General features: G+C 43.4%; 3 protein-coding genes, 6 long non-coding RNA genes and 1 pseudogene across 49 annotated transcripts; 8 read left to right on the top strand and 2 right to left on the bottom strand.

Moving 5' to 3' along the window:
- Positions 1–27,546: 27,546 nt before the first annotated feature.
- On the top strand, positions 27,547–35,287 carry LOC118354106 (uncharacterized). 2 transcript variants are annotated; one of them, XR_007405698.1, is made up of 3 exons: positions 27,547–27,984; positions 31,173–31,339; positions 35,087–35,287. It is a non-coding gene; the product is annotated as an uncharacterized LOC118354106 (long non-coding RNA). The 2 variants fall into 2 exon arrangements; XR_004814076.2 differs by lacking the exon at positions 27,547–27,984 and having other exon boundaries at positions 28,609–31,339.
- A 33,626-nt stretch (positions 35,288–68,913) lies between these two features.
- LOC125753570 (uncharacterized) lies at positions 68,914–71,595 on the top strand. The gene is made up of 2 exons (XR_007405696.1): positions 68,914–69,183; positions 71,285–71,595. It is a non-coding gene; the product is annotated as an uncharacterized LOC125753570 (long non-coding RNA).
- Positions 71,596–87,922: 16,327 nt separating this feature from the next.
- On the bottom strand, positions 87,923–169,164 carry BEND7 (BEN domain containing 7). Of its 18 annotated transcripts, none has more exons than XM_049100565.1 (10): positions 169,032–169,164; positions 165,379–165,462; positions 141,845–142,147; positions 138,902–139,024; positions 135,349–135,614; positions 123,441–123,666; positions 116,168–116,302; positions 102,391–102,510; positions 93,863–93,916; positions 87,923–90,147 (listed from the first exon to the last, which is right to left on the bottom strand). In XM_049100565.1, exons 3-10 carry the CDS (start codon positions 142,134–142,136, stop codon positions 90,086–90,088), a joined length of 1,278 nt encoding a protein of 425 aa, XP_048956522.1. In that variant the 5' UTR covers positions 142,137–142,147; positions 165,379–165,462; positions 169,032–169,164; the 3' UTR covers positions 87,923–90,085. The 18 variants fall into 18 exon arrangements, with proteins under 18 accessions (XP_048956522.1, XP_048956497.1, XP_048956500.1 ...); XM_049100540.1 differs by lacking the exon at positions 169,032–169,164 and adding an exon at positions 167,889–168,202 and having other exon boundaries at positions 87,923–92,173; XM_049100543.1 differs by lacking the exon at positions 169,032–169,164 and adding an exon at positions 167,889–168,202 and having other exon boundaries at positions 87,923–92,173; positions 93,863–93,913.
- LOC112659013 (uncharacterized) lies at positions 167,998–219,901 on the top strand. 2 transcript variants are annotated; one of them, XR_003136106.3, is made up of 5 exons: positions 167,998–168,122; positions 174,666–174,786; positions 191,063–191,387; positions 209,713–209,830; positions 216,248–219,901. It is a non-coding gene; the product is annotated as an uncharacterized LOC112659013 (long non-coding RNA). The 2 variants fall into 2 exon arrangements; XR_004813965.2 differs by lacking the exon at positions 216,248–219,901 and adding an exon at positions 215,186–215,829.
- A 2,353-nt stretch (positions 219,902–222,254) lies between these two features.
- On the top strand, positions 222,255–276,835 carry PRPF18 (pre-mRNA processing factor 18). Of its 4 annotated transcripts, XR_007405675.1 has the most exons (12): positions 222,255–222,432; positions 240,290–240,367; positions 240,480–240,506; positions 243,551–243,655; positions 245,703–245,816; positions 250,408–250,554; positions 252,148–252,216; positions 254,548–254,688; positions 254,814–254,885; positions 257,467–257,622; positions 274,299–275,383; positions 276,419–276,835. XR_007405675.1 is itself a non-coding variant. In XM_025445439.3 (11 exons), exons 1-11 carry the CDS (start codon positions 222,367–222,369, stop codon positions 274,377–274,379), a joined length of 1,056 nt encoding a protein of 351 aa, XP_025301224.1. In that variant the 5' UTR covers positions 222,255–222,366; the 3' UTR covers positions 274,380–275,624. The 4 variants fall into 4 exon arrangements, 3 of the variants coding, with proteins under 3 accessions (XP_025301224.1, XP_025301225.1, XP_048956591.1); XM_025445439.3 differs by lacking the exon at positions 276,419–276,835 and having other exon boundaries at positions 274,299–275,624; XM_025445440.3 differs by lacking the exons at positions 240,480–240,506; positions 276,419–276,835 and having other exon boundaries at positions 274,299–275,624.
- An 8,224-nt stretch (positions 276,836–285,059) lies between these two features.
- FRMD4A (FERM domain containing 4A) lies at positions 285,060–1,036,546 on the bottom strand. 17 transcript variants are annotated; one of them, XM_035713659.2, is made up of 26 exons: positions 1,033,269–1,033,424; positions 1,015,157–1,015,242; positions 944,258–944,419; positions 906,142–906,253; positions 478,765–478,830; positions 437,914–438,008; positions 425,132–425,224; positions 413,102–413,186; positions 397,878–397,934; positions 396,913–396,935; positions 384,381–384,464; positions 379,049–379,114; positions 378,727–378,784; positions 374,850–374,936; positions 351,639–351,715; positions 345,385–345,523; positions 339,325–339,466; positions 322,933–323,066; positions 318,787–318,909; positions 316,380–316,608; positions 313,748–313,804; positions 310,995–311,232; positions 310,200–310,367; positions 306,784–307,637; positions 304,556–304,652; positions 285,060–288,282 (listed from the first exon to the last, which is right to left on the bottom strand). In XM_035713659.2, the coding sequence occupies exons 3-26, from the start codon at positions 944,299–944,301 to the stop codon at positions 288,180–288,182; spliced, it is 3,231 nt and encodes a 1,076-aa protein (XP_035569552.1). In that variant the 5' UTR covers positions 944,302–944,419; positions 1,015,157–1,015,242; positions 1,033,269–1,033,424; the 3' UTR covers positions 285,060–288,179. The 17 variants fall into 17 exon arrangements, with proteins under 17 accessions (XP_035569552.1, XP_035569556.1, XP_048956444.1 ...); XM_035713663.2 differs by lacking the exon at positions 944,258–944,419; XM_049100487.1 differs by lacking the exons at positions 944,258–944,419; positions 1,015,157–1,015,242; positions 1,033,269–1,033,424 and adding an exon at positions 1,036,498–1,036,546.
- Positions 355,848–357,524, top strand: LOC112658801 (uncharacterized). Its single transcript, XR_003135975.3, has 3 exons — positions 355,848–356,033; positions 356,962–357,122; positions 357,365–357,524. It is a non-coding gene; the product is annotated as an uncharacterized LOC112658801 (long non-coding RNA).
- LOC112658800 (uncharacterized) lies at positions 359,604–370,701 on the top strand. 3 transcript variants are annotated; one of them, XR_007405690.1, is made up of 4 exons: positions 359,604–359,767; positions 360,683–360,797; positions 361,792–365,367; positions 365,579–366,017. It is a non-coding gene; the product is annotated as an uncharacterized LOC112658800 (long non-coding RNA). The 3 variants fall into 3 exon arrangements; XR_003135974.3 differs by lacking the exon at positions 365,579–366,017 and having other exon boundaries at positions 361,792–362,460; positions 363,350–364,148; XR_007405687.1 differs by having other exon boundaries at positions 359,606–359,767; positions 361,792–370,701.
- LOC118354049 (uncharacterized) lies at positions 758,931–772,304 on the top strand. Its single transcript, XR_007405685.1, has 2 exons — positions 758,931–759,084; positions 767,083–772,304. It is a non-coding gene; the product is annotated as an uncharacterized LOC118354049 (long non-coding RNA).
- LOC112658796 (calcium uptake protein 1, mitochondrial-like) lies at positions 799,334–801,057 on the top strand (annotated as a pseudogene).
- Positions 1,036,547–1,055,475: the final 18,929 nt, after the last annotated feature.

The raw sequence follows: 1,055,475 nt of genomic DNA, 5'->3' as shown, positions 1-1,055,475 counted from the left end.
AAAAAAAAAAAAAAAAAAAAAGGATTGATTTCAAAAGTTGCGACTTGCATTGGCAGCAGCCTTTGGCGCCCGGGCCACCTACTTTCCCTGGACCCGCCGGAAGGGGCCGGGAATGCTTTTCCCCCAAAAGCTGGCCGGGCTCCACCGCGCTTGCACCCTGCGGGACGTTGTACCTGCTCCCCGGGCGCCGCCGTCGTGTCGCACTGGGAGACAATGACCGTGCAGACGGTTAGAGGAGGGGCAGGAGCAGAGCCAGAGCCGCCTCTGCTAGAGGAGAGATTTAAAAAAAAAAAAAAAAAAAAAAAAAAAAAAGCACACGACCTACACGGCGCGTGGGGCTCATAGGGACTCCGGTCGGCTCTCTATTGTCTGGGCCGGCCCGGGAGCTAACGTGAGCCCCGGTGGGCCCGCAGACGTCCTCCTCCTGCAAAGTTTGCTGAACGCTCAGCGAGCCTGGCGGGGAGGGCGAGCTCAGGGGGTCCTCGGTTACACGGTTTGCGCCTCGCAAGTCCCAGTGAGCAGGGCGGCCCGAGAGCGCGCGTTTGAATGAACGCTGCTCCGGGAGCTTCCGCCGGTCAAAGTGCTTTCTCCGGGTTTTCCACTCCCCGAAGCGTCGCTGATGAAGGTACAGACAGACGCTTCCCAACACCGAGTCCTGGAGGGCTTCCCGCAAAAGCAAGGGGCGTGCGGGAATGCCGACCAAACTTTTCTGGGGTGGTTGGGCATTTTCTCAATGGATCGGGGTGGGGGGCAGGAGCGACTTTGGTGTCCCCGTCCCCCCCCACCCCCAAAGGTGCTTCTGCTGCGCATCAGCGTGGCAGGCTGGGCAGATGCCCGCTCCTCGCTCTTACAAATTCCTGCTGCACGATTCCTCAGGGTTTTCATCTCGGTGAGGCTGCAGAAGTGATGTCACCTCGCAGGCTGGCTGATGCAGGCTTTTCCGCCCTTGTCTTGGCGTGTGTGTGTGTGTGTGTGTGTGTGTGTGTGTGTTTTCTTTTCTAGCTACCTCTACAGTGCATTAGGAAAACAACATAGTAGCCTGGATTCTGTAACGTGAGTTGTTGGACTTTTGTAAGGATGGCACAAACGTGGGGTTTGGCAAACCTGGATCTGCCCCTGAATCACCTGGGAAGATGCCTGTACACACGGTCCCCAGGCAACCCTCCAGACCTCCGGAATCCGGGAAAGAGGACGCAGCATCTTTATTCCTCGTGCCCTCTCTCTTTTGAGATTCGCTTTGTAAGTTGTTGTGGGGTTTTGGTTTTGTTTGCGAGGGTTTTTTTTTTTTGGTTTGGTTTGGTTTGGTTTAGCAAAAAAAAAAAAAAAAAAAAAGTCACAACTAGAAAAAAAAAAAGAGTTTGGGGTTTCCAGGCTAGGTAAGCAGGGCCCTCCTGAAGATGATGTGTCACGCTGGGGAGTTTGGTATTGCTGCCGTCGTCTGCAGAGTTTTGTCAGATTTGTTTTTCACAAGGTGAGCTTGTAAGAAAGGCTGTACCACATCTGGGAGGATGCCCTCTCCCGGAGGGGAAAAAGAGGCCGAATCTCTAATTAGGAGGTCAAGCACGCAGTTGAGGGCATTTAGTGTGTGGTTGGAGGAAGAAGCATGAAGACGACCCCCAGATTTCTAGTTTTGGGGGGCTGGGTGGGTAGTAATGCTAACTGAATTAGAGACTATGGGAGGTCGGGGATCCCTGGGTGGCGCAGCGGATTAGCGCCTGCCTTTGGCCCAGGGCGGGATCCTGGAGACCCGGGATTGAATCCCTCCCGGTGCATGGAGCCTGCTTCTCCCTCTGCCTGTGTCTCTGCCTCTCTCTCTCTCTCTCTGTGTGACTATCATAATTAATTAATTAATTAAAAAAAAAGAAACTATGGGAGGTCAAACAAGTTTAAGAAACTATGGGAGGTCAAACAAGTTTAGGGGTAAGTTCAGCTTTGGAGATGTTAAATTTCAGGCACCTGCCTGATGGTCGAGCCAGATTGCAATTGGTCAAACAGGAGCTGGCACCGAGGAGGGGGGAGGTGGTGGGGTCTGAGTTTGAGATGCAAATGTGGGGCCATCAGCATGTAAATGGAATTTAAAGCCTCGGAAAGTGGTGGGATTAACCGGAAAGGAGAGTTCTGGATGAAAGTGAAGGAGACCTTGGACAGAGGCTGGCGAGGCTTTGCCAGTGGAATGGCAGGGCTAGCGGGAGGCTGCTCCCTGCAGAGTCTGTGGGAGGCCAGCATCCTCAAAACCTGCTCCTTCCTCCCCCAGCACCCCCCAGGCGCCCCACCCCCGGGCAGCTCCACAACAGCTAGAGCCAAATTCTTCTGGGCAGAGGCTGTAGACTCTTGGCTAAGCCGGGGATGCCTTCATTCATACGGACTCCGGCTCCAACCTTGGGGCCAGAGGATCCACTGGATCTCTCCACCCCCGTTCTTTGCCCTAAATGCATGCCTCTCCGTGCTTCCCCCAGTCAGCTTTTCTCCCACCAGCCTTCTTCTGAAGTCTTTGGCAGTGGAGCCGTCTTCCGTCTTCCCGGAGTTTTCAGGTCCTACGGGCTCCAACTAAAAAATGGTTCTTCCGGCTTACTTTACCTCGTGGACCCTTGTTTAAAAATACGTATTTTCCAGCCCTGCTCCAAAGATTGTATTTAGCTGGCATAATGGGTTGAATTGTGAGAAAGATCCGTTGCTTGACCAAACTTTAGTCAGGTTCTGGAAACTTCTAGGCCCATCTACATGCTTCCTTGTAAAATCCAGTTTTAAGCGAAATCCCACTCCCCCCAATATATCTGATCAGGTTCCCCACCCCTCACCATCCCCCAGGTGATGTCTGAACACCCTGGCCTGCCTTTTTAGCAAGAATCCTGTTAGGTCAGTTTAGCCAGAATCGCCCCCACCCCTGTTATTTCCTCTTAGTAAATTCCACCCGGGGATCCCCACCCCTGCTCCTTGGCTATAAATTCCCTCTTGCCCATGCTCTAATCAGAGTTGAGCCCAAGCTCTCTCACCCCTCACTGCAAAATTCTCTTGCAATGGTCCTGAACATAGTCTACCCTCACCTGTTCAACGCGTGTCATAAACTGTTTTTTTCTAGAATAATTGTGTCCCCAGCCAGGGATGTGTTCAAGTCCTAGCCCTCCGCACCTGTGAACATGGCCATATTTGGAAGAGTCTTTGCGAGTGTCATCAAGTTAAGAGGAGGTCATGGTAGATGAGGCTGAGCCCTAAATCCAATAATTTATGAGAACTGGGAGATTCAGGGACTGAGACACAGGATTCCCAAGGATTGCTTCTGACCCCCAGAAGCAGGGAAGACCCTTCACAAGAGTCATCAGAGAGAGCATGGCCCTGCCAACACCTTGACCTGGACTTCTGGTCTCCAGAACTGGGAGAGGACACATTTCTGTATTCTGCATCACGCCGCCCAGCTTTGTGGTATTTGTCACCACAGCTGCAGGAAACTAACAGAACCGGTTGGAGGTATATGTTGGGAGGAGTACTAAGAATCCATGCTTTTATTTATTTTTTTAATATTTTATTTATTTATTCATGAGAGACACCAAGAGAGAGGCAGAGACACAGGCAGCGGGAGAAGCAGGCCCCATGCAGGGAGCCCGATGTGGAACTTGATCCCAGGACCCTGGGATCATGCCCTGGGCCGAAGGCAGACACCACACTGCTGAACCACCCAGGGATCCCCAGAATCCATGCTTTTAACTGGGCTCCTCTGGTGATGCTGATGCTGGGCGCGGGGGAGACGCTGTCCTCAAGAATTCTGCTTTCTCAGACACCCAGAGGGACAGGAGGCAGCCTGTTCCACCTCCCACATTCTGCGAGCTCGAAAGCAGCCTCGGTGACATTACTTGCCTTCTGTCCTGACTCTCACTCAGGGTTTTCGCCTTCCAGCATCACCACCACTGGGGTAGTCACTCCCCTATGTTGCCTGAGTCCTGCCCAAGTCATGCCCGTTCAGAAGCAGTCCCTGATTTGTCATCATGGCAGGTGGGAGGACTGTCTGGTCACGGCTAAGACCTGGTAGGTGATGGACACCTCAAGTCTAATAGACCCCTCAAAGCTAAACCACTCCAGCCACCTGTTCTCGTGTCTGCACTATAAACTGTCCCTTCCCTGGGAATATTAAGCACCAACATCCTACCTCTGATCCCGTAGTCCCCTCATTGCTGTACACCTGGCCACCTGCCCTTCCACTATATGGGGGTCACCAATCTCTCACAATGGCCCCTTCCCCTTCCATCTAGCCTGGAGCCTTCAGTACACCCCACAGCCTGGCCTCCCGCACTGCCCTTTGACCACATCCACCCTGAGATGTCCAGCCTTCTGTCCCTTCCCCCCACCATCTTCCCTATGCAGAGCTCAGAGATTGTGCCTTGACGAGTATATGGTCTCCAATGCCCACTGGGCTTTCCCAACAGCTCAGAAGTCCTTAATTATGCTCTTGGGAATGTTCATTATTGTCCCCAAAAGTCTGTACCACACTGTACTGCCCTCAGAAGCAGAGGCAGCTCAGAAGCAAAGGGATGCCCTCAGAGGAAACCCTCCAGCTTTCCCACCCTGCCCCCACCCTACCCCACCCCACCCCTCTGACCATCAGGGTCTCCGAGGGAGAACTATCTCTGTCCAAGGCTGGCCCCTCCCTGTGCACCAGCACCTCCCCTCCAACAGTAGCTAACTAACTGTGCACCCTGCCACATAGACCCTTTTATGAACACAGACCCCTAGAATTCCCCCAGCAGCCTCGTGAGCTGGGTACTATGATAGATTTTGCTTTCATGGGAGGAAGCTAGTGCTCAGATTGATTAACTTGCCCAAGATCACGACCTTACTTTAGGTTCCTCTGAGGCATCAGATCTCAAGATGAGGATCTGGGGGAGGGGAGTTTATTTGGGAGGTGCTCTCAGGAAGCACAAGGCAAGACGCGGGCAAAATGAGTCGGAAGGGAGAGCCCAAGAGAAGTGAGTGGGTCACCACCGTGGCCTCTGCCCTGTTGGCATCTAGCTGGGAAACTGTCAGGAACCCCTTTCTGGAAGGCAGACTAATGCCCCTGACCCCACAGCTGCCTGCGTCCCCATCCCTAGGACGTGTGAACATGTTTTGTTAAGGGTAAAGAGGAATTCGGGCAGCCCTGGTGGCTCAGGGTTTAGCATTGCCTTCGGTGCAGGGTGTGATCCTGGGGTCCTAGGATTGAGTCCCACATCGGGCTCCCTGCATGGAGCCTGCTTCCCCCTCTGCCTGTGCCTCTGCCTCTCTTTGTCTGTGTCTCTCCTGAATAGATAAATAAAAAATCTTTTTTTAAAAAAGGGTAAAGAGGAATTCAGGTGGTAGAGGGAACTATGTTTGACCTTAAGGAGGTTATCCTGGATTACCTGGGTGGCACAGTGTCATTACAGGGTGCTTAAACGTGGGAGAGAGAACCAAAAGAGGGACCTAGAGGCAAGGCAGTGTGACAAGGGTTCAGCCCAGTGTTGTCAGCTATGAGGGAGGAAGAAGCCACAAAACAGGGGAATCAGGAGCCTCCGGCATCTAGCAAGGGCAAGGACACAGTGTGTCCTCTAGAGCCTCCAGAAAGGAATGCCCCCTGCAGGTAGATCCTTTGCCCTTTGCCCAGTGAGGTCCCTGTCAAACTCCCTCTCTTCCACACTGTTGGTGATCTGTGTTTGCTGGAGGCTCATCACCTGCTGGTAGGAGCAGGACCGTTCATGGAGTTCCTCTGAGGCCCCATCTCCCTGCTGGACTCACTGCTCCCTGTAAGGGGAGACCCTTTAAAAGTCTGCTTTCATTATGCCCCGGGTCCTGCCCCTCAGAAGCATGGGCCTTTGAACATACTTCTTAAACAAAATCTGTAACTTGGTGCTTGTTGATGAATTGCAAGCTGGCCTTGCAGATGGAGATATCTTTCAGTTTATTTGAAAGAGGTCTGGTTTAACAACAACAACAACAACAACAACAAAAAACCCCACAGAACTGTCCGATCACAAAAGTGTCTGTGCTCACAAAGTAGTAATAGGTCCTGGGTCAGGGCAATGATAGAAAACAAATACACCATCGAAATCACACCGCCTGCAGACTGGGAGGCTGAGACGTTTCTCCAGAGACTCTCATCCCTCACTGGCTAAGACTTGTCCCTGGGGGCAGGGAACCCCCTGTGCCTCCCCCACCCTGGACAGGAGGAGACGCAGAATTTCCTCCTGGAAAAAGCAGCCCTGCTGTCAGGCGTGGGCTGGTGACCGAGGGGGCATGCTGTGCATGGCAGGATGCTGTCCTTGAAACTACAGGGGACCTCCAAGGTGGGCTGGCATCTACAGCCCCTGTCACAGCACCCAGCAGTAAGCAGTCGAGCCAGGATTCAAAGTGGGGCTAAGTCTGGAGTCCATGGGCCTGGTCCTGAGGACCTCCCTGCAGCATCTGAGGCCATGAAGCCCATATTCCTTCTCTTCTTAAAATTCTCTGGGTGGGTTCATGTTAGCTCTTCCCTCATTCTCCTCCTAACCTCTTTGGCTACTTCATCATCTTTTTTTTTTTTTTTTTTTTTAGTTTAGTTTTTTTTTTTTTTTAATTTGTTTAAGTAATCTCTCCACCCAACGTGGGGCTCGAACTCACAACCCCGAGAGCAAGACTTGCATGCACTTTTGACTGAGCCAGCCAGTCATATTATTCTTTTTTGATGCCTCCCCTCCACCATCCTTCACTCCCATTCACACCCCATGCGATGTTCATCAGGTTTGTCCTGATGTCCTTCTTGTGCCATCTGTCCCCTACTGCAGCCACCTGTCGTGGTGGAATACTGAGCGCTTGGCATGTCTGGATTGAGAGGGCCTCTCGGTGTGTAAAAAAAAAAAAAAAAAAAAAAAAACAGAATTCGAAGACCTAAAACAGGAAAAAGAGTGTAAAATATCTCAATGGTTTTTATATCAGTCCATTTTGAAATCTAATAATTCAGATATGCTGGATTATATAAAATATTAATTTCATATGTTACTTTCTACTTGTTTTAACTTGGCCACTTGGCCACTGAAAGTGGTGTGGGGGGGCTGACCAGGTGTTTCTTTTTTTTTTAAAGATTTTATTTAAAAAAAAAATTTTATTTATTTATTTGTGTGAGAGAGAGGTAGAGACAGAGGCAGAGGCAGAGGCAGAGGGAGAAGTAGGCTCCCTACAAGGAGCCCAGCGTGGGACTCGATCCCAGGACCCCAGGATCATGCCCTGAGCTGAAGGCAGATGTTCAACCACTGAGCTACCCAGGCGTCCCTGACCAGGTGTTTCTCCTGGACAGAACAGGTCTGGACTGAAGTAATCATTCCCTTCCAACCCCGACCCCCACCCCCACTCCCTTCACTATGTTATCGACTCTCCTCCTTATTTACAATCTTGGTGAATGGACAGCTATCCATGGCCGTTACCCCAGTGGCTCTCCTCAATCCCCCCTTCCTTTTCCAGTCTTCACTGTCTTCACTATCATCCAGCATTTTCACCTCCTTGGTGCTATATGCACCCAGCCCTCCCCTCCCTTCTGCTCCCATGGTCCTGTCTTGATTCATTTTCTCATCTCTCACTTTGACTATTACAGAAGTGTGCTAACTTATGGCCTCTTTGTTACAATTTTCACTTGTTTCCATTCAGTAAGTGTGTAGTAGTAGTATTTAATGTTTTTAAATGTCATGAATACGTCACACAATGCATTTCATGGTGCACTTACTGTTCATTATGGGGGGTTTTATTGTGGTAAGATATATGTATAATATAAAATTTACTACTTAAACCATTTTTAAGTGTACAGTTCAACGACATTAACTACAGTCCTTCATGTTTTTCCAGTCAGAATTGTTTTCAGCATTTTAGCCGCTATATAATATTCCACGATCCAATATGCAACATTTATTTTCTACCACTGGAGTGGTATTTATCAAAGGCAATCCTGACCATGTTCTTTCCCTGCCTAAAACCTCTAGGTGGTTTACACTACTTCTGGCTCTGTTTCTCCAAGGACGGTGCCCATTTAGGGGTGTGTGTGCATGATTTTAGGTGGTACATGCAAGAAACATTTTATTTTCATAATTATGTGTTTGTTTTAAGACACATTGGAAAGATATAACTAACATAAAACCTGTCATTTCGTGGGCATGATTCTTTAGGACAAAAAAATGAGTCAAGGAAATTTTAGTTTTTATATTTGTGTTTGTTACTTTAAATTTTATTTATTTGAGAGGGAGAGAGAGAGAGACTCTCAAGCAGTCCCCGTGGTGATTGTGGAATTCAACATGGGCTCGATCTCATGACCCTGAGATCATGACCTAAGCTGTAACCAAGAGTTGGATGCTCAACTGACTGAGCCACCCAGGCCCCCCTTTATTTATTTTAGAGAGAGAGAGAGCACAGAAAGGAAGGGTGGAGAGAGAATCTGACTCTGCTCTGAGCACAGAGCCCAACACGGGGCTCCATCCCATGGCCCTGAGATCCTGACCCCAGCCGAATTCTGACTCAGCCAACTGTGCCACTCAGGCACCTGAATCAAGAAAATTTTAAAGCCAACAGTGGCCCCTTTAAAGTGATAGCATTGTTCAAGGAAATGTCAGATACTTTTCAGACTCTTTTTTTTTTTTTAAAGATTTTGTTTATTTATTAGAGACACAGAGAGAGAGACAGACAGACAGACAGACACAGGCAGAGGGAGAAGCAGGCTCCATGCAGGGAGCCTGACATGGGACACATTCCGGGTCTCCAGGGTCAGGCCCTGGGCTGAAGGTGGCGCTAAACCACTAAACTGCTGGGCCACCGGGTCTCGGCGCTCAGCGGGAATCCGCATGTCCCTCTCCCTCTGCTCCTCCCCCTACTCATGCTTGTGCTCTCCCTCTTTCTCAAATGAATGAACGAACGAATGAATGAATGAATGAATGAAAAATAAATAAATAAATAAATAAATAAATAAATAAATAAATAAATAAATAAAATCTTTAAAACAACCTGGGTCAGATAAGCGTCTTCTTCGGTCACGATCCTGGGGGCCTGGGATCCAACCCTGCATGAGGATCCCTGCTCTACAGGGAGTCTGCCTCTCTGTTTCTCTCTCTCCCTCTTTCCTTCAGCCCTTCTCCGCTGCATATTCTCTCTCTCAAATAAATACATAAAATCTTTAATCAATCAAACAGAAGCCGTGTGCCGCCAGCCTTCTTCTTAGAGCTCTGCATGTATTTATTCATTCAGTCCTGTAACAACCCAATGAAGTAGGTACCATTTTTTAAAGATTTTATTTATTTATTCATGAGAGACACACACACAGAGAGGCAGTTTTCAAAATTCTGCCTCTACACCCCCCAAAATGTAGCCACATTCCCTAAGATCCCACTAGGCCATGGTTGTTTCCCTGGCAAATACTGTTTCTCTCAAGCACAGAGGACTAATTCGGTGCTGTAAAGTGAAGATTTCATTGTTTGCACCCTGAGATTATCTAAGGCTACAAAATTATTGAGTTTTCCCTTTTTCTTATGCATGAATGACAACACTGGGGTGGGGTGGGGAACGGCTTATTTTCTTTTATTGCATGGTCCACCCTTCTCTTTTCCTGTCTCCACTGCTTAAAATGAGTGAAGTTTTGCATCTAGTTTCAAAAAATGCGTAGACCACCCCCCTCCTAAATCTTGAGTCCCAGATGTACCCTCTTGATTGTTTATCCAGTTCTTTCCTCAAACATTCAATTCTCTCTTTTCAAAAATTTTATAAAGATTTCATTTATTTATTTGACAGAGAGAGAGCGAGCCAGAGAGCACAAGCAGGAGGAGCAGCAGAGGGAGAAGCAGGCTTCCCCACTGAGCAGGGAGTCCCATGTGAGGTTCGATCCCCGGACCCTGAGATCATGACCCGAGCCAAAGGCAGATGCTTAACCCACTGAGCCACCCAGGCTCCCTCAATTCTCTCTTTTAAGAAAAGCTGCTCTGGGGACGCCTGGCTGGCTCAGTTGGTGAAGCATGCCACTCTTGTTCTTGGGGTCATGAGTTCAAGCCCCGTGTTGGGTGTAGAGATCTTTTAAGGAAAAAAAAAAAAAAAAAAAAAAAGACCCTGCTCCTGCTTTCTTATCAGGTAACCTATCCCAACCACTTCTATCACATCCAGCCTCCTGTCCGGCAGGGATTCCGCAACATAAGGAAAGAAGAATCTTGATTACCTGGGTTTGGGCACATCTCTTCCCATTTTTCTGCATCACATGTCACTGGCTCTCTTCTCTCCTCCGCTCAGGATCGTATTGTAATGAGTGATGGTTGTCAGAAGCCAGATTCTCCTTCATATGTGCTGGGCGCAGGAGAGGAAGGGAGAGAGAGGAAGAGCGAGGTGGAGAAGGCCCGAGTGTGTGGATACACGTCCCAGGCTTCCTGTCTGTCTCCTATTCTCGGAATTGGTTCAATTCAAGTGGGGCCCAGAGCTAACACCTAAATTAACCAGAAGTCACTGTTCCTCAAGCAGGAGAGCAGGCTATTCATTCACAGTCTTTGTTCACAATGCTCCATCCAAGGTAGACTTTTACCCTTTGTCCCCAAATGCACCATCTTCCCTAATTATCTCCTCTGGCCAAAGGTCACTTGGGAAAATACTTACAAACTGAGTTCCTCCTACCCCGACGGTGACTGTCCTTACCGGGCACTCTGTGTTAGCGACGTGCTGGGCATGTGCTCAGGAATGGACGTGGCCTTGGGGCCTCCAGACTTGAACTTAGGATCCAAGATGAAAAATAGTAAAAAAATTGGACAGCCCGGGTGGCTCAGTGGTTTAGTGCCGCCTTCAGCCCAGGGCATGATCCTGGGGTCCCGGGATCGAGTCCCACGTTGGGCTCCCTGCGTGGAGCCTGCTTCTCCCTCTGCCTGTGTCTCTGCCTCTCATAAATAAATAAATAAAGTCTTTTAAAAAAATAGTAAAGAAATAATGGCAGAGGCAACTGTTGTTTTTATTTTAACTCCCTTCAGAGCACCCACATCTGGAATATAGGGAGCGTGTCTGGTTTTGGATGGTGTTCAGGTTTGGCCCTCCTCCGCTCAAATTTCCTTCGTGGTATCCTGCTCTTTCACCAGAGGGAGTGGGAATGTTTCCATTTTGATGCTTGGCAAGCGTCTGCCACACGTGGGTGGTTGTACTAGAAAAGCACTGAGGACCTTTTTGGCCTGGAGATTCTGTGATTCATTTGATGGGGAGGTGCACCCATGAGGTTTTGTTGGTGGTGATTTCCTCTGCTCAGTCTGGCTTCCCCTGGATCCGTACTTCTCGGAATATTGTTCGAATCCATTCACTTTTGTCCTTCTCCACTGATTCTTCGTAAATTCATGTTTCATTTGCCTAAATGGCTTGCAGTGGTCTCTGGACTGGATCTTTGTTACCTTCCAAGATGCTCCCTCCTGTGGTGGTGGGAAGTGGGGCCTTTGGGAGGGCTTCAATTTGGTTGAGATGAGGTCATGAAGGTGGGGCCCCATGATGTGATCAGTGCCCTTAGAAGAAGCAGAAGAGACCAGGGCCCTGGGAGGCTCAGCTGATTAGGCTTCTGGTCATGATCCCTGGGTCCTGGGATCGAGCCCCACATCGGACTCCCTACTGAGCCTGCTCCCTCTGTCTCTGCTGCTCCTCCTACTTGTGCTTTCAGACTCTATCTCTGTTAAATAAATAAATAAACAAACAAATAAATACATTCTTAAAAAAACAACTAAACTAACTAAAAATAAAAGAAGGGAAAGAGACCAGAGCCCTCTTACTCTCTCTGCCTCGGAAAGACACAGCAAATGTCTACACCTGACAAGGGTGGCTTCTATCTGCTGGCATCTTGATGTTGGACTTCCCAGCCTCTAGAACTGGGAGAAAATGTTTGCTTGTTTCAGCCCACAGTCTATGGTATTTTGTGAGAGCCGCTAAGTCTCTAGCCGCTTCCATTCTCTTGTCCCAACCCTGTAACACATCTCCCCAGTTCCATCCTATAGCACAGGTAATGCCATCCCCCAGCCTGAAAACCTAGAGGGCCCCCCCACTGCCTGGGGAGGCAGGCCTACATCTTTTAATGCAAGTAGCCCTGCTTGGCCAGTGGTGACGTCCTCATCAGCCCCACTGTTACCCTCAGTGTCAAGATGCTGAGACCCCGCTCAGCTAAGGAAGCCCTGTCTTTTGCAGCGCCTCGCTTTCCAAACTTCCTGGACATGTCCAAGGTGCTTATATGTCCCACAAAGCAAGCCCAGTTATTATGACTCGTTGCTCAGTGCCAGATACTCCTCCTCACTCTTGAAATGGGGCAGGTGAATACCAGAGGCCTGCAGAAGTCGAGAGCATAGAGGCCAGGGTGTCTTCCGTTGCTTGAGCTTTAACTTGAAAGCTTAAAAATGCCAAAAATTCTAAGTAGGAGTGGTATAATGGAAATGTATGTATTTATCAAATTAATGCTTTTCACATACACAAAACCAATGCAATATAATGGTGCAAGTTGCAAGGTAATTACAAGATTTATTGAGGAAAAGTGAATCTTTTTAAAAAAATATTTTATTTATTTATTCATGAGAGACACAGAGAGAGAGGTAGAGACATAGGCAGAGGGAAAAGCAGGCTCCATGCATGAAGCCTGATGTGGGACTCGATCTCGGGACCCTGGGATCATGACCTGAGCCAAAGGCAGACGCTTGACTGCTGAGCCACCCAGGCATCCCAGAAAAGTAAATCTTTTCACTTATAAAAGGAAATATCAGAGTTTATGTTTTCTGAGCAAGAAGGATTTCTGTCTTTTTTTATTTTATTTTATTTTTAAGTAATCTCTATGCCCAGTGTGGATCTTGAACTCACAACCCAGAGATCAAGAGTTTCATGCTCTACCGACTGAGCCAGCCCAGGCACCCCAAGAAGGAGTTTTTTTATTTTTTTAATTTTTTTAATTTTTTTTTTTTTTTTTATGATAGTTACAGAGAGAGAGAGAGGGAGGCAGAGGGAGAAGGGAGAAGCAGGCTCCATGCACCGGGAGCCCGATGTGGGATTCGATCCCGGGTCTCCGGGATCACACCCTGGGCCAAAGGCAGGCGCCAAACCGCTGCGCCACCCAGGGATCCCTTTTAAATGAGACAAAAAGCACATATAATAAAGAAAAATATCAGTAAGTTTGGCTATCTTAATATTTAAAACATCTGTATAATAAAGAAAAAATACTTAAACCAAGTGAAAGACTAGTCACAGACTGGAAATAAATATTTGTAACTCGTAATCAACGAAGGAACACCTTCCAGAATATGTGAAGAACTCACACAAATCAATAAGGAAAAAAATCTGACAGAAGAGAAATGATAAAGATCTGAATGCGGAATTCACAAAAGAGGACATCTAAGTTGCTAATACACGAGAAGATGCGCAACTTCACCAAGTAATCAGCAGAATGCAAATTAAAACAAGATACCCTTGTATAGCTACTAGATTGGCAAAAATTAGCAAGATCACGTGAGGTCAGGAATGTGGGGGACTTGGTGCTGTCTGATGCTGATGGCAGGAACAGAAATTAGTGAAGCCATTTTGGAGAGAATTGGATGCTCTGTAGTAAAGTCGGAAGGTGCATGTATCTTCTGACTCATTAAATCCTCTAGCGAGTGGGTATATGCACAAAGAGACCTATACAAGGGTATTTATAAGAACCAAAAATTGGGAATAATTTAAATTTCTATCTAAAGGGGGGGTGCCTGACGGCCCAGTCGGTGGTTGAGCTGCTGACTCTTGGTTTCGACTTCGGTCGTGATCTCAGGTCATGAGATCGAGCCCCACCTCGGGCTCCTCACTCAGCACAGAGTCTGCCTGAGTTTCTCGGTCCTTCTCCCTCTGCCCCTCTCCTCGTACACTCTCTCTGTCTCTCTGTGTCTCTCTAAAATAAAAAATATAAATCTTTTTAAAAACTTCTGTCAAAATGGGGGTGGAAAAATAGATGTTGCATATTATAGCAGTTTAAATTATTAAAACAAAAAAAATAAATTATTAAGACAATTCTAATGGGATCAATATAAATGAGTAGTTAAAGCCATTGAACTGTATGCTTAAAAATAGTTTAAGAAGTAAATTTTATGTTATGTATATTTTACCACAATAAAAAAAAACATAATGAACAGAACAAGTGCACCATGAAATGCATTGTGGGATGCATTCATGACATTTAAAAAGATCAACTACTACTACATGCTTACCGAATATGTGTATGCATCACAAACACTTGAAGAAAGGATCATATCAGATCTAAGACGGGCTGGCTTCTGGGAGGGAGAGAGGAGGAGAAAGCCTGAGTTGGTGACTACGCTTGGACTCTATACGTGACATTTTATTTCATTAAACAAATCTAAGGAAAGTCATGAAAATGTGTATACAAAATGAAGGTCTATTGCACTAGTCTCTGTATTGTTCTGTCTGAAGATAGAAGCAAATCCTTCCTCCCATGAACGCACATAAAATGGGGCTCTATCTATCCTGCTATCCTCCGGGGCAGTTGTTTATTAACAGATCTTATCTCTGTATTTCTGAAAGGCCTTTTATGTCTCAGGCACTTTGCTGCGAGCTGGGTACTTCGTTTTGAAGGGCATCGGGTTCTACACTTAGCATTTTCCTCCGAGAGATGTTCTTGGACAATGGCTTTCAAAGGCTGGTCTCACCTGGAAAGTTATTGGAAATGCAAATTTGGGGGCTGCCCCCCAACTCAGGTGCTTCGGAGGTGGGACCCAATAGTCTGTGCTTCAGTGAGCCCTCCAGGTGATTGTGGCGCTTGGGCACACTTGGAGAACCCTTGTTCTTCTAGAATGAAGAGGTTGCTGCCTGCTTCCACCATCTCTGAGGCGAGGAGAACACCCAGGAGTTTCCCAGAAGTGCTATAGCTCCCATGGAAAAGTAGAATGCTGCTGGACACCTGGGTCCAGGGGCTTCTGTGCTCCACCAGCCCACAGACCCTCTCTGAACACCACCCCCAGCACCAGTCCCTGCCTGGCCAAAATATCCTACTAGCCTCCTTAGCTTGGCTTTTAAGACCCTCAGGAACCTGGCCCCATCTGCCCTTCTGTCTCCCCCAAAATCTCCTTTGTCTCTGGAAAGACAGCAGTCCTTCCTCATAGAAGATACTCGCGCTTTCCTGTCCCAGAGGCTTGTATTTTATTTTATTTGTATTTCTTCTTTCTGGAAGAGTTTCCACATGTGACAACTCCATCCCCACCCCCACCCCATCCCCACAGACATAGCTTATCATTTCAGATCAGTCTCAAATGCCATTTCCTCCTTCCCTAGCTGGAGGCAATTGCTTCTTCCTTTGTGTTCGCCTAGTAGAGGGTTTGATCAGCTTCTGTAACTGTCATTTATCTTTCACATTCTATCTGGTATTCCAGTTTAGGAATATGTCTTATTAGGTCAGAAAACCTTTGATTCAAACATCTTAGTCAAGTTGAAGCCTTTAATAATGCTGAGCATATTTTTAAATTCCAGTGATATAAATATGTGTATCATTCAGAAATACCTAAGACATGGTCTGTCCTCAAATTGCTTGAGGTCTAGAGGGTGAGAGAGGCAACCTACAAATAAGGCGACAGAGCTAAGGACAGGTGGTGGGGTCGCCGGGAGGACAGAGAGGCTGAGTCAGCTTGGGAAGAGGTGCAGGGGTGGAGGTGGGCAGAGTCTGGGGAGGAGGGGATACCGGATGCTGTGAATGTGGACACGCTGAGACCAGGCACAGACCTCCTCCCCTAACCTGGGGTTGGGGGTGCCAGAAAGGCTTAGGGGCAAAGAAGAGAAATAAGTTCCATTTCACAGAGCCAGGGCAAGAGTATGTTTCTGTAAGAACAGAGCAATAAACAGCACCAAAATTAAGTACAGAGACGCCGTGACAAAAGGTCATCATTACTGCAAGACTTACCGTGGGAAGCATGCAAGGTGCACGATCCTGAGCTCTGCCTTGCAGAGTCTCCCACGGAAACTGAAGGCACCTTCTAGAATTTAAGTCTCGGTTGCTGTTTGAGCTTCTTCATCTGCATGAGTTATAATTGTGCTTTTCAGTCTGGGGACTGCAGATATATTTAAAAGATATTTTTTCCCCCTTTAGAGGGAGTCTATTAACGAAGCACTGAATTTCAGTTTTCCTACCTGTGGGTTTGTGCAGTGTCCCACTATGGCCAGCAGGAGGCAGCACAACCTCATGTTCTGTGTCAGGATGCTCCTTGCTGGAGTGAGGTCGGCCCCTTGGGGGGAGGAGGAGCTGCCTGTGTTCCCTTCTCTGTATCCTGAAAACGATAGGAATTAGTCGTGGCCAGACATCCTCAAACATTCAGGGATGTGGGGGGTGCCGGGCCTTGGCCCTGCAATCTGAAAATCTCAAAGCTTTTTGCAAAGGAGCCTTGTTCTCATTTCTGCAAATGGAAACCGGTCTGTACTTCACAGTGGGCCTACAATGTAAAGTTAAGGGAAGGGGCCTGGTGGGTCCCTCGCATGCAGATGTAACCAAACTAAACTAAGCATCTCAGCAAACTTCCACCTATTAGGAATGAAAAAGTGGAAAAGCACAAAAGAGAATAAATATATAACAAGAACAAGATGTTACGTGGGGAACGGTTTTGCGCTCGCCTATGGTTTGGAGACCCTGCTTGCTACGGTCTCTTACAGATTCGTAATGCTCTTCAGTGTGCTCATAGCTCATAGTAGCTGTGTCCCGCAGAAACAGAATACGAGCCACAGATGCAGTTTTAGATTTTCTAGCAAGCCACGTTATAAAAGTAAAAAGAGGGGCGCCTGGGTGGCTCAGTCGATTGAGCATCCAACTCTTGATTTCAGCTCAGGTCATGATCTCTGGGTCCTGGGATCAAGCCCCACATCGGGCTTCATGCCTAGCATGGGGCCTGCTTGAGATTCTCTTTCTCTCTCTCTCTGCCTCTGCATCTTCCCCCCATGCTCTCTCTCTCTCTCTCTAAAATCAATCAATCTTAATAAAAATAAAAGAGGAAAAAGGAACAGATTAAATTAACTTTAATAATATATTTTATCAAACCCAATATACTCAAAATAGTATCATTTCAAAGCGTCACCAATATCTTAAAAATATAAGTGTCAGGCAGCCCAGGTGGCTCAGCGGTTTAGCACCGCCTTCAGCCCAGGGCCTGATCCTGGAGACCCAGGATTGAGTCCCACGTAGGGCTCCCTGCATGGGGCCTGCTTCTCCCTCTGCCTGTGTCTCTGCCTCTCTCTCTGTTTCTCGAATAAATAAAATCTTAAAAAAAATCTATCATCTATCTCTCTATCTATCTATCTATCTATCTATCTATCTATCATCTATCTATCATCTTCATCTTTGACACGGGGGGTGTATTTCACACCGAGAGCACACCTCCCTGTGGATTAGCTACGTCTTAGTCCCGGAGGCTTGGTGGCTGTGCGTGGCCCGGGGCTGCCGTGCTGGACATCTGGGGCTCAGAGGACCCAGGCCTGGAGGGAACCCCACGGAAAGCAGACACACCACCAGGAGGTTACAGGGAAAGGTGATGGAAAAAGAATTGAAGACACATTCAGGTTAACTGAAAGGCCAAGATCTTGGAAGAGAGCCTGGGGGGGAGGGGGGAGTGCTAAATGACAATGACTTAAACTAAGATGAGAGACCCTTGCCACTGCCCTTCTCATGATGCCCCAGGTGGAGACGGGCCGAGGCGCTCCTGTTGGAGGCCAGGAGGCAGGATAGTCTCCTATGTGTTTGCTGCTTTGGCTTCTAGCCCCTTCCTTCCTTCCTTCCTTTTCTTCCTTTTCTTCCTTTCTTTCTTTCCTTCTTTCTTTCTTTCTTTCTTTCTTTCTTTCTTTCTTTCTTTCTTTCTTTCTTTCTTTCTTTCTTTCTTTCTTAGATTTTATTTATTCATTAAAGGGGGGACACACAGAGAGGCAGAGACACAGGCAGAGGGAGAAGCAGGATCCCTGCGGGGACTCGATCCCGGGACTGCCCTGAGCCCGGGGCAGCCTCCCAGCCGCTGAGCCACCCAGGAGCCCCTGGCTTCTAGTTTCAGCTCCTGCCTCGCTGCTTCTGGGTGTCTACAGGTTGAGGCCGTGAGGCGTTGGGCGATTTTTTTTCCTTTAAATCTGCAAATCCTGTAGAGTATCAGCAACTACTCGTCAAGCTCTTCAGCACCAGATCATCGTGGCTCCCCGTCTCATCCCAATTTTCTGGTTCCCAAACTTTTTGCTGTGTCCGTGTGCAGACACTCTTCACTCCCTGCCCCGACCGGCCTCCACCTTTGTCTCACCTTTGGGCCGGATTCCCAGAGACAGAAAAAGTGACAGACCTGAAGTATTCGGTGTCCCCTCCCCCTCCACGACCTGCTCTGCTACTTGCTCTCAGGAGCCTCTGGAGAAACGCTTTAGGATCCCCCCTACTGATGGGTGTGGTTCTTCAGCAGGTGCCACATAATTGCATCATGAACTCAAGTCAGCAGGGCTTCTCTAGAACTTTCTGTGCTGGCTCTGGTGGCTGTCGGGAGGATAATGGCCGTGGAACGAGCAGCCCAGGCCTTTTGCAGAATGCCCACACCTACCTCGGAGCCCAGCCAGAGGCTGTTTGCTTTTCCCCTCAAGTACTTCGCAGGTTCCACGGTCTGTTAACAATCTAAGAGCCGAGGCCTCCTCTAGGGTTACTAAAGGGGCATCTCCTTTTGTTAGGAAAGAAGGTGTGTCATTATTTTGCTCAGGTTCAGACACCTGATCCAAGCCAGCAAATCTCCCGAGGATGCTCCTTTTTTATTTTTATTATTTAAAAAAAATTTTTAGGATGCTCTTTTTTTAAAAAAGAATTTTTATTTATTTAATTTATTATTATTATTTTTTACATTTTACTTATTTATCCATGAGAGACACACAGAGAGAGGCAGAGACACAGACAGAGGGAGAAGCAGGCTCCCTGCGGGGTCACTACCTGAGCCAAAGGCAGGTGCTCGACCAGCCACCCAGGTGACCCCCCCCCAGGATGCTCCTTAAGTAACTTGCTGAGTTACTTCCTCGAGTGGGCAGCGCCCCGAAACCAAACCTGCTCTCCGATTGCCCCTCTTGGAAGGCAGCAAACATCTGCCAGGCTCGGAGGAACCTGTTTCATGTAAACACGCACAGCTTCGCTCTGTCGTCTTGTGACTTGTGCGTAGATCCAGGGAACTGAGCGGGGACCACATGCTTTCGATAATTCTTTTGGCAAGTAAGCACTTCCTGAAGCCAGGATTTCTCATTATCCTTTCCCTTCCTTTGCTGTGGAGAAAAATACATACATATTTTGTTGATTGCACTTTCTGAAAGTCACTTGTGTGTTTTTTGGTGTCTGAAACAACTTCCACAGCCAAGAGTGTTGGTGGGGTTACTTTCCCTCCTGCGGGTGAAGTTACTTTCTTTCTACTGTGGGAGCTGAAAAAATGACCTGCAGAGAAAGAGGGAGGGTAGGTAGGTCAGGGTGGGTGCCCCCCATGCTCCTGGGGCCGCCTGCCCGGGACTCCCGGGGCCTGCTGTTCCAGCCTCACCCCTTCCTTCTCAGCTAGCTTTGCTCTCAGAAGCTGAGAAGGGTCATTTATGCCTTAGGTTTGGGGGTTGTTGTTTTTAGATATCATACATGTATCCTAAAAATTCAATTCTTTAAAGTGCTTTTTTTTATAAACAAGATTTTATTAATTTATTTGAGAGAGGGACGCCCAGGTGGCTCAGTGGTTGAGCATCTGCCTTCTGCCCAGGGCGTGATCCTGGAGACCGGGGATCGAGTCCCACATCGGGCTCCTGCATGGGGCCTGCTTCTCCCTCTGCCTGTGTCTCTGCCCCCCTCTCTCTCTGTGTCTCTCATGAATAAATAAATGAAATCTTTTAAAAAAAATTTATTTGAGAGGGGGCAGGAGAGAGAGCATGAGCAGAGGGAGGGGCAGAGGGAGAAGGAGCCTGATGGGGGGCTGGATCCCAGGGCCCCCAGATCATGACCTGAGACACCCGGGCGCCCCTAAAGTGCTTTTTTAGTATATTGCAAGATCGTACCACCATCACCCCTATGTAGTTCCAGAATATTTTTGTTACCCCAGAAAGAAACCTCGTACCCATTAACTGTCACCCTCCTTGCTGCTGTGAGCATGTCTTTCTGTACACGTTGCTGCGTGGACCTACTTTTTCATCTCTCTTGGTTATACGGTTTGGGATGGAATTTCTGGGTCCTATGGTAACACCACGTTTAACTTTTTGAGGAATCTTTCTCCGAAGGGCCCACTGCATTTTACATTTCCCCCAACAACGGAGGAGCAGGCTCCATTCTCTGCATCCTCACTCCCCACCCACACTGGTTATCATCTTTGGGCTGCTGGTGTCCTCAGGAGCAGGCAGTGGGCTCTCCGGGTTGTTATTTGCATTTCCATAGTAACTGATGATGTTGAATGTCTTTTTATGTGTTTATTGCATTGCCTATCTTCTTGGGAGAAACATCTCTTCAAACCCCTTTGCTCAGTTCTCAGCTGGGTTATTTGCCTTCTCGGTGTTCAGAGTGATTTGTGTATTCTGAATATTAGACCCATATCAGGTACAAGATTTGCAAATACTTTTTCCCATCCCGTGAATTTTCTTTTTGCTTCCCCGATGGCTCCTTTGAAGCACAGGAGTTTTAAATTTTGAGGAAGCCTGAATTATCTATTTTACTTGGTTGCTTATGTTTAGGATTATTTTTAAGCTACGTCACCTCTTTCAGTGTACTTACCTTTTAGATCTTAGCTTTTTTTTTTTTTTTTTTTTTTTTTTAGATTTTGTTTATTTATCATGAGAGACATACAGAGAAAGGCAGAAACATAGGCAGAGGGAGAAGCAGGCTCCCTGTGGGGGAACCAAGTCCCAGGACCCCAGGGTCACACCTTGGGCCAAAAGCAGACGCTCAACCACTGAGTCACCCAGACGTCCCATGACTCCCTCAAAACTTAACTACTAACAGTCTACGGTTCATCGGAAGCCTTACCAATATCATACACAGTTGATCAATATGTATTTTGTATCCTATATGTGTTATATGCTATATTCTTACAATAAAGCAAGCTAGAGAACAGAAAGTGATATTAAGAAAATTGTAAGGGAGAAAAAATTTATATACTGCACTGTATGTACATATGTATGTATGTATTTATTTTTAAAATATTTTATTTATTTATTCTTGAGAGACACAGAGAGAGACAGAGACACAAGCAGAGAGAGAAGCAGGCTCCATGCAGGGAGCCCCAAGTGGGACTCGATCCCGGGATTCCAAGATCACGCCCTGAGCCAAAGACAGACCCTCAACCCCTGTGCCACCCAGGAGTCCCCATAAGTATTTTTTTAAAAGATTTTATTTATTTATTTATTTGAGAGAGAGAGAAAGAGCATGAGTGGGGTGGGGGGAAGGGTAGATGGAGAGGCTGAGGAAGCCGATGTGGGGCTCAATTCCAGGACCCTGAGATCATGACCTGAGCCCAAGGCAGATGCGTATCTATCTGATTGGGCCACTCAGGTGCCCCAAATATGTATTTACTCTCAGTAGTCTTCTGATTATTTTAAAAACACACACACATAAAACACTTTTAAATGATACAGCAACACTTTCAAATTCTAAGCCACTTGGACCTATTAGAGAACTAACACAAAATTACAGATCAAAATTAGAACTGGTTGTTAGCAGGGGACCAACGAGATAACTCTACGCCGGGGAGACAAGGGCTGGTTAAGCTACCTGTGATCTCAAGTGAACTGAGTTGCAGTGTCTGGCATGTAGTAGGCGCTCAGTAAGTGGTTACTGAAGCCATGATCTCAAGGACTGAAACAATTATTCTCTCTCTCTCTTTTTTTTAAAGACTCCATTCATTTATTCACAAGAGACCTAGAGAGAGGCAGAGACACAGGCAGAGGGAGAAGCAGGCTCCATGCAGGGAGCCCGACGTGGGACCCCAGGATCGTGCCCTGGGCCGAAGGTAGGCTCTAAACCGCTGAGCCACCTAGGGATCCCCTGAAATAGTTATTCTCTTGGTAAAAGTAGTGGAAAGGGAAAGCCCTGACATGGGGAAGCCAGGGTTCTAAGCTCAACTGTATGACCCTGACAGATATACACTCTCTGCTGCTCATCCCCCTCATCAATAAGGTGTACAGGTATGGGTGTAGACCTCTAACTTTGGGCATGTGGATTGCTGGCCAAATGTGATCCATGCAACCTGGAGATTGGCTCTTGCTCCTTCTCTCTGGGCCTGTGTGTGTGTGTCTCTCTCTTTTTTAATATTTTATTTTTAAGTAATCTCTACACCCAATGTGGGGCTCACATTCAAGACCAAGATCCAGAGTTGCATGCTCCACCGACTGAACCAGCCAGGGACCCCTCTCTCTGTGTGTTTTAATCCAAGTAAAATTCATGTAACATACAGCTAACCATTTTATTTTATTTTTAAAGATTTTATTTATTTACTCATGAGAGACACAGAGAGAGGGGCACAGACACAGGCAGAGGGAGAAGCAGGCTCCATGCAGGGAGCCCGCCGTGGGACTCGATCCCGGGTCTCCAGGATCACGCCCTGGGGGCGCTAAACCACTGAGCCACCGGGCTGCCCCAGCTAACCATTTTAAAGTAAACAATTCAGTAGCATTCAGGACATTCTCAGTGCTGTGCATACACTACCTCTGTCTAATTCCAAAACATTTTTATCACCCTCAAAAGAAATTCTACCACTTAAATAAGCAGTCACTCCCCATTCCCCCCTCCTCCCAGCCCCTGGGAACCATCCATCTGCTGACCCTCTCTGTGGAGTCCCCTATTCTGAGCGTTTCCTATAAGTGGAGTCATACAGTATGGGACCTTTTGTATCTGACTTCTTTTCACTTGGCATAATGTTTTGAGGGTCATCCATGTGGTGGGATGTTCTTCATTCCTTTTCATGGCTGAACTCAACTCTGTTGAGTTGCCCTGCTAATACATATATATTTTTAAGCAAAATTAAAATTCATTACTTACTTTTCCAGAAACAGAGAGACCAACCGTCTCTACCAGCCCTTCGCCATGTTATGTAACCACAGCCCGTTGGGCAGAATGTTGCACTAACAGGATTGGACCTATTAGTCACTGTAGTCGAAGCCGACTCTAATTAATCAGATAATGGAAGCCGGTCCAGTTTAGTTCCACTCAAATAACATCATGACATCTGGGCACTATCAGGGATTATTGGCAGAAGAGAATAGACAAATATGATTAAAGCCTCTGAATGGATTTGATTCCTGTCTGCGGCATGCCATGGACCACTGTCGTGAAGGGCCAACCTCCCTGCTGCCCTCACCAGTAGAACCCCCCCACGGCCGGCGTCACAGTGGGGAAAAATGCTCTGCTCTGGGGCCTTTCCAACTCCAAAAATATGTGATTCCATGGGTCCTTAGTTTACTTCTGCCCAGAAGTGCTCAGATTTCTGCATCTAGAGACATTTGGGGAAAACCTCCAGTGTATGTGACAAGTCAGCTGAACCGTCATCAGGAGCGCCCCCCCAGGCAGTGAGGACGGGGGTTTAGATTCAGAGGGACCCTTGAGACCTCACACAGGAAGTAGTCACAAAAGCTAGCTTGTGATTGAACCCCCAGACATGGGCATCTGGAGAGCCAAGGTTACAGGTTCTGGACGCCGGGGGCAAGAGTTGAGCTACCTTTGGGTCTCTTCTTTCATTTCTTTTCTTTTTAAGATTTAATTTATTTATTTGGGGTGGCTGGGTGGCTCAATGGTTGAGTGTCTGCCTTGGGTTCAGGTTGTGATCCTGGGGTCCTGGGATCAAGTCCTGCATTGGGCTCCCCACAGGGAGTCTGTTTCTCCCTCTGCCTGTATGTCTGCCTCTCTCTGTGTGTCTCTCATGAAAAAAATGAGAGACAGAGAGAGTGAGCATGAACAGTGAGCAGAGAGAGGGATAAACAGACTCCCTGCTGAGCAGGGAGCCCAACTCGGGGTTCCATCCCAGGACCCTAGGATCATGGCCTGAGGCCAAGGCAGACGCTTCACCAACTGAGCCACCCAGGTGCCCTCTTCTTCGGTTTCTTTTACTCTTTCTCAGGGGTAATGGGAGAAACCAAGGGACCCTCAGTAGGAAGGGAAGGAGCAGAGTAGATTTTTTTAAAGCAGTGGCAGCTACGTGAATGAAGTGCGAAGGGAAGAAAGTGGAGATGTAGAACTACACAAGGTAGTCGAATGGAGTCCTTTGGAGGTCAGGTCAGAGAAACAAAGGGATGAACTCTCAAAGCCATGGTTTACTCAACTGAAAAATATGACTAATAATCAAAAAGCACTTCTCCCTTATAAGTGAAATCAAAGACTATTTGTCTTTCCTAATCTGGCTTATTTCACCTAGCATAATACCCCGTAAGTCTGTCCAGGTTGTCGCAAATGACAAGATTTTATTCTTTTTAGTGGCTGAGTGATACTCCATTATATATTTAGATATATGTATATATATGTCGCATCTTTATCCATTCATCTATCGATGAAAACTTGGTTTGATTTCATATCTTGGGTATTGTAAATAAAGCTGCAGTAAACCAAAGAGAACCTATATCTTTCTGAATTAGTGTTTTCATTTTCTTGAGGTGGGCACCCAGTAGTAAAATTACTGGGTAGGATGGTACTTCTATCTTTAGGGTTTTCTTTTTTTTTTTTTTTTAAGATTTTATTTATTTAAAAATAAATAAATAAATAAAATGTGTCTCTCATGTGACACATGTGAGACACACACACAGAGAGGCAGAGATATAGGCAGAGGGAGAAACAGACTCCCTTTGGGGAGCCCGATGTGGGACTCGATCCCAGATACCCCAGGATCACGACCTGAGCCAAAGGCAGATGCTCAACCACTGAGCCACCCAGGTATCTTCAAGGTTTTGTTTTGTTTCTTTTTTTTTCCCTTATGCTCCGTTTATTTATTTATTTATTTATTTAGTAAACTCTACCCCTATTGTGGGGCTTGAACTCCCAACCCCAAGATTGAGAGTCCTACACACTACCGAGTGAGCCAGACCAGCACCTGAGCTATCTTTAGTTTTTTGAGGAAACTTCACATTGTTGATCCTGGTGGTCACCCCTATTTACATTCCCACCAAGAGTGTACGGTGGTTTCCTTTTCCCAACATCCTCTCCAACACTTGTTATTTCTTTTCTTTTTGATACTAGCTGTTGTGATGGCATGATACACTATTGTGGTGAGCATTCTATAATGTATATAATTGTTGAACCACTCTATTGTACACTTGAAACTAATTTAATATTACATGTTAATTATACTTCAATTAAAAAAAAAAAACAGGGGATCCCTGGGTGGCTCAGTGGTTTAGTGCCTGCCTTTGGCCCAGGGCACGGTCCTAGAGTCCTGGGATCGAGTCCCGCATCGGGCTCCCGGCATGGGGCCTGCTTCTCCCTCTGCCTGTGTCTCTGCCTCTCTCTCTCTCTCTCTCTCTCTCTCTCTCTCTGTGTGTCTATCATGAATGAATAAATAAAATCTTAAAAAAAAGAACAACACTTCCCACTATAAGGTGCCAACAGAAAAATGTCAGCATTGGTTGCACATACTGGTGATGCCATTGAAGAATCAGGATATCCCACTCCAAAATATGCTACTTTGGAATAAGGACTATTTTGGACTGATGGCAATTGTGGATCAACAGATGCAGGAAGGGTTCTCTGGCCTCCCCTTATCTGCCTAAAAGCAGAGCATAAATTTCCTCTTGTACCAGGAAGAGGAGAGCAACTTACCACTGGAGACAGAGAGTCAGCACTGAGATGAGTCTGTATAATCAGATGTTACTAAAGTAACACTTATCTTCCATCTGTTCCCCCATATATATCCTAGTCACTTCCCTATAATTTATCATCCTTTGAAGCCCAAACCCCCTTTCCTTTGTTAAAATGGTATATACGCCTCCAAGTCTAACCACCTCTTTGAGTTTTGCTTCTTTCTGTGAATTCCCATGAAAGAATATTAATAAATATTGTGTGCCTTTTCTCCTGTTAATATGTCTTTTGGTGGTTTAATTTGCAGGCCCTCATGAACGAACTTCAGAGTGTAGAAGAAGTTTTTCCTCCCTTATACCATGTACCTTACAACATGGATGGACAACCCTGAGGGGTGCTCTGCATTTTGCCACTGTGCCTCCTCACAGCTTGATTCAATGCCTCGGTATTGTAAGAATTTGCCAAAGCTATTTTTCTGATGGCTGTCCACTAGAGTTGTTTAGTAAATACCTGTTGACTCATTGGCTGAGGACATGTTAACAGGAATTAGCAGGGAACAGCTTTTTTCTAAGGAGTTTTAGTCACAGACTCAGATTGCAAAAGGGAGTAGAAACAGGCAGATGGTGAGGTGGGGCTTGGAAGAAGAACCGAAAACGTGTTTGCTGAGAAGTTTCCTGAAAATCATCAGAAGCACAAAGTGGTAACTTTGTTAGTTTCTTTCATTTTCCGTAAGACGCAAGGAAGCTCACCAATGTAAAAGAATCTTAATGCAAACTATTGACTGATTTGAAAAGAGTGGACTATCTGGTCCTTCAGAAAGGATGTATCTCATCAGAAAAATATTCCAAGGCAGGAATTTTGTTTAGTGAATGTAGATGACAAAGTCTCTTGACTGTAATCCCCAAAGACATGTGGGTGAAATTTTAGTTTCCCAGAGTAAGTGTGTTATTAAGCCTCGGGAGAAGGACAGTACATGACACATCTTAAAAAATATCTGGGCATCGTATAGAGAAGATGAATCACTGCCTTGTTCACCTGAAACGAATGCAACACTGTGTGTCAACTCAACTCGAATAAGAAAACTTTGTTTATTTTAAAAGATTTTATTTATTTATTCATGAGAGACACACAGAGAGAGAGAGGCAGAGACACAGGAAGGTGGAGAAGCAGGCTCCATGCAGGGAGCCCCATGTGGGACTCAATCCCGGGACTCCAGGACCACGCCCTGGGCCGAAGGCAGGCGCTCAACCACGGAGGCACCCAGGTGCCCCAAATAAGAAAAGCTTAAAGAGATATTTAGGGATCTTAGTGGGGGCCTCTGATTTAATATCTCAATTGCGCAGTAGCAGGCAGGACAAGAAACAAATTGTGTTTTACGTCTTAAATGAGAAATAAGGGTAGCCCTGGTGGCCCAGCGGTTTAGTGCCGTCTTTGGCCCAGGGTGTGATCCTGGAGAGCCAGGATTGAGTCCCGCATCGGGCTCCCTGCATGGAGCCTGCTTTTCCCTCTGCCTGTGTCTCTGCCTCTCTCTGTCATGAACTAATAAATAAAATCTTAAAAAAAAAAAAAAAAGATTAAATGAGAAATAACATGGTTACCAAAGGTTGCTATTTTAGTGTGGCTCCGAGGCCACTGCGATGCCAGCAGGGAGATGCTGGGACCATCCTTCCCAGGGCAGAGCAGAGCGAGGTTACCCGTCGCTGCAGAGCCTGAAGCTGACCAGGCCGGCCGTGCAGGCTGCGGGAGGTCCGCGGCCCCGGCCCGGTGCTGAGATGCTGAGATGCTGAGATGCCACCTCTGACCACCTCTGACCACCTCTGACCACCTCTGACCATCTCGGAGATGGGCCCGTTTGCTCCGGGGTCAGCCCGTAGGGGTCGTGTTCCCCCACCTCCCCGGCCTCCCCACCTCCCGAGGTGGCTCACACCACGGAGGACACAGTGCAGAAAGGAAAAAAAAAAAAGAGCACTGGTTCAGGAATAACACACACACACACACACACACACACGAATAGGAAAAGTTTGGTCAGCTGGAAAGGAAGGAGCAAAAGGGGGAGGGAAAAAAGAAAAATGCAGCGTGGCGCGTCCTTGTGGTCAGCGGCGAGAATCGGGGCAAACTGGCTGTTCTCACGCGCCGCGCGCAGAAGTCGCGGCCAGGCCAAGGGCAGATAAAGGAATCCAAGGCCGGCGGCCAAAGCCCGGAGGTCAGACTCCGGAGGAGTTCAGAAGTTCAGGAAAATAGAAGAGGATTATCGCTCAACGGTTCTGTGAACCCGAGAGAAGGTGGGACGACAGGAAGCCCTGGGCGTGGCCGGGGCGAGGGGGCGGGGCGGGGCGGGAGGGGGGGAGGTGGGCGGGGCGAGCGGGAGGGGGCGGGGCAGAGGGGTGATTGGAGGGGCGGGTGGGGGAGGGGAGGTGGGCGGGACAGAGAGGTTGATGGGCGGGGCGAGCGGGAGGGGGCGGGGCAGAGGGGAGATTCGAAGGGCGGGTGGGTGAGGGGAGGTGGGCGGGAGAGGGGGAGATGGGCGGGGCGAGCGGGTGGGGGCGGGGCAGAGGGGAGATTGGAGGGGCGGGTGGGTGAGGGGAGGTGGGCGGGGCGGGACACAGGGGAAATGGGCGGGGCGGGTGAGGAGGGGCGGGGCAGAGGGGGAGATGGGCGGGGCGGGGAAGAGGGATGATGGGCAAGGCAGGGGCGGAGCAGAGAGGGGAGATTGGAGGGGCGGGTGGGGGAGGGGAGGTGGGCGGGGCGGGGCACAGGGGAGGTGGGCGGGGCGGGGCAGAGGGGGAGATGGGCGGGGCGGGGGCGGGGAAGAGGGATGATGGGCAAGGCAGGGGCGGGGCAGAGAGGGGAGATGGGCGGGGCGGGGGGGGCGATGGGCTGGCTCACAGCGGGTCCGGGCTGCAGGGTGCTGGGAGCGAGGCAACCTCGGGTCCGCGGGTGGAGGTGGGCCGGCCTTGCTTCTCCCAAAGCGCTTCCTCAACCAAATTAGTTCCTTAAAAAAAAAAAAAAAAAAAAAAAAAAAAAAGACGACGAGGTTGGAGAGGACGGTGGAGGACGATTTCCAGGCAGGCTCCATTTTCCTACTCTGGGAGAGCAAATTCTCTCTGCCATGGCCTTCCCGTGTGTGTTCCAAGTGTGTCAGTGCTCTATGTGTACGTGCATGCATGTGCACACGGTATGTATATGCAAGTGCACGTGCACAGAAGTGTGTGTACACACACGCACACACACACTTCCGTTTTACATAAAACCGTGGCTGATGAGAGAAGGCGCTCAGAGCCGCATGGAACAAAGGAAGCCGCAGAGGTAGCTCTGCGCTCCTGGCAGCCCCCACCCTGCAGGACCCCCTCCCCCCCCCACGGAGTCTAGACGACTAGGAGATAGTGAAAAAGATGGAGAGGTAGTAAGTGGGGTGTGGGCAGGGCAAATCAGAGAGCCGAATTACTGCCCAGAACAGGAGACACAAATCAGCAGGAAAATATTGACGGCGAGGAAGAAAAAGGGAAATTTGTGTAAATGTTGAATGTGAAAGATCAAATGGAGACAAACACACAAGTTCAAGAATAAAATCTAAAGCAGAAGGCCAGGCAGGTCCTAATCAAAGCCTGAAGCAGGAAGGCCCGTGGAGGGAAGGGCAGAGAGTCACAATGCAGATAAAAATTAGGATAAATAAAAACGGATGAAAAGAATTTTGTAAAGATACAATTTTTAGTATGCTCAAGTTTCAAGGCTTTCTTAAGATGAAGCAGACGGGACACAATATTTAGACTTTATTTTATTTTTTTAAAGATTTTATTTATTTATTCATGAGAGACACAGAGAGAGAGGCAGAGACACAGGCAGAGGGAGAAGCAGGCTCCGTGCAGGGAGCCCGATGTGGGACTCGATCCGGGGACTCTGGGATGGTGCCCTGGGCCAAAGGCTGAGCCACCCTGGCTGCCCCAATATTTAGACTTTAAAGGCCGAGATTAGAGCTTGAAAGGTAAGAAGGAAGATGAAGAATGTGTTTTTTGTTCAGCTAGACTTACTGTTGATTTAAAAAAATAATAATTTTCAATATTTGGTCATAAGGTTTTGAGGCATTCTTAGAAATTTGAAATGATAGCCAAAAGGGAATTCAGAGATAATTTTTAAAATATATATTTATTTATCCAAGAGGGAGAGAGAGCAAGCAAGAGAGCAGGGCGGAAGAGGGAGAGGGGCACAGGGAGAGGAAGAAGCAGGCTCCCCACTGAGCAGGGAGCCGGATGTGGGCGGGCGGCAGGCTCCATCCCAGGACCTGTTGTGCCCAAGATTGCGAATCTGAGAAACCACCAAGGAGCCGACACCGATGCAAGCACACGAGGGTTTATTAGCAAGCTCGAGCCTGGGTCCAAGTATACCCGACACAGCGGAGCAGGGACTTGGACCCCGAAGTGGGTTACAGCTGGGTTTTTTATAGGCTGGTCTAGGGGATTTTCAGAAGGGGTGGAGGAATTTCTCAAGTTCTGTTTACATTCTGATATGGGGCTTTCAAGGGCATTGAGCTCTGTTCTCATTCTAATATGGGACTTTCTACCACGGGGGTGGGCTCTGTTGTCTTTCTGATATGGGATTCCCTGCCAAGGACATTCTGCAGTTTTTCCTGTAAAGTTCAGCTCTTATTCACAGGGGCCGAAGATGGCTGTACTTGTGCTAATGCTAAACTTGAGGTGGAATGGCCTTAATTTTTCTTGGCCTCCACAGACCCCAGGATCATGACCTGAGCTGAAGGCAGATGCTTAACCGAGTGAGCCACCCAGGTGCCCCTGGGTGGTTTTTTAAAAAAAAAACAAAAAAAACAGTCTATATACTCTCTTTCCCTCAATCTCTCTTTCACATACACTCAGATATTCTTTCTCTGAAACATGTGCAGACATCATGATGCTTCGGTATGTTTTTCCGCAGAGTAAGGACATTCCCCTCCATGCCCACCAAACCACCATCCCCTAAGAAAACTGGTAATAATTCCATAGTAGCTAATGAGCCATCATATCAGCAATGCCAAGAATAGTTTCAGTTGTTTTTCCTTTTTTTTTTTTTTTTTGATAAGAATCCAACCAAGGTCAGCCATCACATGTGCTTGCTTTGTCTCTTGGGAGTCTGTAGACCTTCTAGCCCAACCTTGTCATTTTGGGCATGAGAAACATTCTGTTGGGATAAGGTGATTTGGGCTCAAGGCCATTGCACAGCATGCACTCCATTTTACGTAAGCAAGATTTCATGGTCAAGAGAGCTTTAAGTTTTAAAATCCTTTTAAAATGATGAGTATCAAAAGTGGCATCACAGCACAGGAATGACTACTCCTCCCAGCAGGACTGAGCCCTCTCACGTGTCACATAGTATAGGGACACTTGCATTCCGTAGCTCAGTGAATGCTTCTGCAAACCCCCGGGGTGACGGCGTGGAGAGCTGTGGTCCCCGTTGGTCTCTGTCTGTCCCTGTCACATAGGAGAGGCTCAGTGCTCTTTTCCAGTCTGCCCGAGGCCTGGTGGCTGGTGGACAACCCGGGTGGCACCTCGCTGAGCTTCTCTCCCACTTTTCTGCCTGGACCCTCGGAGCGTCCATCCATGCTGCTGCTTCTGAGTCTCTCAAGACCTTATCTGCGAACAACACGAGGTAAAACCTTCAGCCTTTGCCACTTAGGCCAATGCAGGTTAACGGGAATCGGAGGCCACATTTTTACAATAAAGGGAGACTCTGGGACATTTTGTAACACTAAGAGGAGGGACAGATTATGCAAATGAGAAATGCTGTTTGTGTTGCCAAGTGAACCTACATTCAGAGTTGGACGAATAGAAGTGGATCTCCTTCTTCTTCTTCTTCTTCTTCTTCTTCTTCTTCTTCTTCTTCTTCTTCTTCTTCTTCTCTCTCTCTCTCTTTTTTTTTTTTTTGTAAATTATATGAAGATGCCAGGAAGTTTAGGATCGATATTATGCTTTATTTACCTTTCCATTCCCAGGATTAGTGCATCATTCAGAATATACGTAGATATTCAGATAATACTTTGTTTCAGCACATATTTCCTGAAGGCAGTCTGTGTGCCAGGTACTCTGCTGGCCTCTGTCCCCAGTAAGAAGCAGACACACAGGCTACTTCCGCTCTGATACACAGGATAGACGATAGGGTAAGTACCTGGTGTCCTGGGCATGAAAGGGGATCACCCGATACAGGCTAGATAGAACAGGAAAGGCTTCCAGAAGGACATGTCATTTCGGTGGAGGTGGAAGGTTGAATAGCAATTCAAGTGTGCTGAGCTGAATGTTTGGATTTTCTTGTAAGTAGCTTAAAACGACAGGGTAAAGTAAACCACTCACACAGACCTTTCTTGTTTGAATTGGCAAATGATATCCACAGTCCCTGAGCTGCAAGAAACCGGTGACAGTGGTAGCCTGTGTGTAGGAGACTGAGTGACCAGGGCAGGCAGGTTCACCCTTTGCACCCCTTGAATTGTTTACTAATTTGTAAAAAAATATTTAGTTATTTGGGAGAGAGAGAGTGAGCAGTGGGGCTGCAGAGGGAGAGGGAGAAGCAGACTGCCCGCTGAGCAGGGAGCCGGACACAGGACTCGATCCCAGGACCCCGAGATCATGACCTGAGCCAAAGGCAGACACTTAACTGATTGAGCCACCACAGTGCCCACTAATTTTTTTGAGTAATTAAAGGTGAATGTATGTTCTCCATGTAAGGTCATGGCAGAGAAGAGCTAGGGAAGGACATAAACGTATCATCCTTTAGGAAAATTTGAGGATGCTGTGGTCTAAGGGAAGGAGCAGTACTTCCCAATCTGCCATCACTCTGTGGGCTTCTTCAGAGTCCAAAGATGGAAGACTGTGCCAGGGAAGCTGTTGGAGGGAACGAACAAAAGTGAATGGATCCCCTCAAAGTCTTGGCAGCGTTTAAAAGAAAACCTTTAGAAACAGAAATGGGGAGAAAGTCTGGGAACAGAAGAGGAGAAAAGAAGACTCTTGGGAGTATGATGGCAAATGCATCCTGAAGCAATTAATGAATGTTTTTCCATCCTTAGATTTGTGTGTGTGTGTGTTTTTTTAAGATTTATTTATTCATTTAAGAGAGAGAGAGTATGCTCCTGGGTGAGGGGAGGGGCATAGTGAGAGGGGAAGAGAGAGAGAGAAAGAGACCCTCAAGCAGACTCCTGGCTGAGCTCCAAGCCGACATGGGGCTCGATCTAACAACTCTGAGATCATGACCTGAGCCAAAACCAAGAGTTGGACATTCAACCAACTGAGCCCCCAGGCTCCCCTCCATCCTTAGTTTTATATGGCAGTGGTGGTTCACAATGTGAATCAGAGAAAGAGGAGTTTTGATGAGGAAGTTTTGTAAAGGCGACATGTCTCATCTGTGTGCAAGAGGGTTTGCATTCCTGTCTCAGGGTGTCCAAATGTGAATTTTTTAATGGAGTTTTTAAAAAAAGATTTTATTTATTTATTCATGAGAGACAGAGAGAGAGAGGCAGAGACACAGGCAAAGGGAGAAGCAGGCTCCATGCAGGGAGCCCAACACCAGACTCGATCCCCAGTCCCCAGGATCATGCCCTGTGCCGAAGGCAGGCGTTAAATCGCTGAGCCACCCAGGGATCCCTTAATGGAGTGATTTTTTTAAAAAAGAAATTTGAATAAGGGCAGTGCTTTAAAGAAAACATAAGACTTCTGTTAGTTTCAGTGCAAAATAAGAAGATGCTCTGTAGTGTCTGCAGGAAGGGCGTCCGGGCCAAGTCAGAAGGGCTGGAATTTGAATCCTGGCTCCACACTCAGTGGTGTTGGGACCTTGGGGATATTATTCAATTTCCTTACACTGCTGTGTGTTTATCAACAGCACAGGGGCATAGCCCACGTGACAGGATGGTTGTGCAGGCAACAGTGAAGTGGGAGCTTGCAGGCTGTCGCCCGTGTTACTTCCACACGGCGGTGTGGCCAGAGTCCTAGGAGCAGGCTGGGGCAGCAGGCTGCTGCTGGTTCCAGAAAGGAGATGTGAGAAGTGCAGTCGAGGGGCACCTGGGTGGCTCAGTGGTTGAGTGTCTACCTGCAGCTCAGGGTATGGTCCCCGGGTCCTGGGATCAAGTCCTGCATCAGGCTCCCTGTGGGAGCCTGCTTCTCCTGCCTGAGTCGCTCTCTCTCTCTTGCTCTCATAAATAAAATCGTTTTTTAATTTAAAAAAGTTTTTTAAAAAATATTTTCTTTATTTATTCCTGAGAGACACACAGAGAGAAGCAGAGACACAGGCAGAGGGAGAAGCAGGCTCCATGCAGGGAGCCCGATGTGGGACTCGATCCCAGGACCCTGGGATGACGACCTGAGCCGAAGGCAGGCGCTCAACCTCTGAGCAGCCCCAGGCATCCCAATTAATAAAATCTTAAAAAAAAAATCCATCAGTGTACCTCTTTTTTTTTTTTTTTAAGATTTATTTATTCATAGTGGGGAGGGACGAGGGAGAGGGAGAGGGAAAGAGAAACCTGAGCAGACTCTGCGGTGAGCAGCGTCATTAACCGGAATATAATACTGATTTCAACTCCTACGCCATTCCCACACACACTCCTGCTAAGCTGCAACCTTTTGCACTCTCTACTGGCTCTTGGGCCCTGCACAAAAACTCAGGTTGCTTTATGATGATTAAGTTTCCTCTTATTGTTTGGGATGATCGTGAAAGGTCATGAAATGGTCAAAATGATCACCGAGTCTCTTTCGGTGGATTGCTGGGTATCAGCAGGTTCCTCTGGGTTGCCTGATTTTACTGAGGTCTGTATCTCCCACTGTGTGTGTGTGTGTGTGTGTGTGTGTGTGTGTGTGTGTGTGTTTTAAAGATTTTATTTATTTCTTTGAGAAAGTGAGAATGAGAGAGAACACGAGTGGGGGGAGGGGCCGAGGAGGAGGGACAAATGACTCCCCACTGAGCAGGGAGCCCAAGACCCTGGGATCCCCACCTGAGCCAAAGGCAGATGCTTAACTGACTCAGCCAATCAGGTGCCCCAGAGCCCTGATTCTTCTTCTTCTTTTTTTTTTAAGATCCTGAATAGCCAAAGCAATCTTTTTTTTTTTTAAGATTTTATTTATTTATTCATAAGAGACATAGAGGGAGGGGTAGACACACAGGCAGAGGGAGAAGCAGGTTCCCCACAAGGAAACCGATGTGGGACTCCATCCTGGGATCCCAGGATCACAACCTGAGTCTAAGGTAGATGCTCAACCACTGAGCCACCCAGTGTCACCAAAACCCCGATTCTTAAACACAATCTTTAACCCTGATTTTCTCATCCCTTCACAATTGGAGAGGCTCGAACAGGGTAGAAGTGGAGACTAATCAAACACTAAAGACCCTGTTTTATTTTAAATTTTATTTATTTATCAGAGAGAGAGGCAAAGACACAGCAGAGGGAGAAGCAGGCTCCATGCGGGGAGCCCGACGCGGGACTGGATCCCGGGTTTCCAGCATCACGCCATGGGCCGAAGGCAGTGCTAAACCGCTGAGCCACCCCGGCTGCCCAAGACCCTGTTTTAGATTGACGTGGGACTACCAGCCCATATCTCTAAGTAAAGTTGTTCAACCTGTTACTGATCCACTTAATCCTACCGACACGCCTCTACTTACAAACAAGCTGCCCATGATCCGTTTGTTCGTAAGTTCAAAGTGATCAAGAGGGGTTAAAACTCCCTGTCCCCACATGCATTCCCACCAATGATGAACAGAGGTCAGACGTTTATAACTTTCAAATAAGTCATAGATTTCTCCTTGCTCATTTACATCTTAATGGGTACCCTTTGCCAAGATAGATGAGTGTTACCTACACTGAAAATCCTTAATTATCTCGTTGGATAGGACCGAGTGGGAGAAATGTGTTGCTCTGGAGAAGGGGAACCGGGGGGTTGGTTAGTAGAAACAGAATGTGGCAGGTGAGTCAAGTTAAGATCTGTAACAGGCCAGGAAGTTGTAGTGGAGCGGGAAGGGGGGCTGCGGTGACTGCATTTGTGGCCACATGACAGTGAGACACTAGGAATGCCATTGGACTGGAGGTAGGAGAGGGTATGATGGACCCTGAGTGGTGGGTGCCCTTCTCCCTGGAAACCAGGCCCTTCCCACAAGATATTCAGACGAAGCACAGGAATCCTGTCCTACGAGACCTTATGCCTAGTGACTGCACTCCAGCAGAAGAAGAGGGGTTGGAGGGGGGCTTTGCAGCACTCAGAGGATGAGGTGCTGCACAGGAAAGATTGAGTTAGGAGAACAAGAGCCGACAAGGGAGGTCCTGGGCACTGGAGACCTTCGTGGGTCCTTGCAGATGGGTGTCTTCTCCCAGGTGCGGTTTGGGGCTGAGTACATGATAAACCAGAAGGAAGCCCCCCCACCCATGCCTTACCATGGCCCCCGCTGCACTAGAGGCACATTGAGAAGGCACAGGAGAGGAGAGGCAACAAGTTTGGTAGGTGTGCAGGACATTCCTTAGCACTTGGTGTGTTCAGATCCACAGAAACTAATGACAGTGGCAGTGCGGTGGCCGCTTTACTGCAGTTCTGGGGGGTGAAGCCAGTGAGCCACCACTCTGGACCTGCTTTCTCTGCATCTGTGAAAGGTCTTCTGCTGAAAAGCTCCCATGAGATGTTTTAGCCCGCGCTTCTCAACCTCCTCTCCAAGGATGAGAGACTATTTCATGTCTTGCTAAAGACTTGACCCGGTATGCTCAACACTTTTTTTCTAATTTCCTGGGGTCACCGTAGAAAGGAATTAAATTAATCTTGCCTAACACAGTTGTACCTTGGAAAGACTAAGTTGTCATTGGTGTGTGGGATGTCTGGGGTGACGGGACAGAGAGGGGAGGAAGGAGCGTCAGGGAGATGGTGTTTGCGGTCGTTGTACCATGGACAATGGCAGTTGACTGTGTAGGAGGTTAGGGAGATGGAGAGGTTGGGAAGGATGAGCTGAGTGAAGGCTTTCAGACAGCAACTAAAAGGTCATTGGAGACCTTGGGGTTGAGGGGGAAACTAGGTTACAGGAGGTTAAGGAAGGAGTGGGTGGGTAGGAAATGGAGAAAACAGGTGTAAACTACTCTTTCAATCAGATCAGTGTGAAGAGAAGGCAAGAGGTAGGATGGGTAGGGGAGTGGGAAGGAGGGTCATTTTTAGGATTGGGTAGTTTCGGGACAATCATAAAAAGAGGGGAAGCAATTAATGTGTTTGGAAAGACTGAAGATATGAGCAGAGAGAAGACAAATGGTGGAGTGGAACCCTGAGGATGATGGAAGGGGCACCATTAAGAGCATGAGCACCTGGATGAAGGTGCCCTGGGAAGACAGGAGGATGCTGGTTTCTGAGAATAAAGGTGACAGTTTGGATGGACAGTCAGGAAAATGTTGATGTAAAATGAAGGCGTGTTGGAATAGGTCACTTCAGATGCTGATGCTGTCAAACAAATTTTAAAAATTTATTTATTTATTTATTTATTTATTTATTTATTTATTTATTTGAGAGAGGTGGGTAGAGAGAGCCCTCAAGCAGAGGGAGGAGCAGAGGGGGAGGGAGAGAGACAAGGATACTTCACGCTGAGGATGGAGCCCAATGTGGGGCCATCCCAGGACTCCAAGATCATAACCTGAGTTGAAATCAAGAGTCAGACACTCAACCAACTGAGCTATCCAGTTGCCCCGATGCTGGCAAATTTTTTAGGGCAAGGCAAACTTAAGGATGAGGAATGGAGCGAGCTGGAGACTCAACCACTCACTCAGATGCCTTGATTTTGCACATAACTCCTTAATGCCTTCATGCCCTTGACCTATTGTGTCCAGTCTGCTCAACCCTACCTCGGAGAGACAAATGCCCTGTCTTCGTGGACTCTACATTCAATTGACGTAGCCGGAGAATAAGCAGTGGTGTAGTAGTAATAATAATAATATTACAGGATGGTGAACTATACAGGGTAATAGAGTATAGAGGGTGCTAGAGAAGGGAGGGTGGTTATCTCAAAATGGCCAGATTACAGATGATTTGTGGGGTTTTTTTGTATTTTTCTCCATTTTCCAAATTATTTGCAGTAAACATGCACCCCACCCATTTAATTAGAAAAAAATGAAAGTGATGGGGAAGTGTTCTGTTAAGTTGCAATGACAGGTTTTAGACTCCTGTTCACTTTCTACCTAGTTCTTTTTTTGGCAAAAGTCTCTTTGGTTTGTTGTTTGCTGGTCCTCTGACTGCGAAGAGTGAACTTCATGGGAAAAGCAGGAGAGAAAGGGCGGGTGGATCTATGCCTTTCTCTTTCTTTACCTTCACCTGTAGGCAGAGTGCAAGAAACCCAAGGCTGATCTTGGTAGTTCTTGGGATTGTGATTTGGCAGAGTGGGAAATCATGCCTTGGGAAGCTGGGGTCCCACCTGGTTTACACTCTTCCTCGGTTATTATGTGTCTATCCTCACCATAAAGAAAGAGCACCTCTGGGATCATCCGAATCCACAGCCTCCACCACGGACCACTGTGGCCCAGCCTCAAGGCTCGGTGAGCATTGTGGTTGACAGTCCCCGCCAGCAGAACCCTTGTACCCACCCAGTGCCACCACCGGAGGGACATAGGCAGCCCCTGGCTCGGAGCTCAGGGAACTGAGCCCGGGGCACCTGTCTGTAACCTGCTTAGCAGTTAAGGAGTTCACAGAGCCAAGTCATGTGAAGATGGCAAGTGGATAAGAGGCCACGTTGGAATTCAGCATGGAGAATCTGAGGAATTGAAACCAGCTGTAGGCTGGTGTTTTTTATTTTTTTTTTAATTTATTTTTATTTTTATTTATTTATTTATTTTTTAGGCTGGTGTTTTAAGAGAAATACCATAATATGAGACGTCGGAGAGAGATGCTGGGGCCAGAGAGTTGTAAAGTTCTGTGGGTTCTTGGAAGTTAATGCTATTAGATCTCAACGTGTCACTTGTTGGGATGTAGACGTCCTCTGGGCATCCTGGTTCTTCCGATCTTTCAAGATACCCTTCAGCACATTATCTCCCCACCTGGTAGATTATCAAATAGAAAGCCTTTCATTCCCTGATTGGATATAAGGATGAAAATGTAAATTCTGTGCTGCGGATGCCGAGCTTACTGAGGCCTGGTTCTGGCCCTCTGGGGAACAGTGTGGTAGGAGGCAGGGTCCTGTGCCAGGAGAAGGGCAAGATGCGGGAGGCAGTGGACACAGGAATGTGGGCCCTAAATGCAGGTATAATTTCCACAAATTATACACTTCAAACATGAATGAATTTTTCTTTGGGATATCATTAACTGAATCCACTCCACAACCTACCTTTTTCATACGAGGACTCACTCCACTGACCGATCCCATGCCGATCAAGCACGCAGTGGCCCCTCCTGCCGGCTATCGGTGCTAGACCCAAACTCTAGTGTTCTTTGCTGAGGAACTTTAAAAGTCATGTGGATCAGGGCACCAAGGCGGCTCAGTTGGTGAAGCATCTGCCTTCAGCTCAGGTCAGGATCTCAGGGTCTTGGGATCAAGCTCCTTATCAGACTCCCTGCTCAGCATGGAGTCTGCTTGTCCTTCCCTCTCTGTTCCTCCCCTGCTCATGCTCTCTCTCTCTCTTAAATAAATAAAATCTTTTAAAAAAGTCACATGGATCAACTACAAAGTGAATTAGTGTATCATGATTCGTGAACTATAATATAGGAATAAGGTCTTACGTCCCTGTATTTGTTTCCTGTTGCTGCTGTAACAAATAGCTCAAACTGCCACAAACCTGGTGGCTTAAAACAACACAGATTTGATCTCTTAGAGCGCTGGAGGTCAAAAGTTTGAAAGGAGTCTTAGGGGGCTGAAATCTAGATGTCTAGGCATGGCTGCTTTCCTTCCAGAAGCTGCAGAGGAGAATCTGTTTCTCCAGGCTGCCTGCATTCCTTGGCTACTGGCCCCTTCCTCCACCACAGAACCTCTGTCCTCGCATCCCTTTTTTTTCTGATTTTGACTCTCTTGTCTCCTTTATCTCCATTGTCATTTAATATATGTAACATAAAATTGGTCATTTAGCCATTTTTTGAAGTGTATGATGCCGTGGCATGAAGTACATTCACAGGGTAGTATGGCCACCACCATGATTTGTGAACCCTTCATCACACAAGTAGAATAACCCCCGTCCTTTCCTCCCCTCGGCAGATGGGGACTCCAAATCTACTTGCTGCCTCTATGAATTTGCCATTCTACACATTCCATGTAGATGGAGTCCTGCGGTATTTGTCTTTTGTGTTTGGTTATTTCACCTAGTGTAAGTTCTTCAAGAGTCATCCAAGTTGTAGTGTGTTCTAGAATGTCATTCCCTTTATAGCTGAATGATATTCCCTTATATATGCATATATACATATGTATACATACGACATTTGTTTATCTGCTCATCTATTTTTTTTTTATCTGCTCATCTATTGATGGACCCTGGGTTATTTCCATGTTTTAGCTCTTATGATTAATGCCGCTATGAATATTGGAGTAGAAGTATCTGTTTGAGTTCCTGCTTTTCATTCATTTGGGTACATACCTAGGAGTGGAATTCTGGGATTATGTGAAAATTCTATGTTTAGGTGTTTTTTTTTTTTTTTTTTTTTAAGTAGGCTCCACATCCAACATGGGGCTTGAATTCAGGATGCTGAGGTCAAGAGCTGCGTGCTCCACAGACTGAACTAGTCGGGTGCTCCCATGCTTAGAGTTTTGAGGAGCTGCCCAACTGTTTTCCCTAGTAACTACGTCATTTAACATTCCCGCCAGCAATGTGCAGGGTTCTAATTCTTCCAATCCTTGCTTAACACTTGGTATTGTCTGCCTTTTTGATTCCAGTTACCCTAGTGGGCGTGAAGTGATATCTCCTTATGGTTGTGTATTTCCCTAATAACTAGTGATTAGATGCATCCTTTCATGTGCTTGTTGGACATCTGTATATCTTTTTTTTTATAATAAATTTATTTTTTATTGGTGTTCAATTTGCCGACACATCTGTATATCTTCTTTGGAGAAATGTCTATTCGAGTCTTTTGGCCCTGTGCTAATTGAGTTGTTCGTCTTTTTGTTGTTGAGTTGTAAGAGTCCTTTACATATTCTGGATATTAATCCCTTATCACACATTTGATTTGCACATCGTTTCTCTCATTCTTGGGTTGTCTTTTCACTCTCTTGATGGTACCTTTGATGCATAGAAGTTTTGCTTCCCTCTTATAGGGATCCTTTTGATGGTAGATCTTGACGATAGGATGTGAACATCTTTGGGGGAGCCATTACTCTATCACAATTTCTTTCAAAAAATGTCTACAAGGTCAGAAGTTGTGAATGTATTTTTGCAAGAAGGTGAGAGCAAGCAGCTTTGAAAGACAGCAACCTGTCTGGTGTGCAGCTTTCACTTAGGGCTTCTGCCCTGAATTCTCCACTTTGGCAAAATGCCCTGTGCTGGGTTACTTAGCTTCTCTGTTCGTCCTTAAAATGGCACTAAATGTCCTTCCTTCCTCCATCCCAAGAGTTTTAAGGGTAAGAGATAAATAGACTCAGTTTGGGAGTGTCCGTCCTGTGCATGAATCAGATGTCCCAAATATAAAAGCCATTTTAGGGAATATCAAAAACCAGGAGCACGGGGATGCACAAATATGCACCGACAAATACAGTTTCTGTTTGGGTCTGTATCAGAAAGAGAAATCACAGAGCTGTGAAGATTAATGAGACCATATCTCTGAAAACCTTTAAGTCCTTTGGAGGAAAAGTGCTTCGTAAATGCCAGCATTTCTGTGCCTCTCCTCACCTTTTCCCTACTAGCAGCTGTTTTGCCTCTTGATGCCCTGTATCTATCACAACACCCTGTAATTATGGGAAGTCCTAATTGTGCTTGGGTGGAAAGGTGGGCAGAGGATGAAGATAGCTCTGGTAAGAATGTAGGCCCAAGTGTTGGATTAGCATCAGGGGAGGGTCCAACAAATTTTACCCTGACCCACGAAGTCACAGACTTGGAAAGATGGCTGTTTCCCTGTGTTCCAAAAGCCTTAAAAGCAAATGTGTGCATGTTTGGACACAGTAATTCCACTTATAGGAATGTAGCCGAGGGAAATGATCAGAAATGCAGGCAAGGGTGTATGCCAAAGATGAAAGGTGTTTGTCAGCATTATTTGTAATTGTTAAAAACTGGAAACATAAAAAAAAAAAAAAAACCAAACTGGAAACAATCTAAATGTCCAATGACTGGAAATGTTTGAGTCAATTGTGGCATGAAACACCATGCAATATTATGCAACCATTCCGCATGTTAACAGATCCTTTTTAATTATTATTAAAAAAAATTTTTTTAAAGTAGACTCTGCACCCATCATGGAGCCCAACAAGGGGCTTGAACTCACATCCTGAGATCAAGAGTCGGGCATCTCACTGACTGAGCCACCCAGGTGCCCCATCAATGGATCCCTTTTAATGGTGTTTGGAAAAGGGTATGATAAAACCTAACAGAAAAAAGCAAGACTTTGATTTCAATGTAAAGGATACTCTCACCAATATGAAATATTGATGGATGGAATAATAACAGGAAGGGAATACAGCATGCTACCACGAGCCTTTTCTGCGTGGTGGGATTATGGGTGACGGCCATCAACAATGCCCATGGAGGCTGGATTCCCTTGCTCACCGTCTTGCTCATTACTACAGGTGACAGTAACATGTGGGGTTGTTTTCTGATATCTGCTTTGCTTGGGGATGGATCATAGAGCCAAAGTATTTTATTTTATTTTTTTTAAGATTTATTTATTTATGATAGACATAGAGAGAGGGGCAGAGACAGGAGGAGGGAGAAGCAGGCTCCATGCTGGGAGCCTGACGAGGGACTCGATCCCGGGTCTCCAGGATTGCGCCCTGGGCCAAAGGCAGGCGCTAAACCACTGAGCCACCCAGGGATCCCTGAGCGAAAGTATTTTTAAAAATTAGGAGAAAACCATAACTAACAAATACTGAGATTTGAACTACTGTAGGTGTCATTTTTGACATCTCATTTACAAGCAGTGGAAGAAGAAATGAAAATAATAAGACAATAGTTTCTCTACCTTCCTTGCTAAAAATTAAACTATTTCCAATAAGTTAAACAAAGTGTTATTTTTTTTAAAGATTTTATTTATTTTTTCATGAGAGACGGAGAGGCAGAGACACAGGCAGAGGGAGAAGCAGGCTCCATGCAGGGAGCCCGAAGCAGGACTCGATCCCGGGATCCCGGGATCATGATCTGAGGTAAAGGCAGATGCTCAACCTCTGAGCCACCCAGGCGCCCCAAACAAAGTGTTATTGATCAGACTTGTGCTAATGCTGCGGGCTGCAGAGCCTCCAAGGTCATTACCCACCGTTATGGGCTGGATTGTGTCACCCCAGATTCATATGTTGATATTCTAACCCCCAATTCCTTAGAGTATGACTGTCTTTGGAGATAGGCCTTCATAGAGGTGACTTAGGGGCACGGGTGAAGTTGAAGTCAGTTAAGCCTTCAACTCTTGATTTCAGCTCAGGTCACGAACCTGGGGGTCCTGGAATCAAGCCCTGCACCCGGCTCCACACTCAGCAGGGAGTCTGCTTGAGATTCCCTCTCTCCCGGGGCACCTGGGTGGCTCAGCGGTTGAGCATCTGCCTTTAGCTCAGATCATGATCCCGGGGTCCTGGGATCGTCGCACATCAGGCTCCTTGCATGGAGCCTGCTTCTCCCTCTGCCTGTGTCTCTGCCTCTCTCGCTGTGTCAGACATGAATAAATAAAATGTTTTTTAAAAATTAAAAAAAAGAGATTCTCTTTCTCTCTCTCCTTCTGCCTGTCTGTACATGTGCTCTCTCTCGCTCTCTCTCTCTCAAGTGAATAAGTCTTAAAAAAAAAAAATGAGGTGATTTAGGTAAAATCAGGTCATTTGTGTGGATCTGGTGTCCTTATAGGAAGAAATGAGGACACAGACACTGCTATGGATCTAAAGTTTGTGTCCTCTGAAAATACGTTAAATCCTAACCTCCAAAATATTGCAATTAGGAGGTGGCACCAAGAATGCCTGGGTGGCTCAGCAGTTGAGTGTCTGCCTTCGGCCCAGGGCATCATCCTGGAGTCCAGGGATCCAGTCCCACATCAGGCTCCCTGCATGGAGCCTGCTTCTCCCTCTGCCTGTGTCTCTGCCTCTCTCTCTCTCTCTGTGTCTCTCATGAATAAATAAATAAAACCTTAAAAAAAAATCTTAAAAAAAAAAAAAGGAGGTGGTGTTGTGCCCAAGATTGTGAATCCGAGAAACCACCAAGGAGCTGGCACCGATGCAAGTGCACGACGGTTTAGTAGCAAGCTCGAGCTTGGGTCCAAGTATACTCGACACAGCGGAGCAGGGACTTGGACCCTGAGGTGGGTTCCAGCTTAGTTTTATGGGCTGGTCTAGGGGACCTTCAGAAGGGGTGGAGGAATTTCTCAAGTTCTGTTTACATTCTGATATGGGGCCTTCAAGAGCATTGAGCTCTGTTCGGGACTTTCTACCATGGGCGTGGGCTCTGTTGTCTTTCTGATATGGGATTCCCGGCCAAGGACATTCTGCAGTTTTTCCTGTAAAGTTCAGCTCTTATTCACAGGGGCTGAAGATGGCTGTACTTGTGCTAATGCTAAACCTGAGGTGGAATGGCCTTGATTTTTCTCGGCCTCCACAGTGGCACCTTTGGGAGGTGAGTAGGTCATGGTGCTGTCACACATGGGATTGGAGCCCTTGTAGGAGAGACCCCAGAGAGCTCCGTTGCCACAGCCACCGTGTGAGGAGCCAGAGAGCCAGGAGGTGGGCCCTCACCAGTCACCAAATCTGCCGGTGTCTCGATCTGGGACTTCCAGCCTCTCCGGAACTGTGAGAAGACCATTTCTGTGGTGTAGGCTCTCCAGTCCGTGCTATGCTGTTATGGAAGCTCTAGCAAACCATGTAATACACACATTGAAATGTGTGCGTGTCCATTTTTGCGGATCCCGAACACCTCAGGGCAGAGGTCGTTATGGGGTAGTTCGAGGTAGGAAGAAGGGTGCGGCCGGGGTGCGGGGTGCGCGGTGGGTGAAGGTGTGCGCCTAAAGCTCCTTGCTTAGGGACAGTGAAGCAAGAAGGTGCGGCCTGGTTTTGAAACTAGAACTTGGGCTGCCCTCCTTGGATTTCCTCCTTCGGGGCTCCGGTTCCCGTTCCCCTGACCAGGGTCACCCACCTCACTCACCGGGAGAGGCCTCGCACTCGCCCACCCAGAACATCCGCCCCGGCTTCCGTAACCGGGGCCACAGGCCTTCCCACCACAGAAGGGAAGGGGGCCCCAAAGGTAAGGTCAATGGCAATGTCCAAGGCAGTGGTGATTGATCCAGTTGGATTCGGACTTGGGGACAAGGCGGGTGGGGCTCATCCCCAACAGGGGTTCAGGAAAGAGTATGGCTTCTCGGTGCTGGGGCGGGCCTGACCCTGGCTGGGCCTCCCCCCTACTCCCAGGTCATTCACAATGAGAGGTTCTGCTGCCTTCTGCCCTCCCGACACCCCTCAGGCCTCTTGGCCCTTTCCTTGAGCGAGGGAAGGGTTTTGCATCCTTGTCGCCAGGCCGTGATTCTCATCCACTCAGCCTGCCCCGAGCCAGAGGTGGCCTGTGGATCCCTCACGGCTTGGGATGTGTTTCTGAGCGAGGGAATTCTGGTCTCTAAATGGGATCCACATGAGTGCTTTGCACCTTCCCATCTGCCAGCCGGGCTCTCGCTTTGCTTCGTAAATAAGAACTTCTGGCCTCCTTGGTCCCCCCACAGCATTGCCCCAGCTGCGGGCCTGGAGTTTCGATGGCTTTGGCATGACTTCGGGCTGAGAAGTTTAATTGATAACACAGCAGAGCGACCCCAAAATAGCACAGTAACCACTTCTCTTGAATGCCAAGGAACGGCGAGCCTCCCCCTGCCCACCCCGCCCCGGTCCACCTGTCCTGGGGTTGGGGCGCTGCCTGTCCCGGCCCCGTGGGCCGGCGGTGGGCCATCCTGACTTCTCACACCCAGCAGGACGCCCCCTTGGCAGTACTTCCAGGGGATGTCTCTGATCATAGAGCAATTTTTGCAAAGGTGACGAAATTATTTGTCACCCATAATTGTACCCTCCCTGCCTTCGGTGGTGGACTTCTCATGTCTCTGCAGCCCAGCCCTGTGCTGGGAAGTCACGTCTAAATACAGTGGAAGGCCAGGACCTGGCTGCTTGTGAGCTATCAATTCAGCCTTCAATTTACAATTTTTCTTTTTGTTTCTTTTTATTGTGAAATGTGTTCTTCTAGTGCATGACGTAATCTCTGTTGATAGGTAGTACAGTAGGTTTAAAAGAATGTTCGCGGCAGGAGTGGTGGTGGTGCACCTGGGTGGCTCAGTCGGTTAAGCGGCCAACTCTTGATTCCAACACAGGTCGCAGTCTTGGGGTCCTGGGATCGAGCCTCGCATCGGGCTCCTTGCTCAGTGGGGAGTCAGCTTGAGGATTCTCTCTCCCTTTCCCCCGCCCCCTTCCCCAACTCACACACACACACACACACACTCGGGCTCTCTTTCTCTAAAATAAATAAAGAAGTCTTTAAAAAAAAAGAAAAGAAAAGAAATGTTTGAGCTCTGGTACCAGACTCCCTGCATCCAAATCTGAGCCCGGCCAGTTGGCAGCTGTGTGAGCGTAGGCCTGTTACTTAATGACTCTGGTCATTGGTTTTCTTGGTTGTAAAATGAGGTTGATAATATTGTACCTACTTTCTTTTCTTTTTCTTTTTTTTTATTGTTCTCTGTATTTATGAGTCTTTATGAGTCTGCCTGTTGTCGTTTTTGTTTTTAAATTCCACATAAGGGGATCCCTGGGTGGCGCAGCGGTTTAGCGCCTGCCTTTGGCCCAGGGCGCGATCCTGGAGACCCGGAATCGAATCCCATGTCGGGCTCCCGGTGCATGGAACCTGCTTCTCCCCCTGCCTGTGTCTCTGCCTCTCTCTCTCTCTCTGTGACTATCATAAATAAATAAAAAATAAAAAAAAAAGATTAAAAAAAATTCCACATAAAAGTGAAATCAAATAGTATTTGTTTTTCTTTGACATATTTCACTCAGCATAGTACCCTCTAGGTCCAGCCATTTTGTCACAAATGGCAAGATTGTTTTTTTGTTTTGTTTTAAGATTTTATTTATTTATTCATGAGAGACACAGAAAGAGAGGCAGAGACACAGGCAGAGGGAGAAGCAGGCTCCATGTAGGGAGCCTGATGTGGGACTCGATCCCAGGACCCCAGGATCACGCCCTGAGCCAAAGGCAGATGCACTTAACCAGTGAGCCACCCAGGCGTCCCGGCAGGGTTCTTTCTATGGCTGAGTAATATCCCATTGTGTATACACACGTCTTTATCCATTTATCTGTCGATGGGCACTTGGGTTGCTTCCGTATCTTGGCTGCTGTAGATAATACTGCAACAATCACACGCTCACCAACAGTGTACGAGGGTTCCCTTTTCTCACCAACACTTGTTATTTCTTGTCTTTTTGGTACTACTCATTCTGACAGGTGTGAAGTGATACCTCGTTGTGGTTTTGATTTGCATTTCCCTCATGATGGGTGATGTTCAGCATCTTTTCATGTGTCTGCTGGCCAGCTGGATATCTTTTTCTTTTAAGACTTTATTTATTTATTCAAGACAGAGAGAGAGAGGCAGAGACACAGGCAGAGGGAGAAGCAGGCTCCATGCAGGGAGCCCGACGTGGGACTCGATCCCGGGTCTCCAGGATCATGCCCTGGGCCGAAGGCGGAGCCAAACTGCTGGGCCATCAGCGCTGCCCCCATCTGGATATCTTACTTGGAAAAATGTCTATTCAAATCCACAGCACATTTTCAATTTTGATTTTTAAATGTATTTATTTTTAAACATATGTTTATTTATTTTAGAGAGAAAGGGGGGGGAAGGGTAGAGGGAGAAAATCTCAAGCAGACTCTGTGCTGAGTGTGGAGCCTGCCACAGGGCTCAATCTCATGACCTCGAGATCATGACCTGAGCTGAAACCAAGAGTTGGACGCTTAATGACTGAGGCACCCAGGTGCCCCCACTGCCCATTTTTAAATCAGTTGTTTGATTTTTGGTGTTGAATTGTGTTAGTTCTTTATATTTTGAATGCTAACCTCTTACCGGCTATATCATTTGCAAATATCTTTGCCCATTCACTAGGTTGCTTTTTGGTTTTGTTAATGATTTCCTTTGCTGTTGCAAAAGCTTTTTATTTCAGTGTAGTCCCAGTGGTATATTTTTTGCTTTTGTTTCTCTTGCCTGAGGAGACAGATCCATAAATATGTTGCTAAGGCTGATGTCCAAGAGATGACTGCCTATATGTAGTGTCTACTTTTAAGATTATTATGGGCATTGGGGCGCCTGGGTGGCTCCGCTGGTTGAGTGTCTGACTTTGGCTCTGGTCATGATCTCAGGGTCCTGTGGTAGAGCACCTTGTTGGGCTTGGAGCTCTGGGCTCAGTGGGGAGCCTGCTTCTCCCCACTGCCCCTACTCCCCTTACCCCGCCAGCTCAAGCTCTCTCTCTCTCTCAAATAAATGAATAAAATCATTTTATTTTACTTATTTTTAAAAAAGAATTTATTTACTTATTAATGAGAGACAGAGAGGCAGAGACACAGGCAGAGGGAGAAGCAGGCTCCTTGCAGGGAGCCCGACGTGGGACTCGATCCAGGACCCAGGATCATGCCCCGAGCAGATGCTCAAGCACTGAGTCATCCAGGCACCCCGAATAAAATCATTTTTAAAAAGATTGTTATGAGGGTTATATGAGTTTTAAACAATGAAAGGACTTAGAATAGTGCTGGGCATATAGGAAACACTCAATAAATAATAATACATAAATTCTTTTTTATTGTGATGAAATACACAGAATATAAAATTTACCATTTTAAACATTTGTAAGTGTACAGTTCAGTGGCATTATGTGCATTCACACTGTCATACAGCCACCACCACCATCCATCTCCTGAACTTTTTCATCTTCCCAAATGGAATCTCTGTCCCATTAAATACTAACTTCCCATTCCTCCTTCTCTCCAGCCTCTGGTAACTACCATCCTATGAATTCGACTATTGTAGGTTCCTCACATAAGTGGAATCATACAATACTTGTCCTGTTGTGACTGGCTCATTTTGCTTAGCCTAATGTCTTCAAAGTTCACTCATGTTGTAGCAAGTGACAGAATTTCCTTCCTTTTTTTTTTTTTTAAAAAAAAAAGATTTTATTTATTTATTTGAGAGAGAGAGCGAGAGAGTGAGCTCATGAGAGACCATGTGCATGGCAAGGGGATGGACAGAAGGAAAGGAGAGGTGGGCAGATTCCCAACCCAGGGCTCGATCCCAGGACCCTGCAGCTGCTTAACTGACTGAGCCACCCAGGTGCCCCAATTTCTTTCCTTTTTAAGGCCAAATGAGATCCCATTGTATACATATAGACCACATTTTGTTTATCCATTCAGCTATTGATGGACACTTGGGTTGTTTCCACCTTTTGGCTGCTGTGAGCAATGCTGCTGTATACACAGGTGTACAAACATCTGTTTGAGTTCCTACTTTGACTTCCCTTGGGTGTATACCCAGAAACGGAATCATTGAGTCATGTGGTAGTTCTGGGTTTAATTTTTATGAGGGCCCACCATGCTGTTTTTCATAGCAGTTGCACCATCATTCTCGTGTCTTATATACCACGGGCTGACAAATTCCAGCTTTATGCCTACAGCTTTATGACTTTCCTGAGCTGTAGAAAGATACACACAATCACCTACTTGATCTTGTCAGTGAGATGTCTCACAGGCGTCTTGAGATTCAGCAAGTCCCAGGTGGAACCTTTGACCCCACCCCCTCCTCTTCCCTATTTTGGTAGTAATGAAGCCTCTAGTTGCACAAGCTGGAAACCCTCAAGCAGGGCCAGCTTCATGATTTGCCAGACCCAGGGCAAAATGAAGACATGGAGCTCCAGCGAAGCAGGAAGCCTATTCCCTCTTCCCACAGGTCTGTTGCCCCCTCCCACAGTGGGTGGGCCGCCTGGCCGGGCTAGCAGCCTCCGGTCTGGGTTGTGCTCAGTATCTGGATCCAGGGTGGCAGAGAGCCCTCCACCGAGGTCACTGCCAGCCCAAGGTTGGGATGGCTCTTGCGCTGGTCAAGTGCCCGTGTAGCTGGCTCCTCCTTCAGTGAATCCTTGATTCCTGTTGCCCTCACCCTCCACATTCACTGTGTCACCAGGACCTGTAAGTTCTACCTCTAAAATAAATCTTAGCCCTCTGCTTCTCTGTCTCTGCTGCCATGATCCACATCCAAGCCACTACTTCTTCTATCAACCCCCCCAGCTGGTCTCCTTTACTCACATTGGCCCCTGCCACCACATTCCACATAAGAGCCTGAGTAATTACTTCCACAAATAAATTGGTCCATGTTTACTGTCCAGTTTTAGAACATCCATGGGCTCCTCCCCATACTTAGAACAAGATGGCAACTCCTTGTCATGGCATACAAGGGCTCATACTGCCTGCTTCTACCTACTTCCTTGGCTTACTTCATAGCTCTGTTCTCTCTTTTGTTCTTCTCCAGGCGTGGTGTCCTGCTTTCTACACCTTGAAGATGCCAAGCCTGTGACGGCCTCAGGCCAGGGTTTCTCAACCTTGGCACCCTTGACAATTTGGAAAATTCTTTGCATGAGGGTTTGTCCTATGCAAACTGTAGGATGTTTACTTGCATCCCTGGCCTCTAACTACTAGAGGTAGTAGCTTTGCTCCCTACCACTGTGTTGTGACTACCCAAAAGTCTTGACATGGCCAAATGTTCCCTGGAGGTGGGGGTCGGGGGACAAACTCCATATTCTTGAGAATACTTCCTTGTAGCCTTGGGACCCTAGTTTGTCTCTCTTTGTAGATCGTTGCCCCTGGTGCTTTCTTGCCCTTCAGGTATCAATTTAATGTCACCTTCTTAAAGAGGCCTACTTTGATCAACCAATGTACAACAGCCACTCAGTCACTCTCTCTCTGGTTTAAGTTGCTTTGTAAACACCCACCAGGCTCTGATAGCTCTTTGGGGCAGTCGTTTCCATGGTTTTGTTGGGTGCTATATCCCTAACACCTAGAATGGAACCCACCACAGAGTGGGTGCTCAGTACATACTTGCCAAATGAATGAATGAATTCACTTCACTTTAAATCTGCTCTCTTACTTGTGCCTGTGTACTTATTAGGTCATTTTCATGTTTTTCTAGTTCTTCCTCTGCTTTCCCTTTTTAAAATTAGAATATAGTCAACAGCCAGTGTAATATTAGGTTCAGGTGTGCAGGATAGTGATTTGACGCTTCCATGCGACACCCGGGGCTCATGATGGTGAGCATACGCTGCATCCCCATCACCTGTTTCGCCCATCCCTCCCTTCTGGTAACACTGGTTTGTCTCTGTTGTCCTTTGTTTGTCTTGTTTCTTAAATCCCACTTGAGAGTGAAATCATATAGTATTTGTCTTTCTCTGTCTGACTTATTTTGCTTACCATAATACTCTAGCTCCATCCATGTCATTGCAAATGGCAAGATTTCCTTCCTTTTTTTTTTTTTTTTAAGATTTTTAAGACTTATTTCTTCATGAGAGACACAAAGAGAGAGGCAGAGACACAGGCAGAGGGAGAAGCAGGCTCCTCATGGGGGAGCCTGATGCAGGACTTGATCCCAGGATCACCACCTGAGCCCAAGGCAAATGCTCAACCACTGAGCCACCCAAGCATCCCTGGGGAAATTTTTTTTAATGTGAATTAAATTACCTTTATTTTTTAAGAACAGTTTTAGATTTATAGAGAAATTATCAAGACAGTACAGAGAGTCCCAGATATTTCATATCCAGTTCCCCCTATAATTTACATCACCAATGACTGTGGTACATTTGTCACATGTAGTGAACCAATATTGATATATTATTATTAACTAAAGTACATACTTAATTCATATTTCCTTAGTTTGTACCTAATGTTCTTTTTCTCTCTCAGGAGCCCATCCAGGATATCACATTTATTTTTATTTACTTATTTAACTTTTTGGTAACTATTTATTTTGGAGAGAGAGAGAGAATGATTAGGGGGACGGGCAGAGGGAGAAGGAGAAGCAGATTCCCTGCTGAGCAGGGAGCCTGACGTGGGGCTCTGTCCCAGGACCCCACGATCATGAGCCGAAGGCAGATGCTCAACTGACTGAACCATCCAGGCTTCCCTCACATCACATTTAGTTGTCGTATCTCCTTTAGGCTCCTCTTGGTTGTGAATATTTATTGGATTTTTCTTTGTTTTTGATAACCTTGACAGTATTGAGGACTACTGGCCAGTTATATTGTAGGATGCATCTCTACTAGAATTTTTCTCATGGTTAGACTGCAGTTTATGGTGTCTGGGAGGAAGACCACAGGGGTAAAGGGCCACATTCACCACATTGCATCAAGGGTACATACTTTCAACATGACTTATCATCGCCAATATTGACCTTGGTTACTTGGCGGGTGTAGTTCTTGTCAGGTTTCTCTCGTGTGGTGATACTTCCTTCCTTCTTTCCGTTTCCATACTCTAGTCTTTGGAACAAAGTCACTATGTGCACATTAAAGTGGGGGGAGGGCGCTTTGCCTCCTTGACAGTGTTGTTGCATTTTCTAAAATTTATTTGTTGTATTGTTATTGTTGTTGCCTTTTTAAAAATAGCTTTAGTGAGGTATAATTTACATACCAGAAAATTCACCTGTTTTAAGTGAACCGTTTGATGAGTTTTAGGAAATTTAGACAATTGTGCCTGAGGGGACTGGTCTTTGAGCTGGCATCCAACAGATGAGGAGAAGCTACGTAGGCAAAAGAAGGGAGAGATGATTCCAGGCAGAGGTAATAGCATGTTCAAGTCCCCCAAGGGAGCATGGAGCATTCAAGAAACTTGGGTCCACCCCAAATCACCCAGAGAGGGGACAACATGTCTCCAACCTTCATTTAATATGCTTCATAAATATTTTCCTCAAACATTTAAAAGTCAACAGCCTTTTATTGCCTAAATATATAAACTTTAGTTCTTTGAAACACTTGTCTGTCTGGAATAGCTCAGCCCCTGACGGTTTATCTAAGGCTTTACTACAACAATAAGTAAATATTAGAGTAGTAAAATGCAGAATGGTCCCTGAGGAGAAGAAACTGTCATAAAATTTCCTTCCCTTTCAGGCCTTATTTAAACAAGAATGTAAAGTGCAGGTACTATTTCCTTTCTGATAAGGCCTTGATTTATTTCCCTTTGGAACAAACCCACCACAACAAAATGAGAATGGGGAAGGCGATTCAGAGGGAGAGGAAGGGATAGGAGCTATACCCTGCAATATGTCCCCATACACCCTTAGGATGGAAAAACCCAGTTAGCAAAAACACTGCAAGGTTTTTTTCGTGTGTGAAGTAGCCAAGAGGCTCTCTCAGAACTTTATTTTATTTTATTTTCATTTATTCATGAGAGACACAGAGAGAGAGGCAGAGACACAGGCAGAGGGAGAAGCAGGCTCCATGCAGGGAGCCCAATGTGGGACTCAATCCTGGGTCTCCAGGATCACACCCTGGGCTGAAGGCAGGTGCTAAACCACTGAGCCACCCAGGGATCCCCTCTCTCAGAACTTCTGAGGGTCACTGAAAAGTCCTGGTGTGTACGGGCCACCTAGTAGTCAGGATAGGCAGGGAGCGCTGCAGAAACAAAAGGACCGTGTCCTTAGTGGCTTGTAGCTTAGGTCCCTGTTTGTTGGAGGCCCAGTGGCTCTCCTGCAATAACTGCTTCAGGAGTCTAGGCTCCGTTTGTCTTGACATAGTGTCATCTTAATCCTGTCCTCAATGTTTGCCATGAAAGAGGAAGAGTGAGTGTGGATGATGTCACAGGAGATATTATGGTGTGGAAATGGCATATATCACTCCTGCCCACAGCCCTTCGGTGAGAACCCGGTGACATAAGCACGTTGGGAAGTGTAGTTATCTTGTGTACGCAGGAGGGGGAAAATAAACTGGGGTTTGATGAATGCATAGTATTTGCTGCAAGCTCTTAGACTTTCTTTTTTTTTCTTTTTCTTTTTTTTAAGATTTTATTTATTTATTCATGAGAGACACAGAGATCCTGGACCCCAGGATCATGCCCTGAGCGGAAGGCGGATGCTGAACCACTGAACCACCCAGGCGGCCTGCTCTTAAACTTTTTTTTATTTGATGTTTCTCAAATGGCAAAACAATATATGCTTGTTATAACAAGTAAAACACAAGTGTATAGAAGTGAAACTAAAAAAAAAAAAGTGAAACTAATTGTCTCCTTACCTCCTGTCAACCCTCCCTTCTTTTTGTCTGTGCATCCTGCCCCGTTTTCCTTGTTCCTATGACTGTATCCCACCTATGTGTGGGACTCGGGAGAAAGGAACTCTGGAAGACACTTCCGAACTGGAGTTTTCATGGTAATGCTTCTAGTTGCTAAGAAACACTCGAATGAATTCTTCATCCCAGAGGTACCTCATGCTGACAGAGTAGAGATAGACTTTTGCTGGAATTCAAAAGAGTGCTTTTGTTTATGTTTGTCTTGGCTTTTCTACAGTTTGTTGGCATTCACTCCTCCTCTGGGAAGGCTTTCCGGGTTCCACCTCTGAATGATGCCAGCAGCTGTGGCATCAGAGAGATCTGGGTTCAAATCCCAGCTCTGCCTCCTATAATCTCTGTGATTCTGGACAAGTAATACACTCCTTCAAGAATTATGGAAGCATTCTCATTCATTTGGGGAATATAAATAATAGTGAAAGGGAATATAAGGGAAGGGAGAAGAAATGTGTGGGAAATATCAGAAAAGGAGACAGATCATAAAGACTCCTAACTCTGGGAAACGAACTAGGGGTGGTGGAAGGGGAGGTGGGCGGGGGGTGGGGGTGAATGGGTAACAGGTACTGAGGGGGGCACTTGATGGGATGAACACTGGGTGTTATTCTGTATGTTGGCAAATTGAACACCAATAAAAAATAAATTTATTATAAAAAAAAAGAATTATGGAAGCAAAAAAAAAAAGAATTACGGAAGCATAACTACCTTATATTGGAAACAAATTTAGTACCTGTCACTTGGGGGTACTTTCACTACTACAAAGTATAAAGTCTACTTGTAAATCGTCCAGGTTACTGGACATCTGTGACATCTTAAGGCCCATAACTAGAGACCAAGGCAACTGGTATTTACAATGTGTGCAGGGGCGCCTGGGTGGCTCAGTGGGTTAAGCATCTGCCTTTGTCTTAGGTCATGATCTCAGGATCCTTGGATTGAGTCCCATGTTGGGCTCCCTGCTCAGCGGAGAGTCTGCTTCTCCCCTCCCTCTCCCTGTGCCCCTCCCCTGCTCATGCTCTCTTTCTCAAATAAAATCTTTAAAAATATATTTTTAAAATGTGTACAGTGTGACTGAGAAGCTGAAGTAATCCTCTAACAAAAATAAAGTACCATAAAATGGGGAAGAAAGGGAGAAAAAATATAGACTGGAAAATGTTAGTGGGCTGAAGAGGATTTGGAGTATTCATTTAGGAAGGAAAGAAGATATGCAGGGAAATGAAGATCGGAAGATGTAGAAGTTATTAGAAACATGTTGAGACTGATCAGGCCATTTCGCTCCCAATTTTCCTCTTCATTAGTTATGCATAGCTCCCAACAACAGGGGCAGAGTCCTGCTGGGGCAGACCTTTTTTGTTAATGACCCAGTGGAACAAAAGGTTCCCTGGAACCTGGAGATGTTCCCAGAGGAAGGGGCTGGGTCTGCTCCGTGCTTTAAACATCATCGTCATTTTGCAGTTGAATGTAACAGGGAGCTCGATTAGGGGCAAGCATCCAATTTTGCCCATGTTGAGAGGGTGGTAGGAAGAAACACTGGCAACCGCAGAATTAAAAACAGGAAGATCTTGTCAAAGAACTCCAAGGACAAAGGACAGGGAGCCAAACGTGAAAACTTGGGTATCAACACAAATATCCAGAAGGAAAGATGTACAAAAGAAAAAAAAACCCCAAAGGTTCATCAGTAGGTGCCTGGAAAACCAGAAATCACTTTAGGTATTTCAAGGAAAGAGGGATTCATTAATTTTTTTTTAAAGATTTTGTTTATTTATTTGAGAGAGAGAGAGAGAGAACAGGTGGGTGTAGGGGCAGAGGGAGAGACAGACACTTCACTGATTAGGGAGTCATGGGGTTCCCTGGGATCATGACCTGAGCCCAAGGCAGCTGCTTAACTGACTGAGCCACTCAGGTGCCCCCAAAGAGGGATTTGATGCAGAGAATTAAGTCTTAAAGCTGTTGGGTGGGCTGGGAGAGCAAAAAGGGAGAAGGTATTGCTTCCCAGACTTCAGAAATTCAGGCAGCTGGGACCTATCCCAAGCACTTCAATTCTGGACATTGAACACCCTTTATCACCCAGTGTTTTGAAAACAGCTCTGTAGGGCCACCTGCATGGCTCAGCGGTTGAGCATCTGCTTTCTGCCCAGGGCATGATCCTGGGGTCCCGGGATGGAGTCCTATGTCGGGCTCCCCGCAGGGAGCCTGCGTCTCCCTCTGCCTGTGTCTTTACCTTTCTCTCTGCGTCTCCCATGAATAAATAAATACAATCTTTAAAAAAAAAAAAAAAGAAGAGCTCTATTGCTGTGTAGTATGGGTTAATTTATAATCCCAAGCCTTAATTTTGTGCAGTTCCCTGTGGGTGCTCAAGGCTACGACAATGATCATGCAGTAACAGACGGGCTATGAAAACTGGTCCAGGGTGTTTAAAAACTTTGGCCTGCTAGCAGCCATTCGCACAGATGGGCCGGTAAGATTCGCTCACTTGGTTTTGCCTTAATCTGATTCGGGTCAGGGGTGTGTTCATTCTGTGATTGGCTGACATTTGTGTAAATGAAGAGATTGTGTGGACTGCCTTTTCCTCTTAGGTGCCTTTCAGAACAAGAGTTCTGAAAAGTTCCAGGACCTGAGTCTAACGTACTTCATGGCCAGGCTGACAGCTGGGTGGGCAAACATTTTCATGGACTACTTGGGTTCCTGAGTGTTCGAAGGGAAGCAATTTGTGAGGAGCACTATGGAGACTTTTTGGCAAGGTATGGTGTGGGGAGGCCTTTGGTTCTAGGTGGTTCCTACGTAGGCATCTTTGTTGCATGCAGTTTTGCTGTGTAACTAATTGACCATAAGGCAATTTTCTTGAGATAGAAAAATAGCTGTTTGACTATTTGGTTTGACAATTTGTTGTTGTTGTTGTTTTTTAATATTTTATTTATTTATTCATGAGAGACAGAAAGAGGCGGAGACACAGGCAGAGGGAGAAGCAGGCTCCTCGATGCAGGACTCGATCCCTGGACCTCGGGATCACACCCTGAGCTAAAAGCAGACACTCAACCACTGAGCCACCCAGGCATCCCAATTTATTGGTTTCATCAACTGGTTTTATTTCTTCATTGACACAGTACTCCCATTTTTATTGTATATAAATCTTAGCCCTCATAATGCTCGATACAGTGCTGCAAAGTTTTGAACCCACATTTCCCAAAGAACTTTGGACCATTTACCAATGGACATGTGACAATATGCCAAGAACAAACAACAGTGTAGAGGCTTTCAAAATGCAGAGGCTTAAAAAAATAAAAATAAAAATAAATTTTAAAAAATGCAGAGGCTTTCACAACGCAATACAAAACTCAGGTGCAAATCATGCATCGTAGTATTTGGAAACCCAGACCTCTCTTAACAGAGAAAGACATTTTAGCAAAACAAGAAAAAGTATCTGCCAAACCAGGAAATGAATTGACAAACAGAAGAGAGAGAGAGAGAGAGAATAATACTGTGAAGGAAAGATTTTGAAGACAAGTGCTTAATACAAACCACAAAATCAAATCACTTATTTGTGCAGGGTGGGCATGAATCTACACACATGTGAAATGTATTAAAAGATTTTTGTATTTTGTAATATAGTCTTTTTAATTTTGTTGTATGTTGTTCATGTTTCATTATGTGCTTTTTTAATGAAGGTCCCTCTTTGATTTTTTTGCTAGTTTGTCTTTTACGGCCGAGCAGGTGGCAAAGATGCTTGTGGGGAAGATGCTGGCAGTGACACCAGGGGACACTGCAGCCACCTGGAGCGCCGCAGCCTCGTCTCGCCCCCCCGGGTCGTCCTCGGGCACCAGGGGACCCTCGGGCCTGTCCTGCCAGCACCATCCCTCCCATACAGGCTGGAAGAGAGCAGCCCCTGCGGCCCACTCTTCTGTACCTGCCCACTGTCGCGTACACGGGCGCTGTTACGGGGGACCCCAAACATCCCAGCTGATTTGCCATCTGTGGTGGCTCTGTTGGCAGAGCCTCTGGTGCCCATGGGGAAGTGCTAAGTGATCTGTTTTTCTGCTCTTCAGCCCTGCCTGTTGCTCTGGAGCAGGCTTATTGGGGGCATTTTGAGAGCAATGTGTGTCCCTTTTTTGGCCTTCACCCTTCACCGAAGTTGGGGGATTATGCATCAAGCAATGAATGTTGCCACTGATCCTCTCCCAAAGAACTCTCCAGTCTCCCTAAAGTAGGGTCAGGTTCCCCAGCCTGAGAAGTGTGTTTCAGACTTGGTGTGGTACCCAGCTTGGCCTGGAATCCGCCCCCACCCGGTGTAGCGGGCTGTTGGATTCTCCCCCCCAGCCTCTTCCTCTCCCATCCCACATTTAGTTCCCTCCTTTACATGGCACCGCTACTAAAAGCTTGTTCAGCAGGGAGCATCTTAGAGCAAGCAGTCTCCCAACACCTCCCCCCAACCCCAGCCCGCCCAAGGAGGGCCGAATTCTAGGCAGTGTCTTAGGGAGGATGTTCTGGAAGCCTACAATTACCTCTCCTGAGCGTGATGGCTGGGAGCACCGAGACCCAAGAGTTCCTGCCAGCTGACGAAAGGCACGCGGCCTCCCCCTTGCGCTGTGATCTACAGTCTGCAATGCATCTCACATCTTAACACACATTCATTTGTTCCTCGTGTTCTTGATGTTTCACAGATGACAAAATTGGAGCTCAGGGATTAGCGAATTTAGGCCTGGTCACATAGTAGGAAGTTGGGCAAGAAATCCACTCCAGTATCTTTAGACTTTGACTTCTAGACCCTTCTCCCTATGAAGCCACCATGAGTGTGAGTCTTTAGAGCGAATTTGTCCTTCCAAGGTCAAAAAGATGAATTTGGGGCATGTGGGTGGCTCAGTTGGCTGAGCATTGGACTCTTGATTTTGGCTCAGGTGGCGATCCAGTCATGAGTTCAAGCCCAGCGTTGACTTCACACTCAGTGCAGTCTGATTGAAATTCTCTCTCCTCTGCCCCTCCCCCCATTTGCATGCCCTTTCTAAATCAATGAAATCTTAAAAAAAAAAAAAAAAAAAAGATGAATTTACCTTTCAGAGCCTGATGAGGAAGGGAAGGAAAAAATGGAGAAGAAAAAGGAAAAAAAAAGTGTAAATATACATCATACTCACCATGAGCCTTGCTTTTCTTGGGCCTTCATTTCATTGGCTTCACTTCCCTGAGAATATTCAGGGAGAGCTGTCAAACAGATGAGTTTGAACCGTTGTTCTCTTCCTTTACCTAAGCATTTTGCATCATTGCAGTAAAAGAAACTTGTTTATTTTAATGTGTAATGTATTCTTACCTCTCAGTGAAGATTGGGAGATGGAGCAGTCTGGTGGGGAAAAAAAATTACTCCAAGCCTGGGTCTTGGAGTAATAATTGTAGCTTGCCTTTACTGACTTTGACTTTGTTGTAGACGGTGTCAAGCACTGACATGTGGTGACCTGTAGTAATCCTATGAGATAAGTGCTATCACTGTTTTATTGTACAGATGGGGAAATGAGGGTTTAGAGAGATTAAGTAACTTTCCTGAGGTCACACAGCACGTCATTAGGGGAGTTAAGATTTGAACCCAGGCCATGGGACTCCTGAGCCCAAATTGTCAATGACTCCCCCATAGGGTCAGGATATTGCTCAGTCTCTGAGCCTCAGGATTCTCATTTGTAAAATGGGGATAAAGGCATCTTGCACCAAGTGGTCAAATGAAAGAAGAGACCTAAAGCATCTGGCATGCAGTAGGTACTTATTAGATATTGGTTCTTATTATTACTGTGTTTGAAGCCTGCCCAGTGGTTCTTCTGAATTAAAACCGTGCTGTGGGACCCTGACAGCTTATAGGGAAATAAGTGATATTTGGGAAGTTGTTTAATTTCCCTGAACATGTGCCTCATTTGTAAAGTAGAGAGTATAATAATAACACTTCTCTATTAGGGTTGTTGTGAGGATCAAATGAGAGCGTGTGAGCATGCCTGGCACATGGAACATGTTCAGTGAATGCTAGCTCTTATTATTTATTAAGGGTACATATTTGAGGGACACCTTGAGTGTCTGCCTTCGGCTCAGGGCATGATCCCGGGGCCTGGGACCGAATCCCACATTGGGCTCCCCACAGGGAGCCTGCTTTTTCCCCCTGCCTATGTCTCTTCCTCTTTCCTTTTCTGTGTGTGTGTGTGATGAATAAATAAATCTTTTCTTTAAAGAAAGAAAGGGTACATTTTTGTAAAGGTGTGGAGGCCGAGAAAAATTAAGGCCATTCTACCTAAAGTTTAGCATTAGCACAAGTACAGCCATCTTAGGCTCTTGTGAATAAGAGCTGAACTTTACAGGAAAAACTGCAGAGTGTGGAGATCCCTGGGTGGCTCAGCGGTTTAGTGCCTGCCTTTGGCCCAGGGAGCGATCCTGAAGTCCCGGGATCGAGTCCCGTGTCAGGCTCAGGCATGGAGCCTGCTTCTCCCTCTGCCTGGGTCTCTGCCCCTCTCTCTTTGTCTATTGTGAATAAATAAATAAAATCTTAAAAAAAAACAAAACTGCAGAATGTCCTCAGCAGGGAATCCCATATCAGAAAGACAACAGAGCCCACCTCCGTGATAGAAAGTCCCCTATTAGAATGAGAACAGAGCTCAATGCCCTTGAAAGCCCCATATCAGAATGTAAACAGAACTTGAGAAATTCCTCCACCCCTTCTGAAAATCCCCTAGACCAGTCTATAAAAAACCCAGCTGTAACCCACTTCGGGGTCCAAGTCCCTGCTCCGCTGTGTCCAGTATACTTGGACCCAGGCTCAAGCTTGCAAATAAACCCTCGTGTGCTTGCATCGGGGTTGGCTCCTTGGTGGTTTCTCGGATTTGCAATCTTGGGCACAACAAAGGAAGGCTCTTGTGATGGTGGGTGAGAAAGTGAAAGCGTGGTATGGCAGTGAAGGACCTCCTCCATGGGGGTGCTCTTTCAGAATGTTTTCCAAAGGTAGTGTATTTTGATTATTAAAAATATATACACACACACACACACACACACACACACACACACACACACACTTCTATGCAAAATATGGTTGAGAGATGAGAGGTTTGACTCTAAAATCCCCAGTGAAGGTAATGAAACATGGTATAGTTTTATGCTCCAGTCTCCCAAACCAGCTTCATCCCTCTGATGCTAAAACTTAGGTATTTTCTCAGAGGAAGAGGAGAAGGACTTAAAACATATAGGTTTTTTCCCTGTTGTGACATCCTGGGGCCCTACACCTCTAGTAGGTCGAGAATTGCCAGCCAAACTTTAAATCTCCAGGATTCAGGCCTCATCTGGGTTTGCCTGCGGGGCTGGTGGGGCAGATCCTAGTCCCAGCCCCAACCCTGAAGGGCAGTAGGTATGTCTGTATGTATTTTGAAGATTTTCTTTATTCCTTTTTAGAGAGGGGGTGGGGAGAGGCACTGAGTGCAGAGCCTGATGACGGGACCCATCTCATGACCCTGAGTTCATGACCTGAGCCAGAATCAAGAGTCAGATGCAAGGGATCCCTGGGTGGCTCAGCAGTTAAGTGTTAGCCCAGGGCCTGATCCTGGAGACCCAGGATTGAGTCCACGTCGGGCTCCCTGCATGGAGCCTGTTTCTTCCTCTGCCGGTGTCTCTCCCTCTCTCTCTCTGTGTCTCTCATGAATGAATGAATGAATAAATAAATAAATAAATTCTTAAAAAAAAAAAAAAAGAAGAGTCAGATGCTCCACACCTGAGCCCCCCAGGTACTTCTAAAGTGCAGTTGTTAGCACAGCAAGGGCACACATCATCCTCCTGGACAATCCCCAAGGAATTTAGGGTGCCCGGACAGCCACACAGCGGCCCAACATTGGAGGGAGGAGGTGCTGATGCCTCAGGGCCCTCCTTCCCTGAGGGAGAGAGGGTATAAGCAGGTGGTGGCACTGCCGTGCTGGGCATTGGCAGGCAGCCCCTGCTCGACTGTAGCCACCTGAACGGGGTCTGGGGTGGCACCTCTGCTCCCAGGGAAGCAGAGCTGGAGAAAGTCCTGTGTGCCGCCCGGCTGTGAGAGGACACACAGATACCCATGGGAAGTCCCAGAAAGGACGAGAGGCCCTGTGGCGGCTGGGTCACCCTACGGTGGTAGGCAGGGTCGGAGCCAGAGAACTCTTCGTGACCTCGATGTGAAATGTCTTGTGTAAGGCCTGTCCACTGCCAGGGAGCAGAGTCCTCACCCTCCTGTCGAGTGGCCGCTCGGAGGCAGGGGAGCTTAAGGCCACCACGGAGCAGGTGTTAGAAGAGATGCTCCAGGGCTCCGAAGGCTCACCTCGTTGGTGCTCATCGTGTTTGGTTTGGCTCAAAAGAAGGGCATTCTTTCCACCCAGTAAACCCCAGATCAAGGGCTTATAATCTAAGGTATGTGTGGCAAAGGTGGCGAGCCATCTGTCTTTCATTAGGTTTCTTGGGGCAGAGCCATGCCTGGCTCACCTTTTTCTCACCCCCCAACCTCTCATCAGCCCCTAACATATGCTGTTTGTGGACTCTGATTGGACTGGGCGACAGGGCCAGCAATCCTCCTTGGCTGGTCGTCCGCCCCATCTCTGTCCCCTCCACGCCCTGCGTGAGGACTGCGCTAGGCCCCACCTAGCAGCCACCCAAGCATGCCAGGGAGGGGACGGAGGGCCCGGAGAAGAAAGGGAGACAAGTTTGCAGCAAGGGGGGAAACAGAAGAAAGGGGAGGGGGTGTGCTCAGTGAATGCCAGGCGAGGAAGTGTGGTGGGTGACTGCTCGCCTCGTCCTAGCCAGGGACGCGAGGTAGATCACTGCTCCCTCTGCTCCCCTGGCCACGTAAGTCTGCCCTGTGAACAATGGCAGGGGGCCAACGTAACATAACTGGTGGGGAGGAAAACACCCCGGAGACACTGTCACCTCCAGGGCTGATGCCGCAAAATCTCCTGAGCTTTGACACTGGATCTTGGACTTGATCTTTAGAAGGTCAGGGGGAGCAGGGGCGGCAGTGGGAAGGTGACGGCTCCTGACTTTTGCCATCCTTGTTGAGCACGGAGTGGATTCTGGATGCTGGGTAGTATCAGCAGGTCTGCAGTGGCCCAGATGGAACACCCTTAGTCTCTAGGACGTGACATGCCACCTAAATCTGAGGGGCTCTGTCTTCTTAGGGAGGGCTGGCTTCACCTAGAACCCCAGGCACAGAAGGGCCCTGCCTTGATTAATGCTCTGTTGCTGCCATATTGAAATTCTTAATTTTCTTATTTAATATACATATATATTTTATAAGATTTTATTTTCATCTCTATCCCCAGTGTGAGGCTCAAACTCATGACCCCAAAATAAGGAGTCACAGGCTCCTCCAACTGAACCAGCCAGATGTCCCAATAATTTTCTATTGTAGGGGTACAGGGGGTGCTCAGTTGGTTAAGCGTCTGCCTTCAGCTCAGGTCATGATCTCAGGGTCCTGGGATTGAGCCCCACGTTGGGCTCCCTGCTCAGCGGGAAGCCTGCTTCTCCTTCTTCCTCTGTCCCTTCCCCTGATCATGCTCTCTCTGTGTCTCTCTCAAAAAAAATTAATCTTAAAAAAATGTTTTTTTTTCTATTGTGGCCAAATATGTATAACATAGTATTGTACCATAATTAAAAGTAAAACATATCATAAAATTTGACATTTTAAAAAAATTCCAGTATAATTAACATCCAGTGTTATGTCAGGTTCAGGTATTCAATACAGTGATTCAACACTTCCATACATCACTCGCTACTCATCACAAGTGCCTTTCTTCATCTCCATCATCTGTTTCTTTTTTTTTTTTTTTAAGATTTTATTTGTTTATTCATGAGAGACAGAGAGAGAGAGGCAGAGACACAGGCAGAAGGAGAAGCAGGCTCCCTGCTGGGAGCCCCACGCGGGACTCAATCCTGGGTCTCCAGGATCACGCCCTGGGCTGAAGGCGGTGCTAAACCGCTGAGCCACCCTGGCTGCCCATCATCTGTTTCATCCATTGTCCCCTTCCACCTGTCCTCTGGCAACTACCAATTTGTTCTCTGTAGTTAAGGGTCTCGTTTTTTGTTTGTCTTTTTTTTCTTTGCTCATTTATTCTGGTTTTAAAATTCCATATATGAGTGAAATCATATGGTCCTTGTCTTTCTCTGACTTATTTCACTTAGCATCATACTCTCTAGTTCCATCCATGCTGTTACAAAGGGCGAGATTGCATTCTTTTTCATGGCTGAGTAATAGTCCATGAGGTATGATAGATCCATCTTACTTGTTTATCCATTTATCTAATGATGCACACTTGAGTAGTAAAATTTGCCATTTTATTAACTAATTAATTATGTATTTATTTTTAAGATTTTATTTATTCATTCATGAGAGACACAGAGAGAGAGAGGCACAGACACAGGCAGAGGGAGAAGCAGGCTCCATGCGGGGAGCCTGACGTGGGACTTGATCTGGGGTCTCCAGGATCATGCCCTGGGCCAAAGGTGGTGCTAAATCGCTGAGCCACCCAGGGTGCCCAGCCATTTTATATTTAATTTAATTTAATTTAATTTAATTTAATTTAATTTAATTTAATTTAAGAGAGACCCAGAGAGAGAGAGAGGCAGAGACACAGGCAGAGGGCGAAGCAGGCTCCACGCAGGGAGCCCGATGTAGGACTTGATCCTGGGACTCCAGGATCACGACCTGGGCTGAAGGCAGGCCCTAAACTGCTGAGCCACCCGGGTGCCCCATCTCAGGGCTATTTTCAGAGGTTATCAAAATTGAATCACCCAAATTACCTCTCCTTTGGATGGCTCAGCATGTTACCAGCCCTCTCTAGCCAGAAATGAGCCACCACGCCTATCCCAGAGCCTGTGGACAAACGTGGTCTACTTGTCTGTTTATGTCACACTCTGGAAGGAGAATGGTTCATGTCAGGTCTTTAGCTTGAGGACTGAAGCCACCAGCTCCCGCTTCGCTTACTTACATCTGCAGCAATGTGGCTGCTACCAAGCAGTCGTCCCTAAACATGATTTAATTCCACTGTCTTTACCAATACGACTTTCCTATGACAGAAACACTTGCTGAAGATAAAAGTTGCAAATAACTATTGTTTTAAGAACTTACCAAAGCCCACTTAAAACTGCCCCACTTTGGGGCACCTGGGTGGCTCAGTGATTGAGCATCTGTCTTTGACTCAGGTCGTGATCCCGGGGTCCTGGGATCGAGTCCCTCAGACTCCCAACAGGGAACCTGCTTCTCCCTCTGCCTATGTCTCTGCTTCTCTGTGTGTCTCTCATGAATAAATAAATAAAATCTTAAAAAAAACCAAGTGCATCACCTCAAAAAATAGCGTTAAATGACTATTAACCCACCTTGCTGTGCCCACAATCCTGAGCTTTTATATCATGAAACTTCATCAATCCTAACCCACTCCACACTGAAACACTCACCATAAATGATGAATAACCTGACCTCACCAGCCCCACTTGGAGGCACTGTTAAAACTCCCATCAAGAGGGCACCTGCCTGGCTCAGTCGATGGAGCATACCGCTCTTGATCTTGGGGTTGTACGTTTGAGCCCTACTTTGCGTGTAGAGATTACTTAAAAATAAAATCTTTAGGGCAGCCTGGGTGGCTCAGCGGTTTAGCGCCGCCTTCAGCACAGGGCCTGATCCTGGAGACCCGGGATCGAGTCCCACGTCAGGCTTGCTGCATGGAGCCTGCTTCTCCTTCTGCCCGTGTCTCTGCCTCTCTCTCTCTCTCATGAATAAATAAAATCTTAAAAAAAAATAAAATCTTAAAAAAACCCATCAAGAAGTGACCTCTCTTAATGCCAAGAGCTTTGCCTTATCAGCAGATTATCTTGGTATTATTTTATGAGAGACTGTTTGATAAAGTTCGGTTTTATCTTCACACTATGCATTTGCTCCAATCCTATTTTGGATATTTGATCCAATATCCATTCATCCATTGATGCGTTGAGTGCTTGCCATGTGTTAGGCACCATTGGATACTAGTTCCATGATGACTGGGACAGATACAGCTTTCATTTTTATAGAGCTCACTCTTTCCTTCACCCTCATGTCACATTCCTGCTGCTAGGGAGAGTGGAGACCAAGGACCATTTTCGACTTGAATTTATTTGAAAATGGAGCTTCTCCAGCAAAAAAAGCTAGATTCTTGATGCTTTTTAAAATCTGGATGTCTTGATATCATTAAGGAAGAAAAGCTTTTCTTCTGTCCTCTTAGGTTCAGTGCCTGGGGGCCTGCAAATTTAACCAACAAAAAAAGACAGACAAATAGGAGAAATGGCATACAAATTTTATTAATATCTTTCTTGCACAGGAGTTCACTGAAAAGAGGTGGTTAGATTTGACCTTGGGGCTTCTGTGTCATTTTTATCAAAGGAAAGGAGGTTTGGGCTTTAAGGAGGTGATGAAGATATGGATGGGAAAATTAAGGTTTTTTTTTTTTTTTTAAGTAAAATCTATTAATGCAGCCTCATCTCCATGATAAGAGTCCCTCTCTTCCTTTTTTTTAAATTTTAACTTTAAATTTTTTTTGAGTCCCTCTCTTTCTAGTGTGGGAGACAGGGACACCTTCACAAAGGGAAATTTATGTTCTGCTTTTAGGCAGAAAAGAGGAGGGAAGAGAACTCTTCCTGCATTTTGTTGATTCTCAGATGCCTTCAGCTTAAAATAATCCTCACGACAAGGTAGCATATCTTGGAATGGAATATCTTGATCCCCTTCAACTTGATCTTTATTTATTATTATTTTTTTTAAGATATATTTATTTGGGATGCCTGGGCGGCTCAGTGGTTGAGCATCTGCCTTCGGCTCAGGTCGTGATCCTGGGGTCCTGGGATCGAGTCCTGTATCGGGCTCCCTGGATGGAGCCTGCTTCTCCCTCTGCCTATGTTTCTGACTCTCTCTCTGTGTCTCTCTTGAATAAATAAATAAAATCTTAAAAAAAAAGAGAGATTTATTTATTTATTTGAGAGAGAGAGCAGGCTTGTGAGTAGGGGGAGAAATAGAAGGAGAGAATCTTCAAGCACTTCCCCCACTGAGTGCGGAACCCAGTGTGGGGCTCGATTCCACCACCTGTGAGATCAGGACCTGAGCCCAAACCACGAGTCTGACACTCAACCGACTGAGCCACCCAGGCACCCCCAACTAGATCTTTAGATGGCCAGGCAGCAAGATGTACTTAGAATGAGTTGGTCACTCGTAATGATTACTGATCACTGCTGTGCTTCCTCACCTCCCAGGCACTTCTTGCCCTCCGATGTTGCCCCATGCCACTGCTGCAGGGACAGAGCCCAGGTCTTGGCAGCCACAAGGTGGCCCAAGCCTCCCTAACATATTTGCTTTGAAGCCCAGTGTCCATTTGGTGAAATGACCCCCAGGAGGCACAGAGGAGCCCCCAGAGGGATATTTCCAGGATATGTGATCGGTCTGGTAAGTAAGGGACCCTATCAGAGGGCTTGGCCAAGAGATATGACCTGCCAAACCGGTTTGTCAACCAGCTCCAGCCACTTTGGGGTGACCGTTGTGCTTTTGGATGAACGCAAATCTGAATGCTCAATTATCTCAATGTTTGGTTTTCCTTTAACTTAAGAAGGGTTTGCACTTTTCTTCCCGTTTTATCTATTTTGCAGCTGGTTCTTAGATACGCTGTAGCCCACTCTGTTTATTTTGTGAGCTTCTGAAGCCCCCCCTCCCCCATGGCTCCTTCCCCATGTGATTACATCTTTCCTTGGTTAATGGGGTTTTGACTGGCCTTTTGTATCATGCTAAGCCACAATGGGACAAGAATATTCTCCCCTTATTTTTATCAGGCGCTTTCATTTCCTGAGCTGTTTTTGTCAGTGCTTGTTTCTGGTTTTGCTCCTCATCTGGAAAGGGGCCCGGGATTCAGGGATAAGATTAGATGCCCTGGTGTGTCAATGGGTCTTTAAAAGAAAGAAGCAAAAGTTGATCACATGCTGCAGCTCAGGGCCAATGCAGAGCTACCTCCCAAGAGGCCAATCAATTTCAATTAAGGAGATTAAAAGCCTCGAGCGCAGAGAGGCCTGGTCACGGGTTTCTGAATGCCTTGCTCCTCCGCAGCCTAAAAGCAGGCAAGGGACCCCAGAAGCCCTGGATGTTGTCCTCTGGGCCAATGTCAAGACAGCAGCGAGGGAGCGAATGCAAAAGCAGCAGCTAGCTGAGGGTGGCTCAGTGATCCTTCCCTGGGCCCTGCTGGCATCTGGGGCAGACTGGTCACTGTCCTCACCCCAAGTATCCAGACCCAAATCCCTGGGCCAACCTGGCCCCGTCCAGGCTAACACCCGACACACTTTCCACAGGCAGAAGGACCCCGGGTTCTCATGGTCTGTCCCCTCCGCATCCACTGGGCGTGGCAGAGGCTCTGGGCCTACTGCTTTCCTCCTCCCATTCCAGGTCCCCACTTCCCTAAGTGCCAGGGCATCCTAGAGCCCTCGCCACAGAGGGGGAAGGGCGGGGGCCAGAGCGGGGTGCCTGGTGGGGGAGAGGGGCTGCAGCACCACACAGGAGCGGGATCGGGGCTGAGCCCGCCTCTGCCTCTCTCCAGCTCTGCACTGGCTCTGAGTTGGCCCACCGCCGGGTCTCTTAAGACCAGCTGCCCCCAGGTTTCCACTTTGCTCCAGGTATCTGAGTGTGCCTCACTTCCCATGTTTGTTTGTTTATAGATTTTATTTATTTCTTCATGAGAGACCCAGAGAGAGAGGCAGACACAGGCGGAGGGAGAAGCAGGCTCCATGCAGGGAGCCCGATCCAGGACTCGATCCCGGGACTCCAGGATCACAACCTGAGCTGAAGGCAGATGCTCAACCGCTGAGCCACCCGGTGCCCCACTTCCCATGTTTATGAAGATAAAAACTCCCATCAGCCTCGCAGGGCTTGCCAGGCTCACGGGAGGTGAAGTACGCGCACCACGCACCTGCACTAGCCACCCCCTGCAGGCCACTTTTCTGATGACAAGGGCCCTGGGCAGATACGGGAGGTGGGGGAAAATTATATTGAGCTCCGCAGATCTGCTGATTTTTGTTCAGAAGCCGATGAATCAACAGTGCTGTGGGTGCTGGACGAATGTGCTCACTGTGTAAGTCCGAGGCCGGGCACAGGGGTGGGGTGGGGGGACAGGAGAGCCAGGAGGGGCTGCGGGCTGCCACGGGCGGGAGGGAAGGGGGCTGACGGAGGAGCAGGGCTGCTGGCGGGCAGGAAAGAGAAGCCAAGCGCAGCTCGGTCCCCGGGAGTAGCTGCACGGACAAGGTCTAGCAAACTCCAGGAGGCCGAACCCACCGCTTACCCCGACTCCCGCTGCTGCTGCTCAGCTTCTGGCTCTTTGCTGTGACCGGGCAGCCTGCAGAGGGCCGCAGTGGAGGAGGGCGCCCTCCAGGCCTCGGGGCGGCTCCCCCGGTTCTTCTCTAAAGGACGGAGAGGCCCCGTGGATGGCAACTGCACCAAGAAGTCAGGGGTCAGGGGCGCCTGGGGGCTCAGCGGTTGAGCGTCTGCCTTTGGCTCAGGTTGTGATCCTGGGGTCCTGGGATCGAGTCCTGCATCGGGCTCCCTGCGTGGAGCCTGCTTCTCCCTCTGTGTATGTCTCTGCCTCTTTCTCTGTGTCTCTCATGAATAAATAAAATCCTAAAAAAAAAGAAGTATGAGGTCACAGCACCCCAAACCCTGTGGGGGGCCTGGTGCAGGGGGCTTCATGCCCAAGGTCACTTGGGTTCAGGGCAGGGCCATTTCCTGTTGTCCTACTACACCTCCCGGCCTCCTGGGCCTGCTTTCATCCCTGACCTACTTCTCCCAAGATAATTGAGAAATGAATGACTGAGGCTACAGGCTTAGGCTTGTTGTGAAGGCTTGGGATGGCCATTCATCAACTGAGGCATCTGGGTCTTTTTTTCCAAAACAACAAGAAAAGTAAGTCATGTGCAGATTGATTGCATTATCTAAAAAATGGCATCTTTCTTGGTGTAAATTTATTTTATTAACGTAGAAAGTTGGAATTTACCATTCATATCAGAGAGGAGGAAACTCTTGCTGTATGGAGTTTTAAGGAAGCTTTATTTTTTTAAGATTTTATTTATTTATTCATGACACAGAGAGAGAGAGAGAGAGAGAGAGAGAGAGAGAGAGAGACAGAGAGAGAGAGAAGCAGGCTCCATGCAGGGAGCCCGACTCGGGACTCGATCCCGGGTCTCCAGGATCAGGCCCTGGGCCGAAGGTGGCGCTAAACCGCTGAGCCACCCGGGCTGCCCAAGGAAGCTTTAAATTGCTAAGGAAGGAGTAGGTGAGCCTTGCCTCGAGGTGAGACCAGCTTTGCAGGAGGGAAGGGACTGAGAACCACCAGCTTTTCCTTCTTGAGGGAGAAACCTGTGGGGTGGCACACACAAGGGGCATGAGGGTGTGGCGTGGCTGCCCCATCAGGCAACAGGAAAGAACTGGGGTATGATGTGTCCTGGAATTTGCTTCATTTTTTTTTTTAAGATTTTATTTATTTATTGGACAGAGAGAGAGAGAGAGCAGAGAGCATAAGCAGGGGGAGCAGCAGAGGGAGAGGGAGCCCAATGTGGGGCTTGATTCCAGGACCCTGGGATCCTGACCTGAGCTGAAGGCAGGTGCTTAATTGACTGAGCCACCCAGGCACCCCCGGGACCTGCCTTCTAACACAGTACAGGCAGGTCTGTGTCCCAGGGGTTGGCTTTGTCATGCCAGGGGATGGGAACCCAGGCCAATTTTGATAAAGACCCGGGGGGAAGACAGGCCCCCAGTGGAGGGAGAGCAGACAGCAGGAGGCGGCCTGGGCCACAGCTCCTTGGGCTGTCAGGAGGGGAGCCTGGTCTCTGTTCAGGCCGTCACAACAGACACCGCAGACAGGGGTCCAACAACAGACATTGGCTGCTCAAGGCTCTGGAGGCTGCAAGCGTCAGGCGGATCTGAGTGCTGGCTGATGCGGTTCCTGGCGAGGGTCTCCCCGGCTTGCAGGCCACCTTCTTCCTGCAAGACCAAGAGCTCTGGTCTCTTCCTTTTTTAGGGACACGAATCCCATCTTGGGAACCCCCGACCTCCTGACTTTATCCAAAGCTAATTTGCTCCCAGGGGCCCTGCCTCCAAGTACCATCAAGATGAAGGTTGGGGCTTTGGGCTTTAAGGCTCAGTCTCTGCGCTTCTCTATTATTATCTTTGTGTCTCCTCAGGTGGTCATGCTGAGCTGCTCAAACGGTCCGTGGCAAAGCCGTGTGATGTGTGATGAGAAAGATGAAATTATTGTATAAAAAAGACATGAAGGGCATCCCTGGGTGGCTCAGCAGTTTAGTACCTGCCTTCGGCCCAGGGCGTGATCCTGGAGTCCCGGGATCGAGTCCCACAGCGGGCTCCCTGCATGGAGCCTGCTTCTCCCTCTGCCTCTCTCTCTCTCTCTCTGTGTCTCTCATGAATGAATAAATAAAATCTTTATTTTAAAATCTTTAAAAAAATAAAAAATAAATAAAAACGACATGAAATACAAGCTCACATCTTTTTTTATTATGAGATCCCACTGACATAGCATTGCTGTTAAACTGGTATGGATGCTACCGAAGGCTCACTGTCAACCTCTGTGTCTGCCTCCCGGTGGAGCGGTCACCAAGCCACTTAGGAACCAGGCCCCCTGTGCAGGCCCCCCTGTGAGTGGTGCTGCCTAGAGCCCCACGGAAATCACTCCGACAGCCCCACATCAGTGGGACTGTACCAATGACAGAGACAAAGACTCAAGCTGGGGTCCCAGTGAAGAAGCAGAACTCCTCCCCAGGGGACAGAGCAGCCTGCTTTGCAAGAACAGAGGGGATCCTTTTTCCCCAAAGCCCTGGATGTCAGAACAGAGGTGGCTTGGGTGGGCGAAACCTCTGGAAATCGCAACATGAGTGAGGATTTCTCAGGGGCAACTCTCCTGGCAAGAGGACTGGGGAGAGAGAGGTAGGATGTCAACTCAACCTCCAACAAGTTGACCACATTTCAAATATTTCATTAAGATTTGCTGACCAGGGGCGCCTGGGTGGTTCAGTTGGTGGAGCATGCGACTCTTGATCTGGGGGCTGTGAACTTGAGCTCTGAATTGGGTGTAGAGATTACTTAAAAATAAAATCTTAAAAAAAAAAATGCTGGGCACCTAGGTGGATCAGTGGTTGCGCATCTGCCTTTGGCTTAGGGTGTGATCCTGGGGTTCCTGGATCGAATCCTGCATCGGGCTCCCCACAGGGGGCTTGCTTCTCCCTCTGCCTGTGTCTCTGCCTCTCTCTCTGTGTCTCTCATGAATAAACATATAAAACCTTTCTTTAAAAAATTGCTGACCAAAGAGGAGAGTGAAGCTGTGGGTTGAAACAGTCCCTCCCTGGTGTCTAAGCTAATCTGGGACTTGTAAGCACCCAACAGCGGGCATGTCTGTGCTTTCTGGGCTCTGGCACAGTAAACCCCACAGGCATGATCCTGGGATACTGGGCTGTCTGTCAGGAGACCAGGGGTCTCTAATTCATCAACAGTAAAGTGGCAGCAACAGCCCTGGTATTAGTTGGCTCAGGATGCTCTAACCAAGTCCCGCAGGACGGGTGGTCAAAACAACAGAAATTTATTTTCTCACAGACCCTCCCCTCATGGCATCAGCAGGAACCAACCCTTGCCCATACCTTGATGTCAGATTTCTAACCACCAGAGCCATGAGAAAATAAATCCCTCCAAATGTGAAATAAGGGGCGAACCTGCGATCCCCCCCAGTCCAGCCTGATTGTAAGCAGATTGCGTCCCACGCCGCTGACTGTGTGACTTAGGTCATGTAATCTTTCCAGGTTAAAATTTATTTATAAAGCACAGATAATAAAAATAACATCTACTTATCTCCCTAGGTGTTCCGAGGCTTCGGTTATGGTTGCAGGAATGATGCATCACAAAACCAAACAAGGCAGTCCTTGGGACAGACGACCCAGGGGCAAATCACCCACCACAACAAAAAAAGACAAGCTCTCAAAGCAACAAGAGAAGACAAGACTCTAATGCCTTCCTAACAACGTTGCTTTATTGATGCGATGCAAGGAAAACTACATTAGATTCTATTGATTCTCTTTGAGATCTAATAATATGCTTTATTCAGATCTTATTCACATACCACTTCCTCCACAGTCTTTCTCAGGAGCTGAAATTGGCCAGTTACAAACAGAATTCGTTCTCCTGTCCTCTGAAATCACAGAAGTGGACGAGTTTTAGAACCCAAAGATAGCAAGCTTTCGCTGGGAAACAAAGCAGAGCTGGGGGGAAAAAATCTGCCCTCTAAACAAAATTGAAAGTACGCCTTACTTTGGATTTATTTGATTACAAAAGTCTTTCTCAAGGCTAATCAGTTTTGGAACCCGTTCCTATTGGCACCAATGAGCCAATAAAAAATCCAGAAGGAGAGAAGACGTATCACAACAACTCAGGGAAACAAGGTTGTTCATTTTTTTAAAAAAGCATTGAATTAATGTTTACGCCGCTGAGTCAAATTATTTATACATATGCCATAGGTTTTGTAGCCCTAGAATTTGTTAGCATTCAGAGTATGATGAATTGTACTTGACTGACTTGTGAAAAATCATCTTGAGAGGTTTTCTTTCTTTTTTTTTTTTTTTTCTCCAGTGGAAAAATATGTAGATGACACAAGGTGGCTTATTGAAACTGTTCTTCAGGTGTCTAGTCTGAAGGGAGAGGCAGGGTTTTAGATGTCACAGTGAATGGTTAAGGATTTCAGCTGTGGGGCAGCGTTAGAATGTTCATCAAGCCACTTCACTTCTGTGCCTCACGTTCTTCATCTCTCCAGTAGGTTCCAAACTCAGGGTTTTCTGTAAATATTCAAAAGGATAATACATGCAGGCGGTTCTACATGAGCCCTCCCAGGATTAGGAATCTAATAAATGCCAGCCCCTGTATCATTATTATTATAGAGAATCTTTTCTTGTTGATATTTCATCCGCAGAAAAATTACAGAAAGGATTAAATTTGTTGGGAAAAACAAAAAGAAAGTAGGTCTCGGGTCTCCTTCGCACATGTGCGCTGTCAGTTCTAAGAAGGGATGTTAGCGAGTGTTAGCAAGCCCGAGGAGACACCAGAACCCTCACGTGGTGCTGGTGGGGTGTTAAATGGTCAGAGCCTTTGGAAAACTGGGGGTTCTTTGCATTAAGCACAGAGTGGCTAAATGGCTCAGCAGCTGCACTCCTGGCTGTATATATACCCAAGGGAATCGCCAATATGGGTCTATGCAAAAAGTGTTTACAAATGTTCATTGCAGCATTATTCACGGTAGCCAAAAGGTGGAAACAGCTCAGGTATCTATCAGCTAATGAGTGGATAAAGAAAATGTGGTGGGGTATTATTTGGCAAAAAGGAGCAATGCTACACTGCAATGTGCTACAACAGGGGGATAGACCATAAGTACATTGTGCTAAGTCAAGGAAGCCAGGTGTCACAAAAGACACCCTTTGTATGATTCCATTTTTTAAAAAATGTTGACTTAGAAGCTTATTTTTACCACTTGCAAATTGTATTTTCTCTTCTGCTTTTTAAAGACAATTATGGGGGCAGCCGGGGTGGCTCGGCGGTTCAGCGCTGCCTTAGGCCCAGGGCGTGATCCTGGAGTCCCGGGATCGAGTCCCACGTTGGGCTCCCTGCATGGAGCCTGCTTCTCCCTCTGCCTATGTCTCTGCCTCTCTCTGTGTGTCTCTCATGAATAAATAAATAAAATCTTTAAAAAAAAGATAATTATTTATTTTTAAAGCAATCTCTATGCCCTGTGTGGGGCTTGAACACACAACCCCAAGATGAAGCATTGCATACTCTTTTTTTTTTAATTTTATATATTTATTCATGAGAGACGGAGGCAGAGGGAGAAGCCCTCTACCCACATTGCATGCTCTTAACGACTGAGCCTGCCAGGAGCCCCTCTTCTGATTATTTTAATATAATATTGTTAGTGTTGGGGTATAACATAGGAACTCACCCTCTGCATGCATTCTGGAATGACCACTTTGATAAGGCTAGTCCCTGTGGATGATTCCATTTCTGTGAACCACCCAGAATGGGCAAATCCAGAGAGACCAGAAAGTAATCAGTGGTTGCCCAGGTTGGGTCACAGAGCAGTAACGGGTATGACCGCTAATGGGTGCAGGGTTTCTGGAATTAGGTAGTGACGACGGTTGTTCAACTTTGTGAATATACTAAAAACTACTGAATTGTATACTTTGATATGGTTAGTTTTAGGGTCTATGAATTATTTCCGGGGGAAAAAAAATCGATGAATGTTTGATGTGCAAAGTAAGAAAAAAATTGCGGCATCCAGAGATAATCACTGCAAACGTTTTGATGTAGATCCTTCAGACTCCCGCAGATACTTAAAAAATATTTAAAAAATAAAATAAAATGGGGTCATACAGCATGTACTGCCGACAGTTTTATTTTTATATTACTGTTCTATATTAGGAAATCGCCTCTGCATATCGGTGACTTCTACCCCTGGATGTCCCCAAATATCTGGCCTTTCCACGTTTCTTGCTGTGTTCTTCTCTTCCCAAAGCTCTTCTTCAGGAGGACTTTTCAAACTATGCTGCACTCCTTGGGTCATCTGCTGCTTGCTGCCACAGCTTGCCCTGTGTTAGAAGGTATTTCATGAACACCTATGATTTCAACGGAATGGATTCCTAAATCCATATTTCTACCCTGACTTTTTATCCCCTATACCAGTCCTGCATCTCCAAATGCCTACTGGAAATTCCCACTCGGGTATTCATCACTGACATTATTGTAGGACAAAAATCGAACTCATTATACTTCTCAGTGCCACGGTCTGGCACGGTGCAAGATGAGCTGAATGCTGAAGCTTGAGAGTGGAGTTCATGCCCACACTTAACCTTTCTCATTCCAATCAGGCTTCTTGGAAGTTATGGAGACCTGCCCTGGCTAATTTAGACAGAATAAGGAATGCAGGGAGGGAGGGACGCGTGGTGAACCAGATGGGGAAGGGGGGCAGGACGCAGGGCATCCCAGCGTGGCCAGGCCTCTGCTGTGGCCTGGTGCAGATTTTTGCTCCTTTGCCTCAGGGGAGGTCGGACAAGGCCCCTTAGTGTTTCTCAAGAGTGAAAACAGGGGCTGGATATGGGATGGGACAGGGCAACGAAAAACACCCAAACACCTGTCCACTTTGCCTAGCCTGAAACCAGAGAAAGCCGGAGATCATCTCACCCCCTGCCCGGTGGGATTATAAGGACAACGGGGCTGGTATTTTGGAAGATGCCTCCTGCACCAGGAGCCCCTGCAGGGCTGTGAGGTTGGTCAGACCATAAAGGGAGGGTTTCCTTCCCACCCCTGTTCTGTTCCTGACCCTGTGTACCTCCGTGCCCCCTCAGTGTCCCCACATACCCATCAGCACCCCCTCCTCGCCTCGGTGACCCCTCCCCCTCAGCACCTCCATATCCAAGACATGGGGTTTTGTTCCTTATCCCTTCACCTTCCCCCCACCTCTCTCCCTCCATCACCACTGGCACCTTATTCAGCTGCAACAGTGGAAGCCCAAGCTTGATTGCCCAAGCTTGATTGTACATTGTACTCACCTGGGGCGGTGATTCTGCATCAGAGGGCCTCCACAGGTGGCATCTGAGACCAATTCTTTTTTTTAAAGATTTATTTGAGAGAGAGTACGCATGAGCAGCAGGTGGGGAGGGACAGAGGGAGAGAGAAACTTAAGCAGACTGTGCTGAGTGCAGAGCCTGATGCGGGGCTTAATCCCAGGACCCTGAGATCAGGACCTGACCTGAGCTGAAACCAAGACTTGGCCTCTTTACCGACTGAGCCACTCAGGTGCCCCCGAGGCCGTATTCTTAAACAAGCTCCTAAGGAGAGCACGGCAGGAACAGGCCTATGTCCAGGAATCTACAAACTGAGTTTCTCACGTGGAGTACTTGTCCCCAAAAAGGGGTTCCATATGGAAGTAAGCCTGGGAAACGCTGCCTCCAACTCTCTCTTAAAGATTCAGAATTCAAGAGGTCCTGCAGGTAAGATACCTCCTGTGAGACTGTGCAAATGTGTAAGGCCGAGGCAATTGCAAAACCGTTTGATCCGGCGATGCTGTGCTTTATGATAAGAGATACCTATTTGGTTTTGTTTCTGGTGCAAAATTCCCCAAACCCTTGGAATTTCTTAAATGATGAGAGCAGTGAAGGTGTTGTTTGTGATGTTAAGGAGGTGACTTGTGAACCTCACCCTAAAGTTAGGGCTGGTTGGCAGGAGAACCAGTCCTGTGCCTCCCCCACCCCCACTTTCGGTGAAGGGAGAGGAGCTGGTGATTGAGTTCAGTGGCCAGTGATTTAAGCAGTCAAACCTGTGCAATGAAGCCTCCGTGAAAACCCAAAAGGAGATAATTCAGAGAACTTTCAGGTTGAAAGTCTCAGGGAAGCTCCGCATGCTTTCCCCACACCTGGCCGTTCCTGAAATGGATCCTTTTATATAATAGATCGGTCATCTCGTAAGTAAAATGATTCTGAGTTCTGTGAGCCACTCAAGCAAATTAATCGAATGTGAGGAGGGAGTCATGGGACCCTCTGATTTATAGCCGGGTCGTCAGAAGGACAGAGAACGAACGACCTGTGTTTGTGACTGGCGTCTGAAGTGGGGGTGAGTGGGGAGGGGCAAGGAGCAGTCCGTAGGGCTGAGCTCTTGCTCTGTGGAATCTGATGTTACGTCCGGATAGATGGTGTCAGGACTGATGAATTGTAGGACATGCAGCTGGTGTCCTGAGAACTGCTTGTTGAAGCACCTCATTGGAATTGGCACCAGAACCCGTTGGGTCCCCTTACATCTATTAAAATTCTACAGCGAGAATGTTCTGAGAAACACACACATTGGGAAAGCATGGCCTATACCAGAGATGTTGATTCCAAGGATTTGGCTCTAGGCTTCCTCCCCCACGTGTCTACATGTACTTCCAATGTTTGCCAGACTTGCGTTCTCCCACAAAACAGATTTGTGAGCTCCACGAATGCTGCCTTTTTTCACACCGGAGCCTTCTGGTGCTGGCCCCTTGGCTGGCATGACTGCCACCCCTCCTCTGGCCCTGCACACATTCTCTTCCCCCTGAGACTCAGCTCGGGCCCCTCTTCCTTCACAAAGATTTCGAACAGCATCCCTACCCTTGGAATTCCTAATTTTGTGGATTGGAACCTCCTTTTGGCCAAAGACCGTGTGGTGCCTTGTGAAATCTGTTTCTACAGTTGGGAGCTCGTATTGTCTCCATAACCATGGTGGGTTTACATTTTGTCTCCTCACTGACACTTTGAAAGTGGTGACTGTATATAGGTTTTTACTTTTATTATTTCTTAAAAGATTTTATTAATTTATTTTAGAGGGAGAGAGAGAACACAAGCATGGGCAGAGGGAGAAACAGACTCCCCGCAAAGCAGGGAGCCTGATGCGGGGCTTGATCCCAGGACCCCGGGATCATGACCTGAGCCGGAGGCAGATGCTTAATTAACTGAGCCACCCAGGCGCCCCCATATAGGTTCTTTTCATCTCTTTTCCTGGTGGAGCTACAGTAGATGTACAGTCAACAGTTGTTGGTTTGCTTACTGTCTTTTGGGACTTGGTGGTTTTGATACCTTCTCAAGCTGGTGTTGCCGGACGTCCTGGCCCATGATGCTGGTGGCATCAGGTCATTCTGGAAGGCAGAGTGCTTGGGGGAACCAAGCACAGGGAGGGAAGGGAGGCCCATGGAGGTGAGTTTGGTGTTGGCCTCTGCTCTGTTCCCTGCCCTCTGGAGTTTTCAGTGTTTTCAGTGCCAGCAGCCCAAATGTGAGGGGCTGAGCTTCAACTTTTCCCCACAGCACTCTGACTCCATGGGGTGGGGGTCCCTGGAGATTATGGCATTTCCAGTTGCTTCTCTAATGCCACCCACTTCTCTCCAGTCAGGATGTAAAGGGCAGGGATGCTATCACAGGGAAAGCTTTGAATCTGCTCTATTCCATTAAGGTAGTGAATTCACACCTTGTTCTCACTGGTCACAAGTTACAGGTGATCCCCTCCACGGCTCCGGGGGGGTGGGGGGCTGCTATACCTCCCAAGTGTTCTGGGCCCCTGGCTCCCAAACTTCAGTGTGTGTCAGGAGGACCTACAGGGTGTGAAAACACACCGGGCCCCACCCCAGGCTCCTGGGTCAGCTCTGGGAGATTCTTCAGCTCCACCAAGTTCCAGGTGACACTGGTGACTTCTCGGTCTGTTTCTAGCAGTATGTGGGGGATATTTCAAACAAAAATGCTTCAAGCAGAACACTTTATTTTTTTAAAAAAGATTTTATTAAAAAAAGATTTTATTTTTGTTCATTCATGAGAGACCCAGAGAGAGGCAGAGACACAGGCAGAGGGAGAAGCAGGCTCCATGCAGGGAGCCCGATGCGGAACTCGATCCCGGGACCCTGGGATGGCACCCTGAGCTGAAGGCAGATGCTCAACCGCTGAGCCCCCCAGGTGCTCCCACACGGTGCCACAGAAGTGCATCCTAAAGCGTAGGGGGTAGAAGCCCGGCCTCCAGAGAAGGCCTGCGCCTGAATCCTCGCTTGGTCACGTTCCAGCTGTGTGACGACAAGGGATTTCAGCTCTTTGCAACTCCTCCTCCTCAGCTGTGGGCATGCGACTGGGGACATGACCCCAGACCCCCCACTGGAGACGAACTGCATTCCTATGGGTAAGACAGGTAAGATGTGGAGGCTCACAGGAGGCCTCGTGAAGAGGGCTCTGGGCCGGCTCAGTGCTCTCCTGCAAACTGAGGTGTGCAGGGCCTGGGAAGGCACCTCCTACAAGCCCATCTCACCGGGGTTCTTCTCTCACCAGAATGTGGGGAGTCGAGGCACACCCTTGGTTTCACATCTTGACTTAGGCCAGTCCTCTCGGTCCTGGGAGCTGAGACAGAGTACCTCATTTGTCCCCGCCCGTTAAATGGGGACCACAGTCCCATCTCCTGCATTTGCACTACACGTGAGCCACACATCTGTAGGTGTGCAACGTTGCACAGACGAGTGAAGGTGTGCAACGTTGCACAGACGAGTGAAGGTGTACAACATTGCACAGACGAGTGTAGGTGCAACATTGCACAGATGAGTAAGAGGCCAGTGAGCGAACAGACCCTCATGGCCCGAACTGTCTAGATTTTTGGCCTCATTTGCTGCAGCAACCCCAGTCTGTGTTTTCTTTTTCTGAGGTAGTCACTCTGCAGATCCCAAAGGCCCTGACGGACGGTATTGTTTTTTGAACCGATGTGTCAAATGCACGTCTACCTCAGATGGGCTGCTGCTTGTCTTGCAGCTAATACATTTTTTATAAAGCATCATCTCCAGTTTCCCTTCAAGCTATGGAGAGGATATCCTCTTCCTGTTAGGCTGCGTAACGTTTTTTTTTTTTTTTTTTTGCCCTTTCAAAGTAAAAGGAGTCTTGTAAGTAGGTGCAATGTACATATTATTGGAGTAGCAAGGTGGTGTTTTCACTGGAGCTGAAATGTGACATTTCAGTGTCACTGAAATGTGACATTTCAGAAGTCTGTATTACAAGAGGTTACACTGATATTTTCAGGTATTTCTAACAGTATCCAAGCAGCAGGTGTTACATAGTCACAGATATGCAGACCACTGAGCCCTTTCTTCCTAGACCTATCTCTTTCACAAAATGCACTAGGTTGGCAGTAAAACATCATCTTTATCTTTTTAAAGCCGTAGGTGGCTGTTGGTATGTTTTTGGACATGCTGCAGTTTGTGCGTGTAGTCACAAGTACCATGAGTTCTAACTTTACGAAAAGAAATGTGTTTTGGAAATTAGAAGTACAATCAGGCCTAACATACTATCTAACAGTAAATATATCACGAATGTTTCTTCACACCTAAATTTTCTTTATTATTATTATTTTTTAAGACTTTATTTTTTCATTCATTCACACATTCATTCATTCATTCATGATAAACACACAAAGAGAGGTAGAGAGATAGACAGAGGGAGAGGGGAGAAACAGGCTCCTTGCAGGGAGCCTGATGCAGGACTCGATCTCTGGACCAGGATCATGCCCTCAGCTGAAGGCAGGTGCTCAACCACTGAGCCACTCACGTGTCCTGAAATTTTCTACATTACTGGAAAAATCTTTGGTTGCCCTTCTTTTTTTTAAAACAAATTTTATTTATTTCTGAGAGACACAGGCAGAGAAAGAAGCAGGCTGCCCTGATTGCCCTTCTCATTGCAAAAGCAGCATGTCCTCTACAGAAATACTAATTTAGGTAAACAACAGGAAGAAACTTTTGAAGTACTTATAATCTCACCGTCCAGAGATAACTGTCATCAACGGCTTGGTGTATGTTTTCTGAGACTATTTTCTATGATTTTTGTGCATTTAAAAAAAAATAAATCCTGCAGTATCTATTGTTCTGTGACCTGTTTTTTCTTTTTTCTTTTTCTTTTCAATTAATTGATTGTGGATCTCTGTGTATGCCACTAAAAATGGATGCCTAGTATCCCATCTTGAGGTATTGGAATTTTTTTTTCTTTCTTTTGGAATTTGAAGTGTTGTTGGATATTGTACATTGTTTGCTGGTTGGTTTTATTATTTTAACTATGTGTGATATACACCCTGTGACTTTGTGGCTTGATCTTTGGGTAAATCTTTACTGCTTTCAGAAAAATTCCTGAATTTTTAGAATTGCTGGGTCAAAGGTTTAAAGCAAATTTGATTTACATTGCCTAACCGCCCCCAGAAACACTAATTGACATGCCTATCAGTGCTAAGTTTCTTTCATTGCAAGAAACACTAGTGTTACTTTTCAATTTCTGCCAGTTGAAGGAATAACCAAGATATTTCATACTACTATTTTAATTTGTATTTCTTGGTTGGATTTTAGCACTTTAGTATTTGTTGGCCATTTGATTTATGAATTGGGCTTGTACTAATAATTTTTTTATTGTTTTAAATAAGTATACTCTCAAAGACCATTTATTCTGCAAACATTTTTCTCATTTCGTCATTTGCTATTAAATTTCATAAAATTTTGGGGCACCGGACTGGCTCAGTCAGTGGGGCATGAGACTCTTGATCTTGGGGTTGTAAGTTCGATCCCCATGTTGTGTGTAGAGATTACTTAAAATCTTTAAGGGGCGCCTGGGTGGTTTAGTGGGTTCCCCCCTGATGTTCACTAGGGTAGTGATCTCCTCTGGCTCTGCGCTCAGTGGGAAATTTGCTTCTCTTTTCCTCTGACCCTCCCTGTGTTTGTGCTCTCCCTCTCTTTTTCTTTCTCTCTCAAATGGATGAATAAAATCTTAAAAAAAAAAAATCTTAAATTTTTTTGGTAAAATTTTGAAAGTATGTAAAATTTGTTAATGAATTCATTTTTACTTGATAATTTCTTCATGTTTGGAAAATTCTTTCCTCAAGCTTCTGTAAATATGAATTTAAAATTTCCTAGTGTTTTTATTTGTTTTGCTTAAATCCTTGAAATACCTGGAATCAACTAGCACATATAGAGTAAGGTAGGAGGGTCTAACTTTATTTGTAGTTTTCATGACTTCTCAATTGAGATAGAATTCACATCCATAAAAGTCACATACTATGTACTGAATGTTCATGGATAAGTCTTCATGTACACGTTTTTGGTTCTCTTGGGTCTATTCCTAGGAGTGTAACTGTTAGGTCTTATGGTAAGTCTACGTTTAACTTGTTCAGGAGCTGCCAATCTGTTTTCCAAAGAGCCTGCACCATTTTACATTTCCACCAGCAACGTGTAAGGTTCCAATTTCTCCACATTCCTAGGCGACTCTGTTGTCATTTGATTCCAGCCTTTGTGGGTGTGAAGCGGTATCTCGTGGTTTTGATTTGCATTTCCCTAATGACTGTGGTGTTGAGCATCTTTTCATATGCTTATCAGCTTATTGGCCATTTATATATCTTTGAAGAAAAAGTCTGTTGGAATCTCTTGCCCATTTTTAAATTGGGTTATCTTTTTATTTTTGAGTTGTAAAAGTTCTTTATATAGCCTAGATACAAATTCTTTATCAGATAGACGCTTTGCAAATCTGTTCATCCCTTCTGTGAGTTGTCTTTTGACTTTCTTTGAAGCACGAAAGTGTTTCATTTCTAGGATGTCCCGTTTATCTCTCTTTCTTCTGTCACTTGTGCTTTTGGCGTCCTTATCTAGGAAACCATCGCCTGACCCAAGAGTGTGAAGATCTACCTCTCTGTTTCCTTCTACGAGTTTTATAGTTAACACTTTTACATTTAGGTCTGTGATCCATTTTGAGTGAATTTTGTTCTTACAAATGGCTAGCCAGTTGTCCTCAGTGCTGTTTCCCGAATCATTTTTCCTTTCCTGGCAATTAAAATGGCACTTGCCGGACTGACGAGTTGTCCCCAGTATCCATTCTCCCACCCCTGGTAGTAAAAGAATACAAATTTTAGCTAGGCACATAGCCATGCAGCTGGAGATATATTTCCCAGCCCCTCCTTTGCTGTAGCAGAAGTGATATATGCAACCCCAAGATCATGTTTTCTTTTCTTTTCTTTTAAGATTTTATTTATTTATTCATGAGAATACACATAGAGAGGAGAGAGAGAGAGAGAGAGGCAGAGACACAGGCAGAGGGAGAAGCAGGCTCCATGCAGGGAGCCCGACGTGGGACTCGATCCCTGGACTCCAGGATCAGGCCCTGGGCCAAAGGTGGCACTAAACCGCTGAGCCACCCAGGCTGCCCAAGATCATGTTTTCATAAGGATATTGTTCCCTCCACTAAATTTTTCCTACCTTCCCAGAGGCTCAAATGTAGACTTAGGCTTGTGAGACAGCTTTGGCCACATGGATGTGGACATCCTCCTGGGGGTCGCAGAACAATAAGCTATGACTAGGTTTCTGGATGACCTCATGGAACAGAGCTACCTACCAACACTATATGGACCACCCATTCATACCCGGGCTATTAGGAGTTAGAAGGAAAAAAAAAATCTGTATCCATTTGAACCACTTTATATTTAGGTCTCTTGTTATGGCAATACCTTTATGTCTATATGTCTATATAGACAACCTATATAGACAAGGTTTTCCTTAAATTCTCAGTCTATTTTATTGATCTATTCTTATACCCAAACCACAGCTTCGATTTCTGTAGTTTTATAATATGTTTAAATGAGGGTATGAGGGGAGAAGAGTAAGTCTCACTCACAGTTTCTAAAGCATTTCTTGGCTCTTCTCCTGCATTCAATCTGCCCAATGAATTCAGACTAATTTTGTCAACTTACACCACCTCCTCCTCCCCACCTCCAAAGCCACTGGGTGCTTTCCAATCAGAAGTCGTTTCTTGGTCGTTGAGAGTTTGTTCAGTCTTCTAAAGTTATATGTTCTAATGCTAGCTTAGGCACGATCAAGGTGCATTTGGGCTCCTATTGCTTAATATGGGCAGGAGCCGGTGTCCAGAAGTCAGCCCGATGTTGAAATACGCCCCCTCCACCATGACTGGTGAGCCAGTCCTATGAACATTAAGTAAGGGAAAGGTGAGCTGTGGTTATTGCTCCCAAGGAGCCCCGACATGATGGAGTGAGTAGGGCAGATGTACTTGAACAGCGCGTAGCACAAACCAGAGAAGCAAAGTCTTCATGATGGGAGTCAAGGCTGCCCACAGCTGTAGGTCTGTGTCACAGGGAGAATCGGGAAGAGGAGCAGAAGGAGGTGGCATTGCTTCACACTGTGAACTATTTCCCCTGACCATGCGGTGTTACACACAAGGGGGCATGGGGTTAGCACGGGGACTGTTAACTGAGTCGCTTCATATTTCCAGTGGTTAGAAATACATCACTTTTGGAGGATCCTTAATTCTGTAATATATAGAGTAAGTGCCATCTATTATAATGTATTCTTTTTCTCCCCGTTGCTAGAGTCGAGCAGAAAGTTTTTCTACCAGAATATGCAATTGGCCTACCACTTCATTGAACCAATTTAGGACGCTCAATTTCCTTTGGTAAAATTGATTTTCACTCCATATTCACATCAAGGGCCCTCCACTTTTTGAATCTGTGATGGCAGCGTGGTGGAGAGTATGAACAACTAGAAGTCAAGAGAGCCAGTTGCTGACCAGCTCCTCCATTTCACATGCTCACATCAGCTTCATTTTTGGAAAGTATTTTAAAGGAATTATCTAAAGTAGCTTAGTTTTATAACTTTAGGTTTAAAATGTCCCTCAATTTCTCAGCATTAACAGATAAAAATGACAAAAAACCCACCCCAACCCCACGCAATTAAAAGGCCCTTAAGTATCAAGTCTCTTTGGACTATCTGTATGTGTAAAGCACAGCATCCTGCAGATTATCCCACCTGGGCTTCATTTTCAGACTGTTCTTTGGCTTTTTTTCAAAATGGCTCCTTCATATTCTTTTAATTTCACTGATAATAGAAATAAAAACACATATATATTTGTATAGAGATACATATACATTTGTATATGTATATGAAACGTATCTTTTATATATATGCATATACATATATATATTTTAGGAGGATGATCAGTTGTATACTGTTGAGGTTACAAAGTACAGATGGAGTTGATTTGTGTAAATTCAAAGTGTTGCTCTGAATCATCTGAGTTACCAAATTCTCATGGGCCACACCCAGCACGTCTCATGTGGATCTACTGACACAATTTCTCCCTTGTTGATGAAGAGTGTCCATGCAGGGACAAAAGGAAGGGCACATGATCTAAGACTATGGGACAGAAGGAAGGAGAATGCGGTACCGACCCCTCATCTGTCACTGTCCACTCTGTCTCAGGGAGAGGATATTCTGAAAATGTCTTCACCAGGGCCTGGAACCCTAAAGGCTTACTGAGAAGGTCCCTGACCTCATGAGGCTTAGATGCCAGTGCAAAGTAGACAGTAAACCCACCACGTCGTTTGGCAAGACAGTGTCAGAGGGTGGTGGGTGACAAGAAGGGACTCAGCCCGTGACCCGATGGGGACTGGTGGCTGCTTGTGAGCCACCGGTGAGGGCTCGCTCTCTGCTGAGTTTTCGTGGAGACTTGAATTGTGCTGCATGAATGGTGCTTCAGGACTTGGTCGCCTCCAGTCTGGGGGCAGAGCTCACCTCTTCTCCAGCTCAGGAACACACAGTGTCTTACGTGCTGGTGTTTCCTCACACTTTGTGACTGATGGGCTGGGTGGGCCCCATGCCACGCAGGGGGACTTTGGCTCACTGCTCTACTGGCCGCTAGAGCAGCACCGGGCACGCCCAAGTGTTCAGCACACGTGTGTTGAATGAATGGATGAATGAATGGGGTAACATCAGCACCTGAACCTGTCCATCATTCTTTTCCCAATGGCTCCTCCCCAGGGAGCATAATGGCAAGGAGGTTCCCCCGCCAGAGCCAGTCTCCTTCCTAGGGCTGCTCTTCCCTCTCGCCCCCAGCTAGGGAGACACGGAGTCCCGCTCCTTCTCTTTCTTATACTTGAGCACATGGGGTTGTGTGCTCAAGGCAGCTCGATGTATCTCTCGCTATTCCAACAGCTTTTTTTTCTTTTTCTTTTTTTTTTTTTTTTTAAAGATTTTATTTATTTATTCAGGAGAGACAGAGGCAAAGACACAGGCAGAGGGAGAAGCAGGCTCCCTGTGGAGGGCCTGATACGGGCCTCGATTCCAGGACCCCAGGACTACACCCTGAGCCTAATGCAGGTACTCAGCCACTGAGCCACCCAGGCGTCCCTCCAACAGCTTAATTTTATTTTTTTAAAGATTTTATTTATTTACGAGAGACGCAGAGAGAGGCAGGCTCCCTACAAGAAGCCCAATGTGGGACTCCGGGATCACGACCTGAGCCAAAGGCAGATGCTCAACCACTGAGACATCCAAGTGCCCCCCTCCAACAGCTTCTCAACAGGACTTCCTGCTTTAGGCCAGTGACTCGTAAACGTGCAGGGGGGAGGGCATCCTAGGGTCTTGGGCCAAATAACATGATGTGGGCCCCCTTCCAGATAGTTCCATGGCCCAAGAGCTGCATGAAGCTCTAGGGGCATTGTGGCAGTTGGGGCAGGCTGGTGTCAGGCTTCCAGGAGGTGCGGGTACGCGAGGGGCTCCAGCTGGGTGTTCTTATTTTTGCAAGCACCTCACCCTGCACTTTCGCACCAGCAATCCAGCTGCTGGCTTCTGTGGCAGCTGCTCCCCACCCACCACCTCACGCCCACCGCTGCTGGCAGCTGCAGAGTAGCTCAGGGCCCTGTGAAGCGAGGACCCACAATCAGACCTCGAAGAGGCCAGGAGAGAATGGACAGACCGGCCTGGGGGTACTCCAGGCTGGGGGGGCTGGGGGGTTGGGAGGGCCGGGGAGGGGGGAGGGGGCGGGGCCCAGTGAGGAGTGGCGCCCTCCTACGTTCAGAGAGGAGAATAAAGCAATTATGTCTTACCAGCCACTTTGCATTAAAGAAGATTGATTTGTCCTTCTGATGTGTTGTTTCCATAGAAGCAGGGCTTAACCTTTTAAGTGAAGATTATAAAGCTACCTAATTCATTTAAAATTAGGCTTCAAGCCTATCAGTACTTAATGCTCAAGTGTTACAGTGGTACCGGCTCCTGCCATTCGTCTGACTGCCATGCAGAGCCTACTTGTATTTGAAGACGCTCTTTCGGGTGGCAATCTAGTTTGTTTATTTTTTAAAATTAGCTTCCTAAGGAGATAGGGCTTTCTGTGTAAGATCACCCGAGTATTAATAAATACCTTTTAATTAATGATTAGCACTGACTCCTCTTCATAAACACGGGAGGACTGGCACACAGGCACAGAACAGGCACGTTCAATTAAAGTAATTTATTGTGTTCTTCTGGAACGGACATAAAGAGCATCTTGGGAATTGACAGCACAACACAATGTTATACACCATTTCACAACTAGCCTTGTGTTGAAAGTGTTTTAAAGAACATAGTCATTTTAAAAAATCTAAATATTTACATATTAATAAAACATATATACAGAAGATTGAGACATTATCCATAGATATGGAATACTTTTTTTTTTTTTTACTAAGAAAGCCTATAAAAAGGATTTCTGAATAAAGTCTGAACAGTAGTCACAGTAAGTAAACACAAATACAATTTTAATGTACAAAATATGATTTCACTGTTGCAGTTCTGTGATATGTATTTCCAATTTGTGGATGCATTGCACGTACTCGTGAGTTGAGCAATCCCCACCCTTCCTCAAGTATTGAAAAATCCAAGCTGTCACCCAGTCTTGGAAGGAAGTGCTTTCGAAGGTTCGTGATGCATATTTAACAGATCCCGCAGTTGTAAGGTAAATATTTCTACCTTTTAGTAGCAACATACCCATCTTACTGTAATAGAGTTGAAAGGTCACTAATTAATCTTTTCCCTTCCCTTGAGAAATATTTCCTTCTGAGGGGCAGAAGACAAATTTTAAAACATACGTTGCAGAACAACAAAAGCCCTGGTTTGTAGGACTTCATCAGGCCACCGGATGATGACCAATGGGACCAGTTTCAGGGAAGGGATTACTAACTGGCCTAAAAATGTAAAAGGCCAGTAACTATAGGATGTGATGGGAACACTTTCTCTGAACCTTCCTTGTAGCTTCAGAAATAAGACAAATAAAAGATGCACAGATATGAGATGTAGCTGTCTAGCAGTTAGATTGATTCCACAAGCCACACCTAGAACCGGCTTTGTCACATTTCAGGGATGCCTATGTACTGTCTTCGGTTGATGAGCTGGTCTTCAGTGGAACACAGGATTGCCCCGGAGCTCCCCTCCCAGCTCAGGCTGAGCCGTTCAGTGCGAGATGGCACAGGTACCTTGGACAGGGTGCCTCTACAAGAACTTTGAGCTCTAATCCTCCATGACTTAGTTAAAGCAAGTGCTAGGGAAGGGTGTGTAATGGTCAGCACAACAATATTTTCCCCCTCTGGTTTGGTATTTCTACGGTCCCAATTTCTTTCCAGCCAATTTTTGGCTTTGGGTCAAGTGCCCGAGATTTCATGGTAATTTGCTTTCTACAGTGAATGAGGGCTACGTGCAATGTTTCTAAGTAAAATGGTATTTTTAAGTTCACCATCTTTTTGGAGAAGGGAATCTGGAGGTAAAGATTTCTGTAAAACAATACCCACATGGCAAGCTATCTCTTTAGTATAATCCCATATTTTCATATGTCGGTTTCATAGGAAGTGGAGGGCGAGTGTACTAGGAACCAAATAAAGTATATAATATTATGTACGTTTGTGGCTGGTTGCCACACCATGCCAAAACCCTGGACCCCACAGTTTAAAACCATCTGTGGAAACAGTTGTTAGGTATCATATGGGTCACCGGTTACTTTGAGTTTCTCACTTTTTAATTAGTTATTTTGTCACTGGGTTGACACAATCTTTGTGAAAAGTTTTTCTTTCTCAAGAATTCGTAGATCCTTCGCACTTATTCAGTTACAAATGGCTATCTTTGGAGGAACTGATGTCACAAATGATTTCGTCTAATAGGTCAGAGCTATCCTGTCTCCCACAACAACTTTTTCGTCTTCTAAGCTGCTGAAGGCCTAATTAATGCTGGCCTTCCCAACTGCTCCCTCAGCGCTGGAAAGAGCTATCCTCCTTTATACAGCATCTAAGCAGTGCACATTAAAATAAAAATGCTTCTAATCTCTGTAATGTTCACATTGAGCTTATGAAGAAAAAAAGAACTGCTTTTTAATGAACAATGAACGCAATGGTCATACGCTGGACTTTTAGAAGGTAATGAATGAGTCAACTCTAAAAACGATTTCTAAAGACCTCAAACTGGAGGCTTGATGATCACATGTGACAAAGTCTATGAAAACTATTCAGATATGACAGGAAAGCTTCACAGAACACCCACACTTTGCAGTAACCTGAAACGCTACGTGGATCTCTGAGGGAATTCAAACGGCAGAGTTACATGTACTAATGAACAATGTCACTACAAGGGGAGTCTAGGCAGTGAAATCTGGCTCTGTGTCTTCCGTGTTTCCTCTCCTGGTGTCAAATATATTACCTACAACAGAGACAAGACAATGAAGAGGGGGCCACTTCTCTAGAAGAGAACTGCACACTTTTCTGGGACGGGGTTAGAAGCCAAGTATGCTGGGTCGGTGGAGAACCTCGCTGATGAAGTATCTGTTTCGCATTTAAATCACTAATTTTTTGGCCAAGGCTTTAGTTGTGCTGAGTGAGCAATTTTGGCCACTGGAAATCTGTAATGATTATTTTTACAGGAAAGTCCATGACTGTGTGTTACTATTGGAGTTAGGTCCACATATTGTCCAGGAATAGAATATGGCTAAATAAAATACGGTTTACCTGTAAAAGAGAACATGATGCAGCTATTAAAATAATGTGTATGAAGACTTGTGGAAAGTGGAAAATGCTGGTTAGGTCAAAAAAAAGAAAAAGAAAAAAAACCCCTTAGGAAACAAAATATTATGTATTTGACCTTCACTGTGTAAGTAAATAAAATAAATAGAAAAATCGGGAGGGGGGAATATTCAATAATAGTTGTCTCTGAGTGGTAACATTAATTTATAGTTTCTTCCTTTACTTTTGTTAATTGTTTAGAAGTATGTAAAAGATTGCTGATGTATGACAAAAATGGCTAGGCCCCGGTGAGCTCTGTGCTACCTCCTTTCTAAATTTTAGAAAGCACTGTTTTGATTTTACTTTCTCTGTCCTTTTTTTTTTTTTTTTTTTCTACCTGGCACAGAGTGTTCCCCAGTCCTGGGTGGTTTCTCGGGGTTATCACAGTGCGTTGTCTGCACCCGCAGCCGCCTCACACGGGACCGGGGCTCCCCGAGGGTGGGCGTTTGTTCACAAAACCTGACAGTGCTGAATCCTGGGAGCTGCTCCAGCACGCTTATGGCTTACTGACAGGGTGGTGAGGGAAAAGAAATGAGGAAAATGTGTTCTTCCACTATAAAAGCGGCACACGTTGTGGTTAAAACCAGACAAGCAGAAGGTTGCTTCCATGTAGTGGACTGAGACACATACATATCCTTGGGCTGCCTGCCTGTAACCCTGACTTGGTTGATTCTGGTTCATGGACACACTTAAAGGATTTACACCCTCTTCCTGCCCCTCCCGGCATAGCAGAATTTGGAAGAAGGATAAAGACCTTCAAACGGTAATAAAAGGTGTTGCTTAATCTCTCAAAAGGAGCCACACGGTTGCCAGCTGAGATAAAAGAGATAAGGAAGGTCTGATGAGGGAGTCTTAAAGGCAGGGGTGAAGCGAGGTGTGCAGGAAAGGCACACTTCCCCTCTGGGGCAGTGTCCTGGGGCCCACGCGGGGAGGGAGGGTTGGTGTAGTGCTGTCTTCACAGATGCCGCCCCGACCCCAGATTTTACTTTAGAGGCGATTGAGACTCGCTAGTCTCACCAAGACAATCTCATTTCAACACTGTGAAATAAATTTAAGCACCAATCTGCCAACTTCTTTCCCCCTTTGCTACAGGATCAACAGTATTATTGGTCGTGCTCTTTAGTCATTTGTATCAAGTGTGGGTAGTCTAGTGAAGACACCTGCAGGGTGGCCTACCACTACTGTCTCTGGCAGGACCTTGCGGCCTTGGGCAAGGTTTGAGGACTCCCAATGAGTGAGTTTCAACTGCAGAGGACTTCAGGCAGACTTACGACAGGCATTCTAATTGTGAAGACACACAGTGGAATGGAATCCTAAAGGGATTAGTACATCCATCGACTCTTAGGGTCTTTTAAGAAACATGCAGAGGAAAGCTGGCTTTGGCTTAGATGTGAGAAAGCTATGCGGTATAATGGCTGGAAGTCGAGAGGCCGGGGCTCGGGCCGGGCCACCAACCAGCTGTGAGACCTTGAGAAAGTCATTTAGTGTTTCTGGGCCTCAGGCTTTTTTACCTGTAAAATAAAAGGACTGGATAAAAAGAAGGGAAGGGACTAGATGATCTCTAACGTTTCTTCTTTTCTCAGATTCCTTGAAATTCTTTAGTTCCACGAGATGGTTCTATCAGCCTGTGTTCAACTCCCTCATCTGAAGCATCTCTCTGCCTCCATCTTCAGACGGAAAATGCAAAGGTATCATTTCAAGGGGAATGGTTTTCAAATAAGGATAGCAGTACTGCTAATAATTATGAAGCCCAAAGTGTGTGGATGACCGTGAGGAAGGGGGCAGCTCATGGACCTCAGGGCAGCATAGGTGGGGAAGAAAGCTGGAAGGCACAACCAAACAGCTGGGATTCTTCCAAACTGCCTCCTGAAATGCGCCATTTCATTACTGGTAGTAATATTTCATGCGTCTACTGGGAGTGGGCCAGGTGTGATAAGAACAAGGCTAATAGGAGTCGTCATGATGGACAAGGACAAGATGGGAAGGAACAGTAGAGATCATGCATTTCAATTATCTTAATTCATAAATGTGGAAACATAGCCAAACAAGCAGAGAACTCCCTCTCCTATAATGGCTGTATGCAGGAAGAACTTGATGTAAGCGGGCTGTTTTCACGCTATGCGCCTCAGTTCATTTATTTGACCATCGATCTGTTGCCTAGCTACGTGGTGACCGGGAAAGCCCGTGCATCACTTACATGGGTGAGCTTTCTTGCGGTCCTGACCTGCGTCTATCCTACACCTGCAAACTCTGCTTTCCTTGCCATCCCCGGACAGGCGCTACCAGTGAACACCTGACCTGGAGGAGCTCCTACAAAGATTAGCTCCTCCTCTTCTATTTGCCAGGGTTTTTTTTTTTTTTTTAAAGATTTTATTTATTTATTCATGAGAAACGAGACAGAGAGAGGGAGGCAGACACACAGGCAGAGGGAGAAGCAGGCTCCATGCAACGAGCCCGACGTGGGACTTGATACCAGGTTTCCAGGATCACGCCCTGGGCTGAAAGCGGTGCTAAACCACTGAGCCACCCGGGCTGCCCTATTTGCGAGATTTTATGGAAAAACTTATCATCCCTACATCTGGAGTTGAGCTTTTTTCACTTAGAGGTTTTTTTTGCGGGGGAGGTGTCTGAGGTTTGTGGGCAGAGAAGTCTCCAGGTAGTCTTTTGAGGGTGGTCGTTAAAGAGTCCTGATCATCACATGGCTCAGGGATCGGACCCTGTCCCTGGGGCTCTCGGGTAGGAAATGACACAGAGGCAGGAGGCCAAGGTCAGAGTCAAATACTACGAAGTCGGATGGTGGTCTGTGGCTTCGCACTGCAGCAGATGTTGCAGTGAAACGCTCTACTCAGCTGATCTGTTTCTAGGACGGGGAATGTGCACCCAGGCTAGAGGGACAGGCTTACTCTATCACTCCGTTTTCACTGGGTGCCTGTTAAAGGAGGAGCAGTGACCTCCTGCCTCTCAAAACCCTTTCGGGAGAGATGGATGAGGACAGAATGTATGTCAATTTTATCAAAAACCTGGTGGTCCTTTTTCTAGGAAGAAATAGCATTTCATGTTAAAGTACTTTTAAGGTCTACGGGTTTTGGGAAGCATGATGTTGTGACACTAAGTTCTTAGGACTTGTTGCTCTGAGGTTCTTGAGGATATGAGACCATGTGAGAAAAATGGAGCTTTTCATACTCCATGTAAAAATATCTCTGAACACAGGGCCCTGAGAACCTCTGATTACAAGGGTCTGGGCCAGAAGCCATTTGCTCAAGTGTCTGCGTCTCTGACGTTTCAAACATTTTCAATGCAAATATTTTCATGCGCTGTATTTTCCAGCGGGTGATGAAAAGGTAAATGTGTTTTACCTGTTGGTGGTAGAGAAATGCTGTCCAGTCTTTCATCACCGTCAGCTACCTCTGCTGGTTACAAACATAAAACACAAATCTCATTAGTTTCAGGGAGCACATTCATTTCCCTGAATACAGTAATGCAATTTAAAAACTCCAGTAATGCATAATAGTCTCAACTTTCTTCCTCGTTGGTTCACGGTACAGATTTTAGTACCATTAGTTAAAGTATTTTTTTAAGATAATGATATAAAATCTTTTTTCCTGCATTAAGTTTTTTGGAAGTCTCTTATGAACCTTATTCTATCAATCGTTGATGATCTTAGTTCATTTTCCCTTGTTTGCATAGGCTTAAATATCCATCAAGAATCTGGGGGGTATTGTTTGAATATGATCATCGAAGGACAGACGTCAGTGAATCCCTGTGGTAGAATTTTCCCTTGTCCTCCCCAGAACCGTCCCCGTGGGGGAGGCTTAGGAAATCCCAAGAACCAGCCTTTCTTTGGAGATGACTGAAATTCAGATCCTAGAGCTGCCTGTCTGAAATCGGCATCAATTCAGTCATAAAGGAAATCAGAAGGAGTAAGTGTATCTTCAAAAGATTCGTCACGTCTCTGTTTCAAAGTGCAAACCTTTGCTCACGCCTGATATGTTTTATTTTATTTTATTTTTTTTTTGCCTGATATGTTTTAATCTCCTTAAGGGTTTTGCAAAGGTAGGTCCTTCAGTCACAGAAAACCCTCCATTAAATACAAAAAAAGAAAGTGCTCGCATGTCTCCCGATAACTGATGGGCTTGCCACTCTCCCCAGCATGCTGGGAACAGGTCACCACGTTTCATCACGGCCACTTGGATAATTTCGCCCGTTGCTCCCTGGGCCCCGGGGCTAGTTCCCTCTCCCAGCCACCCTCCTGCTGCCTGCATCCGGGTGCGTGGGGCTGGTCCCACGGGGGCTGCCACGTGCCATCATCACGTTGTAATGCTGAGCCGGTGGGAAGCAAAAGTAATGCTGCACTCCTGTGTTTATTGCTGAGGCTTTCAACACAATCGGGGGCCAATACGGCTAGAAACATTCAAAGACTTTCACTCTGGCTCATCCCCTAACACCTTGTCCTCAGATCGCTACACACTGGCGCTGGTGAAAGACCCATTGTCTACTGACCTGCTGAATCCACCAGAGAGAAAACGCTGAGAGGAGACACGGTAGTTAAGACCAGTTTGGGGCAGAGAAGAGTTTCTGCTCCTCTTCTCTAAAATGATGTTATAGGTGAATATTTAATAACGAAACATTTGATTCAAGTGATAGGAAAAATGGTAAGATTAAAAATGTTAACATAGGCTTATAGACAAAATACAGGACATACTAAAATGCGAAGTGTTCCTCTCCGGATGAAAGGCTTGTAGGCATTTAAACTTTTGTTCTTTGGGTTTTTTTTTTTTTTTTTTTAAGATTTTATTTATTCGTGAGAGACACAGAGAGAAGCAGACACACAGGCAGAGGGAGAAGCAGGCTCCCCGCAGGGAGCCTGATGTAGGACTGGATCCCAGGACCCGAGGATCATGCCCTGGGCCAAAGGTGGACGCTCAACCACTGAGCCACCCAGGTGTCCTTGTTCTTTGGGTTTTAAAAATTATTCTATATACTTAGAAAATAATGGGGGGGGGGCGCGTGGGTGGCTCATTTGGTGAAGTGTCTGCCTTCTGCTCAGGTCGTGATCTCAGGGTCCTGGGATCAAGTTCTGCAGCAGGCACCCTGCCCAGCGGGGAGTCTGCTTCTCTCTCACTCTCTGCTCCTCCCTCCCAGCTCGTGCTTGCTCTCTCTCAAATAAATAAAAATCTTCAACTAATGAACAAATGTTATTTTTATGAGAGAAGACACTATTTTCTTCTAAATGGTCTGAGTGAATTTGAGGAGGGTGATGAATTACGTGGTAGTCCTTTCATTGTCTAGGATTTAAAAAAATTTTTTTTTAAATTTTCAACATTATTAGTATTGAAAGCCACCACCATTTATTAACTGTTTACCATTTACTGAGCACTTTACATACATCATCTAACTCTTAGAAAACCCTACAAGGTAGGGCTATTATTCTGCTCATTTTAACAAATGAAACCACCAAGACAGAGGTTAAGAGACTGAGGGAATATGGGGTGCCTGGCTGGCTCAGGAAGAGTGTATGGCTCTTGATCTTGGGGTTGTGGGTTCGAGCCCCATGCTGGGTGTAGAGATTGCTAGATAATAATAATAACAAAACTTAAAAAAAAAAAAGATTAAGGGAATGTAGCTAGTAAGTGACACTGTAAAGGCTGTGAGTCAGGTGCAAACCTGGGCTCTTAATCTCTTTGCTATGAATAGTCCAGATGTATTTCGCATGGTATCACTGTGAGCTAATTTTTAAAATCTTCTAGTTCATTGTATACTTCAGTCACTTTCCCTACATATATACTTTCTCTTTAGTTATATAACAAAACCCTTCCCTTTTTAATTTAGCCATTCTCACTTTTAAAAACCAGGCCTATACAATCCTGTGCTATAGTAAAAACAAAATGTTCACATCTGAAAAATATACAAATTATTGCATGCAAATTCGTGTGTGCTGGCTGCAGGAGCAGGACCAAGTGTCACAGGTGAAGAACACGGCTGTGCTCCTTAAATTTAATTATAACATCTATCTGTAACAACGAGCTCCTAGTCCTTCTCCTCAGGTGACAGTCAAGTTGTGAAATTTAGAAAAGATTGAGCAAGTCCAATAAAAATTTAATAGCAGTGACAGCTTTGCTCTTGGATCTCCCACAAATAAAAAACTGTGGTTTCAGCTCTGAGGAAATAGCCTAATGAAAATGATTAAAAATCCACACTAGCAAAGGAATCATTCCAGTTATAGGAGAAAATTATTACATGTGACGAGAGTCCCCAGATGAATTTCTATGTGGATTCGCATAACTACCTTTCAGGTCTGTGTGGGGCACTTCTCTTTCCTAGAGGCAGGGTGGGCTTCCATAAGCAGCGAGCTGACTGGCTTGCACAGTGGGGTCTGTACCTAATTCCAGGAATTGCACCAAATATGATAAATAAGGTTGAAGTTATAGAATGTCTACGAGACACTGTTCGTATTATTGTCTGGACTGGGAATACTCAAGATGAAAAAACGTGAGTGGGAGCAACGTTATTGACCCAGGCCACTCAGTTCCTATCAGCCTCAGGAAGGAAAGGCAAGTGGCTCTAATGTCTATCTGCTAGGGTCCCACTTTGGTGCTGCTTAAGGAGAATGCGGCGAAAAGAGCATTTGACAAAACTGGAAGATAAAACCTTTCTGGCAGGTCACCGCTGATGCGCTGTCCTTTGGTCTAGTTTGGTTTGCAGGTCAGGGCTAGTTTTGTCCTCAAGCCATCTTCCCCCTTTCAGATGCAGGAACGAACCTGCCAGGAAGGCAGAGAAGTGCCCAAGGCGCCAATCACAAATATCTAGGTGGACCATCTAAGCCCAGTGGTTAGATGTGAAAACACCCTAAATCAAATATGATGATGACTCTGGAACCAGGCAGCCAACATCCTGAGCTCGTGAGAGGCTCCCACAGGAGGGGAAGGGTAAGGGAGTGGCCTACAGTTTGGATCCCACACTGCAGAAGTGGGCAGGTGGGTGTGAACCAGGTGTGTCAAATGAATTACACAAATGCTGAGAGGTTAAGAAGGGGTTCACTGGCCAGTCTGCGGGAAATCCAACCAGTAATGTGGAGGGAAGTCCCCACTGTGTGCATGTGTGTTCTTTGGGGGGAAGCAGGGAAGGGATTGGAGACCAGAACTCATAGTAATTGGTCTCAGCATCTGGCACTAGGGAAAAAAAAAGACGTGTGCTTATGTATAAAAGATATGGTATGAGAAAATAAAATTTATCTTTTATTTATCAAACATAAATTTATATGAAGATCAACTTTTCCAACCAGCTTACAAATGGATTTCCCATCTTCCTCGTTAAAAAATGAATGGTATGGAAACCATACACTGAAGATGTTTCCACACTACCTTACAACGAAGAGACACAACTTAAACCAAATTTCCTATTTTAGTCATGCAACCTGCTTTCAGTGTTGGAAACACAATTCAACTGAGTAAATGCGAAGATCTAGTTGGCTTTGAAGTGATTCAGGAACCAGGCAGTGTCCCATCCAGCAAATAGAGGGGAGCTCCAAAGGGCTCCAGCAAAGTGTTACGGTTTTAAGAGGACGGGGAAGTCATAAACAGAAAAAAGGATAATTGTGGGAAAGGCCACCTTCCTCTGGGGACAAGAGGGTCTTATTAGGTGGACTGCCTCCTCTTGCTCTGGGAGATGGAGAGGGTCCCGGCCAGAAAACTGCTGACTGATCAGTTAAGACTACGTTCCCAGGGGAGGCTGAAAGTACCATCAGGTGAAGTACTGAGCCTGCTTGGTGATATGGCCCGAGCACGAGAGACTCCACTTTGGGCCTGTGGTTCTCCTTTTAACACCAGCAAGGCTGTTTCTGTCTCTCTGAAAATAGCCTTCCACAACACACTTGATATATACTCAATACTCTACTTTTCATGTCTTCTACCTTCAAGGGTTTCTCCTCAAACTTAAACTTTTCAAGTCCCCCTGGGACTTGTAATCATTCTCAAGCCAGAGGTGCATGTTCTGTAGCATGAAGCTGTCGTCTTCCTTCCACTGAGTTGTCTCTGCAGCTCCTGGATAAGTAGCGTCGGTACTCTGGATTTATACAGCTCTTGCCCCTCAAATTCCCAAGTTGCTTGGAGTAGTTCCCACATTTTCCCTTTCTGCCCCCACCCCTCAGGAAGCAGGCAGCTTCTGTGGATTGTAGGTAGAAGGAGTGAAGTGCTAACCAACCTCCGGCCTAGAAGCTGGGGGCATCCTCGGGACCAAAGGGAAGCCAAGTTGCCGGTTCTTGGGGTACTCTGGCCTTTTGTTCTCTTCTGGGCTTACAGAGCATTAAAGTCAGGTCTCTGCTGCGGCAGATGTCAGCGTTCTCTCAGGCCTGACTATTCTACTTAGTGTCTTTGATCTGGGCGGGGGCTTCAACAATTTCCCCAATAGGTAAATAGAGTCCTGACATACCCAAACAGGTCAGACCACCAAGGCAGGGCCAACCTAATACTTACTAACAAAAACACCATTCAGGCTTTAATAAGTGAAATCTGCTCTGGGAAATGAAACTGAGGAGACACGGCGCCCCACGTGGCATCAGTGCTCAGTAAGGGGTTATTTGCTGTGGACTCTATTGGGCAGTTGTCTTTTGATAACACCCGTCATTCAATTGTAAAAAAAAAAAAAACAAAACTTTCCGTCCTCAGCTCTTTCCTGGAGCCTGACATCTAAGGAGGCTGAGGTAATGAAAGGCGGCCTTTGTGAGGCCAGTCAGGCTGAGGCAGGAGAGACCTGTAGCCTAAGGAGGGGTGAGACACCCACCAGCCAGGAGTTAATCTTCCTCAGTGTTACTCAGTTAATCTACCTGAAGAGGGTGAGGCCACTGGGACTCCAGACTCACAGCCTATGTGGGAGGAAGGGAGACGAGGGGAAACAGAGGGGACTAAGGATGTAGGGGGCCGAGAAGGAAATGAGAGTCCCTCATTCCCAGGGACAGAGCTCAGGGATGCTGCCCCCTGGGTTCTGGGGGTCATGAAATAAGTACTTGAATGCTAAGTAAGGAACTGGTGGGAGAGTCTCATGTGACCAGGATCAGCTAAACAGTAAGACCTCTTCACTGTGGGTTATTGTCTCCTTTCCAATGACTGATCTGCTGGCTCACTCAATGAATATTCTCGCATGTCCACCATGTGCCACATACTTGGGATCGAAACACGCTGCAGATGCAGACTCTGCTCCTGAGGATCTCATGGTCAGTGGGGGAGACACAGGAGTGCCATTATTCTGGGGGCAGAAGACCAAAGGGCCAGGGCTACCTCTGAAGGCTCCAGGAGGAAGTAACCTTTAAGATCTGTGACGAGAGGAGGTGCCGCCTCCCAGGCAGAGGGAAAGCATGTGTGTGAGAGCCCAGCACGTTTCAGGACAGGAGGGTATCTGATGAGGCTCGATGCACAGGCCTAAGACTGGAGTAGGTGACTAGGATGGGCCATCTGTCAAGGGCCCTGGGTCCATGCTGAACGGGCCTGTAGAAGGGATGGTATTTGGGGAAGACAGGAAGCTGGCGAAGTCTCTCATCAGGAGTGGGACATGATCAGATCTAATTCTCAGAGAATGAAGTCTAGGGTCTCAGGTACGGCCACATCTGGAGCTGCACACTGATGGGCCATCGATGGTCGGACAGTTCAGGTCCTGGGTGAGGCTGGAGAATAACAACAGCACCAAGAATGGAAAGCCAGCCACTGGGTTTCAGAGGCGGGCCCAGGAGGCAGAGGCCGTGGACTTGATCGGAGGCAGCAGGAGACTTGGGAGGACAATCAGTCTGGGAAGCCCCAGAGCCCAAGGGAGGAGATCCCATGGAGTCAAAATCCACAAGCAGGTCAAGTAGAGTGTTAACGTCAACAGGAATCTGATCATCCGGGGGATACAGCAGGAGCTCCTGCCCTGGTGTGGGGCCACAGGGCAAAAGGCAACGGGTTCTGAAGTGGACAGGACGGGAAGCCGACCAAGGCAACGCAACCCCTTTGGGAGGAAGTCCGACCAACACTGTCCAGGAGAAAGAGCCAGCAGTGGTTTTAAGAACCAGCACGGATGGAGGAATAGCTGTGCTTTGTTCAGGGCTGGCAGAGAGAAGGAAGATAAGGGCATGATGTGTCGGCTCTGTGAGTGGCAATACTGACACGGGCTGATTCTAACACTGAAAACAGCCCCGAGGCAGGTATTAGCCTTGCTCTATAAATGGAGAGACCGAGGCTCCTCGAAGGTCCCAGGAATTTGTAATGGGCAGATGGGAGCCGGAAGGTGAGGCCCATTCTTCCCAGTGCACCCCACTGTGTTCACGTGCAGTCACGGTCATTGGTAGATGGAGAGAAAGGAGGCAGAGAGATTGGAGAGACCCGGGGGCCGGGCAAGCAAATGATCTATTTATTATCCAAGCCTGAAAACCCTTCACAGGCGAAGAGGTGAGAGTTGTGCTAGGACAACAGGAGCAGAGGGCCCACGGGGCACGGTGGGCTGTGTGGGCCCTGACCCAGCACACAGGCTATGCTTCCTCGGCTGCACAGACGTTTTCACAAGGCACACCAGGTTCATTTATGAAGACACCTACGTATGACATAGGTCTGGAACCTCACAACAACCAGGACGCAGGCTTTATCTTCCTAACCGCTTTGTGACACAGACACTGGGGACTGACTGGCCCAAGGGCCAGCTGGGGAAGAGCAGAGGAGAGACCCGAAGGCCAGGCCTTCTGGGCTCCACAACAACTTACTGCCCAAAGCAACAATACATTTCTACCAACGACAGATGGCCAGACAGCCGTGGCCCACTGCTTTTTATAAAGAGTATCAATTAGTATTAAAGGAAGCAAATGGAAAAAAAAAATCATCTAGCGCTAAATATTTTAGAGTCCTGATAGCTGCTTTACAGAAGAGGACTGGAGATGCACTGGGTCCCTTGCTCCCTGGTCTCGGGCATGGAGGCACTCCCCAGCCCGTGTGGGGAGCTCTCCTCACTGGGGGCAGGGGTCCGCCAGCTGATTCAGGCTCCTCACTGTGCCCAGGACACTGAGTTCACACAAGGGATGAGTCAGAGACCCAGGCCCGCGCGTGTGAGCTGCTGTCCTCCAGGCCTCCACACCACCCCGCTGTGCCACGGTCAAGTCAGCGTCTGGAGCCCGTCTCTGAAACCTACGCTCTGCAGCTATGGAAGCATGTAGGCTCTTGGCAGACCAGGCATCCTGAGGTTTGACTGGAATTGTTTGTTTGCTTAAAAAAAAGTCTGCAGATTTGTGGCCTCCTAGAGATGATTATTCTTACATGGTGACAGAAAACTGACTTCAGAGGAATTCCTTACTGGTAAATAGACCAACTGTCATTGAGACCCCAAATGACCAAATCTAAATAGTCCTAATTCAACTGGCATTCACTTACCTTGGTAACATCATCTCAGAACCACCAGAGCCAGATTTGAATAATATCTATGTGACTTCAAATCCCTTTGTCTATTCTATGCAGTTTTTCTGGTGGGAGGATTATTATTATTTATCTTTTTTACCTCAAGCCACTGGTACTTTTTATAAAGTCATGCTGATCCAAACACACAAAAACCATTAGCAAATAGAAGCAGATCACAAAAGAGAGGTCCAGCTTTGCAGGTAAGATGCACAAGGCCACAAATGAGATTAGCAATCTTCTTTGTTTGTACTAGTAAGAATAAATGACTTGATGTAATTTTTACTACTTAATCTTCAGGTGAATTTCAAAATTCACTTGAGTAAGACTTTAAAATGCAAAACCGCCGCACATTCTATAGAGCTTTTCCTTCAAAAGACAAAACAGTGAAGTGCCGTAGAGCAGAGAACTGTACTTTGTGACGTCTAAGAACTCAGTAAAGGGCTTCTCGCGATTCTTTTCCTGCAGCTTATTCATACCTGAGCCTCTTTTTAACCTTCTTCTGGCCAGTTTGATCTGATCCTGTAGAATCTGTACCCAGTCTCTTGGGCCAGGAAGTTTATCCACATGGTTAGCAGTACAGTATTTTTCTGTGAAGACTGAAAGAGAATGTTAAATATTGTTAAGTACTTTAACAAATAAAGCATGCAGATCTGAAATAGGAATCTATCCTAAGAAGAAAAAAAAAAAGTGTATTTCTAAAAGGCCTTAAGTTCCGCAGTGGGAACTTCAGTGTCTTCAGTGTCTATACTACGTTCCTTGGGTAAAGATGGAGATTGGCAGGACCCAATCTCCCAGCTTACATACAGCGTATGGTGCTTCAAAATGCAACTGGCTATACAAAATAAGTAGTTCTGATGTAACCACTCTATTTGTTCTACATCCATGTATACATGTCTTATATGAGCAGAGGAGAATATGTTACTTATGGGACTACTGGCACCATGACAAAATTCAGCAAATGGATCATTACTGTTGTTAAATCTGATCTCAGGCAAGATCACACAAAATGTAATGCAAGATTACACAAAAGGATGGCATTCTCATGGTGTTTCCCACTAACTCAATCAGCACTCAAATAATAATGCAGCTGTATCTTAATGCAAGTCCTGGTTGTACTTTGTTAGCCTCTCGTGTGCTGGGCTAGCACCTAGGAGAGCACCCAGCGAACTGTGGGGAGCGTTGTGGCAGGACAAGAGGGAGACAAGACGGTGGCCTTCTGAAAGCCACACAGCCATCCACACGCTGCTGCGGACATTTGGGCTTCCCTCCACTTTGGAGCACTTTCACACCCCATCTGTGCAACCTGCTCTCCGTAAGGACAAGGCGTAGCATGCGGTCACCTCACGCTGCCTTCTTGGTATTTAAAATACTGGCAGTTTTAATGTTTTAAAGGTTTCTGTTAAAAAGAAATGACAAGGGAAAATGTTGACAGATTCAGCCGTACAAAACTGTAAAATTTCTATTGAATGAAAAAGGAACATCTCATCAGAATAAGAAAAGCTGGCTGTGCTCAATATGACTGAAATGGTTCAATAACTACCACCAAAAAAAAAAAAAAAAAGTTCAAATACAAGTGAAACTTCAAAAGTCTCCATAGATAAATAGACAAAGCGTATGTAGGAAAACCGGTCAGCTAATATATAAACCAAAGAATTGCAAAACACACTCTATGGCTACTAAATTAGAAAAACAATGTTAGAAACTAATCCTTAATATTGATAAGCTCGTGGGGACCTGGCACATTCAAACACTACCGTTGGCATAAATGGCAAAACCCTTTTGGGAAATAAGGTGGTAAAATATGATGAGAGGCTTTTAAAACCTTATACCTGTGGCCTGAGCCTCTCACTCCCCGAAACTTATCCTAGGGAAATGATCTGAAAGGAGGAGGAAGGCCACATACAGAGGCAGTGGATCCAGTTGTGCAGGAAGCGATGGCCAGAAGCAGTGGGGAGGCTGGTTGTGAAGGGAGTGGGAGCTGGGGTGTCCCTGGAGGAAGCCACTGAGATCCTCTGAGTCAGGGCAGCACGAGTGAAGGGGGCAGGGGTGACCAGACCACCAGACCGGTATCTAGAACTGGTATTTTTGGTGAATCCTATGACCTGGTAAACATGGGAGAAAGGGAACATTTGAGGGGAAAGGTGGGCTGTACTGGGTTTAGTTGGGGACATGCTGATCTGGGGTGTTTGTAAAAGCACCCCTGTGGGGACCGCTGGCAGATATTTTGGCACAGAAGCCTGTAGTTCAGGGAAGGGATCCAGGGAGAAGATCTGGGCCTGAGAGGTGCATACCTATACGGTAGTCAGAACAGCAAGAAAAAAATGTTGGGCAAGGAGAACATACGGGATGAACAGAGCACTGGGCCAGGCATGGAGCCGGAGGGAGCCCCAGCCAAAAGGAAAGGGGGGCACAGGATAGATGAAATCAGGAGACCTGGGAAGTGTGGTCTTGTAAAGACCAGTGAGTGGCACTAATGAAGAGAAAGGACAACAGTCTACTATGTGCAGAAGAGAGTGTCAGGCACACGGTTTGCAAAGTGTCACCCGGAGGTCCTCAAGGGAGTGGTGGGGCGGCCACAGAGGACATTCCCCAAAAACCGCATTCAGTGGGGGAAGGAAGAAAAGAGGGGTAAGATGGCAAGCTAGGGAGACATGAGCATGGTTTACAGGCTGAGGGAAGCAGCCAGCATTCTGAGGCAGGCAGGATCCAGGAGAAGGAAGGAAACAGTTACAGGAACCTCACCAGAGGAAGGGAGGTGGTGGGGTCTGGAAATGGGGGCTGCCCTTGAACAGGAGCAAGACTTCCCCCTCTGAGCCCTGACAGAATGGGAGACAGGGTGGGTTTAGAAGGGGTCTATGTTGGAGCAATTGCCCCTAAGATCTCGCTGACCCAGTGGCCAGGGGTAGGAGAGCATGGAAAAGATCTGGAATTGCTTCTAAGAAGAGGAATAGGAAAGCAGCAGACGTCGGATGTGAGGCTGCTGAGCAGAAGAGACGCCTACATGCTTGTGGTGGCAACAGTCCTGCGGCACCCTGCGGCTCTGAGCTGGGAGTGGCGCCACTGGATGGTAGGCCTGGTCCAGGTTAGGATTCTGCTGGACGGTTCTGGCAGAAGGTCAGGGACATAAAGCACTTGCAGATGCCAGCTGGACTTAATTACCTCTGCTTTCTTCACTCCCCTTCTCCCTACCCACATATGGAAGGAAAGCAAAAGGCTCCTGTGCTTGAAAAAAAAAAAATCCATGGGGATCAGGGAATGGAGTATCAGTGGGGTTGGCAAGGAGGTGCCATAGAGTAAGGGCAATTGAGAATATCACCCTGGAGTATAAAGCATCAGCGGTGGAGCCGTTCCATATGAGCATGCTAAGGCATGGTCACTGCGGATGAGGTCTGGACACGATGTGGGTAGGGGGTCAGGTGGATTTTTTGTGAGGACAGTGAAGTCACTCAAGGGGCCAGCAGAGGGAGAGGAAGGCGTGTAGCTGTGATAAGAGCCTTGATGGAAAGGGTCCACCCCAGGACCAGCGGAGCAGAGGAAGGGGGAGGACTAGGAAGCATAAGTAAGGAATGGGGAGAACTCAACCAGGCTGCCCAGTATGTGGCCTGTGGGCTGGGCAAGTAGGTGGTCTCTATGTGGAAGGGATGCAGACGGAGTGATATTCCTGGGCGTAGGTGTGCTCTTGAGTCTCCTACGTCAGATCACAGACCTCTTCAAGGGTCTTCATTTATCTTGTCTCCCTCAAAGCACCAACCACAGTGCCCTGTACTGAACAAGAAGTCAAAAATATTTAACAGACACGGGTTTGTTTCTAATGGCAGCAGGTATAATAGCTCATGAATTTAGGAAGTTTTAATTCATGGAATATAAAGAAACAAGTCTGTATTACATCCAAATGCCCACAGTAACATTTCCTAAGCAGAGAATTGCCAAAAGGTTCTCGAAGACCCATTTTTAACGAAGAGAAGAAAATAACTATATTTAGCGCAGTTTATAAGAAAATGTGTACCACAAAAATGACGGAATGTATCATCTTACCAGGTAAACATCTCCCTCCCTGTAATATTATTTGTATAATTAATTTCCACAGCAACCCCTCTTAAGATTGTGAAATGCGTGTGTCCAAATTAGCACACACTAGAAAGTGGTGGTTCCGAATTACAAAGTCGATGTGGGTTATGCCAACATCAAAAGGACTCCCGGCAACCAAGCATGTCAATGACCAAGTGTAGGAGAGCCAGAGGGAAGGCTCTGGAATGTCTTCTCCCAGTCGGTGAAGGACTTCCAAGCAGATCCTTCTAATCTAACCTTGGGCTTAAATATTTTCTCACCCACTAAAAAGGTGATGGTTTCTGGTTATTTATTTTCTCCTTTCAGTTACGATTTATCCGTTTACAATTAAGAAGAAGCCGGGGAAATCTCTGTCTTCTGGGTCTGTATCTGAGACCTTTGAAGGAACAGCATTAGGCTTCTCGAAAAATACCTATACCACCAAATATTTCCACTGGGTGTATTACTGAAGTTCTATTTCATGGATTACATTCTAACTTAAAAGAGACTTTTAACTTGGATCTATCTACTGAAGAGGAAATCCTCTTCTCTGTGACACGCGCAGATGAGGCCTTAGAACAAGGCCAAAAGATTGTCATTGTATTGATCCGAAAATGCTCAATATGCTATGTGAATAGAGGTATTGAGTAAGCAGAATATATTTTGCTGTCTGAATCTATAGCTAAAGGTCAAGCTATTATCCTGGTAACAGTTCCATTAGGAGTAATGATGTGAAAAGAGGCATTGCATTAATGCACTGGGTTTCCTACTATGTTAATGGTGGGTCATTAAGAATCATAGAACAATTTGCATTCATCCTTTGAAAGCAATAGGTACTAAAAAGAAATTTCCCTCTTTTTTTCTATTTTCGTATATTAAGGAGAAGCAAGGACTAATTTTAAACAAGTCCAAATAATCTGAGCCAGCAGATTAAAGGCAACAATTAAGCTATATAAAAGAGTTAAGGCATCTCTTGTGCTTAATATAATTTGAGGTCCCAAGGTACAAAGAGTATGTTAAGTCACCAGGGAAATGACAAATGTTCAATTTGATCTGTACATGAATAATGACTTTTCTCATATGCTTGTGTTCATTTGAACCATGCCCTTTAATTGTATATAAATAATGAATAAGCTGGTGGTGGCTGAGCAGAGCCTTCCCTGGGAAACGCAGCATCTAATGTAATCATCAATGAGCAGGGGGCGTATAGTGTGTCTGAATGTGACACGCTGAGAACACAGGGACTGGCCGTGCTCTCCAAACGGCTATCTGTTCACAGTGGTTTCTAGAGGGCCCTTCATTTGGATTTTTTTCTGGCTCCCTATGCTGGGAAAGGCAAAATATGGGGTGGATTGTTAGAGGAAGCCACTGGATCGCATAGACACTTTGAGAATCAGGGGGAGATCTGCAGAGCTTTGGTTTTTCCATGGCACCTGCAGAGAAGGCTACGGCTGACCGTGGAGAGCTCCACTTCTGATCTCGTGGAGCCCCACTTCTGATCTCGTGGTGCCATTTTAAGTTAGGGTCAAACAGACACGTAGAAATCAAGGTGGACGGCAAGCAGAACTGCAGCCGGTCCTCCTGGGACTGGCCCCTCTCCCAAAGCATGAGAGGGGCCAGGGATGCGGGTGGGAAAAAGGGCTCTCTCTGGGGTAGGTCAGTAAGTAGGTTGGTGGGGTGTTGGGGCTGTGCCAAGGAGAGGGAACCCCGGGGGGCCAAGCCTGCAGTGGGAGTAGAGGGAAGTTTCCCTGTGGGCTGCTCCTGGGAGCAACCAGAAGACCACCAGCATCCTCCCCTGGCTCCCTCCTCCCTTTACTCTTTTAGAAACTATTATGTAGAACTTCCCGTGTGCTAAATATGTATCTATCTCATTTAATGGTTGCTGTAACCTGATGGTGCGGGATCCTGCATTACAGACAAAATCAAAAGACAGGCAGGTTAAATAACCAGGCCCCGACCACATGGCTAATAGGGATTATTTTCCACGTAAGTTATATAATTTTTAATTTAAGGTTACATATGAGCATATAGACTTTATAAAAGAATAATGATTGAATTCTAAATATAAGCAAATCGATAGTTAAATTAATGTTGTGAATGTTGTGAACACTGAGCTTACTTTCATCTACACAAAAGAGAAGCACAGGCAGGGGACGTGAGGAAGGACGAATCAGATGAGTTGGGTGTATGAGATCACCTGCCCTTCTAGATCATGTGGGGATGGTTGGCCTGCAGGAAGGGAGGGTGAAGGAAACTAGGTGTTGGGGAGGATGGGTGGATAGGCATTTTCAACTCTGAGACTGAGGGCTCTGGTCCACATCTGACATGGCTCTAGTAAAGAATATATTTTTCTTGAGGATAATAAAACTTCATTTCCCAAGTTCATGGGGACAACCGAAATCCATAAATTGTAGGCTTGATACCCATTCCAATAGTTTCTTAAGGTCACGAGAGATATGGAAGTTAAGGTACCAGAAGAGAAAGGGAAAGAGCTAGAAGGGCTGGTGGATGCTGCAGGGTGTTCTGGTGCTCTAGATCTTGAGGCAGGTGCTACTGCTCTATGGATTGGATCTCAGCTGTGCAGCAAAACTGGTTTTATCAGATCACCCAGGGGTTCATGCCTGAGAAACTAGCTCACAATAACTAAACCTACAAGGGACTGATCAATAAATCACGATGCAATTAATTAACGTGTGTGGGAGGGATTATCTTTCTAGTATCTGAAACCTTTGATGTCATAACCCAGTACTCTCACTTCTTGGAACCAAGGTGCTGGAGTGAAAACTAAACCGAAGGTTTGAGTTGAAGCAAAGGCAGTTGGATGGTGTGGGCTCAACACACCTAGCCAGGCTCAACAAGGATGCCTCTGGGAAATCGACCCTCACTGCCCCCTTAGCCCCTGCTGCCAAAGTGCCGTCAGCTTGGCCACGGCAGTGATGGGCACTTGACCTAAGGGAAGCCAAGCCCCAGATAGCACAAAAGGATGAGCTTTTCAGAATAGCAAGCAATGAGAGAATGAGGGCTTGAGCAGTAGCTACAAAACTGAGACCTCAGGGTGTGAGTAGCCCTGATACACCTTGCAAACCAGAATTGTGGAGGGCAGGGGGCAGAAACGAAGTGGAGGAAGCCAGCTGGTGAGGAAGATGAAGGTGATGTGTGGAGAGAAGAGGGGAGCCAGAGAGTATGACAAGTGTCTCGGGAGGAAGGCAGGCCAAATGCAGACTCCGTTCCCACAAGATCTATTGTGCAGCCCCACAAAACAGCTTCCTCCTAAGGGAGTGTTAGGGACACTGTGCTTTGAGACCAAAAGAGCCTTCTTGAGAACATTTTATACACACTGGAGTAAAGCTGCCTCCTCCTCCTCCCCCCGCCTTTTTTTAAAAGTGAGCTCCATGCCTAGCGTGGAGCCCAATACAGAACTTGAACCCATGACCCTGAGATCAAGACCTGAGCTGAAATCAAGAGTCAGACGCCCAGCCCAGGGGCCCCAAGTAAAGGCTGATTCTTAATCCACCATCGGTTACACACAAATGACCACCAAACCCTATGATTACAATTACAAATTAGTTCACCAAGCAAATTCATAAGAATCTATACCTAGACTTATAATAAAGGAAACAGAGAATACCAAAGGCAAAGTGATCTTAAAAGCAGCCAGACGGAAAAGACAGATTAACTACAGAACAGACTGATGGCAAACCCACAACAGCAACCAAACTGCAAAGCCAGTGGGAGGTTTTCACATCGCTCTGCAAACACAATCCCCCAGTCTAGAGCAAAGTACTCCACTGGACTCCATGCCAGTCGATCGTGAGGGTGAAGTAAAGAAATGATCAAAACAGAGACTGAAATAACTCACCCCACGAACCCTCAGTCTTTACTGAGAATTACTACAGGTCACAGCTGAGGAAGAAGAGCAATGAAAGCAGAAGGGAAGTCTGGAGGGGGGAGGGAGAGGGGGAAGGAGAGCACAAGCCGTAAGATACTAAAAACTCCGGCAAAGCCAACCTGATAAAAACTGTAGCACTGGCTCAGAGGCAGACAAAAGACCAAGTGTAAACAGGTAAAGTGCGACCTCAGTATAGGACCAAGGGGGAATGACGATTCATGTTAAAAAAAAAAAAAAAAAAAGGATGGTGCGAAAATGATTGATTGCTCAGAGAGAAAAACAAATTAAATTCTTCCCTCACATTTTAGGCAAAAGTAAATTCCAAGTGGATGAAAGATCTGAATATAAAAGGTAAAACTTTAAATCTTTGTTGGGGAAAAAATCAGGAATACCGTTATATAAGGGTGCCTGGGTGGCTCAGTGGTTGAGTGTCTTACTTAGGCTCAAGTTGTATCCCAGAGTCCTGGGATCAAGTCCCACATCAGGCTCCCCTTGGGGAGCCTGCTTCTCCCTCTGCCTATGTCTCTGCCTCTCTCTCTCTCTCTGTCTCTCACAGAGAATAAATAAAAAAAATAAATAAAATCTTAAAGGAGGGATCCCTGGGTGGCGCAGCGGTTTAGCGCCTGCCTTTGGCCCAGGGCGCGATCCTGGAGACCCGGAATCGAATCCCACGTCGGGCTCCTGGTGCATGGAGCCTGCTTCTCCCTCTGCCTATGTCTCTGCCTCTCTCTCTCTCTCTCTCTGTGACTATCATAAATTTAAAAAAAAATAAAAAAAATCTTAAAGGAATACCATTATATAATATAGTAGGGAGAATTTCTTGAAATGGGCAACCCCCCCCCACCCCGCCCCGTCAACCTCAAAACCAACCACAAAGCATAAAGTAGTCTGTCTGGCTGTTAAATCTAAACTTTGGTGTGATAAAAGAGATCACATGCAAGGTTTTCACAGGCTAGAAAATAAGAGAAAACATTTGTAGCACATGCAACTGACAAAAGAATTCATCTAAGTCAACAATAATACAATGGCCTATTGGAGAGAGAGAAAGGATAGAAATTCACAGAGGAAAAGAACCAAATAGTTGTCAATATGGAACGATGGCCAACCGTAACAATCAGGGAATCCACCACTGAGGTGTCACTAGAGACCAATCAGACTGGAAAAATTAAAGTCTGTTAAAACCACGTGTTGGCAAAAATGAGGAAAAATAGGATTTCTTATTCGCCGCTGGTGGATATGTAAGTGATATGTCACATCAGAGAGCCATTCGGCAAGGCTTAATGAAGCTGAAGATGCTCACACCCTGTGGCTCGGTTCCGTGGTGTGTCCCCTGGAGAAACTCATATATGAGCCCCAGGAAACACAAAGGTGACTGTTGCCACCAGTAATCGTGCACAAGAACCACTCTAACTGTCCCTTAATAGCAGACTGTGGAAAAATTGCTTTATTCATATGGTGGTTAGCAGTTAAAATAAACAAACAGGATTTATAATGTAAAAATATGGATAAATCTGGGGGGGGAAACGGATGGAAAGTTGCAGAAGTACAGGAAGAGGCTCTGTATGTGGATTCATAAGTTTACAAGACAGGACAGGTGATTTACGGACACACGCTTAAGCAATAATGTAGGAAAACGTGAGAAAGAGTCACAACAGCTTCAGGTTACTCTGGAGTGGGCGGGAGAAAGAGAAAGGAGATGGGAGAAGGACATTTCAATTCTTTTTTTTTTTTTTTTTTTTTTTAAGGAGGAGGAGGGGCAGAGGGAGAGGAAGTCTTAGGCAGGCTCCATACCCAGCGCAGAGCCCCATGCAGGGCTCATTCTCACCACCTGAGCTGAAATCATGACCTGAGCTGAGATCAAGAGCAGGTGCTTAACCGACTGAGCCCCCCAGGGCACCCTGAACATTCTGATTCTTAAAAAAAAAAAAAAAAAAAAAAAAAGACGATGGGCATGAAGTCAATATAACACCTGTTTTAAACCTCCATGGTAAGGTGGGGAGAAAACGAATCCATGCCATGCTCTCATCAGCCTACGAATCAATCAGAGTTTCTCCTACGATGTTGCTGGGATGACATCACTTCTGACTGGACCTCAAGTCCGCTCCTTACGCCCACTCTCTCTGGAGGGGGGGGGGTGCGGGTGAAGACTCAGTACTCTGTCTGCTGGGAGTAGCAGGGAGAAGGTGTCATCCACCACCACCCCCCCAGCTGAAATGTGACCGTCTCAGGCAAGGCACCCACCGCCTCCCCGAGTTCATCATCCAGTGGTTTTCAAAATAACAACATGTAGTGATGAGATTCTGCACTTGACAAGGGCAGGGGCCGTGGCTCCCTGGTGCACAGTGGCTGGCACGTGTCAGGCAGCAATTCATGAAAGAATAACCCGAGAAACGTTTTTTTCTCTGGTCTGTGACTTAACCTGAAAGAACTAGAGAATTTCTTCAGTAAAGAGCTACAGGTCTTGAGGTCACACTAAGCCCTGAAGATCATTTAACTGTAAGGTTTAGCAAAGTTCATTGACTAATGCACCTAAAAATGAAATCTTTAAGTTATGAGTTAAGAAAATACAGTAAAGCAAACAAGAATGCATCCATTGATGAAATGAGAATATCCTCCTGGATTATCTATGCAGGAGACTGTGGGGCAGGCCCTCTGGTCAAGTAGGGTGAAAGATGACCATAAGGACCATCAGGGCTGGAACTTTCAGCTCATGGCTGCAATGAAAGGGGCCCTTGGTATCTGTAAGATTGATTCACAGTCATATTTCTTTAATTCTCTAGGTTTACTTCTGAGAATCTGGACTAAAGTTACCAAACCATAGAATTTCTGAACTGGGAGAGACTTCTAAAAATTAGCCAACACCCCCCCACCCCCCCCAAGAGAAGGTCGTCTTTCAAGACCTTAGTGGCAGAGGCAGAAGTTAAGTCTATACCCACAATGCTCCTTTCACTATCCCCAAACTGGTGGGACTTTGAGGTCTCAGCAATCTTGTTTAATCACAGCAATTCTCAAAGATTTGAGGCCAGAGCAGTCTGGTAGAAAAGAACAATATCCCTTGTCTTGCTTTTGCCACAATGGCATCTCTGTCTAAAAGAAAGTGCCTTTAGTGGTTTCTCAAATTAAGCAAAGTTAATTTTAAATTTACTTCGATTTAAGAGAGCCCTCAGCAGAGCTCATTTATGATACAACTTAGTGGGAGATATGATTAACACTTTTCTTTGGCTCGCTGCTACAACACATGTTTGTTTAACATGTTTGGTATATTTCAAGGGAATAAATTATATCTGTGAAATATTAAGGTCTGGATAATAACCAGTTTTGCTGTAATGGTGTTTTGCTATTTACTCCCTTTTCTGGGCAAAGAAAAATGTTTCAGAATCACAGATTTATGGAAATTCTACTTGGAAGGCATCTTGGAAATAGTGTAACTCACTTATCTTCTAGAGCAGAGCTGAGAGAATCATCAGTTCAAGAAGTCGGGCAAGTGGCATAAAGACCGCTCGCACACCAACGCTCCCTCTACTCAAGCTCTGCTGCACGGGGCGCTTCTAGATTTGTCTGCTCTGCATATAAATGATGAGAAAGTACTGATTTTTTTCTCTCCTTTTTAAAGCCCAGGTTTTGTGCAATATGAACTTTCGAAGTCATTCCCATGAGGTCCTGGGTTCATGCCCTGGCCAGTAAATTTGGAAGCTTTGTCCACGGTAGCAGAGTAAGTTAGGGCATGTTCTATTAGTTCAGGTACTGTCCTGTCCCTCACAGCCACCTATACTCAGAGATGGCAAAGGTATTTAGGATGAGAGTGATGAGCTAGGAGGGCAGTGGTAGCAATAGAGCCTCACCTATGAGGATCAGTACATTTGCCACCATGCCTGCCACTGCTGGCCTATGGGTGCTGTGTGGTGGTGTGACATCAGGGTGATGACACTGGGTGTCAGGACAGGCTGATACCTCAGAGTTAGGCTTTTGTTTCCCGTTCTTTTTTAATGGTGACAGCCCCCCTCTAATTGAGATCGGCTTTAGGAGAATTTGGAGGCTCACATTTTGAGGCTGACAATATAGAAGTTCTCTTTGATACCGTCGAGGCACCATGTTGCCATGATGATGAGTACAAGGATGGATAAGCAAACTGAGGTATCCAGAAGTCCTGAGATGGCAAAAACCGGAACACTGGCACACTGAGCCTGCTTATGGGTTGCATTATGGGGTTTATTTAAATCACAGTCCTGCAGCACCATTATTAACATCTTAAAGATGATTACTCTCTGGTATGAATGAAAGCACGACATGCTACTCCTTCCATGATGCATACGGGGGACACTGCTGTGACACTGAACAGAAGTCAGAGCTCTCAGGGCCTCCATCATACAGGGCAGGTTTGATATTCGGGATCACCTTGATGCTTCTCACTCACAGGATTTCTACCAGCCCCGATTGCTGTGCACCACTTGATTTGTTTGTTGGCATTGTTTCTTCTCATCTTCAGACTTACATTCTGCCTCCACTGAGTTGTCACAGGGAAGCTGTGTAGTTATCCTGTTATTCATGCCCTGTGTGCATCCAATGTAGTGGGGCTGTGTTTGCATTTTTAAGAAACCACCTTTTTCAGTGAAGATACACTGACCACATCGTTCCTTCCATCCTTCTTTCCTCCCTTCCTGTATTTATTCATCATTGATTATGTGAGTGGCACCGTGTCACATGCTGAGGAACAGGCAAAGCAAATCTAGGAGTGATCTCTGGCCCACAGGGGCTTGTGGTCTTGCTGAGAAGACAAGATGTCCAAATGTAAATAGGATGGTCACATACCCTGATTTATCCGGGACGGTTCAAAGTGCCTGTTTTCCCGGTGAAATGGTTAAGACCACTATCTTCACTCTACTAAGTGTCATGGTTTGGGAAATAACTGATATTGTCATCTTCCACATAAACCATGAGTAGCAAAGCAAAGGGTTAAGGTAAACTACACAAAGGTAATGTGTGCTACAGGAATGCAGAGAAAGGAGAAATCCGTGTAGGCTGGGACATGGAAAGGAGAAATCCGTGTAGGCTGGGACACTGGGGAAAGTCCCCTTGTAGAGGCCATGAGACATGGGCTCAGCCATGAAGGGTTAGATTTGTTTAGAGAGAGAGGGAAGAGCATTGTAGCCCTGGGATATAGCGTGACTCAAAGTCCACAATGAGAATGTGATGCCCGAGGAATAGTGTCCACAGTGGGCTGGTTCACCTGGAAGGAACACTGGGACAGGTAGTTGCAAGGAGAGAGATTCCAGTAAGGTAGAGTCTGGAAGAGCCAGAGTTTGGACTTGATGTAACGGGCAGAGACCAGTTAGGTAGGGGAAATGTCAGGAAGTTTTATAAGGAAGTGTTATTTGGCCACATGCTAATACAGCAGGAACTCGAGTGGGAAATGCAGGGGAGGGAGGATATTTAGAGATTTTCCAGACCAGCAAGGACAAAGTGATGCCCAGCTGGATTAGGATGCTGTCACAGAAGCTAGAGACCAGTGACGAGGGAGCAGGGACCAAAGAACTGACAAGGCTGGGTTAGCAGGCAGGATTAGGGGCAAAGGCAAAAAGGCGCTAATGAAAATTCTGAGCTTTCAAACGTAAGAAACAGAATGTTGATGCCTCTACCAACAGTGTGGTTGTGAGGGGGTGTTATGTCCGAAGCCCCAGGCCACCATTCAGGGTGTGTACTGTGGGTGTAAGAAGGACACACTTGACTCTTTCAAAAGAGGCCAGGCCCAGGCCCTGCAATGAAGCTGGAATGTTCTGCATATCTTAGCTCTCACTGTCAATGATCTCATTTGCTCCTGGCTTCTGTGCACATTTCTCATTAGGGTTGGCCCCCACTTAGTTGCACATGGCTAAGCTGATGGTACGGGTGGTGATGAAGAAGAGGTGTGGGAGGGGTCTGCTTAAAATAACGACCACTGGATTTGTTCTATGATCAAAGGTACATGGTTGATGAGAGGAGGCGAAGGTTCAGAGAAACACCAGGAGCTGACCATGGAGAGGCATCAAAACCTAAGAGCCAGATGCGAGAAAGAAGAACACGGAAACAGTCAGTATAACGGGAGACGTGAGCATCAGGAGCAGCCTGTGGGAAGACAGGACTAGTTTCCAGAGGCAGCCTCTCTTCTAAGAGTGCTTTTAACAGGATAGATGCATGCTTGCTTTTAGACAAAGATGTCTTGAAGGCAGCCAAAATCGATGACCGCTTTCAGTTCAATTTTAAATGAAGGTCTATGGATTTTCAAGGGGTTTCCTTAATGGAAGCTGACATACACTCTTAGTTTTTTTGTGTGGGCTTACCATCAGTCCATAGTACTACAGGGACGAGAAGTATTCCATGATCATCTGCATGCGCGCCTTTAGGGCAGAAATTCAAGCGAGCATCAATTCCTGAGTCTCTCAGATTTTTGGGGCATAGCTTGTATGCAATAGTAACTGTTGATGGAACGGAATCAGAACATTTGTCAGATTACTGGTGCCCACGATAGGCCCAGGAGAAAAGGTACAAGGAATGTATTTGACCAACTGTTTACTTCTTATACAATTCTGCTCCCCTACAATGGGAAAGAACAGGGGTGGGGCATTATTGCCTTATGATGCTGGTGAGCACCTTGGATCAGCCACATTACTGGGGGAGCCACACAAGAAAGGTGATGGGTAATGCAGAAGACACCGCTATTTCCAGGGCCATGGCTGGCCTGTACGGTGCCATGGTGCAAACCAGGAAGGCACCCCTTCCTCAGGACAATTTCCTTGCGTCTGCCAGAACACTGTCATAATAAATATACAAGTTGACAACATCAACAACGGGAAGGGTGCCCGTAACATTGTGCAATGCACAGTCACGCTGGAGTGGCCTGTTTGTGCTACAGAAACTTCTCTCTTTTGACAGGAGGCTGTTTTTTTCAACTCTAGCAGTGGTATTAAAATGCAGGCTTTGTAAGAATTCAGTGACTGGGAGTTAGAGTTGAATCCTCGAGAGTTAGCCCACAACCGGCTCCTGCCCATTATGTGAGAGGCTGAATTAAAGAGCCATGAGAAGCCACAACCTTCTTAACAAATCTCCCCACACTTCCACTTGCTCCTTATGTAGCAGGCAGATGGATCTTTAATTTGGAGGAAGGCGAGATTCCTTTTCTGAGCTTATGGAAGACCAGTGACAAAGCAGAGACAGGCTTCTGACTTGCTGTGGCCCAAACACCCCAAATTCTGATTCATCAGGTCTGGGATGAGGCCTTCGGAGGCTCAGGAAGAAAATTCAAGCAGCACAGCTCTGGCCAAAAACCCCTGGGGTATATTTCCCGGCACCTATATTCACAGGAATTTAAATAGTTTAAGGTAAACAGGTTGGTGAGGACTCAAGGCCCATCAACTTAGAGCAGACTTAAAACAGCTCTGGGGGCAAAAGGCTTTCACCCAATGTTTTGTTTAATGTAAGCTGCATTAAACTTATCCTGTGGTTAACCTTTTCCACCATTTTTCTTTGATATACTTCTCATTCTTCAAAGTCTAGTTCAGAGTCAGGGCTGTACATCCTCTGTGCTTTCTCCCTCTATTCACAAGTGGGTGCTTTGACATGTGTTTTGTCCTGTCCTGGAGTATGGTTCTGTGCTATGGCTCATTGTTTCCATGTCTGAAGCTCCACTGCACTGTACGTTCCTTAAGGTCAGAGGCCTTGCCTTCCTCCTCTGTAAGTCACTGGTTCCTGGCTCCCAGTGGGTGGGCACTAACATTGGTGGTATTCACAGAAATGTCATGCCTGTTGATGACTTCTGTGTTTGTGAGGACAATGGTAGTGTGAAGGTTTTGGGGTTCTCATGATTTCTTCAGTACTGGAGAAGCAGCATGGACCATGTCTTTGGTGTCAAAGTTGGCTACAAGTGTTCCAAACCTGCAATTGAGGAGACTGGCTGCCAGCTTGCCAAGAATGGGGACCATGCTTTCTTCAAGCCTTTAGTGAGAAGGCCATATGGAAAACTCTACAGCATTTGTTTAGTGATCCAGATGTGAGAGTCGTGCTGAGGTCTGGAAGAGCCTTTCTGCCACTTTGGTAAACTAGGCAGTTATTTCAGGGATGTCTTGGGGAGGCATGGCAGGCTTGTATAAAACCAGGAACCTTGCATAATACAACAGATACAAGTAACTTTAAGTTCAAGAGGTGCAAAGGAGAGAGCCTTCGACACATGCTATCTTCTCATTTGTTGCAGGAGAGAAGTAGGGCAGCCTTCAGAGAAAGGGCTGTTCTTAAGGAACAGAGGAATGAGAGTTTCACAGGAGGGCTGTTGTATGTTAGAATCAGCCATCAGCAGCAGGAACTTGATGGCATGCATGGTTTCTCCAAAGGTGGTGTGAAACCACCTGTGTCAGGGTCCAAAATCAGATTTCTGGGACTACCCTATGCCTACTGAATCAGCTTCTGAGGATGGGACCCGGATATCTGAATTTTGAACCAATATCCCAGGTAATCCTGACATGAAACTGAAATATGGGACTCACTATGGAAAGGGTTGAACATACCAGGTTTTACACATAGACTGGCCAAGTTTCAGTATCACTTATCTGTCACTGGGCCTTCATAAAAAGTGAGAAAATACAAACAACACAACTACATGAGAGTTCCCGAGCCGAGAGACAGCTATGTATGTGAAGTAATTATAGAGTTGTTACATATTATTTTGCTGTTATATATTATGCAGTTTATCCTGTTTTAAGCTGATCTGTTATGTAAAAATATGAACAGAAAAATTAACAAATGATTATGCATCTTCCAAAAGGATTCTTGAATTAAAGCATTCATCAATTGGTTTCAATTGCCAAACAGTTCAGCTAGAATTTAATTTACAGACAGTTTCGTAAAATTACTTACATGCAGTGTGACTTCCAAGCTCTGTGTACTGGAGAGTCTCAGAAGTGTCTCTTTTCCTTAGGGAAGGGATGGCACTTCAGTTCTCCTCCCTAGCATGATGGGACCAATTATCACTAGCTTTAAGGGAAGACCTGCCCTTGAAGCTGCTGAGTAAACTGAGGTATAGCTGCTGCCTTTTATCCAGAAATTCTCTTTGAATATGCTTTGCATACACAGTAACCAACTGGTCGTTTTAAGTAATTTGTATAGCCACCTTCCTACTGGAATTCATAAAAAATCCAAAAATGCTAAATTTTAAGATTGAAATTTAAGGTTGGGTTATCTCTCTTCTTTCCTTTCAGATATCCCTCTCAGAAGGAAAGAATTGTGCTAGATAGTGGCTTGGGAGCCATACAGACCTGGAACCAAATCCTGGCTCTACCAGCTACTACATATTTATCCTTAAGTTACTTAATTTCTCAGAGCTTCGGTTTTTTCTCCTGTAAATGAAGGTATCACCGACTCTGTGAGGGTGTTCAAACCCAAGCTCCTGGTCCGTCCTTGATCTTACGGAGAGTTCTTAGGATCCACAAAAGTGGCCATCAAAAAATAAATACTAAATTGGAGGTATATCCCATCCCAACCATACTAATTTATGTCTCTGTGAGATCAAATAAAAAATAGTCTGATGTGCAATAAAAATGCAAAATAAAGGTATTCTGAAAGAACTCGTATAGACCCTACAAGTCCCCAGAGTTGTCGGGATAAAATGCAAGGTTTTTGGTGGCCAGCTCGGCAGAGCCTCTGAGATGGTGATGCTGACCATAGGTGGGCTTTCTAGTCTTGTGAGAGGCATATTAAGTTTCTGGAGGACCACCAACCAAGGAGTGTTCCCTCACGGGGAGGCTGTGATCCCCTGCAGGTGGGAACTGCTCTCCAGGGGAGTCACAGTTTGGGTTTATGTGTGTGTTTGTGTGTTGCACAGAGTCTACTGAGAGCAGTTGACTGGTCTTTCATTTGACAGGTGTACGCAATTTCCTTTGAAAGCAAGAAGACTTGAGAATCTAGTACAGTTTGATAGTAATAAAACTTTCTCAATTAATCATCATGAAGCTGAATTTAAAGCCATAATCCAGGTTCTAAAAATTGTTTTATAGCAACTATATTTCCTGAAGAGCATCACTGGAGATCCGAGGAGTACAACAATATTTAGACAACTCTCACTGAGGCAAACTGTACTGTCTCCTGGCATATGATATCTAGATTTAGCTGGTCTCCAGCAGGTATAGCATGAAGCGAGGAGAGTGTACCTGGGTACTGACCTCCATTCTATGTTCTGGCCATGAAATCAATTCTGAATTAAATCCAAGATACTAAACTATCCTCAGCACTGGAATCTAAGGCTCTACTTAATAAGATTATAAGTTGCTTCTTTCCAGCATTAAACTAAAGTGCTCAGGTGACTGTTTCTAATTAAAGATCCTTTCATCATCAATACTTTGTCCTATTTATAAATGAATTTTTAATGAATTACCACTAAGTGTTAACCACCATAAAACAGAAGAAAATATGTGAAAAGTGTGATCTTTACAAAGAGACTTATGTTTTAGTTTCAAGATACTGTCATGGGGAATATTAATTATCACTACAAAGAACCTTGTTAATAATCCCCCAATAAACTCCTCTTCAGCCCACCTCTGTTCTTACTTATAAGCATTTTTTAGATTTTTGTTCATCTTTTCCCGCCACTGCTGTTTTACCCAACCTAATCACTTCACTTGAAACAGAATGCAAAAAAAAAAAAAAAAAAAAAAAGGAACAGAACGCAGCCCTTAGTGTTATTTTTAGTTCTAATGTTTTATAAAATCGACCAGTCTTTGTATATTCCTAGGTTGTAGAACTTTTGAAATGAATACGGTACTGATGCATTAAAGGATAGAGAAGAAAGACAGTATTTAAGATTTGTGAAATCTTGTCAAAATATGTGGCAGATACCAATAGTGACATGAGTAGCTCTGCCTCCATTATGTACAAAGAAACCATTTTATTTTTTCCCAGATCACTCCAATTCAAAAGACTTGGGTTAGGGAAGCAAACTTCCCTTTCTATCTCTACCAATAAATAGCAAGAAAAACTGGGGAGAGTTATATTATAAGACCTTCAATTACGAACTACTTTCAAGAACCACTTTCTATTATAATACGTGGGTTAATGAAAGTATGGTTATATATGTAAAGGAAAAAAGTATTAGGAAATTGAGAGAGTTGTAACCAAATTTATACTGAATTTTGGTCCCCCCCCTCTTTTTTTTCTCTCATTGATATTTTATTAACTGGTAAATATTTACAACATTTTGATGTCAATTATTTCAAACTGGTTGGGAGAAGATATAAGGGTGGGTATTTAGTTCTTGTCAACTACTAAAGGCCAAAGTCAAGATAAAAAAGAAAAACCCATGTCTGTTCACTCACCCAACATGTATTGATGGAAACTCTACTATATGTAAAGCTCTTAGTGAAGCACAAAAAGAAGTAAAAAAATATTTAACACAGAGCTTGTCTTCGGGGTGCTTATGAGAAATTATCAGAATAAATCAGGTAAAAATATTGGCTGACCATTACAAACAGCATATCCTTCTAAGAATGATAAATCTGATATCATTGTCATACTTTGAATAAAGATTTTAGGGGGAAAATATTGTAGGAATTATGGAGGCCTTTCAGCTTTCTATATATTCCTACGGTCTGGATTTTTTATAAGCGTATACTATTTTTATAATTAGGGGAAAAAATCTAGACCAAAGTATAAACATTTATGAGTAAATACTACAAGGAAATAAGTGAATATATGATATTTGTTGACTTAAGTTGGTGCTTATGGTTGGGTTTCTATCTGTTTTAAAGTGTTTTGTTGTTTTAATAGAATTTCAATGCCAGACATAATTCAACAATAAAGGAAGTGTATGGAAAATTTAAGTTCTTTGATTTGAATAATCTGTATTGTGTATTAGGAGTGGAAGCCTCGTTAACCATTTTTATTTCTAGCTAAAGAGTAGGGCTGTGAAGAAAATAAAGGCATATTCTCTAATTCTCTGTGTAATATACTTTTTCAAACTATCGTAGGATGTCCAGTCTCAACTGAAAATGGAAGAATAAACTCCTATCACTCTACTTGTAATGATATATTTCATTATCATCTATTATTAGGGTAACTCCTCTCCTATCATTAAAATGGAACATGGTCATTTACGGTTCCCTGATTTCCAAATACTTTCATACTGTTAATACATTGTCCTGGAAAAAAAAAAGGAAATTAAAATAATTTCTGACTACATTTCAATGTGTCTAAGAGCCTCATCATGAAAAGCATCATCAGCTTTGACCTTCATGTTTCCAGAAGGCTCCAGCTACATCAAATTGCAATGGGACCCTTCTTGACTTCACTTGGTCTCACTTACATCACTGACCATTTTTCAAATTCAGTAATCTTGTTTTTACTGTCACTTCAGGCTGAATCATTCTTTTCAGAAATGACACAGATTGTGGTATCTCTGCAGCTTTTCTTATTTAATACAACTCAACTGTCACCTTAAGTGAAAAAATTCTGTTGGAGAATGAAAAATCTTCTGTTAGTGAAGGCTTAGATCCTTCTGGCCACGAACAAAGGGTGTTTGGTACTTGCTAACGTCATTTAAAAATCACGTTATTTTGTAAAGTTAATCGCGGGTTTTTCCAAGTATTCTTTAAGCACTATTAAATTCATTTATGCATTTTGCAAGCTAATGGGGAGCAGGAGTGGGGAGGGAAGGCTCTCCATGTCTAGTCCCAGGCCACAACCCCAGCCAGGCAGGAACGAGGCAGTGAAGAACATTCTTATCGGCAATTTTAGTGTAAATTAAGGCCTGATCTCAAATTCCATTTTCATGGTAGTTGTGTTTACATTGGAGAATTCATTTACGTTCTTTTTGAAAATAACATTTAAGTACTTCTATTACCCGAAATTACATTTGTCAGAGTCCTACGTAGGGACGTTTTAAAGTTAACAAATAGGTCTAGGATGTGTAACTGGATATAAATGAACTCATATATGCATATGTGGCTTTTTTAATGGAGCTCAGGTATGTGTTCACAGTGCTAAGTGGGAGAGACTCACGGTTTTCTTTCCAGGTGACTGGCGTGACTCCATACACAAAACCAGAGGGAGCAGAGTAGGCCCGGAATAGGTGGACATGCGCAGGGCGTGGCTTCACAGTGGGCTCATTGACAATTAAAATGTCTTTAGAAGCCAGGACCTAGGTAAAGCAGCTTCCGAACTTTGGAGAGGACTGTTTTCTTTTATTTTCCAAAAAGTATCCTAGCTTTATTCTTATTTATAACTAAAAACTGAAGTCAAAGTTGTTTTGATGAAGTTCTTAGAAATTACTGAGAGAGAAGGATACTTTCATCTTAAGAGACAATTAAGAAAAAACTTTTTGGTTCTGCAGCAAGACAAACTGGCTCTGAAATCATGATTTTAACAAGTCAACATCACCTTAAAATACCAAATCCTAGTGATATTTGGGGTGCTGAGTCGCAGAGCTCATATACCCCAAAGCCACACCAGTTGGGTAAACTGCCAGGGGCAAATTAAATTAGCCTCTGGTTAGCTGACTGCAGTTTCAGCTGTATCTTTACAAAATGAAGGCAAAGCTCAACAAAGAACCCATAAAATGAAATGATGCAGACCAACCTTTTATTGCACCCACAATATTTTGGTCTAGTCCTTTCCGGTTGTCATTGAGTCCTCTTTTCCTCTTCCCATTGGGTAAGGAGTTAGCCAAAGTCTTGTCATCAAAAAATGCACACACCAGCTTTCTAAACAGAAGGCTTCCTGAGCGAGTGTAGTTTGACAATATAGAGTCCAGCTGTGATTTAGGCATGAACACATCAAAGCCTTCAGCAAGTTGCACTTCTGGCTACCAAAAGAACATAAATATTTCATTAAAAGCAACATTTGAAGCATTTGACTTTGGGCATATGCACAACAAAAAAACCATCACTAGCTACTGAAGTGTCTATATACTACGAACAATGTGGTTTTGGTTCTGTGTGCTAGTATATGCAATTTATAAAACCAGTGACTAGTTGTTACTCACAAAATAAGATGCTCTAATTCTAGCATTAAGTCTCTTTGAAAGCAACAGAGAAGAGTACCCTGAAAATACATTCTTGTCTTCAGAAACAGTCAAGAGAAGACAGATCATCACAAACTCATATAACTGTAGAGCTACAGGGGACTTGAGAGATTTCTGGGTGAAATACCCTTATTTTTTTAAATGAAGGAACTAAGGTCCAAAGAGATCATAACAAGATGACAAAAATAATCTGAATGTACTCAGTGCATTACGCTTTACTTTCTCCTACATTAAATAATTTCATTTCATTTGCCTAAGCACGCAAATATGGGGCTACCCAGAGGCCTATGCTCTTTTTTTTTTTTAAAGTCTTTTTTTTTTTTAATTTTTTTTTTCATTTATTTATGATAGTCATACAGAGAGAGAGAGAGAGAGAGGCAGAGACATAGGCAGAGGGAGAAGCAGGCTCCATGCACCGGGAGCCTGACGTGGGATTCGATCCCAGGTCTCCAGGATCGCGCCCTGGGCCAAAGGCAGGCGCTAAACCGCTGCGCCACCCAGGGATCCCGCCTATGCTCTTTTTACTCTGCCAGTGTTTTTCAGTGGTGGGACTATATTTTTCTCCAGTGAAAACTTATGTAAACAAATACATAAAGTAAACAACAACGATGAGCAGGTGCCCCTGGCAGTTTCATTCTGCCTCTCACCCCTACTACTTTTGGAAGAAGAATCTGAAGCCATGTCCCAGACCACCACTGAAAAATCTACATACCAGTCACGCTGCTTCCCTGTCACGGATTTTCTGACTAGGATGCTGGAACAGAAGACCTATTAGGTGTCTTTCAATTCAGACTCTTAGTAGTAGGATATAAACTCAGATGGTAATAATTACTCTGTCAGCACTCCATGGATGCTTACAGCTTGTCTTTTCATCTGGCAACCTAATGAATACTTGGATTTTCAAAACTTTTGCAAACGCCTTCCTTCCCATGGAGGTGGCCACACACCCTGTCACTGGTATTTATGTGACATCCTTATATGGCTGCATTTATTATACTGTGTAATTATGTATTAGATTGTGGCCCTTCCTGACACCCACAACTCAGACTTTGTGTCTCTTGGGCCTGGCACATAGTAAGTACTCAATAAATTCTTGAGTAGCTAAAAGTTCATTAGTCATAATCTAAACTACTAAGTCATTTACTGTTGATTATAACATGATAACTCTGCAGGAGTATTTTTTTTAAATTTTTATTTAGTTTTTTAAAAAGATTTTATTTATTCATGAGAGACACACAGAATACAGAGAGAGTAAGGGACATAGGCAGAGGGAGAAGCAGACTCCCCACAGGGAGCCTGATGCAGGACTCAATCCCAGAACCCCAGGATCACAACCTGAGACACAGGCAGATGCTCAACCACTGAGCAACCCAGGTGCCCCTAAAAGAGTAACTTTAATGAAGAAATGCAATTGGTAAACTTTTTTTTTATTGGTAAACTTTCATAAGGAAAAAAGAAGAAAATCTCACATAAGTAAGATGTCTTATAACAGCTTATTCTTAGATAATCATACTTATCACTTTGCAAACCTGGTACGACTTTAGATTTTTAGAACCCTATTAGAAACAAGAGGATGTGCGATTAGGTTTTCTTCTGGAGAAGAGGAATTACTACTTTTGTTTGTCCTGGTGTTTCTCAAAATGCCTAGCACACTATGGTCAGAGGAAAGAGGGCATAAATGATTCAGATGATGTGGGCAGTTTGGGAGCTGCACTTCCCAAAAGCAATTCTCAACTGGATTATCCACAAAGTCATCTCATGTCTCTGCTTCACTTTTCCTTTCAGCTTTTGGTCCCTGGATACTTGGCAAGTATCACTACACTAACAGAGTGCTGTCAGACTCGTTGCTGAGTTTTGGGTCCTGCTGCTGGTAAAGGGTGTGTAGGGGCATTGCTGGGAGCTGGGGACTGTACCCCCGACTCCTGGAACAGAAGCTGGCTCACACTGAGTGCTCAGTGCATGTTTGCTGAATGAGTTAATGTGGAAATATTAGACTGAGTGAATTTTATCAACATCATCTAAGATGAAGTTTTATTCATAACCAGAATTTTGCTGTGCCTATCTATGGCTGCATTTAGACCTTATTCTAAATGAACTGATCCCAGATTTTAGCTTAGTGTTCCTATACCATTTTTAATTTTTATTTCACTATTTATTTATTATTTAAATGCAATTTGCTAACACATAGTGTAGCACCCAGTACTCATCATGTTCTTATATCATTTGAAAGCCATTAAAAAAGGATTCCCAATTTACAGAAGCAGCTGCTTGTAGGTCTATGAAGGGCTCAGATGATATAGAAGCCCTTCAATTTTCAGGAGTCAAGAGGGGAAGACACCGACTGATCTCATTCATAGATCTCTGTTGAATTCTGATACCATCAAACAGGTGCTTAAGACTCAGCCACCTGACCTGAGATTCCCAGAACTTGCCTTTGGACTTACCCTACAGGGCTTGACCCTGGTTTGAGGAATACTGACCTCCTCTAGGTACTAGGCAAAAATGAGCCACCCCTTTCTTCACATACTCAGTCTTTTCTATGAACTGTGTTTCTAGCACTTTCCATGCTGCATTTATTTGGTTGAGAGTTTGTGTTTCTCATGAGAACATGCGCTCTTTTGTATTCAGAGTGCCAAATGCCCCATCATTGCCCAATAGATATTTGTCAGAATAAACAAAACACTATGTAAGAATTCATTTAAAATTCATTCATTCAAAAATAATATTGATTTAGAGACCTTTTAGCCCAATATGAAGGAAGTGTGCTTGAAAGCCTGCCAGGCCATGGTTCAGCGTACCAGACTTTTTGGGGCAGCACTTGTGCTAACTCAAGGAGCAGACTGCTTGGAGAACCTGACTTGGTCAAGACATATTTATTGTGTGTGTAACTCCACGTGCAAGGAGTTTTAAGTCAGGCTCACTAGATGAGATACATACACAAATATTACATAAAGTACAAAGTGATAAATGAGATGTGCTGGACGCAGAGCAGCATCTGGTGGGTGAGGGGGTGAGTGGGGCCGGGGAGGGGCAGGATAGTATTTTAGGAGGGCTGTCTGGCAGGGCTGAGGACACAGAGGCAGTTGCTGCTTCTAGAGCTTGCTGCCATTTCTGAAACTAAATATCTGGAGTTTTCCATGGAGCAAGGAGACTCCCCCTGGGATCATATGGTCTCTTGATTTCTGAGACACTATCCTACTGCAGAAGCTGTCAGTGTTTCCCAGTCCACTACCTGCTGATGGACAGATCTTGTTATTTGGAAGTGTTCTTACCAGATCAAGGAACGTGAACTCACTCAGTTATGAGCCTGAAGTCAGTTTTATTACTTGAGGTAGTAGCGGCAGCCAGGAGAGCAAGGGTGACTCATCTTTGCCTCCTTCCTGATCTTGAGGTCCTGTTAGGCAGATTTCTCAGCTCTTGTAAAGGGGCACTAATGCTGTGTCTACAAGGGACCCCAAAGCAACAAACCAATTCCTTAAAAAAATGGTGTTGCTTTATTTTCTGAGACATGAAGAAAACTAATCTCAAATTTTTATTATGAAACCTTCTGATATCCTCTATTTTAGAGAGAAAATTGCAGTGTACTGTTATGTAGTGAGCACATATATTTAAAAATAGGTTAAAACTTCAATTGTACCATTGAATCTCTTCCTTCTGTTTACTGGTGCTGGTTTATTTTTTATTTTATTTTATTTTATTTTATTTTATTATTTATTTTATTTATTTTATTTTATTTTATTTTATTTTATTTTATTTTATTTTATTTATTTTTTCTGGTGCTGGTTTAAATGAGATCTCTGCTTACTAAGGATGCCTGTGACAGAAACAACACTATTTCAAATGAGTATCATTTTACAAACAAGACTTTCTTTGACGGCATCACTGTCTGATATTTAAGCAAAGACAGATCGCTAATACACTGACAGGTTCTATTGTTTACTGAGGGGTTACGATCTTTAAAGGATGACAAAATGTGGGGCGGAATTTACGACACTTAGAGTCATCATCTTAAGAGTTAAGAGTCTGAATTAGCTTTACAAATTTGGATTTTCATGATGTCTTGCCCATTTTTTTAAAAAGATTTATTTATTTATTTATCAGAGAGAGAGAGAGAGAGAGAGAGAGAGGCAGAGACACAGGAGGAGGGAGAAGCAGGCTCCATGCCAGGAGCCTGACGTGGGACTTGATCCCGGGACTCCAGGATTGCATCCTGGGCCAAAGGCAGGCGCTAAACCGCTGAGCCACCCAGGGATCCCTCTGTCTTGCCCATTTTTGGTACTGCAGCTACTCAGCACCAGTGTGTATCAAATGTTGAATTTTCCTTATCCAGGGGTGTCACGTCTCACACCCAGTGAAGTTCTGGAGGCAAAAATCACGTGTAGTCATAATGACCCTTGAAAGTGTTTACGGACCCAGCCCTATGGACAGTAACTCTCCTGCTTCTCTTTGCACTTCAGCTGAGGCCTTCCTTTGCTTAAGGTCAAGATCTAGTTCGCGTGGGGGAATCCTTTAACCAGGTAAATTAAAAGATTTCCCCTTCAGTCCCTATGAGTGAGCGTATCATTTGATTCCCCTGTATGAAGTAAAATATGTAAAGCAATTTTATTTTATTTTATTTTATTTTATTTTATTTTATTTTATTTTATTTATTTATTTATTTATTTTTTGTAAAGCAATTTTAAAGAGATCATATCAAACACAGAGGAAACAATTCTGATAGAGGCTATTTTCCATAAGGTGTTAATCAATGCCAAATTATAGTAAAACATGCAAATAGCTAAATGTGGTCACTGGTTAAAAGAGTAAAAAGAATTGCATGAATATTCATATTGGACATTAACCTCAGATTTTCAATCACAAATTAATAAATTACACACAATAGTTGGTATACTCCAGTGGCTAGCTAGTTAAGTTTCAGACTGGCTCAAGAAAAAAAAAAAAAACAAAAAACCCATGGATGAAGAGGCAGGATTCTGTGGCCTAAAACTCCCTGATGTGGGACTGAAAACACATAACAGAATTTTTATTTTATTTTATTTTATTTTATTTTATTTTATTTATTATTTTTAATTTTTTTTCACATAACGGAATTTATAAGACTGTTTAAAGACTGTGAATTTAGTCTTTCTGGTCCTAATACTTCCATATATGATGATCCTTTATTCTCATTTAGTATTTATTTTGCAGTATGTTAGAGGTATTTCTAGGTAAATGGGCTTTATGAAAAGAAATTAAAAAAAAAAACCCTCATAACTGACTTTATTTGGCTCACATATGTGATCTGAATTCACTTTATTTTGCTCACAAATGTGATCTGCTTTTGTTTGGGAAACACTGAAATCATTTCCTATAACTCAGGTCTGCTCCAGGTAGATTTAGCAGGAACTCCTATTACTATTTACTAAATGCAATGCCACAATCGCAGCCAGTGAGCTGGGTGCCCATGAGAATACACCACAACTGCAAGGCAGGCTTGCTTTAGTAGGTCTAGCTGAGCACAGAGAATCTCAGCGTTGATGGGGCAGAGGCTCCACCTTGGAGGTATCACATCAAGAGTCCATTATAAGGTGGATGCTCTGTAGTAAGTAAAAATGCTCGGGCAAAAGTTCTATCACAGTCTATACACCAGCACATATTTCAGGCTGAATTGGATAAAAACGATAAGAAGTTATTAAAGGGCCAATATGGATCTTTTATTTGGCAAAATATTGGTAGAACTAAGCATTTAACTTTAGAAAATACAATACGACTTGGCCCCTTGAACTTTCTCCATGCACTTGGATAACGAGGCACTCCAAAGTCTTCTGGAGATGTTTCTAGCTTTTTCCTTCCTCAAGTGGTAAATTAATGACTCTAAGCACTATGGCTTGATTGATGCTAAAGACATTTGAGCCCAAGTGTTTAAGATGTAAGATTTTAGCCACTGCCATTTAGCTTCTTCCAACCCTAACTCCAGTGAAACTGCTCCTCTGAGGTCCTGTCATTGACCCTCCAGGCCAAGGGCAAGTCCTGTTCTTTCAGGCTCCTCTGCGTTCTTCTGACTGTCATGACCAGGACTAGAGCTTAAGTCCTATCATATTGTTACGACTGCTTACATGTTTTCCTCCTCTGCTCCTTGCGGGTTAAGGACTATTTCATTCATTTAGGTACACCCTGGAAAATGGTGATGTAATTAATAGTTATTCACTATAGACCATATTCTAGGCCCTAGGCTAACACACATGAAGCAGATTTTCTAACTTCATCCTCACCCTGCCAAGGGAATATTTTATTATCCCCAGTTTGCAGATGCAGAAACTAAGGCTTGGAGAGGTCAGGTAACTTGTTTAAGATTATCCAGCTACTTAGTGACAAAGCAAGGATTTGAATCCAAGCAGTCTGCACTGAAATCTACACTCTCAAGCATATCTGCTTTAAGTTCAGTGTGTCAATGAATAAACAGTCGCTTGCTTGACTGATGTGCTTTACTGGTTCCCAGTGGATTGTGTATTTATTGGGTTAAGAAAGTGTTAAGGAAACAGGTTCTGATTTTTGAAGCTACTTCTATTGAAAGCAGCAATATATTTTAAATTATTTTTTAGAAAAATGACTTAGTATATATAAACATCAATGAAAGTATCCAGAATCCAATGAATTACCAGTTGATGGTAGATTTATCTTCTGATAACTTTTAAATCTATATAATCTAGGATTATTGGAAAATGTTCACAATAATTCCAATAAAGAGAAAAAAGTTTTCTACTATTAAAAATTATATATACATATGTGTATGTATATATATATATATATGTAAATATATATATGTATTTTGTTTTGTTTTTAAAAGTAGGCTCCATGTCCAGCATGGAGCCCAATGTGGGGCTCAAACTCATGACCCTGAGAAGCAAGACCTGAGTGGAGATCAGAGTTGGACACTCAGCCGACTGAGCCACCCAGGTGGCCCTCATAAATATATTTTTAAAAATTGATCTGAGTGTTTCACCAAAGGCAAAAAACAAGCCAAACAAAAAGCAACAGTGATGAAACAAGCTTGGGCCACATATATCTACCCTGGAAGACACAACTTACTATATCCAACTAAATAGGAAAAAACAATGACTGCAAAAAATTCACGGCTGCCTTGTCTGAGTACTGGCAGAGCATGGAGTTGTAAAAGAAAGAAGGAAATACTGTATTTAAATTTGAAATTTGGTTTTGGGTTTTGGGCTCCTGCTTTGGCTTCTGTGTAAATTAGGCTTGAATTGTATTTAATGTGCTAATTTAAAATGAGTCAAATAGTCCTGCCTCAAAGTAGAAACATTTTGGCCACTCTCTTTTTATAAACACTATTTCTTCAAGTGTATTTGTTCATGCATATGTACACTTCAGTTATTTAACAAACATTTATATTTGTCCTTATAAGGTACTTAGCTAGGACTGCTAAAGTTTAAAAAAGAACCAACATTTATTGAGTGTTTAAAATGTACCAGGAACTGCTCTAAGGGCTTCACATAGACTACCTCATTTAACTCTTCCAGTAGGCCAGTTCTAGAAGGTCAGCATTACTACTGTTCCCAATTTAAGGAGGGAAAACTGAGGTGAGGGGTTACCCAGCCGAGCTTCTTGCCCAGGCAGCCTGATTTCAGAGTCTGTGCCTTTTACCATGTACTTTTCTTTTAGAAACTTCCAAGTAAATGGAGTAAACTACCTTAGTCCAACCTTTCAGTTTTCCTCACATATCGATCATCCTGTGACTGGTTACTGAGTGTGGGTCGTGTTCAGGAACAGAGCTAGAAGGGGTACCCGAGTGTGGCACTCAGTGGGTAAGGACAACTACGGACCTGGCTGTGTACTTAAGCCCTTTATGCCACAGTGTCCTCATCTACGAGGACAGGAATGACACCTCTAAGAGTAGGGATGAAAGAGAAAAATTATTTTAGCGCAGGGTGGCACACAGATACTACAATTATCATATAGCCCCTGCCCTGGGAGAAACTGGCATTCCTTGCTGGAAGGAGGGGAAATCTTCTAAAAAATTATGGACCAGAATAGAAAGTTCTATGAGAGTGAATTATGTTGGGAGCACCTGGGTGGCTCAGTTGAGCACCCAACTCCTGGTCTTGGCTCAGGTCGTGATCTCGGGGTCCTGCGATCGAGCCCTACGTTAGGCTCCTTGCTCAGTGGGGAGTCTACTCAAGATTCTTTCTCCCTCTCTCTCTGCCCCTCCCCCAGTCTTGTACATGCACCTGTGTGCACGCACCTGTGTGCACTCACTCTCTGATAAATAAATCTTAAAAAAATTATGTCAGAGCCCGGGTGGTGGGAGTATTGAGACAGGTAACGAGGAGAGAATGAGGAAATGGAGTTAAGCTGAAGAGAGGGTTCTAATTAAAGCTGAGCCCTAGTCCTAAAGTTTCAAATGTTTATTTTGTGTATTTTGTCACTTGCAGACTAAACCACATTTATTGAGTACCTGTTATGTGCCAGGCACTGTAGGAGGACAGTCTCACATATTCTCTACCATTTAGCATTTACAACACTGAGGGACAGTGCAGGTGGTTTTGAGGAGATCACGGTGTTTTTCCACATCTGAGTAGGGGTAACCATTATCGCTCAGATGACAGGGGTCTCCCTGAATGGCCCTGCGTGGGGCCTATCTGTATTGGGGTGACACTAAAAGTCATGGTGCAAAACAGAGGACTTCATACACTGTGAATTAGAAAAAGTTAATGGGAATTTTTACACCTACCACAGCAATGAAAGTATAGGTTTTACATGTCTTTTTCTCATTGCTTCTAGCTCTTTCTCCTCCCCTCCAAACATCTAAGGACCATTTTGCGATACTAAATGTACTTGTGCTTCCCATCTGGACCTAAGGGCCTGCTTCTGCCCTTGTGTCCCCTACCTCAGTACTGAGGACCGAACCTGGTTTTTTAAGAGAGAAATGTGGGGGTTGCTTTCTACTGAGCCACCAAGTCCTCTGTGTGGGTACTTCCTAAATGCCTCCTTTCTCCTTCTGCAGGCTCACTGCTCAAGTAGACTGTGACGTTCTTCTTCCTGGTCTCTTTGTCTCTACTCTCTTCTCTCCAACTTTCATTATCCATAAGGCAGTTCCACTTTTAAGACATAGGTATGATTATTCCTCTATTTGAGAGTTACAATGGCTCCCTAGTGCCCACAAGATGATGGTCAAGGGCATCAGCATGGCATATTAGGGCTCTTACTACTTGGCCCCATTCTACCTTTACATCATCGTCCACTACCAGAGCCAGCCAGATAGCTGTTCAGGCAGCATTGGACCACTTGCCCAACCCTGCAACTTTGGACCTGATCCTCCCAATGCTGGGTACTTCCCAGGGCCCATCTTCAAATACAGAAATACAGAATTCTCATCCATTTATATATATCCAATTATATTACATTCTCTCAGATCCATTTTAGAGAACAATTTCTACAAGATTATTATATATTTTCTGTTTTCTCCTCTGGACTTCCACCAAATTTTAAGAGGACTATGGCTAAGAAATAATAAAGAATAGAAGAGTACCTAAATTTGGATGCCTTTGAACTGCTGGTTCCATCAGGTAAGGGAGTCAATCCACACATTCTTACCCCAACCCCTGCCCTGCCAGGGACCCTGAAAGCTGGTCTCATTATTTCCAACGAACACTATCTGTGGACAAAATTGCCTCATCTAACAATGGGATTCATTGCACAGACCTCTAGGTGCAGTTGTTTCTGTTGAACAGATGAATCAAACGGCTTATCAGCTGGATAATGTAAAGATAATTATCTCCATATACTTTCTGCTTTTAGAAGCATGTTATTCCTCAAAGATAATCAGCACCTAACTGAGTTTTCATGGACAATTGTGAATGTGCTGTGTTAAATTTAACAGCTCTTGTTAGCAAAAGTAATCATGAATAAAAAGAAATTTATTTTTATTTGGTATATGAACAAAATTAAAATGGTGATATTGGTAAAGATAAGAAAAATTCTATTATTAATGTACATAAGGCCTTTATCAGATCTTCCTCAATTTATCTCTGAAGTATATTTGGAGCTTAAAAATAAAGAAAGGAGAAAGTTCAGTTATCAGCATTAGAGCGACCCATTTAGGAGATGATTTACACAATGGAAATGATTGCTCCTCATATATTAATGTCCATCAGAAATGAACTCTTAGAAAATTCAAGAAAAACATAAAAGTGTTCATGAAAACTGCTTAAGATGGAATGTACTTTGTGTTGTGGAATAATTCACCTCTGTTTCCAAATAGGTGATTGACTTGGGTTTTGAAACCAGGGCCTTAGTTCCAATAAGCATATGATATAATCAAATCAGCTGATTGGCCTGGGGTGGAACATTACATCATTAATGATTTTTTTAAAGTTAAGTTTTGAGTCTAGAAGGACTGCTTAATTTTAGCATGCGTTCAAAGATAAAAAACCAAAACAATAAAAACCTTTCATGTTGAGGGTTGGATAAAAGTTCAAATGACTTTCTAGTCTAAAAAAGTCACCTCTCTTTATTAAAGACCCAATGTGGATACAAGCTAGCAAACTGCCTTTCTGCAATCTGAAAGGAGACACTCTTTTTTTTAAAATAGCAATTATTTTTTATTTAAAGTTTAAAAGGTAGGGCCAAACTCCAATCCCATATAGGCCCGTGGGTGTTCTCAGCAGGATTCTCATCCTATGCAAACTGATAATAATAGATCACTCACTCTTGTTTATTTTAAGAACTCTCCCAACCAGACGGGGTTCACATTAATGTACTTAGATAAAGATATTGTAAACAGAGTATGCAGTTGCAAAAATAGCACATTCTTAAGGACTTCAGTTTATGGTCATACAGCTATAAGATGGCAAGTCGGATGGATCTCTTAGATGTCATCCAACATCCAGGACTGCAACAACTTTCTAGCTATGATATTGAAATAGAAAAACCTTTGCAGAGCATTAACCAACCTATCATTATAAAGAGTAAATGGCATGCACTGCAACCTAATTAGCAGTGTGGCTTGCATCTATAAAATAGAATTAGCACTACTGCTCTTTTTTTATTATTAGTTTGTGTTTCTAGAAAGGTGTGACCTTATCTGTAAGGTTCTGTTCATTTATGCCCATTTACAAAGGATTTAATTATGTTCTTTTAGCTCTCTACGCTGAGGAAATTGAAAACGGCCACTTCAGAATTAAAACTGTTAAAGAAATTAGTGAGCAGATTATTTACTCCATCACCCTTCTTCGTGCAGGGATAAAGAATGGAAACACGTTCAAATAAATGAGGTTGAAGATTTTTGGAAGAGAACATTCTAGGTAAGGAAATTATTAATAGTCTTCCTTTCCTCTTTCCCATGGGTCTTTTGCAGTTTCTCTAGTTTTCTTGGGCAGAACCAGTTAAGGGGAATGTGTATTAATACTATAAGATTCCTGAAAATTCCATCACCTTAGTGTGAGCAGCCAGAGAACATGGACTTACATCTGAGGCAGGCGACTCTAGGACGATGCCGAATCCCAGCACACGGCTCTCCCCAGAAGAGGGGTGCTCGGCCGTTGGGGGGCCAGGCTGCTCGGAGGCCCCTGCTGTCTTCTTCTCAGTTTCAAATGCGCCAGACTTTTGCTTCACAGTTAGAGGTTCAATGGTCTTTGGGGGCACTTTTTTCTTTTTATTTCTCTTGCGTGAGACAGCAGTTCGCTGGGAGCATATAAGGGAAATCGGGGGTTGTTGTCTGTTTTGGGTTCCAACTGTGAAGAGTGAACAAAAATAGGGTACAGGCACCTGAGTCTAACTTAGGAGAAACCATCGTCCGTCTATCTACGTGTTCTACTAACTGAGACCGAAGCACGGTTCAGTCAAAGAAGCAGACCAGAGTCAATCTCTTGTGGGACCTGCAGATCATCAAATGACGTCTTTGAAGCACTTTAGAGTTCTACACACAAGAAAAGCACTGTCCTCGATGCTGCTAAATAATTACACTCACTGCTGCTGCTGGGTTCCGTGGAAGGCATTCTGAGCTGTAGGAAAACATCTGAGTGTGATTTTATAAGTCGCAGGACATTTTTATATAAATGGGAACTCAGAATTTAAGTTCAGGTGTAGATGTCCAAGCTTTCTGGTAAGCCAAACTTAGGAATATCCTTGTTTGGATATTCCAAACATGGAATATCCATGATGATGGATGATGATCCATGATTCTAATCATCCTTGGAGGGTAAGTTGATCAGCTGCTAGCAATCTACAGGCACTAATATTGACTAAGAGTGAGCAATGATGATCATTTATTAAAGAATGAGTCTGGCATGACTCGTACGTTATGTAGGCAAAGCCGGCTAGTCCTTTATCAGGGCCAGTTCCTCCTTCCTTACAAACCACGTTATCCACACACAACCATCTCCACAGAACTACACTACTGGGTTCTGACCAGGCTGCCCTCCATACCTTGGTTTTAGGTAGTGGAAAAATAGGAATGATATAGTTCTTCGCAAGTCAGGAAGACCCGTAAAATCCAGAAACAGGTGGAATTCCAAAGATGAAAAGCACTGAACAAACACCAAGTACTAGTATTAAATATATACTTAAGGAAGCCAAAGATGGTAAGTATAGTTTTCACAGATGTACTCTGGCAAGTCATGTTTGTTAACCATTTAGAAATATTCTGATGGAAAGTGTAATAGAAAAACACGGCATCATTATTTAAATCTTCATGTAGCAATATGGCTTACTAAAAATGATCATGGGATATGCCTGCTTTTTTACAGAAATAAGCCAAATGAAAACTAAAGATCTTTAAATGCACATAAATATGGATCATTTCCCATCAGTTTGCAAATAAAGGATATTTATACTTTGAGCTTGGTATTTGCATCTTTAGACTGGCGAGAAATTTACAAGTAAGTATTAGAAACCCAACTACTTGGGGTGCCTGGCTGGCTATGTTGGAGGAGGAGCATGCAACTTTTGATCTTGGCATTGCACCCATGTTGGGTGCAGAGATTACTTAAAAAAATAAAAAAGGAAACAAACCACTTGTACTGCATAGGAGCACTGAAAAGGTTTTTAACCACTTGTGTAGTTATTAGTTGAGTTCACTGGTGCTTGACCTTGGCTGCATGTTAGAATCACCCGGGAGCTTAAAAAAAAAAAAAAAAAAAGTCCATGCCTCAGCCTTACCCCAGACTAACTGAATTGGAATTTGCAGGGGTGGCGTCCGGGGAACTGAGACTTTTTTTTTCTTTTTAAAGCTCAAGTGATTCCAGTGTGCAAGCTCAAGTGGAGAACTTTCCTCTGTTCTCTGGATTTTTACCCTAGGTTAGGTCTCCATGCCCAAAGTCAAATGGACAAGGAAAGCAATTATCAATGGTCTAGGACTCATGCCTCTCCAAGCCTTGCTATTCTAAATTAAAGGGAGAATGCATTTGGTTTAAAGAACACAGGCACTTTCAGAGTTTTTCTCCTGAGTTTGCAAGTCTAGACACAGCCATAGTCTCTGGCACCCAGATCTTATCGCTTCATTGTATTCCTTGTCTTCTCCCTAAGTAGAGGCGAAACTTTCTAAATATAAATCTACAGGTGTTATAGACAATAAGCCTTAAGTAAATCTACCCACACAATACAGATTCTTAAGTTTAAGGAAATTAAAGAAGAGTAATTTCTTCAGTTTATCCTTCCTGCTATCCTACCAGCTCTGGAATCATTTACTGCCCTAATCTGCAAAAGGTTCAGAAAAGAAAACACGGTGACAAAGTGGCATTTACTTAATAGATTCCAAAAGGGCTTCAGTCAAGGATTTAAATGGTTGCAATTTGTAGTTTGCCATTTCGGTAGTAAGGAGCTTAAGTAACAAAATAAATCATTACCATTTCATATGCATATTTTCTTAAGTGCTAACAAATTCTTCCTCTGAGAAAAGAACCAGTAAGTCATGAAGTAACCTTTCTTTCTCTGCTCCTTATTTAAGAGACAGTAACTTTTTCTAGGTCAATAAGAACATGGATTGTTGTTGTAGAACAAGATGAGTTAAACGCTTACTGGCCTGACCAAAATGCTTATCCTTTCCTTGGGCTTAGACCAAATTCAGCACATACAATTGGATGTTGCTTTTCAGAGGTTCTTTGGCTCACCTCACTTTCATGTGCTCTTGGGTGATGGGGGTGTCTAAGTAGTAAGCTTTTTTATATCAAGCCACATCACTAAATATTACAATTTTATCAGAATTCACTAAATGGCACCAAGTACGATTTCTGAATGATGACCTTCCCAAATCTCTCTACAGCGCAAGGGTGGGGATGCTGACCGTCTATGACCGGGCTGTTTCTTACTCCAGGAGGAGGCTTCTCTCACCGGAGGAGGCTTTAATGAAATGCTTTCTTATTTTCTATACCTTGGGACCAAAAAGTTGCATTTCCCCTGCACTGGTGGAGATTAGGAACCACAGTCATTATCGTGGTGACCCAGACGTCTATGAACCGCTCCTGGCCTTAGAACAACACTAATGAAGTAGTTTCTGCCTGCCTCATGCTTTACAAGTTCAATTATGTTTACTAACTCCTGCTATTTTGAAAAGCAGCCTGTGAGTTAGATATTAATGCTCCAGCTACAGATGAGACATCTGAGAGCAGAGAAGTCACACTACCTCATGAGGAGAACAGGGACTCTGACCCCAACCTGCAGACTCACTGCTCGTCCACCCCACGACTTGACTGACATGAGCAAGAACAGAAGAGGTGTCGTGCAACTAAAGAGGACAAGACACGAGGCGTCTTCAAGCTTCTAGATCCTGAATATGAGGGAGACAAGCCCCAAGCAGGGCCTCAGAGGCAACACCTCTGTACCATGCTCTTGTACACATGGTACACCTCATGTACCTATGCTCTTGAATGTCTTCACCAGGCCTGTCCATGTTCCCAAGAGGGCCTCCCGGCACCTCTATGACACTGCATGGCTTCCCCACTGTCACGCTGCACCCCAGAATGGACAGGGACGGATAGGCATTAGAAATCAGGGGACTGTACCCCCCACCTGGTCTCGGTACCTGCTTGAATTTGCATTAATTTCCGCATGGTCCTGAGTTCCTGGAGGATGGCCTGCAACGTTGACTGGCAGTTGCAAGTACAACAGTTTGATCCAACTGACGAATTCACCGTGGGAAGGTCTCCTAAGCATCAAAGAAAAGAATGGCACACTCCAAACGTCAACAAAATTACAAAGAGGAAAAAGAAAAAAAAAAAAGGAAGGTATCTTGACAGCCTTTTTCTTTTTCTTTTTTTTTTAGATTTTATTTATTAATGAGACACCCACAGAAAGAGAGAGGCAGAGACACAGGCAGAGGGAGAAGCAGGCTCCATGCAGGGAGCCCGATGTGGGACTCGATCCCAGGCCTCTAGGTTTGCGCTGGGCTGAAGGCGGCACTAAACTGCTGAGCCACCTGGGCCACCCTCTTGACAGCCTTTTGAAACATGTGCAGTTATTATGCAACAGGGCCTAAGGAAAAGGTGCCCAATAACTGTTACCACCTGAATGTCAGGAGCTGACTTGGGCTAAGCATCCAGGCTTCTGCACAGCCCGGTGCACAGCAGCTCACCCACCATGCGCCACCACGGCAGGCCTCCCCAGTGTCACACCAGTGCATCTCAGATGACGGCGCCATACAAATCCACTAGAGACATGTGCTATGTTGCACAAAAACACGAGCTCTGAGAACAGTCTTATAGAAAAACCTGGTAGCTGCATATTATAAAGTTTCACATTGAAAATCAAATGTGTCTGGATGCCTGGGTGGTTCAGTGGTTGAGTGTCTGCCTTTGGCTCAGGTCGTGATCCCAGGGCCTGGGATCGAGTCCAGCTTTGGGCTCCCTGCAGGGAGCCTGCTTCTCCATCTCTCCCTGCCTCTCTCTTTGTGTCTCTCATGAATAAATAAATAAACTCTTTAAAAAAAATCAAATGTGTCTATTAAAAATTACTTTTTTTAGTATTAGGCATGTTTCTCCAAATTAAGAAGTGTCAACACATTAAAACATTTAGATCACTCTCTGGGGGCGGTATGTCTGTGGGGCAGGGAAGAACTGGGGGAGCAGGGAGTATATATGGGAGGAGATACTCGAACCTGTCACTTGGTGTTGGTGTCCTGGCTTTTCTTCAACTTTGCAAAGGAGATCCTCATATAGCTTTCTTCCATTCCCACAGCTTACCTTTCCCTCACTTTAATCTCTTTATCTCTGTTTAAATTCAGTATCTTTTTCTTAATAAAACTATCCTACTAAAGTAAACACAGATTGTCCCCTTGTCCTTGGAATACTGTGGAACATTTGGAAGATCGCTCTTTCTGCAGCCTTCCCTCCAGCATCTGTGTCCAGCCTGGCAACTGTGAACTGGATTGCGCTGCTGTCACTTGGCATTTCTCACAGATCCAAGGGGAAATGCAAGTTCTAAGGCATTCGCCCAATTCTGTCTTTTATTATAGATTAAATGTAATTTTAATTTCACAGTATGCATTATTTGTGGATACTGTAAAAAAAAAATTCACCACGCAAAATCACGAATGCTTCGAGTGGTGTATTTATCTACATTCAAAGTTGTAGCAAACTGATATAATGAATTTCTACCAAAAATATGCAAATAATAAGTGCAAAAATCTGTTTTCAAACCAATATGGGGGAATTTATGTTTCTAACTTTTAACATTAATAACATTTCCCAAGTAAATCCACCATCCTTGTTGTTACTGGAAAACAGAATGCTGTTTGCCCAAAACTTCTTGATGTGGGGTGAACTAACTTCATACACATCTAAGGGTGTCCTATTTCTCTTGCCATTTCTTCCACGGCAGGTGAATTAGGAGGGCCTATATAGAATATTCCTAGTTACTATTCTGAGTACTGTCTTTATCATTTTTAGAGGACAAAACCAACCCTTTCAGCTTGTTATAAATCATTTTCTAATGTTAAGGAGAACTTTTTTTATTTTTATGGGGAGTCTTTAAAGAGCCACCTCCCCCTAATCTGGAAGCGTGCCAGCACGTGAATGTGATCCTGGCTTATGCAATATTGAGAGAAACGGAAGACTCCTGTACATCTCTTGGGGTCCCTCCTGTCTCATCAGCAGCATCTCAGGATGGTTTTTCATGCCTCTGAATTGGTTCCTGCAAATTGTGTTAAAAAAAAAAAATCTAAACAGTTCTCTCCTTCTTGAAGGAATAATGAATGGGAAAAGAAAATCCTTAACTTTCAAGGAAACCGAAAATGCAGTCTTACTTTCTCTTGTTCTCTTCCTGAAAAATATAGATCTGCACATCCATATACAATTTATGGAGCAACATCCAATGTTACTGGATGGTAAGTTAACACATCCAGAAAAAAATTATCATTTTTTTACCTTAAGCTTAGAAGAAAATAATTTCCATTTGATCTTTTTTTTTCTGAACAACTAGGAATTTAAATTAAGGAAATTTTACTCTAAAGGAATAATTTTCAGCTCTAATGAAGCAAGTCCTACAACTAGGATCATCTGGTGCAGTTGCTGGAATGTGAGGTAAAAGCAAAGGTGTCACCAGGATGCTGGGATGTGTGTCCCTCCCTTTAACCACAACTTGTGTGATAACGAAGAAAAGCAAAAAAATAAGAGGATGTATTGATGATACACAGAAAACCAGAAGCTCCTTTGTGACAAAGGGGAATTCCTTCTGCCCCAAAGTTCAGTCTCTTGTGACAAAAATATCTGTATGTTGGCATATGATAGCTTTCACTTTTTAAAGGGTTAAAATCTCTACTAAGAAATCATTACTTCTAATACAGAGCCTCAGTTTTGCTTCCCAATTCTGTTTTGTTTTGTTTTTTTAATACTCTGCATTTCTCAGCCGAGGCAGGTGACTAGGGGAGAGTTTAATGTATTGAACTCAAAAACCATGCTGGACATTTAGAAATACAACACATTCGGACACTCTCCCACCTATGAGCATTTTGTCTGATAACCGTACGTACCGTTGGAGCTGCCAGCAGTGTGGGGCTGACTCTGGAAGGTTCTAGAGCGGGTGCCATACTGCCCTGAGAACTGCCCACTGGGCAGTGGTAACTCATTCCACGCACCACGTGAAGGTGGGTGGAGGCTCTGTGGTGCCTCAGCAGAGGAGTTCATACGCGGGGGCCAGACTGAATCCAAATCCTGGGGTTCTTCTTTTAATTTTTCTCCCTCTTTGCCCACACGCTGGTAGATCCTGCCAGTGCTGTCATTCAGTAATCTTCTCATTCCTGTGATTTGTTTTTTAATTTCCATGCTTTCATCTCCTAATGGAAACAGGGCCAAAGAGATGTGCATGGGCAGAACAAAACATAACCCGCCACCAAAAAACACACTCCTTCTTTGTGTGGAAAAGATCCCTGAGTCCAGAATACAAGCTTTTGGAAAGTTAAGGAATCTTTAAAAATTAAAGGAAGAAAACTGGCTATGGTCTGAAGAAACCAATCATTTCCTTGTGCATCTCATTTTAACTTTCTTTCTGGCTACATTCTCTTAGGATAAATGAACTTTCCTGAGTGGCTTTTATCAGGAACACACTTCAAATTCCCTCTTTGGAAGCATTTTCTGAGTGAGGGCATTGTAAGAAAATGAGCTGAGACAGAAGACCCAGGATGGGACTACACGAAATCCTGTGCTTGGATCTGCTGTGGAGATTCACTTGGGATGGACGTGGAGGCCAGCTGGCCAGCTCACCAACCTGGCAGTAGGTGTGAGTACCAAGGGGGATGTGTGGCATTAGTTGGGACCTAGAGCTTTCTGAGGATGGGTGGTTGGCACAGCAGCAGCACCATTAGCATGGGATGCACCCCAGTATGATGCCATGGGTGTCAGAAGTGACAGTGTAAGAGCAGAGAGACAGCCAAGGCAAGGGAGGAGAGGGCTTTGTCCTTCTCTGGCCTCAACTCACTGAGGGAGATGTCCCTGCAATGACACTTCCCTGGACCTGCACTGGGGGTACTTAATAAATATCTTAAAGGTAGTTCTAAAATTATATAGATATAAAATATTTTCCGTAAATAATAACATTAGAGGATGCTATTTGGAGCTATTTTCAACATTCTATCTTTTTACACTACATCAAGCTGGTGTCTTCCTAAAGATTGGGAGAGGTGGATATTTCCCCTCCTCTAACCAATCACTCCATTAAATGCTTAAAATATAAACAATGATAAAAAGAAAAAGCCTATGGAAAGTATCAGAAAAAAAAAAAAAGCTCCTGCAAATAAATACAGCACATTTAATATGATGATGTTTTAATGCACTTAGCATTGTATAAGCTAAATTTCTCTGTGGAATTGGTAACTGTATAATGAATCTAGGTATTTTGTGTTACCAAACGAGGTACTTAATTAATATATGGATACATTATTGTATATAAGAAAATTTTTATATACTATTTTGAAATAAGTATCTCCAATTTTTTAAAAAAGGTAAAAACATATTAATTCTGCCTTTAATATCTAATATGGGTAAACACAGATGACACACATTTCCAAATTTACAATATTGTTGTGTGCTGGTATCTGCTTGAGAGGAGATGTATTTTCATTTGTGATGGAACTAGTTTTGTACTAAACACTTGTGAAAATGACAGCACAGAGACAGTAAGTGATATTCCAGATTTTCTGTGAATGAATGACTAAGCACAATTTAAATAATGCAGAGCCAGCAAAATTTATGACCTCCTCAGGATGTCTCCGGAACAGGGTGTGTCTGGAAGAGCTCCCGGAGGAATTCCGAAGGAAAGCTATGGGCAGATGCTGAGTTGGCTTCTGCACCCAGACACACACTTCCCCGGCTAGTGAATAGCACGGCCTGGGCAAGAAGCTGCTTTCCTGTGGGGTTTTTAATCGTCCATTTTCTAGATCAGGGAAGTACATCCAGGGCTGAAGCACACTGGTCTGGGCTGGCACTGCTGGCACCGCTGGCACTGCTGGTGACCGCCACTCCCCGCCCTCCCGGCGCCCTGGCAGGAGCTGCACCAGCCCAGCCGCTTTCTGCCTGCCTCTCGAGCCAGTGCCAGCTTGCTCCTCCACGCGGACCCTGATGCATCGAGCAGAAGGGATGTTCTCTTTTCCGAGGTTCCACCTCTGCTCTGGAGGTTCCACTGTGATACAGTGCTGTCTACTAGGGTGGGGGGATGGGGGGAAGAAAGCAAATCCCTCGATTCTGCTAAAAGCAAGTCTGCTTTGTCACGCACGACCTTTGTTCCTTAGTTCAGAGAACTACCAGAAAGATCGTACCACTTGAATTCCCCGTACTTTGTCTGCGTGGAGGACCAGAAGCCTGTGCTGCAGGTCTGAGTCCACAGGAGGAGAGGAAAGTATAAGGGGGCTTCTGGTTCCAGGCTGTCCCAACAACGCTGACAGACATTGCTTCCAAAGGCAAAACAAAACTCAATCAATGACATGATCAGGAGCCGCTGGGGCCTGAGGAGGAAGGTACTGGCGGCAAAGGAGGATGCCAGGTGCCAAGGCACCCTGACGGGTATCACTTGGGAGACAGTGCACCGTCTACCTGCCTGCGAGAGATTTCCAAGGACAGGATAGAGAGAAGCTGCAGAAGTCAGTGAGAGGAAAGTCAAGGGGAAGGTTGAGGAGGGGCTGATCTCAGAAAGCTGCTCAGAGACAGGCTGGGCGTCCCCTGAGGACCAGCAGATGCAGGTCCGCAAATGGTTTCGGGGCAACTGAATTGTCCTTCCTTTGGCCAAAGAAGCAGGGAGGGGCCCTGAAAATACCAGCCAGGGAAGAGGTCCCAGAGCTCTGCTACACCTGCAGGTGACGATGGTCTTCAGCAGGGAGAGGGGAAATGTGGCTTTGTGTGTTGGGGGCAGATGGAGGAGAGGGTCAGAAACGAAACCTGGAGACCAAAAGCCAGGATGACAAAAGCAGCTGAGTGAACTGACATATACTGGGATGGACTGGGTGCTGAATCCAGGCAAGCAGGGTGAGCCAGTGAAGGTCCGGCCAGCAGATGCTGGTGTGGTCCAGCGACAGGCCTGTGGCGGACTCCCTTCCCAAGTGTGCTAACCTACTTCTCCCAGACTTCAGCTCCCTGAAGCATAAAATGAAGATCTGAACCAGGGGCACACAGAGCAGCTGAAGGGGGATGTGGGTTTTTCATAGTTACAAGATGTTAACAGAGTACTTGATGCCTCTGAAAGTCACAGGTATCTTTCTCAGAAAAAAAGTGGCTTATTCTGTCCACACAGTGGAACCCATTGTTTTTTGTTCTTTTTTTTTTTTTTTTTTTTTTTTTTAAGGGCACAAGTTCTTTGACTTAAAAAGAAATGGTGAAAAGTATGTTAAGAGATTGAAATTGGAAGTATTAGTTGACTTCTATTTGTCTTTCCACTTGGGATCAGTCAACGTCTTTGTCATGTTTAATGCCAGCAGAAGGGAGCTCTCAGAGACCATGGGCTAGCTCCAGAAGTATGATTCTATAAGGAAACGTGTGCACGTTCCTGATTTCTTTCCAAAACTATCTATGTCTTTACTTACACTGAACTCCAAGAGGCTGACTCTTTTTTAGGAAAGACAAACAAAAAGAAATCTTACTAAAAGGTGAAACAACCTTAATGGAAATCCTCTTGAGAGTCTGGACAAGGTCTAAAAAATTGCGAGTTAAACCGTATCTTTGGCTAAATTTCCAGACTCTATCAGATCACTTTTCTTTACATAAGCAATATACATAAATATATAATAATTATACATATGATGATTATGCATAGTAATACAAACAAAGTCTTGCATCACAGAAGTAAGTGATCTTACTGATCTCTCTTAACTTGGCCAGGAGAGAAGAAAATGCTACATATGGTCTGGGATGATAAAAGAAAAAGATGGTAATGTACAAACATACAGGGAGAGATTGTGCATAAACATCTTAATGTCTATCTCTGTCTTACTATGAAGATTCATGAAGAACAGTCATCATATCTTTGCCCTACAAATGTACTAATGTAGATATATGGTAGGTATTCCATAAACCCTTCTTAAGTGAATGAAAGAAATGGCTTATCAAAATCAGAATGAATCTAATAGAATTAAATGCAATATAAAGTTGTAAGCAAACAATATATTAACAGAGTGGAGTGAAAAAGTAGCAAAAAGAAATAGTTCAACAAACATTTATCAAGCACTTTCTGAGCCTCAGATATATAAAGATCATCTGGTACAAATAAAAAGATAGCTCCTCTCCAAATCTCTCAACATTTTTTACCCACATCACTTTATATTGATTAGTTGTTCTGAAAAATGGTCCTGATTCTTCCAGGCCTGTTGACCCCTAACTCTATGAACTGTGTGCTCCAGGAATTCAGTGAGCAAACTGCTCTATTTGCAGACCTATCCTGATGATCCTGCTTTGCCTAAAGCCCCAGCACAAAAGCTGATCACCTCCAATTGGGGCTGGGGATGGTGGCTCCCTAAGACACCATGCTTCTGGCCCCAGGAGAAAGCTCCCTGTTCTCTGAGTTGATGCCTCAGAGCTCTACCCTTTCCCCCCTTCTTCCTGAACAGCAGTTCTGTGTGCCAGGAGTTCAAGCTCTCTAAGGGGAAGGACAGGTGATGAAGTTGAAACATATAGCGAGGTCATCCCATTAAGAGCCATACACGCCAAGCGAAAGAAGAATAATTTTACACTGGAGATACTGGGTTATTACTCTGGGTAATTTTAGATGATCTCTTTCAATAGAAAGATAGTAAATAATCAGGTCTATCCTTTAGAGAAATAATTTTGGCAAAACTATGGTGAACGTGGCATGGGGCGAGAAAACCAGTTACAGTGTCATTGCTGAAGGCTGGCCGAAGGGCCATGACAGTCTGTGCCAGGACTGGGAAGAGGGAGGTGCAGGAGGTGTGGCTAGAGAGAGACACTTGAGAAGCTTCATCAAACAGACCTGGTGATGGGCTGGACGTGAGGATGGTGCGGGTGGTGAAGGAGGAGAACCAGTGAAAGATAATGCCAAGGTTTCTAATACCAGTCAGGGAATTTGGAGGAAAAAGGTTGCTGTGGAGTGAGGTTATAATGAGCCTAGTTCTGACAAAGAAAATTCAGATAATAAGCAGGCAACTGGGAATGTAGCCATGTGCATGGCTGGTACATGAGGCTGACTCCAGAGCCATTCTGTTAGGAGTAGCTACCACCACTACCAATAGTAGCCGGCCCTCTGGACCAAGTAAGCCCCTGGGGTTCGCTAACAGTTCAGGCGATGGAGGGCACTGTGTACGGAGATGCCAGACTTCCATCAATCTAGAGTGCAGAGAGGGCAAAAGCCCCCATCTCAATATGAAAAGCGCCATGAGCTCATCTGTCTCCAAGCTGGGAAAGTGGGTCACCCATTCCTCCTGGGCTCCCTACCCCTAGGGCGAGCAGCAGTCACCCCAGTCAGAAATGAGTCATTTCCAACGCCTGGCTCCCCGTGCCACCGACATCAAGTCCACTGCAGGACTGCCACACTTGGCAACATGCCTCAATGGGAGGACAGACAATCTTATTAAAGGACCAAGGGACGCTTCTGCCATATTCAGTACGGGCTGTCATTATACTATCATGTCCAGTTTTGTACAATTTTAAAGAGGCTGTTGAGGGTCTATAGGAGGTCATGAAAAGTCAACAGGATAGATTAAAGGGACGAGGACAGGCCACAGGAGTTGGGTGTTTCACTGAGAAAGAAATGGTTATTGAGTGACTTGTCTTCAACTATACTGTGGGTTGTTACGGGTACGATATTCTTAATCAGCCAAGGAGAAAAGGACTGAACTGTAGCTTCCAGGCAGGAGACTGGGCAACATATGGTCTTCAAAAGCTGACCCTTGCAACTCATAAACACCAACAACACAGCAGAGACACATCTGAGAACGTGCAGGAGGGACGAGAATGCTTTTCTGTTTGGCATGATGAAAAAGTTCTGGAACCGGATAGTAGTGGTGGTTGCCCAACATTGTATATACTTAAGAAAGAGAAAGCTTTAAAACCCTTTGCATTTTTTAGGTAATAACATGTTAAGTGAGAAAACAGTTGAGTGCATCAGTATGATATACTAAGATGACCCAGATTTATACTGAACAGTCCAACTATCTCCCCTCAAATACTAGTAGCAGCAGCATGGAGCCATGCTGAAGAAAAGACCCGCAGTCAGTCAAATGACAGCAGTGAGAAAGAGAACAGGGAGAGAGGACAGGGTCCTTCATGCCAATGCTACAGCCTTTCTTCCGCACACATTGCAACGGATGGGTCTCAGAGCACAGGAATGTGAAGCAGACTCTGTGCTGGGAAAGGCCTGATGTTGACACCCTGATTCCAAGCCCATACTGATATGCAGATGCTACCAAGGTCCCACCTAGCCACCCTCAGGGCTGAGAGCCATATTTACAAGAGACATGCAAGACTGGGATTCTAGACCATTCTGCAAAAATGGTCTGCAAAGCATTAGAGAGCCATGGTTTCCAAGTGACCCTTTTTCTTCAATGCAGCCTTAGGCGGAACCCTAATAAATAAAGCAGAGTAAAGTAAAGCCTGTTGGAGAAAGCATGCCAGAACCCGCATTCCCTGGGGTGCATTCAGAAACTCTGAGGGCACCACACAGCATCATCTAAATGCCACTGAGATGGGAGGAGGTAAAGAGTATCTACAGAATCACTTAATTGGTTGAATTGAATACTATGATTAGGAATATCTAAACTGCTTGTGTGCTGGCACATGTGTGAGGAATCCTGTTATACTGAAAGTTATAGATGAAAAATAATTAAGCAGCTCAGGATATACATGGCATTCTCATTGAAAGGGCAACTACATTCCTTTCAAATCTACTTAGTGAATATCAGGTTCATTCATCCGTTCAATAAATATTTATTGTACTACTACTAAATATGAGATACTGTGTGACTAAAAAAAAAGGAAAGGAAAAGAGATATAAGCTCTAGTGGCTCCCATTCAGGAGAGTGTGGTCCAGCAGGGGAGATGTGTGAATGTATAATTTTAAAAATATGATGCTCTTCTACTGAATGGCAGGCTTGCCCAGTATAAGCCACCTGAAGCCAGAGCGGGGAGGCTGGAGCTCTTTTTTATCTAAGGCTGAGCATGTGAAGCCAGGATGGGTACCCGGAGAGAATGCCATGGATCCTAGCTGGAAAATAGGCCTTCAGAGCAAAAAGAGCTTGAGATGGCTATCAAGGGCCAAAGAGCAAAGACATATCAGGAAATGAAGCAAGGACTAGTGATTCAAAGTGGGCCATCACCATTAGTACTCAGCTGTAAAAAAGGAAGAGATCTTGCCATTTGCAACAACATGGATGCACCCAGAGAGCATCATGTTACATGAAATAAATCAGACGGAGAACGATGGATACCATAGGCTTTCACTTATATGTGGAATCTAAAAAACAAAACGCACAAACAAAACTGAAACACACTCTTAAACACAGAGGGCTGGTGGTTGCCAGAGAGGAGGCAAGTAGGAGGATGAGCAAAATAAAGGAGATTAAGAGGACAAATGTCCAGTTGTAAAATAAGCCAAGGGGGTGAAAAGCATAACACAGGGAATCTAGGGAATCTAGTCAATAATATTGTAATAATGTTGTATGGAGACTACACTTACAATGGGGAGCATCGTGTAATGTATAGAATTGTCTGTCTGCTATGCTGTACACCTGAAACTACCATAATGTTGTATGTTGACTATTTCAAAAAAAATAAAACCAACTGGACAGCTATAAAAAATGGGACTGTCATGCTGTTTCTCAAATGTGTCCCTCAAAAAAACACCTACAAAGAAGACTAAACACCACCAAAAGAAGTTTGGGGGTCGGGGGTGCCTGGGTGGCTCAGTCGGGTAAGCGTCTGTCTGCCTTCTCAGGTCATGAGCTCAGGGTCCTGGATCCAGCCCCATGTTGGGCTCCCTGCTCAGCAGGGAATCTGTTGCTCTCTTTCCCTCTGTTGCTCCCCTTGCTCATGCTCGCTCATGCTCTCAAATAAAATCTTTAAAAAGTTTGGGGGGCAAAGTCCTAAAAGGAGAAAAAGGAACTATTTTTTTTCATGTCTTCATATTTTACCTTAAAAAATAAATGTCAATATTATACTTTGCTCTCCACCAACTGAGATGTGTAGATTCCTGTAATCCGTGGAACAACACTGGGCGCCAGTTACAAGTCTGCAGTTTAAATTGGACTGGCCAGTGAGAGGAGGAGCTGAGCTGTTACAGAAGGCAAACAGCTTAGCTTTTTTTTTTTTTTTTAATTTATTTTTTATTGGTGTTCAATTTACTAACATACAGAATAACCCCCAGTGCCCGTCACCCATTCACTCCCACCCCCCGCCCTCCTCCCCTTCTACCACCCCTAGTTCGTTTCCCAGAGTTAGCAGTCTTTACGTTCTGTCTCCCTTTCTGATATTTCCCACACTTTCCCCCTTCCCTTATATACAGCTTAGCTTTTTAAGTCAGGCTTTTGAATGCCCCCAGCTACTTTCTAGGAGTACATCTCTAGCGTCCACAACCGAACAGACAAAACAAACCAAGATATTGTATAATAAATGCCTTGGACATGGCATAAATTACAAGTGTTCAGGAACTGATAAGGAAGAGATCATTTTAAACTGGGAGGATTATGGCCAGTGTCATGAAGGTGGTGAGATGTGAGTTGGTCAACATAGATGGCTAGCATTTCCACAGGCCCTTCTGGGAAGAGAAAGAAGGGAACGGTATTGAATAAAGACTGAACGCAGAGAAAAACAAAATGGGTAATGGTGAATAAGCTAACTTAGCTGGAGTTGAGGTACTGAGTGGGCAAAGTGAACAAAGGACCTTGGTGCTTTTACTTTATCCTGCGAATGACCGGAAGTCAACAAAGTTTTTTCCATGAGACAGCAAAAGATAAAAAGCAGCTGGAACTCCCCAACCAGTTCAAAGAGTAGGTCTGCTTATCTATCCCTCAAATGTTCTTCTATCATAGAAAACAAAGTTTTATTTTATACTAAATATAACATGGCTTCCCAACTGAATGCTCCTTGGATGTGTAAATACAGCCATCATTAAATGAGTAGGTCAGAAGCCACCACTTTAAGTAATGTTCAAGAATAACTGAGCCAGAGTTAAAATCCCAAATACAAGGGAGAGGTCTTCAATGAGGAAGATAAATACGAACAATAAAAAACTGGGTAAAAGGCACAGACAAGTAATTTACAAGGGAAATAGCTTAAATCCCTTAATCTTCAAAATTATTAATGTAATGAAAAATAATGTTAAACTCTATTAATTTGACAGAGATTGTAGACTCATGAAACCCATTTCTAGTGAGGGTGTAGGGCTACAGTCACTCTCATGCTGTTGGGAGGGAACCTTTCTGGAAGGAAATTCAGCAATTCCACTTCCAGGAATTTATCCTATAGAAACATCTCAACAAGTACCCATAACTCATATACAAGGATATTCACACTATGGCATCATTGTACTGTGAAACACTGGGAACGATCCAAACATTTATCAATGGAGCATTAGATATGTCAATCGTGGCATGTTGGTGTAATGAAATTACCAGTATATGTTTATATACCTGTAAAGAATGAAATAGTATTTTTATAGTCATTTGGAGGTATGAACAAGACAAATTGTAAACTCATGACAGTTGACATCACAGTGACTTCATTTGCTATTTTATTCACTTATTTATTATTAAAGATTTTATTTATTTATTTGAGAGGGCACAAGCAAGGGTGAGGGAAGAGGCAGAGGGAGAAAGGAGCTGAGCAGGGAGCCTAATGATGCAGGGCGTGATCCCAGGACCCTGGGATCATGACCTGAGCCAAAGGCAGATGTCCAACCAACTGAGCCATCCAGGTGCCCCGCTCATTCACTACTTTATAACCAGGGCCGACTGCCTGCCTCAAACTAGCTACTCAATTCTTGTGAAATCAACAGAGACTTGGTTAAGCAAAAAAGTTAGAAAACATTATACAGTCTGATCCCATTTTCCTTTCGTAGTAACACACACAAAAACAACTCTATGGTTAATGGTGGTTGTTACTGGAGAGTGTGACGGGGACAAGATGTTTTCCTTTTTCCTTTATACATTTTTTTCACCTTATCACTTTTAACTTTAAAAATGGTTTTGAAATGAATATGTATTATTTTTTCCTAAGAAAATAAAATGACCTAGAAGAGTTATGTATGATCTTCTCCCTGTGGTATCCTGATGCTGAGTAGAGTGGCAGCTTTGGACATGAAAACATTTCATATCACGTCACCCAGGAAAGATAAACTTGGACAGGAACAAGTAACAGGTAGCTGGGGAGAGCACTGCAAAGCAAGTCAAGGAAGGAGGGTGCTGGGGTGGGGTCTACCTTGTATTTCTAGGTGTAAAGGCCTGAGATTACTTTCCTTTTTAATTTTTCTTAAGTGTGTGTGTGTGCGCATGTGTGTACGTATGTAAGCAATCTCTACCTAGCCCCACCTAGCGTGGGGCTTCAACTCAAGACCCTGAGATCAAGAGTCACATGCTCCTCCAACTGAGCTAGCCAGGCGCCCCAACCCATGTTTTTTTTTTTTTTTTAAAGTAATTTAGCAGTATGTAGGGGGGGAAGTGTTATAGTCACCATTTATACCAGGCACTCTAGCAAACTCTCTGCCAACTTTTAATCCTGATGACAAGCTAAGAGAATGTTCATGAATACATTTTACCCAGGAGATAACAGAGACTTTGAGATTGGAGATTTAAACCAGGTGGGTCAGGCTCTAAGGTCCATGAGCTACTCTACTGAGGTGCTCAAGGAATTGGGTGACTGGCAGAAAGGAGGCCATTCACAAAATAATCCAGCTATGTGGTATCCAGGAAGCAGTCAGGACACACACTGGGTGGTGTCTGAACCAGTTAGCACCTTAATCACCCAGTTATGTTAACATATATGGTGGAAACAAATCATTGTACCAAACCATCTATGGATTCCAACTTAGTTGTACTGTTTCTAACTTAAGAGTAATAAGGCTCAGATATTTCTTTTAAAATTGGCAGCACGGTTCACATGAATCCTGTTAGTTCTACAAAAGCCAAATATTAACACTTAGAAGACGTGCAACAAGAATTTATTTATGTTCATGATTCTGTGAAACATAGCAAAAGTCTTCGAATGCTGGCAATACACATAGGTTAAATATAACAAACTGTAGACTAAAAGCTGCTTCCATCTTCCTATAGTAGCATAACCAAAATCTTGCCTTCATTCAATAAGAGATAAAATGTTCATAATTTACTGTCTGGAAAGAGACGATCCTTTTTTGTTATAATTTGAAATGCTGATCCTCTGCTATGCTGTACAGAACACTTCCAAAAGAATGCTAATACAGAGGTGCAAATCTCCCTAACTGAGCTGTTAATTTCCACATCTACATCATGGATCAGTTAAGTATGAATGTGATTAAGCAGTGGCTATAAGTGGCTATACTGCATTTCTTGAGCCATTTAAAATTTTAAAATATTCTAAGTGGTGTTGTACAGTTTCAACTTTAAGGTAAATAGTGCTACTGATGATGAGAAATGGATCGTATTCACAGCACCTTTTTCTTCCAAGGATTTCAGGGAATTCCGCTAAGTCTGAGTCCAAAAGTACCTGGAGAGCTGTAATCTTTCCTGAGTGAGACTAATGACAAATCTCCAGGGGGACGGCAATCACAGCTTAGGTCAGTGGGTTCCCAGCTTTTGAGACCATACTTCACAGGAAGAAATACATTTTTCATGAAGATTTCACACACTTTCTCTCTCACACATACACAATGCTCATAACTAAAAAAAGATTCCTGAGTTTATCCTTCCTGCTTGCAATGCACTCTGACATTTTCTATTCTACTCTATCTTTGTTGTTATTAGTACTGTTATTGTTGTTAGCTCATGTGGGTGACCATCTGCCAAGCTGATTTCATGACCCATTTACAGGTCATAACAACTGGTGTGAAAAGCATTACCTTAAATGTTGAAGTTTTTCAGGATGCTGCCTGAGCAGCCTTCTCACTCGCCACACACTTTCTGGACCCCACCAATCCTCTCTTTGGCTCCAGGGACCATCTGTATATGAGGACTCCTGCCCCGATCCCACTTCCAGGCTCCAGTCCCACATATTCCAACTGCTCACTGGACAGCTCTATTTGCATATTTCAAAAGCAACTTTAAATCCATGTCCAAAACCGTATTTAATGCTGACTCTTCCTGAGCTTTACTAAATAGCACCAACCCAGCCATCCAAGCTAGAAACCTGGGACCTCTCTCTTGCCCCACCCTCCCACAGCCAATTAATCATAGAGTTTTACTTGTTGTAGCTTCCAAATTACTTTTGAATCCTTCCATTTCTTTCCACCCCAGGTTCCCATTATCTCTTGACGGGGCCATTGCCAAAGCCTCCAGTGTAGCGCCCCTCCCTCCAATCCCTCTTCTACCCCGAAGCCAGTGTGATCTCCCAAACATGCAAACCTCATTACATGACACACCTCAGTGGAATGCCAACCACCTCATGATGGAGCTGGCTCTGTATCTGGCCTTCCTGGCCTATTTCTCCAATCTTGGCTCTTGCCACGTTCCCTCCCCTTCCCCCAGCCCCCCAGATTCTAAACTGGTGGCTCTCAGGTCTGGCTGCACTTGAGGATCACCTGGACTACTTTTAAAAAATACCATGCCCAGGCCTCACTTCAGGACAATTACATACCAATCCAATTAGTGGCCATCCTGGATAGCTGGAGGGCCCTCTGCCTTCGCTAGAAGGAAGTGCTGTCATTCCCTGGCCTTCACACAGCCCCACTTCTCCTTCATGTCTCAGCTGAAATGGCACCTCTTCAATGGTCATATCCCCTAATCCCCCAGGCCTGCTGAGGCACCCCCATTCTACGCTCCCAAAGAATCCTTCATCTCCCTATTGCAACCTAGTGAACTTTGAAATCTCTTAGCCTGGCACTGGTGGCTACTCCACAAATACCTACAAAATGAATACAAGAATAAGTGAATTCTAGTATCAGGTATGCTGAGAAGCTGCAGTTGACTAAAGCTGAGAAAGAGAATGCTACTGACCAGTCAAGACATAAACCAACATCTGTGCTGTCCTAAAAAAGAGATTCTCATCTCCACAGAGTATGTAGGGTTGGCAAGCAGAGGCCATTTGGTGCTTCGATTTAATTCAATCAAGCTTTCTTATGAAAGCTTTTCCAAAAGAACATACTTTATCCTCATTGTGTTCCTAGTTCATCAGAGGTGATAAATAGCGACTCATTTGTCCCATTTAACAAAGGGTAAGACAAAGTTACTTGCCCAGAATGACCAAAGCGGACCAGAGGAAGGCAAATCAGATCTGGGCTGCACATGGCGTGTGTTGCTCAAGGCAGCTGGTGCTGGCTTCCAGAGCAGAGCTAAACAGCAGAACAACGAACGTACGGACAAAGCTCAGGCTAACATTCCTGCAGCAGCTCCTTTTCAACTGTATTTCACACAATGCTTATTAAGGTGCCCATTAAAGTCTTGCTAGTAATTGAAAAAATTATATATGTGCAATGAGCATGAGTTAATGTTAGCAAAAGAACCTTAACTTTTGCATCTCCTGACTTTTCACTTTTAGCTTGTTACCTTAACCTTGCATTTTTGTGGGGTTCTTTACATTTTATACGGAGGTGTAAAGTCACATTTGAGATATAATTCCATTAGCCACACAAGCAACTTCATAAGGCTATTATGTTGCATCAACTTTTTCTGTAAAAATAAATTGTTAAGGATATTATTCCTGGAACAGAATAAATTCTTGGAATTACTGAGTAACTTATGTACCGTACCACTGTTCCAAGAACACATTACTTATTTTATCATGACAAAGTAAAGTTATTAATCTTCTGGCTTCCATTTCTACAATGAGAAATGCCTGTGAGATGCACAGACACCTGCACTACATTTCAGTTCAACTTTATATCATCCATAAACATCTCTGTTTTGGACACCTCATCCAAACAAAGGCTCACAGAATACTCTATGTAGCATTCGATTTTATGAAACTATAAAAGTTCCTTGCTGTTAATTATAGAGACAAATGTCTCATCACACATTTGGTTACCAGATAGCATAATTAGTTTTCTCCATTAACCTTTCAGATATAAAATTTGATTTCTAAGTAAAAAAACATTGTAAAACCCTTGCAATTCAAATGATACAGTATATTTGTATATGTTTGGGGGAAAATGCAATAGTAAGAAAACAATTTTATGGATTCTTATTTGCAAAGATACTGATTGTCTGGAATACTGAAAGGAAATCTGTCTAAACTTCTTAATGATTTTAAAATATATGATCGAATATGCATATAATAAGTTGTCCTTTGTACAGAAAGGAGGCTCAGTAACCTGACCATGAATGGAATGTGCCCTTTGAGCTCGCTCTGGGTACGGTGATGTGGCTGAGTAGGTCCACCCCGGCCCCTCATTTCTGCCCCCTTTACACGGGCAGCTGGGAGCCAGCCAGCAAGGAAGGGTGTGTAGTCTATAGCAATGCAATAGTGTTTCTCTGCTCAAAGCTAACTGACCCCACAACCTTGGCCTGCAGAGGACCACATGCCAGCTGACATGTGTAGGGGACATTTCTGATCATCACAATGATTCAGGGAAGGGGGTGCCCCTGACGTTTATCTACACTTATGCTGCCAACATTCAGTCCTCTTATAACACACGGGACAGTCCTGCACAAGAAAATCGTTCCATAGCAACAGACTGACCCACTCAGATCAGCTGAGAACGGCAGCAAATTGCATTTTTAACATGTTTTAAATATGGTACTCATTTGTTTATTCAAAAATAGTTATTGAGAAGCTACTCTATGTCAAGTATTGTGTCCTAGGAACACAGTCAACAGAGTCTTGCCCTGCAGGATTTCAAACTGAGATTGGAGCAATGAAGGCTTAGATAGACAAGGTGGCAGAGGCTGCTCTAGGTAGAGCCCAGCAGAGCAGACGCCAGGCCCACTGGACTGCAGCACCCTGAGGGCCCTGCACAGCACGGTGTATGGGCAGGGTGCTGGGGGCCAGGGCCAGTACCCACACACAGGTATGGCAGTGCGTCCTCTTCCGGGGTTAAAATCTAAGAGAGGGCACTGCCATTAACCTAATCAAAAAGAAAAAAGAAACATGAGATGAAAAATAAAGCTTCTGGGGTCATTGTTGACAAATTTTACTACTGGTACATGACGTCCAGTTAGCTACTAAGAAGGAAGTGTAAATTTTCACCCCTTGAAGCCAGGATGGAACTTAGAAGTAAGAGTTGACTAATAATGTTTCAAAGTGGCTGATTCCCCCACTTTATTTTGAATTTAAAAGTGGATGTCTCACTGATTCTCTGAGCCTGTACTGATGCTTATTACGTGACCTGCATGCTGGGCAATGGGGATGCAGAGACGATCCTCAGGGAGTTTACACTCCAGTGGGGAAGAGAGAGAGAGAAAAAAAAAAGAGTAAATTGGCAACACCTTTGCTGTGATAGCACCATGCCACTGTGGAAGAAGAGGTGAGGGCAATCAGAGAAGACTGCCTGGAGGAAGTTACATCAATTTGGCATCTCTAGGGAAAAGAGAGAGCCAAGCAAAGAAGAGGGAGGATGGTCCAAGTGTGAAATTCCAAGCAGAAGAGGTGGCTGGTGCAGCCACCAGGGTGAGAAAGTGCCTAGCCTCAAAGGTGAGGACGGATTCCTCTGGCAGGAACGAAAGCCCTCTGGTATGGCTGACACCTGGGAGGTGGACGGACAGTGTCAGCAATAAGCTCCAATGAGACAGGTGGCAGTTCATGTAGTGTCTTATTGGTCAGGCTTAGGAGTCTCAATGCTAACCTGAAAGTCGAGGCAGGGAGCAACCCACGTGGTGCAGCCCTGGATAAACCCCTGCAGGTTTGGGCATCTGGTCCTTGCTGTGTGGGGCTGTGTGGGCCACCCCCTGCTACTGCGCACACACACATTTGGGTGCATGTGATTCCAGGTAAGGTAACATTCTCTCCAGTTATCTGTGACTTATAAGAATAACAGAGTTGCTTTGTAAATGTCCTAGATCTATTTTTAACTTGGAGATGCAAAACACACTGTTCCAAAATCTTTATCTTATAGATGGCCATGTTATTTTTTTCTTCCCAAAGTGAAAATCCATATTCCCATGGGAACCAGAGAGGCTAAATTGTTAATACATCTCTTTAAAGTCTGTCCTTCTTGGAGGTGTGTTTTTTTTCTCTTTTCTTTTTAAATGATTTGGTCATCATCAGGGTAGGGACAGCAAACAATCACAATGCAACACACATTTTACTCCCAGGGCAGTTCCTGAACTACACCAAGTCTGAATGAGAAACAGAAAGAGGCAACTTTTTCTCAGGACACAGGAGGGCTGCGGTGAGCTGGCACAGCATGTGCGCTCCCTCGCAGTGTGACATGCACCAAGGCCTGTTGTTGAATGCCTGGCTTTCAATTTTCCTGAAATTTAGGTATGAAAACTTGCTTCATGTGGAATCTGAGAACTAAACAATGCCAAGATCAGTTGATAAACAGGTCAATCCTCTCTTAAGCACCCCTACCAGGCTGTACCTATGTTATAGCACAATACAGAGCCAGTGGAACAAATACTATTTTTTCAGTTTTGGGTTTTCAACATGTCGCTGGCTTTCAAATGTGAGGTCCTCCCCTTTTTGGTCTTCTCTAGATTTGAGGGCAAAAAAAAAAAAAAAAAAAAGATTTCAAGTTGTAGCTCACAAATTGACATCAGAAATCCCAAATTTCTGTGCTAGTTTATTATTTTTTAAAGATTTTATTTATTTATTCATAGACACAGAGAGAGAGGCAGAGACACAGGCAGAGGGAGAAGCAGGCTCCATGCAGGGAGCCCGATGTGGGACTCCAGGATCCCGGGTCTCCAGGATCACACCCCAGGCTGCAGGCGGCACCAAACCGCTGCGCCACCAGGGCTGCCCCTCTGTGCTAGTTTAATATAACAGATTCTTCCAGTTAAATGTGGCTTATTTTAGTTTGGCTCACTAAATGTCTCCAAAATCTCAACAGAGTGGTATATTTTAAAAGCAACTCTTCAGGGGCGCCTGGGTGGCTTTGGTTAAGTGTCTGCCTTTGGCTCAGGTCATGATCCTGGGGTCCTAGGATGGAGCCCCATGTCGGGCTCCCCACTCAGTGGGATGTCTGCTTCTCTCCCACTTGTGCTCTCTATCTCTCTTTCTCTCGAATAAATAAAATATTTTAAAAATATTAAAAAAAAATAAAGCAACTCTTCAGAGGTCTATATGATAGTGTCCAACATATTCACGTACTTAGATATTTGAGTACCTATCATCTGGGTACCTGTTATGAATAAAACACTGTGCTGGGTGCTCCAAAGGATACGAAAAAGAATCCAGGTCATACTCGCTCTGTGATCTTAACAATTTATATGTTATATATGATATATATATATATAACAATATATATAATCTCAATATATATGAGAGATGGTGCAAATAAACCACCACAATTCAGTGCAGTAATTGTTCAGGTTTGGGGGCTGTGGGGGTGCCTGCAAGGGTAACTTGGAGTGCAATAAGCCATGCACAAAATAAGCAGATACTAGGTAGTGCATGGTAAGTGCCATAAAAGAGTGATGTTGTTATTTAGTCTAAAATATTCAGAAGAACATTTAAATCCTATTTCAGAAGAAGGGACACGGGGATAATAGTAAGAAAAATATGGTATTTCTTACTTTAAAAAAGTGTTTTGTCATATAGGATTTCCTTTATGTTGTAGGGGAACCTGCTGCAGAGGTTAGGGCCAACATCACTATTATATTATGAGAGAGAGAGAAAATCCCTTAAGAATGTTGTGCAAGGCGTTATTTACTGTTAACCTGAGATTCAAACTGAGGTCATCTGACTTTAAACTTGACTTCTCTCTACTGTGCTATACAAACTGAGGAGGCCTCCAGGCCTCGGTAATGTTTGAGTTGGGCTTTAGAAACCAATAGGAGACAGGATTGTAATAGAAGGAGTCTGGAAATGGGGTGAGACATGGCAGTGCCTGGAGAGTACAGGCTGGCGAGATACACACACACACACACACAAACACACACACACACACACACACACACACACACACACACACACACGGGCAGGGAAAGGTGCTCCAGAAAGGAATGCTAAGAGGCCAGGCTGACACAAGCAAATGTTTTTAGTAGGAAGAGGAGAGAGATAAGACTAAAAAGGTGAGCTAGAAGCAGACAAGGAATAGCAAAGGGAGGAGGAGAGGGGGCCTGGCTTTCCCAGAGGCCGCAGGCACAGCAGAAGCAACGTGGCAGCCACGTCCACGGCCAGCCTCTCATCTGCAAGCTCTCTGACCTTGGGCAAACAGACATTTCCAAAGACCCACGTTTTTCATTTAAAAATGGAAATAACAATACTTCTCCAGTACAGGAAGTGCCGAGCGTACAGCAGATGTTCAACCAACTTTACTTCCTTTCTTCCCAGGTGGGTCCTAGGCTCTGCCCAGCCAAAGCTTCTGGCCACCCACCCCTCCCTTCTACCGCCAGTAGGCCCCCCTCATACCTGGAGCCCTGCTCTGGCTCTGTGGGGAGAGGATGCGGAGTTACACGGCCTGCTCAGCCCATGTGGGCAGACCGGCAGGGGCAGGACAGCAGGCGGCCCTGACACGGTGAAAGAGTGCACAAGTGGACATCAAAAGACCTGATTTTAAAGCATGCTCAACGACTAATTACCGTGTGACCTTGTGCAAATCACTTTCACCTCCGAGCTAAGCTTCCTTCCTGTCTGTATAACAGATATAACACCCTGCCTCACGGCGTAGTTGTGATATTAGCTAAATGATTAATCCGAGTATGTGAGTATGCGACAGGTCTAACTGCCAAGAGCTCCCGAACTTTAGGCAGAGTGTGGTATCTGAGGATGTCTGAGTCTACATCTACGGTTACAGAAGCAATTTACACATGCGCTTATGTTCAAGGAAGCCATCAGCGTTCAACAGCCTCAGGAGGCTCTCTCAACTTTGACTTTGCTTGCAATTTTTTTTGAAGCCATTTGTGGACCTACAGGACAAGCAGGTCTACTTTCAGTGCTGTAGGAAACCTCAGAAACCATTCAGACCAGAAGTTTTTACGTGGTGATGAGGGCACCCTAAAAGCCATGCAGAGGTGGAGTGTGCTGCACGGTGCCCTGGGGTAACGTGCAAAGTTCTTAGCACAGTGCCTGCCATGCAGCAAGCTCTCCCCAAATGACACCTACCATTACTGGCTGTGTTTCTAACCTCAAGAAACACTGAGGACCAGCTTGGACCTTTAATTTATTTGAGGTTGCTTCTCACTCATGGAACTTCAGCCACAGGTGAGGTGGAACATCGGGGTACCCTCTCCCTCTTGGGAAGAAACAGGAGCCAGGTGGGACCCAGGCCACCTGACTCCAGGGGAAGAGGACCCCCATTTAAACACGCACCTGCCCATTTCTCCAGGAAGGAGACCTACATTGTCGTGAAAGGCTAACTCCCTAGCCTGGAAAAGTGGGTAGGGATTACTGGAGTGTGTCATCTTTGAGGAGACTCTGGGGGCCACGGTGGTGGCAGCTGGCATCAATAAAGCCACTGAGAAAGATTTAGAGATTCAGACGCCTCAACCTTGCTCAACTGGCATGGTTACTATACCCTGTGCTTTGCCTGTTGAAAACTGTATAACTGAACTGAGCATGTCAGAAGGAACTAGAACAGGGCCAGGGCCTGGCATGTAATTGGAGCTCAATAAATATTTATCGAATGAATAAATGAATGAGACTGAACACCTGAAAAAGACATGTTTCAAATTTATATATTGACAATCTAAAAACCCAACTTATAAAAAGAGATTTTATCAAATGCCTGTGTTACTGCTACAAGTAATGGATTCACCATCTCACTAAAATACTTTCCAAAAGTGCCTTGCCACCAGATAAGGTCTCTTGGTGGTCCTTGAATTATCTGGCCCGACGTGGTAGATTGGGAAAGGTCCTTGGACAGGAGCCGTGGGTTTACTCAGGGTTCCACTATTTATGAGCAAAGTGCTTTACTCTGAGCCTCAGTCCTGTCCTCTAGGTAATGGGAATAAGAACATCTGCCCTAGTGACCTTATGGGAATACCCCCAAAACCACAGGATGACAGACATGAAAGCACTTCTTACACGGGCGACCATCATTTAACATCTGATTCTCATGACACTATGTCTCTGCTGTAGCTTATGGCCCCCTCCCACCTGGAATCTTCTCCAATTCCCCTCGGCCTATCCAAATCCTCCCCAAGCTCGAGGTCTAGCCTTTCCAGAGCCCTCCACTTGACCCTGCATTCGGCCTTCCCTTCCAACACTGCTTTTGCTCGTTGCCCTAATGGTTCCTATTTGTCAATGAGTTATCGTTCACACAGAGGCGTGCGGCAGGGTGTTTCCAGCACAGGCGGAGGTGCCCTGGGATCCCAGTTATGGCACTTGCTACTTGAGAGGCCTCTGGCAGGCTACCAAACATCTAAGTCCCACATACAAAATGGGGATGATAATGACTTACAAATTTGCCACGAGAAGCAAATGAGATGATTCATGTGAGGTCCTCAAGTCAATACTGTGCACACAGTGAGTGCCCAACAACCGAAGCTGTTCTGATTATTGAATGCTGTTCAGAACTGTGTTCTGAACTTGTCCTATGTCCCCAAGTAGATTTAATCATTGAGAACAAGGTCTCTGTCCTTTCCATTTCTTTGGTTACCTCCAACCCCACTCTCATTCCAGAGAAGTGCCGAGTGCATAGTATTTTCCAAAAAAAAAATTGCGTTGATTACAACAAATTGTTGTTTTTTTTCCAAACAGTGCTCAAATTTTTATTGTTGCCCACTACAGCCATCCTGACAATGTCAATGTCCACAGGGCAAGGTAACCTCCTCTGGCCCTATTATCACATTTAAAAATGTGTGAGTAACTCCCAAAGCACTCAGCCAAGCCATTCACACGATTGAGCTATCCTACCATGTTGGATGTGCTACATTAGTCAACAGCCTAAAAATATTCCAGAGAAATAGATTTCATGCGGGAACTCTGCCAAAACGCGGAGCACTCACTCGCTTTTCCGGAGACGTGAACTTTAATCTTATAGGTAGAGACAGCATTAAAGATAATACATATGTCTGAACACAGAAAATCCTATACAACATCTATGTTTTAGGACCACATTATAGTTGAAACAGTTCTCGCATTTTGCTAAGAAACTCCCTTCGATGTCATAAGCCTCACAAAATTCTTCATCCTAGCAAGTTCCATTATGGATAGATTCTAGCAATTCATGAAACAACCACGGTTTAAATCTATGTTTTGAGAAGAGTACGTATAAAGTAAAAATGCCTGTTTTTAACATCATCAACAACCAAATTCTTAACTTCACATGTAACTATTCCCCATTGCTTTAGAAATTACGTTAGTGTGATCATTTGCTCCTCCAGTTTTGTTTTGTTTTTTTTTTTATTGACCTGGAGATAAAATAAAAATGTGCTTTGGGAACCACATCCCACTGTCCCCAGAATAAGCAAGATTGACAGGCACATGTCTGCACTGTTTGATCTTTTGTCTCTTGATGTCTGAGGCCTTCTTGTCTAGTAACTTGGAAAGCTTATTCTGACCTGGTCTTTTGGTGATGTTTTCTTACCTTCCTGGACTCGAGCTGGGGAAAATGAAAGGAGCAATGTGTGCCCCCTTCAAGAGTTTGCCTTTTACTGAATTCTGAGCACTAACACCCTCCTGTTCTCTACCCCTCACCCCTGTCATACCCAGAATTACTCACTGTATAGCATCCTTACTGTTTTCCAAATACACAGGGGAACTGGCTGGAGGTGGGGGGGGGGGGAGTGCGGGGAAGCTCGCTTTGTGGAGGAATAACCCAACCAAGGACACGATGTTCCATTTTTATGATAAATGTAAATTTTCTACTAATAGGCAAATTCCTCATTTCCAGTGACTAAGTTGAGTGGGACTTAGATACAGAATTCCAACCAATCAAATTCAGGGAAATGAAAATACAGAATTCTAAGCGATTAAGGAACTGAAGAGAGTACAATCCAAGAATATCTTCCTTCTGGGTTGTAGCATTTCACTTGCCTATTAACTTCTCAGTGTTTAGCTCTCTTAGCTATGAACAGGTGCGAGGCATAGTTGCCAGTGCTGGTGACAGTCTGCGCTTAGATGGAAAGATCTATGTGCCTTCATTGGTGGCTCATGTAAGAAATGTTGATCCTTCCCTCCTATTTTACCTCAATCAAGTATCCATGTGATTTCTCAGTCCTTTGCAACCCACCCGTTCTCTGCCTCAAAGCCAAAGGGAGAGAGACCCTAGAGACAGATTACTTCGCTATCTGGCTTTCATGTTGTTTGGAGCTGCGGTACTACACGCACACTGGGTCTGAGCAGCAATCTTACTTCCTTCGGCCCTCGATTCTCCCCAGAGAGCCAGCAGATACGGCCCCTGCTTTTTATCACTCTTGGCCTCGAATGTCTCGCACTTTCTGCTCCCTTCTCGGCGCTCAGCCTCCTACCCCGGGGTGGTGGAGGCGGTCAGGATGGGCAAGGTTGAAGCCACACACCACCATTCACTCTCTACTCCTACTTCTCCTGCTTTATGGGTACTTCCCTCTTGGTGGCAAAATCGATAAGTTGTTTACTTTTTGGTTCATGGTCTGGAAGTAACACACTGCACGTGCACGTGCAAGGTCCTTCATGATTGGCATCTGTACCAAGAACTGTGCTTGGAAAGAGTGGCAAACGCTTCTGACTACTCACTTACTCAGCATGCAGCTACCCAAGTGGGATGGTCTCACAGACACTGCTTTTAGTCAGCTCGTCCCTGATGTGAGCTTGGAAGAAGGATGGCAAGAGCAAAGCATGGCTCATCTCTCTGACCAAAAATACCGGGGTGAAGTGCACACAAGTCGAGTGTAGATTTAATTTAATTTTGTCATGGCAGGATTAGCAACCAGGCCACAGAGGTGAAGGGACATTATAATAAGACAGCATATTAATCCTCTATCCCACCCAAGGCAGAAGCAAAACCAAACAAATAGCAGCTTCCTGGAAATTGAATTTCTGTTATCCAGATGTCAAAGATGTAATACCCCAATTACACAAACTATTGCCAGTGAAGCATGCCAGCGAATATGCAATGTAAATGGGGTGAGCACAGAGCGACAAACCTGCACAGTCAGCATCTGGCTCTGGGAGTGAGTGATAATTAGCACTGTGTGTAGACACTAATAAACATTTATGTCTGAAATTACAACTTTTAGCAATGTTAATAAGGGATATATTGGCAATCTGTAAAATAAAAGGTCTTGAAAAGAATGTCATATATTAAGCAATGGCAGACATTTCCCGTTCTGGCACAATCTTTTTTTTTTTTTTTTCTCTTTCCCTTCCCCCTAATTGCAAACGGCCACGCTGTTTTGCTAAGAAATTAATTGACATAGGAACCTACCTAAGTAAATAGGTTGTGTCTCTTCGGCCTCCCCATTAACATTGTTGCTGAATTCTGAGATCTTATATACCTCATGGTGATAATCTGGGATGAGAAAACAACCAAAAATTAAAATTCTAATGAGCTGCAAGATACGAAAAAACAAGACTAGACTCTCATTACATATAAGATGTATAATCTATACTTTAAACTATAAATTTCCAAGAACTCGGTTAATCACTGAATTTGTAGTCACTAATAATCTCTAAAACTTTGCTTACTCTGAGGAAGTATACAAACTTGAAATATTACTTTGACTTTAGAAAACAGCCTTGCTGATCACATGGGTTTTCACAGTAAATTTGGCCCAGAGATGCCAATTACTAGGCCTCTTTGCTTTCAAATGACAAGTATGTTTATAAGGGAAAGAAAAACCTTGCCCAATCATAGGCCAGGGGACGATTCCAAAATTATCTCCACAACCCACTTCCATGAGTACAGTCTATCAATAGCATGCTTTCGGGTAACCTGATGCTCAGTTTTCTCAGTTTATCCAGAAAAATTCCAGCCTTTAAGCAGCTTACAGGAAAGCACACATGAAAATTACTGATTTGTTATTTCAAATATAGTATAGTCTAGATAAGAAAGCAAGATTCTCGTCATTCACACAGTCTTTTTGCATTCAGCTACAGCACTTTAATATGCAATAGTTTATTTGCTAAAAATGCACCTGCAGAGCAGAGAGAAGAATCAGACCCATAATTCAAAGAAAAAAAAAAAAGAGGAAAATGAAAAACTTGCTATGTCAGTCAAACTTTAAAATGCAGTACTTTACAAGCGTTTTTCTTCTCTACGGAGGCTACTGGGCTTGCCAATGATCTATTTCTAAAAGGTAGGATCGTCTAGGAAGAAAATAGAGGTTCCTTCTTAACAGCTATTCCCCTTTTTGTGGCTTGAGACCTAACAGGTCAAGGTCTACAAAACTTCTCACTTTTCAGATAAAGTAGTAAGTTGTCTGAGAGGTCATAAATAAGAAAGCAGCCTACATTCCTGAATGAATCAATAGACCCACCGGCCAGTCACATACGGAGAGATTTTTAAAAGTACAAATGACTGAGCAATCCACACACAGAGAGAAGGAAGAGCCAAATATTTTGAATTTGTAGAGACTATTTCAGGCCTCTTTCATTAAACAGTATCCAAACTAAAACAGGGGAAACAGATCTGAGCCGATCTTGGAAATAAATGTCTATACAACCACCTTCAGACCAGCGGAGAGCAGACTTTACTGAATCTACATCACAGTTAGCTCAGCTTAGCTTGAAAAGCCCTATTACTTGGAAATCACCCTCTAATTTTCATCAGCTCACACGGGGCTTCTCCAGGTTCCTGCTCTCCCTCTACTCTGAGGCCAGTGCTAGATAGAAGCACAGAGGGAAAGGGGACAAATTCTGGGGTTTGGTTCTGACCTCAAGTTGATTCAAAGAAGATATTTAAACGAGGCGGTTCCAAAACTCGGTATCAGGACTTGTGACATGAGGATGGGGGGGGGGTGGGGGTAGAAAGTCACCTGCCTGTAATTTAAGGTAACACAAAGCCATTTTAATAGCCCTATTTTAATGTCTGCTCTTATGTCAAGTTCTCATCATCTTTGACAAAGTCCAATCAGGAAAAGAGAGACCTGACAAGTAACTGAACACAGGACAGGGCGAGATTCAACTTTCCCCGGCCCTCCCTGTGAGAGACCCAAGCCCGAAGACGGCGAGCGGCATACACCTGTTAAATCGTCAGGAACCGGCTGGAATCTTTTTTTTTTTTTTTTTTTTTTTTAATCGGGATACTTTTGTGACCGACAAGCGATCCCTTCCGATACACCTTCCCACCGCCCCTCCCCCCCCAACCCCCGGAACGTATCTATAGCGAAGATGCCAGAGGTCAACCGCTCTCGTCTGGGCTCCTACACCTTCACCTAATGAGCTGCTTTCTGGTGCTTGAAAGAACCACCACCTTTTTCTTTTTTTTTTTTTTTTTGCTTTTGCTTCTGTTTTCGTGAGGGGGGTGTGTGCATGTGTGAGGAGGGCGGGGGGGAGGCCAGCCCCCAAGCCGGGGTCGGGATCCGAGCGTGCACGGCCTGCGGGGGAGAGGCAGCGCGCGCCCCCCGCCCCCACCGCACCCCCACCCCCGGCCGCGGAGTGCAATACCACAGAAGGCTCTCGGCTCCCCAAGTGTCATTGTTCGCTAATTTCCTGAGGTGCCCTCCGACTTGTTTACGCTGAATAACATCCTGCCTCCCCCCGCCCCCTGCACAACTTTCCCCGCCGCGCGGCGTGTGCGCCCCCCGCGCCGCCCCCGCGCCGCCCCCGCGGGAGGGGACCCGGGGGTCCCGGAAGCGCCCCCGTCGCCCCCACACCGCGGCCCCCCCGCGGGGCGCGGGGCGCGGGCCGCGGGCCGCGGGGGTGTTTCCGCGGCGCCGAGTCCTCCCCGCGCGCCGCCCGCACGCCCCCCGCCCGGCCCGGCGGCCCGCCGCTTACCTCGGCTCACCAGTTTGAAGCTCTGCGATTTCCTGCTCCTCTTCCTCTCGGAGAACTCCATGGTGCTGGCGGGAGGCGGGAGGCGGGAGGCGGGAGGCGGGAGGCAGGGGCTGCGGCCGGGGGGCGGTGAGGCGGCTGAGGCGGCTGAGGCGGCTGAGGCGGCGGCGGCGGCTGAGGCGGCTGAGGCGGCGGCGGCGGCTCTTGTCACCCGGCAGCGGGAGCGCCAGGACCAAGGTCCGTGCCCTGGATCCGCAGGGGGAGGCGAGGGCGAGGGCAGAACCACCTCGAGCGCGCCCGGGGGCTGCGGCTCGCGGGGCCGGCGGCAGAAGTTGCCCCCGCCGCGCCGCCGCCGCCGCCGCCGCCGCCGCCGCCGCCCGGTCCCGTCAGCACGGCCCCCGGCCCCTTCGCTTGCCGGGTCCCCGGGCCGCCGCCGCCCGAGCCGAACTTTCCGCGGGGGAGCGAGTTGGGGGCGGGGAGGGCGCGGCGCGGCGGGCCGGGTGCTGCGGGCGGGCGGGCCGGCCTGGGCGCTGCTCCGGACGCGGCGGCGGCGGCGGCGGCGGCGGCGGCGGCGGCGGCGAGCGCGGCCCCGGGGACGCGGCGGGCGGGCCGAGGGCGGCGGCGGCGGGGTGCGAGCCGGGTCGGGGCGCTGACCGCCCCCGCGGGAGGAGGGGCGCCGGGGAGGAGGCGGCGCCGCCGGGACCCCGGGGCCACCTGCTGGCGGAGCGCGGCCGCCGCCATCCCCGGGGGCCCGGGCCGCCGCCACCCACCGGCCTGGCCGCGCGGCGCCCCGCGGAGGAGCCGGAGGCCGCGGCGCAGCGCCCTCGGCCGGGCCGGCCTCCCGGCGGGGACTGCGGGGGTCGGGCCGGGGGCCGCGGGCGGTGGGGGTGACCCGGGCGCCTCCGCCGCCGCTGCTGCCGCCGGGGAGGGGGGGGGGGCGGCTCCCGACCCCGAGCTCGCCTGCCTCTCGCCGCCGCTCCCCGGGGCCGGGCTCAGGGAGGCGTCGTGCCGGGTGTCGGGGGACCCAGGCCAGCCCACTCCTTGCCTGGAGATCCGGGATGTCGGAGGGGCCGCGCTCAGCGGGCTTTACGCAAGTTTTTAGGAAACACACACAGGCACACACGCGCACACACGCACACAACTTACCCCTCTCCGCGCTCTGCCAGGAAACGGAGAGATTGGAGAATTTACTGGTGAGGAGAGTGAGCTTCGAGGCTTCTTTACCTCAATACAAAAGGGGTTGTCGAAAGATCTGGAGTTCTCTTCAAGGAGACAACTTGGAACGCGGGGCGGGGGGGCGGGGGGCGTGGAGAGGGTGGAAGGAGTGAGGGCCGCGACGTCAGTCAGTGGGTGCTCGGGGGCTCTGCTGCTGACTCTTGGGGAAGAAATGGCCCAGGCAGGTGCACGGGGGGACTCCGCCACTGGTGTGCGAGAGCCAAAATAATGGACAGCGACAGAATGCTTTTATTACTTTTATATGATATTCTGCTCTGGGGAGCTGGGAGCACGCCATGCCCGACTCGCAACATCTTCAGGGTGGGAAGGGAAGAGCATTTTTACGCCGCCTGGGAATGGCAGCGCAGGACTGTAATCTGATAGGTTTCAAAGTACCTCACCGAACCCCACCGTCCCTAGACCTAAATACAAAGAGAGTAAAAGAGGTGGGACAACCCATTCCACACGGTGGCAAACTCGGGTTGGCCCCAGAAGAGTAGCCAGGAAGGAGGGAGAGGGGTATGTTGATAAATGGGATGCATTTCACCCTGGATCTCACTCAGAGGAGGAGACAGCCCCTCTCTCTAATGGGGGGTACACAGAACAGGACAACTCTGGGGAAGAGGGAAGTTGGAAGCAGCTAGGGTACACACACCCAGGAAACAAAAGCAAGGAACAAGCAAGTAATCCAATCACTGAAGCAGGGCCTGGCATATATATATATGTATATACACACACACACACACACACACACACACACACACACACACATACTGAGGTCTTAGGTGGTGTGCGGCGAATGAGGAAGCTGGCCCTACCTGGCCAGGTGCAAGGACAAATGTCCATTCACTTTACTTAAGCAAATCCTTAACCAAAAGATTCTTAACTTTTTTTGGTCATTGCCTCCTTGGAGATTATGTTCAAAGTTCAGGGTCCTTTTCCCCGAAAATATGTGAAGGACAAAAAAATTTTGTATGGTTTTGTTTTTGTTTTTTGTTTTGTTTTGTTTGTTTTGTTTGGAGTAACTTAGACCCTTTGGAGCTCTAAAAGGTGGCAAAAAAAAAAAAAGATTAAAGTGATAAAAAGGGATTGAATCTTCTGTTACTACTATTAAATCTACTCTATTGGCCCCTCTTTCTCTTTCTTTCTTTAAAACCAAGCAGTAAACATCTGATGATGTTTTGAAGTTTCTAAAGAAACAAGCATACTATTTCGTTCCCTAGGCTGGGACCCTTTCTTCTTTGGGATGTCTATTTAAATGTTGTTCCAAAAGCCACAGGGTTGTGTACTATACTGGTTGAGCATTTAGGATCGTTCCTGCCTTGGAGCATAAAATGAGATTTTATTATGCCTAAACTATGGTGAAATCATTGAAAGTGCCACACCAGTAAGCAAATCCCTAGGGGAGAGATGAACAACTTTGCATTTTCAGTTAGGATAGAAATATGAATTCTATGTGCTGAAGAAAATATTTTTTATATAATTAAGAATGAAATATTTTGAAGTAACAATGTTTTTAAATAATATTCATCTTCCTTGATCCTTTTTTTCTGGCTCAACAAAGATGATCCACGAGTGAGTTGGTCTACAGAAGCTGTAGGTCAGACCTGTCCTATTAACACATAGAGAAAGTCAACAAATATTTATTTTTAAATTCTTCACATTGTGCAAATCATCATGTCTTTATTTATTTATTTTTATCATCATGTCTTTATATAACAAAATGTACCTATTCATAAATAGCCTTAAGTGAAGATTATCATGTTTAATAAAAGAGAGATTGCTTTAAGCAGTAGATCTCTGTGTTAGTTACTTGAGCTGCCGTAACTAAATACAGTAAAGTAGACTGGGTGGTTTAAATAATCAAAATTTATTTTCTCACAGTTGTGAATTCAAAAAATCCCAGATGAAGGTCTGGCAGGGTCAGTTCTCTTTCTGGCTTGTAGATGGCTGCCTTCTCACAGTGTCCTCACATCAGGGAGAGAAAGAGTTTTGATCTTTTCTTCTTATGAGGACACTAATCCCATCAATCAGCACCCCATCCTCATGACCTCATCTAAACCTAATTACCTCCCAAATCCCCCACCTCCACATATCATACTGGGGGCTAGGGCTTGAACATATGAATTTGGGAGAACAACAATTCAATTCATAGCAGTATCATTTTTGGTTAATTGAATGTAGCTTTTGTGTTGGGGCATCCTGGAAAGTCATGTTGGAGATCTATTAAGTTCATTTCTCTGCCTCAACAGTACAAAGCCCTGAAAAGTTTTAGAACTACAGGTTTACATATTATTAAAGCTCAGGGAAAACCAGTTAAATATTCTGTGACTTCGTGGGGGCCAAACATCATATGACCACTCTAAAACTCCGTTGATTGTAAAGATTCAATGTAGATTTTAATTGTTAACAAAGACAGGTAATTTGGCCAGAAAACATTTAAGCAGTCTTCACCCTAATTCTTAAAACTCTTTTGAAAACTCTGAGAAAAATAGCATTATAAAAAGGTCTATCTTTATTTAGATCCCTGCTGTCTAGTAGAAATACAATGCAAGCCATATGTAAAATTTATTTATTTAGTTAGTTAGTTAAAGATTTTATTTATTCATGGGAGAGACAGAGGGAGAGAGAGGCAGAGACACAGGCAGAGGGAGAAGCAGGCTCCATGCAGGGAGCCTGACGTGGGACTCGATCCCGGGACTCCAGGATCAGGCCCTGGGCTGGAGGCAGTGCTAAACTGCTGAGCCACCCAGCTGCCCAAAATTTAAAGTTTTCTATTAGCACATTTAGAAAACCTAAAAATAAACAGATTAAATTCATTGTAGTATACCTTATCTAGGCATACTTAGGTATATATTAGGTATATTTAGTTATTTAACCCAGTGTATTAAAAATATTATCATTTTGACATATAATCAATATAAAATATTGAGATATTTTGCATTCTTTTTTTGTATGAAATTTTGAAAATTGTGTGTGTGTTACACTTAGAGGGCAGATCAGTTCAGATTAGCCAAATTTCAAGTGTTCAGTAGCCACGTGTGGCTGGTGCTACCACATTGGACCGGTCTGATTTAGAGGAACTGTACGATTTGAACCATGTTGTTATATGAGTTGTTAGAGCTGGTTGCAATCTTGTTTGTTTGTTTTTAATATTTTATTTATTTACTCATGAGAGAGACAGAGAGAGAGAGAGGCAGCGACACAGGCAGAGGGAGAAGCAGGCTCCAGGCAGGTGCCAAACCGCTGAGCCACCCAGGGATCCCCAATCTTGTTTGTTTTATTAATAACTCAAAAAAGGGGGTAAGCAGGATTGTATTATTGGGCTTGAAATTTAATAAATCTTTGGTGGTAGTCTCTGGAATTGAGTATCCTGTTCTAGGCAGATTCTGGAATCTTTCAGGAAGATTTAACATTAGGAGAAACAATATTTTGATTTAATGACAATTGCCCATCAGAGGGGTCCTGGAAAGAATGGGCAGCTCTACTTTAGGACCAATTATCAATTTATCGATTTGTTGCTGGCCTAACTCAGAGTTCCTCTTTGTTTACTTTATGGGTTTTAGTTACTGTATTTTAAAAGAACGGAAGAAGAATTTCTAAGATATTACTTAAGTGAAAATGATATATTTGGAATGCTCTACAAATATTACCTTCTATCGACAGAGGACTTCTCTTATTAGAGTACAAAGATATTTATATTTATATATTATCTGATTCTCTTAATTGCTATATGAAGTTGATAGATACTATTACTCCTATCTGGCAAATGAGGAAAACCCTAAAACTATTTTTTAGTGAAACTTGGGAATGGTATACTGTTTTTCTATCTTAAACGTGATGCATTATCCTTGCTACATTTCTGTCCTTTCTTTAAAATAAATAAATACCTATTTATTTAAAGATTTATTTTTATTTATTTATGATAGAGAGAGAGAGAGAGGCAGAGACACAGGCAGAGGGAGAAACAGGCTCCATGCCGGGAGCCCGACGCGGGACTCGATCCTGGGACTCCAGGATGATGCCCTGGGCCAAAGGCAGGCACGAAACCGCTGAGCCACCCAGGGATCCCCTGAAATAAATAGGGGCACCTGGGTGGCTCAGTGGTTGAGCGTCTGCCTTTGGCTCAGGTCGTGATCCTGGGGTCCTGGGTTGGAGTCCTGCCTCTGGCTCCCTATAGGGAGCCTGCTTCTCCCTCTGGGTATGTCTCTGCCTCTCTCTCTGAGTCTCTTATGAATTAATAAATAAAATCTTTAAAAAATAAAATAAATATTTAATGTTCTTTTTTATTAAGACCCAACATATAGGACATCCCTAGGTGGCTCAGCGGTTTGGCGCCTGCCTTTGGCCCAGGGTGCGATCCTGGAGTCCCGGGATCGAGTCCCGCGTCAGGGTCCTGGCATGGAGCCCGCTTCTCCCTCTGCCTGTATCTCTCCCTTTCTCTCTTTCTATGTCTATCGTGACTAAATAAATAAAATCTTTAAAGAAAAAAAAAAGATCCAACATATATGATAAAGACTATAAATCTTAGGTATATACTTGCAGTCGATTTCTTTTACTTAGGTATCATCCATGTATACTCCTTCCCCCTAGATTAAGATATAGAACATTTCTGGCCCGCCAGCAGGCTCCCCTGTGGTCCCTCCACCCAGATAACCCCCAAGGGAAACCACAGTTCTAACTTCTATGACCTTACCTCAATATGTGCCTGCTCTTGAACTTTATATGAATGGAATCATAGTGTATGCTGTTTTGTGTCAGACTTCTTTTGGCCAGCGTTCTATACGTGAGATTCATTCATGTTGGGTATAGTGGCAGTTCACTCTTTTCCACAGTTTTTCATACATTCTATTGATGATGGATATTCTTGTACATTTTCTTTTTCTTAATTGAAGTATATTAATGTACTGTGACATTAGTTTTAGGCATATGGTATAATGATTTAACAGTTCTATATATTACTCAGAGCTCATCCAGATAAGTGTGCCCTCATCCTTTTCATTTGTTTCACCCATTCCACCACCCTCACCTCTCCTCTGGCAACCACCAGTTTGTTCTCTGTTTTTAAGAGTCTGTTCTTTTGTCTTTTATTTTTCTGATTGTTTGGTTTTTTAAAGTTCACATATGAATGAAATTGTGCAATACTTATCTGACCGACTTATTTCACTTAGCATTATATCCTCTAGATCCATGCATGCTGTTGTACATGGCAAGGTATCTCTTTTTTATAGCTGGGTAATATTCCACGGTATATTTGTACAACATCTTTATCGTTTCATCTATGGATAGACATTTGGGTTGCTTCCATATCTTGGCTATTGTAAGTAATGTGGCAATAAACATTGGAGTGCACATGTCTTTTCAAATTAGAATTTTCATTTTCTTTGGATGAGTACATGGTAGTGGAATTATTGAATCATATGTTAATTCTCTTTTCAATTTTTTGAGCAACCTCCGTACAGTTTTCCATACCGCGCTAATTTGCATTTACACCAACAGTTCACAAGGGTTCCTTTTTTATACATCCTCACCAACACTTGTTGTTTCTCTGTTTTTTTATTTCAGCCTTCCTGACAAGTGCGCGGATATCTCATTGTGGTTTCGATTCGTATTTCCCTGATGATGAATGATGATGAACATCTATTCATGTGTCTGTTGGCCATCTGGATGTCTTCTTTGCAAAAATGTTAAGTTCCTTTGCCCATTTTTAAATTAGATTATTATTATTTTTTTTTTTTTTTGGTGCTGAGTTTAAAAATTCCTTATGTATTCTGAGTATTAACCCCTTACTGGATATATCACTTGCAGATATTTTCTTCTGTTCAGGAGGTTGCCTTTGCCCTTTGTAGGTGATTTCCTTTGCTGTGTAAAAGCTTTTTATTTTGGTATAGTACCAATAGTTTAATTTTATTTTTGTTTTCCTTGCCTGAGGAGATATATCTAGAAAAATGTTGCTAAGCCAATGCCAGAAAGATTACTGCTTATGTTTTTTTCTAGGTTTATGGTCTCAGGTCTCACATTTAGATCTTTAATCCATGTAGAGTTTAGTGTGTGTGTGTGTGTGTGTGTGTGTGTGTGTGTGTGTGTGGAAGTGGTCCAGTTTCATTCTTTTGTATGTAGCTGTCCAGTTTTCCCAGCACAATCTGTTGAAGAAACTGTCTTTTACTTAGTCTATATTGTTGCTTCCTTTGTCATAGATTAATTGGCCATGTAATGGTGGGTTTATTTTTGGGCTTTTTTAATCTGTTCTGTTGATCTATGTGTCTATTTTTAGGCTAGTACCATACTCTTCCTATTATTGTAGCTTTGTAGTAGATCTTGAAGTCTGGGATTGTAATCTTTCCAGTTTTGCCCTTCTTAAAATTGGCTTAGGCTATTTGAAATCTTTTGTGGTTCTGTGCAAGTTTTAGTATTATCTGTTCTAGATCTGTGAAAAATGCTATTTGTATTTTGATAGGGATTGCACTGAATCTGTAGATTGCTTTGGGTAATATGGACTTTTTAACAATATTAATTCTTCCAATCCATGAGCATGGAATATCTTTGGATTTATTTGTGTTGTCTTTAGTTTCTTTCATCAGTGTTCTGTAGTTTTCAGAGTACAGGTCTTCCCCCTCCTTGGTTAAGTTTATTCCTAGGTATTTTTTTCCTTTTGATGTAATTGTAAATGGAATTATTTTCTTAATTTATCTTTCTGCTACTGTATTATTAGTGAATAGAAACACAACGTATTTTTGTATATTGGTTTTGTATCCTGCAACTTTACAGAATTCTTAATGAATTATGTAAGTTCCGTAACTATTTCTAATAGTTTTTTGTGGGTTGCTCAGGGTTTTATATTATCATGTCATCTGCAAACAGTGACAATTTAACTTCTTCCTTATCAATTCAGATGCCTTTTTATTTCTTTTTCCTGTCTGATTGCTGTGGTTAGGACTCCCAGGACTATGTTGAATAAAAGTGAAGGGAATGGACATTCTTGTCTTGTTCTTGATCTTAAAGGAAAAGCTTTCAGCTGTTAACATTGCATATGATTTTAGCTGTGGATTTTCCACATATGGCCTTTATTACGTTGAGGTAGGTTCCCTTGAAACCCACCTTTTAGAGAGTTTTTATCGTAAATGGATGTTGAAATTTGTCAAATGTTTTTTCCACATCTATTATGATGATCATATGATTTTTATCCTTCATTTTCTTAATGTGGTATGTCACGTTGATTGACTTGCAGATATTGAACCATCCCCAGGATAAATTCCACTCAAACATGGTGAATGATCCTTTTATTGTACTGTTGAATGTGGCTTGCTAATACTTTTTGTGGATTTTCGCATCTATGTTCATCAGGGATATTGATCTATAGTTTTCTTTTCTTTTTCTTTTTTTGTAATGTCTTTGTCTGGGTTTTGGTATCAGGGTAATACAGGCCTTGTAGAATGTATTTGGACTTTCTTCCTCCTCCTTTTTTTTGGAATAGTTTGAAAAGAATAGATATTAACTCTTCTTTATTTGTTTATTTTTAGAAGATTTTATTTATTCACGAGAGACACAGAGAGAGAGGCAGAGACGTAGGCAGAGGGAGAAGCAGGCTCCCTGCATGGAGCCCGATGAGGGACTTGATTCCAGGACTGTGGGCTCATGCCCTGAGCTAAAGGCAGATGCTCAATCGCTGAGCCACCCAGCAGTCTCAGAAGGTTTTATTTTCTGTAACTTGTGTTTTCATTCTCAATATTCTTAACATCCTTCATTTAATTTACTTCTTTTTAGAGAGAGCGAGCATGCACATATACGCAGGGTAAGGGAGGGACAGAGAGAATCTCAAGCAGCCTCTATGCTCAGGACAAGTCCATCACAGGGCCTGGTCCCACGCCTTTGAGATCCTGACCTGAGCCAAAATCAAGAGTTAGATGCTTAACTGACTGAGCCACCCCAGTGCCTAGCATCTTTCATTTGAAAGAAATTAATTTTATGGAACTACTTATGTCATGCTTAGAAATATTTTCTTTTTTTTTTTTTTTTTTTTTAGAAATTATTTTCTATGTGTATAAACTTTTCTTTGAAACTTGAATTTGTCAGTGTATCAATTTACTGAGGCTGTTGTAAGACATTACCACAAACTTGACGACTTAATAGAAATGTGGTCTCTCACAGTTCTGGAGGCCAGAAGTTGGAAATTAGTATGCTGGGCTGTTGTCAAGGTGTCAGCAGGGCTGTGTTCCCTACAGAGGCTCTAGATGAGAATCTTCCTTTTCTCTTTCTGTATCTTTTTCTCTTCCAGCTTCTGGAGGCTACTTGTATTCCTTGGCTTGTAGCCACACATTCCCATCTTTGCCTCTGTCTTCACATCTTTTCCTCTGTGTGTGAAGTCTCTCTCTGCCTCTGTCTTCTGAGGACTCTTATGATGGCATTTAGGGGTCACCCTGATTATCCAGGATAACTCCCTCTCTCCCTGTAATTTAATCACATCTGTGAAGTTCCCTTTATAAGGGTTATAGTCAGGCTTCAAGGATTAGGACATGGATCTTTTGGAGATCCACTATTCACAATCTCACAGTCCACTTGACTCCAGAGTAACTAAATCTCAAGGCAAGATAGTGATATTGTAAATAAAATTCTGGTTGGGAGTTGGAAGACTCGAGTCTAACTCTTTGTGTAAAATTTCAGTATCTGTGGGCCTCAGTTTATCTATGGGAATAATAACATATGCCTTATCAACTCTACAGGGTTGTTTGGTGGTGAAATTCTGCATATAAAAGGGATTTGAAATATTAAGATTTAGGGTTGTATAGTATTAAGCCATGTCATACCTGAGGAGATGCAATTCAGCACTTCACTCCCGTATTGCAGTTTTCATCTCTGCAGCCTCAGAGGTTCCAGGCTGTTGGGGGAGTTATCCTGGATTCTATCCCAAACATTGGAGACAGTGTAGCATCATGGTTTGGAGTGTCCCTCTGGTATCAGACATTTTGGGTTTGAAGTCCAGCTTGATTGCTTCTTAGTGGTACAGTCTTGGACTGTTTGGGGTCTGAAATTATAGAGTACCCTTCAAATACTATATCCAGGGACAATTATAAAGAATTGTTAACTAGGAGAAGGAGGCTACCTACTTACAGAGTAAAAGGTGGGTGCCAATCACTACCTCCTGGCTGAGCAGACGGGATAAATAAAGGAATTAAGGGGAGTCAGTCTTCTTGATAGAAGCTGTGGGTACCTCGGGAACATGCAGCCTGCTGGTGGGAAAAGACTTTCCGGAAGGTAGAGCCAGCGCTGTGCTGCAGAAGCACAGTGTGGCCAAGGTGGAGCTGGGACTCCTCCAAGCTGCCTTCTGGTTTCTCACACTGAAGAACAAACATCGAGGTCTAGGGCCTGTAAGGGAGGGTCTTCCTGGGGCTGCAGCCTTGCAGTGTCCCTCTGGTGCCCTCTGTTGATACAATATTTGGCCAGTCCCAGCTCACAAACCCAGGCAAAGGAGGGTGAGTTTGGAGCTGAGAAACGAAACATTGATAACTGGCAGTTACTTATTCTCTGAGGCTTTATGATCTTCGTCTGGAAGCTGGGGATAAAAATCGTGCCCCCAAGTAGAACGATTATAAAAAGTCAATGAATTAATGTGCATAAGTGTTTAGAGCAGTGGCCAGCACAGCCTAGGTCAGCCATTCCAGCTGGATGTCATTTATGCCTCATTCCAGGTCTGTGTCCTGAACTGATACGGAGAGAAAAATACGACACTGCCTCTGCCCTCAGGGAGCCTCATCTTTAGCACCTTTAATTAGATGGTCAGATTTAAGATACTTCCTAGTTTATACTATAAGGAATAATACTATTTTGAAGCCTACCTTCAAGAATTTAAAAAACTTCTTGTAGTAGAACAATTTTTTTTTCTTTTTGGATCTAGTTCTTTTTAGCAAAGACATATGCATGCTATTTTTCTGTCTCTGTAAATGGAGAAATCGGTGCCAAATAAGTGATTTCCTTTAACCAACACTTGACTGCCTGCTGTGGGTCAGGCCATATTCTAGGCACCAGGCATACAGAAGTAAACAAGACAAAACACAAAATTTCTGTCCTCACGGAGCTTAGATTCTAGGTCAGGGCTGGAAGAGACAGGCAATCAGCAAAATTAAAACGTAAACGTGGTACGTACTATGGTGAAAATTGAAACTGGGAACAAGGGTAATAAACTTGACTCATCTCAAGACTCACTACTTAAAAGGAATTGTGAGCATATGTTTTTTGGTGCTAGATCCCTGTCCATTCCGCAATGCTGCATCGGTCGTGGAAACCAGAAACCCCAGGATCCCCAGAGAGCCTGTGCTGGAAAAGTGTTCCTTTTCGCACAGAGGAATTTTGGTTAAATATGAGTTAGGTTCTTTTTTTTTTATTTTTAATCTTCTCTTCATACTATAAACATGTGCGCTTCTTCAGTCAATTCAGATTCATTGTACCAAATTTCACATATACTTTGTGGGCAATAAAATCTCCCTTAATTCTCTCTTGGCTGCCAGATTGTTGGTGGTGATGTCTGGTGAATTGCTAAGCCTAATCTTATTCACCTGTATGTCTGAATGGCAACATCTCCTTAAATCCGAGTAGGACCTCTGTGTTAAATTCTTTAAAAAAAAAAGATTCTTTCTCTTTTAAATATTCATGGAAATGGCTGATCTCCAACCTATGAAATGAAAGTAGAAGTTTTAGACTAATCTCTTCCATTTAATTCCCCCACTGCAGAGACTTTAGAAACAGGTCTGAAAATTATAGGAACCACAAATTTAAAAAGTGTTAGTTTGATATGTCTGAAATTAATGCTTTAATTTATTCACCACAGAATGTCTTCACACATCGCTGTTTTGTGTAATTTATACCATATACTGTCTACTCAAGTTAATGTGTGAAGCATGGTTAAATTATGCCTAAAAAGGAATATGAAAACTATCTACAATATGGTGACAGGAAAAGGGTCTAAGTAGGAGTAATGGGGCAAAATTTAAATAAGACAAATTGAAATAGAAGCTTCAGAAAAACTGTCAGGTGTCTACGATGTGCCTAACTGGAACACGCTCCCCAGAAAAGACTTTAAAACATTCAGAGAGGTCTACTGGGAAAGGGGCAGACAAAGTTCTAGAAAATATTTCTATAGGGAACACGTAATTGTACATGTGGCCTAAAAAATGGACTAGATAATCTAATAGGCTTTTGTGTGTCTCATATCTTCAGCTTCCAGTCTTTGGTTAATCATGTCAAAGAAGCTTTGGGATAAAGATCAAATGAACAATTGTAGGGAAAAAGGAGACATATCCTGCCAATATGATTTCATCCGTTCCTTTCCCCAAAGTGTATAGCATGCTGACAGGACTGTCATTCATTTTCTTATGGCTAACTTAGTGCTGGTAAAGGGTGCCAAGCCTGTAGCTCGGGAGACTGCAGTCTGCCCTCCAGTCTCCTGACCTTGTGCTCAGTCTCGTTCTCAAGGCGTCCTAGAGAGAACCGTAAAGGCAAGATGCTCTCTTTGTGATCTGGTTTTGTTTTGTTTTGTTTTTTGAGATTAATAACACTAGTTAGTGTTTTTAGATGTTGGCAGTTTGGAGATTGTATTTGTCAACTCCTTGAAACTCCTACTTATGTGCAAAGCACTTGCTTCTAGGTTTTGGGCCATGTAGGAAATAAGAGTGTCTGGGAGGCTGCTCCTGCCTTCGGTGAGTGTACAGTTTGGCAAGCTGCTAAATAGCCAGAGACAGCACGGGTAGCAGGGAGGAGCAGAGAGAGAGGAAGAGGCAGGCTTCCTGCTGAGCAGGGAGTCTGATGTGGGGTGGGATCCCAAGATCCTAGGATCGTGACCTGAGCCAAAGGCAGACACCGCATGGACTGAGTCACCCTGGCTCCCCTAGGCTATCACTTCTAAAACACTGAATGCACAATGGGAAATGGAATTCAGGTAGGTGAGTGATTAGGTAGGGTCTGGGGAGAGGGAATGTGCAGGAAGAGGTAGCTAGGTTGGGTGAGTATAAGTTTATTTCCCTCCACGATGTTTTATGGCCTCATTTTTACTTTTCTATTAATCAGGGTTCTCCAGAGAAACAGAATAAGTAGGAAATAAAGATATAGATAGAGGTACAGATACAGAGATTCCTTTGAGGAATTGGCTTATTTGATTACAGGGGCTAAGGAGTCCCAGGATCTGACTGCGGAGATCTGGGAGGCAGTGATGTAGTTCAGTCTGAGTCTGAAGGCCAGAGAAGCAGAGGAGCTGACGCTGTAATGGTCAGTCCAAGGGCAGGAGAGGATGGATGTCCCAGCCCAAGCAGGCAGGGAGGAAGCAAAAGGAGTGAATTCCTCTTTCCTCTGCCTTTTCGTTTTTGTCAGACTGCCAACAGTTTGGTAATGCCCACCGCCTTGGGGAAGGCAACCTATGTTACCGGCCCCCCCGAGTCAACTGCTAACCTCATTTGGAAACACCTTCAAAGGCACATGCAGAAATAACAATGGATTTGAGTGCCCATGTCCCCATCAGGTTGACACATAAAGTTAACCATCACAACTCCTAAGTTGTATTTCAGCAAAATCGCGTAAGTTTTGGACCTCATTAGAGGAGACAGAGCAGGACATCTCTTACCTGTTACCATCCATGCCTTCACTTAATGGTCATCTTGTTTTCACTCATATCCTGAGTGCCTCTCCTTGTTTTCCTGCTGCGTTCTCAGGGAAGGTCTGCTTTCCTGTCTGGATCTCCTCATTGACCCCGAGCCCCTGCAAGTCCCCTGTTGCCCAGGCCACAGGGAGGAGTTGCAGGCTTGGGAAGCCGGTCTACACTCACGACCACCACCACCCTGCCCCCCGCTCCCAGCCGCTTCAGCCCCCAGAACCAGCACAGCTCCAGTCCACTCTGAAGACCAACCAGGGGCTTCTCATTGCCTCTAGAGCATCCTGGGACACTGAATCTTTTTGCTTAAGAATGCTTGAAGGAGACCTATTTCTTTTGGGAGAAATGTTTTTAAAAAAGCAAAGCAGAACAAGTAAACTGGATGTTTGCTATAAAACTTAAGTGACCTAGTACATCTCCTGGTTTCATAAATTGATTATTAGTAATTAATAATCCATGTAAACATGTACATTTCTAGTAATGTTTGCTAATTTCATTGAAGTAGTTTATCATTACGTTTTAAATAAGATGTAAATAAGATTCCGTATTTGCTTTGAAAGTAATGATTAACCACTGTGAAGCTACGAGGCAATAGTTTCAATCTCTGAAGAATTAGGCTCAGACTGCTTTTTTCTTTCCCTAAAGATTTTATTTATTTATTTAACAGAGAAAGAGAGAGCACAAGCAGGGGGAGCGGCAGGCAGAGGAAGTGGGAGAAGCAGACTCCCCGCTAAGCAGGGAGCCCTACACGGGGCTCCATCCCAGGACCCCGGAATCATGACCTGAGCTGAAGGCAGATGCTTAACTGACTGAGCCACCCAGGCACCCCCTCCTTTTTCTTTTCTTATGAGGATGAGCAGGATCAGAGATAAGCAAGTGAGAATAAACCAGATTAGATTATGTTTGAGAATCTTCACTGTATTAGCATTTTTTTAAGACAAAAACATCATGAGCTGTTGAGCACTTTGGCCAGTGCATCCCCTTCACACCCAAAGTTTTCTAGGTCAGCATGGTTACATTTTACTGTAGTGCCTTTGATCTAGTTGTCTTCTCTGTTGGGCGATGCAGATTTCCTCCAGATTTTTATATGTTCCTACCAACAGTTTGCTTTGCAATTCCCATCTCCGTTTCCAGAAACTGAGAAGAGACTTTGAGCTCATCTGGACAGGTCGTGCTGACAAGTAAATTATCACATGACTACCACATCATATATGCTTTAAGGACAAGCTGACTTAGTCTCTATCTCTAGTACACCAATAAAACATTTCCAGCTACTTAAGCGTCTTATTACTACAGACTATCTCAGTCTGATCCTGCTGTTTTCAGAGACTGCTTCTTTCTTTCTCTCTCTCTCTTTCTTTCTTTCTTTCTTTCTTTCTTTCTTTCTTTCTTTCTTTCTTTCTTATATTCTGATGTTTTGGGTACATTTTTAGTGGGCAACTCAAGTGACAGTACATACCTAAGAATTCCCATTTTTAAGCCTAACATTCATTCTCGGTTGATATTCTCACTGATTGTCCTAAATTAGGGTTACCAGATTTCTGGGGAAAATTCTAATAGGAATATCTAGTTAAATTTGAACTTCATTCACATAAAGAATGAATGCTTTTTTTTTTTTAAGTATAAGTATACCTCATGCAATATTTAGGAGATACTCTTACTAAGAAGTTATTTGTTCTCTATGTGAAATTCAGACTTAATTCAGTATACTTGTATTTTATGTCACAGCCTTATCATAAATGTGAATTTCTGCATTGCAGCTTCTACACCCTCCAATCCCTAGAACTTCTGGGGTTCAGAGTCCAAAGAGAGGGAAGGGGGGATGGGGACATAGGAGTGGATACTTGGCTTTCATTATCAGGTCTTTGGCAATTTCCAGGGCTTTAAACTCCTTAAAAAAGTGGTACTGAGGTGTCAGGTAAAAGGAGAGGGACCCCAGGAATATGGTAGCCCCAGGGATGAAGTAGCTCCTCATGACACTGTTTACGAATCCATTTAAATCAATATCAATTTGTCCAGACCCCAGCAGGCCTGCAGCAATATATACCAGTGAATATGTGGTCCTTGAACTGTTCATTTTAGAGTCTATAGGCAGGTCATGTTGTACTTTACAGTGTCCTGGCAGTATATCTGGTCAAGGTTACTCATCATTTTATTGCTGTTTAGTGAAATGGAATACTACTTAGAAGATGTTGGTATGACAAGGGAAAAAAATCATATTTCAGGATTCACAGCCTCTCCTTCTCACCTTGAAAAAGAGAACTTCTTTTCATCGCACTGTGTCCCTGGTTCCAGGATTGCAGGGGACCAGGTTAATGCATAAGGAAGGGAATTAATACAACCAAGGCCAGTTTGATTGATCTCAGGAACAGCTCGATGAGGAAAGAACACATTGAGAAGATGAGAGTGGTAGGCAGTAAAGGAGCAGGGTGGTATGTGCGTGGAAGTGGGCATGAGAGAGAGAGGGAGGAAGGGGGATTTTGGAGGAATATGAAGGGTAAGAAGGAGGTCTGGAGGAAGTATTTCTGCCGGACTCCATGAAACATCAGAGAGGAGAAAGGATTGGAAGTTGTGCTTCGGGTGGAAAGACTCTTCCCCTCTTGGCATTTTTTGAGAAACTGTGGTTAATATTCTTTTTATCTAAAGACTCTTACTTTCACAGAGATTTCCTCTGAATGTGAATTAGCCTGAAATACACCTACATATAACCCAGTTTATGTCATTTACATGACATGGAGAGGGAAGAAAAAGCAAGGCAGTAAGGATCCATTAAATTCTGAGGAAATAGTTGTTGGGCAACAGAACTGTAAAACTAGTACCTTGTTATTACATCATTATAACATTCCTTGGGAGGAGCTAAAACCTTTATTCCCAATAGGAACATTAAAAAATAGATCAATGTTGTCTATTCATGTCTTTATGACATTATGGATTTTCTCTCTACCTTCATCCCCTTTCCTCATGTGCTTAAGTACATGTGTGACATGACATATGTGTCACATATGACCATGAGAAAAATAAACTTATATTTTTGTCATGCAAGGTAGAACTTAACTCCAAAGTAGTTTCTTTTCTTCCATAGTTGTCAGCATGGATGCTGCAATCTTTGCATCCATGCATCATTTCCACACATTGCATTGTATTTGAACACTACGTTGTTCAAAAACATTGGGCTCTCCCTGTTTTGCATAACCTGCAGAGTCTGTGTCAGATTACTTTGATTCTCTTCAGTAATGGAAAATCTTCATCCTTAAGGATGCATTTGACTTTTGGAAATAGCCAAGAATACTTTGGAACACACTTGGATGGGTAAGGTACATGATCATAATAGATAACATTTCTGGGGGTGCCTGGGTGACTCAGTGGGTTAAGCATCTGACTCTTGGTTTTGGCTCAAGTCATGATCTCAGGTCGTGGGATCAAGACTTGTGTCGGGCTCCTTGTTCAGTGGGGAGTCTGCTTGAGATTCTCTCTTTCCTTCTGCCTGGCCCCTTCTGTGTTCATGCACGCACCCTCTCTCTCTCTCACTCCATAAACTAAATCTTTATTTTTTATTATTTTTTTAAGATTTTATTTATTCATGGGAGGCAGAGAGAGAGAGAGAGAGAGAGAGAGAGAGAGTGAGAGAGGGGCAGAGACACAGGAAGAGGGAGAAGCAGGCTCCATGCAGGGAGCCTGACATGGGACTTGATCCCGGGTCTCCAGGATCATGCTCCGGGCTGAAGGTAGTGCTAAACCACTGGGCCACCAGGGCTGCCCTAAAATAAATCTTTAAAAAAAGAACTTAAGAAAAAAGATGACACTTCTGGATAAAAACAACGCAAAAATTGATGAAACTTTTTATATAGTTCATAAAGTAAAAGTAATTATAAAAATAAGATGTTCTAAGTTATTTTTGAGCAATGGATTGGATTGAATGAAAGTATATAGTCTACTGAAAAACTATTTCAAAAGAACCATTTGTTTGGAACCCTGCGTTTATTCACTCATCTATACATTCAACATGAATTCAATAGACATGCCTTGAGGACCTACCCAATCTTTTTTTTCTAAGATTTTATTTATTCATTCATGAGAGACAGAGAGAGAGAGAGAGAGAGAGGCAGAGACACAGGCAGAGGGAGAAGCAGCCTCCATGAAGGGAGCCCGATGTGGGACTCAATCCTAGGACTCCAGGACCATGCCCTGAGCCAAAGGCAGATGTTCAACTGCTGGGCCACCCAGGCATCCCAAGGACCTACCCAATCTTAAACAGTAGCTCTGAGAATACCAAGATTAAAAAAAAAAAAAAAAAAAAAAAAAAAGGAAAACTTAGTTCTTGTCTTCAAAGAACTTCTAATTCTATAGAAAAATAGATATACAAACATAATTTTAGTATGCAGATCTTATCTGAAACCTTTGATGTGTATTAAAATTAAGACTATTTCACATTTTTACAAGGTAATAGAATGAGATTCCATCACTTTGGCTACAGAACATTACCTAAAATTGTGTGCCTTAAAACAACAAAAACATTTGTCTTTCTCATGAATCTGCATTTGGGGCAAGGCTTGGCATCAGCTTGTCTTTGGTCCACTCAGCCAAACAGCTGGGGGCACTTGAGTGCTCAGGAGAGGCATCATCTGAAGGTATCACTCATTCTCATGTCTGGTAGTTGATGCTGGTTGGTGGTTGTTGGTGGGTGGTGGTTGAGACCTTGGCTGGGGTTGTGGGGTAGAACAGCTACAGGTGGCCTTACTATATAGCTGAGCTTCCTCACAACATGGTGGCTGAGTTCTAAAGGCAAGCATTTTAAAAGAGAAAGGAAAAGAGATAGAAGCCATGTCACCTTTCATGACCTAGCTGGGGAAGTCAAGCAATAAGTGATAGAAGTTCTAGAATTTGTGGGATGAGACATGCTGCAGTAGCCATTTTGGGAATAGTACATATACCAGCGGTGCATATACTGTGTGTTATGTACCATTACCAGTGAGGTCTGAGGCTTCACTATGCAATGAAACCCATTAATACTTCTGCGGCAAAATTAATGAATATTAATACAAAGTGGAATAAACTGAGATTATAAATATAAGTAGTTCAATTCATTTACCAAATGGGTTACCAAAAGATATTTCAGTTTTAACAGATTTTCTGGATTTCAGACTTTCTAGTAAGTAGTTTTTGAGCTGTAATAAGATTTATGTTGATGGAGGCTATAGGTATCCCTAAGATAAGAACTCTTCTGGAAGGAGAGACTATAGAACTGGAGGAGTAAGAAATCTTCACAGAACAGGTAGCTGAAAGTGGATTATTTAAGAAAGATGTTCCAAACCAACGAAATTCTCAAGAGAATGGATGGACGTCTGAGTGTGGAGAAAAGCAAGATTTAAAAAATACCTATAATATATACATGAGAGGGCAGTCCCGGTGGCGCAGCAGTTTAGCGCCGCCTGCAGCCCAGGGCCTGATCTTGGAGACCTAGGATGGAGTCCCACGTCAGGCTCCTGCATGGAGCCTGCTTCTCCTCTGCCTGTGTCTCTGCCTCTCTCTCTCTCTATCATAAATAAATAAATAAAATCTTAAAAAAATATATATGTATATATATGTGTGCATATATACACACACATATATATACACATGAGAAAGTATTAGGGGCCAGATCATGAAGAGTCTTGGATCCCATATTACGAAATTTGGATTTTATCCTATGGAGACAATATGAAGCCAATTAGGAATTTTAAGGAGGAGAGGGATGTGATCATATTTGTCCTTTGGAATGATAATTTTGCTGACAAAGAGTAGATTGAGGGAGATGAGGATGGGGTTCACTCAGGAAGCTGTTCAGTAGGCAGCTAGAACTGATGATTGCCTGAAGTAAGAGCAGGCAAAAATTGTTGTGTTTAGCTGCTGTTTCCTTTTGTGCTAAGATCAGAGTTTTAGAAGTAGACTCCTCTCCAATATCTACCCTTTAGTCTCTGTCAAATCTCTTCAGATAGTTGGTTTTTAATATTCCCATCCAGAGTATATCATTGTTATCTGTGGAAAGATTAGCCTGACAGAGCTACGCTACGGTTACTTGAAGTCAAATTTCCCCATATTACTTTTGTGCTCCATACCGGAATCCCACCTAAATCCTGATCTATGTCAGTGTTATAATTCATTTCCTTTGCATCATTGCTATGTTTAGAAAAGGATCTCACATTTTATCCAAGTATTTCATATATCTTCTTTACAATGTACAATAGCACAAGACATAGAATAAAAGCCAATGCACACTGTACCACATCTCATTACCCCCAGTCTTACTCTTTTAAGGCTACTACTTTCACCACTTCAAATGGTTTGTTCTGGGATTTACCTCTATAATCTAAATAAGGTGCCATATCTACTGCAAGTAACAAAATAAGCCAATTGAAAATATCTTAAATAATGACACTTACTCTAGCAATAGGAAGTCCAGACTAGACAGGCTTCAGACACCATATTTGCTTCCATCTCAGCTGGTACCTTGTCATGATCATGAGATCACTGTTTGTTCTAAGAATCACATGAAAAAAATCCCTTGTAAGAAGAGGGGCCATTCTTCTTGTGGATCTTTGTTTTGTTTTGTTTATCAGCAAATAATTTTTTTCTGGAAGATCTGTACCTCCTTTTCCCTCCTGTGCCTTTGGCTAATTTGGGATATATGCTCTGTTTGGATTATCTGTCATCAACTTGGCATCACCACCACCCCCCTCCCTTCTAAGGTCTCCTTTGCTTTGAAGAGAAGCCAGGTGCTACATTCTCCAGATTCCCCTTTGTTGTGTGGTCCCAGGCTAGAGTGTATTGATGAGAGGCATCCTTGAGCCAAAGTGATGGAGAGATTATTATTCTCCAGTCAGTTGCATCCAGAATTGTGAGCAGATGTGATATTTTTAGAAACTTCAAGGTGAATTTTCAAAATCACCTGCTTGAGTGGTTCAAGTTGAGAAGGTCAGTGGTGGTTTCTCTAGTCATTGCTCCCTTAAGGCTTTTTTGGGGGGATAAGCCACCAATTCCCTATATTAAAACCCTTTATAGCTAGACTGCGAAGAGTAGCTTCTGGTTTCCAGACTGATCTATGACCTTTCCTAAACATAGCAGTGATGCAAAGGAAATGAATTACAACACTGACATAGATCAGGATTTAGGTGGGATTCCGGTATGGGGAAATTTGACTTCAAGTAATGGTAGCGTAGCTCAGTCAAGCTAATCTTTCCACAGATAACAATGATATAGTCTGGATGGGAATATTAAAAACCAACTATTTGAAGACATTTGACAGAGACTAAAAGGTAGATATTGGAGAGGAGTCTACTTTTTAAAAGATTGTAACTATGCCAATGTGATTTTCGAGTTTGTAGTTTTTGCTCAAAGTTGTTCACCAATTCATTTAGGAGTCTTAGAATGAAGCATTTGCTGAACACTGGTGTCAGAGTATAGAATTTAGGCCTGGAAGGACCTAGAGGAGGGAGCATCCTAGGCGGGAGGGGGTCATAGAGGTGGTGAACCACAAATCTGCATATAAACTGTCCTCAAATTCTTGTCCAGCTGCTCAAATGTACATCAATAGGAGAGACCACAGAGAGTATAGAGAAAAAATGTCCACTAGAAACTGAAGGAATTGAGTGGAGATTTCAGCTATCACCCAAAACAGAGGAGACAGACTTAGGAGTTTGAGTCCGGCCAATTTAATTCCCTGCTAGAACAAAAATCACACTCTTCTGAGCAATATAATAGAATACAGAATTTTTACAATGTATAATTCCTAATGTCTAGTATACAATGAAAACACCAAATGTGTAAAAAAACAGGAAAATATGACCTATATACAAGAGAGAAAAACCAAACCAAACCTTAGGTGGTACTTATTAGACAGAGACTTTAAAGCAGCTATTATAGGCACACCTGGGTGGCTCAGTGATTGAGCACCTGCCTTTGGCCCAGGGTGTGATCCTGGAGTCCCAGGATCGAGTCCCACATCGGGCTTCCTGCATGGAGCCTGTTCTCTTTCTGCCTCTAAAATCTTAAATAAATAAATAAATAAATAAATAAATAAATAAAGCAGCTATTATAAATATGCTCAAGGGATTATAGGAAAATATAGTCTTAATGAATGAACAGATGGAGAAATAGCATCCAAATAGAATGAAAAGATTCTGTTTTAGTCTGTTTGGGCTGCTCTAACAAAAACACCCTGAGTGGCTTAAATAACAAACATTTATTTCTCACAGTTCTGGAAGCTGGGCAGCCCAAGATCAAGGCACCAATAGATTTGGTCTCTGGTGACATTCATGGTTCATAGATGGCTATCTTCTCACTGTGTTCTTACATGGCAGAAGGAATAAGGGAGCTCTGTGGGGCTTCTTTTTACAAGGGCACTAATACTATTCATGAAGTGGAGTCTTCATTACCTTCAGAGGCTCCACCTCCTAATACCATCACATTGGGGTTAGGATTTTAACATGTGAATGGTGGCGGGAGAGACACAAACATTCAGTCTATAGCAGACTCAAAATTCTGGGTGAAAAGTATAGCAACTAAAATGAAAATTTTACTAGGTATGCTTAATGGCAGACTAGAGATTGCACTAGAATCAATGAATTTGAAAGCAGATAAATGGAAATTGTCCAAATTTGGAAAAGGGAAAAAAGATAGAAGAAATATAAATAACTTTTCAGAGAGCTATAGTTTCTGAAATACAAGCAGTTTAATACATGTGATTGGAAAACTAGAAGGAACCAAGAGAAAGAATAGGGAAGAAAAAATATTTGCAGAAATAATAGCAGAAAACTTAGCAATTTAATAAAAACACTAACGGATCCAAGGTCAGTGAGGAACAAGGAGAATAAATACGAAGAAAACCACACCAGGCATGTGACAGACTGTTGGAATCTAAAGATAAAGGAGCTGGGAGAAAATAAAGCCTGTATGTTACTTAGAGAGAAACAGTAATGTAAAGAAGGCAGACTTCTCATGAGAAATGGGGGAGACCAGAAGTCTGTGCTACACACCCAGCTCACATCAGTGGAAAAACCCATTCCCCCAGTTGGGAGGAGTGCTACCAACAACCTTCCATTTTCAGCCTCTTTCAGGGGGATTGTTTCAGCTGTAGAGCACTGACTTACTTAAGATCAAGCCTCTTCATGGGATACCTATAGCCAGTGGTTGATCAGTGCAGGACCTGACCATCTTGGCCCAATGCAAGACAAATCTAAAGGGCCATTCTTGCTCCAAATCTCCCCCGGGCATCGGCTGAGGTTGCTGTAGGACATGCATCACAGCTCAATTTTTCCTTCTGACTACTCTTGCTTCCTTCTCCTTTCCACAGGTTTTGATACCAAGGAGACTCCTTAGTAAACATTCTGCTGGCTAAATTCCACCTCAGAGTCTACCTCCTAGGAAACCCAACCCATGACGATGATTGAATAACATTTTTAAGTACTGAAATAATGAAAGCTGTCAACCCAGCATTCTATATGCTGCAAAATTATCTTTCAAAAATGAAGAAAAATAAAGATGTTTTCATATGGATAAAAGCTAAGAATTTGTGTGTTGTGCTATAAGAAATGCTAAAGGGAATTCTTCAAGTGGAAGAGGAATGGCACCAGGTGATAACTTGGATTCAGTGGAAGGAATAAAGAACACAGGAAATGGTAAATATTTGGGTTCACATGAGAAAACATACACCTTTTCTTTTTTTTTAAGATTTTCTTTTTAAGTGATCTCTATACCCCAAGTGGGACTTGAACTCATAACCCGAGATCAAGAGTTGCATGCTCCACCAACTGAGCCAGCAAGGCACCCCATGTACATATTTTCTTAATTTCTTGAAAAAGCATTTGATTGCATGATGCAGCTTATAATATAGCATTGTGGGGGTTATAAGTAGTTATGACAGATATGACAAAAATCTCACCAACTTGGGAGAGTGGTAAATAACACTATGATATTAGAGGTTGCTAGCTTTTATGTGAAGTAGTACCGTAAACTCTTAAGTAGCTTGTGGTAATTTGTGCTCACTTCAGCAGCACATAAACTAAGATCATGGTAATTTAAAGATGTATATTGAAATCCTTGAAGTGACTACTAAAAATAATGCAAGATATACAGCTAAAAAGCCAATGGAGAAATCAAAATCAAAATGGAATGCTAAAAGGATTCAAATAACCCAAAAAAGAAGAAAGGAAGAGAGGAAAAAAGAATGAAATGGACAGACACAAATAGACTGTATTATTAATGTATATTAATGATAATGGGAGCTAAGTTTCTTATTGTTAGAGAAGGGGATTACAGATGTAGAAACTAGAATGAACAAGTGGTATTGGAATTTACTTATATAAGTACATAAATATGGATATATTATTGTAGGTATACAAATATATACCTGTGTTTATGTCCACGAATATGCATGTGGATGTGGATATGCATAGATACCCATAGATACACACAACCATATCCTTTCTAGCTGTGACCACAGGCAAGTTTTGAAAGCATCAACTATGAGCATCTGTAGAGGCCCAATCTTGATTTCTGAGAACACTTCTCAGTGTAAAAGAACCAAGGCTTTTTGTTGAGTAACGACTGATTTGAGGACTGGGGGAGGAAATGTACAAAAATGAACCTGGAACATTTTGTGCCCAAAAGTAAGGAAGTCCCTGAGGAATGACGGGGATCTGTCCAAATCCATAGAATCCAACTTGACTGGGCTTCCCACTGGTGAAATCTGGAAGGATATGACTTCAAAACAAATAATAGTAACAAAGTGTAAGCTGTTGAATAAAACAGGAATCCATGAGTCCACATTTGCTCTGAATAAAGATGTGAATAAATTGAAAGTTAGGTGAAGGAACAGATATCTACATAGTCTTAAATTACCCCCTCATCAAGCACTTACTGATTACAAAGGGAAAAAGTAACTTGATAGTGGGAGAGGCTTGGCAGACACTATCTTAATCAAATGAGCCAAGGCAACATCCCTAGTAACTGGGACAAATTGAAATCAGAACCACCTGCTAGTACGCAATGAGAACTACGATAACGCCTGTCGAAGATTCATAAGCTGAGTCTAATCGTGAGGAAACAGCAGACGAACCCAAATTGAAGGACATTATACAAAATAACTGTTCTGTAATCTTCAGAATTGTCAAGGTCATGAAAATCATAAAAAGACCAAGGAACTATTCTAGATAGAAGGAAACAAAAGAAACGTGACAAGTAAATGCAGCATATTATCCTGGGCTGGCTCCCTTCGCTATTAAGATTGTTACGGAACAATTGATGAAACTTAAATGGGTAGAAGAATTAAGTAGTAGTAATGTATTAATGTTAACTTCCTCACTTTGATGATGGTGTTGCGATTATGCAGGAGAATATCCTTCTTTAGGAAATATACACCCAAGTATTTGAAAGTAAGGGCCATGATATTAGCAATTTCTCTCAAATGGTTTGGAAGGAAAAGTATCACACTGTACCTGCAGCTTTTCTAGGAGTTTGAGATTGTTTCAAAAATGAATATCCACGGAGATCCCTGAGTGGCTCAGCTGTTTAGCGCTTGCCTTCAGCCAAAGGCGTGATCCTGGGGTCCTGGGATCGAGTCCCATGTCAGGCTCCCTGCATGGAGCCTGCTCCTCCCTCTGCCTGTGCCTGTGCCTCTGTCTATCTGTCTGTCTGTCTGTCTCTCTCTCATGAATAAATAAATAAAAATCTTAAAAAAAGGAATATCCACTTAGGAACAAAACCCACAAGATACTGTCAGAATGGTTAAATTAAAAAAGATGATGGAAGTCTTGACAGTTCAAAGCAACCAGAACTCTTGTAAATTTCTGGTGTAATGTAAAATTACAAAATCACTTTGGAATAGATTTGGTAGTTTCTTATAAAGTTATCCCTTCTTTTGAGCCAGCAATCCCACTCCTAGGTATTTACCCAAGAGCAATGAAAATGTATGCCCACACAGATACTTGGGCAGGAATACTTATGGGAGCTCTTTTCCTAATAACCAAGGTCCGGAACAAAATACCCATCAGTAGGAAAATGGATTTTAAAATTTTGATATAATCATACAATATAATATTATTCAGTAATCAAGATGTTCTATTTATAGATGTAAGAGTATGGGTAAATTTCATAGACATTATGCTGAGTGAACAAAGCTAGAGTACATATTGTTTGATTCCATTTATATGAAGTTTTAGAGGAGGCAGAGTTACTTTATGATGGAAGAAACACAACAGTTAATGCTTCTAGTGGTGGTGGAATTGACTGGGAAGGGACACTAGGGATATTTTAGATGTTCTACATCTTGATGGAGTGTGGGTTATGCAATGTATCAATCTAAATTGTAGATTGTTGACATAGGCATCTACAAAAAAAGGCATCTACAAAAAAAAGATGAGAATTTAGCAAGGTTGCAATATACAAATTTACTATACAAAAATTTTAATTTTATATACTAGCAGCAAAGAGTTGGAAATGAAAAAATATCTCTTTTGAGACAGTACACACACAGACAGTAGGGGAGGGGCGAGAATCTTAAACAGATTCCAAGCTGAGCAAGGAGCTGATGTAGGACTTGATCCCATGACCCTGAGATCATGACCTGAGTTGAAATCAAGAGTCAGATGCTTAACTGACTGAGCCACCCACGCACCCTGGAAATGAAAATTTTAAATTCCAATTACGGTAATGTGAGAATTTACAACATTTAGGAAGAATGTAGCAAAAGATACATAAGACTCCTATCCTGGAAACTACAAAATACCTTTGAGAAAAAAATAAAAAATGTCTCAAGAAATGGAGAGGGATACTGTGATGAATTGGAAGACCCAATATTGCCAGTATGTCACTTCTCCCCATATCAATTTCAGTCCCATCAGGCTTTTTTTGTAGAAATTAAGTAGCCAATTGTTTTTAGGTAGTATTGCAAAGGATCTAAAATATTCAAAGCATTCTTGAAAAAGAGCAATATTAGAGGTGTTCCTCAATTGCTTAGTGATCATGGGCTGTCCTTTTACCTATTGAAATAAGATATTAAAAAAACAATAATTAGAAGTTTAATGTGTAAGAATAAGGCTTGTTGTCTTGTGGGCTTCACTGTAAGGTAATTGGCAGACACATAGTTGTTTTATTGGTTTTCCAATAAAATGCAAATGTCTCTGCACATTTTCTCCAGGAGGATGGAGTAGGTGAGGGGTGGTGATTGGTGGCATAAGGTTAGGAGATGACAGTGGGAAAGGGACCTTGGATGATATCATTCACTATGCAGACTTTTCATGGAAAAATTTAAGTTTAACCCTACACTCTGGCCATGGACATTAAACATTATAGAGGAAGGCAGTGAAGAAATGTCCCTGAAATGAGAGTAGGGTTAAACTCCAAAAAGTGTAGTAAACCTCTCTCACTCTTTCTGTGGGCTGGTAAAGGAGTTTATGGAGTATGGGAGAGATTTTTTTTTTATAGACATTTCTATAATGTCTATAGAATCCAATTCTCACACCGACATTCTCTTATTTGGTGCTTCTAATGTCCAGGCCTTCTCAGGGTTCCTTTAGGTGAATTGGATTGCTTCTTGTTGGCATGCTATTGCCAACAAGTCTGGTTGGGGTTTTTTGGTTTTGGTTTGTTTTGTTTTTTGTTTTTTAGCTTTCTCCTGTCTTGCTAAGAAAATTTCCAGATGGTGGACATCTGTTTTCCATTTTCCAAAATTTCATTGATAATACTGTTGTTTCCTTCCTTTTCCTTCTTTTTTGTGGTTTTGCATTTTTAAATTCTTTACTATCATTTTTGTTTGGTTTCAGGAGTGAGCAGGTGAAAGTTCTTCTTTAATTTAATCTTTAGCTTAATCTACCATGAAAAACTGGAAATCCTTCTGAGCTTTCCTAAAAGGTAGTGTGATTTGGAGCAATAGAGTGAAGGGGTGGGGTTGGAGGTATCACAATTGAAGAGAGATGCCACAGATGGAGAAAGGGGACAAATACAAAAGATATCTAGATATCATTTTTAACCCAATCCTACTACTTTATATTATTGAATATATATAGCCCCAATTAACAGGAGTATCTAATCATTCTGCAATACAAAGAATGTAAACAAAATTTTTCTGCACAAACACATGTGGATTATTATAAAATAATATATGTTTTAGTGCTGCTCAAAAATCAATTCTTCCTCAACAAAATATTAGCAAATCAAATCAAACAATGCATAAAAAAATTATACACCACAACCAAGTGGGATTTATTCCAGTTACACAAGACTAGTTCAACATTTGGAATCAATTAATGTAATCCATCACATCAACAGGCTAAAGAAGAATCATTTGCATATTGATAGATGCAGAAAAGTTGACACTTATTCAAGGTAAAAACTCTCAAAAACTAGGAATGTAAGGAAACTTCCTTAACTTGATAAAGAATACTAAAAAAACCTATTTAGCGGGGCACCTGAGTAGCTCAGTCGGTTAAGTGTCTGCCTTCGGCTCAGGTCACGATCCCAGGGTCCTGGAATCGAGTCCTGCATCAGGCTCCCTGCTCAGTGAGGAGTCTGCTTCTCCCTCTCCCTCTGCCCCTCATGCTGGCTTTCTCGCCTTTTCTCCCATAAAAAAAAAAAAATCTTAAAAAAAAAAACCCTACTTAACATCATACTTAATGATGAGAAACTAGGTACTTTCCCACTTGATTAGGAACATGACAAGAATGTACTTTCTTGCCACTCCTTTTTTTAAAGATTATTTATTTATTCATAGGGACAGAGAGAGAGAGAGAGAGAGAGAGAGAGAGAGGCAGAGACACACAGGCAGAGGGAGAAGCAGGCTCCATGAAGGGAGCCCGACGTGGGACTCGATCCAAGGTCTCCAGGATCCCGCCCTAGGCTGCAGGTGGCGCTAAACCTCTGCACCCCTGGGGCTGCTCCTCCTTTTTTTTTTTTTTTTTTTTTTTTTTGAGGTCTTATTTACTCATGAGAGACACAGAGAGAAAGAGAGAGGCAGAGACACAGGCAGAGAAAAAAGCAGGCTTCCCACAGGGAGCCCGATGTGGGACTTGATCCTGGGACTCTGGGATCATGCCCTGAGCCAAAGGCAGGTGCTAAACCGCAGAGCCGCCCAGGTGTCCCCTCTCTTGCCACTCCTATTCAACATCATACTTGAAGTCATATATGATGGAATAAGACAAGAAAAGGGGGTAAAGATGAACAGGTTGAGAAAGAAGATATAATGCAGTCTTTGTTGCAGATGACATGACTGTCTATGTAGAAAATCCCAATGAATCAATAACAACAACAACAACAACAACAAAAAACACCTGAAAGTAAGTGGTTATAGCAAGTTTGCAGCATATAAGGTTAACATATAAAAGTCAATTGTCTTTTGTGTACCAGCAACAATCAAATGGAATTTGAAATTAAAAACAATACCATATGCATTAGCACCAAAATTGAAATAGAGATCAAAGATTCAAGTTAATTGAGAGATGTCTATGCATATGGGTAGGAATACTCATTATGTCAAGATGTCAGTTCTTTCCAACTTGATCTATAGATTTAATGCAATCTTAATCCAAGAATAGAGAGCCCAGAAATAGATCCACACAAAGGTAGTCAAGTCATATTAGACAAAGGAGCAAAAGGTAACTTAATAGAGAAACAATAGTCTTTTCACTAAATGGTACTTGAACAATTGGATACCCACATGCAAAAAATGAATCTATACACTTTCCACAAAAAAGTAACTCAGAATGAATTATAAACCTAAATATACAGAACTCCTAGAAGATAAAATAGAAAATCTAACTGACTTTGGTTTTGGTGATGACTTTTTATATAAAGCACCAAAATCATGATCTGTGAAAGAAAAATGAAGTTAGACTTCATTAAAATTAAAATGTCTTCTGCTCTGCAGTGGACACTGTTGAGAGAATGAAGTAAACCAAAAATTGAGAGGAAAATCTTTGCAAAATATGTCTGATAAAGGAAGGACTGGTATCCAAATATATAAAGAACTCTTAAAACTCAATGGGAAAGCAACTCAATTTTTAAAAAGATATTTATTCATGAGCAACACAGAGAGAGAGGCAGAAACACAGGCAGAGGGAGAAGCAGGCTCCCCATGGAGAGCCCAATGCAGGACTCAATCCCAGGACCCCAGGATCATGCCCTGAGCCGAAGGCAGACTCTCAACCACTGAGCAAGCCAGGCGTCCCCAACTCAATGTTTTTTTTTTTTTTTTTAAGATTTTATTTATTCATGAGAGACAGAGAGAGAGAGAGGCAGAGACACAGGCAGAGGGAGAAGCAGGCACCATGCAGGGAGCCCGATGTGGGACTCGATCCAGGGACTCCAGGATCACACCCTGGGCCAAAGGCAGGAGCTAAACTGCTGAGCCACCCAGGGATCCCCTCAATGTTTTTTAATGGACAAAAGAGCTGAACAGGCACATCACCAAAGAAGATATACAAATAATTATATAAAGAGGTATTCAACATTATATATCAAAAAGGAATGGAAAACTAAGACAACAAGAAGATACCACTCACTATACATTGCTAAACATCTGTAGGAATTGTCAAAGTCCAAAACACTAATAACACCAAATGCTATTGAGTATGTGGGGCAATAGGAACTTGTTCATTGTTGGTGGGAATACAAAATAATACAGTGAGTTTGGAAGACCATTTAGCAGTTTTTTTGCTTTTTGTTTTTGTTTGGTTTATTATTATTATTATTTATTTTTTATAAAACCTAAACATGCTCTTACCATATGATCCAGGAATCATGTTCCTTGGTATTTACTCAAATGATCTGAAAATTTAACATTCACATGAAAATCTGCACACTAATGTTTATAATAGCTTTATTCATAATTACCAAAACTTGGAAGCAAACAGGATGTCTTTCAGTAAGTGAATGGATAAATAGACTGTGGTACATCCAGACAGTGGAATGTTATTCAATGATGAAAGAGTAATGAGCTATTAAGCCACGAAAAGACATGAAGGACACTTAACTGTATATTGCAAAGTGAAAGAAGCCAATCTGAAAAAGCCACATAGTGCAGGATTCTAACTATGTGACGTTCTTAGAAAGACAAAACTATGGAGAAAATAGCATCCGTTGTTTCTGGGGATCAGAAGGTGGAAGGGAAGAATGACTTAGGTAGAGCACAGGGATTCTTAGGACAGTGAAACTATGATACTGTAATGGTGTATACATGTCATTATACATTTGTCAAAACCCATAGAATGTACAACACAAAGTGTAAACCCTACTGTAAATTTGACTATAGACAATCATATCAATATTGGCTCATCAGTTCTGACAAATGCACTATACTAATGCAAGATGTTAATAATGGGGGAAATAGGGTAGAGGGTTATCTGGGAACTCTGTACTTTCTGCTCATTTTTCTATAGATCTAAAACTACTCTAAAAAGAAAACCTATTATTTTGTACACACACACGTATTTTTTTTAAGATTTTATTTATTCATGAAAGACACAGAGAGAGAGAGAGAGAGAGAGAGAGGTGCAAAGACACAGGCAGAGGGAGAAGCAGGCTCCATGCAGGGAGCCCGATGCGGGACTTAATCTCGGGATTCCAGGATCACGCCCTGGGCTGAAGACAGGTGCTAAATCGCTGAGCCACCCAGGGATCACATACATACATATTTTTTTAAGTAAACTACAGCCAACATGAGGCTTGAATTCATGACCCCGATCAAGCCTTGTGTGTTCTATGGACTGAGCCAGCCTGGTGCTCCAGTCTATTGTTTTAAAAAAATAAAGAGAGGAGAGGCTATTTAAAAAGCCGTGCATGAGGAGAGAGTTGGAGTGATGGAAGTGATGTTTACACATGTGTATATGTTAATCAAAACTTACTTAATCACATTTAAGATCTGTAACATTTAACTGCATGTAAATTTTCTCTCAATAAAAATCAACTGTATATTATTATCTGTGCTTAATTTGGCTGTAGTCAACTAAATATATGATGCAACACTGAAAAACTTAAAGGAAGCAGGACTCAGCTATAAATAAATGTTCTTGACCTTGAAGAGATACTGCGGTGTTCTTGAGCATCATGAATAGGTAGAGAATGGCTCTCTCAAATGTATTTCCTTGCACAGCTAGTCTTTCAGGTTAGCTAATTTGTAGAGGAAAAAATTCTAGCTCCAGGTTTCATTCCTCTGTGGATTTTTTTGCTGCCTCATTATATCTTTTATTCCGGATTTAGTCAGAAGGGAAATGCCACCTCAGGTTTGAGCCCACATATGACAGAAATCTTGGTAGAGAAGCATTCTTGTGAACTTGTTCTTGAAGGTAGTAGAAGTCTGTGTAAGCAAAGAAATTGGGATTCACAGCAGCAGGAGTGGCCATGATCTATTGGTGAATGATAGAGGCAAAGCTGACCTGACTCAGCAGGAGAAGAGTTGTATTCAGGATCCATGAGAAATGAGTACTTACATGTAAGGATGAGAACCTTGTGTTTGGTCCCATAATCTTGGAATAATTGGGAAAAGATACAGTTATCTTTCTCTTCCATACTCAGGATTTGAGTGATGTGAACTCATTTCAGTGGCTGCCATGGTTAATTTTATATTGGCCAGGCTATGGCACCCAGTTGTTTGGTCAAACACCATTGTAGAGGTTGTTTGTTCAATGACACTAGTGTTCAAATTAGTAGAATTTTGAGTAAAACAGTTACCCTCTATAATGTTGTGGGCGTCGTCCAATCAGATGAGAGTCTTAAGAGAAAATGGCTGAGATTCCCCAAAGAGGAAGAAATCCTACCTCCAAGCTGCCTTTGCATTAAGACTGCAACATCAGGGCACCTGGGTGGCTCAGTCAGTGGAGTGTCTAACTCTTGATTTTGGCTCAGATCATGATCATACAGTTGTGGGATTGAGCACTGCTTGCTGCTTACAGGCGCAGACTTCGTGCTGTCCCTTACGTGGACCTAGTTTATACAACTGGGCTTCTCCCCTGGTTCCTTATTTGCACTCTAGTAACCTGGTAGTTCTGGAACCATGCCATAAACCAAGACCAACTTTTTTTTATTTTTTATTTTTTATGATAGTCACACACAGAGAGAGAGAGAGAGAGGCAGAGACATAGGCAGAGGGAGAAGCAGGCTCCATGCACCGGGAGCCCGACGTGGGACTCGATCCCTGGTCTCCAGGATCACGCCCTGGGCCAAAGGCAGGCACCAAACCGCTGCGCCACCCAGGGATCCCAACCAAGACCAATTTGACTGGGCTCTGATCCCATCTAGTTTATGTTGGCTCCTGTGCCCCTGGGTATCTAACACTGCTCACCCTACTGTAAGTCTCGTTCAACCTGGATAAATTTATCTTGAACTTTAATTTTTGGTTCCGCTTGACTGTGTGTGTTACCACCCCTCAGTGACCATCAGTGCCATGTCTTTGATGGATAAGACCTCTTGGGTGGATCCAACTTGAACCGAACCCAAGTTTTTCTTGCTCTAGTGGAACTGACATGCATTTAGGAACCCACTCTCGTTCCTGGGTTGGTGAATCTAGTTCCACTGGCTCTAGTTTATTTCCTGGTTCCTGCTGGTTAGCCTTTGGGGGCCCAACACGCTTCACATTTTGGTCTGTAAGGGTTCTAATAGAGTAGTCTAGTCATACCACATATAATACAGGCAAATAAGAATATCTTAAGTAGGAAAATGACATGATAAAAGTGGTATTTTAGGATAACAATCTCTTAGTGTTATACAGGACAGATTGGAAGAAAGGGACTGGCTAGCATGTTAACCTATTAATTTGGAGATGTGATGCTTAAGATCAAGCCTAGAGTAATAGTGAATATAACAAGAAAATCTTAACATTTTATGCCAGTAAAATACATTTGCATAAAGATGTTCGCTGCAGAATAATTTATAACAGCAAAAACTTGCAATGACCTAAATATCCAACAGCATAGGAATGATTTAAGTAAATTTTAGTTGTAGCCCACTTCATGAAATGCTGTATAACCAACTAAATAAACTGTTAAGAAGGCCATTAATCAAAATGGAAAAGTGCCTATGATGTATATTAAAGGGGAAAAAAGCAGGATAGTAAAAATGCACACTGATGCAGCTGCTATGGGAAACAGTATGGAGGTTCCTCAAAAAATTAAGAATAGAATTACCATATGATCCAGTATTCCACTACTAGGAGTTTACTCAAAGAATACCAAAACACCAGTTTGAAAAGATATTTGTACCCTGTGTTTATTGCAGCATTATTAACAATAGCCAAATTGCAGAAGCAGCCCAAGTGTCCATTGATAGATGAACAGATAAAGAACATGTGGTGTATATACACAATGGAATATTACTCAGCTCTAAAAAAGAATGAGATCTTGCCATTTCCAACAACATGGATGTATCTAGAGAGCATAATGCTAAATGAAATAAGCGAGAGACAAATACCATATAATTTCACTCATGTGTGGAATTTAAGAAACAAACCAACAAAAGAGACAAACCAAAAAACAGACTCTTAAATGTAGTAGAACAAACTGATGGTTACCAGAGGGGAGGTGGGTGGGGGCATGAGGGAAATAGGTGAAAGGGATTAAAGAATACCCTTATCTTAATGAGCATTGAGTAATGTGCAGAATTGTTGAATCACTATATTGTATACCTGAAACTAAAAAACACTGTATGTTAATTATACTGTAATTAAAATTTTTAAACGGTATAAAATATGTACATAATTATTACAAAGTCAGTAAATATGCATATAAAATATGTATATAAATTATATGAAATGGTAACGATGGTGGTAGAGCTGGAATTATGTATGTTTTTTCTCTATTTTTCAAATTTCTATAACATGATCATATTAGTTTTAAAGATTCTATAATCCAGATTCCTATTGAGACTAATTCTTTCTCTCATTTAAATGATAATTTTAACAAATTTATTGGTGTTGTCATATCTCCTATGTCCTGGAATGAGTTTTGAGTGAGTATAAATATAGCTATTTTGAGAAAGTCATCATTTCATTAGCAAAAGCAGATTTGGCCATTGATGAAAAATACAAAGAAGCAACAACAATAGAAACATCTTTTTCCAGGCACTCCAAGGAAGACCTACTTACTGAAAATCTCTGCATTGGATTTATATTGATTTCTAGCATAGCTGGGCTCTGGTGCTCCTCTGCACAACCAGGTGGCCATAATTTATACTCACTTTCTGTTCCCTTTTGGCTGTGATGGGAATTAGTGTTGAAATCAATAAGCCCTAACCATTGTCTCACTGACACAGTGTTCAGCTGTGATTTTTTGTCCTCCAATACTGTTCCTCATCTCTACTTTGAGGCAGTACTAACTTATTTGGTAAGATTATAGACTTTGAACTAAGACAAATATGGGCTCATATTCTAGGACTTTTGCTCATAGCTGTATGACTGTGGGCAAGTTACATAATCCTTCCATGTCTTGTTTGCTCTGGGGATGATATTACTTACCTTTGGGGATTGGAGGGTAGTTGAAGTAAGGCAAAGGAAGAACTATTGATAGAGCTGTCATTCAGCTTTACCAAGTTGCTGCTGAGGGAGAAGGGCCCTGGGCCCTCAGTGGACCCTATAAATAACCTCTACTTGCCCCTGTTAGAGGAGATCAGGGCAGAGCTGTTCTCAAAGACCTTAAGTCATTTGACTCAATGGGCTCTGAAATATCATCTACATTAATGACTCTCCTGGGACATTTGGAAGCTGCCAGAATTTAGGGTCCAGATAATTTTATGCAGCTACAGGATTTATTAAGGACAGTAATTTCCAGAGGAGGTTGGAAAGTTGGCAGTCTTTGTATACCTTCATGGTGGCAAAGATGAACAGATAAGTGAGTAGTCCAGAAATAACCTCTGAATTTATATGTAATAGCTCTTTTAACTCCTCCCCCCTGAATGCCCTTTTGTGGTATTTCTTGTTTTACCACCATTTCTTCCTGCTATTATCCTGAGCCTCTGTGAGCCCAGCTCCTGGTCACATCAATGTAGGAGCTCAGGCCACTCAGAAACACCTACAGGACACCCTCTAGCATCACAGGAGACGTTATAATACAAGGCCAGAGTCAGTAAGTACCAAATAGTAAGGGAAATGAGTCAGATGGGAGATGTCCTGGCCATCCTTCTACCACTCTCTTCATCTGTCCTTGTCTGAGAATCTGGGCCTCTTTGTAATGACAAAATCCATAACTCTGGTTGCCTCCCATGTTCAATTCCTCACTTCGTATGTTTCTACCTTAAATTTTAGCACACCCCAAAGACTATTACACACCCCAAAGACGCACCCCAGCAATCTTATATGAGGCCCCAAACAAGTGATTGGTGAGGTTGATGTACCCACAACCTCCAAGAATAGTTTTAACTCTGGCCTGATGACAGGGACCGAGACTGAAGGATGCTCAAGGGGTACTCATACACAGCCCAGAGAGCAACTCCATTTCTGTGAAGAATACCCAGATGGGAAGCTCCAGGTCTATCCTGTCTGATGGGAGGGACCTCTTGGAAGAGATTAACTTGTCTTTGTATCTTTAAACTGGTCAGCTACCCCTAGCACATGAGTCTGATTCTCAAGGTAAATGAATTTCTGCTCTGATATATTGTGCACAGTTTAGAATGCCAAATATTTATTTCAGGATTACACTCTGCTTCAGGAAGATATTTCTAATGCCTTTGGCTCTTGATCTCTTGCCTCACCTCCTGTTTATGGGCATATACTTGTCCCTCTGATCTCATACTTGGTGCTGTCCTTTGAGCATGGACTTGTATTTCTCTTTACAATGATTTTCATTTACCCTCAGGACTACCTTTGCTTCTACCTCTTTGAGTCAACAAGTATGCCTGGTTCAGCCTTGCCCTCATAGCAGCTGACATTACCTCCTTATGGCAAATATTTTCCCCCTAACCCTGCTAATAAGAACCACATATAAGAAACTAACATACCGGGATCCCTGGGTGGCACAGCGGTTTAGCGCCTGCCTTTGGCCCAGGGCGCGATCCTGGAGACCCGGGATCGAATCCCACATCGGGCTCCCAGTGCATGGAGCTTGCTTCTCCCTCTGCCTATGTCTCTGCCTCTCTCTCTCTCTCCGTGTGTGTGTGACTATCATAAAAAAAAAAAAAGAAACTAACATACCAGTCTACCATCTACCATAAGGACTACATAGCTCTAGAGAAATTTTCACCTCTTTTACCCCACAAAATTCCAGTCTACTACCACCAGTAGTAAACCAGTCTATGGTTTATAGAAAGCAGAGTCAGAAACCATTCAAGTATGAACACTTTAAGACTGACAGGGTACAGCAGAAAGAGGTGTGGAGTGCAATTAGGAAGCTGTAAATAATATTCATCTAACAGTCTTGCTCATGGACTCTGATCTCTGCACTTTGTTACCTGTGTTTCTTCTCTGTTTCTATCTCTAACCTGTTTCCTCTTGGCTGGATCCATGAACTTGCTGGCTCTTCTTTTTGACTTACCTCTTCCACATAGCATTTTGACAACACTCCTATTCTCTGTCCCCTGTCTTGTCCTCCATCATGCCTGTTGGGTGTGGAATGACCAGGTCCCCCTCCACCAACTGCTACCCTTTTCCTTATATTAAGGTCTAGCTCTAATTAACACCTCATCAAAACTGACCAAAGCATCCCACTCCTGAGCACCCCAGCTCCATACCCCTGGCAACAGATACCTTTGAATGGGACTAATGCCTCCTATGGGGAATTTAGAAAGAAGGGTGGTTAAGTGATGGGGGAAGGGATTGAGCAAAGAGATAGTAGGAAGTGGGAAAGAGTGAAGCCAGGGAAGAGCCATGGCCGGAGAGGAAGAACTGTAAGGTCATTTAGGTAATATTTGGGAGATAAAACATTTGAAAGAATGAAGACAAATAATCAATGAAATTCTCTGAGAACAAAATTAAATTATGTGGAGGTGAGAGGTGCACATAAGAAAAGAAAATGGGCATAATCAAAGGGAGATATGTGGTTGGATTGAGCACTGGGAAGGTGAAATACAGGTTCTAAGGTGTTCCAAGGTGAGATGAAAAGAGTGGGCAACTAAAACATTAAGCAGAGAATTCCCATGAAAGGGCACTGTCACGGTTCCTGTCCTCAAGAAAGGGATATTCTAAAAATTATTTATTTTTTAGTAATCTGTATACCCAAGGTGGGGCTCGAACTCACAACCCTGAGATCAAAAGTCATATGCTCTTCCAACTGACCAGGCAGGTGCCCCCAAGAGATGGATATTATAAAAGATGGCTTGAATAAGTACAAAAATAACTATACAACAAGGCAGACTATGAACCACACTCAAAAAAGTACAAATAAAGGGGAATGGCATGCAGAAAAAAGGATGCCATGGTAGTCAGCACCCAGTGCTGTGCCTTATATGAAGTCTATACTCAACAAAACCATTTCAGGAGAAAAGCTGACATTGGAAAGGGTACGTGCATGCTTTTGAAATTGCGTAGCTGATGTTGAATTCTCCACTCGTGATTTTTGACAATGGATGCACATAAGGATCCCCTGGGAAACTTTTTGAATGACCAATATTCAGACTCCACATTCAGAGATTCTGAATGCAGGGCTAGGGCTAGGCATTAGTATTTTTCTAAAGTTCCCAGATGATTCTAAAGGCCAGCCAGGATGAGAAGTGTTGGGTCTTTGTGTATATATTTTTTTCTTTTGAAAGACTTAAGGGGCTTAAAATACAAGGAGAGAAACACAAAGTTGAGAAATAAGAGATATAGAGTCTAGATTTAGCACTAGTGCCCATTAATACATCTTGGATAATTTCTTTTCAGGGCTGCCTGGGTGGCTTAGTCAGTTGAGCATCCGCCTCTTGATTTCAGCTCAGGTCATGATCTCAGGATCATGAAATTGAGAAAGCCCAGTAGGGGGTTTGGGCACTGCTCAGCACCAAGTCTGCTTGTCACTTTCCTTCCCCCTTTGTGCCCCTCTTTGGGCTTACTCCTGCACTTTCTCTCTCTGTCTCTCTAAAATAAATAAATAAGTCTTAAAAAATTCTTTTCATCAGTACAGTAAAAAATGTTACATACACTCAGGGTCATATTTCATTTCTGTCCCTTGGCTCTCTCAGGAGTTTGGAGAATTAAACTTGGGGATTTTTTTCAGTAGGAAGTTACTGTGTAAATACATTTAACTACTATAATCAGTCAAAGGAAAATCATTTTTTTAATTTTTAAAAATTGAGGTATAATTGACATACAACATTAGTTTCTGGCATATCATGTTATTTTTGTTAACAAAAATCTATTATGATTAAGAGTCCATCATAATAAATTTATGCCTTTTGACATCTATCATCTCATTTGTTTCTGTCAAAATCTTTGCCAGTTAAGTATTATCTTTATTTTGCAAATGCCTGGCCTACAATCACACCTCCTTATGTGACAAAGACACTCTCTACTCTTTATTTTTCTTTCTTCAGTCTTAGTCATCTTTCTAAGTCTTTGTTGATAGGGTATATTTTACAAAGAGTCAGTAGTATCATTTTTAATGTAAAGAGTAAAAACTATGGCCCTGTATGTTCAACCAGTTGCCTAAGTAGCAGGATGATGGAACAGAAATAAAATATATTAAGAAGGATTAGTAAATCAGGAGAAATTGGCATTTGCCACTGGCCATTGCTAAGGAGATTAAAAAGACACAAAGAACAGTAACAAACTACAATAAACTATTCAGGTTTTAGCATCATAACTGCTAAGTAAATGTTAAAAGGTTGAATAAATGAATGGATGAATTTTAAAATATTTATGGAAGTGACTATAATGATACATAAATCATTGAATACTTATATATGCCGGACAGTATTTTTAGCCCTTTACTTGTATTATCTCTCCCTTTTTTAAAGATTTTAAATAATCTCTATGCTCAGTGTGGGGCTCAAACTCATAACCCCAAGATCCAGAATCACATACTCCATTGACTGAGCCAGCGAGACGCTCCAGTGTTATCTCTTTTTAATCAACATCTAATTCTTTTAGGTTGGTATTATTATTATTCCTCATTTTAGAGATGAAGAAACTGAAGTCCAGAAAGATTAATTATAGTACGGAGGCTCTGTTGTCTAGTCCACTAGTAGCACAGTGGCAAGGTCGTTAGTTACCAAATTTCATAATGCAATCAGCCGACTGTACTCTTCCTTGAGCAAGCTAGGCCCAAGTGCCTCCATTTATCTTTTCTCTTTGTGGTGCCACCTGCTGGAGATGGGACCTGCTCATTACCACCTTTCCCTACTACTGTCTCTTCTAGCCATTCAGTAGTGACTTCCTGTTCCAAAGTCTATCTGCACCACTTGCCAAGGTACCTCTTCAGCCTTAACTGGGGACAGGAATAGGTGGCAACAGGGCTGATAATTTTATACATAACATGGAGACTCTGTCCCAGGGCATGGATTCCAGTCCTCTGGACTCTGGAATCATCTCTCATCTTTGATGTCTTACCCTTGTCAGCCACAGCAAAAACCAGTCCATCCTCTGTCCAGCTGTTCTGCAGTTTATTGACTCTGTCGAAGTCATCAATTCTAAGGTGCTCCGTTAGGAAAAATTTACTACTAAGAAAAATAGACACACCCAATTGTTATTTTTATTTTTATTATTTTAGGGAGGGGGGCAGAGGGAGAGAGAGAATCTTAAGCAGGCTCCATACCCAGGGCAGAGCCGGTTGCAGGGCTCGATCTCACAATGCTGAGATCATGACCTAAGCCAAAATCAAGAGTCAGACACTTAACTGACTAAGCCACCCAGGCGCCCCATAAACACATTCAATTATAATGGCATGATGTCACCAATTGAAAGATGCATCCCTGTTTCAAGAAGTTAAAATGTGTTAAAAAAAAAAAGCATCTTAAAATTGATGAAATATGGCATATAAATGTGTTTTGATAGATTTTTCTAACACTTACGGGCTGTTTATAGCCAGCTTTTTTCATGACCACTGCTTCTATCAACTTGCAATGTTTATCCCTCCCTTTTGGATGCTCTCAACTGTAGCAGCTTTTGTCACAAATAGGCCTTCTCAAAAAACTGGTGAAGTGTGTATATTTTGGGGTGTGGTGGTTCATACAGGAGAAGAGAATGATAGAGCATGCTAAGGAATGGATCCCGTCACAGTGTGGAATGTATCAGATGATAGGGAGTTTAGGGAGGTTCTAGAAATGTTTCTTTTACCACTTTATGATATGTAATATTTCCATCCCCCCCAAAAAACGTTCCTCCTGCCCCTTTATATTCAATTGCCAGCCCAAATCCCAGCTCCTGCTATCACTAATTGCTTTGTATCACTATAGTTTTAACTTTTTAAGGATTCATGTGCATGGAAGGGCGCCTGGGTGGCTCAGTTGGTTAAGCATCTGACTCTTGATCTCAGCTTGGGTCTTGATCTCAGGGTCATGAGTTCAAGCCCCTTGGTGTCCATGCTGGGTGTGGGGCCTACTTAAAAAAAAAAAAGAATTGGGTGGGGGGTGGGGGTGAATGGGTGACAGGCACTGAGGGGGGCACTTGACGGGATGAGCACTGGGTGTTATTCTGTATGTTGGCAAATTGAAAACCAATAAAAAATAAATTTATTGTTAAAAAAAAGAATTCATGTGCATGGAATCAGCAAGACATGGTATTTTATGTCTGAGATATTTCCCTTAGCATCATGTTTTGAAACCTTTTCATGTTGCTGCCTGTCTTAGCTGTTAATTCCCTTTTATTGTAGGGTAGAACTCCTCTGGATGGATTGTACAACAATTTATTTATCCATTTATCAGTTGGCATACATTCAGGTTGTACCTCAACCCAACGGTGACACAATTTAGTCCTTCACCATCTAATATGGTATTAGCTGTGGGGTTTTTGTAAATGCCCTTTTTCCAAGTTTGCTTTCTTTTGCTGTGGGTGTTGGATTTTGTAAAATGCTTTTTTTCTTTGTCAATTAATATAGTCACATGCTTTTTCTTCTTTAGCCTATTGATACAGTGGATGACATTGGTTTCTGGATGTTGAACCACACCCTTGCATAGCACTTCGTTAAAGGATATAATTCTTTTCATACATGGCTGGATTCAACTTGCTAATGTTTTGGTAAGGAATTTTGTGTCTAAAGTTTTTGAAAGATGTGGGTTTGTTGTTCTGTACTATCTTTGTCTGGTTTTGGTATCGGGGAAGGCTGGCCTCGCTAAATGAGTTGAGAGGCATCCCCTGCTTTTCCCTTCTCTGAAAGTAACTGCCTAAAATTTGTGTTAATTCTCTTTTATATATTTGGTAACTTCTCCAGTGAATCTATTAGGGTCTGCAGATTTCTGTTAATATCCCACAGATTTTGATACCCTGTGCTCTAATTTTCATTCAGTTCAAAATACTTTCTAATTTCCCTTGTGATGTCTTCTTTGATTCTAGGGGTTATTTATAAGGGTGTTTATTTTGCAGGATTTGGGGATTTTTCTAGATATCTTTCTGTTATGGATTACTAATTTAGTATGTTATCAGAAAACATACTGTGTATGGTTTTAATAACTTTAAATTTTAAAAATTTAAATTTATTGAGTCTTGTTTAATGTCCCAGAATATAGTCTGTCTTACTGCATATTCCAATGAACTTGAAAAGAGCATGTGTAGGGGATTCCTGGGTGGCTCAGTGGTTTAGCGCCTGCCTTTGGCCAGGGGCGTGATCCTGGGGTCCTGGGATCGAGTCCCACATCAGGCTTCCTGCATGGAGCCTGCTTCTCCCTCTGCCTGTGTCTCTGCCTCTTTCTTTCTTTCTCTCTGTCTTTCAGTGTGTTTTATGAATAGATAAATAAAATATTTAAAATAAAATAAAATAGTGTGAGTATAGTGGCACCTGGCTGTTTCACTAGAGCATGTGACTCTAGATCTTGGGGTTATGAATTCAAGCCCCATGTTGGGTGTAGAGCTCACTCATTTTTTATTTAAAAAAATAAAAGAGCATGTATGCATTCTGAAATTCAGGGTAGAATGTTCTGTAAATTGTAATTAGCTCATGTGAGATGGATGGTGTTCAAGACTACTGTATTCTTACTGGTTTTCTGTACACTTATTCTATCGATTACTGATAGTACTGTATCGAAATCTCTACCTTTAATTGTGGACTTGTTTACTTCTCCTTTCAACTCTAACAATTTTTTCTTCATGTATTTTGATACTATGTTATTAAGTACCTACACATTTAGGATTGCATGTCCTCTTGTTACTTCAACACCTTAATACCCCTCTTTCTCCTTAATAATATTATTATTCTAAAGTTTACTTTGTCTGATATTAATATAGCCACACTCAATTTCTTTTTACTTATGGTGGCATGCATATCTTCTTTCCCATCCTTTTACCTTTAACTTATTTGTGTTTTTTTATTTAAATTAGGATTCTTGTGAGCATCATATTGTTAGGTATTATTTGTTTTTTTTTTAAGTCCACCTGATAATCTCTGCTTTTCAATTATACCGTTTAAGCAATTTATATTTAATGCAATTATTGATTTAAAGAGTTTGTTACCTTTCTTTGGAAGAGATTAAACAATTAGGAAAATTCTTTTATACTTTATCCACATGTGTAGCATTTCTGTACTATTCTTAGTCCTTTTGCATAACTTTTCTTCCATATGAAAAACTTCAACATTTCCTTCTTTTTTAAAGATTTATTTATTTATTGTAGAGAGGGAAGGAGTAGAGGGGGAGGGAGAGGGGCAAACAGAGTTGGCACTGAGCACAGAACCTCATGAGGGGCTTGATCTCAGGACCCTGAGATTGTGACCTGAGCTGAAACCAAGAGCCAGATAGCTAATTGACTGTGCCACCCAGGTGCCCCAAGAACTACATTTCTTGTAGCACAGACTCGTTGATGAATTCTCTAAACATTTTTTGTCTGAAAAAAAATATCTTTAGTTTATTTCAATTTTTAATAGATATTTTTGCTGAGTGTAGAATTCTAGATTGATAGTTTTTTCCTGTGACATTAAAAATATCAGTCCTATGTCTTCTAGCTTGTGTCATTTCTAATAGGAACTTTATAGTCATTCCTTCCTTTGCTCCCCTTTACATAATGACTTTTGGGGGGCAGCTTTAAACATATTCCTTTATCATCGTGATATTCTTAGTCCTTTTTTTTTTTTTTTTTTTTTTTTTTTTCTTCTTTTTTTTTTTTCTTCTTAGTCCTTTTGACTATGGACTCACAAATATGGTTATGATGTGCTTTGGTGTAGTTTTCTGCTGGGTTCATGAGCTTTTTGGATCTGTGTGTTTTCTAGTTTAATCAAATTTGGAAAAAATTTGGCCATTGTTTCTTGAAATATCCTTCTCCTACCCTTCCTCTGACTTCCTGGGGCTCCAAATACAGGTACCTTAGACTGCTTGGTATTGTTTCACTGGTCACTCATGCTATATTATTATTATTTCATTTCGTTTCAGATACTATGTTTTTCATCTCTAGAAGTTTCTTTTCTTTTTTTTTCCATCTCTAGAAGTTTCTTTTTTTTTTTTTTAAAGATTTTATTTATTTATTCATAGAGACAGAGAGGCGCAGAGATACAGGCAGAGGCAGAAGCAGGCTCCATGCAGGGAGCCCGATGGGGGAGTCGATCCAAGGTCGCCAGGATCACGCCCTGGGCTGCAGGCGGCGCTAAACCGCTGCACCACTGGGGCTGTCCCATCTCTAGAAGTTTCATTTGGGTCTTGTTTTCTTCTCGTTCTCTCTTCATTATATTTGTGTTTTCCTCTGCATTCCTGAGTAACTGGAGCATATTTATAATAGCTGGTATACAAGCTTTCCTATTTCATCATCTCTGTCATTTCTAGGCTTTTTTATATCGATTGACTTTTCTCCTGGTTATGGGTTATATTTTCTCCATGTCTGATAATTTTATTTGGATTTCAGGACACTGAATTTTTATGTTTTTTGGTGCTGGATTTTGTTATATTCCTTCAAAAAATATTGGCCTTTTATCCAACAGGAAGTTAAGTTAGTTGGAATCATTTGATCCTTTTGAGGCTTGCTTTTCTGCTTTGTTAGGGTGAATCAAAGCAGTCTTCAGTAGCCCCACTCCTTGGGCGATTCCCTTCTGAAGAGTTCATCCTATGTTGGGAAAATGCCCATCTCTGTGTGAGCTCTGGGCTTTGCACGTCCCACTGTTTATGGCGGTTCTTTACTCAGTCTTGGGAATTTCATCCAAATATATGCAGATTAGGATTTGACCAGTGATTTGAAAGGTCTCCTCTGTAGGTCTCTTGAGCTCTCCCCTGAACACCTTTTTTCTTTCTAGTATCCTGCCCCTATAAATGTAGCTTCTTCAATCTGCCAACACTTTTCCCTCAACTCAGTGAGACATTGGGTGCTGTTTAGATTTTCTATACTGATGCTGTCTCCTGGAAGCTGCCTCTGGGAGTAATCCTGGGCTAGGACTCACCTCATTGGTTTTCCTTCTCTTAGGAATCATAACCCTGTGTGGCATGTTGTCCAATGTCTGAAAAATAGTTGTTTCATATATCTTGCCTGTTTTTCTAGTTGTTTATGGTGGGACAGTAGTTCTTGGCAGTTAGACCTTCAGGCCAAAAGCAACAATCCTCTATATTTTTTCACTATTTTTATGACTATTTTTGGAAATGTATACTTCCATATGATCTTCAAGATAATTACCTCCTATTACAAAACCCTGTGCCATAAAAATTACAAGTGAAACATGAAATATATATATTACCTTTTGAAAGTTGACATTTGTGCTGAATGTACAAAAGCAATAGCAAGTTTGCTGATGTGTTGTCAGGAATCAAAGCAGTGTCACTGAATTGCACAAGGAGTCATATTCTTCACCCCCTTGCAGTCACAAACACAAAAGCCAGTTTCATTTTAAAGTGTTCTTAATAAAAAAGTAAAATTTAACTTTACCAAATCTTGACACGAGTAGACACCTTTTTAATAATCTGCATGATAAAATGGGAAGTACACATAAGCACTTCTGCTGTGTACTGAAGTATGATGGTTGGCTTCAGGAAAAGCACTGTAATTGTAATTGTTTGAATTGCAAGCTGAACTAGCTCTTTTTTCATGAGGCACTACTTTTATTTAAAATAATAACCAGCGGACAAATATGATTATTCAGATTTGGGTATTTGGCAGATGTTTTCTTGCAAATAAACAAAATAAGCCTGTCTCTTAGAGAAAACAACTGACAATATTTGTTGCTAGTGATAAAATATGCGCTTTCAGTGACAATTAGCATTTTACAATTAGTAAATTGTGTTTGCCACTATGAGCTTAATAGCTTCCCAATAATTAAAAGGCTTTTCTGATGAGATTCAGGGGGTGATACTAATGGAAGTGATTTTTAAAATATTGTGTAATAAAGTGTGTCAACATTTGGAAGATTCACATGGATCAGTGAACTAATATTTTCCAAATGATCAATGCATGATGTTACAACATGATGCACAAGTAAAAGATCCATTCAAAGTTCAAGATAGGCCAATGGATTTTAATGTAATGGAGTATGAAAAGTTTATCAATATATTGGACACTTGGGTGGCTCAGTCAGTTAAGTGTGTGACCCTTGATTTCAGCTCAGGTCATGATCTCAGGGTCATGAGACTGAGCCCCAGCCAGCTCCACATTGAGTATGGAGCCTGCTTAAGATTCTCTCTTTCCCTCTGCCTCTGCCTCTGCCCCACACTAATGTGCTCCCACTCTCACATTCTCATTCTCTATCTTTAAAAAAATAATTAATTAATTAAAAATTTATCAATGTGGTTTCAGATTGCAGCTTTTAGGAAACGACCACTTGTCATGTTTGGGTAGAGTATCAAAGAAGAATGTCCACAGTTATCTGATAAAGATATTCTTCTCGGGAGGCCTGACTGGCTGCAACTCTTAAACTGGGGTGTCGTGAGTTCAAGCTCCACGTTGGGTGTAGAGTCTACTTAAAAATATTCTCTTCTCTTTTCCAACTGCATAACTGTATGAGGCTAGACTTTCTTCATGTAGTTCAGACAAAATAACATATTACAACAGATTGAATGCAGAAGCAGATATGAGAATCTGTATTTTTTTCTTTTTTTTTACTTAGGCCTGACATTAAAGAGGTTTACAATAATGTAAAGAATGCCACTCTTCTTCCTAACTTCTTTGAAAATATTTTTTGCCAAATATATTATTTATATGGATGTATAATATATTGTTATTTTTAAATATATTTTTAAAGATTTTATTTATTTATTCATGAGAGACAGAGAGAGAGAGAGAGAGGCAGATACAGGCAGAGGGAGAAGCAGGCTCCATGCAGGGAGCCTGATGTGGGACTCCGTCCTGGGACTCCAGGATCACTCCCTGGGCCGAAAGCAGGCACTAAACTGATGAGCCACTCAGGGATCCCTAATTTATTGTTATTTTAAAATGAATTAATAATTTGACATTTTTTCCTGTTTTAACTTCTAGGATGGTAAGTATTGATAGTTCTAACCCATATAAACAAAGCCTTTGTGAAAAATTTTAAGAATTTTTAAGAATGGAAAGGATCTCTGAGCCAGAAAGTTTGAATTATCTGTTCTTATCAAAACATTGGGACCTGGTGCTTTTTAATCACCTTTTCTTTCTCTCTGCTGTAATTGCTTATTTCAGTTTTAAACTTTTAATTGAACAACTTTGGTAAGTTTTTGTTAGGAAATCATATCTTTTGGATCTAAATTTTAATTTATTGCCATTGCGTTGCAGGTAGTATCTTTCACATTTCCTTTAATGCTTTTTGTACCCAAGGTTATCTCTCCTTTCTTATTCCTAATCTTAGATTTTTTTTTCTCCCACTCTTTATTTCATTCAGTGCCCACAACACACTAATAAAACAGTACAAAAGCTTTGGGATGAAGGGAATACAAGGGGAGATGACAGCAGGCAAGAACTGTCCAGGAAGAAGGAAAGGGACTGATAGAGTGTGTGGGCTGTCCCTCCCTCTAGTTTGATCACTGCAAAAGTTCTAGACAAAGAGTGAGGATTGCTAGCCAATCTCTCTGCCTGGTCATCACAGGGCTCTTGACATTTGTAGATCCGCTAGGATGCGAGCCCTTCTCAAATTTTAGTGTCCTTAAATTCAATTTTGCTTGTGTTACCAAATTTGTTTTGTTTTGTTTTTTATATAATTTTATTTTATTATTTTTTTAAGATTTCATTTATTTATTCATGAGAGGCCCAGAGAGAGAGAGGCAGAGACGCAGGCAGAGGGAGAAGCAGGCTCCACGCAGGAAGCCCAATGTGGGACCCGAGCCGGGGTCCCCAGGATCACACCCCAGGCTGCAGGCGGCACTAAACCACTGCGCCACCGGGGCTGCCCTGTTACCAGATTGGATCAGGCTCTGGAGTAGCTGGCTAACTCTATTCAAAGAAAGGACTGATGCAAAAGCTAGAATGCCAATTTAATAGTTTCCTAACAAATGAACCAGATTACCTATGTCTACTGATCAATGCATTGCTTTTTTTTGCATGCAAATGTTTATTGTTTCCTAGAGACTGCTTTTGGAGATGCATCTGTGAGGGAATGAGGAAGGCAGAGTTTGGCAGAGGGAGTTGCAACTGAGATCTCCTGTGACCCTATGGAGAGCTCTGTGGTGAGAATGACCCTTTGAGATGCTCTAAGTTGAAGCAATGAGCTGGGCCTCGGAATCTCCACATCAGTCGATCATTGGTTATGGACACCCTCTGAGAGGGCCTGTAACTGTGGCTGAGGCAGGTCCCTGCAGCCTGAGGCTTTGCCTAGTGAGGGATGTGGTTGTGCACCCCCTATTCCCAGAAGATGGGGGATGGGTCTTTTGGCTCTAAAGAGAGGTTCTGGGCAGAACCCCACAGCATTCACTACAAACACATTTGTTGTAAGATACATCTTGAACTTAGAAACATTAGAAGTGAAGAAAGTGCACCTTAAGATAAGAGTAGGATAAAAAAAAAGATAAGAGTAGAAATATGGTCTAAGGATTCAGTAGTGTTTTTTGGTATAGAGATGCAAGCTGAACTCCAAGGATGAATCCAAATAGAGAATTAAAAATCCAAAGGGTCTCAGGAATTTTCTCCATTGTCTCTCATTTTTGACTCTTTTTTGCAAATCTGCTTTACTCTTCTTTCTTGATATTCCAACTCTCTTTGCTGAAGAGTTTAGCAAAGCCCGCATGGGTAGTGGATGATTACCAGTACTGTGCTGGTGAATATGTAAAATTGGCTCTCTGGCAGAAAAGAGGTGTGCACCTATATTCATGTAATTTTTACTGATATAAAGGATATGGAGGACACAATTGTAGGTAATAATGGACTATACCATACTCTTTATTGTAATTCCATATAGCTAGTTGATTCTCACAGGATTCTTTAATTGATTTTTGCAGAACTCTATGTCCTCAGCCAACCTGTAGTTATAAAGGATGAATGAGCCCCGCTCTGACATGAATGCTGGTTGATATCTCTGCTTAAATTAATGAATAAGACAAAAGTGAAATAACAAAGGTGCATGTTAGAACTTAATTTGTTTGCCATGTAGATGACTTCTTTATTCAATCAGATAATAGTTTCTCAAGTCCTGGAAGAATATCTCCTCAAGTCTTTTTCTTCTTTACTTACTGTGCAACAGTTGTTTTTGATAGGAGAGAGATTTTGCTCCTCAGGGGACCTTTGGCAATGTCCAGAGACATTTTTGGTTGTCACAATTATAGAAGGGGAGGGTGTTACTGGCATCTAACAGGTAAATAGATGCCAAACATCCCTCTCCCTAAAACAAATTATCTGGTCCAAGGTTGAGAAACTCTGATCTGTATTATTAACATTGTCTCCATAACACTTTAAAGTTTAGAAAATCAACAAGATAATAAATCAAGTCCAGATTTGTAGCATTTGCCAATTTCAGTGGTGTGAACATTCCCACTGTGGCTGATCTAAGGTACCAATATCACATCTTTAAGTGTGGAGTCATTGAAAAATATGTAGTAGCACATGTTATATGGAATTTCCACCACAAAGATACAGTAGTTATAACTAAATCCAAGAGCATAAATTATAGTAAAATATAGTAATATAATTAGTAATACATAATAGGTTCTGTGTATTTATTACCTGTATTTATAATGTACTTATGTAAATAAACATTTAATTTTTAACAATGGCTATGCTTAACAGCTGACTCATAAAATTCTTAAAAGATTTAGCAGTTTGCTCTTGCAGGTCAGTATAGACTGGTCTGGCTCCAGCTTGGCACCAAATGGCTACCCACCACTCTTGAATTCACATTTTATATTACCTGCATCTTAGAAAGATTGACCCAGTTCCAATGCCAGTTTTCTAAGGAATGGACTCTGGTTGGTCCAGATTGGGTCAGGTACCTGCAGGTTTGTGAATGTAGCTGGATCCAAAGGAAGTCTATTCCCATCCATTAGGAAACTTCTGGAAGCATCTCTGTGAGTGGGAGTGCACCCTCAGAGGAGTCTGTAACAGCACTACAGACACTGGCACATGCTTCCTCCTCCATTCCTGTTTATCAAGACTCCATGCAGAAAAAGTTTCTGACTCATCCACTGTTTCCTTCCCACAGAGATTTCAAAATAATGTATTAGATCAGTGGTTCTCAAAGTGTGGTCCTTGGATCAAAAGCAGCTGCTTCACTTGGGGTCTTGTTCAAAAAGCAAATTATTGGGCATGATTCCAAGCCTCCTCACTGAGCTATTCTGGGGATGGAGGCCAGAAGTCAGGTTTCAAAAGGTCTTCCAGGTTATTCTGAGGCAAACTGAAGATTGAGGCCACTGTACTGGATTATCTAATTTAAACAAAGTTACATTCTGTTCTTTAGGACAGCAACAAAACAAACCCAGATCATCCTGATTAAATTAGGTATTTCTTCCAGTCTTCAGAAATGACAAATAATCTCCCTTTGGATGAGTTACTCTGGCGAGCAATAATCTCATCAATCTTATATTGATTTTTACTATTTCTTCTCTAGAAAATGACTGGTCTTTTATTTCTGTGAATACTTTATTGTAACCCCATATACGCTATTAAGTCATATTTATCCGACATAATTTAACTTTTCAGGATCTGTTTCTTGATTCTCAAGAGTAGGGACTTCATTTTGTATTTGGTTTAGGTCACAGAACCTAATGTAGGACAGAGCTCACAGAAGATACTTAAATGTTGGATGAATAATCATGAAGATTTACACAAATATTTTATGTCCAATCTTTGCTTTCTTTTATTGTCATTATTCAAGTGTTATCATACATAATTTCTAAAGTAGTTACTCTGGGAAAATGTATAAGGAATTGCAGTAATTAAAACAGAAAATGACAGCTTTCTGGATATTTTCTCCAAATTATAGAATTTGTATCAAGTTATGGTGTGAAGAAGAAAAGAAGAATCGCCAGCAGTTACTCTTGAAAAGCCAATATTTTGATATGTTTCCTTCCATTTTTTCTAAGTTTATATGCTTTTCTAACCAAAAAGAGACCATATGCTGTTGTGCCCAAGATTGCGAATCCGAGAAACCACCATGAAGCCTACACGGATGCAAGCGCACGAAGGTTTATTAGCAAGCTCGAGCTTGGATCCAAGTATACCCAACACAGAGGGGCAGGGACTTGGACCCCGAAGTGGGTTACAGCTGGGTTTTTTATAGGCTGGTCTAGGGGATTTTCAGAAGGGGTGGAGGAATTTCTCAAGTTCTGTTTATACTCTGATATGGGGCTTTCAGGGCATTGAGCTCTGTTCTCATTCTAATATGGGACTTTCTACCATGGGCGTGAGCTCTGTTGTCTTTCTGATATGGGATTGCCTGACAAGGACATTCTGCAGTTTTTCCTATAAAGTTCAGCTCTTATTCACAGGGGCCTAAGATGGCTGTACTTGTGCTAATGCTAAACTTGAGGTGGAATGACCTTGATTTTTCTCGGCCTCCCCAATGCTATATTTCTAGTTTCATTAGTTTGCTTTTTTACTAAGCACTATATCATGAGCATTCTCATATAATTGAATGTTTTCTGAAACAGTGGTTTTTAATGTTCCAGATTATTCTATCATATGTATGAACTATAAGTTGTTTAACCATACACCTATTTAAGATATTTGGGTCGGTAACAATATTTCACTTTTTAAATAACTACTGTGATGGAATGGCATGCATTTAAAGAAAACCACTTATTTATTTATTTATTTATTATTTATTTATTATTTATTTATTTAGAATGCATGAGCTGGGGGAGGGGTGGAGGGAGAAGTAGAGAGAGAATCTGAAGCAGACTCTCCTTTGAGTCTGGAATGGGGTGGATGGTGGCACTTGATCTCATGCTCTGAGATCATGACCTGAGCTGAAATCAAGAGCAAGATGCTCAGATGACGGAGCCATCCAGGCGCTCCAGGTTGCATATTTTGAAAATGAACACATTCTCTCTTAGAGTTAGGATGACTTGGTTCTCTCCTCATCGTCTTTTTTCCCTTCTGTATTGAAAAACTTGCTCATCAGTTTGCTTGTTCAAGTACACATCTCTCACTGTTCCACCTCAAGCCTTTATCAGGATTTAAAGCACATGTTTACATAAACATCAAAATCACTGAGAATCTGAAATTTAAAAGGAGCCTGTTTAAGGTAGCTAGTTTTTTTGTCTGGTTTACACTTACTGTAATCTCCCATTGGCCAGCTGTTCTTTGCTGTAAACTTCCATCATCCCTTGTCAGTCCTTCATTGAGGTTTGTATGTAATAATCTCTTATTTCTAAAACAGGAAGATCCTGGGGCACCTGGTGGCTCAGTGGGTTAAGGGCCCACCTTCGGCTCAGGTCATGATCTCAGGATCCTGGGATCGAGCCCTATGTTGGGCTTCCTGCTCAGTGGGGAGTCTTCCCTTCCCTCTGTCTGTGCTCTCTTTCTCTCAATTAAAATAAATTAAATCTTGGGACTCTTGGGTGGCTCAGCGGTTGAGCACCTGCGTTCGGCCCAGTGTGTGATCCTGGAGTCCCAGGAGCGAGTCCCACATTGGGCTCCCTGCATGGAGCCCTCTCTGCCTGTCTCTGCCTCTCTCTCTATGGCTCTCATGAATAAATAAATAAAATCTTAAAAAAAAAATCTTAAAAAACCCAGGAAGATGCTAATTAATTATTTGCTTAGTGAATAGTAAGTGACTCAGGAGATGGATAGCCATATAAGAGTGTTGCCATGTTTATTATTAGTTCAAGGACCTTTTCTTCATAAAATATTTTAAGCTTTCAAAAGCCCTAAAAATTAGCACAGCATTTTAGGTTAGAGGGCGAGTTAATTTCCTATGTTGACTTATTTTTGGTAAAAGTCAGATATCTTTTAGATGAAATGTAACCAACACACAAGCACACAGGTGTGTACAAAACTTTGTAGATTGGGATCCCTGGGTGGCGCAGCGGTTTGGCGCCTACCTTTGGCCCAGGGCGCGATCCTGGAGACCCGGGATCGAATCCCACGTCAGGCTCCCGGTGCATGGAGCCTGCTTCTCCCTCTGCCTGTGTCTCTGCCTCTCTCTCTCTCTCTCTCTCTGTGTGACTGTCATAAATAAATAAAAAAAATATTAAAAAAAAAACTTTGTAGATTGATCAAACAGTTCTCTGCCATCTTTTATTTTGATAAATCATCTTACCCAGTATCAATCGACTGAACTAAATGATACTTCTTCCCTTTTTGAGGGGGGAAAACTAACATGTCAAATATTGTTCAGTTATGACTTATCTGGGATTTCAAAACCAGCTTCAATGGCATAGAACCCAAGATAAAAGCTCTGTAAACAGTTCTCAGAGTCTTCTTAAAATTAAAATCTTAGATCTAATTTTTCTCCACAATTTAATTTTTTTTCCATGTGCCAGACTTACACACACACACACACACACACACACACAATTTTTGATTACATCTCCAATCATGTCATCAGAAATCTTGATTGCTGAATGTATGACCATAAAAATTATCTCAATTAGTGTGGGATAAGTGTTCAATTATCACCAAGACCTGTTAGCAGCAGTTTAGAACTGAGGAAGAGAGACATTTACTTCTGAAACGAATTAAGTGGATGTAGTTGCTTAGCTTTACAGGAAATTTAACGGGCTGGCAGTGAACACTGCCCCTTTGTTCTGTACTTAGGAGCTAATAGTACCGTTCAGGGTTTTCCCACTTCAGTGACCTCATTTTGGCAACCAGGTAAACTTCGGGAACTCTGATGTGAAACGGTTTAATGAGAGAGGATCGGGCCCTAATTAACATAATTGAAGCGTTCTTATGCGGAGGCTTCTGCTCCTGAACTAGCAGGTACAAGCAGGTGTAATAACTGCTCATGAAAAAATACAGCACGTCGACCTGCAGGGGCTTCAGGAGGCGCTCCTGTTCCAGCCTCCTGTGAGGGGCAGCTCTACTAGCGTGAAGCAGGCGCGCTGCCGGAGGATGCCGCCAGGGGGCGCGCGTCCACAGCCGCTTCGCCAGCCGCAGGGGCCCCGGGGCGCTCCCTCCGCTCCTCTCGCTCACGTCGGCTTCCGCCGGAAGCGGCTGCCGTCAGGCGTCGTCGGGGGTGCGAGCTTGGCGGGGGTGGGTCGGCGGCTCCGGGGGCCCGAGGGCGAAGCTCGGGCGTAAGCCGGGCCGGCGACATGGACGTTCTGAAGTCGGAGATCCTCCGGAAGCGGCAGCTGGTGGAGGACAGGAACCTGTTGGTGGTGAGGATCCTTGGGGGTCGTGAGGCCGTGGGGGCCGACCTGTGTGTGGGTGTAGGGGCGGGGGGGGGGGTGACGGGCTCCGCGCGGGGATGGGGCTTGGTGGGAGCGGCCCCCGGACCCGCCTTGGACGCCTCCCTGGCGAGTCTCAGGGAGGCGCGGGATTGCAGCGAGCCCCGGGGTTCTGGCGGATGCCCCCCAGCTGCCCCTTGCGCCCGCTCCCATCTGTCCGTATTCCGCGGACGGGCCCCGGTTCTGGTGGCTCACGTCTGTCGTTTTACTGAGGGTTTGTGCCCGGCTGGAAAAAAAGTATCTGAAATCTGGGACTGCGTCCTGCTCTCGAAACCTGAGCTTTTATTATGTCGTCGTCTTTGCCCCCCTCCCCCTCCGCCTCCGCCCCATCGCGTACGAAAGCCCGTCGGCCGGCCGGCCCTTCGCTGATGGGGCGGCCGGACACCGTTCTGGACAAACAGCGGAGTGAGAGGAGAGCGAGAATTGCGAGATACAGAGGCTTCCGTAAACTGATATTCAGGACTGCGTTGCATGACAGCCCTAGACCAGCGGTTCTCAAGGCCCTGGGCCCCTGCGGCCCTGGACACTTTTCCCGATCATTGGGGATCCCAGAGAGCTTTTCTCGATGTGTTTACGGATACTTGCCACGGTAGAAGTCAAAGCTGGGAAGTCTGTCTTACGGAAGCTTAGCCGACGTTCAGGGTTGTGTTGGTTGCGGGGGTATCGCGGAGGGATCCGACGATTACGGACGTCAGGAAATGCTGACCGCCCTGTAGGTTAACATGTGTCGCCGACAAAGGTATTGACCTGTTACTGTGTTCCCAAGGCTGTGCTTTTCCATGCCCTGGACTTGATCTTGTCACAGGAACTTTGTACCTTTTAGCCTCCTTCACCTGTTTCGCTCCCCCAACACTCTGTCTCTGTATTTATTAGCTTCTGCTTTGTTTTTTGCCTTTTTTGGATTCCATAGAGAAGTGAGATCATATGGTATCTCTTTCTCTGACATTTTTTTTTTTAAAGATTTTATTTACTTATCTCACACACACACACACACACACACAGAGGCAGAGGGAGAAGCAGGCTCCATGCAGGGAGCCCGACGTGGGACCCCAGGATCGTGCCCTGGGCCGAAGGCAGGCCCTAAACCGCTGAGCCCCCCGGCTGCCCTCTCTTTCTCTGACCTAATGTCACTTTGTGTGGTGCACTCTAGCGCCATCCATGTCCCAAATGGCGAGATTTCATTTCTTGATAATGTAACTGTATAATTTTATGTAGAATCTGATGATTTAACCATCGGTGGTTTTCAGATTTCTCACCGCCCCAGTCACCATGAGAAATGTTTAGTTTGCTCTGGTGGGTATAATGGAAAAAAGTTTCATGAAACTGTTCTTAGCTTAACTACGTGTGATTCTATCATATGTTTTAATCCGTTCTGTTTGATTTTTAAAAATCCTGGTTGGGGGTCACTGTGTTGTTTTCATTACCTTGTCTGTAGTTGGAAAACACCTGTCTGTGCTACAGTGTTCCTCAGAAGAGCTGCCTCAGCTTAGTCCTTTCAAGTGAGGTTGCAGCTTTTTGTTTTTCTGGGAGTTGAAATAGTACTTAATGTGAGTGCCTCCTTGTTAAATTGGGGAAGCTCCTAAAATAGCCTCCTGTCACCTGTCCTAAATGATCTGCCTGGTGTAACTACTTAGAAGTGTAGTCTCTTGCTTCATAACAATGCTTTGGAGTCCTGGTGTTGGTGAATCATGAGCTAACATGGAGCGTCATTATATGGAAAACCCAGTGCTTCAGAAACAGTGGAGCACAATTAGCGGTTTTCATTTCTGTTGTACTCATGAGTATGGTCTTTGTGTAGAATTTTACCTTTTGTTTTTTCCCCCAATAATATTTACTGAATGTTTTCTATATGTTTCCATGTACACTACACTGTGCCACAGAGGATTAAAAAAAAAAAAAGTCATGCTTGATCCTTTAAGGACTATGCATCCAGTTTCACAGAAAATAGAGAAGCCAACAGGCAAGATATTCCTCACCCTTTGTCCTGTTGAAATGGGACATGAGGTATCATTTAAGCTTGGGTCAAACCTTCCACTTGCTCACTGGATCTCAGCTTATCTCTTTTAGGATCATCAGGAACCTTATGTCCCGTATCTCCTCTCTTCCTGTGCCTTCTGTCTACTGGCTTTTCTGGCTTTTCCCCTTCAGTCCTAGAACATACTGATGTCCCCTGTCTTTAACAAGTTTTTTTTTTTAAGATTTTATTTATTTATTCATGAGAGCCACAGAGGCAGAGACACAGGCAGAGGAAGAAGCAGGCTTCCTCTGGGGAGCCTGATGTAGGACTCAATCACAGGAACCCACAGAACCCAGGATCACGACCTGAGCCAAAGGCAGACAATCAATCAACCACTGAGCCACCCAAGTGCCCCAGGTTTTTGTTTTGTTTTGTTTTGTTTTGTTTTTATAACCAGGATTCTTAAAGTAAGTCTTAATTCCTCCACACTCCTTAACATGATGCACAAAGGTTCCTGCTCCTGCAACTGTACTGAATTGATTCTGATTAGGGATATCAGTGACCTCCAGACTGACCTCAACAGCATTTGACAGTCTTGACGAGTCTTCTTTCTACATGTGCCCCTCTAATCTCCTCCTTTTTATGATATTGCTAAAAGGATCTTGGACTTTTTTTTTTTTTTTTTTTTTTTTTCTTTTTAGGATCTTGGACTTGAAAAGGTCAAGGGTTAGTAATTTCTGTGCTGGTGAAAGACTGTGCCCATTATACTGTAGCACCAGAGTTGTTCTGGCTCTATTAAACCTTTTTCATTTTTTCAATTCTTTGGACTTGGCTTTCTTCAGTCTTTCTCATCCTTTTTTTAAAATTTAATTTAATTTAATTTATTTATTCAGGAGAGACACAGAGAAAGAGGCAGAGACACAGGCAGAGGGAGAAGCAGGCTCCATCCAGGAAGCCCGATGTGGGACTCAATCCCGGGACTCCAGGATCACGCTCTGGGCCGAAGGCAGGCGCTAAACCGCTGAGCCATCCGGGCTGCCCTCTCATCCTTTTCTTTGTAATAGTCTGTAATTTTCTTGAGCTTCTGTATTTCATGTTCAATGGGTAGCCTCTGAAAGTTTTCCTTTAGTGCAGTCAAAAAACAGTGTGGTAGAGACTTTGCTTTCCTGTTGATAGTGTATTTTGATATCTGCAGAGTAGAATTTTTGTCCTTTGTTTTACTTGGAAATTTTTCAACTGAAGAAAACTCAAAAAATTGTAGTTAGAAACTCACATGCCTACCATGTCGATTCTGTGTTAACATTTAACTATTTGCTTTATCATGATTTTTCTATCTGCCCATTCATTACTTTGTCTAACAATGCAGAAACTACTTCAGAGTAGTTTGAGCAGTCAGAACTTATTTGGGATTGGGGATAGTCTGTTTCAGTAGCTTCTCTACAGTTTGGTGAAGGGGCACTAACAAGGTAAGTATTATTTCAACTCTCACAGATTAACAATAAAAAGCTGTGGGATCCCTGCGTGGCTCAGCGGTTTGGCGTCTGCCTTCGGCCCAGGGCATGATCCTGGAGTCCCGGATCGGGCTCCCTGCATGGAGCCTGCTTCTCCTTCTGCCTCTGTGTGTGTGTGTGTGTGTGTGTGTGTGTGTGTGTGTGTGATGAATAAATAAATAAAATCTTTAAAAAAAAAACCAAAAACAATAAAAAGCTGGGACACTCCCTGGAAATGACCAAAGGTGAGGCAGCTCCTCCAGAACCAAACATAATTTTTTTGGCTGCAGATGGGGTAATGAAAACAATTTAACAATCTTAATTTATTTCAAGTTGCAGACATTGGTACACTTTACCCCTAAACAACTTGCTGTGCATCATTAGTCACACTTCAGTGTTTGCTTATACTTCTTTTTATGTGTAAGCACAAATTTATATAGTAAGAAATAACACAGATCAGTGAATTTTGACAAATACATATACCTGTGTAGGCCCATTCGTATCAGAATACAGAATGTTCCCTCGTTCCATTTCTCAGGCATTCCCTCTGCCTCCCACCCCCAGAAGCCACTACTGCTGGTTGGTTGGTTTTTCCTGCTGTAGAACTTCACAGAAGTGGAGTCCTACTGGGCACTCTGCTGTGTTCCACTTTGTTTAGTCATAATGTTTTGAGTTGTATTCATGTTGCATGTATCAGTTGCTCCCCCCCCCCCCCGCCCACACACACAGTATTCCATTAAATAAATAGACCCAGTTTGGGAAATCATTCTTTTGAGTTTGGACACCATGGCTCTTCCCAGGATTTGACTCTTAAGATCAGAGCTGCCAGGAACTTCTCTAGAAGTGTCATGTTTTCATTTCTCTTCGGGAAATGCTGGGGAGTAGAACTGCTAGGTCATAGAGTACATACATGCTTTTATAAAAAGCCACCAGATGCTTCTCCAAAGTGCTTGGACCCTGTTACACCTCCAGCAGCAGAGTTCGTTCAGATGTCCTCCATTCCTGAGAGCAGTTGTGTTGTCAGTCTTTTTAATTTCAGCCATTTGGAGGATGTGTAGTGATACCGTGTTGTAGTTTTATTTATTTATTTTTAAAGGTTTTATTTAATTATTTATGAGAGAGAGAGGCAGAGACACAGGCAGAGGAAGAAGCAGGCTCCATGCAGGGAACCTGACATGGGACTGGATCCCGGGACTCCAGGATCACACCCTGGGCTGAAGGCAGGCGCTAAACCGGTGAGCCACTCAGGGATCCCCCGCGTTGTGGTTTTAATTCTCATCTGCCTAATAATGATGATAGTGCTTTTCATGGTTTGTTTGTTTGTTTTACCATTTGTATCTCTCTTGGGTTTTGGGTTTTTTTTTTGTTGTTGTTGTTGTTGGGTTTTTTGTATCTCCTTTGTAAAGTGTTAAAATTGCTTGCATATGGGGATCCCTGGGTGGCGCAGCGGTTTGGCGCCTGCCTTTGGCCCAGGGCGCGATCCTGGAGACCTGGGATCGAGTCCCACGTCGGGCTCCTGGTGTATGGAGCCTGCTTCTCCCTCTGCCTATGTCTCTGCCTCTCTCTCTCTCTCTGCGTGACTATCATAAATAAATTAAAAAAAAAATTGCTTGCATATTTTTTAATTGGGTTGGGGTTTTTTCCTTGTGTTGAAAGAATTTTTCATAATAACATGGATGCTAGGCTTTGTCAGATATGTTTTGTGAATATTTTCTCCCAGACTATAGGTCTTCTACTCATTTTCTTTCTTTTTCTCTTCTCTTTTCCCTTTCCTTCTCTTTTTTTAAGATGTATTTATTTGAGAGAGAAAGAGCTAAGGGAGCAGAGGGAGAGAAGCAAACTGCCAAGTGGGGAACCTGACATGGGGCTGCCCCTCACGACCTGAGCTGAAAACAAGAGTTGGACACTTAACCAACTGAGCTACCCAGGCTCCCCTCTGTTCATTTTCTTAATAGTGTTTATTGAAGAGCAAATCTTTGAATTTTGATAAAGCCCAACTTATCAGTTTGTTATGGTTATTGTTTTGTGTGTCCTGTCTGGGAATATAAGAGAGTATAACTAGCTTGAGAAAAGGTTGGCAGTTCTTAAAAGTTAAACATACTCCTATATATAATCCAGTCACTCTGTTCCTAGGTGTTAATTCAAGAGGCTAAAGTATTCTTATATCCTAAAAGCTTTATGTTTTTATTTAATAGAGAGTTCTGAACAATTTTGAATCCATATTTTGGTATGATGTGAGGTAGTGATGTGGCTTATTGCATTCCATGTGGATATGCAATTGTTCCAGCACCATTTACTGAACATAATTTTCCCTTTGGGTTGTTTTGGTGTCTTTAGAAATAAAATAATTGTGTATGGTTCCATTCTGGGTGCTCACTCGTATTCTTGTAAGCTATTTAGTGATCTTTATGCCACTGCTGGACCGTCTTTTGATTTCTGTAGCATTATGTTGAGTCTCAAGGTCAGGGGAGGTAAATCCTGTCACCACTACTGCTAGTTTTTTCTTATTTCTTTTTTTGTCCTCCTCTTCCCCTTTGTCCTCTTTATTCTCTTGCTGTGATATTTTATTTTTAAACAGCCTAATTTATTGAGGTATAATTGACATACAGTAAACTACACATTTAAAATGTTCAGTCGGTGCATTTAGACATACATGTACACCTGTGCAACTTTCACCACAATGAAGAGAATGAACATCTCTTCCCAAAGTTGCCTTTTACCCTTTTGTAATCCCACCTTCCTGCTGCTGCCTGCATCCCACATCCACCCTGTCCGTGGGCAACCACTGATTGGCTTTCATTTGCACTTTCTGGAGTTATTTGAGTTACTTAGCGTGATGCCCTCAAGGTCCATCCGTTTGTTGTAAATAGCAAGATTTCATATTTTATGGCTGAATAATACTTGGTTTTCTGTGTGTGAGAGAGATCTCGAGAGAGAGAGAGAGAGATGCATCTTTTAATCTATTCATTCATCGATGGACAAGTTGTTTCCATATCTTTGCTATTGAAAATAATGCTGCTATGAACACGAGGGTGTAGACATCTTTTTGGTGTTTTCATTTTCCTTAGATAAATACACAGAAGTGCAATTGCTGAACATATTGTTAAGTTTTTGAGGAACCTCCGCATTATTTTCCAAGGTGGCTGCACCAATTTACATTCCCACCAAGAGTGCACAAGGGTTCCCTTTTCTCCACATCTTTGCCAGTGCTTGTTATTTGTTGTCTTTTGATAATAGTATTCGGACAGGTGTGAGATGATATCTCCTGGTTTTGGTTTGCATTTCCCTAATGATTAGTAATGTTGATAAGCATTTTTTCATGTGTCTGTTGGCTGTCTGTAATCTTCAGAAAAATATCCGTTCAGACCTTCTGCTTATTTTTAAATTGGATTATTTGTTTTTATGCTATTGAGTTGTAGGAGTTCTTTATATATTTTGGATCTTACCCCTTATCAGATATGCAGTTCACAATATCTTTTATTCAGTAGGTTGCCTTTTCATTTTGTTGATGATTTTGTTTGCTTTGGAGAAACTTTCTAGTTGATGTAGTTTCACTTATTTTTTCTTTTGTTGCCTTTGCTTTTGGAGTTAGATTCAAAAACTTGTCAAGACAGATGTCAAAGAGCTTACTGCCTATGTCTTCTAGGAATTTCATGGTTTCAGGTCTTATATTCAAATCTTTAATCAATTTTGAGTTAATTTCTGTGTATGGCTTAACATAGTAGTATAGTTAGTTCTTTTGCTTGTGGTAATCCAGCTCCATTTTTTTAAGAGACTACCTTTTCCTTGCCTATTCTTGACTCCTTTTTTGTAAATTAATGGATTATATGTGCATGGGTTTATTTCTGGATGCCCTATTCTTTTTTTTTTTTTTTTTTTAGATGTATTTATTTAGAGAACAAGCAAGTGGGGGAGAGGGAGAGAAACTTAAGCAGAGTCACTGCTGTGTGCAGAGTCTGAAGCAGGGCTTGCTCTCACAACCAAGAGATGATGACCTGAGCTGAAATCAAGAGTCAGACACTTAACTGACTGAGCCACCTAGGCACCCCTCTGGGCTCTCTATTCTGTTGCATTCATCCGTTTTTATGCCATTACCTTACTGCTTGGATTACTATAGCTTTATATCATAGTATGAGATGAGGGAGAGTGATACTTCCAGCTTTGTTTTTCTCTTTCAAAATTACTTTGTTATTGGGATCTTTGGTGGTTCCACATAAAACTTTGGATTGTTTTCTATTTTTGTAAAAACTACTAGTATAATTTTGATAGGGATTGGATTAAATTTATAGATTGCTTTGAGTGGTATGGACCTTTGCACAGTACAGGCATACCTTGGAGATACTGTGGTTTTGGTTCCAGATCACTGCAATAAAGTGAATCAGATGAGTTTTTTGGTTTCCCAATGCATATCGAAGTTAAGTTTACACTATACTGTTTATTAAGTTTGCAGTACCATTATGTCTATAAAAATATAGCTTAATTTAGAAATACTGCTAAAATATGCTAACTAAAAAAATAAAATAAAATATGCTAACCATCATTTATGCTTCTAGTGAGTTGTAATCACTGATCAGATACCGTAGCAAAAATAATAAAAGTGAAAAAGTTTGAAATAATTGCTAGAATTATCAAAATAGGGCACAGGCACCAAGTAGGGCACAGACACAAATGCTGTTGGAAAAACGGCACCAACAGACTTGCTCAAGGAGGGTTGCCACAAATCTTCATATTGTAAAAGTCGTAATTTCTGTGAATAAAACAACATAAGCCTGTACTAAATCTTCCAATCCATGAGCACAGAATATCTTTGTTTCTTTCTTCCTTTCTTTCTTCCTTTCTTCTTCCTTTCTTTTTTTTCTTTTTTTTTTCTTTTTTCTTTTCTTTTCTTCTTTCTTTCTTTTCTTTCTATTTTATTTATTCATGAGAGACACAGAGAAAGAGGCAGAGATGCAGGCAAGGGAGAAGCAGGCTCCATGCAGGGAGCCCGTTTTGGGACTCGATCCCTGGTCTCCAGGATCATACCCTGAGCTGAAGGCAGATGCTCAACCACTGAGCCATCCAGGTGTCCCTCCATTTCTTTGTGTCTTCAGTTTCTTTCATCACTGTCTTAGAGTTTTCAGGGTATAGGTCTTTTACCTCCTTGGTTAAATTTATTCTTAATACTTTATTCATTTTTATGCAATTGTAAATGGAATTATTTTCTTAATTTCTGTTTCTGATACTTTATTAGTACATAGAAACAAATTGTGTATGTTGATTTTTGTATCCTGGGGTTTTATTGAATTCATTTACTCTAAGAGTTTTATATGAGAGTCTTTAGGACTTTATACATATAATTCTGCAAATAATGACAGTTTTACCTTTTAATAAATTTGGATTTTTCTTGTGTATTTGCTGTGGCTAGGACTTCCAATACTATGTTGAATAAAAGTCATGAGAATTGAGGGGTATCCCTGGGTGGCTCAGCGGTTTAGCGCCTGCCTGTGGCCCAGGGTGTGATCCTGGAGTCCCAGGGATCAAGTCCCACATCAGGCTCCCTGCATGGAGCCTGCTTCTCCCTCTGCCTGTGTCTCTGCCTCTCTCTCTCTGTGTCTCTCATGAATAAATAAATAAAATCTTTAAAAAAAAAAAGTCATGAGAATTGATATCTTTGATTTATTCCTGATCTTAGAGGAATAGCTTTCAACTTTTCACCATTTATATTATCTGTGGACTTTTCATATTTGGCCTTTTTTATGTTGGTATGTCCCTCTCTACTACTTTTTTGAGAGGTTTTATCATAAATGGATGTTGAATTTTGTCAGATACTTTTTCTGCATCTATTGAGATCATAAGATATTTTTTCTTTCTCCATTTTGTTAATGTGGTGTATGTATCACATTTATTTGCAGGTGTTGAATGATCTTTGCATCCCTGAATAAATTCCATTTGGTCGTGGTGTATGGTTCTCTTAATATATTGTTGAATTTGGTTTGTTAATACTTTGTTGAGGATTTTTGCATCTGTATTTATCAGGAATATTGGCCAGTAATTTTCTTTCTTTGTGGGATCCTTGTGTGGTTTTGGTATTTTGGTAATGCTGGCCTAATAAGATGAGTTTGAAGGGTTCCTTTCTCTATTTTTTTTTTTTTTTTGAAACTTTTGTGAAGGATTAGTATCACTTGTTTGAATGGTTAGTAGAATTAATTGGTGGGTCCATCTGGTCCTGGACTTGTGATTTTTGGGGAAGGTCTCTAATTACTGATTCAATCTCCTTACTAGTAATCAGTCAATTCAGATATTGTAGTTTTTGATGATTCAGAAGTTTCCAAGTTTCTAGAAATTTATCCTTTTCTTCTAGGTTGTCCGGTTTGTTGGCATATGATTGTTCATAATAGTTTCTTAGGATCTTTTGTATTTCTGTGGTATCAGTTGTAGCATCTTTCATAATTTTTTTCCAGCACTGTCTTTTATTTGATAAAACTAGCTGAAGATTTGTTGATTTATCTTCTCAAAAAAACCAACTCTTAGTTTCTTTGGTCTCTTTTTAGTATCAGTTTCATTTATTTTTGCACTAATATTTGTTAATTCCTTCTCTCTACAAACTTTGGGATACATTTGTCCTTTTCCTAGTTCCTTGTGGTGTAAAGTTAGGTGGTTTGAGATTTTTTTTTGTTTCCCGAGGTAAGCATGTATTGATATGAGCTTTCCCCGTAGAACTGCTTTTGCCACATGCCATAAATTTTAGTAAGTTGTACTTCCGTTTTCATTTGTTTGAGTGTAATTTTTTTCTCCTTTGATTTCACTGACTCACTGGTTCAGTAACATGTTGTTTAATCTCTGCATATTTGTGAAATTTCCAATTTGCTTCTTGTAATTGATGTCTGGCTTCATACCATTATGACTGGAAAAGATGATTGGTGTGATTGCATCCTTTTTAAATTTATTAAAACTTGCTTTGTGGCCTAATACATGATCTCTCCTGGAGAATGTTCCATGTGTATTTGAGAAGAATGTCTGTTTTGCTTTTGGATGGAATGTTCTTTATGTATCTGTTACATCCAGCTGGTCTAACGTGTCATTTAAGGCATCATTTCTTTTTTTTTTTTTTTTTCATTTCTTTATATTTTTTAAAGAGAGGACATGCTCGAGAGAGTGTGTGAGCAGGGAAGGGGTGGAGGGGGAGAGAGAGAGAATCTTAAGCAGGCTCCACACTCAGCGAGTGGGGCTTGATCACAAGACACTGAGACCGTGGCCTGAGCCGAAATCGCAAGTTAGATGCTTAATCAACTGATCCACCCAGACACCTCAAAAAGTGTCTTGCATTGCATATTCAGGCTGTATGTTGGCTTTCCAGCGTGTTTTTGTAGAGCTCTTGATGATGTTTGTATCCAATTTATATAAACACTAAAAACCTTAACATGATTGAGGAAGGCTGATTGTAAATTAGTGAAATATTGATAGTCACGGTTGAATGTTTTAAATTTTGATTTTCCTTTATTAGTGTGGGCAGACATTTTAGGTGACGTGGTAGATAGGTTTCTGTACTTTAGACCTATGACTCTGTTTGATAATCTACAAAGTATAATTTGGATAGAGTCTAAGAATAACATTTGTGAAGCAGCATGTAGGAATTAGGTTCTGTCTTAAAAAGGAGAAGCACTTTTATGTATGCTCTTTGCATGTTGTTCTTAAAATCTGTCAGGGTAAAAGGGCCAATAAAATGTTAGGTGTTTTAGGAGAGAATCCAAAGAGATTTAAAGCATTCGTTCATATGCTGTCTTAAAATGTATGCCAACCACTTTTAGACTTTTGTGTATGTAAGTCTTTATTATGCATTCATTCCATAGTTAATTCAACAAACTGAAAATTTTGAATATAGTTAGGAAATTTGTAAAATAAACAAGTTGTAAAATCTAATTGTGGCTGCATTCCTAGATAGCTCTTTAAATGTGGACAAGTTATCTAACCTGAGTTATTACCTATAAAGGGGCTGTATCACTGACATTTAAGTGTTAATATTCTACAATTTTAATTATATAATAAATGGGGACACCTGAGTGGCTCAGCAGTTGAACATCTGCCTTCGGCTCAGGGTGTGATCCAGAGTCGCAGGATCGAGTCCCACATCAGGCTCCTTGTGTGGAGGCTGCTTCTCCTTCTGCCTATGTCTCCGCCTCTCTCTCTCTGTCTCTCTGTCTCTCATGAATAAATAAGTAAAATCTTTTAAAAAAATTATACCATAAATGTGTCCTCAGCACTTTATATTTCAAAGTGTATTTTCGGTGTACTTTATAAAATAATGTTTTATAGTTAGAGAAGTTTTATTTGCTCTTTTAAACTGCTTTTTTTCTAAATAGAAGGTATATAAAGAGTGAAACATGGTGGATAACCTTTTGTTTTAGGCATCCTTTAATGTCATGAAATAAATGGTCATGTAGTACAAAGCAAAATATTTCTCATTATAATTCCAAAATGAAAAATTTGAAAATGTCATTGTTAATAATTCATTCAGGGGCACCTGGGTGGCTCAGTTGGTTAAGTGTCTGCCTTCGGCTCAGGTCATGATCTTAGGGTTCTGGGATCAGCCCTGTTTTGGGTTCCCTGCTTAGCGAGGAGTCTCCTGTTCTCTCTCTCCCTCTGCCCCTCACTCCTGTTAGTGCGTGAGCCCGAGCCCGTGCATGTGCGCTCAAATAAATAAATAAAATCTTTAAAAAATTAAATAATTCAAATGATTCAAAATTCCAAATCTACTGAAGGAGGATACAATAAAGTTTCCTTCTAACACTTGTCTCCGGACTTCTGGATTCACCTCCACAGCAGCTAACATCTATGTGAAATCAATGTGGAAAAGAAGCAAGTAGGTGGATATTCTTTCTTTTTTAAATACATATAGTAGCATACTAGATCCACTCTTCTGCACTTGCCTTTTTAAATTTATCAAAATATAAAAGCAGCTTAATTTTAAAGAACTTAAACAGAACTGGACAAAATTTTGAATTGAAACAATAAAGGGAGGAACTGTAGTTACCAATATGGAAGATACTGGAAAATAAAATCATTAGGGAGAATAATGTCTTCTGTTCTAGTAAATTGAAAAATCGAAGTGAAGTAAATGATTAAAAGGATCTAAAAAAATACAAGAAATAGGAAATCTGAACAAACCAGTAAGTGAGGAAGAAAGAAGAAAAGTTGCCTGACAGCCAATAGTGTAGCTATTGCAGGAGGGAGTTAGCCTGGGAACCAAAGACTGCCTGAGGTCTGTCAGAAAGACTCTACATTTGCACCTTAGACATTGTTGATGGCCTCAGAGGAATAATAAGAGGGGCCAAGTTGTTGAGTGGCTGCAAAGAGAATTGGAAGTGAGGAAATGGAGACAAAACAGTTCGTTCTGCTGTAAATGGCACTCAGCTCTGTACCTAGTGCAGAGGGAAGAATAATTAAGGTTGGAGAGTCTTAAGCATAGCATACTTAAGTGGTGATGGCCAGGAGCCAGTAGAGAGGGAGAAGGTGCCCATGCAAGAGAGCAGATGTATAATTGAGAAGTTCCTGAGGAAGGCAGGGTTGGGGGAGGGGACTTGAGATCTGGGGTGCAGCTGGAAGAGATTGGCATTAGGCAGGATGAGGATTTCCTTTTCCATTTTGAAATGAAGAGAGGATTGGTACAGAGCCAGGGAAGGACTGGTGCTGGGACGACTTGGCATTCAGTGGCTTTCCTTTTCTCTGTAACAGAGTGGTTTAGTCAGTTGCTGAGAGTGAGGGGGGGAAATGAAGGGATAAGAGAGTAGAGATTGTGTACTGGTCATTGTAGAGAATAGGAGAGCATATTGAGTGGATAAATACACCGGGATCAGTAGGCAATGTTGAGGCCCAAGCGGTTTCCCAACATTATGTAGCGCATGGGGTACCAGCATGGGGAGAGCCAACAAAGGGATTCTCCTAGGACCTTGGTTCTTACTTCTTGATTTCGAAACCCCTTTACATACTTAATTGATGGCTTCAGAGAGCTTTTGTTTCTGTATGATGTGTTTATTGATAATTACTCTATGTTAGAAATTAAAAGTGGGAAATTTAGGGGCACCTGGGTGGCTAACAGGTCAGTTAAGGTTCACAGTTAGTTAAGTGACTCTTGATTTTGGCTTAGGTCATGAGATCATGACTTGGATGTGAAGCCTGCTTGAAATTCTTTCTCTCCTTCCCCCTCCCCAACCGCCCCCCTCCCACATGTGTGTGTTCTTCCTCTCAAAAAATAAATAATAAGGAATTTAAAAATTAAAACTGGGAAGTTTAAAAATGCTTATATTCCATGTTGACTTCTGTTTCATACCACAATAAACCCATGTGTGCTAACATAAATGATGTTCTAATGAAAACTGTATTTTCTAAAAGAAAATTGCAATAAGAATGACGTTTTACATTTTTGCAAATCTCTTTTTAATCCCTGGCATGTCAGAAGACAGTTGGATTCTCCTGTTTCTCCTTTCAGCCTGTTGCAATATGTTGTTTTTGTTCAAGTATATGAAGAAACATCATCTTCACACAGCTAGGTAGTTGGAAACGGTAGTATTTTAATAATAGCCTTTTTGGGGGATCCCTGGGTGGTGCAGCGGTTTGGCGCCTGCCTTTGGCCCAGGGCGCGATCCTGGAGACCCGGGATCGAATCCCACGTCGGGCTCCCGGTGCATGGAGCCTGCTTCTCCCTCTGCCTATGTCTCTGCCTCTCTCTCTCTCTCTGTGACTATCATAAATAAATAAAAAATTAAAAAAAATAATAGCCTTTTTGGATAATTGTGGCTATTCTTTTTTGATTGATACTATACCAAAACACAAATGGTAAATTTCTTAAAGATGAGAATATGGATTCTTACCGTTATCAATGAACTTCTTTTTCCTCAGGATTTTATTTTTAAGTAATCTCTACACACAGTGCGGGCCTTGAACTTAAAACCCCTTGATCAAGTCCCATGCTTCATCACCTGAGCCAGCCATTGGTCTTCCCTACCCCCTTCATCACTGAACTTTTTGTATGTTACAGTCTATTGATCTATTATGCTCCAGATTATTCTGATTTATTCTGCTCATAAATCTTTTGCCTATGCATAATTTTGGAACTTGTTGACTCTGTACTGTCATAGTTTGTTGAGTCATGTAGATCTTCTGCATGCTGCTATGTTGCATTAGATGATATAAAAAAGTGACATTCCTTAATATCACCACTGATTCATCAGAAAAGCTTTTAAGTATTGGGAAGCCATCAAGTTCACAGTGATGGCTGCAAGTTTACCCCATTCTCATTTTTACTTGAAAGATGGAATTTTATCATTGGCAACAAATCCTATCATTGTCCTTTTAGTGACAGACTTGCTTTGTTCAGTTTTGAGAAAAAGTCTGCCAAACAGGAGACAACTATCCTACTTTATTATGTAGCAGAACTACTTTATATGTTTTTGTGTTTTTTTTTATTTTATATGTTTGATTTCATCATACCAAATATTAAAAGATGAAGCATACAATGAACTCTGAGACCTAAATAAATACTTACCTTTCCTTATGCTGAGGTTCCAGTGGTTTTCCTCACCATTGCTTTTGTATTGTCAGTGCCAGTGTGAACACAGTGAAAAGGGCAGCCAGCACATGATCTCTTAGTATTATTATGATAATATGTCTGGCCCTGTAGAGCCTCTGAAAAGGTCTCAGGGACCCCCCAAAGGTCCATGAACCACATTTTGAGAAGCCATGTTGTAGACTAAGATTTTCTTAGGTGTATTCCATAGAATTGGGGCATGGTAGTAAAAGATGCCAGCACAGACTCTGGCCTGGAGAGTCCTTTACTTTCTTCATGTATATCTGCTCTTTCTGAGAGGATACCAGTATGCTTGTCAGCTTATTTATATGAAATATGACTGCTACATGCTGTGTAGTCAAAAGAAACAATTGGTGATGCTGGGATAGGATTTTGGGAATGAAGATCTGTAGCTTGCAATACTGGACAGTTTAAGGGATTTCACCAGAGTTCTAGTTGTGTGTGAAGCTCAGTAAGTTGTGAGAATGTCCCCTGCCCTTTCTAACTCTCAAGTCTCTACATCTAAACTGGGATTAATATTATTTGCTCCCAACTTTCTCAGGGTAGCTTTGATGTTGGGATGGTGCTGTCAGTTCCTTACTCCAGGGAATACTTCAACTTTATATCTGTAAAGCTGTGCTGAGTGTGTGATAGAGGAGTCAGTAAATGTTCATTGAATTAATGAACTAAAACAAAACTCTTTATTATGAGAATTTTAAACATATACAAAAAGAGAATTCTATAATGAACCCTCGTCTCTTCCTGTCTTAACACTTGTAACTCTAGAAAGAACATGTTCTTTTATAAACCAGATGTGATCACACCCAGCAAAATTATTTATCTCTAATACCATTAAATAGTCCTCTCATGTTCGTGTCCTCAGTTGAATTAAAATATATACATACGTGTTTTTACAGTTGGTTTGTTCAAATCCAATCCACACAGTCCACTCATTGCATTTATTTACTATGACTCTTGGTTTCTTTTAATCAAGAACATCTCCCCCCCCCCCCTTTTTTATGCCATTAACTTTTTGGAAAAACTGGCTAGTTGGTAATGTGCCAGTGTTTAATTGCTTATTTAGTGATGGTGTTTAGCTTATTTCCCTATTCCTTACATTTCTTATAAACTAGAAATGAGACCTACTATCAACAGATGAATGGATAAAGAAGATGTGTATACAGGCACATACATGCACACTGGAATATTACTGAGCCATTAAAAATAAGGAAATCTTGCCATTTGCAATAAAGTGGATGGAACTAGAGGGCATTATGCTAAGCGGCGAAATAAGTCCGTCAGAGAAAGACAAATACCATACAATTTGCTCGTGGAATTTAAGAAACAAAACATGAACATAGGGGAAGTGAAGGAAAAATAAAAACAGGGAGGCAAACCATAAGACTTGGCTATAGGGAAGAAACTGAGGGTTGCTGGAGGGGGAGGTGAGTGAGGAGATGGGGTAACCAAGTGATGAGAATTAAGGAGGGCATTTCATGTAATGAGCACTGGGTGTTATATATGCAAATCACTAGTCACTAAATTCTCCTGAAACTAGTGATGTGCTGTATGTTAAATAAATAGAATTTAAATAAAAAATTTAAAAAACGTAATGAGACCTCGCAGCTCTTTGGCAAGAATACTTTGTAGATGCGCTGTATACTTCCTGTGTGTATCATGTAGGAGACACATAATGTTTTCCTGATGCCAGACTTGACTGCTGCCTTCAAGTGTGGCAGCATGAGTTGTCCATTGTTCATCATCAACCGTTCTTGTCATGATCTTATTAGCATCCATGATTATTGTCAGAGTGAATGAGCTTGGGAACTGTGAAGTGCTAAATATGTATGGAGGTATCTTGAGGTACAATTATAATTACTAATGAAGGAGAGCAGGAGCTTTATTTGAGCTGAATCATTAGTGGAATAATATCCAAGAGGCATAGCTGTAGACAGTAACGATGTCCAAATTAGGGACTAGATTTAACAATGAGAATAATGTATGTGGTACAGAAAGAACGAACATTTGTTCCTCCTACAGATTTAGAGCTTGTCTCATAACATTGAATCCTATAAAACAAATAGCTTTAAACGATTTTTTTTTAGTAAAGATTCTCAAACCATTTTGTGTCTAGATTAGGAATTAATGTGATTTTGAGACCTCATTAATACAAATACAATTGATACAAAAAGATTCCAAATGACAAAAAAAATTTGGATACATCTTTGGAGCTCTCTGGGTAAATGGAAGTTAAATGTCAGATACAGTTAACCATAATTTTTGTTTAGTTGTTTCTGTTGGGAGAAAATAGTGTTCTATTTTATGTGATTCATAATGAATCCACTTGTAGAAATTATCATTGAACCCAAACATTGGGAAATAAAATCAAAACAATGTGAACATTTGGAAAATATTGTTGGTTTCTTCTTGTTATGCCTGTTAAAAAGATACTGTAAGAAAAATACTTAATATTTATTTAACTTATTTTATTTAAATTCAGTTAGTTAACATATAGTTTATCATTAGTTCCCGATGTAGAATTCAGTAGTTCATTCGTTGCATATAACAACCCCTGCTGATAACGTCATGTGCCCTCCTTAATGTCCATCACCCAGTTACTGCCACCCAATACTTCATATTTAGAGCAGGCTAGAGGACAGGTGCCATGTTTGTGAAATCAGTATGATCTCTACAGAATCAAACTTGATCATGATTTTGAAAAACTGGAGTGTTTTTAGGTGGACTATGGAACATGACATATTACCTGGGGACCTACTAATGTACTTTTTTCTTCAATAGGAAAATAAAAAGTATTTCAAGCGTAGTGAACTTGCGAAAAAAGAAGAGGAAGCCTATTTTGAAAGATGTGGCTACAAGGTATGAGTGCTTGCTTTTCTGTTTCATTGTACATTTCTGAGTTTACATTTTTACTGCTGTTAAAGTGACAAAATTATTGATCTCTGTTCAATTTATCAATATTATACATTAGCCTATAAATGAGAAGCCATCTGGAGAGGTATGAGCTTTTTTTCTTTTTTCTTTTTTTAAATCTTGAATTCAGGAAAATCCATGCATGACTTTTGGCTTGGAATGGTTTGGCTTTTGTGGACAGCATGAAGTGGCTTGAGATTAAAGCTTGATTTTTTTTTTTTTTTTAAATTTAATTCCTGGATCTGATACTGCCTCATCTTCATCACCACCACCACTCCTCTCCCTACCTCTCCCAATAAAAGTCTGTTTTAAGAGGTTTCAGTTATTTTATTCATTCAGCCACAGTGGTATTACTAGTGGTATTTCCCCTCTTCCACTTGAATATTTTAAACCATTATTTTTATTTGGCATTGCTAATAAATTCCTTTTGGTCCCAAGTACCTCTGCCTGAGATAGAATGCGATACAGCATTTATATGCTTTTGTGTAATAAGGTACCACATATCAGATGCTGCTTTGTCTACTGTTAGAAAATGTATAGAAATATTTGTTAGAAACAAATGAGTTGTCTGGAAGACTGTATATTTTAGAACCATGACTAAAAGTATCCTTGGGGTTACCCTGTTATTATTTTACTCAACTATTATCATGGTTGAACAATATATGGGGTTTTTATTGGGAGGGATTAAATGTTATGAGGTGAAGTTGAAATTATTTTCAAAGAAGACTATATCTAGTTTGATAATTTTTGAAACAAAATTCAGAGGTTCTGTTGAATACTTTTTTGCCAGATTGTAAATTTGACATCAACTTTTTGCTTGTGAAACATGTATAATATGATAATCTTGTGCATGTTATGGGAGAATTCTAGAAATTATCTGGCATAGCATTTCTAGAAGCATGAGGAATGTATGTGCATTTGGTTTGGTTTTGTAGTGTTGGCAGAGGGCAAGTATTGGAAATGGAGTTTTACGTTTCTGATTTCTAAAATACAAAAGTTTGCATTTGTATTTTGATATTTTTTCATAAATATATTGATTTCATTTGCTTCCAGTTTAGGAAATTAAAACACAATATATGTAAATAGCCGTCGAATAGCTACTCAGAAGAATTTTCATCTTTTGCTTGCCCATCGTTGTCTAACTTACACTTGATCTGGAATGAGAATCATTGACTATGGGCTTAGTCTGCTGACTTGTTGCTTTCCCAGATCTCTAAATTTGAACCTTTTCAACTTTATGGTAAGGTAGGAAAATAACTTAAAACAGGGGCAGCTTTGCTTTGTTTAGATTGCTTCAGTGATATGTCAGTACTTTCTTGCTTAGATAGAAGCACTGAAGCAGAATAACTACAGTTAAAGATACTGCTTGTAACATTGAGTCCTGCTGACAAAATGTCTTAGATCTTTTCCTAAAAGTGATTAACTGGCATTCTATAATTAAAAATGCTTTTCATCCTGAGATTTTTGGGGGAAATACCCGTTTTTATGCTTAAAAACGAAGGTTAAGGGTTTTCTTTCTAAAATGTGTTTAATATTTCCTTCTTGGTAATAATGAAAATACAGCATTTATTACTTTTATTCCTTTATGAAATATAGTTACCATTTATGAGGATTGATGCTGATTTGGTTTGTGAACAGACAGTTTAGTTGTTTTTTGTTTGTTTTTAAGATTTTATTTGTTTATTCATGAGAGACACAGAGAGAGAGGCAGAGACACAGGCAGAAGGAGAAGCAGGCCCCATTGAAGGGAGCCTGATGTGGGATTCCATCCCTGGACTCCAGGATCAGGCCCTGGGCCAAAGGCAGGCGCTAAACCACTGAGCCACCCAGGAATCCCCAGTTTTTTACTTCAATTTTCTGTCAGCACTGGTAACACTGGTTAACATAACCTTTAGCCATTAACTACAGAATCAGAAATAATAGCATTTTAACCATGTAGCCTTTCTTTTTTCTTTCTTTCTTTGTTTCTTTCTTTTTTTTTTTTTTTAAGATTTATGTATTTATTCATGAGAGACACAGAAAGAGAGGCAAAGACATAGGCAGAGGGAGAAGCAGGCTCCCTGCGGGGAACGCAATGCAGGACTTGATCCCAGGACCCCGGGATCAGGACCTGAGCCAAAGGCAGACACTCAACCTCTGAGCCACCCAGGTGCCCCAACCATGTCGCCTTTCTTAATGGAATGTTTTTTCCTTCATGTTGGCCTTTTATGTGTTTTTTTTTTTTTTTAATCTTTTTTTGGCATTTTAGATAAGTCTCATGATCAGATGGGAAACCATGTTTCAGTATGTTTTTCCAGACCACGCACACCTTATACATTGCTGAACTTAATTTTCCTAAACTGTGAGCTGGGCAGCAGACTCAAGAAAACACATGGAGAGATTTTAATTTTCCCCCTGCAGGTCCTTTTGTATAGAAATGTGTACTCTGTGTCGCATGAGTAGAAAGGTTGCCATTGTCAGGTTGTGTGTGGTGCTGTTATTCCCCCCCCCGGGGTCCATAGCTCGGTCTGGGGGCAAATTCTCCATACCTTTGGAGCGTTTCTACATGTCCAGCAGTGATTTTGGTGCACTTGGAATCCTACCTTTCAAAAAGGAGGGCAGGATAAAGCAGGAGCCTGAGGCTTTACAGGTTTCTTGGAGAGCAGTTGTTTTTTTTTTTTGTTTTTTTGTTTTTTTGTTTTTGTCTTTGTTTATAACCCAAGGCTTATCGGATCATTTAAAACAGGATCAGAGAAGCCCGTAAGATGATTTTTTCAAAGAGAAGCAAGTTGATTGTTTTTAAGAAAATAAAATTCTTTATACTCTAGGGAGAAAGGAGTCTGCGTTTCAGCCCTTTTAAAAGTTTTTGATTTTGTAAACCATTATATTTCTGTCATTTTTTTAATAGCAAGAATGTGGTCTCCTGTGTGCATGTTTGCTCCTGTGTCCCTGAAATGGAGAATTTTGATGAGCTTTCAAAAGCATGTACATTTATTGGGACCTTTTTCCTTGGTGGTACATTTAGAAAACCTTCAATATTTAAAACATGTTTAATTTCCAAGACCAGTTAATGCACAGAATGATAAATATTAGCTTTATTATTATGTTTTAAAAGCTGAATAATAGGATTTCTTTTGCCTATTAATACAGATACAGCCAAAAGAAGAGGACCAGAAACCATTAACTTCTTCGAATCCAGTGCTAGAACTTGAACTGGCAGAGGAAAAGTTACCCATGACTCTTTCCAGGCAAGAGGTAAGTTTGTCTTTATGAAAAAACCATCTCAAGAGCATTTATCTCCAGTTCTTTCCAGGAAGTTTTATGTCATTATTGCCTCTATAATATGTCTGGTTGAACTGAAATATTGAGCAGCTAGCCAGTTTTCTTCATGAGGTTCTGAATTAATCTCTGCTTTTCTTGATACCCTTAAACTTTTAAAAGAATATATTTTTCTAAAAAAAAAAAAAATATATATATATATATTTTTTTTTTTTTTTTTAGGGATGCCTGGGTAGCTCAGCAATTGAGTGTCTGCCTTTGGCCTACGCCATGATCCCCGCGTCCTGGGATTGAGTCCTGTGTTAGGCTCTCCGCAGGGAGCCTGCTTCTCCCTTGGCCTATGGTCTCTACCTCTCTCTGTGTTGTCCCTCATGAATAAGTAAAATCTTTTAGAAGTGTGTGTGTGTGTGTGTGTGTGTGTATACACACACACACACATTTCTAAACCTTAAAAAGTAAACACATTGTTCTAAAATACATATTTGAAATCATACTTATTTTTCAAAATTATTTTAAATATACATTTTGTAACTTTTAATATCTCTTTCTAGGTCAAAACAGAGATCTGTATAATTTTTATGACTATGTAATTTCCTGTAATATTTTAAAAACATTATTTTAAAAACCAGAGAGTAGTGATCGTTTTGATTGCTTCAGCATTTCCCTAATATAAATAAATCGTAGGTAAGATAAACATCTTTATACAGATGTCATTGCGTGCATACTAATGTATGATTGTTCCTTTTGGACAAGTTGTGGGAACCATGATTCTGGAGTCTGGTGACTAAAGACTGTACATTTCTGTGGCTTGGGATACATATCATCACAGGGCTCTGTAGACCTATTGTACCAGTTTGTACTACAGTGCTTGTCTATACTCTGGTCAGTATCAACTGTTACTTTTCTTAAAAAGCCAAAACAAAAATTTAAAGATACTCATGTGACATAGAGAATGCAAACTATACAGAGGGTCACAAAACAAAAATGAACTTTGAACAAAGGAAAGGACAGAGGACTCTTAAGTGCTGCCCTGTGAAAATTAGAGGAAGGAATCTGAAATACCTAGCTTGAAGAGAAGAATATTAGACCTAAAAAAAAAAAAAATCCATTGACAATAGCTGTAATCTTGAACAAGAATTTCGTATTCTGAATACCAAGCTTTGGGTAACTCAGTAGGTGTTCTACCAGTGGTTACTGTGCTACTGTTTATGTTTCCAGAAAAAGTTTTTGGTACTTCCAAAAAATTTTTTTGAATCAACTTGATTTTTTGCTGTTACAATTTTTTTCTTTCTTTCTTTTTTTTTTTTTTTTAATTTTTATTTATTTATGATAGTTACAGAGAGAGAGAGAGGCAGAGACACAGAGGGAGAAGCAGGCTCCATGCACCGGGAGCCCGATGTGGGATTCGATCCCAGGTCTCCAGGATCACGCCCTGGGCCAAAGGCAGGCGCCAAACCGCTGGGCCACCCAGGGATCCCACAATTTTTTTCTTTTTATGAAATGGATACATGTATAAGAAGAATGTACAAAACATGCATGTGCAATATAATGGATGATTATTTAAAAACACCCATATAACCAATACCCAAGTCAAGAAACGGTATTATCAGCCCCTCAAAAGCCTGACATGTGCCCTGTCCTGATCACTTCTCTTCTGAGGGATGTTTGGTTTTAATGTAGTATTGCAGTGCTGACTCTAGGCTATGGTTAGTGAGTTATCAGCTGACTCCAGACTTTATTTTCCTTCTGTATATAAAAGTTTTCCCTCCCTTCCATCTTAATGTTTCTCTTAGGTATTCTGTTATTCAGATGGAGCCTTTGATGAAACAGCCAAAGAAACTGGACATGTTAGGGTTTTTTAAGGTGTGATAATAACTCACTATATCCATTTTTGGAAAATTAAAAAACAAACCCAACTGACTTTTTCTGTCTACATTTCAAAATAAGTATTTGGTCACCTAAAAGAGGAATTATTATTACTAAAAACAGGAGTTACTGTTATAATTGTTATTTCTTCTTACAGGTTATCAGAAGATTGAGAGAAAGAGGAGAACCCATCAGACTATTTGGAGAAACTGATTATGATGCTTTTCAACGTTTAAGAAAAATCGAGATCCTCACACCAGAAGTTAACAAGGTAAGAAGTCAGAACAAAACTTGAGAAATACCACTGTACCCATAAACTAGAAGAGTATGGAGTTGGAGTAATTGCATTATTATAGGCAAAGATGGAAAAATAAAGTTTGCCAGATTACCACTGCTGAATGTAAGTTTTCTTTAATTTTTTTTAGAAGGCACCTATTTTGGGGCACTTGGGTGGCTCAGTCAGTTAAGGGTCTGCCTTTGGCTCAGGTCATGATCCTGGGATTGAGCCCTGCATGGGCTCCCTGCTCCACAGGGAATCTGCTTCTCCCTCCCCCTGCTCTTGTGCTCTCTGTTTCACCCTTCCCCCACCCCCCCTCTCTCCCCTACCTCTCAAATAAATAAATAACGTCTTAAAAAATAATAATAAAAAGCGCCTATGTTAAGCATACATATATATATAGTTCAGCGCATTTTGACAAATCCACTGAGTATGTAACCACCACCCTTGGTAAGATAAAGAATATTTTCATCACACAAGAAGGTGCCCAGTGCCCCTTCTTAGCTAGTCCTTTTCCTTTTGAATGCATGTGCAAACACATTTCAAAATTCTTATCACTGTAGATTAATTTTGCTTGTTCTGCATTTCATATAGATGGAGTCATGAGAGTCTGGCTTCTTCTGCTGAGCTTATTTTCAAAATGCATTGTTTCTGCAGAAATCAGTAGTTCCTTTTTGCTGCTGCTGATAGTTGAATATACTACCATTTGTTTTCAACTTTGGGCTGTTATGAATAACACTGCTATGAACATTTGTAAATGTGTTCTATCTCTTGGTAAAAACCTAGAAATAGAATTGCTGAATAGTAAGAGTAAATGTATGCTTTAGTTTTTAAGAAATGCTGAATATTTCCAAATGTTATCAGCATTTGTTATTTTAAGTCTTTTAAATTGTAACCATTCTTTTGTATGTGTAGTAGTACTTCATTGTGGTTCTTTTTACAGCTCTCTGTTCACTAAAGGTAATGAGCATCTTTTCGTAGACTTTATTGCCCATATATTTCTCTGGGCAGTGTGTGTTAAAATCTTTTGTTCATGTTTTAATTGGGTTGTTTGCCCTTTTACTTTTGAACTGTAGGAGTTCTTTCTATATTCTGAATACAAGTCCTTTGTCAGATATATGGCTATATTGTTTGTGACGATTTTCTGATAGTCTTTGGCTTACCTGTTCTTTTCATGGTGTCTTCTGGTTGGGCAGACATTTTAAATTTTGATGAAGTCTATTTCTTTTTTATGGTTATTGCTTTTGGTGTTTTTTGTAAGAATTATTTCCCTATCCTAAGGTTTTGAAGAGATACTCTATTTTCTCTAAAAGCTTAAGAGTTCTAGTTTTTTAGGACTCTGATCTGGTCTTACGTAGCTCAGCAGATGGTCTGGCTTGGTGAATATTCCATGGGCTCCTGAAAAGAAAGTCTTTTATATGTTGGGTAAATGTCAGCTATGGTAGTGTTCAGATCTTCTGTGGGCTTAGTAAGAGGCCTGAGAGACAGGTGTGGTGATCTATGGCTATGTAACAAACCACCCCAAAACTGAGTAGCTTCACACAATTTATAAAATATTTTTTGGTCCTCAGAGTTTGTAACAAACCACCCTGAAACTTAGTAACTTAAGATAATTTATTGTCTGTTACTGTTCTGTAGTTTGGGGGTAAACTGGGAAGTTTTTTTGCTTGGAGTCTTGCATGTGATTGCAGTTAGATATGGACTGTGGCCAAGGTCCACTGAATGCTCCCTTGGACTGGCCTTCCAACTGCATAGTATCTTAGAGGTTTATCAATGTAACAGTGTATGTCAGAATCTCCTTTTTATTTTTTATTTATTTATTTTTAAAGTTTCCTTCCTTTTTAAAGCTGAAAAATACTCTCTTGTATATATGGATCCCATTTTGTTGATCTATTTAGCTTCGATGGACATTTGAGTTGTTTCTGCCTTTCAGCTATTGTGAATAATGCTGCTTTGAACACAGGTTTACAAATACTTGTTGGAGTCCCGCTTTCACTTCTTTGATGTATACCCAGATGTAGAATTGGTGGATCATATAGTCATTCTCTGTTTAACTTTTTCTTTTAAGCATAAATGAATTTCAAAAATGTTCTTCCATTGTAATGTTTACAGCAATTTTAAAAAATTTTTTCAGTCCTGTTTAAAACCATAACTTAAATTCTTAGTGGTTTTTGTAATGCTTCATTGTATCAACATTTACTTCTTTTCTATATCATAGTTCCTTTTTTTATCAAGAGATAGTAATAAAATACTAATGTGAACTGTTAATATGTGATTCAGTGTTTCTACTAGTTATGTTTTATTCCTTGAAAAATTTTCTAGCTATTAATTTATTACAACCTGCTGCATTTTAATCTTGCTCAAGCTTGTCCCAGATACCAAAGAGTTTCTTATTGGTAAATTTTTTAAAAATTGAGGTGTAATTAACATACTGCTTTAGTGATTTGATATTTGTGTATATTGTGAAATGCTTACCACAATAAGTGTAGTTAATATCTGTCACTATACATGGTTACAGTTTTTTTTTCTTGTGATCTTACCAACTTTTAAGTAGGCCATACACTATTAACTGTAGTCACCATGCTGTGAATCCCTGTGACTTCCTGTGACTTATTTTATAATTGGAACAGACTATTTTAAGATAACTTAAGTGTGAATGCATTCTAAGCTCTACATATTTACTACTTTTGCACATCTTATGTTTTTGATGTCACATTTTACATATTTTTCTTGTGCATCCTTTAATTATTGTAATCATAGTTATTTTTACTACATTTGTCTTTCTAAGTGATTAATCTACTACCTTTACTATATATTTACCTATTTATTCCAGTGAGATTTATACTTTCATATGTTGTTATTAATTAGCACCCTTTTCAGCTTAAAAAAGGTCCCTTAACATTCTTTGTAAGGCTGGTTTAGTGGTGATGAAGTCGCTTAGTTTTGCTTGTCTGAGAGACTCTAATCTCTCCTCCAATTCTGAATGATGACTTTGTGACGTAGAGTATTCTTGGCTGGAAGATTTTTCTTGCGGCACTTTGAATATACTATGCACTACCCTCTTTTATCCTGCAAGATTTCTGCTGAAAAATCTGCTGATAGTCTTATGGGAGTGCCCTTGTATACAAGTGGCTTCTATTTTGTTACTTTTAATATTCTCTCCTTGTCTTTACCTTTTGATATTTTAATTAGAATGTGTCTTGATGTGTACACATGTAACTTTTTGTTGTGATTGCCATACATTTTCACAGCAACTGCACTATTTTGTATTTCTAGCACTGAAGGAGTCCATTTCTCCATATCCTGGCTAGCACTGCTTATTTTGATCGTAGCCATCCTTGATGGGTTTGAAATGGTCTCTTACTGCGTGCGTGCGTGCGTGCGTGTGTGTGTGTGTGTGTGTGTGTGTTTTAAGATTTCCTTCATTTGAGAGGGAGAAGGAGGAGCCAGGGGGGAGGGACAGAGGGAGGAGAAGCAGACCCCCTGCTGAGCAGAGAGCTCAGTGATGCAGGGCCCAATCTCAGGACCCCAGGATCATGACCTGAGCCACCCAGGTGCCCCCTTATTGTGGTTTTGATTTGCATTTCCCTAATAACTGGTGATGTTAAGCATCTTTTCATTTCATTTTCAAATGGCCTTTTACACGTGGTCCTCTATTCAAGACCTATGCCCATTTTTAGTGAAGTTTGTTGTTATAACAGTTCTTTATACTGTATATCAGTCGTTATCATATTAGTGAATTAGTGACTTTTAAGTATTTTTCCCATTCCACAGGTTATCTTTTCACTCTTGGGTAGTATCTTTGCAGAAAAGTTCTTAATTTTGACGAAGCCCAACTTATCTATTTTTTGTTTTGTTTTGGGTTTTTTTTTTTTTTTTTTTTTTGCCTGTGCCTTGGTGTTGTGTCCAAGAAATGATGGCCAGATCCAGTATCATGAAGCTTTTCCCATGTGTAGTCTTCTGAGGGTTTTATTGTTTTAGCTCTTAAATGTACATCTTTGAACCTTTTTGAGTTAGTTTTGTACGTGGTGTAAAGTATGGGTCCAGCTTTAAGGCTGCTTCTCTTTTTATCAAATGGTCACAAACTGGATTTGAATAGAAAGTAGAATTTGCTGGTTTATTAGAAATCTAGTGAAAGCCTAGGATGTAGATGAGACACCAGTTTCTTACTATTGATTTTGTGTAATGTTAAAGGAATTCAGAGTAGTTGTGGTGAGGTTAGACATTTTAAGTAAACTGGGAAAATGAGTTGAGGGCTCTGGTGGATCCCTGGTCACTTGCACTAGACCAAATTAGAAAATTCTAGCATTTAGGAATATTCTCATTTGGATCACACACATGCTTTGGTTTTCTGAACAGAGTAGCTATTGTGTATACATTTTTTCAAATCTATTCATTATAATTTTGACTGGACAGTGATGATAGCTGCATAATAAATTGAAATCTTACTGGAGTCTCTAGTTTTTCTAAGCACTTAATTCCTTTATAGAAGAAAAAAATGAATTGTACTTATTAGTAGTGAAAAATCTTAAAGGGGAACATCAGTGAAATTTCATAGTAGTTGTATTTTTTTCTCCTTTCTCAGGGGTTGAGGAATGATCTGAAAGCAGCTCTGGATAAGATTGACCAGCAGTACCTCAATGAGCTTGTGGGGGGTCAGGAACCCGGAGAGGAAGACACACAGAATGATTTGAAAGTTCATGAAGAAAACACCACAATCGAAGAGTTAGAGGTAATCTCTATACCCACCTAATCTCTTTACCCCATCACATCTTTCATTTCCTGGGGCAGATGCTTGAGTTCACCAGATGGTTCAGTTTAGAGCACACTACTGTGATCTGTGGGCATTACCAAGGCCTTTTTTTTAATTTCATGCTTTTACTTATTCACTCCCTTTTTCCTCATTCTTCACTCTTACTACCTTCCATCCTTCCCTCAAAAGTAATTATTTTGGTATGTTTGTGCGTCCTTTTATTTTTTGGTGGTCTTGTAAAACCAGTAGTATTTTGTATGCTTGTGTTGTTAATAGACATAAATGATATTATGAAATTCTTCTTTCTTTTGTTGTTTTTAATTTTATGTTTCTTTTTTCTGCTTGGCACTGTATCTAAGATTCATCCTTGATGCTTTTTGTATATCTGAACATGCGGTCTTAACTGGTACATAGCATTTCATACTTTGTGGCACGCACTGCCTTTTACTCTCTATTCCCTTGTAGTGAGAGCTGGGCTGCTCCCAGCTCCTTATTGCCACACACAACTTCGTTATGAACAATCTTGTACGTAACCCCTGCGGACTCAGAAGCCAGATGGCTGATTTATATGTATGTGACTTGTCCAAGTACTGTTATGTTGCTCTCTAGACTGGCTGTACCAGTCTACATCCCTGTCAGCCGTGCATGTGTGCCTTTTATTCCCACATCACTGCCAACAGTTGGCAGTATCTTGCTTTCTCATTTTTGCCAGTGTGTTGAACATGGAGTGATACATGTAATCAAAATTAAAAAACAGTGTTGTACTGTCTAAGTATCTACCTCAAGCACAAATTAATGGCTTAGTTGAAAGCTTCTTCTTCTTAAGAAAACCTAAACTGTTATTTTTCTGTTTCTTTTCATTCCTGGCTGCACTGTCCATGAGATCACAATTGTTTTAATTGTGCTCCTCCTCCCACCCCACCAGCACCTTTATCTGGACCCTAAATTTGACAAAAATAGTGTGAGCAACCACTTCAGGGCTTTTATTTTTCCTTTTTTTTTTTTTTTTTTTTAAGGATTTTATTTACTTATTCATGAAAGATACAGAGAGAGTCAGAGACAGGAGAAGCAGGCTCCATGCAAGGAGCCCGATAAGGGACTCGATCCTGTAACCCCAGGATCATGCCCTGAGTCGAAGGCAGATGCTCAACTGCTGAGCCACCCAGGCATCCCATGGGCTTTCGTTTTTCTTAAATAGCCTTATTGAGATACTCACTTATTTGACAACTTACCCATTTAAAATATACAATTCACTGGTTTTTAGTATATTTGCAGGTTGATGCCTATCATCATGACCTAATTCTAGGACAGTTTTTTTCTCTTGAAAAGAAATCTATCCATTAGTTCCCTAAGCCTCTTTTTTTTGTCTTTTGATTCATAGAAGATAATTTCTCTAAATCTTGATGACCAATTGGTGTTTTCTTATTTTTTTTAACTTCTCTGGAAATTCTTTCGGGTTTTTTAAAAACAGAAACTAGTATATGTAATAAATATTCGTGTTCAGAATAGTGTTGAGAATATCTATTCAGCTGTTGCTCTTTACTAATGAACGGAAGCATTGTTTTTCTGCAGGCATTGGGTGAGTCTTTAGGAAAAGGCGATGATCATAAAGACATGGACATCATTACGAAGTTCCTTAAGGTATGTGATCTCAGAGTGGGAAAGGAGGAAGACATTTGAGTTGGTTCAAAACTGGTCTTTAATTTTTGGATGATGTAAGGATTAAGGACAGGACAGGGAATCCCTCAATAAGCATGCTTTGTGCATATACATGGTTCATGGTATTGCTGTGCACTGGTATATAGAGGTTACTCAAAGGAAACATATTTACTTCACTGTAGCACTTTAAAACTGACTTGTTAATGTAAACACACAGAGAAGAATCACAGCAGTGGAATGAACAAGGAGTGTGGGGAGTTGAAAAAATTTTTTAAAAAACCCTCCAGGAGGGAGTGCAGTGAGAGGAGAGTGTTGCAGAAGCTTTTATGAACGGTGATGACAGCGAGGAGAGGAAGGAGGTAGGGAGACCTTGGCAGTGGAAAAATGCAAACACATCAGCAACCTTTCAGAGACTGTTCATTTTCAGTTCTACAGATAGCTGCAGGTTCCTGCTCTGGTGAGCTCAGTCCATCTTTCTCAGCATTTCTTGCTTTACTTGGTTAGGTAGAGTGTGTGCAAATGCCAGATTCATTTTAGCATTTACTCACAAACCATGTGTGTTCAGGCCAAGAGATTTAAATGTAAGAAGTGCTTTCTACTTATTAACAGTTTGAATACAGCATATTAGTCATCAGGATCCTCAGTCTCTTTAGGATATGGCATGGAATTAGATAGGCTTAGGAACTAATGTGAACTAGAATTTCCTCTCGGAGTGACAGCCGGTCCTTTATAGAGGCTACTTGTAGGTAATGCCACTAGGGGGGTATATGCTCTGCCAACTTCCCTGTTTACCTACTGATAGAATCCGTGCTCTTGATGCCTTTAAACCCTAGGGGCACCAGGGTAGTTTTCCAGGGCAGGGCGGAGGGGTTATAGTTTCTTTTTCTTTTTCTTTTTTTTTTTTTTTTTTTAAGATTTTATTTATTTATTCATGATAGAGAGAGAGAGAGAGAGAGAGAGAGAGAGGCAGAGACACAGGCAGAGGGAGAAGCAGGCTCCATGCACCGGGAGCCCGATGTGGGACTCGATCCTGGGTCTCCAGGATCGCACCCTGGGCCAAAGGCAGGCGCCAAACTGCTGCGCCACCCAGGGATCCCTATAGTTTTTTTATTTGTGTTCTTTGTTTTCCTTCTTTCTCCTTTAGTCTGGTGCTTTAATGGGAGTATTTAATTGAATTATCATCTCTACCACAAAAATTGAAAGTCCAAATAGAGGCATACCCCATTTTATAGTGCTTGGTTTTATTGTGCTTTGCAGATAATGAAGTTTTCTTTGGTGTTGTTTTTGTTGTTATGGGTTTTTTGTTTTGTTGTTGTTTTTCAAATTGATAGTTTGTGGCCATCACCTGTTGAACAGGTGTATCGGCACTTTTTTCAATAGCATTTGTTCACTTTGTGTCTCTCTGTTAAGTTTTTGTGATTCTTGCAATATTTCAAACCTTTTCATTATTACTGTGTTTGTGATGGTGAATTGTGATCAGTGATTAGGACATGAAAACTCAGATGATGATGAACATATTTTAGCAATCAAGTATTTTTTTAAGGGGAGGGAAGGGGAAGAGGGAGAGGAGGAGAGAGAATCTCAAGCAGGGGTTCCATGCCCAGCGCAGAGCTTGACACAGGGGCCTTCTCTCGTGACCTGAGCTGAAATCCAGAGTCAGATGCTTAACTGACTGAGCTACCTGGGCAGGTGTTCCAACATTAAAGTATTTTTCAATTAAGGTACATACATTGGTTTTTTGTTATTGTTTTTTGTTTTTAGACATAAAGCTATCATATACTTAATAGACTATATTATAGTATAAACATAACTTTAAATGCATTAGTAAACTAGAAAATTCATTTGATTCACTTTATTGTGATACTTCATTAACACAGTGGTCTAGAACCAATCCTGTGGTATCTATGGGGTATGCCCCATATGTATTATAACAACACATATGGTATTACAGTGAATAAATGTAGGTGGGTTGAATTTTAGTAGAAATACGAGTAAAAGTTTATTTCTGTTGAAAAATTACCTTTGGAATTTGATAGTTTTTGTTAGGGGGAAATTGATTATCTTTGAGCTAGGAATATGTGTATATTCTACATATCTATGTAGAATAGGGAAGTTTGTGACTTGCCAAAGGCACTAAAAAACATACATGACAAAATAAGCAGAAATAGCTCATTAATTAAATATTGATATTTTAATTAGAAAAAGAAATTTATTCTGAAGATGATAATATATTGTTCAGTATGTTAGAGAACTTTTAAACTTTTTGAACCACTGGGGGGCACTGTCGTCTAAATTTACCCATTCTTTCAACAGTTCCTCCTGGGTGTTTGGGCTAAAGAGTTGAATGCCAGAGAAGATTATGTGAAGCGCAGTGTACAGGGCAAACTGAACAGTGCTACTCAAAAACAGACTGAATCCTATCTCAGACCTCTTTTCAGAAAGCTACGGAAAAGGGTAAGTTTCCTTGAAAAATGCTTTTATTTAACTGAGTTTTTAAAAAACAGAGTATAAAAAATTAGAATAAATGCAGTCTGTAACCATACACAGCTTTCAAAAATATTCTTTTTTTTATTTTCCAGAATCTTCCTGCTGATATTAAAGAATCCATAACAGATATTATTAAATTCATGTTGCAGAGAGAATATGTGAAGGTACATTACCATGCTGTCCATCAGTATCACGATTATGAACTTATCTAGGTTGTTGTATATAATATATTCATTTGATGTGGAAGTATTTTACACAGGAGCTTTAAGAATAAATGTGAAATGAGTTAGTAAAAAAACAAACAAAAAAACACAAAAAAACCTCAAACCTTTTATTTTCTAAATCATTGACAGCTTGATTATTAAGGCATTGAGAATAAACTTTTCTGACCACATTGGTTTTTTTAGTCATTTTTAAGGTAGGTGTAAAGTTCTTCAGAGCATGAACTGGATATTGGCAATGTTCATTTCATGAATGGGATTGGATTTCAAAGATTGTTCAAGATTATGGCTTGGAACAAATTTTCCCATAGAAACAATGTTATGTAGATTAGTTTCCCAGGCCAGTTATAAAAGCCTACTTAATCCGTAATATAGCTAAACTATTGTACTAACGATACAATGGAATTTCACCACCCTTTATGCTTGTATGAGAAAATGTTCCAAGTAAGGTTGCCAGAATTTATCTCTCCTATTTCAGAACAGCAACAACAGCAGACCCCCTTGTTAGGGAAGACTTTTCCCTTTGCCTTTGGTGTCTTTAGTCCTGAATGGGCTCTAGGAGGTTGCAGCAGTGGGACGAGCTCCCGTGTCCCAGCACTCCTGGGTGGAGTTCAGAAAGGGGAGTGGAAGGCTGTCAGTTTGGTGCAGGGGAATGTAAAGAGAATGGCCTGCTGTACCAGTAGTGGGGCTTGGAAATGTGCCTGTGCGTCTGGCCCGTAAGCAGAGTCTGAAGAGGGAAGCTTCTAGTAGTAGTGGCTCTCAAGAGTGTAGGACTAAGGAGCTGCAGTGCAGCTGTTCCACTGACCCTTCCAGAACAGTATATGGGGCTCTGCCAGAAAAGCAGGAGTGCCAGTGCTTATCCCTGTGCTCCTTTGAGTATCTGTACTTAAACAGAGGGTTAGCTGACATTCCTGGGTTGACAGGAGCCTTGTGCTAATGAGGCTCAAGTAGTGATTTTATTCCCTCTGAGATCTAGTTAGCTTTGTTAGAGGAAATGTTTTTGTTTTACGCCCATAAATTTTATTCTTGGGTAGTTTCTATTAGTTGCATGGTAACTTAGGAAAGACAGTTGCCTTGGAATAGGTAGATATGATCACCATCACTGCAGAAAGATCAAGTCACTTGTCTACTAGCCAGCATGCCTTCCCTGTTGTTACTCTTTGCATTTTCATATTTGAGAAGCAAGTGAGTTTTTTTTTATAATTTTTTTTAACTTTATTTATGATAGTCGCAGAGAGAGAGAGAGAGAGAGAGAGAGAGAGAGAGGCAGACACACAGGCAGAGGGAGAAGCAGGCTTCATGCACCGGGAGCCTGACGTGGGATTCGATCCCGGGTCTCCAGGATCGCGCCCTGGGCCAAAGGCAGGCGCTAAACCGCTGCGCCACCCAGGGATCCCGCAAGTGAGTTTATTTTGTGTAAACTGCAGAAGAACCAAGAGACTTTAATAACCTATTTGGATAGCTTTCTCAAAAGATGTTTGAGGAAACTAAATATTGGAAATTTTATCAGTTAATATCCAGTGTTAAAATTGACACAAATCAGAATCTGTGATAAAAGTGTGTAATGTGCTCTTTTAAAATTAAGCTTTATAAAACTGAAGAGAGCAAATTCAAATTTGTCTTCAGGGTAGAAAATGATCTTCCAGGTAGCCTATTTGTAGCCCCTGATTTTTAAAATCAACTCTACATATCAATCACATAGGAATTTGATTTTTGAAATTAAAATCTCAAGACCTGATTGTATGAGCCTCTCCAAAGCTCTAGGGGTCTTTCAGAATTTACTTGAGTTCTCTTTTATTCTCCTTTTTTTCCCCTCATAGGTAGCCAGGGTTGGTTTAGAAAGAGAGCCATTTGTCTTGATTGGTTTCTATTTTTTACGTTTTGCAGCTTTTATTTTAAGGTTCTTGGCAGGTGGGAGGGGTAGAGGGGCCAAAGTGAAACGATCTCATCCTGTAACTATTCGACTTGAGGGTTAGTATTTAATCTCTGTTTACACATCTGCTGTGGACCCGGTGTGATAGTCCCAGCTCACAGAGCCCCCACTGCTTTCAGAGGCCTTCACTGCCGTGCGGGCAGTGGGTTTAGTTGGCAGTGGGTTTAGTCACAGGTTGGATCGTGAAAAACCAGTTGGCCTCCATCTTGTACTTGTGACCACCTGTGGAGAAGACTGGGTCTAAAGGACACTGAACTAGAGTTTTTGTCAGTGCATCAAATTACCTACCTGGTAATTCCAGATCTGAAATGCATTAATATCCAGCGCACAAAGGCTGCAAAGGAATGTTTGTCTTTTTACTCACAGGATTAGCTTTGGTTTCTGGTTTTCCACGGACATTTGTGGTCTGGGCAGGGCAGTCTATCACCTCGTTATTTTAATTTCTTTTGTTTGAATAATGGGAATGGTAATACTTTCAACATGCTCAAGAGATGGATGAAAATTATGTCGCAAGGGCTGTGAAATATTTTACAAATTGGGACCAACCCAGTATTTTTTGCTTTTCTGATCTCCTGAACTTTCTTTTTTTAGGCTAATGATGCTTATCTTCAGATGGCCATTGGAAATGCCCCTTGGCCCATAGGTGTCACCATGGTTGGTATCCATGCCAGAACTGGTAGAGAAAAGATTTTTTCTAAGCATGTTGCACATGTTTTAAATGATGAAACACAGCGGAAATATATTCAGGTAAGCAACTGGGAGGGAAAGAAATTGCTCTGGAGGTTAACATTATACAAATCCCAAAGTGTCAATTTTGAGAGCAGAATTAGAGCAAATTGGATATAGTATGCTAGGACACAAGTCCACTTTTTTGTAAGCATGACTTCACGGAATTAAATAGAAACCTTGTAGTTTCATACATGTCACCAGACGGGGTGAGGTGTTGTGCTTTAATTACTTTAGCATTGCAATAATGCTATTTCAGTTGGCTTTGGGAGTTTAGTGAAGAAGGACAAATTTAGACCATTGAGTAGTAAGTCTCATTTTGTTACTTTCCAGATAGATTTATTTAACATCTACTGGGCTAAAAAGAAGGTATGAATAATAAAAACCTGGCTTTAATCAACTGTTAATTAAACACTGTTAATTGTTTTTCAGTAACATTTAATGACCCTTCTCGACATAATAGGTCCAAAGATTTGGTTAATAGTTTATTTTCTTACTGTCCATTGTGCCTCGCATAAACTCATTTGCATTGTTGTTGGGTAAAACTTTTCTCCTTAGTGGGGGGAAAAAAGTCAACTGTTATCCCACTCTTGCCAAATTGTCAAAAATCCCAGACTGTGTCTGTATAATGACTTGTGCCGGATGTTAATTCTAAAGTTTGAAGATGATACTCAGGAAGTTTACTTAAAATGTAAAATTTGCTTAAAATGCATAACATGCTTTCAGATTTTGTGCCAGAGAACAATTATTACCATATTCATGAATTATCTTGTTACGCGATTTCAATTCCAAGTGCTGAAGATTAACTTGTGTGTCATGCTTTATGCCTTATTCATATATATTAACATTTTCAAATAGGAGTTCAACTTGACTCCCTAATATGAATTGTAGAACTTACAGAGTTCAAATATACTTGTTGAGATTCAAAGGCCTTTCCATTTTTTAATAACCACCAGTGACTGTATTGGAGGCAAAAAGCTTTTATTTCGGTGGGGGGAGGGGAAAGTCGTTTGGTGTTAACAATAGAAAACGGTTTCCGGTGATTAAATTTGCTAATTGTGTTCAACTGTACCATGGCCAAAGCTATAGTGTCAAAGTTCATCTAGCTATATAAATTGTTTATATATATATATATATATATATAAATTGTTTTAAAGACAGCTTTTTGTTTTGCAACAATGGCATGATTCCCACTTCCCCACAAACTTATTTTCTTCTCAAAAATATATCTAGCATTTTTAAAGATTTCTGGTTTACTTTTGGAAGCTTTATAATAACCTGCTCTTTTTCCATTGGTCTTCCTTTTTAACTGTTACCTTCCCATTAAAAAAAATAAGTAAATCCTCCTTTTTTCCCTAAGATGATTAGGGAAAATTGGTAAATATACTGTACTTTAGAAGGATGTTTGACTTAAGCCCAATAATTTTCTTGTGGACAGATGTTCATATGATAATACAGTCAGGTGGATTCATAGCTGGTTGAGTGCGGAATGCCACAGAGTACTGAATAATGGATCCATGTCTATCTGGGTGGATGCTAGTGAGATGTCATGGGGTTCTTAGTCACCTCAATGCTGTCCTGTTAAACATTTTAATGACTAATTTGGTTGACTGTATGGAGAGGTTATCACATTCACAGACAACAAGGGTAGGGTGTGTGTTAAGGTAGAAAAGACATTGGCATTCTGGAAGTTCTTGGCTGAAAGAAAAAAGATTCTAAAAAAAATAGCAAGGATGAAAGGAAAAATTGAATCCAGTGGCCCTGTTGCTTGAGCAATGCATATATGAGGAAGGATTAGGGAATTGAGTGGGCTATATGTGCAATAAAATTAATAGTATAATATGGCCGCTACAGGGTCTAATGAAAGCTTATGCTACATTATTAGACATCATAAATTTAGTGTAGGTTCCACAAGGTATAAGTACATAGTTCAGTGTTAGATACTCAGAATCTAGAACAATACCTTAGTTAGTGGTGGGTGCTCAATAAATATTTGCTGATTGAATATTGTATAGGACAAGAAATGTGAAAATCTTATTCTTTCTGTCATCCTTGAAAGGATACTTTTGGTGGGGATCTGAGCAAGAGAGCTGTGGATAAGGGTGGAACTTTCTGGCAGAAAAGGGAGTAAACTTGTCCTATAGTTAAGAACCAACTAAGGTATAGAAAGGCAGACGCTTTTTTTTTTTTTTTTTTAAGATTTTATTTATCCATGAGACACACACACACACACACACACACACACACACACACACGCAGAGACACAGGCAGAGGGAGAAGCAGGCTCCATGCAGGGAGCCCGATGGGGGACTTGATTCCAGGTTTCCAGGATCAGGCCTTGGGCCAGAGGCGGCACTAAACCACTGAGCCACCTGTGCTGCCCAGGAAGACACATTTTTAATCAGTGTAAGGAAACAATAGTTTTCTTTTTATTAAATGTTTATTTTTGGAATACAGATAGACTTACGAGAGGTTGCAAAAATAGGACAAAGAAGCTTTTTAACAGAAGTGCCCTGAGACCGGAGTAGGGGCGCTGGGAAGATATGAGGGAGCTCCCCAGCACTTGATATTTGCAAGCATCAGCTTAACTGTTGCCCTTTTTGGTCCTTGGATAGCTTTCATTCTGCTCTGCTGTTTTCCCTTGCAGCCATTGATTAAACTTAAGGTTGTAAACTCACATGCCCATGACTATCAGTAGTGAGTGAGTTGAGCGTTAAGGAAACCTGACCCTCTGTTTTATTTTCCTGATTTTCATATTAGCCAAATTGAAGCAGTATTTCATTTTGTCTCAACTCTGTCATAATGGGACAGTGCAGGCTAGTGTGAAATGTCAGCTGATGTTTACCCTCAGTGGTGCCGGAGTCACTTCAGCTCGTTGTTCCCTTGGAGGAATATCTATCAGTGTTGCTCGATTTTCACTTTTGTAATACACCAAAAATTTTAGTTTTTTCTAAAAAATTGTATGCTTCTATTTTTAAAATAAGAGACACCAAATTAAATTAGCATTGTGTAAGAACAAATAAAATGCTGATTTTTTTATGTTTTAAAATAAACCTATGGCTCTCAGCAGCTCAAGGCCAAAGAACACTGCCACTTCCATGTGAGAGTTTTATGAAATTCTTGGTGGCGGCAGATGGAGTAATTTGCCTTAGCAGTTTTGTCTTTTGAGTCTCCCTCCTGTTACTTCGGTGTTTAGGTGAGGTGGATTTGGACTGATCTTTATTTTATTTACTTATTTATTTAAAAGATTTTATTTATGTGACAGTGTGCACATACACAGGTAGGCAAGAGCAGTAGACAGAGAGAAAGGGAGGAGACTCCTTGCTGAGCAAGGAGCCTGATGTGGGGCTTCGTCCCAGCATCCCAGGATCGTGACCTGAGCCGAAGGCAGACAATTGACCTACTGAGCCACCCAGGCTGCCTCTGGACTACTCATTAAAAAGAAACACTTTAAATATATTATTTGAAGTTGGAGTCAGGGGTTGACAAACTTTGTCTTAAAGGATCACGTAGAAAATACTGAGGCTTTGCGTTTCCCGGTGTCTGTTGCACGTCCTAGGCCCTGCAGCTATAGTGTCGGAGCAGCTGGTGGCTGCGATCCAGGCAAACTCCACTTAGGCAGGAGGCCGGTGCCCATGGACCCGTTTGCTGACCTCTAGTAACCGCCTACCCCACACATCTACCTCAAGATACTTGCTGAATAGGTAATTGTGGAAGTCCTTCAGTAGGGTAACTATTTCTTTTTAAATGGAGATACCATAAACCTCAACAGTGTGCAAGGTGTACTAATCTTAATTGTACAACTCATTGATTCTCCATATGCATCAGAATTTATCAAGATGGAAAACAACATCTAGATACAGAACATTTCTGGTGGCACCTCACAAGTTTGTTCATGCCTCTTCTTGGCCCAAGTCCTCTTGCCATTAAAAGTAACCACTCTTCTGACTTGTATAACTATAGGTTAATTTTGCCTATTTTTGGACATCATTTAATGGAATCTTGGATGTATGGAATAATTCTTTATTTAGAAATCCTGAAAAAAAAAATCCTGGTGAGGGGATGCCTGGGTGGTTCAGAGGTTGAGCATTTGCCTTTGGCTCAGGGTGTGATCCCGCAGTCCTGAGATCCAGTCCCACATAGGGCTCCTTGCATGGAGCTTGCTTCTCTCTCTGCCTCTACCTCTCTCTCTGTCTCTCATGAATAAACACATAAAGTCTTTAAAAAAAAAAAAAAAAATCTAAAAAAAAAAAAAAAAAACCTAGTGAGAAATATCTGTGTTAGGAAATATGGTCAAAAACAATTCAAGGGGCTTTTTTTTTTAAATTGTACCATGATTTCATCTTGGGGTTTTATGCAAACCTCTGTAGAATTTAAACTGAGAAAGTTGTTTGAACTGTTCTCTTGCTCACAAAAATTAAACACACCACAGGGAGAGTTTTTGTACCATGCAGATCTAAGGAGAGTTGTATAGTTTATTAGCTAGCCTCAAATCTGGGGTCAGATTTAAATTGGTATTAGTAACTTGAAGAACTTTGTTCTGCCAAATGCAGATGTAACCTTTGGCCCAGATTTGGGTAAAGCTGCTTCTATACAGATTATAGGAAGCTCTTGGTTATTGAGAGACTTTATAATTCAGTCATTTAAAGACATGTACTGAAAAGGTTCACCTCTTGGGCATTCTTTACTTGTCCTTAAAGATGAGAAGGAGGGATCCCTGTGTGGCGCAGCGGTTTAGCGCCTGCCTTTGGCCCAGGGCGCGATCCTGGAGACCCAGGATCAAATCCCACGTCAGGCTCCCGGTGTATGGAGCCTGCTTCTCCCTCTGCCTGTGTCTCTGCCTCTCTCTCTCTCACTGTGTGCCTATCATAAATTAAAAAAAAAAAAAAAAAAATTTAAAAAAAAAAAAAAAAAAAAAGATGAGAAGGAATAAAAGCTGAAATGGACATCAAGTGGCTGTTTGCTCTGCAGGTCTCCTTCTGCACCTTGTTCTCTGGCTTTTATGCACAACTTTGACAGACTTCCTTGCTTTTTGGCTTTGGATTGGAGTAGGCAGTTTGAAGGACAGGAAGACGTTTTGTAGGTGGGAGAAAAACAGATTTGGGGTGTTTATTTCCCTGGCCTCCTCCCTATGGAGTCCCTAGGGGTTGAGGGCACCTTCTACCTGAGTCCTGTAGCTTCTCTCAGGGGGCATTTGCATACAGTTACCTTTTCTGGGCACCTGGAACCACTCCCCCTTCCTTGCCTGCTTCAGAGCAGGCTGGTTACGACTTCCCAGTAATGCAAGCCCTGGGGTACTGTACTGTCTCTTCTTGGTCCCGAGTCTTGCCCATGCCCTTGTAAAGTTCTTGGAATTGCTACCATCAAGTTTGTGTGTGTTGTTTCCTGCTGATAACATTCCTGATACATCTAGATTAATTAATATGTGTTCTGTGTTACAATACAGGTTTCTTTGGGGATTAGATGATTAAGGAGTATACTCATTTGTAATAATTTTTCTTAAAGTTGTAACATTCTAAAAGGCAAATGTTGTTTTCAATAATATATGTTAGTAAATTCCCTAGTAAAGACATCATCCCAGCATTTTCTGTCAGTTATTTCAATCCGTATTTCAGGGTTTGGCATATATACTAGTATTTGCCAAACTTATTTATTCATGGAACATTTATAAATGTATAATATACCAATGTATTGCCCCAGATGGTAAAACAGACACTTTAATCACTGCACTGAGTGGTCACAACTTGATCCATACGTTGAGTATACAATCATGGTTAGCTGGTAAACATTCTCTAAGCACCAAATTATATGTCACACATGTGGGTCATGTGGCTTCATGCTGCCTCCTGGTATTCTTGGCTATGATCGACCAGTTCTTAAAGGCAGGTTATTGCGTGGTAGCATACTGTTTGCCTATTTAATACATTCTACCGTATTAAACGTTTAGAGAAAAATACCGCTAGCATTTATCTATCACATACATCACCTTTTAATACCCTAGAAATCCAGTGTTCAGTGGAAACACATTTTGGGGCATGCTGGTGTAAGCAGTGCATGCTTCTTTCTCAGCTGGCATCGTAACTGATAACAGACATTTAACTTGGGTACTCAGTCTTCTGTTTTTCAACTATATGCTTGAAAAAAACAGATCACCCTACACTGGGAAAGCCTGCTAATCAAATAAAGGGACTCTTCCCCCAAATTGGTCATTTAGTATAAATTTTTACTAACTTAGCAAGCAGGCAAATGCTGTTTTCAAAGTGGAATTCTCACTTGTGATTGTACTTTATTTGCTGTGAAACGATGAGCCTGTGAGCTAGAAATATGTTCTCTTAAAGAAGCATTCAGACAAGTGAAAAATGAGTGCAGCTCTGCTTCTTGCTGTAAACCATAAAGGCAGACTGAGTTAGTCCCAAGTTATCAGTTTTGTTTAAGTTTCCATTAAGTTTTGCAGATACTGAGAATTTTTATACTTTTGATACTTGCAGTGGGACTTTTCATCATCCCAGTAGTGAGATCTAGATGAGTTATTTAAAAGGTAGAATGAGTTATTTAGATGAATGCAATTTTAATGATCTTGTGTGAAAAGAATTCCTTTAGACAGTTTTTGAAGCATTGGCCTTTTTCTGCCTAACTGTGTGTTAGTTGAAATTGTAGAAATTAACTTTTCACTCTTAAATGTGTGTTTTTTGAATGTCCTGTTTCAGGTCAAATGAGTATTCCTTCAGTCCGAAGTCAGGGTTAAATTTTAACTTATGTGTCTCATGTTAATTCATTCCTTTTCTAGACCTTTGGCAGCTCATGGACAGAATTTTAAATGGCTAGGTAGAAAATGGCACTTAGCTAATCTCTTACTCTTCACACTCTTGGACTGTGTCACTAGATGGATCTGTTCCATTTTCAAGACTTTGTTCTTACAGTGTAGACTAGTGACAGGTACAGAAATAATTAATGTGATGCAATGTCTTTATACCTCAGTACAGAGATTACTTACGCACAACAAAATCATCCTCAAGTCCTGGTAACTAATGTGAGTTTATAAAAGAAAAGGCAAGTCTAGCTAAAGAATTGTGATTGTGGTTTGGTTTGGTTTTAAAAAGTTACTGTTTTCTGCAATAATAAATAAAATGCTAATTTTTAAATAAATACTGCTTTTTTAAAAAAATTATGTATTCATGAGAGACAGAAAGAGAGAGAGGGATCCCTGGGTGGCGCAGCGGTTTGGCGCCTGCCTTTGGCCCAGGGCGCGATCCTGGAGACCCGGGATCGAATCCCACGCCGGGCTCCCCGTGCATGGAGCCTGCTTCTCCCTCTGCCTGTGTCTCTGCGCCTCTCTCTCTCTCTGTGACTATCATAAATAAATAAAAATTAAAAAAAAATAAAAATAAAAATAAACATTTAAAAAAAAAAAAAAAAAGAAAGAGAGAGAGGCAGAGACATAGGCAGAGGGAGAAGCAGGCTCCTCGCAGGAGCCCAATGTGGACTCGATCCTGGGATCTGAGACCTGAGCTGAAGGCAGCTGCCCAACCACTGAGCCACCCAGGTGTCCTAAAAATGCTAATTTTTTAGTGGATGCAGGTTGATGTAGTTGTTCATTGATTTATCTGGGTATAAGCAACTTTCATTATGCTGAATTTGTATCCTGTATCATGTGCTATAATATACCAAACTATCTGTATTTGATATTTTGATACTCTTATCTAGCATATTCTGTAATGCTTTCAATTAAATTTTTGGAAAATTATGGTGAAATACACATAAAATTTACCTTGTTCATCATTTTTAAGTGTACCGTTCATCAGTGGACCTTTTACTTAAGTGCAGATATTTTCCTTGAAACATACTCATTAAAAATAATCAGTTTATGGGACGCCTGGGTGGCTCAACGGTTGAGCATCTGCCTTGGCTCAGGGCGTGATCCTGGAGTTCCAGGACCGAGTCCCACATCGGGCTCCCTGCATAGAGCCTGCTTCTCCCTCTGCCTGTGTCTCTGCCTCTCTCTCTGTGTCTCTCATGAATAAATAAATAAATCTTTAAAAAAAAATCAGTTTGGTTAACTTTGTGTGGAGAGGAGTCATTAAGGAGCCATTAATATAAACTGTGTAGAATTTGGAAGAATCTAGATGTGGGGCTCCTGGGCACTTCTAAAAGGCCAGACTGGGGCTGATAACAAGGGAGTGGTTAAGAATTAGGATAAGTAGGCCAGGAGTTCCTTCTCCCTTTCCCAAGTGGGCCCTCTTGTCCTTCTACTCTAGCAGAAAGCTGACTTCCTTTTTTTTTTTTTTTTTTTTAAGATTTTATTTATTTTTATTTATTAGAGACGGAGGGAGAGAGAGGCAGAGAGAGAAACAGGCTCCATGCATGGAGCCCAGCATGGGACTTGATCCCAGTTCTCCAGGATCATGCCCTGGGCTGAAGGCAGCGCTAAACTGCTAAGTCACTGGGGCTGCCTCATTCACTTGCTTCTTTTTTTTTTTTTTTAATTTATTTTTTATTGGTGTTCAATTTACTAACATACAGAATAACCCCCAGTGCCCGTCACCCATTCACTCCCACCCCCCGCCCTTCTCCCCTTCCACCACCCCTAGTTCGTTTCCCAGAGTTAGCAGTCTTTACGTTCTGTCTCCCTTTCTGATATTTCCCACACATTTCTTCTCCCTTCCCTTATATTCCCTTTCACTATTATTTATATTCCCCAAATGAATGAGAACATATAATGTTTGTCCTTCCCCGACTGACTTACTTCACTCAGCATAATACCCTCCAGTTCCATCCACGTTGAAGCAAATGGTGGGTATTTGTCATTTCTAATAGCTGAGTAATATTCCATTGTATACATAAACCACATCTTCTTTATCCATTCATCTTTCGTTGGACACCAAGGCTCCTTCCACAGTTTGGCTATCGTGGCCATTGCTGCTATAAACATCGGGGGGCAGGTGTCCCGGCGTTTCATTGCATTTGTATCTTTGGGGTAAATCCCCAGCAGTGCAATTGCTGGGTCGTAGGGCAGGTCTATTTTGAACTCTTTGAGGAACCTCCACACAGTTTTCCAGAGTGGCTGCACCAGTTCACATTCCCACCAACAGTGTAAGAGGGTTCCCTTTTCTCCGCATCCTCTCCAACATTTGTTGTTTCCTGCCTTGTTAATTTTCCCCATTCTCACTGGTGTGAGGTGGGATCTCATTGTGGTTTTGATTTGTATTTCCCTGATGGCAAGTGATGCAGAGCATTTTCTCATATGCATGTTGGCCATGTCTGTGTCTTCCTCTGTGAGATTTCTGTTCATGTCTTTTGCCCATTTCATGATTGGATTGTTTGTTTCTTTGGTGTTGAGTTTAATAAGTTCTTTATAGATCTTGGAAACTAGCCCTTTATCTGATATGTCATTTGCAAATATCTTCTCCCATTCTGTAGGTTGTCTTTGAGTTTTGTTGACTGTATCCTTTGCTGTGCAAAAGCTTCTTATCTTGATGAAGTCCCAATAGTTCATTTTTGCTTTTGTTTCTTTTGCCTTCGTGGATGTATCTTGCAAGAAGTTACTATGGCCGAGTTCAAAAAGGGTGTTGCCTGTGTTCTTCTCTAGGATTTTGATGGAATCTTGTCTCACATTTAGATCTTTCATCCATTTTGAGTTTATCTTTGTGTATGGTGAAAGAGAGTGGTCTAGTTTCATTCTTCTGCATGTGGATGTCCAATTTTCCCAGCACCATTTATTGAAGAGACTGTCTTTCTTCCAATGGATAGTCTTTCCTCCTTTATCGAATATTAGTTGACCATAAAGTTCAGGGTCCACTTCTGGGTTCTCTATTCTGTTCCACTGATCTATGCGTCTGTTTTTGTGCCAGTACCACACTGTCTTGATGACCACAGCTTTGTAGTACAACCTGAAATCTGGCATTGTGATGCCCCCAGATATGGTTTTCTTTTTTAAAATTCCCCTGGCTATTCGGGGTCTTTTCTGATTCCACACAAATCTTAAAATAATTTGTTCTAACTCTCTGAAGAAAGTCCATGGTATTTTGATAGGGATTGCATTAAACGAGTATATTGCCCTGGGTAACATTGACATTTTCACAATATTAATTCTGCCAATCCATGAGCATGGAATATTTTTCCATCTCTTTGTGTCTTCCTCAATTTCTTTCAGAAGTGTTCTATAGTTTTTAGGGTATAGATCCTTTACATCTTTGGTTAGGTTTATTCCTAGGTATCTTATGCTTTTGGGTGCAATTGTAAATGGGATTGACTCCTTAATTTCTCTTTCTTCAGTCTCATTGTTAGTGTATAGAAATGCCATTGATTTCTGGGCATTGATTTTGTATCCTGCCACGCTACCGAATTGCTATATGAGTTCTAGCAATCTTGGGGTGGAGTCTTTTGGGTTTTCTATCTAGAGTATCATGTCATCGGCGAAGAGGGAGAGTTTGATTTCTGGGGGAGGGGCAAGATGGCGGAAGAGTAGGGTCTCCAAATCACCTGTCTCCACCAAATTACCTAGAAAACCTTCAAATTATCCTGAAAATCTATGAATTCGGCCTGAGAATTAAAGAGAGAACACCTGGAATGCAACAGTGAGAAGAAAGCTGACTTCCTAAGGGATTTGTCCTGTTCAGGAAGGGTGACCTGCCCTAGTAAAACAGGATATTTAATTGAGAGTCTGTGTATTGACAAGTGAGACCTGTAGTTCCTGTTCTCCCCTGGTTCCTCTGATGTTGGAAGCTGGGCTTTTACCTTTCCACTCAAGAATTCAGAGGATTCAGGGACGCCTGGGTCAGTGGTTGAGTGCCTGCTTTCAGCCCAGGATCAATTCCCACATCCGGCTGTCTGCCTGGTGCCTGCTTCTCTCTCTGCTTGTGTCTCTGCTTCTCTCTCTCTCCTCTCTCTCTCTCTCTTTCTCATGAATAAATAAAATCTTTAAAAAAACAAAACAAAACAGGATTCTTCTCTGTGAACTGACTCCAGAGAGAAGATCCACAGTTACTAACATTCAGAATTCCTCTAATGAAAAAACTAGCTTGCCTGCCGTATTGTCTCCAGATGAAGTTCCACTGACAAGCCCTGCCCGTTTAGGGAGTTTCCCTCAGCCCTTCAGTGCCTTGCTCGTAAATATGAACCTTCACCCAGTATCATCAGACCTTTACAGAAAATTTATAATGTGAAAGAGACCAAAATAAACACATAGAGAAAAAGGAATTCAAAGAGTTGTCGTAGAAGGAATAGAAAGAAAAAAAAAAACCTTCAATTAAGGGACTAATTAATATCCTTAGGTAAGGCTGCAGCCATGAAATAAGGACAGTATGCCAAAAAGAAAAGTCAAAATTTGCTCTTAGAAATTAAATATTATAGCAGAAATCCAAAAGTTAAAAGATACATCGGACTCCCTACATGGAGCCTGCTTCTCCCTCGGCCTATGTCTCTGCCTATCTCTCTCTCTGTGTCTCATGAATAAATAAAAGTTAAAAGAGAGGGATAAGAGAATGAGGGAATCATTCTAGAAGACTGCACTATTCAGATACTCGGAAAAAGTGAACGGAGTGATTGGTGGGTAGAAAATAAGGAATTAATGCAGAAAAACTTCCCAGAGCTGAAGGATAGGAATGTTCTAGAATGAAAAGAGCTCAGTAAATATATAGTAAATGAACAGGAAAGCTCTCACATCAAGACCTAATATAATGAAATATTGGAAGGCCAAAGATAAAAGACTTTAAATGATTCTGGAGAAAAGAAAAAACAGATCATTTACAGAAACTCCGGAATTCAGATGCCATCGTACTTCTCATTAACAGTTCTGGAAGCTGGGAGACAGTGGATCAGTACCTGTGTCATAGCAAGGAAAAAAATTTCAACTCAATTACATTCTTCTCTGAACTGTCAGTTAAGTGTGAATATAGGCTAAAGATATTTTCAGACAAGTCTCAAAATGTCTTAAAAATGTGACCTCTCACATCTTCTTTGGAATCATTACAGCTAACATTTCTTTTGTGCTCTCTGTGTGCTTCCCTTTAGCACTTTAGAGGAACAATATGAGGTTGATGGTATAATTTCTTTGTCTTATAAGTGGAGAAACTGAGCCATGGAGAAGTTAGTTCCCAAGGTTACACCTCTAGGAAGTGGTAGAATTAGGATTTGAACCCGAGTAATCCTAACTCCACTATATTGTATTGCCTGTACTTGAGGATGTGCTCTGCCACAGTGAGTGAGGGAAACCAAAAAGGTCCAGCAAACAAGATCCAGCACAGGAGTGGATCAAAAGGAGGTGCCAGGTTGGAGGGGAAGGGGAGGCTCTAGAATAGTAGCAGTACAGAGAGATCTGTCCTGGAATTCATTTGTTCTAGGTCAGAACATGTAGAGGGCTCCAGGAGAAAAATGGAACAGATCTATGACCTGTTATGTTCAGTCATATTGAGAGGAGTCTACTGGTGGAGAGTAAATTGGTAGTATCTACATAAGCAAAAAGATGGGGAAAAATACGAAAGGAAATATCATCATAATATACCGTGTGGCTCTGCTACGAGTAATTGTGTAGACAGTATACAGTAAATCCTGCGTGTTGCATTCACTAGGAATTGTGATTGGGGAGGATAAGGAAGAAAAAAGTGTTTAGGTGTGTGTGCGCCTGTGAGGGGCCAGCGGGTGTGGTGTAAGAGGATTAAGCCTCCGTTTTCACAGTAGGAAGTCAGTACAGACTATTTTGAGACAAAAATAATCAAGCTCTGTCAATATTTAGAAAGATGGCAGTAAATAGAAGAAACAGATTTAAAGTGGTTGCCTCTGGGGGTAGTGGAATTTAGGGATTGGAAAGGGTGAGGCAGAAGAATATTATTTAAGTAATAGGTGACTTTAAAAAACATGTATACACGAAACATGGCATTATTTTTCTATGTCAGCCCATAACCTGTGTGTCGGCAATCTTTGATGGTTCTACATTCAGAGTAAATCTGTGATCTGGTCCCTTCTCACCACTATTGCTGGTGCCATGTGAGCTCAGCCACCAGCCTCTCTTACCTGGATTACTGCAGGTCTCCTGCCTGGACTCTGAGCTCTTATTCTTGCTCTTTACTTAAAAATAAAGGGATCCCTGGGTGGCGCAGCGGTTTAGCGCCTGCCTTTGGCCCGGGGCGCGATCCTGGAGACCCAGGATCAAATCCCACGTCGGGCTCCCGGTGCATGGAGCCTGCTCCTCCCTCTGCCTGTGTCTCTGCCTCTCTCTCTCTCTCTCTCTCTGTGTGACTATCATAAATAAATAAAAATTTAAAAAAATAAAATAAAAAATAAATAAAATTTTGGGCAGCCCGGGTGGCTCAGTGGTTTAGCGCCACCTTCAGCCCAGGGCGTGATCCTGGAGACCCGGGATCGAGTCCCACATCGGGCTTCCTGTATGGAGCCTGCTTCTCCCTCTGCCTGTGTCTCTGCCTCTCTGTCTCTCATTAAAAAAAAAAAAATAATAATAATAATAATAAATAAATAAATAATCAATCAATCTTTTAAAAAGTAATAAAAAAAATCTTAAAAAAAAAAATCTCTACACCCAACATGGGGCTTGAATCTACAACCCAGGATGAAGAGTTGAATGCTCTTCTGACTGGGCCAGCCAGGTGGCCCATATCCTTGCCCTCTTCAGTATCTTCACAGTATCAGAGCAATGCAGTTAAAATATGAATCAGATTATGATGCTCTCTTGCTTAGAGGTCTGCAGTGGTTTCCTGGTTTACTTGGAGTAAAAGCCAAAATGCCCTTCTGGCCACTCCCCATATCCACACACCCCTTCCCTGCTGTATTTTTCTCCATAGCATTTATCATCTAACATTAGGTGTTAAAGATACTCATTTTTCTTGTCTGTGTTCCCTCAGAATATAATCTCAATGAGTGTGGGAATTTTTTCTTTGTATTTCCTGTATTTTCTGCCCAGAACAGTACTTGGCACACTGTAGCCTCTGAATAAAGACTTCTTAAATAAATGTATTGCTTTCATGGAAATAAAAATTATGTTGAAAGGTAGCACCAGTTTTTAAGAAGCTATTTGCAATAAGCTAAGCTAAGCAAGTTCATTGTTTTACTGGTTTAAGCATCCTCAAGCAGTTTAAAACTGAAATCCCGAGGGATCTAATTGAAAAGATTGGTATCCATTTGGAAAATAACCATATGCTGTCCTGACATTTCACCCCTTGAAAAATTGGTGCTGTGTACTATCAATCCTTTCTGCTAAAATGTATCGTAATGTTTTATGGTAACTATTTATGACTCAGACTTGAATTTCACAACCTTTTGGCAGCTAAGATTTCAGACAGGATACTGGTATTTATTTTTAAATCCTAGAATCTGCTTAGTGAGGTTAAGTAAGCATCACAGATATCTCCTATAAGGAGCCGATAGCCAGGATTCCATTTCTTACAGGAAAAACTACGTCCAGCAGTCTGGACACTGGCTTGCCTTGTATGCGCTCGGGATCTTCTTGCCCTGTGTCGGTGGCTAAGGCTGCCTGCGTTTCCTTGGGGTGCTCGCTCTTAGCCCTCTCCCTTCTCACCTGTTGATTTGGAAAATTTAAGGTGCCAGACTCGTGCTATCACGTATATTTCCAGGGCTACAGATTACAGTCCTGTGTATAGATGATTAGAATTCACACCGGGAGAAGCTGGACTGTGAGAGGGAAGGGTCTTCATTCTGAACCAAGGACCTGATCAGCACAGGGGACGCCACATGAATGAAGAGCAAGGCAGGCAAATGATCTTTCTTGGCACTGCGTGCAGAGGTCATCTTGGAAGTCAGTTGAAACGTAACCTTCCTCCACATACCTAGTTCTTAAGTAGCATGATGTGGATGCTCTTTGAATCTTTGAAAAACTTGAAGTAAAATGTTTGAAAATCATGATTCTCAAGATGTTGAATATGTTAGATTCTAGTTCAGTATATATTTGAAGGGATTTCTATTTGTGTTGTCTAGTTACTACTGTGGCACCAAAGAGATTTTGCAGGGACTTTTTGTTGTCGTCGTTCTTGTTTTAAGAGCAGATGATATTTCATTGTATCATTTTGAGGAAAGATAATGAATCCTGGGAGAATCTTAATTAAGCAGGCAGTGTGCTGTATACATGTTCATATTCAGTATCCGATACAGCTCTGACCATAGTCAGCCTTTGGCTTGTGATAGGATTTCATTCTTCTTGTTACTGTGATAATTAGCTGGGTGACTTCAGTTTTTCTGTATCCAAGGTGAGAAACCTTAAAATAGTTTGTGCCAAATACTGCCTTGTGGGTCATTAAAATTAAGTGCTGCTATTCTTGGTGATGGTGATTTATATATAGATTGCAGTAAAGCATTGGGTAGAGCGTCGTCTTGTTTTGTTTACTGGTAGAAAAAAAAAAGAGTTAATAGGCACAGCTCTTCCTGGAATTGTTCTGAAGAGATCTGTAGTGACGTGTTGCAGGTTTCTAGTCATGTCCCTCTCCTGTTGGTGAATTTGGATAATGACTTAGGGGTATGTTTGCTCAGTGGTGGATGAGAAAGCGCAGAGAGATAACTAAAAACTAAATGCCAACTAAGGATGTTGGAAGCTCACAGACTCCGAAGGATGAGCTGAAAGAGACCGAGTGAATTCTAATAGTGACAGTTCTTGTCAGCAGTTTAAAAAGTCACTACAAAGTTATAGATGGGTCAAGAACTGGCCGAACTGCAGAAGAGATAAAAAGCACTTGAAATTTGTGAGACCCGAATACATGTGTGATGTAGTTGCCTGAAAAAAACCAGAGTGTGGTAACGGATGCCAGAGGTACAGGACAGAGACAGCACAGGAGTCTGTCCACTGAGCTCTGAAGGATTAGCCGGGTGAGGTTTGCGATGCTGGATTATGTCCTTATGATTATATTAGAATGTTTTTATCATGTATTATTTTGTAATACAAAAGAATACATGTAATATGTAAGTTATGAGATAAAAAAAAAAAAATCTATCTAAAGGCCTTACTCCCAGCTTAAGAACTAGGACATGCTGAAGATCACTGACAGTTTTCCTCCTCTACCCCAGAAAGTCTGAATTTGTCATTTGCTTTTTCAAAAGTAATTTTACCATGCTAGGTTATTTATAAGCCATATATTTTGTTTTAAATTGTTTTTCAGTTTTATTAAAATGACATACTTACGTAGCCCTTGCCACTTTATTTTTTTACATTCAACATTGTTTCTGAGATTTATGTACATCATTTATTCTCATCCAGAGTCTCTCATCAACAGAATTCCCCCATAGAACAGGGCGGATGATTTGCGTGGTTCTTAATTCTTGAGAGGATGGTACATACGTAGCACTTGCTAGATACATAGCTGCTGTCTGGGTACCTAGTGTGGGTGTGTTAGCTGGGCCGTTTGGGCTCAACTCTACTGGAACCTGCTGGAGTTCTAGTTAATTCATTTTTACTGCTGTAAAACTTTCCATTTGTGAGCATACTAAAGCTTATTCATATATTCCCTCAGAACATTTGGGTTGTTGCCAGAACTTTTGTTATTGTTGGGGACGGTTTTGCTCTGTGTTCAGTGTATCCTGGGTGCACGTGAACAGACCCTTCTCTCCATGTGCGTCTATCTGAGTGGTGTCACTGGGGCTGCTGCATTTCAGGGGGGACATGGGCAAACCAGCATAGAGATGGGCACTTCAGGACAGTGCAGCCATATCATAACCAGTCTTTGCTTTTCTTGTTTTCTTAGGGATTGAAGAGGTTAATGACCATTTGCCAGAAGCACTTTCCTACAGATCCATCAAAATGTGTGGAGTACAATGCACTGTGATATCTGTGTGGTGTCTAAGTAACAAGAAACTGCAGTGGACGTGGTACCGACTTCAGGAATCACCAGCAAGAGCGAGGGAAGAACAGTGCAGCCTCCTGTGGTTCCGTTCTCCCCATGCTACTCTCTCGGTTATAAGAAATGGTGTTGGCTCTCCTGTCACCTCTGGCTGCAAACTGATTTTTGTGTCATTTACTATAAATAGGCAAGAAATTAAATTCTGAAGACTTCTCCTCGAATTTAAATGTGTAGACAACTGTCACAGAAGGGGGTCTAACGTGACCTCTTCCCTCTAGACCTGAGAGTTGGCAGTTAGATGATTAAAAAGGAACATTTAAGGATGGACTTAATTTTTTCTGTAAAATATGATAATTTTCACATTGTCTTTTATGTAGCATTTATAAAAAGTATTTTTATATATTTCAACAAAAATATGGAACCATTTAATGAAACTTTATAGTCCTTAAACGTTGCTGAACTTTTGCCATCTTGCAATAGAATTGGAATGTAAATGTTATTACTGTTAACTCAAGTGTTGTTTTTCTTGCATTTCAAGGCTTGCTTTTACCTTCTAAGGAGTGTAAATATTAGTATCTGTCACCTCTCGGGACAGAAAGAATTAACAGGAAATTGAAGTTCAAAAAAGATGGTATGTTATATCAATAGAAGTTTAAGTTAAGGAACCCCAATGCATCGAGGTTCAAGGTGAGATAGTGGATTGTCAAGCTAGCCAAGGACAGGGACGTTGTGATGCCACTGGTTCTTCCCCGACCAGGACTGCCTGCGAGTCTCCCCGTTGGCCTGGCCTGTGCTGACTGCTCCTCCAGACTCCACGCCGCTGGGCAGAGGAGCAAGGTGCCAGGACTCTGGTCACTGCCCGAGACAGTAGGTCATGGGTCTGAGTTGGCACAGACAAGGACTTCTGAATTGCACACAGTGTCCTACCCAGATACTGGTGATGAATTGCTGCGCTCTGCAAGCTGAGAGGACTCAGTTAATAGAGGAAGGTGGGTGAATGGAGTGGACCTGCCCAGGTGAAGTGGGGTGTCGGACAGCAGTAAGGGGGGACTCCTGAGTCAGCACTGCCGAGCTGGAGATTCCCACTCTCCCCCCATGAGTGCATGACCCTGGGTGTCACCTACCCCATCTCCGCCTCATTTGCCCCATCTCCAAGTGGTCTTGAGGAATCGGACTGTACCTCAGCGTGCTGTTGTGGTGTTCAAGTCAAATAAAATGCTTACCACACCGCCTGGCAGTTAAGAGCTCAGTGAATATTGGTCCTTGTGTCCTTGTTGCTAGAGTGTTGTCACAGTAGTATTCCTGAACCCCGTGCTGAGGGGCAGTGTGTGTTCATGTCAGGGTAACACCAACAACAGGGTGCTGGCAGCAACAGCCGTTACTAAGCAGGGACTGTTTTGTGCTCTGACTGCCCCACTTGCAGCCAGTTTAGAGTTGAAAAGGTGAGAGGACGTGGTAGGAGCTAGAGTCAGCTGGGTCATAGGTGGGGGTAGCTACACACAGATTCACCATCCCCTACTGTGGCCCCTTTGGGGAGGGCTGGAAAGCCTCTTGCAGTTGGCTGTGCCGATCGGATCATTTCTGCTGGGTGTTTGCACAGGGTGGCCGAAGCCCGCCCTCCTGAACTGAATCAGGCTCACTCCCTACCCCCCTTCACACTTTGGAAACCATTTCTTTTTTTCTTTTTCTTTTTTAATTTATTCACAAGAGACACAGAGAGAGGCAGAGACACAGGCAGAGTGAGAAGCAGGCTCCATGCAGGGAGCCCGATGTGGAACACGATCCTGGGACTCCGGGATCACGCCCTGGGCCAAAGGCAGTCACTCAACCATTGAGCCACCCAGGCGCCCCTGGAAACCATTTTTTATGATTAAATTAGGGCTTAGGAGAGCTTACTCCAGGGCAAATGAGAGATAGACTTTCATAAGACAGGACGATAATCTAGACTCGAGTTATGTATTCTTGTGTCGGACTGGTTGATACATAGTGTTGAATGAATACTCCCCAAATTGCTTTGTTCACAGACCGCAGCATGGCAGTCCATTGATTTCGTGTCATCTTCCATTTGCTGTTAAATAACGCTCCACATAAAGAAGAAACGATCATGTGACACCTGTGCCTTCCAGAATTGATCTGTATGGATAGAACGTTTGGCGGGGTGGGTGGGGTGGGACGGTAACATTCCACAGTCTGTCAATGTCAACCATTTGGGGCTTGGGTAAATGGGAGCAGGTTCTTAGAAAAGTTTTCCGTTTCCCTGAAATTAAAGGTCTTCTGGTAACTGTGAGTATGCATGTGGCTAAATTGAAGAGTGACCTCTCGTGTTCTCCAAATCATGAAAATTTTAGTTCAGCAGATACTGCATGCTTGTGTTTTTTAGTTTTAGTTCTATTAATGGTTTTAGCTATTTTTAAAATAATAAAAGCATCCTTTAAAAATCACTCAGAGCCCTAAAGTAAACATTCTTCCCTTTCTGCTTTACTGCCAGCTGAGACTCCTGTCCAAGGGAGTTCTTTCTGGATTCAAATTTAATGCAGTGCTGGTTTTCTCTTAGAGGTGATGCTGCATTTCCTGGGAGTGCTCTTGCCAACTGCAGAGACCAAGCAGCATATTTTAGCATTACAGCACAGAGTCTGTAACGACCTGGAAGCCATGGCTGTGCTTTCAATCTTTGGGGGAAATTAGGAAAATGAAGTTGAGGCCAAAGATAATTGAGGGAGAGAGAACGAGGATGGTTTAGGTCTCCTGAGGAGGGTGGGGATGGTCTGGAGAGACGCGAGCTGGGAAGGCAGCTGTCCCGAGTCACAGAACTTGGGATTTGCTCTGAGCTCAGTGAGAACTGGGAGGAATAGGAAATAGGATTGATAGCACCAGGGCTTCTTGGGGGGTAAGTTCTTCCATCTGGTGATTTCCTGACCTGCCCTCACACTTCAGATTGCCCTGGGTTTTGACCTCAGTAAATACTTGAGAACTACAGCTGTCTTTTTTTATTGGAAAGAAAGCAATTCTGAAAGTGAACAGTTTAGAAAAGACCACGGTACAGGGTTTCAGAGTCTTTGGTAGGTTTGAATTTGGGGATTCCTATCACTGGCCCCTTTTCAGCCACACCATCTCCCCCTTTTAATGCTGTAACACAGAAGGTGGTAGAGCTTAGAGGGGCGGCTTCAGTGAAAGGGGGCATTAAGTAGCAGTATGGCGATTTCCTTTGTCTGAGGGTCTGGGAGATGGGCCTCCCCCAGTGCACTCCCGTGGAGCCCCTCGCAGCCCAACTTTATCCGGTAGAAATGTATGGTATGGGATCATATTGGGAGTCCAGAGCTGCAAGCACTTTCTCACGGCCTAGTTGTGTAAGAGTTTCCAGCTGTCCGGAGTGTGAAGAGCCAGCGCCAGTCCCCCGAGGGGTCATTGTGGGAACACTGTTATGGCAACTGGTTTTCATCACAGACCCCGTAGCTCCATTGGCTGAATTATGACCACACGCTAGTACTTTAATGGTTAACAGTATATCCTAAAAATCTTTTGAAATTTAAAAATATGTTCTGGTGGTGTGGAATAGCTAGGGGGGGAAGCAGTGTGGATGGCGGCGGCGGCCGCGGTGTGAGCTGACCCCATTCAAGATTTTGGAGCCATGATCATTTTAAAAAATGAGTTGCTTTTTTTGTTTTTAAACTTGCCAGAACAGTGTCTTCTGAAAGCTTTGATTACCTACTTACTCTTCCCCCGTTGTAAACTCCAAGATCCTTGGTGCGACTTGCTGGAACTACTAGGCCTTGCGTTGCCCGTGGACATTGCTTTGTTGAACCAGGCGGCTCCATCCCGCAAGTCTCCTCCCCACCTTGAAGCACCAGCTCTGAAATCGTCCTCGGCCTGGCCTCAAAGCATTCAGGCCGGACACCTGCTTTCACCGTGGAGAGCAGCTAAGAAGTTTCGAGCTGCTTGTCGAGTTTAGCGGTAGCCTTGGAAGTGTTCACTGAGCTTCCGCCCATGACGAACAAGAGTCCTTTGCGCAGTCTGCTCTGCATGCCTCTTGGGACTCCCGGTTTGACAGCTTGCCGAAGCCAAACTGCCTTTCCCATCAGACTGCTCTTTAAGGCTTAGGAGCAGTTGCAGACTCGGTGTCGCCATCTGAGCCTGGGCTACAGGTTCTGCCCTCTGGTGAAGCAGGAGTGTTAGAGCTGTTGCTTTTGAAACTTTGGGACCACAGCTCCAAGTAAGCAGTAACAAACACGTAATACATCCAATAACCACTGCAGCAGAAGCATTCCCAGCCTCTTCTCTTGTATCCCTTTAAAACATATGCTGGCTGTGACTGCAGGCTGGTGTACAACGCATTAGTGGGCTGTGACTAGTAGTTTGAAAACCATGGATTGAAACTATCAATGATCAGTAGAGGTAAGGATGGAAATGGCCTGGAAGATGATTTCAGGGCAAAAGGACTCTACTTTTATTTTTTAAGTTTTTATTTAAAGATTTTATTTATTAATGAGAGACAGAGAGAGGGAGAGAGGGAGAGTGGCAGAGGGAGAAGCAGGCTCCATGCAGGGAGCCCGACGTGGGACTCGATCCTGGGTCTCCAGGATCAGGCCCTGGGCTGAAGGCGGTGCTAAACCCCTCAGCCACCCAGGCTGCCCAAAAGGACTCTACTTTTAAAAAGCTCTTTAGATACAGAGGTGCAGAGAGAACACTTGCGTGTTCAAGGTTAGTGTGGAGTTTAGCAGATGATACAACCTTTCAAATGCTAAATACTTCCGAAGCAGTAATTCTTCTGTCCACCAAGAGGAGAATAACCACAACCGCAGCATGTAGTTGGCAGTGTGGATAGGTGACCGCCTTATGCCGGCTGTCCTGTATAAAGCAAGATGAAATGCGGTATAAAATAAATGAGAGGTGGAGAGGTCGGGTTGAGGCAGAGAGGGATACGTAGAGACCAGTAACATGCGTCAAATATCCAGGGTTTGCTCAGGCCTTTAGAGATTACTTCCCAAGGCTCAGGGAGAGCTTGGATTATGGTTCTCTTCATGTAAAACTTTAAGCAATAGTGTTAATAGCAAAATGGACAAATCAGAAGATACAGGTTTTTCAAAGTAACTAGCACCCAAGTCGGGAAAGATAGTGTTATTGACACCCCAGAAATCTCATACCCCCTTCTGGTCACAACCAGGGTCCCAATGTCTAATAGCACTAAAGAACAAAAAAACAAACAAAAAAACTTTACTGCTATGAAATGTAGTAAATGTCGTACAGTTCATCCATTTAAACTGTGTAGTGAAGTTAGGGTGTTCATAGTTGTGCCACCACACCACGATCTCAGTTCAGAACATTGCCTCAGCCCCAAAAGAAATCAGTTCCCATTAGCAGTCACTAGTAGGCTCGCTTTGGCTGGTTTGTAATCTCACTTGTAAGCGGACTCTGATAATGTGCCTGACTTTTATGTTTGGTTTCTTCTGGTTTCTGATCCTCATGACGTGTGTATAGTTGTGGTCACTCATTCTCATCACTACATCCCACGATTTATGTTTCATCATCGATAGACCTCTGAGTTGGTTCCAGTGATTGTATGAACGTTGTGTACACGTTCTTGGGTGAATATGAATCTCCGTAGGGCACACACCATGGGGCGAAATGTCTGGGACATTGGGCTATACACAGACTCTGCTGTATTCGATTCTGTCCAGGAACTTTCCAAAGGGCTCGTATAGTTGACACTCCCACAGGCAGGATTCGAGATTTCCACGTTCTGGCCACACAGGACATACCCTCTGTCATTTTTATTTTAGCCCTTGTGGTGGGTAAATGGTATTATGCTGTGGCTTTAATTTGCATTTCCCTTCATGTGCTTGCTGTCCGTTTGGATGTTCTCTTGTGGCTCGCCTCTGTGCTACATTCCTTTTTATGCAAAGGGGAGAGAACCTTATTAACTAGCTCAGATATCAACATAATCCTTGTTACCTGTGCCAGGTCGCATAAACATCAGATCATGTGTCAGTCTTAAGGTAACTCCTCGTGCTGGTGTGGCTCAAGGACGTAGGATCTGAAAGAGGAAGTCCTGAGAGTTTTTGCATTTTCGCTACACTTTAGTTTTAATAGATTATTCTCGTATTGAAGACTTGGCAGTTTTCTCTTTGGTGTGCGAGTCTGTATGCCGTGTGTATGTCTGGTGTAGACACTGCTAGTGGCTCGCCCTGTTTTCATTCTCTTCCTCTGCTCACAGAAGTTTAATAGTTCAGAGTTGCAGCGTGCAGTTAAAACTCCCTGGTCTCCTAGGACGCTTTGAAGTTAGGGTTGGTTATGTGACATGTTCTGCCAATAACCTGTGGAGAGAAGTCTGTTGGGTGGGACTTCTGAAAGCTCCTGCTGTTCTAAGAGCAAGAAATAGACTTCGCTGACGGACGGCTTCTGCCCTTTGTTCTTTTCTGGAAAGTGATTCTGAACTTCAGATGCTTTGCAGCCATCCTGCAGCCCTGACGGTGAGAGACACATGGTAAAGGTGGCAGGGCTGTTCTTGGGTGGTCTCGTGGAGTCACTGTATAAAGCTCGAGCTGCTTTGGTAGGGTCCTCCGGAGAAAGACCAATGGGAGCTGTATGTATGTACGTGTGTCTCTATAATATGAATGATGTAAATATATCAATATATGTTGAAATGTAGCGATTACATATGATTACATGAATATATGTGTATTATAAGGAATTGGGTCCTGTGATTACAGAGGCTGAGAAGGCCCGTGATATGCTTGCTGTCTCTAAGCTAGAGACCCCAGAGAACTGATGGTAGAAATTCCAGTTGGAGTCCAAATGCTCGAGACCCAGGAAAGCCAATGGTCTAAATCCTACTCTGAAGGGAAGAAGAAGATCAATAGCCTGGTTCAGCAGTCAGGCAGAGAGCAAGGGAGCGAGGGAGAGAGTGTGCACGCACATCTGGCACCCTGTGTTCCAGTCATGTCGACACAACAAAATTAACCGTCGCAGCTGCCTTTCTCTGGGCCTCCTGTTTTAGGAGAGTACTACGGGGTCATTTCCCAGGTGTTCCCATATATGCCGCTGGATTCAGTCCCTAAGCAATATGTTCGTTACTCTGATTTCTTGGCTTTCAAAGTCCTTGAGACTTGCGGTGGGTGTGGGATGGTGCTCTGTGGGTGCAGCTGCCTGATCCTGGGTAGGATGGGACCTGGCCTCGTCCTGCTGGGGTGTAAGTGCACGTAACTGCGTCTGAGGGAGGTCAGCGGATGCTGGCAGCAGGTCACTTCAGCTGCAGAAAAGCCCTCCCTCAGGCTGATGGTTAAGGCAGTCGAAGACAACCAGGTACTGGAGACCCAGAGGAGTGCCTCTGGCCAGCCGCAAAGATTCTGTCCTCCGTCTATTAGACGGAAGTGTCTAGCTCTGGGCCTTCCCTGGGGTTTTCCCCTGATCTTCGTTAGAACAAGAAACGACTTTGGGAGGAAAAACTCCTAAATACCTGTTAGGGATGTGAGATGTACTTGAGAAGAGAGACGATCGTGACTTTGTCATTTTGGGGGAGGTAGGCTCTGACTTGCTATTCCTTCTGGGCCTGTGACTCCCCTTACACCCACGTGGGCCAACAAGATCCCCGTGTCTTTTTGTCCTTTATGACATTTTTTTAATCTAAAAACTTTAGATGGGCTTGCTCGATGTAGCGGTAGCTCTGCCGGGCCCCTCTGACCTTAGAGCCTCGGGCGGGCCCTTCCATGGACGGCCGTCTCTGGTAAAATCACGCATGTGGCCTTGGACTCTGGATCCTAAACACAGCCGGATGGGTGGCGCCTACACGAAGGGGAGGGGGACCCAGGTCGTCCTGCACCCCCAGGCTCGCATGCATCCCCGTGACATTGAGATGTTTTCCCTGATGACCAGAGTCCCCCCGCCCTGGGGCTGACAGGTCGTGGGGAAACCTGCCTTTGACCCGCTGCCTGGTCCCCAGGGCCTGGCCCTGCTGGCTCCCTCCTCGCTGCCTGCTCTGTCTGTCCATCTCTGGAGGACCTCCTGTCTGTCCCTGCAGTGGCTGCTACATCACTGCCTCCTCTGCTTTGCTTTTCCCCATAGATCCCGTTTTCACATCACCATCACTCTTCCCCAAGACCTCCTTCTGCGGTAGTCACCCTCCTCTCCTGCCCCACCGAGCTACAAAACCAAGCTGCGCCGTCTGTCAGTGTCCTCCAGGCCTGCCAGAGGGGCCTGATGGCAGCGAGCGCCCGGCTGCCCTCAGGACACCCTCCCGACCCGGCCCTGCTGCCTCTCCTCACCTGGCTGCAGCCGTCCGTGTGGGCTGGTGCCAGTCTGCGCAGCCGATCAGCAATCCACTGCCCTGGAGGCGAGCAAAGCACAGCCTCCCCCGGGCCAACTCTGCTCCTTAGCACCGTGTCACGTGCTCTGTGACTGGCGTCCCCTCCCTGTACCCCCGATAGAAGTCTCTTCAGGACCAGGGAACTGCATCTCTTCAGTTTGCTGCAGATAGGAGGTAAGCGAGGAGAGGACTGGGTGATCGTCCAGTGGTGTTGGCAAGATGGCTGGATGATGGGGGATCTTTAGCCTGAGCCTGGCCATTGCAGTCGCCTGTAGCTGAGCTGAGGGAAGGTGGTGGGAGCAGATTCGGAAGGGAGGGAGGGAGTGTCAGACGGGGGCTCTGGCCTGTCAGCGTGTTGGCCTCCAGTGGATGGACCCGTTCAGCGATGCAGGCTGAGGACAGGCGTCAGGGCCCCGAGATGACCCTTCACACCATGAGGCCAGGGGTGGGCTACTGGAGTGTGGTGGACGGTGGAGGGGAGGAGCCCAAGGGCAGAGCTGGGACACACCGAGAGGGGTGAGAACAGCCGGGGAGGCTGGAAACAGGAGCCCGACGGCCATGAGCAGGAAAACCAGGCGCTCCAGTGAAGGCCGCGAGGTGATCCGCTGTGTTGCGTTGCTGGTGAGTCTCACGAGCTGAGCACAGAGTTAACCATCATACCTGGGCATCCCCTTGACCTTGACAGCAGTGGTTTTGAAAAGCGTGGGAACGAAAGGGTGGCTGGAGTTTGCTAGAAAACGCATGACTGAATGAAAAACAAAAGGAACCTACTTGTGTGTAGGGATAGTTTCTGGAGAGAAATTTTTTTTTATATTTTATTCATAAGAAACAGAGGGAGAGAGGTAGGCTCCCCTCAGAGCAGGGATAAGGGACTCGATCCCAGGACCCCAGGATCACAACCGGGGCAGACACTCACACTGAGCCACCCGGGTGTCCCCAGAAATGGGCTTCTGATAAAAATCTTGATGCAGCTGTAAACACACAGGCTCTGTCGGCCTGGCACTGTGTGGACTCCTGCTCTTTGGAGGGACGGCGGCTGTGGGGGTCGGGGGGGTACTGTGCAAGGGGAAGAGGGCGTAGCAGGTTCTTTCCCTCTTCACGGCCACGTCTGCCACCAGCCGGCTCCTGGACGCGGGTGGCAGTGACACGCCGTCGACATGCGGTGGTCTCTTCCCCTTTGGACGCACCTGAATCGTCTCCTTGCCTTGAACGTTGGCAGCTTTGTTTCCCCTCGCGTGGTAGTTGTGTGCCTGGGTCTCCCCTGTGTGAGCGTGAGCTCTCGAAGACCCCGGACTCCTCCCCAGACTCGCAGTGGGTGACGCTCCTCAGCCCCGCCAGTGGTCCCCGCCGCGCCGCGGAGAGGAGTTTGCGTGCGAGCTCTCGGCTCTGGCATCCTGGGATCCTGGGAGGACGCGGCAGGAGGCGAGGGCTATTTTTAATGCTTCGTGGAACCGCTCTGTCAGCACTGAGTAAGGGCGGCGCGCGGCGTCCAGGTGGGGACAAGGGAAAGAAAGGTCTTCGTGTGCCAGCCCTGGACAGTCAGAGCTTCAGGAGGAGACGCCGGATTTATTTCCGGAGCTGTGACACATTTAGACGTAAAAGCTTACGGAAGATCTCCGCCTGACGTGAGCGCTGATTACCTTGCGGTACCAAGCCACGGCTTGCTTTCCCGAAAGGCTTCGGAAGCGCAGTGTCCTACGGGCTCGCTCCTGGCCTGCTCTGTGCTCTCTGGACTGTCTCATCCTTGGCAGCGGTTAGGCTCGCTCAGCACGGCCGGTGCTTTGGCTCGGGCTCTCCGTGCAGGGGGTGCTCTTGGCCTCCAGACCTCGGGAGCTGTCTGTGCCCGCGGGCCCCGCAGGCTGTTGCGCTGGCGATGCCACGCAGATGGTGGGTGCCTGGGTCCGAGCGCAGGCCAAGGAGCGGCGCTGGTGAAGAGCATCCTCTTCCTGCCGTGTCCCTGCCGGGTGCAGAGCCCACGGATGGCCTCCAAAGCCCACGATCCCTCAGGGTTTCTTCCACCACGTACTGTTCCGTGGGCACAGGACCCACGCCTGACATGAACCGCATACGGCGAACTACTGGGAATGGACAGAGACTGACCTCTAACCTCAGATCCCTTTTTGTGGCAGGAATACGTGATTGAGGATGTATTATCTCGTATCATTAGCAAGGCCATCAGAGTAAGGGAGAAGTAGCCTCGACCACAGACAGCTCGTCTGTATCTCGCAAGCCAATAGGGACACCAGCTTACGACTGAGTGAGAAAAAAAAAAAAAAAAAAAAAGAGTTCCACAAAGCCACAGGCACCCGAATTAGAGTCCCAGAGCATTATCACTTAGAAACAAAATCTCCGAGAGGCAGCTGAGATCTTTTCATTTTGAAAATGCTTTAATAAGTGTTGACAACACTGTTTTGCAAAATGTAAAGGTACTATACAAATTCTTAATACAAAAAGAATAAATTAAAAGCAGACTTCTTTTTAATTCTGCAACTTTGTCTACAACATACATCCTTGTCATTGATTACAGTTGAACAGAATCCAGTAAAATCATTGTACATGCTCTACAGTCAGTTTCAGGAGCAACCTAATCCTTTCTCCCCGTTATTAAACTAGAGTCCATTTTACACAACGTGTAATAAACTATTGACATTAATGTATATGTCAGACTTTACACCTAGTTAACTAAGCAGTAACTGGTCATCTGATAGCACCTGGAGGGGGTTTGCTATGTTTAGAACTAACACTGAATGAAAACAAATTGGAATTTTAACAGTTTCAACACTCACCTGCATATAATAAAATAAAAAATCCACCTGTCTCACAACAAGGTCTGATGTAGGTGTTCCCACCAGTCTTTAGACTACACAGGCAACTTCCTACATGCATCCAAAGAATCCAGTGGGGCTTTCTATCAGACCAGGGGCTTCATATTCCCTCTCATTTTGTTTTAAAGAAGTACGGATCTGTGCAGAGCTCGCAAGTGCTTGTTTGCGGCAGCCCCCGTTCCCCACCACACTGATCAGGAGTCACGTTGGCCTCCAAGGACTAACATCTGTACGTGCTGTAGAGACTGAACGCAGCTCAACAGTAAAACCTGTTGTACTTCATTTCTTTGCTACCAGACTATCGTGGTGTTGGCCTGAACTCTAATTCCCCCTCCCACTCCATTCCCTTCTGCCTCCTGAATCCAAAACCCAAGTGCTGAGGAAGTGTTCTCCTCTCCCATTCCCTGTAACCTGCCTGCGCCCAAAGCGTGATCCGATGGACTGCAGACCAGATTGGGAACTAAGGTGCGGGCTGGGTCCTGCAGCCACGTGACCTTGCCGCCTCCTGTTTCTCTGGACTTTTCCTATTGCACACAGTTCAGTCTGATGACCCGTGTGTCTTGGCCTGAAGTATAATGTTGTGAATGGGCAAGTTGGGAAAAAACCTGTTGCTGTTGCTCTACCCACTCCCTCCATCCCCAGAATCAGTTAATAACAGAACCAGTTGTGTTTATCCTACAGGGTTAACCCAAGTGTTCTGTGAATACCCATCCCTTCCTCAAGGTGTGTCACCAATGCAGTGCACACAGGGCTGGGGGAACCAGGCCCTGAATTGTCCAGAGCGGTCCCAGGGTGCCGTGAGCCCTCAGCATGAGCCCACAGAGCTTTCCAAGCTGCAAGAGAAGGAGCATGGTTAAACTTTAGTGTCCATCTTACCTCCTGGTCTGGTAAAGTCTCATTGTCCTTGGATTACACATACATTAAAAACAAACAAAAACAACAACAACAAAAAAAAAAACAAGGATTTTTCTTTTTATGCTAAAGCTAACTGCAGTTCTGCTTTCCCACAAAACTACCCACCCCAGCTCCTGTCCCTGGCTGTCAAATGCCTTTCCAATAGGAAGTCATTACAAGTGAGAAAAAAGATCCCTCCCCCCCGCCCCCCCACTTGCGCCAATAAGCACAGCGTACCACCTCCATGGAGACCGTGTTTGTGCCATTTTGAATAACCCAACTAAGAGTGTGCGCTTGTTACGATTATAAAAGTATTTTTGAGGCCTTTGAAGATTGATGGCTTTCCAGTTGTGTCCTAAGCATAGCTCAAAACACATGTAAACGTGCAGCTCCCATACACCTCTTCCTTGCTCTCTGGGTTCTGTGGACGACTGCGGTACGTCCAGGTGGCTGCCGACGCCGGTGGCAGGTGGGCCCTCTGGGAGCTGGCGTGATCTTCAGCCCCGCTCCGCCTGCTTGCTAGTAGACACATGAGTAAACTCTTTCTACCTAAGGGCATAGTTGGGTTCTTGGAATAAGTGACACATTGGTAACCGGGTGCCGAGAGAAGTCGGGTCTGAGCTCTTTGTCACACAAGTGCTAACGAATAGAAAATGAGCCACGACAGTTAAACACTCGAATGGATCGCGATGTGCTTTTTCCCTTGGTTTCCCATAAAAAATAAAATCAAACACCTTGTGCAAAACAATAGGACACGCTTTTACTGCTTGTTTTAATGAGAGAGAAGCGCTTTTGGCAATCCCCACCTTCCGTTTCCTACGGATCCCACAGGGCAAGCAGCTGAGTGCGGTGGGCATGGACGCGGCCCCCGCGGACCGGGTGGCCGGCTCCTCCCGCAGGCCTGTCCTCCACGTCCGCACCTGGGGCCCCGCGTCAGCCACGCCCGTGGACTCCCTCGACTGGACCATCATACTGGGTTAGTTTTCCAGGCTCTGGCCTGAGAGAGAAGGTGGACCGTTAAGGGAGAGGGAGGAGGAGGGGAAACAATTTACAAATGGTTGACTTTCACTTGTGATGAGTAGTAGCGGTTGAGACTTTAAAAGATTTCATTGCAGAACGAATGTCTTCCTCTTGGCCCCTCGTATTTTTTTGTTTATTTTTAATTTTTTTTTTTTTAATCTTTGGCAGCATAGAACTGATTGTGATCCTCGGATGCATCTCTGACACGGTAAGCTTCCTTTCTCCTTCTCCCCCTCCCCCGACAGCCACTCCCTCAGGGAATATTTCAAGTGTCAACTGCATGTTCCCCGCGCGGCACATGCGCGAGGCGTCCTCTTCACCAGGTGCCTGGTGGGCCTGCGGGTGGCAGGCTGACCACCGCTTCGTCATACTTCTGGATCACCCTGTACGGAAGTCCCCTTTCCTGTTCTCATGCCACTTGTCCGTGGGAATTGGACGGCAGCTCCCTTCCCTGATGGTTCCCGGCCTGGGGGCAGTCACGGCAGGGGGAGGCCACCAAGGTGCCGTTGAGGATTGGTGCCTGGCTCTCCGTGGGCGGGAGCGCCAGGGGACACACAGTGGGACCGGAACCCTCCAGAATGTCTCCTCAGTCAGGTTTTTGAGGGTGAAGGGGACGCGGAGACGGGAGAAAGAAAGTGCTGAGGGCCAAAGCTGGTGCAGGGTGACAGTGCGTCTGGGTAAGGCAAATGAGAGGCAGTGAGGTGATCTCTGAATGGCGTTGAGGCGGTCAGGTCGAGGCCGGCTGGCTCACACGAGGGTCCCGGGCTTGGCTTTCTCCTGCCCGTACCACTGGACGTCGGCTAGTTCTGGATAGAGGGAGGCATCCAGGAAACAGCTGTCAGTGCAGCTCCTGCAGGGAACCAAGGGAAGGAGCTGGTTAGTGGAGGGGAGGCCGGGCGTCGGCCGAGGGCGGGACGGGCGCCTTTGCTGCCCAGGCCCGGGGCCGGGTGGTTGTCCTGTCCACGGGGAGGCCGGCCCGCGCCCGGGAAACCTAGGCCCCGGGAGGGCCCCATACTCTGGGCCCCGGGGAGGAGGGTGGCGGCGGCCCGGGAGCTTCCACGGCTGCTCTTTACAGAGACAGCGGCCCGGTCGGCCTCCGGGAGACCCCAGGCATCGCCCCCTTCCCCTGCGTGTTCTCTCCTAGAAGCACGTTCCAAATGTCACTTGAAACAGAGATGGTACTTTGAGGGGCGTTTAAAATTTGAGTCAGTGCTATTTATTTTAAATAACATGCGTTGTTTTCTGATCATAAAAGTGTATAGCGGGGTGCCAGCCCGGTGGTCAGTCGGTGGAGCGTCCGCCTACGGCCCAGGGCGGGATCCCGGGCCCTGGGGTCAGCCCCACATCAGGCTCCCTGCTCGGCGGGGAGCCTGCCTCTCCTCGGCCTGCCGCTTGTGCCCGTGCTCTCTGGGGGCTCTCCCCAAATCTTTACATTTTTGAACTAGAATGAAAACAAGAGACTTCTGAACATCCCTCAGGCACGCCTCACCACGAAGGCTGGGGAGAGGGAAAGCGGTGAGGACACAGACGTGCTGAAACCAATAAGCACTACTAGGAACAGCAGCCCCTTTCTGAGCCCCGCCTGGCTGTTCCAGGCTAAAAGCGAAGGTGAGACTTCAACCCCACGGCCACAGGAAGGGGGTGGCGTTTGCCCGGCAGGTGTCAGGAGGCGGGCTGAGGAGATGAAGGCGCCCCCCGCTCCCTGCGCGCGCCTGGTGGCTGCCCTGGTGCTGGCTGGCTCCTCTCTGGGCTCTGGGCCCAAGCAGCAGGTGCAGCCTGGAGCACCTGTGTCCCTAGCGTAACTCCTCATACCCTCTGCGTGCTGATCTGGCCTGATTCCTACCGGGATGAAACCGGGGGCCCTGAGCCTCCTGGGGTTGAAGTGACACCGCCCTGAATGACAGGACCTGTGCCTCGGGGTTGGCAGGTCTGTGTGTCTTTAATGCCCCAGAGCCGATGCCGCCTCGGGGTAGAGACGCCGACCCACCGGGACATATGCTGTATTTTGAGGGACAGTCCTGCCCTAACTCCCCGGGGTCCTGGTGGTGCCCTCTGCCCCCCCAGGTGAACAGGTGACCCAGGGGGCCACTTAGGATCCTCAGGTCACAGTCCCTGGTTCACCCAACAGCAGAGGCCCAAGCAGCCTTCCCCCAAGGAGGAGGTGTTACTTCCTGAGACTGTAGTTAGCAGGAGCAGGAAGCAGGGACAGACGAGAGACAACTAGCAAGCTCTGGCTGCACTTCTGCCCCAACCACGAGACCGGCTCCATGCAGCAAAACTCATTCGTTTCTAAAAGAACAGCTGGATCCAAACTGTGTTTCTGGAAGTCGGAATAAATTAGGGTTACCTGCTCAGATGGCTAGCACAGCTGTGGAGAGGATATTTAAGATTGTCATTCACCCAAGTTCCAAATAGCCTTCCCCCTCTTTTTTTCCTCCTGGTAGGAATGACTTCCTTGACATTCACACTTTAAAGAAATGGCTCACAGGATAGTTCCTGGAGGAGACCCACGGAGCATTTCTGTCTCAGACACATGGAAAGAAGGCAAGTTTCTCCAGGAAGGATTTGGTTTCCTAAATCCAGAGTTTAAAAAAATACAAAGCCTTTTGAGGTAAATAGGGGAGGTTTGGGCATTGGAACCCTGTTAGTGTTCCGTAAAGATGGTGTTTGCAAGACAGGGTCACTTGTTTTGAGTTCCTCAAGGAATTGGGATTGCAACTGGATTGAGTAAAAGCCAGTAAGATCTTTAAGAAACAAAATTCAGCTGAGTAAATTTTAAACAGTTTGGTGGCAGTGGTGGGGACCCTTGGGGCTCCCAAGGAGACTTCAGACAGCTTCAGGAACACAGGCAGTGGTGCCTGAGTACCCCTTGCCGTCTCGTGGTCACCCCTTCTGAGTTAAGCTTCCTGGTGCAGCGTTAACAAGGCCTCAGTCCTTGCTCGTCTGCAGTCCAGGGCCAGGGCTGGGAGGGCCAGCTGCAGCCCCAGTCCCAGCCCTTGGCTGGACCCCAGCACCCATTCGTTGGGGCGTGCTGGCTGTGTCCAGAGTGCCAGGGTGGGAACTGCTGGCTGGTGCACACTTCAGGCCTTCTCTGGGCCAGTCCAAGTATCGTGTCTCAGGTCACTGCGGGTGAGGTGAGGGAGTGACAGATGTGTTGGTACTAGAATCTCTGGAGCCAATGCTGCACAACTGGGGGACAGAGGTCAAGCACTTAAAAAAGCCACTAGAGCCCCGGTCACCTAACCCAACCCCCGAGCTGGGGCAGGTGGCTGACGGAATGGGTCAGACGGACAGCAGGTCACCCGTCAACCTCAAGGACACTTCCACGCCACGAGGCGCACACGTGAACCACCCCAAGGTCCCCTGCCTGGTGGCACGGCCCCTGAGGACCTGCATGTGCCACCTTCTGGCACAGCTGCTTCTTTGCCCGTAGGAGCTGCGGCCCGGGAGTGGTAGGTCCCTGCCAAGACTGCAGGATCTCGGTAAACCAAGCTGGGATCACAGCAGCCGCCGGGAAGCAAAACCCGAGCATGCGAAGTGGAGGCTGGCGCGCACGCGGCCTCGGAAGAGGAACACAGTGCCCTCAAGCTGGGCACTGGGGCCGTGGGCATTTTGTGCTGAATAGTTCTGGTCTCTCAGGCACACGGACCAGCACTACTGAAGACAACCTAGGATTCCAGCAGTCATTACGAGGAATGTTCCAGTTAGACAAGTTCATTCAAGTGCACGTGGATGCAAGGGCTCCCAGATGAATGGGGTGCCCATTGTAATCAGCATGCAGAAACCTCTGGAAGCCTCCGAAATTCTGAAACTGCTTCATGTAAAGACTCATTGTAAAAAAGGTAATGAAAAGTGAAAGAAGCCGTACGTAAAACAGAAGACCGTCCGCCTGCTGCTCCCCTTTAACCTCCTTTACTCGGCTGTTAATCCTCCATCTGCGCGGTCTTTCCGCTCGCAAGAGACCCTACAACCACACAGCATATCCATCAGAGGAGGGTCCCCACATGGGGCCCTTGTGGGGCCGACAGGACGCTGAGGGAGTCTCTTCTGCTACTAGTTATTCCTGAAAAAAGGGGCACCTGTCAGACTCCGGCAGCACATGGGTTATACCGTGTACTTTAAACCTGACCCGCTCCGGAGCCCACGGGCGGCAATCCTGGAAAAACCGGGAGAAGCCAGCAAAGGGCGAGGATCCTTACCAGTGTCCCTCTCCCGAATCTCTGCAGCCCACCCGAGAGGAAGGTAACATCGCACATCCCTTCCTTTCCACCTCCAGATCCACGGGTTTGATCCTCTCTCTCCCGGGGACCGCCGCTGGCCTCGTCTACTGTGTCCCGAGAGCCTGGTGACCGTGACGCTGGGGACCCCGGTGTATGGCCAGGCAGAAATGTGGCTTGAACTCCATGTGTGCCTGGGCTCCCACGGCTTATTGCCAATCCTCAGCCTTTGCTGTTGGTCCTCCCTGGGAGTGGCTCTGGTCTTGGGAGAGTGGCATTCCTTATACCCCCTCTGAGGGCACCTCTGGAGTCCGTGACGATGTTCAACACTAGCGGGAATATTTACTATTGGAGCTCAAACCTGACAAGATAGCTGAAAGGATTAAGTAGCTCTATGATCAGAAGTTGGCCACCCTGGAAACACACAGTCATCTTCAGTGCCTGACAGCAACTCTTTGGGGGGCTCTCTCCCCCAAGCTGAAATGAAACCGTGGACCCAGAGGGAATGAAAAACATTCTGAAGCCATTTGTGGAAGGATTTACCAGAATAAGCCAGAGACTAAGCTCTAGATCTAGAACACAGGATTCTTGATTTCCATCCTAGCTGAGGATCTCTCAGATAGAAACTGAAGATAATGGAGTGGGCTGCAGGGTCAGCCTGTGTGGTCACTCCGGTTGGAACCCAACTGAAGAATTAACAGTGGGGGACCCTGTCTGAGAACAAATCAAGTCTCTATCAGAACAAACGTAGCTCTAGTACCAAGTCAGAGCCACCTGTCAATCTTACCACACCCCAAACCTTCCCTAACCATCTCAGAAGGCCTGCAGGTATTTTCAAAGATCTGGATTTAAGAAACAAAGCTCTTCTATGAGATGGATGATGGAAAATTTGTACTTGCAGGAATTTCCCTTAGAAGTCATCTTCAGGGAGGTAATTCTGCCAGAAGGAAAAAAAAAAAAGAGGGAAGGCTATTTGGAACTTAGGTGCATGAAAAATCTTAAATGTCTTCTCCACAACTGTGTTAGCCACCTAAGCAGGTAACTTTAATTTTTTCCAGTTTCCAGAAATGCAATTTGGATCCAGCTGTTCTTTTGTAAACTAGTCCGTTTTGCACGATCATACTGGTCTCATGACTAAAACTTAAAATGAAAGCTGTGAGATCTCTATGTCTAGGCATGCATGTTGTAAATGGTGACATTTTTCTATCTCTGGATGGTGCTGCCAAAGTTAATTTGTAAAAGTTTTAATTAATTGGCTTATTAAGTTGACTTATTAAACTGTCACAAATACAGAAGCCACATATTTGTCAAATTCATATGATCTAGGATAATCCTAAGTAAAAGCCAGTTCAAGTTTGTAGGTTTAAAGTAGGAATGCCTTTGTTATCAGCATTAAATGTAACATAGAGATACAGCTTTTAGTGATTTGAATTCATGTTATCTCTGTTACCAAACTTGTTAGCAAGGAAGGTACTTTAATGTCTTGAGAAGTTTCATGAATAGCGTAAACGTAATTAAGTGAACAAATACGTATCGGTCATGGTCTCTGGTTCTCACTGGGTAGCAGCTTTCCTTGTCAACAAACCACTGCCAGTTTTGTAGTGAAAAAATTATTTGAGAACACCATCAGGGTGACCCCCCCAGTTTTGTGCGGTCACCTTCCTGGCCCAGTAATCCCAGAGCGCGTACAGTCCTTCCTCTGCGGCGATATGCCTTATCATCTTCACTCCCCAGGACGAGAAGAAAGGACTAATGGTGTCATTAAAATTCCATTAGGAAACTTCTGGAATTTCTCTGGACCAAGATGCTGTGACTGGTCCTTTTGCATCTAGCATCCTATCCTTTTGAAAAGTTTGCTCCCTACAGAATGGTAACTGGCAGATCCACGCATCTGCCTCCTTCCCTGTACTCTGACCCTCCGATTGTCCAATAAGACCTATTAAAATATTGCCACTTACTCTGTTGCCAGAAACATCTGACACAAGTTCAAGAAGCTTATGCTGAACAAGAATACACCTTGGGGGGATCCTTGGGTGGCTCAGCGGTTTAGCGCCTGCCTTCAGCCCAGGGTGTGATCCTGGAGTTCCAGGATCGAGTCCCACATTGGCTCCCTGCATGGAGCCTGCTTCTCCCTCTGCCTCTCTCTCATTCCCGCTCTCTCATGAATAAATAAATAAATAAATAACAAAACAACACACCCTGACCTCCAAGTCCCTTCATGAGTCACGTCCTGGAGAATACTCACACTGCAGGAGATATCAGGTAAAGGACTCCCTCTCCCCTAGGTTGAAAGGAGCTTGCTGCTCACCAATTCCTGCATCTGCCCCTGGATTCATCTGTCCCGATTACAGACTCGGGACCTGAAGGGAGCTGCGAAATCACTGGTGCTCTCAAACTTAAGATCTCTGGTGCCAGCAGCCAATGCATCGGATGGAGCCTGCTCTCCCAAGATGTCGGACCAGGCCTGTATCACTGGTTCTCCTTTACCATGAAATGATGGGCAAAAATTCATCAGACTCCTCCACTTCTGTGTTTTTCTTCCTCTTGTTTGCTCTTTCCTGTTGCTCCTTGACTTGGAAAGACTGTACCCTCCTCTGTACCTCCCAGGCAATTGGCAAGGGAGATAACCTCTCAGACTGCTGGATTTGCCTTTGAAAACTGATCTGTCCATGATGATGGAGGCCCCCCCACCCCCCGCCCCACGACAGTTTATATAAACTTCTTTAAAGTCAGGCTTCCCAGCACCTTGTTTTTATCTTTCTCTGATGATACCTGTATCTGGCATTAGATACAGATACCTCTGCTCACCACAGTACATTGGCATCACCACGTTCTTATGATTATCTAAATCAGATCTACCCCTGATCACAAAGAATTTTCACCAGAAGCAGCACCTGCTTTTGCAAGGAATTTAGAGCCACTCTTTATTTCAAGGTTAGGAGATTGGCTTCCTGAATGTGCCTAAAACCTAACTGACTCTGGGCTTGAACAAGCAAATGTGACATCTATACAAACGAGTCACTGTATTAACAGTGCTGAAGGGACTGTTAGGAATGCCTGGGTGGCTAAATCAGTTAAGCATGTCCTTTGGCTCAGGTCATGATGTCCAGGTCCTGGGATGAGCCCCACGATGGGCTCCCTGCTCAGTAGGGAGTCCACTTCTCCTTCTCCCTCTGCCCCTCCTCCCTGCTCATGCACTCTCTCTCTCTCAAATGAATACAATCTTTAAAACCAACAAAACAATGCTATTTTAGCAGGAGTGGTCTGTGCCCCGACAGGATTCCTCTTTGTCCGGGGTGGTCATCATTCTCCTGGACCTACGAGTGCCCAGACTGGCATATACACAGGCAATATCTCTTTGGTTCTCTCACTGTACCCCTAACTGTCCACAGCCAAACTGAGCCACCTCATTGCTCAACTCTCCTGAATTTACACTGTCAAGTTAGAGGAAACCAGGAAGCATTCACGATCCCTATTTCCCTAGTTTGGAGTGGGTGCAAATGAGGACAGGACCCCAAACTTCGCTTTAATCCATCGAGCCACTGCCAACTCTAATGCTCAGGCCAAAGCCGCCCAGCATAACTCCCTAGATTCTCTACCTAAAATTGTCTTTGATTGTCAGCCAGCCCTTCAGCCTTAGCTGAACAGGACGTATGCGTCATAATCAATCAACACTCAGACTTGGATTAACACTTCTGGGGACGTCGAGGTTCCCATTGGTTACAACAGTTGGACACTGAAAGTCCAATCTGACTCATCTTGACATTTTGATTCATTAAGCTGATTCCCAACAAGATTAGGCTTATGGCTTAAATCTATGCTACAATTGGGTCTTTCTGTCCTGTCATTTTGTGTTGTGATTTTTTTTAACTTACTATGTTATCCTGGTTTTGTAAAAATAACAAACTTGAGAGCATTTCAAAGCCTTGGGGAAGCAAATGTCTCACATGTATACCCTTGACAAAGTCTCCTTGCCTTGACCTGCTGCTTTGACCTAGTGTAAGAAGTTGCTCAAGTGTGGCCTTTTGCTTGCTGCTCTTCCTGAAGCAGCTCTCACCCTGAAAAAGGGGTCCATTCAAGGCATGGTGAAGAAAAAGAAACAATGTGAAGAACCTTCATCAAAAGGCGAAGTCCATCCAAAAAACACTTGGCAACGTGTACTGGGTGACTGCTAGATCAAAAAGGGGAAATATAGACCCAAACTAAGATGGAGTCACTTATGTCAAGGACAAAACGGAGACCATCAATGCAGGTTCTTATAGGAAACATAAGCTATCCTTACACAAATGACGCTCTTCCCATAAATCAGCAAAGGAAAGCCAATTCTGTCCACGCCCTTCTGAACTTCCCTGACCCCTGCCAATATGCATAGTCTGGTTTTTGACGTTCCTGCTTGTTCAAATGGGGCCAATGAAATCCACTTTCCAGTTCCCTCCTCTGGGGCACAAGACACCCGAGGATGGTTTTCCTCGGCTCCAAGGGACTTGGACTCAAGGAAAAAAAAAAAAAGGGAAAATAATGCCTAAACAACATGGTTGATCAGTAATGCTTTCTGCAAAAGATCCTGAGCAAGAGTGGGGAATGTGAAAGGATTTCAATCTAAAATGAAACCAGAGGATAGGAAATTAAAGAGTCTCATGCATGTGCCCTCAGAACTCAGAGACTGATTTTCCATAAATGCCCGACTTAACAGAAGACTGAGACTTACTGCCTAACCAGCGAACATATGCTTAGGATCTCCTCCTGTCCTCCAGCCCATGAATGTGTTTACACTCTGGCTAGACTTCTCCCTCTTTGCACTCTTTGCAAATCCAGGTGGCCCCAAGCCCTCAGCGCCCACCTGTAGCTTGCTACAGCCTGCATTTCCCAAACTGAATTTTTCTGCCATTCCCAAATAAACTCAATTTCCGGTAATTTGAGCTTGCCTCAGTGGGCCTCCTTATTGAGGTTGTTAGACATTATTGGGAACATTCCAGTTAGACAAGATCATTCATTTAAGTGAACCTGAAAGCAAGGTTTGCCAAATGAAACTGGATGAATTACTTTTTTTCACTGGCATGTGGAAGGCTCCAGAAGACTTCATGATTCCAAAATAGCTTCATTAAAAGAGTCACTCCAAGAGGATAATGAAAAATGAAAGAAGAGGAAGCTAAAACCAAAGACGGTCTAAGTAAGACATGGTCTTACTACTTCCCTTTAACCTCTTTTTACTTCTGAGTACTCATGATCTAACTAATCCTCTGAAGTGCCTTTCCACTCTGGAGAGACCACATGGTCGTAAGCAAAAGTCTGCCCTGTTACTGACCCCAAAGGTGGGCCTGCACAGGAGTCCTACTCATAGTTGACGGGACTCTGAGGGGTTTTCTGGTCACCTGCTACTGGTTACTCCATGAAACAGCCAACAGAAAACTACAACTGAAATTCATGGAAAGCCTTGTCCAATTCTGGAAGATACCAGGGCTATACGCTCTACTTCAAGTCCCACTTGCTTAGGAGCCTACCGGAGAGGGCCCAGAAAAAGTGGCAGAAGCTGGCAAAGGAGAGTCGGCTTCCCTGATTTCTTAGGAATTGAGTCTTTTATAAGAACAGAAGTGCAGCGATTCGAGTGGAAGCAATTCAGAGCCGGCCTAGCATTTTTACCAAGCCCCAAACAAACTCTCCCATCTATCTCAATAGGCTCAGAGTTACCGTGAAATTCTGGCCTCAGGACAATAAAACTCCGTCTTGGAGGAACTTGTGCTTCCTCTGTGCCGTCGCGATGTAAGTGTTCTGTATGGTCTTCTCTAGGAACCCAGGTTATTCTTATCAAAAGGGAAAAGGGGGAAAAAAAAAAGGGAAAAGGAGCCCGGGGAGTGGGGCTGGAAAGGTTATTTTGAAACTAAGCAAATGAAAAATCTTGTCTTCACAAACATGTGAAAAGTTTAAGCCATGTCAGCCTGTCATCTTAACCTTTTGCCAAAAGCACAATTTGGATCCAACCGTTCTTTTTTAAACTGGTGGGTTTTGCATTATTTCCCGGTCTCATAGCTAAAAAATTTAAAACAAAAGCTGTAAGATCTTTGTTTCTATGATTTTGTACATCTGTCCATGCAAGTTACACAGGTGTGAGCTTCTCTCCTCTGGAGGTATTACCAAAATTAATTTGTCAAGAGCTCCATTTAATTGGCTTAAAGACAAACAAGGGCTATACAAATTATGTGTACTCTCAGAATAATAAAAACCCAAATTTCTTTCAAGTTCATGGGATCTAATGTAATCTTAATAAAAGCTAGTTTAAGTTGGTTAGTTTAAATAAAATAGGCATGTCTTTGGAGTTAACAGCATGAAATAGAATACTTCTTTCCTTCCTAGGTTAACTAAAAGTCATATAAGCTCATGTTCTGTTACAGAATTTGTCACCACAAAGATAATCTGATAGCTAATGCTCACGAGACTGAGTAATCTAAAAATTGTTAACAGGATAATTAAATAGATAAAAGTGATAAAGGTTTATAAATGAACTTTTCAATAATTGTTATGCTTATGTTAGGTCTACGTAGAAAATAGTTTCCAAAATCTTTTTGGTAAGTTGAAACCTTAAAGCTACAGTTAAAGGATGGACTTTCCAATGGTATCTAGACAATTTCCAAATAAAATAATGAATTGTTAATTACTGAACACAGATTCATCCACTTCTCACTTCCTTTTACAGAGGGCCTAAAGATATTTGGGTCTCTTAGTAAATAAGTTCTGTGCCATGAGGAAGAATATACTTCTAGAAATCATGAAGTGTCTACATAAGTTTGTCAATCCACAGAAAGTTGGTGTAAACAGTTCACAGTTGCTTTTTAGTTTTTACTAGGAATGAGGAATTCTCATCCCTATGTGTAACTAAAATTAGAAATAATAAAAGGAAACAACTGTGGATGAAGAGTAGGCAAGGGAAATAAAATGACTGGTTCTTCCAGAATGAGGGAAAATAAATAAGGAATAAAATCTGAATGGATCTAAAAAAATTTAAGCGGTTTGTGGGAAAGGGATCTTGGGAAGGGAATGTGATGTGTGGTCAAGCTGGCTAAGATGGGAATGGACTTATTTAAGTTTTTAAATGAGTTTTAATATCAAAAGTACACGGGTGCAAAAACAGAATTTGGTTTTCTGTTAAAAGGACAAAGTTTTCTTGGACTTTTGGTCTGCTTTTGATAAGCAATTATGAAGGATTCTTCACCTTTTAAGGTGAAGAATCCTGCCTGGACAGCAAAGATTTTGTGTCTTAGCAAAATAATTTACCATGCTTCCTGTGGTCTTTATCAAGAAAACTTGGTCTTCTCAATATTAATAGACCCAACTATTTGTTCACGACTACTATTCGCCTTTGTCACTCTGGTTAGGTAGATAATTCTTTCATAAGGATCCGTGATCCTGTCTTCAAACCTGTTGATGTTTTGACAACTTCCCATAACCAACAATGGTGTCTTTCTGACCTGAAAGTAACTTTGAGATTTCCCTAGACTGTCCCTGGAAAATCTCCAAGGATTTGTCTTTCACCTTATAAAAGATGTTACACTAATTAGGTTTACTTGCTATGTTCAATTACATGGGAAGCTTTGTCAAATAAGTGATAAAACGTTCTTAGAGTATTTGTATAGATGTTATTAATATAAATGGTCTTGAAACTGTATGAAGTTTCTAGAAATCTGGTATGTCCTGGTATAATGTTATTCCTAATTCTAGTTATTATCTTTAAATATTGCGTATCATAGAAGTAACCAAATCTCCTTATCAATTCCATTATAATGAATGAACTCAGACCTGAACACTTTTATGTGTTTAGTCATTTACAGCCACTTGTTTGTTTTACTCTGAAGATTTTGCAAAACAGACTCATGGAAAACAACCCTACCAAGAATGCTCGACCTCTGACACTACTGCCAAATCATAAGGGGTTGAGCCCTGGCTGCACATTTTATGACCGAGGAAGGCTCCATCTGACTTCTGGTCCAGTGCAAAAGCAGGAGACCTCAAAATCAAATTGCCTAGGAAGAGACACGGGGGACATCCAGGTTGACAGCTTTTTCCCAAGGTGTGGGGTTTCCATTCCTCCTTCCCTCTCTGACCATCCTTCCCAAAGTCTTACTCTGTGAAGGTCTTTGATTCTTTTGTCCACCTCTTTCCTGGCCCGAGAAGACAATGCTCCTGTAGCTCTGCCTGTCTCAGGCTTCTGCCTGACTGCCAATGCTTCAGCTTCTCTGGGCCAAACCCGGCCCCTCTCTCTCAGAGGGGTGAAGAGACCCCAGTCTCTTCCCTGGTGAAGAACCCCAGTCCCAGGCAACTTTGCATCCAAGGTCTGGCCAAAGAAAGGGACACAAGGCAAGGGTAACCATATAAAACCTCCTGTGGGATCTACAGACTGAGTTTTACTGGCCTCCAAGGCTGCCCTCCTCTGAGCCCTAAGCCCATTCAGTTGGGAATGAGAAGGAAGCATTCATAATTCAAAGTTCACTTCCCTTGCCAGATCCTACGCGCACCCCAGATAGAAGTGCAAGCGAGGCTGCACTTGGGGAACTCTCCTTCACCCTTGCAGCTGGTGCAGAATCGACTGCTAGAGCAAGAGCTGCGCCTCACAAGTTCCTAGGCTCCCTGCCAAAGTCGTTCTGATGATCGGAGAGCCCTCGGTTATCTTTGAGCGCAGGCTGTGCCGCGGCCAACAGCACTTGCTGCTCTTGGACAGATGCTTCTGGGGAAGCCGAGACTCCCCTACACACGATCAGTATGCAAGCCAGCTGGCTAAGAAAGGGACTCCTTCAGTGGGGTCTTGGACATATGTCTGGGTCCTGGGGACCATGGCTCTGAAGTACCCTCTAGACAGTGGGTGTTATTCTGCTCTAATAATGACTCAGTGATGCACGTTTTCCTCTCAAAAGCTTTAAACCACCCAGCAAAGCCTCTCTCTAAGAACAGAATTTGAGAAAAGGAACAAAGAGAAAGACCAACATGAAGAATGAACCTGTGAATACCAGGCAGAGATTCAGCAAAAAAACAAAAACAACAAAAACAAAACCATAGGAACTGTTAAAAACCAGAAAATAGGCCTGAAATGGAGTCATTGATGCTAAGACCCATTTCACCAAACTGAGATCTGACTTAATGAGTATCAGATCTTCCAGAAATGGAGTCTTAAACCCGTCAGTCACCTGGTCAGCCCGAGTTAGGTCATGGGCCTGATAGACCCCTGTCATGCCCTAAAGAAAAGTGACTTTGTGCCTTGTTCCTGCTCCCTTCTGCCTGTAAAAGTCTCATTAGCTCCTCTGAGCTTCCTTTGACCTGCCGGATTAGATGCTGCCCAATTCATGAATTGGTGAATAAAGCCAATAGTGTCTTTCAGATTTATTTCCTCAGTTGAATTTTGTTTTTTGAACACCATCTTCCTCTGGAAGGCTAAGCCCCTGTTTTCCTAATCCTTCATCAGCCAACTCGGGGGACTTTCAACAAAAACTGTTCCAGGTCTCTCACCTAATTTGTTCAGGATCTTGGCATACCCTACTTTTTAAGGGAGAAATCTGGCTCTTTCTCTATAACAAAGTGAAGCTTTTTGCTGTTTACTGAACACCTCTGCCTGTTGCTGAATCTTTTTGCCCCTGGAATGGCCTCTCCACACCCCTACCTGCCTCCTCAACCCCACGCCAGGCTGTGGAAGCCAGGTTCTAGAGGTGTCTCCCTGAAGCCAGAGTCCTCCTACTCCTCTTGGGATGCTGTAAAGTTTCAGAGTAGTTAATACAGAAGTCCTGCACTTCTTTACTCTCCTTGTATGGCTCCTGTTCAATTTTTCAAGTTGCAGATTTGAACTTGAACTCTGGTCTCAAGCATGGTTCGGGTAACATAGTCAGGGTTCCATTTTTTGGCTGAGTAAGCTTACAACTTGTTTCCACTTCTGAATGGTATCCTTATCTTTTTAGCTGACTCTTGAAATGCTATTTAAATTTCATCTGCCAGTTAGATCCTGGTCCCCAGGAGCCACAACCAGACCAGGTGTTAAGCCCACTATAGCAGTCCTTCGCAAATTTGAAGGTGCATTTGATTCACCCAGGGATCTCATTAAAATGCAGATTCAAATTCAGGAGGCCCAGGAGTCTGGCCTTCCAACAAGCTCCCAGGCGATGATGATTGCAAAGCTCCTGCATGGACCACACTTTGAAAAGCAGGGCATTTGGCAGAGTATACGTCTGTCCCTGCTGGATAAAATCATGGTTGATCTTCAGGGGACTAGGTCAACTCGGTGTGCTTTAGGTGCTTTGAAATGTAAACTGCAGGATGCTCTTCTTTCCATGGACTAAACCATGGTCACTAAGCCAGTGTGTACGCAGAATCTGGAAAAGGCTAAAACATACTCTGAGGTCCTTTCTGCGGAGCAGCATTGGGAATATCTACCATCTGATGTAAAGACATACATATAAACAGAGCTCCACACGTATCTAGAAATAAGACATAAAAGTAACAGCTCCCACACCATTCAGAAGTTTCCTTCTGGAAATTACGAAATGGGCAGGGGGCACACATGCAGCACGTCTGAGATCACACAAACTCATGAGCAGTGAAGGGGGGAGGGCTAGGAGAACCAAACATTCCCTTACGGTACCTCTATTCATCAGTGCTTTGGTGAGTTGGAGACTCAGACCCATCCATAATGGGTGAGTTTTCTGTTGCTTCTCTGAACAAAGGAAAGCAGAAGAAGGAAGAGAAGAGAGGTCATGTTAAAGAGAGGAACTGACACAGACATGATTAGTAGCTTATTAATAACGCTGGAGAGATCAGCTGACTCTACACCCAGGCGTTAGTGACAGAGCGTATCAGCATGCAGAACTTTCACCCCCACGAGTGACTCAAAGGCCTCCTCAGTTCTGTGAGGCAGGCAGGCTTTGGCACTTTTTACCCATTTCTCACTTCCTAATCTCAGAGAAGAGTTACTGGTTGTTAATGATCATTCACCTCCACCTGATAAAGGTTCGCTTCGAGGACCAAAATTGTCTCCAGTTTGTTCCCAATCCTGTCCTGAGTCCTGACTAGCTCTGTGGTCAAATGCAGGCTTTGAGGTCAGCTCAAGGGTGTGGGCGTTTGAGGCGTGTTCACCAGTTTCAGGCCTGCTGTCAGGTGGTCGAATCAGGGGAGACCGGGCATAGTCCAGAAAATGTGGACGATCCAGACAGCCTGCCACCTGAAGTTCCTTCTTTGGGTGGAATGGTTTGTCCCCTGGGGGGTGCCATCTATACAGCCGACCAGGCCTTTTCTGAGTTCTTCTCAGTGAAACTCTGGGGCCCAAGGCCTGAAGTAGCTGCCGGACCACACAATATGGAGCTGGTGTGTGGCTGCTACGTAAGGAAGGGTTAGGATGGTCTAGAATAAGGACAGGGGTGGGTAGCTGCTGCCCAAAAGACAGAGCAAGGAGTGGGAGTGGACAGGAGATCCCTGCACTTGGGACTGTGGGTTCTCCTGATTCAAAGGGAGTAGGAGGCAGCTGGGGGTATTGCTCCGGCCAGTCAGACTGGGGCAGGCTTCAGAATCCCCGGAGACCTTGTTCAAACCCACCTGCCCAGCCCCACCCCCGCGTTTCTCGTGCAGTAGGTCATGGCTGGGCCCCAGAGTCTGCATTTCTAACAAGATGCTCCTCCTGGGAGCAGGGCACAGATGCTCCTGCTGCTGGTCTGGGGACAGCACTCAAAGGATCACTTGCCTGGTGGAAAAAGACAAGACTCTGGACGATCAGAGAACGCAGCTTCTTCCAGCTGGATTTTCTGAGCCTCCTCTACAAAACCAAAGGGTCTGTGTATTGCCCCTGCGAGGCTGCAGTGAGGAGTACGTGAACTCATCCACGTTAGAAAAAGCTCCCAGCCTCTGGGTACACAGCAAGCAGTCAATAACCATTAGCACCCCTTCACTTCTGTCAAACACTAAGGCTCCGTTAAAGCCTGGCTTAAAATCACCACAAATGAACAAAAACCAAAAGCTCTGTCAAGCACGGGAGCCTGAAATGTCAGTGGAGCCAATCCGGGTCCTGTTGTTTGGCGATGGTCCCACTCACACAGAGCTGTCCCATTTCCCAGACATCCCCACTGGTGCTCCAGCAAACTGGGAAGTGAGTAAAGCTGGAATAAGGGACCCCTCGATCCTTCACCCAATGGCCACTGACGGAACGTAACATCCAGTTGGAGGTGACGTCCGAGAGCAGAGGCAGGGATCGTGAGGACAGCAGCTGTCTCTGCTGGACTCCAGGAGCCAGAACATCCTAACTGTCCACGAGATCAGAATGCTCTAGGCCTGCCGCGAAAGCTATAAAAGGACCCGAATTTTGGTCTCGTCCTTCTGCTGTGGACCACTTCCTATGGTTCTCAGAGGACCTGCACCCAATCCCCTTTGTTTGGTGAGAACAAGCAGGTGGCCAGGACAGAGACGGGCTCTGAGCCTCCTGTCCTCTTCCCTCAGAAACATCCTGACTGCAGGACGGGACACGCCGAGGCACTTGATGCTCGGATCCTCTCTCCCCTCTCCCTTCTCGCCTGGCCCTTTGAGGCGGTCTGATGGAATCTGAATCCACTCAAATGCTGCCTGGAACTGTGACTACGGAAGTGCAGTCTGACTTCGGGCACCCACCTGCCCCCACGTTCCTGGGACCGCCGCCAGCGCTGAGCGAGAGCCAAGAGAACCGCCCGTCTAAAGGGACAGCGAGGGAAAGCAACCACGTGGGTGGGAACCGTGTGCACACAGCTTCTTCGGGAAGGAGGCAGCTTCCCAAGAACACACACTCATGATGCTTCTGCTGATAAACCCTCCTGTCACTAGGATCTTATCCTTATTACATCCTTCCTAACAAGTAATGCTAAGGATCATTCTAGAGCCGGTAAGGAGGATGGAAGGCCTGAAAAGGGGACTCACCCAGTCTGCCAGGTTAGGATGTGGTGGGGACTGCTCGGGGGCGTCGCTCCAATTTCACTTGACGGTGTTGAGCTTCTCTGGCTTTGAGGTAAGGCAGCTGCAGAGAGGTGACGCAGAAAAGACAGGGGTCAGACGCAGGGCAGGTGAAGGAGCTGAGCTTCCTTCCAGAAATGCCGGTAGGACGCCGCAGCAGGGCCACAGCGGGGAGATACCCGTCCCTCCCCACCGCGTTTGGCCATTTCCATTTTCTCTCCCCAAAGCATGCAGCTCCACTCTGAGTCAAGCTGACCTGGGGATCCTCGGTCCCTGCTCTGCACTAGCAGGTGGCCAGAGGGGTGGCGACAGCCGCCACTGCGGCAGAGACTCTGAAGGCCCCTGAGCTCTGCGGGAGACCTGGGCGGGGCTGAGCCAGAGAGCCCCTTTCTCTGGCCACCAGGGAGAGAGGCCTCCAGGCATCTTCAGATGTGGCCCTGGTGTCAAAAATCGTGCTATGAACAGAGAACTTCCAGAAAGTACTTGGTCAGTACTTGGTCTCTTTGTCATTTTAGGCTTATGATCGACCACCTGGGGACACTTCCAAAGGTGCAGGGCTTTTATGGAACAGCTCATCCAAAGCCGACTACTAGGGGTTTAACAATGTGGGTAGGATTTTTCTAGCTGGGAAAATTCAGTAGCAAGTAAAGCTGCTTGAATGCGTCCTCTGCTTTCCCGGGAAGGATCAGTAAACCTGAGAAACAGCTTCTTAAAATCTGTCCTCTCACGTGTTCCTAGAGAGTTGCTGAGTCTGTCGGTGAGGCCAATCTGTAGGCAGGGCTGCAACGGCGACAGAACAGAAGCACCCCTGCGCCCGCCGGCCAGCTGCGGCTCCTGACGCCGTGAGGGAGGCTCCTGCTCTTTGGTTCGGGTGATGCGTTCATCCGTTCCTTTCAAGGTCCCCCTGGGAAGTCCAGGGCACAATTCTCTGGGCTTATGAGACCGAGGAGGGACACGGAGAAGGCTCTAGGACCTCAAGTCCATGGTTGTCTCATGGTTGCCCAAATCACTTTTAGTCTCATACCTGGAACCTGTCATTTGGCCAGTGGGCCACAGTAAGGGAGTCGACGGGGACGAAAGGCAGGGGCCCAGAGGTCTGGTGCACCCGGGCAGCCAGCCCGTCCTGCCTCTTTGTCCCATTCATTTCAGGTCCCTCCAGTTCCTCAGAGGGTGAACCCCCTTTTCTGCCCTCCCCCCAGTCTTGACCTTCACCTAACTTTCTCCCGTCTCAGGTAAGGCCCTGACTCAGAGTTCCTTCTGTTTGCTACTCATGTTATTCTTCTATTCTTAAAAAGCATTTTACTGGGGGATCCCTGGGTGGCTCAGCGGTTTAGCGCCTGTCTTTGGCCCTGGGTGTGAACCTGGAGTCCCGGGATCGAGTCCCATGTCGGGCTCCCTGCATGGAGCCTGCTTCTCCCTCTGCCTGGGTCTCTGCCTCTCTGTGTGTGTGTCTCATGAGTAAATAAATTAAAAAAAAAAAAAATCTTTAAAAAAAAGATCATTTTACTGGGGTGCCTGAGTGGCTCGGTCAGTTAAGTATCTGCCTTTGGTGCAGGTCATGGTCTCAGGGTCCTGGGATGGAGCCCCACATCCGGCTCCCTGCTTCTCCCTCTCCCTCTGGCCCCTCCTCCCACTTATGCTCTCTTTCTCCCACATAAACAAAATCTTTAAAAGTAAAAAATAAATAAATAAATAAAAATAAAACGATAAAAATCCTTTTATTACGTCTGAACATCCTCCCCTTCCTTTCCTACGGTCACGTCTGAGCTCCTGGCCGCTGGTTCCCTCTCCGTGCGCCTGCTGAGAGCCCTGCGGGTCACCTCTGTCACCACTGCTGTTTCCCAGAGAGGGACTGGAAAGGGGAAGTGGCTCCGGAGCAAAGGGCGGTGGTGTGCATTTTCACTCTTACATCCTGGCGCCCGCTCACTACTCTAGCACGCGGCGAAAAGGTGGCCCCCTTAATTAGGTGAGCAAAGTGTGAAGAGGCGGCGGTGTCAGGGACCCGAAAGCACCCCCAGCACCCTGCACAGATTGCTCCCGGCCCCTCCCAACGCCACCGCGATGGGACCTGGGCGCAGCTGGGGCCCCGCGGCCCCGAGGTCCCGAGGTCCCCGCCGGGCGCCCCGACCTCGCGGGCCGAGCCGAGGGGGGCGCCGTGGCCCGCGCTGCCCCGCCCGGGGGCTCCCGGCGCTCACCTGACGTGGCCTTGCACATCTGGGGCATGCGGGTGACCCTGCTGTGCGCCACGAAGGTGCTCTGGGAGGAGGTGCTGTACTGGGAGCCGCTGTCCGAGGACGTGGAGCTGGTGTGCGACAGGCGGCTGTGCTCGCGGTGCGCGGCGGCCGAGCGCTGGTACCACTGGCGCAGCTCGTCCGACACGGCGGCGCGGCCCTTGTCGTGCGCGGCCTCGCGGCCCAGCGACGGAGTCCGCAGGATCTGCGAGCGCGACGGCGTCAGGCGGCCCGGGTCGCCCTCGTCGCCGCCGCGCCAGCTCTCCCTGAACAGGCCGCCCGCCGTGTAGGAGCTGGACGTCTTGAACTGCGCCTTGACGCTGTAGTGGCCCTCCTGGTCGCTCTCCAGGCTGCGCACCACCACGGGCGTGGCGCCGCCCTCCACGTACAGCGGGTACTCCTTGATGCGGTACTGCGAGCTGGGCTGGCTCTGGCTGTGCAGGTACACGCCGCCGCCCGCGCCGCGCGCCGCCAGGTTGGGCATGCTGCCCGAGTTCGCCGCCCCCAGCGCGCCCGCCGCCCGCTGCCGCTGCCGCTGCCGCGCGCGCGCCTTGGACGGCGAGTCCTCGGCCAGCGTGGAGTAGTTGGCGTTCATCTGCGCCGGGTAGTAGTGCTCGGAGCTCGAGTGGCTGGTGCAGGACGAGCAGTCGTCCATGGGGTCCGAGCCGTTGCTGCTGCGAGTCCGTGGGGTGTAGAAGTCGGGGCTCCCCGTGTCGTTCTCCGAGCCCAGGAGCTTGCCCTGGGACTCCAAGCTGGAGCTCCGGTGCCTAAAGTGCAGGGCGAGGCTGTGCAGCCGCGTGGGGCTGAGGTCCACCGACCTGCGGGGAGACGGCGCGGCGCGGCGCGTGGGTGGGGGGGCCCCGGGGGCCCCGAGACCCGGAGACCCGGAGACCCGGAGACCCGGAGGGGCGGCGCTGCCCGGGAGCCCGCGTGCGGCCTGCTGTCGCCACCAGAACACGGGGGGCGGGGGGGCGGGGGGGTCCGCCTGGCCGCGACCGGGGGCCCGACACAACACCGCACCCACCGAAGGGTGTCCCCGAAAACGCGCGCCAGTAGGGCCCCGGGGGGCTCGGCGATGGCGCATCCGCCTTGGGCTCAGGCTGTGATCCCGGGGTCCTGGGATCCCCGCGGGGAGCCCGCTTCTCCCTCTGCCTGGGTCTCTGCCTCTCTGGGTCTCTCATGAATTGATAAAAATCTTCAAAAAAAGGGATCCCTGGGTGGCGCAGCGGTTTGGCGCCTGCCTTTGGCCCAGGGCGCGATCCTGGAGACCCGGGATCGAGTCCCACGTCAGGCTCCCGGTGCATGGAGCCTGCTTCTCCCTCTGCCCGTGTCTCTGCCTCTCTGTGTGTGTGTGTGTGTGAGTATCATAAATAAAAAAAAAAAAAAAAAAAAATAAAAAAAAAAAAAACCAGACACCAGTAGCCTGGCCTGTTTTTTAATGCTGGAAAGGGATTCTGGAGAACCACAAGAATCCTACTCTGGTATTGTCTCAAATCAGGTGAAATGCCGCCCCCCCCCTTTTTTTTGTAGATCATAAAAAACAGTCCCGCAGAGGGCACTTCACAGCATTCACCAAATACTATTATGAAACTCACATAAAATGGATTTCCATTCCCCTGAAACTCTAAAAAGGAAGGCGGCTAGAACACGAGTACTTCACAATGACTGATGCAACTACTTAACAGCCCCCTGCTTCTCTATAATCCCCCCCACCAGTCCCCACTCCAAACATCCACCTGGGTCATGGTGGGGGGTGGGGACAGTGCTTAGACACCCGTGAAAGTCAGGGCAGCCCCCCTGGCCAAGGCCCGGAGGAGGGGAGTTCCTGCTGTCACTCATGGTAGAACAGAGTCCACAGACAGGGGCACCCCAGGACTCGGGCCTCAGTTTCCTCCCTGGTCCTACCTCCTCCTGGCCTCCTGGGAATAGGCCAAGTGCACGCCTGCCTCTGACGCTCTCTGATCCTGCTGTTGCCTGATAACAGCCTCCGAACTTGCCACCCCATCCATTCTGGTCTCTGCTCAAATGTCCCTGATGCTTCCACCTAACAGAGTCTGTCTTTCCACAGTGTGGCCCCTGCCCTGTTCATTTTTATTTTTTTTCCTCTGTACTTATTATCACTTGACATATATTGTTCTTTCTCATGACTCCCTCCACCAAAACACTCGGCTGACAGCTTTGTCCACTGCTCTAGCCTCGCCGGTGGTACCTGGCACCTCAGAGCACTTGATAAGTATGTGTTGCATGAAAGGGTGAAGGGGACAGCCTTGCCTGCAGAACCCAATCTTATCCTATATAAATCCATGCTTTGAGCCAGTCCTGTGCAATCACAGTTTTTGATAAAACAGAATGACAGCTTTGGTGTGGGCTCTTTTCAGAAAATGAAGGTGTGATTCACAGCCTCACTTTTGCCTGTTCCTTTTGCCCTTCAATGGTTTCACACCTTGAGGCATTAAAAAATCCAGGATAGGGATCCCTGGGTGGCGCAGCGGTTTAGCGCCTGCCTTTGGCCCAGGGCGCGATCCTGGAGACCCAGGATCGAATCCCACATCGGGCTCCTGGTGCATGGAGCCTGCTTCTCCCTCTGCCTGTGTCTCTGCCTCTCTCTCTCTCTGTGTGACTATCATAAATAAATAAAAATTAAAAAAAAAAAATCCAGGATAAACTGAGGCACCGGTGGGAAGATACATGAGGACGACAGAGTGAAGATCTCCTGGTTCCAGAGGCCTCCCTGCTACCTGGCTGGCCCGGCCTGCCTTCGCCTTGGTTAGGAAAGCTCCCTCTGTGGGGGGCGCCTGGCTGGCTCTGTGAGTTCAAGCCCCACATTTGGTGTAGAGATTGCTTAAATACACAAACTTCCAACAAATCTTTAAAATTTAAAAAAAAAGGGTGGCCCCTGTGGCGCAGTGGCTTAGCGCCGCCTGCAGCCTGAGGTGTGATCCTGGAGACCCGGGATCGAGTCCCACATGGGGCTCCCTGCATGGAGCCTGCTTCTCCCTCTGCCTGTGTCTCTGCCTCTCTTTCTCTCTGTGTCTCTCATGAATAAATAAATAAAATCTTAAAAAAAAACATAAAAATTATTAAAAAAATAAATAAATAAAATTCTAAAAAAAAAGGAGGGGGGGAAGCTCACTCCGTGCCCGCTGCCTCCAGAAGCCTGGGGGTTCTCCAGGCGTTTCTTGGTGCTCACCGGACACGGACACCAGGATAAGAACAGGTCTCACCTAACGTGGGCTTCCGCTGCTGGCTGGGGTTTCCATCCTGCTTCGATTTAACGGGAACCCACCCCACTAGCTCCCCAGTCCTTTGGGCCAGTCGGGGGCCTGGACGTCCGGTCCAGGGAGGGAGGTGGCCCAACGGCCTGGTGTGGGGGGACTCACCTCGTGGAATGAACGTAGTGGGGACTCCGGACCCGCAGGTCTGGTGTGGACGGCATGCTGGACTGGGAGTTCCAGTGCGGGAGGCTGCGGATGGGGCTGTTCTGCAGGGAGCTGCTGCCCCCTCCGGCTTCGGCGCAGCTCCCCGTGCTGGGAAAGCGTTTGTGGCTGCTGCAAACCAGAGGACACCGGGCTGGTCACCGCCGGACGAAACCGGCCCTCTTCCCCGGGGACAGCCCGCCTCTCCCTCGGGTTCCTGCGGGGCTACTCAGCGTCACCCCCGGAGCCGGGCGCGGGGCATGCCCGATCCCAGGGTGGCGGGAGACCACAGCCTCATCAGCCTGTCCCCAGCAGGCAGTGGGACCGTCCTGTGAAGCCCCTGCCCTTGACCACGGTTGGTTTCCGTTTTGCAGCCAACAAATATTTACGTGCCCCGCCAGCCACTGGGAGCTTGACAGGGCGTAGCGAAAGGGAAGGAGAAAAACAGAGAAATGGGCAGAAACCCGCCGCCCTCTCAGCCAGGCCCGAACCTGGGGGGGGGGGGGGGGTGCAGGGTCCCGAGCCACGTCGGGGCTCCTACGAGGGGTCTGTCCCTTGCCATTTGGGGTGGCGCTGCCCAGGCTTCCTCCTTAACTCCCGCGTCATCGCACAGCAGCTCCCGGGGGGGCCCCCACGCCCCATCTGCGGCTGGGGGGCCGCGCCCTCGGGGTGGCCGTGAGCGGGGCCCGGGCGCCCTCCCGTGGGCCACCCCTGCTTGCTTGTCCTGTGACCTCGGGGGCCCTCGCCGACCCGGCTCACCTGGAATGGCCGTGGGAGGAACGTTTCTTGACCTTCTCGTAAGGCTCATCCAAGGAGGACTCGCTCCACATTTTGGGCTTTATGGGGGACTTGTCATAGTCGTTGCGGGGATAGTGCATCTGCCGGAGCCCCTCCAGGGACTGCGGAGGGGGGGGCCTGTTGTGTGACGGTGGCCGAGGAGGGAGTCCCTTGTGAGGAGACTGTAAGGGGGACAGTGTGCTGGTGACCTGAGAGTCTTCTGCACAGAGATGGAGAGAGACGAACTGAGCGAGGGTCCCCCCCACCGACGCAGACAGCCCTGCCCGTCCCCCCACCCCTCACCCCTGCAGTCCGGCAGGTGCCCCCTCGCCCCCGGCCTGGGCCAGAGCAAGCCACGGCTTCCCCGCTTGCCACGACAGGTGGAACCAGAACCAAACCCCCGCCTCGAGCGGCCCTCGCTGGGGAGAGAAGGTTCCCTTCTGAGGAGCTACAGCTGGAGCCAAGAGCAGAACGTGGTCCCTGTAACACTGTCACGGCGTCTCTCCGGAGACAGGAGCGCCTAAGGTGCTCTGGGGACCTGCAGCTCCCGAGGACTGTTTCCTTCATTTCCTAGGAGGCCGGCCGGCCCCCAGCAGGTGCTCAACAAACACTCGTTAGAACAGGGGAAGCCAAGTGGACGTGCGAGCGGAAGTATCTGTGGGGGGCCCGGGTATGGCTCTTTCCTCGCGCCTGTATTGGGTCGTGCTCCCGAGATTCCCCCTGGACCAGCCCTAGGTCCTGCAGGAAGGAGCCAGGCTACACATACTGAGTGGAAGGAGCTTGTTCCCTGCGGGACCCACAGTCCAGCCCGCCGGGTGCCGAGGGGAGTTCAGCGGTGGGGGGCGCGGAGGGGACGCGGGGGAGAGCCCAGGCCAGCTGGGGCAGTGGCTGGGGAGGAGGAACAGAGTCGGGGTGCTGGGGCTGACCTGCTGCGCCCCCCAAGATGAGCTGGGCAGCCCAGCTGATGGGGGGCGCTTCATGCTGAGGAATGGGGCTTTGGTCTGAAGGGCCTAAGAAGACATTGAAACTTCGGAAGCCCAGACGTGTCAGGATGAAAATCCTTTCCGAGGCCCAGCCACCTGGCAGGGGCTAGGGGAAGGTCCACAGTGTGGAGAACCCGGTGGTGGGCAGGCGGGGAGTGAGGGAGCAGGAGAGGGCAGGGGGAGGGAGGGAGGAACAATTCAGGGTTCCTTGTGAAGGCGGACGGGGGAGCGTGAAGTATTTCCTTGTGAAATACTTCACAGAAGCAAACCGCAAAACCTCCAACCACCTTCCACTTGGCCCCCGATCCGTTTCCCACCAGGATTCTTCTCTCGGCCTAATTCTCCATTCCAACCCCCCACCTCCCCACGGTAATCAGTGAAGGAAAGAGCCCCCCCCCCCCCAACAAGGGGCAAGCCTGCAGGGGGCGTGGGGGTCTGGGGACTCAAGGCCAAGGAGGACTCCTCTCCGCTGCCAACAATATACACCTCCCCCAACTCTCCTCTTGGTCTTCTCTTCTCACTAAATCATTCTAGTTCCTGCCTTTGGAGAAACCGCCATCCCCAGAGCCCCAAACTGGGGCTGGATCTCCCATAGTCAAAATTCCTGGGGATGGCTGGATGGCTCAGTGGTTGAGCATCTGCTTTCAGCTCAGGTCGTGATCCTGGGGTCCTGGGATCGAGTCCCGCATCGGGCTCCCCGCGGGGAGCCTGCTTCTCCCTCTGCCTGTGTCTCTGCCTCTCTCTGTATCTCTCATGAATAAACAAAATCTTAAAAAAAAAAAAAAAAAAAACCACCTCTCCCTATTCTGCAGCCATGCTCCCTCCCCTCCCCACCCATGTAACGAAGCTAACAATGGTTATGACCTGATTGCTAAGAGCAAGGCCAAGGCCGCTGGGTAAATACCCTGCCAGCCTCTCCCCACATCAATAGCCCCTATTATTAGCTTTGCCACGATCATCCAGACTCTGGGTTGGGTAGACTGGTTTATGTTTTCTGTCTGAACAGCCACTTAGCACTGCCCACACGAGGGTTCCCCAAAGGGCAAAAAAATTAACTGCCACTTAATATATTTCCATGTGATTAATGTCCTGGCCTCCCAAGTTTTGGCTTAAACCCACAGGAATGTTCTCAGAGATGGTCCTGTGTCTGGAATCCTTTCTACCCCCGTGTGAGGTGGTGGTGGCCTGGGGGCGGGTGCAGAGGTGTGGGGGATCGATTCTATTTTTCTCAGAATTTCCCAAGAAAATATCCCAATAACTGCTGGGTTTTCAGAGGTCAATGGAAAATAGACAATTTCAAGGCCTGACCAGCAATCTAGAAGGACACCCTTCCCTTTGGTCTTTGCTATTTCTCAGGAAGATGGGGAGGCCCGGTGTTCCTCCGGCCACCCCCAGGCTTTCCTAGGAGGCTTCAATCTCTGACTTGTGATCCAACCAGAGTCCACGTCTTTCCTCCAGAAACGACGGAGACTCTAAAGGAAACCGTGTGTGGTGTTTAGTCACAGACGTGGTTGTGGCAACCACACCACACACCAGCGCTCACGGACGGTCACCTCAGCCCCTCCCCGTGGGCCACTGGAAACACTCAGGTTCGGACAGACAGAAGCTGACGTCTGGGGCAAGGGGCTCGCGGGGCACCCGGCCCCCACCTCGGCCTGCTCTTGCCTTGCCACCAGGCCAGGCCCGACTGCGCACACCTTAATCCCTGTTCGGCCTGGGCCCGAGTTCTGAGTCAGGAAACGGACAACCTACCATCCTCTAGCACGAGTGCATCTGAGAGGGAACTGTCTTCACTGGCAATGTTTCCATCTGAGGAGGCAAAACGCAAAAGCCTATGAGTTTATTAGCACATCCCCCAGACACCGTCCAGCCTGTGACGATCATGCGTTTGGGACCATCCCACGTCTTCCTCTTTCTGAGATGAAAGAACGCATGAAATACAGTCAACAAGCCGCTTGGCATTTCTCTGGGGTCCCTGGGGTGGGGCGCTGGTCATCCCCGAGGCCTGATGCTGCGCTGTGGCCCAGCGTCTGCGTCGACACCCTTGTCTTACAGGGCCCCACAGTGCTGAGGGGCTAGAAAGCCAGGATAAAGGCCGCCTGGCCCGGTTCAGCCCATCAGCGTCCTGGCCCAGTCTCAGGGCACGTTCCCACTGAACCAAAGGAACTACTGAACTGCTCTTTCTCTACATGCGAAACTAGGTGAGGAACTTGGCTTTGCTCTTATGGCAATAAACGTCCTCTCCATAAACTTCTTCAGTCATTCGTCGTGAAAACAACCTGCTAAGTACAGCCTCTCTCTCTGCAAAGCTGATTTTTATAGATACTGGTGAACCATGGGGACACACCCAAGAGGGAGTCAGTAAAATAATCCTCCCCCTTTAATATCTGGGGAAACTGAGGCCCAGCTAGGGTGGCGTGGTTTGTCTGCAGTTGCTCTGCTCTCCCGGTAAAATGAGCAAAAGGTGCCAGGCGTGAAGTTCCAAGTTTTATCTCAAGAGATAAGACGCCAAGGAACTAAGGAACTAAGAAGAACTGGGGTTATTCCTCTAATTCAAGTGCGGCAGAGACATTTTAGGGACGCCTGGGTGGCTCAGTCGTTGAGTATCTGCCTTTGGCTCAGGTCGTGATCCTGGGGTCCTGGGATCGAGTTCTATGTTGGGCTCCCTATAGGTAGCCTGCCTCTCTCTGTGTCTCTCATGAATAAGTAAATAAAATCTTTAAAAAAATTCTTTCAAAAAAATAAATAATAAAAAATAAAAAAATCTTTCAAGGAGGGAGCAGAATAAAGAAGGTATATTCTTGAGTAGTTAAAAAAAAAAAAGGCTGCAAATCTGGATGGGACCACAGACTCTGGTGGCAGGGTTCACAGGACAGCTCTCACTGGGCGGGCTGGGGAGGCGGGCTCTTCTGTGGCTGACCAGGGACGAGGGACCAGGGACAGGTGTGGCCCTGAGGGGCCCCTCTCCCAAACTTGGCTCTGGTGACCCTGTTGGAATGCTCTCGCAGAGCCAGGACGCCCCAACGGCCTTCGAGGGGCCACAGGGAGGTCCCAAAGGAGCAGCATGCAGACAGGAGTTGGCTGGCCGCAGTTCTGTTAGGAAGTGGGCGACAGAGTGACAAAGTCTTGGCCAAGGACAAAAGAGCAGGATGGGGAAAGACAGTTATTCCAAATTTCCTAGAGGGAAAGGATTTTTTAATGGTCTCTCTGGTTTGGTGGACTGTGAGCATGTAGGGGATAGAGAGCCTTAACTTTAGCATCTTGGAGTTTCCACTACAGCATGGCTTCTAGTATAGCGTGCCCACGTTTTAAGGTGGCACAATTATATTTTATGTATTATATGTATTTTGTATTTATTATATGTATTATATTTTTTGTATATGTATTTATGTATTATATAATTATATAGATTATCGAGGTAATGTATACACAACATAAATTTACCATTTTAGCCACTGTCAGCCGTACTGGGCGTACTGACAGCCGTTCAGTGGCATTAAGGATTATTTGCAATGTTGCACAGCCATCACCGCCATCTGTCTCTGCAACTTTTCCATTTTTCCAATCAGAACCTGTACCCCTCAAATACTAACTTCCCACTCCGCCTCTCCTAACCCCTGGTAACTTCTATTCCACTTTTGACCTTCTTAGAGCAAAAGCGTTTTAAATGTATAAACTACGAAAGAATACTTGACATACATTCTAAGGAGTTTGCTAAACAGGAAAAAAGGATTGTAACCGTTTGGGGAACTTGATGCTGTTGGAGGATTCGGGGCTATTTCCTTTTAGAGGTGTTTACTAAATACAATCGCCCAAATTCCTAACCCCTGCTGACCTGGCTCAGGGGTCTAGACAGAGTGGGGCGGCCCAGTCCTCCCTGGCTTCAGATTTGGGACAGGTACCCTGGGAACTGGTGTGTCTGAGGACAGAGGCTCAGTGGGAGTGCCGGCTTGCCGTGGACCCCAGCCATCCAGATGCTGGGTGATCAGGTCCCTGGGGAGGTCAGAGCCTGGACAACTCCAGCTTGGCTGAGCTGGCACCTTAGCTCAGCCCAAGTGCTGCTGAGGGTGGAGAAGCAGCCTAGAGCTCAGGGCTGCAGGCTCTCCCAGGGGGCAGTAAGTAGGGATCAGGACAGTTCCACCTGTAAAACCCCCCTTTGTGGACCTGTGCACCCCTTACTGCTCTCATTTGGTATCAGGCCTTATTAGCTTCACTTTACGGACTAAAAAATAAATAAAAAGCAGGCCCAGGGTAGCTAAGCAGCTTGCTCAGGTCCGCAGGGCACCAGCTTTGGACTCGCTCCCGGGGCCGGTGCTGGCCCCCAAGGCCCCTTGTGTGTGGGGGGGGTACTGTCCCTGGGAGGGGGGGCGGGCTTAGCACTGACCAGCGATGATCAGGGAAGCCCTCTGCGTGGGTTTCTTCCCAGACTTGATGCGGTTCTCGTTGATGGCATTTTCAATCTCCTGCAGCTTCTTCAGTGCATTCAGATAAGAGGTTTTCCTTTGTTTCTTCAGTTTTTTGCTGACGTTGGGGTCACTGGCCAGGCGGCGGGCAGCCTCTGTAATCTGGGATTGAATGGCAAACTCTCTTTCCAGGCGTTCCAACTCGGCTTCCTGTGGGACGGGGAGATGGGACTTACATTTAGGGGGATGCTAAGGGAGGCACCGTCCTCTCCATCTCTGTCCCTGACCCCAGGCGAGCACGCCCTGCTCTTTGGGAGACACACATACTAGGAACCCAGCACTCCCAGTACCTAGCCCCGACCCTGCCTGACCCTGCAATGGCCCTTTCCCTCAAATCTCTGGTGGCCAGGCCCTGGGCACTCCCACTTTCAAGGCCCTTGGCCCGTTATGTTCAGGAGACAAGTGCTGGTCACTGTATGAGCAGCATCACGGAGAAACAGAGCTCCCTGCTGCGGGCCGGAGGCAGGGTCACTTGGCTTCATCTCCTTGGTCTCCACAGCAAGGTTCATGAAGACCAAACCCCCGTGGAAATCAGAGCCCCTCTGGTTGGTGTCTCCTTGCCATCTTGGGCAGAAGATGCACCATCACTTCCAGAGCAGGCTTCTGTGGGTTTGGCAGCAGGCAGCTCCCACGTGCGTGACACCCCACCCTCCCACACGTGCCCTCTGTCTCTTGTATTTTGAGCCCTTTGTGGTGGGACGTACCCCACTCACCAGGATCTCTTCTGGAAGCCTCTCTGCAAGCTCCCACCATCCTCATCCTGCCGTTCCCAGCAGCACTGGGCTGCGAGGCATGGATGGGGGGGTTGGAGGCGCCTGGCCCCCATTCCTGGATCTGCTTCACGGCATCTCTGTCCTCCCCTTGGCACCTCCCTGCAGCCCTGACCCTTACTTCGGCCCAAAGGAGCAGATGGGTAACATGCCCTCGCACAGTTTTGGTCCTGGGAGAAATGAGGCTGTAGAGGAACCGGACGGGCAGAGGAACCGGGGTGGGCCGCAGGCTGCCCCTCTCTGCAGCTCCATCAGAGGCTCCGTTCCAGCACCAGCCCAGAGGCTAGCAAGGCCCGCAGGGGAGGCCACACCTACCCTCACCCTAGGGGACCCAGAGCCATGCAAAACCTGACAGGAATGGACCTAACCACGTGGGAGCCCATCACCAAGTCGGTGGGAAGGGACAGATCTTCCCAGCTCACGGCCCGAAGAAAAGGCTTGCCTCGGGGCAGCACGTCCCAGGTCGGGAGCCTCCACCGAGCAGTACTCTTGGCCGGATTCATTTCTGTTTGAGCATCTCAGGCCTGAGGGGAACAGGGGCCCAGGAGGAGGGGCAGCGTGGAGATTACACAGAACTGCTTAGGAGATGATAAACTCCTTCCAGGTCCTTCGATCGCTGGCTGCACTCGTTCTCCAGAGGGAGAAGGACACGGAGATGGATTCCCGCCCGGGGTCGGGAAACAAACAAGCCACCAAGGACAAAGGCTGGTCTGTGAGGCCTAACTGCCACGAGCAGCTGTTCCCGGCGCTTAGAGAGCCCTGGCCCGCGACCTGACCTGGCGTGGGAGCCCAGGACCATGGCTCGCTCCCTAGCCAGACAGGCACCAGGCCGCCGGAGGGCCTGGCTGTCCAGATGGCCGCCTGCTGTGTGGACAGGGAAGCCAAGTGCGTTCCCAGGAGAAACAGAGGCAGTGAGGGGGCTGGGGGTGGGGAGCCTGTCTCCACCCCATCCCCCACCAACATTTAGTGTCAAAGAGGATAAATGAGCAAGGCTTCAGGGGCTCCTCCAAATGCAGACAGATGACCTCAGGAAGGCCCAGCAGCTCGCTCTTCCTCTGGCAGCAATTTTAGCAGCAAGGTGAAGGGAAGGCCACTGAGGGCAGGCCCTGCTGTCTTTCCCCCAGCCTGCGGCATCCCTGCACCTGCTGGCATGGCCTGAGTTTTCTTTCTCCTTTGTCTGTTTTCTTCCACGTCATGCTGGGCTCTAAGTAACAGAGAGCTGGGAAGCCATTAAAAAGATAGGTACACAGGAGTGTCGTTGGGATGTTCTCCCAAGCTTAACGCAGCCCCTTGTGACAGGCCAATCGTGTTAGACAAGCAACTTCCATGGAAATCCAGATGCTTACGAACTCGAGCTAATGCATCCTACCAAGGGGAGCCCCATGCTGGCTGACCAGCCAACTTAAAAGGTAGAAGGGAGGATCCTGGGGAGGAAAGGGAAATGGTGTTTGGCATCGAGTAGAATGAAGACAACTGTTACAGAAAACCCTGGAAGCCCCAACATATGGGAGAAATATGGCTAATGTGAGAGAATCCAACAACAGCACACAGGACACACCTCTCCTTTGGGCAGGATTTTCTGTTCATCCAGCTTGAAGGCTGTCCCAATTCTTCTTCGAACAATGGGTGGTTCCTCCCCTGGATCCAAGGGATATTCAACGGGCAGTTTGCCTGTCAGCTCCTGCATGTGTGCAACAGCATGAGGACAGAGATCAGGTTTCTGGGACGCATGCGTGCCCATGCAGGCGCTTCAAAGCACAGATGCAATGCACAGGTTTGAAATCATCACCTTTAGCAACACACCTCAGTGTTCCTGAAATGCAATTTCACTTCTCTCTTTTTTAAAGATCTTATTTATTTATTCATGAGAGATGGAGGAAGAGGCAGAGGCAGAGGGAGAAGCAGGCTCTCTACAGAGCAAGGAGCCTAATGTACATTTCCCAGGACCCTGGAATCATAACCTGAGCCAAAGGTAGACACTTAACTGACTGAGCCACCCAGGCGCCCCACATTTCTCTAAAACAGTATGAGAGCAGTCCTTTCTTTACGGGAACAGATATGCTTCGAAATTTCTCCCAAAGTGAATTTCTTTTGGGTGAATAAAATTATTGGCTTTCATCATAGAACCCAAGTCTCACTCATTGGTTAACATCCCCAGTGATCCCCTGTGCCTGCTATGTGCCAGGTGGGGCCACACAGCCAGGAAGGGGCAGAGCCAACATGACATCTCTGGTCTTCACAGTTTCTGTGCTCTTTTCACTGCATCAGGTAGTCCCTCGCAAATATCTCAGTTTAAAATGCCCTTCAAGTGAGTGTTCTTAGGAGGAATGGTATCTAAACAGCAAAGCCAAGAAAGGTGCAAATTATATAAATTAGAAATTGAATATAAATAATTCGTCCGCTCAGACTAGGGGCAGGCTGAGCTTAAAAAATATTACATGTATACAAATCACACAGTTTCAGTAGAAACTGAAAATATAATCCATTTTATTGACAGGGCCATTAAAAAATGTTGCGTATTTTCAGCTCTCCGAAATCTAATTGTGTGAATATAATGACAGTGAATTTTGTTGATGGATCACTGCAGTGACTCCGATCCTGGCAGACACTGAAGTCTGGTCAGAACGCAGCCCAGTACGAGTGTCTGGTGGGTGAGAAAGCCCAGACGTAGACTCCTAATGTTCACTCCCCTTCTAATAGGAGGAAGGATCTGAGGACGCCTGGGTAGCTCAGAGGTTGAGCACCTCCCTTTGGCCCAGGGTGTGATCCTGGAGTCCCAGGATTGAGTCCCACATTGAGCCCCCTGCATGGAGCCTGCTTCTCCTTCTGCCTGTCTCTGTCTCTCTCTCTGTCTCTGTCTCTCATGAATAAATAAATACAATCTTTAAAAAAAAAAACAACAAAAAATGAGGAAGGATCTGGCCTTTCCCCATGCTATGTGTGCACAATGGAGTGTGTGTGCACTAAGATGGATGCATGCATTGAGTATGTAACGTGTATGCACTGGTGTGTGTGCATGCACGCATTGGGTATGGATATATGCACATGTGTGGTGTGTGTGTGAGAGAGAGCGCGTGTGCACAAGTGCAACTGGCACGCGCAAGCACACCCACGCCTCATTCTCCTGGGCCTCTTTCCTTCTGTGTTCAGGCCACCAGGAAATGAACTCTTGGGCTTGTTTTCCTCCCTAGTGTACGCATTTCAGGACCTAACGGCCAACTCTGGAGGATGAAACACTCTGCAATTTTCTTCCCGGTTTTTAATAAAACCTGGTTCAAATGTCTCCAAAGTAGTTACGTGCTTATTCTGTAAGACTTTTATCCACGCCCCTAAAAGCTGGTCTATCAGTAACACTGCACACTGAGGATTTTATATTGTCAGGCCTCTCCTGTCTGCTCCGAACCTATAGGAGGGCGCCGCACGTCCGTCCACACGTCCGTCCACACGACCACTGACTTGTAACTCTAAAGTGTCTGTGGTTTTGAAACAAACTACATTTTAAAAAAATGAGCCTACGGATTTTTCATCATCGGCTTGAAGGTATTTGAGTCCAGCCTGGATTCCCCATATTTCATCTGATTTCACAGGTAACCAGAGCTCTCAGGTGCCTGCCGCCTTCTGCTCCCACCTTGCTCACACTCTGCTGCGGCTCAGCTCCCTCTGCTGCAGTTGGGCCGCCCCATTCCGCCCCATTCCCCCCCATTCCCGCCCACAAACAGCACTTCTTGATACTGAGCAGAGGGTGCACGGCATGGGTGCCCCAGAGAAAGAGCAGAACAGTCACCGAGAAAGTTCTCTTGCGCCTGGCTGAGCAAGCACAGAAGCAATCCGCAGCCCCCCGGGCCCACTTCCCTGAGAGAGGCTACTTCTTCCACTCAAGCTCGGTTTTCTGGTGCCGACACTCCAAGAAGTGGGAGCTTTGTTTTCCTTATTTTGCTTTTATTTTGAGAGAGACGGGGAGACCTTGATAATGCATGCTAACCTTGCCCTGACATGTTTCTCCAATTTTCTGATGCTGAGTCCCTGCTGGGTTTAGGGATGTTTCCTTTGTGAACAACAAAACCAGGCTTTACAAATTATTAAATGCAGACACCCAAGCCCATATTTTTTCAATGCTTTCAGCATATTCTTCACGAAAAGGCTGCTAATGGTAGGAGTACCACAGAGCACATCCCCTGGCCAGGCCAGCTGCTTTCCCAAGCTTTGCAGCGGATTTGTGCCCATGTGGGTCTGCTTTGCGGCAGGCTCCGGTTTAAATCAACCCAGAGCCTAATTAAGCCGAGTTGAAATGTAATGCGATCTCATTCTATAGCCCCTTGTTTCATTCTTCCTGGGGCAAGCCCTGGGGGCATGGGGGGGGAGGGAGAAGGGAGGGGTGGGGGATAGGGTAATCCACTCCTCAACTCGGCCCCAGAACCTCTTTTGCTTCCCATTCTGAACTGTTTACCAACAGAGCTCTCGGTAATGCAGGGCACAGAGGGCTCCCAGCCCACCGCATCCATGTGCGTACACCACCCACGCAGGTCATGTGTGTTGCGTTAAGAAAATCAACTGTTCGAACATGCTAACAGTCACCGGATGAACAGGAGAAAGTAAGAAGTGACGTTCCAGCAACTGCAGACAGTGATGGGCCACAGCATCTGAATCCCAAGGAAACATGAGACTAGCCTATACAGAGGCTTGAGGAAGACTTGCTTTACATAAAATTTAAAAGACCAGTAGGCTGTGACTTCATTTTAAAAAGTGGGGGGGGGATGGGCAGCCCCCGTGGCTCAGCGGTTTAGTGCCCCCTTCAGCCCAGGGTGTGTCCTGGAAACCCGGGATAGGGTCCCACATCGGGCTCCCTGCATGGAGCCTGCTTCTCCCTCTGTCTGTGTCTCTGCCTCTCTCTCTCTCTCTGTGTCTGTCATGAATAAATAAATAAAAATCTTTAAAAAAATAAAAACTAAAAAGGGGGAAGACACACCAGATTATGAGTTGTGAAGGGGATTAAATATCAAGCAAAACCTTGGTTTCCTTGAAGATCCCCACTGAAGCTTCCACATAGGATGCCCCAAGACCAACGGGAAATATCCTCAAGAGAAACAAAAGCCACCATGATAATAAAATCAGGCTCCAATTTTAGGAAGATGGTGGCAAGCCAGTATATCCAAGGAGGTAATCCTACAGGGAGAGACACTTTATCACCTATGGTGCATGACGCACACAGAAGGGACTGCCATTACTACTTGTCATTTGGTCTCCAGTGGGGTCCCTTTGAGGATTTGGGTGGAGCCACTCTAACTGCTGTCCTTATGTTTCATTATGGTTCACTGCTGTTAACGACAAGGCACGCCAGAGGGGTTGGAGTCTCCCCCATCTGCGCTTCAGGAGAGGTCCTGTCTCTTGCTTATGCTCTCTGTGTAAGCCCACCTTTGCTTTTCATAAATATGTGGTGACAGAGGGCAAAGGGCACCTGGGTGGCTCAGTGATTGAGCATCTGCCTTTGGCTCAGGGCATGAACCCAGGGTCCTGGGATGGAGTCCTGCATCAGGCTCTGTGCAGGGAGTCTGCTTCTCCCTCTCCCTAGGTCTCTGCCTCTCTCTCCGTGTCTCTCATGAATAAATAAATAAAATCTTAAAAAAAAAAAAAGAGACAGAGAACCACACATACACACACACACACACATACACGCGCGTGCGTAAGTGAAATGTGAACTGCTTACAGCTTCTCGAAGACAGAGTTTCTTCAGTTCTTCCAGTCGCTGGCGGAGCGTTTCCTCCAGAGCTTCCTGCCTGGATTTCAAGGCAGCCAGCATATCTTTCTTGGCCGATTGAGAGCTATCAGATTCCTGAGAACCTGTCAATAAACAGTGGGGTTACTGGAGAAACAGATGGGAGACATATATCTGGGCCTCTGACAGCCTCACTGGAGCCCACACTTGGAGGTGGGACCTACCCAGGAATCCGGGGAGGGAGACACAAAGCAGGTGCTGCAGGGGCCCAGGCGCAAGGAGCGAATTCTTGGCACCTAGTGGAATTTATAGCTACTTGGAGGACTGGCAGGAAAATTTACATGCCCAAAAAAGAAGTTTCTCTTTCTTGATTATCTGAAGTTATGTGGCATACCTGTTTTGATTTCACTAGGGCATTGAAATAGGCTTTACACAATGAAGGGGAAAGTAAAATTCAAGTCAGTCATTTGAATACATAGTTTTAACTTTCTTTTTTCCACTTAAGAATGCTCATTTTTGGCTTACTTCAAAGATGATGCAGGCTTGTCATAAAAATTTTGAAAATGGAGACATGTAGAAAAATAGTCCACACATAAGTCCCCTAGAGATAACCATTGCTATGTATTTTCTCTTGACCTTTTTATCTAAGCACATATATTTTAAAAATAAAATTTGATTTTCATTATATATATTTTTAACTTCATATTGTATCATGAGCAAATATCCTCCTGATGAAAGTTATACATATTTTACCAGTCAGGGTGGAAATATCTGCATGATGATTCAAGCAGCAGACTGCTAGATATGAACTCTTGGTGGAAGGCAAGCTGTGAACCAAATACAAAAGGAAAATAAGCTAGAATGCCAACTGGAGGAATTTAGATTGGACTAAAAGAACACTTTCCGGGCTGCAGTGTTTGGATCCTGAAGTGGGTTTCCAGCAGTGAAGCTATTACACATTTTTATCTTGATAGGTTCTGACAAGGCCACTGATGCCATAGGAAAGGAGAAGCTGATTATTACTTTGCTTCTCATGCCCATGGACATGGATGGGTATTACCGGGTGTGCATTCAAGGGGTTCAGATGATGATGCCACTTACAACAGCAACAACCACCATCAAATACCTGGGGATTTTGCTAGTGAAAGATGTGTAAGATCTCTACAGTGAAAACTCTAATATCCTACTGAGAAACATTAAAACCCTAAAAAAAAAATAGAGAGGTATACCATGGTCATGGATTGGAAGCCTGACATTGTACAGATGTCCATTCTCCAGGAATTAAACAAGAGAATTGTTGCAATCTCAGGAAAAATTCCAGTGGGAACTGTATTTCTGTATGAAACATCTTGGGACAATTCAGTGATCACATGCCAGATGAGAACAATGCAATCAGAACTGCCAGACCCAGGGTGGGTGAGTGGTTGAGCAACTGCCTTTAGCTCAGGTTGTGATTCCAGAGTCCTGGGATGGAGTCCTGCATCAGGCTCACCTCAGGGAGCCTGCTTCTCCCTCTGCCTAGGTCTCTGCCTCTCTCTCTGTGTCTCTAATGAATAAATAATCTTTTTTAAAAAAAAAAAAAGAACTGCCAGCCTCAAGTATTTTGTCTCTTCTGATGATAATGAAGCCATCCCAGAATCCTAAGGCTAGAAAGTCTTCTGTGCTTTTGCATCAAAAACCTCTGTTATACTCAAACCATCCCCCTAAATACACTATTCTTCTCCTTCAGTCTTTGAACAGTCTCTTGCCATGCAATTAGGCTTCTAGAACCCTAATACTCAATAAAGTCTCAATGGGTAAGCACATTTTGACTCCAACGTGGGCTTTTTACTTTTTCTCCCCCAGCCCATCTTAGCTTGAAATAGAGAGTATGTACCACTGCAGGAACATACCATCTTCATGCCTCTGCAATAGCTAATAAATATTACCTTGAACAAACACATAAAATGTCATCACTCATACACTTGGATGCTACAGTTAAGCCATAGCTCATCTTGGTAAAGAAATCTAGTACCCATGAGTACCTATGTGTTATAAAACCTGCCTTCCAAACTTTTACTAATTTTTGTAGCTCTTCCCCAGATTTTGTCAAGCTCAGTTGCAGGATTCCAAATTCAATAGCAAACTCAAATAAAAGCTTGACTCTTACTAAGGCTCCCGTGACCTCATGGTTGTCAGACATTAAGCCCGGATGGTGTTATAGTCATGCAACACATCACTGGCTCCCCTTCCCATGTGGCTCAGATTTCCTACTTCTGTAGGTCAGTTACCCTGTGCCTATCACCCCTCAACTATCTCTAGTTTACACCCATCTGAGGTCCCACGGCTCAATCACTTTGCATCAGGTTCTCTTAGCCACAGTCATCCATCAAAATGGAAGACACAGGAACACATAATGGGGTTCTCTCTGTCCTAATCTAAAGCATTAATAATGATGTAACATAATGTGGGGAAGAAGTCAGACTTTAGATCTAAAAAACAGGCCTGGAGAAAACTGGACCTGAGAAGGAAGATTAAAGGATTTGTAGCTCAAGTGAAAAATCTATTGCTCTCCCTTTCATCCCTGCCTAACCTCTCAATAGAAAATGATGATTTATTGAGCCTAAGGATTCACTATGTTCCAGAATGGCAGATATCACAAGAACATTCAAGTCTGGGAGGCAAAGCACAAAGGTTTAGTGCTGAATTATAAGGTTCATTAGTGCTACTTAAATTATTATTATTTATAATAATTAGTCTAACTACCAAACCCACATAAGACAGAGTGGGATGGCTTAAGAGGCCCTTTCTGCATCTGAAACCACGAATACTGGCTGGCTCCAGTTCATACCTTTATTCTGGAAATTGCCTCATGAGGAATGTAGTGCCGGGTACCAAGTTAAATTTTTACAAAGTACCTGAGTTGGCCTGGCCATGCAGATTTTTTGTTTTTGTTTTTGTTTTTTTTTGTTTTTGTTTTTAGCAGTAACTGGATGGTGAGTAGAGGCAAAACAGTCTGGTTTTGATGAACTCTACACCACCCACTAGTTAGTTGTGTGACTTTGGGCACATGATCTGTCCTCCTTAAAATGCTGTGAAGGCTAAATGAGATACAACACTTATCACTGTGCCTGGAATAGGTAAATGGTCAAGATCCACTGTAGATTTAATAGGAGTGAAACACACACACACAGCAGAATTGGAAAGAAAGAGACCATTGATACTACCTCCTCCTTGCTGCTCAAGAAAAGACCTCACTCTGCAATTCAGTGTACAAAGGCAGTATTTTCAAACTGTTTCTTGAATGCCTGAGTTTGCAATTATTCTTTTGGAGCTGCTGTGCATGAGGGTTGGATCAAGGTCACAGAGATTCAGGGGTTCTGGCTGCCCCCCCCCCCCCTTCCTCAAGCTTAGGGCGGCTCTGCATTCACCTGTTTATCCATTTGAAAAGAGGTTCCCCAGTGCTTTTGATTTCCTTTCCTTTGGAAAGGAAATCCAGGGCACTGGGGGAAGGGTTCTGAGGCTGGGGGGCCATTACTTGCAATCAGGCAAACATGGTGGCCACAGAAGAGGTGACCGAGTGCCCAGCAGCAGTGCTCTGCTACCAGTTCCACAGAGAGAAGCTCAGGGGCATCAGGAGAATGAGCCCCAGGGGTATCATGAGAATGTCAAGGTGGCTTCCTACAGCCCCTGCAGGTGTGCTTGGGATCCCTGGACCATCGTGGCAGACACATACAAGGGAGGTCAGCAAGAGGGCCTAGAATCAGGAGACACTGTTTCACGGTTACCCTGAAGTGACAAAGAATGACTCCAGGAAGAAACTCAATCAGGGAAGGGCCTCAAGTTAACAGGAGTCTTACGAACTAAAGATCCGTGAATAAGAAATGATTCGGGATGGAGAAATCATTTCACATCAGTACGTGGACTTGGTGAAAGGTATAGAAGTTCACCGTTGCTCTGGTTTATCCATTTCTGGTTACTTGAACACATGCATGCCTTGGCATGTGCAAGACCACTGTGGGGTTGTAAGTTCAGTCTCTTGGAAATCGAAAAAGTTGTAAATCTGCTACCTCTGAGAGGAACAGTGATGGACAGGGAAGGGACCTGACTTTCTGTGATATATGTGCTATTGATCAGTATAAGACCTTGGGTCACAACTCTTGGAGCCATGATGTCCCTATATGGAAAAAGACCAATTAACCAACCTCCAAGATGCTCCCAAATCTGGAGGATGTATTAATTAATAAACAGCTTACTTAGGTAGCTCCTTCTTGCCTCTGGCAACCCTTGCTGTTAACGTTACAAGTGTTACATACAGTGTAAGTTTCCCTCCTCTGTACCATCCCCACTTCCAGAAAAGACAAGCACCCTACTAACTCTGGTCCTACCCCCAGTTACTGGGGTAGTTTGCCTCAAGCTGGAAGGAAATGTCTAATTATCAACCAGGGCTGAAAAGATTTAACCTCTCCACCTTATCAACAGACCAAAGCACGTGTGTGTAAGTTTGGATGCTAAAAAAAAGAGGTTCAAAAATTTTTTTAAAAAGAGGTTCATCTGGGCTGTCTTTGGGATTAATGAAGCAGGAAGATGGATGGAACCTCTCTGCTGGATCAGAGGAGCAAGACTTCAAAATTTATACTTGACAAAACAGTAGCCAAGTGCTGTTTGGAAAGGACTGTCTACACATGATGAATCCGAGCAGGAGCCAAAGGGAAAACAGGGCTGATGTGAGCATTTTGGAAAGATATAAGTAATTCATTAATACTCAGTTGTCTTTCAAAGTTTTACGCAGCACCATGTTTACAGGAGGAGTGGGGTGAATGTTCTTGGGAAAACATGCTGGCTCACAGCCTCCTGAGGCAGAAGTCTACAAACCAGTGGTTTAGAGTCAGCAGGTCTGGGCTTGTGTCCCGGCTCTGGGACGCACTAGCTGCAGGGATTTGGCAACAGGACACCACCTCTCCTGGCCTCTGATCCCTCCCCTCAAGTACAGGAATGAAAACAGGACTTCCTCAGAAGCTGGGGGAACTCATGACGTCACGCCTCAGAGATGCCCAAAGAGAGTCAGAACCTGGTGAATGCTACATGCATGGGAAGCCGAAGTTTTTTGTACTCAACAGTGTGCCTGGCCTTTATGGGGGGTTGGCACCCCAATTTCAGGGAACCCATGAAGTAAAAGAGGAAGACTAGTGAGTGGGCAAGCAAGACACAAGGAAGCAGGTGGAAGGCTCACATGGCCACAGCCCTGTGCCCTCAGGATGCTTGGGAGGAAACAGGGGAAGTGAGTTTTCCTAGACTCCTGATAGGAGCTGCCCACGTCCCAGTTCACGTAGCCTTCACGAAAACATTACCCTCGTTTTCACAGAAGAGGTCACTGGGACTCAGGGAGGCAGAGCTGGGATTCCAGTGGGGCGGCTCTGTGTGGTCTGTCCCGCACCCAGAACGGAAAGGGCACGACGGGAGCAGGAACTTTGTCTTGTCTGGGTCGCCGGTGGGTTGCCAGAGTGAAAAACCACGCGGTGTGCGATCGTGTCTGCCTTTCATGCCTCGACTCTCTGTCCACGGCCTGCGTGGATTATGATGCAGGGGGAAGGAAGGAGGAGGAGGAGCCGAGGGGTCCTTCAGATGAGCCAACAGAGCCTCTGTGAGCCAGGTGGGGTGGAACAGACAGGTGACCAGACCTGGGCCTCGCCCTCAGAGAGCCTGGGGGGGTGGGGTGGGTGCAAAGCTGCCTACCAGGAAGAGGCAGGAGATGAGCAGTGTTACCTGCACAAAGAGGGAGCAGCATACAAGAGGGAGCCCCCACCTGAGGGTCACCTTGATGGTCACCTCTCCTCTGATGAGTGGAGGTGCTCTGGGCGTTTTACCGCCAGGAAGCAGAGCGTGGTCAGATTCACGCTCTAGGAAACCCTCCTGCTGCTTGCTTAGGAACCATCTGTTTGCCTGATGCCAGGTTTGAAAATAAAATCTTTCGTCTTGGGCGATTTTATTATTATGTGTCAATCTGGAATCTGAAGGGTTTTCTAGAAATAGGTCACTGATAATTTTGCGATTAATTTAGGTGGGGGAAGAGGAGAAAAAAAACCTGACCTCAGAGCAGACCTTTCCTGACCCATTAGGCCACAAGCCAGAGTTTCTGACCAATGTGCTCAAGGTCAGAAAGTCCCTTTCAGCACGCATCTGGACATCTTTTGAAAGAACTACGGATCCTACGGTACCGGAGCTGTAGGTGTTACTGGTAGAGATGTACTGAAAACCTGCTGGGCTGCCTCTGGGGAAAAAGCCTCTTATTTCCAGGCTGGGAAACTCCAGACTTTACCCCGTGGGCAGCCGGGTGCCTGGGGCAGGATGTGGGTGGGCGAGGTGGCGGGGGGACACCAGGGCCCCTCCAGCCGGCAAACACATGGGAAGAGCTCCTCATTCAGCTGTGATGGAGAATTTGTGCCAATTTTTCCAAAGACCCTCGGCAGCACCGGATATGAGTACGCATCCTATGAAGAGAATGTTGTCAGGAACTGTGGCTCATCTGTTTTTACACAGATGGAACACTGGTGACTAGCCCACTGATCTCAGAAGACAGAAGGGGTGCTTTCCTCTTTGAAAAGAGGGGAAATTTGAAACAAACAGTATCCCCAAAGAAGAAAGAAATCTGTTGTCCTAAAAGTAAGGGAAGGAAATGACAATCTGTTTCAGCCTTCAGGGAAAAACAACAACAAAAAAAACCCAAAAAAGCCCACCAGCAGCAGCATATTCCCAGCAGATCTGCAAAAGCTGTAAGGAAAAGTTCTGGCAGACGCCTCAGGAGTAAACAGGAGGGAAAAGTTTGAACTCTTTGTTATGATGAAGAGACATTTATTTCCCTTACAAATCCTCAATTATAAGTTCCTTACATAAAAGATGTCCTAAGAGACCCTGCGAAATAATGTCACATTGTAGATTTTGAGATAAACGTGTGATCTCGGGAGACCGTCTCCGAGAATTAAATGCGATTCTTAACATGAAAAATGCATGCCTGGACGACTTCTCATCAGGCTCAGAAATTATAAAAATTAGATGGTTCACTTGAAAGAGTGGTGAAGTGGAGGCTCTGTGCAAAAGCAGCACCCCCGAGAGTGGGGAGGGGTCTCTGCAGGAGCTCTCCAGTGTGGCTGCTTCATTGCTCAGTTGGCGCTTTTGCCAATGGATGAAGAGGACAAATATCACTGGGGGCAGAGGATGAACAGTCGGTTACAAAAATTAGCAGCAGCGTCTAGTAAAAATACAAAGTACAATCTCTAGTTGAAACTACCATTTTTGAGCAACTCATATGGATTCCCTTTCATTTACTGTGGAATGAGGAGGCTTTATCCTTCTAGCTCCCAGACTCTTAATTCCATTGTAGTATCAAGAGGGTTAGCTAAGGGGTGTCTGGATGGCTCACTGGTTGACTGTCTGCCTTTGGCTCAGGTCGTGATGGCAGGGTCCTGGGATCAAGCCCTGTATTAGGCTTCCCTGAGGGAGCTGGCTTCTCTCTCTGCCTATGTCTCTGCCTCCCTCTCTGTGTCTCTCGTGAATAAAGAGGGTTAGCTGATGGGATCCCTGGGTGGCTCAGCAGTTGAGCATCTGCCTTCCGCTCAGGTCGTGATCTTGGGATCCGGGATCGAGTCCCACATCAGGCTCCCTGCAAGGAGCCTGCTTCTCCCTCTGCCTGTGTCTCTGCCTCTCTGTGTCTCTCATGAATAAATAAATAAATCTTAAAAAAAGAAACAAAAAACAAGAGGGCTAGCCGAGATGGGAAGAGAGCGATGCCTACAAGAATTCAACAGTGGTATTTATTTATTTTTCAATGTTTAAAATTTCATCATTGGAGAGGAGGTCACTTAGGTTGTACATGGTTACTCTGTTCTGGTTCTCTTTACTAGGTAGAGCTATTCCTTTTTTTTTTTTTTAAGATTTTATTTATTTATTCATTAGAGAGAGGCAGAGACATAGGCAGAGGGAGAAGCAGGCTCCATGCAGGGAGCCCGATGTGGGACTTGATCCCAAGACTCCAGGATCATGCCCTGAGCCAAAGGCAGGTGCCCAACCGCTGAGCCACCCAGGCGTCCCGGTAGAGCTATCCCTTTAGCAGAAACAGATCACTGTAAATGACTTAATTGGGCTCCCCCCCAAATGAGATCAGAGAGGGGCAACTGTTCCCCCTGTTCTTAGTTTTGACTCCGGCACAACCCACTCAAGCAAGCCCAGAAATAGCCATTCCACAGAAGGAGATTTCTCAGCCCTCACTGGTTACACAGTCCAGTATGAACACTGCCCGGAGGAGGCCCTGTCCCCTGGTTGAGCCTGCAGGGCTGTGCCCGCCTGCAAAGCACTGAGCTTATGACCAAGATTAAAGCCCCTGGAATCCTGCTCATCCCTAGACCCAAAAGGAGAGGGGGTGGGGCTGGTAACAGGGATCTCTAAGAGGCTAGAGAGAGACACACCAGGGAGGAGATGGAGTGAGAGCAAGAAAGAAAGGAGAAAGACTGAAGTCTGGGCTTACATTTTTAAAGCCCAAACAACCCCCAAAACAATGCGATCGCTCCCAGCGCGAGGCAGCGTGTTTTGAGCCAAACACAGCCACGGCCATAATACAGCTGGCTGCGGCCGATCAGATCACCCCTCCGTGGGGAGAGGTCAGAGAGCTGGCATCCTCATTGTTATATCGGTTATTAATAAACTTCCGAACAATGGAAGGAAGTGCCAGCGCTCAGAGAATGAGAATGTGTGAAAGGGTGAGTAATGGATGCGGACAGATCCAGGCGGAGCGCGGGCCCAGGCTCAGCACATGTTTCCCCCCACAACGGAAAGTGTCAGAGCCGGGGCACGACTGCAGACCGCAGGGTTTGGGGGGTTTTTGTGTTTTAAACCAAAGATCCCTGGCCACATTCTTCGCAGTCCTGCTGATCACAGTGATGACTCAATTGCTATCTCATTAATCACCCCGCCTCACTCTTATTTATAGGCACAACGTGGCCCTTTGTTTTGTAGCCAATGGGTGGCTCACGGCCCTGCACTCCCAGTCAAGAAGCCAGCCTCAGTCCCCTGGTTTTGTCTCCGTAAGACAGGACACACAGTACATTTTTTTTTTTTTTTTTTTGGTCTTGTTGGTTCATGCGACAAGCCACAGGGGCTTCGGAAGAGTAGGTTGTTTTCTAAGTTTACACTGTTTTCTTTAAATAGGCTGAGAGCAAAAGCAGGTCTCCCTTGGGCCCTACACTCCCACTGGCGTCAGAACGGTTACACGAGGGATCCCTGGGTGGCTTAGCAGTTTAGAGCCTGCCTTCGCCCAGGGCGTCCTGGGACGAGTCTCGCATCGGGCTCCCTGCATGGAGCCTGCTTCTCCCTCTGCCTGTGTCTCTGCTCCTCTCTCTTGCTCTGTGTCTCTCATGAATAAATAAAATCTTAAAAAAAAAAAAAAAAAAAAGAATGGTTACACGATGGCAAAGCCTCCAGACAATGTTCGAGACAGTCCTACACTCCCTCCCACTTTCAGAGGAGCCAAGGAAAGGCCCTGTGGGCTCAGCTACTGGGACAAGGGCACTTGTTGTTTTGGGTTTTGTTTGGCTACTGCATTTTTTTTTCTCCTCTCCAATTTTTTTTAGATTTCAAGAAATGGAGAAAGGGAAGGGAGGAACCAACCCTGTGAAGTCCCACAGAAAAAGATTTCAGATGCTTTTGTTTGTTTAAACTCTGAAAACATCTTGAGTGGTTTATTTATTTATTTATTTATTTATTTTTTCTTGAGTGGTTTAAATTCAGAGCTGTCCTCTCTGACTCTGTGTGGGCCCCTGCAAATTTGTCACCTGAAACACAGATCAGCAAGAGCAATGGAGAGAGGTATAGACAAATTGGGAGGAAACGTGCAGGTTCTCCCAGGGCGTAGTGAAGAGAGGACCCTGCTTCCCACCCCTGCGGTGGGCAATCAGGGTGTTGAGGGCGCACCCGGCCATGCAAAGCTCTGAGGGGGCCGAGGCAGTGGCAGGCTTGTGGAGGGCAGGGCAGGTGGCTCCATCAGCCTGCCTTGGCACCCGAGCTGCCTTGATGTCCCTTCTCCCAGGGAATTCTGGGAAAACCGTGCCATCTCTCCGCTGATGTGTTCTGGGGACAAGGTTTCTCACGTCCTTTCAAGTCTGGCCACCAGGGCCTCTCCACAAATAGATTTGGGATGCAGATAGATTTCCTGCAGTCTGAATCACATTCAGTGCTGGAGGGGGTGGATTCCTTTTAGTCCAACACAGGCCTTACATCTTGGGCTCAGACAGTTCACCGGCTCTAAGGGAGTCTACTAGGACAGGGGCCTACAGGTCTGACACAGGAGGGTCCCCGGGATCACCACTGAAGAATTTAGGGAGCCTAGCTGTAAGTCTCAATAAATCGTTTCAACTATGTGGATTGTTTCTTTTTGAAACAGAAGCCCCTGGCACAGGGCGTTAGTAAGTATAGACTTCCGACTTCTTTCATACATAGCAATGACACTGCTTTGTTTCTCTAGCAACTCATACCTCACATGCCAAGTACTGGGCGTCAGTAGTTTTAAAGGTATTTACATGCCTTTAGTTAAATAGGAAAACTGCCTTCAGAGTTACTAAGAGCCTGGAAATATTTTCTCTGTTGACATCAATAAACAGTATGAAACACGTTGAAGAAAGAGACTCTAACTTTTTAAAATGTTGTGTATACTACACCAAGCAAGGTTTGGGAACTAGGAAAAGTGTTCACACCATAGCAATAATCTTACATTGTCATATGGCTCAGCTACACCAAATCTAGGTATACACCAAGGTAAAAAAGTGGATGGAAGGCAGCAAGGGTGCACATTCTTTGCAAGAGGAGCCTGATTTGACAAGATTAGCCTTTCAAGGTCTGACGCCAGCGTACAGAGTGACACAGTACAACCCAAGGGAGACTACTGGTGATGGGTATGCGTGAGTTGGGCAACGCCCAACACAGCATATGCCTCAGGAACACAGAAGAAGGTCCTTAGGATGTGGCATATGCAGGATTCTTAGTACTCATCTTCCAATTTTGATTTCAATAATCCTATGACACTGACTTTGGTTTTGGCAGTGATTTTCTGGATTTGACACCAAAATCAAAAGTACCCAAAGCAAAAATGAACAAGTGGAACTACATTAAACTAAGAAGCTTCTGCACAGTCAAGGAAACCATCAACAAAGCAAAAAAGGCAACCTACTGAATGGGGGAAGATACTTACAAATCATCTATCTGATTAAGGAGTTAATATAAAAAACAAAACAAAACAAAACAAAACAAAAAACCAAACAAAAACAACCTCATACAACTCAATAGCAAAAAACTCAAACAATCCAATGAACAACTGGGCATAGGACCTTATTAGACATTTTCCCAAAGACATTCAAATGGCCAACAAACATGTGAAAAGGTGTTCAGCATCACTTATCATCAGGGAAATGCCAATCAAAACTACAATGAGATACAGTACCTGTCAAGATGGCTAGAATCAAAAACAGAAGAAATAACAAATATTGGTGAGGATGTAGAGAGAAAGGAACCCTTGTGAGCTGTTGGTGGGAATGCAAACTGGTACAGCTACTCTGGAAAACAGTAGGAGGGTCCTCAAAAAAATTAAGAATAAAACTACCATATGATCTAGCAATTCCACTTCTGGATACTTCCCTGGAGAGAATGAAAACGCTAATTCACAAAGATACACGTACCCCTCCATTCACTGCAGCATTACTTAAAACAGCCAAGGTATGAAAACCACCCACCAATGAATGGATAATGAAAATGTGGCATATACATAAATGGAATATTGTTCAGCCATAAAAATGAATGAAATCTTGCTGTTTGGGAAAACAGATGGAACCTGACAGCATTATGTTAAGTGAAATAAGTCAGATAAAGAGAAACAAATACCATATGTATGATCTCACTTATATGTGGAACTTAATACAAACCCCAAAACTGAAGCTCATAGATGCACAGAAGAGACTGGTGGTTGCCAGAGATGGGGGTGGGGGAAATTGATGAAGAGGTTCAAAATGTACTTATTTCCAGTTAAAAATAAGTCATACAAATGTAATGTTAAACATTTAAAAAATCATGTTTGGAGTATCTACTGGGTGCCAGACACTGGGCTAGAAGTAGAAAGAAGGATTTTCTTTTTTTTTAAGTAGGCTCTATGCCCAAAGCAGGACTCAAACTCATGACCCTGAGATCAGGACCTGAGCTCAGTCCAATAGTCAGATGCTCAACTGACTGAGGCGCCCAGGCAACCATGGCAAAAAAGGACTTTAAAATAAAGATTCATTTCTCAAAATGTTTTTAAAGAATATATATTAGACACCTTTTTCTCTTTTCCTTTCTTTTTTTTTTTTTTTTTTTTTAAGCATGAGGCAGTCGGTGAAGGAGAGAAACGAATTGACCAAATAGGATACTAAATCAGATGCATCATATTTTCAAATGAAAAGTAGAACATGGGAGTCTGGCAAGTGTACTAAAAAAAAGTGTTTAAAATCAGGGCTTTCCTGGAAAAGCAATACATCTGTGGGAGTGTATGACTAAGGAACTCTCAAGAAATGGTTAGGTAAGAGGACACCAAGGTACAAAAAGAACGCAGTGGGATATCAGCCAGCTATGGAGACATGTAAGCCAGCTAGATGTCCACATCTATGGACACTAGAAATTCCCTTTGTGAACTGATGGCCTATATTCTTTCCTTTTGGGGATCTCTCCCTCCATGGTCTTCCTAAATCATGGGATGGAGGCCTCCCCAATGAACTCAGCCTCAGCATGGCTTCAGGCTCCAGCTTGCAGGGCTAGGCAGGGTTTGAGATGCTGCTGGGTCTGGTCATGGGGTGTGGCTCCTACTTCCCAGGCTCCTCCTCTCGCACAGTGGTACAGCAGACAGCAGGCAGGGAAAGAGCCCAGGGGGCCAGGGCCCACCACTGTTGCCCCTCTAAAAGCAGGGACAGCTAAGGCTTTAGCTGCCTCCAGCCACTCCCAAACAGCTTAGCCTGGGGCCCTTGACATGAAGTCACCACACATTTGAAAATTACTTTAATATCTCAGTATAAAGCTGCTTCATTTGATATTATAACATTATATTACTCTGTCTACCAGGCTGGTGGCAGTCACACAGACGAACTGTTTCCTAATCTTAAAGATGCCTGGATCTCATTTGCTGATGACTGAGTGGTGCCCGTTCAAGGTCAGGAGGTGTGCGTGCACAATCCAGTGCACAATCTGGTCTGTGACTCTGTTAGGTTACTGGCGTGGTGCTCCAGAGGCTGACAGATATGAGGGGCCAGAGGAGATGGCCCAAAACACAGGTCTGGAAATAGGGATACCTGTATTCTGTGTCCCTGAGCAATACCATCACTTCAGGCTTCTAGCTCTTTCTTAGCAGGAAGAGTGTGGCTCAAGGTGCTGTCCTCAGACTGGCTGCATCAGCATCTCTCAGGGACTTGTGTATGCCAATTCTCAGGCTCACCCCAGAACCTGCAGTCAGACCCCCTGGGGCTGGAGCTCAACTATCTGTGTTTTGAGCTGCCCTCTGAATGGCTCTGATGCACCTGTAAGTTTAAGAACCCTCAAGTTACAAGAATTCACTGTCCTTTTGGATATAACCAGGCCATACTCAGAAAGTACCCGGACTTCCAAATGGATATGAAACCACAGCAGGGATGCACATCTCACTGAGCCTGAAGGATGAGCCGGGCTCATTTGTGGCTGGATGAGGAGGACTGTCAGCAGATAAATCCAAGCTTGAATAGGAGACTATGGGTTTTAACAAGAGTTGGAAGTGTCTAGAGTATAAACACAGGGTTTGGTTCTGGCTCTGCCCTCTGCCACTCAGCAGGGGATTGAGAGTGGCTATTAATTTGAGGCAGGGGTCTGGAGCTTTGTACAACATTCTCTTCGATACACAACAGCCCCATTCTTTACAGCTTTTACCGTAAACCTCAGGGCCTCAGAAATTATGATCATGCGGCTCTCTGTGCTGATGAAAAAAATTTGGAGAATCGAGGTGGCAAGGGGTTTATGGTAAATGCTATGGTGATCTAGGAGAGGTAGATCCAGATTTTGTGGGGCATGAAGCTTATATTGGCGGCTTTATTTAAGGAAAAGAATGAAATTATTGCAATAGCCATGACACAGAAGCAATTTAAGTGCCCACTGACAGATGAATGGATAAAGTTAACGTGGCATATATACACAATGGAGTATTACTCAGCCATAGAAAGGAATGAGATCTTACCATTTATGACAACATGGACTTGGCAGGTACTACGCTAAGTAAAATAAGTCAGACAGAGAAACAAATACCATATGATTTCACTCAGATGTGGAATCTAAAAAAGAAACGAATAAACAAGCAAAAAGCAGAAACAGATCCATAAATATAGAGAACTGGTAGTTGACAGAGGGAGAGGGATGGAGCGACCAGTAAAACAGGTAAAGGTGAGTGGGAAGTCCAGGCTTCCAGAGATGGAACGAGTAAGTCATAGGGATGAAACGTACAGCACAGAGAATATAGTCAATGAGATTTTAACAGGGAGAGATGGGCATGGCAGGGAGAGATTTGCAGTGAGCACAGGAGACCAGAGGTGATGGATCACTACCTTGTACACCTGAAACTAATGTAACACTGTGTGTCAACTGCATTTCTAGGTAAAAAAGAAAAGAACGCAAAACATAGAACTTCCACAAAAACACATGGCATGTGAACACGTGCAGTCACTAGACGGTTGTAGAAAGACCCCCATGCCCGGGATCCCTGGGTGGCTCAGCAGTTTAGCGCCGCCTTCCGCCCAGAGTGCGATCCTGGAGACCCGGGATCGAGTCCCACATCGGGCTCCCTGCATGGAGCCTGCTTCTCCCTCTGCCTGTGTCTCTGCTTCTCTCTCTCTCTCTCTGTGTGTGTCTCTCATGAATAAATAAATAAATAATCTTAAAAAAAAAAAGGCCCCAGTAAGCAATAGGATTTTGTTCTTATGACATCACTCTTCACTGCTAATTCTTGCTTATTTGTTTCTCTTTGGTAATGTTTTCGCTTCCATTCTTTTACAACCCCCAGAAGCACCAGGTGAAAAGAAAAACAATGAGAAGCTAGAAGAGAAACACAATAGGGAAGGTGCAACAAAGAGGAAGTGCAGTGAGGAATGGAAGAATCTAGACAAAGCTGATGGAGGCAGGAGGCAAGATCCTCTGCATGGGCAGGATGCCTCTGTGAGTGAAGGAGCTCCTGTCCCCATCACCAGGGGTGGAAGCAGGAGGAGCACAGAAGGAAAGGCTGCATATGAAGGGCGGGGCCTTATAAACCTTAGGGGGCGTGGCCTCGGTAGGCCACAGGGGGCGGGGCCTCAGGAAACCCTATGGGGCGGAGCCTTAGCAAAACACACAGGGCCGGGCCGCCAAAGATAGAGGGATGCTCCAACCCGTGCAGAACAAAGATGATGCTAGGGATTTAATATTCAGAGACAGCTTCCAGAATGCTAGAGCAGGAAAGAATTAAAAAAAAAAAAGGAAGAAAGAGAAGATGACGTAGGGCAAATAAAGACTTCTTGCTTCCCTTTCAGGGCTCAGAGGCAAAGGTACGCTGCGCCCAAGAACAATCAGCCTTCGAAGGTGTGGCCGGAGGAGTAATCTGCATCAGTTATACTTTCTAGCATTTCCAAACAATGATCCTCTCCCTCCCTCTTCCTGCGCTCCTCAAACCTCCGCCTCTTCCTGTCACTGCATCCCTACTCTGGACACCAGTCAGCCCAATGGGAGCCGCCAGGGCCTCTCTCCTGCATCCAGGGACAAAATGACTTGCCCAGGGCTCGGAGAAACAAACTTGGAATCAGACCCGTGGACGCTCAGATGTGAAGGGCTCAACTCCTACACCGCGTTCCGCGACACAAGACTCTCCTTGCCAAAGGCCAAGAGTGTCTGTACCTTCTAAGGTCCTGAGGAGATACCTGGGAATAGGATGCAGTTCTGCCCTGCACCACGCACCTGCCTTCAGCCCCTCCTTAGTGGAATTTTCCTTTAAGGACACACTGAGTGAACCAACCACACCTTGTCCTTGGACTTGACATTCCAGACAGTGGCCATCGGCACTCAGCAGGCTCTGGAGGGTGCCTGAGGGGACGCATGCGGCCAACAGTCCTTCCCACACTAGCGGCTCTGCTGTGGCTTCTCCGCCCCCCACCCTTTGGCACTTCTGGCAGTTTTCTCAGATTCCTATTTGGCTCAAAACCTGGGTCTCACAAGCGGAGCCAGTTCCTGGCGAGCCTGCCAAGCTGCCTCCTCAGCAGCTGCCACTCTGTGACCTTCCCCGGAGCCACTCTGGGGTGGAAGCCATGCTCGAGCGACAGCCTCCCCCACTTTCTCCACAAAAGCCCTGCTCACCTGATGACAGGAGGCTCCCGCTGCTGCCACTGATGATCTTCCCTTTGCTCCCCATGTTGGCCAGCTTTGAGGTCTTCAGCGTGCCAGTCTCGGTTAGGTCAATGGCGATCTCACTCAGGCTTCGCGCGGCATGGATCTTAGACTAGAGTGGAAAAGATGACTAGGTTATGAAGAGGCGTTCACCTCTGAGAGTGAAGGGTCATCACCTGTGCACTCATGGTCCTGAAACTTAGCAAATGGACTCATTTCTGGCTTGCAGCACTTTTCGATTTGTGGTTCCTTGGCCTCGTGCCTCATCACTGAAAATCCCTGCAGGAGGTATGGCTCTAGAGCTGACACCAGTGATGCGTTTTCAAGCGACTCTACAGGCTGAGCCGTCTAGTGCCTAGAGTAGCGGTTCTAGTGTCAGACAGACCTGGTTGGAGTCCTGGTTTGGGGAAAGTCACTTGATCTCACTGAGACTCATTATTCCCAACTACAAAATGGGAAAAACACTGACGGGTCTGTGAGGGTGGAAGGAAGTAAGGTGAAGGGCTCCCCTCTGCCGCTCCCTGGTACACAGCTCCCAATAAATAGTGGTGATTATATTTTCTGTTGAAAGGAGGAGGGAAAAAAATAATTTTCAGCTCTGTGAATGACATAAGAGGTACATGAAACAGATTTATGAGGTTCCTATAGATTCTGAGGTGACTTAAACCCCTTAGGTCATTAGGCCATGGGATGTTTAGAAGACTGGCAAGTGACCGTGCTCTATACATATAAGCAGCATCTCTACATGTGTAGACACCCCTAGACAACTGCTCATTTGGACACGTGGGCCTCACCAACAAATGCCCAACACGGTGTTGCTGCTTCTATTTCGATACCTAACTATATACTCCAAAGTCTTCAGAATATAGTTAGCGCTCCACTCCGTTTATTCTCCATATTAATTGGCCTGCCTTGGCTCCTAGTAACATCAGGCTAGATTAATTGGAAAAGTACTCAGTTATCACAGTTATACTCCTAAAAGTGGTTTCTTTAAAAAAAAAAAAAAAGATTTTATTTATCTATTAGAGAGCATAAGCAGGGGGAACAGCAGGCAGAGGGGAGAAGCAGACTCCCTGCTGAGCAGAGAGCCCAATGTAGGGCTTGATCCAGGACGCTGGGATCCTGACCTGAGCTGAAGGCAGAGGCTAAACCAATGGAGCCACCCAGGTGCCCCAAGTTGTTTGTTTTTCATAAGGCTAACCTTTGTTAGTTACTGCCCTTGGTAAATGAAAATGGGTTTGCATTTCCTACATGTGTTTGAGGTTTGCTTTTTTTTTTTTTTGCCCCCTTCAGAAAATCCATTTTTGTGATCGCACTCAAGGCAACAGGCTTTACCCATAGTGCAAACTTAATGAAACAACTATAAATGCTAGTAGGACCCATCCATTTGCTGAAGTTTCTTTCGGTGGCCATCAGCTATAGCCCGTACACCAATGGAACGGGGTAATGTCCCAAACCGAGGTTTTCAGGCACTTAAAGTGTGTTCATCCAACCATCCCCCACCCCCAGCCCTCTGTGTGAGACCAGGGCTGTCTGCCACACGGGAGAAGCTGGCAGAGGGCAAATAAGGGGGCCACGGCAGGGTGGCTAGACGGTGCCCCCGCCCCCCTTATTTGACATGCTCTGCCCGGGTGCCCTGAGCTGTCCAGCAAAGGCTCTCTGAATCCCCATGGCCTCCCTTCTTCTGACCCCTACACTGATGAAGGACCATGTCTTTCGACAGATGAGTACTTTCCCCTTGTTATAAGAGAGTCTGAGGACTGAGGAAATGCAGAGTCTTGTCGCTTGTTTTGTTCTCCGGGTACCAACATCATCCCATTGGTCCTTTCTTGACCCATGTCTCCGTTCTGACCTCAACTCTGAATGTCCCTGCACTGAGATCCAGGTCACCTTCCTCGGGTCAGGGCCTCTTTGCTCAGGACATAACCCCGGCCACCCCCCCAGAAACATCAGGCTCAGGGTGGGGATTGGGGGGTGGGCAGAAGCAAAAAGTGCCCTTCATTTCACATCCACAGCGCATATCCACGGGGCACATCTGGTTGAGCTTTACCCTCTGAGCAAGCAGAGCACACTCATTACTTTCTGCAGCACTCCTCTTCACCAACGCCCACGTCTTAATAAAAGGAGCTGTCGCTTGCAGCTACTTAATGACTCATGGACACAGAACAAGTCAGCAATGGTGGGGAGGTACCCAGGCTTTGAAGTCAGAAAGATCTGGACTGGAATCTTGGCTTTCGCCAATTCACCACTGTTTGGCCATGATCTTCAACCTGTCGGATACTCAGATCCCTGTCTACAAAATGGAGCTCTTAAAACTACCACATGGTGAGGTTGGAATAAATTAGGTAATATATGTGAGGGCCACTGGAATTAAAATAGGAACAGGATTCAAATCAGGGCCTGGAAGTCAATGAGGTGAGACTGATGGCTCAACCTGGTATCTGGGGGATCTCATTAATCACACGGAAGACCTGTCCCCACCCCACCTTCATTCCTGCCACACATCCGTCTGAGAGGGACACTAGATTCTTAGAAGCTTTAGGAAATTACTAGCTTCTCTCCAAATGGAAATATGACAATGATCAAAAAGACCCAGCAGAGAGTGCAGTGCTAAGAGGAATGAGTACAGATGGGGGGATTCTTTTCTCACAAAGTCAAGTCTTTGGAACAACCCCAAAATGGTTCCAACATTCTGAACATTGTGCTTTGAGGGTCTTGCCCTATGAAGTTTCATTACTGTTATATCTCATGGGCAAGGCTGCATCATTCCCTACCATGCTTTCGCTTTTCATCTAGATGGAATGAAGAACAGAAGACGGATCGGGGGGAAAAAAAAGACTAAGAAAAAGGAAGATATCTGGACTGGAGGCCAACTCCAGAAGTCCCCACTCTGAGTTTAGAGGACAAGTGTCTAATGTTTACTCTCATCATTTGGTGCTTTCAAGTATTTTCCTCCCAAGTCTAGAAGACATGTCTTGGCTCTGGGCTTCAGAGGTTGCTGGGATCCAGCTGACATTTCTGATCGTTGGGGTCAACAGATATAAGCTACCAGCTGTAGTTGGTGCCTGAACAGCCTCTCATTCTGTAGGAGTCACAGGAAACCAACTGATATGGGCTCTTTCTGTTCTGTCTTTGGTGATGGAAGGGGTGTGTGTGTGTGTGTGTGTGTGTGTGTGTGAATGAGAGAGACAGAGAGAGACAGAGAGAGAGAGAGAGGATGAATGTTCTTATGTGATTTGCAGAAGGATCCTGAGCGCCAAGGAAGAACGTGAGACTTCTCGGCCACCCACCCCTGCTGACTCAAACCACTAGACTGCACTTGTCTCTGGGACTGATAAGCATCACTTGGGAGGCCTGGGCTTTGCCGAAGCACTTCAGAGAAAGGAATGGTTGGCATGGGCCAACGCGGTAGGATGTGAAGCAACAGCTGGTATGCCAGCCAACACTGGTTGCTCAGAAATATTTTGCAGCTCGTCCCGGGCCTGTCTGCCATCACTCACCAGAGGTCATTCTGCCCACCAGCGACGGATCACCTCACCCTTGTACAAAGAACGACATTCCAGCAATGAAAGGTGTCGTAACATAATTCCTAAGGGGAATTTTATCATCTCTGATTTAATTTGGGAAACTTTGAGAGAATTTAACCTTTACACAAGTGTTGGCCAGTGAACGGTATGTTGGATTAATGATGATAATAAAAGATAGCACATTATCTCCTGAAGCAATTTCACACACATTGTGTCACTGGGCCAATCAATACTTTCTGAATTTCCTTCCTCGTTCTCTAATCAGGGAAGCAAACCAGGAGCAACAGAAAACTTAACCAGGAGCAACAGAAAACTTGCCCAGGGTCACAGAACTAGAAAGAGAGTCCCTGGATTTCAAGGTGGGAGACTTGCTCCTCGCCTGCCTCTGTGGGTTGAGGAATTGGTTCCTGCGAGAAATGGAAGGGCTCTTGAGCCTCTGTGAGCATTCAAAGTATACTGGGGGAAGGTTCTCCCGCTCCTGGGCTCCTGGGTGGATGTGTATCTCCTCCCATCCCCCAGTGCTCACTGAGAAGGACAGCTGAAACTTCCCTACCTGGTTTGGCCTTTTAAAAGACATGTCCTAAAAAATAAACAAACAAACAAACAAATAAATAAATAAAAGACATGTCCTGTTAATAAATGATCTTTGATCATTAGTTTTTGAAGTTTACTTGTTGCATCAGAGGGCTGATCTGTAAGCCTGGAGAATAAGGCTTCTCCAGCTACACAGTAAGACTATTTTCAAGAACGGGGGAGAAGAGTCCCGATAACTGGCCTCTTGAGTTACCCAGGAGACCCTCAATGCAAAGAATGAGCATGGGATCTGGGGTGGGAGGGTTTGCCAGACCTCAAACAGCTAATGTACTAATCTCAGGGTGAAAGATACTTTGTTTTTTCTCCTTTCAAAACTGTGCTGTCAGGGTGTGAGGGGTCTGCCCACAAGAGGAATTGGCAGTGGGGTTCAGGAGGGCTGCCAAGGTCTCTACCCCTTACCATCCCTTCCCAAACAATGCAGAGGATGGAATCGATGTTTTAAGGTTTGGGCTTCCAACTCCTGCAACCGGAGGGCAAAATGCTGACACCCACCCACGGTCTCAATCTAAAGCATGAGTCAAAAGGCTTTGGCCCTGTTTCTTTTGATGTAATCGGGCTTCAAATCCCTGTGCCAATGTCCATCATCACGAGGAAAGCCGTGGAATGCTCCCATTATGCCTAACAACAACACAAAAACCTCCACTCTGTGCCCACTCACCCCAGAAAATGACCAAAAAAGGGGGTCAGGAAGAAGATTTAACAGAGGAGAAAAACGTGTTACAAAGAAGAAAGTGACAGCTACACGGGCAGGGGCTCAGATTTGAAACTGAGTTATGAGTTGAGAGATTGTTTCCTCTTCTCCTGTTTTCTTAACTGTCTCTCTCCTTCCTCCCACTCCCCTTCCCAAGCCAGGGAGAGAGCGACTCATCCAGGCAGAAGAAGTGGCCAGGATCCAAGAGGGCACCGATCTGACGAATCTTGGCCCAGGAAAGCCGGGGTCTGGCCACCTCCTTGCCCCCTGAGAACTCATAGGATGGGACAGAAAGTCCCTATGGGCCACGGCCAGTCTCCCTCCACAGCTCTGTATCCCCTCCTGCCCGGAGCCAGCAGGATCCTTGGGAAGGTGCTGGACCCACCCTGATGGGGCTCCTCACCGGAGAACTAATGAATGACACAGGCTCGTGGCGGGAAGGCAGGCAGCGGCTGCAGGAAGAGGGGGCTGAGTGTTGACATAAGCCGTGTGTGAACCAAGGAGACGTCATTCTCCCACCCGCCAGAAAATGCACCTGTGTGTCTGCACTTGGGCTGGGTCAAATCTCCCTTGGAGGATGACTGTTTACTAAGGCCCGAGGCTCCAGGTCTACTTTAGGGAAACAGGGTTGGGTGCCTGTGTGTGTGGGTTTTTTTTTTTTTTTTTTTAATGTTTCCAGTTCTGACTGTTTTAAAAAAATGGAGCTGGCAGTTGGAAAAGCCTGGAGCGCTTTCACAGCAATTATCCTAAACAGTTAGATGGTGTCTATTAATTGCAAACGGTTGCTTTTTCCTTTTTTTTTTCCCCCTCAAAAAGAAAACAATATGCCACTGTTTAAACCGTAAAGGGCTTGACAGCCTGTTCCCAGGAGAGGTTCCTGAGGTTTGGAAGCATGCTCCAAATTCCTCAAAAGGGCCCTACCTGGCTAGGGTAAGTGGTTTGCGAGGCTGCATCCGTTGGGATGGGGCCCCTTGACCAAGTTGCGTGGAACGTGCCTTCTGGAAGGGCCTGTCTCCTTCCTCCCTCCTAGCATTCTGAAAGGCCAGTCTGTACCTGCGCACATCCCAGGGCGAGGGCCGCGGCACCCCTCCCCCCCAATTCAATCCCCAATCCCTCAGCTAGGACACGTGGGCTCTGGCGTGCCCTCGGGCAAGCCTGCGGCTTGGTGAAAGGTCTGCTCATTGCACAGTCCCTCCCAGTCCCCAGAAAAGGACTTACCTTACTCTGCTTTCTGTCCAGGTAGAATTGGTGTTGGCTAATGGCCATAGCCCAAATGGACTTGATCAAAGCTGGACATGCGTACCACGTATGCACTGCGATGCCACTGTGCCCAAACGTCCTCCTTGTCACTGAAGCCCTGTGACAGCAAGAATCACAAGGTTCAACTAGGTTTATGATGCGGGACTCCAGTGACTGGGTGACAGCTTTTGCTGAAAACGTCGTGGGATCTAAAATCCCTGGCATAAAGGGGACAGATGAACATGCATGCACTCATACGCATGCATACACATACACACACTCTTAAGGAAACTAGCCAGCATAAGTCATCTTTTTAATTGTTTAGTAAAGATTGTATATATTTTCTTTATCCATTCATCAGTCAATGGACATTTGGGCTTTTTCCACAATTTAGCTATTGTTGATAATGCTGCTATAAACATTGGGGTACATGGGCCCCTTCCAAATAGCATTTTTGTATCCTTTGGATAAATACCTAGTAGTGCAATTGCTGGGTCTATTTCTGACTTTTTGAGGAACCTCCACACTGCTTTCCACAGTGGCTGCACCAGTTTGCATTCCCCCAACAGCCCATGAGGGTTCCCCTTTCTCTACATCCTCACCAACACCTGTTGTTTCCTGAGTTGTTAATTTTAGCCATTCTGACAGGTGTGAGGTAGTATCTCATTGTGGTTTTGATTTGCATTTTCCTGATGATGAGTGATATTGAACCCCTTTTCATGTGTCTGTTGGCCATCTGGATGTCTGCTTTGGAAAAGTGCCTATTCACGTCTTCCGCCCATTTTTAAACTGGATTATTTGTTTATATTTCTTTATATATTTTGGATACTAACCCTTTAACTGACATGTCAGTTGCAAATATCTTCTCCCATTCCTTCAGTTGCCTTTTACTTTTGGTGATTATTTCCTTCACTGGGCAGAAGCTTTTTATTTTGAAGAGGTCCCAACAGTTCATTTTTACTTTTGTTTCCCCTGCCTCCTTGTACAATGGAATACTACTTGGTGACCAAAAAGAATGAAATCTTGCCATTTTGCAACAACGTGGATGGAACCAGAGTGTATTATGCTAAGTGAAGTCAGAGAAAGACAAATACATGATTTCACTCATATGTGGAATTTAAGAAACAAAACAGGAGCAGAGGGGGAGGGAAGGAAAAAGAAGATAAAAACAGAGAGGGAAGCAAAGCATACAAAACTCTTAAAATAGAGAACAAACTGAGGGTTGCTGGAGGAGAGGAGGGGGAGGAGCTAAATAGGTGATGGGCCTTAAGGAGGGCACTTGGTGGGATGAGCACTGGGTTGTATGTGGGTGATGAATCACTGGATTCTGCTCCTGAAACCATGCTGCACTCAATATTAACTAATTTGAATTTAAATTAAGAAGTTATATATATTTAAGGTGTACAAGAGGAGTTGATATATACCCAGTGAAATGATTATTACTGTCAAGCTAATGAATGTATGTCATGTCTTCACATATCTGTGTCATGAGAGCACCTGAGATCTACCCTCTTAGCCCATTTCCATTATTCAGAACAGGGTCATTAACTACAGTCCCCATAGCTCTGTAGGCTTATTCTACATAACTGGAACTTTGTACCTCTGACCAACATCCCCCCGCCCCATTCCCGCTCTTCCCGGGCCCATATAACCACCTTTCTACCCTCTGCTTCTATATATTTGACTTTTTAGATTCCACATATGCATGAGATTATGCAGCTTCCCCCCACCCCCACCCCGCCCGTGTCTGGCTTATTTCTCTTAACATAATGTCCTCCACGTTCATCCACATTGTTGTAAGTGGCAGGATCACCTTCTTTCTTACGGCCGAGTAATATTCCCTTGTATATATACACACCACAATTTCTTCATCTATTCATACCTCAATGAACACTTAGATCATTCCCATAACCTGGCTATCATGAATAATGCTATTCTTTGGATTTTCTGTCTCCTTGGGGTTCAGAATTGGTCCAAGCCTCTGCCTCGTCTGGGATAAGATGGGTCATTCTAGGTCACTGGACGGTCCTTTCTGAGCTTCAGATCCTGGCGTTGGGCCAAAACAAACTTGAGAAACAGGAAAAGCCTTTGACAAAGTCCTTTATTAAGCAGGCGATGCTGCCTATGGTGAAGGATAAGTAAATTCTGTTCTAATCACCACCACAGGCTGCAGCCTGCAGGAAACCTCGAGGGAGCCCAGACTTCTTAAACTGCTCTAACTCACTGTTCCTTGAAAGAGTTGGTTATCAATTTCAAATTTGGTCGAAGGGCAGGTAGGGTATAAAGAATCCAGAGAGAGGCGGCAGAAAGGAGTCCAGCCAATCTTCCGCACCAACCCCACCTCCACACACACGTTTACAGAGTAGATAGGGTGTGGATCTGCCTGGGGTGCAGAGAGGCAATCAGACTGTAAAAATGAAAACTGGAAAGTGTGGGTCCCAGCATAATTTGCCATATCCATGGTGTCAGGGGGGGAAAAAGTGACATGATCATGCTTTCAGTGATGTGCATTCCATGGGATAGGCAGGTAATTTTGCAAGTGAAATCTGAGGATGCGTGTTTGCACTGCATGTCTATGTGTGCGGGGCAAGGTGCTGGGGTGGGGCCTGGGGTATCTGATGCGAACATCAGGAGAAAAAAGTGTTCTCTCAGGTTAAGATACCTAATTTGGAAGAAACCTGGGGTAGGCAGGCCTCCTGAATAACTTTTTTTATGCCATTTTTCCCTGGAAGAAAATCCAGAGCTGCTCCCATCATTTTACTTGGGGGCTAAAGACTGAACAGACGGTCTTCTTCAGACCCACATTCAGGGAGAAATTCATATCTGGTGGTTCATTAATGCTACTAATTCCAGGCAAGGTAGTCCTCACTTGGGTTAAAAGTTGGGAGGAAATGCCAGCTCATGAGACAGGAGAGTGCACAGTTGAAAATATTGGGAAGGAAGCCGACAAGAGTTAGGAGGAGCACCCCTGTAGCTCTGTAGAAGTGAAAAGAAAATGATCAGAACGCCCACATTGGCTTCTATACCAATGGCTGTTCCTGGGAATAAGCGTGATCCTTTCTCCCAGAAAAGCTGAATTAGAGAGGAAAAGTCACTGGAAGCGTGTTGGAGTAAAGCCTGAGAGTGGTAGGGGCCACATGCTCATGCTTTTCAGGGAAGGCAAGGGAGGAAGGGTTCAGGATGCCAGCCAGGTCTGGAAGGTTCTGCAGGAGCAGCACATCAGACACCCATGAGAGTCTTCTCCTGTGCCGTTATTCATTTCTCTCTTCTCTGCATCTTTCCCTTTAGGCTCTTCCCAGCTCACCAACTTCTCTGTTTTGCAAAACCTTAGAAATAGAGTATTTGCCAAGCCCAGAGAATCACAGAACCAACGTGGGTATTGAGCTGGAAGTGTGTGTAGAGGAGCACAGACCCGATGTCATCTTCTCTGTCCGTGCCATGTCCCACCCATGGCCTCTTCAGGGCATGACCCTCTTCCTCACTTGCCATCCCATCACTTCGGTTCTGACTCCATTTCCTGCTGGGACCCCCCCCCCCCAATGGGGAGTCAACCAGACTCATCTTCCCTGCTCCAAATAAACCTGGGGAGGTGGTTAGTGTAAGGAGTGCCCTACGACCCTGGGGAGAGCGCACTTACCTGGGTAGGAGGGTTGGGGGCAGAGCAAAGGCACCAGGCCAAGTAGCTAACCTGCAGCCATCCCCTCTGCTTGCCTGGGTGCACGTTTGGAAAAGGTGTCTTTAAAGCTACAGCTGACTTGGGTTTCTGCCTCTGACATCTGGGCAGACACTTCCTGGGCCTCCCTCCTCACCTCCCTGCCCACCTGCCTCTAGGCTGGCAGAGGGCTGATTTCTGTGCTTGGCCTGCCTCGGGGGCCTCCCTTCCGGCTTCTCTCTTACACACCCGGACAAAGCCTTCATCCCCCCAAGGGCCTACCTTCAGCTTTAAATCCTAGTCAGGCTTTGAAATTCAGTTCAGAATCCCTCCCTCCCAGAAACTTCTCCTGACCAGCCTGGCTTCTGGCACCTTTGGTATTTATGGCCTGTGCCATCTGGCACTCAGTTCCCCGTGTTTTGTGTGTAGCCTGGGGTAATGCCTCTGAGCTCTGGAGCCAGACTCCCTGGGTTCAAATCCTGCTTGTACTGCTTGCCAGCTTTTTGAAACCCAGAGCAGGTGACTTTGTTTCTTTCATGCCTCAGTTTCCTGCTTGTAGGACAGGAACCTAGCAGCACCTGTTTCCTGGGGTTCCAGTGAGGACCCTATGAAATAATGTATCCCAAGTGTTTACAACAGTGCCTGCCCAGAGCAAATGCTCAATAAATAGCAAGTTCTTTCTGCTTTTCTCCTCAACTGTGCTAGAAGGCCAAAGGACCCAGTCTTCTCAGGACAAAGGACCTCTTTCTGTACCCAGAACACCTAAAATGAGCTAAAAACCCATGTAATAGTCATGTGTGGAGTTTGGACTCTTTCCTCTGTCTTGGGTCTTGGGAAAGTGAAGGGAAGTTAGTATTACATCACGGATACGGTGACAGACCCAAGAACACACACGCACACGCGCGCGCGCACACACACACACACACACCATTCAAGGATGTATCCAAGGTGTTTCCTGGAGTTAGCACAATTCCCAACCGAGGATTGTCTGTCTGGTCCTTACGCACAGCTCCTTAGATGATCCAACTCCCCGTTTCATTGCCAGGCAGCCCCTTTCTGCATCTGACTCACTGTGGCAATATTCGTTTCGCTCTTTTCAAGCATAGGTTTTGCCTCCCCTCAAATTTCTAAGTCTGATTCCATTCACCTGGAAAAGCGTGGCCGGAGCAGTACTCTCAGCATCTGCCTCTCCCCAGCTTGGCCTGCACAAATGGATCCCTGCTCTGCAGAGGCAGAGTCTCTAGACCGAGAGGCCCTTTGCAGGACCCTGAGAAATGTTGGGCAAGCCTGACTCTGCTAATGTCACCGCCTTCATCTGATTGTGCAGACTGGATCTCTACAATGTTCTCCACCTGCTGGTGGTGCGGTGACTGTGGGGTGTGGGCCGAGCACTCTTCCCCTCCGCGGGAGTGGCTGTTTCACACAGATTACATGGTGGGGCAAAGTGGCATGTCACCTCTGCTGGGTTATCGCTGGTGGCAGGAGCAGAGACACTGCACAAGCTCAACCCTCTGACTGGGGGGCCAGCGTCTTGTTCTCTCTGAGCTCTCTGGGAGGCAAAGATGTTTGTTTCGGGTGCTTGGAAGCCATGCGTGAGCGGAGTGGGGCCATGTCTCTTTGGCAGGCCAAGGCTGGGGTCTCAATGGTGCCTAAACATCTACAGAGTCTGACCTTCTCATGGTCTTCCTAGGGCCACCTTCTTGTAAATTCATTTTGGACTTCTTGAAAGCAATTTATCCTTAGGTGTCAGGCCTGTTTTCAGGGAGTTTTGGTCCTGTTTCTGGGCTGCCTCTAAGTCTAAGACTGCTAGCAGACAAAGAGAGGAAAAGCAGCCGGTATGTGCCGCCCGAGAACCTTCCACGCAGGGCTCGCTGCATTCCAAACCGGGACCCTATTGTTTGGCATGTGACTTAGAGAACACTGGTTTTCACACTGGTGCTCCCTAGGACACAGCCTTACGTGGGCAGAAAACGAAGTCTATTTCTTTCACATCCACCCACAACACTAACACCCTAAAATTACAGCTCATGGAATCAAACAGTTCAACACAACTTCTTTAGGTATAGATTCCTTTTGATGCTGACTGTCCTCCCCGAAATATTCTCAGAAGCTCTGACAGGCCATCCTTCAGACTCTTCACTGGCAAAAGCTCCACTAAAAGGACTCAGACTACCACCAGGTTTCATTGGTGTTTGTCACCAAGTGCCATCCATCTTCCCTAGAAATGGCCCGGCATACAAAGACAACTCCACACATGGACACTGAACACGTGTAGCCAGATGAGATGATCACGGAATTGCCAATCCCTCTCATGCGTGCACACACACACACACACACACACACTCATGCACATATACCAGCAAAGCACACTTGAACCCACCACATCTATCAACATACTTAGTTACAAAACAAAGCTTTGCCATCAGATTTGAATAGACTCCCCAAGGGCAACCAGCCTCTACCCCTCCTCTCCCTGCACCCCCCCTCTCCAAAATGGACAATGACAGCCAGAAAATAGTAATATAAATAATATGCCGGGTGGGCCAGACACTCCCAGAAGAAAAGGACTTTTCCAGCTTACCTGCGGGGGTCATGAACTTCCACGGAAAACTTCTTCTCTCTGAAATACAGGTTTTCCAACTGCCTCCATTGGAATATCTGGACAGAAAACAATGCGGTTCACGTTCAAAAGTGGTTGGCTCGCGGCTCTCTAGTCCTCTCTTTGCCGCTTAACTTCTCTAGCTGGCAGCTTCCTTATCAAAACAGACACCGCACAGTTGTTTGCAAGTCGTCCGCCTCTTGCTTGAGACACACACACACACACACACACACACACACATGCACACAGGCGCGCGCGCGCGCACACGCCGCTCTCCAATTCAAAGCCGGCAACGTGGGTGTGGATTTTCCTGCAGGTTTCTTAACGGGAACAAAAAAACAAGTTCTTCTGGAGTCGGTCCCCTCCGCTCTGCCTTTGTTGCGTGCCCCACGAGGCTGCCCTCGGAGGCGCGGGGCGGGCGGGGTGCAGGGCAGCTCCCGGAGGGGCGCGGGAGCCGTGGGCGCCGAGCGGCGCTCAGCTTCCTCCCTCCAGTGCTGAAATGGGAAGGCGGTCAAATTCCCAGCCTCCCATCGGGACTCCACTTCCTGCCTACTAATGTGCAAGAGCTCGGGACTCGCCCCGGTGATTGGGCTCGGGAAGCTTCCCCGAGAAGGGCGGGGGCCGCTGGAACCCTATTTCAGGGTAGGCAACTCCGGATAACAGCCGGCCGAGCCCCTGCCTCCTGCAGCACAAAGCACAGCCGGAGTCCGGCTGCAGGCGGGAGCTGCAGCCAGGGGCCTGCTGCCCTGGTGGGGAGGGATGGGGGGTGGGGAGTGGGGGGGGGGAGTAGAAATGAGGCCGCTTTGCAAAGTGGGAGGGAGAGAGTTCCTGCCACTGCCCCTTGAGTGCCCTCGGGCCTGGTGGGCACTCCTCCTCCCACCAGGGAGCCGGTTACCGAAGAAGCTGACTGCAAGGTCTGGGAGTGATTAGGGCAGCAGCTCTCTGGGAGGGGGTTCCTTTCATCGGAAGGGGGAAGAAAAGTTACTTAACCTTCTGGAAAATGTCAAAAGAGGTTAAAGTTACGTGCACACACGTTCGTATTTCTATTATTTATGCTTACATTCGATGCAGAGCGCAGCCCCTTCTAGCCACCTAGAATCTGGGTCGATTTTGACCCAAGTAGGGTAAAACAGGAATCCTGTGCTTCTTCGGCCTGGGAGCCGCGGATTCTTTGCTCATGTGCTTTGTAGGGTCTCATCCTGGCCCCCGGGGTTCTCGCAGCTGGGGCTCCTGGCGCTCCCTGACCTACTCACATGTTCTCTTTAAAGAGGTGACAGCAACATCCCGGTGCCCCATCAGCCCTGCCCTCCCAGACCGAGACACGCCAGCTAGTCAGGGCTCGGCCAAAAGGACTCCACCCCTTTGTCAAACTGGACTAGAAGAAAAACTGTTTCCAGAATGGCTGCATTCTTTTCTTTTCACGACCTGCTCTGCAGAATGTTACAATTATTTTGTCTGCCTAATAGGGAGGAGGACATTTACTACTTTCTACTCTTTGGTCCACAGCTCAGAGAACATTTTGCTCTGAAGCCCAAGGGAAGCTGTGCTTCTCTTTTTTGCCTTTAGCGTCGGTTCCAAGCGGGTAGAGAGACATTCCAAGGAAGGTGAGTGACCCGAAGCCCTCCCTTGGCTCCCACTGCTTTGTGTGAGGTCACGGATGAAATGCCACCGGAGTAGAGCCCATCACTCAAGTCGCAGATCTGAGTCTCACGCTCCTATTGGATGCTCTGCTAAGCTGAATCCCTCAGTGAAACACCTTCAGCTCCTCTCTGACCACTCTTCTCCCCCGTTGTTAGATATTTATAGACATTCCACCTGAACTTAGCCACAAACACAAAAGCGCCACAACTAACCACCGATCTCCTAAACTGGAGGTAGTATACAGGCCACAGTGCCCAGGCACAGCTGCCCTGGAGCTTGACCGCATCTGCGGGAGTACCGGGTGCCCTACATCCAAGTCCTCTCACCTGAGGCAAGTGACAGCATTTCCTTGAGCTTTCTAACATCTCACCTGGGCACTCTGTTTGAAGCCCCCTCCCACTGGGTGGAGAATCCCAGAGCCCATGCTCAGAAGGGTCGGTTCCCTGGCCACCTCCTCCCTCCCACTCCTTGGAAAGCAGAAGGCAAGGGCAACCTCCCTCAAGGTGCTGCGGAGAGCCGCACCTCTGCCCACTCCCGGCTCCGCTGTGGTCCCTTTGTCCTCCCGCTCCTGGCACTGACCCTGGTGGCGGGTTCCTAGTGTCTCTAGCATGCTACATGCTTGTAGACATTTTCCAACAAAGGGCAGAGCAGGGGCTTTACCTCAGATCTAGTATAAGCAGGGAGTTTGTTTGCAAATCAAACATTAGGAAGGGAGGGTGGGAATGAGGTCAATGAACGGATAGGCTTTTAGGACAGAATTGCATTTGGGCATTAGCAGGGTCCTGGGACCCCAAGAGGTGGTGTTCATGCAGGAACACTAGCCTGGTCTTTTTCACCTCGTATAGGGGGAAATGGGAAGGGCTGGGGTCAGGGTACGAAGGCAGTTAAACATCGCTCCACCTCCCCTGACCTCTCTGTGCATCCAGGCAGCTGTTGGCCACGAGGACCTTTACCCCTTGTGGTAACTGCACTGTCTCTTCATGGAGAGCTAGGTATTTCTGCCCCCAGGCCCTGTACCCCACAGTTTAGAGGCCCAGCCTGCCAACCCCTCTACTCTGAGGCTGACAGAGTACAAGCAGAGTACAAGCTGACATCTTCCAAACGGATGATGCTCGACCTTGTATGCTCTTTGTAAACCGGGTGCACTGGGCTCTGATGTGCTGGTTTTGGAGGCGGTCCCAGCTCACCCAGCTGTCTTAACCCAGCTCCCAGCTAGCTAAATCTGTCAATGTGCTTTGTGAATCCACATAAAGACACATCACTCACACAGACACACACAACCATCATTATAGTTCAGCTAGTTCTCTTATGATTTTGCATGACTTCTATGGCCAATGAGGCCCATGGAGCTAATTAAAAGCTAACATACCGGTTTATCAATAATCAAAGGATTTATTAATTAATACCTAGCAAATCAAGGCCTTTCTAATGCACCTGGGCATCTTTAAAGCTCTGCAAACATCTCTTCTTTGATCTCTTACCATCTCCCAAGAAGAATGAGTGGGAAATTGTCTTCTTGGGGAAAATGAGGCCCAGAGAAATTAGGGGAAACTGCCTTAGGCCACACAGCATGTTGGTGAAGGAACCAGAAACGGGAGTCAAGGGCACTTGGCCCATTACTCTGTGCTCCTTTCCACCTGGGCCCACCAATTAGTGGGAACAGCTCTCACTCACTAATGGCTGGTTAACTTTATGAGTGGAATGATTTTTACAAATGAGCAACAACGTGACTGTAAGTAGGAAGCAAAGAATCAAGTCTTTCTAGCCCCACACAGAGGCTTTTCATTCTTGTACTACTACCTCCTTCACCTCTTAGAGACCTGGGCTTCCCTGGCTTCCTCTAGAGCAAGGTCTCTGCGTGTTGCGGCTGTCAGTCAGGGACTCACAACCACCAAGAACCAGGAGTGAGGACAGCCTTAATAGTTTGGGCTTGCCCCAAAAACAAATAGTTAGAGAATCACCACTGTGGGGACCGCGCCTGGTACTTGACTCGGATTTGCAGTTTTGACCAAGATGTGGGATTCCCAAGAGATCATGGGTTCTCTACTCCACTTTCCAATGTAGAAAGCAGGAGATGGAAGAGGTTTCTCCATGGAAAGCCAACAAGAGTGGCTCATAAATACTGCCTTTGAGCCCTCAGTGCAATGGGGTTCACTATAAACAATGAGCAGACCTGGCTACTGGATCCTATTAGCAAGTCTGCTGGATTCCCACATCCTGTGTATCGCAGAGGGTCAGGGCAGAAAACAGCTAATGTCACCGCCTCCAACCCCCCAAGCCCTGCTCTTTCTGAGTGGGGGAAGGCATGGCGGGGCCAAGTGTTTACAGAGTGCTGGAACAGCACACGGGCTAGTGGGCAAGCTCTCAAAATGATGCGGACATAAAGGCCTGACAGGAAGCTTGCTTTCGTGGCTCTGATTCTTGACCAGGACTTCAGGGAGCCGGTCTTCCTCCTGTCCCTGAGGCTGAGTCACCAAGCCTCTTAATGACCTCTGAGTAACTTCCTGCTTCTAGTGGGGGGGGGGGTGCCACTATTCAGAATCCCAGCAGCCATCTGCTCCAGCATCCCCCTTCCGCAGACACAGCAAGCTCAGTGGAGAGAGGTTAGGGGGCTGGCAGAGGTTGAATAAGTAACTGATGTCAGGACTCATCCTGTGACTGGGTTGTCCTGGGCTCTTCCTAACACACCAAGGAGACCTGATGATGAGTGAGAACGAAGTCGCCGCAAGCCGATGGGTAAGGACATGATCAGAAATGATCCCTTCTTCAAAGGCAGTGTCAAGATCCTGCATGCTTTCCAAACATTAGCAAAGAGTTCTCTTATAAAAGGAATCAGACTCACAGCCAGGAATAATCCCCCAGCTCAGAACGAAACACACAAACTACAAAACTCACTTCCTTGTTTCATTTCTGCTCTGTTCACCTTCTAGAAGCAGGGCTTGTCACTCACAACACTTGGTGGGCTGACACATATGACAGGTTTCCTGTCTTTTTTATTTTATTTTTTTCAACAGCAGTTGCATAAGTATTCAATAGATGTTCCTCTATGCTAAAGAAGAAAGCCGAGGCCCTGGGATTTTAGGCCACGTCGAATCCCTACCCCCTTTCCAATCTTTCAAGAACTGAGTGTCTACTCTGTGCCAACCCACGCTAATAGGAAAGGGGAAGGACAGGATGCCTAACGCATGTTTATATTCGTCAGCAGCTCACAATCTAGCTAGAAAGACAAGCCAGACAAAAAATAGACTGTACAGCAATGATACGGCAACGAACTTCGTGATGGAGCTCAAAATCCTCAGGAGGGAATACAGGGGAAAGGAGAAAAAAGGAGTGGGAAATATCAGAAAGGGAGACAGAACACGGAAGACTCCTAACTCTGGGAAACAAACTAGGGGTGGTGGAAGGGGAGGTGGGCGGGGGGTGGGGGTGACTGGGTGACAGGCACTGAGGGGGGCACTTGATGGGATGAGCACTGGGTGTTATTCTATATGTTGGCAAACTGAACACCAATAAAAAATAAATTTACAAAAAAAAATCCTCAGGAGTTTGAATGTTAGACTCTTAAAACTCTACAGAGGCACCACGTTACCTTATTAAGGTAGTCTCATGCTTCTGCCTCAGATCATCAATATTCATGACCATCGCTTATTCTCTACTGTTTCAGTGTATCGCTTTTAGGAGCAAGAACTCTGGCTTGGAAAGTCAAGAGGCCTCATGACAGTCCTGACTCTATGTCCCTCTACAGCTCAGCTGCCTTTACCGTAAAAGGAAGAGTGCATGTGTGCACACGTGTGGGCATTCCCACACACTATGCATGGGGTAAAGGTCAGTACAGTAAATCCAGGGTGTCATACTGCTACTCCTTGGAATTTAAAAATAAAGTTGCTTGTCTTCACCACCTCCTAGTTCTGGGAGACCGTACAGAATAGCACTGAATAAAAGCATGGTTTTCACAACCATACTGTCTACCGCTTCCTGGCTGTGTTCTGGCAATGTCATTTCTTTGGGTCTTATTTTTCTCATCTTTGAAATTCTATGACTAATAACCAGTTCTTTTCTTTTCACAGAGCTGTTGTATCAATTACTGGATATAAAATGCTTAAAACAGTGCCCAGGACACAGCACTCAAAAAATATTAGTGATCATCATGTTCTCTCCATTCCATCGTGGACACACCAGGATTATTTCTCATGTCAAAATAAAGCTCTGGATACCTATTAGCCTAAAGTACAGGTTATGTAATTTTTTTTTTTTAAAGAGATGGTGAAAATGGTGCCATGGGCATTTTTTTTTTTTAAGGATTTTATTAGAGACAAAGAGTAAAGAGCATGAGCAGGGGGCAGATGGAGAGGGAGAAGCAAACTCCCCACTGAGCAGGGAGCTGGACACGGGGCTCCATCCCACGACCCCAGGATCACGTTCTGAGCTGAAGGCAGATGCTTAACCCACTGAGCCACCCAGGTGCCCCTGCCATGGGTATTCTAAAAACATGTTTTGAGTTCCTTGGAGTTTTCACAATTCAAGCATAAGCCTAAGTGGGCTCTTGTTCCCTGCCCTTCAGCTGGTGTTTGCTATATTCCCTTTGGGCTCCTTGGTTCTAATTATTTTCCAGACGATTCCCAGGTTCACTGCAGTTTTGACCAGAGCCTATTTTGACCATTTACCTACTAAACTTATTATCTCAAAACATTCACCCTGGGAAGAAAGCACCCTGCCATAATCCAGCTCAAAATTACATGGAACAGGGCAGCCTGGGTGGCTCAGCAGTTTAGTGATCGGCCCAGAGCGTAATCCTGGAGACCTGGGATCGATTCCCACATCGTGCTCCCTGCATGGAACCTACTTCTCCCTCTGCCTGTGTCTCTGCCTCTCTCTCTCTCTCTGTGTCACTCATGAATAAATAAAATCTTTAAAAAAAATTACATGGAATGGGCTACACTGGGGAGCAAGTCAGGCCCCCCAAAACAGGGAAGCCGTGTTCACAGACCAGGAGCTTCCAAAGTGAACAGGAGGATGGCACTGAAGGAGGGCTCCCTGACCTCTATCTTCTTCTGAGAGGGCCACATACCCAGCAAGGAAAACAATGGCTAATTTTTCTCAGCAGCCAGACGTAATGGAATCAAGATGTCCCTCCGGCTGGCTGCCTACTCCTGTCAGACTCCACAAGCTCTACACTGATTTGGTTAATTCAGTGACAGATGCCCAGAGCACCAGGCCTTGACCCTTTAATGGATGACCTCTTTTTAACCCATCAGGAACCTCTTAGCTTCCTTTGGCTTAAGAGTCATTACTTGGGGCAGAGAAAGAAGGTCAACAAGTACTTAACAGGCCCAGAGAAACAGGGCACTTCATTTTTCCCCATCGGACTATACTGCCTTTTATTTTTCTCTTTGGGTGGGGTGGGGGGAGCTCTATTACATTCTTGTGCGTACTCTGGTCTTTCCGTATAGAAAGATCTTACCATAAGCTTTGGCAAATGTAAAAAACCTTCAAGAGAAGCTGAACGGGTTTTTCCCTTATCCTTGGTCTCCTGTTGGAATTTCTTCCCCTTAGAGTGTGCCCCTGGGGGATGCATCAGGGTTAGTGTTGAATGGAGAAGCTGGCCAGTGATTCATGATAACTGGGTCTAGCTTTTTAAAACTTATTTTTGAGAGAGAGAGAGAGAGAGAGAAAACAAGTGCACAGGAGGCTGAGCTCGAAAATGAGTTGGGGGAGGCGGAGGCAGAGGGAGAAGCAGACTCCTCACTGAGCAGGGAGCTCAGATGTGGGGCTCCATCCCAGGGCCCTGCGATCATGACCTGAGCTGAAGGCAGATGCTTAACCAACTCAGCCACCCAGTCGCCCTAGCTTTGTTTTTGTTTTTAAAGCAATGAGCTCTGTGGCCCAGTTTCGTGTAGCTCAACCTCTTTGAGTGCCAGGCTTCTTTTGGAAAATCTTCAAAGCTTGGCAGGGTGGTTGGGTTAAATAGGCGGTGGAGACCGAGGGGTGCACTTGGGACAATGAGCACCAAGTGATGTATGGAAGTGTTAAATCACTGTATTGTACACCTGAAACTACTATTACACTTTATGTTAACTAAAATGAAAATAAAACTTTTTAAAAAAAAAAAGCCCTTCAAGGCTAATCACACCTGCCCTGACTTACGTCAATGGGATGCTTTCACACAGGGATTTAATGAGACATCTGGCACATCTGGAGGGAAAAGGAGGAGCATTTTCACCTGCAATGGCAAAGACCTCTTTCTGGATTGCTGTGAAGGTTTTTGTTTTGATTGCTTTGGGGAAAATCTGTATTTTATTTTGGAGGGGGAGAGGCTGGTAGTCATCAGTCCTCTTATGCCTGGTACTCTGTCCCAAGGTATGGCATCACAGTGACCCTGGATTCCACTGGTGAAGGCCATCGGAGTCCATGGAAGATGGGGACAGGATGGGAAAGAACGGGTTGGCAAGTGGCTCTCCATGGAAAGAAAGGTATACTCCCATAACTAAGCCCGTTTAAGCAAGCTAAAAAAAAAAAAAAAAAAAAAAAAAAAGCCGAAATGACAGTCCTCTACCTTAAAAAAATTTAGTAAGGCAGCAAAGGCTCTTTGGGAATAATTAAGAGCAGCTTGTGTGCATTTTAAAGCACCTAGTCCCTCAAGAGTTGGCTGATCCCACTGGGAAGGGTAAGGTCTTGCAGACCAGGGTTTTTGCAGGTTCCAGGAGGGAGGCCACCCGCCTGCCGCTGGGACCTCAGGTGTGAGCTCCAGGCTTTCCTGGCTGGAAGGGTCTCAGAGTGATGTGGCCAGGCGGGCACTGGACCAGGGGTGGGCAGGCTGCTTTTCAAGTCAGGCTGCAGCTGAGGACACTTGTGCTCCTATGGACAGGACCGCAGCCAGGGGAGGCCGGAGACTGCCCCACTTCAGCCAGACTGTCTGCTGGAGGGGTTGGGGCTGGGCGGCCATCCCCACAGCTGGGGCCCTGCTGGACTTCGGGGAGTTCTCCCTCCGGCTCTTGCTGGAGCAGTTTTGTTGCTACACCAATGTTCCTTCCCAGAAAGGGGGAGGAGCGGATGTTTCCTAGAGGTGAGGACTTCAACTCTAGGATTTCTGTCCTTCCAAAAGGACTGGTCCTATTTAAAACTTTTTTTTTTTTTAATCTCCTCTTCCTTAGATTCTGAAGTGGGCAGATCAGTTTGGGGAGCTGTGAGTTTAGAAGAGGTAGGGGGAGCCAAGGGAAAAAAAAAAAAAATCACACTTGGCCTCAGCAGCCTGCTCTAATCCAAGCTTTCTTACCGGACTCTTCCCACCCCCAGCAGGGCTAGTTCTCCCATATATTCACGTGCGTACTTCTGCCCAGTCACCATCCTGTATCACAATGGTCTTTTATACCCTCCCCCCCCCGAAGGTCTTCTCTACCTGACTACAAGCCTCCTGAAGGTACTTTCTTGCACCCAGCACCACGCCCAAGACATGTCAGGCACTCAACAATGGTCTGTTGAGAGAGTGAAGAGCTTTATGAGGTAAGTACTATGGCAACTGAAGCTCAGAGAGGCTAAGTCACTTTCTAAAAGTCACACAGGTGATAAATGATGGGAACTGGGATCTGAATCCTTATCTGTCTGCTCAAAATCCAGGCAAGGCCCACACAATGTTCTTCACAATGTGAAGAACCCCAGGGCTTGGACCTAGACATGTGATTGCAAGTAGATCTCTCAACTGTAAGGGATATGGCAACAGGGAAGTGGCAGTGAGGGCCACCCCGAGAGCCACAACCTAGGAACCGCAGCCCTTCCCCCTCTGGCAGCCCTGTCTGAGCTAAACTGTAGTCCACAGTCAACAGGCCCAAGCTGGAATTTGCCAGACTGGAGTGATTCCCACAACTCTTTCTGCCCACACGCTGCCTAAAATCTGCTTGAGCCTCGCTGTGAGGCTCAGCATGGGACCGGTTGCCCCCTCCCACAGGCACCCACATGGAGCCCCAAGGAGCCTGAGGGCCTCATGACACTGTTCTGGCTGTGCCAGCATTTGGTGTTCAACAGGCTCACACTTTCAGGAAGGTGAGGTTAGCCTGGGTTTCCCCTTAGAATCATGCTCATTAAAAAAAAACCCAAATCTTACAGAGCTCCTTAAGTATCGCATGGCTCAGCAAAACAAGCTGTTAAGTTCTCTCCAAGAAAAGAAGGTTACAGGAGTCAACAAACAGGGTTTCCCAGCATAATGCTTCCTGCCCATGAAAGAAAAGGCATCCAGACTTGCCATCACTGCTCCACGGCCCACAGGATTCCTGCTATGCACTCCTGATGGCCAATTACTGTTAGCTTTTTGGGTCCTTTTGGTCCAAGAGACAAAAAAATAAAATTAAGGGATGGCTCAGATGGAAGGAATTTCTTATGCTTTTCTTCTTTCCATCAACAAACACAAGCTGTGAAAAGCTCTGGTGCCTCCCCCTCCTCCCTTCCTCTTGCTTATAAAGGGCTCAGGCTCAGTGTGGAATCTTCAAACCCTTCCTTACAGGAACTACATACATATCCTGATGTCGATGAGGCCACTGCACACAAGCACATGAAGACATCCCCACAACTGGCAGTGGGCACAACAAGCTAATACTTGGCTCTGCTTTTATTTATTGAGCAGCTATTTATGAAGCATCTACCATATATCAGGCGTGGTGCTAGGCAGCACACATATGGTACTGGGAAGAAAAAAAAAAGAAAGATCTCTACATTATTCTGAGGGGGGAGGTGGACAAATCAATAAAACTATGCAGTAAGGAAGTCAGAAAAAAACAGGTTCCAAGGACAAAGGCAATAGGACAGGGGTTGCCACTGTTAATAAGGTGGTTGGGGAATGCTCACTGGAGCCACAATGAAATCTTTTCAGAAGGAAACAGAGGGCAGAGATAAACCTTATGAGAAAGTGTGACAAATGCAAAGGCCCAAGACACCACTTGTGCGTGTGTGTGTGTGTGTTTGCTACATTAATGCAGAAGACAGGGAAGGAAACGTTAGAAGACAATGGAATATTCTTCAGCCATCAAGAGGAATGCAGTCCTAATTCATGCTAAAACATGGATGACCCTTGAAAACACTCTTCTAAGTGGAAGAAGCCAGACTCAAAGGATACAGATTCTAGGATTCTACTCACATGAAGTGTCTAGGAGAGGTGAATCCACATAGACAGAAGGTAGGTTCAGAGTGCCTCGCTCGGGCTTAGGGATGAAAGGGGAGTGACCAAGAGCTCCCTGTGGCTTTTCTACACTTTGGGCTGGTAAATCCTAGATTGAGTCAATCACGAATCACAAGATGCTCTTTGGTTAAAACTTCCTAAAGTTAAACTACCTAAAAGGAGCCAGCAGTTTAAGATAAAGGCTCGCTGATCCCTGAAGGCATCCCCTCTCCCCATAAGAGGCACCCCCAAGCCCTGTCGGAGGGTTCTCCGACCAGGGCCCTCCTCTTGGACCTGCTGGTGGCCTCTGCGGATGACACCTGATCTCTCCCTGCCTGGCAGCTCTGGGCTGTCAGGGGGAAGGCATCTCGGAGCAGTGTTCTCTTCCCCTGTTGCATGACCTGTAGCCTTCACGGATTGGCTGGTGAGAAATCTGCTCAGTGAGCTGCATTTTATGGTTTTCCAAGCCGCACAGCTGCAAGCATAAAGTCAATGATGTACTTAAACATATACATGTGTGCAGGCACGCAGGGGCAATTCCTTCAGATGGGGCTCCTAACACCTCCCACAGCCAGGACTCGGTTTTGGTTTCCAGTGTAACAAGAGGCCTGGAGAGATGGGCATCCAGAGCCCCTCTGGCTCTTTGCCCTCCCGATAAAAGGCAGGAATAGAACATTCGGCACAAGGAGGCTGAATCTGTTCTGGTCAGGGGGAGTCCACGGGCCACATCTGATGCTAGCATATACTTTCTAGAATGATGATAGGGACCCCTGAGGAGACTTGTAAAGCCCCATGGAGCCATCAAGAACACCTGCTGGCAATGCTAGAAAGGCCTGGGTGGTCGAATACTCCAAGATTTCACCGGCTGGGGCTCTCTGGAGTCACCCCACTTTTTGGGTCAACACAGGTTTGTGATGAGCTGTGTGCTCTCTGGGGGTGACAAGACCACAGCAGAACCATGGCTCAGGATATGGAAGTGGAAGAAGCACTGGCTGAAGCTTTGAAACGATCTTTCTCATGAGGAGGACTGGTAAACAGACCACCCAGTGGTGGAAGCTAAGAGAAGGGTCAAGAGCAGTCTCAATAGGCTAGCCCGAGTCCCGGTCTGCTGTGATAACCCTGGTTGGTCTGATGTCACGATGCGATTGCTCACCAGTGTCCTCATTCATCATCTGAAGTTCCTGGTCTTGATATTAAAATCCTATGGTCACCAAAATACAAATACTCTGTGATCCCACTTAGATGAAGTTCCCAGAGTGGTCAAACTCATTGAAATGCAAAGTAGAAGAGGGGGTCCCAGGTGTTGGAGGGTGGGTTGTTGTCAAAGGGGACAGACTTTCAGTCTTGCACGGCATGGAAGTTCTGGAGATTGGTTGACGATGTGGATATACTTAATACAATGAACTGGAGAAGTAGAAAGTTTCCATTGATAAAGTCTATGTGTATTTTTATTACAATTAACAAATTTAAAAAAGTTTTAAAGCCTTATAGCTTAAATGACTCTGGTATTCCTCATCTTCAATTGAGGCATAAAATATTTAGGGACACCTGGGTGGCTCAATGGGTTAAGCATCTGCCTTCGGCTCAGGTTGGGATCCCAGAGTCCTAGGATCAAACCCCAAGCGGGCTCCCTGCTCAGCGGGGTGTCTGTGTCTCCCTCTGCCCCTGCTGTACTTGCATGTGTGCTCTCTCTCTCTCTCTCTCAAATAAATAAATAAAATCTAAAAAAAAAAAAAAAAAAAAAAGCCAAAACACCAAACAGAAAGGTGGAAACTGGGGGAGATGTCAGGGGGAGAGAGACGTGCTGTGAGCTTCCCCTACCTGGGAAGTGAAGTGGAGGGTCCCTTCTGCAAGCCTACTGAAAGAGAGCTCACTAGGGTCAGCAGGAGAGCTTGATGGGTGCTTCCTGAAGTTTGGGCAACCAAAACCTCCTGCCCAGCTCCTACCTGCTCAAGAAATCAAAACAATGAGAAGCACGCTGGCCAGGTGAGGGGGGGAAGGGAGGAGATGTCACTTTAAGCCAAGCTTGGAGCTTTGGTGGTTGTTAGAAACGATTAGACGCTCTAATTACTTAATGAAGTTAATTCTGCTACTCAAAGTGACCATGAGACTTTGTATTTATTACTTGGAAGTGATCAGACAAGTCCCAGGCCTGCCCCTGTTTTTATCTAGGGAAGAGCACATTTTTAACAAACAGTGTGAGATAAAAGATATTTGCCTTTTGAGAGTCCCAGGTGATCAGTGTTCTTGTTAGACTAGCAAAGCCTTGGGTTTTAAGCTGGAGAAACCAAGTCTGTTGGTAAGTCACTATTGGCTCATGGTTCCTTTTGAAGTGGCTGGGGCTACTGGACACTCCTCTGTGGAGGTCTGGGATCCAACCACAGCGTTTGGTTTTGACTTGCTTCTTCAAACTGCATCCAAGGTCAGTGGGGCTCCCCGAGTAGTGGGAATCTGTTTCTGTGACTTATTTAAAGATGGTCAGTCTCCAGGGGGCTGCTGGCCTGTCTGGTTGGGTGTTTGTGTGTTATAAATAGCCAGGGTTGTGTTGGACTCCTACTCTCCACACCATCAATGTGGGTGTTTATATGGCCTCCCTCGTGCTGTCACATGTGCCCGTCTGCGTCAGGAGGACAAGAAGCCTGAGACCAGGCACTACTGTGGGAAGTGGCTGAGCCCTGGGAGACCTCACGCTTCCCAAAAGGGACAGGTCCTTTCTAGCTTTATGATGAGCTTGCCCCTTGTTTCATTCTCTTTAACTGTCTCTAGTCTCTTAATTCTCCTCACCTCAAGAGTCCCGATTGTCTATATTAGCTGCTTCGCCGATGAGGAATCAGTGGCCCAGAGAAGTGACTCGTCTTGCAGCACTGGAGCTATGACTCAGGTGTCTTGACCATCAGGCCAGCTATCTTCCTGCTACAAATAATGGTAGGGGGTGGGAGCAAAAGCATGGCACACCCAAAGGATTATGCCAGGCCTGGAGGTTAACCTCCCAAAACCAGTCCCCCTGGGACCATTTGGGTGGGATCTTTAGGACAGAGTGCACCCATGTCCAAGGGGTACCTCCAAACAGATCACCCCAGGAGAGATTTGGATCTGTCTCTCCTAAAGGAATCATCACATTCTCCTCCTTCTGTAGCCCTGCAGAGAAACTGCTCTCTTGTGACAGCTTCTTTTAAAGGACAATCCACCTGGATGGGGTGATGCTTTCATTTTCTGCTTATGGACATCATCTTCTTCAAGAGTGACAGTCTGACACCGGCATGAGTGTTGTGGGACAGTTTCCATGAGAACGCAACAAGAGACAAGCTGGTGTCCTTGAAGCTTTGGATAAGTCAGGACTAGGCTCCCACATGGCCTTCACAGGGACTTGTGGGAACAGAGGGACCATGGGTTCCCAGATCCAATAACCAAAAAAAAAAAAAAAAAATTAGTCCTCTTAACAAAGAGGTATTATTTGCTCTTCGTGGCAGTTCTGTCTCTCAAGCTCAGTGTAAAAGAAACTAACAATATTTGCTATGTCAAGGGCAACATCATTTTGAGAGCGAAAATAAAACTCGGAGATGTAAACATTCAAGATGGGGAAAATCAGACTGTGTCTCGTGGTGTAGAGTCTCCATTTCACAGACATAAAAAGAGAGGCACACAGGGTAAATAGGTCATCATGACTTTTCTGAATATGTTGGAAATTGAGTTAACAGCACCAAAATTCCTCTTTGGTTGAGATTCTGAGATTTTCTTTGGGCTGATGGCTTACAAACTCTTTTTTTTTTTTTTTCTTTAAAGCATAACTGCCCAAGGAGGGAGTTTGACTTTAACTTAGACTAGACTATCTTCACAATACCCGTCTGTGGAGCAGTTGTCCTCATGCTGTACGGTGTATCCGAATCCCCTTGAGGGCTTGTGGAAACAGAATGCCCAGGCCCACCTTCTTAGTATCTGAATCTGCATGGCTCAGGTGGGGACGTGGGGTGTGCACTTCTCACGTGTTCCTGGGTGGATGCTGCAGGCCCGCGGCCACACTCTGAGAACCACGGCTGTGAAAGCTACAGCACCCTACTGATGCCTCTGCCTTTGGGACTGGAGGACTCATCCCCTCTTTGGGAATCGTCCTCCACGGTAGGGAGCCACCTTGCCCAAGGTCATGACCCCCTCCCTGTGGGTCACCTGCATTAGCGGTGGGTTGCCCCGAGGGATTAGGCTCAGCCCTTGGTCTCACGGTGATGGCTCCGATGGCCCTTGTGAGCTATAGAGCTTGGTCCAAGATTGCATCATAGCTCAGCCTCCCTCTCTGCATGTTCCTGCTTCCTTCCCCTTCCCCTTTGGCCTTAATCCCAGGGTACTTTCTGCCTGTCAATCCGGTTCTGACGCTCCTCTCAGGGAGCCCAGGGATGTGCCACGTCTTGTAGGGAGGGTCACTTAAATGTCACCTCCTTAGACCACTCCTGACCATCCACCCTCTCCTTTACTCTTCCTTACCGACTTGCTGTCTTCCTAGAATTGCATACTCTTGACACCGTATGCTGTAGGCTGACTTCATGTTATCATCTGACTGTCTTCCCTACCGGGTTGTATGCTCTGTGAGAGCAGGGTCCTCTCTTGTTCCCTAGAGCAATGCCTGGCCCACGACGGGCAGTTCTCAAGTGGGGACTATTTTACTGGAAGGGATTTCAAAGTCAACACCCTCTGCTGAAGTTCTAAAGCCCCAGCACAGTGCCTTCTGGTGACTGGTGTTCGTGTACAGGAGGAGAGATTGGGATTCCCAACCCAGAGAGAGTTCAGCTATGCCTAGCATTGGTGCTCTGGGAACAGGACATCTCGTATTGATGTTTTGGGAAGGGTGCCTCTACTTCCTTAGAAGACAACTGCTTTTTCTCCCCTTTCTCTTGGGGAGTTCAGATGGCAGACTCTGGTAACTCTGTATGGCTCTCACTCCCACCCCCACCCCCCATTACCCCTCCGGCAGGCCCCTCTCAGTGACCTGTGGCCAGAGTCTGTCACCTGCAGTCCCCTGCTCCCTTCTGGGTCTGCTCCACACGGAGGGAGATCTGTGAACCGGTGGCAACCGGAGGAGGTCCTCTGATCCAACACTGTGAAGGTACAAAGGCTGCAAAATGCTAAGAATGCTAAATGCATGAAGTGGGGTGTGGTGTCCAAGAGGGGACACAGTGGGATGAGGGAGGCACCCACCCAGGGCCTGCTGAGGCACAGGGCTCAGCAACCCGAAAATGAGTCAAGTGCATCCAAACAGAAGTTGAAACACAAGATCGGCAGTGCACTTAATGGATGCTTAATGCTGAATAATTGAAGCAGGCTAGCTCCCCTGGGAGTCAGTTCACAGTTAATGGAATATTTCCTGTAAATATTATTTTCTCTTCCTGTCTCATCATCAAAAATCTTTACTAATCTGAGGAGGTGACAGTAATGCATCAATTCCCTGAGCTAATGCCCCTGCTTCTGAAATACTCTCAGGAACTGTAGGAAGCTACACTGGCTGCTCAGGGACAGGGGCAGACCATTTACTCTGGTTCTTTCTCCTAATGTCTCAGAGGAGACCCCACAGTGCTCCTAATTGTGCATCTAAGTATACATAAAAGTGCCCCTAATTGCATATCAAATAAATAAGTAAATGCTGTCTGCTGAATGCGTAACAAGGAGCCCATTGCCATTGCTCCCCAGTGGGCGGATTTCATCAGATGCGGGCTGGCCGGTGGACTGCAGCCATAAGTGATGATGAGCAGATATTGAACATCCCTTGCGGAGTGGGCTCTGGAGCCATGTGTCTCGTGCTGTTTGTCCTCTAATGCTAACAGTCCCAGATACAGCCCGCAGGATGGATTACTCACACCTTCCTGGCGCCCCATTCAGAAAGACTTTTCTCTTGTAATTTATGATGGTCTCTGATGGTTCCATGGCTGGGGTGCCCGTGGGTCTGAAGAGCACAAACTACAGCAGCATGCAGAGAAGCAGCTCTGCGTGGCACCAGGGCAGGGTGGGGAGCGGAGTCCTGAGTGTGGGACAGCCTGGTGTCCCACCACCTCTGGTCCTCATGCTTCTAGGAAGGGACAGATTGTCCCACACATGTGGCTTTCAGACTCTCTCAGCTTTGCTCTCAGGGATGCAAAGTCCTCCTCAAAAATAGAGAACCCTTCCTATGTGACGGATTTCACCCGGCCTATTCATCTCTGCCCCGTGTGACCCCAGTTCTGAGAGAGGTAATAACCAATGCCTCCTCAAGATCATTTAATTTTCATTCAGATGTTCTCAAGGAAGAAAGAGGAAAAACACTTGCTCGTAGCAGCACAACTGCCTGACACCCATGGGACAGTGGATCCGCGGCACATTACCAATAACCCCTTTACACAGGGTTTACAGGCTGGCATCTAGCCTGTTTTTGGTGGCTTAGGTCTCTTTGCTTGGCTGTAAATGCAAACTAAGATGAAGCTTGACATTGAGTGCAAGTGCCTAAATGCCAATATGACCATGTTTCCTTATTCCCTGAGGTCAAGAGGACAGTAACTTCTGAAATCAAGAACCTCTTACTCAGGCAGGCCCCTTGCTATGCGTGCACACGCACATGTGCTAAAATGGACATGGCAGAGAGGAGAAGATGGGTAAGATCATCTCTGCAGCTGCAAGACTTTCTGACCACGGTAACCCTCCTTCCCCTCCTCTCACCAGCCCCAAAGCTATATAGTCAGATGCACGGACCCTGCTGTTCCTGTATGTGCATGCCAGGTTCTCGACTGTGCCCACAAACTGTCAAACCAACATGTGGGAAGAGAGGCGAGCTGAGATGGCCAGAGGGATATTTCCAAGGGTCACACTGTAATTTAGTTTGGACATCCTGGAGTTCAGGAGTGGGGAGGCAGGCATAGGGTGGGAGGGAACACACCCCTGGGGAAGAGGGAGAAGCAGAAGGGTCTATGGAGAGGTGGTGGTGGGATATTTAGGAGCTTGTAGCAAATTTGGATACCTAGCCTTGGATACTGTTTGGGGTGCTCCCTGATTTTTTCAAAATCGCTCATAAATATAAGCAAGGGCCCATGTTCTGGGATACATGAATGTATTGTAGATTTCTATTTTTTAAAAAAGATTTTATTTATTTGAGAGAGAAAGGGTGAGCGCAAGAGAGTACAAGTCAGGGGAGGAGCAGAAGGAAAGGGAGAAGACTCCCTGCTGAGCAGGGAGCCCGATGTGGGGCTTCATCCCAGGACCCTGGGATCATGACCTGAGCTGAAGTCAGATGCTTAACTACTGGGACACCTGGGAGCCCCTGTAGATTTCTATTTTGATTTAATTTGATGTGTGGATTTTTAAGTTTTTGGTGGGCTATTCTTCTGCACATGCAGTTCTAAAATACTTCTGGGGGCACCTGGGTGGCACAGGTGGTTGAGCCTCCAACCCTTGGCTTTGACTCAGGCGGTGATTTCGGGGTCCTGGGATCAAGCCCCGAGCTGAGTCGGGGGGCGGGGTCTGAGCTCAGCAGGGAGTCTGCTGTAGGTTCTCCCCCTCTGCCCCTCCCCGCTGCTCACGTGTGCATTCTCTCAAAATAAATAACATCTTAAAAACAATTTTTAAAAATACCTCTGAAGTTGGCCTTGAGCTTCTGAACATACACAAAAGCCAAAACACCGTTCTCAGGTGTCCTCACGTGTCTCGCTGCTCCTGACACGTGTGCCCTGAGGACCTGGACACGGCTCTTCTTCTGGCAAACAGCGGCACCTTGTATTTGGGGTTGTGCTTCTATAAGCTGGAGCCCATTTGTTTAGAAGGTTCAGGCAGCAGGGAGGAGCGTGTGAGCAGGAGGGGAGGTCAATGTTCTCTCTCCACTCCACCTGTCACGTCCTCCGTGTTTTACTCCATGTCTCCAAAGCCACCAGGCCTTCAGAGTGATGATTAAGCAATTTAGGGTAGACTCTGTGACCAGAATGGCGAAGTACACCCAACCGTGAGCTAGGGGTCCTGCCCATTTCTGGACAGCGATCAGCTATCCATACCCCCACCCCCTCTTTTGGGGGGCTCATATGGAAACACTTGAGTGGATTCTCACAGGTGGCTTCTGAGTTCCCCTGGCTGTGCTGCTGGTTTGCTGCTGCATAGCAGAGGATGCCCGCAGGCCCCCGGAAGGAAAGGCAGCAGGCTCACCCTGTCACTGCCTCTACTTGGACGCTGGCTCTCAGGATCGTGCGCCAGGGACGGCTGCTGTAACTGGGGCAGAGTGTCAGGCAGGGCCTCTGCTGGGGCTGGAGGTACAGCTGCTGCTGCAGAAGCGCGTCCAGGTGCGCAGAGCTGGGCGCCACTCCCGGTTCCCGAGCCCCGGTGGGGCCCGTGGGTGGAGCCCCGAGCGAGTAGCAGCAGAGTGGCCCCCCACCCCTGCGCCCCACGAGCTGGCCCAGCCTCGGGGCACTGCGGCTCCCCCCTCCGCAGATGCAGATGCACTTGCGGAGCCTGGCTGGCCCTGCCGGGTTCGGAAAGGGAGCACAGATGGCCCCGCCGGTCCTAACTCCAGCTGCACGTGGGAAGTGACCGGCCCGAGACGGGGGTGAGCTGGAGCCGGGTGGCTGTGGCACCTACACGTTCCAACAGTTTCATGCGAGTTTCCAATATTCAACGCAGACTAAGAAGCGGCGGCCCGGGGCACGGGCGAGGGGCTTCGGGCACTTTATGCACAGTGATCTGCGGGCATTAGCGTGCGCCTCCTTGCACACACAGCTCGGGAGCCAGGAGTGCACCCTGCATTCCCAGCGACTCACAAAACAGATGGCTCCTTCCCGAAGGTCCTGATTTTGGGGGAGGGAAGAAGGAACAGGCTCCCTGCCGTGTTCCCACCACTGGGCCTGCACCCTGGCTTGGGTTCGTGTCTGGTTTTCCTGAAGGTCCCACCCCATGACGTCTCTGCAGGCGCAGACAACCCTCAGGCTAATGAAACTCAGGCACCTCTCCCTCAGACCTGTTTTTGTTTTTTAAGATTTTATTTATTTATTCATGAGAGACAGAGAGAGAGGGGAGGGGGCAGAGACACAGGCAGAGGGAGAAGCAGGCTCCATGCAGGGAGCCCGACGTGGGACTCGATCCTGGGACTCCAGGATCACGCCCTGGGCTGAAGGCAGGTTCTAAACCGCTGAGCCACCCAGGCATCCCACAAAGGCCTGTTCTTATTTCACCTTCAGAATGTACATTAATCATTAATTTCTTTTCTTTTTTTTTTTTTGTACATTAATTTCTTAAAGAGGGCTCCCCAAATTACATCAGGGTCAGGGCCGTGCCACCGGGTCCCCCTCTGTCCCACAGTCAATGTCATGGTGGGGAACCCAGATGAAGTCTGCTCACAGCTACTGGAAATTCCTCTGGTGTGCCAAGTGTCTCTCCCTCCCCGCTGTCTGTTCAGCTCTGGTTCAGTTATGCTTTGGAAATTCTTCACACCCTGGAGCTCCAACTGAATGCCCAGCTGCTTACCTGTCACAGCAACCCCGGTGTCCCATTACTCCTCAAACTGCTGGTTCTAAACTTCCCTGCTTTGCCTTCTCCCGTGTCCCACGCTGGGAGCCATTCCAGATTCCCCTGCTCCGACTGCCACCCTGTCGCCCCACACAACCGATCAACCTCACCTACCTTCTAAACATCACTCCTGTGTCCCCTCTCCACCCCTACTACTGACACCCTGCATCCCCGCCAGTTCTGGCCTATGACACTACTGTAATTATGTCCCGGTATGCAAGTTCTGTCCTCTATTTCTCCGGCTCATCCTCCACATGCTGCCAGAGGGATGCTTCCAGAACAGTGAGGCTCTGATGCAGCCCCTGCTTCATGGTGGCTCTCGCTGCCTCAAAGCTGAAACCCCCCTTCACAGAGCCTTGAGGCCCCAGCCTCGTCAGCCTCCTCTGGCAGGCCTCTCCGCCCCTGGGTGTCAGCCTGGGGGCTGTGTGCTTCTGCACCCGGCATGCTGCTCTCCTTCACAGGGCTTCCATGCATGCCCACACGCCCGCCCACCCTGTTCCTCTGCCTGCAAAATTTCATTCCTCCTCAGGCCTAGTTGTGGATTCTCCCTTAATTCTCTACCGACCCTCACACAGACCTCTCTTAGAGCCCTTGGGGACACTGATGCAATTATCATACACTTCACTCCTTGAGGGCCTGGCTGGGTCTTGGGGACATGACGTAGCTTATGTACTTTCTCACCCTCCGCTCTGCTTGGCACATAACAAATATGCAATAAATATTTTCCTGAATGCGCGACTGCACGGTCATTTTGGTGGCTTGGTTGCCCCTCGATTAGTAACAGGCTCAGGAATCTCAACTACTGGGGTGCCTGGGTGGCACAGTTGGTTAAGTGTCTGCCTTCAGCTCAGGTCATGATCTCAGGGTCCTGGGATCTAGCCCTACATCCGGCTCCTGGCTCAGCGGGGAGTCTGCTTCTCCCTCTGCTCACACTGCCCCCCACCCAACCCAGTAACTACTTCCTTAGAGTCCACAGAAACATCAGTTATTTTACATAACAACACGGTCTGAGTACAGCCAATGCCCTGAATAAATATCCTGACCTTTTAACATTTTTATTTTGCTGACCTGGATGAGCTCAACAAATGAGAGTAAATCCCCTCAGTCAATGGCCAATTATCCACACCTTTGGCTTCGTGCTGTTCTGGATCCTGACGCCTGTCACAGAGTCCTGCAGGAACAGTGACAGCTTACAGAGCCCCTGCGATGGGATGGGTCGCACCCTGCAGTTTTCTGTCTATGGGGTGCTATCTCATTAATTCATTCTGCAATCTTCCTTAGTACCTCAATTAGAGAAGTGAAGCCAGCTTAAACTTATTAATAAATGAAACTGAACGCTGATGAATACTGTTAGCATGTCTTTCTGACATCCAGAGGGAGAGCAGAATTCTACTGCTGCATTTTAACAAACTGTCCAGTGGCGACTATGCACGTCTGCCTTGGTCTTCCACCAATGTGGGCAGTCAGGCACTGGAGGGATTAGAACCAGGATTTTGTGAGAGGATCTAAGAGGGTTCTTGGGTCTTGTCAGCTGGAAAAAAGGCCAGGCAGGTTGCAAAGAGAGGAGACTGGATGTCAAAAGAAGGAGAGAGGGAAGGGATCATGCAAGAAAAAAAAAAAAAAAAAAAGCACAGAAACAAAGGTCATGTGGGCACATGGCAGAGGGAAAACTGGAAGAAAGAGTACGGAGGAAGCACAGACCCTGGGACTGAGAAAAACACAGAGGAGACAATGCAGGGTCTGATGAAGGTCTTGCAGCGTGTAAGTGGAACCTGGAGAGGATATAGCCACCGAACAATGTGCCCCTGGACAGCCAGGTCCCTGCTGAATTGTTCCCAAGGGAGAATGCCCCCCTCACTTGCTCAGGATCTTTTCTTTGTACCAAACTGACTTACTGATCAATGGGAGTGCAAATCCTCCCCAGCAAAGGGCCATTTCTCCCCTTATCATTTTAAAAAAGAAGCTGGCTTTAGGGCTGATGTGAAGCCAAGGAGAGCCTTTGATCAGCTCAGATCTGTAGCCTGGATTTCCATCCTGTTCATGGACAGAGAAGCTTGGAAAGCCATCCAGAATGACATAATGGGCCAATATTGCTTTCTCTCTCCTAAAGCAACTGTGGTTTTGATAGACTTTTAATATGTATTTCAGGGCTCGAACTCCATTATTCTCTGCCAGAGGATCTGAATGACAGCTCTAGCCCAGAGATATTTTTCCATTATAATTTTTCAATTTGTTCTGGTCTGAAAAATGTGTGTAAATGAAAACAGAATTCGAGCACTGTGCTCCCCTTCAAACATTCTGTTTTGTGTTTGCGATGACACTGCAGACCCTGCTCTGCTTCCCTTTCTTTTTGGCAAATGACCTTATTTTTTCCAGATTTCTGACCACTTCTAATATGCCATAAAATATTTACCTGATTTGCAGGAATGCCTTGTATTCTTCTTTATTTTTCACCCTGTTTTGACCTACAATTTCTTCTTTTAGCTCCCCACCACCAAAACCAAAACCAAAACCCCCCCAAAAACTAAAGAAGCACACCAGAATGCTCTGGGAAAGCTCAGATTGGCCTCAGAGCTGAAGAGAGACATTCTCTCCCTTTTGCAAGTGGATGGAGCCCCCACCCTCCCCAGCCAGGAAATCGAGGAACAGGACAGTCTCTCAAAGCCCTTTTGCCCATCTGCTTTGGGAGAGCTGGGCCAGTCTCCTTATCTTAAATAATTATAACAGCTCAGATCTCCCGAGTGACCAGGAGAAAAAATATTTACCTGGGAACTCAGACTGGATTACCATGGAGTAATTTGTATACATTCAAATTAGCAGGTGACGGCTGAGCCCGGAGGCTGCACAATGTAACATTTCTACTCACTTCTCTCTGACAGCCAGACGCCCACAAAGGAGAGCCTGCTTACCTTCCTCGGCTTCACTTTATCGTGGTAGTCATACTGGAAGATTCCTTTGTAGCTCAGTCCCAGCCACCATGGTATCCCCTGCTTGTCCTAGGGCATGGAAAGGAGTATGGGTAAATACAGAGCCAGAGAACACATACAGGAACCTAGGGAAGGCCTCCTGGCTCTCGTGATGACAGAGGAAAATGCAAATCCCTTGAAATGGATGGAGTCCACCTCTCTACTTTCCACCTTAATGGATGTGCCCTATCAGCAGATGATGCTCAGTTATGTGAACAGGTGCCATGGAACATGCCCTGGGATGGGGACCCAGCTCTGCTCCCAACCAGCAGCACACTGTGGTCCTTCCCCCTCTTTGAGTAAGTAGAGAATTCTTTGTCTCCTTCTAAGATTTCAGGTTTCACCACAACAGAAAAATCTGAGAGCATTCTAATGAAATGACCTTCTGAGCAGAGAAGGTATCATCGACTATCACAGCTTAGAAGGGACCATGGAGAAGGTGACTCCTCTAAAAATCTTTTTTTTAAGTTGGTGGTTTTTCAAAGAGAAGTCTGAGGTTCACAACAAAATGGAGAAGGAAGTACAGAGATTTCCCACACACTCCTGCCTCCATACCTGCAGAGTCTCCCCCACTATCAACATCCCCACCAGAGGGGAACATTTGTTATAACTTGATGAACCTACATTGATCCATCATGATCACCCACAGTCCAGAGGTTACATTAGGGTTCATTCTTGGTGTGGAATACTCCATGAGAATGGACAAATGTACAATGATATGTATCCACCATTATAACATCAAACAGAGTAGTTTACTGTCCTGAAAATACTGTGTTCCACCTATTTACCCCTTCTTCTCCCTGTCCTAAGTTCTGGCCCATAGTTTTACCTCTTCCAGAATGTCATATAGTTGGAATCATATAGTATGTAGACTTTTCAGCTTGGCTTCTTTCACTCAGTAACATGCATTTAAGATTCCTCCGATTTCAAAGACAAAGAAATCAAAGCAAAGGGTTGGTTCTGTTATACTCAGGGCCTACCCCATCCCTCCAGCAGGTCAATGGCAGTGCAGGGTGGGCAGATGCCACCATGTGGTCCTGCTCATTTTAAGAGATCCGTTGGACTGTGTGACTCCCAGCTGTCAGACAAAAGTAGCAAAATCGAAGCCTAGACCTTCTGAGATCTGAATTAGAAGAAACACCAAGTCCCTCTCTTTATTCCTTCAACAGAGACCTCTTGCCACCAGATTGTAAACTGTGATCCGACATTCAGGTAGGAGGACTCTGAGCTGTTCTAAAGCTCCTGGATGCTAGGAGCCAAGTGGGCATATGAAGCAGCCATTCCCTAGATTTGTCCTAGTTGCCACACCTATGAATAACCCAGTATAACCCATGGTAGATTCTTAACAACTCAAAACAGGCTTCATGCTTTTCAAATACTCGTATGAGTTATTTCAATGTAAACACAATGATAAAGAAGACTGGCAAGAAAATACACTTTGAATTTTTAGAAAAGTTTCAGGGTATGTGATTTCCTACACATTTTTTTAAAGGTATAAATCCTCTGTCTCTGGAAAGCGCCTGTGTGTCCTGCAACAGTTTCAGAGAACAGCACAGGGGATTCAATACCACCGCAGCTTCGGGTTGCCCAGGTAAGGGTGGTCGCCACCCCACAGAACATGGCATCTGTGAAATCACGAGGCCACTGACTGGTGAGGCTGGATCTGGTTGGTTTGGGCTGGCTTGGCTTCCTGTGCTCTTTCTCCAAATAAGTAGGAGAGCAACTGCTTAAGCCTGGAGATTCCAAGAGCCAAACATGCACTTACTTCTGACACTCTGAAAATCACAGGGTATGCTTCTGCTCTCATGAATGGCAGAAGAGCATGTTTCTCAAGTTGCACTGGAGGGCAGAAAGCATATTCATCAGAGGCCACCCTTTTGTCAAGCTCTGGGGCTGACAAAGAGATGGGACGACACAGGTTTATACAAGTAAAAGGCTGGATGAAGTCTCCGGCCAAAAATTTCCACTTTGTCTATATAGTCTGATATCTACCTTGATGGTCTTCCAACACCTAGGAGACTTTTGTGGGGGTAGCAAATTTCGTAAGCTCTATTTTAAGTATGAGCAATGGAGGTGAGATCAAATTATGAACAAACAGTGAATGAAAGCACCTAGTCCAGGCAAGTCCTTGTTCACTTTCTAGAATGCAGACCCCTTTGCCATATGGCCCCACAGAATATTTCCACAACGGAGCAACAGACTCACTGGCTGATTTCTATGAAATGCCTCTTGTAACAATGTCAGGAACTACTGTTGGATCCTTACGTTTCTTTATGGTAACAAGACGGTGAAGTGGAAATGGACTCTAGGAAATGGACTCAGCTATGTGTGGAACCCTGGCAGCCAGTGCTGTGGATGTTCAACCCCATGTCACAGACTGTCCAATTTCCTCTTGGGGGTTGACTGCCCAATGAATTCACTGGGCACATGACAGCGTGTGGCCTCTTAGGTTGGGGTTCTCCTTCATGGATTCATCTCCCTCATGGGGATGGGAGGGGGCTCAAAAGGAAAGGTGACACTCCTGATAAGACCTCCAGCTTAAGCCTGAGAACTTCTGGGCAGGAATGGTGGTGACAGTTCTGTGAGTTTCATGAATGATGGTGAAGAGGGATTATGGCCTCCCTTGGTTGGAAGAGCTTTGGTAGGACATCAGGAAGGATTTAACAGTTTCAGGCTTTATGAGAGATCCTGAGCTGAGCTGCTGGGTCGGACTGGCGTCCCTGCATATGCCTCATATCTGGGCTCCATGAATAGAGTTCTGACATTTGTTCCTATCATGGAAGTATACCTCAATGACCCAGTTCAATGCTCAGTAACATTTATTTAGTAAATATCTACTGAGCATCTTCAATGTGTCAGGTGCCACACTGGGTTTCAGGAATAAGTAACAGGATGCAACACACAGTCTTGGCCATCCGAAGGCTGCAGGTTAGTGGAAGACAGAGGCAACTGAACATGTACCAAGGACATGCAAAGTGTTGTGTAGGCTGCCACGAGCGACACAAAGATAAATGAAACATGGAGCATGTTCTAGCCCAAAGGAATTAAAAATACAGCTGGATGGAACCTTGTGGAAAGAAACTGGCCAAAGAGCAAGAGAACCTCAGGTTGGCTGGTGGAACCATCTTGCATTCAAGAGGGTTTTCTGCACTTTTTGGCTGGACTTTAGGCAATGACTTAAACTCTGCATGTTGTGGTAAACTAAGGGAGGAAAAGTATCCTTTCTCATCACAGATAAGGGCACACCAGCACATCCTTGTCTATTATTTCAAGGAAGGGATCCCAGACATGGGCATTACGGATAAAATTAAAGAGAGTTTGGAATAGAGTCTGTGTTCCATAGGACTGAACATCACAATATTTAAAAAGACAAGATCTGTCTCCTTAAACAGCCATGTACTTAATCTGTCAGCCGCTAATGCCAGTCCTTCTCCAAAACTGCCTATGTGGCATCTGACCACCAAGAAAAACATTGCTGATTCTGCTTAAAGTTTTTGTTCTCTGCAATTCATTGCATTTAGATGGAATCTGCGGTCCCGACCTCCCAAGATTCTTCTGAGTATAAAAGGAAGTAGTGATTTATTGTACCCACTTTACATGAGGAAACGTGAGTTTTGAAGAGAAACTGCATCAAGTCCTCCCACAAGGGGGAAGCTCCAGAACTTCAACTTCCCCTAGGACACAGTCATCCTGACCAAGTCCTCCACCCTGCCCACTGCCAGTCCGCCCACCAGATCTTCAGTAAGACTGAAAAGGAAAAAAGTGAGAGGTGCTTGTGGGTTGTTTTGGGTTTTGTTTTTAGGGCAGGCTTGGCACTTACCTTCACCGCATAATAGTGAACTCCGTAGGTCGGAAGAGACTCCACAATGCTCATGTAGCTGGGAAGACAGCACAGGTGCACGCACACACAGACACACACACACACAAGGGTGGTTATTCGGCAGAACTGGAATCATATACATATTTGTGTGTGCATGTGCATGACAAAGCTCTTGGGGGGATTACTGACTTGAAAATGAAACGGAACCATCCCCCCGTGGAGATATGTCCATCCAGCTGTTCAGAACTGAACAGCCCTGACACATGCTACATGCACACACACACACACACAGCCTCATGGGAGCTGGGAGGGGACCACTTACTTTACAATTGCTTGACCTCTGGTCTGGCCATTCAGTTTCTTATAGTGCTCAATTACTCGATCCTCGCTAGAATTATAAGACAAAGATTCTGTTACATATAGTCCCTGGGTCACCACCCAGCACCCTGCTAATGGAGATACTTCCTCTGAGCCTGAGCAATCTTAAGAGAAGCTCCAAGGAGCTGATAGCTCTCTTAGAAATGATTTGCCCTGAGTGGTACTTCTGAACTCAGCCTAAGTGATGTGCCTCGGGCTACAGATTTCCTTGGGGTCCGCTCCTTGCAGGAAATGCTATGAGGGGAGGGGAGGAAGCAGCAGTGAGCATGTGTCTCACTGGAGAGGGACACAGAATGAAGGGGGAGGAAAACCGCTGGCTGAACATCGGGGTGATGCTTTGGCTGGAACGCCCACATGTCTTCCTCACCCTCCTCATCTCCTGAACCCTGTGCGCACAGGACCTCACACAGGAGGGCAGGCGTTGACCTCAACAGAATGCCCAGGGCTTCCCTAGTGTGAATTAGTGGTCAGGGTTGAGGGCTTCCAGTGAGGTTGGGAAAGTTCTGGAATTTGGGCCTGGCTAATCCAAACCACGAGATAATCAGAGGCCCAGAGAAGCACTGGGAAACACCATGCCAGCTACTAGAAGTGAGATGAGAACTCCTTGATGTCTTGAAATCTTACTCCTAAAACAAGAGACTAGCTTGCGCCTTGGGGGACACTGGCCAGCCAGCCAGACCCCGCTTTGACAGAGCAGGGGGCATGAAGGGACTCTGAGAAGTGACTCTGGTGCCCAGGGAGCTATGGCTGCTACCTTTGGAAGCACAGAAGTAACAAGGAGAGCCAGAGGGGAAGCACATCCCACCTGCTGAGAAGTCAAGTCCGAAAGACTTGGACTCTGTGATCTGGTCATTATGTATTTATTTGGTATCTGAGGTGATCTAAAGCCTATTCTTGCCTTTTTTTTTTTTCCAAAGGAAAAAAAGGGGGCAGCCTGGGTAGCTCAGCGGTCTAGCGCCACCTTTGGCCCAGGACGTGATCCTGGAGACCCAGGATCGAGTCCCATGTTGGGCTCCCTACATGGAGCCTGCTTCTCCCTCTGCCTGTGTCTCTGTCTCTCTGTTTCTCATGAATGAATAAATAAAATCTTAAAAAAAAGAAAGGCCATTTCTAGAGATAATGTCTCCTGTATGTTCACTAACTACTACTTGGGGGTAATTTATTGATTTTCCCAATTATTATCTTACTATTGAATGGCTCCCTCTTCATTTTAGTATTCTGAAATCTGGGGTATGTACAATCATCTGACTCTTCCCAAGCGAGCATCTTTACGCTCAGAACGGAAACTGGCTAGCCCCAAGGAGCCCTTCTCTGGTTGGAGAGTCATTTGGGTGGGGTCTGAACACTTTGTGTTCAGAAAGGGGCAGATGCAGATCTATTTCTCCTCGGCTCCCAGGCAACCTGGGACGCTCTGCACAGAGTGTGAGAAAGCCCTCTCCCGAGAGCATTCTCCAGGAGCATGCTGCCTGGGGAGAGCACCACCTCACCAGACCTTTGGAGATCTGTTGGGACATTTGCAGGGTTCCTCTTCTAGCTTGCACGTCTCCCACTCACATGCTTTGGCATGTTTCCTACCACAGGATCTAGCATTTTGTGAGGTCAACTCTTGGATCCAGGGGCAAGCAGCTCAGTGTGGATGTGAGCCGATGGGAGGGAGGATCCCTGGGCTGGGCTGGGGAGATAAAAATCAATGTTGTGCCGTAGCTGCGAACACACTGGAGGCTCAGACCAACACCCTGCGTAAATCAGAAGCACCACAGGCAGCTGTTTCTCAGTGCCCGACAGCTGCAGGGCTCTGCTACCACCACGGCTCCCAGGATCTCCTGCTGCCCGGGGCCAACGGTGAGGCTACAATATCTAGCTTCTCCTTCTTCAGCTTTTCTCTCTCTCTTTCTTTTTTTTTTTTTTTTTAAGACTATTTATTTATTTATTTATTTATTTATTTATTTATTTATGATAGACACACAGACAGAGAGAGAGAGAGGCAGAGACACAGGAGGAGGGAGAAGCAGGCTCCATGCTGGGAGCCCGACGTGGGACTCGATCCCAGGACTCCAGGATTGCACCCTGGGCCAAAGGCAGGCGCTAAACCGCTGAGCCACCCAGGGATCCCCTCTCCTTCTTCAGCTTCTCCCAAATCTTTGGGCCCAATTGAAACACCGTGGGCCCATCCTATGATCACCTGCCATACTCACCGAGAAGCCATTCTGCCCCCATCTCTCCCCCCACTTCCTCTGGAATTTACAGATGTGCTCAAGTGCACTGAGCTTTGCAGAGTTTCCCAGCGACCCCAGATCTGTGGCAGGAACTCAATGGAATAACTATAAAAAATGCACCAGCCAGAGCAAATAGAACTCTAAAACACTAACTGGAAGACACCGCGTCACACGAAGGGAAAAGACAGCGGTTAAGGCTGACTAGGCTTCGCTAGTCTTTCAGTGAGATCATCTCTCTGCAGGCCAGGGGCCCAGGAAATGCATGGGGGATCAAGAGGAAACATGGGGATGGTGACATGGTTTCCTGTCTTAGAGGAGCCATCACCAGCCGGGGGCAGTGATTCTGGAGTAAAGGTAGATGTCCCTGCATAGCTGGCGTGGGTGCTGTGAGGGTGGGGGGTGTCCAGCATTTGCAAGGTAGGCCCTCGGGAGAATCCAGGTCAGGGCCCTCATATGGCTCTGTTCTGTGGCCCTGAACACATAATTCTAACCTCTGCCTCAGATGCCTGCCAATTGGGAAACCCCGAGGAGTAAGTCCAAGCTTGTTACACGCTGAGGGAAAAGCAGCAGAAAGGATTACTGCATGATTACTCAGCATTCCTATGCACCTTTCACTACTTGCTAATTGCATTATGTGACTTCTTCCGCTCTTAATTAGAGTCTGGATTCGGTTGGTATGGTTAATTCCATTTTATAGATGGGAAATTGAGGCAGCAGAGAAGTAAGTCAAGTAAGTCAAGCTTCCTGAGCTGTCATTACCCCATGTTCAGAAACGTGGCTGGGATTCTAAAACCCACTGCTTTGCTCTCTAGGCTGTAATGCCTTTCCTGACTAGTGTGGATGGGCTGCCTATGGCCTTTTCTGGCCTGAAGGCCATCTGCCTCGTCTGTGAAGGCCAGCGCGAGCAGGAGAGCCTCGAAGAACTGCAAATATGTGTCCTCCATTCAGGGATAATCAGGGCTGTGGGCAGCTCGATAGAGATTGTGAGGTCAGGGCCAGTGAAGATCTCCTCCACCAACAAGGGGTGATGGTAAATCGCAGAGATGTGTGATGATACCAAGGCCAACAGAAGTCCATGAACATGCTTGGTCTGCCAGCTTTGTCTCCAGTCTCTGAAGCATGAGCAGCATTTATTCCTTCCTGAAATCTTTGCTTTTTTTTTTTTTAAAGAAAACCAAATAAGTAGATTAGGAGAGGAGGGTCAACTACAGCTAGCCAAGCACAGTGGAATAAGGTGATTTTTAGCAATAAGTCAACAGGATGGTCCATGCTACTGGCTTGTCTGGGCTGTGGAGCTGGAAGGCACCCACTTCAGAAATAGCCCTCAGTTCTGCATCCTCTCTGTGAGTGCGCACAGTGGCATGGGTGTCTCTGGGTCTAAAGGAGGCCCAGGGAAAGTGCTGGCCAGGTCACAGACACAGAGGGACACTCCGGCAAGATTACAGATGCAGATGAAGATGAAGATGTTCATATTGACACAAGAGAAGATACAGCATTTCTGTATTAGTAATAACATGGGAGCATGGAACAGACTGTGGAGAAAATGAAAGAGAAATAGAGACAGAGAGACAGAGACAGAGAGAAGGAAGGAGAGAGGGAAAGTTACAGAGGAATTGGTAAGCACGAGGTGTAGGAAGTGTCTGGAAACAACTGAATGAGATCACAGAGGGATGGTTTAGGCTAAAATAGCAACTTTGACCCCAGACAACCCAGCAACATCACAGCCTCTACCTGGCAAACACACCGCTTTATGTAGAAACTACTGGCTTCCAGAGTTATATTCTTGTATCTCTAGCTCTTTCACCACTGGTTTCCTAAGAATGAGCAGCTGGGGGGATGGTAGGAGGACACAGAAGATGAGGCCCAGGGAGCACAGGGGATTGGGGAGAGGCCAACAGGACCCCAGGAACACATGTTGGTGTTCACACATGCAGACAGGGTAGTTAGTCCCTGCAGGCTAAACAGATTCTGTTCCTGGGGGCTAGATTGTAATTACACAAAGCCACTGTGGAGCGCCATCTATGTTAGCAAAGGATGAATGGAAAAAAAAAAAAAAAAAAGAAAAAGCTCAGTGAGAAGAGATTGGGTGGGGAGAGCATGTCAGCACCCTGGAGGGAGCTCTCTGCCCCAGGGTCTAGCTTCTCATTTCTGCTCCCGCTGCCCCATCTCATGGTCTCTTGAGGAGAAACTTCTTCTGGACTAGAGTTTAATCTGGCTCATGCCCTTCCGCATCACAACATGCCTAATCCCAGCCAAAGGGGTCTCCCAGAGCCACCTGAATGGTTGAGACCCTAGCGTGCTGACTGCAGACGTGTCCCGATGAGATGAAATGCTTGCCATCCATACGTTTCATAAAGCATAACAAAGATGTGCTTAGAAGAGTCACATGCTACAATTTAATGATTATTTATTATAAAAGCGGCCAATGCTTGCCATAAAGAAGTCAGAAGGGACGCGGCACTGTCGCTTGTCAGGGGACAGTGGCCAGGGCCTGTGTGCACAGTGTTTGCACATATCACCCAGGAATGCAGGCCGTGCTCGACTGTGACCAGAACCACACTCCGGGACCCTTTCACATGCCCTTGCTATTCAGAATCAGTAATTTAGGGCCTGACAGATGAACAAGGGCACAATGTTACATGGCAGCTAAATGAGAAGATATGAAACATTGTGGGAAAATCAAAGAATCAATCTCTCTCTTCAGTGAAGAAGAAGAAAAAAAAAACCCTGTAGTCCTCCCACATCTCAAAACCTCACACATCCTGTCATCAAATGACAAGGATTCCAGAACGAAACTTGAGCAGCACATGAAAGGGTCTCCAAGGAGGCAAAGCATCCAAAGTGAAATTTTAGAAGGTTTTCTTTTTTCTTTTTAAAGAAAGAAAATAGAAAAAGGAGGTCTCACGCAAACCGTGGCATCTATATACACGCGGGAAGTGGTCTGACACAGGCCCAAGTCACTCCGACACGTTGGTCTAGCCTGCCCCCTCGGCAGCCCCTAGCCCCCTGCACCCCAGGAGGGCTCGCTCCTGAGGGGTGTGCAGAGGGGGTGCAACTTACCAGTAGGCCAGGGAAGGGTGCTCCTTCAGGGCTTGAGTGGGAAGTGCTGGCAGCTTCTTCAAGTCACTCCTCACCACCTCATTGCTGGAAGAGAGGAATGGGACAGAGATAATGCCCAGGAATGGCTCACCCTCTGTCCTAGACACCCGCACTACAGGATCCAACCCTACCCAGCAGCCTCAGCTGAGACCCCACATTTGTTCCCTTTTAATGAAAAGTGGGGGGAGGAGGAAGGGGTGCTCCCTTTAAATTTATGTATTTAATATAGAGAGAAGAGAACACACAAGGTGCAGAGCCCAGTGGCCCTCTCCCCGGGGGCACAGAATAGGGCAGAGCAGAGTGCTCACAGATAGCCTGAAAGCAGAGAGAGCCAGAGACCAAGTGTCCCTGAGCAGCATGAATCTGGGAGGAAAAGAGTCACCCGTATCCCTATGGGAGAAGCTCCCAGGGATTGGTCATGGGCTCAAAGGCCTGCAAGAAGGGGCAGCCCAGGGGATGCCTGGGTGGCTCAGCAGTTGAACATCTGCCTTCGGCCCAGGGCGTGATCCTGGGGTCCCGGGATTGAGTCCCACGTCGGGCTCCCTGCATGGAGCCTGCTTCTCCCTCTGCCTGTGTCTCTGCCTCTCTCTCTCTCTGTCTCTCATGAATAAATAAATAAAATCTTAAAAAAAAAAAAAGAATGGGCAGCCTGACTGCTGCTCCTTGAGAGCTGTTTCCCTTGCTGACACACAAGTCTGGTTTTCTTCGCTTGGATTGACCACATGCTGGAAACTGTTGTCTAAAATATGACAAATAAATAACCTTTGCTTTTGACAAGGCCTGGAAATGACTCTGAGAGTGGGAAGTGGATTATCTGGTACTAGTAGGAGGTCCTGGCACCAGAAATCCCTTTTTCCACAGACTCCCATGTTCTCAGGTTTGAAGGATACTTAAATACTCTCCTGGTTTTAGCCAGTGTTTTTCAGAGGCTTGATTCCTCTCTGCACACTCAATAGACCTGCATCCCCACTGGGCCAGTGTATTTGGTGTTTGCATCCACTCTTTACCTCCAGAGGCAATTACTGGCCTCCACCTTGGGATGGAGGTTTTGCTATTTAGAGGGTATTTCCCTCTCCTGGTCCAGCAAGTGTCTCATGGCTCCTATTGGGCTGGCAGAGGCTCACCCCATGGAGCCTGCCTTGGTCCTCGGTTCTTTTTTTATTTTACTTTTTTTTTAAGGATTTATTTATTTATTCATAAGAGACATGACTGAGAGAGAGAGACAGAGACACAGGCAGAGGGATAAGCAGGCTCCATGCAGGGAACGTGATGCGGGGCTTGATCCCAGATCCCGGGATCACGACCTGAGCCAAAGGCAAGCACCCAACTGCTGAGCCACCCAGGCATCCCTATTTTACTTTTTAAAAAGATTTTATTTACTTATTCATGAGACACACAGAGAGAGAGGCAGAGACACAGGCAGGGGGAAAAGCAGGCTCCCTACAAGGAGTCCAATGCGGGACTCAATTCAGGACCCCGGGATCATGCCTTGAGCCAAAGGCAGATGCTCAACCCCTGAGCCCTCCAGGCCCCCCTGGTCCTCAGCTCTAACCAAGGCTATGGGAGCAGCTTCTGTGCTGCTCACACAGAACAAGGCAGATACTGGTCACTGGGATGCTGGGCAGTGACGTCAAAAGAGCAATGCGGTATGAGCTCAGTAGTAGTGGGGTGCAGGGGAGGTAAGAGGAAATAAGGCCAAATGAAAGGCAGATTAGGCACAGAATGTTGAGAACCTTCACTCGCAGGCACAGAGTTCAAACTCTTCCAGATGCAGTGGTCAGCCCCTGGAGGTCTTCACACAGGTAAGCCACTCGCGTTCAGGACAGTTCAATTCCCAAGGAGGGTTTGAAGTTCTTACTCACATGCCATTAAGGCATAGTTTAAGCAAATACTCAGTTCACCAAACACTGGAGAGCCCACAGTGATGGATTTCTGGGTCTTGCCTCTTCCCTGTTTAACTACAAGCACCCCGAGAACAGGGATCTGATTCACTGCAAATATCGAAAGGCACTCTTAAGGGACGGGCTTTGACTGGCTGACGCTGTGGGAGAGGCAATTAAGCTGGAGTCTAGGTTTACCCACACTCATCATGTTCAAAGTATATTTGGGGAAGGAAGGAGCTAAAGGAGGAAGGGATTGTCTTACCCATGAAACACTAGTTTGTTGGCAAACAAGATTCCCCGATGACAATCCCAGGCTTGACTTCCCTGCTAGAGCCTGTAGTGGTTCCTCTCGCTCTCCCCCCAGGGCAGGGTTACATAGACACATATAACAAGAAATCACTAAGGCGTGAAGCCCGTCCAAATCCATTACATTCTGGAAGGGATCCATGGCTCTTAATCCTTCCCAAAGGACAACTATGTAGAAATGTTCTATTTGCCTTTCTGCTGTCTGTAAACATCTGCACTAACTTATAGGTGGTCAGCCCTGTGGAATGATCTGGCCTCGCGCCGTGGTTGCGTATCACAAAGTTGCCCTGATGGGAGACCTGGTCACTCCATCTCCGGAGGTGTGAGAAGCTAATACCTAATGAATATGCTGGAAGTTCCCAGCTTCCTCTCCCGGGGTCTTCCACTTTCTCGGACATCTCCCCCAGAGTTCAGTGCACCTGATAAAGGTCAACTTAGAAGACACGCTAAAACAGTTCATGTTTCATTTTTAGAAAAAGAAAAATGGTCTCGGGATCCCTGGGTGGCGCAGCGGTTTGGCGCCTGCCTTTGGCCCAGGGCGTGATCCTGGAGACCCGGGATCGAATCCCACGTCAGGCTCCCGGTGCATGGAGCCTGCTTCTCCCTCTGCCTGTGTCTCTGCCTCATTCTCTCTCTCTCTCTGTGACTATCACAAATAAATAAAAATTAAAAAAAAAATTAAAAAAAAAAAGAAAAAAAAAGAAAAACGGTCTCTTGGAGAGTCATTTGCTGAACTGAGACTAAAACCAAAGTTTTCTTATTTTTAACATTAACCAGATTCTATGAAAAATAGAATCTTTTAGGTAGTTATTAACGTTACCAGCAAAAACATAGATTCCCAGTGCTACCCTGGTCCTTTGATTTAGGGTTTTTTGTTTTGTTTTGTTTTTTGTTTGTTGCCATGATGTGTCTCTCATCTACTGCCCATACCACTCATCAAGCCTAGGAACTTTGAATGATCCACTAAGAAGATTTTCTGAGATTTCTAGCAATACATCAAACAGGGAATTTGCCGCAAATAACAGCAACAGCAAATTTAACCAAGACACCATGAGGCAAAGGAAGCAAAAATCCTATTTGATAGGAGGATTAGCAAAATCCACATGGGTTTGTCTTCCTTTAGGAAAAACGAGGAGGGCAGCCTGGGTGGCTCAGTGGTTTGGCGCTGCCTTCAGCCCAGGGTGTGATCCTGGAGTCCTGGGATCGAGTCCCACGTTGGGCTCCCTGCATGGAGCCTGCTTCTCCCCTGCCTGTGTCTCTGCCTCTCTCTCTCTGTGTCTCTCATGAGTAAATAATAATTTTAAAAAATCTTAAAAAAAATAAAAATAAAAAATCTGTGCAGGAAACAATTTTCCTTTCCTTTTCCTTTCTTCCTCTTTACTTTGTGAACCAAATTCAAGTTCAGGTTTAACAAAGAAGTTACTATTTGAGTGTATTTCTATACACTTGCGTATCTCCTCCGATCACCTATGATTTTTAGGTGTGTAAGGAGGGCTCGCTCGCAAAGCTGGTAGCTAGGATCTTCTCTGTAAAGCTTCTCCTGGCATCGTGTGACCATTTTCAGACAAAGGGAAACATCTGGGGGACCCCCTGAGACTTCTCCAGCATGAGATTCTAGATTCTGGGCATGGATCACAAAGAAATAGGTCACACTGTACAGAGGGGCAAAATTACATTTACGAATTATGTGCCTTTATTTCTGATGTTTAGTACCAATTTATCTAAATACAAATTTTTTTTTCCTGATTAGTGAGTTTGGTTTCCTAGGGTAATGCAAAACATTTTGTGAGTTTCTTTTTCTTTTCTTTTTTTTTTTTTTTCATTTTGTGAGTTTCTAACAGTTGTAAATTTATAACGTTCAAAACCAGTCTTGAGGAATTTTTAGAAGTCTACAATTGAAGATAGTAATTTTACTCAACTAGCACAAAGAAGCAACTGATGAGTTTGCTACATCACCCTTTACAGTGAGAATCTTAATTTTGAAAGACTGACATAGTGTTAAAGCCGTGAGCTGTTCTGCTATTCACAAGGTCAAGAAATACGATATTGACATTACATAAAGGCGGCATAAAAGAGGCAGCTGTCATAATACAAAATCTCCTCCTTACTTTATAGCTAAATGATTCCCATAGGATTTGAAGACTATCATCCTGCAAAATACCCTATCTGAATACTTTTCTATGCCCAGAAAAATGAATTACACACTTGAAAAACTCAGTCAAATGGATTTTTGTGCATAAAACAAAGATTTCTGTAACAATTTATAACTTTTCCACTTGAACATTTTGTTTCAAATTTTCACAGATTCTGTTCCTTTCAAAAGGTCCTGCTGGTGTGAAAGATTCCAGCTGCTTCTCACTCAAAAGTCCTTTCTTAAATCACGGGGAAAACATCATACCCCTCCCCTCTCTCCCTTTTTGTGAATATATGAGAATTATATAAGTTTATAAATTCTTCCCACAGAAACTCATCTTTGGGCTGACAGATGTGTTTCAAACTTAACAGATGACTTTTCTAGTAAGTTTCCAATAGGGACATTTGCAAATTGGGGGGTATTAAAGATACTATGAGGTTCTATCAGTTATATTCCAAATGTTGACTGTTCCAAACACCACTGTCTGAGTATTTCTTACTAATTATCTAAGGGTCTCAGCAAATCTATTTGACTTACTATATGATTACTGCCAGCTGTTTTCTTTCAAGAGGCCAATTAAAAAATTGCAGGAAAACATATGCCAAATGATCAAATGCTCTAATAATGATTTAAAGCCGAGCTTGCTTTGAGTTGTAGTAGTAAAACCACTTATGTAAATGCAAAGTAATGATATCAGTGGACTAGGAATGGTGATTTATAGACTGCTGCCTGAGATTAATCAACTTTCAACACCAGGCAAGAAAATAACATTGTCATCTTTTTAAAGATAGCAATCTACAGTAATGTTTATGTTACTAAAAAAGTCTTTCAGAAGAAAACCAGCTCTTTGTCTTCTTTTCCTGTTGATCTTCTAAAATTCTGCCTTCAACTTAGTACTGCCTAAAAGGCCTCCTCTAGACTGACAAAAAAGGCCCACAAACCTGGAATTTTCAGGCACCAGAAAGCCGAGCTTCATTTCCATTAATTCACAAATGCTCTTTGAAAAGGCAGAAAAGCTTTCAAACAAAGAACCAAAAAAAATTCAAGAGGGTAATTTTTTTTTTTTTTGGTCCCAGAAATTGCATTTTGTCTTTCCAGACTAGTAAACACAGGATTCCATGGTTTATGGAAGATAAAATATTAAAAAGTGTTAACTTTTTTTTTTTTTTTTTGCTTCTAACTGTTCCCCCAGAGCCCTAAGAACATGCAGTCTGTGAAAGTTAAAGGGAATCTTCCAGCACAAATAAATACTCCAAGACCTCTCCTGAAAGGGAGGGAAAGATCAATATCCTCTGTGGCCAAGGACTGCTCTTCAGTAGTATGCACTGAGTAATGCACTGCTCCATTTCAGAAAACATTATTATTTCTATTATTAGTATCTTATTATTTTAAGAAGTGGAATTAGACACCTGCAGGCTGATGATGGGAACATGGTACAATTTCATACCTACCACTGAACTCTGCTGGACCTGCATTTCACTTTGCACAGATGTCACATAAACTGACCCCTAAGTACTCAATTACAGCTTCACTTCTTTGCCTATGGCTGCTGTGTTTATTTTGGAACAGAGAGAGCCTGCAGATGGAGGTTCCCCTTCCACGGCCTCTTATGCACATGACGGGCTCTGCCGAACAGGTAAGCCAAATGTGGCTCATGGCCCTCTACCTGAAATGTTCTTAATACCTGTCTCTTCCAGGTGCTGTTTGCTTACTGGTTCTGATAAATCTTATGCTAGTAGAACCCTGTTTTAATGATTAGCATCAGTATATCTCCAGTCCGCTATAACAAAGGTATTTCCAGGTCCCAATAGACCTCCCAGTGTAACAGAGCTTTACTGATCTGGTTCCAATAAATCTTGTTAACAAAAAATTGTATATAACAGATGTTTTTTACTAATCAATCCCTGCTAATGTTTGGATGGTTCTTTATATCAAAGGTAGCGGTGATCTGTGCATTTATTTGTGCTGTTTGGCATAAACCATTTTTTAATTAATTCACTGATTTGCCAAAATGTTTAAAATGATTTTTCTTTTCTTGTCTCATGGCACCCTTCTGGAAGTATCAAAGGGCTGGTGGAAAGTAAAATATGAGGTGATTCTGCAAATCAAGCTAGAGAGGCCAGGGTGCCTGGATGGCTCAGTCGGTTAAGCGTCATGATCTTGGGGTCCTGGGATCGAGCCCCATGTCAGGCTCCCTGCTCAGTGAGGAGTCTGCTTCTTCTTTGCCCTCTGTCCCTCCTCCCTGCTTGTGCTCTCACTCTCTCTCAAATAAATAATTTTTTTTAAAATTTATTTATTTATTTATTCATGAGAGACAGAGAGAGAGAGAGAGAGAGGCAGGCAGAGACACAGGTAGAGGGAGAAGCAGGCTCCATGCAGGGAGCCTGACATGGGACTCGATCCCAGGTCTCCAGGATCATGCCCTGGGCCAAAGGCAGTGCTAAACCACTGAGCCACCCAGGCTGCCCTTTTTTTTTTTTTTAAAGAGAGACTGGCTGCTAGGGTTTTCAATGAAGTCCCCCTAAAGTCCCCCTAGAGAAGAAAAGAAAAAAAAATCAAGTTTTTGCATACAATGTAGCAAGAAGTCTTCTGTTAAATTACATTAGAATGTAACTATGCAATCTGGACGTCCTATTCAGCTGATTCCACTGACCTTTTTAAGAAAGAGAATATTATTTTCCTATCATAACCAAGATTTTTTCTTTAATTTTTTTATATAGGAAATGTCAGTATTTAGCACTCAAATCACTACACCATTTGTGATGCATAAAATATGTATACATTATGGAAAATGTGTGTTAGCTGATGAATGTTCAGGAGCAATTATCAAATAAGAACTTTCTGTTTTTAAACTGTGTTGATCTGGGGTGCCTGGGTGGTTCAGTGGTTGAGCAGAGTCTGCCTTTGGCTTAGGTCGGGATCCCGGGATCCTGGGATCAAGTCCCATATCAGGTTCCCCAGAGGGAGCCTGCTTCTTCCTCTGCCTATGTCTCTGCCTCTCTCTGTGTATTTCTCATGAATAAATAAATCTTAAAAAACAAAACAAAACAAAACAAACTATGTTGATCCTTCTCAACCTTATATTTGCCTACAGAGCTGTCATGGTTGGCAGTTCTTGGGCTTTCAATTGTTTTTAAACAGAAATGCCAACTCTAGATTTCCTGATTGTGGATGGACACTCATTTTTGTGCACACAAAGACACCAGGAAGCGAAATACGATTATCATGCTGTGCTGAAGAAAATAATACAAGTGAGAAAATATTGTTTTTAGATAAGACTACTTCCTAAACCTTTTTTTTTTTTTTTAAAGATTTTATTTACTTATTTGACAGAAAGAGAAAGAGTGTGTGCACATAAGCAGGAGGAGCAGCAGAGGGAGAAACAGGTTTCCCACTGAGCAAGGAGCCTGACATAGGGCTTGATCCCGGGACCCTGAGACAGTGACCTGAGCCAAAGGTAGATGCTTAACTGACTGAGCCACCTGGGCACCCCCTTCCAAAACCTTTAACGATACCTCACAAATCTGTCCACAATATGTTAGAATATGAACATTTATGACCATGGACAATGGTCTCTTCCTACCATGGACAATGCCTTGTATCTATCTAGACCCTGATCATTTTCTTTCAGCAACACTCAGCCCGACATCTCATGGCCAAGTCCAAGGAAACAGGAAGGTGAGCATTTCCATTCATTGGAAAGAAAAGGGAGTTATGTAAGAATAAGCCCTCAGGGGTCTGCTGGGCAAAATGAGTCCAAAATAAGAAACAGAACAGCCTGTAAGGACCCTGAGAAAGAATAGCTTTGATTCCGGGTTGTCTGCATACAGTTCTCCTTCTACTCAAGTCTATCAGCACTTTTGACTTCTCCCTTTTGTAAAAATAACCTTTTTCTTTTCGTAGTTCAAGGAAACTGCTCCTATAATTTGTAGACTTTTAATCCTCGTTCCCCTTAAATATAATTCACATATATTCACTGACATGTAAATATATAAAATAATAGTACCTCCAGGCAAAATAGCCTTTTAGAGAGTTAGATTCAGGACCTTTCAGCTATGAAAGTGTTACTTCGTCTTTTGTGTGTGACAATTATTTAAAAAGGTTCTCTAAGCCTCTAGATTCTAGAACATTCTAGACTTAAGCCCTGGACCATGCCTTATTTAAAAGGCTTCTGCAGGGGTGCCTGTGTGGCTCAGTCCACTCTTGATTAGGCATTCAACTCTTGATTTTGGCTCAGGTCAGGATTTCAGGGTTCTGGGATTGAGCTCTTGTGTGGGGCTCCACGCTCATTGGGGAGTCTGCTTGGGATTCCTTCTCTCTCTCCCTCTGCCCCCCACCCCCTTGCTCATGCTCTTTCTCTCTAATAAATAAATAAATCTTAAAAAATATATATAAAAGTCTCCTGCAGGGCAGCCCAGGTGGCTCAGTGGTTTAGCTCCACCTTGGGCCCAGGGCATGATCATGGAGACCCCAGATCGAGACCCACGTCGGGCTCCCTACATGGAGCCTGCTTCTCCCTCTGCCTGTGCCTCTGCCTGTGCCTCTTTCTCTTTCCTCTCTGTGTATTCTCATGAATAACTAAAAAAAAAAAAAAAAAAAAAAAAAAAAAGTCTCCTGCAGTGTTTTCTGTATTCTACACTGACATCTCATTTTATTGATGCTATACAGAAAAGCATATTATATTTAAAGGGTATGTATACAAGTCAAGGCCTTCTAATTATTATTTTTTAAAATATTTATTTATTTATGAGAGAGAGAGGGCAAAGAAAGAAACAGGCTCCATGCTAGGAACCCGACGTAGGACTCAATGTGGGGTCTCCAGGATCACGCCCTGGGCTGAAGGCGGCGCTAAACTGCTGAGCACCCGGGCTGCCCTAGGCCTTCTAGTGAAATACAACACAGGTTGTACAGTCCTGCATTAATTATTAATAGAGCAAAGATAACCCTAAAATACTAGATTATGAGAGTGGGACATCTAATAGGTCTAATGATCAGCCACCAAACCAAATATACTCAGTTTCACCGTTCTGGGGATTTCCCTAGGTATAGATGGGGAGAGGCAAAAACAAGGGACTTGGAACCTCTTCTCTGATTCCCAGACTCCAGGCTGCTGCTGCACACGAACCTTGGGCCTGCTTCAGATGGGTGTTTTTCAGGGCGCTGCACTAATAGATCACCACCAACTTCACGATGGGAGTGCTAGGCTGGCAGATACACTGACCTTCTGGATAAGGTGCCTGACCCCTCCCTCCCCTGACAGCTATTTCTCTCCCCAGACAGCTGGAGACAAACAAACCAAGAGGCAGCACTTTGACAAATGAAGCTAAACCAGGATCCTTTGTTTCTTGGAAGCCCACAAGCTGGCATTCCACAAGCTCATGAGGGGGCTGTGAATTAGTGAGGCCAGGCCTGCACTTCCTCCTCCTTGGCAATCCCTGTGGCCATACATTCCCAGGATCCGTGGGGCCAGGCGACGCTGGTCCCAGTTCACATTCCATGCTGTCAGGGTGCTCTCAAAAATAAAAAAATATATATTTACAACAGAATTCAGGGCTGGTGAAAGAAAAGGAGGGAAGAGTACCTTCAGAGAAAAATAGTGATTGTTCAACTATTTTTCATGAGACCAGAAACATTTGGTAAGTATATGAACCGGAGCTTATCAAAACCCCCAGATTCAAATACCAAATGAAGGGCAGAAAAAAGTAATGATTATAAAAAAACCAACAAAATGAATATGGTTTCTACATCCTGAAAATGTTTCATTAGAGAAATTCAGTGGATGGTCATTGACCACCTACAATGCTTGAGGTCTCCAGCTAAGGCTGTAAGACAGCCTTAGTTAAAAAAAAAAAAAAAAAAAAAAAAAAAAAAAAAGACTACCTCTGTTTTATAGCAAGAACTTGGGAAGTCTAAATAAAAGGGGCCTGGAGGTCTCCTTATGCAAATATTCAAACGGAGCTGAAGGGACTAATTTTAGCATCAGGGGAAAGCATGCTGCAAGTCACCAGCTAGCTCTAGCCCTCTACTTGTTTTTATATGGCCTGTGAGCTGAGAATGCCTTTTACATTTGTAAATGGTTCAGGAGGGGGAAAAAATATCAAAAGAATAGTATTTTGTGATACAGGAAAATGTATACAGAATTCAAATTTCTAAGTCTATAAATAAAGTTTTATTGGCACACTGCTGCCTTCATTTATTTACCTACTGTGGCTGCTTTTGCATTTACAAAGAGAGAGCTGAGTAATGACTGTACGGCTTGCAAAACCCAAGATATTTACATTACAGATCAAATCCACCAAAAGCAAGAGAAAACACACAAGTTCCTTCAAAGAGTAAAGGCAGGATTTGTGTCTCTTTCTTTCTTTTTTAGAGATTTATTTGAGAGAGAGAGAGAACGGGAGAGAGCGGGAGTGAGCATGAGGGGGAAGAGGGTCAGAGGGAGAAGCAGACTTCCTGCTGAGTGGGAAGCCCCAAGGACTTGGGGACAACAGAGGATGGAGCTCTACCCCAGGACCCTGATGGTGGGGAACAGAGAGTTAACTAAGGACAAAGTAGAAGCTGATATCCCACAAAGGACACCCCCTGCCCCCCAGGGAGGGATATGTATGACACTCCTCAGGAAGTTCCCAACTTTCTTAATGTTAATACCTTGTTAGAGGGAAAACAGTACGTTGACAAAGTCCTTGAAACAGGCAAAGCGACCTTCCTCTATGGACTCAACTGCCTCGATGTTAACACTTTGCTAAGGGCAAAAGGGGATCTTAGCCCAACACCCAGGATCCTGTAAGTCTACTTTAACATATAAAAATTCCTTTAGAAATTTCCTTTCTCTCTAAACCCCCCAAGATACATGTTGGCAATCATCCCCCTAGTGTATAGCCTACTGATGCACATCTGAAGGGTCTCTTGACGCAGGTTTTATTAGATGGTAATAAGTGACCTTTACCCAACAATAGCTAGTGCCCTCAAGGTCCTGGAAACCTTGCTTCCAAAATTCCTTAGAGAGTATACAATCCCCAACCCCTCCCAACTTGAAAGTATAAATAATCAGCCATTCCTCACAAACCGCCCCCTTCCGGCAGCAGCTCTTCCTGCCCACAGGTAATGTCCCCCTGTTTTAATAAAACCACCATTTTGCACCAAAGATGTCTCAAGAATTCTTTCTTGATATTTGGCTCTGGACCTCACCTAATATTCCAAAACTTCATCACTGAGATCATGACCTGAGCCCAAGGCAAATGCTTAATCTACTGAGCCATGCAGGTGTCCCCGTGTTTCCTTGTATTTTATTTATTTATTTATTTTCCCGTGTTTCCTTTTAATACCAATTTTGCCAATTCCCTATTGAGGAGCCAGAATGCGATGCCCTGACACTGTTTTCTTGTACATTTAGACCTTGATTCTACAACACAGGTTATCCCACATGTTTCTTGCAATAAAACAGAATGCCAGGAGTAATATCTGTCTTTGAGCCTCCCTACTTGGTAAGGGCTCGAGGAATGATCGTGAGAAAATGAGAGGCAATCCAACCACACTGGCTAGTGGGTGATGCCTCAGGAAATGAATGACAAGATTGAAGCTGGCAGTTCCACAGGCTTAATAGGCAGCACGCAGTGTCCCCAGTGGTTAAGCATTTACATTCTATCCAACGTAGTATCTAGAGAAGGAAGAAACGTAGAAGTGGGGGACTGTAATAGTTTGATGAAGAAAAGCTAAAATGGGATAGCATTTTGTCCTCTGGAGGGGCAGGGGGCTGAAACAGAGACAACGAAAAAGATATGCACACCCCAGGGTTATCCGAAGCCCTATTCACACCAGAGTGGTGAGTTCTGGCTCCATGGACACACCTGGACAATCTAACAAACCTCCATACAGCTGCCAAGTGTGACACTGGGTACTACTCTCAGCTTTTTAGCGACCTGTAGGCTTCCCATTTAGTACACAATATCCTACTTGCTATTACTAGGTTTCCTCTGCCTGACATTATCTGTTTCAATTGACAAGTTGAGAGCTGGATCTCATCATTAATATAATTAAAGCACTGCCCTCCTATAAAGGATATGAAGAATAATTTCTTTTAACAGAGATGTGATAGAGCACATTGAGCAAAAATTAACAAAAAACAAAAACAGAAAAACCACAATGACCCCAAAACCTTTTGGAAACTCACCTAGAAAAATCTCCCTTTGCTTCCTGTAGAAGAAAAAAGCCAACATCAGTGAAAGGCTCCAGTCCAGTGTGCCAGACTTTCCAGTACATTCTACCTACGGTCACAACAACTCCTCTACTGAGTCAGCTCAGCTTACTACTACTGTTGTCCTACCTGCTACAGGAAGACAATGAGGAAAGGACCAGGCATTTGCCCCTGAATATGAGACACTAAATTTTAAATTAAACTTTGGAAAGTCGTATACAAAAAAAGTGATTCATAATAACAAAACACAAGTTTCTCCCTCTAGACCCGGGTTTGCCTTTTTCTAGTTTAAAGATTCTGAATCTGAAAGTGGGTCTGCCTCTGTGTTGCATTATTTGTTTTGTCTTATACTGTGGGCTCTTTCCCGGTTATACTACAGAGGGACCATGAAGAGCTTTAATGACTCTAGCATGATGCCTTGAATATAGTAGTTGTTCAATAAATCTTTGTTGAAGAAATAAATGAATGACCTTCTTTCAGTTCATCTTGTCAGTGTTACTAGTATGGTCACTGTTGCTAATTTTCATTAATAAGTCTTTCACACATAAGCTAAAGGTCTTCTCATTATCTTTCCATGGGGTGTGAAATGATTCTCTTGCAATTAATTCTTCTATGGACTTGGCTTTCTCCAGAGTGAGGGGGGCACCAAAATGGAAGGAAATAGGGCCACTGAATATCAGTTTTCTTTTTCTTTTTTTTTTATCTTAGTTTTCCAACTCAAACGATATATACATAATTTTCCTTTGCAGAGAGACACTGTCATATAATTTGGAAATATCAGAAGCTCCTATTTACAGCCATGATGTACTCCTTCCTGTTAGCTCTATAAATAAGATGACCAACAGGTAGTGCATAGGGCAGCTGGCTGTGCATGGTAAGACTTACTGCTGTCTCTTCTGTGTCTGGCTCTGGGATCCACAGATGAGGGCAGAACAACCTACCTGTAAAATATAGGAGGCTAATTCAAACACCACTTCGCTGTCCACATCAATCAGCTCCTGAAAGGAAAAACCCACAAGGAAGGTAAGTTTGGTACTTAACAATGACTTCTTTATGACAACTCCTAAATAAAGGCCCGGTCTTCCTTTTCTGAGGTGACCCTCAGAATCTCAAATGCTCACAGGATATCTGTGGTCTGGATTACTCGGCCCCAAGTGCTCCCTGACATCCTGTTCTTGGCTTTTAGCCAGAAGGGACCCCAGCGGTCCTGGGCCTTCTCAGTCACCTCATCTCAAAGGCCTCATCTTTAAATCTTGTGACAGTAGGTGGCAGACCAGTCTTGGGCTTTTTACAAATTTATTAATCTGATTCATCAATGGAGTCAGGTTACTTGGTAACCAATTATGTTTTCTTCATAAACTACTTTAGAACCAGGAGTAAGGCTTTATTGGGAAAAAAAAGTCATAATGGGATTGTGACCCTTTAAATTAATATTAAATTTAATAAAAAATAGTTTGTAAAAAAGATTGTATTTATTTATTCATGAGAAAGAGAGAGAGAGAGAGAGAGAGAGGCAGAGACACAAGCAGAGGTGGAAGTAGGCTCCACATCGGAGAGCCTGATGTGGGACTTGATCCCGGGTCTGCAGGATCACGCCCTGGGCTGAAGGCAGCACTAAACCGCTGGGCCACCAGGGCTACCCCAAAAATACAGTTTCTCACTGCAATGGTCTCATGGCTTTCAAGCGCTTGACAGTTTGATGTAGCTATTAGCTACCATAGGGTCAGAGCAAATACAGGGCACTTCCGTCATTGCAGAAAGTTCTACAGACTAGCACTGCCACAGAGCCTAAGTTTAAAAATGCTTTCCATGAATGTTCTCGTGTCCCTTTGTGTGTGTGCATGTTTGATATATGGTACAAAACACTTAACACAACAACCACCTTCTTCACATATTTTAAGTGCATGACGTTGTATTGTCATATATTGTTCAGATCTTAAAAACAGAGGGAACTCTGGAGTCCATCAGCCCAGAAAAATAATAAACAAATTAACTAATGTTATACTTGTGTTGTGAAACTTAAGTAGAAATGTCTGTTTTATTCTTTCTTTCTCTCTCCTTCATATCACTAGATGCTATAGTGAGTGATGGGACCACAGAACATTAGAGCTAAGCCAGGCTTCAACACCGGCTAGCCCAGCCCTCTGCTTTTATTGAGATCAGAAATCCAAAAATGTCAAGGGACTCTCCCCAAACCACAAGGCCTTAGTGGCAGTGAGGAGGCTGGAAACAATTGCCTCACCTCTTGTCCGGCAAGTGACCTCCCTGAGTGCATCTACTCCCCTAAGTCAGTAAGGACTTGGGGCTATCACTTGACACTTGTTAGAATGGCTATTATCAAAAAGACAAGAAATTGCAAGTGTTGGAGAGCATGTGGAGAAAAGGGAACCCTTGTGCATGTTGGGGGGGGCGGTGTAAATTGGGGCAGCCTCTATGGAAAACAGAACAGAGGTTCCTCAAAAAATTAAAAATAGAACTAGCCTATGACCAGCAATTCTACTTCTGCGTATTTGCCCAAAGGAAATGAAAGTACCAGCTTGAAAAGATATCTTTACCCCCATGTTCACTGCAGCAGTATTTATGATGGCCAAATTTTTGTAAACATGGGAACAACCTAAGTGTCCATCAATTGATGAATGGAGAAGGAAAATATGGTGTCTGTGTATATATATATATATATATATATATATATATATATATATATATAATATTCCACACAATGGAATATTATCCAGTCATAAAAAAGAACAAGATCTTGCCATTGGAAAAACATGAATAGATCTGGAAGGCATCATGCTAAATGAAACAAGACAGAGAAAGTATTACATGATATCACTTGCACGTGGAGTCTGAAAGGAAGAAAATTCAAATACATAGATACAGAGAACAGACTGATGGTTGCCAGAGGCAGGGGGTGGGGGAAATGGGTGAAGGGGGTCAAATGTAAAAACGTCAGTTTATAAAACAAGTCCTGAGGATGTAATGTACAGCACAGTGACTATAGTTGTTATTATACTGTCTATCTGAAGGCTGCTAAGAGAGCTAGATCTCCGAAGTTCTCATCCCAAGACAAAAAATATATATGTGGGGTGATGGATACTAATGAGACCTATGGTGGGGATCATTTCACAAGATACACAACTATTGGGTCACTATGTTATATACCTGAAACTGATATAATGTTATATGTCAATTATTTTTCGATTAAAAAAAATAAGGATTTGGTTTCAGCCAACCTGTTCTCAGAGCCATAACTATCACTGAAGTTAGCTAAAACCAGAGTTACTTTTCACTTGAATTATAAACCGAACTCTGATTCACGGATTTTCTAATTAAATTTTTTTTTTTTTTTTTGTGGTCCTCAACGGGACCCTGGAATTCAAAACAACACACTCTAGCAAGCCTGTATCTTTTGAAAGAGGGATATCATTTGGGCCCTTTCAGGCCCAGTAATTTCAAAGGTGGATAATAATATTTGCTACTGAACCACCTCAGGAGTGTGGGCTAAGGGAACCAGGGAGAGCATATGGAAGAATCGGGCACAATAATTCTTTATGTGTAACCAGCTGAGAGAGCTTTATGGCCGCTGAAATTGATATAGACTGTCAGGGTTGGGATACAGAGGAATGCGTGGAATTGGCCTTTTGGGATTACCAGATCCCATCAGAATGTAAATCATTTAACAGTGTACAAATGATTTAACAGAAACACTGTCCAGGGTTCCCACAATGGACCATGAGGTTCCTTTCTATTCCCACCAACACCTTCCTGAGCGCTCCCCCCGTCCTGGGATGTGTGTTCTCCTGTCAAACATTTACGCCTGTGTTGAGGCTAATGGTTGATGGTGGGCTAATCTTTAGATGGTGGGCTAATCTTTAACATCCATGCAGAGGCTGATGTCGCGACCAACTCAAAACCAGCCATTGGGAACAACCCTTTTAAGTGCAAACATAGCTTTTAGTTCATTATTTGACCCATTCGCTAAATGAAAATGTACCTCTTGGGGGGAAGCAGGGTAGGAAAGGCAGAGGAAGGCCTTTTACAATTTCATTTTACTTTATAAAGTTCCAGGAGAGACTGTCAGAAATGAATCTGGTGGTGAATGTCAACTGCAATGTGCCATTATTCAGAGTAAAGCTACTGAAAATGCACAATTAAATGCCTGACCTGATTTACCCCAGTTCTCCCTCACGGCACTCGTCCTCGGAGTGATTGGGCGCCCTCGCCCTTGAACTGGGGTGAGTTTTCACCTTCTCTGACCTTGACTGTCTCCCAGATATTAAAAAACAAGGTGGTGTCAAAACGTGGCAGGAAAGAGGGAAAAGGCTTAAAGACTGAAGTGGCTGAGACAGCGCACGTGCTTGCACAATGTGATGGAAGATGCTGCATTATCACCCCTTACCACCTCTGCTCAGTACTGATTGAGTTCAAGGATCACCGTGTTGTCGGTCCACAGAGGACGCAGCACACACATCTAAATGGTGTGTGGAGGGATCCCTGGGTGGCTCAGCGGTTTGGCGCCTGCCTTTGTCCCAGGGCGCGATCCTGCAGTCCTGGGATCGAGTCCCACATTGGGCTCCCTGCATGGAGCCTGCTTCTCCCTCTGCCTGGGTCTCTGCCTCTCTCTCTCTATGTCTATCATAAATAAATAAATAAATCTTTAAAAAAACAAATCAATAAATGGTGTGTGGAAGAACCAATGCACGAACGTGGGAAGACACGGTCCTAACTGTGAAGAAGATGCGTTCCTACCTTTTTCAGTGTCTGCCCCGTTCCCCAACGTCTTCTGTTCCTAATGCGCTCCCGCTTGCTCCTGCTTTCACACTTAGCCCTCCCGGGGATTTAATCTTTAAAATCCACTGCAAGAGGGATCCCTGGGTGGCTCAGTGGTTTAGCACCTGCCTTCAGCCCAGGGCATGATCCCAGAGTCCCAGGATCGAGTCCCACGTCGGGCTCCCTGCACGGAGCCTGCTTCTCCCTCTGCCTGTGTCTCTGCCTCTCTCTCTGTGTCTCTCATGAACAAATAAATAAAATCTTAAAAAAAGAAAATCCACTGCGAGGGAACAGTGGTTGAGACTTTCTGCCCACACCACACGTTTCCTCTTGTGCCTTGAACCTACAAGCTGAGTTCCCCGAGTTAGGAGGGTGGGGGATAGATGTTTCCAGGGACCCTCCTGTCAGACACATGCCACCATCTAACATCAAAAAGCCTACTCTCGGGGCAGCCCTGGTGGCGCAGCGGTTTGGCGCCGCCTGCAGTCTGGGGTGTGATCCTGGAGACCTGGGATTGAGTCCCACATCGGGCCCCCTGCATGGAGCCTGCTTCTCCCTCTGCCTGTGTCTCTGCCTCTCTCTCTCTCTGTGTTTATGAATAAATAAATAAAATCTTAAAAAAAAATAAAATAAAACCTTAAAAAAAAAGCCTACTCTCCCTTAACCTTATGTGACTGCTCCGGCAATCCAGAGGCGGTATCGTTCACGTGTCTCTGCTCAAGCAGAGAAAATGAGCTGAGTGAGACCACAAAGGGGGCATGCAAAGATCGAGCACTTTCCTGGGTTTTCCCTAGCTGAGGCCAACAGGGGACGGGGGAGCGGGAGAGGACCTGTCAGGGAAGAGCGGTTGGAGCTGCCCAGCTGGCATGACCCGGAGGCTGGGGTATGACATGCCTCGGTGGCCCTGATGCTCTCAGAGCCACTTGAGAGTCGAGCCTTTGGGGTGTTTTCTGAGCTCCAATCAATCCTGCTTGGGAATCCAGGGCGGTCTCCTGGGCATGCAGATGCCCTGGTACGAGGAAGGTGCTGGTAGAAGGGAATGTGAGGCCTTACGGTTATTATGGCCGTTTGGTGTGTACTCTGGGGCATCTGTTTTACTTACTACTGAACAGCGTGTTCGGCTTTCTCTGATCTTTTGAAAAGTGCCAGGGAAGGACAAAAACGTGACTGCCTGCAGGTGTGCGCCGGGTGCTCAGAGCCGGGGTGGGGAGGATGGCCCCACTTCCTCCCCCTCAGCACGGTTTTATCCCAGGTGATTAACTAGCTGAAGGAAGAGGCCTGAGGTCATTTATCAGCAGTGTAACCGTTAATAATGTTCTTGGAAAGATTTCCGTCTGTGGGTCTCCAAGAGTTCCAAATGGCCCCACGAGGACCCGAGGCGGCAGGTGTCATGGACATGCTCCAAAGGAACCGAGAACTGGAGGACCTCTTCAGGATCCCCTCGCTCGAGGGACTCGGTGGTGGTCCTCACACAACCCAGGATCTTTTTTTTTTTTTTTTTAAGATTTTATTTATTTATTTATTCATGAGAGACACTGAGAGAGGCAGAGACACAGGCAGAGAGAGAAGCAGGCTCCATGCAGACAGCCCGATGTGGGACTTGATCCTGGGACTCCAGGATCACACCCTGGGCCAAAGGCAGGCATTAAACCACTGAGCCACCCAGGGATCCCCCACAACCCAGGATCTTAATGAAAAACATTCCACCGAGGTCGGGAATGACAGAAATTCCAGCTTTCCACGGAAGATTAATAAGATAATTATAAGAGAAAACGTGATTAACAACCACATGGTAGGTTGATAAAGTTTCGGGGAGCATGATCTATACCAAGTCCGTCCAGAACAATCTGCAGGGCCGGCCTAAAGGTTTCCTCAATCAGCCCTCGCCAACCGCCGCCACCTCTCTTCTTATCACAAAATGTCTAAAGACCATGGTTTCTTGCCCTCCTCCCTAAGATCATTTCTACTCTCGCTGGAGTGTTCCAGGTTCTCGTTCCCATCCCCCAACAGCTCCGGGGCACTGAATAAATCCCTGGATCTTCTCAAGTTTCATTTTCTTCATCAGGAGAAGGGGGATAATGATTTCTTTTCCAATTATTTTACCGTTGGTGAGGACACAGAGGGGTGATCTGGAAACCCCAGGACATACTACAAGCGTCCTGTCTGTAGCATTTATTTGGGCTCATGGGTGTTTATAATCTGACCTCCCCAGTGTTGTCTGTTCTTCAGCACTGTTGAGCATTTATAGGAATCGTCAGTAAGACATTTTTTTTAAAAAGGAGGGCAGCATTGTGTGCATGTGTGTGTCTACAAGTCTGTATCACCCCAGTGGTCCTGATGCCCACAACTGGCCTCACTCTGCCTGTGTAGGAGCCCCGGCTCATTGCACAACTCCGAATGGCTACATGAAGAGGCCCCGAGGCAAAGAGGGGCCACGGGGTGGGACAGGACCAACATAGTCTGGCACAACCGTCTTCCTTTGGCCTTGGCCAGTTTTTCATCAGTCTAGTTACTTCACATTTGGCTGATGATCCACTGGGGTACGTGCCACTCCTGCTGGGCCATCATGCTCCCTCTGTGGCACAGCAATTCCTCCTGCTGCCTCTTGTTTACAGCCTGTATCATGACCCTGGGGAGTCTCTCTTTTAGAGGTCCGGGGCACCACTAAGATGATGAGCCCAAGTGAATTTCTTTCTAGAACTGAAAACGAAAGTCCCTCTCTGTCCGTGTTTTGTTCCACCCCCTGTCATATGAGCACACATGCTAGCCCTGTAATAATCAAACTAAGAGATAAAGACTAGGATTCTGTAAGTCTGAGATTAATATTTATTTTGGTTCCTTTGTCCTGTGGGGCCTGGTTGCAGGCTTTGTTTCTCTCATCTTCAGACAGACGATATGATCTGCTCATTAACAAAGCTCTTTGAAGCTCTTGGACAAAGACCATGGACTTCAATTTCAGTAAGAACTGATGGTGTTTAGCCCTACACAGCAAATGTGGCCCAAGGATGCTTATTTACATTTCAATAATATCTGAAGCTCCCAGATCAATGTGGACATCTCAGAAAGGAAGGTGAGGCAAGACCCCCCAGCCCACATAAAGCAGGAATTTTAAGCTTTTTCTTTTCTGACATGATCTGCTCTCACTGGGTACATGTAGGCACCAGGCTTGGTAATTTCATAGGAAATATGCAAACCTTTGGTCCCTGGGATTGGAAAGCAAGCAATTAAAAACAATTTCCTGGGCAGCCCTGGTGCCTTAGCAGTTTAGCGCCACCTGCAGCCCAGGTGTGATCCTGGAGATCCGGGATCGAGTTCCACGTCGGGCTCCCTGCATGGAGCCTGCTTCTCCCTCTGCCTGTGTCTCTGCCTCGCTCTCTCTCTCTCTGTGTCTCTCATGAATAAATAAATAAAATCTTTAAAAAAAATTAAAAAGATATTCACATTTTATGCCCTAGCACCTGTGGTTTGCAAAACTTTCAAAAATCACTGCAGTCACTAGTTTTTTTCACAGCAATTCCCTTTATCAGGGTAGAGAAGATAGGATTCAGTCCCAGAGCCTGAAGGCAGGGCAAGAGCTGGGATCAGAATCCACACCCACCCAACAGCTCCCATTGGGTATGATAAGCCCACTGCCTCTGGCAGGGCTGGCATATGGGTTGCTGCTGCTGCTGCTGCTTCTTCTTCTTCTTCTTCTTCTTCTTCTTCTTCTTCTTCTTCTTCTTCTTCTTCTTCTTTTTAGATTTTATTCATGAGAGACACAGAGAGAGGCAGAGACATAGGCAGAGGGAGAAGCAGGCTCCTTCCAGGGAGCCTGATGCTGGACTTGATCCCAGAACCCTGGGATTATAACCTGAGCCAAAGGCATGTTCAACCACTGAGCCACCCAGGTGCCCCCATATGGGCTTCTTCAGTTGGCATGGGAAGCCACATCCAAAGAGAGAAGGCTTGGCAGGAGAGCTCTGCTTTCTTGTGTGATTTTCCAGGGAACACACAACATCAAGGGTGGACTTCTCATGAGAGCTTTATACAGAACAAGACACACATTTCTGAGTTATATCCATCCCCTGGTCATATATTTTCTTTCCTTCACTTACTGATAACCTCAGTGAGTCAAAACACCTCAGAAATGCTGTTGAGGATGTGGCTATGTGGGGTGTCAGGGCCCCCCATTCTGTACGTCCTCCTGTTTCACTTAAAGTTCACGACAGAACCCTGTTCTCTCACAACCGTATTCTAATCCTCAGCAACCTGGACTGTATTTTCCTGCTCCTTTTGTGCAAAACAGGGAAAAAGTATAAAGCAAGGGGATGTAAGAGAGAAACCCATTGGATCATGGGTTTTGCCTCCTTGTGAAGAAAGAGTGTGGGGGGGCGGGGCAGGAAGGTGGTGCTCCTAGGGGAAGATGCTTCTGGGGAAGATGACAAACAGACCAAAACAACATGAAACATCTTTCCTCACTTTTGTGCTGTTGAAAAGATCAGAGGTTTGTTCTCTGGAGAAGATGAACAGGAAGCTGGAATGAGGCCCATCAAAAGCACCAGGATTAGAAAGGGAGTTTATACCCCAAGTGGTTGGGGGGGGGTTCCCTCCCTAACCCTGGAAGTGGACAGGCCCAGATGGGAAGTGGAGGACCAGACAGAAAGCAGAGGATGAGCACCGAGTCAGGAAGTGGGAAGATTCTCCTCTGGAGACAATGAGGAGTCACGAGGAAGGACACCTAAACACTGCCATCCAAGCTTCCTACTGAAAGAACCAGCTTGCCACTGGATGGCTCCACAGGGACAACCCCCAGGGGACCACCCCCACTTGGGTGCCTTACTCTTACTTGTGGTTAGACCAAGATCAACAGACAATTGAGGGAAATCTCTTCTATGAAAGACAAAGACCAAAATAAATAGGAAATACACGGGGGTGGGGGTGGGGGGAGAACTGGAAAGAAACAGAAAGGACACAGAACATGCATAACTGATATTGAAAACGATAAGAGAATGTTAAATTTAAAGGCAATAACAGGATAATAGACAAGACAATGGATATGTGGAAAGAAAGATCAGATAATATGACGTCTCAGAAATTAAAAACATGATAGAAAAAGGTTCAAAAGCCAATAGAGATTAAACATAATATTGATGAAATCTTCCAGAAAATAGAATAAAAAGACAGAGATGGAAAACAGGATACAAGGTATCAAAGCCAGAGGCTGTACCCAGCATCTAATTAACAGGAGTTCCACAAGGAGAGCGCAGAGAAAACAGAGGAGACACCACTTAAGAAATAACACGGAAAAATCTCCCAGAACTAGAATACCAATCTCCAGACTGAAGGTGCCCATCAAATACACAGTCTTATGGATTTACAGAGACCCTTGTCAAGGCATACCTCCCCCAAATTTCAGAGGAAGAGGAATAAAGAGGAAATCCTAAAAGATCCCACTGGTGGTGGTGGAAGAGGGGAAGAGGGTCCACATATAATACACAGTGCTGCAAACTACTCCAGAGCAAACTGTGAAGCAACACCTTGGATATTTTGAGAGATGTCTTCATTCTGTATTTCCATATCATTCAAACTATCGATCAGATATAGAGGTAGAAGGATGACTTTTTCAGATAGGCAAGGACCCAAACACTGTCCTTCCCATATGCCCTTTCCCTGGATTTATTGGAGGATGTTCTCCAGTGAAACAATGGCATAAAGTAAAACACAGGAAGACTTGGGACCCAGGAAACAGAGGACCTACTCCAGGCCTGGGGAAGGACGGCCAGGATGGGGAAAGGGGGCCCGTGCTGAGGACTGTGGATAAGGTCCTGGTCCACAGGTCCAGGCTGGAGTGAGAGGGTGGAGGGTGGCTATGGGGAGATCCCAGGACAAACCACAAAGACCAAGCTGAAGAGAGGAATGGGTGAATTACCCGATGCATATGGAAATGAATATGGGCTTGCATCTGGGAATGTGTAGAAGCTCTTGGGGAAAAAATGATGGGCACATAGAAAACAAACAGGTAACAGCGAGGCGATCATTACTTTTAGGTAAAACGAGTGGTTGTCTAAAAAGGGAAGCAAAACCAGAGGATGCTTCTTGGATTCTTCATAATAATGCAATGCTGGTGGCTGTGGCTTTTAACCAGAATTGGGCTTACTGCCATTTCAGGAAATGGGAAAGTGTGGAGACCTTAATCTCTGCCCAACTCAGCTGAAATTCAATAAATCTAAAATGGATGTATCAAGGAATAATGCCTGGTGCCAACGTATTTGGAAATAGGCAAAAAACAGAAAAAAAAAAAAAAAAAACCCTGCTAAAATTGTTGAAGGTGGTGGGACTTGGGGGTGGGTTTTTCATAATAAGTCTCTTAGAACCATCTGACTTTAAACTGTATCATGTATTACTTTGATAAAAGTGTTAATTAATTTAGGGGTGCCTGCGCTCAGTAGGTTAAGTGACCAACTCTTTCAGCTCAGGTGATGATCTCAGGGTCGTGAGATCAAGCCCCATGTTGGGCTCTGTGCTGAGTGTGGAGCCTGCTTGGGATTCTTTCTCTCCCTCTCTCTGCCCTCCAACTCCTCCCCTCACCCACCTATATACACTCTCTCTCTCTCTCTCAAAAAAAAAAAAAAAAGTATTAATGCTTTAAAAAGTAAATAGAACAGTGCCTGGAGGAAGCATGAGCAAACAGCTCATTTATCTGAACAATTCAGATTCTGGTATACCGCATGGATGGCTCCCAGGGAAACAGGGAGGGAGCTGATATGAATCCTGCACTGGGTAAACCCAAGTCCCCATCTATCAGCATCAGGTCCAGGCGGTGTGTCTGGCATGGGCCTCTGGGCTCTCCAGGCCCCCGAAGTGCTGGCAGGGGCAGCACACGGAAACTCTCAGCCAAGATGAACGACTCGGGTCTGGATCCCAGTGAGCAGTGCTTGCACTATAGGCGCTCCTAAAGCGTCCAGCACAGGTGCTAACCAACCACACTCATGCTTCATCTTCCCAAGAAGGTTGCAGGTTGGGTCTTTTAAAGATTTATTTGTACATTTTAGAGAGAGAGAGAGAGAGCGTGCACCAGCGAGCTGGGAGAGAATCTCAAGTGGACTCAGGGCTCCATCCCCCGAACCTGAAATGGTGACCTGCGCCAAAACCAAGAGTTGGATGCTTAACCCAGTGCACCCCCAGGCACCCTGGTTGGGTCCTTTAATGTCCTTGTTTAACCAAAGAGGAAAATGAAGCTTGGCGACATCACAGGAGGTGTCCACATTCACTGCATTTATCAAGCAGCAGAGCTAGGACAGGAGCTCCAACCTGAAACTCCCAATCAACTCTGCTACTGGGCCTCCCACCGCGTCTGCATATTTACAACTGTGCAAACTGGGCCACATGGTCTGTTCAACCACTTTCAGTCCTGGGTCCTTGAGGAAGTCACTTAACCTCTCTGACATCAGTGTTTTTCTCGGTGAACTAATGATTCTGGCTCAACCTCCTCATTAGGCTCAAATAAGATAATATATGTGAAAGTTTTAAAGAAGCTTGAGGTGCCAATTTAGGCAGATGAAAATATTATTTTGGATGCTAGGAGGGAGACAGGTGGTCTTGTGACCCTGGTTGGTATCCTGTGTAAACTTCAGGGAAGCCAGCTCTAGTAGGGATCCCGAGAAGAGACGGTTCTGGATCAAGGACGGCGGCCAGGTCAGCAGGCAGGCTGATGCTGTGGGTGCCCTGCTCCTAAACGCGGCTGGCTCTGCACGCATCACCACCTCCACCCAGACCTATAATATTTGATTCTGGGGATTTCTTCTTTTTTATTTTCTGTGACTCCGAGACTCTTCTGTGTTCAGAAGCACTGCAGCCATAAGCTCCAGCTGAGCACTTGTGCCTGGACTGGACTGAACAACCCTGAGTGAGACACTGTTTCTCTCCTTTTACCCAGGTGTCTGTACAAGCACGATTTGGGGTCGCTTTTTCACTTGTGGATTGAGCTGATTCCCAGTCCTGCGGCTGGAGTTTCCAGACATTTGTTGCCCCAGCGTGCCACCTGGTGGACAACTTTCCGTTTTATTTCTCAACTTTCTCAAAGTGCCTTCACACGCATTAAAACCCCTGAGACTCCTGCAATCTGCGAGCTCTGTAAGGCTGTATTATTTCCACGCTGTAATGAGAAAACACGCTTATAGACAGGAAGGAATTTGCAAGTTCCTGGAACTGCCTTTAGGGTCTTTTTTTTCCATTCAGCAAAAACCCAAAATACCGCAGTCTGAGTGGTCTGGGTTTGAGCCCAGTTTAAGTCCTAGCTCAGCAACTGTCACCAAGTGAGGTCCTCTCACAGAATTGAACTTGATCCTTATGAGGCCCTCCATCACTGCGGACATCTGCGTGTGGAGGGACTATTCTGTGCACAGAATGTGCTGAAGTACCTCTTTTCCAGAAGAAAAACTGATGGCTGATGTCCCAATCCAACTCTTGCGTGTGGTTTGACGTTTGGTGGGCTTCTTGCAATGCCCCCCACTGAAGAGGGTTTAGTTAAACATGAAAATATAGGCAGTGGGACCTCCTCAGACTTCTTCCTTGGCCTCTGAGCACTTTTACCACGGGGGCACTCAGCTCTGAAGTCCTCTGTGGCTGTGGGGGCCTTCTCCACTCCAGGGAGAGCCTGCCCTCTGGGGCTCAGAGCCAGCTGGTGGTTGAGCTCCGTGACCTAGAGTCAGGTTGCCAGCTTTGGCTCCCACAGGCGCTGCCATTCAGAAGATGTGTGACCTTGGGTGAATCTAACTTCCCTGTGCCTTATCTTCCTTCACAGGGAAACCAGGGACAAAAAGTAGTATGCACCTCAAGTGTTGGGAAGGCTGAGCCATACAACGTACAGAAAGCACTCAGCACCCAGCACTCAGCACCGAGCACACCACAGTGGGAATATGCTGTCCTTTTCTGCAGTTAGCCAACGTGAGGTGGTGTCCTGAGGGCTGCATTCATGGCACACAAGGGGTTGCAGCATGGGTGTCTACTTCAAATACATTTTCCCAGGGGATCCCTGGGTGGCTCAGTGGTTTAGTGCCTGCCTTTGGCTCAGGGCGTGATCCTGGAGTCCCGGGACTGAGTCCCACGTCGGGCTCCCTGCATGGAGCCTGCTTCTCCCTCTGTTTGTGTCTCTGCTTCTGTGTGTGTGTGTCTCTCATGAGTAAATAAATAAATTTTTTGAAAAAAAAATTTTCCCAGCAGATGACCTCAGCCCTGGTGGTGTTTGCCATCTGCTCTCCTCAGGGGAGGGGTATGTGTGTACTGGAAATGTGTGTGAGCATTTTTGGGTTAGTCAAAGAAAGGAAACACTACTAGAATATGGGGAAATGAGAAGTAGTACAAGGGACTGCCCCACTCAATTAAGAATTGTCCCTGAACAGACATTTCTCTAAAGAAGATGTACAAATGGCCAATAAGCATATGAAAAGATGCTTGGCATCACTAATCATTAGGGAAATGCAAATCAAAATCACAGTGAGACACTGCCTAACACTTAGTAGGATGGCTGTTATAAAAAGAAAACCCTACAAAATATCAAGTGTCAGAGAGATGTTGAGAAATTGGAACCTTTATGCACTGTTGGGCATATTATATGGTGCAGTCACTGTGGAAAACAGAATAGCAGCTCTTCTAAAAATGAAGCATACAATTACCATATGATCCAGCAATTGTGCTTTTGGGTATACACCTGGGAAAACTGAAAGCATGGACTTGAAGAGATATTTACAGACCCATGTTCATAGGAGCATTATTCATAATAGCCAAAAGGTAAAAGAAACTCAAGTATTCATTGATAGATGAATGGATCTACAAAATGTGGTCTCTCTATGTAGACCATCTCTCCATCATTCAATACAATTCCAATTAAGGTAGGGTTTTTTTGTTTGTTTGTTTTGCATGTGTTTTTGTTTTGCCACATCTGACAATGCATTTCTAACATTTACCTGGGAATAAACCAAACAGACTTCTATAAATAAACAAACAAACAAACAAATAAATAAATGCATAATGGATTATTATCCCGCCTTAAAAAGGAAGGGAATTCTGACCCCTGCTATAATGTGGATGAACCCTGAGGTCATAATGCTAAGTGAACTATGCCAGTCGCAAAAGGATGAACACTATAGGATCCACTTAGATGAAGTCCCTAGAGTAGTCCAATTCATAGAGACATAAAGTAAGGTGGTGGTGGCCAGGGGTAGGCGGGTGGGTGGGTAGTATGGGGAGTGAGTGTTTAGTGGGGTACAGAGTTTCAGTTTTGCAAGATGAAAAGAGGTCTGGGGATGGGTGGAGGTGATGGTTGTTGAACAATCACTATGAATGCACTGAGTATCACTGAACTGTATACTTACCAGTAATTATAATGATACATTTTAAGTGTATTTTAGCACAATTAAAGAATTTTGCCCCACCTAACATGCCAATAGCATCCCTTTGAGAGATACCGCTCTCAATATCTAACATGGTCAGATACGCATGCTTTTGATTATAAGAAGACCACTCATCCAAAAAAAAAAAGAAGTCATCCTTTGCATCCACACCCAGTGCTCATACCATGACGTGCTCTCCTTAATGCCCATCACCCAGTTACCTCATCCCCCAACCCACCTCCCCCTCCAGCAACCCTCGATTTGTTCCTTATGGTTAAGAGTCTCTTATGATTTGCCTCCCTCTGTTTTCACTAAATTCCACCCCTGAAACTAATAATACACTCTATGTTAATGAAATTGAATTTAAATTAAAAATTAAAATAAATAAATTTTAAAAAGAACTATACAAACTATAGAACCTGACTGAGGGACATAAAAACAATTTAATAAATGGAGAAACAGTTCATATTTATGAATGGGAAGAGTTAATATTTTAAAGTTATATATTCTCCCTTCCCAAATTTCTCTCCAACATTCAATACAATTCTAATTAAGGTGGGGTTTTTTTTGCATGTGTTTTTGTTTTGCCACATCTGACAATGCATTTCTAACATTTACCTGGGAATAAACCAAACAGACTTCTATAAATAAATAAATAAACAAATAAATAAATGAATAAAGAGTCAACTCATCCTTAGGAGACCTATCTGCATGGACCAGTGCATCTGCTCTCCTGGTCCAGGTTTCTTTTTTGTTTCAGTTGCCAGGAGAAGGGGACCCCTATAGTCAGGTAAATGCCTACCTCCAAGGAGCCAAAAGTCAGTGATGGGATCAGGAGGGGTCCCATTGTTAAGTGGATAGTATTACTTTCAGGATGCTCTCTCATTTATTTAAAGCAATCCATTTATAAATTACATCTACTAATCAATAAAATCACATTGGGGCAACAACTTGGGATTTTCGACTTTAAATGATACTTTCGGATCTCAGTGGAAAACTGAATGGGAAGAGAGAATTCTTACCTTGTAGATACAGGACTTAGCATTCAGAAAGAAGAGCTCGATGGTAGCGTTGTCTTTTAGGTATGAGATGCTTTCTATATAGAACCTGAAAGAAAAACTGCAAATGAGCCACAAAAGCAGCAACTGATCTTGCCAAAAATGAGCTGTTTTCTGAGCTACAGGATTTGACATAAGGACCAGAACTCCTCATCCTAAATGAAAAAGAAAAATGTGTGATCAGCTGCTTTTTATATGGTTCCTTTTTGAAAGAAAACAGTTTTTCAAGCCCTTTTCTAGGCCATTTGGACTGCCACGCCTGACAACCTTGACCAGAGCCAAAGAGCTGGGACTCCCACCAGCTTCCAAGAGGGGGTTAAACTCGACCATCTACTTTTCTTTTTCCTGACCTGCTTTCCAATTTTTTATAATACTACTTGTTTTTCATATCTTACTTTATTTTGGTACTAATCATTGTTGAATTAGCTGGATTTTTAAAAAAGATTTTATTTATTTATTTGATAGAGAGAGAGAGAAGAGCATAAGCAGAGGGAAGGACAGAGAGAGGGAGAAGCAGATTCCCCACTGAGCAGGGAGCCTGAAGCTGGGCTCTATCCCAGGATCAGGACCTGAGCCAAAGGCAGGTCGCTTAACCAACTTAATCCAGGCACCCATGACCTGAATTGAAGATTTTATATCTTAAAGATAATTTCTTCTGCTCAACTGAAGAACGGGGGCCCTAATTCTCTTTGAAATGGTTATGACATATCTTCCCAAAGGTGGTGAGGTGAGATTTGATTTCTGTGTATCCAGAGAGCTGTGGCAAGTGCTCTTAATGCTGTGATATTAATGCACATTAAGCCAAATGAGAATTGGATTTTTATCCAGATGGAGCTTATAGATTTTTTTTCATGATAAAACATACTGAAATTATTTACGTTTACATTTAATGCACCTTTACACATGGACTTTGGAGTTTATTAAATTATGTAATTAGATTAGGCACTTGTGCTTGTCTAGGGACCAGCTGCGTTCAGGGAGAGGGTGGTGGAATGCAGAGCCTTGCCAGGAAACAGGCCCTGAGAGGGTGTGGTACCTCCTGTGGGGCCACTGGATACCTGCCTCCTGGAAACTGGGGATACCTTGAGGGGGCGGCAGCAGGTACAATGGGAAGACAAGTGCTATGTTCTTCTAGAACAGCATTACAATATGATGGAAAGAATCCTGGGGAGGAAGTCACTAGACCAGTGATCTGGTCCCAGCTCTATATGATTTAGGGCAAATCGCTTCATCTCGCTGGGCTTCTGGTTTCCAGACTGCAAAAGACTGTGGGACCCAGTCAGTGTTTCTCCACCTAAGAAGTCTACTGCTGTCCAGCACTGGAAACTCATTCAGATAAGAACAACAATAACAATAGCAAAAACAACAAGCCAACATTGCACCAGGCTAGCAAAACATACCCATAGGCACGGATGAGCCCACGGCCTACCAGTTTGTAACCTCTTGTCTGCAGACTATTAATATCTTGTCATTTTTCCAGTGTGTGCAGACGCTGCCGTGATTAATATCATAGAGACTCATTTAAATTTGTGAGTGAATCCAGAGTGACTTCAGATACTAGCAGATATTTTCAATCAACAGATATTAATACAATTACCACCACATGAGAGTCTACAAAATGTTTGGAAATTACAGTATGGCCTTCACCCTTGCAAAGCTTGCGGATGAGTAAGGATCCTTGGTGGACCTCTGCCACTCACATTCTCCCAGCAAGGAAAAAAAAAAAAAAAAGAGCACCTACGTCCTGCTTTCAGAGTAGGTATTTCAGGTCATGGAGGCCTCCATAAAGAGTCTGCAGTAGTTGCCGAAGGATCTGCAAAGTGGCACAACTTCCACTTCTTTACTAGTGGAGACTTGAAATGCAGTAGCAAACTCTAGGTCTTTTTTTTTTTTTAATATTTTACTTATTTATTCATGAGAGACACAGAGAGGCAGAGGGAGAAGCAGACACCCTACGGGGAGCCTGATGTGGGACTCGATCCCAGAACCCCAGGATCACAACCTGAGCCACAGGCAGATGCTCGACCACTGAGTCACCCAGGTGTCTTGCAAAGCCTAGGTCTTAAAGCAAAATAAGTTACATGTGACTTAATTTTAAAAAAATCCACATTTGTTGTGAAGGAATTTTGGGGATAGTCAGGATAGCAGAATCAGAAGGAAGAAGGAAGGAAGGGAGGGAGGAAGGAAGGGGGGGGCAGCCTGGGTGACCCAGCGGTTTAGCTCCGCCTTCAGCCCAGGGCCTGATCCTGGAGACCCAGGATCGAGTCCCACGTCGGGCTCCTGGCATGGAGCCTGCTTCTCCCTCTGCCTGCGTCTCTGCCTCTCTCTCTGTGTCTCTCATAAATAAATAAATAAAATCTTAAAAAAAAAAAAAAAAGGAAGGGGGGAGAGTGAGCGAGCGAGGAGGGAGGGAGGCCAACTTGCAGGTGCAGCCTCATTATTGAGTCGTCTTGCTTCGTACCTTTGCTCAAGCTCTTGCCCTCGTCCCAGAAACCACCATCCTCCACACCTCAAACCACTCTTGCTCCCTTGCCCTCACCCAGAAACACCATGTGTCCTGATCTCTGCTGATGGCCCAGGGAAGAGCTCCTCTTTCTAGGCTCTTCCTCTGTGTCCCGTACTTTTCTGTTCCCTGGGGCATCTTCTTCCTAGGTGATTAATGCCCCCTGGAGGGTGAGGCCAAATCCCATTCATTTTTTCTGTCTCTCCAGGACTAACACAGCGCCTGGCACACACGTGGGCATAGTTTAAGGGTCTGGGAGCAAAAGGCTCTGGTTCTCAGCTTCACTCGTCCTCACTTGCCGCTGAGTGGAGCTCTCAGGATAGGCCAGTGAGGTGGGCAGGGAAGGCACTGCAGGAGAGGGAGGAGCTAAGTGACCCCTACTGTGTCCCCCATGCCCTGAAATGCCCAGTATGTGTGTGTGTGTGTGTGTATGTGTGTGTGTGTCCTGCCCCCCTGCCCCTTGCTCACTGTCAACATGACAGGTTGCACAAACAAGCTGATCACCACGAATCTTTTTTTTTTTTTTATCATCACGAATCTTAAAGCCAGAACTACAGCAGAGGTTTCTGTGTGACTAAGCGAGTGACCTTAATTCTGCAATAATCATTCAGAGTCTAAATCTGTTGGGTCTGCTGTTCCATCATTCTCAAAGCGATGCCTTGTGTCTTTATGGCATTTGTTTCAATTCCTGAGGATGAAGGAGTGAAGACACCTGCCACCCCTGCCATGCATTTCTCCTCAATAGTATAAAAAGGAAACAGCACTCCCCCTTCTCTCTAGTAATGGAAACTGGAAAGGACAGGGCAAGTTCTGTCCTCTGCGACAGCATTCGTGTCCCCTGCCCACCCCCCCCCCCCCGCCCCAGTTACAAGCTGGACCAGAGGCAGGAGGGTAGAGAAGAAAATAAATCACCTCCTCTTGACAGAAACTAGAAAGCAGCTTCCTATGAACCTTTATCACCGAGAAACAGCCTGGAAAACCATGTGAGCAGAGATGTCCGGGTGCCTCAGTGGCTGAGTGTCTGCCTTTGGCTCAGGTCATGATCCCCAGGTCCTGGGATCAAGTCCCACATTAGGCTCTTGCAGGGAGCCTGCTTCTCCCTCTGCCTGTGTCTCTGCCTCTTTCTGTGTGTCTCTCATAAATAAATAAAATCTTAAAAAAACAACAATAACAAAAAATCTGTGTGAGCTCCAGGATGGTCATGTTATCATTCTGTAACCCTGGATATTTAACTCATCCAGAACTTTCCATCAGCATCAGGAGACTTGAGAGTCAAATGCCTGGAGGAAAACAGACCTTCGACATCTCGATCCACACACTGAGGCCCAGAGCGCAAAGTGCGGGAGCCCCAGGGAGAAGAAACTTCTGGGAAAGTGGGAAACATTGATGGTTTGGGTATAAAGTCAGGATTTTTTTTTTTTTTAACCAGTTGTGTTCTTTTTGATTTTCATGAGAGCTCCTCGTTTTTATCAGCAGGTGGCGATGTTGCTTTTCCTTAATTCCCAGTGCACGGGTTATTGAGGGGTGGGGAGCAGTGCTTCCTCAAAGACCTGGTTCACAAAGAAATTCCGGGTCTCTGGGTAAACCTAAGGAACTGAATGCTTTCTTGTTGATTCACAGGGTCTGCACAGACAATTCCAAGTGTGGCTCCAGATTAACCAGGGGTTTCTGGTGCTTTGACATCTGGGGCCTTGGTGGCTCTGGAGGGACGGCCCCTCCCAGGGTTGACCAGTTCCTTAGAGGTGTGAGCTTGCCCTTCATGTGCAGACAGGCCGATCTAGAGAGCTCACACACCCTTCCTGCTCCTTTGTGGGGCTCTCACACTCCAGGTCATTACCCTCCTGCCCTAATCACCCCAGAGCCAGGGCCAGACAACTCTGGACAGCCTCTATGCCCCATAGCCTGCTGAAATTATTCAAAGTAGTCAATCCTAAACCTGATTACTCTGCCTCACCCATTCCTTCCTGTAGAAACCACAAAACAAAAGCTCTTCCCCACAATTCCCTCCCCTCCCTCTGCCTCCTGACCAACCCTGGTGAGTCCCTTCTGGCCTTGCCTGGTGTGGCAAGCCCTCTCTTCTCCTTTCGGGAACTGTGAATAGCAAACTAGTCTTTTCAATGGCCACCATCCCCTTATGTTTGTTGGGAGTACCCATACCTGAGTAAGAATAAAACTTAAACTTTAAAACGGGTTCTTCAGCACATTTAGCAGGACTGGATCTGATGGCTTTTTTTTTTTTTTTTTTTTTTTGAGTCAAAGGGCCAACCTATGTTCTAGGACAATGGCAAATCTGGCTAAGTCTAAATCTGTTTCTTGAATACCATAAGCAATGTCACACCCAACCTGGCCCAGATGATGTGGACCTGAGGTATTTTATCAGACGGTCTGAAGAAGGAATAAATACGTGTGTGAGCACAAAGATAATCAAGAGGCTCTGAAGCCTGAAGGCCGTCTCACCCCCTTTAACCCGTGGACACCTCCGGCTGCAGCAGCTTGAAGTGTCCAGCCACAGGACACCAGTCAGGTTTCCTTTTCTCAACCACCCGCTCCTCCTCTTTCCTCTCACATCCACCCCTTGGCACTTGGGAATCCCCGAATATTTACAGCAAGTGTTAATTAAATGGACCACTGATTTCATTCTATAATGAACACAAGTGTCGCATTTGGAATGCTGACTTTCAGTAGCAAAAAGAAGCGATGGTAATGAAAAGGCTATCTGGTACCGCTGTGAGTTTCTGGGGCCAAACATCTCTGATCTTTAGAATTCAGCAGCTCTAAAATCTTAACTGGGGCACCCAGTTGAGATCTAGCAAGTTCTGGTTAGCAGGCACCTCATTTTGGATCCCTGCCTTCAGTGTTACTATGGTGACCGTATAGAGCAACCGCTTGTCTTCGGCCAACCAGGAGAGGCACCGATTGTCAGGCCATAAACTTGGCTGTAAAATCCCCTCTTCCCAGATTAAAGCTTCCTGGGATCACCTCTCCTTTTGTTGTTTTAATTTTCCTGGTGCTCGCCTCAGTTTATTGTTGGTGAAACTCCATTTGAGGAGACAAATCTAATCTCTATTTTTTCTCCTACAAGCAGCGTAGATGGTCAGAGTTGCAGGGACACGTGGCTGAAGAAGGCACAACTGAAGGAACAGCCCAGGCGTGGAGGGAACCATTCTGAGCACAAACATGCTCCTACCGAAATAAAGAGACGTCCTTGCGTGTGCAGGGATATTTTTCTTATAATTTTTCTTGATGTATTACTTAAGCTTACCACCAGAGGGGCATTGTTCTATTGGGGGCGCTGGCCTCACAGTCCTAAACAGCGATCTGCAAATGGATGTGATCTTGCTCCTGCACTGATGCCTGGGCTGCATGTAAGGTCGGGGTGTGAGGGGTGATGGAGCAGCAGGAGGTGAGGCTGGCAGGTACACAGAAGTCAGGTCATACAGGACATGCTAAGGATAACCACAGCAGGATGACAGGAAGCCAGGAAAATTCTGAGTAGGGTATCAGATGAGACTTCTGGAAAGATACTCAGTGGTAACCGAGAGGAGACTGCAAGGAGGCATGACCAGGAGAGGTTTAGGAAGGTCCTAATTACAGCCAAGGGGGTTTTTGTGGGGAGTCAGTGGTGCATATAAGACCGATTTAAGACACAAAAGGAACAGGAATTAGCGAATGAAGGAGGGCAAACAGGCAGTGGGGAGAGAGCAAGAGTCAAGGTTGACTCCCTAGTTTCTGGCTGGGTGTGTGGTGGTGCCAATCACCGAGATAAGGAGATGCCATGGGACGAGGGGTAAGTTTGGGGGTCAATGAGATGAAGATGCCATTGATTCAGGCAGAGGATGGCAGAGAAGCACCCATGGAATCTGGGGCCTACAGAGACCACCAGTGACCACGGTGGTGATGGGACAGCCACAAGCTGAGGAGCCGGTGGGATGTGGAGAAGGGAGACAAGGACAGACTTATCCTTCCAGACCTTTGATGTGGGCAGGGGTGGAAGCTTGGGGGCAGCAGCTAAAGGAGGATGCGGGTCAGAGAGGGTATTTTCTTCAGTCAGGGTAGGAGAGTCATGGTCGTGGAGGGGAGACATCCGTGGAGAAGCAGCAGCTTATGTAAGACGGAGAAAGAGAGATGGCAGACTGCAGGCAGGCAGCTCTTGGAACGGGCTGGAACTGGGGCACAGGTGGACCTGCTGGCCTCGGACATGTGCATGCATGAGTGCATGTGCACGGGCACACTGAGGGGCTTAGGAGGCCACAAAGATGGGTGGGTTCGACCGAGGAAGGGAGTAGGAAGCTGAAGTTCCCTTGGGCCAGCTTTCCTTTTCTCTGCAAAATCATGAGCAATGTCAACTCCTCGGAGCAAAGGTGTGAGCTTCTGGTTTGGCGTTTACGGCAGGAGGAACAGCCACAGTGGGCAGTGCGGTGGACCCTGAGCCACACACCCAGCAGAACTGGCTAGACACCCGCTGAGTGTGTGACATTGGTCATAAGCAATCATGTAGCAGCCTGCAGTTGTGTGATCCCCCTCCCCCAGCCCCGACTGCTCTCAGCAGCTCAGGGGTAGAAATAAAAGAAATATGTGACTGGACGGATCCCAACCTACATGTGTGTGCATGTGTGCAAGTGAGCATGCGTGTGTGTGTGTGTGTGTACATGCACCAGCGCGTCATGCCCGCATGTGGCCAGCAGCAATGGGAGGGGCAGTCAGGGGTGGAGGGGCCGTTGCAACCGTGCGTAATGGGGTTTGGGCTGAACCTGCAGAGGTGATGGCAGGCGGGCTGAGAGGGTCTCGGAATTTGGGGCAATAGATGCACAGGTGCACATCTTGCCTGCTCCGCTCACCGCTCTACCTTAGCTCCTGAAACAATGCCCACGGTGTGGTGAGAGCCAGGTGGAGTATTTGTGCATCAGTAACTGAATCTGCTGCCAACGGCGAGTGTGCAGCACAGCGTCCCACGGGGGAAGCTCACTCTCACAGCTGGAACGAGAGTGCGTTTTGGCTCCAGGCCCTGCAGAGATAAAGCTTGGGGTGCCTATGGGACTGCAGAGTCTTCCTTACAGGAGGGGGCACAGCGCAGGGCAGGATACCTTCCCACTGGTGTTCACCCTGGTCAGGAAACGGCAAGAGTGTCTCAAGTGGGGCTAATGATGCATCTCTTGGCTTCTGAAAACTCCTGCTTTGCCATCAGCCATGTCCCTTTCTCTGCCAATAGGGAGGTTCCAACCTGCCTCCAAGCTCTGTGGCTATGGGATGTCCCTCCACCAATAAGGTGCTCTCCGCTGAGGCGACTCGGGGTTCAGTAGTGCTAGATCTGGAATGTCAGCCCTGGGAGGGCTGCTCTCCATGCCCTCTCACCCGATGGGGGTGCATCTGTACCTGAGGCCATCTCTACAGGTGCACCCTTGCTCTGTAGCCGAAGCCAAGTGTGGACCGCGAGATGGACCAAAGTCACTGATCCTGACTCAGTGGCCCGTGGCCCTGCCAAAGTCTCTGATAAGCAATCACAGAGTTGCTTTTCACTTGTGGAGAGAGAAGCAGCGTGGTTGGGGATGGGGGTAGGGCGTGAGGTCTGGAGCCAGATCTTTTTTTTTTTTTTAATTTTTATTTATTTATTCATGAGAGACACACAGAGAGAGGCAGAGACACAAGCAGGCTCCCTTCTGCGAGCTCGAAGTGGGACTCGATCCCAGGATCCCAGGGATCACGACCTGAGCTGAATGAAGGCAGATGCTCAACAGTGAGCCACCCAAGCGTCCCTCATCTCCGTCTCCTTAACCAGGAGTAACAATACCTTATTTAAGGCCTGTGAAGATTTACAATCATCCTGAATAATGGACAGGTGTTTAAAAATGGATAGATCCTTTCCCTCGGACCTTGCTTCTTTTTAGGTGATTATTAAGACTCTGAAGCCTCTGTGATCGCTCCTGGTGATCTGAGGAGGGGGGGGGGGGAGTTCTTTTTAGGCTAAAAACCATGGGTCAGTGAAGATGGATACTTAGTCCTCTGCCCCTGCCATTCTGAGGATATCCAGCAGTGTGATACCAGCTTCAGGTGTCCCCTTCGAGGACATGCTCAGAGGCTAAAGCAGAATTTTCTGAATTCAAATTCATGTTATTTAATATATTTGGGTCTTATTTTTCATAATCAGTTGAATAGAGGTAAGAATTTTGCCCTCGTTCTCACAGACATTTTGAACATGCATTACAGCGAGAGACTATATAATTGACAAATAATAAGCCATGCTGGGATGGCAGCCCAAATTTAGATCCCCAGTGATACAGGGTTAATATTTCCACTGGATGAATTCCTAAACCTTGGCTTAAGGCTGCCAGTCTTTTCCACGGTCTCTTACTGGGTGCTTTTATTCTCCTTTTCCACGAAGGCTAATGGTGCAGGTGTTATGGAGATGCCATCTATAGGTGTTTAAACAAAAGGAGAAAGGCTAATACGAGTAGCTGGAGAGTCAGACCACTTGCAGGCAAGCATGGGTACCGATGGCTGGGCTGGGGCTTCTCAAGTGGCTGCTCCCTTGTTGAGGAAGGACAGGGTGTGCACACAGGGACATCGCCCAGCTGGACAGGGGCTCCTCGATGGACTCTGGCATAGCCCATGATCAGAGTTTTTTATGAAGATGATTTATCCTAGCATTCCTTTGGAGAAAATAGCCTCTGGGAACCCCTAGAAAAGTACCCAGTTATAAGCTGGGAGTTCTTCCCAGGTACCAAGGTAAAAAAAAAAAAAGCCCAATTCACCTACATGAGAGGATCCGCCTCCTCTCTTGGAGAAAGCACTCTTGATGTTTTGCTAACTGCACTGCCCAGCTAGTTGTGAAGTGGGGACTCAGGAGAGTGAGGTCTGGGAGCCAGGATCCTCTGTGATTGGTGGCCAGGTGACACCCACCCACCCATGGGACACGGCTGCAATAGTTCAAGTGACAGATGATGAGGGGTGGGAGGATAGGACAGAGGGTGGAAGCAGCAGCTGACAATCAATGCATCTAAGTATCTGGGAAAGAGGAAAGACTTCAAGGTGAAAGTCTATAGGACTGAGTGGATAACGATGTCACAGATTCCAAGGACCGCGGAAGGCCTGGGTGGGGGGTCAAGATGATGAGTCCGGCTACGGACCTGATGAGTTAGAAGCACTCAGAAGTGGCCAAGAAGTAAGTGGACAAAGAAACCCGAGGCTCTGCAGAAAGAGCAGCTTTCGCGATGCGCTTACAGAAGGAGCTTGGCGTTGTGGCCGTATTCTGCTAGGAGTCTGTCCCCAAATGTGGGCCTGGGAGAGTTTTTCCGGGGGAGTGTCCTGCGAGATGCCTGCTGCGGCCAACTAGGAAAATGGGGGCCGGTTGGCAGAAGCCTTCATTCCTGGTTCTCTGTACTGAGAGCATGGGATCTACCTCTGTAGCTCTCTGAGTAGCTGGCATCACAGACAGAAGTCAGGAGTGACCTGGAATGGCCTCTATATCCTGTGACCAATGTGTCAACCAGGCAATCTCACGGTGCCCCAGCTTTCTGCCAAGGCTCAGACTCTGAAACCCACCAGTAACTCAGCTCACAACCCTTGCAAAAACCAGCTAATATACCACCAGCCCAGTATTTTCTCTTTTTGACAACGTCAGTGAAAAGCAGCAGGAAGGAGGGGAGATCCTGATGTACAGCAAGCGCATGGCAAATCCACCTTTGATTACAGGTTAAGGAAACGCTTCAATTCAACTGAGTCTTGCTTGATGCTGCGCCCCCCACCCCCACCCCGGTGGTATTGTTAACTCTCCATTATGTGGTTACTTTTCCATTTATCTGAGAAAATGGAGCCACCATTAAAGAGACTGTGACATCAAGATCACACCCATCAGTAATGGAAATGGCTAAGATTAGCTCTGAAAGGTTTGCAGCTCTTAAACAAATCAAAAGGGCATTAAATCTAAGTTTAAATTTGCTCCTCCGTGGAGGTGGCGATACACATTCCTGCCTGGTAAATGGACCCTTTAATTCTTGTTTAGGCTCTCGGATGCCTTCCATGGTATCAGGATGGCTACGTCTGAAACTGCATTTCTGACCATGCTCTTTAGAAGAATTGGCCTGTGAATTGTTTGTGTCCTGCTCTTGAAATTGTTAATATATATTTTTTAAAAATTTTATTTATTTGAGAGACAGAGAACATGTGCGTGTGTGAGTGTGTGCACGCACAAACACGAGTTTGGGGAAGGGGCAGAGGGAGGGGAAGAGGGAGAAGCAGACTCGCCACCCGAGCAGGGAACCCGACCTGAGGCTCAATCTTAGAACCCTGGGATCGTGGTATGAGCCAAAAACAGAAGCTCAACCACTGAGCCACCCAGGCACCACACTGTAAAATTTTAACATATTTTAAAAGAACAAGGTGTGTATTCAGTAGGAATACACACTCGGTTGGTGTCCAATGGAAGATGGAGCCCTTCAAGCCTAAATGTCCCTGCAATGGTGTGCAATGAATGTTCTGCACAGAAACTTGCCTGGTGGCTCCAAGGACAAGTGCTCTGGGAGCTGCTGGATCTGGATGCTCGGATCTGGGCATTGTCCCTGAACCTATAACACGACCCCCTCTAACTTGCCAAAACCTTCTGCAAATTAAAGTCCAGCTGACTTTGTGAGATATTTACAAATCTTAACCGTGAGAAGCAAATTATATTCTCTGCAGTCACAAAATAAAACTTCTTATAATAGATTAGTAAACAGAAAATGCCCTTTGTTTCTGGTATTTTATTATGCCATATCCTCCCTTAGTGGGGAAGGCATTGATCTATGGTTTGCTGCTGCATTTCAGCTATTCCTATTTGGAATAAGTTAAAATAAGCAAGTTTCAAGAGGCCAAGTGCCACTTATGGTAAAAGGAAAGCAGACACAGGGGCACCTGGGTGGCTCTGTCGGTTGAGCATCTGCCTTCGGCTCAAGTCATGATCCCAGGGTCCGGGGTAAGAGCCCAAGTCAAGCTCCCTGCTCAGCAGGGAGTCTGCTTCTCCCTCTTCCTCTGTCCATCCCCCCTGACTTGTGTGCTCGCTTGATCTCTCAAATAAATAAATAAAATCTTAAGAAAAAGGAAAGACACAGGTATTTGTGATATAGCTCTAAATGACTGCCACACAAGAAAATAATAGTAATCCAAGAGTTTTGTGTTACTGTAAGAGACTTAGTTCAGTTTGAGATATATGCCCCTCCCCCCAAAAAAGCAAAAAAAAAAAAAAAAAAAAAAAAGAGCTCTTATCTTCATTCCACACAAATATCCTAGTGCAAGAGCACAAACGTGTATTCATGCACACAGGGCAGGCCTTGGACACTCACACCCTATGCCCACATCTACTGGGAATGCAGCATGCGTACAGTCGACTGTGACCTCTGTCATTGGCCAACGGACCACAAAACACTTGATTCCCCTTTCCTTTGTTACACTGTCCTCCCAGACTTTTCTTGACCAAGAAAGATATAAGAAGTAAAAGGAGGGACACCAGCTATACATACCTGACACAAAAGTATAAAACCACCGGTCCTGACTTTTTGGGGAAGTCATGTTCCAACACTCTTCGATCTAGCTGAAGCCAGTTTAAGTGTCCCCTGAGGAGAAGAGAGACAAACGGGTTAGGACTGGAGAAGTGTCCTGTGATGAAGGCGTGTGTACAGTAGAACATGCTGGATCACAGACCAATGTGGACTTATATCTCACTACGAAGTTCTCAATTTAAGAAACCTCAAGGAATTATCTGGAGGAAGACCGAATCAATGGCAGATACAGTGTGACATGGAGGAGGGGAGTGGCAATCAGAAGGTCTGGGGCTTGCAACCTGCTATCCATTTCCTAGACTGTGCTAAAATTTAAAAATTAAAATGAAATCCTACTCTCTCCTCGTGCTGAATTCCCTTACCACCACCCTGCTGACTGCCTTTTTTTCCTGAAGCACTCAAACCCACTTTCAAAATATTAGCAATCTTCACAACATCTTGCCGGAAGCAGACAGGGTGAAAAGTGAATCACAGACAAGTTTCTTAAAAAATTAAACTCACACCCACCACATGACCCAGCCGTGCTACTCCTAGGTATTACCTGAGAGAAATGAAAGCTACATTCATGCCAGGACTTTTACACACAGATGTGCAGAGACACTTTACCTAAAATAGCTCAAAACTTGGAACAACCCAAATGTTTATTAATAGAGGAATGAGCATGATAGAGTTTTGGAACAGAGTCCTAGGCCCCAATAAAGACAGTGAGCTATTGATACATATACCACCATGGATGAATCTCAGAGTAATTACACTGAGCGAAAGAAGCCAAACAAAAGAGTGCAGACTGTAGGATTCCATCTATATAAAACTCCAGAAGGTGCCAAGTGATCTATAGTGACAGAGGCAAATCCGTGGTTGCCTGGGGAGAGGGTGGGAGGAAGGGCTTTTAGTGAGACAAGAGGAAACTTTTGGGAGTGATGGATATATTCATTATCTCAATGGTAGTGATGGTTTCATGGGTGTAGACACACGTCAAAACTTATCAAACTGTACTCTTTAACATGTGTGTTTACGATATGTCAATTATACCTCGTCAAAGCTATTTTAAACAGTGAAACCCCAGAGACGTTGGATGATACACAAATGGAGGGGCTTGTGCATTTCCTCCTTCCCTCTCTCCCTCCCTCTCTTATTTCCTTTTGTAAATATTAATAACCTTCTCTGAAAAAGGATCTGGAGGTGCAACAGTGAGCAAAACAGACACAATTCCCATTCCCCTTGAGCTTATATTCTTGTCAGGAGACAGACACTCAACCACTATTCCCACAATTAATTGCATAATTACTAATCAGATTGGTATTAGGACTTAACACTTAAGGTACAAGGACCATGAGTAATGAGAATATGTAAGGCCCTGACTGAGTTTGGGGCCCGAGAAGTACTACCTGGTGTTTGAGATTTGAAGAAGAAGAATTAACTCAGCAAAAGAGCAAGGGAACCATGTTCCAAGCAGCGCAGCCAGCATGTGCAAAGGCCCTGAGGTAGGGAGAGATCTGGCATGTTGGTGTCACGTGAGTCGAAAGAGATGAGGCTGGAGAGGGCAGGGACCAGCTGTTAGGGCTTAGGAGGCTATGCTGAGGACAGTGGTCTTTGCAGAGTGAGGCAGAGCCCTGGGACAAGTATGAGCAGAGGAGTCTACCTTTTCCTGTCCTCTCCTGGCCCAATCACAGTCCACCAGCCTGGACAACTAAGCCCCATAATCACTTTTACTCAGGAAGCTCATGTTGAACTGACACAACTGGTAACACAAAGTCTCCTCAGGTGCCTGATGCTGTGTAACATGGTCATAATATATCCACTCGTGGGAAAGGCTGGCACTTGCTCTGTGGATAACGTGAGACAAAAGTTGTCTGGCCACTGTATTAAAATGTTTGCTCCTCTGAAAAGATGCTTATCTCCAACAAATGCAAGACAGAGAATGCACTAGAGGCTTCTAGCTCCACTTTAAGACTTCATTCAAGCTGCGCCTTTTGCACAAAACCCTCTCTTTCCTTTTTTTTTTTTTAAGATTTTATTTATTTATTCATGAGAGACACAGAAAGAGAGAGAGAGAGAGGGGCAGAGACACAGGCCGAGGGAGAAGCAGGCTTCCCGCAAGGAGCCTGATGTAGGACTCGATCCTGGATCCTGGGATCACACTCTGAGCCGAAGGCAGATGCTCAACTGCTGAGCCACCCAGGCGTCCCACAAAACCCTCTTTCAATGACGCCCACAGCTGTGGCTCTAAAGATGGCATGGGGATCTGCTTCTGAGGAGCATCCACCTGAGGAACTCTGGCTCTTTTTCCTCCTTCTGGGGCTCTCAATCTAGAAAATCTTTTTTTTTTTTTCTATTAACTTTGCCTTTCATGTTTGGTTATTCTTCCCTAAATAATATAGTAAGGATAAAAAATAACAACAACAAAAAAAGTTTTCTAAATAGGATGACCAGATCAACTTCTTCCAAAATGGTGGGATGAATTCCCATCCAACTAGAACACGGGATCTGGGAACAGCAAGCCTGGGTGCCACCTTGGTCTCTAGTCGTACCTGCAATGCTGCTAATGCCCCACAGGGTCACATTGTTTCAGATCTCTGTGCCTTAGCTCAGCTGCCCTCTCTGCCTAGAATGCCCTTCCCCTCCTGCATCACTGAGTGAGGTCTGACTCATCCTTCAGGACCGAGCTCTCCCATGTCTCCTCCAGAAAGCATTCCTTGACCCATCTTCCCACACCACACACCAGCCTGGGCTGGGCTCCTCTCTGGCCCCTCACGGCGCCCACCCCTGGCACACCTGCTCCTGGACCTCCCACACTCCATAGAAGCTCCTCTGCGTATGTGTTCTGTCTCCCCAATAGGCCTTTTACATCTGAAAGCAGAGATCTGCTCCATAAGGTCAGAGTATGTGTCTGATCAAGCGGAAGGTATTAACACAAACATTAGCCCTAATTATTGGAAAATAAGTTACAGCCACTCTCTTCCTGCCTCTGAAAATGTCCAAAATCTCCTAGAGCCTTCTCTTTAGGCTCAGCCTCCTGCAAACATGCCACATGCGTGCTCTCTGCTAGGACTCTGATCATGCCATTTCCCCTAATTGGAATTGGTCTCTCCATCCTCATTATCTGAGCCCTAGCCTTTGTTCAAGGCTGAGTTCCAGTCTTTCAGGGAAGCCTTCCTTCATTGATTCGCTTTGGGTTTCTTTGAAACTTCTCCAGGCTTTTGTTTATGTCATCCTCAGAACGTGTGGCATATTCTCATACAATTAGTTATCTAAAGAATACAACCAAAAAAATAAATAAACAAATAAATAAAGAATACAACCTGTCTCCTCGACTAAGTTGTAAGTTTTCAACATTTAAAAAAAAAATGTCATCCCCGAACCTCACACCGTGCTTGACAAGTATTAGGTGCTCCTAAGGGCATGCTCACTGATGGGATGACTGCCATCAAAAGCCACAGATTTACTCCTGCATCTCATTTTACGAAAGTGACCAAGTGACAGCTCAGAGGTTAACGCTATTGAAAGAAGAGTTTAACGTTATTCAGAGTCCCCCCCCCCCCATCAGTAAGAGGCACACCAAGCCAGGGGGGGCCACGGGGGGAAGCACCAGTGTTGGTTATGAGACAAGGAATAAGGGGAAGGCAAAGGTCAGAGCCTCTGCTGGGGTCTCCACAGGAAAGGCAAGACAGGACAGTGGAAACAGCTCAGGGTTGGCTAGTTTTAATGACTCTGGCGGGTTCTGAGGCATAAGGGCTGTCCCTAGCCGTCTGGCACCCGGCCTTGAACTGATTAAGGGCAGCGGTCACCCTGGCTCCGTGTGTGAGAGCCCGACAGAGAAGGTGCCTCAGAGGAGGGCTCTGGGTCACAGGGGAGAGGCAAACAGCTTTGGCTCTTAGTCTGGCTTTGGAATTAATGGATGCCAAATAAACAGAGAATCTGAGAACTCTCCGAACAGCAATCCATCCAATGACAATGAAGATTGAAATTTTAATCTTTCACCTGACAATAATTTTTTATAAATAAAGGCTCTGGCAGAAATAATCTTTTCAGGATCATCACAAGACAAATCCACAGCCCAGTACAATGGCCCAACATTACTGACCACACAGACTGTTGGAGATTTGACCTGGGCTCCCCCAGGGGGCATGATTCACTTGGTGAAGAACCTCCAAGTAGGGACACTGTGCACGAAGGGCCACAGATATGGGTGTCACCTGAATGCCACTCTGTTGGGGGTGCTCACTGCCCTTCTTCATCCATGTTAACAGAAGACAACTAGAGGAATAGATTCCCTCTCTAGAGAATTTCATTCCCACATTGAAATTTTTTTAAAGGTGGGTCCCTGGGTGGCTCAGTCAGTTAAGCGTCCAACTCTTGATTTCAGCTCAGGTCATAATCTCAGGGTTGTGAGATCGAGCCCCACATCGGGCTCTGTGCTCAGCATGGAGTCTGCTTGAGTTTCTCTCTCCTTCTACCCCTGCCCTGTGTCGCCTCAAATAAATAAATTAATCTTTAAAAAAATTTAAAAAAAAAATCTTTAAAAGAATGACAGTGGGCAGCCCCAGTGGCTCAGCGGTTTAGCGCCACCTTCAGCCTAGGGCATGATCTTGGAGACCTGGGGTCAAGTCCCACATCAGGCTCCCTGCATGGAGCTTGTTTCTCCCTCTGCCTGTGTCTCTGCCTCTCTCTCTCTCTCTTTGTGTCTCTCATGAATAAAATAAAATTTATTAAAAAAAAAGAATGACAGTATAGTAATAAACTTTAACTGGAAATTCCTTGGTTCACAGCCATATATTGGTTTAGCATTTACAACGCAATGAAACAGACCGTGAGAAAATAATCAGGAAGCAGAGAGAACGAGGAGGAGGAGGCCAGAATCACCCCAAATTGAATAGCTAGGCCTCTGAGGAGAAATGAATTTCCTCTATCCACAACCTCTGCTTGAACGCCTCACCACCTCAACTGGGGGAGGTGGAGAATGGCACGATGCACACGCTCTACCAACCACGGACAGGTGGACTTCCCATACCCGGAATTCTGAGACCCTCATGTGGAAGGAAGGGGGTCCCCCCATTTTGCATGCCTGCAAAAGTGTCTTCACTGCAGGCTGCTGCTCACAAAGGCAAAGACTAAAGGGACAAGTGACTCATCTGAAGTCTTTTATGATAACTGTCTGATATTAGGGTAAAAGCTAAGAGATGGACAGACATGTCAACTGGAAAGTCCAGTACCCTGGAGGCCACCACCTTTGGCTCATTAAAATATTGTCTGCTCGTTGTACGTGGCTCAAAGTCATGTCTGCTGCAGCCAACAGCATCAAGGATTCCTCACAGCACAGGACGCTTCTTTGCCTACATAACACCCCACAGTCTCTGCACGAAGTCCCTACCCTCAAATACCTTATTTTTTCCTTTAAGTTCGGGTGGGATGGGCAACAAATAGGTCAAAGGAGCATTTTCTCTATTCAGTTTAACTAAGAGATGGCTGATAGCTCAGTTTTCATTATTCTCATTGATTTTTCATTTGAGGATTCACCTCGGTGCGTTTACCAGTAACAAAGCAAAAAATAAAACAATGCCCCAGCAGACACTGAGTTTATTTGTGTTACTGTCTGACTGATAACTATCTTTAAAGCTGAGCAAGATAACACTCATTTGGTTTATGGTGGCAATAGGTCAAACTGTTAGGTCAGTAAAAAATATGCAATTGCTTCCAAGCAACAGAAATTGGATGCATTTATTTAACAGATTGCTTTTAGCTTCTACATATAACACAAATAGATTTTTGGTTCCAGCCCAGGCACCTTCAACAGAGATGGCCCTAAGGAGAGCTTTGTTTACAGAGAGCTACCGGAGGGTGGAGGTATGTGCTAAGTCCATCTGAGCTCACTGCCTCTTGGACCCCTGAGGGGGAGCAATATGCTGTGCCTTTTAGTGGTTTTTATTGTAGACAGGTTATTTCCTATGCAATGAGTTTCCAAAGAAAGCCAAGCAAGAGCATGAAATTCTTACAGGTGTCACTGGATGGGGTGGGGTGGGGGGGCAGAGTGCTCTTCAAATGGAAGAATGTTTAGCTAGTTGATGTCCTTAGTTGGAAATACGTGGACTCATCAGGGACAGCTCGTGCTAGAAACTCTCAAATAGTGGCTTTCAAGTGTGTGAGTGAGAGTGTGTGTGGGTGTATGTACACGTGTGAAAGAGACAGAGACAGAGAGGGAGACAGACAAAAGATGAGTATTGAGGCAGATGGCTGTTCAGCCCCACTGACTTTATGGCTTTAATTTTTTATTTATGGAGGAAATTTGCTCTACCATGTTCTCTTAAGGCTGTTCTGAATTTTCTTTTGTAGCACCTCCTACACTGTATCTGATTATTTACCTCCTAAACTCAAAATACAAGTCCTATAGGGGGTCAAGGCTAGTCATTTCTGTATTTCCAGAGCTTAACAGTGGATGCTAAGTGAATGACTACATCAGCTTCACTTATGCACCATTGATCAATATTGTCAGTGTGATGACAGCTATCCGTATAGACGCTGTATAGACGCTGCTCCTGCCCTAAACAGTCTCCGTACTCAGGGGGAATTCACTGCTCACTGACTCCAGGATCTGAGCTCCACTGTACCATTCACACTGGGAATGAAAAAGTCAAGAGAAAGCATGGATTCCTAAGGCCTCTTCAGATTGCACCATTCTATTTCATTTGTCTCAGCTGAAAACAGAAAGAGTTCTGGAGCCCTTCTCCGGTCAGTAAATAGAAGGTACTGTGGTTTGCTATATGTCTGATGTCTACACAAGCTGTCTCCGAGGTAGCACTGAGTGCTGAATACTACATTCCCAGGAGCAGCAGTTACAACCCAGGCACAGAGGCCTTGGTACTGATTTTTCTCCCCAGTCTCCTGGTACAGAGCATTTAATGAATGGAAATCCCAAACTTATTTCTAAAATTACTTTCCCACAGCTGTATCTTCCTGTTGTTTCTTTTGCAAGTGAAAAAATTGCTTTTCTACTTTATTTTTAAGTTGTAGATAAGCTTGAGACTGCGAATGCTCACTAGCTAAATCCTTCTCAGAAGCCTCCACCAATGGTGGTCCTGCTTCTACTAGAGGGGAGCAGAGATCAAGGACACTGCATAGCAGAAAGGATTCTCCCCACCGTCCCAGCACTGAACTGATGCATTTCCAGTATAAGAAGGCATTTGGGACCGAAATTATTTGGATAACCCAGACTCTACAAACAGTACCAATCAATGATGCGATCAATGGAAACATAGCATGTTGTTAAAAAAAAAATTCCTTAATTGGTTCTTACATTAGGATTCTGGCTTCATGCTGTCTGTGAATCCTCTAAAATTTGAGCATAAATTATTATGTGCGTAAATTTTGGTGGAGGCGATGGAATGTAACTTGTTAACAAATTTCAAAGGGTTCTGTGATTAAATAAGAGGTTAAGAACTAGTCATTTTCTTAATTGGTATGTGAAAACACATTCTAACTGTACCTGGCTTTTAAAATATGCAATGATCGCTAAACAAGTTTCTTTCTCCCTCAGTTTTCTAAATACTTCTTAAAGGTTTTCATTACATGAATACTCATTTACAGCTTCTGACACACAATTCTTTAACATTTTTAATAGAAGATTCAGATTAAAATTTAAATACACTATGAAAATCATTACTACAACTTGGCATGTGTTTGACTATTTCTGTTAAATAGACTACAGTTATTTTTTAAATTTATTATTATTATTCTTAAAGATTATTTATTTTAGAGAGATGAGCGAGGGAAAGGGGCAGAGGGAGAGGGAGAGTGAGAGAGAGAATATCAAGCAGACTCCACGCTGAGAGCAGAGCCAGACGTGGAGTTCGATCCTATGACTGTGAGATCACAACGTGAGCTGAAACCAAGAGTCAGATGCTCAATGGACTATGCTACCCAGGTACCCCAATTTATTATTATTATTTTTAAATTTATTTATTTATTTATTTGAGAGAGAGAGAGAGAGAGTGTGTGTGTGTGTGCAGGGAGGAAGGGCAGAAGGAGAGGGAGAGAGAGTCTTAAGCAGACCCCACACTGGGCACAGATCAGGACACAGGGCTTGATCTCAGGACCCTGAGGTCACAACCTGAGCTGAAACCAAGAGTTGGATACCTGTGCCACCCAGGTATCCTAATTATTATTTTTTTTAAGTAGACTCTATGCTCATTGTAGGATTTGAATTCATGAACCTGAGATCAAGAGTCACAGGCTCTATCTACTGAGCCAGCCAGGTGCCCCTAGGATAAAAATTAGAGCTTTTGATGATAGGATCCTCTGTCAACAAATAAAAACCTAAAACTTAATTAAAAACACTTGGGTGTGAAGAGTGTTTGCATTATGTCCAAACATATATAACTGCACACATAAAATACGCACAGTTCTTTGTATAGCAATTATACCTCAAAAAAGCATTTTCCTTTAAAAAGAAACCCAAACAGAGGAAACAAAATGATGATGGAAAATAGATTGGGTAACTACAAACTGGACTTAATTGATTTAAATTACACTACCAGAGCCACGGGCTCTGAAAACAAAAAAACAAAACAAAACTTGGGTGTTAAAACAGCCATGTATATATTTTGAAAATAAAATGTACAAATAACTTTCTTTAAATGATGGGAGCAAATGATTGGTAAGAGAAAATTTCAGTTATCCCATATGTGCTCATGGAAACACTAAATCTGCATTTCTGAGCTGGTTCCCACACATTAGGTTTCCTGACTCTCCTGGGAATAGAGAGAGTCCATAACTGTGCAGGTCCCTGGCATGTGTCATGACATAATTGGTCATGTCTGGCTCCAAATACTCAAAGCTGGGTGAACTCAGCTTCTCTTCTTGGATCTTTGGGAGGAAGCAGAAGAAATTCACTCCAACTTTCCCCTCTCTCTCTAGAACACGGTCTTTTTGAAATTTGGCTACACATTTACAATCCATCAGGAAGCTATGAAAGATCTTGATGTTCAGGCCACAGCCAAATCAATTAAATCAGAATTTAGGGGGCAGGTCCCAGGCACTGGTATTTTATAAAATGTCTCGGTGACACCAGTATGTGGTCAAGACTGAGAACCATGACTCTAGCAAAACATTAATTATTTTAAGATCAAATTTATACTGTGCTCTTACTTAGCTGCAGAATGTTTAAAAGGCTGCCAAAATGTCACTGTTTGCATGGATCACCAGCATTCAGACCATTTACAGATGACTACTGATGTCTCTTTGTATTAGTTATAAAAAATAAAAGGGTGCTAAATGCAATTGGATCTTGGAACAGAAAAAAAAGGCATTCATGAAAAAACGAGTAAAACTTAAAGTCTGTAGGTTAGTACCAATAATATCAGAGCATACTAGTTCCAATGCTAATTTCTCAGTTTTGAAAAATGTAACACACTCTGTAAACGAATAACAATTGAGGAAGCTGGGTGGAACGTATATGGGAGCTTTGCTATTTTTGTCAACTCTTGTAAGTTTAATTATTTCAAAATAAAAAGTTAAAAAGTTAAATTAAAACAGGAAAAGGCAAAGCTAGTACTAATGCTGCAAAACTGCAGATTAGCCAACAATATTGAATACCCTTGGGCACAAAGTTGTGCCCTGTGGATCTGGGCACTTTATTAAAGAATACAACATTATGGCATGAGAGAAGCTTAGAGAAATTCCCAATTTCCTGTCTTTCTTCTGCTTTTATATAGCTCTTCTCCAGCTCCGTCCAGATCCTACAAAATGTCATCAACAGCAAGTAATATAAAAGGCCTTGCTGGCAATCTATGACCTTAAAGTCATCTATTCTACTACACAGAATCATAGTACTGTGATGGGATCTTGTACAATATTTTACAGCTCATGAGCACTTTCCAAATGTTAGTCTTGTTTGATTTGCATTAGGAAATAGGCAAATCCACAGGGTATATCTTGGGCTGTAATAAGATGGAACTTTGATTTCATTTTAATAGAGGAGACACAGTGTAGCACCTGCATAAATCTCTCTCTCTTTCTCTCTCTCTCACACACACACACTACATCATACTACATACACACAATTTGGACACACGGTTATTAAAAAATTCTATGTTAGTCCAGCAGTGCCCAGAATGAGGCTGGAGGCACATATAACAAGGCTAAGTGCTCACTGACATATGACCACCAACCTAGGCCAGGTCCCAGCCACGGGCGCTACTTCATGATGGCAGCTGCCCTGCCCCCCTTTCCTACCAGGAAAAGGAGGAAAGTTCAGATTACCAACAAGGCCATCAGCCAACATCTGTTGGCCCCAGGTGTTGTCAGGCCACAACTGACTACGCCCTGAGTCATAGCCATCTCTTTGTTTCTGCCCCCTTGTCCTGGTCCCTCAGGGACCCTGGTTCTTGATTTCCGCAGGTCCCTGACCCTAGCCAGTTCCCCATGAGTTAGGCCCACCTGGCAGCTGCAGCCCTCGCCCACTTGAGCTCCTGCCAGCTGCCTGCTGCTCCTACGCTTGCTGGATGGATCCTCCCACCCAGAATGGGGTGAAGGGAATGGTGGTGGCCACACTTTCCCTGGACCCTGCTAGAGGATGGCTCACATCCCCCCACCCTCCCATGACTCCTCCCCACAGAGCCTGCCTCACCTCCAATTCCACCACTCAAGGTAGTAAGACGCTTTTTGGCAGCCTGGCCTCACACTCACATACTCAGGGAAGGCACACTCATGCTTTCCTGGCCAGCCCAGAGAACCATAGGCTGGGTTTTGTTTTGTTGTTTTTAAGTAGGCTCCACACCAGCATGGAGCCCAATGTGGGGCTTGAACTAACAATCTTGGGATCAAGACCTGAGGTGGATCAAGAGTTGGATGCCTCACTGACTGAGTCACCCAGGCGCAGCTGCAGGCCATCTGATGGCACAAGTGTGCGGCCCTGTGCTTTCCCACTTTCCTTTCTGTACCGTGTGGTTGTGTGCTGTCCTCTCTCTCGGGACGAGGGTGACTTTCTACCTTACAATCCATTCCTTCTGGGCTATGCTGCTCCGGCAGGGATTTGCAACGTTCAGCCGGCCTATTTCTTCCTCATTGGCCTGGGACCACATGCTCATTCCTTGATTCCGTGTATTAAAAAGGAAAGTCTAACCGGGACTAACAGAGAGTTCACAGACCTTTTACAAGAGTAAACATACTCGGGCAATGTGAACAATGGGATATGATTAATTGAAACTTCTGGTTTCCTTCTAATTAGTGGAATGTACGAATAGCAATTTAGGAGGTTTAACAGTGATTCTCAGGCAAAGGGGAAGAAAATATCTGTGCTTGTGAAAGTAGTTGCTCTTGATCTGTATTTGTTTTAAAGCATTTGCTTTATTACTACTCTGGCTCCTTCCCCCCAGAGTCCTCCAGCTTGCCCACTAGCTGGTTCCCCATGAGTCAGGCCCACCTGGCAGCTGCAGCCCTCACCCACTGAGCTCCTCCCAGCTGCCTGTTGCTCCTATGCTTTGCTGGATGGATCCTCCACCCTAGATTGGGGTGAAGGGGATAGTGGTGGCCACACTTTCCCTGGACTCTGCTTACCGGCCCTACCTGCAGGCACAGTGATCATTCTAGGCCTGGGCAACACTCCTGCTTTCCGTCCTGCTCACTTCTCTACATGCTCCAGGGCCAGAGGCCAACCTGGCTCCTCCTGGCTTTCTTGAGGACGATGTAGCTCTGCTCCCCATGCCTGCAACCTGATTGCACTGTCGCTTGAAACACTGCTAATTTAGAGGGCAAACATTCCAGTTCATCCAAGACAGTCCTTGTTTCCATGCCATTTTACTACTTATACTGTCCTGATTCAAATAATAAATCAGATGGCCATCCTACTCACTTGTAGCTCCTGAGGCTAACGGGACAATGTGCAGATACCTCCAACTGCCCAATGTGGGTTCCTCCTGTCCTTGCATCTGAGCTTGTCCTGCCTCGATGGCACCATCTTGACTGATGGGGCATTGCCTCCCCTGTACTGTCTTGTTCAGCCACTAACCTAACCTCTCTTCTCTGTTAATATCCTAGGAAATCACCTCTGTCATTCTAAACATTTGGAGAGCAAGTGAGAGAGAGAACACAAAGGAAAAAAAATTGTGAAGCATTTCCTTTTTGCATCTTATCTAGGAATCTGTGCAGGTATTCAATGTACTCTTGATAACAGCGTATTAAGAAGGAAATTGAAATTTTAGTAGAGATATTCCTTACCTGTGTCGCAAAATGCCACTTTATAGAGCCAAATTGAAAACCACTGAAAACAAACGTATTTTTCATCACTTGAATGATATGAATTTTTGATTTTTATATTCTATGCCAGCCGAGACAGTGAAACTGAACAGACACTTTTCATTTTGAATTTATCATCAAATTCATTTCCTGTTATTGTTATCCTAACACTGGAGAGGAATATTTAATTTCCAGAAGTTTTCATTTAACTTTAATAGGAAATAAACTCACTTTAAAATCCACTTTAAAAAAAAAATAAACATTTTAGTTCTGAACGCGAAGCTGCTTGATTATAAGAACTAGTTAACCTAATAATTTTATATTAGCATCATCCTAAATATATCCTTTGGCTGTTCCAGGCATGATCACAAGGTCTTTGAAATTCGGATCATGAACTTGGACTGACCCCGTACCACAGGATCCAAGCGGCCTGCAGCGGATTTCACTGTTGACAGCTCGGACAGTGCAATGTCAGATTCTCCCTGCAGGGCGGGAGGGCCCGTGGCAGCACTTACGTTTCATCTGTGAAGGCTATTCCAAAGTATTCCTTTTCCTTCAGATTGAAGTGAGATGCCACGAGGTCCAGCAGCTCCTTGGCCAAAAGCTTGGGCTGGAGGAAGAGTAAGATGGAAAAGAGACAGATGAGTAGGGAGGACTTGTCCTAAGACATGTGATGGCAGGTTAATACAATTTTTTAAATGGGATGTCTCAAAGCTCAAGTACATTAATGCAAATGATTTTTGTAAAACCCAAAGGAGTAGACAATGAGGATGCTGCTGAGCGATAAAGCCAAGCACAGGGCCATCAATAGGCAGAGACCTTCTGCCTTGGTTTCCTAGTAGTTTGTTCTGAAACACAAGGTACCTGTTCTTTGGCAGGACTGTCAGGCCTTCTGGCTCTTCTTCCCCACACAGGAGAACATTTTACGTTGCATCAACAGGAAGATGCCTTATTGAAATATATTTTTATGTATATACATGTAACATACGTTCACATAGTATTTGCTACATGTCAGGCCCTATTCTAAGTACTTTACAAATATCACCATCTCTGCCCCCCATTACAGCTCCATGAGGTGCTCCTGTTATTAACTCTGTCATATATAAAAAAAAAAAAAAAAAACAAAACTCTGTCGTATAGGGGAGGAAATACACACCAGAGATCAAGCAAGTGTTGGGACTGGGATTTGAATCCTGGCTCCAGACTGCCCTTGACCACTTGATCCGCTCCATAATTTTGAATACAAACAATAAAAGTATCTCCTTCTAGGAATGTTAAAATTAAGGCCAAAGCAGCTTGGGAACAGAATTGAAGAATGAATTACAAATTCACCCTCTGGTTGGCTTTCCAAAGGAGAAGAACAGTCTTTATGTTAAGAGTGTTTTTTATCATAAACTCCTTTTTAAACATCTCTGCTAATCTAAAGGAGTGTGCCAGAGGTGTAGGCATGAAATCGCCATGGAGGTCTGTATTGTTAATACATCGTTCACCTTAGCCAAGCACAGGCAAGGTGGCCACAGAACACCAGCCTGTGAGGTGAGGGTGGAAGGAAAGGCCATTTGAGGGAGACTCGGGGCTAATGGGAGTAGTTATTTCTCAATCAGCTTCCAAGTCAAGTATCTGCAAATGCATTGTCCCTATGACAATTGCTGTACTCCAACTGTACTCGCTGGGTCTCCAAGCTCAGAGCAGAAACAGAGATTCCAGAAGAGAAAAAATTGTGTATTTTCTGTGTGTGTACGTGTGTGCATTTATGCACATCGATATACCTTCCTGAGTATGTTTCCTATTCTAGTGGTTACTCTGATAGGGGAGTGGACAAGACATCTCAATCATGTTACATGATACGTGGTAATTTGATTTCCCCTTTTTATTTTTATTTTTTTAAAAAAGATTTTATTCATTTATTAATGAGAAACACAGAGAGAGGCAGAGACACAGGCAGAGGGAGAAGCAGGCTCCCCGCAGGGAACCCGATGCAGGACTCAATCCTGGGACTCTGGGATCACGCCCTGAGCCAAAGGCAGATGCTCAACCATTGAGCCACCTAAGTGTCCCTGATTTCCCCTTTTTAAAGAGTTATCAAAAAATTACTTATTTGAGAGAGAGTGAGCAAGACAGAGAGCACAAGCCAGGGGAAGAACAGAGGGAGAGGGAGAAGCAGTTGCCCCACTGAGCAGCGAGCCTGACGTAGGGCTAGATCCCAGGACCCTGGGATCATGACCTGAGCTGAAGGCAGACGCTTAACCAACCGAGCCACCCAGGCACTCTGGCGAAATAAGTTTGATTTCTTATTTCACTTTCTGAGTATTGCTATGAGCTGTGCTGTGTCCCTCTCCAAATTTATATGTTGAAGCCCTAAGCCCCATGTGGTGGCATTTGGAGATGGGACCTTCGGGAGGGGGAATTAGGGTTAGATGAAGTCATGAGAGTGGGGTTGTCATGAATGGGTCAGTGACTTTATGAGAAGAGACAGAGAGATGGCCCATGTTCTCCCTCTCCACCATGTAAGGACACAGGGCCAAGGTGGCCATCTGCCAGCTGGGAAGAGGGCCCTCCTGAGAACGAAACCAGGTTGGTACCCTGGTTGTGAACTTCCAGCCTCCAGGACTGTGAGAAAATAATTGTCAGTTGTTCAAGCCCCCAGTCTGTGGTATTTTGTTGTGGCAGCCCCAACTAATTCAGGTACATTTCCCTTTAATTCAACAAATATTACTGACTAATATGTGCAGGTTACTAGCCATTACGGCAGGACCCAGAAAAAGGGGTGTCCTGTAGCACCTGCTGATAAGGACAGCTTATCAGGGGTGCAGAGGATGAGCTAATACTCATTTTAAGAAGCTAAAGCAGAGAGTTTCCCTTTGCTATCTCGCTCCTGGGCTCACAGGGTGGCAGCCTCTGGGCTTCCCTGACCATCGGTTTACCAATAAAAGCAACTGGAAATGACAGGACTGGATTTGAAGCCCAGGCTGAGTTTCCTCTCCCTGAAAGCTATATGAATCAACAGGAGAATCTTTTTGTTTGTTTTTGTTTTTTGTTCTTTTTCAACAGGAGAATCTATCTTATAAATTAACACCATCTAAGATACTATACTTCTGCTCATGCTAAAATGTGAAACATGAATAAGTAATCCCTGTAACCAATAGGGCAGTCGGAATTTTATAGAAGACCCTCCTTGGTAAATGGTAGACAACAACGCGGTGAGGTCAACGTGGCACCTGAGGATGTCACTGATAAATTACAAAGTAGATCAGAGGGAGGGGGTTCAGGCTGTGTTTGCTACAGGCTGCTACAGGCTCAGCGCCACCTCCAGCCCCTGGAGGTCCCTGGCTGCCCACATACAGAGCATTTAATGCAGAGGTCATGACTGAATGTAAGGATGGTGTGGCTGGTTTTAAATTGCAATGCACCATACTTTATCTGTCCAAATGATTGCCATTCCTTTCAAAGTAGTCAGAGTATTCCTATGACTCCTGCTCACATTTTTGATACTGGGTTGCCTTTGAAGCTCACATCACACTTATAAGAACATCTTCCCTGGTGACAAATCTTTTTGTCCTCAGAATGGATTTAATTGTTTTTCTTCTTCTTTTTTTAAAAAGATTTTATTTACTTATTCATGAAAAAAACACAGAGAGGGAGAGAGGCAGAGACACAGGCAGAGGGAGAAGCAGGCTCCATGCAGGGAGCCGGATGTGGGACTCGATCCTGGGTCTCCAGGATCATGCCCTGGGCCAAAGCAGGCGCTAAACCACTGAGCCACCCAGGGATCCCCTTTACTTGTTTTTCTAAGTGGCAAAAAGTCACTTTAAGTCAAGTGTAGTGAGCAGGATGGAAGTGGAGGAGGAGGTGGTCAAGCTGGTTTTATAAAACAAGGTGTGACTATTACATAATTATTGTGGGTTCTTCGGGCTTATGGTGAGCTTTCTGGCCCAAACTTTGAGTGACAGAAATAAGATTTCCTTCCCCTTAAGAGTAAATGTTAAAGCCAATGTCTCAGTGGGACTGATCAGAGACCCATAAACTTACCAAGGAAGGGGAAGAATTACTCTCAGGGCTGGTACAGTTTTTCTGTAACGTGATTAAGTACAGTAATCACAGTATGGAAGGGGGGGTGGTGAGTGGAAGGTGTGTGGGGGGAGAGGAATGGAGGGGAAGCAAATGGGGTCTTAGCCACGAAGCCTAAGATATGGGGGCCCAGCAGCAAGGCCTCACACATGGCAGACGTGAGGGTACGGGGCTACTGTAGCTGCCCATAGGAAATGCTCGTCTGTGTAACCCCCCTTCTAATGCCATGCCTTCTGAAGAAGCCACCGAGGCCCTGCTACATCCTAGATGTGGTGCTACACACTCTCCTAGATGGTTGCCTTACCACCTAGAATAAGATTCTATTGTTCCTTCGCCAACAGAGATTTTGAGACTTGGAGATGGCAGGCAGGCTGTTCTCGGTCTGACAGCAAAGCCAGGATTCCAAACAAAGTCAGGCCGGACTCAAGGCCCATGCACATCACTCCCCTGCCCCCCACCCCTGCTGACCTTCCTTTCCGGGTGGGAGGTCAAGGATCACGTGCCAGAGGGCCCCATCTGGGTGAGGGCTGTGTTGCTCACCAGATGCCAGGACGCTGCGGTACTTTGAACTTGAGTAACGTTGAGCCTCCCCCCTGCCCCGCAAAGATGAAAAATCACGTTTCAGAGTCTGCAGAGCTTAAGAACTGACTCGACACGCTCAAGGAATCACTGGAGTGATGGGCACCCCATTCTGGGAGCTTCGTGGGGACGAACTTTTGGCTTCTCGGTGGTGACAGGGCCCTATGATTGCGCAGTAACCACAACCCTGTCTACAGTAAGAAAATGAACATTCTAGGTGACTCATCAACTGGAGGCAACTGAGCAACAGCAGCACCACCAGAATAAACTGTATGATCTCAAACTAACCTTTATAGGATTGTACCTAATTGAACGTAAAAAAACAAAAAAAGGCCCGTTACTTGACACACGACACTTAGGATGGGTCACATGCACCACCCTCAATGAAGAAAAGTCTATATTCCACACAATTTACAAAGAGGGAAACAAAGGCACTGAAGGGGAAGCTAACAGATCCCAGAAGAGGCTGAGGTCACAGCTCCCGAATCTTATGTCCCTGGAAAAGCCACATTCTTTCTTCCACTGTCACGGTGAGTGGCAGCAGCCCAGCGGGTCACTGCCGAATCGCCGGGAGGGAGGGCTCTGCTCCCCCTGGCCTGATGGATGTGTAGCATGAGCAGTGAAGCCACCGTGACGTGGGGGGTTGTTTGTCATCACAGCACAACCTCGCCTATCCTGATTGATTCAGGCACCGTATCAATTACTCTTTAATTCTCTGTATGGCTGGTTTAAAAACTACTTACGGCATCGGCTCTGTGATTTCCTGATCTTGCAAACAGAGACAATATCCCACCTTGACATGATAGTGATTAATGAACTACACTGTTCCGAACATTTCTTAAACTCATTTAAGAAAGTTGCTGGGTAGGCAGAAAGCTTTATGCCATTATGTACTTTGAAGGGATGTTTACAGAATCCTGCTGATTACAGTCTGCTGGTTACTGGTGCTATAAACATTTGTGGGGCTTTGCAGGGGCCGGGCTGGGAGCCAGGCCAGAAAGGCAGCTGGTGGCCCACTCAAAGGCTACAGGACACACTGGACAAGCTGCGTGCGTCTCAGGTCAGAAGCTGCCTGTTCTGGGTCACCGGCGCTGTCCTGGCCACATGAGGTCACTACATTTAAGACTGACTTTCTCCCAGCCTATAATTAACTACACTCACTCAACAGCTTCTCCCTTTTCATGTTCCCTTCTCTTCTCAGGTTCTTTTTTCATTTGTCCTCCTAAGGTTTTATTTCTCCTTATATTTGACAAATAAAATCTCTTAATAAATGCCCCGCTCGAAATGTGCTGCCTGATGGGAGCTGCTCAAGATGCTAGCAGGATGGCCTTTGTGAGGCTAACAGAGCTTAGAAACCCGGGTTTTGGTCACATTCTTCAGGGGAAAGGGACAGAGTGGCTCTTTGGCACTGCAACGTGGCCCTACCACTCATATTTGAGGTCCCCAGGGCTCTGGACTACTTCAGTGGGAAATGTGCTCATACCCAGCACACACAGGCTTCCAGAATAGGCCTGGTCTGCCTTCCAAGGAGGGACATGATCAAAAGAGCACTTTTTAAGGACGGAGGGTGATGAAGTGATCTAGGCATGTCCCCAAGGTGATGATCCTTCCAGGATCCAAGGTGATGATCCTCCAGGTGATTCCTGTGAGGCGTCCTAGCAGAGCCCAGGGAGAGAAATCAGACGACCAGCGGCTCCTCTCCAGTCTCCCACACGGTATTTTATCATCCCTCGCATATCATACAACCACTTTAAACTTCACATGGCTACATCCCAGACAAATGTTCCTGGACAGATGGTACAGGGTACTCTGGGCCTCAGAGTCCTCATCACTAAAACCACCAATTAGGTTCAGGAACTGGATTCCTGCCTTAAAACATCCACATATATGTCATCATGACATGACATGTCTTCCTCCCCCCAAAGTTCCCAACCTTCTCAAGGTCTATTCACCTATTCTCAAAAGCTTCACAACCATTCCACACACCCCCACCCCTACACCCCTTGAACTCTTAAACCTAGTCAGTTTCTTACATAATTTGGGGCAAATATCTAACCTTTCTGTGCCTCGGTCTTCTCAGCTGCAAAATGGAGGCGATAACTATATCCACGTCCTAGGGCTGTTTTGAAGATGAAATGAATTAATATTGATCTGCACAAGGGGCTTAGATAGTGCCTGCCCCAAAGAAAGTATCTTCTGTGTTATGATTCCAGACCCTCATCACCTCACCTACGAATTATTGTAAGAACCTTCTACATGGTGTCATCTTCTAAAAGTCAGCCTGGTATTGCAGGTCAATCTTTGAATCCAGTTTACCTATGCAACCTCACTCTGACTAGTTCCCTATGAAAATACTCATTTCTGTTTGATCTTTTTGCATGGGCATAAAGGAAACACCAATTTCATTTTTACTTCTAAACTTTTGCCCACAGCCTCCCCTCTCTTCCCTCTTCTCATTTAAATCTGCCCTGTTTAAAGCCCACTTCTTCCAGGAAACCCTCTCTGGCCATGCCACCTACAAATGGTCTCTTTTTCCTCTGAATCTCTATAACATTTGCCACATGTACTTCAATCACCCTTAGCATGCATGCTCTTGCATTGTGGTGAATTTATTGTAATTTATTTATTTTACTTTTTTAAAAAGACTTTATCCATTCATGAGAGACACACAGAGAGAGAGGCAGAGACACACACAGGCAGAGGGAGAAGCAGGCTCCATGCCGGGAGCCTGATGTGGCACTCGATCCCGGGTCTCCAGGATCACACCCTGGACTGAAGGCAGCACTGAACCGCTAAGCTACCTGGGCTGTCCAATTTATTGTAATTTAAAATTTTTTATTTTTTTAAAGATTTTATTTATTTATTCATGAGAGACAGAGAGAGAAAGGCAGAGACATAGGCAGAGGGAGAAGCAGGCTCCCTGCCTGATGCGGGACTCGCTCCCAGGACCCCGGGATCATGACCTGAGCTGAAGGCAGATGCTCAACTGCTGAGCCACCCAGGTGTCCCAATTAAAAAAAATTTAAACAGGGGAGCTCCTGGATGGCCCAGCTGGTTAAGTGTCAGACTCTTGGTTTCGGCTCAGGTCATGATCTCCTGGGTGGTGAGATGGAGCCCCACACTGGGCTCTGTGCTCAGCAGGGAGTCTGCCTGAAGATTCTCTCCCTTGGCACCCCCAAGGAGATCTCTCAAATAAATAAATCTTTAAAAAGTTTTAAGTTGTGGCAAAATGCTCATAACATAGAATCTATCATCTTAACAACTTTTAATGACACAGTTCAATATTGTTAAGCATATTCACATTGTTGTACAACCAACCTCCAGAACGTTTCTCCTACAAAACAGAAACTGTACCCATTAAACAACTCCCCATGCCCCCTCTTCTGGCCCCTGGCAACCACCATTCTGCCTTCTATCCTTATGTACTTGACTATGTACCTCATATAAGTGCAATTACATAGTATTTGTCCTTTTGTGTCTGGCTTAGTTCACTTAGCATAATATCCTCAAGGTTCATTCAGCAAGTTGTAGCAGGTGTCAAAATATCCTTCCTTCTTAAGGCTGAATAATACTCAATTGTATGGACAGACCACATCTTGCTTATCTATTCCTCTGTTGATGGACACTTTGGTTGCCTCCAAGTTTTGGCTATTGTCAATAATGTTGTATAGACACAGTGGATTTTTGGTGACATGATTTGTTGCACCCTATAATGGGCTGAATGGTGGCCCCCAAAAGTTACGTCCACATCCTAACCCCTGGAACCTGTGAGTCTTACCCTATGTTACAGAAAATGTGATTACAATTCTTGAGAGGAAGAGATTATCCTGGATTATCAGGTGACCCTGTATAAATGAACCACATGGATCCTTATAGGACAGAGGCAGACGGATTTCTGTGGCGAAAGGCCACGTGAAGACAGACAAACTTGAAGTGACGAAGCCACATGTCAAGGAAAGCTGGAGACTGCCAGCCGGTTGAAGAGGCAAGGAATGGGTTTTCCCCTCAAGCTTCTGGAGGAAGCATAGCCCTGCCAACAGCTTTATTTCAGCTCTGCCTTCCAGAACTGTGTGAGAATATGTTTCTGTAATTCTAAGCCACAGAGTTTGTGGGGATTTGTTACAGCAGCCTCAGCAAACAAATATACATGCTCAGACTGCAACCCCCAAGATCTGGGACCCCCTCCAGAGTCCCTGACACGGAGTCCCTGACAGCAGGAAACTCCACACTGGCTGGCTGGTTGGTTGAGGCAGGAGTAAACTGGGACCAAAGTTCTCTCTTTCCAGTACCGTGGACTTTCTGGGCAAGGAAGCCATATAGGAAAGTCCAGGTGGGGAAGCCTCTGTCTCAGAGCTGACCTGAACTGGGGGGACTCTCCCCTCACACACCCCTTCCTGTCATCTGCAGTCCCCTTGGAGCATCTCACAGATTCTAAATCAAGGGAATTGCCACTCTTGAATTAATTGCATTAAAAAGAATTAAAACATTAAAGGGCTCCCATCTGTGCTTTGGGAGGAACCGAGGCCCCCCAGGCCTGAAGACTGACCTCTCCCTTCCCCTCTGCTCCCCTCCTTCCCCTCCCCTCCTCCCTAAGGCCTTTTCGGATAATTCACTTCTCATGCAGCACACAGGGACCGCTGGGCTGCCAGGGCTGGCTCCGCACCCACTGGCCAGGCACCCTGATGGCAATGCCAGCCCCAGGAAATGGTGATTCCCTGCCCTGCAGGGGTGGCCATGGCTGAAGAGTGGAAAGAAACGTGGTCAGCCTGCCCTTTCTGTCCAAGTCCTCTGGAAACTTAGAGGGAGAGAGGGGTGCAGAATACAGGACACCTGAGCTCGCTGCCTCTCTGAAGCCCTGCCTGTCATTGTGTTCCCGAGCAGCTGGGAGCCCTGCCCTCCCCCTGCCCCTGGGGGCTCTGTAATAAGCAGGGCGAGCGCTTGTTGGCTGCCCATTATTCCTGGGGAGGGGGCACCAGTGATGGAGAGAAAGCATGAGGTCATCCTGCACGGGGACAAGGGTCTGGCGGCACTCCCCTTCCCAGTCACCCTCTTGATGCTCTGGCTGATTAGCTGGGGCGGCTGACTTCCTTCCTGCCCTCTGAGCACAGCCCTGGGTTCTGTAGCAGAGGCATAGGGGGGCCACCTCGTCATGCAGGCTGATGGAAGAGCAACAGGATACCTGCCCGGGAGAGGGAGAAGGGGTCCTAAAGTTAAGCTGGTCCTGCCAGGGAAGCATCTCTCTATTCAGAGGTCCCCCTCCATCCTGAACCCCAACCCATCAGAGGACACGAGACAAATGCTGCTCCTCCAGCTTAAGAGCAGCCAGTGGCAGATCCTCTCCGTAAAGCTGGCAGGGGATGTGGCCACGACCAAAGGCTTCTGTCTACGGCTGTGGCCTCTGTCCCATAGCTGCTCGAGGTGCTTTACACAAACTGAGGGGTCAGTCCTCACCAGAAGCTCGGGAGGGAGATGCCAGGATCACCCCCACTTGATGGAGGAGGAAGCTGAGGTAGAGACAACAGTAACTGGCCAGATACGCACCACTAGTAACTAGCAGGTCTTAACCCTACAGCTGGTGAGTGCAGGTCACCCCGGGAGGCTGGATCACATAGAGCCAGAGAGAATATTTACCCAACTCATTAACTTACAGGGGAGGAGACGAAGGCTCAGGGGGTGGAGATGCCTGTCCAAGGAGGTCATCTTAGTTGCTGGCACAGGTAGGGCTGGGGTCCAAGCACCCACTGCAGCCCTTGGGCCCTTCTACGATTCCATGTCAGTAGGGACTGTGCGGGTTGTTTCAGAAAGGGCTGCAAAGTTCTGAAGCAGGAAGCACCCCAAAAATGACAGGAGGTGTCCTGGCAGGCAGAGGTGGTCATTTGCTTATGAACCATAACATACACTATATTAAGGTTCAGGCTTCCGGGCCTCTCCTTGGCTTTCCCTCCTGCTGTTACCGCCTTCCCCTCCCCCAGGACTGTCTTTTTCTGCAGCACACCACCCCTCACCCCTGCCCCGGATTCTGGGCTGCAAGATTCACTTTTATTGCCTAACTTAATTTTTTTTAAGATTTTATTTACTTATTCATGAAAGACAGAGAGAGGCAGAGGCAGAGGGAGGAGCAGGGAGCCTGATGCAGGACTCGATCCCAGGACACCAGAATCACGACCTGAGCCAAAGGCAGACACTTAACTGACTGAGCCATCCAGGTGCCCTCGCCTAATTTAATCTTCAAAACCGTAGTCTCTGGATGAGGACACAGGGGCTTACAAGTGTTAGTGTGCCCAAGGTCACAACCCCACAAGGGCACAGGGCATATGCAGAGCTTGAGTCTGTGAGGGACTCCAAAGCTTTGGCTTTAAAGACTGGGTACAGATCCAGCAAGTAACAGTGCAGTCCGGAGGGGACTGAGCTGCTTTTTCCAAATGCAACAGAATTTTGCCAGATAATAAGTTCCTAAAGGGCAGGGATCAGGTTTTTACCAAATACTGGAGCCCTGCACCCTGGCACAGCACCTGGCACATAGCAGGTGTCCAATACAGCTTTCTCATCCATAGGCAGCCTGGATGGCTCAGCGGTTTTAAGCTCCTGCCTTCAGCTCCGGGCGTGATCCTGGAGTCCCGGGATCGAGTCCCACCGTCAGGCTCCCTGCATGAAGCCCACTTCTTCCTCTGCCTGTGTCTCTGCCTCTCTCTCTGTGTGTCTCTCCTGAATAAATAAATAAAACCTCATCCATAGACTGAGATATGCTGGGAGCACCTGGGTGGCTCAGGGTTGAGTGTGCATAGTCCCGGGCTCCCCACGGGGAGCCTACTTCTCCCCCTGCCTATGTCTCTGCCTCTCTCTGTGTGTCTCTCATGGATAAATAAAATCTTAAAAAAAAAAAAAAGATTGAGAGAGGCTGAAGGGCTGAAGGGGGCGCAGCTGACTGTTAAGCAGCCTAGCAGGGAAGCAGACCGCAGGAGGGGATGACCCCACACTCGTCTCAAGCAGGGACCCGCTAGGCAGACCCAGCTAGATGGGAACCGATGCCTCATGCTCAGATGTGACAGAGCCACATTTCAACAGGATGCCGTAATACCTACTTTGGCAACACTACCTGTAACCCCAAGGAGGGATGCTTCATGTCCGTACTCCAAACCCCTAACTCAGTGCGGCTTTTCCTCCTACCCTGATTTCTTCCTGACCCCAACTAGGTCACAACTGGCTCCTTTAATGGCTCTCCTCCCCCTCCCCCCGCCCCCCATCCCCTCTCCTGCCAACTGACTGTCATCTGCCTAGAGATGGAGACTCCCGGGAGTAGCCGTCTTGGCTCCCCGGTTGGCCCTCCACCACCATGCACTTCCTCGTATACCACTCTTTCTACGATACTATTTTCTCCCCTTGCTCTCTTCCTCTTATTTCCACATTTCGCTGAGAGACAGCCTGGTCTCAGGTTTAGAGAAGCTGGGGCTGATACCGTCTGGGAGGCTGAGTCTTTCTCATCCATGCATTTGAATGATGCCCAATGGGAAGGCTTTGACAGGCGTACATAATTATTGCTCCTCCAGAAATGCAAAGTGCTTCTGCCAGCCGGCTGGGGAGCCTGCTTTATTCAGGCTCTTGCCCCCTTGGGACTCTGGGCGGGCGGGCAGGTGTTCATTAGGGAGTGCCTGCTGATTAACATAGTAACCCCCAGACTCCAGCCTGCTCACGGCAATGTCACAAGGACTGTTCTTCCAGGGTGGCTCTCCTCGGCAGCCTCTTTGCATTCATGAAATGATAACTGTTTCACTGAGGTGAAAACACAAAAGAGACAAACAGTAGTCAACTTGGCTCTACCGCAGAGGGCCGTCAAGTCTGCAGTCCCAATTCTGAGGTATTTCCAGCAAATGTGGGGATGCCGAAGTTGCTGGGATTCAAGCTTCATCTTCCACAGGTATCATGTCTACCACTTGTATTTTTTTTCCCCCTTTAAAAAGAAGCCTACTCTACAACTCCACTATGACCCTGCCTTGTCCTACAGTGAGTAATAAATCACGATTTTGGATGTGAACGGCCCATACATTCACTGGGAGGTGAAGTGAGTTTTCCAGGATCAAACTGGCAGATGCGTTAACTTTTCCAGTTGGCCAAATGGTACCAGGACCCAATTCAAACTTGAGGTCTTAATGACATTGCACACTGACCTACCCTCTTTGCTTGCTGCTCAGGGAAGAGTGGAGAAGAGTGATATTCAAGAGCCCAGTAAACTAGATCTGTGAAATTGGCTCTGTGTGGCACAGAGGCCACGAAGTCTTAGGCCAGCTTCAATCATTCCAACCACCAATTTATGATCGCAAATAGCTAGGAGCTCTTAGGTGTGTCGTTAGGGAAGACACTGTATGGCCAGAGGGCAGAGAGGAATAGTAAAAGTGGAGCCATTTGCAGGGATAGCTGGTTGATCTGCTTTCTTTGCAATGTAATGTAGAGAAGGGGTGGCACCTGCTGTCCGGAGCCCAGAGTGTGGCTGGTGTTCAAACAGTGTGACCTGCCCTCTTGTATGACGGTGGTGGGAGTGGGGAGTTTGTGAAGGGGGAAAATGTTAACGTTCCTTCATGAAATCGGGGATAGTGGACTTGTGGTCAGACCTCAGGGCTTGGAAGCACAATTCTAGTCTATGTGATTGCTACTCAGCCTTTTGCTTTAAAACACTGAGGCAACAGCCTTTGCCTCAGAGTAGCTGAGAGCATCCACATGATGGTTTATAAAGTACCTGGTGCATGAAAGGCACTCAAAAGCAGGTTCCCCTTTTCTCCTTTGATCAGTAACTGAATCCCCATAAACACCCCTGAAACTCTCATCACTTTGCCAAGGACCCACTCTGATCAGAATCTCAGTCCTCTTTTGATTGAACTGCCACACCCTTTATCTCTGGAACCCTGAATAAATCATCACCACACAGTAGGGAGAACAGGAAGCAGACGACTTCCCTTGGAATTAAATTCATCTGGGTAGGTTTGCCCTAAGTAGCACACCTTCTCCGCTCCCAGTGTCCGCTCTTAATACCCGCCTCCATTCACAGTGGTACTTTACCTCTTTCCACCTGTCCCTACATTAAAATGACATTTATCGGTCAGAAGAAAAGGCAGCCTCTCCCCGGCTCCAGTGAGATGCCCGGACACATGGCACTGGCTTTCCAGTGTTGGTCAGCATTTTAATTTGGAAATTTCCCAAGTCTCCTCCCTGTGGACCTTCCCCCCAACCCGGTTGCTCCTGCAAACTGCTGGCAGGGATACACCTTGCTCTGCATGCTCTGCTGCTGATGTCATTTTCAATATGATTAAGAAGGCACTCCCCCTGGGGTAGGAGTGATGAAAAAGTGCAGGTACGGGTGTCCCAGGAGGCCAAGATCAACTTTGCTGAAAAATATTTATTCCTGAAGAGCAGTTTCATTAAAGTCAGACAAGCAGCAATGCCAAAGGCACTGTAGCCTCCCCGCCTCGTGCTAATTAAGTGGATGAGAACAGATGATATGCCGCAGGGCCCAAAGAAAAATTGTGCGTTCATAATATCCTTGTTCTCAGATCAAAAATATTATTTTATTACTTACCCCCCACACCACCCCCACCACCACTTCTAGGTTTGGAGGAGGCTCACGATGTTTTAAATGGCATAAGAAAGGGGGGTTAAGGACATATATAAGACAGAGGCCATGGAAGAGGGTTCTGGCCACCAGCACACTGGACTCGGTTACACAGCAAGCTCCCGAGCAGGCTGAGGGGGCAGGCGAAGTTCACACACACTTCCCTGGAAGCACACCAGAGAAGAATTTGTCGTACGGTCCCGCACAGTAGGGCCGGCCAGCACGCAGCACGCCTTCCACCTAGTTTCCAGGAATCAAAGAGACGCAACTCACGTGAAACGTTTCCCAGTTAAGCCCCTGACGAAGCCCAGGACAAGGCAGTATGCACCATTTTTGCTGCCTGGAGCAGATTTTATTTTTTATTTAAAAAAATTTTTTTTTAAGATTTTATTTATTCATGAGAGACACACACACACACACACAGAGGCAGAGACACAGGCAGAGGGAGAAGCAGGCTCCATGCAAGCAGCCTGATGTGGGACTTGATCCCGGGTCCCCAGGATCACGCTCTGGGCTGAAGGCGGCACTAAACCGCTGCACCACTTGGGCTGCCCCTGGAGCAGATTTTAAAGCAATTTCTCAAGACTGGATGGTATATTCTGGGAGAGGCCTTTGATATGGTCATAAGTGACTTTGGCCAGAAATTTTGGAGGCTATATTTTATTAGGTTTTAAACACATGCTCGTGTCAGACCTTAGCAGTCTGGCATGGACATTTTGTCTTGATTTGAAAGCCAAGCCGCAGAAGAAATGCGGAGTCAGTCCCAATTCAGGCAACGGGAACAGCCTCCCGTAGACCGAGAAGACGAGAGGAAGGAATCATTTTCAAAAGACCATGTTCAAAAAAGTGAAAGCAGGAGAACTGAGCCAAGTGCTCTTGGATCTGAGCGGGACGGATGGAGGCCGCTGGTGGTGGGCCAGGAGACAGGGAAAGGCCTGGGTCTCCCCTTCCAGAGGCAGGGAAGGTCTCCACGCACAGCCCTCAGAGGGGGCCGGGGAGGCCCACGCAGCAGGAGGGTGGGTGCGAGGGCGGGAGGGAGGAGGTCTCTAAGCTCCCACCTGCTTCTGCTCGTTGCTGCCGGGCTCTGCTCTGCACATCTGCTCCTGTGCCCTCCAGGCCCCTTGCTCTTTGTCTGCTGCCCGAACCACCTCTCCTTCGGGACCCTGCGTGGTGACCCCCACGCAGACAGCTGTCTTCATCTCACGGCCCCAACTCTGACGGCCCAATGGCTGGCTCTACTTAGGGAGGTGTAGCGTGTCAGGTGCCTCTGCTGACACGCGTGCCCCACGACACTCCTCATTGTTCACATCTGTTTTGTTTTTTTGTTTTTTTTGTTTTTTGTTTTTTTCCCAAGAATGACCACCTTCTGGGAGTAGGAACAGTGTCGCACGCTTGCTGCTGTTATGCTTGGCCCAAATGGCCAGCGGTAATGGGCTCCGTGGATGGATGAAGAATCCATGAATGGATGAACAGTGAGGCAGGGAGACAGGAAGCCTTCATGGATACACACCCAGTGTTCCCTGGGTTCCATTCCCAGGTCATGGCCCCCTCAATCCTCACATGGGCCCTGAGTGAGCTTACCTCTTCTCCTGTTTCTAACACCCACTGAATTCAAGTGCATCCCAAAGTCAGGGCATCCCCAACTGCCTGGATCTCCACCAGTTCATTGGGACTCTTACAGAGAAGGTTCGGCATAGGGGCCCATGAGCCCCCAACCCTCAATTTGCTGAGCAACTTTGGGGAGGTCTGGGAGTGGGAATAAAGAGAAGTCAGGATGACAGCGCTCATCCCAGGCTGCTTTTGTCACCTGCCTGTCTCTTCATGTCAAGATCGTTTCATCAGGATAAAACAGAGGCCTGGCAGGGTCACCTGCAACATCTCACTTGAAGACTCTCAGCAGGATAATGCGTGTGCAGTGTGGGGGACCCTCTGACCCCTTCCGTCTGTGTCTAGCAATGGCTCATCTGGGGAACTGCCTGTGCACTGCTCCAGCCTGTCCTCGCATTCTCCTTTCCGGAGCATAGTCAATACACTTTACATTCATAATAGCGTGTCAGGCTGGAGAGAGAGAAATCCTCACAGGTTGTGACCCTGTGGCAGTGAGTGTCACTGGTTGCTAGGCAGGGTGTCCTTTGGGCAGGGAGCTGTCACTCCTGGACCCTCTTTCCTTCACTTCTAGGAGGGAAGGGTCAGACGATGGCCCCGGGGCCCCAGCACAAAGGAGATTTTGTTGTCTATGCTGCAGCCTTTCAAAGCCTCTCTGAAAGACTCCATCAAAGAAATCAAGGATTCGACCTGGCAGTAGCGTTAGAATGAGAAGGTGAAAGAAAACAATGCAAATATAACATTTTCCTCCCAGAGCTTCTCTCTAAAGTCATGCTGTTGTAAGATGGGTCCCGGGCCCAGATCAGAGTTCCAGGCACTTGTCCCGACTCTGCTAAACATAGATTCTCTGGTTCTAAAAGCAGAGGGGTTGGGATATGCAATTAATTTCCCACTGCTTGATTTCACGTATTCCTACCCCCTGCAGAATCAGCGTGAAGCTCCAAATGAACACAACTCCAGCACCACCATCTAACACTTTATAAGATGCCAAAAGGAAATTCTGCCCTGCGGGTTCATGTTCAGGGTCATACGGAGTGTGAGCATGTGCACACACATGTATGCGCCTCAGTATCATGACTTCTGGCTTTTATTTTTATTTTTGAAAAGATTTATTTAGAGAGCGTATGCACACGCATGCATGGGGCAGGGGAGGGGTAGAGGGAGAGGATCTTCAAGCAGATTCCCTGCTGAGTGTGGGGCCCCACACAGGGCTCAATCCCATGATCTTCTGAGATCATGACTTGACCTGAAACCAAGAGCCGGATGCCCAACCAACTGAGCCACCCAGGCACCCCAATGACTTCTGATTTTTATTTTATTTATTTATTTATATTTTTTATGACTTCTGATTTTTAAAAATTACTCCAGACCTATGTCCTTCCACCACATGACACTTCTCAGATGAACACAGAGGCATGAGAAAGGGGGGACCCTCCCTTTCAGTCTGCCAGGTTTTTAGACCAAACATGCCTTCTCTGATCCCCTAGTAGAGCTTCCCTGGATGAAACCGACCCCATGAGCTGCCCCTGGAGTCCTGGGCATTGATTCAAGCCTTAAGGACCCAGGATCATCCAGGTTAATAAACAGGAGGGGCTAGGGGTCAGAAACCTGCATTGGAATTGGGGCTTGTGAACTGTTGTGGGATCATGGCCAAGTAGCTTAATTTCTCATAGCTTTAGCTTCTTTTCTGTGAAATGGGTTTAATACCGCTGACCTTACAAATATTGTGAAGATGAAATAAGACAGTATGTGCAAAATGTCATTCAATTCTTGACACATGATCATGACGGAATGTCTATTAATTCCCCCTCACACTTTCTCTTTGCGCTTCCCCTGCCACACCCCCAACTTCCATAGACACCCTCCTCTCAGACTGTTGTTTGGCTAAGACCTCCCCCAGGTTGTCATGACCAGGGAACAGGCTGGCATCCACTGGGCTGAGGTGCACTGGATGGTCCTGGCGTCCGGGTGGACACACACCTCTTCCAGAATTCATGAGGCCTGCTACTGCAAGACCTTCTTAGTGGAGCCCAAGAAAAGGCTCCTCTTGGTGCATGGCCTTCAAGACTTTCATTTCCTCAGTCAGGGAGTGTAGGGAAGAAAATAGAGCGAAGACCAAAACAAAATCCTGCCCTGACTTACATTCTAGTGCCTGTGAGGTGACAAGCAGACAGGCAGGGAGACCGGATTTTCTCACTCTGCTCCCTAGAGGGTGAGCGTGGACGCCGCATTCTCTCCCTGAGCACTTCTCACTACTCCTTCAGCATCTCTTTGGAGGAACATCTCAGGCTCTCTTTTCAAACATCTTGTTCAAAATCCCCTCAGGGACTATCCAATGCACTCCCCAAATCTGTTTCCCAAACAAAACCTGGTGCTTTGTTCAGAGTCAGAAGTTCCAGAATGGGAAGCAGGAGGTGTGGGCAGAAAGGTCACCTGGTATGTTGCCCAAAATTCTTGATTTCCAGCCTTGGCTGCACATGGGAGTTGCCTGGGAAGTTTAAAAAGCCAGAGGCACCTGAGCCCCAGTCTGAGAGTCTGATGGAATGGGTCTTAGGGGGGCCCAGGCACTGGCTGATTCTACTGTGCAGCCAGGATTGAGATTCTAAAGGAAGAAACAATGAGTTGTGGGGACATTTATCTGTGGTATCAGAATTCTGACCTCTTAGAGTATATGGACTGTCTTCACATATATGTTCCCCTCATGCAATGTGGTGTTCACGGAGCACCCACTCTGTGCTGGGTGCAGGGCCTCGTGGTTGAGTGCCCTGATTCCAGGGCTACATGGCCTTGGCAAGTTCAATGAACCTCTCGGTAATTAATAGCACTTATTCATGCTCATGTTGTGAAGGTTAAAAGCCTAATAACAGGTAAGACCTTAGAACAGTGTCTGGCATCTCATGAGGTCATCAGAAGAGCTCAGTGATAGACATGTCACTGCAGTTAATCCTAACAACCCTGTGCTGTGAGACAAGTACTATTTGTCACTGTTGTTCCTACAGCAAAGGTCCCATGACTATCACAGGGTACCCGGGGCTTCAAACCCAGGCACGCAGACTCTATACCCTATTCCCCCGCTGGGGACTCTGTAACTCCCTGCTTCTGGTGCTGCTTGTGGGGAACACAATTAAGCAAAACCCCAAAACCTACCCACTAAATGTGACAAGAGGGATGCGGCTGCCATAAAAGCAGGCCAGGCGTGATTCAATAAAGCCTGGGCAGGTGAATGACAACACACGAAAGAGGTGAGAGGCCCCACCAGGAGGGGCCCATTAGGGAAGAGAATGGGCCTCTGAGCGCTGCCACAGGTTAGATTTTGATTCTACAGGTTTAGGGGGGATAACATGACCAGATGCAACCACTGCAATTATGAGGAACTGAAGAAAAATGGGATTGCCCCAGAGACTGAGACACCCTTGTCACCGATCACCCCATCACAGAGCAAGCAAGGGACACAGTTCGAGCTTAAACTGGGGCTGAAAGACTGCTGAACCTCATCTCACCCATGGCATGATACTGCTTCCTGTCAGTGGGGAAGGTTTAAGACACCTCTGCTCCCATTCCGAAGAGAGGCTGTAATTTAATGCCCTGTCAGGTACCCTAACTACCCTAGCATTCCATCTGGGAGACCAGGAGGTGGCATGGTAGGTATCCCATGACCAAGGTCTGAGCTTTCAGCAGGGACAGCGAGTGGAGGAAGCAGAGGAGGCAGTGGTCTTCCCTGATGTCCCCCATTCTGGAAGCTCCTCCAGGCCACTCTCCTTTCCTGGGAGTTGGTTCAACCACAGGAGAGGCTGAGTTCTCCTCCAGATTTCCCCGTTCTCCAGGGAGCACCCTCCAAGCAGTGAGTTCACCTGGCCACTTGCAGGGGAGGATCTGGAGGAAAGATAGTCTGAACTCCAACCATGGAGCCCCAAAGCCTTGGGGAGCCACCACCTCCTCTTCTCCTTTTGAGTATCAAGTGGTCAGAGAATGTTAAGCAGGGTTATTACTCTTTAAGCCTATTAGTGCTTATGAAAGAGCATTTTACAGGTGGTATTTAAGTGCCTCTTTCTCTGCCCTAAGGAGGAGATGATGTGAAGTTCTAAGAGAATTAACACGGGCATTAAGAATTCCCTCCCTAAGAAGGTTCTGACGACCCCATTGCTTTCTAAGAAGGCTGTGACTTTTTTGTGTGTGCTAAAACATACCACAAAATTTACGATCTCAACCATTTTTAAGTGTTTCTCACGAGTGTTGAGTGCATTCACACTACAAGTTGTACAAGCAACCTCCAGCACTCTTTCCATTCAGTGACACTGTAACTCTGTACCCATTAAACAAGGTATCAAGCATATGACAGCTGGAGGAAAATTAAATCAGCCCTGTTTTAAAAATTGAGGGCTAAGGTCTGCAATAGGCATGTCTTTTTCCATCCCGTGAGTTTCAAGTTTTATCATTTATTCCTTTCCTACTGCCTCATCCTTCACTTCGGTGTTTCAAACACACAATATATTAAAAATGTAAGAAATAAAGATTCTCGATAAATGTGATGGTCCAGTTGTGCAGAAAACACACCAGTTCCCCCAAGAATCTGACCTTTGTTTGTAGCCCACCAACACTCTGGGAACAAGGGATTTCCCCCCCACCTTTTTTGAAAAGATTTAATTTAATTTATATATTTGAGCGGGGATGAGAGCAAGAGAGCGAGAATACACAGAGGGAGAAGCAGATTCCCCGCTGAGCAGGAGCCGATGTGGGGCTTGATCCCAGGACTCTGAGATCATGAGCTGAGCTGAAAGCAGAAACCCAACCAATTGGGCCATCCAGGTGCCCCAGTGAGGGATTCCCTTATTTTATGTTGTTAAAACTGAATCTGAAAACTATGGAATTTTTTTAAATTTCCTTTTTTTTTTTTTTTTTTTTTTTTACAGGATCAGTCCTAAGAAGCAATTCTTAGTGCCTTGAGACACCAAGTCAACATTTCCTCCTAGCCTGAACCGGGGACCAAGCGTCATAGATGTGTCACTCAAAGTAGCACCCATGCTTCATGCATGTAGACTCTCTTTGTCTTTCAATTTTAATTGATGCAGGACTGGGCAAGAGGCCTGACTCTCAGTTTACCTTTACTTGTTTCTTTCCAAATAAATCACAACCCTGACAATTGAACAGCAAGTCACAGGACCAAACTTAGAATCTTCATGGAAGGAGATGCCATGATATGTAACAGGAAGGGTACATGGCATGAGGTTATTTAAAACAGGTTATGGTACATGACTTGGATGAAATTTGTTACGAAAACTACGGAATGCAAACAGACCTCTACGGACTGTTGGTGTGTTTGCACTCGCTCCATGAAGGAGGATATCCACGCTCTTCAACATGGGATTAACGTTTTTATGCTTGGATTTCAAATAACTGCCTTCGTGTGTCAGAAGCACAAAAAGGTGGGTATGTTTGAAAGAACAGCTTCATAACTCAATATTTTAGTTACAGAACCTTGGGTAATTTTTACTTATTTTTTTTTCTTGTCTGTACACCTGGATGACAGGAGAGAAGAAAGGTAGAGGGATCCATGGGCTGGCCTGGGAAATACAGCAGGACTAATTCTTGCTGTGACATGTGCTCTGGTGTCCACCCCCCAACACTCACCCCCGCCCTCACCATCTGTGCCCTCCCTTCAGCATTTATTTTAGGTTTGGTTCCTGTTGAAATACCCCAATCCTAGGACTCTTCCTGCCCGTCTTCCTGACTTGGTGCCAATAAGGAAGTGAAACACCCCCCCCCACCCCCCCGCCCATCCTGACTACACCCTAGAACCCAGGTTACAAGTGGCCAATGGTTTACTCCTCACACTCAGAATCCCCGTAAGCTTTTCCAGGCCAAGGCAATGCTCCCTGTTGCATTCACTATCCAGAACACCGCAGCACTGAGTCTGGGGGTAAAGGCGTGGTGAAGTAAAACAAAAACAAAAACAAAAACAAAAACAAAAACAAACATGTGCCTGCCTTTCCTTCACAGAGCTGCTAAAAAATTTTAACGTGGTTTCTAGAGAGCCCATGAGCACCCTGTGACAATCTGCTGCCCCGGCCATCCGTGAACTGCACTGTGGGGTCTGGGCTCATCAAGAAGGGCCACTAAATGCCCAGGGCTGTTGGGGAGAGGGGGAGGCAGGGGAGATGTGTTTGTTGGCTGTAGCTGCAGAATGAGCTGGGTTTTTTGATGCTTCCAAGGGTGTATACACGCGTCAAAACAATCAGATTGTACACTTTATGCTCATTTTGATATATGTCAATTATGCCTCAATTAAGCTGTTCAAGATACTTAAAAATGTTGCTTTAAAAATTCCCAGTAAAAGGTATGCACAACGAAAAGTCAGTCCCTCCCTCACCCCAACCCTCCAAGCCCCCAATTCTAGGGATTTTTTCTCAGACAGATGCTCAGACACAAAAGTGGGCCCTGGGCGCTTACACATCAAACCCAAAGCGGACACACACCAGGAGGAAGTCCTCCTCACTGGTTCGAAAAATACCAACTGTTGAGGCAGCAGAGCTGCTTCTCTTAAGAAACCAGTCTCTGGACACAAATTCGTTTAGTCTTCCTGAAAATATAACTCTGCCTGCAGACATGAGCTCAATCCCCTGTCCTCTTCTCCAGGAAGAAAAATGGAGAGTTATCAAACCTCTTACCCCTGAGGCTCCTTTCAGCTCCTCCAAGTATTAATTTTTGAATAGTCAAAGGGTACCAGAATTTGAAAGCTTGACATTAAAAAGAAAACTTCTGAAAAGACTGACTTCAACCCCTAGGGCATACAGAAGACTAAATTGATGTGCCTGAAATTTCTGGTCTGGAGAACAGTCTTCAGGGTTACAAAGAACATCAGTAGAGAAAGGAATGGGAGGCTAGAGGAGGTGAACAGGGAACAGAGACAGGCCCAAGCTAGCGGATGACATACTTCCAGGAAGGCTATTAAGAGGGGGTGATTTACATGAGCTCCAGGGATAGCCAAATGGCTTTTTAAGCAGACAGGGTTAACATTTCTCTTCTTGACTACATAGACATCACGCTTACCTCCTCAAAATCTTCTCTGCTTGTTTTTTTTTCCTTGTTCCCACTTTGCCAAAGGGACTCACAGACAATCACATCATCCCCATGATGGCCCTGTGCACAGAGCACCGACAGCCACCACCACCTTCTCGGACCAGGGAGGTGGGCTGCCAAGGGGGCCTGGGATGGAGGTCACCAGAACAAACTCGAAAGCAACATACAGTCTCTTTCTTGTCAAAATGCACTCATTCAGCACAGCAGCAAATGTAATGGCTGAGAGCAGGGCTCTGGTACCAGACAAACTTGGGTTTGAGCCCTGTTCCTTCACTCCTGGAGCTGTGTGACCTCCAGCAATTTACTTTACTCTTTGTGACTCAGTTTTCTCAACACAGGAATGGACATAAGAACAGGTGTTCCCAGAGTTGTCACAAAGAAACAGTAAAACTGGGATGCCTGGGTGGCTCAGTGGTTGAGCGTCTGCCTTTGGCTCAGGGTGTGATCCTTGGTCTGGGGACGGAGTCCCCCGTCGGGCTCCCTGCATGGAGCCTGCTTCTCCCTCTGCCTGTGTCTCTGCCTCTCTCTCTGTGTCTATCATGAATAAATAAATAAAATATTGGTAAAAACATACAACTGTATTTTGGAGTGTGTCTGGCATATAAATATTCTCAATTTTAATATGTTGTTATATACTTTTATACATAGTTCATACTCTTTATATGCTGTTATTATTTTTTTAATATTTATTTGAGAGAGAGAGAGAAAGACCATGAACAGGGGGGAGGGGCAGACGGAGAGGGAGAAGGAGACACCCCGCTGAGCACAGAGCCTGACGTGGGCTCAATCTTAGGACCCTGAGGATCATGACCTGAGCCGAAGGCAGATGTCTAACTAAGCCACCAAGGCATCCCTATTGTTATTATTTTAATTCAATGATTCAATGAACATCTAGAGTGTGCCTATGATGAGCTGGCACTACATGGCTCAGTAGAGAATTCAGTACAGAATTTTTCTTTAAGGAATGGACATCTTTTTTTTTTGTTTTTTTTGTTTTTTTTTTAAAGGAATGTTCCTTTTTTTATGACATTTATCTGACATTTTAGTAGCACCATCTTCTTAAAAAGCTGAAAACATTTTTTTTGGTCATTTCCTTGATCTTGATAGTTTCTGGGGAAGGATAAAAAGGAAGTATAGAAATCAACATTCTTTGTGGAGGAAAGTGAGGCCCAGAAAGGCTAAGCAGCTTTTTCAGAGCATATTAGCACCTGGTTGTGCTGAGAGGACAGGTGTCTTGGCATGGAGCAGGCATGGAGCATTTCCCAGAGTGTTAGACACAGTCCTGGGAAGACTGCCTAACCAAGTACCTTCATAGGAGGCCTTCTCAATGACTTTAAGAAGCAAATGTGCCCATATCTCAGATGGGAATGCACTGTAAGGTGGTTCTCAAACTTCTTTGACACAGAACCCTCTCCTCATGGAGAACCTTCTGGGCCTTATACTCCACGGAGCACATCTTTTGGAATGCTAGTTCAGGGAATGGTTTCCTCAAGAGGTAGGGTAGGCTTTGGACAGGACCAACCAAAATTAGAAATACAAGTTTAAACCAACCAAACTGCCTCCTTTCTCTCTCCCTTAATATGGTTACTGGCTGGAAAGAAATTTCTCCTGGAGCACACTGGGCTCAGCAAGGATCAAAGGCCCTGACACTTGGATTCTGAAATCCCAACTGGGCTCTGAATCACTGCTTCCCCGTATCACACACCAAGAATCCAAGAATTCCAGCCAAGATTCTTGACCTTGTCTAATGAAACTGTTGAGAGATTTCCGTAAATCAGAATGCCCGCAGTGGGAGAACATGAATAAACTGCAAAGGATCAGAGGGTCATGTTTTAAAAAGCCACTGTGCTTTTTCCAACAGTTGGTCAAAACGAGCAACTTCTGATTTTTTCATATTCTTGGGTAGTATTATTCCTTAATCTCACCGTATGTTGGCATAATACACATGTTCACCTGGTGCTCCCCCTCCGAATGTGTAACTCCACATTCACCAGTAAGAAATGTGTGAGTGTGGTATAATCATGACCTTCTGCTTTTCCCCTTTCCGATCCCCATCCCACTCCTCTTCCGCTAGGTGTTCTGACAATTGACGTGACTCTGGTCACACAGAACCACCGGCCACCTCCTGTCCACTTCCTCACTCTCCATTCTGCTTCAAGCTCTGACCACACCAGAGCAGTCGGGAATCCGTCTCTGGCCTCCATAGTTACCCACCCAGGGAGCAGCTTTAAAGAGGATGGAAGAGGAAAGTGAGCTTAATGTCACTGGAAATCATCCTTTCCATGAAAGACAGGGCATAACTACTTCTCTGCTCATCCCACTCTTCAAAACATCATGGGAAACATCTCTGAATTCCAAGGTACCATTGTGGTCTGACTTCTAAATTCTTCTCTTGCTACTGTGCTTCTTGCTTATGTCGTTTCTTCTCTGAATTGTTTCCTATGTATCTGACTATACTGGCATTAAATTCTTCACATTGTGAGCTCCCAGAAGATGGAGACAGTGCCTAATTTCCTTATTATACCATCCAAAATACAGTCTGTGACCATGACACTGGATAAAGCCATATAATGATGAAACAGATAAACATAATGATTAACAAAACTTCCCAACTGGAAGAACCATTTCTCAAGACATTTTGAGGAGGTCACCAAGTATTTCGTTATCCTTCTGGACAGAAGACTAAGGGATTTATATTTCCGAGGAAATACTTTTTAAATGATCCTTTTTGGTGGTAATCTCAGCCAACAGGCTTTCTGCCCTAAAATGTCCACTGAGATAAATCTGAGTCTGTAGATGCAGTTGTAAAGTTCTAAGGTTTTCAGTGAGGTCTAAGGTAATTTAGCTTTGGGCATAATTAACATTCTTCTCTTTTCTTTCTCCTTTATGTTTATAGAACACAAGGGTTTATGATTAAGATACCCGTGCTTTTCCAGATTGCTATGTCAAAGACAGCTGGCTCAATGCTCATCAAACCCAAGCCATCACAGCTTATAGCGTACAGTTTCCTGGCTCACCAGGGGAAGGAGGGGCAGGGAGCCATAGAAGCAATCACCCATGTTTTATGTTGATTGAGATCAGGAAGTAGCAGACATTACCACCAGAGCAATGGCTCAAATCCCAGCTGGCACGTGCTGAGCCAGCTCTGATTCCCTCTGGGAAATACCCAGTTGGAGAGCAATTGAGGCCTTCAGAGCCAGCAAGAGAGAACCAGTCTCTGAAACATTTGCTTCCCAGGTGAGAAGCCAGGGTCTCATCCCAGGCAGCACACCAGGGCATCCCTTTATAAATCATGGCAGGAAGCCTGCTGCATTCCCTCAGGATGGCTGTGGTGGGCAGCTTTACACACTCTACTGTTTTAATGCCTCACAACTGCCCTTTGAAGAAAGAATCATCATCTACTTTTTCTTTTACTTACTTTAAAAAAAAAAAAAATCTAGATTCCAAGGCTTAAAGAGGTCAAAATCACTGTTATGAACTGAATTGTCTCCCAAATTCATATGTTGAAGCCCTCACCCTCAATGGGACTGTATTTTAAAAGGTAATTAAGATTTAATGTGGTCATAAGGGTTGGGCCTTAATACAATAGAATTTGGGTCCTTATAAGCAGAGGAAGGGACTCCAAGGATACACTCACACAGAAAAAAGCCACATGAGGAGACACAGGATGGTCATCTGCAAGCCAAGGAGAGACACCTCAGGGGAAACCAACCCTGCCTCCAGAGCTGGGAAGAAGGAACTTCCTGTTTCAACCACCAGTCTGTGGGTATTTTGTTATGGCAGCCTCAGCAACTAAGAGTCATACAGTTAAAAAAAGTTGCCTGATGTCAAAGTTCATGCTTGGAGGCAGTAGAGATGCCATACCTTGTTTCAACAATCTCAGAACAAGTCTTCAGATGCCTCCCTCATTAACTCTTATTGTATAACACAGGATCTAACCCATTTTGATCCTGATTCCTGGAATGTAGCCTCTGTGTCCTTGGAATTTCCCCAGTAAGGGAGTGTCTTTGATATTCACAAGCCCCTGGGTCACACCTAACTTCATGCTAATGAGATGACAGTGACCAATCATGTGATTAGGGGGCTGGGGGTCTGATTAGAGGGTTGGGGCTCTGAGCTGCAGGCTAGTAGTCTAACCCACAACCTCTGGAGACTGTTCCCAATCACACGGCCAATGATTCAGTCAACTATGTTTATGTAACTGTTGGAGGGAATGTAAAGCCACTACAGAAAACAGCATGGAGGTGCCTCAAAAAATTAAAAACTGAACTACCATCTGATCTAGCAATCCCATTCCTGAGTACATATCCAAGAGAAATGAAAACAGGGTATTAAAGAGATATGCCATGTTTATGGCAGCCGTATTCACAACAGGTAAGACATGGAAACAACCTAAGTGTTGGCCAATGGAAAAATGAATAAAGAAGATGTGGTATATATATACACACACACACAATGGAATATTATTCAGTTTTGAAAAAGAAAGAAGTCCTACTATTTGCAACAATGTGGGTGGATCTTGAGGGCATTAGGCTAAGTGAAATGGGCCAGAGAAAGACAAATTTGTAAATTCTCACTTTCACAGAGAGTCTAAAATTCAGAGTCAAATTCACTAGCCAAATTCATAGAAACAGAGAGTAGAATAGTGGTTAATAGGAGCTGGAAGGTAGGGGACCTGAAGAGATGTTGTTAAAGGGTACTGACTTGCCACTATAAGATGAGTAAGTTCTGAGCACCTAATATATAATAATAATAAAATAATAAAAAATAAAATATTAAAAAATAATAAATACATAAATAAAAATATAATAAAAAAACACATGGTAATTATGTGACATGATAGAAGTGTTCGATAATACTACACTGGTAAGGGCAGCCCAGGTGGCTCAGTGGTTTAGCGCCGCCTTCAGTCCAGGTCATGATCCTGGAAACCTGGGATCAAGTCCCATGTCGGGCTTCCTGCGTGAAGCCTGCTTCTCCCTCTCTCTGGCTGTGTCTCTGCCTCTCTCTCTCTCTCTCTGTGTGTCTCTCATAAATAAATAAATAAAATCTTGAAAAAAAATACTACACTGGTAATTGTATTACAATATATAAGTGTATCAAATCAATATCTTGTATAACCTAGACTTACACAATATTATAGTCAATTATATTTCAGTAAAAAAAAATGTATATAATGAAACCCTAATAAAATCTCTGTACATTGAGGCTTGGTGGAGCTTCCTGGTTGGTGAACACATTGATGCACCAGGAGGGTGATGTATCTCTGGGGAGAGGGCACGGAAGCTCTGCATTCAGGACCCTTCCAGATCTCACCCTTTGTGTCTCTTCACTGGTGGGCCTGGGTTTGTATTCTTTATAATGAAATTGTATAACCATAACTATCATGCTTTCTTGCATTTTGTGAGTCATTCTAGTGAATTATCAAACCGAGGTCACGAGAACTCCCAAGGTTTCAGCCTATTGGTCAGAAGTGCAGGAGACATGGGGATCCTTGAACTTGCAGCTGGCCTCTGGAGGGAGGGTCACCTCGTTGGGAATGTGTGCAGTCTGCACTGAGTCCCCGTGCTTACTGCCAGAACTGCAATGCAGTGTAGCACCCATCCACTCTCATCCACTCCCTTGGCACGTGGCACCGTATCATCTTGTGATTTTGCAGCCAGAGGCTCTGCCAATTACAGACTGGCTATTATTAAACAGCTAAGCATGTGAAGACAGAGGTGTTGGGAGGCCAAGGGACAGCCAAACCCAAGGCTGGATGAATTTTAGGAATTCAAATGATTATCCCAAGAATAATCACTGCTGAGTCTGTGCCCCATTCCTATGTTCCTTTCTCATTGAGTATCATTTAGTGCATACATTTGGACTCACTGAAAAATAGTTTGGTTGTTCCTTCGGTCACAAATAAACGAGGATAGAGATCAGAGATTGAAGGAAGGAGAAGTTTTAATTTGATAGCTATTTCATGCATTTCTTCATCTGTCCAACAATGGTCAATGTTTTGGTGATACCAGTGACCATTCACTGGGCACCCATGACTCGAGTACTTGACTCTATTATCTGGATTTCTCATCACAGCCCTACAAGGCAGTTACTATAATTCCCATTTTAGCAATGAGAAAGCTGAGGTTCATAAAGGTAAGTATTTTAATAAGAGCCAGGATTCAAACCTGGATCTGATTTTAGCCTAAGTGTGAGCTTTATCACATCAGTGGCTCCTAAGCCCCAGTATACCTGTCCACAGGTCAGTGGTACAACAAAAAAAATAAGATCAGCATATGTAAATTTTTCATAAATTTAAACGTATCTTATCTAAAAGATATTTTTATTCTGCTTTCCTATTCTTTTTCACGTTTTTGCTTTTATTACACAAATGAAGATAAAAGCAGGCTGCAATATTTTTTATTCTCCTTACTTGGCAAAAAGCAAACCTTCCAGCCCTATCTTTAAATTTATCTTTATCTTTAAATTTCCCTTTATCTTTAAATTTTCTGGTCTCTTAAATGCCAAAGTCTGGAAACCACTGCATCACAGGGGCCCTAACTCCGAGCCACAGAGGGAAGCTCCAGAACGGTAAGCCTCAATACGACTGCCTGAATGTGCTGGGAAAACACAGAAGCTCCAGAGGCTGAGTCTATTGGATCACATTCTGGCTCTGTTTGGGATGGAGCCTGAGAAGTTGCATTTCTAACATGTTGTTGACTGATGCTAATACTGTCAATCCAGGACTGCACTGTGAGAATCACTGAGTTAATCCAATCACACGAATCCTACCCCTCCTCTTCCCCTTGTCAGTGACTGGTCCATACAGGGCAATATGAACCAACTATGGTCTGGAGTGCAACAGGGATGTGAGAGATGGGGAAGGCAATCTGAGATTTTCTTCCCCTGTAAGAAAAAGAGTTAATGAGAGGAACGACTCCCTTTGCTGCTTTCCAACCTGTTGCATGGAGATACGGCAGCCAGCCCATAAGCAGTCTAGCTACGGCTGGCAAGGACACAAGTCAAGGATTTTCCCTTGAACTGACTACATTTGATTTCACTGTGCTCAAAATGAAGCTGCACACGAAAATTATTATTTCTCTTCATGCTTATGAGTACAATTTGGTGAGGACACTGCCGCTGAACTTAGGGTTCTGTGACAGAGCTACACCCTAAGATTTATGCAGTGTGTGTGTGCACGCGCACACGCGCACGTGTTTGTTTCAGAGAGCCAACTGAATGCTGAAGGCATTCTGATATCACAGTGTTCACTGGTATAAATATCATTTTATTTAATCTCCAAAATGCAGGTGAGAAGGCAGAGGTTTCCCTGTACCCCCCTGGCTCTTGAGGATATATGGTAAAATGATATGGAGAATTGAGGTCATCTGCAGAAATCAGTTAAGTTCACAAAGACCTTTGTAGGAATGCAATGATACTTTTTGTTATTTTATAAAATCACGAACCCTATTATAGGTTAGGAAAGCTGACAAAGGAGTTTTATAATACCAACATATGGCCCACTTTAATACTGTAACATGTCCTAGGCTCTAACAACAATGTCAAATATTGGAATCATTGTCCGGATCTACCGCTATCCTCAAAAGACTCTGCTGGGCTTTTAAAATTGTCTTCCCTTAAAGAATAAAATTTTGATGGGTTCTGAACTGGCAGTAGGGCATTTCCGGAGCCATGAGGTTCTCCCGGGTTTCATCAAAGGCTGCTAGGATCCAGCAGGCTTGGTGAGACACGTGTTCTTCTGTGCCTCACAGAGCTGCACTGAACACACCTAAATGCCCCAAACCGTCCACCCTGCTGTGCACTACACAATCTGGCTAGCAGGCCGCAGCCTCTATAAAGGACACAACCCTTAATGGGAAACAAGAGTTAATAGGTGAACTTGAGAGCAGCTGAATTCATGAGTAACAGGCTGGGAAACCAATCACTAACTTGTCTACAAGGGAAAGAATTTGCCTTTGGTCCTACCTTCCCATACATCACAGCCAATATGATCCATCTGTATATAACTGTGGTCAGCATCACTTGAACAGGAAGCAGTAAGGATGGGGTCACTCAGAAGGTACTAGGCTGCCACCATCAGAAACATTTTTTTTCTATTTTGTCTTGAAGAATGGTAAGTGACTAGCATACTTTGACACACTTGGAGGTCAAAACCCAATTCACTGATCTAGGTGGTTATCTGCATGCCTGTACTCAAGTGATCTTGTCATGAGTTATGTATGACATTGGAAGGATTGGCATTGCTAACCAGTGTTTGTGAAAACATTAGGGGCGGATGTGTAGGGAAGCCTGGAAGGTGAAGCAGTGAAGATCTGCTTCATCACCGTTGTGTGAACTTATACAAAATCCACAAATATACCATAAAGCCTTGTACAGAGTCCTAACAAAGTCCTAACACAGGAAATTTAAAGCATTTCCCCTAAAAGCTGACGTAGCATATATCCTCATTTTACAGATGAGGTAGCAAAGGCGCACGGCTTGTCCAGATTACTGCAGCTACTAAGTGGTCTAGCCCGGCACCCGATGCCTGGCCAAGACAGTGCCTATGAGGTGCCAGGACATCTGCTGAGCGCTTTACATGTTCTAATCTGTGAATCCTTTCCACAACACTAGGATACCAGTAGTGTCAGTTTACAGATAAAATTACAGCAGGAAGACTGGAGGTAGTTATTCTTCCCGGGTTACAGATAAAGAAACCAAAGTTCAAACAGGTGGTGTAATTGGCTAAGGTGACAGAACTACTGAGATTTAGAGATAGTAATCCCCGGCCTTGGCCAATTTTGAATTTTGGTCAGGTTTTGAGGCCAGGCCGTCTGGCTCCAAAGCCTGTGCTCTCAGGACACTGAAGCTGCTCTTACTCTGGAGTCACATGGCCTCCACTTTGAATCAGGTCTTTACTCTTCACTACTCTTTACTGGCTGTGCCACTCCAAAAAAGTTACTTCTCTGTGCTGAAATGTCTTCATCTGAAAAATGGGAAGTGACAGTGACCCACCTCTTCCAGACTTGTGAAGTGATCATCAGCTGATGGTATAGCATATCTGAAGCACTGAGAACACAGTCTGCTACAGAAAGAAGTGCTCAATTAGCTAATGTGATGATTAATCACAAAGCTGTAAAGTTTGTTATAACATTCAAAAGATGGTTTATGTAATTAAAATTTGATTTACACTTAACTGTTCAGGAAAGCATTCATTTACATACAGCAAGGAATACTTATGTTTTCTGTCATCTGCTTTCTCTCTAGAATAGTGAGTTCCAAGCCCTGAGGGGAGGTCTCTACAGAGACCCCTCAGGTGAATCGCTGTAAGAGGTGGTGGACAGCAGGTGGGATTCAGACCTCCTCCACCAACATGTACTAGACAGAGGGTTCCGCAAGGAAGAGAAGTTTGAAAACTACTGGTTTCAAGGACTACTGGGGGGTCACGTGGTTACTTCCATCCGTGACCATGAATATAACTTCCCACAGTCACAAAATGCCAGGTGCCAGCTCTGCTGGGCTGAGGCTGGGCACTATGACCCCCGAGGGCACACCCAGAGCAGGGCACTGAGGGGCAACATGACACTCTTCGTGTCTTAAATATTCCGCTCTTGTAAGAAGGATGAGTCAAATGATGGAGGGACAGGAGAGTCCAACAGTGGAACTCAAACAGAATGAATAGCTGATGGTTTCTGTGCAGAGACATGTCACAAAGCCGTACTTCTATGGGAGGATAATCTGGTTGTGTTGTGCAGGACCAACTGGAATGGCCAAAATGTGGAGTGACGGGGGTCAGCGAGGAGGCTGCTATAGGATCCCAAGCAAACAGCAGTGACAATGAGCAACCTGTGTTGGTAGTGTCAAAGCCAGGTGGTGAATGCTTGCCTAAGGGTAATGGCAACTGGAGAAAGAAAGACTTGGCCACACCTCAAGATAGGAATGGAGTGGAGGAGGAAGTGAGCACAGGACTCTGGGTTCCCAAGCTTGGTTGCCTTGGAGACTGGTGGATTCACCTTCGAAGAAGGTGCAAGAAGAACATGATGTGAGGTGGCTGTGTGGAGAACGAGCTGCCACCCGAGAGGCCACTTCACATACCCAGCAGGCAGCTGAGGTGTGTGCCTCGGCTGTGGCGAATCTGGAAATCTTCCGTGTTGCTTTGACAGCAAAATTGTTAGTTCTGTGCTGGGCTAGCGAGGGAACAGGAGAGCAGACAAAATGAAGGGCTATGGGGAAGGCTCACAGGGGTGCAAGAGTCAGAGAAAAATATACAGCAGCTGAGATTTCCTCAGTTTTCTCAATTCCCGGACACCTAACAACTCTGTAATTTCTCAGGAGAGGTGTCTTCCTCCCTCCTGCCATCTGTGGGCTGGGTGGAACTGGGAGCGGCAGAGCTGTGAGAATGAACACATCTGCCCTCCTTACAAGGGAGGACGGGGTGCAGTTGGTAGAGCTGCACCCAAGAGGGGGCTGTCCCAACCACAGGAGGTAGGGAAAGAGAACATGCAGCCCATTTCAGGAAGAGGAACCCCCAGCCCTGGATGTGTAAATCGTCTGAGGGCCTGAATACTGTCTCACCTCTACACATAACCTCTTGCCCCAAAGGGAGGCACCTAGATCGGCAGGGCACACTGGCAGACGAACAATAGAGATTTACCAAATGAGCAAGTATTTAAATTGAGCAATGTGCCAAAAACCAATCTGTGAGTTATGGATAAAAGACAAAAAACACCCAGATTTGCTAACTCCCAGATTCCTGTGACGCCAATCCCTTCCAGATGGCCACTTTTCTCTCCAGTGCCATACTCTTCTTAGGGGTGTGTGCACATATGTGTGTTTTTATGTGTCTTTCCCCTATAAACACAACTACTCCCGTTTTGCTGAACTGTACTGTGTTAAATTTTTTTTAAAGATTTTATTTATTTATTCATGAGACACACACACACACACACACATACACACACAGAGGCAGAGACACAAGCAGAGGGAGAAGCAGGCTCCATACAGGGATCCCCACGTGGGACTCGATCCCGGGTCCCCAGGATCACGCACTGGGCGCTAAACTGCTGAGCAACCCAGGCTGCCCTTAAATTTGTTTTTATCCTGCCCACCCCCCCACCCCTGCTCCACCTTTCTTCTCCTCCATGAGCAGAGAGATGAAAACTAGAAGCCCCCGGTTTACAGCCATCTCCCGAGGCTCCTTATCTGCCAACACTCCTACTGGCTACTTTGGAGAATACGTGGAAATGATTTTGTAAAGGGATCAAAGAAAAAAAAGCAATTCAGCAGCGACCCCAAAGCAAAAGCATGAAATCAACTCTCTGGAGGGTCATTCCTGGGAAGGCCAGGAGCTGCTCTGTCTCCCTCTCCCTTTCCTCCTTCTCTGTCCCATTTGGTGTGAACCATATGAAACGGTCCCTTCTGCAGGACAAAGTTGGCCCCAGAGCAGCCACTTCAAATGGTTCCAGCTAATACATCTTAAAACTGGTTAAAATAAGAGTCAAGGGAGAATGGCGGGGTGGGGTGGAGGGAGTTCACAGGGAGGGTCAGGTGGGAGAGGGGAGGAAGGAAGGAAGGGGTTTTGCTCAGAACCAGAGCCTGGACCCCCCTCTAGCCGCAGCCGGCCTCCTCTCCTCACCCTGTGCCGGATGAGCTGTCTGGTCCAGGAGCTGTGTGTGCTTGTGTGTTGGGGGCGGGGGCCCCTGGATGATTGCATCAATCTGCTGGATCCTGACGCTCCTCCCTCCATCACTGCCCCACAGGGAGACCGAGAGTCTCTTTTGTTCTCAACCAGAGCACAGCTCACCAACTGCTCCGTCACAGCCCTTGCTGGCGAAGGGAGATGTACAGGTCCCTCCCTCCTTGCCAAGGGGGAGCCTCGTTAGCTGCTTGTGTCACCCCAGGGTATGCTCTGTGGACTATTTCTCATTCCTCCAGGCCACTAAATGAACGCTCGATGACATGTAGTGCTAGCCTTGTGTTATCTGCCTCTAATCTACACCTGAACATTGATTTGCTTCATGCGCCTTCAAAACTTTAAATATTATCAGCCACCCCCAGGGGCTGGAAAGACATCTGTCTGGCTCATTGAGTGGAGGACCCGACTTTGCAAAGAGGAGCCTAAGAAATGATGATGGCAATCATGGTGAAGTTTGAGGTCAGCCCGAAGCAGTGCTGCCTGACACCCTTCTGGCTCTGGTTTTATGAGGTGGCCTGGGAGGTCCCGGACAGAAGGTTCCTAACCCGAGTCCCTTAGTCTGCTTCCAGCTCCTGCACATGACTCCCAACTCCTGGCTGACACTGTACCTCCTGGTGAATTCAGACCAGACAGGAGCAGATGGCAGACCTGGTTTACGCTTCAGTGGACAGGCCGGCAAAGCAAAGCAGACCATCCTTCTCAGTTGGGCAGATAGGGAACCAACTCCGGTTTTTTCTTTTTTCTTGGCAACATGTGCTTTGGGGGAATTCCTGGTTTATTTGGTAGAAAATAATCCCTTGTAATTTTTTTTTTTTTTTTAACAGAACATCCTTAACCACAGACGCAGCTGAGGATAGAGGGTGAGGGTGAGTGTGTATGTGGGGTGTGCACATGGAGAGAACCCAAGTCTGTTCATTTATTCTAGGTAGCACTATTAGAGTGTCAGACTTTTTATAGTTTTTTTTTTTAAGCCCATAATAGGCCAGAATATTTACTTTGCCCTCCATGCTGCCTGACTGGGGGCCCATAGCAACTTCCTGAACCTCTAAGCAGGAGTATCACCAGCAGCATGGTTCTCAAAGAAAAATGATCAGAAGGTTTAATCTGCTATGGCTTGTTTCTTCCACACCTTATACCCTGAGGTTGACACCTGATGTGGAAATCCTTCACCACGTGTGTCACGTGTTCAGATCCTCACCAGACAGATTAGGAATTTAGATCAGAGAAATGAAATGACCTGGGTAAGCCCATCTTTGGTCAAGACTTGAGATGGGGGTGGGGGGAGCGGGTCGAAGGCTTTAATTCCAGTTGTTTCTGCTGCTGTTGCTGGGGACCAGCATAGGGACCAGCATAGGGGCCATGTCCTGCGTCTTTATTATATATATTTTATATATATATGGTGCAATGAAAGGAGGTCAGGAAATAACCCATGTTCAAGCTGTATACACTACTACTACTATGTGACCTCCAGCAAGTTATCTGACCTTCCTGAGTTTCTGTTTCCTTATCTGAATTAGTGCCGGCTTTATATAGTCAACATAAAAATTAAATAAGACATGCCCCAGCGACCGCTATGAGGAACTATAAAATGTGGTCAATCTTGTGGAGGACATCCAGTATTAAATCTGGGTAATTTGACTGTGTCCACAATCTTTTCTCTTGTTTAAATTATCTTCTCTCTATCCTTTAGAGATAACTGTCCAACAGAAATACAATGTCAACCACAAATGTGAATCCAATATGAAATAAAAATTTTTTAGTAGTCCAATTAAACCAGGTGTGATTAATTTCAATTAATCACATATTTTATTTCACCTAATTAATATACTCCAAATAGTTCATCTTCAACATGGAATCAGCAATATAAAAGAATTAACAAGGTGTTTTTGTTTTCATACGAAACCTTCAGAATCTGGTATATATTTTACACTGACGCCACGTGTCGGTTTGGATTGCCAATGTTTCAAACGCTGCCACTGCTGCTAAACCATCCAGCTTCAGATCTTTCCCGATGTTTCTGTCCCCCGGCTTTCTCAGAATTAGGGACACTGTGTAATGTACAACAATAACCCAGCTACTATCTCTCATTCTCTTGGAAAAAATGCTGAAGTTTGCTCCACTTCTTAGAATCACAGGACACTGTTCCTCTATTTTAACAGAAGTGGATGGTTATAAAAGTGCTGCCAACGGCCACTGAGAGACTGGGTCAGAGGGAGAGGCACAACAGTCCAAGAAAACTGGTGACATCACGGGACAGCTTCCTGAACAAAACAAAAAGTGGGGTTCCTTGTGGCAGTTGTGGGGGTGGAGAGGATTCTGATTTGTAAAGCTCTATCATCTGAGGGAAGAGTTCCTGCCAGCAGAGTACAACATCTACTCATCTCCAGTGCTGGGGTAAAACCCTGAAACGTGTTGAAGGCACATGTCTGTTTTTCCTGTGCTGGCCTGTCTTCCTGTAAGAAAGGATGCCACATAATGTCATAAGCCTCAGGAGAACCAGGTGTGATTCCTAATAAGGAAGGGCCACACCTCAGCCATTCCAATCTAGTGAAAAATCTATTCTATTTTTAAGAAATTCAAGAGAAAGAGTCCAGGATCTTCCTTATACAGCTTCTAGGACTCCATCTATTGACCTTCACTGTCAGGAAATCACTCTTCGTCTTATTTAAATGATTCTCACTAAGGCTAAAAAGGACATTTCCCTTTCTTGGCTTTCAAAATATGCAGGAGAAAAATGGAGAAACTAATTTTAAAGAAATAACCATATGAAGATAAGACTTGAGAATTTTACTTTAATACAAAACATTCACAACACTCTCTTAGCTGGCTACATAAGCATCAGGAGGAGGCTGACAGGCATACATAATGGCAGCCTCTCTCATTCTTTTTTTTTTTTTTTTTAAGATTTTATTTATTTATTCATGAGAGACAGTGAGAGGCAGAGACATAGGCAGAGGGAGAAGCAGGCTCCCTGCGGGGAACACAAAGTGGGACTCGATCCCAGGGCCCTGGGATCATGACCTGAGCCAAAGGCAGACGCTCAACCACTGAGCCACCTGGGTGCCCCCTCTCTCATTCTGATGCTGGCTTTTTTTGAGTACATTTCTAATTGGTTGAAACAGTTTTGGGCAACAGGGCAAATAACACTCTCTCCTGTTTCTAGGTTGGAACGGAGGGATCTAGCCGGACACCTGCCACATAGAGATGATCAAGGTTGGAGGCTTGGTTTTGTTACTGAAAGTTCACATCATCATTCCCCTGCTGTCCTTAAGTGGAATTTAAGGATTTAAGGAGAACCTTCCAAATATTCAATCCTAGTATGTGTACTCTTGACCTTTGCCCTTACCCCTGTAAGGGTAATGTGGGATTTACTCAGGGCAATCAGGGATTTGGAAGCACAGATTCCTCTCAGTAATCTCAAAGGGCTTTGTAAGAAGCATTAACTGTTGAGATTATGGCCATTTTGCTCCATAACTCGAAGAAGGGAAACGCTAGTCACAGGGGCCAGGTCTATGCCACCATAGGAAATGATCTGTTTGGGTGTCTGGTTACCAGAATCCATCTGGTGGGAGGGAGGGGGGAAGAATCCTTATTAGTTGCTAATTCCAAGACATCTCACTTTTCTTTTATGCTGCTGGAGTTTTATGAGATGTTGCCTTTGATGCATCTCTTACCTAGTGGCTGAAAAACTAGACCTCCCACTCCTGCTGCTATTTCTAATGTCAACCACTCTTGTGTAAACTCACTTGCTTCTCTGTGGGAGAGAAAACACCTCCTCCAATCCTGCCTCTCCATCTTACAAACCTGGTCAGGTAAACACCCACCCACCCCATCTCCGCAAACCCAGATCAGAAGACAGAGAAGGGGGGCAGCCCGGGTGGCTTAGCAGTTTAGCGCCGCCTTCAGCCCAGGGCGTGATCCTGGAGTCCCAGGATCGAGTCCCACGTCGGGCTCCCTTCGTGGAGCCTGCTTCTCCCTCTGCCTGTGTCTCTGCCTCCCTCTCTGTGTATCTCTCATGAATAAATAAATAAGATCTTTAAAAAAAAAAAAAGAAGAAGACAGAAGGGCGCTTCTTCATCTAAAGCTCATTACAAATAGGCTGAAATACTTCACAGCGACAACAGCAAAACCTTCCGCACTTAATGTACTTTGATGACTACAGTATAAATGAACCTGCAAGGTTGTCACTCTCTGGACTTACAGTATCAAAAAGACAAGTATGGGACCCAAATGTTCTATGAAAAACTAGCACTGGTCCAAATGAACTCAAGAGGGATTCCCTTTAAGAAAGGATTGTCAAAAGAACATAATCCTGGACAAGGGAATTTTGTAGAGGAGAAAGAAAAGTCATATTTAACTTGGTGTCCGGCCAATAGTTTTAACCTTGCTCCTCTGTATTTTGCTGAAGTCTGCTTTGTAATAATGCCGAAAGGAGTTCAGAAGTGTTCCTTTTTCTATCTATGGTTTTTTGTGCTAAACTAAATCCCCTGCCAAGCAATTGGTTCTATGACAAAAAGTCCTTAGGGGAAATAATACCAAGGCATTTTGGGATTAGCCTGTTCTTTCATTCCACAAGGATTTGTTTAGTGACATTTGTGCCAGGCATGGGGCTGGGTGCTGGGTATACACAGTGACCACAGTGTAGACCCAGCCCTCCAACCACTGGTGGCTCTGGGCAACGAGGTAAACAGGCAAGGACAGTGAGCTGTGACATTGAGTTGTGACAGTGCTGTGAAAGGGATGTGTGGGGGTGGGGGGACTCAGCTAAGAACCAGACTTGGGAGGAGCAGCAGGTAGAGCCAAGAGCTTGGGGAAAAAGCATCTTCTAGGCTGTGAACTGGAGGCTTGGCAGAAACCAGCCAGGCATAGAGGTGCAAGCACGGGAAGCAGAGTTCTAGAAAGAGGGAGTAACATGTGACATGTGTTCCAAAGAGGGTGGGAAGAATATGACTTCTCTTGCTTGGCTTAATTCGACATCTTCTGGATTGTGAAGGGCTGAGGATCACCCTTCCAAAGCTATGAACAGAAGCAACTAAGTATCTTTTCTGTGATTCAAGTCCACCTTCCAATGCCCTGACTCACATCTTCCCCTGACACACCATACTTCACAGCCACTTGAAGTCTCGTTTCCTGTTTCAGAGACTGGCTGCTTTCTAAGCCTCTAAGAGTTGATTTAAAAAAAAAAAAAAAAAAAGTATCGAAAAAACACTGGGGCACTCACCTATAAATTCTTCATGCTGATTCTTAACAACTGAAAGCTCCACTTTGTGATTTCGCTAACAGGAGAGATCTTGCTCACTTCACAGCTACTATCTACTGCCTCACCTCCCCCCCTGAATCCAAACCACAAGTTTGACTCTTAATAAGACCATGGGTCTTGGAACCTAGCCTAATAAGGTCATAATCCAAAACATGGGAGAACTCTATATACAGGGATAAATTAATGACATTTACTGGTAATAGCAGAAAAACGGTAAAACAAACAAACAAAAGCCTTAAATGTACCCAAATGGGTGAACGATTAGACAATAATGGTATATCCATTTCTGGAATTTATGCTGATATTAACAAAGATGAACTTAAAGTAACTTGGAAAATGCCAATAAAACGCAATGTTAGGAGGAAAAATAAAATACAATTACACATTACAATACAACCATGTAAGAAACAGAAGTATGAAAAACGCTGGAAAGAAATTTGCTGAAATGAAGCTAGCAGGTGAGTGAGTGCTGTGATTATGAGCTTTTCCCTACTTTCTCTGTTCCCTACGTTGCCTTTATAATTTAAATCTAATTTAAAGTATTAACTTCTTTAAATTAGCGATTCGAATTTTCAAATCCAAGGGAACATGAGATAAGAGTAGTTCTCTGTGAAAATCTTCCCATTGCAGCAATATCATCCCTCCCCAGTGAATGAGGATGCAGGTGTCATTTCAACCTACTGATGAACTACAACTTCTTTGGCAAAGTGTTCTGGATAATGAGGAGCACTGCCCTAAGACTGTGATAGACATTTGAGCATTTCAAGCAAATACGGTTATAAAAGTTGGAGTTGAACAACAGATTTGGAATTAAGGTTCTTTAAATCATGTTGGGCAGCTTTGTGATTCTTTAGGGCTCTAAGTAAAATGATTTCTTTCGAGTCAGCTGAACGAGACCAGGATCTCTGATTTCAATCAGAATCAGACTTCTCTGACTCTGATGGGTGCGCAGTTTGGAGATGGACTGAATGATTTCCTGCTGTCCATGGACACATAGATGTTCAAGGGTGACACAATGTGGACACACGGGATGAGGCTTACTCAGCCCTCGGAGGGGAGACAGAGCCAAGAGACTGCCTCTCTTTCCCCACACCCATGAAAGATGACCCTGAAAACAGCAAATGGTTTTCCACCCCTCTCCAAGTAGCAAAGATGACCAAATCAGCTCCAGGTGCCGCAAGACGGATTTACGTTATATTATAGTGAACTCCTGCAAGTAGAAATCGCTAATGGCAGTCAAGGAATTTCCTTTTCTCGAGATTTGCAACAATAGGTTAGATATACATCTGGCCTTGAATGCCTTAGGCGTGGTGTACAAGAAACAGAATGATCAAAAATAGCACTCACACACAGAAATGCCATGGTGCGCCGCCCTTCTCTATCTCTACCAGATACCAATTTAAAAAACATTTTATTCTTCCCCACCCGTCAGCTGAATTGGGAGTCTAAACTGCACCAGCCTCAGAAGAAACTTAGAACGTTGGCCAAAAGTCATTTACCTGTACTAGGAGTTCCAGCTTCCGGTCATCGAGAAGATGTACTTGACATCGACGGCCCTCCGTCATCTACAAAGAAAGACAAATGATGGTCACTGAGGGTCTGGCAGCCTGACAAAGGGTGAGCGGGGCCCCTGTGCTGGACTCCGCCAGGCAAAACTTGCCCTGGGAGATGGAGCCAGACAATGCCAAGGAGTGGCAGGACTGGTTCATTCCTTCCTTCCTTCAAAAATACTTATGGAGCACTTCCTACGTGCCAGGCACTATTCTGGGAGCTGGGTGCACAGCGGCACACGAGACAAGGTTCCTGTCCGCGGGGAGCTTACATTTTTAAGGGGGAGATCTAAAATAAATTAGCAAACACATTCCTAACCTAACACCAGCTGGTGATAAGTGTTTCATGCTTTAATCATTCTTCCATTCAATAATTTTATCCCCACACATTAGGGACAGATTTCAGTATCTGGGCTCTGCCACCTTGTCCTTTACTGAGCACCCTGGAGCAGATGAGCACCCCTCTGGGAACTGCATCTGATTTCTGGGAACTCCTTTTCCTCAGAATTTCTGTGTTAATTGTTTATTACCTAGTCCCTCCAGTGTTTTCACCTGTGATAGAGGAACCCAGGAGCCAGTCACGGCTATACCTGACCCCTAACCCTTGCTCCTTTCCCTACTCACACTGCTGGCGACATAAGAGAAAGAGCACCCCGAAAGGCCTGCGGAGACCCACGTCAGGTCTTGGCTGCAAGGCTTTGGACAAGTGTCCCTTCATCTCTGCAGCCCCGTCTCATATACAAAAGGGAGTGGGCTGAGCCCAGGGAAGTGCTGCTGAAATGTTGAATCATTGGCTTTCTGGGAGGAAAAAGCCTTAATTCGTAGCATTTGCTAGTGCCCTGGCAATGCTCTCAAAGGAAATCCTTTAAAGAATGAGGCTTCTCATTGATGTCAGCTGGCCACCACTTTAACCAAAACTTGTCCTGCCACACTCCAGATACTTTCACTGGGTCTGATTTTAAGCTACCGTCCTGACAAATATATCTTCTACACATACTGTACACTTAAATAAGCCCAGGGGCGTGGATGATAGTATAGTCAAATAATTAGGGAATTTTCTATCCGTTAGTGATGGGTTTTGAGTACTTATTACCTTTGTTTTTAATGTACTCTAAATCCATAGAATTTGATTTTAATAATGATGATGTTTTACCTCTGGCATGCAGAATTCCCCAAGATGTACCAACTGGCTCTCACAACAGGGAAGAGCTGGCTCTAACCTCACCGTCTAGACCAGAAGACCCAGAAGCTTCCTTCTGGTCCGCGTATTTTTCTATGACTCCAGAGCCCCCAATGAAACCACCCTTTTTTGCCCAGCTGGCAGCCACTGCACGCAGCTCAAGGGGAGGGAAGCACATGAGCAGATCCTGGCCTCATCTCATTACAGCCACCGCAGTCCCTTCTCACGAGCACTTTCTCCAGGAATGACACAATAGGTAGCATCTTCTCTTCCTGTTCAACAGGGATTGCCCGCTGTCAGCATGTCCAAAGCTGGCAGGGACTCCTGTGGGAAAATTCTTATTCCTTCCTCAGAAGGAGCCACCCCTTCCAACTACCAACGAGTCAGATTTCCCTAGTTCTGGGATCTTAACCAAAATAGCACACGTGCTTGGATGGAGCCAAAATAAAGTCTCTTGAATCTGAGTTATAAGGATGACCTAGCAGTCCTCGGCTCTGGAAAATGCACCACGAGAAGTTTCACCTACTCACTGGCACTTCAACAGAGGTTAAAATAGAGTAAAAACCAAGGAAACCTTCACTCCAAGGGTCTGCCATTTTGCACATATATGCTGAAGCTGGTGGCCATGGACAAGAGATGGGTCTATGAAAACTCCAATTCATTCTTTGAACTCTTAACTCTGTTCACTGCCTTAAAAGGAGAATGGGCTCCAATCCCATTAGAATCCACCAACTTTGCACATAGGAGGCATCCTAGCTGACAGACTTAATTTTTAAAAATCCATCAGCTTCAAAAAATAAATAAGTGGGCAGACATCATGATAAAAAGTTCCTGCTGTATGCTGGCAAATCAAACTTAAATAAAAACAAATGTTAAACAAAAAAAAAAAAAAGCTCCTGCACAGCAAAGGAAACCATCAACAAAATGAAAAGACAACCTACTAAATGGAAGAAAATACTTTCCAATCATATATCTGAAAAAGGGTTAATAACTATTTTTTTTTCTTTTTAGATTTTATTTATTCATGAGAGACAGAGAGAGAGGCAGAGACACAGGCAGAGGGAGAAGCAGGCTCCATGCAGGGAGCCTGACATGGGACTCGATCCCGGGACTCCAGGATCACACCCTGGGCCAAAGGCAGACAGTAAACCGCTGAGCCACTCAGGCGTCCCATAATTATTAATAAATATATAACAAATGCAGATGACTCAATAGCAAAGCCCCAAACGATCCTATTAAACAAAATGGGCAAAGGATCTGAATAGACACTTCCCCAAAGAAGACATACAGACGGCCAACAGACATATGAAAAGATGCTCGACATCACTCATCATCAGGCAAATACAAATTAAAACTACAATGAGATATCAACCTCACATGTGTTAGAATGGCTATTATGAAAAAGTCAAGCAATAACAAGCGTTGATGAGGATGTGGAGTAAAGGGAACCCTCATGCACTGCTGGTGGGAATGTCCCATTACTGTAGCCGCTGTGGAAACCAGTACGGAGGGTCCTCAAAAACTTAAAAATGGAGCCACCATATGATCCAGGAATTTCAATTCTGGGTATTTACCCGAAGAAGAGGAGAACACTAATTCAAAAAGACATATGTTGCCCCATTTTCACTGCAGCATTCTGTATGATTGGTAAGACACAGAAACCAAAGTGTCCATTGGTGGATAAACAGATAAAGAATAGGTGGTGTAGGTACACAGTGGAATATTATTCAGCTAAAGAAAGAAGAAAATCTTGCCATTGATGACACCATGGATAGTGTCCTGAGGGCATGATGCTAAGTGAAATTAAGTCAGAGGAAGACAAATGATCTCATGTGGAATCTAAATAAACAAAACACCAAATTCGTGGATACAGAGAACAGACTGGTAGTTGCCAGAGCTGGGGTGTGAGAGGAGTGAGGGAAATTGGTGAAACGAGTCCAAAGTGTAAAAGGTACAGATTTCCAGCAGTTCAGCTCTTAATCGTAAGAATTAAGTTAAGACAGTGGAAGTTAGGACAGTGGAAGTTCAAGGAAGAAAAGTGCTACAACCATCCAGCATACTATTATGAAATTCCTTTACAGACATTTATTACAGGTTTCAGAAAATTCTCTGAAGGGTGGGAACGGAAGAGAATTTTTTAAAAAAAATGCTGCTGGCCCTTAGCATCTTTAGAACCCACAGTTTTAAGCTTCATTTAATCCTAAAAAGCTAAGGATATAAACACGTTTTTGACTTCCTTAACCACATTCAAATAAATCTGATAAAAACAAAGGGAAGTTGGTATCGCCAAGGCATTACTGTATCAAATGAAGTTTTAACTGCAATCATAAAGAGGTAGCATATAATTTTCTCAAAATATTTCAAAGCACACAAAGCATGACGTGACACCGAGTGCATAGCCATACCTAGAAGTTTACTGTGAGGCTCTCATTTTCATCTGAAAAAGAAAATTCTCATTCCGTTAAATAATCTCACCTTATCTGCTCAGCAGTTGAAGGAATAAACTATACACCAAGATGTTAAGATCTACTCAGAGTTTTCCAAGCTCATTCTTCTCTTAAAAAAAAAAAAAAGCCTCAATTTTCAGTTCTGGGGAATTTTTTAAATAAGCATGCTCCCTATTTTAAACAGGAGAATTTATAAGCTGCCTCTCTTTTGGAAGGCAAAACGTCCCTGAAAAAAAGGCAGTCCAGAGAAGTGCGTCCAAACGGAAACTCAACTTTGAATCATCATGTTTTTGAAAGTACGCCTGTCTTTTGACGGTGCTGCTGTTTTTTTTTTTTTTTTTTTTCTCAAAGGGGGGATGGTTTGTTGTTTCATATTGAAGGAAGACTGGAGTATCCTGTTCTCATCAGTTGAGAAAAGGTTTACCATTCTGGGTGTGTACGGGGACAGAGTGGACATCTGTAGCTTTGTCTGGCTTTCCACGCATACTGAAATTTTCTTTTGAATACTAACAATTGTAAAATAATACTGCTTTGCTTGTTTTCATTTTCAGCTGCTCACGCACAATTGCAGCATTGGCATCCCCCTCAGAGGAAATCCTTTTGGAGAACAAGGCTTCTTGTAGATGTCAGCTGGCTACCACTCCAACAGAAATCGTCTTGCTACAATACAATTCTACACCAAACACGGGCCTGCCAAATGCACTGTGATTCCAAAGGATACACAGAAAAGTGTTATTTTGGAAGTGAGGTGTCCACCCCATTGATCCAACTTTGCTGTTAAGACACACACGGAATCAGGAAGGTTATTCATAAACAGAGAAATGCATTTACCATACTAGCTTAAGTGAGCATAGCGGAATATGAAATGCTATGTGTACTGTGCTATAAAGGCGGCCAATAAAATTACCATGCATTTGGACAGGAATTGGGAGACAAAAATAAAATAGCTGATGTGCTAGGGGAGTAGGCTAATGGGTAGTTCCCTCCCATCCCATCCAAACACTTTTTTCTTTTTCAGTTAAAAAATTTAGAAAAAAGAAACTTTATCTCGAAAAATGAATGACAGTATTTGAGGTCAGCCATAGGAAAAGGATCTTGAGAAGCTTTGTTCCCAATGAATTCGTTTTAGATTGCCTATGGTTTTAACGTATCAAATCAAATCAATTAGTTTATGAATGAGAATTACAATTGTCACACAGGTCAGAATACTGGAGGTGGAAGGTCTGACATATTCTCCCCCTGCAGGTGGAATGAATGGGAAGCCAACTGCGATCAGAAGTTGCTCAGGGGGATGCCAGGGTGGTTCAGTGGTTGAGTGTCTGCCTTTGGCTCAGGGTGTGATCCAGGGATCTTGGGATCAAGTCCCATATATCAGGTTCCCCCAGGGGAGCCTGCTTCTCCCTCTGCCTATGTCTCTGCCTCTCTCTGTGTCTCTCTCATGCATAAAGAAATAAAATCTTAAAAAAAAAAAAAAAAAAAGAAGTTGCACAGAACCTGAAAAGAGGGGAGATGTATAAATATCTCTGTCTGAGGGCATCCTTCCTTCTACAACATCCTGGTATATTCCTGCTGGTGCAAGGGACCACTGTCCAGATGCGGCCTCCAGGGCATTAGTAAAACAGAAACAGTAATTAACTAGCAATGACAAAGTCCCCCAAACGGTAGTTTTCAGATGCCTTCTGTGGAGAAGGGCAGGCTACCAAGTTCGGCACGTGCGAACACGTTTTATTAGGAACCTTTTGTCTTCACATTCAAAACTAAGTAAACGCCCATCTTCATATGCTTTGCATTACCATTCGGTTCTCGACATAACCACCTCTCCCTCCCGCTCCCTCCTGCTCTCTGAGCCACTGCCTGGATGTCGCCCCTCTCTTGCTTCTTGTCCTTTGCCAATTAAGTCACACACCAGGGTACACACACCTCGTTCCACGGCTGATAACATTTTCACTGGACTCTAACGCAGTGGGACAAACGACTATACGGGGTCACTGATTCTGAGCTCACAAACGCACAAGGCTTTCAGAAAAGAAAAACTAAAAGACATCTTATCAGCACATGTTACCATTATATTTCCTTTATATGGAGCCGGTTATCCCCGAGGCACCGGGGAGTGGGGTAAGGGCCGGGTGAGCACGGGGCCAGGAGGCAAGGTACACAGCCTGCAAATACGGCTTTGAACCTACTTTCCACATGTCCTCTTGGTTCATCTCCGTACAGAAAGTCACTGTGCTGTGACTCATATTCATCTTAGAGATGGTAACTTCCTGAGACAATAAAAGAAGAAATATCAAAGCCTCACTAGGACTGTATAAAGGGAACTATTGAAACTTCCAGAATGTGCTGTGTTTAGGAAAGTTATCACTACTCCCCACCCCACTCCAAACCTGGAATCCTATCCTTTAAAATTCTACCATCAAATAGAAATTTCAGATTTCCAAAGCATCCCAGCCACAGCCCAAACACAGAGACAAGCCTCCCCTCTTAGCCTGGTCCGTTAAACCACAGAGCATCCCAAGGCAGCCAGACGGGCGGATGTGCTACGGCAGCACCTCACAATCCGCCCTTTGACCTGGGCCGTTCTGTGGCTCACAAGGAAATTCCAGAAACATGACTACAACTTCCCAGTGCGACTCACTGTTGGAGCTTCTGCTCTCGGGGTCACCTCAGCATGTTACATTCCTCTCTCCACTTCAGTTTCCTCTCAGGCTAATGAAGGCCCAACGACCCAGCGAAGGTACCAGAAAGCCACAGGCTCACAAAGTCTCAAGAATCATAAAGCTATCACATCCAGGAGATATTTGAATGAGATACATTCACAGCGGCCTCCAGAAATTCAACTCACCGTGAATACACAGAAAGGCCTTCGGGCAAATTAAAATTTACTGAAAATATGCATCCATTTGCTGCTGCTCACACTTAGCCTGTACCATGGAAATGCCAGATAGAACAAATTAAATTATTATAATGTAATTTTATAATTTCATAACAGGCATGGGGAGTCTCTGCCCATAATCTTTAGGTGTTCTGCCCACTTTTATTACAATTTACCCCCTATTCAAGCCTACCTTTTGTTGTCTTTAAGTGACATCATATTAAAACAACATGACAGGGGATGGAGACCCACGGTGCTAGACGTCAGAAGTCTGATTTAGAGAATGACCTTGTCCCTATTTGCCCTATGTCCTCTGGCGAATTATTTCACCTCTGTCTTGACCATGAGTCTCCTGGATTTAAAAGAAGGAAACACAGAGGCATGTCCTTGAGGCTCCTGGCTGCTGAATACAGTTGTAACTTATCAAACCCAGACGAAAGTGATTAAGTGAGTGGCTCTGCTAGAAACAAATTCACATGGCAACTCAACGGATTATAAAAGTTGAAATAGCCCTGCATTCTTCAAAGCTCAACCTTCCACAAGCAGGGCTTGTGCTTTACCAGAGGATCTTTGGAAAGCAGGTTTTGGGGCTGCGGATGCTCGGATGCTGCTTCTACCTTCAGTAAAAGGACCTGGGGCTTTCTCCCATCATGTAGGAAGAGAAGTCGGGATGTCATGGGCACACTCAGGGCTTGGGGGCAGTGCAGGGCCGCTGCTCTGGCATGGAACTTTCTAGCCTGGACCCTGACACCCAGAAGACCACTGCTGTGTGTGATGGAGCCACAAGTCCTGTAGCACAGTCCATCTCAATCCCTCCAGATGGAACTGCAGGGCAGAGGTCAGGGAATACTAACAATCTCTGGGCCTAAAGCTTAGAAGATGAGGAATGGGCCCAGACATTCATCATAGGCACTGAGGACAGCCAGGAAGCTCCAGTGCACAGGAACTCTTAATCAGTGCCAAGTTGCGGACTGTGGAGGAGGGAGGAAGGAAGGGTACTCTTCCCATCTTCCAACAAGACATTGAAATTTGAGGACAAGCTCTTGATGCAGAGGTCAGACAGGTCTGTTGCAGATATGGAAAGAAAAGGTCCAGTCAATGCAACCCAGGGCCACAGTGGGACAGGCCAACAGTCTCCTCTGAGGCCAACCCCTCTGAGTCACCGGTCAGGAGCACACGGACACCAGGAGATCCGAATGCCCGGGCTCTGCAGGCTGGTTCTATACCACGGACACCGACCTGGTGAGCAGAGCAGGAAGCTCACTTCGATGAGCTTATGTGCGGTGACATATCCAAGGCTCTGGAAGGCACAGGGCTTTCTGCATTTCCCTCCAACTAGCTGGACACCTAGAGAGCGGTAACTGGATTGTGGCACTCGGGCTCTGCTAGAGCACCTTCTGCAGATAGGCTTTCGTTCGTCTCCACGTGTGAACACTTCCTCACCCCGCTCACCACGCACCTGCGGCCTTCTGCAGCCCACACGCTGGTTCTGCACCCGAGCCTCTGAAGACACAGAGAGACTGAATCCTCTCCACACCTGGCTGTTACTACTGCCATTCCTCTTATTATTTGGAGAAGGGCTGGGAAGGGACTACAGCCTACTCCTTACAGAGGAAAGGGAGCTGGGGGTCTGATGCCATCCAAATAGAAACCCACAGGAGGGCAGCCCGAGTGGCTTAGCAGTTTAGCGTCGCCTTCAGCCCAGGGTGTGATCCTGGAGTCCCGGGATCGAGTCCCACGTCAGGCTCCCTGCATGGAGCCTGCTTCTCCCTCTGCCTGTGTCTCTGCCTCTCTCTCTCTGTCTCTGTCTCTCATGAATAAATACATTTTAAAAATCTGAAAGAAAGAAAGAAAGAAAGAAAGAAAGAAAGAAAGAAAGAAAGAAAGAAAGAAAGAAAGAAAGAAACCCACAGGAAACAGAAGCAGGGACTGAATAGAGTGGACCCCTGTGCAGGTCTGGACAGCAGGCCTCAGGGCGTAAGGGCCCGAGCAGGTGATGCCTGACAGGGTGGTTCTTTCTCCTTCACTGTGCATTGCTGCTACCAGCTGTGAAAGGGGGACATTGGAATATTTGATGATAACAAGCCCTCTGAGATCAGGCTTGCCTTGCCAGAGCAAGTTTTTCAAATGCTCTCCTCCTTTCCTGTCCCCTCGGCCATCCTGACTTCTAAATCCTGTTCCTGTGAGGGCCACCCTCTGCCTTGCCTCTGGGCTTGGCTGAGCTGTGGCTCTGCCTGGAAACACTCTCTTCACTCATGTACTCCAAGGACCCTCCCTGCCTGTCTGCTCTTGGCCATGCACTGAGCCAGGTGCCAGGGACACAGTGGTGACCCAAAGAAGAGAAGGTCCCCCTCCTTGGAGGCTGTCTTGAGGGAGAGATGAGCATTTACCTTTGTTCATTCTTCCACACCCAGCTCTGCTGATGCTCACACTTTCCCCCCGCCCACCCCCTCTCTCTGGCCACCAACGCAGGCCTGAGGCCAGGCACCGTGTGCTCCCTGCTGCCCTGCCCTGCCCGACCCCCCGGGACGCACAGAGGATGGGAGCCTGGCTCAGAGCCTGACTGTGTGGCTTTGTGTTTTATGCTGACTTCACCATGAGCGAGTTGGGGGTGAACCTGTGCATATCACCTCACCAGCTTGGGTCACACTTCCCTAGACTAGATAACTGAGGCCATCACAGTGCCACCCCCGAGGGGCTGCTGGGAGGTACTGCAGGTAAAGAGTGTGGAACTCTGCTTGGTGCGAAGAAGGCTCTCAATTAATATTACCTTTAGAAGTTTCCAGTCAGGGATTTCGAGGATCATCTGAGCAGGAGTGTCAGAAACATAGCAGACAGCATACCTCCCTCCCACCCCCAACCCAGGATGGTTTTCCATCCGCTCACACAAGATATTTTGCTCTGTGGCAGGGGGTAGGAGGCGGGTGTGGACAGGCTTCACTCGGGCGGCTATCCCATGCACTGAGCAAGTGCCAGGCCTTCACAGAGCAGGGCTCTGTAGGGCCCTGGGCACACATAGAGGGGGCACTTCATCCAGACAGGGTGTGGACAGCCAGTCCTTCTCCCCAGCAATAGCACCTCCCAGAGTCATCCTGTGCTAGCTGGCAATCACCAACAGAGAGCTGACATAAGGAACATGGAATAAACCTAAGAAAGGGGGTTTGGGAAAGTCAGTGCATGACTCTTGGGTCAATGCTGGCTGGATGGCAAGCACTGCCAGGCCACAGTCTGCTATGTTAGTGCAAGAGATGAAAGCTCTTGCACCTGTCTCTTTGGGCAGGTTCGGGGTATTATTCCTACTCACACGCCGTTCACAGCAGAGGTGTCCATGCAGACATTCCTTAAAGGCGGCTGAGTGCGGTATAAACCCGAATGAAACAAAACATCAAAGAAGCAGCAAGAACCTACATATCCAGCTAATGTCCCACTGTGCCCCTTGACGACAGATGCGAGAAAATGACACACGTTCTCGGTCGTGTGGAGTTCTGGCTCTAGTATCTTAGTGGCAGAGTCCTGGAGTAGAATGAGGATGCTTTTTCCAAAGGAAAAGGCAGATATCTACTCTTTCTTTGGCTTTGGGGATCGTACTTGGAATTTTTATAGTAGGAAAAGAGGATAGAGTGGTCAGACAAGGACCCCAGACACAAGGGAAAGTTTTTAAAAGTCCAGAAGGGAAAAAAAAAAAAGGCTGCCTCAATGGACCCAAAAGAATATTGTTTTTATGAGAGAGACTTTACAAGTGAAAATTTCATAACAACAAAAATAAAACTGAATGAGAGAATGAGGAGTGAGGTATCCAAAGAACATGGAGTATTTGCAGAGAGAACTCCCAAAGGAGATGAGATTTTTGGCGTAACATATGCAACATGTCAAGGGTGCACAGTGAGTTATATTCTGTACAAATACGACGAATACTTTTAGAGGGTCACGGGCTGACAGGACTGGGCTGGAAAACCAAAGGTGACATCTGAAATAAGACAAGTTTAAGAACAATCAAAGAACCTTTAAAGATAGATTCAAAGCAAGACAAGTGAGAAGAGGAATGTTTTTGTTGTCTGGAGCCAATCCATCTTTGTTAAAAGACGAACCCCTGAACTATTCAGTTCTGGGTTGGTTTCAATCTTCTTGAGCAAGAAGCGATACAGTGGGGCTAGCTAGTATGATAGAAACTAACTGCACCTCCTTCCTCCAGACAAATTCCTCATAGGGTTTATAAAGTTAGTATTAAAAATAGGTAATTACTTAGTAGGGCATTCTAAGCACAAAAGGGGCTGGGCCCAAAGGGGAAAATGTATACAGTGGACTACCTTAAAAACACTTGAATTAAAAAAAGCAATTTTACTTCACAAACACCCTAAGCAAAAAGAAAAAGCAACTGCAAATTTTGGGGGGAAGGGTGATTAACAACCACAACAAAGGGTTAATGTGTTAAAAATAAAACTATTTAATTAGTAGATAATTACAAATTAATTCGAAGGTTACTAATACCCTACAGGAAATAAAATTATACTGCAAATGGCTAGAAAAGTTCCTATCCTTTTGTGGGGTCATTTCTCCTCTGGAGAAGAGATGTATCTCTGTCTCCAGTCATCTAGAAAGTAATCGAGTGACCGACCCACCCTAATGAAATACAGAGAAGGCAGGTTAAAGGGTGATATATGACAATGTCCACCACCGTGTATGTTCATTCAGCAAGTGTTTACGGTACAGTATTATGTGCAGGGCATCTTATTAGATATATAATGATGAACATGATTTTGTTCCTATATTTAATCAGCTTCTATATCCCACAGAGGAAATACCAAAGTTAATAGGCCATTACAGTGATGACGGGGAGGGCGTAGGATGTTCTGGGCAGAAGGTGGGAAGGACCGTAACTCACACCTGGAGGACTGGTCAACACTCAGGTGAGGAAGTAGTACGTGAACAACAGGACACCTGGCAGAAGCAGCCTGACGAAAGAAGATCTGGGATGGGAGAGAACAGGCATGTTCTGGAAACATAGACTATGCAGAAGAGGTGAGAACAGAGAGTGGTGGGTAGACCAGGAGCAGAGAGAAAACCAGGTAGAGAACCCTATTTAAGAAGACAAGAAGGGGATCCCTGGGTGGCTCAGTGGTTTAGTGCCTGCCTTCGGCCCAGGGCGTGATCCTGGAGTCCCAGGATCGAGTCCCACATTGGGGTCCCTGCATGGAGCCTGCTTCTCTCTCTCTCTCTCTCTCTGTGTCTCTCTCATGAATAAATTAAAAAAAAAAGATGACAAGAGATATCCATATATTCAATGGCCTGAGGGTGGTATAAGGTGAAATAGTAAGGAGCCAAGGAACATCATTTTCTTTTTAAGATTTTATTTATTTATTTTTTAAAAGATTTTATTCATTTATTCATGAGAGACACAGAGAGGCAGAGACATAGGCAGAAGGAGAGGCATGCTCTCTGGATTGGAGCCCAATGTGGGACTCGATCCTGGGACTCCAGGATCACGCCCTGGGCCAAAGGCAGACACTCAACTGCTGAGCCACCCAGGCATCCCAGATTTTATTTATTTGTTTGAGAGAGAGACATAGAGGAGGAGTAGGGGGAGGAGCAGAGGCAGAAAGGGAAGCAGACTCCCCGCAGAGCAGGGAGCCCAATGTGGGGCTTGATCCCAGGACTCTAGGATCATGACCTGAGCCAGAGTTAGATGTTTAACTGACTGAGCCACCCAGGCGCCCCTGAACATCGTTTTCAAGTCAATTTAATCCTAATTGATGTGGAAACGAGGGGAGTCTGGAAAGAGGGTACTAAGTGCAAGTGTTGAGGTTCAATGTCTAAAGAAAACTGTAAGGAAATACTAAATATAAGCTGTCTTTCTCCATATCTGTATTACCCTCAGTGACTTATAACCAAACAAAGAAAGTGTGCTGACCAAATGTACAGTAGATGGGGAGGTTTAGATGGTAGCTTCAAAATTTAACAGCTGGGATCATATTATTTATAGTTTGGGATCCTATTCTTAGTTCACAGGCTGGAAGCATAACTTCCTGAATAATGGAATTAAGAAGCCTCCCACACTCCACCATGGTTAAACCATTTCTGGACATCTGTGTTCATTCTGGGCACCATATTTGACACAGGAAATGGAAGAAAGTGGAGTATGGCAAACAAGAATAATCAGATTGGGTAAAGATCTGGAAACTGTGTCTTTTCAGGGCTGACAGGAAAACTGCGTACCAGCCTAACCAGCAAAGGCTGCATGCAGTGTTAGGGTAACCCTGCACAAGCTATTGTCCCTGCCAAGACACATCAATGAGAGAAAAGGGAGACAATGGTGGATTCCACAGAGATAACATATAAATTCAACTGGACATGCCTGGAAATGGGGACTGGCTAATTTAATAATTTTAAAATCTGATGATTAAATTTAATACTTTAATGAAGAGAGAGAAGAACTGTGCTTTGGCGGGCAGAAATGGAATCAATGAGAGACGTTCCAGAAGACACATGTGAAGTCAACAGAAGGGAGAACGTTTAAACAAGCATTATTGCTCAAAATGGAAAGGGCTGCCCCATCATCACTATATGTGATCAGAAAGGGGCCAGAAGGCCTTTAGCCAGGGACACTGTAAGAAAGGATTACTGAACTCCAGAGGAAGGCGGGACAGTCACACCCTAAGGTATGTTACGGATATATGTGCACAACTACAGACAAGAATTCAAAAAAAAAAAAAAAAAGTTCATTCTAATAGCTCATGTCTTTACTTATTTTTTAAAGATTTAAAAAAAATTTTTTTAAAGATTTTTTATTTATTCATTAGAGACACACAGAGAGAGGCAGAGACACAGGCAGAGGGAGAAGCAGGCTCCCTGCAGGGGAGCCAGATGCAGGACTCGATCCCATGACCCAGGGATCACGACCTGAGCCAAAGGCAGACCCTCAATCACTGAGCCACCCAGGCGCCCCCATGTATTTATTTACAATGCTCCTGTTACAATATTACATTTGATGAACCAAATGTTGGCAACATCCATTTCCTGCTTCAGAAGAGTTTTTTTAAAAAATCACACTGCAGAGTGCTAGGCACGAACACATTATTCTACCTTTTTTCCCTACCCATTCCCTTTGTATAGATAATGCAAGCAGACGTCCTCTATTCAAAATAGGATGCCTAGAGTGGTTGGTTACAAGCGTCTGTCACTGGATTGGTATTCATGTATTTAATAACCAAGGACCTCAATGACATTTCCTTGGTAACATGAATTTGCCTATTTTGCTCCAATGTCTAATTCAATCTGTCATTTTAAATTAAATTTTGTTTTCAATTTTTGCTTATATTGTGATTAGTGGGATGAGATCACACTACTACAACCATGGGTCTTATGAAGCAATGGGTTATCACATTTTTACTGAAAGCATTTGGTTGATGTTAAAATGATATTATATATCTATGATTGAAACAGAATCACATGACTATCATAACAGCCACTCAATATATATTTTTATATGAATTAACAAATATATATTCAAATAACGTATATCCTTATATGCCATTTCAAGGACAACTCCAAAATATAGGTACTATACAACTTAATTTTGCATTCAGTGAGATATGTTTTAATTTGCCTATTCTGTAGGAACATACCCAAAACCCAGACTACAGAACACCTGCATTCTTCATAAATACAGGACCACATGTCAAATGAGTAGCCCTGCTGTCAACCTGCCATCACTGGTAGCTGGGGCCTCTTGCCACATAGTTTGGGAATGGGTTTTCCTTCACATAAACAATCTCCTTTGTGTATAACTACAGAAAACTCTCCATTATCCCTGGGGATGTAGGGGGCAGAAAAGAGTATTCAAGACCATCTGCAAGCTACTGCATATCTATTCTTGGGTCTTTGGAATTCCCTTCTTAGGTGACTCTTGAAACACAGTGGGAGAAAGCCACCTCTTCGGCATGGCCCACCTGCTTTCACAGAACCTGCATGGGATACAGAGCAGCCACTTGTGCCTGTGACATCTGAATCCAGGGGCCTAGGGCTCAGATGCCAAGTCCTCCGGGTTCGGAAGGAAGCATTCCAGCCCAACAGCTGATCCTTTTGCGATGCATGCTTAAATCAGACCAAACTTCCAGTGGTATCCCAGCAAAGTGCATCTGGAGACCAAGATGACTCCATCCAGAAAGCCACCATCCAGCTTCTAGAGATAGCAGCAAGCTCTCACCCTCCCTGGCCAAATGCCCCAATAAAAGAGGTGTCTGGAGAGCTTAGGAACCTGAAGTGCTTGCATTAAGGGAAGTTTTTGCAGCTATCTATGACATCTGTATGGGGCAGTCAATCCAGGCTGCTGCCTGGATATTTACATAACAGAGCTCTCTGGAAAGGATTCTGCTGGAGAGGCCTGGCAGGGACTCTCCACACTTGCACGAGCTGGAGCTGCGCTGGCGGCTCCCTTCCTCTGTTCATCTTGTTGGAGGTTTCAACACTGGCTGGCTGCCCCATGAGCCACCCCAGACCCTCCTGGAGACCTGCTCATGGGGCTCATTCTGCTGCCATAGCACCCGGCACACGACGAGTTTCTAGAACTGTTCCATTTCTTCCTTAATACCACTTAGAAAGGAGGGGTGGGGGTAGGGGGCAAGAGGCTGGGAAAGGAAGGGAAATGGAGGGGGTGCAGAGGAGGGAGGGAGAGGATTCCAAAACCAAAGAGGGTCCCTCACCCCTCCTTTCAACCCACGGTCCACAAGCCGCCCCGTAGAAAAGCTGTCACAGGAAATAATAGTGTCTTGAAATGCACTGGCCGTTTGGCAAATGGTAGATCTAAAAATATCCGGGGTACATAACACCAGTGAGCGGTTCAGAAATAAAGACGTTATGTTGTATTTGCTAGTCAAATAAAAAATTCTGATTGGATGGGACGCCTGGTGGCTCAGTGGTTGAGCATCTGCCTTTGGCTCAGGGTGTGATCCTAGGGTCGGGATTGAGTCCCACACTGGGCTCCTTCCATGGAGCCTGCTTCTCCCTCTGTCTGTGTCTCTGCTTCTCTCTGTGTGTCTCTCATGAATAAATAAATAAAATCTTAAAAAAAATTCTGATTAGACACAGAAAAACTTCTCAAAGCTTTCGATGAGAGGTAATTATTGTGTTGCGGACACAGAGAAAATAAGGATGGAACTGAGCCTGCTGTCTGGGCTGTCTCCAAGAAGGAGGAATGGGGGGTGTGTTTTTGCTTGCATCAGAACGGACAAAAGGATAGCAGGGTTCTTGATCTCTCCTCTTTCCTGATTTAACCAGTAGCACCGCCCTCAAATGGTCATTCCAAACCCTGTGGTCACCAAACTTGAGCGTCCTTTAGAAGAGCACAGGCCTTAGAAGAGGGGACTGTGTAGGGGACGCCAGGATGTTGCATCAGAACAAATTACAGGAGGCAGGGGTAGTGGCTACAGTTTAGATCTTTCTTACACCTGTCACAGAGCTTTAGACACACAAGAGTCTCGGGAAAGATCACTGATTGAAATTTTGGAGTTCCAAGTTCTTGATGGTGGTGATGGCTTCATGGCTGTGGACACATGCAGTTTCCTTGTATGCATGTCAATGACCTATCAACAAATCTGATTAAAGCATAAGGGTTAGAGATATTCTTTTCATATATCAGAAAAGAGAAAGACCCTCAGGAGGATGGAAGGAGCTCTACCTCAGGAGTACATAGAGCTCTTCATGTTCCAGGAATTGCTTCTTTTTCTTTTCTTTTCTTTTCTTTTCTTTTTTCTTTTCTTTTTTTCTTCTTTCTTTTCTTTCTTTCTTTCTTTCTTTCTTTCTTTCTTTCTTTCTTTCTTTCTTCTTTCTTTCTTTCTTTCTCTTTCCCTCCCTCCCTCCCTCTCTCTCTCTCTTTCTTTCTTTTTTTCTGATTTTACTTATTTATTTGAGAGAGAGAGCACATGCAGGGAGAAGCAGGCTCCCACTGAGCAGGGAGCATGACCCAGGGCTCGATCCCAGGGCTCGACTCCAGGATCCTGACTGAGCTGAAGGCAGATGCTTAACCGACTGAGCCACCCAGGTGCCCCAGTTCATTTCTTTGTATCTTATATTCTTTTTAATTGAAGTTTGGTGCTTACAGTTTTTCCCCCAGATGTCATATTCAGGATTGAGGCCTGGAATCGTTACACATCATCTCTAGGTGGCGGAGCCCCACTTTGCATCTTCACCTGGACTGCCTACCTTTCCCAGGCCTGTCTGTGATTCTGTACAAACCCGCCCGCTCAACATCTGCATTTAGCTATCTGTTAAGATCTGAGACTCAGCATGTGCCAAACAGAACTGCTGACCTACCTTCTTCCTCAGCCACCTCCACCCACAGCTTTTCCTGCTCATAACAGCCACTCCATCACCACATTCTGTTCTTTAGGACCCAGTTGGGGATTTCCTTCTTCATCTCACATTGCACACCCAGCACATCAGAAAATCTTGGTTCTCTCTAAATTACCCAGACCCAGAACACTTCATCAACACTTTGTCACTTGCCTGATTCTTACAACAGCCACCCATCTGGCACCTCCTGGCCTCATAGTCTAGCCCTACACAGTACCCAAAGCATCCCTGTGCAGCCCAAGTGGGGCCACGGTGCTCCCCAAACCCGTACCCCCTCAGCTGGACACCTTCAAGGCCCCACACAGACCCACCTCTATGCTCCCCCTACTCAGTCTGCCCTTCCACACTCATTTCCTTACTATTCCCTCTGGATCACTCTTCCCTCCCAGAGCCTTTGATGAGCTCCTTCATCTGCCTGGAATGTCCCCCTAGGCATTCATGTGGCTCACCTCTTCACATCCTTCAAAGCTCTGCTCAAAATACCACCTTTCCATGGGATTCTTTGGTGGCTCAGCGGTTTGGTGCCTCCCTTTGGCCCAGAGTGTGATCCTGGAGTCCCAGGATTGAGTCCTGCACTGGGCTCCCTGCATGGAGCCTACTTCTCTGCCTCTGCCTGTCTCTTTCTCTCTCTCATGAATAAATAAATAAAATTTAAAAACATATCACCTTTCCATAGAGTCTCTTGTGATCCTGTATTTAAGATGGTAACCTTGCCAGACTTTCTGGCCTCTGCTTTCTTTTCCCTATAGCATTGGCCGCCTTCTGGTGTACCCTATAATTCACTACATTTGCTGTCCGCCTCTTCCTCTTGGACTTCAAGCTCCCTGGGGACAAGAATCTTGATCAGTTTTGCTCAAAGATACATTCCTGGGACATAAGCGGCACACCATTCGGTGTGTGTTGAATGGCTGACCGAACGACTGGATGATAGGACTGGGATGCTCAGGTACTTTCTGCCGTCCTGCCAGCTGGGCTTTGCAAGAGCAGCCCTCGTATAAAGGATGGCAGTTGTGCTGTACCATCCTTATTCCCTGGCCCTCTGACACAGGCACACCCAGAGAGAGATATCCCGGCTGAAAAGCAGAGAGAGAAGAGCTCTCTCTGAGGGGTGAAACCCCAGGCTTACGCAGGGAAAAACTCATTCTAGCCATTTGCACACAAGCAACGAAACGGGACACGGAGTGACCTAACAAATAATTACTCATTTATATTTTTGAGCACCCACCAAATGTCAGACATAATATTGGGTGCTGCAGAACCAAAGATAAATACGACACGGTCCTTCCTTAGAAAGGTGGGCGACACACATGAACAGGCCATTCCCATTCAGGAGATCAAAGCGGAGTGAGCCATCAGGATGCTTTGGGAGAATAAAGGAGGGAGAGGCGCTCTGTCTGGGGGAACAGCAGGAGGTAGCAGCTGCCAGTAGGGGTGTCCCAGGCCCAGGAGGGATGGCAGGGGCCGCTCAAGCCCAAGAACGAACATTAGCAGGAGGCTGACATCCAGAAAAGGCCAAACGTGCTTGGGGAAAGGCGAGGGGGTGTGTGGCTGTGTGGGTGGGCCCAAGACGGCCACCCCTGCCCCTCCCCGCCCACACCAAAGAAAGTCAGGCGTGGGTCCTAACCTGCAGGTGACGGTTTCTTGAAGCGAGGCCTCTGGGAGGTGATTAGGTCAGGGAGTGCAGCCCTCGGTGGGGAGGTCAGCGCCCAGGGAGCTCACTCATGCCTCCCGCCTCGTGAGGACGTGGCGTGGAGCGAGCCACCTGTGAACCGGGGAGCCGGCCCTCACCCGCCACGGAACCTGCAGGCGCCTTGCCCGGGCACGCAGCCCCCAGAACTGAGGCAACGTCTGTCACCTCTAAGCTCCCGGGCCCCTGGTGTCTCGGCGCGGCCCAGACAGGCCGAGATGCGGGCTGCCAGGCTGCGGTGGGTCCCTCCGGTCCACGCGAGTCCCGGAGGGGGGACGGGGGGGTGCAGGGGGCGGCGAGAGCGTGGGGAGGCGGTGCCCGTGCGAAGGCGGGGACCTTACAGTCCCCCGTGTACCTCACCCCGAAGGAACCTGGGAAGGAAACACAGGAGCAAAGCGCTGGAGGGACGTATGGCAAAGGCTTCGAGAACTTAGCCGCCAGTACTGCAGCCAAGAGGAAGAGCCAGGCTACCAGTGACTCGTTTACCACAGGACGATGGGCCCTGATGGAGCGGAGGAGCAGCAGCAGCCAAACCACCACACGGGTACACGTGCTGGTAGGAGGGGAGGCTGGGCAGCACCTTGGTCACCCCGGAATTCTGTCGGAGGGTGAGCCAGACTGAGAGAATATGGATAAAGAGCCACATGGAGAACGGAAAACCAAAGGCAAGAGTATAAAACTGTCCAGGCAAACTACTTCCATGCGCGTGTCCCTGAGGCTGCACCTAAAATATATCCTTGTCCTGGATAAGGCTATGACATTCTATAAATACGTCCCTTGTTTTTATATTTATTTAATGTTCTTATGCTGCAGCCTGTGTGCCTTCTGAATCTGCCTCCAGAAGATGGGCTATCTCTCATTCTGATTTATTTAACACCCAGAAGGTTATTAAGAGCTTAAATAATTTCTGATGAATATTATGCAAATTGGTATGTTGGTTTCTCATGCTACAGAGAAACTCCCAGTTATTTTCAGGTGGGAGGTACAATGAGAAAATGCCCCCACAAGCATCGACTACACTCAGATTCTAGGCTTGTTTCTGCCATTCAGTCTCTGCATTAATTACTTGAGTGAAACATAAAGAAGGTAAATAGAAGGCGAAATTCTTCCTAATAATGGCAACGAATGGGAAGTAATCAAAGAATGTGACACAGTGATTGGATTTTTTGCCTTTGTTGTGAAGAAAAAGATGGCATTACCATCTTTTTGCAAAAGAAGTATTCTTTTGCAAGATAAAAGCCCTTTCTAATCATTTTTGAAAAGTGAAGAATCCAAAACCTCTGATTTTCAGTGCCAAAGCAGAATCACCTCTCTTCTCTTCCTTCCCCACCTCCAACCCACACTCAAACCCTATCAACCTCCCAGACTCAACGGAGTCTCACGGATGTGGAGGGATGCCGACCACTCTTAGTAAGCCTTTTCCATCCTAAGAGGTGAGGATTGCTGGGGTGATGCCTTTACCTGCAGAAGTCTTTCTGGAAGGTCAGGTGACACTTATGTAGCATCAGAGCCAATGGCTGTTCCCCTTCTGCTACTTTCTCTTTACAAAATGTGTCTCAGGATCGTAGGTGAGGAGGTGCCACTTACTCGAGTCATACCTCCACTCCCAGGGCCAGTGGCCTTCTCACACCCCACTGTGTGTTCTAAAGCCCCTGCAGTTAGCAGTGCTGAACCCTCCAGTGATATAAGCAAGTCATGCTGGGGGTGGGGGTGGGGGCTGAGGGGCAAGGATATGAAGACAACATCACTTATTCTAAAAAAGTCTCTCGGGGATCCCTGGGTGGCTCAGCAGTTTAGCGCCTGCCATTGGCTCAGGGCGTGATCCTGGAGTCCCGGGATCGAGTCCTGCACTGGGCTCCCTGCATGGAGCCTGCTTCTCCCTCTGCCTGTGTCTCTGCCTCTCTCTTTCTCTCTGTGTCTCTCATGAATAAATAAATAAATATATCTTTTTTAAAAGTCTCTCATATTTGTGTCCTAGGTGTTTCACAGAGTGTGTCTCACCTTTGAATGTAACTTCTCTTGCCAATAAAAAAAAAAAAAAAATGAAGTTTGGAGAGATTCAGTGATTCAATAACTCACCCAAGGCCCCATAGCTAGCAAGAGGCGGAACCGGTAATCAAACCCACTGGCTCGGGTTCCACTCTTTGGAATGGCTCGGGCTCCACTCTTTGCCCACCATACTTCCATGCCCCATCTAAATCCTTGTCAGATGCTGGGGACTTTGGTCTTGGTGCTGTAACTGAAGCCCTGGCAAGGTCCCTGAACACCTGTAAGGCTCTCCTCAGCTGTTAAAAGGATCTATATACTCCCTTCCCATTCCTAGAACTCCATCTTTCTGAAATCTTTGACCTGGCTGATAATCCCCAAATCGGGTTTGCATGTGGTTCATAGTCCGCACTGAACATTCAGTGTGATATCGGCCCCTGCTCCTCTGCTGGGTTCAAGGCCTCTGCCTCCAGCCAAGACCTGCAGGCTACATCTGTGTTACTGGTCACTCTGTAGTTACTCTGTTACAAAACACTCAACCCTCCCAATAAAAGAGGATTCAGAAGGCAGGACACTGCTCTCCATTGTGTTCAGCTCCAATCTGGTTCTTGTCCCCCCCCCCCACACCCCGAGCCACAGAGAAATGAGTAGCTGATGCGTATTGGGGGTAGCCAGCAAGAGCAGAGGAACGGGGAAGCCAGCCCGGCATTCCTCAGCTCAGGCTGTAGGTATAACTGCCCAGCTCCAGATGGCTCCACACTATTCGGTTTCCTAGTTTGGGTTTGTCACTTCTATACACTTGTTCGCAGGCATGTGGTGAGAGCATAATTGTGCATTTTATGGTTATGAATGGCACAGCCTGGCAACTCTCCGATCATCATTTCCATTTGCTGTCATGCATTATCAATCTAATTCCCCATTACACGCCTTTTTTTTCATGCATTCTTCATACAGCAAGGACAAAGAAGGCAAAAGCCCTGCAAAGAAGACTGAATCATGAGAAGAACAGGCTCATCTTGATGGAAACTGTGGAGCTGTAGGTTTAAGTTTGGGGGGACAGCTTTTGGCTAATTTGAAGTGAAAATTATTGTTAAAAGGTTTTGTGTTCTGCATCCGTACCAAGACTTCTGGCCCTATGGCTGGCAAGGCCTGACCAACTCTGAAAGAGAGGCCGAGCCACAGGATAGACTAGGACAAGGTAGACACAGGATGACCCAACAGGATCCATTATACTTTAGGCCACAGGGTGTCCTGAAGATGCCTAACTATATCCACGTGGGAGCATGGCATAATAAAGTCACTCCCGGACTTACTTATTCCAGCAGGATCCACTGAGTGCCCATCATGATCAAGGAGTCCAATGCAGTGAGCATTCAGTGAACCATGGACTGGCAAATAATTGCTCTTACTAGAAGACCCATGGGATTGGAATCAGAGTTTGGGAGGAGGGTGTGCAGGTACAGATATTCTTGACCTTAGACAACAAGTTTCTTCTTATATTGCATCCTGGAATGGCCAGGGCTCCAACTTTAAAACAAAAACCAGAAACCACCACAGATGATGGAGATCTAGCCTCACAAGCTAGAGCCTAGATGCTGCATGTCTGAATCAGTTAACTAGGCCTGTACCTACTCACTCGGTTCCCACTGTGGCTACCAGCCTTGATTTTTATTTGGCTATTTTTCTTTATTCTTTGGTAATAATAAGGCCACTGAGCTAAACCAGATCCCTTCTATTTTGCACATTCCTTCCAATAACCATGGTCTTGATTCTTGGCAGTAATTTCCATCTTCAAAGAGAAAAATACTTCTTTTTGGGGGGAAAAAAATCCCTAATTTCCACCGATACAATTGTGAGCTGAACACATATACACATACACACACACACACACACACACACAAGCACCTAAATAAGCATTAATGCAATTCACTAACTAGGAGCAAAAGCTCTGATCATCTTCTCTGAGAGGAAGAGAGGCGTAATGATCAATATTCTTAGGGCGATGCTTCTAGTGGTGGAACTGACTGCCATAAGTGTAAGAGTGTGTCCAAATTATTCCTTATACAAGAAAGACATGCTGATCGCCTGGGACACAGGAAAGGGTGGGAGCTGATGGATTTAGGGAAGGAGAGGAAATTGCTGTGGAGAGACTTTCTGATAAGCCAGTTTTATGCTGATTCAGAAAACTTCTTGCAGGGCAAAGCAGTGAAACCAGCAGGCCTGTGTGTGCATTGGTGACCCTGAAGCTCAGAGCTCCAAGAGCTACTACTGTACCAGCTTTTTCAGATTAGATGTCTTGGGAGAAAAATAAAAAGGAAAAGACCAAGGTACCACAGTCCGAAAAGGGCTTCAATGAAAACAAGGTAAAATATGCAAATCCCACCACTCCCTAACAGTGGCCTCCTCCCCTGGATTCTTTACTGTCTTTACTGTCTCCACTCTTGCTTACTGCCTTAAGTTCAAGTATCTGTGTATCCTATGCAACTGAGGGAATGATCCCCGTTACTCCGTTTCTCACTTCAACTCCAGTAACGTCTTTCGTTACTTTCATTATCTTTCAGAAAGAAATGGACAGCAAAGAATCAGAAGCAGGAAGGTGCGATAAACAACCAGTGTCGTGGGGAGGTCATCAGGGAATATGAGCCTGAGGTGCCTTTGCTCAAGGGATGAGGGTTTTTGGGGACTTAAGTTTGAAAAAACATTGGAAGATCTTTATCCCAAGGCTTATTATGTTCCTGTGAGGTCTCAGAAACCATCTCTAACTGAGATAAGTTAAGATTTTCACTATGAATAAGCCTAAATCAATTTCTGCCAAAATTTTACTGACCCAGCAGGTGGAATCTAGAAAACAGAAGATGTGAACTGAAGTCATCACTGAATCCAGACTTCTCCATTCTGATACTGTGTAGAGAGTGGATTAAAATGGCCTCAAGAGTTCTTTAACCGTGATCCTGTCTACTTCTCATTTTGACCTATTAAACTAGAAATTCTCCAGAGGCTGTACTAGTCCTTCTTTTTCTTTCTTTTTTTTTTTTAAAGAAGTATTTATGTATTCAAAATTGTCTAAGATAAAAACTTTATATTTGAAATCACTTGTTCATTCAGTGTTAGGCTAATCGCAACCCTTATAACAGATAGTATATGGCATGTGAGTAGAACTGTGTCTTACACACACACACACCCCCAATAACGTGAACACAAGTGGTACACGTAGGCAGTAAAGTCAGGAGTGATCTCCTGCAGAAGGGGTCTTACTCCATCCCACACTGATTGAAGCACACTGGTACTGGCAGGTCCCCTCATACAAGATTTCCTGGACCTTCATCTCTCACTGCCTTTCCCACTGCAAACCCATCACATTTTTTCCCTCAACTCATCGAGGTTGATTCTAGGGCCCCATCCTGACAAACGCTGGCAAACCCAGTAGTCTACAGAGCCTTCCCCCAGTTCCAGAACTCAAGAAAGGACTCACTCTTCTTGGCTTGTTCTCTGACCTCAGCCTGTAACTTTGTTGTTATAATAAAACTGAGCACTATCGGGGATCCCTGGGTGGCCCAGCGGTTTAGCGCCGCCTCCAGCCCAGGGTGTGATCCTGGAGTCTCGGGATCAAGTCCCACATCGGGCTCCCTGCATGAAGACTGCTTCTCCCTCTGCCTGTGTCTCTGCCTCTCTCTGTGTGTGTGTGTGTCTCTCACGAATGAATGAATAAAATCTTAAAAAAAAAAACAAAAAACAAAACAAAACTAAGCACTGTACACATCTGAGGTGCACTTCTCATGGATTATGAAATCAGCGACTCACAGAACCTCAAGGGGCCTCAGTTTCCCCAACGACAAGATAATGCTAATGGCACTAGCCACCTGCCAGGCTATCAGGGGACTTGGCAACAGCATCTGCAAATCACCAAGAGGCCCTATGCCATAAATAACAAGTCTTATTAATAAAATTAGTTCAAGACAAGTGCCAAAGAGAATACAGCAATGGCAGCAGCAGATCACACTTGGTCAGAACAAAAGAGGGTGGAGGGATTTTCTGATCCTCATTTCTAAGAACAGTGCTTCCCTTTAATACAAGAAGACTTTAATCTTCCTTTTTTTTTTTTTCTATAAGGTTACTCCTACTCGCACAACTTTGTACATCAGGCAAAACTTCATTCCAAGTTATCAGGAGGCAACATTCTATTCATCGGCAAGACAATATAGTATTGATTTCAGAGCAAGTCCAAATATTGTTTCCAATTACATTAACGGTGGCTATTTAACCTCTCAGGACCAAATGGATTCCAATCTATTTGCTGCATGACCATCATTCCCGTTGTGCCTTAAATAAATCCAGATTTCATTTGCGGCAGAATGGTTCCCTCGGCCAAAAGGAAGTGGCTCAGCCCCTGATACTCTGGGTTGCAGGAGATAAGTGACACTTTGAGAATCAGAATTAGATTTCTGCTGATCTGACAGTCTGGCCTTCTGGCCTTATCCAAGTCAGACTCCAAAGAAATGGGGTCAAACGCTATGAATGAACACGAAGCGATGTAGACACCAGAAACAAAACAGTGAAATGCGTCCTCCCTTGTCCACTATAATGTCCACACTTTGTCGCACATTTTCAAGATGGCACACACAGCTAAGTTCCAGTAAATACAAGGTATCGATTTTTGCATCCAATGCCTGAAGTACTTCCCCAGGGTTGGCAGTGGCTTCCCTGGATGAAGTCAGAAGTTTGCTCCTGGCTCTCTGGCTGGTGCTTTCCCACACCTGGCAATCACTCTGTTGGAAAAGAATGAGACTTAGGGGATGCTGAGCCAGAAGAGGTGTCTAAGCAGCTGCTCTAAACCCTGACTTAGACCAATCGGGTAAATGCAGACCAAGTCAGCCAGACCAGGTGTGTAAGGATAGGCCAGCAACTACTCCAATACTGCCGAGGCTGTCACCACTGAGAAGCTCAGATTTAGAAACGTGCCTGCCTTAGGTGTTCTGTGAATCCCTCTCAGCAGAAGCTGTGCGGATTCAAACTGAAAGACGCCGGACCAGCGCTAGCAGCCTCTACTGGGATGTTCCATTCATAGGGGAGAAAGCCTCATCCATTCACGGTGGGGTCAGGGAGTCCTTTACCGGCATTGGATCGCCTCGCTCAGCAAGCTGAGCTTCCGGCAGACTGGCATGGCTGCATCATTCAGAATGAGTATGTCTATTAGGAAACCACCGCCAGAGCTATTATTAGAAGGGCCATCCCTCGGAAATTTTGCAGAATCTGCTTGAATCTACTGAGCAGTTACTCTGCTCGCAAGGTATTGGAGAAAGGCACCGAGTTCCTGATTACACAGGGGCGGCCCACGCAGCTTTCAAACTGCAGGACCGGTTCATCTTTTCGAGATGCAATAGGCACGAACGTCTGGGCTTGTGTCTGCAACGCAGAAGCATCGCGTTTGGTCATTTTTAAATGACCGCGTACCGAAGAGGGTTTCCTGCTGTTCTCCTCCCCCTGTCTCTATGCATCAAACTTGCTGCAGCCATTTGGAATGTAAAAGAGCAATCTGTTTTAGCAGGATCATCTGCCTGCCTCCTGCCCCTCGGGCACCCACAGGACAGGACTCCCCTGTCACTTTCATAAAAATGGTTTTTCTTACAAAATAAAATGAAATAAAATCCCACCCAGGTCTGCTTTCAGCGATGCCCTCTCCTTTCTCCCTGGGAAAATTCAAGACAGCGTGAGGTTGAGATGCCAGAGAAAGTGTATGGGGGAGGGGGCGGGTAGCAGAAGGGAGTGTAGTAGGTGCCGCACGTGGGGTGTGCATTGAAAAAAGAGAAAGAAAAATGTCACATCCGCGACATTAAATACTCTACGCTTCCAGTGAAGAGGTGTCACGTCCCTTTCACCGGCCCAGCATGTAAAATCGGGCACAGAAGTGCAGCATAACCAACCGCCCGCCAGCAGTCGCGGCCGGGGAACAAAGACACGTTACCTTTTATTTGTTGCGCTTCGCTAGGAGCCGAGGAACTTCGGGTTTGCAGCGGCGGATCCCCCGAAACCGGCGTCCCATTCGCCCCGGGGCGCGCAGGCCCGCGGCCTAGCAGGCGGCATCCGCGCCCCGCGCCCCGCGCCTCCGCCTCCGCCTCCGCCTCCGCCTCCGCCGCGGCGCCCGCAGCCGCCCCGCCGGGTCCCCGCGCGCCCCCGCCCCGCCCCGCCCCGCCGCCGCCGCCGCCGCCCGGCCCCCGCCCCGCCCCGCCCCGCCCCGCCCCGCCGCCGGTCCGCCGTCAGCCCATCGTCCGCTCGCGCCGCTCACGCTGAGCCTGGCCCCGCGCCGGGGCGCCCGCCGCCCCCGCCCCGCCCCGCCCGGCCCGGCCCGGCCCGCCGCGTGCTGCGGGGCGCCCTCCCGCCGCCCTCCCGCCGCCCCGCCCCGCGCCCCGCCCCGCCCCCGGCGCGCCCCCGGCCCCCCGCGCGCTGCAGGCGGCCAGCGGGGGCTGCGGCAGGCGCCGGGGACAGTGCGCGCCGGGGAGGGGGGCGGGGGCGGAGCCCCGGGCCGGCCCAGCCTCGGGCTCCTCGCCGCCGCGCACGCAGCCGGGGCCAGGTCGGGTCCCGCGAGCGGCCCGAGCCCGAGGGGCCGCGCGGGGCGGGCGAGCGGAGGAGGAGGAGGAGCAGGAGGAGCAGGAGGAGCAGGAGCGGGGTCCCGGAACGCGGCGTCCCCCGCGCCCCCGCCCGCCGCACCCTCCGGGGGCCCCCACCCCGCGGGGCCGGCCAGTTGTTTGGGGTCTTTATCTCCCTCAGCTCTGGACGTGGGGGTTCCTGCGAGGTGACCTAGTCTTGGGGCTATTGTCAAGGATTCGCAGCGGTGACGGGGAGAGGGAGACCCGCACTTCGAGAGGCCTGGGGGAGGGAGACTGGCTGACACGTTCTCTTTCCAAAAAGGAGAAACAAACTCAGAGTATCCCTACCAAGAACAATAACTCAATGCTCGTTACGTGTCTAAATGTTTATTGCTTCGGCAGCTCAGTTTGCCCTAGACACGTTCTCTTTTTTTTTTTTTCCAGGAATTGTCAAAACATGGTTTGATAAAATAAAGGGAGAGGCAGACAGGAGCACCCGCTTATTCTGGGTGGGAAAGCCGGCTTGTCTCAGGGGTAAAATCTTTCCCTAGAGTTTACGCATCGCTTGAAATCCCAACATCTCCCCTCCATCCATCCATCCATCCATCCATCCATCCTTTCAGGGAGAGATGACTTCCCCTTTCACCACAGTTGAAGGATCTGTTAGATCTAGCACCGTTATTTCCCTGACACTGGCGGGAGCAAAGACTTAAAAATTCGTAATAAAAAGAAACACTGCAGTCTCTCTCGCCCTCTGACCCAAAATTAACTCCTAGGCACAGTTTGGGTATTTTTTCTCTAAAGATCTCTGGTGGAAATTGCTGGCAGTTCCGGAGGTCTCAGAGCCAACAGAAGGGAATCTGTATACGGTTAGCATTGGGGAAAGGGGAACACACACCTGTCATAAGGATTATCTATTTTATTTCAACCTGTTGTCATCACAGACTCGTGACTGGGGACACTTGATTATCTGAATCTGAGTCACAGAAAGCTGTGATTAAATGGGATGTTCCTGTACTTTGGGAGTCCCTGAAGGTCACTCTAATGCAAAGCCCGATTCTCTCATGATATAGTTGAGTCCCTCAGAGGGAAGGCTATTTCTTTGGAAGAGCATTTCCAGCGCTGATCTGTTTTGACTGCATCAACTAGTGAAGGGGTGATAGTGCTCAGACCTTTCTCTTGGGGTACTTAGTTCCCATCCTTCGAAGAGTCATTAGGTTGCTTCTCCATCTACCTGCTGCTTTTCCACCTTGGCCAATGGAACTGTTTATTTGTCCTGACCTGAACTTATCCCATTGGCAAATCCTCTTTCCGGGTTCCCCATCTTTCTGAGCAGGCTTCCCTCCTCCCCCCCACCCCAAATGCCAGGAACAGGGCTACAGGGGTCTTTTATCTTTTTTCCTTTCTCTCATTCCTTATACTCACACTATCACCAAGCCTGTCCTCATAGATGGCTCTGGAAAATTCGTCGAGAGCAGCCCCTTGCCTGACTTGATCCAACCATGCCTGGTGACGTTAGTCTTTGCTGAATGAATAGCCCCAGCCTCAGCCTCAATGAGTCCCCCTTACCTTTCGCTATGAGGTCCCCAGCAGCCTCCTAACTGGACTGTGGACTCGTCCCTCCAACACCTTGTCACACCAGCTCTGCTCATTCTCCTAGAACTCAGATCTGAGCATGGGACTTCTTTGCTTCAACCTGTTCAGGGCTTCTCTGGTTCTTCAGAATAAAGCCCACACTTCCTTAGATGGCCAGAATGTCCTGAGCACCAGGCCTTCCTGATCCATCCAGCCTTATCTCTTGCCACCTGATACCACCAGGGTCCATGTCACCCCGTATCCTCAGCTACAAAACCCTCTTCTAAGTCCCCTATATTCTCATCCCCTTGTCACCTAGCAGCAGGTGACTTCAGAAACAACTCCGATCATGTCATAATCCCTGTGACTAAGCGTGGCTTCTCCTCGCTCCTGAAAGCATCTCCTCCATACCCATCACATGTTATTCTGCTTTGTTGCATGGGCCACATTTCTGCCTTTAAGAGACTCTTTCTGCTCCTGGCTTTTTTGCATCTCTTGTTCCTTCTGCCTGGAATACTCATCTGCCATCCCAGCCCCACTCTTTGTATAGCTGGATTCTTGTCTTCCTTCAGATTTTAGCTCAAACACTGCTGCCTCCTAGATAACCTTTCCTGATCAACACATGGAAAATCCCCCCACCCGCTCCCCACCAGGTAGTCTTTGTATCATTATCCTGTATATTTCCTTTTAACACTTAACCACAATCTGTGTTCATAGCCCTGTGTTAAGTGCTCAGACTGCCTGGCCTTGAATCTTGCCTTGGCCACTTGCTAGCTGTGTAGCCTTAGGCAAGTTTCTTAACCTCTCTGGGCCTCAGTTTTCTCATCTTTGAAATGAGGATAGTAAGGTTGTTATGAGGATGAAATGAATCACTGTACGTAAAACACTTAGGAGAGGGCCTAACTGTATAAGCATAAGCCCTGGGAGGGCCTTTATGTCTTTTATTCTCACTCTGTCCTCATGGCCTGGGCTAGTCCTGGCACAAGATCTCTTTACCACCCCCTATGCCTTATGTGTTTGGGGCACAGACTGAGAAAGGCTAAAAAAAAAAAAAAAAAAAAAAAAAAAAAAGAAGAAGAAGAAAGGCTAAAAATTTAGGGAAGAAAATTGTATTTGAAGAATTTAAGTGCCTAGAGAACTAGGCCATGGTAAAACTTGATGAATGAGATAAAATTCAAACTTAAATTATTTGGAAGTTAATGGACATATGAAGGAAATTTATCCTCCTCTGTCTCACCAGTGGTGATCCTTGGAATTGATGGATGGCAAGCCTTGCCAGTCGGAATTCTGTAATGGTTTGTTTTCCGAAGAGCAGCTGATTCCACCACCAAGAATTCAGGCAGTTACTTGCAAAGGCATAGAGAATCAAAGGATCTTTGCAAAGTGTCCGTCCATCGGCCAGCCCTAACATGCAGTCTTGATGAAAGAATATAGTGTTTCCATTTTCAGCCTGAGTTTAATACTTTTTGAAGAGCCTAATTCCGAAAAAAAGGGAAAAGAAACGTGGCAGGCTGATTTCTGGACATTTGCCTTTGTGTTTCCTTTCCCTGCCTGAGAAGATTCAGAAAGGAGAAGGAGAACTACTTTTCCTTTGCCCTTCCACAGGGTGAGCAGGATTTTGAGACTTGAATGTCTGGAGTTCCCCTTGCCTCTTGCATAGAGTTTGGGGAATTTTATTTTGAAAAGGGCTGAACTCTCAAAGAGTGGAGAGGTGTTCTGAGGCTTGGAAATAGGGGATGGAGAGAGGCAGCAGCACCGCCAGAAGGAAAGGAGTAACATCTGTAATTGGAGAGGCCCTTACTCGTCTGTGTAGTGCCCCAAGAGGGCGCCAGACATCCGACAGCATGCAGACACTGGGTGTACTGGGGTACTAAGTTCTAAGAGGTGTCTCTTAGGCACAGCAAAGGATCTTGGGGTTTGGCCCCCCCAGGGATGGAGTCTTTGACTTTAAAATGCTCCTTGAGTTCTTGGGCACTGAGCATCTAGTGGCAACTATGCTGGATTGATAAACAAGAGACCCCTTTTTTTAAAGTACAATGGGAGCTGGGGGAGGGGGAAGGAAAATGTAGTCAGATTTCCCTGGGTTTAGAGAAGTAGTTAGTGTGACGTTTTATACACCCAGAGTCGCAGAGCAAAAATTATACTTGCTACACTAGTGAAAAAAGTATCCGGTTCTTAACTCTGGGATCTGAAGTCACAGCTTTCCAAAACAAATTCTGGGCGGTAAATGGGCTATTGGCAGAAGGTTCCTCAGTTCAGGTCTTGGCCAGATCACCACTAGTGGTGAAGAAAATGGCCCATACTTCTGCCTTTGTGTCACTGCCTCGCTGAGAACAGATGCCAGTGTGGGCATAGGTCTGGGTCTGGGCCACATAATCTGTTCCAGTAACATGGAATAGCCCTGGACTCCCACCCAGAAGGTCCAGTGTCACCTTCAATGAGTCTCTTAACTCTTTGGTGCCCATTTCCTCACCTTTTAAACAATGAGCCTGATGATACTATCTATCTCCAGCCATACGAAGACTATGGGTTCAACACATACCAAAGATTTTCACAACCATACAACTGATGATGATATCTGACATTATTATGAATACGTCCTCTGTACCAGGCACAGTGCTCTGAACTTTCCAAACATTGATTCTTTTCATCATCCCAAGATTCCTATGGGATGGAAACTATTTTTGTTCCCTTTCTACAGATGAGGCACTTGGGGCCTTGAAAAGGTCAAGTAACTCGCTAAGGTGATTCTGTTAATTGGATTTGAACCCAAAGTCATCCTTTTATGACTCTAAGCCCTCATCTTTCATGCTTGACTCCCACATCTATATATTAACAATCATGGTGAGCAAGGCTGCAAATTTACTTTATACATGGTCTTAATAATGGACTGAATCACGGTTGGCCTTGGATGGTACATGGATGTGACCGAAACTTGAACTGAAACATTAGTTCCTAACTACTGGGACACACAGTTACATTCCATTTTGCCTCTTTCCCTTCCATACTCCAACCAGATTTTAAGGATACGGCAAGACCCCTCTGGGGCAGGTTGAAGTGCTTGAGATCTTAAGTGAACCCTGTTATATTTTTATACCCAATCCTTTTTTCTCCTCACTCTGCCTAATTCAAGGCCAATTCTGAACCACTTCAATCAAAAAGAAAGAATTCTATCTCCTTTCATCGCTTGACAGCAAGTACTTAAAACCCTGTTCCCTGGGGTACACGAAGATCATTTAATAGCCGCTTTGTTATTTTTTTCAAATAGCAATATCGTTTTTTTTTAATAGCTATGTTTTATAATCTTGTTATGTTCTCGTTACATTAGATTATTGCTTATTATTTTTTCCTGGTTGGGATTCATGGTTTTGACCGCCTCAACTCAGGGCAACAAAAACCCAGGGTAAGTCTTTCTGAAACACAGACAAGAATCAATCAAAACATCACAAGCTAATTAATGTAATTTGGAGCCCCCGGGAGCAGCTGTATTCCAGTGAGTACCACCGCATGAAACTGGTGTACATTAGAAACATGCTCAAATGCATAGATTATTAGCTCTCTCACCCAACCCTTTCTATTTACTCAGAAATAGGTATTAATAACCATAGTCAACACTCGGCACTTACCAAGCACCAGAACTGATTATGTGCTTTACATATAACCTCGTTTAATCTTCTCACCAGCCCTATGAGGTTGGTACTATTATTAACACCATTTAGGATGAAGGAAATTAAGGCACAGAGAGGTTTTATTTATTTAAGATTTTACTAATTTGGGAGGGAGGGAGAGAAGGGATGAGCAAGGGGAGAGGCAGGAGAGAATCTCCAACAGATTCCCCATTGAGCACAGAGTCCCATGCGGGATTTGATCCCAGGACCCTGAGATCATGACCTAAGCCGAAGTCAGACACTTAACAGACTGAGCCACCCAGGCACCCTGGCACAGGGAGGTTTTACAACTCACCTCAGGTCCTATCCCTGGTAAGTACACAACAGCCAGTTAGCAAACCCTGGCCACCTAACTTCAGAGTTGGTCTTATTAACACTCATCTTACCTGCCAATTTCAAGCATGTGATGGCTTTGCATTCCTTATAGTGCCTAGCACAATGTCTATCAGCTGGAACTCGATACCTATTATTTATTTGTTGGCCCATTGTCTCATTATAAAGGAAGTCACAGAAATATTTGTGAGATTGAATGGAAAAAAAATTCAGCAAGTATTCTGTTTCTAGTTGTAACTTCTCATAGTGTGGCGGCTTTATGTGCCGGTGGCATCAATCAATCAATCTTGTAGGCAAGCAATAAGAAGATATTGAAATGATGAATCTGTGTGGGAGGAAGAGCCCCAGGATTCATGAGAACATGGACACCTGTGCCCCAGGGAGAAAAAGGCATATCAGTTTCTTGGAGTTGACATGGGGTTGGAAGCTGTCATGTTTGTGATAGGACAATTTATTCAGCTACCAAAACCGAATTTGACCTACCCCCAATTATTATGGCAAAGAATTGTCCTAGTTCACATTATGAATTTGGTTAGTTCAGTGTAGCAAATTTCTAGAGTTCTCATACCCCAAATAGGAAGCTGGTTCAGCTACCTGTTGAGATGGAGATTGGATACATACAATCAGAGCTCCAATAGAGGGGCACCTGGGTGGCGCAGTCAGGCGTCTGACTCTTGCTTTTGGCTCAGGTAATGATCTCAAGGTTTTGATATGGAGCCCTGCGTCAGACTCAGAGCTCAACCAGAGTCTGCTGGAGATTCTCTTCTCCTCTCCCTCTACCCCTCCTGCTCATGCTCTCTTTCTCTCTTAAATAAATAAATAAATCTTAAAAAACAAAAAAAACCCTCAGGGGCACCTGGGTGGCTCAGTCAGTTGGAGGTCTGCCTTTGGCTCAGGTCATGGTCCGAAGGTCCTAGGACTGAGTCCCATGTTGGGCTCCCTGCTCAGCAGAGAATCTGCTTCTCCTTCTTCCTCTGTCCCTCCCCACTGCTCATTCTCTCTCTCTTTCTCTCTCTCTTTCTCAAATTAACAAATAAAATCTTAAAAAAAAAAAAAACTCAAAAAGAGGTATCTGGCTGGAAAATGAAAAAGGTAGGGAAAGAGGGGGGTCTCTGGACCCAGTTCTAAGACCGTGGTTCTCAGACTTAAGCCAGCATCAGGAGCAACTGGAAGGCTGTCAAAACGATGCTGGGTCTCCCCTCCCCCCCCCCACACCTGATTTCTGATTCATAGTCTGAGTAGGAGGTTGGGAGGTATAATAATTCACATTTCTAACCAGTTCCTGTGTTGTTGATTCTGCTGGTCAGCTGAGTGGATATTATTCTTCCACTTTGACCTTGACTTTGCTCCAGGCACCCTGGCCTCCCTGCTATAGTCCCTACTCTTCAGGCTTTCTAGCCCCAGGGCCTTTGCACTTCCTTCTGCCTGGAATGCACTTCCCCAGATATCAGGAGAAGCAAGGCAGCATTTTTTCTTTTTTCAGATCTCTGCTCAAATGTTACCTTATTAGTGAGATTTTTTTTTTTTTAAGATTTTATTTATGTATTCATGAGAGACAGGCAGAGACACAGGCAGAGGGAGAAGCAGGCTCCATGCAGGGAGCCTGATATGGGACTCAATCCTGGCATCCCGGGACCATGCCCTGATCCAAAGGCAGACGCTCAACTGCTGAGCCACCCAGGCGTCCCAGTGAGATCTTTTCTTAATGAGATCTTTTCTGACCATCTTTTTTTTTTTTTCCTTTTTAATACAGAGGAATGGGAGGAGGTTTTCCTTTCATACTGTATTGCTCAATTCTTTAAATGCTCCAAATCCCAGTGATCTATGACCATCTTCCTTATAAATGGCAATTCGTCCCACTTGCCCTCCTGCTACTACCCTTCACCCTAATGTCTTCCCTGTTTTATTCTTGATTGTCCTAATCACCTTCTAACGTCTGTATACAACTTATTCACTTATGTGCTCTATTACCTGTCCCTCCCAGGAGAGCAAGGATTTATGTCTGTTTTGTTTATTACTGACTCTACTCAGCTAAAACAGTCCCTAGCACATATTAAACGTTCAATAAATATTCGTTGAAGGGATGACTCGATGAATGAATGAACATTGTCAGATGTAGAATTGTGGTTTATTATTTATTTATTTTTAAAGATTTTATTTATTTATTTATTCATGAGAGACACACAGAGAGGCAGAGACACAGGCAGAGGGAGAAGCAGGCTCCACGCAGGGAGCCCGACATGGGACTGGATCCTGGGTCTCCAGGATTAGGCCCTGGGCCCAAGGTGGTGCTAAACCGCTGAGTCACCCAGGCTGCCCAAGAATTATGGTTTAAAGAGTCTATTTCTGCCAGGGGCACCTGGATGGCTCAATTGGTTAAGCATCCGCCTTCGGCTCAGGTCATATCCCGTGGTCCTTGGATCAAGTCTCCCATCCTGCTCCCTGCTCAGCGGGGGTCTGCTTCTCCCTCTCCCTCTGTCCCTCCCCCCACTCAGGTACTCACGTGTGTGCACATGCGCATGCACTCTCTCCAATAAGTAAATAAAATCTTTAAAAATAAAAGAATGTAATTCTGATGGACACCCTTCCTATCTGGTCACCTCCCTATCAAAAATGAAATAGGAACATGTTGCTGCATTCTGAAAACATCTGCTCTTGCACCAGGGGTAAAACACCAGGGGTAAAGCGCCTGCCTTGGTATATATTCATCAGTAGGCACCGGCTGGGGCTGGGACATGGGAGGGCACACCCCTATCTTCCTTTTGCTTACCACTCTCTCCTGCCTGTGCAGCCCCTTCCCTGCTTGCCACCTCCCAGCAGGCGAGAAGCACATGCAGGTCCCCTGTCTTGCTCACACTGCACTTCTGCTCAGGAGGCCTCCCTCTTCTCCCTTCACCTACCCCCCCTTGCTCTTCACACTTTCTGGGAAGCGCTTGGGAGGCCCCCCTCCATCGCTCCCAGAGAGCCCATGTGTATCTGTAGAGTGTAGCACTTTATCATATGCATTTCCACATATGCCTGTATTCGTCACTCCACTGGCAATTCCTCACAGGTAGAAATCATGGCAATGCTTTGTTTGTTTTAAGAACTGCATTGCATCCCAAGTCCTCAAAATGTATTAATCTGTACACGGTGTATTTAATTTTGCTTTATCACTTTCTTTTGGCCGAGCGTTGTGATAAACTCAATAGATTTTTATAATTAAATCCATCTTGCTAATAAAAAAGCAGGAGAAGAGACTGTGATGGCTGAGAACAGCATTTGACCAGTGTTTATAAGCAATTCCATATAATTGTCTTAATAAAGGCGGCCTAAATTATGGCCAATCTGAAACTGTAAGTAGGCTCTGTCTCTCGTAAATGGGCTCGGGCCGCTCATGATGCTAACACGCCAACATCAAAGCCCAGCTTTTTTGGAATGCCTGCAATATGTTCTAAAGATTCCTGTGTTTGTGGAGACCTAATCAAAATGCGTAAGTAATCCAGCGGGGATAATTTCTATCTTAACATGGTTGTCCTTCCATCTCTCCTTTTCATGTCTACCTAGTGACTAAATTGTTCTGGCATTGGCTTGCAGAAGCCTAAAGAACTCCCTTTGTTTATATTCTTTCACCTTCTTGGGTGTGTTCTTGAGAAGATCTCCCTGGGTCTTTTCTCCTATTCTACTTTTAGTGCCTCAAAAATTCAAAACAGGGGCATCTGGGTGGCTAGATGGTTGAATGTCTGCCTTTGGTTCAGGTCGTGATCCCAGAGTCCTGGGATCGAGTCCCACGTCAGGCTCCCTGCAGGGAGTCTGCTTCTCTGCCTCTCTCTCTGTGTCTCTCAGGAATAAATAAATAAAACCTTTAAGAAAAAATCCAAAACGAAGCAAATAAACAGTATGGTCTGAACAGCTGATCCTAAGTAGAGGCCAGGACGCCCGAGGCCAGTTTTGGTCTAGAGTTCTGTTAGAAGGGGGGCCATGCAGTGGAGGGAGAAGAGAGCATCTTTAGAATCTTCAGAGAATGGCCCCCTGTGTCCCTTACAAAGAAATTCCCTTGCAAACAGTTAACAGCTAAAATGGGACTAGCTACTCATCATCATCACTGTCCTCATTGCTCATATTTACTGCGTGGTGCTGGGCACACCATGTGCATCCTCTACAATCCTCGAGGCAACACTACAGAGTGGGTATTATTAATTCCCATTGTGTAGAACCAGAAATTGAGGCTCAGAAACATTGAGTAACTTGCCAAAAGTCCACACCCAGAAAGGGGCACATTTCAATGGGTGTCTGTCTCCAAAGCCTCCAGTGTGTTCTGTCCACTGAGGCTTAATTTGGAGCCAAAGCAGAAATCAGTCAGTGAAGGACTCCTAGGAAGAAGCATCTTGGAACTGGTTTCTGGTGGAGTGGGTGGGTGGAGGGGGAGCTGGAGGAAGGAAAAGGAAACAGGAAGCACCAAAGAGAATATTCAGCTATGTGACAGTTTTGCTGATCGCTACCCGACACTGACCCTGTCCTTTAAAATCATTACCACCCAAGCAGAGCTCTGCAGACCCATGGAGGTAGTCTCCATCCAATGATGGGCATAACTTGGTCACTGCTGGCCTCCAGTTTGCTAATCTTTTTTTTTTTTTTTAAGATTTATTTATTTATTTGAGACAGAGAGAGTGTGTACATAGACGGAGAAAGAGAAGCAGGCTCCCTACTGAGCAGGGAGCCTGATGTGGGACTTGATCCCAGGACCCTGAGACCATGACCTGAGCTGAAGGCAGATGCTTAATCAGCTGAGCCACCCAGGCACCCCCAATTTGCTAATCTGACATAATTCTGGATATATACTATTACAACAGTTATGTAAGGATTCTATTTTTACCATGATCCTTGTGGTTAGCCCAGGGCTTTGAACAAGTCAGCTGAGTCTTGGGGCAGGGCATTCCTTATCTGTCTACCTAGAAGGCTGGAACGAGGGTTAGGATCCACTTTCTTGCCCAAAGATGCCTAGAATCAACCGTTCTTGTGGTTTGCAGTGCAGACTACGGCACTGGACTGCCTAGTTTTCAACCACAAGTCAACAACTTACTAGTTGTGTCGCCTTAGGCGAACGAGTTCTAAACTTCTCTCAGGCTCCCACTCAGTAGGTTTGCTCTGAGGATTGTACTGTATTATGTATGTGGAGCTTTGGGCACGGAGCGTGTGTTTAATAAAACATATGCTATTAATATTCTTACTTGCATTATCTGCGTCATCTAAGAGCATGAAATCTGGCAGCTTTTGTGTCTGCATAATGCCCCTTTGCTCGGTATGTTAGATGTTGATTCTTGGTTGAAGCCCTATACCTAAGTGTTGGGAGCTTTAATGAGATCCCAGGTGAGCTAAACCCTGTAAATAAATCATAGGAAATATCCTTGCCCTAAATAACTGTGTCCTGGATTTCCTTCCCTTCCTCTGAGTACACCGCATGCCCTCTCCTCGTAGAGAATGTTCACTCTGCTCATCTGTGATTAACTTTAGGGTGTAACTCAATGGATTTAAGTGCATTTACGGAGCCCACCACTTCATTCACCTGTTGAGGGTATACCGTGTGCTTTAAATGGATGCCCCTAGGAATGACCATCGGTCTCAGCACTTATCCCTAAAGGGTGGCTCCATCTCATCTGCAGATGTGGGATACAGCATATCCACACCCACGTGTGAACTTCCATTTCCTTCTGACCACGCAGACCCTGGTCACCCTGGGTCACTCAGCAAGTTAGTGACGCAGAGCCTCCAAGATCATGTTCCATCTCTTAGGAGTCTAAATTCAATTTCCCTCTGGAGAGGGAAGTAGGAAATGAGCCTGATTTTCATATCTGTTCGATCTCCGGTTCAGTGAGAAATCCAATGGGGGTTCCAGATTAGACAAAACAAAATGCTCTGACTGCTCCATCCTGGGATCCTTACAGTGCCTGCCCAGCTGTGGTCCTGCTCATTATTCACAGTCACGTGCTGAGGGCTACAGGCTTCTGTTAGCACCTCTGCTGGATGGATAAGGAAACAGGTGCTGAGGAGTTCCTCACCAGCCTCAGGGCTCCCCGTGAATTTGCGGGACATCCAGGATTAGAACAGACAGCTTCTCACACTAGGTCACGAGCGCTGTGCACCAATATTTGCCACCTACTGACCCATATCTGCAGAGGATTGTTGCTAGATCAAATATTTACACACTCACCAGTTACTTCCTACTGTACTGAGTTCCTCAAATTACAAAGTTACCTAAAATTCTTTTTCTTTAAATTTTGCTGTCCTTCCTCAAAAAGTATTTTAAATAAAACACATAAGCATTCAGAAAAGTGCAGAACATAGAGTAGTAAATAACTACCATGAAGATGGAGCATTTGGCCTTATTGGCTTTGTACTGCCTCTCTATTTTTTTTTAATTGAGATATAATAGATGTAGAACATTATGTAGATTTGTGGTGTACCATGGACTGGTTTGATACATTTACACTTTGCAGTTTGATTGCCACTCTAAAACCTCTATCATGTCACATAATTATTATTTCTTTTTTGTGGTGAAAAGAATTAAGGTCCAGTTTCTTTGCAACTTCAAAGTTTATAATACAATATTGTGGACTGTAATCACTGTGCTGTGCATGAGATCTCCAGAAGTCAGTTACTTACTAGTTGCAAGTTTGTGCCTTTAAACTACATTTTTCCCATTCTCTCACCTGTTGGACTCTGGTAACCACCGATCTATCTACTCTGGCTTTTATGAGTTTGTCTTCTTTGGATCCCACATATAAGAGACATCTTACAGTATCTGTCTTTCTCTGTCTGGCTTATCTCACTCAACGTAATGCCCTCAAGATCTATACACATTTTTCTATATGTAGATTGACTATCTTACTGTGAGAGAGGGGGAGAGAGACAGAGAGAGAGAACCATACTTCTCACCTCTAAATTTTTCTCTTTCACTCCCCAGAGGTGAAGGCTCTCCTGAAGTTGCTGTATATCATTCTCATGATTGCTTTGTCCTTTGATTCACATGAACTGTAGTCATGAACAATGACTACAGTTTGCTGTTTTGTGTGTTTTTAAACCTTACAGAGATGCAACCAAATATATTTATCTTTTCACTATTTTTCATTCAACATAATGTTTTTGAGATTTATCAATATTGACACATTTAAATTTAGTCCATCCATTTGACTCCGCTGTACAAATAGTGCACAAATTATTTATCTTTCTCTTACCGAGGAACAAGGTATTTCTAAGTTTTCACTATTACAGTTGGCCAGAACCTTTGCTCCTACTGTTTCCTCTGCCTGAAGTCTTCGCCTCCCAGTTACTCACTCATTCGACAGCATTCTTATGATGTTCACTTGATTTGCTTCTTCATTCCTGCAGGGTGTAACTCAGCTGTCACTAGGATTGCCAGATAAAATACAGCATGTCCAGTTAAATTTGAATTTCAGGTCAACAATGAGTATGTATGTAGTGTAAGAATGTCCCAAATATTGTATGGGGCTTGCTTATTCATTTTTGTTGGTTTGTTTTTGTTTTTTGAGAGGGGGAACAGGCAGAGAGAGCCAGAGACAGAATCTTAAGCAGGTTCCACACCCAGCACTGAGCCCAGTGTGGGGCTTGATCTCAGGACCCTGAGATCATGACCTGAGCAGAAATCACCAGTCCGATGCTTATCTGACTGCACCATTCAGGTGCCCCGGGGACAAACTTATTCTTAAAGAAAACTCACTGATTATCTGAAATTCAAGTTTAAGACGGTGTCTTATATTTCTCTTTGCTAGATCCAGCAGCCCTAATTGTCATGTTGTCAATGAGGCTCTCCTTGTCTATCTTTTTTTTTTTTAATTTTTATTTATTTATGATAGTCACACACAGAGAGAGAGAGAGAGAGAGAGAGAGAGGCAGAGACACAAGCAGAGGGAGAAGCAGGCTCCACGCACCGGGAGCCTGACGTGGGATTCGATCCTGGGTCTCCAGGATCGCGCCCTGGGCCAAAGACAGGCGCTAAACTGCTGCGCCACCCAGGGATCCCTCTCCTTGTCTATCCTATTAAAGTTTTTAATCCCCTCCCAACACTTCTTAGTCTCTTTATTTTTCTCCGTAATATTTATTACCAATTTACCTGCCATATATTTTCCTTACTTAGTTTATTCATTTTATATCATCCTCCTCTGGAATGTAAGCTCCCTGAAGGTAGAATTTCTGTTTGCTCTGTCCTCTGCTATATCTATAATATGTACATGGGAAACAGTGTAAGCCTGATAAATACTTGCTGGATGAATGAATAAATGAATAAAAACATGCAAAGATCATAGATGCCACCTTAGCATGTGTCTGAGGATTTCTCTGGGATAAACACTCAGAAATGGAATTGCTTTTAGCAGGGTGTGTTTCTTCACCAAGTATTGCCAATTTGCTCTTCAAAGTGATTGAACTAATTTTCATTTCCATCAGCCATGTATAAAAGTCTCCATTTCCCCATATTTGCCTTTCTTTCTCTCTCCCTTTCTCTTTGAAAATACAATAATTTTAATTTTATAGCAACAGTTAAAACCTGAGTGAAAATATAAAATTTCCACTAGTGAACTGCAGCTTGTGAATTCATAATTTAACAATAATCATTAATCTGAAAGGTGTCAGATGTCTTTAGGTGCTTATTTAAAAGATGGCTTCGTTATTATGGATGTGAAAACAATCCTGAGCCATGGCACCTCTCATGGAAGAAAACAAACAAAAATTGCACCAACCCATTGCAAGGACACTGAAAAGGCCATTATACAAATTTTGAAGGAAAACCACCTTACTATTATTACTTTTCAGCTAAAAAGTAGGAAATCTTGACCTATAATCAGTACTAAGCAAAGCTGTGGATGTTTTTTCCTGCGAATGGTAAGGCCACTTCTATAAAAAGGAAGTTCTACAAATGAATGCAAAGAGTTGATGGGGAGCAATAAGCTCTTTGTAGCACTAAGAGCTTGATGCTATGAAACATTATGATGAAGGTAAAAGAAAGAATACACTCAGTCATCTTCACCGAAAGCCTGAGAGAGTTAGGAATTTAAGAGACTGATTACTGGACCAGAGACACTCTCAGCTCCCCATGTGCAAAAAGATGCATTTTTTGACATCTCCATATGCAGAAGCCTCAAAATGCTCCATGTTTTGGTAGCATCCCAGGGAATCCTCAGGGATTATACGTCCATAGCATGTAAAGCAGGGTGAGAAATGTTGCTCTTTCTACTCACATATGTATGGGCGTCCAGGTCCTCAAAATGCTAAGGCACCAAGCAAAGAAGGGACACTCTCTGGACATGAAACTGACAGCTTTAGTTTTCCTTGCTCTTGCTTTAACACGGCTCAGCTTTCCCACATGAAGAGGCACAATTGAAATACTTCCCATTTTTGGTTTTCCTTTATTTTTCCTGATGATAAGTAATTTAAATTCTGGAAACGAACCCTATCTATCATGGAAAGGAATGCAAAATTTAAAACAAATGTAAGATAAGCAATGAGGCTAAAAAGAAGTCTCCTTCCATAACCAGTGTTGTTGAGAACAGGGAGAAATTGGAACCCTTACGCACTGCTGGTGGGAATGTAAAATAGTGCAGCTGCTGCAGAAAACAGTCTGACATATCCTCAAAATGTTAAATATAGAGTGACCATATGACCCACTCCTAGGTGTACATCCAAGAGAAATGAAAACATACATCACACAAAAACTTGTACATGAATGTTCATAGCAATGTTAGTCACAATAGGCTAAAATGGAAACAACGTAAGTGTCCCTCATCTGATAAATGGGTGAACAAAGTGTGGTCTATCTGTACACTGGAATATTAGTCAGTCAGCCAAAGGAATTAAGGACTGGACAGCTACATGCGAAGGAATGAAACTGGACCACCTTTTTATGCCATACACAAAATAACTCAAAGTGGATTAAATTCCTAATGTGAGACCTGAGACCATAAAACTCCTAAAAGAAAACACAAACAATCATCTCTTGGACATCAGCCTTAGCAACACATTTACAGATGTGGTCCTCAGACAAGGGAAACAAAAGCAAAAATAAACCACTGGGACTACACCAAAATAAAGTTCTTGCACAATGAGGGAAAGCTAGCAACAAAACAAAAAGGCAGCCTACTGAATGGGAGAAGATATTTTCAAATGATCTATCTGATAAGGGGTTAACATCCAAAATACATAAAGAAGTTATACAACTCAACATCACAAAAACAAACAATCTGACTGTAAGATGGGCAGAAGATCTGAACACAAATTTTTTTTTCAAAGAGGACATACAGATGGCCAGCAGGCATAGGAAATAATGCCCAACATCACTAAATTATCAGGGAAATGGAAATCAAAACCACAATGAGATATCACCTCACACCCGCCAGAATGGCTACTATCAAAAAGACAAGAAACAACAAGTGTTGGTGAGGAACCCTTATCCACGGTTGTAAATTGGTGCAGCCATTATGGAAAACAGATTCCTCAAAAACCTAAAAACAAAAACACAATGCTATCCAGTAATTCCATTACTGAGTATTTACCCAAAGAAAATGAAAATACTAATTCAAAAAGATATATGCCCCTGTGTTTATTGCAGCATTATTTACAATAGCCAAGCTATGGAAGAAACTAAAGTGTCCATCCATAGATGAATGGATAAAGAAGATGTGGTGTGTATACAATGGAATATTACTCATGCATAAAAAAAAGAATGAGATCTTGGCATTTGAACAACATGGATGGACCTAGAGGGTATTATGCTAAATGAAATAAGTCAGACAGAGAAAGATGAACACCGTGATTCCACTCATATATGGGATCTAAAAAAAACAAATGAACAAATAAACAAACATATATACACACAAAAGCTGAGCAGAATCTTAAATACAAACTGGTGGTTGTCAGAGGGCAGGTGGGTGTGGGGGAATGGGCGAAATAGGTAAAGAGATTAAGGAGCACAAACTTTCAGTTATAGAATAACTAAGTCATGGGGATGAAAAGTACAGCATAGGGCATAGAATCAATAATATTGTAATAACATTGTATGGTGACAGATGGTGACTACACTTGTCATGGTGAGCACTGAGTCCTATATAGAACTGTTGAATCAACATGTCATACATTGAAACTGATATAAAAAAAAAGAAACTGATACAACATTGTATGTTAATCATACTTCAATAAAAAAATTAAAGGGAAGACAAAAGAGCAAAAAATGAAATTAAGGACTGATACATGCATGATACAACATGGATGAATCTTGAACACATAATGCTAAATGAAAGAAATTGGTAACAACAGAAGACATTGTATGATTCCATTTATATGAAAAGTTCAAAATAGACAAACCTACCTATAAAGAAAATAAATTGCTGGTTGCCTATGGTTAAGGGGATGGGATGATTGCAGGGCAGGGTGATAGCTAATGGGTACACGGTTTCTTTGTGGGAACGACAAAGATGTTCTAAAGTGAACGATGGTAATGGTTGGATTATTCTGTGAATATTCTAAATATCACTGACTTGCACACTTTCATGGGTGAATCAAAAGGCATATGAATTACTGGTGTCCAGCTTTCATTAGGGCCTCTGTACCCAGGCTCTGGTACACATCTTTGGTCTTCTCTGCCATTGGCACTGAAGGATTCTATTATCCTAAACAAAAAGTCTGGAGACAATCTTCTCAAGTATACAATCCCCATTTATTCATCTAACAGGCATTGATTGAGATCCTACAAGTCAGATACTATTTTTAATACTGAAGATATAGTGAGTGAACAAAATAAATCCCCCCAAATTCTCTGTCTCTATGCATATGCAGCTGAATTTTGATGACAAACTCAGTGGAAGCCTCAAGTGTCATGTGGTGGACCCAAACGCTAGGGCAGTATTAGTACACAAAATAAATCAGTGTTCTTGACAAGGGTGTTCACAGGACCAGTGTATTCAGAACATAACTGAAGTGCTGTGTTCAGTTTCACGGGCTACGTTTTAAGAAGAATGCTTGCAAATTTAACAATGTCAACAATAAGGATGAACAATTAGGACGGGAAGCCCTCAGGGCCAACTTTACTGGTTGAGGAGATGGGGAAGGTTAGTTCCAAAAGGAATAGCTCCAGTGGAAGGGAGGTGGGAGGCAGCTCCCTGGAGAGCTGTCCTCAGGCGGGTCAGGAGCCTTGAGTGCTGGTGCCTGAAACCAGGACCACGACGTGGGGAGGGGGCAGGCTTTACAGTGACCCTCGGGAGGACTTGGAGCTGCTCATCCAGGGGAAGGCTTCCTTGTGAGCCGGCGGGCAGGTGTCCTGCCACAGGGAGTGTCCCTGCAGAGGGTGGGCACCACCTGTGAACATGAGTGGCTGGAACCCCTGCCCCTGGAGGGGAGTCGTTGGACGCCTGACGTCCCTCTGGCTCTCCAAGTCTGGGAGCAAACCCCACCAAGCGAGGGCTCCAGCTGGCTGCTTGGCTGAGGCACTGGGGGTTCCCAGCCCTGGCGATTTGTATTCGGAGGACAAACACAGCTTTGTCCAAATTCAAGCACCACTGAGGCATGGGCTTGAAGAAGTAAACGTTATCTGGAATGGTGCTGGCTGCTGGTGAATTAGAAATGCAAATGTCTCCAAAATAGAAGCGTGCTGGCACCCTCTCTGGCTGCCTGGCCCGGCTTGACCCATCCATCCGTGAGCCCTGGAGTCCTTGGGAAGTTGTATCCCGTCCTCCTGCTCCCGTGGGCTATTTTGGGAGGCCCGTCCCAGCTCTGCCATCTGAATCGCCTACTCCCATATGCTTGCTCACCCCTGTAGACTGCTGCCTCCGCTCCCGGGGCCGTACTCACTTCCCGAGGCTGCCTTTGCGCAGCCTAGGCCTCCCTGCTCCTTCAGCTCCACTTCTGCTCCTGGGGTCCAGCCCTTGCCTACCCACCTCTGGATCTTGTGCATCACTGCCCAAGTCAAGGCCTTTATGCCCCGGAGGGAAGGGGCAGCGGGTGTGCAGAGGGCACTCACCAGCCCCGCAGTAGTGTCATTCATTGACCATCTACTATGTGCCAGACACAGAACAGTTGATAGTTCGTTTGCTCCCAATAATGACATTTCAGAGCAGGTGTTATGCCCTTTTTTATAGAAGAGGAGTCTGAAGCTCGGAGGCTATGTAACTTGCTCACTTCCTCCACAAGGTCAGAGCTAGAATCTGAGCCTCAATCTGCTTCCCAGATCCACATTTTTCTCTAGTTTTGAGTTAGCACCGTTCTAAAACTATACCAGATTTTCAGCAACTATTTGGTGATTATTTCTTTTTTGTCCATTTGCTTATTTTTAGGGGAATGAAGAAAAATATTCCACTCATTTTCAAAAAACAAAACAAAACCAGGCCATGATCTTATGACTTTTTGCATAAACAGTGGCTGAACACATTTAACATGAAAGCTTTCCACTTGACAGATTTGCTTTGAGGTTTTATACTTGGATAATTCTAAGTAGGAAAAAAAAAATGTGTCTCTGTGGGTTTACTGAAGTTTTGGCTCTCAAAACTTAATTTATGAATGAAACTAAAAAAGTTTTCAGGGTAGCAGGGATGACTCGTACTTCCTGACACAGACTCTCATCACCAGGAACTGGCTTTAGTTTGATGACTAACAAGTCAGGTGATGGCCCAGAAGACAAACATTTATGTAGCACCAAATGTGGCAGGGACAGCGGCTCCTGGCTAATGCCTCATTCCAGATGAATAAGTATGGGGTGGTGGAGCGGGGTTATGCACAGATTGTTGGGAGATCCCTCAGTTTTACCCACTTCTTTTCTCTTGTATAGCAATAGTCTTTACAGATTTCATTTAATAATAAACACACACTGCACTTTCATTCCCCCTAGGGAGAAAACAAACAGACACCAAACCCAAAAACCATAAATGTCAAACTCCATGAAACAGCAACTCTGAGCAAAATACAAGGCACCATGGCAAGTTTCCCCATTCCCCCACTGGCAGGAGTAATGCAGGTAGACACTCTCTCCACATCACCGGGCAGTGGGGACAGGACTTCATGGCCAGTGCCAGACAGTGCCACTCCTTGGGCAGATGGCTAAGTTGCATAATCCTTCAGTTTTAGCATCAATACAATGGGGACTCTGGAGACCTCACAGGGCTGCAAAGAGGATCAAGTGAGGTCCACCTGTGGGAGTCCATAGTGAACTCTACAGCAATGCAAAAAATGGTTACTATTACTTTAGTCAACAGATTTCCTCGGGTGGGGATGGAGGATTCAATTGATAAGCTCTGAAAAAGGACATATCTCTCTCTTTTTTTAAAAAAGATTTTATTTACTTATTTATTCATGAGAGACAGAGAGAGAGGGAGAGAGGCAGAGACACAGGCAGAGGGAGAAGCAGGCTCTGTGCAGGAAGCCTGACGTGGGACTCAATCCCAGGACCCCAGGATCAGGCCCTGGGCTGGAGGCGACGTTAAACTGCTGAACCACCCGGGTTGCCCCCCCAAAAAAGAGATCTCTTATATGAAATTGCCCACTACAGGCTCTCTTCCCAATCACTGGTTTTTCTCCTTGGTGCTTATCACTTCCTAACATGATCTATGTTTTCTGTATTTGCCCATTATCTGTTTTCCCATATTAGGTGACATGGTTTTCATCTGTTCTGTTCTCTATTGTGTCCCAGAGCCTGGAACAGTGCCTGCTACATACTAGGCTCAGTACATTTTTGTTGAATGAATGAAGGTCAAGTGATATTTCTAGCCTAAATAACCCCCATGCTAGCCCCTGGCTCTGGCAGCTTGAATAAGCTATCATAAAATCATAGTTTTAGGAACTTGAGCTTTGGAAGAAGGATTTAGTCAGTAGTGTTTTACTCATCTTTGCATACATTTTTAAAAAAGATTTTATTTATTTATTCATGAGAGAGAGAGAGGCAGAGACACAGGCAGAGGGAGAAGCAGGCTCCATGGAGGGAGCCCAACATGGGACTTGATCTTGGGTCTCCAGGATCACGCCCTGGGCAGAAGACAGGCGCTAAACTGCTGAGCCACCCGGGCTGCCCTGCCCTGCATACGTTTTTTGTTTGTTTGTTTTTGTTTTGTTTTGTTTTGTTTTTAGCATCTAATGTGTGCAAAGCTCTGGGGTAGGCAATGGAGGAACCATGCCGAGTGTGGGTCATAATCGAGAATATTATAAAATAAAGCAAAATGGGCTTTGTAAAAAAGTGATTTCAAATACATATTGAAACGACAATATGTCTCTCTAGTTCCCAATCATTCTATTTGATGTCTTCAAAGCCCATTTACAGACACTTTTGCTTTTAGTGGCACTTTCTAGATTTAAGAGGATTGTTTTAACTCGCAGAGTGACATCGGCTTGGATGCTGAGGGGAAGATACTATATCCTCTGGTCTCTTCCACACTCACTTCTAAAATAGTTGCAATCACTAGGAGCTTGTGAGTTTAAAAGATAGCCCTAGTGAATGTAGTTGATGTGCAAAAAAGTCCCTCAGCAGAAAAGGTTAAAAAGCAAATCCCTGTTCTCATGTGATGACTTTTAAATGAGCCAGTTGTCTGTGACTTGGTTTATTCTGCAGTTGGGTATCATTTTACTCGGGAAGCTGTTCATTCATCATTGTACTAATTAGTTAATAAGTAACCAGACACCCGTATTTTCCAATTATGTGCCCCACTTTATTTCTGGGCAGTGACAGAAAGAATGGTTTGAAAGGAAGGGTCCAATAGGGAAAGAAAACTTAGAAACAGCTCAGAATGTTTAGAAATATATTTGTATATAAAACCTATTTTAAAGAATAACACATTATCACTGGATTGAGGGTATAGGAAATGCTTCACTGTGACATATATATACAAAAAAAAAAAAAAGCACTGGTAAATTTAAAAAGTCACAAGTCAATGTAAGAATACCTATTTTGGAACCCAAATAATTTTTTAAAACTTTGGATTCAAATGACGCTCCTATGGGAACATCTGACCTGACATATGAAATGCAATGGAGACCGTAAAGGAAGCCAATGAAAACTAGAAAATTTTCCCTCACAGTCCCACATCTGTCCTATCTCTCAGAAGAGGAGCAGGATCTGGAAAGCAGGAAAGTTCATGTCAGCTGAGAAAAGCCTTTAAGAGTAAAGCAATTATAGAATCGCACAAAAATCTTTACGAAACCTGTTCGGTGAAGAAAAAGAAAATCAGGCCTGTTAGCATTTCTCGAACACTCAGGCATTTTTGTGGTGGAAGCAAAGCTATGTAGCTATTGATTGAGTGATATCCTTTCACTCAATTTTTAGTTTAGGCTTTCTTATGACAATACTGCAACGTGGTCCTCAAGGCTACAGAGAGGTTCTTTTTTTTACCAAACACCTGCAATTCCTCCCTCACATCCTGCCTGTCCTCACCTATTCCTGCCCGATTATTTAGACAACATTAAATTCTTTCATCCAGGATGTAGACTTTCAAGGTGATTATAGGATTTCTTTACAGGACGTAAGAACCTACAATACAATATGTCCTTTGGTTGCATCCCAATTTGAGCCCATTCTCAGAACATGAATTTTAATATTGTAGATGTGTATTGAAAAAGCACCATATCTAAGTATTTCCTTGACATTAGTAGGAAGTCAGAAATTCAACCCTGGGTTCTCCTGTGGGAGCATTCTGTTGTAGGCAAGTGCCCTTTATTATTATTCCAAAGGGTGTTTTTTTTACACACATTGTCTGTCTGGGCCTGGGAGTCAACTTTTATATTCAATGCATAGCTTTCTTTTCACCTTTTTAATCCCTCTGGGGCTTTTAGAATGGGACCAGGTATGTACAGGTGCTCCAGTAGCAGAGTCAGAAAGAACATTTGATAAATTCTTTCTGCGTGTTGGACACTGGGCCAAGCACTTTATCTACCTCAGTTCACTGAATCTTTGGAACGTCTCCATTTTACAGATGAGGAATGAAGTCAAAGAGCTAGTGAAAGCCAGAAGTGAAATTCAAACTCAGACAGTGTGGCTCTATTCCATATTGTTTCTCATGGCAACCTCTGCTTTCTCATCTGTTAAGAATTTAGGAATTTTATATGGTGACTGCTATGGACTGAATTATGTCCCCGCAGCCGCCTCATTCATACATTGATGCTCTAACCCTCAGGGGGGTGGTGTTAGGAGGTGGGGTCTTTGGGAGGAGATTAGGTTTGGATGAGGTCATGAAGGTAGGACTCCCATGATGGGATTCGTGTCCCTATAAGAAGAGATGCCCGGGACCAGAGCTCTCTCTACCATATGAGGACATAGTAGGAAGGCAACCATCTGTAAGCTAGGAAGAGTGTTCGTACTAACAAAATCTACCAGCTCCTTGATCTCGGACTATCTGGCCTCCAGAATTGTGAGAATAAATGTCTGTTGTTTAATCCACCCAGTTATAGTAGCCCCCCTGCCCCAACAGCCGCCTAAGACTGTGACAATCCATCTGTCTACCTCTGATGTTGGTGATATGTAGAGAACAAATAATTAAGGTACCATGAAAGTAAGCAGGTGGGCAATGGTCTTTAAGATCAACATCAATCCATGTATTATAACAGAGCATTTTTACAGAGCCAGAAAATTTGTTTGAGATTATGTGGTCCAACCCTTTTACTTAATAAAATAACGTAAATCCCAGAGAGCTTAAGTGACTTGCTCCATGTCACACAGACGTTAGTACAAGGAATAGATAGACAGTTGTCTATTTTGTGGGGTTAGAGAAGATCATTTTCTATCTATAAGGTAAGTGGATTCTGCTTTGAAAATAAAAAGCTCTCATTCTCCTCCTACCTACACTTGAGATAGGAAGTACGATTCTGGGACGCCTGGGTGGCCCAGTGGTTGTCTGCCTTCAGCCCAGGGAGTGATCCTGGAGACCTGGGATCGAGTCCCACATCAGGGTCCCTGCATGAAGCCTGCTTCTCCCTCTGCCTGTGTCTCTGCCTCTCTCTTTCTCTGTGTCTCTCATGAATGAATAAATAAAATCTTAGGGAAAAAAAAGGAAGTATGATTCCTGTTTTGTTATTCTAATGACAAGATCACACCACTTCTGACGAGAAAGAGCCAAAATATGAGATGCAATTAAAATCATATGATGCCAGTTAAACATTATTTAGAAACCAACAAGTTTAGTGTTTTTAAATTTTTTTCCCTCTCTCTAGGACATAGTTGGTAGAAATGATTCATTACAATGAGACCTGTGACAGAAATGTTGACTATTTCTGTCATGTCTGTCTATTTATGACTTCTTCAAACTACAGTAATTGTCAGCAATAAATAGACTGTATTCAAAGAGCAGGGCTAATTTGTTATTCAGTATTATAACCAACTGAGAGTAGCTCATTCTCTGGTTAAATTATGCTCGTAAAAAGTGAGAAAACAGAAGGAAAAAATGCACTCCATCTACAATGATAACCTATGGTAATCACATATTTTCTCAAGAGAAATAACAGAGAATAAACACCTTAGACACAAAGTAAGTAGCATGGTATAAGGCTAGAGCCAGAGGTCACGTGAGTGAAGATTTCCAGGGGCAAGTTTATAAAAAATGTCCACTTTTTGAAATTTGGAAGCATCCACACATGTTTCCTTGAAGGTGATATTTATCTGAATCAGGCCTTCCCTTTCACCTCAGGGGAGATGAGATGTACATGTAAACACATGTAAACACATGCACATGGCATAAATACAGCGTACACGTAAATGCATGGCTTCCTTCTTCAGGTATCAGCCAAGCCCAAGGCCAAGCTAAAATCTGAAGGAACACAGAGCACCAGACAGGTGTGGACCTTTCTGCTTCCAAACTACTGGTATCACAGCTTCAGATTTAGGTTCTGCAGGCTGGCCAGGCCCTTATGCTGATGAAAGAGTATTCTCCTGCTTGCACATGCACGTTTGTGCACACACACAAATACAGACACATACACACAGACGCAAATCCAAACCAGGTGTGTTAATACCACATCATGTACCCCATATTATGCTTTGGATCTGGTCAGCAAATGTGCCAACCTGCTTAGACCATAAAAAAGTACTTTTTTTAAAGAGAGAAATTACTTATTTATTTGAGAGAGAAAGAGAGTAACAGTGGGTTTGGTGGGGGGAAAGGTGGGAGGAACAGAGGGAAAGGGAAAAGCAGACTCCATGCTGAGGGCAGAGCCTGATGCAGGACTCAATCTCATGACCCTGAGATCATCACCTGAGCTGAGACCAAGAACCAAATGCTTCACCAATGGAGCCATCCAGTCACCCCAGGAACGTCCTTTTTTTTGGAAAGCAGCTGGATCACGTGTATGCCTCACACTGAGATCAAGGTCTGCTCAAAGTCAGACTTTTTCCTGAACTGTAGTAAAGGTAGACCTTATCTATCTTAGATATAAGCAGCTGGTTTTGAATATATTTCATATTATTGTGCTAATTAGTCCTGAACGATTATTAAAAGATGCACTGATTTCAAAGGCATTTTATTGAATCGCTGCCATGTGCCAGCCCTGTGGAACAGGGAGGTGAATGAGCACTGTCCTGTTTGCAATGCTCAGTGTTGAAGAGAAGAGAGCGAGAAAATGAACCTCACAAGTCACAGGGGCCACGGTGGAAGCGCGCTCCCACGTTTATGGAGCATCACCAGGTGGGGTAAGTCTGGGGCTGAGCAGGAAAGGCTTCATGGCAGATGATGCTAGTCAGTTGGGTGATAAGAGTTCAGAAGAAATGTTTTTAGATCTTGATTCTGTTATTTTCTCTGCTTTGTATTAAATTTGCAAGTCTCATGAGCTTGCTTTCTGTTTTGGCCACTCAGGAAATGACTGGAAAGCACTTGAGCTGTAGGGCCTGGCCTCTGCTAGCATCTCCTCCAGGCAGCCATCAGAGCAACTCTAAAATCATATGAGCCAAGTCACATCATTCCACAGTTCAAATCCCTCCAAGATTTCCCAGCTCCTGAGGAGTAAGAACCAAAGTGCATATGGCAGCCTAAATGCGATAAATAGGATTTGGAATACTTTCTCCCTACTCCGATGCATCTCCTCCTTTTCCCTTCATCCCAGTCACTGGACTGGCCATGGCCCTGCCTCCAGGCCATCACACTCCATTCTTTCTGCCTCTCTTCCCCAAATAAAGTCTCTTTTTTTGTTTTGTTTTGTTTTAAGATTTTATTTATTTATTCATGAGAGACACACACAGAGAAAGAGACAGAGGCACAGGCAGAAGAAGCAGGCTCCCTTTGGGGAGCCTGATGTGGGAGTTGATCCCAGGACCCCTGGATCACGACCTGAGCCAAAGGCAGACACTCAACCACTGAGCCACCCAGGTGCCCCTATAGTCTCTTAGTGAATATAAGGACTTCTCTCCAAGAGGAGATTCTTGATGACTAGGTTTAATGAACACCCTTGTCCCAGCCTTCACTCTCTCCCTACACTACTTTCTTTTTCCTCATGACAGGACCCATCATCTGACATAGTACTGATTTATTTGCTGTCTCCTCTAGGCCTGCACAAAATGGAACTTCATGAGAGTGGCAAGGGCACGCTCTGCTCTTCGCTTTATCCCCCGTGTTTGAGGGACATCTGGATCATAGCAGGTTGTCAATAGCCATTTGTTGAAAGAGTGACCTCATAGAGAATGCAGCTGGAGCATTTCTTCACTGAACATAGGCTGCCTGGTGACATAACTGGTAGAGCTCTGCAGCCACTCGGAGAGATGGCTGGGGTGGCAGCATCTGACCTCATCACCAGTTGGGATTTAGAGTCAGTTACTGCACCAATGGAGTTGACCACTAGGCTGGGAGAGAGAGAGAGAAGTACAGACATCCCACGAAGAATTTCTTCTAATGGCAATTTTTACATTCAGAAGCACTTGCATGTTTATTTTTGTACAAAAATTCAATCTCACTGATCTGATCACTTCCCACTCCTATTTATTCAGTCCATTTTCCTGGGAAAGTTCATTTGAACCAGAGGAAACATATCAGTGCTTTTCAGTTTTTAGCTTCTCTCTCTTTGTGAAAACACACTTTCAGTATAACACAATGAATTGTTGTGAAATGTTTTTATTTATTTATTTATTTATTTATTTATTTATTTATTTATTTACTTATTTATATAAAATTTCCCTCTACCTCACGCTACAAAGATTAGAAAACCATAGTGGAAGGAATACATTCAATTTTGACTGGTTTCTGCTTTTGTGTCTTGGGCATTAACTGGCAATGATATGAAGACATAGAACAGAGGAGAAAAAAAAAAAAAAAAGAACAGAGGAGAAAGGGAGGCTGTATGTCGGGAAACATTTCTCAACCTGCCCGGGCGGATCATGAGCACAGATTCCCCAGAGAGCCAGTGAAAACCTCCTTCTTGAGGTCAAGCGCAGCCAGACTGCTCTAGATACTTGAGATTTTACTGGAGGGAATAATGCTGTCTGGACCCCTTAAGACACAGGGAGATGGAGGGGTGAGTATGAGCTAACAGGCTGTTCCCTTCCATACGGGGTATCGATGAATGCCAAGACAATACCCAAGCAAGTCTAGTCCATGGGGGGAAAAAAGGTGACACAGCAGCAGTGCCAATAAGCAGCCGGCAATTTAGTAGCCAAAGGTAAAGATAGGAAAAGCCTGAATATTTGTAGTCTTCTTCTTCTTTTTTTTTTTACATTTTTATTCATTTATTTGAGAGAGGGAGAAGTGGGATCCCCACAGAGCAGGGAGCCTGACGTGGGGCTCGATCCCAGGACCCCGAGATCATGACCTGAGCAGAGGCAGATGCTCAACTGACTGAGCCACCCAGGGGCCCTTATTTGTAGGCTTGTTGAGGTCGTCTTTTCCCAACATTATTGTAAATCACAATATTTCCTTTGTGGTCCACCAACTGCTGTTCACAGAGTTCTGACTGCAGCAGTAGGAGGGGAGGTCTATCACTCAGGGCCCACTGAGCATGCCTGTCTTCATGTGTCCTCTTCTACGTAAGATTTCCTCACATGGACAAATCAGCAGAATGTGCTCGGTGTCCGAACTCACAAGGACACAGAATGAAGAGAATAAAGATACCCAGAGGCACCACTGAGCACCTGATGCTTTTAGAAGAGAGAATTAAATAGCTGCCATAGGCTAACTCTGGGAATCTCGCTCTTTTTTTTATTGCTTACTGGATCTCCCACCTTTCCAAAGAAGGTAGTAGCATGCATGGTCAAATGATCCCAAGTGCAGAGTTCCACATTAATCTCTAAGATTTCTATCTAGACGTAAGCCCATTGGCACTGTTCTCCCCCCAACATAGAAAATCATCCACTTGGAAAAACCAACTCTATGAGAACGGAATTGTCTTCTAGAAGCTGGAGATCTCAGTGCATTCGGGTTGCTAAACAGAATTCCAGACTTGGTGGCTTCCGAACAATAGAAATTTATTCTTCACAGTTCTGGGGCTGGAAGTCCAGGATCAGGGTGCCAGGATGGTTGAATTCTGGCAAGACCCCTCTTCCCGGCTGCAGACAGCCAACATCATTCTGTGTCCTTGCACAGCATAAGGGGCGAGGGAAATTTCTGGGGTCCCTTTTATGGGGACATTAATTCACAAGGGCTCTCCCCTTCATGACCTAACATCTCCTCCCAAAGCCCAGCCTCTTAATACCATTGCTTTGGGGACTAGGTTTCAACATGTGAATTTGGGTGGGGGCTGGAGGTGGGGGGTGCAAACATCCAGATGGTTAAACTTACCCTAAACTCGTGTCTGCCCATGAATTTCTGCTTGAATTTTTATAGCATTGTATACTGGTATCTGATTTTTCCCACACCACTCAAAAAGTAAAAATTTTGAATGTCAGTGGGGTTCTGTTGGTTTCTTCTTTTTACCTGGACACAAGTATTACAAGGAGCAGCAAAATAAAGACAGCCAAGAGATATCCTCCACAGCAGGAAAGGATCAGGAAAAGTTCTTTCCATTCGGCTGTCTTCTTTTACAAGTGAAGCTAACATGATCATGACGCAGAGACTATAAATTCTATACATGTGGACAGACTGTCAGTACAAAAAAGAAGCCTGTAATCTCATAACAACATATGGAAAGTGAACACAATTTGATCTTTAAATTTTAAAATAGTTGGCAGTGCTTGAAATTCCAGAAACTTAAGTTCTTTGGAAACATGTAAATTAAGCTGGAGATCCTAAGAAATGAAATTCATTTTTTTCCCCTAGTCTCATTTTTAGAGTTCATTTTAAGAATTCGACTGAATTTATATTCAGGATTTAAAATTATAGCTCAATGATCTATTTTAAAAAGTAGAAGTTCAGCTGGAAGAAAAAGGATGGTTATACTTAATCTATCTTGAGCTGCTTTCACAACTGAGTTTTTCTCTTGTACTTAAAATTCCTGAACTGTGGATTCTAATCAATGAAAATCAAACTATTTGCACAACTGTTTGAATTGGCATTTATACCTTGAGCTGAGGCAAATGATCTAAATGCCCATTTTTTTTAACTTGTGGAATTAAAAAAATAAACACTCTTTCTAGAAGATGAGCAGTGTTTTTGTTTTGTTTTCTATTTTATTTTAGTGGCTCTAATTCATTTCTTTTTACATTCAGTGGTAAACAGGGATTATACATTCTCCTGAATAGCCTGCTCTGAAGACGTGTAGAAGTGTCATTGCACAGGTGGGGTCCCACGGGGATGATGCCCGACCCCTGTTCAGTCCACCCAGGGCTACAGGACCAGCTGAACACTCAGTCAGCCCCCAGGGGACTCCAGTCCTGGAGGTCTCCCCTTTCGCTTTCCCTTTTCCTCTTCCTTTCACCTTTTCAGAGACGTGCAACAGAATAATGAGAGGCAGGAGGCCTACTTGGAATCATGGTACATGGAATTTTTAATTTAGCCTCCAGTTTGTTCCAAACATGATTGAGCATTTGGTGGCATGTTGGAAATTGGTCCGAAAGTAACTGGACATGCTCGGGATCCTTTTCTTCTTGTGCCAAGCCATCTAGCTGTTCTCACGTTTTATTTCCTTATTATTCGTAGACGTGTTTGGCTGCACAGCAAGCTCCAAATTATTTGTGGGATGGCAGCCTGCAGCAATTTTTTATTTTTAAATTAGGTTACCACTTGACGTACAAAATGTCAATGTTCCGTAATCATACAGCAATAGTGGCAGCCCATGCTTCACAATTTGTCTGGTCCATTCTCTTCCAGATGGATGACCAGCAGGCAGATGGTCTCTCAGACTTCTGCATGCATTCTCCAGGACAGGCTCCTGCCGAAGACCCTCCTCAGCTCCTGGAGGCCCTTGGGGGATGCCGGGGCTGGGCCTGCAGGCACCCTGGCATCAAGCCCGCCTGTGTCTATGGTCACCTGTTCACAGGAGTGATGCCCTGTCAAGGTTTTCAATGGCCAAGTCTGTCACGGAGAAGTATTGCCACTTCCAGAGTAAAGACAGTTTGTGAACATGAGAGCTGCAGTCTTTGGAGGGGGGAGCCCAAATCAAGTGATGTAACTGGTCCTGAACAAAGAGAGGGGAGAGGAAGAGAGCTCCCCAAAGCTGGGGGACATGGGTGCCAAGGCATTCATTCCCAAGTGAGGACTTATGCAAACTTTTTATGAACTTCCATAGTTAAATTCTCTGTAGGTAAAAATGGTGGGAAGGTATAGGAAAGAGGCAAGATCTGGGGTGAGCCTCTGTGGGTGTGTCTTGGCCCCATGCTGCTTACTGGCTCCAGGATGGGGCAAATTAAGTTAAATGTCCTGTGCCTCAGTCTGCTCATCTATTAAATGGGGACTGTGTCTACCTTGTAAGGTTGTCATGAGGATTAAATGAGATATTCCATGAGAACCACACAGACCAGAGAGCCTGGTACTTAAAAAGCTTGCAATACACATTGGCTGTCATGACTGTAATTATTACTATTCCATGACAGGACATATAGTGAGAATTCATCCTTCATTTCTCAAAAAAATACTTTGACTATCCGGGAAGAAGAGTTTCATAGGCTAATACGGCACCTCAAACTTCGTAAGTAGACAGAGAAGACTTCACTAGTGCACAGAGCTATGTGTTTGTGGAGTGCTTGCAGCTAAAATTCCAGGAGGCTAAGTCAGGTGTCCCAGGGGCTACCTCCATTACTTATTACAGCTTGCTTCAATCAAAGACAGTTCACTGGATTTGGTGGCTTGTGCAGCTCTGGCTAAGAGCTGTAATAAAGAGGTGATGAGTGGACAAGAGGGTAAGTTCCTGCCACTATCTGACTGCTCAGTTAAGTGTCTGATAATGCTGGTCTGTGCTAGATAAGCCATAGGGGTTTCCTGTCCTCTGTGAGCCTTCCAAGGAATGAGAAAGGAAGCCAGGTGGTGCCTGTGGAGGCTGGCAAAATGACCTATGGATTGTTTTTCAACAAGGGACAGGTTTGTTCCTACTGTGCACAAGACGATTCTCTCTAATCTACTATAAAATCCAGTCACGAGAGGAGGGAGTCACTACCAGGCGTTTCCAGAAGGGCTAGGGGGGAAGAGACAGATAAGGGGATTTCAGCTTTAGGGAATAATGCCGTCTGAGCGAAAGAACACTTAAATAGAAACGTAACAGTGCAGAGTTAATAATAAGGTAAATGAGCCCTTTAATTGCTGCAGAATCCCAGAGCAGTAGTTCTTTGCCCAGATAATACACTCCTGAGGAAACCTCAAAATTTCACCTTAGACCACAGGTGTGATGGAACCTAGTAGAGGTCAGTGGAGAGAAGGGGATAGAGATAATTCAGTTCGTTGATTAGTTGGCAAGAAAGGGGCTAACTCTGGAGAGGCCGGCAGTCGCTCAGGCTGCAGAGCTAAATCACAGCCAAGTCAGGACTAGAATCCAGAGTACTTGGCCTCTCATTCTGGGCCTTTCATACAACCTCTTGTCTCCACGTGACCCTTTGGGACCGAATAGCTCCAGCCAAATGCAAGCCTCATCCTAGGACTGACCGAATCCCTTCTTCCTCCCCGCCTTTGTGCCTCATTACACCCTCAGGATCCTTTATGATGGCCTTAGTTACTGATGAATTCCCCTGTGTTCCTCACATTTCAGAGCTTAGACATCACCACATGGTTCCCTGGGAGTGTTGGTGGGACGCTCCCTTCCCTGAGCTTCTAAAACCCCCATCATCCCTCCATCACCACATATCTCGCACTTGATATAACTGCCCATGCTTGAGGCAGAAAACAATAAAAGCAGTTACACAGAAACATAAAGATCTGGAATTAAGAAATAGTAAGACAAACTCTTGTGCGCTGTTGGTGCGGATATAAATTGGCACAGCCACTGTGGAAAATGGTACAGAGATGCTTCAAAAAATTAAAAATAGAATTACCCTATGATCCAGCAATTCCACTTCTAGGTATTTATTCAAAGAAAAGGAAAACACTATCTGGGAGAGAGATACCTGTACTGCACGTTCCCTGAAGCATTATTTACAATAGCCAAGATGGGGACATGACCTAAGTGTGCATTGAAGCATGAATGGATAAAGAAAAGGTGGTGTGTATATACATACGATGGACTATTATTCAGCCATAAAAAGAAGGAAATCATTTGTGACAACGCGGATCGACTTGGAGGGCATGGTGCTAAGCGAAATAAGTCAGACGGAGAAAGACAAATGCTGTATGACCTCCCTGGTATATGGCATCTAAAGAAAAATAAATAAATAAAATACCCGACTCCCAGATCCAGAGAACAGACTGGTGGTTGTCAGAGGCAGGGGTGGTGGTGGTGAAATGAGTAGAGGTGGGCAAGTGTCCACACTTCCAGTTATAACTAAGTCCTGGGGGTAGAATGTGCAGCATGGTGACCACAATCAATAATACTGTACTGTATATTTGAAAGTTGCTGCAAGTGCAAATCTTACAAGTTCTCATCCCAACAAAAAAAATTTGTAATTACATGTGGCGAGGATGTTAACTAGACTTGTTGTGGTGATTATTTTGCAATACATGCAGATTAGAGTCATTACATCGTACACCTGAACCTAACTTTGTTATATGTGGATTATAGCTGCTTGTGAAAAGATATTTTAAAAAATTACATCTCAATTTAAAAAGAGGAGGCAAATGGCCTCTTTCCCCCATAGAATTGTAGAGAAGCGGTTCCTACCTCAAACTGTATTACCCATTTGGGAAATGCTTTTGTCGGGTTTCCCCCCACAAACTCTAAGATCTGTAAAAGCAGCAACCTGGTCCCTCTCCTGTTGCCCTTGGTACTCTTCCTGGGCACAAAGAAGGTGTTCAACAAAGGTTTGTTAAATGAAAGGTGAATGAAGATTCATTATAATATTCATTATAATATTCATTGTAACTCCTAAAAATCAATCTCATCTTCCCTAGATCTCCTCTTCTTCAAGCTAATCATCTCCATTTTTTTCCTGCTTCTCAAGGTTTCCAGAATCTTCATCATCTGAAAGCCTCTTCTGGGCAAACTAAGGGTTCTTCAAGCTCTGCTGAGCTGGAGGCTCAGTGAGGCTACACTGTGCTCCAGACAGAGCAGCCGGCCAGTCGGATTCTTTTTCTCCCATGAGCTAGTCCCTGTGTTTCTATGAACAAGACTTAAGATTGTGTTGGCTCCCGTAACCACTGGGCACCATTTTTGGCTCATCTTTAACATATACTCATCTAAGCCCACCATGTATTCTTAGAAAAAAATGTCCTGAAGAACTTACACTCTATCTGAAGACGTCAAGCTCAGCAACACATAAAGTGACTGGAATATACGTTGCAATAGACACATGTGCGAATGCTGAAAAGGTAATTGATTTTATTCACTGTAATTAAAAAACAGTTTTTGACTACATTTAGAAGAGTGAAGGGCTTCTAAATTATACACATACTAGAAGTCATATTTGAAACATAACTGGGAGGCACTAATGCAGAGCATAGGAACCAGATGTTCCCCTATTTTTTTAAAGTCAGATTTGTCCACATTTAAATTTTTCCCTCCCAGTTTTTCAATGTGAGAAGTTTGGTTGTTCTCTGATGTTTTCATCAATCATGGCCAATGTATGCTATCTGTCTCCTGTATCCTTTTTCCTGGTGGCATTTGGGGCACGGATAGAGAGGACCAGGCATCCCCGAAGACCTGGGCAACAGATGAGGTGGCCAGGGAGGGGGAGGCAGGTGGTGAAACAGACGGAGAGGAAAAGCTCATTTCTGTGGACCATGAGGCAAGCCCAACCCTGGGAGTAACTGAGTAAAATATAGAAACATCACCAGTGTAACTGTGTGGGGGAATGCAGCATCCTTGACAGCTCGATAACTATTATGCAGGAAATAGCAACAGCCAGAATCATCCAAGGTTGTAAAGAAACATTAAAACTGCTATGAATGAAGATCTAAAAAGACGTGATCAAAAAAATCACTTCAGGATTTGGCAAGCACCTGTATGCGAGGTTAATTAAATTTTCACACTTTGGAAAAAAATATATGAGTTCTATGCCTAAAACTATTGACAATGACAGCATTGAGGGTGGTGAGAAATGTGGAAGGGGGCCTGAGGAGGGCTGGAAGGGATGCATTTATTTTATTATTTCTAAATCAAATGACTGCTAGAACAAGGAGCAGATTCTAGTAAGGTGCAGCAATCTAGTTTCTAATCGTGAGCCAGCAGAGCAGAGAGAACCGTTCATTTCAAAATCGGGACATCAGAATTTGGAGAAAAGTCTGAATTCTTTCCCTCAACAAAGATCCAGAGATGGACCTTTATTCATTTAATTGCAGGATAAACAGGCTCGATTTTATAACTGGAAAAGCAAGTTCCTAAAGAGTCCTTGCCATCCCACTTAAAAAAAAAAAAAAAGTTTTTTTGTTTTTTTTTAATTGGAGAAGTTCTTTAATGTTCATTGATCAAAGGGCAGAGGAAAACCAATTCTGCGGGCAATCCCACTTGATCTGTGTTGGTAAATACAGCTTCCTCAGAGTATGTGCTCTTTCACTATATACTTGCTGACATAAAATGGTCAGTCGCTTTGTTGTCAGTGACTTGCAGAACATTTTTTATGTTGCATTAGCTTAGGATGTTAAATGGTAGTTGTGTTTTCTTCCAGATAAACTAGAAATGGACCACCGGCCAGTGACCTTGTAAAAAATTTGTTACCAGGCAATGAGGAGGAATGTGTAAATTCAAGACTAGAACAGCACCCCTCATTCCAGAAGGGATACCAAATAATTGATGATATTCAAGAAAATCCCAGGATGATCCACATGCGGTGCTTTAGGTAGAATAGTTTTATATAAAATGTGTCATATTTTGTAGAGACTGGGTAAGAGCAAGCTTATCATCTCTGATATTTATTTCTCAAGGGTGAAGGCGAGCAAAGCCCAGTTAGTACAGGAGTCCCTAGGAGCCCTCTGGTGAGCACCTCCTACTGCCAGGAGCTGTGCCCGGATGGATCTTTCCACGGACCTCCTGGTTGATTCTCACACCAACCAGAGCCACTTAGCTGCTCTTACACTCTTTATAGACCAGAAACTGAGACTCAGGATGGTCTACCAAGTCCCTACAGATATGCCTCTTTGTGGTGGAAAAAACATGACTCGGACCCAAGCCTGTCTGCCCCTGGCATCCATGTGCTTCTCCTTGTAGCTGGCTGTCCCCACAAAGATGTTTCCCTTTTCTCAGCCCCCGGGACCCACCGTGGAAGATTTGTGTAAGTTAGGGGAAATGTGTTCCCCCAAGAATTAGTTCTTCACATTCTCCTTTGTTCCAGCTGCTATGTCAGATACTGTAAACAAAATATACAGAAATGGATATCATTCCTATCTGGAAGGTGCTAGTACATGAATAACCATATGCCAGGTGTGCGCATCCAGGAAAGTGTCACAGAGGGATCAGCATATGAACTTAGTGGAAAATCCAGAGCTTCTGGACTCCTTATTTCTGGGAGGACAGTAGTCATTGAAATCACTAAAGGGTGGTAGGATGGCAAAAATGGCCCAGAGCTGGAGTCTGAGGACCCAATGGGGCTCCTTGGCCCAGGCTCTTCCTCACTTGGTAGACTGAAAATAGCTCTTCATTGTTAATGCAGAGATGAGCCAGGGATGTGTGGGGTGCTTTGAGTCTTAAAGATCTAAGAGTCTATGTCCTACTTTGATTAAGAAAAATCTTTCTCATTTGGTTATGCTTTCATCACTTACGCAGCACACTCATGTGTTAACTAAGCTTTTCCCCTTAAATGAATTGTTTGACATTTCTTTGTGCTGCATCTGATCTATTTAATAAACACTGGGGAGGTCTCTGTCACCAATGACTAGACAGGCACCGACAGCATTTTTGGAAGGGCTAGCTGAAGGAGCCTTTGGTTCTCAGCCAGATGGGAAGACTCCTGACAACAAAAAGGGAGGTTGAAAAAGTCCTCCGGGGGTGACATTTTTGCAAACCTTTTGGTGAGTAACCCTCTTTGCTCTCTGGAAAGCATCAAATGCTTGCCATCCCCAGAAGCGACGTGTCTTCAGAGAGAGGAAATAATAACACCCATTTTGATAATAGCAAATCTCAGGTGGGTTGTAAAGGAGCTCCTCCTGTGATTACAGAGGCGATTCCAGCAAGATCTGAAATCATTGACCCCCGTGGAGAATGCAGAAAGGGAAGCAGAAAGGGTAGAGGTTAAATAATAGTTAGTAGATACACTGAGAAACGACTTCAGGTTCACTCTTTGAATGATGCAAAGCCAAAACTACAACCCCTCCCCCGCACCCAGTGGCAAGCCTTTCAAGGTCCTACTTATATGTAGGGTATTGTTCCTTTACTTGTGGTCATGGACAAGGAGGGGTGTCTTTTAGGTGTATTTATTTATTTATTTATTCATTTATTATTATTATTTTTTTAATCTATGATAGTCACACACAGAGAGAGAGAGAGAGGCAGAGACACAGGCAGAGGGAGAAGCAGGCTCCATGCACCGGGAGCCCGACGTGGGATTCCTCCCGGGTCTCCAGGATCACGCCCTGGGCCAAAGGCAGGTGCCAAACTGCTGCGCCACCCAGGGATCCCATCTTTTAAGTTTAGATCTGCTTGGAATTGAACAACAAATTGTCAGGTTCTTTTACTCTCACACTGCTTTTTTGGTTAACTGTGGTAGTGATGTTCATTATCTTCTGGAGCCATACTCCAAGGCCCTTTGGGCATCGCTGCTCATAAATTAATATTTATGATGAAGATTAATAAAACTGAAATAAAAAAGGGACTTAAAATTAAAATTTAAAAAGCTCTTCAATCTGTAAATCCATTTCCAGTGAAAGGGATGGAAGAACGGTTAGTATCACTCGTGGTCTGAAACATTTATCAGTAGGCAAATCTCTTAATTGTAACCATTATATTATGTTATGAATGATCCACTAATCTCTCAATTTCATTCTCCACTGTTTCTCATTTAAACATATTCTTTCTTCCCTTGTATGCCTAGTTTGTCAGTTAAAGAAGGATAAAAGCCTCTCGTGAAATAATTTACTCTTCCTTCGTATTCTTGTGTACTCACATGCTTTTCTATTTATGCTTTGTGTGAAATGGGAAAGAAACCAAACAAAAAGTCTGAAAACAGACTTTAAGGAAATTTCATTCTATTTACCCACTGCTACCTAAACCACCCACTACAGACAGCCTTCTAATTTAATTTTTAAAGATTTTCAGAGTGGCCCTGAATATATGTCATTAATAACCACCCTCAATATTCAAAAGGTTCTTGTGTTCAGAAATCACTCCTATTGAGGTTTTAATGAGCTGCTTTTTGCTCTGTTCTTGGAAGGTCTCAATAAACCATGATAACATATTTGGATAGCACAAATTCAGGTTGTCTTGACCAAACTTTGTACCAGCCACAGAGGAGTTAACAGTGATTCTCAGCAAGGGGTGTATGGGGTGGGGGACAGTCTTTGCCACCACCCCCAACCCCTGGGGCCATTTGGCAACATCTGGAGACGTTTTAATCTCTACAATTTGAGAAGGGCTACTGGCATCTGGCAGGTAGGGGCCCGAGGTGCTGCTAGACATCCTACAGGGCTCGGGACAGCCCCTGCAACAAAGAATGATCCAGACCGAAATGCCACTGTCACCACGGTTGAGAAAGCCCGGGTTAGGAGGAAGCGGTGGCCACGTGAGAAAGCAAGCCCCCTGAAACAGCTGTGGGGAATTCGACCCCAGTATTGACTGTGTGGTTCCAATTGTTCAGAGTCTCATGGGATTAATCAACGTGGACTGAGATTAGGGAGAAATGCCACCCTGGAGATCATTTGAGGTTTTGAAAATTATTAACCACATGATTTTAGTTATATTTTGGATTAATTTCACATTTTATCATGAGATTACCAACCCAATTTGCCTTTATTTTTCATCAGGTGAAAGCTGTAATTCATTATTTGGGAATTCTAATTTTTCAGGAAACATTTTGGCTTGGCCAGCCTAACCGTCAGGCTCTCGATATGCTTCCTCGGCATAATGAGTGTGATTTATTTGTAATATAAACTTCTGGCTGGTTAGTCCCTGGCCCCGACTTTAGAAACTGCCACATTCTGGAGGAGCTGTACTTTCCCAACATTAATGTGAGAACTTGAATGTTTTTTTTTTCCCCTCCAGAAAAAAATGCCTATGTGTCAAATGTCAACAATATAAAAGTATTCCTAATTTCATAGCAGGCATGACTAAATATAGAATGGAACGAACTCCGATTGACTTCGTGGAGCCAAAAACAACAAGCATAACCTACAGGGCTGCAAAGTGACTGTCTTGCCTGACAACTTCCAAACGTGCCACATGTCTTTTCAACAGGAAGGCCACAAGGGAAGTCAATCTAGAGCCTATGTAAAATCAGATTTCCCATCCTGGCAGCTAAAAGGCTTTCCCATCTCATCACCTTTGTCGGAAACCAAGGCCCAATATCCTGACAGTGAGCTGAAGTACTTTGTAAACCATACAGGGAAACACTTGTAAGACTCATCAGCGTGTTAATCTCCAATGTGCAAAAAGCAAACAATGCAGCTCCTTGATTGAAATAAATGTGGGAAAACAACTTGATACTTGCTCAAATCCTGTCCACCACAAGCCATTTGGCCGAATGAGTTAGAAAGAGAGAAATGTTACTGCCACCCTGGTTTGGTTGGTGAAACTGAAGGAGTTTGTACACTAGCCTTCCTTCCCTGGAGAGTCTGACACTGTTTCACTCAGAGCAGTGTCAACCGAGGCCAAGGTCATGGGTTGACTCCTCCCATGGGCGGCCAGCTTCTTCTAGTCTTATGACCAAAGCCCGCCTTCCTAGCCTTCCCTAGATGTCCATTTAAGAATAGACAAACTGCCGTAGTTGGAAGGCACTAGAACATGGGATCATTCCTACTGGGCCACTTCCAAGAAAGGCCATCGTACAGTGTGACATTGATTTCATAGTCAAAAGATAGGATTCTTTAAATTTAATATGGGTGCCATATATGTCATCATTTCTTGTTCCATTAAAAAAAAAGTATGTACTTTTGTTAAAATTAGATTTCTGTGAAATGTCCATTTATTGCCCTGGGAACATTTCTCTTTCTCAGTCTGGGTGCTTTGAGTCAGGAGGAGGAATGGCTCCATCTCTGCTTCTTTGCACTGCATTAACTCTTATCTAGTGGATTTGGAGGGATTGACGGATGGGAGGTGACGGGAGCAATGATGGGAAGAGAACACTGGCAGGATAAGGGTCTGATTGCTGTTCTGGGAAAACAGCATCCTGATGGGGCCTATCCATTTTGTCTCTCCAAGAGCCTGACTCTGTTACCTTATCCATACACTCGTGGAAGGTTACAGCTCGGGAAAACTGGGCTAGAACAGGTAAGTGTGTCAATGATGACACAGCCAGTCAGTGGCCAGTTGGTCTTCTACTCTACAATGTCACTGAATACAAAGTGAGGAAGCAGGATGGACCCACAGTGGGGATGGAAAAAGAGACCAAAGACCTGAAATTCCAGTGTCTAAAAACCATGGGATGTGAAAAAGCCCAATTTTGTTGAACACAAAAGTGAGGATGGAAAAGAAAACATAGAGCTTTGCTTTCTCAAAACAATGGCACACTAAATAATATGAAGGCTCATTAAGCAAAACAAAATTCAACTAAAGGATGAAGTGAGAATTTCAGGTGGTAGACTCCTGACAGGTTACCTAGGGGAGATTTCCTGCTACCTAGAAGCTCAGGCTGGTGGAATTATAGCAAGGATGTGTGCTTGTCCTTTGGGGAAGGTCACCACAAGCTCATAACTGGCCCTGGAACAGAATGAGCCTTCTCCTGCTATACTGATAGAATCAGTGTTTCCCTGGCCTGGAACCTCTTTGTTTCCCAGAGGTTTCCACACGAGAACAAAGTGGCCCGCAATGGATGATGCCAGAAAAGTTCTCAAGTGTTTCAGAGCCATGACTCTAGCTCGCTGCTCGATGGGGCTTCCCTGGAGACGCTAGAACTTGTTCCAGGCCCATGAGAACCCTTGCACTCAAGATGGAGACCAGAGAGGACACAGGAAGGGGCCGAGAAGGGCCCAGCATGCCCAGCATGCATCCTTAGCTCCTTGTTCAGGTGAGCTGCCAGTGGAGCCTGCAGAGCCAAAGGCAGGGCCTGGGATCTCCAGGTCAGCAGTGTGACCTCCCTTCTGGCTCGTCTTAAATTTTCCTCACAGTATCTCTGTGATAGAGGAAACCTGTCCTTTCTGATGTGGGTGACCCTCTCTGAAAATGTTTCTGTGACGGGGTAAATGATTCAGAAAGTTTCTGATTCAGCTGCAAATGAAAGTGGGGAAGGCTCATTAAGGGCACTAATGAGTTGTCCCTTTCATTCCCGGAGCTATCTTGACTTCTCCAATACTGTTGCTGCAATGCTAGGCCCTGTGCTCTTCATGCGAGGGCACACTCACGGAGGTGGTAGAAATCTGTGAACAAAGGTAGCATTCTAGTCTGAAAGGCAAGGCCATCCTGAAAGCATCTGAAGATGTCATGGAGCTATGGCTACCAATGCTCCACAAGGATGGCCGGGGGCTAGCCTGGATTTCTGTTATTAGAACAGTACTCGGGACATAGAGTGCTATGGACTGCTTGCTGTGCCCGCACCCCACTTCATATGTTAATACCTAATTCCCAAGGTGATGGTATTTGGGGGTAATTAGGTCATGAGGCTGGAGACCTCCAGAATGGGATTAGTGCTCTTAGGAAAGAGACCCCAGGGAGCTCCCATGAGACTTCCACCCTTGTGAGGATGCAGAAAGAAGTGTTCTATGAGCCAGGAAGGGGGCTTTCATCAGACACCAAATCTGCAGACACCTTGATCTGGGACTTCCTAGCTTCCAGAATTATGAGAAGTAAATTTCTATTGTTAGTGAGCTACTGAGGCCGTGGTATTTTGTTATTGCAGCCGGAATGGACCAACACATATGACTTGACATTTTCTGATCAAGACGCCTAGAAAAGATGTGAGTGAATTGTTTCACAGCAGTTTTACAAAGATGTCTCAATTTTGTGCAAAAACAGAAAGTCTTGTCTTCTTCCCAGATGGTAAAGAAATGGTTAAGAAAACTGTGTCTTCTGCTTTTATCTTCTTTGAGAGAAACAAGATGTGTTGCGGTTTATGTCATAAAATGTCTGATCATATGGGGGGGTGGATTTCATGAATTATAAAATGCCGTTAAGTCACTCTAAAACTATGGGTTATATGTTTCATATGGAAAATTTCTATGCCATTTGCAAATAACTGCTTTTTTTCACATGGCGAAACATCCAGGAGGACACAAAAGCCAACCTTAACTTTAAAAAATTTTTAAAGATATATCTTAAAAATATATGTTATATTTTTAAAGATTTATTTTTTTATTTGTGAGAGAGAGATTGAAAGAACGAGCAAGTGAGGACAGGGACAGAGTCTACTCCAGACACAGAATCTGGAGTAGACTCACGCTGAGCACAGAGCACAAGAGGTGGGACTCAATCTCACGACTCTGAGATCACCACCTGAGCCGAAACCAAGAGTCAGATGCTCAACCGACTTGAGCCACCCAGGCACCCCAAAGCCAACCCTAACTTTTGACCGAAACAGTTAATTTGGTGAAAAGGGACCTAAAGCAAGAGTAATGTTTTATATACAGCTGTGAAGCCAACAATTTTCATTCTTTTCAGATAATAAAAATGCCTGACGTGGAAGTAGGTTGGCATTTATGGGTTAAACTGCTGTTGAAAGTCTGATTCAGAAGAGGCTGGAGGAGGGGGTCCCGCTATGGTGGGAAGAAAAGCACACTCCATATGGCAGCGAGAGGATCTGGTCATAAATAACTCGGGCTATACGTGAGAACACTCAAATGTTTCTTCTACCCCGAGACAACAGAATTAAAGAGCCGGAAAACCCAGAAGGGGCCATCTGTCCAGGACCTCCCTTCAGGCAGGTGAACACTGAAGCCATGACGGTGGCCTGTTTATTCTTGAGGATCTTTTGTGCAATGGGGACCACACACCCGTTAGGGCCCGACAGAGCATGCATGACACTGTTTGGTCTGGTTCAGGTTTAAAGGTGTGTTCCCCGGTGGTAAACAGAAAATCCCTGTTGGTATGTTTGTAGCTGTTTTTGGAGACCAGAGCTGCCTCGGTACTGACTAATGGCTTCTTTGTAAGACGGTGAGGGTTAATAAGTGCATGCGGGCGCCGTGCCTTCTCTGCCCGGGCATGCAGCAACACTATCCTTCCAATGAACAACATTGACCATCTGAGTCTTTGCGAGACCCAGTCTGATGAGGACAGCCCTGGGGTGTGGATCTCATGGTGGGGAGGTCACCATTATCAGGTGGAGCCACAATTATGTGATGTCATGTGAGTGGGGCTCAGGGCTGGTCTTACCCTGGGTCCCCCTCCATGCCTCTCCACCTGCCATGGGGCAATGGAAGTGATGGAGAAATAAATACACCTGAGCTGGAGGGAGGCTGGGAAGGCACCACGGTGCCCTAACCCCAGACCTAGAACCAATACACAAGACACAGAGTGAAGTAGATGAGGGGGCAAAAGAAAGGCATTTCCCGGGTGAGTCTGGTGAAAATTGCCAAGTCCAGGTCTTAAATACTTTCTCTTCCGTACAATTTTTATGTTACCTTGGGAGGATGAGATCTGCGTGGTTAGTCCCCTTCTAAACATGACAGGTCCAGCTGCTTGGGTTGGCCCTAAGATTTTTGTTTTGTTTTGTTTTGAAGGCAATGGTGAATTTTAATACTTTCCTTTCTTCTCTTTCCCTCCTACAGGAGACCTGGGAAAGGAACCTAAAGCCAGAATGCTATCAAATCCTTTATGAAACATTTGGGGCTAATTACCCTTGCTGGAAGTCTCCGGATTTTTTTTTTCTTTGCCCCCCCCCCCTTTCATTTTAATGGAACACAGTTCAAGTCTCATAAATGCTTAAATATGTAGTCGTAAAGTTTGAGATGTCTCACGGGCACCGCTGTCTGCAAATCTGCCAGGCAGGGCTCTGCAAAGGTTCAAATTTGAACTGGTTTCCGCCTCTCAAACAGAGCGTTATATAAACTGAGGGGAGACTTTCCATGCTCCATATGACGAGTCGTTCCATAAGGCTTTCTCGATTCTACACCCAGGGTCAGCCCCGGAAATCTTGCCGCCACCCCCGGCCCCTCTTCCATTTAAAGAGGGAGGAGAACCGAGCATTTGGCTGTTGTTTCTCCTCCTTATCCAGTTATCACCAGCAACTAGATCTTTCATTTCCTTGCTCATTACTCCAGGTTTCGAGAAAGAAGCCAGACCAGGCCAGGGGCAGATATTCCAGTTTCCCTTTTATCTGGCTGAAACCAAAGCCATAAATCACACATCCTCTAGGATTTGCCTTCCCCTCTCCTAGAGCAACATGCCAAGGTTTAAGGAGGTAAAACAAAACAAAACAAAACAAACAAAACCCAGGATCTTGGTGAAGAAAAACTTTGGGTCCCACAACTATGAGTTAGGATGGAACAGTGCAAGGGAAAGGATGCTGTGGACTCCCCTAACTCTGTCCCTGCTGAAGCCAGCACGCCTGGCCACAGCGGGGAGAATGCAGGAGGGATGGCCTAGGACGCCAGGGGCCAGGAATCCTTCCTGAACTTCAGGGCTACAAGAACAAACTTTCCAAGGGGGCCCTTCCCTCAACACAAAGAACCGTATCTGATGGCTGGAGGACCTAAGTCTGGGAATGAGGAACAGAGATGTGCCAGTTACCCAGAACCCCCTGCTCTATCATGCCAAGAGGCAGGGGGTTTCTCAGGAGAGGAAAGCATTTTTCTTCTCCCAGCAAAGACTCCAGGTGCTCCTGTGTAACGGTCACTTGTTTAGGTTCCTCCTATAATTTTCCTAATCACTCAGATGTGTCTTTTTGACTCACTGAGTACATTTTCATTTCTGTTGGGTCACTCTGTAAACCCTCGTGGCCGCTGACTCACTTTTGAGTGATGCTCTACTGTGGGAATAGAATCCAGACTTTTTTTTTCTAGTCTTTTCTTTCTTTTCTTCTTTTTTTAAAGATTTATTTATTTATTTGAGAGAGAGAGAGAGAGAGAGAGAGAGTGTGAGTGGGAGGAGAGGCAGAGGGAGAGGGAGAGAGAGTCTTCAGCAGACTCCCTGCTGAGCGTGGAGCCTGACACGGGGCTGCATCCCAGGACCCCGAGATCATGACCTGAACCAAAATCAAGAGTCAGACACATAACTGACGGAGCCACCCAGGCACCTCTCGTTGTTTCTTTTATACCCTCCAACTTCCACTACTTTTCTATTACACCATTCTCCTGGTCCAGCAGTAAAAGTACTCAATTGGTTAAAAATCAGCACAGACAGCCTGTCGTGATCATACATAAAGAGATACGTAAGCAAAACTATGGAGATAATAAACAGAATGTACAATGCCAAGAGTGAATGAACCCTAAGGTAAACTGTGGGCTTTGGGTGATTGTGATGTGTCATGTGGCTTGATCTTTGGTAACAAATGAACCATCTGGTGGGGATGCTGATGGGAAATGCTATATATGTAGGGGGTGGAGGTATATGGGGTATCTCTGTACCTTCCTCTCAATTTTGTGGTAAACCTAAAAGTGCTCTTAAAAAAATGAAAAAAAAAAAACTTTCAAAAATTGCATATAAGAGAACTAGCCAAGTAGACTACTTGCCAAATGACTGGTGTGTTTAGTCAATGTGTCTATCTTGACACTTGGGGTCTGTTTAGAATTTTCATAAATGCCTCACTGGCTAGTTTATCCTTCACGCCATGAAGAGTCAACAAGACTAACTCTGTACTGGCCTTTTCAAATAAGCCTGTGCATGTGCACTGATGTACAAAGTACTTATCAAAGTGTTCCAGAGCTCTCTCTTTATTTGTGTTTGTGTGACCGAATATCCTTCCCAAAGAATGGCCTCGTCATAGACAAACGCTGTACGGTTATGCTGTTAAAGTGTCATTCTTCAGACCCGTTCTGTACATTGGGAGCTTAGCCTATGATTCCACATAAAAAAGTGTTCTGCTGCCGAAATGCTTGGCCCTGAGAGAAGCAAATGGGAACCACTAAAGGTATTGATACGTTAGCAGATGGGGGACGTATCTTGTGATGGGTGAAACAAACACAGGCGAGGACAGTAGGATAAAGGTTGAAGAAGGAGTTCAGGTCAGTGAGTGGGCAGCTCAGAGGTAGAAGCCAGGGTGAAAAGGTCTGGACAAGACAGCAGGTGGTAGAGACGGGGAGACGGGACCAGCAGAATTGACAAGCCTATAGAAAGAGAGGGCTCTTAAAAGTTAAGACACAAATAATTTATTTGATTGTTCAAACACCTTATGATATTCGCAATAGGTGCAGCCCCTAAAGTCTGGCTATTTGCTGGGACTTAGGAATGGGAATTTGCTCATTTTTAGGACTCATTTGCTCTTTCGCTGAATTAAATACCATCCCAAGCCTGGAATCGAATGATCTTTCATCACTATGTAGCCACTGTTAAACACGTCTCACTTTCCAGATCAATTAACCTAGTGAGAGCAAGTCTGCCAGGGAGCCCAGGGTAAAAGCTGGTGGGCCTGGTATGGGGCAGTTGATGAGAGGAGCTACTGTATGTTCTCAATAAGAGGCTTTCTGCTTGTATTTTCTAAATTTCAATTTTTTAAATACAGCTTTGCTTACTTCCACAGCAATTTCACTATCGTGGGCATCAACGTACGACTTCAAGTTTTTTCTTTGTGAGCTCATCTGCCTGATTTGGAAAATACAGCATGGGTCCTAGGATCAAAAGGAACTCTGGGAATATCTCGTTTTTGTGGCTCCACATAATGAAAACCAGAATAGATATTGCCAAGACTTTGCAAAAGCTTCAAACATACTTAAATTTTTCTAAAGACCTTTTAGGACTTACAAAGCAATTTCACAAACTTGTGATCTTCACACCAACTGGATTAGACAGATTGTATGAATCGTATTTTGTAGATAAGGACACTGAGGCTCAGGGTGGGTGACAGTAAATAAGTGCTGCCAAGCTGATAACTAAGCCTAGGAGTGATATTGTGATTTATAATAAGAAATGTATATTTGGGGATGCCTGGTTGGCTCAGTGGTTGAGCATCTGCCTTTGGCTCAGGGTATGGTCCTGGAGTCCAGGGATTGAGTCCTCATCGGGCTCCCTGCATGGAGCCTGCTTCTCCTTCTGCTTTGTCTCTGCCTCTCTCTCTCTCTCTCTCTGTCTCCCATGAATAAATAAATAAATCTAAAAAAAATGAAATGTATATTTGGCTTTCACCCCTGTTCCTGGCACAGAGCTTCTAAAACTCTAGGCATTTCCTAAGTGGGAAGAGTGGTAAAGGTGTCTTTTGTTATTCATAAAAAAACCCTTTCAATCATATTTGAGTTTATGTTAATGGAGTGACTTTTGGAAAGCCCCAGAGGTTGAGGGCACCTGCCAAGAGAGCCAATCGTGAAATTATAAGGGTAGGAACTTCCCACATGCACCCCCTTCCCTCCAGGGATGGAGGAGAGGCTGGAGGTTGAATCAGTCTTCAGTGGCCAATAATTTCATCAATCATGCCTGTGCAATGAGATCTCCATTAAAAAAAAAAAGTGACATTTTGAGAGCTTCAGGTTGGTGAACATGTGGAGATGTGGGGAGAATGACACTCAGAGAGCATGGAAACCCATGCCCTTCCCCACATACCTCGCCCTACGCATCTCTTCCATCTGGCTGTTCCCTGAATTATCTCCTCTTATAATAGGCCAGTGATCTAGTAAGTAAAATGTTTCCCTGAGTTCTGTGAGCTGCTCTCGAAAATTCATTGAACCTGAGGAGGAGGTCGTGGGATCTTTCGAGCTACGGCTGGTTGGTCAGAAGCAAGAGGACAAGCTGGACATGTAGCTGGCATCTACAGTGCGGGTGGAGGTCTTGTAGGACTGGGTCTTTAACCTGTGGGGTCTGGTACTATCTCCGGGTAGACAATTGAGAAATGAGTTCAACTGTAGCTCAGCTGGTGGTGCAGAACTGCTTGGCGTGTCACACATCTGCTGTCAGAAGTGCAGCAGTGTGGTGGTGACTTCTGAGGGTTTGGGGTGGCCAGGGGGTGGGGAGGGACCCCAAGCACTTTCTGTTCATACTAGATTTTCTGACTCCAGGTTATACCCTCAACCACCGAGATTTCTCAGTGTTCTGTTTCAGAAGCGATGGTTACGGAGAGCAGACATCCACATCTGTGTGTCTGTCTCCGTGGAATGCATGAAATAAAATGCTGGTCATCCTCCCCATCATCGAGAGTCAGCCCTTCTCGTGACAGATCACAGTCTCTCAGACAACGTTTAACGAGCGGTGGTGCTGGTTTTCCAACGTGCAGACCGTTTCCCCAGGAAAATCTTCTGGGTTAATTCAGTGTGACCTTATCCTGTGTTGGGATAAGAATTCTCCTCCACCCACGGCTGGTCCGGCGGAGATGAAAAACATGCACACGCCCTGAAATCTTGTCCCAGATGAGTGGCTCTGGGGGATGCCGAATTCCCAGGCAGGCGGAGACAAAAGAGGAAGGGACCCTTGCCGTAGATGTTCTGGCTGCATTGTACTGATGGTTCAGGGTGATGTTATTTCTGGCATCATTTTGCTTAGTGATTCAAAGACTGGTTTTAACTTGGGGAGAATCATGCCTCTTAACAGATTTCATTTCTGTTTTCTCTCCTTCGCTAAAATTCAGCTAATTTTGAGACTGTGTTTACCCAGTGCTGGAGGGGATAGAGAAACAAGTAAGATCTGGTCCTTCCACTCGAGAGGCCTACAGTAGGAGATGTAAGGCATTATGTAAATAACGCCATTACAATGCAGGATGATAACACCGATAGGATTGCCAAATGAGGTAGGAAGTTAACGTTTCTTGGAAGAATCAACCTTTCCCAACATTCCTTTTTTTTTTTTTTTTTACTTTCCCAACATTCTTTCTTCCACTCTCCCCACTGCTTATCACACTATCTAGCCATGCTGTTTTCTTTCTCTTCCTAGAGCATGCCATATTTGCTTCGGCCTCAGGACCTTTGCACCTGCTCTTTCCTCTGCCCTCTGTTCTTCCTCTACAACTTTGCTTGCCTCATTCTTTTTCAAAATTTAGGTCTTGGCTCAGATGTCATTATGTCAGGAAGCCCCTCCTGATGACCTTATCTTACTTATTTGTTTCGTTATTGTCCCTCTTGTCCAACAGAATGTAAGCTACCCATATCTATTTGGGAGTCAAAACATACTGAGATTCAAAGGCAGTAAAGTTAGCCCTTGAGCAACACAGAGGTTAAGGGTGCCATCCTTCCACAGAGTCAAAAACCCATGTATATAACTTTTCACTCCCCCAAAACGTAACTACTAACAGCCTACTGCTGACTGGAAGTCTTACTGATAACATAAACAGTCAATTAACACAGATTTTGGGATGCCTGGGTGGCTCAGCGGTTGAGCGTTTGCCTTCAGCTCAGGGTGTGACCCCGGGGTCCCAGGATCGAGTCCCACATCAGGCTCCCTACAGGGAGCCTGCTTCTCCTTCTTCCTGTGTCTCTGCCTCTCTGTGTCTCTCATGAATAAATAAGTAAATATTAAAAAAAAAACATAGATTTTGTGTGTTGTATGTATTATATGCCGTATTCTTATAATGAAGTAAGCTAGAGAAAAGGAAATGTTAAGAAATCATAAGATGGGCACCTGGGTGGCTCAGTGGTTTAGCATCTGCTTTTGGCTCAGGTCATGATCCCGGGGTCCTGGGACCGAGTCCCACATCAGGCTCCACACTGGGAGCCTGCTTCTCCCTCTGCCTATGTCTCTGCCTTTCTCTGTGCGTCTCTTATTAATAAATAAATAAAATCTTAAAAGAAAATCATAAGAAAGAGAAAATACATTTAAAATACTGTACCGTATTTACTGAAAACAATCTACATGTAAGTGGACTTGTACAGTTCAAACTTGTGTTATTCAAGGGTTAACTGTATCCAGAGAGAAGAGAACAAGCCTGGGAATTGATCTTTGGCTTTATCCAATTTAGGTGGAATGAGGAGCAAAAGACACCAGCAGTAGGAACTGAGAAAGATGAGGAGGAGGGGAACATAGAAAGAGAGAAGCCAAGGGTACTGGGTGCCTTCAAGCCAGAAGCTGATCCAAGCTACAGAGACATTGAAGAGGGTGGGAAACTGGCATTGGATGTGACAAGTGAATGGTCACCAGTGGCTTCTGAGGGAAGCAGGGGCAGTAGGGGCAGAGGCCCAGATGATGAGGGCTTATGGAGAGGGTGGTGAGGATGTGGGTCTCCAAGAACAGCACCCTCCACCTGCTTGTTGGTAGGCAAGAAGGAGAGTTAGTGTGCCATCTTGGGACTGCAGCTTGAGAGAGCCTGCTTTGGGAATAGATGGGAAGGTGTGAGTTTGAGTGCAGACCAAGAGGAAACCACAGACGGGAAACACGATGAAGAAGCAGGGGGAGTTTTTGCAGGGAAGGCTGCTGGGAGATGCGAGAGAAGGAGAGGCAGAGGCCACGGAGGAAGGCTAGGGCCAGGTGTGGGGACCAGGGTGTCATCCTAACCTACAGACAGAATGCTGAGGATGGCCACGAATTACGACCTAAAATTTTGCAGAGAAGTGGTAGGTGAGACTATCTGTTCCCTCTGCGTTTCCAATTTTTGGAGTTCTTTTCTTAAGAACGTTCCTTCAGATTTTTCATCTTAAATTAGAAGTGCCTTGTTTTAGAGCCAATTAAATCTGGTTTTACAAACATCTCTGAGATGAAGGAAACGTGACTTTTCCCCCCCACAACATATATGGTTTTTCACGCCTTCTTTACGCCCTCAATTTAAAAAAAAAAATTCAGGTAATATATGCTCATTGTCAGAAGCAAAATTGGAAAACACAGAAAAGTGAAAAGAGGTTAAAATGCATCTCTATTTCTACTACCCAGAAATAATTGCTCCAATACAGCATGGTGACAAAAAGCATGAATTCTAGAAGCACCTGCCATGGTTCAAAACTGCCTCCATTGCTTCCTCCAGAGGGATAGTTGCAAATGACATCAACTCTAAAGTTTCAGTGTCTTTTCACATGAGATAGAGATGGTGGTAGCAGTCAATGCCCAGCGGGGCTGTGGCGAGGATTAGATTGGGTAATGTCTCCAGAACATATGCCTCAAAAGTGTCCACTTTTATGATAATGGGGCATCTTCCAACGCAAGTCTTTGAACATATAGATGTTCTGCCCCTTGTGAAATGGGGATTGCTTTGTCTGAATATTATGTATCCTGTTTTTGTTCCCACATACTGGTAACTTGGGAACACCCTCCTGTAACATCTACAACATTTCCTGTTATCCTAAGGTGAGCAAGGGCAGGAATCCCACAGATCGAAAGAACTGCTTGTCGTCATGACCTGGCAGGATCAGCTGTTTTCACCCTCTGGAAAGCTGAAGAACTCTGCCTACCATAAGCACACAAGGAGTTCGCTTTACAGAGAATCATCACAGGGCAGCAGCCAGTCCTTATTCCTTCTTTACAGAAACAAAAGAGAAGCAAAAACGAAGGATCCGGCACCGTGTCAGGATGTCAGGGAAGAAACAGACTGAAATGAGCCCCGTTTTCAGTTCTCCACCTGGTTTTTGCAGCTCCTCTTTTGGTCAGACTGTGTTTGCACAGAAAATAAAGTAAGAGGAGGGTCCCCTTTCTAATCAGAGTCTCCCTACGGTGCTCAGTGGCATTGACGGTTCAAGGAGCAGGAGACAGACCCAGCATGAGCAACTCATCCCCAGCACTACTGCAGCCCTTCCAGACGCTGGCCTCACAGGCTCAGGGCAGCATTTCCCCATCCCCACCTGCTGGCAGCCGATGTGGTTGTCGGGGTCATGGGCAACGCTCCTCCAAGGCAGGACCTGGAGGATATTACAGACCTGCAGGCCTAGGTTCAACACCTTGGCTAAGCCCTCCCCAGAGAGCCCAAGTGAAATGCAGGGTCTGCACACAACCCTGGCTCTATCATTACCCTTTTAATTGGTGATACTTTAGATCATTGGTAGGCTAGAAGCAATCAGCAATTGTCTTTAAAAGCAATTTGAATTTTCTTCTAATAAAGGACATGGATTTTAATTCTTTGAGCCACAGACACAATTTTCTTTAGTGGATGGGCCCCATTTATCAAATGCCACAGGACCTTAACAAAGCATACATCATATTCAATTGGGTGAGGTAGTCCTCCAACCTGGTTTTAATAATTCTGCTCTTAAATGCCATTTAATGGGTCATCGATCCATCGTCCTCCTAACCCAAGGTACTGAATTGTAAATGCACAAAGAAGGATCTGGAGGCCGGTGAGGCCAAAGAGTCAGCAGGGGTGGAGAAAGTTCTCGCTGGCTCAAGGTCTCTCCCTTCTGCAGATGTGTGGTATTACTTGCCCGTGGGCTTTTGCACAGGGCTAGGAGCTACCTTTGTAGTCTGCAGTTGCAGCTTCTTCCTTAATTCAAAACACATGGTAATACCAGAAATGGTGCTTGATCTGATGGCAGGCTGATTTGCCAACGTGAAGACAGTGCCCTGACGGGGTCTACTTTGTTTTGGAATTTCTAGTGTATTAAGACCCTACAGAGAAACTGTGCTCCATATGTGGGGATACCCAGCCGTCCAGAAAAGCAGAGGTGAAGGAAAGGGGGGGGGGTTGGTTAGTAGTCAGTGCTGGGAGGGGGAGGGCATTGTTCTAACACATAAAGTGGTATATATGAAGAACATTTCTATATTTTCCAGGCTCTCCCACTCTTGGTTTGAAATTGGTAATGCATGTAAAAAATATCGGGGTGTTTTTTGTTTTAAGCCTTTTCAAATTCCTCCCCTAAAGCTGCTGCAAAGGGTCTTCCAAGCGAGGATAGATTTCCAGGAGTGCTTAAATGGTGAATGAAGAATTGATTATGAAACTACTACCACTTACTGAGCACCTTGTGTGTGCTACATAATGTGCTGAGGGCTTTAGGTAGGATATCTTTTTCCTAAAACAATCACATAAGAAATTGGTTTTCATCCCCCATTTAGTAGGAAAGGAAACTGAGGCTCAGAACAACTAAATAGCTTGGCAGGTTCATGCCACGGGTACACAATGGACCTGTATTTGGTGGAGACAGGTAATGTGAATCTGTATCAGTTCGATCTCCAAATCTCTCCTCATCTTAGGCACAGCATGATGCCAACCTAAAATTATCAGCTGCACCCCATGTTCCTTGCAGCATTATTTTAAAAATATTTATTTATTTATTTTAGAGAGAGAATGAGCATGGGTGGGGGGAGGGGCAGAAATCGAGGAGGAAAGAGAGAAGCAGTTTCCCTGCTGTGTGTGGAGCCCAACGCAGGGCTCCATCTCATGACCCCAAGATCATGACCTAAGTGGAAATCAAGAGTCGGATGCTCAACCAACTGAGCCACCCAGGTGCCCCTCCTTGCAGCATTATTTACAATAGCCAAGGCATGGAAATTACCTGACTGCCCATCAGTGGCTAGATGAATAAAGAGGTTGTAGTATATATACACAATGGAATATTATTCAGCCATAAAAAGAAGGAAATCTTGCCTTTTTTGACAACATGGATGGATGCTGAGAGCATCACGCTGAGTAACATGTCAGACACAGAAAGACAAATACTGTACTATCTCACTTATATGCAAAATCTAAAAACAAAACAAAAAGCAAACTCATAGCAAAAGCGATCAGACTTGTGGTTATCAGAGGCAGAGGGTAGGGGGTGGGGGAATTGGAGGAAGGTGGTCAAAAGGTACACACTTCCAGTTATAAAATAAATTAAGTCATGGGGATTTAGTGTACAACCTGATGACTGCAGCTGACATTACTCTATGGCACATAGAAAAGTCGTTATGAGAAAAAAAATCCCAAGAGTTCTCACCAAGGGCAAAAACATTTCCTTCCTTCCTTCCTTCCTTCCTTCCTTCCTTCCTTCCTTCCTTCCTTCCTTCCTTCCTTCTTTCTTTCTTTCTTTCTTTCTTTCTTTCTTTCTTTCTTTCTTTCTTTCTTTCTTTCTATATGAGATAGATGTTAACCAAACTTATTGTAGGAATAATCTCATGATATATGTAAGTCAAATCATGATGCTGTATACCTTAGACTTATATAGTGCTTACGTCAATTATACCTCAATGCAACTGGAAAAAAATTAATTACTAGCTAGGAAAAAGAAAATAATTGTGAGTGCATGGCTTTGTATTTTTCCCACTGGCATAGAAAATTGTGAATTGATTTGGCAGTGAGTTTTAAGATGCACATGAATTGACATGAATTTCTGACCAGCGTGAGCAATTTGGAGAACAGCACAAAGTTGGATGAGAAAACAAAGCAAATGAACTACTCCCAAGTCTTGGCCTTCAACAAATGCCTGGGAGGGGCAGAAAGCAAGAGATTTTGAGCATTTTTGAAAACTGAGGTTCACCATGAGTTCCACATTCAGTTCTGATCCTCCCTCCTGCCTCCACACTGGACACTTCCTCCAGGCCTCAGAACTGAGTGTCTGCTTGTCCAGAACATTCTTGTTAAATCACTGGCTTGGAAAGTTGTGAAAAGAGTCAGCAGACCCTGAACCAGAGGGTAACCCAAACAGTTTATAAATGACAAGACCAGCCCTCTCTGGCGGATGGCTCTGACTCTGCCCAGATGTCTGTGTGCAAAGGCAAGTCTGTCTTGAAGCTGAAAGATTAAACAAATAGGTGGGTACCTCCAACAGGCTATATACTGCCTGACTGCTGATGTTTATGGATCTTACCACTTCTTTTTGGTCTGTATTTTATCTCAGGCAGAGTCCAAGGAAAAAGGAGGTAGTGTAAATCCTCCTTTGCCGGGAATGAAGTGTCTCATATGGAGAACCCAGCTGGGAATTGGGAATCCTTGATGTTATTTCTGGCTGCAATATTAATTCACAGAGTTGAGCAAATCACAAATCATGAGCTTTTTTTCTGCCTTTGGTTCCTCATTCTATTCCTTCCTATTTGTGTCCTTGTATCTCTTTGCCCCTGCTTCTCACTCCCACCCCTACCTTAAGCCACTTAGAAGGTTGATCATATATGGTAACCGTGGGTACATTGTATGTTTCTTTCCCTTTGCTTGCACTGTTCTCCTATTTGGAAACCGTGTCCCAAACTACAGCCTGGATAAATTCTGTCTACTCTTCATCTTGGGCCTTGAACCCTGCTCTGAGCACCTCTCAAATACAGCAGCATTTGTTGTCTGACCTTCTCACGGTCTCTTTTGGCTCCTGCCGGACATAGCCAGTTACTTCTTCCCCACTTGCCTAATATACCCTGTTGCCTTAAAAGTTGCAGTAAATATCTTGTCCTCTTCTTTTATGTTTCTCCCTCAATATCTATCAGCACATAGACTGGCATGGAACTCAATAAATGTTGGTTGATGAAATGTAAAACACTGTTAACACAGTGGCTACCTTTTTGTATTGAATGGTTATTGTCTACTGAACAATGCTAAGAGCTTTGCAGTGCAATACCTTACTCATTACAACAACGTTTGGGGGGTCTTGTTAATGCTCATTTTACAGTGGAGGGAACTGAAGTTCATTAACAAAGTAGTGATCCCACAACTAGCGGGTGCAAAGACTGAGATTTAGCCCTAGAGCTGTAGGTTCCATTATGCTTGCACTACCATGTCCCCTTGCTCTGGTCAAGAAATACTGGATTGATTACAACAACAATGGTACAAGGCAGGAGCATTTGCATTCATGATTCCTGCGGCTGGCGGTAGGAATAGTAAGTAGGCAAGTAAAACAGGAAGAGGAAGGAGATAATGTGGGGATTCCATGCAAAGAGCTTGGCAGGCAGCAGATTCTCAAGTGGGATCCCCATGTAGGCCACACTGCTGAGTGCTTCAAATCCTGAATTTTGAACTTAAATACTGACTGGGCTTGAATCTTGGCCCTACAACTCACTAGCTGTCTGATCTTGAGTGAGTGACTTAAACCTTCCCTGTGTATATTATTGGACAATATGGTATCTCCCTCATTTGGTTGCCTTGAGGGTTCAATATACACATGAGAAGTGCACATACAAAGTAATGTCAGCTATTACCATCAAGAACCTCTAACTTAGACCAAAGCAATAGAATCTAGGGGGGAAGAGCTCCTTTTTTATCCTTCAATTCCTAACACAACAAAGAAACTGCAGATAAGTAGTTTCAGAAGAGGGAGAAAGGCAACCCAAAGACTGTGTCTTGAGGATTTCCAGACAGGCTGCTGCGGTGCTGACCCGAAACTCGTGACGGAGGTGAGGGACCAGGGTGGGCACCAGGAAGGACCTCCTGCTGCTACACACTTGACACTGTAGTATGTGAATTGGTGTTTTCTACAATCACTAAACACAGTGATGAAGAGCCGGTGCAAATCAGGCCTGTGATTGTCTCGTAGGAGCTAGGTGACCTTGGGCTGAGTGACCCACCCTCCACTTCTTATCTGTAAAATACAGTAATCATAGTAGCTACCTCAGGGGATCCTTGGGAGAGTTAATGTATATGCAGAAGATTTGGAACCAGAGAAACACTTTTAATTTATTTTACTTTTTATAGTTAGAACCAGTCTAGACAAGTGGTTCCCTTGAGTGGTTGAGATGTAGCCTTGACAGAACAGAAGGGCTTATGCTACCTTAACAAGATTCCCCAGCACTCCAAGTATTTTATTCTACAAAGTGGATTAAATATGGGAATTTTATTAGACAGCGTGGCTGGAACTCTCAGAATCCCCTCTCAGCAACTCCCTCTCTGCAATGGTTATCTGATAATGTCTATCAAGATTCAGAAGCTGTGAATTATTTTTTTTCTTTTAAGACTTGATATCATCAGGTGATCTGCTCTGAATATCCTGCAGAGAGCTTTCAGAGGAAGGCCAAGTTGTGTGGCAACGGCTGAGCCAATTTTTTCCAAGGGTTTACCTAAGGCTTCATGGGTGTGGGAGGTAAACTAAATATAGCATCAGTTGCTAAAAGGAGGCCAACCAACCTCATCCGTGTCCCCGATTCCGACCCCAGCACACAGTGAGAGCTGGCATTTCACGCCCTGTCTGCTGCCTTGCCTGGATCCGAGCCCTCCAAAGAGGTGTCAGCTGCAATTTGCCCCCCAGGGCGGAATATCAACAAGCACTTCCTCTTGCTCAGAAAATGCTTGGGGGTGCCCTGAGCTCTTGGCCAAGAGAGAAAACAAACGGCAGGTTATTTGGCCCAGACCAGAAGGCGCTGTGGAAAAGCCACAGAGGCCTCCCCAGAACAGGGAAATCACAGACAGAATGCTCCCTTAGGGAAACACAAACAAAGCTGCATGGTGTGGGAGACGCAGCCCCCCAGCCTGGATCCAGGCTCCTCAGGGAGGAGAGAACAGAGGGCCCTTCAGATTCCTAGGAACCACTACCCTGTGACTTTCATTCAGCTCTGAGTCCCCTGTGGCATCTGCTACCTAAAATGCCAAATTGCCTGCTTCTAAGCGTGGGTCTCAGCTTGTTTATTTTCCAACAGAATTGTCTGTCAAGAGACTTCCTTAAATTTCCCCAAGAAACTTAAAAGGAAGCTCACAAATAACAGTCCTACACACATCTTGGAAATCGAGCGTTTTTTTTTTCTTTCTTAGAGAAATCAAGAAATACTGTTTTGTATCTCCACTCATTTCTCAGATGAGAGAATACAAAATGACTGGATATCTGCAAATTTGCTTTTATTTTGTAGCAAATGAATACACTGATAATAATGGCTTGATATTTATCTAGCCCTTACTATTTATCAGGCATGGTCTAAGTATTTTATATATAACCTCTCATTCCAGAGTTTTTATTTCCATTTTACAGAGGAGATTTGGTCTGAAAATTACACCTAATTCACTAACCCCAGGGGACATGCCCTGATCCTTTGTGATGGGTGGGCCAGCTGTCCATGCACCTGCTCTTCCCAGTGTCCCTGTTGGGGGTAGTCATGTGACTGTTCGGGCCAATGGGATATGAATAGAAGGGAAGACTGCCATTGCTTGGTCTGACACCTAAAAAAGTCTGATGGGTGCTTCCCTTCTCTGTCTTCTTTTGGTAAATGAATAGGTCACTTGGTCCCTATTAGAAGGCAAAGTCATAAAATTACCCTGAGTGATCCCATGGAAGGCTGTCTACCAACCAGAACACTGTTGGACTTACTATGAGTGAGAAATAAATTTCTGTCATGTCAAGTCACTTAGATTTCCAAAGTACCTGCTGCAGAAGCCCAAGTTACTTTAACTGATGTGCCCTATGATAAAAATGAATTGATTCTTAGTGGGCCCTTTATAGTGGAATGGGCAGATAGTTCTAACGCACATATTTTCTCTCAATCTACAGGGTGTGCCACCCTATTGAGGAAATTCTCCTCACTTAGAAAGATGATACGGAACACATACCCTGTTTCCATCTTCCAAAGGGAGTCAGCATGACATGAAAATAATCAGATTGCACAATCATCATTTATTGGGAACCCATCTGGTGTGTGGATGAGCTCATCCCCTTGAGAAAAAAGAAAATTTACAGCTGAGGCTGGTTGGTGGGGCCTTCCCAAATAGTCCAGCTAGTTTTCAGAAGGTCCAGTGGTAGCTTAGGATGCTGCTAAGTCAAGAGCACCCAGTGACCACACTGGTCAAGCAGTATCATTATCGTAAATGATAGAAAACACATTACACCTATTAAGTCAGGACAGGTGATAGAAGGCTTGACACATTCCGTTTTCTTGTTCTGTGTACCGCAGCAACTCTGAATCATGTTATTCCTGCCCGTCTCCCTCCTACCTCTTAGCCTTGTTAACTCCCACTTGTCTTTAAGATCTCTGTTCATGGGTTGCCTCCTCAGGAACACTTCCCTGAACATCTAGGAACAGGCAAGTATTGGATCCTCTTACACGACCAGGTACCTTGTCCTCAAACATTGACTCATGAATGTAATTTCATGTGAGTTTGTATAATTATTATATCAGTGCCAATGCATGAATGAATGTCAGCTCTCCACCATTGGCATCTAACCTCTATAAGTATATGGAATCATGTCTGGTTTTGTCCACCATCCCATCTCCAGAACATAGCTCATAGTAGGTGTTTGCTCATTATTTGTTGGATAGATGGGCAAACACATGAATGAATGAGTGAATCTGCACTTTTAATTAGTGGACTAGCTGAGGCAGACATAGGCCATACCCAGATTTACTGTAAAAGCTAGAAGTGTAACTTAGAATACTTGGCTGCAGCAGCTCGTTTTCCAAATGACTCCAGAATCCACTCAAATTTGCATAGCTGAGTATTGCCCCCAGAGCAAATGTCTAGCATTGCTCCTGAAATCTTTGTCCACAGAAGGCCAACCACAAGCTTCCCGGAGCCTGGATGTGGTCCCCTTTACTTATAACACTCCCAGTGGTGTGGAGAATCAGAAAGAAAGGAAAGTACAGGTAAACTATAACAAAGATAGGCCTGGGGCGCCTGGGTGGCTTGGTGGTTGAGCATCTGCCTTTGGCTTGGGTCATGATCCCGGGGTCCTGGGATCGAATCTATGTCTATGCCTCTGTCTCTGCCTCTCTCTCTGTCTTTCATCAACAAATAAATCAAATCTTAAAAAAAAAAAAAAGATAGGCCTGTGTAGTTCTCTTGAAGTTAAGAAGTGTGAAAAATTATCTCTCCTATGATAATGAGAGATGGGATTTTGAAAAGACACCAGTTTGTGAAGAATGGGACATTTTGAGGATGTCAGGTAAAAACTCTTGATTTAGTTATCATTTTTTCACACGATGGCAGAGAAATGAGGGCCCCCGTGGACTCCATCAGCTCCAACCCAGAGACACCCAAATGTACAATTTAAGTGAAACACTGGCTACTCCCTTTCCAATGGGATTACTATCCACAGACCCTACCTCTGGAGAATTGAGAAGCCCCTACTGTCCAAAGGGAGTCTGATATTGGTCCAAAGCTAAAATTCTGAGTTGATTCTCACAGTGCTTTGGAAGTAGATTAGCATGTGTTGGGAGGGACCCACCCAAAGTGAGAGATGGCTGAGGTAGTAACTGACTGGAGGGCGGCTTTCAAACCTCCAAAGTACTACTTTCTTACTGGAACTGAGGAAAATGCCTTCCTGGAGGATGAAAACATACCACATGTGAGACTCAAAAAATATTTGACGAACAAAGTAAAAATCGAGTTCTTACATCGGTTGCAAACTCTGTCCACATCAAAGAAGAATGAGAAAATCCAAGAATGGGAGTTTCGCTCCCGGTCTGATTGCAGAGACGTGCTTCCGTGTCAATGTGGGAACAGACTGTTGCAAAAGACAGGGTGTGTGACGTTCAAGCGCTGGGGGAAACGCGAACACATCATCCTTTACTGACAGGCACCAACCAGTGAGTGGCAGAAAAGGGTAAAACACACAAATGCACAGACTTGACAAAACTTAGAAAGACATACGATACTAGCTAATTGTTCTTCTGGGTGCAAACCTCCTTCCCCCCCCTCCCCCCCCCCCCCCCCCCCCCCCCCGCTACTTTACCCGGAACACATGTTACAGATCACTGGAGAAAACTCTAAGCCCCACACCATCTGTAGGCATTAAATAATACAAAGGGCACAGCCCTTTGAAAACATACATTGCCATAACGCAATGATGAAAGGGGAACAGCCAAAATAGCAAATTGAGAATCAAAGCCTAACTTTCCACATGTGGAAACGTTTGCTGGAATCATGGCAAAATCCACCGGTCCCAGATTGGTTGTATTAGTTGTTTCAGAAGATACGGATGGATCGGTGAAAAACCCAATCTCATTTTGGAGGACTTGCTCATTGTTAGGGCAACGCAGCCCTGACATCACTATAACTCATCATGCAGACAGCTGACAGAGTTGCACTTTCAGAATAGTTCCATCTCTAGAACCTCTCAGTTTCAGAAACAGGTTTTCTACTAGGAAGAAAACACACACACCTTTCTCTTGGACAATTCACCCCATCCCACGAGGGTAGGGCCAAGCTCATGGATCAGCTCACTTGCCCCAGTGTGGCTAGATCATTGCAGGCCTGGCTCTGTGGCATGAAGAGCTGGGGGCAGAGCACTGCGACGGAACTGGCACATATGATTTAAAAAGGACTCTTCCCTGATTCCTGATACTCGGGTGGTCACGAGAGCCACGGCCCTGTTTCCTCCCAGAAGCAGCAGTGATGGGTGAACACAGATAATTTGAAAACATGGAACAGACCACACTTCCTGGAGGAAGATGGGAATGTGCCCTGGGACATTTTTGCAGCCCTACTTTCTCTGATACAGCTTCCATCCTGAAGTCAGGAGGACCAGGTAAGTCGCCCCTTTTGTGCTCTGTTCAGCAGGCATTAGAAAATAAAAAGCAGAAACAGAGTTGACAACTCTCATGAAGGGTGCAGTTTCTACAAATAGACCAAAAATAAAAAAGATAAATTTTTAAAAAAACTGATGACATCCAACTTAAAAAAACTATCACAATCTAAAACAGGCTCACATATGCCAAACATATGTGATCCCCATCTTTGGGGCCAGAAGCAATTTATGGCATGGCAATAATTCAGGTTATTGGTCTTATTTATTTTATTTTTCCTATAATTCATGCTGCACAACCAAGGCGGGTTGGGGGGTGGCTGGAAGGGTACAGGGGTGCATTTATCATGAAGCTTAAACTTCAGGGCTCCTTACTTCTTGGGGTCTCTCTCAAGTCTCCAGGACAATTCCTGGCAATATGTGCAAATACTCATATTTGTAGAAGTGAGCTATTTTAATTGTCATCAGTTATGACTCATGGCTCTTTCTGCACTGCCCTCCCCTCTATTAAACTTTCCCTCTTGAGGAGGTAGCTGGGGGCATTTTTGGAATTCAGCTAAGGGTAAAGTTGAGTAGAGGTACATGTAGTTTGAGTCTAGTGGGATATATGTATGTGTGAGGCTCACAGTCATTTCCAGCTATGAAAAGGTGGAGGTGAGCTGTACCAGTGTGGAAATGGGTTCTAGCCAGCTTCCTCACCCCTAGGTGCTACTGACACCTGTGTCGTCCATGACAGACCAGAGAGAGATTTTATGCAGATATTACTACATGTTATAGCACTTGGCTGTGGAGGTATGTGACCTCCATCCACACAGGAGAAATAAAGTTTAAAATGCAAAGAGCCAAAGGCTCCTGGGTGGCTCAGTGGGTTAAACATCTGCCTTCAGCTCAGGTTACAATCCCAGGGTCCTGGGATGGAGCCCCTCATCAGGCTCCCTGGTCAGCAGGGAGCCGGCTTCTCCCTCTCCCACTCCCCCACTTGTGTTCTCTCTCTCTCTCTCTGTCAAGTAAATAAATTAAATCTTTTAAAAAACTAATAAAATGAAATGCTAAGAGCCAGAATCTAGTCTGTGGAGAAACCTTCCAACTATCAGACTGGTAAAATTATAAGTAAGGAGTTTGTCAAGGAGTGGAAGGTTTTCCCTCTGTCAGTAGTATATATAATATACAACATACACAATCACAAAAGCACCCTATAATTTTCTTTTTTTCTTATCAAAGGGAATAGAATGTAATTGAATTTCCCCAGAATTCCTGTGTTTAGAGGGCACGTACCTGTGCTTTTACTGTAAACAAGTATGTTCGGTAACAGATCATATGGAAATGAAGCCTGGCAGAAGGCTTTCCAAATTTGACAGCAATTCCAAAAATTTGCGCACTATTTCCAACAACGTGTTGGGCCTCTGAAAGAAAGCTTTCTAGCTTAACAGTAATGAAGGGACACTTTTTGATCAGCCGTGCTAGCGGAAGAGAGTGATTGCCCAGGGAAGAAGAGATCACGGAGTAAGGCAGTCATAAGATACAGGACAAAGAAGGGTAACAGCGATGTGTCAGGCAGTTAATTAACGGACACGTCATTTCTCTGGATTTCATGATGCTTATGGTGTTTGCTTTCTTACGTTGGAATGGGCTGTGATTTTCCCTTCACACCTAAGTTTGCCTAATTTTAAGTTATTTTTCTTTTAAGTTATTTTTAAGTTATTTTTCTTTCAAAATATCCGTACCCTGGATTATCGAATTATAGATTCTGTATCGATTGTAGGCTCCACAGTGAGGCCTGGTCCGAGAGAGCGATGCGAGAAAGAAGTGCTGAGCGCCAGCCACTGCAGAAAGGCAGATGTCCCTGTGGGGAAGAGCTGGCGCTCTGGGCAGCGCTGCCTCCCACCTGCCTGGAGAGTGATGGGGATCTGGGACGAGGCAAGTTGCCCCCGGGGGCTGCCGTCCTGTTCTAGAGGGGTCACTCTGTGCTGACTGACCATCATACCTCTGTGGGAGCTGTGTGATCGTGTTCGTTCTTGTGACACGGAAAGCTGCTAACATTTATGGAGCGCTATGCACGTGCCGAGCAATGGGCTGAAAATGAACTGAATTCTTTCTCATGATTATCTCATCCTTAGTTATAACCCTCACTTTTTAGGGGACATATAATGCTTTTTTTTTGTCTTCCGTTAGTGGTTCTTTCTGATATTGTGGATCATATACAGATTGCCAGGCCCGATACTTATTCTGAATCATTAGGTATAAGGTGGGGCTCATGAAATTAATATATGTATGAGTGTATTTTAAGGTGCCCCTTGTGGTTCTGCCAACATCTGCTTAGTGTCTGACAGTAGACTGGGCCTCCTTCTGCTCAGGGACCCGCTGGCACATTAGAATCACCTGGAAAGCTTTAAAAACAGACCAATACCCAGACTCCACTTTTGATATCAATTATATCAGAATCTCTGAGAGTTGGGCCTGGGTATGGGGAGTTTTTAAACCTTCCTAGTTGAATCTGAAGTTCAGCCAGGATTGACAGCCATCACTTTAGCCAACAAGAGAGACTGTAAACCATGAAACCACTGCTATGAAATAATAGAAAAAATATATATTGGTCCCTGCTCCTCCTTCCTGGCGCAGAGCTCCTAAAACCCTTTTAATTTTCCTAAGTGATAAAAGCAAGGGGAACATCTTCTGTTCTACTATTTGGTGTTTGACCCTGGTTCCTGGAACAGAACTCCTAAATCCCTTGGAATTTCCTGGGTGGTAGCTGTGTTTTTTGTTCTAATGAGGCGACTCTGGCTGGGCTCCTGGATGGGGGCTGGGCACCAGAAAGCTATAATTAGAAGCTTGGAACTTTCAGCCCTACCCCTCCAACCTCCAGGAAGGGGAGAGGGACTGTTAATAGAGTTAATGATTGATCATGTCTTCATGAAGAATCATCCTGAAAGTACTGGGTTCAGAGAGCTTCCAGTCTGGTGAACAAAGCTACCAGCTGGGAAGGTGGCACAACCCAAACTCCAAGGGGAACAGGAGCCCAGAATCCTCCCAGTCACCCCCTGTATATCTCTTCATCGGGCTGTTCATCCCAATCCTCTGTCATAGCCTTCATCACATAATACACTGGTAAACATAAGAAGCATGTCCCTGAGTTCTGTGAGCTGTCCTAGCAATGATGGAACCCAAGAGGGGGGTCCGGGGACCATCTGATTTGTAGCCAAGTCAGACAGAAGTCACGTGTAATCTGGGACTTACTACTTGTTACTGGTATCTCACGTGGGGGTGCAGCTCCTAACCTGGGGAGTCTGTGCTCTTGAGAGTCCGTGCCCTAATTGCTTGGTGTGGAAACCCCCCACACCTGGTGCCAGAAGTGTCATGAGTGTGGAAGCAGGGTGTGAATAAAGGAGAGCACCTAGACTTAACAAAATATATAGGAATGGCCATTAGTCACCTCATAAGGACACTCTCGATGAATTCTTCCCAAGATAAAAAAAAAGTTAAGAGTATAGTATATATTTAAAAAAACCCAGCACGTCCCATTTCTACATGCTTTGGTATGCGTAGCACACTCACAAATGTGTCCTTCTTACTCAATCCGTGCACCACTTTGAACTATCACCCCTACTTTACAAGGGAGGAAGCAAAGGCTGTGAGAGAATACAAGATTTTCTGGTAAAGTCTTCCCCTAGCAACATTAGTTTCTCTCTGCTCTTACCTTGAGGATGTTATTAGTCAAAATGCAATTATTTGGTTTCTCGATTCTTCCCCAGGAGGCTGTGAGCTTTTGAGGATGAGCCAGTATTTTATTCTAAATGTCCTTTCAAATCAACTCTGCTTGCCAGTGTGAGTGGGGGCTGGGAACAGGTAAAGCTGCCAACCTGGACCCCTGGGTCAGTGATTAGACTTGCCATCCTGGCTCCCTGCTCAGTGACTGCTTTCCTCTGGCACGTGTGGGCATTACCTGCTGGCTGTGGACAAGGCTGTGCAGGTCACAGGCATTGGCCCCGGGCTGACCAGCCTGGCTCAGCCACAGGCAGGCGGTGAATGAGCCGAATGTGCAATTAGCTTCTCACAGGGCTGGTGAGTTGAGGTAAGGCTGAGCAGCAGCATTTTTTTTTTTTTTCCAGGCCTGGAGGCCAATAATTCAGTGTTCTCTTCAGGACACTCACAAAGTTAAGGGAAGTCCTGGAAAAAGCCCCTTGAGTGGGGGCTAGCCCGCCCTGCTTACTTGATGTAGAGTCTTGGTTTTTATATAACTTGATGAGACACCAGAGAAGACAAACAAGAGATAAAGTGGGAGATCCAGGTAGGGACCCGAGACCCCCAGACTCATGCGCAATCACAGCAACAACTAAGAAGAATTAGATCATTAGGATGGTCCTGATTATGGAATTATACCAAATGCCAACCAGAAGTACAGGAAAAGCTTCAGATGGGCAGACCAACCACGTGACTACTTGACTCTCCCACCTGGGAGACTTTGTCCAGGATTCTTTCAGATTCACAACTCATCGTTTGGAAAAACCGTATGCATTTTTCAGCCCACTGTCAAATCTGGGAAGACTGCTTTCAAGTTTCTTTTCTGATCTATTACAGACAGATTTGCTGTTTGTAGTAACACTCAAGGTATGTGCCCTTCAAACACAAGAGTTCTGGAAAAAGAGCTCTTTCCCAGAAACCACCTGAACCGTGTGCACCCCGTCTGCTGACGAGGTGATGAAGAAGCAGGAGTGGGAGCCCTGGAGGGCTGTGTCCCTCTGTGAAATCTACGCAGGGCTCTTGGGCACGTCTTCCAAGGAGACGTCCCTTCAGTGAGTCCAGACATTCCATGAGGAGAGGTCAGGGGAGGGGAGGCCACATGGCCCCGCACTGTTTAGCCATTACAGTTCATTAAGGGATTATATGCTGCCAAATTATGCCTAAAAGCACAAAGGCCAGCTGTACGTCCTTGGTTCCAAGCAGTGGGGTGAGCCAGCTAACCAAGACAGCAAAACCACTCAAGTTGACTTAATGAGGGAAACCATCAATGGAGGAAGAGCTAGTGACAGCCCCTTTGAGAGCAGTCCGGGGAAGAGCCCCCCCTTTAATGCTCTGCCTTCACACCCCTGGTCAGGTCTGGTCCTTTCTCTCAGTCTGAGCTGGGGCAGTCCCTGTGGCAAGCGGAGCCTGGGGGAATGCCACCAGTCTGGACGGATGGCTGGGGACAGCAGACCCTCTCATTTTCCCCTGCGAAGTGCCCTGCACCCCCAGCCGGTGGACTCAAAAGAAGGGCCACCCTCCTGCAGGCAATGTTCTCTCTTGAGAAGAAGAGGCCGTGTGTGGATGTCTGACTTCAGAGCCTGCCGGGGAAGCCACCAAAGGGCAGCGAGGTGAGGACAGAGACTCAGTGCTGTTTCTCCGCATTCTTCCCTCCTTGTCTCCTGTGCATGGCCACGGCTCCTAACTAGCTGGCCACCGCCCCCCCACCCCCCACCGACACACGGACACACACATGCACATCTTTTGAGAAAACAGCATCTCTCATGTGAGAGGAACATGAGCTCACGGAAAAGGCATCCTTGTCTTTATAGCCAGAAACCTTTGCTTTAAATCACAGGGCTCTGTCCTTCACCAGCAGCGTGACTTTGAACGAATGATAAACTTCTCTGAGTTCCAATAACCTCATCTCAAAATAGTGACAAAAGCACCTACTTTATCTGGTTGCTCAAAGACTGAATTGCATCCTGTGTACGAAGCACCTGTCGCGGTGCCTGGTACCTAGAAGATGATGTTCGATCACCATTAGCCGCTCCCCCATTATTACACCACTCATCAAAATACTAAACATGTGACAACAGCGTACACTGCTCCCCCATCATCCCGCACTGGTTTCTGATGCTACAAAGAAACATAAGAAGAGCTTCAGTCCCACCTGGTAGACAGCCCTGGAGATGCACCATGGTTTCAGCATCAGCTGCAGGACCCGAAGGCGTCCCCCTCGGCACGTCCTCAGGACCCGGGAAGTCAGGCCCCACGGCAGACGGTCCCAGCTACATAGCAGGTCTTCCGAGCCAAGCAGCCCTGCAGCCATGCCAGCTCCAGGCCCCGCCTTTACCCCTCTGGTCCCAGGCCCCACATACAGGGCTGTGTTCTTTTAGTAACTCAAAGTTCAAATGTCACCAAGATTTAATCAGGCAAGGGAAAAATGCAGTCAAAATAACTCTGTTTCCTCTGTCCCACTCTCCTCTCCTACCTTCCCTCTACCCTCACTAATCTGCAGGGACTGTTTTCCCTCAAGGATTAGCAAATAGCTCCTAAATCAAAATGCTTTCTCTCTGTCTCTGGGAACTAACCAGGGACAAGGTAAAAACAAGTCTCTCACCCTGCAGATAATTGCACAGCCCTCCCTGTCGGGGAACCGCTTTGGACACAGAACTGACTTTTGGGGCAGGTCAACCCAAAATTTAGGGAAGAGCATAAGCCCGGAGGTTATCACTGGGTTCTCGTGGTTTCAAGATTCCATCCAGGGTGAGAAGCAAAGGGGAAGGAGCTCTGGCTTCCCCTGCCAACATTCCCAAGGCATTCCATCTATTCTCTTAACTCTTTAAGACTTAGAGAAGCAAAGAGTTTCTGTGTGGTGAAGCAAAAATCTAACTTTATATCAACACTGGAGGGGTTGCTATTTCTGGGGGTGCTTTACCAAAACACAGGCATTTTCTTTGGAAATTTCCCAAGTTTACATTAGGATTAAAAGGGCTGTAAGAAAACTTATCTATCAGATTTAATATCAACATCTGTGATTTTGGGGGAAAGCAGATAAAAGAGGTAAAGGCAACATATCTCATTTCTCCCCACGATGGGGCATTTTCTACAAAAGCTCTTGTGGCTCTATCACGTGTCAGATAAGCCCTATGAAGACCTCAACCCAAGGGAAGATATCCAGTTAAATGGGGTATAGCTATTTTCCATCTCTATTAAGTTTTTTGAGTTTTGATCATTTTTAAAGATTTATTTATTTATTTGAGAGACAGAGAGAGAGAGAATGAGCACTAGCAAGCATGGGGGGAGGGGCAGTGGGCAAAGGAGAAAGAGAATCTCAATCAGACTCTGTGCTGAGCACAGAGCCCACTGCAGGGCTTGATCTCTTGACCCTGAGATCATGACCTGAGCTGAAACCAGGAGTTGGATGCTCAACCAATTGAGCCAGCCACCCAGGTGCCCCAGGTTTTGATCATTTTTAACCTTGTTTCAGAAGGGTATCTGCATCTGAATTCAATAGGTTGTTATATGCCAAAGAGGAAATAATGAGGTGCTATACTTAAAGTGGATAACACAGGGTGTGGCCGTAGCTGATTTTTATTTTTTTGTGTTTGTGTGTGCACTTACCATGATCAGGCAAGTCAAGGACATGCCTACCACTGATAATGCAAAACTCTAGTGATGGTTTCCAATGTTGTGTTTCTATAAATCATCTTCTCTTAATTCCTTTCCCTTTTTGCTATGGGTAAAGGCATTAATTAATTAATATGTGAGGAACATTTTCATTTAAACTCTTCTTTGATGAATTTTATCACCATGAGTAAGAGCTCTAGGGTAAAACATTATACATGATTTCATTCCTACATATTAATCCTTTATTTCCACACACTCTGTCATACAAGGCAAGGGGATACTAAAGAATCTTGCTTTTCTACAAACACTCCATCACCAGAGGTTGTTTCATTAAGACAGAAGGAAGGAAGAAGGGAAGAAAGGAAGGAAGGAAGAATGAAAAGAAAACAAAAGAAAAATGTAAAACTAATAGTATGTGGAAAATGATTGCTCCATTAACATTAGTTAACCACCTTGGAATTCTCAAGAAAAAACAAATGCAAGCTACATCATAGTCAGCTTTTGCCTGTGTCCCTGAGCTCATGTTCTCCATCCTCTGGGGATTTTGGCTGTGAACCAAGCTCTTATCCAAAGCGTGTAATTACGGAATAGATAGGGGCAGTTTTAAAGGCACTGTTTTACTCTATGATTCAACAATGTGACTTTAAAACAATTTTTAAAGTTAAATGTATATTTAGCTTATGGTCTGGGAATCTTTTAAGTATAAAGGTGCCATAATAAGCTTTTAACAGCATTCCCGAATATAAACCTATTAGTTCCTGAGAACAGCAAGACTTACTCCAACTGACCTGAAATCTTTATCTTTATCATGGGGACAGAGACGCAACCTCTCCAGGGTTGGTAGCTTCAGCAGATGTGCTGGTGGAGGACACTGCCCAGTGTCTTCAGCGTATCTGATTCTGCCCGAGATTTGAGGTCCGTAACTCAGACTTTGGTGGGGCAGCTTCCTCGACGGCATATGGGATGTGGTGCATGCAAACAGCACCACTGCCATCGACCACGAAGCCCGTGCTTTGAAAGTGGTTTAGAGTGCGCAGAGCAACGAGACACGGATGTGTGTGTGTGTATGTGTGTCCACACATGCGTGTCTGTGCACGTATGTCTATCTGCGGGTCTGAGTTTGCATGCCTGCGTGTGCATCTGGGGGATCACAGTGCAGAGGGTGGCAGTGACCTGCTCAGACCACATGCACATTGTAATGGAACAGGGACATGATCTCAGGGCTCAGCAGGCAAAAGAAGGATCTGCACTTGCCTTGGTGACTCCTCCCTCTCTAACCACGTTCTTTATTCTTTCTTTGAAAGTAATAGAAAATCAGGGTTTTCTGGGCAGCTTACCACTTACACAGTCACTCACTAGATTTTAAGAGTGATGAATCATTGGCCCTGTGGGTGACTAAGGGGTGACGAACAGCATTTGAGATACCAGGAAGGCGCCGGTAAGAGCGATTACAGAGTCACTTCTCCTTTCAGGAGACTTCTTGCTAACATTTGGGGTGAAAAGAGTCTGAGGATTGAGTCAGTTGGCAGGATTGGCCTTGTTGCTGAGTGTTGGCCCATCGTACCCCCTGGGGAACATCACAAGTGGGAACCGAAGTCTTGGTCCTGTGGTTCCATATTTGGGAAGGGACTGGGGCTGGAAACTCTAAGTCAGGTGCTGACCTGGGGAGATGGCAGGTGTGGCCAAGCCAGGAGCTCCGGCCCAGGGTGATGGCAGGAGAGGCAGGTGGGGTTTGCACACGGAGCCACCCCTACCCTGCCAGCTGCTCCCCGCCTTGCACAGCTGTTCATCTTCCTTGTGTCTACCTCCGCCTCTGGGTTTTCTGTCCCTGCTTCCAGACTCTCGTTCACTGTATTTGTAAAGACAGAGGAATTCTTCTCAAAGCAATAAATGCCTTTGCCCGACTCTAGGGATGTTTTCAGACATAATTACCGCCTCAAGAAGGACTTGGAAAAGCTCTAAGTTGAAAGTAATATGCAGCGCAATTAGGGACAAAATTTGCAAACACATAAAGATACAGGAAATTGTGTGCACACGGAGAAGTATATTTATAGTAGCCCAAGAAATATATGCAGAAATGCATTCTAATGTAATCCATTTTAATTATTTAGTGATTAGTTACCCAACTATTTTAGAAAATGTCAGCCCTAAGACTGATGGAGAACTGTTATGGTCTCTGTCAGGTGAAAGTCAGCTGCTGAGAGGCACAAATACCATTTGTAAAAAAAATTCTCTTGGATGCATTTTGTTATCTTTGACAGAATCTGAAGATAAAGGGCAGTTGCTCCTATACCAAAGCTCAGTCCAGGGACCACGCCTGGGTGGCTCAGCTGGTTAAACATCTGTCTTCGGCTCAGGTCATGATCTCAGGGTCCTGGGATCGAGCCCAGCTTTGGGCTCCCTGTTCATCAGGGAGCCTGCCTCTCCCTTTCCCTCTAAACTCTCCCCTTCCCCCAAATAAATAAAATCTTAAAAGAAAAGAAAAGAAAAGAAAAAAAGAAAAGAAAAAAAAAAAAAGAAAAAGCCCAGTCCAGATATTTAAGCCAGAATAAAGGCCTTACTCCAACCAGATCTGTTCTCTTAGAAGGACAGGCATCGGGGGATCCCTGGGTGGCTCAGCGGTTCGGTGCCTGCCTTTGGCCCAGGGCACGATCCTGGGGTCCCAAGATCGAGTCCCGCATCGGGTTCCCGGCATGGAGCCTGCTTCTCCCTCTACCTGTGTCTCTGCCTCTCTCTCTCTATCTGTGTCTATCATAAATAGATAAATCTTAAAAAAAAAAAAAAAAAAGAAGGACAGGCATCAATGGGTAACTCACTCCAAAGTGAACCTGAGAAGGTGCTGGAAAATAATAAATGAATCAACAACAGAGAGGGGAAGGCAGGGGCTGTGTTCAGAAATACCCACCAACCCTATTTCCGGGTTTCATAGAAAGCAGATTCCGTTTGGTTTTTCTGTGCAGCAAACATTTCTGTGCCACATGTGGACCTTTTCAGTTCTCAGCTACTAACTCACATTTTAATTCTACATTCGCCTCCTGACTTCCAACAGAGGACTCCAACTTAGGCTTAAATTTATTGCACATTTTGTTCTTTCCTTGCATTGAATGCTCTTGTGATTAAATCTCTATGTGTAACCAAAATGCTGGTGTGGGGTGGAGCTGGAAGCTTTATTCTTTAAGTGAAGGAGGCCCATACTTCTTTGTTAGTAATTCTTAAAAACAAAACAAAACAAAACCCAGCACTTTATTGAGGTATAATTTACGGACCATGCACTCCAGCCATTTCAAGTGTACAACTCAATGGTTTTTTAGTATATTGACGGGCTCTACAACATCACCACAATCTAAATTTAGAACATATTCATTACCCCAAAAAGAGAGCCTATACTTATGAGCTGGCACCACCACTCCACATTTTCTCACCCCTCCCCTGCCCCCAGCAACCACACATCTACTGTCTGCCTCCACCCATGTGCCTCTTCTGCAAATGTTATATAAATGTGATCTTTGCCATCGGCTTCACTCGCTCAAGCATAATGTTTTCAAGGTTCATTCATGTTGTAGCAGGTACCATACCTCATTTCTTTCTCTTGGTGAAAACAATCCCATCGTACGGATGGATCACATTTTATTTATCCGTTCACCCACTGGTGAGCATTTCCATCATTCCCACTCTTGTGCTCTCAGCAGTGATGCTGCTATGGATATTAATGTACAAGTTTTTGTGTAGATGTATGTTTCTCAGTTCTCTTGGGTAGATGCCTGGGAATGGAACTGTGAGATCATGCGGTAACTCTATGCTTAAGCTTTTGAGGAACTTGCACAGTGTTTCCAACAGCAGCCACACCATCCTACATTCCCACCAGTGGGGTGTGAGGGCTCTCCTCTCCCCACATCCTCACCAACCATCTTAGCGCCTGTCTTTTTGATTAGAGCCATCCTGGTGGGTGTGAGGTGGTAGTGTTCTTGCTTTCCCAATCAAATTCTAGGACATGCCTTTGAGTAGAGGGTGTGTGGTAGCACGTGGGAAGGGTGCCTCTCAGGGGCTACCTGCTGTTTCCCCTGGCTGAGCCCTGTCCTTGCTGTTGCACATGGATTCCGGGAAGACGGGATGGAGGGTGCTGGAAAGCCCAGCATTTCCTCCTCTGTCCTTGACTGCTCCCTCCGCCATGTCTTCCTTCCCATCCTGACCCTCTCACGCCCACCATCAGGGGGGCAAAAAGTTCAAACATTTTTGGACATTCTCATTTGTCCCTTTATCATCCTAGCACCAGCTCTTTGGGAAGAGGATATTTAGAAATAGCACTGGTATGGTTAAGTGAGTGGGCGAGGCGCAAAACCCAAACCCAAACAATCTTTTGAAATCCAGAGGCGTTTCAGGGCCGCTCGCTAACATATTTAATCCCATATTTGGGTCTGGAAGAGGTCCCAGCTCTGACAAAGAGTCATCACTGCATCATCATTCCTCAACCTGAGAACCCCAGGGGCCCGTTTATATAAAAGCTAGGGAGCTCACTCTGTTCATTTGGGAGAATAATTTTTAAAAAACGCTTGGCTGTGTATATAAAAATATTTTGGATCCCTGGGAAAGTAGAAGAGAGGCAGAAGCTGCCCTCTGGCTTAAGCGCTTCCAGAGCAGCATGCCAAGAGCTATGTTTAGAAATATTTCCCCCACGCTCCACAAACCATTATACAAGTGGTCCTAGGGCCTTAAAAGTGATGTCATCCTATCAATTACTGTGGTTATGAAAGTAAGTTCTCATACATATGCCAGGCCCCAACAGAAATACAATCAGGGCCGTCTGAATTCAATCAGTCGGGGCCCTGAATGAGAAATTAAATGCTCTCAGCTCCTCTTTTCTCCATCTCTTATTATTTGGTTTCCATGGAACTTAGTGGCCAATGATGATTTTTGAGCATATATTCTGCAAGCGTGTGTTTATGAGATCAGGGCCTTCTGTGAAAAAAAAACAAAACAAAAACGTTCTGTTTAGTTTAGGAGTCGTGAACACTCGGAAGAACCATGGTTTGGGGCCTGTTGGGAGTGAAGTTCTAAGACTGGGGGTCCCATTCACAGAAAAAGGAGGTCTGGCTGCTTGAGAGCCACTTCCACCTCCTCTCACAGAGGAAGATGTGTTAATGCTTCTAGGAGAGTTGTTGACAGATCATCAACACTGGCCCTCCACATGGGAGCTAAGAAGATATTAGAAAACTTGTGTCTAGATGCTGGGAAAAGGTTTGAGGATAACTCAGTGAGGAGGAACTTAAGGTTTCTCCTCCAGATGTGAAGGAAGACAAGTAGACCTGAGTAAGACATAAACCAGAATAAGGACACTCAGTTTTTACCTAGAGCTTAAATTCCTTTTAGCTCTTCACTCAACTGTGGGTATTACACTGTTTATAATATTGTGTTATTATAATATATTAGGAGTTTTTTTTTAAATTTTTATTTATTTATGATAGTCACAGAGAGAGAGAGAGAGAGAGAGAGGCAGAGACATAGGCAGAGGGAGAAGCAGGCTCCATGCACTGGGAGCCCGATGTGGGATTCGATCCCAGGTCTCCAGGATCGCACCCTGGGCCAAAGGCAGGCGCCAAACCGCTGCGCCACCCAGGGATCCCTATTAGGAGGTTTTTAAGAAAATCTGTTACTCGTTTCCACTAAAGTCTATTTCTTCTCTAAAACTCCTTCCAATTTAACAATCTTACTTAAAAAAAAAATCCTTAGTGTTTGAACTTAATAGAAATGTAATAACTATGGAATGAATAAAAATGTGTATTTTAGGGGCCCCTGGGTGGTTCAGTGGTTGAGTGTCTGCCTTTGGCTCAGGGAGTGATCCTGGGGTCCTGGGATCAAGTCCCGCATCGGGCTCCCTGCGGGGAGCCTCCTTCTCCCTCTGCCTATGTCTCTGCCTCTCTCTGTGTGTCTCTCATGAATGAATAAATAACATCTTTTTAAAAATGTGTATTTTATATAAAACCATAGGCTTGGGGCTTTTCATGTTGCTCCTGGGTGCTATGCCTTCATAAAATCTACCCCAGGGTAACTTCAGTTCCCTAATGGGAAGTTCTGTTGTTCTTGTTTTGGCTTCTCAAAGAGCAGGCACATTAGGGTTAGCCCTCCATCCCCTTTCTTATTCAGTAATGAAGACATGACACACGATGACAAAGACAATGCAGGAGGCTTGATGAATGGGAATGGAATGGCCCTCCTAATGTAGGTAGGGTCAATGCAGCTCTGGGGGTCAGAGGCAATTTTGGTGAGCTAATGACTTTGGGAAGCCATTTTCAAGGCCACATTTTTCTCTTGCTTCCTTAGAATGCTTTTCTCAAGGGAGAAAAGGAAAGCAGAGATGTAAAAGATGCCTGGCCATCCCATGAACCCAGCCGGGGGACTATCTGCTGACTACCACTTTGTCTGACCCCAGGGCTCTGTATCATTAGTGTCACTGAGTCCAGAGGTCAGGACGTCAAATAGCCCAGAGTTATGCCTGAGTCTAGAGACCATATTCCAGCATAACTGTGGCCGAAAATCTATTCTGCTCTAGTCCATCCCATTTTCTAAAGTTTACAAAAGTTCTCTGAATGAAAAGCATCTAACAAATGACAACAAATCTCCAAAATGCACAAAACAAAACAAAAAGCAACCATGAGTTCTTTACTGGAGTTGGTCAATGGGGATTGGATTAGTCCGTCAGCTGGACTTTGGTATTACAAACTCCACGTGAGCCAAAAAGCAAATCCTTTGATATATATACAAATTAGGCCTGTTTTAGGATAAGTTTATTGATGTGGTGAGTTGCCTAGACTACCATGGAAGAACTTAATACTGTATTTTTTTTCATTAAGATCTCTTTTCAAAAAAGATTTATTTATTTATTTGAGAGAGATTGAGAGTGAGAGGGAAAGAGTACACACATGAGAGCGGGGGAGAGACAGAAGGAAAGAGAGAAGCTCCAGCAGGCTCCCGCTGAGCACGGGGCCCGATATGGGGTTCCATCTCACGACACTGAGATCATGACCTGAGCTGAAATCCAGAGTGCGACGTGTAAACAAGTCACCCAGGTGCCCCTTTCTCATTAAGATCTTTTATAGATAAAGGCATTTATTTGGAGTGGTGCTTTTTGGGACCATTTAAGCTAACCTGACCATAGATAGCAAGATCTCTCCTGCAACCACGACTGACTGAGGATAGCAGGGGTGGGTTAGGATTTAGCCACAGAGCTTGGAAAACCAAGAACTCTATTGGTGTTGGGTAGAGGTCCGGGCACATTCTGGTTAGGAAATCAGGACAGTGGTCACAGACATCCAGAGTTATCCAGCTTTAAAGGTCAAGGTGAATGAATGAATGAATGAATGAATGAATTTATTTTTAAAGATTTATTTATTTATTCATGAGAGACACAGACCGAGAGAGAGGCAGAGACACAGGCAGAGGGAGAAGCAGGCTTCTCGCAGGGAGCCCGATGTGGGACTCCATCCCAGATGCCAGGATCACGACCCAAGCCAAAGGCAGGTGCCCAACCGCTGAACCACCCAGGCATCCCTGAATCAATGAATTTAAAACAGGCAATCAGAATGTCTGTCAATAGAGAATCCAGAGTTTGGGTCGGCCAGAAGGCCAGAAACTAGATGGGGAAGAGCAAACAGACCAAAAGATACATGGCAAGCCAGGGGTGGCCATGGCTGGATGGAAGCCTGAAGGAGAGCCAAGCAGGCTGAACCCAAAGTGCAGGTATGCAGGTGAAGCCCTGCCAGGTACTTGTATCAACCGCTTAAAATTCCCTCTGGATCTCTTCTTATGTCCTGCCGTCTCTGACCATCTAAGTGAAATATTGACTGATCCCAAGGCTCAGCATGTCCCTGAATTTGCGGGAGGCCTTCTTCCTCCTTTCGCAGCCCTGCAATCGGTGAACCGCGGAGACAACCGATGAAAAGAAAGAGAATGCCTTTTAACGACTCAAGAGAAGAAATGTAATTACGCCCGTGCAGGCCATGAAAGCATCTGAAAATCTATAAGGAAATCTACCTTAGACTTTACGGTTGGGTTTGTCATGAAAAATAGAATATAATGAATTTTCCTCCTTTTTTTCAAAAAGAAAAAAAATCTCTGTGTCATATAATTTGAGGTAAATCTCCAGGAGAGAAGAAGGAAATTGGATCGGGGTATTGGTTATTTCCCCCTTCATGCAGAAACAAAGGTGATGATTTAAGGTTCAGCCGGGAGGGGATGCGAAGGAGCTAAGCGCCTTCTGCTAGTGTCACTTAATAAACCCAGGACAAGAGCCTCCCGGTACCGCAGAGGGACCAGGCTTCTCATTAATTAAGCACTGGTAATAGGCAGGTCTGAGCTCCCCTTGGTGAGTTTGACCACAATTAAGTGGCCTGGGGCACTCTCTCTAGTGAGCCCTCTATCTCCTCCACCAAAATTCAGGACAGATTTCAAAATGTGAAAACCAGAGCAGCCCACGTGGCGGAGGTTTTGCAAAGCTGAACACGTGTTCAGAGCCCAGACCCAGGTTAAGAACCCCTTCCTCACTTCCAGTGGGTTGAATGGCAGCATTCCCGTGTCCCATTGCACACCCCCAACCCTCCAGCTTTCCAACATTTACTGTTTTTTTTTTATCATGGTAAAATATATGTAACATAAAATTTACCATTTTGACTATTTTTAAATGTACAGTTCAGTGGCGTTAAGTACATCAGAGTGTTTGCAAACATCATCACTGTCCATCTCCACAAGTCTTTTTCATCTTTTTTTTTTTTTAAGATTTATTTATTTATTCATGACAGAGAGAAAGAGAGGTAGAGACACAGTCAGTAGGAGAAGCAGGCTCCATGCAAGGAGCCTGGTGTGGGACTTGATTCCGCGACTCCAGGATCATGCCCTGAGTCAAAGGCAGATGCTCAACCACTGAGCCACCCAGGCATCCCAAGTCTCTTTCATCTTGCAAAATGAAACCCTGGTAATTATTAAACACTAACTCCCCATTCCTCCCACCCCCAGCCCTTGGCACCCACCATTCTACTTCCTGTCCTCATGAATTTGGCTGCACTAGGTACCTCGTATGAGTGGAAGCGTACATTATCTGTCCTTTTGTGTTGGACTTATTTCACTTAGCATAGTGTTCGAGGTTCACCCATATTGTAGCAAGTGTCAGAGTTTTGCATCCTTTTTAAGGCTGAATAATACTCCTCTGTATGGATGGACCACATTTTATCTATTCATTTGTCTTTGGATATTAAGGTTGTTTCTACCTTGTGGCTGTTGCGCATAATGCTGCTATGGACACCGGCGAACAAATGACCTGATTGAGCCTCTGCTTTTATGTCTCTTGGGTATCTACCCAGAAGCGGCATTGCTGGATCATATGATGATTCTATTTAATCTTTTGGGGGACTGCAATTCTACTCCATACTAATCTTTTCTATCTACTGCTTCTGCCCTGTCCAGTTCCTAGGCCTTTCTGGAGGCAGGCCAGGACTTTGCCCACTGAGGGACATACAACTGCCAACATCTAGTTGTTTGTCCCAGTGAATCCTGTTCATGAGTGGCCCCAGGGTAAAGCTATGCTTCTTTGCACGCAGGAGCCTCGGCTAGCCCTAACCTTTGCTGTGTCTGCTGGATTTGCATCCTCATTCCCAGGCTGGATCTGGGTTCCAACTCTGAAGTCTAGCTCAGGTATTTGGTGTTGAGGCATCCTGCAGGGTCCCTCGTCATTCTCTCCTCCTGGACACACAGTGCTGGTCACTCTCCTTGTCATGCTCCGTGGGGCCTTAGCGGCAAGACAGGCAGGTTCCTCAGCTGAGGGGCAGGGAAGAGGGAAGGACTTTGGGAATGGCTGGTGCCCACTGAGCAAATCACACTGGTCCAGGGCGTTTGGGGGTGAGGGGCCAGAGGCTGCTTGAGGCTGTGGGCCCATATAAACTACCCTGCACACAGGCTAGTGGGTGTGAGTTAGGGTCAGGCATCAGGGCGTGGGAAGCTACCAAAGATGAGTACCCCTTCTGATTTGAAGAAGGGCCCCCAACTGGGAGCAGGATTAGGAAGAGCAAAGCAGAGCCTTAGAACTACAGCCCTAGGGCAGCCTGGATGGCTCAGCGGTTTAAGCACCTGCCTTCCGTCCAGGGCGTGATCCTGGAGTCCCAGGATGGAGTCCCACGTTGGACTCCCTGCATGGAGCCTGCTCCTCCCTCTGCCTGTGTCTCTGCTCCTCTCTCTCTCCCTCTCTGTGTCTATCATGAATAATAATAATAAAAAAGAACTATAACCCTAGGGGCGCATGGTTGGCTCAGTGGTTGAACATCTATCTGCCTTCAGCTCAGGTTGTGATCCTGGGGTCCTGGGATTAAGTCCCACATTGGGCTTCCTGCAGAGAGCCTGCTTCTCCCTCTGCCTAAGTCTTCATGTTTTTCCTAGATGGATAGATAAAATCTTTAAGGAAGACCAAAAAAAAAAAAAAAAAAAAAAAACCCACAAAAAAAAGAACTATAGCCTAGCCAGTTCCAGCCTCTGTGAGAAGAAAGCAGACACAAGTCAGGGAAGGACATGAAGCCATCGGTTTGTCCTGGGATTAGGAAGAAACATCTACAACATGGGTACCTATAGGTCCCTGGCACACCCTAAGCCATTGTGTGCCAGGCTTCAGGGCCAACCAGCCCTGCCTGCTAATGCAGGTCAACTTCTGGAACTCTGCCAGTCTTGCTCAGTGCCATCTGAGTAGCGGAGTGCTGACAGTTTTCACACCTGCAGCCAGGAAGGGCTAGTGAGGTGGCTCTGACAGGTGCTGCTGTTGGGCTCTCCCCACCCCCCATGGTGCCCACTGATGACAGTGAAACCACCAGTGGCTTTGTGGCTTTGGACATCTCTGTTGCCTGGCAGGGCAAGTTTGCAGGGCTTGCCCAGACCCTTGAACCACAGACTGCAGGCTCCCTTTCCTGGGCATTGGCATTTCAGCTGCCTCAGCACCCTCTCCTACCTTAGTATCTCCTTTGCCGCTGGCTAACGGTTGTCCACCTTGGCTGCTCGTTAGAGTCATCAGGGAAGCTTTTACAAAATGTTTTTACTTGGGCTCCACCCTTAGGGATTCCAATTTTATCCATCTGGGGGAGGGACTTGGCAGTGCTATTTTTAAAATGCATGCCAGGGGTTCTAACGTGCAGCCAACGAAAAGAACCAGCACCGAGGTCTCTGTCCTGCAGACAAGTTCCTCTGAGTCTTGCGATGACCAGTTCTCACATTGTAGCCTGTATTAGAATCACCTGGAGGGCTTCTTAAAAACAGATCTCTGGGTGGGGGTGGGTGCCTGGGTGGCTCCATCAGTTGTGCAACCGACTCTAGGTTTCTGCTCAAGTCATGATCTTATGGGTCATGAGACTAAGCCCTGAGTTGGGCTCAGTGGGGAGTCTGCTCGCAGATTCTTTCCCTTGTTCCTCCCCACCACTCGCTTGTGCACTTGTTCTGTCTCTCAAATAAATAAATAAATCTTAAAAAAAAAACAAACAAACAAACCCACAGATCTCTGGGCCTCACCCCAGAGTTTTGACTCAGCAGATTGGGTGTAGGGCCTGGGCATCTGCATTTCCAACACAGTCCCTGGTAAGGCTGAGTCTCTGGCCCTGAGACCACACTTTGAGAGCCACTGATCTAGGCCCGCCATGGCCCTTAATTCTTACAGTTAGGGTGATTGAGAGAAAAAGAAGGGGGCTGTGCAAGTCATGTGTTTACTGTTTATGGGTTGTCTTTTTCAACAGCCTCTTCACCTTGAGACTCAGCCTTGCGTTCACCTCCGAGTATCACGGGAAGGAACATTCTAGCGGAGTAGCTGGTCTGTGGTAGCAGCTCCTAAAAGACCTTTCCCGCATACACAAGATGGCAAATCAACACTTAAGGACCCTCCACCCAATGTTTCCTCACCCCCTTCCCTGAAAGAATCATTAAATAGTTGAAAGAAATGATTTGGTAAAAGGAATAGAATTTCTCCTCCCATCATGAAGACTGCATACTGACTTGAAGAGCCTAAGTATTAGTCACACGTGTTTATTTCTAAATTAAAATGGTTTCTCCATGATGCGATATTTCAGTCCTTGGGTTCCCCAAAGGCAGGAATGAAGCAGCCACATGGAGACCCTGAATCACTTACTCCTTTGTCCTTGTGTCTGGGAGGCCAGAACGTTCAGAGGTTACAATCCGGCATCAACAAAGAGCATTTAGACTCTTGTTTTAGAAATGAGTGACTCATCTTCGGGTCATTTTCTTGTCTATCTGCCCTCTCTCTCTCTCCACTCTCCCCTAACCGTGAGGAAAATGCAGGCGACACACTTGCTCCTCTTTATCTCAATACACAAAGAATACAAATGTTGCTGCTCGCAGAACCCGACTTCCTGTGAAGGAGGATATCCTACAATTTAATGGAGCAAGATTTCTAAGCAAAGCAGAAAGTCAAATGATTTCAGAGTTTGCTTCCCACCTACAATTAACGAGGCTACAGCTGTAAAGGAAGAGGGAAAAAAATTAAATCACTCCAAGGCAGGAGCAGTTGATAATCATCTGTGGCTGAAAAATGAATACTTTTTTTTTTTTTCTTAAGGAACAAGTTTCACAGAAACAAAACATTTGAGATATATAGAAAATGAAAAAAATATCTATTCAGACAAAGGCTGGTGGCTCAGGCCTACTTATTTTATTTCCTACTCATACAAAACAGAGAGGGGGGTGAAATAATCTCTTTCTGGCCTGAAGGCCATGATCTGCCTTCCATCTGTGCACAGGACTTTTTTTAAGGATGATCCACAACCCATAAACATTCCCTTTTGGTCATTCAAGGGTTACAGGTTTTTTTTTGTTTTTGTTTTTTGTTTTTTGTTTTTTTAAAGACCCGAGACTGCTTCAGGTCTGTAGGAATTCCAAATTTGGCAAATGTAAAAGTCTCCTAACCGGCCTCTTTGACCTTGGTAGGATGTCAAGGAGGGAGAGCCTGTTCACAGGGGATTATATTTTAAGTGTCCACAACATGCAAGGAAGGAATGTTTTTCAGAAAAGGATATCTCACTGTGTCATGTTCCTTCCTTTCTCTCTTACAACCTCCTGCACCAGGAAGGACCTCATTTCTTGTCGTGCACACTGGACACTCACCCTGTTCTTGCCTATGTGTTTGTATAAAATGGTCAAGGCAAAGATAACGGGCATAGGGGTAGTCAGAGAGATGGGTGATATCTATCAGTTAAGATACTTTAGAATCTTGCTCCACTAAGTGTTCTGCGTGGACACTGGTTTCAGCATCACCTGGGAGCTGGTTAGGAATGCAGATTCTCAGGCCCCGCCCCATGCCCCAGACCTAAAGAATCAGCATCTGCCTTTGACAAGATTCCCGGGTGATCCCTTGTACCCTGACATTTGAGGAGCCCTGCTTTATTTTTTTTAATTTTTTTTTATTTTTTTTTTAGGAGCCCTGCTTTAGAACATATCAACTTAGAACTGAAAACAGTTGTCTTTAGTGACTTTCAAGTCAGGGAAACCTCAGCCCACATGAAATCTCAGGTAGAAACATGAGAAATATGTTGGAACTGTTCTGGGGCAGCAGGGCTGAGCTAGGGATCTAAGTCTCCCCAGCACCTTGGTGGCATCTCCCACCACCACACGTCTGGCCCCACTTCTTTGGGGCGGCAAGGGTTCCCAGTGAGCATCCCCGGACACCTACTGGCTTAGAGAACACAGGTCATCCCTCAGGGTCTTCCGAACAACGTTCTAAGCCCTGGTATATTATGAGTGCTCGAGTAATATCAGATGATCATCAACTGATTTTTATTTATTTTTATTATTTTTTAAAGATTTTATTTATTTATTCATGAGAGACACAGAGACACAGGCAGAGGGAGAAGCAGGCTCCATGCAGGGAGCCCGACGTGGGACTCGATTCCCGGGGTTTCCAGGATCAGGCCCTGGGCTGAAGGCGGCGCTAAATGGCTGAGCTACCCAGGCTGTCCAAACAACTGATTTTTAAAGCAAGAGTATGTACAGAAGCCGAGCTCAGAAAATTCCATAGGAGGACCTAGGAGGAGAAATCACGGAAGGCAGGGGGAGAGCATAGTTAATATGAGAGGAACATCAGAAAGATAGAGAAATGGAAGGGATTCATACAGTTGCCAGATAAAATATAGGACACCCAGTTAAATTTGAATTTTGGGTAAACTGCACAAGGCATACTTACACTAAACAACTATTTGTTGCAATTCAAACTCAGCAGAGTGTCCTGTATTTTCATTTGCAGAACCTGATTGTCCTGGTTCCTCCCTCAAGGACACTTCTCAGCACCCTGGGCCCCCAGGAGTCTCACCGTAATTTAGATCCCAGGCAGATTCCCTCCACAGAGATCCCTGGAGTCAAACTGCCTGGGTTCAAATCCCAGAGCTGCCCCTGCTGCCTCCCTGACCCTAGGCCATGATTTCATCTCTCCCCCATCTTTTTTCCTCTTTTATAAAGCAGGGATGCACATCACCACCGGCTCATGGCGTAACTGAACTTTACACAGGTGCCTATCAGGTCCAAGTCTTCTGAGTCTCAGCAACTTTCTGTCCAGCATTGCCCATGGTCATTTTCTTGGAGACCTGAGATCAATGTGGAGAGGTTGGGGAGGGAGAGGAAGACACAGTGCCTGAAAAGCCATAGGAGGACGTGCTCTCCCCTCCTTCCCCAGGGGCCTGGCTGGCGTGTCTATCCGGTCAGTGCATTTCCTTCCTCCTGTTCCCAGAGGGCTGTGTCTGGGGATGTGTTGGGGAAGGAGGGAGGAAAATGTGTCACTTGATATTTGCTCCTTGACCCGGGCTGACCCAGCTAATTCACTACAGGATGGAAGGAAGCACACTCAGGAGGACTTCCTTTGCCAGAGCTTCTTGGCCTTCCATCTCAGCGATCAGCAAGCCAGATCTTGCTTCCTTGACATTAGCTGAGCAATGGGAGAACCCATAGCCTGGCAAAGTGGACAGGCCCTAGCCCAGTGACATCTTCTACCTCAAGGTCAAAAATTCTCAGAAAGCTTCTAGATCCCAGAGCCAGCACTTGGGAATGTTATTTCTTCCTCTCGGAGTAAACCTGACCCACCAGGGAAGCCTCATTGTCTCAAAGCTTTTATTATTATCTTTCTTCCCATGAACTGCAAGATCTGAGACTAAATTCCAGGAATGGACTGTTACTAAACATTAAACAAAACAAGAGGGCCAAGGTATCTGGAAGCAGGTGGGGCTCAAAGTCCCCCCGGAGGAGATCCCGGGGCCAGGTTCTGAGGTAGATTCTGACTCGGAATCCCTAGTGGAATTGAACAATTATCCCGAAACTGCTATCTGAATGCTGTGGTTTCCCTAAAACAGCGTTCTTGGCTTTCCTATTCCTCTTGGCACTGACCCATCGCCTGCAGCAGCAAATCTTTCCCAGGAACCTATTGTTATTTGTGTATCTGATAGTTTACAGCCGAGCACACTGACAGCAACATTTAGAGAGAAAAAGAAAAAAGCAGGGGAGGGTGAAAAGGACAAAACGGAGGCTTCCAGCATCCTGGTGGGAACTGTAAGCCAGAAACTGCCTCTTTTTTGGCCCACTGCACGGCGAGTTAGGACGCTACAGAAAAGTCATTGTCAGGGGTAGCTGCAGCTTGTTGGGGAGGTGGGCATCAGACACAGGGATTCCAAATGGGAGCAGGCACCTTCTGACCCTCCACTGGGGTACCTGTCTATAGCGTAGTCTCTGTTCTCCCCAGGAACACCCCTTCAACAGCCACCAAAGTTGAAGCTGCGCAAAGTCACCACGTACATGCAACACACAATAGGGTGAAATGGAGTAGCTCTGTTTTGTCAGGGCTGAGCATTCCGAATGAATCCATTCCCATCTGGGAAAAAGAACTGCCTTGTTCAGAGCACAGTGTTCCCATGTCTCAGCTTACCTATAAGCATTTCTGATACACCTGTTGGGATCATTAGTTCTGCCAAGAGAAGGGAAGTAGCATACTTTGTTCTATTTTTTACTCTCAATGGACTGTGTTTCCATTGTGTTGGTTTCCCTTTCAGAAAGGAACACAAACAGGAGGGCAACTTACAGGATTCCATGCTGCTTGGCAGGGGTGAAAAATATAGACGTATAAATAAATACACAGAAAATGAGAGCAAACCAGGAAATGAAGGATAATAGAAATAGAAAAAAAGCTACTCAGAAGGGTGGGATCAATGTGAAAAGGCCTATTCCTTAGCTGGCAGCAAAGGTTAAAAAAAAAAAAAAGGTAAGCAAGTCGAATCATACATGTACTACTTATCATATCCTAAAAGGAATTAATAAGGTGGAATTTATATAAAGGACACTGAAAAAAAATAAGGAACAATATCTTTTTTTAAAAAAAAAAGATTTATTTATTTGATAGGGAGAGTAGGAGAGAAACAGTGCAAGCAGGGGTAGGGGCACAGAGAGAGAGGAAGTTCTAAGAAGACTCAGTGCTCAGTGCAAAGCCCGATGTGGGGCTCGATCTCAAGACCCAAGATTGTGACCGGATCTGAAACCATGAATCAGACGCTTACCTGACTGCACCATCCAGTCGCCCCAAGGAACAATAGCTTTCACTGTCATTTTGAAAAAGCCTTGGAAACATTTTTGTACATGTCTCTTTTGTTGGCTTTCAGATCAAGGTGGTCCCTTACTCACCCTCTCCCTGTGCTCAGACACGCTGCAGCTGTGTAAGTGCTTCATGTGGTTCCCCCAGACTCTTCCTCCTACCTTCTGCTTTGACTCTACCTCTCTCATTTCTCTGGTCTCTGACTGTTTCATTCCAAATGTTTCCAGCTCTAACACTTTCAGACTCATGCCCCATTAACTTGTCTATGGGGCTTGTTTCAGAGATCACGGCCACTAGCAAACTCTTTTATCTGGCCTTGGTTTTATATTCTGTAACTCCTGCCTACTCCACTCCACTCCACGTCCTGTCCAAGACCCAGGTCAGCCAGCCAGATTCACATCCAGAATGGGCTGCTGCTTGTCTAAAAAAAGGATCCTAAACATCAACACTCAATATATATGAATAAAATCTTAAAATATTATCTGCAGGGAGAATATTGATATATGATTATTTAATTTTGTAAAGATATAGCATAATGGAATTAAAGTAATGAACAGCTAACGAATGAATAGCTAAGGTGTACATCGATCTGCTTCTCCTGGGATTGGATGTCCCTAGGAAGCCTCGGGCTAAGTGCTAGGAGGCAATCAGTTTACAGTGGCCGTACTGGGAAGAGGCAGAAATAAAGCTATCCTGAGATGAAAATGAAAGAGACACATCTCTGCTGCGAAAATGATAAGTGAGGGCTGCTATTCAGAAGGGACAGTTAGGAAGTGTGACTTGCATTGTCATCCAGCCAGATCACCCTTCCACCTGGTAGGATCAGGAGACTAGATGGGAAGAGCCAATGCTTTCATTAGAAAGGGAGCTGTGGATCCGTTCAAGTTCTTGCTTAGGGACTTGGCCAAGACCCCAGAATTCCCTTCCATCTAGCATGAAAGAAATGATTTAGAACTAAAAGGTTTTAGTTCAGCTGTTACCAGTCAACCACCTTGATCATAAAAGAACCTCATTTTGGTTCTCATGTGGCCTCTGGTTTTGAGTAGGACCACACACCGCTGGTCTGTAAATATGAGTTAGCAGCAAACTATATGCCCCTGGGTGGTGGAACAATTGCTTCATTGGATGAAATTGTTAGGTATGGTTTTCTTTAACACTGGGGAACATCTGCTGAAAGCAGAAGAATGTGGCTGATGCTAAGCTGGCCTATCAGGCAAAGTAATTAGACTGTAGGTTCTGTTCCTCCCAAGTTCTGTTCTCTTTGCTAGGTGATAAAACTATGCTCTAAGCCAAGAGGATGCTGTCTTCCAATTTCCTGTAGCTATAGGACATGCATTCAATTTATTTAAATGTATTTTAAAATTTGCATTTAACCTGTCAAAGGAGTTTTTTTCCTTTTTATAAAAAAGAAATTCTGATTTAGCAGTAGGATTATGATGCCAGCTGGAAGGCCTGAGGATCTATTCCAGGATTAGTATTCTTTGTATGGAGATTTCTTCTTTTTATGAAATTCAAGACTGGGGAGAGAGAATACATAGATATTTAGGTTGAGGTGGTACTCATTTTATTGTAGAAGTTGAAAACTGGCATCTTATGGACCAAACGTAGCCCACAAATGTGCCTTGTTGGCATGCAATGTTTTTTTTTGTTTGTTTGTTTGTTTTTTTTTTTTTTTTGAGCTTGGATCAGTTGCCAGCATATAAAAATTGAGATATTCTCTGTCTCTGTCTCTGTCTCTGTCTCTCTCATACACACACACATTTTCCCTTACTTAGAAGAAAACTGCACAAAGAGTTTTTTGGAAAAGTCAAAGGGCAAGACCAGCAGCCCTGACTCCCCATGGCAGAGCTGAGCCGTCCTGGCCCCAGTACTGGGGGCAAGGGTGCCTTTCCTTGTTGTGCTACATTTATTTGACTGCCTGGCTCATATAGGGTTTGAGTTATAAGGCCTGGATGGCACCTTATTTTACAGGACACCGAATGTCAATAGAGGCGTTCCAGGACCAACATGAAGGATTAGGTCCCAAGGGGACCGTAGGAAATAGATAAAAGCTCTTGAAAAGAACCACTTTCTGATTGGTGAGTCTCAGAAGGGACCAGAAAGTCTTGGCCTGCACATTATACATGTTTCTCTCATGCCACCTTAAGGCCATTTGACTGAAGGGAAAAGGAAGTCACCAAGTCTCAAAGATACTTTAATTTGCTGTTGGGCACATTGGTTCAGTACTGTCCAGAGGGGAATCACAGAACACTCAGCTACAAATAGAGGACAATTCAGATGCTCTGAGAACGGACTCCATGACTGAACCTAAAGCCACAGGATATTAGTATTATCCCCCAGAGGTGACATTGAATGGGATGGCACATGGCCTGGGGAGCCTGGCTCTTACTCTTTGGGCCTTGGTCCCTAGGAGAGACTGCAGAGCTGCCATTGGAGGCAATCGTGAGTATGTTGCTCTGTGCTGCTCAGTTCAAATCAGTAAGTGTTTCTGGAGGATTTTTTTTTAATTTGTAGTTCTTCTCCCTAAAAGCTCAGCTACTTGAAAAACCAGAGCTGTTGCCCAGAAGGATGAGGGGTGCCATCTCCTTTCCCTCTCCTTATGTAGTGGGTTGACATTTAACAATAGAGGACCTAGGACTGGCAGCTGCATTGTTGCCTATATGGATGGACCTGGCCATGCAACACAACCCTGCAAAAGTGAGGGTGTTACACGTATGCAGAAGAGTGTGCTCCAAGCACTAGCAACTGAACTTATCCACATTCAGGCCCACCACTTCCACTCCAGAAACAAAATAGGCTTATTCACCGTCATCAGCCCAGAATCGTGGGAGGGACCCACAACGTGTCTGCTGTTGAAACTGTTCTCTCACTAGTTCAAATTTGATGTGCCAGAGGCACCTGCTTACCTAGAAGAGGAAGATGGTGGGGGGAAGGGAAATCTAGAGGTTGTAACTGGGTGCACACTCTGATGGGATCTACCTCAAGGACTGCGTTCAAATCGTTGATGGCCGTTACTTTCCTTTGACCCGAATGGCAGAGAAGAGCATGATTTTCTTCTACAAGAGTGCCACGAAGACCCAGTAAAACAGTACCTGATGTCAAAGACATAATTTCTTCCATTGCAATTCAAATCCATTTGCTTTTACAGACCAGTTCTGAGGCCCTAAATTCAGAGTTCAAATTAGGACTTGCTCATTTGTGTCCTTCAGTGGCTGGCTCAACCCTCAACTAAACTTTCTAAATATATTCTGGGACTTGGCTGGGTTTACGAAGCCCTGACACATGATCACACATCAATCAGTTTTTAAAAAAATTTTCAGAGGCAAAGTAAAACAAAAGAAAAGAGGTTTTATTCAGATAGATCTTAGGAAAGTTAAGACTTTGAGGTGGATTGCTAGCTTTTGACATAGGTGACCAACAAAAGACATTGAAATTTTTCATCTTCTTTCTTGCACTGTGGTGTTTTGTTTTTGGCTGGACAATCTGTAAGGGACAACTGCAGTTCTACTTTTCTGATACAGTGGTTTAAGTGGGTGGGGTGAGGGGAGGGCAATGTCAAGTAGGAATACTGTAGGGACACCTGGGTAGCTCAGTGGTTGAGCATCTGCCTTTGGCTCAGGTCATGATCCCAGGGTCCTGGGATCAAGTCCCACATCGGGCTCCCTGTAGGGAGCCTGCTTCTCCCTCTGCCTATGTCTCTACCTCTCTCTGTGTGTCTCTCATGAAATAAAAACAAACAAACAGAAAGGGAACACCGTATTTCTAGGGTGCCATCAGGAGGAAGATTCACTACTGGCCTTTGTTGCCATAAGCTTCACCTCGTTCTCCATCACAGCCTCTACTTTCTGTGTCTGGGATTGACTCTGGTTGAGTAAAAATTGTCCTGAGACTATCAGGAGTCTCAGCTTTCCTGTCTGCATTATTTCCCCCTTCCTTTTTTTTTTTTTTTTTAAGATTTTATTTATTTATCCATGAGAGACACAGAAAGAGAGAGAGGTAGAGACACAGGCAGAGGGAGAAGCAGGCTCCATGCAGGGAGCCCGACGTGGGACTCGATCCTGGGTCTCCAGGATCATGCCCTGGGCTGAAGGCAGGAGCTAAACCGACGAGCCGCCCAAAGATCCCTCTATTTCCCCCTTCCTATGCTGTGCTCTCTTCTCTACTTCCTCTGTGCCGATGCTTCTGGAAAACTATACTGCAGGTACTCTTTTTCAAACTTTAGTTCATGTTCTATGCCCCAGAGGTTCAGATTCAGTATGTCTGGGGTGGAGACTATGCATCTGTGATTTAGAGAACATCCAGAAATTTTGATGCACACAAGCTTTTTGATAACAGTGCAGTAAGATGATTTTCTAGACCCTATCTTCCATGGCTATCAGCAGCACTGGACAACCCAACATTCCCTTCTGCAAATTTCTCTTCAATTCTCTTTCTACCTCACTGGCTGCTCCTTACTAGTCTTCTTTGCTGGTTCCTCCTCATGGAACTGACCTCTAAACTTTAGAGTGGCCTTGGGTCTAGTCCTCAGACATTTCCTTGTCCCCATTCACAAAACATTCCCCAGGTGGTATCTCCTGGTCCTGTGGCCTTAAACACCATCTGGTGGTGGTGCCCTACTTTAACTATCAACTCTCTAGAAGAAAAAAAAAAAGCCATGATTTGTAATGTTTGGTAATTGGTATGGTGCATTTCTCCCACCATGACCCATCTGAAGCCATCCGTGTGTCACCACTGAGTGGGGAGTTGGGAAGACATCCGCACACTCAGCTTTTGAGAGCCTGGACAAGCCAGCTTCAGAGCACCTTCAACAATGTCCATGTTTACCAAGAAGCCCAGAACTCTCACCTGCACACGAAACTTACATTCTTAATGTCCTCCTTTTGAATTTTAATCATCTCAAGGTCATCCCATCCAAATAGAGCTCTCAGACTCCTCTGCCTCTGCTGTCACTCCTACCAGCCTTTTGGCAGCGTCTCCAATCTTAGGCTCAATCTCAGGCTACAGCTGCCTAGGGGTCAGTCTTGACCCTTCCTCTCTCACTCATCGCCTGACCCATCCACTAATCCTGTCAACTCTACCTTCTAGATAAATCCAGAACCCATTCTTTTCTCACTTCTCAGCATCTCCAGAGTATCCTCTGGCCTTAAACCACCATCATCTCTCATCATAGCGTAATGAGTCACCTTACTTCCATACATTTTTCTATCAGCCTTGTAGCCACAATGATTCCTTCAAAACATGTCAGCTGGAATTTCTGGGTGGCTTAGCGGTTTAGTGCCTGCCTTTGGCCCAGGGTGAGATCCTAGAGTCCCAGGATCAAGTCCCACATCGGGCTCTGACATGGAGCCTGCTTCTCCCTCTGCCTGTGTCTCCACCTCTCTCTTTCTCTCTCTCTAATGAATAAATAAAATCTTAAAACAAACAAACAAACAAACAAACAAACAAACATGTCAGCAGATGACATCCTTCTGTCCCCAAACCACTGGTCTTCTGTCTCATTCAGAGTAAAATGCCCAAGTCCTTATCATGGCCCCCACAGCTCTCTGTCACCTGGCCTTCTAGCACTTTCCTGACTGCTCTTTCATTCCATGTACCCCATCCCCTCACTCTGCTCCAGCTCCTGCTACCTGTCCACCCCCCCCACCCCCCACCACACACACACCAACTAGTTTCAAGCCCATCAAGGATGCTCTGGCATTGTACTCCTTGTGTACTGGTGGTTTCTTCTGCAGGGCACATTCCTTCCCCAGAGGGCTCTACAGCTCATCCTCTTACTCCTGCACGTCTCTTCTCAAATATCTTTACCAAGAGTCACATCATATAAAAATGTAGCACCTCCATCTCTCCTCACTTTTTATGCTGCTCTATTTTTCCTTAGAGGCCTTAACATCACTTAAAAGACTTTGCTACATCCCTGGGTCTAGAATGTGTGCCTGGCATGTAGTAGTTATTAAATAAAAATCTGTGTAATTAATAAATAGTGTATTGGGTCCTAGGTATTACATTCCCTGGGGTATTTGTATTTTGAGACTGATTTGATTGAACTCAGACCACATTTTCCAGAAATGATCAATATACTTCTAAGCCTTATTGGTTTTCCTGATTAATGTTCCAACAGAGGTATTAGAGGACCATTTGAAAGCATTATCCATGTGGAAATGTGACCTTGGCATTTTTGAGAAAAGTCAGTAAGCAATAGAGGAAAATGATCAGAGGCATATTTATTGACTATTTCAAAATACTCATATACAGATTCTGACTGGGAAGGAGGAGGGCTGCCCACACACTCAAAAGTGTTGTGTAGTGGAATTTCAGTGAGTTTTTCATGAGCAAATTCTCTACCAAGAAGAGCTAGCATCCTAAAATAAGTCACCTGCTGGGACTAACAATGATACAAGTATTTATCTGCATAAGAAAGGCAGGCACTTTGCAACCCTACCTTTTGGGTGACAATTCTATTTGATTAAAGGTCTGAAAAAAAAAAAAAAAGGTCTGAGTTTATGACCATGAAGACATTCTTTTTGCTCATCTGTTCACATTCATTCAATAAATATTTATTCGCCCAATATACATGCCAGGCACTGTTCTAGTTTCCAGAAAAACTGGTCAAGTCCTTTGAAGCAGTTAGTTACTGAGTGACCGGAAAGGAAAAGAAAAGGGACAAAAAATCCACAGATGTGGTTTATCCACTCCCAGCTTAGAAAACGAAGATCCGTGACCATAGTTTCTTCCATATTGTTTTATACACCTAAGATAATATTGTTCTCAGAGGTGCATTGATGAATCAATACAAACAAAAGCGGACTGTTTTTAACTGTGTGTTCAAAGAAACTCTTACGTTACACAGGTGGATAGTATTCACTCTGTGAGAGCAATTTATAAGAGATCTGTTTTCAAAACACCCATAGAAAGTGTTCAGAGATTACATGATTGATTTTGTGGACATAGCTGTGATATGGCAGGCTGAAAGCTCGGAATGGGGCTTTGTTCCTGCTCCAGTGGAGAAAAACTCTGCAGGGCTAGCTGGATTGGGTGTTTCTGATCTCAAACTGTCTGGAAGTCCTGCATAAAACTAGTTGCTGTGACTTCAGAATCTTCTGTTTAATTACCCAGAAAGTGGTCTCTGAGTGCTGAGCACTACATAAGATGTCCTAGAAATATGAACCCAATGCTCAGGGAGTTTAAATGATTTTTTTTTCCTATGGAGAATTACACTTTTGACTAAAAATCCAACATAATCAACTCAATTATTTCCTTTTCATGTGAAGACACCAGAAAGCACAGTAGATAATTTAAATAATTTCCTAAAGCTCCACCTTGCCCAGATGGTCCATGTTGGCCGTAATCTTACCTCAGTGTGCAGCTCACACTAGAATTTCCTGGGACTTAAATAGCAATGCCTGGGTCCCTTCTCCAGAGATTCTGATACACACTTGTCAGGGAGACAGCCTGGACATTGGGATTTTTTAAAAGCTCCTCAGGGGCTTCCCATGTGAAACCAAGGTTGAGAAGTGCTGCTTTAGGATGAGTCATGGCATTGGGCCCACGACATCAGTGAGAGTCCTAAGAAGCAGTCAGGACTTGGGGCCAAGGAGTCTATAGAGAGAAACCATCGCTTGGTTCCATGCTCAGCTGGATAAATGCCATTTGGTGCCAGATGGGGAAGCCTGGGGGGGGGGGGGCGGTGAGGGGGGGGCTTACCATTTACCAATGGTCCTTACCATTTGAATAAGAGGATTCCTGCCCTGCTTTCCACCCTAGCCCAAGGAATGACAACTCTAGAGAGGGGTAACAATAGGGACAGCCTTTCCTCTGTGCAATCTCATTCCAGCCAAGATGGGAAGTCACTGGTTTAAAACTTGACAGAAGCTACTGTAAGAAATAAAGTCAATGTCAGTTCATCAAGTTTGAGTCACTTAAAATCGCACAGGGCTACCAATATGGGGGCGGCGGGGGGAGGGCTTTCAATGAGGCCTGTGAACCAGAGATCTGGGGTCCCTGATAGTCCGTGCTCTCCAGAGAGAGGTATATTTATAGCAGGAACAAAACCCTATGCAGGATGAGGGCGTTGGATAATAATATGTGTGAATACACTGATCTGTCTGAACAGTTTCTTGGCTGTCTGCTTTCAATGGTAATAAATATCCACTAAAAGCTGTCTGCTGTATGTGTTTCTGGTAAAGTCTCACACTTCCCTGCATGAATACATTCAGAATGTAAGCACCACACACTCGACTATAGAGACTCTGTTGTATTCTGAATTCTTAAGTTATGCAGCTTAGCAGCTGTGATAATGTAATGGTTTGCAAAATAATAGACTGGCAATACGTCAACCTGAAATAACACATCAAATAATGAATAATGTGGGTGCAAAAAGGTTTAATTTATACTGTGTTAAAAATACTGCTCCAGAAATATCACACCATTTCAGTCTTTCCAAGACAAAAAAAAAAAAAAAAAATTCCTTTCACTTAAATATTCAAATAATTGTGGTAAAAGAGAATGCTTTCTTGTTTCTTTTTTTCCTCCCCAATAAAAATGTCAAATTTACATTACTCTGTGAAGAGATATATAAGCTGAGTCTGGTCAGTTGTTCGCACACATGCTTCATTCTGCTTTAAGACACATGGCTTGGTCTTAGAGTTTAGAGCATTTGTATCCACAGTTTGTATTAACATATAAAAGTGAACACATTTCCCATCAGTGATAATTGGGCATGGAGTAATTTAATGTTAAAAAAAAAAGAAGTTGTTTCTATTTATGTCTTAATTCTGCTCTTCTTCTCAAACTTTCTCACTGAGGGAAGTTTATAAGAACTTTCAGATTTCATTTATTTTCTCATCTAGGGAATATTTATCACACTCTTAACCAGAGACCAAGATATGTTCCCTGTCCTCAAGGAGCTTGTCATCATGTGGAGATTTGACTTGATAGAAACAGGATGGAAATAGGGGGATTCAATGAAGTGTGATCTGTGCTGCTGTAAGGAAAATGCAGAGGGCTAAGGGAACCCAAAGGAAAAGCACTCGTTCAGACTTGAAGAGCAGGTAGGGTTTCTGAAAAGCCTTCCCAAGGGTGTTACTTTTAGGCTGAAAGGATGTGACTAGGAAGTTAAGGAGATAGAGTGAGGAGGCATTGTGTGTTCAGGCAGACTAAAGCATGTGCAAAGGCCCTGAGGCAAGGGAGAACATGGCAGTTTGAAGGAATCATAGACCCGTTCAGTGTGGTTGGAGTCTAGCATTCTCAAGGTAAAGAAGGGGGAGAGCTGAGGCTGGAGAGGGTAGCAGAGTCCTAATCATGAAGACCTCTATTTACATTTAGGCATTTATCTAAGTACTTATCTTGAAGCAGGGGACCACTTAAGGGTTTTAAGTAGACAAGTGGACATGACCATGCCTATGTTTTAGAACGATCACATTGCTGCAACACAGAGCATGGACTTGGGGGAACAAGAATGGCAACTGTTTGAAAGTGAAAGATGATGGTGGCCTGAGCCAAGAGAAGGAAGGAGGCAGGGAGGTCGCCTGGGTTCTGCTCTGGGTGTTCAGGTAGCTAGTGGACTGAAGGAGGAGCAGGACTATCAGTGAGGTGATCAGTTCCATTTTGGATCATGTTGAATTTGAGGCATTGTATCATTCAGGAGAACAAAGATGTCCAGCCCTTCCTGGGGTATGTGGGTCTGGATGCCAGAGAAGATACATTCTTAATAAATGCATGTCTGAAACAGCTCAGGCTGGGCCACAGAAAGATCCTTATTCTTGGGTTTTGGATCTATAAAGAAAGGTAATCTCCAACATGACACCACTTCTTCATAATGCACGGTTACAGTAGTTTAATAAAAACATTACCCTTGCTCCAAGGCAACCCCCCAGGAAAAAGGTCCACGTTTGCTCTTTCCTTAACTCATTTATATGTTGTGCTCTTACAGTCATTAGAATTTTTCATGAAGTTCATTTTTACCTCTGAAGTAACAACACCTGGTTTTGGGAGGGAGAGATCCAATAGAAGCATAGGGGCTTGAGTAAGTGTAGTTACTTGGCATTTGTATGCAATACATTTGAAACATTTTGTTTTCTATGTGTCTTACATAAAATCGGAAGTCCAAGGCAAATTATCACCAGGAAATGCTGTCTGTCTTGGCTTTACTGGGTAAAGATCCCTAAAGGACCTCTCCAGATGAGTGAAGTATGATCAAGAGTGTGTGTATATGTATGTTTGTAAAGACTATCAATTATTAAACATACAAGCCAAGTGCTCCTCCATTCAAAGATACGAAATTTAAAAATACCCCATAATTGATTGCTTTCTATATGTGAGGTGTTGTGTTAAAAATCCTTATATAAGTGACCTCTAATCTTAAAAACCACCCTCAATAGTGGATAGTACAGATGTATAACCTAAGAACTCTGAGGGCAGCCCCAGTGGCTTAGTGGTTTAGCGCCACCTTCATCCCAGGGTGTGATCCTGGAGGCCCCGGAATCGAGTCCCACGTCAGGCTCCCTGCATGGAGCCTCCTTTTCCCTCTGCCTGTGTCTCTCTCTCTCTCTCTCTTTGTGTCTCTCATGAATAAATAAAATAAAATCTTAAAAAAAAAAAAAAAAGAAAGAACTCTGAGAAAGTCTGGCCACTCTGCCAAGATCACACAATTAGTAAAGGGCGAGGCTCTCAGTTTTGGGAACCCTGTGACTGCAAACCCTACCCTTTCCACCCCACTTTGCTGCTTTAGGTAACACCTAAATTGTCTTCATTTCTTGTTTTGTAGCTAAATGAGTGCCCTGTTACATCATTACTGTTTTGTTTATGTAAACCCGTATCCCTAACTTCTCCTGTCTTACCAAGCAAAGTATTTTATATTTTGTTGTTTCCCTTACCTTGCCTAACTCTGTGATGGGCTCGTGGCAGTCTGAAAATATGAACAAGAACTGAGTCTGGTCTCACAGCCTGAGTGTTTCTGAAATCAGGATTTGATAAAGGTCTAGATAGCATAGTTAAAAAGGTCTGTATCTTTTCTTTTTCTTTTTCTTTTTTTTTTTAAGATTCTATTTATTTATTCATGAGAGAGGCAAAGACACAGGCAGAAGGAGAAGCAGACTCCCCACCGGGAGCCCGGTGTGGGACTTGATCCCTGGACCCCAGGATCACTACCTGAACCAAAGGCAGACACTCAACTGATGAGCAACCCAGGCATCCAAAAAAAAGTGCATTTCTTTTCTTTCAACTCAACTGGCAGTTAGAAAACAGGAGCCACATGCACTCCTGGATGCCTGAGGGCACACAACCAGCCCTAGAAATCATTAGCTATTCCTCTTGGTCAAGAGTCTTCTATATACCCTTTCATGAGAAGTCCTGGTGACAAGCTGGTTACAGCCCTTTGCTCAGGGACAGGCTGCCGTGTGGAAGCTCCCCCAGGGACCAACGGTGATGAAGCAGGACAGAAGATACTGGGTCCTTGGACATGGGTCCTGCTCTGTGGTTGACTATATGTCCCTGAACAGAAGATTAAAGATGAACACTACCTCCCTTGCCTTGGCTTCTCTCTTCCTACAGGACAAGGGTGATAACCCCCATTCCCTATGTCTCACCAGCAACTCAGGATCATAATATGAATTAACGAATAAAAAAATTCATTGGAGTAAAGACAGTATGGACATGAGACCTGAAGATCATTATATATTGTGAGACAATGGAAATCACCCTGAATGGCTGCTGATGTCACTGGAAAAGGTGCTGTTGCTTTTAATTCAGGGAGTTCCAAGAAAAGAGTGCTGGTTCTCAGTTCCTGCCCTTAAAGCAGTTGCCACATCTCACCTTTCGCGTCCTCCTTTTACACAAATGTTTGACTCTGATTCTGAAAATTGTCATCAAGTCGGCAACAGTATAAAATGCCCAGTTGGAATTGACACTTTCATCATAGGTTCCAATTAGTGTCATCCTCCCTTACAGTGGAGGGTGAGATGGGCGGCTCATAAGGAATGCAGGGGTGCTCTTCCTGTGAGCCATGGTGTCCCGGCCATATCGTTTCACCTCGAAAAACCGAGATGAATGGGATGTCTGGTGCTTCTCCTAAGAGGCCAGCAGCTTGCAGATCTAAGACCCGTGCAACACTGGTGTGTGTGCCCACGGGCAGAAAATAAGTCTGTGTGTTTTGAATGTAAGTATATGCCAGCACATGCGACAATGTTTTATGTATGACGCTGTAGACTGTCAGTCTTTCTTAAATTGGTAAGCAATGAATAAAAGAAATGGTAACTGCATACATCTGGATTTATTAAAAGCCCACAATCTATCAAACATCCATCTGGAGATTCTCATGGTTAAATAAAGGTTACTATGGATTTTTTTTTTTGTGCCTATGCCCAGATAACTCTCCCCTTAGTATTGCCAGGTTCCACAACCCCAATGCATATAATTCATGTTTCTAAATGACTAGTTGTGAACAGAACACATTCTATAAACTTAGTTCCCATAAAGGTCAAAATATTTTCAACAAAACCTAAAATCATATTCAACATAAGCCTTTTAACATTTGCCGTAACTGTCAGTCCCATGCTCTAAAGCTATTGGATAGGAGGGAGCATGTGATGGGCACTTACTGCAGATTAGTTGATGGCTCTGATATTGAGCACAAGAGATATGTCTCAAAGACCTACATAGGAAGTGGAGCTTTTTTTTTTTTTTTTTCTTCCCATCAGTACTCAGATGGCAGAAAGAATGTCACTCATCACCAGTCAGGAAATCATGCCCACCTGGATTCTAGACAGACCCTCATGTTTTAAACCTTCAACTGTGCTTTCCTTAAATTTAAAAATCACCGAGTAGTCAGTTTACCAACCAGAAAAAGTTATTCAAATTCAACCCCATTCCCCTTAAGAAGATGCAGCAGGTTGCTTATCTGTCAAGACAGCTTTTGGTGAAGCTATTTGCCTTTATGGCTATTGGAGCACACCTTCAACTACGATGTCTAAGTAGATTCCGCAGCTCACAGAGGGGACTGTCATGATTCAAACAGGGGCTTCTGGGTTTCTGAGACCTGCAAAGCATTCCACCCCAGTGGGGGTGTAGGCATTTTGTCCCTACATGAATGAGCCCAACATCCCAGGGAGGCAGCTAGCTCTGCATCCCCAAAAGTGCATTAGTCACTCCACGGAAAGACAAACCCTTGTTATTTTACAGGATCATCTCTGCCTAAGGTTACCGCAAAGTAAGCATGTTTCAAAAATTAACAGAGTAATTTTGAGCCAAAATCTGTAGTAGTAAAAAAAAAAAAAAATTCCAAAATGATCACAAGGTATGTGAAACAGCAACAACACAACAGGGGGATCTTGGGGGCATCATTTAAACCCACCAGGCATCAAAGCTCCTTAACATCGTCAGCGCCTTCTTTGAAGACACAGTCACCCCACAGAGGAAATTTGCAGCTGTGCTGCACGAATGCATCTGTTTGCAGCCCCTGCTTTTCTCTCCAGGCACTCACATCTTCCATCCCGATTCCCAAGCGCAGTCCCTACCCCAACCTCTCCCCTCCTAGCTCATCTCTCACAGCACCCCCACATGCGCAGCTGGCAAAAATTTGTTTCAAACATCTCATCATTACCCATTAAGAAGAAAAAAAATATACACATGACATAGTACTCTACTGTCCCAGGAATTCGCATTTTTCAGGAAAACAGGGCTCCCCGAAGGGATGCTACGTACAATGCAAACAAACATCTCCTTTCCTTTGGAGCAATCGCTCCATGCCAAACCAGCAGCCCGCCACGTCGCTTACCCTCTCCACGCTGCGTCTTCTCAGAGATCCATATGGAATTTTCAGTAAAAGTCTTTGAGATCTATTCGGAGCCACTGCAGCCTGAACCACCATGGTGTAGAGCCGCGTGTGTGCGTTCCTCTGTGTGTGTGTGTGTGTGTGTGTGTGTGCGTGCGCGCCCGTGTGTTCCCAGCAAAGTGCGAGACAAGGCTTCCTCAAAACTAAGTTATGGTCTCCTGGAGGTTTCCCAAATATCAAATAACTGAACGATTTTTTTCTTTGGACCATATGAGTCAAGATGTGGTTCCTGGGGGGGTGGGGGGAGGCGGGGGCAGGGGGATGGCTTTAGCCGCCCCTGGTCTGTCCCTGCCTGTCAGTCCCTCGGCTGAGACGGCATGTCCCAGAAGTTGGCAAGCGACGCCTCTGGGGAGAGTGATCCAGAAATGTCAACTTTGCTTCTCGTGGCTACAGACAGTAACCAGGTCAGTTGTCTACTCGGAGCTCTACCAGTCCTATTATTCATCACATCACATGACTCCAGAGCCCCTGGGCCGTACAGTAGGTCACATGCTCACCTTTTAAAAAAGACTATTTGGAATATCACCATCTGGTGCGGAGATTAATGTGAAACCCTGCATTCTGATTTCTCCCTCTTCCGAACACGGGAAAAATATTTGCAGACCAGTGACATCACGCACTGGGGACTGGGAGGGACCGCTGCTCATGGTCATAAATTACACGGGTGACCCTGAGCATCGGATGCACATATCTGGTTTTTCTCTCCCTCTTTCCAATGCATAGCAAATAAATGTAGGAGTGCAACTAATTATATATGTGAATGTAGTCCACAAAGATAGAGCGTGAGAGAAGGGGAAGAAAATGTTGGTGTCACATGGTTCAGATGCACCGAATATACCGGACAGACTCGCATTTGGCATCTCTTCATTTCAATGTTTGTGTTATAGAACATTTATTTTTACATGTGCCGGTAAACATGAAGAAGTTTTGCTTGATTTTGCAAGGCTCTGATGAGGACTAAGTTCAGATGCATCCATCACGTTTGCCTATTCTTTTCTAATAAATAGTATGTGATTCCACATCAGACAATCTTCTGAGGGATGGTACACGTGGTCTAAAATTTTAACTTTTCTATAATATCTTGTAATTGATATATTCCTCCCCTATGTCCTCTCCCCCTCTAATCTATTTCTATAGCAGAGAAAATTATATAAAGGAAAAACAAGGGGCTTCTAGAATCGGAGTTTTCTTCTTTTTCATGTTTGTAATGTATTTCTACATTCACTGCTCTGGGTTTTAGGAAGGGGATGCCATTTCCTTTGTAGTAATCGTGCTTTGGTGTTAGCCTGATATCACTTTTATGCTTTGGGATCCGGCTTTTATTTACTCTCTGCAGACCAGTTTATTGCAAACCGTGGAAAAGAAAGTTCTGTTTATTCAAAGACTCCAATAGGAAGTGGGATGGGGTGCGAGGGGAAGAAGTGGAGGTTTGCTCTGCTGGAAAATGAACCAGGAAAGCCTCTCGGAAGGGGGGTGCTGGTGGGGGCGGGGTGGGAAGGATGGAAACGTGGGCCTGGTCACTCAGTGCAGACACACATTAAGAGGCAGTTAAAGAAAGCATCAAGTTGATGTGGGAAATTCCAAATATACAACAATCGGGCTTTGTTCGTAATTGGTTCCATATGTGCATCGGGGGAGCCAGTGAGAGGGTGAGAGAGAAGGCCAGCAACAAGAGAGACGGGAAGTTGCTCAGCCTGACTTGCGGAGCGTCTCTGGCTAGGTGGCTGAGGTTTATATACCTTTTTTCCCTCTTTCTTGCTTCCTTTCTGCACTGCCTGGTTTCAAGCTATTTTGGGGTAGAAACAAATCTGGAATGATCCCCAACTATCTGGCCAAATGTGTCGAACTTCCTTGATACAATCCCACTTGACCACGTAGCAGTTTTGAACAAAGGACAGGCACATTTTCAAAATACTGATCTGTCGAGAGTCCTGGGGCTTCTTCCTTCCAGAGCAGTTTGAGAGGGGGCGCTGGACCAGATCAGCTGAGAAGTCAGTCTCTCTCCTGACCTGGGCCAGGGCAAAGCCCCTGGGAACTGAATTTATTTATATTAGACTAAATGCAACTTCCTGTTTCCCAGGGGTATTAAAGAGTGTTTCACTGAAGAGCTTAAGGCCTCATGGCATAGTTCAGATCATAAAGGACACTTTGATGAACTAAGTGCAAATAAAACAAAAACATATGCATTTGATTAAGGTTAAAATACATATAGAAGAGAATGTTAATGGAAACAAAAATAACCCTGAGTCAGACTCGCACACATTTAAGCCCCATATACTCTACCCCCCGGGAGGGTGAGGAGTGGGATCATTTCTCATATCAGCACCAGTGCCTTCTCCCAGCTAATGGGGAGGAGGAGGTTGGCTCTGGAGCCTTCCCCAGCCCCCACAGAGTAGCTGGCGGCCTCCTCTGACAGATCTGAAGGCTCTCTCAAAGGTCAGCTTGTCCAAAACTGTCCTTTTGATTGTTTTGCTGTGGGTGTTTAAGATTTACACATTTAAAATTAGTTATTGAGACTAAAGCATTTAATTTCAGAAGGCCATTGTTATAATACAAATGTGTTTCCCAGGAAGGGATATGCACTCATACCTTTGCAGATATGACCAGTTTAGGAGAGGTGAGAGAAACTAACGTTCACTGAGAACCTAGCAGTTGCCAGGCAGCGGGCTAGAAGGTGACCCAAGGCTATCTCAATGGCAGAAATGAGCTTCATGGTCCATATTTTACAGGTGGCTCAGAAAGGTTTAATAATTTGGCCAAGGTAACACAGCTAGAACTGTCAGATCTAAGATGAAACCCAGGTCAAGGTGTTTGATTTCAGGGCCTGACCTGGTCCATTATACTCTCACATGCTACAGAGGACTATATCAGATTACAGCAGGTTAGAAATCCAGAAAGGACATCTATCCATGAGACCTAACAGAGAAAAGGAAAAAGTCCCTGTCTTTGCAAGAGAGAGAATTTAAGTACAGGAAATGGCATCGGAAGGAGCAGTTCTAGAGTCTCTGAACTGCTGCTCTAATGTCCCCTGCTAAGAAGCATGAGTGACAGAAGAGAAAGAAGCCCACAGGAGCTGGGCAGGCAGCACAATCCCTGGCCTGAGGGGTAAAAGGAGGAGCCAGATTACTAAGTGACTAGGGCCAGGGCCACCTTGGAGAGGCTGGAACCCTGTGGACCCACTGGGTGAGACCCCATCACAGCCAGAGCCACGGGCCAAGGCCGAGTGCAGGGTGGTGGGGAGGGCCTCACTCCCCCCTTGTGACTCCCCTCCAGTCTCGGCATCCTCTGTGCACTGATGCCAGCCAGCTGACATGGACCCCTGGAAACAGCCGTAGGGGTGGGGGAGTGAGAGAGAAGGAAGGATGCTGAGGGTAAATGCCCAGGATCAGCACTGTGACCAGAGACGTAGGAAAAAAGGACAGGGAGATGGTGAATAAGGAGTAGCTAAAAGAAAACGGAAAAGCCTAAGGAGAAAACCCTCAGAACAGAGTATTACTTAGAGCCAGCACGTTTTTGCCAGGATGGTGGGCACTGAGGTTCCCCAGACACCCAGGGCACAGTGTAGTGGCCCATGGAACAGATGGGGTGCTTGCTGCGGGGATGCAGTGTGAGCGAGCCCCCGGGAGATGGGGTGCAGAAGACCCACCTCTGCTCTCCAGCCTTGGAAGCGGCTGCTTTTGATGGCGCTTAAAGCAGAGCATTTAAGGCTGGTGGAGCCTTTTGGTTTGTTGGTTTTGAACACCTCCTTCCCATCTCAGTAAACATGTACATTCAAACTCCGGAGTGAACATGCATAGGCATCTATTGAACCATATTTAGGAAAATCAATGGCTTGATACACCAGATGTATCAAATCAAATGGGTGTTCGTGGTCACGAATAGCAGGAGGTGGAAGAGGGGGTGGCAGGGGTAAGGACCCGGCAGAGAGAAAGCATTTGACAACAGCAGAGCTAGTGGGAGGCAGCCGCAGGACAGGGGAGAGGCTGCCTGCTGAGTGTGTGTGCAAGGGAGCCGCGGCTGTGGATGAGGCCAGGGACCATGCTGACGCATGCTCAGAAGCCAGGGGGAGAGTGTGGGGTGGGCATTCCTGATAGGATCCTGAGAACTGACACAGAAACGGGGACTGGTCAGTGCAACCTCTTGTCCACACTGTGCCTGGCCTACCAGCCTCAAGTGTTTGCCCCAACTGCAGCCCAGTGCCCGAAATGACCACTGGTGAGGCTCATCCCTTCAGCCCCCCGAAGTTCCTCGTGTATGCCTATCTCACCTCAGACCTGTAATCACTGGTATTAGGTAAACTGATCTGGATGGCTTTATTTTCTTCATTTGCCAGAGAGAAGGGACAACAGGACAGAGAGGTGTGGGCCAGGTTTTGGGGGTAACAGGTCACACAGTATAGAAGCTCCTGGCCAAAGGGCAGCCTGGGATCAAGGGCAAAGGGCAGGGAGCCAAGCAGTGTTGGGTGGGTGAGTTGAAGCACCCTTCTGGAAAATAAGGACAGAATCATTTTGAGAGATGTTACCCTTGTCTTTTCTTGTTCTTTCTTTGGTAAAAGGTGAAATATGGCTTATGTTAAGGACACAGACACAAAGCTGACAGTATAAATGCCTCTTCTAACATCCATCTCAAGGCATTATTTGTTGAAAATTTAGCATCATGTTAAAAGAGGACTCCTGGTTTCATTGGAGGCATCAATCATTCCCTCTTTTTCCACATCTGCATGAAGTGTGCAAAGGAAAGTCTGAGACCAGATTTGGGGTCCCGTGGTGACCTGGCCTTGCAGACCATCAGCAAAGGAGTCAGAAGAACAAGGACGGTGGGAGCCTGCTGCTCCTCCAAGCCCCGTTGACACCTCAGGCCCAGTGAGGAGCTCTAAGGAGCCTGTTGGGAGGGGTTCAGTGAGCTTTTTAGGGGAAATGGGCTGGCGGAAGTGTGGATGGCAGCCAAGGGAAGGGAAGAGTGGTGTATGGGAAGTAACTTCAATCCCATCATCTTGGGTCAGATGTGGGTGCCTTAGAGAGGTGGTCTTGGCCTGTCTTGGGTGCTCAGGGTGTTGTACAAAGGGCTAGGGAACCCAAGGAGAAAGGGGCCCGGGGTATGGGGCCCAGAGCAACAGGGGTTCTTAAATGACTGAGTGGAAGAAAGACCTCCCTTGTGCCAGGGGACTGCAGTGGGAAGGGAGCAGGGTCTTCAAAGAACCCATGAGGCACTCAGCTCCACTTGAACCAGAGCTGGGTTTAGACGCCATCAGTCCCATGGAGAAACCAGATGTGCTGCACGCAGCCTGGTGAGCAGGGCCCGTGAAGAAGGACATTGGAGATGGAACCCCTGACCCACGCCTGCCTTCCCCACGTACCCCTGAGCTGAGGGATGGAAGACAGGCTTTGAATGAAGTTTGCGGTGTTTAACTGTTGTCCTGTAAATGGGAGATGGGAAGATAAATGGGATGAGATTGGACCAGAGACACACATGAAGAACTCCTCAGCAATCTGGAACATTCCTGGAGTAGGGGTGAGGGAAGTTGGGAAGGGAAGCCCTGGATTTCTTTAAAGGCCCCATCACCGTTCCCATTAGCTCCTAACTCAGCTAACCTGGGTCATTCCTGTCCTGTTTTATCTAAGTAAGCTCTGACTGAGGTTATGCAAACAGAAATGCTGCCTGCATCCATAATTTTATATTTGAAAAGTAGCTGGAACTTAGGCCGAACATGAAACCCAATACCCCCAAGGGCAGGAGCAAAATACCAAGCAACACAGTTATCATCAGACCTCACGTGCCCAAGGTCTGCAAGATTATTTGCATTTCCCCCAGGCAGGATAGTTGAGGGTTCTCTTGGTTTTCACAGAAGTTTGCACTAACTGAGTGCGTTGTTGGCATTGTCCATCTTTTGATGGGCTTTCCCTCCTTTTATGGCATTTGGAAGAAACTGTAGGTATGACTGTAGCTAGGATGCATAGGCAGATAAAATTTTCCTTCCTTTCCCTCCTTCCCTCCCCCCTTCTTTCCTCCTTTCCTTCCTTCAGTCCTTCTTTCCTTCCTTTCTCCCTTCTTTTCTTCCTTCCTCTCTCAAGCTTCTCTTGTCTACTTGGGTGACATTCTGGGCTTTATTTAATAGTTTTCCTCCATGACCAGCCAGGCAAAGAAAATAAAAGATGTTGGAACTGAATTCTTCAACTTGACTCCTAATTATTGTTGCTGGTAGAGGTCTGGTGGACTGAGATGAGTCGACTACTCCCGGATATTACATTGTCTGTGCTCTACTTGTATGCCATACCAAGCTCTGTTCTATGGGCCTTGCCTTTGTCTAAACCGATTTTTAAAATATCCTTTTAAAAAAATCCTTTTATTACACTGCACGATCCATTCAATAGTTATTTAATTCAGTGTCTAATAGAATAATGGTAACCCCCTGACATGGTGCAGTGTGTTGCAGACACTATTCTAAAAAGGCTTTTTAATATATTAATTCTTTAATTCTCATAACACCTTATCAAATAGGCATATCCCTTTTCCCTCGAGGAAGATGGAGACACTGAGGCACGGAGAAATGATGTAATCTGCCCAGGGTCACACTGTGAGAGACTTTGGTGTCCATTAACTGCTGGACTCTGCTAGATGGCTACTATGTATCTGGTGCTGGGCCACGAATTGAGGATATAAGGGAATTTCTGCTTTTTGGAAGGGTTTGTTTTTGTTCCTCCAACTTATTTCATCGTGGGATAAGGTATCTGTAGTAAAGCACAAGAACCTTATACCTGATTTATACCTGGAAAGTTCCTGAACAACTACCCAACAGGATGAAATGAAATTTGTCAAAGTTCTTTGTAAATGGTACACACACACATACACACACACTCATTTCTGCACACTCTTTTCCTATTGTTGCCCCAGCATAAGAGCCTTCCTGGATTTCACCATCCATCTCTCTGCCTCTTCATACATATTCTCCCATAACATCCATCTGCATTCCTTAAAGGTCATCCAACTTAGCCACACCCACCCGGTGGTAAAGAGGCTTCTTCTTGGACCTTTGAAATCACTCTGTTCAGTAATGTCATTGGAGTAACCAGGAGTAGAGAATTAGCCCAGAATAAGACCCCCATCCCCATCAACTCAACAATACACATCCCACTACCAAGGAAACCAGACCTTACATTCTTCCAGGGTAAGGAAAAAAATACAACATTTGGGGCATGGAAACCTCATGTGTTAATCGGGCACCCCAGAACCTCATTCAATCTTTATGGCAATGATCAAGCTGTAGAGAATGTCAGGTATAAAATATTAATGGCCCGTGTGGAGGATTGGTCTATATTGTCTTAGGATTCCTTACTTCACGGACTTCAAAATCCAGCTCATCAGCATGCTGGCAGGATTATTCAACTCTTTACCCAGAGAAGGAGGGAATGGGTAGAGATCCTGCTTGCAAGCAACAGACAGATTTTATTTTCCATATGAGGGTCCTTCACATCTGCCCTGGATGTGATTTGCCCCCATCAGAGCTCCACTTGCCCTGCCCAGAGTCAGGCTAAGTCAGCCAATCAATGGCTGCAGCGTAGGATAATGGCTATTCTGCATGGTGGTAATGGCTTATTGCACGTGCTATTAGAAGTGATGTCATGTCCAGGTCTTGAGGAATCGATAAGATTGCCAGGATGCCTGTGTGATTAATCAGGTAATAAGCTGACCTGTGTGGGGCTAGCTGTGTAGATTGGCTTTCGAGACCATTTTGCAAAGCTCTCTTTCATGGGCTATCCATCCATGTGGATGGATTTTGATAACTAGCATTGATTTGCCAATTTTATGAAGTGCAGTTTGCACAGGGTAAACTGTGTAATTGCACCCAGAATGGCAAAATAAATAAGGTTCTTATCTATGGTATTGACGACCTAGGATTAGCTGAATATATATATAGTACACCTCCAAACAAAGTCAATGGATGTTGACTTTTGATTTTTACTAGGCTCAGCTCTCAAATTTCAGGTGTCTTAGATAAGCATTGGGTGGCAAATGATCAACTTTTAAATCTGCTTCTAATTTCCATGCTTCCTTTTTCCAGGGGGAGAGGTTTTAATGTAATTTCCTTCAATAGGAGAATGATTGTCTTGGTTTAAGTAATCCCTCCGGTGCTGCAAAAGAGGGTGGCTTTCTTTGGGGCCATCAGATTGCTTTCTGTCCTGTGCCCAGGATCATGTCACTCCCAGGGGCAAGTGCCCATTAGCCCAGGGGTCTCTGGGATAAGTCATGTGGCCTGTATTTTCCTGAGGTGAGGAAGGAAAGCACTTGATCTGTTAAAAAGATAAGTACTGAAAAATCTCACATCATGGGAATACGGTTTATCTTGAGTGTGCCTTAGAGGACTCCCGACATCCCATAAGTCAAAATGAGAAAGGGTCACCCATCAAATTGTAATCCATGGGTGACCCAATGAGACACCACCTCTCACCAGTGAGAATGGTGAAAATTAACAAGACAGGAAATAACAAATGTTGGAGAGGATGTGGAGAAAAGGGAACCCTCTTGCACTGTTGGTGGGAAAATGAACTGGTACAGCCACTCTGGAAAACTGTGTGAAGGTTCCTCAAAGAGTTAAAAATAGAGTTACTCTATGACCCAGCAATTGCACTGCTGGAGATTTACCCCAAAGATACAGATGCAGTGAAAAGCCTGGACACCTGCACCTCAATGTTTATAGCAGCAATGTTCACAATAGCCAAACTATGGAAGGAGCTTCAATGTCCATCGAAAGACAAATGGATAAAGAAGATGTGGTCTATGTATACAATGGAATATTACTCAGGCATTAGAAATGACGAACACCCAACATTTACTTCTACATGGATGGAACTTGAGGGTATTATGCTAAGTGAAGTAAGTCAATCAGAGAAGGACAATCATTATATTGTTTCACTCATATGGAGAATATAAGAAATAGTGAAAGAGATTGAAGGGGAAAGGAGAGAAAATGAGTGGGAAAAATTAGAGAGGGTGACAAAACATGAAAGACTCCTAATTTTGGGAAACAAACAAGGGGTAGTGGAAGGGGTGGTGGGCGGGAGGATGGGGTGGTTGGGTGATAGGCATTGAGTGGGCACATGACAGGATGAGCACTGGGTGTTATACTATATGTTGGCAAATTGAACTTCAACAAATATATATATATATATATATATATATATATATATATATATGAGAGAGAGAGAGAGAGAGAAAGGGTCATCTAGTAGAAGATCAAGCCAGAATGGGCAAAATATGCACAATGGACACATACTGAGATGTAAATGAGGATGCTTAGGGGACTGTTACTGTCTGCATGGGGTACTCCACTCCATTTGAATTTTTTAAAAAAGACTTTATTTATTTATTCATGAGAGACAGAGAGAGAGAGAGAGAGGCAGAGACATAGGCAGTGGAAGAAGCAGTCTCCTTGAGGGGAGTCCAATGTGGAACTCCATCCTGGGACTCCCAGACCACGTCTTGAGCTGAATCAACCACTGAGCCACCCAGGCATCCCCACTCTGTTTGAATTTTAAACTTTAAGTATGAATGCAGATAATAGACTTGTTGAGAAAATTAAGTGAGACAGTGGAATCACATGTGTAGGAATAAAGGCAGTAAGAAATGCCATTAGAGCCAGATTCTGACATGTATACTACAGAAAAATATATTTTAGGCCTTATTCTGTGAGCAACAGGGAATCATTACAAGTCACTTTTTGCAAGGAAGTGATAGCATCTAACCTGAATTTTTTGAGCTTGAGTAATAAAGGCTGAGTGTTAGAATGGAGAACCCAGGTGTATCAGAAGCCAGGAGAGCAGCTGCAAGGTTACTGCAATTGTCCAAATGAGAGGTGATTATGCCCAGAGCTGGGGCAGTGGTGAAAGGCTGGATATAAGATGTTGGGGAACAGTAAATGGTAGAGGGAGGTGTACAGTGATCCTCTATCATGAGTAGAGAAGGATGGTCCTATTAGCCAAGTACCCAGGAGGAAGGGCAGGTTCGGGGAGAGGATAATGAGTACCTCTGGACATACAGAGCTCCCAGGGCCCAAACATTTTGACCTGGAACTTAAGAGGGGAGTCAAGTCTGGAAATGGAGCTTTGGATTTCAACCACAGACAAGTAACCACTAGTCAAGTTACTAGTTAAGTGTGAAGGCAGACATTCAAGAAAGCAAAAATTTATTTCTCATGCAATTCTTCTCCGGAGTTTACTGGAAGAGTCTCCAGTAAAAGAAAGTTAAACCTACAAAGGGGGGGGGGGGGCTGGGGGATTTGAATTCTAAGAAAAAGAGAATGAATCCTAAGAGAGCTGAAAAGACAGTTCTCAGAATTAAGAAGAGAGGAGCCCCAAGGACACAGTCATGCAAGGGACTTGGAGAGGAGCTGGCCCAGGAGATGTAGGAGCCGGGAGGGAGCCAGGAAGGAAGGAGTCTCAATAACTGGGGGGAAAAATGCATGGATTGAGTATCTAATGAGTGTGCCAAATTGAGAGGAGATACAAAGCTCTACTAAAGTTCTTAGAAAAAAATGATTGATAGGTACACAGAATATCAAGCCCACAATGAAACCAGGCAATTACTACCACCTGGAAAAACATAAGGTTGTAAAATCCAGGATATGCAATCATAATATACACCATTTCTCCACTATAAACAGTATATTGCTAGTCATAATAAAACTGAATTTTGATTTAAACTGTGATATAGATATACTGGTAAAGATAGAGGGAGAGAGATAAGTGAGCCCTTATAGCAATGTGGAGTAAGGCTTTAAGTAAGTCAGAGCCTCAGCTTTTAAGGGAGGTCCCTGGGGAGAGGACGCAGCTCAGGAGAAAGGGTTGGAAGCCTGGCATTTTTCTTTAGAAGCCTTGTAGCACTCTTCAGCTTTCCAGTGTTATGAACATTGCCTTGGACATGTACTATTTTGCTAAAAATGAGAACTGTAAACAGCAACAGAGCCAGCAGACAAGGGCTGGGAGCAGTGTGTGGCGTTCAAGGGTCACTGGTGGCCTTGAGAAAGGTGCACAGCGTGCTGACAACAGAAGCCAGACCGCAGGAGGGAGAGTTGGAGCCGCTGGGCCTCATTCTGAGTGGGCAGATTTGAGTCTAGATATGGGGTCATTCAATCTGACAGGTAATGTTTCAGGAGCCCTGCTTGATTTTCTCCGTTTTCCTTTCCTTCAGTGTATGTTTCAGGGCTCTTAGTCTATGGATCTGCTATTGAAAAGCCTCTAAGCTATACCTGGAAAGGAAGAACTTTAAATCCTTTGAAACAAGAGGAGGACAAAAGGAAGCAGGCCAAATACATCAGCAAGGACATTGCCGACAATTCTGGATAGTTCTGAAGAGCCATTCATGTACTTTCGGCTGGATCTTCTGTGCTCTTCACTTTGGTGTGATATAGTGTGTGTGCTTGCATGAATACACGCATGTACACACATATGTGTGTTATTTGCTCTCATGAACCCAGTGGCATTGCAGTGGCTACAGCAGCCCCAGAGTGGTGACAACTAATTATGAAACACCAGGTCTGATATGTTCCTTTTATCGCATCTTGCAGAAGCCTTGCATTCCCGCAAAATCCCCCAGTGGCCCTTGGTAATCCTGGAAAGGAAGTGTCAATCTGGAAACAGCTGTTCTTGAGATAGTGGGTTGACATCCTAATGAGCATGCTATGAGCAACAGAGGAAACCCAAGGCTAATGGGACTGTGATGCAAATATTTTTTCTAGACAATTAGACTTCTACAAGAAAGCCTATATTCTCTAGCAAGGCTGAGAGGAGTCATTGACCTATAGATGTCAAGTCCCCTAGCCCTGTGGGATGTTGGACATTTTCCTTGGCTCTCTCCTGGGAGGTGGCTCTGGCAAGGGAGTCCAAAGTCACTTTGCTCAGAAGCTCCGCCAGGGAAACCCAGCTAGAGAGCAGAAGAAGCCAAGTACAGGTGTGTCCCCAGGGCTCCATGCCCGTGTAGGCTGCAGAGCTCAGGACCAGGTAGCTTCTGCATTTTGGGAGCAGGCAGGAGGAATGGCCCCAGATTGATGAAGTGAATGCTGTGCTTTGGCAGAACCAAAACCTCTGCTAATTCCAAGGAGAAGGTTGAGTAGGAGTAGAGAGAGAGAATGCTTAGGGGTAGAGAAACAGAAAGTGACTTATTGCAGTTCAGGGGTTGAAACAGATGCCTTTTCTAGGGGAAGGCAAATGGAAAACGAGGACTAACTCATGACTACCTCCTTTGCAACAGGCATGGCCCTGGGCAGTTGCTCTAAATTACCTCTTTTAGATCTTCACTATGATCCTGTAAGCTGGGTAGCATTAGCTACACTTTATTGATAAGGAAATCAAAGCTCAGAGAGATTAAATGCTTGCTGAGAGTCATGCAAGTCAGACGTTGTGCTGAACTGGGATGGAGACCCAAGCCCATGTGACTTTAAAGCCCATTTTCAATATTCTTTAGGGATGTGCACATGGAAACACATCAGAGCATTCTGTCCTCAACAAAGCCTGCCCTCAGAGGAAACTATTTTATGAAAGCCTAAACAATGGGGAAGGGAAGCCTTTCTGGGGAGTGTCCCTGGGGGAGGGAAATACTCAACCTCAGCTGGTTCTACCTTTCCTTGTGGGGGAAGGGAAATGCCAATTCCATCCCCTCCACCTATCCTGTCTCACCTCAGGGAGAAAAGCACCCTGAGAAACTCTGGTGTAGTTCATATCCTAAGGGCACAGATTCACCAAAAGCTCAAGAACTAGCATACGACTATACAATGCCTTTCCTCCTCCCATACCTTACTACCACATTCCTAAAGGCCTATTTCCCATAGTTCCTTTCATACAGTACATCATGTCTACTTTGAAATTACAAGGCATAATAAGAGGCAAAAAACACAGTTTGAGGAAACTGAACAAGCATCAGAATGAGTAAGACATGGCAGGATTGTTGGAATTATTAGACCAGGAACTAAAAACTTAACTAAGAGTTATATCCTAAGAGATTTAATGGAAAACGTTGGCAATATGGAAGAACAGATAGATGAATAAGGTAAACAGAGAGATGGAAATTCTAAGGATCAAAAAGAAACTCTAGAGATCAAGAATTGTAAGAGAAGAGTGCCTTGACATGTTTATTAGTAGACTGGACACAGATGAAGAAAGAATTTCTGAGCTTGATGACATGCCAATAGAAACTCCTAAAATTGAAAAGGAAAAGGAAAAAAAGACTGAAAAAAACAAAATAGAATACCCAAGTACTGCAAGACAACTATAAAATGTATAAATATGCATAATGGGAATAGAAGGAGAAGAAAGGAACAGGAGCAATATTTGAAGAAAAAGTGACTGAAAATTTCCCCAAGTTTACTGTCAAGCACAAAACCACAGATCCAGAAAGCTCAAAGAACACCAAACCAGATAAATGCCCCTCCCAAAACAAAAACAAAAACAATCCACAAAAATCCAAAACATAAAAACCCTCCATGATGCTTCTAGGCATATCATGGCAAACTTCAAAAGATGGAAGATAAAGAAAAAGTTTTGAAAGAAACAAGGGGAAAAAAAAACACCTTACCTATTATAAAGCAAAGGTAAGAATTATATTCAGTTTTCCCTCAGAAGCAAGTAGAAGGTACAGTGAAATATTTTTTTTAAAGTACACCAACCTGGGATTCTGTATGCTGGGAAATTATCCTTCAAAATTGAAGGAAAAATAAAGATTTTATCAGACAAAAGAAAATTAAGGAAATTTGTTGCCAGGAGACCTGCCATGTGAGAAATGTTAAAACGAGTTCTTCAGAGAAAAGGAAAATTATATAGACTGGAAATTTGGATCTATGTAAAGAAAGGAAGAACATCAGAGAATGAATAAATGATAATAAAATAAAATTTTACTTATTCCTTTTTTAAAAGATTTTATTTATGTATTCATGAGAGGCACAGAGAGAAAGGGAGGCAGAGACATGGGCAGAGGGAGAAGCAGGCTCCTCACAGGGAGCCCGATGTGGGACTCGATCCTGGGTCTCTAGGGTCACGCCCTGGGCTGAAGGCAGTGCTAAACCGCTAAGCCACCGGGCCACCCAATTTTACTCATTCTTAAGTGATGTAACAGTTAATAGTTTGTTCAAATTAGTAATAGTAACAATGTATTTGATTATGTATGTTCATGTACATATACATATACATACATGTATATGTAAGTATATATTAAGTATAAGTGTAAAAAAATGACAACAATGATACAGGGAACAGAGGGGAGGAAGAATTAGGAATATTTTGTGAGATAAGGTACTTGCACTTCCTATATGAGGTGGTATAGTGTTATTTGAAAGTGGACTTGGATTAGTTGTGAATGTATATTACAAACTCTAGAGAAACCACTAAAAAAGTAAAAAAAAATGTATAATTAATATACTAAGAAAGGAGAGATAATGGAATTATATAAAAGTACTCAATGAAAATCACAAAAGACAGAAAAGTGTAGAAGACAAATTAAGAACAGAGAACAAAGATAGCAAATAGGACATAGTAACAACTATAGTAAATGTTAATGTAACAATATCAACGGTCACTTTAAATGTCAATGATCTAAATAAACTATTAAAAGACAGAGATTGTCAGAGTGGATGAAAACACAGGACCCAACTATAGGTTTTCTATAAGAAATCCACAGACACATATAGATAGAAAGCAAAGAGATGGAGAAAGATATACCGTGGTAACAACACTAGTCAAAAGAAAGTGGGAGTAGCTATATTAATTTCAGACTCAGAAGACTTCAAGTAAAAGTACCAGGAATAAATCAGGCATTAAATAATGATAAATGGGTCAATTCTCTAAGAAGACATAACAATTCTTAACATATATGCCCCTAATAACAGAGTGTCAAAATATGTGAAGCAAAAACTGATTGAACTGCAAGAAGAAAAAGATAAATCCACTATTATAGGTGGACATGTCAATACCTCATTATCAGAAATGGATAGATCTAGCATGTATAAATTCAGTAAGGATATAGTTGAACTCCAAAACACCATCAATCAACTGGATAAGATATATGTCTATAGACTATTTCTCCCAACAACAGCAGAATACACATTCCTCTGAAGTTCATGTGGACCATTCACCAAGATAAGCCATTTTCTTGGACATAAAACACACTTTAGCAAATGTAAAAGATTAAAAAATCATACAATGTCTTCTCTCAGACCACAATGGAATTAAACTAGAAATCAATAACAAAAAGGAGGGCAGCCCGGGTGGCTTAGGTTTAGCGCCGCCTTCAGCCCAGGGCCTGATCCTGAAGACCGAGGATTGAGTCCCATGTCAGGCTCCCTGCATGGAGCCTGCTTCTCCCTCTGCCTGTGTCTCTGCGCCCCCCCCCCTCTCTGTGTGTGTGTGTGTGTCTCTCATGAATAAATAAATAAATAAAGTCTTAAAAAAAACAAAAAAGATACATAATATTTGGATATTAAACATTATAGTTCTATATAACACAGAGATCAAAGAAAAAAATCTAAAGAGAGGGGATCCCTGGGTGGCTCAGCGGTTTAGTGCCTGCTTTCGGCCCAGGGCCTGATTCTAGAGTCCCGGGATTGAGTCCCACATCGGGCTCCCTTCATGGAGCTTGCTTCTCCCTCTGCCTGTGTCTCTGCCTCTCTCTCTCTGTATCTCTCATAGGTAAATAAATAAAATCTTAAAAAAAAAAAAAACTAAAAAAAAAAAGAAAAAATCTAAAGAGAAATTAAAAATTTTTGAACTAAATGAAACTGAAAATACAACTTATCAAGATTTATGGAGCACAGTGAAAAAAGTGCTTTGTGGGAAATTTATAGCATTGAATGCATAAATTAGAAAAGAAAGCAAGAAAGATCTAAAAATCAGTAATATAATAGCTTCCCATTAAGGAAAGTAGAAAAAAGAAGAGCAAATTAAATCTAAAGGAAATAGAAAAAAAAAAATTAGAGCAAAAATCAATAAAATTAAAAACAGGAAATCAATAGAGAAAATCAATCAAACCAAAAGCTGGTTCTTTGAAAAGATCAATAAAAGCAATAAGCATTTAGCCAGGATAAATTAAAAAAGAGAAGACACAAATTACTAACATCAGAAGTGAAAGAGGAGACATCCATTGAACATTAAAAGGATAATAAAGGAACAGTATGGACAACTCTGTGCCCACAGATTTGATAACCTAGATGAAATGGATCCATTCTTTGAAAAACACTCTTCCAAAACTCACACAAGAAGAAACAGAATCAATAACTGATAACCTTGCAAAATAGAAAGCACTAAGCCCAGATAGGTACACTAATAAATTCTATCAAACATTTATGGAAGGGGATCCTGGGTGGCTCAGTGGTTGACCATCTGCCTTTGGCTCAGGGCATGATCCTGGGGTCCTGGGATGGAGTCCCACATTGGGCTCCCTGCAGGGGGCCTGCTCCTCGCTCTGCTTATGTCTCTGCTTCTCTCTCTGTGTCTCTCATCAATAAATAAAGTTTAAAAAAATTTATGGAAGAAATTATATAAATCTTCTACAATATTTTCCAGAAGTTAGAAGCAAATATTTCTTAATTAGTTTTATGAGACCAGCATTACTCTAATATCAAAACCAGACAAACACCTTACTAGAAAACTACAGATTGACATATGTCATGAACACAGATTCAAGAATTCTCAACAAAATATTAGCAAATTGAGTGCAACAATGTATAAAAAGTATTATATACACCATGATCAACTGGGATTTATCCCAGGTATACAATGGTGCTTCAACATTAAAAATTAACTAATGTAACAAAAATGCAATGTATAAAATGCTAAAGAAGAAAAATTACATAATCATATCAATAGATGCAGAGAAAACATTTGACAAAATTCAACTTCTGTTCAGGACAAAATCTCTCAATGAACTAGGAATAGAGGGGGAGCTTTCCCAACTTGAGAAACAATACCCTCAAAAAGCCTTCAGCTAACACTGTACTTCATGGTGGGAAACTTGAAGTTTTCCCACTAAAATCAGGAACAGGGCAATGTCTTTCTCATCACTGCTTTTCAATATCATAAGTCCTACCTAGTGCAATAAGACAAGAAAAAGAAGTAAAATTGCAGACTGGGAAAGAACATAAAACATACAAAACTGTCTTTGTTCACAGATGATATGATTATTCATGAAGAAAAGCTGAAAGAAAAAATATTTCTGGAACTAATAAGTGATTATAGCAAGGTTACAGAATACAAGGTTAATATACAAAAGTTAATTGCTTTTTTATATACCAGCAATGAGCAAGTGGAACTGGAAATTAAAAATACGTTCCCATTTACATTAGCACTCTCCAAAGAGAAACATTTAGGTATAGTTCTAATAAAATATGTACAAAATGTATATGAGGAAAATGAGAAAACTTTGATGAAAGATACCAAAGAAGAACTAAATAATCAGAGAAATATTCCACGTCCACGGACAGGAAGACTTGATATTGTCTAAATGACAGGTTTCCCCAAATTGATCTATAGATTAACACAATCTCAATCAAAATCCCAGCAAGTTATTTTGCAGATATCAACAAACTGATTCTGAAATTTATATGGAGAGGCAAAAGATCCAGATTAATTGATTCAATATTGATGGGAAAAAAGTCGGAGAGCTGACACCATCCAACTTCAAGACTTACTAAAGCTACTTTAAGTAAGAGAGTATGGTATTGGTGCGAGAGTAGACAAATAGATCACTGAAACAGAATAGAGAGCCCAGAAATAGATCTACATAAATACAGTCATCTGATCTTTGGCAAAGGATCAAAGGTAGTACAATGGAGCAAAGACAATCTTTTCAACAAATGGTGCTGGAAAAACTGAACATTCACATGCAAAAAAAAAAAAAAAGAATGTAGACATGGACTTTATACCCTTTACAAATATTAACACAAAATGGGTTGCAGACTTAAGTGTAAACTACAAAACTATAAAACTCCTAGAAGATAGTATAGCTATCTTGGATAGCTTGGATATGGTGATATCTTTTAAGATATAACACCAAGGCAAGATCCATGAAAGAAATGATTGATAAGGTGGGCTTCACTGAAATGAAAAACTGCTTTGGAAAAAACTGCCAAGCGAATGAGAAGAGCCATAGACTGGGAGAAAATATTTGTAAAAGATATACCTGACAAATGGCTGATATCCCAGATATACAAAGAACTCAAAACCCAACAAGAAGTAAATAAACAACCAGATGAAGAAGTGAACAAATGACCTTAACAGACACCTCACCAAAGAAGATATATAGATGGAGAGCAGCCTGGGTGGCTCAGCAGTTTAGAGCTGCTGCCTTCAGCCCAGGGTGTGATCCTGGAGTCCTGGGATCGAGTCCCACATCAGGCTCCTTGCATGGAGCCTGCTTCTCCTTCTGCCTGTGTCTCTGCTTCTCTCTCTCTCTCTCTGTGTCTCTCATGAGTAAATAAATAAAATCTTAAAAAAATATATAGATGGAAAGTAAACATGTAGAGTTGTTGAACATCATAAATCATTAAGGAATTACAATTTAAGACAATAATGTGGTATCACTACACACTTGTTAGAATAGCCCAAATCCAAAACACTGAAAACACCAAATGACGGCAAGGATGTGGAGCAGCAGGAGCAGTGGTGGGAATGCAAAATGGCAATGACCAATTTGGAAAATAGTTTGGTGGTATCTTGCAAAACTAAACATCTACCATACAATCCAGCAATTGAGCTCCTTGGTATTTACTTAAAAAAATTGAAATCTATGTCCACACAAAAACCTGCACATAGACGTTTATAATCGTTTACTCATAATTGCTAAAGCATGGAAGCAACCAAGATGTTTTCAGTAGGCTAATGAATAAATAAACTTTGGCACATCTGAACAATGGCCTATTATCAAGCACTAAAAAGAAATATGAGCTATGAAGCTATGAAAAGACATGGAGGAAACTTACTTGCATATCATTAAATGAAAGAAACCAATCTGAAAGGGCTACATACTGTATAAGTCTAATTACATGGTGTTCTGGCAAAGGCAAAATAATAAAGGAGACAGTAAAAAGATCAGTGGTCGCTAGACATTAGAGAGGGGGAAGGATGAAGAGGTAGAGCACAGTGGATTTTTAGGGCAGTGAGACCATCTTATGTGATTCTATAACACAAATAGTGAACCCTAATGTAAACTACGGACTTTGAGTGATAATGATGTGTCGATATAGGCTCACTGATTACAGTAAATATATCATTCTAGTGTGGGATGTCCTTAGTGAGAGAGGCTGTGAGTGTGTGGGAACAGAAGTATATAGGAAATCTCTGTACTTTGCTCAATTTTGCTGTGAACCTCTAACTAGCCTAAAAATATATTTTTTAGTAATTAATAAAATAGAGTGTAAAGAGGTTGATCTGGAGATGATAAACTAGGATGAACTAGAGGAGAAATAGTGGATCCAGGAGAATAATGAGATAGTTGGTCCAAGTAGAGGGGTAACAAGGTCCTAAACTGGGGCGATGAAATTACCGGTTGTATTTACAGAAAAGGAGGGAAGTACGAGACTGCACTTTCCTCCAGGGGACAGTGTATCTGGAAGTTTCCAAACAAGATGATAATGGTAAAAGTATTGGAAAACAGTTGGGGGGGGGGGAGGGCGGAGGAGGGCAAATAAGGAGAGAAGAGGACTACATTAACGACTTTGTAGTATTTCTGTTTTTTTTTTTTTTTTTTGAAGATCTTATTTATTTATTCATGAGAGAGAGAGAGAGAGAGAGAGAGAGAGAGACAGGAAGAGGGAGAAGCAGGCTCCATGTAGGGAGCCCGAGGTGGGACTCGATCCCAGGTCTCCAGGATCAGGCCGTGGGCTGAAGGCGGCGCTAAACGGCTGAGCCACCAGGGCTGCCCAACTTTGTAGTATTTAAATAAAACAACTTCCTAATTATTTTTTCCCTGAGGTGACCAAGCACACACCAACCCTTTGGTATGCCACAGACTGCCCCTACCCAAGACCCTAAGCCACCTACCACCAGCCACCACCAAGGCAGACCATGGTGGTTGGCCAGAGGGTATCAGCTTTCAAAGAAACTTCCCATCCTGCTGCTCAATCTCTATACTTAAGGCTATAGTGATGTGGGCCATGAACCTTCCACCACTGGAAACATCACTCACCCTTCTTAACACATTCCTCCTGAAGGCAAAACTTCTTGACCCTCCGGTCAGAATGAATGTGAGGTACTGGGATCCTGCAAACAGCCTGGAAAGGGCGATCCCCTCTGGGAATCCTGCCAGTGTAATGTTGCCTCAACTAGATGACAGATTATAAATTAATAAAGAAAAAAAAAAAAAGCCCCAGACTCTAACGTCTGCCAAAACACACGATTCCCCATAAGGTTCCTGAAAGGGACTTAGTGATGTATAGTCAAAGAGCCAACCCCCTACAGCCTTTTCCAGATTCGAGACGCAGACGGGCTAGTCCTCCAAATGTACCACCGCCGCCTTTCCCAGGGGGGCGCCAGTTGTTGTTCTTGGAAGGAGAATACCTTTCTTTCAGCTGTATTACCCCCTGCATGCTTCACATAGTCTGTAGTTCCCTAAGCCCCCATCAATAATACAACACAGACAGACCAGCCACCAACAGAAAACCCCGAGAAGAGAGTAAGGATGACTGTGGTTGGCCTGGGGCAGAAACGATGCTTAGGATGCTATGGATGCCAGGGGTTTTCAAAGATTGTGTTTCTAAAATCGTTGCAGGAACAGAAGTATCCTTATCAGCTGCCGCTTCTTTAAAAACCAGTCACTCAAACAGCCTCATCCCATAAAATTCCTGAGGAAGCACTGGTGACCCAATCCCTAGGAAAGTGGCCAGGATCCAGGGGCTGGCGCTGTGTGCAGAGTGATATTCTCTTTCTACCCCACCCTCAGCATTTTCCATAGGAAAAATACAGTATGTTGACCCACCCTCCCCTTTGTCTTCTGGAATGCTCACTTCACCTCACAAACAGATCTGAGTCTTCCAGGGAATACCTACTGAAGCTGCTTTTGTCTCTTTGGGCAAATGTTTTCTAGTTCTTCATCCCATTCATTCAGAGTCCTGGATACTATTTGTTCTTTGAAGCCATTTCTCTGCTATGTCATCTGTACAGACCAATCCGCACCACTCAGGCACTTGGCAACTTTATGGTTTTCTAGCCCCCCCCCCCCCCACCAAGGCACATAAGCATAAATAAAGACCGTGTGTGAGAACTGGACAGTTGTGGAATAGAATCCTATTCAGTAATGGGGGCAGAGTCGTAAAGACTTGGGGGGTGGCAGAGGAGGCTCTATTATGCAGAATAAGTGAAAGCCTTTACTTACAAACACGTCCATGAGCAGGTGTTCCAGTGTCACTTCAAAGTCTTCCAGTTTGGCAGCTAAAGTCATAATGAACGCCCCGGTTTGCGATGAAGCCCCGCTGACAGCCCAAACCTGCAAGCTCCTCGGCTCAGAGAACACGGCTGGTGTCAGATTTAGTCACAGGTGGGACTGGCACAGCGAGAAGCAGAATAGAACATCGCAGACTGACCTGATGGAGCTCGGTAGCCAGAAATCTTAAAGTGTTAAAGGAAAGAGCTAGATTGATGGCACTAGGGGACCAGACTGGAGGCAAAGTGATGTTACCAGGTGAAGAATCCAGCCCCTGCCTGCTCTTTACAGCTCTCTGGTCTGAGGTGCTCTGCAAAATGCAGGAAACCCCAACAGTGGGCGAAAGAAAAAGCCCCAGAGAGATGGGGAGAGGCAGCAGGGAGAGAATGGAAGAAGCCGTCTGACTCTGATATTTATAGGGCCACATGTTTTTGACTCTAGCCCATTTCTCAGTTCATTTCTGACCTTTCATAATGGCCAAGCACACTGGAGTGTATTGTAGAGCGGGGGCAGTGGGTCCCACAGAAGTTGGCTGTGACCAATGCTAGGGCAATTCACACAGACACGCCATCAATAGTTCTTTGTAAAAAGCCCATCAGACTTTGTTCTGTACACGATGACAGAAAAGCACATAGTCTTGTGAAAAACAAGGAAACGAAAGTTGTGGGGGTACTAAATTTTTCCTCGGAATATTATTAGATCCTTACACTCACCCCCATCCTCTGTCCTCCCCACCCCCTCCTCTGCAAGAGTAGATAAACATCAAGGAAAAAATATAATCTTGTGTGTCAACTCCTCAAGCTTCTGCCAGTAAAGAATATCCACTCTCTTGCGCAAATGTCATTTTTCCTTTTTGGTTTTCAAAATTTGACATTTTTTTCTTGCCTAAAAAAATTGTAAAATTGCAGTAAAATACCCATAACATAAAATCTACCATCTTCATTGCATTTTAAGTGTCAGGTTCAGTAGTGTTAAGTACATTCACATTGTTGTAGGACCAATCTCCAGTCTTATCTTGCAAAACTGAAACTCTGTGCCCATTAACAAATCGCCACCACTCCCCCACCCCCGCCGCTCTTCCCAGCCTGGTACCCACCATTCCACTTTACATCTCTATGGATTTGACTACTCTCGCACCTCGTGTAAGTGAAATTATACAGTATTTTTTTTTTTTTTTTTACCAAGTTCTTTTGTGTCTGGCTTATTTCACTTAGCTTGTCTTCAAGATTCATCTATGTTACAGCATATGTCAGAATTTCCTTCCCTTATAAGGCTGAAATTTTATATCCTAAGAAAGACCCCTGCTTTGGACAATTTTTCAGGCCTGAGAAAATCTCTCAGGAACACTTGGCTGTCAAGTTTTTAGTGGCCATTCTTGCTGTGATGGTCCTAACTAAAACAGCCTCGGTCTACAAGCGAGTTCTGTCCTGTTCCCTAAACAATTTCCAAGCTGAATGATCCATGAAAAGTCTAGTCTCTGACTCCAAATAGGGTGTGACCACTTCACAGTCAATATTGATGCTGAAGAATAAGGTGCCCCACGTGAAGTTGAGGAAATCTAAAAAGTCTGTTCTGTGATAAAACTTCTCCCCTTCTCATCAGAGCTCTCTAAAGTGGAAACAGCTGAAACTCTCCAATTTAGTATCTTTCCATGAATTTTCATTTTCCCAAAGGAGATACAGACCCACTTAATTCAGCATTTAACATTTAAACAAAGCAACCATAAAGTAAAGGACAAAGAAAAAAATTGATAAAAAGCATCATATTATTCCTAAAGCAGATTTGGAATCTGTCAGAGTAGTTTAGCTTGACAATTGGTCATAAATTGTACATAAATGTTCTTTGAGTTATGGTTTCGGTTCTGTTTTGGGGCCTCTGGTAGGGAAATTAGAGTGGTTTCATGACAAGCATCTCTGTTTAGGCAAAGGCATCAAGGAGGGGTGGTGATGCTGTGATGAATGGCTCCAATACCCAAGAATGTACAGAAAATATATTTTCTGGCTGGGTGAACTCATATTCACAGCACTTCCTATCAGCGAATGCGTTTGCCATGTCGGCAACTGGTGCAATGGCTAGAGCAAACTATGTCAGCAATAGAGACTCAGCATTAAGTCAATTTCTTGCCTTGCAGTTACCATGTTTTGTTGAAACTATGGCTGTCCAGAAGATACTCAAAAAGCCTTCTCTCACTAGGTAAGAAGAGAGCGTTGGGTGAACAAAAACTGGCCGTATGATCAGATTAATGGGATCGAGGGGTGTGTACATAGATGCAGCTCTGTTCTCAGCTCCCAGCAACCTCAGGAGAGTTTTCAAAAGCAGGTTTTGAAACCCCCTCTCTTTAGGAACTAAATTTGGACCAAGTATTTCAAATGTCTGGAATTTTGCAAAAAGTATACTTTTTTTCTTTCACTAATTTTCTTCCTGGGATGGACAAAGAATTGACCAATGGAGAACAGTTAATATTTTTCATTTAAGGCAGGCAGTCTCCCAGCCCCAACAGTGAGTTTACATGGCCTTAAGGAGCCGGCAGTGGCTTCTGCAGAATACAAACAGCAAACTTCAGGCACAAGAAATTGTGCATAATTTGAGCCATGTGAGTGGTTAGTCTTCTTGAACTAGGGATCTGAGGAGGATGTGTTAAGAATATCCTACTTTTAGAAACCAAACGACTTTAACAGTTTCTAAAGGGGAGAAATTGACCAGAAGGGAGTTAGCAAGAAGAGAAGGAAATTGGTAGTGGGTTGTGCATGTCACCCATAAGAGACATTTACTATGAGTTTGACGTTAGTGGATGATTGAGCCATGTGGAGTAAGTGGGTACCCTGGAGGCAGCAAGACCACACCAGTCTTAAGGCAGGGAAACTGCCGCTTCAGTAGTATCAGGCATTTAATCGAAGCTTCTGGGCCCCCTGAGAAGGATCTGACATGCCTCACCATGCTGGGGCTCCCCAGTGAGAACAATGAGTCAGCAATATACCTGATACAGGAGGTAAATGCTAGAATTTGTTCTGCAACTTGAATTGTAACACTGGTGTGTACGGTTTTAAATTTTGAGTTTCTTCCTGCTTAAATCTTGGATGACCATCTTTTTCTTCCTTGTCTATGAAAAATCCCCCAGCAGACTCAACATTTTGGTGATAGAACTCAATAAAAGGAAAATCTTTGGAAAGTGGAGATTTGGCTGGATTCCCTTTATAGCCATCCAGACAGTCTCCCTCAGTCTCCCCAGGGGAGTTGTGGGCAAACCAACCTTCTAGAAAGTGCCGTGTTTTCTGCAGCCCTGAAAATGAATTGGCTGTTTCAAAAGCATGAGTCTTTATGGAGGTAAGGTCTGTGGTTCAACTAGATCACAATCCAGTTCATAGCAAAGAATTTCTATTAAGCAGGATGATGAGCAAGCCCAAGGCAGTAGGCAATTGAATAGGCAAAAGTGTTTTCCTGGAAAGGTCTCTCTCTCCATCCTAGAGCAGTGGCTTTCTATTCAGTAAAACCATTTATTTAAAGGTCAGGTACAAAGCAGTGGATCAGACCACCATCCGGTCAATTAGAATAGGTCATTGAGATAACCTAGCAACCATTTTAGTGTCTTGACTGGTGAATCTAAGCAGAAATTTGATCCAATGGTGAAATAATTACTGAGATTTTTAAAAAAACGAAATCACTGACTTTTATTTTGATCACTCAATTACGTCCCACAGACCCAGTTTATAGTACAAAAAAATCCCCTAACAATATGTTGTGAAAGCAACTAATATTAGCGTCCTATCGATGAACTTGTCTGTCAAGCTTCTGCCTAACCTTAAAACCAGAAAGGGAGGATTTTTATTAAAGGAATCCTGCTTGTTTAAGCAAACCAGGCTCTTCTGATGGCCCTACAGACAGCTGCCTGTCTGGGTCTAATCATAAGGGCTCGTCTGTCTGCCCTAGCCATCTCTCAGACGACAGTCACCGTAATTTAAAGGTTTGTGTCTATAGGGCCCCTGGCAGGCTGGCACAGCAGTGGATCAGGGCCATGGTATCAACAGCCATGCTCTCCGTGTCTGCTCATCCTTCCTGTAACACAACCAACCTTGTCTTCCCTGCTCACAGTGCCTTTTCAATTTTGCCTCTCTGACAAGTACAAAGGCTCTATTCCTCTCTAGCTGTCCCCCGCCCCACTCCGCCTGTCTCTCCCACCCGCAGCCCCTGCCCAGTCACAAGGATGAATTTCAAGACTTTCAAAACTAACAGGCAGTGAAATTCGTGTCAGGCACACGCAGTAGTGCCCTGGGCTCATGATGGAGAGAAACACATAATAACTTGCCTGATCTCTCAATCTTGCCACCTGTCACGTGCTCTTCTACTTGGAGTGAAAGAGGCTTGTGGGGGTTCTGAAGCCAGCACCAGTGGGGCACGCTGGGGATAGGCCAAGAGCAAGCACCTCAGCTCCACCACCTGTTTTCTAAGCCACCCCACTTTCCAGAGTTCAAATGCAGAGTTTGGAAACACAGATCCTTACCACAGTCTCCCAAATCTTTTACGGGTGTTTTTGATGACTCTTTCTCACCTGTAAAAGTTGCATGGGATTTAAAGATTTCTGTGCCTCCCAGGGTTGCTTGGTGAGCAAACGTGATAAAGGTAAAGTGCTTGGAGCTCGTCCAAAACAAGAAGCTATGCACACAGGAACTACATGGTGGTAACCAGTGGCTGGGGACTGAATGTTTATGCACCCCCCAAAACTCACAGGTAGGAAACCTAATCCCCAATGTGATGGTATTTCTAGGTGGAACCTCTGGGAGGTGATGAGGCCATGAAAGGGGGAGCCCTCATGAATGTAGTTAGTACCTTTATACAAAAGGTCCCAAGGAGCTCCCTCACCCCCTCCTTCTGCCATGTGAGGTCATAGCTAGAAGATGGTTGCAAATGAACGAAGTGATAAGACTATGAAGCAGGCAGTGAGTCGCTACTAGACACCAAATGGGCCAGCACTTGATCTTGGACTTTCCAACCTTCAGATGTAGGAGAAGCAAATTTCTGTTGCTTGTAAGCCACCAGTTTATGGTGTATTGTTATAGCAGCCTGAACAGACTAAGACACTACTGTTACATATGTTCCTCTTTGGGGACCTTTGAGTGACAAGTTGGCTCAGTTATGTCATGGCCCAAATGAGAGAGTCTACTGGTGGTAAAAGAACACTCCAGGGAGAACCACCATGCATTTTAAGTCACTCTGACTTGGATTGGGTTACCTGTCCCCAGAACCCTTCCTCATCTTGCTTAGAATGATCAATGACTCTTAATCCTTTCAGAGTCAATGGGCGTGTGTTATAATGAATCTTTTATAATGTCCCTTACTGTCTTCGAGTGAAATCATGGATAATACAACCTGTGTACACATCTTATTTTAAAAATATCAACACAACCCTCTGCTATGCAAATAAGCAATAAAGTGAAAGTAATCTATAATGAGAGAATACATATCAGTATACATAAATGTCTTTGTATAATGCAAGTAGACCAGAAAACATGGTGAACTGGTCACTTAATCACTGTGAAATCAGCCTGCCTCCCCCACCCATCCTCTCTCATCTGTTATTGGGGGACAGCCTCCCTGGGCTTGACCAGTAGTAAAAGGAGAGCGGAGAATCTGAAATGGAAGGAAATATGGCTGTTTGTGTTTGGGCAGAATTGAATATGGTGTTTGAAACCCATGGACATTCTGACCCGTCTTAGTCACTTGGTAGCCTATTGCTCCAGACCAAATCAAGAGTGATTTGAGAGGCTGTAATAATTACCAGACAGGCCTGGAAGGCACCTGAATATCTACTCATCTCCAGTATATTCTTGAGATACTATGTCCTTGAACAGCAAGAGCTATCTAGTATAACTTGAATATTTTTCCATTTGGACTCTACAGTCTTCCACTAAGGACAGGCCAGGAGGCTATGGCACTTGATCTTGACTTCTCATTTTGACTCTTCCCAGGTGCTCATCAAAATACCAATGTTGTATTATGCATGCCCTAGCCTTACTCGTCAAGCTACAGAGGAGATAGCCAGGCACAGTCAGTCATTGGTGGCAGGCTGGCATCACATGAGTGAGGCTAAGAGTTCATGGGTGATCAAACTCCCGAGAGACTATCTCCTAGCTGATGCTCCCACTCTTCCTCTGGCAGGGCCCTGCATTTTCCATACATGACCTCCAGACTTCGAAGAGTATTCTGGGTACAGCTGGCTAAAGAATTACAGTGGGAAGATCACTTGACTTTTAACCCTTGTGTGATTGATATGATCCCATCACAAAGAAAAATGGAGCTTCCACAAAACAACAAGATAAATATATTTGATAGAGGTACTCTGAAGGGGTACAGATCCTGGGCTTTGGATGGCTTCTACCCCCATCTCACAGCCCTAATCAATGAGAAAAACCTAAGCTTCAGGTACAATTCACAGAGAGTTAACCCGGATGGGAGAGGGATATGAACTGTCTTGACGTTTCTCACAATGGCAGTACTGCTTTGGAGGCCAGGCCTTAACATCATTACTCAGGCTGTTCTTTAAAGGCAAGAGGGCTTATCTCATCATAGGTTCTCCGACATTTCCACAACAACTACAGTTCCTGGGGTGATTTAATAGTAAGGAGATGAGCCTGCTAAGGCAGGTGCATGGAGGAGCTCTTCATTGATCCTTCTGAGTCTTAAAATGGAGGCCAAAGCATTCAGGTGTCTTAGAGTTCTGCTTCTCTTCTGAATCCCATGTCATGCCACACTGCATGTTGATCAGAGTACAGTGTCATCTTTTCCAAAATATGGTAAGAGGAAAAACTCATTGGTCACATAAGACAACAGAGCATTAAAGTGTGAAAACTTTAGTAGCGGATGCTCTATTGAGTGTATTATTAATTACAATACATAACTATGAAAGTTTCTACTTGCTATGTGCCTTGTCCCAAGTTATTAGGGCTGTGTCCATAATTAATATTGTTTCTCTCACTTTTTACACAAGGACATTTGGCTTAAGATAGAAAGCAAATGACCCAAAAGCTTATTCCATGGGATTACTTTACAAACAGCTAGGATTTGCTATAACTTGGGCCTGGAAGTCACAGGCACTGTGAGGACAGGGCAGTGTGCACTTCTCTACACACAGGGAAGCTGTCCCAGGGCAGCAGAGGCAGCAGCGATGCTGGGGTCCCCAGTCTGTGACTTTAGGATCTCAGCCTCTGAGATTCAGTTTCCTGAATTGGAACTTCTCAATTCAGTTTCCTTATGGGTCTAATTCCAGGCAGAGATTAGACAAAGGTTTCTAGATGTTGGGCATTATGGCACATTACAATTTGCATATCAAGTTCAATATTGGGGGGACCACGCTAGGATTGCCAATATGCTAAGTTGGGGCATTAAAAAAATATAAACCAGTAACAAAAATGACCAAATTATCACCTGCCATCACCATGATTTTATTCAAGAAAAGACATCTCAACACACAGCAAAAATGGAAGAGATATCTCAAATTTTAAGGTGGAAAGAAGTCAGCTGGATGGTCAAGTCCCTCTGTTGTCTGTATATATTTTTTGCCATGTTACAAGGACTTTATTTCAGGCCTCTGTGGATCAGGGAGTGGGGCCTGGAACCAGATGATGAGAGTGTCCTCAGCCATAATTCAGCTCTGTCACTTTGTGATTTCATCTCTAATTTTCAGTACATCCTCATTGCTACTACAACAGATTGAAGACGCAGGAATGAACTGATGGGCCAATCACTGGAGACAGACCTGTGTTTACCCCTCGCCAGCTCTCTTAGCACTGAGAACATCAGCAAGGCCTAGAGGAAAGCCTAAATAAACACTCTGCCTTCAGCCTGAGAGGTGAAGTTCTGGAACGGGAGTTACAGGCCTCACCATGATGAAGATTCTTCTCTAAGCAAGTGCCTGAGAGGGAGCAACCTGATTTTTGTCCACAAGACCAAAGCCTTCTCTCTTGAAACTTGTTTTGTTACTGGTTTTGAATAGGTAGTATATGCAGATTATATAAAATTAAAAATTAATAGGAGAGTACAGATAAAAAGTCTCTTTTATTCCTCTGACTTAAAGCCACCCAGTTCCTAGTAGGGAAACCTCCTTTACTACTTCTGGAGATGTTCTAATCAGATTCAGGCATAAAATATTACCATTTCTGGATGTGATATGTACGTATAATATATATTACAATTGTTTACAACTGTAAATAGTACTTCATTGTCTGGAAGATTTCTTTTAACCTATTCCCTATTGATGGGTAGTTGCATGGTTGCTAAGGCAACACGAAAATGGATTTTGCCCAGGTGCCAAAATATTTTTAAAGTAGGCTTCTAGAAGCAGAATTGCTGGCTCAAAAAAAATGCTGTACATTTAAAAAATATTGATATTGTGAATTTTGTTCTCTATAGAGTTTGTACCAATTTATACTCCCACAAATAGAGTGCCCAATTCCCAATACCCTCAGCCATAGTGTGTGATAGCAAGCTTTTGAATGTTGGGCGATGTGATATGAAAATGGCATCATATTTTACTTCAAATTAAAATCTCCTTTAATAAGTGAAATATTGTTCACAAAAATTCCCTAATACTAATTCCCTTTTTTAAAAATATATATTTTTAAAGATTTTATTTATTTATTCATGAGAGACACAGGCAGAGGGAGAAGCAGGCCCCCTGCAGGAGCCTGATGTGGGACTCGATCCTGGGACTCTAGGACCATGCCCTGGGCCGAAGGCAGCTGCCCAACCCCTGAGCCACCCAGGCGTCCCACTAATTCCCTTTTGAAGGCTACACTGATCTAAATGGGTCCAGCTGTGTCTCATAAACATTCCAATAATGGGCATATACTAATGATTAGCAACAAGATGTTAGACCCATCTACCCACTGAAGTCCACATTTAAAGGCAATTTAAGAGAATCTTTATTAATGGTTCCCTTATGCATCTCTGTATTACATAGCACAAAACACACCTGTTAGGATGAATGAAAATTAAAACCACACTAAGCAAGAACAAAAGGTAATTCATCCAAATACTCCACTTTGTAAAATTTCCCTTCGGCCTTGAGAAGAGATATCAAAGCAATGAAAAGGTTGAATCTTGACAGACTTTGGACCATGACACGTGATCAAATGTGGACTGTATGAAATTGATAACACTTGTCAGCTACTCAATTTTGAATCTACCAGACTCAGAAGCTAATCTCACGGAGGATCAGCAGTGTGGGCAATAAAGGTCCTCAGCTTTTCCACTGTGTGCCAAGATATATGAGATCAACACTTCTAAGTATGGTTATACAGGTTCCCTATGACTGTGCTAAGCAGACCTGTTACCCATGACTTTTATCAGCAAGGCTGATCCTACTGCCTCACGACATTTATGATGGGCCTCTATTTTATTCTGCTGCTAATCTCTGCTTAGGTTTCCACTTATTCTCAAGGTCACAGCTGTGTTTGGAAAAATGATAATAAATATTGACCTTCAGGATACTATTTCTTGGGCATTTTTGAAAGGGACAGGGTAGACACTGTGAATATCTTGGACATGTAATAAATCATTACAGAACAGCAGCCAACAAACTAAATAATTAATTTCATTCATTTAACTTAATTTAAACATATTAAATATTTACTGAGCTTGTTTTCTATCAAATTTGCATTGAGGCTGTAGTGATTTTGCCATATGCTACCAGCCCTAAGCTATTAATCCTGTGGCTGGAAATGCTTAGATTCATGAATTGTTAGGTCATTTTATGGGACATGACCTGTACTTAGACCATTTACTTCTACTGTTGTTTGGTAATATCCTTTTTGCTCACAATGGGGTAGATGTTGTACATCCTGCTGGTGAAGCAGGTCTTTCACATCTAAAAAACTTCATTCCTAATTTCTAAGTAAGATGTTATTGCTTTCTTGCTCATCTATCATCTATTACCTATCCCTCTACCTACCCACCACCCATCTAATCTTCATTCTGCACCAGGCTCTATCTTAAATGCCTTATAAAATGAACTTATTTAATTCTCACAGAAGCCCAATTAAGTGGTTATCCCATTCCACCCCATTTCATGGATGGGGAAACTCAGGAACAGAAGGGTTAAGTTGCTCGGTCACAGTCACACAGCCAGTTCAATGGTGTGGTCTGAACACGAGCTCAAGTCTCCAGGCTCCAGAATCTGTGATTCAACCAAACATGAGGCCTGTGTGTGTAGGACATTCTAGTTTTGCAAGCAATCACTAGTCCCCTGTCACTGAGGGAAAATCCTTCTTCTGTTGGATGAAACAGAGAGAGCTCTCGTGAGGAAGCAGAGCTGGTTAAAGAGAGTGTGTGATAGTGGTGGTGGGGGGTTTACTGGAAAATATCTGGTATCCATTTACAAGATACTCTTTATAGCATCTCCATTGTGTCATGGAGAGATTCAATAATGGTACCAAAGGAATTCAGTTGAAGTGAATGTTGGAGCAAAGAACATAGAGTGATGTAATTCTTGAAGTAGGGGGAGGAGTATAATGTTCGTCTGGGACTGGAGATGAGGGAAGAGGCCCCTGGGGCCTTGGCCTCAGTTGCCCTGTCTGCCTAAGACCAGTGTGGATCCGGATCCAGTGGCTCAGGTCCAGACATTCTATTATCCATCTCCTGTGCTCTTGCTTCCACCCCTGGTTAGAGGATTGTGGACTCCTGAGACGCCACAGATTAATTCAGGCATCTCTGTTTTGCTCTCTGCCAGTGCGTTCTTCACAGGCACGGAGGTCTGCAGGAGATGGCGTTCAGCCCTGTGGTGGGTACAGTGGTTCCACACTCCTCATGCAGGTGTTGGCTTTAACGAGGTGTTGATGGGAAAGTGGTTGAGACAGAAATGCGTGGAGTGTGAGAAAAGGGAATGGCAAGATATCTTACCAACACGCCTATATAAATACACTTCTCTGGGCTTCGGAGAAGCATGTGCCAGGCCTTCAGAGTGGAATAACTGTTTTGCTTCCTCTTAATTAAAGGAATTATATGATTCCCTTGCGAGAAAGCAAAATGACTTATTTTATCATAATTAAGCTTTTAAAATAGCAACTTGCAGTACTTTGAAAAAGTCATGGAGTATATGGAGTTACACTCGATTCCTTTTTTTTGTTTTGTTTTGTTTTGTTTTCATGCTGAAATTGGGCAATTAGAACACTTCTTCTTTCTCCAAATGGAACAGAGCTCTTTCTGTCCTTCAGATTTTTCAGAGCTGCTCCTTAAGGAAGCCTAACAGCTTCCTTAAGACGTTTTTCTAAAAGCCTTTCTTACGACGATCTTCAAAAAGCCTTGCTCTGCTGCAGCATTTCCAAAATTTCAACATTTTATTTACATATTAACTTTCCTTAAAATCCAGACTAATTGAAAGTTCTTCTGTTTATCGATTAGTTTTCTACACCCAAAGGGAAACACACCATAAGCTTCATACCCAAGCTATTTTGTTATACAAGACTTAAAATTAGAAACATTTGCAAGTAAGTTCCATATCTAGGCAGACTCCCAAAAGAAATGTGTCCATATGAGCACTAAAAGATATGCCCAGGGATTGTCATAGTAGCATTATTCATAATTGTTCCAAAATGAAAACAATTCAAATGCCCATCATAAGAAGAGAAAAATACATAGTATATTCATATTAAATGATTGTGTAATGGAATAAAATACATCAATAAAAATGAATGAACCTCAGTTGCGTTGATGAATATGGGTTTAATCTTAGGAATATATTTTTGAGTGATAGAAGCTAGATACAAAGGGTACGTATAGTGTGGTTATATTTACATAAAGCTCAAAAACACAGAAAATCTTGGGGCACCTGGGTGGCTCAGTGGTTGAGCATCTGCCTTTGGCTCAGGTCGCGGTTCCGGGGTTCTGGGATAGAGTCCTGAATCGGGGTCCCCGCAGGGAGTCTGCTTCTCTCCTGCCTATGTTTCTGCCTCCCTCTTTCTGTGTCTCTCATGAATAAATAAAATCTTTTTAAAAAAAAAAACACTGAAAATCTTAAGTGTAGAGATAGGACACGACTTAGACAACATTTTTAAAAAGGATACTTTTACTTGCAACATGTTGTGATGTTATCTGTCTACATGTTGAAAAGAATGTTTTCTTAATCAAAAATCTTGAAAGTATAATACTGAAGTTACTGAGGACTGAATACAAATCTATTTCTGAGGGATTTTTCTCTTTATGGGTCATTTCCACCATATATTCTATGTTATTTTGAAGAAATTCTCAAATTTGTTGTCCTGTGTGGGTACAAAAGTAATACTCCAAGGAATTGTCCTAGAATGTATGTTTACATTTATCGGAGGGCCAAATCACAAGCTTTACCCACAAGACCATGTTTTTCTTCCCCTTTCCACCTCAGTTCTTGCCCACTGGCCTCCTGAATTCTCTCCCCGCCTTTCCCATCCCCCTCTTCCTCTCTGACATGTGACTGAGCTGTTCTCCCCAGTTCTAGCTTCTGCCTTCCCCCTGCATCCTCTCACAGCAGTCTGGGATTTTATCCACTCCCTTGATAATTCCTCTGGCTCCTTGGGCTACCTCATTTCTAAGTGTGCACTCCCTGCTTTGACTCCTGTCCAGCACTCTGGCCTCTGTGGCCCAGTTGCCTGGACAGCCACACACAGCTACATCTTTTGTCAAAATTACTCAATAAAACACAAAGTCAAAATAATTTCTCACTATACTAGTTAAGGCTTTCTACTTGGTGATCTGGGTTGGTGGCACCACCACTCACCCAGGTGGCTAGTCTCCCCATCTCGGGTCACCTTTAACTCCCTTCCTCCCCATTTCCAACTGGTCACCCATGTAAACTTGTAAACTGACTCTGCCTTTGACATTCCCTCTCCTCTCTGTCCCCAGGGTTGTTATCATCTTGGACCTCCATCATTTTATCGGCTGCTTTGGGCTCCGCAACTGATCTCTCTGTTGCAAGGTTCTCCTCATGCTAATTCTTACTTTTGGCTACTTGACTGGGTTGAATAGTGTTCCCCCTCAAATTCACGTCCACCAGGAACCCATGCATGTGAACTCATTTGGAAAGAGTCATTGCAGACATTAGTCAAGTTAAGATGAGATCATCCCGTCTTAGGGCGAACCCTCAATCCAATACCATTGGTGTCCTTATCAGAAGAGGCAAATTTGACAGGGAGACATTGTCACACACAGAGAGAATACCATGTGAAGACACACACAGAGTAGAGTGTCTCCAAGCCAAGGAATGCCAAACACTGTCAGCAACCAGCAGAAGCTACAAGAAAGCCACACAGCGGGTTTTCCCTGAGAGCCTTCAGAGGGAGTGTGGCCCTGTTGATGCCTTGATTTCACATCTCCAGCTTCCACAACTGTGACAGAATAAATCTGTGTTGTTTTAAGCCAACACACTTAAGTTAACTTAAGTTAACTTAAGTTGTTTTAAGTTACACACTTTGTCATGGCAATATTGGTAAAGAAATAAAGCCACCACCAAAGTCTTCACGAAACACTGCTTTTATCTGCAATCCTTCTCTGTTCCAGGACTTTCAATGTCCCCCTCTTGTCTACTAGATTAATTTCAGTGATGCCTTTACCAGCTAGGCAGTACGCTCTGGTCTCTGCTCCTATGACTTCATGTGAGTTCTGCTACAGCCTAACACATCCCTATGCTTCATCTCTTCCCAGCATTCACCTGCCTTTCCACTCCATGTTACACGCCTGACAGGGCTTCTCCCCTTGATGTCTTCCTGCTGAAATTGTGCTACTTTCTCAAGGTGCTCAAAGGCCAGTGTCTTCATAGAGCATTCCTCAGTTCAACGGGGTGTGTGTATTCCTTCTTTTTAACACCCACAGTCAGCACCACTATTGTCCACTGACTGCTGTTTTTTGGCCTGTCTTATGGTGATTTCTATATTCGAAACAAATTTACTAGGATATGTGTTTGGCATAAATATAAATAAGTGCTATTTTACTAAGTTTGGATCACTGAAACATACTTTCAAGTTTACTAACCAAATCCTGTAGGCCTCTAGACCTTTTGGGTCACCAGCTCTGATGTGTCCTGGCATACACACAAATTATGATTCACTTTTGTCAACACGTGTTGAAATAATTGAAATATTTGCTTAAGACACGATTGACTTTTACAATCTCTACTGCTCTATAATGACTGCAGTGGTTGGGAACTGTGACACTTTCTTCTGTATAAAACGCTGGGGTGAAAACTTAATGGAATATAGGAGCCACTTTTTCTGTTCTGCTAAAGCAGTGTTTACAACATATATTTATTTATTTATTTATTTAATTAATTAATTAATTAATTAATTTATTGCACTTGAGCAGGGAGAGGGGCAGAGGGAAAAAGAGGATTTCAGGCAGACTCCCTCCTGAGCACAGAGCTCAACATGGGGCTCAATCTCTAGACCCCAAGATCATTACCTGAGCCAAGGTCAAGAGTTAGATGCTCAACTGACTGAGACAGCCAGGCACCCCTTCAACATATTATTAAAAAGACACAGGGCAACATGCAAAGCTGTTCTGTAACTTTTTTTTGAAAAATTCTTTTTCCCAGATCAACTGAGCCCAAAGGGCTTAATATTACCATATTTTAAGAAAACGAAAGGCAGAATTTTTCTAATACTTGTTAATGCCAAGGTAGAGGTCATTTTCAGCTTTACTGGTGTCTCCGGTGATTTTATCCCTGGCTCCAGGCTTTCTGATTCCTGACTCAAGAGAGGAAATCATTTCTGCTTGCTCAGGGCAATGATCAAGGCCCTGGCCTTGGTGCCGTCAGCTAGAATGCTTTGATGAGCAAGGTTTCAGTATCCTGCGTGGCTTTGGTCTGAAGCAGCCTAAACACTGGGGAAAGGAATGGTTTTGTGGCTGCTCTAATAAGGGAAATCCAAACTGATCCACATGTGGAGATATCAAATCCCACCGAGTGGTAACTGCCACTATTGTGCAGCATGTTCACCAGGGCTGGTTGCCAGGGATTATCCAGAGAAGGAAAAGAGCAAGGTCTTTATAAACTATGGAGCTGCATCCTGGGACCATGCTATCAATATTCCTTCTGATTTGAGTTTCCATTTCCAACATCACTCTCAGACTATTGTGGAACAATCCTCTGTGAAACATAGTGATGTCTTCATCTAAACAGAATTTTGATGACTTCTGTCAAAATTTTAATTCCACTAAATAGATCCAACATTAGTAAGGAATAGATTCTTCATGGTGGAAATATGTCATTGCAAATTGCTTTGTTTCAACTTCTTTATCTTTGCAATTTAATTTTGTTCTTGTTGTTGTCCTTGCCTGGGAGAATCGATGTGAAGAACAGCTTCCTGGTTCCTAGGAGTGAAGGTTGTGCATAGATTCTGATGTGCTTTGGTGGTACCAGACCAGTAGCTCACAGTGAAGCCCCCAAACAATACCACTGTCTTGAAGGTCCAGGTGAAAAGTTCTTCATATGCCCGCCTACCAGCATGTAGTCTATAGGGATTTTCTGTTCTCTTCTTGTCCCCTGATGGGAATGGAATGAGAATGTTCACCCTCAAGGAGCTCTGTAAGAATTGGCCTTTGTGGAGATTCCTGGAGTGGCAGCTAAGTGGGTCTACAGGAGGCAAAAGGTCCAGGCCTGGAGCACTGCAGACCACACTGGAAGGGGGCCCAGACTTAGACCCCATCCATTCCATTCATCTAAGACAAAGCAGCAGAATGTCTTCTGAAGCCCCAGACTGAGGTGACTAATCTGGTATTGGCTTTGCAAACTGTTGGGAGGGAAAGAACATCTTATAGCTGGAGTTGCACCATAACCATGGCCTGTGTCTAAGATTGACTGCTAGATGTTTTTGGAGAATCTCCTTTTAAAAACTTCCAATTCAAGATTGATCATCTTTACTGGGATTTTTACCTTGAGAACGCCTTGCTTCAAAGACTGTAAATAAAATGTATGTAAATATATGTGCAGGAAGGAAAAAGAAGCCACTGTGTTCATTTCAGTTTTTCAAACTGGAGCACAGTTTGAAACCAAAACTTTGGTTATTTTAGAGGCCAGTCAAAGGGGTTGATGTGAGCTCTGTACCATCTTTAACCTATGCAGTCTTTAATCAGCTGATTATCAGTGAATGGGGAAGCTAACTTCAACATTCCTGTCTACTCCTCTCCTGGCTGTGCTCTGAAAACCTAAAGAAGAACCCCATTGTACTAGTGCTGAATAACACAGAAAGCAAAACTGACTATAACATGAAACATGAAATGTTAGGAATGAAAAGTACTTTCCATCTTAGAAATTTCCCCTTTGAGGAATTTCCACATCTAAAAAGTATGGGAGAACATGACTCTGGGGGTTTATTTTTTTTTTTTTAAGGATTTTATTTGTTTGTATGAGGGAGAGAGAGAGAGAGAGTGCACACAAGCAGGGGGAGCCGCAGAGGAAGAAGCAGTTTCCCCTGCTGAGCAGGGAGCCCAATGCAGGACTCAGTCCCAGAACCCTGGGATCAGGACCTGAGCCGAAGGTAGATGCCTAACGGACTTAGCCACCCAGGTGCCCTGACTCTGGGGTTTAATACCAGTGAATGGCAAGGTAGCAGCATGGAATAGAGGCTTTGGAGTTACGCAGAGCAGAGTTAGAATCATGGCATTGCTGTTTCCCCACGGTGGAGCCTGTGGTAGACCATTGAAGTCAACCCTCAGCTTCCTTCTCCAGTGGGGACAATAGTACCCACCTCATAGAGCTGTTCTGACCACTTAATGAAAAATGTATAAGGCATTTAACACACAGTTTACCACATTGTCACTCTGTAAACGACATCATTTCTGTGTTCTTCCTCAGTGGGATCCCGAGATAATGCGGGAGGGAAGTAGAGATCTCATGGAAGAAGAGGAAGTTAGGGGAAATCCAGGAAGGGGGTGGGGGTGGGGTGGACACAAGGCTGTAGCCAGTGGCTTTGGATTAGGCTGAAGAATGAACCAGCCTACCATGATATTAAGAGGATGGCTGCCACTGTCTTCAAAGCCAGCTTCGGACTCAGGAGGGTCCCTGTGAATATTCAAGGCCCATCCAAACTGCTGGAACTGGAATGGATTTGGATGGTGAAGCACCAATTTAGGAAAGTGTGGCAAGGGATCCCTGGGTGGCGCAGCGGTTTGGCGCCTGCCTTTGGCCCAGGGCGTGATCCTGGATACCCGGGATCGAATCCCACATCGGGCTCCTGGTGCATGGAGCCTGCTTCTCCCTCTGCCTATGTCTCTGCCTCTTTCTGTCTGTGTGACTATCATAAAAAAAAAAAAAAAAAAAAAAAAGGAAAGTGTGGCCAGTGAGCTGTGAGACTGCCTTATTCATTGCATTTGCTCCTTAAATAGCACGGTCCCTCAATTTTGTGTGACTGAATTTTTTTTTTTTTTTGTAAACTACCCACTTATTACATTATGGCAGAGTCTTATAGTAATAAAAGCAGTAGTAATTTTTGTTAACAGAATGAGAGTCTCTCCCATTGTTACTAAAACAAAAATATTTCTTTCCTGCTGGGCCTGGGTTACTAGCTGGACCCCAACACCTGACCTTGACTGCCAACCTGCTTGGACCTACTGACTTTTGTCCCACATTTTTCCTTAGCTTCTTCCCAGCTTCTCTCTTAACTCAGGCAATGGACAGTATGGGGATAATATCCCATGATGGGAATTGAAACTACTCCTCAAGCAATAGTGACTGCTGGACTCTGGTGGCCCAGACAACCCAGACCAGCTTGAGCTCAACTCCCAACTTGCGCCTGCAGAGATGGGCCATGGAGTGACAACAGTTACCTTTACCTCATTAAAACACTAAAATCTCTGCCCAAGGAGGAGCACAAGCCTCATTTACATCACATACAACATATGTATAGGTATGTTTCCTTAAGGCATGCTAGTGACTTTAGGCCTGTCCCTATATATGATGCAAGTCTTCCCTATCTAAATATTCATCCTAATCCTAAATAGAAGGAATCATGGCTTTGAAAGTCAATCCCGACGATCTCCTTATTTGCTACAAATCAAGTTTATTTTGTAACAACTCACCTGCTATAGTTTCTATCTTTGACTCACTAAGGAGTGAACTTATGTTATTTTGGTTACTCACGTTACTTGGTTATTTCAGAGATTTCCATTCACTGACTATACTCCAGTTCCTACAGTTTGTTCAGAAATGTGATAGGAGGGATCCCTGGGTGGCGCAGTGGCTTAGCGCCTGCCTTTGGCCCAGGGCACAATCCTGGAGACCCGGGATCAAGTCCCACGTCGGGCTCCCTGTGCATGGAGCCTGCTTCTCCCTCTGCCTATGTCTCTGCCTCTCTCTCTCTCTCTCTCTCTCTCTCTGTGACTATCATAAATAAATAAAAATTTTAAAAAATTTTAAAAAATAAAAAAATAAAAAAAAAAGAAACGTGATAGGAGCTGACCTGAACAACAAAATCCTGGTGGAATGTTGGAGAGAACTGCTTTCTTCAAAAAGCTGGGTGGTCATGACTACCAGAGTTTTCATTAAGAAACAACCTGGAGCTCACAGGATCACCTGAAAAGGTGAGGAGCAGTCTCTCTGGGAAAAAAATGTTGGTTTTGTCCAGTGTTGTATTCTTGGTTCACTGATGGACTGGTTTAATTTGTACCTGAGACCTTTCTTATACTTTCTTCAAGTAAAGAAGTTTAAAGCTAGTAAACAGAGCAATTAAGCTCATTAGAATTCCAAATGTACAGTAGGGAAGTTTGGGGTGAGGAGGTACTTGTCCGTATAAATAAGCAATTTATGGAGAAGTGTAGAGTTTCATACATGATAGAGTCTTCAAAATAAGTTGGGGACAGGAAGTTGGAGAAATGTGCTGGCAAGCATTCTAGAACTTTCAGAACCAAAGGTGCACTCTGGCCTTTTAAAACTAGGATCCCCCAGTGTGGCTGTTGGTACATTAAGAAAGAGGTCAGCCAAAATCTTGTCCTTCCACTCCTCATAATTCACAATGGTCTCAATCTTTTTTCCTCTCAAATTTCCTCAGGGGCTGTTGGATTTTTTTTTTTTTTTTTAAGTTGAAACTCGTTGTGTGATGGTTTTGTTAAATATGAGGAAGTACTTTGCTTTTGTGTGTTGGCTCTGTTTGCACAGTTGTCTTTCCACATGCTTGGCATACCTCCATGTAGCCCAGATTCTCATGCCAATAATTTACTGAGCACCTACTATGTGGAAACAAAAAGTCATGGTTTGAGCATAGGCTTTGTCTTCATAGCCTACAAACTGCCTTGGGTCAGGAACTTCCTTAACTTTTCTCAGTTTTCTCATCTGTAAAATGGGGCTCAAGGTATTCATCCCCAAGGGTTGTGAAGATTGGATGAGTTAATAAGGTAAAGCACTCGGAACCTGTATCAAAGGCACATTTGGCAGAAACTGCTCTTAGGTACTGAACTGTTCCCTGGTGCCCAGCACTGCTGTCCTGAGAGTTTTGCATGAATTAACTTATTTAATTCTCATGAAGGCCTATGGGGTAGGTTCCATTATTATCCTCTTTTGTGGATGATGAAGGCTTACAGAAGTTAAGTGATGCTTGGGTTATTAGAAAGACTACTTCTGTTAAGAAATCATCAAAGAGGGATGCCTGGGTGGTTCAGCGGTTGAACATCTGTCTTTGGCTCAGGGCATGATCCCGAGGTCCAGGATGGAGTCCTGCAAGGGGCTCTCTGCAGAGAGCCTGCCTCTCCCTCTGCCTGTGTCTCTGCCTCTCTCTCTGTGTCTCTCATGAATAAATAAATAAAATCTTTAAAAAAAAGGGAAATAATTAAAGAGTAATCAGAAATGCAAGAAAATATAAATTAGCATTGTTGTATAATTAAAAAATGAATATTTGGTTTTAGTCCTTTCTTCCTGGCACAGAGCTTCTAAAACCTTTAGAATTTACTCTTTCATACACTAATGAGATGATCCACTGGGGAGGCAGGGTTACATAGCTAAAGGGTGGGGCTGGTCCCTAGAAAGATCAAGCCACTATTAAAGAGCTGGAACTTTAAGCCCCACCCCCTGACCTTTGGAGATGTCATTAGGGCTGGAGATTGAGTTCAATGACGAAGGCCAATGACTTAATCAATCATGCCTACATAATGAAACCTTGCTAAACCACTAAACAACAGGGTTCAGTGAGCTTCCGGATTGGTGAACAGATCAAGGTGCTGGGGGAGGGGTGGCACACCCAAGAGAGGAAGTAGAAGCTCTGCACTCTCCCCTCCCCAAACCTCACCCTATGCACCTCTTGCATCTGACTGTTCTTGAGTTATAGCCTTTATAATAGACCAGTAAGTATAGGAAAGTATTTTCTGACTTCTGTGAGTTATTCCAGCAAATTACTGAACTCGAGGAGGGCATTATATGACCTGTTTATTTACAGCCAGTTGGACAAAGTATGGGAAGCCTGAGACCTGTGATTGGCATCTGAAGTGAGGGCCATCTGTGGGACTTGTGGGATCTGACACTAAGTCCAGATAGATAGTGGTAGATTTGAATTGTTGGACACATAGCTGATGTTTTAGAATCGAGAATTGACAAGTATTGGTCTGACCCAAATCTCTTGCCTCTAAATGTCCTCTCTTTTTCTCTTTTTGAACTGAATCTTCATCTCTTTCACTTTGGAAGGATTCTCCTTGCTGAACATTTCATACCCATCCTTATCTCTGCATTTCCATGACCAGGTCATGTGGTCCTGCTCAATGGCCACATTATTTCAACTGTCTTCCATGTTCGTGTGGGGATTAGACTCATCTGAGTATATTTGGGAGGATCCATGGCATAGCCACACCAGGGGTCCCTGAGGAGGTACATGTAGCCTCCTGCAAATAACTCTAGAGGAGAGCACCATGTCCTGCAAGAGAAGACACTGTGTCCTGTGTTGGGAAGGTGGGCTGAATGTGAGAATAGCAAGTCTGCTACTCAGTGTGCTCTAGTGCCTCCATCCCAAGGACTCTTGCTTGGGACCTCGAGAGGGAGGCTGGAAATCAAAGAGTCAGAACTTAAAGGGCAGTTTCCCTCAAACCTTTCTGGTTGACACCAGCCTGGGGAACAGCCCAACAGGCTTTGTCATTGGTGAGGGGGAGGGTTGACACTGTGGGAGGGGAGTGGCATCTGAGCTTTCAGTGGATGCATGGATGGTGTGGGTTTGCACAGCGCAATGACAGCTTAATGGAGCCTCAGTGGCATTGGCAATAAAATCTCTCCAGGGAGAGGGCCCAGAGCAGGGTTGGAAGAAAATCAATGCCGGAAAGTTACTGAGAGAAACATTTCACTTGCACACTGTGCTGGTTGACTAGTATCCCTCTACCAAATTCATGTCTTCAGGGCCTCAGAACAAGAGCTTTTTTGGAAATATGATTGTTATAGATGTAAGATGAGGTCATGCTAAGTTGAACCCATAACTCAACATGGCCGGTACCCTTGTAAAAAGAGAAAAAGAGGCTCAGAGACAGACACACAGAGAGGAACAGCCCATGTGATGATGGTGGTTGAGACTGGAGAGATGCATCTATAAGCCAAGGAAAACCAAGGATTGTTGGCAACCACGAGGGGCTCAGAAGGAGGCATGGCACAGACTCTCCCAATGAGCCTCCAGAAGGAAACAACCCTGCTGACAGCTTGGATTTGAACTTCCAAAGGCCCCAGAACTGTGGCAGAAACAGGTGTGTTGCTTCAAGTCACCAAGTCCACGGTGATTTGTCATGACAGCATTTGGAAACTAATGCACACAGCTTAGACCTCTTCCTGAGCACTCCCAGAGTGCATGGGGAAATGATTTGAAGGATTCCTGCAGAGATGGTGGAGCCAGAACCTCATAAACACTGTTTTTTGATTCTCTGATTTCTGTTTTCTCTCTCAAGCTAGTAACAGCTATGAGGGAAACGAGGTCATGGAACTGTGTCTCTCTCCACGGTGACGTGTTAATGGAGACTCCTGACCACTGATCCATGATGGTAGAGTATGGCTGATTAGCTGCAATGAAGGAGAACCAGATCACTGTGAGTCATTCTGGACCTGCTAAGTAATGCCTTGTAAAATGTGAAGGTCTTGGGGTCAGAGTATGCAGGAAACATCCTGCACAGCCTGAAAATCATGTAAATCATATAGCTTTGTTATCAGCAGAGCCTAGCCCTGCACATCTACCCAGGCTGGAAATTGGAATGCTCTTTTTTTCCACCTCCCTTTTGTCCCTAGAATTCTACTTCAAATGTACCTCTCCCATGATCCGTAGCTTACTATCCTCATCCACTGCAGGCAACTTCTTTCTTCTGCATTGCCTGAGTGCCTTAGATTCTCGTAGTTGCTGTAACAAAAATACCATAGACTAGGTGGCTTAAAACAACAGGAAATTATTTCTTACAGTTCTGGAGATGGCAAAGTCCAAGATGAGGGTGCCAGGATGACTGAGATCTCTTCCAGAGTACAGACATAGACTTCTCCTTATTCCCTCACATGACACAGAGCAGAGAGGCCAGTGCCCTTATGACTCTTGAGGGCACCAATCCTATTCATAAGGGCCACACCCTCATGACCTCATTTAATCTCAATTCTCTCCCAAAGTCCCTACCTCCTAGTATCATCACATTCCAGTGTAGAGTTTCAGCATATGAGTTTGGGGGGCATAGTTTTCAGTCTATGACACTGAGTACTTTTAGTTGTTGATTTTTGACTCCCACAGCCTAGGTAGGACTCACCCGCCTTTGAATTCTAAACAAGGTTACTTGCTTTTTATACCCAGATTATTATGGTATCAGTCTGCCTCCATCAAAAAGACCCCTGCTGTTTCTGAGCACTTCCTGAAGCCTTGTCTTCAGTTTGTACTGGGCAAATAGCTCTGATTCCTTGGCTTTGGCCCTTCCATCAACTGCAACGCTCCTGCCATCGCCTCTGTTCCTGGCAGCCCTGGAGAAATTGTCTTTCCTTATGTGGACACTGCTACCCCAATTTCAATTTTGAGACAGGGGACACTGTTCTTTCTTCCCTGTATAACTCTGTCCTAAGAATGGACACTAGCTTTGCTCTAATTTCCCAAACTATACTGAGACAAAGCTGAAACTTTTATAAGGTCTTATTGAAGATTCAGCAATAACTCAAAGAAAAATTAAAAATGCTCTGTGTAAGTGTAGACCCATCCTAGAGTTTGCTACACAGCCAGTGCCTGGAGAGTCTTCCATGGATGAGGGAGGCTGTCTAGGTCTCTCCAGGCTTCATTTTCAGGGAAAACTACCTTCTTGGATCCCGTGAGAGGGAGTAATTCCCTCTATCACCATCTCAAGTCCACTTGGCTGGGTCTTCACTTTCTGCCTCTTCCCAGGAAGATAGGTAGTGAGGGCACCGATTCACTCCAGGGAAAAACTCACCCCCAGCCACATAGTATCATCTGGTCTTTTGTCCCTAGCAACTCAACCATACTCACTTTGTTAATAAATTAATACGTCAATGCTTCATTTTCTTCCAAGGAAGATGCAAGAAGCTTATGTTATCAAGTTGCATTATGAATATGCATTAATGGATCTGTTCTTTCCAGATGCAATGTTAATGTTCATGTCTGTATGAGATCTGTGTTCCCATCTAGACAATAAGATTCTCAGTAATAGAGAGTAAGGGTTGTATTCCCTTTCTTTTGACTTTCCTATACTCTCCATCCCTATGCTGTTCTAGCTACACACACACCCATACACATACACACACACACACTCAAGACCTAAAATCATGGATCATGTATATACAGCAGGCCCTCAATGATCACCAGATTGTTTGCTTTGTCACAAAGCTTCTGAAACAGCAACTGAAGAATTAAAAAGACTATAAATAATGCCTGCTTTCATTCTGAAGATATTTACCCTTTTCAGTTTTTACATGCTAAATTCATTAGCCATTTCAAATGGAAAAAAAATTAAAAGTATTTTTTCTCAGTATTTCTATAGTACCAGTCTTTGTCCCAATTACCATTTCTCTGGACCCCTGCTATCTGCATGGTGTCACTAATTCACTATTGGCTTTCTAAGCTGCTATTCACACATCTTCCACCCTATCCAAACCCACATTCCCTGGGAGACCTCCCTACCATCTGCTCCCGTTCATTCATGCACAAATACTTAGGCATTTCAAATGCAAGCTAAGCTCTTTGCTGCTTCTTTGTCTCTTCTAGTGAGAGAAAAGAGCTTGTATTCTTGATTTCTTGCTTTCTGCCCCTCATACAATCAAAAGAGAAAGAAAATATATCGCTTATGGAATATTTTGAAAAACAGTCAACTGTTCCCAACATTTCCCCAGGTAGCAAGTGAGGTTTTTATGGTTATATTCATCCCTGCTAGGTCTAGCAGATGTTTTGTCACAAAACCTTGAAGCCTTAAGTGGACTGATACATCTCTACCTCTTTGGGCTTGTCATATTTAGGAAACAGGAGACAATAAAAATGTAAGAATCTTCTTCAGTCAGCTTTAGGGGAAGAGGCTTCAAAGAGCTTTGTAATTAAGGCATTTAGGTCAGTGGAAGTTATGCAATATAATATTGTTAATACAGACCCTGGATTCTTATTTTAAAAAATTTATTTGATAGAGAGAGAGAAAGAGAGAGCACACACACACTCAGGGAAGGCAGAGGGAGAAAGAGAGAGAGAATCCCAAGCAGACTCTCTGCACAGCACAGAGCCAGATGCAGGGCTCAAACTCCCTACCTGGAGACACCATGACCTGAGCCAAAATCAAGAGTTGGACGCTTAACCAAGACTTAACCAACTGAGTCACCTGGGTGCCCCCAAACCCTAGGCTCTTAAGTTATTTTTTTTCTCAAATAAGGCAACACAAGCAGAGAACACATTGGTGCTTTACTTTTCAAATTCCAATAAGTACAGTGAAGTTCTTAATTAAATGAAAGCAATAAAAGAGAGGGTTCCCCCCCCCTCCTTGGCACCATCTGAATATAGTATCTTCTTCACACATCATCTTCACTTTTCAGTGGGATTTATGAGAATATGTCATGTTGACAAATACAAGAAAATAATAAATGCCAGGCTCTGTGGCTGTTTCTTATTATGGTTTTAATTTGAGAAATTTCAAGGAAAGGGAGACATGAGTCAAAGAAGACAAATAACAATGCATGTTACAGCCAAGTTTGAAACCAAAGGACCCCTTTCCCATCCACTGTGTTTATTTATACTTTTGCTCTCATTTGATGTATCAGAGTCTCTTAGAATCAAACTCAGTTTGCTTGACTGTGTCGGTGGATGTTATTAAAAAAATAAACTCACCCAGAAATAAGAGAGTAATTTTGGTCACAGAAATAATATCTAGTTACAGATAAAATAATCTGTTCACCTTCACCTAGGTCTTAAGTTAAGCTCAGCATAAATGGTATTTTCGGTTCCACTGATGGGTGATAGTAAAGACAAACAGGCTTGGTTGAGGGAGGTGGTGGGGATAGTGTAGGCTCCTCTTTCCAAATATACTCCATCCCCAAATGTTAGCTTCTTCTCCTTTTCTCAATCCTCAGGGATGAGAAAGAGAAAGGATTTGGCTATTTTCATACTGAATTCATAGAATTCATCAGCTTAGGCTCAATCTGAAGTTTCAATTTACCTACTTTTTGCTTTTTTTTAAAGGACAAGTTGCAGCTGCGTAAATGCAGTTTGAAATACACACTTTTGAAATCTTCATTTCTCGTCTTAAGAATCTTTTCCCTACTTCTCTTTTAGGTACATTGTCTAATCTGGATCAATAAAACACTGGCAGACAATAGGAGAGTCTGATAGAGAAAAAATACAAAGAATATCTTTTTTTTTTTAAATTTATGATAGTCACAGAGAGAGAGAGAGAAAGAGAGAGAGAGAGAGAGAGAGGCAGAGACACAGGCAGAGGGAGAAGCAGGCTCCATGCAACGGGGAGCCCGACATGGGACTCGATCCCGGGTCTCCAGGATCGCGCCCTGGGCCACAGGCAGGCGCTAAACCGCTGGCCACCCAGGGATCCCCAAGAGTATCTTTTTTTAACATCTAGGTTACTCTTCATATCCAGGACTTCCCGTTTTCTATAGTATAATTGAAGCTGGAGAAAAAAAAATTGATTACATTTCACAAAAAGGATAAATACAGACATTTATTGTTGACCAAGAACCTATTGTGATCCCAGAAGGAGATGGCCTGGTTAAAATGACACGGGCCTCCCAGCATAGCAGTCTTCAAGGACAGCATGTAGCCCTTTGTGAAGCAACATGTCACAGAGCTCCCTGAATTTGCAGTCTCCAGAGAGTGGACTGGCTGTGCATGTTTACACACACCCACCAGCTACACCACAGATCCAAATGCAATGCACAGCACTCAGAGGCCACATGTGGAGTTTTAGATAGCCATAATCATGTATAATGCCTACCCTTGGTTTAGAAGGTGGGTGGGAGCAGGGAAAAAATGCCCCGGTCAAACTAAAAATGTTTCTTGTAGTCAAGGCAGTAATAATGGATCTGGATATAATTGAGGAGAAAGCAAAAACCAAAATTCAATGCATGTGTTCTTTCTGATAATTTTGGCTAAAAAACAATGGAAAAGCAAAGAGCTTATTTCAAATCATAACAGGATTGAAAGAGAGAGCAAACCTGGTCTAAATCTTTTTTTTTTTCCTAAAGATTTTATTTATTCATTTGAGAGGGAGAAAGTACAAAGGCAGACAGAGAGGGAGAAGCAGACTCCTTGCTGAGCAGAGAGCCTGACAAAGGGCTCAATACAAGGACTCCAGGATCATGACCTGAGCCAAAGGCAGATGCTTAACCGACTGAGCCACCCAGGTGCCCCAAATCTGGTTTAAATCTAATTATGTTTTATGAAAGTCATTATGGAGTCTAATGTTTGTACATAGATGAAACTATGTAGCTAGCATTAGCTATTGTTTCTTCTAGAGTTCCAGTGCTGTTCCTCCAAAACAAAGAAAAATGTAGATGCGAGAGGTAAAATTTCTTGGAAACTACTGCTCTGCTTATTCAGTTAGATGGTTCAATAATGGAAAGTCAACCTAAGCACCCCAGAATCATTTTCCATCCTCATTTAGTCCTACTGTCAGGATATGAAATTGTCTGGAATCAAGTGAAGATATTCCCTGGGTAATAAAAATAGCTTTTATGTATTTGTGCTTACTGTGTGTCAGATGTTACTCTAAGCACTTTACACATATCAATTTATTTAATCATTACAGTAACCCCATGAAGGAGGTGTTATCATTACTATCCCTATCTCACAGATGAAAAAACTGAGGTATGGCAAGTAATTAACCCACCTGGTAAGTGTTGGGAGAAGGATTCTAACCCCATGTGCTGTGTTTCCAGAGTGTGTACCCTTAACGCTATGATGCCCTACCTCCAGGCTTAAGAAATAGCTGGTATTTATTATGCTCTTCTTCTGTGCCAGACTCTGAGTATTTTACATGAATTCACTCATTTAATAATTATATAAATTCTATGAAATAGGTACAATTATTAGTACCCTATTTTGCACAAGAGAGAACTGAAGCAGAGTGGGGCTAAGTATTGCACTCGAGGTCATATGAGGTTGCAGCTTTTTCTAAGAGGACAACTTGGGAATCAAACCAATCGCTCTTGGTCCAGTACCTGTGTTTTTTACTAACAGGCATGTGTGTAATTAAAGACAAATGTTATGTCTAATTCATCTCTGTTTCTACTTTCATCCATAAGCAAGGTACTTTCAACATTGAAAAAAAACAGTAAATATTTATTGAATGCCTCATTTTAAAAACTGGTGTACACAAATAATTTACATATATGGGAATTAGTATCTTATAAAGATGGCATTCTCCAATTAGTGGGGAGAAGATGAATTATTTAATTAATGTTTGCTGCGACAGATGGCTAGCCACTTAAAAGAAGAAATATTTCTTTAAAAACACACAGGTGAATGTGTTTTGATCTTTGAGTTGGCATGGACTTTTAAACTTACTAATGAAGCTAGAAACCATGAAGGGAAATGTAATAAATTTGACTACCTAAGAATTAGAAATTCTGTATGGCAAAATTCAGTGTAAATAATCTTAATAGGCAGATAGCCAATTAGTGGAAAAATCAGCAGCATCTAGGGTCCTAATATACAAGACTTACTTTTCCTAATGTACCCAAAGCACTTACAAACCAATAAGAAAAAATTTTGAACAAAGGATACAATCAGGCAATTTTACTAAAGAGCCAAAAACAGCCAATAGATATTTGAAAAGATATTCAGTAAGTAGATAAATTAATATAAAAACAAGGTATCTTTTTATGTATTATCAGATTGACAAAAGGTGGAAAATAGGCACTGATAGTAAAAATATAGTGGATACAATTGTTCTGGAGATCTCCTCATCCCTAGACTTTTCTTAGCTAACACATTAGGTGTCCAGACAATTCTGGCTAAGGGATACAAAAGGGAATTTGACAGGAGATTCTGAGAAACACTGTCCTTGTGATAAAAAGAGAATAGGAGGAAATGCCCCTTTTCTTCATACAGGTATTGCCATGTGATGTCCGGAATTCTGACACCATTTTGTACCCATGAGGGATAGGTTTGAGGACTGGGCAATACACCGAAGATACCAGATGAATAGGATGGAAAAAATCTAGTATTTGGTGACATTACTGAGTTGCTAACTAAACTCTAGAATGCCCCAACTTCTAAACTTCTTGTTATGTAACATATTCAATTCCTTACATTTTTTTAATTTTTTAAAAAACATTCTATTTATTCATAGAGACACAGAGAGAGAGAGAGATGTAGAGACACAGGCAGAGGGAGAAGCAGGCTCCATGCAGGGAGCCCAATGTGGGACTTGATCAAAGGTCTCCAGGATCACGCCCTGGACTGAAGGTGGTGCTAAACCCCACTGAGCCACCACGGCTGCCCAATTCCTTACATTTTTATTTCATTAATCAGAACTCCTATTTGTAACTGAAGGAATCCTGACAAAATGAGTCAAACATGTATATACTTCGAATCCAAAGGAAATTTCTAGAGCTTCATCTCAAGGAGATAACTAGACAAGTATAAAAGGATGTGTATATGACATAGTATAAGCAATGAAGAACTCAGAAGCAATTTAAATGCCTTCAAAGAGAAATTGGTTAAATACACAATTAAATCACTTTTATGCAGCAAAAAAATTGATGATGCAGATCTATATTGACAGGCAAAAAATGTTATTTGAGACATATTGTTCAGAGGGGAAATCAGCTTACAAAAGAACATACATCAATAAGATGCCATTTGTGCAAGATTATGTGTATCTAATTAAAGAGATGTGTAGAAGGATATCCACCAAAGTGATGGTAAAGGTAGTTGTTAAGCCACAGATGCACAGAGAAGGACTCTTCCAGAAACAAACATAGGGAGTGTCTGATAGGCAATGCTCCTGGTAAAGTGAGTGGATTTAAAGTCTTTTTTAAACTAATGGCAAGGGTTGTCTCTAAGATGAGGATAAGAAAGAACAAGGCATTGTAGCCAGGAACTTCAAATTTCTGGTCTCACTGGCAACATTTCCTCTTGTGAGATGGTGTATCCATCTGAGCTGGTGTCCTCTGTTTCTGTTTGGATGTCTTCAGCAGCAAATCATAGAATCCTCAACTTCAACCAGCTGGAAATGATTATCTCGCCTAACTCACTTCCTGAGTTAGAGTGGATTTGTGGTATGATTGACTCATTGAATGTCATGAATTCCTACTGTGGCACTTGAACTAACTGCTTAGGATAAGGATAGCATTGCCCTAGCCCAACTAGGTTTTCCAACAGAACTGAAGTTTCCCTGAGTGGTGGGTACCTGAACAAAATGTTAAGAAAAAAGGATAGGTATATGAGTTGTGGGTGGGAGCTGTACTGTGTCCACTAACTCACCACACTGGTCCTTATTTTATCACTCCAACTTTCTTGTTTTTTTTTTAAGATTTTATTTATTTATTCATGAGAGACACATAGAGAGAGGCAGAGACATAGGCAGAAGGAGAAGCAGCCTCCATGAGGGGAGCCTGATGCAGGACTTGATCCCAGGACCCCGGGATCACGACCTCAGCTAAAAGCAGACATTCAACCAGTGAGCCACCCAGGTGCCCCTCCAACTTCCTTATTTTAATCTCCAGTGGTTTTGTCTACAGGGATATAATGTGCTCCTCATTCAGACACTGCATGTTTCCTGTTTGTTTGAAAGCACTTCTCATGATATCTTTCATTATAAAACTTACATCTTAGTTATTATTTAATGAAGCACTTACCACATGCCAGACAGTATTTTAAGAGTCCCACACATAGGAAGGAGAGAATGTACTTATTTTGCAGATGTCCTTATTTTTGAACTTATTTTCCCATTCCAAGAAATCAATCTAAAATTATAAAGATGCATTAAAATTAATAGCACCTTGGGGCCCACCTCAGTCTCCTGGGTGCTATGATTACTGTGTGTCCATATCTCCAGTCTGAATTACTCTGGAAATTGACAAGAGTCAATCCTTGACTCTTCAAAGCAGAGGCAAGATCCAGATGCTTCTTCTAGCTTTAGTCCTCATTTGCCTCATCAAAATGAGCCAGACTTCGCTAAGCTATTTATACTTATTAAGTTATCATTCTCTCAACAACACCATTAAGTTTATTTTATTACTTGGGAGATTTTACAGATATGGAAACAGGCTCAGAAAGTTCAAATAACATTTCCGAAATGAAAGATAAAAGCCAAAGTTCTTTCCATCATATTCCCTTTTCTCTTAAAACAAACAAACAAACAAACAAACAAACAAACAAACTTACATTATATGTTTTAATTGCATATCCTTAATTTAGTGAACCACTCCTCATTGTTCTTTTGAAACTCGCCAGGTTTCAACCAAATGCTGGGCATGTATTTATATCTTAATAACTATCTGGCCATTATCCAGTCAAATTAGGATAGAATGGGGATCACTGCTTTAAAGCACACACTCTTGTGTGTGAATCTAGCTGGCTTCCAGCTGGTATGCATTCTCCTGATGGTGCATTCTAAACTACTTAGAATTTCCTAGCTGTCTCAGTATAAAAGACACTGTAGTCAAAACATGAGAATTAAGTCTACTTGCTATATATGTGTCATTGAAAAAGTGCCCCACAGGTTTTTAGCTCACTAAAAAATTAAGAATCAGAAGTAGAAATTTTACAGCTTCCCCAAGACTTCCCAAAGTCTTGGGGGACACGAATGGTTAAAGAACTTAAGAATAGCAGCATATCAACCAGGGATTTGAAAAATCAAGTCATGTTCTTTCTGATACTTAAGTCAATGCCAAGGGTAAAGATTTTGCAATCAGAAGCTCACTAGCAATTTTGCTGGGAAGTGCTCAACAATGGAATGCCACTTAATCCCCCCAGCTGGATGGGAGCTGTGGCCCAACAGTACCAAGTGTGTCGTCCTCATAAAATATGACTCAGAAGCATTCACAGAGCTGAGATATTGAAGTCCAAAAATAGCTTTTTTTTTTTTTTTTTTTTTTTTTTACTTTGGTGTTTTCCCTAACTACGCTTCACTGAAAGAATGCATGTGGTCACAGTTCCACTTTCCCTTTCATAGTGCTTTTAAATTACATGCCGTTATGGCCACTTCCAGTCGTCTCAGAAATGCTTCTTATTGTAAAACAGTGCCCTGTGAAGGCTGCTGTCTGAGTATCTAATTCCTGCATCCAACATTGCTATGGCCACCAGAGGGGAAGGCTTCTTTTTGGCCTTCGGGAAAACAATAAATGCTTATTCTCAGGAAATTATAATTTCTTCTGCCTGAACTTTTAAAGGCATTTTGCTGGTGCCTATTACTGTTGTGCTCTGATAAGCTTCAGGAATCAGAATATCATGCTTATTTTTAACGTTAGGGAATGGGTCACTCATTGACATAGCAGTAGAGGAAATTTTAGAATGCAAGACTGCAGTGATAATAACATATTATAATAAAGGCACCATATATTTACTGGATACCATACTGGTTTTAAGCATTTTCATAGCACTACCTAATTTGAGTGGTAGAGTATGCTGCCCATGCTGTAAACCCATGTTGTTGGCTCATAGGATCCTTGTTCACACTCATCATTGATGTTTTATTCTACCAGTAACAGAGGGAAGCAGATGGAGAATAGTGGCCTTGTCTCCTTCAGCTGAATTTTGTTTTTCTAGTTCACATTTGAAGTGGCATCGGAGTAGAGGCCTCTGCTGCAGCCTCTCTAATTTCCGACTGAAATACCTAAGTCATAGAAAATAAGAACTCACTGAAGTACCCGAAACTGAAACATCAAGAAACAGAATCTAGGAGAAATTACCACTATTAGAAAGGTTGTTGGAATTAAAATAAAATAAACCGTAATCTAGCCATGTTTAATTTTATGAAATGAAGAAAGCCTACCCCCATGAATAAAGATAGGGACATGCCATTCCTCCTTCTTTGTATGTCTCCCTGGCTCAGACTCAGGGCTTGAATAAAGCACGTAAAGGGTTATAGTTCTCTTTCTCTCTCTCTCTTTTAAGATTTTATTTATTTATTCATGAGAGACACAGAGAGAAAGAGGCAGAGACACAGGCAGAGGGAGAAGCAGGCTCCATGCAGGGAGCCGGATGCGGGATTCGATCCTGGGTCTCCATGATCATGCCCCGGGCCAAAAGTGGCACTAAATCACTGAGCCACCCGGGATGCCCTCTCTCTCTCTTTTTAAAGATCTTTCTTTTTCTTTTTCTTCCTTCCGTCCTCCTTCCCCCCCTTTCTTTCCTTCTTTCTTTCTTTTTTTCTTTCTTTCTCCCTTTCAAGCACGTGTGCACCCAAGTGGAGGGAGGAGCAGAGGGAGAGTGACAGAGAGAATCTCAAGCAGACTCCACTAAACATGGAACTCGACACAGGCCTCGATCTCATGACCCCAAGATCTTGACCTGAGCCAAAATCAAGAGTCAGCTGCTTAATCAACTGAGCTACCCAGGCACCTCTACAGTAGTCTTTTCTACATGGAATAATTTAGAGGTGACCAGAGCTCTAGCCCCTAATTGACCCTAACATAATTATACTGGCATAAGCATTCTGTAGCTTCTGGGAAACAACAAAGGAGGAAATGTGAAATGGGAGGAAGGCAGGACATGTGTGTATGTGTTGGGGGAAGTTGTGATGGGGATAGAAACTGGTGGTAGTTCTGTGTCTTCTGGGAGGTACAGCCTTTGGATGTGAAGTATAACATGTGGAGGCTGGTAGAGATACATGACAGGGAGAGAATGTTATGAAATACTGCACTGATTCAGAGTTGCAGAAACCTGGCCAGCTGAGGAAGAGACACACCTTGGTACAGGAGAGCCACACTAGGAATTGAATGGCATGTCTTGCACTTCAAATTACTTCTCTTATTGAAGATCTGAATGGGGGACTGGCCTTCCCACAAGGATGGTTGAGCCAAAGCATCTTCTGATGAAAGTGACTGGGGAGTCCAGCTGTGTGCTCAAGGTATGGTAGGTGCATGTCTATTTTCTCAGTGCCTTAAGATCAGGAACCTGGCTGATTGTAGCCCAGGTAGGCACTTGATATTTGTTAAAGAAACCAGACAATGCTGAGTCTGGATAGAGAGGAGTAAGGAGGATAAAAATTACATATATGTGTGTGTTAGAAGCGGAGAGAGAACTATAAAAGAAGCACACAGAAGTACAACAGGGAGCAACCACCATTTGAGGGATTCAGAGGCAGAGACTATATCTTGTGTGCTATATACACTGAATTCATGGGCAAAAAGGCTCACAGAAAACTAAGAAAGTCAAAGTATATTGGTGAAGGACACAGAATCCACAATGACAACAAAAGTTATGAAGCTTTATGTAGTAAACCACCTAACATAAAAATACATAAGGCAAAAAAATACAAAGAGAAATAGGGAGGAACAGGACTGTTATTGGCACGAGAGACTTAAAGCACATCTTTCAGCCCATGACTGACCAAATAGACAAAATAAAATAATACATGGAAGAATGTCAATGATCATAGAGCTGTACCAATAGATGTATATCTAACTCTCTGTCCTTCAAAGAATAAACCTCCTTCTCAGGAGCCCATACAAAAACCTGTGATATAGTAAGTCACATAGAAAATTTCAGTAAATCTCTCATTGAAGTTAATACGTTTTTAAACAAAACCAGTATAGGGTATAAAAAGAAAAAATTAAAACTCTATAAAACAAATCTGAAAGAAAAAAGTTAAATTTGGGAAAATCAGCCTTATTTATGATAGCAGAAATAGGAAATAATAAAAATGTATCAATTCCCTGGCTTGCTGCCTTATTACTAACACCCGCATGAACATACACCCATACAAATATACATAAACAGAGTCATCTCATTACTAGTAATAGTAGTAGCAGGGCCAAGGCCAATTCTACATATCAAAAATAATAACTAATATAGCAAGATTTAACTTGTGCTGGGTAAGTGTCCTTCCACTACAAGTATGTTCTCCAACCAGGTGTTATTTAATCTGAAATTCTACCATTAGAAGTTCACTTTAGGGGATCCTTGGGTGGCTCAGTGGTTTGGTGCCTGCCTTTGGCCCAGGCCATGATCCTGGAGTCCCGGGATAGAGTCCCACGTCAGGCTCCCTGCATGGAGCCTGCTTCTCCCTCTGCCTGTGTCTCCACCTCTCTCTCTCTCTCTGTGTCTCTCATGAATAAATAAATAAAATCTTTAAAAAAAAGAAGTTTTTTAATACATTAAGCAATGTACTTTCTAGAATCATCTTTTGGAGACTAAAGATGCCTGAGAGGAGTACTGAATGAAGTCATTAACATATCAGCAGGAATTCCAGGTATTATAAAGTTCACCTTTTCCAGACTCAGGCCCCGGGGAGGAATGAAGATTCTGCTGGTGTCAATGGAAGGAACAGTGTGTCATTTCACTGATGGTTCCTCTAGATTGTGATTATACTAAATATCTGAGGGGAATGTTTGGGAGAGTGAATCGGCTATGATAAAAAACAAATAATATATAACATATCTCCAATATTTATTTGTTTTCTGTGATTTTATCATTCAAATGTGGTACAGAGAAATCTAGTTCAATAAAGCTTTGATTCTAATACATTTATAATTATATATATATTTATATATATGCTAGTATATTTACTATACCTTGCTTATTATATTTAAATCTGACTTTGGGCTGTGCTAAATAGCTATACTTGGACTTACTAATCTTGGGATCTAAAAAAAACCCCTGGGATCTAAAAAAAGTTTATGGAGGGTGGTGGGAAGGGAGTTGTCTTTTCTTTACCATTGAAAATGATTACATACAAAACAATAATACCTTACATTTGATATCACTTCCATATGTGTGATATGCATTCTCACACATGCATTATCAGAGCCTGCTGGGTAGCAACTAAACTCAAGATTTTCACATATTAGGATGTTAATTTTGTTAGGATTAAATGGAATTGTTTCCTGAGCCCCTGTTTTACCCTTCCTCCCCTCCCTATATCCTCCCCCCAGGGCAAAGCGAATTGAAGGAAGCTATCTTATTTACTCAATTCTCTCTCTTAAAAAATATCCTGAATGATTTGTGAGTATATTATCCTCTCATGTCAAAGTAGTAGGCTTTTATTCTCTGTCTACTGTCACTGTTTTCAGTTGCCCTCTTCCCTCCCCCCATCCCTCACTCCCAGTCCCTACTCCTGCCTCCAGGGTAGTAAAGGAGTAGATTTGCTGATTTCCTTTTCTGCATCTTTGGGGAAATGTCATTTGCTCATTATGTTATATTCTCAGGGTTAGCTAGCTTGGCTAAATCAATGTTGAACTTAGGTCATATGAATTTTATTCCTTGGTCTGCCACTAATTCATATGGTAATAGACTGTAAGTTATTGAACTGCTATGCCTTAGTATGCACAGCTATAAAATTAAGATAAGATTGTAAAAACTACTGGCATGGTATGTTTAATTCAAATGACTGATCTCTATTAGTGCAATGGGTTCTCTGGGGTACAAGTACTTAGTTTAGAGATGACTCCCTGAAGTTCTCTGCAAAAGCTTGTGTGCGTATCCGTGTTTTCTTGGGAGAGGGTTCTGGAGTTCCTTCAGGATTCAGAGAAGCCTGTGTGCCCTGGAGCCTCTAGGGCAGCTGCTTATAAACACTGGTCTCATGATGAATTGACTGGGACTCATGAAGAATTTTCATTGGTCCATGATGAAATGAGAAAAAAATTTTTTTTTGTTTGTTTTGTTTGTTTCACAGTAAAGGGGTTTCCACATAGCTAAATGTATTCAACTTTAAAAACTGCATTTCATTTTTAAAGTATATATTTTCCAATTTTTTTGGTGTTTAACTTACTGTTATGATAGTGTTAATGTAGGGTAGACCCCCATCCTCCTGCCCCAGTGGCTTCCCTTGGCAAAATTTAAGTTAGCTTCAAAAAACTTTTTAATATGTTCATGGCCTGTGAAACTGAGTATTTGGGAATTACAGCTTTTATAGAGGATTCTCCTGAACCTTTATTTCCCTTCTAACTTTGGTTGTCTATCTTTGGCTATTTTGAGAATAATATTAATCAAGTGTCATTGGTTTATCTCTACAGCCAGCCTATTCAATACCAATCAATAATTGTCAGCTTTGAAGAACAAACAGGTCTTCACCTTAGGTGTTATTGAAGGGATGGCTCACATACACATTGCAGTATATTTAGACTTTTCTTCCCTCAGATGTCATGTTGAGCAGAACTGCTCAGCTTCTTTCCCTGAGCCCTTGCACTGCCAGCTTCCCCCTGCCTTCTCTACCCCCTTCTGAGCATGGTGCCATGTCCCATCCCTTGCTCCTCCCTGGGGACCCTCCAACTTGGCCAGATCCCCATAGGGTATGATCCAGCAGCTACTCTACCTCCTTTTCACTGCCTCCTTCCCCATGCAGTCTTCCTTGAATTTTGGAAGATAAAGTCCTCCATCTTGTAATAGAAGTTATAGTTCAAAGAACTGAGGCTTGAAAATGACAACTATAAACTATATTCTTTGTCCTTAATCCTTCATTTTATTTGTTCTCTCCCCCCCCCCCGCCCAGTCTCTTTTTTCTACCATATTTTCTTAGCTGTAAAGAAGGACAGCTCACTGGAGAAGAATTGGATGAAAGTAAAACATCTGGTCAAGGAGGGTAAGCCTTGAAGAGAGGCAGAGAAGTGAAGAGCTGGTCTTCAGTCAGAGTAAGAATGGACCTGATAACAGAGCGCTGTCTGTTCGGGGCTTCAGAAGCCCTGGACAATTCATCTACTCCAGGTCTTTCAAGAGCTTGAGACTGTTATCCATGTTGTAGTGCTATATCTGGGTTCATTCACTTATTCAACAAATGTCTATTGGATGGATGCTATGCACTAAACAGTATGCTAGGCATTTGGCATGCCACAATGAACAAATGCAGACATGGCTTCTGCAAACATGGGCAGCTCAGACTGACACTGAATCAGCAGGATTAGGGAGAAGGGTATGTTTCAAGATCAATGAGTTGACAGATGCATTGCCCAAGGAAGTTTCTTTAGCTTCTTAAAAGGAAATACAAGGATTTCAGATCAAGATTGATGCATCTAATCAAAGGGAATTGAAGGGTTGCAAGACAAGATCCATACCAGTGAGTCTTTTGTAATTATTCTCTAGAAAAAGGCATAAACTGAGGTCACTGATGTACCAGAGCATATACTCCTTTCTAAGAAAAGAACCCAGATCCCTGAATACTTGTGTCTTTCTCATTTTCTTGATTTGCCTTTCTGCTGTTCCATGTGGCCACCCACCCACCTGCGACAACACTTAGGCCTCAGATTCTCAGAAACCAGTCAAGAGCAAATATAAATCCATGGCTGACTCAGTGCCCCCTAAAACACTTGCTCTCCATGCCATATGTGGATGTTTACACCTGAAATTCCACCTATTGGACACTAACAACTTCCCCCATAAAATAAAAATTCTTTTCAGAAGGTCTGAGTCAACTGACTATTCATTCTCTACAATGAATGTTTAATAAGGCTGCTTTCTTCAGGATATCTAGTGGAGATCAGCTGAGCAATGAGAGTTAGATGGGCCAAGTAGATAAGAAGAGGCAATGCAATTTGGGGTCAAGGAGACACTGGGCTGAATGGACACAAGTGGGGTCTTGGGAAGTCAGAAGTTTTTACTTCTCCAGGATAATGTCCAGTGAGAGAGATACCAGGAAGAATGAGCCAAATATAATAACTGTGGCTATGCAATTTTTGGCATAATATAGGATTCACATAACCCTAACTCTTCCAAGTTGTAAGCATTCTTTGGAAAAGAAAAACCCTAACATGCTTTTAGGATTTAAATTCTGTGAGTTGAAGTCAACTGGTCTTCTAAAATCTAGGGAATTCTGTGTTTAGTGGCATTACCCCATCCTGCAGTCATACGCATTTGCTGTCCAAATCTGTGAAGCTCTAATTTTTAGCAAGATGTGAAGTAGGCATTTGATAGCAATAGAAGCAGCACCACAACCATCACCACAAAGGATCATTTATCAGTTATTTTGGGAAAGGGGAGGATTTTATTTTATTTTTTTTTAGAAGAGAGGAAACTATGCTAATAAGCCTTTTGTCTGCACTCATTCCTCACTGAGATCCCATATCAGTGTCCCAGTTTGCTACATATTTACCCTTAAAGGAAAATGAGGTGAGATGGAGATATTTGAGTCATTTAAGTAATAAAACATGCTTCTGGAAAATAGCTTTTCTACCCTTCCCTACACCTCCCAGTCATGAGACTTGTTTCTTCAATGCAGTCTTGGTGAAGTATAACTAGGGATACTGATTACTAGGAAAATATATACATATGTTTATAATTTCTATGAAGGGAAAGAGAAAAAGAGCTAAGGAAAAACGATTAAAGAAAAATAGCATAGTATTAGAAAAAAATAAAAGAAACGAAAACAAGGCTTGCTGTATGAGGATACTCTATTACCTGCACCCATACCAGCTTCCCAGACTGAAACTCATGGTGCCCCCAACTCTTAGCTCAGATGTTGGTGCTAGGCATTATCTTCTAGTCACATGCCTTTCCTGGGGATCTTGATGATTGGTATACTTCTTATAATTCCTTTAGTAGGCTGGGAAGGGAATGACATGAATGCTGGCTGCAAGGAGATTGAGGAGATAAAGTTTGAAAGTATCTTGGTACAAAAGGAGATGTTCTAAGTGTGGAAAACTAGATCCATTGGGTTCTCTGCAAGAAATTTAACATTCTTCAGGTTCCCAGGAGATTTACTTGACTTGCCCATCATTTTTGCATGGTTGGTTTTGTGGTTGGGTATATTCAAAGTTTGAATATTTGAATATACCCTCCAAAACAAATATGTAACTAGGACCTGAGGTCAGATATTACATGGCTGGCATGCATGATGGGAAAGATCTTGCATGAAAGCTAATGTGGCAATGTGTTGGCTTGGCCAAGGGCTGCTGTAGGGGGAGGGAGTGGAGTGAGGGGCAGTTTGGGGAAGAGTAAGCTATCTTCATGGGTTTTTCATGACGCTGTGAGGATCACCCAAATGGTCAAGTTGAAGTCCCTAAAAACTCAGGTGTTGGCAGACTAAAAGTTGCCGTGTACCAGTTGGGTCATCGGAAGTTCCTTTTACATTTTGTGTAGTTAGTACCATGGCAACAACCAAGTACTTAGATGGTTAACAGAATGTAGTCAAGGTGAGTTGTGAGGGTACAGATTATAGAATAGGGTCTCAGTGGGCAGAGCAAAACAGGGAACAGTGAAAGGAGGTGGGGCAAGCATATGCCTTAAGGGTATACCTACTGCTCCTAGATCTAGGTTCTGTGCTCCAGTCTTCCCTTTGTCCAGTAACTGAGGATCAGATTCAGGCACTACAAACAAGTGTTTAAGACCTGATCTTCAACAAAATGGATTATTAGCTGTCTCATGGCTGAAATGTTAGATATACACAGATGAGAAAAAAAAAAAAAACAGCAACCAAAACCAATAGTTGAGAAGACATCACAGCCATTGTGAAAGTTATAGAGTACTATGCAGAATAACAGCATTTCTGTGCCCCTGGAAAGTAATGCTTTCAGAGTCCATGCCCCATGAATACATAGAAGAGGAAGTGTTCATCAAGCAGTGTCTTGGATTGATCTGCACACAGATTCGGTAGAGGAGATTACCCAGAATTAGGTGATAGTCCACATATTCCATAGAATATAGTCAGAGAAAGATGCCCTTAATAATTGGTAACTGGGGCCAACTTCTAGCTACTATTTCATTGCCAGGAAAAGGTTCTGCAAGGTCATCAGCACTGACTAGATATGGCTTATTTAAAATGACACTCACATTTGCATGCAAACAATAAATGGTCTACATCTCTTATGGTTTCTCCTCTCCAGTAAGTACTTTATAGCCTCACAAAATCTTGATCATATGGTTATTTTACTATACTGGGGGAAAGGAGAGGCAAGAAGGGGAGGAAACATTATTTCCTTTGTACCTAATCAGTCTAGGAACATATTAAATGCATTATTTCCATTATCAGGTTGAACAACACTATGCCTTACTTATTATTAATTCTATTTTCCAAATCAAGAAACCAAGGCCTAAAGAGTTAGTACTGGAACCCGTGTCTATCTGCTTCCAATGCCATTCCTTCTCCTAGTATACCGTGTTGCTTCTCTTAACCAATAGTGGAAAAGTATATTTTAGCCCAACATGGGCTGAAATATTTTATCTATGAATGAATGAAGTTTCACCTGGTATGTATGATGCAAAATTCCTAAATATTGGGTATATATACTTGTGCATGTGTACGTGTGTATTAGTAGTATGTGTATTTATACATGCTGTTTAATGGGATGTATAACATCTATGTATATTCTATATGATATATATTCTATTAAATAAATTATATATATACTATGTTTCATTAAATATATGTTCCATTAAATAACAAGCCTGCATTAATGATGCATTCATATTGTTACAAAGACAGAGAGTGGGACTTCTCCAAGTTATAGGAAAAGGATGTGTGTGTCTGTGTCCGTTTGTTGATAAATGTATTTTGGGCAGACTTTGGCCTAAGACTTGTTTTCCTTGTCATACACCACCTATCTTTAACCCCAAGAAGGTACTCACACTTAGAAGAATCTGACCTTAGCTGGATGGCTACCTGGTCTTGAGTGCATCTGCCATTCTTGGGCCCCATGACCATGAGGCCAGCCCACCCAGCATGGGTCAGGTCCAGCAGCTGTGTCATGAAGACCTGTATATGAATCCCTACCAGTCTTTACCAGGTTCCCTGCATGCTTACTAAGGACCCGGAACTTTTTGAGCATGGCCAAGGAATGAAACGTCCTTAGGTTTGCTTTGGTTTTTGCAGAGCTGAGGTAAAGCATTTTAAGAAGCTAAAAGGTAGATGGTTGTTAAAACACATCACTGAATAGCCAAACTGTGGAAGGAGCCTCGGTGTCCATTGAAAGACGAATGGATAAAGAAGATGTGGCTTATGTATACAATGGAATACTACTCAGACATTAGGAACGATGAATACCCACCATTTGCATCAACGTGGATGGAACTGGAGGGGATTATGCTGAGTGAAGTAAGTCAATCAGAGATGGATAAACATTACATGGTTTCATTCATTCGGGGAATATAAAAAATAGTGAAAGGGAATAAAGGGAAAGGAGAGAAAGTTAGTGAAAATATCAGTGAGGGTGACAGCACATGGGAGACTCCTAATCTGGGAAACGAACAAGGGGTAGTGGAAGGGGAGATGGGCAGAGGGTTGGGGTGACTGGGTGACAGGCACTGAGGGGGGCACTTGATGGGATGAGCACTGGGTGTTATGCTGGCAAATCAAACTCCAGTAAAAAAATATACAAAAAAAATAAAGACTATATTAAAAATAAAAATAAAACACATCACTGTTTGTCTTGTGGGGACAAAGTATCAACATGGGTAAAATCCACTAACTTGCCTTTTCCTTCACTTGTCTGTATATTCCCTCTCATAATTAATGATTTAATTACTTTCTTCATGTGTCCATTCCACACACACTCCCTGAACGTGAGAGCTTGCCCTGGAATGCAAAGCTGAATGAGGTGTGGGGCTTGTCCCCTCCCTGAGCACTCAAGGAAGGGAGCTGAGGGGAGACGCAGGGGCTGGGCAAGGAGATGTGCACCACACAGCCAGTGCAGAGAGGAAGGGAGTGTCCAGGGCTTGTGGGGAGTTCCCTGCACGGAGCCTCTTACACAGAGCCTGGGTCTAGGGGCATCTCGCAGTTTCCATGAAGGCCAGCTCAGTGTCACTCAAACACTCGAGGAAGCCAGGAGATTCCAGGGACTCCAGCTTCCGCCATGCACGGTACCTAGGTAGGTACTGTAATGGACTGAAAATGCTCCTGGGACTAGGGCGATCCATGAGACAAGAAATAGAGGCTGGAAGAGTTGTCCTCTGGTCCCCAAACAGTTGTTCCTCTTCAAACTCCTCTTGCTTACTGGGATGTAAGATTTGAACATGGCAAGCTGGAAGGCAAGCCTTTCCTCTGCGGTGGTATGACTGCGCCACCTCTGACCTGTGACCTTCTCATTCATCACACAAGGCTAAGGACAGTAATAATAGTAATAATAATAGTAAAAATGATGTCTAGTCCAGCAAACTCTCTGATTATTATGAGGCTCAGAGGGGAGAATGCACGTCAAGGTGTTTCGTAAAGTGTGCCTTAAGAATTTGCAGTGATGATGATTTGTATTGGCAAAATGTCCACTTCTGCATCCCCTTCTATCTGAATGGAAAGCCTTTTCCTCACCCTGCTATTAGGAGGTCATGCATGTCAATGCACAGAGGTCTTTTGCAACATGGAGTTTGATGTTGCACCTTGTGGGGAGTGATCCATTTGGAGCAATCTCCTCTTAAGATTTGATGACTGCATTAATTTTTAGAAGCAAACACAAGGCCAAACTGACCTGTTTGCACTAAGGTTTTATGTCTAATGTTCAGAGGATTTTAAAATTAAATAAGGGATGCCCGGGTGGCTGAGAGGTTGAGTGTTTGCCTTTGTCTCTGGGAGTGATCCTGGGTCCTGGGATCCAGCTCCCCCAAGGGAGCCTGCTTCTCCCTTTGCCTGTGTCTCTGCCTCTCTCTCCATGTCTGTCATGAATTAAAAAAAAAAAAAATCCCTGACTTAAAAAAATTAAATTAAATTAAATAATAGTTTTCAGGGGTGCCTGGGTGGCTCAGTTGGTTAAATGTCTGCCTTTGGCTCTGGTCATGATCCTGGAGTCCTGGGACCAGCCTTGCCTGGGGCTCCCTGCTCAGTGGTGAGTCTGCTTCTCCCTCTCCCTCTGCTCCTTCTTTACTTGTGCTCACTCTCACTCTCTTGCTCACTCTCTCAAATAAATAAACAAATAAATAAAATCTTTAAATAATAGGTTTCATCTTCTAAAATACTCAGAAATAGTCCCACTCTCATAGTTCCTCAATATCTTGCATATTCCTGTTGTTTGTTGCTAGGTGATACAAATATCATGTGGCGTGTGTGCCTGCAGCTGCGCACTCACCCACATATGACCTGGGCATAGGGGAGGGAAGGGAAAAGATGGAGGGGAAGAGGTCATATAAAATGAACCCAGTTGTGCAAAATATAACACGATGGTGACAGCCCCAATCCACCTGATGATCACTCTGGCTTCAAGGATTAATGACCCTTGTCATTAGATTTCAGAGGCAGACAGCATCTCATTGCAGGGGACCATTTCCTTGAGTGGATAATATTAACAAGTAGCAGCCAGAGGTCCATCTTCTGTCTGCTTTGCTGGGCCGTAAGGGGACAACAGCCCTGCCTATAGCATTCTTAGGTTGTTTTTTTGAATCCCAAAGGGTAGAAAGGATCCTGAGGATAGCTGCTTTTTCTCGTCTCCATGCAAGACTGCCCTCAAGCCAAACCAAATGGGGTGGGAACAACCTTCAAGGCTTTAGTACCTGGCTCTGAGGAAGTCTCCTTACTATGTGTCAAATCTTATAGGTATCTTACATTTAGACAGGGCTAGAGGCGATGGGACTCATTCTGAGTGGCACAAGTTAGAAAGCTGCCTTTCCTTCCCCCCAGAGGATATACAGGCTGTGCCTTGGGTGACCAAAGGACAGAGTGGAGACTGACTCAATGTTTATTGAGCACTTATTATATGCAAAGGGCTCTTTGAGACATGCCACATTTTATAGTGTTTGACATCTATAGTGTTTTCTCATGACATTTATAGTGTTTGACATCTATAGTGTTTTCTCATGTCGTGGTGGCTGTGACCCCTATCTCATGGTGAAGAAAATGATGCTCAAAGAAGTGATGTGAGCTACCCAAAGTCCAAAGACAGTAAAAGCCAAACTCAAGTCTTCTGGCTCCAAGCCCACGTTTCCTGTTCTACAACACCAACCTCATGCTACCCTAGGCTGTCATCCCTCTCTGCGGAGACGGGCACATCTGTGTCAGGTACTCCCAGCTGGCTGCTTGTATTCAGGTTCCACATTCTGGATGATTCCTAAGAATTCCTCACAGGAACAAGGAAATAAGACTACTTCTCGGTCTTGAAGAATTTCCCTTAGAGACAGAAACAGTTCAGGGTTTGGTCATCTTGGAGCACTAAGGCAGGGCCCCAAGATGCCTCACCTTTCTTCTCATGGACTCCGGAGGCCAAGCACCTAATGTGGCAGAGCAGTTAAGCATAGATCCTCATGGGTGGTTCAAATCCCACCTCTGCCACTCGCTACCTTTGCATGTCCACTTTCTGTGCTTCACTTGCCCTGTCTACACATTGGTGATAATCACAGCAAACACCTTGTAAGGTCAACATGAAGGTCAAGCACACAACGCTACAGAAAGCACTTATGATAGGGGCCCATAGCAGATAAGCATTCAATAAACGTTAGGCATATTTCTATCCCCAAAATGTTAGGGAAAGTAAGTGAGATACAAATGAAAGTGTTTTCTAATATTACCATGAATGAAAATCCTGGTTCTTGATGCCTTTTTTTTTTTTTTCTTTTTTAAACATCCAGCACTAATTTTCAGCTAATCAAGCCTGGACAGTAATGGTATTTAATGAAATGGGTGAAATACACAGTGCTTTTAAGACAACAAATTTACTGGCCAGAGGGTAAACGAGCTCTGTTGACTTGATTCTGGGCATCCTTCAATGCCTCAAACACCTCTGACACTCAGCAAGACTGTGTGGTCTCTGTGTTGGATAACTGGAGTACTCCCTCCTCCTTCCTCTGCACCTGCAGTGTCCAAACAATCTGCTTTCTCTGCTACTTTCATGCTTTTCAATTTGTTCCTTGTGTACCAGTTGAAGGCTTTTATGACGTCCTACATCCCCTTCTCTTTTCCTCTGTATTTTTGCAGCCTCTGGACACTGGAACTGGCTACTATGCATGGTTTAGTCTAGAAGGGCACCCCCCTACACATACACACCTGTCATGTCCTAAGCCCCCAGCTCCTCACACCCTCTTTCATCCAACTGGACTTGTGGGGAACGGCGATTTGACTGGCAGGGTGTGTCCTTCCTTGGTGCTTTGCTCTTCCCTTGTGCCATATTGGTGCCAGGGCCGAGATGAAGGGTCCCTCCTGGGCTGGCAGTTGTTGGCCAACACTGCTGGATCAGATGACCTTCCAGGTTCTGGCTTGCAGTTATTAAGGGGCACTGGAAGCCAGTTACATAAGCCCTCATTTTGCAAGGGAAGGAGACTGAAGCCTGAGCAGTGGGGGAAGGGTGGGTAGGTCCAGCTAGCAGGAGGTTGATCTGGGAAAGGATCTGGGGTGGTCAGGGGCCAGGAGGGATCCCTTTATGCCTCTTCTGCTGTCTTCCTGACCATTTGTCAGGCTTAGTCATCAGAATTAGGGACTGACCTCAAGGAGAAAGAGGCACTTCATTTGAAGTGGGGAGAGCGCTGCTGGGCGCCTAAGCTGGCTCAGATGCAGGTGGGGATCCAGGACGGTCTTATCTCTGCCTGGGGAGATAGCAAGCGTCATCATAACGAAATCACAGCTCTCTGCCACTTTTATAGAATGATTACTCGTTTTACAATAATGGCCCATAAATTAATAAATGCCATTAAGTTTATGGGCTTCTCCTAGTCAGAGTTCTTTTTAGCTGTCAATTTAATTTTTAATAAACTCTCCATGACTTATAAAACCACTGTAGTCAATGTTTGGTCTGTGCTGAAGTGACATTTCTGATATTGACTTTTTTCTGCACGTGTGTGTGCACTGAAATCTGAAGGTCCAGTAACAAAAGTGAAATGAGGCCACGAGACAGTCATCAGCTTACTGCATCAGGCGGCTGGAATCAGGTTGCTGTACCTCCCTCCTGGGGCCTGGGCACTTGCCTAGCTGGTTACCTCAGGTGAAAGAGTAGACAGGAAAGCCCCCTCCGTTTGAGATTCTCTGAAGCAGAACTTGGTGGGAACCAGGGCTCACCAGCAAGTGATTTCTTATCTAAAAATAATACCAGCTCTGCAGATCCTCGAAGGGGTGACTGGGGACAAAATAAGCAAAAGTTCAGCAGCAAGCTCTAGGTCATGGAGAATGTAAAAGTGTGATAATATGATGATAATAATAGTAAATAACTATTATATACGGAGTGTCTTCTAGACATTCATTATTGTTTTTGATCCCGACAGTGCTCTCAGGAGGCTACATCATTCTCCTTGGGCTTAGAGCAGATGGGCAACCTGTTTGAGGAGACACAGCTAGCTTAGCAAGGCAGATTCAGACTTCCAACGCTGGTCATCTGGCTCCACTCATGGTATTGCCAAGCCCTGGACTACTAAACATATAATTTTTATTAATGTATATCTGTTTTACTTCAAACCATACATTTTTTAAAATTTTTATTTATTTATGATAGTCACACACACACAGAGAGAGAGAGAGAGAGAGGCAGAGACACAGGCAGAGGGAGAAGCAGGCTCTATGCACCGGGAGCCCGACGTGGGACTCGATCCTGGCTGGGTCTCCAGGATGGTGCCCTGGGCCAAAGGCAGGCGCTAAACTGCTGCGCCACCCAGGGATCCCCCAAACCATACATTTTAAAGATTTTCTACTAACTGTTAAAAACACAGATAGAACTTATCACAGTTTTATTCATATTCCAGGCATGGATTCTGCAAAAGATGTGCAATCTCTACTGACAGTCAAGGTAAGAGGCTTCCAATGGAAGTCAACCTTTCTTTCCCAAGAGTGACTAGAAGCTTTACAGACTTGGAGGGTAGGAGATGATGAGTAGATGGTGGGGATTCTGGTAACAGCCTATTCAAGGAGGGCCTAGAATTCCATTTTTTTTTTTAAAGATTTATTTATTTATTCATTCAGAGAGAGTGAGAGAGGCAGAGACACAGGCAGAGGGAGAAGTGGGCCCCATGCAGGAAGCCCGATGTGGGACTCGATCCCGGTCTCCAGGATCACACCCCAGGCTGCAGGCAGCACTAAACCGCTGCACCACCAGGGCTGCCCCGGGCCTAGAATTCCTAATGGCATTTGGAATGGATTTCCCATGAGCTATTAAATTGGAAGAGATTATAGAGAGTCTTCAGAATCCAACATCCTTATTTTACAGAACAAGTTTGTAGCTCAAGGAGTTTATGGTACTGTGTCCACTGTTACCAGCTAGATGGTAACAGAACTAGGTTAGTTACATTACCCTGGGTGCTCCTTCCTCCATTCTATGCTATCTCTTGGGCTGAATGGTACACCCAGTGGCCCACTGCTCTGGCATTTCACTGTGGCCCAAGCTGCAGAGAGGTGGGCTGAAGCCAGGTGAGGAGGATACATCTGAAACTCAAGTGTATTTGATTTAGTAACTGGTCATTACGAGCACTGTTAAAATGGAAACAGTAGCTATGTAGCCCATAAGCTAACTCTTCAAGTCATCTCTCCCAGAGCATTTTCAGACCTAGTACTGATCATGACAGGTAGTCCCTAATTTGGGTAGGTTTGATTGTAAATTTATTATAGTGACCTGCAGAGATCTGACAAAGATTAAAACGGATTTTTCAAGAATGTTCACTATTTTATCCCCAGCATCTAGCGGGGTATCTTATACATAGTATTACTGATAAATACTTGTTGAACAAGATAGATTTTAATATCTCAATTTATTGAAATGGTGGTTCTCAGAACCTAAATCCTGTAAGTTGTTCTGCAACACACAGGTCTAAGAGGTAAGGGAAAAATTCGAAGTTAGCTGTGTTTGCCTGCAAAGTATCCATCCCACCCGCTGTGCAACCCGAAGCTCTAAGGTGGCTTTCACATATTCGTGGGCTGAGTATATGTAAGAACCAGCTGGTGTGCAAAATCCTGTAACCTTCCCTAGGAACTGTGATTCCATAGGACCCTTGTCATAGCATCGTAGGTAATTTTGCGGCAGATAGACCCTGGGCCATACATACAATACTGTTCGAAAGATTGTAATAGAGGCTGGTATTTTTGAACCCTTACTCTGTCCCTGGAAAAGTTATTTAACTCTTTCCTTTTAGCAACCATATGAAATAGGCTCTATTATACCACTGCATTTTAGAGATTAGGAAAAAAGAACCCTGAAGTCCAGAAAGATTAGGTGACGAATACTGCTCACTGAGTAAGTAAGGCATGGAGCCAACCGTCATGCTGCAGAGCATTTGTTTACTTTTTAAAAAATATTTTTATTTATTTATTTGAGAGAAAGAGAGCGAGAGAGAGAGTGAGCATGAGCAGGTGGAGGGGCAGAGGGAGATGAAGACTTCCCGCTGAGAAGGGAGCCTGATGCGGGGCTCCATCCCAGGACTCTGGGATCATGACCTGAGCCACCCAAGCACCTTGAGAGCTCTTGTTCTCAGCCATCAGGCTCTGCAAAGGGGTGGGTAAGGAGGGATAGTGGAGTGTGATGGGCTGTGACGGTCTCAATTCAATTCTGTCTTAGTCTAAAAGGAACTGGGTTCCCAGTTGCCTCTCCATGGGGGAAAGGCTGACAAAGGCAGCCCCTTTGTCAAAGGAAGCCCAGAGGTGACTTCAGTCTAGGGACATACCAGAGGGCAGAGGTAAGATGGTTAAGTGACAGAAGAGTGGGGCAGTGTCTTTAATTACCCACATTGTTGCTACCATTTCATGCCTACCAATGGATGAGGAGACATTTCAAGTAGATTCTTTTCTTAGCCACAATTTGTTTATGGTAGAAAAGCAGCCAGATAATTGAAAAAAAAAAAAAAAAAAAAACCACCAAAAACCTAGGATGAGCTCATACTATCACATCAATAACTCTGTTAAGTACCTCCTATGCACCTTTGCCCAGCTGAAACCCAGCTGAAAACTTTGGCTGTTAAGAAGCAGATGATCACATTTCTAAGAAATATTTCCATGATTCAAGCACTAGAGTTAATAAAGACTCATTTATGAGCAGTTATGTCCAGAGAAAAGTAGTACAGGGGGACATGCAATGAGGTCTTGCAGACAGTGCATACACAGTGTGCTCCAACCACATCAAAATTGTTCCATAAAATATCTGGAGCCCTGACTGCTGCTTATGTTGTCACGGGGGAAAGTAAAAAAGGCACAGGCGCAGAAAGTTTTTTAGGTGTTCCATAGCATTAATCATATTTTTTATTTTCTATATTTTATGATGTTTTGACATCTTGGTGCCCTGAGGACACGAGGACGGATTGTTTCCCCCAGGGTGAGCGAATTCCTAGAGATAGCAAACGATTTGCCTGCAGGCACACCTCGGTACTCGAACCGACCAATTCTGAGTCCATACTGGACCCACTTCTTTTTATCAGGCTCCTGCAGGCCAGGACTCTATTCTCCTACCCTAAATCGGCCCAGGGCTAGGGCTAGGTAAAGGACAACTGGGGACCACCTCTATAGCCCAGAGCCCATCCAAATACTCCAAGTGTCCAATCCCAAACCTGCTTGGCTGTTTACCCTGACTTGTCTGTTCTTTTCTGTGAAAAACCATGATAAGGGCTTTGGCCCATGCTTTCTCCTGGCCTCTTCTGCCTCCTGGCCCACCTTGGTGCTAGCCTGGGTGGCCCTGCATGGAGTGCAATTCTCCCTCCTCTTGGGAACTGTGAGTCACAAACTCTCTTTGCAATGACACAGATATCTCCTGATGTTGGCCTTACTGAAGCTGAATGAAAACAAAATGTCAAGTACATTTCGAGACATCTTATTAAAAGCAAGAATAAATTGTTGTCATGTTTACTAAGGGAATCACTCTCCCATCTGTTTGTGCAAGAAGTGTTCGCCACATGCTCTGAAAACCTTCTCATGAGGCAGGTGACCTCATGCCATGATAGGCCCGTGGTTAAGTGTATGGATGCTGGAGACAGAAAAGTGGTTGGATTTAAACTCCTATTTACTGGCTGTGTGACTTGGGGCATGTTACTATCTTTCTGTTCTCTCAACAGTAAATGCTCATGTGAACATCACCTCCTAGGGTGTGGGGGTTACCTGGGAGGGGGTACACGGGGAACCCAGGAAGCTATGTGGATTCCAGTTAGTACTAAATGAAGGGTAGTTTTTAGCAGATCTTATTTTCTCTAATCAACACTCCTGGTACAATTTCTTGACCACCTCTGGGCGAGGCTCTGATGCTTTGCAGGGAGTACGCTCTCTTATCATAAATTCTTTCTGCAGCAGAGAGATTGCACAAGTCTCAGAAGCTCCTATTTAGAGAGCTTGCCTTTCAACCCAGTGCCCCTGGGTATGCTGGGAAAAAAAGACTGTCTCACACACGGGGCACCGCAACACACCGGTGAGCGCTCAGCCTGCAGAACGGGGTGGGAACTTGTGGGTGGCTATCTTCCCCTCTATTCATTTGCACTCATTGTCCTGTGAAAACCTCCTCTCAGAGAAATTGGTGCACTCATGATTTTGGGGATGGATCACTGCCTAGTCCCAAATGTGATTTGGGAACTTGGATGGATTTGCATTAACTGTTCATTTCAGCAAGAGGAATTATCAATTCAATTCACAGCTTTGAGAATCCGCACCTTTTTCAGACTGTGGCAGGCATGCATGGACTCTGGCATTTTGATTAGCATTGAAACCAATTTTTGTCTTTTTTGCAAAATCCTCTGCTTTCAACTCGAACGTGATTGGCAGTAATCCTTTTATATCTCAGTCTTTCAAGAGTCCTCCATCATATTTAAAGGTAGGTATTTCCATTCTAGATATACATTTCTCTAGTAAAATACATACACTTTGTGTAAGTGCAAAATAAACGGGAGTGATATACTTTTCTATTTAACTCCTTAGATGTAAAAGTAATTAGGTAGCTTGCGGATTGGGGTATACTGATTAATTTAATTATCTGTTTAACTAAAGGCTAGACAGAAAGCTCATTTTGGTTTCTACCACTTTAACAACAACAACAACAAAATCTTTCAAATGTACGAGGCTGCTTTTCTGCCTTAGTGGACTGAACATTTGATCAATCTTTGATAATTCAGCCTGTGATGGTGCTCCAGATTCACATAATATGAACATCAAGTCTGCTAACCCAAAAATTGGAATAAATGTTTATGTATTCTAAATAAAGGTTAGAAAAACTTATTTTTAAAAAATTCTTCATAGTTTACTTCCAAATGATTTATAGCATCCCTTCTAGAAGTGGAAAACAGGGCTATTTCCCACTAATAAAATTAGGGATAATCCGTTTCTTTTAAAGGTATTTTATCATAAATTGCCCCCTTTCAGTTGAAGGGGAAATGGCTATTTCCAACATTAACGGACTTACCATTCCTTCAGGGTCCTATTTTGGACAAGGTTTGCGGCCCTCCTTGACTCCAGACAAAGCCTAGCTTGACAATCTTTTATATGTAAATCCCCTATGAGTTTATTTATATGTGTATTTTCTTGGAATTATGAGTGGTCACTGTGGCATAAAAAACATCCTTGAGTGGACTGACTCTTGGTCTTCTGTCTGACTCCAGAAGATTCCTAGCCCTGTGTCTACCACTACCCAGCAGGAACTGGATAAGTGATTTCACTGCCCTCTACCTCAGCTTCCTGATTTCTTGGGTGTGTCTTGAGGTCTTCCCACTCCAGAATGCTGGAAGTACATGCTACATTATACTAGCGGGGTGTGTGTTTGTGTGTGTGTGTGTGTGTGTGTGTGTGTTGTGTGTGTGAGATGGTCAACCATTCTGATTAGCCCAGAACTGAGAAGCATTCCCAGGACTTAGAACTTTTAGTGGGACCAGTGGGGACGTCCTTGTGCCATCTGAGAGCGTGATGTGTTACTAACAGCCTTTGACTTGGGGGGCTGAGGCGAGGAAGAAAAGAGATTATATCGGTGAAGTACTAGCATATGACCTGGCAATATTGTTACTATTATTGTCTTTCTCAAGTGTTTCCACAATTTGTTTCTCATATTCACAGCAATTCTGCGTGTGAGGCAGAAGCTCTGTCTCGAGAAGGCATAATGACTTCATCAGTGCTGTGGGTCTTGGTGAAATCCACGGAGAAAAGCAAACCTTCTGAGTTGAAGGGTTGGATCAAGCACCAACACTGGTCCACGTGTCTCCTTTTACCTCTTTGGGAAAAAGGAATTAAAGGCTATTTCAGATGGGTGCCCTAGTCCTAGCTTAGAAGACGGCTGTAATTTAAACAGCCTATCTGCAGCATAGATTTCAAAGTAATTTACAATCAATAATTAATCTAAACAACAGCGCTGTGTGTGCCACATTGTTAAACAGAAGAGGAAACAGAAAGGAGTCTAAGCAAATTCCTGCAGGGGTTTCTGCTGGATAGTGAATAAATGGCTAGCTGGGGATTGTCTATCATTCACATGAGGGAGAATTGGATTCTTTTGCTTTCATAAAGTTGCCTTGGTATCTGGAAGGATAATTGTAAAGTAGAACCCAAAACAAACACGTTTAAACTAAACACAGCCTGGACATTCAGGACATTACCTCCCACCTACTCACACATCTCTCTAAACCCAGAGCTCAAATCCATCTATTTTGCCATGATTAGCCCTAAACCTTATGCAAGCTATGGCTAAGTCCCCACTCACTTGTCTCCCTAAAGCAAGGCTAATTACAACAGACCTTTTTGTATGTATTTCTGTTGGACCCCATGTCCTACATCCACCCAACTATCTATCTTCCTGTTTATCTCTCCATCTACTCATCTCTTTATGTATCTATCACAATAATAATAACCATCATCCATCTATCTGCCCCTCTACATGTTTATTGATCCATCTACCTATCAATCTTGACTACCTATCATCTATATATCTACTCCTCATTGACCCTTGATAAACATGATGGCTCTTGGATGTTGGGGGAAGGAAAGGGTCACCCTTACACGTTGGAGTCCCCTCCACTGATTTTCAGCACGTGCACAAGTGTCCTGTGTAATGGGGGCAGGTCTGTCCTGACAAGCCTCCAGGAGTTGTTTTGTTGGAAGGAAAGTTCACAAAGAACTTCCACACAATTTCCTCTCATCAGGCCTTCCCTTCTTAGCTTCACATCTTCACGTCTTCTTTCATATGACAGTTCTTTGAATATTTGAAGATATTTACCTGCCTAGACTTTTATTATCTGATTGGCCACCCCTGGTGCTTTCATTGCCCTCTGACCTAAGTACATGTTCCTGATTGCCTGTGCTTCTCCCGGAGGGCAGCACCAGGAGCCACTCATGACTCCAGAGATGGCTGAGTGAGCTTGGACTTGGATAACACTGCTACTTGTAGGGTTTTAAAGACTTACAGTTATAGTTGTGGAGCGAGCTAAAGTCTATATTATGTTTTCGGTAGTTTCAACTGTGCATTGACTCAAGGGGAGAGTATTGTTGGCTGAGTCCCCTGTGCCTTTTCCCCAGCTTCCTGCACACTCGGGATGGTTAGCTTTTCTCTCTCTCGTGCTTACCCACTACTCTAGCTACTGTGATGCCTTTGGATGCTCATCTGCCATCCACAGATTCCCCATCCTACGGGCTCTGAGTCATCCACCCAATGGTAGATGTCCACCTGACTGAGGAGTGGTCCTATGAGTGAGCTAATCACCGTGAAAGCTGCTGCTGAAACCAGCTCATGTAAAAGCATAGAGTGGAGTGACGCTCTTTCCAGCATGCCCAGTAGTAGCTGGGGCATAAGAAACATGATGCTCACTGGGCAAAAAAGAGACTCACAGAGAATTTGCTGTGTGGATAGTTCCAGGTGGGCACTCCATCCTCACGTCAACCCTGTGAAATAGGCACTATTATCCCCTCTGTGGCAGAAACCTCTGCTGGTGCCCACGCCCAGCCTCTGCGGGCTTTGCTGCTAACAGCTGCCACCTGCTGCCTGCCTCAGACTGCTGGAACTGTTCTGCCAAAGAGAGGGAGCCAGAGGTGCACGAAAATTCAAGTCCGACCACCACCCTTGCAATGACCTAACAGCTGAGAGGGTACAGAGCCTGGATCCCTTTCCTCAAGTGGGGGTGAACTCAGAGATGCAATTTATACTTCAGAGCTCCCCGGGAGGATTAGGCTGAAGCTGGGACTTCACCTGAAGTCCAACCCGTCATCAGCTTCTTCACCCACCTATCCTGCTTACCCTCCTCCTTTCCTGGTTTTCTGGGGAGCACTTCCTGAGTTAATCACTTTCACTGGGATCCTTGGTTCAGGGTCTGCTTCTAGGAGGACCAACAGAGACACTCAGTTTTGCACATGAGGAAATGGAGGTACGTGAAGGCTGAGGCATGGTGCAACTCACACAGCTGGGACGCGGGGAAAGCAGGGGACCTGGGCCCAGAAGTGAGCCGGCAGTGGTGGTCTGATGAGGAGCCTCCACTGTTAACTTGTCTGGAAAGGGCAAGACGCAGGCAGCGGTGGGCCGGGAGATGTTGGGAATGGCCTGTAGGATGAGTCTCATTTATGAGGGAGCCAGTGGGGCTCTTCCAGCAACTCTGGTCACCACCACTTCAAAGCCTCTTTCTTGGAAAAACCTCAGCACTTGAAGTCCATTTACTCCCCCAGCTGGTTTTACTGTCACAAAGTTTCCCAACTCTACCTCTTTTCCCACAGGCCCTGGCAGTGGCTCTCTGGAGGTTCTGTGTCTATGGGGAGAGAACAGTGAGCAGTGTGATGGCCTCTGGCGGACATCCCACTCGTTATTCATTCTTCCCCTGGGTCGGACCAGCCCACAAGCCCCACGCGTGCACATATCAGCCCAGTTCCCAGAGAGCATGGGCGCTCCCACTCTGAACTGTCACCTCTTACGGGGAAAACAAAGATCCTCTCCCCCAACCTTCCACCCAGGATGCTGGGAACAGGGCCAGCCCCGTTTCATGTTTTTAAGAAGTTTCCAAACATGCTCATTTTGGTGGCAGCTTTTGTGGTGATTATCTCGTTAGGGTCCTGGCCTCAAAACACCTTATTTATGGTGGATCGAAAAAAATTTACCCTCTCATGCTTTACAAAGCAAAGAAAAAAACAGGCTCTACTTTTACTGGAAATTTTTCACTTGTGGGAAAATATCTACTTGGCCTCTTGAGAGATACCATCACCAACAGTTTGGATTTATGGGAGGGGACTGGCCCAGCTCCACGGACCAGGAGCTCACAGGTGGTACAGATATCTAGGTAATTTCCAGACCTTGTTTTCTTTCATCCATTCTCTTCAGAGGAGTCCAGGATTAAACCTCACGAGCCAACAAGCTCCTGACTGTAGTATAAGTTGCACAGATTTTTCATGAAACTGAAATAAATCTTGCTCTATCCTGACAGAGTGGGGCTGACATTCTCTAGGAGTGGGAGGAGCAGTTGAAATGGCTCTAGAATGGATGGTGGAATTGTGGTCTAGAACCCCAAACAGCAAGCATGAATAGTAAAACTCGGCCATAGGCACAGACGGCTGCTCGGAGGGTATTTATAGTAGGTCCTAGAAACCACTGTAAAGGAAAAGTCTCCTGAGTAATAAGCTCTTCCTGGTAGCACTCCACCTAGAAGACATTCTTGCTCCTGTCTGAAGCCCTGGAGGGCTCTAAGTCCACCACCACCTGGGAGAGAGTATCTGCTATGTTCACAGAGTGCACAAAATTCATATCTCAGGTGCTTTGTGCTGCACAGATGTGCCAGGAATTGGAAACAGGAAGGAAGTGGTAAGATTATCAAGAGCATAACTAGGGAATGTTGTGCTGCACACTGCAGACTTGCAGAAAGAGAGCCTGAGGACACCATGGTCAGCATGATAAAGGGCATCAGGGGCAGCCGGGGTGGCTCAGGAGGTTAGCGCCTGCCTTCAGCCCAGGGCGTGATCCTGGAGACCCGGGATCGAGTCCCGCATCAGGCTCCCTGCATGGAGCCTGCTTCTCCCTCTGCCTGTGTCTCTCTCTGCCTCTCTCTCTCTCTCTCTGTGTCTCTCATGAATAAATAAATAAAATCTTTTTTTTAAAAGGGGGCATCAGGAAGGGGCTACTTTCCAGGGACCTGAGCAAGAAGTGGGCAGGAAAGGTAAAATTGGGTCAAGGAGGGGGGTGGTCAGGGTCTGAATCAGGATACACCTGTGTGAAGGTCTTCACCAACTGCCCAGGAAGTAGGTGATTAGTTAATGGTGGAATCATACTCTGATTAGACCTGGGTACTATTTGTTGCAGTGGGGTTTTCTTCTGCATTTCTAACTTTATGACCTGCATCAAGTGCTCTTTACAGCATGGTTCAGTACCTTTGCAATAAATCTTTTTGTCATTGTTTTAAATTCTTGTGCTTCAGGTGTTTCTAAAGAGAAGTACCCAAATTAAGTACCAATCAGCAAGGAAGTCGCCACCCCAGGTTCTGACAGCACAGACTAGCAAAACATGAAATGACACCAAACGTATCAGAACTTTGAGGCATGCACAAGAGTTTCAAAAATGAGGAAAGAAGTTTAGGTTCCTAAAAGTCTTCTTAAAAGGATTCCCTTGTATGCCTAATTTCTTTTTTTTTTTTAAGAGGCTGTTATTTTTATTTTTTTTAAAGATTTTATTTATTTATTCATGACAGACAGACAGACACACACACACACACACACACACACACACAGAGTGAGAGAGAGAGAGGCAGAGGTACAGGCAGAGGGAGAAGCAGGCCCCATGCAGGGAGCCTGATGTGGGACTTGATCCCGGGTCTCCAGGAACATGCCCTGGGCTGAATGCAGGCGCTAAACCGCTGAGCCACCCGGGGATCCTGTATGCCTAATTTCTTAAGTAATTTTCTTTTAAAATTGCATTACAAGCAATCATCAGTGTGTGTGTGTGTGTGTGTGTGTGTCTGCGTGTGTGTGTGCGTGTGTGTGTGTGTTTCTGTGTGTGTACAGGAGAAAAGGTATCTCGCATACAGTTAAAAAAAAAAAATAGTGCCGTAATGCAATTTTAGAGAAAACAGCTGCATGAAAATATTGCATGTGCAGGGAAAAAATTTTTTTCTAAAAAGCATATTTTCCTGAACTAATTTTTCGAATCTTACTTTCCCTAGATCTACCTCGTTCCAGTGGGAGAAACAAAGAGAGGCTTGGCATTTACTTATTTGCTTTCCAGCTGCTATCTCACTAAGACTTAAAATGTGTATCTTTAAGTCCCCTTCTGGAATTGCCACTGTTATTAACACCCCACACACTACTCATTTACAAGATAATTAACACAAGACCGGGAGCACAGCTTTTCTAGAAGGGACAACTGTCCACTACACACGGAAACTTAGCCTCAGATCACTTCATTTCAGGCAAGGGACAGCTTGTCTTCTGCTCGCCACCACCTGGAGATCTCTTGATCACCTACACGATTAAAGCTAAGGCAGGGTGATTTTACAGTCCTGACACATTCATCTCTCTTACAGCAAGTCAATCAGGCAGCACCTGAGTGGTCCTGGGTTTCACACCCCAAGCCAGCCAGTTCCCTCATGTCTGCTCAGTGTTGTACGTGCTGTTGGGGCAGTGGACTGTACAGACCCAGGAAGACAGGGACTAGCTGAATATTCGGCACTGTGATTTTTTTTTCTCATGTTCAATAAAAGTGGCTCCTGTCCATGGACACTATGGAAAGAGTTTTACCTGAGACCAAGACAGGACACTGAGGACCTCGGGTGCAGCCAGCCACTGCCTAGGTTACTGTGACAGGACTTGGCGGCGGGGGGTAGTGTATGGCCCTGGAGAGCATCTTCCTACAAAGGTGGGCAGGGTAGAAACAGGCTCTGCTGCCACCTTGGGAGAAGGTGCTGAAGCAGAACACAAATCTGCAGGCAGGTGGTGGCTCTCTGGTGGCAGGGACTATGCCTTATGTCCACTGCATCTCTTGTCCCCAGCTTGGAGCCTCACTCACAATATGAGTCTTTGAGTGCAAACATAGCAAAGCTAGAGTTTTTCATGATGATCCTCATTCAAGGGGCTCAGTGTGGAATTGTGTGGCTCCCAGACAGCTCAGTGGAGGATATTCTTGGGGAAGCTAACAATATTCATCGATCAGAGGCATGCAGTTGGCATGGGGGAGAGAGTCTGTCATCAGACAGTGGGGTCCTGGGACCAGGCTGGGCTAGAAAGGTAGCACTTCATCTTGAAGGGTATCTGGCAAGAGCAAGGGAGGACTAGAGGGGGTTAACTGGTTACCAGGATTACCAGGACAGGGGGTTAGGTCTAGAGAATGGCAGAGACCTGGAGTGTTGGAGAAGCCCAGCCATGAGAGCCGGAGTTCGAGATCAGGGTTAGAACAGCAACATGACTGATGCAGCAATGCTGCTGTGTCCAAGGATGTGCACTGGAAATAGAGCTCCCGTCACCACTTCCGTTAAGGTCCTGGGGTCAGGGCTGGAATAGCGCTGTGGATGGGGAGCCAGTGGGGTAGGGGGCCAACCTGATGATGTGACAGCGCCTGCACTCCTGATCCCTGTGAGGTCAATTCTCAGCTACACAAGACTCAGCAGTTTACAGAAAACAGTCGTTTTGGTTGATTTATGACTGTTTTCTTCCCCTCTGAACAAAGTGCATTTAGGTTAAAAACCAGGCAGCATATAAATAAACTAATTGACAGTGTATGTACTCAGATTGTAGTGTCCTTTCATAAATTTGAAGTTTTAGAGTCTTCCCAAAGCCGAGGCAGTGTAGATTCCAGGCTTCACCTACTTAGAAAACTGACCCTGAGTTTAACAGGGTAGAAGGACTGTCCTTCTTGACTGAGAAGGGAGATGACCATTCTATGGAGAAATTAATCCAAGAACAGTGATTCTTAAATCCTTGAAGTCATCACGAGGGACACACATTTTCATATGCACCCACTTGCGCACACACACTCACAAACGTGCGCACACACACGCAAAGCTGTGTCTGAATGAGTAGGGCCTGGTTGTAACCACTATTTTCTGCAGAGGAAATATGCTTAAGGACAATAATAAAATGTCTCTGGTTTTGACAATATTACGAATACCACCAGGATAGAAATGATCAGCAGAGCACTCAGAAGAGGTTTGACAATACATCTTGCATTTCATCATTTAGTGAAAATGAGGTGTCCCCCTTAAGCCGCAGTCGGTCTTCTATTAGGAATATGTATCAGAGGCCACAGTTCAAGGAAGGATTTTTTTAAATTCGCCATTTGATATCCTGGAACATTCAACTGCACTTACCTCTGAAAGCCTTTCAAGAGCAGCCCTCTTTCCCTCCTGTTCACTGCCACCTAGTGAACTTACTTGGGAAAGAAACTATCGCCGCAAAGGAAATGTTTTTTACAAGGCAACGGCTTTATGGGGGTGACTTTGATTGCAGATTTGAATGTGTCTGGGAGTAGGGAGGTGGAGGCTCTTGCCAAAGGGCCGTGGCTGAGATGATGAAGTCAACCTGCTGGAGCAGAACACATAAACGAACTGTCCAGTGGAGGCTTCTGAGAAGCGCAGATTGAAGCTAGCAAGCCGTGACAACACAGGGCTTCTGATCACGACATTGTGGCTCGATAGGATCAGTCTGTTCCTTTGACTGCCCCTTGGTTGAACGCAAATGCAGGGCGACACGTCTCACCCCGTGCAGATGCTAGGTGCTTGGTATAGAGAAAGGGTGTTTGGCGGTCTGTGCAGAAGCTCCAGTGTGCATGTGAGGCATTAAAACTACGTTAACGAGGCCCCCTGGGGGGACGATCACAGAAGTGAAGGAAATGTAATTAGAATGGAAATGTAATAATGTGCAGCTTTCCTACATCCTCAATTCTGTCTTTGGCCAGGCTTCCCTCACTGTGAACACAAAGGCTGGAATCTCGTAAATCGAGACCAGGCTAGGGTAACCTTCTAATCCTCATACCCAGGGCCACTCGACACTTCCTCCATCGCTCCACACACAAAACCGCATGAGAGAGGGGGCAGGGGTGCTGAATTAGTGCCACATGGCCCTGTCTGGCCATCCTGGAAATATATTGTCTGATTCTGAATCTACCTTGTTCTCTATTTGATAGCTGTCAGCCCTTCCCAGTGTCTCTGCACAAGCTGTAGATGTGGTTTGCTCAGGCCCAGGGAGTGATACCTGTACTGGGCCCTGGAAAGAAACACTGAAGGTGTGCAGTGGCTACTGCCATTGGAGCGTGTGTGTGTGTCTGTGTGTGTGCATGTGCATGCTTGTGTATGTGTGTGCATGCATGTTTGTGGACAGTAAGGGGCTGATGACATTAGTCCTTTACTGTCTTACTGCACACTGTCTCTGAAGGGTGAGTTCTAAAGCCTATGATAGTTGAGAAGATGGTAAGGCTGTTTGGCTCAGAAACTAGGAAAAAGACCCCAGTGATTGTAAGAATCAAATGATACCAAAATGAAACTCCAAGATTTCTTGGCTCACTCAGATCACTGACCATTCACCTCACGAGGTTTCTTTCCAGGCATCCTCCAGAGAAGATTTTTTTCTCCCTAGGAACTAGTTTGCATTTTAGAGATTTTGCCTATAACCAAGTGATTGCTGGGAGCCCTAACTTTCACACTCAGAAGAGATCTGTCCCACTGAAAAACTGGTGATATCATTTGGCGCGGGGCCATTCACTGATTTGAAGCTATTTGTATTGTAATTTACAGTTGTCAATTGAACTGGAATGCTTGCACTATCCGTGGGGACATAAGCTATTAATAAAACAATGTCTAAAGAGCCTAAGCATATCGCAGGAGATCACTCAGGTTGAATTATTTTACATACACGCTTCTAAACATAATTTCAACGTTAGCACTTTGCAGTCTATGGGCCCATGTTGTTCACTGGATCCATTTCTCCAAATCATTGTTCCTATCCCACATGGTGGCTCAAATCCTTACTCATTGTGAAGTAATGAAACAAAGACCACATGTGTAGGTGGTAGCCCATATATGGTATGGCATATGATTAAGCCTAGCTAACGTGCTTTCCAAACAATAACCAACTTTTCCAGAGCCTAATGATACTGGGCCTCTTTCAGAGGCTGGTGGTCTGACCATAGAGCAAGCTCAAAGTGCACTGATGTGAAATGGGATAGGAAATGGCCAGAGCACTAGCTCCCTGCAGATAAAAAACCCCAAGAGAACAAAGATTTGGGGAGTAAAAGTTAACTCCTATAGAACACTATAGCACTACTGTGAATTGGGATCATCTGTGCCCAATTGAGAGAGGCTGTAAAAATAACCCTCACCAGCCTGTTCTTGGGGAAAAATAGTGCCAAGCTTTAATTAGCTCTTTCCCTAGCAGCAATTACGTAGAGGGATTCTGTGATCTCCAAATCCCACTAGATGAAGGGAGTTGACTTAACAGAAATCTGGGCAACTCTGGGAAAAATTACCTTTTAACCAAACTTTGCAAATAAATAAATGCTTAAATATTAGATATTTCCCTCCAAAGTCACAAAAGATAATTCACTTAAAGACAGTAAGTTTTAAGCAACTAATTTTCTGTGGGACTCACTCTGACCATGAGGAGAGGCAGATCTGGACTTTGCTATCTAGGAGTTGGGGACCCAGGAGGGACACACAGGTCTGAGCCAAATAGGAAATGAAACAGAAACATAATAGCAACACATGATTTACCACTCATCCAGTGGGGGTCATTAGCAACACAGGTTGTTTAGCTGTGTTGCATCTTATTTTTTATTTTTTGAAAGATTTTATTTATTTATTTGAGAGAAAAAGAGCAAGAGAGCACAAGCAGGGGGAGCGGCAGGGGAGACACACACACACACACACACACACACACACACACACACACACACACACACGCAGGCTCCCCACAGCAGGGAGCCTGATGTGGGGCTCTATCCCAGGACTCTGGGATCATAACCTGAGCCTAAGGCAGATGCTTTACCGACTGAGTCACCCAGGCATCCCAGATTTTATTTTTTCACTAAAGGACAAAAATGTGTCTATTTGTGGAAGACACCATGGTACCCTCCACAGATTCTTTTTTTTTTTTAAAGATTTTATTTATTTATGAGAGATGCAGAGAGAGAAGCCGAGACACAGGGAGAGGGAGAAGCAGGCTCCATGCAGGGAGCCCGATGTGGGACTTGATCCCGGGTCCCCAGGATCACTCCCTGGGCCGAAGGCAGGTGCTCAACCACTGAGCCACCCAGGGATCCCCTCCACAGATTCTTTACACTACTGATCCATAAGAAATGTTAGAAATTTTAGGTTGTTTTTTTTTTTTTTTTTTTTGGACACTCAGTTTAATTTAAAACAGGCACAAGTGCAAACAATTCAAAAAGTTTCTAGGGAAGATGCTTTTTAAAAAACTCTGACCCTTTAAAAAAGTCTTTGCAATTTTTTTTTTTTTTGGCCCCAAAGCAGGCCATTCGGGAGGAATCTAAAAATATTATCTAGATAGGGTCTTGACACCTGGGGTTCTTCCTTGGATTCCCTGACTCACAACATCCCTGAAGGTGTGGAGGGAAGGGGACAAGGACACAGGGGTCTGAAGAGGCAGCTAGGGGCAGATGGTTTGCACAAAGGGAGGGTCCATTTCTTGACAGGCTGGGACCCCATGAGGTGGTTCACCTCCCCCAGACCAAGATTTTGAAAAGGACAGGTCCTTGATGACCTGGCTATTGAGATTTTTGAAAATTTTTAATTTTTTAAATGAGGTCATAATGAAATTTCAAATACTCTATTCTGATTCTCTGCAGACTTTTGTTCTCTGGTTGACAGGGAGGACTAAGGCAGTAAGGAATATTAATAATTTACTATAATAACAGTGAAGTAGCTCCTATGTATTAAGCACTAACTATGTGCTAGATTATAATTCCTCTTACTATTCATCTTTTTAATCCTCCTTTTCATAATACCCTTTAAGATAATATCATTACAAAAAAAAGATAATATCATTACAATGGATTGAACGTTTGTGTACCCCCCAAATTCATAGATTTGAAATCCTAACCCCTCAGTGTGATGGTATTAGGAGGTGAGACCTTTGGGAAGTAATCAGGTCATGGGGATGGAATCCTTATGAATGTGATTAGTGACCTTATACAAGGGATCCCAAAGAGTGCTCATGCTCTCTTTCTGCCATGAAAAGACAACGAGAAGTTGGCATCCCGTAATGTGGATGAGGGCTCTCACCAGAACCCAACCATGCTAATACCCTGATCTTAGACCTCCAGCCCCCAAGACTATGAGAAGTGTCTGTTGTTTATATGCCATCCAGTCTAAGGTATTTTGTTACAGCAGCTCAAACTATCTAAGACAAGCATTATCTCTGTTTTACAAAAGAAGAAATTTAATGTCTGAGGTCGAGCAATTCATATATGATAGAACTGAGATTCAAACTTTGAACTATCTGCTCCCAAAGTCAGTTCCCCCAACAGTTATAGTTACGGATATGTTAAACATTAGATATTTAATATTTAGTTCCATGTATAACATTTCTTTTCTATTCCCATATTCCTAGCCCAGGAAACCCTCAGTGGACTATTGTGATAGTTTTTAAACTGGTCACCTTTGACTCCTGACTCCTGTCTCTGCTCCAGTAAATCCATCCCCCATAAGCTGCCATTAGAGTCATGTCATTCTCCCCAATATTCAAAAGTTCTCCATGGCTACCTTCACTGGACTGATAAAGTGAGTACTTCTGAATATGATGCTCAAGGATCCCATGATCCAGCCTCATGTCCTATTTATCTCTCCTATCAATTTGAACACCTTTTTTCAATGTTCAAGAAGACCAGGACTTTTGTTCACACTCTGGCCTTAGTCTGGCTTGCCTTCCGCTGGGCAGTGTGGCATAGTGGGCATGAATATGAGCTCTGAGTTGATTGACTTGGGTTAGGACCCCAAGTCTTCCACCTACCAGCTGTGTGATCTTGGACTAGTTACATAACTTCTCTAAACTTTATTTCCTTTATCTGAAAACATGCCTTGTTGAGAGCATCAAATAGAATAGCAGATATGTTGTCTTTTGCACAGTGTCTTGCACACAGTATTCAGTAAATGGAAGCTATTTTTTATTTTCCTTGGGAAGTTCTCTGGCCTTTCTTAGACTTGTGTGTCAGGGGATACCTAGACATACAGGGGTTGCTCTGTCTCATCTGAGCTTCATACTCCATTCATGTCAGATTCAGGCCTGACTTTTGGCTTAAGGCCCAAACCCACATCTATAGTTCAGCTTTCCCTTGGTCTTCCAAATGCACCCAGTAAAATAGTCTTTATAGTCTGAATTCACAGGGCAGAATCAAGAGAGAGATGAGAGGTAAAAGAGGGTAAAAATCAGAAAGTTGCATAATAATCGTGATCAAACTGGCTAATATTTATTCAACAGTATGTGCCAGGCCCTGTGTTAGGTGATATAGGTGTATACACCTAACAGATCTCCAAAAAATGAGTGTAATATTTATGATTCCTCTTTTGTAGATAGCAGATGTTAAAGGTCAGAGAAATTAGGTAACTTTTAGGTGACAGCCTGATTTGAACCATGGCAGCCTGGTTTTAGGGCAAGCACATTCTTCCTCCATCCACTCTCTGGCTCTCCCTTCAATTCCCTGTCCCTGTCATTCATGCAGGGTATTCTACTCTTGGATAGAGCACAGACCTCTGGTTCTCATTCCAAATGTCAGCCCTCAGTGGCTCATCCAGTCCTTGCTTTACAGTCAGCTCAACAAAGTCAGTTGTTTGGGCTGTCCTATCACTTATTGTCACCCTCATTCCCACTGTCATCTAGATTCACCTGAACTCATGAATTTAAAACCACTGAATGCATGTGGTAAGGGAAACATTTCATTTTCTATCACTTTTTGATTTGAAGCCATGCTGGGGCTTCAAATAATTCATTAGAAACATTCAGGGGTAGCCAGAGCTTCCATACCAGGACACTTGGTAGAAATACTGAGGACAATTCTCTGTTGCACACATTTTCCCATTGTTCTGTCATTATCTGCAAGGACAGGCTGGGCCTGGGTTCTGGAAAACCCAGTTAGGGAGGTTTTGGGATGAGACTTTTTTGGGAGTGGGGTGGGGGGATGAGGCATTTTAAGAAGACTGTCCTCCCATGTATTTTTCCCTCCTTAAAAATCAGAATAAATTAAATAACTCAACCTTTCTATATGTAGTTACCATCTAAGATCTGGGATATTTGGTTTTATATACTTAGTGGATCTCAGGATCAGCCACACACTTAAGTCAACATGAGAAAATCTAAATCTCTTTAAGACCCTGAAGCTAAAATTATTGAAGATTCTTTTCTGCTGGAAATGTGGCATATAATATTTTGGGGGTTGATAGGATTTTAAGTGGATTTAATTCCCCCTCCCCCCACATTTCCTACACTTTCCAGGTTTTCTAATAATCAGAAAAAAGATAAATGTGTAAGAGGAAATCAGTCATTTGTTTACTGTTATTGAACTCTGAACCAGAAGTGTGGTGTGTTGGATATAGTTGTGACTCTGCCCCTTGGGGCCATGTAACTTTGGGCAAGTCTTCAAGCATCTCAGAGCCTTTTGGATCTTCCTGGTGTGTGGGCTGAATGGTGCGGTGGAGTTTAGACTCTTGACCCCAAATCCCAGAGGTTCCCGCAAGAGCCTCTGGCTTTCCTTCACCCTGATATCCAGCCAGGTTTCTACCAAAACTGCGCTGCTACATCTGCTCTACGTGTTACATGGTAAGAATTCCCATACTTCCCATTACTGTTAAAAAATATTCCACTTATAACAAAAACATCTGAAAACCTCTGGGCTAGGTGAGCTCAGGGAAGTTAGATAGCTTCTCACTTGTGATTTTATAATCCTTTTGTCCATACTAGATATCTCATGCAGGCTACAGGATTGCCCAGAATTTCCTTTATCCTTCTTGGGAGGCAATAAAACCAGTGGAACTGACCTGTTATCATTAATTTTGCTAAAACACACCCTAAGTTTTTTCTTAAAAGTTACTTCCTGTACAGTTAGTCTTATGAGAAGGTAAAGGAGGGCCTATGCAATCTGCTACTCAAAAGATCCTCAGATACCATTGGCTGATATTCCAATGAAACCCATTTACACCTTATTACAACTTAGGTGTGAATTGGTTTTAACAGATCTTTTTGAGACAGGGGAATGGAAGAAAAACTGACAGAGAATTGAGGGGAGAGGACTTCAGGTAAAGGGCAAAGTGGTGAAGAAAGGGGATGAGGGGATGCCAGAGATGAATTTTATCTACTTTGCATCCTATTCATATCTGGCCTGGTCGGTATGGCCTTCCTCCCTTTGGCTTGAGAACGTCTATCTGTAAGACTTAGGCCTGACATCTAGGGTTTGTAGAACACAACACACTGTCCCCGGGGAATGGTGCTCACAAACTACTGACAGAGAAAAGCACAGAAATATATTCTCTTCCTCTTCTCTTCTTCATCAAAGTTATCTAAGTTAAAGTGTTGTCTACGGCCATACGGCCCTGAATGAGCCCCATCTTGTCTAAGTTAAAATGTATCTATCTCCCACCAGATATTTAATGCCCATCATCTCTCAACTATTACTAGAACCTGAAGGAGAAAATCAAGCTGCTTTTACTGGGTTTAAGTCCTGTCCATGTACTGCCATGCTTTTAGAGAATAGAAGATGTAGCTTTCCTCCAATTAAGCATATTTGGAAAAAAATGCAAGATGCAATAGAGCTCAGAAAAAGTGATAGGAAAAGAACACAAGTGGGGCAGCCCACTGAGTGGAAGATTCTTTGATGAGTGACAGACTAAAGGTCCAGCACTAGCAGTAAGGCTTCAGTAATAAACATTCACAGCATGTAGCTTAATCTCTCTCAAGAGAAAGACTGAATCATGCCCTGCTCATTTCGTATTAACCAAGCTTTTGATTACATAGGTATGTTGGGGCACCCTGACCAGGGATTATCAAGACCCAGTTGAACCTCACATAATGCTTAAGACATTGGCCTCCCATATTATGATCCACAGTTTTAAAAGCCTTGGAAATTAAGAGACTTTATACAGAACAGAATACCTCAGAGGAGATTTCTCTCAGCTACTTTGACTTTTCTAAGTTTTCTAAATTTCATGTATAATAGCAAACACCTAAACTTCAAAGGCTTATTCCACTGGATTTGGCTTCTAGTACAATATTATTGTTGAACCTTAAAAAGAGAAAAGAAAAAAGTCTTGCAGAAATGTATTCTTGAAGAGAGCAGGGCTTGGGTGTTCCCATTTGGCATGTAGCCCTTAAATAGATCTGACAGCTCAATTTTCCAATATGATATGCAGGAAATATGAAATTAGCTCCCAATTATATCCGGTACAGTGATTATGTGCATGGGAGGTTTCACGCAGGGCAACTTGTCACAGCTACTTCCTGAAGCTTTATTTTCTATAATTCTAAACCCAGCCCATAGAAAATCAAGAGCATTTTTTAAAAGTTGGGGTGGGGGGCATGATAATGATTTGCTTTTTGTTCTATTTGGGTGTCTTTTATATCTGCTTTCATAACACTCACTTCTCCCTTACACAGGTGACTTGGACAACAGCAGGTTCCACTGCAAAAGTGATGGAAAAAGCACTGTCCACCCCAACACACTTTGTCCTCTTTCCCATGTAACAAACGTGCACTTTAATCAGATTGGCAATGAACCCAATTAAATGGGTATATAAATGCACCTTCACGCAGGTACGTTCTGTGGCTATGCTTTGCCTAGTGGGATGCTAATGAAAGTCTTCTTAGATAAGCTTCTCCCTCTTCACACTTACTGCAGTTTGGAATACAGAGGTGATGCTCCAATCTCCAAGAGCCATCTGGGACCATGAGGTGATATGTATGGTAAGGATGATAGAACCCTAAAATACAAGGGGCCAGGTCCCTGATGACCATGGAGCCTCCATGCCAGTCCTGGATCACCAACACGCAGATGGATTTTTCACAAGAGAGAAAATAAAGATCTATCCTGTTTGGGCCACTACTAGTAATCCTGGTAAACTTTAGTTTTTCTATTATATGCAGCTGAATGTTAACCTAATTGATATAATTCATGTCTTTCAAATATCAGGTTCCAATTAGTATGCAATAGCTAAATTAAGGCAGCACGTCTGGTGGGGGTGCGGGTTGCCTTACCATGTCTGCCCATTCTATGGGCCAGAATTTTTATTGGCATAGTTAGAAGACAACCAGGTGTTTATTTTCCTCCCTCCTGAGTCCCTCTCCCTTCCTTCCTTCCTTCCTTCCTTCCTTCCTTCCTTCCTTCCTTCCTTCCTTCCTTCCTTCCTTCTTCCCTCCCTCCCTTCCTTCCTTTCCTTCTTTCCTTCCTTCCTCTCTTCCTTCCCCCCTTCTTCCCTCCCTCCCTCCTTTCCTTCCTATCTTCCCTCTTCTCTCTTTCTCTCTCCCTCCCATCTTTCCTTTCTTCCTTCCTCCTTTCCTCCCTGTCTCTGCCCAGGCCCCAAGTCTGTGCAGTAACCCCAGCTGGCCTGTACAGAAAAGTGAGGGGAGACGTCAAGCCAAGAGACTTTCCCTGACCACTCCTGGGCCTACAGACCAGTCCCAATACTCAGAATGATGGGGCTGGAGTGTGTGAAACTGCCAGAAGCCAGCCACTGTTGACCTATGAAGCTGGCAATTCCATGTAGCTCAGTATTCTGAACTCTGTACTGTCTGCTTCTCTCCTGTAAGGGGTTACAAGCAAAATCATCTCACACAATACTATCAGAAGAGTGATCTTTAAAAGACTGAGTTGCACATGCTGCAGGAGCCGGGCTGAGAACATTGTCCTCAGATGGCATCTTGGGAGGGGACAATGAAGGGCTCTCAGGGTTCAATGGACCTGACCTCAGAGATACCAAGCCCTTCTGCGTAACATCTGGGCATGGGCTGCCCTCTCTATGGGGCGTCCTCCTCTTGCTCCAGATATTCACACAGCTGAACTCCTCTCCTTCTTACAGTCTCAGCTTGAATGTCCTGTTTACCTCAACTAGACCTGACCCATAAGAAACAGGTTATATTAAGAGCTAAGACTGTTCTTAAGAGAGTTTTTACAGTTACTTCTTTTCTTTGGGCCTTCTTTTAAAACAACTTTTTCCAACTTTACTGAGATATATTGATATATAACATTGTGTGAATTTAAGATATACTGTGGGATGATTTGATACACGTATGTATTGCAAAATGTTTATCCCAATAAGGCTAATTAATATATCATTTACATCATATATTTCCTGTTTTGTAGTTATAGTGAGAACACAGAAGCTCTACTCTGATTGTAACTGTCAAGTGTATGTTATACACTGTTCACTATAGTCACCATGCTGTACATGAGATCACCGGAACTTATTCATCTTATAACTGAAATTTTGTGCCCTACAATATCTCCCTCATCCCAAGACTCTGGGAACCACTTTCTACTCTGTTTCTATGAATTTGATGTATTTAGACTCTCTATATAAGGGAAGTCATAGAGTACTTGTCTTTCTCTGACTTATTTCACTTACATAATTCCCTGAACTTTGGTTCATATCGTCACAAATGGCAAAAATCTCCTTTTTCTCACTGCTGAATAATATTCCGTTGTATATATATATATATATGTGTGTGTGTGTATATATATATATACACACACACAACTTCTTTATCCATTCATCTATCAGTGGCCACTTAGGTTGTTTCCATGTCTTGGCTATTGTGATTAAAGTTGCAGTGAGGGCAGCCTGGGTGGCTCAGTGGTTTAGTGCCACCTTCAGCCTAGGGTGTGATCTGGAGAGCTGGGATCAAGTCCCACATCGGGCTCCCTGCATGGAGTCTGCTTCTCCCTCTGCCTGTGTCTCTGCCTCTCAATCTCTCTCTCTCTCTCTTTCATGAATAAATAAAATCTTAAAAAAAAAAAAAAGCTACAGGGAACATGGGGGTGCAGATAATTCTTTGAGATAGTGATGTCACCTTCTTCAGAGATGTACCGAGAAGTGGAATTGCTGGGTCAAATGATACGTAGTTCTATTTTTAATTTTTTGAAGAAATTCCATACTATTTTCTGTAGTGGTGGCACTAATTTACATTCCCACCAAGTGTAAGATAACTTCAAGCTCCACAGCTTCCAGAATAGTAGGCATTCATGTACTTTTTGAATTGAATAGCAAACATGGGATAAGAAAATGCTGGTTAAGTAAAAGCATCTGATAAAAAGCCTTGGAGGCCATCACCATGGGTGAGATATTATACCCTACACAGTCTGAAAAGGACTCTTTCATTGGTTCTCTCATATAGTCAATTCTCTAGCAGAGCATAATGTCCAGTGGGTTCACTGTATTACTGAAGTTACAAAGAAAGTGAAAGACCTGTAAAGGAGGAGGAGAACTTAACAAAAGGATGGAAAATTAGTATTATAAAGAAAGGCAAACAGAATTATACTTGTCTCTTCTAAAGTAAAAGTAGGAGGTATCCCATTAGTGTTTTCAAGTTCACTTAAATTTGAATATATTCTATTGCTGAAAAACAAAAGACACAATCAGATCTGTTTCCCTTTGTGTCTAAGCTGCCAGGAAAACTTGTAGCAAAATTCTTTGACACTTGGCATAAGCTGCTCAAGATAGATGCATAAAGTCTTCACCATTTTTAATTTTTACAAATGGTCTCTTCTCTATTCCTAAATGTTTAACCTATGAGCCACTGAAAATCTCATCAAAAGTAGATGTGGTAAGCCTTTCACAAAGATGGCACTGAGGTTTGTAGTTGTTTGGATGGTTTTAAAAAAAAAAGGATGGAACCGAGGCAAAGAAGGATACCCCTACACCTCCCAAAGCCAAAACCAAAGCAAAGGCTTTGAAAGCCAAAGAAAGTGGTGCTAAAAGGTGTCCACAGTCTCACACACACACAAAATAACCACGTCACCAACATTCTGATGACCTAAGACACTACATCTCCTAAGGTAGCCCAAATATCCTGGAAAGAGTGCCCCCAGGAGAAACAAGCTGATCATTATGCCATTATCAAGCTCCCCCTGGCTGCCAAGTCAACCATGAAGAAAATAGAAGACAACAACACCCTTGTGTTCATTGTGAATGTCAAGGCCAACAAGACCAGATCAAACAGGTTGCAAAGAAACTCTATGACATTGATGTGGCCAAGGTCAACACCCCGTTCAGGCCTGATGGAGAGAAGAAGGCATATGTTCTACTGGCTCCTGACCACAATGCTTTGGATGTTGCCAACAAAATCGGGGACCATCCAAACTGAGTCAAACTCGCTAAACCTAAATATAATTTTTTTCACTATTAAAAAAAAGTAGATGTAGTAAAAAAAAAAGATAAAAACAAAAACAACTATGCACACACAAACACTGCTTTCAAATGTTTAAGCATAAGGATTTTATGAGAAGGCTGTTAAGATCTTTCAGTCTAGTTAGAAGAACTAGATTAACTAAAGTAAGGAGAAATTGGTTTCTAAAAAGAATAGAAAGAATTCACTTGAAAGTAAGAAAATATGTGTCTTGCCCATGATCCAATATGGAAGCAAGGTGCTGAAGGTGTCAGTGACATTCTTGTCTTTGAAAACAGCAAATGTGAGAGATTTTATAAACTGTAAAGTGGTCTGTAAGGTTTTCCTCTTTTTTAATACCCAAGAAGAGAGAACAGAAATACACATAAATTCTGGACAACTGAAATGTGCATTTATTTTTTTAAAAGGCAAGACTGGAAGACTTTCCAAGGAGGGGCTCATCAGTTACCTGGACCATATTCAAGAAGATTTATCATTTGTTTTGAAAAATACCTGTGAATCTCTTTGTTATGCTGAAAATCAATACGTAGTAATTTTTTTTGCCATTGCTGAAATGATTTTAATCTTCCAGACACACGTCTTAGAATTCTCATGAGCAGTTCATTTTTTCTTTTCAATGGTTAAATTTTCTGAAAACTATGGTAAAATACACATAACATAAATTTGTTATCTTAACTATTTTTAAACATACAGTTCAGTAGTGTTAAGTTCATTCACATTGTTGTGCAACCAATCTCTGGAACTATTTTTATCTTGAAAAACTGAAACTGTACACATTCAACACCATCTCCCCATTTTTCCCTCTTGCAACCTCCCTGGCAGCCACCATTCCATTTTCTGTCTCTGAGTCTGACTACTCTAGGAACTTCACATAAATGGAATCATATAGTATTTGTCTTTTTGTGACTGCCTTATTTCACTTAGCATAATGTCCTCCAGGTACAGAGGCACTATTTTAACTCTTATTTATTTCTGCTTTATAAAAATCACAGGCCTCTATCCCATGAGTTTCCTTGAGGCATGAGTCCATTGAGAATAATGAGAGAATATACCAAGCTGTGATCTGCCTCATGATTTTGTTGTTGCCACAGGGTAGTTATTAAATGCACACATGTCCATCTCAGGATTACCTGTGCCTTACATAGGCTTTCCTCCAAGACAAGAGTTACTTTTAAAGCACTGCTGCATCTTCCCTGGATGGATTCCTAAGCTTGAAATGCTATGGTTAAACTTACTATGGGAAATATCAGAGTACAAAAATCATGAAGCCTGAATTTTAATAAAATCAATCCATTAATTAATTAGATCATCTGTAGAAGAAACGTTTACTGAGCATACCTACCACAGGCAAAGCATTATGTCTGGAACCCAAAAGAATAAGGCATGATCCTTGCACTGAGAAATTGGAAATCTTACTAAAATTTAAGTAAACACAATTTAAAAAATAAAGTATATGCTATAGACTGAATGTTCGCTGCTGCCCAAAATTCATACACTAAATCCTAACCTTATGGTAATGGTATTTGGAGGTGGACCTCTGGAGGTATTTGTCATGAAAGTGGAACTCTCATGAATGGGAATTGTGACCTTGTAATAGAGCCCAGAGAGATACCCTGCCCCTTCAGCTATTCGGAGACACAGCAAAAAAATGGATGTGTATGAACCAGGAAGCAGCTCATCACCAGACACCAAATCTGCTGGCTCCATGATCTTGGACTTTCAGCCTCTAGAATTGTGAGGAATAACTTTCTGTTGTTTATAAGCCACCTAGTTGATTGTATTATTTTATAGGAGCCTGAATCGACAAAGTTTATAGTAATAGCATAAGAGATTGTCACAGGAATCTTGGCTAACTTACAAACTGATGACTAAAAATGAAGTACAATGTGCTTTAGGGAAGGAGGACATCCTGCAGGCAGATAGAGTTGAAAACAGGGCTCACACACAGCCCCTAATGCACTCACTATTGGTGTTCAATGATTACTGAAGGCAAGAAGGAAGGTTAGGATTTGAAAAGGCAAAGAGAATGATGTAAGAGATTTGTGGCCTAGGGGGTCCCTGGGTGGCGCAGCGGTTTGGCGCCTGCCTTTGGCCCAGGGCATGATCCTGGAGACCCGGGATCGAATCCCACGTCGGGCTCCCGGTGCATGGGGCCTGCTTCTCCCTCTGCCTGTGTCTCTGCCTCATTCTCTCTCTCTCTCTGTGACTATCACAAATAAATTAAAAAAAAAAAAAAAAGAGATTTGTGGCCTAAGGAATGGTATAAGCAAATGGTTGGTGTGGGAAAGTTCATGAAAGATTTGAGAAACACTATAAACAGACTGGTTTTTCTGAAGGAAGGGGACAGCCAGGGAGGTGCCTAAAGATGAAGGTCAGATATGAGAATGTGGGCCTATGGGGGAGGGCTTGGAGCAGCCGAATCTGTTTTTGAATTTAATTATCTAAGTAGCTGAGTGAAGTAAGTCAGTTGGAGAAGGACAAACATTATATGTTCTCATTCATTTGGGGAATATAAATAATAGTGAAAGGGAAGGGAGAAGAAATGTGTGGGAAATATCAGAAAGGGAGACAGAACGTAAAGACTGCTAACTCTGGGAAACGAACTAGGGGTGGTAGAAGGGGAGGAGGGCGGGGGGTGGGAGTGAATGGGTGACGGGCACTGGGTGTTATTCTGTATGTTAGTAAATTGAACACCAATAAAAAAAAAAATTAAACATAAAAAAAAAAAAAAAAAAAAAAAAAAAAAAAAATAATTATCTAAGTAATTAGGAGCTATGAAGATGGGTGAACAGGAATAACATGATTAATGTGGCATTTTAGCAGAATTAATCTGGCAGGTGGGTGCGATGAATTAGTGCAGAGAAGACAGTGGAAGACAGAGCAGTTAAGAACTCTTTGCTGTGGTCAAGATGTAGTCATGTCTGTTTCCTCTCAGTCCGTTTCAAAAGAATGAGATGGTCTTGAAGAGATAACACTGGCTCTCCCGGGACCTCACCATCTTTACTTGGTTAGACTTACAGTAGGGAATGACTGAACTTTATTTCCTTTCAATTCAAAAGGACACCCCAGGGGCGCCCGGGTGGCTCAGCAGTTGAGCATCTGCCTTCGGCTCAGGGCAGTCCCAGGATCAAGTCCCGCATCGGGCTCCCCATAGGGAGCCTGCTTCTCCCCCTCCGCCTGTATCCCTGCCTCTCTCTGTGTGTCTCTCATGAATAAATAAATAAAACAAATCTTTAAAAAGAAACCAAAAGGACACCCCATTTTATGCTTCCATCTCCACCTTCACTCAATGGGTGTAATTATTATAATTGAGGGGACATACAAAGGGGTTGTTGAGTGTGTGCTAATTATGGAATACACACCAAAAGGGCAGCTGTGAAGGAGGCAGAGGGCCATGGGGAGTGGAGGCGGTGGGGGAGAGAAGCTTGTGCATCCATACAGGTTTGTGCTTAAAATCCCTTTTAATGACACTTATGTTCTGCATACTTTCAGGGAAAACTAGCTCAAAGACTGCTGTAAGGTGCATTGATTTTCATTTCATTGGTCATTATTGTTATTGAATAAAATAATCCTTTAAAAATATGTTCCTTTAAAAAAATACAACTACACATAATAAACTCATTTTCAGAATCATGTGTTGCCTGTTTATTCAAATTATCCAAATCAAAGACTAATTAGTAAGGCCCTAATTAGAAATGCACACATATTTGTATATATGTATATATATACTAGTTTTTCTTCTTTTTCAGCAGGTTTCTATTGAAGAGATCACTCTTCTTTCTTACTGGAATAGTCTGGAAATCAAATCACCTTGACTTCTGGGGTGAAGAAGATCTGTTTTTCTGTACCATATACCACCCCCAATTCATCCTATCTCCAAGGACACTGACGGCTATTGTAGGTTGGTCAGACTCCAGAGCATGGATTGGGCAATAGTCTCAGGGGATGGTACTTTCAAAGGGATGGCATGCTTGGGTATGGCTTCCTTGGGAAATGCCATCTGGTTCCCATGGCTTCTCTGAAAGTTAACCACTTCCCATTGCCTACTGTGTGCCCCAACAAAGATTCGGGGAGGATGACTTGGGCAAGCTCTTCTCAGCCTTGGGAAGATTTGTTCCCTGTCCCCCCTTCATTCTTTTCTTCAGCTCTTCTTTCAGTAGGTGAGCTCTGGTCTGCTACAAGCCAGGTCCTACTCTCTGAGATGGAGGTCAGGCTTTGAGAGCATTATCTAGGCCGGCTTCAGTCTGACACCACTCACAGCAGCCTGCCTTGAGTATGAGAGTCCTCTGAGACATTTAACTCAGCTTATTGGAGCTCTGCAGTGAAACCACCCAAGTGGTAGTGAGATATTTCCTCTTTGAACCTTGATTCTTTGTGCTTATGTTTTCCGAGAGACACTTGTTTGGAGATGTGGTTGGGTAGATCTGAGTGCCCTGGCCAAATACTATCTTGACCTTAACCCAGTTGCTTCTAACTTTTCCAAATACTACATTATCCTAGATACACCTAAACCGTACTTTTCAGAGGTCACTTCCCTGGTCACACACTTGCAGGGACTAGTGTTAAGGAGCCCTAGAAAGACCCAACAGAAGAAGCTTAAGTCTGTGCTCCAAAGCCTATATCTGAAGGGTGGCTCTTCAAGTCCTCACTCGGAATCAATTTAGTCTTATTTTTAAACACAATTCTAAAAAACTCATTTTTTCCCCTTAGTTCTTATCCATTTATAACCTGTTATTTAGGAGAAACAGACCCACAAAGAGTGGAAAGAATGACCACTGATAATGTGGGAACAGCCAGAAGAATGTTTCCAAGCAGGAACAATAGTCATATAACTATCAGATAAAAGAAAGGATGACCACAGACATCTGTGGGTCAACCAGAATTTTTGAGAAATATAAGAGGTAAGAGAGCAGGGAGGGAAATCTGAGTATACAGAGTTAAACCTCCTTCAGAGAGTTTCTGAATCCCACAGATCCACTTGGAGGTATCCTGGCTCACCAATGCCCCCTTTAAGCTGCCAAGGCTAGCACAGGATCTGTGATGGTCATCTGCACACTGGATGCTTTAGGACAAGCTCTGAGTGGACGTGTCAGAAAGTATGAAAAAACTATGGAAGAAGAATGAATAGGTGCAGAGTCACATAATAAATAACCACCTACCTATCTGGGACAGCCTTGACATGTACTTAACTAATACACTCACCCACCCAGCAAACATCTTAGACCACCTTGGACATTCCAGGAATCGTATAGTATTCTAGGGATACAGTGTGAGAGCCTGTCTCCTGGGAGCTTATAGTCTAGAGCAGCTCCATCTGGTAATCCAGGGTGTAGTTCATACTTAAAGCACCTTACATCAGATGAAGCACTTTGAAGTGTACAGCAGCCACATGTACGAGTGGCTACTGCACTGCACCGTGCACACAGGTCCAAGCATAGTTGGCTACTTGTCCATCACTGCATATGCAAAGGTCTCAATCTGTCTTTGGTTGGGCTTTTTGTAGTTTATTTCACAGCCCTCATAAAATCACAAACTACATAGGAAAAAAATCATTAAAAATTACCTAATTAGATATACTATGACAAGTCTTCTGGTTTTCTACCATAAATTAAAGTATTGCTTATATGACTGTTCTCTCCTCTACCTCATTCACAGAAATCACTATAAAATCCATTTAGCTCCCCTTAACTCCAGTCCATTGTCTATCAGCATCTCTGGCTGTACCGTATTCTCTTTAAAAAAAAAAAAAAAAAAAGGGAAATACCTTGCCCATGATAGAAACTCAATAAATATCTTTGAGTGAAAGACTGAAGAAATACTTTGTGAATGTTATCCACTTATCAATTTCAAAGCATCAGGAAAACAGCACCAATATTCAGAAACACTTTAGATCTCAGGGCATTAGTTGTTTTTCTCCCCAGACTAGCACCGCTTTTGTGCATGGAAGGGGAGGGGTTGTTTATGAAAATTTCATGCCCTGCCTCATTGCTCTGTCCTATTAGGAACCAGAGCTGACATAGGAAAGCAGGGACATGTTTCACCCCGGAAATGTGTGCAGCATCTGTTAGGAAGACCTGAACACTGCCACGACAGCTTGTTTTTCACCTCAGATTCAAGGGAAGAATGCACACTGTGGGTGGTTTTTGCATGTTCATTCCTCTTAAGATCAAATTGGACCCGCTGGAACTGATGGGCTGAACAGACTTAATCAAGTGTTAGACCTTTTCTGTTTGCTATCTCAGCTGAAAGTGGATGTTGAGAATTACCCCAACAATGGGATCTACCAAGCTCTGATGTTGCAAGCAAAGAAGCCCTGGTGGCAGAAAGAGAAACTTAGATGGCAGGACTGTAAGGCAGAAAGAAGCCTTGGGGTCTCTGAACTCAGTTTCCTCACCGTGCCAAGGCCCCATTTACTGCAGCTTTGTAAACAAGCAATAAACAAAGGCCATTTCATAAAAGCATTTGCCCAGCTCACCCTCCCTCCATAAACGTTAGAGTGAACTCAGACCAGCACCTGGCACAATTTATAGCCACCCGCCATCAATTACTCCTGGTCTTTAGCAGATAGGTAATGGCTCTTGGCCAGGCAGACCTAAGGCATCTCAGGAAGATGGATGTAACTAACTTGCTCTTACATTAGATCTGACTTCAAGCCAAGGTTTACTTGGGCTCCCTTTCTCATTCCGGTTTTGGTTAAGAGCATGGCTCTGTGGCCACCAGGAGAACGCACCTGGTAGATCCCCTACAGCCAAGAGCACAGTGATGGAGGGCTGTCTGCTGTGTGTTGAAATTCATTGTTGTGCTTGCCCTGAGGCCTCACAGTACACAGATTACTCCCCACCAGTGGCTGAGTACAGCACAGGTACTAACATAGACCCCTGGCTGCGTGATGCCAGACTCTCTCATTGTCAGTTGAGGCTCCAGTACCTCCGATGACTTAAGCATTTGGCATGTCTCCACGCAGCTTCGGGATGCTTCCACCCAAACCTGTCTGTTTGGGCTGCTATAACAGATTGACAACGGCAATTTATGTCTCCCAGTTTTGGGGGCTGAAAGTCTGAGATCAGGGTGCTAGCAAGGCTGGGTGAGGAGTCTCTTCTGGTTCGCAGACTTCTTATAGTCCTACATGGTGGAAGGGGTTAGGAGGTCACTCTGGAGCCTCATTTATAAGGCACTAATCCTATATATTGAGGCTCCACCCTCACAACTCAATTACCTCCCAAAGGATCCACCTCCTACTGTCTTCACCTTAGGGGTTAGAATGTTAGCATATGAATTCTGGAGGTGGGTCAGGACACAAACAAACATTCAGACCCTAGAGTGCCCTTTCCTTCTCTCAAGGTCAAGCTTACACTGTCTTTGAAGAAGGGTTCTCCCAGCCTCTCCCAGTTTTTTTCCAATCTCCTTTAATGTGGGCAATTCCCCTAATAAAATCCTTGCTGTGTAACCTGGTCCTGGTGCCTGCTTCTTGTAAGACCTAAGACTCACACAGGCTCCTTTCCAGTGACCTAAGAAAATTCATGAGTCCATTATAAGGCAGGGCCTGAATAGGACCTTGCACACAGAAGGCACTCAAGTCACACTGGCTAAATGAATGAGTGAATGAGAGACTCTTACACTCTTACACTCAAGTAGCCCTAGCTCTGAAGATGAATCTTTTTATGACATTGTGCAAGTTACAGTCTGCTGACTTCCCTATCATTAGGGCCACAGCCTCCACACCTAAAGAGGCAGAGGCCCCATTTTCTGAAGGTGATGGGGGACTTCCTCAAAAGCCATGGGGGCTACAGTGATTCTGGGTCTCTCAGACTCTAATTTAGAATTTTAACATCCCACTCTGTTGAGCTGCATGTTGTTAAGTATCAGGCAATGAGCACTTCCTTTCTAACCAGTGGGACCAGAAAAAGGAGGCCTCAGCAAGAGGCCAACATTGCCAGGTAAAGGCTGAAGATAACTCCAAGTTAGATAGGCTGGTTACCCTGGGGAAGGGAGGATAGAAGGAGAGACTAGAAAGAGAGTTTGAGGAGGTGGCTCCTCAACATCTCAACATGAATCATGTGAGCATCTACTGAAGCAGTAGAGGCCTTGACTCATCCTTGTAAAGTATCCTTGTGACGCACAGGGGCACAGTAGGATAACCAGAAAGTCTAGGGCAGCCACAGTATGTTTCCTTGGCTGTGGATGTGAGACCTGCCTAGAACCTGGGGTGAGGCACAAATGCCCTAAATTTAATTCAAATAATTAATGGTGAGGGCAGAGCCTGAGAGATGAGGCCACAAGGAGGGATGGTGAAATTGCCTCAGCACTTCAATGTGAACACCTACTACACCATCATCTCTGGATCTAGGGCCCTGGAATCTGATTTTGAATATGCATCCAAGAACTTACTGGCCCTAAATGTAGTCTACGTGACCACTGTTAAAGACACCACAGTTGGTGATCACCAACTGTAGTGAGAGATAAGGCCAGTTTTGGGCGGCAAACCATAAAGGAGGAGAGATTAGAGGCAGAAATTTAACTGAAAGAACTTCCATTGTGATTCAAATAGAATCAAAACCCCTGGGCCCTTCTTCCTCTGAATGCCCAGAGTGTCAGAGGCCACCAGCCCCTGTTAGCAGGGAGGTAGGAAGGAGGACAGCAGATGTTTACAAGCAAAGACTTTGGGGAAGTGGCAAGAGGGTTGGACAATGGACTCATTGTCAGAGTCTGACAGTGTTAACTGCCTGTTATGAATCATGGTATAGACCGCCCCAGTGTTGATATATTTAAGCCTCATTTCATCCCACAGAGGCATGAAAGAGAAATAGCCCAACAACTAACCTCCTTTCCATTTGGGGCATGCCTACCAGATGAGTCTCGGTGGGCAGGAGGTAACTTCCCACCATAAGGCTCAAAACATATGGCGCTCACTGGACTTCCCAATCTCCTCATTGTAGGGTGTGGGCAGGGGGCCTGGGCACACACATTGACCTTAGACCTGGAATCAGGAGCTGCTGTCAAGGAGTCCTGGGCACCAAGAGGCAACCCAGTGGCAGCAGCAGTGGGAGAGTATATGGCCCTGGGGCAGTCACCCTGGCGAGGATATCTGGTATCTGGGGTCAGCATCTCTGGAGTGTGAGCTGCAGCATCTCGGCTTGGTGTGGAGACAGTGGGATCCTCAGGGGACCCATTTGGTGCTGGGATTTGGGGCTTCTTTCCTGGCCACATAACTCTTAAAAATCAGCAGTTGTCTGGCTGGGTACTCTGGAAATTCTGTAACCTCCTGAGTGACCTCATTTTTAACTGATTTCCTTCTTGCATAATCAGCCAAATGTGCTTCTGCAAGTAAGGAACTAGGAACCCCAGCCGACTGAAGTAGCCTTTTGTTGCAAGACGCCTTGGTTTCCAGCTGAGCCTGCAGCTCAGGGAGGTGGCCGTGAGAGTGCCAAGGGATGCAGGAGTGGCCTGCCAGCAGCCAGGCAAGCCAGGTGAGTGCTGTGACGGACGTGGCAGAGGATGACTCATTCTCACTCCTGCTGACACCAGGGCTACAGGCTTCTGTGGGACCATCTTCCAGACAGGAAGGAAAGGTCAGAAGAGAAACAATGATCCTTTCAAACAAGACTTGGTCCTGCGGTACAAGTACCCGGTGTCAGCAAGGGTAGAGCTTTGTGTCCCTTGGGTGGGATTACAACCCCAGGGAACTCCCTGACTGGTGCATGCGCTGTGGGGCAATTTTCAGGGCCCACAGCGGAGAGGAGGTGGGATGGAGCCCACTTCCCTGACATGCAGCTTTTACAGTCCCTTGCCCAAGATGTTCATCAGGGATAGACGCTGGGCCGGTGACAGTGATGTGTGCTGTGATATATTGGCAGCGTTTTTGAAGCAGATCCAGGAGCAGTGGTGAGGCTACCCCAACGCTAAGCTTCAAATCAACCTGTCTCTTTTACATTTGGAATGTCTTGTGATTAATGGGGGGCTGCAGCCCAACAAATGAGAGGAGGTGACATCGTGTGGGCTGCTCTCTGTCCTGATTAAATTATTAATCACTCCTTAATTATGAAGGACAGAGTTTTGTCTCCTGTCCCACAGACCTTCTAGAGGACCTATTTTGGGCTGACGGTTTGGTGGAGATATGGTTTCTGGCTTTTCAGAAAACCCAGCATCACTCAAGGCTGGGAGGAGGCGTGAAATCTGCATATCCCTCTTTAAGTAATGAGTTCCCCAGGGCAAGGCAGGTGACAGCTGTTCCAGGAATACAAAATGTGGGGTAATTTAAGGCAGCCTGCACCTCCGTTCTTGCAGAGTTATAAAGGGCATCGTAGTGAGGAGGCTCATTGTAGGGCGCGTGTCGTCTTCTGGGAGACCGTGGCCTGAGGGTGCCATGCAGGTGTGCAGGCAAAACTATCTAGTATGGGCCAGACCATGGGTCCACCCACTTGCCCCCCATCTCCCAGGAGACAGACTACGAGGCCAATGTGCATGATATTCCTTCCCATCCCCCATCATTCCCTGATACTACTGATCAGCCGAGCGACATCTCCGACTCCCCAAACAAGTCCCCCTGCCACTTCCCACACGCTGTCTGTTCTGCAGTCTCCAGTCCTCAAACTTTACGCTCTGCCTTGTTTATTATCTCCTATGTCTAACGGCAGGTCACTGTTATTTCCTCTAGGAAGCCTTCCCTGACGTCCCTGCCTGGCGCCCGTACCCTGTCCTGTGTTCCCAGAGCTCTCCTGCTTAGTCATACCCATAGTTTCCAGTCACTGGGCTGCTCACCTTCCCTTCTGGATGTTGGGCTCTTTGTGAAGAGGAACACTTTTACTCACCTTGTTACCCCAAGTCCCCCCACACATCATCAGGCATGAACAAATGTTCGTTGAATGGAGAAAAGAATGAATGGGCCAATACAAGAACTTAATTCATTATTCAGTATCATCCAGAATGAATAAATGAATGGTTGAGCGCTAAAAGTTTTCGGAGACTGCTGGCTGTTCACTAAATGTTTTCCTGAGTGCACAGCTCGGCCACATTTTCCAGCTTCCCTTGCAGGTGGGAATGACTGCAAGGAAGGAAGGGGTAGGGGGTGAGGGACATCACTTCAGGTTTGTTGGGGGAGCAAAATCAGACCCTCCCCACTGGTCTGATTTTGCATGCCTGAGAAGAGCTGTGACATTAGGTCATGGAGATGGAATTTATTTATCACAGCGGCTATTGCCACCTTAACACACATCAGCCTCTTACGCAAAGACTAGGTCTCCTGGCTGATGTCCCTTCATGTGACACTGGGGGAAGTCACTTTTCTCTCTCCCCTGGCTTGGAAGTAGTGGGATTGGAGAGCAGTTTTGTGGGTGTGATCTTACTCTGCTAAGCCTAGGTCAGTGCTTCTCAACTTTTAATCACATGTAAATCATCTGGGGCCCTAATCAAAACACAGGTTCTGATTCAGTAGATCAGGATGGGCCTGAGATTCTGCAGCTCTAATAAGCCAGCAAAGTGGCGCCAATGTCATCTGTTCCCAGGCCACACTGTGAGGACCAAGAATTTAAGAAACAGGGTTCAGCTGCTATCACGTGGTTCCTGAAGAGAATATCACCTATAGGTATGACAGGGCAAGGCCAGCTTCTTGGTGCCTTCATTCCGGGTATTCTGGGGTGAAGAGGAGACTCTGCATTTCCAACAAGTTCTAAGGTGATGCTCATGCAGCAGTTCCAGGGACCACGTGCTGAGAGCCACTAGCTTCATGGCTAAAAGCATGCACCTGGGAGCCATCCCTGCTGGCTTTGAAACCTGGCTCTGCCACTCATTTGCTGTGCAAACCTGAGCACTACCTTAATGCATGGCAAGTGTGTTCCAGGCACAGAATGGCTCAGAGGTAGCCGCTGCTGTTACACGATTAGAGTGTGCAAGTGCGGGCTTCAGAGGGAGAGAGACTTGGGTTCTAATCCTCACACAGCTACCCACCAGCTCTGTCCCTGGCCCAATAACGTCTCTAAGCTTCCTGATCTCCATTTCCTGAATGGGAATAACCACACTTGCTTCACAGCGACACCAGGGGCATTAAATGAAAAAATGCACAGGAGGCATGACACGAGTCCACAGTAGCTGCCGACGAGTGACAAGTGACGAGTGACAAGGCCCCCGACCCGAGGCGGGTTGGAGTGCACTCTGGCCCTGCCCCACCGAGCGGGTGGTCGGCCGGGGCTCCTCTGCTGCCACTGTTCTGACCTGCCCAGCAGCCGTGGGTTCGCACCGGCCTGTCGGCGGGCACCACTGTGAGCACAGGCTTGCCCCATGCCCTCGCTCTGCTCCAGCTTTCCTTCCTGCCAGCATCTTTGGGTTTCCACATGAATCTTTCAGCGGCTGTGTCCAATTCCATTTCTGCTAACAGCTGAGAGGAATAACTCTGTGAAAACTCAGCCCAAACCCCCAGGACCGGAGAGCTCCTGTCCTCTCCTGACATACGGAAACGAGACGTCCCTGGAAAAGCCAGCCTCCTCTGCAAGTCTCTAGGGCCACCTTGCTGGGCTCTCCCCCGTGACTCCTCTATCTTTATTTCTGGTTGTGAAGGGACCCTGGGCTGGGCCTGCTTTCTCAGTAGCATTCCTCAGTACAGCCTTTCTTCAGTGGAAAAGGCTTCTGTGTGCTAGAAATCCCGTTTACCTTCCAGAAGCTTCAAGAACAGTGATGTGCTTTGGCTCCTGGCCTACGAGAGAGGTCACTGGGCTGTTTGGAGCTGAGGTTTAAGTTTAAAATATCCACTGTTGCTACCACACCTTGTGTACCGTGTCCTCTCTTCCTCGTGCTCAGTGTTCACTGAGGTTTGCTTGTGTTAGGCTGCTCCTCTGCCTTTCAGACTGGCCATTTTATTTGCAACTCACCATACAATTCATTTACTCTTCCAGTGTGCCTTAGGAGGACACGGAGGGTTCTATACAATGCTACACAGAGACGGGGGTTTAGGGCAGATATTTGACCAGAAGACCACCAACCCATAGCAGTATCCCCCTGCAACCTGGACAGTACTAGTCTGGACTTTGAATCAATGGAACTGTTTCCTAAGCAGATACCACAGATCTCCCCACCCAAGAGACTCCAGGGCCTCTTTACTCAAGCAGAGTGGTATGGTTTAGCCAGATCCAACTCAAGAGACACAAATTTAAGTTCCAACTTCTCTACAAATTCCTTTTGTGACTTTAGATAAGACAATGATTACATATCTAGTGCTGAACACCTGCTCTGTACCAGATACCATGGTTGTTGCTTGATCTGTGGTTCTCACAACAGCCCTGCAAGGGGCATTAATATCCCCATTTCACAGACTAGAAAACTGAGGGTCAGAGGGAGTGAAACTGCTAATGGGTAGTAAGCAACGAAGCCAGGATTTGAACCCAACAGGACTCTATCCAATACCGGCATGTTCTTTTCCTGGCTCCATTTTCCCCACCTGTAAAAAGAAAGGCAAGTGTGCAGAGGGTGTGAATTTTCTGTCCCCCTTTGGGTGCGTCCTTCCCTGGTGGTCAAAGCAGGAGCCATGAGCCCCTGAATACAATTATAGGCCTTATGGGGAAAAGGAGAGAGAGAAAGGGAAGAAGTGCTGTTTGTTCTGTAACATCAGTTTTTCAGTGCAGGGGAGCATGAAGCCCTATGTAGGGCTGTTTCCAGCTTTCCTTTTACAAATGAGGTTGAAGAAAGTAAAGTTAATGAAGCAACACAGCTACGATGGGGAATGCAGCAGGAAGTAATCAAGCCCAGGACTGGGGGACGGTTGCCATGACATTCCAAAGCATGCACCATGATCACCATCTAGGAATAGTCCCTCCCTTGATTGATGGCCAGTTGCCTCTCTTTTCTTGTAAGCAAATGTGATAACAATATTAAGCAATTACAAGTAATGTCCCCCAGCTGCTTCTTCACTGCCTCTGAAATACTATTTTAGATTTTCCCAAATAATTGGAAACCTACTAACAAGGATGGGGGGGGCGCACAGCATAGGCCTCTACCTTTCAAAGACAAAAGGGTAACAAGCCCCCTCCTTGTAGGACATTCAAAGGTGCCATCACCCTGCCAAATAGCCTGAGGCTTGCAAAGGTCCAACTGCGTCTTGAAGAAGCCTGCCACCCCGGGAGCCTGCCATCTGTAAACCTGCCACCCTAGGAGCCATGATCAGGAGCAAGGGTTGCTGATGACAAGATCCCATAAGAAGGGCAAGGGCAGCCCTGCTATAGGGAGGAGACCCACGTGTACTATAGGAGCCTCTGGAAGTCAAGCTGATGCCAGGAGAGTGTCAGAAAGGCTTCCCTGAAGAGGTGGCACTTGAGCTAAGACCAGGAAGGTAAAGAAGCAAGGGGTGGAAACTGACCCAGGAGGGTGGCCTATGAGTGGAGAGAAGGGAAACCTTAGGTTCTTGAAATTACTGTTGAGCTGCTGCGTATACCAGTGATGGCTCTTGTCTAGCCTCTGGACTCCTTATTTTGTGAGGCTTTTTGTTTAAGCTCATTTTGAGTTGGGGTCTATTGCAACCAAAAGCAAAATAAGAGACACTGAGCCCACCATCCTGCAAGGTAGAGAGGAAGCCTCACCACACTTTGGGGAAGCTAAAGACACAGAAGGGTTTTCAAGCACCCAGATAAGAGGCCCTAGAATGGGAGTTTGAGGATGGCTTCCACAGCCAGACCTTCCAGATTCATTTCCTTACTTGATGACTACATAGTCTCTGTGCCTTGGTTTCTCATCTGTAAAATGGGACAATGATAGTATTTGCCTGTCTCCAAGACCCTTCACAGTTGGACCAACTGCCTACCTTTTCAGCCTTTACTCAGAACCCACTTTCCTGTGATCTCCCAGTTGGATCACTTAGGATTCCCTCAACTTGCCAATTTTTTTCTCTTCCCTATCTTTGCTCAAGATGTTTTCTCTCCCCAGAATAACGTTTTCACCTCCTACTGAAATCCAACCTATTCTCCAAAAACGGATTCAAATTCCACTTCCAAAAGCCTTCCTCAATTACCCCTAGCCATCTCTACTTCCTCTAGGCTCACTTTTCTACACAGGGCCATTTTTCCTGTTGTTTCTCATCTCTCGCTTTCTTGTGTGGTTATAGGCATGTGTGAGTCTTTCCTCTACTTAAATGTGATGCTGTTGAGGGCAAGTGCCATTATTGTATCCCCTCAAATCCTAGGCACTCACATCTGATGCAAATGTTGGTATGTTTTCCCCAAGAAAATAAAATAAATTTGCTGCTTTGCACATGGCTTTCCATATTGTAGCCAAGCAAATTCAGGATCTATGGTTTTTTGCCTCCCAACTCCTTGTTGCAACCATTACTACAGACGAGTCCTCTACTTTGTGATGAGAAAATGCAGTGGTGGCTCTGCAGATGGGAAAGCACTACATGCACATTAATTGCTACCATCATCATCAACACTACCTCTATGGCTGCCACCGTCACCACCACTTCAGGCCTGACACTACCCCTGGTGTGACCCAGTGCCTCTTTAGCCTCATTTCTCACCTGCCCTACATGCCTCATCACTGGATTGTGAGAATCAGCTAAGATCAGACGTGAAAAAGTGGTGCGTGAATGAAAGCTACGCTGCTCCTTTTCTAGCTGAGAAAATAAGCTTTAACTGCAAGTCTGCATAGTGACAGTGTAGGTGTTCCCACCAAATACCCAGTTTCCTCCTTCCCTTGTCTGTCCTCTGCAAACCTGTGCCTTGCCTCATAGGGATGGACTTTCTACTGATAGCAGCCACATCCCACAAGCCTTCAATCCCTCTCTCTCTTTTTCCATTCCTGCTAATGGTAGTGAAGCATCTTATTATAGTATATCTAGTTAATAATTCAAAGAACCAAAGTATAGAGACATTTTTTCTTTGATCATTTGATTTAAATCCAAAAAAACCCCCAAATAAAAACAGTTCCTCTGAGAACGGCAGGGTTGCTTACTAATTAAAAATCACCACTGGTTTACAACATGTCATTATTATTCTTGGATGTATGTGAACTATAGATGCAATTTAGACCCAGAAATTTAAAAACTAGCTTGAGGGCACAGTGAGGGTCAATGCCAGACTGGAATTAGCACTCAGGACAGAAGGCTGACTTTAGATAGTGCCCTGCTAGGAAGGAGGTCCCCAGCGGGCCCATCTGCTGGGCAGGACGCCAGGCCCTGGAAACAGAGGCATCTGCACACTGCCAGCCTTGGAAGGAGGGTCATTTCTAACACGTCTGTCGGTGGAGCCACGTGCGGATTGCCCTAGCTAGTCAATCCTGTGTACTACTGCTGAACTGACCTAGTCCTGTTAGCTCATCTCTCAGTGCTCCTGGGAAATATCTGAAATACAAGACAGGAAGTCTTACCCTTGGGTGATATTAACAGCTTTAATTAACATTAAACAACAGGAAGTCAGTGGTTGATATTTGAAGTTGGCAAACCTCTTTGCCCACATGCTGCCAAATCTCCCATCTTACGGGCACCTGGTAGCGGGCTTTCTGTGGCTGAAGCTTTGGAGAGACTTTCTGTCTGGCTCCTTCCATGTTGTAGCATGCCATCTCGATTCTCACGGCTCTGGGGAAGTGGGGTGAGGGTTGTCCTCACTGCCAGCCTCCCTGGGCTGTGCTCCAACCACTGCACTCAGGCTGTTCAGTGCTCGTGGGCCTACCTTGTTTGCTCTCCAGCTCAAGTTTTCTTCTTCCCTGAGCCCCGGTGACAATGACAACCACACAGAGGCACATGTCCTTCTGCTGTCACAAACTTGCCTTTCTGTCCCGCCCCCCAGATGCCTCCCATTTTTGTTTTTACTATATTCAGAGACCTTCTGGCCTCCACTAAACCAGAGCCCTCTCTCTGTGACTCTTGCCATAGTCACAGTTTTATTTTTCCTCTTTTGGGCTTGTTGCAATGTTTGGCCTGTGAGCAGTTCCAGGTGATACTGTCAGGTGTGGTCTAACACATGACTCATACCATAGATTCTCATTCCCACTAGAAAAGCTGTATGATGGTCACATGTCCAAATATTGTATATAAGCTGCACGGCTTAGGCAGAGGCATTGCTACCTATCTGCAGGTACACATTTGTAAGTATGTGTGTATTTATCTGAAATAGGAAATAAGGCTTTATACATTTATCTTAAAACTCCTAATTTCTGGCTCCCAGCAGGCCCTGGAGTCTATTCTGGCTTGGGATCAAGCCCCCACAATTTCTAAATTCTCCAATGGGGCATTCAACTCATTGCCAGGTCAGAGCTTGAGCTCTTGTCCAAGTGTGATGTACCAAAGTGGGATCTAGCCTCTTCGGTCTGTAGGCCTGAAAGTGCAGGACTGCCAATCCTTCAGAGAAGGTCAGCTGCACCGGAGAGTGTTAAATTCTCATGCGCCATGTCCTCCTATAATTGGCCCTGTTACACCATAAGCACCTAACTGCAGTCTCTGTAATATGGAAGTTACCCACGCAATACCCCAAATTATACTTTTGCTAGAACAAAGGAAACGATGAATTGCAGAGTCCACAAATTTCTCCTCTAATTATGCCACACCCAGAATCCCAGGGCTGGCAAAGTCACCAGAGAGAAGAGAGGCTCAGGGGCTGTGGTCACACTGACAGATCTGAAGAGTGGGTGGAAGCTGGAAGGAGGGGAAGGAGAGCTGACCTCTGGCTGTTAAGCCAGTTTATAAGGCCCACGATCCCACCCCCCCAGACACCCTGCTGCCTCCTCTACGGTGTCTTTCCTGGGTCATGCTGGCTCCATACTCAGCCTTGGGTTTGCAATTCAGTTAAGTGTGACTGTTCGAGAGGACACAGAGCCAAAGCATAAACAAAAGAGACAGCGTAACTTAGTTAAGTGTCTGTGGCTCAGCTGTGGGGCCGTTCTGGCTCCTCTAACAAATGTCTAAGACTTTCATCTGAAGTTTCTGATCCATTGTTGGTCCATTACAAGAAATCTGGCATAGATGAAAATATACTACAAAATCTTGGCACAGGAGATAGAAGCAAACAACATGGTGCATCACGAGATGTCTGGGATCCTTTGCTACACATTATTGACCCAATGAGGGCTCACTCTTCATCCTCTGCAAGGTCTGCAAAATGATACCAGGGCTGGGAGCAGAGCCATTGAAACCATGGACCTCCGTTGTGTCCCTTTCTCCATGGCAATGACCTCTTCACACCTGGTCAAAACACCCTGTCTCCGTTCTCCCGTCTGAAGACCCCTGCCTCGCTGGCAGTGACCCTCTGGTCTGCAGGCACACAGGCAATTTCCAATTTCTTATCCCTGACCAATGGGGCATAAAACTCAAACACACAGTCACGGGAGTTCTCAGAGGGCCACGCATTTCAAGTCATCGACCAAACAGACGGAGAAATATTGAGGGAAAAGGAGAACAGAGCCAGTGGGCCTTGGATAGCAGAGCCGGCCAAGGGCTCACAGGAACGGACGGCAGGCAGCGTTCACCTCTTCACGTCTCTGGCTGTGCTCACGCTGTTGCCAGCTGCACTGGGCCCTGTCTACTCTGAGCCTCCCCACGGGCACTTGGGAAATTGGTGAGGCTCTCCTCATGGAGAGGAGGGAAGACAAAAACAGCTGGAAGATAAAGGCTGGTGCTCGGGGCTGAGCGTCTGCATCCCCCTCAAGTTCATATGGTGAAGTCCTAGTTGCCAATGTGATGATATTTGGAGATGTGGTCTTTGGGAGCTGGTTAGGGTAAGATGCGGTCATGGGAGGAGGACCCCTGTGATGGGATTAACGTCCTTATAAAAAGTGGAAGAGACGCAAAACTCCACCTCATCTTCCTCCCTGCCCAGCAGTTCCTTCTTTGCATGCAGGGAAGGCCCTGTGAGGACAGAATGAGAAGGCAGCTCTCTGCAAACCATGAAGAGGACCCTCACCAGACATTCGTTCTGCCCACACCTTGATCACGGACCCCAGCCTCAGGAATGGTGAGAAGTAAATGTTATTGTTTAAACTTCTCTGTCTATGATTTTGTCTGTGTCAATTTTTTGGTACCAGCCTGAGCTAAGACAGCCTGGTTTTGAGTCTTTCCTACCATCCTCCATTCCTCTCTTCTAAAGCCTTCCATTAGATATGGAAGTTTTGCTTGCACATGGCTGGTGAGCGGGTAGTGGCTTCCAGGTGAGCCATGAGGAGCAGGACACACCATGGCCTTTGGGGGGCCCAGTCACAGGCCCCACCATGAGACGGCCCACCTCTGGGAAGCCACAGGTGAGGTGACTCCCCAGCCCAGTCCTGCTCTCTGCAAATCACACTATAGATGGAGGAAAACTGGTTCTGTTCTGTGTCAGGCACAGTGTGGCCTCGCTGTCACCTACTGAACAGGAGTTGAGCTCCTATCAAGTTGCTAGTAGATTCAACAATGGCACAAGTAATTCCTTGGACCAGTAGAGGTCTAAAGACAGGGCAGGCACCCTTGTTATCTATTTTATCCTCATGTCCATGATCAGTGAGATCAGAATACATGGGGGGGGGCGGTAAATCAGTGAAATTTGAGTAAATTCTTTCTTAACTAACTTTAGAAGATTGGGTTCAAGATTTTGGCTGTGGAAGGAGCAAGCAGCACTGCTGACAAAAGTGATTTCATTTCAACATATAGTAGAGTCAACAGATGTTGAATTAGCAGGAAAAGATGATGTCTTCCTAAAAGGTCCTTGGGACACTGCTATTTGGGGTCAATCAAATACCAGTTTCTGAAAGTCTATAGGCTTTAAGTATAAAGCCAGCATATGAAAATTAAGTAAACGATAGAACAGTTTGATTTTAGGTGACAGAACAATGTTTGAGCATATAAAAATGAGGTGGGCACTTGGCCATATGTTTTCAAAGCATTCGTGGGTCTCTCATACCCTGGGCAGCACAGTCTCCAGATGCTTGACTCTCTCAACAAGAAAGAGGGCCATGGCCAAACAGGGAGAGTCTCACGGCCATGGCTAGGCCACTTCATCTTGAGCTTCTTTTTACCATTTTTCCTTCGTCTTTCTTTCTTTGTTCCTTTTCTGTTGTAAGACGTGTTTTGTAAGGTATCTTGAAATCTTTTGGGGATGAGACTTGGAAAGCATGAATAGATGGATGGATGGACAAGAAGGCTGGATAGGAGGCTGAATGAAGTAGAGGTCATGCTAGAGACTTAGGCAGTGAGGGGAAGAATACATACTACCCCTGCCTGGCTGTTGCAAGGGAGATACAGAAAAATTAGGAGGCTAACTGAGGTTGAGGACTCAACTGAGGGGAGAGACACATGGTCACAAACCCTAGGGTGGCAGTGCCCAGAACATGATACCCTCATCAATTACATAAAAGGGAAATCAAAAAGATTTTGAGGAGCTATTTTTCTTTTAGGACTAGAGGCTACACAGGTAATCTGCCACTCTATTTCCATGGATATTTGTTTTTACAAAATAAGAAAACAAGCACTCTGTATATCAGCAGTTTTAAAGCGAAAATTAGACTTTCAGATCCACCTTTTCAAATTCTCAGAGGTATAGGGTCAAGAGATGAATTCCAAATGCACAAGTCTTTGTGAATATACCATGGGTCCTCCCCCCACCCCACTCCCTCACTCCTCAACCCTGATTCCCTAGTCATCAAGGTCAGCCCTGACCCTCTCACTGCCCCTTCTAGCCAGGCTACTCAAGGCTTTCCTATCACCTCATTGTTAATTAATCCCTAGGAAATGGTGGGTTTCTAGCCTTCATAATTAGCACCATGCATTTTTCAGGAGTGTGACAGCAGGAGAAAATCAGGCACTGCCAAGTGAAGCAATGCTGAATCCAGCTAAATTCCTGGGGATGCACAGGTCTTGTCCACCTCCCTGCCAGGTAACAGGTCATGATTAGTGTCATTCCCCTTCCCCCTCAACTATCTGTACTTGCCCATTATTGCAGCTCAACAAGAGCTATGTCATAAGGTGAAGCCACCGAGGGTCTTGCTATTCTGATCTCCCCAAAGCCAGCATGCACGGACGAATTTTCATAAGGTGGCTCCTGCAGGGAGGGTCTTGCGACTTCAGTTTTGTTTCTCTTCCACTGGAATGGAACAAGTATAATTTGGACCTTAAGTCATTAAAAATCAATCATCTTCCTCTGTGGGAATAACTCCCCCTCCCCAGTGGAAGGACGCGTTCGGACTCTGAAATAAGATTTGCAGTCTACATGCAGGAACACTGAGCTGTTTGAGCTAGGCTTTTAATTCTGCCTGGAAACATGTGGGTTTTGAAGTGATGAAAAGTGACAAAAAGGTGTTGGATTTGACTGAACGGAAGCTTTGAGTTGGTTTGGTGCCTTTCTCTCTTTCTTCCTCTCTCGGTGAAACTCCCACCCTTTGAATTTTGCCTGGCGACTGGAGAGCTAGAAGCACATGCTGATTCTGACATCAAGAAGTTGTTTGCCTAATATGAGTGAAGTGATTGAAGTTGAGTAGAGATGAATAGAGAGGCATGATAAAAATTCATACTGCGTAGCCCAGGAAAACCTGCTTTCACTGAATATAAACACCTCTGAGATGTGGTTCCCTGTTCCCTGCCCGTCTTTGTCCCTAGCTTCCTAGCCTAGCCTTGATCATCCCTCTTCTCATTAGCTGCCAATTGCTTATGTATTTTTTCTACCTCTGAATATGCAGTGATGTTCCACTGGCCTCTCTCTCCATTCTCTAATTTAATTTTAATTCTGTCTGAACACATTTACATACCTGTCTCTTTTCCTTCTCTTATAAAATGGAATTATTTAAGCCCCAAGTCCTTTGTCTCTGGGAAGCACTTTGGGGCTGGGCACACCAAAATACTTTGAAGAGAGCTGCTCTGCACTCTGCACTCGTAAGCAAGCATGGGCAAGCTCTTCACAATAAGAAGCAAATGGTTCTGTACAAAGACCACCTCAGCATTCTAGTAGGTAAGCCAAGAGACTAAAAGGTGTCAAACATTCGTTTGAAGGGAATGGAAAGCGAGTCACCAAGTTTTCAACTAGCTCTGCATTCTGAAGGCATCAAGAACAAGCTTGTTTATTCATTTGCAAAGTTTTATTGATCACTTTCTCCATGCCTAGCTCAGTGTTTGGTGTTGAAAACACCAAAGTGAGCAAGATGTCTTTGTCTTTGGTCTCCAGGATTTTACAATACGGTAGGTAGGACAGAGTGGCTGAATACAACTGTATCTAGTGGAAAAGAATCTTTATAGCTTTTTAAGGGGCTCATTTGCTCTCTAACATAATTACCTATTTCTAGTAATGCAGTAAATGCTTGATGACAATAGTAGCAAAATAAATAAGTTAATTTGCTTTCCTAACTTCCTAATGGTGCTGAGAGAATGAACCAGTAGAAAATTGGAGGCCTAGTAATTTCAACCTACCTACAAGTCCATGATATTCAGCTAGTACAACCACTAAGGCTATCCTGGTCGTTAAAATACTGACACATTTCCCAAGTCATGACCTTGAGCTCCTTAGCCTGGACTGTCATAGTGTCTATGTGTCCTCACAGCCTGGAATGTCGAGCCACTATGCCCCTTCTCCAGGATGTCTGAACCTCCCTATAATATAGATGGCTAGGGTCCTGGGATCTGGCTCCAACAGTATGAGCACCAATCATTCTGAGTGGCAAGTATCTATGTCTTATTGGTTGTCAGACATTCTTGTAATCATTTTATATATTATTATACACAAAGAGCAGAAACAGAAAGACATATATTTGCCAAATAAAGCCAATGGCTCTTTGGAAATTGGCACCTGAAGTACAGCTGTAACAATAGTAGGAAGTCAGAAATACAAAGGCCATGAAATAAGCAGCGTCTTAAGAGTATAACTTGTTTCATAGTATATGTGTTTGAGTCAACTATCATTCTGTTTCTTAAATGGCACATACTAAAGGTCACTGAAGTCATGGACTAAGCAATATCCTTATCTTTACTGACCAAGAAAGTTAATAAATTCTATCAAAAACATTTTTCTTATAAGACATATTGTCATTCTTGTCTTCTTGGCCATCAGAGTTGGTTCAGCCCTTCTGGAAATCCTTTAAATACTAATTTCTATGACTCTCCTATACAAGCTTTAATTCCCTTTCTTCACTCCTTGTATATGTTCACATATGGCTAAAAAATCAAAGAGCCCCTATGACTGAAAGATAGGTTTTAACAAATATATTGTTTATTTTCCTTATTAGTTTATATGCTTATTATAAACTAATAAATTTTATGCTTGTATATTTTGAAGGATGCCTAAATCCAAGTTTCAAATTAGCATAAAGAAATTTTCGACAAGAATTTCAGAATCTACCATATGTCAGTGAATGTTTTGAGCACTTTGGACATGTTACTTAATACCCACTATAACCTGTTGAGATGGGCATTAACTGCCCATTATTATTTATGAAGATCTGAGAGATTACATTTTATATTTCCTCTATACTTGACCTTTGAAGCCAGGCATCAACTCCTTCTCCTTGAAAATCTTTCTTTTCTTCTCTTCCTGGCACCACCCCTGGTTCTTCTCCTCTCCAAGCATTCATTCTGAGTTCCTTTTTTTTTTTTTTTAAAGATTTTATTTATTCATTGGAGAGAAAGACAGAGAGCACAAGAAGGGGGGAAGGGGCAGATGGAGAGGGAGAAGCAGACTCTCTCCTGAGTAGGGAGTCCACCTCAGGGTTCTATCTCAGGACCCCGGGATCATGACCTGAGCCAAAGGCAGGCCCTTAACTGACTGAGCCACGCAGGTGTCCCAAATTCCTTTTCATGTGTGTTCTCCTGAAATGCTAGTGGTCCTAGAGTTTTCTCCTTAGACTTTACCTCACTGTGGGTTTATCATCCCCTTGTGTGTTGATATATGTTCCCTTGAACATTTATGGGAATGAGAAGGAATGGCCATCACTTCATCACCCTCATTATATATAAATATATAATCAGGTCATTGTTCTGCTCAACATCCTTTAATTCCTCCATTTTCCATAGTATAAGGCCTGAGCTCCTCAGGGCAGTAGGTAGTTTGTCACTATCCTCTCAGAGCAGAGGCTCAGCGCTGCTGAGGTCTAGCTTGGGGTGTGGTGTCACTGGGGACTGGATCAGGCAAAATGACAGGCACTGGCCTGCACTTGCCCCAGGACAGCAGAGCCTCAGTCACAATGGGCAAGGGGAGAGGCTGTGGCAGACTGTCCCAAAGAAGCATCTGTCCCAAGGGGCTTGACTGCAGAGTACAAGCACTGACAAGAGGACACATTCTATGGAGAGAGAAAATTTCAAAGAGATGGAATATGGACATGTTTTCTGAGCTTAAGAAGCAGTGATGATCTGACATATTCTTCTACCAGGAATGAGTAGAGAAGGAGCCTTGAACAGTGTCCCTCAGAAGACACAAGAGAAAGTGCAGATATTTAATGAGCAGTCAGTAAGTGCCAAGTGTTGCATGAACCACTTGAGGGACTGCACTGAAATATCACACCAGCTGCAAGGCAAGCATTTTTATCATTTGTCACCATTTTATAAGTAAGAAAAAGAGGACCAGAGAGCAGAGCACCAGAGCCCCTTCACTGTAGGACCCTGTACTACCTATTCAGTCTTATCTCCCATTTCTTCCCATAAAATTAACCATCACCCAGTGTTCTCCCTCAGGGCATTCATCACCCAAACATTTACTCACCACTCTGCCTTTGCCCAGTCTGTGATGGTAAATTTTATGTGTCAACTTGACTGATCCATGGGGTGCCCAGATATTTGATCAAACATTATTTGTGTCTGTGAGAGTGTTTTTAGATAATTAACATTAAAATTGGTAGACAGAGTAGGGCAGATTGCTCTTTCTTTTTTTTAATAAATTTATTTTTTATTGGTGTTCAATTTGCCAACATATAGAATAACACCCAGTGCTCATCCCCTCAAGTGCCCCCCTCAGTGCCTGTCACCCAGTCACCCCCACCCCCCGCCCACCTCCCCTTCCACCACCCCTAGTTCGTTTCCCAGTTAGGAGTCTCTCATGTTCTGTCTCCCTTTCTGATATTTCCCACTCATTTTTTCTCCTTTCCCCTTTATTCCCTTTCACTATTTTTTATATTCCCCAAATGAATGAGATCATATAATGTTTGTCCTTCTCTGATTGACTTCTTTCACTCAGCACTTTCTAATGTGGATGGGCCTCATCCAAGGGCCTGAATAGAACAAAGGGCTGACCGTCCCTGGAGCCTGAAGGATTTCTTCCTGGTTGACATCCTTTAGGTTGGGACATCAGGTTTTCCCCTGCCTTTGGACTACAACTGAAGCACTGACTATTCCCAGATCTCAAGCCTGCCGCCAGCCTCTGGACTGGAACTTATAGCACTGCTTCTCCTGGTTCTCAGGCACTGAGACTTGGGCTGGAACCAAACCATTGGCTTTCCCACATCTCCAGCTTGCTGACTCACCCTGTAGATCTTGGGACTTGTCAGCCTCTCAATGAGCCAATTCCTTATAATAAATCTCTCTCTGTATATATTTACATATATGTATATATTTATTATATACACTTAGGCATGCTATATATATATGCATAAATGTATAGATGTATATGTGGAGTACACACACAGACATACACACACACACATCCTATTGATTCTGTTTCCCTGGAGAACCCTAACACATGAGCTGTTCCTTTTGCTCATAACCCCTTCCTCTACACCTCTGTCTTCATCCCATCTACCTAGTGAAATCCCCTTTCTCCTTTAAGGAATACTTCACAGCTTGCCTTTCTTAGGAAACCTCCCTTGTTGTCCTCCCCACCACAGGCAAAGTCAATTCCTTCCTTTCTCTACACGTCCACATCGCGTTTTGTTGCTTCTACTTTCTTGTCTTCAGTGATTTTCACTGTGTGGTCTTTCTGGTTTCGAGTTTGGTCCATGTGTGTGACCCACATTACTATCAGCTTCTTGTGTCTCTGGATTCTCTGATGCCTGGTACAGTGACTGAGTTGAATAAAGATTGGTTGACTGAAAAAAATCTCACTTCCCTTGAAACATCACAAGGGAACATCACAATGCGTATTTTTGGTAATAGGCTATATTGTCATGAAGGAAGGTCCATGCAAAAAGCAGAGCTGGAGTGACTGCTTTTACTATCGTTAACATGTGATAAAAGCTCTATTACACATGAAGACAGTACAAGAAATTAAAAAAGTATTTCTTCACAAAGGTGCTACTAAAAGAAAAGATTTTTTTTTGTCAGAAAGTTCCAGCTTCCTCATCTTTTGCCCCTTGAGGAGGCATCATCTCTGTCATGCAATAATGGTTATTCAAGATGTGTGCATCATTTATATACATGTTCTGGTGACATTTTCTAAATTGTTGAGCACAGGCTTCCTAAGTAAAGTGTACTTTCTGCTATTAAAGGAAACTGTCAAGCAATTTAAGCAGAAAATGTGACCTAGTAAAATGCTGACCCTTCAGAAGCTGTAATCTCATGGTGACTGCTTCTCAGAGTACAAATACTGTCAAAAACCCATCATGTGCCCTAAGAGAATTGAAAGAAGCAGAAACACTAAGAAATGCATCCTTAACTGGAAATCTGGCTCTAGGACATGGATTTGAAGAGTTTGGATAATAAGCTCCCCCAAACCAGTCTTTGAATTATTACTAGCATCAAGGTCTTTCCAAACCTGCCAAGAGACCTTGGGAGATAATATAATCCAACAGCCACCTTTACAGATGAGGGAAACTGAGAACAGTCAGAAGTCCATAAAGCCAGAGAGTATTTCAATGGATAGAATAAAGACCCAAGTATTATAGATATCTGAGTTTGAATCTTCCTGCCATATCTAACTGCCAAGGTGATGTTGTTGGTGTAATAAAGATGGTGCCCAAAGATAGAATGAATATATGTCTTTTTCAGTAAGGGAGGACAAAGAATGAGCTGGAATAAAATGCCCAAACTGAAAAGAAAGAACTGGAATAAAATGCCCAAACTGAAAAGAGGCTAAAATGTGGGGGAACATAAGTGAGTGGAAGAGGAGACCCCAACATGCCCTTGGGGAGGACTCAAAGTCACACCCTCCTGAAGTCCTCCTCACTTGTTAGCTGATTTTCAAAACTTCCTCCTTGGAAGTTTTTTCATTTGACTTGAGGTTGTGTGAAAATGCAAATCAGCACTGCTCCTGGGAGGTTTAGCACAATCAGCTGCCTTCTTTTGGAGAAAAGAGTTAGGGACTCCCCTGGGAACTGGCTCTGAGGCAGGAAGGTGAGGAGGGGGGGAAGGAAAACAGGTGTCTAATAACTCAGAGAATTTTCTTATTTCTCTTGTTCCTGTCTTTTTTTTTAAATTTATTGTGTTCAGGTGTATCTTTTAAATAGTATGATAATTATCTTTGCATCATACACAATTTACATTTCTCAAATTGAAAAGCATGGAAACCCTGATGAGTTTCTGCTTTAAACCACCTCACTGGCAATAAATGTATCTGAAGAAACAATATCTTTCTATCTGCCGGCGGCAGCATTATCATATGTTTGGTATTGTCTCAGTGCAATTTGTGTCACTCAAAGGGTCCTATTGTGCTGCGGTGCCATGGGGGAATTTGTTCCAATGGTAGAGGGGCCATCTATGAGCCTGAAAGAGGGGGAAAGGTGACCAAGCCATGAGTGGAACAGGTTGTAGCTTCAGAAAGAAAAAAACCTAGACTTTCCTGTTCTGTTTGGCCCCAGGGCTAGGTGGTGCAGAATGAGGAATGGGTTGGTGAAATGGCAAAGGAGATGGAGTCCAAGGGGTGGGCATGGCTGGAATTAGACATAGATACGGAAACCAACACAGATGCTCTGCTTGGCTTCCACATACAGGGCTCCTCTAGGCTTCCACATACAGGGTCCATCCTCATGTCCTCAATGGGCCTGCAACTCCCAGTTGTGGCATGAATCTGGTCAAGCCAGTTTACACAGAATCCCTATCCTTCAAATCTGATCAAATTCCTCATCCTTCTCCACCCCCAGGTGATGTCTGATGACCCTGGCCCACTATGCCTGTGCCTCCTCTTAGTAATTTCCCACTCACTGACCCTCACCCTGCTCTTTGGCTATCATTTTCCACTTGCCCACATGGTGTTCAGAAGGAAGCCCTACCTCTCTTTACCCCTATTGCCTTAGGTCCTGATAAAAATGTGTATTACTGCTTTAACTACTGTCCAGCTCTAGTTTTCTTTGGCAAGACAAACTTTTGGAACTAAAGATTCCTTTGAAACCATCCAGTGTTGTTCATTTTACTGAGGCCTGGAGAAACTGCTGGTGGTTGGTTAGATTTTGGTGGCAGAGAAGGGAAAGGAACCCAAGGTCACTGCAAGGTTCATTTCCAGGGTGACTTGGAGAACACTGTTACCAAGAACAGATAGAAGTTTACACTGAAACAGAAAGACAGCAAATATGTGTGTATGAGGACAACTGGAAGAACTATAAAGAGCACATAGGCAAAGAGGTTGACAACCACAGAGCAGAACTGCTCAGTAGGCAAGAAAGCCACAGGAAAGTAGAATCCTAATCCTAATTCTACTGCTGATTTACTGAGTTGCTTTGGAAGAGTCACTTAATTAACCTCCCCCAGATCCAAGTCATCACTTTCTTCTTCAGATCAAGATAACGTATACGATTAACTACTGCTCATGAATTTAGAAAAATGGGTTCTATGCATAGGTCACTGAGGGACTCTGTCTTGAACCCTATGACTGGTTCTTAGTACCGCTCTGAGGGGCCGTCCCTCAGGTTTAGCAGGAGGGTCCCAGCACTAATGACATCCACTGCCCTGTACTGGACCCTCTTTTTTTTTTTTTTTTTTTTTTTTTTTACTGGACCCTCTTTTACATAGACAAATGATTAACACATTAGGACAAGGATATTCTGCAGATACAATTACTAGTTTAGTAGTTTACTAGTTTAGTAACTGTATCTGCAGGATTTGTATTTACTATCACTATGTGTGGAAAATGAGGCACAGATTGGTTAAGTAACATATCCAGGCTCACAAAGCTGATGGTTGGTAGACCTAGGACTTGAACTTATGTTGCCTGGGCCCAGAGACAGGCTCTCAGTCTCTCACTGTACTGCCTAAGAAACAGAAAACTGATCCAAAACATTGGGGATTCTGTTCACCTTCCTTACAGGCAAGGATGTAAAGTGTCTGATGCAGGATTAGCAGCATTTTCATTTTGGAGGAAGAATGGGCTTATTCTGTTCTGACCTAATAAAATAGGATGAGTGGATTATGGGCACGTGAGGCAGATTTCAGAGGAATCTTAGAACATTTTCCTAAGAATATAATCTAGAAACAAGATAATCGTCTCAAATGGCTTGGTGGTTAAGAGTTTTGTTATCTGTGGGCATGACCTCCAGCAAATCACTTAACATCTTTGTGTCCCCTTCTCAGGAATATGGCAAGTAGCAGGACCTGTCTGATAGCTACTGTATCTGTATCTGTATCTAGATAGCTACTGTATCTTACCTGTCTGATAATGAGAATTTAAAGGATGGCTCCCAGAAATTCCTCCATCACTATTAGTTCTTGTCTTTTTTACCATCCCTCCACTATATTGACCTTGGCAGCTAGGCAATTACATGATAACAATGATATAGGAGGAAAAAAATTCCTACTAAGTGTGAAAGGTAGTCGTGAGGCACATTTTTCCCTAAGATCTGTGAGTCCAGTAACATCACGATACAATGTAGTTCAATGCTACACAACACAATGCAACACATAGCAAAACCACATCTAGCATGGGATCAACGCTCTATGTGGTATAGCTGTTGACTTCTATCATGGCTATTATCAATATATGATGGGGTCACTGATACTTATGAGAATCCTGAAGATCTAGGGAATAGCTAGCCCACATTGACTGGTTCTTAACCTCTCAGAATCCTTACTAATACCATTTATGACACAATAAGACACTACGTTAGATGGGATCTAGTTCCTAGCTACTGGCTCACATGCCAGACTTTCCGTGATGCTAATGTCAGCATCTAGCTACGTCTTACACATCTTTCCTGAAGCACCTAGCACTAGCTGGGCACATGGTAGGTTCCTAGTAAAAATAAGTTGATTGATGAGGTAAAAACAAATGTTGCAGCTGTGATCAGCTGGGGCAAATGACAGGGTTAATAATGGTAATGCTGAATGACGGTAAATACAATCATGTATTTACTTCAATTCCTTTTCAGGTTTACAATTTCCATTTTCATTTCATAAGCACATATACACATTGTTATTGTAAGCTGCTTCAACTTCTTTCAGGTATAAATTATAAATAAAAGAAAGTGCCAGACAGGCCAGTTCATTGAAAGATGGTCTGGATTTTGCAGATTTAGGAGGCCTAGGACTTAGTATCTTTTGGAAAAGATATAGATTTATCTTTTCTCATGCAAATCCATGGCTGAAGAATAACTTATGAGCCAAAGTAGGTGAAAGTCTACAGTGCAGGTAAGAGGTGAGATGGTCTAGAGCCAACCCTAGGGGGCCTTCATTATGTTCCTAAGGTGAATCATTTGGCTGTAGATGTTGATGCCAAAGCCCAACTCCAGACCTGAGATGCCATTAGAGCATTGCTAAGACTGGGGGCTCTTCACTTATATTATCTGAGTTCACATTCTGGCTCCTCCACTTACTATATAATCTTAGGACTATTACTTAGTGTTTCTGTGTCTTGGTTTTTTTGTCTGTTAAGGAGTGGATGGTCTAAAGAATTCCTTCCTCCATGCAGGGAGCCCGATGTGGGACTTGATCCTGGGTCTCCAGGATCACACCCCAAGTTGCAGGCGGCACCAAACCACTGCGCCACCGGGGCTGCCCTGTCATGATTGTTTTATAGAAATTACCATCTTTCAACACAGTTGACCAAAGCTCATGGTCATGAGTGGACCGTGGCCTCAACCAGGAGCTCTCCTTTGCAAACAGTGAATGAACAAAAACGATCTCAAAGAGATTAAAAATCAAGAGGAAACTTTTTTTTTAAAGACATAATGAAAATGACCTTTTTCTTCCCGGTTTCTGTGAGAACTTACAGATCCAGGAATGTTTAACTTTAAGAACTGGGTCAAGATCTTTCAGTGTTAATGTGTTTTTTACATTATTAGAGGTTTACACTAAGATTTTACTTCTCACATACATAGCCATATGCAAATATACACTTGTAATTACAAACGAGCTATAATGTGGGATCACATATACATCACTGAAAATAAACCTAATTCAGACACCAAAGCACAGAAATGACAAAATATTGATAAGGATGATTCTAGGAACCAATAAACATCACGAGCAAGTCAAAAGACAAGTTCTTAAAACTTACCAAGCTGTACTTGTTTATAGCTAAAATGTGCTCTTTCTCAGACCATTGCTTTCACAGAAAACTCACGTCATAGAAAAATTTCAACTGAAAAATGAGTACAATGTTCAGCAGGCAACTAGATGCCTCCCATAAGATGCTTAGTATTTCAATATTAATTATATTAGAGGTATAAAGATATCCAGTGGGTTTGATCTCAATGTCTCTTAAATATTCCCCCCTTTACCTTAAATATGGAGTGAGCTCCAGTTTCTACCCTCAGGAAGGGTGGAAGAAGGAGGCATGCACAGATGGTTAACATATGCTTCCGGTCCCCACGTAACATCCTAATCTACCCAGCTCTCTTTCATTTAGGTCCTAGGTGCATACTGTTGACAATAAAAAGAAGTACATGAAGCAGCACAGACTTTTAACATGTTAAATACATGGCCTCCACTGGTAAAAAACCAATGCCCATGATTTGATGATAGAGAGTAAAGTAGTTTCAGCTTCATTGTCAGAGCATAATTAGATTGGTGTTTTCATTTGCACTGCACAGCTGAAGTAGACATGATGTTATTACTTCATTTGTACATTGCTTAATTTTTTGCATGTCAATGGGGCAAGATTCTATTCCTCTCCAGCCAATGCACCTGTTTTTATTTCTTTCACCTACTCCTGCTTTGACCTCATCAACAGCTCCAAAAGATTTCACTAAGAATATAGTATTTTCCTTATTAATTAAAGACTCGGGGGGGAGCTCAGCCAATGATTTATTTTTTCCTTTCCCCATGCATAGTCACCCTCATACTTCTCACTTCCCCTCTCACGATTCAGAGAATCTATGGCACTCCATCACAGGTGGTTTCCTAGGAGACACGCTCACAGCCAGGACTCCAAACTACATATCTCCATTTTCCTCCCCACCTTCTCTCCCAATAAGCTTTAGCGCATGAAACAAGGTGAAAATACATCAGCACTTTTAAAAATTACTCTACAAATTACCGATTTCATACTCATTCATGGAAAAAAATGTAATTGCAGACTATGGGATTTTCTAGACAAATCTCAATTTAGAGTCATACCCAATATCCTAAGTATTGGATTTGTCATATGTGCAGGGGTTTTACATCCTGCTCAGAGGCTAAGACAGAGGTGACTGCAATGCCTTGCCTTCCCAGTCCTAAACTCCATGAGGTAGCTCTGGTAGTTTATTTGCTGGTATACCCCTTGTGCCCACTGCAGAATGAATGTCTGATTGAAGGAACAGAACATTCTGCAGTGAGCACAGCCTTCCACCCCCAGGGCGGATTTCTTAGAAATGCTGTGGGTTAATTTTTGGAGGTGTTTAATTAAATTCTTCTCCCATATTTTTCTATTTTGCTTTAGAAAAGTGGCAGGCCCTGTGCCCCTTACTGAAGGAGAGTTTCCAACCCAGACCAAAGGCAGAAGTTGCTCACAGGGCACTTTCTACTCCAGCTCTAGTTTCCTAAAACCAAGCTCATTGAATAGATGTTGCCAGGATTCCCAGGGGAAGATGAGATGGAGTGGGACTTGGAGTAGTGTGAAGGGAAGGCTATGCAATGCATTTATGCTGTCTCTCAATACACCAGAGTTTGTCAGAAAATAAATAATTATGTAGCTAAACCAAGATGTATTCATGTACTTGCATTAGGGAAGTCTAAATATAGTATCTGGCTCACATCTTGGTGGCACCCAACCAAGGGGACACCTGAGGACAAATGCCCTCCTTCTGGATCTCCTTTGTTAAGTACCTGCAGTTAAAAATGGAGAGAAGATGGACTCTCAAAGTCTGGGACGGAGATAGGTGAGGTTGTTTCATGTTCCATGAGCAGCAGATATCTTTACCTTACTCTCTGACAGAGCCCCAGGAAGGAGACACTATCTAAGGGAAAAATGTTAGCCAGGGGCTCCTAGAAATGCTAGACCTTGGGCCCTAAGGGTCCAGGCTGCGGCAGAGTCTTGGGCCCCACACAGGAAGGAAAGCAGAGTGCTACCTGACTTCCCCCATGCAGGCTTGACAGTAACCATCAGTGGTGTCATGATGGACAGGAATGGAGAGGTCTTTACCCATTTTCCATGCACCATATAAAAGCAACAAGATTAAAATCCCCGCCCATCCAGATGGATAAAGACTTAGATTCAAATTAATTCCATTTAAGAAAATGAGAAATAGACATTCTTATACACATGTGTTTGTATATAGACTAAGATTCATATGTGCTACATAGATACTAACTTTTGTATGTCTCCTGAAAGACTTCTGTGATGAAGCCAGAAAATAGGGATGGTATATACCACATATGAGTGCTGATACTCACATTCTGCACTCATGACAGACATTATTAATCAAGCCATCATACTTTTCATTGTAAATTAAATAAATAAAAATATAAAAATGTTACATTAAATATATATGTATGTGTGTGCATATAAGGATATAGATATCTCCAATAAAATTAAAATTACCTATATACACTCAGATAGAGTCACAGGAACTTCTACGTGAGGCTCCAGATAGCCATAGCAACCAATCAATCAGAACTGATATAAAATAGGATTCCTATTTGCCTTTCCTTGCATAGGGTGAGCCAATGCCAGTGTGTAGAAGGTAATCATTCATAAAGGTCATTCCCAGTCAGTCATCTGAAAGGAGTGGAGGGTCATCAGACAAGAAAACAGAACTTGGGAGGCATGCCTTCATGTTCTTATTTTTCTCCCCTCCCCCAGGCTCTATGTTAAAGGGAAGGTACATTCCCAGGCTTGTTGGCTACTGGCTTGCTCAATGGGAAGTGATGAAGGAAGGCTGAGGGAAGACACCTTTTTCCTTACTTCCTGTAGTGATGCATCCCCTTTGGGCTATCTCTTCCTGCATGAGCTTGGCCCTTACCAAGAAGCCCCTACTGTGTTGCTAACACCTAACAGATGGCTCAGGTTGGTATTTTCTGGTAACCTCCCCTCCTGTGTCCCAATGGCTTTCTAGCAGGTGGTGGGTTCCGGATGGCATTTTACCATCCCATGCTGGGCTTCTTAGTTCTCCCAGCACCTGGGTAACCAATTTCTGTCTGAAACAATCTGTGTTTGAGATTCTTGACTGGAGCCTGACTGAAGCAGGAAATGACCCCAAACAGGCCGGGCAGGCATGTTCTCTCTGGACTTCCAAGTTCTAGGATATGAATTTTGAGAGCTTTTATCAGCTCTGTAGGAACTGCAGGGTATAAAGAAAGGGGCAAACAGTAGTTGCAGGAGGACAAGAAGCTAGAGATGGAGAAATCACCCCTCCTGATAGAGATTACCATTGCAAATCCTCTGCTTCCCTCTGATATCACTGAGACTTCAGAAAATCATATGGGAATGTTCCAGCTGGGTCTCAGCTATACGGAGAGGTTTGATTTCACTTCAGAAATGTGTGCACCCCTTTTAAGCACAACCTACTCCCAGGCTTCTAGTGCTGGCTGAACTGATTTCCATTGTAACTTTAGTTACTTAAATGTGTAAAGCCAGAAGAATATTTATGCTTAAACTGTTACATAACTATAAAATCAAATTTGTAAATTAAATATAGAAATCAATAAAATCCAAATGAACACAACTGATTTAACCTGACGATGATGATTATGATGGTATGTGTGTGTGTATTTTTTTAACTGAAACTAATTACTTGGATATGTTTCTTTTTTTAAGATTTTATTTATTCACTCATGAGAGACACACAGAGAGAGGCAGAGACACAGGCAGAGGGAGAAGCATGCTCCCTGCAGGGAGCCCGATGTGGGACTTGATCCCTGGACCCTGGGATCACACCCTGGCTGAGGGCAGACACTCAACCACTGAGCCACCCAGGCATCCCTTGAATATGTTTCTAACTCCCATACGACAGGTTCCTTAGAGTGTGGTATGCCTATATTACCATGTACTGGATAAGGAGTCAATTCTCCTACCATTTTCTTGCTGCTCAAACCTCTGCACAATATTTAATAATACAAGGTGATGCCCTTGGCCTACATTTGATGGAACTACATCATTTTATTACTAAGTAAATCTTTGCTCTTTCTTCATTAGCCCGAAAGAAGTATGGGGCACAGTGCAATCATGGGCCAGTGCTCAGCCATGAGGTGGTCATCAGATAGTGCATACTCCTCTCCTGCTCCTTGTGTCTTGAGGATTATTGTGTTAAAACACAAAATTAAACTTCTTATAGAGGCCCCCTGTGAAACAGGAATATTTCTAGGAAATAGGAACATTTCCCCTAAGGCCAGCGTAGTAGTGGTAGCTATAATAATGAACAATCCATAGGGAAGATGGACCTCAAGGAAAGGAAAGGGAAGCTCAAAGGATTAGCTCCTATCCCTTTCCACATGGAGATTCTCCTTCCCTTGGCAACCTTAAAGGATGTGGGCTTGGTTTTACTAACAGTCTAACTGTTTTCCTTATAGTTTTACGAAGTTTGCATAAGGAAAATAAAATCAAGTGATCCCTGGTCAGACCATATTGATGGATGCCATATATTCAATTTTTAAAAAGATTTTATTGATTTATTTGACAGAGAGAAAGACCAGAGAGCACAAGCAGTAGGAGCAGCAGAGGGAGAGGGAGAAACAGACTCCCCTGTGAGTAGGGAGCCCAATGACATGGGGCTCCATCCCAGGACCCTGGGATCATGACCTGAACTGAAGGCAGACGCCTAGCTGACTGAGCGGCCCAGGCACCCTGATGCCATATATTAATTAATTAATACACTAATTAATGACACGCATCAATGGCATATAGATAATGCAATGAGCATTGGGGAAGGAGTTGCGATATTGGAATGATACTGAAAATACATGTTTGAGTGAAATGATAGTGAATAGATGTTTCAGAGCAAAGTAATCAAATTCTCTCTTACTTTCATTCTCAGGATGCAATACAGCAAGTATAACAAATGTTCTGTACATAGACAGGAACACTTACGTTGCCTATTTTCTGGCATCCTTAATTGTGCGCAGATACACATGCCACAGAACGCAGTGGAGACAGAGGTGTAGCATAGGGAAATAAAACATGTTTTAATAGTCATTGTCCTTGGAGAGCAATTTGGTCAATGTTAGGATGCTCATATCTCACAGTCCAGCAATTCCTCTCCCAGGTGCAGACACTTGGGAAATGTGTATAAGAGGAGACATGTATCAGAATGGACATGGCAATGTTGTTTGTAATGATTGAAAAGAGAGAGAGAGATGTTTACCCACAAGAGGACAGATATATGACTGATGGTATATTAATGCACTGTGGTGCCCGAGCAATTCCTTCAAGAGGGAAAAATGAATGAACTACAACTATGCACATACATGCTGGTGACCTGCCCCCCTACAAACTGTTGAGTGAAAAGAACAAGTTGCAGAACATCCATACACTTAGAGTGCATACATTTAGGCACCAAATTACTGTAATAAAAATATAAATAACAGTATGAGATGATAAATACCAAATTCAGATAGATACTACTTCTGGGAGGGGAGTGAAGGAGATGATTGAGGGAGGTACACAGGGGCTCCAACTCTATCAGCAGTTTCATTTCTTAAGCTGAGTGATACATATATAGGTCTGTACTCTGTGTGTTTCTGTGTACCTGAAATAAGTCATGATAAAACACTTTTACAAATCAGTCATCTTCCATAAAATGCAACTCTGTTTGGAAAATACCTTAATGGAAATCTTTGAAGCTTCCATAGACTCCTAGACATTCCTGGAACAGAGCTTGTAAACCTGAGCACAAGCCTTGCCTGATGAGCTCATTGGGTTTCTCCATCAAAAGGCTTATTTATTTACCCTCTTGTGATTCTATCAAGACTCCCTACATGAAAACATTAGTCCGTAAGGTAAAAGAAACTCTACAGCAATCTGGATAAGTGTTTTTCTTAAAGGAAATGTGCCCATGTTAAAGTAGGTGGTTTTATTGTTCATGGTGGTTCATTTGTTTGATAGAGAAAAAGCTCCCAGGAGCAGAGCAAAGGAACACATATATTTTCACTGGTAGAACTTGCTACCTTTGGGAGCCTTGGGGTTCAAGGTCTGAAAGTTATAGCAAAGGTCTAAACAGAATCTAAAACCAAGTTGAAAAACACTCCCCTATGGTTCTTAAAAGAGGTGCCATACTTCAGACTAATCTCATAAGGGGGCTTACAGCAATTGTTCCAGCACTGTGGGACATGGGTCTTGCATAGAGTCTTTGAGTCTTCTCCACGGCTCCTTGCTTATCTCTGCATCCAAAGAGAACCTAAAACCTACTGCCATCTGGCTCATCCTTCATTCTTCTTCCTGATGAACTTTATCACCTGTATATCATATCAGAATACCAAAAACCACAAGATGGATTGGGGAAGCATTTGGATTAGTGAAAGGAGTAAATGTGGGATTTGTGGCCAAACAAGAGTTCAGATCCCAGCTCTATACCTTTAATGGCTGTGGTACTTTCTTGGAAAAGCTACCTATATTGAGCCTGAGTTTTCTCAGCTCTAAAATGGGGAGGAAGGGAGCCTGGGTAGCTCAGTTAGTCAAGCATCTGCCTTTGGCTCAGGTCATGATCTCAGGGTCCTGGGATTGAGCCTGACATTAGACTCCCTGCTCAGTGGGGAGTCTGCTTCTCCCTCTGCCCTTCCTCTCTGCTTGTGATCTCTCTCTCTCATTCTCACTCTCAAATAATTTTTTTAAATATATAAAAAATAAAAATAAATAAGTAAAATAAAATGGGGATGAAAACACCTAACTCACGTGCCAATTATAGTGGCTGGAACTCAGCAGATGACATCATCATCACCTTCATTCTGGAGCCCAGTCAACACCAGTGTCCACATAGCTCCTGCTACAGGAGAGCCCTGCCACTCTGCCTGAGATGAAGGCCACCTGGTCCTATGCAATCAGCATTTACACATCTATAGGTGAATATTTACTTTCTATGGTATGGCACATACAGAACATGAAGCAGATAACAGAGTTAGCAGGAATGAGCTAACTCTGCATTTAGCCAAACTTCTCATCTATTTGAGACAAACCATAGGGCTTAATCCTTAGATGATGGTTTTGTCTTTTCAAAAGCCATCTGTTGAACACTGTGTGAATGACCTGTGTAGCAGGTGAGATGCGTGTACAAGAGGTAATGGACATGGCAGTGGAGACATGGGAAAAAGAGACATAAGCCTGCCCTTCAAATCAAGGAAGGATTTATGGAAGAAGTGACATTTGAGTCAACTCTGGGACTATGGAATTTCCAGGTGAACAAGAGTGGAATCTAGGCATGAGACTCAGCATGTCAAAGGCACGGAGGCCTGGCAAGCCATGGGTATTTAGTGAAGCATCAGTAATACTAGAGCATAACATTCCAGAAGGCAGTGGTAACAGCAGAGACTGAATCAGTAGGCAGGGACTACTCACAAAGGACCTGAGTGCCACACTGAGGGCAGAATTTTTTTTCCATAGGCAATGGGAGCAGCTAGAGGAAAATTTGGAAAGAAAACTTACATGATTAGATTAAATGGACCAGAAGCCCAGCTAGGAACCTAAGGATCCAGTCAGAAGATGGCCACTTGCACCAGCACTGTGACCCCGTGGATGAAGAGGAAGGAAGACACACAAGATAGAGTGGACATGGAAAATGATGAGATATGAAAAGTAAGGGAAGAGGAGAGGGGTGCAAATTCTGGATGGGCCTGGATAGAGAGGTCTGTTACTCAATGAGATAAGGGACACACAGAGAGAGTAGCGGCTTCAGGGGGCATAACAAGGGGTCAAACATGTCTCTGGGATATATCCAGGAGGGAATGAAAACAACAACAACGAAAGTAACACAACGACTTGGGTGTGTATCCATGAAACCTGAGAGTGGTATAGCCCAGGGGCAGATTTTCTGGAGGCCTCACATAACAACAGTCAGCAAGGCAAGAACTTGGACCCAGTTATCTGGGGTGGGTGGAGGGAGATGCTCCCTCAGCTGAGCATACCTTCACACAGAGTGCCTTGGTATCTGCAGCAATGAGCTTAAAAAAACCCCACTGGAATGCAATTAAAAAATAGAGAAAGATCTGAAACAACACGTGGAATGGAAGAGAAGGAGACAGAAATTCAAGATCAGTGTTAAATTGACTGGGAAGAAAGTGTGGAAAACAATCAAGTGAACTGCTTGGACCTTCTGTGTCCCCTGTGTCCACACGTGCCCTCTGACCTGACCCTACGTCCCTCCCACACAATGGGAACACTGAGCTAATTCATTCTTTGTGTGTGATCATCAGCTCTCACTACAGAGGTCAAAGCTCTCTGGGCATTCATCCGACCAAATATGCTCCTACCAGAGGTCCCAAGCTGTGCCAAAATCCCGACGACAGAAAAGCACTGGGAGGGGAGACTACATGGTCAAAAGAGGCTATTAGGATAGCAATTGCAACTTACCAGTATTAGACGAATCCCAGCTTTATGGGTTCTTTGCTTGTACCAATAAATCAGGTAGAGCTGGCCTGTCTGACACAGTAGCCAACTAACCGTGTGTGTCTACTAAGCACTTGAAATGTAGCCAGTTCGGACTGAGATGTACTATAAGCACAAAATGCACACTGGACTTTGAAGACAGTATGAAACAAATAGAATGTAAAAATATCTCATTCATAATTTTTATATCGATTACATGAGGAGATGATCATGATGGACATATATGGCTACATAAAATACATTATTAAAATTACTTATACCTGTGTCTTTTAATTTTTTAACGTGGCTACCAGAAAATTTTACATGTGGCTCCATTGTGGTTTGAATTATATTTCTATTGGCCAACATTGAGTTAGAGAGTTTAAATATCCTTCATTCCTCAGCATATACTACGCATATGCTCAGGAACATACTATGCTTCCTTGTCTTATTTATCCCCAAATTGAAAACAAAGCAACTTTGAGTAAATGTTAATATCTTTTCAATCTACCCAGGACAGACATGCCCAAGAGCTCTGCCCCAGAGGTCCCCATGATTTACTCCACCTACAAAGTAAAGACTTGCTTCATAGCTTGTAGGGTAATACCTAAATCCTGCTCTGTTCCTATCACATACGGTGGCATTGGAATCAACCTCAGAAGCATCAGTTTTCCAAGTGAATGACAGCCACACACACACACACACACACACAGATAAACACACACAACCATGTGTGCATGTGTGCATGCAGGTACCCTAAATATTCATCTTCCACCAAGAATCTGTACAGAGACTAAATAATAGTAGAAAGTACAGGTACGTGCTTGAGGTGATTCTACTTCTCAAAGCTAATTGTTGAAGTGAGGACTTTGGTCTTTGTATATTTTCATAGTTTCCTATACTGTTTTCTAAACTGGTTTCCCTGGTGTTAAATAGAGTGTTTTACTTTGAAATCTTGGGAGAAATGACTACATTTAAGTTTCCTCATTTAGGAAATATGTCCAGGTTCACGCTCTTTGTGTAAAATAAAGGAAACCTTCCAAGACTAAATAGGATCCTCCTTCAGGCACTTTTATTCCTTTGAAGACACTCGGTTATTACCATTAACGTAATTCCCTTTGAATATCAATGCAAAGTTAATTTACCCAATTGCTATCATCTTCTTGTATTAAAAGCATCACATTTAGTGAAAAGGAATGTGGCCTTTGGAAAAATCATTTTCTCTTGCCCTAGAGGGTGCACTCTGACTTGTTTTCAAGGGAAAGCGGTTGGGTTGCTTTGTCTTGTTTGCGGACCCTTCAACACTTCTTCTTTTGTTTGTACAACGTTGACAGAAGGAAATGTTTATTGCCTGACACTCGATATGAGCACTTAATAAATCCTCACTGGATGAATAAGTAAATGACACAGAAGAAAGGCTGGACGACTTTTTTCTTCCCAATAGCTTTGCTGCTCAGAGTTTTCTTCCTCCCCTGCTTGGGATGTAGCAAACAGATCTGACCAGAACATGGACAGAATTACCACAAATGAATCACCTCTCCAATGTTTTATACATCAGAAATCCTCCAAAATCCTCATGTCACCCCCTTACCTCCCTCAGTTACATTAGGCTTTACCCACCACATTCCTATTCCAGTTTAATTATACAGCATGAGGTCAGTGGCTTAGGGACTCTCATCTGCCTTCTTTTTACCAACTGGATATCTCCCCCTGCCAATGCAGCTTGGCCTCCTAGCCCCTGGGACTAGCCATCCAGGGCCCAGCTGCTAAAGCTAGTGGCCCATGTACCTTCTCATTCCACAGGGCATCCAGACGGCTCCCATAGTGACTTCATAAAATCTTTTGGGCCAATAGGATTTATGTTGGCACATGACAGAAAGGGCTTTAAACCAATCATGGCTTTGAAAGGCCAACAGTTACCAAGCTGGCACTTGTGGTCTGTTCCTGGCTCTTTTATCTTCCTTCTGGGGCGTGGAGCAAACCTTGTGCCCTGAATTTGCCCAGACCTAGTCTTCGAGGGCCTCAATTCATGGGAAACAGAAGAACTATTTCATCTGGGGAGGCCCAGAAGGGGCCTCCCTGTGTTGCTGCCTGTCCCCAGTCCTCCTCGCCCTGGTAGACTGAAACTAGGGTAGTGAAGATCGCATGAGATGATAAGTGCTCAACTTTACAAGATCCAAGCACAAAAGAGATTGTTGTTTTACTAAGATGTCAGTTAAGAGATGATAAAACCAAGGACAAATGGAGGAAAGTGATTTTCTTGAGGTCCTAGAGAGGAACCATTTAGCTTACGCTGAGTCTACAGTCCTTCCTTCTAAACAACCTACCTACCATAATTACTTGTCATGAAAGCCCTTATTATAATGAGAGCTGATTCGTGCTACAGAGGCATCTATTTTATTCTGAGCTCTCTGAGTTGTACCTTGCCCCACGAGGACCCCACTTCATAGGGATCTTGCAGGGGGAGGAACTCTTTCTGCATCTCAGCTAACCGCATCATCTTGAAGATAGATTGCCTGCTTTCCCTACTTGTACTCATGACAATGTCAGCCCATTCCAAACATTTGTTATGAAACTTGCATTTCTACATATATCCATTTATATATTTGCTCATACATTCACACTAGTAAGAGCTAACATTTGTTATGATGTGCCAAGACCTTGTAGGCATTAACATATTTACTTCTTATAGCAACCTTGGATACAGGTCCTATTTTTTTTAAAGATTTATTTATTTACTTTAGAAAGAATTCTCACTGAGAGAGAGTAAGAGAGAGAGCAAGTGGGGGGAGGGGCAGAGGGAGAGAATCTCCAGCAGACTCTCTGCTGAGCACAGAGGCCCAAACCCACAACCCTGAGACCATGACCTGAGTCGAAATCGAGAGACAGATCCTTAACTGACTGAGCCACCCTATAGGTCCTATTATTGTATGCATTTACATATGACGAAACTGAGATTCTGGAGAGCAACACCCCAGGAAGCGGCAGAGCTAAATTTTTGAGCCCAGGCAGTCTGTTAGGATAAGCTGTGGTGCCTTGAACATCTCCTTTCCACACTAACCCAATACATTGTTTTGTGCTCCTTCCCTTCCTCTGCACAGTTCACATCTGCCTTGAAAGGGGTTGTCTGAAAATGAATAAAGTTGTTTCCTGTTTGCACACAACTGAGTTCAATGGTTCAATAAACGCATTACAGTAGCTCTTTGTAAAGGAATGTGATGCATGCCTCATAAACAAACCTATTTCTGGTTTTATTGGCTTTATGGTAAAAATCACGGCATCATAAAAACATTAGATGGCTCCTGGTTTCACAAGGTGGATCATCCCTACCTGTCTCAGAGGTCTCCAGATTAGAAACCATATCAACCTTTCTCAGGAAAACATTTTGATGTCAAGAAACTGTGTGATAAATTCAATCTAAACCTGTCATGCTTCAGCTCCTACAGGTCTCTTCTTATTTAAGCCCCCATTAAGATAAAGGATAGCCTGTCATTAGCTGGTGAATAATCTTGTGGATATTTAATGTGTTTGAAAGTAATTGTCAAGCCCTTCTTAGCCTTCCCTGCTCAGGCTTACCATTCTTTAGTCCCTAATGATTCCTAGTTCACAAAGCTCCTTAAAAGGGAGACTCCAGTGTTTTATCAGAATCTATGTATCAAGTAGGTGGAACACAATGGATCATTTCAGGCACTACTCTCCATGGAGTCCTGGCCAAGTTTCAAGCAGATTTAGCATAATTCTAAATGACTGTAAGGGTTTCATGTACTCTATGATAATTGGCCTAAGGAGCCAGAGAACCTTTGACTGTACTCTTTCGATTCTTTCTTTTGCTTATCTACATTGTCTGTAATTTTAGATTTTTTTGCGCCTTATAACTGTATCTAATGTGCTCCCAAAATTGCAGTGTGGTGAAGGAGGATAATTCTTGAACTAACTCAAGCCACGTGTGGCACTTACCATGGAAACACAAGAGCTGAACTCACAGGACACAATTCTGATGTTCATTTCAAATGCTCATTCTTCTCTCAGCCTTCAGTTCCCTGTAAATGTCCCTTTCATAAATGGATGATCCTTTCAGAAGACTGCCTTTAGAAAACAACTTTATGCCACAAATCTGAAGTCATTCCTTTGAGAAAGTAATTGAAGTGCAATAAAGAAAGTCATGACAGCTTTGTGGCCGCAGTAAGGGAGGTTCAGACAGATAATAAGCATCTTCTCTGGGGAGCTAGCTAATTGTAAATGGAGAACAGATATTAAAGACAATAGTATCACACTATCCTAACTAAAAAAGCTTACCTAGCACACAAAATAGTTACTGAATTGTCAAGTTAAATTTTGGAAAAGTCAATACTCCAGTCTTTTTAGAGAGGTTAATTTAGGTCCACTCGCCATTTACTGTGCAAGCATTTAATAAATAAACAAACAAACATCTGTAACCCTGATATAAAGATGAATCTCTAGTTCCTCAAAAGATTAAAAATAGAATTCTCAAAAGCCCAGGAATTCCACTTTTGGGCACTTATCTGAAGGAAATGAAATCACTAACAAAGATATCTGAGCCCCCGTATTCACTGCAGCATTACTTACAATAGCTAAGACATGGAAGCAACCCCAGTGTCCATTGACAGATGAATAGATAAAGAAATTGTGTTTATATACAACAGAATATTATTCAGCTATAAAAAAGAAGACTCTAGCATTTGCAACAACATGGATGGACCTTAAGGGCATTATGCTAAGTGGAAGAAGTCAGACAGAGAAAGACAAATGCTGCATGATCTCACTTAGATGTGGAATCTAACAAATGAAAACCAGACAAGAAAACCAAATATAATAGAAGAGATCAGATTTATGGTTGCCAGAGGCAAGAATGGGGGTGAGGGAATTGGAGGAAGGTGGTCAAAAGGTACAAACTTCCAGTTATAAGATCAGTTAAGTCCTGCGGATGGAAGGTACAGCATGGCGAGTATAGCTAACACTGCTGTATGGTATATTCGAAAGTTGCTAAGAGAGTAAATCCTAAAAGTTCTCATCATCACAAGGAAAGAGTTGTTTTTTTTTTTTGGTAACTGTAAGAAGAGGTGGATGTTAAATAAACTTATGTGGCTTTGTATATTTTGGCCTTATACAGTGCCTAATGTCAATTATATCCAAATAAAACCAAAAGAGAAAAAGATGGATGACTAACCAAGCCAGCTTCCCCTCCCTGCCCCCACTCCCCTCCCTCCTTCTCCTGCCTCCTTTCCTATTCTCTTCTCTTTTTTCTCCCCCTTCCTTTTTCATTCTCTTCTGATGCTGCTGGGGTGGATCCAGAACACACTCCATACAGAGTACAGACTTGTCTTGATTGCACGTGGCCTTAGCCAGGTGCTCACTGCAAATTCTGTGGCAGGCATTGGCAAGCAGGAATCACTAGAAGCTGAAAATGAGGGGGGGCGGGTTCTTGCCAGCCTCGTTCACTAGAGGCAATGCACAGAGGATTAAAGAGAATTAAAGGTTGGTGGATTAAAAATTGAATCAGAAAAGGACACATTTTTAAAAGTACATAAAGATGATTAATTATAAAATTCTTTCCTTTGCCCTCACAGGAGAAACGACTCAATCAGCATCTCTCGTTTTTCCTTTTTCTTTCCCCCTGCCTCTGCAAACATCATTTGTTATGGTTAGAATCCTGAGGCCTGTGTCTTGGCCTGCCAGGAGGCCAGTCAGAAGTATATCCATCAGCCTAGAGACTCTCTAGATTGCATTATATATAAAAGAAAGAATAAGTAGTGTGCCCAAGTGCATCCAGCCAAGAGCCAAGAGCTGTGCTAAGCCCGTGTATCACTGACAACACACTGCCTGTGACATGGGGAGGCCAGCTGCCGCCCTGTCTGCCTCTAGGTACATCAAGTGTGGCCACCACCCAGGAGACAGAGTGTGCTCAGGTGGCCCCTTTGCAACTGCCTTAATTTTCACACTCGTGAACATTTTGCCCACCCTGTTTTGCCACTTCCAGTTAATCTCATGCATATTTATGTGCCAATTATGCAAATCCCCAGATAAAAATGCATTAAGCACCCATGATTTAGACTGGTTAAGTCTATTACATGGCATAATGAAATTACTGCATGATGTCCAATTTACCTCAACACTTGCTTTAAACTGTCAGTAAGTTATTAAGTAACCATAACACACCAAAATTTAGCTCTAGGAGGCTTTCTTTGTCCAACCCATCATGAGACCATGAAATCAGAAACTTCAAGCCGAATCCTTACTAAAGGAGGAGAATATTCTAGAATAGGCTTAATGAGGCATAATGTGGGATAAAGTTTAAAAATGACAACACATTGTCAGTGATATAAGTCTTCGGGTAAATTCTTAAAAATCACTGGGTAATTTCAACACAGACACAGCAATTTAGGTAATAAAGCTGAGTCTCACCAATGGGATCTCATTTCTTAATCAGGTCCTGTTCCCTGAGTATGATTATACTATAGGTTGCCAAATTAAATGTAATTTGAATCTTCAATATGGAAATATAAGTTTCCAGCAACAAAAATAAAGAGATTAAAGAATCCACAGAAGCAACTCAACACACATTGACACACATATACCCTGAAATCTAAAACCTAAAGGGTTTGAATGAGAGTCTGTTTCTTATGAGATTTTATGTTTGAGCTTTGGTGGAACCCAAACTCCCATAGGTTTGATGTTCAATAAATGGTATGATGGTTAAGGAACAAGCCATGCTGTGAATTAAATGATAAATATAATATATGAGCGGTCTGACCCCCTGACATCTATTTCTCCCCTACCACAGCATGCCATTTTAATCGGCCCACCATGTGATTTATGCAGCGCCTGGGTCCTGATCCATTTGCATAGGGAACTCCCCTCCAAGTCTATGAGAATTGTACTCGTAAGGTTATGAGCTCAGATCCACTGATCCGATGGAAGCCCGAAGAGTGCACGATACCAGGATAGCGTGTCTGAGGCAGCAATTTCAAAAGCTAGCCAAATAAACAGATTACAATGCCATCCCCTAAGGCATTCATACACCACCCTGTTAATAAAAGGTGCCATTTGCCATTTTCTTTGCAGTGGTATAAGATAGATGAACTGGTAACTGCTGTTTCCACAGCCCCTTGGATTGAGATTGCTGCCTGCAAGCATCCCGACTTCAGCTACATACTCTGTGAGAGCAAACAGGTCATAGAGGGGATCTCGCAGGAGACCAGACAGACAGACAGACAGCCAAAGAGCTGGAATTAGAACCTCTGGTAACAAACATCTCTTGGGGCGATCCTTCCGGTGAATGACTATCAGAAGACAGGGAGATCGGGAATTCTCCCAAAGGATAGGATGCTTTCACGCTTTGACCCTAGTTCCAACCGTCTCTTAAAACATTGTGGTCATGCTCATTAACTAGCAAGAAAAAAATGTTCAACAAAAGAGTCTGTTTGTGTTGGAATCACTGAATAGAGCATCAAAGAGATGAGGTAAATCAAAGGCTTACTCTATTGGCTTTAAGTATGCTGTGTAGTTACAGAGGCAATTTCCCCCTGATTCTTTTTTTTTTTTTTTTTTGGAAATTTCTAAATAAAGAAAGTACTATTTCTAGTATTATTTAGAACTTTTGGAGTCATATGTGCATGCAGCAAATACCAAATAGACTCCCCATCATCTGAGCTTTTAATGGAAAGCCCCAGCTCCAAGTCATCCCTTTCTCAAGTGAAAAAGCAAACTCCAGCCAAGGAGAACAAGTTCGTTCCCAGAGCCTCTAGGAGACTGTAAGCAGTTCCCTGGGAGCGACTCTAAATGTTTCAGGACCAAGTTCAAGATGTCAGGCGAGTCTGGCGCTCTGGACTCTTTTCTCCAGGTCTGGGATCTCTCTGAGAACACACTGGTTTCCAGAATGCATTAACCTACTTTCCACAGAGGATTCCCTGACCCTCTTGCTCTGAAGAAGAGGAGGAGGAAAGGGGCTATATTTCAAGCAGGAGCTGGGCATGCTCTGCTTTAAACGCGTTACTCCTCCTGCTAAACAGCGATGCAGCCAGAGAAATCGGCACTTCCTGCAACGAACAGCTCCAAGGGTTGCAACAGCCTCCAAGAAGAATGATTGGAAATCCTGCTAAAATATGGCTGTCTAATCAAGCGAGAGGAGAACTCATTTACTAGGATTCCCATTGTCCACACTGACAGATGGTCCCCCCACACACACACCCCGCCCCGCTTTCCCCTTGCACACTCGCGCTGCCGTTGAGGCTAGCCTATTCTCCGGGAGACCCAGTTGCCTCCGCCAGCCTTAGTTCTGGAACAAGACAAAAGCTCAGCGAGCCTCCCGCCTCCCGTTCACAGAGGCTCGGGGCACCTCCGCTGCGGGCTCTGCGCGTCCAAGCAGAATCCAAAGGAACCGAGGTCCCCTCTCCTTACCTTCGTCCTCATCGGAGACAGGAGCCCTTCCATTTTGGTGGAATCCTCATGCCAGGTCCCCTCCTCTCCAAGTTACCCAGTCTGCGGGCTCCCCTTAAGCATCCCGCAGGAAGAGAGCCGCGCGGGGAGCCTCCGCGTGTCCCCGCGCCCGGGCGGCGCCGCCTCGGTCCCCCGGTCTAACTTGAATCTCCAGCGCCTGGAAAGCGCTGTTCCTGGAGAAGCCCGCTCCCTTCCTCGCCCTCTTCCCTCTCCTGCCTCTCTCTCTCCCGAGCTCTCTCCTCCCTCCTTTTCCTCCCTCTCTTTCCATCATCTGCCTAGAGCTCCCCGTGTACCGTGCTCACTTGACAAATGATCCCTGTCTTAGGTACCGCATTTGAGCCAAGAAAAGTGATCTGAACCAAACCACAGGGGCGGCTCGCCCAGGAAAGGAGGAGAGGCGGGCTGAGCTGTGCTGGGGCATCCCCAGCTCCCGGCTCGGCTCGGCTCGGCTCCCCGGGTTCAGCTGTGCAGTTGCTCTCTCTGGAGCTGACTGCTGAAGGCACTGCTAGAGCGATCCATTCATTGCTCGCCTAAGACACAGGACCCCGAGAGCGGTGGCTCCAGTTGCCACCATTACTCAGCTGTTTTTCTGGTCTGTGTTGGGAAAACTGAAAAAGAAATCTCACCTCTTAGATATTTCTAGATACTCATTTGTTTAGCCCAGTTGTTGACACAGCATCTGCAGAGTGAAGTGGATTTTATTTTATTTCTCTGTCTGACCAGATGTTTAGAAGTACATAAGCAGAGTCTTTTCTTAGGAAAAGTTTCAAAACTGATTTATAGGCTCAGTTCCTGACAGCTGAGCATAAAATAGCGTGTGTTCTGTCTAGGACTCCAGATAAACCAGGATTGACTATTTCATTCAGCATTGCCGGTCACTTGTAAAAAGTCGACAGTAAGGAAATATTGCAAAGACTTGGGTCACATGGCATTATGAAGCTGAGAAGAAAAGAAAATAACTTTTTAAAAAATTTTTATTTATTTATGATAGTCACACACAGAGAGAGAGAGAGAGAGAGGCAGAGACACAGGCAGAGGGAGAAGCAGGCTCCATGCACCGGGAGCCCGACGTAGGATTTGATCCCGGGTCTCCAGGATCGCGCCCTGGGCCAAAGGCAGGCGCTAAACCGCTGCGCCACCCAGGGATCCCAAAACAAAGGATTTTATGGAACTTTCTTGCACTTGAGGAATTCTCTATGTGGAAATAATTCAATATCCCTACTTCAGCTGGTGAGTCCTGTAGCTAAGAATATCTGTTCCATTACAAAGGTGTTCTACATTATATACATGACACACACAATATGCGAATTCATCAATGATATTTAAGGCTGACATCCTGTGTCCCCGGATCCTTGCATGGAACTTGTCCCTCTCTATCTGCTCCATTTACGCCTGACTCCTAAGACCTCTTCAAGGTGGGCAATCTACACCTGTCCTCCAGATGGTGTCACAGGATGGCCCAATTCTTAACCCTTGATTAACTCAAGCTTTCTCTAGTTCATACAACTGCATTCTAAAGAACTTCCGATTCTACACCAACTACATTACCCTGATTCATCTCCTTGGCTAGTTCCTAGTTTTCGGTTCTTAACCTTTTTCTCCTATACCTTAGGTGCGTGTCTGCAATCTCATCCTCGCTTTACCAGCTGCTTACCTCCTTTGACCAGACTCTTAACACGCTGACAAATTCTCAACGGCTCCAACATATTGAGTGCAACACTCTGCCCTTATGTAAAAGGTCTCTGCCATTTCTGGGGGGCCTCTGGACCTCATTACCAGCTTAACCATTACATTTTCTTATTCAGTGTCCTAGTGTTTGGGGGTCCCGCAATTGTTTCTTTTCTTTATCCAGTCATTCACTAAATAGATATCATGCACCTCCTAAGTGTGCCAGGACATTTCAGTTTCAGGTGACACAGTGGAGAATAGAGAAAGCCTTTGTTCCCATGCCCTTAGACCTGCTACAGAATTTAACCAATTCATCAAGCTCTTCCATCTGTCATCTCATTTTTTATTTCAACCTCTACCCTTGTTATTGTGTTTCTCTACAGGGCTGTAAACCCTACCAAGAGATTTCCCTTCCACTATAGCTTTGCTCTCTTTTGACCCTTCCCCTAAGTGGGTATCCATTATTAACTTTCTCTGAGGTGATTAAAAACTAATTTATTCACGAGAATCCCATTTCTTGACCTCCGTCTTTCTTTTTTTCTTTTTTTTTTTTTTTGACCTCTGTCTTTAATTTTATTTTCTCTTCTCTTGCTCAGCCCTCCCTCTATCCTTTCAAAGGATATCTATTTTGGGGGTAGGGAAGGAAATCATCTTGTGTTTTCAAGGTATCATTCCTCTTCTGCCCCACTTACTAGCCCTGGACATTTAGACAGGCTTGCTACCCTGGCAACTGTGGAGATATCATTCATCCCAAGTGCCATGTTCAGCTTTCATCTTGTTGGACTATTCCTGATTTGAGCAAGGTATATCTGTTATTTGCTTTTTACTTTTGGCAACTCTTTCCTGGGCCATTCTGTTCTAGTCTTTGTCCCTTCCTAATCCCAGAGACATTCTCACCAAAATTACCAATCAGGATCACTCCTCTAGAGTTTTCTCCTTGCTCTTTTTTCGTCTTTGGCACAACAGACCACTCCCTGCCTCTTGTCAGGGAATTTTAGTTATAGTGGTAGAACAGAGTGGGATGGTGTCAGTTAAAAAAAATTAGACAGGATTAAGGCCATTTGGTTTCTGATGAATTCCAAACATAGTTCCTAGAACTAGAACCGCCTTCCTGAACTAGAGGAAGAGCCTTTTGCAAAGAATTTTGAATATCCTATATCTTCATACCACATAAGGAAAGTGTAACTTTTCTGGTTGTTTCAATTCCAGTCTACTTAGCCCCCAGAGTCATGTTTTCACTATGTTTTTATAGTGGTCTGTGAGACCTCTGACTAAACCAAACCCCTAGGAATCAACAGGACCCAGAACCATATTAAGATCTTGAAATTACGCTGATGGTGATGATAAAGATGAAGATGACAACAGTTGTTAAACACTTACCTCATACGAGGCATGCACTAAGAGACTTTCAGGGATTAGCTCCCTCCTATGAGGGAGATACCATCCTTATTGCTATTTTGCAGATTTGGCTAATTTGCACACAATGGACCTACATTTAGCTCAGTGTGGCCACTACTAATGAGAACACCCTGTTCTCACCTCTTCCACCAACATATAAAGAGTTAAATGCATATTTAATGACCTGATCTTTATTAGTCAGGGACTTCAAACAAAGCATTTGAAAGTATTATTTTAGACCATTTGGTAAACCTCGTTTACTTATGGTACCTCATTCACCCATGTGCATTGACCATCTATCTCAAGCCAGGTACCATGTAAGACACTTATCAAACATAAGTCTTGTGTTATTTAAACAGTTATTTATAAAATGGGAACATGCCAGTTATTATTATCATTTCCAGGTTCTTTAACTACTGGTCATTCCATCTTTTACAGCTAAAGTAGTTAGATTTATTTAGTGATGGAAGAGGGCAGGAGGGGAGGTGGTAGTGGTGGGTGGGCTTAGGAAATACTCTAACCTACTCAACAGATGTGTTATGTCAGCGAACAATAATTATCAGATCATTAGGCGTTCTAACACTGTTGAGAATGATCTATGTTGCCAAAATATTCAGAAGTGGGAACACTCATTCACATTTCTACATACCAAATTTCTTTATATTGGGGTGCTCTCTGTTTGCAACTTCATGTTCAAGAGAGTCCCTTCAGCTTCACAAAGGGCAGAATTTACAATCTGGGATTAACTCAGCCTTGGAAGAAAAAGTCAATGAATATCAAATATATAGAAACTGGTGAAGTATCAATTAAATTTGCACCACGGGGGAAGGGAGTCTTAGCTGCAATCCAGCTCAGCAAATTTCCACTGTGTGGTGGGGGCTTCTGGCCTACAGAGGGAATGGCCCTTTACCAAGCAACCTCTCTTAGCAAATCCCCTTGTCCTTTGAGCCATTCTTCTTCCCCATTTTGACGTTAAAAAAAAAAATGAAGAAGAATGAATGGGTGAACTTCATAATAAAACTCTCTAGACCAGGAGCATTTGGAATTGTCATAAAGGCCATTAGATAGGGCATGGTCAGAGGCTCAGATTTCCCATCTCTCTTGCCTGGAAACACTGACCCTTTCTTCCTCACATCTCATCATCCTCAAGGTTAATTTCTTTAGGCCCCATGTAGTCTCTGGGGACCACAGCCAGTTGCACAATTAAGGTTCATTATCTGAGGATTGGGTTGCCTTGCTTCATAAATGGTTTTCGATTCATTAAGGTAAGAGGATTGTGACCCGACAACCACTTAGGTCTTTTCCTCTGTGACTCATCACTCTTTATTTCCTATTGGGAAACATCTTCATTAAGACTTAGGTTTTGGGGTGATAAAGGACAGAAAAGACCTTATTCCTGGTTTGATTCCAGGTATCTTGGGCAACACTAAGGGAGTTACTTATCTAAGGCAATAAATCTCTACCTCTTCTCCATCTCCCCTGCCTTTGTCCCTCATCCTAGGCCATACATATTTGTTTTCCTTTATAATGTAACTATCAAAACATATCACAGAGAACATTTTCACTTACTATGTGCTAAACTAAAGCATTCAATCAAAATTGTGATCCAATTTCCCAATGCTTGAATTTTTTGTATCTGTGTATTGATAAGCATTCTATAAATTATTACAAAACAAATTACATAGTCCCTGGCATTCTTTCAAAGGGCTCTCACATGTGTTATCTTTTTAAAACCTCATAACAATCCTGTTAGGTGTAGCAGGTATTAATTTCCATTTTGTGAGGGTAGGGAGGTGAATAGGAAGAAAGTAACATTTACTGAACACCTAACTTTGTTTCAGCCTTGAGCTAAGTACTTCAAAGTGCCATCTCATTTCATTTTCAAAGGTATATTATTGTTTTAGTGGAGAAGGGCAGAAAGAGAGGGAGAGAGAGAGAAACCCAAGTAGGATCCATGCCCCAGCACAGAGCCCAATGCAAGGCTCGACCCCATGACCCCGAGATCATGACCTGAACCAAAATCAAGAGTCAGACACTTAACCGACTGAGCCACCCAGGTGTCCCTCAAAGATATATTATTATTATTATTACCATTTAAAAGCTGGGAAATCTGAGATTGAGAGAATTAAGTGTTGTGGTAGATTGTCTCAGTCTTTTACCCATGCTGTTATCCAGGCCATTTGCTACTCAGACTTGGTCACACTCTCTCACTTTTGCTGGGTATGGCTATGTGACTTCTCTTGGCTGATGAAATGGATGTTAACAAATATGGTACCAGCAGAAGGTTAAAAATGTCCCCAGTAGGACACAGCCCAGCTAGTCTGCTGATCCCAGGAGGAAGATGAGAGAAGATCCAACCTACAGACTTCTGAGCAAGCTCTGTCAACATCAGCTGAGCCCAATATACACCAGTGAAACTCTGCAAACTTGTAAACACCCAAGGTCTACCACGGCATGGTACCAGGCACTATGTTTATTATGCAGCTACTGTATACAGTAACTAATCCTAAACAGTAACACGGAAACCAAAACTCTACATGCAGGACTTAGAACTTCAAAGATGTCAAGTTTTTCCTAGTTTTCTACAGCTCTGAGAACAAGTCATGTAGAGTGATGGAAATACTTTATGATTATTCAAGTATTTTCCAGAGCTCTGGATCAGAATCTGAACTTCTAGACACACAGACTAGCACTTTCATGTTACTAAACACCAAATGTAAGACCTACAGCATATCATTCCCTGTTTCTTCCTCCCTTATTTTCATTTGAAAATTGTGGAAGAGTAGGGGAAAGAGCAGTGTTAGGTTCTGTGTCTTGGTTGATCAGTCATCTTGCCTTTATGATCTTTCAGAAGATTCTCTGTCCCAATTTCTAAAGAACAGTGATTGCCTAAAGTTATCAGCAATCAGTACAGCAGTTAATTGGATTCTAGCCCTAGGAGACTTCCTTCAGCAGCTCTTGCCTTTCTGAAAAAGAACCATACAGTAGGAAGAATAAAACTGCTTTTTTGTATCATTGTGCACGCTTGAGCTGGAAATGGGTCTCTACCTACCCCTGTGTTTTATGAGAAAGTATAAAGAACAGAGTGACATTACTTTGAGAAGTGTTTGAAAAGAGATATTTACATTTCTTTCTTTTCTTTAAGGATTTTGGTTTAAGTGCTTTTGTTAAGAGCGAAGCAACCAACAGCTGCCCTGGCCTCAGATCATTACACAAATGTTTGCTTAGAAGACCTCTGGGAGCAGAGATAAGGAAAAAGCTGAGAGGAGCATCCAGGTGGAAGCGCTGAGGAAGCTGCTGGCACTTTCCTTCCTTCCAATCCCCATAGAGCAGGAAGCACTTGGATGCTCCTCTAATCCTCTCCACCCACCTCCCCTCAGAGAGGGCATTCAGTTAGCAATTTTAAGGCGTCCTGTTTCTGTTATGGTACTTACTTCAAAGCTCCAAATAAGGCAGTAAGGTGCTGAAGGGTATTATGAAGGGGAAATATTTTTTTAATATCTCCCTTAAAATGTTCAGGAAGGTCACACTTCAGACAAGTCACTTTCAAAAGCTGGTCTGCAATTGGTTATCAAAATCTGCACTTGGATGAGACAAAAATGACAGTGATCAACAGAGACAGGAGTCCAAGTATTTCTGCTTCTGAGACTTCTTGGAACTCTCAAGCTGTGCAAACAGATCAAGAACTTTTCTCTCTAATGGGCCCCTCCTGCCATCTGGCGGGAGGCGGGGGGGGGGTGGCGAGGGGGGTTGGGGATGTGGTGGTGGGGTGGTGGGTGGTGGTGGTGGTGGTGGTGGTGAAAGAGACCCTTCCACACCCCCTCCACCCCCCGAATCTTACATCCCCAAAGCACATCATTAACCAGTGAGCTCATCTCAGTTTGGCACCAGGATGCTGTGGGGTTCTTAGAAGCCACATATATGTGTTAAGAAATGTCTCAGTCCATTCAGGCTGCTATAACAGAAATACCATACACTGGGTGGCTTATAAACAACAGATACTATTTTCCGGATCTTGAAAGCCCAAGATCAAGGTGCCAAGAGATTGAGTGTCTGGTGAAGATCTACTTTCAGGTCCATAGACAGCTCCCTTCTCCTTGTGTTCTTACGGGGTGGAAGGGGTAAGGGAGCTCTTTGGGGCCTCTTTTTTAAAGACACTAATCCCATCATGTGGGCTCTACCCTTATGACCTAAACACCTCTCAGAGGCCCATCTCTTAATACCATCACACAGAGGATCAGGTTTCAAAATACAAATTTTCAAGGGACATAGACATTCAACCTATAGAAAGAACATACTGTATGTCAGGCCCAGGCAGAGGCTCTGCTTTGAGGTTATCAAGGTAATGTAAGCAGGCTGTAGCTCTTGAAGAATTCCAAGGACTGGAGATGAAAATCCCCTAAACAATTTGGGGAGGGAGAACTAACACAGAGTTGGATGACTAAAGTGGAACCAAAGGTGAAAGGAAGTACTTATTCACTTGGCATTGTGGATTAAAGCTTTCTTGAGGGAGGAAGTCACTATGTTGGGGTTTAGGGCAGTTAAGATGTTAGGATGGGCATGGAGAAATGTGGGACTGAAGAGTGGATTTCAGGCAGAGAGAAACACAGGCAAAGGCAATCTAGAGGCAGAAAGTAACATGAGGTTTGAGGACAGAGGTAAGAACACTGAGGCAGGCAGAGTGCTGAGAATGATCTCCAGGTTACGTGACCTCAGATGCGATTTTTCTTAATTTAAAACTTAATTTACACCTTTCCTTATTTGAAAAAGTCTACACACCATGCACAAATAATAGGTATAGTTCACTTTATACTGTCAGTGTTCTTATGAAAAGTTGCATATTAATTTATTAAACTTCTGCAGGAAATTCTTTTCTATTTTGAATTCTCATTCTTTTAGGTTATTTAATAATACAAGTTGGAGTGTGCATACCTGAGCAGTACTTGCTTGTCTCTTTAATTAACAGTAGGGGGATTACTTAATAGTGGAATTATGTTGGGAATGTGACCTTTCAAACAACAAACGTGCCTCAATGTGCATTATTTTCATAGCTCTGGGAGTTTTTCAAATCAATCCTGCATCTAAAATTTCATTGGCCAGTTCTGACCTGAGGCACAAAGGAAAAAATTGCTTGACTCAATTTCTTACTGTGTCAAAATCATGAAGTTATTGATAGATATTGATGGGCCTCTTTTATCCAAAAACCTAGCAACACACTGTTTTGCAAACTGTATCTTAACCTTGATATCTAAGTATGTGCTTTAGAAATAAAACTGTGTTTTTTCACAAATGGACAAAGAGCCACCAGTGCCTTAGGTCACAAAGTCATTGGCATTTGGATCAGTCAAACATGAGGAATATTGCTGCCTCAATTCTAACAAAACACGATTTTTCTGATTCAGAACCTCTGCCTGAACCTAAGAAACCAAATGTTGAATGTGAACAGTATTGACGTAAACGTAATGGCAATTAATCACAAGAACCAAGAGAAATGATGAGGTATGGAACACAGCTGCAGAAAAAAAGATTTTACTTGAAGACTTTGCTATGGTTTCTGAGCATGGTCATGGAATGATCACCCAGCCATAGTCAGGGGAAAGGAAATGGACCAGATCATCAAAACTCTTCTATCTGAACTCATTTTCTCTATCTAGCTTACTGAATGATCTTGATAGTCTTCCTACTTCTCATGGCCAACTCTCTAGTCTATTAAATGTAAAATGGGAAAATCTCACATGTTCCAAAACCTTCCTGCAAAAAAACGGTATTTTCTTTCCAATTTAAGTGAATTTATTTGCTTGACAAAGATTGGAGTTCTCTGTGCAAGGCACCGCGCCCATCTCCCAAGGGGCACTCTAAATATTCACAGAAGCACATGCCCAGACTCAGCAAGACACAACTTCTTTTTTACCTCTCAATGAAATAAACATCTCCTGAAGCTTCTTTCCAAAGAAGCTCGGATATGTGGCACACAGGCTATGTGTCAGACTTGAAAGGAGAGAAGTTTGGGGAACAGAGCCACATTTCTTTTTTTTTTGTTTGTTTGTTTTGAAAGGAAATGCTGGATTTCCTAGCTGTAGCCTCATGCACGGATAGCCAGGATGCAACTCTGTGGGCACAATAGAGCATAAACAAACATGACCACTAAAGTAGTGTTGGGTGTCTCCCTTTCATGTCTGAATATGTTTGGATAGTTACATAACCAGAGAGCTTGGAATGAAAGAAAACAATGCCCAGGAGAGAGGAATGCTTTGAATCTGGGTCGCTGGACCTGAATTTCACTTACTTTTTCTATGTTAAACTAACCTGGGACCATTGCACACTGACCTTCCTTTGCCAGAGTCTGTGTCTGGACAGGTTTTTCCTAGGCATATAGCTCAGAAAGAACATTCCATCCACCTTTTCCTAGTATGTGTATGTTATGGTGTAACCCAGAGCCACTGTGTGGTCTAATCTGCATGTCTGCTTTAAGAAGCCTAGAAGATGTCATTTATGTGAGGCTCTTGCTTCCTGGGAGACGCTCAAAGAGTTTTAGAGATGGATTCTTCTCCTTTAGTCCTAGACATCCGCATGAGAGATATTTGTGACTTAACAACATCTGTAGGGTGTTCTTGGGGAAAGAGGTACCACCCTAAGTGAAAGGAGAGGTACTGAAGATCAGTATATTGCAACAGAGGCAGATTCCAAAATCCTGGCAAGTCCTGCCACTGTGTGCAGTCTTCCCAATCCTCTTGAGGACTTAGGATAAGTCCACCAAAGCAGAACTAGATCACTAAAACCTCATAGGCTTATTGTGGCAAGAAAAAAAAAGGCTCAATGTAGAGAGAAGGAATATCACCCATGGGTAAGAAACTGAGGATAGCAGTTAGCATTATAGGTGAGGCTGATAGTAGTAGCCATGGCATTGATGTGCTAGCACATATTCGTAATGCTCTTGCCAGAAGAGGTGACAGGGTGGCCTTGGTGGTGCAGGGTAGGAACCCGAATCGGACCTGAATACGAGTGGCAGCAGCAGGAGTTAGCAGGCATGCGGAGTATCTCTGGTAGTCACATTACAGCAAGGCATAGGAGAGTGGCATCTACAGCAGTTCTAGAGGGAGATGATGGTGGCAAAGGTAGAGAAGGGTGGTACTAGTCAAAACAACAGGGAAGTGTCATCCAGACTAGTCTTGGAAGGCGTGGGCTGAGCTGAGCTAGACTCAGCAGAAGCAGGAGTCGCCAGGTTCTGCCACAGGGTGAGACAGACTGGTAACACCAGTGAGGCACAGAGAGCCTTAGCAATGGCTACAAAGCAGCAGCAGGTGAAAGTAAAGCCAGAGTGGAGTTACCTGGGTCATTGGTGATAACAGGAGTGGAGCCAGAGGACTGGCCACACAGAATCACTCACGGTCACTGGAGTGATGGGCTATGTAGGGGTGTGGGCTGGGACCCACGTGATCAGGTAAAGGAAACACGATGGTCTGAAAACCCTGCTGCTCTTTTATTCAATGTCACCCACGTGTGACCCATAGGAATAGACTGCACATCTTCTTCCTTCTTAATTATCTTCATCGCCTCCTATGAGAGAAGAGGGTTACTCAGCCTCTGAGGCTGCAACTGTCGGGTTGAGTATAGGATTTGGGGCCAGAGGATTAGAAATGGGGCAGTGGCCTTTCAACTGGTCAAAGTGGCCCTGGATATAAGTTTTGCTCTCAAAGAATAATTTACAATAAAGAAACTGCTTATATTCTATAAATACAATATGCTACCTCTCAAAGGCATTATAAGCTTAACTCCATGCTATAAAAGCATAGGATGTTGGAGTGGAAGTCTATATCAAGTTTATTTTCCAGAGAAGTAAATTGAGTCCTAGGGAGGTCAGTGAATCTCCTAAGATTACACAAGTCCTCAGAAAGAATACAATGTTCTTTTTCACCATTATACTATTATATGTCTTTTGTACATAAAGGAATTTTTTTTTTTTAGCTGAGCTTATAAATGTTGATGCAATGATTTAGAAACTCTCCATGGACATTGCTTTGACCTGTATCCAACCATCCCTCCTCTCATAGTCAGTGCACGTAGGGAAAAGGCCAGCCAGGTGTAGTGGGCAGAAGTGATGGATAGGACTTGGGTCCGGCCCTGGGAAATAGTCAAGGAACACTTGCTGAATGACATATTTGGGTTTTAGCAATAGACAATTTGGCTTTTATTTGAGTCCATAGTTTGCTAGAGAAAAAGTAAGATAAAACAAAGAAAGATGGAACTAAGTAAAACATATGACTCACACTCCCCTAGGGCACTGGCCAGAAAATGAAAGCCAGGTGTGATTCTGACCCTGTAAGGAGGCAGAAGGTAATTTCCATGGTGGCCAGTCTCTCTACATGCGCTGTATGGCTATTGGCTCCCCAGTTGCCCATGAGGAAGGTGAGGTGTGTTTCTCATAATGTGAGTTCCTGTGTCTAATACTTTCTAGGATACCCCCACATGTGTGTAGTCCCTTCCAATTTTATACATCCCAAACTCAACTTACACCTTCTTTCTCCCAAATGAGCTCCCTCTCCAGACTTTACAAATGCTGTCATCAACAGTAACAATTCTTCTGGCCAGCTTTATCCACTTTCTTGCCTTCTGCCTCTCCTTCTGTGCCAAGGTCCCGCAACCTGAGGCCTGGACTGTTAGTGGTGTTTTGGTTGCTTTCACCAGTGTTTCTTTCTTAAATTGTACAATTGGGTACACAGCATTCCGTACTAAGAAATGTACAATAGCCCCCTAGTATACAAAGGAAAGTCCAAACTCCTTAATTTGGCTTTCAGAATCATCTGACATCCTTTCTCCTATTTAACTCTCCTCCTGCCAAACTCATTTGATCATTCCCACTTGGAGGCCACCATTCCCACCTTCTCACTTTTACTCCCTTATCAAGAATCTCCCCCTTACTCAATAAGATCAAGCAAAGGGCCCACTGCCCATAATATCATAAGTACTTCATAAATATTTTTTCTATTTATTTGCTCATGAGAGAGATATATAGAGAGGCAGAGACACAGGCAGAGAGAGGAGCAGGCTCTATCCGGGGAGCCTGATGTGGGACTCGATCTTGGGTCTCCAGGATCATGCCCTGGGCCAAAGGGAGACACCCAACCACTGAGCCACCCAGGCATCCTATTACTTCATAAAAATTAAGTGCCCCCTTCAAAATCCACATCCACTCCTCTCCCTGCAGGAAGCTTCCCCTCAGCAACCCCGCCCACTTCTTCTCTGTAATGTCTATTGGATATCTAGTTTAGGTTACCTTTGGTGTTATCTTGTAACCTTCAACTCTATTGTAACCCTCAAGACAGGCTGTCACTATGCATATGCACTATGCATATGTACAGTGTCCTGTAGACAGTAAGAGCTTAATACTTCACACTGATGATGATACTGTAGCATCGCCAGAATGTGGTCCTTAGCTCCAAACATGCTTACATCTTACATCACTGGGTTACCTTTTAACTCCCACACAACAAAATTCCAGAAATGGAAGAATTTTAGATAAAGAAAGAGATAAGAAGAGGAAGGTGAACAAGTATTTATTGACTACCTTCTTACACAAGGTTCCATTTTTTTTGCTCTTTAATAAACATCCTCTCATATAAAGAAAAAATAATATAGAAGAGTGAATTGATTCAGCCAGGATAACAAATGTTACTGTCATCATTTGGGACTAGAACCCATAAACTTCTGACTCCCACTGAAAAACAGCTAATGTCAAGGTTAGTTTAGGTGGTTCTTAACTCAACCTGATGCTCATTAATGAGTGTGATGGTGAAAGTATTGGGAACCTAAGTCTTCCTCAGTAAGAAAACACCTACCAATTTAATGAGAGCTCAGGAGAGATTTCTGTCTTACTTGTGCTTGCAAGCTTCATGGTGCTCTCCTTGAGTCTAAGTTAAGCCAAGTACCCCTTGATACTTCTCATACATAAACCTAGGGCAGCTGGGATTCTCTGGATATGTACAACAGCTTCCAAAATTTTTGACAAAACTTGTCTAAATATTTTATAGATACTACCCTTTGAGTGAGAAAAGGGTCATCACTCTGGTCATTACTCCCTTTTAATAGACGGTAAAAACGAGGTACAAGTCATTAGAGTGACTCGCTTAATCTTTCATGACACAATAGTATGCTCTGGCTCTTGCAGGCTAGTCTGCTGCTCGTCATAGGCTGAAAATGGTGCACTGTTCATGGCTAATGACCACCATTCATATATTGGTGGCAACTTCTAAGACAATTGGGTGGCACAAGTAGAAGGGGTCATCCGCTTAAGGGAATTTTATCCAGATGGATATGCAATTCGTGGAACAATAATACTGTTGACACAGAGCAGCGGCTAATCAAGGCAAAGCTGACCCCCAGCAGAAGTGTCAACTTGGAGAAAAAAGATTATTATAAGCTGGCTCTTGTTTATAAGGCTCAGGACCAACAGGAATAGAAGTCCTTCGTGGAGGCCCCTGGTCTCTGTGTCACTCATTAGGAAATACACCAACTGCTTCTCTATGCTTCCTATGCAGCAGTGCATCAGGCATCATGTGACTACACAGAACAAAAAGTAGCATCAGGCTGTTGCTATGGAAACCTCAGAACCATCTGAATTGCTATGGCATCATAAAAGCAAAATTCCAATCATCAGTCTTTAACTATAGGGCTGTTGAAATCTATCTCATATTTTTAGAATGTGTGACATTTAACACACTGATGAGTATTTCCAGCTTCAGAATACATTCCCTGCTTTCATATTTAGATGGGATTTTTCAGTTCAACTGGCTGGATTTTTTTTTTCTTCTTCTTCTGGTAAGTGTACTGTCTTCTTACAAGTGATTGCAGCTCTTTATATACTTATTTCCTAGATGTTGCTTAATTCGTGCCTCTTATTTTCTCTTTATTCTATAATTAAAATTATTTTCTCACTGGCTGCCTATCTCTGCTTCCCCCAGACTCTCTCTCCGTAGTTGTATGTTTCACATCCCCAGTCGACACATCATCCAGGTCTTAATCCCCACTGGTTTTAACTGATCACATTTTAAGCCTTAGCTGCTAATAATGAACAGTTCTGAGCCCCAGCCAAAGGTGCATAGCTGCTCCCCTGGTGATTCTTTATCTCTCAAGTCACCATTCCCTTATCATTCAAGGTGATCCCCATTTACTGACTTTTCCAGGCTTTGTATAAAATCTTTTTCTGGATCTGGAATAATAGGTATGTCATTTCCACTTTCCCCTGGGAGAACTGCTGACAGGATTTTGTTTAACTCTGTATACTCCTCATTTTGGGTGTAAGTGTCTACACGCACACACATGCTCACAAATATGTTGTTTATCTTGTTTGAAAGATGTTAAAGAGATTGATCGGCTGTTAGAGATAACAACTCTTATAATCTAGTTAGCTTAGAAACTAGAAAAAGGGAAATTGTGAATATAGAGCCAGAAAATACAAATTCTGCTCAAGGAAAGCTGTTAAGGTAGTACACTGTTGTGTGGTAAGTGTCCTTCACATCCTTTTTGTTCATCCGGCACCAGCCTCTTCAAAGCTTTTGGTCTATGTAAGAGCATTCTCCTTTGAACCCCTTTCCTTACAAGAGTTTCAGGATCTCTTAAGGTTATTTATTTTCTTCTCCTCTTTAAACCTCTCCAAAGAAGTGCCTTCTCGATCTCTCCACAGCATTAAACAATAAGTTCCTGCACACTGGTAAGCATGGCATTACCAAGGTGTGACTTTCATCAGTGAATTTCCAGGAACTGACATCTCTGCCACTGCATTACTGAATTTAAAAGCATAATTCCTAGAAAGAGCGTTTAAGCATTTTTTGAGTCAACTCTTTCTTCCAGGGGTCACAAGAATCTTCCAGAGCATGATTTATTTATTTACTAGTATAATCACCCCCGCCCCCCAATATGCTGCAGTTGTCAGGATTGTGTACAGAGCAATGTGAACTAAACATATTTGCACACAGAGCAATGCCACAAAAAGAGATAAATAACAACAACCTGATTTGCTGATTCCAACATCAAGGACTGCACTGTTGTCCTCGTCGATATCTAGGTCAAGTTAAATACTATGTTCAGAAATTCCACTCTGGGCCAACCATGGCTAATTGTGTTTGGTGTCTGAATAAGATTTCTGGCAATCATGACCTGGTGAAGAACATGCTCTTGCTTCAGATGATTTTTAAACACATTTCTAGCATGTATAAACCAATGAACCATACTCTATCTTGGTTTATCCTGATACAAGGAATCAATCAATCAGTCAATTAAGAATAACGCATGCAGGGATGTGTCTTGCATTAATAACTATGCTATGGAGGCAATGAGAGAGTCTTTGCTGATACTGTTGCTTAAATGTTTAGGGTCTGCTGACCCTGTATTATCAATCAGACACTAAACTCCCAAGAAACAAAACTGGCACCCTACCTTGCCCTTTAACCTGGACAGTGTCTTATCATATACCAACTGTGCAGTAACAACTTAGGGAGTGAATGGAGAACTATAGGAATGCATGCAGAACCAGAGCCAGGTGAGTCTTCAGAAAGCTCACATATCTGTTGGGTAGGAAAGAAACTAGAAGCTATAATTAATAAAAGATGGTCTATGACACTGGAGACAAGATGCTGTAACAGACACCAGAAGTTCTATAAGAATGCAGAGAATGTAGAGTAAGTTAAAGAGAAGAATGCTTGGTGGAAGACTTTATGACTCCTAGGAAATGTGGTGTGGATTTTCCAAATAGGCAGAATCAGAGATGCAGGAGCAGAGACCAAACAGTGAAAGACTGAGTGTATGACCTCAAAGGGCAATCTATGCAGGGCAAGAGTGACAGAGGTTCTTGCTTAGATACCACTGCATGTGGGGACTGTTTGTCAGAAATTGTCACTTCGATCTCTATGCATTTAGGTTGCCACTTCCATAATAATTCAAGTGCTTCTTTAAACCTGAGGTTCTAAAAAAAATAAATTAAAAAAAAAAAAAACACCTGAGGTTCTATAAAGGCAAGAAGATTCATAGAAAAAACTGAATACCATGGAATGAGCAACAGAAGCCTTTTTAATCAATTATCGTAAACATAGCACATCAGCAATAAACTAAAAATTACACATACATGTACATATACATCTGCATATATACATATAAGAAATGATACATCGGTGTAGTCAGTTAGATTGCTACTTAGAGTTCTTTTTTTATAATTTTTTTTGTCTTTCTGATAACCTTATGTGTGTGTGTGTGTGTGTTTTTAAGATTTTATTTATTTATTCATGAGAGACAGAGAGAGAAAGAGAGGCAGAGACACAGGCAGAGGGAGAAGCAGGCTCCATGCAGGAGCCTGATGTGGGACTTGATCCCGGGACTCCAGGATCATGCCCTAGGCCGAAGGCAGGCGCTAAACTGCTGAGCCACCCAGGGATCCCTACTTAGAGTTTTTTGAACAAACATGTCTGCTTAGAAATATTGCTGTGAAGTTCTACAGTCAACTCCAGCCTCCTCTTACCAAGCCACTAGCACACTTCTCAGTTTGGTGAGACTGAGGGATGTGTATTGCCCCTTTCCAAGACCTCTTTGTTCTTCTTCCCAGATAGTTTCTGTTGTGACCACTGAACACATGGATATCCGCTCCTTCCTATGTCCCATACTTATCTGAAAGTCACCCTGTGTAAAATGGATATACACATACCATGGAAATTACCATTCTTTCTCTAATTCCTTTTTAAAAAAGGAATTTTTATGAGTCAGATTTTATGACTAGCTCTATATGTTGGTGAAGGTACAAAAATATAAATAAAGACCTCAGGTAGGTTCAAGCCTTTCATCATGCACTTTGTAAAATGATCTGCTGCTGCCTGCTGATGCCCAGGGATGATTCCTGACCTCTATTGTCATGCAAAGATTGGTGTGTGTATGTACGTGTGTGCATGTGAGCATGTGTGTATGTGTTGGGGGGGGGATGGACCTTCACAAACATCCTCTCTCATTATTCGAAAAGGAACATTTACTACCATTTCGCACTCACCCATCCTCCTGCTCAACCCGCTGTGCATCACCTCCATCCCTGCCAAGTGCCCCAACCTCACCGTTTGCTGTTAGACTGATCCATGATCACTTAGGTATGTGCAGAATGCTGTACCTTAGCATTTGGATTTTCTTCCTTTTATTGAAGTGAAATTCACATAATATAAAATAAACCATTTTAATGTGAACAACTCAGTGGTATTTATTACATTCATAATGTTGGGGAACCACCGCTGTTCTCTAGTTCGGTGTTCTGTCTCTAAAGATTCACTTATCGTGGCATTTCATATGAATGGGACCATATAACATGTGACCGCTTTTCATCTAGCTTCTTTTGTGTAGCATAAAGTTTTTGAAATGCATCCATGTTATAGCATCATCAGTGCTTTATTCCTTTTTGTTAATGATTTCCATTATATGTATGTACTATAATCTGTTTATTGAATCTGCAGTTGACATGTGGGCTGTTTTCTGCCTTTTAGCTACTATCAATAGTGTTGCTATAAACACACATGTACATGTATTTGTTTGAATACCTGTTTGAAGTTTTGGGGCATATATAGGAGTGGAATTGCAGGGTCACAGAGTAATTACATGTTTAACTTTTTGAGGAATCACCCAATTACTTCCCACGACAATCGCACCAATAGCCACATGTTAGCTGGAAAATAATGAGAGCCCTAGGAAATCTTAGGTAGATTTCTAAAGCTACTCTCTGACCCATTCTGTCCCCCCAGCATGTGCCTGGGGGGACAGAACCAGCTGTGTGTGCTTCCTGACAGGAAAGACAAGTTTCATCTTCCCTAGTAAAACAAGAACCCATAGGCAGACGCCATGACTAGGTAAGAGGAGAAATACAAGAGGTCAGTGAATGTGTGGCAAAGTCAATCAAAGCTTTAAGAATGGCCTTCCCTTTGATGTACAGAAATTATCCTGAGGAAGTTATCTAAGATGGTATAAATACTGACATACAGGGAAATTATTATGGAATTATTTTCATAGTGAAACTTTAAATGTCCAACCTGTGAGAATATTCAATTATGTCAAGGTACATCCAACCAACTTTTATTTTATTTATTTATTTTTATTTTATTTTATATTTTAAAAAGATTTTATTTATTTATTCATAGACAGAGAGAGAGAGAGAGAGGCAGAGACACAGGCAGAGGGAGAGGCAGGCCCCATGCAGGGAGCCCGATGTGGGACTCGATCCCGGGTCTCCAGGATCACACCCCAGCTGCAGTGGTGCCAAACCACTGCGCCACCGGGGCTGCCTATTTATTTACTTTTAAATATTTTATTTATTTGTTCATGAGAGTCACAGAGAGAGAAGCAGAGACACAGGCCGAGGGAGAAGCAGGCTCCATGCAGGGAGCCCAACATGGGACTCGATCCCGGGTCTCCAGGATCACACCCTGGACTGAAGGCGGTACTAAACCGTTGAGCCACCCGGGCTCCCCCCAACCAACTTATAAACACTATTTTATCTGAGAAAGTACTCATGATAGAATATTAATTGCAGCAACAGTTAATCACAACTACATATTATGATGTCAAGTTATAAAGATGATGTTATAGACTTATACACAAACACACGTGTGTGTGTGTGTGTGTGTGTGTGTGTGAGTGGATGTGTCTGCATCCATATGTGTCTGAAAAACAGAAGGAAGTATGCCAAAATATTTACAATGGGATCCTCTGTGATTGTTTTTCTTCATTTTTATATTTATTTCCATTTTCCAGATTCCCTACCACGAAATTCTAGGACAAAAACAAACAAACAATAAAGCACAGAGATGATGTCATAATATTCATTGCTTCTTCAGTAATCTATCTGTCTATACCCTCCTTCATTCTTCGTCAAGCACATACTGAGCTCTTTCTCTTCTAACACAGCTGGACTGGGCAATGTGGGAGGGATGGTAAAAAACAAAAACAAAAACAAACTAGGAGCGATCTTATTTTTAGGAACTTTTAATTTCTGACATGTCAAGAGGATGACATTTCTGAAACCCTGTATTTCATGATCCCCTCTCTCCTCTCCTTAAACAAAATTTAAAAGCTTCTTTTTATTCTCAGCAAACATTGTTCTATTTATATTTTAAATGTCCTTTGAAAAATGCCTCATCTGATCTTGCAGATACTGTTCCATGAAAATGATGAACCACATCTGGTTTTGCAGAGGAATGCCTCCATTCCACTTTAGATTGGTCATATCATGACACAATCATCTCTCTGATCACTTATATTTTTCCTTCTTTCCTTAAAAGTGAGATAATGATTCTTATTCTCAGGACAGGTTTAAAAAGAACAATGAGAATTATTATTAGTAGTATCCGTTATTTACTTCTTTATATCGAAAATAATCTAACATACTCCCTTGACATTCCTTTTTATGTAGGCTAGATGTCCTAATTTTTATTTTTGCTTGGGCTGAAGAGCCCAGAGGGGTTAAGGATATTGCCTATTATAATCTAGTAAATTAGAAATGGAGCAAGAACAGGAAACCAAATCTCTAAAATCTGGCCCAGCATTTCAGTGAAATTTAAAAAGAAAAACATACCTAGGAGAGAAGCCTATCTGCATCAGATAGTAAATCTTTCTCACAAAAGCAAAATGCCTCCCCTGTGATTCCTTGCATGAAAAATCAGTTACCATCAGGAAATAGCAGAGGGACTCAGAGCTGCAGTTATAGATTGGAACCTACCTGTAAAAATTATTTCCCCAAGGTTCTCCATTTATTCTGTTCTCTCCTCAGATAATAAATAAACTTGCTCAGTTTTGCACATCAAGTCTGACTCATCTTGCTGCGAGAACTCCAGGTGTCCCCTCTTATAGGCAGAGTCAAGCTGGGTCCAATCCATTGCACAAATGCCAGCGACAGCAGTGGTAATATTCACTACTGAAAGGACCAGAGTGAAACTGGCTCCTTTTCTGAGGGTGTATCCAATTATAAACATAAAAGTAGCAACTCCTTGAATGAGGTGCATCCTCCACCATGTGTACAGCCCAGAAGAAGTTACACAGAGGAAGGTGGAGATTGTCTGCTCTGTCCTGGTTTCTTGTGCCTACACTGTACAAAACAAACTAAGAACCTGAACCAAGTCGTTCTTTGCCACTTTGCAACATTGAAATTTTTCATTCCACATATTCAGAGAGCAGTTTTTTTGTCTATTAGCTTTGTGTGAGAGGTCAGTAAAGGCAGAGATTCAATGAAGACTTTCCCAAGGAAGGCAAGTCAGTCAAAAAGGCCAGGAACTGCAGAAACATAATCTGATTCTAATGTGAAAAGACTTCCAGCAAAGGGGTGACTGGGTGGCTCAGTCGGTTGAGCATCAGACTCTTGATGTGGGCTCAGGTCATGATCTCAGGGTCTTAAGTCCTGTGTAGGGCTCTGTGCTAGGTGTGGGGCTTGCTTAGAATTCTCTATCTCCCTCTCCCTCCACCCCTCTCCTCACCACATGTGCACACACACATTCTCTCTCTAGGAAAAAAGAAAGCCTGCCAGCATGTCAACAACTGTGCACGCACACACACATAGAGGCACATGCACATGCCTAAGGGAAATATGACAATCTCATCAGTAGAAACTTGGGATACTGGGGTCAACTGAAACCAGGAATTCACATCAACTCAAACTTGATCTATTCAAACTATGACTTCCCTTCCAAGGACTGATCCCAGAGTCTGCCCTTCAGCCATGAACCCAACAGCTCAAGCTTCACCAGTTCCAGATAGGTTGTAAAACATTAAAATGTGCCCATTATCAAATAACTTTGGGGCGTATGACAACCATGAGAGTTTCAAATCAAAGCCTAAAATTCAATTTAAATCAAAATCTGAAGGCTCTATCTTTATAAAAGGACAAAAAAAATCAAGCACAAAACAAAATAGTATCTTGTAAGTACATCATAGATATGGAGAGACGTCGACCTCAGGGGGGTTGGAAAGTATGCATCACAGCAGAGTCTATAGTGTACTTCTATTTATCTTTATTTGATGTTTAATTAGACATGCCTTTCTTAATGTAAGTTGCTGACCCAAAGAAATTTCTCAATAAATGTTAACTATTACTGTTAACTATTAGCTTACTGGTGCTAACAATGATAACTTGAATTCGGATAAAGTGGTAGGCAATTCCCTTCCATCCTCTGTGTCCAGCCTTAGTTCCCTAAATGGAGTGGACAACATTCTTGTCCAGGGGAGGGATGATGTAGAACGGGCACCAAGGCCAGGCAGCAAAGGCAGACAACTCTGCCTAGGGTGGGGTGATGCAACCCCAGGAGTTTGCCAGCCCAGTCTCCATGAATCGGAAACCAACCAGTTGGGAGATCCTAGCATTGTTACTAGTGTCATTAATGTCTCAGCCCATCACAACACCCAGAATAGTCCCTATGGATATTTAAGTCAGCTCAGAAAGCTGCCACCAGGTGGTGCCATATCAAGACTGGGACAGGAAGTCCAGCTAAGAAACTCCCTGCTGTCTGGTTGCTCACATGTTGAATTCATTATCCTCACAGATAAGGAACTTCATATTTTACACGATCGACAAACTGGGAGTTACTGTGTTATGGCTGTTGTGTTATGATGACTTTTAAGGGTGAAAGAAGACACTATAATAATGGAGCAAAAAATAAACCGAAATTATTCAGGGCAAGTAGGATACATGGTCACCCTAGTTATGGCAAGGTTTACACTATTATTTTTTTTATTATGACTACTATTATCTTTATGCCATTATATTGCTTTATTTTTATATTTTATTTATTTTATTTTATTTTTTTGCAGTGAGAGAAGGAGCAAGTGATGTTGAGTACGACAGACAAAGTTAGTGGTACCCCCCAGGGCCCATACCTGTCTAGGACCATGATACTGCATTGAAGTTATTTGTAATACATGTAAACTTCGCTGCCTCAAATGCCAACTTCCTGCTAATGCCTGAGTGTCTACGGCTTACTAACCCTGGAAAATGAGCGGATCATGTATGTGAGCCTTGGGAAACAAGGAGCCCCAAACCATCTCAAAGAGAAAAGGCCTTTTTCACTACCCAGCACATGCTGTGCCAGCTCAAACTTGTTTCCTGATATTTCTACTCTGGCTCCTTGGTGAATCTGGAGTCTGTAAGACACACAATATGCCATCGCGGTTGCTTCCTGATACTCACTCTCAGTCCAGCAAAATACATCCTTGTAGGAAATGTGCCTGCAGAGCTTCCTGGGGTCACCAGACCTTCCAAGTACTCCTCAGAGTGTAAGAGGAAGCAGCAGGTACCAGTGGAGAGTGGCTACCTGGACATGTGGAAGATCCTTTTCCTTGGGATTCCTCCAAGAGCGGATCTCTGCCGGGACCAGATGAGCATGGAGTCTTGGGGTGAGGGAGATGTGGGCATTAATGTCAGGTGGCCTCGCTGGGAGCTGAAAGCTGATGAGGTCTGGGATGCTGAGGCACTGCCATGCCATCACTACGAGGCAGTGGGACGGGCGAAAGTCCAACCAGGCCTACCCGGACCTCTGATGCGCCATGGCTGCTTGGAAAGTTCTCTTTGTCAGACCAGATGAGAGCAAGGCCTGACGGAGGGGCCCACACAGGTTCATTAAGATCCAGCCAAAGGGAAGAGGAGATGCTCAAGGCTCTTAGTGATCAGGGGACTCGATGACAAGGACAGTGAGGCTTCTGGGGAGCAAGCCAGTTTCACAGGGGACTTTGTAAATTCCCCACATCCTTGATTTTTGTGATTTTGTTTCCTCCCATTTCCCCCATACCCTTCTTCTCTGATTTTGCCATCATTTTATCTTAGCACAGGTACATTTTGTTGGACAAGTCAGTAACTCATCATTACTTTGGGATCTCACTGACATTACAGGCACTGATTAATATGTTTCTTCCCTCTTTCTGCTGTACGCTATCCTGGAGTTTCCTACAAAACGTGGGCTCTGCATCTAGACAGATCTAACTGAACTTAAATTCCAGCTCCATGATTTTATGAGTGGTGAGGATGTTCAGTTTCTAACCTCATGAAATCTGAGGTCTAAGAGTGCCTGCCTTACGGGCCTGCGGGAAATGTAAATGAAACCCTGCCCTGGAAGCACTTAGTACATGGCCCGTCATTCATTCTTTAAATGCCTAATAAGTGCTAGTTAGTATTCTTTCATTATCCCTGTTGTTTTATGTGAACGCTAATATGTATTAGGTTTTTAATCATCTAACTTATTTTTGGTGAGAACATTTAAGTTTTACTCTCTTAGCAAATCTCAGTGATATAACCGAGTCTTATCAACAACAGTCATCCTGCTTTACATGGGCTCTTCAGACCTTATTTATCATTTTTAAAAAAGGTTTATTGATTGATTTGAGAGAGACAGAGAGAGAGAGAGAGAGAAAGGGAGAGAGAGAGAGACTCAGTGCACGGGGAGGGGCGGAGTGAGAGGGAGAGAAGCAGGCTCCACTAAGTGTGGAGCCAGATGCGGGACTCCATCTCACAACCCTGAGATCAAGACTTGAGCTAAAATCAAGAGTCGGAAGCTTAAGTGACTGAGCCACCCAGGTGCCCCCAGACCTTATTCATCTTAAAGCTGAGATTCGGTCCCCTTTTACCACTATTCCCGCCACCCCCTGACAACCACTTTTCTACTCTGTTTCTATGGGTTTGACTCATATGTGTTTTTCTTTTTTGGTTCCACATATAAATGACATCATGTAGTATTTGTCTTTGTCTGGCTTATTTCACTAATTTGCTTATTAGTTACACATTTCTCTATTCTTGTATTCTCATTTGTTTTAATTTACTCTTATTGCCATTTTAATTTCAATCTTCACCTTTCATTTTTTAATTTTTTCCTGATGTGAAGAAAAAATATTCCCCAAAAGGTATTTTTGACCAAAAAAAAAAAAAAAAAACCTATATTGTGTAAACCCTTCCCACCTTCTAGAGGAGAGAATGATCATTTTTATTGGCAGGGCAATGGTGAAGGGGTGCAAGATTAGAGCAGTTAACACAGTGTTGTTCATTTTAAAAAGGAGGAGGCAGCTCTAGAAGGGGTCCAGGGAGAAGAGACTGGTGGACGGAAAGAGATTTCGCGGGCATTCTGAGTGGAAGGGAATCGCACAGTGCTGCCCAGTCTGCAATGTAATCACCTCTCAGACACCTCCACAGAACTTTCAATATGATCTGTATGGTTCATCATGCCAGTAATTAATCTCTCATTTCTCAGTTTCAAATCTACCCTTCCAGATACTTTCTCCTGCTGCCTGGGCAGCTATCCAGGTCAGCAAGACCCTCCGCTTCTCTCTGAGGCTCTGCGCACCTGGGAAATCAGAAAAAAGCTGCAAACCTGGAGAGGTAGCGGGGCTCCTTTCTTCCTGTCTGCCTCTTGTTCTGTCTACATCCCTGCAGTCCAGCTGCCTCCACCTGCCAGAGCATTAGGGTCCAGCAACAGCAGCAGCTGAATCCACTTTGCAGATTTTCCAGCAGCGACAGAATGAGCCTTATGATGATGGGCTCAAAGACACCAATGCCTCCTCCTTAGAGATGAAGGTCCAAGCCCACAGACCCCTCCTTCCTGCTAGCACCCAGGGTCCCCTCTTCAGAGTTTCAGCTCCATGCCTCCAGGCTTCTCAGACTAATGGTCCCAGCTTGTCCCTTGGCTCCCCTATCCCAGGAACGGTAACTGTGTCCTGCAACGGCCACCTCTTTGATCTCTTTGTTTCCCCCTCGTTGCCCTCCAAGTCACCCAATTAATGATTCTTTATGCCAAGTTCTCACTGTTCAAATAACTGGCATGGGCTCCATCCCCTAACTGGACCTGGACTGATACACCTTCTGATGTATAAAAAGTGCATTTTCTTCTTGGGAGGATGGCAAACAATTCTGAGTATGCCTTTGGCGTTGGCTGGGTGGATGAAATCATCTCGTCTCAGAAAGTGACAGTTCTGTTTGAGTTATCCTCGTGTTGCCTGCCCCTTCAGTTACCTTTTGTTTCCATGATCTTTGAATCTACTTTTCATTATGTCCAACAAAAAGCGTGGTCTGAGAGACAAAAGCTCCTAACCAAACCGAGGAAACTGCTGCTCTGCTCTGCAGATGATACTGGAGCCACCCTGAGAAATGAGGGTGCTCCTGGTCAAGACCTCGCTGCAGCTGTGAGTCTCTCTATACAGGTGCCATGTGGCATTATTGCAGTAGGCTTGCTCCCTGACACCTCACACTAACCACTCCATGTAGGAGGACTTCCATGTTTTTGAAATCCACAGATGGGACACATGGATGGCTCAGTGGTTGAGCATCTGTCTTCGGCTCAGGGTGTGATCCCAAGGGTTCTGGGACCAAGTCCCCACAGGGAGTCTGCTTCTTCCTCTGCCCATGTCTCTGCCACTCTGTGTCTCTCATGAATAAATAAATAAATAAAATCTTTGGGGGAAAAAAAAGAAAGAAAGAAATCCACAGAGAGCCATTGGATTTTGGAAACCAAGTCAATGGTGTACTGCAAGGCAATGGTGGACGGGAGTATGCAACCAGTGTGCAGCAGCGTCCTGTCTGTGCCAGGACTGACTTTGGCCAAGAAGCAGGAAGTGGTGATGCCCTGGGGATACTGAAGACAGGAAAGTTGCTCTGAGGTGTCTATACAATGATGGCTGTCCTCACCCCAAGCACCTGGTTCTGACTGAATAGTCACCATGTGGCTCATGACTGTGTTTCTTACATTTTTTTAAAATTTATTTATGATGGTCACAGAGAGAGAGAGAGAGAGAGAGTGAGAGAGGCAGAGACACAGGCAGAGGGAGAAGCAGGCTCCATGCACCGGGAGCCCGATGTGGGATTCGATCCCGGGTCTCCAGGATTGCGCCCTGGGCCAAAGGCAGGTGCCAAACCGCTGCGCCACCCAGGGATCCCTGACTGGGTGTTTCTAACTTGTGCTATCACACACATGGCAGGGGGCATCCAATGAACATCTGACTCAAAATAATAGTAGATTCTGGAAAGCATCTAGATCCTAGAAAGTAGGCAGTGATGTTATTAATCAACAATAACACTGCCAAATGGCTTCTGCCACTGATCACACACAGAACAGATATTAACTCTGCTAATTTACTTCCATTTCCTTACAGTCCTGTTTGGGTTTTGAATCAGTTAAGTGCTTCCCACAGACGTCACATGCCTTGTGTGTCATCTTGCCATTTGGCTCTGTTCAAACTTTATTAGAAATCTTTGCCATTTTCCCCTTTCTTCCGTTTATGCATTTACAGGGAGGAGTAGCGGATGGAAGAGGTCTTTCTAGGCAATGGGAAATTAGTGTTGTACTTTGGATAGCCAACTTTCTCATTCAACCAGGTGCCTTTACTTTGAGAAATTACTGGAAAGAAGAAAGGGAGGCTCCTTTAAAAATGTCACTAAGTCCATCCAGAAATAATGATTAATTAGGAGAATGAGGCTCTTTGGAAGAGTGGAAACTATGCAGGCTAAACAATCTTCTGTCAAGGTGAGCTGCCAGAGTCAGGGTTCACCCCTTCTCCCCACCTGTAAAATGAGTGAACGAGGCCCCATTTCACCCAGGAAAAAGAGAAAACCCATTTGGGGCCCTTGGGTTCCTTTTGCAGCGCCTTCTTTTTTTCTTCATAAGGTTTCATTTTTTATTTTTCTATGTGGGCACATCATAGAAGCTGTCATACTTGATCAGCGCCTGGAGAGAAAGATGAAAACGTCACGCTCACATCTGTGGAGCTGGGATGAACAGGGAGAAATCGAGAAGATTAAGCAGAGAGCTTTCATGCCCGAGATAACCCAGCTGTGTGAAAAATCAAGTCTATTGAACACGAAAGCACTGAACCACCAAAATAACTGCTTTAACCAGGAAGGAAGGGAATAAATGCCCCAGCAAAGCACAGACAGTGACGCAGACTCGGCCGCATTTCAAACAAATTCATGACTCTCTCTCCACCCCTGAGGCGCCTCTGCCTCTGTCCTACTAAAGTTCTGCTCACTCCTTCTTTTTTGAATAAACAGTAACACCTTACTTCTGTGAGGCTGTATAAATTGCAAACCTTCTAAACCAGGAGTTGGGCTTTCAACATTGTTAGCCATAAAACTAAAAAGCTTTTTATCATCTGTAACCTCCCTGCTACCCAATGCGGCAGCCAACAGCCATAGGTGACCATTTACATTAATTAGGATAGGGGCCGGTGGGGGCTCTGTTGGTTAAGTGATCAACTCTTGATTTTGGCTCAGGTCATTATCTCATGGTCGTGATATCGAGCCCTGTGTTGGGCTCCACACCTAGTGTCAAGCCTGCCTGGGATTCTTTCTCTCCCTCTGCTTCTCCTCACCCCTCGCTCATGCCCTCTCTAAAAACAAACAAACATATATTAATCAGGATAAAATAAATGTAAAGATCCAATTGCTCAGATGCACCAGCCCATTTCAAGTACTCGACAGCCACGTGTGACTCGTGGCTACTGGACTGGCCAGCGTCCAGACAACATTTCCATCACTGAAGAAAGTTCTTTAGGAAATGAAAGGATGATAGGGCTCCATTTCCAGAATGCAATTATTTATATTCCTATGATCCTATGAGCTCTCTGACACTCTGAGCATCTGCTCTACCCAGGGCTGCTGATATTCCTATGGATGGCGGGATCAGATGCCAGGAATTCCTCAGGGCTTGGGTGACTCAGGTTATTCAGAAACTGTGTTCAGTCTTGCAGGCTATGAGGCCTCTGCTTCATGTGGGATGCAAAAAGAAATTTTTCTTCCTAATCTTTAAAGCAGCTTCCCACAATCCCTGTGATGGCTAATTGTGTCATTCCTGGCTAGACCATGGGGCGCCCTGACTAAACATTATTTCTGGGTGTGTCTGCGAGGGTGTTTCCAAATGAGATTGGCATTCGAATTGGTGAAGCCAGTAAAGCAGGTGATCCTCCCCAAAGTCAGTGGGCTTCATCCAATCCATTGAGGGCCTGAAGAGAACAAAAGGTGGAGGAAAGAAGAATTCACCCTGCCTCCTGAATGAGCTGGGACATCTTCTCTCACTCTCTCCTCCCTTGAACAGGGAGTTACACCATTAGCTCCTCTGGTTTCAGGCCTTTGCACTCGGACTGAATTATCCCACTGGCTTTTCGAGTCTCCAGCTTGCAGCTGCAGATCCTGAGATAATCACATGAGCCAATTCCAACCCCAGACATGTAACATAGGCAAGTGTCTCAACTGGAAAGAGCCTACATCCCTGGCATAAGCACCGGCTAGACCTGCCCTATGACCCAGCAATTGCACTGTTGGGGATTTACCCCAAAGATACAGATGCAATGAAACGCCAGGACACCTGCACCCCGCTGTTTATAGCAGCAATGGCCACAATAGCCAAACTGTGGAAGGAGCCTCGGTGTCCATCGAAAGATGAATGGATAAAGAAGATGTGGTCTATGTATACAATGGAATATTCCTCAGCCATTAGAAACAACGAATACCCACCATTTGCTTCAACGTGGATGGAACTGGAGGGTATTATGCTGAGTGAAATAAGTCAATCGGAGAAGGACAAACATTATATGGTCTCATTCATTTGGGGAATATAAATAATAGTGAAAGGAATAGAAGGGAAGGGAGAAGAAATGGGTAGGAAATATCAGAAAGGGAGACAGAACATGAAGACTCCTAACTCTGGGAAACGAACTAGGGGTGGTGGAAGGGGAGGAGGGCAGGGGGTGGGGGTGAATGGGTGACGGGCACTGAGGGGGGCACTTGACGGGATGAGCACTGGGTGTTATTCTGTATGTTGGCAAATTGAACACCAATAAAAAATAAATTTATTATTAAAAAAAAATAAGCACCAGCTAATGCTTAGTGGTTGGAGGGTTCACACTTCCAGTCTTTGAAATGCAACAAAGGTAATGCCAAGGATAAATAGAGTAAGGGTAAAGAGTGAGTTTGGGGGGCCACCAGCCTCCAGGGCAGTTCCCTGGGGAACAGCAGGGTGTCACTTCTGGTCTAGTCTGGATTGCTTGAATCCACTGTGCGATTATTAACAATGCAAATGACTAACCCCAGAACTTGTCATTTCTTGAAACTCTTATTTCTTGCCATGTCTTTCAGTATTATCAGGAGGGAGTGGCTTCAGACAGATAAAAGCTGACTCTTGGCTGGTTTTCCCAAAGGCCAGCCCATGTGTCAGTGATCACTCTGCTTCTCCATTTGATGTACGGCATGTCCAGCTACTGCTAACAGAAGCCCAGAAATTGGCTGGTTGTTTGATTATTCTCAAGGCTAAATATTCAGAATGACCTAACAGACTCATACATAAACACACGAGTTCTCATAACCTTCTCAACATGAAAGTTCACATTTTTTCTTCCCATCCCAGCAACAAACTGACAACCGGCCAGCACTTAAATTAGGGGAAAAAATTAAAAGAAGAATCTATCACTTATGTTTTAAAAAAAAAGAAAGATTGCAGCTGTCTCCTCAATACCAGAGGCCTGTGTTTTGTATTTTAATATATATTCAACAACTGTATGCTTGGTTGCTCCCTGTAACCCCTATTTCTCTTTGCTCTCTCTTATTTGTAAGCCCAAATGTTTCATATTAAAAAGCTATTTTAAACCCAATCTTTAAAAGAGGAAATAAAACTTTTTTTTAATTGCATAAAACAGTGGAGGTTACAATCAACAGACTCATGCTGCACTGATAGGAATCCAAAATGGTCCAATATTTCTAGGAAGCAACTTCATCCAGAGCAATCAATGGCTTTAAAATCACTCATGACCTTTGACCTGATACATCTATTTTTGGGGAACTAAAGAACCAATCGGACATCCCAGGAAGATTTATGTACAGGGATGTTCATCACGGTGTTATTTATAAATGCTGAAAGCTGGAGAAGGGACCAGAAATATCCAAGAGAGACATGGCTTTATGAACAATATATTTACACTTAGGAATGTTATGCAACCATTAAAGACCATGCTTTCTTTTTTTATTTTTAAGATTAATTAGTTATTTATTTATTTGAGAGAGAGAGAGAGAACATGAGGAGGGGAAGGAGGGGGAGGCAGAGGGAGAAGCAGGCTCCTCGCTGAGCAGGGAGCCTAATGTGGGGCTCAATCCCAAGACCCTGAGATCATGACCTGAGCAGAAGGCAGATGCTTAACCAACTGAGCCACCCAGGTGCCCCAAAGATCATGCTTTCAATAAATACTTAATATCATGAAAGCTGTTCATGTTATTATGTTAAGTGTCAAAAGCATAATATAAACCTAAACCTGTATATGAGATTTACCCATAAATTCTGTTAATTATGATACCCCTCCACCCACTTTAGGTTTTTCTGTAAGGTTTCAATGAACCAGTCCTATAAATTCTAGCACAGTGTTTAACACTGGCAGGAGAGCTGTATGTGTTAGCTATTGTCATCATATGTGACAAAACGCACATACACACACATTCACATTTACACACATGCGAAAGAGAGAGAGAGAGAAGTTAGTAATACACAAAGTATCAGTAGACAATGAGACTACTAGTGGTTTTTATTTGCTTCCTTTTTTATTTACACTGTTTGCATTTTCAGTGTTCAAAATGAGCATATATTACTTTTGTAATCTGAGGAAGATATTCTGAACCTCCCTGTAATAAAATAAAATGCTTGTTTACACACAACTTGCTGCATTGGAGAGGTCACAGGTAAGGGTTCTGGTCATAGCTACTGAAGGAATAAAATGTGATTGGGCCACCCATGGCTCTTGGCTACCCTGGGTCTCTGATGAAGAATGTCACCTCCATAATAGGGAATTGCATTAACATGCTCACAGACCCTCCCACATGCCCTTTCATATTCACACTCATTCATTCTCATTCTATCTACTATGAGGGTGCTAGTTAATCCCAACGGCCTCACAGCCTACAGCTCGTTCTGATACATCCTGTCTGGGGGACAAAGAAGGTAAAGAAGGTGTCTCTGTGACCCCCTCAGTTGTCTCTCCCACTTCTCCCACCCTGGTCTCTGTCTTCCCAGTGGGACCACCGGGCCTACAGTCTGGGAATGTGGAGGCCAGAACAACCCTTAATCATCCCTGAATCCAGAATATTCCTTTTACACGTAGGAAACCAAGGCTCAGAACACAGGGAAACTGCCAACTTGATGTTAAAACACTAAGTCCTCCCAGGGTAGATGGAAAAGAGCCACTGGCTTGACTGTCCCACCCTCTGCTGCAGCACCTTCTCCAGGAGCCCCAGACCCTCCCCCCCATATCAAGGAACTAGGAAGCCTAGCAGAGGACCTTAGAACCCTGTGACATGACCAGGAGCATGGGCGTCTGCTCCCATAGCCAATGCCTACACTAGAGGCTGAACCCCACTCTCCCCCACCTCATCATAGGGCAGGTGATTCTGGGCCATCTGCAGGGAATGGCCCTGTGACTATAGTCAATCACCACCTGTGGCCTCAGGCTCTCACTTTAGAAGTAGGGATGCCAACATATAACCTACCAGCCCTCAATGGTAAAAATTTAAGATCTTCTTAAAGGAAACAAAAATGATGCAAAAACAAATGACTTAATATATGAGGCCACATGAACAATTTTTTAGCTGAAAAACCATGTGGAATGTCAGTCTATGGGTTCTACTTCTTCCCATTCAGGGAGGAGATGCACTGGGACATCCTCCTCTCCACTGCTCAGTAAGGCTGCAGAAAGCAAAGTTATTTATTTCCATGGGGACATCCCTTCATATATGGGAGATCATTATAAATTACTTGTATCTTTTGTGTCCATACTTCCATAGTAGGACTTTACTGAATGCAAGATGAAGAACAGCATGGATGAACATAGTGGCAAATGGACTAAATGTTCAGATCCCAGGCTTATAAGTTGTATACAGGGATAGTAGTAGAGGAGGGGCTCTTCTGGCTGAGCTGTGTAATTTTTACTAAAGTTACTACTTGTTAGTCTGAGTAAGAGCAGGGGCTCTAAACTCAGACCTCCTGGACTTTGATTCTGCTTTTACTAGTTGGGACTGTGTGACCTTGTGCAAGTTACTTAATCTCTCTGTGCCTGTTTCTTTATGTATTAAATGGGGATAATAATACCACCTACATTAAAGGATTGTGATAAGGATTAAGTGCTTATAAGATATCCCAGGGCTTGGGATCCTTGGGTGGTTCAGCGGTTTAGCACCTGCCTTCAGCCCATGGCATGATCCTGGGGTCCCAGGATGGAGTCCCACATTGGGCTCCCTGCATGGAGCCTGCTTCTCCCTCTACCTATGTCTCTGCCTCTCTCTATCTGTCTCTCATGAATAAATAAATAAAATCTTAAAAAAAAGAAAAGAAAAGAAAAAAGAAATCCCAGGGCATAGTAAGGACCTAATAAATTTTTTATGTTTAATATTATTAGTTTATGTTTTCCTATAACAATACTTGTCTCTGATGTGGTAGCATGTCCTACCCAGAAAAGGCATAGGTTGGGACTCTGGCTTCTTTTTATCCATATTCTTCTGTCCTGTCCTCTGTTCCCAGATCCTTGGAAGATCCATGTCGGTGAGACAGTGAGAAGTAATGGGTACCAACAAGTTGCATTTCCCCCACCTTCCCTGTCCTGAAGTCTTCAATATTTAACAGGAATCTCTTGATACTCTGGAGGGGGTGATTCTTTCATGGAAGTTCAGTGAATGGGTGGTAATAGGAGAAGAAGTGAGGAAGGAGGCACTTCTTGTATAAGCACAAAGTGCTCAGTTTGCAACCTCACAGGTAATTACATTAAAGGTAAATTATTTGATCCAAGCATAACAGTAAAGAGTCATCAATCACAGAGAAAGAGAGCAGGAGAAGAAAAAGGGATCAGAGAACTACACAAACAACCAGAAAACAGTTAACAGAAGAGCAATAAGTACATACCTATGGATAATTACTTTAAATGTAAATGGTCTACATATACCAATCAAAAGACACAGAGTGACTGAATGGATTAAAAGAACAAGACCCATCTATATGCTGCTTATAGGAGACCTAATGACACACACAGACTGAAAGCGAAGGGATGTAAAAGATATTCCATGCAAAAGGAAGCAAAAAAAAAAAAAAAAAAAAGCTGAAGCAGCAATTCTTGTTGTATCAGACAAAATAGACTTTAAAACAAAGCATGTGAGGCACCTGGGTGGCTCAGTGATTGTCTGCCTTTGGCTCTGGTCATGATCCCAGGGTCCTGGGATGGAGTCCCACATCAGGCTCCCTGCATGGAGCCTGCTTCCTCCTGATATCTCTGCCTCTCTGTTTCTCTCATGAATAAATAAGTAAAATCTTAAAAAAAAAAAAAAAAAAAAACAACCACAAAGAATGTAACATGAGACAAATGACATTACGTGATCATAAAGATATCAGTAAGAGTTGGATTATATATATAAGTATTATATAATACATGTTATACTAATAGTATATTAGTAATTATTATTATATAATATATTGACAGAATATAGAAATACAAGAAAAAATAGAAGATCATAAAGATATGGATGCTAAACAGCATGCTACTAAACAATCAATGAGCCAATAAAGAAATCAAAGAAGAAATAAAAAGAATACATGCAGACAAATGAAAATGAAAACATAATGGTCCAAAATCTCTGGGATGTGAGAAAACAGTTCTAAGAGGGGAAGTTATAGTGATATAGACCTACTTCAAGAAACAAGAAAAGTCTCAAATTAACAATCTCATCTTCTACCTAAAGTAACTAAGGAAAGAAGAAACAAAGCCTAAAGTCAGTAGAAGAAAGGAAATAATAAAGATTAGAGCCGAAATAAGTAAGATATAGTTAAAAAGGCAATAGGAAAGATCGATGAAACCAATAGCTAGTTCTTTGAAAAGGTAACCAAAATTGATAAGCCTTTAGCCAGACTCATCAAAGAAAAAAAGAAAGAGGACTCAAATAAACAAATAAAATCAGAAATGAAAGAAAAGAAATGCCAACTGACACCACAGAAATATAAAAGATTATAAGAGAATACTATAAAAGCTATATACAAATTAGACAACTAGAAGAATTGGGCAAATTTCTAGAAACATAAAATCTTCCAAAACTGAATTAGGAAGAAGTAGAAAATCTGAACAGATCAATTACTGGTAACAAAATTGAACTCCTAATCAAAAAACTCCTAATGAACAAAAGTCTAGGGCTAGATGAATTCATAGGTGAATTCTGCCAAACATTTAAAGAAGAGTTAATACCTATTCACCTCAAATTATCCCCCAAAATAGAAGAGGATGGAAAGCTTTTAAAGTCATTCTACAAGGTCAGGTTTACCCTGATACCAAAACCAGACAAAGACACCACAAGAAACCTCAACAACATATTAGTAAACAAAATTCAAAAAACAATAAAGGGATCATTTACCATGTCCAAGTGGGATTTATTCCAGAGATAGAATGATGGTTCAATATCTGCAAATCAATCAGTGATGCACCACATTAACAAAATGAAGGCTAAAAACCATGTGATCATCTCAATAAATGCAGAAAAAGCATTTGACAAGATTCAACATCCATTCGTGATAAAAAAAAAAGTCTGAACAAATTGAGTTTAGAGGGAACACAGCTCAACATAATATAGGCCATATATGACAAACCCACAGCTAACATCATCCTTGACCAGGAATAAGACAAGGGTGTCCACTCTTTCCACTTTTATTCAATGTGGTACTAGAAGTCCCAGCCAGAAGTATCAGACAAGGAAGGAAGGAAAGGAGGGAGGGAGAGAGAGAGGGAGGGAAGGAGGGAGGGAGGGAAAGGAAGAAACAGAAGAGTGGAAGGGAAGGGAATGGAAGGGGATGGAGAAGGGGAAGGAAGGAAGGAAGGAAGGAAGGAAGGAAGGAAGGAAGGAAGGAAGGAAGGAAGGAAGGAAGGAAGAAGGAAGGAAGGAAGGAAGAAAAGGCATGCAAATTGGTAAGAAAAAGTAAAAATAACACTACTTGCAGATGACATGTTACCATATATAGAAAACTAAATTCTCCACCAAAAACTATTAGAACTAATAAAGAATTCAGTAAAGTTGCAGGATGCAAAAGTAATGCACAGAAATCTGTTGTATTTCTATATACAAGAACAAAGTAACAGAAGGAGAAATTAAGAAAACAATCTCATTTACAATTGCATCAAAAAGAATAAACCACCTAGGAATATATTTAACCAAGGAGAAAGACCTGTACTCTGAAAGACCTGTACTCTGAAAGCTATAAAATATTGAGGAAAGAAACTGAAGATGATACAAACAAATGGAAAAATATATCATGATCATGGACTGGGAGAATGAATATTGTTAAAATATCCATACCATCCAAAGCAATCTACTGTAAAACAATCTCTATTAAAATACTGGTACTGTTTTTTACAGAACTGGAACGAATAATGCAAAAATTTGCAAAGAACCACAAAAAACCCTGAATAACCAAAATAATCTTGAGAGAAAAGAACAAAGCTGGAAGTATTACATTCCCATATTTCACGATATACTACTATATTCCACACACACAATGGAATATTACCTAGCCATAAAAAAAGAATGGTATCTTGCCATTTGTGACAATATGGATGGACCTAGAGGGTATTATACTAAGTGAAATAAATCAGACAGAAAAAGACAAATATTTTATGATTTCACATATATGTGGAATCTAAAAAACAAAATAAACAAACAACAGAAACAGAATAATAAATACAGAAAATAAACTAGTAGTTCCCAGAGCACTGGGTCAGGGAGATGAGTGACATAGGTGAAGGGGATTAAGAGGCACAAATTTCCAGTTATAAAATAAGTCACAGGATGGAAAGTATAGCATAGATAATATAGTCAATAATATTGTAATAATGTTGTATAGTGACAGATGGTAACTACACTTATCATGGTGAGTATAGTATAATATATAGAATTGTTGATCACTACGTTGAACACCTGAAACTAAGGGTACATTATTTGGAAAAAGAGTCTGCAGATGTAATTTAGTTCAATATTTTGAAAGAAGATCATCCTGGGTTAGGGTAGACCCTGAATTCCATAACAAATGTCCTCTTAAGAGAAGAGTAAGGAGGTGACACACAGAGGAGGAAGCCATGTGAAGGCAGTCAGAGATTGGGGTGATGTGGTCCCAAGCCAAGGAGAACATGGAACCACAGAAGCTGGGAAGAGGCAAGAAAGGATTTGCTCCTTGAACATCCAAGAGGAACCAGCTTGCACATATCTTGGTTCTGAATGGGATCAAACTATGCTGCTCCAAAATATACCACTTTGGGATACAAACCATTTTGAGCTGGAGGTAACTGAGAAATCCCAGATGGAGAAAAAGCTCTGTACTCTCCCCCACTTTCTACAGAAAAGGAGGGTATAAACTTCCCTTTGTGGAGGTGTCCTCCCTTCCTCTCTCCTGTACCAGGAATAGGAGACAACTCTTATCACTGAAGATGGCACTGATGTAAATCTGCACATAGGCCCTATAAATAAATAATCCTTATCTTCCATTAGTTTCCTTCCATATATTTACTTTCTCACGGTTTACTCCCCCTGAAAATCCTAAACACTTTGTCCTGTCTTTTCTCCACAAATTCATCATTCTGTGTTAAAACAGTATATAAGCTTTCTGGCCTAACCACTTTATGGGTTTTCATCTCCTTTTCTGTGAGACCCTTGTGTTCATATAAAAATTAAATATTAACATCAAATAAAAGTATTATGCCTCTTCTCCTGTTAATCTGCCTTTTGTTATAGTAACTATTATAACTTGCAGGGCTCCAGGTGTAAATCTAAGGGGGTAGAAGACAAAGTTTTTCCTCCCCTACCATTTCATACCCTGGCCTCCTGAACTGTGACTGAATAAATTTCTGTTATTTTAAGACACCAAGCTCATGAAAATCTGTTCTTGCCCTAGCAAACTAATACAACATATCTTGGATGAAATTCAAGACATCCTAAGCTTAGATCCCTGAACATGCCATGGGATGTCCCACCTCCTCATTATTTGCTCATATTCAACAGTATTGTCCTTAATACCATTTACTGAGCATCTACTATGCGCCAGCCTCTGTTCTGTGGTAGGTCTAGAAAAATGCAGACGGTGAAGTCAGGGTCCCACCTCCTCAGCAGGTCTGTACATCTCTAACTGCACAGACAGCACTTATGTTGGGTCTTGAACCATCATTATTTATATTTTAAGGGAAGTTTTATTATACAGGGGAAAGATAACGGGACTATTAGCTTAGAAGCACTGGATGCCTATTCCAGTCACATTTCTCTGGTTCATCAGTGAAATAAATTAATGTGTAATATGTGAGAACATGAATAATATCAATAGCTAATTTTCATCAAGAGCTTACATTGTGCCTAATCAATTCTGAGTACTTTGGACATTTAATCCTTCTAGCAACCCTGCTGCAGGTCCTGTCATAAAGCTCACTGGTCAGGTGAGAACACTGAAGTGTGGAGAAGTAATATAACTCGGAGTTCCAGAACAAGTACTCAGAGCAGTTAGATCTGAGTGGTAGAAGTGAGATTTGAACTCAAACAGTCGGAGTGGGAGCCTCTGCTCTTAATGACTACGTTCTTAGTTACTGCGTTATGATAGCTCTTTAGGGGATCAATCTCCATTTCTCAGGCAAGGAAGCCAAGGTTCACAGATATTTCTACAGAGCTGCAGTAATAATCAGACCAAATTGTGCATATTGCTTGTAAAGGGCCACTTACTATATTACTCTTAAATCCTCCTTCTGTCCCCTGCCATGGTAAGTTCTGCAGAGGCAAAGATTGTATTTTTCTTATCCTGGGACCCCCTGAAGCTTCACCAACTCTCCCCAAGAGAGAGCAAATGACAACTGAGTATCTGCTCTGGGCCAAACTGGATCATAATGAATTTCCATGTTCCCCAAACCACAAAGTGTTTAAAGCTGGGATTTAACATTGAAGCAAGAACCACAAGAATGAGTCAAATTAAATGAATGAAAAACTGTCAGACATTACAACATATTATAATCCAATTTCCTAATGGAAGTTGTAGACAGGCTGCCATGAGAGGGATTTAAATATGGAGCACCTAAAAGCCCCGACTTTTATATCTCAATGATGCCTCAGCATGGGGAAACAGGCTGCTGGATTTTCCTCATCTCTCTCTAGTGGAAACCCATGTGGTGTAATGAAGCAGAATCAAACTCCAAAATGACACCTGGAGTATAAATAGACATCCCCTTCGATGCTTCCAGACAGGAAGTCTTTGTTTGGGTTGAACAAGTGCCCCAGGATAGCTCCAAATTGGCCCTCCTCCTGCAGATGGAGAAAGGGGGTGGGCCCTTCTCCCCACCTCATCACCTCATCTCCCCTTTCCTAGGAGATCCCCACCCACAAGGGCTGCTCAGCAGCATCCACACGGAAGTTCAGAGGCACTGAGGTCTTTGAACTAACAGCACAGGAAGGAAAGCCTTTGGGAGAATATTAATTATAAGAGACAGCATGTCATTACCCTTTTGCCTTTCTAGACCTCCTGCTTCTAGTGAAAGATGGACCGGCTCCAGCTGTCCTTGTAGCTTCACCTAAATGCCCCCTGTGCCCACACTGCCACCTTATCAGAAAAGAAGGGGAATGTATCAGATGTCTGCTCTGACATCCTAGCATCCAGTGATCTTCTTTCTCCCTTAATGGAAGGACAGATCTGCACTCCTGATAATGAAAATCACTTAGTCTCTGTGATGCCAGCCGCAAGCTCAGCCAGATCTTCTACTCTGGACACTGGACACCAGGAAAAGAAATTCCAAATATATGTGTCCTTAAAGCACATGAAGAAGTTAGATGCTCTGAAGCCAGAGTAGGAGAGGACAATGACTGCTGGTGATTTTGTGATAGATACCGAGCATGGGCATCATGGGGAGCTGTTTTTTAGAGAAGGTATTTCAAAATCTGAAAACGGTAACAGTCTTAATGCTCTTTGAATAAATGGCACAGTGCTTTATGGTCGCCGAGGGAGAGATGCCAGAAGGGCTTTGCTCATGAATGCATTTTTCACAATGTCCCAGATACATGCCTTTGACTTTGTTGCCTCAAGGAAGAAAGTGGAATTGATTTCTCCCAAGGCCTCGGAGTCCTCAGAGGGATTGCTCAGGGCCAACTGAGGACTAGCTGCAGACTTCCACGATGGATTAGGACCCTAATGGTTAAAACGGTGACCCATTATTTCATACTTACTGCTACAGACTCAGTGTTTGCTTATCCCAAACCTCAACCCCAAATTCGTATTGAAACATAATCCCCAAGGTGATGGTATTAGGAGGTGGAACTTTTTGGGACGGTGATTACATCATGAGGATGGAGCCCTGATGATGGGATCAGTGCCCTTATAAGAGACCCCATAGAGCTCCCTCTTCCCTTTAGCTGTGACAGGACCAAGAAGACAGCTGTCTATGGACCAGCCACTGAATCTACTGGTGCCTTGTTTTTTTTTTAAAAGACATTATTTTTTAGACGTTATTCATGAGAGATATATATAGAGAGAGGTAGAGACATAGGCCGAGAGAGAAGCAGACTCCATGCAAGAAGCCGGATGTGGAACTCGATCCCAGGACCGCATGATCATGCCCTGGGCCGAAGGCAGATGCTCAACCACTGAGCCACCCAGGCATCCCTGGTGCCTTGATCTTGGTCTTGCCAGCCTTCAGAACTGTGACAAATAAACGCTGCGTAAGCTGCCCTGGAGTCGTGGTATTTCTGTTACAGCATCTGGAATGGACTAAGACCCTATACTATACTATAGCATACTTACTATAGACCAGGTGCTCTGATAATTGCTTTATAAATACGACCTCATTTAATGTTCACAGCAACCCTGTGAGGTAGGTGCTACCATTATCTTTGAGCTCAGAGAGGTTAAGTAACTTATCTAAGGTCACATAGACTGTAAGCAGTAGAGCCAGGACTCAAGCCCTAGTCAAGGCTTTAGTAATGCCAAGGATTCCTGAAGTGCCCGTTCTTGAAATGAAGTCCTATTGATTTGACCTGATTTTCCTTGAGGGTTGTTCTGGGCTCAGGTGGTCTGTTACTCAAACAGAAACATACCCAGGGAAAGTGACCCAGAGCCAGTCAAAGCGCCCCAACACAACACCATTTCGTATTCTCTGCCTGTATAAATCCTGCCTTATGTCTTTCCCTCTGGGTTGCGGTCATCAGAACCTACGGGAATGGCACCTGCTAGAGAGGTACAATGTCCAACCTGTAGAGTTCTACCTGAGAGGCCCTGAATTTGGGTTTTCAAAACCTAATTCAAATCCCACGTCTGCTATGAAGCACTCCCTGATCGCCCTTTGGAGATGATGGCAGGCAGTCATGGTCCTTAGAGGCCTGGGCTGGGAGTTAGGGGACCCTACTTTCCATCCTGCCACGTACATGCTGAGTCACCCTAGACAAGTCATTTAACCTTTCTGGACCTTCGTTTTTCTTTTTCCCTGCAAAATAAGGGAGTGGGACTAGGTGAGTCTAAATTTCCGACTAGCTCTAAAAGTTTATAACCTGTCACTTTTGAACTCAAAATATTTGTAACTTAGTGCTTAATATACATTATTTTGTACAGCATTACTATTTCTACATATCTTTTTCTATCATATTTCTCTAAAAAGCATGTTTTTGGAGGCAGGATATCTCTAGATTCTCAGTCAATATTTCATTGAGTTTTGATGTTCAGAGTTCCACTGTCCACCGATAACCTTATATTTGACATATTTCCCATATGCTTACAAGTCTACCATCACTGCACCAGATGGACAGAACCAAAGTTATAGCATTCTGGGGAAAATCAAAAGGAAGGAAGCCAACCATGATTTTTAAAATCTTCTCTGTATTATGCCTAAGTGTAAACAAAGAATTATCTAAGTAATAGCCCCGTGTTCGTTTACACTTTAATATCATAATTGTAAGATCAAATCACACCAATAAACCTAATAGTCGTGTAATGAAAAATGCAACATCCCAATATTTGCAGTTTATTATTGTGGCTGAATTAGAGCAAGCATGAGAATATGGACCGTTTAATTAGATTAATGATAGAATAATGTGAAGTTATGCCCACAGCTGGACTATTGACATGGCATGAGAACAGCCAGTTACGTAGGAAAAAGGTAGATGTCATCAACTCTAGAAGCCATTGTCTTGATGTTAATAGAAAATCCAGGGAAAATAAATACATTCTGGGGGCTCAAAAGTTATTTTAAATTCCATGTGTACATTTAAGTGAAAAACAAGCCAGGCCCTAAAATAATTAAAGCCATCAATATGAACTACTCAGGTTTGAAAGGGACCAATACTTCTTACTCATAAAAAATGAAATAACATGCAATTTGGTTTCTTTGCCGTCTGCTACTTGAATTGCAGAGTATTGTTCAAAAGTTAATTTAACACCAGAATATAATTATTAAGACTATAGAATGCCTAATTTTAGCCACTGCATTAAAGAATGATTTTCTTTTTTTATGGTAATTTTTTAACTTTATAAACTAAAAGTCATAAAAGTGATTTTAGACCTTTTTTTTTTTTTTTTTTTGGCTTTCCCTCTTACAGAAAAAGAACATTAGGTAGAAAGAAAAGAAAATTTAATAAAACTGAGTATAATAATACAAATTATAATAATACAATTCCCCACAGAATACTCCAGCAAGGTGTTCAGCTGTTTCTCCCACTCACATTGAAAGCTTTTCTTAGAGATTCTATTTGAAGAGCTTGGGTGGAAAGCTTGAAAGAATAGTACAAACATGTGAGCGAAAGTCTATATTAACGAATCAGTCGGTAAATTCACCAAGCTTTACCAAAGAACAAGGAAAGCCTCCTGTGAAATTAACTATTTCACACTTTTTAAGGGTTTAGTCATGGGAGTCCCTGTTGCTACTTTTCATGCCTCCTGGCTGCTTTGCAGCCTCAGCTAGAAAGCCTTACTATCCTGAGAAGATCATTCCATTTTCTTCTTAGAAGAAAAAAACGCTTTGATTTGTTTTCCTTTTTAAATCTTGATTTGGGGTGCCTGGGTGGCTCCCTCGGTTAAGCATCTGCCTTCAGCTCAGATCACGATCCCAGAGTCCTGGGATCTAGTGCCCAGCTTTGCATTGGGCTCCCTGCTCAGTGGGGAGCTTGCTTCTCCCTCTCCCTCTGCCTGCCACTGCCCCTGCTTGTGCACTCTCTCTGTCAAATAAATAAATAAAATCTTAAAAAAGTAAAATCCTGTTTTGCTAACATTGCAATACACATTGGGAAAAGAAGTTCAACCATGCTTTCTCACAGTGACACGTAAGGCTGTGTTTGCTGCTTTTGGACATGAACTTTTACGTTTGGGTTTAGGAAACCCCACTCGCTTTGCATACACCATGGTGATTTAAAATTCCCTCCAGGATCCTGAGATTTGCTGAGGAAGTACTCACCAATCCTTACCATTCACGATGGAATCAACTTCTTTTTTTTTTTTAAGGTTTATTTATTTATTCATGAGAGACACAGTAAGAGAGGCAGAGACATAGGCAGAGGGAGAAGGAGGCTCCCTGTGGGGAGCCGGATGCAGTACTCGATCCAGAACCCCGGGATCATGACCTGAGCCAAAGGCAGATGCTCAACCACTGAGCCACTCAGGTGCCCCTGGAATCAACTTCTAATGTAATTAAACTCAGTTTGATTTTCTCTCCTGTCTTCCTAAACACTCCAACATTTTAGGGTTTCTTTCTGGTTTCTTCAGTCTTCTCAAGATATATTTCACTCCCAATTCCAAGTAGGGATACGACCTGCATTTGCTCAAAAGTAAAATGGACTTTTTTTTTCTTTTAAATATCTTTGGTTATGAGAAGAGGATGCTTCAAGTTTTTAAAAGAGGATGCAAATTGTCAATCTTACATCAACCATCTACTCACCAACAAGCCCTACTCCATGGTGAGATCATGAGATCCCAGAGACAGGGACAAGATCCTTAAACACTTGGCATCCAGAACCTTCTTCTTTATTTTTCCCCCTTTCCCAATTTCCCATCTTCCCTTTAGTTCTTTCACATAAATTTCCTAAGTGTCTGCAATGTGCTTGAAACATTACTGTCAAATGCAATAGTCCCAAAAACCAATCTGTAGAGGACTGGGTGGCTCCCACTCAGGACTCCCCAGCAGGACTGACAGGTGGTGGCCTGCCTGAGGGTGCCTGGTCCCAGCAGCATTGGGGCTGAACTCCGTCTGGCCTTCTGTGGTCCTGGCCCTCTCTTCCTGGCTCCTTCCACCAGCAGGAAGGACCACCTTTCAAAAAATCTCAAAAAGTGCTTTATAGACATGCACATTTTCCTGCAAAATAGTCATCATTTATCTCTACTGTCTCCACTTTTGCAATCTACTCCAATCATTTCCCAATTCCATGATGATTCAGTTTGTTGAGACTGGTGTGAAACACAGTTGGAGATTTTCCTAAAGATTATATACACTGATTTCCTTTTTATTCACATGCTCATTCACACCAGCAGAGAATTTAATTGATTATCAAACTAATTATTTTTCACCAGTAAGCACAGTTGCTTAAATGTTCATTAACTGCTCTAGATCAGAACTCAAAGGTGCAGAGACATCTTTAGGGTTAACCCACTGGATTTTGGTCATCATTATAAGCATCATCCCCACCAAATGTCACAATTCTTTACATTTGTATAAGATTTTATGGTTTACCAAGTTCTTCTGTATATAGAATCTCATGCAATCTCATGCAATTCACCTAAATTGTGGTAGGTCATATAGCTGGATTAAGATGGATCTTAGCCATGGAGTTACTCATTATGGAAATGAGGATAAGAAACGGGGCCAGGAAAATAAGAGGTGAGAAGGAGCTAAAGAGAAAGCAAGAGAGACACCTGAGTGGCTCAGTGGTTAAGCATCTACCTTTGGCTCAGGGCAGGATCAAGTCCCACTTCGGGCTCCCTGCATGGAGCCTGCTTCTCCCTCTGCCTGTGTCTCTGCCTCTCTCTGCGTCTCCCATGAATAAATAAATAAAATCTTAAAAAAAAAAAAAAGCAAGAGAAAGGCAGACATACAGGATTCAGACTTTGCGACGAAGAGAACTAGAAACAGGGGTGCCAGGCTGGCTCATCAGTAGAGCATGTAACTCTTAGTCTTGGGGTTGTGAGTTCAAGCCCCACGTTGGGCATAGAATTACTTTAAAAAAGAAATATCTAGAAACACAGTAATAAAGACATCTCAAAAGGCAGTGTTTCTGCTTTACTTTGCATTGTCTGAGCACTAAGGTGAGTTCTTTTTTGTGACCATGGGTACCCTGAGTCTCAGGATGCCCTTTGTCAGGGTCAGCTAGTCTTCACTGTTCAAGGACACCCCTCTGCCCTCTCTGCCTGATGGTTTTGTTGAGGACTTAAATGTCCTGGAACATATGTAACCCCAAAAGATATGCATGAAATTAGCTATTCCACTACATTCCACAAATTTTTACTGAGCACATACTACACACCGGTACATTCTAATCTTTCCATAAATTTGCAAAGTAAGTATTATTCTTCCTATTTGTATTTGGACATTACTATTACTATTCATGGAGAAAACTGTGGCCCAGAGATGGTAAGATGTCTGAGATCACAGTAGTAGGTAGTGGCCGTCCTGTGATTCCATTAAGTCTCAGGCTACAAACTTTGCTCTTCTTACTGAGTTGCACCACCCATGGAATCCTGACTGCCTCCAATAACTGGTTTGTTTTGTTTCATTTTGTTTTTCAAGACCCAAGGAGCAAACTGCTAAGCCAAATGGGATAATCAGACAGGAGCTCTGGGAACTTCAGAAGTGCTGAAGGAAGCGGGCAGGTGTTGCTGTGGCTCCCCCCAGGCCAGACTCATTTCGGGGATGACACCTGACTGTGAGAGGAGGAAATTCAGTTTGTGTCAGGGCCTGAATTTTTAAGATTAATCACATCGGTCCTTCCTAAAATGCAAGTGACTGCAGTTGAGAGAGATAAAAGTATTTTCCCCTCTTATTTCTAGACAAGAGATGAAATGTAGGGATTCCTAGAATAAGTTTTTATATAACTGGCTAAGAACCTCATCACAGACACCATCTGTGAAGCAAGAGTCTGGTTTTTAAGCCAGGCTAGCTACAGTCCTTGATGATCACCTGGCCCTGAAAATACTGGATCTTGGTTCTCCTTTGCTGTTATTCCAGAACGTCTATGGTAGTGATTCACATCAGTTCGCTCTTGTTCTACTAAGTGCCCAAACTCTCTACCATCAGCCAACTACCACTTACCATCCTCATCCACATAAGCCCCCGACACCAGGTCCTGGTCGATACAAATTAACTCCATCAAATCAAGCCTCAAAAGGCTCTGCTTATGAGGTCAAATTCTAGAAAATAATTTTGACTTGTACTGTTGACAATATTACAAATATTAGTAGCCATGCTATTCAAAAATAAAATCAGTCGCTAACATGAACTCTTATAACTTCACTGTGGGGAGGACAATGTGAGTGTGACTTTCAGTGAAGTGACATTCACAATGAGTTATGCACCCTCATTCTCCAAAGATGCGTCTACGTCCAACTTTTTGCCAATACCTGATTTTTTTTTATATGTGTCGGATATATATATGGCCTGAAAGTCTTCTCATTGCTGCACCCTGAAATCTCACCAATTAGAGAAAATTTATTTAGCTTAAAAGCATTCTGGTTCTATAGTAAGTGACATTTAAACTCACTGAAATCAATGAGGGAGTGGAATGTCAGAACCTGAGGGCTTTCCACACAAGACCAGTCAGATGAGGCGTCCTAGTGAGTGGTTTGGCAGCCCTGGCACACAGGAAGCAAGCATTGGGGTGGGCTGACTTGCACGGGGTTTCTGGAGCTCTGAGGCAGACAGACACACCTGGGGGTGGCAGGGAGCAAGAACCCCAGCACATGGACTGGAGTGAGGAGCAGGACAGCTGCAGAAACACATCCTATAAAATAAGAGATCATGTGGCTAATGGTGGCAAGGCTGAGGCATGGGGGAAGCAAGGTGCTGACCCAGGTTCCTGGATGGGACAGAGCAAAGGTGAGGCTGGTCCCATGCAGCGGTGCTGCCCTACTGACCTATGGGGCCTTATATCCTCTTGACTAGCTGAACATGGCTGTGGGAGCGTGGCTCAGGGCCTGCCCTGCACAGTCAGGGCTAACTGCTTCCATGCATGGGCTTGGGGGGCTTCCCAGAGCAGAGCCAAGCAGGGAGTTTTGGTGGTGATGGAGGCCTAATTTCGAAGTCTGGAGAACTGCAGAGGAGGAAGGCTGGGAAGTTGGCCAGAATGACACAGAGAAAGTGCTGTGTGGGGTGGGCACAGCCCTCTGATGCAAGTGTGCCAGGGCAGGCCCTGGATGGCATCATCATCGGGGAGATGTCTCTCAACACGCTCCTTTCTTTAAAACCAAGTCAGTCTGCTGTAGCTCTAAAGTCATTCATCCTTAAGAAGGTGAGTGGAAATACTGTATCTGTCTTTCTTAATTTATGGAGTTTTGATGTCAATGGTGTTATTTCCAAGCCCCTCTATAATATTGCAGGTGGCGCAGTTGGCTATCAAGTTGTGAGGCCCAGGTTCCCTTTTCAAGATAACAGGCTTAGAAATGACGGTTGCTTCTCTCCAAGGTCGGTAATTAACTTTTCGTGGGTTTTGCTGTCCCTACTTCCTAAGAGAGAGGATGATTGTCCACTTGCCCACTAGCATATACAAACCATATGTGCCCAACGTCTCAATTTTAGTTCATCAGCGAGGTATGAAATTATTTTTAAATGACGTATCTTTCGATATTCAAATGAGAATCAATCTGGCAAGGAAAATTACATGATGCTAATTATTCTTTGTGCATATAAATCAGCTGTGAAATCATTCGAAACTCCTGTGTGTTTGGGTTCTTTACTAGCAGTGCAGAATAATTATCAACAAAGCTCGGTACGCTGCACTTAGCAAAAGGTCTCATTATTCAGTGCGAGCACAGCTTTGCTGAGCGCTCCCTGGCACACAAAATACCTAGCTCAGCTTGTGCCCACCACGAAGCACACCTAAAAAGGTATGTGATGGCTATCCAGTTCCCAGATAATCAGGAGCATCTTTGGAGAGCAGAAGATAGGAGATTGATTTGATTCGAGGGAGAGGGGCAAACTAAGTCATCTGTAAGAGCGGATATTCTAAATCAAGAGTAGGAACAGATACTTAAAAATTAGAAGCTACTTCTTATAATGACATTCCAAATGTGATTCTTATCACGTGTGACCCCTTCCTATTCAACTTGCACTCCTCCCCACTCCCTCAACCATTATAGAATTAGATTACGACGTTGAAATAGATAAGCCAGGAATGAAAGGGGTAAGTCACTGGAGTGAAAGCATCTTGAGCAGACAGACGTTATTTATTATTTTCTTATTGCTTTTAGGTGGCACTTCTGGCTCCTGGTGATTGCAATAGGGGCTTCAAAATTAATAAACTGGTGGGAGCCACTGGTCTGGTGATTTTTACTTCCTCTGAGATGAAGACCTTGTGGCCCACATTTCCCAGGGTAGCAAGCACAACTGCTCAGAATGGTCAGCATCAGGTCCGCTCCTGAGTATCACCTTTTCTCCGTGGGTACGAGGGATGCCTGGGTCGCCGGTGTGGGGAGCTAGGAGAACCTTCCTCCGTCTTTTCTCTAAACCTAGGCTGGAGACCAAATCCATGCTTAGCTCTGGGAAGAGCTGTTCCCTTGGAGGCAGCAGATTTCACTGCCATCGGCTCCAGTGCATTTTCTTTGGGGATCTTGAAAAGAACCGAGTGTGAGATATCGTCAGAGGCAGTTTTGGCCAGGAAGGGATACCCTGGCAACTCTCCATCTCCCTGTTGTTGAACCCTCCTCTTAAACCCCACAGGCATCTGTGGCACAGACTCCCTCCCCACCATTAACTCATTCCTGCTAAGGGGCTAGCTGAGAAGATTTTAGGAGACTCCTCTCTAAAACTGATTATTTACAGCAGGGCCGTGGCCCTGCATCCCCTCAAATTGCTCCCTTTGAAAAGCTGGTGTTGCATTCAGGTGACATTCACTATCCATTGTTCCGTTCAAGGAGGGATTCCTATCCAGCACATTCCAGCTCTGCTCCCTCTGATAGAATTAGCCCCCCTCGTTCAAATCTAAGCCTCCCTAAAAGTGTGCAGAAAGCCAACTCCACAGAAATAGCAGTGTCTCATGAATCAAGGTCCTTGTTTCTAAATGTGTGGCACACACTTACAGACCTGCCCCACCCTCCAATGGGCTTCTCTACACATCCTTTTCTTCTGCAACATCTGTGGCTCTCTGAGAACACCTGCCACTGTGTGGCTGCTACTTGCATATATGTGTCTGTCCCCACCCCTAGAACATCAGGGGCCCTTTGGGAGCCAAACTGTGTTTTATTTCTATTGATTTGTCTTTCCTCACCTCTATCCTTGCTCAGACCAAGAAGGAGGATTTGGGGGGTCAGGCCAATTTAAAGACCAGAGAATATATTTAGGAGGAAACATTTTGACTGTGAAAATGACACCTTGACTAAATTTTGAAATCTTTTTCCTGTGAAGAGCTTCATCTTACAAGCAAGCCTATATGGATAAAAATCCCAACTGTCAGGTTTGCCCGTCTAGGGCCCCACCCAGAACACCAACAGAAACAGCAAAAGATGAAAGAGAACAAGTATAAAAAAGACTCATGTTTATCTCCATAGAACATATGACTTTTGATAACAGATTATGTTAAAAGGAGAAGCCCTATTAATTTAATTTCACTGACCTGGAGCTATGGGGAGAGAGAAGCTCAAAGTTTTGTCAACTTTACTTGCAAGTCCAACTTGCATTTGATGAAAAACAGCCCCAGAAAGAAACATTATTTACCTATTTAAAGTAAAAGGAAAATATTCAAAAGGTCTCAAAGAAATGACAACCCTCAAATAAATGTGCACTGCCTTCTCCCCGTTGTGGTACTGTGTCATCTGAATTATAAAAAGTCTCAGTAGCAGAAGTGCCCCCATAGTAAGAGAGCCACCTGACTCCAGAGAAGCTTGGCATTCTCGTTAGAATGAGTAGGAAAACGGAAACGTTATATATGAAACAGCTGAATTAATAATATTTTACAAATTGACATCTACAGAAATTTGCTGAAAGACATTTCTCCTGAAATAATCATTTCCAAAATCACTGTTTTGAAAATATTATATCCATCCCTACTTAAAATTTTTATTTTATTTTTTTTTTCCTACTTAAAAATTTTAAATGAGAGCCATGGCAAAATCTCTTCTCCAACACCCATCCCCACCCCCACAGCTAAGAATGTAGAATTGAGGAGAAACTGCCTGTGTCTCTGCCTCTCTCTCTGTCTCTATGAATAAATAAATAAAATCTTTCCTTTTTTTTAAAAAAAAGAAACTTTAAAATCAACACATGACGGGTGAAAGCAAAGAGACGCGGAGTCATTTCAAAGAAAGTGAATGGGTCCTAGGGCAGCAGGATCAGCCTTTAATCTGATTGAAGACATTCATATTCCAAAGACAAACTGTGTTTTCCTTAAAATGGAGTGGATCATCTATGGAAGCAAGGAAAGTTGCAGAGTGGAAAATTGGCAGCGCCTCTCAAGTACTGTTCAGGGTGGGGGGCAGCCAGATGATGGCTGATGGGGATGGATGGGCTACAGTCCACAGTCGGATTGGCAATCCCTTCTTGCTCATGGGAGCCACTACATCAAGTGATTGGAGCCTGATCTCATTACTAATTCAAATCATTAAACTAACCCTCTTGTTCTGATTCCATGCGTACCAAACAACCTTCTGATAATTTGTTTCCCTCTGTAGCAATTTTGTAAATGATAGAAGAGGTTGGTTAGGCAGACAGCGTATCTGTTCCACCTGCCAGTTCTATTTATTATAAATTAATAATTTGGTATCTGGGTGCTACACAGTGTCTCTCTAAGCTTTGTGAGCTTGAGTCAGAATTTCTGAGTGGGTTCTGGGACCACCTCAAAGGGGAAACTCCTTGACCCAAGGGGTAGCCAAGACTGGCCCTCTGGGTGGCTGCCATTCTATTTGATATCCCGACCTGGCTGCGAACTCCTTTCATGCTAATTCCTACAAGCAAATCTTTTAAAACAACATATAACAGCCTTTTTCACCTACTTGGTGTGTGAGGGAAGTGTCCAATATGAAGGTCATAGTAGCGCTTACTTTCACTTCACCTCACCTCACGTGTTCCCCCTGATGTCCACCCCCCTGGCACCAGTTCCTCCCTACATACAATGACTCTTGAATCTGGAACTCCAGCTCTGCTGTCTCTCCTGACCCTTGACTGTTCAACAGCCAGGTGGACCTCCTGACGTGGAGATCTGACAAGTACCCCAAAGTCAACATGTCAAAGCTGAGTCACACTATTCCCCACAATGGGTTTTTCTGCTCCTTTGCTTTTGTTTAAAACCATTTCCTGAAAAGTACCCACATATTTAAGCTTCAAACCTGAGTAGCCATCTGAATTAGTTGCCTAGGGCTGCTTCAACACGTAGTACATACCAGGTGGGTTCAACAACAGAAAAGTATTGGGTCAAAGCTCTGGAGGCTCTGAGTCCAAGACCAAGGTTTTGGCAGAGTTGGTTCCTGCTGAGAATTGAGGGAATTATCTGTCTGTTCCCTGTATCTTCACATGGTCTTTCTTCTAAGGCTGTGTCTAAATTTTCCCCGTGTATCTGGACACCGTGGGTCAGGAATTCAACCTATGAATTTTGGGGGAAGAAAATCCTAACTCTCTCCCCGCACATTAAAGCTCTTACCAAGTCCTGCTGACCCTAAGCGTTTGTCCATCACTGTCAGGGCTCTCTTCTAGGTCTCCTGGTTTGTTTTACCGCCCTCCTGCTCCTCGCACCCAGAACTCTAATCCACTCTGCACACCTAGACTGAGAGGTCTTTCTCTAAAGCACTTGCTATTATTGCCTCTGAAGCCTTCATTGGTGTCTCCCTTACACTCATTAAAATTCCCTATCAGAGTTTTTAAGGGCTCTTAGGGTCTGGGACCACTTATCCAGCTTCGTTGCCAGACTACATCCCACACAGGGCTACACACCCAGCAAGACTGATCCACCTTCCCTTCTACTTTACTCTCCTGGTTTCTGAACACACTCTCCCCTCAGCCTAGAACACTTCGCTTCTCCATTCACCATTTTAACTTCTGCACATCCTTGAACTCTCTGCTTGGGTATTACACTAAGGCTGTGTGAAGTGTCATCCTTGTGTATTCTCTTGACATCCTTTCTTCACTCATCATAAAACACTGAAACAGTCCACGAATTCATCTACATTCTGCACAGACTGTGAGCCTCATGATGAGGGACTCTGTCTATTTGGCACACAGTTGCATCCCTGGAGTGCCTAGCACAGGTTTCTGGCTTGTAGCAGGTAGTAAAGAGCATTGCTAGATATTTGTCGAAAATAATAACTTTCTGTTTTTTTGCTAACAAGGCTTTCTGACTAGAAATTTTAATCAAATCAAATTTTAATCGAATCAATTTAGATTCAAAGTAGATAATAATGTTGGAAGATTTCAACTGTGTTTTCAGTTGCAAACCTCCAGGGCTAGGAATTCAAATCCATTTATATACTGACAGACAGTACACATGACAATATGTTCACACGAGTGCAATGACCACATGTCTCCATTTGACTGGAGCCACCCGGTTTAAGCCTATTGTTCCAGTGTAATTATTAGTAACATTCCCGTTCACTCTCACAAATACACTGCTTTGGGTGATTAATTATGTGGTCACCTACTCCTAAGCCAGTTTACAAATGTTTCATTTTGTAAATGAAAATAGTGTGTTCCTAACTGCTTTCTAAGGGGAAAGTAAATAGCTATGGTCCAAAATACAGAATGAGATTTGTTTGAGAAAATGGGGTTTAAGAACAAAAGGATGATAGTAGCTGAGGTTTGTAAGATGCAGACTTCTGCCGTAAAGCAAACAATGGAACAAGTCTGAGTGAACCTGTGATCAAGCCAACAGGGAATTCACGTGTCAGGAGTAATGCAGTTAAAGCAGAGTAGGTCTCAGATTCATATGAACCACTAATTCTGAGGGTTTTTAATTTTAGGGGGGGGGGTTTGTTTTGTTTTTGTTTTTAGTCATTGAGAAATACATCCAATTTGTATCTTACATTTAAATAAATTATGACCAAAGCCTCACAGATCAAAAGCAGAAATCTAGACAAGGATGTAGGTCTATTTTCTAGAACTCCCTCATCACATTGCTTGAGACTGGCTTGTGATTCAGTTTCAAGTGCTGACTATGCCAGAGCATCAGTTTAGCCACCGTGTAGCATGAGCATGAAAGTATCCCCCCTAGCCTAATACAGGCACTGCTAGGATTATCTGTTCATGTGGATTTTCCTTGACTTTATCCTCCTTCATATTACCAATATTGGGAGAATGGTTTAATGATAAAAATGAACCTTTTTTTTTAAGGAGAGGAAGGTAGACCAGATTCACTTCCAGGATAAGATTATCTTGTCATCTTTTGACTAACATGGTTCAAAAAAATTTTTTTTTAAGATTTTATTTATTTATTTATTTGAGAGAGAGAGAGAGGCAGAGACACAGGCAGAAGGCGAAGCAGGCTCCATGCAGGGAGCCCGACGTGGGACTCGATCCTGGGTCTCCAAGATCACGCCCTGGGCCAAAGGCAGCACTAAACCACTGAGCCACCCAGGCTGCCCCATAGTTCAAATTTTAAAAGCATATTCAGAAAAGTAAATCTAATAGAGGCAATATAAGGCAAAGACTCATTGAATAAGCATTAACTAACAAGAGGTTTAAATATGTTAACTTAAGGCCAAGTTAGTGACATCAGTGAATGTGGGTGGGGGTGTGGAATGAACGTGTCTATATCACCATTTAAACTTGTGCTTTTCAAACTCCTGCACTTCTTTAAGTGGTGCCATTTTTTAAAACTAAAATCAGGTTTGGGGCAGCCCGAGTGGCTCAGTGGTTTAGCGCCGCCTTCAGCCCAGGGCATGATCTTGGAGACTGGGATCGAGTTCCACATTGGGCTCTCTGCATGGAGCCTGCTTCTCCCTCCGCCTGTGTCTCTGCCTCTCTCTCTCTGTGTCTCTCATGAATAAATAAATAAATCTTAAAAAAATAAAATAAAATCAGGTATGGAAATATAGCAACCAGAGAAACGTATATACTCTTGTAAAATGCATTCAAATATCCTGTGTTTTTCTTAAGGCCAACTACACAAGGCTGTCATAGTAAATCTTAATACACACATACATAAATACACACATTTTTATTTCAAAAAAAAAAAAACCCAAGTGATTTAATATCAATGGGTTCTATATAAAACATAAAACTAAGATTCTGACTCCCTGGAGCTCCCACATTGAAACAGAACTGAACGCTCTTACAATCTAGCTAGGCTGTCCTCTCTACATGGGGTCATTCTGCCCCAAATCAAAACTTGAATTGTCCTATGAACCACAAAAGTTGAGTTCATGCCCTTTGAGAATTGGTGGAAAATCCAATTTGCTTCATTCCACCCCTGTCTACAGAGACAGGCTGATCTAATAATTGTCAGATAGGTTTCAGATCTCAAGTGCTCAGAGAGTTTCTTGTAAATACAGTCCCTGCCTGACTTTCCAATGCCAGCATTGTATACCCATCCCTGAATAAACCACAAGCAAACGTACAGAGCTCTCCTTTACAATCTACAGAAGGTCCGTTACAGTCGCTCAGTTGATAAATTAGAAATGTGGGACCCTCTTCTTCTAGGAATCATGGACAAAAACACCTAATGTAGGGATTCTTCTGCCTGTTTGTTCACTGAGAAATGGTTAAGTACTGGATAGTACAGACTGGGGTATAAAGCTCATCAACTAAAGCTGTCCCTGAGCAAATTTCCTTAGCTGCTCTATGACTCAGTCTCTCTGAGATCCTAATAAAACAGGAATAAAAATTGGATATAAATCAAAAAGGTCGGGTTGTTAGAGGTGGGCGGCTTTGACCCAAGAGGGTTGGCAGCTCCAGTGTGTACAGAATGTTTCCTCTTAACTCCCTTTCTGCATTGTCAGAACTGGCTGTGGGCTCTCGATGTTACCATAGAGGATCATAGCCCACCCAGATCAGGTGACAACTAATGATGGTGGCTTTCCTAGGAGCATCTGCAGTAACTGCAAGTACAGGTCTCCTGTGGAAGAGGGCCCTTGCAGAATCTCCACCATCTGTAAACAACCTAAAGAATGAACTTGGTGATAAAAGGAAGAATAAAGATGAAGGGGAGGTTTGTAACCATGAAAAAAGGCTGCAGGTGTTTGTCTTGAGCCTCATCAGGAAGAGAAAAAGAAGAAACATTTTGGATTCAGAGACAGAAAAGTGATGGAATATGAGAATAGGATTCGAGTGTATTCCACACCAGACAAAATCATCCAATATTTTGCCACCTTGAAAGTAATCAATGAACCTGGTGAATCTGAAGTGTTTATGACTCCACAAGATTTTGTGTGATTCATAACACGCAATGAAAAACAACCAGAAAACTTGGGTCTAGATCAATATACAATAAAATGCTTTGATGGAAAGAAAACTGCCCAGGAACGAGAAAAATTTGCTGATGAAGGCAGTATATTCTATACCCTTGGAGAATGTGGACTCATATCCTTTTTGGACTACATTTTCCTTACAACTGTTCTTTCTACTCCTCAGAAAAATTTTGAAGTTGCCTTCAAGATGTTTGACTTGACTGGATATGGAGAAGTAGACATGGAGGAGTTTGAGTAGGTTCAGAGCATCATTTGCTCCCAAACCAGTACGGGTATGTGTCACAGAGATCGTCCTACTACTGGTAACACTCTAAAGTCTGGCTTGTGTTCAGCCCTCACAACCTACTCCTTTGGAGCTGATCTTAAGGGGTAGCTGACAATCAAAAACTTCCTTGAATTTCAGGGTAAACTTCAGCATGATGTTCTGAAATTAGGGTTCGAACACCATGATCCTGTGGATAGGAAAATTACTGAGAGGCAGTTCAGTGGCATGCTGCTGGCCTACAGTGGACTGCAGTCTAAGAAGTTGACTGCCATGCAGAAGCAGCTCAAGAAGCACTTCAAAGAGGGAAAGGGTCTGACATTTCAGGAAGTGGATGACTTCTTTACTTTCCTAAAGAATATTAATGATGTGGACACTGCATTCAGCTTTTAGCATATGGCAGGGCCATCTCTTGGTAAAGTGACCATGCAGCAGGTGGCCAGGACAACAGCTAAAGTGGAACTCTCCAACCATGTGTGTGATGTGGTGTTTGTGCTCTTTGACTGCGATGGCAATGGGGAGCTGAGCAATAAGGAATTTGTTTCCATCATGAAGCAGCGGCTGATGAGAGGCCTAGAGAAGCCCAAAGTCATGGGCTTCACCCGCCTCATGCAGGCCATGTGGAAGTGCACACAGAAAACTGCCTGGGACTTCGCTTTGCCTAAACAGTAACCCAGAACTGCGAGAGGGACCACCGCCTCCACCCAGAGCACCCTGACCCCTTGAGCAGAGCCTTGGCACAACTTTCCGGCTGCTGCTTTTGGAAGTAGCGCTCCCTTCCTCTTGGGAATGATCTCAGGATTCAGCCAGTTTCCCCTCTCCACCCTTCCCCTGGCAAAGTGTTTCTGCTCAGCCCTCTTTCTGCCCATTGATTATCCCCTTAGGTTCTCAAAAATGTGAACAAGTCCTAAAAGTTCAGGCTTCTGGCACGTTCATCAGCACCATGCATTCAAGTTACCCTCTGGATGAAGAATGCAGGGAACCATACCTGCCAACCCTGGGAAACAGTTCTTGAGTCATTTTTGCTGTGGATTTACATTAAGAACATTATTTGCTTTTCCTCCTGCTGGTGTTTTTAAGCCACAAGTTGGGAAGACCTCTGAAAAGCAGAAGGAAGCCCGTGATGAACAGTCATGAGGAAGACCCGGGCAGCCTGGGCCAGAGAAAGGATCCATGTCGGTCCCCAGGATGGATCTGAGGCCTGCTCCAGGCAGGTGATTTGGGGCAAGATGCTTCATGGCTCTTGGGTTCCCTAGGAGGACGCTGCCACAACTCGGTGCCTAATGAGCAGCGGTGATTAAGTCTGTGTTCCCTGCAAGTGCCACTTCCCCTTCAGGACTGGGTCTCTGAAGCTGAGGCCTGGCTCAGAGCCTGTCTACCCTCTGTCTTAAGCACTTGTAAAATATCACTTTAATTAGAACAGTTTACAATAAACTCTCCTCACCCCCGCAAAAAAATAAAAATAAAAAATAAAAAAAAATCACAAAGATCCTGGCATCTGGTAGGGGCTCAATAAATATTAATTATTATTATTGTTTTCTTGTGGCTACTATTATTGCTGCTTATAAGAATTGTCACTGGCACTCCTAATCCTATATAATAATTTTGAGTTGTATAGATAGACCAGTAGAGTAGTGAAAAAAACAACACAGACTTTATGATAAGCCACATCTATATTCTAAACTAGTTCTGACACATAATAGTTATGCAACCCTCTGCCACTTTCTTAACCTTTCTGAGACTTGGTTTCCTTATCCGTAAAATGGGTATAATACCAATAGTTGTGAATTAAAGGTAATGTATAGAAAAGCAATTGGGCCAATGAGAGTAAACACTCATTAAATGTTTGCTATTGATGTTATTACTTCTACTTCCAAAAAGGCATAAAAATATATGTCCTCAAAACCATCTGATTTCATGGCATTGTCCTCATATACAACACAATTATCACGGGCATTTTTGTCACCCCAGTCAGTTCAGGATAGTATATAAGAGCTTTGCAAATTCACAAGAGTAAGAATGGACTAGAAAAGAATAAAAACAGCAGGAGACCCACTGACTTTGCTTCCTTAGGAAAGATTGCGCTCAGCACAGGGAGAGGCAGGGGCGGCTGCATAATAGGCCTCACAGTCATGCAGTTGATTGGTTTTTGCAAGTTGGAGAGCTAGAGTCAGAATCAGAATCCATTTCAGGTTTTAATTCTACATTTAAAGGCTGGAAAGATGTTTTTCTAAGTAAGTCTGAAATAATAAATCAACATGACACATGGAAAAGATTCTAAATAGGCAATGGGTTACCATTGCTGAGAATTCAAACATCTCCTCTTTGCTGTTACGCCAAGATGCAGAGCAGAGAAAGAAATCCCAAGCTGATGGCATAGAAAGCTACTGTATTCCCTCCTGAGACTGAGCACAGAGCACTACGTGCTCTCACCATGCTCAGGAGCAGACAAGCAGATAAATGAAATGCATCTTTCTTGTAGGAACCCGTGATAGAGCATCTCTGAAGATAAGCATCTAGTATATTGATTGCCTATTTGCTAGGACTTCAGAGAAAGGGAAAAAATTCAGCAGCGGTTGAATCAAACTACTGCAACCCTATGTTTCTGGGTGGGTTTGTATTTGACCCCGGTGAGAAGCCTGTAAGTTTTGAGGCAGCCTATCCCCCCGATCAGAACATCAGAGACTGGTTGTATTTTACCTCTGTGTTCACATAAAATTCTTATCAGCAATTTCCTCCTCTCTCCTGGTCCTCTGGAGCCCTCAGAGCAATCTCAGGGTTAACGTGAATTAGGCACGAGGGGATTCCTCACAGGCAGCAATGAGCCCATCTCACACAAGGCTGTTCAGACTTACTGCCCAGAAAGAGCCACAGGGGACTGGGCTCGGGCATTCTGGAGGCACATCCCATGCCAAAAGCAGATCTTGTGTGGCTATGGCCTGCGAACGTGGCTGTGCACCATAGTCAAAAGTGCCCTCATCTTGTTCTAGAAACAGAACTCAATAACTGAATCTTGATGTTAAAGACCACTGCTTTCTTATTAAGATGGCTGGAACTTTCAGCCCAGAGAAGCTGGGGAAATGTCTCTGTGCTGGGCATTCACATTTTCTTTTATGATCAAATTCTGCAGCCTTCATTATCCCACACCTGCTAACATCCCTCCTCACTCTATGTTAGATATCATTTCTGTGTCTCAGGCAGAACCCATGGGTTACAGGGAATTTTCAGCATCTTGCCCAACCAGCTCCAAGCTCAGGCTATGAAGCATTTTATTTACTTTTATCAACTTCTTTGTGAAGCTCTGGTTATTTATTTTATTTGCTATTAGACAAACACATGCAGGAATGGAAGGTATAACTCCTTTCCCCTTAGCAGTCATCCACCCGTGGTAGTGCTCACTACAATAACATTTTCTGGGTCTATGTGGCTTCCGCTTTGGTGGGAGGGATTTTTGGGCAACATAAGCAGTCTTTTGGCAGCAACCCCATCTTCCCATACACGCCCATCTCTACATTGTTATGAAGTGCTTTACTTGACAGTTACTTCCTTTACCACACTATCGTACACCTTCCAGACCATTGTCAACACCTGCACATTTATTGCTTCAATGGGGTTTTGTTATTGAATGTTGGTTATGCCTGTAAACACATGTATTACAGGATCAGCCACTGCCAAGTGTGCCATAGGTCAGCCCTACCAACCACTCTCTAATCAGCCTGAGACTGCTGTGTAATTCCAGAGATCACAGAAATGAATGGAGAATCCTGGAGTACAGGGGGATATCTTCTGTCCTGGGGACTATGTGCTACGTTTGCCATCTGGTAGGTAAAGGCAATAATTCGGGTGACTATAATAAGCACAGACTAGGCAAGGACTGTAGTCCTTGTTCGAAACTATATTCACTCTTCTTCTAAGAATCAGGCCACAAAGCTAACCTTTCACATTAAAGATACAACAGCTCATGACAAAAAGGAGAGTATCTAAGTCTCACCGAGAACTCAATAGAGCCAGATAGAAGGTGAAACAGAAGGAATGCCATCTAGTCTTATGTGTGACCATCTTCCATGGAGCCCTGCTGAGTCTTTCTTTCATATTCTTCAGGTTTTCTAGAAGGAATGCTCTTCTTGCCTTCAATCTGATGGTGATGAAGGGCAAAGGAGAATCCTTCTCTTCAGTCCCATTCCATTCTGCAGCCTCACTCCTGCCTATGGATCTTTAGGAGAACATTTTTCCTGGGCAGAACATCTACCAGTAGAAGTGAACTCAATTTCTCAGCAGCATAGATGAGAGATCCTGGTTGTCATCCCAGGGAGCAAAATGTGGCACATGCTATAAAAGGGAGGAGTTGGCAAGAGAGGGCAAGGACATGTTTGGGAGGTCTCCCAAGAAGATTTTATTGTAAAAAAAAAATAAAATAAAAAAAAAGAAGATTTTATTGTCAGTATGCAGCAGGGAGATATGGCTGAGCAGAGAGCTGAAAACATAGGAGATTTGGAGACAAAAGAATAAAGGAGTAGGAACTAGTGGAGTCTGGGCCAGACTTCTTCATCCAACTGCCCACCCCTGGGCCAGCCTGCTGTCGAAGAGATGGGCAAGGTAAGAGTCCAGAGCCCTAGGGAGAGGGGTGAAGTAGAGGGCCACAACCACAGCCAGATGGGCAGAGGGCAGAGACCTTCTACAAGGAGTGGCTGGAGACCACGGAGGAACACTGGAGTCCGTGGCTTAGGTCCTAGCCAGGGATGTACCTACCTAAGAACTGCTTACAGGAGGGTAATTACTTTCTGGGTTTCCTTCCAGTTTAGGTGACTGACAGTCCCAATTTGTCCTGGATGAAGGGATACCCTAGAAGGTGGGACTCTCCAGGCAAACTGGGATGAGGTGGTCACACTGCTGTCATTGCTAGGCTGGATCTATGATGGAAATTCCAAGTGGAAACAAAGCAACTAAGCAGTGGAAGGGAGAAGGAGAGAGGCAGAGGACAGCCATCGCTCCACCTCTGGCAGTGGCCAGGGTATTGTGATGAGATAGAACCAATGTAGATGTGGAAGGCTTCAGAGACCTCTATTCAGGAGCAAATGCAGGGGATGCTGAAGAAACACCATGCATGCTGGTCCTGGGAGCCATTTTCATAGCACCGTCTCCCACAGTAGCAGAGCTACTATGTCTGGCTTGTGGTTGGCAACTAACCCCCAGGAACTGAGGTTACTATCCCAGGGAACACCTTGGCAAGGAGCCTTGAGTTCTGAGGGGGGCTCCCCTGCTAAGCAGAGTTGTCACAGTAGGCAGAATGCAGCAGCAGTAGCAGCCTATTGCTGAATGCTGGAGGGCCTGGCTGAGCCACCTTCCTACACCAGCTACACTCTCTAGATTACCACACCCAGCCGTGCTCTGAACAGCATGAGCATGCTGATGTTACTCAATTTCTTAAAAAATATTTTATTTATTTGAGAGAGGGAGAGAGAGAACAAGCAGAGAAAGTGGCAGAAGTAGAGGAAAAAGCAGGTTCCCCATGGAGCAGGGAACCTGATGTGGGGCTCGATCCCATGATCCTGAGATCATTACTTAGCCACAGGCAGAAGCTTAACCTACTGAGCCACTGAGGCACACCCCTCACAATTTTTTTTTAATCCATCCCAGATCTCTCTCCTAAGCTGGACTCATCCATCAGTTGTGTGAACAACTGCCACTTGGATATCTAACAGGCATCTTAGACCAATACAGAGCTCTTTACTGGATACCCTCCTCATTCTTCTAAACCTGCTTCTCTGTCTTGGTAAGGAAAATAAAGAATGACCACTGGGAATTACAAATCCCAAGTATTACCAAAGCATTCATATCTGAAGCCCACCATGAGGTACGGTTGTTTGTTTTAAATTTTATTTTATTATGGTAAGAACACTCGATATGTGATTTACCTGCTAATCATATTTTTAAATGTATGATACATAGTTGTGGACTACAGGTACAACGTTGTACAGATCTCTAGAACTTTTTTTATCTTAATTGACTGAAACTATGCTGGTTGTTAGTAACTCCTCCTCATTTCTCCCATTTCCCCAGCAACTGACAACCACCATTCTACCACTGATGCTATGATTTTGACTATTTTAGATACCTTATTTAAGTGGAATTATGCAGCATTTATCTTTCTGTGATTGGCTTATTTCACTTAGCATTAATATCCTCAAAGTTCATCCATGTTGCTGCACATGGCAAAATTACCTTCCTTTTTAAGGCTGAATAATATTCCATTGTACTGTATTCCAAAATACTGTATTTTCTCTATCCATTCCTCTGTCAACGGACATTTAGATTGTTTCTACATCTTGGCTATTGTGAATAGTGCTGCAATGAATATAGGAAGTGAGCTATAAGCCATTTAAAACTTGGAGCCTTTACGGGCTTTTGTGATACACACCGATCCTGATTTGATATCAAGTGCATCAATGACCCCCTCTCATCTTTCTTGTTCCTTGGTATCTAATTGGGCAGGAAAGATCAACAGGCATCGTTCTGTCATTAGTAGTACTCATCACATGTACAACATTTAGATGAGCTACAAATGGGAAAGTAACGAGAAAGCATCCGTGTGTGTTACATCACTGTAGAGATTGGCTGCTACACTGTAATTGCACTGAGTATGATTTACCCTAAAGGAAATCTGTAAAAAAGATTTAGACGCTAAGTACAGAGTCACGATATTTCCAAATTTAAATCTTCAGATATTTTTAGAAGATGGGTATGACATATCCACCAACATCCCCCAAGATTCTCTCATTTTCATAATGCTAATTGAGCCTTTCACACTAAATAAAGAAAACTATCCCTTCCACTAAGTGAAATCAGATGGAGCGGGAACTTACTTTGTAAAGTTTACTACATAGCACATTGATAGGTTGTTGATGGTGTTTGTTTCATATATTGACAAATTTTCAATAGGTAGTGTTTATACCACAGATCAAACCCTTCAGGAGGAGCACAATTTAGGGCTTCTCTAGCCTTCAGGAAAGGCTGAAGCTCCCCATTTTGAACTTGAATAAAGGAACTCTAATGCCCAAGCAGAAATAAATGACATATTCCTCTATTAGAAAAATATTCCACCCAATGGTTTTTGCTTTCCGGTAATTTGGTAACAGTAGTATTTAATTACTAACAAGGTTAAGGTGATTCAGACCAGCTCTATTGGTTCTCCAAAATCACAACTGTGCTGTGATGAAAGGAGTCTTGTAGAATGTCTCCCCAAACCGTCCTCTTAGGGACCAGAAGCTGGGGCATCTGTCCACTGACTCCCACTACTATTGGGTGAGGGTTGCCTCCAAGGGAGTTAACTTTCCTACTTCAAGGTCAGGAGGCTTCAGGAGAAATCCTAGAGGATGAAACAGAGAGAAACCAAGGTTCTGTGCTTACAGGGCATTTATGGGCACATGCAGGCACTGTCCCCATGGCTGCATTAAAGCCAAATGGGACACAGGGATATGACATGGGCAAAACAAGCATTCCCACAGTAAGTCAAGACTCTTAGAATGTGAGATTTGGGGGCAGAAGACATGCACTAGACCTTAGAGTTCCTACGTTGACTTGTTAAATCAGGGACAAGTCACAGATTCTGAGGATCAATTTCTCTCTGAAGAGAGAGAGGAAGGGAAGAGTCCCGGCCTTCTTTGTGTCACTGAGCTGTTGCTAGGATCAAATAGGATAATGTGAGGAGCTACGAAGTGTTGGGCAAATGCTATTCATTTTGTTGACCACTTATGGTTCCTTCTGGGAATCCATTATTAACTCTGGGTCTGTGAGCATCGAACACCATGAGGCTGCTAAGGTTATTGCTTGAAGGTCCCCCTTGGGGATCCCTGGATGGCTCAGCGGTTTGGCGCCTGCCTTTGGCCCAGGATGTGATCCTGGAGTCCCGGGATCGAGTCCTGCATCGGGCTCCCTGCATGGAGCCTGCTTCTCCCTCTGCCTGTGTCTCTGCCTCTCTCTCTCTCTGTGTCTCTCATGAATAAATAAAATCTTGAAAAAAAAAATGAAAGTCCCCCTGACAGCTTCTCCTACCAGTGGGGCAGATGTGGCCTTGGTTTCATCTGCTCTAGAAGGATTCACTCCCTTCTCCAGTCTTGCCATTCCAGGATTCTGCAGTAGGTCTGTGCCAGTGACAAGACCCTTCACCAGCCTTTCAGCTGAGTGTCTCTAATGGGATAAGCAAGCAGCAAGCACCACTCCCCACATGCAAATAACACTCACCACTCCCTTCTAGACTTCTGCCTTAAGATCTTCTTTCCCACCAATTTACAGCAAAAATAAGGCATGAACTACCCTTTAATCTACTGCAAGCTTACCAGGGCTCAGGCATTATACTGAATGCCTTACAATACTATGTGTCCTCTAACCTTGTTTATATATCATATGCATGTTATATATAATTATTATCCTAAATTTATGGGAGAAACAGGAGCTCATCTAGATTTAAAAACTTGTCCAAAATGGTTCAGCAGTAAGAAGTGGAAACAGTAAATGAATCCAGGCTGGATCCCAGAGCCAGACACCGTGTGATAGCCCATCCAAAAGTCAGATCATCACCCATTTTGTTTCTTCCTTGGGGAAATAATAACATAATCTCACCCATCACTTCTCCAAAGGACCTTTCAAATATCTCTTTCTTTTTCCCGCTTTCTTTTTTGGGCAAGATGTACTTTTTTTTCGTTGATCTATTTCTGCTCTTCTCTCGTGGTGACCTATAAAAATGTCTTCTAAAATGCGATTCTAGTACTGAGAACACAGGAAGGCAGGTACAACATTTCACCCTGAAGCTACTGTCATTTTAATTATCTGGCACATTCATGGAAAAGTGTCCTGGAGATGCTTCCTTTTCTTTTTGTTTGTGGTAACATAGCTGGATCACTTAAAGAGTCGAAGCCCCCAAAGCAGAGATACTATTTGGTCATGTAACACTATAGTATTAATAAATTTATGAACCACCTTAATTTGCTCTAATTAAAAATGGCTTTTTAATTGGTTTAAAAAAAAAGTCTTGCTGAGAATTGCTCCTTTATTTTTTTTTTAAAATATTTTATTTATTTGGGATCCCTGGGTGGTGCAGCGGTTTGGCGCCTGCCTTTGGCCCAGGGCGCGATACTGGAGACCCAGGATCAAATCCCACGTCGGGCTCCTGGTGCATGGAGCCTGCTTCTCCCTCTGCCTGTGTCTCTGCCTCTCTCTCTCTCTGTGTGTGTGACTACCATAAATAAATAAAAATTTTTAAAAAATTTTTTAAAAGATTTTATTTATTTATTCATGAGAAATACAGAGAGGAGAGAGAGAGAGGCAGAGACACAGGCAGAGAGAGAAGCAGGCTCCATGCAGGGAGCCCGACATGGGACTCGATCCCAGGTCTCCAGGATCCGACATGGGACTCGATCCCAGGTCTCCAGGATCACGCCCTGGGCTGATGGCAGTGCTAAACCGCTGAGCCACCCAGGCTGCCTGAGAATTGCTCCTTTAAAACTGATAAAGTAGGGTGGAGTCAGGCAAATTTCTATCCTTCTACAATCTAACTACTCAAACCACTTGAATCCCAGCCCAGCTGCTGAGATTGCACAGAAAGGGCACACAGAGAACAGGAGGAGAAAAGATGCTGCTCCAAGCATTTGCTCAACTCAAAGAGTGGTGTGATTTTTGGAAACACCCACTTGGGCTCTGACTACATTGAGCTAATCTGTTCAATGAACAGTAGTGACATTTTGTGCTACAATAGATGTAACATCTTCAAAAGAGTAACTAATCTGGCAGTAGGGGCCCTTTGCACCTCAGAAAGTTAATTACATCATGAAATATTTGATGATCTATAAATCAAATCATGTACTGATTTGGAGAATGCTCCAAATATATCCTCACTTGGGCTGTACATCGATAGTGTATGGTAGGATGTTGATTGTTACCAGAATTATAATCCCAATACTGATAGAGCAATGACATCTTCATTATTTCTTGCCCGCTCTCCCTCCCCATCCCTTCCAAGCCTCCCCGCACAGAGGCAGGATGGTCACACGGTAAATCTAATACTGTCATGTAAGTGAAACACTGGGTTGGAAGTTACAGTCAAAAAACACACAGGCAGGGATGAGATACCAGCTGCATGACAGCTATGTATGATTTCCTAGACCATTTCCAAATGCTTTCCTTCCCGTGTGTGTGTATGACATTTCTATCATGCGGTACACTCAATATCTGTGTCAGGCCTTTCCCTAAACAAGACTGCTGGTGTATGATGATAAATAGTGCCATGATCAGCAGTGATTCCCACCCCTCCACATGCTGGCAAAGGTCGCCTAGCAACTGTTGTTAGGGGCAACACCAGCATGTTTAGTTTAAGGCAGTGCAACAGGACAGCTTTGGTCTCCTGAGGGAGGTTCAAGTTTATGCCCTGGAGATTAGGGCCCCGTCCTAAATCCATACCAGTTATAACTCCCCTTGTGCTTGCATAAGGTTTAACCATTATTAGTAAATTTGCCAATTTAACAAGATCAAAACGGTCATTCTGAGCATATCACACCTTCCACATAGGCAGTGGAAGAGGGTTAGTATCTGATTTTTACAACCAGGTAACAGCTTGGCCTCATTCCCTTCCCTGCTTAATATTCACAATGCTGACTTCAAAATGGTTTCCAAACTGTGAAGCCTGGCATAAAAATAAAAAGTAAAAAAAGAAGAAGAAAGTCCTTTATTAAGCCCCTGCTGGGATGCTTTTCTCTTTAATGCATTTCAAAAAGGAAAAAAAAGGAACAATTTTGCATTCAGATGCACGTCTGTGTTTGTGGATTACACCACCCCCTACTGATTGATCCTCCTAATGGCTCAGCATTTTGCAAATGAAGAAGCAGTTACTCCAGTTCCATTGGCTGTTAATTCAGTCTACATAGATGTCTGCTGGTCTAATGAGCATAGAATATCTTCCACCAAAATCCATACTTTAAAAGTATATGATAAAAGAACCCTAAAAAATTGCCTATATTAAAAGTAGCCTATAATACAACAGGCAGATAATACAAAATTTAATTTTATGTCACCATATTTATAAAATAGCCAGACCCCATTCAGAGAAAACAAGAATGTATATCAAACAAATTCTACTGTGACCTGAGTTCTTTATATTAAGCAACTCAATAGAGACTCAGTTGGAACAATCTGAACCTATTATTTGAAATAGCTACTAGAACCTTTTTGCTACTACCAGCATTTTTTGCATAACCTTGTATTTAGGCAAGGCTGATTATTCAACAATAATTAAGATTCCTATTTAACATAAAAGAGATTTCAATTATGAATTTATTTTTAATTCTTGGTGTTTTTTTTAAAAGTCTTCCATTCCTAAGAGCAGAAATACAAAAATTGCAATGGTTTGAAGGACACTATGAGTTCAGACACTCATGTTCAGAGTTTATATAATTTACATTCAAATTACTTTATTAGCCAGTAGTGATTGTAATCCCCTCCTACAGAGTAGTGGAGGGGATCTGTTTTCTCATTCTAAAAAAAGCCAACAAAGAATTAAAATAGAGGTGTTATGAGGAATAGAAATTGCAAAACTAAAAGAACACAACTGTCACTTGCATGTATGTGCCTCCCTGCTTGTTAGAATGGGAAGATGGGTTCCTGAGGACTCTGAGACCACACACGTAGGGCTTTCTGGGTGATTTAGGAAGCAAGACCATAGTTAGAAAGTCTTTTGTTTTCCTAAATTTGCATCATCACCCAGCTGCTTTTCTTGGAATGCTAATAAGCACACAGGTAGGAGGGGATTACTGGGTGCCCAAGACAATGCTAAAGGAGAGCCTGACTTGTAGAAGTATCCGAGAGAACCCTGGAGAACTTGTTTTATCTGTTCTCTTGTCATTGTACTTCTAAAGTCATTGTACTTCTCTTCACAGGCTAAAGGCAGAATCTTAGGAAAGTAAAACTCCCTCAGGTTTGGGATCTAGGAGATGTGGGAAAAATACACCATTTCAAAAGTGAAAGGGATAGATAATACTGAGAAAATGGGGAGGAACTCCCCTGATGAGTATTTATTATCATTTGAAGTCAAGGAGAGTGGATTAGGGATTGGAGACCAAGTGTAGATTTCACTATAGTGCCTAAGTGTTTTTATTCCAATTTAATAGCATGTAATCAGACATATCTAGCAAACCTAAAAAAGTCAGACACTAACCAAACATCAAGTACATTCCTAAAATTAATTTTACTCCCACAAATCTCTAAGGGGCTATGTTTCTATATTAGCTTCTGCAAATATTTCTTACATGTCATTGCTAAGGATGTTGGAGAAATTCAGTGATAGATAGCCCATAGGTATAGGTAGTATATTAATAGTAATAAAAAATGACAAAAGTCCAATAAAGACATACAAAGGATAACTTTCATTTCACATGTTCTTTGTAAAGATTTAAAGTATAACCTCAGCCTCCAGCCCATGACCTCTGAACAAAATTACAAAGTAAAACAAGGATAAGGAGGCAATAAATGCCAAATTAAGTCATGATAGATGGGATGCAAGAGGGGACCCTGTCCTCTGTACAATAATGTGAAACAAGCAACTAATGTTCCCAAGCTCTTCATGGGAAAGCCAGCCAGGGAGCAAAGAGTAAAGGGACATTGTTGGTCGGGAGATAAAGTGGCACAGGTGCTGTGGCAAAGAATATTGCAGCTACTTTAAAAATTAAAAACAGAATTACCATAAGCTCCAGCAATTCCACTCTTGGATATACACCCAAAAGAACTGAAAGCAAGGACCCAAGCAGATACAACATGAAATTACAAGCATCATTCCTTCTGACCATGCCAGCTCTTAGGGGAGCTTGTCATAAGGGATCCTGGTCTATAAGGAGCTATTGTCATCTCAATTTTTATTATTTTGTTAGTACTGGAAAAGTCCTATCCCAGTAATGCCTTCTTAGTGTCACAGACTAGTGAGTCTGTGACTGGAGGCATCTCACGTTCTTGTGGGAAACCAAAGACACTGCTCTCACTAAAGCATTCTTACTGCCTGTAAAAAAAAACAAAAACAAAAACAAAAACAAACAAAAACAACAAAAAAACAACAAAACGACCAAAAAAAAAAAAAAAACCCCACAAAGTAAGGCTTTATTTTCTTAGACTATCTTTGGGAGTGAACTTTTCTGGCCTTTATAAGGGCTGCATCTTTTGCACCTTCTTTTGGGACACTCATATCTGTGGTTAAACTATAAAAGGCTTATTGGATTGAGTCACTATTGAGATTATATTACTCATCAATGACCAGATGATGGATCCTTTGAATTGGCGATATTTAAAAGAAAAAAATCAGAGAGCTCTCACGCTAAATAATTGTCCTATTGGTACTTATGGAAACAATCGAGTTAAAAAGTAGACACAAAGGAATATAATGGCTAGCTTTAGGGACTCAGTTAACAAGATGAAAGGACAGAAATTAGACTTAGAACAAAAAGCTAAAATCCATATCCAACATAAACTGCTCTTCTCAAAATCTGAACCCATCTGCCTATTTTAATTTCCCATGCCCTATGAGATTTATACAGAACACTCCAGGCTAATCTCTAGGCTCAAAGTATACAGTTAACTCATGTGTTCAAAGTTAGGAAGTGAATTTAGCAGAACTACCCAAGACAGGTGGTAGGGCTCTTTTTACTATTCTTTATAACTCTTCCAATTTCCCAGGGCTCTGTAATCAGGCTCTGCCAGCCTCAGGCCTTCTGATACAAAGTCTTTTGCAGATGTAACTTAGATCCCCACTGCAAGGAATGCATGTCTCCCAGATAGCAGCAGATATTGTAAATTATAGAGTCCTTTTACTTCCACTTTCAGAATATCCTACCAAATTTAGAGAGGAGTTAAAAAAGATTAGTGGCCATTTGCAACCCCACTCAGAGGGACCTAGACTGGCTGTTAAGGGGTGTTCTTCCCACCTATGCAAATACAGTAGTTATCAGGTAAGCCAGATGCTCACACCCCCCCTCCCCTGGAAAAAAACATCTCACGGAGAAAACAGATGGCCATAATTTCTCCCAGGCCCTCATACAAATGACTAGGAAATAGCTCAGTGGAGGCTGATGTTCAGGGGCCAACAGAAGCAATGGCAAGAGGATTCCTCCCTAAAGTGAATTGGTCCAAGGTTGGAATGTACACTCAGAAAGAAGACTTTTGTTAAACATTTCATACATACTTTAAAGACATAATGTATTAAATCTTAAGGTTCTAGAACATTAAAAAAAATCTTTTGATTTCCATCATTGTTGGAAATCTTCCCAAGATAAAGAAGCAAATTAAAGAAAATGTAGTTTGATGGGCAGCCTTTTGATATCATTCAGTCGACAGCTCAATTGTAGGGGGAAATAGAAACGACCAATTTCCACAAAACCAGAAATTGACTCTAGAAGCAATTCAAATCCCATCTATCTTCACCAATCCCCTAATCTCACCTATTCATCTGAAAATGCTTATCAATATCGGGATACTTAAAACAGAATTGTCCTGAACTTAAGAAAGAGGAAAAATTTAAATTATAGCTCCAATAATAGGCAAATATTCCCCCAAAAACTTTATCTTGGAGAAAACTTGATACTTTCTCAATCAAGAAAAGTTGATACTTTTAATGCAGATTTTCAAACTCTCCTCCTGGAGCCATTCTTTGAAATACAAACTTTGGAGAAATGATTTCCATCAGGAGGAAAAGAAGGGATAGTATTTGGAAACTGGGCTTTGGCCATCTGAATAGGTGAACTTATTCCAACTGCCAAGACAAATTTGGATCTAACTGTTCTTTTGTAAACTGGTGAATTTTATACTGTTGTGTCTGACTCTGGTTAAAATTTTAAGACAGCGGCTACAGGAGTCTCTGCCTCAGTCTCTATGTTTACGTGTGTCTATATATATATATGTTGTAGATATGTGATATTTTTCTACCTCCAGCCAAGACTGCCAAAAATAATTTGTAAAAGAACTCTATTTAACTGGATTAAACACAAACAAGTACTTATGTAAGAATTGGGTGTTCTAAAATTCACAGAAATATAAAAGCTAACCTAAGTGGGTCCCTAGAACATCTCAAAAGATTTGTTCTTTCTCCTTATAACAATAAGATGTTACAATAATTAGACTTATTTGGTATGTTAAATCACATAGCAAGCGTTGTCAAATAAGTGATGATAAGCCTTAAGTTATATTGTATGGGTAAGTGTTATTAATAAGATTATATTAAAAAATTGTAGAAAGGTTCTAGAAATCTGGTATGTCCTGGTATAGTATTATCACCTGTAATTCCAGTAATTATCTTGAAATGTTGTACACACATACACATCATAGAAATAACCAATTCCTTGTCAACCATTTTATAATGGATTCTCATCAGATCTTTAACCACAGCCATTTTTAAGTCTTTTGGTACTTAGTTCTTGCTTTACTCTGATGCTTCTGCAAAAGCACTCCCTTTTCAGTAAATCTCAGGAAAGAACTCTGAGTACTAGTTTCTGATCACTTTAAGATCATACCATTGAACTAGGTAAAAATTTATGAAACTCCTATAAAAAAAACTGGGTTCATAAAGCTGTTAACAAAAGATCAAGATCAACAAGAATTAATTAAATGGGGCCAAATGAACTATGATGACTTATTTTTATGACTTTTTCTTTGAAACGTTGTTGGTTCTCAAATGTTTTGCTTTTCCAGATTTAAGGAAAATTTCTTCTTTTTTCTAAAGCAAATTATGACTTACAATTTGGTAAAGTGTACTTCTGTGAACAAAGATGAAACAGTTTTTCTCCCTACCGGATCCCTCCAGAATTTGGAAACTCTTAGTGAGTGTGTATTCTTATTTTAATACATTTATTTGCATAAGGTCAGTAAAAATTTGTTCTTCTGGTAATAGGACACAACTGGAAATACCAGTTAAATTGTCATTGTTGTAATATGACTGGAATGTCATATTTGATAATGATGTGCATAAAATCAGATATGCCAAAAAAAAAAAATCAGATATGCCAGACAGCTTTAAGGAACTAAGATTGACTTTTAAAGCCAATAAATTCTCTTAGAAAAAAGCCTAGTACGTTCCTCATAGGATTCCTATCAGCCTAATTAGGTGAGTAGGGACCTGAAGAAAAAAAGAATTCACCAAAATCTATAGGTACTACAGGGAAAGTTTGATGGTAAATCCTTGGCTTGACTTCCTAGCCTCAAAAGGCTTTTAAAAGTTCAATTTGTGATTCCTTATGAAAAGCTCCAGCAAAGCACATTTAAAGGAGCCTATATGCTCGGGGTGCCTGGGTGGTTCAGTCAGTTAAGTGTCCAACTCTTGGTTTCAACTCATGTCATGATCTCAAGGTCCTGAGATTGAGCCCTGAGTCGGGCTCCACACTCAACATAGAGTCTGCTTGTCCCTTTCCCTGTGCTCCTCCCCAGGTTTAAGCTCACTCGCTTGCTCATAAATAAATAAATAAATAAATAAATAAATAAATAAATAAATAAATTCTTTTAAACAAGAGCCTATATGATCAATCACTATTCTTGCTGCACTGACATAAATAATCAGGCCAAATTTACTGGAATGAGGCTTACTTTGTAAACAAATTAGTTTTAATTCTGCTACCTCTGGTAGGAATTGATGAGGGAACAGTAAGTTAGCTAAGGACAAAGCACAAGCTAACACCCCACAAATGAAACCTCCCCCCCCTCCCGCCGCAGGTGGGATATGAGTGACATTCGTCAGACACTCACCAAACCTTACCTATATTCCAAAACTACATCAGGAATGAGGGTGACTGTGGAGAGAGAAAAAACTACGTTTCAACAGCAACTATAATACGTACTTGTGGATAGTAGATTCAAGGTCTGTTAATTGTCTTTGAGGTTTTGCCATTTACCTGTAAACTGGACTTGATCCTAAATTTTTCTAGTTTCCTCATCTGGCTACACATCTCCAAACTAACATTTCCAATTTTCTCTCATTACTAGAATCCCTGACAGCTAAAACTAATTTTTTTTTTTTTTTTGCCTCAGCCCTTGCAAACTGAAGCTAGATGACTAGATAACAAATTTCAAAGAAATCTGAAGCCACCATTACTCTTTTCAGCCAATCTTCTGCAGGCCTGCTCCTTTATGGGCCACTCAGAAACCTCACTGGTGTCCCCAGTGACATCACGAGAGATGTTCAAACTGCAAACCGGGAAAATCTGTCAAATTTGCCTGCCCTCACGCCATCTCAAGATGCTTCAAGCCTGACACCCAAAAATCTCAACTGGCAGCTCTTGGAACTCAAGACTTTGTTTTTCTTTTGTTTTTATAGAAACCTCTCTTATTAAGTACCTGATTGCTTGCACAATACAGGCCTAACTTTGGGAGCCCAACTGCATCACTGTTTCCGGAAATAAGAGACACAACTGTTTAACTGACCTAAATGGACACTTCTCAAGACTGAGACTGGTTTAATAAGATATGGAGCAATAGATCAACTTAAAATTCTGGACTGTGAAATTTCTTATTTGAAACTTCAAAGATGGGACTGAAGGGGAGAAGTTTGTCACCCCAAAACGTGCCACTTTAGCATGAAGTCTATTGGAGCTAAAGGCAATTAAACCCCAGTAGATTCAAGAAAAGCTCTTTTCCTTCCCCTCATGCCTAAATTTACATTACAAAGGTGGCCTGTACCAGGAAGAAAATTTTTTACCAGGGTTACCTAAGAACCTCCTCTGCACAACAAGGGCATCCTTGGACTGTCAAACATCTTCTCTGCCTTCCTGGGAAAGGCCTCCCTCCCCTTTGGGTCCCCAGGTCCCTACCTGTTTCCCTGGCTCAGACTGTTATTATACAAGCCTCACCAAGCTGCCCTTTGGGTCTCATATTTTTATTGGGTTCCCATATGTACAAAGCTTTTCTGCTGTTATTCTGTCTTACGTCAATTTGGTTATTAGACCAGCCAAAGAACCTAAAATTGAAAAAGGAAAAAATTTTCCTTCCCTAGAAGATGGATGGTGGTGATGATTACACAACAGTGTGAATGTAATTTAATGCCACTAAACTAATTACCTAAAAACGGTTAAAATGGTAAATTGCATGTTATGAGCATTTTACTACAATTTTTTAAAAAGGGGGAAAGGAAAAATCACTACTGAGATTGCAGTTTAAGTCTAATCAGGTCAATGACAAAAAGTAGTGTGGCCCTCAGCTGTACATTTCAAATAAAAATGACTGTCTCTGAACTTTATCCCCTGCCTGAGACACACAAACACAGACAAAATTCCACATGTGCATAAAGTCTTGTTTTCTACATAAGGTCAAAATGTCTTCTTTTTATAAATGAATCTACATAGCTCCATCACGACAGCTCAGAGAATAATAATTGACTTCGGGATATTCATAGATAATTTTCCCCAAGTGTGAGGGGGCAAGAGGACATTGGACTAAATCAATTAGTACACTTAATTAGGATTAATTAAGTCTTGCTTGAAAGAGAGCAAATGAAACAAAATACAATCACTTTCAGAAAAGGCAGGACAGGTCATAAGAATGTTGGTATCATTTACTAAGCACCTACTCTAATGAAATGTCATTACTGCTTCCACCAGCTATACTTGGCTTCCACCACGCAGGCATTGGAAGGTCTGCACATCGTGGCAGATTAGGTAGAGTTATGTCGTAGGTCCAGTTAATGAGCTGTAAGAAGTTACATGTGTCACTTCCAAAACAAAGCATTTAATTGCTAGTGCAAGATTCTCCAGAGATCTCTGGTGACCAACAGAGCTTGTGATGGTGGCTCTCCTGTCAGAGTGAGAGGTCATGGGTAAACACACTATCAGAGATGATATATTTGCAGTTATAAACCATTAAAAGTGGGAGTAATTTGCTACTGCAGTTTATTTAGCCTCGCCTATTTTTGCTACAAAACAAAACAGACAACCTAACACTGAACTCAGCACCTTACATTATATAATCTAAAATCCTACAATGAGGGATGCCTGGGTGGCTCAGTGGTTGAGTGTCTGCCTTCGGCTCAGGACATGATCCCAGAGTTCTGGGATCAAGTCCCACATCAGGCTCCTGCAGGAAGCCTGCTTCTCCCTCTGCCTATGTCTCTGCCTCTCTCTGTGTCTCTCATGAATAAATAAAGAAATCAATCTTTTAAAATAAATAAATAAAGATAAAATCCTACAATAACCCTGCAAGGAGATACTGTATACCCATTTTTTCAGGTGAAGCAACTTAGGCTAAAACATCACACTCAGAAAGGCAGACTTATGATTAAAACTCCTAAACTTGCTTTCCTTCGCTATAACCCAATGTTCCTTCAACATTCATGTCTCATTTGACCATTAAGTCATTTTCTGTCACCTCTAAATGGCTACCGTGCTCTTTTTCCTCAAGATAAAAAAGATGATTTCTCTGCTTCAACTTATTAACATCTAAATAAGTACCACCTTGCCAAAACAGCAATCTTTGGTAGGCAGAGACCTTCTGAGCTCTTATGTCCCTTACCTATAGAATCTTGCACAAAAGGCTCAATTTCCTAGGAACCCATGTATAAGATGAGGACAATAATAACCTCTGTGCTCAGTCTCATGACAAGTTTGTCACAGACGATGCACAACAAGAGTTTAGCTTGGGTCCTGAGGAGGAAGTTAAGTCATGAGCCTTTCTTAGGCTCCTAGAATCAGGAGTAGTGGTGCTGGAGGAGGGTGGGAGGCTGAGGCATGGAGGCAAATCAGCCGAGGGACAAGAGCTTGGGCACTAGAGTCAGGCCTCTGGTTCATGAAGCAAGTACCACCTCTGAGCACGTGCAGGGTGTCTTTCTTCTCTGGTTTTCTCATGTGTGAAATGGGGACAAAAGTAATACCTACCCCAAGGGACTGCTGTATGGAGAAAATTAGTTCCTACATATAAAACAGCCAGGGAGAAAGGTAGAAAAGAACACCTGGGTCAGTACTTTTGGCATTAGAAGAGAGGTAAGTGCTTTCCAGAAGCTGTTTGAACTCTGCTAAGGGCTGAATTATCTCCCCCCACCAAGTTCATATACCTTAGATATCATAGTTCTAAACCCCAGTACCTCAGAATGTGACTCTATTTGGAAACAGGGTCTTTTCTGAGTAATTAACTTAAATGAGGTCATTAGGGTAGGCTGCAATCCAATACAACTGGGACAGGAAGACAAAAGAAAAGACTAGGACAGACACAGACGGAAGACCATACAAAGACACAGGGAGAAGATGGTTGTCTGTAAGCCAAGGAGAGACAACTTAGAAGAAATCAACCCTGCCAACACCTTGCTCAGACTTCTGGCTACTGAAACTGTGAAAAACTAAATTTCTATCCTTTAACCCACCCCCATCCCCATGCTGTGGTTCTTTGTTTTGGCAATCCTTGCAAACCAAACAGGCCCTGCTGGTTGCCATGGTCAGAGCAACTCTGAAACTCTCTTTACATACTGATTCTGGACAGCCAAAGCTGGCTTTGCCCTGAAGCTTAAAGAGGACGCAGCAGACCGTCAGCCTCAGAGAAACCCTCATCTGCTTGTGCTGTGCTCATCCTGTGAACTGAGCCAAAGCGGGGGCTTCAAGACTCTCCCAGGAGCTTCTGCAGATCAGCTCCCAATCCCCAAGGTCCAGGAATACCTCCTGGAGAAACTGTTGACCAGTGCTTGGTTTTCTGTTAAGTCGCCAAAGTTTTCTCAGGTCTAATCAGAGATGTAGGTCTTTAATTTAGGGGTGTTACAGAAAAATGGAGGCAAAGTCAATTTATCAAGAAGAAACTTTATATCACAGCCTAACACAAACCTAATGTTAGTACTATTAGGAAAATACTTTTCAAGCACACACCTGGGCCTAAGAAGTGCTGGTTCAGACACACACACACACACACACACACACACACACAAACACACACACTTTATCCCACTGAGCCCTAAGTAATTAAGTTACTTTGACAAAACACCAAGTCCACTAGACAAAAATGTTTAGCACCATTCCCAAAGGACAATATGGTATAAAACATCAAGAAAGGGAGGTAAGGGCCTTTTTTAGGGCAATAGAGCAGAGAGACAATGTGGAGACAGCGAAGGACTATAGGAAAAGTAGCAGGAAAGGAGGAGGGCATCAGCTGTGGAAGGGAGACAGCTGCAGTCACAGGCACGTAAGCACAACTGGAGGAACTGGGTAGCCTTTAGAAGGATGTGCAGCCCTAGAAACTTCAATGGAAGGTTTTCTACATGGTCTGACGGTGATGGCACTTCTCCACTTCGATTTGCCTGTAGCTCCATCAATGTGTGCACCAATGTGAGCTGGGGTGTGATATAAACAGCTGATGGCCTCTGGCATCCACAAACAGAAACTGCCAGCTACATGAAGGTTCTAGTGACCCAAGGAGACCAGACAGAGACTGGATGACCATTCTCTGGTGGAAGCCAGTTTGCTACACAGCTAGACAGAGCTCCAAACAACACTCAGTTATCTCTCCAAAGGTCCCCACTGCTAAGCACTTGCTCCTGAAGAGCTGGAATCAAGCCTCAGGTCCCTGGAATACAGATATTTACACAGTGCCCAAAACAATAGCAAATTGAAAATTCAGCTCATAGTGCCTGTCAAAAGAAATAAGATCACATTAAAATTCTTGCCATTTCCTTTTTCTGTCAAACTAGCTGCTTAATATGCAGATAGCCTTCTCCTACCCTTCCTCTCTCCCTCCCTTTTACTCTCTCCTCTCTCTGTCTCACTGGTTTCAAATGACACATTTATTCTCCTCCTTTCAGAGCACCTTGTGAAATCAGTCCCATTTAAAGAGATTCAAATAAAAGCAAGGACACGGAGTAGAAGGCCTCATGGAGCACCAGAATGATAGAGTCTCACCCTTGCACTGAAGCCCAACCTCCTCTCCACACTTTTATTTGTTGTGAGGGAACAGAATAGCTTGGTTGTAATTTTTAAAAGGCTTCCAAGCATCGTGCGAGAGTCAGAAAGCTCTCTTGGGTTCTCACACGCAATATCATTTTCATGAATTTTTGTGGGATGCCTGGGTGGTTCAGTGGTTAAGCATCTGCTTTTGGCTCAGGCTGTGATCTTGAAGTCCCAGAATCGAGTTCCACATCAGACTTCCTGCATGGAGCCTGGTTCTCCCTCTGCCTATGTCTCTGTCTCTCTGTGTGTGTCTCTCCTGAATGAATAAATAAAATCTTTTAAAAATTAAAATTAAAAATTATTTTTGCAAACAGGCAACTGTACAGGGTACATGGTAAAACCCTATCCTAAACCAAATGATAAAGTAAGTAAAATTTGCCTCCTGCTCCTTCCACTCCCATCCTAATGGGTGCTCACCCAGAGTTCATGTCTGCTGTCTGACCCCCCACATAACATGAGCTAGCATTAACTGAGCATGTGCTACGTGCCATGCAGAGGGCCAAGCACCTCATGAAGATCACATTTATATTCTCACACAAGACTATGAGTTAGATAACCAGTATAACTGCCCAGGTTTAGGAAGACCCATCTTACCCAATGAAAAGACTCTCTGAATGCCACTTTTTATCCAATTAACTATATAAACTCTTAGATGGAGCTAAAGTAAATAAGACTTATAAAATTTTATTTATTTATTATTCAGTTGCACATACATATTTAACACCATACACTATTTAAATTATACATTAATGTAGAAATACTGCTTTTTTCCTGGGCTTACAGATCATTATACAATTTTATTCACCAATGTGTTCTTTTTCTCTAGAGCCAAATTTGGAGTCACTCAATTCATCTTTTCCAGGACACATCATCTTCATTTCCATCTTGGTTGTTTGAGATGCAGCACACTGTCACTGGAAATTTTATCCCAAGCCACAAATACCCACTGATATAACACTGGGACAGTTGTTCCGTTTATTCAAACTACAGGTGTATATTGATGAGCTGCGCAATGTAACAATTTACCACAATGCCTTTTAAAGGAATCCTCAGAAAGTCTGTTTATAATGGATCCAGTATTTGCATTCAGGGGGTCACATTCCCAGAAACAATTGCTAAATCTGTGCTCAAATCACTTGCCTCCTTTCTGTTTACTGATTCTGTCTGGAGGCCTCTGCAAGCATCCCAAACCAGCACTGATTGAACTCATTTCAGACCAATGTATTTTCTGTAAACAACACCATGGTTTTTTTCCAGTTTAAGTAAACAAGACAGCATCCCCAAATTTAAGACTCTTTGTAAGGATTCCAATATATGGATATGCCTTCTTTTCTCAGGGGTGATTTTGGTAAAAGCCCTTGTACCTATGCTCCAATTTATACGACATCATTAATCCCATTTTACAGACCATGAAATTGAGGTTCAGAAGTTGAAGTAACTTTGCTAAGATCAAAGATCTAGTGTTTAAATAACAGGTGGCTAGGACTGCAGGCCAGGAGGCCATGTGCCAACGGCACTGTCCATAGTCTCCCGGTGTGGCCCCTGAACTCATGTCCGCTTTTTACAACCAATTTCCTTTCCCGAAGTTCCCTGCTGCTCTCAGAACCTGTACCAATCCTCACTCCTGCCTCTGACCCCATCACTTCACTTACAGAGTTTAACTGAAGGAAATACTCAGGTACACAATGATTTAGCCTCAGGATATTCATGATAGCATTATTTTTAAGGGAAAACATTTGAAAAGACACTAAACATCCACAATGAAGGATGTGTCAAACTAACTATATGCTCACAGTGGAATGCTAAGCAGCCATGTTTAACCTTCATGAAATATTAAGTGGAAAAAATGAGAAGTTATATAATAGGATTGTAGTTTCATTTTTTAACAGTATATTTACATCAAAGAAGACTGGAAGGAAGAACAACATGTTAACTTAGTTAATCCCTGAGAGATGGAATTATAGGAGATGGTTATTTTCTTATTTGTACTTTTCTGTTTTCCCTCTTCCAAAAAATTATGCCTCTTCCAAAAGGAGAAGTCCAACAGGCTGCAATGTGCCTCCTGGAATGACAGGAGAAATACCTGAGTGAAAATGGTGTCTTATTTCATAAACTGTGGCCTATACTACTTTCACAAAGGTATTGCCCTGCAAAAGGATTTTCCAATTAAGGGAAAAAGATTAAGGTTGTAATCCTGAGAAGTTATCCAGTCCAAAATCTGCTTGGTCTCTCTACTACAACTGCACAGGTATAATAGCCTGTCTTACAGAGTCAACTAAGTGTACAAACCACTTGGCCATATGTCAGACCCTCAGCTATGGCCAAAAATCAAGCGAGCTCTCCTAGAGAATTAGCTAGTGCTCTTTTAACCCAGTCCCTGGCTCAGGGTCGTACTAGGTGGGAAGTAACAGATTTAGCAAAAATGGCACATTCCCTACCTTTGGAGAGTCCACTAATCTAGCAAAGACATGCTGATGAAGACATGGACACAGTGAGCCGAACAGAAATGGGCACTCTCTGGGGGAGGCCCAACAGTCACAGCCGGTCACTTGCTGCTTTCTGGGAGTAATGTCCAGTACCTGGAGAGCTAATGGTACTGGATTGAAAAAGGTAATAGGAGTCCAGTTTTTATTCATTGCCAGGTAGACGCAAGGCTGTCTCTTAGAAAATTACCATTCTATACCCCTGGTGTGTTAAAATAAACTTGCCTCTTTCGAGAGATCATAATGCTCAATGAGAACAAAAAAAAATGTACACAACTAATATGTAAACTCTGGTAGGCAGCATCAAAGATGGCCATGAGTGATACTCATTTTTTGGTATTTACTCCCTATTATAATCCCCTCTCTTTAGGAGTAGGGTGGGCTTATTGATTTGTTTTTTAATGAACAAAATACAGAGGAAGTGATGGCATACCAGTTCTGAGACCCAATTATAAGAAATTTGTAGCTTCTATCTTGAGTATCCTCTCTTTCTTTCTCTCTCTCTCTCTCTCTCTCTCTCTCTCTTATGTTCTCTCTCTCCTTACTCTGGGGAAATCCAACTGTCATGTCACAAGAAGTTTTATTAAGGTCCACGTGGTAAGGGACCCAGGCCTGCCAACAACCAAGCGAGTGAGCTTGAAAGCAAATATCTCCCAATTGAGCCTTCAGATGAGAGCACAGCTCCAGGCAACAGCTGCAGCCTCTTGAGAGATCCTGAACTAGAGGCACCCAGATCAGATTCACCTAGACTCCTAACCAACAGAAATTGTGAGATATTACATGTCTATTGTTTTAAGTCACTAAATGTGGAGGCAATGTGTTATAAGGATTAGCTATCTACATAACTAATACAGATTCCAAATAGAAACTTTCAAAAAGAGGTTCCAGGTGGTATTAATGAGACCTGATTCACTTAGTCCTTACATGGACTCTGGATTCATATTCCTGGGAGTTCATACCCAACTCTACCATTTACTAGCATAAATACATATGCTATATAACTACATATAACTACAGTCAAATTATTTAACTTCACTGTTCCTAGTTTCCTGGTATGAAATGGGAATTATAAGATCACCTAGCTCGTATGTTAAAATATCAAATGAGTGTGTGTGTGTATGTGTGTGTCTTGCAACGGTGCCTAAAAGCGAGTAAGTGCATATACATGCTTGTTATTATGACTATTATTAGCATATCATAATAAAAAATGAGACATGAGTGTATATACCCTGTATTTTTAAAATTTTATTGTTCATAATTTATTTTTACAAAATTCAGATTTAGGTTAAAATTTCAAAAATAGAAAAAATAATAATCCTATGCTCTTCTAGATTCCTCTGACATTAACATTTTGTTCTATTTGTTTTATCCTTCTCTTTCTCTTATATTTTTTCAGACTGATTTTGTGTCTTTTCAAAAAACAAGAAATTTTATTACATAACCACAGGAAATCATCAAAATGAGAAATGAACATTGAAGCAACATTATCATCTATTCTACAGATCTTCAGATTGTTTTTTTGTCTACTGTCCCAATAATGCCCTCTACAGCAAAAGATCCAAGATCATATGCTGTATTCAGTTGTCATGCTTCTTTAGTCTCTATAATCTATAACGGTTTCTCTTTTTTGTGTATTTCATAGATACTTATATTTTTGAGGAATACAGGCCAGTTATATCAGAGAATATTCCTCGGTTTGAGTTTGTCTAATATTTCCTCGTAATGAGATTCAAGTTACACCTTCTGGTAGGAATACTCCGTAAGTGATGCTGAGTATCAGTGCATGATATCAGGTGACACATGCTGTTGATCACTGCCATTTCTGGTAATGTTAGCTTTGATCATTGATTAAATGTCTGCCATGTAACTCTAATGTTACTATTTTACTCTTTGTAATAAAAAGTAGCTTGTGGAGGATAAAATTTGAGACTATGTAAACATCCTGTATTCCTTGAACTTCCATCCACAATGCTAAAACCAATTACCACTATCCTGGTCAGCAAATGGTGTTTTTCTAATTCCATATCTTATTTTACATTTATTAGTTGACATTATACTAGAAGGAAAACACTTTCCGTCCTTCCTCATTTATTTATTTATTCATTCATTTATATCAGTGTTGACTCATGGATTCTTACCTTGGTAATCTTTTACTATCTATAATTTTTATTAAAACCAAATATAAATCTAAATTTATAAACTGTAAGTCATATGGATACTTTTTGACAGCATTTATGGACCCAGAAAAGATATATTCATTTCTAAAACACACAGGTATATTTTCTTTTATTAGAGCAGAGATTTTGCTCATGTGAAGAATTTTTCATTGTCTTTGTCTATGTTCTGGTCAAGGTTAGTACCCCTGAAGACTGAGAAACTGGGTTGGCATTATTATTAATCATTCCTGCAAAACATGACAGCAAGGAGCATTCAAGATAAATAGTGGGCATCTTTCCTAAGACTTCAAGAAACCTGGTTCTACCCCAATATCTTATCAGCAATTTGGCAAAGAATTCCAACATGACTATACCTTTTCACACAGATTTTTGTACAAGTATAGTGAACATAGAGAATGGACTGAATTCATATGGTCCAAAATGGGAAAACAATTTTTTTTTGAAAACCACTTCCTTTAAGCAAATTCTAATTTCTCCTTCCCAGCCCTGAACAGATCTGCAGCTTTGCCCATCCTTTCTGGTGTCAGAAGAACCTCACTAAGGCTCCCAAAGTCAAGTTTCAATAGGAATAAGCACTTCAATCTCTCATTCAATTTAAAGCTTCTTTCTTTTCCTAGCTCAGAATAAACACATGAACATCCTTGACCTGCAAAAGAGGAAAGAGAACTTAATCTGTTTCACTCTTTCTTCATCTGGTCTTTTCCTTATCACTCTGCTCATTGTTTTTGGCTGCTCCCTGTAGGATGGAAGGGTGCGAAGCTGGGTGAGTGAGCAAGATCTTACTTGACTAGTAATGTAATTTAGCTACGTGTCCTCTGTAGGGGAGCTGCCAAAAGCCAACTCTTTCTCTTTCTCTCACCGGTGCTTTTCTGGGTCTGTGTGAGACAGCCCATTTCAGACACTTCTCTCCTAAAGCGATGCACTTTCTCCTTAACTTCTAATGACGAGTCTCCTCTGTTGGCTTCTGTAACATCTGACTCAAGAAAAGACTGAGTGTCTTTGCCTCTAATTGCTAAAGAAACGATTTTCCACTGGTCAGCCTTTCATTGACCTCCAATTGGAGTTTTACCATTCGAATTTGTTCCAGGAAAATCCATGCAACAATATGATACTTTCCTCCTATCTTTACTCTGGGGAACCGAAGTCAATTTCTTCCAGAAACTCCTCATATACACCCTGGGGTGCACCTGTGGGTCTCCCCAGTTCACAATGCATTTAAGGATAATGAGGTGTCACCTTCTTCTCCTGGAAGATAATCCCACTCTTTACAAGTGCCTCTCTGGAAATACCCTTCATTTGGTCTGGAGAAGGACATCCTTCTCAGGAGGGAAAATAATGGACACCCTGACAACTCTCTCCAAAGAAATCCTGATTCCGGAAACCACAAATGCTGGAGAGGATGTGGAGAAAAGGGAACCCTCTTGCACTGTTGGTGGGAATTTGAACTGGTGCAGCCACTCTGGAAAACTGTGTGGAGGTTCCTCAAAGAGTTAAAAATCGATCTGCCCTACGACTCAGCAATTGCACTGCTGGGGATTTACCCCAAAGATGTATCTTTGCAATGAAACGCCGGGACACCTGCACCCCAATGTTTATAGCAGCAATGTCCGCAATAGCCAAACTGTGGAAGGAGCCTCGGTGTCCATCGAAAGATGAATAGATAAAGAAGATGTGGTTTATGTATACAATGGAATATTCCTCAGCCATTAGAAATGACAAATACCCACCATTTGTTTCGACGTAGATGGAACTGGAGGGTATTATGCTGAGTGAAATAAGTCAATCGGAGAGGGACAAACATTATATGGTCTCATTCATTTGGGGAATATAAAAAATAGTGAAAGGGAATAAAGGAGAAAGGAGAGAAAATGAGTGGGAAATATCAGTGAGGGTCACAGCACACGGGAGACTCCTAACTCTGGGAAACAAACTAGGGGTGGTGGAAGGGGAGGTGGGTAGGGGTGGGAGTGACTGGGTGACGGGCACTGAGGGGGGCACTTGATGGGATGAACACTGGGTGTTATTCTATATGTTGGCAAATTGAACACCAATAAAAAATAAATTTATATATATAAAAAAAGAAATCCTGACTCCTTCACCATCTCAATTCTGCCTTCTTGTATACATAGGCTTGAAGTGGGATCAGCTAGGATAGAAGCACCAGTTTCAGTCCCTTGTTCTCCTGTAGACATGTCGAGCGCTTTTAGGATATGAAGGTTCTTGTAAACTTCTTTGTCTGACACTTGCTATGAAATAAATGCTTTGTGATTTGTATTTTTCCACAATGCTGAATAAATTTTATAAGGATGATAGTGCCTAGGCTTCAAAAGGAAGGGCAGGTGGGTGAGGAAGGGCTTGTACAAATGTTTCAGAAAACTCTCCTTTTTCTATGCAGGCTAGCATGCTAGTTTTCAAAGTCTTACTACATTTGCCTCCAAACTTCTTAATTTCCTATTAAGAACAGCATCTGGTTTGTAGCCCAAGAAGTAAGATCCACCAGCTTTCCACTGAAATACCTGTGTGTAGGAGGAGAACTTAAGAACTTACAACCATTTCAGAATTAGAAGTGGCTATCAATTTGTTGCTAAAATCTAGAAAAGATTTTTATTATCTGCAAAGCATATGGTAGTGTTAGCAAATGAACTAAGCCATCCTCCCAAAATTGGGAGGAAAACCATTTCTGCTTCTCTCATTGTCTCCTCTGTTAATAATTGCTACTTTCTAAGGTAGCCATAATTCTGCCCTTACCAGCTCTCCTCCATGTAACTGGATAGAGCAATTCTCAGGAAAATGGATCAGGCATAGAAACTGGTATTGGGATATTGTATTGAAGTATGATATCCAAAAGGAGATGCAGGCCAGGACACAAGAGCCCTTGGAGTACTGCTTACTGGAAATTGTACATTTTAATGCACCAGGATGTTGAGAAACTCAGGGAAGAAAGCAGCAAAGGCAAGAGGCAATCAGACCAGCAGAATAACACTCTCCAAACATTGGGAGAGTGTTCTCCTCTGCCTTCAAATTGCAGATCTGAAAAGGAGATTAATCCAGCCATCAGAAAATAATCATCAAAGGGGCCAAAAGAAAAAAAAATAGAATTTAAATTTTGGAGGCCAAAAGGGGATAAAAGTAATTTTTTAAATTACAGAATTAATACAAGTAGTTTTAGTAAGCAACCAGATTGAATATAAACCTACCAAAAGAATTTATGTGCCCATATATCAGTAGAAACTGATTAGGAAAATATAATAGGGAAAATAAAGACCTCATACATAGTAGAAGGCAGTAAGTAAAAAATACCCAGGAATGATGCTAATAAGAAATGTGTACTACACAATGAAGCTTTAATGAAAAATGGAAAGGATCTACATATAATAAAGCATACTTCTCCATGGCATGACTAAAATTGAAAAAGTGAGAGTTCTCCAAAAATTATGCTTTGGTATAATACTAGTCCAGGAGAAACTGCAATGGACTTAAAAAATTTTGAACAAGTAATTTTGAAGTTTATCATAAAGAATAAGCAGGAAAAATCAAAATGATAGGAGATCTTCCCTAATAATTATTAAAGCCAATTATAACATTATGCTTAGCACTAGTACAAATCTCAAAAAAAAAAAATAGAACAAAGTCGTCCCATATATATGCTTTTAAAACCTTAAAGGAAGCAACAGAGAGGGTATGAGATTAATTTTTCCACAAGTAGAAAGTGGCTATTTTTGAAGTATATGTGATCACATATACACATTTACATGAAATTTTATGACTATCTTTAGAATTTAAAACATAAAATAAATACTAAGAAGGGAAGGAAGAAAATTGGTTATTAGGGGAAAAAACCTTGCACCTATATGGTGCAACCATATACCATATTCCAAAATTTACTCTAGATTTTAAGGTTAAGTTGTTTAACAAACTAGAATAAAACAGAGGTTAATATTTCAACCAATATCAAGATAAGCAAGGAGTTTTGAAGCATAATGCAATGAGCCAAATTACAGAGTCTAGGTCATATGATCTTCAGCAAAAGTACCCAAGTAATTTGGTATGGAGTTAAAGTCAAGTCTACCCAGAACCTCAGAATGTAACTTTATTTGGAAATAGGGCCTTTGAAAATGCAGTTATGTTGAGTTCATATGGAATAGAATAGCTCCTAACTCCAGGTATCCTTATACAATGGGGAAAAGGAAATCTTCAGTGGATAAAAGGAAACCTTTTCAACAGATGGTACTAAAAATACTAGATATCTTAGCGGAAAAATAAATAAAACCTGATACTTACTTCATACTATATACAAAAATTAACTCAATGGATCATGCTCTGTGATACATTTATAATAAAACATAGATGAAAATTGTAATCACCTTGGGTTTGTAAAAAATTTCTAAAATAGGACACAAAAAGCACAGGTTGTTAAAAAAGAAATCAATTTGATTTCATCAAAACTTAAAACTTACACTCTTCAAAAAACATGTTACAAAATAATAGGCAGCTACACACTGGGGAGAAAATATTTGAGAAACATATATGACAAAGGGGTTTTATCTGAAATATATAAGGACTCTCAAAATTCAATAATAGACAAAAAATACACAAATAATCTTAACAGAAATTTCACCAAGGAAGATATAAGAATGCCAACAAACACATGAAAAGATGTTGCACATCATTAGTTATTAGGAAAAAGTAAATTAAAATTACAATGAGCTATCACCACATTGTCACTAGAATTACTAAATTTAAATTTAAAAGGCTGTCCATACCAAGGGGTAGTAGTGACAGTGAGCAACTGGAACTCTCCTACATTGCTGGTAGGAATGTAAAGTATTACAATCACTTTGGAAAACATATGGCAGTTTCTTAAAAAGTTATACCTACACCCACCATGTAACTCAGTCATTCTGTACCAAGGTATTTACTTAAGAGAAATGAAAAATATATGTAAAGACCTGAACAGAAATGTTCATTATTTGTACATTATAATGAACATTATAAATGTTCATTAGCTTTATTTGTAACATCTACAAACAGGAAAAAATCCACATGTCTAGCAATGGTTGAAAAAAACAAATTGTGGTATAACCAATCATATAATGAAATACTACTAAGCAATAAAAAGAAATGAAAAATTGATACATGCAACAGCATAGATCAAATAATTATCCTGAGTCCAAGAGGCTAGGGGGAAAAGTTATATTATATGACTTCATTTTTACCAAATTCTAGATAGTTCAAACTAAGATATAGTGATAGCAGATCAGAGGTTACTGGGGACAGGAAGAAGGAATTGAGAGAGGAATTGCAAGGGCACAAGGAAATTCCTAGTAATGATGGATATGTCCGTTATCTTGACCATGGTGATGGTATACTTTACCATGCAGTTTATTGTACATTAATTATACTTTAGAAACCCTTTGAAAAAGAATGGAACTATAAAAAAAGTAAAAGGCAAAGAATAAGGAGAAATATTTTCAAGAACAATGACATATAATTGTGAATGTACCAAGCACATAAAGTATATAAATCAGTAAGAATAGATAAACGAGGGCAGCCCAAGTGGCTCAGTGGTTTAGCGCCCCCTTCAGCCCAGGGCCTGGTCCTGGAGACCCGGGATCGAGTCCCACATCAGGCTCCCTGCATGGAGCCTGCTTCTCCCTCTGCCTGTGTCTCTGCCTCTCTCTCTCTGTGTCTCTCATAAATAAATAAATAAATCTTTTTAAAAAAATCGATAAATGAATTAAAAAGCCAAGAGTGTAAACAAACCACTCACAACTGAAAAATATGCAAATTTTCAATAACTATATTAATAGCAAATAATTTTTATTGTTTATTGTTTATTTTTTTTAAAGATTTTCTTTATTTATTCATGAGAGAGACACAGAGAGAGAGAGAGAGGCACAGACACAGGCAGCAGGAGAAGCAGGCTCCACACAGGGAGCCTGACGTGGGACTCGATCCTGGGTCTCCAGGATCACACCCTGGGCCGAAGGCAGGCGCCAAACCACTGAGCCACCCAGGCTTCCCAATAGCAAATAATTTTTAAAACAATTATTTACCTGCCAATTCTCATTTATAAAAATGGCATTTTTTTAGGCTTAACGATTAATGCTGATATTGATACACTGGGGTGAGCATACATATTCCAGTAATCAAAATGTAATTGGGAAAATTTTTCAAAAAAGCCATTTTTTAATATCATTAAAGACTTCATATTTCTAGGTATTGCAACCTGAGTCATTTTAATTTTTCCCTTTATAATTTCCTGTGTACATTTTTAATAGCAAGCACAAATTTTTTAATCAGAGAAAATATTTATTTGTAAAGTGGAAAATATTTGAATTAGTTTCATTTTGAAAACATACATGCACAAAGAGTAGATTGTACCTTCCAGGTCTCGCTGCCTATTGACTGCTCATTTCCCATGGTCATCGTCACCACGGAGTCACTGTCACCATGGGATGTCTCTTACACATGGCTCATAAAATGGAACCATGATGACAACAACAGTGCCCCACTAGCATCTCCAAGCCACAGGATTCTAGCCTATTCCATCACATATGCATATATGCATTCCACCATATATGCATTTCTAAAAACACTCAGATTCTTGTCAGGAGTCTCAAGTCCCCGAGGACATTAATACTAGCTTCTCAAGAAAAAAGTAATCTCTAAGGATCTTTATGTCCATGTATGTGGGGGAAAAATAATCCATGTTTTGTTCTCTTGGCAGCTAACCTAGATTTAAAGGACAGGTTATCACTAACCTCATACAGAAAGAACATAGTGGAATGAGTGAAGGGGAGGTAAGACATAGTAGACCGCAGCAGATCATGGAAAGTCCCAGACCAGTCTGCCATAATCCAACTTCCAACTATTGGTCTCTCTCCTTCCTGTACTGTGTGGACTCCTATTTGCTGTCAGAGTAATCCAAATTTTGAATGGAGATCTATTTATCCTTGAGTGAACTAATAAAGAAGTTTAAGTCCCTACAAACCAGACCTAGCAGAAGGAGACCGTCCAGTCTGCAAATATTGACACCAAACAGTGACTATGTCAATGGGTCAAGCTGCAGAACAGCTGCAACAACACAGACAAGGTATGAAATGTCCTCTTGGGCTCAGAGTTCACACACTGATCCAATCCAAGGATTATCAGTTGTCCTAAATACTCATTAAATCACAAGTAAAGAGTGTTTTCTTTCAAAGCCTGACATCTTATTGACTGTGTTGAATCATTTTTTAAGATTAGAACTGAAGCCAGAATGATTACCATTCAAGGCACAGGCTGGTCTTGACTACTTCAAATTGGCCACCCCTGGCTACCTCCAACCCACTGGTAGAACAGACGAAAAACATTCACAGCCATGCTCACAATTTTCACCTTTGTTCTTGAGAAAAACACCCAGCAATAAATAACAAAACATGGATTTTTGTCAAAGCAAACTATTTTCTTGACCATAAAAAATGTATTACAAATTTTTTAAGCAAATATGGGTGACAATTTAGACATTTCCCCAAGTAAGAAAGAAAGTCATTTAGAATGCTGGATTCCAAGTGGAGCTCTGGAGTCAAGTCTGGCTCTGCCATTAACTTTTTGGGATATCTCATTCAGCTCTTTATGCTTCATTTCTCACTGGTAAATAAGCGTGTTGAGGTGGATAATCTCTAAAAGCATTATGCCTGAACACCTGGTTAGAATTCTAATACAAGACGGCATCTGGTCAACAGACATGTGGTATTGAAAGGCTAGAGCCTGGTCTTGAGCCATAAAAGTGGTCCATGATCTTTTTGTTCTACTTAGCATCCAATCTTTCCTTCCTTGGGGCAATACGCCTTATAACCAGCCTTGAAGTAGAGGAATCATGATTTAAGGGGGAATCCAAACACACTGGTTAAACATTTGGAAATACTATCCCAATTATAATTGCTTATAAGCTTGTTTATGGATTCCTTACACATGATGGGCTAAAAACACACTTGGTGAATTAATGAATGAACAAATAAAATGCAAAATGAGATACAAGGAAAGATTCACATTGGAACTAAAAAGTGAAGAAGAAAATGTGGTACCATTGGACAAGGTAGGAAGCAAAGAAGGGCCAGAATTTGATGACAGTAGCATGACATCTGTTCCCCATCAGTGTGTGTACTGGTTAGGAACTGAGATCCAAAAGCAGACTACTAGTTTGAGCTCTCACTGCATCATCTCTTAGCTGGGTAACCATTGGAAAATGATGCTCTCAGCTTTAGCTCCATCATATGTAGAATGGGTACTAACAATTTAACCTGACAGGGTCACTGTGAAGATTAAATATCACCACTGCCTGGCACTTAAAAGACTATCTGGTATAAACTAAGAAGTCAGTAAATGGGGGTTGTTACCACGGCCAGTCTCTTGGATTGAGTCTGAGTGTGCATGGTCAGGAAAAGGAGAGCTAGAGTAAGTTTTCAGGAGAGACTTAATGGAGTCTGGGTGAGAGACTGAGCCAGGAATGGGCCCAAGTATTCAAGAAAAGCTTTATAAAATGTGAGGCATAGCACACCAGAAGATAAATGGTTTCTGTGTAGGAAGCATCCATTCTCTCCAGGTCTACAGAGAAACTAACCATGCTATAGACCGAAAAGTGGAAGCCTGAGAGATACCCAGGAATAATGGCCTTAGTATTAATAATAGTGTACATTTGTTGAGCACTTATTGCCTGTCAGGCCTGATTTTAGTTATATGGACTGACGGACTTAAGCATGGAGATTCGCCTTCCCATGAAGGGCAAGAGCAGGATGAGGCTCCCAGCAGCTCTGAAGTCAGCGGCCATAGGTGTGTGGGAGCAGGGAGGGATTGATAGGTTTTCAAGACCAGGGGAGGCACTTCTCTGAGGAAACTCCTGTGACATCTGGGAGGCATGATCCAGGGGAGCTAATTCCAGCTATGTGAGCTAATTCAAGCTGGTGAAGGCTCAGGCCTTCATACTGTGAGTATCAAAAAGAAGTACTTACTAATCTGAGGCTAGTACATGCCGTGTTAATTGGAGCACTCACCCAAATTGTCAAAAAAAGTGGATTTATCTTCATGGCTCTAGCATTTGCCAACACATGGGCCACAATCAGTTTCTCTAAGGGAACCTGAGACCATGTCATAACCACATGAAGTCTTCACCCACATCTGACTCTAAACACCACCTCTGCATTTCTGTTTGGCATGTAGGTTCTTAATTATTTTTGTATATTTAACAAATACATGTGCTGATCTATGCTGACTGTGTATCATGTAGTTTGAAATGTTTTATAACTGCTAACCTATTTAATCTTTACAGACAATCCTATGGGGTAGGTACTACTCCAATGCCCATTTTACAGACTGGAAAAGTGAGGTAAAGAAGTCAAGTAGAAAAAACTATAGCCTGCATGTAGGGTCAGAGACAAGGGTATGGATTCAAGCCCAGATACTCTCATTTCCAAGTACATATCTTAGCTCTGCCACTAGTGGCCTCCCACATCTCAGGGAGTGGGGAGGAGATGCTTCTTTTAAAATATTATTCTCTATCTAGTAGTTGCACTTTTAGAAGGAAAGGAAAACAAAAAGAAACAAAATGGTCTGGAAGCTCAGAGGGAAGAGACAACCCCAAGGCACCATTAAGTACCTGACTGACATTCAGTCACTTTAGAGCACATCCTTTTCCAGTGATTACTCTTCCCCGATCACTGGCCTAGAAAGTGATGAGACACTGCATCTGAGACACTGGCATGTACCCAGAGTGGATTTTGCTGGAAAACTGACTATCACACTGTGTCCCTCTTATCTCCGCATCCAGGTGGTTCCAAACAGAAAACTGACCTTCTGGCCAAGGCCCTCATGTCCCTTTCGAGGATTCAAATCAAAGCTATCACTTCCATAACTGAAACAGCTGTCAGAGAAGCAGCTTCCCAACAGCTACCTTTTCTAGATCTTTTCCCTTCCAGGGAGCATGCCATCGCAATGCCACCCTGTCCCATTTCAACCCAGTGCACTTCAGCCCCACAGGGGGGAGGCAGCAAGTACTAGGCAACAAGAGAAGCCCTGAGCTCTGCCCCAGCACTTCAACAGTTAGTTGTGTGGCCTTGGGTAAATCATTTAATATCTCTGCACCTTTAGTTGTCCATCTAAAACCTGAGGTAAAGAACTAAGAAGGACTTTTTTTTTTAAAGATTCTATTTATTTATTTGTGAGAGAGAGAGAGACAGAGAGTACTGTGAGAGAGAACACAGAGGGAAGAGGGAGAAGTAGGCTCCCCATTGAGCAGGGAGCCCCACGTAAGACTTGATCCCAGGGCCCTGGGATTATGATCTGACCCGAAGGCAAATATTTAACCAACTGAGCACCCAGGCACCCCAAAGAAGGACCTTTTTTTCCAACATTTTGTAGACAGTAAAGATCTTTTACTACCCAGTTTACTAGGTTCTTTTGTGCCTATTTGTTTGCTCACCAATCCAGCTGGTGAGAGGTAGTCATTCATACTCTTTCCCCTGACACCTTCATCTCCTACCCCCCCTGTCCCATTCTCTGCTCTCTCTCTCTCTCTCTCTCACCCCCCTCTTTTTATCATTCTTCAACATACCTCCTTTACCTCTACACAATTTCAAAACTTCAAGAGTAGTCTTTGATTCATAAGTGGAAAGACTTTCAGGGAAAATCTATCTTCATGTGGCAGGGCCACAAAACACAGACAGATGTCCATGGCTTTCACTGAATTTCTCCATGAAAACTGGGTTATGAAATTGCTTTCCACTACTTACCTATGCCGGTTATCTCTTTTCCTGGCCCCCACCACTAAGTAACCCTGGACAGTTACTGAATTCTGGTTCTGTAAAATGGGGCTGAAATACCTACAGTTATCAAGTTGTGTTAAAATTTCAGTGCTTAGTACAGTGTAAATTGTTGGTCCTTATTATGTGTAAATTATATATATATATATATATATATATATATATATATATATATATTAGATTTTATTTATCTATTAATGAGAGACTCAGAGACAGGCAGAGACATAGGCAGAGGGAGAAACATGTCCCACAGGGAGCCCGAAGTGGGACTCGATCCCAGGACCCCAGGAACATGACCTGAGCCAAAGGCAGATGCTCAACCCCTGAGCCACCCAGGCGCCCCTATTATGTGTAAATATTTGTAATGATATTTTGTATAATGAGCTTATCCAGAAGGCTCTGGAATGGCAGTATGTATAGGGCTGTCGGCATGGTCAGACAGGCATAAAGTAGAGGAGTGGAGTGCTTTTCCTCAGAGAGCTAAACTGCCCTCATCTCAATCTCCTCAGACCCTTGCCAGAGCTCATGATTTACAAATACACAAAAGGCTCCTGGGTGGTGAGCAGCCAAAGGAATTTGGAATGAGCTTCTTCTCTTTCTCTGAGGGGTTCAGAGACAAATGATCATGTTCCAATGATGGGGAAAACATTCAGCACATCACAAACCCAATAGTGGTCGTCTTGGGCCTCAGACCACTGTGGTATTTAATAAGGAACTCAGGTGTGCTAAGCATTGTGGTGAAGAGTGCCCTATCCTAAGAACATTCTCTTCTACAAGTTAATTAAACAAGTCAGCATACTGAATAAGCTTTCTAATTCATCAGGAAAACTGGAGGGCAAGCCATAAAAGAAATAAACCACAAATCCAGTGTGTGCTGTTCCCATTCTGTCAGTCAGGGCAAGCAAGAGGGGTAAATAAACCAGCATAGTATTCCTCTGGCCTGGATCCCTGTCCCATCCTTGCTCAGAAATTTCCTTGCAGGATAAATGGCCTAGAGGAGACTGTGTGCTCTTTCCTAATGGCAGTGTTAAAGGAGATAGAGCCATAAAGTTTGGATCAATTTGATTTGAGAAAGCAGGACACTGATGTCCACTCTTACGAGCTGGCATGGCAGCCCAATGGCCCAGCTTGGTTCCCTCCCCTCCAGCCCCATCAGAGCAAAGCTGCTCCTTGGCAGAGGCAAGGCCCCTGCACAGAAACAAAGCACATGGCCTTGACATCAGCCAGTTCAGGAGGAGGCGAAGGCAGGCCACATAAATCACTCATGAAGCCAAAGGACAGGCTTGCTAATAATCACCTAACATTTCCACCTTCTTCCTTTGTTTCACAAACTTTTTTAAAAGATTTTATTTATTTATTATGAGAGACAGAGAGAGAGAGAGAGAGAGGGAGAGAGTCAGAGACATGGGCAGAGGGAGAAGCAGGCTCCCCACAAGGAGCCCGATGCGGGACTCGATACCAGGACCCCAGGATCACGACCTGAGCCAAAAGCAGATGCTCAACTGCTGAGCCACCCAGGCATTCCATGTTTCACAAACAAAAAAAAATTTTAAACAAGTGGATCCATTCCATTTGCTTTGGAACCTCAAAATATCCAGGTTGTTCACAGCAAATCCCCTTTACCCTTCACCAGAATGTCATCCCTGCTTCCAGTGGTCTCTGAGTTTCCTCAACCTGTTCTTATACCACATGCCACGTGCTCATTGCCCAGAAGGATGCTGCTGGGACTGACCTGGAAGTGCCACTGTCAATGGTAGGATCTTTGGATGCCAGAGCCGGCTACATTCCTGAGTTCTATGTGGGCAGAATGGGGATAAGTGCAAGGAAGCCCTTAGAGTTATCAAAAGAGCTAATATGACACTTAATTTCCATTGTGACTCATGGCTACCCTTGAAAAGTGCTAGAGCCTGCATATTTGTGCCCCCACAGATTCATATGTTGAGATCTAACCCTCAAAAGTGATGGTATTAGGAGGTTCAGCCTTTGGGAGCTGCTTAAATAATGAAGGTGGAGCCTTCATGAATAAGGCACTACTCCTATTGTTCATTCACTAATATGAACTAGTGCCCTATTCATAAAAGAGACCCCAGGGAACCCCCTCAGCACTTTTGCCATGTAAGGACACAGTGAGAAGATGCCTTCTATGCATCTGGAAGCAGGCCCTCGCCAGACAAATCAGCTAGCATCTTGATGTTGGACTTTCCAGGCTCCAGAACTATGAGAAATAAATGTCTCTTGTTTATAAGCCACCCAATCTATGGTACTTTGCTATTCAGCAGCCTGAACAGACTAAGACAATAAGCAAATCTCAAATCTAATTAAGATACTCCAGCAGCAAGGTCAGTTGTCAGGGAAGACAACCCAGAGAAGGTACGTGGGGATAGACTAGAGCTGGGGGAAAAAGCCGTCAGTAGACATCAAAAGGAAGAAACTGGTCACATCAGCACCAGGCACTTCTCTCCGAGCGAGCATCACGCTAACCACAAAGAGCTGCTGCATTAATTACATGTCTCCTTGCTAAAGATTCACTCCTGGAATACCTACAAAAACTAATGAGCACAATCACTGCACCTCTCAAGAACTTTTCACCTGCCAAGCACTTTACAAGATTAGCTCATTAATCTGCATTGCCCTCCTGTGAAGCTGGTAATTATTATTATGCCCAGTTCAGAGATGGGGTGACTGAGCAGAGACTAACCTACTGCCTGACGCCTCTAGGCACACTGCAGCCATTCCTGTTCTGCACAGTGGAGCACAGTGTTTTGAGCTACAGTATCCCTGTCTTTCCCCTTGGCCCAGCCTCCCATTGATGGGAGTATCCCTGAACGGGGTAGATAATACATGGGCTGGATCTTCAGGTCATGTAATTATTGATCAATTCCCCTATAAAATAGTCCTTACCCAAAAGAAGTTACTCTCTTAGAGTAGAGATATTGCTAGACTCTTGCAAATGGCCAATTCATATTTTTTATTTATTTATTCACAAGAGACACACAGAGAGAGGCAGAGACATAGGCAGAGGGAGAAGCAGGCTCCCCGTGGGGCGCCAATGAGGGACTCGATCCCAGGATCACATCTGAGCTGAAGACAGACACTAAACCACTGAGCTACCCAGGTGCCTCCCAATTCATATTTAAAACAATGACTTATTAATCAAATCAACAGATATTTACTGAATGCCTTCTGTATTTCAAACATGACACCACACACTGCACTCAATGCTTAGTTTTAAAAATAATGTGGATGTCCCTTCAATTTTACTGTAATATTACTTAACCAAATTCAGGGGATTCCTATTGAATTAGAATACCTGTTTCATATTTCCCGTCCTCAACTTTTGTGTTCTCTTAATTTTGTTGACACAAAGAAGGAACTAATCACTTGATATTGTAATCTAACAACATTATCCCAAGCGTTGGAAAAGAAAGGAGTCTTTTGCCCATTAATGGCTCTCAACTTACTCTCTAGCCAATTCTGCCCTTGGAGGAAGTAGGTGTCCCTCCCCTTGGTTGCCAGACTATAGCAAGCACCCCTTAGGGGGTAGGAAACCTCCAGTGAACCACTGTGCAACTTTCCAGGATGTCCGTTCTGATCAAAGATTCAGTAGGTAGACGCTAAGTAAATTACCTGGTAGGTAATTTAAAATATTGATTTCTTAATAAAACAAGCAAGGTCATATTATGGAGTAAACTCAAGCACAAGACCTTAAACAAATATCAAGCTCATGGCCCTGCCTTCAGCTGGCTCAGTGCCTTGATGTGCTCAGGGGATACAGTTGGAGGGGTGCTGTGGGTCTATACTACCACGTCATGTCTATGTTCAATTTTGGGGTGATCTGAGTCAGCACTAGAGGGAATCTTGTTAAGGCTCAGGGTCAGATTTAGAGGTCCATTGGTCAAAGGTGCTGATTAATGTAGCTATCATTGCCTGTGGCATCAACCATGGGTGTCAAGCTTCTGGGGAGCAGAGATCAGATGGATATATGTCAGGAAGAAAACAGACAGGTACATTACAGGAAGGCCATCTAGGTATATCTTGTGAGAGCTGGAGTGGCTGCTCCTGATACCAGGCCTTTCCTAAACCAGTGTGATGATGCTTGTGAGAGCATGTGCCTAAGAATCCAGAATCTGATCAGACGGGTCTGGTTCCAGTCCTGGTACCATCACCTATTACTTGGATGAGACCCTTAACATCTTTAGGCCCTCAGTTTCTTTATCTCTAAAACAGACTGAGCAGTCATGTTTCATGAGATGGCAAGGATTAAACGAAACAATCCACACAGGGCAGCTCAGGTGGCTCTGCCTCCAGCCCAGGGCCTGATCCTGGAGACCCGGGATCAAGTCCCATGTCGGGCTCCCTGCATGGAGCCTGCTTCTCCCTCTGCCTGTGTCTCTGCCTCTGTGTGTGTGTGTGTGTGTGTCTCTCATGTATGAATAAGTAAAATCTTAAAAAAAAAAGAATCAACACAAAATGCTCTGTGTGCCAGATACATAATATTCCTAAAATAGCCATAAACTGTTATGATTTCTAAATTATAAAGTGCTAAACAATTATAACAAATTATATTAATTTTCATTATTACTTTCCTTTAAAAAATTTTTATTCAGTGCTCTTAGTTTAAGGTTATGCCTTAAAATGATTAAAAATGAACAGATATTTTATCCTTATGTGTGTAGGACCACGGTAATTTTTTTCCTTTTTTAAATTTAAATTCAATTAAAACATAGTGTATTATTAGTTTCAGGCATAGAGTTTAGTTCATCAGTTGCATATAAGACCCAGTGTTCATCCCATCACATGCCTTCCTTAATGCCCATCACTCAGTTACCCCATCCCCACACTGAACTCCCCTCCAGCAACCCTCAGTTTGTTTCCTATAACTAAGAATCACTTATGGTTTGTCTCTCTCTGATTTCATCTTATATTATTATTCCCCTTCCTTCCCCTAGATTCCATGGGATTTGGATTTATACTATATTCAGAAAAACCTATTACTTACTAGAGTGAAAATTTTATTTATTTATTTATTTATTTTTAAGATTTTATTTATTTATTCATGAGAGACACAGAGATACAGAGGCAGAGACACAGGCAGAGAAGCAGGCTCCATGCAGGAAACCTGATGTGGGACTCGATCCCAGGACCCCAGGATCACACCCTGAGCCAAAGGCAGATGCTCAACCACTGAGCCACCCAGGCATCCGTAGAGTGAAAAATTTTAAAACAAACTTTGGAACAAGGACCCAAATACATGAAATAGCAGAAGCCAGAAATAATACAAGTATACTTTAAAGATTCAGCCCTATCTTGGGGAGAAGAGCAAAACCGATTATCCCTGTAGTGATTTCTGATAATCTCACTGGCATTAAGACTGAGTGATCCATTATCAATGCGACAAAGATATAGTGCTGGTGGTAAGGGATAGGATGTAGCTATGGAATTCTAGGAAGTACAGGTATTTCATATCTGCATATCAAAATCCCAAATCAATCCCCTTCAGGTAGATTGGAAATGTGACTTCACCTGTGTGTGGTGTTGGTTGCCAGAGCAGCCAAGAAGAAAGAGAATCATTCATCATAAGCCCTGCATGACGCTGCCCCTGCAGTCTCTACTCATGTTGAGGTGAAGACTTCACCTCTACCTGCCCAAAAGCCACTATAACAACAGTTTGTTGAGTTGTGCTATGTCTATTTCTCATTATTTCAACAGAAGTTATTTATGATGAATAAAGACCTTTTAGCATATAATAACTGAATAAATGATCAAGATGTCAATGGGGAGGACAGAAGCAGTTGGTGTGAGGAGGATGTGGAGAGGAGGTTATGATATACTCCAAAAATACAGAAGTATGTAGCACATCTTGACGTCTCGCCCCCAACCTCTACTGCAGCTGAAGTCTTAAAACTTGCAAGCAAAGAAGATAGGCTTCAGATAGCCAATATAAATACTTCTGGGTCACTGGAACCAGGGAGTTGAATCAGCTGCAGGCTTTGAGCTGGTTTCCTGACACTACTGACTGACATTTGGGGTTAATTCTTTGTGCTAAAGGGGCAGTCCTGTGCATTGTAGCATGTTTAGCAGCACCCCTGTCTCTAATGAGTAGATGTCAATAACACCTTCCCCAGGACTGTGACAAGCAAAAATCTCTCCAGACATTGCCAAAAGTCTGCTGGGGGTGGGGTGGGTGGGTGGTGGTTTGGACAAAATAGCCCCCAATTGAAAACCACTGCTTATCATCTCTCAAAAGAGTTTCTCTCAAAATCAGATAAAGATTGGGGAGGGGCCTTAAGACTATTAATAATATTTTCTGGTACAGTGCCATTAGACTATTGAATTAAATTATCCCATTTCTGCTTCATTTGATGCTTAGAACTCCGTGTGTGTGTGTGTGTGCACGCGCGCGCATGTGTATTTAAGGATATGCAGGGCTGTTTTACACAAATATGCAGAAAATCAAAGCAGAAAAAGCTGTTTGAAAAATGTTCCCCAAAAGATTAATGACATAAATAGAATACATTCATATAAGAAAAAATGAGGAAGAAAAAAATCATTTTCATACTTGAAGGTACCCATTAGTTGAACTGCCTTTATTTTCTTTCTTATCATGAAGAGACTCCAAGAAATGTAATTGCAAATACTGTCAAAAGTTAATTGCATGATTATAAATTATATCCTTTTACTACTCTCTGGGGAACACTAAGAATTTTAGGGTGAATAGATATATATAAATGTTCATGTTGTAGTCAATATACAATTTATATCATCGAGCTAGTATTAAATATAATGAATTCCCACACTGTGTCATGAAAGTAATCAAGAACGCAACTATTTCTTCTTTGGAATTCCTAAGAAGCATTTAAGTTTTAGTGCTGCTAGTGCTGTGCATTGACAAAACATGTTTTATTTGAGAGACTCGATGCCTGGGGCAGGCAGACAGATGTAGTTAACAGAGTCGGATCAAAGGCACACAGAGTAGACATAATTGACTAGAATTCTACAAAGCAAGTCTATGACTAAAGAGAGAAAGAAAGGTTAAAAAAGGTAAGAGGTTAAGACCTTAGGATTTTTAAAATTATTATTTTATGTATTACATGTCTCTTTCAGACAAATGCAGCTCTGTGTGCTTTGTGGTTCTTGTGAACACATGTCTGAAGATTTAAAAGAAGGAAGAGAAGAAAGGAAAACTCAAGGGTCTTTATAGATTGTCTCATTTAATCCTTGTAATATGCCTGGGAAGTATGTTATTGACCCATTTTAAATGAGGAAACTGGAGGCCCAGTAACTTGTCCAATGTCAAATGATAAAACAAAGATGCCACAGCTCAAGCTCAGCTCTATCAAGTTTCAAGGTCCCCTTCTTACTCATAAACCGCTTAAAGTAACCTCTCTAGCCAAAATATCTCTTTTCATTATGAGAATGGTCTACCCTTCTCATTTTCTTTCAGTGTCTGCAATGAGGAATTCATTTAAGTTAACAAATAACCTCTTCTAAAGCTCCAAATAATCTAGGTTAAATTTTGTTTTGTTTTAAAGATTTTATTTATTTATTCATGAGAGACAGATAGAGAGAGACAGAGAAAGAGAGGCAGAGACACAGGCAGAGGGAGAGCAGACTCCCTCCAGGGAGCCTGATGCGGGACTCGATCCCAGAACCCTGGGATCAGGACCTGAGCCAAAGGCAGATGCTCAACCACTGAGCCGCTCAAGTGCCCTGTAGGTAAAATGTTTATAAATCATGTATATGTCAGTATAAATAAATAGGAACAGATTAACACATTTTTAGAATTTAGACTTAAACTAGGTTCTTAAATTTATTAACTATGTATCTTATGGAGAGTCAAATGCTTTATGACTTAATAGTCATTTGTGACCTAACCTAGACATCTAATCACCATGTGGGATCATTTTATACAAAATGATGCATTCTGGATTATTGATTTAATAATAATGCAATCTAAATAATTGATTTACTAATGTTAGAATACAATCTAACATTAAATAGAGGATCCTTGTATTTTAAGGGTCTGACTCAGTGGGATAATATGTGTGGGCTTCATAATTTATAAAATAATACTCCACCTATGTTGTCACAATTCTGATAGGAATATCAAATGAGATAAAATATGTCAAAGTGCTTTGGAAAATGATCAGAAGGATACAAATACTACTAATACTGTTACTTAAATGTGCACATCTGTTTCCAGCTAAAAGCAGAAAAAATAATTACGGTGCTACATGTAGGTTTGGTTTAGGGCTTTAACATACAACTTTAAATTCATGGCATAGCTTTAAATTAAGAAAAAAATGACACTTGTCAATCAAAATGGCAAGCAGCGAAGAGCCGTTTCTCCCAGTGTTACAGGCTACTCGTACTGCCCACGATATGCACAACAGATCACAGAACATGAATTCTTTTTGTGGATGTCTTCATCTAATCAATGAACACCTCGGACTCTCTTCATCCATAATACTTCAGCCCTGGATCTATTTATTTTCTACAAATGGGCCTAAACATTGCAAATGTAATATATTGTAAGGATCCTTCAATGCATTTAGTTTTTCATTCATCTTCATAGAAGAGTATATAGCAATGAAATTGCTATAGTTCTTCATGTGCTACCTACCTGCCAAGGGCTCCAACAAACTAGTGAAGATTAACTAATATTTGGAGAAAATCACTTAAAGTCTGAAATATTTGATGCATTATGAAATCTACACGCTATCCCGATGGAAATGCAAAGCTTGGTGGCTCTTTATTTGCAATTCACATGCATACACAAGATAGAGGAAATGTTCTGTCCAAGCTAAGCCAACAGCCAATAGAAGCCTGTCAGCATTTCCTGCAATGTCAAACCACCCAGGGAGTCAAGGCTAATGTTTCAGATTCTATACACTTTGTGCTCATCTTCAGTTTATAAATGCTCTAAATCAAACAGCGATTGCATTTAAAAATAGTCCCATATTTAAAGCAACCATTTAACAGTTGTCCACTAAGCATATCCCTTGGGATAACAGGACAGGCAGTAAACAAAACTAAGGTTTGATTAAGGGAATTAGGGAACACGAGAGGAGAAACCTCAGATAAACTTCTGTTCTCTTTGTGTTTAGATGGTTGCATTCTGAGCCCTGAAGTCATACCACAATAGCTCCATGGCTGCTACTGGTTGAGCAAGGCCATGGATGGGTGGTGGTTCTTCCTAAAGGAGAGAAGGGCAGGTGAGCAGTGCCACTAATGCCACATTAATTGCCATCTCAATAAAGAATCTGTTTGAAATAGCAACCACATCATAGTTTAGCTGGAGTAGAGACTGGCTGCTTTATGAGCAGATTTCATATCTTCCACAGTTGTATTGGTTTCCTACTGCTGCTGTAACAAATTACCACAAACCCAGTGGCTTCCAAGACCCAAATTTATTATCTTACAGTTCTGTAGGTCAGAAGTCTGTCATGGGTGTCACCAGGCTAAAGTCAAGGTGTTGGCAGGGCTGTGTTCCTTTGTGGAGGCTCTAGGTGAGAATCTGTTTCCTTGCCTTTCTCAGTTTCTAGAGACTTCCGGTTTCTTGGCTCATGACCCCTTTCCTTCGTCTTCACAGAAAGAAGCATCTTCCTGACCCACTTCTGTTGTCACATCTTCTCAGACATGGGAAAAGTTTTCCATTTCTAAGGATTACTGCAATTAGATTGGATCCACGTGGATAATATAGGATACTCTCCCTATCTCAAGGTCCTTAACCTTCATCATATTTGCAGATGGAAGGTAACATATTAATAGATACTGGGGATTAGGACAAGGATATCTCTGGGGGGCTATTAACCTGCCCAGTAAAATGGTTCATTATCTAAAGATTCTCAAATCCTTTACTCACCCATCCCCTTTAATGAGAAATCCCTCCCACCCAGTACAGTGAGCAATTTTGCTTGCTGCATATTAACCCTGAGAATTATTATTATTATTATTATTAATCATTTATATAGAAAATTCTTAAAGGGTTCTCCTGACAACTATTAGAATATAGCTATGCTTTATTACAACTTTCTTCTTAAAAGTAACATCTTACGATATTGGTTTGGGGATATTTTTGCGTTACATTATTATTTTATTTAATGATCAGCACGTGTAAAAAATTTAAGTTGAGAAGGCAGTGAGGCATTTTCCTGATTTTTGTCTTACATGTTCTGCATTTTTTAAAATGTTCTTTAAAAGTGATTAACTGAGGTAAAATTAAACTGTTCCGCTCTGTAAACTGCAAAGTGGCCAACATCATGGCATTAAGATAACCAGTGGAATTCTTAAGACTGTTCTTTAGTAACTAGCTTAATTAGCACAGTTATAATTAATTTTAATAATAATTAAATGTATTTAATAATTAAAATCTTATTTGTTATTTTACCCAAAAGGCTTGGAAGAAAAGTCATAAAGAGACCTATTAAATTGATCAGGTTAGAATAAGCTATGCTAGGGGAGCCTGGGTAGCTCAGTCATTTAAGCATCTGACTCTTGATTTAGGCTCAGGTATGATCTTGGGTATGATGCTGGGCATGGAGCCTGCTTAAGATTATTTTTCACCCTCTTCCTCTGCCCATCCTCCCACCTTTTTTTTTTTTTTTTTTTTTTAAGAATAAGCTATGCCATGGCAACCAATAAAACTTGACATTTCCGGCAGCCCGGGTGGCTCAGTGGTTTAGCGCCGCTGCCTTCAGCCCAGGTGTGATCCTGGAGAACAAGGATCAAGTCCTGGAGATCTGGTATCGAGTCCCGTGTTGGGCTCCCTGCATGGAACCTGCTTCTCCCTCTGCTTGTGTTTCTGCTTCTCTCTGTGTGTCTCTCATGAATAAATAAATAAAATCTTTAAAAAAAGAAAACAAAACAAAACCTTGACATCTCAAAAAACTCTAATAAAATAAACATTTATTTTTTTCTCATGCAGAGCCTAGTACGGTTCAGGAACTTTATCCCATCTTGTAGGTAACTATGCCATAAGGAAAGTAGGGTTGCCGAGGTTGTTATAGGCAGGAAGAAAGAGATGGAGAAACCATACCTGCTTTTAATTCCCCCGGCTACAAAGTAACACGTGTCCTTCTTCTCACAAGCCATTGGCCAGAAATAGTCATATGACTGACTGGCCCTAAGAGGATGCTGGAAACAGAGGGAGTGCTTGGGTTATCTGATCAGAGCTAATTGTCTTTGCCACTCTATCACCTTCATCCTTTCTTATTATGTCTTTTGTCTTATTATGAAACGTGAACAAATGGAAGTAGTAGTAAAAGTGATCTGTAGCTAAACAACCAAGCCACAATCTACCCTAACACCGCCATTAGTATTCTACCATTTTGCAGCTCTAGAATTTTCTAAAGGTAGGATCGTTTTCTGTATCTAAGACAGAGTCTCTCAAGGTTATCTAATAGGACTAATTTCCATTAAAGCCATGGCAATTTCCATGACTGACAGTTTAAAGCCACTTCATTTGTCTTTCCTGAATGATTTACTTTTATGATGGTCAATAATGTTGACTCACTCAAAGCTTATACCACAAAGGGGCCTGAATGCCACTTTCCCAGGTGTTTGAAGTTAATATTTTAATCAATTTAACTTGCAAATATTTTACTCAAATAGACATCTCAGGCTCTGAAACACCTTCTAGTTGCTTTTACAAAACATACCTCTCCTGGCGGCAGTGAAATAACCAATTCTGGTTCTTGGTTCTGAAGTAACCAATTCTCTAATTCACTTTAGAGAACTATGATTTGGAGTTATGCAGCCAGATGCAGAAATTCCAGCTCTCTAGATTAAAGACTCCCCATTATCCTATTGATCTATGTACAAACTTTCAACCTTTGTCTCTTATTTATAACACTTGTTTCCTACGGAATCATTTTTGCAAATGAAAAAATAGGTGATATAAAATTTATCAGCTCACATAATCTGACTTTGAGTGAATGAATTTAGTAGTCTTTCCTGCTTACATTTTTTAAAGAGTTATTTATCCATTTTTTTTAGAGAAAGAAACAGTGAGAGAATGTGTATGTGCTCAAACAAGGGAAGGGGTACAGAGAGAGAATCTCAAGCAGATTCCACCCTGAGTACAGAGCTTGACATGGGGCTCCATCCCACGACCCTGAAATCATGACCTGAGCCAAAACCAAGAGTCGGGTATTTAACTGACTGAGTCACTCAGGTGTCCCTTCCCTGCTCACATTTTTAAGTTAAAACAGTCTAGATTAATGGTAAAAAGTGAATGCCTATCTTTTCACTGTCCTTTCCAAATCCAAACACTAAACACAGATGTGGCAAGAGTTAGGTTGCAACCCCATCTCCGCACACCTTTGACCCAGAGCTCTGGGTGGTCAGAGTCAACTCCAGAAAGGGTTCTATGTCTTCTGGATAAATGGGAATGGGGACTCTGGGTCCTTTGACAATATCTCTGGATTCAAGGTTCAGACTGTCTCATAGAAAAGTTGAGATTTATTCAGTTATTCAATAAATACTGTAGATCCCTTAGTAGTGCCCTTACATTGTGCTGAAATCTATCCTACAAGAATGGACAAGTAAGACATCATCCTGACCTTTCGACATTAGAGTCCAGTGAGAAAGATGCTGAGGGAGATGGAGAAAGGAAGAAACAAACTCCAGTAAAAAAAACTATGAATAATGCTGATTGCCATAGGGAAAACAAACAGGGTATTGTTTTGCAGAAAATACCAGAGGGAAGTCCTGTGCATAAATGGAGAGTACCCCCTGAAGAGTGGTAGGGACAGAGGGCTGGTGTCCTGCTCTAGATACAAAGCCAGGGTACAGTGAGCTGGCCCATCAGCGTAGACCAGAGCAGCCACATGTGTGAGCAGTTTACTACTAGAGGGGACAACAGAACTTGAGGACCACCTTTCTGCTCCATCTCCTGCCAGATTATGATCACCACCATTTCTTGACAACCGACCTCAGCTCTAAGCACTTTACATGGGTGAATTCATTTTACAGATAAGGGAATGGTGCAAGTAGTTCTACCCTATCTCTCGGAAGTGTGGGTCTGACTTCCTGGGTGCCCGGCTCTCTGCATCATCCCAGGCACATGGAGACTATCAAGGAAACCTCTTGTGGATCACTGACCTCCGAGACTTATAATCAGGTCGTAGCAACTAGATTAAATGACATATAGTTAATAATGATTGCCAAAGCCTCAGTCTCTCCCAATAGGACTAAAGATAATAAAATCCACTTAAATTTTATAAAGGAGAGTAACAAAATGCACAATGTAATATGGCATCAATGGATAAAGTACATTGGAAGTGTTGGAAGTGTGTACAGCAATACTGCCTTTCTTTTTAGGCAAAATATTCAAACACAACTTGTATTTTCATAAGCAGCCAAATGGTTGTTGGCTATCTGAATATGTTGAGCCTATGCAAAGATGTCAAGCAATACAAAGATGGGGAATATAGAAAGAAAGAAAGAAAGAAAGAAAGAAAGAAAGAAAGAAAGAAAGAAAGAAAGAAAGGAAGGAAGGAAGGAAGGAAGGAAGGAAGGAAGAAGAAGAAGAAGAAGAAGAAGAAGAAGAAGAAAGAAGAAAGAAAGAAAGAAAGAAAGAAAGAAAGAAAGAAAGAAAGAAAGAAAGAAAGAAAGAAAGAAAGAAAGAAAGAAAGAAAGAAAGAAAGAAAGAAAGACCCAAGAGGCAAGAATCAAGCCAATTTGTACTTTCAGGTGATATTTTTAAAGTTGTTTTAGTGTGTTCTGAAGTTTTTGCATTTCTTATAGACAATCAGACTGCCATTAGATGATAAAGTTGGTTAAATGCAAATATCTTGTTATTTAAATAAATTGTCTTCCCATCAAGAGTCCATCCTCAGTCTTCAAAAATACAAAATGGCAGACTACATCAAGAGACCTTGGCTCTGGCCTTGGTCCTGATGATGTCTGGCACTGGCCAAGTAATACAACCTCTAAGGGATATTTTCCCCTACCAGAAAACAGTATTTTATATTAGTTAACCTGTAAGGACCCTTTGAGCTCTACACTTCATGCCTCAGTGTCACAAGTATCAAACACTGCCTGAACCAGTGGCCATCTGAGGATGCTATGTGCCCTGAGATCTGGGAAACAGTGGAACAGAAGTTAAATGTGGCCACCTTCACAATCTGGCCCAGTTTGACTCAACTTGGACACTTCCTCTGTAGAGCCTTCCCAAGACCCCCCAAAGAGTGACTTGGCACAAACCTTGCCTTCCTCTTTTGCCTTCCTCTCTACCCCGTGAGAAGCCCATTCAAGGAGAGAGAGTCCTTCAGAATCTCTTAATGAGAAGGCCCCAGCCATCTGGTCCTTTCAGCTCAGGAACTCAGTGTCCCCATTTAAAGTCTGGCTTGCCACTTTGGCCCTCTGCCTCTGGTTCCCATTCCTGACCAGGGAAGTCTAAAGTAATATAAAATTGTGTGAGGAAAGCTGCCCTGTGTCATGGACCCCATAAGCAGGGGAAAGAGGCAAGAATTGCACATTGCTGGAGCAAGACAGGGTTTTATTTTTTTTCTGTTTGTTTGCTTCTCTATGGTTTTAAGCCTTGACCTTCCTTCTGACATGGTCAGCAGTGTGTCTGTCCCCTCCATTTGTCCTGTTATAGTTCCCTCACTTGTGCTACAGCACCATATGCTGCCTATCAAGACCAGTTGAGATTCTCAGGAGGCTTGGCAGTCATCAGGAAGGAAGGTTAGAATCTGAATCTTAGTGCTGGGGAAGAAGAAATAAATGAGGTAAATGAGGAAGCAGGCCCTACCCACATGCTGTCACCATATTCTCCATCTGGTCCCCTTTCTAGTCTCTCCTCTCCAAATGCTGGACTTCCTACTGAGGACACTCTGGGTTGAATCTTAAATTCTTTGCCTGCCAGGGAAGGGAGCTCCAACCCAGCAGGGCCCAAGGATAGGAAAGCTCAGGCTTTCTCTGACTTCTCAAGGTCATTTCCTTATAGTGGCCTGATCTCAGCACCGTGAACACTGCCATTTGGTTGTAAACTTGGCAGTTTAAAGTCAACACCAATGGAGCATATCATGACTTGCCAGTTCTGGAAGGGCACCCAGTTACCCCAGTACATGTTCCTCAGCAAACACCTGACCATCTGACCATTCAGCCTCCACCAATGGGGCCCTCTGCCATAATGTCAATTGCTTTTTGTGATATTCTCTGTACAGGGACCTCTTTGACATGCTGGGGCCCCACATTTCAAATGAGTTATGAGACTCTAAGAGTTTGAACTTTGGGATCTGCTAAGCAGAGGTCTACCTTCTTGGGTTCCCATTCTCAGGTCACTTAGTAACTGAGTTTAAGGGATGAAGATTAAAAGCTGTCTTTGTAGGGACTTAACCAATGAAAGCCAAACTAACTTATTTACAGATTTCCTTTTCCGCTTTAGGCTGTTCCTTTAACTTACAAATAACTTCCCACATCAAGATTTAATTTCCCCACCACACTACTACCCCCTGCCCCGCCACATCCAAGTAGACCTCCACATTCCCCAGTGGGTAGGTGAGACTCAGCTCTGAATATGGCTTCAAGCAACTAATACTCTTGCCCCCAGTATTTTGAAAACACTTATCGAAGGTCACCATAACTCAACATGAAAATTCAACAATCTCCCCACATTCACAAAATTCTATATTTTAGCCACTCCTCTAAATATTTATTCATAGAACCTTTTGTTGAAATAAATAAGTAAAGCCAGACTCCATTTGCTTAGAAACAAAAATGAAGGCCCAATGAAATGGCACACATCACGAGGTTCTTTGGATAAGATGGGAAAAGAATCCTGCCACCCTGGCCTGGAGTGTTTCCCAGCTGACCATGCAAAAGAGGCTGAGCAGTGGTTACAGCTCCGGGAGTTTCGTGGCTGGCCAAATAATGCCATAAATTCCATCCTGTCTGACAAATGTTATGGGAGACTGGCAGCTAGAAGAATGGGAGGACAATCTTTATTTTCTGCTTTTGCATTTGATTTTGTGTTCTTGGGATGAAATGTATGGATTTCTTTTCCTCAGCTAATCACAGCTGTGCTACTATATAACTCTTGCTTTTTCCTTTAGTCTTCAGTGTCCTTGGTTCATCATGGCAGGCTCAGAGCCATTTCAGGGTGCGCTGACCACCTGGTCTGGGCTCCACTGCAGTATACCTGCTGGCATTGCTCTGTGGGTATGTAGAAAGTGGGAGAAAGATTTCATCTCTTTGATGAAATAGTTCATCAAAGTGAACTATTTCCCTGAGGAAGTAGGATTGTTCAACTTTTATAAGACTTAGGCAAAGGATCTGAATTTACTACCTATAATATTATTTCTTCATACTTCTTTCAAGAGAGACAGTGACTCTCCTAATCAGATAGAATTCTCTCCATTGGGATTTAGAATCACAGGATCAGGAAGTTCCAAACTTGGAGTGGGAGCTCAGATGGTGATTTGGATGATAATAATGGGTTCCTACCCTATGCTAGAGTTTACATGCATTATCTCATTTCATCCTCACAACAATGTCACTCCAGAGAGTCTGTTATTTTCTCCATTTTGAAGAAGCTCAGGGTAGAAAACAAAGTGACTTTTCCAAGCTGACATAATCTTCTAATCCAGCTCTAACTCAAGCCTGCACTCATAACCACTGTATACTCTTGCCAACTAGTACATGTTCCTCACTTTACAAATGAAGAAACTGAGACCGAAAGAGGGGCTGTTTTTTATTTATTTTTTTGGGGGGGGGGCTGTTTTTTAAAATCACCATGTTAATTAGTGGTAGAGTGAGTACATCATCCCAGGGTTCCTGATAACTCTGCCTACCTTGAGCTGAATATGGCCCACTCAGGACATAATTGGTCATTTACTTTTTAATAACAATACTGGGGATCCCTGGGTGGCTCAGCAGTTTAGTGCCGCCTTCAGCCCAGGGCCTGATCCTGGAGACCCGGGATCAAGTCCCATATCGGGCTCCCTGCACGGAGCCTGCTTCTCCCTCTGCCTGTGTCTCTGCTTCTCTCTCTCTCTCTCTCTCTCTCTCTCTCTGTCTCTCAGTAATAAATAAATAAAATCTTAAAAAAAAAAAAGAACAGTACTACCAGGGGTTGAGAGTGCAATAGGTTGGTGGAGCAAAGCAGACACGGGTAAGGAGGGAGCTGTCCACCTTCCCTAGAACCTTAGCTTGGTGGAAAAGATCATGGAGACCACTTCCTGCTGGGTTGACCTTATTCCTCCCTGACCTTAGTCATACACATGAAATTCCTTCCACCAAAGTCAAATCCACTACATAAGTGATTTCCATGCATAAAAAAACATAATCTAAATTTACATAAATCAATTTTTTAATATTAAATACAATAATCATTCCTAAACAGACTCCATTGACAAATAGCTTTAGTTTGGGTTATAAAAGTAACTAATTAGATCCATTCTTCCTTTCTGTCATCCCAGACTTTGCTCTCAGAGAAGTATTTTAAAATATCTTGGACTATATGTCAAGATTCCGAAAGTCCCCAGGTATGTGAATTTTGGAAAAAAGTTTACAGGCAATCATGTCTCATTTGAGAAGCATTGAGTTAAAAATTAAAAGTTGTAGACTTTCTGATAACCAATCCAATCTATTTTTTAAATTTTTATTTTTCTTTTGGGATGAATTGTGTCCCTTCAAATTCATAGGTTGAAGTCCTAGCCCCCTTCCCTGTTGCCCTCAGAATGTGACTGTATTTGAAGATTAGGTCTTTAAGGAGGTGGTTGAGTTTCAATGACATCATCATTAAGGTAGGCCCTATTTTAGTAGGACTAGTGTCCTTTTATGAAGGAGAGATTAACACAGAGGGAAGCCCTTGAGAAGAAACAAGGGGAAGACAGTCATCTGCATGCCAAGGAAAGAATCCTGAGAAGAATGAACCCTGCCAACACTTTGGTTTTGGATCTCCAGCCTCCAGAATGATAAGGAAATGAATTTCTGTTGTTTAAGTGCCACTCAGTCCTTGGCACCTTATTATGACAGCACAAATACAACTGTGGTAAAATACACACAACATAAAATTGTCCATTTTAGTCATTTTTAAGTGTTCAGTTCAGTGGCATTAAGTACATTCACATTATTGTACAAGCATCACCATCACCAATCTCCAGAAATTTTTCCTCTTCCCCATTTGAAATACTGTTCCTATGAAACACTAACTCCCTTTTCTAATCTACTCTTAACTATATGTGATGAGACAGTCTAAGCCAGCACACCGTCTTCACACTCGATTCCCATGCAGAATGGTAAACTCGCACAGGGAAATGTAAGAACAGGTTAGTCAATAAATTAAAGGAAATATGTGTGAGGATATTTATTAGGCACTGGCAAGTGCCCTTTTTAAAGGTATTGGGGCTTGATCCAGACCCTGATCCCAAGAAGCTCATGGCCTGCTTAGTCAACTCTCCTGCTTACAGACAAGATAAACTAGCAATTGTGATTCATCTATCCTTCCAGAAGGCTCAGTAGTCTGCAGGCAAGTACTCTAATAAAATGAGTAATTGTCTTTGCTTTAACCACGAGAAAACAGCAACAATTCACACATTAGATAAAGGTAGAGGAGACAGGGAAGTAAATACATTCTAATACAGCCCTGTCACAGGCTTCCAGAAAGGTCCTCTTTGGTTCCTTGCAGCATTAGATAGAGTTAAATCGAAGTAACCACAATCCAAGAAAGTATGAGAAGTTTCCAGGACAAAGTGTAGAAATGAACTACATAGAGAAAGAGAAACGACAGGGGGGAGGAGCAAGATGGCGGAAGAGTGGGGTCTCCAAATCACCTGTCTCCACCAAACTACCTAGAAAACCTTCAAATTATCCTGAAAATCTATGAATTCGGCCTGAGATTTAAAGAGAGACCAGCTGGAATGCTACAGTGAGAAGAGTTCGAGCATCTATCAAGGTAGGAAGACGGGGAAAAAGAAATAAAGGAACAAAGGCCTCCAAGGGGGAGGGGCCCCGCGAGGAGCCGGGCTGAGGCCGGGGCGAGTGTCCCCAGGACAGGAGAGCCCCGTCCCGGAGAAGCAGGAGCTGCACCGACCTTCCCGGGGGAAAGGGGCTCGCGGGGAGCTGGAGCAGGACCCAGGAGGGCGAGGATCTCCTCGGGCTCCCGGGGACACTAACAGCAACTGCGCCCCGGGAGAGTGCGCCGAGCTCCCTAAGGGCTGCAGCGCGCACGGCGGGACCCGGCGGGACCCGGAGCAGCTGAAGGGGCTCGGGCGGCGGCTCCGCGGAGAGGGCTGCGCGGCCCCGGGAGCAGCTCGGAGGGGCTCGGGCAGAAGAAGAGGCTCCGTGCGGAGGGGGCTGCGCGGTTCCAGGAGCAGCTCAGAGGGGCTCGGGCGGCGGCTCCGCGGAGGGGGCTGCGCGGCCCCGGGAGCAGCTCGGCCGGGCTCGGGCAGAGGAAGAGGCTCCGTGCAGAGGGGGCTGCGCGGTTCCAGGAGCAGCTCGGAGGGGCTTGGGCGGCAGCTCCGCGGAGGGGGCTGCGCGGCCCGGGAGCGCGAATCCAACAGCGCAGGCCCCGGAGCACAGGGCGCCGGGACACAGCCCAGGATCCCGCCTCCCCCGGGACAGGCAGAGGCCGGGAGGGCCCAGGACAGCGAGGACGCTCCTGCCCCAGCTGAGCACATCAGCGGCCCCGCCCCGGAGCCTCCAGGCCCTGCAGACGGAGAGCTCTGGAGTTACTGCGGGGGCTGAATCCAGGTTTCCAGAGCTGCCCCGCCACTGGGGCTGTTCCTCCTGCGGCCTCACGGGGTAAACAACCCCTACTGAGCCCTGCACCAGGCGGGGGCACAGCAGCTCCCCCAACTGCTAACACCTGAAAATCAGCACAACAGGCCCCTCCCCCAGAACACCAGCTAGACTGACAACTTCCAGGAGAAGCCAAGGGACTTAAAGAACACATAATCAGAAGATACTCCCCGGTGATTCTTTTTTGTTTGTTTGTTTTTGTTTTTGTTTTGTCTTGCTTTTTGATTTGTTTCCTTCCCCCACCCCCTTTTTTTCTCCTTCCTTTTTCTTTCTCTTTTTCTTTTTCTTTTTTTTTTTTTTTCGTTTTTTCTTTTTCTTCCCTTTTTTTTTCTCTTTCTCTTTTCTTTCCTTCTTTCTCTCCTCTCTTGTTCTCTTTTTCCCAATACAACTTGCTTTTGGCCACTCTGCACTGAGCAAAATGACTAGAAGGAAAACCTCACCTCAAAAGAAAGAATCAGAAACAGTCCTCTCTCCCACAGAGTTACAAAATCTGGATTACAATTCAATGTCAGAAAGCCAATTCAGAAGCACTATTATACAGCTACTGGTGGCTCTAGAAAAAAGTATAAAGGACTCAAGAGACTTCATGACTGCAGAATTTAGAGCTAATCAGGCAGAAATTAAAAACCAATTGAATGAGATGCAATCCAAACTAGAAGTCCTAACGACGAGGGTTAACGAGGTGGAAGAACGAGTGAGTGACCTAGAAGACAAGTTGACAGCAAAGAGGGAAACTGAGGAAAAAAGAGACAAACAATTAAAAGACCATGAAGATAGATTAAGGGAAATAAACGACAGCCTGAGGAAGAAAAACCTACGTTTAATTGGGGTTCCCGAGGGCGCCGAAAGGGACAGAGGGCCAGAATATGTATTTGAACAAATTCTAGCTGAAAACTTTCCTAATCTGGGAAGGGAAACAGGCATTCAGATCCAGGAAATAGAGAGATCCCCCCCTAAAATCAATAAAAACCGTTCAACACCTCGACATTTAATTGTGAAGCTTGCAAATTCCAAAGATAAGGAGAAGATCCTTAAAGCAGCAAGAGACAAGAAATCCCTGACTTTTATGGGGAGGAGTATTAGGGTAACAGCAGACCTCTCCACAGAGACCTGGCAGGCCAGAAAGGGCTGGCAGGATATATTCAGGGTCCTAAATGAAAAGAACATGCAACCAAGAATACTTTATCCAGCAAGGCTCTCATTCAAAATGGAAGGAGAGATAAAGAGCTTCCAAGACAGGCAGCAACTAAAAGAATATGTGACCTCCAAACCAGCTCTGCAAGAAATTTTAAGGGGGCCCCTTAAAATTCCCCTTTAAGAAGAAGTTCAGTGGAACAGTCCACAAAAACAAAGACTGAATAGATATCATGATGACACTAAACTCATATCTCTCAATAGTAACTCTGAATGTGAACGGGCTTAATGACCCCATCAAAAGGCGCAGGGTTTCAGACTGGATAAAAAAGCAGGACCCATCTATTTGCTGTCTACAAGAGACTCATTTTAGACAGAAGGACACCTACAGCCTGAAAATAAAAGGTTGGAGAACCATTTACCATTCGAATGGTCCTCAAAAGAAAGCAGGGGTAGCCATCCTTATATCAGATAAACTAAAATTTACCCCAAAGACTGTAGTGAGAGATGAAGAGGGACACTATATCATACTTAAAGGATCTATTCAACAAGAGGACTTAACAATCTTCAATATATATGCTCCAAATGTGGGAGCTGCCAAATATATAAATCGATTATTAACCAAAGTGAAGAACTACTTAGATAATAATACACTTATACTTGGTGACTTCAATCTAGCTCTTTCTATACTCGATAGGTCTTCTAAGCAAAACATCTCCAAAGAAACGAGAGCTTTAAATGATACACTGGACCAGATGGATTTCACAGATATCTACAGAACTTTACATCCAAACTCAACTGAATACACATTCTTCTCAAGCGCACATGGAACTTTCTCCAGAATAGACCACATATTGGGTCACAAATCGGGTCTGAACCGATACCAAAAGATTGGGATTGTCCCCTGCATATTCTCGGACCATAATGCCTTGAAATTAGAACTAAATCACAACAAGAAGTTTGGAAGGACCTCAAACACATGGAGGTTAAGGACCATCCTGCTAAAAGATAAAAGGGTCAACCAGGAAATTAAGGAAGAATTAAAAAGATTCATGGAAACTAATGAGAATGAAGATACAACCGTTCAAAATCTTTGGGATGCAGCAAAAGCAGTCCTAAGGGGGAAATACATCGCAATACAAGCATCCATTCAAAAACTGGAAAGAACTCAAATACAAAAGCTAACCTTACACATAAAGGAGCTAGAGAAAAAACAGCAAATAGATCCTACACCCAAGAGAAGAAGGGAGCTAATAAAGATTCGAGCAGAACTCAACGAAATCGAGACCAGAAGAACTGTGGAACAGATCAACAGAACCAGGAGTTGGTTCTTTGAAAGAATTAATAAGATAGATAAACCATTAGCCAGCCTTATTAAAAAGAAGAGAGAGAAGACTCAAATTAATAAAATCATGAATGAGAAAGGAGAGATCACTACCAACACCAAGGAAATACAAACGATTTTAAAAACCTATTATGAACAGCTATACGCCAATAAATTAGGCAATCTAGAAGAAATGGACGCATTCCTGGAAAGCCACAAACTACCAAAACTGGAACAGGAAGAAATAGAAAACCTGAACAGGCCAATAACCAGGGAGGAAATTGAAGCAGTCATCAAAAACCTCCCAAGACACAAGAGTCCAGGGCCAGATGGCTTCCCAGGAGAATTTTATCAAACGTTTAAAGAAGAAATCATACCTATTCTCCTAAAGCTGTTTGGAAAGATAGAAAGAGATGGAGTACTTCCAAATTCGTTCTATGAAGCCAGCATCACCTTAATTCCAAAGCCAGACAAAGACCCCGCCAAAAAGGAGAATTACAGACCAATATCCCTGATGAACATGGATGCAAAAATTCTCAACAAGATACTGGCCAATAGGATCCAACAGTACATTAAGAAAATTATTCACCATGACCAAGTAGGATTTATCCCTGGGACACAAGGCTGGTTCAACACCCGTAAAACAATCAATGTGATTCATCATATCAGCAAGAGAAAAACCAAGAACCATATGATCCTCTCATTGGATGCAGAGAAAGCATTTGACAAAATACAGCATCCATTCCTGATCAAAACTCTTCAGAGTGTAGGGATAGAGGGAACATTCCTTGACATCTTAAAAGCCATCTATGAAAAGCCCACAGCAAATATCATTCTCAATGGGGAAGCACTGGGAGCCTTTCCCCTAAGATCAGGAACAAGACAGGGATGTCCACTCTCACCACTGCTATTCAACATAGTACTGGAAGTCCTAGCCTCAGCAATCAGACAACAAAAAGACATTAAAGGCATTCAAATTGGCAAAGAAGAAGTCAAACTCTCCCTCTTCGCCGATGACATGATACTCTACATAGAAAACCCAAAAGTCTCCACCCCAAGATTGCTAGAACTCATACAGCAATTCGGTAGCGTGGCAGGATACAAAATCAATGCCCAGAAGTCAGTGGCATTTCTATACACTAACAATGAGACTGAAGAAAGAGAAATTAAGGAGTCAATCCCATTTACAATTGCACCCAAAAGCATAAGATACCTAGGAATAAACCTCACCAAAGATGTAAAGGATCTATACCCTCAAAACTATAGAACACTTCTGAAAGAAATTGAGGAAGACACAAAGAGATGGAAAAATATTCCATGCTCATGGATTGGCAGAATCAATATTGTGAAAATGTCAATGTTACCCAGGGCAATATACACGTTTAATGCAATCCCTATCAAAATACCATGGACTTTCTTCAGAGAGTTAGAACAAATTATTTTAAGATTTGTGTGGAATCAGAAAAGACCCCGAATAGCCAGGGGAATTTTAAAAAAGAAAACCATATCTGGGGGCATCACAATGCCAGATTTCAGGTTGTACTACAAAGCTGTGGTCATCAAGACAGTGTGGTACTGGCACAAAAACAGACACATAGATCAGTGGAACAGAATAGAGAATCCAGAAGTGGACCCTGAACTTTATGGGCAACTAATATTCGATAAAGGAGGAAAGACTATCCATTGGAAGAAAGACAGTCTCTTCAATAAATGGTGCTGGGAAAATTGGACATCCACATGCAGAAGAATGAAACTAGACCACTCTCTTTCACCATACACAAAGATAAACTCAAAATGGATGAAAGATCTAAATGTGAGACAAGATTCCATCAAAATCCTAGAGAAGAACACAGGCAACACCCTTTTTGAACTCGGCCATAGTAACTTCTTGCAAGATACATCCACGAAGGCAAAAGAAACAAAAGCAAAAATGAACTATTGGGACTTCATCAAGATAAGAAGCTTTTGCACAGCAAAGGATACAGTCAACAAAACTCAAAGACAACCTACAGAATGGGAGAAGATATTTGCAAATGACATATCAGATAAAGGGCTAGTTTCCAAGATCTATAAAGAACTTATTAAACTCAACACCAAAGAAACAAACAATCCAATCATGAAATGGGCAAAAGACATGAACAGAAATCTCACAGAAGAAGACATAGACATGGCCAACATGCACATGAGAAAATGCTCTGCATCACTTGCCATCAGGGAAATACAAATCAAAACCACAATGAGATACCACCTCACACCAGTGAGAATGGGAAAAATTAACAAGGCAGGAAACAACAAATGTTGGAGAGGATGTGGAGAAAAGGGAACCCTCTTACACTGTTGGTGGGAATGTGAACTGGTGCAGCCACTCTGGAAAACTGTGTGGAGGTTCCTCAAACAGTTAAAAATATACCTGCCCTACGACCCAGCAATTGCACTGTTGGGGATTTACCCCAAAGATACAAATGCAATGAAACGCCGGGACACCTGCACCCCGATGTTTCTAGCAGCAATGGCCACGATAGCCAAACTGTGGAAGGAGCCTCGGTGTCCAACGAAAGATGAATGGATAAAGAAGATGTGGTTTATGTATACAATGGAATATTACTCAGCTATTAGAAATGACAAATACCCACCATTTGCTTCAACGTGGATGGAACTGGAGGGTATTATGCTGAGTGAAGTAAGTCAATTGGAGAAGGACAAACATTATATGTTCTCATTCATTTGGGGAATATAAATAATAGTGAAAGGGAAAATAAGGGAAGGGAGAAGAAATGTGTGGGAAATATCAGAAAGGGAGACAGAACATAAAGACTGCTAACTCTGGGAAACGAACTAGGGGTGGTAGAAGGGGAGGAGGGCGGGGGGTGGGAGTGAATGGGTGACGGGCACTGGGTGTTATTCTGTATGTTAGTAAATTGAACACCAATAAAAAAAAAAATAAAAAAAAAAATAAAAAAAAATAAAAAAAAAAAAGAAAAAAAAAAAAAAGAAAGAGAAACGACAGAGTTCAGACTAGAGATCACATATGAACCTTATAAATGAGAAAACATACTTTTGATGAGAACACATCTGAAAAGGGATATGTACGAGTTTGTTCACCATTTGATCAATCATTCAGTGGTGCTAAGAATTTGAAATCAGGGTCCTCCAAGCAAAAATTTATATTCAGGACTTCCACCCTTCCATCTACTGCTCTCAGACAGACCTTATTACACAGACCAGCGGGTCGTCCTCTCCTTCCCTTCCCTTCCTTAGGTTGTTGAGCTGGAGACACTGTCTGTCTCCACAACCAGAAAAAGTGGTTTCTTGGGGTTTGGCCTAACATCAAAGTACTTGTCTCCAGAAGACAATGTGGAAGCTAACATCCAAATATCATTGCCACTCGACACTTACCGCTGTGTTTTTAAAAGATGTCATCATCTCTTGTGAATTTCAGTTGTGAGCCTAAATTCAAACCCACAAATTTGAAGGGATTATCACACAGTAGCCTCAACAAAGAGCAGTACCGCGAAACGTCATTCACAAGCTTCTCCAACCATCACTCTCAGATGAATCTCCCAACCTCAGATTTGGATTCCTAGTAAGGGCTGAATTTAACTTCAAAAGATTTCAGAATTCTAATAGCTTCCAATCAAGATGACTTCTGCCAAATTTTGCAACTGTTAAAGCAGCAGAGCACAAATTAGTAATAGCCAAAAAGTTGATTGTTGAAAGGAAATAAGGCTAGATATAAAAGAAATTACATAATATATCTAATTATTGATTTACAGTATTGCTTTATCCTACATATTCCTAATATCCGTGGTAAAGATGAAAAGACTGAAAAAATTTTTTAAACCAAATAGACAGACTAGAAAAAAAAAAAAAGAATCCAAGAAGGGAAGGTTTTGGAATTGGTCCCATGTATGGGTTTTGAAACCCTTAAGTTGTTTCTCTTGTGTTCACATCTGCTTCCTCCCCACCTCATTATCACAGGGATTCTTTTGATTGTGTGTAATGCTGACCTTCATTTACTTATTTATGATACATGTTCTTTCAACAACTTTATTTTGCAAATCTTCCTTATTGGAGCTCTAATTTGAAAACATGCAAGTGCATGCTGTGGAATCAGACAGAACCATGATCAGTTCTGGGCAAGTTTCTTACCCTTTGTAATAATAAGTAAAAATAGCCATACTTCATTGAGCACTGGGCCAAGGCCAATTAATCCCTCTATAACCCTTTGATAAATATACAATTATTATTTCCAATTCTCTGATGAAGAAACTGATATGCGGGGGGGGGGGGTGGAGTTAAGGAACTTGCACAAGGTCAAACAAATAGCTAGTACGGAGGTCCTATCTAAACCGTCCAACTATATTCCTTGACCTGAGTCCCACTTACCTCAACTGTAAAATATAGACAAAAACACTCAGCTCATAGGATTGTTGTGAAACCTAAATGAGATTATATATGTAACCAATTCCATAGAGGCTGGCACAAAGTAGGTACTCAATAAATATTAAGTTGCTTAAATTGTACACCTTCCTAAGGTGACCAAAATTGTCACAATGCGTATCACCATCGAATGAACTCTACTTACTTGAACCTAATGTGGGCATGCCAAATAACAATTTTAGGTAGTGATTGTGGTAACTGGAATTGATAGCATCAAAAAACCAATGATAATGTACTGTTGCAGAGTTAAATATGTTAGGATCTCTCCGCAATAAAATACATGTAGTGACTGCAAAGTTTGTACGGTGCTATTTGCACTTATGTAGTACTTATTCTATGTGCTTGTGTGATGGTAATTTATCTCCAGTGCTTATTCCTCCCTTCTCTTCCTGGAAAACTCCTACTCATCCTTCAAGGCCCATCTCAAATGCTCTTTCTTCTGGAACCTTCTCTTCCACCCACAGAAGGGAACTGCTTTCTCCTCTGTACTACTCCAGAACCCCACTAGATGGTACTCTAGAGCAGGGACTACATCTTAAGAAACATTTAATACCAAGGTCCAACAAGGGAAACTGATAATACAAAAGGTGCACAATAACTGTTTATTTAATGAAGGAATACTTTGTACTGATTTTAAATTCCAATAACCTGAATACCTGAGGTAGTACAAAACAGGTTCAAAATGTAAGCACTGCAAAATCTAACATTCATTCGACTTTCCACTTTAGAATAACAGCTGCCACTCTACAGTATAGCTACAGTAAAGAGTCAGAAGGTAATAGTGAGCAAGGCATACTACAGACCCTCAAAGCGAATCCACCCGGCAGGGCTCCCCCAACTCATCTACCCTTCCACATTCATACTGTTGAGCCTAATTCTTGTCTTTACAAAGCCCTCTCTAGAGTTCAGAGTTGCAGTGGGGATCCAAGCAATATACTTTAGCAGCTGCCACTTTTCTAGACATGAGAAAGGATGTATGAACAGCAAGGTTCAATGGGAGCACCTGAAGAAAACACTGGAGGCCTTGAGGTGGGCTCTCCCTTTACCCTGAATGTAGTTTCACAGGGTTTTACTAGTGAGACAAGGCCCACCGATGGTGGCACGTGGGTGAGTGATATTGGGAGTGATATTTCCGCCTTAGTGTAGTGGAAAGAGGCTAGTTTCAGAGTGATGCTGGTCTGTCCCCTCCTTCTACCACATGCTGTCTTTGAGACCATAAGCAACTTACTCAACTTATCTGGCCATCTGTCAAATAGGATAATAAAACACCTCAAGGCTGTCAGGAGGATTACAGAAAGTACTTCACATCAAGGACCTATTGTAGGACATAGCACCAAGTATGTTCAATAAATAGTAAAGTTCTCTTGCTCTCCTTCCTCCAACACCAGCTTTCTCTCTAAAGTCATCTAACTCTTGCCTCATGGTTCAAGATCAGGAATCAGTGCCAGCTGATTGGCAATCAGTCAATCAGTCTCCATTTGCCTCAAGAACTAGTAAACTAATCAAATGATAGTGATGATGTTTTTTGGTCTGAATATTTTGGGTTTAGAAGTACTAGTTTCCTACAAATTTAATTTAACCCCACCACACACACACACAAAATGGCAGATCCATGAAAGGACTTCAGAGTTCCCAAAATAAAGCAGTGCACACCAGCATGGGGAGTATCAGAATTCTCCTCATGTGTCAGGGTGCTAATTTAAGATAAAAAATTGTCCGTCTGTATTTTGCTTTTCAAAGCATTGGCACTCTCCTCAAAGTCCCAGTTCTCCTTGGACTCAATACACAGACTTGTATTTGGCTGGCTGAGAAAAGGAACTATAAACACTCAATTCTCCTCTCATTCTCTCAACATTGTAAAATGGTCAAAAAGAGAAAGAAAGGATATTACAGCTTTGGACTCTCTTCTCACTCAACTATTTCCTTAAATGAAATCATGGGCAGGACTCCTGTGTTCTTTAGCAATATTGTCAAATCCCCAGGCTGAATGAACCTCAGAAGCTCAGACTCTTGCCATTACAAGTTTTGTGCTCAAGTTTTGCATTATTCATATTCCTACTGCTCTCTCTTAAGTAATAGCTTGAGAAAAAAATGTGCCAGGGAAACCAAAATTTTTATGGTGAGGAAAGAACTACGTTCTTTTGAAGAGAAACACAATTCTCCACTCCCCAGTGAGGCTGTGTGTCTAACAGCACCCAGAAGTCAAGCAGCTGCATATTCCTCCAGCACAAGACCAGGAGCATGCCTGCTTCAAAGCCACAAGTCACTTCCATTGTTACAAATGGGTCGTTTGGAGGCCACAATCCATCTCCAGTATGGGGAATATAGACAGCCCTCGATCTGCTCTGAGTATAGTAAGTCTGAAGAATGAACCCTTCAAAAAAATCAGTTTGGTTCAGAAGCTGGGATGATGCCAAAGGCGGTGGTGGGAAAGACCCAGACCCTTGGGAAGACTCCCAAGAATTGCTGAGGGACAAAAATCTGGTTGCTTATACTGCTGGGGACAGTGAAAGATTTGCAATGGTGGAGGTCCCGTGACCTCCTGTTAAGCAACAGGAACAGGACATTTTCATTCTGACAAAGAGTTTAGATCAAGTTGCCCTCAGAGTTCTCTCCTGTATTGGTCAATCTTTAACAAAATTGCAAAGCAGGTGAAGTTTATCTTCACCTACCAGTACCCCAGTCTTTAATCTCACTGTCATCTCATCGTTTGATGTGTCTCCTTTGCCACCCATTCATGCCACCAGATGGCCATCAGCACCACCACCCCTGCTGAGCAGCATACTGGTCATCATGATGTCCCTCTTCTGTGATTCCATAGAAAGTGTGTGTGTGTGTGTGTGTGTGTATGTGTGTGTGTGTGTAGACACTGATCCCACTGCTATCGCTGTAGCTTTCTTGTGTATATTGCACCAGCAAATGAAGTCCTTAAAGGAGAAGGCTCTGTTTCCTTCCTTTTTATAACCCCTGATCTTAGCATTGTTTAAGGCACGTAGTAGTTACTGAATACAATTTTTAAAAACAATTGAATAAACTGGTAAGATACTAGTTGATAACATCTTCAGTAAATTTTCTTTCAGACATAAAAGCATTTTTAAAGAGACCACAAAGGATCACAAAACCTTTGGGATCCAAAGAGTGAGCTATTGGTCAATGGGAGCAGGATGTCCTACCAAACCCCTTCTTAGGCCCAATTCTACTGGTGGCCACCACCAACTCTTATAAATAAGATAGTCACTGTCTTAAAGTTATTTGTCCTCTCTCTAATGAGGAAACAAGGTCCCTCTACACACCTGCCCTCATCCTTCTCTTTCTACATACCACCCACCCCGATGAGGCAGTGTTCTCCACCTTCTTAAGGCTTTCTACTCTGCCAGTTTTCGAGGTTTCCTTTGCAAAGCCCTAGCAACTTGGAAGAATGGCAGATGGAAGAATGTTTGAGATAAACAGGATATTACAGTGGTAATTCTTTAAAATCAGAAATGATAGAATAACTCTTATCCAAGTAGCTCAAAATGCCTCAAAAACTAACCTCCCTAGACTCCCATGGAAAAGTTAAGTGTTTATCTTCCATTTTCAGAGGTAACGGATTCTTGAGATGAAATTACTTTCTCTAGTGAAAAAGTGGGGATGAAAAGACTGTTCCTGAGAAAAGAGGTTTATGCCAATCCACCTCCTTCATCAACCTTCTCATCTACACTATTGCAGAAATGTATGACCTGCAGTATTTAAACAAGTAGTTAAGAACAGGGGCCTTCATAACAAAGCTCAAAGTCCAACTTCACAAAGTGAAACAGTAGGATCCCATTATTCCCAAAAGGGAATCACAAAATTTTATTTTAAAGTCAGTCTCCAGCCATAATATATCTTGTAATGTATTAATGTGGTTTGTCTAGAGTTGGGGGGGAAAAGGGACAGAGGCTAGCTCTATCTAAATTACAAGTTTGCATATAAGGGGGATTAAGTAGTTTTACACTGGGAACTTAGACTTTCCAATGGTCTAAGCAAGTCATCACCTTGTATTATTAGTAATACCCCAATAAACTGAGAAAGGGCAACATTTGTGGTATGGGAGGAGGACAGTCCTGGATGGTTTGTTCCATCCCGTAAGATGTTGGGCATGTTACTCAACTTCTTTTAAACTCAGTTTTCTCATCTATAAAATGGGAATGATAACTACTCCCAGGGTCGTGGATTCCAAAATATGTAAAATATATGAAAAATTCCTAGTACAATGCCTGGCATGTAGGAATACAATAAAAGGTATCTATTACTTCTAGTGGAACTGAGTTTTAATTTCATAGCAATTAATTGAGGCTTCAGGAATGTGCAATTTATCCACAGCAACTTGGGAAGAGAAATAAAATTAGAAAACCTGGATTGTGATCTTTTACACTCAACCTTTACTTCCTCTGAGTGAGGCTTAGAGAGAAGGAAGATGCAAGTTAGTAATTTTCTTGATCTTTTCAACTTGTATCGAGATAGTAAGAATGAAGAATATGGATGCTTTTTTCCTGGATATAGATTTAGAGTAATGGTAATCATAAAAATACAATGGATTGTAAGATATACAAACTACATATATTGTAACACCATCTATAATTTTTAATGAAGTCTCTAACATTTTAAAATGAGATAACTGAAAACGAGAAGGAAACTACTGTTTATTCTGTTAAAATCTGGTGGCTGACAACATCATTAAGATATGGCCTTTATAATAAAAAATAAAAAGTAAGCAAGAGACAGACTTAAAAATATAAGTTCTCTGACTCAGGGTTTGGATCTTTCTACTACTCTGCAATGTATGAAAAAGGATGACCATCATGTGTCCTTGGTTGTATGCCAGGAATGTAAGGTTAGCTTAAAAGATTAATGTAATTCATACCATTAACAACCTAAAGAATAAACACTATCTGATCATTTCTGTAGATACAAAATAATAATAATTCAATAATACTTGACATTTACTCATGATAAGAATAGAATTAGCAAATATAGAACAGAAAAGAATTTCATTTCCCTAACATCCTAATAAAGTATATCTATACAAAAGTCTTTAGGAAATAATACATTTAATGGTGAAATGTTAAAAAATACTCTGTTACACTATTTAGAGCAGGAGAAAATTAAGAATTCCCACTATAGCTACTCCTATTGGAAGTCCTAGTTAATACAGTAAGATTATATATATATATATATATATGAATGGAATAAAAAACACCAAACTTTTCATCATTGACCACTGATACAAAACTCAAAAGAATCTATGGATACATGATTAATAAGTGATTAATAATGATTGATAAAATATTAAGTTACATATATACTAAATTTTATAATTTTAAAATGTTAAGTGTTAAAGCTACCATCACAATAGTTATATACAAATACCTATTTCTCAGGAATAAATCTAAATACCTACAGGTGCTTCATAAAGAAAATAAGATTTTTTTTTTTTTTTTTACTCTTAATTCCCTTTACCTATTTCACCCACCTCCCCATCCACCTCCCCTCTGGCAATCATCAGATTGTTCTCTGTAGTTAAGAGTCTGTTTTTTTCTTTTTCTTTTTTCTTTGTTCATTGTATTTTGTTTCTTAAATTCCATATATGAGTGAAATCATACAGTATTTGTCTTTCTCTGTCTGACTTACTTCACTTAGCATTATACCCTCTAGGTCCATCCGAAAATGAGAAATTTTTAATGAAAGACTTCAGAGACTTAAATAAATGGAGACCTAAATAATTCATGGATAAAAAGACTTGAGTAGTAAAAATATTAATTTTCCCTAAATTGACCCAAGTGTTCAATGTAGTACTATTGAGAATACCAAAAGGAATATTTTATGGAACTGGATAAGCTGGATTCTACAGTTTATGTGGAAACCTAAAGGGCTAGGAATAACCAAGATGCTTCAGAAGAACAACTTGGAAGGAGGACTTGTCTTGAAGAAATCACATCTTTTATAAAGATATAGTAATCAGTAAGATATTGGCACTGGCCATAAACAACACATCAATGTGTATGTAATATATAAAATATTGATAAATTTGACTACATTACAATCAAGAATTTCTGTTCACTAAAAGCTATTATCGGAAGCTTTGTAGCTATGTAATTTGCATTACATATGTTGTGTTCATCCTGAGCCCCAGCAATTTCATTCCTTGATACGAACCCTGCAGAAACTCTTGCAAGTATACATCAGGAAACCTATTCAAGAATGTTCATCCAGCAGTGTCATACTAGCAAAAATCTAGAAAAAACTTAGCTCTTCAACAACAGTTCAATGAATAAACTGTGGCATTGAATTGAGCACTGCATCAATGTGAAGGAAACTCACGTTGATAAATTAAAGAAGGAAGTCAAAATGGAATACATACAGGATCATTCTGTTTATATACAATTCAAAATAAGCAAAAATGAATGTATTGTTTGGGAAGAGCTACACAGCACAACCAAGAAAAGCAATGGAATGAGTAACATAAGATGCAGGCAGGTTGATATGTCCAAGTGGGGTGTGAGAGGGTGCGGTCAAGGAGGGGCACCCAGCACTGCTAAGGGCTGCTATTTTGTTCCCTACTCAGACTGGTAGATACATTGATGTTTATTTTATTCTTCTTTAAAGTAGACATACCTTCTATCTAGTCTTTTATATGTATTATCTCATTCCTACTTTTTAATGAAAGGAATAGGCATGCCTTGGTTTAAGCCATCAGTGATGCTAAAAATCAGGGCTTTGAAGACCAGATGTCCAAATGGCCTAGTAGGGACTAATAAAAAAAGGACCAGTAAACAAACATATTAGGTGTCCTATACATCCTCTAGATAAAATAATAAGGCCATGCTGATGGCTTTGCAGTAAATGCAATATCTCTGCAAAGTACTGCAATCCATAGTTCACTGACCCTCAATATAGGCATGATTACCACGCTCCTTTCATGCATGGTGGAAACTGGCCCCAAATTCAGGCAGATTCAAAAGGACAAATCCAGTGAAATGGAGGCTTTTAGTGTCTTTCAACGAGAAAAAAAGAAAGTCTAATAACATAAAGGTTTTTTCTCTACAACAGTGAACATATTCTGCATCACGTTAACCTGCTGACACTATTTGTAATGGCATAGAAAGGTCACCAAAGCCTAAATCTTCCCAGCAAGATTCTCCCCACAATCTTCTCAAAAACATAAGCTTTATTAAATATCAGCTCTCATCTTATTTCCAAAAAGGCCATCCAAAGGTTACTGTGGGCTCAGGTGTGCCAAGCACAGCTATTATTGCGGCCTTCATTTGCATAGCATCTGCCCTCTAAATCATTCAGCGCCTCACATTCATTTTCTATCAACCCTGGCAACACAGGGATGGGAGAAGGCAGGGTTCCCTGCTTTCTGTAAATGGGGAAATAGAGTCACACACACAGTATTTTTAGTCATGAGATTATTCTCTCTCTCCTCAAAGTAGTAATTCCAAGGAGGCTCTATAAACTCAGGCTTTGGGACAAAATGATGTGGTGCGGAAGAGATGAGGAGAAGCCAACATCAACATGACATGACCCTTCTAGGACACCCCTGGGGCTGAGCCCCATTAGGCATGTGGCAAAGCCGCCCCAGGATTGCACACTTGCCTCTGAGTGATGCCCTGGTTTACTAGAAGAATTTATTCTAGTTGCGGAAACACCTAACTTCCACTAAAGCTCTAACTCGCTGGGAAGCTCTGATTTTTCTAGGAAATCAAGCGATTAAAAAACATAAGAGGAAAATGCAAGCTGATTTTGATTCTGTTTTGTTTTTGGGGTGCAGAGAATAGGCCCATTGTAGTGTCTCTGACCTCATGTGTTACTCAAACTTTCCACTTTCCTGCTGCTTTAGCCTTTTCATGCGTCCCAATCCCAGACCAAGGAATGTGCTGCACCCAGCTCACATTCTGTGCTCTGCCATCGGAGTCACATATCACAGGCACTGTCCAAACTCTGCTACCCCTTGCCAGTGGGGCAGGGGTGAGAGGAGATGCAAGGGCATATAAAATGTGGCTGCCATAGTGGCCATGAATGGACAGCCCTCCCTTGGAGTTTGGGAGAGGGAGATTGTGGGCAAGGATACAGAAATTTTTGTTTAATTCATGTTTTATAAAGAATCTGTGGTTTATGAATATAATGGAATATTACTCAGCCATTAGAAAGGACAAATACCCACCACTTGCTTTAACATGGATGGAACTGGAAGGTATTATGCTGAGTGAAGTAAGTCAATCAGAGAAGGACAAACATTATATGGTCTCATTCATTCGGGGAATATAAACAATAGTGAAAGGGAATAAAGGGGAAAGGAGAGAAAATGGGTGGGAAATACCAGAGAGGGTGACAGAACATGGGAGACTCCTGACTCTGGGAAATGAACAAGGGGTAGTGGAAAGAGAGATGGGCGGGGAATGTGGGACTGGGTGACGGGCACTGAGGGGGCACTTGGGATGAGCACTGGGTGTTATGCTATATGTTGGCAAATAGAACTCCAATAAAAAGTATATATACAAAAAAAATTTCATTCAACATACTGCTGTTCTAGCCAGTGCAAAGGCAAATAATAATAATAAAGAATAAAGATTAAAAAGGAAGAAAAAAAAATTCATGTTTTAAAGAATAAAATTTACTGCTCAATGTGAAAAGCCTCTGCATATGTTAAAATGTACATAAATTCAATATAGTAAACTTTCAAAAAGCTCTATTATCTCAAAAATAATTTCAGAAAATGGGATATGACAGTTTAACCTGGGTCAAAATAAACAACATGAAATAATAGTTGTGGAAATGCAGTGGCATGTTCCAGTTCTCTTTGCCTAAGCACTTCATTAAGAATTGTTTTCCCCAATTACTATTTCTACTTTTAAACTACTTAACAAGGAGTATCTTTATGAGAGAAAATGCAAAGCTGAATCACCTGGCGTAGCAGCAGGACTCCTGCAATCCTACCTCCCCCCCTGTTCCCAACAGAAGAAAAACGGTGCCAGGAGGGAGTGGGTGATGTATACGAAGTCATAAACATTTGGCAGATGAGAGTATTTCCTGTGAAGGCCTTTAGCCAAAGCAATAAAATCCTGGCCTGACCTGACAAGGCTACTCACAGGCAGGAACATGTAGATGGAAAAACAGGAGCCAGGGCTCAAGAGAAAGAGCTAAGACTTGACCTCCTGCTCTGAGACGTGGGGTGCAAGGTGCCCTTTGACCTGCAGTGGGAACTCTCTGCTCTCCCACATTCCACTTGCCATTGCTTAGAAAGGCTTTCCTGCCCTTGACCCATCAGGCCTATGGCTCTGTCCACTCAGAGGTCATATTTCTCATCTCCATACCTTTGTTATCAGTCTCCATCTGCCCCCGGGCATTAGCGAGATCATCTCCTCACTCAAATGCTCTCAGACAGACCAACAAAATGGGTAAGTACCTCTGGCTGCTTATTAATAGAAAATGCTAATGTGGAAACTAAATGAGAAGAGAGACCAAGTGCTTCATGCCAAAAGGGGATTAATGATGTATTCCTGTTTACCTTCTCATTTACTTTCATTTCATTTACCTTTCTCATTACTTTCTAGAGAGGTACTACCATAAATTATAACCTGCCTGCCCCATTCCCTCAGTCTGTGCCATGGCAGACATTGCTGGTCAATCACAGAGTTCTCTCTGGCCCAGATAACTTCACAGCACTTCCCATCACAGTGCTGCAGGCATCCAGGAACAAGGGAACAGAAACAGCCCACAAGATAAAACCTATTTATTATCTCCCATTTAACTCTACCAACCACAGTTCTGCCAGACACAAAGAACCCCAGCCTTCCATACGCTCTTTTCAGATGTTCTTTCTCTAAATTTTTTTTTCTTAGAAAAGTAAATAAGATGTAAAGACTATGTATATCAGGACACCGGGGTGGCTCAGTCACCTAAGCAGCTGCCTTCGGCTCAGGTCACAATCCTGGGGTCCTGGGATCCAGCCCCGCATTGGGCTCCCTGCTCAGCAGGGAGCCGCTTCTCTCTCTCCTCCCAGCTTGTGCCTTCTCTGTTGCTATCTCTGTCTCTCTCTCAAATAAATAATATCTTTAAAAAAAAAAAGGAATATGCATATCTCTTAGATCTCCATTTTAAGAAATTACACTCAGCAGAAGTAAAGGCACTACAAAGTGTCGAGGTGTTATAGAGCACCATGAGGGAGAAAGGTCACTTTATCATATGCTCTGTTGAGCCCTACCACTTCCACCTTCCATCCTTATCCCTGCAGCTCTAATCATATCACTGCATCCAGCAGGGCGGGATTAAAGCCCAGGAGGGAGGCTGACCCAGAAGTGGTTGAATGGTGACATGAAGTGGAAGGATTTGTATTAGGCTCTGAAATGTTGAAAAGTTAAGAGCTTAGCATTACTTCTGCACAAACTAGCAACTGGCGTTCTCTCTCTGGTTTCTTCATCTGTAAAATAAGGGAAATAAACTAGATCAGGAACTGATATAGCCCAAGGACCAATCCAACCCAACACCTGTTTTTGTAAAGTTTTATCAGAACACAGCCATATTCACTCATTTACATATTATCTGATTGTTTTCACACCACTGGGCAGAGTGGAGTTGCTACAACAGTAACTTTATGTTCCACAAAGCTGTAAACATGGTAGGTTTTATGGGATATAATATTTCTGTTTGGTTCATTTTTTATATTTTCTATTTCTTTTTTCAACTTCTCATTTTATTTCATGCATTGTTTTCCTGATTTCATGTAGTTGTGTTTCTTTTGACCCTGGGTAATAAGTGGACAGGGACAGATAGGTTTAGGGATTAAAGGCCCACCCCGTACTAGATCATAACTCCTGGCTCAAGTGCCTATGTGCATCAGAGAAATACCATTAATCAGTGGAATTCACCAGATTTAAGGAAAACCAATGGAGACACTTGTGACCCTGGCATTAACTATTCTCTGGGGTCCTGAGATCCAGCCCCGCATCCCTGATTGGCAGGACTGGGTTTTAGCTGACTTTATAGGGAAAAGCACTTTATAAAGAGGGAGCATCAGTCCAACAAAGGCCTGTGGATGGAAGAACATGACAGGGAGAAGCAGTTGGGAACAAAGTGCTGGGGGTGAGAACATTCAGATGAGGCTCGCAGGCAAGGTGGGACCATACTGAGAGGAGCTGCAGTTGCCAGACTAAGCAATGGGGAGCCTCTGGGTTATTCAGATGATAAAATGGTGGTTTTGAGATCTGTATTATGGTGGCATTATCAAAGCTATTTGGAAAAAGGGGGGTTTTGCAGGGTTTTGAGCCCTGTGCCATGTCTCTGAAAAAAAAAAAAAAGAAAAAGGGGGTTTACTCTAGGATAACCTGCTGTTCCCATTGGCTCAGGCCTGGGGACTTTCCTGGGTCCTCAGACTTTTGGTGCTTAAATTGGGACGGCGCTGGGAAAGTAGACATTTGTTCAGTCTTCTAGAGAGAGATAAGGAGGCTTGTCTGGAGGCTCTGCCTATAGTTCAAATACAAGGTGATGAGACTTCTAAACTAAGAAATCTAATCCATTCTGTTCCTGACAATTTGCATGGAAAGAAATGACTTCCCCTTTTTTGCTTATATCTTGCTCCAGGTGCATTCTAACTAGGATATTCTGGCAGCAAATTCTTATCCTGAAGGATTACACAGACTTAGTGGCGAGAATGTGGGCATATGGCTTGCCAGTGGAGGAGCAACTGTGTGTGGAAGAGGAAAGAGAGCTTGCCACTGCTAATAATAATAAAGTCTTCCACTGAGGGAGCATTTGCTATGGCGCAGTACTTCACTTAATATTTATGACAACCCATACAAGCTCAATATTATTTTCATCTCATCTTGCAACTGAGGAAGCTGAAGAGGTGGTTTATCTGGTGTCACACAGCTATTAAGGGTTGGTGCCAGAATTCAAGTTGAGAGTCATCCTAACCCCTACTCCTGAAGCACATCTTACCTCCCACACCCTAGTCATCACCTCCTCTGTCCTTTTGGGGGGGTCCTAGTCATAAGCACCAATGCCCACCTCCTGGGAATGAAATGAACTGCATCAGACAAGACTTGTCAACTGCCAGAAAAGAGCCAGTGGCCTGAAGGGAATTCGGAGGAGAACCACATGAATAATTAAGGACTGAGAAAGATTGATCTGTCAGGAAAGATTAGAAGAATTCAATATGTATAGTTTGGCTAAGCTGAAACTGAAGTAGGGAGAGGCTGTGGGCAGGGAGGAGCAAGTAAGCAAAGTCATTATTAAATGGATGGGCTTTCTGCCCCCTATAGCACAAGGAAGTAGCTGAGAGGAAGACATGAGAAACTGGAAGCACAAGGAGAAGGTTCTAGAGTGATTTTCCAAGGAAGAATTTTGCCCCAGCACTCAGAGAGGCACCTGGTCTACCACCCAAGCTGTATATATAGCCCAGAGAGAACTCCTTGACAAGTGTCAGTGCAAGTATAAAAAGCTCAGTAGCTCTGTTTTCCTTTTTTCCAAATGGAATGCATTTCCTTAGCAAAGTATTATATTCAAGATCGTTCCCATGTCTTTTCAGCCTCCAGGTCTTCCCCCCTGGAATTGAACTGCGTTATTCTATCTACCATCAATTTTCAATGACTCACGAGAAAGCAGGCTTGAAAACATGAAGGGCTAACATAAGCACCCACCTTGCCAGGGCCGGTGCCAAGCACTGCATAAAACCTCAGTCCTTTACTTACTTTCCAGGGTCACATTAAGTGGTGAGACAGTCTGAGAGTTTTTTTTTTTTTTTTTTTTTTAACTCAGCCTCAAACTATACGTATTTGTTTTTTAGGTCATTTTATGAGCCCAGCACTGTGCCAAAAGCTGGCCTGGTACTGGTGCGCAAGGCAGGCTTACTTAGGTCCTGGCCTCATGGGATATACAATCCAATGAGAAAGACAGACGTTAATGGGATACTTGCTCAAGCTATTTATGACAAATGGTGTGAAATACTATAAAGGAAAAGAATGTGGTCTAAAATGAAAGGACAGCTCAGTCTGAGGAGAAAGAAAGTCTTCTCTGAAGAAAAAGATAGGGAAACTGAGACCTGGATATTAGGTAGATGCTGAGGTGCCATGTGGTGAAGAATTACCCTTACCCAAAAAGAGGTCTCTCTTTTGCCCTCGGCTACTAGGAAGTGATCTCCAGGCCCCTGGACTGTCATGCTTGATAGTAGTGCCTTTGTTTGCCTGTGGGCTTTGGCCACTGGACAGTCTAGCAATATGACTATGATGTGGGCTTGGGGCCACACTGTGTTAGTTCTACCTCTAGAAGCATTGGAAACTAAAAGGTCAGCCATGGGAAATATGTGATTGAGCCCCAGTATATAATCTGTATAATCTGAATGTCAACGGCTCATGTGATCTTCCCTGGCTGGCAATACTCTGTGCATATTGTCAAACATCTATACCAAGAGAATAATACAGTCCTGAGACTACAGAAAGGACAACAGACTATGATCCAGCAATCCCACTTCTGGATATATTGCCAAATGTATTGAAATCAGGATCTTGTAGATATTGACACCACCATGTTTATAGCAGCATTAATCACAGTAACCTAGATACGAAAACTACCTAAATGTCCATTAATGAATGAATGGATAAAGAAGATGTGAGATATACATGCACACAGGAATATCATTCAGCCATGAGAAAGAAGGAACTTCTGCCATTTATGACAACTGGGATGAATCTTGAGGGCTTTATGCTAAGTGAGATAAGTTAGACAGAGAAAGACAAATACTCTATGATATAACTTGTATGTGGAATAATAATAATAATAATAAGCCTCAGAGAAACAGAAGAGAATGGTGGTTACCAGGGGTTGGGGGGTAGGAGAAATGAAGAGATGTTGGTTAAAGGGTACAGCATAGTGATTATAGATAATAAAATTGTATTATAGACTTGAAACTTGCTAAGACCCACTTCTGCTTATTTTAACCAAAAATGGATAGAAGATTCAGCTGCTCAAAAGATGAAGAAAACACCAAGTTCACAGGGAATATTTTCCCCAAAACAGAAATCTGTGATGGGTATGATGTGCAGCTAGCTGTTGGCTCCCCGAGATCTGTGAGCACCCCCCCCACAACATTCGCCACATCCCACATCTGGGCTATAGGGTCCACCTGTCCTCACTCACATCATTCCCCAGCCCTCCTGGACTCCTCTTTTTTCATCTGCTCGTCTTGTACCAAACCTTTGTTTGTTTTTAAATATCTACAAACAACCTGGTATTTGAATTGGACTTACAAGAAACCTAATTTTTTTCCTCCTAATTGTGACAGAATTTCTTTTGGTGATTCCCACCGCCCTTTTAAAAAAAAACTATCTCAGTCTTTGTTCTATTCTGGTGGTGGCACTTTTAAATCTGTAAACAAAAGCAAACATCCTGATTCTTTCCTGGTTAAAAAAAAAAAATTAAAGCATATCATTCTCATCTCCCTCAAAAAAAAAAAAAAGAAACTTGCTAAGAGACTATATCTTATATATTCTCACCACAAAAAAAAGAAATGTAATTATGCAAAAGGACTGAAGTGTTAGCTAATACTCTGGTGGTCATCATTTTGCAATACATAAAGAGGTATCAAATCGACTCCTTGTACATATTGAACTTATACAATGCTATATATGTCAATTAGCTTTCGATAAAACTAGGAGTGTGTATGGAGACAAGAACAATGGAAGCTCCACATCTGGTACCTTTCTTGGCTTCTGCCCTATGTGCTTCTTCCCTTTGGCTGGTTTTCATCTGTATCCTTTCACTGTGGTAAGCCAGAACTCTAAGTAAAAGAGATTACAGCGAGTTCTGTGAGTCCTACTAAAGAATTGTTGAAACTGAGTGTGGTTTGGGGAACACTTTGAACTTGCAATTCCTGTCAGAATTGGGAGGGCCGTCATAAAGACTGTCCCTCTCCTGGGGCCAAGAGAAAAAGTCCCCTAGGCAGTGAGACGAACGTCTCCTGTTTTACTTTTAGCATGGGGTCACTTTGCTCTTAATAGCCATAATTGTCTTCTGTATGTACCCCCAAGCCTCACTCTTACTCAACTGACTTAATGCTGACTACTATAAAAAATACTCAGTGCCTAGTGAATTCTATCATTTTTTGAAAACATTTTTCTTCCTTCTACAATCTCAAGACTTCTTAATACAACCACACTCGATGTACAGTTCTTATTTTGCTATAAGAAAACATTTTCATGTTTTCTGACTTGACATACAGTTGTTTTGCTATAAGAAAACATTTCATGTTTTCTGTCATAATGGTAGGCTTTACAAATGCTAAATTTACAATGGATCAGAAAAGATTTATAGGCAGTAAAATCAATAAGGTAATTTAAAAGTGGGGAATCGGGGATCCCTGGGTGGCTCAGCGGTTTGGGGCCTGCCTTCAGCCCAGGGTAGGATTCTGGAGTCCCGGGATCGAGTCCCACATCAGGCTTCCTACATGGGGCCGCTTCTCCTCTGTGTGTGTGTGTGTGTGTGTGTGTGTGTGTGTGTGTGTGTCTCTTTCATGAATAAATAAAATCTTTAAAAAAATAAAAATAAAAGTGGGGAATTGAGCCAATTATTTAAAAATGGCAACTAGAAATTGCCTAGAGAAGTAAGAGATAGAATCCTGAATGATTGGGTGTAGGTTGAAAGAACTTGGTGAGCAGCAAAAGGAGGGCACCAACTATCTCAGGGATGCCAGTTAGGAAAGGCTTAAGAGAGGAAAGTAATTCACAGGAGTGCTTCCTGGACAAATGTGGAGAAACAGCAGTGAAATGGCTGCTTCAAAGGCCAAGTGGCTGTAGAACAGACCTCACCGAGGAGGAAAACTTTGACTTTTACTCAGTGCATCAGATGATCTATCTTCTTAAGTCCCCTTCATGGATTCTCATCCTTTCCAACCTTCTTAAATACTGGTTTCCCTCTAAGATTCTTCTGACTCCTCGTTTGCCTGAAGCCTGTTCTAGGACAATGACAGATCTTGACCATCAGAGGCTGACTTAGCTGGCCTGGAGGTGAGGGGGAACGGGGTAAGGGGTGGGGATGGGGATACACTGTAAACAAATACACAAAAAAACAAACATATGTTATGCAGAGTCAGCCTAGACTGAGTGAATGAGCCACGTAGTAAAACCTGCCTGCATGTAATGTATTCACTGAGATCTTCTCACTTTGTATTAAAGGACTTTTATTCAAAGAGAGCATAATGGTTAAGAAGATGGGCTCTAGAGTCAGACTCTATAGATTCCAACTCTGCCATGGACCACCCTGAACAAAGTACTGCACTACGTTGTACCTCCAGTGTATAATGGAAATAATACTAGGGGCCTGCCCTATAGGGTTTTTATGAGACTTAAATTAGTTAACACATTCGGACTTCTTAGCATAATCACTATTTAATAAATGGTTAAACAATTACTATGTTGTACCCCGTGGCAACACAATTAGAATTTCAGAGTACTGGCAATTTTTTAAAATCCTTCTCTAACCACATGATTCTAATGGGCAACCAAAGTTGAGAACCACTGCTCTAGAGTCTTCCTAACTACTTCTCAAATTTTCTGTGCACAGGAATCAACAAGGGTTCTGGTTGAAATGATGATTCCTATTCAGTAGGTCAGAGTGAGACTCAGGGTTCTACATTTCTACTAAGCTCCCAGGTGATGATGCTGTTGTTGGTCAGTGGACTGTGGATGCCAGGATCTAGCAATACAGGCAGTGCCTGGAGAGAAACCCAAAGTGGGTGCATAGTAATTGCAACTTGGCTACTGGGCCCTTGGACTGGGAAGTATGCCTTGACCCTAAGCCCTACTGGACAAGAAGGAAGCAGCACTGAAGTCCATCATGTGCTTCTCAGGATGGTCAGGACTCTGGAACGGGTCTGAGGTTGTACACATGGGCAATTAGTGAATTAAGCTGTGCAGGGCTGGGGCAGCAGAGAGAGCTGAGTAAGCAGCATTTGTAGTTAGAATGAAGAGATCTAAGACTTAAAAGTAAAAAGGCAGAGGAACTAAGTTTATAGCATTAGCCATTTTTTTCTCCCCTCTCCCATGACAATCATCATTCTATGAATTTGACTATTCGAGGTACTTGCACAGAGGTGGAATAATACAATACTTGTCTTTTTGTGACTGGCTTATTTCACATAGCATAATGTCCTCAAGGTTTACCCATGTTGTAGCATGTGTCAGAGTTCCTTACTTTTTAAAGCTGAATAGTATTCCGTTTTATGTTTAGACTACACTTTGTTTGCCCATTCTTCTGTCAATAACACTTCTGTTGCCTCCACCTCTTGGCTATTGTGAATAATGCTGCTGTGAACATGAGTGTACAAGTATCACCTGGAGACCCTCTTTCAATTCTTTTGGGTATATATCTACAAATGGAATTGGTGGATCATATGGTTATTCTATTTTTAGTTTTTTGAGGAACTGTCCTATTGTTTTCCACAGCAGCTGCACCGTTTTACATTCCCATCAACAGTGCAGAAAGATTCCAATGTTTTCCTTTCTTGCCAACCCTTGTTATTTTAATAGTAGCCATTCTAATGAATGTGAAGTCATATCTCATTGTGGTTTTGACTTGCATTTCCTTAATGATTAGTGATGTTGACAGCAGCAGTTTTAATAAAAATGGATAATATCATCTCAGCATTTATAAGCAGCATCTCATCATTTACTACTCACATGGGTAAGTCCTAGCTTCCAGCTAGGCTGAAGACTACATCAATTAAGAAGACATGACATTTTTCTCCTGCGGCCTCAAGAGCATGTTGAGTCCAGCTAAGCCAGAGTAGCTGCTCTGTTCATGGTTACTATGGTAGTCACTTTCTGTGTCCCACCACACCTTCTCCTCAATCAGTACCTACTTGAAAACTCTGCCTAAGGGCTTTTGCTCCTGGGAGTAGAATCCTCTTAAGCCATGGAGCATATTATTGAAAGTGCTGAAGAATGAATGACCCCAGAACAGCCCTCCACTGGTGATGAATGGAGAGCTGTTAGATCAATACCCCAGATGCCTCTCCTAGTTTGGGGATAACTCTGAAGTGCCTCCACACTGCTTCCAAGAGTTTCCCATTGAGTGGCAGATGCTCATCATGGAAACTGGTTTAACAATACCTCATTTTCCGGCTGTCTTTCTTTCTCTGCCTTACTTGCCCACTTCCCTGCAAGTATTTCTTCAAATCACCTTTATCACCTTTATTTCTTCTTTATCACCTTTAGATAAATAAATAAAAACACGTGGTACTCCAATCCTTGTCTCAGGGTCTGATTCTGGGGGAACTCAAATCAATAAAGGCAATAGTGTATTTCCTTCAGCTACAAATACTTGTGAACAGCACATGGCTTGTCTTGGTTGGAATGAAAAAAAAAAAAAACTAGCTAAAGATTGTTAGGTTTGTGAAAATGCTCAAGAGAGTCTCTTCCTTTTCTTTAACCAATCTACCAGGTTCCGGATTTTTTGCATTTCTCCACAACATGCATGTGTCTAAAGGAGATTCATATGTCCCATACACTTATCTCTAATAATAAAATACCTCAAGGTAGCACACTACACTGGAAATTGATGAAAAAGTAGCAAAGCAGTTTACATATTTAAGTAACATAGCTTGTACCTTTTCCTAATACAAATATTTGAGAACTCCCATACATTGTATTAGAACTCCTATATGTCTTATGCCAAGGAAACATCTTCATAGAGTTTAATTCTAGTAATAAGCTAATACATTTAGTAATCATGGAATCCCAAATGCCAGATGCTCTCTCTGCTGGGTTCTCCTTGGTGGTTAGCTGTACCTTCATAAATATCTGGTTCATAACTGTTACACAGAGAATGAGACTATGGAAAACAACTGTTATATGAGAAACATAAAAGTTTTTCCTGAAGGGAATTACGTGCAAGTTTTAAAGCAGAAGAATGAAAATTAAAATTAGCCAAGTTCAAAATGAAAAAGAGGGAAAGGAGACAGGAAATGTCTGTGCCTGACCCTGAACAGTCATCAGTGCTATCCTTGTGGGAAAGTAAACGTTTACCCAAGAGAAACCCAGTAGCGGCTCTGAGCAGGAGACAGAAATAGTAACTAGTTAATGCTTCTAATGTAGCAAACAGCTGAGCAAACTGAGATGACATCGGAAAGATCCAAAGTTCCCTTCCAAGGTTATGGCCATTATAATAGCAGACAATGGTAACAGCCAACCCATTCCAAATTTCAGGATGGGGGTATGCAGGGACAGAGGCATCTGCTCATTTTCTCCATGGAAAAGCATTAAGGGAATCTGTTCTGATATTTTTATTTTTTATTTATTTATTTATGATAGACAGAAAGAGAGAGAGAGGCAGAGACACAGGAGGAGGGAGAAGCAGGCTCCATGCCAGAAGCCCAACGTGGGACTCGATTCTGGGACTCCAGGATCGCGCCCTGGGCTAAAGGCAGGTACTAAACCACTGAGCCACCCAGGGATCCCCTGTTCTGATATTTTCAATATAAATCCATAATTTGAAACTATGCTCCTAGACAGGAATGCACATGATACAAAAAAAGAAGCAATAGAAAGGTTAACAACTCTGTAATCATTCAGTAGATCTCTTTAAGGTACAGTGGTTAAAATTTTTATTTTCAATTTCTCCAACTTGTAAAAGATAAGATGATTTGTCCATTATTCAAAGGCCATGATTTTACTTTATACACGTGAGACTCTGAACCCAAAGCAACTTCAGGGTATGTATGTGGGGGCAGAGGAGGGAGGAGCTCAGGGGAGCCAGGGAGAATGACCAACAACATTTATCAAAATCATAACCCTTTAAAGAAAAAAATATTCGTTTCTAGAAGACCCAACTCCTATGACTAATGTAGGAGCCAGGAAAAACAAATACCTTAAATGTGATCATGTTGGTAAAAGGCAAAATGCTTTTGCTATTTACAAATTCACTGACACTTATTAGCCATTAACATGGTTTATTAATTTTCTTTGATTCTTAGTTTCAGACTTCTGATATTTCTCTTTGATAAAAATATTTGCATCTATTTGTCACTAGAAACAAAATACTCTTTACTAAAGCTGCTAATTTAAATCCAACAATGAATTAGAGACAATTACACAAAGAAGAAAAAATCAACATATCAGGAAGGGACTGTGCCTTGCATGGCTATGTTCACCAGGTGTCATGTACTCATGCTTATGTCCCCCAAATTTATGTCAAGGCCCTAACCTGCGAAGTGACTATGTTTGAAGATGGGGCTTTCATGGAAGTAATCAAGGTGAAATGAGATTGTAAGGGTAGGGCCCTATCTGATGCGATTAGTATATTTACAGGAAAAGGAGAAGCCAAGAGCCCTCTTGCTCTCTCCCAGCCATGGAGAACAACACAGTGAGAAGGCACCATCTGCAAACCAAGACAAGAGTTCTCACCAGAAACTGAACCGCCTGGCACCTTCATCTTGGACTTCTAGCCTCCCAGAACTGTGAGCAATAAATTTCTATTTGTTAAGCAGCCCCCCCATCTGTGATATTTTGTTATGACAGCCTGAACTGACTAATACACCAATAAAAAAAAATGGCCCCAAGGAGAAATCACTCTCCCCAAAAATGAGTTATTAAAAGAAAAAGAGCATAAGACGCCTTCCACTTTTTCTGTCTAGAGGTTGTCACTAGTGTCATTTACACAGTGCTTTTGGAATCTATCTTGAAGAGCAAATGCCAGACCTCTGTTTCTTCTCCTTTTAACTCCACACCTTCCAGAGCCAGAACTACAAACCTACCCTTTCTCCCTCCTGTGGGGGTGACAAAACATCTCTCTCACCTGCTACATTCTGTGCCAGTAACTGCAGAAGAAAACCCAATGGGAAGAAATGAAAGTGATCCCTTCCTAGAGTGACAACTTGTGTGTCAGAGATCACTGACTTCACTGAGGTTCTTTCAGAAATGAGTAGTAAATGTGAGAGAAATTTAGCAACACACATTTGCCTTCCCAACATCTATTTGCCTTTGAGTTCCCTAACTAGAGAACACAGGAATTTGTCTTAACAGGGCCTTAAGTTAGGGGCATACTGTTGGGGAGAAAGACGTATTTCCCTTCATCTTAGAACCAACTCAATTCTGGTTCCTAGTTCTTTACTGACTCCCAATTCCTCACTTCTCTTCTATGCAGGATTCATGACAAGTCACAGGTTAAAGTCTGTGGCAAAACCTGTGTTAGAAAGTATCCAAGATACATCCAACACAATATCTCCTTGCCAGATGGACAGACTTTGACACAAATAATAAAGGGAAAGGGTGATTTTTTCAGTGCTCTGAAGTTCAGTCTTTCAAACAAAGGGGAACCTGCTCAATGAAATTTCATTTTCTAATCATTTAGCCACGGTTAAATGCAGCTATTTTTGAAGAGCATTTCAAAGTCTATTGATGGACAAATTGTACTATTGATTGGTACCAACTGTAAACTCAAAGTTTCTCATCCAAATCCCTTTAATTGGACTTAAGTGTCACTCTTTTCAATGACTTTAGGAAGACAAGGGAGAGAAAGGATAACTCACACAAAGAAAATTTACATCCTGTCTTTGTTTCTCTGGCATAGATACTGAGTAGCATTTTTTTTTTTCTTAAGGAAAGTAGTGAGAATGTGAACAGCAGTCTGGATTTTTCTTGTTCTGTTACCATAATTAGAAAGTAGGATAAAATTATGCAGGAGCAGATTGAGAAGGAAATGTAGCTCAGCTTTTATATGAAATAGCTACCTCTTTTTAAAATTCAAAGGTTCTCTTTCTCTGCATGTATCTTTCATCTTTGAGTAGGGATTGTACTTCTTTTAAGTCGATTTTCAGGTTGAACAACAAGTAGACTCTTTGAAAAGGTTCAAGGGTTGATGGGAAGTGTGTTCATGACCATCGCCACCTTTGGCATGTAATACTCCCTGATACCTTGGTGTCATTCTCAGGGAGACAGGCAAAAGACCATCACCCCATAATTACATGATACTGATAAGATCATTTTGGGGTTAAAGAAACCAGATAAATTGGCTTCACATTAATTGATAATGTGACCTATCAAATCACCCTTAAATCAATCATCCTATAAGATATCATCTCACAGCTAATATTGGGAAGAACTATGAAAATTACTCAGCAGATTTCCATTTTTCCTGTACTTGAGGAGCTACTCAAGAGATTCAGTAGTATTTTCTCTCTGACACCTGCCTTTCCTTCCATTCCCTTCTTCCTTAAAAACAAAACAAAACAAACAAACAAACAAACAAACAAACAAAAAAAACTGCTTTATACCACCAGTCTATATAAAAACCACAATCAGTTCATAGACAAGCATGTTAGGGTACAGAGAATTTCTCAATGTATGTGATTCTTGGGTTACTTGCAACAGAATCATCTGGAGTGGTTTTTAAAAATGTCTCATTTATGGAGCTACACCAGACCCAGAGAATCAGAATATCAGAGGTAAAGGCCCTGAAACTGGAATTTTAAACAAACTCCCAGTGATGTTCTTGGGTTGTCTAAAGTTCTGTGAACCTCCAAGGCAGATCAAAGTCGACATTAGAGTTTCTGTAGGCAGGCATTCCTACATCTACCCACCCTGGCCCTTCTTTCTGGTTCCGTACCCAACAGAGGTAACGGAGCTTTCACTGCTCAGGTAACTTAAGTCTTTCAGAATTCCTGTGATAATTTCCCCACTGGTTGGCTCACTACCACTTCCTCATTCCAATAAAACCTCCCTGTTTCAAGAATCCAGAACAAAGTCCCAGCCCTGAATGCAAAGCCTGATTTCTGGCCTGATTTGCTACCTTTTCCTGCACTCCATCTATCTAAACTCCCAGAATGACACGTTACTCCTTCAATGCCAGTGACGTCTATATACTTCCTTTTGTTCTTGCTTATCTCTCTATTGGACGTCGCCCCTCACCCCTTTTCTTCAACCCTACAAGGGATCCTCCAGCAAGCCAGGATCTGTTTCTTCTTTGAATCTCTGCAGCATTTTGTTGATACTGGTCTTGGACTCTCACCTAATTTGGCCTTGTCCTTTGTCGCTTTAAGTACTCAACCTGCCCACACTGTACCTCCTTGAATGAAGAAGATCTCTTATCAGCTTTTTCCTCCCCTCTAGCATGGGTCTGAACAATAGACCACCCCCTCCCCCCCACTAATACTTAATGGATTGTTTAACAGACTCATCCCTCACCCTCTATGTGATTACCAAGACCTAAGGTTACTGGCTTTGAAATTCCTGAGTTCCATTTGTGCTATCCATGCCCACCAGTGCACTACTACCATTGGCCTTTTGTAGCCATGAGCCTGAAATACGGCCTGGGGCTCCCCACCTATTGCCCCAACTCCAATCTCCTCCTCCCATCACTGTTCATCAAGAAATGTTTGTTGAGTATCTGTCCAGGTCCTGGAAACAGCTGTCTCATCCTTTCTAGGCTGGACAAAATTAAATAAATTCACAAAGCTCTGGGACATAAGAAAGACAATATTTTATCCGTGGGACACTAAGAAGGGTCCACCTCAAATTCAAACTGCTGAGTATGAGAGCCCAAGGCATGAGCCCTTTTGGTTCCACAGAGCTATTCTGCATACACTACACATCTTATTTCCTCCAAACACTCCTTCTGGTATATCATACTCATTTCCATTATTTCCTAAAGATTTTATGTATGTATGTATGTATGTATGTATGTATGTATGTATTTATTTATTTATTTATTTACGAGAGATACAGAGAGGCAGAGACATAGGCAAAGGGAGGAGAAGGAGGCTCTATGCAGGAGCCTGATGTGGGACTCAATCCCAAAACTCCAGGATCACGTCCTGAGCTGAAGGCAGATGCTCAACTACTGAGCCACCCAGGTGTCCTCTTTCCATTATTTCCTATAACATTCCTACCAAGCATGGCCTTTTGTTATGTGGCCCGTACCCTATCCACCCAACCTTGCTTCAGGCATCTCCCACACAGGCTCTCTCCCAGTAAGGGCTAGCCAGCCCTTACTCAGTCCCATTTGTTTGCGCCAAGCATACCTTGCTGCCCAGTGCTCTTCCATTTCTCCTCCCTGCCCCTCAATATCAAGCTAAGACTCATATGTCTCTTAGAGTCCTTGACAGCTCTTATACTGGGAGCTTTGTTTTGCCAAGCATGAATAGGTAAATTATACAGCTTAGCCCTTAGATATTCCTAATTTAGCCTTTAACCATTAATTTTAACCAAGTCTTATATGTTGATTTCTCAATCTGATTATAAAGTCAATGGAGGTAGGGACCGTGTCTTATCATTTTTCTTGTAAGGTACACCTCAGTGTTAAATCATTATCAAAACTCAACATATATTAATGGGTTAAATTCCCAATCCAAGATATCTGCTTAGTAAATGTGTAAGGTTGTTTCTTTGTGCTTTCTGTTAAAATCCACGTAATATGTGAGAAGTGCAATAAACCATTTTCTCAGTGGAAGTGGAAAAAGAGGGGGGAGCAATCTGAGGAAGGGAATGAAATTTGGGTATAATTCTTGGGATATAAAATTAAAAGGCCATCTGCCTTTGAGATGCAGCAGATGCGTAATTGATATTCACTGCTCATTTGCCACTTGAATTTTGCAGACATTTAATGTTGTAATTGTTTATACAGTAAGATTCTAAATACCCTTTAGAGAATAGTTTACTTTTCCTATAATCCTTCTATTCCCTACCAGCAGATAAGAATTGGTTCTTATGGTCCTAGAGCTTTGAAAGTAGAATTTTTAAAAACAAATTTACATAGTGGCCTTTTGAAGATAATAGTATGACAATACCTATAAAAATTTTAAGTGGCATACCCTTGATTCAGCCCTCTCTACCCAGGAATATATTCTGTGGTACACTCAAGCCATCTGCACAAAGATGGATGGACATGAATGTTCACTGCAGGACTTTTATAAATACAGAATACTGAAGATAGCCTAATGTTCACTAATAAGAGACTGACTAAATAATTATGAGTCATTCATACAATATAATATTATACAACCTTTAAAAACAATGAGGTAGCACTACATAGATTGACAAGGAAAGATGGTGCATATATGTACAGAAGGATACACAACAATCTAAAGGATTAAGGGACTAGGTGGCAGGCAGTTATTTATGTGTATGTATATAATGTGTAAAAGTATCTTTATTTTTAAAAACCAGCCAAAAAATCAATCTGCAAATAAAGTGGTGTTAGTAGTTGAAAGGATTCAGAACTAAGAATCAAATGGTTAGATATCTATCAAAGCTTTGAAAATATCTTCATCATATTGCCTGTTTGTCTGCCCAATCATAATTGAGATTCTAATATTTATTAAAAAGACACAATGCTTATTCCTTTTCTCCTTCCTCCCCTGTTGTTCACCAGATTCCATTTCATAACTGTCATCCTCGGATCTGGACTAGTTGGCCTGAAAGGTGTTTCAGAGGCTGTTGTCAGCAGTGACAACAGGGGTGAAGTGGGTTTAGGTTTTGCAGTAGTCACTCTTACACAGAAGCCACTTTCATAGAATGACAGGTATTTTAAATATTTTTATATCCCCCTAAAAACCTCATATACCAAATGAAATACTCACCTAGTCTATTCTCTTTACAAACTTGTCTATGTCCACATTTACCTTTAGTAGATACCTTTTGATTTGCTACACAGCAGCCATTACCCTTAGCTTCCTTCTCTACTTATAAGAGCCTAAAAATGCCAGGTTACTTTCTTCCCTAGCCTCCCTTACAGTTAGAGTGGTCTTGTGTGTTTTTCAGGGTTCTTTATTGCAGACAACAAGATCCACTCTAATTACCATAAGTAGAAAGGGATTTATTACAGAGTATTAGGTAGTTTAAGAATATATGAAAACCAGGGCAGCCTGGGTGGCTCAGTGGTTTAGTGCCACCTTTGGCCCAGGGCATGATCCTGGAGACCCAGGATCGAGTCCTGTGTCAGGCTCCCTGCATGGAGCCTGCTTCTCCCTCTGCCTCTCTCTCTCTCTCTCTCTCTCTGTCTCTCATGAATAAATAAAATCTTTATTTTTTTATTCTTTAAAAAAAAGAATATATGAAAACCAGATAACCAAGGTCATTCCCCACAGACCAAGATGAATGCCAAAGCATACCCTGTACCATTATGGCAGAGACTCCATAGCATCACTGAGCCATCACCTCTGACCCTAGAGACTGAACACCAGAACCACCTCCACAGAAGTTGGTCCCAAGGGACCTAACACTTTGCCACCTTGCTTTCAAGGATATTTGATCTGCAACTGCTGCTTCCAGTCATTCACTTCACTTTTCCTGGTCTGGCGCCAGTAAGCTTGCTTGGTGAAAGCCAGGTCATATGCAGGGAGGTTGGGAAATGCCTTTTTTCGATCCCCAGCCTCTACAGTTTAGGAGACTTTCTAGAGAGGGGTTTGGGAGGGGGCTGAGTGAACCAATGTGCTACACATCACAGAAGTAACTCTGTTCTGGCCAATTAAAAATAATGAGATGCATTCTGGGGAGCTTCTGGGAGAAATTTTCCTCCTTGATAGAAATAAAAAGACATAAGAGAACTCTCTTTACTGCTCTTCTTTTTGCTTTTGGACACAAGAATAAAGGATGTGAAGCTTAGAGCTGCAATAGTCATCTTGGAGCCAGGAGTGGGGGGGGGGGGAAGCATTGCCAGCATTCCCTCCCACCCTCTTATATTGCTCACCTTTCAATATCTTTGAGTCTTTTTCCTTGAAGCTATAACAATGCTCAAGCTTTCCCCATCTCTGGAATACACTCCTTGTTTCTTCCCACTCCTCGGGTTACTATCCGATGTCTCTTCTCCCCATTTCCTATATTTTCCTGTGTTTACTTGCTCACCTCCTATTCACTTGCATCCTGGCTCCCGCTTTTATCATGTTTATGAAGCATCTCACCATGAGACCACTGGTGCCATCCTGACTGCCAAGTCTGATACGTATTTTTCAGTTTTTCACTTCCTTAATTTTTCTTTTTTTTTAATTTATTTTATTTTATTTATTTATGATAGGCACACAGTGAGAGAGAGAGGCAGAGACATAGGCAGAGGGAGAAGCAGGCTCCATGCACTGGGAGCCTGACGTGGGATTCGATCCCGGGTCTCCAGGATCACGCCCTGGGCCAAAGGCAGGCGCTAAACCGCTGCGCCACCCAGGGATCCCTCACTTCCTTAATTTTTCTGATGTGCTTGATAGTCATAATTATCACTGCTCTTTTTTGAAATTCTCTACTCTCTTATCATCTAAGATAGTATACATTTCTGGATCTCCTTCCACCTCTCTTTCCTTCTTTGCCTCTTTTGTGGGTTTTCCTTCCACTCCCTACCTTTCCACTGCCTCATTCATGATTCTGGTTTCACCTGATCTGTACTCCCCAGGTGGTTTTCATCCTCATGTTGTTCTGTTGTCTGCATATTAATGACTCTAAATATGTATGCTGAGTCCAGAAATCTTCCCCAACTTCACACACATACATTCAACCATGGCTAACACCCACCACTAGAATGTCTTGCAGGCCCCTGAGATGAACCTGTCCAAAATGAAGGTGTCATTACTCCATTTAAACCTTTATCTTCCCCTGTGATCACCACCTGCTTCCTTACCCAAAATCAAGATCTGAGGTCAACCTTGGCTCTTCCCCTGTCTCATATATCCAATCAAAATCTAATCAGCTGCTGATTTCACCCCATAATTTTTTACTCATATTCCTACAGCAGTTTTCTACACATCATTGGCATAGTGATCTGTACAACGGCAGCATGATTATTTCATTCTCTTGCCCCAAAGCGTTTCTCTCTAACCTTGTCCTCTGCCTGTCCCTGCCTTGGATTTTAGTGCCAGCACTTCTTAATTCCTTGACTTGTCTGAAATGAATCATGCGACTGTATGATCATTTATATTTATCAATACTTTTAACTCTGCCTGAAGCCCTTCCTTTACTTTATCACTTGGTCTGTACCTTCAAGCTCAGATACCACTTTTTAGATGCCTTTACTCACTCAGCAAATGTTTGCTGAGCACTTATTATGTGCCAGGCACTGAGCCAGGAGCTAAAGAATCAATGGTAAATGAGATACGCTTCCTGCTCTAAAGAAACTTATAGTCTACATACTGGATTCCCTCACCCTCCAATTCTGCTGAGTGCGTTGAGTGCTCCAGTTGTGGATACTGTAGGTTGTCCATGCGACAACACTCACCTTCTCCCTCCCCTTTTATATGAGGTAGTAAGAACTGACCCCATCCCAAGCTTTAGCAGTAGATTCTGATACATGAACCCAACCATGGGGATTCCATGCCTCTTGGCTAGTAACTAGTTCAGGATCTCATGCTTAAGCCAATCAGTGCTTGGCTTTCCTCTGGAGAAGGCAGATGACCTGAGTTGGCCCACTCAAAAAGAAAGGAAGAATTCACTGTTCCTATTTTAGGAAAGACATTTCTTCTCCCCTCCAAACTTGAATAAAGAAGCATACTGAGCAGTCACTGTTGGGAGCCATCCCGTGACTAGCCTGAAGATAAAGCTCACAGACAAGAGCAGAGCCCAAAGATTTAAGGGGGTTGGAGATGAGAGTAGGATCAGAGGTGGTCCTAGAATTGGCCTCACCTCTGGACTTAATATATGAACTAAAGAATTTCCCTATTCTAAGTCCTGTTTGAACAGGCATTTATTTTACTTATTAATGGGAGTCATTATAAACGATCTACCTCTGTCTCCCAGTTGAATAGCTCATCCCAGGCATTCCCACTGGCCCACCATTAGTTCAAGCCCACGTTATTGTTGGCCTGGATGACTCCCATATCTTCTTTGAATAGATTCTCCACATTACCTCCACAATGATATTTCTATATCTCAACACTGATCATGTCACTTCCAGCTTCACATCATTAACACCTATTGCATCTATTACAAACTGCCTATTATTTATTCAGAAAACAGTTTGGTTTGCCCCTAGGCAGGATTCTGACCTCTTATCCTCCATTCCTTTTACCTTTGCCATTCAAAAATGTTACGTAGTTGTTGGAACATGCTACTCTCTCATTTGCATTTGTATATGCTCTTCCCTGTGCCTGGAACTCCCCACCACCATCGTCCACCTATCCACCTCTAATCCTTTAAAACTTAACTGAAACATCAGTGCCATCCATGTAGAGGTTCTTGCTCTGTGCTCTTGTACTCTATAGCACATTGACAGTTTCTTTGTAATAACATTTATCTCACTGTGTTGGAATTGTTTGTTTATTGGCCTTTCCAAATAAACTCTAACTTCTTGAAAGCAGGGACAAGGTGGTATTTACACATACGTCTATATATCCTCACTATGCTTACTATACTGTTTCTCTGATTGCAACCCTCCATAAATGACTTTTTAAAAAGAAGAGAAGGAGATGGGAGGAGGGGAGAGAAAGGGAGGAAAGCTTCAAATTTGTCCTGCCCTTGATGCTTCTTGCCTTTGGAGTGTGTATTAAAAAGGCTGCCTTGTTCAGTAATCATGGGGAATGGGGAGGAAACAAATAGTTCCTGATACAGGTAATGTTCATGTTCCCAATTGTAGCAGCATATGGCAGTAGTTGTAATGGCCTAACATAAACCATTCCCAGACAATATTAATGACCAACTAGGTTAATGACTGAAGACTAAGCCTCGGGCCATGAACACATTCTCCTTGTCATTAATCCCTGGAAAATGACCTCAGCTGTGTTCATTACAGCTCAATTATGCTCACACTCCTCATGAGGAAAGAAAGCATTTCATTCCTAATACCAAGCTATGTCCCTTCTTTTACTTTGACACATGAGCAATAAAAATACAAAACAAATTATGAGCCCAAACACTAAGCATGGAAGGGAAGCAACACTACTAGTTTATTAGCTCCTTATCATCAGTGGGAACTAAACCAGAGAAGCTTGGAGGTCACAGAGGAGGCAGATCAGACCATTCCTGATTCACACCTTCTCTGGGTGTTCTTTGAAGGCATAACAGAGAAACACTAAATGTGTTACTCCCTAGATGTTTCAGATTTGGACAAAAATCTAAAAACTCAAAGGTAACTTTTTGCCAGTAGGCAAAAAAACAAAAAATGAGATTCTTCTGATACCAACCATCAATAGTTATAGAATGCTTTCTCTGAGCAAAGTTCCATAGCCAAGTTGTGAGGGATTCGAAAACAAAAAGTCCCTCAAAGACCATGAAATTAAATTACACAGAATGAACACCTACTGTGGTGGTTTTAAACACATCATGAAATATGTTAATACCTTTCACCAAGAGGTGGAGTCTATAACCTCTCCTTTCCAATCTAGCCTTAGTGACTTGTTTGTAACAAAGAAAACGGAGCAGAAGCAAGTCTGTGTGACCTCTGAAGCTAGCTCACAAAAGGTCATACAGCTCTGCCTTATTAGTTCAGATACTCAGTTTTGGGTCCTGAGCTACCACATAAGCAGTCCAGCTACCTTGAAGCAGCCATGTTGTGAGGAAGCCCAGGTCATGCCGAGTAAGTGCTTACATAAGTGCTGTGGTCCAGCTGACAGCAACATCCCGCACCGGCCACACGACTGGAGATACCTCCAGGAGATTTGACTCCAGCTGTTGAGTCATCGCAGACTTTCACTCTTCCCATGTGATGCTCCAGACATTATAGAGCAAAGACAAGCCTATCCACTGGCATCTGTTAGCAGTCCTGACCCACAGAATTGGTGAAACTAACAAAATGGTTGTCTTAAGTCACAGAGTGTGGAGTAGTTTCTACGCAGTGATTAGTAGTGAGTGGAACACACATACACACAATAGATACAGCTAGCTGCACTGTGGTGTTTGGTAATAGGTGCCATATGCACATTCCCAGCCCAGCTGTGTCCTACAGGAACCCGGGAGGAAGTACAGTGATCTAATGAAACTGCATTTAACCTGCATCTAGAAAAAGAAAAAAAAAAAAAGCTCTGAGGCTTCTCAAATTAGGCCATGTGGTACATTTAATGTAAGGAAAATTAACAAAATTAAGGTAACATTGACCTTTACAAATGTGGCATGTATCACAAGTATGAACTCTTTCTGACCATGGCTTCTAGAACTCCCCTTGCACAGGTGTGGCCTTATGTTCTTTTCTCTCTATAGTCTGTCTTTAGGATTCCTGTGCTTCTAGTCTCATTCCCAGATCTGCTCCTCTAATCTAATCACTGACCTGAATGACCACTATCCCAACTGCCCATCAACCATCTCTGCTGGGAAATCTCATTCTTTCCTCAGTGCCTTTAACACAGTGGTCCTACAGTAACTCCAACCCTTTTATCTGCAAATCGTATTTCCCACCCTGATGGTGTTCCTGTCACTACTCCCAGTAGCTCTGAGATCAACACTCTGTAGTCTTGACTGACTCTTCCCTGTGCATGGGTCCCATCGTCAATCCATCATATGGTCTTAATGATGCTGCCTTCAGGATATCCCTTGGATTCATCCACTTTCCTCTTTTCTCACAGCCACTATGATGCTGCCCGTTCACCCCCCAACCTGAGTTCATGCATTTGACCCTCCTGTCTCCCCAGAGCGCCCTGCATACCACCACCAGATTAAATATCCCAACTCCCACACTGGCTAAGTCAGTCCCCATCCAAGAATGCAGAAAGGTTCCAACCCAAGTACTCACGGGACCACTTGCAATGTCTTCTCTCATCTGGTCCCAACTTGCTCTATCAGATCTCCTCCTCCTCCACAGTGCAAATCCTCTCCTACCAAAGCCTCCTCCTCCCACCCCACCTCTGCCTTCATCTGATCCCTACCATACTGGTTCATAACCATTTGCTCCTCAATTTCCCTCATCACTCTATTCCTTTTCCCAGAAAGACACTCTTCCCCTTCCCTCCTGCGTCAAAAATAAATACACCCCAATCTCACCTCTAAGAATATATCCAAAGGAAATGAACACAGGATCCGTAAGACATATCTATATCCTCATGTTCACCGCAGCATTACTCACAATAGCAAAGACACTGGCCAACCACGACAACCTAAGACACCGGCTAACCACGACTATCTAACTGTCCATCTATGGATGAATGGCTAAAGCAGGTATCTCTCTCTCTCTCTCCCTCTCTCTCTCTCTCTCTCCCACACACACACACACACACACTGGAGTATTATTTAGCCACAAGAAAGAAGGAAATTCTGCCACTTGTGACAACATCAACAGATATTGAGGGCATTTTCCTAAGTGAAAAAAGTCAGAGAGACAAAGACAAAATACTGTATGGTATCATTTATATGTGGAATCTTAAAAAGTGAAACATACAGAAAACAGAGAGTAGAATGGCAGTTGCCAGGAACTGAGAGTGGGGCAAATGGGAAAATACTGACCAAAGGTATAAATGTGCGGTTAGAAGATGAGTAAGCCCTGGGATCTAATCTACAGCATGGTGACTAGAGTTAATGACACTGTATTATACACTTGAAAGCTGCCGAGAGACTAAATCTTAGATTTTCTTCACACAAAAAAGAAATGGTAAATACGTGCCTGATGGAGGTGTTAGCTAACACTAAGCTGGTAATCATATTGCAGTATATCAGTGTAACAAATCAACACACTGTCCACCTTACATTTACACAATGCATATGTCAGTCATATCAATAGAGGGGAATAAACTGTTCCCTTCAAATGGCTCCATGTCCTTTTCCTCCACAGAACCTGCCATAACTAGATCTCTAGGTCCCCTACCCTTAACCCTCAGTCCTCTGAACTACTTCCCACAGTCTTGGTACCATACCCTATAAGGGGGGGGGGGGGCACTGTCCCTCTCATAAGGTCATGACGTGTTACCTCCACCTTTCCTGTAGGTGTATTTCTTTTGTGGTATGTAAGCTCTGGAGAGAGACTCATGTGTCTTAGCTTGGTCCTGGGCTAAAATGCCAGACGTGATCAAGCAATACTTCAATTTATCAAATATACTTTATACGGTGCCAGGTGCTGGGACCCAATAAATGCCTTCAGGTCCAATGGCTTCTACCTTAATTGGAATGCCCTGCTCACAATTTTCAGTACTGTCTCCTTCTTCCAGTCATTTAGCTGCCTCAGAGAAGGCTCCCTTGATCACCCACTCTAGAGCTGTCACCCAAGCATCGTCTCCCCATCATCATTTATAATTTGTTCTAAAGCAGTTACTATTCCCTGATATTTCTATGTGTTTTTAATGTACTTATTTCTTATCTCTACCCAGGTAAGCTCAAGGACACCAAAAACCTTGTCTGTCTTGTTCACTTTACTGTATCCTTCACATTAAAATTGTCCAGAAGATACTAGGTGTTCAATAAATATTTGTTGAATAAATGGATAAGAAAGACTCTATATTGTTGATGTGCTCATATTATATTAAGGAAAACAGACAATAAAAGTCAAATGTCATACACAGCGTTATCAATAAGTGAAATGATAGAAAATATAAATATAAATGAAGGAAAAAGTGAGGAGAGTAAAAAGAATAATAATCCAGGGAGTGGAAAGAGCACATTCAAAAGTGCACAGTCTTGAACCAGCATGGTGTTTCTGGGGGGCAGGAACTCCCATGGTGTATCTGAGGGCAGGAAGCTTCCACGGTGTTTCTGGGGGCAGAAATCAGAACAGTGTTTCTAGGGGGCAAGAACCAGCTTGGTATTTCTGGGGGGCTAGATTCAGCTTGGTGTTTCTGAGGAGCAGTAACAGCCCAACACTGCTAAGGCACCAATTCTGAGGGCTGGTAAGAGGTATAGCAAGCATGAGGTTGGACAGGGAGGCGGAGGTCAGAGCTTGAAGTGACTAATGTGCTTGTTAAAAAGCTTGATCACTTTGTAGTGCACACAGATATCATTATAATTTTGTACATCTGAAACTTACATACTATTATAAACCAATTTTACCTCAATTAAAACTAAAAAGCTTGAGCTTTACCCCATGTATAATCAAGTATAATCAGAGGATTTTAGACTTTCATTTTAGAAGAAAATAGATCTAATTAGTAGAGAAATCAGAATTTCATTTTATAAATATCACTCTGGAAAATGTACAGAGGATAGATATAGTGAAAAGAAAGTAGAAGCAGAAGTCAGGTGCAAGAGATTGTAAACTTGAACTAGGCAGGGAGAGGGGCATGAGGGGAGGAGGGGCCAGATTACAGAGAAGCAAGGGAGCAGAAGCAACAGAACCTGGAGATAACTGGATAATGTGGATGAGGAAGAAAAAGTCAACAGTGAATTCTGGGATGACACAAAATGGTACTACCACCAATGAAAGAAGTGTAAACCAGTAAAGTCACAATTCCTCTTTGGAGTGAACTGAGTTTAAGATATCTATGGGACAAGCAGAAGGATAAATCTGATCAGCATTTGGTTTAGTGGTCATGAGAAACTTGGGGGCAAGGCCTAAGCCAAAGGCATGATTAGGGAGTCATGAGTGTACAGATGAGAGTTATAACCATGGGCATGCATGACATTGCTTGGGGAGTGGAACTGGATCTGCTGCTCAGGAAATTGCTTCTTCAGGTCTGGATTGAGAGACTAACATTTCAATATCCAAGACTATAAAGAGCACTCATTACTAGGAAACATCAGTTGCAGGCCAATGCTACCTTCATATTGGAATTTAGTCTTCTTACACTGTATATACCGCATGGTTTTAGTCAAGCATGTTTCTGGAACCTTTGGTTATATCCAGGCTAAATACCATATGTTCCATTTAACTTTGTATTTTGGCATAGAATTCAACGAGATAGCGCTACCTGCACCAGTAACACATGCTCTCCAAATGACTATTAAACTTTGCAAAGCAGCCATACAATTAATTTTTAGGAGAGATGCACTAATAGCCACCCGATCGTGTACAGCAGTCTGGATGGCATGCATTTTGCATGCCAGAGAGAACATATTGCCTCCCATATTTTAGTCATCTTCCCTCAGAGGGTAAGAAAATTTTGTTAGTCAAGATAGGAGTGCAAATTTAAATTTGCTCATGATTGGAACAGTTCACCTGATCCTAGGAGCATCTGTTTATCTAAAACAACTGGCTGGCTGTCCAAAGTGGTCACTGACTGTTCAGATACTGGGATGCAGAGAGGCTTGGGGAACTTCTTTTAGATTGACTCTGGCTCATGCAGGAGTCTAATAAGATGAGCTTAGGTAGATGGTACTTTCACATCATTTTGACATAAAGCAAACAATTACAAATACTTACCATGTATTTACTTTGATCTAGGAACAGTACGTGCTCGCTTCGGCAGCACATATACTAAAATTGATCTAGGAACAGTACTAAGTACTCTACCTGCATATCTCATTGAATTATCCAAATCTTACATGGCAGCTATTATTAACCCACTTCACAGATGGTGAGACTTTTTAAATCTAGCATAAACTAGATAATTGGGCTTTTCCATTTATATTTATTTTGAGGGAAACTGGGCTTTTCCATTTATACTTATTTTTAGGGTTTACTGATGCTTTACCCCTCTGACCAGTTTTATAGGAGCCCTATAAATGGCACACAAGTTGTAACACTGTAATGAACATCTATTGTTTTTACCTTGCTAGTATCCCTTTCTCCTTCCAGGTAAAAGAGCTCTTTTTCTTCTGGAACCTGGCCTTCCCACTCCCTGTTGATTCAGGTGGAATTATTAGCCAACTGACCCAATTCCTTTTTCCCAACAGATCTAGAAATAGAAGCCAACCTGCTTGGTCAGAGAATCCATCCCTGGACTCAACGATTGGCCAGGGGCAAAACCTATTATCTAACAGGGCCAAACAGATGTTAAGAAATGACTTTATAGGAGATCCCTGGTGGCTCAGTGGTTTAGCACCTGCCTTCAGCCTAGGGCATGATCCTGGAGTCCCGGGATTGAGTCCCACGTTGGGCTCCCTGCAGGGAGCCTGCTTCTCCCTCTGCCTGTGTCTCTGCCTCTCTCTCTCTCTCTCTCTCTCTCTCTCTCTCTCTCTGTCTCTCATGAATAAATAAATAAATAAAATCTTTAAAAAAAAAAAAAAGAAAGAAAGAAATGACTTTATAAGGAAAGTCCCCGCTCATTTATCTGGGCCCATTAGCTCTAAGGACAAGTAATCCTGGAGCTGTAGAGGAAAGAATCTGCTAGAGCCTAAAGTTAACACAGAATGAAGTGGAATTAAGACATGGAAAGAGGCAGAAAAACAGGGTCCAGATTCTGTCACCCAAAAATCCACAGCCCAGCTTCTCCTGAAACTACTTAATTCCTTGGACTTCCAATTTACATTAGTCAATACATTTCCACTCTTTATTAATGCTGGTGTGAGTTGATCTCTTGTCACTTAAAATCAGAAAGACATAAAATGAAATAAAAATACACTCAGCAAAAAATTAAGAGAGGGAGTATGACTCATTGATTTTAAATTTCACCCTCTGAGACAGATAAATTTGTACATTAAATACTAACTACAAATATTATTAATATCAAGATTTCAGACATATCCATTAGAAAAATGCACTTTAGAAGGTGGATAATTGAGTTTAAGAAGGATTTTAGCTACTGACTTAGATATAACAATTACACGAACATTTTCCAGGGATGTTCTGACAATCAACCAACTCTAAATAAATGAGAAAGATAAATGATACTAAGAACCTATCCTAGGGATCCCTGGGTGGCGCAGCGGTTTCGCGCCTGCCTTTGGCCCAGGGCGCGATCCTGGAGATCCGGGATCGAATCCCACGTCAGGCTCCCGGTGCATGGAGCCTGCTTCTCCCTCTGCCTGTGTCTCTGCCTCTCTCTCTATCACTGTGTGCCTATCATGAATAAAAAAAAAAAAAAAAAAAAGAACCTATCTTACTATAGATGTGAACATCCAGGACCCCTGGCTGCTGGACCCTAAACTTAGATGGTCCCACTCTGTGCACAGTACTTTAGGTGGCTATATTCTGTATTAACACATAATTATTATTCTTTGGATTTTCATAAATGTGGTCAATATTACATTTTCAAATGTATGAGCTAACTATAATGGAAGCCATCACAATTAGCCAACCTGCTTGGTCAGAGAACCCATCCCTGGACCCAGTGGTTGGCTGGGGGCAAAACCTTTTAGATCTTGGGCAAGCCATTTAGTATTCTGGATCTCAGTTTGACCATATAATAGAAAGATACAGTACTCGTCCTGACAGCAGGCATAAAAGCACTTTGAAAAATATGAGGATTATTATTATTAATTCAAGAGAAAGATTCCTCAAAACAGACTCTAATTTTATCCTATGCCTTTTGCCTTTTGCCATCTGGAGAAAATCTGTGGTCTTACATGAAAGTCTGAATAGAGACCTGTCACAGGTCAAATTTAGAAGAAAATGAGGTTATAGTAATAGACCTAGGACATTGGTCACACTCCTAACCTGCTTTTCTGATCATGTAAGCCTTTGATATCTCTAGGAACTTTCTCCAAACCAGTACACCTTCCGTCTCCTGACATCGTCTGAACTCTATTTGTAATTTGTAAACTCACCTCACCTCAGATTCACGTTCATCTATCCCTCAACATGTTACTTAAACTTGAACCAGTTCCTCCACTCTGACAGGCACTGCACCCCAGGACTGACTTGGTTATGGATCATCACATCTTACTGCAGTTCTTATGTGATTTTCTGAAGTTGTCCTATAAATTCCTGGTCATAATTTCCACATCTCTACTTTGTCTTTCCAATTAGTCTTTACGTTCACAAAAGCTAATGACTGCCATGTATTCTTCCTACACAGAGTGGATACTCAGCAAGTATTTGTTGGTTAATTAAAAAAGAAAATTTCCAAATAAGGAAAATATGTGAGGAAAGAAGAATCCATAATAAATAAAGTGAAATGAAAAGAAACTAGAGAGATAAAGTTTTCCAAGAGCAGGTTATGAACTAGAATCTATTCAAAACAGACCAGAGAGCTAATATATTCAAGAGAATCCCAGAAATCTGAAATCAAATTTTTAGCAATGGAAGGAATCTTCAAGATAATCTAATTCACATCCTTCATTCACTGAGAATAATTACTCACTAATTTCTCTGACTTATGAATGGAAGTTTTTACATATTTAATTTTCCTATTATAAAACTTGACTCCTGGCAATTTTCTTAGAATCCAAGGGAATGGAACCTTGGAAACATGGGAATTTTCTTATAGATATAAAAATATTTCTTTTTCCTAGAATGAAACCAGATGTCTTGAGCCAGGCATATGGTATCACCTTTTATTTTAAGTTGCAACATGGAAAAGAATGAAAATAAATAAGAAGATAATACTACTTACCTAAAATGTGAAAAGTGCAGAGTGGTTCAGAGGTGAAGCCCCCAAGAGACACTAAATCCAAAGTGTTAGAAGATCCTGGTGGTCAAGTTCTTGAGCTTTGACATGGTATCAAAGAAAGCCCTGACTTGAAAGTCAAAGCACCCTGATTTTGAAACTTTGCCCCATCAATTTCAGTGGTGTGACCACTGACAGTTTCTCAGATTCTAATTATCAAAAAATTTTGTCTTAAAAGCCAGGACTGTTGAAGGGATTAAGTGAGATAATGTATGTAAAGAAACTCTGTCGGTAGAAAAGCATAATTTGCATTATTGCCTAGCTAGCTAACTTACATTAAAATATTTTAAGCTAGCTGTCTGAGCTTTCAGAATCTAAGAGCCAAAATATCCTAATACTACCTCTGTAGCCTCTTCGTTAAATATCTCTAGCTGTCATTAGAGAAATGATCAATAAATCTCTGGCTAGATCTACCACATTCCAATCCTTAAAGGATTCCCTAAACTCTTGTGATTTCAGCAAACGACACATAGCCAAGAGCTTCCTGCTCTATAATTAGTCACATCAGGCTAGAGACTCCCAACAATGTGGTGAACACAATAGTCTTTTCTTGCTTCCCAACATGTCTGCAGAGATGGAGGAGGTAGGTTTTTCAATGGCCTGTGAGGTGGTCTTCACCACCAGCACCTGTCCTTTCTCTGAGTCCACCCTGCCTTGGTTATTTGAGGAGACCTCTGTCTTGCATGGATGATCATCATCTCTCTGAATTAACTCTTCACTGAAAGAATCAGTGAAATCCATCCACCTCAAAACAGTCAGCACATGCTTACTACCCAGGACCCTTACATATGCCCCAAACCCTGCACCAGCTTAGAAAGTCATCTTAGGTACTTTCCAAAAGTCACCTGCTTTGGTCCAACAGAATAAATTAGGCTCCCATGGGGTAGGACTCCAGACAGCAGAGTGTGAACAAACCCAAATGATTACCTCTTCATGCAAATAATATCAAACACTTCTTTCGACATAAAAGCCATATGGGTGGGAAAAAATTCCACCATCTAAAAGCATCACTGTCCATATTGTAGGGTATAAATAAGACATAATGCTGAATAAAGCATTAGAGTTGCCTCTTGAGGACCTCTGTTCTAGACACTATTCCTAGAAGTCTTAAATTATGTTTAACAGGGCTTAAAGGGACCCTACAGATGAGCATGACCTCCTCAGTAAGCAAATAACACAACTAGAGCACAGTGAAAGGAACCAACATACCCAGGGTCACCCGAGTGGCAAAGCTAGACAGCACAGGGCTCTCCAATTTTAGATCTGTTGCCACTTGCATAACCAAATTAATGTGTTCTGTCCTGAATCATCTAGAGTCTACAGTGAATATAATCTCTGGCTGCCTCCTTATTCAAAACCAAGAGGTGTGGTCAATTGCTCTCCCCTAGTTCCCTGCAGCTCAATGACTCTACAGGATAAAATGGCAGAATTGCAATCAAGACACCCAGTATGGACCTCTCCCCAAACAGGGTGTTTATGACTCTTGCTCTGGCCCTTATACTATGCTACTTTCCTCAGTCAGCAGGCATTCCATAAATACTGAGGACTGATTGGTTGATTGATTAGCTAATAAACAATCATGTTTACGACTTCCTTCCTGAATTCACAGCCAAAGCAACTGCTAAGTGGCCTCTTTTCCTCCTTTCTCCCTTATTGACTTGCTTATACATTTTGAGACTCATCAACGCAATAGGTTGGGAAGCAATTATTTTGAGGTTTACTCTCAAAAATGAAAAAAGCAACCAAGTCCATAGGAGAAAATTCCTCTAAACCAGTCATGAAACAGAAAAATGCACAGACTGTGATTATACATGGTGCCCCAAGGTTATCTAATCTAATGGTCCCTCATGGTGTAAAGAGCTATTTCCTCCCAGCTTCTAAGAGACATACTTGCAATTCTTTAATCTGGGCAAGAGGGGAGCACTAGGGATAGATCTGAGGGCAGAGGCTGCTGACACACAGAGGATCAAGTGTGAGCTGTAGATACCTCCAGGAAAGCAACCATAATATTTGGGAACACAAGGAATAAAAGAACCTGAATGTGCGTGTGGCAGGAGTAGCTGGACCAGGATGCCAAACTGCATTCTGTTTGGGTACCAAGGATTTATCCTTATGGCTCCCAGTAAAACAGACACACACTTGAATGCTCAGAAGCATCAAGGAGAAATAGAACCGAAATCTGGAGGCAAACAGGTCCAGCTCTCCCTAAAGCTAATTTTTAATAACACATTTCTTCTCTATATTAATATAATGCAAGATTTAATTAGATAATATTAGATCATATGCATACCTGAATATGAGCATATGTGCCTATATATATATATATATTTTTTTTTTTTTTTTTGCAAATGACTCATTCTCAGTTTCTTGGAGTCTCTTGGTCCTCATAGATACTGTCACTGCATCTCCTGCCACAGTCAGAAATACTCAGACCCTCATCATCCACATACGTGACCACAGGTACACAATGGAGGATAAAGTATCATTAGACAATACAATTATGAGGAAGGGAGATGGGTCAAGGATAATTTCTCCAGAAAACAACTTTAATTCTTGTGGATACTTCTCTCCCAGCAGAATCGGAAGTCAGCAGAAGCCCAAGAGATCTCAGGCATTTCAAATGGCTGTGTGGCCTAAATGACATTTGGGGTAACAAAGAAGCCATGATATCTATCCCTCTTAACTTGACCCAGCTCATCACTCTGGAGGCAGACTCCCCACTGGCTCTTCTTCCAAGTGCTCTTAATAAACTCATCAGGCCTCACAAAGCTGCATTTCCCCTTCTCAGTCAGAAAACACAGATCAATATACACAGCAGAAGCACTTATGCCTTGTTCGTAAAACCTCCTGTGTAACTGTGAGAACATTCACACACCAAGCCCCTACTTCTGTCAGCATTACCCTGGCATATGGGCTGCTCAGTGAGAAGGGGAGCAACAGGACAGTAAAAGCAAACTCTGAATCTAGAGTCTAGCAGAAAGTCAATCAGGTTAAAACAAAGTGACATCAGTGCCCCTGTTTGCTTAGATAGGCTAAGAGTGGAGGCCTTCTTAACATGATGGGAATCACAGAGAAGCTTCCAGTAGGTCAGTGGTCCACACACTGGCAAGTGCCTGGACAAGGCCTACCAGTGTCTCCCCAGCAATCACAGTTGGGAGGTGAGCTCTACAGTCCCAGTGTTACACAAGGCCACAAACTACCTCCTCAGCTGCTTCTATGGGGAAATCTGAATAGTCACGGGGGAGGGGGGCACCTTAGAAAGAAGATCCTATTCAATTGCTCCGTGGGCAAAATATTCCACAGTTGCTATGAGAAGATATAAAAACAAACAAACACGATCACCTTAATTTCGATGCAAAAGGCAGCAGGGAAAGGATGCTGAGAAGCCAGGGGGAGGCGTTGGTGGGAATCTATTTCCAGGGGCTCTTAGCACCTGTTTGCAAGCACATCTCTCAAAATAGCATTAAGCAACAAGTTTCTAAAATGGCAAATCTAATGCTTCTTTTCCCTGAGAGTGCTTTGTCATGGCTGATACTCTCACCCAAGAAATCATTTCAAACAAGCCTGCGGGATAAAGCAGGGCGATTTTTAGCATGTCTGCAGCTACTGCAGCAGCGCACGGTGCGGAGCAGGCGGGCGAGCCTGGAGCTGGGCGCTGCCTGGGCCCCACCTCCTCCCGGAGCACTCACCATCAGCAGGCTTAGAGCAGAGTCGGGCACCAGCTGCACGGCCATGGTCTCCGATTCCCATGCACAGTCAGTTCGCCTGGGCCCTGGCTGACTGCGAGGCATCCACAAACACCTACAGCAAACCAGCCAGAAATCCAGACTCAGGGTGCAGAAGACCCATGATGAAGAGAGGCCACATTTCATGTGGGGTGGGGTGGGGTGGGGGGGACGGTCAGGCGGATGTTGGGAAGAAGGGGTGGGAACAGTGCTTAGGGATAAAAAAAAAAAAGAATGAAAATAGGAAGCTGCAGGTTATTTAAAGGTGAGCCCTCCCTCGCTTCACTAAAGCTGCATGAGCACAGAAACCACATCTAACAAATATAAAAGCTGGGAACGCAGAATTTTTTAACTGATACCTTAGCCTAGGCAGCAACTCTTTTTTTAACTGACAATTAAAATAAAACATTCCCTGTTGCAGATAAATTAACCAACCCAAACACCACCACTACCACCCCCCACTCCCTACCCCACCCCCATCTCTCAGCAATTCTGCTGCATAAACATGCTGAATGTCACAACCTACCGCTTGCAATCTGGTCAGTGTCTTCTTTTCCTGCAGAAAGGTGTGTCCCTTTTGCAAAATCAAGTATCTGGGAGTGACAGAGCCGAGCCTGACCAAAAGCATCAGGCAGTCACTGGAGATCAGCAAATGCCCTCATCATAACCGAGTAATAAGTCAGTTATGAAATGACCTCTTCTACTACCCTTAAATCTACTTTTCCTCTCCAAGTAGACTGGCCAGCTCAGTTCCCCGTGGGGCTAACATACTTACAGGGAACATGTAATTACACTGCCTGTTCTGTTAGCGTTCCGATCTCCCAGCCTGTACCACATGTACGCAGCAGACAGGCACCCTCTACCTCTCTCCCTCCCTTCCTCCCGCCCTTCCTCCCTCCCTTCCTTTCCCTCCCATCTCTCCACCAGGCTGCCTGTTAGGAATTTTGAAGGAGCCTATCTAGCTCAGGGAGGTACAGGAGGCTAATGTGTAGCAAGAGGCACTGCTTAAGACAAAAAAGCAAATTAGCCTTGAAAATCATATCATGCAGCATTTTCCTTGGAAGATGTCAATGGCAAAAAAAAAAAAAAAAAAGAAGAAGAAGAAGAAGGAAAGAAGGAAGCTTGCCCAGTCTTGTTATATAATGAGTGGCTGAAAAGGCTTCTCACAGTCAAAGATTTAAGAAAATTAAACACTTTTTATTTATGAGCACCACCAAGCTTCTATCTTCTTATGGAGCACAATTATTCAACTACACATGGCGATTACTAACACTTTTGATAACAGTTTTCATGTTCTCTTTCAATTTCTTCCTTTACTCACCTGCTGTAATGACTCCAAAAATTCCTTGAAATTAATTGGACAGTGTGAAATGTAAGAACACAAACCAACTTTCTAAATAAGAAACTCAGGGAGGAAATTAATCACCTTTACATGTTCCCATGGACAAGTATAACTATTGTCCCTCTATCATTCATATTTTAAAAGCATTTATTTGATTGTCACAAAGTAAGTGCTCAAAAATATTCACTGAATGAAAGAAAAGATTCCTCTCTTGTTGTTTATCCTGTGGCCCAATGAGGTTGAACCTTTGTTCCATGTTGTCTGATTGGATTCTAATGCCCTTGACCTCAGGAACCTCTGAGAATCTTCTACTATCAGGTGTTTGGAGATTCACAGCATGACCTTAGTCCTCTCCATGTGTCCTTGAAACTGAGCTGTCAGAAAATTCGAGACTTGCTGGTGGGTTTCTCAAAAGAATTTTTGATTATTATAATTTATTATTTGAACATAATAATTTTTTAAATTTTTTTTTATTGGAGTTCTATTTCCCAACATATAGCATATCACCCAGTGTTCATCCCGTCAAGTGTGACCATAAAAATTTAAAGAACATATCCACAGTGTTACCTTAACCTTGAACATAGCTTTCTAAATGTATTCACCTGATAAGTGCTGAGTGCCTACTGTGTGCACTACTCTATGATAAGCTTCATAGAAGATGTAAAACTAAATTATGGCCCTTCCCCTCAAGGAGCTTTTTATCTGACAAATGCAGTAATACCCAACAACTGTCTATGATTCAAGACAGTAAGTGATAAATGCTAGAAAGTAACCTAAAAACAAATAGTTGGGCTGCACAGAGTAGAGAAAGTTTACTTTTGGCTTCAAGAACATGGTGGTTGTTAAGCCGAAACTTGAGGAATATGCAGAATGTCTTTTTTTATGACTTGTGTTTTATAATTCTATATGGACCACGAGCTTGTAAAACACAGAAAGCACAAGGAGAAATTAATATTGTACTCATGCTGCTGGTGGGTGGGCAGGGGACAGTGCCTACAGAGGGCCCAGGAGAACAGTTCCAGGTATGCAAGAGTGCAGGACATGCTCAGGTTGGACAGGCAGGCCTGAGAGACAGATTTTTTTTAAAGATCTTATTGATTTATTCATGAGATACACAGAGGGGGGCAGAGACATAGGCAGAGAGAGAAGCAGGCTCCCTCTGGGAGCCTGATGCAGAACTCCATCCCAGGACCCTGAGATCACACCCTGAGATATTTTATATTGACTACTGGTGTAGAGCCTCAGCACACCTGCCTTGCTTTCTCTATACTTTGCTGAACCTTTGTCCAGATTCTTTAGAAAAAAAAGAGCCTGCAGTAGATCTCATGTGTGAAGACATTACTGGGAGGTGCCATCTCGGGGAGGCAAGAGTGAAGAAGTTGGGAAGGAGGTGCAGGGAAGGGATGAGAGCAGGTACAAGGTGGTGCCTACTAAACTGCTCACAATACAGCTGCTCAGTCATGAGGAAAGGCTTCCAGACAGGCATGGAACTCTATTCCCTGGAACAGTCCATCAGGGGGAGAGAGGGAATTGCTTGCCTGTTCCTATCAGCTGAATCTTGCTGGGCAGATTGACCCCATAGGGCATGAACTCCCTTGCACTTCAGAGTTATGTCATACCAGCTGCTGGCACAACATACAAGAAGAGAAACAGCAGAAAGGCATGACATCTGAAGCCAGAAATGGAAAAGGATGCCACAGACATTGTGGGTCAGTAAGACAGGACCTCAACACTGAGGCTGCTGAGGCTCTGTCCCCAGCGCATGTTATGAAAATTGTCCCAAAGCTCAGTCCACACTCTGGAGAAGTCTGGGACGGCTGGTAGTGCCAGGAGTTGAAATGACAGTGATAGCACTTAGAGTCCCACCAAGAAAACAGCTAAATCCCAGGAGCTAGTCAGTGGGATGGAGGGGAAGGTGGGTAGATGAACTGAGTCTGGAGTCCGGTGCAAGCGTGTATGTTTACAGACATAACTCACAACATCAAAAGTTACAGCCTGTATGAAATATTCCCTCATTTTTCCACTTGGGTATTCATATTTGCTTTGTTTGTACAACTTCTAAGTCGCTGGGTTTTTATAACAGTTATTTACTCTCCTTTATTATCTCCTACTAGAAAGTGAACAACCCGACATCAGAACTAGGTATCATTTGTCTCTGTTCACTCCTGTAGCTCTGAGCATCAAGCTCAAAGAGTAGTGGGTACTCAGTCATATCAAGTTGGGCACTAATGAAGGTGCTAAAATGTTAAGTACAAAGAGAAAGGGGTAAGGACTGGGAGTGCACAAGAAGAACACAAGGAGTTTGTGAGGAAAGGTAACAGGCTGACAGAGAAGGAGGGACCCCAAAATTCCAGTGACAATGGTGGTTCCACAAAGGTGCCTAGAGCTTTTAGTAGAGTTACAGACACTGAAGGCAAAGTGGAGAGGGAGGCAAAGCATGAGAGGCTCTTAACTCTAGGGAACAAGCTGAGGGTCGTTGGAAGAGAGGTTGGCAGAAAGGAAGGCCTAACTGGGTGATGGACATGAAGGAGGGCACATGATGGGATGAGCACTGTGTGTTATATACAACTGATGAATCACTAAATCCTACCCCTGAAACTAATGTTAGTATATGTTAATCAAATTCTATTTAAATAAAAAATATTTTAAAAGAAGTCAAAGTCAAAGGATTATGGAGCAGTTTGTGAGAAAAAGGAGTTAATTAGTAAAAATAGACTCTCACAATAAAAATCAAAAGCAATGAGACAGGAGACCTCTAGTTCTTTTCAGAACCTTATCCAAGAACAATCCAGATCATAAAAAGAGGCATGTGGGACAGCAAGCAATCATTTCCTCCAAGGAACTAAATTCCATCTTTGGCTAGTGTTATCTCCCAAGAAAGACACATTAATTCCTTTCAGTGTAACTTCTCAACTGAAGGATGGTTCAATGTCACAGCTATCAAAAGTCATTACCAAAAAAAAAAAAATTCATTAAAAATTTCTGTATTTAGTGTGAAGCTGTTGTGAAGACACTGATCACTGTATCACTTGTTGTTGCCTCTATGAATTGCCCCATGTGAGAAATTTCTCTCAGAATTCAGTACCAGGAAGATGTCTGTCTCTCCTGAGGTAGCGTGTGTGATGGATGGTGTTATCCTCAGAATGCCTGTTGTGCCATTTTATTCTTGGGAACCAAAATGCCTATTCTGTCATTTACTCTGTGCCCCAGGGCAAGTACTGTAAGGTAGAGGTAAAAATCAAACACACCTTTTCCTTAAGTTGTGCACAGTAGGCACTCAATAACTATTATTCCCTAGAAATCTCCTTCTCATTCTCATAATGAACATAACAGAACTGATCACAGTTGTCACATTTGGCTGCCAGGATACCCACAGCAGACATTATCATAGTTGGCATTATTACTTCCTCGGTTTTTCTCAACCTTGTTTTCCCTTCTAATTCATAATGTATTAGTCTTATTTAGTAGGCCTTTTTGTCAGTGAGCCATCTGAAATTCTTTTTTGGAAAGAGGTAGAACATAAATCATTCTTTAATGTATAAACGGCTCTCAAATAAATTTGGCACACTGTGAAACACTTTGCAGCTACTAAAATGGCAATTATGAAAACTATTTAGAAAATATGGAATCTGTCTGAACTACAGGGTTTATTTGACCATAAAATGATACATATACTTTAATTACAACCATGTAAATATTTGTACTTAAGAAAACATGAAGAAACTTTTGCTTTCAGCCAAGATGGAATAACAGGGACAACATTTATACTAACTGAAAAAAGCAAAAAATGGGCAAAATATATGAACCAATACTTTTCAAGACACTGGACACAGGACAACGATAAGACTTAAAATAACCCAGATTATTGAATTCAGAGTGTTTCCAGGCCACAGAACATAGAGGGAAACCCAGGTGCAGTCAAGTAGATTCCTTAAATTGAAGAGCAGAACCAAGAGGGGAGACCAGGAGGGGTAGAATTCACAGGGCAGGACACCAGAGAGGACAGTGGTGCAGAGAGAGAACCTCAGAGATCTTCCCTTTGAACATTTAGTTGGGTGCTAATCACCACATGCACAAGAAGAAACTATCTGAAGTTGTGGAAAGAACCACCTAAATAATTAAAAAGATAGGTGACTGGTGCTCACACAGAGGCCGGTTTAGTACCTGTTCACACCAGCCAGGCCAGAAGGCCACGCAGATTCATGGTGCATTAGATAGGATGCTCAAAAGGTTCTTGCCTCGGGCATGAGGAATAATTAGCACTAGATCGATCACTCCCCTGAGTCTGCCTAACAAATTTGAAAGCAAGACCTGAAAGAATCAAACTGTTTCCAAATAACTGTGTTCAAAAACAATGTTAACGAATATTTATAGATATATAAAAATATCAGCATTCAACAAGGTAAAATTTATAGTGTCTGGCACCTAATAAAAATTATCACATATGGAAAGAAGCAGGAAAACATGACCACTAAATAGAAGAAAAATCAAGCAAAATCATCCAGAGCTAACAGATTTTAGAATTAGCAGAAAAGAACATTAAAACAGTAATTTTATATACTGTAATTTTATATAGTATGTTCAAAAGTTAAGTAGAGATATGAGAGATATAAAAAAAGAACCAACCTGAACTTCCAGAGATTAAAAATTACAATGTTAAAAGTGAAAAGGAGGGGTGCCTATGTGGCTCAGTTGGTTAAGCATTTGCCTTCCACTCAGGTAATGATCTCAGGGTCTTGGGATCAAACCCCATGTCAGGCTCCCTGTTCAGTGGGAGTCTGCTTCTCCATCTAACTCTGACCCTCCCCCCTTCCCCACACTCCTGCTCTCTCTCCCCCTCTCTGTCAAATTTTTAAAAAATTAATTAAAAAAAAATAAAAAGGAAAGAAACCCCACATTTGTTGGGATTAATGGAGATTAGACACTATATAAGAAAAACTTAGTGAACTTGAAAACATAAAAACTATTCCAGACAAAACACAGAGATTTTAATGTTTTTATAAACAAAAACAAAAGTGTGTGCAGTGGAACAACTTTTAGGGACCTGATGTACAAGAAATTTGTAATTCCTGAAGAAAGAGCCACACTATGTTTGAAGACATAAGGCTGAGATTTCCTCCAAATTACACACTGAAAAAATTCTAAGCATAAGGAAGACTACACCAAGGCACATCATAATCAAATTGCTCAATATCAGTGATAAAGAGAATATTCTGAGAACAACCAGAGGGGAATAAATATATAACACACATTGAGGGGCAGAGATAAGGATGACAACAGATTTCTTGTTGGAACTAACATAAGCAAGAAGACAGTACAGCAACATCCTTTAAAAAAATTTAAAGGAAAAAATTATCATCAATTTAGGATTCCAAATCCAACAAAAATATTTTTCAAAAATAAAAACAAGAGGAAGACTTTTTCAGATATCCAAAGCAAATAGAAGGCAAACAGATTGGAAAGGAAGAAAAACTTCCCACAAAGAAAACTCAGGCCCACAGGGTTTCAGTTGTGAGTTCTAGTAAATATTTAAGGAAGAAATAATACTGAGTCTCCATAAATTCTTTGAGAAAATTGAAGAGGAGGAAATGTTTCAGAACTCATTTTATGAAGCCAGCATAAATATCAAAGAGTATAAGAAAACTATAGATCATTATTCCCATGAATAAAAATGCAGACATTCTAAACAAACTTCTAGAAAATAAAATCCAACAATATATAAAAAGATAACACATCATGACCAACCAGGACTTAGGAATACAAGGTTGGTTTAACATCCTAAAAACAACCAGTGGAATTTACCATATTAACAAATGAAAAAAAGAAAAACCACACAATTAGCTCAATAGACTCACAAAAAGCAATTAACAAAATTCAAGATATATTCCTGATATCCAAAAAATTTCAACAATTAGGAATAGAAGAGAACTTTCTCAACCTAATAAAGAGCATCCACAACAAATTACAGCTATTACCATACTTAATGTAGAAGACTGAATACTTTCCCCCCAAGATCAGGAATAGGGCAAAGATGTCTACTCTTGGGACCACTCTTCAACATTATATGGGACACAGAGCAATAGGACCAAGGGGGAAAAAAAGTCTAGTCAGATCAGAAAAGAAAAAGTAAAATTATTTTTAGTCACAGACAACACGATTTTTCACGTAGAAAATCTGTCGGAATCTACAAAAAAGCTACTAGAATAAGAAAGTTTAGTAAAGTTGAAGGATACAACATCAACATTAAAAAATCTACTGTATTACTCTACGTGCCAACAACAAATAGTAAGTGATTTAAATTAAAAGTACAATTAACAATAGCAACCGACTATATGAAATGCTTAGGGACAAATGTGACAAAGATGTAAAAGATCTGTGCACTGAAAAGGACAAAACATTGCTGACAGTCAGTACAGACTTAAATGGAGAGACAGATTTGGCTCATGGATCAGAAAACTCAGTGTTATTGAGATGTCCATTCTTACCAAAATGATTCAGAGATTGAACAGAATCCCAATCAATATCCCATCTGGTTTTTATTGCAGAAACTGGCAAGCTGATTCTAAATTGATATGGAAATGCAAAGGACATAGAATAGCCAAAACATTTCAAAAAAGAAAAATAGCATTGGAGAACTAATTCTGCCTACCTTAAAGATTTATTAGAAACTTATAGTAGTAAAAACAGTGTAGTATTGACATAATGAAAGGCGAACAGTCCAACAAAGCTAAAAAAAGAATCCAGAAAGAGATCTATACATATATAGACAAGAGATCTTTGACAAAGGTACAAAGGCTATCCACTGGAGAAAAGATAGCCTTTTTAAGAAATGGTGGAATAGGGACACTTGAGTGGTTCAGTGGTTGAACGTCTGTCTGCCTTTGGCTCAGGGCAAGATCCTGGGACTCCAGGATCAAGTCCAACATCAGGCACCCTGCATGGAGCCTGCTTCTCCTTCGGCCTGTGTCTCTGCCTCTCTCTCTCTCTCTATGTGTCTCTCATGAATAAATAAATAAAATATTTTTTAAATGGTGGAATAATAGGATATGCATATGCAAAATAATGAACTTCAATCCATTCCTTGCAACATACACAAAATTTAACTTAAAATATGTCATAGACTTAAAATCTAAAGCTGTAAGATCAGTAGATAAAAACATGGAAGAGAAAATTCTTGTGACTTTGGGTAGAGCAAAAATGTCTTAGATGTGGCACCAAAATCATGGCTAATAAAAGATCAATAAATTGTGCTTCATCATAATTAAGACTTCTGCTATTTGGAAAACACCATTAAAAAACAGAAATGCAACTCATAGAATGATAACAAACATTTGCAAAGCATATGTTTGGTACAGGTATTGGATCGGGAACATATAAAAAGCTTCCTAATATTCAATACTAAGATAACAATGGAACAAAAAGTATACAAAATATTTGAATAAGCACTTCACAGAATATATATGTATGACAAATATGAATATGAAAAGGTGCCTGACATCATCAGTCTTTAGGAAAATGCACATTAGAGGCACCTGGCTGGCTTAGGGGTAAGAACATGTGACTCTTGATCTCGGGGTCATGAGTTCAAGTCCCATGTTGGGTATTGAGATTACTTATATAAACAAAACTTTAAAAAAAGGAAAATGCAAGTTAAAATCATAATGAGACAACGTAACACAGCTATTACGTGGCAACGATTAAAAAAACTGACCATACCAAGTATTAAGCAGCATGTGGTATCTGGTAAGAATGTAAAATATACCCTACTCTGGAAAACAGTTTGGCAGTTTCTTATAAAGTTAAACATATATCTATCTTATGATCCAGCCATCCTAGGAGAAATGAAAACCTATGTTCATACAAAGACTTGTACATGAATGTTAATGGCAGCTTTATTTGTAATAGCCAAAACTTGGAAATTGAAATGTCCATCAGCGGGTGAATGTCTGAACAAACTGGATAGCCATATGATGAAATCCTATTCAGCAATTAAAAATGAAGAAGGCACTGATACATACTACAACATGGATGAACCTCAAGAACATTATGCTAAGTAGAAGAAGCCAGATACAAAAACCACATATTTTTTTATTCCATTTATATACAACATCCAAAAAAGGCAAACCAGTCAAGTCAGAAAGTACATTAGTGATCACCTATAACACAGTGGCTGCAAATGAGCACAAGGGTTTTTCTGAGGGATAAAGTTATTCTAGAACTGGATGGTGGTGATGGTTGCACAATTCTGCAAACTTATTAAAACTAATTGAAGTGTACACTTAAATGGGTAAATCATATTGTATATCAGTTATACCTATAAAATGCTGGTTTGTTTGTTGTTGTTTTTTAAAGAAGGAATGATCTAATGACACAGGCAACAACATGGATGAATCTCAAAATCATTAAATTGAGTCAAAGAGGAAGGAAGAAGGGATTACCATAGGGGATGAAGAGACTTGGGGGATGATGAGTATGCCCATTTTCTTCATCATGGTGGTGGTTTCATGGAAGTATAAATATGTCAAAACTTACCAAACTATGTGCTTTAAATATGTGCAGGTTACGGTATGTCCATTTTATGTCAATAAAGCTGTTTTTTAAGGGACACAGATGGTATGATAATTACCAAAAAAATTAAATTAGAAGGTAGGTTTGCATGATTTTTCCGTTTCAAATTTTTGACTTGTCTTTACATCATATTTTCAATAATTAAAATAATAATGTTTATAGAAATCTTTTATTACCTAAATAAGAAGAAAAGTACAGACTGAGGAGCTAGTAGAGTCAGAAGATGCTGGTGCTTGTTGCTGGTGAAAGCAGAAGAGCTCAGGTGTATCTTAAGGCATGTAAAAAGAAGCCAGACAGATGAAAAGACAAAAAGATACTATAAACACCAAAGGAGTGGAAAGAGAATAGAATCCAGGGAAAGGGTTTATTTCTTCATGTGGAAGAGGGGAGCTTATTCTCATAAGATTAAAAAAAAAAAAAACACATAACAATGCAAAGAAATGTTTAAGAAGCATGGAGAAGCAGAAACAGATATTTTAGTCTGCCAAGGAGGACCTGATGCACCGTCTTTTAAGGGTCTTGATCTCGTAGATGTTCCTCATGTTTCCATCCCTCTCTTCCCTTTCGCCACGTAACAACAAGCCCTGGCAAGTGCTGGCTGCCCCACTCCAGCTCCTCCCCAACGCCAGGCCCCTCTTTCTGAGCAGTCACCAACCATGCATGCACAGGGTTACAGAGGTGATGTGTGCCCCACACAAGTCCTGCGATAGGCCAGGCTTCCCTGGGTGCTTTCTCTCCCCGATGCCATTTCGGAGCCCCAGCCCACAGTCAGGACCCTCTGACCACAGCCCAGACCCAGGCTCAATCACGGGTCTCCCCCTGTTCCTCTGCAGCAGAACAATGGTTAGTGCCCCACCGCTAGCCTCCCCAGAGGGCCGCCCCACTAAGGGTTAGAGATGTCTCTCACTAATAGACCCAGTCTTCTCAGCTATAAACCAGAGCCAGTTGTCTGCTGGAACCTATATCAACCCTAGGGGACCTGAAGACTTCCTCTGCCACATTCTTGCTGAGGTAGCTGGATCCATATGACCAGCTTGTGCCTTAGCCCCCTGCCCAGCATTCCAGTTCCACAAGAGATTCCAATTCTGTCCCCAAACCCTAGTCACATGCCGCCCATGCAACAAAGCAGCCTGGGTCACCTTCCCCAGCCCCACTCATAGCCCATAGCCAGGATTCCTCCACTCCAAGGGCCCACAGATGAAGGTGCTTTCAACCACCCCAGTTCCAAAAGGAAACAAACACTGCCTAAGGAATTCAAAGCATAAGAAATGGGCAAATGAGTATATTTCTTATAACATCCTAACAACTTCAATAAATCTATTAACATATGCAGATGTTTATACTCATTTCTTTTTACACAAATTATATTCTAAATTCCTTCATTACCCTTCTCAATAGCATCTCCTACCTTTAACCATAGGTAGATTTTATCCAATATTTGGATCATGATCAAAAATTTTGGGATCCCTGGGTGGCGCAGCGTTTTGGCGCCTGCCTTTGGGCCCAGGGCGCGATCCTGGAGACCCGGGATCAAATCCCACGTCGGGCTCCCGGTGCATGGAGCCTGCTTCTCCCTCTGCCTGTGTCTCTGCCTCTCTCTGTGTGTGTGTGTGATGACTACCATAAATAAATAAAAATTAAGAAAAAAATTTGTGTTCTGGCTCTTTTTCCCTATAATCTTTTCCTGATAATTTTTTTTCTAATTTCCGATCTCAGATTCACAGTAAACAGCCTTGCATAAAATTACTCAAAATTCTCCTTCATCACTCTCCAATTGTTGACCATTTATTTGGTTTCTAGTTATTGTTCGCTACCATGGGTACACTACTATAGTGCATCTTTGTATAGTTAACATTTATTTTCTTTGAAATTATTTTTGTACAAAAACTTCCTCCATAATGAGATTCCTAAAATTAACCAAAAAAACACGAATGCTCCCTAAAACATTGCCCTATTGAAGAACTGAACTCATTTACACTGTCCTCTCTTTGAGTGAGGCACCTTTTTTTAAGATTTATCTGTATGTCCCCTGATTTGGGCTATTTTTTTTAAGATTTTATTTTTAAAACAATCTCTACACCCAACATAGGACTAGAACTCACAACTCAGAGATGAAGAATTCATGCTCTACTGATTTAGCCAGCCAGGCACCTGATTGGAGCCAATTTAATGTGTGTGTGCACAAATACATACATATATATGTATACACACCCCCACACATGTATATATATATGTCCATTTGAGATTTGGTGCTAATTTTAGAGTTTTGGTGCTGATTTTAGAAATTTTATCAGCTCTTTATATATTCCATATATTACATTTCTATGTTGTATTAGTGTGTTTTTAAAATATCAGTAACTCTAAAGAACATTTAATAACCCACACATGTGATACTTGGACTTCCTGCAAGTACTTAAAATAAAAATATTTTATTTTGCTACTATTTTATTTGTAATTTATTTTAATTGTAAATATATTTGAATTTTATTTAAATGTCTTTGCCCATCTTTTCTTCATAACCTCTCTAACAATCTAAAATGGCTTCCCTCTTCGGTTAAATAAACAAACTATCTTTTTGCGTATGATTTAGTTTTCTACTTTAATTTCTTGAGGTAAATTTGGTTTTTGCCATATTGAAATAAAGTTATTCTAGTAGCGTGTATAAAATAATGTTCTCTGTAATTCTATTATACTCATTTGCCATATATTATATTTTTATATGTACTTAAAATTATTTATGCATGCTCTATTTTATTTCAATGGTTTACATTTCTCCTTCTAATCCAGCATTACACTGGCTCAGTTGTTTTTTTTTTTTTTAACAGTCTGTTTTGGGAGATAATTATTACTCCTTCATTAATGCTTTAATATTATTATCTATCTTTCCCAGTATTTTGTAGAATCAATTATTTTGAATTCTATATAATGCCAATGACATCATTGGTATCTTAATTGGAGTTGTGTTAAAATTGCAAATTAAACTAGAAACAATTGCCACCTCAATTCATTATCCCTATCCAGGAGTAGGACATATTTCTCTAAGAATTCAGGCCTTTTTTCACCATTAAAATTTTGTAGATTTTTTTGATAGGTGTTATATATGCTCACATAAGTTTAATTAACATATAATTCAATTTTGTGGCTATCATAAGTTGGCAGTCTTATATTATTATATTTTTGGCTAGAAAATAAAGGTATTTGAGTATAGGACTGATTTGTATTATTCTATCTTTTGGCCAGCAGTTTTTTCCTCACTGTTCTATTATCTCTATTAGTTTCTGGTTGATTACTTTAGCTCTGGTAGGTATATAATCATAATTTTCTAATCAGGTTCCTTTTAAAGCTCATTTCTTTTTTTGTACTTTATTATGTGGACAAGAAAATATAAACCTCTACAAAATAGTCCCTGTGAAAGCCTCTCCATCCTTCCTGCTGCTCTTAATGAAAGGAAACTCACATCCACACTTGACTGATCAGCAAAATCTGCTGACTCTACTTTCAAGATACTTCCAGAATTCCACCGCTTCCCACCATCTCTGTCTGCTTCACCACCTTGCTTTCAGCCACCATCCTCTCTCACGTGGATTATTGTAATGGCCTCCCAATCACAATCCAAAAGAGCAGCCAGAGTGATTTCTGAGAATTTACATCAGAAATTCTAACACTTCTGCTCAAAACCCTCCAAAGTCCTAACAGTTTCTTACAAGGTTCTATATGGTCTCCCTCCTCCACTCATCTAACCTATTCTCCTTATTAACTTTTTTGCAGTAATAGTAGGCTCTACTATTCCTTAAATATATCAGATATGCTCCTGCCTCCGGATTTTTGCACTTGCTGCTGTGGATGCCTGAAAAGCTCTTCCCTGGGCATTTGCTTGTCTCACTCCTTCACATCCTCCACATGTTTGCTCAAATTTCAGATCATTAAGGAGGCCTCTCCTGACTCCCCTTTAAAAAATACATCCTCCTCCCCTGTGCTCCCTAAATCTTTCCTGCTTCATTTTCCTCCACTGCACTTTTCACCATCTGACATTGTATATGTGTTATTTTTCATCTCTCTACCCATCTCTTTCCCACTCCACCCCCCACCACCACTAAACTAAAAGATTCAGAGTGTGAGGATTTCTCCCTGCTTTGCTCATTACTGTATCCTCAGCATTAGAAAGTAGATGCTCAATAAGTAATTGTACTGAATAAAAGCACACCTGATGTTTTGCATCTACTTGAAGATAAATCACTCTGAATATATCTAAATTCAGTATCATTTTTACCTATAATAAGAGGACCCTTTTATCATATTTTAGAAGAACACTGTATTTTCATAGCTTTGATTAGGAACTGGTGCTGAATTTTATTAAACACTTCATTAGACAGGTGTAACTTTATATAGCATGCCATTCTTCAGGGGGTTAATGCATTTCAGTAAACATTTCTCCTTGAATGATTGAATGAAATTAATCTGTAGGGATATTCCTAAAAATATTGGATATATTGTTCAACTGGGCTTACTGCCTTTTCATGGATACAGGCCAATGGTTTATCCACGAGAGAGCAAAGAAGAGGAAATTCTAATGATTTAGCCAGCATGAAAAATAACCAAGATAAAGTGAAAATGCTTTGCTGACATATTTCAACTTGACTCTTGTGAATAGGTCTCATTTGTTTGTGTACAGAACATTGATTAATGACTGTCTGGGTAAGTTGATGGGAGTTCCAGTTATCAACAACTAGTTTTATGCAGACAATATTTCCGTCATATGACATAGCCCAAGAGTTATAATTTCTTTTAACCTCCTTGATTTTAACCTCCTAACTCTTTTACCAACACCTGGCAGTTTCCTTATTCCCAACTATTTCCTACAAATAGCTCCACAAGTAAGAAGTAGAATGTAGATGCCAATTCCAACATACGTATCTGTGATATTAGCACAGAAAAAGTGTTCAAAGGTTTTTTAAAGATTTTATTTATTTATTTAAGAGAAAGAGAGAGGGAGCACGAGGGGGTAGGGGCAGAGGGACCCCAACACAGGGCTCTATCACAGGACCTTGGGATCATCAAAAGCAGATGCTGAACTGACAGAGCAGTTAAGTTTGGGGATATCTTCAGTTGCCCCAAAGTGTCCAAAGTGTTTTAATGAATAAATTATATTAACTTTTGCCTTCAGTGGTAAAAATCTGGTGTTTACTGTAGAATAAAATATTGTAGAATTCAGAATGCTTAGAAATATTTTTGAGCTATTTTTAAACTTATAAATATTTAAAAGTCAAATGAAATCTTAACCTGGTCAGAAATTCAAATATTTTGTCAATTCTAGGTGATTCTGGTTTATTCTATGTCCATTCAGTCTCTCACTACCCAAAATTAACATTATGGCAATAATTTGTTTCAGGTAAAAGCTGTGTTCCCAGCAGGTGGCACAGAAATAAATTTATCATCCTTCAAATATGCAAGGGAAAATTGCCATTTAAAAGAGTTCTATGCCCAGCACAGGAATCCATCAACAAAACAAAAAGGCAACATATTGAATGGGAAAAGATATTTGCAAATGATGTGTCTGATAAGGGGTTAATATCCAAAAAATATAAAGAACGTATACAAATCAACACCAAAACACCCAAATAATCCAATTAAAAATGGGCAGAAGACCTGAATAGACATCTCTCTGGAGAAGAAATACAGATGGCAACAAGGGACACGAAAAATGTTCAACATCACTCATCAGGGAAATGCAAATCAAAACTACAATCACCTTACACCTGTCAGAATGGCTAAGATAAAAAACACAGGAAGTAAGTGTTGGCAAGAATGTAGAGCAAAAGGAACCCTTCTGCAACGTTGCTGAGAATACAAACTAGTGAAGCCACTGTGGAAAACAGTATGAAGTTTCCTCAAGAAATTAAAGATAAATAAAAATCATATGATCCAGTAATTCCACTATAAGAAAATGAAAATAGAAATATAAAAAGATAAGCACACCCTTATGTTTATTATAGCATTGTTTACAATAGCCAAAATATGGAAGCAATACAAGTGTCCATTGACACACACACACACACACACACACACTGGAATATAACTTAGCCACAAAAATAGAATGAAATCTTGCCATTTGCAACAACATGGATGGACTTAGAAAGTATAATGCTAAGTGAAATAAGTCAGTCAGAGAAACACAAATATCCTATGATTTTACTCATATGTAGAATATCAGAAACTAAACAAACAAACAAGAAAAAAGACAACCCAAAAAACAGACTCTTAGGTACAGAAGACAAACTGTTGATTTCTGGAAGGGAGGTGGGTTAGGGAAATGGATGAAATAGGTGAAGGGGATTAAGAGTACACTTACCTAGATGAGCACTGAGTAATGTATAGAATTGTCAAATCATTATATCAGACACCTGAAATCACTATAACACTTGTGTGTTAATTATACGTACATACATACATGCATACATACTTACATACATAAATAAAACTATCTAACAAACACTACATCAGCCAGGTGATCAAAGCCAATTCAAATGGCACTTTATTTCTCTGGTCTTCCTCTCAAAAACCTATATAACTCAAGTGCACTCATGACAAAAGCACTAGAAAATCCCAAATGAGGGATATTTTATAAAATACTTGACCAGTGCTCCTTAAAATTGTTAAAGCCTTTGAAAACAAGGAAAGTCTTAAAAAAATACTCTCACAGTCAAGAGGAGCCTAAGGAGACATGATAACTAAATGTAATGTGGTACCCTGGATGGGAGCCTAAAACAGAAAAGGGACATTATGTAAAAATGAAGGGACTCTCAAGAAGTATGGACCTTAGTTAAAACTATGCATCAAGGGGGAATCCCTGGGTGGCTCAGTGGTTTAGTACCTGCCTTTGGCCCAGGGCATGATCCTGGAGTCCCAGGATTGAGCCCCACATCAGGCTCCCTGCATGGAGCCTGCTTCTCCCTCTGCCTGTGTCTCTGCCTTTCTCTCTCTCTCTCTCTCTCTCTCTCTCTGTTTCTCATGAATAAATAAATAAAATCTTTAAAAAAATATGTATCAATATTGATTTTGGCAACTCTACTGTACTAATGTAAGGTATTAATAATAGGGGAAGCTGTGTATGAACTAAAAGAGAATTCTCTGTACTATCTTCTCAATTTTTCTGTAAATCTAAAATTGTTCTAAAATTTTAAAGTTTATTTTACTTTCTTTAAAGATTTATTCATTTGAGGGAGAAAGAGTACGTGCATGGGTGCTCATGCTCAGGTGAGTGGGGAGAGGGGCAGAGAGAAAGAATCTTTTAGCAGACTCCCCACTGGGCACGGAACACGAAGGAGCAGGAGTGGGAACAAACCTGATGCAGGGCTCAATCCCAAGACCTATAAGATCATGAGCTGAGCCAAAACCAAGAGTTGGATGCTCAATTAACTGAACTACCCAGGCATTCTGAAATTTACTTTAAAAATTAGAACTATTTTTTGTTTAAGATTTTATTTATTCATGATAGACATAGAGAGAGACAGAGAGACAGAGAGAGAGGCAGAGACACAGGCAGAGGGAGAGGCAGCCTCCATGCCGGGAGCCCAACGCAGTATTCGATCCCAGGACTCCAGGATCACGCCCTGGGCCAAAGGCAGGCGCTGAACTGCTGAGCCACCCAGGGATCCCCCTAAAAATTAGAATTGTGAACATGGCTAAAACTTGGTCAAATACATTGATTATTACTGTGATTTGTTTTCATAACAGATGCTGAAAAAAGTTCCAAAACTATATGTAAAAATTCAAATAAGATATTTTACTGTAAGTGGTGATATCGATTCTGGTATTCTTTTCCTCCTGGATTCTGCGAAGAGATCAAAGTAATTTTTGGCTTGAATTCTCTAGATGATTATCTTAATATTCCATATTGCTTATATTTATAAGGTAGCCAATATTTATAAAAATCCAAACAAATAAGACAGAAACACTGGTTCTGAGTAATGGAATGGTCAATAATGAGCAGATACGGATCACACTTAAAAAAAATAAAATGCTAAATATTTCTTCAAAACTGATGATCCCTTTGTAAAATATATGATCATCAGATTTTTCTCTTTATAAATCTTGATTTTTGTGCAGTATATTTACTTAAAGCAATGCATACTTCTATAAACAACAAACTATACAGTATATCTAGTAGTATCAAACCAAATATCACCCTAGGGAACAGGTATCAGCCAGCCTTATAATAGCCACAAAGGTCATAGAGCTCTGCTCCTAAGTGCCCAACTGCAAACAGGGCAGCAGCCAGAATGACAAATTCCTGCAACTTGACAACAAATGATCAAGCCTTTCCCATGGGAACTAACAGGGTTGAGCCCTATCAGGTCAACAAGCTGAAGAGAAACAATCCACAGCATGAAGTTAGCCCTCACCCTGAGTTAATGTCAAGACAGAAAACTCAAGCAAAGAGCTGGAAGCAAAGAAAATTTTGAATTCATAAATTCAGCATTACTATGAAGTTAAATAGACAAATCCCTAAACTGTGTTTTCCGTGTCTGTATCTTTCAGGGTTGACTTCCAGCATTCCCTCACAGGAAAAGTGAGACCAAACATTCCCTAGCGATGTGTTTTAATGTAAAAGAGAGAGCAAAGGGGTTTGGGAGTGAACCTTGGGAGTTACTTCCAAAGATCTAGCTTCTATGATCACAAGCAAACCACTGCTGACTTGCTCTTTAATATTTACATTTTAAATATTTACTAGTGTAAAAAGATAGCAACATTAGCTTTTCAGAAGAACACACTAAATATGATACTTCTATGAAGGTTCTCAAGAAGAAATTTACTTAAGAATACTGAAAATATCAAGGGGGAAACTAATTAATAAATTCACTGTATGCATTATAGGGCAATTTTCTATTCCAGGATATTTTTAAAAACAAAATTATTCAATGGGGGCACCTGGGTGGTACAGTAGGTTAAGAGTCTGACTCTTGGTTTTGGCTCAGGTCATGATCTTACCGTCCAGGGATCAAGCTCTGCATTGGGCTCCATGCTTACCATGGAGTATGCTTAGAACTCTCCCTATGCCCCTCCACTCCCACTCTCTCTCTCTCTCAAATAAATGATAAATAAGTTCTTAGAAAACCACAAATTATTCAAGTAATATAGAAATCAGAGGGAAATTAACCTAAAAATATAAATAATCCAAGAGAAAAAAGTACAATGTAGCTCTCCTCCTTCTCTCCTAAAGCATCACACAGTCTTAGGAAATAGTTGCCATTAAGTGCTTTACTTCCATGTTTCTCACTTGTTTTTCATCACCTAATTTCTGTCTTAGTAATGATTTTTCCCAGGGTTGCATATGGGCGGGCCCAGTGTTATATGGAATTTAGGTACTGTGTTTTTTACTTGAGAAATAGTCAAACCAGCTGCTGGCAGCCAGCACCTCATTCCTCGCTTGGTTGCTAACCAGAGGAGCCTCAGGCCTTGCACCTGCCCTCAGGCAAGAACAAAAGACAGTTAAGGAGAGAACTGGAAGGCAATGGGGATATCTTCAAGGCCTATTTTTGCTAGAAGAAGAGATTTAAAAGAATAATTAAACAATATCCAATAAACAAACTCCCCCTCTCCCTGTTAGGCTTCCCAGATGGAAACATAAATGCAACCTAATTAGACTCTAAAAGCTGCAGAGAATATTCAACATAAAATAATTAACATCAAATGCCCAAAAGGTCAATATCTAGATGGTAAATATCAGACTCCTCTAGCGAATTATTGTGAAATGGTCTTAATCATGCAGTTAGTTTAAATATTAATGGTCCTATACACCATTTGTTCACATAGAATGAGAGAAAATACATAAATGTTGAGAATTCTACTTTAATTAGTAGAGGTTTGTTCATTTAGTTAGTAGCTGCTGTTGGGGATAGGTGCTAAGTGTGTGAATGGATTTGATTAAGATAAAGATGAATTTTTTATAATATCTATCCACCTCTCTTATTTTCCATCAAAATGACCACATAAGTCTCATTATGTCCCAACGATCTGCTCATTAGGGCCCTATACAGTCATTCCCAGGTTCACACACTTTCTAAAAAAGATTAGTCTTTCTTTTAGAACCTGCAAAGGGATAGCACCGCCAAGACTCCAAAGTCTGTTCCAAAGACTTCATTTACATACTGGGTTGTGCCCCTGCTGCTTCCTGGGAACACCATGGCCCCTCTGCAAGGCGAGAGAGAGAGAAGCGAAGAGCTCTGGGCAAGGGCATGTGCCAGTCAGGTGGTTTACTGGCTCACTGCCCAGGGTAAGTCCCTTGTCATAGCTTTCAATGGGAGGCAGGAGCCAGTACTGCTGAGTCATCAATCCTGGCAGTACTGTGGAAATTTAAATAGCATCCTTTTCCTTGCTGCGGTAGTTAGTGCTGTGCTTCAGATACCTTCTTATTCCCAGAATCCAAATGCAACTCCTTAACCCAAATATAAAAAGAAACAGTGGCCTGAAGGCCCAGAACTACTGATGGCCTAGTAGACTTTGGGCAATGCACTTATAAGAATTGTAATATAACTGATTTTTTCCTTTTTGTTGGTATGGATTCCTATAGTGACAGGGATATTCCAGGGCACATACAGTGGGCAGCAATGAAAGTAGCTGGAGTATCTTCAAGGGGTTGGAACCAACGACCTGAAAGAAAAGCTATCTGTAATGCTGCTAACTTTCCCAGGTTCTTAGGGGGTCAGTGCACTGACATTTTAGAAGAGAGACAAATTTAAGAGGCAGGAGCAGCAAGAAGAAATCCTCATCCTGAATTCACAAAGGTGCTGAAAGGAAGGAATGGGGTCCCTGGAGCAAAAGGGAAGCAGTGAAGCAAGATGCCAACTCAGTAAGTCAGATTGCCTACTGACACATCTACCTCTGCACTCAGACGGCTCACAAAACAGGGGTGTTCCGTAAAAATCCATCTGAGAAGGCCAGCTTTCCAACGTCAGGGAATGTGTTCACAATAAGTTTATATCCCATTTGTGATTTTTGTAAAACCAATCTTAAGCAAAGTCTGCTGAAGAGCACCGTGTCCCCAGTGCTTTGGTGACTCTCTAACCCTTAGATTCCATTCTTTGGCAAGTTCCTCTGCAGGTGCTCAGCATCAGGCAGTCACACTGATCAGCATTAGGACCCCTGAAGGTGTACTTTCCCTAGGAACACCTCACTCCTTCCCTGAGCTCCCTCCTTCACCACCGTGTTTCCATCCTCTTGGAGCACACGTCCTGTTTTCCCATGCATAATTTTTTATTAACATGCCTATGGGGCACACCAAGCTGTATATATTCTGGCAGAACCAAGTCTTCTCCATCTTTATGTTCTCCTACAGTTCCCTGAAAATGTTCAGGCTCAATAATGGTTCGCAAAATTAATAAACACATGAAAAAATGGACTACACATAACTCAAAAGAATCATTTCTAATAGAATTTCAATCTCTGTGACACCTGAGTGTAGTAAAGAAGAACTTCTTGTACCTAGACTTCTTTTCCTGGGGGCCTCATGAACTTCTGCAGACATGCATAAATTTATAAGCATCCTTTGAAATATACTTGAGGGACATGAACCACAAAGAAACTGAAATTGCTCTTTGCTTCCTGGCACATAAAACATAAACATGACTAATTTTCTCTCTCTTTTACATTGAAAGTTGACATTTTATGATTCAAAACCATAAATCACAATACACTATTCTTTGTCTTCTCCCAATACAAACTCAAATTTTCAGCAATTCAGGAAATTTCTTGATTTTCCAGACTACCAGAATTATTACTAATTCCTTATGACAATAAGCTTTTTTTATTTTATTTTTTTAATAATAAATTTATTTTTTATTGGTGTTCAATTTGCCAACATACAGAATAACACCCAGTGCTCATCCCGTCAAGTGCCCTCTTCAGTGCCCGTCACCCATTCACCCTCACCCCCCGCCCTCCTCCCCTTCCACTACCCCTAGTTCGTTTCCCAGAGTTAGGAGTCTTTATGTTCTGTCTCCCTTTCTGATATTTCCTACCCACTTCTTCTCCATTCCCTTAATGTCCACAATAGCCAAACTGTGGAAGGAGACTCGGTGTCCATCGAAAGATGAATGGATAAAGAAGATGTGGTTTATGTATACAATGGAATATTACTCAGCCATTAGAAATGACAAATACCCACCATTTGCTTCAACGTGGATGGAACTGGAGGGTATTATGCTGAGTGAGATAAGTCAATCGGAGAAGGACAAACATTATATGTTCTCATTCATTTGGACAATAAGCTTTTTTTAGATCAACTTTGCTTACCTTTGGCCTTGCACCCTTTTATACTCTCATTATTCTTGTGTCAATATAGAGTCTTAATTTGTTACCATTAAGTTATTATAGATAGTGGTTTCATTTCCTTTTCTTCAAAAAACAAATTAAGGAAAATTATTCCTGTTTGTCTAAACTTTAATAAATGCAAACTGGCACATTCAATGCAAGGAAAAGTTTTGTCTTCCATTCGCTTCTTCTTCTTACATATAAATGGGTTCTTGTTCAAAATTAAGTTTTAATAATGAACATATTCTCTGTTTATGTAAACACAGAGATAACAAAGAGATTGATAGATAATAGACAAATACACAAATGGAAGAAAGGGTGAACATGTATTTGAATTTATATTCTATATTCGTATTACGTAAAGACAAAATTCCCATTAAGCTTGGAAATGTTCTTATAAGTGGGGAGATATGACATAGGCATGAAAAACAATGGAAGAACAATAAGTTTACCAAAGAGAGATCACCTAGCCAGAAAGAGATGCTTACATAAAGGGTTCGGAAGCAACTATAATGAGCTCTGTAGCCAGATAAATGAATGATGACAAACAGGCACTATGAGGGGAGTCAGAGAAAAACAGCGAGTTTCCATCTTTTCATGCTGACTAAAATCATTAAAGTACAGTGCTAGTGAGTTAGTAGGAATTCATTTATTGTAGATATTATTTCATTCATTTTTCTAGCAATTTCAAGAGAAATACTGTTTATATACAATAGTATGTATTCAATTACGAATATAGTTCATTTGCACACAGAGAAACCCCTTATAGTTTAGTAGTAAGTTATATTCATGATAATTAAATATGGAGAGGCAAGGAGGGAAGGAGAAAGAAAGAGAGAGAGAGGAGATCCCATAGACACATACTATAGGTTTAGATATATTCTGTTAAAAGATATTGAAAGAAATATTACAGGATAAACAGAGAAATTAACTATTTTTTGTACTGTTTTAGTTTTGTACTGAAGTTTTCCCACAATAGAATGGTGAATTTTTCCACCACAATTCCCCCATCAAAGAAGACAGTCCAAGGTGTTTGAACCCTAGGAATCAAGACTCATCCTGCTTACAAGGAGTTAACAGACTTAGTTTTTTTAAATGTAGGCAAAGAAAAGAGAGCTCTGAGGACTGGAAGAGAAGGAGCTGGCCCAGCCCAATCTCAATTTCCCAGGAAAGGAAGGAGGGAAAGAGGAAGCGCAAAAGGATAGCACTCTGCATAAGTGTGGAAATATGCCCTCTGTTCCCAGGCAGCTCCCTGGAGGCAGGATGGCAGGGAGGCTGGACACTAAAGCCGCAGCGTTACCAGCTGCAGTAAGGTCCTCCATGACTAAGCCTGCAATTGGGGAAAGACCTCTGTGAGGAGCTCCCTGCAGCTCTCCCAGTGCAGCTGGCTGGAGACAAGGGCAGCAAAGGCACCATGTAGCAGATGTAGCATGGCAACAATGGTGTAGCTATCAGTGTGCTTTGATTGTAAGCAACAAAAGCAACACAGGTGATTAAAAAAGAATAAAGGGTAGCTCACACAATTAAAGGGAAAAGTGAAAAACTAGGTCTCTAAAAGGATAGAAATCAAGGCAATTCAAGATATCTAGATAACCAGCAATGTCCATTCTCCATGGGACTACTACTGGGATGTTTTCATTCCACCTATTTTCTGTTCAGATGTTGAGTACTTGGCTCTAATTTAAACTCCCAGAAAATTGAGTGTACTTGGCTTAGTGGTTCCATGCCTCCCCTTTGGCCAAGGAAAAGCAGACTGGTTAGTTGACAAACCCACCATGCAGTATACAACTGATGGGGAGTCATTTCCCAAATAAACATGATAGGTTGTTTGCTAAAAGAAAGGAGCATGCTGGAAAAACTACAGGTGTCCACAATGGCTATGACCCTATGAGCCAAGGAAAAAGCCTCTTCCACTTGTTGCCATAGCTATGTAGAGCCAGGATTTTTATATGACCCAGTGTCATACAGAGGAGCCTCCTAATGATTGATGTTTGCTTTGTGATCTGCTGAAATAATGGCATATTGAGCCAGTTTTATCTCTATTTAGAAAAATAGAGCAATGAGACAACTCTTGGGCCCAAACATAGTAGGGTAAATTCATTCCTCCTACAGCTGCTGGTGATCTGTTCTCCACATTCACTTTATACCCTTGATACCCCAGGAGGTTAACCTATGTAGGCTGCATATGGCTTCCCTTGCACTCTGGTTTCTGGCTGGGTTGGGTCAATGAAGGGTAAGAGGTTACAGGAAAGGAGGAATATGAGGCGAGGGTATTTTTCACCAATCCCTCCCTCCTAGGTGGTCAGGGAGTGGCTGCATTCCTGAACTGAAGGTCACAACTCTGGACTGATCTCTGGTCATGCAGTCTCCTTCTTACAACAACCAGGGTCTCAGAATGGTGCCTTCTCCTTATCCCTTTGGAGGCCCAAATAGCTCCAACTCCCCAAAGGATACTTCGCCATCCCTTGTTCCTACCCCTTCACCATCACCACCCCCAACTTTATAAAAAGTCCATTTAACAAACCCTCTGCAATTATACCATTGGACTATTCCATCTGTTTCCTGCAGGACCCTGATCGATATACGTCGTAAAAACAAATTCAAGTGAAGGGATCAGGAAAGCAAGTGTGACTTGTCAGGAAAGCCAGTGTGATTCAGTCAGTTACACCCTGTTGTCAAATGCAAGTGCCAGGGCCTCCTTTTCCCAAGATGAAATACGATCTGAGCAGCTGCAACAGCAAATTTATATCTAGCAGAGAGCTTAGAAAAGGTAAGAGTGAAGCTTTCTGTGCAGTTTGTTCTTACAAGAGCAGGGGGCCAAAAGTCACAATAGCCCCTGAAAACCCACCTCTATACCGCACACAAATGCAGGGTCAGCCCATCTGCCATTGGCCCCCTTAAAGAGAAGGTGAAAGACGGCAGCTGGGTTTGGGCACAACCACAAGCTCATACTCCTCCCTCGCCAGACCACATAAATGCCATTGCCAGAGACCATCCCTAACACCATTGGTTGCTGTGGCTGTGCTAGGGTGATGTGAAAGGTGCATGCCCCAGTCACCATAGTGGGAGACAGTGGCCAGACCACACACATTACATATGTGTGAGTGTGTACCAGTGCCAACTAGCAGCATGTGTTGTTGATCCTACTTCGTAAGCGCCCAACAGTCAGCTGCACCAGAGGAGAGAAAAACGCATTGCTGATCAGAGGTAGATCTGGAGGCAGAATGCCATGTGGTGCTATTGTTAGAATTGCAGCCAGTCCCAAGAATAGAACTGGGAGAACAAAAGTGAGAGCAAAGGGAAGCAGGCCCTGGATGTTCCAAGAGTTACCTTCTGCCTCTAATATGTTGAGAAGACAGACAAAGCAATGGTCTGGTAGTTTCTCCTATGGATTGGAAAATAGCTAATAAAATTTATTAGAGCTTTTGAAACCAGAATGCTAATGCCATCTTCACAAATGGCAGGAAAGGGTTAAGGAGTCAAAACCCAAGACTAGCAGAGGGCAAGGAGTAAGAGATAGGTGATATTTAATAATACAGCAAAAGAAGAAACTACACACAAATTCTGAGATGAAGAAGTCTCTCTAAATTGACCTGGAAGGTTTTCTCTTCCTGACCCCAGCCATAGCAGTGGAGAAATGTCCTCTTACCTTTAATAGATGCCTCAAGCTGGCTCACTCAACATTCATTCCTGCTTCTATTGTGGGCCTTCCCGCACTGCAGACTCAAATGTCAAAAACTGCACTTCTCAGACTCTCCTGCATCCAGGTAAAGGAGGTTTGGACCTCAAAATATTTTTCTGGGGCACATAATGTAACCCACATCAGTCCTTTTTCCTTTGGAAGAGAGGATTGCAGCTCACTCTAAAATCTTGCTGTAGTGATGGATATGTAGTTTGGTGGTTGCTGACTTAACCAAAAAACATTTCAACTTCCATAATGTAACCCACATCAGTCCTTTCTTCCTTTGGAAGGGAGGACTGCAGCTCACTCCAAAACCTTACCATAGTAATGGCTATGTAGTTGGGTGGATGCTGAGTGAACTGAAAAACATTTCAACTTTCACTCAGTAGAATGTGTCTTGTGTCTCAACTTATCCTTTTGCTGCCTTTGAAGCAACTCAGACCTTCAAAAGCCCCTATGGTATGCCAGAACTCTACACTGATAACTAAAAATACAATACTGACAGAATATAAAGAAAAATTGAATGAATCAAGGGGCTTGCTATGTTCATGAACTGTAGGACATGATATTATAAACATCAATTTTTTTCCCTAATGAATCTATAGATTTAATGGAATTCCAAACGAAATCCCAGAATTTTCCTTTTCTTTTTTTTTTTTTTCAGAAATAGACAAGTGGATCCTAAAACCATCATGTAAATACAAAAGGCCAGAAAGAATAAAAGCAATCTTGAAATAGGTGGAAAAAGCTGCACAACTTCCCCCCTTGGACATTAAAACCTATTACACACTACAGTAATTAACATAAGAATAAAGAGACACAAGAATAGAGAAACTAACCAATGGAACAGAAAGTCCAGATGGAGCCTTATATATACAGTCCCATGTAAACATTCTCAGGCAAAGATTTCTTAAATGAGACACAAAAGATACTGAACTTAAAAGGAAAATCAATAAATTGGACTGTATTAAAGTTAAGAAATTCTACTCATCAAGAGTCATCATTAAGAGAGTAAAAAGATAATTCACAGAGAAAAGTTATTTTCCATACATATATCTGTCAAATGATTCATATTCAGAATATATAAGGGATTTTTACTAATCAATAAGAAAAAGACAGATAACCTGATAGAAAAACTGGCAAAGACTGGATCCCAATGCTTCAAAGAAGAGAAAATCCAAATGGTTGGAAATGTACGCAAAGTGTTCACCTTCACTAGTCTTCAGGGAAATGTAAGTGAAAGCTGCATTGTGAGTCACTACATACCCACCAGAATGGCTAAAAAAGGACAGGCAATATCAAGTATTGACAAAATTTATGAGCAAGGGGAACCCTTACATACTGCTCAAGACGATGTAAATTCATACAATTAGTTTGGAAAACCATTTCAGTGTCTAGTAAAGTTGAACATCCATAAACACTTCTGGGAGTCCGGTAATACTCTGGACCTTAGTCTAGGTGTTGACTTCAGGGAAATTCATGAGCTGCATACTTTCCTATGTGTACTTTTCTTTACAAATATTCTCCCCAAAAAAGTTTTATTTTTTTCCTTCCATAGCTCTCTTGGACACTGTGAAGCAAAGGCCCATAAACTTGGAGGATGTACCTGAATGGTCATGAATGAGGACCTTGGAGCCTAGAGCAACTTCCTTAGGTGTCCCAATTTGGGTGTCCCAAGAGGCAGACCCTGAGTCAGGGATATCTAGGAAGTAGACCCACGAAACACTGATAAAGGAATAGAGAGGTGAGACAGAGGAGGGGAGGAAGCCAATAAAGGACCCATTATTAAAACAGTTGTAAAAGCAACCAGAGCTCAGTCCCAGAGAGTACTCTGGGAGACAGTGAACGGCAAGAGAGTCAGCGTTTTCTCACTAATTCCCCGTCTGTCATTGGTTCATAGATGTTCCCCAGCCCGTTAACTCTGCAGCATTTCTGGCTGCAGAAAGAAGCCAGAGTGTGTCTCCAGGACCAGGAAGAAGTGTTCAGGCAGATTCTGTAAGCAGCCTTTATTGTATAGAGAGGAATGCCAAGGGATATAGGTACTTCACAAGGAGTGTCTGCTTCAGTCTGGCATTTACATCACTCAGATCCACTCAAACCATGTGCTCAGTCTGCTGTATCGTTAAGATGGGGGCCACTCACAATTAAAAATAAGAAAGAGTTTCAGTGTGAATGTTAGTGAGACAAGATGCAACCTCATCGCAGTTGGTCTCAAAACTAATTGATTTTCATCTTCTCCCTGCTCCACCACCCGTTCTAGATTCCTCTCATCCTTGGGCAACATTTCTGCTGCCCAGTTTACTTGCAGGGGTTGGGTTTGGGGGCAACCCAGGCCTTCATCCCTAAAGGGATCTGAGCCCCTGGGCACCATGCCCTTGTCAGGCTATGGTTGTCACTATTGTCTATTTATAGTAATCACCAATCATGGAAGCACCAAGAAATGCCTGGTGAATTCCCTGGGTTCTAGACATATCTTTTCCTATCCCATTATGCAGGAGCAACCCTATCTCCTTGAGATAATCAGGGTCAATTAGCACTAGTACAGTAACTCCTTTGCCTGCTGGACTTCTGACAGGAGAAGCCCAGAATAACCAGGAGATGGCCATACCTTCAGATTTAGTAGTATCTTTTCCAGGCACACCCTAGAAGAAGAGGCCCTCACTCCCAAAAGAACCTGAAGTTGTGGGGATAGAAAGGGAATTCCCCAGTGGATCACTAAGATCGACAACAACAGAGGGGCTGATTCTACATCCACTCTTGATTCTATTTTTTGAAGTCAGAGCAACACATAACAGTCATTGATTCAAAGTACATATTGCATCTTGAAGGAGAGCACCTTCAACTCTCAGGGTGCCATCTCCAAGCTAGCACCTTAGCTGCCACTTGAAAGGGCCATACCAAAATGTGGGCTGGCAATCTCTGGCCAATTCAGTAGTATAGCAGGACCAGTGGATCCTGGGTCACTTCCTTTGCATTAAAATTGGCCCCTTGTTCTAAGGTTACTCAAGACCCCAGGACAGTACATCAGATACCAGGGAAGCCCTTTGAGAAATGCAATGTCTGAGGCACTACAGAGGCAAATGCAGACACATATCTAGAATATATGTCCACAGCAATCCGGAAGAATTGATGAGTGTATTTTGCAAAAATATTAATGTTATAAAGGACAAAACAGACTGTGGAAACATTCTAGGTAAAGAAAACTAAAGGGACATGACAATAAATGATACACTTGATCTTAGGATCCTATACCAGAGGGGGCATAAACTATAAAGGCCAATATTGGAATAATTAAGAAAACTGGAATACTAATGGTAGAGTAGATACAAGGACAGAATACGTGTCAAATCTACTGAGGTTAACCATACAGTTTTGAAGAGAAGATTTTTATTCTTAGCAAATAAATATTGAAGTATTTAAGGGTACATGGCAGTGATATAGGCAAACTACTCTCAGGTGATTCAGGCAAAAAATAACATTATGAATAGAGAGAAGAGGGTAGGGGCAGAAAGAGGCAGAGAGCAAATGATGAGGCAAATGCCAACAAACGAGGTGAATCTGAGTCCAGAATATACAGGTGCTCTCTGCACTTTTTCTTGCATCTATTCTGTAAGTTCAAAAATTATTTCCAAATGAGAGATAAATTAGATCCTACTTGAATTTAGCAAACAAATGCTCACAAAAAACTTAACTACACTCCAAGCCTGGGAGATACAAGTGTAACAGAGACCTAGCTACTGTCTTTCAGAAGCCTCTGTCTGGTGCAGAGGGAGCAACAGCCAGAGTTGGAAGAATTTGTCTCAATTAATCTTGCATTCATTAGGACCAAAATTCTGCCTTAATTCATAGCAATAGACATGATCCCTCTCCCATTTTATCAACCCATTCTCACTAGCTTAACCTCTTGAATTGTCCCTATAACACCTTATTACATGTGGTCAATAGCACCTCCCACATGCCAGAATCCTGTCTACCCCAAACAACTGGGCTCAGCACATAGGAGCCAAGCTTGTGGCCCGGACTTGAGAACCACAGTCCATTACAGCCTCTGCTGCCCACCTGACTTCCAGGCTAAGCAGAAACCAGAGAGCTGAAAGCAAGGGCAGGTGATTCATCTGGACATCTGAGGCCTCCAGAGGAGAAGCTGTCTGCAGGAAGACTGACCTCCCCCATTTGGATCTCTGGGCTGGCTCCTTACTGTGCTTCCCTAACTTCCCTGGGGCCCAGTTATAAGAAAAAGAAATGCTCAGATCTCCCACTCAATTCATTTGATTCTTAAAGGAAACCACCTTGCTTTAAATCCAGACTGTTGGATTTGTCTTTATTGTGGTCATTACCAAGAGGTTACTAGAAGCTGAATAAATCAACACAAGGTGCTATCTCCGCCTCTATCTTGGAGTGGTGTTTTACAAACCAACTCTAATTACATGCCCTGTCACGCCTTAAAGAATGAGGCCTTTTTCAGTCTCAGCAAGTGATGTGACTGGGTGTGAAACTTGAAATAGGCATTTGTCAAAAAGGATCATTTGCTTTAAAATAGGGTTTGCCACAATGATGCTGTAGGTACTTAAATCATAATTCACTTTGCAGACAGCATGTTTAGTCTAACATACTTTAGTCTTTCCTAAAGTAGAGGTAGGCCTCAGCACTGGTCCCCTCATCTGTAGGTTGGATTCAAAGCCATCTGGATCTTGAAGGTGCTCATCATGGCCAGTGGAGCCTGAACTCTGCAGATTTCACTATCACCTGGTACATTTTTCTGAAGAGGATAATATTCTGGACCATCCCATTTGGTATAACACATCACGATACTTCCCTACTGTCAAAATTTTAGAGCTCTGTTTCCCCACCTGCCACCCACATCTTCACTCTTTGACATCAAGGTACATCTGTTATTAAGGGAAATATAAGCATACTCATTGTGTGTACCATGAAAACATGTTCCTCCTTTTAATCCAAGACCTACTTAAACTTTGCCAAAATTCATAATTATCAGGGGTTATAATTTCTCTTTGTCATTCTTCTGCTCCCACTACCCCAAATCACAAGTGAAGATAAGGACCTGATGTGATGGTTAATTTTACATGTCAATTTGGCTAGGCTGAAGGCTACCTAGATAATTGGCAGAATATTATTTCTGGTTGTGCCTACGAAGGTTGTTTCCAGAAGAGATTAACATTTGGATTGGTAGGCCAAGTAAAGATAACTCCTCCCAATGCAAGTGGGCATCATTCAATCCATTGAGGGTTTGAATGGAACAAACAGGCAGAGGAAGGACAAAATTCTTGAGCTGGGATGTTCATCTTCTGCCCTTGGACACTGGAGCTCCTGGTTCTCGGCCTTGGGACTCTGGGACTTACACCAGTGCCCCCACCCCCACCCCCACTTCTTGTTCTCAAGCCTTGGGCCTTGAACAGGGAATTATACCATTGGCTCCCCTGGTTCTCCAGCTTACAGATGCAGATTGTGGGACTGTTCAGCCTCTGCGATTATGAGAGCCAATTCCCATAATAAATCTCTCTATAAAGAAATCTCTATATATTCTCTTGGTTCTGTTTCTCTGGAGAACCCTAATATACCTAGGCAGCCCCAAGTATTGTATGTTGAATGTTGTGCTTTCAGCGACGGCTGGTTCTTGCTGCTCTTCAGTCAAGTTCCACTCAGGCTGTGACAGGACACAAGCGTGGCTGCAGAACAGCAATCCCCACCACAGTGACTGTCACAGAGCTGCTGCTTTTGGTTCCACCACGACTTTGGCTGGAGAGCTGCCATATCCCAGATGATGTCAGAGCACGTTCTTAAACACATCCTTTTATACTCCATGCTAGGGGCACCTGGGTGGCTCCTGTCATGATCTCAGGGTCCTGGGATATTGAGCCCCAATTAGGACTCCCTGCTCAGCTGGGAGCCTGCTTCTCTCTCTGCCCTTCTTCCCTACTCATGCCCTGTGTTCTCTCTCTCAAATAACAAATAAAAACTTTAAAACATATAAAAATAAACTATGGTATCAACCCACATTCCTTTTTTTAATATGTATATTTTTTTATTGGAGATCGATTTGCCAACATATAACACCCAGTGCTCATCCCGTCAAGTGCCCTCCTCAGTGCCCATCACTCAGTCACCCCATCACCCTGTCCACCTCCCCTTCCACTACCCCTTGTTCATTTCCCAGAGTTAGGAGTCTTTCATGTTTTGTCACCCTCTCTAATTTTTCCCACTCATTTTCTCTCCTTTCCCCTATAATCCCTTTCACTATTTTTTATATTCCCCGTATGAAGCCATATAATGATTGTCCTTCTCTGACTGACTTACTTCACTCAGCACAATACCCTCCAGTTCCATTCACGTTGAAGCCAATGGTGGGTATTTTTCGTTCCTAATGGCTGAGTAATTTCCATTGTATACATAGACCACATCTTCTTTTTTTTTTTTTAATTTTATTTATTTATGATAGTCACACAGAGAGAGAGAGAGGCAGAGACATAGGCAGAGGGAGAAGCAGGCTCCATGCACCGAGAGCCCGACGTGGGATTCGATTCCGGGTCTCCAGGATCACGCCCTGGGCCAAAGGCAGGCGCCAAACCGCTGCGCCACCCAGGGATCCCCACATCTTCTTTATCCATTCATCTTTCGATGGACACCGAGGCTCCTTCCACAGTTTGGCTATTGCGGACATTGCTGCTATAAACATTGTCAACCCACACTCCTAAACATTTCATTTCATTGCAGGACCCATCTGCACACCTTAAAAATAACTAAAGGACCCTGAGAACTTTTGTTTATATGTATCATACCTATCAATATTTTCTATAATAGAACTTAAAACTGAGAAATATTTTAAAATAGCTACTTGTTAATTTAAAATATTAATGAAAATTTTCTATTATCCAAATGACTATATTTTTCAATCCAAAAATATGTTTTATTTAATATTTATTTAATATTTTAGTTTTATTTATTATTCAGTTTTATTATAGTTTCACATTTTTTGCAAAAACTATTAAATGTCTGGATTAAAAGAAAACAGCTAAATTCTGTTTGCTTCTGCATTCTATCAGTTGCCATACCACCCATTACATATCTTCTAGAAAACCCACCATACACTCATGGCAGAATGATAGAAAAAAAGGCAAATATGTCCTAGTATCATTGTAAAGAATAATTTTGTCTAGAGAACAGGTACTAAAGGTTCCTGGATTGGTGCAAGGACTCATCAGCTAACTGGGGTTACGTGCCTTCTACATAGTAATGTAATACTAGTTATTATCATTATACCTGTTTTATAGATGAAAAAACTAAGAAAGGTTGAACAATTTGCTGAGAGTCACAATGATAGAAAGTAAGTCATATAATAGAAAATGGGTCATAATAAAAATACCAAAGTAATTTCATCAGAATTTGAATCCAAGTCTTAACCATATGGGATACTAGATATTTTCCATCCCTGCTCTTTTTCTCCATCATCAGGTACTAACATGAAGTCAAGAAAAGGGAGCTAAGGTTGAATGTTCTTTAAAAGAACATCCCTTAGAAAGAAGGGTGAGGGGATCCCTGGGTGGCTCAGCGGTTAAGTGCCCGCCTTCAGCCCAGGACGTGATTCTGGAGACCCAGGATTGAGTCCCGCGTCGGGCTCACAGTGTGGAACCTACTTCTCCCTCTGCCTGTGTCTCTGCCTCTCTCTCTCTCTCTCTCTCTGGCTCTCATGAATAAATAAATAAAAACTTAAAAAAAAAGTTCTTAAAAAAAAAAGGAAGGGTGAATTGCTAGTACATCATCTAATGTAACTAAGAGACCATGACCAACATGACCAATGTATTAATGTGTCATCTGAAGATCCACTTCCCCACCAAGGCTGGTACTGCACATCAGCCTTAGGATGCTCCAACTGTAAAAGATCTTCTATGTGCTAACACTACACCCAGATGTAACAGATGAGTCAGCAGAAACCCGTGGATACTACTGGAACATCAGATTTCCCCTCGCGTGGCTTCCAAATGAGACACTTTGAAAAATTAGTTGCGCAAACTTTCTACTTATTTGCTCCTCCTTCAACACCCAGTAGCTTCCCAAGGGGCGACCAAGAGCCCTGAAGCGACCAGAAGCTGCAGCAGGGCTGGTGTGGCTCTTGGCATGCTGAGAGCATAACACAAGGGAATCCTCCTTCCCTTAGGCAGCCATAGATGACTTCTGATGCCCTCTGGATATGTTCTTCCCCTCAGGTTCCATCACTCTCCTGGGTCCTCTCTCGCTCTCCTGGCTTTTCTTTCTAGTCCTCTTCATGGAAATTCACAGAATTTTAACCTTAGATCTGATGATCCCAAGTTGCCACCTGTGGCCTCAACCACCCTGTGAGCTTCAGATATGTGTCCCCAGGGGAGCACTGAACATTTTTCTTCATCTCTTCCACATGTACCCTAGTTGTGACCAAAATAGTTCTCTCATTAACTAGGCAGTTATCAAGGTATGAGGGATTTTAATCTTCCCATTCTGTCCAAATGCCTGTGACGATCTTCTAATTGAAGACTTTCTCACTCGCGTGAACTGTCACAGTAGCCTTCTAACTGGCCCCCTGCCTCTGATCACTTCCTTACTTAATGAATTCCTCATGAGTTCCTACTAATGGCCAGGCACAGCCCCAGTGGACAAAAGCTTATACTCTTGCCCTCTTTCAGTTCACCATCTACACTGCAAGTGGAGTGGGCTAGTCTAAGGCCTTTTCTGCCTGAGGTAGTGTAGGAAACTAGTCACGTGTATGGGTTTTGGAGACAAATCCCTGCTGTTCTGATCACTGACTGCATAAACCATAGCAGGTGGACGTATTAGTACTTTGGTTTCCTCCTTTGTAAAATAAGAGGATAGTAATTCCTAACTCATGAAGTTACTTCCAGAATTAAATCTGGAAGCAGTACATTATAGAACACATAGTGAGTACTCACTAAATGGCCATTATTATTATTACTGGCTACTTAAAACCCTTAAAGAGCATACCATCACCAACAAAGTATTCTGAACTCCCTAGAATGGCATTCCAGGCTTGCCCTCCCCCCTCCATGCCCTCAGCCTCGTCACATCTCTATGCCACAATCACAGTGCCCACCCAACCCTGTTGCTCTCGTAAACCAATCTCTCTTCTTAGAATGCTTATCTCACCTTTGTCTTGTATGTCCTCTCTTCCCTCAGTGCTCTTCCTATGTGGCACTGAGCCTGAATGCACAGGTACTGCTGCAATGTGGTGAAAAAGACGACATGTGTCTAAATTGTCTTGTTGGTAAAGAGATGCTGCCCCAGGACCACCAAGTGCCCCCACCTCAACCACCCTAAGTTCCCTCACCCCACGCGGCTCCTTAGCCAGAGTGGGGTTGGACAGTGGTGAGGGAAGTGACTGCCCTGATGACAGTTCTGGCACTCAGGGGAGCAAATGTCCTCAAACTTCTAGGCAGGAACCCCTAGGGCCCCCAAGGACACAACTACCAACTTCTAGCCACTGCGTCCACTTCACCTGTCCAATGAGGGAACTGTGGCCTCCATGGGACACCCTATAGGTTGATGCATGCTTGGACCAGCATCCCCATCCCCAAATCCCCAGGATTGGTGCTATCCAATCACTTAGCAGGTCACACTAAAGTTGCCTGTTTGCCTTCTTCCTGTAACCAAACTGGAGACAGGGTCAAGATAAGGAAGTAGTTTAATCCACCTGCATACCCCAGCACCAAGCTTATACTGGCACATCAGCAGCACTGGTCAAAATAATGAATTCCCTGTGAGCTGGCCAAGCTCTCTTCCTCCATTTAGGTAACTGAGAGTCAGCTGCATAGACTCCAGAGGCAGATCAGAAAAGGGAGCGTGCAGATATAAGGTCACATGGTGCTGCTCATGGCTCCAGCTCCTGCCCTCCCTTTCTGAGGATAGAACACCCTTCCCGACAGCTGCTTCCTGTCAACTGAGCCCTCAACATGCCACCCACACAGCCAGGCCACCAAACGGAACAGGCCCAGCACCACATCATTAATCCTAAAAAGAAATAAAAGCCATCCTCTGGTGCTGAGCTTTCTCCTTCCCATCCAATTTAAATAATACTGTCTCCAGGCTTGTTGGCATATTCCATTTTAATGGAGCCCAGTCCCCTATTTTAGGGATAGATAGAGGTATCTGCTGTTTTCAAATTAGCCTCCAGTGCTTGTCATTAAGTCATCGAATCTTTCCCTGCCAAAACTCAGATACCTTTAATGTTGAAATATTTCCTGTTTTATTATCTCCAGTAAACAGCCAATTTCCCCTCAACAGAATTAGTGTCCAGTCGGGGATCTGCCCTCCAGCCGAGCTAGCCAGCTGTGCTCCTTCCTCCTTCACGACGCTCTGCCCGAGTGCCTTACCAATAGTGGAGGCCCCCCATTCCTGACCAGCTTTGATGTTCACAACTGCGGCTCCCTGTGAGCAACCTGCAACTGCCCATGGGATATTTAGGGAGACTATCATAGACAAGCTGACTGCTATTCATCAGGCTTCTGTTATTCGCAGGGGAGGGAAAAGTGCTTTGGTGCCAGACAGAACAGAGTTCAAATCCTATCCCTGTTGTTTACTGCCTCTGTGACCTCAGGCAAGTTGCTTATCCTCTCTGAATTCCAGTCTCTACTTCTGCAAAAATTGAGTTAATTGTACCCACCTCACGGACTTTTTGGTGTAAAGATTAGACAAGATAACCTACATATAAAGTGTCTGGTACATAATAGGCCTGAGTTAAATACTAGTTCCCCTTCCATTGCTTCTCAACTAGAGAGGCATTAACTGGTATAACCAACATACTACTGAGAAGGTTAGACTCTTACTCAAATTGAGAGTCTCTGGTACATGCTGCTTAGTTAACAGGTGACACAGATGAGGCCTAGACACCAACCCCCTCCTAAAACACAAGAATTTGTGGCCATGCAAACTCTCCTCCTCCTTCTTGACTATACAGTGACCTAGTTCCTCCGTTAGAGTTGAAAACCTTCACATCCACCAGAGAGATTCTGCTTGAGGCCTACCACATATGGTTGCACAGGCTATGCACTGCACAATTAAGGAAGTGCATTCATACAAAAACTAAGTAAATAGCACCTCTGGAATCTTGATACATGGATTCCCTGGGCTTTTCTAAGAGGAGAGGGATACACCTTCTTTTCTTAGATAGAGCTAAAAAGAGGGACAGATAGTTCACACTGGCAGCCAGGTGTGATGCTGCAGAGCTGACTAGAATGCTGGCCTCAGAAAACAAAGTGGAAAGTGCGTGGCTTCTGATAGCTACTCAGCCAGGAAAGGGCCAGATTGTAATCACCCAATTAGTAAGCAGTTATGAAAATTCTACTCTGAAACACCATGATAGACCGTTGTAGTAATGGATCCTAATTTTTTCACACCTCCCTGTCTCCATGCCTTCAGGCATCTCCTCTCACATTCGCTCTGGGGTTGGCCCTGGGACTTGCTTTGGATAACAGGACAGTAGAAAACAGTGACAGGAGCAAAGACTAGAGAATGCTAATGCCTCTCTGTAATTCTCAGGCCCTTGCAACCAGTGTGTTAGCAAGCCCAGGCCAGCCTGCTGAGGATTAGACACCAATGGAAAGGGACTCCAGTCAGCCAGGGATCCAAGGTAGGGTTGTGACAAACCAGCCCTCCCCAGCTGGCCCTCTGACTGACCACAAAAACGTGCATGAGCCCAGGTGAGATTGGCAGAGCCCAGGCTAGACCAGAATTGCCCAACTAAGCTGAGTACAAGATGCCAACTTGCAAAATGATGAATTCTATATATAGTTATTACTTTAAGTCAATATGCTTTAAGGAAGTTTGTTATGCAACAAAAGCTAACTGATGCAGGTACATGGTAGGCTTTGCAGAGGAGTCCTGGGACTGATAAGAAAGAAATTACAGAGCCCATAATCCAGGTGAGGAAAAAGAGTTGTGCATACAAAGAAGCACATTGGATTATAGTTAATAGTCAAATGAGGTTAAGCACTCGGTGAGGGAAAACTTAAATTGTCCCTGAGAGATATCACTTACTCAACCCAGCACTCACCATGTGTCTTACAGGGCCAGACACTACACTGAGGGCAAACTTTGTGTACAGCACTGTCCCATCACCACATCTTCTACTGTAACCCCCATTTGCAGATGAGGTTAAGTAACTTGCCCAAACTCACAGGAACAAAGTGCAGAGCCAGAATTTGAATCCAGGCAGTCTCATTCCAGAATCCCAGTCTTCACCAATAGTTGTCCTAACTTCAGGGGCAGCACATGCAAAAACCCTCTAGGGCCATTCTTGTACTCTGTCAGCTTCCAGACACGTCCATATAGGAGCAGCTCTGTAATTACATCACGAATACTTTATACTCATCTCATTCTTCCTGCCAATGAGAACAAATGCTGAAGGGATCATTTTTCCTATTTCCTGCACCAATTCTGGGGATGGCAGGTAAGGAGTGGCACAGAATGGGAGCCCAGTGCCTAATGGCGATAGAGGGAGAAGGGCAGGGGCTGGTGGAGGGCGGGGGGTAGAGGGGAGAGAGGGCCTCCTATCTCCTCCTGCAGTGCTTCTGTCATCCAGGAAGCCAAACAGGAAAGAGGTAGTAGTAGCATAGATATAAGAGGTAAGGGGCAAGTGCTGTGAGGCAGAAAACAAGGAAAATGAAATAATACTAAAATATCTCCTTTATAAATTTCTGAACAACTAGCAAAATTGTTTCACATGTATTGTCTTTAATCTGAGAACATAACTAGATCTGATTTCTACTTCTGTCTGTGCTCTGTGAAAAATACAATTTTACATCTCTATACCTATAAATAGAGAGGATAAACATATTTTACTCACATGACTTTGGGATGAGAGCTTTGTGCATATTGATGAGCCTATGCTTGAAATATGCTTAGAGATTCTCAAAAAATGCAAGAGCACTTAAAATGTACTGGGCAGTTACCAAGCACCAGGAATTGTGCTAATTGCTCTTCCTACATTTTGTCAGTTGATTCTTTTAACAAGGCTATAAAGAACAGACTACCAGTTTCCTCATTTTAACGATAGGAAATTGGGACTTACTAAGAACAAGTAACTTATCTGACCTCACACAGCTGGTTACTTTCAGCCACTCTGTAATACTGACTTGATTTAAACACATAATATCAAGCTTGAAGGAGAAGGTTTTCAATGATTCCAAAAACATGTACCAAACAGGAAGGATAAGGAGATGTTCATTCAAACACATTGTGTAGACTAGAAATAGTCAAAGGCTAGAGTCGAGATTCCTAGCTTCAGACAGAGCTAGTCAAAGGAAGTTAGATATTGGGAAACACAGTCCCAAACCACCAAGGATAATACATAGTGAAGTTTTAAAATCCAGATTAGGGGTGCCTGGGTGGCTCAGTCAGTTAAGCATCTGCCTTTGGCTCAGGTCACGATCCCAGGGTCCTGGGATTGAGCCCCACATCGGGCTCCCTGCTCAGTGAAGAGTCTGCTTCTCCCTCTCCCTCTACCCGTACCCCTGTCCATACTCACCCTCTCTGTCTCAAATAAATAAAACCTTAAAAAAAATCCACATTAACTGGTATTGGATTTAGCATCATGAAACAGAAAACCCTTGTAGTGACTTAAACTAGGTCATAAATGTACTTCTTTCTTACATAAACATAGACTCTTAAGTCTCTTTGCTCTACTCATTTCTACATGTGTTTTCCGTCAGGTCTAACTTGGATGCTGTAGCTCTAGCTGTTGTATTTGCATTCCAGCCATCAGGAAGAAGGAAAGGTCAAGTAAAAGGCACACCCCTTCCCTTATAATAGAGTACTTCCTGGAAGTTCCACACATCACTTCCACTTACATCCCTTTATCCAGGACTTAGTCACGTGGCTACACCCATGCACAAAAGTAGCTAGGTAATATCGTCTGTTCCAAGAGACCATATGCTAAGCAAAAATGGAAGTGAATAAAGGGAGAAAGGATATTCATAGCACAAGAAGCACCATTCGTCACAGAAAGACATATGAGGACATTTACGATTGGGCCACTTCTCCCCTGTCTTTGAGATCGCACCAACCCCACACCAACAGCTAGCTCAGCTAGCTACTGCATCTCTGAGCATCAGAGCATCCAGTACTTTCCTCTCCTATGGGCTCCAAGTACAAAGGGTTGTCACCAGATATTTACTCACCTGCCTCTCAGCACATATACCTCCAGGGTAGCTCCTAGGTCTTCACCTCTCCCTCTGGAGCCCCCTGACCCAGCCCCTGCCAGACATGCTGGTGTCCAAAATTTATATGACTTTCAGAACTCTTTGCACCTCGGTATGCCATTGTCAAAAGTCAAGCTATTAGCCACTAGGGCCTAAATATAGTTGGATGTATCTTCTTTAGTTCAAAAAAACATTTGTGTGTGGGTGGGGGGAGAATACATTTGCATGACTCTAATATCAAAACTCTAATAAAGAAATACACTGAGTGTCTTGCACTATGTCTTCTATCTACTCCATTCATTTCCTCCCCCAAAGGAACCACTTTTATTAATTTCCTTTCTACCTCCCAGTGTTTCTTTATGCATATGCAAGCAAATATGAATACTTGCTTATTTTTCCTCCATTTCTCACACAAGTATAGCACTGTTCCACTTCTTTCTCTCTTCCACTGAATAACATAAGCTAGCCATCATACTGTGTCAGTAAAAAGAGCACATCCTGGCTCCTTTTTTTTCTTTTCTTTCCCCTGGCTCTTGTTTAAGTGGCATAGGCTCCCACTGTGTGGGTGTGGCGCTGAAGATGTTATTTCATATACAGCGAAGTAAACCTATAAAATAATTTCCAAACGTGGAAATTCTGCATGAAAGGGCAAATGAATTTGCCATTTGTGTAGCTAATGTGGTATAGCATTCCTAAATTAAAAAAAAAAAATAAAGGAAAACAGCTAAACCTGAAGTAAGTCATCTTTTATGCATTTAAAAAAATATATTTTCTAAGTAAATAGACCATAAAGATAGCTGGGCAAATTATGTCATTGTCAGTGGACTGTTATGTCACATTCACAGTGGACCACAGGAAGCACCAGTTGTGAAAAATCACTCTGGCTTTGCTCTTTTTTACAAATACTGTGCATCTGAACCCAGTGATTTTCTTGGCATTTACAAAAAGGCCATTTCTGCCTGGGGTTTGTACCACTACAAAGCTTATAATGGAGCTATAGACAAAATGACAAATTCCCCACATTGGAGGCACTTTCTTGGAAGCAAGCAACGCAGACACACATGCCACTCTGGGACTCTGAAAACATCACAGCATATCAAATTGCTGGACGTCTGTGGTTTCCTGTCCATGGGTGGGAAAGGACAGGAGCTATCTCTCTGGACCTCAGCAAATGGGCTGCAGCTAGGTTGTAGCCCATATCCATCTGCATCCACCCAAGAGATACTCTTTTGTGAGTTTCTTCTGTGAGTTCAGAGTTTCTGCCCCCTGTCAATACAAGCACAGAGACTACCAGCTCAAATACCCTCTTGACAAAACTGGTCTTTAGGGAGTGTGTACATTTAGGAGCATGTCCAAGTTCACAAAAAGACCAGAGCTGATCATGTGCCGAGATCCAGAAAGATGAAAGGAGAGTCAGGGCCTCCAACCCTGCCACCAACAAGCCTTAAACCCATAAGCTTGAGGGCCATGGCCTTCATGAGCAAAAACAAGCAATGCTGTCCTCTCCCACTTCTTCCACCATCCTGTTCTAGTTGGTTTGTATTCGACATCAAGGCCAGATGACAGTCACTTTCAAAATATTTCATTTCCATAGTGACCTAATGGTTGGTATTTTATCACATAATAATGTAGATTATATCATAAAATATATTTAGAAATAAAAATGTTTATATTTATATATATACATATGTAAGTATACCTATATATGGTCTATACACTCATATATATGTGTGTGTGTGTATACGTGTATATATATGTGTGTGTGTATATATACTGTATGTGTGTGCACATGTGCCTTTGATGCTAATCACTGCATGATCTTTCTAGAAAGTGCAAGACTATAACATAAACTCTCTCTCTAGTCCTAGGTACATTTTCCCTTCAGAGCACAGTGTTGTAGTAAAGAGGAGGAAGAGGAGGTGAGCAGCAAAATGATAACAGCTATTAACATGACCATGAAGCCCAAGACGATATTGGTAAAGAAAGTACCAATAAGTAGTTCAAGGTCTTCAGCTGGACTAGAAGAACCCAGGACTTTGGAGATCCAAAGTTCTCAGTTCCAGTTCTTTCTTCCTGTCTTGGCAGCCCTGAGATCTGTGGAGGAGTATCTCTGTGACACAGCCTGTTTCCTGGGCTGATAATGAGAGGGTTATGCTAGATGCAATCTGGCATCATAGTGTCCATATCTCATCAAAGCTGGAGCGGCCTGCCCTCCTAGGCAGTGTAGGAACATGGAAGGGGCAAACACAAGAAGATGATTCTATGTGCTCTGATGGTATTCCAAATGAAAGTTGCCTGAAGCCGAGAACACCAAAGCGTCCAACTTGCCTTCCTTGGAGACTTCCATGATTTGAGCCAAATTAACAGTCAAATCTGAACTGTTGTTTAAATGAACACGGGGCAGTGGTTCTCTGGAGCTCACTCTAAGTCAGAATTTGCTGTCTACTCTGATGCTTGTTTGTTTTGTTTTGTTTTGTTTTATGATAGTCACACAGAGAGAGAGAGAGAGGCAGAGACACAGGCAGAGGGAGAAGCAGGCTCCATGTACCGGGAGCCCGACGTGGGACTAGATCCCGGGTCTCCAGGATCGCGCCCTGGGCCAAAGGCAGGCGCTAAACCGCTGCGCCACCCAGGGATCCCTCTGATGCTTGTTTAAAGAAAGGATGGCATTGGTGGTAAAACCCTGTATCTGTTTCACAATACAGATAAGCAGCCATAGTTCCTACCCCAATCATTGTTGCTGAACTATCTACATTCATCTAACCTGTGGCCCAGGGAGACTATTTGAAATATAACAAAATATGTAAGTGGAGGCATTCTTCAGGCAAGGGGTGCCAGAGCTATATTTTGGCACATTTTAGTCCGGGTCACCAACTGTCCCTGGTTGCTAACCCACTGCTCTGTCTCAGCACCCCCTGTGACTTGCTGTGTAGCAGCATATGATCTACTCCTTCCAGAAGTTCTCTCCTGTCCGGCCTTTCATGTGCTGTATTCCCTAGACTCCCCTTCTAGCTGAATGGCCCGCTCCTCCATCTCTTTGGTGGGATCTTCCTCTCTCGAAGCCTCTCCGTGTGAGCTATTATTTCCCAATCCTATAGTCTGAATGAAGCCATCTACATATGGAGGCCCTCAAATTCCTATCCCACACCTGGCTTCTGGGCAATAGGCTCACAGCCCAACTTTGTCTCTTGAATGTCTCTGCCTGGAGAGCCAAGGGGCCTCTCAGACTCCAGATATTCTACATGTGTATCGTTATTCACACTTTACCCAGATGTTCCATTGTAGTCGATGATGCCACCCTCCACCCGTTAAACTTCAGGGGTATTCCTGGATACCTCTTTACCCCAAACTGCACACTGAATTGAGCAACAAGCCCTGTCCGCTCTGCCTCAACCTCATGCATCCTTCCCTGTGCTTGTGGCTACCCCCCTAATGCAAGCCACCAATGTATCTGCTCTGAACAACTGCCTCTGCCTCCCAACTGAGCTCCCTGCTCAGACTCCTACCTTCCTTCAATTGATCCATCCCCTCAGCAGGACAGTGATGTTTTAACAGTGCAAACCAGGTCTCTCTTCTGTTGAACCCTTTCAGTGGCCCCTAACATTCACAAGCATGTTAGCGGCACTGCCATCTGGAGCCCACCTCTTCTGCTGCCCCTCGTATGTCCCTGTTTCTAGCCTTGCTCTAGCATAAAACCTCTCAGGCCCTCCAGTTTTCCAGTGTCCTCTGTTTGAGCATCTGTTCCACTGGGTCTTGACTAGCAGACCCCAGCTCATCCTTCCAGGCTCAGGATCACCTTATCAGACCGAAGGCCTGTTCTGGCCACCCCCACTGACACACTATATCATGTTGCCCTGTTAAATCACTCTCTTCACTGCACTTCACACCTGCAGGTTATCCTGCCTGTTTGTTATTTGTTGGTTGCCTGCCTCCTTCGCCAAGTGTCTACCCCATCAGGAGTTTTGTTTCCCGTGTTCACTGTTCTATCTCCAGAGCCTAGCACACTGCCTGCCACATGCTAGGTGCTCAATAAATATTTGTTGAGTGAATAAGTGATGTCAGGTACCTTAAAAAATAAAAAAAAAGCTGGGTCTTCCTTTGTTCTTCATCCTCACACTATATAGACGGCATTTCTCTCAGTAAATTTTCCTAGTATCTCATTAAATGGTGCTTCTTACTCATGTGGTGAAGATAAATGGACAGTTTACTCTTGAGTGTACATTATAATAGAGCCATTAGTGGTTATTAATCACATACCACTGAACCCCCTTTACAGCCCCAGGCAGCCTAATGGAGAGCATCCGTCACACCCCGAAGGGCATTCCCACTTCACGTCACAAAGTGGAAAATGTGAAATGAGTCTACCCAACAAGTCACATGTACAAGCCCCACAAAACAGAAAATAATCCTAACACGGTCTCCATTCTTGGAGCCTTGACCCAGGCAGCTATGGAGTGGCTCCTAGTGGCTCCGTGGGGACGTGGCATGTGCTCCCACCTTCAGTTTGGGACTCTTACTCCACTCCTTGCCTCCTGCCCTCTGAGAGGCCCTGGTTACCGCATAAGGTTCCCAGTAGCCACTCTCACCCACTCACGTGTGCTGTCTGGTATTTTCATTTCTCTCCAGTTTTCTCACTGCTGCTTCAGTGCAGGCTCTCCTGGGCCTTCACCCGGCTGTCCATATTGCCTCTGGTACTTCACCCACGTGCATCCAGAGGGACCCTCCCAAAGGACAAATGAGGCCTCTTCCCCCACCTCAGGTCAGTTTCATCTGCTTCACATGTGATACTTGAGGACAAGTCTATATTTCAATCACCATTCTACCCAAGAGTCTTGCCCAGGGCCTGGCAAGAAGTACACCTCAGTAAAAACTGTACTGAGTACATGGGCAGCAGCTCTGTGGAGTGCACCAGCACAAGTTTCCCTGCAACCCAGCTGGAGTCCTTCAGTTACGTAAAGCCTGTGCCCACGCATGAGAGATCCCTGCTCTATGCTCAGGTAGGAAACACCGTTGCTTGAACTTTGCAAATCATCACTCCTCGGTCTGCTCTCAGGATGAAAGACACCAGACCCATATCCTGGGCTCATCAACTCTATACCAGGTAAACCCTTTCAATATGCTGTTGTAACTCCAAGAAAAGTATTTGCATTTTCAATAAAAACCTGCTGCATCTGTGTGTGTATCTTGGGAGACTATCATCCTGGCATGACCGGCATCAGGAGAGGTAGACTCTCCTATGAGTGCACCACAGAGGGACCTGAGCTCCCCTCCCTTGCCTTCTTGAGCCCATGCAGCCAGATCCCTGCCCCAGCACTCCACCTGAGGAGTCATTGCCCATCAGGTCATTACTTAGAAGAAGGGAAAGAAAGCAGAAATGCTCTGCACAAGAAAGTGGGGTACATCTGAGAATGCTGCATTGAGCAGAACAGTAAGGAACCCCAAAACGAGAGAAAGGAAGGAGAGCTAGGAAAGGAAGAGCCTCAAGGAGTGAAGAGAATCCTGAGAAAACAGCAGGAAGCAAGACTTGGCCAATGGGCAATTTCCTTGAGGAGGAAATGATTTTTAAGCAGTCATGTTGACAGTGCAACCACGCCTTCTGCATTGTACTATAATCCCATGCTGTGATCCCAAATACAAAAGCAAGAATGGGCAGCCCAATGTTAGATGCACATGGGAACGCACAGGCCCAGGACCACAGCAAGGCAAGCTTGGTTAGCAAGCAAAACAGGAGCCACGGAAACAACAGCCAGGAAACACAGCTTTGTTCTGTGAACCTATGAAAAAATACTTTTACTAACAAGCAAAAAGACATTGCATTAAAAAAACTTATTTTCTGGGGCACCTGGGTGGCTCTGTTGGTTAAGCATCCGACTCTTGGCTTCAGCTCAGGTCATGGTCTCAGGGTCCTGAGATCAGGATCTGTGCTCAGTGCAGAATCCGTTTGAGATCCTCTTTCTCCCTCCCCTTTCTCTCTAAAATAAACTCTTTTTTAAAAAGAAATTTATTTTCTAAAATTAACTTCCAGAAACTTTTCTGTTGGAAATTATTTCAGGGGAATGAAGTATCCCACTGCTACCTGGAAGATCCCAGCCATCCTGGATGCAGGGAAGCAGCCTGGATTTCCAGCCCAGGTGCACAGGTGTCTATAAGGATTTCTGGACACCACATTCTGTCCCTCTCTTAACCCTGTAGTTTCCAAGGAAACAGGACTGAGTCTGTCTCCTCCTTAGCCCAGGCTGATGTTAATTTGTTTACACACAGCCCTGCGTTGCTTTGAGCCCATCAAAACCCTGGGTTATTTGAATTTTAGCTAAATCCTACCATTTCCCCAACTCCCGTTATAACCTCGCAGCTTCCTTTGTTTAATGAGATCCTCTGGGGTTCCCCTGGAAGACTCCCCTATGTTGTAACAAGTCAGCAAATCTCACTGATCTACACATTTATCCCTGGTGATCTTTGGCTTTATTATTTCTGACATTCCAGGGAAAGCAATCCCTAAATGTACACAGGAATATTGTGGAAGGTGAGGAATTCCCTCAGTACAACAGAAAGAAAAGTCTTATTATACGTGATAATAATACTGCATTACAATGTAACAGGAGGTTTTAGAGTCTGACAGTCCTAGCTGAGATTTCAGTTCCCCTGCTTACTAGCAGGACATTGCTCAATTTGTCTAATTTCTACTATCTTCATTCTGGGGTGTTTTGAGGATTTAATGAGATAATGCATGAGAAATGTTTATTACTGTCCCTGTCTTATATTAACTACTCGATAATGGTAACTATTGCTACCTGTAAACTAGGTACGGATATGAATATGAAATGGAAAAAAAAATCATGAAAAAAAATCAGAGGGATCCCTGGGTGGCGCAGCGGTTTGGCGCCTGCCTTTGGCCCAGGGCGCCATCCTGGAGACCTGGGATCGAGTCCTACGTCGGGCTCCCTGCATGGAGCCTGCTTCTCCCTCTGCCTGTGTCTCTGCCTCTCTCTCTCTCTCTCTCTCTCTCTCTCTCTGACTATCATAAATAAATAAAAATTTAAAAAAAAAGAAAAAGAAAAAAATCAGCTCTTTTGAAGTTGTAGGATTCAGGTGATTTTCTTTTATATTCTCTTTTGTTTTCCTTTTATTGTTACATTTCCAATCTCTCCCAGGCACACAGCTAAACAACAGGCCTGCTCCTTCAGCAGATTTCCCCATCTCAGTTAATGCAACTCTGTTGCTCCCACTGCTTGAGCCAAAACACCTGAAGTCATGTGCCATCCTCTCTCCTGCCTCACATCTAAATAAATAATCCTATTGGCTCTTCCTTCAAAATGCCACCACTCATCCCCACCTTGGCCTCCAACCTTCTGACCCAGTCGACCATCACCATTGCCTTAGTTGCTGAAACTGCATCCTCAGTGGTCTTCCTGCTTCCCCCATCACTCCCCTACTGAGCATGCTCCACTCAGCAACCAGGAAGAGCCTTTTAATATACAAATCCTACTGCTCCCCTCATCTGCTCAAACCCTCCAATGACATACACCTCACTACAATCTTTACAGTGGCTTACCCATTCCTACACAATCTGGTCCTGGTTACTTCTGTGAATTTTTCTCCACACCAGCCACAATAACTTCTTTGCTATTCCTTGAAATGTTAAGGGTGCTCTACCTCAGAGCGTTTGCACTTACTGTTCCTTCTTACTCCAGATTTCCCTATGGCTCACTCCCTCACTTCCTTCAAATCTATGCCCAAATGCCACTTTCTCAGAGATGTCTCCCTGAACACTGTAAATACACACGCACGCATGCGCGCGCGCACAGCCACACACACACACAGAGCAAATTCCCCCCCTCCCACTGCACCCTACCTCCCATACTCTTTTTTCCCCTCATAGCATCTACTGCCATCAGACGTGCAACATATTTAAATTTCTCTTTATCTCTTCTCCCTACCATTAGAGAAAAAGTTTCCAAAAAAAAAAAAAAGTAAAAGAATAAAAGGTTCCACTTCATTAGGGGTTTTGTTTTGTTCACTACTGTGTCTCCAGCATATAAAGCAAAGTTAACATAAAATAGATGTTCAATTAATATTTTTAATGAGATGTATGCAGGAAATCAAGGTTTTAATGGGTGTTAATTAATTGCCATGCACTCCTGAGTAATAGAGATAATATTTTTCTTTTTGATCACACAAAACAATAGAAAGAATGATTTCCTCCCAGACATATCAGGGCTAGGGACTTTCCTACTGCTGCTTCTGAAGACTCCCCAGAGGTCATGGATTCACATGTCTGTGTTCACATGCACACACACTCTTGCATACTGTAGGCCAAAGACAAAAAGCTCACTAAAGAAGGTAGGCAGTCTATTGCCATGCCACACCAAACAGCAGTGGCAATTACTTCTATTTTAAGAGCTCTAAATCAGCTTGCTCAATGACCCCAAAGAGCTTTGCTTAGTGTCTTCGTGTGGTGACTCTCAAAAAGCAGGCCCAGATCAGCAGCAGCAGCAGCAGCATCTCCTGGGAACATGTTGGAAATGTGAGTTGAGCCCACTAAAACAGAAGTTTTGGGGGATCAGGCCCAGCACTCTGTAGTTTAACAGGTCCTCCAGGTGATTCCAATGCACTCAAGTTTGAGAACTGCTGCCTTAGTGGATAAACAGGAGCTTATGAGAAGAACAAAACATGCAAAAGACAGCTAAAATTGTCAAGTGCCATGTTAAGTCTAATATTGAGTCCTGACTTGAATGTATCAAGCTGTATAAAACTGCAGTAACATTGAGAGGTGAGGGGAACTGGCTCTCAGGAGAGCAGAAATCCTATTGCTTCTCCATCACTGATCTCTTACTCTGATCCAGCTGTTCCTGTCAGGATGGTGTGAAATGAATTCACAATGTCATCAGCTTCCCAAGGAACAGGTGTCTCTGCCATCTCACAGCAACCACTATCACTGCCTGCACTAATTGGGCTGCCCTTGTCAGGTCCTTTAAGAATCAAAGGGACTAAATGAGCCCTGGAAATTAAATCACTTTTCATAGGCTCAGAACTGTCTCAGCCCCACCCCCCACTCCAACCAATTTCAGTCTCAGTATATGGGAAATATGGGACACCATGGGAGCAGCATGAAAATATAGGCCATTGCTGAAGTTTGTGGGAGGAAAAACAGAACCCAGGCCTTCTGCCCTAGTTACACTACATTTTTAGCTCATAGTGAACAAGGACTCTTTTGGTTAATGACGTCATCAATATCCACCCACACTGCTTCTGGACCCAGGAGCCAATGTTGCTGAAGAATGCCACGCAATTGCCCAGAAAAAGGTACAGGTTCTTCCTAAAATGTCACTTCCTTGTCTGATCTCTAGGATGCCTTTCTACTGCACTTAGAATAAAATCCTAAACTCCTCAACAACATAACAACCCAATTCAAAAATCAGCAAGGGATTTGAATAGACATTTCTCCAGAGAATATATACAAATGGCCAATATGCATGTGAAAAGATGCTCAACATCACTAATCATTAGAGAGATGCAAATCAGACCACAGTCTGATACCACCCCACATCCACTACTATAGTTATTATTTTTTTTAATCCAGAACATTGTAATTGTTGGTAAGAATGTTGACAAATTGGACCCTCTGTAAATTGCTGGTGAGAATATAAAATGGTACAGCCATTGTGGAAAATAGTGTGGCATTTCTTCAAAAAATTAAACACAATTACCATATGATCTACCAATTCTTCTTAATATATATTCAAAATAATTGAAAGCAGGGACTCAAACACATATTTGTACACCAGTGTTCAAAGTAGCATTATACAAAATAGCAAAAAGGTAGAAACAGCTCAACTGTCCATTACAGGTTAGAGAAATGGATAAACAAAATGTGCTATATGCATGTAATAGAATATTAATCTTAAAAAGGAATGAAATTCTGATACATGTTACACCATAGATTAATGGTGAAGACATTCAGCTGAGTGTAATAAGCCAGACACAAAAGGACAAATACTGCATGATTTCTCTTATTCAAGTTTCCTAAAGTAGTCACATTCATAGATAAAGAAAGTAAACTAGTAGTTGCCAGAACATGGAAGGACGGGGAATGGGGAGTTAATGTTTAACAGATAGACAGTTTGTTTGGGAAGATGAAAGAGTTCTGGAGTGGACAGTGGTAATGGCTGCACAACAATGTCAATGTACTTAATGCCACAAACCATATACTTAAAAATGGTTAAAATGATAAATTTGATGTTATGTATATTTTACCACAATAAAAAATTTAAAAACTCCAAACTCCTCTCCTAATTGGACCTCTACCCATTTCTTCACCACTCTCTCATATTGCCCCATCTCTGCTACCCATGCTTCAGCCACCCCATTCTTATTTCAGGTCCTCAGACATGCCAACCTCTTTCTTGCCTCAGAGCCTTTGCATATACCTTTTCCTCATCAAGAACATTCTTCTCGCTATTCTTTGCAGATATAAGTACTTTTAAACCTTTGAATCTATGACAAAAGCTAGCTATATATACAGCAAGCTGCTTCGATCTTCCTCTGGGGTATGGGGCTAGACCTGATTTTCCAGCCTTCCTTGTAGTTAGATGTGTCACATGACAGTGGGCACAAATAGCATGCATCACTTATGGGCTCGTTATCTCCTATAACAAAACGACAATGCAGAAGAGCACAGTGACCTGTGAAAGCTGTGTTGAAAACTGAGGAGCCAACAGATGGAAGGGGCCAGGGTTTCTGAATAACTGCATGGAAAGGAACCACCTGCTGATAAAATAATTTGGATTTTATATGAGTGATTTAAAAAAACCCTTGTTTTAGAGCCTTTATATATTTTGCAGTGCTCCTCTTATGATTAAAACACTAATCTTTAATACAAATCTCATAGGTATTCTCTGCCCTACCAATGACAAAAATCTTTACCCCTCCATCATTCTCTGTGTCACCATGTTGTTTCTTTTCCTCTTTTCATATTTTGTAACTTATTTACTCATTTTAACATACTAATTTTGGTATGTCTCTCCCACTAGAATGCAAATTGTGTCTTGTTTGTTACTCTATTTCCCACTGCCTAATACAAACTTAATAACACATCCTGCATAAATGAATAAAGGTCTCAATTCCAGCACAGGTATCAGTGGCACTTGTCCATTTAGTTAGGCTCTCCACTGCACTCCTGCCATTTTATGTCTTCATCAGTCCTCTTCTTGATGGTCCCTCAGCTTTTAAAACTTACACACATTCATGGTGAACCCTTTCATACATGGTTCCATAATGCTGCAAAGGATGTCACAGCTGTTTGTCCCCCTCACATTGAACTTGTCCGGGGTGTATTTGCATTCCTAGTGTGTAGCATGTAGTAGGCAGTCAAACGAATTGAGTGAGCAAGTGAATCTGTCAAGAAAAGGATATGAAACTGATCCTATCTTAAGGCAGAGGCACAACACAGAATGCAGCATTTGCAAAGTTTGGCCTGCTCCTTGTCTAGACGAGTTTCATGAGTCACCACACCTAAGGGATGGAGCATGGTCTGGAAAAGCCATGGTAGGGGGAGCAGGAGACATGGGCTCAGAGCCCACTCAGTCTCACTGTACACTCTCTGGCAACTCACCTTATCTCTCCTAGACTCAAATCTCTTATCTGTAAAAAGTGAGATTTGGGCTAAACAGTATTGAAAGACTTTTAATTTTAAAATGACATTATTTAAATCTGGGAAGCCAAAGAAGAAATAAAGAACAATGCTCTATCTGTATAAATTCAGAAGCCACTACCACATGTAGTAATGGCATGTCTGAAATGTGGCTGGTCCAGATTAAAAGATGCTGTAAGTACGAAATGTACACTGAATTGCAATGTTAACAATTTTATATTGATTACAGGTAGAAATGATAACATTTTATATGTAAATTTAATATACAATTAAGACTATTTGTACCCACTTTTTTGTATTTCTTTAAACATCATTACTAGAAATCTTAAAATTATGCATGTGACTTGTTTTGTGGACCACACCATTCTGTGCCATCATTAGTACTGTAATCCAACTATGGAATCCAAACTAAGTACATAAATCATTGCTTCTATATCCTTCCTTGAGTTTTTCAAATTCATTGTCAAATAAATCCAAAAGAGGTTCACCAAAGTATAATTATCTATGAGACTTCATCCTAACCTACAGCGTGCCCATGTAGACACTAAGAAATTTTGTTTCATAACTAGTTTGTGTTAAGTGGATACTATTAGTGAGAAAGAAAACACCTAAAGCAATGGAAAAAACTGTAAGGCTGACACGGTTCTGATGGAGACTGTGAATGACACATCTTTTCTAGATACGGGATAGCTATACTTCCTCCCATAAGTCTCAGATGTAGTATCTGTGTTACAGGAAAGGCAGGAAGAGTATCCACTCTTTGTTTCACTCATTTCAGAAATGACCAAATTCTGAGCTGAGATGGTGGCTGGGGCCAGGTAGATCTAGGGGAAACAGCGATGAGAAGTATGGGGGAAAGTAAATGTCCCTTAAGACAGGAGACATTTGAGAGAGGCAGAGAGGGACCACAGAGAGAGACCAGAAGAGAGATTGTGGAGGTGGCTTTTAAGGATCAGCAGCTTCAGCATCACCTGGGAACTTGATGGAAATATAAATTCTTGGGCCCATGCCAAGTGGTTGATATGGAAGCACTTTATCTCCTTTCTGAGACTTTTCCCTCTTCACAGAGTCTTGGGGAAATGCTTTCTTGGGCCTGGGGTTTCTGAGGAGTTGACCTCAAAGCTTTCTGTGGTGGATCCCCAAGCCAGTTACTACCACAGGTTCTCCTCCACATCAGCCCCCTTCCACCACCCCCGTCCCATAGGACAGCCAGAATTTCCTGAAGGAATGGAGGAGAAAGACCCTCTGCTGGCTGCCTGACACCATAACTGTGAGCAGTGTCTTCCTCCTGCTTTTCTACCTAGCCTGCTCCCTCCCCAGGGACCTTGTCCCCTTCCCACAAAAGGCTGACATGGGGAATATTAATCTAACACTTTCCAAATGAGTTGCTCAGGCACTGAAAGCATGATGTAAATATATATATCTGGATGTGTTATAGTTTCCTGGTCTCAGTAACCAATCACCAAAGGTGACATGGATGGAAAGCACCACCCAGCCAAATTGAATTTTAATAATGACAAGAATTGTTTTAGTTCCCAGTCAACTCCTTAATGGAAGTGGAACTGAAATGTAACACAAATGGAGAGGTAAAGCCCTTCATAACAGAAAGTTACCTCCTCTGAGAAGTGCCCCCCCTCTCAATCAGGCCCCCTAGTCTTGATCTTTACATTCACTCTTTTTAACAACACTGTCCACAATAGTAAATTATGTGTGTATGTGTATTTCCTTGTTTAATATAGGTTTCTCCCACTCAACCATAGCTTCTTAGGAGCAAAAACCCTTGTCTGTATTTTCGCTTCTATATCCCCAAGGTGCCTGGTACATATCGGGCACTCAGTAAATATCTGCTAAAGGAGAAAACATCCAGAAGTTCTCTATAATTACAAAATAGGTAGAAGACTTAGTTCTCCATTTTTATGAAAAGAAAACTAGAACTGTAGAAGTGCTATGGCCAGAGCAGCAGACAACCAAAAAAAAAAGGGCCAGGGTTCTGAAAGCTTTGCACTCATCTTGTTCACAGTATCTCAAGACATGGGCCAAAAAGCTTGTGAGTGGAAATCCGGGCCAAACCCCCACCTAGCAAGAAAGGGAAAGGAAGCCCCCTAAGTATAATCAACTCATAATCAAAAAGAATGGAGAGAAAAGCTCCAAAAGTTGATTTTTTTTAAAAGTCAATGTTTATGGTGAAATTTTCCAAAGGCAAATTAAGAACAAAGTCCTAAACTAGGTCTAAATTGGGCCAATTCACAACAGAGACTCCTAGGTATTTATTTGATCATATTTTCCATAGCTGCTTGAACAGCTCTTGCCTATCACTTCTCAGTCTACCCAGTATTATGTTCTGAAACCCATTTACTGCACTTTCCAGTGACCATGTTGACACCACACAGTTAATCTGCAGGAACCCTCATCCTGAGGATGGGTGACTATCCAACGGTGACTTCTACCACTAATCTACCATTAATCTCTATTTCTACCAAAAATTTCTCACCTTAAGATACTAGAGGAATGGGCATAAGAAGACAAATGTCAGGAAACCCTCAGCAAACAGCTTATTTGCTCTTCAGATCTACAATTTTGTCCTGCTGGCAACATTAGTAGGCCACTTCTCTTGTCCTAAATAAATAAATAAGCTTTGCAGAGATGAACAGATGGAGGAAAATTTCAAAGCAGCATGTGGGCGTTTCAGGCTCAAATCCCATTAACAGATAGCAGGATTTATAACAGCAGCTCCCACACAGAGCTTTGGAAATTTTAAAATTGTGTGTAATAGATTGGGCTCCTCCTCCCCCAAATTATCTGCATTGAATTCAGAGACATGGTGTTTCTTCATTAGGGTTGAACCTCTTTCTTCAAGCTAAAGAATTCACACTGCCACTCAAGAAGTACACATTAGGAGCAGAAGGGTGGGAAAGGGGTCCACGGGTGGACAGCACCAGCACCAACTGCTTCTTTGTTCTTCCTTTCCCAGAGTTGCTGTACAATTTCTGGAGGAGAGGGGGGTTGACTGTGTACACTGGAACCTTGACTCAAAGGAACCCAAAGCGCATAGTTGCCATGTATCAACAACAACAAGAAAATACAGATCTAAATTAACATCAAAACACTGAGGCACCATCTAGTACTCTCCCTTGCAAAAGTATCAACACAGTTTTAAGTATAGGACTGCTGACAATACTGACTGTGTCTTTAGCCCTCCATCTTGTCCTCCCCTCTACCATACAAAAGACTCCACTTTAGACAACTAGTAGAGATGCTCTGGCGCACAGATGATCTACCCCCTGACCTCACCACCATGGCCCTCCTCCATAAAAGGTGGGGATTAAGGTCTGGACTGGGCAGAGAATAGCTGAGTAGTATGACCTGAATCATCTGTCTGCCCATCTCTGTCAATAAGTTACCCTGAATAAAACTTTGTGTAAGTGACATGAAGAGGCTTGTTTTATTTTTCAGTATTAAAGTGCCTTCTCAGGGATCCCTGGGTGGTGCAGCGGTTTGGCGCCTGTCTTTGGCCCAGGGCGCGGTCCTGGAGACCCGGGATCGAATCCCACGTCGGGCTCCCGGTGCATGGAGCCTGCTTCTCCCTCTGCCTGTGTCTCTGCCTCTCTCTCTCTCACTGTGTGCCTATCATAAGTAAATAAAAGTTAAAAAAATTTTTTTATAAAGTGCCTTCTCAGTCTGAAGGATACATTACTGACCTTCCTCTCCCTTCTAACAATTAAGAAATCACATAGTGAGAAAAACAAGGGGATCACTCCAGAACAATCAGAAAAGAACTCAGAAGTATATGGAAGAGACTCGAGGATCCCTCGTTGTGATGGGAAGGATGTGTGGGCTGTATTCAAAGAGAGAGCTGTTGAGCAAAAGCTGTTGTTAATAAAACTCATATTTACTTCATGCCCCCTGTCAGACTGCTATGGGAGCAGAAACCTGAGTCATCCTATGACAGAATTCTACTAGGGCAGAAGGAAGGTTCTTCATTAATTCAATGACTGTCATGAAACTTAGGATACTCAGGGATAAAATCCATTATGCCCATGACTCAAAGCTGAAGTAAGATTCCTTCTGGCCCATGACCTGGGTACAGGCCTCATAGTTTCATGTGCATCCCATGAAACCAATGGCTCCCTGAAATGCAGAGACAAGTGAAATAGTTTAATGACCAATTCATGTGACTACTAGGGCATGATAAAAGAGTTGGGATTACAGGTACATCTGAAAACCCACTAAAAATAGTATCTATGCTACTTAACAATATGCAGATGCTTCCATCCAATTTCAGCTTAAATTTCCTCAAGGAAACCTTCCCTGACTTCCCTGACTCAGGTCTCCCTGTTAAATATTCCCAGAGCACCCAGTTTTCCCATATGGCATTTCACCTACCTATAATCATGCATTTAACTAGCTGCCATTATGTGCTTAATATCTTGTCTTTCCTGCAAGACAATGAACTCTGTAAGAGTGTAAAACATGTCTATTTTTCTCACTATTTTGTCCCTAGAGCTTAAAAAGTATATGTTAACCAACTCTGGACTAATAGCCAAGAATAACACAGGCATTATTTCTTAAATAAGGAATTGAATGAATAAATGAATAAATCAACTGATAGTATTTCATAAAAGGGGGGTGATGATTTATGATATTTCTTCAAATAGGGGAGCATTTAGTGTAAAGAGATAAAGCACAAACCCCTGGCTATAGACCATGAGATCCAAAAAATGTTAACAGAATTTAGTTGGCTGGTTCAGTCACTGACCTTGACAAGTTTCAAGGAGAAACCTCCATGAACAGTGATGAGTCAAAATCTCAACTTGATGTTTGTCAAATGTGTATTTCTCCAATTTGGTACATCTTCAGCAGCTCACTGTCTTGATATGTTTTGCTGAACTGAATTCATCAGGAGAATTAAGATACCAACTTCTAGTAATGATCACTTGTGGGTTCAGGAAGCTTGATGAGTATTAGTCAAGAATTCAGAATAAGCACTGTACTGTGTAAATGACATTGAATCCCGAGGACCACATGAGTCCTGGAAGGAATTCACTCCACACCAACATATATATACACACTATTTACTAGGCTATGTTTATGCTAAAAAGTCTATGACATGGTAGCTCTAAGGATGTTAGCCGATTATGTGAATGCCCTATATTCATTACATAACCTTGGCTTCCTGCTTTAATTTAGGTAAAATCAGAGTTCTTGTTGGATGCAGACAGACAATTGATTTATCCACACATATTAAATTCACTGAGTTCCATGAAGCTATTGTGTCTAATATAAGAGTAAGTACATGCCTTTCCTCAGTCTCCCACGTCTACTGACCAGCAGTCATAAAACCAGGTGTCCGTATCTTGGGTTCTGATGACAGAATGTATCCTATAAGTACAGTATTCTCATGTAGGCTTAAGAACAGGATTTGACAGGGCTCTTAAACTGTGTAAACTTCCCTGGGTTCTCCTATCATCCAGCGGAGGAGAGTACCCCCAAGAAACATGAGACTTCCCACTTATCTTAGGAAGAGGTGGTAGCTGTGAAATAATGTGCATTTATGATTGTGGACATAAACAAGATGTTATTTTACTTATTTAGTTAACTTTCTAGGAGGAAATTCTGGATTTAAGAAGGTCAATTCTTAAATATTTTTCTGACCAGCAAGAGAACTTAACTAGTTTATGTAACTGTGGTCAGTGAAGCCATAGACAAAAATTTAGTTATTAGCAAGTAAATGAAATTTCCTATGACAGAGTTTATAAGTTTAAAGGAACAAATAAAGTTTCCTTTAATGACTATCTTTAAACATTGAGGTTTACACAGACTGATGATTTTCGGTTCCAACCTTGGGTGATAATTATCCAAAAATAAATAATCTCTGAAGGAGAAGCCAGATCTCATCTAAAGAATTCTATGCCCTTTATTTACCAAATTTTAGGAAGAACCATCCTTATATCTACAAGAATCAGAGCATGTGAAAATTTAAAGAAAAATACAAGGTTTTTTCCCATGGCTGAGGGTCATTGGTCCATTGTATTTTATGAACCACCAAATAGAAGTATCACTTAATTCAATCTTTCATATCTTGCTGAGATATGGAATTGCTTAGCCCTGCACTTTGGATTCTTGAACCAGTTTTGTCAACAAAGTTTATTCCATTTCAAGTTTTGACTCCATCAGAGCCACCATACCCTTATTTCATATTCTTACAACCTTAGTTCTCTTTCTTCTAGCTTTAACCAAGACTCAATAGGGTAATTTTAAGTTTTAGCCAATTTTCACAGGCTAGTTTTAATTTAATTTGAGGAAATAATGGAGACATTATAGTATTTACAGCCTAAGGGCTATAGAAGAGTTCACACCTGCTATTTTAAATATAGGTGCAACATTGTATTTTCCATTAATTAACCTACTGTAGTATGACTTTGTGGAAAAGTCTTGTTCGATCTTATGTGGCATCAGGAGAGCTGAGAAAGGGGACTAAGTATCCAGCAATGGTCTATGAAATGCTTTGTTGGGTGGGGGGGGGGGAGGTAAGGAAAGGGAAAATATATTAAAATGTATCAGGCTGTTTTTTACACCCAGAAAAAAATTATATAAGAGAGGAACCCTGGAACCCACTCAACCTACTGCTACATTTTAAATGATGTGCTGGATGACTCCCTGTCTCTCTCTCCAGGAGAGCAGGATTCTAACCATCATATTCCATCAAGATGTCCTAATTTCCCACCATTCTGTTCTTTCACAGTGCCAAGCCTAGCAATATATGTGAAGTTAGCCTCATTCTCTTTACCCTCTCTTACTGACAGCCCCTCTCCCAATTCCTCACATCACTCAGATGTATAGTGCCCTCATTTTCCCTCTTTCATCCTTCCAACAAAATCTAATCTTAGGAAGTAATCTGAGAAACTCATGCTCATTTAGGTAGACATATCTTAAAACAGATGAATTGGCCATCCCTTCCAGGAGCCCTCACTCCTCAATAAAAGAACAGGCTTAAGTCAAAAGAACAATCCTCTGCTGGTCAAATTTCAGGACTCCTTGACCTGGTGGCCATGAATGGATATCTTGGTGACCCTGACATTACGCTTCAGGAGGTGCCATACTCTATCCTCATGTTGACTTGTCTGGTATCCATTTCCCTCATTAGCCCAACTCACAGTTTTATTAGTTATCTCAGCTTTGAAATTCCCTCTAAGATTCCAAACACTCCAAGTTCTGATGTCATAGAAGGACAGCAAGAAAAGTCAGCTTTCAAAGTTTCTTGGATTCAAATCATGGCATAATCAGTCCCAGAACTCATGGCATCAAGGGTTCCCTCTCATTCTGGAGAGGAGTAGAAAGAGAGCATGGGCCTAGGGAAACTATAAAAAGAGCAGTGTCAAGGTCTCCCAAAATGTGGTTGTCATCTTAAAGGCCAGGGGCCAAGAAATTTAAGAAATCACTTGAAAGAAAGAAAAAAAAAAAAAAGAAATCATTTGAGTGCTTAATTCTGCATCAATAGGACAGATAAAAATGGCTGCTATGACCACAAGCAGCAGGCTTAAATCTGACCCATCTGCTGGGCACTTCATCCTAATCACCAGCTATTCAGTGGCTGGCAGTCTACCACCACACTCAAGCAATGATGTGCCAGGCCCACAGCTGCACAGCTGATAATGTCATGCCAGGAGCTGGTCAGCCACCTCCCTTGCTGTGGAGCATACAGCAGGCTGAGAGAGGCTGGTGGCAAGGCTGGCCAGCCAGGTGTGTCTGATGTTGCTGCCTTAGATGGACCTCACCTTTCTTTCTTCTCTACCCATTGAGTTTGGGCTATAAAAGAAATGAAGATACAAATCCAAATGATGCAAAAACCAGAGAATTTAGCACAGTTTCATATGCAATCCAAAAACTGGACTTTGCTATAGGATCATCCTGAAGGAGCTTGGATTTGAAAACTCCTGCAGGGACCCTAGTAAAACTTTTGGCTTCTTTTTATGAAAACAGGTAACTGAAACTTCTTTTCTTTCTGTAAGATATATAAGCAGAGGTTGCTTTGTTTGTAGTAGCTGGCACCAGGTAAGCAAGTGAAAGGAAATTAGGAATGAAACACACTGAGTCCATTTTCTCTTAAAACTTTAAAACAGACCATCCTTGTGGGTGTATTCTGGGCATAACTTCACTTAACCAGCTATTGTTATGAGCCATATGAGAAATAAAAGTGACCCCTCACCCTCAGATGTCACTTACTTTACTTTATGATTATCAAAGGAGAATTTCTGAATGACGCTCCAGTTATTTATCAGCACCTAACATAGGAAGGCACTTTACCAGGGCAGTACACTCCCACGGTTACTCATCTGATCTCAGCAAGCTTATGGTGAAGGCAGGGGAGATAAGTTTAAGCCCTACCACACAGTGAAACAATAAGTGCCCTGTGGTTTACTCAAAATCACAGTTACCAATTTATGCAAGTGGGTTTATAATTCAGGCTATCTTACTCTCTCTCCAGAACAATCCCTCACACCAAACCGGCTTCCCCCAAGAATTTTTCAGTCTAGCTGAAAGGAAGAGAAATGCAGAAAAATAACTAAGGCAAATCCTTAAAATAAAATATGCCTCATGAGTAATACAGTTAATAAAAGTTGAAGGAAGTCAGAAGAAGCAAAGCTGGTAGAAAGCTGGAATCGTGCAGAAGAATTCACAAGGGACACAGAACAAGAGTCGGGACTTGAAAATAATGTAGAATAAGTATAGTTGGAGAGGGGCTGTAGGGAATTCTGGTGTACAAGAATATAATGAGAGTTATTTCCAGGTGGTAAGGAACCACTTGACCAGTCTAGTGATAGGGACAATTTATAGGAGAATCATGTGAAAAGAGTAACACAAAGTCAGATAAAGGCCTTGTAGAAAATGAGGAGTCACAAAGAGTTTTGAACAGGAAAAAGTCTATAAAGACATTCTGACATATTGAAAGTCCCATTATCCTTGTGTGGAAACCCCACGTTCTATGGTATATGAAACAAAATCAGGAACAGAGGAGACTGAAGTATGGACAGCACCTAGACATTTCCTAGTTGAGTCTAGTATGAGATGATGAGGTTGTGAAGTAAGGTGGAAGCAGTGCAAAGGAAATGGGATGGGTGAGGTGCACTGAGAAGCAGTAGTCATCTGGGTTTTGGTATTGGGGTAATGCTGTCCTTGTCAAAGGAGTTTGGAAGCATTCTCTCCCTTTCTTTTGGGAAGAGTTTCAGAAGAATAGGCATTAAATCTTTGTTGAATGTTTAGTAGAATTCACCAGTGAAGCTATTGGGACCTGGACTTTTATTTCTTGGGGGTTTTTAATTACTGATTCAATCTCCTTACTAATTAGTCCATTTAGATTTTCTACAATAATCTCCCCTTCTCCATGGCTTTACTGTCCACAGTTTTAGTTACCTGCAGTCAACCACATTCCAGAAGCAGATAATCCTTCTTCTGATATCAAAAGGTCAGTAGTAGCTTAACGCCATGTCACAATGCCTATGTCCTTCACTTCACTGCATCTCATCTTGCAGGCATTTTATCATCTTACATCATTAGAAGAAAAGTGAGTACAATACCAAACATTCAAAAAAGATTTAATGCTTATTATTCTCAAGCTCTTCCAAAACATGTGAGAGAGAAAGAGAATGCTTCTAAACTCATTTTACAAGGATAGCATTATCCTGATATTAAAACCAAATACAGATATTACAGAAAAAGAAAATTATAGGACAATGTCCCTGATGAATATAGATGCAAATGTCCTTAACAAAATATTAGCAAACTGAATTCAACAATACTTTAAAAGGACTTTTAAATTCCCACAAGGATTGAGTGGGATTTATTCCTGGGACACAAGGGTAGTTTAATGTCCACAAATCAATCAACATGATATGCCACATTAAAAATGAAAAACAAAAATCATATTATCTCAATAGATGCAAAAAAAAATTTGCCAAAAAATCAACATTAATTTTTGGTAAAAACTCTTAACAAGATGGGTATGGCGGGAACATAATTCAGTATATAAAGGTTATATAAATGCACAGATAACATCATACTCAATAGTGAAAAGCTAAAATCTTTTTCTCTAAGGTCAGATAAGAAAAGGATGCCCACTGTCTCTACTTTTATTCAGCACAGTATTAGAAGCCCTAGTCACAGAAATTAAGCAATAAAAAGAAGTAAAAGGCATCCAAATTGGAAAGAAATAAAACTTTTCACTATTTGCAGATGACATATACTATACATAGAAAATCCTAAAGACTCCACACACAAAAAAATGGTTAAAATAAATGAATTCAGTGAAGTTCCACAATACAAAATTAATACACATAATTCTGTTTCATTTCTATACACTAGTAACGAATTATCAGAAAGATAAATCAAGAAAACATCTATAATTGCATCAAAAACAATAAAATACTGGGTCCCTGCGTGGCTCAGTGGTTTAGCACCTGCCTTTGGCCCAGGGCATGACCCGGGAGTCCCGGGATTGAGTCCCACATCGGGGTCCCTGCATGGAGCCTACTTCTCCCTCTGCCTGTGTCTCTGCCTCTCTCTCTTTCTCTCATAAATAAATAAAATATTTTTTAAAAAGAATAAAATACTTAGGAAGAAAGTTAGCCAAGCTGAAAAACCTGTACCCTGAAAACTATTAGGACACTGATGAAAGAAATTGAAGACAACACAAATAAGTTGAAAGATAGTCTATGCTCATAGATTTGGAGAATATTGTTAAAATGTCCATATTACCCAAAACAATCTATAGATTCAATGCAATTCCTATAAAAATGCCAATGACATTTTTCTCAGAGCTAAAACAAGTAATTCCAAAATATTTATGAAAAAAAAAAAAACAAAATATTTATGGATCCACAGAAGACCGTGTATACCAAAGCAAACTTGAGAAAGAACAAGGTTTGAGGTATGCTCCTGCATTTCAAACTACACTACAAAGCAATAGTAATCAAAACAGTATGTTATTGGCATTAAACCAGACGCACAAATCAACAGAAGAGAGAGCCCCCAAGTAAACCAATGAATATATGGTCATTTAATTTATAACAAAACAGCCAAGAATATACAATGGTAAAAAGACAGTCTTCTTCAATGAATGGTGTTAGGAAAACTGGACAGCCACATGCAAAAGAATGAAACTGGACCACTGTCTTACACCATGTGCAAAAATGAACTCAAAACAGATAAACACTTGAATGTAAGACCTGAAGCCATAAAAATCCTAGAAAAAATATAGGTGGTAAGCTACTTGACATCAGTCTTATCAATGTTTTTTTGGATCTGACTCCAAAAGCAGAGGTAACAAAAGCAAAAATAAACAAATGGGACTACATCAAATTAAAAAACTTCTGCACAGGGAAGGAAACCACTAACAAAATGAAAAGGCAACCTACTGAATAGGAAAACACATCTGCAAATCATATATTGGTTAAGAGGTTAATATTAAAAATATAAAGAGTTCATACAACTCAATAACAGAAAACAACAGTCCAATTTAAAAATGGACAGAAAGGATCTAAGTAGCTTTTTTTCCCAAGATGACATACAGATGGCCAACAGGCACATGAAAAGATATTCAACATCACTCATCCTCAGGGAAACACAAATCAAGAGAAAATGAGATATCACCTCACACCTGTCACAGTGGCTATTTTCAAAAGATACCAAATAGCAAGTATCGGCAAGGATGTGAAGAAAAGAGAATCCTTGTGAATGAGGTTGGTGGGAATGTAAATTGGTGTAGCCACAGTGGAAAACAGTACAGAGGTTCCTAAAAAAATTAAAAATAGAACTACCATATGATCCAGCAGTTCCACTTCTGGGTATCTATCTAAAGAAAATGAAAACACTAATTGGACCAAATATATGGACCCCTCTGTTCATTGCACATTATTGACAATTGCCAAGATATGGAAGCAACCTGTGTCCATCAACAAATTAACAGATAAAAAGATGTGACACATACACACATGCACACTCACACACAATGGGATACTACTCCGTCATAAAAAAGAATGAAATCTTGCCATTTGTGACAACATGGATGGACCTTAAAGGTATTATGCTAAGTGAAATAAGTCACGTAGAAAGACAAATACCATATGTTTTCCCTTATATGTGGAATCTAAAAAATAAAACAAGCAAAACAAAACAAAACCTAGTTCTACTGAAAGCAGATTGGTTGCCAGAGGGAGGAAGGCTGCAGAGGCAGGGGGGTGGGCTAGGAAATGGGTGAAGGGGATCAAGAAGTACAATATTCCAGGTATAAAATAAATAAGTCATGGGATATAATGTATAGAATGTGGAGAACAGTCAGTAATATTGTACTGACCTTGTATGGTGATAGATGGTAACTAGACTTATTGATCTGATCATTTTATAGCATATACAAAGGTCAAATCACTATGCTGTATACAGCTGAAACTAAGATACTAATGTGTGCTAATTATAAAAAAGTAGGTGTTTTGCCCTCAACTTGCTATTCCTGTGTTCAAATGATTTAATTTACTCCCATCATTTTAAATACTACAATGGATGCTGCACTGTGTTGAATAGCATCCTCCAAATTTCATGTCCTTCCCAGAACTTCAGAATGTGAGCTTATTTGGAAATAGCATCTTTGTAGATGTGATTAGTTAGGATGTGATCATACGCAGTTGGGGCAGAGTGACTTAAATCCTATATGGTGTCCTTTTAAGACAAGGATAAAAAGCAAAGATACAGATCTAGAAGAGAAGGCCCGGAGAGGGAGATTTGAAGGGATGAGTCTATAAGATGAGAGACACCTAGGATTCTGGGATTCTGGCAAACACCAAAAGCTAGCACAAAGACATGGAGGAGGTTCTCTCTAGAGCTTTCAGTAGGAACTAACCCTGAAGATACCTTGATTTTAGGCTTCTAGCCTCCAGAACCATGAGAGAATAAATTTCAGTCGTTTTAAGTCACCCAGGTTATGGCTGTTTGTGACAGCAGCTGTAAGACCTAATGAAGGTGCTGGTAAGTCACAAAGCTATGTCAGCACCTTAGCCTTCTCTCCACATCCCAAACTCTTGTTTCCAACTCATGTTTGTTTTCACCTGGCTCCTCCAACCTGACTGTCCAACATGTGGAACACATCCAGCAGAAATCAGGAATTTCCATTAAAATGTGTTCTTTCCTATATTCTTCACTCATTCAGTGCCATCACCATCCTTCCTGTCACCCAGGCTGGAGATATGGAAGGCAACTTTTATGACTCATTTTCCCTCACAATATTTAGTTGCTAAATTTAGGTCTTCTCATCTTTTGACTGAGTTTCTATAAAATCCCCCTTAACTGCCTCCTGCTCCATTTCTTGCCCTCTCCTTTCAATCTCTTCCACATAGCCAGGATTGTCTTGTATAAAGCAAATCTGACTCTACATTGCTTATAATACTCAGGAACCCTCAAGAATATCCTATAGAATAAATGTCATGTTCTATACTTAGCACAGCAAGGCTCTCCACAATCTGCCCTTACCTACTTCTGTGGACGCTGCAGGTACTTCCTGTCACACTCTCTGTGCTCTAAAACCCCTGTATTGGCCCCTGGTCTCCATATTTGTTGACTTGCCTCTGTGGCTTTGTTCATGCATTGGTCCCCCATGCCTGGTAAGCCCTTCCCCTCTTCCTATCTCCTCTTCCATGGCACCTTTTGTGTTCAACTTGACTTCTTCACTGAGATTTGACTCACTGTCACTTCCTTCAGGAAGCCTGAATGGACACACCACTCAACCTTCTTTTTCCAATACCCTATCCCACTCCCTCCTTATACTTACAATATTCTGAAAACAGCTCAAGCTTTAGATTGATTATATCGTTTTGTAATTTTTTAAATGTCATGTTTGCTCCTCTCCAGACTACTGGCTCCATAAGGACAGAAACAGTGTCCCTTTTCATCTTTCTATCTCTGACATGTGCCACATAGTAGAGCTGGAGACATAGTATGCCCTCAATTCATGTTTGCTGAATGAATAAATGAGGCCCAACTTATTTACCAGTCACAATACATATTTCATTTTGATTAGTCAAATGAAGTCTTTCTACATCATCTCTCTCTTCCTACCATTTTACACCCCTTTAGGTACCAGAGACTATGGTGGGTTAGTACAAAGTTCAATCAAAGCCAAGTCTATGGGTTTAACACCTTTCAGCTCTTTTCCATTTCCAATGTCCAGTATCACCCCAACAATTGCCAGCTGAGGCAAACTGAATAGTGGTCCCCAAAAAGGTATGTCCATGTTCTAAAATTATGAATATAAATATGATCTTATTTGGAAAGGGTATTTTTTGCATATATATAATTAAGTTAAGCATAAAATCTCAGATGAAATAAGTCCTCAATTATCCAGGGGGGTCCTAAATCCAATGACAAATGTTTTTATAAGAGATACATAAGTTCTTTATAGATCTTGGAAACTAGCCCTTTATCTGATATGTCATTTGCAAATATCTTCTCCCATTCTGTAGGTTGTCTTTGAGTTTTGTTGACTGTATCCTTTGCTGTGCAAAAGCTTCTTATCTTGATGAAGTCCCAATAGTTCATTTTTGCTTTTGTTTCTTTTGCCTTCGTGGATGTATCTTGCAAGAAGTTACTATGGCCGAGTTCAAAAAGGGTGTTGCCTGTGTTCTTCTCTAGGATTTTGATGGAATCTTATCTCACATTTGGTATTATGCTGAGTGAAGTAAGTCAGTTGGTGAAGGACAAACATTATATGTTCTCATTCATTTGGGGAATATAAATAATAGTGAAAGGGAATATAAGGGAAGGGAGAAGAAATGTGTGGGAAATATCAGAAAGGGAGACAGAACGTAAAGACTGCTAACTCTGGGAAACGAACTAGGGGTGGTGGAAGGGGAGAAGGGCGGGGGGTGGGAGTGAATGGGTGACGGGCACGGGGGGTTATTCTGTATGTTAGTAAATTGAACACCAATAAAAAATAAATTAAAAAAAAAAAGAGATACATAGAGGGGCAGCCCCGGGTGGCTCAGCGGTTTAGTGCTGCCTTCAGCCCAGGGCCTGATCCTGGAGACTCGGGATCGAGTCCCACATCGGGTTCCCTTCATGGAGCCTGCTTCTCCCTCTCCCTGTGTCTCTACCTCCCTCTCTCTCTCTCTCTGTATCTCTCATTAATAAATAAATTTTTAAAAATCTTTAAAAAAAAAAAGAGAGACACATAAAGGGCAGTTACATGGAGAAGAGAAGGCTATGTGAAGATGAGAGAGTTTAGAGTGATGTGGAAACAAACCAAGGAATTCTTAGAATGACAAAAAAAAAACTGGGAAAATGTTGAGTTAATAATAAAAGTAAGTTATTTTTATTAGTGTAACAAAACAGGACAGTTTATAGCTATTGAGCTCTTATCAAGTACCAGCCACTGTTCTAATCATCTCACATCTAAAATCCATTTAGTCTTCTTGACAATCCTGTGAGGTAACTACTGATATTCTCTCCATTATACAGACAAGCAAACTGAGCTTAGAATGGTTCACTCACTTGCCCTCAGGTTCTCACATGAATGAGCAGCAGAGCACACTGGTCCACATCTTTGCATAAAGCATAAAGAAATGCAGAGGAGAGAACATTCTCTCTGAATTGGGAGGGCCTGTCTGGTTCTCATCTCACATGTCCTTGGGCAGGTTTCCCAGTCTCTCTGAGCTGGACCAAAGCTCTGGCCCATCTCCCTGATTCTGACATTCTGGGGTCTCCCAAATCTGTTCTAGTTTTGAAACGTTATGATTTGCAAACCAGGTTTTTCCTATTAACAGTGATTTGCTTTTACATTTGCACAATGCCCTCCTGCCAGAACCTGGACACCTGGTCTGCTTTGCCACTCAGGGAAAATAACCAGAAATGCAAAAGAATTAGCAATTCTCCAAGCCATACGGAGGGGAAGGGAGAGACGCACTTCATATTTTAAAATGTCCTTCTTCCCTGCAGCCAGGCCTCACTGACAAAGCAGGCCCTAGGATTGCCAGGAAACCAAGCTGCCTCTCATTCTTATATTTAAATTTAATTTAACCGTAGCATTACCCTGCATGTCAACAGTTCAGGACAAATTGATAGATTTTAGTTTAACTATTTAGCTGTGCCAGTGGTAATACGTTCAATCATGCATTAAATTAAAAATGACACTTGGAAATATGTATATCCTGGACTTCAGTTCTGTGTACCAAATAGGAAAAGATTTAAAATGCTGTCTAGTAGAGGATTACCACTGAAGAAGCATGAATCTCATTACTAGGGGCTGCATGGAACACATTTGCAAAGCTCTGTTTTAAAGGCTGTCTGATGGTAGCAGCTTGGTTATCTGGCTGGCTAAACATGCCATTTCCTTCCCATAAGAGAAAACTCAGCAGCTGCCAAAGCAAAGATGTTGTCAATGTCCCCCACCTCCTCATACCCACCTTGGTTCCTGGGCAGCCATCCATGGCTCATGTGTCACCTGCCCCAGCTATCCTCTCCTCCCACGGCTGCAGTCTTACCCTTCACAGACATAAGCAAATTCATCCACAAACATACAGAACCAGAAGATAATAGTAGTCACCATTTATTAAGCACCTTCTATGTGCGAGTCAGTTTGCTAAGCTCTTCTTTATGTCATTTAATAGCACAACAAAGCACCTTGTTTGGACGTATATAAAAACTGATGCTCAGAAAGTAAATAAGCACATTCATCAAGGTCTCGCAATGGTTAATGGCAACACCAGAATTCCGATTCTATCTATTCTAATTCCAATGCCCAGACTCTTAACCATGGACAGCACTGCTCTTTAAACCATCACTCCTAAAAATGCCCAAACAAGCTTCCATTCACATTTTGTACCCATTCATGAGCCCAAATGAGCTTAGGGTACATTCAAGGTAGGAACTGCAGAGCAAAGAGCATGAGCTTGGGATTCTCTCCCTCCCTGTGCTATGCCTTTCTCCTCTGGAGGTGGCAAGTCCTACACTCCTAGGCTTTGGACTCTTTATGGGCAAGGATCAGACTTGTTTGTCCCATCTACCCAATGCTCTACCATATGCCCAGCGAAGAGTAGGTGCACATGACCATTTTTTGAGCTACACTGACCTGGGCACTGGGGAAAAAAGGAAGAGAAGAAGTAGGGACACCACCAAGGCAAACAGGAGAAGGCAGGCAGGGGACCTGCCTATCAAGGGACCAGAATCATCAGAAATTTAATGGCATCAGAGAAAAAAAGCACATCATTTTCCCTTTCCAGTAAGAGAAAAGCACTTTCCCTAAGAGGCAAAGTAACTGTTACCAGAAAGTTGGCAGCCTCCAAATTCTTTCATTTTCCCAAAGTTCATTCTTTACTCTAAATCACAAACATACACACACAAAAAGCAAGCCTAACAACAAATTTTCTCAATGTTAAGTACAATCCTGAGTCAACAAGAAGGCAAAAGAGAGTATGGAGAACAAAGGTAAGGACAAATGATCTAAAATCCAACTTTAGTTGTTGCAGGGTCATTGAATTATTCAATTTTGTCTTCCTGTTTCTCCACATGGACACGCTATTGTCACAATGGCAAAATACAAATAAACCTTACTGCTTCATAAAAAGTTCAATCACATAACCCAATTAAGCCCACTGTTGCTGAAACAATCTTATCTTCTAGGAAACAAACACAGATCAAGTCAAAGACTTTTCCTGTCACCCAACTCCGCTTCTGTGCATTTGTCTCCTATTATCTACGCTCTACCCTACTTTCATCTCCTAATGACAGACTGGCAATTTCTATTCCAAACAGAAGCCATGCAGCCACCCAGTTTTGCATTTATTTAGCACACACCCTACTGAGAAATGTCCATTAGTGGGAGCTTTACCATGACCTAACCTTGCACAGTTCTGGGTTGAGCTGGCATTGGCTGTGAAGGGACAGCCGCAGGATGAGCCTGAAATTAACCTGATTGCAGCAGTTGGCTTCTGAGTGTGTTTGCATCTGCTGTCTTAATGGACTGTGAGGGCTGCCAGGTCGTCTTCCAGAACCTGCTGTCAATGTCGAAGGACACAGGCAGGCAGCCCAACGGGAGTTTGGATGCTCAGCAGCCATTCTTGGTTGGTTATCCCATTCTGTCAGGCACATCTATCTGGGAGGCTTTGAGTTCCTCTTTTTACTTTAAAAATAAAGAAACTATTAAACATGGGCTGAGTCTGTTCAATTAGAACAAAATTAAACATTTCATCAGCTTTGTTTCCTGGGGCTCATTTTAGTATCTTATCCTTTGTGTCTTATCTCTCCACAGAAGGAATTACAGAGCTCAGGGAAAGCATACTCATGAGAGCACTTGATCACAAACAGGGCTACTGACCAATAAAATTGAAATTGCACAGTTTGGGCCTCTAAAAGGCATAGCTATTATTATTATTTTTAAATAGCTATTGTTCATTGAATAGTAACTACATTCCAAGCTTCATGATAAATACCTTAAGTAGCCCTAGCATTGTCCCCATATTACAGATGAGAACATTGGGGTAAGCAGAGGCCATGGAACTTTGCCAGGGTCACAGAGCTAGCAATGGAGGAACAAGCTGGAATTTAAATACAGGTTGTTTGAGTCCATTCATGGTCCATCCTGGCTGGCTCCTTGAAGGGAAACAGGTTCTACTCTCAGGAATCAAATGAAATAGAAGAAGGTATGGAGAACTAGGTGCTATTGTGAAGTTCATCCTGCTGCTCCACTAACTTCCATTCTTTTCAACATTAGAATCCTGTTGTACTTTTCCAAAAATACATGATCATCGCTCTATTCTTAGCACACACTGAACAAGGCAAAAAGCTACTATAAATTTAATAATGTTTATAAACAAATTTGTATCTTATTTCTTACAATAAAATCCACAAATCTCACATATGTACATAAATCATTATTACCCAGGCAACACGCAATGTTTAGGGCACATAAGGATTCTTGGATCTCTTAAGCTAATTTAGAAAGCTACAGCCAGCATTGATTTCTAACATTGCTCCTTGTTTCATGGGTGTCCAAAATAGATGGTGTAAGGATAGAGATTCATTCTGGCTTAAAAATAACTCAACAACAATAACAAATGAAAACATTTAAATGCTTAAATAAAGGGGTAATTTAAGGAGACACTGAATTTACCACCAATGTTCTCTTTTTAGGGTCGGGCACAAAGTCAGCCTACAGGATGATTAGAGGTCTTGGGCTAGGAGAGGAAGTATCCCTTAAGAGAGAGTTTCTAAGCCTTAAAAAAATGGACCCTATATCTGAAATGAACTGCTTCCCTCACCAGGACAAAATGCCCAGGACTGCCCACTGACTGCCTGGGGTCAATCTAGATGCTGTTCTATTGCTTTGTTGTGCTGTCTCTTGCTGGAATAATAGGATCTGGTCTAGCATATTTGACAGGTCACCCTCATTTTGTCACCACCCTCAGGAAGAAGATACCAAGTCAATATATCCCTTCTTTTGGATCCAACCTGCCATGGATCAGATCTAGTAAAAAGCAAAGAAGATTCTTTCAAATTGTTATAATTCTCTTGATGGAATGGCTTTACTTTCTCAGTTTCTCAGTCTCAGATGGCTGCAGAGAAGTTAGGTAACCTGCCACCACATGGCTGCCTGACCACAAAGACACAAGATCTGGTGGCCTTCCTTCTGCTAAATATTTTGAGTTCCCTTATTTTAAGATGATGTTTAAGTAACTCCTGGCATCAAAAGAATCACTATCTTCCAAGCAGTCCCTGACTTACAAGGAGGCTCTCAAAGGAAGAATGTCCCTTTATTGGATATATGTTTATTCTGAAATCAATATGGGCAAGAGAGTTCATTCTGAATTTATTTGATTAAAGGTCTAGAATTTAATTCCATATTACTGCCAATGCCACTTATCCTAGGGAGAGGAAGCTAACAAAGGATTACTTATGTGCGTAATATGACAGGTGTCCCTGTGCAAACTCTATCCTGTCGTGCATCCAGATCCAGTCATGCATCTATGTTCAGACAGGGTTTATTCTATGGGGTCTGATACTCCAGTCGACAAATCATGTGCTAAACCGAAGAACCTTATCTGCTAAGTAGACACTTGGGAAAGCATTTCGGGCCCTATCCCTTCTCATCTCCAATTCTCACAGAGAAGAAGTGCAACTCAGATTCTGAATTCTCCCTTAGCAATGTAACTCAAATCCTAATCAGTTGTAGACCTGCCATGCACTCATTTATGGAGGTCTTCTGAGCAAGACCTTGGGATGATCATAGGAAGGACCCTGATTCTGGTTGACTCTAAGAAGTGCTTTTCTCCTGAGGGGTTTTGCAGCAGGCCTTGACTTCTTAATCTTCACAAACTCTCTGTGGGATTGAGAATAACAACATTCTTATATCTGTTTTTTGCCTTGGAGGATCTGAGAGATTTTAAGTCCCCTGAGTTGAAACAATCCCGTCAGCAAAGCCATATCTAAGTTTGGCATTTTGTCACTCACCGTCTCTGCTGAACATCCCATGGGGCAGAAGGGAGAGATTTGTGATTGGGCCCCAAATGGAAAGAACTGAGAAGTGATTCTAAACTAAAAGGCTGTTAAGGACAAGAGGAAAGAGGTCAGAGCATGGGGTCAGCCCACTAGACATAACTGGGTATGGGATATGAGCTGTCGACACTTGCTTAACTTAAGCAGCCTCCCCAAGTTTTGATTACCTTGCCCGTAAATGAGATTCAATGACATCAGCACTAGACAGCTGTTAGGAGGATTACACACATTAAATACATTAAGCCTGGAACCAATGGGCTTTTGTCCTCCTACATGGATCTACTTTAGGGTAGAGTTAGTGTCCTGTCACTCTGTCTTAACCATCCTTACGTAGCCCTGTCCCTCAGTATATAAGTGTGAATTGGGGTTACAGTGGAAGAAGAATAACCATATGGGAATTTCAATCCTTGTTCTTCTCTCAAATGTTTAAGGTAGGTCAAAAAAATTAGTCCATGCAAACTCTTAAATGACTACCACATCTCCCAGGATCCACTCTGTCTTTCACCTAAGCCAAGTCCACCCATCCTGGCCCCATCTCAACCCCCGGTTCCCTTTTTCCTCCATGGCTTTTGTCCTTTTCTTCTCCAGAAAAAGCAGGGTTGGAGAAGGTCAGGGAGCTATGAACTCCCATACATTAATAACATTCAAACCACCTTATCGAATTAAAACAAGATTCTTTATTTCCTCAAATATCATCTTGGTATATACAGTTTTTAAATTTCCCAGGAGCTTATATAAAACATGTTATATGGCCCATAAATTGTGATATTAGCCCTTGGATGGCATGAGAAACTTCATAATTTTTTCCTGGCCTTCAAAATCATAACTAGCATCATTGCCAACACAGTACATTTTACAACCCTCTCTGGATTTTTTTCATTCCAATTCTTATTTATATTTTAACAGTTATTTGACCAAGGACTCCTTTTCCTTCTTAACTGAAAACATATTTTCCACTCTTCATATAACCATACTGAACTTATTAAAACAAACATATTTATTATTAAACATACTTATATCACAGGGAATAAGCCTAAAGACTAAAAATATCACAGAAAGTTTAGATTTATTCATTATATTAACTGACAAGGGAGATGATGACAACAGTTGGTCCTAGGTGTGTGTAAAGAGCACCCCCCCATTTTTTTCAATAAAAACCAGTAACCTACTACTATTTTTAAATTATAAAATTAGATGGAAGAAAAGTGTTGACCTGAATTTTCTTAAGCCCAGACCCTCTCATTTGACTTCTTCTACCTATTGTTTCCATATTGTGGTTATTTCTTTGATTTCTCCCCTCACACCACTCCTATTAACGCTTCTCACTTTCCTGCCCTTCACCCCATCCAAGGTCTTCAACCCATCTTACTTCCTGTGGATGACAATCTTTTTTGTCTACTCCTTCGGTCTTGTCCCCTCAAGTGACCCCTATGTCCCTCACTTATTCCTTTACACATTTGTACATCTGTGAAACCACCACCATATGGAGATAAAGGACACACTCATCACCCCTCAAGTCTCCTGGTACTCCATGGTAATCCCTTCCTCCTGCTCCTTTGACTCTGTTTAATGATTTTGAGATTCATGTTGTTGCCCACGTCATTAGTTTATTCCTTCTCTTTAAAGAAACCCCCAGCTCCCTCACTTATCCTTATGAGAATTTAGGTAAAACAGGCAGTTAAAAACAAAAATATAAACACTAGCTGCATTTCACCTAAAATTCTTTGCTTAAAACACCAAAGATCTAAGTGGAGATGTGCCTAAGCAAAAAATCCATTCCTCTGATGACCTGTGATATGAAGCAAGACAGTGACTGTTTGAGTTAAAATGAAGACAAAGAGGGATTAAGCCACGCTCAAGAATTTGTCACTGCCAGAATTCCTGGTGTCAGCCAGGAGGGTGGAGAACAAGCAATGAAGGATGTAGAGTCTCAGGCTCTGGTTTGCCCTAGCTTTGTCCTTGATTTGTTGTGTCACTTTACAGGCAGCAGTTTATCTCACTGAATTAGATCATCTTAAGTACCACTGCATTTGTTATTCTCATTTTGTTTCTCTCCTGCCATTTGGCAAAAATGGTACAACCATCCCACCTTCCGCTGAGCCACCTTCAGCAGGGAAACCACTGGAAGTGAGTAGCAATCAGAACATCTCCTTACCAGCAACAGTAATTAGCCAGAGAATCACATGGTTGCTAGCCTGTGTCAGAAAAACACAGATGTCCTTGTTAGTAAAATCACAAAAAACAACCAAAGATTTTTCTCTGAGACATGGGATTAAGGACAAATGAAAATATATTCTTGTGTATTTGAATTTTCTAATTCAAAATAAATTATAAATAATTTTATAACAGTTTTTATAGTGTCTAAAATTTTTAGATAACAGAAGTTTGTGGGTTTTTCATCACTATCCTATTCTAAACTATGTTATTTTAAGTAAATTAATAACTTGATTATTACACCTATTGACAGGTGAACTGCTACTGGCTTCTGAATCTCCCTCAGACATCTAGTAGGTATGTTCTGATTACTACAGAACTCAGACAGGATCGCAGTTTTTAATCAAGAGCATTCAGAATGCCTGTTTGTTCCCTTTGCTACAACTAAAGAAAGGCTGTGAATAATCCCCAGCGAAGGTTCCCTCTGTCTGGGTAATTTCAGTGTTGAGCAGACATTTGAGATGCAATGGCTTCCTTCTGATTTTTCCTAAACCACCTGACTTACTCAAAGAGCAACGATTTTCTAAGATTCCAGCCCTACCATTGAAAAGCTTTTGGTTAGAAATTTTTAAAATTATTTTAGTTTTTAAAAATCAGGCTTTCAGGGGCGCCTGGGTGGCTCAGTCAGTTGAGCATCTGACTCTTGATTTTGGCTCAGGTCTTGATCTCATGGGTCTTGGATCCCAGGAGCAGGTCTCTTAGGCAGGGAGTCTGCCCTTCTCCCCATGCATGTGCATGTGCCCTCTTGTACACTCTCTAAAAAAATTAAATAATTCTTTTAAAAAATTATTTTAAATCATACTTGCAATCAAAACAAATGTTAAATTCAAAATGCATGTAACAGATAGTCATCTTAGATTTTATCAGACAATGCACATGTGGACCCAAAAGTGTTACAACAAATGGAATTTATAGGAACAGTTACCAGAAAAGGCTTTTCTGTTTTTTTTAATCCTGTTAGATTTCAGTGTGTTTCTTTTGCCACATCAAGATTCAGACCACTGAGGAGACTGCTGGTTACCTACAAAGGTGTATCAGGGGTCATAACCGTACCTATGTCATAGGATCATGGTGAGGATTGCGTACTTATATATACAAGAACTCAGAATAATAAGGATGCCTGGGTGGCTCAGCGGTTGAGCGTCTGCCTTCAGTTCAGGCTGTGATCCTGGGTCCTGGGATCGAGTCCCACATCAGGCTCCCTGCGAGGAGCCTGCTTCTCCCTTTGCCTATGTCTTTGCCTCTTTCTGTATCTCTCATGAATAAATAAAATGTTTTTTTAAAAAACGGCTCAGAAAAATGATCAACACCTACTAGGCACTGCATGAGCGGTAGTTATTGTCTTGTTGGAGCCACAAAGCTCAATGAAACTCATGTCTCTATAGTTCAACAGCACCTACTCACACTCCCAGCTCAGGCACAAGCCTTAGAAATATATGTTACAGAGAAATTGGTTTACTCTACCCCCAGAGTCATCTGGCCTTGGCTTATTCTTCCAACTAGATACTTATTGAGGGCAGTCCAATCCAGGTTTAAATCCCAGTCTTATCACTTTATGTTCAGAACCCAATTCTTCTGTTAGAGGAGGACACTACCTACCCTATGAGACTATTTTGAGTGTCTGAGTCAACATGTGCAAAGATTACAGTGCAATCCTTGGTATCTCACAGGCACTTCATAAATGGCAAATAGAGCATTATTGCCATTATGATTTCTAAAGCTAAAGAATGCACCTAGTTTAACAGGAGTTCTTTTGTGAGTTCTTTTGTCTTCCTGATTTCCTGTCCTTGATCTTGCCGTGGAGAGACAATGAGAAAAGGCTCTGAGAACATTCCTATTCTTCCCTAGAGAAACAGCCAGTCAGAATTCCTCTTTGAAACAGGTAAAGCTCTGTAGGAATATGAACTATGTGTGGTGCCTTTAGTTTTCCTGTTTGAGTAGTGGCAGATTCAGAAGAACCTTGAGGAGTGCCCTTGGAGAATGAACAGCTCACTAAATGTGACAGTGCCATCTCACCATAATGGGGGAATCAAAACAAACACCCAGGTACAAGCTGTGCTGTGGGTATTACTCCACATTCCTCAAACCAAAACTACCACTCCAGGCTAAACCCAGAATAACTTGAAGTCTAGCAAAATAAATTGTTCCAGTTGAAGTGTCTTGGGAAGTTAGTTTCTAGAGAATTGTCAGCTTACCTTGTTGGGGCTTCATTTGACTTAAATATTTGATTTATGACTAGTCAATGTTATTGACCATCTCACTGCCCATAAACCCTTCCACTTAATAAAACAGTGGCCTATTAGCCTGCTAGTTCAATAAACAAGCACTGAAGGGGAGCTGTATTTGTGGGCACAACTAACACGAGGCAGCCAGACTCCCCTGGTCCCATGAACAATATCCCAAAAAGGGTAAAGATTTCACTTTGGATCTATGGATGCCTCATTTGACTTTGCATTAAGAAATACAATGTGTGATTGAATTCTTAGTTCCTCTAAATAACAGTGAACATTTGAAAGCTTCAAGAACACTGCTGAAAATGCTACCAAGTGTATATACACATATGTAAAGAGAGCATATTCATCTTATGGGCTACTCAACATCCCAGCAGCATGCCAAATATTACAATAAAAGTAATTCATTCATGTGGTGCTAGATTTGCTGCTCCTGTAAATAAAGCATGCCAAGTACAGAACACATTGGAAAGAAAGCCTTTTGTGATACAATAATATTCAGTCCACATCAAGGAGATTAGGGGTTTCTTAAGTGGTAATCTCAGCATGAGGTCAATGTCTCATGTGTCCACTCCCTCTAAAAATTTACTGAGATCTCACATTGCACAAAAAGAGGAACTTTGGACCATCATCATAATGAAAGTCTCCCTTGCTCTGGTAGATTTCTACACTCCCACCCCTTCCACTATAACCAAACTGAAACCAAGGAATTCATTCTCATTTTAAGCACATACAACAAAGATCAGAGTTTAATAACTTCTCTTCCTGTCTCTGAACAGATTGTGAGTTCAGCTTGCAATATAAGAGCACATTAAAAATTCTAAGATTCTGGGTAGTCCGGGTGGCTCAGCGGTTTAGAGCCTCCTTCAGTCCAGGGTGTGATCCTGGAGACCCAGGATCAAGTCCCACGCCAGGCTTCCTGCATGGAGCCTGCTTCTCCCTCTGCCTGTGTCTCTGCCTCTCTCTCTCTGTCTCTCATGAATAAATAAATAAAATCTTAAAAAAAAAATTCTAAGACTCTGACATTCCTTACTGAGGCTGGTTTCTAAAACTCACAACAGCACACAAACAGAAACTTGGTTCTGCTTCACTCAGCATGGGGTCCTGCAGATTTAGCAAATGACAGGGTTAGAGCCCACCAGTCACAGTGCACTTACTACCCATGGTGGTAAATCCTGGTTCTGTAGCCCCTGAGTCTGTATGGCTACCTAGGAGGGTTAGAAAGAGGCGAGGAGGGACCAGATTTTGTGAACATATCCTGCAGTGGGCTAGGCTAGGATCGCTCCAGTTAGCTGGGTTCCCATCCTAGGGCAAAATTAGCATAATTAACATCTAAGTGTCACAGAGAAAACCTGGTAACCTGGAAGCCATTGAGATATACAGGAGACTCAGAACTTCTGAGTATTTCGTTTCATTTTGCTAAATACTTACAAATTTTATTAACTATGACATTATTTATGAATTGATCCAATATTTTTGGGGTAACAATAATCACTGTTTTGTATGAGTTATCATTTAAACACATAAGTAATTTTTACCCTAACTTGGTTTTTGAGGTATTGCATGGCTGTTATTCATGTAAAAAACTGAGAGGAGGGGCACCTGGGTTGCTCAGTCAGTTAAGTGTCTGCCTTAGGCTCAGGTCATGATCTCAGGGTCCTGGGATCAAGCCCCACATTGGGCTTTCTGCCTACCAGAAAGCTTGCTTCTCCCTCTCCCTCTGCTGCTCCCCCTGCTTGTTCTCTCTCTCTCTCGCTCGCTCAAGTCAATAAATAAAATATTTTTCAAAACTGAGAAGAAAATTATAATGCATATGTTCTATAACACAAAACATATAACAGGAAGAAGAGGAATATATATATATGTATACATGTACATATACATATATATAACGACATCTATAAACTTCCATTCTGTCATAAGAAATAAAGATTCCTATAATTGCTTAGAAAGTGATCTTTTTACATTTAGCTATGCCATACTTTATTAAAACATAAATGAAATCTTCCAGTAATTGGAATATTGCTCCTTTGACTTTTGAATGGATAGTAAATGAAAACAAGGCTCAAATCAGGGATTTACTTTAAACTTATTCTATGCCATCCAGAAGTACATCATATGCATTCTACATATACAGAACTGTCAATTCTATAAGATGGTCTTCAAATATTAAATAATTGCTAGAACAAACCCCTCTGACTTCCAGAATATCCAATAATTTTATGACACCTTGTCAGAGGATTTTAATTAACCATGACCTTCATGACCAAAGAAGGCCATGAGTACTTGTGTGCCTCAGTTATGATCCACTGAACTCCACAGACAGATCTAGAAAGGAATAATTTTATAAATGTCCAGTTCAATAGATGTCCTACAGTTTAATCAACCTGAAGACAGAAACTTATCAATGGATAACCAATAAAAGTCAACCAACCCGGAGACAGAAACTCATCATCAGATACTAAAACTAGTAGGCAAAAGCCTGATGAGAAACAAGACATTTATATAAGTCTTGTGGTATCTCCCAGACATTATTCACTACAAAGGGAGCAAAAGTAACATCACAAGTGAGAGACCTCACTTTAACAAGTGAGCAAAACAACCATCTCCAACATTGGGACAAACAGACATGTGCCTCCTGATATAGTGCACAGAGAGAGACACAACACTTCTGTGCTATTCCTGCCAAAATGCAGCACCTGAATCTAGTTATGAAGACAGAAACAAGCCAAATAGACATTCTAAAAAATAAATGACCTCTACTTTTCAAGAATGTCATGATCAAGAAGACTAAGGCAGGTCAAGAAACTAAAGACAAACAAGCTATGACAAATAAAGGACAAATCTGTGTCCTTGGATCATCGGATCTTAGGCTAGGGGAGAAAATGGCTATAAAGAACACTATTATCACCAATGAAAAACTTGAGCATGTTTGGACTATGAACTAAGTAATAGCATCATATAAATAGTAAATTTCCTGATTTTGATAATATATTATCACGTAACAGAATATTCGTGCTTTAAGGGAACACATACTAAAGTATTTAGGGATGAAAGAGGATGGTGTTTCTAGCTTCCATATAATTTTTAAAAATGCAAATGGGCATGCATGGAAAGAGAGAGAGGGAGAGAGAGGCAAAGAGGGAATAGGGAAATTAAAACAACTGGTGATTCTGGGCAAAGGGTATTCAGAAATTCCTTGTTCCAGTCTTAAAACTTTTCTCTAAGTTTAAAATGTTATCAAAATAGTATCAAGGAAGAAGTCACAGCTAGAAAAAATTAATCCACAAATATTTATTTGTGTTGCAGTATGTCTGCTGGGTGGAATTTTGAAATTTGTCTAACCTGCTCTATCTCCTTTAGAGGATATTACACATCATCTTGGAGATGTGTAGAATCACCGAGTGGCCATGCTTAAGCGATCTCAATATAGGGTAACACTTCTGGCTCCTCCTGAAGACCAGGATGTAGACAGACCTAAGGGGACAGGATGGACTAAACACTTCCTGGAGGAAAGGACCAAGAACTGTCCCAGAGAGGTTACAAAACATCAAACATCTCATTATTCAGATCATATGTCCCATTTAAATGCATTTGGAAAATCCCCTTAAAACAATAAGGCAGCACGTATCTCTATAATGTGAATCCCTTCCTAAGCTGCCATCATATAATTTGTAAAGATAGCTCACAGCAAGATATCTCTGCAGTAGCATTCACATTTTTTTTCAAATGCAGAGATATAATATGCTTTTCCCAAAGCTAAAAGGAGCACAGCTAAAATCCTCATCTTCAAATTCATTCACTCATTTTTCCAATCAGCACTGTATAATCACTTACTGAGCGGTCAGTAGACAAAGGCTCTTGAAACTCTCTTTCCCATTACCTGGCACTGAAGATACATTTACAGGCTCTCTGATAAATATGTCAGACTCACAAATCCCAATCATACTTCCTGATTTCCACACCACCCTCCCAACCCCACTCCTCCTGTCTTTCCCATCTCAGAAAATGTCAATGTCATTTTCTAGTTGCTCAGGCTGAAACCTTGAAGACAGTCTTGACTCTTCTCTTCTTCTACCACCCAGAACTTAAGCCAAGAACAAATTCCCTCTGTTCTACCTTGAAAATATATCCCAAATCTGATCATTTCACACCTCCTCTACTGCCAGCTCTCAGAACTGAGCACCAGCAAATCCTATCTGGATTATTAAAATAGCATTTACCTGTTCTTCCAGCTCTTGCCCTTGACCCCCACATTCTGTACTCATACAAAGAACAGATTGATCTGTTTTAAAAAGAAGATCCATGCTGGTGTCAGCTAGGGCTACCATAACAAAGTACCACCATCTATATGGCTTAAACAACAGGAATTTATTTCTCACAGTTCTGGAGGCTGTAAGTACAAGTGCAAGGTGTGAGCAAGATGGGTTTCCCCTGAAGCCTCTCTCCTTGGCTTGTAGATGGCCATCTTCTCCCTGTGTCTTCACATCATCTTCCCTCTGTGTGTATCTGTCTCCTAATCTCCTCTTGTAAGGATACTAGTCACATTGAACTACAGTCCATCCATATATATAACTTGATTCTACCAAAAGTAACTCTTTAAAGGCCCTAGCTCTAAATACAGCCACATTCTGAGGTATTGGAGGGCTAGGACTTCAACAAATGAATTTCAGGAGGACAAAACTCAGCCTGTAAGAGCCAGATTTCACACTCTAGTTGAAGACTCCAGTGGTCTCTGACTACTCAGCACAAAAGCCAAAGTTCCCAGCATGATCTAGAAGTCCTATAGGATCTGATCCCAAGACTGCGCTGATCTCATCTTTGCTCACTCCACTCCTTCCCCAATGGCCTTCTTGCTGTTCCTACAACATGCCAAGCTCATCCCACCTCAAGCACATCCCGCCTCAGCAGCATGGCTGCTCCTCCTGCTTGGATCTGCCTTTGCCCAGATATCCACAGGATCTTTACCTTATTTCCTCCAGGTCTCTGCACAAATGTCACTTTATACAGGTGAGATTGTATAACCTCCTTAACCAATCTAAATATAATAGCAAATAATTCCCAATATGTCCTACCTCTCCCCTGATTTATTATTTCCATAGCCCTTACCACCATCTGACATCATTTACATTTACTCATTTTTGCTTAAAATCTCTTCTTCCATTCAAATGCAAGTTTCTCCAGGCAGCAATCAGTCCAGTATGTTGACCACTACCCTAGCACCTAGAATACTGCCAGACTCAGAGTAGGCATTTAGTAAATATTTGTTGTGAAATTGAATAAATTAATTTATTTTACTGTCTTGCACCAGGTTTTGGAGAAATATAAAAATAATTAGCACACTTCTACCTTCAAGTAGAAGAGCTTATAGTCTTCAGTATTAATAATTCATTTATTAGTTACTGATTTTTTTTTAATGTCAAGGAATAAAGAGGAAAAAATTAAATTCTCTTTAGTTTTATAAAGTGACTAAAGAATATTTTCTAGCTTATGCATTTTCTTGAGACATCTAATAAGTTCCATGATGGCATGTACTTCTTTATTATAAAGTTTGTAAGCCATAGAGAAGACATTTTAAAAATAATTACTCCCAGTAAATAATATAATTGTCCCTCTCTATAGAACTAAATTTGCCACAAAACATGTCACTGCTCTAAGGGTATTTTTAGGTTTCCTTTTTTTAGACCATAAATATATACAACTCAAATGGCATCCGCCCACTCTTGTTAATTCTCCCTGGATAATTTCTATTTATACCATTGGTTCCAAAGTTTAATCTTTCTAAAGAGATTTCCATGGGCCCAAAGGGAATTGTCTGAAAGACCCTAATAGGTTATATCACTTCATTTAAGGGTATTTAGTGACGGCAAAGGCTGAAAGTCTGAAGTGGAAAGAAAACCTGTAATTCTACGCCTAATTACCGTGATTAAGTAAAAGCTCTGACATTTGATTTGCTACTTGTATTTGGTTCTCTTGCTGTTCTTCCACCATTCTCAATCGTAGTGCTGGGAAGGCACTCTGCAGTAATGAGCTGAACTCCTGGCCTGACAAAAGCCATTCTCTTGGCCACACACTCTACATGGGGCTAAAGTAATCTTCCCACTTGTCAGGACACTTCAGCCCCCAAGCTGCTACTTTGAAGCCTCTTGCTTGCCTATCTGTTCAGCTAACTCCCTTCTCTGGGCTTCAGCAGCACTTAGCTCAGACCTGAACACTAGCATTAATCATTTTATCAGTCAGGTAAGACTGAGTTGTGCTACAGTAATAATCAACTCTGAAAATCATTGTTATTGTATAAGCAGAGGCTTTTCACCTCTCAAGCAAGGCCTACTCAGGTAATAGTGAGTTGGGTACTGGTCCTCCATGCAAACTCAGTGATCCTGGCTAAGAAATGATTAGTCACTTTGGTCCTGCCTAACTGCAGGAGTGTGTGCGCCCAGGAGAAGAGCTTAAGATATGGATGAGCATTACAAGTCTGACTATAGTTAATTTTTATGTACTCCAATCAAGGTAAATGTCTCCAATAATAAACTGTGAGCATCTTAGTTGGAGGAATCGTCATTATTCATCTCACTGCTATCTCCCCAGTTCTGAAAAACTGTACCTAGAAGGTTCTCAATAAATATTGAATGAATTAATAAGTAATTTGTACTAATTGAGATCAACCGCCTGGGACTGAGGAAGAGTCCAGCCTCTCCAAAAGTACATGGCCAACCAATATCAGAAAGAAATCAAGGTTTTTTAGGAAAATGAAGGAGAAAAAGTAGCTGTTAAGGAAGCATGGGTATTAGCACTAGATTGTTATTCCCTGGAAAGGATGTGTATCTTCACATCTCTGATCCCCTTCTCATCCCTCTTTCTCCCTATCATAGAATAGAATGCCTAGGCCAACTGGTATTTCCTTTGTGAAATATTCCCAGATCCCTTTAGATAATTCACTACTCCCTTCTGTGTTCTCCCATTATACCTGGATTATATTTTAAAAAAATACCAACACTTAGGATAATAAGCTTTGCATTTGGATTTAAAGATTAGAGTTGAAAAAAGTAAAAGGACACTCTAGTTGCATATGTGAATCTATTAGACTGTGGTTTCTTGAGAGCAAGGACCTTATTTGATTCTCCTGATTAAGATAGTGCATTGTAAACATTTCATCACCCATTCTTCATTCAACAAATACTACCTGTTCCAAATATGTGCCAGACAGTGAAGAAGACAATTAACATTTCTAGAAATGAATTAAATCCTAAGTAGAGTTCCATTCACTCAGAGCCCTTTTATCATTTTCACATAGTATACAATGCTACATGATAGTTATATTATTAATATAATGGTGTCATAATTGTGCATTTAGTATCTTGTCCAGATGCCTATTGCACTCTTGATTCTTAAAAGAGTGAAACAGAGACCCTCACGTGAAATATTTCCCTGATTTTTTTTAAAAAAAGGAAATACCTCCCTGATAATATCACATATTCATTTCCCAGGGGATTAGGTTGCCACCGCCTGAATTTTATGGAAGTTTTTATTGACCAACCTGACCTTTTGGATATGAACTTGCACTGGTTACAAGATGCAGAAATTGGACTCCCTGTTGTCGTGCATTTATTTGCTCCACACATCCTCATAACTCAAGACGAAATGTTTGTGGTGTTTTTAAGATGATCCTTAATCTTTTCAATGGTCACATAAAATTGTTCTTGTGCACACTGAGCTTTCATTTTATTTCTTTTTAAGGCATTGATAGAGAAAAATGTGAATGCTTTCAAAGAGTTTCTATTTTCTGCACAGTATACAAGTTGGGTGTCGAAATATACACTGCATTTCCTCCCTATGGATTTAATAGCACAGAGCCGCACTCTACCATAAACCATCCATTCTCCCTTCAGACCAGGCCCCGAAACTCCTATTAAAGTTAATGGAGACAATTATGCCCACAAACCAAAGGGAAAATAAACCCCTTCATTTGTAAATTAGCCTGATTCCAGTAGATTTTCTATGTCAAACCAAGAAAGAATAACATGAAAACATGTCAATCATGACCCTCTATTTAATTGTCTGAAATAAACGTTCATCTGGGAAGTCTCCCATTCCCTGCAGGAAGTAAAAAAGAGACAGCAAACTCAAGAGCTATCTGGGACATTAGTCTGTGAACCTGTCTACTATTTCCTTCCTAAACCTCTTTGGTAAACAGTAAATGACTGTTGATTGGTTTTGGAGATTCCATAAATCTATATAGATCAAGTCCCACTTTCTACAAGCCATTTCCTATGGATATAGATTGGTTTGCTTTCACTTGCACCAACTGTTTATTAGGAAGAATGAAAGTGGACATCTTTTTCAAGATTGTTTTTATAAAAATGAAAAGTGTGTTTCCCCTTTCCAAAAACAACTGTATCTAAATTCAGCTCTAACTTACAGAAGTCATAAGCTGACTCCCTACAATAGAACTGAGATATCCAAGAGCACTGGCCTGGAATAGTACCTGTAATTAATAGTGACCTTCGAAGTGTCTTTCTTTTTGGGAAATACACTCAGCAAGCTTTTAATCATCATTTAGATATGGGGACTGTAGAGAGACTTCTGATACAACAGTCCATGACTTATCTACTTGCATCCCACCAACAAGTAATTCCACTGCTAGGTATTTACCCAAAGAAAATGAACCCACTAATTTGAAAAGATACATGCACCCGTATGTTTTTTTGTAGCATTATTTACAACAGCCAAGATATTGAAACAACCCAAGTGTCCATCCAAAGATGAATGGATAAAAAATATGTAATATACACACACACATACACACACACAATGGAATATTACTCAGCCATAAAAAATGAGACTTTACCATTTGCAATAACATGGATGAACCTAGAGGGTATAATGCTAAGTGAAATAAGTCAGTCAGAGAAAGACAAATACCATATAGTTCCACTCATATGTGGCATTTAAGAAACAGAACAAACAAGGGAAAAGAAAGAAAAAAACAGACTCAAATACAAAGAACTGGTGGCTGCCAGGGGAAGGTAGGTGGGGGAATGGGTAAAATAGATAAAGGGGATTAGGAGCATACTTATCCAGATGAGCACTGAGTAACATATAAAATTGTTGAATCATTATAAACTTGAAACTAATACAACACTGTTAATTATACTTTTCAATTAAAAAAAAAAGAGATTCACCTGCCCATTTTGCCCTTAGAGTACAACTGATATATTTCAAAAATGAAATCAGCTCTGGAGACCTATTTCCACCTACAGACAGCTGTTGTTCATGCATTTCTCCTGGGACATTCCATCTTCACCTTCCTACAACAGGCCTTGGTCCCTCTCCCTCTATAGCACAGTAACTCAGGGCATAATTCACAGATCAGTGCATTTTATTCCATCTGGACACTCTGCCTTCATCAAGATGTGCTGCCCCAAGTTGGTAAAGGTGCTACAGCCACAGCTGTTTAGTTCTGACAGCCAGAGTTCCCAGCAGGTCAACTAAGAAAGTTGCATCCTACTCTTCTCATGGTTCTATTCATTATACTTCAAAAAAAGAAAAAAAGTTTTAGAAAGTTCAAACTGTATATTAAAGCTATAAAAGATAAATTGATATATGTAACATCTTTCAGAAATATTCACAATTAAAATAAAATTTAAGAGGAAAAGGCTCAAAACACAGTAAGAATGAGGGCGCCTGGCTGGCTCAGTTGGTGGAGCATACGGCTCTTGATATCTGGATTGTGAGTTTGAGTCCTACATTGGGTGTCAAGTTTACTTAAAAAAATAAAATCTTAAAAAATAATACAGTAAAAATGATCACAGCATTATTTATAATAATGAGAAATGGTTTCTGTCATTTTCACCAGTGCTGCCCAGTGCCTATGTAAAGCTCATTACAGTTATTAAATATTTGTTAAATTAATGAATGGCAAATAAATTATGGTAACTTCTACTTTAAAACTTTAATTTCTTTTAGATAAGAAGTATGCTGGCAGTCAGATGGTAGGTTCCTTAGTAGGGATAAAGTATAAGCTGGGAACGAGTATCTTGGCAGATGCTGGAGGTATTGATCTGGGTAGTGGTTACAGGTAGATGCACGCACTATTTATGTACAAAAATTCATCCAGATGAACACTTCAGATTAGTATTACACTTTACTACATCTATAATCCTCAATTTTTTTATAATCCTCAATTTTTAAAAAGTAAATGATTACCCCATGATGCTTCTGATCCATGTGAAAATCTGCTTTGTTCTTTTGTCTACTTTTATTTTGAGGAGAATCCTTTATTCTTGAACCTATTTATCAATTTGATTAGTATTTATATATTTGTCCTATTTTCTACTATTTCTTGCTTAAATGATTGAGAATTCCCAGACAACTGTTTGAATTTGTTTTGCTTTTCTGGGGATAAAAAAAAAAAAAAACAGTTTGAAGCTTCAAAATAAAAACCTAGAAGAACATAAAAAGTACATAAATTCTCAAGCAATAGAGATTTTTTTAAACCCTTACAAAATTGGGACACCTGGTGGCTCAGTGGTTGAGTGTCTGCCTTTGGCTCAAGTCCTGATAGCGGGGGTCCTAGGATGGAGTCTCACATGGGGCTCCCTGCAGGGCGCCTGCTCCTCCCTCTGCCTGTGTCTCTGCCTCTCTCTTTGTGTCTCTCATGAATAAATAAATAAATAAAATCTTTAAAAAAAAATACAAAGTTGGTCATCAACCAGTGTTTTTGGAATCTTAATTAATTAAGGAAACATCAAACATAATGTGGAAACAATGTCTCCAGTTTGCAATACTGACTGGCCCTTTTTTCAAGTAACTTTCCACTCTACCTAGAGAGCATCTAACTAGCTCACACCATAGGCATTAAGAGAAAGAGAGCCCATTAGTCATGTGACTTTAAACTGATTTCTTAGCCCCTTACTAGGTTTCAATTTGCTCTTAAAAAACAAAAACAAAACAAAACAAAACAAAACAAAACAGGGGATCCCTGGGTGGCTCAGCAGTTTAGCACCTGCCTTTGGCCCAGGGCGCGATCCTGGAGTCCCCGGAGTCCTGGGATCGAGTCCCGTGTCAGGCTCCTGGCATGGAGCCTGCTTCTCCCTCTGCCTGTGTCTCTGCCTCTCTCTCTATCTCTTTCTCTCTATCGTGAATAAATAAATAAATAAATAAATAAATAAATAAATAAATCTTAAAAAAAAAACAACAGGTATTACTATTAGGTCTATAAAGTCACAATCAACTCTATGTTTTAATGAAAGAAGAATTTTAGTTATGTCAGAAGCACTTCTAATGTCTTCAGTTTGATTTAAGGAAATAATAACTACAAAAATAGACTTTTAAATTTCTTGTCTACGTAAATGTGGTTTTGCTTTTATTCCCAATTCAGTGACGGCAGTGATTGCTGTCTCATGATGAACACACAACAAATATTAGTTAGAAGCAAAGAACGTTCTTGTTTTTTTACAACATGCCAAATTGAGTAAATGTCGCTGGCTCTCAATAAATATTAATTAATGTCCTTGGAGCTATTAAAATTAATATTTCCATTGCCCTAGAGTTTATGCATCACTACAAAATTTGTGGCTCATCTCCATTTTAAGAGTCTGCATTATCCCTACAGTTTTCTTGGAGTTTATGATTAGACCACCCTTGACATTATAAGTTAAATATTAATGTTTCGCCCAGGCTAGGTGAAAACCAGAAAAATTCAAAACGAAGACTAAAACTCAGCTTTCAACCTGATTTATGATCATAAAGTCCACAAATAAATGAAGCACATCAGGTTAAGTTTCTCTACTATGCTAATTTGCTAGGATTAGTTTAGTTGCTTTAGCAGAATAATGAGCTCAAGATAATGCCTTAACCTGAAGCTGGAATTTACTAATATTGACTAAGTATCTCCATGAACTACACGGACTTATGTTGCTGAACCAGACACCCATCAGCACTTCCCCATCACTAGCCCTTCCTTAAAGAATCTGTCTCACCACAACTCAGAAGATGCCACTCCATTGGGGAAGGCAGGACCTCATCTATAGCCACTGGCTCCCCCACCAAAGGCATATGGAACTGAGAAATAGAGTTTGAATCAGTCAGACGGTATTGGAGCTGAAGTTCATGTAAAGTTAGACTCACATGACATGCAAAAGTTAAAAGTTAGCAAAGTTATTATCTTAGTTTGTCTGGGCTTCTACCACAGAATATCATAGGCTGAGTAGCTTATAAACAACAGAAACTCATTTCTCACAGTTCTGGAAGCTAGAAGCCTAAGATGAAGATGCCAGCAGATTCGGTGTCTGGCAAGAGCCACTGGTTCATAGACAGCCTTCTCATGTCACATGGTGGAACGGGTGTGGGAGTTTTCTAATCCCATGCAAGGGTATCATCCTCAAGACCTCATTACTTCTCAATACCTAATCATCTAATATCCTTGCATTGGAGGTTAAGGGTCAACGCATGAATTTTGTGAGGACACATTCAGTCAATTGCAGCTATGGAGAGCAGAAACTAGGAGGCTGTCTGAAAAAGCAGGTTAACCAAGTAGGGAGCATAGGAAATGCAGAGAGAAGATGGGAGTGGACCCAGAAAGAACAGGATGGAAACAATAGACACCAAATGGCTTCCTAGGTCCTGTGACACACTGCTATAAATCTAGCCATTGAGTTTTAAAGGATTACCTGTAATCTTATCCAATGCCCCCACTTAGGTTTGCCATGGAAAAAGTCATAAATAGGAGTGTTTACAACCTCATGATCTCTCTCTCTCACCCACACACATTCATACACATTCTGGCACATGTAACTAGTACAGAACTAAGGAAGATAGAAAAACTAGATGTGGTTTGTATTAGGAAAGAAGAGGGCTGCTCAGCATAGGGGACAAGAGTGGAGAAATACTCAGGAAAAACTGTTTGGGTAAGACGTTGGTATGTTGAAAGAATAAAATGAAATTGAGATTGAATGAGATATTTGGAAAGATTTTACAAAGCTCTGCTATCTGTTTAAATGCAGTACTGCTTTGGAACTCTGCAAGCTGTTTTATTTCCCAAGGCTTTCTAAGGAAATAGACTTGCATTCCTCTCTTAAGGAGATCCTATTCTGAGCCAGGACACAAGGAGCCCAGTTTTACTTGAGTTATAGCAAACCCCACTCTTTTTCATAGGTCAGTGTTTTTCAACAGGTTTCTCACAGCAATTTCAATAGAACAATGCTTTACCGTTCAAGACCATCTTGCAGACTGCAGGATGCTTAGCATCACTGGCTCCTAGCAACTAAATGACAGAGTACCCACAGTCACTGTGACAACTAAAAGTGACCTTTACATATTTCCAGATGGTCCCAGGGTAAAGAAAGAAGGCCACTGGTGGCTAAGCCATTGATCTAGACCTTGATAAACTGGTTTCCATTCATTGCATTGAAACAATTCCTGATGAAGATGGTAGCTAATAAGTAAGAATAGTGGACTCATTTTAATTCCTCCCTAAAGCATTCCACTCAATAATACACACTATCTATCTCAGAAAGCAAACTTTCTGGGTGATGACAACACCAATCAACAGGCAGACAGTAGAGCTGAACTTCAATAAAGGGCCTCAGTAACAAGATAGGAAACAACAAATGCTGGTGAGGATGTGGAGAAAGACTGCACCTCTTCCAGACTGGTGCAGCCACTCTGGAAAACAGTGTGGAGGGTCCTCAACAAGTTAAAAATAGAGCTACCCTACGACCCAGCAACTGCACTCCTGAGTATTTACCCCAAAGATACAGATGGAGTAAAACATTGGGACACCTGCACCCCAATGATCACGGCAGCAATGTCCACAATAGCCAAACTGTGGAAGAAGCCACGATGTCCTTCGACAGATGAATGGATAAAGAAGAAGTGGTCTATATACACCACGGAATATTACTCAGCCATCAGAAAGGATGAATTTCCACCATTTACATCAACATAGATGGAACTGGAGGGGATGATGCTGAATGAAATAAGTCACTCAGAGAAAGACAATTATGATATGGTCTCACTCATTTGTGGAATATAAGAAGTAATGAAAGAGACTATATGGGGGGTTAGGAACTAAGTGGGGAAAAATCAGAGAGAGGAAGACAAACTATGAGAGACTCCCGATTCTGGGAAAAAAACAAAGGGCTGTGGAAGAGCAGGAAGCTGGGGGGGTGGGGTAACTGGGTGACGAGCACTAAGGAGGGCATGTGATGAGATGAGCACTGGGTGTTCTATATGCTGGCAAAGTGAATTTAAATAAAATGAAAAGAAAAGAAATGAAGCCTCAGACTGGGGATGGGGGCCAGGAGAAGCGACTCTGGAAGCTCAAGACCACAAAAAGATGAAGGGTGAACATGCTTTTGTACGGGATCCTGGAATGCCAAGGCTCCCAGCACACTGGAAACCTGACATCCCGATACCTCGCTGCCTGGGGCGCTCATTACAAGATGCAAGAAGAGCGACACCTGAGAGGGTCGGTGGTTGAGCGTCTGCCTTTGGCTCAGGTCATGGTTCTGGGGTCCTGGGATTGAGTCCTGCATCCGGCTCCCCACAGGGAGCCTGTTTCTCCCTCTGCCTATGTCTCTGCCTCTCTCTGTGTGTCTCTCAGGAATAAATAAATAAATAAAATCTTAAAAAAAGAAGAAGAGGAAAATGCTAGACGAACTGTGGTCTGGAGAGAAACAGAGCACAGAAACAAAGAATTGTACACTCCTTCTTCCCACTTCCGGCAGGGATGTCTTGCCTATCTTCAGGCATCGGCCTGAGGGGCAGGCATCTAATTTTTTTTTTTTTTGGTATTTTTTTTATTGGAGTCCGATTTGCCAACAGCAAAAGAAACAGTCAACAAAACTAAAAAGACAATCTCCAGAATGGGAGAAGATATTTGCAAATGACCTATCAGATGAAGGGCTGGTGTCCAAGATCTATGAAGAACTTATCAAACTCAACAGCAAAGAAACAAACAATCCAATCATGAAATGGGCAAAAGACATGAACAGAAATCTCACAGAGGAAGACATAGACACGGCATCTAATTTTACACAGCTACTAACTGACCTACTAAATTGCTCTCCAAAGACGGCAAGCCAGTGCCATCTTTGCGCCTCTCCCTCCCGGGGGCCGGCCCTGGAACCCCTAAATTCAATTTTCCAGCATAGAGTAGAACACCCAGTGCTTGTCTCATCCCTTGCCCTCCTATTTGCCCCTGTGGCCCAGAGGACAGCTCTAGAACCCCCAGCCCATGGGACTTACACTGGGATGATACATATTCGTAAAAAAATAAAAAATAAGCTGCTGCTTAAGGGTCTGGCGTCCATTCAGCATAAATCCAGGTGCTGAGATCCTCCCCTGGGAGGACGCCCATTCCCGGGAGCCACTGAAAGGGCAGTAGGCTGCTCGGACAATCATCACAAAAGCTGGTGAGACAACCAAGGGCCAGCGCAGGGTAGAAAGACAAGGTTCATCCCTCCCGGGAGGCCACTGTCTCAAGAAAGAGAGTCAATCAAAATGAAGAGACAGAAAAATGGCTTCCGAACAAACGCACAAGACACAAACTTGGAAAAAGACCATCATGAAACCATCCATCACTGTCTATCCTCTTCTTTGACCCATTCTCCACAGCTTTCATCCCCACTCCATACACAAGGTTCACTCATCTGCTTGTCTAGGTGGAAGGCAGTGTCCCCACACTAGGATCAACTCTATGAGGGCAAGAACCTATGGTCTGTCTTCTTACCCAGTGCCCGGAAGAGTACTTGAGACTAGTGAGCACCTAATAAATATTTACTGAATGAATGAATGAATGAATGAATGAATGAATTTAAGAGAAATTCAGATATATAATTCAGATATACACATATATAATAAATTCATAACAAGATATTAAGGAAAGCTGATGGTGTTTAAGGTAGCTTCTTCATTCTTGGAGGTTGACATCAGGGAAAACAGACATTATTCTACCCAATGGGTCGACAGCTGCAGGTGCCCAGGCTGGCTTTGACCACAGGGAAGAACCCAGGCCTCACCTCCAGCGGCATCAAGGAGTTCACTAGAGCAGTGCTGCCCCCATCTGGTAGCTTCTGACAGCACCAATCTAGGGAAAACGGGAGTCCCCGCGTTCCTTCACTTAGGGTTTCTGGAGTTCTAGATTCTCCCTGACACTAGCCTCCCGCCCCCCCCGCCCCCCTTTAAAGGTTTTATTTATTTATTTGAGAGAGAAGGAGAGAGCACAAGCAGAGGGGAGGGGCAGAGAGAGGAGCCGACTCTGTGCTGAGCAGGGAGCCCAACAACAAAGGGCACCATCCCAGGACCCTGGGATCATGACCTGAGCCAAGGGCAGCCACTACCCAACTGAGCCCCCCAGGCATCCCTGGCTGATGCTCTATTCTAGAGACCTGATAATGAATGAGTCAGACCCAGTCCCTGCCCTCCCAGTGTTTTCAGTCACAGAAACAAGGAGGCAGCCTTGGAGAGGAGGCTGATAAGAAAAGAATGTGTGTAGAATCTGGGAAGGAGAATTGAGAAAAGGAGAGAATTATCTGCCCAAGAGAGGATAAAGACTCAGAGGGCTCTCCCCTAACAGAAGTTAAATAATCTTCTCTGTTTCTTCCCTTCCCCCCTCTCTCTTTTTTTCTTAACTGTGGTAATTCTACATAGCATAAAATTTATTATTTTAACCCATTTTAGGTGTACAGGTCAGTGGCATTAGGTACATTCACATTGTGCCACCATCACCACCATCCATCTCCAGAACTTTTTTTTTTATCTTCCCAAATGTAACTCTGTACTCATTAAACAACTCTGCGTTTCTCCCTCCCTGGCCACCAGCCACCACCATTCTACTTTCCATCTCTGTAAATTTGCCTGCTCGAGGTACTTCATATGAGTGGAAGCACTATGTGTCTGTTTGTGACTGGCTTATTTCACTTAGCACAATGTCCACAAGGTTCATCCGTACCACAGCATATATCAGAAGTTCATCACTTTTGCAGGATGAATAATATTCAATCGTAGGTATTTACCACATTTTGCTTATCTACTCATCCATCGATGGATACTTGGGTGCTTCCACTTTTTGGCTCTTGTGAATAATGCTGCTGTGAACGTGAGTATACAAATATCTGTCACTTTTGGTATTTACGCTGTTCCTTGTTTTTAAGGCATATGACATAGGTTCACATTCAATACCTGTGATTAGTTCTACTGGCAGGTATATTAGTCACACACTGAACTTGGAGTTAATCTATCCCATTCACATGGTAGTGATGTTTTACTCATACAGTCCATTAATTTAACATAATTAAGGACCACTGCAGGTTGCAGGAGACTCTTTTTCTCTTAATCTAGACATTAGGGATTTTGCTATTTTATCATGCTGCCATCTCAGTTGACAAGATCACTGTTTGGAGGTGGGGATGGGGGGTGGTACAGGAAGAAGAAAAAGGTATCATTCTTGACTGTCCAAGCCCAGAGGTGACACAGTCCACTGGTCAGAACTAATCATGTGGCCCATGTTAACTGCAAAGTCATCTAAGAAACATAAAGGAACTGATGAAATACTCAGTAGGCACTGAGCACAAGTAGGTGGGCTCATCATCACTACATCACAGACACCCATTCAAAGAGAAAATGAACAGAAAGAGCCTTATTAAGCGTGCTTCCATAGCAAAGAACTTCCTGGTACTCCAGTCTAAAACCAGATCATCTCTAGAATTGCCTCTAACACCACCAAAATGAACCCTAGTCATGTAAAAATTACTTTAATTGATGTGTTCACCAGAATGGCATTTTGAAAAGATCCAAAGCTAAAGATGGCAAACAACCAACTCTAGCCACTTGGTGGGTGAATGCAACACTACACTGAGGAGTCTGGGGCCATTGGCAGTGGATGGGACAGCCAGCCCAATGGCAATGGGCCGAAGGAGGGAGAGTAGGACTATGCATGCCAGCAGTGATATATCCCTCCCCTAACTCCTTGGTCACTGTTGCACTGCCCTCTGAATCACAAACCCAAATGATCATATTTGAGAGACAAAGGTCACATTTAGATGATGTGAAGTTTATCTTAAGATTAACAAAACCAGTAAGAGTGTAAGGGGAAGACATCCAGGTGAGCTCTTAACAGTCCTATAAGTCTTTTCTGAATTTTAAAAACTTCTACTTGGAAAAATAAATGAAGAGGCTGAGAATGGAATGGAGCCAAAATATTGTGAAAGAAATCTCATCGCCAGAGCCACATTAATTACATGATAGTATATGTATGGTACCAGTGACCATCTTGGCACAAAGTGATTGGGCTGATTCAGACATGAGTGGACATGTATCAGAAAAAAATAATTGGGCCTGTTGAAAAACAAAATATATTTACAAAATCTCAATCCCTTCTCTACTGCACTTTGCTATAAATAACTATGAATTCAAATACTTATGTTTCATTAATAATTGTAACATTTTCCAAGACTTTTATAGGGGCTTAGTCTACAGACCACCTTTGACCTGCTTATAGCGGTCTGCAGCATGAGGAGATTTTTTTCTTTAAGGATTTATTTTTTTTAAGATTGTATTTATTTTTTCATGAAAGACACAGAGAGAGGGGCAGAGACATAAGCAGAGTGAGAAGCCAGCTCCCCGTAGGGAGCCTGATGAGGGACTCAATCCGAGGATCTCAGGATCACGACCTGAGCCAAAAGTAGAGACACTCAACCACTGAGCCACCCAGACATCCCAGGATTTCTTTTGTTAATTGGGATGAGGCAAAAAGGGAATTAAGGTAGGTGGTGAATCATAGCTTTCATCCTTGGGGAGAAGCCATGGCTTCCAGAAATGTCTAGCATCCATCCCCAATGATAGTCATTCAACAAATTTTCTTGAGTACCCACCAAGCTGATGGAACACATCAAAGATCAAACGGACAAAGGGCTCTGTTCTCCTGGAGCTTCCATCCTGGAGGAAATTCTAAAGTATTATTTTAGACACTCTTTGATTATTTGGCCTACTTCTGTTAGCAGAAAATTTTGCCTTAGTGTTGAGGATTGCAAAAGACTTTTAAAATTTTTTCTGGCACTCACTTAGAAATTATCAATAGAAGTCCATCTGTGCTTCCACTGTTGTATTGAAACCATTGTATTCATACCAGAAATATAGAGTGGGAGAGTTTTCCATGGTAAGGAATCATGCTAAGAAGTATGAGGGGTTACAAACATATGCGAGTCATATCTGCAAACCCTTTAGTGGTCACATCCACACCATGGCTTCAAAGGAAAATACTGGCATCTCTATGTTACTATGGCTGGACAACATCATACTATCTATGGCACCTCCACTAAATTGCATAGAATGTGCTTGTGGTCCAGATATGCACCATGGGGACCAAAATGGGAATCAAAAGGCAAATGGCAGTCTTGGTGGCACTTTAGATGGAGGATCATCTAAGTCTAGTCCTGAGAATCAAGGTCCTAGAAGAATGAAAACCCACCCAAGGCCACCCACAATCCAGGGGCAGAAATGATATGCACACTGCCTGTCATCTAAACATCAGAGACCAAATATTAATCTATTTAGATCCACCATTGAGAACTCGTTCTATGACAGAAGGCAATCTTGAAGGAGGTGACAGGGTTATCTTGATTTACATGCAGTACAAGTCAGCCAGAGCTGAAGAGGGTGGCCACATTTTTGTGGTTAAGTGACAGAGTTTGTGCTGGAGGTGAAAGCAGGAGAGAACATGAGGTCAGACACTTTGGCCAACTGAAAACACTACATTTTGAGTTCCAAATCATATTCTACAACTTCTTGTTTTCAGTTATGTGGAAAATCTTTGATTTCCATTTTTTCTATTTTGAAGTTTTAATTTTGATTCCAGTTTGTTAACATACAGTGTTATATTAGTTTCAGGTGCACAATATAGTGACTCGACACTTCCATTCAACATCTGGTGCCCATCACAAGTTCACTCCTTCATCCCCATCACTTTTTTCACCCATCCCCTCTGGTGACCATCAGTTTGTTCTCTATAATTAAGAGTCTGTCTCTTGGTTTCTCTCTATTTCATTTTTTTCTTTTTGTTTATTTGTTTGGTTTCTTAAATTCCCCATGAGTGAAATTATATGGTATTTGTCTTTCTCTAACTGACTTATTTCACTTAGCATTGTACTCTCTAGCTCTATCCACGTTGTTGTAAATGGCAAGATTTTATTATTTTTATTGCTAACTAATACTCCATTGCACATAAACACCACATCTTCACCATCCATTCATCAATTGAGGGACACTTGGGCTGCTTCCATATCTTGGCTATTACAAATAATGCTATAAACACCGGGATGCCTGTATCCCTCTGAATTAGGGTTCTTGTATTCTTTGGATAAATATCCAGTCATGTGATTCCTGGGTCATAAGATTCTATTTTCAACTTTTTGAGGAAACTCCATGCTGTTTTCCAAAGTGGCTGCACCAGTTTTATTCCCACCAAAGTGAAAGAGGTTTCCTTGTTCTCCACATCTCAATTTTATATTTTTAATTTTAGCAAAAAGGAATTAAGAAAATATCTATGAACTTCTGAGATTTTTCTAGACCTCAAAGGGCCTTTAAGAATATTATCTTGTAGAATTAGGAATAAATGATTCAGAAACATGGATTGAATTTATTACTTTTTAAAGATTTTGTTTATTTGAGAAAGGGAGAGTGCTCGTGAGCACAAGCTGGGGGGAGGGGAAGGGGGGAGGAACAGAGGGAGCAGGAGAAGCAGACTCTGCTGAGCAGGGAGCCCAACTTGGGTCTCTACCCAGGACCCTGGCATCATGACCTGAGCTGAAGGCAGACATTTAATTGACTGAGCTACCAAGGTGTCTCTGAATTTACTTTAATATAACCATTGAACACAAAGTACATTAAAATACTTTGCTATACTCTGTGCTCTAGGGTAGCCTAAATGTCTGGAAGAAGTATGGCAATATGAGCAACACTGGGCTACCTCCTGCATCACCCCACTTTCCCACACATTTCTATTTATTTTTACCTTTCATGCTGCCTGGAACACACACTACACTTCAGGTACATTGTAAAGAATAATAGCCAACAGCTTGAAGGACCCCCATTTCCTTTCCCTGGAAGAATTGGGATTCCCCCAAGATGCTGTGTTCAGCAATATGAACAAATACTGCAAAAATCCACTGTGTTCTCAGCCCCATTGAGACAGTATGTTTTAGTGTTTCATCCAAATCCAGCTTTCTGCTAATGGAGAAACATATTGGGGCAGTTGATGACAGGACCAGCTCTAGTATCTGAGGAGCTCAGAGTAAAATGAACATGTGGGTCCCTTGTTCAATAAGCATGAAGAGTTTCAAGATGGGAAAACAGAACATTAAAAGAAATATGGGGAGTGTGGCCATGAAGCCAGCCTTGTATGGTAATGCACTGAGACATTTTCTCCCATAACATCTCTTATTACAAATAAAAACAAGATGCTTTTATTACACATTATCATAGAATATTCAATGTGAACTCAGATTAAAAATGAAGTATGACATGGGATTATGATTTAAGGATTTGGATTTCCCAAGCACTGTTAACTAAAATCAAGTGATGGGACCAGATATCATCAAAGATTTCAAATGGCATCACAGAAAGACTGAAAAGAACTTAAGTTGTAGATGAAACGAACTCGGTTCTAATTAGCAAAAAGGAAAGCAGTTCTGGGAGAGGTTATGGTCCTTGAGGACATCGTGCTTTTCCTTTAGGGGCTCTGAGAAAAGCCATTAATGCAAAGAAAGGAATTTTCTTTAAAATTGATGGCACCATTTTATAACAACACCAAGGAGGATTCTAAAAGAATGCTGAATGGGGATCCCTGGGTAGCTCAGCGGTTTGGCGCTTGCCTTCAACTCAGGGCGTCATCCTGGAGACCTGGGTTTGAGTCTCACGTCAGGGTCCCTGCATGGAGCCTGCTTCTCCCTCTGCCTGTATCTCTGCCTCTCTGTCTCTGTCTCTGTCTCTGTCTCTCTCTCTCTGTCTCTCATGAGTAAATAAATAAAATCTTAAAAAATAAAAAGATAAAAGAATGCTGAATAGCTCTGGGATGTTTAACATGTGGGCAAGTCTCTGCATTTGCAATTTTTAATTTTATCAAGTTCCTTATGACATGCCATGTACAGACTATTTTTTTAAGACTATTACTAAAGATCTCTACTTCCTCCCTCATCATTTCCAGAGAGGAATAAACACACAAGGTAACAACTTGGGTACAGAGAAGTTACATTATAACAATCCCTTGTAAGATTAGTCTCGAAGAATCATAGAACCTAAATGCAGATACTGCCCATAAGCATGTCTTTAAAAATAGTCTGTACGTGGCATATGGTTAAGTATTTGTTGTTTTTTAAAAAACATTTTTTATTCTATTGATAAAAATGTGAGTAATGATGTACAGCATGAAATTTAAGCTCCTTGGTTATTTCAATTGCTCCATTTATTAGGAACCTATTATATCTTTTCTATAAGATTGGTCATAACACGAAAAACATTTTCTAAGTTCAGTAGTTTTCAGCTTCTCATTAGTCTTTTTTGTTTGTTTGCCTGTGGTGTCTATTAAGACTTGCTTTTAGAAGAAAAAAGAGACAAAACAGAATCTGTTTTACATTCTTTACACACAGCTCTCTCTCATTTTTAAAAGAGAGCTGGTTCTTCTCTTTTTTTTTTTAGCTAAGCAGTATGAGGTCAGTTGCTAAGGATTCCATTCTATCACATGTTTTATCTTATTTATTTGTGAAGATGGATGAACCTGTTTTTATGTGTATATCAAAAATTATCAAAAAATAGGTAATCAGTGCTTCACCTATTGTGGATAATAAATAATAAATCAATAAGCAAACTAGAAAAATTCAATATGCCAAAGACTAGGCTTTAGATAAAATGTTGCTTTAATTCCATTCAACAAACATTTATTAATCTGTAAGTCACCTTTACCAAGGTAGGTACTATAGATCCAAAGATGAATTGCACTCAACCTTGGCCTTGTACTACTTTGCTATAAGTAATTATAGGCATAAAATAGCCAAACACTGCAGGGTGAATGTAGTATTAGAAAGAAAGAAGTCTGTGCTGCCATAGCAGACCCAATGACTTAATAAGCCTTTTGTTTCAAATCTACGCCATTTCATAAATAGTAGAGCAGTGTATAACAATACAAGGACTTTATTCCCTTCATATACTCCACTAGGGGACACTTTCTAGCAGACTGGAAAGTATTTCAAACAACATAATCTACACTTGTCAGATCGAGTGAACAAAAGCCATCTGAGGACACATTTATTTTCCTTGACTTTCTTCTCCAGTGATTTTTTTCAATTCCTTGCAAATTTTCAAGATCTGGTAGCTGGTGGCTGAGCTCAGAGCAATAGTAATGAATTAGGCCAAGTCTGGCTGCAAACATCACAGGGACATCCTACTTAGACTGAAGCCATCCCATTAAGCCCTCTAAGTTAGACGCGGTAGTGCCAAGTCAGGGAAATTGAGGACATCAATGAAAAGAAAAATTAAGTCGGAAGTAAATGCTCTGGTCTCAGCTAATCTTCATTACTTTATATTTTAATAAAGTTGGGGGGACATAAACGGAAACTTTCTTTATCGCCACAGAATCTACTGCATTTGAAGGTATGTTGGCAAAGGTATGCAGGGTGGAATAGGGGAAAAGGGCTGTGAGTGGGGAGTGTGGGCATGTGGCTGTGTGCCGGTGGGGTGTGTATGGGGGGTGTGCACCTGCTTCTTTGGGAAAGGAAGGAGCACAGCGAGGCCGAGGGAGAGCAGTGATCTGTGGACCTGCAGTAACGAGGTGAAAAGATGGGAAGGTTGAAAGATAGAGTGTGCAGACTGTTCAGTTGTACTGCTTCATGCTCAATGCCTCTGCTGCATCCTGACTTTGGCCTTGCTCACTTGCATGCCCATAGAGCAGCCCCAGGGTGGACATTGGTCTGCACAGGTTTAAGTAGAGTGAATGGAGCAGAAAGCATATGATTTGGTATCTTAGTCAGCTTACACTGTCATGACAAATCCCACAGAAGGGGTGGCTCAAACACAGAAATCTATTTCTCACAGTTCTGGAGGCTGGGAAGTCCAAGATCAATAGGCCAGCATATGCAGCTCATGGAGAGGGCTCTCATGTGGGCTTGTAGACAGCCACTTTCTCACTGTGTCCTCACCTGACCCTTTCTCAATGCTAACCCACTGTGGGTCTCCACCCTCATGATCTCATCTAATCCTAACACCACTCAAAGGCCCTACCTCCAAAAACCATTGCATTGTGGGGTAGGGCTTCAACATGTGAATTTGGGAGGAACATGGATATTCAGCCAGTAACAGTTGGCTTCTTCCTACCACTGTATTTCTCCATCATCCTCAGACACTTGGAGCTTTCTGATTACCTAGACTTACTTGGAAACCTGATGTCTATAAAGTACTAGCGTTCCCCTGATCATTTGTAGAACACTTTCAACGACCAGAAAGAGAAACCAACTAGAACCAATTTAACCTAAAAAAATCTTACAATTTAAAAAAAAAAAAAAAAAAATCTTACAATTTTGTCAACTATACCTAATAAAGCTAAAAAAAAATTATTGACCACTATTAAAATAAATAAAACTAAGTATCCTCACTTTTTTGTTTTTTCCTTGCATTTTATTTATTTATTATTTAAATTATTTTATTTATTTTTCTTTTTTTATTATTTTATTTATTTTATTTATTTTATTTTTTTCTTATGTTATTTACTTTTTAATTAGGTCCTCACAATCAAAATTGTCTTTTTACTGTTTGTGTTTAGTTAACTTTGAAATTAAATTGTAGCTACAAGCAAAAGTTAGTTGCCTAGGGAATAAAAATTATATATTCAGTTTAAAAGAAATAAAAGAATACTTGTCTTAAAATGCAAGATTGTTATATAGTCTTTGCCATGCACTTACATTATAAAGATTTTAATTTCAAAAGTGAATATTGCTTGTGCTGTTTAAGCTTTAAGGATTGGAAAGTTTAAGTGCAATATCAGAGCTCCTTAAAGAAAAAGCAAATTGATTTAGGATATGTCTCCTCTACAAGAGGGAATTTAGATTTACAATTAGCATGAAAATCATGTATCAGTCTTCTGCAGGAGATTCTTCAGCATACCTGTCTCAAAATCCCAGCAGGCTGAATCTAAAACTCAACTTCATAGTATTAAAAAAAAAAAAACCTCAAAATGAATCAAAGACCAAAATGTAAGAGCTCAAAGCATAAAACTTCCCAAAGAAAACATAGGAAAAAACTATTTGTGAACTTAGGTTTAAAGAAAAGATTTCTCAGATAGGACAGAAACATAAACCATCAAAAAGAAAAAAAATAGAAGAGGTTTTTAAAAATTTTAAGTAGGCTCGCACCCAACTTGGGGTTTGAATTCACAACCCTGAGATCAAGAGTCACATGCTTTACCAACTGAGTCAGCCAGGTACCTGGATAAATAAAAATTTTAAATGTTTGCTCTTTGAAAGACACTGTTAGAAAATAAAAAGGCAAGTCACATCCTGGGAAAAAATAAATGCAAAATATATATCTGACAAAGAACTTTCAATGGGATATATATATATATATATATATATATATATATATATATATATATGTATTTATAATACAACAAGAAAATCAACTAGTAAAAATAATACAGGCAAATGATTTGAACAAATACTTCACAGCCTTAAGAATGGCAAACAGCCCATAAAAGAAAATGTTCAACATCCCTAGTCAATGAGGAAATGCAAATGAAAACACGAGAAAATACTACAACATGGCCATAAGAATGGCAAAAATTTAAAAGACCAACAATATGTTTATTCACAAGTATGCAGAGAAACTGGAATGCTCACTCTTTGTTGGTGAGAATTCACATTACACAACCACTTTGGAAAACATTTGACAAGTTATAATCAAGTTGAATATATACTATCATACCACCCAGAAAACCTCCTTCTAGCTATTTACCTAAAACAATGATGATACATTCCACAATCTTGTACATTATATTATTAGCTACCTCATTCACAATAGCCCCCTCAGACTGGAGACAACCCAGACACCCATCAAAGTGTTAATGAACAAACAAATAGTGATGTATCCATACAACAAAATCCTGCTCAGCAATGAAAAGGAATGAAATAGTGATCTATAGGACAACATGGAGGAAACTTAAGAGCATCATGCAAAGTACAAATAACTCAAACACTCAAGATTATATTACTCCATTTAGTTATAGAAAAAATACAGAGACAGCAAATCAGTAGTTGCCAGAGGCTAGGGGAGAGGGGAGGGATTGAGTACAAAGAACCATGGAAGAACTTTTTGGGGTGATAGAAACGTTTCATATCTTGATTGTGGTGGTAGTTAATGATTGTATACATTTGCCAAGACTCACCTAACTGTATGCTTAAAATGGGTGAGTTTTATTATAAGTAAATTACAGTTCAATAAAGCTGATTGCACACACACACAAAATTGTACAAACAAAAGTGAAAACATATACATTATGTTATTTAGAAAGATTGCCCGTGGGAAAGGGAGGAAAATGAGATTGGGAAGAAAAAGAGAAAGACATGGAGGGAGGAAGAGAGAGGTAGACAAGAGAGGAGCTTGCATGAACCAATAATAATAATGTACCATGAACTGAGGCATTTGATGATTAACCTCACCCTTTGTACCTGAGTATGAATGGGAGAGAAGTCTGTAAACCAACAGAATATAAAAAGAAAACCCAGATACGATATTGCAGACCATGTGGACAAAATGGATTATTCAAAAATGGGGGTGGAACACCTGTCATCCATTTAGGGAATAACATTTGACCTATTCTTCACGATATACACAAAAATCAACCCTTCATTGAACAGGGAGCTAACTGTACTGAAAACATTTCTGTAGCTTTGGGTGGGGAAGGCATTCTGAGACCATATACAAAAAGAACAAGTCATAAAGGAAACACAGACAATTTTGACATTATACTTAGAATGATCTCTTTATCAAACAACCATCTAAAGATATTAAACGTCAAGCCACAAGCCAGAGGAGATGCAACATACGTAACCAGCAAACAATCAGTGCCCAGGAGCTAGAAAGAACTGATACAATATTTACACAGAGACACAAAAAAATAGGAATATTTTCCCAGAACATTTTCTCACAAATGACCAATGGTTGAGAATGAAAAAATACTGGACTTTAATACTAATGGAGGAAATGTAAATTAAAACAACATGAGTATCAACACCCCTCAGAGAGGAAAACATTTTTAAAGTTACAAAATATCAAGTGTTGGCAGGTTTGCAAAGCAACAGTAACTTTTATATATTGCCAGGGTGTAAACTGCTACATTTTGTAAAGCAATTTGACATTATCTGGTAAAGTTGAAAATGTACAGGCTGCATGAGCCTGCAATTCTACTCTAGGAAATCTACTCTAGAGAAACTCTTGCAGGCAGCCCCGGTGGCGAGCAGTGGTTTAGCACCGCCTGCAGCCCAGGGTGTGATCCTGGAGACCCTGGATTGAGTCCCACGTCACACTCTCTGTATGATGCCTGCTTCTCCCTCTGCCTGTGTCTCTGCCTCTCTCTCTCTCTCTGTCTCTATGAATAAATAAATAAATAAATAAATAAATAAATAAATAAATAAATAAAATCTTTAGAGAAACTCTTGCACTGGAGCACAGGGAGCAGCCTCAGGGATATTCATAATAGCATTGTGTGTGATGCAAAAAAAACAAAAAACAAAAAACAAAGAAGAATCAATGTCCTTCCATAGGAAAATGGATAATTTTTTTAAGAATGCGTGTATACACCATAAAATGCAAAACAAAAAGTCACAGAAGAATAAAAGCAGGAGGACACTATTCATAAAATGATCAAAAATACAAACAAAGCCATCTAGTCTAAGGATTCATATTTAGGTAATAAAATTATAGTAAAAAGCAAGGGATTGATGAACACCAACAATAAAATAGTGTATTGCTGGGGGGCTAACAGAGAAGACTATGATCATAAAGTTCTTATAATATTCTTAAACTAAGATGATGAGTACACGGTTATTAATCATCCTTCCTATCTTAAACATAGATACATAAAATCATTTTATGTCTAAAACTATATCATAATAATTTATAAATTGGCAAACAAAAAAAATTCTTAAATGAAGGAGGAAATAAATAGCCAACGGAATAAATAGCCAAAAAGTTTTGCTTCTGTACAGAGTATACCTTCAGAACATTTTGCTACAAAGGGCTATGGGACTGGGGCTTTTTCTGTAGACTACTTTTCATTGCTCATGATCTCAACCTTTGCTTCAGAGCTACCAGCTGCAGTCGGGAGAAAAGCCCAGTATTTCCCCCTTGTTGACATTTTCTTTTAATCAAAATATATATTTTATGTCTCCTTATAAGAACAGACACTGTTTGGGTGCCCCTTTGGGTTGGAAAAGCAGTTTATTTCTCAATGGTAAACAGATTTGTCAGCCATCCCGACAGCACAAAATGTCAGGGTGCCCGTGTGGAAAAGGAAGAGGCGAAGGGGAGATTGCTGCAATATTTATTTGATGATCCTGTTTAATTATTGATATGTTGAAGCCCCAAATGTATACGGGCTTCTTTTTCAATAGTGTGTGCTATAGAAAAAAAATACGTCCTTGTAGCCTACCCTGTCATTACACAGAAACTATCCATTTAGATGTGCTCTGTGCTCTTTCTTCCAGTAACAGCAATCACTATTTTGCTACAACCATGAGAAAAAGGAAATGTATACCTAATGACATAGTGTATATAAATTATTTTGAATACATAAAGGGATAGCTATGTAAGCTATTACCAATTATTAATATCCCTATCCCCTGGGGGAAAATAAGCCAAGCGGAACCAAAGCAAGTGAGTTGCCATAGGTTGGACATTGCCTCAGGGTTAGAAAATCACATACAAGTCTCCTTCCAAATCTGAAGCTGAACAAGTAATCTTTATAAAAATAAATAAGTAAAACAAACCCCAGAACGCTTTGCGCAATAAAGTCTGGCAAAGTGTTAATAAATCCAACAGAAGTTGAGTGATGTTGGCTGGAGCATGGGGGATTTGGGGACAGCTAGCTCAGCCCCTGCCCTGACAAGGGGTCCGATCGTCATGCCCGAAGCCCTGGTGGACTGAAGACTCCTCCTGACCTTGCAGGTTGCTGAAAGTGAGGGAGAGGCCTAAGTCGGGGGATTTCCTAGCAGTCAGATTCCCAAATGCTATGATGTTTTGTTGTTGCTTTGCCCAAGGTCGAGTGGCTGAATCAGGGCAGAGTCCAATGTCCTGAGTGCCTAGAACAGTGCCTGGCACATAGCAGGCACTCAGTGATCACCTATCACAAATAAACAAGTGAATGGATGAGCACCACGGGAGCAGCAGTACGGAATCCACTCCCCAATGTGGCGGGTAAGCCCTGGCCCCTCTCATGGCCAATCTGCAGTGCTAAAAATGCACCATGAACATCAGAGCAGGACGCCCCAGATGTCCCTTCGCACTGCGGTGTTGAAGCAGGTGTGCTGCCATTTGAGGATGCTTTCCTTTGAGGATGCTGGATGTGTTCATTCCTCGTGTTACCTTATGGCCAGCTACTTTCTCCTGCGTAGTTAGCTTTGAGTGATGGCTCGCAGAGCCTTGGGAGGTGGGGAGGGAAGTGGGGAGACAGAGGCTACTGGCCCCCGGCCAGCATTGGCTTGCTGGGGATGAGCAAAGGTCCTTCTGCTCCACAAATGGACTAGGTCAGTGAGGCTGAGCGTGGGGGCAGGGATGTGTGGCAGTTGCTGGCTTTAAAGCCTGTTGCTGACAAAGAAATCTAGTCACGACCTGGGTGGGAGAAGGGACGGTGGAGGAAGCAGTGCTGGAAAGGGAGAGAGGTTCAGGAGGATGAGACGAGAGGGGCGATCAAAGCGAGAGGAGGGCATCTGTCTCCTTTTGATCATGCTGAAGACACCATCTGGGCGGTGGTTCAAACGCTGAGATAGGAAAGGATGTTGACATCCTTTAAGTTAGTTCCGGCCCCGGAAGCTGCCTCATTGTGAAATTCATGTCTCTGCTGCCTTTAAATTCACTACTTGTGCTGGTTGCCTTCCCCCCACCTTGAATCTTAACACTCTACCTCCAACACACACATGCGCACATATCACATAAGCACACATACACATGTGCACACACATACTCACACAGAGACACATAATGCAAACATGCATCAACACAGACAAAGAGACACAAATATACATAACACGTAACACAAATATACATCCATGCACACCTGTAACGCATACACATGCAAACACATATACACATGCATGCATATGTACTCACATAAATGCACATACACACAAATATGCACACACATACACAGATGTACAGATAAGCATGCATAAACACACACAAGTACACCTACATGTACCCACATGCATGAACACACATGTACACACATACAGAGACACACACAAATATGCACATACACACACACTGCAAAATTTAATGCTCAAACAATCACACTTCATTCCAGTAAAGGAAACAGAAAAGACAGCCAACTGCAGAGGAGTTTCTGGATCTGATGCCCCAACCACATGAATAGAAATGGGTCCCTTTGATTCAGCTGAGACCTCCCTGGAAGAGCTGTGTGGGAAATCTTTTTCAGGAAAGAATAATTCCTTGTGATCCTCCAAATGGAGCAGTCCTCCTGTCCAGCTTGACCAGGGGAGTCTCCCCCCTGACTAGGAGGATCCAACCCATTCAGCGTAACAACTACAAAGGAGCTCCTTAGAGTCACATGTCCAGGGCTTGTGACATTAGCTTCCTTGCACCCTCTTCCAGGTTGAGAGAGGTTCACTCACAGATCTCCAGGCCAGCTCAGCACTTTGGTTTACAGTCAATTATGGTTATTCATAGTGGGTATGTTCTATAAAGTGACCTGACCTCTGAATTAGTGAATACTAACATTGCTTCTAGGGGAAACATGTATGTGTATATATATATATCATATGGATTATAATCTTACATCCCAAACACAATTTGTCCTAGTTGATTATATTTTCTGTGATTTACAAAAGAGAAAACAAGGTTCTGAGTGTCAAATGAGTTGCCTGAGGCAGCCCCACTAACAGGAGCCAGAGTTGGGATTCAAATCCTATTGACTGGCCCCAAGAGCCCTTGACCCACCCTGCCCCCTTCCAGCCACGTCCATCCTCTATTCTTCTCTGGATGAGGCTGAAACAAGAACCTTGTTTGACTCAAGCTGAGAATATATCCATAGGGCAATTCAAATATCTCATCACTCCAGGCATATCTGTGAAGACCCACAAGTATTGATTTTAGGGTTACAAGTACATTTTTAGCAAGTGGGCAAATTGGCAAATACAGAATCCATGAATAATGAGGAAGAATGTACTTGTATATAGGGTTTTCACATCTGAAGAAAGAATTCTGTTGTAAAAATTGTTGGAAAACCAGTGATGTACAACATCCTTCATTTTATATGGGATTCGGTTATGTGAGCAAATCCAGTCACTGGTAGACCTTTCTGGAGGACTCTACATCCAGTGGGAAAGGGGGCTTGAGTGGCGAAGAATGGGAATGTAGATGCCCCCGTTGACAATTGCAGTTCTAAATGGGGAAGTTGCCCAAGACCCCACAGCTATCAGTGGCCGAGCTAGGACAGGCAGTCAGGACCCTCAGGCACCAGCCTAGTGTGTTCCCCGCTACTCTGAGCTACTTCTACATCATGAAGTGAAAGACAAGTGAACTTGAAGTCAAGGCACTAACTACCTTGGATATTAAGGACTAAAACCTCAGCCTGGAGCATGGGAGACATGCGACATGGTGGTGAGGACGGTGGGCATCCACACAAGTCCTCCAGCTACCGACTCTCCTTGCTCCAGTGAAGGCTTAAGAGGTAACCTGAACAGAACACAACTGTGTGCAGAGGGCTTGTCAAAAGGGAACCACAGGGATGCAGGCAAACATCTGGAACTCCTCTTTCTGGTGTTCCTCCTTCACAGTAGACACTCTTTGGAAGCCTCTGGGAATGGAGCAAGCAAGATAGCTGCTGAGAGAAAGCAAGGATCCCAGTGTCCTACTAAAGGGTGCCAGTCACGTGGACTGTGGCCTCATTCAGATTTAGAAAGACAAAGGAAAGAAGCTGAGAGCCATGTCTAGGAGACAGGCTCCAGGAGGGACAGTGCTGAGGTCAGCTCTTACCCAGGGAGAGCACGGAGTTGTGTCCTTTCTGCAAGGGCTTCTTCCTTCTAACAGATAACAGTGACTCCTTCCTCTTGGAAATACAGCTGAAGGAGAAAGAGAAGGCAAGGGATTCCTGAGCAAAGAAGTGGTAAGCTGGGGTTGAGTGGAATTATGGGGACATTAGTGAGTAGCTGAAATGTTGCCTCAGAGCATAGAGTCGTCCAACATACCCCAAATAAATGAGGGGAGAGAAAACTCTAGCCATCAGCAGGCCTGGGCCTGGGAGCATGCCCCTGACAAGTTCTTCTCACTTTGCGGATTGAAGTTGCCAACAGCCCTGCTCAAGGTGGGGAATCTGAGGGGCAGGGGGAGGTTTGCCCACAGAACAATTCTTTCTCCACTGTTCATGCTCCTCTGAGCTCAGGCAAGGCTCAAACATTCTTCACTTCAAGTGGCCCTTCCTGAGCTGGTTCCTTCCCCAAGGGAACAGTGAAGAACTGAAAGTTTCTGTTCCCTCAAATTCATATGTTGAAGCTCTAACTCCCCGGGGCATGGTATTTAGAAATGGTGTCTTTGGGAGAAATAAGTTTAGATGTGGTCATGAGGGTGAGGCCCCCATGCCTTATAAGAAGATTCCCTCTCTCCTTACACACAGAAAAGTCATGTGAGCGTGCAGCAAGATGGCGACCATCTACAAGCCAAGAAGCAGGCCCTCTCCAAGTACCAAGTCCGCCTACACATTGATCTTGATTGTCCAGCCTCCAGAACCATGAGAAATAACTGTTGTTTAAGCCTCCTAGTCTGTGGTGTTTTGCTATAACAGCCTGAGTTGACCAAGATGGGGACCTCTCTGCCATCTGGAAGCCAAGGATTCTCCCTATAAGGCATAGTCCAATAGACCCACTCAAAACATATATCTTAAGGTTTTAAATCCACCAGTGTTTAATAAAACATTCCTTTAAGGATCATACCTTCAGTTCTAGCACCACACAAGGCACATGTGCACATGTGACAAATATTTGTTGAATGAATGTGATAAAGAGGCATTTAATGTTACCAGTTCTAAGACACAATACTTGGTATTTATCATCATTAGCTCCAAAACTAGAACCCAAGTGAGTGTAGAAAAATCAAATAATATGGTCACTGTCGATTTGATGACTGCCATTATCAAATTTGATATTCCCCAAATTTGAAACCTCTTAGGATTCTCCGCACATCCCGTATCAATACATGGCAGCTCAGAGGGAAGGAAACCCAGAGGCTATGCCTCACCTGTGACGGAAAGGTAAAGTACCCAGAGGCCCCCTGCTATGAAAATTACATTTTAATCTTCATTGCATAATTAATTCAGAGTCAATTATTTCTCTGTCCAGAAGAGTGAACGCATTCTTCGAAACCCTACGGTGGAAAAGCATTCATGACATGCCCTTTTATTTCTAACAAAAGATAATTTGCACATGCTCTTTCCTTGGGAGCATATCGTTTAAACTAGAATAAGCTTCCTTGAAGGGAAAAAAAAAAACATTATAAAGGAAATGAAAGAAAGAAAATTAATGAGACACTCAGAAAAAAAAATCATCAGAAAATTTCCCGATCCATGCCAGAATGATCCTATCCCTGGGAACTACGCTCATTGTATCATCATTGTATTGTATCCCCCTCACCTGTCACTACTGAAAATTTAGAAGACTTAATAAAAATCACTCATCAGACGCGCATAGCAATCACCAGAGGCCAAGTTGCTGTGTGAACTCTGTGAGTCTCAAATGGGGGACAATCCACTAAGGCCCAGAAGCCACGTTGGTTTATTCGTGGCCCAGGTCTCTTAAAGGGAAGGTACTATTTCCTTTATGTGATTATGATCAACTGCCTTCAGTGCCATATTTATTCAGTCTGCAGTGCCCGGCTATGAAAGAGAACTGCCTACAGAATATATTTCCTTCCTATTCCAATGTCCGAAATGTTAGAAGAAAATTACTGGTTTTGTGCATGTGAAATGTTGGCATGAAGTGAAAAATGAATATGTGATCGTTGTAATTTTGCTTTTGCAAAACTACACCACTAAGGCAAACCTACATCCCGACTCCACATTGCCCAGCAAGGCAAAGAGTAAGAAGCAGCAAATGATTATCCTCAAAGCAACAAGGAACCATAATACTAAAACGCCATGTAGTTATGCTCATTCATACTTTTCAGACTGTTTTCCCATTCCACCCCCTACCCAGACCCAGCTACCACCCACCTCCCCTGGGCTGTCACGGTAAGCTCTCACGGACTACCACACTCCCTATCAGGATCCAAATTAGGTGCGGCAGAGGCTCACCTGCAAAGTGCAAGGGTGCAAAATATACTGAAAAATGCAGGACTTGGGATAAATTCTAGTTCAGTGCAACAGTTTTTATTTTTTTTTTTTTTTTTTTTTTTTTTTTTTTTTATCAGTCTTATTTTTTTTTTTTTTTTTTTTTTTTTTTTTTTTTATTGGTGTTCAATTTACTAACATACAGAATAACACCCAGTGCCCGTCACCCATTCACTCCCACCCCCCGCCCTCCTCCCCTTCTACCACCCCTAGTTCGTTTCCCAGAGTTAGCAGTCTTTATGTTCTGTCTCCCTTTCTGATATTTCCCACACATTTCTTCTCCCTTCCCTTATTTTCCCTTTCACTATTATTTATATTCCCCAAATGAATGAGAACATATAATGTTTGTCCTTTTCTGACTGACTTACTTCACTCAGCATAATACCCTCCAGTTCCATCCACGTTGAAGCAAATGGTGGGTATTTGTCATTTCTAATAGCTGAGTAATATTCCATTGTATACATAAACCACATCTTCTTTATCCATTCATCTTTCGTTGGACACCGAGGCTCCTTCCACAGTTTGGCTATCGTGGCCATTGCTGCTAGAAACATCGGGGTGCAGGTGTCCCAGCGTTTCATTGCATTTGTATCTTTGGGGTAAATCCCCAACAGTGCAATTGCTGGGTCGTAGGGCAGGTATATTTTTAACTGTTTGAGGAACCTCCACACAGTTTTCCACAGTGGCTGCACCAGTTCACATTCCCACCAACAGTGTAGGAGGGTTCCCTTTTCTCCACATCCTCTCCAACATTTGTGGTTTCCTGCCTTGTTAATTTTTCCCATTCTCACTGGTGTGAGGTGGTATCTCATTGTGGTTTTGATTTGTATTTCCCTGATGGCAAGTGATGCAGAGCATTTTCTCATGTGCATGTTGGCCATGTCTATGTCTTCTTCTGTGAGATTTCTGTTCATGTCTTTTGCCCATTTCATGATTGGATTGTTTGTTTCTTTGGTGTTGAGTTTAAAAAGTTCTTTATAGATCTTGGAAACTAGCCCTTTATCTGATATGTCATTTGCAAATATCTTCTCCCATTCTGTAGGTTGTCTTTGAGTTTTGTTGACTGTATCCTTTGCTGTGCAAAAGCTTCTTATCTTGATGAAGTCCCAATAGTTCATTTTTGCTTTTGTTTCTTTTGCCTTCGTGGATGTATCTTGCAAGAAGTTACTATGGCCGAGTTCAAAAAGGGTGTTGCCTGTGTTCTTCTCTAGGATTTTGATGGAATCTTGTCTCACATTTAGATCTTTCATCCATTTTGAGTTTATCTTTGTGTATGGTGAAAGAGAGTGGTCTAGTTTCATTCTTCTGCATGTGGATGTCCAATTTTCCCAGCACCATTTATTGAAGAGACTGTCTTTCTTCCAATGGATAGTCTTTCCTCCTTTATCGAATATTAGTTGCCCATAAAGTTCAGGGTCCACTTCTGGATTCTCTATTCTGTTCCACTGATCTATGCGTCTGTTTTTGTGCCAGTACCACACTGTCTTGATGACCACAGCTTTGTAGTACAACCTGAAATCTGGCATTGTGATGCCCCCAGATATGGTTTTCTTTTTTAAAATTCCCCTGGCTATTCGGGGTCTTTTCTGATTCCACACAAATCTTAAAATAATTTGTTCTAACTCTCTGAAGAAAGTCCATGGTATTTTGATAGGGATTGCATTAAACGTGTATATTGCCCTGGGTAACATTGACATTTTCACAATATTAATTCTGCCAATCCATGAGCATGGAATATTTTTCCATCTCTTTGTGTCTTCCTCAATTTCTTTCAGAAGTGTTCTATAGTTTTGAGGGTATAGATCCTTTACATCTTTGGTGAGGTTTATTCCTAGGTATCTTATGCTTTTGGGTGCAATTGTAAATGGGATTGACTCCTTAATTTCTCTTTCTTCAGTCTCATTGTTAGTGTATAGAAATGCCACTGACTTCTGGGCATTGATTTTGTATCCTGCCACGCTACCGAATTGCTGTATGAGTTCTAGCAATCTTGGGGTGGAGACTTTTGGGTTTTCTATGTAGAGTATCATGTCATCGGCGAAGAGGGAGAGTTTGACTTCTTCTTTGCCAATTTGAATGCCTTTAATGTCTTTTTGTTGTCTGATTGCTGAGGCTAGGACTTCCAGTACTATGTTGAATAGCAGTGGTGAGAGTGGACATCCCTGTCTTGTTCCTGATCTTAGGGGAAAGGCTCCCAGTGTTTCCCCATTGAGAATGATATTTGCTGTGGGCTTTTCATAGATGGCTTTTAAGATGTCGAGGAATGTTCCCTCTATCCCTACACTCTGAAGAGTTTTGATCAGGAATGGATGTTGTATTTTGTCAAATGCTTTCTCTGCATCCAATGAGAGGATCATATGGTTCTTGGTTTTTCTCTTGCTGATATGATGAATCACATTGATTGTTTTACGGGTGTTGAACCAGCCTTGTGTCCCAGGGATAAATCCTACTTGGTCATGGTGAATAATTTTCTTAATGTACTGTTGGATCCTATTGGCCAGTATCTTGTTGAGAATTTTTGCATCCATGTTCATCAGGGATATTGGTCTGTAATTCTCCTTTTTGGCGGGGGTCTTTGTCTGGCTTTGGAATTAAGGTGATGCTGGCTTCATAGAACGAATTTGGAAGTACTCCATCTCTTTCTATCTTTCCAAACAGCTTTAGGAGAATAGGTATGATTTCTTCTTTAAACGTTTGATAAAATTCTCCTGGGAAGCCATCTGGCCCTGGACTCTTGTGTCTTGGGAGGTTTTTGATGACTGCTTCAATTTCCTCCCTGGTTATTGGCCTGTTCAGGTTTTCTATTTCTTCCTGTTCCAGTTTTGGTAGTTTGTGGCTTTCCAGGAATGCGTCCATTTCTTCTAGATTGCCTAATTTATTGGCGTATAGCTGTTCATAATATGTTTTTAAAATCGTTTGTATTTCCTTGGTGTTGGTAGTGATCTCTCCTTTCTCATTCATGATTTTATTAATTTGAGTCTTCTCTCTCTTCTTTTTAATAAGGCTGGCTAATGGTTTATCTATCTTATTAATTCTTTCAAAGAACCAACTCCTGGTTCTGTTGATCTGTTCCACAGTTCTTCTGGTCTCGATTTCGTTGAGTTCTGCTCGAATCTTTATTAGCTCCCTTCTTCTCTTGGGTGTAGGATCTATTTGCTGTTTTTTCTCTAGCTCCTTTATGTGTAAGGTTAGCTTTTGTATTTGAGTTCTTTCCAGTTTTTGAATGGATGCTTGTATTGCGATGTATTTCCCCCTTAGGACTGCTTTTGCTGCATCCCAAAGATTTTGAACGGTTGTATCTTCATTCTCATTAGTTTCCATGAATCTTTTTAATTCTTCCTTAATTTCCTGGTTGACCCTTTTATCTTTTAGCAGGATGGTCCTTAACCTCCATGTGTTTGAGGTCCTTCCAAACTTCTTGTTGTGATTTAGTTCTAATTTCAAGGCATTATGGTCCGAGAATATGCAGGGGACAATCCCAATCTTTTGGTATCGGTTCAGACCCGATTTGTGACCCAATATGTGGTCTATTCTGGAGAAAGTTCCATGTGCGCTTGAGAAGAATGTGTATTCAGTTGAGTTTGGATGTAAAGTTCTGTAGATATCTGTGAAATCCATCTGGTCCAGTGTATCATTTAAAGCTCTCGTTTCTTTGGAGATGTTTTGCTTAGAAGACCTATCAAGTATAGAAAGAGCTAGATTGAAGTCACCAAGTATAAGTGTATTATTATCTAAGTATTTCTTCACTTTGGTTAATAATTGATTTATATATTTGGCAGCTCCCACATTCGGAGCATATATATTGAGGATTGTTAAGTCCTCTTGTTGAATAGATCCTTTAAGTATGATATAGTGTCCCTCTTCATCTCTCACTACAGTCTTTGGGGTAAATTTTAGTTTATCTGATATAAGGATGGCTACCCCTGCTTTCTTTTGAGGACCATTCGAATGGTAAATGGTTCTCCAACCTTTTATTTTCAGGCTGTAGGTGTCCTTCTGTCTAAAATGAGTCTCTTGTAGACAGCAAATAGATGGGTCCTGCTTTTTTATCCAGTCTGAAACCCTGCGCCTTTTGATGGGGTCATTAAGCCCGTTCACATTCAGAGTTACTATTGAGAGATATGAGTTTAGTGTCATCATGATATCTATTCAGTCTTTGTTTTTGTGGACTGTTCCACTGAACTTCTTCTTAAAGGGGAATTTTAAGAGGCCCCCTTAAAATTTCTTGCAGAGCTGGTTTGGAGGTCACATATTCTTTTAGTTGCTGCCTGTCTTGGAAGCTCTTTATCTCTCCTTCCATTTTGAATGAGAGCCTTGCTGGATAAAGTATTCTTGGTTGCATGTTCTTTTCATTTAGGACCCTGAATATATCCTGCCAGCCCTTTCTGGCCTGCCAGGTCTCTGTGGAGAGGTCTGCTGTTACCCTAATACTCCTCCCCATAAAAGTCAGGGATTTCTTGTCTCTTGCTGCTTTAAGGATCTTCTCCTTATCTTTGGAATTTGCAAGCTTCACAATTAAATGTCGAGGTGTTGAACGGTTTTTATTGATTTTAGGGGGGGATCTCTCTATTTCCTGGATCTGAATGCCTGTTTCCCTTCCCAGATTAGGAAAGTTTTCAGCTAGAATTTGTTCAAATACATATTCTGGCCCTCTGTCCCTTTCGGCGCCCTCGGGAACCCCAATTAAACGTAGGTTTTTCTTCCTCAGGCTGTCGTTTATTTCCCTTAATCTATCTTCATGGTCTTTTAATTGTTTGTCTCTTTTTTCCTCAGTTTCCCTCTTTGCTGTCAACTTGTCTTCTAGGTCACTCACTCGTTCTTCCACCTCGTTAACCCTCGTCGTTAGGACTTCTAGTTTGGATTGCATCTCATTCAATTGGTTTTTAATTTCTGCCTGATTAGCTCTAAATTCTGCAGTCATGAAGTCTCTTGAGTCCTTTATACTTTTTTCTAGAGCCACCAGTAGCTGTATAATAGTGCTTCTGAATTGGCTTTCTGACATTGAATTGTAATCCAGATTTTGTAACTCTGTGGGAGAGAGGACTGTTTCTGATTCTTTCTTTTGAGGTGAGGTTTTCCTTCTAGTCATTTTGCTCAGTGCAGAGTGGCCAAAAGCAAGTTGTATTGGGAAAAAGAGAAAAAGAGAGGAGAGAAAGAAGGAAAGAAAAGAGAAAGAGAAAAAAAAAGGGAAGAAAAAGAAAAAAAAAACGAAAAAAAAAAAAAAAAAAAAAAAAGAAGAAAAAGAGAAAGAAAAAGAAAGGAGAAAAAAAGGGGGTGGGGGAAGGAAACAAATCAAAAAGCAAAACAAAACAAAAACAAAAACAAAAACAAAAACAAAAACAAACAAACAAAAAAAGAACCACCGGGGAGTATCTTCTGATTCTGTGTTCTTTAAGTCCCTTGGCTTCTCCTGGAAGTTGTCCGTCTAGCTGGTGTTCTGGGGGAGGGGCCTGTTGTGCTGATTTTCAGGTGTTAGCAGTTGGGGGAGCTGCTGTGCCCCTGCCTGGTGCAGGGCTCAGTGGTGGTTGTTTACCCCGTGAGGCCGCAGGAGGAACAGCCCCAGTGGCGGGGCAGCTCTGGAAACCTGGATTCAGCTCCGGCAGGAACTCCGTCTGCAGGGCCTGGAGGCTCCGGGGCGGGGCCGCTGATCTGCTCAGCTGGGGCAGGAGCGTCCTTGCTGTCCTGGGCCCTCCCGGCCTCTGCCTGTCCCGGGGGAGGCGGGATCCTGGGCTGTGTCCCGGCGCGCTGTGCTCCGGAGCCTGCGCTGGTGGATTCGCGCTCCCGGGCCGCGCAACCCCCTCCGCGGAGCTGCCGCCCGAGCCCCTCCGAGCTGCTCCTGGAACCGCGCAGCCCCCACCGCACGGAGCCTCTTCCTCTGCCCGAGCCCCCCGAGCTGCTCCCGGGGCCGCGCAGCCCCCTCCGCGGAGCCGCTGCCCGAGCCCCTTCAGCTGCTCCGGTCCCGCCGGGTCCCGCCGTGCGCGCTGCAGCCCTTAGGGAGCTCGGCGCACTCTCCTGGGCGCGCAGTTGCTGTTACTGTCCCAGGGAGCCCGAGGGCATCCCCGCCCTCCTGGGTCCTGCTCCAACTCCCCGCGAGCCCCTTTCCGCCCGGGAAGGTCGGTGCAGCTCCTGCTCCTCCGGGACGGGGCTCTCCTGTCCTGGGGACACTCGCCCCGGCCTCAGCCCGGCTCCTCGCGGGCCCCTCCCCCTTGGAGGCCTTTGTTCCTTTATTTCTTTTTCCCCGTCTTCCTACCTTGATAGATGCTCGAACTCTTCTCACTGTAGCATTCCAGCTGGTCTCTCTTTGAATCTCAGGCCGAATTCATAGATTTTCAGGATAATTTGAAGGTTTTCTAGGTAGTTTGGTGGAGACAGGTGATTTGGAGACCCTACTCCTCCGCCATCTTGCTCCTCCCCCAGTGCAACAGTTTTTAAAAACCCAATTTAACGCAAATGTATTCATAACTAACAAAATACCAAAATTATAAATAAAGACATGGTGCAACAGTGCCATGCCAAGTCACACTGGAGCCTGGGGCAGAAGGAAAATTGTGCACTTCTATCCACAGGTTTTTAGGGAAAATGTTAATAGTGACTTTTTAAAAAACATTAAAGTAGTTGAAAATACTGAAAAATTGAAAAAGTAGATGAATTAAAACTTACTATGTTAAGTTCAAGTATTTTGCTTATACCCCAAACAGAATTTATTATAATTAGAAAAAAAGAATTTATTATAACTTCATTTCCCTGGATATAACAAAAGTAATCAGTAGTCTTTTCAAAATCTACTTCTTTGTTCATCTTCTTTTCAGCTGGGAGTTTTAAGTGACAACCAATGGGAGAAAGTGACTTTTAAAGTGTGTTGGTAAATGTTAAATTTTACAAAAGGCGTCAATAAATGTCTTTCCCAATATTTCAACCAAAATAATCATGTGAGTTTCAACACACCTACTTTCCCATTTCTCAATATTTTTCAACGACTATAATGTCCTGGAAAATTAACCATTAAAAAATATATTAAAACATGCAAACCAGAGCAATGTTTTCTCTTTGGCCTCAGGCCTCAGTATGGCTCAGCACGGCACCACTGGATCCTGTCTTTATTTAAAAGTTGGATACATTGCTCATCATGGCTTTTTTTTTGCATTAATTTAAAATTTTAAAAATAGTGCATCAAAATGTCATTTATGCTTAAAACTTCACAGTAGGTTCCCTCTGTACTTTGAATGAAATTCAGACTCCCTACAGGGACGACAGGCTCGCACAAGTGAGGCCCTGAGTGACCTGGCTCCTGTCCTCCCCAACCCTACTTCTGTCCTCCTACTACTGTCCAGATACATTCCCACTGCTCTGCACACAGGTTCTCTGCCTCAAAACCCGAGCACACGACTTCCCCTACCTGGGGACTTTCTCCCCTTCCTTCACATGGTTACATCCTTCTTATCCTTTTAATTCACATATAAATGTCCCGTCCTCACAGAGGGTTTCCACATCCATCTTGTCTAAAGCAACCCCCACACACACATGTTTATTTTATGTGTCAACCTGGCTAGGCTATGATGCCCAGTTCTTTGGCCCAACACCAGTCTAGATATTGCCATGAGGATAATTTTTAGATATGATTAACCATTAACTTTAAGTAAAGCAAATTGCTCTCCATGGTGTGGTGGTCCTCATCTAATCAGTTGAAGGCCTTAAGAGCAAAGACTGGGTTCTCCAGAATAGAAAGACTTCTGTCTCAAGACTTCATGTGACATAGGAATCCTGCCTGAGTTTCCAGCCTTCTGCCTTGCTCTGTGGATTCTGGATTTGCTAGCCTCTATAATTCCATGACCTAATTCCTTAAAATCTCTTTCTCAATAGCATATATATTACATATCTATATCCATATCTAACATATATATGGAAGATGTATATGTTCTCTCTCCCTCTCCCCTTCCTCCATATATATATAACATATATATATATAGAATATCTCTATAAACACAAATATATTTTAATATATTAAATATATATATGTATATATTCTGTTTCTCTAGAGAACCCTGACTAATAGACCCACCTGTTCATGTTTCTTGGGTTTTTCCCAGGACTTACATATATTCATAAGCATGTAATTAAGGTATTTCAGCTGTGTATTTGTTAGTTTCCTTGATATTTCCATGTTTTCTCTCCCCTGGGAGACTGTAAGCTCCCTTCAAACAAGAACTATGCCTGTCCTGTCCAGCTCTGAATTCCCAGCTCCCTGCTCAGTGCCTAACACAGTGAAGCAGGAAGAATGCTGGTACCACAGGCCTGGGATCCAGAGATAGGCTCCTTCCCTAGGGTGGGAAGGAGAGATGAGTAAGAAAAGGAAGCCCTGTGGCTCCAGGTAACTTATAAAAACAGTGTTCGGGCACTAGAAGGGGCCGGTTCTCAGAACCCAGAGAATCAAGGAGAGGCAGGGTTTGAACAAGAAAAGAATATAGCCATTAGGATGAGCAGGGAAAGTCACTGGATGCTGATCCCCAGAAAGCTGGAGCAACCAAGCTACTAGAATGATCTCCCAACTGGTGTCCCTGCCACTGCTCTTGCCCACTGGTGCCTTCTCCAGCCACCAGCCACGGTGAGCTGGTTTACACACTGGATCCTATCACTCCCCTGTCTAAGGCCCTCCCGAGCCTCACTATCCTGCATACTACAATTCAGATTCCTTACCGTGGATTCCTCAGAGCACTATGTCACCCGACCCCATAAGCCTGTCTCTCAGCTCACTGCTCTCATCTTGCTCCAGCCCCACCAGCTCCCAGCAGGGCCTCTCCTCTCCAGACATGGTCCTGCCTCAGGTCCTCACCTAGAACACTCCCCCTGGAGACATACCCACGGGCTCCATCCTATGCAGTGTGCCCCACACCACAAACTGCCTGCCTGTCAGGCATTTGCCACCAGCCAGGAACCAAGGTGCCAGGCGGCATGGGGAGGCAAGTTCTGACAGGCGTCACATAGCTCCCCAGACATCACCACACCAGCCTTCCCCAGCGTGGCCAAGCCTCTCCAGCCAGCCCTGCATGCTCCCAGCTTCCACTCGGTCATCTTTGGGCAGATACACGTTAGAGAAAAGGAAGCAGAGCAAAAAATGCAATTGCTCTCAACTTTACTTTCTTCTTTTCATAACCATTGACAGCCTGATATTTCATCCAGCCCAAGTGAGAGGAGGAGCCAGGTTGTGCCTACCCTAGAACTGTGAGCAGCTCTGTACTCTGGGGCCCTAACATTTGTAAAGCTTGTGAAACCATGGCTAAGATATCACCAGGGTGGTTTTCTGGGAAATGTGCTGTGCTTCCCCCTGGGATGTAGAGCAACAAAGAGACTGGGGGTGACATCATTCCTTTCCTGAGAGGATGCTTATTTTCTCTATCACTCTGAAGGTCAGACTTGGCTGTTGGGCATGGCAGAGAATAAAGCCGTGGTATTTTGAGGATCTGGAACACATCTGAACAGAGATCAACCAGGGAGATGGCTGGCTTTGATAACGGGAGCTGTGGCTTTGGCCTCACACTTTCTATTTTAGCTTTCCTGGGTTGTTATCTGGTGCTCTTTCCTAAATAAATAGGAGGATGAAAAAGGATCCAAGCCCCACCAGCAATCCCCTCCACCACTTAACGCAGATCTGACGAAGACGTAAGCATCCAGACTTCGCCATCAGGAATGGCACTTCACTGGGTTTAATTTTAAGGCAGGAAAAAAAGCAACAACAATGATAAAACTTGAAATTCAAAATGAAAGAAGATAAGTTATTTCAGGTAGATAATGAAATGGATTATCTGTCTTGGTGCTGGGTTGATGGTGGGGCCATTGGCTTGTTGCAGTGTCCTCCCCAGGTGCTGGTCTAGGACTTAAAAGAGAGAGAGGGACCCATCTGCACCAAGGCCCTGCCAGCTCTGCTCCTGGCCCTGTGAGAGGACAGGGAGGTGATGAGACAGTGAATAACTACTGGGCCGGGACCTGGGAGAGGACAGAGGTCCAGGGACATCCAGCTGGCACTTAGCACTGATTTCCCCTAGAAGTATTTGCCAATTTCTACAGCCATTGCTGAAAGACTGAGCACTGTGTCTGACAGAGAAAAAGGGTTAGGATCTAGACTCCAACAATGAGGATGTCTTAGTGAAGGCCCTTTCTTCGGTTAGGGTTATAGAGAGCTCCATCCTAGGAGTAGGATAACACGGAGGTACTGGTGGCCCTTGGAGGCATCTGAATGGTCTTAATCCCTGAAATTGTATCAAGGAAATCTCAGATGGTCGTGCCCCCTCCCACCCCCTTCTTACTGTCAAAGGAAGACCTCCTAAGTATTTCTGCATAGAATTTTGTAAGTTCACAATCAAAAATAACCCAGCACATGAACTGATAAGACAACATGAATAAAAATGAGCAGAAATAACAACAACAAAAAGACACAGACCTATAGGACTCTAGACATTACAGTTACCAGACACAGACTTTATGGTAACAATTCTCAAGGGGACAAATAAGGCTGAGAATTTCAACAGAGAATGTGAAACTATTTGAAATGACATTAAAATTATAGAATAAAAACTTTAATAACTGGGACATCTGGGTGGCTCAGTGGTTGAGCATCTGCCTTCAGCTCAGGGGGTGATCCTGGAATCAAGTTCCGCATCAGGCTCCCTGCAGGAAGCCTGCTTCTCCCTCTGCCTATGTCTCTGCCTCTCTCTGTGTGTCTCTCATGAATAAATAAATAAAATCTTTTAAAAAATAAATAAAAACTTCAATAACTGAAATTAAAAACTCAAACAATGGGATTAAGAGCAGATTAGATAGGTGGAGGAAGAATGAACCAAAACATGCAGCTAACAAGAAAAGATCCAGGATGAACCACAGAGACATAAGGATTAAAAACTATAGAAGAAAAGAATAGGAAACATAGAATGCTGGGTAAAGGTCCAGCAGTATATCTGGAGCTCAGAATGAGACTGGAAAAAACTTGAGGGAAGAAACACTTGGGTAAAACTAAGAAATGATATGAAGTCAAAAATTCAAGCCCTACAAATTCCAAACGAGAGGAAGAAAGGAAGAGAGGGAGAGAGAAAGGAAGAAAAAAAAAAAAGAAAAAGAAAATGGTCATCTGGGTACATATTAGTAAAACTACTTTTAAAACATATATAAAAATTAAAACCTTAAAATTAGCCTTAAAAGAAAAACAAGTTATCTTTAAAGGAGCAACAGTTAGATCAGTATGAAAAAGAAATGAAAGACAGAAAGCAAAGGAATGAAAGAAGTGACAACTATGCCCAGCTGAAGGATCCTCCAAAAAGGGGAGATAAAGACATTTATGTGCAAACAGAAGCAGAAAACTGATCGCTCGCACTGCAAAAAATACTAGAAGAGTTCTTCAGGCAGAAGAAAAAATGATCCCAGATAAAGTTCACTGTTACAGGAAAAAATGAAGCTCACTGAAAAGGGTAAATCTGTAGGTAAGTATGAGGAACTTTTGACTATTTACATACCCCCCAAAAAAGTTTTATGGATTATAAAATAGAGAATTAAAATAGAGAATTAAAATAAAATGATCACCTGTAAATGGGAAAGTGTTATAAGGACTTTGTCTTATCCAAAGAGGGCTAAAAGCACCAGATATTAATTAGGCTTTGAGAAGTCATGGATTATGCTGTAAAACCTTCGATAACCACCAAAATCAGAATAAAAAGGATGAAACAAAGAATGTCACTGTTCACGCTAATAATAGCAGGAAGCTTTCTAAGCACCTTCCCTAAGGAATTTTTCCAAAACCCAAGCAAAGGTCAATGTACAAACTTGTTCACTGAAGTGCTTATGATGAACGTTGGAATCAAATGTTTAGTGATAGAAGAATCTCTGTGATGGACGATGACACAGCCATTTAAAATGATGCCCTCAAATAATGTTTAATGGCGTTGAGGAGATGCTGTGCACGTGATAATAAGTGAAAAGAGCAGAAATAAACATTGTCAATAGAGCACAACCAAATTTAGTTTTTAGAGTACACATAGGTGTGCAGAGAAGACATCATTAAAAAGTAAACAAAGTATAGCTATCATCCCTGGTGGTGAAATTAAGTGATTTTTACTTTCTTCTTATTTTTTAAAAAAATATTTCATTTATTTATTTTATTTGAGAGAGAAAGAGAGAGAGAAAGGAGGGGGAGGGGCAGAGGGAGGGAAAGCGAATCTTAAGCAGACTAGGCAGAGCGCAGAGCCTAATGCGGGGCTCGGTATCATGACCCTGAGATCATGACCTGAGTGGAAATCAAAAGTTAGATGCTCAATCGACTGAGCCACCCAGGCACCCCCACTTTCTTATTATTTTTGCTGATTTTCTACCATAAGTGTATGTTACTTTTATAATCAGTAAAAAGTTCTTAAAAAGCAATAAACTAATTGTTTTCTTTTAAAAATAAAAGGTGTTAAGATACTTCTTTCTCCTAGACAAAAGGAACTCGGGCAGGATGTGTGAAAGTAATAGAGCTTTCTCATTTCATTTTTTAAATCTTTTTGAATAAATTAGGAGTATCCAGTATTATGACTATAGCTTTTACCCAAGTAGGTATATTTACATATATATTTAATCAATTTTGTACATTTACTCAAAGCCTCAACCACCCTTTATACTATACTATTTTTTGTTTGTTTCTTATATTATAGATGAACAGAGAAAAAAATAAAATAGTTATTTATTGGTATATTGGGATTCCGGATGCTTATTCTTCCAAATCCCTGTTACTGCTATTATAACATGGCTCATGAGATTTTTTTTTTTTTTTTTTTTTTAATCTCAGCTAAGTTGAGCAGGTTCCATGGTAACCTCTGGAAAGGTGAAGTGCTGTCTTCCCTAAGGTCCCATCAATCATGCTCACAGGGAGAGATCTTGGAACTGTGAGCATGACTCACTGGGACCAGCCATCTGTGACCTGGACCAGTGTCCTTCATGGCTCGTGAAAACCAACAGTATGACATGAAGTCATCCTGGAAGAAGACAGACAGCATGTGCTCAAACCCTGGAATGGGGCCCAAACTTGAGAAGGGATAAGTCTGGGTGTCAATGTGTTCTCCATTTTCAGTCTCTACTTCAAGTTTGTATCCAGGGCAGGTCACTGACAATTATAAGAAAGATGCAGGGTTCAGAATCTTTTTTCTCAATTTCCCTATTCATAATTTAAAAAAAGAAGACCATTATCTGAAGTTAGATATGCAAATAAAATTGACTTAAAAGCAATAAGAATCAACCACTTTACATCATTAAGCCAGGCATGGAGAATGGCTAAAATTAGCAGGACAGGAAACAACAAATGCTGGCGAGGATGTGGAGAAAGGGGAACCCTCTTGCACTATTGGTGGGAACACAAGCTGGTGTAGCCACTCTGGAAAACAGTGTGGAGGGTCCTCAAGAAGTTAAAAATAGAGCTACCCTATGACCCAGCAACAGCACTACTGAATATTTACCCCAAAGATACAGATGGAGTGAAATACCAGGACACCCACATCCCAATGTTCACAGCAGTAATGTCCACAACAGCCTAACTGTGGGAGGAGCCACGATGTCCTTTGACAGATGAATGGATAAAGCTGTGGTTTATGTATACAATGGAATATTCCTCAGCCATCAGAAATGACGAATACCCACCATTTGCTTCGACGTGGGTGGAACTGGAGGGTATGATGCTTAGTGAAATAAGACAATCGGAGAAAGACAGTTATATGGTTTCACTCATATGTGGAATATAAGAAATAGTGAAAGGGATCATTAAGGAAAGGAGGGAAACTGAGTGGGGAAAACTTAGAGAGGAAGACAAACCATGAGACTCCTGACTCTGGGAAACAAAGGGTTGCGGAAGAGGAGGTGGGTGTGGGGATGGGGTGACTGGGTGATGGGCACTAAGGAGGGCATGTGATAAGATAAGCACTGAGCATTCTACTATATGCCGGCAGATTGAATTTACATAAATTATATTTATAAAAGAAAATTTTAAGTGCTTTTTTAAAAAAAGCAATAAAAATCAGAATAGGCCAAGCAGACATTCTGTCTTCACAGTTTCTGAGAACTGGCCACAGGAACATCGTACACGTGATTGCTCACGGTGGTTTTCCTAGGACACAGCACTCCTAACAGAAGCAGTTGGAGATCAAGGAGAATGGGTGGGGTCAGCTACCTGTCAGACAGACAGAGCAATAACAGCCAGGGTCAAGGTCTCATGCAAAAGATCGAGCAGGCCCTGCGAGCCGCCCGGAAGAAGTGCCACGGCTCATTTCTCTACCTTCCAAGACGGGATTCATGGGTAGCCATGAAAACCGTTGCAAAAGAGCTACCAATATTTCATTAAAAAGAAAATGTAAGACAGGTCCCAGCTTGAGCTTCAGCTGCGATTTATGTTTGTTGAACTTGTATGGTGAACCTGGAGGACAGACTCATTATTTACATGGGAAACTAACGCGTCTCCTGGGAGAGAGTTCATTGTAAGTGGGGGAGAAGGAGCCAGGCATGGAGAGCCAGGGATGCAGGAGGGCCACAGTGGCTTTTACTTGGGTCTGAGGGAGAAGGAAGGCTACATGTAAAAGCAGACAGGCTTTTTCATTAATATATTTGTACAACTTTCTGGTGCATGCATCACAGATTACAGGCACGCATGCCTACGCATAGTCGCACGCAGCATAGAGTAACAAGGAGAGAGGTCTTGCCCTGTCTTGCCATAGCTCACCACACAGCTTTGGCACCGGGAAGGTCCCAGGAATTAGGGGCAGTGATGATGGCAGAGGAAGACCCAAAGCCCAGCAAAAATAGTATGACATCAGATGTGCCCAGGGGGACACTGTGTGCCCAGAACATGGACAGTATCCAAAGAGCAGACTTATCCAAGGGTAAGTGAGGCGTGCCCCAGGGAGAGACTAAGATGCGAGGGGAGAAGCCTATACTAAAACAGAGGTCAGTGAGGGAGCAGAGGGGTGAGGGGGCATTGGTAGGAGACAATAAAATTTGAGTTATGACTCGTAATGTGACTCCATTAGACACACAGGCTGGTGAAGCCCAGGGAAACGCAGGCGACAAGACTATATCTGAGGCTGTAATTATCAGCCCATTTATTTTCACCGTGACAGGGACAGAAGCACAGTAATTGGGAGGAAAGTCGTGCAAAGACTCAGACAAATTGTGCCCCACTCTCTTCCATATTTTATAGGGAATGCTAACAACCAGATGAACTCTGGAACAGACTACGGCTCGTTACTTCTGACAGGTTGTGCCAGAAAACATGTATCGCCAAGTGATTCATCACCATTTATACCCAGATCATAAATCTTTATTTTCCAAAAGCTGTGCTTTGGAATCGGGGCAGACCATAGTGTTTATTCTTTTTTGTTGGCAGCTGGAAGAATAGCCTATTGACGTCCTTCCTATGGATTTTATCGTTTCTCTGAGAACCATTTTGCACACTTTCTTGGGACTTGTTTTCCACTCGACTCAAAAAAATATAGTTGCTGTAATCATGAAAATGTTTTTCACCAGTTGGTTTTCAAGTACTTCTGGGGTGACTGTGTTGGCCTGACCCCCACTAAACTATAGTGCGTTGGTTCATCTATAATACAGAGTTAGAAACTGTGCCCAAGCCTGAAATAAACTTTCTAAAATTGCTAGAGAAGTGGAATTGCTATTTTTAAAAACTTATTTTTTAAAGAAATCATTTTAAGACCATAAATTATAATAAGACCATAAAGGGAAAGAAATGAACTTTGGTTTATCACTTACTAGGCCCTTCATAGAAATAAGCCTCCTTTAATCCTCATGAAAAACTTGCCAAGTGGCCATTGCCCCAGCACCAGGGTCTTTTCTCCATAGTTGGAGACCTCTGGGGCCCTAGGGTAATTTAAAGATTGAAATCAATCTGGCCCCCAGTGTTCCATGGTGATTTTGTTGATATGATGTCAGCTGGACGTCATGGAAACTGTGCCAAGTATATCTACATCCATATGGATGTCAGACCAAGACTTCTCCATGAAAAAGCATTCTAGAACCATCCCCCAACACACATACACACACATATACATACCCTACCACCACCACCCCTCACTCCCAAATCGCTGGCAAAACCTTGTCAATTTTAATTCTAAACATTTCTCAAATCTCTCCTTTCTCTCTGTTGCCATGACCATAACTCATGATTCCCTGAACTCTCCCAACAATCTATCCTCCTTTCACCTCTGAGTGTTAGGCCCATCTTCTCTCCTGTGGGAGCCAGCCTGCACGATGGCTTTCCAGTTATGCAGACCTCCCACTATTCACAGACCCTTCCCATGCTGAATTGGAGCTGGCCTCATGTGACCCATTGAATAAAGGACAACTAACGATGAATTCCAAGACTGAATTGTAAAAGGCCTTGTAGCTTCTTCGGCCTCATTTTCTTGGATCCTGGACCCAGCATGAAGTAAGAAATCGGCCACCCTGAAGCAGCCAGTGAAGGAAAGGACACTTAGGGAGAGAGCCAATGAAGAGAGAGATGCCTGGATGGCCACAGCTGCCCCAGCCATCCCTGCTGATGCCCAGAATGTTGGAGAGCACAATGAGTTGTCTCTGCTGACCTCTGTCCAAACGATAGATGCATGACCGTCTCCTCACATTCACAAGTTGAAGTTCCAAATTCCAGGACCTCAGAATGTGCCTGTATTTGGAGATAGTGCCTTTAAAGAGGTAAGTTAACAGGAGGCCGTTAGGGGGTGCCCTGATCCATGGGGGAGGAGATTAGGAGACAGGCAAGTAGGGGAAGACCATGTGAGGACGCAGGGAAGAGATGGCCATTGAAGAGCCATGGAGAGGGGCCTCGGAAGATACCAACCCCGCCTACACCTTGGTCCTTGAACCTTGAAAAAATAAATGTATTTGTTGAAGTCGCCAGCCTGTGGTCCCTTGTTATAGCAGCTTAGCACATCAATACTGTGGTGATAAATGAATAGTTTTGCTCTAAGCTACTAAAGTTTTTGGTGTAATTTGCAACACAGCAATTTATAACCAGAATACTCCAATGTCTCAGAAATACTTATTTTTAAATTCCTGGCACAGTAGAAGCTCCACATCTTCCAAAGAAATGCATTCCATACAGAAAAAGATTGTAATGTTTCGCAACTGACATTCTTCTTGCTGAAGCCTAACTGCCCTCCACCAAGGGGCGAGCTCGGGGGGCTTCTCCAGCACCTGCAGAACAGAGGGGCGCCGCAGCTCAGAAGCAGGGGACGTGGGGAGGAAGGATCTTGCCTTGGGATTCCAGCCTTCCAGGCTGCTGTCAAATGGAGAAGCTAATTGCCAGGCTATAAAAATGACTATTAGGCCCATCAATGTGCTATCATCGATTAGCATCACGACAATGGCAGGATTAGGGGAAACAAATGTGCTTTACAGCCTCCCAGCTGAAACTCTGCAAAAGGTTAATTGGATTGCATTTCAGTCTGTGCACCTCAGAGGAGGTTGTACATGTTCATAACCAAACAAGGTACAAGATGCTGGGAAAATCCGCTCTGGATACACACTTGCACACTGCCTCTCCCTACATAAATCAGAAGGCCACTGTCAGGTTTGGAGCTCTTTCCCCAAAGTTTCATGCCATTAGTGATTCACAGGTGTTCCTGCTCATTGATTTGGAAATCACAGAGGCCTCTGAGTTGTGTCTCTGGGGGGGAAAATAAAAACCGTAAGGAGTCAGCAAAAGAATTTCCTGAGTTATTTCACTACTGTAGGAGGGCTCAGAGTTGCCAACAACATGTGAAACACATTAATTCCTACCAGTTTGCGGCCGGGTCACAGCCAGCTAAGAGGCTCTGCCAAACCCCAAGCAGAGTTCCAGGGTGGCAAACTAATGTGTCTGTAACCTGACACATGGCCTTTGAAACTGAGGCGTCAGAAATGTCTGTAGCGTCATTCCCAACGGGAGGCGCGACTGGGGCATCACCCCCACCTCCCCGCTTTGTGAACTCCCGGCAAAGGGCGTTTGGCCTTAGGTTCTAAAACCCACTTCCAGGCCCTCGGCATTCCCCGGGTGTAGCCCATCCTGAAAGTAGTCAGGAACCACCTTGGAGCAAACCCGGGCACTGGAGGCGTACAGGCACCCCTTGGAGATGCCGCGGTGCCCTGCCAGACCACTGCCACAAAGCAAGTATTGCAATGAAGTTCGATGAATTTTTTGGTTTCCCAGTGCACATAAAAGTTATGTTGACACTATACTGTAGTTTACTAATTGTGCAATAGCATTGTGTCTAAAAGAACAATGTGCGTACGTTAATTTTAAAGATATTTTATAGTGCACCTGGGTGGCTCAGGCGGTGAAGCATCTGTCTTCGGCTCAGGTCATGATCCTGGGGTCCTGGGGTTGAGCCCCATCGGGCTCCCTGCTTAGTGGGGGGTCTGCTTCTCTTTCTGCCCACCTCCTGCTCGTGTGCTCTCTCTCTCTCTCAAATAAATAAATAAAATCTTTTTTATTTTATTTTTTTTAATAAAATCTTTTTTAAAAAGATGTTCTATTGTTAAAAAATGTTAACCTTCATCTACGCTTTCAGCCAGTGATTAGTAATTACTAATTACAGATCACCGTAACAAGTGTAATAACGAAAAAGTTTGAAATACTGTGAGAATTCCTAAAATGTGACATATAGACACAAATTGAGCAAATGCTGTTGGAAAGATGGCACGAATAAATTCACTCAATGTGGGGTTGCCACGAACCTTCAGTTAGTTAAAAAAAAAAAAAAGAGACAGTATCTGTGTCAGAGAGCAAGATATCTGTCCCCTCCAAGGTCCTTCTAGCTGGACTAAGAATCAAATTGGCATGGGACAGATTAGCAGGAGAAGATCAAATTTCACAGCATACGGGGAACCCACACAGGTGTGGGAATTCCAAAGACAGCCAGGCAAAATGAGGTATTTGAGTCATCCTGAACTAAGGAGAAGAGGGTAGGGGTCTGGGACTTCAGAGGAAAGAAGTGTGACTCACAGGAAGATGCTTGCTGGGCCACTCAGAAACCATGGGACGAAGAGAGGGTTCTGACTGAACACTAGGTTCCTGTCATAATGTAGTTCTCTATGGTGACAGCCCCCTTCCTGGAGCAGGTCCACTATGTAAATTCTTTTTAGGCAGTTGTAGGGGAGGCAAAGAACTTTTCCTGAATCTATTGGGGTTTGATTGCTTTGTAACTCAAAATAATGTTCCTGCCAAAGTGGTCCATCTTCAGAGGGCACTGTGCTTGCCCCTACCTATATCTGCAAAGGGCAATAAAATGAGTTTCGCCTGGATGTAGAATTGCACTGTAAGTTGTATAATTGTCTACCACTTCCAATCCCATCTCATCTGGTTAAAATTTCCTCTGCTATACACATTTTGTGCCAAGTCCAAAGCCATTGGATTTGGTAAATCTTTAAGAGTTTAACTACTGGAAGCAGTTAGGTTAGTGATGGGATAGTCCCTGGTCTTGAGGGGAGAAGGCTTGAGCTCAGGGGGCACTGAACATAGAACCAGAAAACCAAGGATCCAAGAATGGAGACTTTGAAATCACTCTTAATACCCCCGGGACAACCAGGGTCCCGGCCCTGGGCTTTGAGCTGGTCAGTCTCCAGCTAGAGATAGGAGTTCATAAGGCTGAGAGGATATCCCCCAACATCAACAACCAGATATCAGATCACCTCCCACTTCTAGAGCCCAGAATTCCATGATCAGATTGCCCAGAGCCTGCATGCAGGGCTGCCCTAACCTCCTCCCCTGTCCTGCGCTCTGCCCAGGTGCATCACAGGGACGTACAGTGCCAAGGCGCAGGTGCCTACAGCGGAGGGGGTGGGGGGCCCTTGTGATACAGAGAAGGGGGGAGGCCCTTTCCTGGGCCTGCAGTGTTGGAGATCATACAAAATGAGTTCTGAAAAGGCTACATTTTCTTTAGCCACAAGGAGCTTACAGGAAACCCTTCACCTTTTGCCTCCTCTTCTTCACAACTCTATCAGTGCCGTGACGAAAAGCTGAAACTTAATTTTCTTATGTGCTTGAAAGTCAGCTTTCTATTATTTTGTAACAGAAGTTAAAATGTGTTTCTCATTTCAAAGCAGTGTTTACCCTTTCCATGGGTTCCTCTACTGATTTCTGGTTATGAGCTATTGATCCCGATGGAAAGAATAACGTGCCCACCTAGAGCCACCCCCACCCCCCACATTACTTCTGGCTGCATGTGAAAAATGAAGGTGCTCTGCGGGTGAGCGGAGCCTTGACCCTTGAGGTGTGAAGCCATCCTGGAGAAGGCACAGCCTGAGCTCTGAAACCCTGGTACTTGAGTTTATTCCCATTTCCTTCATGTGTGAGAGCTAGCTTAGATATTGGGACCCACAAAAGGGAGCCCCCCCATTCCCGCACCCTGCCAGTGGCCTGGCCCACGTCACAAACACATAAAGCCAAGGCAGCTTGCACTTATGGGAAACACCTGTCAAGGAACGAGAAGTGCATCAGTCTTAATCCTCCGCCTGGCCTTCAGCTAGCTCATCTTACTGGAGAAAACAGAACCTGTTAGCCAGTCATGTCCTGTCTCCATGCTGCCTTTTCTAACACTTTATAAAACTTGTTCTTGCCCAGAATCCCTCATCCCTGGGTTGTTTTCCTTCAAATAAAGGACATCAAACTCCTTACTAATTGTTTTAGTTTTGTCATTGGACAGTTTTGGTCACAAGATGGGACCCAGAAACAGCTGCTGAAGATCCCAGGGACCGCTCCTAGGTCCAGGTGAGGGTACCTACAAAGCCCTTGTGATTCTCTGCCTTTTAGGCTGCTCTCTGGGATCTCCCAAAGCTTCTCTCGGATCAAACTCTATTTTGTATTCTGAGCTCCTTGAGTTTGTCTTAATCCTTCTAACTCCAGATTTTCCAGGAGAGACTTAGTGAACTCACAGCATTTGGGTTTGTGTCGAAGCTCATCTACAAGGTAAGTGCCTTCAGGGGTCCTGACAGATCTCAGAAACTGGGCACCAGCAGCCAGAAACAGTAAATCTAGTTGAATTAGGAGGATTATTTCAACAAGGAAAATAATGGGTACCCCTCAGTCTAAGAAAATAAGATGGCAGCTATCAGAAGACTCCCAGAGCTTTGAGGTAAGTCCACAGCATAGACTGCTGGGGATTTGGAGAAATAAATTTAGAGGAGAAACTTGGATTTCTTTGACCACATCAAAATCTAAGTAGGCCTAAATCAGGACTATTAATAGCCATTAGGACTCTACCATTATAAAGAAATCTCATGAAGGACATCATAGATCTGTTGTTCATGGGAGTCTGAGAGCCAAAGCTACAAAATTGATGGGCATGGGTCAAGCACTTAAAAGCTGTTAGAGTGCTCACGACCCAACTCCTGTGCTAGGATAAATTGCTCATGAAATGGGTTAGATGGACAGTAGGTCATCTGCCAATTCTCAAGAAAATCTCTGTGCAAAAAAAGTATACTGTAAAACGCCACAAAATCTCTAACTCAGGGGCATATTCCCTTACATATTAATTTGGCTCCAAGAGACCTAAGGCTTGGCTAAAGAAATGAGATCCCCAAGTTTCAAAGAATTAAACGTGCCACCTTTGAATACAACTGCTTATTTTAGTCTAAGAACTGTGGTCCTGGAAGCTATAGATGTCTACAAAAATGGCAAAATCTTATTAAAACAACGTAGAATTACAATGGCTATTACAGGAAATATTCCAACTAGACAAGATTATTCATTTAAGAGGTGCACTTGAAACCTATTAAATGAGAGAAAATATTTGCAAGTTACGTATCTGATAAGGGTTAATATCCAAAATATATTTTAAAAATCATACAATTCAATATCAAAAAAAAAAAACCCAACCAAATAATCCCATTTAAAAATAGGCAGAGGATCTGAATAGACTTTATTCCAAAAAAAGACATCCAGATGGTCAGCAGGCACTTGAAAAGATGCTCAAAATCACTTATCATCAAAGAAAAGCAAATCAAAACCACAATAAGATATCACCCCATACCTATTAGAATGGATATAATCAAAAAGACAAGAAATAAGTGTTGGCAAGGATGGAAAGAAAAGGAAACCCCTGTGCACTGTTGGTGGGAATGTAAATTGGTGCATCCACATGGAAAACAGTATGGAGGTGTCTCGAAAATTAAAAATAGAATTTCCATATGATCCAGCAATTTCCCTTCTGGATATTTATCCAAAGAAAACAAAACCACTAAGTCAAAAAGATATATGCGGCATTATTTATGATAGCCAAGACATGGAAATAGCTTAAGTGTCCATCAGTGGATAAATGAGTAAAGAAGATGTAGTAGATATACACAATATTTTGAATATTATATAATATATATAATTTATTATTCAATATACATATTGAATATATTTAGCCGTAAAATGAGAATGAAATTTTGCCATTTGTGACATGAATGGACCTTGAAGGCATTATGCTGATATAAGTCAGACAAAGACAAATCCCATATGATCTCACTTACATGTAGAATCTTTAAAAAAAGAAGACCAAGCTCATAAATGCAGAGAATGGATTGGTGGTTGTCAGACAAGGACCAGTGGTGAAATGGATGAAGGGGGTCAAAAGATACAAACTTCCAGTTATAAAGTGAGTGATGGGCATGTAATGTGCAGCGTGGCAGCTATAGTTAATAATACTTCGCTGCCTATTTGAAAGCTCCTAAGAGAGTAGATCTTAAAAGTGCTCATTACAAAAAAAAAATGTAACTATGTGTGGTGACAGATGCTAACTAGACTTATTGTGGTGATCATTTTGCAGTGTATACAAATATTGAATCATTATGTTGTATCCCCCAAATTAATGAATATTATATGTCAATTATACCTCAATTTTAAAAGGGAGGGGTGGTTATGCTTGTGGCAACAAAGATATTCTGGCCCTGCTGGTCCCAGTGGGTTGCAATCAAAATATTGCTCATTTTGTTGTTTGTTTCCTACTTTATGTACTGACTCACTTCATGATAGTTTCTTAAAAATTTCCTCTTGCCATTTTTCAAACAAAGATGAAAGATAGGGATGCCTGAGTGGCTCAGCGGTGGAACGTCTGCCTTTGGCTCAGGGCATGATCCTGGGATTCAGGAATTGAGTCCCGCATCGGGCTCCCTGCAGGGAGCTTGCTTCTCCCTCTGCCTGTGTCTCTGCCTCTCTCTGTGTCTCTCATGAATAAATAAATCAAGTCTTTAAAAACAAAAAACCAAAGATGAAAGATAAATATTTTGTGAGGCTTCTATTCTGCTTTCTTCTTCTGTCCTTTCTTCTCTACATTTGCCAAGTGAATTTGTGTACTTGTCTTCTGTTTTGACACTGACATGGTCCAATTTCTCAGCAGTTTACATGCTCACTTTATTCACTAACAGGTTTTTCTACCTTTTCTTTTCAATAATACCATGTAAATTACCCTAACTTTTTCTCTTAAATAATCCTACTTAGTTTAGGGATGCTTTAAAATTGAGATAGAAAATTCCTTTATACTGGAGAGAGAGAGGGAGAAAGAGAGAGAGAGAGTTATTGAGAGAATGAATCAGAAAGTAGCCAGTGACTTAAAAAACTGATCCATCTTTTTGCTGAAAGTAGTAGAAACGTACTAAAGCAGTAAGAATCTTGGTTCCACAATGAATCTACAAGCCAACCCACACAAATAGCTCTCAAGTCATTTTTGCTCAGTGCAGAGCAATTTCCTAGGAATCAGGAAACCCAGTTCTTAAATCACCTTAGTTCTAACCTTTTAAACCTTCTAACACAGTTGATTGTATGGATTTAGGGAATCCTTGAACTCTCCTGGGCTTCATTTCCCCTATCTATAAAAGGAGATTTTGGGTAGAGACTAAAATCCTTACCGGCTGTAAAATGCTAAATTAGGTCTTTACAGTATTTTTCATGACCTGAAATTTGACCTTGATTATCTTTTTAATTTGATGGAAGAATGTAAAATTTTGGTGTTATTAGTTTTGTATGGGAGGGATGGCTCCTTGAGTTAAGTATTGTGAAAAAAAGTCATTGTTCCCAAATCAATGAACAGAATGGGGTACCTATTCTAATTGGCACACAAAAGCCTCTAAAAGGCTCCAAAATGCCAAAATAGCTTCATTGAAATGCTCATTGCAAAAAGCTATGAAAAATTAAAGACACAAGAGGTACCTAAAACAAAAGACCATAAGGCTGACATGAGCCCCGCTACTCCCCTATATCTTCCTTTATATGAGTACTCAGGGACTACTAATCCTCTATCTGTACTGTCTTCTCTGAAGAGACCACAGGACTGTAAACAAAAGTCTGCCAAGTTAGTAGTCTTACAGACACCTCATATCTGCCCTCAGTGGAGGACCCCCCCATATATATGAGCTCCTCCCAGACTGATGGGACTCCAAAGGATTCTCTTGCAACTGCTACCAGATATTCCCTTAAACGCCAAGGGGAAATTAAAATTAAAATTAATGGAAAACCTTACCAAATTCTGGTAGATATGAGGGCTACACTCTCTGCTTTAAACCCCACTTGCTTCAGACCTTGTAGGTGAGATCCTAGGAAAACTGGAAAAAATGGGCACAGGGTGAGAATCCTCACCAGAATTAGCTCTCCCAAACCTCTGCTGTGCCCAAAGAGGAAGGTAAAATTTCATGTCCCTTCCTTTCCAAACCTAGACCCACTGATTATTGATCTTTTCTCTCCCAGGGACAACTGTTGCCTTCTCGTGTGTCTCAAATGGTGTCCTGAGAACTTGGCTTGGCAAAATCAGGTTGGGGGCTCTAAAAATATGGCCAGACAGAAATGTGGCCCACATCCCATTTTGCAGCCAGATAGGGCCAAACAGAAATGTGGGTTGCACTCCATTTGTAGCTGGTGTCCTTTCAACTTTTGCCAGTTCTCAAGGAAACTGTCTAAATATTTCTTTCTTCAGGTGATCTTTGGCAGTGGCTCTGGATCCTGAGAGGGTACTATCTTTTGCACCCTCTGTGAGGATGCCTCTTGCATCCAAGGGGTTGTTCAATCTTGCCAGGAATATTGACTATTTGTCTTGGGTGAAACCTGACAAGATACTTGAAAGGATTTTTTAAGCAGCTCTGTGGTCAGAAATTGGCCAAATTGAAAGCTGATATTCAGAGCCTGATAGGAACTTTTTTCTATGTCTTCCTCCTCTAAGCTAAATGAAACTATGTACCCAGAAGGAAAGAAAAACATTCCAAAGACAGAGAGCTCTAAATCTAGAGCATAGGAATGTTTTGATTTCCATCTTACTTGAAAATCTTCTCCCTGATAGAAAGACATAAAGAAGCAAGCCAGAAAGAGAGCATGGAATCCTAACCACTAGACCACCAGGGAAACAAACCAGAAAGGGGGGGGTGGGGAGAAGCAAACTGAAGATAATGTAGTTGGATGGGCAGGTCAGCCTGGGAGGTCATTCAGGTTACAACCTAGGTCTAAGAAATTAAAAACAAGTGTCTTTATCTTATAAATTGAGCCTTTACAGGAACAAAAACTCATCTCAAAAAGCAATTCAAAGCCCACCTATCCTCTTGACCAATTCTCTTGACCCCAAACTCTCCAATTCATCTATAAAGGTGTGGTTTGTAAAATTCTGAAGTTAGGAAACAAAATCCTTCTTGGAGGGACTTGCATTCTTTTCCTGACCATTTGCAGTGTAAATGTTCTACTCAGTCTTCTCTGGGAACTAAGGGCCATCTCTTTGAAATGCAAACTTCAGGGAGGTAATTCTTATGGGAAGGAAAAAAGAGAGAAAAAAAGAGAAAAAATTTGGAGACAAGGAAAATGAAAAATCTTTCCAAAGATGAAGGCATCTGAGCAGGTAAGCTTAATTTATTTCATTTGCTAGAAACACAGTTTGGATCCAAGTATTCTTTTATAAGTTAGTGAGTTTTGCATTATCTTGACTGTCAATGGCTAAAATTTTAAAACATAAGCTATCAGATCTGTTTTTATCTGTCTGTATACTATGTATGTCTATGTATGTGTGTTATAAGTATGGGCTTTTTCTTCTACCTTGGTACTGACAAAATTAATTTGTAAAGAATTCTATTTGATAAGCTTCAAAAAATTAAGCATTTATATAAATAAGCATACTCTCAGAAATTTAGAAACCAACATAAATGTTCAAGTTCTCATGATTTAGGGTAACCTTCAGGAAACAAAAGCTAGTTTGTCAGTTTAATTAAAACAGGCATGTCTTGCGGCTCCTGGGTGACTCAAGCCAGGTAAGCTCTGACTCTTGATCTCAGCTCAGGTCTTGATCTCCCGGTGGTGAGTTTATGCCCTGCATTGGGCTCCACACTGGACCAAAGCCCAAAGACAAAAGCTCTTGGTAGCTCTTTTGAACTATCAATATTAAATACAGTTCTGCACAAAAGTTTCATTCTACCTAGGTTTTGCTACCAGTCAAATAAGCTCATGTTATCTCTGCTACAAAATTTGTCGGCAAGAAAGATACTTAAAATGTTTAGCCATTTAATGTCTCATGAGTAATCTAAACATAATTATTAAGAATAAGTAAATTAAATAGATATAAGTAAGATACAATTTTATAAACTTTTCAACAATAATTTACAGTCATGGCATATCTACTTAAAAAATATGGTAACTTGAAACCTTAAAGTCACATGGTCAAATGATGAATATTCACTGAATATCTAAATCACTTTCTAAAAAGATAAAATACTGAAACATTAATTACTCAACATAGGTTTATCTACTTTTGGCTTCCTTTTCCAGAGGAACTAAAAATATTTGAGTCTACTCATAAACGTGTTTTGTGTCACAGTGAAAAATTCACTGCAAGCAAAAATATATTTCTAGAAATTATAATATGTATATAAACTGGCCAATCCACAGAACTGTAGTTTGACAGTTCGCAAGTGCTTACTTCTTGGTTTTCACTAGAAATTAATGATTCTAAGTGTTAAGAATTCTAGTCAATATAAATAATTTAAATTACTAGAAATAATAAAGTTAACAACTTTATGAAGAGAAAGTAGGATGTATTTTTGGTAAGAAAAGGTAAAAGGTATACGTATGTGGTTTTTGTAAAGGGAAGGGAGTGTGATTTTGTGCTAAAGTAAAATTATTGATCCAGAATGAGAAAGGGAGGTGGGGAATAAGACAAACTTGAATGGATATAAAAAAAATGGTAAAGTATTTATGAGAGCGGAATCTTGGGAAAGGAGTTTTAGGTGCAGTTAACCTGGCTAAGATTGGAATGGATTTAATTAAGTTCTTTAAAAAATGATTTTAATATAAAAAAGTACACTGGAACAAAATTGGAATTTGGTTTTCTCTCTGTTAAAAGAACAAAGTTTTCTTGGACTATTGATCTGTTCTTTATAAGAAATTGTGAAAGTTTTTTTTTTTTTTTTAACTTTTGAGTAATCTACTTGGACAGCAAAGATCTTGTGTCTTAACCAAAATAATTTACTATGCTTCCTGTTGTCTTTATCAGGTAGGATTACTTAGGAAAACCCAGTCTTCTTGATGTTAAAGGAGCTAAGTTCTGTTCATCATTATGTAACCTTCTGTGTTTGCCTTTAGCATCTCATCATCACTTTGGTGAAATAGATAATTAAGTATTATTTCCTATTTATCTGTGATCCTGGTTAGTCGAATGTTCAAACCTATAGCCATTTTGACAACATCTCCAAACCAAATTCTAAATGAAGTCTTCTGAACTCAAAGTAACTTTGAGATTTCCCAGAGAATCCCTGGAAAATCTCAAAGGATTTGTCTCTCATCTTGGAAAGGAGAGGCATTAAACTAATTAGGTTTATTTGGTATGCTGAATTATGTGGGTAGCATTGTCAAATAAGAAGTAATGATAAACTTTAGGTTACATGTATTTGGATATATATTACTAATATTGGAATTCCAAAAGTTGGTTAAAGTCTAGAAAGTTGTCCATACTCCCATTGTCCAATTATTATCCTAAATTATTGTATGTCACAGAAATAACTACATTTCCTTATCAAATGAACTCTCCTTAGATTTTCAACCATGGGCATTTTTAAGTCTTTTGTCATTTACAGACAGTTATTGCTTTACTATGATCCTTTTGCAAAAGTGAGATTCATGAAAAGAACACTTGCCAAGAACCCTTGAGCACAGACACCCTGGCCAAATTACAAGATGTTGAAATTTGGTGTATATTTCACAACTGAAGAAGGCTCCACATGATACTGTCCTGTACAAACACTAGTGACCTCAAAATCAAGCTTCCTGGGACAAGAATCCACTGATATCACAAAGTAGACTGCTGGTACCCAAGACATTAGAACCAGAATCCTGATCCCTTCCCCTCTCAACACAAAACCCCTCCCCCCCTTGGTATCTGCTATCTGCTTTGCCATTCTTTCTCTTTCTGCAGGTGGGGAAAATAATGTTATCATTCATATTTCTGGAGTTCATGGAAATGGAGAAATCTATCTGACTGATGGGTTTGCCACCAAACCCCCCGGTGAGTTCATGATACTGGGCTCCTTTAGTATTGCCCGTTACAAATTTTTCTACAAACAATGCCTCTTTGCCTTGTGCTAGATGCTAAGCTCCCTCTCTATAGTGTCAGACTCTCTAACCCTGTCCCTGCAAGTCAATGCCCCTGCTTCCAATTAAAAACTCCAAACTTGAGAAACTTCCCATCCTGGCTCTGCCACAGAAAGAGAAATTGGTATAATACCATCTTGTGGTCTATAGACTCTTCAATCTGACTTGCCTCCAGGGCTATAATCTTTCCTGTTCAGAGCCTTGGCTAGTTGCCATGTGTTCCACTATTCTAACAGCCTCCACCATGGGACATCACTTTTAGTAATGCCACTGTGCTCCTCCTGGGCTTTTCTTTATCTATGGAGGGCTAGTATCCCCTCATTTATGGGCAGCTCCATGTTAAATAGATGGGAAATGTTTGGAAGCTGTGGTCTGTGCTACCTCAGCACACCTGACTGTCCATAGCCAAACCGTCATGTCGGGCTACACTTCTCAACCTACATCACAGGCTCAAATGGGAATTGTCAGGAGGCATTCATGATTCAAAATTCACTTCTTTGGGCAGATCCCTACTACCCTGGCTTGGAGTGAGTATACATGAGGTTATGATTAGGAATCTCTTCTTAACTCTTGAAAGTTTTGCAGAATTTCCTGCTACAGCAGTAGGTGTCAAAAAAAAAAAAAATCCCTACACTCTCTGACCAGAGTTGCTCCTGATAATAGGACAGCTTTTGACTATCTTTTAGCTGAGCAAAGAGATGTCTGTGCTGTGGCCAACATGACTTGCCACACTTACATTAACACTTCTGGGAAAGTTGAGAGTCAGCTAGATAAGATCACTGGACAAGCCATTTGGCTTACAAAAGTGACTCCTTCCATGGGCCTTTCTTTGATCTGTTTCATCTAAGTTAGTCTGGGTTATGGGGATCGTGGCTTCCAACCATTCTCCAAATGTTGGATATTATCCTGCTTATAGTCATTCTAACAGTCTCCCTGGTACACTGTGTTCTCTCAAAAGCTTTAAATGCATATGTGCAGCCACTGGTGACCAGACAAATGGTCTCCCTTCACTCAGAATGCTAAAAACAAGATAAAAAAGAAAAAAGGGCAATGAAGGGACTGGGACCTTGATATCCTAATCTATGATTTCCAGTTGGAGACCCAACCTGATTCCAACACCAACAAAAAGCAATACCTTGAAACAGCTCTAGTATCGTAGATTTTGATCAATACTCTCAAAGGGGGGAACTGAGATAAAGTTAATTCATATATTGGAACCCACAAAATGGAGGCTGCCCCAGTGGCCTGGACCACACCACAAATCTAAACCTAAATCAGCCTGGCTTACAGGAAACATCTGTCAAGGGAAGCTAACATATGCCAATCACAACCTTCCATCAGAGCTCCAGCTAGCTCACCTACCCTTGAAAACAGGACCTGCTAGCCTTCAGAGGACACCCCCGACCCACTAGTCTACCGTGCCCTGTTTCCACACTGCCTCTTCTAACACTATAAAACTTGCTCTTCCCCAGAATCCCTCTGGAAGAGTGCTCTACTGCTTGTGGGGTATCATACCATACTCCCCATCCAAGCTTTCCCTTGAATAAGGACATCCTACTCATTACCGAACTGCTCTAGTCTTGCCATTTGACATGCCACTAGGAGGGACAGGGGAACACCACTCCTTGCTTATTATATTCCACAGTGATAATTCAGTATGAAACTAGTAACCAAACCCAGATTGCCTCCCAGATGGGGATGAGATAAAAAGAGCTGAATAAAGTCACATGGGCTAATTCAAGAGCCAGATATAAATAGAATAAAATTAAACTGGGGCTAGAATTTGGGGGCAGAAAATAGTACTTTTCTTGTGGTTCTTCCAGAGCCTCGGCAATTCAGGCCTGATGTTTAAGATCTAATTTGTGATGCCGCAAAGAATTTACTGGTTCAAATTTCCTTTGCTCCTCACTTTTTGTTCCAAGCCAGAAGCCGCTGAAGCTGGCGAAGATCCTGGGAAGGGCCATGGGATGATATGGAGAGAGGGGCCTCTAGTGTTGAGCTACTTTTCTGCCATCCAGCAGCACTCGATTCACTTACGTATGAATGTCTGTTTATCTATAATCATAATTCCGCTTCTCTGCGAAAGCCTGGGCTTAAAGTTTAAGTGTGTGTCTGTCACTTCCGGGATAACGTTAAGAAATTTAATAATGGCAGAATTGAAGTGGTAACGCTCAACAGTAAGGAAAACCTTGAGTCAGCAAGCAATATCTGGTAAGGGCCTATTAAATCTTCAGGCCTGGGACGGTTGCTAAAAGCAGTTTCCAGAAGTCTAAGATATAAAAAGGCAACTAAAACATCAGGAGTAAATAAGTCTCAAATGAATAAGGAGGACACTGTCTAACTTTCATCTATACACACACCATAAAAAAAATTCTGTAGTAAATCCCATGTTCCAGGCACTCAACCAGGCTCCAAACTATAGTGATGGAAGACAAAGCGCTTTGTCTATCCTCAGGGGTCCACAGGTAATCAGGGGAGGCCGACACATTACAACCAGGACTGAATACTATTCAAAACTGCAGCCCTTCTAGCCAAGGCTTCAAGGTGCCTAGGAGTGAGCAGGGCAAGGGAAAGGGGAAACGATACTCCAGCCTCAGGAAGTGGAAGTCCTGAGCATGCTGGAGCTGAGAAAGCACAGGCTGTGCTAACATTAGCATCCCCACGGGATACGGTAGGAAGGCAGGTTGGCACCCAGGGGTGCACCTCACTTCCCCGAGGTGACACCTTTGCCATTCGTTGATTTGGCAACGTGCTGAGCATCTTCTGTTATCAGGCAGTGGACGTGCATGGAGGCCCCCAAGATGAGTGAGACATGGCCTGAACCCCTCAGACACTCAAGGTCTAGTGGGGGAAGGGGACAGGAAAGCCACCATCCACTAATCCACAAAATAAATGCAACCAGAGGGCTACACCAGGGCTCCTGCACAACAGAGGGAGTGAGTGGCTGGGTCTGAGCCAAGGACTCAGAGGATGTGGCATTTGGTTTGTGCCTTAAAGATGAATGGCAGTGGCCAAAGTGGACAAAGACAGGGAGAGAGGAAGAGGGGGCCACTGTGGCGGAAGCCTGGTGTCTGCAAGGGCCACTACCAACCCTCCTATCTGATCAGAATCCAGCTCGGCAGTCTGGAGTCTCTCCTGAAAGCGAGTGAGAACTATGGGTTTACAGGAGGACCAAGGCAGAGGCCCCCAGACTTCTTCCTGGAGGAGGAGGGGGCAGGAAGTAACACAGTAAGATTCTCACTGTTTAAATAAAATCTGGAGATGGTAGGACAGATGGGTTGGGGCGGCACACAACAGTCCAGTTCGTGTTGATCACAATTATACACTGTTGAGAGATTCTTGAGTTTGATTTTGGGGGATTTGGCCAGAGAAGATCTCCAGTCCGTGTGGTTTGGGCTAAAATTTCTTCCCATTATTCTCCAGAATGCACAGCAATAGCCGTAATCATAGCACCACACTTGCTTATTGTACATTTCGAATATGCAAGGCCTGCCACTGAGAATCCTGCCTGGGAACTCTCATGACAGAGGCTCCCTATTTCACAGGTGAAGCAACTGAGGTTTCCGAAGCCAGGTAATGAGGTGAAGCTCATAAGGCTACCAGGCAGGAGCTCTTGGAGGTTTTTGGACTGCCAAGCCCACGTTCTTAACCATATACAGTCTTCTCTCTCTCTCTTTTTTTTAACCGTTAATCAAGGCCCCTTGTTGCTAACGTACCCCTTATGCTAAAATTTTTGCAACTGCGTTATTTTCCTCAGATATTGCTACTAGACACAGCAGGGAAGGATTCCAGCAATATCTTTGTTGCCAACATGTTAAATGTAGTCTGGAAAGCTTTAAATGCTAATGGTAGAATGTCACCTGTCTGAATGTGCTGAGCATAAACCAGGAGAACATAAGAAGGCAACTTGAAGGCTGAACTGGAGGCAAACCTGTATTGCGGGATTCTTTCCATCCTCCCTGATTATATCCCATCAGTTAACACCACATCTGGTTCTGGCGCCAACCAGGGGCACTCAACCAAGAAGGAATTATGGAATGTTCCAGTAAGGGATGGGATTTTTCCTGTAACAGCTTTCATCAAAATTTACCCTTTGAGCTAGTCTTATCCTATAACCTTCTCCGGCTCCAACATAGCAGCTGGCATCAGAGATCAAAAACATACCCTGAAAGTCATCCTGGGAGCCAGGGCAGACTTCAGCTCTTCAACATTAACCCCAAAAAGGAGGAGGAATTCTGGGAGCGGCCAACAGGATGTTTATTACTTCTGTCCACTGGTACCAGCTTCCCCTCACAATTGGAAGCCTCTCGATGCCTGCTATCCGTGTCCTGAAGCGCTGCTTTCAGAGCTGAAGCTGTCCAGGGCAATTCTGACAACATGAAAGCACATTGACTTGTGGAGATCATTAAGAAGTCAATGGAAAAGTGAGAACCAGTTCTTGCCCTCCTTAATAAGTGTTCTGGATAGAAGATCTTATAATGAGGTCAGAGAGCAAAATTCTCTTATCATGATATTCTAGTACTCCCCAACGAAACCAATTTCTTTTTTTTTTTTTTTTTTTTCGAAACCAATTTCTTTATTCCTCTTCTCTGCCTCCTCTGCGCCCTCCCTCCTTCTTCATAACAACTATTGTTCCTGGCTCATGCTCTCTCCTGGAGGACCTTTGGACCTGCAGATTGCTAACGAGATGGTTGATCCCTGCCTTGGCCTGAGTGCAGCTCTGGAAGGCCAGCCTGCCCCGTGCAGGATGCTCCGTCCTCCTCAGAACCTTCTTCCCGACCTTACCACTTCTTGGTACTTAAATTCTACATCTAGCAATTACTTTCCTCCTCGAGCAGTTGGTTTCCACTTGAACAGGCAGCTGGAGGTAGTCAAAGCATGACTTAAATAATCGTTTACTATTGTAAAGCTCCTTTCATCCATAGGCTTACCATTAATCACACTGGAAAATAATAGAATGGTAAAGAGTGATTGCTGGTATTAATAAAATCATGTCAGCTGAGGACAGAACCAACCAAACATAGCCATTGGGAACTGCTATACCGCCTTATTATCTCTGAATGATTGTCCAGCTGGCAGATCCGAGCTACGTGCTCACAAACAAAAGGTTATACTCAATGGGACACCGCACACGGGCAGCAGGGTTTAGGCTTCTGACATGGTTACGTCTCCAGGTTCTGTAACCCAGTATCTCAGAGGCTGTTTTGTTAACTGGAAGGTCGATATATTACTATGCAATGAAATGCAAGATATATTTTTTTTAATCCAGAGATGAAAACCTACCAAAACTATGAGGCAAGCTGTCTTGTGAATCTGACATTACAGAAGGGGAAGTGAGGGCTGTGGTTCGGCCAACCCAACTGGACTGGTCGCCCCTCTCCACAAATATCAATAGTTATGTCTGTGTGCCAGGCACTGTTCTAGGAGCTGGGGATGGAGAAGTTGGCAAACTCTCTGCCCTTTTGGAGTTCATCCCTATTGAGAGGAAAGGCAAAAAGCAAACAGATAAATGCATAACACAATGTCAAGGAATGAGAAGTGCTAAGAAATAAAGCAAGGAAAGAGAGAGAGGGTAAAAAACAAAGCAAAGAAGGAGAGAGACGGCAAAGGTACTGAGGGACTGTCCCTCTGAGGAGGGTGCATCTGAGCAGAGAACAAGTGAAGAGGATACAAGCTATGTGAGCATCTGCGGGGGGGCCAGGCCAGCAGTGGGAAGAGGCCTGCAAAGGCCCGGCGCACTCAAAGGAACGGGCTTTGTCTCTTAACAAACGTACTGTGCCATACGTGGTACACCCATGTGAGTGTTTTTACCCTCAAAGTGCTTTTACACTCATTTTAACAAGGAGGCCATTCTGCGATTGCAACTTGCATCTTCAGATTGCTACTCATATGCCTTTCCTCTCAAACTTCCACCAGGATCACCAAAGAACAGCTTCCTGCAGGGTTCACAGCTGGCCTGGGAAGGGAGGATTTGCCCCCCAGTTTCCCAACATCCAAGCAGGGGGTGGGAGGCAGTGAGCAAGACAGTGTGATCCCCGAGGAGCCTCGTGCCCCACAGCTTGGAGAGGAGGGAAAGGCGATGGATAAAGTCTTTGCTCCTGTGTCCTTTGCTCCTTTGCCTTCCCGATTTCCTGCCATTGGCAACACCCGGGGACCCCCCCACCCCAAGCCAACAGTCGGCCGGGAAGGCATGAAGCAGGTTCTGCAAACTCCCTTCCTTTGCAGCCCATGAGCTTCCTCGGATGAAGGGGACTGGCCCCCAGAGCCTCTCCTGCCGGCACCCACCCCACTCGAGGAGGCCCCAAAGTATGTCCTGGGCAGCCCCCTCCTCCTCCCTCACCACACCCAGAACCATCTGCCCCTGATGGGGCGGATCCCAGTGTTGCCGAGCTAGGTGTCCTGCTCTCGCCAGCTCCATTTATGTTTTCTCTTTATATCTTCCCCACATATAAAGAGAAAACCTTTCCTAACAGACTGGCTTCATTCAGTTTTTTCTTTGTTCTTTGCTGTCCTCTTTTTTGAAGTTCTACGTTCTATTTTTATTCTACTAGCTTTACTTTAATTTTTAACTAACTCAATTAAACTACATTTTCCTAGCCACATCAATAATTAACTAGTATTTATAACCTCTCTCTTCTCCGAGTCAAGCCAGATGAGATATTCATAACTTCTTATAACCCACCCCCCTTCTCAATGGCCCCTGGCCTTTGGGTTTTGTTGGAATAATGTGGCATTCTAGTTTGAGGATTATAATTATTATCAGTAGGGCCTCTTTCATGCTTTTTCTTTTACTTCTAAGAGACTTTATTTTTTTATAGCAGTTCTAGGTTATAGGAAAATTGAGGGTTAAGTCTATAGATTTCCCGTATACCCCCCCCCCCCCCCATGCACAGCCTCCCTCACTATCAACACCCCCCACCAGAGTGGAATCCACACTGACACATCTTTGGTCATTGGTGTTTCGTCCTCTATGGGTTTGGACAAATGTATCACGACATGGATCCACCATTGTAGTGTCCTGTGCAGTGGTTTCACTGCCCCCAAAATCCTCTGTGCTCTGCTTATTCGCCTCTCCTGACCCCATGCCAACATCTGGCAAATACTGACCCTTCACTGCCTCCATAGTTTGCCTTTTCCAGAATGTGATATAGTTGGAATGATAAAGTAGGTGGCCTTTTCAGATGGCTTCCTTCACTTAGTAATGCGCACATGAGTTTCCTCCGTGGCTTTTTCATGGTTTGATAGCTCACTTCCTTTTAGCGTTGCATAATATTCCGCTGCATGGGTTACCACAGTTTATGTATCCATTAACCTATTGAAAGTCGGAGGGTGCCATGAGAGAGCTCATGGGGTTTCTTTAGAAGGGCATGGATCCCACCCATGAGTACTCCCAATGGCCCCACCTGTTAACCCCATCACCTTGGGCTTTAGGATTCCAATATATGAACCTGGGGGGTTACCAATATTCTGACCACAACAGTATTAGACCTTACAACCACATTGACAGTAGTTATTTAAATGTAACTTCAAGCATTAATTATTTCACTGCTCACTGTAGTATTTCTTTCCTTTTGTTGAGCTTATTCACTTAATTCACAAATACTGAGCGAGTGCCTACTACGTGCCCGGCATGGAGATCTAGCGGTAACCAGGGGACAAAGTCTCGGTCTTTGGCAGAGCTTACTCCCCAGTGACGGCTCTAAATTATTTTGTGTTTGGCTGGAGTACAGCCTTCAGTAAATTTTCCTTTAAAGTTGCTCTTCTCAGAACAGTCGTCCCCTGAAAGGAAGCTCCTCCACGTGTTGGCTCAAATGCCACCTTCTCAGTGAGCACATCCACATCTCCACCATTGAAAACTGCACCTCCTCCCAGCATCCCCCCCTGCTGTGTTCTCCTGCACGACACATCTGACACTCAAAATAGCTTATTTCAGCTAAGGCAGAATTAATTTTAAGGAACATCGTTATGTCATGTGCCACTAAGACTTGCCAGTGAGTCATGGCCTTAACGTGAGGGCAAATCTCTCGTTTCCTTTAGTAATTCAGAGGTTTTACGAGACTTTTCCTGCCTTTCTGCTGAATTCCTTGGCATGTGATAGTCAATCTTTCTGCATATATAGCTCACTAGTAAGACATGACACAGCTTGCTTCTTCTCACTTGGGGGTACCCTCCTTTCTTATGGTGTCAAAACACCGCTGGTCGTTTATTAGGAAATATAAAATTGTGGTCTATCTTCCAGGAATGGATATTTGCTTCTTGGTTTCCACACTTTTCTGGGTACATGATAACTTTTTGTTTTAATGCTAAGTCATCATAGGATCTTTATGAAGACAGACTAAATGGTGAATTAAGTCCTACGCATACCAACAACGTGGGGAACTGAACAGAAGTAGCAACAATGTGAATGGCTTGCAGATTCATAGGCACTGACAAATAGTTCTAGCCAACAGAAATTCAAACATGCCAGTGATTGTGGAAGGCATCTCAACTTCAGAGTTGCTGAAGTAAAACACTGTTCTTCCCAGAATCAACAAACACAAAATCCAAGAATTTACTGGTTTTGTCTGGGACATGCCCCCTCTGCTAGCTTGCAAGCTCTGTAAAGACCAGGACTTTGTCTACTGATGCATCACGAATGCCTAGAACAGAACCTGGCCCACAGCAGGCACTCAAATGTTCCTTAAGTGGATGCATAAAGGAAGCAGGATTCGAGGCTAGAGCTGCTCACCTGGCACGCCACGGCCTCCCACAGCATGCATGCTCCATGCCACTTCCCTCAGGCGTGGAATGCACTTGCAGGGCCACATTCACTGTAGTGGGCTCCCTGAACCTCTAGCTGGCTAGAAGCCATTTTTCTGATAACAGGGCCACATGCCTGGCACATGTCATCCAAAAGATGACAGATGATTTTCTAGGCTAAGGTAGAGTTTTTATCAAATGCTTATAGAGTTAAGATTCAGATGATTCAGGCACAACACACTCTTGTCTTTATGAATCAAAACAGGAGCATGAGATGGGGTGCCGGGCTGGGTTTGTGGAATGAATGATCTGTTGATCACAGGGTCATGAGCTCAAGCCCCACCCTGGGTGTGGAGCCTACTTAAATAAAAAACATGAGCATGAAGGAAGAAGGAGAGCAGAGAAGAAGGCTCACTTTCTATACACTCTAGGAAGTTTGCTCACAGATGCAATTGGATCTTGGCCTCATGGGTGCTGTGGAGCAGCACAGGTATTGATTCCTAGGCACTTGGATGTTTGAGAGGTTGAAGAGGTTCTCAGGCAGCCCAAGAGGAGCTACGACCTTCAGCAGGAGGCACGAGCCAGGCCCTTCACTTGTGCCCTTGAAGAGAGAATCTGTGCTTGGCTGCCCCAGACCCGGGCCTGGGAGGC

Source organism: Canis lupus, chromosome 2, assembly GCF_003254725.2.
Source record: "Canis lupus dingo isolate Sandy chromosome 2, ASM325472v2, whole genome shotgun sequence".
Taxonomy (NCBI): Eukaryota; Metazoa; Chordata; class Mammalia; order Carnivora; family Canidae; genus Canis; species Canis lupus.
This window is presented reverse-complemented; position numbering and strand designations above follow the sequence as displayed.

Bases quoted from the DNA above. Each gene is read 5' to 3' on its own strand.
- BEND7 (XM_049100536.1), bottom strand. From the start codon at position 167,949: ATGGAGTTCTCCGAGAGGAAGAGGAGCAGGAAATCGCAGAGCTTCAAA. The intron at 142,148-165,378 runs GTAGGTTCCTAT...TGTTTCCATTAG, and splicing joins GACACAACCTATTTACTTAG to GAGATGAAAGCATGGAAATT. The intron at 116,303-123,440 runs GTTGGTCTGCAT...TTCCATCAACAG, and splicing joins TATTGTGGGTGCAATAAAAG to TTACTATTGCATACAAGCTA.
- FRMD4A (XM_035713666.2), bottom strand. From the start codon at position 604,261: ATGGTCCAAAGAAAAAAATCGTTCAGTTATTTGATATTTGGGAAACCT. The intron at 396,936-397,877 runs GTAGGTTGTTCT...TTTCTTCTACAG, and splicing joins TAGCCTCCTATATTTTACAG to GAAGCAAAGGGAGATTTTTC. The intron at 339,467-345,384 runs GTAAGTCCTTTT...TTTCCACTCTAG, and splicing joins TGGACAGAAAGCAGAGTAAG to TCTAAGATCCATGCCGCGCG.
- PRPF18 (XM_025445439.3), top strand. From the start codon at position 222,367: ATGGACGTTCTGAAGTCGGAGATCCTCCGGAAGCGGCAGCTGGTGGAG. The intron at 240,507-243,550 runs GTATGAGCTTTT...CTATTAATACAG, and splicing joins ATGAGAAGCCATCTGGAGAG to ATACAGCCAAAAGAAGAGGA. The intron at 252,217-254,547 runs GTATGTGATCTC...TTCTTTCAACAG, and splicing joins TCATTACGAAGTTCCTTAAG to TTCCTCCTGGGTGTTTGGGC.